This window comes from Scyliorhinus canicula, chromosome 4, assembly GCF_902713615.1.
Source record: "Scyliorhinus canicula chromosome 4, sScyCan1.1, whole genome shotgun sequence".
NCBI classification, from domain to species: domain Eukaryota; kingdom Metazoa; phylum Chordata; class Chondrichthyes; order Carcharhiniformes; family Scyliorhinidae; genus Scyliorhinus; species Scyliorhinus canicula.
In genome coordinates, this window is record NC_052149.1 from 64,154,901 (window position 1) to 65,111,902 (window position 957,002).

Here is a 957,002-nt window from a genome sequence, read left to right on the forward strand (position 1 = left end):
GTGGTGGAAGCAGGGACGATAGTGACATTTAAGGGGCATCTTGACAAATACATGAATAGGATGGGAATAGAGGGATACGGACCCAGGAAGTGTAGAAGACTTTAGTTTAGAAGGGCAGCATGGTCGGCATAGGCTTTGAGGACCGAAGGGCCTGTTCCTGTGCTGTACTTTTCTTTGTTCTTTGTTCTTTGTTCATCCAAACCTTCTATATTTTCCATACAGCCTAATTCCAATGGACCTGGCACTGCATAAACTCTTTAGATTCCAGGAAGGAGCCGCAATATTGTTACAATGAAACTTGAATCCTAATCAAGGATTGTTATGGAACAAGATTGATAGTTATTAGGACGCTGTTTGCTTTGCTGGGTGTTGAAATTATAATACACAGATTTTCAAGGAAATAAAAGTGTTAATTCCTCAAATAATATTGAGCTCATCAGATGTAAATCTGCCTTTACAGGAAAAAGCAATGCCTAATTCGACTTTCATATCCCAAGAGTATCACAAGTCCAGGCTCTTGACACAATTTGCCTTTTATTCCTTGATTTGCTATTACATCGGAACAATTTTGTAGCTTTCTTTCCCCAGAGTGCAAAGGTTTGATTCTGTCGCAATAAAGATATAAATTTGACTACAAATGTTTTCGGGTCTCTGCTATTTTCTTTTTAACAATAGAGCATCTATGTCCTAGCACCACTTTACCAGAACAGTGATAGAAACAAAACACATAATAATTTTTTTAAATAAGGATAGTGGGAAAATTTTTGGAAATTAAATGGGAAAGGGCAGGAGAATGGTATTAATTAATTACATCTTCCCAAAAATTATTGATCCAAAGACGGGAATCCTCTGAGCAGGATGACACCTAACCCGTCCTTTAGCACTCTCTGCCTATAATCCATCATCATTTTCTCACATCCACTTCTGTTTCTTGCCTGTAATAGATGAACAAACATAAACAGGAAATGCTAGAAATGAAGTCAATCACTCATTCTGACAAACGGCTGCACTCAAAATCTCAAATTCTTTCGGACGCTGACTGACTCATTGTGTATTTTCAACATTTCAATCTAATTTCCGATTGCAGTGCTCTCATCGTTTTTCTTCGTATCCCATAAAATATACAAATGCTTTTTCTCAAAAGTGATTGTGTCACATGAGACTTGTTTCCCATTCTCACAATTGCAGATGATGCTGTCTGAATTTCGAACACTGCCTCTGAAAAGAACTGCTGATGATTTGCTGCTCCAGTGTGTACTGAGTCAGTCAGAGAGAGGCAGGGCATATAGACAGCAAGATCAATTGGATTCTCAGTCTCGGGGAAACTCTTACTCCTCAGCTGTTACTGTAATTCTAAGCATAGAGGAGCACTGCAGTTTTATAAGAATACTGTTTGGGGATAAATTGTTTGACCCTGACTCACTTTTGACCTTGAGCTTTTGTCAGATTTAATGTTATTGGACCCAGTTTAAAAATATTAAAGGTATGTAAGGTAATTTTAATTAGTGTTACGCGTTGTTAATTCTCCGTGGACTGTTTTGTTTGGAGGGGTTGTTCATCCAAACACTTCTATTAATTTGCAGCACGGTAGCACAGTGGTTAGCACAGTTGCTTCAAAGCTCCAGGGTCCCAGGCTCGATTCCCGGCTTGGGTCACTGTCTGTGCGGAGTCTGCATGTTCTCCCCGTGTCTGCGTGGGTTTCCTCCGGGTGCTCTGGTTTCCTCCCACAGTCCAACGGTGTGCAGGTTAGGTGGATTGGCCATGATAAATTGCCCTTAGTGTGCAAAACGTTGGGGTGGGGTTACTGGGTAACGGGGAATGAGATGGGGTTGTGGGCTTGGGTGTGGTGCTCTTTCCAAGGGCTGGTGCAAACTCGATGGGCCGAGTGGCCTCCTTCTGCACTGTAAATTCTATGATTCTATGATCCCATGCTGAGGGAAAAACCCAATCAGGGAACCCACAATTATACAAGGAATTACAATGCAGAACAGTAATGCTCAGTTATGTTTTAGGTGGCAAATACGAGTTCTATTTAGACTGTTGAGTGACCATTTGATATCATCCTCTCTGTAACAGACACAATTCCAATTTCTAGGAAATTGAAAATAGAGGAACAAGTGTTTCAAGTTCCTCGCACTCTTCTACCATTCAATTAACAACAGATGGTTTGATTTGACTTGATTTATTTATTGTCACGTGTAACGAGGTACAGTGAAAAGTATTGTTCTGCTTCCAGTCCAGGCAGATTGCTCCATACATGAAAACATAGAACATACAATAAATAAGTTACAAAAGATGTCGGACGAGGGTCTGCAGGGGAGAGCTCATAGAGAGTCGCCATGCTCCGGCACCATCTTGGGAAAAAGAATAAAATATTTTTAAAAACCAGCTGTAGCCTGTTGTTTTTTTCCCTTTTATTCATCTTAGTCCTGCATCACCGTCTTTGGTTTCTCCTTTCTTTTGTTTCTCCTCTGCTCCTCCAGCTGCTGCTGTTGGAGATCTTCGGAGGTCCTCTCCCTGTTCCTGGCTCCTCCACTGCCTCTCCTCTGGCCCCCGGGCCTGGCCTGCTGCTGCTGGGGAGCTGGGCCGCTCCTGTGGTGAGTGAAGATATTACAGGCGGCCTCACTGCCCTTGGCTGTTGTGTCTCACTTCCTTCCATCCTGTCCGGGCCTCATTGTGCCAACGGTACCCCTGCCCGGCTGAACTGTTGCCATGTCAGCATCAGCAGACCCGCCGACATGAGCCTGCTGTTGCCCCGCCACCGGCTTCAACTCCTGTGCTCCTCAACTTCATCTATCCACTTTCCATCGCTGGCTGCAGTCCCTCGATTCGAGGATGATATCTACCCAGTGCTGCGTGTTACTGCCATGGGTCTTCATGTGACTGAACAAACTGATTCCTGGCCATTGTTCTTTGGTAGTGGAATTAAGAGTCCAGGAGTTGCTTCCTTTTCTTTCATTCTCTGCTGTTTCTCTTCTAATCATCATTAAGACATTGGGATTCGAAGTGTGATGCCGCTTGATGGACAAGTTGCCACTATTCTAAACAATTAGTAGCAAAATTCCTTCCAGGCATTGATATGAATGCAACTGTGCTTTGAGGAGAGCTTCAGTGTGCCTTTTTGCTCTCCCCTAGAATGTGGGCCAGTTTTGTTTGAGAGAAAAGGATCTGGCAGGGAAGATGGTTTTCGGCTGTCCATACGCATGGCCAGTCCATCAATCAGAAGCAAAATACTTCAGTTGCTGGAATCTGAAACATAAAACAGAAAATGCTGGAAACACTGAGAAAATCTGGCAGCATCTGTGGAGAGATAAAATCGAGTCAACGTTTTGAGTCTGTGTGATTCTTCTTCAGAGATAAAGAGAGGTATGAATGCGATCGTGTATACACTGTATAAGTTTATATACTGTACAAGTGTGAGTGCAGCAGCTGGACAGAGGAGGTCAGTGATTGCTGGGAGCAACGAGAAATTGTAACAAAGATATGTAGGTTGTGAGACAGAGGTAGTGTTAATTGCAGGAGAAGGTGCTAGCAGTTGCACAATGGTAAAATAACTGAATGTGTTAATGGGAGAATAAAAGGTCAGGCATTTTATTTGGTGCCGGGGGCAGTACCTGTGTCGTGCTGAGGGCAGGGGGGTTGTCGTTCCAGGGTGAACTGGTTTGCTGGCAATGCGCTGGGGGGGCTTTAATAATGACACCACAATCCTTGGCTATCTCAGTTATTGGCGGGACGGGCGAGGTCAGTGATGGGTCAGGGAAGCTGTGACTTCACCACTGCTGTCAGCAGCTTCAACGCTGCTTTTCCCACCCGAAATCAGAGAAAATCCTGGCCAATAAAGTCAAATAGAATTTAAAAATTGCAACGCTTCCATTACTTTTTAACTATAAGCATAGGGTATAAAATGCTTAACTTTGGGACTCTGAACAGCTGACATTGGCGAGTGTTAAATGATGATGGCCAATTAGCTGGATGAACAAGACTCTCAGGAATGTTGCAGGGCACAACTACTGACTGAGGATGAGAAAGGCGACACTAATAGGTACCGTTCATACTTACCCTGTGATCTAATTGCTGCCGTGCCTTAAGACTTGGGCAGCTACTGCATTATCTCTGAATAAATGTGCATCCGCCCCCCCTCCCTCCATTCCCCACACCTAATCATTACTGTCTAGCTTTCTCTCTGGGGTATCATCCAACCAGCATTTTAGGCAGACAGCCTTCATTCTCCTCACTTCCTTCCCCCACATAAAGAGCCCCACTCCCCAATTCGGCCCACACCCCCAGACAATTGGCAATTGCTATCTGGGAGTTCATTCTCACTTTTGTGGCACACAGGCTGTAGATTCATTAGTGGCAATGAAAAAGGTTTTCACATAAAAATAGCCTTCCTCTAGAATTTCTCAGGACAATCAGTAGTTGTGTAAACAAAATACCCATTCGTTCACCCTGCGCTGTGAAAGGGTTTTAAAACTGACAGGCTGAAGAATAGCTCTGGGCTGTGAAGGGTTTTAAAGCAGGCACTAGCAGGTTTCATGGCAACACACACCAGCCATGACCCCCAACCCAGGGCAGACCCCTGACCTGCCCCCCCCTCAACCCCAACCTGACTACCCTCAACCCCCAGGACCCTTGAAGGTGCAGCTGGGCAGTGGATAGTTTCCTCTTGGTCCCAATGTACAACGTGCAAAGGGATACTTGCCTCCTTCCTTCCTTTGGGATTCCATGGCACTTGGTGCCCATTTTTAAAAAGCAGCAAGAATTCACGCCCAGGTGACAACATGCTGGTTGGTGGGAAAATTCCAAGAGGCCACAAGATCTGACTTTAACCTCACTAATTATATTACAATTAATTCAAAGGCATTCAAATTAGGTTCTCACCCTTCCTGGGCCTGAATACGAATATGCCAGTAAAAAGGGCACAGGAAGGTCACGTTGGGCATTCTCGCTGACGAAAATCCCGCTTTTGGTCTTCTCTGAGAGTTAGCAGCCATAACGGGATTTGTGTCCATAACAAATGGGCCATGAAAATTTCGCCCAAAGAGAGAGAAAGAAAATTCGGATAAAGGGAGTGGAAAAAAAGAAGAATGGAAAAAATAAAATTTTTAATTTTTTAAATCTCCGTGAATTCACTGGCTGAAGGAATGAATCTCCACGGTTTAACATATTCACTCTCGGGGCCAGAAGACTTGATTGGCAGTCATTAACAACTTACATCTTGCTGAAAGGGTACATTTTCTATTAATTACTAGACTTAACTTGCCGCATGAGTTGAATAGATAATTAATGTGCAAATCAAACAAGATCTTCAAAATAACAGAGAGGCATAGGGTGAGATACTTACCTGCAGCCTGTTCTGCAAATTTGCAAGTCACAGCATACCTCCTAATCACCTAAATTCACTGACCATTTTCTACACTAATAACAGCGTGTGTCACTCACAAGGCATTGCTTTTTTTGTTTTTAGAATGTTCAGGCCATCATTTCTGTTCTCAACTTTAGATGGTGGATGTGCAAGATAAGTCTTTGCTTATGCCACAAGTGGAGAACATGATTATTCTTTGAGCTCCCTGTACCATTGTCAAATTGGTTCTCCAGGAAACTTTGGCAGAGGTATAGTGCAAGAATGTCAGACAGTGATTTACAACCTGGGCGCGATTTAATGGCCATGCTGCACCCAAAGCAGCTCGCCGCAGCGCAGCGTGCCGATAAAAGCCAGGAGACCCCGCTCCCGGGATCTATCCGCCTCGTAACACCTCGTGAGATCTAACGCGATCTTGCCAGACGTTACAATGTGAATCCCGCCATTGTGGGCGGGATACATTTTGAGCAAACCTGCATAATAAAACAAGAAAGCTGCAATATGCAGATTCTTTAGTTGCCTGAGGCATGGGATCAATCTGCCTCGCTTCTGTTGTGTACTGTGATCGTCTATGCAATGAACCTACAGAACTGTTGGTGACTTAACTGGAATAATGTTTTATTGATGTACATGTGGTAAAGTAACAATCAGAATTGCTACACAGACCAAGTTATCATAGAGCTACATTAAACTCTCCTGGAACTACCCTTATGTGCGACTGACCTGATGTACGCCTTACAACCTTCTGCCGATATCCAGATATCACATGACTGACATCTGACGCCATCTGTTGTTTGGAGGTCACACCGCTGAGTGCATGCAATATTGTCCACAGGCATATCACTCAGCTTCGGAGACCTCAGGCAAGTGTGGTTCAGTACTCATCTCCACAAACAGAAACCAGTCGGAACGGCACTCGTGGAGGTCTCCCAGGGTATCGGAGGCCCTTTGGGCAGGATGATATGTTGGCATGGCTGGTGCCTCTTGGGCGTTCTGGCACTGCCAGCCTGGCACCCTGACAGTGCCACCTGGATGCCAGCCAGGTGCCCAGGTGACACTACCGTTTTGCACGGGTGCGTTTGGGCCTGGGAAGCCCTGCGCGGGTGTTAGGGGAGGTGCAGGAGGGATTGGGGACCCTCCCATACTGTCAGGGGTCACTTTGGGGCCTCGGCAAAATAGCGCCGTGAGCTCTCACTAGTTCCAGGGAGCGGAGCTCCCCAGTGTACAAAATGGGGCTTTGTGCGGCCACGGCTCCGCAGTCCCCTTATCAAACACAAGTCGCATTTTATTACTTTGTGTTTCTCGGGTCTGCGAGCACCAGGAAACACGCGACTAAACCCGCTCGCTATGGGACTTTGCTCCCCTTTAGTTAAATCATCTGCTCTGTGTCCTGTATCCTTCCATTCCAGGAATTTCTAGTCTTCCAATCTTTAGTGTGTTTTCCCGCAGATCTGATCAGAAATGTCTTTAATTTTACAATGTATTCCTTTCATGTACTGATATCCAGGGTGAGCTACAGATATTTTTGGCAAATGTTAGTGGTATTATGAAAGTGAGGTGTACCCTATGAATGTTTTTCAAAAAAGTTGTTTCAGGAAAGATTACTTCAACAATATTTGCACATTGATGTAGCGTATACGTGCAGTAAATTTACAGGTTAAGATTTTATTCAATTACAAGGAGTCACAATTTCAAGGTGAGAGGGGGAAAGTTTAAGGGAGATGTGCGTGGAAAGTTTTTTACGCAGAGGGTGGTGGGTGCCTGGAACACTTTGCCAGCGGAGGTGGTAGAGGCAGGCACAATAGCATCATTTAAGATGCATCTAGACAGATATATGAACGGGCGGGGAACAGAGGGAAGTAGACCTTGGAAAATAGGAGACAGGTTTAGATAAAAGATCTGGATCGGCGCAGGCTGGGAGGGCCGAAGGGCCTGTTCCTGTGCTGTAATTTTCTTTGTTCTTTGTTCTTTGTTCTTAATGCTATTTAATAGTATTCCAATTTACACCTCTTAGAGAAGAAATACCTGGTTTAGCACGCTTAAAGCTGACTGAATGCTATGTGGGGCATGCTGGCAAAGTGGTTATGGATGAATAAAATAGGATGCAAGTTCAAAAGATGTCCTGATGTTTGGTGATGTGAAGACACTTTACAAAACTTTTCCCCCTGAAGAGAAATTGGTAGTTGGGCTGACCATATAACAAAGTAATTGTGCAAGTCTTTGGAAGCGTGTGCTTGATGGGTCAAGTAATAGTTCACACACAAAAGCAAAATGCGATGGATACTGGAAATCTGAAATAAGCCTTTTTTCACATTCAAACTGAAATATTTTCCTTCACACTCTTGGATGTTCCTTGATATTGGGTTCCATCTAACAACCAAACAACATTCAACTCAGTTATTTTCCACTTACCAAACACTGAGGCATTTAACCTTTATCTGTACAACAGAAATGCAATGTCCATGGTCAAGAGAGGGAATTAAGTTGTCTCATGTCTAATACAGGCTACAACATGATACATCAGCTTAGTTCTTCCAAAATGACTAGAGTACGAAACTGCCTTAAAACATACTGCTTTATTTTAAAAGACTTTTAGTTCAGGAAACACAAACGGGTGGTATTGAAAAGAAGATACACCAATGTTGTAGGGAGTGCTTTCCAGGCTTGAGGTTAAGATGCAAAACTCAGCATTTTCAAACAAGCCTTTGCCACATAGCTGACTAGTAAGTGCACCTTGCTTCCAGATATCATGTGGATAAGTGATATGAAAGCAAATTACTGCGGGTGCTGGAATCTGAAAGAAGAACAGAAGATACTGGACAATCTCATCAGGTCTGACAGCATCTGTGGAGACAAAAGGGAGCTAACGTTTCGAGTCTGGATGAGTTGTTCTCAATGCCCAGTCTCAAAACATCAGCTCTCTTTTGTCTCCAGAGATGCTGTCAGACCTGCTGAGATTGTCCAGTATTTTCTGTTTTTGTGTGGGTAAATTATATATTTGTGCAGCAATGATATCTCTCTGGGTGGAATTTTCTGATTTTATGGCTAAGTGTCAACTCAGGCAAGAAAAACAGGGTGTAGCCCACCAGCTGCTCTGTCGGCTTTTCCTGCCATATTTTTTGACACATAGGTCACAATCGAACCAAATGGGAACTATGTCCTATAGTGAGGCTGTTTAGCCGTGTATTTCCTGGCACTTGCAGCGCCGGAAAACTCAATGCTATCGAACGCGGTCCGGTTAGATACGGGGCTGCACTGAGGAACTCGGGTTTTGGAAAATCCTCAGTGCAGGGAAGATCGGGGTGCCATTGGCACTCCAATCTCGCAAGTCCCCGATGCGACCCCAAAAAATGCCCTAAGCCCTAACTCACTTTATCTCCTACACCCACACAGGACTCCCCCCCCCCCCCCCCCCCCCCCCCGGCCTGATCACCGCCATGCAAAAAATACCAGCTTGACACCTTGGCACTGCCAGCCTGGTACCCTGGCAATGCCCCATGCCAAGTGCACATCATGGAGAACCTGTCGTGATTTACATCAGCGTGCCCTCATCCTGACATGAATCGATAATCTAATAGGGGGGGGGAGGTGCAACCAGGCATAAAGGCCTGATAGTTATACTTAGATGTAGTCAAATTCTGTTACGTCAAGGGCGGGGACAATTGAGCAGGGAAATCCCACCAGCATGAAAGCCTATTTGGCTCTCCCATTTGATTCCCCACCCCTCCACCATTTCTGCCCCCCTTCCCCTCCCCAAAAAGGATGGAACATTCCCTGCCCTCTCCCCACAATGTGAGTCAGTGCATGCTTTTACAGTGTTTGTTGATCAAGTTGATCAGTACATGCATGTGGAATATTATTGGAATATTATTAGAGCTTGAACCTCAGGCTGCAATTTCCACTTGCTGAATTCAAGTGAGGAGCGAAGAGCATGCTCAACAATGAGCATCGAACTCGTGAATCTACAAGGAAGATGATATTTTCAGCAAGTGTTTAAGAGCTGGAGGAAGTTGATATAAGAGGGGAAAACTGGATGTAAACCATACTGTAGAAATGAAATAATTTGTTGAATATATGTAGAGATAAGAAAGGGGAGCAAAATTAATTAAACAACAATGGTAACGACCGAAAACAAGGAAAATGTCAGGCAGTCGATTTCTATGATTCTATTTGAAGAAAGAAAACAATCAAATGTTAAGAAAGGGTGAATGCATTCATCAGCGGAATTTGATGGAAAAGACACATTCATGGAGGAAAAGGAACCCAAAATGTCAGAAATAGACATTGATAAAAACAAGAACAGAAGAATCAAATGGTGACGTAGGCAGAAAAATAGGAACAACACCATCTGGTCTCTTGAGCCTGATTATCTGTACCTCAACTTCATTTACTTGCACTCAATCAATATCCCTAGGAGTGGAAAATATATTTTTTTCACAAAACAAGGGTGGACGGGTTTAAAATTAAGCAGTTGAAGTACAAGGACAGCCCAGGTATTAGCGGAATCGTGGGTAATGTTATCAGAGGGGTCCATTGAAATGAAACATAGAAATGGAACAAATCTATGTGAAGAGAGAAAGGATTGAGGGTTGTGTGAAATAGATAGCAGAAGATTGAAATCAGTTTAGAGAGAATTGATTTGTTGTGCAAAATGGTCGTTTCCTAAAATTTATTGCACTTTTTTTAAATGCGAGAGAGACAGATTCCAAGGCACAAAATGATTAAATTAGGAGGCTGAATTTCAACTGAAGAAGAAAGAATGGGAAAATGAAGTTATCAAAATGGACAATATCAGTCAGAACTAAGAACCTTGATGAAAATTTATATTTACATTGAGATTATAAAATGTTTTTAATCTAATTGTTTAATATAAAACAGTGTGATTTTAAGGTGTATTTTGAAATAATTATGGAAATATGGAAATTTATGTTTAAGTCAGACATGAACAATTTTAGTAGAAGTGAAAATGTTCTGAAAATAATGAAAATTTTCATATTTGAAGCTAATAGTTATGTTTCTCACAATATAGAGTGTGATACATTTTCATTATGTGGCAGTAATGGAAGTGGTGTTTGAAACAAAAATGAAACCTTTTTACATAAAAACAAAAAATCCTGGAAATACTCAGCAAGTCAGGTAGCACCTCTTTCAGCCCAAGAGGATTTTTCAAAGTGAAACATCATTAAAAGATCTAATTCAGCTTGATTGTGGCTTTGCTTTAAATTTCAATCCCACTTAACGAGTAAATAATGAACTGCATTCTGATTTGTATCCCAGTCCTGTTCTGTAAAGAAGGATTGTCAGTCAGTTTGGTTGCTGCACAGACACTTTGGGGGTGGAGCCAGACCTCCGTTCAAACCAATATATATTATGTGATTTGTTTAATTATGTAGATGACTGGCAGCTGCTCGAGCTTGGCTGATAGTTATTCAAATACGTAAACCCTAGCAACTGCTGAACATGTGTGACCTGAAGCATTTTAATACTTGAGTTAATCTGAAACTTAGAAGAAATTAGATCAAGCCTGTTGGCTCTTATAGTTGGGAAAGATTTCAGAAAATAACCGCATATACAAAAGTTAATTAAAAAATACATAGCTTCTTGTAGAGATTGAGAGCCATTTATTAATTTCAAGGAGTTGGCACATTGTAACAGCTACATAATGCTATTACTTTCATGTATTATTTATTTTTGTTCAAAACATTTGTTTTGCTGTTAATGTCTCAGAAGGTATTGTGATATTCTGTTGTTCATAGAGTTCTGTTGTGTCTAGGAAGATGTGGGGACAATCCTGTGGAGGCAGAAAATAGATGCTGTAGTTTTCTAATTCATCAGCCTTGGCACAGTTTTCAAACTCATCGAGCTCTCAGCCAGTGGAGATGGTTTTGAGGATGTGAAGAGCTGACTCACATATAAAAATAGCCAAACATCTATAAATATTGAGAGTCAGAGGACAGAAAAGCCCCCAAAGATATAACTGGAAAGCAAAGAACTCCAACATCAAACTTACTCATTGAATCACTCCCATAACACATCCCTCTCTTCCTATTACTCGCCTTCAGTAGCACAATCCTCCCTCTTCTTTGCTGTGATAGTATCTGGAAGTGAGGAAAGAGTGCTGGCCATTGAATGAGACAAGAATATCAATGAATCAGAATAAATCTGTCTTTTTAGAGAGGTTACTTTCATAGCTGATTGTATCGCGATTGCCACCATAAAAAGTAAAAATAAAACTGAACGCAAAATAAGCTACAGAGAAGAAATAAACTTCAGTGTAATACATTAACATTAAAACCAGTAGCAGTTGCATGGAAAGATGGATCCATGTCCTTAAAGCTGAAACTGCATTTGTATGCATGACCTCGCGAGAAATACTTCATTATGAATGTATATTACTGAGGCTGACAAGATATACATCACCTAATTAGCTGAGAATGAATGAGGAGGTTGCGGTGCAACTTCCAAGACCAGTATACGGTTCAGCACAAAGCAAACCTATGACCACCATTTACACTGACACGTGATTACATTATGAGTCTGTGTGTTTATTGTTAACTTAATTTTCAATTTTTAGTTTGCTTGCTGTAAGTGTGATCCTTCCACCTTTCTATTAACAGTGCTGATGAAGTGATAGGTGGGTGAATATAGTGATTAAATCTGTATTGTGCTGGAGGGCAAGGAGCAAAAACACATTTCTCAAAAAAATGGCTGCAATGTTAATAGACAAAGCGTGACTTGCAACAATACCTTGCATCAAGTGTGAAATCGCAAAATGTGACTCTTGAGGATTTGGGGGCAGAGATGTATTTAACCTTTTTCTTACTGTTAGGAAAACAAAGGATGCTTTAAGGGATTTATGTTTGTATTGGAAAGTATTATAAATAAGGTTTAGTTTTAAAAGGGTTTAAGGTAGTGTTTCTGTGCAAGAAGGGTAAACCGATAGTTACATTCATGTTGTACAAAGGTGTTTGTATGTGTGGGGCTTTAATTTCAATTCCAGCTGTGCTTCTGTTGTGCTTAGAGAGGGTTACATTGTGAATATTAAATACATTTGCAGAAGCTATTGTCATTGATTAACAACTGGGGGTCCTTTAAGGTAGAACATTTTTTGTATGTAGTTTTAACTGAATTTGTTTATAGTTGGAGATAAGACTCGGGAGTCAACATCTCTCAACAGTGCCAGAATAAAACCAGAACAGGACAAGGAGGCTGAAAAGGTACACATCCCAAAGAAGCAGATACAGTCCAGACAACCAGGGAAATGAGACAGAATAGATGGGGGCCAGGATTCTCCGACCCCGCACCGGGTCAGAGAATTGCCGGGAGTGCGCGAGAATCGCACCTCGCCAACCTGATGCTGTCCCGCCGATTCTCCGGCGCTGATTCTCAGCACCCGCGGGATCGCCGCCATGCCGGTCGGCGGCCGGTGAATGTGCTCCCCCCCTCTCCCGCAGTGATTCTCCGGACTTTGATGGGCCAAGTGCCCGCTGAGTTTGGTCGAGTCCCACTAGTGTGGTTACATATGATTCCACCCGGCGGGACCTCGGAGTTCTGGCTGTGGGGCTCGTCCTGGTGGGGGGGCCTTATTCCCAAGGGGGGGTGGCTTCCACGGTGGCCTGGCCCGCAATCGTAGCCTACCGATCGGCGGGTGGGCTAGTTGCGTAGGTTCCTCTGTGCTGGGCCCCTGTAGGGCTCCACCATATTGCCTGGGGCCGGCGTGGAGATGGTAACCCACGCGCATGAGCGGACTTGTGCCAGCCGTGGCACACATGCGCAGAACGTGCCGGCCTTGGCGTGCCGGCTTCCGGGTGCCGGAGTAGCGGTCACCACTCTGGCGCCACACTAGCCCTCTAGGAAGGGGTGAATACCCAGGCCTGGTGGCCTGTTGACGTCGGACGGGCTTGCGCCCCTTTTGACGCTGGCGTCAGAACTTGGCCGCAGGATCGGAGAATCCCAGCCCGGAAATGACCTTTACACTGTTCCTATTGCATCCGCGGCAATCTTGTGGTGGGCGTGTCTGGAAAATCCATCATCATATCTTGGGAACATTGAAGCTAAGAGATTGAAGCTAGGAGAACATAGACCAAGAAGCTGAACAAGGTATTCTTCAGGGAAAAGCAGATAAAGGTCGGAATTCTTCGGCTGTTGGGGTTATCTTTTCCTGCTGGCAGTGCACCCGCGAACATGGTTTCCTGCGTGGAGTGGCTTTGATGTGAAATCCAATTGACCAGCAGCAGAATGAGAGAATCCTGCCACCAGCGAACAGTGCGCTGCCAAGAAACACATGGCTGGGGGACTGGAGAATCCCACCCAAAGTGTTCGGAATTGAAGAGACAGCTACAGTAACCAGATTTAAAGTGGGAAGTCCGACTTCAGAGGTAAATCAAACGTTTGGTGTCATCTTAATACAATCGGGGAATCGATAGTTAAAGCAATTGTGAAGAATTGGTGCAACAGTTAAGACAAAGAAATCCTGAAGGGCAAGATGAAAAACCTGGAGGCTGGCTTACTTGTCAAAAGCGGAGTGGAAGCTTTGTTTGAAAGAATAGTTTGGAAAACCAGGGGTGGTGTTTTTTTAATACAAACAAGCATTGTTTAAAAACAAATTTGAAAGTGTCTTTTGAAAGTGGAACTTGCAATCACTCGTGTAGAAGCCAGCGTCCATTGAGACAAGGTGGTTCATGGTGAAAGAATGTTCTGGGGGGATTTTGAGGAGAAATCCACAGACATTCACTGGGTTCTGAATAGAGTGTGTGTCTTGCCATAGCCAACTTGTGTGTTTAAAAGGACTTTGTCTTACCATTATACTCTAAGACATGCTTTACAACCCATGTTTACCAGAAACTGTGCATATTTGTGAAGTTAAAAGGGGAGTAAATGAGTATTGTATCATAGTTAAATTTTTCATGTTTAATACATCTATTTTCCTTGTTGTTAAAATTAATTAGTGGTCCTGCGACTCTGTTTAACTATGTTTTCTAAAAAAAAAAGGTAAATGTTCCGCTTGAGCCAGGTTTCCATTCTGAGATCTTACGGTCGAGTTATAACAGTTGACTTACCTTCCGGGAGCAGAGAGGAGCGGACCTGCGCGGGACACTGCTGCAGGGGAGAGGATAAAGGCAGCGCCAGGCTCGGGACTGAGCAGAGAGGAGCGGACCAGACCTACGTGGGACACTGCTGCAGGTAGGACAGCTGCTTGTCCATTTGTTTATTTCAAATTGAAAAAAACCCAGTCAAGTGACATCACAGGAGACTGTGACCTGACTGGTTGAAAGGCAGACTGGGTTAAATTTGAATATTTGTGGAGTTACTAGTTTTAATTTGATTTAAATTACTATTTTTAAGTTGATTTGAATTACTATTTTTTAAAATTTTACTTAGATTACTATTTTTAAGTTGATTTGAATTACTATTTTTACATTTTTAAATCTCACTTAAATAACTATTGTGGGTTGATTTAAATTACTATTTTTAAGTTGATTTAAATAAGTTTTAAAATTTTAATTAAAATATAAATAACTATTGAATTTGTTGTCAGATCAAGCAAGATAAATACTCAGGGATAAAGCTAATTACATAGCATACAGGAGATTTGATATAATCTGACACAAAAACATCTTTCTAAGGTTTAATTTCAAAAATTTAATTTAACTGAATAAATCATGGCAGGACAGCTCCAAGGCGTGGTCTGCTGCTCTTGCTCCATGTGGCAGGCTGGGGACAGTTCCAGTCCCCAGGGTCAGCATGTGTGCAGGAAGTGTCCCCAGTTGCAGCTCCTGGAAGCTCGGGTTTCAGAGCTGGAGCGGCAGCTGGAGACACTGTGGAGCATTCGCGAGTCAGAGAGCATCGTGGATGGCATGCATAGAGAGGTGGTCACACCGCAGGCTCAGACTTGCAGGCAGGAAGGGAATGGGTGACCACCAGACAGAGCAAAAGAGTGAGGCAGGTAGTGCAGGAATCTCCTGTGTCCATTCCCCTGCAGAACAGATATACCGCTTTGGATTCTGTTGAGGGGAATGGCCTCTCAGGGGAAAACAGCAACAGCCAAACTTGTGGCACCACGGTTGGTTCTGCTGCAGAGGGGAGGCGTGATAAGTGTGACAGTGCAATATTTATAGGGGATTCAATTGTAAGGGGAATAGACAGGCCACAAACAGGACTCCAGGATGGTATGTTGCCTCCTTGGTGCTAGGGTCAAGGATGTCTCGGAGTGGGTACAAGACATTCTGGAGGGGGAGGTTGAACAGCCAGTGGTCGTGGTACACAGCGGTACAAATGTCATAGGTAAAAAAAGGGGATGAGGTCCAAAAAGCAGAATACAGGGAGCTAGGAAGGAAGTTAAGAAATCGGACATCGAAGGTAGTGATCTCAGGATTACTACCGATGCCAGGTGCTAGTCAGAGTAGAAATGACAGGATATATAGGATGAATACGTGGCTGAAGGGATGGTGTCAGGGGGAGGGTTTCAGATTACTGGGGGAGGTGGGACTTGTACAAACTGGACGGGTTACACCTGGGAAGGACTGGAACTGATGATACTATTTGCTAGAGCGGTTGGGGAGTGTTTAAACTAATATGGCATGGGGATGGGAAACAATGCAGGATGTCGGAAGGTAGTAAAACAGGGGCAGAAACAAAAGGCAGTAAGGGGGAAAGTATAAAGCAAAGAAGCCACAGTCAAAAATCAAAAAGTGCGACAGTACAAGGTACAGTGACTGAGGGGAGCTCAGTGAATAGGCCCAGTAATACTAAAAGGAATAAAACGGGAAGTAAAAATGTAAATGGAAAGCGATGCAGCAGGTTTGTACATGAAGATATGGGTTCAACAACAAGGAAAATTAGGAGAGACATTAAGAGGAAAAATTAATTTTGAGAGTTTACGGATCAAGGTGTTAAGATTCAAAACAGAGGTATAAAAGCCAACATAAGTGCACTTTACCTGAATGCTCAGAGTATTCGGAATAAGGTAAATGAGTTGATGGTGCAAATCATCGTGAATTACTATGATTTAGTGGCCATTACTGAAACATGGTTAAAGGATGGTCACGGCTGGGAGTTAAATATCCAAGGGTATTAAACAATTCGGAAGGACAGAGTGGACGGTAAAGGAGGTGGTGTAGCTCTGTTATTTAAGGATGACATCCGGGCAATGGTAAGGGATGACATCGGTGCTATGGAGGATAAGGTTGAATACATTTGGGTGGAAATCAGGAATAGTAAGGCGAAAAAGTCACTGATAGGAGTAGTCTATAGTAACATATGGTGGGACAGGAAATAAACAAAGAAATAACTGATGCATGTAGAAATGGTACAGCAGTTATCATGGGGGATTTTAATCTACATGTCGATTAGTTTAACCAGGTCGGTCAAGGCAGCCTTGAGTAGGAGTTTATAGAATGTATCCGGGATAGTTTCCTGGAACAGTATGTAATGGAACCCTAAAGGGAACAAGCGGTCCTAGATCTGGTCCTGTGTAATGAGACAGGATTGATTAATGATCTCATAGTTAGGGATCCTCTTGGAAGGAGCAATCACAATATGGTGGAATTTAAAGTACAGATGGAGGGTGAGAAGGTAAAATCAAACACTAGTGTTTTGTGCTTAAACAAAGGAGACAACAATGGGATGAGAGAAGAGCTAGCTAAGGTAGAATGGGAGCAAAGACTTTATGGTGAAACAGTTGAGGAACAGTGGAGAACCTTCCAAGCGATTTTTCACAGTGCTCAGCAAACGTTATACCAACAAAAAGGAATGACGGTAGAAAGAGGGAAAATTGACCGTGGATATCTAAGGAAATAAAGGAGAGTATCAAATTGAAGGAAAAAGCATACAAAGTGGCAAAGATTAGTGGGAGACTAGAGGACTGGGAAATCTTTAGGGGGCAACAGAAAGCTACTAAAAAAGCTATAAAGAAGAGTAAGATAGATTATGAGAGTAAACGTGCTCAGAATATAAAAACAGATAGTAAAAGTTTCTACAAATATATAAAACAAAAAAGAGTGGCTAAGGTAAATATTGGTCCTTTAGAGGATGAGATGGGAGATTTAATAATGGGAGATGCGGAAATGGCTGAGGAACTGAACAGGTTTTTTGGTTCGGTTTTCACAGTGGAAGACACAAATAACATGCCAGTGACTGATGGAAATGAGGCTATGACAGGTGAGGACCTTGAGATGATTGTTATCGCTAAGGAAGTAGTGATGGGCAAGCTAATGGGGCTAAAGGTAGACCAGTCTCCTGGCCCTGATGGAATGCATCGCAGAGTGCTAAAAGAGATGGCTAGGGAAATTGCAAATGCACTAATGATGATTTACCAAAATTCACTAGACTCTGGGGTGGTCCCGGTGGATTGGAAATTAGCAAACGTGACACCACTGTTTAAAAAAGGAGGTAGGCAGAAAGCGGGTAATTATAGGCCAGGTAGCTTAACTTTGGTAGTAGGGAAGATGCTGGAATCTATCATCAAGGAAGAAATAGCGAGGCACCTGGATGGAAATTGTCCCATTGGGCAGACGCAGCCTGTGTTCATAAAGGGCAGGTCATGCCTAACTAATTTACTGGAATTCTTTGAGGACATTACCAGTGCAGTAGATAACAGAGAGCCAATGGATGTGGTATATCTGGTTTTCCAGAAAGCTTTTGACACGGTGCCACGCAAAAGATTGCTGCATAAGATAAAGATGCATGGCATTAAGGGTAAAGTAGTAGCATGGATAGAAGATTGGTTAATTAATAGAAAGCAAAGAGTGGGGATTAATGGGTGTTTCTCTGGTTGACAATCAGTAGCTAGTGGTGTCCCTCAGGGATCAGTGTTGGGCCCACAATTGTTCACAATTTATATTGATGACTGGAGTTGGGAGCCAAGTGCAATGTGTCCAAGTTTGCAGACGACACTAAGGTGAGTGGTAAAGCAAAAAGTGCAGAGGATACCGGAAGTCTGCAGAGGGATTTGGATAGGTTAAGTGAATGGGCTAGGGTCTGGCAGATGGAATACAATGTTGACAAATGTGAGGTTATCCATTTTGGTAGGAATAAAAGCAAAAGAGATGATTATTTATATGATAAAATATTAAAACATACCGCTGTGCAGAGAGACCTGGGTGTGCTAGTGCATGAGTCGCAAAAAGCTGGTTTCCAGGTGCAACAGGTGATTAAGAAGGCAAATGGAGTTTTGTCCTTCATTGCTCGAGGGATGGAGTTTAAGACTAGGGAGGTTATGCTGCAATTGTATAAGGTGTTCGTAAGGCCACATATGGAGTATTGTGTTCAGTATTGGTTTCCTTACCTGAGAAAGGACGTACTGGCGCTGGAGGGTGTGCAGAGGAGATTCACCAGGTTAATCCCAGATCTGAAGGGGTTGGATTACGAGGAGAGGTTGAGTAGACTGGGTCTGTACACGTTGGAATTTAGAAGGATGCGGGGGGGATCTTATAGAAACATATAATTATGAAGGGAATAGATAGGATAGATGGAGGCAGGTTGTTTCCACTGGCGGGTGAAAGCAGAACTAGGGGGCATAGCCTCAAAATAAGGGGAAGTAGATTTAGGACTGAGTTTAGGAGGAACTTCTTAGGGTAGCAGGGTAGCATGGTGGTTAGCATAAATGCTTCACAGCTCCAGGGTCCCAGGTTCGATTCCCGGCTGGGTCACTGTCTGTGTGGAGTCTGCATGTCCTCCCCCTGTGTGCGTGGGTTTCCTCCGGGTGCTCCGGTTTCCTCCCACAGTCCAAAGATGTGCGGGTTAGGTGGATTGGCCATGCTATATTGCCCGTAGTGTCCTAATAAAAGTAAGGTTAAGGGGGGGGGTTGTTGGGTTACGGGTATAGGGTGGATACGTGGGTTTGAGTAGGGTGATCATGGCTCGGCACAACATTGAGGGCCGAAGGGCCTGTTCTGTGCTGTACTGTTCTATGTTCTTCACCCAAAGGGTTGTGAATCTATGGAATTCCTTGCCCAGAGAAGCAGTTGAGGCCTCCTTTATTAAATGTTTTTAAGATAAAGATAGATAGTTTTTTGAGGAATAAAGGGATGGTGTTATGGTGTTCGGGTCGGAAAATGGAGCTGAGTCCAAAAAAAATCAGTCATGATCTCATTGAATGGCGGAGCAGGCTCGTGGGGCCAGGTGGCCTACTCCTGCTCCTAGTTCTTATGTTCTTGTAACACCAACTGGAATTGTCATATTATTTATTCAATTACTGCCCCAAATGTTTGTCATACATGAAAAGGCTCATATTTGAACATATTATTCACATGAGGTGTTTTGACCACCATCCAGCAGGATTCTTTGATAAGTCCCATCCCCGCACTTGAGCACAAAAATCAAGGCTAACATTTCAGTGTGACTGTGTCGGATCTGCCATATTTTGGATGACGTAGGTCAGGTGTTTTTCATGTGTTGGTGCTGACTTGATGGGCCGAAGGGCCTCTTCTGCACTGTGAGACTCTGTATTAAAACGAGGACCCATTTGCCATCTCAAGTCTGTGTAAAAGATTTCATTATGTCAAAGAAAAGTGAGAGAACTGTCTATGTCGATATTATACCTCAATCAACACCACTAAAACAGATGATATGGTCATTGACACATTGCTGTTTGTGGAAACTTGCTGTGCACAAATTGGATGCTGTGTTCCCTGGATTACAACAGAGAACATACTTCAAGAGCACATCTTTGACTGTAATGTGCTTTGGGACATCATGTGCTTTATGAATGCAAGGTCTTTGATTCTTGCTGTGGTTTGTCTGGGACTGAATATTGATACTCTGCTGTGTGGGATGTTTGTAATATTGTAATTTGGGAAATGCCTTGCATTATATGGCATTGTTTTTCCTCCTCCATGCTTTCAAATCATATCTCGTCCTATTCCATATATAAATCTGAAGTTCTCTGCTCGTTACCTGACTCAGTCCCCTGAGTTAATTATTAGTTTCTGGCCTGCCAGTTATGTCATGTGAGCAGAGGTCACACGTGGGGTAGCTCCTATCCAAAGTTTTAGTTTCTTTGATATTTATAGCCCGTTCCCGGGGGTAAGGGTGTGTGCATTAATCGGTTTCAGAAGACTGTATATAAGGATGCGATGTCCAAGGCCCAAAAGAAGAATGGCAGTAAGGAGGAGGTGACTGATAATTCGTTGCCGAGTGAGTCGTATCTTCAGGCAGCAATAAAGATGGCGGGGGAAGGAGTACAACGTGGCTTCGCTCCCTTCACGGTTTGTGTTCCAGTCCCTCCTAGTCCATCGCCTCCTGAGGACATGCAGGATCAGCCAGTGTTGTGTTATGTAATTTGGAATAACACAAGCTGCCACTTGATGTAGTTTTGAGTAAAAGATGCTCAAGACTTTGAAGTGAGTTCAATGTGTTTTATTGAACTATTAGAACAATTTTCAATGAGTTTGACTCTCTGCTAATCTAAATGTAGTAACTCAGTCTAACTGAATCAGCCTTGCTCTAAGCAACGTGCTGGGGTGTGATGCTGAGGATACACCCTGCCTCACTCTAGATGTTGGTCTGTGGAAAGAGGCGGGGTGTGAGTGCCTCATCCCTTTTATAGTGAGATACCACCCCTGAGTATCCTGACTGCTCATTGGTCGTGTCCTTATTTATGTGTTCATTAGCTGCATGTTTGTATATCGTGACATCTCCCCTGTTTTTTATTTTATGTTGGCGTATGTGAATGTATTTACATGTGAATGAGTCTGTCTGACGTGACTGATGGAGGACAACAGAACAGAACAAACAAAACAAAGTTCACAAGTCCAGTCTCTGAGGCTTGCATCTGAACCTAGTCGACTACCGGAGAGGTGGCGGAGGGGACGACGACACCTTGACAGGCGGGATGGAAGCCTGACTGGTGGCCTCGGAGTGCGAGGTATCAGGAGTTGGCAATTTAACATATGGAAATGGAGGAGAAAGCTGTTGTGGGCAGGCAACTTTGCGCTGTGTCCGTCGATTCCTTCGCACAATGGAGCCATCAGCCACATGTACAACATAAGAGCGGGGCGCAGCCTGTCGAACAACAACAGCCGGGGCAGACCACCCACATCCGGTATCTTGATCCTGACAGTGTCTGCCGGAGATAGCATGGCTAGATCGGTGGCATGTGCATCATAGCCCTGCTTTTGATGGTTTCTGAGCTGCTGCATCTTCTGCAACACCGGGAGGTGATCCAGGTTGGGCAGGTGTATGGCTGGAAGCGTTGCCCGCAGGTCCCTGTTTATCAGGACTGAGCCGGCAACTTGCCAGTGGACAATGGAGTCGTCCTGTACATGAACAGTACAAGTTGTATGTTGGAAGCAGAGTCCGTGGCCTTGCAGATGAGCTGTTTCACAATGTGCACCCCTTTCTCGACTTTTCCATTGGACTGCGGATAGTGTGGATTGGAGGTGACATGCTGGAAATTGTATGACCTGGCAAACTGGACCATTCTCGACTGTTAAAGCACGGGCCATTGTCGCTCATGACGGGGATTGGGATGCCATGCCTTGAGAATGTCTCCTTACAGGCTTTGATGACGGTCCGAGAGGTGATGTCATTGCGCTTCAGCACCTCAGGGTAATTTGAGAAATAGTTGATGATCAATACGTAGTCGCGACCATTCGCATGAAAGAGGTCTATACCAACCTTGGACCACAGAAGGTCACTCTGTCATGCTGTTGGAGCATCTCCTTGCTCTGCGCTGGCTGGAACCACTGACAGGTAGCACAGTTGAGGACCATGTTCGTGATGAACTGGCTGATGCCGGGCCAGTAGACAGCTTGCCGGGCTCTGCGTCTGCACTTCTCAACGCCCAGGTGTCCCTCATGAATCTGGCGCAGCACCAAGCTCTGGAGACTGAGTGGAATAACATTCCTGTCCAGCTTGAGGAGGATACCATCAATCACTGCCAGGTCATCCTTCACATTGCAAAATTGTGGGCACTGCCCTTTCTGCCAGCCATTGGTGAGCTTGTGGATGATGCGCTGCAAGAGGGGTCTTTGGCTGTCTCATCACGGATGAGAACTACCTTTTCATCTGTTGCCGGGAGGGTGCTTGCACACAGCTGCACCTGCGATTCGATGTGCTGGATGATCTCCAGCGGCTCACTGGGCGAGGTGACGGAGTGGGACAATGCTTCAGCGATGATGAGCTCCTTGCCAGGTGTGTACACCAAGTTGAAGTCATACCTCCTAAGTTTATCCAGGATTCTCTGCAACCGAGGCGTCATGTCGTTCAGGTCCTTGTGGATGATGTGGACCAGAGGCCTATGATCCGTCTCGACTGTGAATGTTGGCAGGCCGTTGACATAAACCATGAAATTTGAGGATGCCGGTGAGAAGACCCAAGCATTCCTTCTCAATCTGAGCATATCTGGTTTCAGTGGGCGTCATCGCCCTTGATGTGTAGACTACTGGTGCCCAGGATGATGTGTCATCTCGTTGAAGCAACACGGTACCGATGCCACCCTGACTCGCATCTGTGGATATCTTTGTCTCCCGGTCCGGGTCGAAGAATGCCAGGACTGGTGCAGTGGTGAGCTTGGCTTTCAGCTTCAGCCACTCTGTCTGGTGTGCTGCCTTCCACTCAAAGGCAGTTGACTTTTTCACCAGGTTGCGTAGGACCGTGGTGTGTGTGGCCATGTTTGGAATGAACTTGTCCAGAAAACTGACCATAACCAAGAAGCGCAGCACCGCCTTTTTGTCCTCAGGGATCTTCATTGCCTCGATGGCCTTGATTGTCCGGGCGCACGCCATGCTGTGAGATCTGGTTGCTGAGGAACTTGAGCGTTGATGTGCCAAAACAACATTTGGACCTGTTTAACTTTAGGCTGTTGGCATGGACATGGCAGAATACCTTCTGGAGACGGGACACATAGAACATAGAACAGTACAGCACAGAACAGGCCCTTCGGCCCTCAATGTTGTGCCGAGCCATGATCACCCTACTCAAACCTACGTATCCACCCTATACCCGTAACCCAACAACCCCTCCTTAACCTTACTTTTATTAGGACACTACGGGCAATTTAGTATGGCCAATCCACCTAACCCGCACATCTTTGGACTGTGGGAGGAAACCGGAGCACCCGGAGGAAACCCACACACAGGGGGAGGACGTGCAGACTCCACACAGACAGTGACCCAGCCGGGAATCGAACCTGGGACCCTGGAGCTGTGAAGCATTTATGCTAACCACCATGCTACCCTGCTGCCCCTGTTCTTCTGGGATCATGGATCATATGATGATGTCGTCCATGTACACACGAACCCCTTCAATGCCTTCCATCATCTGCTCCATGATGCGATGGAATATCTCCGATGCCGAGATGATGCCAAATGGCATTCGGTTGTAGCAGAATCTGCCAAAAAGCATGTTGAAGGTGCAGAACCTTCTGCTGGACTCTTCCAGCTGGATTCGCCAAAATTCCTGTGATGCATTCAATTTGGTGAAGAAGCACGTGTGTCATCTCACTCGTGGGTTCCTCCCCATTCGGGATGGGGTAGCGTTCCGGTATTGAGATCCTTGGGATCAATGCAGATACGCAGGTCCTCCGAAGACTGCTTTACGCACACCATCGAGCTGACCCAGTCAGTCAGTTTGGTAGCCTTGGAAATGATGCCTTTTTGCTGAAGATCCTTGAGCTGTGCCTTCAGGTGCTCTCTCAGTGGAGCAGGGACACGTTGTGATGCGTGGACCATTAGCTTGGCATCAGGTTATAGCAGAATCTTGTATTGATACGGCAACATACCCATCCCATTGAACACATCTGGATACTGTGTAAGGATGTCGTCGATGCCGGCCTGAGGATCCACATGGAAGGATCTTGTGGTGTAAACCCTTTGAATGAGGTTCAGCTGTTTGCAGGCGTGCGAACCTAGTAGGGATGCCCTGTCCGGCTTAACAATTTCAAAGCGGAACCGTGCTTGTGTGTGTCAGTTGGATACGTGCAGATGGCAGGATCCCCAGTGCCGTGATGGTATTCCTATTGTAATCCAGTAGCTTGCAAGCAGCTGGAAGGACTGTTGGGGGCTTCTTAATGTGTCTGAAGTCTGCCTGCGAGAGGAGGTTGGCAGAGGCACCTGTGTCCAGCTTGAACTGGATGGGGCAGTGGTTGACCTTCATCACTGCTCGACATTCGTCCTCGGAATCCACAGCTAGGATTGCCTGGACTTGGATTGAGTCTGGTGTGGCATATTCCCACATTGTAATAATGCTCACACAGTAGGTGTTGTCCAGCCATTCATCATCTGGATCCATTGCACTGCCGGGATCAGAATCCTGTAGGCGTTGTTGCACACTCGGGATGCGCCGTCGCCGGAATTGGGAGCACTGGCTCCTGACTGGTGGTGCAGGTCTGCACAGGGCTTCACAGTGGCCTGGCAGTTTAAACAGTGTCTGCCTCTTGCAGGGCAGTGTTCCTTTAAATGGGCGGAGCCACAGTTCGAACACATCATGACATCGGCGTCCTGACGCTCCGTGCGTCATTGCACATGCGCAGTGTGGTTCTCAGACATCTGCACCTGCGCAGTCCGGGTTTCGGCCACTTCGGTATCTCGTTCACATCGCGCATTTGTTGGGCCCTGGGAAGAGCGTGTGAAATGGCCGCTTTCGTCAATGTTGAGGCGCTGCATCCGGGAGATGGCCTGCACACTCTCCGCCTCGTGGGAGGCTAGTTTATCATTTTCTGCCGTTTTGTACTGGGAATAGTGATTTTCAGGGTGCTCATGCATTGTGCATGTTTGAATCGTGACTGGCAGGGTCATAAGCTTGATTTTCAGTAACTGCTCTCTCAGAGGATCAGAGTGAAATCCAAAAACGATTTGCTCTCTGATGATGGAGTCAGTGATATCACCGAAGTTGCAGGATTGCGCTCGCAGTCTAAGGTTAGTTAAATATGAGTTGAAGGATTTGTCTTTACCTTGCAATCGCTGCTTGAATATGTAACACTCGAAGATGTCGTTGGTGTCCACCTCACAGTGGCTGTCAAACTTGTCCAGGATGGTCTGAAACTTTGTCTTGTCCTGGCCTTCAGTGAAGTGAAAGAAGTTGAATATTTCCAAGGCGTGGTCACCCGCTGTGGTGAGGAAAAGAGCTATCTTCCATGCACCAGACCCACCATTGAGGTCTGATGCTTTGACGTAAAGCTGAAATTTCTGCTTGAATGTCCGCAGTTGGCACTGAGATTACCGAAGGTCCTGAGCTGGTGAGGAGCCGGAATCTTTTCCATTGCGCCGGTATATATTTGCTGGTTGTCACGGATCTTGCTGAGATGAACCAACTAGATTGATCAGACTCCTGGTTTCATTTTGTGTTATGTAATTTGGAACAACACAAGCTGCCACTTGATGCAGTTTTGAGTAAAAGATGCTCCAGACTTTGAAGTGAGTTCAATGTGTTTTATTGAATTATTAGCACAGTTCTTAATGAGTTTGACTCTCTGCTAATCTAAATGTAGTAACTCAGTCTAACTGAACCAGCCTTGCTCTAAGCCATGTGCTGGGGTGTGATGCTGAGGATACACCCTGTCTCACTCTGTAGATGTTGGTCTGTGGAAAGAGGCGGGGTGTGAGTGCCTCATCCCTTTTATAATGAGATACCACCACTGAGTGTCCAGACTGCTCATTGGTCATGTCCTATTCTATGTGTTCATTAGCTGCACGTTTGCATATCATGACAGCCAGAGGATGGAGGACAGGCGGCAATGGTGAGATTCCAGCAAGCCTGGAGGGCCAGGAAGGCCCTCATCCTCATCCACTTCAATTAGGATGTGGCTTCAACCAGCATTTGCCCCCTCTCCCCAACCCCGCCCTTTCCTGTTCCCTTCTTCCCACCCTCCCAGGGTCTGTGTAACATCACTCCAGGATGATGGGACTGTGTGGACATTGTCAGCAGGCCACTATCGAGGGCATGGGAGTTGATGATACCTGCAGAAAGTTGAGCGCTTGAGGAATGAGGTGCTCATCATTCAATGCCATAGTCTTACCCCTGCCTGTCTGCTGAGTGCTCGCTAACACTCATCATCTGCACATGGTGCGCTGGGGTGGGGTGGGCAGAGAAAAGAGGCATCCAGAACCTCTGTGTCTGGGGAGAAGGTACATGGGATTGGTGCTCGGCCCGCATTGCAGAAGAATGTGACAGAGGCTTCATATTGGTCAAAATCAACTATTTTTATTAATTAAAACATATGTTCCCGACTGCCCCAATCCCCTGAGGTGCCCCTCCCTATGCCCCCACTTGGCTGGCGTCCTTTGGGGGCTCTGGGGCCGGAGCTGCCCTGGCGCACTTGCCTGAGGCTCATACCCTGTTGTGCAGCCCTGTTCCGGGTGTTGACTCTGGATGTGCCGTTGTCAGTGGGGCGGTGTCAGGGGAGTGGGTGGCCACTGTTCCAATCCATAGAGTTGCTCCAGGTTGGCACCCAGCACCCCCTCCTGGTTGGTGCCGAGAGGGCCCTGGGTTCACCTCGGGGCAGAGGGGTAGCTGGATTGAACCCGGCTGCCCCTGTGTCATCAGTCTTTGCCTGCCCTGGCGGCTCCCCAATGTCTACAGCACAATGTCAACGTCTTCGGTGATGCTCCTCAATGAGTGAGACATGCTCTGGAGCTCCCTGGCAATACTCACCCACGACTAGGAATCATCCCACAGCGATCGAGGTATGCTCTGCCGTGCCTCGGCTATGCCTACCTGAGAGTGGGACGTGCCCTGCAGCAACTCATCAATGTCCACCTAGTACTGGGCCATGTTCCCCAGTGACTGGGACATGCTGTCAAGGCCCTCAGCCATGGCCATCACTGACTGAGCCACACATTGGACACCTCCACTCAAGCTGCCAACGTTATACACCAGGTTCTCCACTGCGGTCCTTACATTGGAGTGTTGGCTTTGGTGCCACGCATTGCCAGCGCCGTCTCCTGCATCCTTAGCCTCTGGGACTCCTCTGGGACTCCTCCAATCAGCCATGATCCTGCTGGAGGATCATTGATATCCGCCTCTGTATCTCACGGCGGCACTTTAGTGACTGCATCAACTCCGGACCCGGGTCACTGTCCATGTGGAGTCTGCACATTCGCCACATGTCTACACCCACAACCCAAATAGATCTGCAGGGTGGGTGAATTGGCCATGCTAAATTGCTCCTTAATTGGGAAAAAAAATTTGGGTACTCTAAATTTTTTTTTAAAGCCTGTATGGTATTAACAACTCACATGTGTGAGGTCATCTGGGAGAGGGCCGGTGGATCCTCACCTCTGCGACATATGCCAACCTCTACGTTGGTTACAGATCTATCCTCGATCACCTCCACAACCTCCAGGGCCTGTTCCTCACAGGAGGTAATGACTCTGATGGCTGGCACCCCGCCGCTCCTGTGGGCCCTCTCCCATCTGTCGTGGGCCAACTTCTCCTGTGGGGACACAGAGTGGGCATTATTAGTCGTATGTGTTATCCATTGCAGAGGGAGCTCGGTGGGCGGTGCGAGCTTGCGGCTCGGGGAATGTATCAACAGGGGTGAGGGGGGGTTAGGTTGGGTATATGACCTGTGTGGCCTGGGTGCGGAGGAGGTGGGGGGGGGGGGGGGGTGGCAGCGCGGATGGTACTGCTGGACATGGGTGCGCTGGGGCATGAAACAGTGCTGGGTGTGGCAGTGCCAGGCGCATACTCTTGGGGGAATGTCCGGTGCCAACTCACCCAAAGAACAAAGAGCAAAGAAAAGTACAGCACAGGAACAGGCCCTTCGGCCCTCCAAGTCTGCGCTGACCAAGCTGCCTGTCTAAACTAAAATCTTCTACACTTCTGGGGTCCATATCCCTCTATTCCCATCCTATTCATGTATTGGGCTGGTTTAGCTCACCAGGCTAAATTGCTGGCTTTTAAAGCAGACCAAGCAGGCCAGCAGCACGGTTCGATTCCCGTACCAGCCTCCCCGGACAGGCGCCGGAATGTGGCGACTAGGGGCTTTTCACAGTAACTTCATTGAAGCCTACTCATGACAATAAGTGATTTTCATTTTCATTTCATTTTTTATTGTCAACGTCAACCTCCCTTCAACGTCACTATCGTCCATGCTTCCACCACCTCCTCCGGCAGCGAGTTCCAGGCACCCACTACCCTCTGTGTAAAAAACTTGCCTCAAATATCTCCTCTAAACCTTGCCCCTCGCACCTTAAACCTATGCCCCCTAGTAATTGACCCCTCTACCCTGGGAAAAGGCCTCTGACTATCCACTCTGTCTATGCCCCTCATCATTTTGTAGACTGCTATCAGGTCGCCCCTCAACCTCCGTTGTTCCAGTGAGAACAAACCAAGTTTATTCAACCTCTCCTCATAGCTAATGCCCTCCATACCAGGCAACATCCTGGTAAATCTCTTTTGCACCCTCTCCAAAGCCTCCACATCCTTCTGGTAGTGTAGCGACCAGAATTGAACACGATACTCTCTGGGCACGATTCTCCGCTCCCATGCCGGGTGAGAGAATCGCGGGAGGGCCGCTCTGGCACCCCCCGTGATTCTCCCATCTCCCCCAAAATGGAAAACGCGACACGCCGCTCGGAGAATCGCGGGCCGCCGTTTTTCACAGCGACCCGCGATTCTCCAACCCGGATGGGCCGAGCGGCCTGCCGTTCCCGACCGGTTCACGCCGGCGGCAACCACACCTGGTCGCTGCCGGCGTGAACAGCGCGCCAGAGGTGAGTTTGGGGCCTGTGGGGGGGCGGAGAGGGGACTGAGCACCATGACCATGCTCGGGAGGGGACCGGCCCACGATCGGTGCCCACCGATCGTCGGGCCGGCGTCTCAAAGGGACGCACTCTTTCCCCTCTGTCGCCCCGCAAAATCAAGCTGCCATGTCTTGCGGGGCAGCGGAGAGGAAGACGACAACCGCGCATGCGCGGATTTGAGCCGTCAGCCATCGTGACGTCATACGCGCATGCGCGGGTTTGAGCCGGCCAACCTGCGCATGCCCGGCTGACGTCATTAGGCGTGCCGGCCGCGTCATTCTCGGCGCGCCGGGCCTTGACGCCAGTGACAAGGCCCCGAAGCCGAGATTTACGGCATGGCCATCCTAGCCCCCCGGGGTGGGGAGAATAGGGGGCAAGGAGCGGCCTCCGACGCCGTTGTGAACCTCTCCGGGTTTCACGACGGCGTCGGGCCTTGCGGAGAATTCCGCCCTAAGTGTGGCCTAACTAAGGTTCTATACAGCTCTCTACGTGACTTGTCAATTTTTATACTCAATGCTCCGGCCAATGAAGGCAAGCATGCCGTATGCCTTCTTGACTACCTTCTCCACCTGTATTGCCACTTTCAGTGACCTGTGGACCTGTACACCAAGATCTCTCTGACTGTCAATACTCTTGAGGGTTCTACCAATCACCGTATATTCCCTACCTGCATTAGACCTTCCAAAATGCATTACCTCACATTTGTCCGGATTAAACTCCATCTGCCATCTCTCCGCCCAAGTCTCCAAACGATCTAAATCCTGCTGTATCCTCTGACAGTCCTCTCACTATCCGCAATTCCACCAACCTTTGGGCCGTCTGTAAACTTACTAATCAAACCAGTTACATTTTTCTCCAAATCATTTATATATATTACGAACAGCAACGGTCCCAGCATTGAACCCTGCGGAACACCACTAGTCACAGCCCTTCAATCAGAAAAGCATCCTTCCATTGCAACTCTCTGCCTTCTATGACCTAGCCAGTTCTGTATCCGTCTTGCCAGCTCACCTCCGATCCTGTGTGACCTCACCTTTTGTACCAGTCTGCCGTGAGGGACCTTGTCAAAGACCAATGTGACCCGGTGGCGGTTGTTGATCTTCTTACGGCACTGATTGGCGGTCCTCCTGGTCACACTTCCCGAGCTGACGGCCACTTCCTCCCAGGTAGCACTGGGTACCCAGTGGCCTATCCTCCAAGGCCCTTGGAAGAACAATACATCCCATCTGGCCTCAACCTCATCCAGTAGCCTGCCCGGGTCGACATCCGCAAATCATAGGGTTGGTCTTCTAGACGGCATGGCTGTGAGCTGTGTTGGGTTGCGCAAGATCGGTTTAAGTGTCGCTCTCCCTTGTGAGCTGACTTGTGGTGATTTAACCTGAGGATCACCATATCTCAGGAGATTCATATTAGAGAAAACAGGGTCCCTCTCATACAAGGTCATGGTCCAAGGGAAGACCTACATAAGGACATGGACCATCTAAGCAAGTGAGAGTCTACTCTACAGGACACCTGACCAAGGACGTTGGTACCCCCATCTTACCAGGAACCGGCCCTTTGCGAGGGAGCACACCTAACCTTGGCCCAATGACCGCACCACCAGGACGAAGATGGCACTGGCTTGGAAATGGACACAGAGGCGTCCGCGCAGATGGATGATGTCGTGTCTGGGGCCGAGATCCCGGTGATCGACCTCCGGAGGTGGTCCAGGAAAAGACAGTCGACCAACCGTGACACACCACCCGACCCAGACCCGCCGCAGGCAGAAGCTCAGCCTCAGGCGAAGTGACGCACAAGACCTCTTCAGATGGCTGCAGAGGAGGAACCTTTGGACAGCTGCAGAGGAGGAACTTTTGGATTTGCGGGGGAGAGGTGGTGTGTTGGGGGGAAGAGTGTCATAATCCCCACAGGGAAACCATTTTCGATCTTCCCATGGAGCTCCTGGAGTAAAAGCTTCCCCGGTAGTGGGAGGAGGCCCATTCAGCTGGGGCTCTAAACTGAGCATTAAAGCCGGCTAGTGCAGGGACCGGCATGCTACTTGTCCCAACGATGAATGTGATATGTATATAGTTATTGCCACGGGCAGATTTATTGTTCGTTAAAATAAATCTTTATTATGCCCACCGCTGACTTCTTTGGTCATTAAAGAGTTTCTGGGTTTATTGAAAATTCACATAAACCACATCATGCACAATATTTTCTACCATGGAAGGATAACCCCAATCCTTTGTCTGCATTTTGTTCACCGTATCCAGTGAAGGAAAGGAGTTAACTTATGTAGCCCTCTGGTCTCCACAGAGTTGGCTCATACTTTACAAGTTCATTCGGTTTCGTAGCTTGTATCACAGCTTTCTGAGAGACCAACGGAGTGTGACCTACGCTGCCACCTTTGTAGTACCTAATCTTAAACTGCTTCAGACCTCACTCTTGTGCAGGTTGAACCACAGAGTGACTGAGCATTTTGTTTGTGAGGAATCTCCACCAACTTCTTGCGTGCACTCAGGAGACCAGTAAATGATGTTTACCCAGCTGTTTGAGAGTTTTATAATTCTGATCCAGTAACCAAATTCTGCAATAATCTGAAAATATTTCCAAACATCTGCCTCTTAATCCATGGATGACAATGATCTTTGCAGTTTTCCAGCTGCAGCATCCATACATTTAATTCAATAACCATTTCTCATTATATTGAAACATTCTTGCTTCATTTCTTAAAGTTCTGCCTATACAATTCAGGTGTTGCCATAAGCACCAACAGTAGCACATTTAACAACATCAGCCTTCATTCTGTTTACAGGGTAGAGGTGAGAAAATATAATGATTGCTGACAGCCGGCCCTTGCACTTATACTAACAATTTCAAAGTCTAAATAAAATGAACATATTATATTCCTCTTGAAAATTTGGAATCAGATTCAATTAAATAACTTAACAGGTAACTTTTTTCATCGTCTTGCCACTTGAGGTGAATTAGTGTTTCAGTTCAAGAGCATGTTGATTTTTCTCTTCGTCCTCAGTCCTGCACTAACATTCTTCGTCCCTGTCCTTGAACTAACATTGTTCACCCCCTTATTCCTGCCTATGTTGTTTTTATTCATATCCACAACGCTCATATTCTCATTTTCCTTTCTATTCTTGCCACTAACCCTTGTCGAGCTTGAGGTAATTTGGTTGAGGCAATCTTTTATTTTTCCTTCCGACAGCTCAAATTCTTATATTGCTATTCTTTTCAACTCACTTTTAAATATGCTAGGCAAACTTTGTTCCTGTAGCACCACTTTGAAAACGGTCCTATGTAGACTTGATGACCCAGGAGCAGACAGCATGGCGAGCCACTACCAGCATGATGTTCTGCATTGATATCACGAACCAACACTGTATGAGCTGTGTGCTATCCCCAGGCTGTCAACATAGTCTGTGTAGTCACTTCAAGCGGTGCTGCATGAACAATTTTTTACCCCAGGATAACAAATATTGGGCATGATTCAACGGTCTTGTTGCATCTGACTTGGTGTCGTGACGAGGCCGTTGAATCTCGCGAGAGATCTCTCACAATGTTTGGGATACTTGAAACGTCTCACAACATTTCTAAGAGTTTCGCAAGATGTTGTGATCTGGATCACACTCTCGCTGGGATCCAACATTCGCTGGATTCTTCTGGGGCCCCGGATTCACTGGCCGCACCTGGGAGACCGCGCCACGGTGCCATTTAATACTGGTCCACACCAACATGGATCAGTTGCAATGGCACCTGGAAGGGCCTCCCGGGCCATTGGAGAAACCTGGGTGGTCAGGCATGCCACTCCTGACACCTTGGCACTGCCCGCCTGTTACCTGGGTGCTGCCACCTGGGCACTCTGGCAGTGCACGTAAGGTGCCCAGATGGCATTTCCAAGCTGGCAGGGGCACTGCCAGGTTGCTAGGCTGGCAGTGCACATAAGGTGCCCAGATGTCAGGTTGCCCATGCTAGGGGTCAGGTCAGGGGGCGCCTTGCCCATAAGAGTGGGTTGAAAGGAATTAAGTTTGGTGAAGTGGGAGGGGGTGGCAGTTGGAGGGATGGCGGCCTCAGTGAGGTTGATGGGGTGGGTTGGGGGGGGGGGGGCGGGGGAGAGAGGTGATTGGCCTTCTTCTGTGCCACAAATACATTTTCCTCGTAACATAGAAAATATCAACGCCATGCCCCATTATTCTTGTTAACAAACCAAATTCTTGGAATCACTCAACGTAAGAAGGGAGCTTTCATTTTCTGTGATAGACGTCTCAGCCGGCTTGCTGAAAATTGCCTGTGTACTTTGTTTCTTAATTTCAGGAAACCAAAGGGTTAAACTAGGACTTTCCCCAGGTTTGTGTGCGCAGAAATTAGCCAATCATACTTGTAATTTCATCAGATACCACATTCTTAACAGTGGGTGCCTTGTAGCCAACCTTTGTTTGTTAGAAGGATATTAATATCTCCCAGCATCACAGAGCAATTCAATCGGCCATTGAGACTGATTCTTCTGTTAAACCATGTGCAATTTCTACATTAAATCTTAAAATATTTTATTTCATGGAAGAGACTAAGAGACTGATGAACATCTCCAGAAAACTTTGATAAATTTCTGGTAGAAAGATAACTACCTAATATTATTTGATTAGTCTAATTAGTCAGCCAAGGCTCAGTTGGTTGCATTCTTGCCTCAGATTCCCGAGGTTGTAAGTTCAGGTTCCACACATAACACTTGAGCACAAAAATGTCTCGGTTGACACTCCAGTACAGTACTGGGGAAGTGTGGCACTGTGAGAGGTGCCATGTTTCAGATGAGATGTTAAACCGAGGCCCAATGTTCCCTCTTGGGCAAGCATAAAAGGCAATATTTGAGTAAGAACAGGGGACTTATCTCCAGTGTTCTGGCCAATATTTATTCCTTAGTCAACATCTCAAGTAACAGATTATCTGGTCATTATTACATTGCAGTTTAATGAAGTTTGGAGTGCAGAAATTGGCTGGCTGGCACATTCCTTATTTTGCAACAGTGGGTATACTTCAAAAGTACTTCATTGGCTGTGAAGTGCTTTGGTAATGAAAGGTGATATATAAATAGTTGTAATTTTTTTTAGTTTTAATCCCGCCATGATATTCTCATTATCTCGAGAGAACTGCAGCCATTGTAATGCACAGTGCTATTACCTATACACTTCTATTTCTAAAATCTTTCATTCCAATTAGGTCACTAACATTTTAAAGAATTAAGAAACATACATTGGATTTGTGGGAGTCAATTTCCCCATGTTAACTACTGAGGAGAAATAAATATGTAATTTTATTTATTTATTTAGTGACTGTAATGTCCCTTAGCCAAGTAATTTCTTCCAGTTCAGCTGTGTTGTGTGCGGATAGGCCTCCGCTGAGTCTGTGGATTGAACATTCTTCTATGATGTGGTGCATAGTTTGGTATCTCTCACAGGTACATATGGGGGTGGCACTAATGCCCCATCTGTGGAGGTTGGCCAAGCAGGGGTCTTGGCTGGTCTTGAGCCTGATGAGGGTTGACCACTCTTGCCTTGGAAGCTTGAAACTAGGCAGCTGTTGGGCTGGGTTTGAGGCCAGGTTCTTGTTTTTCGTGTCCAATGATTTCTATTTATTTGTCCAGGTGGAGAAATGCATTCACACACCCCTATCAGCGAAAGAGGTTGGGGAGGGTGTGCAAGAGATGTTCCATTTCTTACTAAATACCATATTAAGTGATATGAAAAACTAAAACACTGAATAAATCATTCATCTGATAAAATGTACAACCATACGTTTAATGGAAAATTATTATGTAGATTACATTACACTCGATCCATAAAATGTTTTATGAAAGGAAAAGCATGGATTTGCTTAGTGGATACAATGTCTGAACATTGGATTCAATGCACTAAGACCTAACTTTGAAGAACAACATTTATCCCCCATCTCCACTTGTGCTCCAGAATAAGGTGGTATTCCATTTTCTTGAACCATTGTAGTCCATATGGTGAAGGTACTACCACAGTGCAGTCAGGATTTTGTCCCAGTGATTATGGTGATATAGTTCCAAATTAGGATGCTTTGTAAGTTGAAGGGGAACTTGTAGGTGTGGTATGCCTGCTGTCCTTATCCTTTTTGTGGTAACGGTGATATCCATTCCAGGAAAATGGAGAATATTTCATCAAACCTTTGACTTGTGCCTTTTTGGAAAGGTTTTGGGGAATCCGGTGATGAACTGGCTGGGCAACAGGAGACAGAGAGTAGTGCTGGAAGGGAGTGTCTCAAAATGGAGAAAGGTGACTAGTGGTGTTCCTCAGGGATCTGTGCTCGGACCACTGTTGTTTGTGATATACATAAATGATCTGGACGAAAGTATAAGTGGTCTGATGAGCAAGTTTGCAGATGATACTAAGATTGGTGGAGTTGCAGGTAGCGAGGCGGACTGTCAGAGAATACAGCAAAATATAGATAGATTGGAGAGCTGGGCAGAGAAATGGCAGATGGAGTTCAATCCAGGCAAATGCGAGGTGATGCATTTTGGAAGATCTAACTCAAGAGCAGACTATATGGTCAATGGAAGAGTCCTGGGGAAAATTGATGTACAGAGAGATCTGGGAGTTCAGGTCCACTGAAGGTGGCAATGCAGGTCGATTGAGTGGTCAAGAAGGCATACAGCATGCTTGCCTTCATCGGACGGGGTATTGAGTACAAGAGTCGGCAGGTCATGTTACAGTTGTATAGGACTTTGGTTAGGCCACATTTGGAATACTGCGTGCAGTTCTGGTCGCCACATTACCAGAAGGATGTGGATGCTTTAGAGAGGGTGCAGAGGAGGTTCACCAGGATGTTGCCTGGTATGGAGGGTGCTAGCTATGAAGAAAGGTTGAGTAGATTAGGATTGTTTTCATTGGAAAGACGGAGGTTGAGGGGAGACCTGATTGAGGTCTACAAAATTATGAGAGGTACGGACAGGGTGGGTAGCAACAAGCTTTTTCCAAGAGTGAGGGTGTCAGTTACAAGGGGTCACAATTTCAAGGTGAGAGGGGAAAAGTTTAAGGGAGATGTGCGTGGAAAGTTTTTTACGCAGAGGGTGGTGGGTGCTTGGAATGCTTTGCCAGCGGAGGTGGTAGAGGCGGGCAGGATAGCATCATTTAAGATGCATCTGGACAGATATATGAACGGGTGGGGAACAGAGAGAAGTAGACCTTGGAAAATAGGCAACAGGTTTAGATAAAGGATCTGGATCGGCGCAGGCTGGGAGGGCCGAAGGGCCTGTTCCTGCGCTGTAATTTTCTTTGTTCTTTGTTCTTGTTTGTTATATGCTGCAGAATTCCAGCCTCTGACCTAGCCTTGTGACTATCTTGGTTGGTCCAGTGAAGATTTTGGTCAATGGTGACACCTACTCCCAGAACATTGATGAAGGCGGATCCAATGATGGTAATGCCTTTGACTGCAGAGGAATCTCTCTTGGTCATTGCCTGGCACTTGTTTGTGGTGTGACTGTTACTTGCCATTTATCAGCCTAAATTTGAATATTGTCCTAGTTTTGCTGATGCAGGCACAGACTGCTCAACTATCTTAGAAATTGCAAATGGAACTGAAAATTGTGCAATCCTCAGTGTGTATTGTCACTTCTGGCCTTGTGACAAGTGGAAGGTCATTAAGAAAGCAGTTGAAGATGGTCTGACCAGGGCACTAGCCTGAGGAATTCCTGCAGTGATGACTCTTGCAGCTCAAAAGACTAAATAAAAACAGAAAATGCTAGAAATATTCAGCACATCAGCTGGCATCTCTGGAGAGATTTACAGAATTAATGGCTGGGATTTTCCAGTCGTGCCCACAGCTGGGGTTTTCTGGTGCAGCTGATAGTCAATGGAATTGTGGCTTTCCACATTTTATGATACTGGAAAATTCCGGCCAATGTTTCGGGTTGATAATAACATCTCAGAGAGTTGTCCTTCAGCAACATCAACCAACCTTCTTTGTGTTAGGCACCAGAATAATCAGTGAATAGATTTTTCCTCCCTGATCCCCATTGACTTCATCTTTACTTGGGCTCCTTGGTGCCATACTTGGTTAAATGCTGTCTTGATGCCAAGGGTATTCATTCTCATGCCAGCTCTTTGGTCCATCTTTGGACCAAGGCTGTAGTGAGGTCTCAAGCTAAGTGGTCCTGACACAAACCAAACTGAGTGTTGATGAGTACCTGGTGTTTATGATGTGGAGATGCCGGCGTTGGACTGGTAACTGGTCACTGGAACTGGTACCTGGTGTTTGATAGCATCATGGATGATGCCTTTCATCACTTTAAATGATATTAGTCTGATGGGGTGATAATTGACCAGATTAGATTTGTCATGCTTTTAGTCTGCAGGAGCACAGGACACACTGGGCAATTTTCCACATTGTCGGATAGATTCCAGTGTTTTAGCTGAACTGGAAAAGCTTGGTTAAATGTGCAGCTAGATCTGGAGCCCATTTCTTCAACACCACAGTCGGAATGTTGCCGGGGCCCATGGCCTTTGCTGTATCCAGTGTATTCAACCATTACTAGATGTCACATATGGTGCATCAAATTAGTTGAAGACTGGCATCTGTGATCCTGGGAATGTCAGGAGGGGACTGAAGTGGACTACCCACTCGGCATTTCTGGCTGAGATAGATGTGAATGATTCAGTCCTGTCCTTTCTTCACATTCACGTTCCTTTCTGAGCAAGATTATAAATGGGAGACCGGATTAAATCTCTAGGAGGGCTTATTGTCTGTGCTGCTCCATCATGGCCCAAATAAATTAAGATAATCTCAAAAATTGACTATACGTCAGCCTGCGTAAACCTCCAAATGATGGATAATATTGACTTCAGTGGGGTAATTAGACAAAAGAGACCTGTGAGATGATTCGGAAGCCTCTGATGGGAATGGAACAGCAGGAAGAAATGACAAGGGTAACTCATTTAGAGGCAAGCTAGCACCATAGAAAGAACAATATGCCAAGTGACACAGAGCAGGAATAAGAGGTATGGAGTGTTCAATGTGTTAAAGTAAAGGAAGAAGAGGTTTTCCGGCTGTGCCTGCAAGTACATGCAGTTAAGGGAGATGGGTAGCCATAGTGCAAGGACAATGTTCATAATGCAAGATCCTAAAGGAATATCCCTCTGAACCAGCCTGTGTTGTGAAGTTTAGTTGTACAGGCAGTGGCGAATAGTGCATTGTTGCCCAGGATTCAAAACGAAGGATGAAGAGCTGGAGACACGGCCCTCTTGGTCAGCCCACATGAGAATATGGGCACTCAGCAGCGTCACCTCACTCCAGGTGGCATGAGAGGTGTTGCTGGTAATGTCTGCTGCCACAGAAATCCATCAAAATTTGTCTCCTTATCTCAATTTCCTTGGAGGGCTTGTGGGTCATAATTTGTGAAATTCTGGCATTGATTGCTCTGCTTGTGTGCCAAGACCTGCTGTCTTCTTTGACTGCATGTGTCAGCTGCCCCTAGGTTGACATTCTTCAAAAGTGGCAGAAAAAGATTCATGAGACTGCAAACAAGCTGACGGGTAAGCGCCGGAAAGCACAGCTCCAGGTTTACTAGTAGTACCTGCTGTCAACTTCATCTATAAACTGCCCTTTTAAAGGCTGCGTTCTAATTCTCACACATTGATTACACATGCTTGCCATGAGATTTGTGCTTACCACTATTCCAATGTGCAATGAAATAAGCTGACCAAAGAAACAAGGGCGCGATTCAGTGCCCTCGTTTTGCTTGAACGTAACGATGCCGGTGAATAGCGAGAAAGGCCAAAAACCAGAACCGCGCCAGGCGGCAAACTGTTTGTGATGCAACCGACCTGCTCCCATAGGTGAAATCGGGATTTCTTTGTAGCAATAACCACCACTTAAGCCCTATTTCCATACATTTAATGGGAGCAAACTCTTACACAACTGTCTTTCGTGATCCTGCCGTCTCCCCAGCGAGTGGTCACGCTGGCACCGATTAGCACTCCTTTCTAATAACGTGAAACTGGCAGAAGGGCTGCAGCGGGGACCCTAGAAGGTGAACTGCAATGAACCTGGGGCACTGGACATGCTGCCCCTGTGCTTGGAAAGGGGGAGGTGCAACTGGGGGGGGGGGGGGGGGGGGCTGCAGCCCCAGCTGGGGGTGGGCCACATGGAGGGCTAGGGGGGCTCTGCAGGGGGGGGGGGGTCAACTGCAGGCTCCCCATGCCAACCCTATATCTTGTGTTTCCAGTCTGGGGGCAACTAGTCCCTGCCTGTCTGCACTTAACAACCAACCATAACTTCCACTGAACACAGAGGTCTCTGGCTGTGCAGGTAAAGGCTATTGCTAATAAGGAATTGGCAATTGTGGTTAAGTAAGCACTTTACACATCCCAAGTGGATCCCAGTGGGTAGGCGGGCCATGTAGCATGTGGGGCTCATTGCCAAACATCCCAATTACACCTTGATGGGACACTGTGCTTGAACACTGTGGGAGGCAGCACCACAGACACAGCAGCCAACGTCCGAACACCCAGGGGGTTGACGACAATCTGCTCAGGTGTCTGGAGTGCACGTGTGCGGTCGGGTGAGCAGGGTCCCCATCCTGGAGTGGCTGGGTGTGCATGGGCATGACGTGTTGGGTGGGGTGGGCACGGGGGGGGGGGGGGGGGGGGGGGGGGCAGGCAGGCAGGACCCCATGTCTGGGGGAGATGGGACATGGGATTGGCGGTCAGACCGCATGGCATACTGATAATGGGGAGGGTACTTTAATGATTCTCGTACAAGTGTACAGCACTGCCCCACTGGTGCTGCCCTCTCTGCCTCCCACTACCCCCCCCCCCCCTTCCGCTCTGCCCAACGCTCACTACCCTTGATGTGTTGGGCCTTCCTTGCTCGACCGCTACGGCTAGGTGTATCCCCAGGATGCACATCAGAGGTGGAGGCAGCCAGCTGCTTGCCATGTCCCGTGGCCTTTGGTGCCTCTGGTGGGTGTCCTCTGGGGGCTCTGGGGTTGGAGGACCCACGTACATTTGATGGTGGCATATGCACAGCTATGCCGCCCTGTATTGGTTGCTGACTGTGTGGTGTGGCATTATCAGAGGGGTGGAACGTGTGGGAGCTGATGGCTAATGTCACCGGTCCATAGGATGGGTCTTGGTTGTCACCTTGTGCTATTTCCTCCAGGTTGATGTCCATAGAGCCTTGGGGTTCACCTCGGAATGGAGGGGCAATTGGACTAAGCTGGGCTCCCTGCATCATCTGGCTCTGCCAGCCCTGGCGGCGGTCTCCAGTGGCGATGGCCTCAGCGATGCTCCTCAGTGATTGGACCACACTCTGCAACTCCTCAGCAATGCCCACCTGCGACTGGAACAAGCTCCGCAACAACTTAGCCATTCCCATCTCAGACCAGGCGTGTCCCGCAGAATCTCATCAAGGTCAGTCTGGTACTTGGTCATGTCCCCCAACGAGTCGGATATTCTGCCGAGGCCCTCAGCCATCACCGTCACCAACTGCGCCATGCCTTGGATAGCTCCACTAATGCTGCTGATGCCGTGCACCAGGCTCTCCACTGAGGTCGCAACCCTAGCAGTGGGGCCTCGGTACCACGCATTGCCGGTGACATCTCCTGCACCCGTAGCCTCTGGGACTACTCCAACGGGCAATGGACCTGCTGGAGTGTCACTGACGTTTCCCTCTGAATGTCCCAGTCAATCCCTAACGTTTATATCAGCTCCGGGTAAACCTGTTCCAGAGGCTCAGCATTTGACTGGGACCCAGCTGGGTCCTGGGATCTAGTAGCCCTTCAGCTGCTGTCTCGTCTGGGTGTTACTGCGTCCACCTGATGTGCATCAGCAACTGTGTAGAGTTCATCAGAATGTCCCCCAGAAGCCTGACCACGAATGTTGCCATCGATGTGAGTGTTTTGTGCTTGTGGAGGGTGGAGATGACAGCTGTGACGCATCAATGGTGGCATCATCGGAACTCTCCTCTGAGGTGGTCTCATGGTAGGCATGTGGGGTGTGGGGGGCTACCACCCTGGATGGGCCGGCGCTGTCGGCTGGAGGTCTTGTGGGAGAATGAACATGTGGTCAGTGGGAGGGATGGGTCAGTCTGTATAGCATTAATAACTCACGTTTGACAGGTCCTCCGGGTGGGGCCTGTGGATCCCCACCCCTCGGCAGTGGTGACTGCTCTGTCCTCAGCCACCCCCATCACCTCCAGGGTCCGTTCCTCGAAGGTCGAGAGGATTCTTATGTCCGGCACAACTCTTGGCCTTCAGCTGGCAATTGTGGGACAACTTCTCCTGCGGAGACACAGAGGGTATCGTTAGCATCATATGTGGTTCACCATGGTGGGGCGTGGTGTGAAGGAAGAGTTGGGGGCTGAAGGGAGGGGGATTAATGGAGGGTTGAGATGGGGGCTAGTCACGTGGTGGTGGGAAGGTTTCGGTGGGGAGGGTCAACTTGCACGTGAGGCCCGGTGATCTTGCGGCAGTGGAGGCCAGTCCTCCTGGTAACACTGTCTGAGCTTTCGGCCCCTGCCAGTTAAACCCAGGCTTCACTGGCTGCCCTGTGGTCACCCTCTGGGACCCTCAGGACATCCATCCTGGCCTCGACCGCATCTAGGTCCGCGAGTCCAAACCTTGGGGCCAATCGTCTCGACGACATGGCTGTGAGCTAGGTGGGGTTAGCAGTGCAAGTGCTGTTTAAGTGCTGCTCGACCTCGTTAGCGTGGGCTGGCGGGCACGGTCCTGGTGAATCAGCCAGTGAACCTTCATTTGCGGCATGAAGCCTGTGGGGCCTCATTAAGTGAACTCATTTCCGTTACATTGTGTTGTCGGCCTCACCGGGCTGAACACCGGGAAGCTCGCGGTTGTTCCCGCTCGTTACCACACATCAAAACCTTTCTGGAGAATCACGCCCTTAGTGTAAAAATCTCTTCAGACTTTTGTTCGGCAACAACAACTTGCATTTAAATAGCACCTTTAGCATAATAAGAACATCCCAACATGCTTCATAGATGCATCATCAAACAAATATTGACACCAATGTTGTGCAGTGATGAGAAACTGATATCATTCACCACTTGTAAATTCCTCCAATTACTTTCCAACCAGAATGTGGTAAAATGTCCAGTGAAACCTCCCAGTAGCCCAGTGTTTGCTCCATTCTTCTGATTTCTTTTCATCTTTCATTGAAGTTTAAGTGAGTGATAGTATGAGCTCCAAATGAATGCATTGATGAATATCTCAATTTGGAGATTTCAGCGATAGAGCAATAAATAAAAATAAATAAAGATGATAAGTACACAATATAATAAAGTATTGAAAAAATAAAGCATATACTGTAATAAATGTTTATTTTCCCCCATGGATCCTGGTCCAATATCTGCAAGAGGTTAGTAAGCACAGAATGGAAGAGAAAATGATCCAATTGAAGGTTTGATGGGCTGAATGGCCTCCTCCTGTTCCTTTATTTCTGGCCAATCACTTTTACAAACCGTTGTAGCTCATGCCATTTTTAGTTATGCAGTTGTTGCTGTTAATTAAATATTTCATTTTGCCGTTTTCTGCAATGATGAACTCTGACAGAATGATTGTAGACTTCATCATGCGACTGCTATAACAGCTTAGCCTGGCCCGTGTTCAACTTGCAATACACTAGAAAGCTGACAGTTCTTTTCTTTAAACGTTCCGCAGATAAGGTTCAGTTTTCATTTTCATCAGTTCCACTGGCTGATTTTCTGAACATTAAAAATGTATTTTTTTTTCACTGCCGTGTTTATTACAAAATCGCTGCAGGAATGTACAATAAATAACTAATGGAGTCATTTTTGTGTCGGCTTTTAGCAGAATGGCCCCTGACTTCAAGAGGTCTATAAATGATAGGGTTAAGAGATAATGAATAAGACTGACTTGATGAAACTTTCAGCAGCTATCGGGAAGTCAATATGTAGATATATCCATTCTATTAACATCAGTAAGACATTTAACTGGCTCTGAAATTGGTCCAACCATTGAAATTTATTGCCAGTAGTGTTTAGAGAAAAGAGAGGACTGCAGCAAAATGTCTGGAAAGTGTAAGGGAAATACGTAACAAGGTCAGAGCTAATGCAGGTCGTATCTGGAACTGCGCACCCCCCCCCCCCCCCCCCCACACACACACACACACACATTGGACTGAATTAAACCACAAATTGGAGAAACTAAAGGAAATCTTATTGAAGAATGTTACTGACTGTTTATCTGGCTCTCCATCTGATTGCTTGCCAAATTGTGTCTTGTAGCTAATGTGAATTCTAATTTTCTCTCCTGCTAGTACAGTTGTTAGTTGTCCTGAAGAAAATGCTGAGCTTTCTTGACTTTGGCAGGGCAGCACGGTAGCACAAGTGGATAGCACTGTGGCTTCACAGCGCTAGGTTCCCAGGTTCGATTCCCCGCTGGGTCACTGTCTGTGCGAAGTTTGCACGTTCTCCCCGTGTCTGCATGAGTTTCCTCCGGGTCCTCCGGTTTCCTCCCACAGTCCAAAGATGTGCAGGTAAGGTCGATTGGCCATGCTAAATTGTCCTTAGTGTCCAAAAGGTTAGGAGGGGTTATTGGGTTACGGGGATAGGGTGGAAGTGAGGGCTTAAGTGCGTCGGTGCAGACTTGATGGGCTGAATGGCCTCCTTCTGCACTGTATGTCCTATGTTCTAATCTGATTTTCTTGGAAAACAAATTCATGTCTCTATTTAACGTAACCACTATGACGAAGATTGAGTTTAATCCTGCTGTAATTCAAGTGCTCAGTTTTCCTTCTTTATTCTTCTGAAGATCCAAATAAACAAACAGGGTGTTTTTCAAACTTTTATTTTCCTGAGACCCACTTTTGCCAACCGTCAGGCCTTCGCGGCCCATGCCGGCTGACCTTCGTGACCCATGCCACGTTTGCTTATCTTTAATGCGAAAGGGGAGCCTGCTTGGTCCTCAATCCAGTCAGCTTCACAGGAGGAGATGGCAATGCACATATCAGGTGCAGACTTCAGCCAGTTACTTTGTGTGAACGGAAAATCTAACCTGGCACCTGTAGGTTGTCATGGAGGGCAATAGCAATGGAATGATTGTTTTACTCAGCACTGCAGCACTGGATACTCCTGGGAGAGTCTGCTCCAGAATGCTGGCAGCCTCATGAGCTTTGATGTGTTTTTATTGTGCTGTCACAGGCAAGGTACAGCAGCATAGTCTTTTCATTTGGAGTCAGTTGTAAGTTAATAACTGACTCTGGGGTCTCAAACTCAAAGGGAATATTTCACCCACCACGTTTCTTTCAAAATCTGACACCTCTCATTTTCCAGTACTTCCCTGCATCTAGCACACATGGGCTTTGCATCCTTATTTGCATTGGTACAATTAACAAAGTCATAATTCAAGAAATCATCTTTATGCCACTTTATTCCTGAATTAAGTTTCTTCTTTGTAGGCTGTTAGCCAGAAGCCCTGGAGCTCTGTACAGAGCTAACACTAGCACTGCTCTGTCCTGCCCTGGACTCTCCTGACAGCTCTCTCCAGCAGATTCCATTGCGAGATCCTGTCCAGTAGGTATCCTGCCTATTTGTGTCTCTGGCCGTCTCTTTCTTGGAAGAAAATGATTCATCTTCACAATCCTCTTGCCTTGCTTGCCAGCAGCTGGAAAATGGAAGCAGCTCTCCTCCATGACCTGGCACATACATAGAGGGTGCTTGATGTCAAGTGTGCATGCAGGGCATGTGATGTCACTGCTGCTGTCTCTGGCCAGAAGACTGTATACAACCTCCTTTCAATCTCATCAGGCAGTAGCAGATGCCATTCTCAATAAAAATGGCAATAGTAGACAGTGAGCACTTCTCCTGCAATCGGGACCACCGTGGGAGCACCGCCATTGATTACTCCGTGACTCCTCCGACACCCAGCCGCAACGTACTATTTCCAGAAGTGTGGCATAAATAGGGTTTTCACAACATTTCAGCATCACAGTGGGGAGCAGGAGGGCTCCAAGGAAATTTGCCCCCGCAGATTATCCTTCTACCCAAATTTTAAGTACACTATCCAACAAGTTCTCCCTTTTCCTGCCAATCCATGGATCCAAATATGTTCACAGCACAGAAGGCGATCCTTTGATCCATTCTGGCCTGGCTGGCTCAATGTCAGAGCAATCCAAAACTACCAGTGCCCTTTCCTCATATATGGTTCAATCGTGTAACATTTATCTAATTTTCCCTTAAAAGACACAATGGTTGGTGCCTCAGTGTTAAAGCATTGCATGCTCTGAAACTCTTGCCTAAGAAATTTTCTCTTCACTGCCCTGGTAATTATTTTAAATTGATGACTCCTACTCATTGACCCAGCCAGAAGAAATAGAGGGATGGAAATTCAACTCATAAACACTTGTTTTGAAGTGTAACGTTGACATCAAATTCTGATTCATAAGACCATAAGACATAGTAACAGAATTAGGTAATTCGACCCTACGAATCTGCTCTGCCATTCAATCACGCCTGATATGTTTCTCATCCCCATTCTCCTGCCTTCTTCCCATAACCCCTGAACCCTTATTAATCAAGAATCTATCTATCTCTGTCTTAAAGACACTCAGCCTTCCGCGGCAAAGAGTTCCACAGATTCACCACCCTTTGGCTGAAGAAATTCCTCCTCACTTGTGTTTTAAAGGATCTTCCCTTCAGTCTGAGGCTGTGCCATTGGGTTCTAGTTCACTCTCTCTATGCCTCTCAGTATTCTGTAAGTTTCAGTGAGGTTCCCCTCATCCTTCTTAACTCCATCGACTACAGTCCCAGAGCCCTCAACTGCTCCTCATATATCAAGTCCTTCATTCTGGGGTTCATTCTTGTGAACCTCCTCTGGACTCTCTCCAAGGCCAGCACATCACATTCTTCCTTAGATACGGGGCCCAAAACTGCTTACAATATTCCAAATAGGGTCTGACCTGAGCCGTGTACAACCTCAGCAGTGCATTCCTGCTCTTGTATTCTAGCCCTCTCGAAATGAATACTAACATTGCATTTGCCTTCCTAACTGCCAACTGAACCTGCACGTTAACCTTAAGAGAATCTTGAACAAGGACTCCCTTTGTGCTTCTGATTTCTGAAGCCTTTTCCCATTTAGAAAATAGTCCATGTCACTCTTCTTCTGACCAAAGTGTATAACCTCACACTTTTCCACATTGTATTTCATCAGCCACTTCTTTTTCCAATTTCCAATTTCCTTATGCAGCCCCCCTACTTCCTCAACACAACCTGTCCTTCTCACCTGCAAACTTAGCAAAAATGCCCTCAGTTCCTTCTGCCAGATCAATAATGTATATCGTGAATAGCTGTGGTCCCTACACTGACCCCTGCGAACACCACTAGTCATTGGCTGCCATCCTGAAAAGGACCCCTTTATTCCCACTCTCTGCTTTTTGCCAGTCAGCCAATCTTCTATCCATGCCAGTACCTTGCCCCTAACACCATGGGCTCTTCCCTTATTTAGCAGCCTCTTGTATGGAGCCTTGTCAAAGGCCTTCTGGAAATCCAAATAGGTCACGTCCACTTGTCCTCTTTTGTCTAATTTCCTCATTTCCTCCTCAAAGAATTCTAACAGATTTGTCAGGCATGACCTCCCCTTGATGAATCCATGCTGACTCAATTCTATTTAACCATGCACTTCTAAGTACTCCGCAACCTCAACCTGAATAATAGATTCCCTCCCGTTGTCACTGGCGGGGAGGGTACAGCCTGTAAAAATAATAGTTCTCTCGAGATTTCTGTTTGTTTTCCAGTGTCTTCCTATTTTTATACCAAAGGCCTTTTTTAAGCGGATGAATGCGGTGATCTCTGGGTTTGTGTGGGCGGGTAGAAACCCGCGAGTAAAGAAAGTGCTGCTGGAGCGGAGCTGAGCGGGGGTTGGTTGGAACTGTCGACCTTTCGGAACTGCTACTGGGCGGCAAATATAGACATGATTAGGAAGTGGGTAGTGGCCAATGTTAGAAGGCTTTTGAATGTAATCATGCTGCCCTCCGAGGGGAGGGAGGCGGAGGTGGTGGTCGCTATGGATGTGAAGAAGGCCTTTGAATGGGTGGAATGGAATTATCTGTGGGAGGTCCTGGGATGTTTTGGGTTTGGGCAGGGCTTTATTGACTGGGTTCAGTTGCTGTACCAGGCACTGTGTGCGAACGAACACAGGGTCTTGTTATATGCAGATGACCTACTCCTGTATATTTCTGACTTGTTAGGGGGGATGGGGGAGATTATGCGGATCTTAGGGGAAATTGGCCGGTTCTCGGAGTACAAATTGAACATGGGTAAGAGCGAGATTTTTCTGATCTAGGCGAGGGGGCAGGAGAGGAGGTTGGGGGAGTTGCCGTTTAAAGTGGTGTAAGGGCGTTTTTGTTACTTGGGTATTCAGGTGGCACAGGGATGGGAGCAGCAACATAATTTAAATTTGGCCCGGTTATTTTTGGAGTGTCGGAAGACCCAGGTGTGCAAGGGACGAGAGAGGCCGACATTTTGGCTTCAGCCTCCTTGGTAGCCCAGAGACGGATCTTACTAGCGTGGAGGGACTCAAATCCCCCAAAATCAGCAGTGTGGGGTAGTGACATGGCTGAGTTTCTCAGGCTTGAGAAAATGAAGTTCGCCCTGAGAGGATCAACGTTAGAGTTCGATCGGAGGTGGCAGCCGTTTATCAACTTCTTTGGGGAAAATTAAACTGTTAGCAGATTCAATAAAGGGGGGTGGGGTGAGGGAGTAAGGGGGGCAGGGGGAGTTAGGTTATTTTTGTCTAGCTTAGGCGGGAACAGTGGGAGATGGAGGGGTGTGTTATGCCCTGAACTATGTTTACATTTGTATTTGTACCTTTTGTTGTTATAAAATCATAAATGCCTTAATAAAATGTTTGTTAAAAAAAAAAATAGACTCTACAATCTTACCAAAAACTGAAGTCAGAGTAACCGGTCTATAAATTCCTGTCTTCTGCTTCCCTCCCTTCTTAAACAGGGGTGTTACATTAGCCATTTTACAATCCTCTGGACCCTTACTGCCTCCAATGATTCCTGAAAGACCACCAACTATGCCTTCACAATCACCTCAGCTATCTCCTTCACAACCTTTGGGTGTAAATCACCCTTGGGTGATTTATCCACTCACAGACCTTTCAGTTTCCCCAGCACCTTCTCCTTAGTGATAGCCACTACACTCATCTCCGCCCTTGACTCTCTTGAAGTTCTGGGATCGCTGCTCAACTGCCTTCCCTGCTAGGCTCCCCTTCCAATCATGGCAGCACCGTGGTTAGCACAGTTGCTTCACAGCTCCAGGGTCCCAGGTTCGATTCCTGGCTTGGGTCACTGTCTGTGCGGAGTCTGCATGTTTTCCCCGTGTCTGCGTGGGTTTCCTCCAGGTGCTCCGGTTTCCTCCCACAATCCAAAGATGTGCGGGTTAGGTGGATTGGACATGATAAATTGTCCTTAGTGTCCAAAAAGGTTAGGTGGGGACCCACCTGAAGGTGGTGGACCAGGTCCATCTGAGGAAGGGGTGGGTTGGGCAGGTTTTTCACTCAGGGCTCGACTCGAAGAACCGGGGGGTGGCGATCCTGGTGGGGAAGAGGGTGGCGTTTGAGGCGTCTGAGGTTGTGGCTGATAGTGGCGGCAGATATGTGATGGTGAGCGGTAAGCTTCAGGGGGAGAGGGTTGTGTTGGTTAATGTGTACGCCCCAAATTGGGATGATGCTGGTTTCATGAGGCGTATGTTGGGCCGAATTCCTGGCCTGGAGTTGGGGGGCTTGATCATGGGGGGGGGGACTTCAATACGGTGCTGGATCCCCTACTGGATCATTCTAGTTCAAGGACAGGCAGGAAGCCAGCGGCGGCCAAGGTATTGAGGGGGTTTATGGACCAGATGGGAGGAGTGGATCCCTGGAGGTTCGGGAGGCCGAGGGCTCGGGAGTACTTTTTTTTCTCCCATGTGCACAGGGTGTATTCCCGCATTGATTTCTTTGTTTTGAGTAGGGGACTGGTCCCAAGGGTGGAGGAGGCCGAGTATTCGGCTATTGCGATTTCGGACCATGCTCCGCATTGGGTGGATCTGGAGATGGGGGAGATGCGGGACCAGCGCCTGCTTGGGCGTCTGGACGTGGGGTTGTTGGCTGATGAGGAGGTGTGTAGGAGGATTCGGGGATGTATCGAGAGGTACCTCGAGGTCAATGATACTGGGGAGGTCCAGGTGGGGATGGTGTGGGAGGCTCTGAAGGCAGTGATAGGGGGGAGCTGATCTCCATCCGAGCCCATAGGGAGAGGGGGGAGAGGAGGGAGAGGGAGAGACTGGTGGAGGAGCTGTTGAGTGTGGATAGAAGGTACGCGGAGGCCCCGGAGGAGGGATTGCTGGGGGAGTGGCGTAGCTTGCAGGCCAAGTTTGATTTATTGACCACCAGAAAGGTGGAGACACAGTGGAGGAAGGTGCAGGGAGCGGTCTATGAGTATGGAGAGAAGGCGAGCAGGATGCTGGCGTACCAGCTTCATAAGCAGGATGCGGCTAGGGAGATTGGTGGAGCGAAGGATAGAGATGGGAAGGTGGTGCGGCAGGGGGAAGAGGTCAATGAGGTCTTTAGGGACTTCTATAGGGAACTGTACCGGTCGGAGCCGCCGGCGTTGGCTGGGGGAATGGAGAGTTCTTTTGGACAGGCTCTGATTTCCAAGGGTGCAGGAGGAGCAGGTGGAGGGACTGGGGGTGCTGATCGAGTTGGAGGAGCTGGTCAGTGGGATTGGCCATATGCAGTCAGGGAAGGCGCCGGGACCAGATGGGTTCCCGGTTGAATTCTATAAGAAATATGCGGACCTGCTGGGCCCCCTGTTGGTTAGGACCTTCAACGAGGCATGGGAGGGGGGTGTTCTGCCCCCGATGATGTCTCGGGCACTAATCTCCCTGATCCTGAAGCATGATAAGGACCCCTTGCAGTGCGGATCATACAGGCCGATTTCACTGCTGAATGTAGATGCCAAGTTGCTGGCAAAGATCTTGGCCACTAGAATAGAGGACTGGGTGCCGGGGGTAGTACATGAAGATCAGACGGGTTTTGTGAAGGGGAGGCAGCTGAACACTAACGTGCGAAGGCTGCTAAATGTGATAATGATGCCGGCAGCAGAAGGAGAGGTGAAGATTGTGGTGGCATTGGATGCGGAGAAGGCCTTTGACAGGGTTGAGTGGGGGTACTTATGGGAGGTGTTGGAGAGGTTCGGGTTTGGGGTGGGGTTTATGAAATGGGTGAGGTTGCTGTACGAGGCCCCGATGGCGATTGTAGCAACAAATGGGAGGATGTCCGAGTACTTCAGGCTCCACCGTGGGACGAGGCAGGGGTGCCCCTTGTCCCCCTTGCTTTTTGCGCTGGCAATTGAGCCTCTTGCCATGGCTCTTAGGGAGTCGTGGAGGTGGACAAATTTGGTGCAAGGTGGGGAGGAGCACCAAGTGTCACTGTATGCGGACGACTTGCTGTTGTATGTAGCAGACCCAGTGGGGGGATTGCCGGAGGTGATGGAGATTCTTGCTGAGTTTGGGAGTTTTTCGGGCTATAAATTGAACCTGGGCAAGAGTGAGCTGTTTGTCGTACACCCAGGAGATCAGGAGGAGGGGATTGGTAGGCTCCCGCTAAAGAGGGCAGTGAGGAGTTTTAGGTACCTGGGGGTTCAGCTGGCTAGGAGCTGGGGGACTCTGCACAAGCTCAATTTTACTAGGTTGGTGGAGCAGATGGAGGAGGAGTTTAAAAGGTGGGACATGCTGCCGTTGTCGTTGGCAGGTAGAGTACAGTCCGTTAAAATGACGGTGCTCCCGAGGTTTTTGTTTTTGTTTCAGTGCCTCCCCATTTTTGTTCCGAGGGCCGAGGGTGAACAGCAGCATTCTGGGATTTATTTGAGCGCACGGGACTCAGAGGGTAAGGAGCGTCTTTTTGGAGCGGGGCAGGGATAGAGGGGGGCTGGCGCTGCCCACCCTCTCTGGGTACCATTGCGCAGCTAACGTCTCAATGGTACGTAAGTGGGTAATAGATGGGGAGGGGGCAGCATGGAAACAGATGGAGATGGCGTCCTGTGGAGGCATGAGCCTGAAGGCACTGGTAACGGCACCGCTGCCGCTCCCTCCAATGAGGTACACTACGAGCCCGGTGGTGGCGGCTACCCTCAAAATTTGGGGGCAGTGGAGGCGACATGGAGGGGAAGTGGGGGGTTCTGTGGAGGCCCCGCTGCAGGGGAACTACCGGTTTGTCCAAGGGAACATGGATGGCGGGTTCGTGGGGTGGCACAGGGCGGGCATTAGGAAGTTGGGAGACCTGTTTATCAACGGGAGGTTCGCGAGCCTTGGTGAACTGGAGGAGAAGTCTGAGCTCCCCCGGGGAATATGTTCAGGTACCTTCAGGTCAAGGCGTTTGCTAGGCGACAGGTGGAGGGGTTCCCTTTGTTGACCCCGTGGGGGGTAAGGGATAGGCTGCTTTCGGGGGTGTGGGTCTGCGATGGGAAGGTGTCAGACATCTACCAGGTAATGCAGGAGGTGGGGGAGGCGTCGGTAGAGGAGCTGAAGGCTAAGTAGGAGGTGGAACTGGGGGAGCAGATTGAGGAGGGGACATGGGCGGATGCCCTGGAGATGGTGAACTCCTCCTCTTCATGTGCGAGGCTTAGTCTCATCCAGTTCAAGGTGCTGCACCGGGCCCACATGTCCGTATCGAGGATGAGTAGGTTCTTTGGGGGTGAAGACAGGTGTGTCAGGTGTTCGGGGAGTCCAGCGAACCATGCCCATATGTTCTGGGCATGCCCGGCACTGGAGGACTCCTGGAAGGGTGTGGCGAGGACGGTGTCGAGGGTGGTGGGATCCAAGGTCAAACCAGGCTGGGGACTCGCGATATTTGGGGTTGGGGTGGAGTCGGGAGTGCAGGAGGCGAAAGAGGCCGATGTCTTGGCCTTTGCATCCCTAGTAGCCCGGCGGAGGATCTTGCTGCAGTGGAAAGATGCGAGACCTCCGAGCGTGGAGACCTGGATTAATGACATGGCGGGATTCATTCAGCTGGAGAGGGTCAAATTCGCCCTGAGGGGGTTGGTACAAGGGTTCTTTAGGAGGTGGCAGCCTTTCCTCGACTTTCTGGCTCAACGATAAGGTACTAGGTCAGCAGCAACCGGGGGGGGGGTTAGGGGGATAGTGTTTAAGTTAATTTGCTTATTGTCAATGTATTCTGTTGTTTATTGGGGTTGGGGGGGTGGGGGGGTTTGATATATGCGTTGTTACGGGTGCCGGGGGGTGTTTATTACTATTATTGTTATTGTTTTGTTGATATATATTTTTCAAAAAATTCCAATAAAAATTATTTATAATAAAAAAAGGTTAGGTGGGGTTACTGGGTTACGGGGATAGGGAGGAGGTGTGGGCTTAAGTGGGGTGCTCTTTCCAAGGGCCGGTGCAGACTCGATGAGCAGAATGACCTCCTTCTGCGTTGTAAATTCTATGATTCTATGACTCTGGGCAGCTCCTCCCTCATGTCTTTGTAGTTACCTTTATTCAATTATAAAACCGTTTCATTTCATTCCAGCTTCTCCCTCAAACTGCAGGATGAATTCTGTCATACTGTGGTCACTGCCCCATCAGGGTTCCTTCACTTTAAGTTCCCTGATCAAGTTTGCCTGATTACATATCACCAAATCCAGAATTGCTTGTTCCCTCGTGGGATCTGTCACAAGCTGTTCCAAAAAACCATCTCAGACATTCCACAGATTCCTTTTCTTGGCATCCGTGACCAATGTGATTTTCCCAGTCCACCTGCATGTTGAAGTCCGCCATGATTATTGTAATATTGCCTTTCTTATATGCCTTCTGTATCTCCTGATTTATTTTCTGCCCCATATCCTGACCACTGGGGCACCATGGTGCCTCACAGCACCAGGGACCGGGTTCGATTCCCACCTGCGTGACTGTTTGTGTGGAGTTTGCACATTCTCCCCGTGCTTGCATGAGTTTCCTTTGAATGCTCCATTTTCCTCCCACAGTCCAGCGATGTGCAGATTCGGTGAATTGGAGAAGTTAAATTGCCCCTTGGGGTGAGGTTATAGGGTGGGGAGTGGGGCATAGGTAGGGTGGTCTTTTTAATGGTCGGTGCTGACTCGATGGGCCAAGTGGCCTTTTTCTGTACTGTAGGGATTCTATGATTCACTGCTAGGGGACCTGTACGTAACTCTCATCAGGGTCTTTTTTCCTTTGCGATTCCTCAACTCTACATAACGGTAAATATACTTTGTTCAAAAACCCAATAAAAAACATTTATTAAAAAAACTCTACCCACACAGATTCTGTGCCTTGTGACCCTACATTACTTCCTGCTTTCAATTTAAGTTCAATTCATACTAACAATGCAACCTCTGCCCATCTGCCTGTCCTTTCGATAGCACATATATCCTTGTATATTTAGATCCCAGCCCTGATCCCCTTGCAGCCACATCTCTGCCCACAACACCATACCCGCTAATTTCAATGGGTGCAACAAGCTCATTTGGCTTGTTTCTTATACTGCGCACATTTGGGTACAACACCCTCAGTCCTGCATTGACCACCTCCCTTCTCATAGTTGTCCCCTATCTTGCTGTGCCTGAAGTTAGATTCTGCCGCTTTCGATACTCTCCATTCTATTACGTGTTCTGGAAACTTCACTAACCTCTTCTGATCCTCGCCCCTTTAACTAGTTTAAAGTCATATCATTATCCTGCACTCTCACCTTCTCCTTTAACTTTGATTTTCAAATTTTCTATACACCCCCCGGCCCCCACTATTTAGTTTAAAGGCGTATCGACAGCCCTACTTCTGCTTGGACTCATATTGATGTGTTAGACATATTGTGAGGCATATTGTGGGGCATCGAGTATAAAAACTGGCAAGTCATGCTACAGTTATATAGAACCTTGGTAAGACCGCACGTGGCATATTGCACACAATTCTGGTAGCCACACTATCAGAAGGATGTGGAGGCTTTGGGGAGGGTGCAGAGGAGGTTCACTAGGATGTTGCCTGGTTTGGAGGGTGTTAGCTATGTGGAGTGGCTGAATAGACTCAGACTGTCTGTTGAGGGGTGACCTGATAGAGGTCTACAAGATTATGAGGAGCATGGATAGAGTGGATGGGCAGACATTCTTTCCCAGGGTGAAAAATGAAATGAAAATCGTTTATTGTCACGAGTAGGCTTCAAATGAAGTTACTGTGAAAAGCCCCTAGTCGCCATATTCTGGCGCCTGTTCGAGGAGGCTGGTACGGGAATTGAACCGTGCTGCTGACCTGCCTTGGTCTGCTTTAAAAGCCAGCGATTTAGCCCAGTGTCAGTCACCAGGGAGCATAGATTTAAGGTCCGTGGGGCAAAGTTTAGAGGAGTCATGCAAGGCAGGTATTTTTACACAGAGGGTGGTGAGTGCTTGGAATGTGTTGCCAGGGGCGGTTGTCGAAGCAGATACATTAACAATGTTAAAAAGGCGTCTCATCAAATACATGGATAGAATGGGCATAGAGGGATATGGCACCAGGAAGTGCTGACGTTTTGGGTGATATCATGACCGGTACAGGCTTGGAGGGCCGAAGGGCCTATTCCTGTGCTCTTTTGTTCTTTGTCCTGCTTCACCTTAATTGCAATGAAAGTAGACTCAATGACTTGTTAACACGGGCAATTTTTATGTGCCAAGAACTGTCATCTTCAATCTAATTAATAGTCTTTAAATATTTTAAAAAAATAATCTTTATTGTCACAAGTAGGCTTACATTAACACTGCAATGAAGTTACTTTGAAAAGCCCCTCGTCGCCACATTCCTGCGCCTGTTCTGGTACACGGAGGGAAAATTCAGAATATCCAATTGACCTAACAAGCACATCTTTCAGGATTTGTGGGAGGAAACCGGAGCACCCGGAGGAAATCCATGCAGGCATGAGGAGAACGTGCAGACTCCGCACAGACAGTGACCCGAGCCGGGAATCGACCCGGGGCCCTGGCGCTGTGAAGCCACAGTGCTAACCATTGTGCTACTGTGCCACCCAGGGTCTTTAAAGGGACCAATGGAGGAAGCTAAAGAAAATAGTCTGGGAAATTTTCAAATTTTTGGATTTTATTTTTGTAAACTTAGGAAAAACAAGAGTGCAGACCTGCCAACTTCCTGCTCATAGATCACCTATTCCAAATTTTGGGCAGGCCTCAATTTAGGCAGCCAGGGTTCCTGCCAGAAACATGCAGAAACCTAATAATATTTGCAAATGGTAGTCAAAAAACGGCATAATGGCCCCTGACAACATTTGTGTCTTGCATTTATTCCTTCCCGAGTTCCTACTCCCATTCATAACCATGAATGGATGTAAACCATTTCCAATAATATTTAAAGATATTTGTAGTTGCAGAAAAGTGTTGGAAAGTTTGGGTGGGCAGTTTGTTTGCATTACATTTTGGCTTATGGTTACTCAATCCATTTCGAAGTGCTTATAGTGCGTTTGGAACTTTCAGTCTTTTATGAAGATTTTGGCCATGCACACATTTTCTTTATAGGTGTCGTTTTGACAATTACAGTCTGGCAAGTTTGGGAAGACCCTCCCCCCCCCCCCCCCCCCCCCCTTCATTCTATTGACTTGCAGCAATTTGGGCACTGATTGAAGGAATGCTTCTTACTGCTCCAAAATATAGGTGTCCACTATCCATGATCAGCAGCGTACCTCCCCTTTAAATTGATGCGCGTTGCTTTTAAGTAGCAGCCCCCGGTGAATTTCCCGCCTCCTAATTGGTGAGCTGCCAATAAGGATTGTGATTAGCGTTGGCAGCCCACCAATCGCATTTAAATTAGGCTTGGCCTCCAACGACACAGGGCCCTTGCCAACTGCATTCGGCAGGTGGAGCAGATGGCTCGCCCATCACATGCCTAATTTACACTACACACAAAGACTGCCCCCATACTGTCTTAAATTGCAAGATAACCCAACCGCCACAGGAAACCAACTGTTAATCAGAGGATAGTTAATTACAACTCTTTTGTAACCAGTTAATGACCTATTATTGTCTCAAACCAGCTTTCAGCTAAGACACCAAATAAGGAACTTCAAACAGTTCTTAATGTTCAACAGCTGAAAAGAAGTAGATTATAATGCACTTAAAATCAAAGTACAGTAAATATAAATAAAAATGTTATCTTCTAACCCGATCAGTCGTGCTGAGGGGCATTTCCCACACTCATCTAGTCTCTCATGGCCTACAGCTCAAAATTCTGTATTGAAAACAAAACCATTTGAATCTGGCTTATTCAAATCGTTCCTATTTCTTGCAGCACTGCCGTTTACGGGGCACCCTGGCTCCCTGCAGCTACAGAATGTCTCGCCTCTTCTCCAAGGTCTCCAACATCATCAGAAGTCTTGGGTGAGCTCTCTCTCCCGTGGTCAGTCATTCTTTCTCTTTCTTAGGTTGGATTCAGCTCACAGTCGTGACCAGCATCTTCTCTTGCCACAAAAGGGCAGCATGGTAGCATGGTGGTTAGCATAAATGCTTCACAGCTCCAGGGTCCCAGGTTCGATTCCCGGCTGGGTCACTGACTGTGTGGAGTCTGCACGTCCTCCCCGTGTATGCGTGGGTTTCCTCCGGGTGCTCCGGTTTCCTCCCACAGTCCAAAGATGTGCGGGTTAGGTGGATTGGCCATGCTAAATTGGCCGTAGTGTCCTAATAGTAAGGTTAAGGGGGGGGGGGGAGTTGTTGGGTTACGGGTATAGGGTGGATACGTGGGTTTGAGTAGGGTGATCATTGCTCGGCACAACATCGAGGGCCGAAGGGCCTGTTCTGTGCTGTACTGTTCTATGTTCTATGTTCTAAAACAACCTCAAATTTGTGGACACTTTGGGCCCCGGTTGATAGTCCCTAAAACTGGGTGCGATGCATAGTTGCACCATGCCCCATGTACATAATAAAGGCAGCATGGCATCTTCCTGCCAATTATCATGATTGCTATGATTGATTATATGCATCAACCAGGGACTCTTTGTAACCACCAGCACGACTTGAGGCTAACCTGCTGCTCTTAAAGGGGAGCTGCTTTGTTCCGACCCCCCAAGGGGTTTTGTAGCCACCTTCACGATTCCCGATTCCAAAATGGAGGCCTGCAAAGAATACAGGGAAAATTGGCCAGCCACAGGAAAACAAGCAGGTGCAAGGTTTCCTGTGTATTAAGACTTGGAGAACCCAGACAGAACCGAAACCAATAGCCATCTACATACTAATGAGCAATCCCCAGGAACAATTAGAAACATTGAAGCGATCGGGACCAAGACAGACACCCCGGCGCCAGCGGGAGCCAGGACAAAGGCAGGCCAATGGACACATAGGGCTCGCCCAACGATCAGTGAACAGCTCCAGTATTGGAGAAATCGATTGAAACGATTGGGACATGGTCCAATTAATTGGGACCAAGTCTGAGGTCCGCCCAAAAGGGCACAAAACCCCTGGGGACTATAAAGTAGAGTCCCCAAGTTCAGTTCGCTCTCTTGGCAGCTCTCAAAGAACTCTTGACCGTGACTCTCAGCGAGGAGAGACCTGCCTAGCAGCTGCATCAACCAAGTAAGTCTCAAGTCAACGCACGCTACGAGATAGACGCTCCTAGCAACTATTCCATACCAGTTTGAAGCCAGCAGATTCAGCACCGGACAAAGGCCATTGTTCCTCTGATCTGGTGGGCCATTCGAAAGCTAAGTATAGGCCTTTAGTAGCAGTGATAGTTTAGTAAGTAGAGTTTATGCATGAGTAGTGATTGACTGTGTGTATAATAAATGTGTATTGATTTGAAACTTACTAACTGGTGTATTGAGTTATTGATCAGCACTTGGCCTTGAACCTCGTGGTGGTATCAGAAAGATACCTGGCGACTCTAGAGCAAAGGTTATTAAAACAGAGCAATTAAAGAGAAAGCATAACGAGCAACAGTTTGAACCTATATTATATCAGATTCCCCACCTAAACCTTGGAAAGCAAATACCCCAGGTGATTATGGGGCGGAGCTTCTTTCCAATTGGAGGATCCCCCACAGGATCCAAAGTGTGGTGAGCCTGTGGAATTCATTATCACAGGAAGTAGCTGATGCTAAATATTGAGTGTATTTAAGAGGTGGCTAGATGTAGCACTTGGGGCGAATGGGATCAAAAGTCATAGGGATAAAACAGGATTAGGCTATTGAGTTGGATGATCAGCCATGATCGTGATAAATGGTGGAGCAGGCTCGAAGGGCCAAAAGGCCTCCTCCTGCTCCAAGCTTCTGTGTATATATATATGTAGGATATAAGCCCCAACCTGGGAGCAGTTTGGGGAAGAAGACCTTGAGGGGGAGTGGAGAGTGAGAGGGTATTATATTGAAGAGTAGTTGAGGAGTAGTAGAATAAATCTAACTGCATCCTGTCTGGCTGCGTGTGGAGTCCTTGGGCGGGATTCTCGGCGAACTAGCGGGGCAGGCCACTCCAGCGTCGGGCCGTCCTGAAGGTGCCGAATACGCTGCACCTTCAGGGGCTAGGCCGGCACCGGAGTGTTTGGCATCGCGCCAGCCGGCGCCGAAGGGCTTGGTGCCATGCCAACTGCCGCATGTGTTGGCGTCATCCCAGCGCATGCGCAGAAAGATCCTTCTCTGCACCGGCCAAGGCAGAGGTTGACAGCGGCCGGTGCAGAGGGAAAGAGTGTCCCCACGGCACAGGCCCGCCTGCGATCGGTGGGCCCCGATCGCGGGCCCGGCCACCATGGGGGCACACCCCGGGGCCAGATCTCCCAGCGCCCCCCCGAGGACTCTTCAGGCTGCCCATGCAGCCAGGTCCTGCCGGTAAGGACCTGTTGTGATTTACGCTGGCGGGACCGGCTGAAAATGGGCGGCCACTCGGCCCACCGCGATCCGGAGAATCGCCGGGGGGGGGGGGGGGGGGGGGGGGGGGGGGGGGGGCAACTGCCAGCGGCAAATGCCAGCGGCTTTTTTCCTTTCAGAAAAGTAAGAAGTGCAAAGCAAATGCTTCCTTGTGGGCTTGGAATGGGGCGGCGTTCCTGACTACTCACCCCCACACACCTTCCAAAATGGCTCCCCCAGGTTCTCTGGGTCCTGTCTGACTGGCCTTGGGAAGACGCACACAGACACACACACAGACACACACGCCTCCGTTCTAGCTCTTGCTACTTAGTTGCTGATACAGGCAGCTGGAATGAAACACTGCAAGCCCTCCAATTGGCTGGTAGCTCTTGAAGATGGGATCCTTGCTTTTAAAGCGACAGATGTTCTGATAGCAGGCAGTTAACTGCCTGATGAGCATACAATTGCATTAAGGCTTCAGGAAATGGCTAACACACACATTTTCCATCCGATGGACTGAGCCACAGCTGCAGCCAGAGGACGAGGTCATACCTAGGGTCTGCAGCAGAGGACAGAGATGAGCTCCGCAATAGATAGGAGAAGGCCGACAGACTTACCCAATAAAACATTTGGCGTATCGGCAGGCCTGTCAGAAAGCCTGCAGTCAATGTCAAGGAACATGGAGTGAGTCTGGCTCCAGCGTAGGATTTTTGACAGAGCTTGTCCCATTCCAGCATGTGGCCAAATGAATCAACATACATGGAATCAATCTGATGTTGTATCTGGTGGCGAACGTCTCAGCTTCCATTGCAGCTCAGCAGCAAGTGGCAGGCGATGCTCAGGCTGTTGTCCTGTAAGCTTAGCTTGCTGTCATCACGACTGTATGGCCTCACAGCAGTCTAACAATCTGTCTTCCAAAACACTGCCAGGATCGCTGAAGCACCATTCCGTGGCTTCATAGAACATGCCCCTGCTGCTCTTTCTCAGCATGACAACATTCCTATCCCTCACCCTCTACCAATGCCCTTGCTGTTTCATGTCAGCCATCCAGTCCAGACTGTTCCCTTCAATGCTGAGATGGTACAGTCTGAAGCCTTGCAGAACTGCTGGAGGCTATCCTCCAAGGCCATCATCAATCTTAATGCAGCATACAGCTTGACAATTGCTCAACCAAGTACAGCAGGGCTGCTGCAGATTGGTCCAGGAAGTGAATCCATTGCTTCAGCATGTCAATGGTCTGATCTATCACTCAGGGTTTTCAATATATGCCTGGTACACGCATGTGTGCGGTTTGCAAATTAGAGACTTACCCTTGTCCTCGGCTGATAGCTCTTGTTGTCCAGTAACTACCTACTGGTGGATGCTGAAATACAGCTGGCACACTGGACTGCTGCAGAATGGAGGCATCATGATTGTTACCAAGATATTGGCCATTTCCTGCATGATTCTCTGCCAATGATCACATACCAGCTGTAGGTTGATGGAGCAGGTCAGATGCTGGGGATTCTTAACTCACCTCTTGACTCCCCAGAGTCTGTCCACCATCTACAAGGTGCAAGTAATAAGAATCTTTATTAATGTCACTGTGGTGAATGAGATTCACACAGTATTATAATCTGTATATGTATGTATCAATATTGTAAGTGCTGTTGCACTACCTGACCACCAGGGGGAGAAGCTTTGGGAGTACTCGAGAGTTTGTACTGGGCTCCTCCCTTGGCTCCGCCCATGACTCCTCCCCCTGGAACTGCTGTATAAAGATCTGTGCCACAGGGTCAGCCAGCCAGTTCACCGAAAGTTCAACGGCTAACAGGCTGGCTCTGTTGTAAGTATATTAAAACCGCTATTGTAATCCGACAAGCACGTGTTCGTAGAATTGATGGTTCCATCAATTTAATATACTTACGAAGCAGTCGAAGTAAATCATGGAAGCAGCCCTCAAGCCCGGACGCCTAGAACGCGACCCGCAGGATGCAGAGGCTAAAGAAATTTTTTCCCACTGGCTGAGATGTTTTAAGGCCTACCTGGCAGAAGCCAGCACCGCTGGAACAACGGAGGAACAAAAACGCAGCCTACTGCATGCGAGGGTAAGCCACAGAATCTCCACACAGCTAAATCCGGCCGGTTCTTACACCGCAGCGCTGGCAATATTGGACAAAATGTACGTTAGGCCCATTAACGAGGTTTATGCACGCCACGTGTTTACGACTTGCCGTCAGCGGCCTACGGAAACGCTAGCCGAATTTGTTAGGGAACTGAACAATCTATCTAATGACTGTAATTATCAAGCCATTACCGCGGCTGAACATAGGGAGCTTGCTGTGCGGGACGTTTTCGTAGCGGGCGTTAGATCGAACTATGCGCCAAAGACTGCTAGAAAAGGGGGCCCAGGACTTAGACACTACTGTGGAGGCTGCTACCACTATGGAAGTCTCCTTCCGCAGCCTCACCTCGTTTCCCGCGGACCCCGCGACCTCATCGTGGACCCCCGACCAACAATCCCCCCAGGACTGTGCAGCACGGCCCCTCAGCTACCGCGCTGCCAAAGCTAGTTACTCTGCTGCCCCAGCCAGCTACTCAGCTGCCCCAGCCTGCCATTTCTGTGGCCAAAGCCAGCCCCCACGGCAGCACTGCCCAGCCCGATCCGCGACCTGCAGCAGCTGCGGGAAGAAAGGCTACTATGCCAGAGTGTGCCTCGCGAAAAGGGCCCCAGTTTCTAATTCCCCAGTAGAGAGAGCAAATCGCTCCCAACACCAGCGGGCCCGCGGGGCCCGAAACGTTGCGGCCTACGCCCCGACTCTGCCCCCTCCCACCACGTGCGATCCATGGGGGCCGCCATCTTGGCAAACCGCCAACACGCGGTCGGTCACGTGCGACTCATGGGGGCCGCCATCGTCCTCGCCACTCACCACGTGCGATCCACGGGCCCCATCTGCATCTCCATGCTCAGATAGCTCATCTGAAGACTACGACTTCCCCGGGCACTCATCACGCGGCCCGCAACTCAGCGCAGTGATCCTGCATCAAGCTCGCCAGAACGTACCGGCATCTACTCGACCGGATGCCCACTCGGAAGACTACGACTTTCCCGGGCACTCATCACGCGGCCCACAACTCAACACGGTCACCCTAGATCAATCCCGCCCCAAGCACCTACGAAGTTCGATGGCGGAGGTCCAGATCAATGGGTACAGCACGCCATGCCTCTTTGACTCCGGGAGCACCGAGAGCTTTATACACCCAGAGCTGGTAAGACGCTGTTTGCTTCCTATTTTTCCTGTGAGCCAAACTATCACCCTCGCTTCGGGCTCCCACTCAGTCAAATCCAAGGACACACCGTCGCTACGCTCACAATTCGAGGCGCTAGTTATTCAAAATTTAAACTTTATGTCCTGCCTGACCTCTGCGTGCCACTCTTATTAGGCCTGGATTTCCAGTGCAACCTCAAGAGCCTCACCCTCAGCTTTGGCGGGCCCCTGCACCCACTCACTATCTGCAGCCTAGCCACGCTGCGCATCACCCCCCCCATCTCTCTTCGCCAATCTCACTCCAGATTGCAAACCAGTAGCTACTCGCAGCAAGCGATACAGCCTACAGGATAGGGTCTTTATCCGATCGGAGGTCCGGCAGCAGCTCAGTGAGGGGATCATAGAGGCCAGTAATAGTCCCTGGAGAGCTCAGGTGGTGGTCGTCAAGACCGGGGAAAAATTTTGCATGGTCGTCGACTATAGTCAGACCATAAATCGCTTTACGCTCCGAGACGCGTATCCCCTCCTCAGAATTGCAGACATGGTTAATCAGATCGCCCAATATCGGCTATTTTCCACGGTGGATCTGAAGTCTGCATACCACCAGCTCCCAATCCGCCCGGAGGACCGCCACTACACGGCGTCCGAGGCCGATGGCCGCCTCTTCCATTTCCTCCGGGTTCCCTTCGGCGTCACTAACGGGGTTTCGGTGTTCCAACGAGCAATGGACCGAATGGTAGACCAGTACGGGCATTAATGGCAGACCGCGGGACATGCGCCAGCGCACAGATTAGCCGTCTGAAAGCCATCCACGTTGACCTCTGCCATCCAGGGGTCAACCGGCTCGCCCACTACATCAGAGCCCGAAACTTGCCTTTTTCCAACGAGAAGGTAAAAGCGGTCACCAGGGACTGCCCGATCTGTGCAGAGTGCAAACCACACTTCTATAGACCAGACAGGGCCCACCTGGTCAAGGCTCCTAGGCCCTTTGAAAGCCTTACGATCGATTTCAAAGGGCCACTCCCCTCCACTAACAAGAACATTTATTTCCTCAACATCATCGATGAGTTCTCCCGATTCCCTTTTGCCATTCCATGCCCCGATATGACCTCCCACACAGTCATTATGGCCCTGCATAGTGTCTTCACCCTGTTCAGTTTCCCAAGCTATGTGCACAGCGACGAGCTGCATCAGTACCTGCTCGACAAGGGCATCGCCTCGAGCAGGACTACCAGCTACAACCCCAGGGGGAACGGGCAGGTGGAGAGGGAGAACGCGATGGTCTGGAAGACCGTCCTACTGACCCTCCGGTCTAGAAAACTCCAAGCCTCCCAATGGCAAGAAGTCCTCCCAGACGCGCTCCACGCAATCAGATCCCTCCTCTGTACAGCTACAAATCAAACCCCTCACGAGCGGCTCTTCATTTTTTCTAGGGGCACTACCACGGGGGTCTCACTTCCGGCGCGGCTGAGGACACCAGGCCCGGTTCTCCTGAGGAGGCACGTCAGGGGGCACAAAACTGACCCCCTTGTTGAAAAGGTGCGCCTCCTCCATTCCAACCCCCAGTACGCATTCGTGGAGTTCCCGGACGGTCGCCAGGACACAGTATCCCTTTGGGACCTGGCACCCGCTGGATCCAGCCCCCCCTACCCCCGCTGAGGAACCCCTTACCCCGTTCCCTATGCTGCCGCCCCCTCGCGCCCCCGATTCCGCAAGCTCGCCCCACCGTTTCCACGCGCCAGCACCAGCCCGCCTCCAGCGCCCCCAGTCTCCAGTCGAGCCAGAGGTGTATGAAGTTTGGACGAGACCCGCCCCGGAGTCTGCCATCGTACCCCAGCCCTCAACACCCACCCAGCCACCGCAAGAGGCTGCAACCCCGGTGCTCCGCAGATCGAAACGAACAATTCGTCAGCTGGACAGACTAACTCTGTGAGCCACCACCCCCGCTGGACTCGATTTTTTAGGTTGAGAGGTGGTAGATTTGGAACTGAGATGAGGAGGAATTACTTCTTGCAGAGGGTGGTGAATTTGTGGAACTTGCAGCCCCATAGTGCGGTGGAGTCTGAATCGTTAAATGGTTTCAAGAAAGAGATAGATATATTTTTGATAAAAACAGGTTTGAGGGATATGGACAACAGGTGGGGTGTTGTATTTGAGACCAGGAAGGGATCAGCCATGATCTGATTGAAAGGCGGAGCAGGCTCGAAGGGCTGAATTGCCTACTTCTGCTCCTAATTCCTATGTTCTTATGTACTATCTAAAGGATGTACGGTAACAATTGACAAAGCTTACTTCAACCATTCCGCACATCAAAAAGGGCAAAGTCAACAATGATATGAGAATATCACCTGAGCTTTACTTCCAATTTACACATCATGCTAACATATCAGCATTATTGGGTCAGTCCAGGACTTCAGCAATTAGCATCATCATAGAACCACAATCAGCACACGTACTGCAGCCATTCAAAGATGGGGACCACTATTTTATCTGGGCAAATCAGGAAGGGCAGTAATTGCAGAATTCGCAATGTCATGTTCACACCAAGAACACATTTTAAAAGTGGCAGCATGACCTGGGAGGAGGGAGAGAGGGAAAGAGCGTGCAAATCCATTGTGATAAACATATAAACAACTTAAAAATCAAACTTAACAGTAAAAATGCCTCCGTAGTCATAACTTCTCTGCTACAAAAAATGGAAAATCCCCATAATTTTGATCAGAAATTTCTGACACAGAAGTAAGTGAATGCTGTGTATAAATGGAGCTTAAGTTGTGACAAGCCTGTGCTCTACAGTGTTCTCTGGTTGAGAGAGTGAATGTTTAAGGTGGTGAATGTGCTGTCGATAAAGCAGACTACTTTGTCCTGGATAGGCTGAGCTTCTTGTGTGGTGGCAACTACACACATCCAGGCAACTGGAAAGTATTTCATCATCATCCCTCCCTTGTAGTTAGTGGAAAGGCTTTGAGGAGTCAGGAGGCGACTGACTTGCTGCAGAATCCCCAGCTTCTAACCTACTCCAGTTGCCAATGGCTGGTCTGGTTGAATATGTTTTGGTTACCACAGGATATTGATAGTGATAGATTTTGTGATGGTAATGCCATTGAATGTCAAAACTTTTTATAGATGGTCATTGCTTGGGACATTGTGGCGTGACTGTTACATGCCATTAATCAGCCCAAATCTGAATGTTGTCCAAGTTTTGCTACAGTGAACAGCTGAGGAATTGTGATTGGAGCTAAACACTACAGTTATCAGTGAATATGCCATTTCTGACCTAATGGAGGTCATTGATCAAATAATTGAAGATGTTTGGGCCTCGGATGCAGCCCTGGGGAACTCTTGCAGAGAAGTCCTGGGGCCGAGGTAAAAGGTCTTCAAAAGCTTCCTATTGGTAGATATGACTCCAACCACTATAAAGGTTTCCATCTGACCTCCTAGTTGCTTCATATTAATTGTGTCACTCTCAGTTGAATACTGCCTTGATATCAAGGGCAATCTCTCTCACCTCCCCTCTGGAATTCAGCTCTTCCATCCATAATGAGGTCTGGAGTTAAGTGGTCCTTGCGGAATTCAAACTGAGCATTAATACAGTTAGCGAATCCTTCCATCATTTTGCTGATGATTGAGAGTTGGCTGATGGGGTGGTAATTGTCTAGATTGGATTTGTCCTGCTTGGGCATACTTGGGTAATTTTCCACTTTATTGAGTCATTGCCAGTGTTGTAGCTGATTTGGAGCAGCTTGGCACAGAGTATGGTTAGTTCTGGAGCTCAAGTCTTCAGTACTGCAGCCAGGATGTTGTCAGGGCACTTTAGGCTTTGCTGTATCCAGTACACTCAGGCATTTCCTGATATGATGTAGAGTGAAACAAATTGGCTGCAGACTGGCATCTGTGATACTGGGGACCTCAGGGGGAGGCCAAGATGGATGATCCACTCAGCAGTTCTGGCAGAAGATGATTACAAATAATTCAGCCTTGCCTTTTGCACTCACTAGTTGAATCTGGCATCATTAGGGATGGGGTTTTCATGGAACCTCCTCCTCCGGTTAGTCCTCCATCATTCATGACTATATGTAACAAAACCACAGAGATCTCACATGATCTCTGTCATAATATACACACAAGTATATGATGGTGCACAGACAGGCATTGATTGACACACAGGATGACCAATGAACACACAGAACACAGCAGCCAATCACCAGACAGGACACGACCACTATAAAGCCAGAGGTCACTAGTTTTCCCGCTCTCTTGGGATGCAGCCTCTGAGACAGTCAGAGCCCGTGAGCTACAACTAGAACATACACCATGTGGTAGTAAGATAGTCTGGTCAGGTTAGCCTCAGGTCTCCAGTCAACTCAGCATAGTGTCAAACCACAGTTAAAGTCTGTATGATAGTTAAGAGTTCAATAAAATAGAGTTTCATTTCGTCAAGTGTTGGAAGCCTGTCTCTCTCACTGCTATGGTAAACACAGTCCTCGCAGACCCAGCTTACCCAACACATCATGGTACCAGTGAGTCATGCTCGGGTTTGACCGACCTACCTTGAGATAGTCTGGCTTTGACCAGCGATCAGCCATCCGGTAACATGGGCAGCGATCGCCCTCCCCCGCCGCTCCGCATCGCCGGCAACCTCAGTGCAAACGGGAAGATTTTTTTTTTTTAAAATAATTTTTATTGAAATTTTTCGATACAAACATTTACCCCTATTACATTTTAAATTATAACACCACAAGTCCCCCCTGGAAAAACCTCCCCACACCCTCCCCCGCGCGCACCCCCCCACCCTCCCTCCCCCCCCCCCCCCCCCCCCCCCTCCCTCCCCCCCCCCCCCCCCCCTCCCTCCCCCCCCCCCCCCCCCCCCCCCCCCCCCCCCCGCGCTATCAGTCTAGCAACCAAACCGTTTTTCCCTTTCTGCCGATGGCCTCGGGCAGTCCTTGCCCGCGACCCCCCGCTGACGTGCTCCCTTCGTTGCTATCCCCCCCCCCCTCCCTCCCCCCCCCCCCTTTCTCCCCGGGTTGCTGCTGTTTCGGCCTCCGGTTCCTATCTCTGATCCAGAAAGTCAAGGAAGGGCTGCCACCGCCGGAAGAACCCCTGTACCGACCCTCTCAGGGCGAATTTGATTCTTTCCAATTGGATGAAGCTTGCCATGTCGTTTAACCAGGTGTTAACGCTTGGTGGCCTTGTGTCCCTCCACTGAATCAAGATCCTTCTCCGAGCTACCAAGGACGCAAAGGCCAATATTCCGGCCTCCCTTGCCTCCTGTACTCCTGGCTCCACCCCAACCCCAAAAATCGCTAGCCCCCACCCTGGTTTGACCCTGGTTCCCACCACTCTCGATACCGTCCCCGCCACCCCCTCCCAGAACTCTTCCAGTGCCGGACACATCCAGAACATATGTACATGGTTCGCAGGGCTTCCCGAACACCTAACACACCTGTCCTCCCCCCCGAAGAACCGACTCATCCTAGTCCCCGTCATATGGGCTCTGTGCAGCACCTTAAATTGGATGAGGCCCAACCTTCCGCACGACGACGACGAATTGACCCTCTCCAGGGCATCCGCCCATGTCCCATCTTCTATCTGCTCTCCCAGCTCCACTTCCCACTTGTCTTTCAGCTCCTCTATCGGTACCTCCTCCACCTCCTGCATTATTTTGTAGATGTCCGAGACCTTCCCTTCTCCGACCCAGGCCCCTGACAGCACCCTATCACTCGCCCCTCCATCGGGAAGCAAGGGGAATCCTTCCACCTGTCGTCTGGCAAATGCCTTCACCTGCAGGTATCTAAACGTGTTCCCCGGGGGGAGCTCAAATTTCTCCTCCAGCTCTCCCAGGCTCGCAAACCTCCCCTCTATGAACATGTCCCTCAGTTGCCTGATGCCCGCCCTGTGCCAGCTCTGGAATCCCCCGCCAGTGTTCCCCGGGACAAATCTGTGGTTCCCTCTCAGTGGCGCCGCCATCAGACCCCCCACTTCCCCCCTGTGTCGCCTCCACTGCCCCCAGATTTTAAGGGTGGCCGCCACTACCGGACTCGTGGTATACCTTGTGGGGGGGAGCGGCCATGGTGCCGTTACTAGCGCCCCCAGGCTTGTATTGCCGCAGGACGCCCTCTCCATACGTTTCCAAGCTGCCCCCTCCCCCTCCATCACCCACTTGCGCACCATCGATGCGTTCGCCGCCCAGTAGTATCCGGAAAGATTGGGTAGCGCTAATCCTCCACTGTCCCTACTCCGTTCCAAGAAAATCCTTCTCACTCTAGGGGTGCCATGTGCCCACACATAGCCCATAATGCTGCTAGTTACCTTCTTGAAGAAGGCCCTGGGGAGGAAGATGGGCAAGCACTGGAACAGAAACAAGAACCTCGGGAGGACCGTCATTTTGACTGACTGCACCCTCCCTGCTAGCGACAGCGGTACCATGTCCCACCTCTTGAACTCCTCCTCCATCTGCTCCACCAGCCTTGAAAAGTTCAGCTTGTGGAGGGTCCCCCAGTTCCTTGCCACCTGCACCCCCAAGTACCTGAAGCTCTTTACTGCTCTCCTAAAGGGGAGCCGCCCAATTCCCTCCCCCTGATCTCCCGGGTGTATCACAAAGACCTCACTTTTACCCACATTTAATTTATATCCCGAAAAGTCCCCATACTCCGCTAGTATTTCCATTACCTCCGGCATTCCCCCTTCCGGATCCGCCACATACAACAACAAATCATCCACATAGAGTGATACCCGATGCTCCTCCCCTCCCCTTGTCAGTCCTCTCCAACCCCCTGAACCCCTCAGTGCCATCGCCAACGGTTCGATCGCTAATGCAAATAGTAAGGGGGATAGGGGGCATCCCTGCCTGGTACCTCGATGGAGCCCAAAATACTCCGACCTCCTCCCGTTTGTAACCACACTCGCCATCGGGGCCGAATACAGCAGCTTCACCCACTTGATAAATCCCTCCCCAAACCCAAACCGTTCCAGTGTCTCCCACAGGTATTCCCACTCCACCCTATCGAATGCCTTCTCCGCATCCAGTGCTACCACTATCTCAGCCTCCCCCTCCACTGCTGGCATCATAATTACATTCAACAGCCTCCGGACATTTGTATTAAGTTGTCGTCCCTTTACGAAACCCGTCTGGTCCTCATGGATTACCCCTGGCACACAATCCTCTATTCTGGTTGCCAGGACCTTTGCCAACAGTTTGACATCTACATTCAAGAGGGAGATAGGCCTATAGGACCCGCACTGTACAGGGTCTTTGTCCCGCTTCAGGATCAAGGAGATCAGGGCCTGTGACATTGTCGGGGGCAGAGCCCCCCCCTCTCGCGCCTCATTGAAGGCTCGCACCAGCACTGGACCCACCAAGTCCACATACTTCTTATAAAATTCCACCGGGAACCCATCTGGCCCCGGCGCCTTCCCCGCCTGCATCTGGCCTATCCCTTTAACTAGTTCCTGCAGCTCTATCGGCGCCCCCAGCCCCTCCACCCGTTCCTCCTGGACCTTTGGGAACCTCAATCTATCGAGGAAGTTCTCCATTCCCCCCCTCCTCCTGGGCGGCTCAGACCGGTACAATTCCCTGTAGAAATCCCTGAAGACCCCGTTCACCTCTTGCCCCTTCTGCACTACGTTCCCTCCCTTCTCTCTCACTCCCCCAATCTCTCTGGCTGCATCTCGCTTGCGCAGCTGGTGTGCCAGCATCCTGCTCGCCTTTTCCCCGTACTCATAGACCGCACCCTGTGCCCTTCTCCATTGCGTCTCCGCCTTCCTAGTGGTCAGTAGGTCAAACTGGGCCTGTAAACTGCGCCGCTCCCTCAACAGCCCCTCCTCTGGTGTCTCCGCATATCTCCTGTCCACTTCTATAAGTTCCCCCACCAGTCTCTCCCTCTCCTGCCTCTCCTTCCTTTCTCTGTGTGCCCTTATGGAGATCAGCTCTCCTCTGATCACTGCTTTCAGGGCCTCCCATACTACCCCCACCTTCACCTCGCCCGTGTCGTTCGTGCCCAGATATCTCTCAATGCCCTTCCGGACCCTTCCGCACACCTCATCGTCCGCCAGCAGCCCCACATCCAGGCGCCACAGCGGGCGCTGGTCCCGTGCTTCCCCCAGTTCTACCTCTACCCAGTGTGGTGCATGGTCTGAAATCGCAATGGCCGAGTACTCCGTGTCCTGCACTCTCGAAATCAGCCCCCTGCTCAGTACAAAAAAGTCTATTCTGGAGTACACCCTGTGAACGTGGGAGAAAAAAGAATACTCCCTCGCCCTTGGCCTGCCAAATCTCCAAGGGTCTACCCCCCCCATCTGCTCCATGAACCCCCTTAGCACCTCCGCCGCTGCCGGCCTCCTATTCGTCCTGGAACTCGATCTGTCCAGCCCAGGGTCGAGCACTGTGTTGAAGTCCCCCCCCATGATCAGGCCTCCTGCCTCCAGACCCGGAATGAGGCCCAACAGGCGCCTCATAAAACCCGCGTCATCCCAATTCGGGGCATATACATTTACCAGCACCACATTCTCTCCCTGCAGCCTACCCTTCACCATCACGTACCTACCCTCCTTATCTGCTACCACCTGCGCCGCCACGAACGACACCCTCTTTCCCACCAAAATCGCCACCCCCCGGTTCTTTGCGTCCAAGCCTGAGTGGAACACCTGTCCCACCCACCCCCTTCTCAGGCGCACCTGGTCTACTACTCTCAAGTGAGTCTCCTGCAACATTGCCACATCCGCCTGCAGTCCCTTTAGGTGTGAAAAAACCCTTGATCTCTTGACCGGTCCGTTCCAAGTAATCAACCGGGTCGCGGAGCGACCCGTCCCTTTCCCCTGTCTATTAGCCATGTTCTGTCCCCTGTTCGCCCCGGGTCGACCCTCCCCTTCTGACCCGTTCCCCATGGCGATGGCCCCCCCCCCCTCTCTCCTCCCGTTCTTCCCTTCCCGTCCTCAGCCTTTCCAGCAGCAACCCGGTATCCCCCCCTAACCCCCCTTGGCTAGGACCCCTCCTAGCCGCAGTGTATCCACCATCGTACTCCCGAGAGTCAGCTGGTTTTCGCTGACCCGGCTGCCCCTGCCACACTCCGACTCCTCCCCCCTTGCCATCCCTCTCTGACTCCGCTTCAGCGCGGGAAAAGCCGCCATTGCTGGCCACACCCCACTCTTCTCTCCTCCCCCTTCCTCCGTCCCGCGCGCGGGAAACAGGGGAGAGCCCGCGCTTTCGCCCGGCCACACCCTACCCCGCCATCTTCAATTCCACCCCCGTCCCCATCCACACCGATAACAAAGCCCCCTTAAAACGAGAGGAAGAAAAAAGAGAAAAAGAAAACACGCATAACCCACTTGCTCCCCCCCCCGTCCCGCCTCCCCAACTTAACAATATAACAATATAAATAACAAATCGCAAATAAATACATAAATACATAACTATGCCTGCATAACTAAATAACTAAATAACTACCCAATAATAACGTACTTAACCAACAGTAACCATAACCCTTAAAGAACAGATCAAAAAACAGTAAAAAAGCCCCCCCTACAACAACAATAATTTAGGGAAGTTGGCAACGGGAAGAGACACACAAAAAGGAACAAAGAAACCCCCCATAACACAAGTTTCAAAGAAACCAAACGATCCATCAACTTTAACCAAGTTCCGACCTGGCCTAAGAAAGACATGGGCCACTTGATCAGTCAAGGGTACTCGGGCGGCCTCGACCGCCGGCGTTCCCAAGTTCTAGTTCAGGTCCAGCTTTTCCTCCCGAACAAAAGTCCATGCCTCCTCTGGGGTCTCAAAGTAATGGTGCTGGTCCTTGTAGGTGACCCACAAGCGCGCTGGCTGCAGCATTCCAAACTTGATCCTTTTTGCGTGCAGCACCGCCTTCGTTCGGTTAAACCGGGCCCGCCGCTTTGCCACCTCCGCACTCCAGTCCTGATATATCCGCACCGTCGAATTCTCCCATTTGCTGCTTTTCTCCCTCTTGGCCCACCTCAGCACTTTCTCCCGATCGCAGAAACGCTGGAACCGCACCAGCACCGCCCTCGGGGGCCCGTTTGCCCTAGGCCGCCTAGCCATGACCCGATATGCTTCTTCCAGCTCCAGGGGCGATGGACCGGCCCCCTCTCCCATCAGGGAGCTCAACATCTCCGCTACATATTTCGGGAGATCAGGCCCCTCCAGGCCTTCTGCTAGGCCCAGGATCCTCAAGTTCTTCCGCCTCATTCGCGTGTCCAGCTCCTCAAAGCGGCTCTGCCATTTCAGGTGGAGTGCCTCGTGCACCTCCACCTTTCCCACGAGGACCGTGGCTTCCTCCTCCCTCACCGCCATCTCCTGCTGCAGCTCTCTTATCGACGCCTCTTGGGTCGCCTGGGCCCCCATCAGCCTTGTGGTCGTCGCGTTCATGGACTCTAAGAGTTCCACTTTCAGCTCCGTAAAACACCGGAGGAGAGCGGCCTGCTGCTCCTCCGCCCATTTTCTCCAATCTTCTAGTGCGCCACCGGCCGCCATTTTGGTCCTCTTCCCCCGCTTTTTTCGGGGAGCTGCTGCCGCTTTTTTTTTTGCCCCACTCCGAGTACCGACCATAAAGTTGGTCTCACTCTCCTCAGGGAGCCTTCCCCCACCGGGATTCGTCTTTACAGTACCGTCGGGGCCCTCCAATCGGCCCTTAAACACCTTTGTCGCAGGAGCTGCCAAATGTGCGACTTAGCTGGTCATAGCCGCAACCGGAAGTCTCCAACGGGAAGATTTTTAAGCAGAAGTTTAATCTGTATCTTGAAGCCATCAACCTCGAAGCCGCATCGGATGCCAGAAAGATTGCTCTCTTCCTCTCCACAGCCGGGGACCACGCTATCCACATCTTTAACTCCCTCACCTTTGCTGAGGGTGAGGACAAGACAAAGTTCAAAACAGTCCAGCGGAAGTTCGACAGCCACTGTGACATCGAAGTCAACGAGAGCTTTGAACGCTATGTGTTCCAGCAGAGGCTTCAGGGTAAGGATGAACCTTTTCAATCCTTCTTAACCCATCTCCGTATCCTCGCGCAGTCCTGCAACTACGGCTCCACTTTCAACGCCATGATCCGCAAGCAGATCGTTTTCGGGGTCCACTCCGATCCCCTTCGCCAGCAGCTCCTTAAAGTTAAGCAGCTCACCCTTACCATCGCCATCGGGACCTGCGTCCTACATGAACACGCTAATAACCGGTACTCCCCTATCAAGGCGGCAGAGACGGCGCGGCAAGGCCCCCACAATGCGGAGCGGGTGTAGGCCGTAAAACAACTCCAGGACCTGAGTCTGGATAAGGGCAGCCATTTTGCACGCTTTTCCCGGGCTCCTGCGCATGTGCGCAACGACCAAGGGGACGGCGAGGCCGAGGACCGAACTGTGCAGGTGCGCACATCGTTCGACCGCACCGCGCATGCCCGGTGGCGCACGGAGCGTCCTGACGTTGGCGCCATGACGTCCAACAACTGTGGCTCCTCCCACTTAAAGCGGCAATGTCCCGCGAAATCTCGACGCTGTCTCCAGTGTGGCAAGCTTGGCCACTACGCGGCCCTGTGCAGATCTGCTCAACTGCCCAACACACAGCGATCCCAGCCGCTGCGCAGGAATGTCTGGTCAGTACAGCAACCCATTGCAGACTCTGACTCCGACATGGTTCCAGATCCCGACACCGAGGGCCTCATATCCCCATTCCGGGTGAGCATCATCACCAAGAATATGATGCTTTCCGCAAAAAAGGTGCAACAACTCCCAGTGATGAGCATTGATCCGGACGACGAGTGGTGTGCCACCCTTAAGGTCAACAAGGCTCGCATACGCTTCAGGCTGGACACCGGCGCTTCAGCGAACCTCATTTCACAGTCTGACCTGGATACCTACCACGTCAAGCCGAACATTCTTCCATCGGCCTGCCAGCTTCTCAACTACAATGGCAATGCCATTGCTGCCAGTGGCTTATGCCAGCTTGCGGTATCCCATCGTTCTTCAAAAGCAACCCTGCGTTTTGAAATTGTAGGATCCAACAAAGCTTCCTTGCTCGGTGCTCAGGTCTGCAAAATCTTGAATCTTGTGCAGTAGGTTCACACCATGTCGCCCGCTGAGGCAACGGCCTTGTCGGATGTCAACTTCCAAACCCAATTAGATGACATCATAGCACAATACCACAACGTCTTCGAAGGTATGGGCACACTCCCCTACCGACACAAGATATTTCTGAAACCGAATGCCACACCTGTGGTTCCTGCACCTTGTCGGGTGCCGGCACCCCTTAAGGACCGCCTCAAGCAGCAGCAAGACCTCCAGGACTAGGGTGTCATTTCTAAGGTCATGGAACCCACGGACTGGGTTAGCTCCATGGTTTGTGTCAAAAAACCATCAGGGGAACTTTGCATTTGTATCGACTCCAAAGATTTGAACCGTAACATCATGAGGGAACACTATCCTATCCCTAAGCGAGAAGAGCTCACCAGCGAAATGGCTCACGCCAAGATTTTCACGAAGCTGCATGCCTCCAAGGGGTTTTGGCAAATACAGCTGGACGCGTCCAGTCGAAAGCTGTGCAAATTTAACACCCCATTTGGTCGTTACTGTTACAACTGGATGCCCATTGGCATCATCTTCGCCTCGGAGGTGTTCCACCGAATAATGGAGCAAATGATGGAGGGCATCGAGGGGGTGCGAGTGTACGTCGATGATATCATTATCTGGTCGACAACTCCTCAGGAGTATATCGATCGCCTCAAACGAGTGTTCCATAGGATCCACGAGCATGGCCTCCGACTCAGAGCCAAATGCTCGTTCGGTCAAGAAATAAAGTTCCTTGGCAACCATATTTCGCAGTTCGGTAAGCAGCCAGATGCAGACAAGGTGTTGGTGATCAATGCTATAAAGACCCCAGAGGACAAGAAGGCGGTCCTCCGCTTCCTAGGGATGGTCAACTTCCTTGGGAAGTTCATCCCCAACCTTGCATCTCACACCACAGCTCTCCGCCACCTTGTTAAAAAGACTACCGACTTCCAGTGGCTCCCCGCTCATGAGCGAGTGTGGCATGAGCTCAGGGTGAAACTCACCAATGCCCCGGTACTGCCGTTTCTCGACCCTACCAAGGAGACGAAGATCTCCACCGATGCGAGCCAGGCTGGCATTGGGGCAGTACTCCTCCAGCGGGACGAATCCTCCTCCTGGGCCCCAGTCGCATATGCATCTAGAGCCATGACATCTACTGAGCAGCGCTATGCTCAAATCGAGGAAGAGTGCCTGGGCCTCCTCACGGGGATTGAAAAATTCCATGATTACGTGTATGGACTCCCCAAATTCACGGTCGAGACGGACCACAGGCCATTGGTTCACATCATCCAGAAAGACCTCAATGATATGACGCCACGCCTCCAACGTATCCTCCTCAAACTCTGCCGCTACGATTTCGACCTGGTCTACACCCTGGGCAAGGAGCTCATTGTGGCCGATGCACTCTCTAGATCCATCACCACGCTGTGTGAGCAGTCAGACTTCGTCTGCCAGATCGACGCTCATGTGAAGTTTTGTGCATCCAACTTTCCGGCCACTGATGAAAGGGTCGTGCAGGTTCGTCAGGAGACGGCCAGGGATCCTTTACTCCAGCGGGTCATGCGCCATCTCACGGATGGTTGGCAAAAGTGGCAGTGCCCTCAGTTCTGTAATATAAAAGATAATCTGGCGATAGTGGACGGCAGACTGATGAAACTGGACAGGATAGTAACCCCACAGAGCATGCGCGAGCCGGTCCTCGGCCAAATCCACGAAGGTCACCTGGGGGTCGAAAAGTGTCGCCGTCGAGCCCGAGAGGCAGTATATTGGCCTGGCATCAGTCAGGATATTGCCAACACTGTCTTCAATTGCTCAACATGCCAACGGTTCCAGCTGGCTCAGCCGAAAGAGACTTTGCAGCCGCATGAGCTGGTGTCGTCCCCATGGACCAAGGTTGGCATTGACCTCTTTCATGCAAAGGGCCAAGACTATGTCCTCCTCGTGGACTATTTTTCTAATTACCCCGAGGTGGTCAGACTGAATGACCTCACATCAGCAACAGTTATCAGGGCGTGCAAAGAGGCCTTTGCCCGTCATGGCATTCCACTTACGGTCATGACTGATAATGGTCCGTGCTTCTTCAGTCAGGAGTGGATGGATTTTGCCCGGCAGTACAATTTTACGCACGTCACTTCAAGCCCCCACTACCGCCAGTTGAATGGGAAAGCTGAAAAGGGGGTCCACATTGTTAAAAGGCTGCCGTGCAAAGCTGCTGACTCGGGTTCAGATTTGAACCTGGTGCTGCTAGCCTACAGGGCGACTCCTTTGTCCGCTGGCCTGTCCCCAGCACAGCTGCTAATCAACCGCACACTACGGACGATGGTGCCGGCTATCCACATCCGAAACCTTGACAATTTTCCGGACCTGAAAAGGATGCAACTGTCTCGGGCCCAATGCAAGTCGGCGTTTGACGCCCACGCCTCAGATCTCCCTGCTCGCGTCCCTGCTGACCGAGTTCGTGTTCAGCTACCTGACGGTGGCTGGTCTGCCACAGCTGTGGTGGTCAAGTAAGTGGCCCCGAGATCATTCCTCGTTCGCATGTATGATGGCTCCTTTCTTCGGTGTAATAGGCAGGCACTGCAGCTACTTCCACGCTCGCCACCTGGGCGTGATGCCCCTCCTCAGGACGTGCCCTTCCATGAGGCCACCGATCTGCCAGTTCTTTTACCGCCCTCTACATTGGAGGCAGCTCCGTCCATTCCAGTGCAGGCAGCCCCTGACCCGCCCTTGAGGCGGTCAACCAGAATTGGTCGGCCGCCACAGAGACTGAATGTTGCATTATCTTGTACGCCGTTTACACATCTATACATATCGTTTCTTCCTAATTTGTTGTATGCCCTCTACCTGCACTAGACACCTTCCCATGTAAATACGTTCACGTACTTTGTATATAGTCAGGCTCCTACACACGTAAATACGTTCACATACTTTGTACATAGTCAGGCTCCTACACACACTCACTATTTATTGACCTATACACATTTTTTTAAAAGTAAAAAAAAAGGGGGGGAGATGTCATAATATACACACAGGTATATGATGGTGCACAGATAGGCATTGATTGACACACAGGATGACCAATGAACACACAGAACACAGCAGCCAATCACCAGACAGGACACGACCACTATAAAGCCAGAGGGCACTAGTTTTCCCGCTCTCTTGGGATGCAGCCTCTGAGACAGTCAGAGCCTGTCAGCAGCAACTGGAACATCTACCATGTGGTCGTATGATAGTCTGGTCAGGTTAGCCTCAGGTCTCCAGTCAACTCAGTATAGTGTCAACCCACAGTTAAAGTCTGTATGATAGTTAAGAGTTCAATAAAATAGAGTTTCATTTCGTCAAGTGTTGGAAGCCTGTCTCTCTCACTGCTACAGTAAATGCAGTCCTCGCAGACCCAGCTTACCCAACACATCAATCTCCATGTGGTGGGTTTACTTTGCTTAGTCCATAACAAGCTTCTTATGCTGTTAAACAACAGTGAGGCCCTTTTGCATAGTTACATAGAACATACAGTGCAGAAGGAGGCCATTCGGCCCATCGAGTCTGCACCGACCCACTTAAGACCTCGCTTCCACCCCATCCCCGTTACCCAATAAACCCTCCAAACATTTTTTGGTCACTAAGAGCAATTTATCATGGCCAATCCACCTAACCTGCACGTCTTTGGACTCTGGGAGGAAACTGGAGCACCCGGAGGAAACCCATGCAGACATGGGGAAAAAGTGCAGACTCCGCACAGTCAGTGACCCAGCAGGGAATCGAACCTGGGACCCTGGTGCTGTGAAGCCACAGTGCTAATCACTTGTGCTATCGTGTTGCCCGGTCATTTTCACCAGGCTGGTATATGATTTTCAGGTACACCTGATTTGATTTATTGTCACATGTACCGAAGTACAGTGAAAAGTATTTTTCTACGGCCAAGGGAACGTTCACAGTACGTACATGGTAGACAAAAAAAAAGAATAATCGACAGAGTACATTGACAAATGATGTATCGACAAACAGTGATTTCTTACAGTGTGGAACAAGGGGCCAAACAAAGCAAATACATGAGCAAGAGCAGCAGAGGGCATCATGAATAGTGTTATTACAGGAAGCAGATCAGTCTGAAGGAGTGTCATTGAGGAGTCTAGTAGCTGTGGGGAAGAAGCTATTCCTATGTCTGGATGTGCAGGTCTTCAGACTGGGGCAGCACGGTAGCATGGCGGTTAGCATAAATGCTTCACGGGTCCCAGGTTCGGTTCCCGGCTGGGTCACTGTCTGTGTGGAGTCTGCACGTCCTCCCCGTGTGTGCGTGGGTTTCCTCCGGGTGCTCCGGTTTCCACCCACAGTCCAAAGATGTGCGGGTTAGATGGATTGGCCATGCTAAATTGCCCGTAGTGTCCTAAAAAGTAAGGTTTGGGGGGGTTGTTGGGTTACGGGTATAGGGTGGATACGTGGGTTTGAGTAGGGTGATCATTGCTCGGCACAACATTGAGGGCCGAAGGGCCTGTTCTGTGCTGTACTGTTCTATGTTCTGCATCTGCCTGATGGAAGGGTCTGGAAGAAGGCAAAGGTGGGAGGGGTCTCTGATAATGCTGTCTGCCTTCCTGAGGCAGCGGGAGGTGTAGACAGAATCAATGTGGGGATGGGAAGTTTGTGTGATGCATTGGTGTTGCTTCTGGCATATTATATATTCTTTTTTGAGCCAGAGCTGGTCATTTGTCAATACCAAAGTGTTACATTTCTCCCGAATGAATAGACATTACCCAAAATTTGACCATTATTAGTGATATAAAAGAAGATAGGAAGAGTTTCTTTCAATATCTAAAAGATAAGAGAGAGGCAAAAATAGACATTGGACTACTGGAAAATGTGGCTGGAGAAGTAATAATAGGAAACAAAGAAATGGCAGGCAAAATTAACAGTTACTTTGCATCGGTCTTCACGGTGGAAGACACCAGTGGGATGCCAGAGCTCCAGGATAATCAGGGGGCAGAGGTGAGTGCAGTGGCCATCACTAAGGAGAAGGTTCTGGGGAAACTGATCAGTCTGAAGGTGGATAAGTCACCTGGACCAGATGGACTACATCTCAGGGTCCTAAAAGAGATAGCTGAGGAGATTGTGGTGGCATTGGTGGTGATCTTTCAGGAATCACTGGATGCAGGAAGGGTCCCAGAGGACTGGAAAGTGGCTAATGTAACACCACTGTTTAAGAAGGGAGGGAGGCAGAAGGTGGGAAATTATAGGCCAGTTAGCCTGACTTCGGTTATTAGTAAGATTTTAGAGTCCGTTATTAAAGATGAGGTCGCTGAGTACTTGGAAGTGCATGGTAAAATAGGACTGAGACAGTACGGCTTTGTCAAAGGGAGGTCATGTCTGACAAATCTGTTAGAGTTCTTTGAGGCGGTAACAAGGAAGTTAGACAAAGGAGAGTCAGTGGACGTGATTTATTTAGATTTCCAGAAGGCCTTTAACAACGTGTCGCATAGGAGATTGCTAAATAGGTTAAGAGCCCATGGTGCTAAGGGTAATATCCTGGCATGGATAGAGGATTGGCTGACTGGCAGAAGGCGGAGAGTGGGGGATAAAGGGGTCTTTTTCAGGATGGCAGCTGGTGACTAGTGGTGTGCCTGAGGGGTCTGTGGCTGGGACCACAACTTTTCACAATATACATTAATGATCTGGAAGAAGGAACTGTAGGCACTGGTGCTATGTTTGCATGTGCTGGCCTTGTAAAGGATCCAGAGGAGGTACACAAGAATGATCTCTGGAATGAAGAGCTTGTCGTATGAGGAATGGTTGAGGACTCTATGTCTGTACTTGTTGGAGTTAAGAAGGAGGAGGGGGGATCTTATTGACACTTACAGGATACTGTGAGGCCTTGGTAGAATGGACGTGGAGAGGATGTTTCCACTTGTAGGAAAAACTAGAACCAGAGGATGCCATCTCAGACTAAAGGGACGATCCTTTAAAACAGAGATGAGGAGGATTTTCTTCAGCCAGAGGGTGGTGAATCTGTGGAACACTTTGCCGCAGAAGGCTGCGGAGGCCAAATCACTGAGTGCCTTTAAGACAGAGATAGATGAATAAGGGGATCAGGGGCGGGAGTTCAGAGACAGAGGGAGCCCAGAAAGCAGCGGGAGTTCAGAGACAGAGGGAGCCCAGAAAGCGGCGGGAGTTCAGAGAGACAGAGAGCCCAGAAAGCGGCGGGAGTTCAGAGACAGAGGGAGCCCATAAAGCAGCGGGAGTTCAGAGACAGAGAGCCCAGAAAGCGGCGGGAGTTCAGAGACAGAGGGAGCCCAGAAAGCAGTGGGAGTTCAGAGACAGAGAGCCCAGAAAGCGGCGGGAGTTCAGAGACAGAGGGAGCCCAGAAAGCAGCGGGAGTTCAGAGACAGAGGGAGCCCAGAAAGCGGCGGGAGTTCAGAGAGAGAGAGAGAGCCCAGAAAGCAGCGGGAGTTCAGAGACAGAGAGCCCATAAAGCAGCGGGAGTTCAGAGACAGAGGGAGCCCATAAAGCAGCGGGAGTTCAGAGACAGAGAGCCCAGAAAGCGGCGGGAGTTCAGAGACAGAGAGCCCAGAAAGCGGCGGGAGTTCAGAGACAGAGGGAGCCCAGGAAGCAGCGGGAGTTCAGAGACAGAGAGCCCAGAAAGCGGCGGGAGTTCAGAGACAGAGGGAGCCCAGAAAGCGGCGGGAGTTCAGAGACAGAGGGAGCCCAGAAAGCGGCGGGAGTTCAGAGACAGAGGGAGCCCAGAAAGCGGCGGGAGTTCAGAGACAGAGGGAGCCCAGAAAGCGGCGGGAGTTCAGAGACAGAGGGAGCCCAGAAAGCAGCGGGAGTTCAGAGACAGAGGGAGCCCAGAAAGCGGCGGGAGTTCAGAGACAGAGGGAGCCCAGAAAGCAGCGGGAGTTCAGAGACAGAGGGAGCCCAGAAAGCGGCGGGAGTTCAGAGACAGAGGGAGCCCAGAAAGCGGCGGGAGTTCAGAGACAGAGGGAGCCCAGAAAGCGGCGGGAGTTCAGAGACAGAGAGCCCAGAAAGCGGCGGGAGTTCAGAGACAGAGGGAGCCCATAAAGCAGCGGGAGTTCAGAGACAGAGAGCCCATAAAGCAGCGGGAGTTCAGAGACAGAGAGCCCAGAAAGCGGCGGGAGTTCAGAGACAGAGGGAGCCCAGAAAGCAGCGGGAGTTCAGAGACAGAGGGAGCCCAGAAAGCGGCGGGAGTTCAGAGACAGAGGGAGCCCAGAAAGCGGCGGGAGTTCAGAGACAGAGGGAGCCCAGAAAGCGGCGGGAGTTCAGAGACAGAGAGCCCAGAAAGCGGCGGGAGTTCAGAGACAGAGGGAGCCCATAAAGCAGCGGGAGTTCAGAGACAGAGAGCCCAGAAAGCGGCGGGAGTTCAGAGACAGAGGGAGCCCAGAAAGCGGCGGGAGTTCAGAGACAGAGAGCCCAGAAAGCAGCGGGAGTTCAGAGACAGAGGGAGCCCAGAAAGCGGCGGGAGTTCAGAGAGAGAGAGAGCCCAGAAAGCAGCGGGAGTTCAGAGACAGAGAGCCCAGAAAGCGGCGGGAGTTCAGAGACAGAGGGAGCCCATAAAGCAGCGGGAGTTCAGAGACAGAGAGCCCAGAAAGCGGCGGGAGTTCAGAGGCAGAGAGCCCATAAAGCAGCGGGAGTTCAGAGACAGAGAGCCCAGAAAGCGGCGGGAGTTCAGAGACAGAGGGAGCCCATAAAGCAGCGGGAGTTCAGAGACAGAGAGCCCAGAAAGCGGCGGGAGTTCAGAGACAGAGGGAGCCCAGAAAGCAGTGGGAGTTCAGAGACAGAGAGCCCAGAAAGCGGCGGGAGTTCAGAGACAGAGGGAGCCCAGAAAGCAGCGGGAGTTCAGAGACAGAGGGAGCCCAGAAAGCAGCGGGAGTTCAGAGACAGAGGGAGCCCAGAAAGCGGCGGGAGTTCAGAGAGAGAGAGAGAGCCCAGAAAGCAGCGGGAGTTCAGAGACAGAGAGCCCATAAAGCAGCGGGAGTTCAGAGACAGAGGGAGCCCATAAAGCAGCGGGAGTTCAGAGACAGAGAGCCCAGAAAGCGGCGGGAGTTCAGAGACAGAGAGCCCAGAAAGCGGCGGGAGTTCAGAGACAGAGGGAGCCCAGGAAGCAGCGGGAGTTCAGAGACAGAGAGCCCAGAAAGCGGCGGGAGTTCAGAGACAGAGGGAGCCCAGAAAGCGGCGGGAGTTCAGAGACAGAGGGAGCCCAGAAAGCGGCGGGAGTTCAGAGACAGAGGGAGCCCAGAAAGCAGCGGGAGTTCAGAGACAGAGGGAGCCCAGAAAGCGGCGGGAGTTCAGAGACAGAGGGAGCCCAGAAAGCAGCGGGAGTTCAGAGACAGAGGGAGCCCAGAAAGCGGCGGGAGTTCAGAGACAGAGGGAGCCCAGAAAGCGGCGGGAGTTCAGAGACAGAGAGCCCAGAAAGCGGCGGGAGTTCAGAGACAGAGGGAGCCCATAAAGCAGCGGGAGTTCAGAGACAGAGAGCCCATAAAGCAGCGGGAGTTCAGAGACAGAGAGCCCAGAAAGCGGCGGGAGTTCAGAGACAGAGGGAGCCCAGAAAGCAGCGGGAGTTCAGAGACAGAGGGAGCCCAGAAAGCGGCGGGAGTTCAGAGACAGAGGGAGCCCAGAAAGCGGCGGGAGTTCAGAGACAGAGGGAGCCCAGAAAGCGGCGGGAGTTCAGAGACAGAGAGCCCAGAAAGCGGCGGGAGTTCAGAGACAGAGGGAGCCCATAAAGCAGCGGGAGTTCAGAGACAGAGAGCCCAGAAAGCGGCGGGAGTTCAGAGACAGAGGGAGCCCAGAAAGCGGCGGGAGTTCAGAGACAGAGAGCCCAGAAAGCAGCGGGAGTTCAGAGACAGAGGGAGCCCAGAAAGCGGCGGGAGTTCAGAGAGAGAGAGAGAGCCCAGAAAGCAGCGGGAGTTCAGAGACAGAGAGCCCAGAAAGCGGCGGGAGTTCAGAGACAGAGGGAGCCCATAAAGCAGCGGGAGTTCAGAGACAGAGAGCCCAGAAAGCGGCGGGAGTTCAGAGGCAGAGAGCCCATAAAGCAGCGGGAGTTCAGAGACAGAGGGAGCCCAGAAAGCGGCGGGAGTTCAGAGGGACACAGGATAAAAGAGCGCGAGGAGAGCGGCAGTGAGTCAGTGAAAGAGCGGGAGGGGACACATTGAGAGCGGCGGGGTGCCAGTGGGAGCAAAGATAATATAAGGCGGGAACCGGAAGTACGACCCGCGGACTTCTGGGAAGGATTTTCTCCTAGCCAATAAATTCTGGTGGAGAAGATACCCGAGACACTACACGTGTAGTGTCTCCCACCCGCCCTCCTCCTCTAACCTAATAATAAGACCCATTGGTGTCAGCAGGTAAGTGCTATATTATATTATTATTTTTTATTTGTTTTATATTTGTTTACCAGAACTTGGTTGAAATTAAGTGGGATGGCAGGGAAGGTAGTGAAATGTTCCTCCTGCAGGATGTTTGAGGTGAGGGATGCCGTTAGTGTCCCTGCTGATTTTACCTGCAGGAAGTGCAGCCAGCTCCAGCTCCTACAAGACCGAGTTATGGTACTGGAGCTGGAGGTGGATGAACTTCGGATCATTCGGGAGGCAGAGGTGGTCATAGATAGGAGCTTCAGGGAAGTAGTTACACCAAAGACTGGAGATAGATGGGTAACTGTAAGAGGGACTGGGAAGAAGCAGTCAGTGCAGAGACCCCCTGCGGTCGTTCCCCTGAGTAACAAGTATACCGTTTTGGATACTTGTGGGGGGGACGACTTACCAGGGGTAAGCCATGGGGTGCGGGGCTCTAGCACGGAGTCTGTCCCTGTTGCTCAGAAGGGAAGGGGGGATAGGAGCAGAGCATTAGTAAGTGGGGACTCAATAGTCAGGGGCACAGATAGGAGATTTTGTGGGAGCGAGAGAGACTCACGTTTGGTATGTTGCCTCCCAGGTGCAAGGGTAAGTGATGTCTCGGATCGTGTTTTTCGGGTCCTTAAGGGGGAGGGGGAGCAGCCCCAAGTCGTAGTCCACATTGGCACTAACGACATAGGTAGGAAAGGGGACAAGGATGTCAAGCAGGCCTTTAGGGAGCTAGGATGGAAGCTCAGAGCGAGAACAAACAGAGTTGTTATCTCTGGGCTGGGTTGTTGCCCGTGCCACGTGATAGTGAGACGAGGAATAGGGAGAGAGAGCAATTAAACACGTGGCTACAGGGATGGTGCAGGCAGGAGGGATTCAGATTTCTGGATAACTGGGGCTCTTTCTGGGGAAGGTGGGACCTCTATAGACAGGATGGTCTACATCTGAACCTAAGGGGCACCAATATCCTGGGGGGGGAGATTTGTTAGTACTCTTTGGGGGGGTTTAAACTAATTCAGCAGGGGCATGGGAACCTGGATTGTAGTTTTGGGGTGCGAGAGATTGAGAGTAGAGAGGTCAGGAGCACAGATTTGACTTCGCAGGAGGGCGGCAGTGTTCAGGTCGGTGGTTTGAAGTGTGTCTATTTCAATGCCAGGAGTATACGAAATAAGGTAGGGGAACTGGCAGCATGGGTTGGTACCTGGGACTTCGATGTTGTGGCCATTTCAGAGACATGGATAGAGCAGGGACAGGAATGGTTGTTGCAGGTTCCGGGGTTTAGGTGCTTTAGTAAGCTCAGAGAAGGGGGCAAAAGAGGGGGAGGTGTGGCGCTGCTACTCAAGGACAGTATTACGGTGGCAGAAAGGATGCAAGATGGGGACTCTTCTTCCGAGGTAGTATGGGCTGAGGTTAGAAACAGGAAAGGAGAGGTCACCCTGTTGGGAGTTTTCTATAGGCCACCTAATAGTTCTAGGGATGTAGAGGAAAGGATGGCGAAGATGATTCTGGAAAAGAGCGAAACAGGGTAGTTGTTATGGGAGACTTTAACTTTCCTAATATTGACTGGAAAAGATATAGTTTGAGTACATTGGATGGGTCGTTCTTTGTACAATGTGTGCAGGAGGGTTTTCTGACACAATATGTTGACAGGCCAACAAGAGGTGAGGCCACTTTGGATTTGGTTTTGGGTAATGAACCAGGCCAGGTGTTAGATCTGGAGGTAGGTGAACACCTTGGAGACAGTGACCACAATTCGGTGACCTTTACATTAGTGATGGAAAGGGATAAGTATACCCCACAGGGCAAGAGTTATAGCTGGGGGAAGGGCAATTATGATGCCATTAGACATGACTTAGGATGTGTAGGTTGGAGAAGTAGGCTGCAAGGGTTGGGCACACTGGATATCTGGAGCTTGTTCAAGGAACAGCTATTGCGTGTTCTTGATCAGTACGTACCAGTCAGACAGGGAGGAAAGGGTAGAGCGAGGGAACTGTGGTTTACCAAAGAAGTGGAATCTCTTGTTAAGAGGAAAAAGGAGGCCTATGTGAAGATGAGGCGTGAAGTCTCAGTTGGGGCGCTTGATAGTTACAGGGAAGCGAGGAAGGATCTAAAGAGAGAGCTAAGACGAGCAAGGAGGGGACATGAGAAGTCTTTGGCAGGTAGGATCAAGGAAAACCCAAAAGCTTTCTATAGGTATGTCAGGAATAAAAGAATGACTAGGGTAAGAGTAGGGCCAGTAAAGGACAGTGGTGGGAAGTTGTGTGTGGAGGCTGAGGAGATAAGCGAGATACTAAATGAATACTTTTCGTCAGTATTCACTCAGGAAAAAGATAATATTGTGGAGGAAAATGCTGAGACCCAGGCTATTAGAATAGATGGCATTGAGGTGCGTAGGGAAGAAGTGTTGGCAATTCTGGACGAGGTGAAAATAGATAAGTCCCCGGGGCCTGATGGGATTTATCCTAGGATTCTCTGGGAAGCCAGGGAAGAGTTTGCTGAGCCTTTGGCTTTGATTTTTAGGTCATCATTGGCTACAGGAATAGTGCCAGAGGACTGGAGGATAGCAAATGTGGTCCCTTTGTTCAAGAAGGGGAGTAGAGATAACCCCGGTAACTATAGGCCGGTGAGCCTAACATCTGTGGTGGGTAAAGTCTTGGAGAGGATTATAAAAGATACGATTTATAATCATCTAGATAGGAATAATATGATTAGGGATAGTCAGCAGGGTTTTGTGAAGGGTAGGTCATGCCTCACAAACCTTATCGAGTTCTTTGAGAAGGTGACTGAACAGGTGGACGAGGGTAAAGCAGTTGATGTGGTGTATATGGATTTCAGTAAAGCGTTTGATAAGGTTCCCCACGGTCGGCTATTACAGAAAATACGGAGGCTGGGGATTGAGGGTGATTTAGAGATGTGGATCAGAAATTGGCTAGTTGAAAGAAGACAGAGAGTGGTGGTTGATGGGAAATGTTCAGAATGGAGTTCAGTTACGAGTGGCGTACCACAAGGATCTGTTCTGGGGCCGTTGCTGTTTGTCATTTTTATAAATGACCTAGAGGAGGGTGCAGAAGGATGGGTAAGTAAATTTGCAGACGACACTAAAGTCGGTGGAGTTGTAGACAGTGCAGAAGGATGTTGCAGGTTACAGAGGGACATAGATAAGCTGCAGAGCTGGGCTGAGAGGTGGCAAATGGAGTTTAATGTGGAGAAGTGTGAGGTGATTCACTTTGGAAAGAATAACAGGAATAAGGAATATTTGGCTAATGATAAAATTCTTGGTAGTGTGGATGAGCAAAGGGATCTCGGTGTCCATGTACATAGATCCCTGAAAGTTGCCACCCAGGTTGATAGGGTTGTGAAGAAGGCCTATGGTGTGATGGCCTTTATTGGTAGAGGGATTGAGTTCCGGAGCCATGAGGTCATGTTGCAGTTGTACAAAACTCTAGTACGGCCGCATTTGGAGTATTGCGTACAGTTCTGGTCGCCTCATTATAGGAAGGACGTGGAAGCTTTGGAACGGGTGCAGAGGAGATTTACCAGGATGTTGCCTGGTATGGAGGGAAAATCTTATGAGGAAAGGCTGATGGACTTGAGGTTGTTTTCGTTAGAGAGAAGAAGGTTAAGAGGTGACCTAATAGAGGCATACAAAATGATCAGAGGGTTAGATAGGGTGGACAGCGAGAGCCTTCTCCCACGGATGGAGGTGGCTAGCACGAGGGGACATAGCCTTAAATTGAGGGGTAATAGATATAGGACAGAGGTCAGAGGTGGGTTTTTTACGCAAAGAGTGGTGAGGCCGTGGAATGCCCTACCTGCAACAGTAGTGAACTCGCCAACATTGAGGGCATTTAAAAGTTTATTGGATAAGCATATGGATGATGAGGGCATAGTGTAGGTTAGATGGCCTTTAGTTTTTTCCATGTCGGTGCAACATTGAGGGCCGAAGGGCCTGTACTGCGCTGTATCATTCTATGTTCTAGGGGTTATGGGGAGAAGGTAGGAGAATGGGATGAGAAAAATATCAGCCATAATTGAATGGCAGAGCAGACTCGATGGACCGAGTGGCCTCATTCTGCTCCTATGTCTTATGGTCTTATCTATGCAAAACAATTGACTTTTCACCTTTCTTGTTGTGGATGACTCATCTAACATAGAGTTGTGTGGTTAAACTGCTCTGTTTGAGGCAAACCTCTGACCAAAGATCATATTAAAATATTCATTTACCAAGTATTTTTGAAATAAAACAATGACAACAGAATCTGAAAGGCTGGCATCTATATTCAAGGGTGATATTGTACAGTTTAGGCCCATACTCGCTGGAATTTAGTAGAATGCGATGAGACCTAATTAAGGTATATAAGATGCTAAAGGGGATTGACAGGGAGTGGAGTGGATGTTTTCCCTTCTTGGACATCCTAGAGTGAGAGGCCTTAATTTTAGGCGAAGGGGTAGCAGACGTAAAACAGAAATGAGGCGGTATTACATCACTCAAAGGGTCGTGAACTGTGAAAATGATCTACCACAGAGTGAGGTGGATGCCGGAACACTTAACAAATTTAAGGAGCAGGTAGGTAGGTTTTTAAATTAGCAGCGGGATGAAGGGTTTATGGGGAATGGGCAGGGAGGTGGAGAAGAGGCCAAGATGAGATCAGGCCTGAATGCTTTGAATCGCGGAGCAGTTCGAGGGGTTGAATTGTCTACTCCTGTTCCCACTCCTAGTTCTTATGTCCTGAATTGTCAGTTTTCTTCAAGCAGTAGGTGACTTCTTGTTAGTTTTCTGGATTGGCCTGAAAGCATTAAACTGGGATGGGGAAGGGTGATGGCAAAGGGAAACCAGAGTTGACTCTGATCAAGGCTGCTCTCCATATCCACGCATGCACTTTACAGATTGAACAGTGATCAGGGACAGGAATCCTGGCTGCAATTGTTCCTCCCTAGCCAAGAGGGGCTTAGCTAGTTTACTGCTCCAAATGCTGCGGAGACTGATAACAGATGAGAGAATCAGGATTCTGGTGCTTCTATATCACAGCAGGCAGGGTACTTACACACTAATGCCAGCTTGAGAGTGACTGATTGTATTGTTTTTTTTATATATAAACACCATATGGTCTTTTTGAAGAACCCAGAGATGATTGACAGGTTTGCTTTTTGTTAATTAAATTAAATAAAGTCTGCATAGGCTAATTAAGATAAATACTGCAAATATTTAAATTAACCTTCTGAGTACTGAAAGAATTTCTGAACACGTGCTTATCGATGTTTACAGATAATATATGTGCCAAAAAATTTCTCTAAACATCATAAAGTACAACTAGGGATAAAAGTGCAGAATCTAAAAATATTCCATAATTTGTAAAACAATGAAACAGTTTTGTTATAGTTGACAATATTTTTGTTTTTGGTGCAGAAGGTAACTTGCAAGAGTTAATACTTTTAGGGCAGCAAATACATTTTATTTTATAGATCATTGGATAATCAATTGAAAATTATGTTATAAATAGCCTAAGATGAATCTAAAGGAGAAATGTGGTGCACTGTCTCCTGGGTTCATAGTGTTTATAGAAACGCCTGAAGCTTCTGGGCATTTTATTAGGAGGAGTGTGGTAGTGATGTATAAGGTATGGAAGATGTGGCCTGCTGACTGCTCTGTTCCATAGGTATTCAGACTCAGCTGCTGAGATTTTATCCAGTGGGAAGAAAATAATTTTTGTCACTGCTGAAGGACCTACAGGCTTCCAAAATCCCCCAGAAAGTCACCAAGAGAAGACTGTTCAGTGGAAAGTGGAGAATGTGTGCAGGTTTGATGGGAGAGCAGCACACGCTCAAGGTAGGATGCTTTTTCATTGCTGTGAGGAAGGAGCTCTGATTGTTGGGGGAAGAGAGGGAGAGAGAGGGAATGCTTTCTGTGTCGTCTGTCATTCAGGTCATGCTAAAATGCCAGGTCATCTGGAATCCATTTAGGCAATGTGAATGTATTTTGCAAAGATTCTGGGTTTTCCTTTATTCCAGTGAATTGTGTTGTCATTGCGTGCATTATAGATTTCCTAGGGCAAGTTTAATGCTGGGCTGTGCTGGAGCAGGCTGTGTGTTAATCACTGGCTGTTTGCGAATATATTATTGCTGCTTATTTAAAAATCACAAAACAAAAGAATCAGTCGGGAAAGAAGATTATAAAAATTAGATGAATCGCAGATGATAGAAGGGGGGAGTAATATATGCTGTATATTCTTATCGTTACTGCAATATGATTACAAAATCTGATGAATCTGCTTTGTAATTGGTATTATAAGACATTGCACTCGCAATTCACAGCTGTCAGAATCTATGACACAGTTGCTAACGGGTTACTATTTTGTTTTCTATATGCTGTATTTAATGTAGATGCTGAGGGTCTGAGTAGTGTCGATTGTAATGAAAGCTCTTACAGATTGGCCAGTAGGTGTGTCTCAGCTGCTGTGCGATTAAGAAAATGACATGATGCAGCACATTGCATTACAAATCAATATAGCGTTGACAGCTTTTGCCAGCCCTTGCAGGGCAGCCAAAAGGGTCAGTTCTATAATAAAGAAAAGGTTTAATAAGGAAGAACCATGCAATGAATCGAAGAAATGTTACCTATTTATTCAGTTAGTATGTTAAGCAATGAGGTAATGATTTATATACTTCCATCACAAATAGTCTGAGCATGTACTGCCTTCAATAATTGAATTGAGCAGCCTTAATTTCAAAAATTGCAAATTGTTATATTATTTTTCTCTGCTTTTCCACTTTTCTTATTCAATTTGATCATCCTTAAGAATGAAACTCATTGATTGTATACCCAGCAATAGCATGAAACGCTTCATCTATTGGTGAAGAGTGGCCAGCAAATGTGTACAAAAAACAAAATCCTAATGGATTTTCCATTGAATCCCAATGGTACAATGTAAAATTATGCTAGGCATATAAGACACAAATAGTATCATGCATTTGAAAGGTAGAAATTCTCTTTGTCCTTTGTGCAAAATTTTCTAAAGTACAGTTGAGAAATTCCTACAGATTTACATTATTTTCTTTCTCAGTGAATTGCACTTGTGACTCAAGTGTCCTTCAGCCAAGGCAGTGAAATAGTTAGGGTTAGTAGTTAGGCTCTGCAGTTGTCATAATTGTTAGTCCATGATTGGCTGGCAGGATAAATATCCCATCCCTTACTTTTGTACAAATGATCCCATCAGAGGTTGATGATCTGCCTAACATGTCAGCCCAAAAATTATAAAACTCACTTCCAGCTGGCTAGATGATGATAGCCCTGGCATATCTTGATACTTAACCATTCAATTAGGAACCTGATGCATTGGGTTTCATGGATTCTTAATAGGATTTTGTGCAAAGTATTTTACTAGCGTGCAGGTTACACATTACCCAGTTCAACACTAACACCAGCACAATTGCAACCTAAACCACAGCCCAAATTTCTTAAAGTGGACATTCTATTCTATTGTACAGTGAATCTGTCATTGTTTAACATTAGCACAGGTATTTACATTTACAGGTATTTGACATTTAAGATCATTGTTTTACTTATTAACAATCAGAGAGGGGAAATAATAGAATGGACAAAAGTACCTAGGATAAAACAGCCTCAAGTTTAGTACCCGATCTAAGAACAAAGACAGTCAGAAAATTATCTGGGCAGGTATTATGACAAAGAGAGTTAGATTTGCAAAAGGTGCAGGCCTGGATGGAGGTGTGGTGTAAATCCAAATGTGAAGCCCGAATTGTGTGTGTGCTTTATTGGCTTGAGATTCTTTTCACTAACTTCCCGTAGAGCAGCTTAAGCTTCTTTTAATTAGCCACAAACACTTGCACTCAAAATCCTGAAGTTGCACTTACCTGAAGTGGGCAGTGGATGGCACCCAATACCTAACTGGATCGTCTGACAGAGCTAAGTGGATCTGGATGACCCAATTCTGATCGGTAGAAATCTCACATGATTTCTCTGATTCTTAGCTGCAAATTAAGTGATCTAGCAGAGTTTAATGTGAACCGAGAGAATGCAGCATGGATCTTCTCTCCTTTGTGAAAAGGCTAATATAGGATGATTTGCATGAAGCAATGTGATTTTTCATTCAGGGCCAGAGAGTAAACAAATCTAACACTAAAGCTGGATCATAAAGTTACATGGTCACCACTATTTATCAATAATTTCTTAATTCAAATCAAAATGAATGGTGGGAGCTGAAAGTTTACCACAATATTCTAAATAATCTTGCTTTTGGTTCAATTAAGCAGCTTTTAGGTGGATATTTCACTTGAGTGTTTTAGTAAGAAAGAACGTGGAGGCAATTTTAATCTATCCTGCCCAATGGGAAACCAATCGATTTGCCGTTCTGGTGTCCCACCCTATCCCGGGTATAAAGACCATAAGACATAGGAGCAGAATTAGGCCACTTGGCCCATCGAGTCTGCTCCGCCATTCAATCATGGCTGATATTTTTCTCATCCCCATTCTCCTGCCTCCTCCACATAACCCTTGATCTCCTTATTAGTCAAGATTGTTTTCCATTCAAAGAACAAAGAACAAATAAATGTACAGCACAGGAACAGGCCCTTAGGTCCTCCAAGCCTGCACCAACTATGCTGCCCGTCTAAACAAAAATCTTCTACACTTCCTGGGTCCGTTTCCCTCTATTCCCATCCTATTCATGTATTTTTCAAGATGCCCCTTAAATGTCACTATCGTCCCTGCTTCCAACACCTCCTCTGGCAGCGGGTTCCAGGCACCCACTACCCTCTGTGTAAAAAACCTGCCTCGTACATCTCCTCTAAATCTTGCCCCTTGCACCTTAAACCTATGCCCCCTAGTAATTGACCCCTCTACCCTGGGAAAAAGCCTCTGACTATCCACTCTGTCTATGCCCCTCATAATTTTGTAGACCTTGATCAGGTCACCCCTCAACCTCCGTTGTTCCAGTGAGAACAAACCAAGTTTATTCAACCGCTCCTCATAGCTAATGCCCTCCATACCAGGCAACATCCTGGTAAATCGCTTCTGCACCCTCTCTAAAGCTTCCACATCCTTCTGGTAGTGTGGCGACCAGAATTGAACACTATACTCCAAGTGTGGCCTAACTAAGGTCCTATACAGCTTCACCATGACTTGCCAATTCTTATACTCAATGCCCCGGCCAATGAAGACAAGCATGCCGCATGCCTTCTTGACTACCTTCTCCACCTGTGTTGCCCCTTTCAGTGACCTGTGGACCTGTACACCTAGATCTCTCTGACTTTCAATACTCTTGAGGATTCTACCATTCACTCTATATTCCCTACCTGCATTAGACCTTCCAAAATGCATTACCTCACATTCAGTGGTGGGTCAGGCTGCAATAAACCCCTGCTTGTATTATATAGCCCCATGTTTCAGCACTTCATTCTGTCCTCAGCCCTTCATATTTAAATAATTACTTTTGAAGTTAAGTGGCTGTTAGTGTTAAATTAGTGAGCACAGCATTCAATTTACACATTGCAATCCCCCAATGAGCAGATTATATCAGGACAAGAAAACCCCCTTATATTTACATTGGAATATTCACCAAGACAATTTCCTGCTTCTTCAACTAATGCCAAGGAATATTTTATGCCCATTTGAACAGGAGGCAGGGCTCAGCTTAGTCTCTCTGCAATGTAGGCTCCTCTGGAAAAATTAACTTTGAAACACAGCCTAAATTATGTTCTCAAATCTTTTGGTGAGAATTGAACTTATAACCTTCTGACTTAGGCGAGTGCTACCAATGAAGCCAAACTGTCAGTGAATGTATCTCTTGTCACCAGAGATGAATGTTGGAATTAAATTGTTTGTGATCCCATGGTTAACAGCCAAGAATAATCAATGTTCATTTGAAAAATTATGTCCAAATAGTAAAACCTCTACAATTTACCTCTCTCCGCAATTTTCATTTGTCAGGTCTTAAAAAGACTGGAGCAGCAAATACCCATCCACCTGCTGTCAAACCCCTTACATGTAGCACTTGACACAATGATCGATGCAACTGTGTTGTGATAAGTTTGCCACTGTCACTGGTTCTGGAGTGAGGGAGGACAGAGAGGGAGAGAGAAGGCTGAGTAAAACTCCTTAAAAGGAATTAACATAACCCTCCAATGTGAAAGTACATATATTTTTAAATATGAAACACCACCATGGGTGGCACGGTGGCACAGTGGTTAGCACTTCTGCCTCACTGGGCCAGGGTCCTGGGTTCAATTCCGACCATGGATGTTTGGAGTTGCACTTTCTCCCCGTGTCTGCGTGTGTTTCCTCCGGCTGCTCCAGTTTCCTTCCACCTTCCAGGTTAGGTGGATTGGCCATGCTAAATTGCCCCTTTGTGTCCAGGGATGTGTAGGTTAGGTGGAGTTATGGGGATAGGGAGGGGGGAGTGGGCTTAGGTTGGGTGCTCTTTCAGAGGGTCAGTGCAGACTCGATGGGCCAAATGGCCTCCTTCTGCACTCTAGGAATTCTATGACTCACCTTCCGTCGGTACTATTGGAAAGATTACAACAACACTGTTATCTGTGACAGCTCTGGCTCAGTGGGTAGCGCTCTCGCCTCTGATTAAAAATGTTGGGTGTTCAAGTTCCAGAGGCTTGAGCACAAGAAATCTGAGCTGACAATCCAGTGCAGTATTGATGGTATGTTGCAGTATTGGATGGCAAATTAAACTGTGGCCCATCTGTCCTCTCTGGTGGATGTAAAAGATCCCATGGCATTATATTTGAAAATTAAGTCAGATAATCTGATCATTATCACATTGCAATTTTGGGATCTTGTTATGCCCAAATTATTTTCTATGTTTCCTGCATTGCTACAGTGATTACACTTTAAAAAGTACTTCATTAGCTATAAAGTACTTTGGGAAGATCTGAGGCCAGGAAAGGTGCTGGATAAATGCAAATCTTTGTTTCTTCTTTGTATCAACTGCTTAGGCTATTTCTAACTGTACACCTTCCACTGTGCAATGTGTTTCCAGTCTTATGCTCACCATTTAAAGGGACACTGTCTAGGGTACTCTTTCAGATGGTTGGTGCAGACTTGATGTGCTGAATGGCCTCATTCTGCACTGTAGTGATTCTGTAATACATTAAGAAAAAGTCCTGGACATTTGTGAAACATATTGTTGCCATTCTCACAATGATGAAACAAGGAGGTTCAAGTGGCCGATGATATAGAATTATAGAATCATAGGATTTACAGGGCCATTCAGCCCATTGAGTCTGCACCGGCCCTTGGAAAGGGCACCCCAATTAAGCCCACACCTCCACCCTATCCTCATAACCCACTAACCCCAGCTAACCTTTTTGGACGTGAGGGAAATTTAACATGGCCAATCCACCTAACCTGCACATCTTTGGACTGTGGGAGGAAACCGGTGCAGCCGGAGGAAACCCACGTGGACACGGGGAGAACGTGCAGACTCCGCACAGACAGTGAACCAAGCCAGGAATCAAACCTGGAACACTGGAGCTGTGAAGCACTGTGCTAACCACTGTGCTACCGTGCCGCCCACGGTATATGCTTGTGAATAATAAAACAAATTGTTTTGTCAGATGTTTTCATGCGAATGGGACTTCTTTAAATATGCATCCATACGATAAATGTGAAATACAACAGCACTAGCACGTTATGAGTTGTAAGTAGTTATGTTACAATTGGGGGTCTGGTTCACAAAAGCTATTATGTACCAGTTAGTGTAATTGCTGTACCATTTGCACATAGTTAAACAATAACACCATTGAAAAAACATCCAGGCATAGTAACTGTATGTACTGATAATCAAATTTGTTTACCAGGAGGAAAATCAGTTCGGACCAGTATTCCTATTTCCCTGTTTCACTCTTTTTTTTTCTGGGTTCTTCATGCTGTTGACTTTAGTAATGTTCCCAAAGAATATCCTCTGATAAAACTCTGCTAAAGCAAAAATATTTTTTAAACCAATAAAAAGTAGAAGAAAACAATGGTAATCATCACTTTTGCTTTAATTTTTAAAATAATACTGAGACTTGCCTTTCAAAAGCGAATCATTTGGTGGGTTGAGGACAGAAAGAGTTGGAGACTGGCATGATTTTTGTCGTAATGATATTAAAGAGAAACAATGAGTAGAATTTAACTGAACCCGCTGGAGGGGGCATGATGGTGGGTATCATTCGCAGCATCGGGATAACTATCCCCAAATTAAGTTTGGGACATGAAAAGCCCAGTGTGGGAACCCTATTGGTGTGGCAGGATGTGCCCGTTAGGTTCATGTCTCAGTAACGTGCTGCTTGACATCTATTATCCCTGAGTCCACCAGAATTTACTGATATGGCTCAGGGATCAATTGGGACTCACATGGCTCTTCCCTGCCTCCTAGAGACTGCCCAGCAAAACGCTATTGGGTTTGCCTGTGACTTTGTGTGCGTGTGTGTGTGTAGGGGAGGGGAGAGTCAGTTCCAAAGCAAGGGACTTGGCACCATGAAGTTGTTGGGGTTTGGGGGGAGGGGGTTGTGGCATTTGAAACCTTTGCCCTGCCCTTGTATCCATCTCCCTGCACCCGTCTTGGTTGAACCCTGCTCCCCGCAATCTACCCCAGTCACCTGTAGGCAAGGATCGAGTGGCAATCCTTTGGCTGGGCCTCAGAGCATTACCGGCAGCAGCTGTAGTACTGCTGCTGGCAAAGGGCAGCTGTTAGCTCTGACAGACTGGCAGCTCTCAGGGGCAGGATTTGCACATCACTGGGGCTTGATTGTGTGAAAGGCCTGATGCTGGCCAGCTAAAGTGCTTGAGGGCAGTTAAATAGCATTGGGCCTCCCCCACAGAAGCAATGCTTCAGATGCTCCCCCATCAGATTATCCATAGCAAGAAGGCTGGAGGATGGGCCTTCATGCCCACATGTCGATTGCAGCCGTTAAGTGGGGAATAAATGCCTACTTAAGGGTATCATGCCAGTTTGTTTGCGGCCTTGTGCGTGTGTTTCTGTGCGCGCTCGTGTGTGTGTGTATGTTTGAGGTGGGGGCGTCCCTCGTTCAAAGGCAGTCGATGCCTGATCAAGGGACTTGACACTAGGAAGTGGGGGCAGGGGAAGACTAAGAGCCACCCTTGCCCTTTGATCCCTCTTCATCCAACCTGCTGGTGTTCCCATCCCATCTTACTAGGACCTCGATGTTATGAGACGCAAGATTTGGGAACAAACCTACTGCAGTACAGGCCTCACCAGAGACAGAAGAACACAACTGAGCATGGTTGATATCCAATTGCTTCATAATTAGTAAGATGTCCTCTTGGTCATTCACATGTGCAAACTTTGAACTCCACTTGCCCAAAAGACCCTCCACCTACTTTGAGGGATCTCACTGACTGACCAACAGCTTGGTCATTCTGAGATGAGGAAAAATAATGTGATCCACCTTTCAAATTCATTCCAGCATAGTCTATCCTTCCAGGTCACCCACTAATCTTCCCCCAATGACCTGAGTCCCACCCATTATCACCATTTATCTTCCCTCTCTCACCACTGAACCTCTCCCTGTTAACCTGGACCCCATCATTATCCACTTACATTTGCCGTTCCTCCCCTCAGGACCAACATCTGTTATCGTCCCCATGCCCGCCTTGACCCTACATTCTGTGATTACCTGAGCCACCTGTCTAATCCCCCTCCGTGATGACCCCCCCCCCCCCCCCCCACCAATCCCCCATATCCCGGTGACCTCTTCACTTACCAGGCCTTCACACTGGACCTGGGTTTCTGGTTTGCTAGTCCAGTGACAATACCACTACGCAGCCGCCTCCCCTACCAACTACCCCCAACCACCCATCCCAGGCCTTTGTATGCCTTCTGGTTTCAGCCTTGGCGCAGCATTTGTTACTGGCACTCAAATGAAATTATGTGAGGTCATCGGGAAACCGAAAACAACATTTAAAAACCTCAAAATAATAGAGTGGGTGAAGGTCACCAGGTGCATGCCACTTGACTATAGTCGTAAAACTGAACGATCTAAATTTTTGCTGGCTGGGTAATTAATTTGGAGGACGAACTAATTTCTGGCCAGCTGACCATTTAATTAGCATGCATGAGATGCCAAAGAATGCAAATTGGGGGCTGGATTCTTCGATTTTGAGGCTATGTCTGGACCATATGTCTAGTCTCACGACCAAAAAGTCGCTGCTGCCCCCGCACTGATGCTCCGCCCGGTGGGGGGCTAGCAGCCGCACCATGTAAAGCCCCCAGCTTTACCTGCAGATTCGGACAGAGAATTGCCAGGTCCGTGGCCGTGCATGCTCACGGCGATGACCTGCAGTGGTTGCACCGTACAACATGGTGCCAGACGCGCGCGGACCCGGTCTGTCAGATAGTGGCCCATTATAACCCCCCACCAGACCCCCCAGCCCCCGCCGAAGTACCCCGGCAATCAGAACCACCACCCCCCCCCCCCCCCCCCCCCCCCAACCGACTGTGGCGGCGCTGGACACAGTCCGTAGCTGCCAGGCAAGGTCCCCAAACTGTGAACAGGCAGTCGGCCCATTTGGGGCGGAGCATCGGTGGAGGGCCTCAGATGTCGTCCTGAGGCCGTCCAAACGGCATGCTGCGTACTCTGCAATGTTTGTGAGCTTCTGTTAAGGGTTTGTGAGCTTCTGGTAAGGGTTTGTGAGCTTCTGGTAAGGGTGAGTGAGCAAGTCAGTGCAATCTATTTTTGTATAAGTTAAAGACTGAGCAGAAGATATGGATCACCCAAATATTTGGGCAAGGTCAGAATCTTACCAAAGTTTGGGTGGGATTCTCCATCTGGGCAATGGAGATTCCCACTATGGCCATGCCACGGCGACGGTAACCCATGGGCTTGGGTGCGTTTCCGTGAAGCGAAGGATGCTGCTGATTGAGAATCCCGCAGAAGATTTTTCCCAAGGTACCTTCGAATTTTATTTTACTTTTGTTTGGTTCTTTGTCGCCAAAAGAATTCTCATTTAGACAGCTAAAGGAAGGGTTGCTATTTATTTATGTGTTTGTCAGCACTGAATAGAGGGATATGGAGTCAAAACTGAACAAAAGGTTAGATGAACTGAAGAGATTTATGGAATGGAAAAATAGGCAACTACTCTGATATCACCTGTTTCACATCATTTTGAAACGTTTTTTTTTGTTTAAGAGGCAATTTTAGTGTGGCCAATCCACCGACCTTGCACAACTTTGGACTGTGGGGATGAGACCCATGCAGACATGAGGAGAAAGTGATAACTCCACATGGACAGTGACCCGAGGCTCCGAACTTGGGTCCGCTGCCTCGTGAGGCAGCTGTGTTGATTACTACACCACCATGCCATCCTTCAAAAGGTTAAAACTGCCCCAATGGGTTTATGTGCGTCGGGAAGAGGAAGTACATTTGGACTGGTTTATTTGAAGCTTAGAGAAACAAATAATTATGATTGTAGTCTTGCTCGAATGGAGAGTCCCAGCTTGCCTGCTCATTGTGGCAGCGATAATGATTTATCCAACTATGATTATCTTACATCCTACTTAGCAGTTTTTAAAATCTGGAAAAATATTCCAAGATCCTGGAAAGATATTAAAACTCTGGACAGGTGTAGGATTTGGAGAGAATTGAAAGTTATTAGGAGGAAAATAAGTGTTTTCCATAAAAGGAGCAATTTCTTGGAAGCCAATTTAGCAATGGAGAGGATGTAGGAGTAACATTTTGAGGTTAGAGGAGTGAGTGATGCCAATAATATTGACATAGAAACAAAGAATAATTGCTTCAGGGCATTGACAAACATTCTGAACAATATATAATTTAACAACTTTGTCAGCTTTGACAAAGAGTCATTGGACTCGAAACGTTAGCTCTTTTCTCTCCCTACAGATGCTGCCAGACTTGCTGAGATTTTCCAGCATTTTCTCTTTTGTTACATATAATTTAACATATGCTGAAAAAGGTTAAAAAGAAAGGTTTCAGTTTCATTTGGGTTTTGCAAATGAACCTTGGTGCATTGGTGTCTGGATAGATTGTCACCGAAAGGATTAAGGTTTTTGGGTTTGGCTGTATTAATACATTATTAATGAGGTTTTACAACCCATGAAGTTAAAGAGATGGGTTAACAGATCAGTTATTTTGGAAACAAAATACAGTAGAAAAGCTTTGGCAACAGTGATCTAGTGACGTAGAGACAGGAAAAGACAGGAGTTTAGAGGGGGAAGAGTTCGGCGTGTGAGTCAAGGAGAGCATACAGGGATTTTTCAGGTCTCCGAGAAGAAAAACTACAAGGTTATTGGGACAGTAGTTAACTGAATAATCAGTTATATGATTCAGTAAAGTGATTAGTTTAGTAGAGGTGCTACTGGAAGACTGAGTTTAGGGAACTCATTTGTTTGCCCTGCAGTTGAAGAAATAGTTTGGAATGTGTTTTTTACATGTCTCAGGGAGAGATATGAGTTGGCTGAGAAGTATCAAGTAAATACTGAGGAATTCATCGGAGGAAAACCATTTGCAACTTTGCCAGTCCCAAATGAGACACCTTTGTGTCAAACTAGTGGCAATTGTTCACTGGTTTATGTGCCTCATAGGGTGTTGCTAGGATAAAGGAATAGAGGGAATTTAAATTGTTGTCTTTTTTGTAGTGCGATCATTCCAACCTTCTTGTCTGCTGTACAATAGCTCATGTTTTGTCTTTTCATAAATATTTTATATGCATTAAAGGTTCACCTTCAGATTCCTATGACTTTGTTTTGTAACTTTCCCCCACGATCCTTAAACAAATGTTGGATCTATCAACCAGGTTTCACCCTGGGATCTGACTTGTCCAGTGTTAACATCAGTAGGAATCATAATACAAGGAATAAAAGTAGTAACTAGCTTTTATACCGAAGTTGAAGTAATGTGTGATATATAACTGATGCTACGATCAGGATCAGAAACACCGGTGGAGCAACGAGTGAGAATTGTCTGAATGAAAAACTCAGAAACTAGTGAAGGTAGTTAAATTACCTATGTGATCTCAATTATTCCATTAGAATTTGAAGTGGCATTAATTGTTGGAACCTTAATTACCAAGCTAAAGCTTCTGAAACTTGTGTAGAAGGAGCAATTCTCATGTTTTACTGGAGATTGACAGTACTTGTGCTGATCATCAGATTATGATGAATGGCATCGTAAAATATAGACTAGGTAAAGGAGACTTTGGTTATTAAATAGGGTTTTTAAAAAGTTCATGTCACAAATTAATTATGAAACGTTATTTCTTAAAAGCATGAAATGTAGAGGACATTGGATTGATTTGTTATAGGTGTAAATTTAATTAAAACATTTTGAGAAATATAGAGCAAATGAAACTTCCACTTACAAAAAACAAATGTATGCCAATAAGACTATTTGAATCCTACATCAAGAAGGGATGATAAGTACTTAAGGGGCTTAATTATAGACTTTGATATATGGGATTATGTAAAGAGACTCAGGAAGAGATTAAAGTAATAATAATAATAATCGCTTATTGTCACAAGTAGACTTCATTAAAATTACTGTGAAAAGCCCCTAGTCACCACATTCCGGCACCTGTCCGGGCAGGCTGGTACAGGAATTGAACCTGCACTGCTGGCATTGTTCTGCATTACAAGCCAGCTATTTAGCCAACTGTGCTAAACCAGCCAGCTGAAGAGGCAACCTAGGTAAGAATATGGAAACAGGAGTAGACTAGCTCCTCGAGCCTGTCCCGCTATTTAGTGAGAACATGGCTGACCTGTGACCCACCTGCTTTTGGCCCAAATTCCTTCATATCTTGACTCAACAAAAATCTATCCATCTCAGATTTAAAATGAACAAGTGTTCGAGCTTCAACTGCTGTTTGTGGGAGAGAGTTCCACACCCTTTGAGTGAGGAAGTGCAATTGAAGAGACATTTCCATATGGCCAATTCAATCTACATTTAGAAAACAATTAGAGGAAGGTACTCTCTGTCTGCACCAGAAAATGGACTGTTCTGACAAGAAGATGGAAAGATCTGCACTGAAGGCCAGTGTAATTTGTAATATGGGCCACCAAGTGCCTTGTTAATAGAACCAAGATCTGTTTTGGTAGATTATGAAAGCATAATTGTGGAGCACAAGACATCTGACTTATTTCAAGATGTAGAAGTGGAAGCAGACAGGCTCGAGACACAGAAAATGCTTTCAAATATTAGTCCAACCAATGGCTGAAGGAATGAGATTGGGTATATGTCTCAAATTACTCAGAAAGAACTTTAGTCTAGTTTTCCTTCTGCAGCAGTTGGAAAGGTGAGAAGTTCCGAGGCAAGCAGTGGGTACAACATGCTGCAAAGTTGCAGTAAATATTTCTGGCCAAAGTAGTTGCAGATGGTAAAACAGCAGTGTAAACTGTCAACCATGTGAGGAAGTAAGCAAATTTCTAACAAGACGATGAGGGCTGAATTTTTGCTTCTGTATGGGGCCATTTTCCAGGAGGCAGGATCAAGAATGGAAGAGCTAGGTGCCCATCAGTGGCGGGTACCAATTAAAATGAGTTATTGGCCTCTAAAGATCAATTGTCAGAGGCCAACTGGAATTTTCCAGTTAGCCTCTGGATAACCCACAGTGTGGGGAACAATCCAGCTCGGCCTTCTGGGAGCAGACTAGAGGAGCAGTGCTCCAGACAGGTTTTGAGGCCCTCCCCACATACCTGGTCACAGACTACCTGGCTCCCCAGCTTTGAGAGCTTGCTTCTCCTTAATTGGTAGCACGTGCACCCACTGGCCACTATTCGGGGAAAATTATTGCAAGGTGACTGTTTCCCACAAGGTGTGAGGTCAGGATCCACATTCGGCCTTCAGGTCAAGACCCAGACACAAAGCCCTGCCTTAAGATTTCTTATGACTACTCGCAACTATACAAATATTTATCACTATTGATAGACATGCATAAGGCACATAGGATATAACTTTTTGAACAAAATCAAAAAGTGGAAAGACTAAATGGCTCTGTTTGTGACCTTGAATCGATTAGGCAAAATAGCACAGGATGAACTCCCTGTTTTGAAATCTGCTTTTAAACACATTCATCTGAGGGAAACTGGTGTGGTAAACACCACTAGTAATACATTGCATGTACAGTATTACGGTACTGCCACTGTATTACAGGTGCCACTGTAAATCCCAGCCTGCTGGCTCCTCCCAGCAGGTGGCGTATAAAAGTGCATGCTCTCCTGCGCTGCTACCATTCTGGTTCCAGCTGCAGGAGGCACAACATCTTGTGCAATAAAGCCTCGATTGTTTCACCATTCTCGTCTCGTGGTAATTGACGGTACAACAACTGGGAAGGTTAGCAATTAAAACTTACCCAGCCAGAAGCAGCCAGAAATCAACCAATTGAAATTTAAACCTGCTTGACTAAGCAGGCAGCGAACATGCCACCCAAAGCTGGTGGGTCTCTTTTTTAATGGTAAGTTCCAATGATATTGGTGGAACCAGATTGCACTTCTCAGTCTGAGCAGCAAGTGAGAGTGAGTTTCACACCAACTCAACCAAACAAATAGACGAATTATAGGGCGGGATTTTCCATTTATGAGACGACAGCACCCAGCCCAGTGGCCGGAATGGCAGGAACCTGCACCCAATTCCAGGCTTGGAAGCTCATTCATAACACACAAGCCTGTATCGGGCCAAATCACCTGGCCCATGTTATGACCAGCCCTGGTGAGGTTTCCCAAAAGTTATTGATCTGGGTGAGACCCTTTGATTTGTCACTGATTGGCTGGGATAACCCCAAATTGTTACAAAGTTGGGTGGGGGAGGGTGTGACTGGCTCTGTCTCTTTATACAACCCACCCTCTGCTGCCAGCAATAAGGTTCAAAGTTCCCTTTCCCTTGAATACCTTTTGCAGACCCGGTAGTTATGTTTACTAAGGAGCAAATTTAACCAGGTTTTCATGAGTTAAGGTAGAGAAAGTTTATTAAACACTAAAAGGTGAAGAGAAATGGTAAAACACAAGCATCAACGTTCAAATTGATTAGAAGTAAGAATTAAGTCCAACAGTAAGTAAATATAAATAAAAAGTTCTCCAGAACAGTCCCTGAGTTGCGAGCAGTAAGTAAGGAAGTGTGGTGGCCATTACAAATCGATCCCAGTATAGTTAATTTCTGCATCACCATGGCACGAATCAGACATCAGGAACTGATTCGTCCACTCGCTGTCAGTTGGCATCGCCAAAGGTCCGGGCACCATATTTTAATGTCAGTTCAATGAATACATCTCACTCTCTCCAGCCTGCCAGTCTCCAGGAGACCATCACGGATGTCTAGTAACCAGGAGAAAAAGGCTTGCTGCCTCGAGAAGATGGCAGAACCCCGATTCACCCAACAGGCCCTCGAGGCGTTGATCAGAAAACATAAGCATGTCCTGTATCCCAGGAATGGCTCCAAGAAGCACTCCAACCTCGCCTCTCTGGCCTGGGAGACGATTGCATAGCAGGTCAGCGCAGCTGGTAACCACGCCCAAAAATGTCATCCAGTGCAGGAATAGAATGAATGATCTCATTTGCTTAGTCAGGGTAAGTCATCCCTCAACTTACTCCAATATCCAACTCTCATCACAGCTTCATGTACTCAACCAGCTGCTCTGGTTAGGGATCTCACACATCCATTTTCGGTGACAAATTTCAACACTCATTCTTTCATGGAGACATTCACATCATTACCATCCCACCTATCATGTTTCTCACATTCTATCCTCTGGCTCCTCTGTGAAGCTTATCATGCACATGGGACATGCATCATACCCAACCTCTGCTTCATTTTGTCTCGTCACACGCCTTTTTTTCGGCTTCATGCGGGCCAAACTGACACACAGTAGATCGCAGACAGGGGGAGGGATGGCCGACTGATGAACCTCTGGAGGCAGACGTCAACTCAATGCTGGAAATGCAACGACAGCCTATGGAACATCAGGCAGAGATTTGACAGGAACTCAGCAAAGCAGAGCAAACGATGGAGGTGTCTGAATTGAATTTGTGCTCAGCCGTTCAGTCCATGGCCCCAAACTCTGGTGGGCACCATCAGGATGTAGACAACATGGGAGATGATGCACCTTGACCTCCCTCCAGGTGCACCATCTCATGCAGGAGTCAGACCAGGACCCTCGGGCATCCGCAGGGAGGGTAAGTGTCCACCAGACACACTGGGGATCTCCTCTCAGTAAACTCCAAAGGTGTGCAGCCACTGAGAATTCCCTCTGCCTGTGGCCCCATCAGCTGCTCAGGCTGCTGAGGGCGCTTCTGCCCCTGAGCAGGAGACCCAAAATAGGTCGGAACCCGCCAGGTCTTGGGCCATCAGGGGATGCCTGCCAAAGTCATCACAGACATCAGGGCATAGCAGTCTGTAGGCTGCCTCTATCTCCGGTGTGGATGTTAGGGTTGTACCAATGCGTAACTTAAGGTTAGGAAGGTTAAGAACATTTGATGCCACTTAGGTCATGGATGTGCTATCCCTATGAAGAACCTGCAATTTTGTGAATACATTTGATGTTTATGTGAATGTTTTGATCAACTGAGGGCATTGTGAATTTGTACATTGAAATCCTGTTCAGCCAGGATTTAGCCATCCACCCACTCACTGATACTGACCCACTGTGAGATTAACATCAATGTGATGTTAACCTCAGTTGAACTAGTCTCTGCACCCTTGGTAATGTCAGGGAGTTGTGTATAACTCTTTATTTGAAGTGTGTGATGTAAATGTGTTTCTAACCCTTCTTCTTCATGGAAGGCCATCGAGTGATATCCTAGTGGCATATGTGTTTCCTCCATGGTAACGGCAGAAGACAAGACATGCACAGGAAGAGGTGATCCCTCATCATTTCCTCATCTCAGTCACATCAGTGATTGCATTTGATGGCAGAAAGAGCTTCAAATTTTCTCTCACATCATTTTGTTCCTCAATGGACTCTCAGTTCTCAGATTGAGATCATTCACAGGGAGTCATGGACTGAAGCAGAGATCATGGAATGGTGATTCATGAGGTCAGAACATTCAAGTGTGAATACAGGACTCCCCTGAGATGAAAGGAAATGACTTTGAGGGCTAGGAGGGATGTGGCCATATGTTCTCACAAACTTTACTCATTCTGGAATCTGTCGGTATTTAAAGTATCATGGACACGTCATCGCGCTCATACTGACCTTCAGAAGCATCCCGAGGTTCCTGGGCCTTCAGATCTTCAAGCTCCAATGAGTTCTTAACTTCTTCCATTTCACCCTCTGGCAAGACTTCACGGATGGAATTCTCTGATCCTGGGGCTAAGTGTTGACGCCGTCGTAAATGACGGAGCGTTTTAAACCAGCGTCAACTGGCCCCTGGATCAGCGATCCTGCGCCACACAGGGGGCCATCATGGCACTGGAGAGCCTCATGATGCTCCGGCTGCCGATACCAGCATCAGCACGGGCGCTGTGAGTCCGCGCGTGCACACTACGGCCAGCGCGGGTTCGCGCATGCGCGCTATGGCTGGCGCGTGTTTGCGCATGTGCATGGGTTGCCTTCTCCGCGCTGGCCCCGGCGCAACATGGTGGAGAGCTACAGGGACCCGGTGCGGAGGAACATAGGCCTCCACCAAGATAAGCCCGCCCACCGATCGGTAGGCCCCGATCGCAGGCCAGACCACCGTGGAGGCTCCCCCCCCCCCCCCCACCGGGTCGGATCCCTCCTCCCCCCCAACAGGCCGCACCCCCCTCAACATGAACACTGAGGTCCCGCCGGGTAGGACCACATGCGAACAGTGTTGGCAGGACTCGGCCTAACTCGGCGTGCACTCGGCCCATGGCGCGCGGAGAATCACCGGGGCGGTCGCATAGAGCAGCCCCCCCCCGCGCCGCGCCGACCTCGCCGGTGCCAGTGGTGCCAATTCTCCAGTGACTGGAGAATCGGCAGACTGGCGTCGGAGCAGCGTTGCGTGTATCACCCCCCCCCCCCCCCCCCCCCCCCTGCTGATTCTCCGCCCCGGCACGGGGTCGGAGAATCCGCCCGTTCACCTCTGGCAGATTGTGAAGGGTGCAACACACTGCGATGATGTGAGAAACCATATTGGGAGTGTATTGCAGTGAGATGCAGGAGAAATCCAAGATATCAAATTAGGAGCAGGAGCAGGCCACTTGGCCCCTCGCACATCTTCGATTGTCTATATAAGGGAGTGTGTGAAGCTGTAAGAAGCAGTGTACCTCTTCCCGGAAAAACTTCTCGGGTGATGCACTGGAGTCATCAGTCAGCTTTTCAGTAGATACCTCTTATCCCCCAAGCAGCCATCCCTAAAGACCTACTGGCCCCTCAAAATCTTAGGCAGAAAATCTAAGGCACTTGGGAATGACTTAGGATGTAGGAGTCATGGCAACTGCCATGACAAACTTGCAGGATGTGTTTCAGAGGGTCACACATCAGTTGCATGTACAATCTTTATTAATGTCACAAGTAGGTTTACATTAACACTGTGATGAAGTTACTGTGAAAATCCCCCAGTCGCCACATTCTGGCGCCTGTTCGGCTACATGGAGGGAGAATTCAGAATGTCCAATTCACCTAACAAGCCCGTCTTTCAGGATTTGTGGGAGGAATCCGGAGCACCCGGAGGAAACCCACGCAGATACTGGGAGAACGTGCAGATTCCGCACAGACAATGTCGCAGGCTGGAAATCGAATCACGTGACCTGTGATTCTGATATAAAGGGAGATACATCTGCCATCTTAAGAAGAAGATTGAGAGGGTAATAAGACATACATGTGATAGGTCAGTGCTAGGTGCAAGTTCAATAGGAGTAGTTAGAAGACTCCATGATAACGTGTTCTGTATCAAATTGCTATCTTCCCACACGAGACTCAGTAAAAGATTCTGGTTTGGGCAAGTTGAAGTGTTTGGTGAGCTCCTTCGTGAAGTACAAAAGACCAAACACAACACTAACCACTATGCTACCGTGCCACCCCTATGCTACCGTGCCTCACCTATGCTACCGTGCCGCTGGAATGGTAGTCCTTGCGATTTATAAACATTAGGGGCTGCTGCCACGGAGCCTGTAAAGACACATGGGTGCAGTGTATTGTGTCCTGCATCCTTAGGAAGCCTGAGATGATGGCGAAGCTGGTGAATCTTGCAGAGTGGCTATCCTTTTCCACCTGACATAATGATGGACCTTCCTGTAAAGGGCATAGATGATCTCAGTTTTGCAACAATGAGAGACTGAGAGGTGCCTCACAGGTCAACTGTTGATCCCTGGAAAGACCCAGAGGCAAGGAAACTGAGTGCTACGGTCATCTTCAAAGCCACTGGCCATTGTCAGTAGATAGCCTCCAACCCCACATGGTGCAACGTCTTCGTAAAAAATGCGGCATCTGTGATGTATCAGATCTTGGGACAAGTGCAGTCTGGAAGTTAGCTGCTGGTGAACCGAATATGGTTTGTTGTGTTGGCTTTAGCACGTACCAGAGAGTCATGAGACTCCCATTTAATCCCTGAGCCACCACTAAATTCTGTGGGCTTGGATAATTAGTGTCGATTGATTTACTAATGAGGTTAATTGATATGCCGCTGAAGGCGAGCAAGTTGCTCGCATTGGCCTCTTCCTGCCTCCAACTGAATTACAGGATTTTACCCATTGCCTGCAGAATGATGCACAGCCTCTCTCGCAATTAAATTAACTTGGCTTCCATAACCGCTGCTGGATGGCCTGCATTCATTTCCACCCCAGATCTACAAATGTTTCACATGAATCAAATACCAGTAATATTCACAACAGAGCATGAAATAGCAATACTTTTCAATTCCATTTCTGCTTCCATCTAGCTTTGGGTACCTTACTTGTCAAAAAAAACAATGGGCACAATTCTCTGCACGCTGCACCATAAAAGCAGCTCGCCACGGCGCAGCCTGGCCGTTAAAAGCTGGGAGACCCCACTCCCGGGATTTACCCGGCTCACAACACCTTGCAAGATTCAACACGATCTCACGAGACGTTGCAAGGTGAATCCCACGCACAATGGGTGGGACTACATTTTAGAAAATCTGCATATTATAGCGAGGCAGTGTATAAAACAGGGGCTATGTGTGGCCTTGGCTGCGCATTTCTGCTCAGGCCCCTTATTCAAAGCGATTTGGGTTGAATAACCATGTGTTTCTCTGCACTTCGAGTGCTGGGAAACACGTGGCTAAATGCGCTCGCTCAATGACAAAGTTCCCTTTCAGGAAAATCGCACCCAATGCTCATAAAGGACCTGGGGTAGAGTTCAGCTTTTTTTAATAACAAGAATAGCCATTTTTAAAATTTAGTCAAAATGATATCTCAAGAGTTGCAATGCCAGTATTAATGTGAAGCAAGGCAGAGCCATATTTCAACAGCATTTTAAAACATTTACATAGATGTTGATTAAATTATACTTTCTCACAAGGCCAATGTTAATCGAGGTTAAATAAATGAAATATGCCATTTAATTATGTCATAATGGTTTCGCTTGATCAAGTTTGGGAGCTACATGTGTCTTGAATGAACTGCTTGCACCTCTGGAGTTGTAGATTGCACCTCCCTGATCTACACCATGGGAGCAGTGGACAGCATTAGAAAGTTCACATGTGATACAAAATTAGTTAATGGAATAGATAATGATGAGAATAGATATATAATTTAGGCTAATGCAATGGGAAGAAGCATAGCAGATGAAGTTTCACACAGAGTGGTGTACATTGCAATTAAAGGCTATGCTTTTTAAAAGTGCAGTTGGGCAGAGAGACCTTGGTATCCAAATATATCAATTCATACGGGCAAGTTAATAATGTGAAGAAAAATCACATGCATTAGTCAATTCAAGAGCTGGACTCGAGAAGTGAGGTGAGAGTAACTGCCCTTAACATCAAGGCAACATTTGACCAAATGTGGAATCAAGGATCCCTAGCAAAACTGGAAGTCAATGGAAATCAGGGAGAAAATTCTCTGCTCATTGGAGTCATACCTGGCACAAGGAAGATGGTTATGGTTGCTGGAGGTAAACATCTAAGCTCCAGGACACCACTGCAGGAGATCCTTACGGGAGTGTCCTCGGCCAGGGAACCTTCAGCTGGTTCATCAATCACCTTCCTTGTATCATAAGAGCAGAAGTGGGGGGGGGGGCGCGATTCTCCACCCCCCACGCTGGGTGGGAGAATAGCGGGAGGGCCTCCCAACATTTTTCACGCCCTCCCGCTATTCTCTCCCCCCCCCCACCGCCCGACCCACGCCACGAATCGCCGCTCGCTGTTTTTTATGGCGAGCGGCGATTCTCCGAGACCGATGGGCCGAGCGGCCGGGCCTTCACGCCCGTTTCAACATGGCAGCAAACACACCGGCTCGCTGCCGTTGTGAAACGGGCGCCAGATGCCTGTTTGGGGGCCCGATTGGCACGGCAGTACCACGGCTGTGCCAAGGGGGCCGTGCGTCAGTAAAGGACGCACTCTTTTCCCTCCGCCGCCCCGCTAGATCAAGCCGCCACGTCTTGCGGGGCGGCTGAGGGAAAAGACGGCAACTGCGCATGCACGGATTGGCGTTGTCCAACCTGCGCATGCACGGCCGGCGTCATCGGCCACATCAGCCGGCGTGACGCTTGGCGTGCGGCCTTGACGACAGTCGTCAAGGCCGTGATGCACGGGGCCACGCTCCTAGCCCCGCCCGGGGGGGAGAATCGGCCCTGGAAGTGGGCGTGAAGGCTGCCGTGGGACACGGCCTGTCCCACGGCAGCCTTTACGATCCTCCGCATTTGTGGAGAATCTCGCCCAGGATGTTTGCTGATGAATGTTCAGCACCATTCATGACTCCACAGATATTGAAGCAGTCCATGTCCAACTACAGCAGGCCTGGATAATATTTTGTCTTGGGATAACAAGTGGCAAGTAACATTCATGCCACACAAGTGCCAGGCAATAACCATGAGAGAATCTAACCACTTCTATTTAACATTCAGTGGCAATACCATCACTGAATCCCCACTATCAATATCTTGCAGGCTACCATTGACTTGAAATTTAACTGGACCAGCCATATAAATACTGTGGCTACAAAACGGGTCAGAGCCTGATAATTCTGTGGTGAGTAACTTGCCTCCTGACTCTCCAAAGCCTGTCCAACATCTAGAAGATTTCACTTGCCTGGATGAGTGGAGCTCCAACAACACTCATGAAGCTTGACACTATCTAGGACAAAACACCCTGCTTGATTAGCACCCCAGCCACAGCACCAAGACGTGCTATGGCAGCAGTGTGTACTATATACAAGACAATAATAATCATTTATTGTCACACATATGAAGTTACTGTGAAAAGCCCTTAGTCGCCACATTCCGGCGCCTGTTCGGATAAGCTGGTACGGGAATTGAACCAGCGCTGCTGGCCTCGTTCTCCATTACAAACAGCTGTCTATCCAACTGAGCTAAACCAGCCCTATGGAACTTGCCAATGTTCCTTAGATAGCACCATCCAAACCCAGGGGGCAAAATTCTCCATTGGCTGATGTTAAAATCGCGAAATGCGATTAAGTGGAGTATAGGTTCCGACGGCAAAATCACAACGGGCACCGATTTGATGTCAAATTGCAATTCTCCATCACCTTGACAGTGTCGTCAATGCAATCCGGAATGCACAGACAGTAAACACCGTTTGCATGTCATTAGCATGCTGACTCTGGATTCTCTGGGGCCTCCACAATTCTCCAACTCCGATGGGCCAAGTACCCGACGACGCGGTTCACTTGTGCTTTTAGACATCGTGAAACTGGCGTCATGGCTGATGAGGGAGAGAGAGGAGGTAGGACACAGAGAGGCGTGACTGTGAGCTGCCAGGCCCGACACTGGCCAGGCTGTCTGGGGGGTGGGGGATGCCCTCCCAGGGCCGGGAGAGGGGGGTGATGGGGGAATGGGCCATGTGGCCGCGGTGACCCCCCATTAGGATTGGGGTAGTGTCCAGGCACAGACCACCATTGACGCAGAATGCAAGGCAGCCATCTTGTTGCGCACCCCACTGACTACTCACATTGGCCCCAAGGTTCTACAGTATGACACCGGCCATATGGTTGTCTCCACCACCCCACTCCCGCACCCCACCCTCTGCCATAAATCCCACCACGCAACCGGCTGCTACCCGCAGCAGGTCATCAGGCGGCCCACCAAGGGCAATGCCCACAGTACACACTATGAGGGCACCAGACGGGGGCCATGGAACGTGCCACTGGCAAGGACAGTGCTAGCCAACAGTACCCCTGGCATCAGGGACAGGTGCCAGGGCCAGTGCGCCCCATGGCGCAGGGCATCGATGGGGCCAGGGGTGCGGGGATGGGGGGGACATGCGGGGGCAGAGCCCACAGTGCCAACCAGGGCCCTATGTAGCCCACTGGGCTAACATATCAGCCTTTCAGCCCCTGCAGACAATGGTGGCCTTCCTGCTGGTCGCTGCAACCCTGGGGGAATGCCCTGCTGCTGTACGAGCTGACGCTGCTCGAGGAGGACAAGCTGAAGTAGCAGAGCATGCAGCAGTGGATCGTGCCACGGAGGAACAGGAGGCAGCCTCCCAGGATTGAGAGTCAGCTGCCCAACAGGCCGAGGAAGAGGACGTGCCAAGGAGGCGCCGCATGAGGCTCGTGTGTACCACCTGTCATTCAAGGAGCTGCTGAACGGGGCATGCTGTCGAAGACTCCGGCTGAGCAAGGTGACGGTCGCCCAGAATCTTTAACACAACGGGTCCTTCCAGGCTCTGAGTGGGGACTTGTCTGGGATCTCACAGACCCCAGTGCACAGGTGCGTCCGTGCCATCACCCTGTATGCACAGGCAGCTCAAAACATCCACTTCAATTTGGAGCGAGTCCACCAGGTTGCCCGGGATCGCCGCCATTGATGGGATGCTCCGGGTCCAGGGAGTGATCGACGGGATGCATGTCACCCTACAAGCGCCTGTAGATGACAGGCTGTGCTACATAAACCGAAAGGGGTTCCACTCGATGAACGTCTAGCTGAAATGTGAGCATCCGTTGCCTTCTTCCAGACCCTTCCATCAGGCAGAAGGTACAGAAGTCTGAAGACCCGCACATCCAGACGTAGGAACAGCTTCCTCCCCACAGCTACAAGACTCCTCAATGACTCTCCCTCAGACTGATCTGTTCCCTGTAAGAACACTATTCACGACGCCCTATGCTGCTCTTGCTCACGTATTTGCTTTGTTTGGCCCCTTGTTCCGCATTGTAACCAATCACTGTTTGTCGATGTACCATTTCTCAATGTTCTTTGTTGATTATTCTCTTTGTCTACTATGTATGTACTGTGTACGTTTCCCCGGCCGCGGAAAAATACATTTCACTGTACTTCGGTACATGTGACAATAAATCAAATCAAATCAAATCAAATCAATCATACGTATCTGTGCCCAGGCAGTGTGCACAACGCCTTCATCCTGGCACACTTGATGATTTATGAAATCTTCGAGACGTCACCTCGGCTGGGGGGTTGGTTCCCGCACCGCTTGTCATTGTAATCGATTGTGTTCCACATGGCGGCGATGCTAGTAGCTGACTCGGCCCAGGTGCGGCGCCGGTTTTGCAGTCTTGGAAGTCCACGAATGTCTCCATTAGAGTCCACACTTAGGGCTGGTATCTCCAAATGCCGACGCTGAAATCACATTCGGCCGGAGAATCCATTTTCACACTGAAATTGGGGGTGGCGCTGTTTCTCGGAAGCTCTGTCCGCTCAAAACCGTAATCGCTGAGTACGCCGCATGCCGTTCAGACGACCTCAGGACATCACCTGAGGCCCTCCCCCAATGGGCCGCCCCCGATAGGCCGACTTCCCGAGGGCGTAGGTCACGTGTGTTCACATTTTCCGGGGACCTCACGTGGCAGCCCGGACTGTGTCCAGCACTGCCACAGTTGGGGAGGGGGGGGGGGGGGTGGCTGTTCTGCTGGCCAGAGGGAGCTTCAGCGGGGGCTGATGGGGGGTATTTTGGGGGGTGGTGAGGGGGTTGCAGGAGGATATTATCTGGTAGGCCGGGTCTGCACGCGGCCAGCACCATGTTGGATGGCGCGGCTGCCACAGGTCGCCGCCGTGCGAATGCGTGGCCACGGACCCGGAAATTCTCCATCCGTATCTGCAGGTAAAGCCGGCCTTTATGTGGTGCAGCTGCTAGCCCCCCACCGGGCAGAGATCGGTGCGGGGGCGGAGCCAACATTTTGGTCGTAAGGCTAGACACATGCTCCAGACATATCCTTAAAATCAGAAAATCCAACCCAAGGAATTTCAGCAAATAGGAGAGATTGGTACAGTTAGGACTGTTCTCTTTGAAACAGTGAAAGTTAAGAGGTGACGTAAAAGAGGTTTTAAAAGGGGTGGAAAGAGAAAGGCTGTTTCCTCTGTTGAGTTGGTCAATAACTCAGAGTGATAGATTTAAACTCATTGGCAAAGGAACCAGCGTAGAGATGATGAGAGTTTGTTTCAAACAGAGGGTTTCAGGATGTGGTATACTCGACCTGAAATGTTTTTTTGTTGTAAATTTAGAGTACTCAATTATTTATTTTTTTCCAATTAAGGGGCAATTTAGTGTGGCCAATCCACCTAATTTGCACATCTTTGGGTTGTGGGGGTGAAACCCACACAGACATGGGGAGAATGTGCAAACTCCAGACGGACAGTGACCCAGGGCCAGGATTTGAACCCGGGTCCTCAGCGCCGTAGTCCCAGTGCTAATCACTGTGCCACATGCTGCCCTCTCTACCTGAAAAGTTGGTGGAAACTTTTAAAAGAGAGTTCATCAGATGGGTTACGGATAAAGAGTAGGAGCTTGCGATTGAGCGCAACTGCTCTGTCAAAGACTCAATTCAGGCATGAAGCACCAAATGGCCTCCTTCTGTGGTATAAGCCACCAGGAATCTAGAGGGTGGAGCAGTTTTTTTAACAGATGTAGAATTATTTGGGTGACATCAAAATGTAACTGAACTAACATAAAGGTTACATTCTGTAGATTAATATAATAAATCTGGAATCTGAACTCTAATTTCCTTGAAGTGAGATTAAATGAAACACATTATTGTGATTGACATCTCTCGTTTGCATCAAATTTTAAATAATTAAGTTGAATCACTAGGTTGTTACTTTAACATGGTCACTTCTGACCTACATACTGTTATTCTAACAAGATTCAACATAGTTTGGTGGTTTTCTCAATATTTAGCATTACAGTTGCAGTAATATCAATTTAAAGGACTATTCTTTCTCGATGTTTGAGCTTTCCAGAAATACTTATTCTTCCTATCTAACTGTAAAGCAGTTTCATCACTGGGGAGCTCTTTGTCAAGTGCAAAGCCATTTATAATTGACATTATACACTCTGTGGTGTTAGAAACTTCTCTTTTCCTATCATTAATTCACTTAGCCTGTTGTATTTGCAGAATCAAGCTGGATTTGTTCCCTGGCGCGTTTATTCTACAATATCCAGCCCATAACTATATGCTGTCAAATCTTGAAGAAGAGTCTGTGATTGGAGTTTGGGGAATGTGAGTGAAGGGCTAAAAATGTAAACGTTTGTTTCTGAGATTTTATTTAATGCATGGTTCTTTAAATTTCCCCAGTGTCTTTGAGTGAGCTGCCAAATAAGCAGCAGTTACTGTACTTCAAATGTAATCCATTGGTTCGGAAGCGCTTTGGAACATCTTGAGGATGTGAAAAAAGCTAAATAAATGTAAATTCATTCCTTAACAGTACTCCAACCTCTACACTCTTTGGATTCAAGGGAAGCATGAATTAATGAAACATAAAAGAATTGCTGGGAATCGAGCGGCACTCTTGATTGTATTTGTAAGCTCAGTATAAAACGTAGTTTTGGCTGTTTTTTACCAACTTATTTTTGCTGCTTTATTTGGAACATTTAAACACATATTCTGAACTCTGATGGAAAGGTTAGGCAGGCAGCTGAATACATCATTTATCCTGACATCCTCATGGCCTCTGCTGAGCGTGGATCGTGACGTCTGACATGAACTGGAACCCATTGCTGACTTGCTCCTTCCTGTTACTGGGCATCTCTGAGCTACACCACACTGAAGCATATCAAAATAATCAACTTTATGTAAGCGAAACTCGTATTAAATATCATGGGAAATATCAATCTTTTCAAACGGTGTGATGAATAGTTGCCCACCATTTATAAAGAAAGGTGAAACAAATTGCTTGGAACCACGTGTGTAATGATGGGTTAAAATGCAAAGATAAATCATGAATGTTAAAAATCTGAAAGGAAATAAAGTGCAGGAAATACATGGCAGGTTGATTAACATCTAACACTGAAAGCTGTGGCATTTCGGCAGTTATGAAAGGCCTGTGTGTAGTACGAACAATGCAAACATTATGTTGGCTGATGCGGGTGGCCTGGGACCTCAGCTTTCTTTCTGGTGGAAAGACAAGCTAGTGACCCTCAGGGCGGTACCTCTGGTAAAGGGCCATCATGATTTCTGCCAGTGTGACTTTGCCTCAGTAGCAGGGATCAAATTCCTTGTTTGGTGCCTCTGGAAGTAAGCCTGCCAGCAGTGACAACACTTGAATGCAAATGGAATATTAGATGAGTAAATCAGCAGCCATTCACTGAATGGATCTTGTCGCCTTCTGAAACTTAAATTAAGCATGTAAAATTAGGGGTTTTGATTGGATACTGTAAAGCATAAAAAGTAGAGACTCTCTTAAACCATGTTAATTTTTTTTACTGTCGACTGAAGTAAATTTTGAAAAAATCCTTGCCACCATGTCAGCTCTGATCAGTGTTACTTTAAAGAAGAAATGTGCTTCTATGTTTAATGCATAACCTTGATCTTAATCTAATACACAACTATATTTTCTGACTGATACCAGAGCTAGGCTTTTGCTTTACTTCACAAACTTATAGTCCTTAGCTGCAGACTAAAGATTCAGGAGGAAATAATCACAGCCAGTTCTTTGAAGCTAACAAAGAAAATTATTTTAGTGACATAAATCCGTTTGAAACTGGCAAAGCCTGTAACTGTGTTGTGCTACTCAGCACGACATTGAGGAGCTTAGTGGTTGATTGATCTGCACCTTGTACCTTCCCTCCCCCTTTCTCCGCATCAATTTAAATTGTATGCATGTGCGTGGTTGGGACGTGGAGTGGGAGACGTGTTTTACATTCATTTACCTGAAGAAAAATTAAGAGTAAAATAATACAGAAAATGTGTGCTTTTGTTTGAATCGTTTTGTGAGTTTGAACTTGAAGAGGCATTCTTGTGACAGATTGCTTTGTATTGTAGATAGCAACTGTCACAATCAAATGGGGGGGGGGGGGGGGGGGGGGGGGGGGTGGTGGGCGAGAGAAGCCGCCAAACCGTGATTCCATTTATTATCTTGGTTTTATTGAACCTGTACTCTGCATGACTTTAAAAAAATCTGTTTTGCTAGGCAAGACGAATTGATAGCTGTTATAATCATTTCCGGCACAGTGTGCAATGCTGGCAGTTGATTAGTGTACGTGTGTTTGGTTTGAGCTTCAGTCTGAAATCAAAGATGGCTGCCTTACTGTTGTGTTCGCCAAACTGCAGAGAGCCCTGGTGATTAATAAGCCTGACCTTCAATTTTTATTCCTGAGTCATTTAGCACCATCTTCAATTTCACAAGACAGTATGCAATCACATCTCTTACAGCATTTAGTTCAATCACACCTTCCTGGATACTGGCAAAAAGTTGATTGACTTGGAGTATCTATTGAAATTTGGGGTGAAATGGGTGAGATTACATAATTGATTCTAATAATGCCATGATATCACAACATAGTCCAAACAGCATTTGATAGTATAAAAAATGTCAGTGTTAGGTGAATTCTATAAGGAAATCTATGTGAACTGCTTTCATGCTGAATTGAGAACAGCATTTGCAATTCATCTAGTTCGCAAGGATAATTTAAAGATGATTTATATTTGCAATGTTCGTTATCGCCAAACAGTGAATTTACAATAGATGCATTTATTGTCTTTTGGCAATGAGATCTTCGTCAACTTGACTTACAGGCTAGTTAGACTGTGTAGTTTGTTTTGATGCAGAGCTTTTCAACTTTGCAACAACACTAACCATTGTAACCAAACGTGAAATGCTGGCCAGTCGGAGACTGCTGAGTGTGGGCAAGTTGACATTTTGAATGCTTTTTAAAATGGGAACAAAACAAGGGAAAGAAGGATATGGGGCATGGACCAATCACAAGCACACACACCAAAATAGAATTATTTCTTAGGTGGCAAACAGGAGCGGTTATATGCCAGAAATAACATGCACATAAGACAAGAAATAATACATAAGATGCATAATACAAGAAATCAACGTTAAAGGCACAGAAGAGGTGATTTTAATTGACTGGGTACCATACTACCAACATTTTATGTTACCTTGCCACCAGAAACTGTTTCTTTGGTGCCATTGAGCAGCCTCTTGCCTCTTGTGGCCTGGTGATGCTTCCTGCCCATTTTGGATGGGCAGATGATCAAGTGGTAGCATGAAGACGAGGTTAAAATTGCCTGTGATGCATGCCTGCTGAGGTCTGGCTGGAGCTAGGGGTGGGCTGTTGGGGGCATTTGTCACTCGCCTAATTCTTGTGTGCCCAATTTACTGGTCTCAATTAAAATCAGGGCTAGAATGTGTGAGGGTTTATGAGAGACCATGGATTGTGGTTTGCTTCACAGCGCCAGGGTCCCAGGTTCGATTCCCGGCTGGGTCACTGTCTGTGAGGAGTCTGCATGTTCTCCCCGTGTGTGCGTGGGTTTCCTCCGGGTGCTCCGGTTTCCTCCCACAGTCCAAAAACGTGCAGGTTAGGTGGATTGGCCATGATAAATTGCCTTTAGTTCCAAAAAGGTTAAGTGGGGTTATTTCATTTTTCATTTCATTGGGTTATGGGGATATGGTGGAAGTGAAGGGCTTAATGTGGGTCGGTGCAGACTCAAAGGGTCGAATGGCTTCCTTCTGCACTGTATGTTCTATGTATATGAAGCCACTGGAATTACATTCAGGCAAGAGGTGGCGACCATTTCCAGGAGATAGCCCAATAACTTTTAGCCTCCGTACCTTGGCAATATAACCACAGTCAGTGTGAAATGAAGTTTAAGCATATCCTCACCAATCTAATGGGTTGAGCAGAAATTATTAGCATGTTATTGCAATCTGATGTGACTCAGAGTTATCATTTGTAATTTAAACCTTGGATATATTTTTAATATTAGGATACAATGCAAAGTCAGAGGCATAACCCACATCTGTTGGCAATACACTGCTCTCCCCAGGATTTGTCAACCTGATACCCATAGTATAGTGACGCCCTTGCAGATGAACTTTATGAAGCAAATTTAAGATGCCTTTTGTTATAGCCAAAACAATCATATCTAACTAGCAACACCATTTCAGGCCAAATATAAATAGCTGCCGTTGATTCCTAACCTAGTTCCTAGCTATCATCATTCATTCAAGTAGTGTGTTCAGGGGCTAATAGATAAAGATAGATTCAGAATGTAATTTTGCCTTTAAGGTATACATTCTTTTATATCGTTTTGTCCTCACAGTGTCTGAAAATCAGACTGTTTCGCTTTTGTAAAAAAGATCAAAAAGATAAAGGGCTAAGTTACCATATCAAAGGATTTCCACATTTGATGCACAAGCCAATTCCCAACAGTTTGCTCACGTTTGCCTGTCTTACACAGCAGGGGATTGAAAATGCTGACTGGTGGTCTACTGTTGCTGAAAACTTGTTTTTATTACTGTGCAGCCTGCAGTGGCTGGCTACTGTGACATCAATTAGGGGCAAACTAAAACCAGCAAAACTGCACATCCTTATTCCTTATGTAAATTACGTGGTATCCATCAGTTTGAAGGCTGAGAGCATTGCATGCAGAGCTGTTTATCTTCTCTCCATGTCTTCAGAGTAAAGTGCCACTGTAGACAAACATAAATGACTGATGCCCTGGACACTGGATCCTTGGCTGCCATCTGACCATTGATGGATTGAACTCTCACCCAACTCAATGGGTCAGTGACACCATTCTAACATTGCTGACTTTTCCCAGAAATTCTGAATGCTGTTTTTGAACAAGAGCAAAAATACTGTGGACGTTGTTTTGCCTACACCTTCAGATGTGCGCCTGGAATGAGCAGATCTAACACAGCGCACAGACAACGGCACAATATTTTGAAGTGGCTGCAATTAGGTAAAGAGTATGTTATGCCGCATGGTATGTTGTCAGAAGTGACTGCACGGTTTCTCACGCACTGATCGAGTTCTTGAGCTCTTCTGGGTCCTTCAGTAGTACAAAGACGTTACCCCACTCCATATAAATCTCTTCTGTTTAAATTTGTAAGATTGCCATTTCAATATCAACTAAATGTGAACTTCTCAAATATTTGCATGGCCAAATCATTGTAACTTTGATGCAATGAGAGCTGAATGATCCCTTCAAACACTCTGAGGGAAAGCTTTGCTGTTTTGTCATAGCCTTCAATGGTTATTGCGTTGAAAATGCGTGAGGAAATATTACTTTGTAGTACTCCCTTGCTGGAAATTATTTGAAATAAACTATCAGGTTAAATTTTCAGCATGTGCAACAAGGTAGCTGTGTTTACTGGTAGTAGCAATCAGGAAATGCTGCAGATAGAAGCTGGGTGGGCAGGCCTTTTGACTCTCCGGCACTAATTATTCTATTGAAAGATCCAAATACTCATCTATTGGGCCTTGGCGCCAAGGGATAACATTAATTCACACCAACTCCCACAAAAGTGGACATTTTCTTCCATTCCTGCATTTGGTAGCTATTTAGCTAAATAAACTTGTGTTTTGAAGCCTTGTTTCTTGAATCTAAACATAAAGGAATATATGTTGAATGGGTATCCAATTCCTCCTTGATCCAGTTGCTCTGCAGCACACACAAGGGAACTCCAGTCATGTGCCAGTCAGAGCATGTAGCTGTGGGAAAGATTTAGGGCGCAATCTAACTGAATTAGTTCTCGGTGTAGTTGAAAGCAGGATTTGGCAGGTGTTTCCCGACAGCCAACCTGGCGAGGCCGTCACCGGTATCTGACATTAATTCGGCCACTTAATGATGCCCCACCGGATTTACGTCGGAAATGACTGTCCTGTCAGTTGATTCGCCAGGACTGCACCCTGCAGCTCCCTGCTAATGAGGGGGAGCAGCACTGAAAATGATCCCACAGAGCAAACCCCAGACAACACACAGCCATGTTAGCATGAAGACCAGCTCCGCGATTCGGGGATGACGACCTGGCCAGGTTCATGGATGTGGTAGAATCCAGAGGGATACCCTGTACCCTTGAGGGGGTCAGAGGGTCAGCCACGGGTCAGCCAGGGCTACCTGTGAGGCAGTGGCAGCAGGCATCAGCCTGGGGAGTGTGACCAGGATCGCCACCTATTGCTAAAAGCAGATCAATGACCTCCACCGGGCCAAACAGGTGAGTTGGCACCGGTCCACTGGCACCGGTGCTGCCTGCCATCCCTGGGAGCCCCCTACCCCAGTGACTCTGCACCTGGCACCGCTCCCACAGCACAATACTGTGCCTGTGCCCCAGCGCACCCCACCCATGCCTGGCAGTAGTGCCCACGCCTGTTCCCGGCCATGTAACCCCCCCCACCCACGATGCATGAAGGGTCTGGCTCATGATGCCCCCCCCCCCCCCCGCTCCCCCGTGCCCCACAGGAGAAGTGGCGCACAATCAGCAGAAAAGGGCCCAGACCTCAGGGTCCTCACTCCCTACGAGGAACAAACCCTGGAGGTCACGGAGGTGGCTGAGGACAGATTGGTCACCGATGTCGAGCTTGGCCTTTGCCGCAGAGGTGAGGTTCCATTGTCCCCAACCCTGATGACATGTCACAGGTGAGTTGTTCAAGCCAGCGTGATGATCCTTCCCTCTCACTGACCACATGTCCTTTCTCCCACAGGATTTCCATCTGGTGGTGCCAGCCCATACGGGGTGCCCTTCTCCTCCCACTTCCCAACAGAACACCTTAAGGAGAGCGCCGAGGATGCCACAATTGAAGCCTCACAGCTATCATCCCCATCTGTCACCAGCACAGAGACACACAGCTCGGTGGGAAAAAGTAGTGGACAGGCTTCTGGGGAACAATCTGGTGGCACAACACAGTTGCGGATACACATCAGGTGGAGGCAGGAACATCCAGGGAGATATTATGTCAGAGATCTGCTGGATCCCAGGACCCTGCTGAGTCCCAGTGAGATGCTAAGCCTCTGGATCAGGCTATCCCAGAGCTGATGCAGTCAGTAGGATGTGGCCATGCGATTCAAGGAGGATGTCAGCGACACGCCAGCGAACGGAGTCTAGCCCAGAGCCCCCGTACAGGGAGACGGCAGCGGTTACCAGGTTTCCTGGGTCCAAACCCCCCCCCCCACCCCCAACTCCGACCACAGCATGTCTTGGGGTCAGCGTGCATAACAGGGTGACATGGCGAGGCATGTTTCACTGCCAGGTCGGCAGGGCATTTCCGACCCTAGGCCCTCCAGAGAACACCAGCCAGGGTGATCAAAGGCCACCAGATGCAGTAAGCAACATGCTGCTTCCACCTCTGGGGCGAAATTCTCTGCAGACCGTCGTAACGCCGATTTCCGGCGAGAAAAATCGGTGTACATGACTCCGGCGTCGGGGCCTTCTTTTAGGCCGCTATTCTCCGTTCCCGGAGGGGCCAGCAGCTGACTGACGCGATACGCGTCAGTTTCACCAGCTGCGGAAGTGGTGAGACCCGGCGTTTTTTGGAGGAGGAGGAGGAGAGAGACAGACCCGGCATTTGGGGGGGGGTTCCGGCATTTGGGTGGGGGGTGGGGTGGGGTGGGTGGGGGGGTGTGTGGTTCCTGCATTTGGGGGGGTTCCGGCATTTGGGGGGGGTTCCGGCATTTGGGGGGGGGGGGTTCCGGCATTTGGGGGGGGGTTGCGGCATCGGGGGGGGGGGTTGCGGCATCGGGGGGGGGGTTTGGGGGCAGCGGCGTGCAGAGAGGGGGGGGCGACGGATTCCCGGGGCCAACGCACCGTCGCCCCCCCCCTCTGTACGCCGCTGCCCCCTACCCCAACCACCCCCCCCTCACCACCCCTACCTCCCTCCCCACCACCCCTACCCCCATCCAACGCCGCAACCCCCCCCCTCAACGCCGGGTCCCCCCCCCTCAACGCCGGGTCCCCCCCCCCCCAACGCCGGGTCCCCCCCCCTCAACGCCGGGTCCCCCCCCCCCCCCTCAACGCCGGTACCCACACCCCATCCCCCTCCCTCTGAAGGCCGGTACCCACACCCCCCTCTCTCCTCCTCCCCCCCTTCCTTCCTCCTCCCCCCCTTCCTTCCTCCTCCCCCCCTTCCTTCCTCCTCCCCCCCTTCCTTCCTCCTCCCCCCCTTCCTTCCTCCTCCCCCCCTTCATTCCTCCTCCCCCCCTTCCTTCCTCCGTCCCCCCTTCTTCCTCCTCCCCCCCTTCCTTCCTCCGTCCCCCCCTTCCTTCCTCCCCCCCCCCTTCCTTCCTCCCCCCCCTTCCTTCCTCCGTTAGTGGGGGGTGGGGGGTGGGGGGGTGCGGTGTTGGAGGGGGGTAGGGGTGGTGAAGGAGGTAGGGGTGGTGAGGGGGGGGTTGGGGTAGGGGCAGCGGCGTGCAGAGGAGGGGGGCGACGGATGCCCGGGGCCAACGCACCGTCGCCCCCCCTCTGCACGCAGCTGCCCCTACCCCAACCCCCTCCCCTCACCACCCCTACCCCCTTCACCACCCCTACCCCCCTCCAACGCCGCACCCCCCCCACCCCCCACCCCCCACTAACGCCGCACCCCCCCCCCCCCCCCCCCGACTAATGGAGGAAGGAAGGGGGGGAGGAGGAAGGAGGGGGGACGGAGGAAGGAAGGGGGGGAGGAGGAAGAAGGGGGGGAGGAGGAAGGAAGGGGGGGAGGAGAAAGGAAGGGGGGGGGAGGAGAAAGGAAGGGGGGGGGGAGGAGAAAGGAAGGGGGGGGAGGAGGAAGGAGGGGGGAGGAGGAAGGAAGGGGGGGAGGAGAAAGGAACGGGGGAGGAGGAAGGAAGGGGGGAGGAGGAAGGAGGGGGGAGGAGGAAGGGGGGGAGGAGGAAGGGGGGGAGGAAGGAAGGGGGGAGGAGGAAGGAGGGGGGAGGAGGAAGGGGGGAGGAGGAAGGGGGGGAGGAGGAAGGGGGGGAGGAGGAAGGGGGGAGGAGGAAGGAGAGGGGGAGGAGGAGAGAGGGGTGTGTGTGTGGGTACCGGCCTTCAGAGGGAGGGGGGCGGGGTGTGGGTACCGGCGTTGAGGGGGGGGACCCGGCGTTGAGAGGGGGGGTTGCGGCGATGAGGGGGGGTTGCGGCGTTGAGGGTGGGGGGTTACGGCGATGAGGGGGGGGGTTGCGGCGTTGCGAGAGATGGGGTGGTGGGGAGGGGGGTAGGGGTGGTGGGGAGGGGGGTAGGGGCTTTGGAGGGAGGTAGGGGTGGTGAGGGGGGGGTGGTTGGGGTAGGGGGCAGCGGCGTACAGAGGGGGGGGCGACGGTGCGTTGGCCCAGGGCATCCGTAGCCCCCCTCTCTGCACGCCGCTGCCCCCAAACCCCCCCCCCGATGCCGCAACCCCCCCGATGCCCCCCGATGCCGCAACCCCCCCCCCGATTGCCCCCCCGACGCCTCCCCCGATGCCCCCCCCGATGCCGCAACCCCCCCGATGCCGCAACCCCCCCCGATGCCGCAACCCCCCCCGATGCCCCCCCCGATGCCGCAACCCACCCCCCCGATGCCGCAACCCACCCCCCGATGCCGCAACCCCCCCCCCCGATGCCGCAACCCACCCCCCCGATGCCGCAACCCACCCCCCCGATGCCGCAACCCACCCCCCCCATGCCGCAACCCACCCCCCCCCCGATGCCGCAACCCACCCCCCCCCCCCGATGCCGCAACCCACCCCCCCTCCGATGCCGCAACCCACCCCCCGACACTGAACGGCGTCAACCATCATCAATGGTTGACGCCGTTTTAAAGCATCTGTGATTTTCGCCGTCCGGGCCGGAGATTTGTGGAATCTAAAAAAAAAATGAAATCCCGCCGGCGCCAGCTGTTTTCAGAGGCTGCCGGCGGGATTTGCACAGCGCCGGTTTTTGGCCGGTCAGAGATTTAAAAACCCTGCGGGAGCGGGAATAACGCCGCTGCTGGCCGATTCTCCGACCCTGCGTGGGGTCGGAGAATCCCGCCCCTGATGTGTATCCTGGGAACAAACCTAAAAGTAGCAGTAGAGCACGCAGGGCTTAGCACATTGAGGATCAGTGAGAGGGCACTTCGGGGTGGGGATGGGGGTCCCATCGGAAGAGTATGTTGGGGTCACTATTTTACTTGTACTCCATTAAAACACGTTACACCCCTGGCAGCAGAAGGGGCCCCTGAGAAACGCAACCCCCTGACTTCCCGATCTCAAAGATGGCTACTCACCTCCCCCCAACAGCAGCCATTCCACTGGCTTAATGTTTTTAAATAGGGACTAAAGAGCAGCTGTGTGACCTCAGGCTGGTGAGGCGGTCAGATCACAGATGACCATTCAATAGGGGAACGTTTCCGTTAATGGAGATTGGACTTAATTGGTGATTATTGGTTTGTCGCCATGTAACGCCGGAATCTGAATCTCGCCAACTGGAGCAGGCCGGTTAGATCGGAAAACAATCGGCGTCCTGCGCAGTTCCTGAATTCGGCCTCACCCGCGATCTAACCAGCCAGCTTGTTTTTGCGCCTGGCGCTACGAGGCCAATAGTTCACGCTCTTAGAGTGAGATCAAGGTAATGGTGTTGTGCACCATGAGATCAATAAAGGTAACAATTATGGAAACTGATTATTATGAAGATGCAACGCACTCTATGGTTGTGTAATTGATACACATTTAAAACAGATGTGCAGGCCATGTTGGATGGCACCATAAGGGACGGCTGGGGAGAGAGTGTTGGGGAGGCCTGGGGACCCGAGGGCCCGGGGTGGAAGACTTAGCTGATTGTTGATCTCTTACCCTCTCCAATTCCATACAGACATTGCATTATTGATGATATTGTGGATCCAGTGGATGCTGCCCTTGGGGGTGCTGCCAGCAGGCCAGGGGGCCAGACACTGGATATGGGGGCAGCAGCAGCGTCGAAAGAGGCCCGAGGTGGCGGCCCATGTGCAGGGCCCCATCCCACACCCTGAGAACCCGACCACTCAAACGGCCAGGGAGGGACCCAGAGGGGAGGTCGGTGACAACCCAATTAGGCCTAAGCCTTCCCACTAGCTGAACTGTTAGGCTCCTGGCAGAAGTAATTAGGTTAAATGTTTCACCAAAGACTGCTTTTGTTGTACATTTGCATTTGAAAGGAGGAATTAATCTTTTTGGGCTACCAGAGTAAACAAAGCAAAGATTGTTCAGCTCTGGCAATCTTCATTATGCCAACTCGACATTCATGCATCAAAAGAAGATTTTAGGGAGAATGACCCATTTGCTTTTTTAATTCTTTCATGGGATTTGGGCGTTGTTGGCAAGGTCAGAATTTGCTGCGCATCCCTGATTGCCCGTGACCGAGTGGCTTGCTTGTTAGACCATTGAAATGAAAAAATGAAAATCGCTTATTGTCACGAGTAGGCTTCAATGAAGTTACTGTGAAAAGCCCCTTGAAGAGTCAAACACATTGCTGGGGTCACATGTGGGCTAGGTAAAGATGGCAAATTTCCTTCCCTAAAGGGGATTATTGAACCAGATGGGTTTTTATGACAGTCAACAATGGTTTCATTCAACTTTTAATTCCAGACTTGCATTGTATTCAAATTCTGTCGTAGTAGGATTTGAACCCTGGGTCTCTGTATTACTAGCCCAGTGACAATGCCACTATGCCACCATCTCTCTGCTAACACCTTTGCTGTAAAGTTTGAATAATTGCGCTGCCAATTATGTTGAGGAGTGAATGTTGGAAGCACCCTGACAGATCATTTAACCTTACGCACCAATCTTTTTTTTCTCTTTAGAAATGTCTCGTAGGGATTCATGGATATAATCTGTTTTGTAGAACCTTTCTAATAAGTTCGACCAAAAGTCTGTTATCGTTCGGCTAAAAATGATGTGGCAATCTTTTTCACTTCTCCCAACTTTCCAATTTTTCATGTTCAGCTTTTGCCATATTGAACAAAATGCTGAAAATGCAAATGGACAACAATGTGCATTGAAACACGAGTCACGTTATCTGTGCTATTTTTCAGGGGTTTCCATCAAAGTTAAAGGAGATTCTGGGACATCCCCAGCATTCCTACCAATAACCTTCAGGAAACCGATATCATTTGAAATGTGCTTAATAAACCAGATCATACTGAACCAGTTTACAAAACCTTGACATTTGGTGGAGTCCAGAGATCATGTTGCCTGTCCCTCCTCTGATCTCCAGCTGCTAATGCCCTTAAGATAACCCAACAACTGGAGTGAAAATCTTAGTACTTCACACTATCACAGAAATATCTATGATCTCATGTAATTTACACTGAAGTATGTAAATACACAATGCTATTCTAGTTTGCAGGCCGAGATTTCAACAGTCAGATTTGAAATTGTTTTGTGTCTGTTCGTTTGACACTTTCCCAGTTGCTGTTGAGTTGAATAGAATCTAATTAGGACAAGCTTTTATTTTTCTTTGCGTGCAAGGACATTTACCAGGGATGCCTTGCCTTTTAAATCCGTTCCTCCATGAAGCTAAATTACAAATCCCATGAAGTGTGCCAGTGCCCTTCCTTACTGTCTCCACAGGGCCTGTTTCAAATAGAAAGCTTTCAATATTTCATCCAGAATTTCCAGCGAAGGCAAAAGACCTTTTCTATAAGGCACAGACTGGCAATGCCTTAAGGCTGCCTTTGTGAAATTGCTGAGAATAATCATACTGCCTGACGCACAACCAGTGGTGGACTGGGTCTAAAAATTTTGGTTGCCAGGAGACAAAGGGGGCCCACCCACAACTACAATGCTATCATTTAATTTTCATAACGAATAAATAAAATTTTCAAAAAATACATATTGAAAAAAGGGTACAATTAAAATCTTTGTGGAAAAAATGTGTATTTCTTAGTAATTACAGTGTACATGTACTGTACATATTACTGGCAGTAGATACCAAATGTAAATACTGAATGTTATAATTGAATTTTTAATTTTTTTTTAATTTTAAGTAATTGGTTGATATTTTTTAATAGTTTACTGCACAATTTATACATTAACAGATAGTTCAAAAGCACAATAGAGCATTGCATGCAGTCCACTGTATTAAGAGCAATCATTTGTGTTCGCTGGATGATTGTGCGAATCTGCCAATAATTGCTTCTGCATCCAATTCATCTAACAATTCCTTTTCAATGGATAGCAACATGTATGATTCCAAATTCTCCTCAGACAGCGAATTTCTTAACCTTGTCTTTATGATCTTTAGCTTTGAAAATGTCCTCTCACATTGGACTTGAGTAACTGATAGTGTGCAGATGACTTTATAAAGTTCATAAAGGTTATCATATGCCTTGTCATGAAGTCTGTTGGATGGCAGAATTTTTAGTACACACGATGGGCAAGTGCTGCAAATTTTACAATTGTTGCAACTGGAATCCATATTCTCACCATCATTAAGCAATAGCTTTAATACATCAAAGTTTGAAGCAAAAGAAAACAATTCCAATATTACTTGATCTTTGCTGATTTGTGGAAACAGCTTATTAATACCTTCCAATGTTTCATCTTCAAGGCCCTTCTCTGCAATAGTTTTAAACATTGCTGGGTCCAAGCAGGATAAATCTTTATACAACTGTTTGTGTTGTACAAAGCATGATTCTAGTGACTGGGCAATGCGATCCATTATTAGGTTAAACACATTTACTCGAAAATCAGCGAGAGAATCTGAGGAATTTCTTTCATCATCAATAAGCTCATCTGCCATTCTTTTCTTCTTCCTCTGGCTCTTAACTGGCAATGCTGTTTCCAACGCATCAATTTCCAATGTTTGATTTTCATCCATATTCATCTGTGAAATCCTGGTCATTACATTTATTTACAAATTCCAAAGCCTTGCTGTGAACATTATCAAATGTTCTTGTCTGTTCCTTCAACTTTGTTGTAGCTGAATCTACCAAACTCCATGCAGTAAACATATCTAAACCACTTGCCAGTAGATAACTTGATAACGGGGTTGTAGATTCAAATATATACAAGTAAGTAAATGCTGTCAATATGGTTTCAAACTTTAGAAGACTTTGAAGTAAAACATTTGCTTCATGTTTTGTTTTTGCATCAAACTTTTCTGAATCTTGTATCATTGATAAGCATGTCAATAGATTTACGAAAGTACTGGCAGCGGCATCATCAAAACGTCCAAATATAGTTGTTGCTGCATTGGATTTTCCTGACTATCTGGTCTCACCAATTAGCTTTAATTGTTTCATTTTTTCTTGTCCTAGATGTTTCAACTTCTATCCATACAGCCATTCTCTTGTATGATGCTTTCACAAAAGTTGCTATATTCTGGAGCAAATTGAAAAAAGAAACTGCAGGCACACAACATTTTGTTGTTTCAGTTATCACCAAATTCAAGACATGGGCATAGCACCATATATGAACATGTTGATCAGCCACATCAGCAATTTTACTTTGTAAACTATTATACTGGCCATGGTAGCTTGCAGCGCCATCTGTGCTATCAGATAAACATTTTTGGGGGTCAATTTTAAGATGCTGTAATGTTTCAATCAATAGATCAAAAAGTCCCTGTCCTGAACCATCATTACTTGGCACAACTGAAAGTAGTCGCTCACAGATAATACCTTTAAGCACATACCGAATAATAATGCTAAACTGATCGATGGATGAATTATCTTGTGTTGAATCAACCTGAATAGAATAATATTTTTCTTGAGAAACTTCATGACTAATTCTTTCTTGTATCATATTCTTCATAATTTTGATTAACATGTTTATAGTTCTTTTACTCAGGTATGTAACAAGTCAACCACGGCCTTTACTTTGAGCCTTTCCTTGTTGCTCTAATCGTTTGATTCTTTGTTTAGACTTGTTTTGCACTGCAGAAATGTGAGCTGCCATAATGGGGTCATATTTTGCCATCAACTGCACTGTAGCGAAAAACTTGCCATGATTCAGAACCTCATTATCTAGAGTGTAGGCCGATTCATTTCTGTGACCTCGAAAAGGAAATACTTGCTTGCCTAACATCTTTATGATGTCTATAATCCTCATGACAATACTTCTCTACTTCAATACTTCTTTCCTTTTAATTAGTGATGCTGCAAAAAATTTATCTAAGGTGCCATCATTAACCACACTGATATATTGCTGAGCATTTCTGACATGTGTTGTTGTCGATTCATGTAAAGTCAAGCTCTGGCTAATATGCCTGTAGTCACTAAAGCCACGTACAAAGGGTGATGGATTACAAGTGTTGGGAAACTCAAAGGCTAAGCAGTATGAACAATATAAGCATCTATTTTCTTTGTTATATCTTAGCCATTTTCTTGGGACTGAGTCATTCATAATTTTCCTCTCATACAAACGAGCATCAAATGGCAGATCATCAAGTGGCTGAAGTGGATGTTCAGCAAAAAACTGTTTTAGCTTTGCTCGTGATGGATATTGGAAGATTCCAGTAATTGATCTTTCATTTTCTTGTGTAGGTTCATTTACAGGATGTGCTTCAGAAACCAAGTCATTTATGCTTGAACGAATATCTGATTCCCTGTCACTAGTTGAAGCTATGTGTTCAGATGTTGCAACTACAGGCAGTACAGATACCGGAACAAGGAAGCCAGAAGAAATATTGGGCCTGGGTTGATTAGTAATGGATGCACTTGTATTTGTCTCTACATTCAAAGTAGATCTTCTCTGTTCTTGTAACTCGCATGTCATTGCATCATCACCATGAGCATTTTTTCTTGCTTCTTGATTATTTGTTGCAGAACTGGATATTGATGTGGATTGTGCTTGTGGTATTATAAACTCTGTAATAGGCCTGCATCACTTGGCTGATTCCTTCCTTTCTTCTTCTTTTTGTTCTTTGCGTTTTAGTGACCAAGATTTATGATTTTTCTTTTCAATGCTGGTAGGGGTAATATTCCTGAAATAAAAACTTAATTAAAAATAGCCCACATTGGGAAAAATGAATATTGATGATTGCAAGAATAACTTGAAGGAACGCCAGATAAACCCCTACTGGATAAAAAATATAAATAACTTACTTACACTTCAATAGGCTATGTTCATTGGTCAATACTACTGTGGCCTATGCATCTTCAGAAGAGGAGACAATCCACTGTCCAGTGTTCACACCAGCAAGCAACTGAGACAACTGTTGAAACTTAGAAGTTTGGTCCGACTATAGTAAGACATTAAGAATGGTCCCACGACCAAAGTTAACATGTCCAGTTTGATACAAGTGTAGTGTTACAAGTCGCAATCCTTTGAGTTTACCGATCATGGCTTATCACTTCAATATCTTTGACCTCATGATTCACGGTCAAAGGTACCGCTTCTCCTTTTCGGTGACCTCACGACCCTATGTACTGCTTGATATCCTTTCCAGTTGCCGACCATCTCAAATCACGAACTGTAACTTTATCTTTAAATTCACACACTCTTGCTGAAAACGTGGATTTCCAACTATGTCCGACCCGGGTGAACCAGCCCCCCCCCCCCCCCCCCCCCCCCCCGCCCCCCCCCCCCCCCCCCCCACTCCTTTTCACATCCGTTTAACACTGCTTCGTTCCTTCATACACTGAGTGATTATTTGTTTGTTTCTTTATTGCATTTTTATTTGGTATTGCTCTTTTTAAAAACAATTATATTTTAGTAAGTTAGAATACAAATCTCAGGAAAGAAGTTGGAGATTTATTTATCTGATTAATTATAATTTTTAAGGGCCCCATCAGAGATTCACGGGCCCCTTCTTGGCTCTCCGGGCCCCGGACCGATGTACCGATGGAACCAAGACTACTGCTTGATATCCTTTGAAGTTGCCGACCATCTCAAATCACGAATTGTAACTTTATCTTTAAATTCACACGCTCTTGCTGAAAACATGGAATTTCCTTAATTATGCCTGACCCGGGCCCCCCCTATTCCACATCCTTCCACTACTTCTCCTGCTTTGTTCCTTTTCATGCATTGCTTATTTGTGTCCTGTTCTCTTTTTTTTCTTATTCCTTTTTATTAATAAAACAGTTGTCTGTGTTTGTTTCTTTATTGCATTTTTATTTGATACAGGGGGCCCACTTCATCAGGGGCCCACTTGTCATCGGGCAGGCTGACACTCTGGCCAGTCCGCCACTGCGCACAACAGTCTCTCACTAGGTTGTGTTTTAGAATCTAAATCCCAACTCATCCATAGTTAGTTTTACGCCTTGTCGTCAAGTTATAAAAAAAATGCCTCCAGTATTTCAATTTTTGCCTCAACAGATCTCCCTCAGCTAATTAAAATTTCCTTGGAGCATAGGAGGGCGAGTTGTAATCATCTCCATAGCTACTGTGAACACTGGCACATATTTTAGCCCAAAAGAAGATGAAGTTGCTGTACTGTGAAGAAGGGTTTTTCTTCTAACCGAGCAACCTAGGTGAAGGGTCCAAGATTTGTGTCGTCACATAACGACAAGGTGGATTAGATTGGGGAAAAAGACTGTGGTAAATCAAGAAGTAGCAATGATGTGATAAACTTGAGCTTCAAAAGCCTGGAGATTGTTGAAGGAAGGGAAGAGTGAAGGAAATCAGTTCCACAGTTTTCAGAATCAATTTAAGCATGAAAACAATTGGATTGTAAAATTTGCAAAGCTGTTTGACTTCATTGTGAAATCGGCTTTCAAACTTGAATGTAGCAATTATCTGCTTGTAAAACAGCAGCCCTGAAAATTCATGGGATCCTTTGCCTTAACGTATTGCCGCTGAACTGGGGCGTGTGCCCTCCGATGCTGAATATCATGCTTACCCCATCCCACCCTGTTCTTCTATAAATTGTGAGTGGGATCAATTCATTTAAATGCCCATTGGTGTTTCAATGTTCCTGCACTGGGAGGGAGTGGGCGGTGGGGGTTAAAATGACGATTGCAGATGCTAAAAATGAAGAAATGTTGAGAATTGTAGCAGTCGGCTTCAGGAGCAATGGGAAAATATGTGAGCTGACTGACAGCTAGCTGTAATGGAAAATCTTATGTGATTTTGTCTCACTTTTAAAGTATGTCTTCAAGTGAAGAATCTGACAGAGGAGACTCCCAAAGAAGCAAACAGGGCATTGGAAGGAGATAAAGATGAGCATACAGTATCACTGAAATCGATTTATGTGCTTTTAGATGAAATTGAGCAAAGGAGTAGAAACCTTCTGAAGGCACATGGGAGTAAATTACAGAAAAAAGTCTCACGTGCTATGATGAGGCTGGTGATTGTGGTACTGAGTACCATTTCACTGCCTATACTGCAAGAGTTGACTCCACTTCAGAAGTGTTCAAATACTGTAAAGTGCTTTCGGGCAGTCATTTTCAAACTCAGGGTCACAATCCTGTGCCAATGCAAATCAGGATACAAAGCCCATGGCCGAAATTCTCCCAAAACGGGAGAAATCGTCAAACTGCCGTAAAACCCGGGCGGGTTTTACGGCATCGCGCCCCTTCCCGACGGGGGACCGATTCTGGTCCCCCGTCGGGGCTAGCAGCCCGACGTCGGAGGCTCCGACAAGTCGGGCTTAACGAAAATCGTTAAGCCCGCTTGTCGGACTTAGCGCCGGCTGACGCGTCATATGACGTCAGCCGCGCATGCGCAGGTGAGAAGACTCCACCCGCGCATGCGCGGGTGACGTCATCGCGTTTTGCGTGAAACCCGCGCATGCGCGGTCCGGGTTGCCCCTCAGCCGCCCCGCGTATTGATACTGCGGGGCGGCGGAAGGACAAATAGTGCGCGGGCATCGGGCCCGCTGCCCGCGATCGGTGGGCACCGATCACGGGCCCATGGCACCCTTGGCACGGCCGTGGTACTGCCGTGCCAATCGGTGCCATGGTTATTTTTTTCCAGGTGGTCACGACGTTTTTACGAACGGCAGGACCAGGTGTGTTTGCCGTTCGTAAAAAGGTCGTAAAGGGCTGGGACTTCGGCCCTTCTAACAGCTGAGAATCGCTGCCGGCCGTAAAAAAACGGCGGCAGCGATTCGTGTCGGGATTTCGGCCGGGAGGGGGGGGAGAATAGCGGGAGGGCGTCAAAAAAGTCGGGAAGGCCCTCCCGCTATTCTCCCACCCGTCGTGGGGGGGGGAGAATTTCGCCCCATGTATGTTATATGCAGGGATGTACTGACAAATGAAAGTATAAAACCCTTAAAACTTCAAAGGCATGGTGAGTTTGAGGACAAACCTCGTGATTCTTTTTCAACGGATGCAGTGAGAACTTAAATCATCAGCTGAACTCCTTAGCACAAATACAACATTGAATGCCAAAGCAAGTGAGATTGTGAGGACCAATCAGGTTCATCTGTCACATTAAAGGTAAGCAAAAATGGTGGGTCGTGATGTTCAGGTGGCCTGGGTTGTGAAGGCCGGCCATTGTGGGCTGAGAGGTCGGCCGGCGTGAGTCGCAAAGGTCGGCTGGTCTGGGTCATGAAGGTCGGCTGGCGTGGGTTCCAAAGGAAGGCCGGTTGGTAAAAATTGGTCCCTGGGAAAAAAGTTTGAAAAACATTGCTTTATGTGTCATGAGTTTGTGAAATTAGTTAGATGCATATCATTTTGAAAAACATAGAAAATGCCTTTTTTTAACTGTTTGGCAGGCTGTGATGCCTGGGGTACATTATGGATCAAAACTTGGGCCCCAATTATTCACAATTTTAATCAAAGATTTTGATGTGGGGAACAAATATTTCCAAATTTGCTGAGAAATTGGTGGAAATGTGAGTTGTGAGGATGATGCAAAGAGGCTTCAAGGACATTTGGACAGACGTACATGAGTGGGCAGATGGAATATAGTGTGGAATAATGTGATGTTATCCACTTTGGTCAGAGAAATTAAGAGTATTTGTTAAATGGGAAGAGATTGGGAAGTGATTGATGTCCAAAGGGACCTGGGAATTTGGGTTCATAAGGCAATTAAAGCTAACATGTAGGTGCAACAAACAATTAGGAAGGCAAATGGTAATTATCCTTTATTGCAAAGGGCTTTGAGTACAGGAAGGAGATTTTATTATAGTTGTGCAGACCCTGGTGAGATCACACCTGGAGTATTGTGTGCAGTTTTGGTCTGGCCATACTGACCATACTGAGAATGCAACAAAGGTCCACTATAATCCCTGGGGTGGCAGGATTGCCATACGGGGAATGATTGAGAAACTGGGCCTAGAAACTCTAGTGTTTAGGAAAATGAGAGATGATCTCATTGAACTGCATAAAATTCTTGCAGGGCTCAACAGGGTAGGTGCAGGATTGATGTCGTCCCTGGCTGAGGGGGGTCTAGAACCAGGACAAACAGTCTCAGAATATGATGTGGAGATGCCGGCGTTGGACTGGGGTGAGCACAGTAAGAAGTCTTACAACACCAGGTTAAAGTCCAACAGGTTTGTTTCACAGCACAGTCTCAGAATAAGCAGCAGGCCATTTTAGGACCGAGATGAGGAGGATGTTCTTCACTCAGACGTTGGTGAACGTTTGGAATGCTCTACCTGATTGTGTTGTGGAGGCTCTGTCACTGAATATGTTCAAAGCAGAGGTCAATATATTTCTATGATGTGGAGATGCCGGCGTTGGACTGGGGTGAGCACAGTAAGAAGTCTTACAACACCAGGTTAAAGTCCAACAGGTTTGTTTCAAACACGAGCTTTCGGAGCACGGCTCCTTCTTCAGGTGAATCTGAAGAAGGAGCCGTGCTCCGAAAGCTCGTGTTTGAAACAAACCTGTTGGACTTTAACCTGGTGTTGTAAGACTTCTTACTGTAATATATTTCTAGGGTGCGATCTACAGGCGATTCACGCCCCATTCGGGTGAATGGGAGCGCGGGGCGGCCGGTAGATGCTGGGAGAGGCATCTTCATAGATCTATCCAGCTTGCCATGCCTTGCGAGATCTAACGGGGTCTAACCTTGATACTGCCAGCCTGGCACCCTACCACCCAGGTGGTCCTGCCAGGGATCCAGCCTTGCTTTTTTCCCATGCCAGGGATTGGGCCCGGCAGTGTCCTTCCCGTGTGAGGTGTGGTGGGGTTTGGGGGGGGGGGGGGGGGTAGAGGTACGTGAGGACCCACTGTAGGTGATTTGGGGCTTTGGGATGTCCAGGGGTGTCAAGAGATGGGGACGCCATTTTTAGGTGAAGGGGGTGATTGGCTGCACCCATGTCGCTCTACGCGCCCCAGGGCATCAGAGACTTCCCTTCATAAACAGGAAAAAGATCCACTCCCTCAACGTGCAGCCTGTTTTCCAGAAGCGTGCATGATAGTTACATCCTCGGGCAATCACAGATCCCTGGCATTTTCGACAGTTACCCCAGGCTTCAGGGATGGCTTGTAGAGGATATGGCATTTCCTCTGAGGTCCTGGTTGATGACACCAGTACGGAGGCCAGAGACTGCAGCAGAGGCCTGATACAATGGGGCTCGGCCACAGATCTGTGACAGAGCAGAGCATCAGACTCCTGAAGAGGCACTTCCACTGCCTTGGTCCGATGGGGCACTCCAGTACAGTCCACATGAAGGTCCCCTGCACCATGGTGATCTGCCTGTGCCCTACATAACCAGGCCCTGCAGGGAGGCCACTGAAGGTAGGGAGGATAGTGCCAGGCGGGGCGAGGGTGAGCATGGACAGGAGCGTCAGGGACTTCTCATCACCTCCTGCTTCATGGAATAGGGCCAACTTGTCAGTGGCTCATTTCAGGGCTGCAGGGATGACCTGTGAGGCATCTCCCAGTCTGCCGCACATAAATGCATACAGGAGGTGACAGATGCGCTATTTGTGATGGCTGACCAGTATATCAACTTTTACTCTGACTAGACGAGTCAGGGCATCAAAGCCACAGGCTGTACTTGCATGGCTGGCTTGTCCCAAGTGCAGGGTCTCATAGACTGTAAGTATGTGGCTCTGCGCTGTCATGGGGCAGAAGAGATCCCACTCCCTTAACGTGCAGATTGTCTGCGACCATGCCATGTGCGTACTGCAGGTGTGCCCATCCCCGGGGGAGCATCCATGACAACTACATTCTCAGATGCTCACAGGTCCCATCTATATTTGAGGAAGGCCAGCGGCTGAAGGGATGGCTCCTTGGGGACAAAGGGTATCCACTCAGGAGGAAGCTGACGATGCCAGTGCAGAAGACCCAAACACAAGCTGAGACCCAGGTGGTAGGTCTGCTGAAGATGCGGCTCCGTTGCCTGGACTGGTCCTCCAGTACAGGCCCCAGAGGATGTCCCGCATCATCACAGTGTGCTGCGCTCTGCACAATCTGACACTGCAATAGGCTGAGGTGCTGGATGAAGAGGATATGCAGGAATACCACATCCCTTCGAATGAGGAGGAGGTTGCGAAAGGCAGTGAGGGGCAGCCCCCTGGATGAGGCGGAAGAAGGACCTCGGGCGATGGCCATGGCCCAAATGAGACATAGGGCTAGGGATGACCTGATTGCCTCTCACTTTGGGGACGACCGGGACTTGATTGGCCAGATGTTCCCCCATTTATCTGTGAGACCATTTCACTTGTGTCCTGCCAACAGGAAATCATCGTGTTCATCGCTCCTTTCATGGGCAGGGTGCACAGTGGTTAGCACAGTTGCCTCACAGCACCAGGGTCCCAGGTTCAATTCCAGGCTTGGGTCACTGTCTGTGCGGAGTCTGCATGTTCTCTCCGTGTGTGCGTGGGTTTCCTCCGGGTGCTCCAGTTTCCTCCCACAGTCCAAAGATGTGCAGGTTAGGTGGATTGGTCATGCTAAATTGCCCTTAGTGTCCAAAAAGGTTGGGTGGGTTTACTGGGTTACGGGGATAGGGTGGAGGTGTGGGCTTGGATAGGGTGGTCTTTCCAAGAACCGGTGCAGACTCGATGCGCCGAACAGTACCCAATTTATTTTTTCCAATTAAGGGGCAATTTAGCGTGGCCAATCTACCTAACCTGCACATTTTTGGATTTGTGGGGGCGAAACCCATGCAAACATGGGGAGAATGTGCAAACTCCACACAGACAGTGACCCAGAGCCGGGATCGAACCTGGGACCTTGGCGCCGTGAGGCAGCAGGGCTAACCCACTGCGCCACCGTGCTGCCCTCACACTGTAAATTTTATGATAATTCTATGATGACTGGACTCTGCAGGAGAATGATAATGACTTGCAGTGATGACAGAGCAACTCTCCACTTACCTTCTGTGAATGTCTAACTCCTGTCTGACAGATACCTGAGGGCATCCTGCCTCTGAACAGGATGATCTGGGGTGAAGAGATGCTGAATGATGCATTTCAGTTGCTTCTGCCTCCTTTGAGGTCAGCGGTCTCCACCTATTGAGGTGGTGGACAGACTCTCTTCAGATTTCAGCCGATTAGTTCCTCACAATGAAAGAAAACTGCTACAAATGAGAGTCCTTGGCGTTGCTCTGGATAGGTGGTTGGGTGCATGGTGGGTGGGTGCTGACAGGGGCGGGGTTGGAGGGAGGGTTGGGTGTGCACGCAGTGCCAGGATCAGCTCAGCATGACTGCATTGTTACAGCGGGAGGAGGGAGAACCACTGAGCAGCCATCCTCTCGGAGTAAATGGTGGATGGATCGGGTTGAAAAGGGGTTGGTAGGTGATTAATCTCTACTTGTGCCTAAGTTCAGCCATGCCGACTCTGTGACTATCTTTTTTTGCCTTCCTCACCCTCCCGCTATATTAGGTGTATCCCCAGGATCCACAGCTGAGGTTGAGGTGGCCTGTTGACTTCCAGGCCCTGCTGCCTGAAATGACCTTGGCGGGTGTCCCCTGCGGGGTTGGGATCCGGAGAGTCTGGGCCTGCTTTGAGGCAGCAAGGGTGTTGCAATGCTGCCCTCCTTGGTATGCTGGGCTGGAGTTGCGTCACTCACTGGGAGAGGGGTGTCAGATAGGCTGGACACCCCCAGGGTCTGCTGGGTGGAAGCCCTCAGGCTGTGCAGCTGCTGATTCTCTTTCCTGTGGGTTGCCGGGAGCCGCTGGGCACCCCCATGGGATAAAAAGGCAGCTGGAGCGGGTTCCAGAAATTCCACTGTTCTCTGGCACTGATACTCATGGATTCCCACTGGTACTGCCCCATGCAGTTCATGGCCTGCACCTGGAGCTCATGCCCTCAGCCATGGAGGTCATGACCTGAACCATAGAGCGGATACCTCTCGCCATGGAGTGCGCATCCTGTGCCTAGATTTCCACTGTGGATGCCGCCCACGCAGTGTTGGCCTCACTGTCTAGGAGTAGCAGCACCATCTTCTCGAACGAAGGCGACGGGACTCCTCCAGTCAGCCTTGCAGTCTGAGGATGCTGCCATCCCATCCTGATACTTGTGACTCTGCCTTTGTAGCTCCAGCAGCGCTGGGATGACCAAACCTTGGGACACATCATCGGATCAGGCCTCAGCAGAGTCCTGGGCTGCGACATCCCTCCAAATGTCGGATGCCTGGGATGACCCTGCCTCCACCTGCTGTGGATTTTCAGCTGTGAAGTGTTCGCCGATGAATAACCCAGAAGATTGCCTGCTAGTTAATTCCTCCAATGTGTGAATATCTACACTGGGGGAGGGTGCGGATGACAGCTGTGATGTCTCTTAAATGCTGGTCTCCGAGATGTCTGATTCAAAGCTGCTCGAATCTGTGATCTCCAGAGGGCAAAAGGATGCTCAGGGCTGGTCAACTGATTGACCCGAAAGGGAATTGAGGTGGCATTAGTGCATCACGGGACAGACTGATCGAAGAAAGTTAACTCACGTCAGGCTTGAACTATGGTTGGATTTGCTGAGGGATCTCACTTCTGTCTCTTGCCCTACCTCACTTTCTGCACAGGGCGGTCTTGCTCCTCTCTGGCCAGCTTAAGGGCCCTTTCCTCAAATGGGGTTGGAGACTTGAACTTGGGCATGATTCTGGCAGGCTGTGTCCTATCATGCCGGGGTGTGCTCAAGTTTGTCCTGAATTGAGACAGATGGGGTGAATGTAGGCAGGACTCATTCCAGTACAGATGGTTGTGAAGTCTGGCATGCATGGGACAAGAGTGGGAGTAGGGATGGAAGGAGGAGAAGAGCTCCTGGTCGGATAATTGGGAGGGTGAGGGAGGGTGGCAGGACACGTGTTAAGTTCCAATGAGGTGGCTGACAATGGGATCATTGTGGAGATGTGAAGGGTATGTTAAGGGATGCGGTGAGAGACATGAGGAGGCTGATTGATGGATTGATATTTATTGTCACATGTACCAAAGCGCAGTGAAAAGTACTTTTCTGCGGCCAAGGGAACATATATAGTACGTACATAGTCGACAAAAGAATAATTGACAGAGTACATTGACAATGGTACATCAACAAATAGTGATTGGTTACAATGCAGAACGTGGCCAAACAAGAGCAGCATAGGACATCGTGAATAGTGTTCTTACAGAACAGATCAGTCCAAGGGAGAGTCGTTGACGAGTCTGGTAGCTGTGGGGAAGAAGCAGTTCCTGTGTCTGGATATGCGGGTCTTCAGTCTGATGGAATGGTCTGGAAGAGGGCGAAGCCTGGGTGTGAAGGGTATCTGACAATGCTGTCTGCCTTCCTGAGGCAGTGGGGGGGTGGGGGGGGGGGGGGGGTAGACAGAATCAATGGGAGGGTGGCAAGCTTGTGTGATGGGTTGGGCTGAGTTCACCACACTCTGCAGTTCCTTGCGATCTTGGGCCAAGCAGTTGCCATACCAAGCTGTGATGCAGCTGGATAGGATGCTCTCTATGGCACATCTGCAGAAGTTTGATGGAGTCAATGCTGACGTGCCACATTTCTTTAGCTTCCATTGGAAGTAGAGACGGTGTTGGGCTTTCTTGATTGTTACATCAACGTGAGTGGACCAGGACAGACTGCTGGTGATGGTGACCCTCAGGAACTTGAAGCTATCGACCATCTCTACTTCGGAGCCATTGACGTAGACGGGAAGTGTGTCGTGCTACACTTCCTGAAGTCAATGATCAGTTCCTTGGTCTTTCCCTGGCTGCATGAAGAAGGTCATTCATCTGCTTTCAGCACTGCAGCCTTGTCCTCTTATGTAACGAGCTGGCATTCACTATCGCAGCCATCACCTCCCAGGCGGGGTTAGTGACCTTACATGTTGGATATCTGCTCGATCGCAGTTAGAGAATGCCACGTCTCAGCTCCACCCCATCATGAGTTGAAGGGGCTCGGTGGTGCAGTGGTTAGCACTGCTGCCTCACGGCATTTAGGACTCAGGTTCGATCCCGGCCCTTGGTCACTGTCCATGTGGAGTTTGCACATTCTCCCCGTGTCTGCATGGGTCTCACCCCCACAACCCAAAGATGTACAGAGTAGGTGGATTGGCCATGCTATATTGCCCCTTAATTGGCAACATTTTAAAATAAAGTTTGGTGAGGGCTCCCTCAGTGAAATGTGAGGCTGTCTTTGTAGTAGCCAACCCCAGCAGACAGGACATAGAACAAGAGCTGGGGAATGATGGGGAGGCGTTTAAAAGGAGCCTCACTGATGCTTCGATTCTGTTATGCTGGGGCGAGCAAATCAGAGGCAGAGTGAGCGTGATGTGAAACCCCTGAAATGTTATTTTCCAAAAATGGTTGAAGTTACGAGTTTTATCGGCACCAGCTTGGTTCTCTCCGGATTCTCGCGAAAACCGACACTGAAAAAATATCGGACAATTCCACCCTATGTTTTGAGTAAAGCTGGAACAATGGCAGGCTGACTGGATGGGCTTTTACAGCAATCAATGACAGTTTCATGATCATCAGTACTGAGATATATATTCCAGATTTTATTAATTTAAATTCTACCAGCTGCCATGGTGGGATTTAAACCCAAAGCATTTGTCTGGGCCTCTGGGTTACTAGTCCGGTGACATTACCATATCACCACTGTTCCTCCTCTTAAAATCACCATAGCCTCAGATGACCATTGGCTGCTTTCCTCTTTTGAGGGGGAGAGCTGACTGGTGGTGATCTGTCCTGAGGATCACCACACCTCAGGCGATGGGCAAGGTTGCATGAGGTGGGCCATTTTTGTATAACTTTTTGTAGCTGGTTATGTCAAGATGCAACAATAGGTCACGTGTCTATGCTGTTGTTAAGCGCAGAAATGGAGACTTGCTGTTTCAATATGAAAAGCAAGGTTAAGTGGAGCATAGTCTTACTGTTATAATGTGCTTCGTGAGTAAGTTCAAACTCATAGACATTTCTGAGTCCATGGAGAAGTCCTGCATTTGTAGGGAAATATATTGTTCCTATAAGCCTGAGTCAATATTGTTATCCATTTATTTTTCTCATGTAGGTCGGGGTACAAAACATTGAATACAATTTGCTACTCTGTGGTCAGATTTTGTAGGAGATCTGGAACTGCTTTTTACCTTCGCTCTCTGGCCAAAGTAGTGCCTGATACAAATTACCATAAATCCAGATTTTCCAATCAGTGTTCTTCTAATGCCAAGTTTTGGATGATGTACTGCCAGTGTTTCAGGTTTAAGTATATTTTAAAATCAAGTATTGGAAGGGTGTGAAGGGGGAGTGTATCCCAGCAGTCGACAGTGAGACTACTGCATGACCAGAAAACTGATTCAATCACTTGTAACACTTAGGCTGCCACAAAGTCACTGCTGTGGAACGTTCGAATAACTCCATGGCAAATTATTATAATATATATGGCATGGTGGTTTGTGCATTGTGGCATCATTAAGCATTGACAGGAGATGGTTCAATGATCCTTCCATTGATTTTTACAAATCCCAGCCTTGCTCTGTGGGATGCGCGGAACCAAAAGCCACTCCCTGGGGAGGTTAGATTGTTCAATTGTTCACATTTTCACATCAATATGCTACAAGCTGTATTGATAGTTCCTGGGAGATGGCTACTTTCCTACTCTCTAGACTCGGAAAGGGGGGGGGAAGAAAGACTTGAATTTATATAGTGCATTTCATAACCTCAATGTCCCAAAGTGTTTTGCAGCCACTGGCCAAACCGCACGCAAACAGCATTGTGATCATGATTAGATAATATGCTTTTTGTGAAGTTGATTGATGGATAAATATTGGCTGGGCCATTGGGATATCTCCCTGCTCTGCATTGAAATAGTGCCATTGGATCCTTGATGTCCGCCCAAGAGAGAGCAAACAAGGCTTTGATTTAACATCTCTTTCGACAGACATCACCCCCAACAGTGCAACACTCATAGAATGGCAGTCTTCAGCAATGCAGCACTGATCATAAAATACTGATTTACCGCAGCGTAACAGAGAAAGATGATGCAGTGTTGCTTCTAGTGGCTCTACACAGATTTATCTTCATTCTTCGGAGGTAAGTAGCACCATAAGCTGCCATCTCCATGGTCCGCACGGCACCCACCCCTGCTGCTTGATCTGATGTTCCATGTGATATGGGCATATGGAACATCAGATCAAGCAACACTCCTCTTCATCAATAGTGTCCTGTTGCTCTCCTTCCTCCTTGAGATCCTGTTGCTGTTCATGCACAAGTTCTTGGGTACCTGAGAATAGATGCTTAGAGGGGGAAGGCTGAGGTGAAGGAACAGAGTTGGAGAAGAAGAGGCTCATGGTCACACAATCAGTAGCTTGCATTTCATGTGATATAATAGGGTGAGGGTGTGGTGGGAATTGAAAAGGGGCATAATTCTACCGACAGACATCTCCTCTATAGAATTCAGGCGATGCAGCCAGTGAACGTGTGCCAATTCTGCTCTGCTCCCTTCTATTGGGTGACACCTTGTCCTGCAAGATAAAGGGCAAAATGTCAATGACGGTGTCTTACTGTGTTTGGGGATGTGCCTGCCATAGCTGAATAACTGGGGGCAACTGGCGGCAATGAAAGGTAAGACTGGCAGCCATGCAGTTGTGTGAGGAGAGTGAGATGTCATATTCAAATGTTAGGCGTGCATCCTAAGTGCCAGGGATTCTGCTGGGTGAGTGATGGGGGTGCGGTGTGATGAGCAGCATGGGAGGCTGGCAGTGTGATGGGTAGGAAATGTCATATGGAGTTGATTTCACTGACATTGACCACTCACATAAAGTCATGAGACGTCTTGTGACATTGCTGTCAGGTTCTCTGGTCTAGACATCTGGGAGTTGACCTTCCCACTCCCACTGTGATCCCTGAGGGGTGCCTGGGCCTCTGCAAGACCATGGCATTTCTCTTCCTGCCCACCTGCAGCACTTCATCCTTCCATGAAGCCTTCTGCCTGCCTTGGTGTTCGCTTTGCCAAGATTTTGCATTTTGACAAACTTTATTTCCCACTTGTCATTAAGAGGCAGACTGTCTGGACCCTGTGGTCAAGAAACAAGGCTGCCGCTGCCACCTGCTGCACAAACACTATGCTGGCAACAATTTGCAGAGAAGAGTGGTGGCAAAGATTCTTGTGCAGAAATCATTCAGATGAGGTTTGCCGATCAATTTTGTTGATCTACATAGGCATAATCACATAATGAACTGCAGCTCCCCGCACCTAATTGTTACATCTGTAATCTTATAAAATAGATTTTAGAAATAGCCATTTTAAATATTTTGTTTCGAATGGCACCTCTGACAATGTCAACATACAACACTACACTGCAGTGGAAGCCTAGATTCGCTGCCAAGTTCTCAATTGGACGTTCTGATTCAATTAAAATCAAACCGTCACTCATGAGGAGGACAACTATTCTATTTGTTTCTGTTTGTTTTTATGTGACTACCATATTTTTGCTCCCCTCAGTTAAATTTCCTCTTTTTACAAGGATGGAATCTTCCATCCTCATTCACGACTGGGACTTTTCGGTGCCAGAGTTTTGGCTGGAACTTCAAATTTTCCATTCTTGCTTATAACGGGTCTTGCTGCAGACGAATCCCTCCCATCGGATGGAATTCTGCCCACCCACCTATAGTGTGTTTGGTGGCAGGAGTGCGGGAGTGGAGAATCTAGTGGGAGCCAAAAAGTCAGACACACCAGTGTAGAGTCAGGTTCAATTCTCCCAATGGTAGGTTGTTGGTGGGTCGTCTTCCCACTGATTCTTGGCATCAACACCATTTGCATCTCATGAATTCTCATTAAAACAGCTGCCCGCCGGTATCATGTCAGGCTATCCAAACTTGCATTGTATCTGCGGGAAATTACTTTAGTTTAAAACCTGATTGTTAAAGAAGGGCATACACAAGACATTCCTCAGTTTCTTAGAGACTTTGAAATGAGTGCAACAAAGCCTTTCTTCCATAGTACTGCGCTGCCCCTTATGCACTGTTCACCACTCTGCCAGGGCAGACTGGTTCCTGCCCTCCATCTTCATGCCAAGCTGGTCTTCATGGATAGCATCGTGCCATTCTTGTGTTACCGAGTCAGATCAGTACTGCACTTGGGTTGGGGAGTACAGTGGTCCCCTTACCTCTGGTGCTACACATCAGTGTCTATCTGGACAGCACTTTGCTGTGGGAGTCATGCAGTCACACACCAAAGGTCCAAAGTTCGACCAGGGGTGGAGCATGAGTTGAGACTGGGTGGGAAGGGGTAGGGAACCTGATGTGGGGGGGGGGGGGGGATGGAAGGAGAGTTATGCAAGGAGAGGGGGAAGGGGAAGAGTGAGGGCTCATGATCGCTGGCGGAGGGTCAAAGAAGTTGATAAAGAGGACGAACAATGGAAGGCAAACGTAAGACCGAGGGGAGGAAAGCAGGAACCCGACAAGGCTACCTAAAAAGCTCACAGACAATGGGGTCATTGGAAGGGGTTGGATGAAGATTCCAGATGTAGTGAGTAGAGGTCCAAGTGGGGCATTGGCAGGTGATAGACTTTGGGGGGAGGGGGACTGAATTGAGGAACAGACTTCTACTTGAGGCTACTCGCCTTTTCTCTCTGGGTTGCTGGCATCCTGCATGGTCTGGTGAAGACAGATGGGCTGGAGAGTGGGATATGAGTGTGCTGGACTGGCATTTAAATATGGTGCTGGGACTTTCGAACCTGTCAGCTGACGGTAGGTGGACAAATCAGTTGCAAGCCTGACAGGTGACCTGGACGGGAATTCACCTGTGCATAAGTAATGAGGCTCCAAGCACAGAATTTGGCACAGGATCCCACTATTCAAGTCAACGAGAAAGGTGCCGACGGAGCCACTCAACACCGCACCTGGTCACAAAATGGGAGAATTCTGTCCACTGACATTTGATTGTATCAAATATGTCTTTATAATACAATCTTTCTGAATACCTAGTCCAGCACAAGAATTTGAATAATTCTGTGAAATAGAGTTTTTGCAGAATTTTGCCAAATATTCTGTAATATTATTAAAAAAACGATGGGATTGCAGTTTGAATATAGGGCTCACATGCTTCTATTGAACTTGAAAGGCAGACACTGACAGAGGTTAACCTTCCCCGTGGTGACCCCACAGTGCCTTTCTTAACAAAACACTCCCTTCCCGAATCACTTCCACACAGATGTGCTGTGCAAATAAGCTGTCACCATTGTATTTATTGACGGTTCAGAAAATGTATATGAATTACATAAATAAACAATTCAGGCTTTCAAAAGCAATTTATAATAATCCTGAAGAATAATAACTGCTGTGCTTATTTTAAAGACTCTTTGCGTCACAAATAAATTACAAAAATAAAGCCAAGAAAACGATCCATTTTGACAAATATATTTAAAGTTCTCACCATGAGGGTGGCCGGAGTTCGGAAGGGCGAATTTTCTCATTTCAAGCACTCAGTCGCAAACATCCCTAGGTCAGATAGGGCAAAGTTGTAGATTTTCCATTCAGCTTTAGGACAGCGATATTTCATTTCCCAAACAAGCTGTCTTTATGTGCTGTCAAAACAATATTGTCAGTTGCTCGGGCAGTTGATTTGTTGTTGCTCAAATCTGCTGAGAAACCTGAATTTTCCCTACAACTAGGATTTTAATGCAAAGTGATGGCACTGAGTTAGAAACTGCATAGTTAGCTCATGCCTTGCCTCTGTTGAATTGGATGAAAATACAGAATTCAGGGGCTCAATATTTAAAAGGAAGATGATTTCTGTACATTCCCAATTGCTGACGGCACTGCCTGTCAGGCACCGTCTACAACAAGTCAGATAGTATGCAGAAGCCCACTACCATTTTGTGTAGTGTTCTCATGCCTGTCATTGCCACTGTTTTAGTTGAGCTTCACTCTGCAGGAGTATGCAACATGGAAATAGCACCTCTCTGAGATGCTTATTTCAGGGCCATGGAGACCCTGGGCTCAATAATTTATTGGAGAAATTAGCTGAGCAATTGATTAAGTAAATTGAGGGATTTCCTAGAAACTTCTCTTACATCAATAGGAGTGCTGAGCGGCTGGCACTTGGTTGTGCAATGGAAAAGGAACTCAATGCCATTGCTCATGATGGTGGCAGTTTTGACCTGAGGGCCAATGCCTATACAGGTAGCAGGAAGCAAGCTGGCCATGACTTCCCTGGCAGATGCAAAACTGTTACTCAAGCCCCTGAAGGTTGCTGACCACGAGCGGCTCATAATCCTTGACTGAGTCACAGCAGCTTCACATCTCTCATGTTGCAACCACTGGGGATCAGAAGCAGAAGAGGGCTAGGAGATGCACCAGGTACACACTGGTTGAGGAACAGTTTATACCAATAAGCTTTTCTGTAAGATAGTAAATCTAGTGTTGTTTGAAATTTTGTATGCAGAATAGCTGATGCATTTAGAGTTATTTTTTTTAATTTTATTTTTTTTATAAATTTAGATTACCCAATTATTTTTTCCAATTAAGGGGCAATTTAGCGTGGCCAATACATCTACTCTGCACATTTTTGGATTGTGGGGGCGAAACCCACGCAGACACGGGGAAAATGTGCAAACTCCACACGGACAGTGACCCAGAGCCGGGATTGAACCTGGGACCTCAGCGCCGTGAGGCAGTTGTGCTAACCACTAGGCATTTACAGTTATTTGACATCAATAGGATCTTGGTACATGGAAAAATGCTGCTGATTGTAGATTGGGATGATTGGGATATATTTTGGACATGACTGTTAATGCAGAGTTCCAGGGCTGTTCAGCTAATATCTCCTCAATGAAATACTCGTGAATGGCTCGGTTCACAGGCAACTGTTGCACCCCTTTTGCTTCATCAGTACCCTCATGTTGTCAATGCTCTGTCCCTCATCATGCTGAAGTTCCATCTCCAATGGTTACTCCATGTGTTGACTCTAATGCAAAGCAAAGTTGTGCAGCAAAGCACAATAATATAGGACACTCTTTATAAGCTCTTTGGAGGAGGTTCCGGTATCTGATCTGTTCTTTGAAGACTCCTGTGATCTGATTTAGTTGGGTTCTAGTTGAAACATGAATCTGATTGTACCACAACAAAGAGGAGGTATTCCTAAGGAAAGTCATGAGGCAAGTATGCAAAGGATGGTTTTGGTCTCCAAGCTGCTAACGTTTAATTTGTCGAGCAGGGGCAAGGAATGGGGTTTGAATGATTGACACAGCATAGAACATAGAACAGTACAGCACAGAACAGGCCCCTCGGCCCTCGCTGTTGTGCCGAGCAATGATCACCCCACTCAAACCCACGTATCCACCCTATACCCGTAACCCAACAACCCCCCCATTAACCTTATTTTTTAGGACACTAAGGGCAATTTAGCATGGCCAATCCACCTAACCCACACATCTTTGGACTGTGGGAGGAAACCGGAGCACCCGGAGGAAACCCACGCACACACGGGGAGGACGTGCAGACGCCGCACAGACAGTGACCCAGCCGGGAATCGAACCTGGGACCCTGGAGCTGTGAAGCATTTATGCTAACCACCATGCTACCGTGCTGCCCCTAAGAAGCATTGTTGAAGTTGCCAGGAAAGCAGATACAAACCTACGTCACACACCAAATGCACATTAACAGAGTAAATTCTTCTGATTTATGAAGCTTGTCAGATTGTGTGGAGAAGTGACATGAGTCAAGTCAACGACACCATCGATTTGGGGAAATCCTACAATCTGTGCAAACCCCAGAGTCCTACATTCCTGCTTCAGGATGTCAGGGAGAAATTGTTGAATATGTTTGTTCTCTCAAGCAAGACATCAGTCATTTGTTTACTACAAGCATGAACCACAGACATACTGATTTAGCTGATATTCCCTGTGGCAAACTTGAAGGTGCCAGAGGCAAAGAAGTTCAGGACTGCAGCGGCCTAAATTATAACAGGCATTGCTGTGTTTGTTGGTTGCAAATCTTCTTGTAGATATGACAACTCTGTCAACTGCTTCCATAAAGAATTGAAGTTCTTTGCTGCACTGCTCCTCAGGGAACTGCAGGAATCTTGCTCTGAGCCTATAAACTCGGCTGGAAGAATAATAACTCTCTCTGAGCAGTCATCATATTTGCTCTCCATCCAGCAGCAGCTGGTTGTCTCTGCCTCTTCCTGCCACTCCTTCTCCCAGAGTCAGCTTCCGAGATGAGCCTCCACCAAGAACAACCGCAATTCCTGTAACTGAGGAACGATACTGTCCATAGAATCCATAGAATTTGCAGACGGAGGCCATTCGGCCCATCATGTCTCCATTGACCTTCCGAAAGAGCACTCCACCCAGGCCCACTCCCCCCCCCCCCTTCCTTCCCCATAGCCTTGCACATAGATTATGGCCAATACACCTAACCTGCACATTTTTGGACTTCAAATGGTTGCATCAGAACTTGCGCTGCCCATGGCTGGTGGGCAGGAGAGGAAGTGTTGTTGGGTGGTATTGTCACAGAATCACATCAACATTGTAATGTCAATTGACCCTAGTTTGAATATATTCATGAGGCTTCCACTTGTTTCATAAGGGAGCTCTGGTCAGCAGGATTAACATTTGCTGGGAAATAGAACTATTTGTTAAAGCAGCAGGAAGAGGCTGGGAAGAATAGAAATTTTATTTTCCACCCTCTTGTTACTGCAACATGACTATTATTCATATCTCTTAAATTTAAATTGATAATATTACAAATTTAATTTGATAATATTACAAATATCAGCCCAAATATGTTTGAACACACTCAATGACCCAGTGAAACCAATTAGCTCAAAGATATCTGTGTTTCTGGATTTCTTCTCAAGTTAGTTTGTTTTAGTATTTGCTTCACCTTCTGCCAGTCTGACCTCCATGCATGCAGCTAGAGTATCCAAAAGGTGCCTACATTTAGGTCTGCGGGAATACTCTGTGAAGTGCTGGAAAAGCAGATGAGTGGCAGTGCGATTGCTCTTGAAATTTTCTTGGAGAATTTAGTGACACAGTGGATACTAACTGACGAACCTGGTTTTGTTCAGCTGGTAGTCCTCCCTTTTCACAAAACAGTTGAGGTGCATGAGCAATGGACAGTGTTGCATGGCTGCCGGTGAGGATTAAATGTTTTATTTTGGCAATATTGGGTGGTGCAACAACCCTGAAATGTGTTCAGCCTTTTAAAAAATATATGTGTTGAATTGAGTGATCAAAAGGAATAGGGTGCTCTTGGCATAAAAGGAGAGATACAGGAGGTTAGCCATGAGCCAAAAGTCTATCAAATGTCCGTCCGGATGCTATGCTGAGAAATGACAAGTGACAGAGTTAGAGCACAGAAGTCAATGTAAAGATATTTGTCGGTTAATTTTCCCCACCAAATCTCCGACTATGTTAATTCTGATAAAAGCCAACACCGTGTACTCTTGAAGAATTTTGTCTGGTTGTCCCACACTAATGTGGCTGACTCAAAGACCTCTGAGTTGGCCGATCAATTCACTCAGTTATATGGATTGATGATACGGCCCACCATTTTCTCTGGGGATTTTGGTATGGACAATAAGTAATAGTTGAGCTAGCAAAACCCACATCTCGAAAATGAATTAAAAAAAACAGAATTCATTCACTAACACACAGGCTGGAATGTTATAGTCCCTCACTCTGGTCGAATCTTCCATTCCCACCGATGTGAGATTTCAATGGGTGGAATTTTACCAAAACCTGTCAGAGTGTCAGGTTCAGACTGAAAACCGGTGAGTATCTCTCTCGATGCACAGCTGAGCTTTCACTAGACCTTCTGGCGCTCATTGCACAGAAAATCTGGGGGTGTAATTTGCACCGCCATTCTGGTGGGGTGGGGGCCTTGCTGGCTCCACAGAGATCTTTAAAGGGCTCCCCGACTTGCACTGCAAATAAACTATCCCCCCCTCCACAAAATAATTGGGATGAGCACCCTACACGCAAATTTTGACCTCAGTTGCTTTTTAATATTAACAGTCAAATTCACTTTTTGCTGGAGGTGAAGTTTATTTTTTTAACTTTAAAGTTCACTTCATATGAGTCACAGTTATGGTGCTTCTGGTGAAGCCAAGCACTGTTGGACTACCTCCGTAAGTTGGTCTCATCATGTGAATCAATGTTGAATTTGGCAGCTTTGCACTATGTGAAATGTACATTTGCATCAATTCTAACCTAAAGTTCCTTTGTATTGACATAAAATATGTTGTATAGTCAAAAAACTTCAGGGTAAGCAATGAAATTCTGTGCACAAAAAAACCTGATAAAGGTTTCAGAAAGTGTATTAACCCACATCTGCTTTTCCATTCTAGTACCTCTTCATTGAACATTGTAATTACCTGAATGTTGATTTACATTTCTGCATGTTTCCACTAATTAAATATTTTACTGATGCTGCTCATGACATTTTGTACTGTGTGGCTGACAGTGTGACAGCAGATGTTGACTGTGACTGGTGTAGAATTCCAATAGTGTGCTGGTTTCACACCTTAATGTGTTAGACAGCTGTCATATTCATAGACAGGTATGACAAATCAAATCTTCATGCTGGTAACAATACCAGAAGATTTGATTAGTAATGTTTCCGTTCCTTCTGGAGGGAGATCTAGTAGGTATAACTAGCAATGGAACCCCTTCTCAATAATTTTGTTTCTCAAAGTCTCAGCTAGAACAACTCAGCAAAAGGATGGAAGGTTCCACTGGCAGTCACTGATCAATGCAGCTGAAATTGAATGTGACCTCAAGTGATATTGTGATTCAGCTTGAAACAGAAACTGCCCCAACACCAGATACTGTCTGCTGGAAACAGTTTCCACAATACCTGGAAAGCAGCCAGTAGTGAGACGTAGCTTTGTTTTCCAGTGTAATGGGCACAAACTGGCAAATTCAGGATGAAACCCATTGAAAAATCAAGCCGACAACATAGAAATCTGCTCATAATAATAATCTTATAATAATCTTTATTGTCACAAGTAGGCTTACATTAACACTGCAATGAGGTTACTGTGAGAAGCCCCTAGTCATCACACCGAAGCAGCGCTCGTTTGGGTACACACAGCGCCGGCCCTAGGGTTGCTGGCGCCCCGGGCAAGCTGAACTTCGGCGCCCTTCGGGGGGGGGGGGGGGGGAGGGGGGGGGGGGGGGGCGGGGGGGGGGGGGGGGCCGGGGGCCGGGGGCCGGGGGGCGGGGCCGAGGCGGGGGGGGCCGGGGCCGAGCCCGAGGGGGGGCGGGGGCCTAGCCCGAGGGGGGGGCGGGGCCCGAGGCGCGGGGGCGAGGCGCGGGGGCGGGCCCGAGAGCGGCGGACGGAGGGGGGCGGGAGGGGGCCACCCGAGGGGAGGGCGGCCACCGCGCATGCGCTGGTTGGCACCGGCCCAACTGCGCATGCGCGGGACCCAAGTCTGGTGCCCCCAGCACATGGCGCCCCGGGCGACTGCCCGAGTTGCCGGTGCCTTGGGCCGGCCCTGGGTACACAGAGCGAGAATTCAGAATGTCCAAATTACCTAACAGCACACCTTTCAGCACTTGTGGGAGGAAACTGGAGCACCCAGTGGAAACCCACACAGACACGGGGAGAACATGCAGACTCCACACAGACCGTGACCCAAGCTAGGAATCGAGCCTGGGACCCTGGAGCTGTGAAGCAAAAATGCTACTCACTGTGCTACCGTGCTGCCACAATGGCTTTCCCAAATGTTTGCATCACAGTGAAACTAAGCAAGTTTAACAATTCATTTCTAGCCTTGTCTCACATTGTGTTTGCTCTTTCTGCTTTCAGAGTCATCAACAAAGCATATGTGCAAAATTCACGATGCTCCAGTTCAGATCACAAGGGGATATGATTGTAACGTTTCTGGGTCAAGTAAATATAGTGCAGTGAGTCAATTCCCACAAAAAAGATTGTCAGCCCCGTTATGTTTCCATTTGTGATAGAAAAAAGGAAATGAAAAGACAGGCTTGAGGGGTTGAATTGCCTAGTCTTGCTCCTATGTTATTGGGGTGACTGACCCACTGTACTTGAGAATATCTACAGCAGATTTGAGTTTGCAATATTGCTTTCAGATTTCTCTTTAAATCTGATAACTTTCTCCTTAAATGGATCCTCCTTTGCATTAACTCTTGATCTTCTCTTCTCAGACTAAGCCTACAGATTTCCTCTTGAACCCTAGGGTTTCAAACATGGAACTCTGTTTAGTAAGTATGATATGCAGCGGCAGCTTTACTGGTGCGTCACAAAATCTGACTGTTCTTCTGCATGGATGCTTCATTTGAATTGCATCAAACCACTTTGAATGACTTCAGTTTGCAAGTTCCTATTCCTGGGTCAGCTTCATCTCTCCAGGGTGCTCAGGATTTCAAACACCTGCAGCCGCACTCCCAAACTCTGTCGTGGAAATCAGAGCACATAATGAATGTTTAACTAGTACCAAGCTGGAAGATCAGATGGAAATGGACGTGAGTTCATGGCTTTTCTTTTCCCTTGTCATTGCTACTATCAGAATTTTTATTCTTGATCTGCCATTGCAGCTTCGATTACTCTGCCCTGCATGGCTGAGATCAGTGAACATACCATAGAACTGGGATTGAAACTGGGGCTTCCTCATATTTGTTCAGTTCCACCATTAACATTACCCAATAAAACTCTGAACCATCAAAGCCTCAATTAATTCCCCACCTTCTAAGTTCAGCTTTCACTTCAGCAGATGATCACCATTATGGAGTTGAAATAATGGCAACACCATTTATCTCAACAGACCGCACCATTAAATGGTTACTTAGTGATTTGTCAGGATACTTGTGTCAATTAAACTTTGTACATCACCTGTGAGTGCTCCAGAATGTGTAACATTTATATTGTTGTATGTGTTTTCAACTTTTATTTTGCAATACTCAGCAATTTTCAATAGCTTCATGAGATGATTAAAGCAGTTTGTTCCTGTGTGGCCATTTCGATATACTCCTATGTAAAAACATACACAAAGCAGGAAGGGAGAATTTTGCATTCATTGTCAGTTCATGAGGGAAGGCCGACAAACAAGATTTCTGATCCCCAGGGTAATCCTTTCATTACAGTTTACACAGTCCGATCCTAATCATGTACCTCATCTTTACAATTGATTACTGGTGTGAATGGACAATAGTGTTGTAGTGAATGTTATCAAATCCCCTGCCAACACTGTGTTCAGCTCTTGGCTTAATATGTGCCAGTTCACAAGCATTGTTGACATTATCTGCCAAAGCCATTATGATTAACAGATATACCTCTAACTTGGCAATACAATTGATGACTATCTCATTGAAGGAGCACTGTGTTTGTGTTTTTTTTTAAAAAGAGAGGCATGCCTATTTTATCTGTTCATTCACTTTAGCCAGATATCACTGCCTCCCACCAAAATTAATTTTGAAATCAAAATCAGAGGCAGAAACTATTAATAAATGAGAAAGGAAAAATGGGAGTGTTTGCTCACTAGACTATATTTTCAGGACTTTGTTTCAAATTCAGCCTCAACTGACTGGATGCATATTTAAAAAAGATTTGTATGTGGAAAAAGTCTCAACTTATAGTATTTTTAAAGGATAGGCTTGCAGACCACAAAGGTACACACAAGCAAGAGCTTTATTGGAAATGGGCCTTCTCTTCAGGCTGCAAGACGAGACTGCCTGTTGGTCCACCCAAACGGCTGATGATGTCATCAGTATGTCATGTGATCAAACAATATCTAGGAAAAAACATGAACACACAACACTTTCCTCCCCCTTTACATCAGAGGTTCCTGCAATGAAACACAGCATAACATTAAGAATTAAAAATTACATTATGAACAATTAACAAACACAACAGTCAATAAGTTTTAACGTTTTTGGAGGAAGTCAATTCCTGAAGGTTTTCGCCGAACCTCACGGTGTCTGCTTTTTTGGAGTGGACTGTGTAACCTCTGGTATTTTTGGTTGAGTTTGGATATCATCCACTGTTGCCTCAACTGGAGTCAACGTCGAATTTGAGGTTGACTCAATGTTGAAATGTTCCCAACTGAGGTACTGTCTTCCACAGTTGTTTCCAGTATTGTCAGGTTCAGGTACAGATTTTCATTTAGCAGTTTGTTGCAGACTCTCGGTTGACTGGCAACCTTGTTCTTGCTGTTGGTCAGTGTGTCTTCTCCACACTACTATGATCCCAGACCAGACTCCAACAGTGGCTAGGATACTGGACAGAAACCATAATATTTTATTTTGATTTTATAAGACTTTGAGGAAAGGAAACTTCGCTCCAGGAGTGATATCACAAAGAAATAGGGATGCAGTAAATTAAAACTTTATTACCAACACAGTATTAAATACCTTTAACATCACACCAGAAATAACTTACCTTAAACAATCCTACTCAATAGATTACCCTTAACTGCTATCTTTATTCCCACACAAACAAGAAAAAAAATCTCAGCTCTCAATCCACTATTAAAATACCATTAGCACATAGAAATATCTGCTTTGTCAGGATGTTCTTTGAGAAAGAATGATATTTTGATACTGTTTTAAAGAAAAGATCTGACTCTTGTCAGAACTATGCAGAAACTTTGGCTGTATTTCTTCAGAACTGTTTCAGCTGCTTTCCACGCCCCTTCTTCTGAGACAAGTCTGCACTGTTTTAAAGACTGCTAATCTCTTTCAACTGAATGGCAGTGAGAGAAAATGGCTTGACTTCCAGTCAGAGCCTCATTCAGCTCACAACTGAACTGACCAGTTTTCTGCAAAATGCCTGATGCCCTAGCTCCACCCAGCAATTACATCATCTTACCAAACTGAAATCCAATTGATTCCACAGGGAAGCCCCTTAATCCAAACACAATTGCATTAGCTCAAGCCTTTTGCAATGGTTTAATTGCACACATGTCTCCCAAAATATACTTGCCTTTCTAACTCGGATTTATTTTAAAACATGATTGTAGCAGCCACACACACTAACGCAGGCTTTTAACTCTTACTGCACCAAATGCCTATAATACCGATCTGCAAATCATACATTCATCACACCCCCCCTTAAAAAATGAACATAGAAAATAGAACATAGAACAGTACAGCACAGAACAGGCCCTTCGGCCCTCAATGTTGTGCCGAGCCATGATCACCCTACTCAAACCCACGTATCCACCCTATACCCGTAACCCAACAACCCCCCCTTAACCTTACTTTTATTAGGACACTACGGGCAATTTAGCATGGCCAATCCACCTAACCCACACATCTTTGGACTGTGGGAGGAAACCGGAGCACCCGGACAACCTGTAATATAAAAAGATGGCTTAATTTTTTCAAAGCCTTTTATCTCTAAAAATGTCTCATTACTAAACACAACTAATACTCTACAAGATAAATGTCACATTACATTTAAACATGCAAGCATAAACATGAGTATCATCAATTTCAGTTTTTCTTTTTCATGTTTGAATGTTTCAGTTTTCTCACACTTCTCACTTTAACCTGGTGTTGTAAGACTTCTTACTACTTCCTGAAACAGTACAGCACCAACATCCACATAACTCACATCAATTGCCATCTTAAATTGTCTGGCATAATTGGGTGTCATCGACATGGGTGCTGTAGTTCCCACAATTTTCAGATTACTGAATGCCACCTGACATCCAACGCCCATTGAAATTTCCTGTGCTTTTTCAGAAGTTCAGTCAGTAGAGCAACCACACTGCTGAAATATGGCATGAATTTCTGGTAGAAACCACTCATGCCCAGAAATCTCAGAACTTGTTTCCTCGTTGCTGGTATTGGAAGCTCCCCAATAGCTTTGGTTTTCACATTCCATGGGGCCACCCAAGCACATCCAATTGTATGGCCTAAGAATGTGACTAGAGCTTTCGCAAATTCACTATTAGCCAAGTTTACCACCAAACCAGCCTTGTCCATCAGTAGGCCATCAATTAATTATTTTAAATGTTCCTTCCACATTTGACTGAACACCACCAAATCATCAATGTACACTGTACAATTGTCTAGTCCAGAAATTACCTTGTTGGTTAATCTTTGGAATGTTGCAGATGGCATGGCTATAAACTGATACAGACCATTTGACGTCATAAAAGGGGGCTGGTTTAGCACACTGGGCTAAATCGCTGGCTTTTAAAGCAGACCAAGGCAAGCCAGCAGCACGGTTTATTCCCGTACCAGCCTCCCCGAACAGGTGCCGGAATGTGGTGACTAGGGGCTTTTCACAGTAACTTACTCGTGACGATAAGCGATTTTCATTTTCATTTCATTTCATAAAAGCCAAAACTTCCTTTGCCATGTCTGATAAAGGTACTTGCCCATAAGTCAAGTTTGGTAATAATATTCGCTTGTCTCACCTTTTTAACATTGTTTTCCAAATGTGAAATAGGATATGAATCGGACTTCATAACTGCATTGACTTTTCTATAGTCCACACACAATCGTTGTGTTCCATCCAGTTTTGGTACCATCACAATAGAAGAGCTCCAATCGCTGCAACTCATTTAAATGATATCATTCTGAAGCACGCTATCAATCTCCCTTTGGAACTGTGCTAACGTTTAGTGGATTGAAACTGTATGGATGATATTATTTGGAATAGAATTTCCTACATCTACATCATGCATAATTACTTTTGTACTTCCCAATTTATTCCCGCATACAGCTCTATGTGACTGTAATAACTCTTTTAAGTCATTTTGGTTTTGCTCCAGAAGGTAATTCAATAATTTATTCCAATTTCTTATTATTTACTCATTGTCCAATCCAATTTGAGGAATATCAAATTCAGAATCATCTGGATTTATCTCTTACCCTAAGTTATGACTAACACCTCTTCCTTCTGTCCTTCCCTTACCAATACCTTATGAGCATATTAACATGACACACTCTGAGTTTTGTTTATATCTGCCATTCTTAACAAATAAGTCACCTCACTCAATTTCCCTTCAATTTGATACGGCCCACTAAATCTTGCTTTTAATGGTTCACCTACCATTGGTAGCAGTACTAATACTTTCTCCCCACTAACAAAACTACAAATTTTTTATTTCTTATCTGCCTCTTTTTTCATCACATGTTGTGACAATTTTGAATACTTTCGAGCTAACTCACCAGTGCTAGTTAATCTCTCCCTAAGGTTTGACACTTAGTCCAATAACATAGTCTCCGAACGCTGACTCACCAATTTCTCTTATTTCAGTTGAAGTAGTCCTCTTACCTCATGACCAAAAAGCTATTTGAATGGACTGAATTTAGTTGATTCATTAGGTGCATCTCTAATTTCAAATAGTACAAATGGAATTCCTTTATCCCAAGCCCCTGGATAATTCTGACGATAGGCCCTCAACATGATCTTTAAAGTTTGATGTCATCTTTCTAATGCCCCTTGTGATTCTGGATGATATGCAATTTGAAATGAAAATGAAATGAAAATCGCTTATTGTCACAAGTAGGCTTCAATGAAGTTACTGTGAAAAGCCCCTCATCACCACATTCCGGTGCCTGTCCGGGGAGGCTGATACGGGAATTTAGTTAAATTGCTTTATTCTTAAACTATCCATAACTTCCTTGAATAATCTTGAAATAAAATTGGATCCTTGATCTGATTGAATTACTTTTGGTGGTCCATTTTGATTTAAAAATTTGGAAACTCCTCTACAACCCTCTTAGCTGTAATGTTTCTGAATGGAATGACCTCTGGAAATCTAGCGCACACATCCATATGGTCAATAAATACTGATTCCTACTTTTTGTTTCAGGCAGGGGTCCACACAATCAATTAGGATCCTAGTAAAAGGCTCCTGAATGCTGGAATGGTGGTGCTGGTTTGAATACCGCTTGATGTTTCCCTATTACCTGACATGAGTGCCATGTATGGCAAAATTCAACTACATCCTTAAGTAGTGCTGGTCAATAAATATCATTTTGTATTTTTGCTTTAGTTTTCCTTACTCCTAAATGACCTCCATTGGAACCCCATGCATTACCCGCAAAACCTCCGTTGTATAACCCACCAGTAATACCACTTGATGAGCTTCTGCCCATTTCTCATCTGCTTGAATATGAAAAGGCCTCCATTTTCTCATTAAGACATTAATTCTAATGTAATAGCACCCCAGTGTACACTTAAATTCTATTTCTGTATATGCTTTCTGATACAACTGCTTTATCTCTGAATCTTCCTGCTGTAATTCAACCAACTTTCTGGAACTAAAGATACCCGCTTCATCCACCACTTGCTCCTGTTCCTTACTGAACCTCAGCCTCCTTATTAGCACTCCTCAATGTCTCTTCTGCCTGTCTCAGTCTGGGGCTTTGTGATCTTGTGACCACACAATCGGGAAACACCCCAGGATATGCTTCTTGCAAAACCTCAGTTGTTTGTCTTTCCACTGGCTTTTCCACCACCTATTCTCTCCTGTGATCCAGCTATATCATTACCCGGGATGAATTGTACCCCTGAAAAAAGTAATTTTTCAATTACTCCTACCACCACTTCGCCACTTTTCATGGATTCTAACCTTACCTTACATAGAGGCACACTATTCCTCTCATCATTAATTCCACATATTACCACCTTTTCTAGCAATACTCCTTCGAAGCAGGGTAGCATGGTGGTTAGCATAAATGCTTCACAGCTCCAGGGTCCCAGGTTCGATTCCCGGCTGGGTCACTGTCTGTGTGGAGTCTGCACGTCCTCCCCCTGTGTGCGTGGGTTTCCTCCGGGTGCTCCGGTTTCCTCCCACAGTCCAAAGATGTGCGGGTTAGGTGGATTGGCCATGCTAAATTGCCCGTAGTGTCCTAATAAAAAGTAAGGTTAAGGGGGGGGTTGTTGGGTTACGGGTATAGGGTGGATACGTGGGTTTGAGTAGGGTGATCATGGCTCGGCACAACATTGAGGGCCGAAGGGCCTGTTCTGTGCTGTACTGTTCTATGTTCTATGAAACTACATATCTCCTTATCTGTCGCCATTAAAGGTTGACTTGCTCCTGTATCCCTTCAGATCTTAATCTCTTTACCTACTCCACCTTGTACACACAAGTAAACCTTACCCTCACAAATAAAATCCTTACAAAGTTCTAGCATCTGCTTATCCACCAACCTCTAAACAGGCTGTGCACTCTGTTACACCTTTTACACTGGAACAATGATTTTTCTTCCCACTTTAATAAACTCCACTGTCTTTTATTGTTTTACGGAGCCTGTCTTCCCAGTATGTTTCTTAAGCCACCAATACTGCGACTCCATGTGTCCAACTTTATTACAATGAAAACACTTGTTTTCTTATCTCTCATCCACTATCATAGGTTTTCTTTTTAACGCGAGCCAAACTCTCCTTAACATAACCAAATAAACCTCCTTTGCCTTGACCACCTGTGCCTTTTCCATTTCTCCAGTGTTTATGGTTCACAGATTGAAATTGATGTTGAAAATTAGACTTTGTTTTGTGAACTAATTCAAAATCATCTGCCATTTCTGCTGCCCATCTAGCAGTTTTAACTCTTTGCCCTGCCATGGGTTCTCACTAATGCGGGAAGTGAATCTTTAAATTCCTCCAAAATAATAGTTTCCCTCAGAGCGTTATATGGTTGGTCTATTCTTAATGTTCTTATCTAACTATCAAAATGATTTTGTTTAATTCTTTTGAATTCTATACATGCCTGACCTGGTTCTTCCTCGTAGTCTGTAATTTTCTAGTCTCCGGAGTGTAGGATCTAAATTTTGAAGATGGTCTTCTTCATTCTTTCCTGTAGCTAAGCTATTACCTAAGCACCACTGGACGCCTTCTAGTACAGTGTGAATTTTACCCATGGCATGCTGGGATATTTCAAGTGTGAACGTGGTGCAAAATGGAAGTCTTTTATAACTGAATCAGCCTTTTTGTATCATGTGGATACTTTTCCCTCTTCGCTATATTTGCTTTTTCATTTGATGCATTTGGTTCTTGTTTTTTATAATTCCTATTTGAAACTTGTTCGATGTGCACCTTTTTAACCACAATTCTTGCAATTTACATCTTTACACCAGCAATCAGTTGCTATATGCTTGGTTTTTGTACATCAGTGGCAATTTTGAAACTGTCATTGTTCAGGTTTCAACCGACACCTTATGTACTTTAGTGCTCAAGTTTAATTGTTATGCTTCCTTAGTTGATATGCTTCCTAAGCTGCTAGTTCCATTGAGATCATGACTTCTAAAGCCTTTGTTAGGTCTAATTTGCTTTCTCTAACAGCCTTTTCTGGGTGGCTTCCCTTCTAAACCTACACACAAGTCTGTCTCTGATGATGTCATTCAAACATCTTCAAATTCACAGAATTCAACTAATTTCTTCAAGGTAGCTAAGAATTTTGTCATTGATTCACCTTCTTGCTGGTTCCATTTGTGGAATCTGAAACTCTCGGCGATGACCAAGGGTTCAGGTGTGAAACGTTTCAGCGTTTTCATCATACGGTCTCATGGTGCCAAAACCCCCCACCATTTTACTAGAAGAAGGCTTGGCATAAACACAAAAGTGCATGAAGCTTTGAGCACTACCTCGCTTTTTTTTCCCTTTGAAACAAGATAATCCTGAGTTTAGCCTGTCACTCTCAGTTAATTGTTGCAGGGTATTTGTTACTTTACTGGCCACTCACAGCAGAGGGAACACTCTTCCAGAACTTTCTGGGCAGAGCAGATGTCAAACTTCTTTAGATGCTGTTTGCACTAAAATCTTTGTTTAAATTTCCATGTTTGCATTTTGATCGAAAATATAGTAGCTTAATGTTTATAATACCAGCACAGCAAGCCAGAACTGATCGGTTACCAGTTTAGAAATTATGTTCTATCAAACTGATCATTTGTGGGTTGATATCTGTAGTGATTGTCCTTTAAAGGGAAACACAGCAGAGTAAAGATTGGGATTCAGAGTAGGGAATCACCCGGGGGGGAACATTCTCCTCGGTAGAGGTATTTTAGAGCTAGCTGCAAACATGCCGCTGTTCTTGAAGATCATTAAACAAATCCCTTTTTGTCCACTAATAAAGTCTCTGAAAATGCATCATTACAACATTAGAATTAAATGTTGTTGAAAACTTCTTCTGGAAGCCCAACTGGTTCAGTAATATCACCCCAACCCATGTGGTTAACTCACTGGACAAAGCAGCTTTGCTGGTGTTACTTATATCCCGAGAACACAATTGGGTACATTTTCAATTTGCGGTCTGAGATGATGTTTTGGAAATAAAAAATCCAGACTGTTTCAAGAAGGGGCAGCTAACATGTAATAGCAATTTGAAACGACCAGACATGTGAAAATCTTACCCATTGTGTCGGAAGAATAAATAGTGTTTAACTTTACATATATCATATGGAAATGTTTCCAAGAGTAGTAGCAAACAGGAACTGCTGTGAGCTTCCCGACGCTCGACCTAGTGAAGCCATCACTTGTATCAAACGTTAATTGGAACACTTACTGATGCCCCACGGGCTTCATGCTTCAAATGATGGTCTCGCCGGCTGATTCACCAGGACCATGCCCGGCAGCTCCCCGCAATCAAGGGGAGCAGCATTTAAACCGATCCTGCAGAGAAAGCCCCACAAACTCGCAGCCATGCCACCGAGGAGACCAGCCCCACAATTCGGGGATGCCAATTTGGCCAGATTGTTTGGACATGGTTGACTGCAGACTGGATGCCCTGTTCCTGCAAGGGGTTCAGAGGGTCAGCCACAGGACAGCCAGTATCGCCTGGAAGGAGGTGGTAGCGGCCGTCAGCTCGGGGAGCATCACCAGGAGGATCAAGAAGATTAATGACATCCACCAGGCTGCTACAGGTGGGTTGGCAAGGCCCCCTTGGCACTTGCCCTGCCTGTGAGGGGGGAGGGGCTGGGATGACAGACAAAGCCACATCATATGTGGTGGGCAAGGTTGAGGGCCTCCCTGGCCCTCTGGGCTTGCCAGATACTTGCCGTTGCCGCCTATCCTCCAACTGGTCCTGCGGGTCCTCCCCGGCTCCTCCTCCAACCCATCCTGGTCCGGCGCCTTCTCGTTTTCTTCCTCCTTGGGGGTGGTGGTATGTTCCTCCTCTTCCAACTCCAGCATGTCGCCCCGCTGCCCTGCCAGTTTGTGGAGGGCTGAGCAGGCCACCAAGAAGCGGGGTCCCTCTGGGGATGTACTGCAGTGCATCACCAGAGAAATCGAGGCATTGGAACCACATTTTGAGCAGTCCAATGTACCGCTTAATGACAGCCCGGGTGGCTGCATGGGCCTCATTCTATTGGGTCTACGTATCGGTCACTGGCCTCTGTACTGGCACCATTAGTCAGGTCCGCAGTGTGTACCCATTCATCCCCAAGACCCGACCAGCCATCCTGGGGTGCTTCTTGAAGAGGCTGGGGATGTGTGACAGCCCCAGGATGTAGCTGTCGTGCACACTCCCTGAGAAGCATGCACACATGTGTGGTGTTCACTGTGAATTCAGAGAGTGGGACCCCGTCCTGTTGATGGAGGGCACTCCCTGGCAGCCCGGTGAGCACAAGGCGACATGCATGCTATATATTGCCCCTGGACCTGGGGCATCCTGGCGGTGGGGGAGAATCCTGCTGCTTGGGCATCTTGTTGGTCCTGGTCCAGGTTAATGTTTATATAGTTTGCTTCCCGGACAAACAGAGCATCCATGACCTGATAGATTCACTTGTAGGTTGCAACTTGCGAAATGCCACACAAGTCCCTGCTCGAGCACTGGAATAATTCTGAGGCATAGATGTTCAGGGCTGCAGTAACCTTGATGGCCAGTGGGTGCGGGTATTCTCCTGCTCCACATGGTGCCAATTCCATGAGGACATGGCACAGTTGTAAATCCATCCCCTTGTTGAGACAGAGCCTGAGACTGCACACACTGTCCGTCATCTGTTCGAAAGACCAGTGATGCCTGGTCACCTTGGGCCGTTGCCGGCTTATCCCTCTGGACCCCACCCACACGTGATGTCACCTGGACCGGGCGCTAGTGCCCTCCCTGATGCATACACCCACTCTCTGGTCACGGAAATGTCCCTGGTGCTGGGTGTTCAGATGTTTGCTTCTCCGGCCATGGTGTTGCTTCCTGAAATGTTCAGGCACAGTGTCCAGGTATCATGGTCTGATTGGGATGCTGGGCAATAACTCCCACATGCTACATGGCACATTTGCCCATGGGAATCCACTTGGGAGTTGTGAAGTGCTTATTTGTCTACGATTGCTTATTCATTGTTAGCCGATGCTTGATCAGAGGCCTAACAGCGGCTGGGGAGGCGGTTTGATAACGGGGGACCATTAGATAGGGTGTCATTCCCGTTAATTGTATGTAGATCAGCTTTAAGGGGGCAGCACGGTAGCATGGTGGTTAGCATAAATGCTTCACAGCTCCAGGGTCCCAGGTTCGATTCCCGGCTGGGTCACTGTCTGTGCGGAGTCTGCACGTCCTCCCCGTGTGTGCGTGGGTTTCCTCCGGGTGCTCCGGTTTCCTCCCACAGCCCAAAGATGTGCGGGTTAGGTGGATTGGCCATGCTAAATTGCCCGTAGTGTCCTAAAAAGTAAGGTTAAGGGGGGGTTGTTGGGTTACGGATATAGGGTGGATACGTGGGTTTGAGTAGGGTGATCATTGCTCGGCACAACATTGAGGGCCGAAGGGCCTGTTCTGTGCTGTACTGTTCTATGTTCTATGTAAGTGGTGATTATTGGTTTCTCGACACGCCACGGCAGGATCCTGATCCTACCAACAGGAGCGGGCCGGTTAGATCGCAAACCGATCGCCTTCTGGCGCGGCTCTCTATTTTGGTCTCTCCCGCAATCTAATGGCCACATCACGCTCTCGCTGAAGCGCAACACAGCCGTAAAGTTGCGACCTACATTTCACACAAATGGACCGACCAAAAGCAATAGTTATACAATATATTACACCATACTAAATATGCACATACCAAATGTTCAGCCTCTGGGGTCCCTAATCCCAAGGGAATCCTGACATTAGCTAATTAAGTGCCTGATAGTCACTTATTCTATCGGGTCTCCCCTCAGAAACAATGAGGCTCTCCCACCAGTTCTCTAACCAGTGATTTGGTGCTGCATTAATCACATTAAATTCCACCCATTAACTCGCTTTTTTTCACCACAGATGCAACCAGTGATGCTGAATATTTCCAACATTTTTTGTTCATTTTAGTAAGGTTTTCTTGGAGATTTTTCTTTCAATCACAAATGATGCAATATGTTTTGACACCATTTTTATAATGTACTTATACTTTTTTTTGTAGAAATAGAGCTCCTTTAATGGGAACATGTTATATGTTCCTTTTTTCCCCATTTGACTTTTGAAGTCCATATTGCAATGCACTGATGATGTTTATTAACCCACTTTAACTGGCTGTACCCAATAACAGCACCTCATTTGATTTAGTTATAATGTTGAAATCAATTAGCTTTTAGGAAGAACGTGAGTACAATGTGAGGAGTGATTAGTTATTAGGGTCTGTTTGAATCCTCTGTGCGTTGCCAGGCCACTTATTTTTTTTTAAATTTAGAGTACCCAATAATTTTTTCCAATTAAGGGGCAATTTAGCGTGGCCAATCCACCTACTCTGCACATTTTTGGGTTGTGGGGGCGAAACCCACGCAGACACGGGGAGAATGTGCAAACTCCACACGGACAGTGACCCAGAGCCGGGATCGAACCTGGGACCTCAGCGCCGTGAGGCAGCTGTGCTAACCACTAGGCCACCGTGCTGCCCTGCCAGGCCACTTATAAAGGCTTAAAATGGCTGTTCTTTGTGTAGATTATTGATGGCTCAGAGTAAAAGAATGGTCAGCAGAATTCTCCCAAGCCCCCATTGGCATGTTTGATGGCGGGCATGGTGAGAGAATATAGTAAGAGGCCAGAAATTGGTTTCACGCTGGCTTGAATTTACAATGGGATCTTCCACTGATTCCTGCCATGGTGGGTCAGAAAAGGCAACCGAGGGATGGTTGGAACCTAATTTTCATCCTTTTGAAAAATTAAAAATTAAAATCGCTTATTGTCACAAGTAGGCTTCAAATGAAGTACCTGTGAAAAGCCCCGAGTCTCCACATTCCGGCGCCTGTTCGGGGGAAATGAAGACCCACTCCCTGCCACACCAGATTCTCCACCATGCTGGCGGGAAACACGCTGGTGTGAAACATGTTCATGCAACGTGTCTTGCAGATATCGTGACTCATCTGAACAATGCCTGGAGCTGCCTCCAGAGCATTGGACACTGCTACACTTGCAACAGTGGGTGCAGGGGGGGTGGAGTGGGTGCATCCAGATTCAGTGTACTGGAGGAGGTCCATGTTCCAGCCTCAGAATGTTCCTGAAGATCCATCATCACTCTCACAAGTCACATCTTCAGGTCTCAGAGTGCTCCCAAGGATCAATCTATGTATCTCTCTTTCTTCAATAGTGCATCAGTGATGTTGGATGCCTACACTGTGGACTATACTCCATCCACTGCGTACAGCTTGAAACATCTGGATGCATAATTAATTAGCTTGGGGCTGGAGGTTTTGAGGTGTTTTTATATTGGCTACCACAGAGGGAAACATTCCACATTCCTGTCCCCACCGCAACACTTAGTCTCAAATTGGGAGAATTCCGCCTGGTGTGTTATCTCTACCTCATTCTGGAGAAAAGTAATCCTCTTCCCAATTTTTTTTTCAATTATAGTATATGGACATATTATATGAGATAGCTGATACAATCCAGCTTTAAGGGGAAAAATAAATTGGATTAGTTGCTAAATAGAGAAAGAGGTTACATCTGATTAAATTGGAGCAGGTCCTTAGGAATTAATGAAGCTCCCTAGCCCATTTTGATGGAGAAATTCTGGGAAACTGATAATTACTGAGCACAGTTCTGATCTGCAATGAATCAAAGAAATATTAAACCGGGCTGGCATAATTGCAATGTGAAATGCAAAAATGCTGATTTCTGTTAAGATATGATGAAAGAAAAATATCCCATGTGAGCATAGAATTTGAAAAGAGAAATTGATTTGCAGCTAGGGTTTGAACTCTGGAGGTTGCTCTGTCTGCACTTGAGGAGAAAACACAAGTTTTGCAAGTTATTCTCCAGAGCAAAGTAAGGTTTTCACTTTTGTGAATTTCTAAGGTTATTCTGGGTAAGGGGGTCAAGTACAGTTATCTAAACATGTAGATAATTCAATTATATCCTGAACAACTGCTTCAATTTAAATGATCATTTAGATAAAATATATAATGGGCGAGATCTTCAGCTTTCACGACAACAGGATCTTCTGATCCCAGCGATGGCGCACCCCTGACACGGGTGTGGAAAATTCAATGGGAAATCCCATTGACAGCGGCAGGTCAGAAGATCCTGCAGCCGGTCAATGGCAGACTGCCTCCCGCTGCCGGTAAACACACAGCGGGGAGGCCAGTGAATCTCGCCCAGTGTGTCAACTATCATGGATAGTTTCATGTCTATGTCAAATTCTAGATTTGTTTTGGTATGATTTTAATACCAGGATAATACTGTTTTGTCTATCATCTCCAGATTTGTAACTGTTGAGAATTAATTTATCAAACTTTCTTTGTGGAAAATTGGATTGGAACTATTTTCTTCCGAAAACCCAATTTTTTTGGATGCAACTGCAAATAAACTTAGAATGAATCTTTTGTACGAGACAGTAATTCATCACTTAACGTGATGTCAATCTGAAGAAGATCATCATCGAAGAGCTTAGGCACATTAACTCAAAATCCTGAAACTCCCTACCTCGCATCATTGTGGGAGTAACCTTAACGCATTGATTGCAGGAGTTCAAGAAATCCCAGCATTAATCTCTCAGAGCAACTGGCAATAAATACTGGCCTTTCTAGCAATGGGCTTTCCAAGAATGACCCTGCACCATACTCAACTTGTAAATCTGACATTCAAGGGTCTTAAACACGGCATTTCTCTAAATTTGATTGGTGCTACCCTCACTCGCCCATTCCCAGAATACCCATTGTGTCCCTCAGTCTTTCCCTCTTGTTTCAACACATGGACATTTAAAATCCATGACTAATCCAAAGATATTTGATTTCTATTGTATTTTATTCCTCTTGACATCGGCAGAGTTAAGGATGAACTGGCAGCCCATTTTGCACCCCACCAGGTTTTCCTTGAGGGAGAGAAACAGTTTGGGGATTTATTGGCACCCAGTTTTCTCCACCTCTGATGTCCAGTTTCACCTTCATTCAACCTGTCTGTTAACCTCGGTTTCTCATTGGACAAAAATAATGGGGACGCAATTTAAATGAGCCCAATCACACTTGCTGGATGGTGTGGAGCAGTATTCAGGGCTATGATTTGAACATGGAAATACTCACTTTCTTTACCTTGTACATTTCAGTACCACGACTTCACTAAGGGATTGCCAGACATACTAACCAGCCAAACCATTTTCTTGCTTTCACAAATTGCAACCTCTTAAGAGATCTAGATCATTCGGGAAGCACTGTACCATCAATGACAAGAGTCCTTATGTGTAATTTTTTCTTTCTTGGGTAGAGTAGGGACCGCTTGTAAATAATGGTCTAATGCCTTCATTCAGACAGTGTCATTAGTATGATTGAGTTGCAACTTAACCAACATTGATGAGAATCAAATCGAGCTGCATTGCTAGTACGTGATAGCCTGTGTAACAATAAGATCTCCTTGCCCCTTTATCTACTGACAGAGCATTAATATTGAAGTAATTGCAGATTGGGGAAGGAGATGGAATCCATCTTTTTTTTTACTTCGCACCACAGTCCTGTGCTACACGTTTTGGAGCATTCATAAAAAAGAATTAAATTGTGTTCTAACTTTTCCAAAACCGGCTTTATGGCAATTTAATTCAATTTGTTTCATAACAATGCCGACATTCAACCTGTAGAAAGAAGAGCAGTAATAATGCAGTCACCCAAATCTTGAAATATATTGCAGAGAATCCTCATAGTTTACAGCTGTTATCAATGGCGTTATCTTTTTGTGCAGTGTTTGTGTAAATGAAGTCTGATTGAGGATAAGACAATAGCTCTTAATTATTCTGTCTCCAATTCACTTTTTTCAAAGTTATTTTAAATAATAATTACAAGAAGCGTCGCCCTGCTAATGTTCATTTTTGACAACAGTAAATAACAGGCACACTTATGCACTGATAAACTCCACATCTTCCAAAATGCAAAGAGCTGATTATGTCAGTAAAAATAAATGAAGTGGAACCACATCCAGGAGCTTCAGCTGGTAATTAAATATTTCTGCTTTCTCTTGGAACCTGTCAGATGAACCTAGTGCTTCACCAACTGTTTGGCAACTGTTCCTATGGTGACTGCTGCATACTTGCATCTTGTCAGTTGGCCGATTTTAACAATCGTTTATAATGAACAACAGTTTAGAATGCATTAAACTCTACCGAAGCCTCTCTTAATCAGACTTGCATCAGTAATTATAGCTCCAGTTATTCAGTTTAATCAAAAAAGCTTTTTCTAAAATTAGTAGGAAAGAAAACAGTCTTTCCCATGATTCATCAGATGTTATGCCTTAATTTAATTGTCTCAAAATACACAGTGGAACGACTTAATTTACAAACATGATATAAAAGATGCTAGAATACATAGCACATCAAGCCGCTTCTGAAACTGAAGGGTTAATGGTGCAATCATTTGAAAGGTTATGTCCAAACCATGAACATGTATTTATCTTTCAGATGCCACCTGAGCTCTCAGATTTTCAGCATTTTCCATTTTAGCTCAAAGTCTTGCTGTTAGAAGTGCTGTAGCACAATGTTGATGAAGCCAGGATGGAAACTTTATTCAAAAAGAACCACAGTATTATAAATCCCTTTATCCCTGTGGAATGCATCAATTATGACTGTGAAGATAGGGAATCTAGCTTTAGCTGTCTATATCAAAGCTGCTTTTAAATCCTTGCCAACAGCAATTGAGACTGGCTTGGGGGCCATTTCCCCTTCCGTATTGTTCCTCCCTCTTTATCCCTGGGACTAAACACCTGGTTCGCAATCTGTATTTTTCACAGTAACATAGATACAGCATAGTTATAATTGTGGCAGAACATAATGCGAGAACTCCCACTTAGTAGAATTCTGTGTGATCCAAAGGAACTGAGAAATCTGTGATGGCAGGCAGAATGTGTGATTGATACCTCTTGTGTACAAATGGTTATTTATATTGATATGTAGCAGAGTATTAAGGATGCTTTGTTTCAGAATTTTACTGGACAATAATTTCTGAATGCATGGGCTGACCAGGGAAAATGGGACCTCAATCCAAACGAATAGGTAATGTTCAGACAGCAATAATACTAATGCTATGATTGAATTTATCTCCTCATCAGTAGAGTGCAAGAAACTATTCCTCACCATGGCAACACTGCTCAGTGTTCCACTGGCCTACTTATATCAAGGGTGGAGTTATTTAATTTGTTACTGAGCGTGGAATTAGTCTTACTATCACATAATTGTTTTTGCCGGAAGCCTGTTTACATGCAGCACTCTGTATATCAAGGGGACCATTCATGGTCAAATTGACTATCCCAATAATCCATGGAAATAAAATAGATTTAGATTCAGAACTCCTCTAGATTTCCAAAACTCGGTGTCCTCAGTTAACTTTGAGCAGAATTCTCCCATGCTCTCGATGGCGGGCTCAATGCCGGCTGTAGGGGTGGGGGGAGAGAATTCGGCAGGAGGCCCAAAAATTGGTTATACCCCGGTGAGAAGTTTGCATGGGATCTATTGCTGGTGTATGCCATGGCGGATTGCAAAACCCACTGGTGACCGGCGTGAAACTGATTTGCGTTTCACTAATGGGATATAAGTGATAGCCTGAACGGAATCTTCCCCCCACGCCTGATTCTCCGCAAGGCCAGCGGGAACATATGCCAGTCCAGAACACAGCAGTGGGTTAGGGGAGCATCTGTCAGGTGGATCATCTAGTATGTTCCTGGAGATCCATTTTTTTTCTTCAACATTGGGTCAGCGATCTCAGGCGCCTTTTCAGTAGAGCACTCAGATATGACAGCAAGATGCACACAATCAAGCCCTTCCTGGCATGGAATGCGGCCCCAAACCCCCAGATGCATAATTAATGAGGCTGGGGTAGTGGTTTCCTGTTAGCCTTCATAGTAGGAAAGGATCCCAATCCCTGGCCCGCCACATCAGGCAATTTAGAGAACTGACACACTCTTATGTTATTTGTAAAATGAACTTTTAACTTAAGACCTTCAGAAACACGGACTGGAACAAGCCATAGGATGGTTACTCCAGCATTGAACAAGATCCATCTCCATATCCCTTGATTCCTTTGGCACTCAAAAAATGCACAGAGAATTTAAAAGATTCAAAGTGCGCTGAATGATGACATTTCTCTTCTTCTCGGTCCTGAGTTGCTGACTTCCTATTTTAGGATGATGGGCAGAATTTAGTTCCAGTAATTGGGTTCCCATCACACTGGTTGGAGAACAGTGGGAGCCCAGCTGCGTCACTTCTGTCTGGGAGGCCTGACACTACTTAATTGCAATCAAGCAATTAACTGGTCAGTGTTGGGCCTTTCATATAATCAAGGCATCAATAGGGTGCCCATGAGCGCCTGCCCAATCAGAGGCTGGCAGGGTTCCATTACTGGCAATGCCACTGGGAGTGGTAGCTGCTGCCGATAATGATTGGAGACCTTCAGCAGGGAACATTGCAGGATTCAATCAGCCTTATGTCCCCTAATTTTAGACTTACCAGCCAGGGAAAACAGCTCCTTAGCACCAACACTATCAAGTCGACTCAGAACTTAACAGGTGGAATATTATGGCAACGTGTCAGGCTCAGACTGAAAACTGCCTGTAGTTCTCCAGTTGCACAGACCAATTTTCTTTCTGGATCTTGAGATTCATCAAAAAAGAAAAATAAGTGGGCTGTCACTCTGGTGGGGCGGGGTCTGATAGAGCCAACGCCCGACTCCACAGAGATCAGGGCGCCATGTTTAAAGGGTGTTCCGATCAGAACTGAGAGCTAATGGCACCCAGCCCCCATCATAGTGGTATTGGGGGGCATCCCCTCTAGCACTGTACCCTGGCACAGGTTGTCACTGCCAGGTTAGCACTTCCAGCCTCTGCCTAGAGGGCAGTGCCAGGGCACTGCCTGGGCATGCCGCTTTCTTCCCAGGGGCTATACGTATCTTTGCACTGCTGAAGGATCCCCTCAATTGTTTCTAGTTTTGCCAAACCTATTGTAAACCTCATCGACATGATATCACGCTGGCAAGGTATGATTATTTAGTGAGGGGGGATCATGTGACTGTTAGGCCCATTAATAATTAAATGTATTAAAATCCATGTAAATGGAGTCCCTGCCCTCTGTGGGTGTGGACCTCGTGACATCACTGGTGAGCGGGAGTGAAAATCAGGAAATATGCAGCAGGACTCTCCGACACCCCGCCGGATCGGGAGAATCCCCGGGAGGGGTGGCGCGAATCCCGCCCTGCCGCCCCGGCGCCGGCTGCCGTATTCTCCAGCGCTGGTTTTCGGGCAGGGCGGGGTTCACGCCACGCTGGTTGAGGGCCATTGGCAGCGCCCCCCCCCCCCGGGGCAATTCTCTGGGCCCCCGATGGGCCGAGCGGCCGCCCGTTTTTGGCCAGTCTCGCTGGCATGGATTAGACATGGTCCCACGTGGTGGGACCTGTCAGATAAGTCGGCTGGGGTGGTCCTTGGAGGGGGGGGCCACGGGGGATCCGACCCGGGGGGGAGGGCCTCTACGGTGGCCTGCCCCGTGATCGGGGCCCACCGATCTGCGGGCGGGCCGGGTCCGTGGGGGCACTACTTCCTTCCGTGCCGGCCCCTGTAGGGCTCCGCCATGGCCGGCATGGAGAAGACAACTCCCTGCGCATGCACCAGAATATGCCAGTGGTTCCGCGCATGCGCGGGATCACGGCGGCCCTTTGGCGCATGCGCGGACTCGCGCAGTCCCTTCGACGCCTATTGGAGCGGCGTCAACCACACCAGCGTCCACCTAGCACCCAGAAGTGTGGAGAATTCCACACTTTTGGGAGCTGTTGACGCCAGAGTGTTTCGCGCCAGTTTTCCCGCCGGCGTGGAGACTTATTCCCGCGAAAGGAGAATCCCACCCATGATCTCTCTGGAGAGATTAGCATTTCTCTATTCTCTATTCTCTCCAGATTTTCCACCCGTGTCGCGGTTCTGTGTGATGGGGAACTCGGGCTGAAAATCCCCTCTCCATGTTTTAATGACATCACCTCTCACTCCACGAAACAGCCGAGTGTGGTAAGTCTGTCTAATTGCAGCAAGACTTCCTTACATTTACACTCCAACCTGTTTGCAATAAAGGCTGACATACAATGTGCCTTCCTAATTCCTTGCTGTACCTGTGATTCATGTACAAGAACACTGAAGTTCCTCTCATCTTCTGCTTCTCTATTCTCAATGTGAATAACCTCAGGTTTCCTCACATTATAATTAATCTGTCACCTGCCTGTTCAGTCACTTAACCATCTGTGTCCCTGTGCAGTCTTTTTTGTGTCCTCAGTTCACTTTCACACCTAACCTTGTATGTCAGTAAACTGGGATACATCATAGACAGTTCTATCCTGAAAGTCTTGATCAGACGCACTGACCCTTGCACACTCTATTAGTTACAGCCTGCCATTCTGAAGATGACCTGTTTATTGCTACTCTATTTTCTGTCCGTGTGGCGCTACCAATTGCACACAAAGTCTCGAATCGGTACAAGAGAGACTTTATTACAGTGAGATGCTATTCCTTCAGCTGCAGTTGTAGAATGGCATCTCAGGAAAACTTATGAATATTTATACTGCTCCCTGTGGGCGGAGCTAGTCAGCAGCGGCTTACCGGAAAACCTGTAATACAGGTACTGTCGTACATCCCCTAATGCAATCACACACATATATACAGTGGGAGATCACCACAGTCCGTTGACCAATCCTCAGTCAATATTAATATATTGGCCCCATTGGAACTATTTTGCTGTTCCTTCGCTGTCACTGGGTCAAAATCCTGGAGCTCCTTTCCTAATAATTCCTATGCATATATTTAGACCACATTGGACTGCAGCAGTTCAAGTGAGTGGCACATGACCACCTTCTCAAAGGCAATTAGGAATAGGCAATAAATGCTGGCCTGGCCAACGATGAACTTTGTGATATTGTCCAACTGTTCGCCACCAGCCAGCTAAACAACAGCTGTTCGCACCTTTCAACCTTGTTTTTTTTTAATTTAGAGCACCCGATTCTTTTTTTTCCAATTAAGGTCCAATTTGGCGTGGCCAATCTACCTACCTGCACATCTTTGTGTTTGTGGGGCTGAGACCCATGGAAACACTGGGAGAATGTACAAACTCCACACGGACAGTGACCTGGGGCCGGGATCAAACCTGCGTCCTCAGCGCCGTGAGGCAGCAGTGCTAACCACTGTGCTGCTGTGCGACCTTAAAGTACCCTTTTAATGGAATTAACAGCCTCATGATAAACCAAAGTTTGAAAATGATATATATATCTTCCTTTCACTTTAGCTGCATTTAAACATATTCATAAATGCTAAGCACTAATAATATAAAACGTTAACCACCCAAACAAATGGCTCCCGATGTCTCTAGCCACTGATCAATGATCCTGGATTGAGAAATGAAAGTGCAAATAAAATATTGAAAAAACATACCTAACACTGGGGCATGTGGATCAAGTTAGCGCTATCCCAGGCAGCACGGTGGCGCAGTGGGTTAGCCCTGTTGCCTCATGGTGTGAGGTCCCAGGTTCGATCCCGGCTCTGGGTCACTGCACGTGTGGAGTTTGCACATTCCTCCCTGTGTTTGCGTGGGTTTTGCCCCCACAACCCAAAGATGTGCAGGCTAGGTGGATTGGCCACGCTAAAAATTGCCCCTTAATTGGAAAAAATGAATTGGGTACACTAAATTAAAAAAAGAAAGTGCTGTCCCTGGATTTTCCATTCAGCGGGTCCAGCGCAGTGCAAGAGTTCCAGCTTCAAAAAAACGGCAACTGGACTTTGAACGCTGCGTGCTTCCAGCATGCATGGCCATGTACCAGTTCTTCATTTAGTTTAATAATTTCATTTTAATTTAATTTAATAATCTTTAATTTAATAATAATCTTCATTGTCGCAAGTAGGCTTACATTAACACTGCAATGAAGTTACTGTGAAAAGTCCCTCGTCACCACATTCCGGCACCTGTTCGGGTACACTGAGGGAGAGTTCAGAATGCCCAGATTACCTCACAGCACGTCTTTCAGGATTGTGGGAGGAAACCAGAGCACCAGAGGGAGCCCACGCAGACCCAGGGGGAACGTGCAGATTCTGCACAGACAGTGGCCCAAGCAGGGAATCGAACCTGGGATCCTGGTGCTGTGAAGCAACAGTGCTAACCACTGTGCTACTGGGTCATCATGCCGTGCATGTGTGGCAGTCCAGCGATTTACGTCAGGGATTCTACAGGAAGCTACGAGCCGAGATTTCAACCAACTTAGACTAGTTGTTATGCACGGTAGCGCAGTGGTTAGCATTATTGCTTCACAGCGGCAGGTCCAAGGTTTGATTCCCAGCTTGGGTCACTGTCTGTATGTAGTCTGCACGTTCTCCCAGTGCCTGCGTGGGTTTCCTCCGGGTGCTCCGGTTTCCTCCCACAAGTGAAGAAAGACGTGATGTTAGGTAATTTGGGCATTCTGTGTACCCAAACAGGCACCAGAATGCGGCGACTAGGGGCTTTTCACAGTAACTTCATTGCAGTGTTAATGTAAGTTTACTTGTGACAATAAAGATTGTGATTATTATTATTGAATCGGTTATCCACTGCTTGTGCGCGAGTAGCTTGTTGCTCTCTTGCCCCACCCTGCCTCCCAGGAAAAATGCATGAGGTGGGATGGATGGTGCCAGGGTACTATCACAACCACCTCTGCACCCACCTCTATCAGGGGGTCTGAAAATCCTCCCCCACGTGTTCTGAGTTTAGAAAGTAAATGTGTCTTAAATTTAGGGGCAGATATTCCAAAATACACCAGAGCTGTACTTGTGTATTTAATAGTCTTATTATGCTGCTACTGAGGAAAAACACCAGTGTTTGTTAAATCACGACTGGAGTAAATGAATTAGAATGATTGAACAAAACATAATTATGAGATGTTTATCATCCTACTGTGCAGAACCAGTCATGCAAGAAAGTTGTGTTCAGTTGCAGTATTTAATGCAAAGAAACTGTGCTGCTAGAGTACTTTGAAAAGGACATAAAGCACTTTGATTAAGTAACAAAATTAGTTTATTTTAAAACTTTTTAATGTGACTTTCCCTAATGACCCTAATTTATCCTGCTGATATCTACAAACTAGGAAGGTGGCAGGATTGTGTTGATTTGCAAACTATTTGCACCATGCTATGAGTTGTCAGCCTTAGTGAGGCAAAGTCCACTTTTTGAATCCATTACTCAGCTTTTACAGGTTTTGTCAGTTGAGAGACAGGTTTAAGACTCTCACGTAGATTGGGAGCAATGTAGTGGGGGCATTTAGCGCTTATGGAACTGTGCCCTGGCCCAGAGGGGAGGAATGTAAGTTATGGGAGAGCAAGAAACTTCAAGATCTCTAATGCAGCAAGACTGAAATAGTAAAAAAGAAGAAAGTAAATTGGAAGTTATGATCTGAAACACCAAGTTTGGTTTGATTATAGGAGGAAACAAGAGCTGTGAGAACTAAAGAATTGTACAGTTTTGAAGATGTGAATCCAAAGTGTTAATGGTCAGGGTTTAGAGAACCCCAAAATGTATCATAGAGTTCACCTGACCCACAACTTTTACTAGATTGTGGTATGGGGAGCACACGGTCCACTCTACAGGTGCGGTACAGCAGAAATGGAAAAGTATTTTTTAAAGCAAAACAATGTTTATTCTATGAACTCAAGTTAACCTTTTTAAAACATACAGTGAACATCTTAACAACCATTAATTCAAATACAACCCCCGAAGAATACAACACTTAGTAATCCTTTAAGCTTTCCTTTTAACATCCATAAGACTTAAAATACCTTTTACCAGAAGCACATCAGGTTAAAGTCATTACTGGTATTAGTTTTGATCATCAGGATCAATTTACAGTCTTTAGATTACAGAGAGAGACTCTAATACACCTTCTGGCTGCGACTGCAACTATCCAACTCTGAAAACGAAACAAAAACACACCTTGCAGCAAACAGCCTAATACGAAAGTAAAAAGCTGACAGACAACCCAGCTCCACCCACTCTCTGACATCACTGCAGTAATAAACACCCATTTCTTAAAGGTACTATCACTACAGATACTTGTATACACACCCATTTATAAACACCCATTTCTTAAAGGTACTCTCACATGACAAAAGGAATGAAAGTAGCGAACCATATAAATGAGTCTTAACTTGACTACAATGAGGATGGAGGCTGGAGGAAAAACATGTAGTTACATCAAAACAAAAAAATGCTCGATATACTCAGCAGGTCAGGCAGCATAAGTGGAGAGAAAAAGAAAGTTAACTTTTCAGCTTGGTGATCTTTCATCGGAACACGGCATTTGGCTTTTTTAGGATTGCATTTGAAGTACCGACAGTTTAAGCAACAGAATGATCTATTTGAAAATGTAAAACAATTTTTTGTCAATTGCATTTTTATATCATGTTAGGATTGTTAATTTAAATAACATTGAACAAGGACACATGTAGTCCTTTGTTTGTGGGCCAAGAAGGAACTCTTGGACATTGAGTCAGCACCTGGCATTTATTAAAGAGCAAATATTACATACCCATGACCATCAGTGGCAACACGAAAATGCTTTGCTGCAAAAGGTACACACATTACGGCTCAAAATTCCAGACACCTCTCTTCCTCACCGTGTAAGTATTATGTTCCCAATGTTGCACAGATGTTTGGATTAGACAAGTCTAACATGATAACTGAGACTCCAGTCGGGGCCGACAACAAGTATTGTCCGTCCCCTGTGCATGGAGCGTAATGAGTCAACCATGGAGTGTAGGACTGGAGCTACGTATAAACAAGAACAGGGATCATTTATATTACAATCCACAGTTGTTCATTCTTGTAACCTCACACAAAATACTTGATTTATTGTAATAAATAGTTTAATGATGTCAAAAAGATTCTGCTGAATTATTAGCAATTTGGCCAAATCCAAAGCAGACTCGTCCTGCAATAAATGAGTGAATATAGAGTGCAAGAGTTTTTAAGAAAGTCTATCGAGATTCATTGATAATCTATGGCAAAAGCACCATTTGGGACTGGAACAAATCATAAAGTCTGTTGATGGTGTTTCTAGTCTGTGGTGTGATAACTGATCTCAGCCGAATCAATAGTTAAGAATAGCATTTAGCCTTGGGTCAGAACAAGATAGGGCTCAATTCTAATGCTCACTATGGTTCAATAGCTTGGTGACATGGGCGGGATTCTCTCATTGGGCGTCTAAGTGCCGACGCAAAAATGAGAGTGTTTTACTCTGGCGTCGGCGCCCGTTCTGGCACCCCATTCTGAGGTCCACAGTGGGGTAGCACGGCACTGGAGTGGCCCAAGGTCCACGCATGTGCATGTGCAGTTGGGCCGGTGCCAACTAGCGCATGCGCAGTGGCCTTCTTCCCCACACTGGCCCCGACGCAAATGGCGCAGGGCTACAGGAGCCAGCGCGGAGAAAAGGAGGCCGGGGGCAGAGAGGCCGGCCCGCTGATCGGTAGGCCCCGATCGCGGGCCAGGCCACTAAGATTCCCCCCCCGGGGTCGGACCCCCCTCCCCCGCAACTGGCCGCCCTCGGACACTTCAACGCCCATGTCCTGTTGGCTCAGAGGATGTTAGAATGGCGCCGGTGGGACTTGGCTTTTTAATGACGGCTGCGCGGCCCATTCGGGGCGGAGAATCGGTGCGCCGGCCTGTGCCTGCCTGGGCCAGAGAATCGGTGCATACCTTACCGGCGGTGTGCCGACCACACCGGCGCCAATGGCATCGATTCTCCGTACTGCGGAGAATTGCGCCCCGGCATCGAGGCGGCGTGGCGCGATTCGCACGGCACCGCGCCGATTCTCCGACCCAGCGGGGGGCTGGAGAATTCTGCCCAATTTCTGAGTTCACACTGAAGAATGACCACTTGGATGAGATATCGCTTGAACTGCATGAATTCAAACCTATATGTACAGAAAGAGGACTCATGGAATTTGCTGCATGCAAATCAGAATAACAAAATTGGGTTTGAATCGATGCATACATCTAGTCTGTAGAGAAAGAATGTTTCTTAAAGACAAGGGAAATCATGAAACCGCTTATCTAGAGATGGAAAAAACAAAACCATCACAATTGAGATTTTCTTTATTCATGTCAATCATTCCTAAGGGCAAAGTATACATTACTGTCAATATAAAATGCAACCAATATAGTTTTGAGCATGTTTACTTGATTGTATTATTATTGTATTATTACTTTATTATTGTATTAACAGAGCTGTGTTGTTGTCAAATATTCAAGTTCAATTTCATCTGCTGGACTAGTAGGCATAGGCCCCCTCTCAAACAGATATGCCGTGTTGGATACTGTTGGAGGGACGGCCTCTCAGGAGAAAGCAGCAACAGTCATGTTTGTGGCACTATGGTTGGATCTGCTGCACAGAGGGGAGGAAAAAGAATGGGAGGGCTTTATTGATAGAGGACTCAACTGTGAGGGAAACCAACAGGCATTTCTTTAGCGCGAACGAGACTCTCGAATGTACGCTGCCTCCCTGGTGCCAGGGGCAGGGATGTCTAAGAGTGGCTGCAGGGCATACTGAGTAGCTAGTGGTCATGGCAAACGTTGGTACTAACACATGGGTAGAAAAAGGGATGAGGTCCTGCCACAGAAATTTAGGGATTTAGGTAGTAGATTAACGAGCAAGACTTGTAAGGTTGTAACCTCTGAATTACTTCTAGTGTCACGTTCTACTGAGTATATGATTAGGAAGATCGGTCAGATGAAAGGGTTGGTGTAGGAGGGAGAACTTTAGATTTTTAGATCATTGGAACAGTTTCTGGGGTAGGTAGGATCTGCATAAGCTGGACAGGTTGCACCTGAACCAGAACGGATCCAATATCCTTGCTGGGAGATTTGCTCATGCTGTTGGGGAGGTTTTAAACTAATGTGGCAGGGGGATGGGACACAGTAGATGTACAGTTGGGAGGGAGGTTCAATCAAATTTAGAAGGGAAACTAGGTCAGTCTAGCAGGCAGAGAAGACATGGTCATGCTAAGGCACATGAGAGGTTTGGAAGGCTAAATTGCATCAATTTTAATACAAGGAGCTTGTCTGGTAAGGCAGATGAATTTAGATTGTTGATCAACATGTGGAAATATGATATATTTGCAATCACTGAGACATGGTTGAAAGAAGGGCAGAATAGGAAACTCTACATTCCAGTGTATAGAAGTTTCAGACGTGATAGGGGATGTAAGAGAAGAGGGGACATTGCATTATTGATAAAAGAGGCCATCATTGCACTAATGAGGGTGGATGTCTTAGAAGGTCTTCAAATGAGGCCTTATGGGTGGAGCTTAGAAATAAATAAAAAAGGGCCAATCACTTTGCTTGGATTTCAGTACAGGCCTTCCAGCAGTCAGGGGGAGATGGAGGAGCAGATATGCAGGAAAATCAAATAGAGGTGTGAGAGGAATAAGGTTATGGAAGGAGGGGATTTCAAGTTCTCCCAATATTAATTAAAATTGCCAGGGCAGCACGGTGGTACAGTGGTTAGCACTGCTGCCTCACGGTGCCGAGGTCCCAGAATCGATCCCAGCTCTGGGTCACTGTCCGTGTGGAGTTTGCACATTCTCCTGGTGTTTGTGTGGGTTTCGCCCCTGCAACCCAAAGGGTAGGTGGATTGGCCACGCTAAATTGCCCCTTAATTGGAAAAAATGAATTGGGCACTCCAAATTTATTTCTAGAAATGTTTTTAAATTGCCTTCGTTTGAAAGGATTGGGGTGAAATTTATGTATCCAGCAGAGCTTTTTGTGCCTTTACATGGATAGTCCTACAAGGTGCTTGACCTAATCCTAGGAAATTAAGCCAGGCAAGTGGTTGAAGTGTCAGTGGGTGAACATTTTGGAAATGTGACCATAATTCTATATGTTTCAAAGTTATTATGGTCAGGGTAAGGATAATCCCAAAATCAAGTGGCTGAATTGGGAGGGGGGAAAGCGATTTCAATATCTTTAGACAAGATCTGGCAAATGTAGATTGGGAGCAGCGACTTGCAGGTAAAGCAACATTTGGAAAGTGGGTCTTTTAAAAGTGAAATAATGAGAGTTCAGAGCCAACATGTTCCACTCAGATTGAAGGGCAAGGGTGGCAAGCCCAGAGATCCCAGGATGTCAAGGGATATTGAGGGTTTGATAAAGAAGAAACAAAAACGTGTCGTAGTTATAGTGCACTAAAAAATGGGGGAGGCCTTTCAGGAGTATAGCAAGTGTAGCAGGGTGCTAGAAAACGAAATCAGGAGGGTAAAGAGGGGCCACAAAATATCATTGGCAAAAAGATTGAGGAAAACCCAAAGACATTTTATAAGTATATTAAGAGCAATAGGATGACCAGGGAAGGAGTGGGGACATTTAGGGGCCAAAGACACAATCTGCATGGAGCCAGAGGACGTGGACAAGGTCTTAAATGAATACTTTTCATCTGTATTCACGAAGGATAAAGACATGTGGTAGCTGGAGATTTCAGTTGGGGCAGTGAAGTTCGAGGGCACATCAAGATTAATAAGGTTGAAGTTGTTTGAGCAGGCATAAAGGTGGATAGATTCCCAGGGCCTGATGAGATGGATCCCAGGCTGTTATGGGAGGCAAGGGGCCCCAACAGAGATATTTAAAATCTATGCTGGCCATAGGTGAAGTACTAGATGACTGGAAGAGAGCTAATGTGGTACCTGTATTCAAGAAGGGAAGCAGGGATAAGTCAGGTAATTGCAGTCCAGTTAATCTCACGTCAATGGTGGAAATTTATTGGAAAAATATTCTGAGGGACAGGATTAATCAGCACTTGGAAAGGCAGAGATTGATCAGGGATAGTTAGCATGAATTTGTTGGTGGGAGATCCTGTCTAACTAATTTAATTGAATTTTTTGGAATGGTCACTAAATATGTTGATGAGGGTAGCACAGTTGATGTGGTTTACATGGACTTTGGTAAGGCCTTTGACAAGGTCCCACATGGTAAGCTGGTCCAAAAGGTTAAAGCCCATAGGATCCAAGGCAAGTTGGTAAATTGGATCCAAAATTAGCTTTTTAATAGGAGGCAAAGATGGAGGGTTCCTTTTGTGATTGGAAGCCTGTGACCAGCGGTGTACAGCAGTGATCGGCGCTGAGACCCTTGCTGTTTGGTACACACAGAGGGTAGTGAGTGTCTGGAACGAGCTTCCAGACGCAGTAGTAGAGGCTGGTACAATTTTGTCTTTTAAAAAGTATTTAGACAACTATATGAGAAAGGTGGGTATAGAGGGATATGGTCCAAATGCGGGCAATTGGGACTAGCTTAATGGTAAAAACTGGGCGGCATGGACAAGTTGGGCCGAAGGGCCTGGTTACATGCTGTAAATCTCTATGGCTCTAAAAACAAACTACTGGTCTCTCTTTCTCTTTTTCAACTTTGTTTTTGCTTATATCAGACTATGGGCAGCAGACAAAGAAATCCCAGAGAAAACTTTAACTTCCACAGTAGTAGTTCCAGGAGAATCCCTAAGGACTACAGCTTTAAGAAGTGCCTCAGCCAACAGCGTAAAGGACTTACAATCACTTAACTCTTTATTTACTTGCCTTTTCTTGTTGAATGATTTCTTTGCACCCAACATGTAAACCGTTAAGTACGTACGCTGAATTGGCACATTCATCCCAATAAATTTCAAAAAACCTTGTTATGATCAACCAAGAGTCCTTGTATCTCTCCTCACCCGATCGACAACAATTGTGATGAACAGAATAGTTTCATGCATGTTTGTTTACTATTTTTGCTTTGTTCTAATCCATACTCTTTTGCCCTATAGATTTTATACTTGTTCCCACTTTGTCCATATTCCTCCAGCCCCAAGTCTGCCAAATCACTTACGATACAGAAATTGAGTTTGTACACTTCCTCGGTATCCTAAATTACAAATTTATAATTGGTACCACGAAACAAAGATCATTCTTAAGGTATAAATAGAAGGCCCCTTCATATCTGCCTGGGATACCAAAACTCAGTTTGTAGAGAGAATTAGGGTTTGCAGAACAGACATCAGGAAGCATGGGAGAGCCATGAATTCCAGTTTAATCCCTGAGCCACTGCCAAATTCCAGAGGGCTCACGGATAATGGGTGTCAAGTGCCTTATCAATGAGCCTCATTAATATCCTGCCACAAGTGGGTAATTTGCATTCTTGGGCTCTTTCCCACCTCTGACTTAATCACAGGAGGTTTTTCCACTGCTGGTAGATTGATGTACAATTTCCCACATGATTTAGTGGGCCCAGCTGCCATATTTGCAATGGGTTGGGTTAAATTTCATCCTGAGTCTTTGGTTCAAACCAGCCTAAACAATTAAATGAGAAGCTCTCCTCTTTGTCTTAAGGATACCTTGAAGTAAGGTGGCCACATTGTAAGTCCTGGGAGACATGGACCACAAGACAAAACTACCTTTAATTTTAATGATGTTGCTCACAGGTCACAAGATATCTAGGGCTGGATTCTCCGCCTCGCCGCGCCTCTTTTCTGCCTCGATGGCCGATGGGATTCTCCGTTACGCCAGCTGGTCAATGGGGTTTTCCATTGTGGGGCAGCCCAATGTCGTCGGGAAAACCCCCGGGCGGCAGCAAAACACAGAGTCCCGCCGGCAGAGAATCCCGCCCCTAGCGTGTGAAACAAAAATGGTATCAGGCCAGTGAGATGTGACCATCTGTGGTTGGAAGTATGGCAGATTATTAAAGCAGGGTAGGGAGTATGTGGGAATGGATGGCAGACTGGTGCAAAGAGGATGACTTTCTGAGATTGGGCTGAGGCACATTATTGCAGAATAGAGGGACCTTTGACGTGCATCAAGCTGCACTCTACCAAACCTAGGAATGCTTGATGCTGACACATGTGTCTGAAGTAGATGAATATAAAGATGCATTTTTCTTGTGTGGGAAATGCTGTAAAATATTTTCATTGGAGGAATTGAAGTATAATGGTGCCCTTGTTTGATCATGACAAGATAAAATTTCATTCATCTCCAAAGTTTGCATTTGTTGGACTGAAGTGTAGTAGCTGCACTCCAATGCACTCGCAACCCAGAAGTCGTGAGCTCAAATCCCACAATGGCAAGTTGTGGAATTGAATTTAATACACCTGATACTTAGTGAACCAGCATTAGAAAAGTGACCATGAAGTCAGCCAAGTCGTTGTAAATACCTAATACAAGAGTGAAGTATTGTGAATGCTGGAAATCTGAAATAGAAACAGAAAATGCTGGAACTAGTCAGCAGGTCTGGCAGCTTCTGTGGAAGGTAAAACAGAGCTAAAGGCCAGGACTTTGCAACCCCTCCCACCCAGCAGGATATCACAGTCTCGCTGAAGTAAGCCACAATTTAGCTGGCTCACCGCATCCGCCGGGGGAGACGTACTGTGGTGCGGCTGTAAAATCCTGGCTAATTTTTCAGGGTCGTCAGCCTGATGTATACACTCTGTTTCTCTCGACCAGACCTGCAGTCCATTTCGAGCATTTTCAGTTTTAATGTTAATAAAACCCAACTGGTTCACAAATCACTTTCAAAGAAGGGTAATTGCCATTCCCTACCTCAGCATCAAAGTCTGAGGTGTATCAGCCTCCACCTGACTGGCTTGTCCCCGCTTTAGCTTTTGGGCAATTGCCTTCTAATTAGCATAACACACGACATCTGTCTGTTTCCAAATGAAAGTCGCGCCTCAAAGAGCTGCTGGTCAACATCTGGGGCCTCACGGTAGCATGGTGGTTAGCATCAATGCTTCACAGCTCCAGGGTCCCAGGTTCGATTCCCGGCTAGGTCACTGTCTGTGTGGAGTCTGCACGTCCTCCCCGTGTGTGCGTGGGTTTCCTCCGGGTGCTCCGGTTTCCTCCCACAGTCTAAAGATGTGCAGGTTAGGTGGATTGGCCATGCTAAATTGCCCGTAGTGTAAGGTTAATGGGGGGATTGTTGGGTTATGGGTATACGGGTTACGTGGGTTTAAGTAGGGTGATCATTGCTCGGCACAACATCGAGGGCCGAAGGGCCTGTTCTGTGCTGTACTGTTCTATGTTCTATGTTCTATCTCTGCACCACACCAAGATCAGTGGTCACTGCCAATATTGCAGGAGGCCCAGGAGGAAAAGGAACCATGAACCCAGGTAAAACCTGGCTTTTGCTGAGGCTGGCTGGACAAAGCCTGACCAGGGGGCTAGGGCGGCATGTTGGACGTGGGAGATGGGAGATGTGGGAGAGGGTAGTCATGGGAGGACAAAACTCAGGAGGGAGGGAGTGGTTGGTGGTGGACCTCAGATTGGCATGGGGGTGCAGGAAGCAGACACCTCCCCTTGTCACTCACCAGCATCCTGCAGGATTAACCATGCCAGGCTACATATTGGGCACAAGCCTCCCCTTTTGCCCATTAAGTCAGAGTGGTGATGATATGACGCCCTTGATTGGGCATTAATTTTTCACTTAAGGGCACCAATTGGGCCATGGAAGTGCTGGATGTGAGGAGGGAGATGGATGCGTTACACACCTGCTGTCTCCCACTCGACCCATAAAATTATGGCAGAGACAGATGGGCATGTTGTTGATGGCATGGTTACCTAATCTATGGGACCACCACCTGTTTTCCCTGCCTGCAAGTAACCTGTAAAATTCAGCACAATGTTACAAGAGTGAAGAGCAAAGAAATAAACTTTCTCTCACTTTTTGTAAACTGAGCAGCCTTAACTCCGACCTCATTGGAGACAGGAAACAGGATAGGTTTTTGTCAGAAACCCTCCTCTGGTGGGAACCTGAGGATTTCCCCAGGGGTGTAACTAGTGGGGAGACGGGTTTCCTGTTCAATTAATTTTAGTTGGGGAAGAAATGGGGACAGGTTTCAGTCACCTATGACAGAGGCTGCTGCGTATCCTCAGGGAGGGGGTTTGTATCAAAGCTTACCACTGCACCACAGAAATTTGATATGGTACAAGAGAGCCAAAGGCCTGGCAACTATGAAGGAAGGGAGAGGGACCTCTTCCTGGAGGGTGGCAGGAGAAGGTCAACGTGCCGTACAGTAGGAACACCTCTCTCTTCATTGTCTTCTCCCTCTTATTGAGCGCTTTTCAGGGCAGCACCTGACTGCTCCAAGTACTGGACCCAATGCCATAGAGTCATACAGCACTGAAAAGGCCCTTTGGCCCATCACACCTGCGCTGGTCAAAAACAACCACATAACTATGATAGTCCCATTTTCCAGTACTTGTCCCATAGCCTTGAATGCCTTGGGATCGCGAGTGTACATCTAAATACTTCTTAAATATTATGAGGGTCTTTGCCTCCACCACCCTTTCAGGCAGTGAGTGCCCTTTGAGCTCACAAAACCCCATCAGTTGTGATTCTGATGCATTGTCCAGCAATGGAAAAGACGGCATCTGTGTGATGCGCCAGTGTGTGGCTGTCTGTGAGATGCTGCAGAGGTACAATATGTGAACATCTGCCGAAAGTCACAGTCTCCTTCAGCACAGTTGTCTACAAATGTTTTCACCTCTGCCCATTGAACCTGTTCTCAGGATGTCTCAATCATCTTTCTGACTATTGTCCTTCTCCTCTGGCATCCTGATGTTGGGTGTTCTATGCTTCCTGTGCAGGCTGGTGCTTGATTTCTGAGGGTTCAGCACCTAGTTCCAGCTGAAGCCTTCCTGGAGCTCAGGTGGAATCCAAGCAGCTATGGCCACTGCTCCGATGCCCATTGATGTTAGGAGGATTCTTAATTCTGACACCCTTGACCTGTAATGCAACTTTTACTGCAAAGGTTAAGCCCTTTAAACTTAAAAATCCAGCTTTGTTTGCCACTTAAAATTCTTCCTGCCTCAATTACATCCTCTTCTGGCTGGCCTGAAAGCAGGGAGCTGTCAAAACTCTGGCCGCCTGGGGGTGGCATGTGATGCTGTGGTTAGCACTGGGACTGTGGCGCTGAGGGTCCGGGTTCGAATCCTAACCCTGGATCACTCTCCGTGGTGGAGTTTGCACATTCCCCCCATGTCTGTGTGGGTTTCACCTCCACAACCCAAAGATGTGCTGGTTAGGTGGATTGGCCACGCTAAATTGCCCCTTAATTGGAAAAAAATAAATAATTGGGTACTCTAAATTTATTAAAAAAACTCTGGCCACATCACACAAAAGCCTACATGAGATGGTCTCATGCTATGAAGGCCATCTATGTGCTTGTTTGAAGGCCCATCCCTTCCCTACCCATGGGACTTGCCGCTGTGTGGCCGGCTGACAATTTGCTTCTTGGCCCCTTCTCCAGTCATGCAAGATTGGGACCGGAAATACCCAAACCCAAACCCAAATCTGTTTTTTATTTTGTAGCCTACTTGCGATCCATTCTGCTACCTGTCGCCAGATGCCACATGCTCTTACCTTAGTCCTGAGGCTAATGCACTGAATCTTATCAAAGCACTTCAGAAACCTCAACTACATTATCAAAATATACTGCATTACCCTTGCCTTTTCTTTCGATTACTCTTCAAAGAATCCAACAAGATTGGTCAAGCCTGACCTTCCTTGTACAATTCACACTGGCAGTATTATTTTTGTTTCTAATTGTTTCTGTATTGGATCTTTGAGTAAAAATTCTATTATCTTACAAACCGCTGAGGCTAAGCTTCATAGTTCCTGCAACCTGATCTATATCCCTTTGTAAATATAACAACAACATTGCCCGCCAGTCCTCTGACAATATTCCCTTTTCTAATGAATGAATATATATGGATATGTAATAGTGCTACCACTATGTCTTCACTATATTATTTTAATATGCATAGACTTGTTTTTAAAATGCCCTTAGGACAATTACTAGTAGGTAATAAATGTGCCTAGGTAGCATCACCCACACACTAAGAATCAATTAAAAAAAGCATTATTTGAAACACTGATATAATTGGCCCTTATTCCTGCACATCTACCTATTACTAGATCACATATGACTATGGGGCCATTGTATGTCTGTGGCATAAAGAAGAAAGCAAAGTCTTTAATTTTTCAGGAGGACATCACGTACGGTACTCATTGGAACATTGGATAGTAACACAAAATGATTCTTTATACTATCAGATGCCAACATGAATTGATAACTTAAGCTGGCTTTACATGAGGACCGAAGTAATTACAATATTTCATTATAGTGTAGTAATGCATTTCCTTAAATTATTTACAATTAAACTAAAATCCTGACTTTGACATCGGATTAGTATAATTAGTTGCTTTAAGCACTGAGTGTTCGGAGTTGGGAGTGCATTGCTATGGCAATCATCCTATAGTCGACCTTCTGCTTGACACTGTCACCAGAAGCAAAATGAAAAATGCTCCATTATCCCAAACTGTCAACCCTCACTCTGAAGAAGACTTCAAAATCATGGGTGTAATTTCTCAATTATAGGGTATGGGAAAGATTACACAACATCTGATTGAGTTTATTTTAAAATGGTGTTTTCTATGTCTGGAGGTCATCATTCAGTCAGCAGCGTTTGTCCTTGGCAAAGTGCAGAAGGTTTATGTGATCATGACTTACAAAGAAATTCCGCATCCATTTCACTGCAGATTCATTAATGCATGCAGAGTACACACTCTAGTTTTAATGAGCATCTGCCATGTTGTCACTACGATGCTGAGCATCCTGGAATCCTTTTTAAAAATTAAAGATATCTTCAGGGGATGATGCTTTCATCCAGACTTAGTTAATTGATGCAGTGAACTGACACCGGAAACAGAGAACCAATAAACAGAACACTACACAAATATTCAATAAACTGAGCTGGGATTAACAATGATTCTGAAACAGGGAAACTGACTATCGTCAAATTAAAAGGCTATTACTTAGTTTACCAAAAACAGCTTTGTGTGTTTTCCCTCTTATCAATTTGAAATGTATTTTCTCTCAGAATTCTCAAGGTGCTCGCTAATGCTGATGTAAGATTCCACAGGCACTGCCAGTCTCCAGCTTCTGACCATGCCTTACTATGGGAATAGACAACGGAATAGATGTTTATCCTCACCACATGAGTGTAAAGTATAACCTGGGTGGAAAGCACCAACATAATCTGCTGGTGAAGTCTGAACACCAGGAACAGGAAACTGTCTGATTTTTTTCCTTCCACTAAACATAATGCAATAATAAAATTGTTGGGTTCTGTAGGGGATGCTGTGATTCTCCCCATTGGATTTTCCTCTTTACACTTTGCTCAAGCTGTAAAGGTGAAAAGTGAATTATGTGGGGAATGTGGATGGATAAATTAGTTGCTCGTCCTGTGGATCCAGTATCCAAACCAGCTAATTTATTGTGCTGGATATGAGTTTTATCACAGACAAGTGATGACAATGAGTGGGTGTTGTCAGACAGTTGGGCAATTGGGGGAGTGGCAAGTGGGGTGGAGGTGGTTGGCTGAGGGAAGGCTCCTTCCTTGGCTTGAATATTTTATCATCTTATATATCAGGCAGGATCATAAAATAGTGATCAAGGGCAGGGAACTCGTTCCCCTCTGCTCAGCTGAGAGGTATTGACCTGTAACAGGAGAGTTTGAATTTAGAACCACTTCATCTGCATAGCTCAATGCTAAACTATAAATTTACCAAATGAACGGCAAATGGTTTGTACTAGTCACCCATTTGTTATAGTGTATTACTGTCTATTAGAAAAAGTGTTATTGTTGAAATATCTGACACACACACAAAGTCTAAAACATTTAAATCCAAATATGAATCTCAATGTCTTTTGAAAAGTCAATTATGTGGACAATGTGAATGGATAATGTAATGAACTCCAATTGGCTTTATTGGTTGGCCAATTGGAGTATGAGCTCCCTCAACGATAGCTCATTGAGGGGGCCCATATAAGCACCTGTGTAGGCTTTGTGAGCCAGTCTTAAGTTGACTGGACTGCTAGCAGCACTGTTTGTAGCTGCTCCTGTAATATCGTTATTGTAAATAAATATTGGTGTGGTGACGGAACTCCTGCCTCCCGTGGATTACTACAGATAAATTAGTTGCTTATCCTGTGGATCCAATATCCAAACTGTCTAATCACCAATAAGTCATGACAAAAACATATTAATCAGTTGTTTCATTCTTGCCTTTTCAATTAAAAGTGCAGTCCAGAAGCTTTCTTGAGATAAGGCGGCAAGTTGTTAAAGAAACAGTTTAATGGGTATGATTCTATATTGTGGCATTGCCATTGACGTACATCAGAATGGCACCAGATATCGCTATTAATGGAAATGGAACATTCTGTGGTGTTAAGGGTCATTCATTGCCACTCATGATTGCCACAACATGACTCATGTTTCTCTCTGGTCAATAAAAATAGTCTTGATGCTCTTACCAGCTCCATTGGCAACCTTGACTCACTCAAGTGACTAATTTCAAATAAGTGCAAAGCCACGGCAGAAGTTTACACATAACATTTGAGCATACGCACGACATGGAAGCGTGTAAAATCACGTGAGAACGGGCGGCACAGTGGTGCTGTGGTTAGCACTGCTGCCTCACAGTGTCGAGGAAGCGTGTTTGATCCTGGCCCCGGGTCATTGTCCATGTGGAGTTTGCATATTTACGTGGGTAAACATATTTACCCATATTTATGTGGGTCTGACCCCCTCAACCCAAAGATGCGCAGGGTAGGTGGATTGACCACGCTAAATTGCCCCTTAATTGGAAAAAAAATTGTTGGACACTTCTAATTTATTTTTAAAAATAAATATAAATAAATAAAATCACAGGAGAAGATTTCAGGCGTACATCAACACGTATTCACCCCCTGGCACAATATTTTGGTCGGACCACGTCGGTGGGTGTGCGCGTGAGTCAGATGCGAGCCTGCCAACAGTCAAGAAGCCAATTTAAATTAATTAAACAGAAATTGACTGGAATTTTACATTTCCTGCCTGCCTTTACGTTTGGTGGGTGGACTGATTAGCAAGGCGACCTTAATGTTTCAGCTGCAACGTCAATCCAAGGTAGAGTGAAAGGTCAGGGCTTAAATAAAATAAATGTGACTGGGGGGCCGAGGTCTGTGTGTGACTGTACTGCCCAGACACACGTGGCATTGCTTTTCCATTGAAATTTATTTATCACACGTCTGCAGCTCTTGAGACAGCTCCGCAGCGACTGTCCCCTGAGGGAGCACATTGGAAACACCATGTCACACTCTCCCTTTCTTGGCACCTGCCCTCTTCCCCATCTCCCAGTCAGTGCTCAGCCTTTCTCAGCACGCGTTACATGCTGGGTGGCCATTAATTGGCCAACCAGCATGAAATGACGCTCTGGGGTCAACCCTTGCCAGGAATGCTTTTTGTGTCCACCTCCGAGTTCGTTGAGTGCTGTGGTGAACCACTGTGCACCTGCATTAGGGGATGTACTGTAGGACCTGCACTACAGGTTTGCCGGTAGCCCCTGCCGGCTAGCTCTGCCCACAAGGAGCCGTATAAATATGCGTGTCCTCCTGATCAGCCATTTCGCCATTGCAGTAGGAGGCCACGCATCTGACTGTAATAAAGCCACAGTTGTACCAATCTGAGTCTTTCATGCAATTGATTGTGCATCAAGTGCCTGATGGACGAAATATTCAGGCCCTGGAGTTGAGAAATGAATGAAATGAAAATCGCTTATTGTCACGAGTAGGCTTCAATGAAGTTACTGTGAAAAGCCCCTAGTTGCCACATTCCGGTGCCTGTCCGGGAAGGCTGGTACGGGAATCGAACCGTGCTGCTGGCCTGCTTGGTCTGCTTTCAAAGCCAGCGATTTAGCCCAGTGAGCTAAGCCAGCCGCTAGGAAGGGAGGCTTCCCTCGAGCCGGAATTGAACCAGTGAACTAAGGGTGTCAGTTTTAATCATCTACAGTCCTCCGCTCTACCAGCTGAGCTATCGAAGGAGAGGCCAGCTATCGAAGGAGAGGTTAGTTGCATTCTTACAAACAGTGAGGGGAAAGAAAAATAAAATAAATTCAATTTTTTAATTCATTTATAGAATGTGGGCATTGCTGGTTCGGCCAGCATTTATTACCCATCCCTAGTTGCCCTTCAGAAGGTGGTGGTGACTTGCCTTCTTGAACCACTGCAGTCTTTGAGGCATAGGTAGATCCTCTATGCTGTTAGGGAGGGAGTTCCAGGATGTTGCCCCAGTGACAGTGAAGGAACGGCGCTATATTTCCAAGTCAGGGTGGTGAGTCACTTGGAAGGGAACCTCCAGTAGTGGGGTTCTCATGTATCTGCTGCTCTTGTCCTTCTAGATGGTAATGATTGTGGATTTGGAAGGTGTTGGCGAAGGAACCTTGGTGAGTTACTGCAGTGCATCTTGTAGATTCTCTCATAGGGTCCATGAACGTTGTGAACCAAAAGTATACATAGCAGCAAACATTCCAAACAAAACAAGCAATTTTGTTTTAAAAACCCATTTTGTTCTTGGAATATTTTGAGTGCTGTTTTGGAAATACTGAATGTGCATTGATTGGCCTCTTGCACCAACAGTGGAGAGACACCATCAATTGGTCTCAACTTTTTGCATATTTCTAAACAAAGGGGGATTTTTCACTTCTTTGTACCTGTGACAGGGGAAAAATTGGTAGACCTGGGGAAAGTGTTTGTTTTATATTGGGGAGACATTGGCCGGGATTCTCCGATCGGAGTTAACCCCGCCATCGCTGCCAGTGAGAACGGAGAATTTGGCGCTCAGCTGAAACTCCATTCGCTGCAGTGAGATCGGAGAATCCCGTCAGCGTGAATGGATGGAGAATTCCGACCGTTGTTTTTACTTGGAAAGTTCAATTTAGAGATCAGCTTCTGCCGGCAATTGGCAGAAATCTATAAACAATTCTGTTCTACTGTTGGGCAGATACTTAACATTGCCAGTGTCTTAAGCAGATAAGGAGAGAGGAGCATTTAGAAAGCTCAAGAAGATTGAGACAGTTTTGGAGAACAGACGGTTCCCAGTGGCAGCCTTGTTGATGTCCAGGAGGCAAAACAAATATGAAAGCTGACAAAATATGACAATTCCATGATCTATTTTTGAATGACACCACTGACAGTTTAACCTTATTTTTACGTGCGCCAAAATATTTCAGGAGTAATGATGCTGTTCATATCAAGCAACCATGGTTCAAACTGAAAATGTTTATTTGCCTTGGGCATGACACACAAAAGACAGAAACGCAATATTGTACTTAATTTGCTGCACACTGACCATCTCACTTATTATAATTGCAATAAGGTCGCCATAGCTTACGTTTATACAAATGGAAGGTGCAGGTTCATCTCTTAGGCTAATGTTTCTGAAATTATGAAAAGATTAACGCAGCCGGTCCTGGCAAATATCTTGAGAGGAAAGGGTTTTAAATTCCAGAGTGGACAAATTAAACTTCTTGAATATTAAAATTGACATGGAGAAAATTTTGTCTAGCTTACATAGAAATATAGGGCGGGATTTTCTGGCTCTTCAAGCGGGTGTAATATTCCGGTCCCACCGACAGCGCATGGGTTTCCTGGCGATTATGGGGTGCAGTCAACAGGAAATGCTGTTTACCGCAGCTGGACCAGAAAATTCTGCAGGCGGTCCACCTCCGCTGCGGATAAACACGCGATGGGTTGGTCAGTAAATCCCATCCTCACATAGAAAATAGAAGCAGGAGGAGACCACTCGACCCTTTGAACCTGCTCTGCCATTCATTATGATCATGGCTGATCATCAAGTTCAATACCCTGATCCTGCTTCCCCCCATATCCCACTCAGCTAAATCGCTGGCTTTTAAAGCAAACCAAGCAGGCCAGCAGCATGGTTCGATTCCTGTACCAGCCTCCCCGGACAGGCGCCGGAATGTGGCGACTAGGGGCTTTTCACAGTAACTTCATTGAAGCCTACTCGTGACAATAAGCGATTTTCATTTTCATTTTTCATATCCCTTGACCCCTTTAGCCCCACGAGATGCATCTAATTCCTTCTTGAAATGACACAATGTTTTCACCTCACTTTTTGTACTAGTGAACTCCACAGATTCACCACTCTCTGGGTGAAGAAAATTCTCCTCCCCTCAGTCCTAAAAGATTTACCCCTTATCCTCAAACTATGACCCCTCGTTCTGGACTCCCCCACCATTAGGAATATTCTTTCTGAATCTACCCTGTCTAATCCTGTTAGAATTTTATAAGTTTCAATGAGATTCCCTCTCACTCTTCTAAAGTCCAATGAATATAATCCTACCTGATTTAGTCTCTCCTGATATGACAGTCTGCCATCACAGAATCAGCCTGGTAAGCCTTCACTGCATTCCCTCCATCGCAAGAATATCCTACCACAGGTAAGGACACCAAAACGGCATACAATACTCCAGATATGGCCTCACCAATGCCCTATACAATTGTCGTAAAACATCCCTATTCCTATACTCAATTCCTCTCTTTATGAAGGCCAACATACCATTTGCCTTCTTTACTGCCTGCTGTACCTGTGTGTTCACTTTCAACATCTGATGCACGAGTACACCAAGGTCTCGCTGACTATCCACCTCTTTCAATTTACACCCATTGAAACAATAATCTGCCTTCCTATTTTTGCTACTAAAGTGGATAGCATCACATTTTTCCCCTTCTCGTGGGTACCACATTGGAATTTCCTTGAAAAGTGCTTCCAAGAAAAAAAAGGCATAATGCTGATGTTGCAGTGCAAACATTTGAGGAAATCTGAGCTTGTTTTCATAGCTATGACTGTATTTCCTTGACCTTCGCACCAATTTAGTGAATCCGCAGCTCATTAATATGTCTGCGCCCCCATGCAAAAGAAAAAGCCCTCCTGAATTTCCCGCATGTAAGACAGTTCTAACATGGTTTTGCATTTACACTTATTTGATCTCTAACCATCCAAAGTCACGTTTCTCGTGGATTATGGCATTCCTTTCTTTCCCTTTACTTGAGATTTATTTTCCCTAGAAAGCAATGGAGGCTGGGTCACTTCACGGCAGAGTTGTACAGATTTTTGGTAGACAAGGGAGTCAAGAGTTATGGGCTGGCGGTGAGAGCAGACAGGAAAGTGGAGTTGAGACCACAACTAGATCAGCCGTTTTAAAGATGCACCATAGAAAGCATCCCATCTGGTTGCATCACAGCCTGATATGGTAACTGCGTGGCCCAAGACCGTAAGAAAATACAGAGTCAGGAACACAGCCCATTCCATCACGCGAACCTTCCTCTCATCCATTGACTCTGTCTATACCTCCCACTGCCTTGGGAAAACGGTCAGCATAATCAAATACAAACTCCCACCATGGTTATTCTCTCTTCCAAACTCTTCCATCTGGCAGGAGATACAAAGTCTTCTTCCACGTTGTTACCAGACTCCTGAAAGACCCCCTAATGGACTGAACTGATCTATTCACGCTTCTTCCCTACTGAGTAGCATTACACTCCGTATGCTTCAATGTGCATGTTTATTTATTTACATTGTGTATTTATTGCATGTCCTATGTTTTTCATGTATGGAATGTAAGTCTGGATTGCACTGTACCTCGGTATACGTGACAATAAATCCAAATCATTTGTGCATTACCAAAACTATGAAAGCATAAGTAACGCAAACACTACAAAATCAACACTGTCTTACAGTGAATACTTACACTTTACATTGAAAAACAGAATAAAACACAATAATGTATATTTTAGAATAGAATTCATACCCGACTCTCCCCTTTCCTGAATTTCCCTCAGTAAATTTTTGCCCATTACTTGGGCACTTGAATGTTCCTTCACTTTCTTAGATTGAATCAATGTGCCACAGATCTCTGGAATTCACTTTAATTCTCCTCAGTGTTCCAGCTATTCTGCAAGGTATAATATTTAATTGGGACCTTCCATTGATTATTGGCTAAGTGACTCTTCAACATTTCTTACCCCATGATTTTGGATTTTCAACTCTTGTATTGGCTTTTGAGAATCTTTTCCTAGTGTCTGTACCTTAAAAATACACATGCTTTCTGAAAGACTTTTGCTTCTGATCTAGAAGTGCTTTACAGCTCTCAGCTGGCTCTTTCTTTTTCTGCCTGTTGAACCAAGGATTTACCCCGACCAACTTGGGTGCTTTTAGATCCAACTGCAAAGTCCTTCTGAAACAATTCTGTCGCCAACTTCCCAGAATTCCAATCAAGGGTCCAAATGACACATAGAATCATAGAATTTACAGTGCAGAAGGAGGCCATTCGGTCCATCGGGGCTACACCGGCCCTTGGAAAGAGCACCTACTTAAGCCCACGCATCCACCCCATCTTCGTAACCCAGTAACCCCACCTAACCTTCTGGACACTAAGGGGCAATTCTAACATGGCTGCGCTTCTTTGAACTGTGGTAGGAAACCGGAGCACCCAGAGGAAGGCCACGCAGACATGGGGAGAAAGTGCAAATTCCACATGGACAGTCACCTGAGGCCAGAATTGAAAACGGGTCCCTGGAGCTGTGAGGCAGCAGTGCTAACCACTATGCCACCGTGCCGCCCCACTCATCCCTATAGTAACCTGTTGATTCTGGGACCTACATTGATAATTTACATTTTAATGAAGTCAGGGAATTTTTTCACAGCTATGGCCATCTGCCATTTTGTGGCTTTTACACTCCTACTCCTGACTTCAAGTACACATGCATCTCTTTGAATAACCATTATTTGGGTATTCTGGAAATTTCTAAAGTCCAGCAATTGAATTACCTTATCCGTACAAATGTAGGGCGCAACTCAACGGACTTCACACTAAGTCCGCTGTCAGGCACATTTAGTGGGATGTTTCTCAGTGTCTGCAGTGCCTTTTTCTCTGCCTTGGGGAGTTTTTTCCTGCCGAGACCGCATTTACTATTGAAAGGCTGTCCGCAGAGCGGGACACCACTTTGACCCGCTACCCCACCCCCGCTTTATTAGACCATAAAACCATAAGACATAGGAGCAGAATTAGGCCACTTGGCCCATCGAGTCTGCTCCGCCATTCAATCGTGACTGATATTTTCTTATTCCCATTCTCCTGCCTTCTCCCCATAACCCCTGATCCCCTTATTAATCAAGAAACAGCCACTCACCCCTCCCAATCGTTTCCAGGCACCCCCCCCCCCAGGACCGACCCCCTGGCATTGCCAACCTGGCTCCAGGGTGCCCTGGCACTGCCACCTGGCACCTTGTCAGTTTCCCGGAATCCTGGAAGTGCCACCCTGGCACTGCTGGCGTGCCAGGTTGCATTTCCAAAGCGGCAATGTGCCCAGGTGCTAGGGGGAGTGCCAGGATACCACCCTGCTTTGTCCCCGACCACCCAGGGGTCCCCAATGGCCTCAGAGAACCCCCAGGTACCGTTATGACTGGTCCATTGAGTACCGGGCGCCAGGTGAATTGGCATACAGGCATATAAATGAGCCATTCAGCTCCTTTAAATATGCAGAATTGGATCTTGCCCAGCGGAGGGAGTCGGGTGACTAACAATCGGCCCAGCGCCCGGTGGGTAACCCAATTTGCGGCTCACCCGCTATTCACCCGTTGCGCCCAAATATACACTGTGCAAAACGGGGTCGCTGAATTGTGCCAGTAATCTTCCCAAAACTAAAAATTATCTCTTTAAATATTAATAGCAACCATGAACTAAATGAAATATGACAAATATTTAAACATTTCAGTAGATATTTTATAACTGAAGTGAGCCATAATCCTACACTAATCAGGAAAGTTTCATTGTCTCATCCATCATGGATTAAAATATAAACCCTCCATTTGGAACAAAGGATTTTATGAATGCATTAAAACATGAAATTAATTTACAAAATCTTTTGTAATTTGCTGTGATCACTTTTCTTTAAAACAATAGATATTTTGCATTAAAAAACAATTATTTCTCATCGTTCATTAATGTTCCAACCGTGTGATGGCATGTTTTCTCAAGGATCAATGGTCTCCCTACCCCTCAATAATCAGAGGAAAATGTTTGACTCAAAATAAGAAGTTACTGGACTGGATTATAAATTGGTGGCATGCCCACCCAAAATTATAGGCCTGCCTCGGAGCAATTTAACACTGGGAGTAGCATTAATTGCTTAAAGAATTAGAACAGTACAGCACAGAACAGGCCCTTCGGCCCTCGATGTTGTGCCGAGCAATGATCACCCTACTCAAGCCCACGTATCCACCCTATACCAGTAACCCAACAACCCCCATTAACCTTATATTATTTAGGACACTAAGGGCAATTTAGCCTGGCCAATCCACCTAACCCGCACATCTTTGGACTGTGGGAGGAAACCGGAGCACCCGGAGGAAACCCACGCACACACGGGGAGGACGTGCAAACTCCGCACAGACAGTGACCCAGCCGGGAATCGAACCTGGGACCCTGGAGCTGTGAAGCATTGATGCTAACCACCATGCTACCGTGCTGTCGTGGAAAGACTATTGCCCACACATTGGTAGAAAGTTCCACCTTAGAGAGTTGCCGGCCATTTGTGGTGTCAGCAGCACCAGGTGGGAGCGGTGGCAACTTCTGGGTCTACAGCCAGTACCAACAAGGAGGAGCCCTAACTCAAAGGTACGTCCGGAGTATCGCTGGAGTCAGACTGGCAGGCTTAGTTCTAGAATTAGGGGGGTGGGGGGGAGGGGGGCATGTAGAGTTGGAAGTACGACCTTGATGGGGGTGCCTCCGATGGACTGAGGAGACACAAGAAGGAGGTTCCCTCACCACTTGCCCAACACCAGCCATGCCATTGGCCTTCCTCTGCCGCAGTTAAAATACCGGGTAGCCAGCAGCTCTATGAGATGGGACGTCTCCTCCCTGAGGGACAGAATTCCCACCTCCGGCTTATTAACAGTCAGTTAACCATAAACTGACAGCGGGACATCTGTTGTTTCCCTATGTGGGGTCCTCACTGATGTTTTAGCCAGGGAGATGGGGACCACAATGTCCCATAAACTCCAGCCCTATGTCACAGGATCAAAGGATCTTTACAATGCAGAAGGAGGCCATTCAGCCCATCATATTAGCACTGGTTCACTGAAGAATATTCTACCTAATTCCACTCCTCTACCTTAACCCTGTACTCTTGCTCATGATTTCTTTTCTGATAGCAATCCAATTCGCTTTTGAATGTTTGGATCAAACCTGCCTCCACTGCCCTCTGAGCACATCCCTTCCAGACTTCAACCACTATCTCGGTGAAAAAATGTCTCCTCACATCACTTCTTCACTCACATCACTTTTGCCCATTATTTTGAATCTTTGTCCTCTAGTTCTTGGTGTTGTCTTGAGAGGGAACAGTACCCTTCAGGATCTTGGATACCACTATCAAGTCTCTCAGCCTTCTTTTCTCCCAGGAAAATGGTCCCAACCTCTCTAATTTATCCTCACAACTACAGTTGTTTATCCCTAGAATATTTCTGTGGATCTCCTCTGTACTCTCGCCAATGCTTTCATATCCTTCCTCAAGTATGATGCCCGAACTGGATGTAGTACTCCAGATGAGGCCTAACTAGTGTCTTATACAAATTCAACAAGACCTCATTACTCTTTGCATTCATTGCCTCAATTAATAAAACTTGGGTTACCATATGCTTTATTACCTGCTCTCTCAAAATGCCCTGTCACCTTCAATGGCTTATGTGCATATACACCAGTGTCCCTTTGTTCCTGCACCTACTTAAGAATTTCTCCCTTTATGAATTACCTCACACTTCTCTGCATTGAACTTCATCTACCACTTGTCTGCTTAGTCCACCAATCCACCAAGGTATCTTGATCCTTTTGAAGTTCAAGTCTATTCTCATCACAGTTGACAATGCTTCCAACCTTCGTATCATCTGCAAATTTGGAAATCCTGCCCCACACACCACTGTCTAGGTCATTAATATAGATCAGGAAGAGCAAGGGTCATGACACCGACTCCTGTTTAACTTCACTGTACACCTTCCTCTAATCTGAAAAACAACTATTTATCACTGCTTTCTGTCTTTAATTGAAGGTAAAATAAAGGGTGCCGGATAACCTGTCCTGAAGTCTGTCTGACAAATGACCTGGGTGATGTGCCTGTTAAAAATTAAAAGGAGGCCTGGTTGTGTTGCTGGAAAGAAGATGTAAGATGTTCACACTTGGAGACAATGGCAACAACATATGGTTTATTGTGGTTAGACCGCTAATATACAAATTCACAGCAAGTTGTTGAGAATGTCGATTGTAAACAGCTGTGCTTTAAACTGTCTATTTACAAGATAGAATAGAGTTGGACTCTAAAGAATAGCTTACCAGCTTTTTATCTGAATACAAATTCTATGTGATTCATGTCAATAATCCCTAAATGCTTTTGAAATGTCATGGGAGGGTAGCCTCGGTCGGGGTGGGCCGCCATCAGTGGGGCGCGGAGTGGTCGCCCCTTAGCTGGGAGGCTGGGGGGAGGGGTGGGTGTCTCAGCACCCGTGGGTCTGCCATGCCACACCCTGGGTCGTGCGTACCCATTAAGGAGGCAATTCTAGGCCCTGCCTGTCTGTTCCACCGACTCCCATTGACCGTGGAGACCTCTGGCCACGCGGCTGAAGACTATTGCGAATAGGGAATTGGCAATCGTAGTTGAGTGAGCACTTCGTAGCTCCCGAGTGGATTTCCATGGGTGGGCAGGCCATGAAGCATGTAGGGGTTATTGCCTGGCATTCCAATCAGATTCTGATGCTTGGACACTGTGCCTGAGCATTGCATGAAGCAAGACCATGGATGTAGCGGCACTATCCGAACACCCAGGGGCGGACCCCAGCACCAGGGGCATGTCCGCAATCAGAGGGTGAGTGCACCGGGGAGGGAAGCATTCCCGGTCCAGGTAACATTACGTGTGGTGCCTGGGGTCAAGTGTCAGGATTCAGGTGACCAGGGGCCCCCAATGCAGCTGGGGTTACATGGGCAGGGCATGTCAGATGGTAGGGAATGTGGGATTTGGAGAGGAGGAGCAATGGAGGAATGCAGGGTCCTGGGTTGGAAGACTTGTCACCAGTCTCTCACCCTCTCCAATTCCTTACAGATATTACACGGGATGGATGATATCTTGGAACTCATGGAGGCTGCCCTCGTGGTGCTGCTGGCAGGCCAGGTGGCCAGAGGCCGGAAAAAGCAGCGGCAACAGCATCGACAGAGGCTTGAAGCGGCACCATGTGGAGCTGGAGGTTACCTGCTCCTGGTGGCCGTCAAGGTCACCGTGGCCCGGAACCTCTACCCCTTAGGACCAATCCAGGGTACAAGCGGAGACTTGTGTGGCACTTCACAAGCTCCAACCCACAATTGCATCTGTGAGGTCAGAGATGCCCTGTTTGCCTGGGCAGAGAGCTATATCAACCTTGATATGGACCAGGCCCAACCAGATGCCTGGACAGCAGGATTCTCCGCCATTGCCTGGATGCCCAGGTCCAGGGGTAATTGATGGCACACCTGTCACCTTGCGCACAGTGGGTCATCAGGGAATACCCAACATCAACAGGGAGGGGTTCCATTCCCTGAATGTCCAGCTCGTGTGTGACCACCACATGAGGATCATGCACTTGTGCTAATGTTTCCCAGGCAGTGTGCACAACATCTACAACCTGGGGCGGTCGGACATTTCCGGCCTCTTCGAAGATCACCCCAGAATGTCTGGTTCTCTCTTGGGGGATAAGGGGTGCCCTCTGTGGACTTGGCTAATGACACCGGTGCAGAGGCCGGTGAATGATTTGAACAACTGGTACAATGAGGCCCATGCAGCCACTGGGACTGTCATTGAGCGGTGCATCGGACCCCTAAAAATGGAGTTCCAATGCCTCGACCGCTTTGGTGGTACACTGCAGTACACCTCCCAGAGGGTAGCCTGCTTTGTGGTGGCCTGCTGTGCCCTCCACAACCTGGCACAACAGCGGGGAAACGTGCTGGAGATGGAGGTGGAGGAACCTGTGGCCACTGAGGAGGAGGAGGACAAGGAGGTGCAGGCAGGGGAGGCTGCAGGACGATGACTCTGCCAGGCTTCCTCTAGGGGCCCGAGTCTATATGACATTAACAACTCACGTGTGACAGGTCATCTGAGTGGGGAACAAGGTAAAGGAGCTTATTGCGCACATTGAAATTGGCCGGTACAATGTTGTGGGCATCACAGAGACGTGGCTGCAAGGAGATCAGGGCTGGGATCTAAATATACAAGGATATGAGTCCTATTGAAAGGCAAGGCAGATGGGCAAAGATTGCATTGTTAGAAATAAATGAAGTTAAAGCGCTAGCAAGGAGTGATATAGGATCAGAAGGCATAGATTCTGTGTGGGTAGAGTTGAGGAATTGCAAAGGAAAAAATACCCTGATGGGAGTTATGTACAGGCCCCCTAGCAGTGATCACAATGTGGGGCACAAAATAAATTAGGGCATAGAAAAGGCATGTCAAAAAGGCTAATCATGGGGGACTTCAAAATGCAGATGGTCTGGAAAAATCTGATTGGTAGTGGATCCCAAGAAAATAAATTTGTGGAATGTCTAAGAGATGGTTTTGGAGCAGCTTGTGACAGAGCCCACTAGGGAACAGGCAATTTTGGATTTAGTGATGTGTAATGAGGCAGACTTGATTGGGGAACTTAAGGTGATGGTAGCCTTAGGGGGCAATGACCATAATATGATAGAATTTACCCTGCAGTTTGAGAGGGAGAAGCTGCAATCAGATGTAACGGTATTACAGTTGAATAAAGGTAACTGAAAAGACATGAGGGAGGAGCTGGCCAGAATTGATTGGAAGGGGAGCCGAGCAGGGAGGACAGTGAAACAGCAATGGCAGGAGTTTTTGGGGGTTATTCGGGAGGCAGAATAGAAATTCATCTCAAGGAGGAGGAAACCTGCTCAGCGGAGGATAGGGCTTCCATGGCTGACGAGGAAAGTCAAGGGCTGTATAAAAGGAAAAAGCACACAAAGTGGCAAAGATGAGTGAGAAGCCAGAGGATTGGGAAGCCTTTAAAAGTGAGCAAAGGACAATTAAAAAAAGCAAAGAGGGGGAAGAAGATGGAATATGAGTGCAAGCTAGCTAGTAATATAAAAGATAAGAAGAATTGTTTTCAATTTGTAAAAGGTAAGAGAGAGGCAAGAATAGACATGGGACTACTGGAAAATGAAGTAGTAATAGGAAACAAAGAAATGGCAGAGGAACTGAATAGTTACATGGCATCAGTTTTCACAGTGCTGACCTTGGAAAGGGTCCAGAGAGGTTCACAAGAATGATCCCTGGAATTAAGAGCTTGTCATATGAGGAGCGGTTGGAAGACCCTGGGTCTGTACTTCTGGAATTTAGAAGATGAGGGGGGAATCTTATTGAAACTTGCAGGATACTGAGGCCTAGATAGAGTGGACATGGAGAGGATGCTTCCACTAGTAGGAAAAACTAGAACCCGAGGGCACAGCCTCAGACTGAAGGGACGATCCTTTAAAACAGAGCTGAGAAGGAATTTCTTCAGCCAGGGGGTGGTGAATCTATGGAACTTTTTGCCGCAGAAGGCTGTGGAGGCCGAATCACTAAGTGTCTTTAAGACAGAGATAGATAGGTTCTTCATTAATAATGGGATCAGGGGTTATGGGGAGAAGGCAGGAGAATGGGGATACGAAATCTATCAATTTTGATTGAATGGCAGAGCAGACTCGATGTTCAAATGGCTTAATTCTGCTCCTATGTCTTGTGGTCTTATGGATCCCCAACTCAGTGCCATACGGCAACCTCTATGTTGGTGACCGATCTGCCCTCGGCCACTCTCGTGACATCCAGGGCCCATTCCAGGGCTCCCCAAGCTGACGGTCACTGCCACTTCCTCCGAGGGACACTGGCTGACCCTCTTGAGTCACTTGGGCGAACAGGACATCCCGCCTGTTTCGACCCCATCTAACAATCTAGCCAGGATGGCATCCCCGAGTCATGGGACTGGTCTCCACGGTGGCATGGCTGCGAGCTGTGTGGGGTTTGCTTTGCAGGATCGGTTTAAGTGTTGCTCCCCTTGTTAGTGGTAAGCGCCGTCCTGGCTAATCAGCCGACGGGGCCATCATTTGTGGCATCAAGCCCATGGGTCCTTGTTAAGTGGACCAATTAATGTTTGATACCGCTGACAGCCTTGCCGGGCCGAGCGCCGGGAAGCGTGCAACATTTCCTGCTCACTACCACACTTAGAAACATTTCCATTAAATTATATCCTTAATCTCATTCTCTCTCTCCCTCTCTCTCTGTCTAATTCTTCAGTTTGGTGGTGAATTTGGAAACTGAGCCAATTTCCACCCTGAACTGAATTTATGCACACTACAATATAATAAGCCTTGATGTATGCAAAACTTCAAACAATTCAGAAAAAAATCTCAAATTGCCAATATATGTATCATTTTAAAAAAAATTCAAATTCAGGGGCAATTTAGCCTGGCGAATCCATCTACCCTGTACATCTTTGGGTTGTGGGGGTGAGATCCACACAGATACAGAGAGAATGTGCAAACTCCACACGGGCAGTGACCCGGGGCCGAGATTGAACCCAGATCCTCGGCGCCGTGAGGCAGCGGTGCTAATCACAGCACCACCGTGCCACCTTGTGAGGCAGCACTGCTAACCACTGGCCAATATATGCATCTAATGAAGAAGAAACATGACCATTTATATTTCATTGGGACCTGTTTTCAGATATTTATATACAGCATTGGTGGGCAATCAGCAGCAAGGGGGCGTGCAACCCATCAGGGCCCTGAAGGCAACCTACGAGACATTTTGTTGATTGTTGCCCACGTGCAAAGTTGCCACATTCGATCCACGTTGCTTTATTCCTATTCGTGTAACTAAAGTGATACACACGTGAAGTGAGGATCGGACTCAATATTGACTGTCAGAGCCGTGCACTCCCTTTGCGTCCAATTAAGCGTAAATATTTATTATGTTTTTAATTACCTGAAGTTGATGACAGTTGCATTAATAAATGAATGATTAAGTATTTTCTATAGCTTGTTATTAAATATTTAGCAAGCATGAAATGTATTCAGTCTTATTCAAGGGTCACAGCCTAGGTTGCCCATCCCTGATGTGCAGGGATCCCGCAGCATCCAGATTATGTATTAAATATGGTGTATTCATTTCAATCTGGCTGTATGAATTCTTTCAGACTTTTTATTAAGAAGCTTGGAGAATGTGAGAATTTTTGAGGCAGGTGAATTATTGCAAAAATACTTAAGTGACATCCCTGCAGCTACAAAGCAGGTGAGAACTGCCGATTCAATAATAAAGGTTGTTTTATCACAAGGAAGTGATTACAGGAGGCAGACAATAGTACCGAAACAACCAAGGCTGCATGAGTCATCACAATATAGGTTTATCAGGATAATACCAGAGATAATAATTATTGTTATAAGGAAAAGTGTGTGATACTATTTCCACTGAAGCAGAAAATGGTCAAGAGGAGATTTAATAGAGCTCAATTTAAAAAAAATCTTTTTATTAGCATTTCCCGTATTTATAAACAGTTGTATATATACACATCACATTTTACTCGCCCGTGCTAATTTCCTTTCTTATACAGAGAGGTTTAGTTTGTCCTTCACATAACTGGCCCTACGTGCATTTTGTTGCCGTCTGGATTGCTCTATGGTTCCTCCCCCTTCCCCGCTGTTCACCCCCCCCCCCCCCCCCCCCCCCCTCCCCCCACCCCACCTGGCTTCGGCTGTGCTTTTCTTTTATTTTACGGACAGAATAGGAAAACAAAGGGGGTAGCCCCCCCCCCATATCTCTCGTGGTTTCCCTACCATCATTCCGCCCACTCCCCCCATCTCCCCCCCACCCCGGTTGCGCAGTCTTTTGGTACCTCATCTATCTTGTTGTTTTTTTAAAATTCTTATCAGGTTATTCCTCGTTGCTGGCCTCGAACTGATTTGGGAACAGGCCGACAAACTGCCCCCAAGTATCAAGGAAGCCTTCCTCTGACCCTCGGGTGGCGTACTTAATCTTCTCCAGGTGGAGAAATTCCGAGAGGTCAGCGAGCCAGTCTGCAGCTTTGGGCGTTGCTGTCGATCGCCAGCCGAGCAGGATTCTCCGGCGTGCGATTAGGGAATCGAAAGCAAGGGCGTTGGCCCCCTTCCCCATGTGTAACTCTGGCTGCTCCGATACCCCAAAGATTGCCACTATTGGGCATGGCTTCACCCTCACCCCGATAACCCTGGGCATTGCCTCGTAGAAGGCTGTCCAGAACCCAGCAAGCTTGGGGCAAGCCCAAAACATGTGGGTGCGGTTGGCACTGCTCACATTTGTCTTCCACCTCCGGGAAGAATCTGCTCATTCAGGTTCTGGTCAGGTGCGCTCTGTGCACCACTTTAAGCTGCATTAGGCTTAGCCTTGCGCAGGAGGAGGTGGAGTTGACCCTGCTCAGAGCTTCGCTCCAGAGTCCCCATCCTACCTCTGTCCCCAGTTCATCCCCTCACTCTTGTCTGGTCTCGCCCAGTGCAGTGGAGTCTGGGCTCTGTCCAGTAGCTGTTTGTATATTTTCCCACATAGCCACCCCTTCTCGTCGCATGTGTCTATCAGGTCCTCTAGTAGTGTGGTTTCTGGGCCCCGGGATACCCTGCTGTCTCTTTGCGGAGGAAGTGTTTTATTTAGAGGTGTCTCATTTCCTGTCTTTTTGCTAACCTCCACTTCCTCATCAGTTTGTCTAGTGTCACTAGTCTGTGCCCTACGTAGAAGTCCCTGACCGTCAATGTGTCCCCGTCCCGCCTCCATCTTTTGAAGGTTGTATCCAGCATGGCTGGGGGAATCTATGATTGCCGCATATGGGAGCCATGGGGGAAATTTTGGTTATCCTGAAGTGTTGTCTCAGCTGGATCCACGTTCTCAGCGTGGCCGCTACCACTGGACTCATTGTGTATCTTGTTGAGGAGGATGGGATTGCTGCTGTGGCCATGGCCTGGATGCCTCCTCCATTTGTACCCAATCTGTGTCGGGTTCTTGTACCCATCCCCTCACTTTTTCTGCCGTTGCTGCCCAGTGGTAGTATTGTAGGTTTAGTAAGGCCAAGCCCCTTTGATTTTTCTTCTTTGCAGTGTCTGTATGGGAATTCTCAGGCTCTTACAACCCCCCCCCCCCCAAACCCCCCCCCCCCCCCCCCCCCTGCAACACACACACACACACAAACGCCATGATTAGACTGTCTACGTTTTGGAAAAAGGCCTTGGGGATGAAGATTGGAATGGATCAAAACAGGAAGAGGAACCTTGGCAGTACGTTCATCTTAATGGTCTGCACTCTCCCCGGCAGGGGAGATAATAAAGGTTGTTTTATCACAAGGAAGTGATTACAGGAGGCAGACAATACTACCGAAACAACCAAGGCTGCATGAGTCATCACAATATAGGTTTATCAGGATAATACCAGAGATAATAATTATTGTTATAAGGAAAAGTGTGTGATACTAATTCCACTGAAGCAGAAAATGGTCAAGAGGAGATTTAATAGAGCTCAATTTAAAAAAAATCTTTTTATTAGCATTTCCCGTATTTATAAACAGTTGTATATATACACATCACATTTTACTCCCGTGTTTGGGTTCACTGGGAATGCCTCGCTTTTGCCCAGGTTAAGTTTGTAGCCCAAGAAGGTTTGACATTCTTTCAGTATTTGCAGTATTGCCTTCAGTCCCTCCTGTGGCTTTGAGACATAGAGGAGCAGGTCTTCTGCATAGAGTGAGACTGTGTGCTCTCTGTCTCCTCTCCGGATTGCCTTCCAGCTTTTCGCGTCCCACAGGTCTATCATCAGGGGTTCGATCGCTCGCGCGAACAAGAGTGGGGAAACGAGGTAGCCCTGCCTTGTTCCTCTCTGCAGCTGGAAGTATTCAGAGCTGTGGTGTTAGTTCGGACGCTCGCTTTGGGAGCGTTGTGCAGGAGCCTCACCCAGGCAGTGAATCCCGCTTCTAGCCCAAACCGTACCAGTACCTTGAGGAGGTATTTCCATTCTACTCTGTCGAAGGCCTTTTCTGTGTCCAAGGAGACGATCATCTCTGGTGTTCTCTCCCCGGAGGGGGTCATTATTATGTTCAGCACCGCCAGATGTTCGCTGTGAGCTGCCTCCCCTTGACAAAGCCCGTTTGGTCCTCTGTGACCACCTCTGGTACACAGCCCTCCAGCCTTTTGACCAGGGCCTTTGCCAGTATTTTCGCATCCACATTCAGCAGTGAAATGGGTCTGTTGATACATAGATACATAGATGATAGGAGCAGGAGGAGGCCTTTTGGCCAATCGAGCTTGCTCTGCCATTCATCACAATCATGGCTGATCATCCAACTCACTAGCCTCATCCTGCTTTCTCCCCATAGCCTTTGATCCCATTCTCCCCAAGTGCTATATCCAGCCGCCTCTTGAATATATTTAAAGTTTTAGCATCAACTACTTCCTGTGGTAATGGATTCCACAGACTCACTACTCTTTGTATGAAGAAGTGTCTCCTTATCTCTGTCCGAAATGGTTTACCGTGAATCCTTAGGCTGTGACCCCTGGTTCTGGACACAACTATCATTGGTAACATCTTCTCTGCATCTACCCTGTCTAGTCCTGCTAGAATTTTATAAGTCTCTATGAGATCCCCCCCTCATTCTTCTGAACTCCAGCGAGAACAATCCCAACCTAGTCAATCTCTCCTCATATTACAGTCCCGCCATCCCTGGAATCAGTCTGGTAAACCTTCGCTGCACTCCCTCGAGAGAAAAAACATCCTTCCTCAGAGAAGGAGACCAAAACTGCACATAATACTCTCTACCCCGCTCCAAGAAGACCCTCTTCACCCTCGGGGTCCCATGCGCCCAAACAAAGCTCATGATGCTGCTAGTCACCCTTCTAAAAAAGGCCCGAGGGATAAAGATGGGCAAACACTGAAAAAGGAGCAAGAACCTCGGAAGAACTGTCATTTTGACGGACTGCACTCTACCCGCCAACGATAGCGGCACCATGTCCCACCTTTTAAATTCCTCCTCCATCTGTTCCACCAGCCTGGTAAAATTAAGCTTATGGAGAGTCCCCCAACTCCTGGCCACCTGCACCCCCAGGTATCTGAAACTCTTCACTGCCCTCTTAAATGGGAGTCTCCCAATTCCCTCCTCCTGATCACCCGGGTGTACTACAAATACCTCACTCTTGCCTAAATTTAACTTATAGCCTGAGAAGCCCCCAAATTCCGCTAACAGCTCCATCACCCCCGGCATTCCCCCTTCTGGATCCGCTACATACAACAGCAGGTCGTCCGCATACAGCGATACACGATGTTCCTCCCCACCCCGCACCAGACCCCTCCATCTCCCTGACTCCCTCAACGCCATAGCCAAAGGTTCAATCGCCAGTGCAAAGAGCAAGGGGGACAGGGGGCACCCCTGCCTGGTCCCACGGTAGAGCCTAAAGTACTCCGATCTCCTTCCATTGGTAACTACACTTGCCATCGGAGCAAAACTGCACTCAATACTCCATTAGCACAGGACTAAATAGCTGGCTTTTAAAGCAGACCATGGCAGGCCCGCAGCGCAAATTCAATTCCCATACGAGCCTCCCCAAACAGGCGCCGGAGCGTGGCAACTAGAGGCTTTTCACAGTAACTTCATTTGAAGCCTACTTGTGACAATAAGCAATTTTCATTTCATTTTCATTTCATTTCAAGTGTGGCCTCACCAAGACACTGTACAATTGCAGCAACACATCCCTGCTTCTATACTCAAAACCTCTTGCAATGAAGGCCAACATACCATTAGCCTTCTTTACCGCCTGCAGTACCTGCATGCTTACCTTCAGCGACTGGTGCACAGACACCCAGGTCCTGCTGCACACTCCCCTCTCCCAATTTACCACCATTCAGGTAGTAATCTGCCTTCCTGTTTTTGCTTCCAAAATGAATAACCTCACACTTTTCCAAATTATACTGCATCTGCCATTGGTTTGCCCACTCGCCCAACCTTTCCAGATCACGCTGTAGGATCCCTGCATCCTTGTCACAATTCACTCTCCCACCTAATTTGGTATCATCTGCAAACTTTGAGATGTTACATTTTGTTCCCTGATCAAAATCATTAGTATATATTGTAAATAGCTGGGGTCCCAGCACCAATGTGGTACCCCACTGGTTACTGCCTGCCAATTTTAAAAGGATCCATTAGTCCCTACTCTTTGTTTCCTCTCTGCCAATCAGTTTTCTATTCACCTCAATATATTTCTTCCAATCCCATGCGCTTTAATTTTGCACAATAATCTCTTTTGCGGGACTTTGTCAAACGCCTTCTGAACGTCCAAATATACCGCATCGACTGTCTCCCCCTTGTCGACTGTACTGGTTACCTCTTCAAAGAATTCCAACAGATTTGTCAAGCATGATTTCCCCTTCATAAATTCATGCTGATTCTGATCCTGCCACTGCTTTCTAAATGTTCTGCTATAAAGTCCTTGATAATGGATTCAAGCATTTTCCCCACTACCGATTTAGAACAGTACAGCACAGAACAGGCCCTTCGGCCCTCAATGTTGTGCCGAGCAATGATCACCCTTACCAAACCCACGTATCCACCCTATACCCGTAACCCAACAACCCCCCCCAACCTTACTTTTAAGGACACTATGGGCAATTTAGCATGGCCAATCCACCTAACCCGCACATCTTTGGACTGTGGGAGGAAACCGGAGCACCCGGAGGAAACCCACGCACACACGGGGAGGACATGCAGACTCCGCACAGACAGTGACCCAGCTGGGAATCGAACCTGGGACCCTGGAGCTGTGAAGCATTTATGCTAACCACCATGCTACCGTGCTGCCCTTATTTTTCTTTACCAATCTCTTTCTCTTCACATATCTGTAGAAATTCTTAGTGTCAGTCTTTATGTTCCCTGCAAACTTCCTTTCGTACTGTACTGTTCCCTTCTTAATCAATCCCTTCGTCCTTCTTTGCTAAATTCTAATTTGCCCCCAATCCTCAGACCTATTATTTTTATTGGCCAATCTGTATGCTTCTTCTTTGGATCGGATACTATTTCTAATTTCCTTTGTAAGCCATGGATTGGCCCTCTTAGCCCCTTTACTTTTGTACCAGACAGGAATGAACAGTTGCTGTAGTTCCTCCATACGTTCCTTGAATGTTTGTCATTGTCTATCCACTGTCATCCATCTAAGTAACTCTTCCCAATCTATCAAGGCCAACTCAAGCCTCATATCCTCATAGTTCCCTTTATTAAGATTCAGCACCCTAGTCTCCGAATCAACTACTTCACTCTCCACTTTGATAAAAAATTCGATCGTGTTATGGTCGCTCATCCCCAAGGGGTCTCGTACAGCCAGATTGGCAATAATTCTCTTCTCATTACACAGTACCCAGTCTAAGATGGCCTGCTCTAGTTGGTTCTTCCACATATTGGTCAAGAAAACCATCCCGTATACACTCCAGGAATTCCTCCACTACGGCATTGTGGCTAATTTGATTTGCCCAATCTATGTGAAAATTAAAATCACCCATGATCACCGATATGCCCTTATTTCATGCATCACTAATTTCTTGTTTAATGCCATTCCCAACCTCACCAGTGCAGTTTGGGGGTCTATATATGACATCCACTAATATTTTTTGTCCCTTGGTATTTCGCAACTCTACCCATACAGATCCTACATTGTCAGAGCTAATATCCTTTCTCACTATTGTGTTAATTTCCTCTTTAACCAGCAGTGCCACACCACCACCTTTTCTTTTATGCCTGTCCTTCCTAAGCACTGAGAACCCTGGGACATTCAGTTCCCAACCCTGTTCACCCTGCAGCCATGTCTCCGTAATTCCAATTATATCATGCCCATTTATATCTATCGGCGCGATTAGTTCATCCACTTTATTGCAAATGCTCCATGCATTAAGGCATAGAGCCTTTAAGTTTGTCTTTTTCATAATGCTTGTCTTGCTCCCAATATTTTTCTCTATTGCCCTGTTTGAATTTTGTCCTTGGTTTCTCCACCTATCACTTTTCATATTCACTTTTCTACCTTTTGCTTTTGTCCTTGCTCCCTCAGGTTTTTATCTTTTTTGGGTATCAGTGAAATTATGGCCTGCGCTAGCATGAGGGGCAGGGTGCCCCTTGCCAGTGAGTCCGTGAACATGTCCATTAAGTGGGGCCAGGACTGGTGTACATTTTTTGTAGAGGTTCGCCGGGAACCTGTCGGGTCCCGGTGCTTTCCCCGCCTGCATGGAGCTTAAGCTCTCCATGATTTCTCCCAGGTCTATTGGCGCTTCCAGCTCCCCCCCTTCTGTCTTCCCCCACAACTGGTAGTTCCAGTCCATTTAGGAACTGTTTCATCCCCGCGCCCCCGTTGGGGGACTCGGAGGCGTATAGTCCCCGGTAGAGGGTCTCAAATGCCCGATTGACCTCCTTTGGTTCTATTATGAGTCTGCCTCTGCTATCCTTTACCTGCGCTATTTCCCTTGTGCGTGCCTGCTTTCTCAGCTGGTGAGCCAATAAGCTGCCAGCCTGTCTCCGTGTTCGTAGAAGGTTCCCTGTGTCTGGCGGACTTGGTACTCTGCTTTCTGCGTGAATAGCAGGTTAAAGTCCATTTGCAACTTTTTTCTCTCTGCCAGCAGCTCTACAGTTGGGGCCTCGGAGTATTTTCCTTCGACTTCCAGGATGGAGTCCACCAGTTGTTGCCTAGCCACCCTCTCCTCCCTATCTCTGCTTGCCTTGTAGGCTATGATCTCTCCTCTAATCACGGCCTTCAGTACCTCCCAGAATGTGGCGGGTGAGACCTCCACGTTTTGGTTGTTGCTAACTTAGTCGCCTATGGCCCGCGATGTTTTTTGACAGAAGGCCTTGTCGGCCAGGAGGTCCGTTTCCAGCCTCCACATTGGGCGCTGGGCCCGGCCTGTCTCCAACCTCACATCCATACAGTGTGGAGCGTGGTCAGAGATAACGATCGTGGAGTACTCTGTTGCCGTGATCCCTGGAAGCAACAATTTCCCCACTGCAAAGAAGTCGATACGGGTGTATACCTTGTGTACTTGTGAGAAGTATGAAAATTCATTCTCTCCCAGGTGCAGAAATTCCTTCTCTCCATGGGTCCACCGCCCCCATATGCTCCATAAATGCTCCGAGTTCCCTAGCCATGCCAGTTTTTTTCCCTGCTCTAGGGTTTAATCGGTCGGTCAGTTAGTCCTGTACACAGTTGACGTTGCCCCCCCCCCCCCCCCCCCCCCCCCATGATCAGTCGGTGTATCAATGTCGGGGATTTCTCCCATGGTCTTCTTTATAAATTATGCGTTGTCCCAGTTGGGATCGTACACATTTACCAGTACCACTGGTGCCCCTTCCAAGACACCGCTGACCATGACGCACCATCCCCCTGGGTCCGTAACTGTCTTGGTTCCCGTAAACCTCGTCCTTTTGCTAATTAATATTGCTACCCCCCTAGCCCTCGTCCCGTAGCATGAGTGGTATGTCTGTCCCACCCAGCCCATTCTTACCAGCAGTTGGTCCTTCTCCCTCAGGTGCGTCTCTTGTAGTAGATTATGTCTGCTTTTAGGCTTCTTAGGTGGGTGAAGACTCTGGATCTTTTCACCGGGCCGTTGAGTCCCCTAACGTTCCAGATAACAATCCTGGTGGGGGTTTTACGATCCCCCGGTCCTGCGGGATCACCCATACTTACCCAGTGGACTTGCCCCTGCACTCAAGGGTTTCCCTTCGTTAGAGAGCCGTCCAAAATTGCCACGGTCGCCGCTCTCACCATGAGGTCGGGCCCCAGGGCTCCAGGGTTTCCTTTTGTCCAGGGGACACCCAACATGGCCACCAGCTATGTGTGTGCCATGTGACCACGCCCCTGCACTCCAGGGTTTCCATACGCCCTGCAGCCCTCCCGAGTGGCTGTTTGTGGCGCCATCTTAGTTCCTCGCTCTGTTCCATGCCCGCCGAGGCCTGTGTTTCTGCTGCTTATCTACCTCACCCTTCTCTTTGCTTTTCTTTTGTTCTGTGCTCTCCCCCTGACTCCTCTCTCCCCCCATAGGCCCTGTCCCTCTTTCCACCCCCCGTGTTCTTCCCCCCCTTCTGTCCTGCCCCCCCCCCCCCTTTGTGCCAGGTGCTCCCTCTCCCGTGAGAGGTGTGCCGCGGCCCTCCTTTCTTCCTGCCCTCCCATGTTGGCTCTCCTCGCTAGCACGGTGGCCCCCCTCCCAGTACTTGCCCTGCTCTGGTCCTGTTTTACCTTCCTTTTGCTAGCCCTTGTCTTGCCCTCCTGTCCACCTTTCTCACCCTCATTCACCTTGGTTCGCTCCCCCACATTGCATTGAGAGATGGAACAAGCCCGGGAACGAGTCAGCACAGTCCCGCGCAGTACACCAAACACATGTGTACAGTTTGTGATCTTATTGTCTCTGTTTGCGGTCTGCCCTCCGCTCTTTGTCCTGATTTTGATGGCCGTTGCAGTTGTCCCTCCCCCAGTTTGTTCCCTCTAACAAACTCCTCCGCTGCCGCTGGGGTGTTAAAAAAACAGCTCCTTCCCCATAAATGTCACCCAGAGTTTGGCCGGGAATAACATCCCAAATTGCACATTACTTTTGTATAGTGCTGATTTGGCCCTGTGGAATTCAGCCCTTCTTTTGGCTAGGTCCGCCCCAATGTCCTGGTACACCCTTATGATCTTCCCTTCCCACGTGCTTGATTTCGGCTGCCGGGCCCACTTTAGGATTTTTTCCCTGTCCTGGTACCTGTGCAGCTTCACGATAATCGCTCTGGGCGTCTCCCCGGCTTTGGGCCTGGGTCGATGCGACCTGTGTGCCCTGTAGATTTCTGGGGGGTTTGGAGAAGCCCTCATCTCATGAGCGAATTGTTAAAAATTGAGCTCTATGTACTTCTAGTGGCGTTCGTGAACGTAGCGGCCGCAGCAAAGAGGCTCCCGCAGGTCCATGAATTCGTGAAATCGGCCCTGCCTCCCTCGCCCTGCCCAGGTGCCAAAGCTCCGTTCCACGGAGCTGAAGAGAAAATAAAAAGAGGAGAGACTGGTTCGCGAATGCCACCGGAAGTCCATAGAGCTCAATTTTTAACAATTCGCTCATGAGATGAGGGCTTCTCCGACTGGGCCAGCATTTATTGCCCATCCCTAATTGCCCCTGAACTGAATGGCTTGCTGGGCTATTTTTGAAGAATTTTGATGAGGTAAATAGGGACAGATTGTTCTCTTACTGGGGAGTCTGTGACTAAGAATCATCAATTTGTAATTTTCAGTCACATGGGGGAGGTTACTCAAAGAGTTGTTGTACTGTGAAATGTTTTGTCACAGGGAGTGAGTAGCTGAGACTATTGCATCTTTTAAAGTAAAATTGGATAACCTGTTGAAGCAAAACAGATATAGAGCTGTGATGAGAATGGAATGTGAGATTAGTTTTGGACCTTTCCAGCAAAGAGCCGTCACAAACGGAAAGAGCTCAATGGCGTTCGCCTGTACTGTCAAATCTTCATGGCTCCCTGTACTACAATCTGCTACTTCAATATTTTATTCAACATAAAAGGCATCATCACTTAGTTATAGGAACATCCAGAGTCTCACTATGTTGATGCAATCTACCGGCTGCATTGCACCCGGATGGGGGCGCGGCGCAGCCGGTGGATGGTGGGAAAGACTTCTTCCTGGCTTCCTGATGGCTGTTACACCTCGTATGATCTAACCAGATCTCGCGAGACATCGTGATCTGGATCCTGCCTACAATGGCGGGATCCAATCTCGCAGAGTGATCTCAGCTTAGAAGCTGAATTACCTCTGCCTTCGCCGGCTAGAACTGCCACCCAAGTCACCAAGGAGATCCCAGCCGGGCGTCGTTCAGTCCTGGTCCTCACAAATGGGGACCAGGTGGAACGGTACCTGGGGGTGTCTCCCGCACAATCAGAGGCTCTTGAGTGATTGACCTCGGGACAGGGTGGAAGCCTGGCACTGCTGGTGCCACCCGGGCACCACCTGGGTGCCAGCTTGGCACTGCCAGGATGTCCAGATGGTTCTGACAGGTTAGCAGAGACACTGACAGGGTGCCAGGCTGGAAGTGCCAAGGTGCCAAGTTGGCATTGTGCCTGCTCCAGGGATCGGGCCCAAGGGTACTCTACCCATATATACCCAAGGATCCCACCCCTCCAGAAGGTGCATTGGCGTATTAGAGGGATCTGGGGGTCTGCTGGTTGCATCGGTCAGGTCGTGAGTTTGAAGCGCCATTTAAAAATTGTGTCCTGATCCCTTCCTTCAATGAGGAGCCCCTCCCAGAATGGCACTCAGTTTTATCTTGGTTTGATCGTGCCCCATATCTTTAAATGGGTTATCTGTTACGTTGAGATATGCAGTTGTATAATGTCTGCCCAATATCAAGACATGCTAGAACTGCCTTTAGTTTAAGATTGGCAGGAACAAAACCATAAATGGGCTCAATTCTCCGCCCCCCACGACGGGTCGGAGAATAGCGGGAGGGCCTTCCCGACATTTTTCCCGACCTCCCGCTATTCTCCCCCCCCCCCCCCCCCCCAATGGCCACCCCACGACACGAATCGCTACTCGCCGTTTTTTACGGCGAGCAGCGATTCTCCCCTAGCCGATGGGCCGATTTCCCAGGCCTTTACGGCCGTTTTCACAAACTCCAACACACCTGCTCTCACAGTTCGTGAAAACGGCTGCAAAGTGCCGTTCTGGAGAACTATGCCACCGATTGGCACGGCCGCACCACGGCAGCGGGTCCGAACCCCGCGCACTCTTTGTTCCTCCGCCGCCCCGCTGGATCAGTCCGCGGGGCGGCTGAGGGGCATAACGGCCCGCGCATGCGTGGGTTTCACGCATATGCGTGATGACGTCATCCGCGCATGCGCGGATTGGAGCCGTCCAATCCGCGCATGCGCGGCTGACGTCATCGTTTGCGTCAGCCGCCTTTAACCTTGGCGCGCGGGCTTAGCGAAGTTCGCTAAGCCTGCGATGCCGAGGTTCACGGGGCCCCGCTGCTAGCCCCGACCGGGGAGCAGAATCGGGTCCCGGGAGGGGGCGCGGAGGCTGCCGTGAAACACGGCCAGTTTCATGGCAGCCTTCACGACTCTCCGCATTTGAGGAGAATCGCGCCCATTATGTTTCATATCTACTTAATAATTTGCACCACCTTTTCCCACTACTCACTCAATTTAAATTCAATGGTTTGTTATTTGATCTTTTGACTTTCTCTTGAAACTTCAAGCCCACTGAGTCTTCCCTTTCCAGTGATGACCTTTGTTCACACCTCACCAACCAACTGCAACCTTCATCACCTCCAGATCCAACTTTGTTCATGTGGAGATGCAAACATTGCAGAAAATCCAACTTATCCAAAAATCAGCCAGTCATATCCAGTCCCATCTGCACCAATTACCACTAATTTGTGCTAATTTCCACTGTTTCCTTAACCGCATCCTACTCCCCCTCCCCTGCCGTGTATTTAATTCTTGCGCTCATTCATAAATGCTTCTAAAGCCTTATTTTGCCCTATTCCTACAAATTTCTCCAGCTCTGTATCCTCTCATTTTTGTAACTGCATCCTACTGCATGTTTGTCCACTCTTCCCTGTACCACCATTGGTAACAGAGTCTGCAGCCTGCTTGGCATAATCTCTTGCAATTCTTTCTGTTTCCATCTGTAACCCACTACCCATTCAAACAACTCTTCATGTCTACCTTTCCATGAATACGATTCCTGATTTGCCACTACCAATTTCTGCTTCAGCGAATTACTTTGAGGCGTTTCTGTTTTAGTGATGCTAGATAAATATATGTTGATTTTGGTGTTCGATGATACAGTGCAATACAAATGATAAATCACTGTGACATTCTCAGAGCATATCATAAAAAAGACATAAAATATGTATAAATGTTGAAAAATCTCCCAAATGTCTGGTTGCCCCAGCAACAAGGAAGTTTAATGTGTACATGAACTATTCTTAGCTTATAAACCCACTTGGAGGAGGGGAACTTAAAAATCACCAGGTTACAGATTTATTAAATTTTATATCGATCTTTAACCTGTTGGCTCCTGTAAACCATGCCTCCCCTTGAGTACATTAAAGGTGTATCAGAAATATACAATATTTGTTGAAGGTGCTTAGTTGTGACACAAAGTAGTCTTTTGAATGCCTCATAATTGAATTTAAAGTGCATGGTCAGATATGAATACCTCATTTATTGTTTTTAGAAATAATTTTATAGGACTTTATATTTGTACACCCTACAGGAGATGATTGAAACAATTAATTTACATGTTTTTCCTTCTTGGGCTCTCCTCCCCCCCCCCTCCCGCTTGCTTCCCCCACAGTACAGCGCCCCCCCCCCCCCCCCCCCCCCCCCCCCCCCCCCCCCCCCCCCCCCCCCCCCTCCCTTTCTGCTATTCGGGTTCGGGCTCCGTTTCAGGCCATTGTTTCCGCCGTAGATGTTATAATCTATTATTCATCTTCGTATTGTTCTTATGGATTTGTGGGGGGGCCCTCTGGCCCCTTTTTCGATCTTTCCCTGGGTACCCTCCTGGTATTTCCTTGCGTCCTTCCCTTGCTCCCCCCCTCCCTTGTTCCTGTCTACTCTTTGTGATTCCTATTGGCCCCCCCATTCCCCCCTCCCTTCCTGTATATTATTGGCTTCAAAAATATCTTGGAACAGGTAAATTGCCTCCATGCTTTGTGGACGCCTTTGTCCGGCCCTTGGACGGTGTACTTAATCTTCTTCAGGTGAAGAAATTCTGCTAGGTCTGCAGGCCAGTCTGCAGCTGTGGATGGTGCTGCTGATTGCAAGCCGAGCAGAACTGTCCAGCGGGCAATTAGGGAAGCAAAAGCAAGTGCATCGGCCCTCTTCCCGTATGAAGTCCTGGTTGGTCCATTACCCCGAAAACTGCCATTTTCGGCACAGCGCCACCCTCACCCCCACAACTACACATTTATATTACAGAAGGTGAGAATAAAAATAATGTTGAAAATTAATATATTAAATGCTCCACTGCTTCTCACCTCCCTTTAACTGTCCTGACTTTCCTGTACCAGTAAACACTGGTGATCTGACCGCATGTTTATCTTCTACATAAGCAAGTATGGACAAAGTTTCCACTGTGAAGAACATCCCAGCTGAGTCTCAACTGTTCAATTTACAATACAAGCCATTGGTTAGAAATCATAAAGATGGACTTTGGTTGATTTCCCAGTCCACCTTGAACTCTCACCTCATGATATTGACATCTCAGCCTTGGCTGAGATCTGTGAATATGGCACATACCCAGAACGGGATTTGGGATTAATTCCATACGACATTAAGTGGGCGCTTTTCTTTTTTTTTAAAAAAATATTTAGATTACCCAATTATTTTTTCCAATTAAGGGGCAATTTAGCATGGCCAATCCACCTACTCTGCACATTTTTGGGTTGTGGGGGCGAAACCCACGCAGACACGGGGAGAATGTGCAAACTCCACACAGACAGTGACCCAGAGCCGGGATCGAACCTGGGACCTCAGCGCCGTGAGGCGGTTGTGCTAACCACTAGGCCACCGTGCTGCCCTAAGTGGGCGCTTTTCTAAATGTTTCCATTTTGATAATTTTGCACGGGTACCAGGAATTAACTAGAGTGTAAAACAGCCATTCACATACTCGCGCATTAGAACAATAGGGTTGTAAACTCCAGTGGGACTGTGTATACTGACAATTCGAGGATTGACTTCAGTTAACCTCTGGTCCTGAAAGTTACTGGGGATTGTCATATTAGCAATAGAAGGATGGAACAGTCAATTTCATAAAACAATCTAAAAAACTATTTAAGTAGAGAGTTCGTTTGCAGGTATCATTGTTGGTCAGTTGAATTCCGCTTTGATCATGGTGCATCTGGAGTGGCCCTGCAAGGCTGATCCAACATCAGTCCCAGCCTCAGCAATGATGCCCATTCCAGAAGACCAAGGCCCTTCATGGTCTCAGGTGAAAAGAGATCATTTTCACCTGCACCTATGGAGGAAGTGGCATCCATGGAGAAAAATAAAAATGCCGTCTCCAGCTCACAGTTTTCCTGGCTGCCTTGAAATAAACGCAGGTTACCCATACCAGTCAGTAGGTTCCTTGACAAGAAACTGTTGCAACCAAGCAGGGCCTAGAATAGTCAGGATTTACATGTCCACTTTTCCAGTGCTGATACATTTCCCCTACAATTTGAATTGATGGATTTCACAACATCAGAAGGCCAAGGGATTAAACAACCACTTTATTTTACAAGATTTCTGTAAGATGTAACAGGCACAGGATTATACAAACATTGCAATGCGATGACTGGAAATAGCCAAAGCAGGAATTTACACATTGAACACAATATCAACTGCACAGTAAGGCATGTGCTAGTTTAAGAAACATGCTGATATCTGTCTGAGCAGTTATAGCATGTGTAGGTATCATATTTATTCGATAGGATGACTTGGTTGATTTATAGTAAAGGTCCAAATGCACGTTGACTTCACTTTCAGCTGGTTATTGAATGATAAAGGGATTGCCATTCTGTTAACAGTTAGCACCTTTTGCTGCTATTGTCATGTTTGCAGCAATTGTATTGGCAATTCAAACTAAAATAAAATTGACGGCTGGGCACCAGAATAATGTGTGCTAGTCTTCCCCTAAAGCCTCTGTCTTAAAAAGGGCTGATCACCATAGGGACTAATTTCTAAACACAAATCTCTTACTAATGTTAATCTTCTTAGTCTGTCCATTTCTGCAAATTTTCTAAATATTTGAACAGTGAGTGGCAATTATCATTAGGAAGATCAGCTTGGAAGGCAGCTAAGCCTGACCGTGTAAAGGAGCTAAATTAACATATACAGTTAATGCTACATTATTGAGAAATTAATCCACAATTATGATTGTGTGCAGTAATCCTTCAAGTTAGAATTAATGTTGTCCTTATCACTCAATACTTGCAGAGAAAAATGTTTAAAAATGAACACGACAAAACAATTCAATGTTATTCATAATTCTTTGGAATGATTTAATATTTGTTAATGAAATGTTGATGGTTTAAACCAACTACCCTACAATCATCAAAAATTTCTTATACGTTGTCTCTCTCGCGTCTGCAAGGTTTGAAGATTGAGGCCAGAATTTTGCGCCTATTGGGCACGTGAGATTAGAGGTTGCGATTTCCTTGCTACAATCAGATCTGAACGCAATTTCACACTGGCTGGCCAATTAAGAGCTTGCCAGCCTGAAACGTGCTCAGTCATTGGCGATGCACTGGTAGCAGGAGGGAATTGTGGCAGCTGCCGAGTCCAATAGGATCTTGGCGAGGCATTTGAAATCAGCAGAGGCATCTCCCTGATGGTTGCCAGGAAGAGGTGATGAGCCTCAGGGAGTTTAGGAGTGACTTTAGAAATTCACAGCAGTTATGGCCTCAGCAGCTGCTGGGTACACCTGGCAGGAGGACAATGCTGGTGGGCACTCTGTCCCCCACTTCTTAGACAACCACCTGCACACTCTAATGGAAGCAGTGAATGCCAGGCAGGACATCGGTGCAGTCTATGGCATGTGGGAGAATTCAGCAATAGCTGTGAAGACTTGGGCTCACTGAGCCCGTTTGGTTCCATCCATTCAGTGATGAATGAATGTCATGACCTGTCTGAAGAGAGCGCCAGTGACCTGCTTGACTCAACTGGGGACAGCTGATTGGGAGACACCACACAGACATCTGGAAAGATCTGGTGGTGAGAATATTGAAAAATGAAAATGAAATGAAAATCGCTTATTGTCACGAGTAGGCTTCAATGAAGTTACAGTGAAAAGCCCCTAGTCGCCACATTCCGGCGCCTGTCCGGGGAGGCTGGTATGGGAATCGAACCGTGTTGCTGGCCTGCTTGGTCTGCTTCAAAAGCCAGCGATTTAGCCCAGTGAGCTAAACCAGCCCCTGGTTGAGGGCCACTCTGACCTTAAGAGATGATATCTGCCCATTCATCTGGCATATGGATGTCACCGTTTCTCTAGAAAGGTGGCACGGTCCTTCAGCACTGAACGTCGGACATGTTGAGGCAATTGGATCCCAGCTGGTGTACTCTGGCTGCAGATAGTGCGGTCTTCTCCAGTCTCATTTACCTTGCACTCCATGCTGGACATGTGCCCCTTGTGCCTGCGCCCCTTTCCTCCCACAGATTGCTGCCTTGGCCATCTGGCTACGAAATCTCAGCACTAAAGAAGCAGCAAACTTTCACCTGAAATGAAATGAAATGAAAATCGCTTATTGTCACAAGTAGGCTTCAAATGAAGTTACTGTGAAAAGCCCCTAGTCGCCACATTCCGGCACCTGTCCGGGGAGGCTGGTATGGGAATCGAACCATGCTGCTGGCCTGCTTGGTCTGCTTTAAAAGCCAGGGATTTAGCCCAGTGAGCTAAACCAGCCCCTGGTTGAGGGCCACTCTGACCTTAAGAGATGATATCTGCCCATTCATCTGGCATATGGATGTCACCGTTTCTCTAGAAAGGTGGCACGGTCCTTCAGCACTGAACGTCGGACATGTTGAGGCAATTGGATCCCAGCTGGTGTACTCTGGCTGCAGATAGTGCGGTCTTCTCCAGTCTCATTTACTTTGCACTCCATGCTGGACCTGTGCCCCTTGTGCCTGCGCCCCTTTCCTCCCACAGATTGCTGCCTTGGCCATCTGGCTACGAAATCTCAGCACTAAAGAAGCAGCAAACTTTCACCTGAAATGAAATGAAATGAAAAGCGCTTATTGGCACAAGTAGGCTTCAAATGAAGTTACTGTGAAAAGCCCCTAGTCGCCACATTCTGGCGCCTGTTCGGGGAGGCTGGTACAGGAACACGTAACAATTCAAATAGCCTATGCACCAGTCCCTTTTTATCCTACCCTTGGTGAGAAATGTGAAAAAACGGGTTGGCTGCCTACCCATGTTGCCCATGCAACCAGCGCTAAATTGCGCAGGCAACAAAAAATTTGAATCAATTGGATTGCTAATGGAATTAATTGCCCATCTAATTGTCGGCACGCCAGCCGGATGTAATGTTGTGCGTGAGCATCAGGACATCTTCTCGCATGATTTCATGCAATTGTGGATCAGGTGCAATCAACGTAAAATTTCATCCAGCGCTTTTGTGTTGGAGGTGCCAAAATGTGTTGCATGGTAACTGTTGTGCAGCACAGTGTAACTATTTCTCACATGCTAATGCAAGAATGTCCTATTTTATTACCAATAAATGTAAGAGTCAACATTAGACATACTTGTGATAAGGCTGGTAGGTTCCAGGAACTTTCATCTTGGCTTCTAATTAAATATAAGGTCCCCTAAATCTGGAGGGTTCAAAAATGATGTGGAGGACCAACCTTTTGTATCATCAGATATTGTCAATGTTGAGAAGAGGAGGAAAGAAGATGAAATAAATCAGAAAGTAAAAGATGGTACTAATTTTCAATTGTAACAGCTGAGATTAGATGATGAACTAACTGAGAAAAGAGGAAACCTGGCATTAATGAAATAGACAAGACTGAAGTTTAAAAGCCAATGTGCTAGATGGATAATCCTACTGACCGTCCACCTGAGGTCCATCAGTGGCATTAACCAACTGATTAGACAGAAACATCTTTGGTGGGGATGGTGCGGAACCTCTGGGCATCAGAATTAGTTGGCCATCAGCCAAAGTATCTCATTACAGCCATGCACTGGCATCTACCTGACAAACGTGGAAAATTGCCCAGGTTATGTTTTATTCAGAAAAGCAGGACCAATCTAATTAAATCAATTACCACTCTATCTACTTCTTCCAAATCATAAGCAAAGTGTACAAATTAGTGCCATCAAGTATCATGCACTCACCGGTAAGATGCTCAAATTTGGTTCCAATTGAACACCTTAGCTCCTGATCTTGTTATAACCGTGTTCTAAATGTGGGTGGAAAGGCTGAATGCAAGAGGGCGAATGAGAGTTTAATAGCAAGGCAGAATTTGACCAAGTATGACAGCAGGAGCTTTAGACAGACAGAGATCAATGAGCTCAAAGGGAAAAGTTTCAATTGAAATCAGTCACTGTTCGTTTTTCTGAGAATACAATTGAATGAAATATTGACAACTTAGTTTAACTCTGTAATTATTTTTAATAGGCTTAGTTTCACACATGCATTCTTACTAAGAAACACTTAAATTGCTCTTTATCATTAGGTTTAAGTTCTCCATTGGCGTAGATTTGAAACTTGCTACATGGATATAAAATTTACATTCCTGATTGATGGTAAAAATCTATCTGGTTCACTCATTTCCTTCAGGGATATAACCTGTCATCCTTACCTGGTCTGGCCTACAAGTGACTCTTGACCTACAACAATGCGGTTGTCTCTTTTTTAAAATGAATTTTATTAAAATTAGGGCATTCATAACAATGCACAAACAATCATTCAATAGCATAATAAAATAAAATTCAACCCCTCCAATTTGACACTTTTCCTCATTTTTCTCCCCTAACCTCCATCCCCCGCCCCACCCACTGGCAACAAACAGGTCTGTAAACAGAGACAAGAACAGCCTCCATCTCGTCCAGAATTCCCCATCCGAGCCCTGAAGCGAAAACTTAATCTTCTCTAATTTAAGGAATTCTGTAACATGACCCAAACACGCCGACACCTTCGGTTCCTCCGATTTCCATTCCAATAAAATTCACCTCCAGGCAAGGGCAATTTATCAAGCTAGTTGCGATCTGCCAGTCGAGGGAACGAGGACAACTCCTTCCACACAAAATCTCGCAACTGAAGATATCCAACTCCTTCCCCCTTGGCAACTCATGTTTCTCCAACTCTTCAAAGCTTGCAAACTTACCTCATAAGAACAAATCTCTCACCAGTTTCAAAGCCCCCACCCCCTGCCATGCCACCACTTAAATGTCATATCAAACCCCGCTGGGGTGAACTGGTAAATTCCGCAAATAGGGGCCAGCACCAACATGTCCCCCAAATCAAAATGCCATCTCACTGGCTCCAGATCTTTAAGGAAGGTGCCACCACTGGACTGCCTGTATACTTCCCCAGGGCAAATGGGAATGGGGCCACAGTTAAAGCCTTCAAGCTAGCCCCCTAACATGATGTTGTTGCTGAGCAAGCCACTCAGTTCAAGGTCAATTAGGGATGTGCAACAAATGCTGGCCTTGCCAGCAATGCCCACGTCATGTGAAATAATAAAGAGGGTGCCTGTCCATGACCAAATTTTTAGTAATACCACATCACGTATAATGTATTAATTTGAACACCATCTTGCAATTCTGCCTATTGTTTTCTTTAGAAATAAATATCTACAAGTAGCTTAACCTGTGCTCAAACACTCAATGGTGGTCCTTTTCTTCCTTCTGAGGTGACTGGAGAATATGGATGAATTTCACATATAAGCAATTGACTGTAGTTTGGGGTTAATTGCTGGATTTTTACTATGCCAACTTGAACACGACCTCAGCCTAACTAATGAAATTCTAGCTATTCTAGGTTACGACAAAAAATAGCCAGGAAAAGCTTGATCTTGAACAAAAGAATCAATATACAAATGTCGTGCAACTTTATCTCTTTTTGGATATTGGTGCTTTTTAGTGTTTGGTCAAAGTCGATTGTTCAAGCTGAATGTGGGGGTAGGGGGCCCAAATTGCATCTTGCACAGGAGTGCTTGAGTGCCTCTGCGAAAATATTCCATTTTCCAGTGCTAAGATGTTCATCCTAGTGGGTAAAAAATTCATTGGCACTACGAAGAATAAACCTGAAGATATAAATTGTGTCCTTTGTGTTTTTGGTGAGCGTGTGTTATTATTCTGACATGCAGTTAATAAATCACATTTAAGAAAGTACCATTTTGCTGCACTTTGGAGCTTCCAGATCACATTAACCAGCATCAAGGAAAAAAAACATGTTCACAGTATCAATTCCGAGAGTAACTAATTCAAAAATGTGATCAATCTTTTGGACAATTATGTAGAATATTTATTTCAATACTGATACGCAATGAATTTTTCCACGCTTATTATATGATTTTCATAGAAATTTCAGGCATAACCAAACAATTGTCCAAATTATTGACATTTTAGTGAGCTGGTGTATGTGTCTAAATTATTCTATGTTACAGTTAAGCAAGCAATTGTTTGCAGTTAGATATTAGATGTGAGAAATGGCATTGGCTGCCGAATTACAACCCTATAATATGAGATTTACTTGCCTTTTGTCCTATATTTAAGTTTGTTTCAAAGACATCAGTTTGAATTCTACTGAGCCAGAAGATGAGGTGATCCGTTAATCACTTAAGCTTTCCATCTGAAGTATATTTGAGAAAGGTTGAAGGTGGCTATTGCACTCAATTGGTATAGTTAAATCACGGATGTTTAAATAAAAGGACGAATGTCTAAGTTGGGGCACCTGAAAATATTATAGATAGGGAATTCTAGATTGCTCTGTGAGTTTCTAAAAAGGGTAACACGTACAATAACAGTCCCATGCTCCAATTGCATCCAATAGGAAATGATTACTATCACACAAAATCTGACAAAGTGTTTTAATTCAGTTTTTGTTACCCTGAATTTTAAAATCCCAAGTTTCTCCCCCGATCTTTGTAAAGGTAGATGAGCAACGGTCACAGTTGCACACAATTATATTGATTTCTAATATATTAATTAAAATCCAGACCAAATCAGTGTATTAAAATATTCCTCTCTCTAATGGTAATCAAAGCCATAAATGAATTGTCATTCGTCGTCCTAAGTCTGGGTGTTTCATTGTGTTGAGTCCAACTTACACACCTTTAATTTGACACTTTCTTTAGATGTTATCAGGAAAGCTTTTTGTGGGATTTGGAGATGTAGGTTGGTGTGGAAGAGAACGCTCCTCTGAGCTTTTGACTGACCAGGCTATTGGGAAGGTAAAGTGGTGTGCTTTAAAATGGATCTAAACTATGCTTTCTATTACCTTGGAGTGTTTGAAGGCATCAGAGGAGGAAAATTGTTTCATGGATTTATAAGGGATCAAACCAGGGTACTATTTATCATTGCTCCTTTACACAAAGGAATTTTGGTTCTCAAGTAATTTAGCTTGAAAATAATAATAAAAAAACAATAGATTTTCCTGCTAGGTAATACACATTTAAGTGGGTGGTGCAGATTCTAGTATCATTCACATCCCTTATCTAACTCTTTTGTTAAATTGCTTATTGACAGTTTTTGATCAAGTGAAGAGACTAAAAGGTTTTGAGTGCAATGAAAAGGGAATCCAGGGTTGAACTGACTGGTTTACCCAAGTGTATTCAGTTTTTAAGGGCCACACTGAAAAGTTAGTTCACACAAAGCTGGATGGCTACTGTTGCACTCATCAAGCTAGGCCTACATTTGTACACAGCATATTGGTTGCAATTTTATTGCGACCCAAGTCCAATATTGTGATTGCCTTGGGTCTACCAATGACATTTCAAGGATTTTTTCCAATTAAGGGGCAAGTTAGAATGGCCAATCCACCTACCCTGCACATCTTTGGGTTGTGGGGGCAAAACCTACGCAATCACGGGGAGAATGTGCAAACTCCACACGGACAGTGACCCAGAGCCAGGATCGAACCTGGGACCTCGGCGCCGTGAGGCAGCAGGGCTAACCCACTATGCCACCGTGCTGCCTCAGGCCCAAATTTTTTATGGAAAAGTGAACAAAGTTGTAGAATTTTTTTTTTAAATTTGGAGTATCCAATTCATTTTTTCCAATGAAGGGCAATTTAGCGTGGCCAATTGGCCTACCCTGCACATCTTTGGGTTGTGGGGGCGAAACCCATGCAAACTCGGGGAGAATGTACAAACTGCACACGGGCAGTGACCCAGAATCAAACGTGGGACCTCGGCGCCGTGAGGCAGCATTGCTAACCACTGTGCCACCGTGCTGCCCTGGACTGTAGAATTTGATGGCCCCCTAACAAAAACAATAAAAATGCCAGGTTATTACGTTATAAAATGAAATTTGACACATCTAGTTGATGTGAATTTGGAGCTCTGGTAATACACCAGGTTACACCACACAACAACTTACTGCAATAAAATAGTACATTCTCAGACTTGTTATGAGTAATGCCACTAGAGATTCACTGCAGCATAATGAAAATAGCCCATGTGTACAAATTCCTTTCCTTACATCAAGCTTTCCATGTCACACTTTTCTATCACAGTTATTTCCAACTTCAGGCAAATTTTGTTTTGCAGCTGAATGGCTTTGATGTAGATTATCCCCAACAATCTCTTCCTTTTAGAAAGTAAATAATTGCCAGTAACTTCCATTAACTTTGTCGCAGGATCTTCAGTGGCCAATTCTACAAGCGGTCAGTAATGAGGAATACACCAAAAAAGTTCTTATTGCTCATATCATTCACTTCATAGAAAAACTAACTTCCCGAACATGAGACTTAATGCTACACTAATGCAGTACACTAATGATTTTGGTTTACGAACATCAAGGACCAGGTTTTCACCATGGTGGAAAATCACAATTCCCAACCCCAAACATGCATTTCCCATTTTTACAGGGTAGGAATGGGGGTAGAATGTGTTTAATGGAGGCAACTGGCCATTCAAATCATCAGCTTCCTTCACAGAAGTGACATTTGGTAGCCTAGGATTGTGAACCCCAAAATGGTCAGATTAGACCTGGTAAAAACCATCAACTGGATGTGTCAAATTTAATTTTATAATGCAATGCTCTGGTATTTTATTTTTTTTTGTTTTAGGGCTGTCAAATTCTACAGCTGTCTTTATTTTTCCAAGAAAAAGATTAATTTGGATCTGGTCTCAGGACATCTTTGGGGGTCAGATGCCCTTTGGTGGAGATCAGGTGACCTTTGAAGTAGGCCAGGTAACCTTTGGGGGAGATAAGGTGCTCTTTGGAATTGTTAAAAGCTGACATAAATTGCATAAAATGTACATAGACTTGCTAACTGTCAAGCTCATTGGAACTGCCAACAGACTTGTCAGAATTAAAGTGTCTAAACTATCAGAAGCACCTGACAAGTGAACCTGTGAAAGGGAACTGTCAAGCTGTTAAGGCATTTAAAAGTCCTGCCCTTTAAATCTTTGAAAAAATGTCTGGAGTTTGAAAAATAATTGTTTAATATTTCACTGTTTGGTTACATAAGCCTGAGGGTTTCCATCACTAGATCAGTGCTACATGAGTTATTTCACATTCATCCATTAACACAGTAAGCACTGTAAGGTGCCTACCATTTTAGTTTGATTGACAACATAGATGGTTATATATTTTAATGTTGGTCTATGAATTCCAGTGCCTATAGTTATAAGGGGTTGTGCAATTAAATAAAATGCTTGTTGTTATAAGGCTTTGTTTAGTTGAAGGAATATAGATATAGTAAATGGGTTCTTATGAATAAGAGTTTTTTTCAATATGGTGAAGACTATAGTAGACACTTACAGTGGGATTATCTGCCCCACCAGCAGCACTACCACGGCCATGGGTTTCCCGATGGAGTGGGGTGGCCCACAATGGGAAACCCCATTGGCCGGCTGCGGGAACGGGGAATCCCGCTGCCAGCGGGATGCGCCTCAGCGGACATGAGGCTGGTGGGACGGAGAAGCCCGCCCATTGTACTTTACAGAACTTTATTTTATCTAATTTAAAAATGGGCCCATAGATACTGTGTAAGTTTTCATGATTGTTGCAAGGACAAAGGGTGATGACTGGAGGGCATGGGTTGACATAATTTGGCACTAAGTTGGCAAGAGCCAAAAAGGGCCAAAATGGAAGTGGGTGGAGAGGTACATGTTGTTATAGGGGCTATATAAAGCCAAGGGGGGTTGGTTGATGGACACAGCTTCACATGGAGGCATGGAGGCTGCATGGGTTGGTATGGATGAGGCATGGAGAATATGAGGGCTGGAGAGATATTTCATGTCTTATTCTTTATTTTTGAGTTTAACCTTGAAGCAGGCCTTTTGCCTAGCCTACCTCCGCACAGGCAGTCTCTTCAGTCCTTCTGGGATCAGCCATCCTGACTTCCACACCACGCTCCCCCATCCCTGAATGAAACTGTGATGTCCAGGCAGCCATTTTTAAAGGCCGGGCTTATGTGCGAAGATATTTCCTGTCTCTGTGCACCCAACCCCGGAGCGAAAAACTGGGCTTGGGTGATTTTTCTCTTCAGATGTTCTGTTTCTAGTTCAGACTTGTTTCTTCAAGGAAGCCATCAAAATTCCCAGCAAAGGTAGCAGATTTAAAACAGAAACAAGGAGGAATTACTTCACACAAAAGGTAGTGAATTATGAATGCAAAATGCAGTGGACATTGGAACACGAAACAATTTGAGGAGATAGATAGGTTTGTAAATAGTAGAAGGATGCAGGATTATCGAGAATGAGCAGGGAGGTGGAGATGAAGTTGAGCTGAGATCAGCTATGATTGTATTGAACAGTGGAGTAGGCTTCAGGGGCTGAATTGCCTACTCCTGCCCCTAGATCTTATGTTTTAAATGGCATTCAAATGATCTGGTGTAACTCTATTTAGATAATTATTCACAATTTTGGTTGTAGAAGCAGTGAGAATGTCACCATTGTGGGTGGGTGGGAATGGGGATGTTAAAGATGAAGAGGCAGGGATTGGAAAGGCAGTAGGTCCAGAGGAAAGGAATGGATCTCTCAGTGCAGCCAAATTAAGGCACCGTCAAGGCTTGTTGTTGAGTGGAGCTGCTGCTTCTTGAACCTGTTAAGGAGAGTTGCCTTCTGTCCCACTGCGATCCCATGAATCAACACTGCAGCAGGCCTGCAAGAAAGTGCAGCCAGGTTTCAGGCCACAGTTGTCCCCTGCAATGTGCAGGTTCTATGATACTTGATAGCTGCAAGTGCTGTTAAAGCACATGACACAGACCAACACTTGCCCTTCTGCTGACATAGACCCTGAGACAACAAATTACCACAGTTTTGATTATGTTGCCCTGCAGGTTTCTGCGGAAATGTCTGACCTCTTGGCAGTAATGAATGATGCAAACACATGAGCTCCTGATTATGCCGATCTGCTTTCCTTCATATAATACCAGGCATAGTACCCGTCTTCTGTGATTGGGTGCCTTTAAGGAGCCTTTCTGCATAATGGTTAGTCAGTCATTCATGTTACTGTGATGCTAAGGGTCTCCTAGGGAAAAGAAGATTTTTAACATTACAGCATTTATTAAAGACAGGTGTATTACCTCTCTCTAAAAAAGTGGAGGTGCTGCTGGGAGGGCATAAAGCACCTTTGGCAGCCTGACCAGCCTTGCAACCTCTGCAGCTCTCTATTCTGAACTTGTCAGTTTGAAGGGTCCTTCTTGACAAATTCTTGGAAGCTTGGAACAGAAAGATAAAGGATCCAAATTAGAACAAAGGCTTTTGAAAGCGTGAAACAAGAACTAAATGGAACAAGGTGTTAAAAAGGCCAGAAGCAGTCACTAAGATCTGTCTGCATTTAATGGCTCTTTTTCTTGCTTGGTTTCACAGAGTGAAATCTGGAACCACCATGGGCTAGAAAGTGGCACACTGTCTATCCTGTAATATGTTAATATTTAAGCTGCGTGCTGCAGACACCTACCGCATGTTAATAATATGTTCAGTATGTTGTTAGATTACACAGGTGAAGGAGACTGTTTAATTATGTACTTGGAGCACATACAAATAGGGGACATGGGCTCATTTTTATTTGCCCCTCAGTTTGTTAATTTAGTTTAATTGGTGTGCCAAAATTAGAATAAATAGGGAACAGCTGGGACATTGGGTATACATGAGGAGAGTTGTAAAACTGAGCAAAGCCTAGAAAGAAAAGTTCTGTGACTTGGGGCTTCAACTTCACCAACCAGCTTGGATCTTGTTAACACCACAATCCTGTCTGGAAAAATCAATGAGTTCAGGGGTAATGGGGAACCACTTGGAACTAATTCCTGCTTAACTTCCTAGCCTCTGCTACCTTGTCAGTGTCCAATTTGGAACGTCATAATTCCCTGAAATCAGCATATGCTCAGAATATGAGTCAGTGGATTATCCTCTAGTAAGAGAAGGGGTTATAATCATAGAATAGAATCATAGAATCTACAGTGCATAAGGAGGCCACTCGGCCTATCTAGGCCGTACCGGCCCCCGGATAGAGCACCCCACTCAAGCACACACCTCCTCCACCCCCTTAACCCAGTAACCCCAATTAACCTTTTTGGACACTAAGAGCAATTTATCATGGCCAATCCACCTAACCCACACATCTTTGGATTGTGGGAGGAACCAGAGCACCCGGAGGAAACCCACGTGCACACACGGGAAGAACGTATAGACTCCATGCAGACATGATCCAAGCCGGGAATCGAACCTGGGACCCTGGAGCTGTGAAACAAATGTGCTAACCACTATGCTACCGTGCTGCCCCAGGATGCTTGCTCTGTATTGCGATGCCGTTTTTCAACTAAGATATCTAAGAGAAGAGTTACTAAGTGCAGAGGGAGAGGAGATGAACGAGCCATTGAGTTACAAAGCCTGGGTGTTGGCTGTGGATGGAAATCAGGATGCAGCACAGAAAACCGAGAAATGGTTCTGAATATTTATTAAAGTTTCACATCACACATGTATCTCTATTGTGCCTTAAGGCTGTTAGACCATGTGTTGAAAAACTCTTTAATTAAAGAAAAAAAGATTGGGTTTGGCAGTTCTGAATAAACCTGAAGGAGGTTTTGGTGGGGTTTCAGAATACAGCTGTAATTGTAAATGTTTTATTCTGACCTTTCAGGTGAACATGAAAAAGTGAGTATGAGATGAGCAACAACTCAAGGGTTACTTAAACCAATAGCATTCCAATATATCAGAGTCCATTTTACACCATATCAGGTCATTTTCTCCTGCGCAAAACAAATGAGTTGAAAATCCCATTTAAAGCCTTTTTATCCATTGCTCTGGAGGAATAAAATACAAAGAAAACAGGCTGGTGCTGCATCAGATATTGACCAGCTCTCATCTCAAGCACTGTTTGTAGTTCCAATTACCTGACAACAGGAAGATACCATTGCCCTCGAAAAGGCATGGAGATGAACAGTGCAAGAAATGCAGGCATTCAGTTTCAAAACTATGTTAAATTAGCCTTTCATTGAGAAACCTTGAAGCCGTCTGAATTAAATCATCAAGATTATGAAGTGAGTTACTATAGTGTGAGGTTTGAAGTGAAAAATAAACTTTCAAATCAGAAGTCAGAAGGAAAGTCAGTGGGCTGATTCTCCATTAGGGATGCTCGGAATGTGCTCCCTGTTGGGACGAATAATTGGGCTTCGGGGCAAAAGTGGAATCGGCACCCTGAACATGATGCTCCCCCCTCCCCTGCTGGCGGTGTGAACGTGTTCCACATCGGACAACAGCGGAGCATGTAAATAAATGCAGATGGGTCGTAATGATCCATTTGCATCTATTTTGCAGGCCTGATGCCCTAGGCTCCGCTCTCCTGCACCCAGAGGAAATCCACGCAGTCATGGGGAGGAAGTGCAAACTCCACAGACAGTCACCCAAGGCTGGAATCGAACCCGGGTCCCTGGAGCTGTGAGACTGTCATGCTAACCACTGTGCCACAATGCTGCCCAATGGCTGGTTTGTTGATACTTCACGCTGGCCAATTATCCAAAAGTTGAAGTCTACTTTTTAGTTCTTTAAATTGGCCAGAAAATATTTGGTGGAATTTTCGTAAAGTTGCACAGACTGTTGGGTCAGGCAGGGAATTCTGTGCAAAACGGGTGGGTTTCACAGCTGCCTTTTCTAGTCAGATCATATGGCACTCTGTGCAGGGGGTGGGGAGCTAAACTCTCTGCCAAAGCAAGGATTCAGAGATCTGGGTACCATTTTTAAAGGGCGCCCAGATCTCAAAATTATGTTAAAGGCTCCCCCCATCCCACCGGACATCCGTATTACTGGCAGTTGAAGGGAATACCTCCAACAGAAGGCCAACCACCCCCCAATCTACCCCCCCCCCCAACTATTCAAGAGTCCCGCACGGCGCAGGCATCAGGGTGACCAGAAACCCCCCCCCGCTCCCCCAATTTTCACTGGCATCAAAACACCCATGATCCCATTCTAAGGTCCGGCATCCCCACTGCCATTCAAGCGCAACCACTCCCTTTTTCACCATCACTCACCACCCCACATAATGGGGACCCCACCCCAATGGGGTTCTCTCGAGGTCCTGCCTCCTGTCCCTGCCCCCTGCAGTGCCAACCTGGCATTTGCCCTGCCATGTCCTTGACCAGCCAGGGGGCTACACTGGCCTCTGCATTCCCGACGTGGTCAACTCAACTGCTGCAGAGCAGTAGTGATTCCCGGTTGTATGATGGCATGCTGGTGGTGAGGAGTGGGGGGGAAATAGCCTTCAATCCCGGAAGATAAGGCGTTATACCATTTGTCCATATTAAAATTTATTTAAATTTATTGTAATCGGGTTCACACCCAGCAAGGGTGTGAACTTGATTACATTCCTTCTTGCACAAAATCTGTTATGGCCCTCTCAGGAGAGTTAGCACATACGGCGAGCGAGCCCGGAATATTATCCCATTGTGTATAATGCCTCAGCCTGACCGTCTATTTTTTGTACATTTACAACCTAAGAGGTAAAGTTTTGGAGTAAGTGCATCACAGAAATTATTTTGAATCCCAATGGTTATAGAATTGGAAGAGTACAATGTTTCACCACAATCTAGTTAATATAGTGCCTTGTTTGATATCAACAAGTTAAAAATAGCACCGAGCAAAAGTGGCATGGCCTAAACAATATTTATACTCTGGCTCCCATTGCTGGTGTCTATGTTGCAGGCTAAATATCTTGCCTGAGCGATTCGCTTAGGTGCAGTAATACTAGTAACTCCCATAAGGGGACTGTCGTGTGCTTGCATGCCTGTACTTACCATTAATTATAGAATAACATGACCCAGAATGTGACATTGGTCTGATTTTCTGATCAGAACCTCAAACTTGTGTCTTTTGCATGTGTAACTCTTTAATCTCACCACAGTGGCCAATCTTCCACTGCAGTTTGCTGTGAAGCTGCCTGTTATTCTTCCCAGCTCACTATATATCACAGTAACTTTTCACAGTAACTTCATTGAAGCCTACTCGTGACAATAAGCGATTTTCATTTTTTCATATCAATCATGGGCAGCACGGTAGCATTGTGGATAGCACAATCGCTTCACAGCTCCAGGGTCCCAGGTTCAATTCCGGCTTGGGTCTGTCTGTGCGGAGTCTGCACATCCTCCCCAGGTGTGCGTGGGTTTCCTCCGGGTGCTCCGGTTTCCTCCCACAGTCCAAAGATGTGCGGGTTAGGTGGATTGGCCATGATAAAAATTGCCCTTAGTGTCCAAAATTGCTCTTAGTGTTGGGTGGGGTTACTGAGTTATGGGGATAGGGTGGAGGTGTTGACCTTGGGTAGGGGGTAGGGTGCTCTTTCCAAGAGCCGGTGCAGACTCGATGGGCCGAATGGCCTCCTTCTGCACTGTAAATTCTATGAAAAAATCTATGATAAAAAGGCCCAATATTGAAGGCTCCAGAATTTCTAGGCCATTGTTTGAAAGTACTTCTTTGTTTTCTTTTCTGTGGTAAAATGGTCGAAATGTTCAATAATGTGACAATCCTATGTCTAATTAGTGCACATGGGAATGCCGAATCATATTTGGGACATGATGGACTAACTCCCGTGAGTTTAGCGAAGAAGCATTTTGATTGAGATTAGATGCCTTGTCTGACCTTTGGAGACCACTGACAGGTCAGCCCTTTTGAATAATTCAAAGATACATTAAAGGTGCAGATGAAAGGACTTTGGTAAACTGAATTCACCATGTGCTGTGCAAATGTGTTCCAAATATTTCCTTTACCTTTGATGCTCAAAGGCATTCTAATTTCATGCAGTGGTTGCAATAATGTTATGGGAAAACACAGGAGGGGATTTACTGTATTTCTCAGCTGATTTGAATACTTCTATCTTTGTTGATAACATATACATATTACAAGGTCAGCCTCAGAGGGAGATATGTCAACCAGTCATCAACAATTTTCTACAGATTGGAAACCTTTCATTGTTTTTGTATATCAAGGGGGAATTAAACTTTCAACTTGTATGAATTCAGCTTAAATTTATGTACTGGGACCTGTTTAAAAAAAAGTACTACACAATTTGACATACCTTCAGTCTGATTTTTATGCTGCTGGACAAGATTTTCAGGCAACAGTTGAATAATATTCTTAGTCAAAAGTCCAATTTTTAGACTGTAAGTCATTTTTTTACTATTCTTATGTTACATATAATCAAGGGCCAGGGGGACAAAAAAAGTTATTAAAATTTAAAATCAAATATTCCAGATGGCAGTTTAAACACATATAAAAATGGTGTATTATTGGAGGTGACGTTATAAACCATTTGGTGCAGAAGAGATTAAGCAATAATTCTACTGAGATTTTTTTGATAATGGGATTATCTTGATTCACACATTCATTCTTGCCGTTACGTTACATTGCTATTCAGCTAATAATGTCAAAAGTGTGAAAATCTATGCTGTAAAATCGGGCTCTGGAGCAGCACTAGTGTCAATGCAATGGAAGTCCCAATTTCACAAAACGGGGTATGCACCACATCCGACCACTTCTGGTGCGTCCTGCACGCGGCCCCATGATCAGAAGTCAATAGCAAATACACATGCTGGTAGTGTCGGGAGTGCTTAGATTGTGATGTGAGTCAGCCATTCCTGCTGATTTGATTCACAGTTTTGAAACTTGGACCAGCGTGTTAATCGCTCTTAGCTGTACATGTGTTCGGCTGCACAAGTAACCCCTCATTAGTGTCATTTAAATGGACCAGCATCCAACTTGCACATGAAGTGCGTTTCAATTACTTCTGAGAGTGGAAAGTTTGTGGAAATACCGTGCAACAATTTTTGCAGGTGTACTGGTGAGTTGATGCATCCATCCAGGTAGGGTAGACAGTTTGGTCACCTGCACGTGTTATGACTGTAACAAGTATGGGGGCTTTGAGGATGCATTAAGTGACTTTGGCCAACCGCGTGAGATTATTGAATATCTTGTTGCACTGCTGTCTGGCCCTTGGGTCCAGACTCCAGGAATTGGCCTTCCTGATCACCAACTCCCATTCCCTCTTAAGATGTGTTTTGAGGGTCTCCTTTCCTCACATGGAAACATGCATGGGCTGGATTTTCCCCCCTGGGATTGGAAAATAGAAGTTTCCACTGTGTCCGGGCCCAAACCTGCTCCCTGAAGGAAACAGTCGCTCATTGGGATTTTTATGGAGGCACCCCCTTAATTGATATGGCGGCAGGTTTCCTGTCCAATCAAGGATGGCTGGCTGTTGGTCAAAGCTGGAGGACCAATCAAAGGGCTTCCAGCTTGAGAGGAACAGCAGGCTGTGATGGCAGATCAGTCTCGTAGCTGGCACTTCCACATGGAGGTGACCCAGCATTTTTAAAACTTTAAATCATAGATGGTTCTTGTGACCAGACCCGTAGTCTGTGGTAAATTGAGGGGAGCCCCTCTTCAAGGTAGGTTTGCTAACTCTGGCTGGATATAATCCAGGAGATGTAATCACGGAAAGCCAGCATGGTGCCAGTGGGTTCTGCGGATGATATCTCTGGGGAATATGTACGATAAATTGTTTAATGGTGAATTTAAGATCCAGTGCAAACATGAACCATTTTCTTCCTTGCTGAGTTTTTAATTAATAATTTTTTCAATGCATGTAAATATAAAAACATAAAAGTTAGAATGCTTCCTGGTGAATGTTTTGTCTTCCTGTTATATTCTTCCCAAATGTAAATGCATGCAATCCCTCCTGGGACAGGCTGAAGGTTTCTCCTGGGGGACAGACCTCTGCACCATTTGATCAGCAGCAACTTCTCAGCCCACACGTTTGAGCTTCCTCACGCAAGTCAAAGGTTATCATGGAGGATCTGTCCTCTGCCAGACTACCTGGAGCTTGTAGGATCATCTGGAGCAATCCATCCAGGAAGGGAAGACCCCAACCACTCGCACATATCTGGAATTTTGCCTGGATTCTGCATAATGATGGGAATTGTAGTTTCTTTCCCCATCTCGGTGGTGTTGACCTTGAATGATGGGACTGATTTTTAAAAAATGTTGCTTTAACATCTCCCAGAATGCATTATTTGGCCACCAGGGGATTACTGCCAATTCTGCTGGGCTCCTGGCTTCCGGGAGTGTTGGCATCTCTACTACAAGGTTTTTTTGCCACTCCGAAGCACACAGGGAAGGCCTTTAAGCCTGCCTGGAACACTATCCTCCACCCACCTACACCCACGGCCTGCCATTGGGTGCCTGACTCTCGCCACCTTAAGCTGTCTCCTGCTAGTGATGCAAGAAACTAAAGGTCAACAGGAAAATTCCAGTCAGTCCCTTAAAGCCTTGTTAGCTCCAAGTAACAAGCCTAATCGGTGACCTGCTGTATACTTGTGGTTAACCCTGCTGACCCAGAATGCATTTCCTTTAACATAGCTGGAGCTGGGAACATCGGGCAACTGGCACCAGCAACTCTCGGCCCTCTCTGCTCCCATTCATGTTCTAAGTGGGGCCTGAAAATGATAACTTTCTGAACATTTTTACTGCAGTGCCCTTAAGCATTATCTCCATCCATATATATAACTCAATAAGTCTCTCATCTATTCCTTTTGGGTTGTCCTCGACATTCTGGAAATTGGATACTTGAGACTTTGGAAATGTCCTCTGTTCCTTTGGTAGATGGTGCTTTCTGGGAAGTTACTCCTGTGTCCATCTCTATCGGTATTGGAAACTCCTCAGAAACAGGATCTGAACTTGGGTGTGATTCTCCGGAAAGATTTCTAAGTGTGGTAGCGAGCGGGAACTGCTGCGAGCTTCCCAATGTGACCGGCAGCACAATACAATGTTAATTGCTCGAGTGAGACAAGGCCATTGAAATGTTTCCCTTGTCTCTGTGTTTGGTTCAGGTATAGCCCTGTTTAGATTTTCTGAGGGAAATATTCCTTGAGACATTCCTGTAATTTCACTCCCGGAAGGTCCCACCGACATGAACAGCCGGACGATCTCGCCCATGGACTTCCTGTGTATTTACTATGAACATTTATCCACTTGAACCGGAATGGAAACTTGTCACCCTCCTTTGAACTGTAGCCACCTAAGATGGACACTGGGCTAACAAGATGGAGAACTGCTAAGACTGCAGGGAAAAAGCAGTTTAGCCAAGACAAGCAGTCTGCAAAGACTGATTAGCATTTTGCACGCAGCAAAACTAGTTTCTGGCCAGGTGGAAGATCTCAACCAAAGGTGTTAATAGCAAAACGCTTTGCATATTAATGAGGCAATCCAGATCTGGGCACACACAATGGCAACATTTGGGTTTGAATAGATACTTTAAGTGGATGTCCAGACAGAGCGGCACCAGAGGTATCCACCACAAAAGACCATAGAGACCGCCCCCTCCATCGAGGAGAGACCCTCACATTGGGGGATTCGAAAGATATCGATTGGGAGCTGATCCAATCGATACCTGAAGGTAAAAGCCCGCCCCGAAAAGGCACGGACATTGGGGGCCCTATAAAAGATAGACCCCCACACATGGTCCGGTCTGTTCGTGCTCCGGCTTTGACTTCGATCCAGAACTTCGACTTGTATCCTGACTCCAGCCGTTGAGCACCAGCCGCCGAACCGTAAGTGACAATATGACGCTCGCTACGCGAACCAGCCCCACTAGACCCCCAGCGACCAGCACACTCTCTGAAGGTTACAGACCAAGATCGAAACGAAGGCCTCGCTCCCTGACCTTGCCTGTTCCTGTTTAGTTAAGTATTCTGATCGCTTAGTTTAGTTGTAGCTTAGTCCCTTAGCGTGTGCATGCGTATTTATTATATTTGTAATAATAAATACTAATCGTTTGGAACTTACTAATCGGTGTATAGTTTTATTACTTTGAACCTGACCTTGGAATATTTGTGAGGTGTTTATACGACACCTGGCGACTCCCGAGCTGAAAATACACATATAGAGCCTAGCAGTGTTAAGCACACGGCCTTTAAACGGAGGCGTGTTAATACACTCCAATAAACGCGAATTACACACCAGTAAAATAATTCAACATTTACTCAAGTAAAACGTGCAACAGAACTTAATTATGACTTTCTACATGATTAATTCTCCTCTTCTGCTTTCTTTGTCTCATCCCCAAAGTGTTTTTTGACAAACCTCAAATAGTAATTGCATTATTTGAATAGGAATTGAATTTCTCACTTATATTGCAAAGGTACCTTTTCTTCCACTGCCTCAAACTCAGTTTGCCATGAACCATTACCCAATTTGTAGGGGTTGATTAGTAGTTAATTGGCTCCTAGGCTTTTGCAGCTTCTCTTTTGCCCAATCTAGGATATAGCCAAGGACAACCCTTGATAATTAACGCTCTGATTCTTTTCCCCCTTTTTTCCCAAGAAGAATCATACCCCTTCAATTTTGTGACAGAATTAAAAAATGAATTATACCTGGCTATCATAAACGGCCATTTTGTCTATACTTGTCGGTATGTTCTGTGCAGAGCCATAAACCTGAATTTTATCTTCGGACGAGCTCAAAGTCGGCGTGATCTGGAGCAGATGTGAAACACATTCTCGCTAGAGATGGCTTTATAAATGCGATATTTCAGCTGGCTGGCCAATTACCAGCCATCCAGCATGAAGCGCGCTCTATGAAAGGCTGACCACTTCTGGGAAGGGCAGGAGGAGGGTGGGCACTGAGAAAAGGGAGGGTGCTGGGGTGCAGGTTGGTGCTTCCAATGTGCTCCCATAGTGGGGTAGCCACTGCACAACTGTCTCAGGGAGCTGCTGTCTTGTAAAAAAAAAGAAAAATTATGCCTCAATTATACACAGGCCTCAGCCCCCAGACAATGTTCATTTTCTTTGAGCTCTGACCTTTCATCCTGCCCTGGGTCGAGTTTGTAGCTAAAACGTAAATGCCACGTGGCTAATTGGCCCATAAAGGCAGATGGGCAATGTAAAATCCAAGTCAATTACCTTTAAGTAAATTAAATTGCTTTCTTGTGTGTTAGCGGATGCACCTTTAACACTCATTCGTGCCTGCCGACCAAAATATCATTCGAGGCACGATGGTGATATAGGGACATGCACCCTGTTTCTTATCATGTGGTTCTACGTGTTTCTGGGTCAGGTGCGCAACCGCCAAGTAGCATAAAGTTTTGACCATAATGTGATGAGTCAAAATGCCTTGTATTAAAATAGAAAGCCACTAAAATGCACCCGTTCTTTAGTAAGTATATTGCATCTAATTTTGCTCATAAAGACAATGAAAGATGAATTCCTGCAATATTGCTGGAATTCCTTCATGCTGTGATTTGAATTATTCTAACATCATCCAAGATTATTTGGTCAAACAGGAAGAGAGCAGGACATGCTGACACAAAATAAGAAGAGATGATGATATGCAAATATAAAAAAATGCCATTATTTATTTATATCAAGGACCCTGATAAATATGCAAGCATAACTTTCCTTGGTTTCATTATATGCAGGATGTTAATTCGGGCACGGTATGTTGGGTAAATTGGAAGCACATAGCTTTGCATATTCTTTCCATTTCCTTGTTTGAGTTTATTGAAGTTTAATTTTCTAAAATCCATCATTATTTATCCCATCCGTTGTCATTGGACTGACTTATCAGGAAGGCCAAAGGAATTTTGCCTTTTTTTTTAACAGAAGTTTTTTTCGCTTCCAGATTATGAACAGACTATGGTCCATAGAATCATAGAATCCCTACACTGCTGAAGGAGGCCATTTGGCCCATCGAGTCTGCACTGACCCTCTGAAAGAGAACCCAACCCAAGCCCACTCCCCCGTAACCTCACCTAAACCTTGGACACTATGGGCAATTTAGCATGGCCAATCCGCCTAACAGCACATCTTTGGACTATGGGAGGGAACCAGAGCACCCAAAGGAAACCCATCCAGACATGGGGAGAATGTAGAAACTCCAATCAGACAGTCACCCAAGGCTGGAATTGAACCCGGGTCCCTGGTGCTGTGTGGCAGGAGTACTAACCACTGTGCCACCCCAATAAATATTCAAATTCCAAGAGGCAGGAATTGACTATTAAAAATGGAGTTAAGAAGAACAGTATGATGTAATTTAATCACTTAAACGCCCAATGGACTTTTGAGGTAAGAGTTTCATCACGAAGGCTTGGACCATGAACTGGGCATGATTTTGTATCAGAAATCTGCTTCCAGTGGCAAATTGACTGTGTTTTGGCTTTTCCCAGTGGTGAGCCCGTAATTGATATGAAGGTTTCCTGTCTGATTAAAGCTAGCAGGGACAGGAATGCAGGCAGAATCCAAGACAACTGTCGCTGAGGCTGCTAGTTGTCCTGAGAGTGCCCTTACACCACTGGGAAGTGAGATCTCAAAGAAGAGCTGGATGCCTGCCACCCATGAGGGATGTATAAGAAGGGCTCCTCCTTATGCAGCTGGTGGACTTCTGTGCCCAGTATCTTCCCCCGTCCATCTCCAAATACTCCTTATTGTTTATTTGTTTTTGGGAGGTGGGCTTCACTGGCTAGGCCAACATTTATTGTCCTTCCTTAATTGCCCTTGAGAGGGTGGCGCTGAATTGCCTTATTGAACCGTGCAGTCCATGTAGTGTAGCATTGTTAGACTGGGAGTTCCAGCATTTTGACCCAGCAAAAGTGATATATTTCCAAGTCAGGATGGTCTTGGAAGAGAACTTGCAGCTGCTGGTGTTCCCATGCATCTGCTGCCCTTCTCCTTCTTGGTGGTAGTGACAATGGATTTGGAAGGTGCTGTTTAAGAAGCCTTGGTGAGTTGCTGCAATACATCTTGCAGATGGTACACTGACACTGTGAAGGGAGTGAATGCGGATAGAGTGCCAATCAATCGGGGAGCACGGCAGCACAGTGGTTAGCACTGTTGCTTCACAGCTCCAGCGTCCCAGGTTTGATTCTGGCTTGGGTCACTGTCTGTGCGGAGTCTGTACATTCGCCCCGTGTCTGCGTGGGTTTCCTCCGGGAGCTCCGGTTTCCTCCCAAGTCAAAAGATGCACAGATTAGGTGGATTGGCCGTGCTAAATTGTCCTTAGTGTCTACAAACATTGGGTGGGGTTACTAGGTTACAGGATAAGGTGGAGGGCTTAAGTGGGGTGCTCTTTCCAAGGACCGATGCAGACTTGATGGGCCAAATGGCCTCCTTCTACTCTGTAAATTCTATGGGCGGAATTCTCTGCTCCCCACGTGGCGTGGGAGAATCGTGGGAGGGCCTCCCGACATTTTCTACGACCCCCCTGGCGCCCCCCCCGATTCTCCCCCCCCTCGGAAAAATCGCCGCTCGCCTGAGCCCTTCACATCTGTTTCACCATGGCAGCAACCACAGCTGGTTGCTGCATTCGTGAAACGGGCGCCGGATGCCCGATTGGGACGGGAGCACCGCGACTGTGCTCCGGAGGGGACAGGCCCACGATCGGTGCCCACTGATCGTCGGGCCTGCGTCCAAAATGGACGCACTCTTTCCCCTCCGCCGCCCGGCGAGATCAAGCCGCCACATCTTGCCAGGCGGCGGTGGAGAAAGACGGCACCGCGCATGCGCGGGTTCGCGTCATCTGTGCGCTGATGTCATCCGCACATGCGTGGGTTCCTGCGCATGCGCGGATGATATCCGTGAAGCACCGTTCGGGCGTCATTTCCGGCGGCCGAGGTCGCAGCCGGGAACAATGGGGGCCCCTTCCTAGCCTCCCGGGTGGGGTGAATTAGGTGCGGGGAGCGGGCCCCGAGGCTGTCATGAACCTCGGCCGAGTTCATGACGGCCTCCGCAATTTTTGGAGTCGGCGGAGAATACCGCCCTATGATTCTATGATTCTACGCTTTGCCCTGGATGGTCGGGCCTCAGTGAAGAGGGCATCTGTCACTTGTGTGCATCCACCTGTGAGATGCCACAGAGATCCACACCCTCCTTGGGTACCGGTTCTCAGTCATCTACAGATCTCTTTACCTTTGTCTGTGTTGTGGGCCAGGGTGTAGCTTGGAGTTCACCTGACCCACAATTTTTAATAGATTGTGGTATGGGGAGCACACGGCCCACTCTACAGGTGCGGTACAGCAGAAATGGAAAAGTATTTTTTAAAACAAAACAATGTTTATTCTATGAACTCAAGTTAACCTTTTTAAGACATACAGTGAACATCTTAGCAACCATCAATTCAAATACAACCTCCAAAGAATACAACACTAAGTAATCTTTAATAACTTCCCAAACAACATCCAGAAGACAAAAGAAACACCTTTTAACAGAACCACATTAGGTTTACATTCACTACTGAAAACATTTATAATTCCGAGTTCACCAAATGATCAAGAGATAGTTTTTTCATGGCAGTGAGATCAACAGTACAGCTGCGCTGTCTGGCTTCAGCTCCAACACTGAAAACAAAACTAAAACACACCCTGCAGCAAACTGTATAAAACGAAAGTAAAAAGCTGATAGACAGCCCCGCTCCACCCACACTCTGACATTACTAATAAACACCCATTTCTTAAAGGTACATTTCTTAAACACCCATTTTGTAAAGGTACTCACACATGACAGTCTGTATGTCTGATGTTCGGGATTGTGTCTCCTTCTCCATTGTGTCCCTTGTCCCTCCCCTCTAGACTCCTGATGCCCGGCGCTCTGTCTTTCTTGTACCAACTGATGCTCCTCATCGTCAACATCCTTGGTTTCTGAGGGGAGAGCAGCCATTTCCAACTGTACCCTTCATAGTGCTCAGGAGTCATCCAAAAGTCTTGCCCTCTGCGCCAGTGCCCACGTGGTAACAGAAGGATAGCAATCCTTGGAAATAGCAAAGTTCTGAATGCCGGCTCCTCCCTGGCCTGTCATGGCCTGCTACAACTTTAACTTCATGGGGATTAGCCCTTTAACCTATGAAAAGAAGAACACTTACTTTTCTGACCTCCATAAATTGCCCCTGCAATTGTCCTCACCTGCCTGCAGCTACCTGCCCCTGGAGCATTTCAAGAGGCTGCAGGTTTGGGTTTTTAACAGCCCCTCAACAACTTTCATTGGCTTGTTTTGGAGTGCAAGCAAGTTCGAAGGCCCAAGCTTTCCCCTGGCTTCGAGAAAATCAGAGACACTGGAAACAGAGGCGGGATGTTCAGCCGCTCAGCGTCGTTGCCATTTTTTCAGGACGCCTGCTTCTGTACTGGGACGTGAAAATCCAGTCCATGATTTAAGTTACCGCAGAAACACACCGTATTAGATACATGGATAGAGAAAGGACTGAGGAATGTGAGATGATAAGTATGTATTTAGTCACGACCTCTTTGCATCACAGTTTATGTTTAGGACCCAATCACCATTTTAAATGCTCATTAAAATTAATTTGAATAACTAGTCAGTGAAAATTTTAGTTTCTTGGGCACAATTAATATGCAGTGACATGTTAATAAGTGATTTAATAATTACGTGATGCATCTTCAAAATTCTCTTGCATTGCACTGCCTAATTAAAACATAGTTATACACCTCAGGATGACAGCCTAGGTGTCTGAGAATTCACTTGGAAAAATACGGTTTATTCACTGATGGGGGAAATAATGTTGGTGAATCTGGAATTAGCTCCGGTAATTCTGGATCTACTTAAAAGTAATCTTTTACTCAAAGTAGCAGTTTTTTGCTCAAATTATTATTCTTTTTCCCCGCAACTCTACATTTTGGAGCTGGATTATACTAAAGTTGCTTTGTGTAAAAGATGAGTTAGTCACAGTGTTTATTATTTTGCCCATATGGAGCTCCTGTTTATTCAGCGGAATGAGGATTGTAACAGATTTTAAACATTCGAGTTGTAGCATGGAGGTGATGGCAGGAACCACGCTGCACACAACATGCTGTTACTCAGGAGATGGTGCTTCCTAGTTGTGATGCCAGATCCATGTATTTAAATGTTGCAGCTGTTTTCTTTCCAAAGCGTAATGAAAATGTTCTCAGTCACGGGATTCCTGATAATGTTTGAACCTGAACTACACAGTCTGGTCATTCTAGAAGATTTAGTGGATGCAGGCACTGGTCAAACCAGCTGATAGTTTGTTGAAATTACAGTTGAGACCATTTAAAAATGCTCAGAGGGCACAGACATTCAAGCAGAGTGTTTGGCAGCAGCATAATGTGAAACTGTAGACATTGGATGAAGATTATGTGCATTCAGTGAAGCAAAATCATAAGCATATTATAGATCCATTCATGATGTTGTTGAACCTAGAGGACAGGAAATTTCCCTTTGTGCAGTGATCCGAGCCTTTGCACATTAGAGACTTGACAGCGGTAAGCCCTATTAAGAAACATCTCCCAGTCTTAGCTCCTGGTGTGGCTTTGAAACCTCTCTTGTTCCTCTGAGCTGCAAGGTCTGTTGCTTGCAAATTGATCTCTGTGGAGTTCTCTTACATATGCCTGATATGCGCTGCTGACCTGTAACTTTTATTGCCAAACTGCATGATACTAATGTATAACTTCTTGGATATAATCGTTCTCAGGAAGAATAGTAGGGGGCAGGAGTGCTTTTCCCAACACCACAAGTAAAACTTAGCTGCCCCCTACCCCCTGAACTGGTCTCTCTCCCGACCCCATGATTGTTGCAAGACAGCATGGCAGCCAAATCTCTTACTTACCTGCCCATGGTTGAAATGGGTGGGAAGGCAGAATTAAACATGCTGGACTTCATTTTTGGGGCACTGTGTGAATTATTTTCTCCCACCATTACTCACATGCCAAAATCTGTAATCCTACATTTAAAATTGGGGCATAATTGAGGTCAACACTGTGGATGCGACGAAGAGGGGCTTATTGAATTTAAAACTTGGCAAGTGTGGAAGATAGGTCAGACTGTAGCATCAACAAAACAGTGAAACACAAAAACAATAGTTTTGTAGAGTTGCAAAGTTGGCTATTTTTAAAAAATGTCTTTAAAGCAATTTAAACATATCAAGTGTTCTGTACGTTTAATCTGTTTGAATGGCATATATCCTAAAATTAGATGGCATTGGATGATTATAATCTTCCTGAAGCAAGAGTAAAGTTCAGTATTGTTAAGAAATGTCAGGAACTGAGCATATTCACTCATCAGACAAGTTACCATGGCAATGAATAAGGTTTTCCATTGGCTATGTTCTCTGATTCGGTGCTGTGCTGATACGAGTGAATAAGATCTGGATAATTTTTGCACTTTTTAAAGAAAATTATAAAATTAACAGCCATTGTAAAGTGCCCAGGAGAAAGACTGCAACGGTTCTGACCCTGACATTATTCAAATCAATGTAAACTGTATGATGTTGGTAGAATTTGTAATTTTAATTGAACAAGATCCCCAAATGAATTTCCCCCATCTCACACATTTGCTGTTTAGAATTCAATTTGAAACTGTTGTCACCAGGGGACTGATGTCTGGCTCAAAGCAACCATTCATCATAAAAAGGTGCTCTACATTTCAATACAGAATAAAAAATCTATTAGTTTGAATTTCCAGTGCTGTACTGTCTGCAGGTAGTTGATGATAGTGTTAATATGAAGTGGTATTTTTGGTTTTCCAGTAATTATTTGTCCGATCACTTCCAGTGATTTCCTCAGCACTCGATATGAAAAATTTGCGAAAACCTTTTCAATGGTGTCATATATATCTTGCCACTTCTTCCTTCTCCTGTAAGCCCCACAAACGAAAGACAAAACAACAGCTCCTTTCAGGTCTCATCTTCTCCTCAGCAGGTCACAGCTGCTTTTCAACTGGTGAAGGGGGGGACGTGGTAGTTTCCCCACTCCCGCCTCCATTAAAATTGAAGACCCAACATGTATCTGCAGTGAGGAACCCCGCCAGTCCTTGCTCCTACTCAATAGAACCTGTTAAAATTCCAAAATATTAGATCTTGGTGGTGTTCTAGCAGATAATTAAGCTGGTGGATTCTATTATCCCTCCACCCACCCGCCCGGTTTCTGTCAGGCAGATAGAGTTAAAATCACTGGGCGGGATTCTCCAATTGTCACCGCCAAAATTGCGTTCGGCGATCGGGCAGAGAATCCATTTTTACACTGAAATTGGGGCGGCGGCCTTTTTCCGATGCTCCATCCCTTCAAAAATGGCGTACACTACACGCCGTTGGGATGGTCTCAGGGCGTCACCTGAGGCCCTCACCGATGCTCTGCCCCGATGGGCCGACTTCCTGACAGCATCGGTCACATGTTTTCTCAATTTTCGTAAAGCTGACGTGGCGGCTGCGGACTGTGTCGAGTGCCGTCACCGTGGGGGGGGCGCGGTGGAGCTGTTCCACTGTCAGGGGGGCCTTTGGCGGGGGCTGGTGGGACTGGGGGGAGGGGGTTACAGGGTGGCAGTTTTTGGCAGGCCGGGTCCGCGAGCAGCCGGCACCACATTGTACGACGCGGCCGCTGCAGACCGGCATCATGCGCATGTGCGGCCACGGACCAGGCCATTCTGCATCCATATCGCGAGGTAAAGCGGGCTTTAGTGGTGCGGATGCTAGCCCCCTTCCGGACGGAGCATCGGTATGGGGGCACCGCCTACTTTTTGGTCGTAAGACCAGACGCATCATCCAGAAATAGCCGCTAAATCGGAGAATCGAGTCCACCGTCTAGATCTTAGAGAAGAGCACTTATTTTAGAAAAACATTTAGTTGGACAGAATGACTTACATTATGTTCTTATTCTTTTCTCCCCTATTCTTTCTTTCAACCCTGTATGCTGGGATAAATATCAGTGCTGCACTCATTACGCCACTGTGATGTGAGCCTCGATAACCAGTTTTAGCAGGATATTTGATTGTATGTGATATAGCCCTGGTTTTTCATTATGTCTACACACGCGCACTAATGGCAATGATGGGGAACTTCCTAAGAGAGAAACAATTACTTGGCCCATTGAGCCCACTCCATCCTCTGTGCATTTGTGACCAATCCACTGCAGTCCTCCCCCTCCATCATTTATTTATCTCTCTTCTTAAGAAATAACAAGTTCCTTCCCCTGCATCTCTGTGAAGAGCTCAAGCAATTCTATTCGGATTGCTATAGCCCTCATGTTGGTGTGGATATTTTGTAAATTTGATCTTCTTTCTGTGCCCATGATTGACCTGTTTTTGACCTGTTTGCATGCGAGCGCTCTCAGTATAAACCAGAAATAAAGGGTGGATATTCATAGAGTTAGGAAGACTCCATGGAGGTGAAAAAATGTTGGGCTGGATTCAATTTCAAGATTCCCATCACTCCCTGGCAGTGCCCTGGCAACGGTTGGCACGGCCAGATTGGCAATGATGGGGGGCAAATGCCGGTGATGATGTAGGCCTGGGGGGCGGTTTTCCGGTGATGATTTTTGCAGGGGACTGATGAGGAGAGCCTCCAGACCTCTGTGATATGGGCTGGGGGCTGTTTGATTGCAGTGCTGGTTGAGGTGCCCTAAAAGATGGCGCCTGATCTGTTTGGAGCTGGTTCCCGTCCAGGAGGCCTCATCTCACCAGAGTAACATCATAAAACACACCCACTCACTTTTCTTTGGCAAAGAGGCTGAAAATACCATGAGAAATCCCGCCGACAGTCGGCAGAATGAGCACCGTTTTTCTCACTGGAACTGGCACTTTGCCATTTTTGGTACGATTCCACCCAGAATCTGTACAGAACCAATGAATCCTACATTAAAATAGAATGTGTGAAAAATCTTTTAAAAATAACATTCATTCCTAACTTTCTGTTTTCTTAAAAAAAAACTTTTCACTTCAACTCGTTAAAAGTGTCAATCATCCAGTCCATTTAAATTATCTATGGCAGAAACTGCAAGCACTTGAAATCTCATTATCGTGTGTAAGTCAACATTGTGCAATTGACAGAATAGGTCTTAGAGCAAGAACTATCAATCAAGCATTCTTTGCTGAGAGTCCAGACATCCATTCAATTGTTGAAAAAGATACTCACCAGGAAAAACATTACTCGCTTGAAAGCTCTTGCTCTGTGGCTGCCTCTTTTAGGGGCAGCAGGCTGACTTCAGTTACTTCACCCTACCTCTGGAAAGAAAATCCCATCCTTGTTGGTGCTTATTGTCAAGATAGGCCAAGACCGAAAATTTACTGTCTCCCATTACCCATATCTAGGATGAAAATTCAGCCCACAGTCTGTGGATATTAATAGAGTATGGAAGAAATTTGAAAAGAAAAAAATGACAAATGGTTAGGTGGTATAAAGTCAGCATTGCTCCATTTTCTATTCCGTTATTAAAATTGTGAACAATGTCACAACACGCTAGGACAGTGCACGGTCAATTCCAGCCCTACTTAACCCTGAGTCGCAACACGGTTGAAATTAACTATTATTTTAAACTAGCCGAAGGCCTTCGACTGCCCAAAAACTACAGTCACCAAGTTGGTAAATTTAAACACAATTAACTTTATTATTACAATAACTATAGTTAAATAGGCAACAAATAGAACTAGTTAACTGATATTGAATCTTTAACACCCCTCCCTTTTACCTTGCCCCACCCTCTACACACATGGAAAAACAAACACAGAGGGGAAAGAAGTGTATAAAATAATGATGAAAGTAAAAGGGTCTTTGTTTCAGATGGATGTCTTCCAGTTAATTTGTTTCTTCAGACTCGGCGTTCAGATGGATGATATATTTTCTTTCAGTTTGTAATGGTTTTCATTTTAGACTCACAGAAATAGCAAGCAGCCAGCATTTGAGAGAGATACAGCTTCTTTCAGATCTAGAAGCTTCTGCCTTCAGACAGTAGGCAGCAGAGCAGAGAGAGAGAGAGAGCTGCTTCCACCTTCAGGGTTTAGTGGCTTCTCCTGGGTTCTCCCCAAAAGCCCGACCTGACAGGAACCGATTGCTGTCGGTTGCTGGGCAGAATATTGCCCCAGGCCAATCCGTTGGCCACCATCCAGCCAATAGAAACAAACCCCTCCAATCTCTTGGGTGCCACAAAGTCTGTGTTCTACCCAAAATACAAAACTTTATAACACAGTGTACAATTTTGACACTTTGAGTTCTTCATGTCTCCATTAACGATCCATGGACTAAAAATGATAAAGGCCAAATAAAAGGAATACAATCCAAGGGAATCAACAGGAAGGGCCCTTACAACAAGGAAATGTCTAATGAGACCAAGAAATCAAATCATGAAAAACCATTGCACAGGTACAAAAAGCAATTGAGAAGACTGATGGAATGTTGGCCCTTTTTCTCAAGGGAGCTGGAATATAAATAGGGGAAAGTTGTGTTTGTGTTGTATAAAGTCCCCATCTGAAGTACTGTGTCAGTTTTGGGCATGAATCTCATGAATGATATTCTGGGCTGAGTAACAACGTTGATTCACCAGAATTAAACCAGTACCTGAAATGATTAAATTAACAGGACAGGTTTCATAACTTGATTTGTATTCCCTTGAGTGTAGATGATTAGGGGATTATTGAATTAAGGTATTTGGAATAATAAAAGGATTCAAACGGATAGTTAGAGTGAAACAATTTTTTTTAGTGAGGGAGTCGAGAGCAGGAGGGCATGATCTTAAAATTCAAGTCAGGTGTTTAGGTGTAAAATCGGGCAGCAATTCTTTCCCACATAAAAGTTACTAAAGTCAGGATTTTTCCCTCTCAGAAGACTGGATCAATTTAAATTTTCCAAGAATGAGATTTTTGGTTATCAAAGGATTTTGGTGGAAGAAACTGGATTGGACTGAATAACTGTTGTTATGGAAATCTATACATGGTATTCAGGCCTCTTGATGTTGGTTGAGCTAAAAAGTAGTTAAGTAGTCTCAAAGAACATCAGAGGCATCTTCAACTCTATCCAGGTGCCAGGCAAGAGGATATGCTTTCAATCTGGTTTTGTGCTCCCGCAGTCTTTAAAAGTTTACAGCTGCATAGTAGCTAACGTAACTTCAGACAGTCTATTTTGATGCTGGTAACTGGAGCGCTTCATTGATGTCAAAGGGAGAAATATCCCGTAAAGTGAGAACATCCCTAAGCACTTTAGAGCCAGTGAAGTACAGGCGGACATTCTCCATTCTGGGACTAAGTTTTATGGTGGAGATGGGGACAGATTATCTCCCTCTGCAGATGTTGATGGGAAATCCTATGGTATGTTGCAGTCCCGGCATTATTAATATGCAGTGAAGGTTTTCCCGATGTCGCATGGTGGGATAGGTTGCCCGGCGTACCCTCTGACGTATCTGGATGCCACATTTAAAAGGTTCCCGGAGATCTTCACTGTCAATACAAACTGCTTAGATGTCAGGAAGAGAAGGTGAAGGCCCCAGTGCCGAAGTTTAGTGATGGCTCCCTGCGGGTCCTCCTGGACCATGTTGAGAACCGAAGGAATGTACTCTATCTGGCCCATGGGAGGATACGTGGGCCACATGGGCCAGATTGTAGTCATACTTCACAACCCATTGCAGTATAGTATGGTTTAGAGACTAGTGCATTCACTTTACAATAGAGTGACCACTGTGTACCCCTTCAGCAATAAAGAACACAGCATGGAATGGTGGGGGGAGGAAAGGGGATGGGGGGGGGGGGATGGGCTTGGGTACAGAGGGAACCAACATCCTCCGCAAATCACATGCTTGCCTCTGTCTGAGCCTTCTCCGTGCACATGGGCAGGTTCAGCACTCTGGAGGGAACTGACACACAACCCTTCAAGACAATGAGCAGCATAACAATGCCTTCCTGCTTTCCACTCAACCCTGCATTATCATAAGAGTGGAAGTATGAGAGCTGAACATCAAATTGCAGTATACAAATGGATGCAACATACAACTCCTCTGAATCCATCTTTTGTGTTGTCTTTGAGAAGGAGAAAATGAGGCACAACCATAAAGATGGGAGAAGATAGAAGGAGGGGCACCCACACCTGAGGCTTCTCACAGAGTTTAAAGAGAGGGCTGCTCAGCTGGTAGGCGTGAGCAGGACCGGATACTTTCTGATGGGGAGCTTGGATTTGGACGTAAGGATCTATCTGTGGTATTGAGACCAGTGAGTTAAATGTGCCTCCATGATGGAATAAGATCATGCTGTCACTTTATCACCTCTCACACTTTTTGGTGCCAACAGGAAGAGGCCAAGGCTCAAGGATCAGGACTCCCTGTCAGGCCTCAGCAGAAACCCGAGAACAATGAGGAGCTAGATGAGAGGAACAGAGGGGAAATGTTCACCTGCAGAGTGATCACGGCAGACACCTGCTCCCTCTACCAGCCCAGGGACATACATCGCAGTAGTTATTAGTTCTATCTTTGCAAGTATCTCACAATCTGATGATCACTACATGAACACATGTCTACAGCAGGTTCATCCAAGCTCCTGGAACTCGGAGGACTGGTGGAAAAAAGGCATCTGCAAGGTTTGAGCCCTTGTAAGCCTTTGGAATTGACCTTCCAACTAACGATGGAGGTTCAGCAAGAACATAGAACATTCAGTGCAGAAGGAGGCCATTCGGCCCATCAAGTCTTCACCGACCCACTTAAGCCCTCACTTCCACCCTATCCCCATAACCCAATAACCCCTCCTAACCTTATTGGTCACTCAGGGCAATTTATCATGGCCAATCCACCTAACCTGCATGTCTTTGGACTGTAGGAGGAAATCGGAGCACCCGGAGGAAACCCACGCAGACACGGTGAGAATGTGCAGATTCCGCACAGACAGTGACCCAGCAGGGAATCGAACCTGGGACCCTGGCGCTGTGAAGCCACAGTGCTATCCACTTGCTGTGCAAAATCTGGTAGAGGTGTTGGAAACCTTCAACAGAGTGGCACATGCATCGGAGGAGTCCGTCCACCTGCTCTCCAATGAAGTGATGCCCACATGTGCAGGCATCGAGGTTACCATGGGGAAGATGCCATGAAAAACCTGGTCTGACAGGATGCCCCATTTCTGCTGGAGATATACACGGACTTGCACTCCATTGCGGTGGCAACGTGAAAGTGGTATGAGACACTGCAATATCCTTAACCCTCATCCAGCTGCCCTTCCGACAAGGAGTCACGTTGGGTATCCTTTGGAAGGAGGAGTGGCAGCTGAAATCCTAGGTCACCGACTCTGGCATCACAGAGGTTGTCGCACCTTCCAAATCCCATTTGCCTGTGATCAACCCCGTCCTCTGTCAGGGCAGAGAGAGCAGTTGGCACCAGAGGAGGGCAGCCAAAGGAACCCTTAGCCCTCCAGAGATTGGCTGCTAAAGTCATAGAAGGCAACAGGACCAACTAATCAACATTCATGCTGAGGGCATTGGGGGAGTGCCAAGAAGAAGTAGTCGGCTGTGGAACATTAGGACTTTTTCATTACAACATGGCTGCTCAAATAAAAACACGATTGTCACAATTATACCTTCTGCAAGTATAATCACTATCATTGCTATAAAATCTTTATTCAGTGTGGTTCTTGAGGTTTAGCAAATGCCACCTGCCCCAACTTCATAACCTCTCCTGCGCACTCCCTACCACACCACCTCCTCCCCCCTCCACCCCAGCCTATCATTCGAGGGAGTCTGCAAAGAGAAGGTTATGCGGCAGGTCCTCTGTGCAATCACTCTCCCACACATACTGAACCTTCATCCATCAAAGTCTTCTATCCTAGCAGCTCTCTAGCATTGTCAATACTATCTGCTGGGGTTCCTTTTCAGTTGTCCAGCTGAGATGATTTGCATCTCCACCCATCCACTGAGCCAAATCACATGCAGCATCTGTGCTCATCCAACACAAGGCTCTGCTTATTTCCAACGAGACCAGCATGGTTGTTGTAACCTTGTTCTTGCACTCTTACATATTTCCCCTCTCCCATTTGCCCACACCCTTTCCCCCCATGATCACTGAACCCCCTGGCATTACCTTTGACCTCTCCCCTTTTACCTTCCAACTCAAACCCTTTCCCTTTGATAATGTCCAGGTCAATGTGCACATTCCCTTCCTGCCTGTGAACCCCATCCACGTATGCATTGACCTACCCAACCTCCTTCTGCCCAGTCCCCAACTCCGTGTCTACCTCCACGCCCCCACCAACAATCCTGGCCACCCCTTCATGCAACACTGTCACACCCTCCCACTATACCAGGTCCCTTTACCCCCAATAACTCTAACCATTCCCTCGTACCACACCCCCTGAATTTTCTCCCCAGGAGTCAGCATTACCTCCTACCTGTGAGCCCCTTCACCTACACGGAACACCCCCTTTTCACACATCTGTACACCACCCCCGCTCAACACATCTGGATGTAACTCACCCTGCTCCACATAGCTGGACAAAAGCTTACCTCTGCCACGTACCCTGACAAAAGCCTCCCGCGCCCAACATCATACACCTGGATTTACACCCCATTCCCAATAATCCCTCTCCATTCAAGAACTGCTGCCTTTCACCCTGCAATTTGTGGATCCAACCCCATGGCAAAGTCCCTGGAAGAAGGAACGTTCCCATGGGGAATTCACTGGAAGGCGGCCCCCTGCCTGGGCAAGGTTGCTGCTTGGAGAACTCCCACCATCTGGACATCGGAAGGGACCATATGGATGAAACTCTACCCACCCTCTGCTTCACATGTTGCTTTAGGATCCAGTAGCTGGAGGCCTACAACTTCTTTTTTCTTGAATGCCGGCAAGCTGACCAAGACGCTTCATGTAGGTCCGACTTTTGCACGCCAAATTGGTCCAGATCAGGCATGAAGGGAAAAGATTCCAGTTGGGCTTTTATCTGCATCCCATTAGCAGGATGTAAATTGGTTTACCGTCAGTCTCTCCTGGGAATCTTGATCCGTTGTGACGGGCAGTATTGGAAGATCTCACTGTCATTTTCATGCCGGTGTAAATCTGGTTTTTGGACCTCCTGTGAAATTCTACCCCTCCCCCCTCTGCCATTGATCCCGCCGACGAGGGCATGGAAGAATTCCGTCCTGTGTTTTTGAAGTGTCACTATTGTAATGCAAGAATACAACAACCAACTTGCTCTTCGCAGAGTCCCAAAAATAGCAATATTGATGTTGAAGGATAAATATTGATCAGAAGACCTTGGAGAACATCCTTCCTGGTCTTCAATTATGTACCATTGTATTTTTTACATGCATTTGAGTGGACAGGTGAGGCCTTGGTATAGCATTTCATTCAAAATGAAATACTTCTGACAATGTAGCACTCCTTCAGTATTTTACTGTTCAAACGTCTGACCTAGAAGTAAGAGTGCGACCATGGAACCAATCCTGACATTCTAATTCCAATCTCCCTTTGGCACATTGTGAATGTAACTTCAGGGACTTCAGCATCGTGATGCTAGGTCCTCTTTATTTACATATAATGGAAGTAATTGTCTATAGAATTGCAGGAAGGCCCAGTTCCAATTGTAAATTACAGCTATGATATTGGTGGAACTGGGAACCAGAGACATCAATGGGAAATTACTTTATATTCAATTTAAGCCCCAGAAATACCAGCACAAACTAGAAAAAGCAGCCTCTTATTGGTATTCTGATGGTTGTGTTTAAGTGCATTCCCACATACAACACTTGGCAACCCCAAACCCTATTTTATATGGGCAAGTTTATAACCTATGCAGTTCTGGTGTAAATTTAGGTAACTATCTAATGTGATTGAAACAGTTGTTATAAAACTGAATTGGGAATTGGATGACCTCTCCCAACATCTGGTGGAAATCCACCAGGAAAATTAAATATACTACTGGAGATCTGACTTAACCACCCAATTAGTTACACCTTTACTTGAGGAGCTACAATCAAGTCTACTTCAGTCTTTACTTGATGGCCATATCTATGCGCATAACAGCCACTGCCACTAAAGAAAGATTAGAGGCAGGAATAGATTCTAGCAACATCATCTTCTACTTAAACAATAAACAATCTTGACATAAAACCCTCCTCCAGACTAGTTTATATCATTCTTTTAAAAGTTACAAATATGTTCATTCTTGTTTTTCACTGCACAATTCAAAGAATTTAAGGTGTTTTACGTTGAACATTGTACGCACATTGACACAGTGAAGCTATAATTCAATTCATGAAAACCGAGGACTAAGTTACATTTTTCAATTCCCGTTACACCATCTGCTTTTCATTTGGAATGCTCTTGCTAAAATTCAATGCAAAATTAAATTTGTCCTACATTGTCTATTAACGATGCAGTGAAGTCTCGGGTTGTAAGGGAATATTACTAACAATTGGAAGACGTTTAGTAGAAGTCTTCATGAAACTGATTTGGACATGAGTATAAAATAATTTTACAAGTATTTATTCATTTTTTACATGAAGTCATAATATACAATGAATCGATGATTGTTAATCTAATGGCTCCCATTGTTTTCCTTACACACTCTTCTGATTTGTATTTTTAATTTGTTTTACTTTTGGTTCTATTAAGCAGTAGTTTTCGCACTAATTGCTTTCTTTCATTTTATAGCTTTTCGTTTATTATTTTGTGTTAATTATTTCTGCAGTTATTTTTATTTCACTTACTTTATAACGTGTCATCTCTTCACTCCATCTGCTACCCGCCTCTGCTACTATTTTCTTTCCTGTTAACTTTTTAACACGGTTACTGTGTTAGCTTTCAAGGGTGGAATTTAGAATCCACAGGGAATGCAGATTCAAAGAAATAAAAGAGCAACAGGTCAAAGGTGGGAAGATAAAATAATGAAGTGGAACAATGACTGAGGCAAAGAAAGAAAGGAAGAGCCTAACAGAGCAATGCCAGAAAAGGAAGAATGTGCAGACCTGTGCCAAGGCCAGAAGAAGGAAGAAAATGTCTGCAGTGAGGCTGGACTACAGCCAATGGAAAAAGGAAACAGAAGATGATGGAGTTGGGCCAAAAGATAAAGACAGAAAGGATGCTGGATTGTGTTACGATTTGGGAGAGGAAGAGAATCGGGGAACTAGGACAGAGCTCAAATTGGAAAGAAAAGAAAGAGCAGGTCAGGAACATATAATAAAAGGTCATGGCCAGCCCAAAGGTAAAGGTGAAGATTGGACAAACCTGAAAGAATATAATGCAGTTTTAAGAAGATGAGTATAAATAACAAAGGGAATCAAATTAAAACAGTGTCTGGTGTGTTTGTGCAAATATAAAGCGAAGGACTGCGATTATTTAGTAAATGAATATTTATTTTGGGGAGGAGGGATGAGAGATCTGATGAAAAAGAAGTGAAGTTGGAGTAAATTATGATGAATGCCACCATCAACATTGTTTTAGTGTAAATATCTTACAAAAACACTTGATCGAGGCATGATCAGAATAGACAATTCCAAAATACAAGATATGGGAAAGGGTAACAAAAGGTTTTATTAAAGAAGTGAGACTTAAAGAGGGCCCTGAACGGGGAGAGAGAAATGCGAATGCCAAAGGTTTTAGGGAATGGATTGCAGAGAATGAGGCCAAATGTATAGGGCGAAATTGCCCGCAAGGCCCGACGCCATCGTGAAACCTGGAGAGGTTCACGACGGCGTCGGAAGCCTCTCCCGGCCCCCTATTCTCCCCTACCCAGGGGGATAGGCGGGCCGTACCGGGAAACCCAGCGGCCGGGCCTTGACCCTGGCTTCAAGGCCCGGCGCGCCACGAATGACGCCGCGGCGGAGCCTAATGACGTCAGCCGCACATGCGCGGGTTCGACGGCTCAAACCCACACATGCGCGGTTGCTGTCTTTCCCCTCAGCCGCTCCGCAAGACGTGGCGGCTTGATCTTGCGGGGTGGCGGAGGGGAAAGAGTGCGTCCCTTTGAGACGCCGGCCCGACGATCGGTGGGCACCGATCGTGGGCCAGTCCCCTCCCGAGCACGGTCGTGGTGCTCGATCCACGATCCGCCCCCCCTAGGCCCACGGTGGCCCAGTGGTTTGCACTGCTGACTCACAGCGCCGAGGTCCCAGGTTTGATCCCGGCCCTGGGTCACTGTCTGTGTGGAGTTTGCACATTCTCCCTTCTTTCCGTGGGTTTCATCCCCACAACCCAAAGGATGTGCATGGTAGGTGGATTGGTCAATGCTAAAATTGCCCCTTAATTGGAAAAAATGAATTGGATACTCTTAAAACAAAATTTAATTAAAAAAACATAATTATAAAAAAATATAAATACAGAGCTTGCATTTTTCATGTTCCCATAATATCCCAAAGCATTTTGCGGCCAGGAAATAGTTTTGAGGTGTGGCCACTGTTGTAATGTAAAGAAACACGATAGCCAATTCACTTATAACGAGGTCCCAAATACAGGCATTAGGCAAATAATCAGATATTCTATTATTGTCATGTTGAATGCTGGTTGAGGGTTAAATCTTGGCCATAACACTGCGAGAAATATCTTGTGCTGGTCCACAAGTAGTGCCATAGGATCCATATTGTCTCCTTAAGAGGACAGTGTAATATCTCCCCCAAAATTAATGACTGCATCTTCCTCATATTGCACTGAAATATTAACCTAGGTTACGGTTGACAAATGTCAAACACAGATTATATCAGTGTAAATTGAACTCACAAAACTGGCATGCCTCAAGTCAAACCTGCATGTAGAGTTTCTGCTAACAATTTACTGCCACCTGGCCCCAATTTCTACCCACTCAGTCTTTATTGTTTCTGAATCTTTATAATCAGGTTCTGCCAGGTACCAACTGCAGTTTCCCAAGGCTTAATTCCAACTGTTCTATTTGAAGCTTCCTACACTTCTCCCATAACAACTCCCATTTCTTAGATAAACCCATCTTTCAGATGAGATGTTAACCATCTTGCTCTCTCAGATGGAGGTAAAGGTTCCCTCAGCACTACTTTGTCAAAAAACAGGGGTGTTATTCTGGTGTCCTAATCAATATTTATCCATCACCATCATTAAAAGATATAGGGGGAGATTCTCTAATATTGGGCTCAAGAGTTTGCGCCATCGTGAATGCCATTGCATTTCACAACGGCGCGAACCGGGCCCAGTTACGTACGATTCTGGCCCCGACAGGGGGACAGCATGGCGCTGGAGTCGTTCACGCCGCTCCAGCCTCCTTTCGCTGCGCCAAATGGGCACCGTGCCAACCCGCGCGTGCACAGTTGGGCCAGCTCCATCCTGCGCATACGCAGTTGGGCCGCGCCATCCTGCGCATGCGCGGGGGACTTCTTTAGCGCGCCAGCCCCGACTCAAGATGGAGTCGGTGTTCAGGGCCCAGCCGTGCCAGAAAGAAGGCCCGGGGGGGATAGGCCGGCCCACCTATTGGTGGGGCCCGATCGTGGGCCAGACCCTTTCGGAGGCCCCCCCCCCGGTGAAGGAGCCCCCCTTCTCCCCCACAGGCCGCCCCCCCGACCATTCCCGCAGAGTTCCCGCCGGCAGTGACCAGGGGTGAACGGCGCCGGCAGGACTCTGTCGTATCGGCGCGACCACTCGGCCCATCTGGGCCGGAGAATCAGCGACCGGCACCGCACCAAACGCGCTGACGTAAATGGCACCGATTCTCTGCACCTCGGAGAATCGCGCGCCGGCATCGTGGCATCGTGGCCCGGTTATTTGGTCATTATACCATTGCTTTTTGTGGGAGCTTGATCTGCACAAATTGGCTGCCATATTTTCTACTTGAAAATAATCACTTCAAAAGTATTTCTTTGGCTTTAAGGTGCTTTAGAATGTTTGGAGGTCATGAAAGATGTACACTCAGCATATATACCACATCCCTCTACCTCTCATTCTTTCTATCTCCATCTCCCTTCACCATCCCTGACCACCACGGCACGGTAGCACAGTGGTTAGCACGGTTGCTTCAGAGCGGCAGGGTCCCAGGTTTCAATTCCGGCTTGGGTCACTGACTGTTCCGAGTCTGCACGTTCTCCTCGTGTCTGCGTGGGTTTTCTTCCGGGTGCTCCGGTTTCCTCCCACGTGCTGTTACGTAATTTGGACATTCTGAATTCTCCCTCCGTGTATCCGAACAGGTGCTGGAATGTGGCGACCAGGGGCTTTTCACAGTAACTTCATTGCAGTGTTAATGTAAGCCTACTTGTAACAACAAAGATTATTATTATTATTACCATGACCGTTACTCCCCATCATCACTCCCCACTACCTCTTCCCCCTCCATCTCTCTTCCTCCCGCCATCTCTCTCCCCCACCATCTCTCACCCTCCATCAACTCCCCTCTGACCATCTCTGGTCCGCACCATCTCTCTCCCTCCCCATCCAAACTTCTTTGGATCACAAATATTGCGTTTATCTAGTCGAAAAGTATTTTTCTGGCACAAACCCACCTGTTTTATCGGATAGACACATTAAAGAGGAAAAGAGCTTGTACTGAAAATCTGAACAAAAGCAGAACATACTGGAAAATCAGCAAATCAATCAGCACTTGTGGGGAGAGCATTTTGGAGGAACTTAATTTCCAAACAACAATTCAGACAAAATATATTTTATGATGACTCAATATTCGATATCTGCATGTGTTTTATGAGGGACGTGTGAATTCATCTAGTGAACAGATAGCCATCTGCTGTGAGCATGATCCTTTGTGTTAGCCTAATTATCAAATCCATTATGGTTAAAGATGGCTCTGCAGTTTTGAACCAATACCTCTCTGAAGCAATTTATGCAGAAAAGCTTTTATGTGTGTCAAGTAGGTGCTGAGAGCCTGACAATTGGCCCTGGAGGGTAAAAGTCTAAAATCGAATTCTAAGCACCAATGTTTATCTGTGAAGAAATCCCACTTGGGAATTTTGTCAAATTATAATTACAAGGCCTGTTTCCAAATAGCTGCTGTCAAAGAACAGATTCCATAATCAAAACCAGTATCTGGGAACTACACCTGAAATGTTAACTCATTTGTTCTCTCCACAGATGGTATCTGACCTATTGAGTCCTTCCAGCATCATCTGCATGTGGCTAAGAGATGTTGACACAACTAAATGTACTCTGTAACATTTCCCTAGTATGCCAACAGCCCAATGATGAGGGAGTTGATACAAGCTATATTAATACGATTTTTTTAAAAAAGTACCGTACATATATATTTTTTGTAACTTAACCATTGCTTTTAAAATATATTCTGCATTTTTTTTATTTTGTTAATTTAGTGTAACTTATTATAAATCAGGAAGGTGATGATCTGTTTTTACCAGATTGCATTTTTACTGATTTATAATAACAATTCTGGACATAATAACCAAAATACAGAATGTATTTGAAAAGCATGGGAGGTCTCGTGGCGTAATGGGTAGTGCTCTTGCCTCTGAGCCAGAAGCTCATTGGCCGAGTCCCACCGCAGGACTTAATGGCCAAGGAAGGTGTGGTCATAACGCGGCCAATCAAGTTGAGTAAAACAACCTGCAAAATCTTTCCAACCAGCCAATGGCAGGCGGTAACACCGGGAGAGATTCCTGGTCAGCCAGGCTTGATCCGGAATGGCACCTCTCAAGCTATATGCCTCTGGCGACAGGGTTCCGGGAAAAGTCAGCTATGGAATCAGATGAAAGTCTGCCTTGTGAAGAGAAACAACAATTAGAAAAGCAAAGGTTGGATACAAACAATCTATCTGAGTGGTACGTTTTCTTAATTTACCTTGTATCAATCAGTTATAACTCGCACGGGTCTCACGGGGTAGGGATGATCCTCTACCCCGTGGACTTGCAGAGTACGAGCTCCCCTGATAAGGGGGCGGGGAAGTTCCTTTCGAACTGAGCTACCACATTGGCTCCCTTGCACCTCCTTCTGGAAAAGGATCACATAGGGACTTGGGGCTGGCCACAGGAAGCAGCTTTTCGGTGGGTAAAAGGGCAGTTGTCACCTTCTGGGTTACTCACACATTACAATCCCACCAAACCCTTACCCATCACATGCTATGCTTCCCCTTATGGTATTGGGGGTGTTGTAAATGGAAGACGGAAGAGAACGACTGACAGCTTTCGCCTCCCGCATATTGGCTGCAGTGGAAAAGTGTGTGCAGATAGACGAATCAGACTACAGAAGGGAGATCGATCTCTTGGTTGCATGGTGCACCAAAAACAACCTCTCACTAAATGTTGGAAAGACCATGGGCGGGATTCTCCGACCCACCTCCGCCGGGTCGGAGAATCGTCGGGGGGGCGGCTTGAATCCCGCCCCACCGCCCCGGTGCCGGCTGCTGAATTTTCCAGCGCCGGCATTTTGGCGGGGGCGGGAGCTGTGCCGCTCCAGTCGGCAAGCGCTGGCAGTGCCCCCCCCCCAGTGATTCTCTGCCCCGCGATGGGCCAAGCGGCTGCCCTTTATCGGCAGGTCCCACTGCTCTAAATCAAACCAGGTCTGTACCGGCGGCACCTGGCTCTACGGGCGGCCTGCAGAGTCTTTGGGGAGTTGTGAGGGGGGGGGGGGGGGGGGCACAGTAACCTGGCCAGCGATCGGGGCCCACCGATCCGCGGGCGGGCCTGTGCCGTGGGGGCACTCTTTCCCTCCACGCCGGCTACGGTCAACCTCCGCCATGGCTAGCGCGGAGAACTCCCCTACGCATGCGCTGGGATGACGGCAGCACATGCTGGCGCTCCCGCGCATGCGCCAATTCGTGGCTGGTGAGGCCCTTCTCCGCCAGCTGGCACGGTGCCAACCCCGCCGGCGCTGGCCTAGCCCCTGAAGGTGCGGAGGATTCCGCACCTTCCGGGCAGCCCGATGCCGGAGTGGTTCAGGCCACTCCTCGACGTCAGTACGGCCCGCCCCGCCGGGTAGGGGATAATCCCGCCCCAACGCACTGATTATAGACTTCAGTAAGCGTAGAACGACCCCCCCTATGTCAATGGCTCTGAAGTAGAGATGGTCGATAGATTTAAGTTCCTGGGGGTCACCATCACCAGCAGCCTGTCCTGGTCCACTCACGTTGATGCAACAGTCAAGAAAGCCCAACAACGTCTCTACTTTCGACGGAAGATAAAGAAATTCGGCATGTCTGTGTTGACTCTCGTAAACTTCTACAGGTGTACCACAGAGAGCATCCTATCCAGCTGCATCACAGCTTGGTATGGCAACTGCTTGGTCCAAGATCGCAACAAATTACAGAGTGTGGTGAACTCAGCCCAGCGCTTCACACAAGCTTGCCATCGTCCCAGTGCTTCTGTCCACACCTCCCGCTGCCTCAGAAAGGCAGACAGCATTGTCAGAGATCCCTCACACCCAGGCTTTGCCCTGTTCCAGCCCCTTCGGGCAGATACAGAAGTCTGAAGACCCGCACATCCAGACAGAGGAACAGCTTCTTCCCCACAGTGACTGGACTCCTCAAAGACGCTCCCTAAGACTGACCTGTTCCCTGGAAGAACACTGTTCACGATGCCCTGTACTGCTCTTGTTTGGCCCTTGTTCCGCACTGTAACCAATCACTATTTGTTGACGTACCATTTGTCAATGTTCTTTGTTGATTATTCTCTTTTTCTACTGTGTACGTACTGTGTACGTTCCCTCGGCCGCAGAAAATTTTTTTCACTGTAGTTTGGTACATGTGACGATAAATCTCAATCAATCAAAAAGGCCTAGCGGTGGTGGTCATCCTGAAACGCTTTCATCAGCATACCTGTGGCCGCCATTGTTTTGGATCATATATCTTTACTTGGACTTTTGAGAAACGGTGAAACAATTCCACCCATTGCTTCCGCGCATCCAATGCTGGGCCCTAATACTCGCCAATTGCAAGTATTCTTTTCAGTGGAGACCAGCGACTCAAATTGTAAATGCAGATGCTCTGAGCCAGTTGCCTTTACCGACTGGCCCCTTGTCAGCCTCCATGATGGTCGAGGTGGTCGCAGCCCTGAATTTCATGGAATCTTTGCCTGTCATGGCATCACGGAACCGTGAATGGACCCAGACGGACCTGATCCTTTCCAAAGTTTGACACTTGGTTTCATATGGGGGACAGCATTAACAGCTCTGAGGCGGGTTGAAGACATTTTTCTCTAAGCTGTCTGAATTTAGTGTAGAGTATGGTATCCTGCTGTGAGGTACATTGTGTGTCGTCTCAGACAAGGGGCAGAGTTAATTCTGAAAGACCTCTACCACAGTCAACCAGACATGTCCGAGATGAAAATGCTGGCACGCAGTTACGTATGGTGTCCGTATCTCGATGCAGATATCAAGGCGTTGGCCCAGCAATGCTCTGTTTGCCAAGAATATCAGAAGCCAGCCACACCCATGCATCATTGGGAATCGCCAGGCTGGCCGTAGGTGTAGCTTTGCCGACTTTGCTGGTCCTTCTCTGAGATCCATGCTTCTATTGGTAGTTGATGCACATTCAAAGTGATTTGAGGAACATAAGATGGTGGGAATAATGTCCCGGGCAACCATCGGGAAGTTGCGTTTATCATTTTGCACGTACGGCCTTCCTGAAATGCTTGTCACTGATAATAGTACAGCTTTCATTAGTGAGCAGTTCTCTGGTTTTCTGAAGGCAAATGGGGTGCGGAATATTTGTACCGTGCCGTACTACCTGGCTCAAAATGGTTTAGTGAAGTGAGTGATGCAAACGTTTGAGAAACAATCGACGGGATTGTTAAGTGTTCACGTACATCACAATCAGAAGCAGCAGGGGCATTGGCATTCTTGACATTGATCTTCCACGCATTTTGTACCAGGTGACACAGTGTTTGTATGAACCTTTGCTGATGGTGTACAGTGGGTCTCCGGCATTATCCCCCGCCAAATAGGGCCTGTATTCTACCAAGTGCAAACCAAAGGTCATACATTGAAAAGGCACCTCGACCATCTTGGATCCAGGAGACAGCTTCTTCGGAAAGTTGCTTGACCTCGGAACCTTTGTCCAAAACTGCCTCTGTCACCTGATCAAGCCACCTGATCAAGTCTTCAAAGACTTCTGCCAGGACTGAATCTGCAGGCCTCCACGGGACCCCAAGGGGGTCAGGGCACCCAGATGACTGAGGTTGCTGACTCGGACTCTGAAATGGAACCACAGTTCCAATGGGGAACTGTTGGATCAGCAGCCTCTGGAACTGGAGCCACCATGATGTTCATGCCAGAGGTGGCGTTCGCTCTCGAGACATACACCACTTGATGCCCAGCCGAATGTCAAGAGGAACTGGCGGCCTCCCTCACCATGATATTCGGAGGATTCTTCAGACTTAGGGTTCAAAGGATGTTATAACCTGGGTCTTACGGAGTAGGGATGATCCACTACTCTGTGAAGCTTGCAGGATACGAGCTCCCCCGATAAGGGGGCGGGTGACCTTTAACTAAGGCCACGTGCCTGTGTATAAATGGAGTCGGTCAGTCAGGCATCGACTGGAGAAGACCCAGGAGGGAACTACTAGAGCTGTGTATATAGTTAATGTGTTAAATAAAATATGTCTTTTTTCTCTACAGCTCAGTGTGGACTCCTTTTTTTGCCCCTTACAAAACAATCCCTTCTTATTAGTTTATTGCATACGAGGGAAATGTTATAGAGTATATTCCAGTTGTGTCAAAACATTTTAACCAAAGGCACAAAATGCTGGAAACACTCAGTAGGTCAGATACCGTCTGTGGAGAGAACAAATGCATTAACATTTCAGGTGTAATTCCCAGATACTGGTTTTGATTATGGAATCTGTTCTTTTGACAGCAGCCATTTGGAAGCAGGCCTCGTAATTATAATTTGACAAAATTCCCAATTGAGTTTTCTTCACAGATAAACATTGGTGTTTAGAATTCGATTTTGGACTTCTACCCTCCAGGGTCAATTGTCAGGTTCTCAGCACCTACTTGACACATAAAAGCTTCTCTGCATAAATTGCTTCAAAGAGGTATTGGCTTGAAGCTGCAGAGCTATCTTTTACCATAATGCAGTTGATAATTAGGTTAACACAAAGGATTGTGTTAATAGCAGGTGTCCATCCATTCACATGATAGATTTGTGCATCCTATCCTCATAAAGCAAATGGAGATGTCAAATATTGAGACACCATAAATATTTTTGGGAGCTAAGTACTTCAGGCTGCAGAATCTTTAGAAAAGACAGGGAAATTGATAAAGGAGCAGATGTAGCGATATTGATTAAAAAAAAACACTAACAGCAATAGAAAGAGGATTTCAATGATGGGATCAGGTTGTGGAAACAATGACTAGGGTTAAGGAACAATAAAAAGATGCAAGGCTCAGGTAGAAGTTGTTGGCAGATCACACGATAGTAATGTCATACAGAGATGTGTAAATATAGGAAACATAGCAACAAAAATGTGGTTATAATGGCAGATTTAATTTTCACATCAACTGGGGGATGCAGAACAGCTCAAGTAGTAAAAACTTGATTCCTAGAACATATTCTGGAGACTTGTGTAGAACAATATAATTAAAACTCAACAAGGAAACAGGACATACAAGATTTGATGATCAGTAATGAGTCAAAATTAGTTAACAATCTGATTGTGAAGGACCATGGACTGGATTCTCCGACCCCCCACCGATTATCCAGCCCGCGATGGGCCAAAGTCCCGCTGCTGTCATGCCCATCCCGCCAGCGGGAATCAAACCACCTCCCTTACCGGCGGGACTGGTGGCGCGGGCGGGCTCCACGGTCCTGGGGGGGGGGGCCGGAGCACGGGGCTATCTGGCCCTGCGGGCTGCACCCACGGTGGCAGGCCCGCGATTGGGGCCTACCGATCGGCCGGCGGGCCTGTGCCGCGGGGGGCACTCTTTTCCTTCCGCGTTGGTCATAGCACTCACGATGGCGGATGCGGAAGTGACCCCTCCCCTGTGCATGCGCGGGGATGACATCAGCAGCCGCGGACGCTCCGGCGCATGCGTGGACTTCCGACGACCGGCTAAGTCCCTTCAGCCCCGGCTGGCGTGGTGCCAAAGGCCTTTCCCACCGGCCGGCGGGGCGCCAACCACTCCGGCGCGGGCCTAGCCCCACAAGGTTAGGACTTGGCCCCTAAAGGTACGGAGAAATCCGCACCTTTGGGGCGGCCCGATGCCGGAGTGGTTCACGCCACTCCATCCCGCCGGGACCCCCCGCCCCGCCGGGTAGGGGAGAATCCCGGCCCACATTGCAAAAGTGACCATAATGTGATTGAATTTGGATTTGATTTGCGAAGCGCCACAAAGCTAGGTTTCAAATTTAAGCAATGCAAAATTCGAAACGCTGAGAAATAAAACGATTACAGTAATCGGGTCGGAACTGTTAATGATTAAACCCAAGGATAAATAGTGTGAAGTATTTTGCACAATACCAATCTAGTACATATCTCTAAAATACCCAATGCATGCTCTACTTTAAGGCTATAAATAAAATCAAAGACAGTATCAAACAAAAAGAAAAGGCTGATACAAAGACAACAGGCGGAAATTTATGCCCCCACCATTGGTGGAAACCCTGGTAGACTGGAGCACTAAATTTGGCATTGTGGAAAATGTCAGGTTTTCGCCAGTGGGAGTGTCACAGCTCATTCATTTTGCGTCCCTCCAACAGATATTTGAGGGAGCTCAACCCTTAGAGGGATGGTCCCTCAGTGATAAGGGGCATCCCCAGAAGAAATAGTTAATGATGCACGTTTGTCAGCAACAGAGTGTAACTGAGGAGGTACAATGCAGCACATTCACCCACAAGGCCCTTAAGAGAGCAGACTATTGGCCTCTTAAAGGTGCTTTACAGACATTTAGACTGGTCAGGCAGAGTTGTCCAATACGCACTGCAGAAAGTGTCCCACATCACCATTGTTTGCTATGGCCTGAACAATTTTATGCTGCAAAGAGGGGATGCATTTTATCAGGGGGAAATGGAGGAGCTAGATATCTTCTCACTCGAGGAGGACTTGGAAGGGGATAAACCTGCAGAGGGCTGAATGTGATCAGCACTCAACTAGCGTATATCCTTAAGCAGCTGCACATAGTGCAATCCTTTCAACCATGGTGGCAACAAGTCCGTGCCCATGGCATTCTTCAAGAGTTAAAACACCACTGCACATATGGGCTCGGATTTTAAGAATGGCCAGTGCCAAGAGTCAGCACCAAACACGCATCCGCCAACTCTCAAATTCCCACTGCTATTCAAGGCTCATATGAGTGTTGATTGGCAGTGGATGGGACTTACATTCCCCCCTTGGAAGGAAGTCCCACCCACCAAAACTGTTGACCAATCTGATTGCCCAACATGCCAGGCACAGCCACTGTAGTAATCAGAAATGGTTCTGCAGTGCTCTGGCTGGAACTAAGTTCCAGGACCATTGAAAAGGTAGGTCCAAAGGGCAGCACGGTGGCGCAGTGGATAGCACCACTGCCTTACGGCACCGAGGTCCCAGGTTCGATCCGTGTGGAGTTTGCACATTCTCCCCGTGTTTGCGAGGGTTTCACCCTCACAACCCAAAGATGTGCAGGGTAGGCGGATTGGCCACGTTAAATTGCCCCTTAATTGGAAAAAAATTAATTGGGTACTCTAAATTTATTTAAAAAAAGAAAAGGTAGGTCCTGTGGGCAGGAGGATAGGATATGCTCTGAGGGGTTGGAAGTGGGGTGATAGTGGCTTCGAAGTTGGTGGGAGGCTGCAGCTCCAACAGCCCAGGAGAGAGAGAGCACCCCAACCCTGCGGAAGCCTTCAAACCGAGGCCCCCCATTCCAACCAAGGTGGAGAATATGTTTTTGGCAGTTGCCCACCCAACCCACAAAGGGCCTTAATAGGGTGGGTTTCCTGCCTGAGATCTTGCCCGCCCAAGCATTAAATTGCACCTAGGTTTGGGCAGGCGGGTTACCTGGGGGAATCCCTTCCATTCAATTTATGTTTCCCCCCTCCTGCCTGTCTAGAACCACCTTGGGGAAGCGCAAAATTCGACCATGGTTGCACTCATGCCAATTAATAGAATGTTTTCATTTATTGCAAGGGGAATTAAATGCAAGATTAGGGAGGTTATGCTTCAGTTATCTGGAGTATTGTGCACAGTATTGGTCCCCTTATTTAAGGAAATATGTAAATGTGTTGGAAGCAGTTCAGAAAAGGTTCACTAGATTAATACCTGGAATGGGTGGGTTGTCTTGTGAGGAAAGGATGGACAGGCTAGGCTTGTATTGTGTGGAGTTTAGAAGTGAAAAGCCTCTAGTCGCCACATTCCGGCGCCTGTTCAGGTACACAGAGGGAGAATTCAGAATGTCCAAATTACCTAACATATAAGCCCTTAATTACCCCTTGCTATTAAGTCTATTCCTGTAACCAATTTTATAGCTATTTTCAAGTTTATAGAAGGCAGGGAAAGTGAGGAAGTTTCAGAAGATAAAGGAGTTAGATAAAAACTTGCATTTACATAGCAATTTTAACAGTCTCAGGATATACCTAAGCAATTCACAGCCAATGTATTATTTTTAAGTTCCTTTGTTTGCAAACAATTGCAGTAAACACCTTATTCACAACAAATGGGAACTATAGGGCAGCACGGTAGCATAGTGGTTAGCACAAATGCTTCACAGCTCCAGGGTCCCAGGTTCGAATCCCGGCTTGGGTCACTGTCTGTGTGGAGTCTGCACGTTCTCCCCGTGTGTGCGTGGGTTTCCTCCGGGTGCTCCGGTTTCCTCCCACAAAGATGTGCGGGTTAGGTGAATTGGCCAGGCTAAATTGCCCTCAGGGTCCAAATTACCCTTAGTGTTAGGTGGGGTTACTGGGTTATGGAGATAGGGTGGAGGTATGGGCTTGGGTAGGGTGCTCATTCCAAGAGCCGGTGCAGACTCGATGGGCCGAATGGCCTCCTTCTGCACTGTAAATTCTATGAAATCTATGAAATATGCCAGGACACCAAAGAACACTCTACTCTTCTTTGAATAGTGCTTTGGGATCTTTTCATGTCAATTTGAATCTGCAGAGGGGTCTCATCTATTACCCCACCTGAAAGACAGCATCTTTAATAACACAAACCATCTCAATACTTCACTGAGCTGTCAGCCTGAATATGGGTTCAAGAAATGGAATGAAGCTTGAGCCCAAACTCAGGAGGTGAGAATGTTGTGATGAATCAAATTAAAACTAAAATGCAATAGATATACTTCTGATTAGTAAATTATACAATGTAGTCATAAAAATAGGAATGGAATATTAGATGGGATTCAGGGAAATCAAAAAGATGGTGAGGAACAGATTTTGACACTTCAAATGGAAAATAAGCTGACCAAATGTCAGCACCTGGCTAGAAAACGCAAATAGTCCAAACGAAGGCATTACATCAACATTGTGATGTTGTCTCAAGCAAGCAGAAAATTAAGAGCAACGTTCCTGTTTTTGAATGGCCAGTGAGCTCAAAGTGTCACAAGGACTGCATATTGGAAAATGGTGCACAAGAAACCTATGATTCCCTGGGCGGGATTTTCCGTTACCCGACACCAAAATCGAGTTTGGCGATCAGGGGAAGAATGGGCTCCGACGCCCAAATCGGAGCCAGTTTGACGCCTGTCAGCCATGCTCCGCTCCCTCGTAAATGGCATAATTGTGATGCACGACATGCGCCGTTGCAGTGGCCTTGGTGCATCACCGGTCAGTCCACCGGTGATGCTCCACCCAATGGGCCAAATTCACGATGGCGCGAGACATGTGTGGTCTCAGACGTACGGAAACCTGGCGTGGCTTCTGTGGACTGTGTCCAGCGCTGCCACACTCAGCTGGGATCTGTGCTGCTGGCCGCGGGGCCTTCTGCGAGGGCTGGGGGGACTGATGGGAAGTGGCCAGAGGGGTGGGCTGTGGCGTCGTCGATGATGGGTTCGGTCCCCGCACGGCCGGCGCCATATTGTACGGCGCTGCAGGTCATCAGCCGTGGGCATGCACGGCCCGGAACCCGGCCATTCTCTGGCCGTTCTCGGCTCGGGAGGCGGTGGTTTCACCCGGCACCGGTGCTAGCCCCTCACTGGTCCCGGAATCTGTGAGGGTTTCACAGAAAGGTTTTGGTTGTAAAAGACCACACAAGCTCTGCTGGTGCCGGCACCTAGTCGTTGAAACGGAGAACCAGCTCTCTCTCTCTGTAAGTGGAAATGACAAATAGGAAATGGTGTTGAACACATGTTATTTTGAGGCCCATTCTTCTGGCGAGTGAGGCTTTCCAATGGAATCACGACGTTAGAAAATGTACCCTATTTTGTGAGGAGAAATTTAAGTACTGCAGGCATGTTCCTGACAAAGCAGTCTTTGAAACACACCGCATTAGAGGCCAACAGATATTGACAATATGATGCATTTTGCACATCTGCAGAATGATTCTTTCATCACTGGCAATGGTGAAGATCCTAAATAAACACTGGGCATGTCCAATTTTATTTTCATCTTTAAAAAAACAGGCATTCAGTCATAAAAACGTGCAACCATAGGAACAGGAGTAAGTAATTCAGGCCTCAAGCCTGCTTCATCATTACAATAGATTCCATTTATCCGCTTTTGACATTCCTTAATACCCTTCCTAAATAAAAATCAATGAATCTCAGGCTTGAGAAATTTAATTAACCCACTATCCACAGAATTTTGGAGGAGAGAATTCCTGATTTTGCCTTTCTATGAAAAAGTCTTTCTTGATTTCTAATTGCCGAACGCTATTGTTAAGGATTATATCCTCTTGTTCTGTATTCTTCCACATGATTGTCTTTTCTGTATTGATTAAATCATTTTCCCAGGTAAAATATCTCAACAAAACCACTCCTCAAACTTCTAAACTCAATGGGATACATGTCAGCTTTATGCAACCTGTCCTCATCATTTCACTCTTCAAGCTTTGGTTTTAATCTGGTGAATGTACACTGTCAAGGCAAATATATCCTTACTGAAGTGTGATGTCCAGAACTCAACGTAGTTTTACAGATATAGGGTGTGATTCAACGGGACAAAAACAGAGCCCTGTTACAGGTATGTTGAGCAGGGTGTTTCTTGGCAGCAAAGACCTCACAAAAGGCATTTAGCTGGGTTTTTTTGCCTCAGCGGGGAATACCCCGCCAAGATCGCTCTTGCATCATCCGACACTGGTGAGCTGAGTACTCACAGATCGGAGTGTTATTTGTAAAGGCTGCCACGATCATTTAGCTCACTGGGCTAAATCGCTGGCTTTTAAAGCAGACCAAGGCAGGCCAGCAGCACGGTTCGATTCCCGTACCAGCCTCTCCGGACAGGCGCCGGAATGTGGCGACTAGGGGCTTTTCACAGTAACTTCATTGAAGCCTACTCGTCACAATAAGCGATTTTCATCTTTTCATTTCATCTTATGATCTCCCCCTCAGCTACCCACCGTGGCCTCCGGAGCCCCCCACTGCACCCAAATTACCTCTTCCCATGGTCCAGGAGCCCCCCCTCTCCCATTTCTAATGGGTAAGGCACTCCGGACCGACCTCTGGCAGGGGCACCCGGGCACCTTGGCGCTGCCAGCCTGACACCCTGCTGACAGTGCTAGGTGGCACTGCCAGAGTGCACTTTGTGGCACTGCCAAGGTGCCAGGCCAGCAATTCCAAGGTCCCTGGGTGGCAGTATCAGGGTACCACCCTACCCAGATGCAGAACACCCGGTGGTCTCTCCCACAAGAGAATACTTGGCAGAACGGTGGCACAGTGGTTAGCACTGCTGCCTCATAGTGACAGGAACCCGGGTTCAATTCCAGCCTTGGTTGACTTTCTGTATGGAGTTTTCACATTCTAACCAGATCCAGAGGAGCCGTCTGGACTGGCTGCAATGTTTTAAACTAGGAACTGGTAGACTGTACAAGGTCATTGGCAAATACCTGAGGTATTTCCAGAGGGCCTTAGTAGAATAAAGGGAGCAAGGGCAAAGATTTATGCGGATCCTGATGCCCTACCCAAAAATTTCAGGGCACGGCCAGTCCAATACACTTTACTTACAGCTGACTTGGCTAGACATCTGGTTCATGATGCGGAGCAAGATCAGCAGCGCAGATTTAATTCCTGTACCAGGTAAGGTTATTCATGAAGGCCCGCGTTCTCAACCTTGCACCTCGCGTGAGACATGTTGATCCTCAGGTTAAATCACCACCAGTCAGCTCTCCCCCTCCTATGGTCATCTGGGATATGGCGACTTTACCTTTACCGTTACTTCCCAAAGTAGAGACCAAGCTCAAGTGGTTAAAGCACCTCAGGATAATATGACCAGTGCAGTTTGCAGAATGGGCTGCACCAGTAGTCCCCATCTTCAAGCCCAACAAGTCGGTTCACCTTTGCGGGGACTATGAACTAATGATTAACAAAACCTCAAATTTAGGTTGGTACCCTATGCCACGCTACCTAAGGCCCTTAGAAGTTGTGCTAATCATAAGAGCAGAGTATAGAAGATGGCATCATCCTGTGGGGAACTCGAGTAATCGTTCCCCCGCCCAGGCCGGAGCTCAATCCTGACAGAGTTACACAATGGATACCCCGAGATATCCAGGATGAAAAAGCTCACAAGGAGCTACATCTAGTTGCCCGAGCTCAATACAGACATTGAAAATCTAGTGAAGCACTGCTCCTTGTGCCAGTGGAATCAGAATCTCCCATTTGGCCTTTTTGCACCCTTGGGAATAGCAGGAAGACCATTTGGTCGGACGCATGTGAATTTTCCTGGTCTATCCGTGGAATCGATGTTACTTATTATGGTCGATGCCCACTGGAAATGGTTAGAAGTACATCATATGTCCTCCATGACTTCTCATGTAACAATAGAAAAACTCAGTCATCATTTCTGTATCCCCAGCATACCAGAACTCCTCCCATCAGAATTGGTACCTCCTTTACCAGTGGAGAATTTTAGGTACTTACGAAGTCGAACGGCATTAAACACATCCTAATGGTGCCGTACGACCCATCGTCTAATGGCTTGAATGGGCAGTTCAAACATTCAAAACCAGAATAGAGAAACAACCTGCTGGTTCCCTGGATATGAAATTGGCCCGATGCTTCTATGATTATAGAACCACACCATACATGATGCTGGGAGTCGCACCAGTGGAATTGTTAATGGAACAACGACTGAGCACCAGGTTCAGCCTGCTGTTTCCCAACTTGGGGGGAAGCTAGAGTCAAAGCAGGAGACCCAAAAAAGAAACCACGATACCAGAACACCTGAAAGAACCTTCAGAACAAGAGATGCCGTCTATGTGCGGAACTTTGGAGATGGCTCCCAATGGATCCCAGGAGATGTGTTGGAAAAGACTAGTCTGGTTTCTTACAAGGTCCAAGTCCAAGCGAAGGACATGAAAAAGCACTTGGGCAACCTGAGAAGCAGGGGATCCACTTGTAACCATTTGCAGTGGCGACAATTTCAGCAGAAACTACATGCTTGACGCAAGTTGCTAATACTTCTGGCAAGGAAACTCAGCCTATGGTGGACCGGAGAGTCGATCCACCAAACGCTGAAGATTCGGACTCCGAAATGGAGACTGAGGTCATTGATTTTCCGTTGGAGGTCAGCAACTCGAGGCCTTGAGTCAGGTGACAAAATGGGCTTCAACGCCGCAAGAGTGAGGGGAATAATTTGGACTTGAGTGGGGAGGGATGTGATAACTCTTACGAGGACCACGGGCATCACTGATTGATCTCCCCTGTGGGCTTTATAGAACATGAGTTCCACTGGTGAATGGGCGGAGGCCCACCCAGCTAAAGCTCGTTAGCAGGACCTTTAAATGTAGCTCCCAGACTGGATGTTCCTGATAGTCCTGGATTGGGACATTTATTTTGTGGCTGCAGTAGTGGCTTTAATTTAAGTTTAAAATAAACCAGTGTGGTCTTTCACTGTGCCCCCTGGAATTAGTACAAAATATATTCAGAGTAAGAAGGCAGCTCGGTGTAACATGGGCCCCTTACTGAGAGAAACAGGTGACACGGTAATTCAGGAAATTGCAGGATTATAAATTCGCTACTTTGTACTGGTCTTAACAATAGAGAATGAGGGTAAAATAAATCGGGGGTAAAACTAATTAGATGTAATGTAAATAAAAAGAAAAATAATGATGGATAAACTAATCAGATTAAAGGTAGACAAATCTCCAGGAGCCGATGGTCCCACCTGAAGGTATTTTTAAAAATAGGTACGCAAATCGTTGCATTAAGACCTGATTTTCCAAAGCTCTCTTGATTCAGGAATTGTCCCTTTGGATTGGAAAGTTACCAAGGTCACTCGACTAATTAAAAAGGATAATAAAGATAAACTAGGAAATTATAGTGCTATTAGTCTAATGTAGGTTGTGGAGAAGTTACTGGAACTTGTAATTAGGGACAGAGTGATTCAGTACTTGGGCAACTGGGAGCTGATCAGAGAGAACCATCATGGTTTTGTAATGTGTAACTCAAATCGGGCAAACCTTGTTGATTTTTTGGGGGAGACAAATTAATGTGGTAGATAAGAAAGTAGGTGAAGATACTGGGTGGGATTCTCCACTGCCCGCGCCGATATCGTAATTGGCGATCGGGAAGAGAGTTCACTCCGACGCCCAAATTGGGGCCGGTACCGGTTTGACGCTGTCAGCCATGCTCTGCTCCCTCTGAAATGGCGTCATCGCATCACGTGCAGCACGCCGTTGCAATGGCGCTGGCACGTCATCGGCAGGCCCTCCCTCGGTGCTCCGTCCCCAATGGGCCGAGTTTCCAACTGTGCGGGACACATGTGGTCTCGGCGGTCGGGAACCTGCCATGGCGGCTGCGGACTGCGTCCAGCGCCGCCACATTCGGCCGGGATCCATGCTGATGGCCGGGGGGGCGGGGGGTGCTTCCACGATTGCTGGGGAGACTGTTAGGAGGTGGCCAGGGGGTTGCCTGTGGGGTCACGGATGGCAGGTCGGGACACTGCACGGCCAGAGCTATGTTGTGCAGCCTGGCTGCTGCAGGTCGTCACCGTGCACATGTGCGGCCAGGGACCCGGCCATTCTCCGGCCGTTTTCAGTGCGAGAGCCGGGAGTTTCACCCGGTGCCGCTGCCAGCCCCTCACCCGTCCGAGAATTGGTGAAGGTTCATCGCTGATTTTTGGGTCGTAAAACACCCGTGAATTCTCCGTTTGAGCCGGCACCTAGCCACTGAAATGGTGAATCCAGCCCACTATTTATGTGGACTTCCAAAGGCATTCAACAAGTTCACATAAGTAACTAATAAGGACAATGTCAGCGTGATGTGAGTGTGGGAATGACTGCGATTATACGAGCTCTGGATCTGCTCATCTTTTAATACTTTAGTTTATCTTTGTGCACATTTGATCATTGGGGGGAATGCTCCACCTCTCCGGCTGAATGTTTCTTGGTGGTGCACCCTTACCAGCAGCAACATTCTCTTTATTCGTCGCCGGCAAATGGGACATCCCATTGTAGCCAAGCCCACACTGCGGGGAATCTGTAGGCCTGGCTGCGCTGCTGGCTGAGTGGAGAATCCCGCCAGCGGACAATTCACCCCATTGTCTTTATTCGGTACATATGTTTGGTAAAATGTTCCTGGATGGTCCTGATTTGAGTTTTGTGATGATGAGCCGAGTTAAATTGTAAAGAATCCTCGTGTGATTGAGGTGGTCGGAGTTGGCTGGTGTGGGGCCCAGCTTGCAGTAGCTCTGTTGCTGATGAGTGGCCTGTGCCTCGGTGGTGCATAGAATTATAGAATCATAGAATATACAGTGCTGAAGGAGGCCATTTGGCCCATCGAGTCTGCACCGGCTCTTGGAAAGAGCACCCTACTTAAGGGCAGCACGGTAGCATAGTAGTTAGCATTGTTGCTTCACAGCTCCAGGGTCCCAGGTTCGATTCCCGGTTTGGGTCACTGTCGGTGCGGAGTCTGCACATTCTCCCTGTGTATGCGTGGGTTTCCTCCGGGTGCTCCGGTTTCCTCCCACAGTCCAAAGGTGTGCAGGTTAGGTGGATTGGCGGTGCTAAATTGCCCTTAATGTCCAAATAGGTTAGGTGGGATTACTGGGGTTATGGGGATAGGTTGGAAGTGTGGGTTGAAGTGGCATGCTCTTTCCAAGGGCCGGTGCAGACTCGATGGGCCAAATGGCCTCCTTCTACACTGTAAATTCTAAGATTCTATGAAAGCCCATGCCTCCAGCCTATCCCCATAACCCAGTAACCCCACCTCACCTTTTTGGACCCTAAGGGCAATTTAGCATGGCCAATCCACCTAACCTGCGCATCTTTGGACTGTGGGAGGAAACTGGAGCACCCGGAGGAAACTCACGCAGACACGGAGAGAACGTGTAGATTCCGCACAGACAGTGACCCAAGCCGGGAATCAAACCTGGGACCTTGGAGTTGTGAAGCAACTTTGCTAACCACTGTGCTACCCTGCTGCATGTGTGCATCGGGATGATAACCGCCTCTCAGAGTTTTGTTCTCGATGATGATTTCAGCTCCATGTTGCAGGTCGTTGGTGATCAGCTTGTGGAACTGCAAAGTATCCTTGAGAGAATGGTGACAGAGAGAGACTCCATGCATCTGAAAGAGCACTTTCCCTCAGTTCGTTGAGATCCTGCTGCATGGCGTGTCGCATATCCTGATGGATTCATAAGTTAGGGGCAAGGCAAGGAGTCTCCATGTGTCCAGTTTCTGGCGAGAAGTGAGAGGCGAGTTCCAAACTGAGTTTGAAAATTGGCTACCATTCTTTAGTAATCCTGATTTGGAGGCTCGGTGTATCAGGTTCGATGGAGCACGATGTATCTGGTCTCTAAGGCCTGTGTCAGTTGGGCCCCCTGACCACTGGCCTTATATTATCCTGTTATGTGAAGGTGCTTCATTCATCGGAATCCTCCAGAAATCCTGAGAAGTGCTCGATGATCCTGTCACGGCTTTGCCCTTTTCTTTTTTTTAAATTTAGAGTACCAATTATTTTAGAGTACCAGTTATATTTTCCAATTAAAGGGACAATTTAGCGTGGCCAATTTAGTGTTGACAATCCACCTAGCTTGCACATTTTTTTTGGGTTGTGGGGGCGAAACCCATGCAAACACAGGGAGAATGTGCAAACTCCACACGGACAGTGACCCAGAGCCGGAATCGAACCTGGGACCTCAGCGTCGTGAGGCCACAGTGTTAACCCACTGCGCCACCATGCTGCCCTGCTTTGCCCCTTCTCAACCAACATTGATGGTGTTATTATCCTGCGGGTCTTCAATAATACTGGACATTACTCCCTTATGATTACAATGTTAACTATTTGTTGTTGTCTTTTCTTCTATAAGGGTGTGGGAGCTGTGGGCATTAGGGCGAAAATTCCCTGTTATCCTGTTCTAGCAAAAAACATTTTTTAAGTCAATTATATGATATGTGGTCTGTGCAGTTTCACGCTTTTATTCGTGATTGGAGGCACAGCAGATGATGGGTGGATGGCTGGTTTGAAGTTAGGTGGTAGAGTTAGTTAAGTCCTCACTGAGATTGAAAATAGCTCCCCAGTTAGAGCTAATCATATTGGGTTTTTATTTTGCTTTTGCTACTTTGAATTTGAGGTTTATTTGTATTTTTGATGCATTGGGGTTTGTAAGATGTTGACTAAATCCTGCAATGGTGCAGACAGGTCTCACATCTGAGAAAATAATGTTCTAAGGTTGTTATGATGGCTCTGGTGTGACTTGAGATAGGGGAGGCATGTTTTGATGCACACCCAACTGTGGTGCGAAAACCTTATTATATATTTATTCTTAACAAGATAACCATACATCTTGATTCTTCTATTTCCCCATGAAAAAAATCCTGAATTCTGTTGAGCCTAGGCAGTTAATCAGCAAGTTTTATGGCGCCTTGTGTTATAGATCATGTGGTAGTACCAAAGAGAAAGGGCGGAATTCTCCGCAAGGCCCGACACCGTCGTGAAACCTGGAGAGGTTCACGACGGCGTCGGAAGCCTCTCCCGGCCCCCTATTCTCCCCTACCCGGGGGGGATAGGCGGGTCGTACCGGGAAACTCGGCGGCTGTGCCTTGTCCCTGGCTTTAAGGCCCGGCGCACCAAGAATGACTCCGCGGCGGCGCCTAATGATGTCAGCCGCGCATGCGCGGGTTGGACAGCTCAAACCCGTGTATGCGCTGTTGCCGTCTTTCCCCTCAGCCGCCCCGCAAGACGTGGCGGCTTGATCTTGCGGGGCGGCGGAGGGGAAAGCGTGCGTCCCCTTGAGACACCGGCCCGACGATCGGTGGGCACCGATCGCCCGCCAGTCCCCTCCCAAGCACGGTCATGGTTCTCAATCCCCGATCCGCCCCCCCCTAGGCCCCACACTTACCTGGCGCGCCATGTTCACGACGGCAGAGACCAGGTGTGGTTGCCGCCGTCGTGAACAGGTCGGGAACAGCAGGCTGCTCGGCCCATCCGGGTCGGAGAATCGCCGGTCGCCGTGAAAAACGGCGGCCCACGTTTCTCTGAGCGGCGTGTCGGAAAACCGGACACTCCATTTGGGGGGGGGGGGGGGAGGTGGGAGAATAGCGGGAGGTGCGGGAGCGGACCTCCCGCTATTCTCCCACCCATCGTGGTTGTGGAGAATCGCGGCAAAAATGCTAGAAAATCTCAGCAGGTCTGGCAGCATCTGAAGGGAGAGAAAAAAGCTAACGTTTTGAGTCCAGATGACTCTTTGTCAAAGCGGTATCATGTGGTAGTACATTGGATATACTGTAGTCTTGGGAAAGAGGCAACTAATATTGATGAGGAGACAAGGGGTAGTATATGGGATTATGCCAATAAAATATTGGTACAAAATAGAAATAAGAGACTCAGTTCAAGATACTACACCTCTTGTATATTATACCTAGCCTGAGACACTGGTTTAACCCTGCTATATTCCCGATGTGCCTAAAGTGGCTGGTAGTTGAGAGTGATTATATGCACTGCGTATGGACTTGTGTCAAGATTCAATCCTCTTGGTCTGGTGTAGTTAGGAGCTTGAGAGGATATTTGGCAGAGCCGTGGAACTTGATCCTTTGTTCCTAATTCTGAGCCATCCAGGTAGGAGAATTATTGATGCTAATGAGAAAAGGCTGTGTAACATCTTAACTTTTGCAGATCAGAAAAATATCCTTTGCTCCTGGATCAGTGACAAATACCCTTCGATTCAAAATTGTCATAGTCGTGAAATGTATGCCTATGGAATTCCTGATGCCTGTGTTCCGTTTCAAGTCTGGTACATTGTGTAAAGTGTCGGACCCCGTACTTAAGCTTATAAACTCTGGTCTGTCAAACCATCTTCTGAAAGGTTTCCCATTAGCCATATTGATCTCACTATGTAGAAAGGTGTGCATCTTTATATGTTACGCTACCATGATTGTCTGGCCTTAAATTCTTCGCCCCCCACACCCTCACCATTTTCTGATTGATCCAGTGTATAAATTGAGGCACTAGTTCTTAAGGACCATTATTCTGAATTTATCCTCTCTTTCTCTTGCTCCTATGTTTGCAGAAATAATTGGTCTGTACTCTATCAGTGTTTTGAAAGTTTATTGCATTATCCGTAAAAATTATAAAACGCTATTGAAAATAAAAAAGAATAATGACAGCCGATGAAATTGGAGTCAACGAATTTGCTTGTTTAGGAATTTGGCTTGGAGGTAGGGGTGGAGAGTAGAGATAATAGGATCTTATTCAAATTGGGAGAATATGACGAGTGATGTTTCCCCAGCTTTTCAGCACATTTAAAATGACTTGAATGAAGGAATAGAGAGCCATATGTCTAACTTTGTGAACAACATTAAGTTAGGTGCCACAGTAAATACTGATATAGGAGCAGAAAGTTGCAAAAGGACATTGATGGATTAAGTGAAAGAGCGGAACTGTGGCGATAGTGGGAAAAATATGAGATCATTCAGTTAGGACCTAAGAGAGATAGATCAGAGTGTTCTCAAAATGGCTTCAAGCTGGGACTTTTGATGACCGGAGAGATTTAATGGTCCGAATGCAGAATCACAAACAGCAGTCAGATACAAAAAGAATTAAAAAGGTTAATGGAACGTTGGCTTTATCTTAAGCACTGCAAAAACAAAGGAGTGGAAGTTATGTTACAGCTGTGCCGAGCTCAGCTTGAGTCTCACCTTGCATACTGTATTCAATTCAGGGCACTAAATCTCTGGAAGCATAAGTTACCTTCAAAGGGTGTGCAGTGCAAATTTGGCAGAATTATACCAGGGTTAAGCAGTTTAAGTAATGAGGGTATATTACTTCAAATAGGTTTATATTTGCTTCAATATAAAGGATAGAAGAGCGTTTAATTGAGATGTTTATGATTAACGACTATGATAGGAAAGATAGAAAGTTACTATTACTTCTGGCGGGACAGTCCAGGACAAGAAGACATCACCTTTAAATTTAAGGGAGGGAGGGAGGGATAGGTTTAATTAGGTGAGAGGGTGGCGGTGGGCACCCCACTACCTTCCCTCTTCTTCCCTAAATAAGGCCTGGGTGGGCAGTCTCATGGATGGCATTCCTGCCCCACTACCAACTGAGGCCCTTAATGGGCAACTAATGCCCACTTCAGGACCTCATCCCATCCTTGGTATTTGCCCACTGATGGGCAAGAGACTTTCCATGGATGAAGTCCGAAAACAAATTTGGTCGGATTCCGGGGAGTGGGTGCAGGTCCCTTGTTGTCAGGCACAGTGCTTGAATTAGGAGTCTGGCATTGGAATGGAGGAGAGGGCACTGCGAGCCACATCTCTCCCCTGCTATTGATCCTTACCCTAGAGCCCCCCATTCACTCATCTATGGCTTGGATCCCTTGGTGATCCTCGGCATTGGTGGGTCCATCACCAATAACAGCCATTGTCTCCCCAGTGGTCATGCTGAGCAATTCACAGCTGCTGGCCTCTGATTGGATGGCAGCTCTCAGGGTGGGATTTCCACCACAAAGTCCTTGATTCCATGGAAGGCAGAATTGGCCAGAAAAGTATCTGATTGGCACTTATCCAGTGGGTCTTCCAGAAAGTAGGCAACATGGGGCTCTTGTCAGCTCTCCAGCTGGTGGGAGAGACCCTGGTCACCTACAGTAAATACTGTCCTATGTTTCTGTGCTCTGGTTGACATGAGTTGAGTATGCTTTCCTTCCCATTTCAATCTCACACTTCAGTGCTCATTTCCAATCCTTAAATCTGGCAGGCATACATTCAATTTGGATCTTGGCATTCATTTCAATTGGAACATCTTCGATGAGGACAGATATAATCACACCCGGTGTTCACCCATTCATCATATTGACTTAAGGGAAATATCACATTATGTTAGCTCCACAAACAAAGTTGCTTAATTATAAGAGGAATATAATAGAAATGGATTGTATTTACAATTTATAGACGTTGGGCTGGATTCTCCACACCCCGATGCCGAAATTGCGGCCGCTGTGGGGGGCGGAGAATCCATTTCCCCAAATGGAATCAGGTTTCCCGATTCTGCAGGCCCCGAAAGGCCGCTGCAAGGCCTCGCACCTGTCTGGGGACATTGCTGGAGGCCCACTCTACCATTCTCTGCCCCCAACCAGCCAAAGTGCCGACGGTGTGGATCTAATGTGGTCCAGCCGGTCAGGAAACTGGCATGGCGGCTGCGGACTCAGTTCGCGGCTGCCCCGGTTGGGAGCCGGCCGATCGAAAGGCGGGGGGGGGGGGGGCCTTATACGCGGCCGGGCAATGTTTATGCGGGCTGTCAGGGTCGGGCGCACGGCCGAGCGGGGGGTTTATTTTCAGGGTCCAGCTCCATGGTCCGAGTCTGCCATGGAGCATGACGCGGTCGCTGGAGGCCGCTGGCGTGTGTAAGCACAGCCTCCGACTCGGAAGTGCGGGGCCCATATCTGCAGCAAAAGCTGCTAGAGTTATGCCGGGTCCCTACTAGCCCCTTGGAGGGCTATGAATATGTGGCCCTTCTGACGTGAAAGTCCACAGTTCCGTTACCGGCATGCGGACATAAGACGTAGGAGCAGATTTAGGACACTCGGCCCATCGAGTCTGCTCCGCCATTCAATCATGGCTGATATTTACTCATCCCCATTCTCCTGCCTTCTCCCCATAACCCCTGATCATCTTGTTAATCATGAACCTATCTATCTCTGTGTAAAGACACTCAGTGAATTGGCCTCCACAGCCTTCTGCGGCAAAGAGTTCCACAGATTCACCACCCTCTGGACATAATCCCAATAATGGAGAATCCAGCCCTTTGAATCTTCCAAGAAATGGCAATCACCAGCAGATTGCTCCTCTGCTTCTACCATTGTGGGGCGCACCAGAAGCTCTGTATTTCTGGCTGGGACTTCCGATCCTGGCTTCTCTAGAAATGTGGAATGTATAGTTCATCTAATGGATAAAAAAGAAGAGTACATTTCACACTGTTCAAAGACTAACCTCAATAATAACAATAAGCAAACGTTTAATCTTTTCCCATTACTTTAATGCATTCAGTCTTGTCATCTGTTGAGATAGTAGTTCAGAAATCTGTTTACTTAGGACTCTTGGTTGCAACTAACTGCCTAATCACTTTGTAAGTGATTGATTTTAGTTTCGTGATTTGTTGAACTAGCTGATTTGAAGAGCCTGTTGTTTACAGAGTTTTACAACAGCTTTCAGGGAGTTGAGGGGGCAGGGGTTTAAAGTGGCCAGAAAGATCACCTGTCTTTCAATGGTCCACTGATTGCATTCCAAGAACCAAGCTAAGGGTTTTTAAGAATGACTGAGGCAGGCCTTTTAACTTGTACACTCTGGACTCACCTAACTTCCATTTCTACTTCAGGCAGGCCTGACCTCAGGCCACTTAGGGACTGGGCCCCCAGAAAATCCTATACCCAGGCAGTCTCAAACCAAAGACAGTTTGATTAATCCGCTCTCCCAATTGCCTACCTCAAACATGTCAATCCGGCCTAGAGAGTTGATCATAATATTGCTCTGCAGAGAGTGCAGAGGAGGTTTACAAGAATGTTGCCAGGGCTGGGAAAGTGTGGCTAGGAGAAGAGATTGGATAGGTTGGGGTTATTTTCCTTGGAACAAAGAAGGCTGAGAGGTGACTTAATTGAGGTGTATGAAATTATGAAGGGAAGAGACAGGTAGGACAGGATAAAATTGTTTCCTGTGGTGGAGAATTCTAGAACTAGGGGACATAGATTCAAGATAAGTGGCAGAAGGTGTGGAGGGGACATGAGGAAGAATTGTTTTACACAGAGAGTAGTGAGAGTCTGGAATTCGCTGCCCGAGTTGGTGGTGGAGGCAGAGACCCTGAACTCTTTTAAAAGGTACCTGGCTCTGGACCTTAAGCGCTCTAAGCTGCAGGGCTATGGACCGGGTGCAGGAAGGTTGGGTTACAAAAGGCACCTGGGTATCCTATGGCTGGCATAGACAAGGTGGACCAAATGGCCTCCTGCTGTGCTGAAACTTTTCTATGATTCTATTATATAACTTTTTGTCATTTACCATGATTACCTGATGTGGTATATTGCAGAAAGCAATTATTTAAACTAAATGCAATAATTTATTTGGTGTTGGAGCTCTGCTCAGAGCAACAATGCAATTTACAAATAAGAATGCCACCACCAGATAAGTGACACCATGCACTGTTATTTAAAATTGGACTGGCACCTTGACCAGATTTGCAAAGGCTCAGTTCCCTTACTCTCTCGGCATGCATCATTCCATTCCAGAGTGGCAGACAATACAATAATTCCAATAATTGCCTTATGCAAAGGTGTTGAAAGGAAGTCTCAACTTCTAAAGGTGTATGAGCAAAGCTATATCCCGTGCTTCCTAAATTAGCCGAGCTCATTCCCCAATAACCTCGCCTAACTAAGTGCAGAAACATAGAACATAATTTGCATGGTTACATCTGCTTGGCTTTGCCTATTGTGATAAATGGGCATCCGAATGTTTGAATGAAATTGGTGGAATTTGCCACTCGTCAAAGTAGTATGATCCACGTTCTGGGTTTCAATGATAAGCAAACACTGCAGCTCACTGAATCATCGTATCATTCAGCAGCACAATCTCCAAACAAGATTATGGTCCAATTCAGAGTGATCTTTGGTTAGCCTTTTCTTAAGCAAAATGATTAATCATCGCAGAGCCAGAATCAATATTTTGACTGAGAATATAAATTGGGATTAATCACCCACTAAAGTGGGTTGAACTGGGTATGTCTATAGTTGATACTGTACATGATCTTAGGGAACTGATCCTTAGATTATCATCAACAACCAGCCATTTCAGGAAAATCGAAAATATTCTTTGTATTAACCACACATCTGCCATATTGGTTCTTTAGCTCATATTGTTTGCCATCTGGAATTGCTTTGGTGTTAGTATAGCTTTTTATCTGAAGCAAACAACATTATCAGCGATATTGTTTTTTGATTGTTTTACAGACATTTCAGCTAATTTAAAAAAACATAGGAATGACGTGCTGGGTTCAGACATCAATCCTGAAAGGGCATGTAATTCATTCCATGAGCATTCGTTATTTTGTACAATGTGTGCAATTACTTCTGCTTACTGACTTTTTGGGAAAATGGGCAATTTTGTATAAGGGTGAATTGATTGCTCTGATCAGTTGGGCACTTTCAAAAGAGCAAGTTCAGCCTCCATCGTGACAAACACATCTTATTTACTAATTAATCACTAATGTTGGAATCAGTCCTTGCTAGCATAGGTTTTCCAAGTTGACATTCATCGGGCTATGCGTTGTTAGCACTTGTCTTGAGTTTTCTACATATGCATATAACGAGGTGGGCGAAAAGTGGTCCTTGCTTTCGTCTCAAACTCTCTGCCGCAGAAGGAGGTGGAAGCAGGATCACTGAATATTTTTAAGGCACCGGTGGATAAATTCTTGTCGGGCAAGAGGATCGGGGGTAGGTGGGGCTGTGGAGCTCAACGCAAACAAATCAGCCATGATCTTATTGAATGGCGGAGCAGGCTCAAGGGGCCGAATGACCTACTTTTGTTCCTATTTCACATTTGGTGACATAGTTATAAATGCCTCAGTTACAAAGCTGACTTTTGGCAGTTCCATAATTACTTATTAAAACCAGGACTCGAGATCAGTCCCTAAATGCCAGCTGGTCACTGATTTAACCAGGCACATAAATCTGTTTGTTCCATTAAGTTTACGCAAGTGATGACATAAATACAAGTATCGCTTTGAGGATGTCCTGTTTTTAAAAATCCATTGATTTTTAATAAATTGTTTAATACATAAAATGTACATTTTGAGGGGCATTAGTAGATAACAATGAAGTGCATTTGAGGTATCGCTATGGCTGAAGATGAGAATCTGCAGCATGTTTTTTGTGTGTTGGGGGAGGGATCTATACTAGTATAGTTGTGGGGGGGGGGTGGGGGGGGGGACTGCGAAGCGCTACTGGCAAGAATAATTAGGCATAACTCCCAATTAATAATTTATTTGAAGCAATTTATTTTACCAGTTTTACCTATATCAATCAAACTGCCTGTATAATGATGTCATGCAAATTAACCTCCAAATTGTACGGAAACACCAACTACACTTTTATCACCACGTTATATCCATTCTATCAAATAAGGATGATCCAGCGTTGCTGACAGCTTCCGAGTTCCATGGTTTGCAGAATTTTTTTTTAATGCTTGTAATTCACGCAGGAAATTTAAATGCAATTTTCGATATGTTTAAATTACTGCACTTATTGCAGGCAATAAAAGAAGCTTCAGCAAAGCAAAGGACACAATCTTTATCCATTACCCATATTATGGGCCAAGATTTATTTTCATGGTAATACCATCAATTAAAGATGCAAGTGCACAAAAATACAGCACAGCAAGAAATTACATTCATAATAGAAATAGGCCATTTAGGTAGCAGCGGCTGATGAAAGGATAGCTTTACTAGGGCAAGGAATAGCTTTAGCTGTCACAGTGAAAGGCTCAGGGTAATGTTTTGTTATCAGTGCCTGCGTAGTAATCTGTGGAGTGGATTGTGTATCCATTGTAAAGCCTACTTGATTTTTGTTCCTTTGATTTCAGTCAAATGGATGTCAAGCAGCTTTCTAAAACCAGCAGGCAATTGCCATCAACAGATTATCCTTCTGATGTTGGAGGCTAAATTTTGTGCTCCCTGTCATAAAAGGGGAAGGGGAGATATATTGTGAGGGTCTGCATCACTGACCAGTTGATTTATTAACATATTGGTTTGCAAAATCTAAAGTTTTGCATTCACCAAAGGCAAGAGTACTTTCTGCCAAACTTTCCTCAAAAGGTTGACAACCTCTCTATTTCCAAGTAATTGCGTTGCGAGCCACATGAATGTTGAATGCAAGGATATCCCAAATGGGAAACACCGGTTTGTAGTGATGTACCTGTTCTGTTTGTGATTCAATTGAGAAAAAATATTTATTAATTTACTAGAAAGGCAAAACAATGCACAATGAGAAAGACTATCATACAATATGACACTTAAGTTTACTGATGATTATGCACACATAATTTTACATGAAACTACTTGGTCCACAAACTTAAGTTACCTGAACTCTGAACCCTTTTCCCAAACAACATCCAATATTAAGTAATTCTATGAGCTAAATCCAGCAAATCATTACCACACTCGGGTTAAAGTGGCCACTGGGGAAATAGTTTGAGAAATAGTCTTCCGGTTCAGCGAAAGTAAAAATGGCTACTTCTTTCGGGATACTATGCCCCATAACCTCCGAGTATTGGGGGAAATCTGTGGTCCGCCGATACTGGAACAGAAATGTGCGCACTTACCTGTGCTCAGAAATCACAGGCCTCCAGCATGACAGTCTGCTCTGGCTCCAGTGCGGCGCAGGTTTGATGTCGCCAAGCCCCCTTGTGACACAACAGCTACAGGAACGTCCATTGAGGGCAGGCATTTAAACAGCAGATTTATACTGAAGACAACAAGTTTTATAAGTGTTTTAAAGGTATGTAGAAGTTTATTTTAACAGTTTATTTTTGCTCATTTGTTTATTTTTAAAATTATATTAATTAAGGGGCAATTTAGCATGGCCAATCCACCTATCCTGCACATCTTTGAGTTGTGGGGGAAAACCCATGCAAACATGGGAAGAATGTGCAAACTCCACACGGGCAGTGACCCAGATGTTGGCATGCAGGAACCAAATGTTGGCATACAGTCGTGTGTGTATAGGGAGTAGAGTAGGGGGCTAAGTACGCAGCCTTGCTGGGCTCAGGTATTGAGGACTATTGTGGAGGAGGTGTTGTTTATTCATACTGATTGTGGTCTGTGGGTCAGAAAGTCGAGGATCCAGTTGCAGAGTGAGAAGCCAAGTCCTAGGTTTTGGAGCTTTGATATGAGCTTGACTGGGATTATGGTGTTGAAGGCGGAGCTATTTAAATGGCGTCTTCTGTGAACTGGTTGCGGTGGTATACGAATTGCAGTGTATCAAGGCGTTCTGGGAGCATGGAGGTGAAGCGCTTCATGACCAACCTCTCGAAGCACTTCATTACAACTGAAGTCAGGGCCACCAGATGGTAGTCATTGAGGCACATTGCCTGGACCTTCTTTGGCACCGGTACGATGGTGGTCTTCTTGAAGCAGGTAGGGACCTTGGAGTGGAGTAGGGACAGGTTAAAGATGTCCACGAACACATCTGCCAGCTGGTCTGCGCAGGCTTTGGGTGCACGACCAGTGATCCTGTCCGGGCCTGTCGCCTTCCGAGGGTTCACTTTCAGGAAGGCCGATCTGACTTCAGAAGCTGCGATGGTGAGTATGGGTGAGTTATGGGCTGCTGAGGCGGATTGTTGGTTTCCTGCTTGAACCGAGCATAGAATGCGTTGAGTTCATCGGGGATGGGTGCACTGCTGCCGGAGATACTGTTCAGCTTCGCTTTGTAGCCCATTATGTTGTTTCGGCCTTGTCACAACCGCCGAGAGTCTGTCTGTAACTTAATTTGATTTTAACAGGATGATGCCGTAGTTCTGATTTTAGCTGCCTCTCCCCCTCTCCTTAGTTAGTGTTCTCCAGTTATACTATTTGTTTCCCTTTGATGTTATTCATCCTGTGGATTTAGCTTTTGGCAGGTACATGTCAATTTCCTTATCTCTTCATTTTGAAGTTAACATCTTTATAACCTCGTTTTGCTCTCTGGTCCCATGCCTAAAATACATGTTTTCCACTGATAGATGACTTTGCATCTCATCATTTATCCAGAAGCCTGCCTCTCATCAACTCCCTGTTTTACTTTGTTTTTTCATCCAATTTTAAACAATTGTATCACATTGTGAATGACTCAAGCATTTTTACAACTTGCTTGATGACTTCAAATTAAGTTACTTGCAATGGCAGACTGTAACCAGTTGACAACACAAGTATCTGTACTTCAGCCTCAGCTTTTTACAATCTATATCAATCATGATGGGATATTATGGACCCCCTGAACTGAATGAATATTTAAATGGCTTGCTCCATCCACCGGGGGGAGACACACCGTGGCAGACTATAAAATCCTTTTTTTATATAAATTTAGAGTACCCAATTATTTTTTCCAATTAAGGGGCAATTTAGCATGGCCAATCCACCTATCCTGCACATCTTTGGGTTGTGGGGGTGAAACCCAAGCAGACACGGGGAGAATGTGAAAACTCCTCATGGACAGTGACCCAGAGCCGGGATTCGAACCTGGGTCCTCAGCGGCGTAGGCAGCAATGCTAACCACTGTGCCACCGTGCTGCTCGCAGACAATAAAATCCTGACCAATTAATTAGGTGAGGGAACTGAGTGCAACATATCTATTTTGAAGATAATGCAGAACTAGTGGAGAAAAGACTTCTGCTGAGCTGAAGACATGAAGGCTTGGATGTTAGCTCCCAAGATGGGTGCGCAGAACTGGACAATGTTCTGGCTCGGCGCACCTGCCTTGGGAGAAACAGCCTCAAATGGCCAGAATTTCATTCTAGGGGGATGGCTGCATCTTGCAGTTATGACTGCCACCCCCAAAAATAGTTTAGAAATGGCCACATGGGCTGTTGGGTGCTGAGACAGACTATTTGAAAGGTGCTCTGGAATTTTATCCCAATTGTAATAAAAGCAGTGAGACCCTCCACCCTCAGCCCTCCAATTCCCTCGGCATCGATACCCACTTCCCATGACCCATCCATGTAAACTCACACCCCTCACCATCCCTCTTGGACCTTCATATCTCATGGCCCCTCAATCATCCTCCTGGCCTCTTATAGCCTGTATATAAACTTGCTGCTATCTCATGGCAACCCACAACCACCACCCTTTGTCCTTATACTACCATGCCAATTCATCCAGTAACCACCATGGGCAGACCTTGCAAGCCATGCTGAAATTAAATGAAATAAAGATCTCAGTATCTATGGCAGACTTCATTCTATAAAAGCATTATCATTGATAGAAGTCTAATCTATACATTTAAACCTTTTCCAAGTACTTATTCCCTTACAAAAACATAAATTTGTATTCATAGCTGCATATCAAAGGCAGCTAATCCCTGAACAACCTCCTTGAGCTGTCAATCAAACTGTCAGCTTAGTTGTGGAAACAGTCAAACAATAATAATTCTATATTGAAAGCCCTAAGGCTAACAGATATTGAAATTGCAAGCACCAATTAATTTCCAACTCAGAGATACAGCAGGGTGTTTTATTGTCAAAACTTAAAGAGCAGGGGATTTAAATAGCCTGACAGCTTGACAGTTCCGCAGGCCTTGTCCACCTTTTACGCATTTTCATACCTACTCATAAAAATTGTAAGTCGGGTTTCTGATGACGGGGATGTGCTGAGTAGATGCACCAAAGGTGGATCTCCTCCTAGAAACTCAAAATTAGGCACTTTTAACCGAAATACCTGTCTAGTGTAGCTGGTTTAGCTATAAGGGCTGGGGCTGGGGCAGCTAAGGGGCTGGTTTAGCATACTGGGCTAAATTGCTGGCTTTTAAAGAGGACCAAGGCAGGCCAGGAGCACGGTTCAATTCCCATACCAGCTTCCCCGAACAGACGCCAGAATGTGGCGACTAGGGGCTTTTCACAGTAACTTCATTTGAAGCCTACTTGTGACAATAAGTGATTTTCATTTTCATTTTTTCAATACCTGCTAAACCCAAGGGGAAAAACCCTCACCCTACTCCAACATCACCGCAAAGGGAGAAACATGCTAAGCAACAGCAACCTGAGGAGCTGAACAGGTGGCAGAGGCAGTAAAAGTTGGTGGTGACGCAAGCGATAATAAGAGGGAAGGTGAAGGACCCAGAAAATCGATTGCGCCGCCAAAATCTTTGCATTGTGAACCTACTGGAGGGCACTGAGGGCAAGAACCCTATGGAGTGCGTGGCCCTGATTCTGGGCAAACTGGTGATTGGGAAAAGCTTCCAAAACCTCCAATAGTGGACAGAGTCCACAGGTCACTCCAGCCAAAGCTCAAGGCCAGGGAGCAGCCGTGGGCTATCATTGCAAAACTGCACCGGTACCAAGACAGAGAAAAGATCCTGAACTAGGCATCACATACAATGTCCTGTAAATAGGAGGGACACTCGATCTGGGTGTACCAGGGCAATGGGGCAGACCTGGCCAAGCACCGGGCAGAATTTAATAAAAAAAATTAAATTACCGTGCTGGGGCAGCACGGTAGCATTGTGGTTAGCATAAATGCTTCACAGCTCCAGGGTCCCAGGTTCGATTCCCGGCTGGGTCACTGTCTGTGCGGAGTCTGCACATCCTCCCCGTGTGTGCGTGGGTTTCCTCCGGGTGCTCCGGTTTCCTCCCACAGTCCAAAGATGTGCGGGTTAGGTGGATTGGCCATGCTAAATTGCCCGTAGTGTCCTAAAAAGTAAGGTTAAGGGTGGGGTTGTTGGGTTGCTGGTATAGGGTGGATACGTGGGTTTGAGTAGGGTGATCATTGCTCGGCACAACATCGAGGGCCGAAGGGCCTGTTCTGTGCTGTACTGTTCTATGTTCTATGTTCTAAAAGGTTGCCCTTTTTAAGAACAATGTGTGGTTAGGAATGTTGTACCCCGACAAGCTCTGGGTGACTTTCCAGGGCAGGGACTACTATTCCACCACACCGGTGGAAGGAAATGAATCTGTGCACAAGCATGAGCTGGGAAGGCAAAGAAACCAGCAAAAAATATAGAAACCATTTGTGCGGGATTGAACTGCTCTGACTTTATACCTCAGAAAGGAGGGGTTGAGAGCAGTAGGGCGCAGGAGGGGGTGAGGAGGGGGAAGGGGGGAAGAGAGACACATTGGTCGGGGGGAGACATTGATCGAAGCCGGGGGGGGGGCTCCACTCTAGGGGGTGAGTTAGCACAAGGAAGTACAAGCGAGGGAAGGGCCATGACACATCTCCTGACTGGGGAGAGGGTGCCCTTAGCCTCCCTGATTGCCCGCCAGAGAATCCTGTTTGGCTACCGATCAGCAGCACCACCCAAGGCTGCAGACAGGCTGTCCAACCTGGCGGATTTTCTCAAACTGGAAAAAATATAATTTGCCATCCGAGGGCCAGAAGAGGGCTTCCACAGGATGTGGGATACTTTCACCAATTTGTTTCAAGATCTGTTCGTAGCCAGCAACCAATGGAGTGAGATGGGGAGTGGGAAGACACAAACGAGTCACGGAATAAAGATGAAAAGAAAGGAGGGGGGAACTGGGGGCGGTGGAGGACCACGACACGAGCAAAGTGAGAGGGACAAGGGACTAAAACTGTAAATAGACAGCTCTAAGTACTTACCCGGGCCAAACTAGGAACTACAAAAAATGTACGCCAACCACAGGGAGGGTACGGCCACAGCAGGAGGGAAAACAATTGTGTGTAAATATCTGTACTGACTGTACTGTCTTTTTTACCTCCTTTTATTTCTTGCTTAATTTTTTCCTCTTGTCGGCGCAGTTATGTAAAGTGTATCATTGGAGTTGCGAAATACAAAATGTTAAAACCCTATAAACACACTTTAAAAATTTGTATGTCACACATTGTGGGAAAGGGACTTCACTCCAGGAAAAGTGTTTGAACTTACTACTGAGTTCAAATTGCTATTCTGTGTCAGGTTTCCCCCATGTGTGGATCATCATCCTTCCCCGGTATCCTACTGGTAAAAATAAGTCCTGGCAATGGGGCCAGGACTTCTGGATCCAGGATTCCCATATCATTTTCAATAAAGCATGATGCTACCACGACACAAAGAAAATCTAGGCCAAAGTGACTATAAAGGGATAAAGACAGGTTAAGTGAGTGGGCAAGAACATGGCAGACAGAATACAATGTGGGGAAATGTGCAGTTATCCATTCTTCATGGGAAAATTAGAATGACAGAATGTTTTCTAAAGGGTGAGTGCCTGGTATTCAGAGGGACCTTGATGTCCTTGTATATGAATCACAGAAAGGTAACATGCAGGTACGAAAAGTAATTAGGAAAGCAAATGGTATACTAGCCTTTATTACAAAAGGACTGCCATAGAAGAGTGAAGAAATATTACTGCAATTATATAGAACCTTGATAAGACCATACCTACTGTGTTGTGTGCAGTTTTAGTTTCCATACCCAAGCCAGGCTATGTTGCCTTAGAGGGAGTAAATATTAAGATTCACTGACTGATTCCCAGAATGAAGGGATTTCTCTGTGAGTAGAGATTGCCCAAGTTTAGAAGAATAAGAAGTGATCTCATTGAAACATGTAAAATTTTGAAGTGGCTTGACAGGACAGATGCTGTGGAATCCAAAACTGAGCATCATGGTCTCAGAATAAGTGGTCTACCATTTAAGACTGAGATGTGGAGAAATTTCTTCTTCAAGGGTTGTGAACCTTTGGAATTCTCCACTCCAGAGGAGCGTGAATGCTCAGTGTTTTGGTACATTCAAGTTGGATATTGGATACTAAGCAAATCTAAGGTTATGGGGATAGTGTGGGAAAGTATAGCCAAGGTAAAGGTGAATCTTGACCTTATTGAATGTTGGGGAATGCTTGAAAGCCTCACTTCTGCAACTATTTCTCATGTTCTTCTTGGGCACAAACACATGATAAATTTGAAAGTGCTTATCAAAGTCACAAGGAGAGGCTTTCATCTCAACAAATCTGACATCCTTTAGATTTTTAAACATAAACCATTCTAATCATAGAAGGGATATTGTCAATGGTTAATATACATAAAACTATCTTATAACATAGTCACAAACTTCTAACCCCATTCTATTTATTAGGTTGAACCATTGCTATATGGTAAAGAATAACACTATTTAAACAAAGAAAACTAGTTAGCAATTATTATTTTTTTGTCTCTAGTTAACCTGTGTGGGCAGTTCATCTGTAAATAAGACCTCTTGCACCAGCAATAATTATGTGATATCGACTGGGGAAAAATATGGAAATTCTGATTATTTTGTCCTTCTTTAGAAACTCTGTTCATTTTTTTTGAATTGTTAAAAGAGAATTTCAAATTCATATCGTCTTGCAACCTGATAAGCAGACAAAAGCTTGCATGCCAGGCTTTGTATATTTTGTATAAATGGAATTAGTGAACAGTTAATTGCAGGCAGAATGGCAGGTTTTCTGATTTAACTGTTCGACTTTAGTGCTGGTCTTCGCTGGTTGCTGCTTTAAAGAAAGCCCCGAAGACATTGGCTTATAATTATCCCAGAATCTCATCCAACTTACATGAACTCTAATGATGGAAAAAATAATGGCTTCAACTAACAAATTGAGTGCCCATGTTATTAGTATTTGAACTGCTGCATATTTCAGCAAGTAATGTTTTCAAAATGAGTGCAGAAAAATGAGTCGATTGTGTTCTCACATAATAGTGAAATGCAGACAAGTGTACCCTGTGCCAAGCCAAAGGCTAGCAATTTCTAAAACTTAGCTTGAGTGACGTGTGAATTGAACAAAGAGCTGAAATCCCATTAAGCAAAGTAATGAGAAATTCAGTCTGAATATGTGACTGCAAGTGACAATGTGCAGCATTGCCCAGTCAGTTTACTTAATTGTGGCAGTTCATATTTATTTGGTGGAATTCACTTACCCCATTTAGAAAGTAAAATTGAGTGTTCAGATGGTGGCTTTTGAGCAAGCTGTTTGATTTTTGCGATAAGTTGAATAATCATCAAGTCAACATAAACATTTTCACTCAGATTTTAAACAATATTAATTGGCAAAGATATCTACAATCAAATCACCAGAATATCATTACATATATCGGATCAGATAAATCTGAAAGGGAAAGTGAATTTGACCCATCCTAAATCGAGAATGACCCTACTCTGTTGTAAACGTTTTTTGCCTTTACAGGCCAGCCAAATGTTTATTTCATATTTTGATGACTCTTATGAAGCAGAACTTTCTAATTAAATTCATATTTTACTAGGTTGAACCTGAGAATCTTTAAAATCATCCTGCCCCATCAGATACCATGCCCAAAAAGGGCATTGGTGACCATGGACTTCCGTTAGGTTTGTCCATGATAGTGGGTGACATGGTAGCACAGTGGTTAGCACTGCTGTCTCACGGCACTGAGGACCCAGGTTCGATCACGGCCCTGGGTCACTGTTCATGTGGAGTTTGCACATTCTCCCCGTGTCTGCGTGGGTTTCACCCCCACAACCCAAAGATGGACAGGGTAGGTGGATTGGCCACACTAAATTGCCCCGAAAATGAAAAAAACAAATTGGTCCATAATTAGGCCTGGCAAATTAACAGAGACATAGAACATACAGTGCAGAAGGAGGCCATTTGGCCCATCGAGTCTGCACTGACCCACTTAAGCCCTCACTTCCACCTTATCCCCATAACCCAATAACCCCTCCTAACCATTGTGGTCAATTTATCTTGGCCAATCAACCTAACCTGCATGCCGTTGGACTGTGGGAGGAAACCGGAGCACCCTGAGGAAACACACGCAGACACGGGGAGAACGTGCAGACTCCACACAGTGACCCAGCGAGGAATTGAACCTGGGACCCTGGAGCTGTGAAGCCTCAGTGCTAACCACTGTGCTACCATGCTGCCCTATGAGGTGCCCAGCTTACCGACTCTGGTGGCTGCCGCTCTCGAGCTATGCCCCAGTGCCTGGACCCCAGTACCCTGCCCCTGCCCTGATCCCGCTGCCCAGCCCGCTGTCCCCGGCAAATTAGTTCAGTGGTTTTTCCTTGCTCTGACCAGGCTGACCATGGCTGACCAGGAAACGCGCCCGCTCTTTGCCACCTGCCGTCAGGCATGTTTGAAGGATTTACAGATGGATAATCGACCTGTTTACCCATGGTATGCAGGCGCCTTCTGTGAGCCTTTAAATTAGAGGACAGAAAACTGTTCCAGTTTGTTCACAGGCATGTGCTGTGACTCATTCAGTTTTGTGATGATTGCAATCCAACGAGCACACTTGGGTTTAGACTGAGGAAAAAGTTCAGTTTTATCCTTTCCGTATTCAAATTGATAATGTTTCAGTTACTTAATTCTCACCCAAATCTGTGTACAATATTCCATCCTGTGACCTATCAAAAGCTAATAAAATGTGACTCTTGTTAAGTATTAGAATGAGGCACTACTAAAACAAAGGCCTACTCTAAGACTGTGCATAGACAGTTGTAATTCCACTGCTCAAATAAATATTATTTCTATTTTAATATAGCTTTTATTAATAGTCAACCAGGTGGAAAATAAAGTTAGTACGACTTGGAACGTTTTTCAACAGTGGCTACTCACTTTCAGCATTGATAATAATCTGTAAATTGTGAGAGCAACCTCCACTCTGCTTCAAGCATAAAATGAACAGAAACTACAGAAAAACATACTTTACTGTATCAATGTGCCACTGCATCATCTGTCCCTCTGGCCTTCCTGCATGTGAATGCCGATTAATAGTGATCTGTGGGAAGCAATGTGATATTGACCTATGCCCATTAGGAGTTTAGTTGGATTTATACTGCACAAACATATTTCATTTAGGTCTCTAATTGCTGAGAGTGAGCAAGGCAAGCCTTATCCAACCATACTGGGCAGGATTCCAAGCCAGGTTCCAGGGTTGAAGGGGCAGTGTTAATCTAACCCTCTGAGCCACTCAGCCACCCATTGTTACAATTACTAAAATTATTATGATTTTCACAGTTGTGGTTGTGTAGTTAATTAGCTCAAGTTAGGAACACTCAGAGGAGCTTTTGTTCCAACAGTAAATTGGGGAGGTTATGACATTGATTCAATACTGTACACTGTGGAATTCTATGCAAACCAGATGCATTGGTTTAATTTTTCTTTGTTCTTCTAATATAACCTGAATTATTTTTACAAGTGTGCCAGAGCACATCTGTCACAAAATATTGGCAGAGTTGTATGCAGTTATAAATTATATTGCTAAAACAATAGTTGCATTTTGGAAATGTGGTTTCTTATCTTACTTGGGTTGCTGCAAAGAAACATAGGGCGTGACTTACCGGCCGGAATCGGGACGAGATCCGACCGATAGATCTTGGGAGAGGCCTCTCCTGGGAATCCCGCTAGTCACTACATCTTGTGCAATTCGGATCTCGCCCATAATGGGTGGGACCCAGACTTGCAGGGACTTTCCTCCCTCAGCGCAAGGTTTGGACTCATGTCCAAAAACAGCAGGATAGGATGAACCAATTGATCTGAACAGAGGAGGGATGAGAATGACTGTATGTGGCATATGGTAACACTTGACCGAGTGTTGCTTCAAGGAACTTAGTGACATTGAATTTAGTGGGAATGGGGGGGAAACTCTCCACTGGCTGGAATCAGACCGAGCATTATATTTGATGGTTGTGGATGTGGGAGGTCAATCAGCTCAGACCCGGGGATACCATTGCAGGCTAGGACTGACAAGTAGCAAGTGACATTGACACCACAAAAATGAGCAAACAATGACCCTGTCCTAAAAGAGAGATTCCAACCACTTCCTCTTGACATCCAATGACTAATTCACCAGCACCAACATCTGGAGAGCTGGTCAGTGTTTTGTTACCTGTGTGGTAGGTAACATGTGCTACTCAATCCTTGGCTAATGAAGAGGTCTTCTGAATCTCGATGAAGAAGACTCGAACTCATCTAGTAGTAACAAAAGGTTTATTGAGTAACTATAATAATAATTGCATGAGTTCTTTACTTTAACTTTGATTCTAGTAATAAGGTTAACAAGATCTAACTACAGTAACTATACGTAACTCCACTAGCCATCTGAACTACTCTGCTATTGCCCTGGTCACAGTGCACCCCCGAGAGATCCAGAGACCCAATGTGGTTGCCTTTTATACCCCTGTTGGTCCGGCCCTCTACTGATCATGTGGCGCTACTAATTACACATTAACCCCTTGTGTACATACACATATAGAGATCACTACAGTCAGAAGTACCATTTACAAGGCACAAGTCAGGGGTGTGTTGGAATACTCTCCACTTGCCTGGATGAGTGCAATTTCAACGACATATAAGAAACCTGACACCATCCAGAAGAAAAAGCACATTTAATCACGCCCTTAATAATGAGGAGAAATCCAGGGAGTTGGAATTTTTTTTTAGAAAATTGGGAGCTGGATTCTTCTGCACTGCCTACTGCAAGATCGCCACAGGTGAGACGTAGACAATGGAAAAGTCCATTGACCTCAGACGGGATTCTCCAGTCGCGGGCATGCTCGGCTGGAGAAACCTGCCCTAGAAATTGTTTTAAGAAGAGCTTATTGAAGTTTTCAACATTTGTGAGAGGGTTTTGACAAAAGCTGATCAGGGGGCATTGTGCATAATAGCAAAATGCCTAAATACTAAAGGGCACAGCTACATTTGGAGCAAGAGATGATATACAGCAAAAATATGTTACCAAAAGATTTTATGGGATAACATACTGGAGGAACATTGTGTGAGGTTTAGGAGGCAATCCAAAGTTGATCTAAAACAGGGGCTGGTTTAGCTCACCAGGCTAAATCGCTGGCTTTGAAAGCAGACCAAGCAGGCCAGCAGCACGGTTCGTATTCCCGTACCAGCCTCCCCCAGGCGCCGGAATGTGGCGACAAGGGGCTTTTCACAGTAACTTCATTGAAGCCTACTCGTGACAATAAGCGATTTTCATTTCAAAGTGTTTCCAAAAGGAGGAGAGATTGAGTGAGTAGATGAGGTGGAGAATAATGAAAAAAAAAATGAGTTGTTGGACCTATAGTTTTTTGCTTATTTTAAAACATTCTTTTATTCTCATGGTCCCTTTAAGGGGTAAACCCTTGCGGACCACGTGACCTGCCCAGAATCTATGGGGATGAAACGTGTGAACCTGTGCCTTTCGGGTGCCTCGGTGTGGACTCGGGTAGTGTGGATCTTCAGAATAAGCCTTGGAGTCGAGGGAACTAGCCCTGTGTTGAAGTTGTGTTGATCTGTAAATAGGAAGCTCTTTCTTTGTTAATAGACCACCATTAAAGTGCACAGGAGATCTAGAGAGGATATAATACAGTTAGAATATAGAGATAGTGTTAGCTGAGTGTAGTTCAATATAATGTACTGTTTACGATAGAAATAAGTGTCAGACTTTATTCAAGTAGTGTAAATAAAATTAGCTTCGCTGATGAACTTAGATTCAAGTGTCTTTGTGAACACTATGCATTCGACCCTGACAACAGAATCACAAAGAACACCACAATTTACACAAAAAATACAAACACATGGGGCGGGATTCTGTGACCCCATGCCGGGTCGGAGAATCGATGGGGGGGGGCGCAATTCATGTGACGCCACCCGAACGCTGGTCCGCCGAGTCTCTGGTGACCGGAGAATCATTGGCGGCGGCACGGCGCTGGTCGGGGGTCGCTGTACACGGCACTCTTGCCGATTCTCCGCGCGCGATGGACCGAGTTCCTGCCGAGTTAGGCCGAGTCCCGCCAGCGCCGTTCCTGTATTGTCCTACCCAGCGGGACCTCATTGTTCATGGTGCGAGGGGGATGGCCTGCATGGGGGGGAGGGGGGATCCGACCCTGGGGGGGGTCTGGGCTTCCACGGTGGCCTGGCCCGCGATGGGGGCCTACCAATCGGCGGGCGGGCTTATCCTGGTGGGGGCCAATGTTCCTCCACGCCGGGCCCCTCTCGCTCCCCACAATGTTGTGTTGGAGCCAGCGCGGAAAGGGCAACCCACGCACATGCGCAAACTCACGCCAGCTGTAGCGCATGCGCGGATCCGCAGCGCCCGTTCTGAAGCCCGGATCGGCAGCTGGGGAAGCATGAGGCTCTCCAGTGCCGTGCTGGTCCCCTATGCGGAGCAGGATCACTGATCCTAGGGGCCAGGTGATGCCAGCGTAAAACGCTCCGCCGTTTACGACGGCATCACTTAGCTGGAACATCAGAGAATCCCGCCCCAGGTATCACCCCTCGCGGGTTCCTCAACAGAAATGGAGGATAAGCCTGAGAATGTGTTGACATGTCCAGAACTTTGTTGTAGAAATGAACAATTCATTAATGTATTATTTATTCCATGTATTAGTGCCACTCTCTGTCCAGAAGCCACATCTGTGCAGGCTCTTCCACATGGCCCAATCTCACAGGAACAAAATCCTGGCATTGACATATTCCACTGGATGCAGGATTGCTCAGGATGCAGTTCAATATCCTTGATTTCCAATGTGTTTAACTGGTGGCGACGCGCCAGTTAAATGCAGCACCAGGAACAAAAGCAATCTGCAAAAGCATTTCTTCAACGACATCATCAGGTGTCCCATTCAGATCAATGATGCACAACCAGATTCTGGAGCGTTTTCCTGCTTCAAACCGGATTGCCTCTTGGACTCATATGTCTCCCTCAGCCCAGTGTTTCAGGACGCAAGTATTCTGAGAACAATTGTCCGTCTTTCTGACGACAGAAAAGGAAGGAAACAGCAACACCAGCCTCTAGGCATCTGCAGCCACCAGCAGGAGCAAGCAGTAAACACAACCTGCAGTTGTGAAGTGCCCTCACAACTAACAATGTCAATTTCTTATTAGCAATAGCGTACAGCTGTGAAGCTAGCGGCGGTTCACAGTCAAAAGGAGTTAAAGTGACCATCAGTATATAACCAAGTACAGGTTCTGTCCAGGAAGTGTTTGATAGGACTGAGAGGCAGCAGCTATAGTTGACTGTTTTATGGGTCCCCATGATATTTAAAGATGGCTTGAAGGCCTCACAGACAAAAAGCCCCTCAACATCCTCACCCCACCCACCCAACCCTGGCCCAGGGGTGACCCCCCCCCCCCATCTGGAATGCATCAGCCCACTGACTAAGCCCAACCCCCCCTGAGGGGTCCCCACCTCTCCCCGCGCTGAGCAATGGGGCAGCAGCTCCAGTGTCTTTGAGCTGCATGCCGAAAAATGGAAATGGTTACTCACCTCCTCAGTTCCCCTCAGCAGCCATTGTGCCAGCTTCACATTTTAAAAAAAGAACTAAAAATGACCCCGTGTGATTTCTCGCTGGGAGTCGGTTCATTCCCTGGAGCCTGTTACAGTCGAATTCAACCTCCCTAATGAGATGGAAATTGATGCAAATATGCTTGCCATATTTGGGTGGGATCTGGAACTCGCCATCGGGAGATAGCAATCTGATTCACACCCGGCATAAATCTCGATTTTGGCCTTTTCCGCTATTTAACTGGCGCGTCCAGATCTGCGCCGAGAACAACACGGTGGTTAAATCATGCGCATGGTGTCAATTAACTGACACAGATGGCATTTCAGGTCGCACCTATTTACAAAATTGCACAAATTAAACTAAAGCATTCTTACACAGTTATGTACAATTCATAAACACGAGAACGCATTTTAATTATTTCATGCAATTTGTGTCATGAATGACTCCTCAGACATAACATAGAAACACATTATGTGCAGAGTGAATGTTTTTAATTTCTCCAGTGTGCACTGTTGGTGAACGAAAAGTGTATTTATGCCAAATTGATCCCTCCTTCGTTTTTATTCAATAAAAAAGGGATCCTGTACCTCTCAGACCAGTAATTGTCTTAGATTAGATTATACTGCCAACCCTGTAAGATGTTGTGGCTCTGATGGCCACTAAATTGAATGTATCCCTTCTGGGTTGTTTCAGTCTTCGAAATGTATTTCTGGAATCTTTCTCAGATATCTAAGTTTGCTCTTACAATCTCCTACTTGTGTTAGCCAAAAAAAACCCTAAATGTGGAAATCCCTATATGCCAAAACATTGCTTCTCTATTTAACTGAGTGGATTAATTGATTTAGTCATTAGGGCCTGTTCTGTGCTGTATTTTTCTATGTTCTATGTTCTATGAATCCATTGTTCAGATTGGTCCTGATTGCTGTTCTATGCTGAATTCACTGATCTTACCCTGGGCACTGTTAGGTGAGTCACAATTAAAAGTTCCTCAGTTAGTAATGGAGCCAGTGTGGTGATCCACTGTATTCACTGTATGCACCTGGATTAGGGGATGTATGGTAGTACCTGTACTACAGGTTCGCCGGTAGCCCCTGCCGGCTAGCTCCGCCCACAAGGAGCCGTATAAATATGCACGACTTCTCCTGATCAGCCATTCTGCCAAGTGCAGTAGGAGGCCACGCATCTGACTATAATAAAGCCTCTGTTGTATCAATCCAAGTCTTTAGTACAATTGATAGTGCATCAGCCAGGTATTCCTCTATCTTCCAATCTAAATCCAAATGAATGCCTGCTGAAACATTTCGGACAGAATATTCCATTTTTGAGGCTTAAGTGTGGTGGCTGGCAGTTTTTGCGGTGTCCACCTCGCAACCAGAATGGTGGGCACGTGCGTGAGGTTCTGTGTTTGAAAGCTCATTCATTTTGTAGAGGGAGAATCCCTCTGAATCACCTGGTGGATCGGTAGCTGGTTCATCCGCCCGCCATCAGCTGGCAGGATCAAAGGTCTCGGCACCATATTAAAGCACCAGTTAAACACATACATCTCACTCTCTCCAACCCACATTTCCAGGAGACCATTATAGATGTCTTATAGCCAAAAGAAGAAGGTTGTAAGCCTCAAGAAGAAGGCAGCGCCAACTTCACCAACCAGGTTTTTTAGGCTTTGATTAGAGGAGTGAGGGGTGCACAGGCATGTCCTGTATCCTAGGGATGGATCCAGGAAACACACCTGTCTCATCTCTCTGGCTGAGGAGACCATCACAGAGGAAGTCAACAGATTGTTCCCCCCAACCTAGTACCGATCACACCTCCAAAACTCATCACATCCTGGTAATCACAGCGAACCACGTGCAGTCTTATATTGTTCATAATCATCAACTAAATCTCTGATGTGGCATAGTAATTATCAACAGTTGCTCATGGTCAATGAGTGGATGTCCTTTGGCCAATTCTGGTGAACAGGTGGCTGGCCTTCATTGATGGAATGATGCAGCTGTGCCAACTTCACTATTGCCTGTCTACCTAAATTATTCAGTCCTATGTATTACTCTTGAGATCCGACTGTGTTGTTAAGCCACTGAGTTCTGAGTACGCTCGTTACAGTGCTGATGACGTCAGTGGCTTTCAGTGCCTTTCTTTCCGAAGAGGTCTTCTTCCTTTCTAACTAAGTTGACACCAGTTCACTTTTCGGCACCAAAATGTTAGAGTGACCCTCAGAAAGAGCCCTTTCTCCCAGCGGCGCTTTCCTTAGACCCCTCCCAATTTGATTCACTGATACTTTTGATTGATAACTGTGCCACATAAAGAATGCTGGTTCTTCATTGTTATTTTGAAATAAACTTTATTGTCCCTGTGCCAGATATGTATCACAATATGATGGAAGAGCTCCGTCCTCCTAAGCTCTCCCGTGAGCCCATCATTTGTGATAGGCCCATACCCTATGTAGTTCTCCGCCTTCCTCATCTAGTGTGCATAGTCACCTACCAACCCCAAGGAGTGGGCTTAACATTGTCCTCCCCCCCCTCCGTTCCCCCTCCCCCACTTTCCGATTTATAATGTGCGTCCAATCCACAGGCTGTAGATGCCTCCAGTTACCATCACCATTCCATCTGCAGCCCAGTACACAACCGACAAAGCCCAAGGACAGCGACTGCAAACCAAACAATACATTTTCCTGTGAGGCATTGCCCTTGTGTCTCCCTGCAGTTGGACTGCACCGTGCTCCAAATGATTCCTCCTGCAGCAGAACTCTTCATCCCTCAACTGTGTGCAACCTCTGACTTCTTACTGTGAGGTCCACATAGCCTGCGGGCTGCCTCTACTCTCTGTCCCGTTTCTGCAGAGAGACCGGACTGCCTCCATTCTCTGACCCCTTTCCACATTAACCCCGGACTGCCTCTCCTCTCTGACACCTTTCCACATTGACCCCGGACTGCCTCTACTCTCTGACCCCTTTCCGCAGAGACCCCGGACTGCCCCTACTCTCTGACCCCTTTCCACAGAGACCCCGGACTGCCTCTACTCTCTGACACCTTTCCACAGAGACCCTGTGGGTACCTTTGGGGTAGCAGGGTAGCATGGTGGTTAGCATAAATGCTTCACAGCTCCAGGGTCCCAGGTTCGATTCCCGGCTGGGTCACTGTCTGTGTGGAGTCTGCACGTCCTCCCTGTGTGTGCGTGGGTTTCCTCCGGGTGCTCCGGTTTCCTCCCACAGTCCAAAGATGTGCGGGTTAGGTGGATTGGCCATGCTAAATTGCCCGTAGTGTCCTAATAAAAGTAAGGTTAAGGGGGGGGGGGTTGTTGGGTTACGGTTATAGGGTGGATACGTGGGTTTGAGTAGGGTGATCATGGCTCGGCACAACATTGAGGGCCGAAGGGCCTGTTCTGTGCTGTACTGTTCTATCTATGTATCTACCCCGGACTGCCTCTACTCTCTGACCCCTTTCCACAGAGACCCCGGACTGCCTCTACTCTCTGACCCCTTTCCACTGAAACCCCGGACTGCCTCTACTCTCTGACACCTTTCCACATTGACCCCGGACTGCCTCTACTCTCTGACCCCTTTCCACTGAAACCCTGGACTGCCTCTACTCTCTGACACCTTTCCACATACACCTGGATTGCCCCTACTCTCTGACCCCTTTCCACTGAAACCCCGGACTGCCTCTACTCTCTGCCCCCTTTTCACAGAGACCCCGGACTGCCTCGACTCTCTGACCCCTTTCCACATAGACCCCGGTCTGCCTCTACTCTCTGACGCCTTTCCACATTGACCCCGGACTGCCTCTACTCTCTGACCCCTTTCCACTGAAACCCCGGACTGCCTCTACTCTCTGCCCCCTTTTCACAGAGACCCCGGACTGCCTCGACTCTCTGACCCCTTTCCACATAGACCCCGGTCTGCCTCTACTCTCTGACGCCTTTCCACATTGACCCCGGACTGCCTCTACTCTCTGACCCCTTTCCACTGAAACCCTGGACTGCCTCTACTCTCTGACCCCTTTCCACATTGACCCCGGACTGCCTCTACTCTCTGACCCCTTTCCACTGAAACCCTGGACTGCCTCTACTCTCTGCCCCCTTTTCACAGAGACCCCAGACTGCCTCGACTCTCTGACCCCTTTCCACATAGACCCCGGTCTGCCTCTACTCTCTGACACCTTTCCACAGAGACCCCGGACTGCCTCTACTCTCTAAACCCTTTCCACAGAGAGCCCGGACTGCCTCTACTCTCTGACACCTTTCCACATACATCCGGACTGCCTCTACTCTCTGCCTGCCCCCTTTCCACAGAGACCCCGGACTGCCTCTACTCTCTGACACCTTTCCACATACATCCGGACTGCCTCTACTCTCTGACCCCTTTCCACTGAAACCCCGGACTGCCTCTACTCTCTGACACCTTTCCACAGAGACCCCGGACTGCCTCTCCTCTCTGACACCTTTCCACATACATCCGGACTGCCTCTACTCTCTGCCCCCTTTCCACAGAGACCCCGGACTGCCTCTACTCTCTGACACCTTTCCACATACATCCGGACTGCCTCTACTCTCTGACCCCTTTCCACTGAAACCCCGGACTGCCTCTACTCTCTGACACCTTTCCACAGAGACCCCGGACTGCCTCTACTCTCTAAACCCTTTCCACAGAGAGCCCGGGCTGCCTCTACTCTCTGACACCTTTCCACATACATCCGGACTGCCTCTACTCTCTGCCTGCCCCCTTTCCACAGAGACCTCGGACTGCCTCTACTCTCTGACCCCTTTCCACTGAAACCCTGGACTGCCTCTACTCTCTGACACCTTTCCACATACACCCGGATTGCCCCTACTCTCTGACCCCTTTCCACTGAAACCCCGGACTGCCTCTACTCTCTGCCCCCTTTTCACAGAGACCCCGGACTGCCTCGACTCTCTGACCCCTTTCCACATAGACCCCGGTCTGCCTCTACTCTCTGACACCTTTCCACATTGACCCCGGACTGCCTCTACTCTCTGACCCCTTTCCACTGAAACCCTGGACTGCCTCTACTCTCTGACCCCTTTCCACATTGACCCCGGACTGCCTCTACTCTCTGACCCCTTTCCACTGAAACCCTGGACTGCCTCTACTCTCTGCCCCCTTTTCACAGAGACCCCGGACTGCCTCGACTCTCTGACCCCTTTCCACATAGACCCCGGTCTGCCTCTACTCTCTGACACCTTTCCACAGAGACCCCGGACTGCCTCTACTCTCTAAACCCTTTCCACAGAGAGCCCGGACTGCCTCTACTCTCTGACACCTTTCCACATACATCCGGACTGCCTCTACTCTCTGCCCCCTTTCCACAGAGACCCCGGACTGCCTCTACTCTCTGCCCCCTTTCCACAGAGACCCCGGACTGCCTCTACTCTCTGACACCTTTCCACATACATCCGGACTGCCTCTACTCTCTGCCCCCTTTCCACAGAGACCCCGGACTGCCTCTACTCTCTGACACCTTTCCACATACATCAGGACTGCCTCTACTCTCTGCCCCCTTTCCACAGAGACCCCGGACTGCCTCTACTCTCTGACACCTTTCCACATACATCCGGACTGCCTCTACTCTCTGACCCCTTTCCACTGAAACCCCGGACTGCCTCTACTCTCTGACACCTTTCCACAGAGACCCCGGACTGCCTCTACTCTCTAAACCCTTTCCACAGAGAGCCCGGACTGCCTCTACTCTCTGACACCTTTCCACATACATCCGGACTGCCTCTACTCTCTGCCTGCCCCCTTTCCACAGAGACCCCGGACTGCCTCTACTCTCTGACCCCTTTCCACTGAAACCCCGGACTGCCTCTACTCTCTGGCACCTTTCCACAGAGACCACGGACTGCCTCTCCTCTCTGACACCTTTCCACATACACCCGGACTGCCTCTACTCTCTGACCCTTTTCCACTGAAACCCCGGACTGCCTCTACTCTTTGACACCTTTCCACATACACCCGGACTGCCTCTACTCTCTGACCCCTTTCCACTGAAACCCCGGACTGTCTCTACTCTCTGACCCCTTTCCACTGAAACCCCAGACTGCCTCTACTCTCTAAACCCTTTCCACAGAGACACCAAACTGCCTCTACTCTCTGTCCCCTTTCCACAGAAACCCCCGACTGCCTCTACTCTCTGACCCCTTTCCATAGAAACCCGGACTACCTCTACTCTCTGACACCTTTACACAGAGGCTCTGGACTGCCTCTACTCTCTGACGCCTTTCCGCACATCTCCCAGATTGCCTCTACTGTCTGACCCCTTTCCACAGAAACCCCGAACTGCCTCTACTGTTTGACCCATTTGTATTATTCCTTGTGTCTGAATAAAGCTCATAGTTTTACAGTTGAAGTAGATGCTTTATTGTGGGTTTGTTCTCTCTCCAGCGTTTATACTATGTTGCATCTGAGCCGCCTGTCTGTGTCCTGCTCACCAGCTGCCTTTCCTGTGAAGAGTGTCCTGCTTCCTGTCTGTCTGTATTTATACATCTCCCGTGCTCCCTCTAGTGATTGCTTAGTTGTATTGCATTTACATTGACCCCTTGTATAGATACACTGAGATGCAGATCACTACATCCCCCTTTTTTCTTTTACATATTTTCTGTACAGTTTTAAAGAAAATTGTACAAACAGCTAGATTAATTATGATATGTATATCTGTACAAGTGGTGATGATATTGATTATTATACAAAGCCAATTAATATTTATGAGTCCAATTTTAATAAAATAATTTATGAGTCCAAACTTTATGAATTTGTTCGGTTGAATTTTTTTTTCTGTTGTTACATAGAACATAGAACATAGAACAGTACAGCACAGAACAGGCCCTTCGGCCCTCAATGTTGTGCTGAGCCATGATCACCCTACTCAAACCCACATATCCACCCTATACCCGTAACCCAACAAGCCCCCCCTTAACCTTACTTTTATTAGGACACTAAGGGCAATTTAGCATGGCCAATCCACCTAACCCGCACATCTTTGGACTGTGGGAGGAAACCGGAGCACCCGGAGGAAACCCACGCACACAGGGGGAGGACGTGCAGACTCCACACAGACAGTGACCCAGCCGGGAATTGAACCTGGGACCCTGGAGCTGTGAAGCATTTATGCTAACCACCATGCTACCCTGCTGCTCCTTGTTGACGTGATGATATTTATATTGTAACTTCTTTGTGAATGTCATCAGTGTTTTTGTGTTTTAAGTAATCAACAAGTCATCACATGGTTTTTGAATGGTTGAACCACGGATGTTGACTGACGTGGACTTTTCTCTGTGCTTGCGGTATCGATTTAGTGTGTGATCTGCCTTGAAAACCGGCATGCTTGTTTGTTCCAGAGCAAATGTGAATTTGTGAGATTCGTTGTCATGCCATGGTATGTTTGTACTCTTGTCATTGTTTTGGAGTGTGCTGTTGCATTGTTCTTCATGTGCAGAGTTGTACCATGTTGCACAGGACTTTGTTTCATTGTTGTTGTTTCTGTCTTTGTTGTTTTTGTTGTTGTTTTTGTCATGCTTGTTGTTGCTGTCTATGTTATGCTTCTTGTTGTTTTTGTTGTTCTTGTAGTTTTTGTTGTTGTTGTTGTTGTGCTTCTTGTTGTTTTTGTTATTGCTGTTATTTTTCTTGTTTCTGCTGTGCTTCTTGTGGTTTTTGTTGTTCTTGTTTCTGTTGTGCTTCTTGTGGTTTTTGTTGTGCTTGTTGCCCTCAATGACTGTTCCATGTGGATAATTTGAGTCATTCTCGAAGTTATTGATGTCAGTGTCCTCTGCGGTATCTGCTGTTTCATTGAGCATTTCTTCTTGAGAATTGTGAGAATGATCTGATGTTGCATTGGTCTTGGTGACATCAGTCATTTGTGGTGGATTTGATTCCTCTTCTTTGCTTCCTTGGTGCTCCTCTTCTGGAGTCATTTCTGATTCATTTGAATCATCTTTGGTTTCTTGGTGCTCCTCTTCTGGAGTCAAAATCTTCAAGATTTCATTTTCTTGTGGGTAGTTTAGAGTGGATGAGGTTTCAATTGATGTGGTCTTACTGGACTCATGAGTAGCTCTACTCTGATTGTTGAATGCTTCTGTACAGGTGAGCTGAGATCTGACATTCCCACTGTTATCCTGCACAGGAAGGCAGACAGCATTATCAGAGACCCCTCCCACCCAGGCATTGCCTTCTTCCAGACCCTTCCATCAGGCAGAAGGCACAAAAGTCTGAAGACCCGCACATCCAGACAGAGGAAGAGCTTCTTCCCCACAGCTACAAGATTCCTCAACAACTCCCCCTCGGACTGATCAGTTCCCTGTAAGAACACTATTCACGATGAGCCCTATGCTGCTCTTGCTCATGTATTTGCTTTGTTTGGCCCCTTGTTCCGCACTGTAACCAATCGCTGTTTGTCGATATACGATTTGTCAATGTTCTCTGTTGATTATTCTTTTTGTCCACTATGTACGTACTGTGTACGTTCCCTCAGCCGCAGACAAATACTTTTCACTGTACTTCAGTGGATGTGACAATAAATCAAATCAAATCAAAAGTTAGCAGTGCAGCCAACAGGCTACACACCTTCTTTCCCACCTGAGTTGACACATGGGGGAAAATAAGAGAAAATTCCACCTTTTTAATTTGTTTATGAACATCAGACATAACCAGGATTGTGTTTGGCTCTGAAGTACTTCTGGTCACTTCACCTGCTCTCTATGTCTCACTATACATGGAAAGAAAGCTACTTGGCTGCAACCCTTGAATGCATCTGATGCTTCTGGTACCATATCTGGGAACCTTCAGGACAAGAGAGTAGACTTTTACGAGGAAGATATGAGAAAGAATAGCAAATGTTTGTTTCTTCAAACATGAACATGAACATTTGTTATATTGTCAATCCCCCATAGCCCATCAAGAGCATCAAATATTTCTTTTGAATACCCTCTACTCCATATCAGAAAATAATATACCAGCACAGCAGAAATTGGCCTTTACACCGATTTTGAAATTTGAAAATTGCATGCTGCTCTTTTTGTCCAATGGTCACAAACTTGACATTTGATTTCCTCTGCTTGAAAGCTTTTCTGTTAGAAATGATGGGTTCCATTCTATCTATTAGCAAGTTTCAAATCTAAAATTCTAAACATTTTCCAGTCAATGGCACCACAAGCTAAAATGTTATTTCTCAAAACAGCACTGTTACATCTCAAACAAGCTTAGAAAAGTGTGTTTCCGGGTCCGCTGCAATGCTATCTTCAATATTGTACTAGTGCACTCCACCCTCAGTGGATTACCGCAGTTGAAAACAATGCATTTGTCAGGCTACAATCAAGTGTATGTTTAATCTTATGTCAAAAGGCTCTGGCTTCCTTCTATCACACTATGAAATTAAATGGAAAAGCTAGGAATCTGGCTTATATGTAATAGAAAAATAAAAGATGCAGCGAGGGTAGGGATTATCTGCAAGTACAAATGAATTAAAGAAAAAGAGATTGCGATGCTCTCCCAGGCGACGCTTCTTTTAAATGAACAATTTTGAACTGGGAGTAGAACTTTGCTCTTTATTGAGGGCCAAGTTGCAGCATTAACTAGAGAGTAGCTGGAGAGGAATTGTTTCCAATGGCAAGGCTAAAGAGCACACAAATGTAAGATAATTGTGGGAAAACCTGAGGTGGGGTGGCAGTGGAGCAAAGGGGAGAATTTATTGACTTGTTATAATCTGGAATGTACTGCCAGAAAATCTGATGGCATCAATTTCAGCAGTAAATTCCAAAATGAAGTTGGAGCGCTATTTAAGAAGGAAACTTTTGCAGTGCTACGGGAAAGAGCTGACGCAGACGATACAATCTTTGCCGAGACAGATTGAGTAAAATAAATAAATTCAAACTTCCAGTTAATAGCTGGTACCACCAGGATGCTTGGGTGGTCCTACCAGGGTTCCAGAGGCACTGCCAGCTTGGCACTGTCAGGGCACCTTGGTGACAGGGGTCGACCCAGGCCCAGGAAGGGGGGCGGGGGGGGGGGGGGGGAGGCTTGCCAATTGGAGGGGAGAGGTGAGGGGATTCCAGGAGCCTCAACAAGGCTGGGGGTGAGGGGGGCTGAAAGGAGGGGGAGATCAGGGCTGTTGCTCAAAATGGCATTTTGATGGGTGAACAGCTAAGTTAGGCCTCGATGGGGAGAAACTCCCTGCAGCCAGACAAAATGGCAAAGTGCCGTTGGATAGAGATGTGTTTCTCTGCACTGTAGCGGCCAAGAAACACCCCGCCAAACGCACCTGATAGCGGATTTAGTTTTAAGTCTGCTGAATCACGCCCATGATCTTTGTGGGCAACTTCTACTTTAAACCACAGAACGGAATACCCCACATCTTACTTTTAGTACAACTGATAAAACACACTTCACAGGTGCACATTGCGCAATCCTTTAAGTTAAATCTTCAGTTCTCCGAAAATCAGTCCAAAAATGACTCCTAGTTCTCAAAGGGTTACTTCTGTTCTTGTTTCAGCCATGTAACCTTTACACCCTCTTCATTATAAGATCATAACTGGAGATCCTCCTGCTAGTGCAAGCTAGGCAAATGCTAACTTCCTAGCAAGTGCTCTACTCCTGACAAGTGCCTTATTCCGAACTCTATCATGATTAATGCCCCCTCCAGCAATTCTCCGTAGCAATTGCTAACACTTGGCAACTGCGAAGATGCCTATTGTTATACCTTGGTTGCATGTAGGTTTGCAACCTTTAGCCCAAGAATGCGCACCTGAATCAATACAGCTTGTGACTTAGAAGCCATGTTTACAACTCTTGGCCAATGGGGAAAGTGGTCCTAACTTCCGCACAACAATCTAACCTTAACCTCACAGGAGAACCTCGGATTATTCCAAGCTCACAATCATTCTTCTTGCCAATCAACTTTGCAGACCTGGTCTCCCTTCTAACTGCGAAGCTATAACTTGTATCTTTGATCAGAGGCTCTGTAACACCTAGCCCTCAAGCCACCTTTCTGACCAATCAGCATTGCAGCTTTGCATTCCCTTTGCTGCTGAAGTAGGCTTGCTGAAGCCCAAATGTGCAAACATGCTGTAGTTATAAACTTCAGTTCACACCCAAAGAAGCCAGGTCTTTCTTAAAACTACAACACAGTATTTGGCACTGAAAGAGAACTTTAAGACTTACTTAGCAACATGCTCTAAGACAGCCTTGAGGGCCCAATATCTTTCATCTTGGAACTAAATGGGAAGTTTAAAATATACTGTTTAGAATCTGACATACTCAACACTTTGCATCGAATGCATAGAATCCCGACAGTATATTCGGTCCATCAAATTTACACAGATCCTCCGAAACAGCACTCCCAGGTATACTGCTGTGTCCTATCCCCCAACTCTGCACATTAATCATAGCCAATTTACCTAACATATACATCTTTGGAATGTGGTCGGAAATTGGAGCACCCCAAAGAAGTCCATGCAGATAAGGGAAGAATGTGCAAACTCCAGAAGTCACCACTTTTCTGAGATTTTGGAGACTCCATTCACCTTTAGCACACCTGCTTCAGCCATTATCTCACATCTTGCACCTTCTTCCCTGTCAAACAATCCATTCCACCCTCCCACCACCCTTTAATCTCCAACAATCAAATCATCGAGGCTTGCTGTCAGGCAGACTTCAAAACAGGCCACATGACCTTAAAGACATAGGGCGCGATTCTCCGCTCCCCATGCCGGGTGGGAGAATCGAGGGAGGGCCGCTCTGGCACCCCCGTGATTTTCCCACCCCCGCTCGGAGAATCGCCGGTCGCCGTTTTTCCCGGCGACCGGCGATTCTCCGGCCCGGATGGGCTGAGCGGCCTGACGACCCCGATGGGTTCACGCCGGCGGCAAGCACACCTGGTCGCTGCCGACGTGAACAGCGTGCGACAGGTAAGTGTGGGGCCTGTGGGGGGCGGAGAAGGGGTCGAGCACCATGGGAGGGGACTGCTCGGGAGGGGACTGGCCCACGATAGGTGCCCACCGATCGTCGGGCCAGTGTCTCAAAGAGACGCACTCTTTCCCCTCCGCCGCCCCGCACAATCAAGCCGCCACGTCTTGCGGGGCAAAGGAGGGGAAGACGGAAACCGCTCACGCGCGGGTTGGATCCGGCCAACTTGCGCATGCGCGGCTGACGTCACTTAGGCGCCGCCGCCGCGTCATTCTTGGCGCGCCGCCTTGACGCCAGCGTCAAGGCCCGGCGGCCGAGTTTCACGAAACGCCGCACCTAGCCCCTCCCGGGGGGGGGGAGAATAGGGGGCGAGGAGCGGCCTCCGAGGCCATCGTGAAACACTCCGGGCCCGATTCTCCGCCCCCCACGACGGGTCGGAGAATAGCGGGAGGGCCTTCCCGACATTTTTCCAGACCTCCCCACCGATCGCAGGCAGCGGGTCCGAACCCCACGCACTCTTTGTTCCTCCGCCGCCCCGCTGGATCAATCCGCGGGGCGGCTGAGGGGCATACCGGCCCGCGCATGCGCGGGTTTCACGCATATGCGTGATGACATCATTCGTGCATGCGCGGGTTGGAGCCGTCCAATCCGCGCATGCGCGGCTGACGTCATCGTGCGCGTCAGCCGCCGTTAACTTTGGCGCGCGGGCTTAGCGAATTTCGCTAAGCCTGCGATGCCGAGGTTCATGGGGCCCCGCTGCTAGCCCCGACCGGGGAGCAGAATCGGGTCCCGGGAGGGGGCGCGGAGGCTGCCGGGAAACACGGCCGGTTTCACGGCAGCATTCACGACTCTCCGCATTTGCGGAGAATCGCGCCCTCCGGGTTTCACAACGGCATCGGCCGTTGCGGAGAATTCCGCCCATAGTTCCAAAATATCTTAATCTTATAAACCTCATAATTGTAATGCAGGCATGATGTGCCAAATGACCATGAATATATGAATATAGCCTAAGAAGAACATCTTGTACCACATGGCATCTCTGCTATGGTTAATTTACTCCAAGCAGGACCATACACTATAGAGAATTGGCTGAAATCCCCAAATGCTAGCCAGCAGATAGACTTTCATCTATCTGAGTTGCATTTGAAGTCTGGCCAGAGAATTAAAAGGTGCTGCCTTATAGAATGAGCCAATTAGATCTCTATTTTCATCTGAGGACTAATAACTCTTTCCCTTTAAGGTTGTAATATCACCATATCTTTTCCAGTAAGTGAGCCTTCTGATCAGACTGCTTACCCTTCTCACCCTCGGTCTCAATGCCTGTGCTTAGGTTGTCAGTCTTCACCGCAACAGCTTGGCTTGTTGTTTCTTTTAGATCAGGAGCACGCATTGTACTACAATGAACTGGTTTCCACTATATTACTACACAAATAAGTTAATTTAAAAAATCAATTAACAAATTCCTGTAATGAAAAAGCATAGACACCAAATAAGTCGGGCAGTTTGATGCTGTGCCCATGTATCACACAAAATTGATTGATTGATTTATTGTCACATGTACCGAAGTACAGTAAAAAGTATTTTTCTGCGGCCAAGGCAACGTACACAGCACAATAGACAAAAAGAATAATCGACAAAGTACATCGACAAATAGTGATTGGTAATAGTTGGGAACAAAGCAAATACATGAGCAAGCACAGCATAGGGCATTGTGAACAGTGTTCTTCCAGGGAACAGATCAGTCCGAGGGGCAGTCCTTGAGGAGTCTTGTAGCTGTGGGGAAGAAGCTGTTCCTATATCTGGATGTGCGGATCTCCAGACCTATGTATCTTCTGTCTGATGGAAGGGTCTGGAAGAGGACAATGCCTGGGTGTGAGAGATCTGACAATGCTGTCTGCCTTCCTGAGGCAGCGGGAAGTGTAGACAGAATCAATTGGAGGGTGGAAAACTTGTGTGATGCTTTAGGCTGAATTCAGAGTTCACCACACTCTGCAGTCTCTTGCGGCCTTGGGCCGAGCAGTTGCCATACCATGCTGTGATGCAGCTGGATAGGATGCTCTCTATGACACATCTGTAGAAGTTTGTGAGAGTTGATGCAGACATGGCGAATTTCTTTAGCTTCTGTAGGAAGTGGAGACGTTGTTGGGCTTTCTTGACAGTTGTCCGAAGCAATCGACCATCTCCACTTCGGAGCCATTGATGCAGACGGGAGTGTGTGTCGTGCTATGCTTCCTGAAGTTGATGATCAGTTCCTTGGTCTTTCTGACATTTCGAGAGAGGTTGTTTTTGGTACACCGTGTAACCAAGTGATTTATCTCCCTTCTGTAGTCTGATTTGTCGTTGTTTGAGATACGGCCCACCACAGTTGTATCATCCACAAATTTATAGATTGAGTTGGAGTTAAATCTTACCACATGTCCTAAATCCTACATGTTGCAGAGCTACAAATTCACGTTTGCAAAATCAAAGAATTCGAGAACTACGTAAACTCATGTAAATTAAACTATCCTCACAACCAATAATGCAATGGAAAAAATATCCGTAAATGAGCAAGAATTTGGTTTTGAAATGACAAACCTGGTAGAGGTGATTAGGATACTTAGAGGGCGGCAGCTCTTAAAGATCTAAATAGACTATAAGGGAAAATCGTGAATATATTTATGTAAAAATGTTTGCCTGCTGTCTAGAATCTAGAATCTCTACAGTGCAGAAGGAGGCCATTCAGCCTATCGAGTCTGCACCGACCCCCAGAAAACTACCCACCCAAGCCTAAGCCCATGCCCTGACCCTATCCCCATAACTCTATCTAACTTTTTGGACACTAAGGGGGAATTTAGCACAACCAATCCATCTAACCTGCACATATTTCAACTGTAGGAGGAAACCGGAGCACCCGGAGGAAACCCACGCAGACACGGGGAGAACGCGCAAACTCCACACAGTCACCCGCGGCCGGAATCGAACCTGGGACCCTGGTGCTGTGAGGCAGCAGTGCTAACCACTGTGGCACTGTGCCACCCTCTAAGTATTCTAATCATGACCCAAAATCTCCAGTCTCTCGATTGTCAGTGACTAGACATCTGACGGAAGATGCACATTGGGACCCTGTGAAAGTCACTGGATTCTCCACACACCTCCACATCAGTTCCTTGGTTTTGCTGACATTTAGAGAGAGGTTGTTTTGAGTACACCATGCAACCAAGTGATCTATCTCCCTTCTGTAGTCTGGTTCGTTATTGTTTGAGATACGAACCACCACATTCGTATCATCCACACACTTCTAGATCGAATAATGTGTATGTACACAGTCTATACAGTATATACACAGTTATGTGTATACAGGGAGTACAGTAGAGAACTGAGCACACGTTCTTGAGGGGCCCCGGTGTTAAGGACTATTGTGGACAATCCTGACAGATTGCGGTCTGTTGGTGAGGAAGTCCAGGATCCAGCTGCACAGGAATTCAAAAACATTCACATCAACATACAGACTGCCATCTTTCCATAATAATTTCAGTATTTTTATTAATAGATTAATACTAATTTGTAATTCTTGCACATAAAGAATCTCTGAGCTGGATGAGCTGCTGGGGCAGTTTTTTCCCATGTGTTTTCTGAAAGAGCACCAGTGAAGTCTTACAAGAATTAGCCACATCTTCCTGTACAAGTTTTCTGATAACCTGGCCAACTTGCTAATGCCGTATTGTTGTTTTACTCATCTCTGCAAAAGGAAGGTTCATAACATTGGTCGCTGTGTTGAGATCAGACAACTGACTGCAGATCTCAGAATTTGCATGTTTGAAATTCTCTCACTGACTGCATCAAGTTAAACCCATAAATAATTTAATCTCATCTAAGTACTGTTTCCACTTGCCTAACGTTTCATTAGGAAAGATGATTTCATAAACTAACAGAGAGGCCGAATATTCTAGTAATATGAGCTCTGAGTTTTACTTTTGCTTTAGGCACCTGTATGTCTTTTCTCAGTGTATTTCTTAAAAAGGAAACAACTTCAATATGTATTTGTCTAATGTTTTATTGTTTGGAGATGGAGAAGAACTGCATGCAATTCTACACAAGTCCACTGAAGCAATTTAATTCAATTTACATCACGGGCAGGATTCTCCATTTCCCGACAGCATTTTCGTAATTGCCGATCAGTTGGAGAATCTACTTTTACGACTGAACCAAGGGCGGAGCCTGTTTTATGCAGGTTGCGTGTGCTCCCCTCCCTCCAAAACAGCACCGTCGCGGCGTGCGCTGCATGCCATTGAGACGGCCTCAGGACATCACCTGAAGGCCCTCCCCTGATGCTCCACTCCCGATGGGCCAAGTTCCTCACCGTGCAATTGACGTGTGGTCTCAGCAGTCGGGAACCTGGACTGGCGGACTGTATCCAGCGCCACTACAGTTGGGCGGGAGCTGTGCTGCTGGCCGGGGGGGGGGGGGGGGGGGGGGGGGCTTTGGCGAGGACTGTGGGGACTGGTGGGGATGGTCAGAGGATGGTGAGGAGGTGTCCAGGGGGTCACTATCTGGCAGGTCGTGTCCGTCCACAGCCGGAGCCATGTTGTACAGCGCGACCGCTACTGGCCGGCCCCATGCGCATGCACGGCTAAGGACCCGGCAGTTCTCTGCCCGCTTAATTTGTGGAGGCCGGACATTTTAAGTGGGGTGGCTGCTAGTCCCTCGCTGGTTGGAGGATCGGTTCTGGGGCGGCACCGATTTTTCCCATGTAAAATGCCACGGATCCTCCAGTCATAGCCTCAGAATTGGAGAGTAGAGCCCCATGTCTTTTCATTTAGATCTTTTTGGATAAAAGACACTGAAAAATACTTCAAATTATTTTTCAAATATTTAGTCAATCAACAATGGTTTAAATTTTGCATACAGTGGTGCTCACAACTGACCTCAAAGAAAGCTTCCCACAAAGATTTAGGGATACCTGTGGCATGGAGTAGAAGCTGAAATATCTTCAGCGGAATTCTCCATCGGTGGGATTCTCCGGTCCGCCGGAGCACACACGCTTCCGGGGGTTTCCCAACAGTGTGAGCTGGCCACAATGGGAAACCCAATTGACTGGCTGCGGGAACGGAGATTCCCCTGCCTGCGGGGGCACGCCACACCGGAAAACGTAGAAGGCGGACTGGAGAATCCTGCCCCTTAAATTTTAGAAAATATATTTTTTAAACTATAGAATTTTAATCCCATTGGAGAAATTTGACATTCCACGATTTTAGTTCTTCAGGGAGAGTGAGGTTGCGACCTTGTGGGGAAGCATATCATTATTGACAGCAGCCCCTGGATTTGCATATTTAACTAAGTTATGCAGATGTCACTCTCTATTTTCAAAGAGTATCATCTCCACATAGTTATTCCCACAATTTATGAAAAAGATCTGCACTTTCTTTACCTTGACACAAGATGGTGTCCAGGGGAGTCAGGCGACCTCCATTCCTTGTCTGTAAATATGAATAAGACTGCCCTAGGCTAGAAGTAACCTGCAGGATGTTAAATGTAAATGACATTTTGCAAACATTAAAATGCAACTGATCTTCCCTGTATACTTAATAGCTATTATTATGCAAATACCTAACAATACTGATGTACAATTTTCAAACATACTTTGTGGCTGCAGACTGAAATTGCACAAAATGGGTGTAAGGAAAATGATTTTATGACAAGAAATGGCCGAAATTCAAATCCCCATTGCTACACATAGTCAGCAAAAATTTATGCGGACAATGGGAACACCTTATTTATGGTCATGTGACAGAAACTGGCTCGTGGTAAGAATCACCTTATTTACTTACACCTTGAGCAACCTGGGAGACAGAGACCACAGAGAGGGGAGGTCCCTCCCTGCCAAAGAAAGGACCCTGCCTAGGATGCCCAAATAGCCAGAGAAAGTGGGGCTATCCTTTTACTTGCTGAAGTCCAGATCCAAAACAGAAACCTACTGTTAGTAGGAGTGACCCATTGTGAATTATTTGCCAGAAACATTCAAACTGTATTGTCCTCAATAAACCAAAAGACAATGATCAGCCTGCAATATTCCAGCTACCATCTCAGAAACTAAGAGCAAAAGTGACATTTTGGACACTTAAAAAATCCAAATGCTCGCTACACTGTTTGTAATCATTTTTTCGAATGTTTGTGTCATAAGAGCATAAGAACTAGGAGCAGGAGTAGGCCACATGGCCCTTCGAGCCTGCTCTGCCATTCAATGAGATTATGGCTGATCTTTTGTGGACTCAGCTCCACTTTCCCGCCTGAACACCATAACCCTTTATTCCTTTATTCTTCAAAAAAAATCTATCTTTATCGTGAAAACATTTAATGAAGGAGCCTCTCAACTGCTTCACTGGGCAGGGAATTCCATAGATTCACAACCTTTTGGGTGAGGAAGTTCCTCCTAAACTCAGTCCTAAATCTACTTCCCTTTATTGTGAGGGTATGCCCCTAGTTCTTCTTTCTCCCGCCAATGGAAACAACCTCCCCACATCTACCCTATTCCATTCATAATGTCTTGTGTGAATGAGTGAGTGGATGCTGTTGTGATTACATTGAGTTTTAACAAATAAACATATTGTTTTTAATTTATGCGAAAGTCTGTTCTTGAGAGTCACAGCACTTAAGGAGTTAAAACACATTTTGTTGCAGTTCATTGAGAGGTGACAATAAGGGAAAGCATCCTACCATCTCTCTCCTATCCATAACAAGTAATAATAGTGAACACAAAATTCGGGCCATTCACTGTATTGGCATTCATAACACTCAGCCAAGATTTACTTTTGTTTCATTGAAGTCATTTATGTTTAATTTTAGATCAAGGATATTTGAAGGAGATTACCTATGGATTATGTTTTGGGGCTGAATTTTCTCAGTTGAGGCAGGTAGCTCAAGTCAGTAAATTTCCCAACTTGGCAGGGCTGCCTCAATTTAAAGGGAGGCACGAGTAGGATTGAGTCAAGCCCAGCGACTCCAGAAGCAGATGCTGGTAGCCACGAGAGTGGGTAAGTGCCACGGTATGCTGGTTAGGAGGCCTGCCTCAGATCCCTGAGATTTTGTCCGAGCTCTTTTGGACATTGTTTGGCCCTCTATCTATTCACTTTTACATATTTTCCCCTTAAATATTGTTAAAATAAAGATCACAAATATGGGAAGACAGAGGGTGAAAATAAGAATAATCATCTTTACTAGTGTCACAAGTAGGCTTATATTAACGCTGCCATGAAGTTATTGTGAAAATCCCCTAGTCGCCACACTCAGACGCCTGTTCAGATGCACTGGGGGAGAATTTAGAATGTCCAATTCACCGAACAAGCGTGACTTTCAGGAATTGTGGGAGGAAACCAGAGCGTCCGGAGGAAACCCATGCAGATAAAGGGGGAACGTGCACACAAAAGCTGAGAATCAAACCCAGGTCCCTGGTGCTGTGAAGCTGCAGTGCTAACCACTGTGCTACACCCTTGCTTCCCTTGGTTCTCAACTGTTCTTTTATATGCAATGCTTTAAATAGCCTCATCACTTCTTTCTTCATCAAATTCTCATTCAACGTATAAATTATTTTTACAACGCACTTGCTTTTTCCAATATCGGAATTAAACATGTGTCTCTGTCTTTATGGTTCCAATGTTCTCTATCTATGTAATTGCCTCCAGCCTGGTAACATCCTCCAGCCTAGAACTTTCTCGCTGAACACACTCTTCCTCAGACTCTGGTATTTTATGCATCCTCCCACATTTGCCAGCTGTGCATTCAGCCATCGCGGCCCACGATCTAATCAAGACCCCATTATACAGGTGAAAGTTGTTATTGTTGTTTTATTTGTCAAACTGCCTTCTTGGCAGTTGGTCTCTTCAGTATTCATTAGTAAAAATGAAAATCCAATTCTCCTGGCCAAATATCTGACCTTTCTAACTTCCAGTGAGCATTGGTGCATTTCCATAAAATCCAATCCGAGTGTATTACTGGGGGAAAGACATATGCTCTTTTTACCTTCGACAGTGATGAGGAGATTGGGTCCCAGATTGCCAGGCATCAGACAATTCCAATCAAGCCTACAGCTATACATTATGTTGATCCTTTCTCCAAAGTGAAAAAGCAGCGCAGATGTGAAGACTGGCATTCAAAACTATGGCTAACAGGATTGACCAAACATAAATCCAAATTATGTGAAATTCAATTACACATAAATAATCCTGAACGGACTAAAATTTTCAGATACATAAACAAAAAAAACACCGTTCTTTCGAAGTGCTGCGATCTTCAGGGAATGACAGTGGTCAGGACAAGGGCGTGCCAGTCAATGTCTATGTTTATTCATGATTATCATAAAAATCAATTATCTCTGATAGCTTGGCTGCCCTACATTTTTGGCAGTGGAACCCAACTATAAGATCCTTGAAGTTGTCTGTGAGGCAACAGCCGGTGACTGGAATTTCGATTTTACTCCCTTCAAACAGAAATTACAAACCAGATCAGCTTTCAAATACATAACTCTGCCAGCAGCTAAACTGTAAACTTTAAATCAAAAATCTGTTCAAGCAGAAAGCCTGAAAATTTCATCAGCATCAACAGAAACCAATGCCATTTTGATCTATTTCTTTACCCCTGATGAAGATATGCATTTATTTGGTTATAATGCAAACCGCCATGATTAAGGAAACACTGCATTGATTAATAAAGAAAAGCAATGCATCCTCATTTCACAAAGTCAGGGATCAGATCCCCCTTTGAATGAGCTGTCAATTTGGCACTTTTATGTTGATTTGAATGATTGTGCTAATTTCTGATCAGTGCTAACTTTTTTTTACACTAAAATCGTTCCTCTTTATATATGCATAGCCTTTTATTTCTCTTTGGGTGGGTGGGGGAGGTGGGATCGCAGTGTTGTTATAACACTTCATTGGTATGCTTGTGGAGACCATCTGTTGCTTGGCAACATAGCAGATAGCACACGTTTTGCTTTTTCCAATTTTCTCCCATTCCCTTCTGATGACACGCATGCCCAAGTACAATTTTACATCTCTAAATATCTAAATACCAGACATTTCTGTCAATTATCTATCAAATTGTTTTTGACTCCTTTCTGGTTTACTTTCATGCATTTGCTCATATTCAGATTTTACTTTTGACTATCTTCATTATGTTTTTTTGAGACGTTCAGTTGCAATCTTCCTTCATTTGCATAATGTATGCCTTCGGAATGGTAGATTTGCTTGGCATGTTGTATTTGGCAATAAAATTGTACAATTGTTATTATACAACGGTTATTTTACTTTCTTGGACCATAATTTTTGTAGTCCCTGATTTCTGGCCAATTGTCCGATGTTGGACTTGAACCTTGGCATGAATTGCTGATAGATTAACCATGCAAATTGGCAACAGATTAACCATGCAAATTGGCAACATAGATTAACCATGCAAATTGGCAACATAGTCGCACCTAGCTGATTCTATCATCACCAAATATTTCTTCCAGAATTGCAGATCTGGAGAAAGACGCAGTAGTTTTTGCTGTTGTTCATCCCAAGCAGGGTTGGAAGACAGGGATCTGTGTTCAGCAGGGGAGGGCAAAGTGCAGGAGAGCGATAGTTGTAGAGGACTCTATAGTAAGGGGCACAGATAGGTGCTTCTGTGGAAGTGAAAGAGACTCCAGGGTGGTATGTTGCCTCCCGGTTGCCAGGCTCAAGGATGTCTCTGAACGAATACAGGACATCCTGAAGGGGGGGGGGGGGGGGGCGCTAATGACAGAGGCAGGAAGAGTGATGAGATCCTGCAGAAGGAGTTCTGGGAGTTAGGCAGTAAGCTAAGAAGCAGGACCTCGAGGGTTGTAATCTCAGAATTACTCCCTGTGCCATACGTGCCAGTGAGCTAGAAATAGGACGATAGTGATGCTAAACGCGTGGCTAAACCAGTGGTGCAGGAGGAAGGGTTTCAGATTTCTGGTCCATTGGGATCTCTTCTGGGCCAACTGTGACCTGTACAAGAAGGACGGTTTGCACCTAAACTCGAAGAGCACAAATATCCTGGCTGGGAGGTTTGCTAGTGTTACTCGGGAAGATTTAAACTAATATGGCAGGGGGGTGGGAACCAGAGTGTTAGGTTAGAAGGTGTCATAACTGAAGGGGAAATAGAGAACAAAAATAATAGAACATCACCCTCAGGCAGAGCAAAAAAGGTGACAAGTGTGAGAAGGGTGGTGAGAATGCAGGATTGAGGGTGTTGTACTTTAATGCGCGCAGGATACGGAACAAGGTAAATGAGCTTGTTGCGCACATTGATCATAGATCATAGAATTTACAGTGCAGAAGGAGGCCATTCGGCCCATTGAGTCTGCACCGGCTCTTGGAAAGAGCACCCTACCCAAGGTCAACACCTCTATCCTATCCCCATAACCCAGTAACCCCACCCAACACTAAGGGCAATTTTGGACACTAAGGGCAATTTATCATGGCCAATCCACCTAACCTGCACATCTTTGGACTGTGGGAGAAAACCGGAGCACCCGGAGGAAACCCACGCACGCACAGGGAGGATGTACAGACTCCGCACAGACAGTGGCCCAAGCCAAAATCGAACCCTGGAGCTGTGAAGCAATTGTGCTATCCACAATGCTACCATGCTGCCCTAAATTGGACATTGAAATTGGCCGGTACGATGTTGTGGGCATCACAGAGACGTGGCTGCAAGAGGATCAGGACTGGGATCTAAATGAACAAGGATATGTGTCCAATCGAAAGGACAGGCAGATGGGCAAAGGGGGCAGGGTTGCATTGTTAGTAAGGAATGAAGCTAAATCAACAGCAAGAAGTGATATAGAATCAGAAGGCATAGAATATCTGTGGGTAGAGTTGAGGAATTGCAAAGGTAAAAAGGCCCTGATGGGAGTTATGTACAGGCCCCCAGCACCCCAGCAGTAGTCAGGATGTAGGATAGAAAATAAATCAGGAGATAGAGAAAGCATGTAAAAATGACAATATCATAATAATCATGGATGACTTCAATATGCAGCTGGACTGGGAAAATCAGGTTGGTAGTGGATCCCAAGAAAAGGAATTTGTGGAATGTTGAAGAGATGTTTTTTTGGAAAAGCTTGTGGTAGAGCCCAATAGGGAACAGCCAATTCTAGATTTGGTGATGTGTAATGAGGCAGACTTAACTAGGGATCTTAAGGTGAAGGAACCCTTCGGGAACAGTGACCACAATATGATAGAATTTATCCTCCCGTTTGAGAGGGAGAAGCTGGAGTCAGATGTAACGGTATTACAATTAAATAAGGGTAACTACAAAGACATGAGGGAGGAGCTGGCCAGAGTTGATTGGAGAAGGAGCCTAGCAGGGAAGACAGTGGAAAAGCAATGGCAGGGGCTTTTGGTGGTTATTCGGGAGGCACCCCAGAAATTCATCCCAAGGAGGAGGAAACATGCCAGGGGCAGGACAAGGCATCCATGGTTGACGAGGGAAGTCAAGGACCACATAAAAGCAAAAGAAAAAGCATACAAAGAGGCGAGGATTAGTGGGAAGCCAGAGGATTGGGAATCATTTAAAAATGAGCAGAGGACAACTAAAAAGCAATAAGGGGACAGAAGATGAAATATGAGTGCAAGTTAGCCAGTAATATAAAAGAAGATAGGAAAAGTTTCTTTTAATATATAAAAGGTAAGAGAGAGGCAAAAATAGACATGGGACCACAAGAAAATGTGTCTGGAGAAGTAATAATAGGAAACAAAGAAATGGCGGACAAACTGAATAGTTACTTCGCATCAGTCTTCACCGTGGAAGACACCAGTGGGATGCCAGAGCTCCAGGAGAATCAGGGGACAGAGGTGAGTGCAGTGACCATCACTAAGGAGAAGGTTCTGGGGAAACTGAAAAGTCTGAAGGCGGATAAGTCACCTAGGCCAGATGGACCTCTCCCCAGGGTCCGAAAAGAGATAGATTGTGGAGGCATTGGTGTTGATAGAACATAGAACATAGAACAGTACAGCACAGAACAGGCTCTTCGGCCCTCAATGTTGTGCCGAGCAATGATCACCCCACTCAAACCCACGTATCCACCCTATACCCGTAACCCAACAACCCCCCCCTTAACCTTACTTTTATTAGGACACTACGGGCAATTTAGCATGGCCAATCCACCTAACCCGCACATCTTTGGACTGTGGGAGGAAACCGTAGCACCCGGAGGAAACCCACGCACACAGGGGGAGGACGTGCAGACTCCACACAGACAGTGACCCAGCCGGGAATTGAACCTGGGACCCTGGAGCTGTGAAGCATTTATGCTAACCACCATGCTACCCTGCTGCCCCTAATCTTTCAGGACTGATCTTTCAGGAAACACTGGAGGCAGGAAGGGCCCCAGAGGACTGGAAAGTCGATAATGTAATACTGCTGTTTAAGAAGGGAGGGAAGCAGAAGGTGGGGACTTATAGGCTGGTTAGCCTGATTTCGGTCATTGGTAAGATTTTAGAGTCTGTTATTAAAGATGAGATCACAAAGTACTTGGAGGTGCATGGTAAAATAGGACTGAGTCAGCATGGCTTTGTCAAAGGGAGGTCACGTCTGACAAATCTGTTACAGTTCTTTGAGGAGGTAACAAGGAAGTTAGACAAAGAAGAACCAGTGGACGTGATTTATTTAGATTACCAGAAGGCCTTTGACAAGGTGCAGCAGAGGAGATGTTTAAATGGTTTAACACAGTGGGCTAAACAGCTGGCTTGTAATGCAGAACAAGGCCAGTAGCGGGTTCAATTCCCGTACCGGCCTCCTCAAACAGGCGCCAGAATGTGGCGACTAGGGGCTTTTCACAGTAACTTAATTGAAGCCTACTTGTGACAATAAGCAATTATTATTATAAATAAGTTAAGAGCCCATGGTGTGAGGTATAAGATCCTGGCAGGGTTAGAGGATTGGCTGACTGGTAGAAGGCAGAGAGTGGGGATAAAGGGGTCCTTTTTAGTATGGCAGTCGGTGACTAGTGGTGTACCTCAGGGGTCGGTGCTGGGACCACAACGTTTTACAATATACATTAATGATCTGGAAGAAGGAACTGAAGGCACTGTTGCTAAGTTTGCAGATGATACAAAGACCTGTAGAGGGACAGGTAGTATTGAGGAAGCAAGGGGGCGGCAGAAGGATTTGGACAAGCTAGGAGAGTGAGCAATGAAATGGAAAATGAAATACAATGTGGAAAAGTGTGAGGTTATGCACTTTGGATGTAGGAATTTAGGCATAGACTTTTCTAAATGGGGAAATGCTTAGGAAATCAGAAGCACAAAGGGACTTGGCAGTCATTGTTCACGATTCTCTTAAGGTTAACGTGCAGGTTCAGTGAGCAGTTAAGAAGGCAAATGCAATGTTAGCATTCATGTCAAGAGGGCTAGAATACAAATCAAGTGATGCACTTCCGAGGCTGTATAAGGCTCTGGCCAGACCCCAATTGGAGTATTGTGAGCAGTTTTGGGCCCCCGTATCTAAGGAAAGATGTGCTGACCTTGGGAAGGGTCCAGAGGAGGTTCACAAGAATGATCCCTGGAATGAAGAACTTGTCGTATGGGGAAACGTTGAGGACTCTGGGTCTGTACTCATTGGAGTTTAGAAGAATGAGGGGGGATCTTATTGAAACTTACAGGATACTGCGAGGCCTGGATAGAGTGGACATGAGAGGATGTTTCCACTTGTAGGAAAAACTAGAACCAGAGGATACCATCTCAGACTAAAGGGACGATCCTTTAAAACAGAGATGAGGAGGAATTTATTCAGCCAGAGCATGGTGAATCTGTGGAACTCTGTTACAGAAGGTTGTGGAGGCCAAATCACTGAGTGTCTTTATTACAGAGATGGATAGGTTCTGGATTTATAAGGGGATCAGTGGTTATGGGGAGAAGGCAGGAGAATAGGGATGAGAAAATATCAGCCATGGTTGAATGGCGGAGCAGACTCGATGGGCCGAGTGGCCTAATTCTGCTCTTACGTCTTATGATCTTCAATGGGCTGCTCCCAAGGATACACTCCAAGCGCAATACAACTGCTGCTAAAGGACCAACAACTTGGTGAATGACATTCTTTCTGTCCAAAACTTGTGGGTCTTTTAGTACACTGGATCGGGACCAAGGTTTTTATTTTTATTTCCCACCAAAGCCAAATGTACCATCACAAAAATGACCCCACTCTCCATGAGGGAAAATGCCTCAGTTTTAGGCTTACAGCTGGACAGGGATTGGTTCCACTGTTAATTTGTGGCAAACATTTTCTGAGGTGTACTCCAGATCAGATTGCCATCTGAAGTCAGAGGAGGTGGCAGGTGGTTGGACAAATGGAGCAGGATGTCAGACAACGGGAGCTGAGGGTTGGGAGGTGCACCGGTCGAAACTGAAAGAATGGTCTACAAAAGTCTGGTAAGCTAAGGAAAGTTGGTTTGGGGAATGATGAGACCATCAATTCACGCGACACGTGGTTGGAAGCAAACAGTGGTTTTAATCGTCTTACAATAGAGCCTGCTGTGACAAGATGAACTCTTGATGAACTGGCAGGCAGGCTCACAACAGCAACCTTTATACTTCTGGTTAGGGGGAGGAGCCATGGGCGGAGCCAAGGGTGGAGCCCAGTACAAGCTCCTCATCTCCCCCTATGGGTAGAGCCACTCAACTACACATGCTCTGATACAAGGTACAGGCTCAACACATGTTGTACAATACAGTGTGGATTATTAGTGTTTATAATTCACCACATTCACCCCCTGTGAAAAAAACCAAGTCCGGCGGGGGTGATGGCTTACAAATTGAGTCTGTCCGGTGGTCAAGTTTTCCGTTGTGATCGGCGGAGCCCCGGGGTTGCAGCCTCTTCTGGTGGCTGGACGATCACGGTTGGTTGGGGTACGATGGCGGACTCCGGGGGTGGTTCTGTCCGAGCTTCGTACCCGTCTGGTTCACTGAGGAATGGGGACGCTGGAAGCTTGTGGGCGCGGGTGCGTGGAACATGTGTAGCGACCCGGTAGGTGCGGGGGCGTGGGGCGCAACGAGTTGGGTGGGGTGTAGTGTGAGGGGTACCTCGGCGGTGGTAGTGGTGGGATTTGATCCTGCCGGCGCTAGGTCCCGGAGGGATACAGTGTCCTGACGGCCATCAGGGTACTCTGTGAAGGCGTATTGGGGGTTTAAGTGGAGTAGGAGCACTCTTTCTACGAGTGGGTCAGTTTTGTGTGCCCTGACGTGCTTCCGGAGGAGTACCGGGCCCGGTGTCTTCAACCATACTGCGAGTGAGGCCCCCGTAGTAGTGCCCCTGGAAAAAACAAAGATCCGCTCGTGAGGGGTCTGGTTGGTGGCGGTACATAGGAGGGACCTAATAGTGTGGAGCGCGTCGGGGAGGACTTCCTGCCAATGGGAAACAGGGAGATTCCTGGACCGGAGGGTCAGTAGGACGGTCTTCCATTCGTCGCATTCTCCCTCTCCACCTGCCCGTTCCCCCTGGGGTTATAGCTGGTAGTCCTGCTCGAGGCGATGCCCTTGTCGAGCAGGTACTGACGCAGCTCGTCGCTCATGAAGGATGAACCCCGGTCGTTGTGTACGTAGCTGGGGAAACCGAACAGGGTGAAGATACTATGCAGGGCCCTAATGACTGTGTGGGAGATCATATCGGGGCACGGGATAGCAAAAGGGAAGCGGGAGAACTCATCGATGACATTCAGGAAGTACACATTCCGATTAGTCGAGGGGAGTGGCCCTTTGAAATCGATAGCGAGGCGTTCAAAGGGCCGAGAAGCCTTGACCAGGTGGGCCCTGTCTGGTCTATAGAAGTGCGGTTTGCACTCCGCACAGATCGGGCAGTCCCTGGTGATGGCTTTTACCTCCTCAGTGGAGAAAGGTAGATTTCGGGCTTTGACGTAGTGGGCGAGCCAGGTGACCCCCGGGTGGCAGAGGTCATTGTGGATAGCTTTCAGGCGGTCACTCTGCGTGCTGGCACACGTGCCGCGGGACAGGGCATCTGGGGGCTCGTTGAGCTTCCCCGGTCGATACATGATATCGTATTTGTAGGTGGAGAGTTCGATCCTCCACCTCAGGATTTTATCATTTTTTTAAATTTTGCCCCTTTGCGAGTTGTCAAACATGAAGGCAACCGATCTTTGGTCGGTGATGAGGGTGAACCTTCTACCTGCGAGGTAGTGCCTCCAGTGACGTACAGCCTCCACAATGGCTTGTGCTTCCTTTTCGACCGAGGAGTGTTGAAGTTCTGAAGCGGAGAGGGTTCGGGAGAAAAATGCGACTGGTCTCCCTGCCTGATTCAATGTGGCTGCAAGAGCTACCTCTGAGGCATCGCTCTCAACCTGAAAAGGGACGGATTCATCCACCGCCCGCATGGCCGCTTTGGCGATGTCCTCCTTGATGCATATTGAGGGACCCACTGGGCATAATATGAAAATAATCCCAGGCACCGTTTGAGGACCCTGGGACAATGAGGGAGAGGGAGTTCCAAGAGGGGGCGCATACGGTCCGGGTCGGGGCCCAGGACTCCGTTTTCCACGACATCGCCGAGGATGGCTAGCCTGGTCGTGCGGAAAACGCATTTCTCCATGTTGTAAGTGAAGTTGAGTTTCTGGGCCGTCTGGAGAAATCGATGGAGGTTGGCATCGTGGTCCTGCTGGTCATAGCCACAGATGGTGACGTTATCCAAGTATGGAAACGTGGCCCGCAGCCCGTACTGGTCCACCATTCGGCCCATTGCTCGTTGGAACACCGAGACCCCGTTCGTGACGCCAAAGGGAACCCGGAGGAAATGGAAGAGGCGGCCATCGGCCTCGAACGCCGTGTAGTGGCGGTCCTCCAGGCGGATTGGGAGCTGGTGGTATGCAGACTTCAGATCCACCATGGAGAAAATACGATACTGGACGATCTGATTCACCATGTCTGCAATCCTGGGGAGGGGGTACGCATCGAGGAGCGTAAACCGATTAATGGTCTGACTATAGTCCACGACCATGCGGAATTTTTCCCCGGTCTTGATGACCACCACCTGAGCTCTCCAGGGGCTGTTACTGGCCTCTATGATCCCCTCACGTAGGAGCCTCCGGACCTCGGTTCTGATAAACACCCTGTCCTGTAGGCTGTACCGCCTGCTGTGAGTGACTACGGGTTTGCAGTCCGGAGTGAGATTGGCAAAGAGTGGAGGGGGGGGGGAGATTCGCAGTGTGGCAAGGCTGCAGATAGTGAGTGGGGGTAGGGGTCCGCCGAAGCTGAGGGTGAGACTTTTGAGGTTACACTGGAAGTCGAGTCCCAGTAAGAGTGGGGGGCAGAGTTCGGGCAGGACGTATAGTTTAAAATTAGAGTAGCTAGCCCCTTGGATTGTTAGGGTCGCGACGTGCGCCCTTGGAGGTGAACAGAGTGGGAGCCCGAAGCGAGGGAGATAGTTTGCCATGCAGGAAAAACAGAGAGCGAACAGCATCTTACCAGATCTGGGTGTACGAAGCTCTCGGTGCTCCCGGAGTCGAAGAGGCACGGTGTACTGTACCCGTTGATTTCAACGGTCATCATGGAGTTGCGGAGGTGTTTTGGACGCGACTGGTCCAACGTGACCGCGCTGAGTTGTGGGTAGTCGGCGGCTCGATCAGCTGTGCTGGAGTGGCCCCGTGATGAATGCCCGCTGAGGTTGCAGTCTTCGATCTGAGTTGCCGAGTTTGGAGAGGATGGAGCCCAAGATGACCCGTGGATCGCACATGGTGGGCGGCGAGGAAGATGGCGTCCAGGATGGCGGCCCCCATGAGTCGCACATGGCCGGCCGCATGGTGGGGGTTTGCCATGATGGTGGCCCCCATGGGTCGCATGTGGTGGGTGGGGGTGGAGTCGGAGTACAGGCGTTACGGGGCCTGCAGGCCTGCAAATTCAGGGAGCGAGTGCTCTGGGCTGCGGGAGGGTTTGATGCTGGAGCATTCTTTGCCAGACATACTCTGGCATAGTGTCCTTTGCGACCGCAGCTGCTGCAGGTCGCGTTGCGGGCCGGGCAGTGCTGCCGCGGGTGCTGGGGCTGGCCACAAAAGTGTCAGGCTGGAGTAGCATAGCGGCTGGGTGGCCGCGCGGCGCAGGCCTGGAGTAGTTGCTGGTCGGGGGCCCATGACGGGGTCGCGGAGTCCGCGGGGAATGAGTTGAGGCTGTGGAATGAGACCTCCATAATAGTGGCGAGTTCTACTGTGTCTTCTAAGTTTTGGGCCAACTTCTCAAGCAACCGCTGGCGCACGTAATTGGATCTGAGGCCTGCAGCAAATATATCGCGGACAGCGAGTTCCCTATGTTCTGCAGCATTTACAGCTTGGTAATTACAGTCCCGGGATAAGGTTTTTAAGTCTCTTAGGAACTCTTCTAGCGATTCCATGGGGCGCTGGCGGTGAGTAGTAAAAACGTGGCGCGCGTAGATCTCATTGACGGGCCTCACGTACATTCTGTCGAGCAGGGCCAGGGCCTCTGTATATGAGCCGGTCCAATTAAGTTGAGTAGATATACGATGGCTCACCCTTGCGTGCAGTAGACTGAGTTTCTGCTCCTCCGTAGTTTCTGTAGTGCTTGCTTCAGCCAGGTAGGCCTTAAAACATCGGAGCCAGTGTGAAAAGATTTATTTCGCCTCTGCATCCTGTGGGTCGAGTTCCAGTCGATCAGGTTTGAGGGCTGATTCCATGGTCATTCCTTACTGTTTCTTAAGACGATTAAATTGATGAGACCATCAATTCACGCGACACGTGGTTAGAAGCGAACAGTGGTTTTAATCGTCTTACGGGGTAGCGGAGTCCGCGGGGAATGAGGTGAGGCTGTGGAATGAGACCTCCATAGTAGTGGCGAGTTCTACTGTGTCTTCTACCTGTGACAAGATGAACTATTGATGAACTGGCAAGCAGGCTCACAACAGCAACCTTTATACTTCTGGTTAGGGGGAGGAGCCATGGGCGGAGCCATGGGCGGAGCCAAGGGTGGAGCCCAGTACAAGCTCCTCATCTCCCCCTATGGGTAGAGCCGCGCAACTGCACATGCTCTGATACAATGTACAGGCTCAACACATGTTGTACAATACAGTGTGGATTATTAGTGTTTATAATTCACCACAGGGAACATGCCCAAAGGAGTACTTTTATGCTTCCTTGTCCCACAATGGAAGTAAATCTATGTTTGTAACAAAAAAAACATTAAACTGACCTTCTTCCCATTTCTCACTTCCACTTTTTCTTCCACTAATTTCATATGTCATGTAAAGTACAACGGAGGATTGGTCTGTGCGTCAATTACAATAAGACATTTAAATAAGCATTTGCGGGATGCTCCCGCTGCCTGGGACCTAACATCCATGCCTGGGAGACTTTGCCAGGACACCGTTTAGTAGTGGTTTTCACAAATGGCACTGCTTGGGGAGGTGCGGGGGTGTTCCTGGCAGCCTCCCCAAGGGTCAGAAATGTTGTGGGGTTGCTGAAAGAGGTGGAAAGATTGGGGCAGCCAGACAAATGTGTCCCAATTTGCGAGGCGCTTTTCCTGTTGGGATCAGCTACAGGAAATTACTCAAGTGCACCCCCAGCAGAGAGAAATTCCCTGAGGCCAAGAATACTGGCAAGGTGCCGTTGCATAATGAGGTGTTTCTTGGTGCCGCACCCACGAGGAACACCCTGCTAAACAAGCCCAAAACTGGACATAGATTCTTTTTCCGGTTGAAACCCACCCGACGACTCAAATCTTGGTATCCAGATCATTGCAGATTGGATGCAAGTTAGGAGATATGGGCCAGGACCCTATGGAAGTTCTGATATGCACGCATGCACTGAAATTGAATGGGAAGTTCAAACTTCGGATGGGTTGACTTCTGCTGCCCAATTCCTTCAACCTATTTCTCCGACACTGATCTCAGTTTCAGAGACTTGACTAAATGCTTAACTGGGACATAACTGTATACTTTCCTGAAAATGTTATGCCGGTTAATACCTCATCGAACTAATTGATTAGCTATCATGAATTGATTGTGACAACTGAACCCCCAATCATACCCATCACATCCGACCAGTCTCAACCTCATCCCCGACCTGACAATGCCCACCACGAACACCTGGCTACCCCCTGACCCAAACTGATGACCATCCCGCCCACACCAATACCCCACCAACCTGATCCAACTCTCACCCTCACTCGGCTATTCCCTGACCCAACACGACTCTCCACTCACCAAACCAGCAAAACACTTGAGGTCTTTAAAACCTTACCTGAAAATAGCAGCTACTGTTGTGAAAAAGTAGTGCCCTGTCTTTGTCTGTCCTTTCTGGTGCTCATCGGTTTTCCATGGAGTTGGCTGCACTGACTCATCTCTGCTTCAGCCAGGATCGGAAGACACGGATGAAAAATCGCCAAAGGAATATTGTTGCAGCAATCTTCAAAGGCAGCATCAATGTGCACAGCGTTGATGCTGACTGGAAGATGTGGGCCTAAGTTATGGATCAGACTCTAATTGCAGTGAGATCACGAGGGAAATTCTCCCATCGGGAGACTAAGTCCTGACCCCGGAGTGAAAACCGGAGTGTTTCACTCCGGCGTCGGAGGCTGCTCCTCGCCCCCTATTCTCCCACCCCCGGGGGGCTCGGAGCGGCGCTGCGTCATTTATGCGCGCCGGGCCTTGGTGCCACGTAAAAGTGGCGCCGCGTAAATTAAGCGGCCGGCGCCAATTAAATGATGTCACTCGCGCATGCGCAGGTTGCCGTCCTCCCCATGGCCGCCCCGCAAGAAATGTCGGATGGATCTTGCGGGGCGGCGGGGGAAAGGGGTTCCTGCTTCAGAGAGGCGGGCCCGCCGATCGGTGAGCACCGATCGCAGGCCAGACCCCTTTTGAGCCCCCCCCCCCAGTGCTGGATCCCCTCTTCTCCCCCTCAGGCTGCCCCCGCAGCGTTCCCGCGCTGTTCCCGCCGGCAGCGACCAGGTGTGGACGGCACGGGCAGGAACCCATCGTATTGGGCAGGCCGCTCGGCCCATCCGGGTCGGAGAATCGCCACTCGCCCATTACAAATGGCAAGCGGCGATTCTCCCAGCGGCCAGCCGTGAATCTTGCCGCGCCGGTTTGGGGGGGGTGGGAGAATCGCGTGCGGGTGCCAGGGCGGCGTGGCAGGACTCACGCGGCTCCCCGGTGATTCTCTCACCCGGCGTGGGGGGGGGTGTTGAATTCTGCCCCACATGTATCACGCTACAGTAGAAGACAAAAGGATAAAAAAAAGCACCTCACACTATATTCACAAAAACACAGGGAAGTACTTATAAGAATGGAATGGAATCAAAGCCAAGAGAAAGAATTGAAAGTAACCTAATTAAAATATATATTTACATTCTATACTTCGTACTTCACTACATTTTTGTAATTAATACTTAAAACAGAATGAAACACGAGAACGTGGGATATGATAATAAAACGTAGTAACTTGACTTCATTTAAATTAAATGGGAATTGAACATTGGATTTTATCCTTTTAGAATAAATCTAATTTTGTTTAGCATCCAGGAAATTGCCATTGAAACAAAGAAATCAAGATATCTGCAGTTGTTATAGGTTGAAGGATTGTGTTCACTTTGGCTCTCATTTGAATGTATTGCTGTATGGAGTGTATCTGCCAAAACCTAACACAAGCTCCCTCAATAAATTAGAATATATTTCATCCGGTACTGCCTTCTAATAATAATAATGAAGGATTGGCTGTAGACAAAGGCAAGCATTGGGAGCTGGAATGTCTAATCCTAGACTGGGAAGATGCATAAAGGATGTTTGATTTCCTGTCATTCCAAATGTATTAACCCTTTATCTTTATAATACGATTTCTTGTGCATGACAAAGTTCTACGATCTACTTCATGACTGCTGAACCATGATAACACTTATCCTCTCGAGTTAAGAATTGCCTATTTTTTTTCTTTTGATGTGGTTACTTTCTATTTCTGTTACACTTTTTTTTTAGACGATTATGTATTACAGCTCGGAGCGCCATCACTTGATTCTATATATATATAAACTTCAGAATATAACGAACGCATGAAAACTATCAATAATGCAGGAAACAAGAATTACACATTTACCCAGTTTATACATTTTCAACCCTGTTTAGTTGCTGAACCACCTGGGATTGGGGGCTTCATTGTCAGGCACACTGTGCCTGATCAAGGGACCTAGCATCCGCAAGATTTTGTGTGTGTGTGTGTGTGTGTGTGTGGGGGGGGGGGGGGGGGGGGGGGGGAGAAAGGAGGGGGGAGGGGTTGCACCTTAAAGCCACCCGCTGCATTTGACACTAACACCCCCTACTCTAATATCTGCGAGACCCTTCCGCACCTCCCATGAAGAAACAACATGGAGTTCTCCAACTAGTGGATGAGAGCCCCATCACCAACATTAATTCCTGCCCTATGACACAGTAAATCCTGAGTACCTTCATGGGTTAATTTACACCACAATATGTGCAGAACTGTTTTGATCTTAACAGTTTAAGTTGACAAATTCTTGTGAAGGTACCTTTGTTTTGCACAAGCATTCATCATTTTATTGAGTGCTAGCTTTTTTGTTTCCCTAGCATTCAGCGTGATGGCTGAACTTTCATTTTGGGAATGCAGTTGGGACAGTTTTTCCAGCATTTTTCCAGCTGGATCACAGAATCAGCTCGTAGATGTTGTTCTCTTGACAGTGGAATCAAACACCAATCCACATTGCACACCACAACTCACAGCCAGGTGTTTTCCCATTTACTAAGCTTTCAATTTAGTACATTTCTATATATCCCATGGGTTTGAACATTGAAACTGGGTCAAACACATTTAAAAAATCCAGGTAAATAACATTCAGTGAGCCACTCTAATCCACAAGGTCTGTAACTTCATCGAAAAAAATCTAATACATTTGGCAAAACATGACCCTCCGTTTTTCAAGCCATATTGCCTGTTTCCTGTTAATCTATGTCTCTCAAGATGATCCTTTATATTGCCCTGAGCAATCTTCCCATAATTGATGGGAGATTTACGGGTCTATAATTAGACAGCTCATCCCTAGCTACTTCTTGAATACAGCAGCTATATATTCCAATTTTCTTGAATGAATGCAAGTTTAGTTCTGCAAATCGTTTTTCAAGATTTATAATCACAAACAGCAGAATAATCCTTGATATTCTTCTTTGAATTTTCTGCAATGCATCAGTGCTCTTGTGCAAATCGCACCCTACTCAAAATGTATTCTGACTAATAAATTTAAAAAGGTTAAAAAAATAATCAAATTTGACACAATCAGACACCCTTGAGGTGCACCCTGTACTTATTTCCTCACATTGACACCCAGTTGAAAATTAATTAGATGCTGTCAATGTATGGTCAGTAATTACATCCAAGACTTTTTCTTCTTTCACCTTTCTTAATTTACAACCATTTATTCTGCGCATATTTCATGTTTCCTGTTGTAATGTACACTCATTAACGGTTATACAATTTAAAATTTATTTGGCATCCTCAACTCATCTTTGTTACCTTAAATTCTTTGATACACCAGGATGCACTTGAATAATTTTCTGCCAGTTTCAGTCAGAAATTAATTTTATTTTTCAACCAGTTCCTTTATTTTCTGCCTGGGGCTTCCACTGCCACTTCAAAGCTTTAATCACAACCTTGCATTGTCTCCATTTTCCAAAGCTGACTGTATCCATGACACCCACTGCTAAGACAAAACCACCTCCTGATCATAGAACATAGAACACACAGTGCAGAAGGAGGCCATTCGGCCCATCGAGTCTGCATTGACCCACTTAAGCCCTCACTTCCACCCTATCCCCGTAACCCAATTAACCCCTCCTAACCTTTTTGGACACTGAGGGCAATTTAGCTTGTCCAATCCACCTAAGCTACACATCTTTGGACTGTGGGAGGAAACCGGAGCACCCAGAGGAAACCCACACAGACAAGAGGAGAACGTGCAGACTCTGCACCGACAGTGACCCAGGGGGGAATCAAACCTGGGACCCTGTGCTGTGAAGCCACAGTGCTAACCACTGAGCTGCCCACAATTGCTTAGAGAACCACTCCACCCATGTTATATCCTCCAATTATTCTCAATATAACTCGCATTCTTATGCTCAAATTATCTGGCAGCAAAATGTATTTATGACTCCTGATACAGCCTTAAACTTGAGGGAATTTTGGTTGTTAAGGACAGGTATTTGAGTCACTAATTTAAGAGCTGAGCGATTGTTGGAATATTGATCCTGGCCAATGGTACTTTCCACTTTGTCTATCAAGGTTGGACTTTCTAAGCCAATGGATCACAGGCGCGAAGTCATGGTAAGTGCAAGTAATAAAGACAGTTAACTTGCTCTTTTTGGTCATCCTAGTGAGATACCAGCTGGGATTCACCGGGGCCACCTGGCTAGCCACGGGATTCACGATGGCCTGCCCACTTCGGGCAAAAATTGGGATTCGAGCTGGGCAGCGAACCGGGCCCGGCCTGCCAGCCATTATGGGTTTCCTAACATCTCCGACAAGCTTCCTGCCCCGACTTTGTGGGAACATGCAAATATCTAATTTGAGCTGTTTAGCAATATATTGACGGGCAGGATGACCAATTTACCTGCCAGCGGGGATTCCTTAGCCAACCCCCCTCCCAGCCGAGAGTCCCACTGGCGTGAATTGGTGGAGGTCCTGAAGAACGTAGATCTGGTGGCTTGCAGTCCAATTGTTGGCAAGGGGGTAAGTATCCTCTCGACAATTGCTTCCAGGGTGCCAAGGTGGGGTCAGGGTGGCATGTGACCGGGTGGAGGGGCTCACATCAGGGGTCCTTCCTGGGATGGGGGTTGTTTGGCTGTTCTTCCCATCTGCAGTCTTTCAACAGTCAATATTTAAAAATTAAAGTTTATCCCTAATAAAGTGAAGTTGTTCTCACCTGTACCTAAACCCATTAAATGGTCAGTTTACGTCAGAAATACACATCTTATAATAATGTAAAAGTGATCCCATCCGTACACATAAACCCTTTAAAAGTTTTGTCAGTATGCCAAGTTTAAAGGTTTGTGCGATGAAGGTAAACCCTTTAAAGTGGTAGAAACCTTTGTAATGGTTTTCTCTCAGTCAATTTTATTGCCTTCTGAACTATAGAAGCCTGCCTAGAAGCTTTAAACTGCATTGTTTACATTCAGACTGGTACAAACTGGTACAAAAGGTGAAGTCACACGGGATCAGAGGTGAGCTGGCAAGGTGGATACAGAACTGGCTAGGTCATAGAAGGCAGAGAGTAGCAATGGAAGGGTGCTTTTCTGATTGGAGGGCTGTGACTAATGGTGTTCCACTGGGATCAGTGCTGGGACCGTTGCTATTCGTAGTATATATAAATGATTTGGAGAAAAATGTAACTGGTCTGATTAGTAAGTTTGCGGACGACACAAAGGTTGGTGAAATTGCAGATAGCGAAGAGGAATGTCAGAGGATACAGCAGGATTTAGATCGTTTGGAGACTTGGGCGGCGAGATGGCAGATGGAGTTTAATTCGGACAAATGTGACGTGATGCGTTTTGGAAGGTCCAGTACAGGTAGGGAATATACAGTGAATGGTAGAACCCTCAAGAGTATTGACAGTCAGAGAGATCTTGGTGTACAGGTCCACAGGTCACTGACAGAGGCAACACAGGTGGAGAAGGTTGTCAAGAAGGCATACGGCATGCTTGCCTTCATTGGCTGGGGCATTGAGTATAAAAATTGGCAAGTCATGTTGCAGCTGTATTGAACCTTAGGTCACACTTGGAATATAGTGTTCAATTCTGGTCGCCACACTACCAGAAGGATGTGGAGGCTTTAGAGAGGGTGCAAAAGAGATTTACCAGGATGTTGCCTGGTATCAAACTTGGTTTGTTCTCACTGGAGCGAAGAAGATTTGGGGGGCGACCTGATAGAGGTCTACAAAGTTATGAGGGGCATAGACAGAGTGGATAGCCAGATACTTTTTCCCAGGGTAGAGGGGTCAATTACTAGGGGGCATAGGTTTAAGGTGCGAGGGGCAAGGTTTAGAGGAGATGTACGCGGTAAGTTTTTTACACAGAGGGTAGTGGGTGCCTGGAACTCGCTGCCGGAGGAGGTGGTGGAGGCAGGGACGAAAGTGACGTTTAAGGGGCATCTTGATAAATACATGAATATGATGGGAATAGAGGGATATGGGCTCCGGAAGTGTAGAAGATTTTAGTTTAGGCAGGCAGCATGGTCGGTCAGGCTTTGAGCGCCGAAGGGCCTGTTCCTGTGCTGTACTTTTCTTTGTTCTTGTTCAATTTCACACAGCATTGCCTGCTAAAAGCTTTTTGATTAACAGTTTGAGGCAGTTTCAAAGGAGGGTGAAGGATTGTTTATTTATATAGCTCTGCAGGGATCCATTAACTCAGTGGAGCAGGTGTTTTCCTAAATAGTCTACATTACAAGGCTGCCTCTTTGTTCTCAAGTGCTTCTTAGAAAGTGCAGCTAAGGGGGCAGCCCCTGCTCTTTCAATTTTGAGATACTGAGTGACTGTTTAATGGGTTTAAAGGCTGGAGACGGGAAGACTAGCCAAATGAGCCCCATCCCTGAAAAGACCCCCGGCTTGAGCACCTCCAGTCCAGCACAAGCCCCCCTGACCTCCACCTCCCATGAAGGACACCTTTCAGCACCCTGGAGGCAAATGTAGGGAGGGTACTCACCCCTTGCCACCCCTCAGTGCAAGCTGCCAGTTTCACGTTCCTAAATACTTGCACCAATTCATGCCAACAGGACTCTTGGGTAGGGATGCTGGAGTATCCCAGCTGGCGAGTGAATGGTGCGTCCTTCCTGTCAATGACATATAAAATAGCTCTACTGAGCTACTTGCATGATCCCATTGGATCGGGACGGGAAGCTCGGCTGAACTGTCAGACAGATTAGATTCCACCCATTCAGTTGTAACATGCATCCCAGTGGATCATGGAATGACACAGAAAAGCCGATTCTGCAAAGTAAAATTCCAAGTGCCAAAGCATGGCATATTGGGGTCGTTCCTAGTGCCAGTGGGAAACACTCTGGTTTTCCCGCTGATGCAAGTACTTAGTCGCTATTCGTGAGGATCATGCCCAATGTCTAAATTTTCACATACCTATTGTAAATAGGGCATTACTGTGAGCTGCACTCAGTTGAAATAACTTAAAATTACAATTAATGAGAATTCAGAGGTAAAATCACAGATTTGTTATAATCAGAGTGAGAGAAGAATCTATTTTGATAAGATAGCTCCCACCTAGGAATTTGTTCGGCAGCGATTAAAAATCTCAACATTCATAGATTTCAAATGTAGTGTTGTTTTTTATGAGGTAATAACTTCACAGCACTCTGGGGAAACAACAACATTTAAATTACTTGAGCTTCAGTTGATCACTTTGTTTGGGCTTTAATTAAAATTCTATGAGTTTAAAGTTTTATAGAGAGCAGAACACTGTAATTCAGTGGTTTATTGATCTTGGTTCAATGCGAACATTGTCCATGACTGGGAATCTTAAACTCACACTTAAGACACCACGTTTACGGCGGACCTTCCGGAGACGGCGGGCGGGAGGCAGCCGCACACTGGAGGGCTCCCGTTCGGGAATGGAATTTTCGGGGTCTTAACGCCCAGTCCCAGGGGCAACGGAGGCTGCAAAAGCAGTAAGAAGGCACAGTGAGGTGAAATGTCCAAGTTGGGGAAAAAAACGGCCGTGAAAAAAGTGGTTAATGAAAGTCTGCCGGGGAGTGGAAAGGTCAGCGCGGGGACTGCAAGGAAAGTGGAGGCTGGGGTACCAGGGGAGGCCGCATTACTCACGGCAGAAGAAATGACCAAGGTGATGGCCGTGGAACTTGAAAAACAGTTCACAAAGCACATGGAAGCAATGAAGAAGGAGATTGGGGCAGTATTGAAAGTGCTGGTGGAGGAGGCGATTGCCCCGGTGAGGGCGGCGGTATCGAGCGCAGTGGCGGAGGTGCGGGAGCAAGGTGAGACACTGAAGGAAGTGGAAGAGGCATTATCGCAGCACAGTGATCAACTCACCTCGATGGGGAAGGAGTTGCGGAGGGTGATAGAGACCAACAAGAGTCTGTGAGCCAAAATGGAAGACCTGGAAAACAGATCCAGGCGATAGAACCTGAGGATTGTGGGTCTGCCCGAAGGAGGAGAAGGCACGAGGCCGACGGAGTATTTTGCCACGATGTTGGCGAAGCTATTGGGGGAGGCGGACGATCCCTCCCGATATGAACTGGATTGGGCTCAGCGGTCGTGGAGGCCTATACCAAAGGCGAGTGAGCCGCCAAGAGTAGTGATTGTGTTTCCGTAGGTACAGCGTGAAAGAGAAGGTCCTGTGCTGGGCAAAGCAGAAGCAAGTGGTGCAGTGGGCTGGAGCTGGTATACGCACATACCAGGACTTTATGGTAGAGCTGACAAGGAGGCGAGCGGCCTTCTGCCGGGTGAAGAAGGCAATCAGTAATGTGCAGTGCGGCATAGTATATCCAGTTAAGTTGAGGGTGACCTACAAATCCAAGGACTTTTATTTTGGGACATCGGAAGCAGCAGAGGGGTTTGCGAAGGCAGAAGGACTGTGGCAGAATTGAGAAATGGTCATGTACCGATGTAGCCTCGTGTAACTTTAGTTTTTTACTGCGTGTTGGTGCATGTATTAAATGAGTCAACGCTGTGTATATTTGGACAAGGGAAGAGATAGGACTTTCATTTGCAATGATGGTTCTTTGGGGCTTGGGTGTGTATGCGGGGGTTGTGTGCTAAAGGGAATGTCTAAGTTTTCCTGGGACCGGACAAGGGGGAAGGAGATCCGGGCGGGGGTCTCCACACTGGCCAGTTTAAGCCGGTTTAAGCTGGCCAGTGAACAGGGGCAAGGTGGGGGGAGGGGCTGCGGCCATCGGACCCTGGTAGAACAGGTTCCGGTGAGTCTAGCTGGGATGAAAATTTGGGGGAAGGAACCAAGGTTGGGGGGAGGAGTTTACAAGAGGAAGTGGAGGAGGGGAGTCTGGGAGGGGGGGTTGTCTCCAATTCATGGGTGTCATTCACGGTACTCTTCCGGGTATTGGATGGCATTGAATATTAGGGGGAGGGGTTGGGGGGTGGACTCCATATGTCAATGGTGACCATAGGCGATTCTTGATTCCTTTTTCTTTTTTCCTTTTTTTTTCTTTTTTCCCACCTTGGGAGGGTTTGTTTTATTTGATTCTTATATTGTCAGGTGGGCTGCTGTTTGGGATGGTGGGAGAATGGGATCGTTGTTGATAAGGGGACTGACATTGTATTTGTTACCGTTTACTGTTTGTTGGTGGGGTGTAAACTCTGAAGAAAATGTGAAAATGGAGAATAAAAATATTTTTTAAAAAGACACCGCGTTTACAATCAATGTTTGCTAGTGATGGCAGTGATTTTGAAACTACTTTTACTTCTTTAACAATTTGGAATGGTACATAGTAATTCTGTCACTTCACTATTTGGTGGTCAAGTTTTTAACCACTCCCTTTTCTGTGTAAAAATCACCTCGTAACATTTCTGATGAATTCAGACAATTAAAATATTACCGACCTTATGACTAAGACAATGCAGACCGGGATCCGGATTTTCACCGTGACAGATAGCCTCTTCGAGGAGCATAGGTTGGCATGAGTTGGCACTAAGTTGGCACAGAGGCTATATGGAGGCATGGGGTAACATAGGCATTGCTTGGCATGCAGGGATGAGAGGTTATGGGGTGGGTAGAGGGACATAGGTTGGCATGGAGGATATGAGAGGTTACGGGGATGGGTACGAGATGAGGTTGCATGGTTGTGGCATGGGGGGTCTGTGGCGAGTCAGAGAGGTGAGGGCTGGTGAGTTGCTTTGTGTTTTATTCTTTTTAAAACAAATTTTGAACACAGTGCTGGTGCCCCGAGGCAGGCCTTCAGGCCTTCCATCCAGCCTGCCTCCTTCTCCCCACTTCCAAGATTACCCACACCAACTTCTAATATAGAGAGGAGCATTATTAAACAAGTATGACAGAGGATATATTGGGTTGGAATCTGCACCGCCTGCCGGCAGTAACAGAGTTCATGATCCAGTAGAGAATTGAGCACTGGGCTAAAAACATGATCAGCGCTGCTCCGATGCCCCATCCTGCCGGTGGGGGCATTGACCTACACGCCTTGTGCTGGTGGGAAGATATAAAATGGGTTATTTGCACTCATTTACATCAAATTAACGGGCTGGAAGCCCAATTCTCCATGCCTCCATGATGCTCCAGGCCTTTCAGCCGGGAATCACGCAGGCGCAGATTGGTGCAGGTGTAGGCACTTGTAAGGATGGCACTTGTGTGGTGGATCCTGCAGTGGGTCAAGAAGGTAAGTGTGTAATGTAGGTGTGTAAAGTCCACAGGAGGGCCCCTACCCCCACAATATAAATCCTGCCGCCACAGTCCCCCAACAGAAACTTCACATTAGACCATCAGACCCTTCCATTAGACACACAACAGGGACCCCCATCAGACCACCAATAGAGACCCCACATCAGAGACCTGATCATATTACAATAGAGACCACTAACAGAGAAACCCCCATTAGACCACTCCCCCCCCGATCGAGACCCCATCAGAGACCCTCATTCAACCACACTATCAGAGACCCTGCATTTTCAATTACTCTTTCCTAACATCTGCTGCATCAGACAGAAATGTTCAAAGCAGCAGCTGTTACATGTGTCAGATGCTTCCTGCAAAGCCTAACACACTTCAAAGGGATTGAAATTCCTTGCCAGCCTTTGAAATGCAAATCTTTCTTCAATTTCACACAGCAATACATTGCATTTGCCAGCAACTGACAGTTTTAGTATTCCAGAGACAGCTGCTTGGTGGATTGGTCATTGATTTTTCTCTTCATGCTTGAATGCATTACCCTGCTTTGATGCTAACCACAATGGTTATAAACACTCTTGCTATGATTGACAACCTGTTGGTGGTCTGATGGGGGGAGGGTCTCTGTTGGGGGCCTGATGGTGAGATCTGATGGTGAGTCTCTGTTGGGAGCCTTATGGGTGGGTTGTCTGTTGAGGGTCTGGTGGGAGTCTCTGGTGGGGGGTTTGGTTGGGGGCAATTGGGTCACCCTGATGTATGTGTGCTGTGGGGTGGGTGACCCACTATTCCAGTGGTGGTGAGGGGGATGATGCCTCTACTTGTCAGTGGAGGGGGGAGGAGCAGGATTTGCCTTGTTGGGGGGAGGGGGCTCACCACCGGACCTTGGTATTGGGTTGCCCATTGAAAATGGTGGCCCAATACCAGGATTTCAACAGGGGCGGGATTCTCCGACCCCACACAGGGTCGGAGAATCGGCGGGCAGCGGCGTTATTTCCGCTCCCACAGGGTTTTTAAATCTCCCACCGGCCAAAAACCGGCGTTGTGCAAATCCCGCCGGCAGCCTCTGAAAATAGCTGGCGCCGGCGGGATTTCATTATATTTTTAGAGTCCACAAATCTCCGGCCCGGATGGGCCGAAGTCCCGCCGACGTGGCCACGGGTCATGTCGGCGAAAATCACAGTTGCTTTAAAACGGCGTCAACCATTGATGATGGTTGACGCCGTTCAGTGTCGGGGGGGTGGGTTGCGGCATGGGGGGGGTGGGTTGCGGCATCGGGGGGGGTGGGTTGCGGCATCGGGGGGGGGTTGCGGCATCGGGGGGGTGGGTTGCGGCCATCGGGGGGTTGCGGCCATTGGGGGGGGTGGGTTGCGGCCATCGGGGGGGTGGGTTGCGGCATCGGGGGGGGGGTTTTGGGGCAGCGGCGTGCAGAGAGGGGGCTACGGATGCCCTGGGCCAACGCACCGTCGCCCCCCCCCTCTGTACGCCGCTGCCCCCTACCCCAACCACCCCCCCTCACCACCCCTACCCCCCTACCCCCCTCCCCACCCCCCTACCCCCCTCCCCACCACCCCTACCCCCCACCCCCCACCCCTACCCCCCTCCCACGCCGCCCCCCATCTCTCGCAACACCGCAACCCCCCCCCCTTAATGCCGGGTCCCCCCCCCTCAACGCCGGGTCTCCTCCCCCCTCAACGCCGGGTCGCCCCCCCTCAACGCCGGGTCCCCCCCCCTCAACGCCGGGTCCCCCCCCCCTCAACGCCGGGTCCCCCCCCCTCAACGCCGGGTCCCCCCCCCTCAACGCCGGGTTCCCCCCCCCCCCAACGCCGGGTCCCCCCCCCCTCAACGCTGGGTCCCCCCCCCCCAACGCCGGTACCCACACCCCGTCCCCCTCCCTCTGAAGGCCGGTACCCACACCCCCCCCTCTCTCCTCCTCCCCCCTTCCTTCCTCCTCCCCCCTTCCTTCCTCCTCCCCCCCCTCCTTCCTCCTCCCCCCCTTCCTTCCTCCGTTCCCCCCCCTTCCTTCCTCCCCCCTTCCTTCCTCCGTCCCCCCCCTTCCTTCCTCCCCCCCTTCCTTCCTCCGTACCCCCCCTTCCTTCCTCCGTCCCCCCCCCTTCCTTCCTCCACCCTTCCTTCCTCCATTAGTGGGGGGGGGTGCGGCATTAGTGGGGGGTGGGGGGTGGGGGGATGCGGCGTTGGAGGGGGGTAGGGGTGGTGAAGGGGGTAGGTGTGGTGAGGGGAGGGGGTTGGGGTAGGGGCAGCTGCATGCAGAGGGGGGGCGACGGTGCGTTGGCCCCGGGCATCCGTCGCCCCCCCTCTCTGCCCGCCGCTGCCCCCAAAACCCCCCCCCCCAAATGCCGGAACACCCCCCCCCCCCAAATGCCGGAACACCCCCCCCCCAAATGCCGGAACACCCCCCCCAAAATGCCGGAACACCCCCCCCCAAATGCCGGGTCTGTCTCTCTCCTCCTCCTCCTCCAAAATACGCCGGGTCTCACCACTTCCGCAGCTGGTGAAACTGACGCGTATCGCGTCAGTCAGCTGCTGGCCCCTCCGGGAACGGAGAATAGCGGCCTTAAAGAAGGCCCCGACGCCGGAGTGATTAACACCGATTTTTCTCGCCGGAAAGCCGCGTTACGACGGGCAACGGAGAATCCCGCCCCAGAATCCTGCGAGCTCCCCGCCACACATAAATTTGCGTGGCAAAGGAGAGGGAACCGTATACCGAGCCTCAGTCCCTGCACCAGTGGAGACCGGTAGCGATTCTACTCTGGCGGGAGAACATAATCTCACGAACAGAGAATTGTGCCCATTATGTCAGGTGTAAAAAGAATGTCTATTTTAAGAAGTGTCTGAAAAGAGGAGAGTGAGGTGGAGAGGCCAAAAGATTTAGGGAGGGTGTTCCAGGGCTTGGGGCCGAGGCAACTGAAGGTGCATTCCCCAATCATGAAGCAATTAAAATCATGGATGTGAGAGAAGACAGAACTGGAGGAATGCAGATAATTGGGACGGTTGTGGTACTGGGACAGAGGGGTAAAGCCAAAAGTGGATTTGAAATAAATTAGGACATTGCTTATCTGGGAGCCTCTCTAGGTCAACAAGCACGAGAGTGATTGGAAATGGGATTTGTTGCAGGAAGAACTTTGGATGACCTCAAGTTTATGGAGGGTGGAATGTGGGAGATATTGGGCTGCATTCTCCGATTTAAAGGCTAAGTGCTGATGCTGGTGTGGGAACAGTGGCGTTTTACACCAGAAAAAGCAGCGTAAAAGCTGCACCGATTCTGCATCTGGTGGGGGGCTAGCAGGCACGCAGCGTGGCTGCGGATACGGCCGGAGAATTGCTGGGTCCGTGGCTACGTATGTCCACGGCGATGGCCTGCAGCGTCCACGGCGTGCATCACGGTGACTGTCCAGCGCGGACCCGGCCTGCAATATACTGTCCCCCAGGAACCCCCTCGCCAGCCAATCGCCAAACGCGATTTTGGTGTCGGCGACCGGAGAATCATGCCCATTGTGTATGTGTTGGAATAGTCAATGCTAGAGGTTTCAAAAATATGAATAAGGGATTTTAGCAGCAAGTTGGGGTGAAGTTCGGCAATGATACGGAAGTGGAAAGAGGTCTCAGTAATGGCATGAGGTCAGAAGCTCAAATCAGAGTCGATTGTGACCTTAAGGTTGTCAATTCCTGAAAAGAGAAAGCAGTGATCAGTGTTTGAACACTTCATATCCTTGAGCTGCAAGCGACTCATTCATTTCCCTTGATGGGCTCTGATTGACAGCTACCATAAACACACAGCTGTCAACCTTGATTCATTTACTTTCCTTCATGGTCGAGTAACTCTAAAGTGCTCTAACCACAATGTTTTCAAACATCAACCACTTCAAAGAGAGTTAAGTGCATTCCAATCACTCCCAATCATGTTTGAGTGATTATTGAAGTGCTCACCTGGAAATTGACAGCACGTAACTGTGGAGGATTGATTTGCGGTGGTGCGGCTGATTTGCAATGCCGGGTGGGGGTGGATTTTTGCATGCGGTCGGAGGGAGGGATGGCCAGCCACAGGGCCTTACTATTAGGCTTCCCACTAAATGGCCCGATAGTGGGATTCCGTTCGGAACCCCTTGTAATCCTCGCCATGCATAAACTTGCATGGTGAAGGAGAGTGAATTGCTTCCTGATCTGCACTCTTTCACCTCCAGTGGGAGATCGTTGGGCTGAATTCTCCACCATCAGGATTCTCCATTTTGCCGACAGTCCAGAGGTTTGCCGACGGAGTGGGACTACCCAGCAATGGGAAACCCCATTGACTAGCCGGAGAATCCCGACGGCATGTCGCACCAGAAATCTGGCTCGGAGGGATGGAGAATCCCACCCATAATCTCCCAAATGGAGAATTTTACCCATTAGCTCAGTTGTAGGGATATGACTTTTGAAGATGATGTCACTGACCTTGACCACTCGTGTGAGATCCTTCTACTTTTTGGCAATACATGCAAAGCCTCAGTGTTACTGTTCTCACATTGATCTCCAAGACTATCTCTTCCCAGTCCTTTCTGATCAGTTGCCTGGAGGGCCTCCTGGTCTCCTGTAGGAAGAAGATCTCTCTCCTCCTGTCCACCTCCTGTACCAGGGCCTTCAGTGCTGCATCAGAATAGCTGGGAGCCCACTCTTTGCCATTCTGTGTGATCTTTACTCTTCTGTAGATCAAACACTCTTCTACAATGACTTCCAGTCTCTGCTGGAACCAAAATATCCTTTGCCTCGAAAAGGTTAGCTTGAAGTAGCACAGGCTACCTGCAAGTGGTCCTAATTTCAGATGAACTTGGGCCCTGTGCTGTAGCATGTAGGCAGTGAACAGTGTGGTCAGTGCACACGCTATTATTGAAATGAGCAGGCAATTTGCACGCTTTCCACATTACTTTGACCGGGTGCTGTTTATTCTCATATCCTGATCAAGGTGCTCTATTTCAGGACTATCAAACTTTTAGCCCAGTCAGTTTCCCAGAAAACATTCCTGTACCAATTAAAATTCCTAAAGGTTGACAAATAAAGTTTTCATGCATGAATAATGTTTTGTGATGGTTCATGACCTGCAAATAGAAGTAAGTACATTTTAAATGGTTGATTAATGCATGGATATATTGCTGAGTATTTAATGTAAATAATGCATGTTCAGCAATTTTTTTTTTTTCCTATCTGCTCTTAATGGATGCCCAAAGGGTGAAATAATTATTCATGGTATAATGTCATTTCAGTTCCAGCAGTGCATACAAAAGCTTTAGTTAAGCTTTATAAATGACGTGGACTTTTCTACATTTTTAATAAAACATTTTCAAGTTTAGATAAATATGCCAACAGTTTTGTTGTTCCTGTCTATATTTCAAGGATCATGTTCACTGTCTGTATCTGGAAACCGCTGATTAGCTACAATCCACAAGTGACGTCCATTGCCTGGCAATGGCATCAGAAATCTAATTGCTGAGTCTTTGAAAACGTGGTTCTCTTGTTGATGTAGATTTCAACTCAGAGAATGTAGGGCGGTAGACCAGAATGCAGAGGAGGTGCACTTGAAACTTGTGCAGCAACCTTCTATAATAGTTCAACAAAGTTGTCAAGGATTTGTATTTCCCCAATGAGCACTAATAGCAACATGACGTTACGTGCAGTTTTATGTTAACTTGTGACTAATTTAGAATAGTAAATGAGAGCTATCCCCAATTTATGTCAAAATCTCCATTGTAAGTATTTTGCTCACTAACTTAAGGAAGTTTCTCGCATTAACCAGATTTGCAGAACTAGGAACATTGACAGGTTAATGTCCAACATGTTTGTTTCAAACACTAGCTTTCGGAGCACTGCTCCTTCCTCAGGTGATTCACCTGAGGAAGGAGCAGTGCTCCGAAAGCTAGTGTTTGAAACAAACATGTTGAACTTTAAACTGGTGTTGTAAGACTTTTTACTGTGCTCACCCCAGTCCAACGCGCATCTCCACATCATAGGAACATTGACAGCAGTTCCAAAAACATTGGTATGTTTAAGCTGACGAGCTGGCAATGAAGCTATTCACATAATCTCCTTTCAGGGGTGGTTTCAAATCTTGTAACTCCCACCCAAAATGTATCCTTTTGTCTTTTGACAAATTCTAATACTCATCGAAGTGAGGGATGCCAGTTTTGTGGGTGAGAACAGTTTTACAAATTGCAGCCCCTTTTGGCATCAAGCAGTTCTAGGTCATTTTCATCTCAGGTTAGAAGCAAATAGCGTTCACTTTGCATTGTCCCAAGAAAATGTTTAATTCCTGTCCATTGTCATGCCCGATGATGCCAGTCTGTCATATTTCATTTGCCTGGTCCTTCCAGGTGAGATTATCAATTTGATGTTGTAATTTTATGCTGTAGGCTCTGCAGATGATTTCCAGTTTCGAACATAAATTTAGGTTTAAATATAGGTAAATATACGTTAAAAATCTTCCCTTCTATTTTGGTGGGAATGCTGGATGTCTAAATCAAGGCCATTTCCAGCTTTGCATTAGTACGTTGCAAAGTAGGCTTTTTGGTTCAAATTTTTGTCTCATTGAAAACTAAGCAACAGCGAGATGATCATCACTCCCACAGCAACTATAAGTCAAGCTTGCGTAAATTAATTCAATGTAGGACTCTTACAGTTGGCAGAGTGAGGATATTTTCATTCCATTAGTGCGCTAACCCACTGCACACTCCAAAAATCATCACTATATGCAGTAGGCCATATCTGGCTACTGTGCAAAATCACATTAGGGATGCTGATAACTGACTTATTAATCCCTTAACTGACATAAAGCTCTATTCAGAGTGGAACAATTTGTACTTAAATGACATTGATTTACTTTTCGATTCCCATTTTGTTTAAAATGAGAAAGTCTTGATTAATGGAATGGATATGGTACATTAAGACAGTTTAACCAGAACGGCCGGTCCTAAGGACAGCGGAAGCAGCAAAAGTCGGGAGACATCACAGGGAGGGGAAATGTCAAAGATCAGCAAAAAAACGGCCGTGAAAATAGCGGCTGAAAGTCCGTCGGGGATTGGAAAGATCATCGTGGGGTCAGTAAAGAAAATAGAGGCTGGAGCACCAGGGGAGGCCGCATTGCTTCCGGCTGAAGAAATAACTAAGGTGATGGCCGTGGAAGTCGAGAGGCAGTTTCCAAAACACTTGGAGGCAATGAGGAGGAAGATGGGGGCGGTTTTGAAAGCGTTGGTGGAGGAGGCGATTACCCCGGTGAGGACGGCGGTGGCGAGCTCAGTGGCGGAGGTGCGGGAGCAAGGTGAGGCGCTGAAGGAAGTGAAAGAGACATTATTGCAGCTTACCTCGATGGGGAAGGAGATGCGGAAGGTGATAGAGATGAACAAGGATCTGCGAGGCAAAATGGAAGACCTGGAAAACAGATCCAGGCGACAGAATTTGAGGATTGTGGGGCTGCCCGAAGGAGTGGAAGGACCGAGGCCGACTGAATATTTTACCACGATGTTGGCGAAACTATTGGGGGAGGGGGAGGATCCCTCCCGATATGAGCTGGATCGGGCTCATCGGTCATGGAGGCCATGTACCAATGTAGCCTCATGACTGTATTTTTTCTTTTTTTTTGTTTCACTGCGTGCTGGTGTATGGGCTATAGGAGCCAACGTTGTATATATTTGGACAAGGGAAGAAATGGGACTTTCAGTCGTAATGAGGGTTCTTTGGGGTGTGGGTGTGTATGCGGGGTTTGTGTGCTAAAGGGGCTTCTGGGTTTTTCCTGGGGCCGGGAAAGAGACCCGGGCGGGGGCCTCCATGCTGGCCGGTTTAAGCCGGCCAGTGAACGGGGTGAGGTGGGGGGGGGAGGGACTACGGCCATCGGAGCCTGGCAGAACAGCCTGGCAGAACAGGGTCCGAGGGGTCTAGCCGGGGTGGAAAGTTGGGGGGAAGGAACCAAGGTTGGCGGGGGTAGGATTGTACATGAGGAAGTGGAGGGGAGGAGTTGGGGAGGAGGGGGGTTACAGCTCTTGGGTGTCATTTACGGTACTCTTTTGGAGGTTAAATGGCATTGAGTGTCGTCGGGGGTGGGGGGGGGGTGCGGACGCTATAGGTTAATGGTGACCATGGGTGATTCCAGACTCCTTTCTCTTTTTCGCCTTTGTTTTTTTTCCACCGTGGGAGGGTTTGTTTTATTTGATGCATATATTGACAGGTGGGCCGTTGATTGGGGCGGTGGGAGGATGGGATCGTTGTTGATGTTAAGGGTATTGACTTTGTATCTGTTACCGTTTACAGCTTGTTGGTGGAGTGTAAATTTTGAAGGAAAATGTGAAAATGGAGAATAAAAACATTTTTAAAAATAGACATTTTAACCAAAAAAAGAAACTATTCCTGAGAAGGAGCAAGTGCAACTAGTTTTTAAAGAGACACAATTTTTGTGCAAAAGATTTTGATAAAGTCTTTGCTTTTTTGCTTCAAATGAGGGAAACCCTTCCCACACACACAGGCAACCCCCGCGTGGACAAGGGAAAGCCCCCCTACCCTCCCTATGCACACAGGGGAACCTCCTCGCAGAAAGGGGAACCTATCCAGTACAGCTCCCCAGATGGGTCCCCACTTGGGACTGCCCCCTGGGCACCTTGGAGATCTTAGTCGAGCAGATCCCATCAGATTTGCAGTCAGACCTGTACTCCATTTCTATAAGTATTGGTGGGGTCCATCAGAGGGTAGGCGAGAGGGGAGTGGGAAACCTTGACCTCCCTCCAAGGTGCCCCATCTCAGATAGTCAGGTATCATAGGGAGGAGGACCAATAGCTGGAGGTCCCAGGGCCATCCACCCAGATAACACGACAGTGTCTCCTCTGCCTGTGACCCCATCAGCTCCAACTGCACAGGCCAAGAATGGTGCACCTGCTCACCCAAAGCAGGCCGTGGCTTATGAGTTTCAGCCATCCAGAGGATTTCCACCAAAGTCATCAAAGACAAAAGGGCATGGCAGTCAACAGGCTGCTCCATCTCTGCTGTGGATGTTGGGGTGTACCTGAAGCTCGATCAATTACTCCAGAAGCAATATTGGATAACAATTGAAGGCTTTATTGGACTAGATGTTTCCCCCAGCAGAATGCAACAGCTGGGGAGACACAGACACTTATACTCCGCCTTACTGGGCAGAACCAGCAGGCAGGCTTCACCAATGATCTTGCTGTCTCAGGTACCTCCCACACCAATGGTCTTACAGCCTCAACCTGGGTACCGTAATACCCCTAATACCGACTACAACATTCACCCCCTTTTAAAAAAAGAGTCCGGCGGGGGTGGTGGTCTTGCGTTATACAGTGGTAGAGGTTGAGATTACGGAGGTACCCGCCGGTGGTACAGTGTTTGCCTTGTTACTTGTCACAACTATTTACAGTATTTATTTACATGTACATATCAAAATGAAGCAATTAGTCGATCGGGGGCCCTGGTCGTCCTCTGTGAATGTCACAGTTTCGGCGGTGATGCAGGCGCCGGCTCGGGCATCCGTGACTCCGGGAGCGTGACTTTGGTTTCTTCAGTAGCTTCATCACCCCTAGATGGGACCAGTGGGAGAACTGATCCACCTGGGAAGGGGACGGCCGTGAGGTGCGCCGGTGGGAGGCGTAGGTGGGGGGGGGGGGATCCAGCGGGCGCCAGGTCCCGTAGGGAGACCATATCCTTTCGGCCGTCGGGGTACGCCACGTAGGCGTGCTGAGGGTTAGCGTGAAGGAGGTGGACCCTCTCGATCAATGGGTCCGACTTGTGCGCCCACACGTGTTTGCAGTGCAGGATGAGTCCAGGAGCTGCCAGCCAGGTTGGGAGCGAGGTCCCGGAGGAGGACTACCTAGGGAAGACAAGGAGACGTTCATGAGGTGTTTCGTTTGTCGTGCTACACAGTAGTGATTGGATGGAGTGGAGTGCATCGGCGAGGACCTCCTGTCAGTGGGAGACTGGCAGATTTCTGGACTGCAGGACCAGTAGGACGGTCTTCCAGACCGTTCCGTTCTCCCTCTCTACCTGCCCGTTTCCCCGGGGGTTATAACTCATCGTCCTGCTCGAGGCAATGCCCTTGCTGAGCAGGAACTGACGCAGTTCATCGCTCATGAAGGAGGACCCCCTATCGTTGTGTATGTAGGCGGGGAAACCTAACAGTGTAATGATACTGTGGAGGGCTTTCATGACGGTGGCTGCGGACATGTCGAGGCACGGGATGGCGAATGGGAACCGGGAGTACTCGTCAATTATGTTCAGGAAGTACGTGTTGCGGTCGGTGGATGGGTGGGGCCCTTTGAAGTCCATACTGAGGCGTTCAAAGGGATGGGAAGCCTTTACCAGGTGCGCTTTCTCTGACCTGTAGAAGTGCGGCTTGCATTCCATTCAGATTTGGCAGTTCCTGGTGGCGGTCCTGACCTCCTTGATGGAGTAGGGCAGGTTGCGGGTCTTGATAAAATGGAAGAATCGAGTGATCCCTGGGTGGCAGAGGTCCTCATGGAGGGCCTGGAGTCGGTCCACTTGTGCGTTGGCACATGTGCCGCGGGATAGGGCATCAGGAGGCTCGTTTAGCTTCCCGGGACGATACAAGATCTCATAGTTGTAGGTGGATAGCTCGATCCTCCACCGTAAGATCTTATCGTTCTTTATCTTGTCCCGCTGTACATTATCGAACATGAAAGCAACCGACCACTGGTCAGTGAGGAGCGTGAATCTCCTGCCGGCCAGGTAATGCCTCCAGTGCTGCACAGCTTCTACTATGGCCTGGGCCTCCTTTTCAACGGAGGAATGACGGATTTCTGAAGCATGGAGTGTGCGTGAGAAGAAGGCCACGGGTCTGCCCGCTTGGTTGAGGGTGGCCACCAGAGCTACGTCGGACGCGTCGCTCTCGACTTCGAATAGAAGGGATTCGTCTGCATGCATCGTGGCCTTTGCGATGTCCGCTTTTATGCGGCTGAAGGCCTGGCAAGCCTCTGCCGACAGGGGAAAAACCGTGGATTGGATTAGTGGGCGGGCCTTGTCCACATAATCGGGGACCCACTGGGCGTAATATGAAAAAAATCCCAGGCAGCGTTTCAGGGCCTTGGAGCAGTGTGGGAGGGGAAACTCCATGAGGGGGCGCATGCGTTCAGGATCTGGGCCTATAACTCCATCATGCACTATGTAGCCAAGGATGGCTAGACGGTCGGTGCTGAACATGCATTTGTCCTTGTTGTCGGTGAGAGTAAGGATTTTTGCGGTATGGAGGAATTTTCGGAGGTTGGTGTCGTGGTCCTGCTGGTCGTGGCTGCAGATGGTGACATTGTCGAGGTACAGAAACGCGGCCTGCAAACCGTACTGGTCAACCATTCGGTCCATCTCCCGTTCAAAGACCGAGACTCCATTTGTGACATCGAAGGGAACCCTCAGGAAGTGGTAGAGCCACCCATCTGCTTCAAATGCGGTGTATTTGCGGTCGTTCCGGGCGGATGGGGAGCTGATGGTAGGCGGATTTGAGGTCCACCGTGGAAAAGACCTTGTACTGTGCAATCCAATTGACCAATTCAGATATGCTGGGGAGAGGGTATGCATCGAGCTGCATATACCTGTTGATGGTCTGACTATAATCCATGACCATCCTCTGCTTCTCCCCGGTCTTTACAACGACTACTTGAGCTCTCCAGGGGCTGTTTCTAGCCTCGATAATACCTTCTTTCAGTAGCGGCTGGACTTCCGACCTAATGAAGGTCCGGTCCTGGGAACTGTACCGTCTGCTCCTGGTGGCGACGGGTTTGCAATCCGGGGTGAGGTTCGCAAAAAGGGAAAGCAGGTTGACCTTGAGGGTCGTGAGGCTGCAGACAGTGAGGTGGGTATAGGGCCGCCGAATTTAAAGGTTAAGCTATGGAGGTTACATTGGAAGTCCAACACGAGGAGCATGGCAGCGCAGGGAGGACATAGAGTCGGAAATTTTTTAATTCCCTTCCCTGCACCGTGAGGTTAGCTGCGCAGAACCCTTTGATCTCTGCAGAGTGAGACCCGGAGGCCAGGGAGATTCTTTGGTTAACTGGGTGGATGGGAAGAGAACAGCACCTTACCGTGTTGGGGTGTATGAAGCGCTCTGTGCTCCCGGAGTCGATCAGGCAGGATATTTTGTGTCCGTTGATGAGCGTGGTTGCGGTCGAGAGCGTTCGGGGCCGAGACTGGTCCAGGGTCACCGAGGCGAGTCGTGGTAAATGTGGCTCGGGAAAACGAATATGGCGGCGCCCGCTGCCCGCACGTGGCCTGTGGAGAGAGTTGTGGTGGCGGCGACCGCCCGGGCCTGGCATACTGCCACGAAATGGCCCTTTTTGCCGAAGCCTTTGCAGGTGAAGGAGCGGGCCGGGCAGCGCTGCCGCGGGTGCTTGGCTTGTCAGCAAAAATAACAGCAGGGCCCCCCGGGGTTGCCTGGTAGCCACGCGGAACAAGTTTGTGGGGGGATGGGGGATGCATCGGGGTCGGCCGCGAACGGGTTCCATGCTGCCCAAGGGGCTGCCGCGCGGTCGGGGGGACGGCCACATCCAGGGAGCTAGCAAGAGCCCGTGCCTCCTGGAGGCCGAGTGTCTTTTTCCCTAGCAACCGCTGGCGGATTTGGGAGGACAGCATACCTGCAACGAATGCGACCCGGATCAAAAGTTCTGTGTGGTCGCTGGCTGAAACGTGCAGGCAGTCACAGTTTCTTCCTAGTACCAGAAGCACATGGTAGAATTCATCCAGTGATTCCCCTGCGATTTGTCGCCTCATCGCTAGCAGTTGTCGGGCGTAGACCTGGTTTACTGGGTGAATATAGTGTCTTTTCAACAGGGCCATCGTTGCCTCGAAATCATCCGCATCCTCGATGAGGGTGTAGATCTCTGGGCTCACCCTCGAGTGGAGAACTTGCATCTTCTGGTCCTCCATGGGTATAGTCGTGGCCGTCCTGAGGTACCCGTTGAAGCACGCCAGCCAGTGTTTGAAAGTTGCCGCTGAGTTTGCCGCGTGGGGGCTGAGTTGCAGACACTCCGGCTTGATTCGGAGCTCCATTCTTTAAAATCTAGTCCAATAAATTGAGGCTCGATCAATGACTCCAGAAGCAAGATTGGATAACAATTGACGGCTTTATTGGACTAGATGTTTCCCCCAGCAGCGCAGGTACAGAATTCAGCAGCTGGGGAGGCACAGACTCTTATACTCCGCCTTACTGGGCGGAACCAGGAGGCAGGCTTCACCAATGATCTTGCTGTCTCAGGTACCTCCCACACCAATGGTCTTTCAGTCTCAACCTGGGTACCGTAATACTCCTAATACCGACTACCACAGTACCAAAGCGTAATGGTGGAGTAGGAAAAATGAGGAAACGTTGACATCACTCTGGGTCAGGCGTTTTCAATCACTGTATAGCTCATGCTCATGTTCCTTTGTGAATACATTTGCTGTTCATGAGAATGGTCTCGTCATTTGCAAGTGTTGTGCATTTGCATCTATGTGCCCTCTTATTTTGAGGGTGAGCCATGTTCCCATTCAATGATCACCTCCCTTTGTGTGCCTCCCTTTGTGAGCCTCACATTCATGTGATATGGAACTGAAGCATGATAGTTACTGGACCCTTATGCTATGTCAGAGAGACGTGGGAGACCCTTCACTGGATGTATTTGCAAAATGCATGAGTAAATTCTGTTCCTTACAAGTCGACATGGTGTTACATGTGCGCAAGAGCCTTGGAGGGTTAGTTCAAAATGAGATAGCTGTATTCACTGGTAGTGCCAAAATACAAGACCTACAGTCATGATGGTCTCTTCAACCATGTGCGCATATCAGTGTCCACTAAAAGTTTCTCATTGAGGTGTCAACGAGATCAAGTCCTTTGCGCTTGCGCTGCTGTCAGTTTTCACTTCCAATTGTGCGACTGACCTTTTCAAAGATTATGGCCTTGTGAATCTTAAGGCTTGAAGATGAAAGTCCTAATGCTTTAGGACTAATGCTGAAGTTTCTCTCAATGTTAGTGGTTGTAAAGACTTTTCAGTGCACTGACATGGCACTAAGGGATAGGAGGAATGTATCCGTGACCCATTGCCTGGATCTTACTCCTTCTGGAACCTTTTGGATATTAGTGTGACACAGGCACATTTTCCATGTTGTACGTCTTCGATGGCATCCTTGGAAACTGACCCTCATTTCCCTCTTCAGATTCCTGATCTTCCTGCTCTTCTTCTTCCGAGGTGCTCTCTGCCTTCTCCATATCTCCCTCTGTTAATGGATCCCTCCTTTGAAGTGCCAGGTTATGAAGGATGCAACACACCACAAAGATGTGAGGCACCCTCTGTGAAGAGTACTGCAGAGCCCACCTAAATGGTCCAAACATCGGAAATACATTTTCAGGATGCAATGGTCTGCTCAACAATGGATCATGTCAAGCTATCCATTGCATTGCACCTCTCCTCGGAATCACAGTGCCACGAGCTATCATTTGATAGATATCCTTAATCCTCCAGAAAACGGCCTTGTAATCGCTAAGACCTTTCAAATATGAGTCTCGGGATCCCCTAGGGTACCAGGCACAAATGTGCAGGATGTGCTTCCGATAATTGCACACCAGTTGAACGTTCAGGGAGTGGAACCCTTTCCTGTTATTAACATCAGAATCTGCTGCCACGGAGCTCTCAAAGCCACATGTGTGCAATTGATTACACCTTGAACTTGAGTGAGGCTTGAGATAGCTGAAAATCCCAGAAATTTAGCAGCCTAGCAAGGTTCATCGAGTGTGTACTTCACATGAGGATGACCCCTATTGTCGCTGACATCTGTTGCCTCCTTGATACATTTAGTGATGAGGACTGTGGGATGCCACATATGTCGGTACAGTCTGCAGGCGAATAACCAATTGAGCATGGCTGTGATCATCAGAACCACCGGCAGGGCATGTCCTCCCCAGTCCATGAGGCATTAGATCCTCCTGCAGATTGTGGAGGATATAATCTACATTCTTGATAAGCCCAGCCATGTTCTGCATTGTATTTCACTCATCTCTGGGTAGGAAACTCTTCTATGGTAGACCCTTGGTCATGCTAGTCACCTGCATTGGATGTATCTAACTTCTTTACGTTCTTATTCTTGATGGAGCTCCTCTGGATCATGGACCTTAGGTTAGGCTGCCTCCCGAAGCTGCACTAGGCCACACTTGACCTTCTCCTCCCAGTTGGATCACTGCCATCAAGAAGACAGCATTGAACGCATGTCTTTTAGCTGAGGGGCAAACTAACAGATCTCGGTAATAAAATTGCCAACCTTGATACTTGACATCTCAATCCCACAGAGGTTGGAAGAGGCATTCATGAAATGTGGCACCTTACCAAAGTTACTCCTGCAATCTCTGATCTGGTTTGCTGATCAAGTTCAACTTGCACATCAGCAATGACTGGCTACCCTTTGGCCTGTTTTCCATGCCAATTGGAGAAAGCACATTCGAGGCTTTCATTGATGAACTGGGAGATACGCAGCAGCTGTTCTTCCTCACATTCCTCTCTGTTAAACCTCAGATGAATCAATTGTATTGTGAAGGCAATGACTCCTGCAGTCTCTGGTTAAAATGCACCAAAAGGCGAATGCACCAATTGCACCTTCTCATGGAAGTCTTCCTCTTTCCTCTCAGCTGTGATGCTATTTCAGAATTGTGACTTTAAGCAATTTAAGGGTGTCCTGTGGAAAGGTTGCTTAGTCCATCCATGGGCTCCTCCAACACTGCCTCAGACCCTTCCCATGCAGAAACTTTTCCAGTTTTGATTACAAACTTACAATAACTTTAGGGTTTCAAGATGGTGGTGCTGCACCACCAGGTTCAGAGAGCTTTCCTCTTCTTGTCGATGAGGTCTTTGATGGAGTCGTCGCTTTGTCGAACAAGTATTGGTGTGTCCTGGTCTTGTAGCCGATGGTTTCTTCACAGCTTGAGATGATGGCTGTCTTCAGCTCTTTCCAGTTTTCCTCCACTCCATTAGGATAAACACTTTGAAGATATTGCAGAAGACATTGTTGGAGGTTCACTAGCATGTTTGGCTCTTGAAGCCACTCAACGTTGATCTTTTCTCTGAGCTGTTTTTTCACCTTCCGCTGCTTTTGGTGGAGTTTTATGGACATGGAGGAGCAGATGACCCAGTGGTCTGTCCAGCAATCACCTGCACTGGTCATTTCTTTGGTGATAAAGGTATCCTTTTGGTCTCGGGATAGGACAATGAACAGTGTGTTAGTGATGAAAAGCTGGTGTTCTGTACATTTGGTGAGCATGAAAACCCCATCAGTGTTGCAATTCCCAACTCCTTCCTTTCCAATGGTTCTTTTCCAGATTTGGGAGCCCTTTCCAACCCTAGCGTTGAAGTCCCCAAGGAGTTTGATCTTATCTTCTTTTGGAATGTTGGAGAGTATGGTGTTCAGGGTGGAGTAGTAGCCTTCTTTGGACTCATCATTGGCATCAAGGGTTGGGGTGTTGGTTCTTGGCAAGTTATAGATAGGGGGTCATGAGATGCTCTTTGAAGCCAACAGGAAGATTCAAGAGTCAGTTGACGAGTTTGTTCTTGATGGTGAAACCAATTCCATGCATCCTGGACTGATCCTCAGGTTTTCCTCTCCAGAAGAAGGTGTAATCACCGCCATCGTCCCTCAGCTGCCCTTCGCCTGCTCTTCAGGTCTCTTGCAGGGCAGTGACATCAATGTTGAAGTGCCTGAGTTCACGGGCAACAAGGGCAGTTCTCCGTTCCGGTTGATTCTTTTGCTCATTATCGATGAGAGTTTATACATCCCAGGTTCTGAAATTGAGTATAACTTTGATTCTCTGACCGCAGTTAGATGAGCTTGCTGGAAGCGGTTTTCCAGTGTGGTTGTGGATGGAACAGACTTTTTTTTAGGACATCTTTTCAAGCCCTTTCCTCATGTGGGGTGAACAGAGTGGATCCTGAAGAGGGCTACCCAGTGGTGAAGAAAGCTGCCGAAAATCCCCCCCGTTCCTATTCCAAGAACAAGACGACTGAATCAAACTCTATCAGCTACCTGCCGGTCTTAATCTAGAAACTTCCAGATCTCATGGTCCTGTCCCTGTCACCTCTCACTAATCGCCACAGGGCTTGTCTGTGTGTGTCTGTGTGTGTGTGTGTGTGTGTGTCGGGGGATGCTGGTTTCCTCTAGGTAGTTGCCTGGTGCAAGACATCTTTTAATGTGGATATGCTGTTGCACATCAGCAGACACACGGTCGTTGACAGAGGATAGGTCCAGCTACTGCAGCAGCCTTCATCCTCCATCGCAGCTATTGATGCGATACGATTATCTCCACTGTTGAGGATTTGCTTTCGATTGTGCTTTGTCTGGTTTCTCCCCTTCGACCTTACCATCATGGATAACCCTGCCAGGAACATCAGACTCCCAACAACATTGCTCTCGGGATTAACGGAATGTTCAAGCCTCTCTATCTTGGCAAGGTGGCAATCAAAGGAAAGGATTGAATAGTAACCAGGAGCTACTCCTGGCTGTAGTTTCCCTCTTAATTATTGGCCAAATAGGAATGTGATCAGTTGTCACATGACAGCCAGCTCAGCTTAAAACAGCTAACGGTGCACAAATTGGGATAAAATCTGGCTCAATACTGCATTGACTAGAGAATGTGCTGCCTAAACTATTTGGGAAGGGCCAATTAAATACTGTTGGTTCAAAAGTTGTATTTCTCTTTATTTCTTTATTTTGAGCATGGTTTGAATGTGGAACTGACTGTCACAGGAAATGGCTGATGGAAATAATTTAGATGCTTGCAAAAGGAAACTTGACAATTACATGAGAGAAATGTGGATAGAATGGTAAGATAGGCAGAATGGGAGCAGAGCGTGTGGAATACAAACACCTGCACAGCCTACTTGGGCCAAAGAGCCTGCTTCTGTGCTACGTATTGGAAGTAATCCCAAATCAGGAATGTAATGGAAATAGTTACAATTCTTTATGTAGCCAGCTCTACCGCAGCATTTACCTATCAGAAAACAGAATGTGAACAGGTTTGACAATTATAACCCATTCTGAGGGAACACCACCACTACTGTTAAATGTGGTTATTAATTATTCACAAGTATTTTAATGAGCCTTTGATAGTCACCAGTGTGAATAATTAGCACAAGATGCACAACCCAAATGAACAGTTTCCTCACAAAATAATTAGTAAATAAATAACATGCCCCTGGATCTTTGATCGAGGGACTACCTATCTCCAACACCCTCCCCCTACCACCCCACCCCGCTGGAATATTGCAAGCAACCACTGACAGGGTTTGATCTGCAGGCTTCCCACATGTGAGTCCCCTGCCTGCTGTTGGCTGAATACCACATCCCAGTCGCGGTGGGATGAGGCCCTTAAATGGATAATTAGTTGGCAGTGAGACAGGAAGGCCTTCCTGCCCCGGGGGCTTAATTGGGGCAGAGGCAGGAAGGAGGCGGAGTTCTCACCTGCCACTCTTCCATCTGTTACCTGCCACCAAACTCACCATGGGGAAGGGCACTAAATTCCACCTTCTGTATTCATCTTGTTACATGCCTATTATATGTCCAGTTCTTTATGAAATACTGCAAAGTATATTTCAGGTCAATTAGCAGGTGGATAGAGAAAAGACAAGTTCAGACATTTTAGGTGTGTAACCTTCTTTTGGGGCACCTTATCTTAGCTTGGCATTTACATACCGATATCTACACTCATATGAAGTTTCTACTAATGTCAATTTACACTCTTACAGCTTCTCGGACTTGTTTAAGTCTTTCAAGACTCTTTTAGATTGGAGTAAGTATCATGCAGGAGCTTTGCGATATTTCATCTAACACCATCAGTTTTAAGGGAAAAATGTAATAAAGTTGATGGATTTAAGAAGAGTACTTCAAAGTGCAGGGCAACGATGGTTGAAGGCATTGCCACTGATATTGCTGGAAGCCAACATAGTAGTCCACAAGAGTAAAAGCTGATGGATGTAGAGCTAGAGAAGGTTGCATAGAAATGTTGGAGTGTGACCTTCGAACAGTTTATAAACTAAAACAATGATTTTGAAATCAATGTGCTTGACTGCGTGGAGGAGTAGAAATCAGCAACAACAGAGGTGATAAGTTAGCACTAATATATGCGGACAAAACCATTTTTTTTCCGGCCTTTTGTCTGGCACTCATCAAGACAATTCACATGAATACCAACGTAAAGTAAAACAACAAATTTATACTGTATGAGTTGGTAAACAGACTCTGATTGGTTGAGGTATTGCCAAGGAGAATGCACCAGTTGATGGTGACTGACAGTTAACTGCCATTCATTGTTTGAAATTTAAACCAGGTAGCTTGACATTAATTGATCAAGGGAATTAACCAATGAAGGTGCCAAGCTTACCGTAGAACAGTGTTTTTCAAACAATTTTTCCCGTGATTCACTTTTACCAACCAGTCAACCATGTTGACCTTTGCGATCCATGTCAGCCGACCCCATGACCCACGGCAGCCGACCTTCACGCCCCTTCCGGTTGACGTTTGCAACACACGATTATTGCTTACCTTTAATGCGACAGGTCAGCCTGCTTGGTCCTCAGGATCTTACTCCCTTTGTCATTCAATGTTGTATTTCTGTGAAGGACCTCAGCTGACGATGAAGTTTTTGCTGCAGCGTTTGAAACAAATCAAGAGGTTTGTCCTTAAACTTGCCAAATGCCTTTGAATTTTTGAGGGTTTTAAACTTTAATTTTCAGTACTTCGCTGCAATAACACACATGATTTACATTGGCAAAATTAAAAATGTCGTACCTCAAGGAATCATCTTTATACTCCTTTCGTCCCAATTTCAGTTTCTTTTTAATTGTTAATTCACCAGACGCTCTAGATACTGCTCACACTCGCACTGCTTTGTTCTGCCATGGACTCTACTGAGAAGCTTTCTCCAGCAGATTCAATTGTGAGATCCTGGTCTGTTTGTGAATCTGGCCCTCTCTTCTTTTATTACAAAATGATACATCTTTAGTTCTTCACACAACCTGTTGCTTGCTTGCTAGCAGCTTGTTGCTCATTATGCTTTCCTTAATTTGCTCTGTTTTAATTACCATTGCTCAAGAGTCGCCAGGTATCTTTCTGATACCACCACAAGGTTCAAAACCAAATACTGATCAATGACTCGATACACCATTTAGTAAGTTTGAAATCAGTGAACATTTATTTACACACACAGTCAATTATTACTCATGCACAAACTCTACTCACTAAACTACAACTACTACTAAAAGCCTATACTTAGCTTTGGGCGCCCACTCAGTCAGAGGAACAATGGCCATTGTCCGGTTCTGATACTGCTGGCTTCGAACTGGTATAGAATAGTAGCTAGGAGCGCCTATCTCGCAGCGTGCGTTGACCTTAGACTTACTTGGCTGGTGCTTGGCGGGCCTCTCGTCACTGAGAGCCAAAGCCAAGGTGAAGGTGAAGAAGAAGAGAGCGCTCTGACCTTGGGGACTCTTCTTTATACCCCAAAGGGTTTCGCGCCCTTCTGGGCGGTTCCTGAACTTGGCCCCAATTAATTGGACCATGTCCCAATCGTTTGTATTGATTCTCTCCAATAAAGGGGTCGTTCCTTGATCACTGGGCGGGCCCTTGGTGACCGTTGGCCTGCCTTTGTTTTAGTCTCCACTGGCGCTGGGGAGTCTGCCCTGGTACCAATTGCTTAAATGTTTCTCTTTTGTCCCCAGAGGTAGCTCATTACTATGCTAATGGCTTGTAGTATCAGTTCTGTCTGGGATCTGCAAGTTCCAATCCACAGGCAAACCTTGCACCTGCTTGTTTTCCTAGTACTGTCCAATTTCCCTGTACTCTTTGCGAGTGTCCATTTTGGAATCGGGACGTGGCCACCCCAGGTGGCTACAAGCTACAAAATGGAGGAACCTCTCCTCTGTGATTTCGCACCAGATCATGTAACGTCAGTGTATGGGGCGCGTGACCTGCTCTCTGCCGCCGCTTCTTGCAGGAATACTCCATCAAATCTTTAAAAAATGTCATCCTGGACAGCACGCTGTCGTCAGGAGGAGGTGATCTGCCCCACTGGGCTCCGGACCTGCCCACTGCTAGATCCATCTGAGGGGGCATCCATGCGCGGGATGGTCACCATTCTTGAAGGCTGTCGTGGCTGGCATTTTTAAAAGCTGGTCACAGCCATTGGGCATTTCATTTCGTGATCGGCGATGCTGCAACCAATTGCTCCGCAGCCCTCCCAACACCCGTCCGCATCCCACCCGCAGGTCACAATTCTGAGTTTGAAAATGACTGCTCTAGAACTTTGAAGTTGGCAAGGTAGGAGGAGAGGACATTACAGAAGATGTTCTGGTTGTGTTGGAACTGATGGGAATTGAGCTCACAGAGGAACGCATGATATTTGTTTATTTATTTCTGACATGGTGATGTGCAATAATCAAAGTAGCTCGGAAAAAATAGTCAAACTTGTTTTGTACACAAGGGGTTCAGAATCGATGCATTGTCTATTCCAGGTAAGTGTCAATTTACATCCAGGTATATTATACATTCAAATAGGTCCATGTCTAGTTGGGAGCTATTTTTGCTTTTGAGAGAAATATATTTGAAGTTTTCTGTCCTGGTCGTTCTTGAGCAGTATTTCTCAACCTATGTTGCTGAAATTAATTCCTGAAATTAAATAGTGTGCCAATAGTCATTAGAGAGTGATTGAGAAACCAGAGAAATGATGAGATCAATCAGCAAACTGCGACATATAAAGGAACGTTCAAGAGACTTTAAGTTCAGTCCAAGGATCATTTCAGTTTTACACATCATTGTTTTCTGTCTTTTGAGGAGTGATAATTAAAACTGTAAATACTGTATATCTACATTGTGTCATTGTTTTTGTTCATTTGTCCAAGGGCTGTTTCGTACATCTAGCTGTCAGTTTACATCCTACCTCAGAGTATAGTGGAATGGTTATTCAACTGCCTTCCAAAGTGGAAGAAGATCACTTATGGGAAAGTAATATAATCAATGATCCAAAATATAGTAATGAGGATTTTTCTGTTTGATCCATGAGCTTGCTACAAATCACCTACAAATTTACAGGGCAAAGCACATTCAAAGTGATCACACATGGGCAATAATCTGAAGTATTGAACCTGAGAAAATATCTGGAGCAAAACCTCAATAATGCAACAGCAGGAAACAGCCGAAAATTTTCCCTCCAGTAGTTCAACAATGCTGAAGTAAATTATTGTGCCGCTAATGTTATCCCAGCCATGATTGGCTAGCATAGCAAAAAACATGGGAAACAAATGTAGGACCTTCCAGGTCGTATGATATTAGGTGTGCAAAGTTACCAGTCAAGCAACTGGCGGAAGTCTGATGACCATTTTTACGAGGTTTTATTAACCTCATGTAACCTCGTATAATGTACTCATTCTATAATTCTCTTGTTTAACAGCATCCATAGAGTTTACATGCAGTTGTCTGGTGATTGATATATGGGCATTTAATAGCAGTCAGTTTTAATAAATAGGCTTCATGGTAACATAGCTTCTCAATGGTGAAATAACTAACACTTTAAAATCTTGTTGCAAATCATTAGCTGCTGAATGGTGGTGAGTAGTCCTGAGCAATATTACTTAGCCAGTTGGATAGTTAGCAAAGCCATGGGGAATTTGTTGTAAAATGAGAAACCCCATAATGTAGGTCATCGTCAAGCTGGAAAAGATAAGGTAGATCGATGGGTGAAATCAGAATATGTTTGATTAGGCAACATCAAATATGGGTTTTCTAAGCACTTAATTGTAAGATGAAGAGAAGGTTGAAGGAAATGAGAGAGGTCTTAGTTGTGATATTTGGAAAAGATGGTAATAAACTTTCAAACCAAGATAGAGAAAAAGGTTTGAGCAGCTAGGAAATCCAAGGGGGAAGGTGAGAGAAAGGGAACGATGAGGCAAAATTCAAAAGAATTAATACAAGAGTCATGTGGATATGTAAAAAGGATCAACAACATTACAAACATAGGAAGGTACGAAATAGGAGCAGAGGCAGGCTACTCAAGCCTATTCCACCATTCAACAAGATCATGGCAAATCTGGGGCAGGATTCTCCGCTACCCGGCGTGACGGGGGTCCCGGCGTAGGGGAGTGGCGCCAACCACTCCAGGGTTGGGCCTCCCCAAAGGTGGGGAATTCTCACCACCTTTGGGGGCTAGCCCCACTCCAGAGCGGTTGGCACCAGAAGACTGGCGCAAAAAACCGGTGCCCCCTGCAAAAACAGACGCCAAAATCACGTTCGACGATCAGCCGATGAAAACCCGTTTCCAACCAAATTGGGGGCGGTGCCGCTTTTACGATATTCCGTCCACTCTAAAGCGGCGTACTCGGAGTGCCGTACCAATGGCCTCCGGACATTGCCTGAGGCCCACCCCCCGATGTTCTGCGCCTGGCCAGCTGAGTTCCCCACAGCTTCAGTCGCGTGTGCTATCATCCATCGGGAACTCAGTGTGGTCGTTGCGGACTCAGTCCAGTGCCACCACCATCAGGGGACGGCTGATCCGACGGCTACCCGGCAATTCTCCGGGCCATATCGGCAGCTGGAGCTGAATGTTCGGTCATAAAACGCCATGGTTCCCACGCCGGCATGAGGACATGGCCTCAGAATCGAAGAATCGAGCCCAGGATTTTTAGCCTTGATCAAGGATGTAACAGAAGTGCCTGGGTGGGTGGGCGGTAGGGCATGTGCCAGTTTCCCCATGCCATCCCACAAGCAGCGGGAAGTCAATTGAAGTAATTAAAGGCCTGTTGACATCGATTAATGGAAGTGAACTAGGATTTATCAGTTCCCCTCAGGCAGGGCTGTTTAGCTGACTGGAAGTGGCTTATGGCAACAGGCCAGCACTCCAGGCAGACCCATGCCTGCCTGGGTTCAACAGCAGCCACAGGTCGCACTGTAGAGGGATAGTTATGGCCCGTCTGCAAAGGGCATTTCTTCTATTAAACTAAAAAACTTTGAAAAAGGGTGATCTATTTTTGTTTGGCCTCACCCTCACGTATTTGCCAGAGTATCTCACTGTTACTTTCAAGCTGGAAGAACTCTGATTGGTCCTATGGCTTTGAGAGCTCACCTACCATCCTTATTTGGCAGCAAGCTCACCCTGTGGCCACTAATTGGCTAAGTTGGTGAAATCCATGACTCTTTCTCACGCAGTGTGGGCTTCTGACTCCTATTTGAACCTTACATGGGTTACGCACACTGGAAATTCCTATCCCAGGATTCTCCATTAATAGGCTGCTGGGGCAGCGTCTTGCTAACAATTTTTGGCAAGGTCGTATTATTTATCATTAATCAACAGCATTAAATATCCATGCTATGCCTGGTTTGGTACTACTCTCACTGAAACAGAAACAACCTAGTCCAGATATGTGTGGTGAACCACTGTGCACCTGTATTAGGACCTGTATTACAGGTTCGCCGGTAGCCCCTGCCGGCTGGCTCCGCCCAGTAGGAGGAGTATAAATATGTGTCCTCCATTCATCTGCCATGTCTCCAGCTGCAGCAGGAGGCCATGCATCTGACTGCAATAAAGCCACAGTTGTACCCAACCAAAGTCTTTGTGCAATTGATCGTGCATTAATATGATTGCAGCATATTTTTCAAAGAGCTATTGAGTTTAAAGGTTGCTCGCAAATGTTTATTTTTCGTCTGTGGTCAATCTCGTGCCACTGATCTAAGTTTAGGTGAGACTCCCATGTCCATTTTGGTACAGTACACCTGCCATTCTTTTTCCAGTTTGCCGCCTTTGTTCTATTTTCCAGCTCCCTTTCAGCTGATGTATATTATCCATGCATGTACAGCATTCAATTAAAGTTGCACCACTGTTTCATTACATGATTAAGATAATTGTAGAATTTTGTATGAGTTAGTGATTCCAGTAATTTATTTTATATATTAACAATTGTCACAGCAGGTCGGAAACTTCAGAGAGCCAGATGGTAATCCTTCAATACATTTTAGTACATATATGTAACTTGCATCCAAGGTGAATTTCTCCAGCAGGTTGGCAGATCTTTCAAATTCTGCAATAATTCTGAAACCAAAGCAAAATATTTCAGATGTTGGCATAAAAACAGAAAATGCCAGAAACAGTAAGTCAGGCATAACCGGTGGAGAAAGGAACAAACAGTTCAGGTTCGCGACCTTTCAAGAGGACACTGAGGAAAACACTCTGAAATGTTCATTCTGTTTCTTTCGCCACAGATGCTGCTGCACCTGCTTAAAGTTTCCAGCATTTTTGTTTTTAATTTCTAAATTTATTTGTGTCTGTCTGCTACAAAGGGGTTGTAGAAATGCTCCTGAATTACAAACCAGCACAAAGCTCTATGGACCACTGGAGCCTTTTCATTCAGAAAATCAAAATGTTTAGATGAGCAACAGCTGCCAAGTATTTAGAGCAGGAGGCCTTTGCCACTAACAAAGAAATTCTGTGTAAATGTTCCACCTGGAATTTCTTTAATTTTCCTGCCAGTTACTTTTTCAAATTCAACAATTTACAGGACAAAAGATAGTGAATCCGAGGGAAATGCCGAAACAACAAGGAGGGGTTCTCCCAATCTCCGCAAAATCACAGAAATCCTGCTGAAACAGCATCAAGCTATTTCTGGGCGCTTTCTGCATATCTTCCACCAAAGTTAGTATGGGAGTGATTACCTGCAGAGAAAATAGTGGTGCTGAAATTGGACTAGATAAGATAATAAAACTAAACATTACAGTAAATATAGCTGAAAAGGTCAACACCCTGTTGAGATGAAGCTCAGACTTTAATGTATAAAAAGAAATGTCTGCAATTTGGAGAGAACTATATATCCAAAGATTTTGTTCAAAGATTCGTAGAATCATACAATAGCATCCTTTTGGAAAGTATTTCAAATGCAATGGACTGGATTTCACCTAGGCGGGATTAGTTGGGAGTGCTTTATAAATAGCAGATGATTCCAGAATTCTGAACACCATTCCCGGAGTTTCCAATTTTCGGGAGTGCCTTTTAACGGTGTGGGCTGGTTCAGGTTGCGAATGCACACACTGCAATCCCAACCTGGCTGAGTCCATTGTTTGCCATGTTCTCGTCCTCCACAATTCTCATGAGGTTGGGCCAGTTTTTCACAGAGTCATGTTTAAAACACCTTAGAGGTGTCTTCATGCATAGTCTACATGAGTAAATGTTTTTAAAGGTAAGTTCGAAAGCTCCTTCTCAAACCCCACCCCCCCCCCCCCCACCCCATGCCAAAGTATGCCCCCCTTCTTCCTCTATGGCCCTTCATGTCCCCATACAACCCAAGGTACTTTCATGCTCCTTCACCCATTTTGCATTGCGTAAAAGCATTGAACCCTATCGTGACAGTAGGGTGCATTTAAAAAGGATTTAAACACATAGCTGTAAACTATCTTAAAAAAAAATTATTTTCATACTAACTGCTGCAGGTGCCAATCATCCAGATCCTTTGAAGTATCAGCAGCAGAAACTGCATGCACTTGAAATCTCTTTATCTTTTGTAAATAAACATTGTGAAATTGACAGCATAGATCAGAGACCTGTCAATTAATGTTTTCCCTGGGGCTGAAGTGTTTCAACAAGTTAATGGATTTCTGAACTCTCAGCCAAGCTTAATTTTGTATTCTTGAGGTGAGGTAAAGTGGCTAGGTGGTGAGTAGGTGGGTGAGTGAGCCGTTAGGTTGGGTCTGGAAATAGTCTGGTCAGGTTAGGGATTACTCGGGTAGTAGTAGGGTTGGGGGGTGTGGGAGTCTAGTCTGGTCAGAGGGGGGTCATAGGGTTGAGGGGGGAATTTGTTCAGATCAGTTTGTGGAGTAGTTGGGTAGTTAGGAAAGTGTCAGGTTGGATTAGGGGATAGTCAGCGAGGAGTCTGGGAAAATATCTGAGGAGTTGTGGAGTTATACAGGTGTTAGACCAAGTTTTAATCTGTCTAATGTTTCCTGGGTACCAGTTCAGATAAGTGCTATGAATCTGTTCAATGTCTCTGATTCTAATTCAGATACGCAGACATTTGCAGGCGCACCTGGGAGCAGGGGATTTGCTCATCGGAAGTGTAAATTTCCTGGACAACTCCATACATCAGGACTTTCACAGGGTCCCAATGTGCATCTTCAGTCGGTTGTCTAGTCACTAACAATCCAGAGACTGGAGATTTTGGGTCATGATTGTGATACTAAGAGGGTGGAACAGTGGCACAGTGGTTAGCACTGCTGCTTCACAGCGCCAGGACCCGGGTTCAATTCCCCGCTGGGTCACTGTGCGGAGGGAGTCTGCACATTCTCCCCGTGTCTGCGTGGGTTTCCTCCGGGTGATCCAGTTTCCTCCCACAGTCCAAAGATGTGCATGTTAAGTGGATTGGTCATGCTAAATTCCCCCTTAGTGTCCAAAAGGTTGGGTGGAGTTACGGGGATAGGGTCGGGGCATGGGCTTGGGTGGGTGCTCAAAACAATGTGGATTTTTAGCACTGCAACATGTAGGATTTCTGAACAAGAGGCCCATTCTCATTCCTATATTTGTTTTTTTAGGATTCAATATCACATTAAAAGAGACAAAATGAGGAAAGAAGTCAGGGGGAACTTTAAGCATGGCACAGTGATCCTGACAATGGAACCAGAAGTTGATACCATTTCCTCTCTATCACTCTCTTGTGCTAGTTCCCACTTGATTACAATAAAAATTTAAGGTATGCAGGGTGTGCAGGAGACACAGGAAGTGGAGTATCTTCTCTGTGGTGAAGAGGCTCTCTGTCCAGGAGGCTCTCTAATGCAGCATGCTACATTGTCAGCTGACAATGGGTTTCAGCACTGAAAAACTTCCCTAGACACGTGTACCCTGTACATACTGCCGACACTTAAATTTAACCAGAATGGAAGTGGAAAGAAGCAAGAGAGCGAAAGAGGCCCCCACTTCCATGGGGAACAGTGAACAACAGATAGAAATACACCCTCAGAATCATATTAGCGGTCTGCCTATTCCCCTTTCTAATGAATTGGCATACATTAAAAAAAAATAAGTTAAGAGTACCCAATTAAGAGGCAATTTAGCGTGGCCAATACACCTAACCCTGCATATCTTTGGGTTGTGGGGGTGAGACCCAATCAGACACGAGGAGAATGTGCAAACTCCATATGGACAGTGACCCAAGGCCAGGATCGAACCCGGGTTCTCGTCATGTGTGTGTAATTGAACCACTGAAATCCTTCCCCTTCCTATGTGTGGAGGTTATCCCTCTGGACCAGGGATCTTATCCTCTCTAATTTTGCTTAGTTAATCAATTATCTCCCTTCTTTCTACCTTAAATACCTTTATGTGGGACGCAATTTAACGGGAAAAGTTCTAAGCCCCATAGGCACGACTTCCCGGGTGCTTCCTGACAGCTGAGACTGTGGCCCATATTTATCGGTAATTAGTGCCAGAATCGATCTCCCCACGAGCAGCACATTGGAAATGGCTGTGCCTCCAGCTGATTTGCCTGGGCAGCACCTGGCTGCTCCCCGCTAACAAGAGGAGCTGCTGATAAATGCTCCCTCCGAACACACTCCTGTCAGCACACAGCCAAGCCACCACGGATATCTGCTCCACGCTTCGGGGATGCCGAACTGGGCAGGCTGCATCAGCTCCGGGATAATCTTGCTGTGGAGGCGTGACAGGACATCCTGTCACCGAAGGGCATCGGTGGAATCAGCCACAGGGCCACCAATGGATGGGCAGCACGGTAGCATGGTGGTTAGCATAAATGCTTCACAGCTCCAGCGGGCCACCCATCCTACCACCACCCTGACCCCCGTCCCCCCCAAAACAAGTTGGTGGCTGGCACCTCGCAACCCCCCTATCTCCCAAGCCAGCATGTTACTGCATGGATGGAGTTACTGTGTGCCAACACACCCTGGCACCCACCAGCACAACTCCCCATGCCCAGGAGCAGTGACCACATATGCCACCTGCCATAGATTCCCTCCACCACCACCACCCCCCCCCCCCCCCAACCCCCATGCACCAAACATGCGGCTCAAAATGCCCCCTCTCTGTCCCTGCAGGAGAAACTAGCCCCAAATAGGTGGGAAAGGTCAGCGGGGTCTAGGCAGAATCTTCACTCCATATTAGACATGGGCCCTGGAGATCGCGGGGCTGGCTGAGGAGAGAGCGGTCACCAACAGCGAGGTTGGCCTGCGCCACAGAGGTGAGGATCCACTGCCCCTTCACTTTGATGACCTGTCTCAATTGAGTTGTTCATGTCAGACAAAATGATCCTTCCCTCTTGGAGAACACCTTGGAGGAGAGCTCTGTGGATGCCACCATTGAGGTGTCACAGCTATCACCCACCCTTTTCCAGCGCATAGATACAGACCGATGTGGATGACAGCAGTGGGCAGGCTTGTGGACCACAATCTGGTGAGCATCACACAGTTGCAGGAAAATCCAAAATCCAAGGGGGCCAGCAGTCGGAGGTCTACTGGATCCCAAGACTCAGCTGAGTCCCAGTCTAATGTGAAGCCTCTAAAAAGGTTATCCCAGAGCTGATGCAGATGCTGGGGTGCAGCTATGAGATTCAGGAGGGGATGTCAGCGACATTCTGGTGAGTGCATGGCCAATTGGAGGAGACCCAAAGGTTGCAGGCACAGGAGGGCAAAACTGCTAGTGTGGCGACCACAGTGGAAAGCCTGTGGCATGAGGTCAGCATCTTGTGTGGTGATGTACACGGCATGGCACAGTCAGTGGCAATCATGGCTGAGGGCCTCGACAGGATGTCCCAGTTGCTGGGGCTCATGCCCCAGGCACAAGTGGGCATTGCCATGGCACTCCAGAGCATGTCCCAGGTGTAGTGAACATTGTCGAGGCACATCAGAGCATGTCACACATGCAGGTGGACATTAACAAAGCATGGCCCAGTTACTGAGGGGCATCGCTGAGAGTATCAACATCATGGCACGTAAACAAGGAAGAGCCAGGACTGGTAGGGCCAGATGACGTAGAGGCCACTGGAGCTCACTGAAGCTGCTCCTCAGCCCCTTTGAGTCCCCCAAGGTCCAACAGGCACCGTCTGGAAGGAGGGAGCGCTGGAGCCCTATCCAGTGGTTTCGCCAGGGAGACTGTGGCCATCTCCACCTCATCTGATTCCCACCCCCACCCCCACCATCCCCGACATTGGCGTGTCTCAAGGTTAGTGGGCAGAACAGGGTGGCACGGAGATGCCAGTGACACCGATAGGTCGACCGAGGCCCTCCAGAGAACCCCAGGGAAGGGTACCAAAAGGGCGTGACCTGCACAGCAAAATGCAGACCATGTGAAGGTGATGGATATGAGCATGTTGCCAGCAGAAAGACATGAGTCATAGACTGAGGAGCAGCAGAGCTTACCTCACAGCGAGTTCTCATCATATTGACCTGCTGACAGTGCCAACACAGGCCCATCACCCTGAGGTAATGTTACACAGACCTTGGAGGGTGGAACAGAGTAGTTGGGGAGGGGGGGTTGTTGTGTGGAAGACTGGGGAATGCAGAGGGGGGGGGGGGGGAGAGTTGGGAAATGGCTGGGTGCTGTTCAATTGGGGGAGGTTTTTTTTATTCATTCATGAAATGTGAGTGCCGCTGGCATTTATTGCTGAAGGCCTTTAAGAATCAACTACATTGCTGTGGATATGGAGTCGCATATAGGCCAGACCAGGTAAGGATGACAGATTTCCTTCTCTAAAGGACATTAGAGAACCAGATGTTTTTTTTACGACAATCGGCAATAGTTTTATGGTCACCTTTAGACTTTTAATTCCGGATTTTGAAAATTGATTCAAATTTTACCATCTGTGAAGGCGGGATTCGAACCCGGGTCCCTGGACCATGACTCTGGGTCTATCCGGCTGCATTACAGCTTGGTATGGCAACTGCTCGGCCCAAGATCGCAAGAAACGACAGAGTGTGGTGAACTCAGTCCAACGCTTCACACAAGCTTGCTATCCTCACATTGATTCTGTATACACCTCCCGCTGCCTCAGCAAGGCAGACAGCATTGTCAGAGACTCCTCCCACCCAAGCTTTGCCATCTTCCAGAACCTTCCATCAGTGATGTGACCATCAATTCATGAGACACGTGCTTTAGGACGTGAACAGTGGTTTTAATCAACTTCCAACAGAGCCAGCCTGTAACACGATGAACTCCAGACGAACTGGTGGCTGGCTCTTCGGCATCATCCTTTATACGTCAGTCTAGAGGGAGGAGCCGTGGGTGGAGCCAAGGGTGGAGCCCAAGTACAAACTCCTGTACATTCCCAGTGCAACTCCCCCAGTGGTAGGGCAATGCAACTGCTCATATATCGAGCTTACAGTGACATGGTATAATATATATTACAGTGTGAATTGCATTCACCACAATCAGGCAGAAGTTATGAAGTCTGAAGTCCCGCACATCCAGCCATAGGAACAGCTTCTTCCCCACAGTTACTAGACTCTTGAACAACTCTCCCTTGGACTGATCTGTTCCCTGTAAGAACACTATTTTGGACGACCTATGCTGCTCTTGTTTGGCCTTGTTCCACACTGTAACCAATCACTGTATGTTGATGCACCACTGTCAATGTACTCCATCAATTATTCTTTTGTCTGCTATGTTCACTACTGTGTACGTTCCCTTGGCTGCAGAAAAATACTTTTCACTGTACTTCAGTACATGTGACAATAAATATCAATCTATCAATCAACCAATGATGTGAGGCAGCTATTTTGAAAGTCCAACAGAGTCTATTTTTTTTAAAGTTCAGTTTTTAACAATTTGTAACATTCTCACGTCTGCTTGACATGACAGTGTCCTACAAATAAGGTTGTGACCCTGCATGTGAGATAAGATTGACTGTGATATCTCTTGTAACCAGATAGTCTGTTGGCCAAATGACTATTTGGATGAAGCACTGAGAGGCACTCTAGAGAACCATTCCCAAATGAAGACTCTTCATAAGAGGTGGTTCTAGATTGAGACTCATTGACGGCGATGCAGCAGACTTGTCAAGCTGTTTAGAATTCTTTTGGAGGGCTGTGATACTGGGAGAGGGTATTATTCTTTGCTGTGCAAAGTTGAAAGGTGTTGTGCTCGATTTAACGAGAAAAAAAGAGTCCCACTTTGAATGCGTTTATCGGGGTCTTTCTCTGTGTTCTGCAGCACCCAAGACGACACCGGTACCAAATGGGACTCTGTTTTTTTCTGGTCTAGGCGAGGAATGCCCCTCTGAGGCCATATTTACCTTGAGTGGCAGGTGTGTCCGAGTGACAGTATCATGGTTCCCTGTGGCAGCAGGAGTGCCAGGGTTCCACCCTGCCCAGAGTCTGACCATCTGGGGGCCTCCGATAGCCTGGAAGATCCCCCAGGTGCTGTTACATCTGGTGCCCGTTTATTTGGGCGAGTGCTAAAAGGTGCTATGGCGAGGACTCCCAAGCGTACGTGGGATTTTGATCCTGGGCCTTGGGAGACTCTGGCGCAGACATATTCAAGTGAGGCTAACTGCTCAGTTAAATATGCGAATGTGACTCCTGCCCAGTGATGGCAAGATCCCGTCATCGCTCGAGAGCTTGCGAGGTGTCCCAAGCATTGCAACTCTCACGAGAGGCCTCTCGCGAGATTTAACAGGCACTTGGGTGTGACGAGGATGTACAATCGTGCCTGTATTTGAAAAAAGATAGCAAAGTGTCTGAGCAGAAAAGTATGGGCAGTTACCATATCCCGATGTCAGGCACCACCTTGAGTGGAAGACAGGAAAATGGATGGGAAGAAAACTTTAGTGAAGAACTTTCAGGAACTACAGTATATACAATCCCAGTGGTTGAGTTTCATTCTCAGATCATCTGAACTCACATGATTGGTTTGTGTCCTTGAGCTATTTACTCTTCTATTTGTTTTACTTGGTATTTATAAATGTTACCTCTAAATCAATCAAATAAACACACAATATATTTTAACTGCAACTTTCTCTGTATATTTCTCAAATTAAAAAATAATCTCGGAAGAAATGGCTGTTGTAAGCTTACTGATTCTGATTACAAATTCTGATTTAAGAATAAATATATAGGGCTGGATTCTCTGGCTTTGAGGCAATGTCCGGAGAATGTCTTTAGTCTTACAATGAAAAAGTCGGCGCCGCCCCCGGATTGATGCTCCGCCTGGTGGGGGGCTAGTAGCCACGTCACGTAAACCCCCGACGTTCCCGACAGAAACGACCAGAGAATTGCTGGGTCTGTGGCCGGACATGCACACAGCAATGACCTGCAGCGGTCGCGCCATACAACATGGCGCCGGACACGAGCGGACCTGGCATGCCAGATAGTGCCCCCCTGTAACCCCCCTCCTTCCCCCCGGACCACTCCCCACCCGTCCCCGCAGCCCCGCTGCAGCCCTCCCCCCCCCCCCCCCCCAGCCAGCAGAACAGCTCACTCCCGCCAATTGTGGCGGCGCTGGATACAGTCTGCAGCCGTCATGCGAGGAGCATTGGGAGAGGGCCTTCAGATGATTTCCTGAGGCCGTCCCAACGGCGTGCACATACTCACTGATGACGCCATTTTTGAGTGGGCACCACCCCTGATTTCGGCGTCAAAAGAGATTCTCCGCCCGATCGCCGGATGAGATTTTGGGTCGGCAAGCGGAGAATCCCACAAATATCTTTTAATTTAAGATTTGTAAGGACATTAATGAAAAATGGTTCTTCTCCTGAGCAATACCACATATAAACACTCCAGCAATACATTTAGTTTAGTTTTAGCTCGATTAAGCTGTCTTTTTCAAAGCATATGGCTTTTGATTGTAATTGGTCGACATTATGATTGGTCGTAGCAACGTTAGTATGAGGAAGGGAATTGTCGGCCAGATTTTCCACTTTTGATCAACATCGTAGCTGGAAAGTGCACCTGTTTGAGCATCAGGTGAGAACAGAATGGAACTTGGCTCTGATGTCCCAGTGATTGAATATCCTGCTGATTCTCACTCTCTAGGCTCAGACTTGCAAAAGACTAATGCAAAAGACTAATTGACTGGAGGCAAGTGAACCAGTGCCATAAGACAAAGGGCGAAGACCGAGCCAGTAGCAAATTAATATGGCTGTGAAAATATTGTGATGGCTGATCGCAGACAGGTATTTGAAACACTTATTTGGGTCAGTGTCACAAACATCAATGAATATCTGTCGTTCTTTGACAAAATGATATATAGGGCTTCCACAATTGATTTGATGTTTGAAATATTGGCTCTTGGCTTCCCTGTGAAATGTTATAAATTTCCTCTCTGTATTTTTCTTAAAGCAGTTAATTATCAGATTTGTGAAAGTACTGCAGGATTGTCATCAGCGTGTAATAGGACTTTGAAGTATGAATCCACCTGAGGAAAGTAATTAAAGATAACAAAGGAAAGTGGCGGGTGGGGGGAACTCAGTCTCTTGAAAGATGCCAATTTTGCCTGGATTTAAGTAGGAAAATGTGTTGTCAAATGAGGCTCTTTGATGTTTGTTATCTGGGTATGAGTGAAACCAGTGTATGGCCCTGTCAGATTAACCAATTCCTTTAGCTTATTGCATGGAGTATGGTGATTTACTGTATCAGAAACCTGCTTGAGATCTGAGATGATAGTACTATATTGGTCAGATTAGTCAAATTGACACTTTACCTGCAATACCATTAACTGGAGAGCTTCAAATTTCTTATATAATTCTACTTTCAACTAACTTTGAAAATATGGGTCAGTAAATTGGAGCAGTTTCTTACATAAGGTTCTTCCAGTTCTCTCAGTAGTTAGAATAAAACCAAGTTTTAAAAAATGTGCCGCTCGGGAGTGGAATGTCCAAATTGCGGCAGTCAGTCAGCTAGGAAACACGGCTAACTGCGCAGTCCTATTCAAAGTCCTATTACACGCTGATGACAATCCTGCAGTACTTTCACAAATCTGATAATTAACTGCTTTAAGAAAAATACAGAGAGGAAATTTATAACATTTCACAGGGAAGCCAAGAGCCAATAATAATAATCTTTATTAATGTCACAAGTAGGCTTACATTAACACTGCAATGATACTACTGTGAAAATCCCTAAGTTGCCACACTCCAGCACCTGTTTGGGTACACTGAGGGAGAATACAGAATGTCCAATTTACCTATCAAGCACGTCTTTGGACTATGGGAGAAAACCAGGGCACCCGGAGAAACCCCACGCAGACACGGGGCGAACGTGCAGACTCCGCACAGAGAGGAACCCAAGTCGGGAATTGAACCCGCGTCCCTGGCACTGTGAAGCAAAAGTGCATATCGTACCATGAGTTTAGCATGAACTTCTGGTCATCATTCATGAGGTGCTCTACTACCCATGATGCTCCACCAGCTTGGAAACCTTTTAAAGTGTAGACATTTTGAATAAAGTGGAATTTGGTTTGTGATAGGAGAAGAATAAATGTTGGAGTTTCTAATGATTTTTGCAATATATAGTTTAGATTGGGTTGCCTTCTTAAATTGAGAATTCCAGTTCATCATGTGTCAGTCAATCATGCTGCACAGCAAAGAGATCAAACTATGCATTAATTAGGAGTAATAATTACTTGCCTGTATTCGTGTACATCTCATTATGGTGGATTATATGTTACTAGCATCTCTACAGTCAGATCGGAGACCATCATGTCCGGCTCCAATCAATCTCCAAATTACACCCCTGAATTTCAACCATTCAGATTCCAGCACCATCTTTCAGATGAATGAAAGAAATCCTGTGGTACTATTTTGAATAAGAGCAGCAGAACCATCCTCTAGTCCTGGCCCATATTTCTATCTCAGATAACGTCACAGATTTCACAGATTAAGTGGTTATTATCACATTGCTGATTTTGGGAGCTGCCTGTGCATTAATTAGCTGTCAAGTTTCCCACATGACAACAGTGACAACACTTCAGAAATACTTCATTGACAATAAAGCCCTTTGGGACATCCTGTGGTGGTTAAAGGGACTCTAAGTTTAAGACTTTCCTTTTCTTTTCTTCTCAAGCTTTTGGTTACTTGCCCTAATGTCTCCTTATGTGAGTTGGTATCAAATTTTGTTTGATGAGGCTACGTGGGCCATTTTCTTTACAGTAAAAGAGCTATATAAACAAATGGTTGTTGTCGCTGTTTCTCTCTCTCTTCTGCTTTTACTCCTTATGCGACTTCATTCTCCCATGTTCTCCTTCCCCCCATCTCTTTTCCTTCCATGCCCCTAACTCTTGCTGCTTCAGACTCTGTCACCTTCAGCTTTTTTTTATTACTATTTTGGTTGGCAGTAGTAAGTGGCAACACCTGGTGTCCAAATTATGCAATTACAGGGTGACAATTTTACATAGATGATTTTAGTTAAAAGGGTGAATATAGGAATTTATAATGAGCTGGAGTTGACACTAAAGGACAATGAAAACCAATGACAGGAAATAAGGTTTTATAGATAAGATATGGGACAAAGGCATCTATATGGAATCAGGTCACAGGTCAGCCATGATCTCATTAAATGGCTGAGCAGGCTCGAGAAGTTAAATAGTCTCCTTCTGTTCTCATGTCCCTGGAAATTGCACGCATATATAAAATTTAATTGCATCTGTATATCTGTATGTACATCCTGTCTACAAATCTTACTTCCAGTTGTCACTGTAAGCTCTAAGAGGAACAATTTCCTGTGGCATTGATTCAATGCTTCAGTAATACCTTTACCATAATAAAACATTATAAAGCACCTCATAGAACAAAAATTGCAAGCCACTAAGTATTTCTGTGATCTGAAAATTAGCTAAATGTCACACAGATGTTTGGAGAATTTGTAATTAGTGTGCTGAACTTTATTTAAAAACTCCATATCTGTCACGCTTCAAGCATTTGAGGAATTCTTGACCATAATCTCAAGATTATTGCCAGATGAACAAGGGCAACATTTAGCAGAAGTGGTATCACATATAGGCTGTATGAGCGTGGAATGCTTAACCTCAGACATCATTAAAAAAATGTATTTGGGAAGTAGTTGTAAGTGAAGAACATAAAAATATATCACTAAAGGTTTTGAGGACAGTGATCAGAATGCATAATCGAGGATCTAGCACCAGCATAGGCACAATAAGCTAAATGACCTCAGCTGTGCTGTAATTTTTGTAGTTCTCTGAATATGTTTATTTAATGCTAATTAATTATGAAGAAGTAAAATAAAAGGTTTCTCAGCAGCAACACCAAAGATAAATGACAGGTTTGCCTGAAGCACATGAATGTTTGCTTAATGTGATACAAATGTATTAGTCAAGTGCATAAACAACTGCCAGTTGCCAGCAGATATGACCAGCCATATCTGAGGCAGAACGGTCAAAACAGGGGGCAGAGACTCTTCCATTAACTCAAAGTGAACGCTCTGAGGTTAGAATCTGGCAGCCTCTGATAAGAGTTGTTAGACTAGTCTTACTTTTAGATACCTTCTCCCTTTTGCTCAATTGTTCTCAAGAGGGGCAGCATGTGGCACAGTGGTTAGCACTGGGACTGCGGCGCTGAGGACCCGGGTTCGAATCCCGGCCCTGGGTCACTGTCCGTGTGGAGTTTGCACATTCTCCCCATGTCTGCGTGGGTTTCACCCCCACAACCCAAAGATGTGCAGGTTAGGTGGATTGGCCACGCTAAATTGCCACTTAATTGGAAAAAAATAATTGGCTACTCTAAATTTATTTAAAAAATTAAAAAAAAAAAAAAAAAAATTGTTCTCAAGAGAGATTCCTTCTGAGCTGATCAGTCTTATTGACCTGGAGATTCACCAAAATACAGATAACTTATGTATGCATTTTTGCATTGAAGAATAAAATATTTATCCAGTGTTATGTATCTTGTTTGAAATATTCACTTTTCCAAGCAGAATTGTTAACTGGTTGAATTAGAAAGCAATATAATGGATACTGTTATCTTAGACTGGATTCTACATTTCCCTGTGGCAGGCTTGTTACAGGAGAGTAAACGAGGGGATTAAAGTAGAGAACCGGAAAGAACGCCTGTTTTTCTCTAATAAACACATGACCTTGAATTATGCAATTTCTGAAAAGCAATCCTATTAGCAAGTGTTCATAACATGCAGCCCCTAAGTATTTCATTCAGGCACGACTGAGCTGGTAGTACTCTCAGATCCATTTGGAAAATTTCCTGATTTTGAAGATTGGTCTCCTTTAAAACAGCCTCTTCTTGCCATATTGTCATTCCAGGATGGTGGAATGGAATCAGGCCCTCCACCTCCAGATGCAGTTCAAAGGCAGCCACGGAGGCAGGTAAATGCTGAGGTGGGTTGGTTAGATGGCCTGCCTCAGTTTTCTGAGACCTCAGCCCAGTTGTATAAAAGTTTGTTTGCTCTGTAACCCTCACTCCCCCATGCATCCCATGACCCCATACTCCTCATACCCCCATGCTATTTCCATGACCTCATACCCATACGTCATTCCACCTTGGTGCCCCCTGTCCCCTAAATGCTCCCTATACCATGTCTCCTGCATTCCACCAATACCCCTGATGTTGCCTCCATTGTGTCTCACCCAGCATCCACTATGAGCAGACCTCAGGAGCCCCATGGAGATGAAAAGATATTAAACTCCTAATAATCCAAGAGAGCTCTCACTCATAAACACTTGACACTGGAAAGAAACTAATTCATGAAATCCATTCAAAAAATTCAAAAGATCTCAACTGGTCAATCTATTTTTAAAAATAAACCTCTATCCCCTAACCTCATCAGACAGCTAATCCTTTAAACCTTCTTACAACTGCCATTCAAAAGATGAATTCAGTCCCCTGTTAGGATTAATGACTTTGGAGCTTTTGAGGCTCAGCAAAACATTCATAAAGAAGCCAGCTGTAGTAACTCAGGAAACATCAACAAAATACTCAATTACAAATGCAGGAGCAGATGACAATTTCTTTCCTAAGCAACACCAGATGGCCTGTCAATCAATGCACTCCAGCAGTGGATGGCTGCTTTATAACTCTGCAAGGAGCCGTGGGTTTTAATCACTTCACATCAAGACACATTGTGGACTAAGACCCTTGGAACAGTGAAAATAGGGCCAGTTTCAACCCAGCACTAATTTTATATGGCCCTGCTGAGATTAGGTTCACAGCCCGATCTTTCCCCATGGATGCCAAAATGGGATTCGCGGGAAATGGGCTGGCTCTTTAGTAGCTGGATTTGCCGCCATTTTTGAAGACTTCTGGAGTCAAGGTGACTCAGCAAAAAATCATGCCCTCAGTTTTAAGTTAGAAGTTTGTGAGTTGAAGAATACATTTGAGTCTCTGATCTAGGCTGACAAAAGAGGGGTCGCACAGCTTTATTGGAAGTGCTATCATACTGATGAGATGTTAAACCAAGTCTGCCATTTCAAATGGACACAAAGTTGTACTATTCAAAAAAGAATGGCTATTTCTTCCAATGTTTTGTCCAAACAAACCTCCCTCTCATGCCACTTGCCAAAAGTCTGACCTAACAAAATATTGTTGCAGTTTGTGGATCTTTTGTGTGTCCAATTTGGCTATAATGTTTCATGTGATTGGACTTCAAATATAACAAATTGGTAACACACTTTGCAACATTTGGTATTCTCAGTTTCAGAGACCAAGGGCTGGATTCTCCGATTTCCAGGCTTTGTCCGGAGATCCATGACGTTTTATGTCAAAAAAGTCGTCAGCGCACCATCACCGATACTCCGACGGTGAGGAACTAGCTGCCACGTCACGTAAAACGCCCCCGCCTCCACGCCAAAAACAGCTGCAGAATTGCTGGGTCCACGTGCGCACGGCGATGATCTGCAGCGGTCGCACCATAGAACATAGCGCCGGCCATGCGCGGACCTGACCTGCCAGATAGTGCCCCCTTGGACACCCTCTCGTCACCCCTTGGCAGCCCACAACGGTCCTTCCAGCCCTCACCGAAGCCCCCCTGGCCAGCAGCATGGCTCCCATCTGACTGTGGCAGCCCTGGACACAGTTCGCAGCCGCCACACCGGGTTCCCGACCGCTGAGACCACATGTCCCCCGTACGGTCGGGAACTCGGCCCGAGGCAGAGCATTGGGGGAGGCCCTCAGGTGACGTCCTCAGGCTGTCCCAGCGGCGTGCGGCGCACTCCTCGATAACGTGTTTTGGAGGGGGCAGAGCATCCGAAAACAGGCACCACCCCTGTTTCCATCATAAAAAGGGATTCTCTGTCCGATTGCCAATTACATAATCGGCGTCAGGTAATGGAGAATCCCGCTCCACGTGTTAACACTGGGACTGATCGGTGGACTTCTACGACAACTAAATTGGAGCCGGTCCGGAGCAATTCATGATCACTTAATGGGCGGGCCCTGGCGCAACGTGGAGTTCGAGAGGTTCCAATAAAAAACGGTGTCTGATTTGACAGGATCGGGACTGCCTCTTGAGAGGCTGACAAGCTGCAGCCACATTAGCACTCCACTCCCCACACGCACTCATCCCAGCCAACAAGATGGCAGCACAGAGAGTGACACCCTGGTTTGCGGTCGCAGAGCTGGAGACCCTGCGGGACGCCCTGGAGGAGAGGTGGGCCACACTGTTTTCCAGGTTGGGAAGGAGTCTGCCATCCACCGTCGTACACCGACCCTAGCCGCAGGTGGCAGAGGTTGTCAGCGCAGTGGACCTCAGCACCAGGACCAGACAGCAGTGCCGGACGAAGTTGCATGACCTCCTCAGGGCGGCCAGGGTGAGTAGGCAGCACCGTGGCCCTGGCACCTACCCCCGTCCCATACAGCCATAACCTTCGTGGTTCTAGGTGCGCTATGATCCTGCAGATAGGCCATGTGGTCCCTCTGCTCAGCCGGAGTCTTTGGTGACTCGCTCAGTCCGACAGGTCTTCAAATGACAGGAGCTACCGGTACACATGAGGTCTGATGCGGTGTCTCCTTCCCACCTCCTCCTCAGCCTGTTGGGCAGCCGGCTCTCCATCCTCATCTGCTGGCTCCTGTCCCTCTGGGGCAAGCTCCTGGTCTGCAATATCCTCCCCAAGCTCGTATCACCTCAGTGGGTCTGTCAGGGCTGCGACAGCCAGGCAGAAGGCCACCATTGCTGGTTGAATTCCAAAGCCGGGGGGTGAAATGCAGACATGTTAGCATGGTGCATACCCTCATGCCAAACCAGGTCCAATGGGGGTCACTACTCCTCCACTACTCCCCGACCCTGGCAGACTCTGCCTGCAACTCACCAGTCCTGGATCAACAGCCCACGGTCAGACCTCTGGGAACATGACCTCCCTCCTCTCTCTCCCTCAGCAGCCACTGTGCCTGTTTATCAATTTTTAAAACCATATGTTAAACACGCCGTCCGTAATTCCACCTAGTGGAGGTTTGTGTAGGCCCCGGAGAATAACGGGTCAGGCCGGGTAATGATATGCCAACGGAGTTTACGGCACATGTGAGTAGAATGCTTTGGCGCCACTGTCGAGGCACAGGAACATGGCATTCTGTCGGGCACCCGGCGCCAGCCATGATTTTCGGCTCAGGCGATTGCATTTCATTATTCAGGCGTCGTTGGACGGAGAATCCCACCCATCATATAAATGCATTGGGCTGGATTCTCCAAAAATGGGCCTATGTCCCCATGCCAGCGTAAAAGCGCTGCCATTTCACTGCAGACTTTCCAAACACAAATAAAGACCAATGCACCTACCTGCAAGGGGCTGGCAGGGACCCGGGGAGCTACACGCAGCTTTGGCTGCAGATATGGGCTGCACTTCCGGTTCCGAGTCCGCGTATGCGCATGTCGGCAGCCTCCAGTGGCCGAAGCCAAACGTGATGGCGGACTCAGCCGGTGGACCTGGACCAACAAACAAGGTCTCACCGATCAACCCCGCGCCACTCCATTTGACTTGCCCGATCGCCACCCGGCTGCCCATAAGGTCCTCCCCCCCCCCCCCCCCCCCAAGGTGCTTGATCCCCCCCGCCCCCACCAGGGCGGCCACAGACTGAATCCGCAGTCGCCGCGCGTGAGTCCCGACCGGCCAGATGTGGTTAGAACCACGCCGTCGGGAATTCGGCCGGTCGGGACTGGAGTATCGCTGGGAGGGCCTCTGGCAATGGTCCCCCAGCCGCACCGTGTAATTCGCGCGCGCAGCAGCGTCAGGCCCGATTCTCACGTAAACGGCAATTCTTCACCCCTGCACCAAACGTGATTTTGGCACGGGGCTGCGGAGAATCCAGCCCATTTTCTTTCTTTTTCCCTTCGATCAGACCACTTGCTGATGCTGCCTAGTGCCCTCTGGTGGGTGTTCATCATTACACCTTTCCACAGATTTTAATACGCCTTCAATACAAGTATTTAGGGTCAATTTGTCAATGATTGATGCCATCTGAAATCACAGTGGCGATAGAATTTGTGGGATGTCTGTCCATATTGTGCAGCCTGACATTTTCTGGTTGGCTGAAACCTGATGAGAACTTTATTTAAATACTGCAATGGAACTGAAATTAATTGAAATAAATACATGTGCATGATTAATGTGCCACAATTAATGCCAGTTGAATGTGACATACGTACAAACTGCCCATCCAAACAGATTGATAGCTTGCCATTTTTATGGTTTGATTTTACTTACATCTGCCTGTTCTCCCCCGTAACTGCATGGGTTTCCTCCGGGTGTTCTGGTTTCCTCCCACAGTCCAAAGATGTGCAGGTTAGGTGAATTGACCATGCTAAATTGCCCTTAGTGTCCAAAAAGGTCAGGTGGGGTTTAGGGGATAGGGTGGAGGTGTGGGGCATAAGTGGGGTGCTAGTTCCAAGGGCCGGTGCAGACTCGATGAGCCGAATGGCCTCCTTCTGCACTGTAAATTCTACGTTTATGCACCAGAAGAATACATTTAAAGGTTGATTGTGTTATTCATATTTGGCCCACTTTATTTTAATGCCATATCTGCCAAAGGTATTTTCACTGCCATTTTAGGCTGCTTCCGTTTGCTTTAATCTGAGTATAAGAATACTTCTACATTTATTTTATTTGGAGGACGTAAAGTCGGGTCAAAAGAAGATACTACAGACAGATGAGGTCACATCAGAGGCTGATAGACCAGCCTATCTCTTATTCTAGATTTCAAAAGTCCAAATTTTAACTTAACCCAGCTGAAAAAAAATCAATGGAGCTGAAACTTGGGCAATGTGTGCTTGGACTTGACTTTAACCCATCCTGTTCTCACTAAGTGGGTCAGATTATAATTGGGGTTCATATTTTGAGGTTGTGCATAATTGCAAGGAATTTATTTTCAGCACACACTGCCATTGTGGGCTCTGATTCATGAGTGAGAAAGAGAGTGATAGAGCTGCTGTATTTTGAAATCACGCCTCCACCCAAACTTCAGCACAAACATGGCCCTGATAGGTTGCTGTCAAAGTTGCTTTTGACTTGGGTTTGTTCCTGGATACATTGGGAAAGGTGAGTAACATCAGACAGTTTGCAGTGTTCTAATATATCGAGCAAATTGCTGATGTTTTGCTTTGCTGGAGCAGTCATTTAATGGACAGTCATTAATCTGGACATTTGGAATTAACTGCAACCAAATTTTAACATTTTAACTGCATCTGTGTCTAACTTTAACAGCCTGGCATCCTTCTGGTGTATTGTATAATGTTTAGTCGCAGTTCCTCAATTGTATGCTCTCTTTAGCTAGGGGTCAAGGAGGTAGCTATGTGCCATGTGTCATTAGGAGTGTCTGGAGAGCAAGATGGTTGTCTATGTACACAAGCTGACCAGCTATCTCCCCCACAAGGTCTGCAGTGGTGGGCTCCCTGGAATAAAGTAGGCAGCTCCAATGTGTTCTTCTCCTGCGAGATAGCACCTTCATCGATGCCATTTTCAACCATATCTCTGCTGCTATATATCATGCCTACTGATCAGTGAGCAACTGTGACATTGATGAGCCTGTGACCACAGGTTTTCTCACTGAGTTTTACAAACTTATGAATGCTGAAGAAAGGACCCTAATACCTCTGTAGCAATGGTGACAAAGATATCCATAAATTACCATTTGGAAAGCCCCTCCCTTATCTGGGGCTACACTGTGTTTAGGTTCTAGTCTTACTCTGGCATACAATGATGCAGAACATCTATGGTGCTTAATCAAACTTCTTTATTAATTAACACGAGTCACCACAAGTATACTCAAAAAACAGCAATTGGCCTTCCTGAGTGCAAGAGTCCTGTCGCAGGATGCGTTATCTTCATGTCTTCAGTGGCTGACTCTTTTGAACTCCTGGTGTTGATAGTGTCACAGAATCACAGGATTGTTATGGTGCAGAGGGAGGCAATTTTGCCAACCCTGTCTGCACCAGCTCCCTAAATGAGCAATATGATTTTGTGTCATTCCCCTGCCTTTTCTCCGCACCCCTGCACACTGTATCTATTCAAATAATTATCTAATGCCCTCATGAATGCCTCAGTTGAACCTACCTCCACCACACTTCCAGGCAGTGCATTCCAGACACGAACCACTCGCTGTGTGAAAAAGCTATTTCTCACATCATGATTGCTTCTTTTGCAAATCACCTTAAATCTATGCCCTCTTTTTCTTTATCCTTTTTTGAAGGTGTGGTAGCATGGCCCTTTTAAGGGGGCGGGCTTAATGGACCATGTGACCGGCTATGAGGTCAGTCGGATGAGAGTGTGCGAACCCCGGCCATTAGGGATTTGCGCGGGGCCCTGCAGTGTGGACCCTGGAGCCAAAATGGTTCGACCTGTTGTATTGAGTTCTGAGCCTGTCACTTATCTGCCTTTGCCTTTCATCAATAAACCCCATATTAATTACTGGAAGCCTCCAGTGTATGTCTCGAGCCACCAGAGAGGGGAATAGTTTCTCCCCACCTACCCTGTCCAGCCCCTCATGATATTAGACATCTCTATCAAATCTGTCCACACACAGCTATGTGCATCTTGTGGGTTTTGATCAGTTTTAACTGGTTGAACTTTAAGTTTGTAAAAGTTCAACCTTGAGCCAGAAAACAGCTTTGTGGTTATTAACGCCCTTGTCTTCAAGGTAAACAGTCTCACTTCTTATCTTGTCAGGTACAGACACAGAGTTCCTCCGTTGAGAAAAAACAAGTTACATAATTATCAGGTGGTTTGCAGATGGGTGTTATCTCCTTTAAACAGAAAGCAGGAAAACACATTTTAAAAAGATCTTTGTCCAACTAAGCAGTAGTTACAACACTCTTTATTTTACATTTCTTCAGTCATGTCATCTTCCTTTGTTCAACTACCCTTTGTCTGTCTCTGCACACAGGATTGCCATGTGAGGTTTACAATTGTCAGTATTGAATCTAAAGCAGCTTCATCACAAGCAGTAGCAAAAAATTAGGTTACAAGAAAACATGAGTCAAAAATGTGATTACAATAAAACATTCTTAAAACTGGGTTGACCTGAAGTCTTACAGCATGCTCCATGTTTGTCTGCAGCTCTGGAATTCATCCACAAACATCATAAAGATACAGGCAATGGGCTCCTGTACACAACGACAGACATTTGGCTTCATTTTCAATCACTATTCAGGGTTTAGAAGTATCTGGGTTCAAAAGAAACTAGATCCCTGGACTCAACCGTTGGGGACAGATACGAGGTGGCCCTTTAGGAACCAGTAGATTCCTGCTTTTCCAGCACAGCTGGCAGCTCCTGGTCAGCTGTACCCTGTACATCACCCAGTGTACCTTTCTCCACCTTGTTATGTCAATCTTTAAGAGTCTTTTCCCCAAGATGATATCTGAAAGGGTAGAAACAAGTAGCAGCAAATGCCATGAGGTGGTGGCAGATGTTGTTCACTGGGTCCTGACACTGTTCTGAGGCATATCTAAAGAGAGAGAAGAGGAAGATAGGCTATGATGCTGTCACTGGGCCAACCTTGAACTATAACTAAAATGAATCATGTGGCATTGCACTTCATTGTATATGTATTTCGCAGGAGTGAGGGAGTGAATACTGGAGAGGGAAATTGTTTTTACTGTAATAATCCAGTCCTTAGGCTGGGATTTCTGATTTCACCATTTACTATTTCCTCCAAAATCTGACTGGCTATGATCTTGAGGGTGGCCCCCTCTCTCTTTCAAATCACAGCTCAGGAAAGCTGCATACGTTTACTCTTTCCTGTTGCCCGTAACCTCCCAGAACAAAAAACAGAGCAAACAATTTTAAATGATCAGGAAGATGTATTGGGAAACTGCAGGGGTCATCACACTAACCATGATTACATGCTCCATGCAGCTCCATTTAGATGGAAGGATTTGTTTAGGATGAATCTCTTGAGAGGTATAACTGAAAGCCTACTTACAGATGTAAGCTTCAAGTGCAAACCAGGATCTGGTGTGGAATGGAGCAGAGTGGATGAAGTGACAAGCCAGGAAGGAAATAACCAACATGGGAAACATTCTGTGAGGGAAGATCATGAAATTTAGAATTGATGGCAGAATCGGGTGCAACGAGTTGACATTAGTGCAGTCAGCTTCTCCGTTAATGCATATCACTCACAGGAACAGGTGCATGAGACAATTATACATCTGTACTAGCCAAGAATAGAAAGTTAACTGGCACTTTTGTGGAATTTTTAAAATAAATCTCAAAAAACATTTAAGAAAAACATGCTGGAACAGCGCCTGTGTTACTCTATCAGATGTTCAAGAACCCTCACCTATTAAAAGCTACACTTGAAAATGCAAAAGGTTAAATATTGGAGAGCAGAATCAAGCACTCTTTCCTCTCCCCTACCTCTTCACCGATAATCTGTTGGCCTTCATTGTTAATGCGACTAGGTAATAAAGTGGGTCTGGTGTTGGTGGAATATTTTTACAGCATGCCTTTGAAGGTCAGGAGAGGCAAATGAAAAGAACGACCAAACACTAAGGCTCAGACTTTTGCTCCTAGCTCAGGTGCACAGAGATGGGAGACTGCCCAGCTCCACAAAACGTACCTTTGAAAATGGCTGCCCGTCATCAGATTTTCAGTCTGGGGTGATTCGCTAGATTTGACGTAAGGGTAGGCAACCCAGGAAGAAATGAGAAGCAGGGCAGGGCAGAAGGCCTACCTTGGGACTCTAGCACAGTGTCCAAAGTTTAAAAGTAAAGATTAAAACATGAAGCATCACTCCAGCATCATTGCTCACACCCCTCCCTCCATGCACCACCCATGCCCCTTCAATGGAAACCCTTGCCTCCTTACGCACCACCTTTTGCCCTTACGCCTACTATGCAGACTCATCTAGTCACCTAGTATCCACCTTGCGCAGAGCTCACTACCCATGCAGAGATGAATAACGTAACGTTCTAAGTGTCCATTGCAGATGTCACAATATTGGGGAAAAAAAACACTCATTCATAAAAAAATAATTTACTACATTTACATTCTTTCAACCAAATAAAGCCTGAAAGCAACACACATTTGAATTCATAGTCCCAGTTCAAAGAAGCTTAATCACTTGTCGTCTATCAATCAAACTGTAAAATGGAAACCACCCCACTGTGATAATGGATGGTTGTGAAATCAGTCATGCAGCACTAATCCAGGAATGGAAGCCTTCAGGTTTAAGTCAAAAGTGAGAGCAAAATAGCAAGCAAGCATTTATAACATTTCAGACATTTTTACAAAGATTTAAAAGGCAGGAGTTTTAAAACTTTTGACAGCTTGACTGTTTCCAATGACAGGTCCCTTTAACAGTTGCTTTCAACAGTTTTGACAGTTAATTTTGACTTGTCTGTTGACAGTTCCAATGAGCTTGATAGCAATGAATTTTCGCACACATTTCACATTTATGCCTATCTTTAACAATTTCAAAGGGCATCTGACCTACCTCAAGGTATCCTGGGACAAGGTCCAAAGGGTACCTTATCTCTTCTAAGGGATTCCCAAACAAATCCACCCAATTCACACCAGCTCTTACCATGTTTAACCTGAACACTGAGTTTCACACTCCTGACCCACCAAATCCCACTTCAGTGGAGGCAGCCCATGATTTAAATGGCCAGCTGCCTTCATAAACCATGCAAATGTGCCCTGCCCCCAATCCCACGCTCCATTGTGGAAAAAAATCTGGGCCAAAGTTTGTAATGTAACTAAAAACTGTTGCAATACTTTTAATTATCCTGCAGTGTAAGAATCATTTAAATGAAACTCCTCATTTGTAAACAAACATTAAGATACTGTTCACATTGCTTGTTGATGACTTATAGAAAGGGACAACTAATTATGAGAAATAACACTTTAATGATCTCGAAAGGTTTTGTTTGCAGAATTTAGGAAATGTTTGTTCAGGGTATTTATGCAGCTGCCACCATTTCACCTCATTTCCTCTTGTATTCACATACCAGAGGCAGAACCTGCAACAATCTCACTTTTTGTGTCAACTATGAATATCTAAGCAAAGAAAACAAATATCATCTTTGTGCAAAAATTAGCAAATGCTGGAAATAGACAGCAGAATGGTTCTCAACCGAAGGATGTTTGTGTATTAACACCATACTTTGAATTATGATCCGATCATTATTCAGCTAAAACACTACCCGGCTTTCTCTATCAAAAACTAACTTGCTTCCTCTGTATTTTAAACATATTCGATTTGTTTTTAAATTATGCTTTCTGCTGTTTGTGAAATGTTTTTGTATCCCCTAGAGTTTTTCCAGTATCCCATGCACCCTAATATCGGAAAGGTCTTTCAAATGCAACCTTATATTCCAGCAAAGGGTCTAAGTTTAATTATATTTTTCTGATGATTGATGACTATGGGAAAGGTCGACAGCTATAAATATTGGCCTCTGTATCAAAGCCCAAATGAAATGGTGCAGAGACGTGGTGAGACATGAAGACTTTCTGACTGGTTGAAGAGTCAGTTGACCTATAAGGCTGTGACTAAGACTGTGGTACTGTGCACATGCAAATCAGGCAACATGGAGGCAAGCATTAGAAGGGTAATATTCCGAACTGGATATATTTGATTTGAGAATCCTTGTCCTCCTCAACCACTTTGGAATATTTGCCATATCTGACCACTTTGTCCTCTTCTATTATCTCTCGGTTCCAGCTTTCTGCAATTGCTTTCTCATGGGTCTTCTCCGGCCATTGCCATACCAGCATTAAAATCCCTTGGGAATCCCTTGTGTTCTATCCTGGACCTCTCTTTGCCATCCATAGGTGAGATCTTAAGGGAAACAGCTTTTATATTTCTGCCAAATCTTGACCTTCTCACAATCTCTCAATCCCATGATCAGCTGTGCACTGTCAGATTCCTGGGCAACGTTAAATTATAGATGTATCGTTGCCAGTATTAGATGAACGCGGGTAAAATCAGAGTCATTGTTTCCATAAACTCTACCCATTCTCCACCACAATGAACTGGTCAGGTGAATCAGATTTCTGTTCAACTCCTAGCTGAGCTTCAACATCCATATCTGACTTACCACAAATATTATTGATCTCCATATCCAAAACCTTGTTGAGCTCTGCCCCTACTTCAATCCTCCATTACTGAACATGCTGTTTTCAACTGTAGACACAATTTCTCCAATATCTTCCTTCCGACCTCCTAACTCCACCTTTCATAACTTCCAACTCACTCCATTGCAGCCAACTTTATTTTGCCCAACCGACAGTCCCAATCACCTATCATCTCAGCACTTAGCATTACATTGGCACCATCTCAACCTGCACTCTAACCTATCCAAGTTCAAAATTCACACTCTGATCTGCAAATGCCTCCATGGTTTCATCATAACCTTATTCTTTGCCTCCTCCAGTTTTTATCATCTCTGGTCTTCTGAATCAAACCTGTCTTGCATCTCACCTATCCCCTCCCCCATCATTAGTAGCAGAACCTTTAGCTGCCTTTAGCCTACTTTCTGGAACCCCTGCCAAAATCCTGCTGCTTTTTCACCTTTCAAAGCTTTTTAAACAATTCAGCCAGTCAACCTTCCTAATCTTTTCCTTCATTGCTTAAGTGCGAGATTCCTGCCAAGGAGATGGGTACTGGGTGTCAGGCATCTTCCTGATGCATAAACCCATCTCTATCCTGGATGATCCCACCAATCCCTTTTTTGTGTCGGGAAGGTGAACATGGACTGGACTTGGGCTCGCCATCTCCAGAGGTAAGCCCAGCTGACAATGGAGATAGGCATCTAGTGCAGCCAGCAGGCTAGAAGACCTGCTTTCATTGACTGGGATGTCGACCCATTTGCATTCATGGCTATTAGGTCCTATATACCCTCACCTATCAAACACCTTGATCCGCCACCCCCTCCATACCTCGGACGGCCCGAGATGTTTCCCATGCTTCCATACCTCCTCCCATGCCCAATCATAACTCAACAATGCCCTATCATATCCTCCATGTCACCTCCATGCACCCCATACATTTCTATCTCCAATCTTCCAGTATCCAGTATGTACAGAATTATTGAACCATTGCAAGTCTGAAAAGTCTTTGAAATGCTATTGAAATTGATAACATAAACGAAGAGGCTTTGAAAATCCCCTTTGAAAAAAACTTGTTTATCCACAAATGTCATAACATTGTCAATCAATCATAGTCATTATTAATATCAACACAGAAAGCCTTCATCCACTTCATACCTGATTGATAAATAAACATATAAGCATTCAAAAACTCTCTGAGAACAACTCTCTCAAAGAAAAATCAAGACTGGATTCTCCGCTGGCGGGATGCTCCATTTTACCGGCAGCCCAGTGGTTGCTCAACAGTGCGGGGCTGCCCCATAATGGGAAACCCCATTGACCAGCCTGCATAATGGAGCATCCCACCGGCGGGGTGAAATAGAAATGTGGCGCAGCCGGGTGGAGAATCCAGCCTCAGATTATTGCAAGGTAATAAAAAAGTAAATCAAACAAAGCCAGCAATCCCCTGAAAACTATGTCAACATTGCCTACAGGGCTAAGTCTATTAGCCATTCTTGGAGATCAGGCAGCGCTCATAATGAAGCTATCTGGCAATGGTATCAGCACAAGTAGGTTGGACAGATCGCCAAATAGCTATTTTTTTCAGATGGCCTCATTAACCTTTCAGTTATCAATTGGAAGTTCAAATTTTTTTGATATAGTTATCCCTCTCCACAGAGTTCATAGTAGAGTATTTGCCAGAGAAATTAGTAAAAACCTTGGGTGGAATTCTCCGTTTCTGAGATGAAGGGTGGGATTCTCCGATTGCTGATGCCAAAAACACGTTCGGCAATTGGCAGGAGAATCTGTTTTTACGCCGAAACCGGAGGCGGTGCAGTTTTTCGGTGGGTCTTCCCCCTCAAAAACAGCATAATTGCCGAGTATGCCGCACGCCGTTTGGACGGCACAGGATGTCATCTGAGGCCCTTCCCCGATGCTGCACCCCAAATGGGCCGACTTCACGACGGCGTCGGTTGCGTGTGCTTACAGTTTTCAGGGACATTGCGTGGCGGCTGCGGACTGTGTCCAGCGCCACCACAGTCCGGGGGGGGGGGGGGGGGGGGGGGGTGTTCCACTGGCTGGGGGGACTTTAGCCGGGGATGGGGGGGGGACTGGTGGGGGGTGGTCCCAGAGTGGCGAGGGGATTACAGGGAGGCACGGACCCGACCATTCTCCATCCGTATCAGTAGATAAAGCTGAGGGCTTCACATGGCAGTGCTGCTAGCCGCCCACCAGGCGGCGCAACAGTGCGGGAGCGGCACCGACTTTTTGGTCGTAAGAGCAGACACATGTTCCGGACATAGTCTCAAAATCGGAGAATCCAGCCCAATGTGTTGACGCCGATGCAGAATTCGTGGACTTTCATGTCAGCAAAACTGGCGCCGAATCTGGATTGATTCAGCAACTGTGGAGCAGCTAGCACTGTTGCCACGTGGAACACAATGGAAAATGGTGAGGGACTCGGCGGGTCCATGATTGACACTCAGGAGGGTGACAAGCTGCAGCTGTACATACACATTACAATCCCCACACACACTCATCCCAGCCAACAAAATGGCACTGGTTGTGCTGGAGCACGCCCATGCAGCTAATGGGTCCGCTGGGGCCAGAGGGCACCCTAGGGGTGGCCTGGGGAGATACCTATGCGACCCATGTTCACAGTGGGCTGTTAGCGGTGTGTGCAGCTGCATGGCTGCCTTGCCAGCTGAGGCAATGGTGTTCCATGCCCATCCACCCCAACCCACAGCCCACCTCCTGGCCACTCCCTGCACCTCCCCCAACCCTGGCAGAAGCTCCCCTGGCTAGCGACACAACTGTCAGCAAACTATGGTGATTGTGGACACTTTCTGTACTCCTTCTCTCTCCCTCAGCAGCTATAAGGCCGGTTTCACGATTTTTAAAAGCATGTGAACCGCGCCGTTGGGAACTCGGCCCATCAGAGGCACAGCATCGCGGAGGCCCCGGGGAATACCGGGTTGGACCCGCTAATAACATGCAAACAGTTTTACTCTACATGCGTTCCGGACAGCATTGACACTGCTGTCAATGTGACGGAGAATAGCGATTTTATGTCAAATCGGCACCCGCCGCGATTCTCTTCTCCACCCAATCATTTTTTGCGATTTCGCCGTCAACCAATGGAGAATCTCGCTCCTTGTAAATATGTGGTGCTCAGTCAAGTGCTCAATTATTTTATGAATGTCTGGCCTCAAGAATGTAATGAGAAGAAATTTCAATAGTATTTTACTCATAGAATTGAACTGACTGGAAATTCCGGCAGTCTCCTATGGGGTAAGTATTCAGAGTTGCAATTTTGCCAACATTTAGAGAGAGACAGTTGGAGGAACTTAATCAAGTGCATGCATGTATAGTCCATATGAAAGCAGTAAGAAGAAGCTATTTTTGCTGGAAACATTGGTGAAAGTTTGTGAAGTTCGTCTCAGAATGAGAAATGATCCAGCCAAGGTTCCTTCCATTCCATGGTCAAACACAAAAAAACAATGGAAACAAGTACATATTGATTTCTTTGAAGTGGAAGGTAAAAAGTACTTTTTTTAGGTCGAGACCTGCAAGTGGATAAATGTTGACACTATGCCCAATACCATTAGTGTAAAAACAATTGAGGTTCTGAATAGATGCTTTGCAATTTGTGGGTTTCCAGAGATGTTGGTGTCAAATAATGGTCTGAAGATTACATCAGAAGAGTTTGAAATAGTTTTGAGTAAGAATGGAGTCAAACACACCCTAGTATCCCATATCCATCGAAACCCTACAGGGCTGAAGGAGGCCATTCAGCCCATCGTGTCTGCACCAACCCTCTGAAAGAGCACCAGCTCTCCCATCCTATCCCCCTAACCCCACCTAACATGAACATCTTTGGACACTAAGGGGCAATTTTAGTATGGCCAATCCACCTAACCCACACAACTGTGGACTGTAAGAGGAAACCAGAGGACCTGGAGGAAACTCATGTAGACACTGTGTGCAAACTCCATACTCACAGATAGTCACCCAAGGCTGGAATTAAATCCGGGTCCCTGGTGCCATGAGGCAGCAATGCTAACCATCAGCCACCCTGCTGCCCTGGCATTGAATGGTGTTGCAGAAAGAAGTGTGCAAATTATGAAGATGTCTTTGCACAAGTATATAAAAGCAAATTACTGTGGATGCTGGAATCTGAAACAAAAACAGAAAATGCTGGACAATCCCAGCAGGTCTGACAGCATCTGTGGAGACAGAAGGGAGTTAACGTTTAGATACTGGATGACTGTTTGTCAAAGTGCACAAGGATTTGCTCGGTGCCAAGCTAGGCAGAAATGTCCATGTTTCTCTTCAACATGAACTACACATTTTTCTGTTCTCTCATCTTACAAATTAGTGTTTAACCGTGCTCCTCCATCAAGGGTTTGATTTGTTTAAGCCTGGCATAATAATAAAGAAAAACAAGGCAAAGTGAAAAATAAGTGATGATACACCAGGCATGAAACTTAGAGAATTCAATACAGGTCAGAAAAACCAATGAGGTGATGAGAAGAAGTTTATGATTGGAATTGCTATAAAGATATTAGGTACAGTCACATATCTAGTGTAGACTGGAAATAGTTTAATTCCAAGTAATTTCGCACTTGAAAAAGTGAATTAACCAGTAAAGAGAATTAGGCAATGAAAACAATGCAGGAAAATAAGAATTCAGGGTTAAATATACAAATGTATAAACTGCTCATTAGAACAGTAGCTGGACCATTGTGTGTAGTTCTGGTCGTCACATTATAGGAATGACGTGATTGCACTGGAGAGAGTGCAGAGAAGGTTTACCAAGATGTTGACTAGGCTGGAACATTTCAGCTATAGAGTTATAGACTAGAAACTGGGTGGCATTGACAAGTTGGGCCGAGGGACCTGTTTACAGCATGGAAACAGGTCCCTCGGCCCAACTTGTCAATGCCACCCAATTTTTAATCACTAAGCTAGACCCAATTGACCGCATTTGGCCCATATCCCTCTACACCCAGCTTTCCTACATAACTGTCTAAATGCTTTTTAAAAGACAAAATTGTACCCACCTCTACTCCTGCGTGTGGCAGCTCGTTCCAGACACTCACCGAACTCTATGTGAAAAAATTGCCTCTCTGGACCCTTTTGTATCTTTCCCCTCATCTTAAACCTATGCCCTCTAGTTTTAGACTCCCCTACCTTTGGAAAAAGCTGTTGACCTATCTGCCACGGTGGCACAGTGGTTAGCATTGCTGCCTACGGCGCTGAGGACCCGGGTTCGAATCCCGGCCCTGGGTCACTGTCCGTGTGGAGTTTGCACGTTCTCCCTGTGTCTGCGTGGGTTTCGCCCCCACAACCCAAAGATGTGCAGGTTAGGTGGATTGGCCACCATGCTGTAAACAGGTCCCTCGGCCCAACTTGTCAATGCCACCCAGTTTCCATGCTGTAAACTTCTATAACTCTATAGCTGAAATGTTCCAGCCTAGTTAACATCTTGGTAAACCTTCTCTGCACTCTCTCCAGTGCAATCACTTAAAAAATAAAAAATAAATAAAATAAAAAATAAATTAAAAAAAATATTTCTGCCCCTCATCATTGTCAAGAGAGACGGAATTGGCTGGGGTTGTTTTCCCTAAAGCAGAGCAGGCTGAGGGGCGCCTGATTGAGGTGCATAATATTATGAGGGGCTTAGATAGGGTGGATAGGAAAGATAGTTTCCCTTTAGCCGAGGGTCAATAACCAAGAGCATAGATTTAAGATGAGGTATAGGAGGTTCAGAGGGGATGTGAGGAAAAACCTTTTAACCTTGACGGGGTTGGAAACTGAAATTTACTGCTTGAAAGGGTGGTGGAGGCCGGAACCCTCAGAACATATAAGAAATATTTAAATGTATAATAAATGTATAAACTGCATTTGGACAGCACGGGAGCACAGTGGTTAACACCGTTGCTTCACAGCTCCAGGGTCCCAGACTCAATTCCCGGCTTGGGTCACTGCCTGTGCGGTGTCTGCATGTTCTCCCCGTGTCTGCGTGTGTTTCCTCCGGGTGCTCCGGTTTCCTCCCACAGTCCAAAGATGTACAGGTTAGGTGGATTGGCCATGCTAAATTGCCCTTAGTGTCCAAAAAGGTAGGTGGGTTTATGAAATGAAATGAAATGAAAGTCGCTTATTGTCACAAGTAGGCTTCAAATGAAGTTACTGTGAAAAGCCCCTAGTCGCTACTTTCCGGCACCTGTTTGGGGAGGCTGGTACTGGAATTGAACCCATGCTGCTGGCCTGCCATTGTCTGCCTTAAAAGCCAGCTATTTAGCCTTGTGTTAAAACGCGGATAGGTTGGAAGTGTGGGCTTAAGTGGGGGTGCTTTTTACAAGGACTGATGCAGACTCAATGGGCCAAATGGCCTCCTTCTGCACTGTAAATTCTATGAATCTATGAGCACTTGAAATGCCACAGCATACAAGGCTATCGGCCAAGCACTGGAAAATTGGATTAGAACAGATGGGTGCTTGGTGGCTGGCATGGACTCAGTGGGCCAAAGGGCCTCTTTCCATGCTGTAAAATTATGCCATGACATGTGAATTATAAGATGATTTTAATTAACTGACTTTGTGTTTACAGGAATAGCATGCTTTCTGTTGGCCAGGCAGCTGATTGTTTTTTGATACTGATATTTTTTTATGTAGGTAAGAAGGGATCAGCAACCATTAAAGGCAGACTCTAGTTGGATTGAAAAGAAACTACAGCTCCAGAACAGGTAAGGGCTTTATAAATTTAATTGAGGGTACTATAATATATTTTTCTTGGTGTCTGGTATAACAATTTCTGATGTTCTATGCAACCGCTGCTTCATGAAAAAATTCTGTTTTAGAGAGTCCACATTTGGCCTGTTGTACTACAAGTAATTCTGAATGAGTGAAAAGGCTAGGGAGTTCGAAGATCGTGTGAATGACTGAAACATATGGGAATATGGTAGGCTAATTAATGAAGTGTTTGAGCTTGTTCACGGTAGCTCACCTCAACATTAATGTACACCAAAGAAACATAGAGGGTGCGATTTAATTAAATGGGAACAAAATCCCATAGCAAGCGCGTTTTGCCACATATTTCCTGGCGCTCTCAGCACTAACTGAGAAACACAATGCAATTGAATGGCATTCAGGTTATGTAGGGGGCATCAGCGGGGAATGTGGGGCCAAGGCCACATATAGCCCTCAATGTAGCGAGAGATCAAGATGCCTACTGGAGCCCCTCATATGATTTATGACTCCCCCCCAAGTCCAACTCATTATGAGGGGGTCCCTGTTGCTAATTGTGTTTGTACTTAATTTGCTCTGTTTAATCACCTTGCTCTAGTGTCGCCAGGTATCTTTATGATACCACCACGAGGTTCAAGTTCAAGTGCTGATCAATAACTCAATACACCCGTTAGTAAGTTTCAAATCAAAACACATTTGTTAAATACACAGTCAATCGCTACTCGTGTATAAAACACTATTTACTAGACTATCTCTAACACTAAAAGGCCTATACTTAGCTTTGGAAAGGCCCACCAAGTCAGGGGAACAATGGCCTTTTGTTCGATTCTGAGGCTGCAGGCTTCAAGCTGGTATGGACTAGTAGCTAGGAGCGCCTATCTCGTAGCGTGCGTTGACTGGAGACTTACTTGGTTGGTGCAGCTGCTAGGCAGGTCTCTCGTTGTTGAGAGTCACGGTTAAGAGTTGTTTCGAGCTGCTGAGAGACCCTGCCAAGAAGACCTGCCAAGAAGGACGAACTGAACTTGGGGGCTCTACTTTATAGCCCCCAGGGGTTTCGCGCCCTTTTGTGCGGCCCCTGGACTTGGTTCTAATTGATTGGTCTAAGTTCCAATCAATTGAATCGATTTCTCCAATACTGGTCTCGATTACTCTTAATGTTTCCAATTGTTCCCGGGGATCGCTCATCAATATGCAGATAGTTGCTGGTTTCAGTTCTGTCTGGATTTCTGCAAGTCCTAATACACAGAAAACCTTGTACCTGCTTGTTTCCCTGTATCTGGCTGAATTTCCCTGCATTCTTAGCGGACCTCCATTTTGGAATCGGGAAGTGGCCAACCCAGGTGGCTACATCCCCTGGCCTACTCCACACCTCCTCCTGACACCCGTGCAGGGCACCTCCTGCTCAATCACCAATGTGCAAAAAATGCCAACTTGACATCTTGGCAGTGCCAAACTGGTACCCTGGCAGTACCACCTGGGCACATTGGAAGTGCAGATTGGCAGTGCCAGGGTGCCCAGGTTCCGTCAGCATTGCTAGGGTACCAGCAGGGACAAAGGGCATGTACTTGGGGGCCTCCGACCCCCTGGGAGACCCCACGAGTGCCGTTCTGTCTGGTCCTCATTTGTGAAGACCAGTAATGAACGGCACACGACCGAGGCCTCCGACGCAAAGAGGACAGATCCCAACACCTTGTGTGCATTGGGAAACTGCATATTAAATTGAGTCTAGCTGTCTTGCTCTAATATGTAGATCTGTCAAAAAGTCTTGCAAGACCGTGTTAAATCTTGTAAGGCATTGCAATCCAGGTATATCCTGGGAGCGGGATCCCCCAACTTCTCCCGGGCTCATTGTCCAGCGGCGAGCTGCTTTTCAGACGCAGCGTGGCCATTCAATCGTGGCTAAAATATTTTTAAAAACATTTTAGAGTACCCACTTCATTTTTTCCAATTAAGGGGTAATTTAGCGTGGCCAACCCACCTACCCTGCACATCTTTTGGGTTGTGAGGGTGAAACCCACACAAACACGGGAAGAATGTGCAAACTCCGCACGGACAGTGACCCGGAGCTGGGATCAAATCTGGGACCTCGGCGTCGTGAGGCAGCAGTGCTAACCACTGCACCACCGTGCTGCCCTCTGCCTAGAAAATTTTTTAACAAAATAATTGGAATGTAGGCTTTGCTGCCGAGGCAATCCCTAACTGGTGGTGGCGAGCTGCTGCCTTGAACCACTGCACTCCGTGTGAAGTAGGTACACCACTGTGCTATTAGGGAAGGAATTCCAGGATTTTGACCCAGAGACATTGAAGGAATAGCGATATATATCCAAGTTAGGATGGTGAGTGACTTGAAGGGGAACTTTCAGGTAAGGTGTTAACATATACCTGCTTCCCTTATCCCTCTAGATGGTAGCGGTCGTGGTTTTAAAAGGTGCTGCCTAAGGAACTATGGTGAAATCCCACAGTGCGTCTTGCAGATGGTTGCACATGGCTGCTACTGTGTGTCAATGGTGGTGGGACCATATGTTTGTGGAAGGGGTGGATCTGCATTCATCCTGGCAAGAAGGGGGTAATCCATAACACTCCTGACTCGTGCCTTGTAGGTGGTGGACAGACTTTGGGGAGTCAGGATTTGAGTTTCTCGCCGCTGGATTCTTAGCCTCTGACCTGCTCTTGTTGCCGCAGTATTTATATGGCTAGTCCAGTTCAGTTTCTGGTCAATGGTAACTTCCATGATGTTGATAATGTGGAATTCATTGATGGTAATGTAATTGAATGTCAAGGGGCGATGGTTTGATTCTCCCTTATTGGAGATAGTCATTGCTTCGGACTTGTGTGGTGTGAATGTAACTTGCCACTTGTCAGCCCAAGCCCAGATATTGCCCAGGTCTTGCTGCATTTGCACGTGGACTGATTCAGTGTCTGAGGAGTTGCAAATGGTGCTGAACATTGTGCAATCATCAGCGAACTCAAAATGAAACTGAGTCCTGGTAGATAGCGGGGTCTTTCTCGTCAAGCCAAGGGCTGGGAAACACCCGGCTAAGCGTGCTTGAAAGGGGACTCTGTTTAATTTCAGTTAAATCTCGCCTGTGGCTGAATACAATTCTGCTGCTGCCGAATGCCAACAGCACTTCACGGATGACCAGTTTGGAGTTGCTAGATAAAAGCAAATTACTATGAATGCTGGAATCTGAAATGAAAGAAAATGCTGGAAAATCTCAGCAGGTCTGGCAGCATCTGTAGGGAGAGAAAAGAGCTTATGTTTTGAGTCCAATGACTCTTTGTCAAAGCTAACAGACAGAGAAAGTGGGAAATATTTATATGGTGGAGTGAGAATGAAAGATGAGTCGTAGGCACAGAAACCCAGGGAAACCGGGTGCTAATGGCCACAGAAACCAAGGGGAAAGAATGTTAATGGTAGTCCCCGGAGAGAACAAAAGATGTGAAAGGCCAAACAGCAGAGAAACTAACATCAGAGGATGAACTGTAGATGTGGGGGGAGGAAAAGGGGGAAGCATGGTGGTGCAGTGGGTTAGTCCTGCTGCCTCACGCCGCTGAGGTCCCAGGTTCAATCCTGGCTCTGGGCCACTGTCCGTGTGGAGTTTGCACATTCTCCCCGTGTTTGCATGGGTTTTGCCCCCACAACCCAAAGATGTGCAGGCTCAGTTGGTTGGCCACGCTAAATTGACCCTTAATTGGAAAAAATTAATTGGGCACTCTAAATTAAAAAAAGTATGATTTTCCCTGTTGTTGGTTCCCTGACTGCCTTTTGCAGACCCTGCCTAGCAGCTGTATCCTTTTGGTCTCGGCTAGCTCGGTCAATAGTGGCGCTATTGAGCTACTCTTGGTAGTTCTCCCACCCAGAGTACATCCTATGCCCTTGCCACCCACAGTGCATCCTCCAAGTGGTGTTCAACATGGAGGAGTATTGATTTATCAGCTGACAGTGGACAGTACATGGAAATCAGCAGGAGGTTGCCTTGCTTATGTTTGAACTAAAGCCATGGGGTCCTGAGTCGATGTTGAGGACTCCCAGGGAAACTTCCTCTTCACTGTGTACCACTCTGCCGTTACATCTGTTGGGTCTGTCTTGCTGGTGGGACAGGATGTACCCAGGGATGATGATAGTGGTGTCTGGGACATTTTGTGTAAAGGATATTTAAGCCAACAGCCATATCAATTTCAGCAAAGGGAGATTTCATAGACTATTTTGTTTGACAAAAATCTAAAGTTGTCAATTTTTGTAGATCAATAGACAAAAACTGAATGCTTTTATAAAAAAATATTAGCAAATGCACTCCATATTTGAAAATGAGAAAATTTGAAAGGAGGAAAAGTCAAAGTGGGAATCCCCATTGACCAGCCAGTGTAACGGAGCATCCCACCAGTGGGTGGAACAGAAATGTGGCACAGCGGGTCAGAGAATCCAGCCCGTGGTGTCTGGACACATCACAGTATCCCATTTGACTGTACTGCATTCCAATGACTGGGGCATTATGAGTAGGGGTGTTGCAGAGAGGATGAAATACAGGGGCAAAATTGTGATGAAGGCGTGATGAGCCAAACAGGTGAGAAAAAATGCATAGTTTGAAAAAGTAATAATCTTAATAATGACTGAGGATGAGAGTGAACGATTGCAACCAATGGCTCAAGCAACCACCTCACTGCACTGAGATAGCCTTTTGGGAATTAACCGTATCTATGAGAAATCATGGTGATACTACTGCAGGCAATCCAAGTACAACTTACAGTTATTTAGGAGAATACACTGGCATTAAATGGAATATGATTTTCAATCTCTATTCATGAAACAGTTATTCATTCAGCGATTTTTCATTTAAGTGAAGTTAGCTTTTTTTCTGTTTGGTGCAGAATTTGTGTTAAAAAGGTGACAATAGCAGGCATCAAACTGACTGTGTACCTGTATTGTGAACACACTTGTTCCTTTCAGGACTGAAGACTGCATAATTTTTGTATATTGCAAATTGCTAATTCAATTTTGTTTTTTAAAGGTAACGAGCTGTTTTTTCCCCCAACAATCTTTTATTTTCCTTTGACAACACATGCATTCTGAATATGTTGGCTTTAGAAACTACTGTATTGTCTTCAATTTAAAAGGACAAGGCCATCTGATTGAAGGATTTATTTATACTGGCAGCAGTATCCTATCCATGATCAATGGAAAGACATTATTATTTTCTCTGAATTTCCCATTAATTTGGAGAGAAAATTCTGTTTTCCGATCTCTAGCTACATTTCTGTTGTGTGAAGTTCTGTACTTGCAGTAAAATGAAATATTCATCCCATGAATTAACCTAAAAAAAATGCTCTGTATTTTGTTAAGTAGAGAAAGAATATGAACTAATCTGGTCCTGAATAGTAATATGCTTTCACTCTAGAAACTGGTTATTTTAAAGAGCTGAATCCACACCATCTTCTCAGATCTCAAAATCTGTTTTACAAAATGCTAGCGTTCATATTAAGGAAAAGTAATACATGTACAACTGTGAGGAACTGAACTATTATACTTTTTATTAATCTGAAAAATAATTTCAAGAATTTTATAAGGCAGCTTAAGGACGGGCAACTTTGAAGTGACTTTCAGATAGTTCTGGAAAAGGATGTTTCATATATCCTGTTTATACTGGAGACTTTCATTTCTAACTGTTAAATATTTTATTGAGGTTAGGAGATCTGATAAAGCTTGGCTATGTGCATGCAAACTAAGCCCAATAAATATGTTAAAAGATTAAATTTACATATCAATAAACTTAACAAGAGAATAGCATCATAAATCGTAAATTAATTATCTCCCCGTTCTCAGCTATCATTATTATACAACATTGTCAGTTAGTGTAAAGTAATCCCACAGAATTGGTGATGGGGGGGAGATTTTTGGATTTAGATTTGGATTTGATTTATTGTCACATGTACAGAGTAACAGTGAAAAGTATTGTTCTGTGTACAGTCCAGGCAGATCATTGCACACGTGAAAATATAACACAGGACATACAATAAATACACAATGTAAATACATAGACATAGACATTGGATGAAGCATACAGAGTGTAATAATACTCAGTCGAGAAAATGTGTGAAGAGATCAGATCAGTCCATAAGAGAGTCATTCAGGAGACTGGTAATAGTGGGAAAAAAGCTGTTTTTGTACCTTTTGTGTACAGACTTTGGTATCTCCTGCCCGATGGAAGAAGTTGGAAGAGTGAATGAACTGGGTGAGAGGGGTCTTTGAGTATGGTGCCCGCTTGCTCAAGGCAGCGGGAGGTGTGGCTAGAGTCAATGGATGGGAGGCGGGATTTCGTGATGGGCTGGGCTGTGTTCACGACTCTCTGTAGTTTCTTACCACCTTGGGCTGAGCAGATGCCATGCAGCCAGATAGGATGCTTTCTATGGTGCAGCTGTAAAAATTGGTAAGAGTCAATGTGAACATGCCGAATTCCCTTAGTTTCCTGAGGAAGAAGAAGCACTGTTGTGCTTTCTTGGTTGTAGCATCGACGTGGGTGGACCAGGACAGATTGTTGTTGATGTACACCCACAAGAATTTGAAGCTGTCAACCATTTCCACCTCGGCACCATTGATGAGACAGGGGTGCATATGATACTTTGCTTCCTGACGTCAATGACCAGCTCTTTAGTTTTGCTGACTTTGAGGGAGAAATTGTTGTCATTACACCACTCCACTAAGTTCTCTGTCTCCCTCCTGTACTCTGACGCACTGTTGTTCAAGATCTGACCCACTCCAATTGTGTCACCTCCAAACCTGTAGATGGTTGGAGCCAAATTATGCCACGCAATCTCTAGCTATAAGAAATAAATTGTTTCCAGTAAACTACACTGAACTGTTAAAGGGTAAACTTAAAGACAAACAGTGAGAAATATTTGTTGGGAAAACAATGGTAGTTTAAGGGGTTTATATTTGCATTGGTAAACATTAGGGCCGGGATTCTCCGGTATCCAGCGGGCGGGCCGAACCGGCACCGAGGAGTGGCGTGAACCACTCCGGTGTCGAGCCACCTGGAAGGTGTGGAGGGCCTCCGCCAGCTGGTGCGAGTTGGCGCATGCACAGGAGTGCCAGGAGGATTCAGCATGGTGCCAGTGCATGCACAGGGAGGTTCTTCTCCGCGCCTGCCTTTGCAGAGCTTTACAGCGGCCGCTGCGGAGGGAAAGAGTGCCCCCACGGCACAGGCCCGCCCGCGGATCGGTGGGCCCCGATCGCGGGCCAGGCCACCGTGCCCCCCACCCCAGGGCCAGATCCTCCCGCATCCCCCCTCCCGAGGACTCCACAGGCTGCCCGCACAGCCAGGTTCCGCCGATAAGAACCTTGTATAATTTACGCTGGCGGGACTGGCTAAAAACGGGCGGCCGCTCGGCCCATCACAGAGCAGAGAATTGCTGGGAGGGTCGCTGCCAACGGCCCCTGACCGGCATGTGCGATTCCCGCCCCAGCCAAAAAACTGCCGCCAGAGAATCCGGCAGCCGCTGTCGGGGCGGCGGGGCAGGATTCACACCGTCCCCCGGCGATTCTCTGGCCCGGCGGGGGTCGGATGATCCCGCCCTAGAAATAAAGTATAGTTTTAAGTGGATTTCATCTGATGGTTTTGTGCCTGGAAGGGAAAACAACCAATCAATTGCATGTTCAAATAGTTAACTTTTGTGCTCCAATTTATTTTCCTTTACCTTTTATTTTTCCTTCAAACCGATTCAAATTCTGTTACTTAACCAAGTTTGAAAGAAATCTTATCAGTTCACTTTTAACTTTGTAAAAAATAATTCAAATTGGATCACCACTGAACTGCAAGGGGCTATCTGTGTTCGGGTGGAGGTTAGCTGCCTTTCCCTCTAAATCATCAGTGATTTTTTTTCCACGGCTGCCCCTGGAGCGGAGGTCATGGGGTTTAAATCTTGTACATCTTTGTCTGTCTTGTCACTAGTCTGAGCCTCCCTCCATCTCTTACAGCACCTCGCTTCAGAGTTGGTTTTTCATAATTGCAACAAGTATGACAGCTTCTATTTCTAGTTTATTTTTTAAAATCTGTCCTAACCACCAAGCCTTCTGTTTGCTGTCTGGTGACTCTGAATTATATCCTTTTTCTATCATTTTCCTTATTAGTTTTTTATGTGCAGTCACTATGGTCTGGATTAAACTGTCATCAGATCGCCATTGAGATCTTCCCCTTCTGCCTTTTCCCCTTTTCAGCCATTGTCAATTCAGTACGTGGCCCTCACCTCCCTTTTGTGCGGCGGCTCTTCGCTCCGTTGTTTCTCAGCATGCTAAAAGTCAATCTTTGTGCACCCGACTGTTAGCGCAAAATTTTATTGGGGATGCTACGGCTTTCCTCACGCGCGACTCTTCGCTCTGCTGTTTCTCGGCCTGACAGAAGTCCGTCTCTATCACCCGACTATTAGCGCGTTCCTTTTTTACTCGGGATTGCATATGTGTCTGCAGCTCCCCCTTCTGTTTATTCGGATCACTCAATGTATGGACCCGAGTGCCTGACATGTACTCCCTCTGTCTACTGGGTGGTAAATAAAAATGTACTCGCCCACAAAGTAGACGCATCCTGCCTTCGGAGTCCGATGAGTGATCACGTCGAGGTCACCAATTCTGAAGGGGATCTTTTTTAGAGACTTTGGGCGCAATTCTCCCAAAGGGAGACAAACAGCCGACGCCGGAGTGAAACCTGGAGTGTTTCACTCCAGCGTCGGAGGCCGCTCCTCGCCCCCTATTCTCTACCCCCCCCCCCCGGCTAGGAGCGGCGGCGCGTGAATTCCGCGTGCCAGGCCTTGACGTTTGCGTCAAGAAGCGGCGCGCCAGGAATGACGCGGCTGGCGGCACTGAAGTGACGTCAGCGGCGCATGCGCAGGCTGGCCGGCGCCAACCCGCGCATGCGCGGTTGCCGTCTTCCCCTCCGCTGCCCTGCAAGACATGGCTTGATCTTGCGGGGCGGCAGAGGGAAAAGAGTGTGTCTTTTAGAGACACCGGCCCGACGATCGGTGGGCACCGATCGCGGGCCAGACATCTGCTGAGCACGCCCGTGGTGCTCGATCCTCCCTCCGCCCCCCACAGGCCCCACACTCACCGGTCGCGCACTGTTCATGCTGGCAGCAACCAGGTGTGGTTGGCGCCAGCGTGAACCAGTCGGGTTCGGCAGGCTGCTCGGCCCATCCGGGCCGAAGAATCGCCGGTCGCCGTCAGAAACGGTGAACGGCGATTCTCAGAGCGGCCTGTCGCAAAACGCGACACGCCATTTTGGGGACGGGGGTGGGAGAGTTGCGGGGGTGCCAGGGCGGTGTGGCGTGATTCGCCCGGCCCTCCCGCGATTCTCCCACCGGCGTGGGGTGCGGAGAATCGTGCCCTATGTATTTGACTGGCTTTCATGTGGGGGACTTCCCTTTAATTACCACTCAGTCAACACGAAGACTCACAGACTGCAACTCTGGTAAGAAGATGTTCTTTATTTTCAAGTTTGATCAATGTACGAGGGAGAGAGGTTTGAGGCAGTCTCAAATCTCGCTGAATTTACAGAGTTTTGGTACAATAATTCTACATTTTCAAAAAGCTAGTAGCCCACCGCGGGTTGACTGGGATCCAATCATATCATTTAACTAATAAAATGTATTTTTCTGTCAGTGTGATCACCTCATGATTTTCTAATACCTTATTCATGGTTCACAGATGGTTTCTAAAGCTTTCTTATCTGTATGGCCTTGGTGTGCTGTATACATTCTCGTCTATCTGGCTCTCTAACTAGTTCCATTGTCTCCATTGAGGCTGCTTGATATGAATTCCTGCTGGCCTGGCTGTTTCTGTGTGTGAATTCTGTATTTTCCCATTCCTCTCAATAATGTGGTCAAATATCCCATTATGCCTTGCAAACCTTTCACAAGTGACTATCTGTATATTTCAGTTTTATTCTAACTTATAAAGCATTTCTATCTCATTATAGTGGATACAAGTGCTGCAACTTAGGCTATGATTGTATTTTCTATAATTGCTGTATATTCATTCAGTATTTAACCCTGTTCTCGCTAAGCTACTCTATATTGTGATGTTAGTCTATTCTTTATTGCTTTCCTGGCTTTCCCCCAATAAATAGGAGATTTTTCTATCGCCCTTACACCTTAGTTGGATTCATGCTGGACAAAGGTGTTTGTATGTGTAGGAGATGGTTTCAATTCTAATTGTGATTCTATTGTGTTTTGAGAGGCTATGACATAAAGAGTAAATAAACCACGAGTGGCCGCTTCGTAACTGGGGCCATGTGAGGTAGCAAAGCTTTTACGTTTTAGTTTAGCTAATTTGATTACAATTGGAGATGGGTAGTGAGAAAGAAGGCAGCTCTCACAGCTCTGCTAGAAGCATTTGCACTTAAAAGGCTGAAGAGGGATCATCTCTCTCAGTCTTGCTAGAAGAAAAGCCATACTCTGGACTAATGGTTAAGAAAACAGATACCGGAAATCTAAAGTCCAACTAGTTAAAGAAACTAGAAAAATGAAGAGAGGTTTCCAAAAAATATGGAGGTAACGGAACAGAGAAAACTGGGAACCAGAACAGATTACTGTTCAGTAAAGTCACTGAGAGTTGAAAAGGCATTGGATCGTGAGAGGCCAGAAAATATCTGCAGTAGTGCTAAGGTTTGTGAGAAATTACTAATATTTGAGAGACAGTATTTGAAATAATTGTGGGAAACAGTGATTGGACCTCAGAGTTTGTATAAAAGCCTTTAAGGCAAAGGAAACGTGAAGGGAGAGGTGTAAAACCTGGAAGTGAAACCTTGATGGATCCAGCAGAGGGAAGACATATTTTAAAAGAAGATTTGAAAGTGTGAATTTGAATTTGAAATTACTCATGTGGAAGCCAAAGTTCAGTGAGACAAGGTGGCTCACGGTACAAGAATCACCCTGGAGGATTTTGTGGAAAAAGCCACTGACATTCACTTGGGTTCCGAGCAGATTGTGCCTCACCACAATCATTTTATGTGCTTAAGAAGAACTTTATGTGTTAATGAGGCCATTGTAGTTCAGGATGAACTTTGTAATCCATGCTAATCTTAAAATCTGCATGTAATTATTAAGATAAGGGGGAAATAAAGGGGTAATGTATGATAATCCAACTTGTAACGTTTACTAAGAGTATTTTTGTTGGTGTTAATTCGCAGTCCTGTAACTCTGTTCTTCCACATTTAATTTTTGAAAAGTAAAAGTTAGGAGGTGGGATTTTCCCTTCTGTCGCATCAGAAAACTGGGATTCTCCGTCCCGTCAGCCGCCAATGGGGTCAGCGGGAAATCCCCGGCCGTGGGTGCATGGCCGGCCTAATGGGGAATCCTGACAGCAGAGAATCCAGCCCATAGCCTTTTAAGACAGGGTTCCAATCTGGGAGTTTCCGGTCCAGTTATAACATCAACCAGGATCATAACAAAAATGGTGCAGGATTTCATAAGAAATTGTTATTGGATGCTGATTAGTAATAATTTGTTGTGATATTTTGAAATGTGGAAAGCAAGTTACTCAATGCTGAATAGTAAAACTTGTTCTCAGATTTATTGTTAAATGATGGGATCTGTGAATGCTTTAAAAAGGGCAATTGGAGGTGCTGTGAGTTATATTGTACAGGTTAGAATCAAAAATGGCATTGGGAATTGCTAAGGATTTCCTAAAGATAGGAGATGTAACTCGACTAGTTGACAGAAAGTAACCAAGAGGCAGTTAACTGAATTGGCAGGTGTATTGGGGTTGAGATTGCCTGCAGGGATATGGACAGCTGACATTATTGAAAGCATAGTGAAACATTTAAAATTTCAAGACTCGTCAGATAGACCAAGCATTTGAAAAAATGAGGAAACTGAATGAGCATGTTCCCGCCAGTATGGGGGTATAGCGCACTACGGCCAGCGGCAGGGTATTGGAGAAAGGTAACGGGTGCAGCGCCTGGCATCGAACATGTTTTTCAGCCAGTGCTCCACTCGATTGGGACTCCCGATCATAGTGGTGGGGAATGGAGAAGCCTGGCCTATAATAGCCACTAAGGAAATGGCAGAATTATCAAATCAGTGTTTTTTGTAATGAGAAAATGCCAACAGTATAAAAGGATCCAAAAAGAAATCAAGGGTTTTAGTGTATAGTACAGGAGAAAAGATAAATCTTCAGAAAATAATGGTTTCCATTCCAGGGCATTAAAAAACACATAGATTCAGTAATTATGGGCAGGATTCTTCTGCCCTGCCCGCTGCAAGAATGCCACGGGCGAGAGGTGAACAATGGAGAACTCCAATGACTTCGGGCGGGTGTCTCCAGTCGCCGGGCGAACGCGACGTTTCTTGTTTTCCATTGCGTAAACTTCTGCCCCTCAATAGGGAAGTTCATACATCACGAAGCCCATGGGGAGATCTATTGGTGATCCCCCATGTCCTTCCATAGCCACCATAACACCCTTGATTCCCACTGGCTTCAGTTTTGCTAGGGTTCCTTGATGCCACTGTCAAATGCTGCCATGATGTTAACAACAGTCATTCTTATCTCACCTCTTGAGTTCATCTCTTCTGTCCATTGTTGGTCAAAGCTCTAATGAGGACAGGAGCTGTGTATTCCTGGCAGTATCCAAACTGAACGTCATTGAGAAGGTTATTGCTGACGAAGTGCTGCTTGACAGCACTGTCGACAATACCTTTCATTACTTAGCAGATGATTAAGAGCAGTCAATAAGGCAGCAATTGACTAGGTTGATATTATCCTGATTTTGTGGACAGGACATGCTGGGAAATTTCCCACATTGGAATTAGCTGAAGATTGACATCTGTGATGCTGGGGACTTAAGGGAGGAGACCGAGTTGGATCATTCGCTCAGCATTCCTGGCTGCAGATGGTTGCAAGTGCCCTCTCTTTAGCATTGATTTGCTGGACTTCCCCATCATTGAGGGTATTTGTGGAGCCATCTTCTACAGTTGTTTAATTGCCCTCTACCATTCACAACTGTATGTGCAGTGCAGCAGAGCTTAGATCTGATCAGTTGGTTATGGGTTCATGTAGCTCTGCCTATCGCATAATGTTTATGCTGTCTGGCATGCAAGTAGTCCTATGTTCTATCTTCACCAGGTTGACACCACATTTTTAGGTATGCCTGGTGCTGTCCCTGGTATGCACTCCTGTGCTCTTCATTGAACCAGAATCTATCTCCTGGCTTGATGGTAATGGTAGAGTGGGGAAATCTGCCAGACCATGAGGTTACAGATTATGGGTGATAGAATTCTGCTGTTGCTGATGGGCCACAATGTCTCATGGATGCCTAGTTTTCAATTGCTAGATCTGTTTGAACCCTATCCCATTTAGCACAGTGGTATTTCCGCAAAACACAATGAGTATCTTCCATGTGAAGGTGGCCTTTGTCTCCAACATTACTTTGTGGTGGTCACTCCACCTATTTGGTCATGGGCACATGAATCTGCAACAGGTAGATTGGAGAGGATGAGGACAAGTAGGTTTTTCCCTCTTGTTGGTTCCCTCAGCACCTGCTGCTAGCCTTTAGGACTCAACCAACTCAGCCATCAGTGCTGCTACTGAGCGACTCTTGGTGATGGACATTGAGTTTCCCCAACCATGAGTACATTCTGTGTCTTGCCACCTTCAGTGATTCTTCCAATTGCTGTTCAACATGGAGGAGTTTGGCGGGTGGGGTAGAAGGGCGTGCTAATCCAGGTCAAGTGATTGGGTGCAGAGCGCCAGAGCCAGCAAATGGGTCATGTAAGGAAAAAGGGAGAGGAGACAAGGAGAGGTCCCAAGACGTTTCCCAATAAGGGGCGAGAGTAAATGGACAGGTAGAGGGCCCAAGAAATGTCCCAGATAAAGGGACAAGGGAAAAAGGACAAGGAGAGGTGACAAGAAGTGTCCCAAAGGTAGGGACAAAAGACAGGGGACAGAAACAGATTCCAACTAAGTTAGGGAAAGGAAAAACAAGCTACGCTCCCAGTAGAGAATGTGCTATGAGGAGCAGACTTTAAGGTATGTTGGCTTTGGAAAGTCCCTGGTTGTCAAACAGGGTTCAGGAGAACCCCTGAAGATCTGAGAAGGCAACCAAAGGTTGACAACTCCGTACTGTGGGACGTTGGGTAAAGGTACCCCTTTAGAATAGTGATGTACTGCTGGGAGCCAAGAGCTGAAATTGTGCTTGTAAGTTGATGTTTGAGTGTACTCAGGAAATCAGTGGAACAATCTTAGAAGGCGAAATTGAATCCCTGTGCGGTGAGCAATCATTGAAGCCATCTGGCTGGGGGGTCTTTTGGAAAGAATTCGAAGGAGAGATCTTCAAAGGTGAAGATTGGAAACCCTTGTGAGAGGACAGAGTTTCAGTGAGATTGGTTGACTCATAGTTTAACTAACATCTGGGTCAGTTGGGAAATCTATTAAATCACGGCAGCACGGTAGCATTGTGGATAGCACAATCGCTTCACAGCTCCAGGGTCCCAGGTTCAATTCCGGCTTGGGTCACTGTCTGTGTGGAGTCTGCACATCCTCCCCGTGTGTGCGTGGGTTTCCTCCGGGTGCTCCGGTTTCCTCCCACAGTCCAAAGATGTGCAGGTTAGGTGGATTGGCCATGATAAATTGCCCTTAGTGTCCAAAATTGCCCTTAGTGTAGGGTGGGGCTACTGGGTTATGGGGATAGGGTGGAGGTGTTGACCTTGGGTAGGGTGCTCTTTCCAAGAGCCGGTGCAGACTCGATGGGCTGAATGGCCTCCTTCTGCACTGTAAATCTATGTAATTTGGTTGCATCGACCAACTATTTTGCCATGTGGTTTGTCTGACCATAGTTTGCCTGTTAATTCACATGTACCTCACACTTACCCTGAATGTTAACATATAGGATGAATATTGTGAATTGTTTTATCTTTCTGTCCTGCGTACTAAAGTTTATTTTTAATATGTTAAAAGCCTGTGGAATCTTGTGACTTTCTTCACCAAGCAAGTGTCTTCAATTGTGAACTTTGTCTACTTTAAGCAAAACATTACTGGCCCCCTAACCGGATCTCACCAACAACTTTTGGTCTGGCCAAGGACCATGACATCATGACATCCCACCTTTCCATTTGATGTTGGGGTTTCGAGAGATATTTGATAAGTTTCTGAATAAGAGATAATTAGTAACAATGAAAGGTTATAAAACTGGGTGTAACATTGTGGCATAGGTTGATAATGGTTGGGATGAAGGTTAAAAATAATACAATAAAGTAAAGTCTCTGTTTTGCAGCATACACAAATTACTAGCCTTTAGTACACAGATACAAAATGTAATAAACAGCCTCATGGAATTTTGGCCTTATTTCAAGGGGACGGGCATACAGAAATGAGGCTTTGATGCTTCAATTGTACCAAGTCTGGTCTGACCATGTCTGGAATGCTGCATTCAGTATTCTGGAGTCCGCTTTGTTGTGTTGCAGCTCTGTCGCAGGTGCTCCCACATTGACCCTAGAGTCTAAAGCTGTCACCTTGCACCCTCCCTCAGTTACCTTCGACCTTCCCTCCAACAACCTTGATCCTCACTCCATCAGCCTTGACCTTCCCTCTGTCACCCTTAACTCTCAAGACCTCATCATTGACCTTGGTCTGTAACCCTGGATCATCCCATAGTCATGCTTCATCTCCCATCCGTAGACATTGATCTTCCTTGTGTAGTCCAGCTTCCCTACTCTCCCCCTACAATATGTGTTCCATGAGCCAGCTTCCCTCTCCCTTGGTCAGCTATCCCCCAATCCGCTTGCCCTGCCATCATACAATCTCACTGCATCAATGCCTTCCTCCCATGATCCAACAAAACCCCCCATGGAAGAATAGCAGCTCCTGCTCAATTCAAATCCATCTGAGAGATGCTTGTCTAGCTTTAAGCCACCTCTAACCAGTCATGACTCTGAACGCAACTGTGCCTCATTCACTGCAGAACCTATCACAACGGTACTATTTAATCTGGTGAAATGGTGCTTTAATGAGATGCAGGATATGTTAATGCATTGAAAATAGGTTCCTGTTGCTTGCCATTGGGAAGCTCAGTCCACCCTCAATCCACCGCCACCTTGAATGCCTATTTTCATTCCGTTGACATTTCAACTCCTGTACAATTCAATGCGCTGACCCACCTCATTCCCATCCATTGGCAGCACAAGATTCCGGCGGTTATGTGATTTATATGTTAATTAGTATGTAGACTGGGTTGATGTGAACAGGCTCGGTGGTAGGTGTGTGATCGAGGAAGATGGCAATGAGAATAAGAAAAAGAATAGCAAGAAGCTGATTCGCTATCCCGAGCACGGGGATGGACCAGGCAACATTTAGGAAAAAAGGTGTTGACAATCTTGCAGAGCCTAGGTCACGAGACTTCTTTGCACCCCTTTAGTGGACCCACATACATAATTATGGAGGCCAGCTCTTTAAACCGTTGGTGGACTGATTACCACATATAGCCTGAATCCCCTTACAGCTTCAGGAGCAAGAAATCTTCAGGCATTCCACTGGCTGTGATTAGCCTTCCATAGAAGAAAAGGAGGTCCTACCTTCACATGGAAACCTGGGAACCTCGGGAAACAATCAATTTCTCATTTAGCCACATCCCTGACCTTTTCCAGAGGAGGAATTTGGGGGCTGGTTATGTTTTTATTTAGATACCACAGTCGAAGTTACTGGAGATATGATCTTACTGTGACCACTTGTGACATCTAATGGCTTACATGAGTGAGATGAGGTAATGCAAGGTTTGATCAAAGAGAGAGAATTTGAAGAGATGATTGAGGCTGGGAATGGATAGAGAGAGCATTCTAGAATTCAGGGCTTTAATGGCTGAAGGCACCATTGTCAATGGTACAGTGAAAATAACAAGGGGGAAGTTTTAACTTCTGTCACCCAAAAGATTGGGTTGAGGGAGGTCCAATCCCAAGTAAAATTAATCCATGACCACAGGCCCCAGAGGCCTTTAGAGCCATCTCTTAGGCAGGTGGGTGTGTGGTGCGAGGTGGGTTGGTGGTTGGTGAAAGGCAATTGGATGGGGTGGTCTGATCCCCGACCTCTGGTATGGATCCAGTCCCAAGGGTGAAGGGGAAGCCTATCTCTGACACTTGAACGGGGTGCCTGATCCCAGTTGTTGGATTGCTGATACCAGTGAGAAGGTGTGGGGTTTTAACTGCAAAGTGAAGTCCAATCCAAGAGGGTTCTGATTCTTCGAAGTTGGGATCCTGAATTAATAAAAAAGAACTCTCATCGAGCGCGTGTCTTCTGCATTTTGTAGGATTTTTTTAAACAGCATTGATTTCCTCTCTTTCAAAATACTTCTGCATAGCTGCACTGTAGCACAGTGGTTAGCACTGTTGCTTCACACTGCCAATGACGTGCATTTGATTCCCAGCTTGGGCCACTGTGTGTGGGGAGTCTGCACATTTTCCCTGTGTCTACGTGGGTTTCCTCCGGGTACTCCGGTTTCCTCCCACAAGTCCCGAAAGACATGCTTGTTAGGTGAATTGGACATTCTGAATTCTCCCTCAGTGTACCCAAACAGGCGCCCGAGAGTGGCGACTGGGAGATTTTCACAATAAATATTATTATTAGTTCAAGCTGCCATGTTGGCATACCTGAGTTGTTAGATGGCGTCCTGCGTATCCCCTTATCTTCCAAATGTTTAGAAAAGACCAAGATATAACACTGAGCAATGCAAACACAGGATGCAAACAGAAAAAAGGACCTTGACAGGATAACAGGGGGAGGGATCGCAACCACCCTGTCAGTCTGAGTATCTGCCCGTAACCATTGGTCTGAAGGCTTGAGAAGGGGGATAGACAGTGGATAAGCTTCCATTCCTTAGAAATATGGTATGTGAATGGGTGCACAGGAGGAAAAGGGGATGAACTATTACCCGAGAGAAGACCAAAAGCTTCCTGACCTCCGAGCCAAACACAGGGAAAGGCAAATAAGGAAAGAAAGGAACAACTTTCTTGCTGTCTGCAATCAGTGAAGGACAGTCACCCACTCCACCTGGGGCTGCAGCGATTTCTCCATTTCCAGGACTGGTAAATTGTCATGGGTAATGTATTTTTTCTGTCAAATTCATTAATCTATCATATCTAAACTGTTGCTTCTTAATTAGCTTAATTCGCCATCTTAAAATTACTTCAGACTACTCGACTGCATATTTAGGTATCTGTAGTTCCCAAACTCCTGTAGACCTTACCTGATGGTTTGAGGAGCTCGGAGTGCTGGGTGAATCATAGAATAATAGAATTTACAGAGCAGAAGGAGGCCATTCGGCCCATAGATTCTGTGCTGGCCCTTGGAAAAAGCACTCCACTTAAGCCCACGCCTCCACCCTATCCCCACAACCCAGTAACCCCACCGGCCCTTGGAAAGAGCACTGCACTTAAGTCTATGCCTCCACCCCATCCCCGCAACTCAGTAACACCACCTAAACTTTGGCCACTAAGGGGTTATTTAGCATGGCCAATCCACCTAACCTGCACATCTTTGGACTGTGGGAGGCAACCGGAGCAGCTGGAGAAAACCCATGCAGACACGGGGAGAAAGTGCAAGCTCCACACAGACGGACACCTGAGGCCGATATTGAACCTGGGACCCCGGAACTGTGAGGCAGCAGTACTAACCATTCGGATTGCTCATGATTCACGAAGAGTGCTTCCCAAAAGTTCCTTACCACACCATCACAGCAGCTGATGGATTTCCTAGAGCCAGGTAAACCCTGGTCAGCCACAGCAAAACCTGCAACGATTGAATCCAAAGATTGCACTTTTATTAACATGTTTAAAATGTCGCCTACCTCCTGGGAGCAGGTTGGTTGCTGCCCAATGCCTCATCCGGTCAGTTGGAAGTGGCTTCCTGAAATCTTTGCATTGTTTTATTCATTTAACCAACCCCTAGTCCACACCCAGTCCAATCTGCTCAATCATGTTAAAATCCACCCCAACCCCTCAACGATCAACCGGATTTGTAAAAGCAGAGTTTGTAAACTGGGGTGCAAAACTGGAGAAAGCTGTCTAATTAGGGTGGGGTGAGGGTTAAAGTGAACCATTACCGTGTCATCTAGCACTCTGGCCAACAGTTACTCTCTGACATTTTCTCCCCATACCACATCTCCAGTCTAGTATGTATTGCATTTATATTTTTCTTCATAGCTTGAACCAGAGAAATGATAAGAGATGAATAGCAGAATTTCGAATATACCTGTAATAAAATAGTGGCTGAGAAATTGGAGAAGAGCAAAAGGGAAATGACAGGAGGAAAATAAATATATATATATATTTTGGGTTTAAAATGTTTTAAGTTAATTCTCCAATGTCCAACATCACCTTTCTCTCACCTTGACAGATGAAGGCTATCGAGAGTTACTGAGACAGAGGGAATTGTTATTTTAATGATCTATTTCCCAAAAGCTAATGACTCGACCATTGATGCTGTACTACTTAATGAGCTGGGATTACAGTTGGATCCTTATCATGTTTCAAACACTCCTAGTTAGTGTTCATGCAGGAGGGACGGCATTCCTGTATCTTCAATTGGTGCAAAACTGGTGAAATTAGGGTCACTTTAGTGGACCGTTCTTTTGCAACCATTAGATGCTGAAAAGATAGTCAGCCCCAAATTAGAAACCATGATATTTCAGGCACCAATGTTAGATGCCTACAATGGGAGTTGTGCAAATGAAGGGTCAAATGTCTGCTTACGAACCTATCTGGGCAACGCTGTCTGGAGCAGAATTTGGAGAATAAAAGTGAAGTGGTGATCAGAATGAACACAGCATCTAGTTGCAGGAGAAATCAACGGTAGTGAAGTTGAAACAAAATGTAGGGCAGACCCAATATATGTGAAAAAATAAAGACTGATACGGGAAGCGAAAGGGAGGTCTTGTCCATTTTTGAGCAATTCCACAGGAAGTAACTATTTTATTATCTATTTGGTGTGCCATTGTATAATACTCATGCCATCGCAAGATTAATTCTGATGCATTGTGAGGAACACCATGGAGATTTCCTCGTGTGATAAAATGTCAGATGATAAATTAGCTTCCTGTAAGAATTCCCAGCATAATGGCAGTTCATCTATTTTTTAATGTGGTGATGTTACATCAAATATCTGACATGAGCAGACCCAACATCCTCCTGTCTAGTATCAGTAGGTCTTTCCTTATTCTGCATTTAATCAGAATCTCCTGAAAATGCAGTAGCGATCATTGGAACAATGGATCGATTTGTTTCATGGTGACGTTATTGTTTAATTGTTCATCATGAGTGGTTTATTGAGGATGCAATGCAGCATTAGCTTCAAACTGATTATTGCCACTTTTCGAGCTGATAAATTGAAAACGAGAGCAAAAGTCCTTTCCTTTGTTTAGGAATTCGCTCATATTAGTTGATTTTGATAGTATGAAATCAACATGAAAATGATTTATGTCTTGTGCCTAAAAATGATAATTTATGGCATAAAAATGAGGATTATGAGAATTTTAAACTGTTGGATGACAGTGACATGAAATGTTCTGAAGCAGAAACCTCACAAAGCCAGAGTTTCTACAATGCTACAATGTGATTTCTACATAACAGGTTATATTCCGAAAATTGAAAGGTTATTGCACTCTGCATAAATATCTTTCATCTAACTGTGGTGATGGATCTCAATACAGTCGGTACACACTTCTGTAAGTGACGTTAATGAATAACACATGCATGTGTGTGTGTGTGTGTGTATAAAATTGTTCAGTGAGTATGAATGCTTGTGTGTCATCTCTGAGTTATTTTCTATTCTTTCATGGGATTTGGACATCACTGGCATGGCCAGCATTTGTTGCCAGTTGGCCCTGAGAAGGTGGTAGTGAGCCACCTTCTTGAACTGCTGCAGTCCATGGGGTGTGGGTACTTTTACAATACTGTCAGCAAGGTTGTTTCAGAATTTTGATCTGGTCACAGTGAAGGAACAGCAACGTAAGGCAGAATCTTGTTGAGGCATCGGAGGTCTCACTTGTTGGTTGGATAGATGGCAAGATGGCCTACATCTGGGAACGCCTGGAGAACCATAACTCAATCAGATAGTGGCAAGGTCAATGGTGAGCCTTCCCCTGTAATCAAAAGACTGCAGAGGCTGTGGCTGCTGCTCAAAATGCAGCAGTAAAGTCCCATGATGACAGAGCAATCCAGGCCACAGGTAAGTAGTGTGCAGGTTGTGTTCGAGGGAAGGGGGTTCCAGGGAGAGGAATGCAAGGGTTCAGCAGCAGGGGCAGGAGGCTGGCTCTTAACCAAACCCCCATTCCAATGTCCAGCCCCTCAATTAGGCATTGAGTATCTTTGATTGAGGGGCGTCACTAGTCCCAGATGACAAAAAGCTGACCAGAGGGTTTTGTCTGCCATGCACGCCAAATGGCAATAAGCCCACCTGCAGCTGGGTTAATACCAGCAGCGGCAGGATAAGGCCTTTAAGTGATCAGCAATGGGCCACTTAAGGGCTGAATTGGTGGTGGAGTGGGAAGGTCGATGTGGGCAGAGTTGGGAAGGCACCAGGGACCTGGTATGCCATCCTCCCATTTAATTAAATGCCCTTTCTGCCTCCAAGCTCACCACGGCACAGTTGCACAGTGTTTAGCACTGTTACTTCACAGCGCCAGGGTCACAGGTTCAATTCGCAGCTTGGGTCACAGTCTGTACGGAGTCTCCACGTTCTCCCCGTATCTGCATGGGTTTCCTCCGGGTGCTCCGGTTTCCTCCCAAAAGTCCTGAAAGATGTGAGGCGGGATTCTCCAACCTCCCGCCGGGTCGGAGAATCGCAGGGGGGTGGCGTGAATCCCGCCCCCGCCGGCTAACAAATTCTCCGGCACCGGGGGTTTTCGCGGGGGCGGGAATCGCGGTGCGCAGGTCGGTAGCTGCTGGCAGCGGCCCTGCACGCGATTCTCCGGCCCACAGTTTGCCGCCCGTTTTCAGCGGGTCCCGCCGGCGTAAACCGCAACAGGTCATTACCGGCGGGACCTGGCTCCACGGGCAGCCTGCAGAGTCCTCGGGGGGGGAGGAGGGGGGGGGGGGGCGGGGGGATCTGGCTCAGTTGGGTGCCCCCATGGTGGCCAGGCCCGCGATCGGGGCCCACCGATCCGCGGGCGGGCCTGTGCCGTGGGGGCACTCTTTCCCTCCGCTGTCAACCTCCGCCATGGCTGGTGCGGAGATGAACCCCCCTGCGTATGCGCTGGGATGATGCCAACACACGCTGGCGCTCCCGCGCATGCGCCAACTCGCAGCGGCCAGCTGAGACCCTTCGACGGCGGTTGGCGTGGCGCCAAGCCCTTCCACATCGGCTGGCGCGGCGCCAAACACTCCGGCACCAGCCTAGCCCCTGAAGGTGCGAGGATTCCGCACCTTCGGGGCGGCCTGAAGCCGGAGTGGTTCATCCCACTCCTTGGCGACGGAGTGGCCTGCCCCGCCGGTTCATGGAGAGTCCTGCCCGTGATGTTAGGTGCTTTGGACATTCTGAATTCTCCCTCAATGTACCCGAACAGGTGCCAGAGAGTGGCGACTAGGAGATTTTTACAGTAACTTCATTGCAGTGTGAATGTAAGACTACTCATGACAATAATAAAGATTATTACAAACGAGAGCAGAATAATCCGCACATCATTCTGAATCAGGATGGTGTGTGATTTGGAGGGGAACTTGCAGGTGTGCTGTTCCCATGCATCACGACTTGTCCTTCTTGTCCTTGTCATGGGTTTGGAAGGTGCTGTCGAAGGAGCCTTGATAAGTTGCTGCAGTACATTTTGCATTGCTGCTACTGTGTGTCAGTGATGGTGTGAATGTTTAAGGTAGTGGATGGAGTGCTGTTCAAGTGGACTGCTTTGTCCTGGATGGTGTGGAGTTTCTTACATGCTTTTGGAGCTGCACTCATCCAGGCAAGTGGAGAGTATTCCATCACATTCCTGACTTGTGCCTTGTGGACAGACTTTGGGGAATCAGGAGGTGAGTTACTTTCCACAGAATTCCTAGTCTCTGACATGCTTGTGTAGCTATGGTATGTATATGGCTAGTCCAGTTCAGTTTCTTTTTTTAAATAAATTTAATGTACCCAATTATTTTTTTCCAATTAAGGGACAATTTAGAGTGACCAATACACCTACCCTGCACATCTTTGGGTTGTGGTGGTGAGAGTCACATAGACATGGGGAGAATGTGCAAACTCCACACAGTCAACTGCGGCTGGGATCGAACCTGGGACCCCAGTGCTGTGAGGCAGCAGTGCTAACCACTGCGCCACTGTGCCACCTGGTTTCTGGTCAATTATTGATAGTGGAGGATTCAGTGATGGCAATACCATTGAATGTCAAGGGCAATTGGGCATTGTCCATGTTATGTATCAGAGACAACATCCTGTTGGTGAAACGCTCACTATAAGTGATCTAACTTGAAAAGCTGCTGTGGAAATTGCCACATCAATGGAGCTTGCAACAAAAGAAGCTTCATAGATAGGAACTAGAGCAAAGATCCTCAAAATGGCACTTCAAAGAACAAGGCTGCAATGGTGCAACCATATCCTTCATGTACCCAGGTTGGACATTCAGCCAGGGAATGCTGGAGTAAAACAAATGCAGGAAGGATCACATTGCCAAGGCATGTTGGGCTCAGAAAACTTCTCCTACACCAAGATTGTGCAAGAGAAGAAAAACATCTAAACAGACTAGTTATATCTATCAACGAGTAGACAAAGCTCAAGATCACTCAAAAGACCAAAGTAACCAAGCTACTGCAGGAACTGAAGCTAGGGGTCTTGTCAATTTGGGGCAATTAACAATGTTTTTGGACATATCCAAAACTCGAAGATCATGAAATTAAAATGGGTATGGCTGCAGCAATATCGTTAATACCTGAGACAATTTATCATCAAAAGCTGAAGCATTTGCCTTTGCAACTGTCAGATGTGATCCTATGACGTACACAGAAGAGGTTGCATCATTAAAAGGTTGCATCATGGTGAAAGTAGAAGCAAAAGGGCAGATAGCGAAGTTGCCTCTTCACATTGTCCGTGGATGTTTTCCGCAGATGGATATGGCTGCCAAATCACAGCCACTACTCACCATCGTGTGGTGAATCATAGTAGCATAATTCACACTGTTATCACACATGTTGTACCATGCCTCTGTAAGCTCAGCACACGAGCAGTTGCGTGGCTCTGTACTGGGAATGTACGGAAGTTTGTACTGGGCTCCACCCTTGGCTCCGCCCATGACTCCTCCCCCCCCACTGGTTGTATAAAGCTGGGCAGTCGGGGCCTGCCTGCCAGTTCATCTAGAGTTCATCTCGTCACAGGCAGGCTCTGTGTAAGACGATTAAAATCACTGTTCACTTCTAACCACGTGTCGCGTGAATTGATGGTCTCATCACATCGTAATGCGCAAAGGTCTGTTTTATTAAGGGCACCACGGTAGCACAGTGGTTAGTGCAGTTGCTTCACAGCTCCAGGGTCCCAGGTTCGATTCCCGCTTGGGTCACTGTGTGGTGTTTGCACGTTCTCCCATTTGCATGATGGACTGAATGGCCTCCTTCTGCACTGTAAATTCTATGATTCTATGATTACAGAAGCTTTCCTTTTGAAATAACATTTGCTCCTGCTCTTTTGCAAAGGTCCATGGATCAATTTCTAAGTGGGCTGAATGGAGTGCAATGTTTTTTAGATGACATACTCATCACCGGTTTGAGTGAACAGGAATACTTGGAGAATTTGGAAGCTACCCTGAAGCATTTACAGAGCTACAAGCTGAGAGTTAAGAAGGAAAAGTGTGACTTTTTCAAGTTGTCCATAAATTATCTAGATTGGATTATGGATAAAGATGGTTTACTCAAGGATCCGAAGGAAATTTCTTCAATCTTAGACTAACCATGTCCTCAAAATGTGACACAATTAAGGTCACTTTTCGGATTGATCAATTACTACGGCAAATTTAGAAACACGATTGAAGCCCACACTTTTGCTATGGAACTGGCATACACTGGCATTGGTCAGAATGATGTGAGGATGCATACAATGAGGTGAAGAAGCTTTGCAGAAGTCAGAGCTGTTGGCTCATTATAATCCCAAGATGAAGTTGCAACTTGCTTGCGATGCCTCACCCTATGGGATTTGTGCAGTTATCTCGCACATAATGCCTTCAGGAGATGAACGACTGATAGTGTTTGCTTCACAAACTTTTACTAGTACAGAATCAAATTATGCTCGGCTAGAAAAAGAGGCTTTGAGCATCAATTTTGGAGTAATGAGGCTCCACCATTACCTTTATGGGTGTCATTTCACTCTTTTGACAGATCATCAATCGTTGACCATAATCTTTGGGCTGTACAAAGTATACCTTCTTTGGCAGTTATGTTACAAAGATGGTCATTGCTGTTGTTAGCACACATACCATAATATCAAATATTTCAGTCAGAGTAGCATGCAAATGCTAATGCTTTGTCACAATTGCCGTTACAAGTCAAGCATGAACCTCAAGAACATTTTGTCAACATCCTGTATTTCTCTCTCATGGATAGTGTACCTGTGACTTCTTCTCAAGTTCAGAGATAAACAAGGACTGATCCAGTGATGGGGAATGTGATGGACTTGGTCCAAAATGGAACGCTGCCAGATATTCATTGGAAAAATCCAGCTCTCAAGCCTCACATCACACAAAGACTTGAGTTGACAGTGCCAAATGGCGTTCTAATATGGGGAATCCGTGTGATTATTGCTCCATGTTTGCAAAGTAGAGTCCTTGACAAACTGCATGAGGAACATCCTGGTGAGGTAAGGATTATGGAATTAGTACGCAGTTATTATTGGTGGCCAGGACTTAAGCACTCAAATTGAAAAGAAAATAGGGCAATGTCAATCCTGAGCAAAACAAAGAAACACGCCACCATTACAAACCATCACATTATGGGTACCTGCTGTGATCCGAGCAAAGACAGGTCTAATATCATACATCGTACAGACAGACAATGAAAGAGTTAGGCGATGTCATGCTGATGCAGCCATGGCAGAGAATACACATCGATTATGCTGGTCCACAGGAGGGTCACATGTTCTTAGCGATTGTGATAGCACACTCTAAATGGGCAGAAGTCGTGATAATGAAGTCAATGACGACAGAGCAGACTATTGAGAAACTAGACGAAATATTAGCAACATTTACAACACATTAACATTTATTGTTAATGACAATGGTATTCCGTTTACTGCAAAGGAGTTTGATAATTACTTGAAGGGAAATGGCATACACTATATCAAGTCAGTTCCATATTATCATTCAATGAATAGATTGGCCAAAGGTTTTGTGCAATTATTAAAGCATTCTATCAAAGCTTTGAAGGACTAGAAGACATTGGCAAGAAGAGTAAACAAATTTCTAATGTCTTACAGGAAATTACGCACGCTACAATGCAGAGTTCCCAGAAATGCTGGAGGTTCCCCCACAGGTACCCCTATAGTTGGGAGACCCCCACAGGGACTCCTGTAATAGGGGCCCCCCTAGGGACTCCTGGATTAGGGGGATCCCTTGGATTCTCTGTAATAGGGGGACCTCCCCCTCCCCTCAGGGACACCCTGACAAAGGGACCCCCCACGGACCCACACATCCCCACAAAAAGTCCCTCATTCCAGAAAAGCAACCCCTGTCTGGAAGCTAGAGAACAGTCCAGACAGGAGCAGTGACAGGAATTACATAGATTACCTAGAACATACAGTGCAGTAGGAGCCCATTTGGCCCATCGAGTCTGCACCGACCCACTTAAGCCCTCACTACCACCCTATCCCCATAACCCAATAACCCTCCTAAAAGTTTTTGGATACTAAGGGCAATTTAGCATGGCCAAACCACCTAACCTGCACATCTTTGGACTGTGGGAGGAAACCGGAGCTCCCGGAGGAAACCCACGCAGACACAGGGAGAACGTGCAGACTCCGCACAGACAGTGACCCAGCGGGGAATCGAACCTGGGACCCTGGCGGTGTGAAGCCACAATGCTATCCACTGTGCTACCGTGCTGCCCTTAATTACAACTGTAACACTTACCTTGCAGCTCTACCTGTCCATTCCTGGAAGGAGAACAGTTGTCACCTGTCTCTTGTTCCCACAGATTCATTAGCTGCATGCCATTCATAGCTTTCTAGTCGTGGTCTGTGATTGACAGCTTCTACAAACCATCTGCAGCTTTGATTCATCCATCTCCTTCATGGTACAGTGGCCTAAGTGGTGAACCTCAATGTTTGTAAATATTGACCACATCAAAGAGAGATAAGTGCAGAGAAGTCAGAGGGTTGAGTGATTGTGTTGCACTGTGGGGTGACTCTGTATCACCGGGGATGGGGGCTGGTCGGGTAGCATAACTCCTGTACTTAGGGATGGAGGGACACTGAGGCAATCCGGGGGTTGGAGGCTGTTGTGCATTGCGGGGGGTGGGGGAGGGGTTTTGAAGCTGATTTGCGGTGTGGGGATAGGCTAGGTGGATGGCTACTGGACCTTACTATTGAGACGCTCGCTCTAGATGGCGGCCCGATAGCGGGATTCCTTGAATCCCACGTATTCCATGCCATGCAAAGAGAACAAAGAACAAAGAAAATTACAGCACAGGAACAGGCCCTTCGGCTCTGCCAGCCTGCACCAATCCAGATCCTTTATCTAAACCTGTCCCCTATTTTCCAAGGTCTACTTCCCTCTGTTCCCCGCCCGTTCATATATCTGTCCAGATGTAGCTTAAGTGATGCTATCATGCCCGCCTCCACTGGCAAAGAGTTCCAGGCACCCACCACCCTCTGTGTAAAAAACTTTCCATGCACATCTCCCCTAAACTTTCCCCCTCTCACCTTGAAATCGTGACCCCTTGTAATTGACACCCCCACTCTTGGAAAAAGCTTGTTGCTATCCACCCTGTCTATATCTCTTATAATTTTGTAGACCTCAATCAGGTCCCCCCTCAACCTCCATCTTTCCAACAAAAACAATCCTAATCTACTCAACCTTTCTTCATAGCTAGCACCCTCCATACCAGGCAACATCCTGGTGAACCTCCTCTGCACCCTCTCTAAAGCATCCACATCCTTCTGGTAAAGTGGCGACCAGAACTGCACCCAGTATTCCAAATGTGGCCTAACCAAAGTCCTATACAACTGTAAGATGACCTGCCAACTCTTGTACTCAATACCCCGTCCAATGAAGGCAAGCATGCTGTATGCCTTCTTGACCACTCTATCAACCTGCGTTGCCCCCTTCAGGGTACAATGGACCTGAACTCCCAGATCTCTCTGTACATCAATTTTCCCCAGGACTCTTCTATTGACCATATAGTCCGCTCTTGAATTAGATCTTCCAAAATGCATCACCTCGCATTTGCCTGGATTGAACTCCATCTGCCATTTCTCTGCCCAACTCTCCAATCTATCTATATTTTGCTGTATTCTTTGACAGTCCGCCTCACTATCTGCAACTCCACCAATCTTAGTATCATCTGAAAACTTGCTAATCGGACCTATACCTTCCTCCAGATCATTTATGTATATCACAAACAACAGTGGTCTGAGCACGGATTCCTGTGGAACACCCCTAGTCACCTTTCTCCATTTTGAGACACTCCCTTCCACCACTACTCTCTGTCTCTTGTTGCCCAGCCAGTTCTTTATCCATCTAGCTAGTACACCCTGAACCCCATACAACTTCACTTTTCCCATCAACCTGCCATGGGAAACCTTATCAAACGCCTTACTGAAGTCCATGGATATGATATCTACAGCCCTTCCCTCATCAATTAACTTTGTCACTTCCTCAAAGAATTCTATTAGGTTTGTAAGACATGACCTTCCCTGCACAAAACCATGCTGCCTATCACTGATAAGTCTATTTTCTTCCAAATGTGAATAGATCCTATCCCTCAGTATCTTCTCCAACAGTTTGTCTACCACTGACGTCAAGCTCACAGGTCTATAATTCCCTGGATTATCCCTGCTACCCTTCTTAAACAAAGGGACAGCATTAGCAATTCTCCAGTCCTCCGGGACCTCACCCGTGCTCAAGGATGCTGCAAAGATATCTGTTAAGGCCTCAGCTATTTCGATCCTCGCTTCCCTTAGTAACCTGGGATAGATCCCATCTGGTCCTGGGGACTTGTCCACCTTAATGTCTTTTAGAATACCCAAAACTTCCCCCTTCCTTATGACGACTTGACCTAGAGTATTTAAACATCCATCCCTAGCCTCAACATCCATCATGTCCCTCTCCTTGGTGAATACCGATGCAAAGTACTAATTAAGAATCTCACCCATTTCCTCTGACTCCACGCATAAATTCCCTCTTTTGCCTTTGAGTGGGCCAATCCTTTCTCTAGTTACCCTCTTGCTCCTTATATACGAATAAAAGGCTTTGGGATTTTCCTTAACCCTGTTAGCCAAAGATATTTCATGACCCCTTTTAGCCCTCTTTATTGCGCGTTTGAGATTCGTCCTACTTTCCCGATATTCCTCCAAAGCTTCATCAGTTTTGAGTTGCCTCAATCTTATGTATGCTTCCTTGCATAAATTTATACAGCGTGGAACACTGAATTGCTTACCAGTTTGTGCTCCCAGGGGGTATTGTAAACTGGCTGCAATTCAGCTCCGGCAAGAGAACATAGGGTTGGATTCTCCATTTCTGCGGCCAAGTGCCAATGCGGGTGAAGGAACTGTGGTGTTTTACGGTGGCTAAAATCGGCGCCGAACCCTCACTAATTCCGCATCGGATGAGGGGCTAGCAGCAGCGCCGGGTAAAACTCCCAGTTCCCACGCCAAAAGTGGCTGGAGAATGGCTGGGTCCCTGGCCGTGCATGCGCACGGCGATGACTTGCAGTGGTCGCACTGTACAACATGGTGCCGGCCATGCGCGGACCCAACCTGCCAAATACGGCCTTGCAGGACAATCCCTGGCCATCCTCTGGCCACCTGCCACCAGTCCCTCCAGCCCTCCCGAACACCCCCCCCGTCCCCCTGTCCCTCAGCCAGCAGCATGGCTCCCGGCCGACACAGTCCACGGCCACCACGCCGGACACCCGACTGTTCAGGCCACACGTCAACTGCACGACCGGGTACTCAGCCCATTGGGGTGAAGAATTGGGGGGGCCTTCCGATGATGCGCCAATACTGTTCGAACGGCGTGCAGCACAGGACACGATGATGCCATTTGGAGGGGCTGGAAACTCTAAAACCGGCGTCAAACCAGCTTCACCCCTGATTAAGGCATCAGAAGAGATTATCCGCCCAATCACCTATTACAATATCCGCATCGAGCAACGGGGAATCCTATCCATAGTCTCCCAAACAGAATCCCGCCCGAGATGTTTGTGCGCATGACCTGTGTATATTGTGATGATGGATTTGACCAGTAGATGGAGCTAAAAGTATCAGTTTATAGGTTTTTAGAGAAGGAATACAAAACTCTAACATTGAACCAGTTGGCAAAAATTTTCTAAATTTGAAAGTCTTCATTTCTATCATTCTAATGAGGAAAAGAGTAAAGTTCCAAATTTGTTGTTAGTTCGAACCAAATCTGGTAGATGCACTCATGTTTGTTTGGTGCTTTGTTACATTTTAAAGCAGTAGTCCCATAGGTTTTGTTTTAAATGTTAAAGCAAAGTTCGACAATAAATAAATGAAAGCACTGCACGACAATGAGCTCTGTGTAACAGCATCTGCATATTAAAATATCCATAACTAAATATTCATCAAGTTATACTAGAGAACTGTACTCTTGTTGCTTTCTGTATTTTCTGGAAGTAAAAATATTTAATAGAATATTCGTAATATTATGAATCTAGTTCCTTTAGTTTAAACTGTGATAAACAAAACTGTATTGAATAGAGAATGGTCAATACCTCAGTGTTTAACTGTGTTATTAATGCGCATGCTCAGAGGGTTGATAGAATTTACTGGGTCATTGTCGCAGAACACAGCCAAAACGTTTATGAGGCTCTATAGGGAAGGCTATGGGCATAACTGGCACATAATGAGTTGGCTCATAATGAATACCGGCCTTTGATTTTATTCTCTCCATTTGAAAACTGAACTTTGAACTCTTGCTCGATTGGTCACTTTGGCCTAGTCTTTCCTTCCCCTCCTGGGAGAGGTAACCTGGCAACATCACATGGAGCAGAAAGCGTGCTTAGACTCTGGCAGCATTCAGTGAAGGAATGAGATGGTCTGTGCAACACACTGGCCAGGAACAGAGAGGTAGCAGAATTGGGTGACAAGCATATCTCACAAAAATGAGTTTGCTCGGTGGTGCAGTCGTCCTGTGTGTAACATCAGCTGCGAGGAAATTCAGGCGACAGGTCAGTGTTTACATTCAGTTGTATGTTTTATTGAATTGAATTCCTCGTGCACAATCATTAGTGTGGATCAACCCATTTTATTTATAAAGTTTCCTGATCTTTTTTCTGGAAAAGAACACAAAGTTTTGTAATAAATTAGAAACTATTAGATCGGCACATGTCTGAAAATTTCAATTATGTGAAAAGGTCACAATATTCTTTGGGAGTATTTTCTTATGTGCCTGTATTTTGAAAATGTTTCATAAATGTTTATAAGGATTATCACAGTTTCTTAATGGGCTATTGCCATCTATGTAAAGGTTGTTGGAAAAGCTGTTTTGGTCAGATTCTCAGCAGGTGATAGGGTGATATTTGAAATCACATTTTATTGATGTAATTGCATCACCTATGATGTCACTACAACAAGTAGATCATAGAACCCCTACAGTTTAGAAGGAAGCCATTCGACCCAGCAAGTCTGCTCTGACCCTGCGAAAGAGCACCCTAAGTAGGCCCGCTCCCCCGTGAACCCATCGAATATTTCAGCACATGAAGGGCAACTTAGCATGTCCAATCCACCTAACCTGCACATTTTTGGACCGTGGGAGGAAACCGGAGCACCCGGAGGAAACCCACAGAGTCATGGGGAGAACGTGCAAACTCCACGCAAACTCCAAGGTCAGATTCGAAACTGGGTCCCTGGTGCTATGAGGTAGCAGTGCTAACCACTGTGATCTTTGGAATTTTCCACTCCAAAAATCAGCCAATCTCTGTTCTGTTCAAGTTTTATTTTTTTAACAAGACTGTTTGAAAATTAAAACAATTGTAAGAGCCCTTTAAGGAAACCTCAAACTCGTTATAAGTCTGAAATGCAAACAGTGCATAATAATTTCTGCGTGCAAAAGGAAACTACATTTTAATCCTTACAATCCTGACATTATTTCAGTGTTTAACTTTTATTGAAGAACTGGTGAAGGGAAAATAGTGCAATTGTAAGAAGTGATGTGTATACATAAGTACAAGAAGGCATTGTGGAAAATTTGTGAATAAGTATAACAGCGTATTATTTTCCTTCAATAGGGCAGAGTAATCACGGGAGAAAGTTCCCTCTGTGCACTATCTATAATAGAATGGTAAACCTATTTCCTGTGAAGGCCTCTTTGATTTTGGTGCACAGGAAATTTGCCCCCCTTTCTTGAAAGTATAATATAAACCTGCACACTGAATTGACTTCCCAACCCATATTTAAGGGGATCTTGTTGAATTTTATTAACATTTCCATTACAATATTTGCCCCTATGTCTGTTTCATTTAATTCATCTATTGGCTGGCACTAGCATATCAGCATCGCTAGTTGGCTGACATAATTATTTGGATTCACATGAAACTAATGTTTATTGCTTTAATTAACAATTACAAACACCTTGCAGTTCTACCATGAGCAGAAAGGGAAATAAGAAAATGTACCAGTTCAGTACAAGTTAATATTGTGACTTGGATTCTTGCTTGTTATGCCATGAAATAGATCATTCATCAATCTTGTTTAATGTGGTGAATAAAACATGCAAAATAATCTCTATGTGGTACAAGTTCTGTCCCAAAATGAGTGACTGTCAACATCATACATGATTGTACATAAGATATAGATCATACCTCACAGCTCTTTGCCATTTGTTACACCACCTTTTAGCTACATATTTAAAACATTCAGGAGAAAAATTAGCACTTTCGGTACAGTTTATTTGCTTGCCTGAAGGTGTTGGGGTGGTGGGGGCAACGAGTGATTTTTGACTTGTGCCCAAATTGAATATGAAGTCTGGAGAGTGTCTGTGCCACGTTTCTGAAACTGGTGCTTGGGGGCCTGAACCATTATTAGGCTCACGGTTTATTTGAATGCAGCCAGCAAGCTATGGGTACTCTGCAATAGCCCGCTGGCTGTGGGATGCTGTGAAATTGGCCCCTGCTCTACACTGAGTTAGCCAGCAGACAAAGTTTTGGTGGGAGGGGAGAAGTCAATCCCAGAACAGAGAGTGGCGGGGGGATGGGATGAGGTGTGCAACAAGCATGCACCAGGAACAGGCTGCAGTATTTCTGTGGAGCAGCCTCTACCAGAAACTGTAAGAGCCGCCTGTTGCAAATAGCCAAAGTATGTTATTTGGCCTTCAAAGTTGCAGCTGAGCTCCAACAACAGTGTAGGTCTCCAATTTGCATATTTTAATAGCCTCTCACTTGAAACAGCTAATCCATTTATATGCCTGACTGTAATTGGCGTCAGGAGGGCATTAGCTGTGGTTATCCGCAATTCCCCTTTACTAGCTACCTTTTGTTTAAGTGATCAATGTGTAGTTGACAATTGGAATTGTCCCCGCTGATTTGTACTCAATGACATTTCCACCAGTTCCAATGTCCCTCACTCAATTGGCCATTCAAGCATGAATCCAAGTGGAAAGTTGGCAAGCTATTTAGCAGGTGAGGCATTGCAGCAAAGTACTTTCAAAATGGAAAGAGGTTAGGTACAGTGGATGTCCAAAGAGATTTGAGGGTTCAGGTGTATAGATCCTTCTTTAAATGCCGCGAACAAGTGTAGAAAATAATCAGAAAGGCTAATGGAATGCTAGCCTTTATATCTAGAGGATTAGAGTGTAAAGACACAGAGGTTATGCTACAGGTATACAGAACCGTGGTTACACCCCACTTGGGAGCACTGTGAGCAGTTCTGTGCACCACACCTGAGGAAGGATATTTTGTCCTTGGAGGGAGTGCAACATTGGTTTACTAGGGGACATAGTCTAAAAATTAGGACTAGACCTTTAAGGAGAGATGTTAGGAAGTACTTCTTCAATCAAAGGGTGGTAGAAGTTTGGAACTACTTCCCACAAACAGCAGTTGAAGCTAGATCAGTTGTTAATTTAAAATCAGACATAGATAGATTTTTGTTGAGCAAAGATATTAAAGGATATGGGCCAAAGGCAGGTATATAGAGTTCGGTCACAGATCTCATTAAATGGTGGGAAAGGCTTAAGGGGCTGAATGGACTACTCCTGCTTCTTTGTTCCTATGTTTTCTAAAGCTCAGTTCTGTTCTCGGCTGACACATGCATTTCAACGTGAATTATTAAATAATCGTTTGACATAATTTTTACCTTTCCACATCTGTACTACATGTTTCACCATCCGAGTGAGATAGGGCATCTCAGTACAAGATATGAGCTGGATTTCACCAGCCCCATGGTGTTGGGCTGGGGGGGTAGGAGGCGGGTAAAATGGCCTTGGAAGCCATTAGAAAGGCGGCTTGTTTCCAGTGGTGGAAACCTTAGCTTTGCAGCTGCCCATTGGTCAGCCAATTTTGATAATTAACTGACCAATTAAATATCATCATCTTTTGCCCACTACTCCCTTCACAACAGACATTTATTGCTGTCAGGAGGGGCTTCCTGTACATGGGGAGACCACAAGGTAAATCCTGGAAGCCTCCTTGTGGGGACTCTCCTCTATGGCCATTCTACACCCCATCGAGAGGCTTCCCAGTGGCACTGGCTGGCCCTGTGGCTACAATGCCACTGCTGGACAGTGCATGCCTCCAATAGCCAGGGCCTACCTGCCTGGTTCCAAAACTGTACTTAAATTTACCTTCTGTTGAAAGCTTCCTCAACAGGGAGGTGCCCAATCCTTCATCCTGCATCCTCAGCAATGACCACTCTCTGGGTGGTACGACTGATCTGCCGGCCCTCTGCTTCAGCCAGCAATGGGATGCTGTCGCTGTTCTCAATCGGTCTGTGATCTTGGTGTGGTCACTGCTGTAAAAATGGCACGCAGGCCTATGCGGCCTGGGTCCCACTTTCAGTGCCGGCAGTGGGACTTGTGGGGCGGGATTCTCCCCTACAATAGCGGGGCAGGGGGTCCAAGCGGGACGGAGTGATGTGAACCACTCCGGCGTCGGGCTGCCCCAAAGGTGTGAAATCCTCCGCACCTTCAGGGGCTAGGCCCGCCCTGGAGTGGTTGGCGCCCCGCCGGCCGGCGGGAAAGGGGCTTGGCGCCATGCCAACTGGCGCCGAAGGGCCTCCACGGCCGGCGCGAGTCGGCGCATGCGCAGGAGCGCCAGCGCGTGCTGGCATCATCCCCGCGCATGCGCAGAGGGATTCGCTTCTGCATCAGGAATGGCGTAAGAACACGGCCTCCGGTGCGGAACAATAGAGTGCCCCCATGGCACAGGCCCGCCCGCGGATCGGTGGGCACCGACCATGTGCCAGGCAACCGTGGGGCATCTCCCGGGGCCAGATTCCCCCCGCGACCCCCCCAAGAACTCCGGAGCCCGCCCGCGCCACCAGGTCCCGCCGGTAAGGGACCTACTCTAATTTACGCAGGTGGGTCTGGCATAGAATGGGCGGGACTTCGGCCCATCGCAGGCCGGAGAATTCGGTCAGCCCCAGGGCCCATTGAGTCGCGCGGACCCCGCTATTTTCCGAGGCGGGCGGCATGACTCCTGCCGTGGCAATTTTTGCAGGGGCGGGAGAATTAGGAGGACGGCGGGAGCGAGATTCACTCTGACCCCGGCGATTCTCCCACCCGGCTTGAGGGCGGGGGTTCGGAGAATCCCGCCCGTGACCTATCTGGAAAACCCAGCCCTTTTTTTATATCAAATTCAAGGCCATCCTGGTCTATACAGTTCAGATTTACATTAAGCCATCAGAAAACTATGAAACTACTTTGAAATGTAGATTGGTTCCAGTGACATAGTTTTGAATCTTATTTTTGTAACTATTTTATCTTTTCCCACAGAAAGCAAATTGTGCGCACAATTGCGTGATCTGTTTCCTCACCATATCACTTTGGTAGGATGTGGAGAGAGTTAAAGTACAGGTTCATATCTCCTTGAAAGTGGAGTCACAGGTGGACAGGGTGGTGAAGAAGGCATTTGGCATTCTTGGTTTCATTGGTCAGAACATTGAATTTAGGAGTTGGATGTCTTGTTGAAGTTGCACAAGACATTACTGTGTCCAGTTCTGGTCACCAAATTATAGAAAGGATATTATTAAGCTAGAAAGAGTGCAGAAGGATTTACTAAGATGCTACTGGGACTTAATGGTTTGAGCTTTGAGGAGAGGCTTGATAGACTAGGACTTTATTTCCCTAGAGCGTAGGAGGCTTAGGGTGATCTTATAGAGGTCAATAAAAGAATGTTCCGCACGCATGAGTACGGCCTCAACCAGATCTTGGATTCATGTCTCACTACATTTAACCCTCCACCATCTGTCCTAGGCTTGCGAAATCCTACTAACGTCTTGGCTTGAGACAATTCACACCTCATTAACCTGTGATTATCCCTCTCTCCAGTCACACTGTCTGGACCTGTAAAGACGTAATTACCCGCAAAGACTCGCATTCAAAATATCATTTTGTATCATTGGCTTTGTTTATATATCCTGTGTTTGTGTAACTGACCTCTTCACTCACCTGATGAAAAAGCTGTGCTCCAAAAGCTTGTGATTCCAAATAAACCTGTTGGACTTTAATTTGGTGTTGTAAGACTTCTTACTGTGCCAACCCCAGTCCACCACTGGCATCTCCACATTATAAAATAATGAGGGGAATAGAGAAGGTAGATAGTGAACATCTTTTCGGAAAGGTAGAGGAGTCTAAAATTAGAGGGCATACGTTTAAGGTGAGAGGGGAGAGTTACAAAAGGGTCCAAAGGAACAATTCTTTCACACAGAGGATGGTGAGTACCCGGAACGAGTTGCCAGACGCAGTAGTAGAGGCAGTTACAATTTTGTCTTTTAAAAAGCATTAAGACAGTAATATGGGTATAGAGAGATATGGGCCAAATGCGGGCAATTGAGACTAGCTTAATGATAAAAACTGGGCAGCATGGACGAGTTGGGTCAAAGGGCCTGTTTCCATGCTGTTAACCTCTATGACCTCTAATTAAGTCCTAAACTGTCAGCACTTCCAGGAAAACTCTGTCTCTTCGGAGTGACTAGTTTTGCAAGTGTTCGCCGCATATTTATTGGGAATAGGGTCAAGAGAGAATGATGTGGATCCCATGAATTATATTCATGAGGGAATAAGAGGAAAGATAAGGGTAGGGGAAGGGTTCATTTTGTTGGGAGCAGGCAGACAAGCAGGAGGGTTCACGGGTTGCGCAAAGAAAAGAGTAGAAGGTCGATTGAATGGATGGACTCAATTTTAGTGACTCTTAGCAATAGCATAATTCTGAATGTGTTTGAAATCAGAATGGTCCAAACAATACTATTTTTTCATCTAAAGCTAAGAAACAATGAATTTCACCAATGTAAATAAATTGATCTTCATTAGCAGTTTATAAACGGACAGATGGGATAGCACAGCATATTAATAAAATCACTTCCTATGTAGCATCAAGTATATTTGGACTTTGCTTTTTATTTCAGTACTCCGGTAAACATTAAACTGATTACCCTCAAAGTGTTGTGCTCTATGGATTAGGATCTCTTTGCCATGGGAGTCAATGGAAATTACATTGTATATTGTAATTTCATGCTTGGCCTACAGTTCTTTACCCATACCCACAGTAATAATGAATTAAGAAAATTGTAAATTTACAGTTTTCCAGCGCATATGATGCTTGTTTGGAATGGCTGTATTATAGCTTTTAATGAATATTTATTGCAAAATTGTATCAGAGGCAATGGTCCTTTTACAGGTAGTGGTTTAAAAGTGTACATAATGTGGAATATCATTGCATTTTGCCACAGTAACTGGAGATAGCAGATTCCAGTAAAGCACATTATTGTCAGATTATTGGATGATTGTCAGATTGGTATGAGCATAATTATTGAAGAACACAATGTTACTGCGGTGAGTTATTCAGGTAATACATGTCATGTTCATAGAAACATAGAAAATTTATGGCACAGGAGGTGGTCATTGTGCCTGTGCCAGCTGAAGAAGAGTTATTCAGCCTAATCCCACTTCTCCACTCTTGCTCTGTAACCCAGTAGGTTCTTGTGCTTCAAGTACATATCCAAGTATTTTTAGATATGATGAGGGTTTCTACCTCTACCACCCTGTCAGATCGAGTTCCAGACACCTGCTGTCTAGTGGGTGAAAAGAGGTTTCTTCAACTTACTGTTTCGGCCTATCCTTTAGATTTAAGCTATGAGATCCCTTTAAATGTGCATGATTTTTTCTTGCCTGTGTGCAGGGCCTAATTCAATGAGTTAATAATGGCCAATTGCTCTACCGATAGAGCCTGCAAATCAGTAGGTGTCTCAATTGTTCTTTGTACCTGTGTCCTTGCTATTTGAACCCCCACTCCACTCAACAAATTTCCACACCTCCACTCCCCAATCCTATGTCCACCACCGATTTGCACTCTGGGGTCACACAAAGTGAAGCATTAAAATGGGGTCACAGCAGAAAAATGCTTGGAAAGAACTGCCCCAGAGGAACCCTCACCTTCACCAGTATTCAGAACACAGGAGACCCCGACACTACCTGCCCGCTCCTCTTTATCTGTCTGGCAGTCACCCATCCCCTCTCTGCCTGCACATTTTTACTGCAAGGTGACCGTTTCCAGGAATGTGCTTTCTTTCCACATAGCTTTCAGCCTGTGGCTGCTGTTAAAGCTCTGAAAATCAGTACTTAAGTTTATCTAGCTGATGACACTTACTGCACATGTGGCTGGCCAGGACATGTGAAACTTTCTGGAGTTCCTACATGGCATATGACTTGCATTCTTCAGGACTGAAGTACTCTACCATGGTCAGCTGTTGAATTACTGCCTATATTTCTGAGTTCAACCCTTTCCCCTAAATTAGAGAGCATAGAAGTCAATGATAACGTTCACCACACAATAATCTACTGACTCTCCTGTGAAGTAATTTTGTGAGCTGGATTTAGTGTCGAGATCATGGCGAGAACCATGGCGGCCAGGCCCACTTGGACGCTGGGCCTCTCGTGCGATGGTTTCTGATGGTGGCAAAAACCTCACCCCGGTTAAGTGGGAGGGCAGAAGGGCATGGGGTGGGAGTGCTGGTTACCAGTGGCAGAACGCCAATTAGGCTAATTAATGACCCAATTGGCACCAATTATTCCTGAGCCCACTGCAACTTAGTAGTGGCCCAGGGATTAAATGAGGGCTGCATGGCTTTCCTCTGTAGTCGGAAGGCCATCCACAACTCCCTGCCCTTGCCCCTGACAGACAGGACCTCTGCCATTGGAACCTCATTCATGATAAAGGTCTGATGGTTGCTACCTAAGGGTACTGGATATTGTTGGGTCTTCACATGGAACTGATTGGGGTTCACTGCTAGTCCTCTAACCTGTCATGGGAATGTCACTTTAAGAAATGTTTGTCTTCTCAAGTGGCTGCAGTGATGTCAGCGCGTGGGTGGAGCTGGGATCTGGCTCTGCTTTTTACTTTCGTTTTGAGCAGGAAGCTGTTTTGGCTCTGAGTTTTAGTTTCGTTTTCAGTTGGGGAATTGCATTCAAACCAAGGAGGTGTATTTTGGCCTCTCTCTCTGCTGCTAAAGAATGTCTCCAGATCACTTGATAATTTCAAAATAATACCTGTTTCTGTAAGGAATGCAAACCTACTGCCTTTGTTAAAAAGGGTCTTTGGCTTGTGGATGTTGTTAGGAAAGTTACTAAGTGTTATCTATAGTGTACTGTATCTTTGGGGGGTATCAGTGTTGGTAGTTAATAAAATATTTACTGTGTGTTTATAAAATGTGAACTGGATTCATAGAATAAACATTGTTTTGTTTAAAAATACTTTAGATCTCTGTTGCATCACACCTGGAAAGTGGGCCCTTGTTCTCCCCATAACCAAAATCTATTAAAAGTTGTGGATCAGGTGAACTCCATGATATACTTTGGTGTTCTCTAAACCCTGGCCCATAATAAACCAATGAGCAAGATCCTTATCCGCATGATAAAATCCCAGTCCTTGATTTTATTTTCTGTCTGGTTTTGGAATTGCTGAATGTACATTGCCACTTTTGTACAGGTCTCCACTCCATCCTGGGGCTTCTCTATTCCACCATTTTCCTTTAGTTCATAGATCTCAATCCTTTAACTAATTAGTTTATCTAATTTAAATCATAGGTGGATTAAATTAGGTGCACTAAATTAAAATTTTCCCACTAACGCAAACTATTACAACTATTAGAAACAAAAAAATAGGAGCTGCTTGTCCCTCCATACAATTCCCACTTATACCAAGTTCTCAAATTTTGCACTCTGTTGGTGATATACTCATTTTATGACCACTCTGGACAGCAGTAGATACTAGTTGCATCATTTTATGCACCATTTTGAGCCACAGGTGTTACAAATGTGAAATTTTGTAAGTTGGTTATGTCTTGGGTAAGAGTAAGGTTAAAATGGAGGAATGAAGAAAGGCATGTTTTTAGAAAAATTCATTTATGAGATGTGAGCGTCGCTGGTTAGACCAGCATTTATTGCCCATCCCAGTTGCCTGTTAGAAGGTGATGGAGAGTTGCCTTCTTGAACCACTGCAGCCCTTCAGGTGTAGATACACCCACTTTGCTGTCAGGGAGGAAGTTCCAGGAATTTATCCCAGCGACAGCGAAGGAACGGTGATACATTTCCAAGTCAGGATGGTGAGTGACTTAGAGGGGAGCCTCCAGGTGGTGAGGTTCCCAGGTGCCTGCTGCTCTTGACCTTCTAGATGGTAGCGGTCATGGGTTTGGAAGATGCTGTCAAAGAATCTTGGTGAGTTACTGCAGTGCATCTTGTAGATGGTGCACAAGGCCACCACTATTCATCAGTGATGGAGGGTTTGGATGTTTGTGGAAGGAAGAGCAAACAAGCAGGCTGCTTTATCCTGGATGGTGTTGAGCTTCTTGGGTGTTGTTGGAGCTGCCCTCAGCCAGGGAAGAGGAGAGTATTCCATTGCACTCCTGACTTGTGCATTGGAGATGGTTGACAGGCTTTGGGGGGGGGGGGGGGGGGGGGGGGGGGGGGGGGGGGGGGGGTCAGGAGGTGAATTTTCTCGCCATAGAGCGTTTGGCCTGCCCTGGTAGCCACAATATTAATGTGGCTAGTCCAGCAGTTTCTGATCAATGGTAACCCCCAAAATGTTGATTGTGGGGGATTCAGCAATGGTAATACCATTGAATGTCAAGGGGTGATGGTTAGATCCTCTCTTGTAGAAGATTGTCATTGCCTGGCACTTGTGTGGCGTGAATATAACTTGCCACTTGTCAGCCCAAGCCTGGATATTGTCTTGCTGCATTTGGACACAAACTGCTTCATTATCTGAGGAGTTGCGAATGGTACCGAACATTGTGCAGTCATCCGCAAACATCCCCACATCTGACGATGATGATGGAAGGGAAGTCATTGATGAAGCAGCTGAAGATGGTTGAGACACTACCCTGAGGAACCCCTGCAGTGATGTCCTGGAGCTGAGATGATTGCCCTCCAACCACCACAATCATATTCCTTTCTGCCATGTATGACTCCAGCCAGTGGAGAGTTTTCCCCCTGAATGCCATTGACTCCAGTTTAGCTAGGGCTCGTTGATGCCATACTCGGTCAAATGCTGCCATGATGTCAAGGGATGTCACTCTCACTTCACCTCTGGCATTCAGCGTTTTTGTCCATGTTTGAACCAAGGCTGTAATGAGGTCAGCAGCTGAGTAATCCTGGCAGAACCCAAACTGAGCGTCCATGAGCAGGTTATTGCTGAGTAAGTGATGCTTGATAGCACTGTTGATGACTCCTTCCATCACTGTTCTGAATTCTGCTGACAATAAGCCTGGGTTGTGTGGCTGTTAAAGATTAAAGGTGTACACAGGTTGTTTTACTGGGGAAAATGTGCAATATGTTCATGCCTGTAAACAATGGCAATAGCATCTATGCTGACAGTGACTAGACTAGTGGAGCGGAATTTTCTGACCCTGCTTATCGGCTGGATCTTTCGGCTCCATCGGCTGGATCATCTGGTCCCACCTTAGTCGAAACCCACCACAGTTCCCCGTGGCAGGACGGGAGAGCCATTGTCTTTGGTGGCACTGGAAAATCCTGCTGACAGCCAATGGTGAACTGCCTCTGACATGGAAAAACATGCCATGGCGGGGGATGGAAAATATGGCTATAGTCTCTTAAACCCAAGGAAGGTGTTAGAAATGTCAGATTTCGTATATAGTTATCCTTTAAACTGTCTATTTTATTTCAAGATAAAATGAAATTGGGAGGTTAATCCAATTGATAATTCTAAACGCCTATGTGATTCACATTACAATGGAGATGGCCTTTGAGAGGGAAAGAGTGCACAGGAAGCTGTTGCAGGATCAACCTATGGGGTGTCTTCTTAAAATATCATGGAATCTCACACACGGTGTCAGTCTATCTGGGAGAGAGAGCGAGAGAGAGATGATTTAAACATGACTGTTAGGGGAGGATGAAAGCCAGTTTGAGGATTAGAATTTAATTATTCAGCTGGAAGAGAAGCGGAGTAAGCCTTTTGGGAGCTGAGAATTACTTTGATCTGGTCCTGGGAGAATAGAATATGTGCACTATGGACAAAGTAAAGTTTAATGATGATAGGAGATTTCTGTTGTGTTAAACATTAAATGCTGTAGTGTTTCTGTTGTTTGGAGCATAGGTTGCCTATTTAAATAATATTTAGTCAATGTTGCTTTTCGTTTGTGTGTCACAGTAAAAGACTTAAAACTTGAAATCTTTTGTGATCCTTCTTCAGCCATCTGCTGGATGTCTGAATTTATTTTAAAAAGTTATCTGTCTGTATGGGGATTGTAACGGCCAAGTTACAAGTTCTCCCCCGGATTCCTGTTCACTGTAATCAGCACTCATTTAGATAATAGCTTAATCACTGACGGTCAACAACAGAAACTGCCTACCTTGCAGTTCCTTTTACAGTTTAAACTTCTAAGTTAAATTCAAAAAGTTAAATAGCGGAATTCTCCATAGTCGGGATCCTCCTGTCTGCCGGCAGCGCACCCACACCCTTGGGTTTCCCAACGGGGCGGAACACCATTGGCCGGCTGTGGGAATGGAGAATCCTGGTGCCGGCGGTCGTGCCGTGCTGGAAACCGTGGTGGCAGACCGGAGAATCCTGCCCAAAGGACTTACAGAATAATCTTTTTGACATGATCATTGGGTTACATTCTGGTGCATCACTGTGCATTTTTATAGCTGGTGAACTAATATATCCATTAATTAAAAGTTAATAGAAAATATTGATTCAAAAATATATGTTCATTTTTGTCTGTACATCAAGTTTGTAAAATCTCAGGCAACTATTGAAAAATTAAGGAGGCAAGTGACATAGATTGCTAAATGGTATTTTTGACATTATTTGGTGTACTGTGATGCTCAATGAATTGGCTTATCTGAAATGGCTATCCCACTGGGAGGACTGTTCACTTTTGTTGTGCATATTCCAAAAAAGACAGCGATTGAAGTTTTGGAATTCCCTGGGAAGATGAATTGTTGATGTGGTAAATTTGCCCCCTGCAGTTCACAGTGGTTCCCTTTGAGAATGAACTGTTGATTAATTAAATGATAATGATATCAACAAACAGGCTTGCTGCAGATGTGACTGATAAAGCTACATCATGATCTCAGTCAGACGTGCATATCTTTGAAAGATTTTTGGGTCAAAATGGATAGAACACAAAGTGAAATATCATGGTTCATTCATACACTTCATTGTTAACACTGCAAGAATTAAGCTGGAGCTTGTAGTTTCTGATGTAACTCAAACTGATTCCCCAAGTGTAATGGTTGGGTACATTGAGCTACCAGCAGGCTACAAGGCTTCAATTGCAAATTGATTTCAGATTTCAGAATGGATCATGTTAGTCACCAGAGATTTTGCTTAGATTTTGCCACATGGAATCTCAAAGGTCTATTTGACAAACATCAGCAAAACATGCAGATAGTCCATTCCCTTTTATACTAACAGTGAATACATGCACGTTTTTGCCTGCTGGGCCTGTGATTAAATCATCTTCGCACCACCAGCAGACACTCTGAACAGCAGGAATCATTTTGTATATGAGCTCATTCACTTGCGCGTCTGGCTGTTGTTTCAAAGCTACATTCATTCACATGGCAGATTTTTTTAGAAGATCAGAAAATATGAGTAACATTCAATCAATTACCTGACTACCAACATTTTTCAATTTCAATTGAAAGGAATTACTAAAATGAATTCAACCATGGCAAAAGATTCAGAAATCAGAGGAGAGAAAATAAGATTACAAAGTCGGCAGAGTGAAATACACTTGTGAATAAATTACCCAGAAAGATCGTAGACATGGACTGTCCCAATGGATTCAAATGGATTCAAATAGTAAAAACTCCTATGATTAACCTCGAGGGCAGCACGATAGCACAGTGGTTAGCATGGTTGCTTCACAGTGCCAGGGTCCCATGTTCAATTCCCGGCTTGGGTCACTGTCTGTGCAGAGACTGCACGTTCTCCCCATGTCTGCGTGGGCTTCCTCTGGGTGCTCCGGTTTCCTCCCACAGTCCAAAGATGTGCAGGTTAAGTGGATTGGCCATGCTAAATTGCCCGTAGTGTCCAAAAAAGGTTTGACTGGGTTACAGTGATAGGGTGGAGGTATGGGGCTGAAGTGGGGTGCTTTTTCCAAGGGCCGGTGCAGATTCGATGGGCCGAATGGCCCCCTTCTGCACTGTAAATTACATGATATGATGATATGATAACCAATGTCCTTTAAAGATGGAAATCTGTCATCCTGACTCCAGAGCCACAACAATGTGGGTGACTCTTAAATATCACTGAGTTCAAGGGCAACTAGTGATGGGCAATAATGCTGGCCTTGCCCGTGACATGCACATCTTGCCGGTATTCTCCGGCCGTCGGGATTCACTGGCGCACCTCCGCCAGTGGGTTGCCCGGCGGAGTGGGCTAGTTTTAATGGGAAATCCCATTGACAAGCAGTGGAAGGATAGAATCTTGCCACCAGTGAAAGGCACGCAGCCGGGAAACACACGACTAGGAGACCAGAGAATCCCGCCTCTATAAAATAATCAAAGGAAAAAAATATATATATAGACAGGATATTCATTTAATTAATAGATATTGTTATGACCCTCTGGGCTAGCGTGCAGTCAATTCCAGCCCCACTTGACTCGGAGTTGCAACACAATTGAATTAACCAACAATTCTTAGAAAAATACGCAAAGTCTGAGGCCCTTGGCTGCCCAATAATTACAGTCACCAGGTTTGTAAATTAAACTCAATTACTTCTTATTTATAACAAGAACTATAATGAAATATTCACCTGGTTAACTATTATCTTTTTCCTAATTACCCACTTTGACTTTCTCCCAGAGAGAGAGAGGCACACACAGAGACAGAGACAGACAGAGACCGTGGGCGGGATTCTCCGACCCCCTGCTGGGCTGGAGAATCGCCGGGGCACGGCATGAATCCCACCCAGCCGCCCCGCAAACCGGCTGCCGGATTCTCCAGCGTCGGGTTTTCGGCTGGGCGGGAATCGTGTCGCACCGGTCGGAGGCCGTTGGTAGTGGCACCCCTGCCGATTCTCCGCCCCGCGATGCGCCGAGTGGCTGCCAGTTTTCAGCCGGTCCTGCTGGCGTAAATCAAACCAGGTCCAAACCAGCGGGACCTGGCTCTGCGGGCAGCCTGCGGAGTCCTCGGGGAGGGGAGGGAGGGGGGATCTGGCCCTGGGGGGTGCCCCCATGGTGGCTTGGCCCGCAATCAGGGCCCTCCGATCCGCGGGTGGGCCTGTGCCGTGGGGGCACTCTTTCCCTCCGCGCCGGCTGCTGTCAACCTCCGGCATGGTCAGCGCAGAGAAGAACCCCCCTGCACATGGGTTGAGATGACCCCAGCACACGCTGGCACTCCCATGCATGCGCCAACTCGCGCCGGCTGGGGGAGGCCCTTCGGCGCCAGTTGCCTTGGTGCCAAGCCCTTCTGCACCGGCTGGCACGGTGCCAACCCCGCCTGCTCCGGCCTAGCCCCTGAAGGTGCGGACCATTCCACACCTTCCGGGCAGCCTGATGACGGAGTGGTTCACGCCGCTCTTTGGTGCTGGTATGGTCCGTCCCCCAGGGATAGTGCAGAATCCCGCTCCATGTGCCCAGGAGCCACACCATGTCCACTATAATCAAACTGAGTCCCACCTCATTTCTTGGTTACCGAGAAGTCTGAGTTCTGTTGTCCAAAGCTAGCACCATATACTATATTGCAACTTCTTGAATTCCTGATTCTGTCTGCTGCTTGACTTAAAGATACATGTCCATTAAGCATCCATGGATCAGAAATGATAACAGCAAAAATAAAGAAAGGGGAAATAAGGAAAGGGAATCAACACGAAGGATCCTTACAATATCAATTTATACCCACAGTGCTGCACATATAATTTGCTCCCTGCAGATACATTTTCAAAAAAGTAGCTCTTGTATATTCATATTTGTCACATAACTAAATTGCCATGACACAAGTATAACTTTAAAGAGTTTGGCAATCTAGCTGTGATGTTTCAGAATGGCTGTCCGTAATGGCGCCATCATTATGAGAACAAAAATTCCAATTTAACCACAAGACCATTTAATTACATATTAAGCTTCTAGTTTGTTGGGAAGTTCCATTTGACATGATGCCACTCAAAGGTTAATGCATTTTACAGACCATGAACTTAATTTCTTCTCACAGTAGCCAATCTACCCACGGTATTATTTTACAAACTAGACATATTAGCTAGACAATATTAGTCAAATTAAGTTTTGTCCATAGACAATAACAAACAGAGGTGAGCCCCTACCTCATTACCATTCCTAGGATGTGACAGCTCCCCCTTCAAATATGATGCTTTACCCTCGGGCACTGAGTCAAAGGAGATACTTTTTGAGTGCATCAAAGAGTTGCATAAACCGACACCAGGCCTGGTGTGCTTAGCTAAATGTGCTTTTCTTGGTTCTACTGTAATATCTGACTCCCATTGTAGCTGATTTAAATTCAAAATCAATTGCCTGGGGCATAGTGTTCTGCAGCTCATCTATCTCATGTGATTGAGGCCTGAGACCCAATATCATGTAGACCTCAGGACTATCCATACTCATGCATAGATTGCAGCACAGTATTTGACAGACTGGAATGAACCAATTGTAAGGCCAATATGCGTATGGTGTTGGAAACCTCCCAAAATCCCAGACAGGTACTCAGGCCCTCTCAGAGGTCTAGAGACACCAAGGCCACTTCCATCTTTTGAGGCTCCCAGACATAGCAAAATAACAAAGACACCTGAAAGAAATAGGGCACCAAAGAAAAGTGAAACATAATTTGAATTTTATTTATTTAACAAATGCTTTTCTATCCTTTTTCTGGACAAATGTATCAATTTTGAGGAAAAATCTAGCTTTCGTGCAATATGAGAGTTGAAATTAAACAGGGAGAGACCATTCAAATGCTCTTGTCCCATAGTTGAATGGTGATAGTTCTTAACCTGCTTCAACACGTTGGAAGTGCGTTAATCTGAAGGCACTAATGCAGGCACACTGACAAAAATATACAATGCAATTGAGATACCAAGTTTGAATATTTCTTGAAACAATTCCTTTGGCTTGCAATCCAGAGAAGAGTGTTCTCATTCTTAGGACTTTATGTTGAAAAACTATCCATTATAATACGAACAAATAGTTCGACAACTTCAACTGTGTGCTAGTTCTGCTGCCTTAACATGTGCATGTACTCACACCTTCCATCACCCGCCAGTAGAATAGGCTGCGCAGACGGTGCCTGATGTACAATATTGAACAACAAAGCTTACTGCCTTTCCCCTTATGCACATCAAAACAAATTATAAAACTTATCAATGCTAAAAATTAACAAGGGTCTAAATTTGAGGCCGCCTTTGAACTTTAGGCCCAGACCAAATGGCTCTCCTGCCCCTACCGCACCTGTGAATGGCCCTGCAGGTACCCAACCTGAAGTCAAACTTTATTTGGATTATGTTCCGTCTTTTTGCATCATGTTGCACCATGATTTAACAAATACTGACTGATGGAGGACTTTGAAACTAAGACAACTGTTATCCTGTTGCAGCCAAAACAAGTGTATACTGAAAAGCAGTTTCTATGAGCTACAAAAGTGGGTTTCATAGTAACACCCATCTGTCCATTGTGACTGGCTAGACATCACCTTTATTAATATTATATGTACACATGACATTTGAATAAAAACTATAGTTACTAAAATATGCCTAACACTAGTATATTATTAAAGACATCTATAAATTTTCCTTTGCGCAGAATAATTATTTTATTCAGATATTTAATTGTTTACATTTTAGTCTGAGAAAAATTTATTGGGTGAAAGAATGTTTAATTCTGTGTATTTATTGCTATATGACTTGCACTGCAATTGTACTATACTGTGTCAACAATACAAAACATTTTTTAAATTAATTTATGGGATGTGGGCGGCACTGGCTGGGCCAGCATCTATTGTCCATCCCTAGTTGCCCTTGAGAAGGGAATGGTGAGCTGCCTTCTTGAACTGTTGTGGTTCCTAAGGTGTAGGTGCACCCACATGGCTGCTGGTGAGGAAATTCTAGCATTTTGATCCAGCGACAGTGAATAAACAGTGATATATTTCTAAGTCAGGATGGTGAATGACTTGGAGGGAACCTCTAAGTGGTGGTGTTCCGAGGTATCTGCTGCCCTTGTCCTTCTAGATGGGAGTGGCCATAGGTCGAAGGTGCTGTCTCAGGAACCGTGGTGAGTTCCTATAATGCATCGTGTAGATGGTACACATAACTGCTACTGTTCATCAGTAGTGGAGGGATTGAATGTTTGTGGAAGGTGTAGAAAACAAGCGGGCAGCTCTATCCTGGCTGGTGTCGAGATTCTTAAATGTTGCTGGAGCTGCACTCATCCAGGCAAATGCGGGGTATTCCATCACACTCCTAACTTGTGTCTTTTAGATGATGGACAGGCTTTGAGGAGTCAGGAGGTGAGTAACTCGTTACAGGATCCCTAGCTTCTGACCTGCTCTTGTAGCCACAGTATTTATATGGCTAGTCCAGTTCAGTTTCAGAATGTGCAATTATTATTCAATAATTAAAAATCATCAATTGATATGCTTAAATTTACTTCACAAATTATGTGTTACATTGTTTTAAGCTAGTATAAATCCACAAAAAGCAAAATGCCGCAGATGCTGAAAATGAAAACAGAATGGTAGAAACACTCAACTGGTTATTCAGCATCTGTGGAAAAAGGAAAAAAGGTGAATGTTTCATTTAGAACGGTCTGTAAGGGTGGCATGGTGGCACGCAAGTTAGCACTGCTGGCTCACGGTGCCGAGGATCCGGGTTTGATCCCGGCCCCGGATCACTATCCATATGGAATTTGCACATTCTCCCCTCTGTACGTCTTACCCCCACAATCCAAAATGATGTGCAGGGTAGGTGGATTGGCCACATTAAATTGCCCCTTAATTGGAAAATTAAAAAAAAAATAGAATGGGCTAGAAGACCTCCAAAGATTTTGTCTGATCTACTGCGTATTTTCAGTATTTTATTGTCAGGCGGGATTCTCCCGAATCGGCATGATGGCCCGATGTCGGTCTAAAAAACGGCATGAACCACTCCGGCATCAGGCCGACCGGAAGTTGCGGAATTCTTTGCACTTCCAGGGGCTCGGCCGGTGCTGGAGGGGTTGGCGCCATGCCAGCCGGCACCGAAGGGACTGCACAAGTTTGTGCATGCGTAGAACCGCCAGCGTGGTTCAGCGCATGCGCCAACTGGCCGGCGTATTCTGGCGCATGCGCAGGGGGTGTCTTCTCTACGCTGGCTATGGCGGAGCCCTACAGGGGCCAGCGCAGGAGGAAGAAGTGCCCCCACATCACAGGTCCGCCGCAGATCGGTGGGCCCCGATCGTGGGGCAGACCACCGTGGAGGCCTCCCCCAGGGTTTGGATCCCCCGCTTCCCCGGAGGACCGCACCAACCAACTTACCTACCAGGTCCCGCCGTGTGGGACCATGTCCAATCCACGCCGGCGGGACTGGCCAGAAACTGACTGCCGCTCAGCCCATCTGGGCCCAGAGAATTGCCGGGGAAACCGCTGGCAACAGCCCCCGACCGGCGTGGCGTGATCCCCGCCCCTGCCCGAAAACCAGCGCCGGAGAATATGGCGGCCGGCGTCGGAGCAGGATTTCACGCCGCCCCCCCGGGAATTATCCGACTTGGCGGTGGGTCGGAGAATCCCGCCCATCATTCCAGTTCAAAACTACAAAATTCTAATTAATTTTTAGCATAATACATCTGTAATATTTGCATTCGATATAAAGCAGTTAAGTTCAAAGGAGATAGCATTTGGACTGAAATACAACCCCACCCTCCTTCCAGTAAAACAAATGAAGTGATCAGTTTCAGACTAATTAAATGCCTCAACATTTGCGAGGTATTTTTGATCAATTAATTCAGATTTTTTAATTCTGCACGATGTTAGACTGAAAACTCGGTCATTCACATAAATTATACAAAATTGCTCATTCTAAATAAAATGCTTAACACCATTTAGCCATTAAAAACAAGAAAATGTCTCAGAATTGAATGAGAGAGAGAGAGAAATACAGCACAGAACAGGCCCTTCGGCCCACAATGTTGTGCCAAACTTTTATCCTAGGTTAATCATAGAATTTTGGACATTAAGGGCAATTTATCATGGCCAATCCACCCAACCTACACATCTTTGGACTGTGGGAGGAAACCGGAGCACCCGGAGGAAACCCACTCACACACGGGGAGGATGTGCAGACTCCACACAGACAGTGACCCAAGTCGAAATCGAACTTGGGACCCTGGAGCTGTGAAGAAATTGTGCTATCCACAATGCTACCGTGCTGCCCTTAAATGAGTTTGATGAAGAAATCAAAATTGAAATAGAAAATCTCCATTGCTTGAAATAGATTTTATTAACTCTAAGTAAATCAATGGGAGTGCTAGAGAATGATCATTTGTGTTTTATCCAGTTTGTATCTGTCTTATTTTGCGCAATGCAATATGCCACATAGCTTCTTCTTTGTCCTTGTGAATGGCAACAAATTAAACAGATAAAATGTTCAAATTTCCTGTTACATTTAATAGTATACAGGCAGTCCTTGACATTACAACGTTCAAGTTATGACGAGCGGCACTTCCGACTTTAAAAATTGACACTGACAAATTTACCATATCATCTTTGACTTTAAGACACCATGCCTGTCAATTCTTTATCTTTACAGAAATATGATTTATAAATTTGATATGTTTCGAACAAACCTGGGAATGTTCAGGAAAAGCCCGCCGAAAATCTGGGCTCCCTGCATCCTTCAGCCATTGGGGCATAGGTCATTACAGGGAACAGTCGCTGGGGCCTGGCAGAGGTCAGAGTGCATTGGGACGGTCATTGTGGCCCGGTGGCAGAGGTCAGAGTGCATCAGGATGATCATTGTGGCCCATTGGCAGAGGCCAGAGTCCATCGGGATGGTCATTGTGGCACGGTGGCAGAGATCAGAGTGCATCGGGATGGTCATTGTGGCCCGGTGGCAGAGGTCAGAGTGCATCGGGATGATCATTGTGCCCCATTGGCAGAGGCCAGAATGTATCGTGATGGTCATTGTGGCCCACTGGCAGAGGTCTGAGTGCATCAGGATGGTCATTGTGGCCCACTGGCACAGGTTAGAGTGCATTGGGATGATCATTGTGGGCCACTGGCACAGGTCAGAGTGCATCAAGATGGTCATTGTTGTCCACTGGCAGAGATCTGAGTGCCTCGGGATGAATGGCTAAAACTGACGGAAAATGTGGTTACTCATTTCCAGTGAAAATTCTGCCATGACCGCTGATGAAATCAATTCCCCATTCCCCCAATTCTGTAGAAGGGTCATATGGAATTGAAACATTAACAAAGTTTCTCTCTCCACAGATGCCCGAGACCTGCTTAGTTTATCCAGAATTTTCTGTTTTTATTTCAGATTTCCAGCATCCGCAGAATTTTGCTTTTATTTATCTCATTTTTAACTTTCACCCTGAGGATAAATTGGTTCTGGCTTTTTGACTCAAACATTTTGACTCACAGTGCAGTTTCCAGGAACCAATTGTGTCGTAAGTCTGAGGACTGTCTGCAGTAAAAAAAATCAACAGAAAATCATACTAATTTACAACGAATTGAGAACATCCCTGAGTGAATACATTATTGTATTGAAAATTTTAAGTGTATAAGAAACTGCCGTTTAGAAACGTTTAGATATATGGTGCAGTTGAATTTGGCAGGAGGATACTTTAAAATCTTGCTCTTCTCTCCTATCACTGAGGTTAGTTCTGAATGTGGGTTCAGGACTTTGTTTTTATTATACCTCCCCCTGTGGTTCAGAATGACCCTTCAACAAAGTCATAACTTTCAAAACAATTGCTTGCTGCTAATTTCCTTTCATCTCTTGATGCTGACTAAGCAGTTGAGTGGTATTAATGAATGAAACACTCATTACAACCTTCCACTTGGTGTCACTTATGTTTGTACATGTGTCAATTAACAGTAAAAGAAAACTGCATTCCATTTAGCAACAAAATGTTGAAATTGTCTGCATTGCAACAGCATAGAATCCTAAAATATACTGTGCAGACTGATTTCGAATTTCTGTTTCCCATTCCAGGATCCCGGGTTCAATTCCGGTCTCGGGTGACTGTGTGGAGTTTGCATTTTCTCCCCGTGTCTGCGTGGGTTTCCTCCGGGTGATCGGGTTTCCTCCCACAGTCCAAATGTGTGCAGGGTAGTGGATTAGCCATGCCAAATTGCCTCTTCGTGTCCAAAAGGTTAGGTGGGGTTACTGGGTTACGGGGATAGGGTGGAAACGTTGGCTGAAGTAGGGTGCTCTTTCCAAGGGCCAGTGCAGACTTGATGGACCGAATGGCCTCCTTCGACCTCACATTTGCAAATAAAAATCATGCCCGGAAGGAAAACAAATCTTATAGAACTGTGGATAGGAAACTATTGCCATAAAACTGGAACATATACAAACCCGACTGACCACGATGGTTTCCCCTCAAGACTTCCCCCAGGCTACAGGTCATCCACCAGATTGCGTGTACCCATAACAGGAGCAACTACAGCTGCTGCCTGTGTCCCACCAAACAGTTCCAGGACAGAGCCCCGTCCGTGGTAATATGGTGCAGGTCACTTTAACTCCTTTTGACTCCTTTTGATTGTGAGCAGCTGAAAGCTATTGCTAATAAGAAATTTGCATTGTTAGTTATGTGAGCACTTCAGAGCTCAAAGTTATGGACCTGATAAAACAGTCTCAAATTTGTTCTCAGTTTCTGTTGAGGAACCTGCGAAGGGTGATAACATGTATTTTCTGTGAGAAAATTAGCTGATATGGCTTTGTATTGGTACCAGTATGGAATGGTGCTGTTTTCTTGTTGTTAGTAGATATGTGGAATGTTACACCATTGAGCTTTTGAACCTTATCAATGTTGACCGATTTTGGCGATAAAAAATATTCTCAAGTGGATTCTCGTGGGTACACGTGCCATGTCTCAGCCGAGTGTCATTGCCCAGCATTCTAACCAAACTGAGGGGCCTTAACAGCTTGCCGGAACCCTGGAGGTGTCAACACCACACAGGCAGCAGCCAACAATCAAACATCCTAGAGCTGGGCCTCAGCACTGGGGACATCCGCACGACCAAACGGTGAGTATGTGGACCAGGGGGAGGGTACCTGAGCTTGGTCCTCCTATTGTCCCGGCAGGAGTCTGGCGCCTGGGGGCCCCTGGTGTGGTCGGGGATGTGTGTGCAGGGCGGGGTCCACAGCATAAGAGGCTTGTCAGGTGGCGCTATGAGTGATGGTGGGACACGTATGGGTGGGGGAGGCTCAGGGGATTTCTGGGTCCCGGCTGGAAGCCCAAACTGATCGTGGGTCTCTCCCCCTTGCCAAAACCTTACAGATATAACAATATGAATGTTGTAGCTGACCGCAAAGTGGCAGCCCTCGTGGTGCTGGTGAGAGCCCAGGAATCCAGACATGGCGGCAACAGCGTCGATGCGAGAGAAACGTCATGTGGTTAGTGATAGGAAAGGATCACCTTGTGTGACGTGAGTAACTCATTTGGAACAGGTCATCTGGGTGAAGGAGCAGTGGATGCTACCTCTGAGGTGAAGGCCAACCTCTCTCTCGGTGACTGCTCTTTCCAATCACCATCGGCACTACATGGACAGGTCCGGGTTGGTACCCGGCGCCCCCTCCTCCCGGTCGGTGCCCATAGGGCCCTGTTTTTCATCTTGGGACGGAGGGGCATCTGGTTCAAGCCCCGGCTACACCTGCATCATCTGGCTCTGCCAGACCTGGCGGTCCCCAGGTTTGCACAATTGTGTCGACGCCCTCGGCACTGCTCCTCAGTGACTGGGCCATGCCTTGCAGCGCCTCAGCAATGCCCACCTGTGGCTGGGACAAGCTCCCCAGCGCCCCGGCCATTCCCATCTCAGAGCAGGACATGTCCTTTAGAACCTCATCAAGGTCAGTCTGGTACGGGGTTACATCCCCCAGCGAGTCATATATTCTGCGAGACCCTCAGTGCAATGCCTTGGGCACCTTCATTAATGGTGCCAATGTCATACCATAAGACCATAAGACATAGGAGCAGAATTACGCCACTTGGCCCATTGAGTCTGCTCTGCCACTCAATCATGGCTGATATTTTCTCATCCCCATTCTCCTGCCTTCTTCCCATAACCCCTGATCACCTTATTAATAAAGAACCTATATATCTCTGTCTTAAAGTCACTCAGTGAATTGGCCTCCACATCCTTCTGCGGCAAAGAATTCTACAAATTCACCACCCTCTGGCTGGAACAATTCCTCCTCATCTCTGTTTTAAAGGATCGTCCCTTTAATCTGAGATGGTGTCCTCTGTTTCAAGTTTTTCCTACAAGTGGAAACATCCTCTCCACGTCGACTCTATCCAGGCCTCGCAGTAGCTTGTACGTTTCAATAAGATCCCCTCTCATCCTTCTAAACTCCAACGAGTACAGACCCAGAGTCCTCAAACTTTCCTCATATGACAAGTTCTTCATTCCAGGGATCATTCTTATGAACCTCCTCTGGACCCTTTTGAAGGCCAGCACATCCTTCCTTAGATATGGGGTCCGAAACTGATCACAATACTCCAAACGGGGTCAGAGACTTATACAGCCTCAGAAGTACATCCTGGTCCTGTACTCTAGCCCTCTTGACATGAATGCGAACATTGCATTTGCTTTCTTAACTGCCGACTGAACCTGCACATTAACTTTAAGAGAATCGTGAACAAGGACTCCCAAGTCCCTTTGTGCTTCTGTTTTCCGAAGCATTTTCCCATTTAGAAAAGAGTCTATGTCTAGATTCCTCCTTCCAAAGTTCATAACCTCACACTTTTCCACAATGTATTTCATTTGCCACTTCATTGTCCACTCTCCCAGCTTGTCCAAGTCCTTCTGCAGCCCCCTTGCTTCCTCAATTCTACCTGTCCCTCTACAGAGGCAGGAGTCTCCTACTACCCCGCTGGGTCAGAGAATTCTCTGGCGCCGGGGATTTGGCGGGGGTGGGAATCGCGCCTCGCTGGTCGGTGGCAGCTGGCAGTGGCCCCCCGGCAATTCTCCGGCTCGCGATGGGCTGAGTGGCCGCCCGTTTTCGGCCGGTCCAACCGGCGTAAATTAGAGTAGGTACTTACCGGCGGGATCTGGCTGCGCGGGCGGCCTCCGGGGTCCTCGGGGGTGGGGTTCTGGCCCATGATCGTGGCTCACCGCGGGCGGGCCTGTGCTGGCGGGCACGCTATTCCTCCACGTTATTCCTCCACGTTGGCTGGTGTAAAAGTCCGGGATTGCTGACGCGGAGATGAACCCCCCCTACGCATGTGCTGGGATGATGCCACCATCCAACTCGTGCCGGTTGGCGAAGGCCCTTTGGCGCTGATTGACGTGGCGCCAGGCCCCTTCCATGCCGGCCGGCGGGGCGCAAAGCACTCCGGCGCCGGGACCGCCCGCCCCGCTGGGCAGGGGAGAATCCCGCACCTGGGACGGGATTCTCCGCCCCGCCGCACCACATTTCTGCCCCGACTGGCCGGCGGGCTTCTCCATCACACCGGCCGGTCAATGGGGTTTCCCATTGTGGGGCAGCCCCACGCCGTCGGGAAACCCCCGGGCGCCGGCATAACGAAAAATCCCGACGGAGAATCCTGCCCTAGATCTTTGTATAATCTGCAAATTTAGCAACAGTGCCTTCAGTACCTTCTTCCAGATCATTAATGTATATTGAAAAAAGTTGTGGTCCCAGCACAGACCCCTGAGGCACCACTAGTAACTGGCTGCCATCCTGAAAAAGACCCCTTTATCCCCATTCTTTGCCTTCTGCCAGTCAGCCAATCCTCTATCCATGCCAGGATCTTACCCTGAACAATGTGCTTTTAACTTATTTAACAGTCTCCTATGCGGCACCTTGTCAAAGGCCTTCTGGAAATCTAAGTAAATCACGTCCACTGATTCTCCGTTGTCTATCTTGCTTGTTACCTCCTCAAAGAGCTCTAACGGATTTGTCAGACACGACGTCCCTTTGACAAAGCCGTGCTGACTCAGTCTTATTTTATCATGCACTTCCAAGTACTCCGCAATCTCATCTTTAATAACAGACTCTAAATTTTTACCAATGACCAAAGTCAGGCTAACCAGCCTATAATTTCCCGTCTTCTGCCTCCCTCCCTTCTTAAACAGTGGTGTGACATTAGCCACCTTCCAGTCCCCTGGGACCCTCCCTGCCTCCAGTGATTCCTGAAAGATCATCACTAATGCCTCCACAATTTCTTCAGCTATCTCTTTTAGGACCCTGGGGTGTAGTCCACCCGGTCCAGGTAACTTATCCACTTTCAGGCCTTTCAGTTTCCACAGAACCTTCTCCTTAGTAATGGTCACTGCACTCACCTCTGCCCCTGGTTCTCCTGCAGCTCTGGCATCCGACTGGTGTCTTCCACCTTGAAGACTGATGCAAAGTAACTGTTCAGTTCGTCTATCATTTCTTTGTTTACACCAGATTCTCATCTACGGTTGCCACCCTAGCAGTGTAGGCCTCGGTGCCACGCATTGCCGGTGACAACTCCAGTGCCTGTAGCCCCTGGGACTCCTCCAAGCAGCTATGGATCTGCTGGAGTGACTCTGATCTCCCTCTAAATGTCATGGCTGCACCCTAATGCCTCCATCAGCTCCGCGATGACCTGTTCCACAGGCTCAGCATCAGGCTGGGACCCAGCTGGGTCCTGGCATCCAGCAGACCTCTGACTGCTGTCTCGCCTGGGGTTCCTGCCTCGACCTGTTGTACATCAGCAGCAGTGTGGTACTCATCAGATTGTGCCCCGGAAACCTGACCGCCAGCATTTCCCACTGAGGTGCGTGTATGTGAGCTGGTGGAGGGTGGAATGACAGTTATGATGGTGGCATCCTTGGAGCTCTCCTCCGAGGTGATCTCCTGGGAGACTGGGAGGAGGCCACCCGGGATAGGCTGGTGACATCTGCTGGAGGACCTGCAAGAGAATGGACATGTGGTCAGTGGGAAGCACGGTAGCATAGTGATTAGCACAATTGCTTCATAGCTCCAGGGTCCCAGGTTCGATTCCCGGCTTGGGTCACTGTCTGTGTAGAGTCTGCACGTTCTCCCCGTGTGTGCGTGGGTTTCCTCCGGGTCTCCAGTTTCCTCCCACAGTCCAAAGATGTGCAGGTTAGGCGGATTGGTCATGATAAATTGCCCTTAGTGTCCAAAACTGCCCTTAGTGTTGGGTGGGGTTACTGGGTTATGAGGATAGGATGGAGCTGTGGGCTTGGGTAGGGTACTCTTTCCAAGAGCCGGTGCAGACTCGATGGGCCAAATGGCCTCCTTCTGCACTGTACACTCTATAATTCTATGATGTGTCAGTAAGGCAATAACAACTCATGTTTACTAGGTCCTCCGGGTGGAGCCCGGTGGTTCCTCACCTCTGCGGGGTCCGCCAGACTCCACATTGGTGACCGTCCTTTCCTCGGCCACCCTGGTCTCCTTGAAGATGGTGAGGATTCTGATGTCTGGCACACTACAGCCTCTCTGGGCCCTCTGCTGGCTTTTCCTGAGGAGACACAGAGGGCATCGTTAGCCACATGCGTGGTTCACAGTGGTGGGAGGGGTGTGTGAAAGAAGGGTTGGGGGGTTGAAGGCGGAGAGGGGTGGAGGAAGGATTGTGGGTTACATGAAGAGTTAGAGGGTAGATGCTCCCGTATACAGAAAGGTCTCAGGGGCAGGGTGGAGGGAGGATTGGGGGCGTGGATGTCTACTCACTCATGCTACCCGGTGTAGGTCATTGACCTTTTTCCTGCACTGGAGGCCAGTCCCCCTGGTCACACTCCTGGTGCTCACAGCTGCTGCCACTTCATCCTGGCTGCCCTATGGCTGACCCTCCTGGACCCTCGTGAACAGGACATCCTTCCTGGCCTCCACAGAATCTGTGATGTGGAGATGCCGGCGTTGGACTGGGGTGAGCACAGTAAGAAGTCTTACAACACCTGGTTAAAGTCCAACAGGTTTGTTTCAAACACGAGCTTTCGGAGCACGGCTCCTTCTTCAGGTGAGTCACCTGAAGAAGGAGCCGTGCTCCGAAAGCTCGTGTTTGAAACAAACCTGTTGGACTTTAACCAGGTGTTGTAAGACTTCTTACTGTCCACAGAATCTAGCAGCCTCCCCAGGTCTCAGGTCTGCATTCCCAAAACTTGGGGCCGGTCTCCTGGGTGCCATTGTTGTGAGTTGGCTGAGGTTGGCTGAACAAGTGCTGCTTAAGTGCTGCTCGACCTTGTTAGTGGGGGGCTGGCGAGAATGGTGCCGGCAAATCAGTTGACGAACCGTCATTTGTGGCGAGCCCCCCGTGAGGCCTCGTTAAGTAGACCAATTAAAGTTGTTTGCTGTGGCTGGCCTCACTAGGCCAAGCGTCGGGAAGCTTGCAGCAGTTCCTGTTCACTACAACACTTAGAAATAGTCTGGAGAATCGCACTCTTTAATTTTATAAAGTAGCATGGAATAAGAACAATTTTACTTGACCAGATGGTTCCTGGGGTGGGGGGGGCTGCCCTTCTTTTGTGGTTTTTGTATTGGCTCATGTCCTGGCATGCTTCAAGGAAGTCAATAGATGCAGACAACTTTTACAAGTTGCTGAAAACTGCCCTTCTCCATTTCAATTAAAGTGACTCAGAGCAACAATACCTGACAGACATGTCAGCCTCATGGACATGGAAATGCAAAAAACGATATCTGGAACTGAGTCATCACTGAAATGTTGATAGGGATAGCAAATATTCGCCGTTGTGTGACAATTGCCGAGTCCATCAGACTATGAGAACATCAATTCTGTGGTAACATGACAGAAACTGACTCTGGTAAGACATACTCTGTTAATTGTGCAGAGTCTGCACATTCTCCCTGTGTCTGCGTGGGTTTCCTCCGGGTGCTCCGGTTTCCTCCCACAAGTCCCAAAAGATGTGCTTGTTAGGTGAATTAGATATTCTGAATTCTCCCTCTGTGTACCCGAACAGGTGCTGGAGTGTGGCGACTAGGGCATTTTCACATTAACTTCATTGCAGTGTTAATAGTAGTCTACTTGTGACACTAATACAAATTATAACATACTACAATTCACAAGGAGAGCCCAAGATAGTCAGTCTGAAATACAAAAATTACTGAGGGAATCCATCTAGTTCAAAAAAAAGAACACTGCCTAGAATATCCACCACGGCAGAGAAGTGAGGCTAATTTATTTCACCTGCAGAATATATTCTCACGACAGGAAGCTTAACTACAAATTTGATCGGAAAAAGAAGAAAGCTGTTGTTGCATGGAGTAAACCATTGTGTGTCCATCACCAAAAATCTCAAACCTTCATTTTACCATCAGTGAATCAAAAGCAAATTTTCAGGCCGACAACATTTCGAACTGCAATTTTTAAAACCTAAAGTAATGGCGATTTCTCGGTGTGTTGTTCCTCGTGTCTTAATAAAGCTCGTAGTCTCAAGTGTGGAGAAGATGCTTTATTGTGAGTTCGTTCAGTTTCCAGAGCTCAACCTAGAACTACCTTCCAGTGCTAACTACCAGCTTTGCTTGCTGTGTCCTGCTTACCAGCCCGCCTGCTGTGAAGAGTGTCCTCACTTCCTGTCCTGATGTATTTATATGGCTCTCCCGTGCTCCCTCTAGTGGTCGCTCAGTTGTGTTGCATCTGGTTAACTTGTGATCACCACATCCCCCTTTTTCTCTTAACATATTTTCTGAACATCGTTAAAGAAAATTGTATATCCTGTCCCAGTGTATTTATAGCTCTCCCGCTCGTGTTTGCTCTGTTGTTTTTGTATCTGGTCAATCTACGATCACCACATCCCCCTCTTTCTCATTACATAGTTTCTGTACATCATTAAGGAAAATTATACAAAACAGTAACTTATGATATGCGTATCTATACAAGTGATGATGCTATTGCCTTAGTTAACAAAGCCAATGTATTTATATGTCCAAACTTAATAAACACATTTATGAGTCCAAACTTGATGAATTTGTTCAGAGCTTTTTTTTTTCTTTTTGTTGTTGATGACGTGGTGATATTGATATTGCAAGTCCGCTGTGAATGTTGTTGGTGTTCCTTGTTATCTTAAGTACCCAATGCGTCATCCCGAGGTGTTTGCATGGTCACATCACTGATGTTAACTGGCATGGACTTTTTTTTGTGCTTGTGGTGTTGATTTATTGTCTCATCCGCCTTGGATGCTGGTGTGCTTGCTTGTTCTGGAGCAGACGTGAGTTTGTGCGATTCGTTGTCATCCCATGACATGTTTGTAGTCTTGTTATCGTTTTGCAGTGTGCTGTGGCATCGTCCATCATGTGCCAAGTAGTGCCATTGTGTACAAGTCGTTGTTTCATTGCTGTTGTTTCTGTCGTTCCTGTTTTTGTTGTTTCCGTTGCCGTACTTGTCGCTGTTTTGGTCGTTTCCGTCTTTGTTGTTGTCGCTATCCTTGCTCCTGACTTTGTTGTGTTTGTTGCCATTCTTGTTGTTTCTGCCTCTGTCGTTGTCGCTATCTTTGTGCCTGACGTTGTTGTTTGTCTTGTTGCGCTTCATGTTGCTTTTATTCTTGCTGTTGTCATTCTCGTTTCTGCTGTGCTTCTTGCTATTGTTGTTGGTCTTGTCGCGCTTCATGTTGTTTTTGTTCTTGCTGTGTTTCTTTTGACTTTTGTTTTTCTTGTCATACTCTATGAGTGTCCCGAGTGGATAATTTGAGTCATTGAGCATTCCGTCTCGCGAGTGGTGCGAATGATCTGATGTTGCATCGGTGCAGGTGACATCAATCAGTTGTGGAGAATTGGATTCTGCATCTTTGCTTTCTTGGTGCTCGTCTTCTCGCGAGTGGTGCGAATGATCTGATGTTGCATCGGTGCAGGTGACATCAATCAGTTGTGGAGAATTGGATTCCGCATCTTTGCTTTCTTGGTGCTCGTCTTCCGGAGTCAAAGTCTTCTTGATTACATTTGACGCGGTGTCTGTGGACTCTCGGCGCTCCTCTTCTGGAGTCCAAATCTGCATGATTTCTGTTGATGTTATCTCACTGGACTCCAGGTGCTCCTCTTCTGGAGTCAAAATCTGCATGGTTTCTTTTTGTTTGATGTCTCTGGACTCCAGGTGCTCCTCTTCTGGAGTCAGAATCTGCATGGTTTCTTTCGGCATTGTCTCTGTGGACTCCAGGTGCTCCTCTTCTGGAGTCAAAATCTGCATGTTTTCTTTTGGCGTTGTCTCTCTGGGCTCCAGGTGCTCCTCTTCTGGAGTCAAAATCTGCATGTTTTCTTTCGGCATCGTCTCTCTGGACTGTTGGGTGGCCCGACTCTGTGCTTCTGTACAGACAAGCTGAGAACTGTCAGTCTCACTGTGATCCTGTACGTCGAGTGCGAGCACCTTGTCACTGTTTTCGCTCTGTGCTTCGGTACAGACAAGCTGAGAACTGTCAGTCTCACTGTGATCCTGTACGTCGAGTGCGAGCACCTTGTCACTGTTTTCGCTCTGTGCTTCGGTACAGACAAGCTGAGAACTGTCAGTCTCACTGTGATCCTGTACGTTGAGTGTGATCACCTTGTCACTGTCTTCGCATGCAGTGGGCAGAGGTGCATTGTCTTCTTCTTGTTCCTGTGAGCGTGTTGGACTTTCATAGTCCGCTCTTTCTTCTTGTTCCTGTGAGCGTGTTGGACTTTCATAGTCTGCTCTTTCTTCTTGTTCCTGTGAGCGTGTTGGACTTTCATGGTCTGCTTTTTCTTCTTGTTCCTGTGAGCGTGTTGGACTTTCATAGTCCGCTCTTTCTTCTTGTTCCTGTGAGCTTGGTAGACTTTCATAGTCTGCTTGCGGTTGCTCAGGTACAGCGGGTTTACCTTCATGGTCTTGTTCATGCTTGGTGTCCGCCCGGGAGTGTTTGCTTGCATCCCTGTTGGCGTCTTTCATCACTCGCACTGTGGAGCCTGTCATCGCTCGCTCCGTGGAGTCTTCCTGTGCTCTCTGTGTGGCATCGTCTTCATCTTGGGTATTGCTGTCATCCAATGTATCGACGAGCTGCCATGGCACCATGGTGTTGGATTCATCCACCATGAGTAGAGTCGTGTTGAGCTTTGCAACGGTGTCGCTGATGCTGTGATCAGCATGTCCAAATAACTCCTCCATGTCTGAGTAGTATTCTTTGAAACCCATTTCATCTTCGTTGGCTTCTTCTACCACGAGTTGATTCATGTTGAACTTTGCGACCGTGTCGCTGATGCTGTGATAAGCATATCCGACTGACTCAGCTGTGTCTGAGTAGTATTCTCCGAAAACCACATCATCCTGGTTGGATTCTTCTACCACGAGTTGATTTGTGTTGAACTTTGCGACCGTGTCGCTGATGCTGTGATAAGCATATCCGACTGACTCAGCCATGTCTGAGTAGTATTCTTTGAAAACCAAATCATCTTGGTTGGATTCATCTACCACGAGTTGGTTCGTGTTGTGCTTTGCGACCGTGTCGCTGATGCTGTGATAAGCATATCCGACTGACTCAGCTATGTCTGAGTAGTATTCTTCGAAAACCAAAGCATTTTGGTTGGATTCATCTACCACGAGTTGGTTCGTGTTGTACTTTGCGACCGTGTCGCTGATGCTGTGATAAGCATATCCGACTGACCCAGTCAGGTCTGAGAGGTAATCGTCGAAAAACAAATCATCTTTTGTTGTTTCGGAGTTCTTTTTGTTCGCTTCACTGTGTGTGGTGAAGGCAGCTTTTTCCAAGGTTTTGTGCAAGTTGTTTTTCACTGTTGGTTTAAGTTCAGGCGTTTTTCTGTGTTCTGAGGCAAGAAAATTTGGTTTTACCACTTTAAGTGTCTTGTTTTCAATTTTCGGGCATTTCCCTTTTAAGTGGGCGTGGTCAGGATTCTCAGACGTCATGACGTCACGCGTAGGAACGACTTGCACATGCGCAAATCGGCTTTCTTTCCTTGTGCGGTTCGGTGTCCATTGCGCATGCGCGGCTTGCGCATGCGCATGACGGTCCGCGACGAAGACTTTTTTTGACTGCGCATGCGCGGCTTGCGCATGCGCATAACGATCGGCGCCGCGATCTTTTGTAAACTGTGCATGCGCGACTTCCGGTTCCGGCGCATGCGCGACTTCCGGTTCCGGCGCATGCGCAGACGCGATTTGTAGTTCTTTGCTTACCAGAGACTGCAAAATGTGCTCCGACGCCATTTTATCGCGGATTTCAGCGTTTTTTCTTTCTAAAAGTTGTAAGTTACCTTTTCTTTCCGATCTGGACTGGATTTCAGCGTTTTGGCTTTGTGAAAAATTCATGTTATTTCTTCTTTTTGATCTGTACTGTGCATTCGCGATTTCCTGATCTTTTTGTGATTTTTTAAGTCTTGCATCACTCAGTCTCTGTGCAGGTTGGACTGTGAGCATGCCTTGCTGTTCAAATTTCTCACAGTACTCTTCAAATTTGTTTAGTAACGTTTGTAAGCTGTTCCTGTCTTCACCTTTTGAGTGTTTAAATCCATTATACACTTTCCTATTGACAGGCCCTTCGATGAGAATTGCTATTTTAATTTTGTCTGAGGCGTCTGCTACATCATTAGCTATGAGATAAAAATCGAACATTTGTTTAAACCTTTTCCAGACATTTCTTACATTACCAGTCGTGTCCAGCTGAGGTGGGTATCCATGCCACATCCTCGAATTAGCGATGTCTTCCCCAGTCAAATGTCCAGTAGGAGATTTCCATGCCATTTTGTGCTTTCTGTATCTGCAGCTGAGTTGTCCTGTCGTAAGCGTCCTGAAATCACTGCTGGTACCATGTGTTGTTCCTCGTGTCTTAATAAAGCTCGTAGTCTCAAGTGTGGAGAAGATGCTTTATTGTGAGTTCGTTCAGTTTCCAGAGCTCGACCTAGAACTACCTTCCAGTGCTAACTACCAGCTTTGCTTGCTGTGTCCTGCTTACCAGCCCGCCTGCTGTGAAGAGTGTGTCCTCACTTCCTGTCCTGATCTATTTATATGGCTCTCCCGTGCTCCCTCTAGTGGTCGCTCAGTTGTGTTGCATCTGGTTAACTTGTGATCACCACACTCGGAATCTTTTAAAGATATTGGTGCATGCTACCTCTTTTGTTGTCATCACTTTTTCTTTTGCATGTCTGTGTGACCTTGTGTGGATGAAGAATGGACATTGCGATATGTACATCTCGAGTGGTGTGAAAGTAAAGGCTTTATTTTAATTCAAACCTATGAGAAAGTTTAACTTGTTCCTTTTCTTGATAGCTACAGCACTCAATGGGTTTGTAAAGTCTCAGGCAATCGAGCAGTCAGAAGCGATGACTGTAGAAAAGTTTCATTTTATTCTCCTTACTTGTACACTCCTCTTACCCCCCTCCCCCCCCCCCCCCCCCCCCCCAAGGGTCTCCCACACCCGGCCCACACCTGGGTATTCCCGCCCCCTCACCTGGGTAATCGTATTCCGATGAGTCCACGGGGACTGATGTTGCAGATCCCTGGGACTCCTGTCAGGTTATAACAGGGTTAAACTACATCTTTTCTTGAATGCATCTTTTTGAAGTCAGTTAAGAGGGTGGGGATGGAGTGAGGAATGGGGAAATTGTCATACATCTCTCCCCTTTCTCTAACATGATAAATAACAATGGTAAAGCTATGGCAGGGTGTATCTTGATGTAATTTCTGAATATTCTAACTTGGTGCTAATTGCAGAGGAAGACACATTTACAATAGTGTATGTAACCTTTGACACCCAACTTGGAAAGCACATTAAATGAGCCCATCCCTAGTTATCTTTCACAAGGGAACCCAGGAATGGGCAATAAATGCTAGTCTAGCCAGTGTCATCCACAACCCGTAAGTGAATAAAAAAAGACAACAACAAAAGATTTTTTTTTTGGGTGAAACAGAGAGTTAAAATGGTGTTAGTGAAGAAGGCAACAGGCCTAGAATTAATACTAGTGGTATAGTAGTAGAAAAGCATCCGGGGTTGTTCTTAATTATTTTTGGGGATAAGCATGGATTGCCCTCAGGAGCAGACTGGATGGCCTATCCTTGAAATTAAAATAGGAGGCTTACAAAGTAATTTGAAGGATCAAAGAAATGTGATGCAATATTGATAAGATGGGAAAAATGGGAAAAAGGAGAAGCAGGCGGAAGTTAGACCAGTATATGTGAAGGGCAGTACATTTTGCTTAAATAAAGATAATTGTAATAATTATACTCTGAATGAAAAAAACTGGGTGGATTGGATAATGATGGGATTAGAGGGCTCAAGTTCATAAGACTGCAAGATCAACACTTCAAGTAAGTAAAAGCAAAACAAAATCCAAATCCTGCTTTTTGTGAGAAGAGGTGTCAAATGCTACCCTCAAAATGTAAAAGTTTACGAAAAGTGCAGTTTGAGTAATTTGGGATTCTGGGTGATCGGAAATGTGCTGAGACAGTAGAGAGGGTACGGTGCAGATTCACTGGGAATGCTGCCTGGTATAAGGAAATGATCATGAGGGAAAAAAAAGAGGAAAAATCATTGGGACTGAGAAATGGGGTTAGAAGATTTGAGATTATGAGACAGATGTTTAAAGCAATGAACCAAGGAGACTGAAAAGATAGAAACAGATTATTTCTGGTGAATGAGTGACCCATAATGAAGAGGCATAGATAAAAACGTAAGAAAGTTTGAACAGAAAGAATGAGAAATGTTTTCACCGAGAGGGTAATGCCACTGTCAACGTGGAAGTACAGGCTGGAGAGATGGTCGAGGGAATAAAGATAAAAAGGGACCTGGAAACTTGGCAAAGTACCTGGGATGAAAACTTTTCCTCATGTGAAGGATTAACAGCAACACTAACTGATTGGGCTAAACAGTCTTTTTACTCTCATTGTAAGATTTTTTGACATTCTTCTTCATAGTTTTTTTGAATGTTTGATGTTGTATAGCAAACATTTTTTTGTAATTGAAATTCATTCTATGATGTTTTATTTATAATGATTGATTATTCAAAACCAAAACTCAGACAGCAAAGGTTTTGTAGAATTTGAATGAGTTGTACATTCACCCACAAGGTATGGTATTTAAAAATTAAATAGGCAGTTTCACTTCCTCCAGATGACCGAGTAAGGAAACAAAAGTATACGAGCAGTTTAATTAGTGGACTTAAAAATTGAAACTCATCAGCATTATTTTTAACAATAAAATCAGAAAATGCTGGAAAATTTTAACCGGTCAGGCAGCATCTGTAGGGATTAAAAATGAAGTTACTATGTCAGGTCAATATATTTTCAGCAGAACTGGTAAAGTCTCAAGGTTTAACAGGTTTTAAGCAAGTGCAGAGGCTGGAAAAGGGAAGGAAAGAACAAAATGGAAAGTGTGTGACAGAGCAAAAAGAGAGATTGAGTGACAAAAGGAATAATGGTGCAAGGCAAAAAGGAGATGGCAATAGAACAAATAGTGAAATAAAGGTCGAAAATGGGAATGGCAGAATCACCAGCAACATCTGCTGTTCAAAAAATATTGGGAGCAGAGATTCCGATCTGAAATTGTTGGAAGCAATGTTGACTTCAGAAAGCTGCAGAAGGATGAGGTAATGTTCCTGAAGCTTACATTGGACCTCATTGGAAGAGTGTCAGAGGTCAAGGACAAAGAGATCAGAGCGAGAATGGGTGAAGAATTAAAATGACAGTCGACCGGAAACTTGCAGCCGTTCTTGTTTATTATTAGTAAGCTGGAACGAATAATTAATAGCCTCATTATTCTGTCTGAGAAATAATTTGCTGCTCTACATTAGCTATGCAGAGCTTAACCAGGTCATGCAGGTTAAAGGGGGATTTCTAAGCTAATCTATCTGACAGGAAGTTGCTGGCATTGGGTCAGTGCTGGTTCTACAGCCCACTCGATATTGAAGTCAACGGTCAGTGAAACTGGGCGGGGGAAAAAAAAATCAACATTTGATCCAATTCTGTCGATTTTCTGTCAGGTGTGATAAATTAAAATGACCCCCTATGTTTTCTGTGCACTTGCTTTACACACTCTACTCACATTCCCAGTAAACCCCACTTCTTCTTGTGATACCATCTGCAAACTCATCTGAGTACACCCAGGACACCTTGGGACAAAAATGGAAATAATAACAGCACTTAAACAGGAAATGCCAGAGGACTTTTAAACTGTTGAATGATTGGAATTGGTAAAGAATGAAATGAAAATATCTGTGGTGGTGTAGAAAATGAACATTTTGCAACAGAATGGCTAGTACATGGGATACACATTCTAAAAACATGCCTTGATAAGGTCATCAACTCTTGTCGAATAATTTGACAGTTTTAAAATTACTCAGATATAAAGGGAAATATTTTGACAAATATTTTACAATTGTCAAATTGTGCATAACGCACAATGATCTTTAATAAACGTAGTAAATTAGATAATCTGTTTCATTTATTTTATTGGGAAATACATTCCTCTGTGTGAACCTAAACTATGCGTAAATTTTGTGAGGCTCAATTCCCAGCACAAAGCCTTGCTTGATAGAGTTGGAAAGAGGGAAATAATAAGATCATAAGATCAAAAGAAATAGGAGCAGGAGAATGTTATTTGACCCATTGAACCTACTCCACCATTCAATAAGAACATGGTTGATCTTATTTTGGCTTTAACTCCACATTTCTGTCAGTCCGCCATAGCTCTTGATTCCCTTGTCGATGAAAAATCTAACTCAGCCTTGAATATATTCAATGACCCAGCCTCCACTGCTCTCTGTGGAAGAGAATTTCAAACACAAACAACTCTCTGAGAGAAAAAAATTACCCCCCACTGTCATAAATGGGAGATCCCTTGGGCAGGATTCTCTGTACCGAGATGCTGGGAACGCGTCCCCTGGTGGAATCGGGCGTCGGGGAAAAAAATCTGCAAGCCCGATCCAACCGCGGTGCTTTGTACCCCGCTGGCGGCGTGAACGAGGTCCACGATGTATGTCGATGAATAATGTAAATAAATGCAAATGGATCTTAATGACTCATTTAGCGGGCCTAGTGGCCTATTCTCTGGCCTTTCGTGATTCTCAGTCCGCGCGGTCAGGAATCACATGGGCACGTACCACTTGTGTTCTCTACCAACGTGGCCCAGGCGTGATGGACCTCACGATGGGCTAACGGGACAATGGTTGCCCCCTTGGCCCACCACGCCAGGGCCACGGATTAGAGACCATCCGGGCTAATCCAAGGCCCCCCCTCAATTATGCTCTGCCTGTCCAAGGCCCCTCTGCCAGAGCCCCCCCATAACACCCTATCCACCCCAGGGACTGCTGTAAAAGGGGGACACCCACCAGGGATTGCTGTAATAGGGGAACCCCCACCATGGCGTGCTGTAATAGGGGGACCTCTTGCCTTAAAGAACCCCCTCAACAGAGACCCCCACATACAAAACCCCCTTGCCCCCAGAAAAGACACCTCTGTCTGGAAGCTAGAGAATAGTCCAGACAAGGGCAGTGAGAGGAATTGCAGCTGTTATCTTGAAGCGCCACATGTCCACTCCTGAAAGGTGAACAGCTGTGAACTGCCTCTGGTTTCTACAGATCCATTATCTGCAAGCGTTCATAGCTTTCTAGTAGTGGTCTTAGTTTGGCAGCTGCTACAAACCACTGGCAGCTTTGATTCATTAATTTCCCTTCATGGTTCAGTGGCCGAAGTGGTGAAACCCCAATGTGTGTGAACATTGCCCACATCAAAGAGAGGTAGGTGCATTTCAAGCACTGAGTGCATTCCAATCACTCAAGCTAGTGATTTACTGCACCTGGCTTACTTTGATGTGGTCATTGTTTACAATCATTGAGGTTTCACCACTTAGGCCACTGAACCGTGAAGGGACATGAATGGATCAAAACTGCAGATTATTTGTGGAAGCTAATGGATCTGCGGGAACCAGAGGCAGGCAGGCACAACTGCTCTCCTTCCAGGAATGGGCATGTGGAGCTGCAATATAAGAATTACAGCTATAATGCTTCCCTCTGCCCCGTCTCGCCTGCTTTCTAGCTTCCAAACAGTGGTCCCTTTTCTGCGGGAGTGGGTAGGTGGTCCATTTGTGTGTGTGTGGGGGGGGGGGGGTCTATGGAAGAGGTTCCTTTAGCAGGGATCCCTGTGGGTGGTCCCTCAATTACAGGGATCCCCGGGGTTCATGACCAATTTGCAGTGCCAAAGTGGGGGTGTCCGACCACGGTACCTCGTTATTGGGCCACCTGCTCAAGATGGCGGTCCAATAGCGGGATTCCCTGGGAATCCCTCACATTCCATGTCATGCATAAATTTGCATGGCATGGAACACTGAATTGCTTACCAGTTTGTGCTCCCAGGGGGGGATTGTAAACTGGTTGCAACTTAGCTCCAGCGGGACAACATAGGGCTGGATTCATTATTTTTGAGACTAAGTGCGGAGGAACTGTGGAGTTGCACATCAAAAAAAATCGGCGCCAACCCCTCACTGATCTTGCAACCGGTGAGGGGCTAGCAGCTGCCCCGAGTAAAATTCCCGGCTCCAACGATATAAACGGGTGGAGAATGGCTGGGTCCGTGGCTGCGCTTGTGCATGTCAATGACCAGTAGTGGTCATGTCGTAAAACATGTAGCACTGGCCGTGCGCAGACCGGACCTGTCAGATAGTGACCCTCTGGCCACCCCCTGCCCATCCCCACCAGTCACCCCAGCCCTTGTGGAAGCCCCCCCCCAGACAGCTGCACGGCACCCGCCTGACTGTGGACTCAATCAGCAGTCCCCATGGCGAGTTCACGACAGCTGAGACCACACATCAACCGCGCAGTCGCAAACTCGGCCATCGGGGGGCGAATCAGCGGGAGAGGGCCTTCAGGTGACGTGCTAACGCCGTTCCAACGACCTGCGGCGCCCGGCACAATGACGCCATTTCGGAGGGGTGGAGGATACAAAATCTGTGTCAAACAGACGGCGCCCCGATTTCGGCATCAGAAGGGATTCTCCGCCTGATCGCCGATTACAAAATTGGCACCAGGGAACATTGATTTCCGCCCTTTGTCTCCCAAACGGAGAATCCCGACTGTTGTTTTAAAACTGTGCTCCAATTCTATATTCCTCACAAAAGGAAATATCCTCTCAGCATCCACCCTGTCAAGTCTCCTCAAAATCTTATGTATATCATATGTTAATAAGATCACCTCTCATTCTTCTAAACTCCAATGATTAAAATCTCCCACCGTTATTGAAGTACCTTTGTAAAAGCCTGTATTATTTCTTGATTTACATTTTGTCCTACAATGTAGATACTGTCAGGAGTGTATAAATCACTCCCACCAGTGACTTCTTTCCTTGGCTAATTTTTATCTCCGCCTCAACTGATTCTACATTTTGATCCTCTGAATAAAGTTCACCTCTCACTTCTGTACTGATCTCACCTTTTATTAAGAGAGCTACCCCACCTCCTTTTCCTATCTTCCTGTCCATTTGAAATGTCAAATACCCCAAAAATTCAAGTCCCAGCCAGGTCACTTTGCAACAATGCCTATGTCATGATTATCATGTGATATTCATTTATTTCTATTTGTGGTATCAATTCATCCATCTTGTTCCAAATGCTGCATGCATTCAGATAAAGAACATTTAATTCTGTCATTTTACCATTATTTTCTTCTGACCTTATTTACTAGTGCACTCTTATATTTGTATGCTTTGCCCCTTCAAACTCTGGTTATCATTATCTGTATCATTACTCTGTATTTATTGCCTTGTCCTTTTCTCTTTAACTTTGCAGATTTCACCCCTCCCATGCCCCAACCAGTCATGAAGCTAATTCTGCAATCCATATTTCCATCTAGCCTCAAATAGGTTGAAGGCAGCTCAATTTTGCAAACACGTGTAAATATTTGCTGGCATCTGAAATGGGTTAAAAATCTAATTTCACCAATAATTCTTTGGCTTAAGACTTCTCCATGCAAACAAGCTGTTATTGATTAAAAAAGAAGCCTTCCAAAAGGCAAATATATCCCCCCCTAATTGTTTGTATCATCATTTTATATTGTAGGTGGCTCATTAGACATTGCAAGTTCTGCCTGATGACAAGATAGCTTAACAGCTGAGGCATCATTCTGGCAGAACACCTCAACAAGGATTCCTGGGAGACTCCTTCACAGAAGTATTATGATGGCAGCAGATATGTAGCATCTTCCTCCTCCCACGGGCACAATAGGAGACTGAACTATTGCTCATTACCACAAAATAGACTTAATGGAATATGACAATAATTTAATATGAGTATAATTTAGTTAATAGGAAGATTATACCTGGGATTCTCCGGGGCCGAGGTTTTTTGGTGCAATCCTCCGGCCACGCTGCACTGGAAAAGTAGTTTGCCGCGGCACAGTGTGGCCGGTGAAAGCCGGGAAATCCTGATCCCGGGATCTACCCCGCTCGCAATGCCTTGCAAGATTGAACACTATCTTGTGAAACATTGCAAGGGGAAACCCGCCCACAATGGCCAGGATCACTTTTTAAGCAAATCTGCATAATACTGCGAGACAGTAAGCCTTACTGTAATGTGCAGATTCCCGAGGTGCCTGAGGCTTTGGGATTCAGTCCGTTCACCTCGGGGACCTTGGGCGAGTGCCATTTGGTATTGGAAAGACCACTGTGTAAGGTCTTCCAACAAATGTACACCGAGGGGTGGGTAACAGTGTAAAACCCCTCGGTATAGGTCATCAACACTCCAATGTATAAAAGAAACATGACAATGTAAATATTTAAGAAAGAATTGTAACGTGAAGAAGGATATGTGTGTAATGTCATCCCAATTGAATGGAAGAAAGTCAAGGGAAGGTGTAACTTTGATGGAAATGTACAGTCAAGACAATTCGAAATGTTCTGTAATGTTTATTAGAGATTTTATGAATAAAGTATATTTTTTGAAAAAAAACATTGGTCCCCATTAATGGCACTCGTGGGGGTCTCCAACAGGATCAGAGGCCCCCAGTTGCATGCCCTTTTGGAAGGGTTGTGCCCCGGCACTGCTGGTGCCACTTGGGTACCCTGGCAGTGCCATTCTGCCACCCTGGCAGTGCCACCTGAGTGCCAAGCTGGCAGTGCCAGGGTGCCCATGTGACACTGCCAGGGTGCCAGTTTGGCACTGCCAAGCTGGCATTTATTGCACTTGGGCCGGTGTTGCCCAGCGTGTATGTTGGGGGATGTGAGAAGACCCTCCCATGTTGCAGTTGGGCTGGGGAGAGGTCGGGGGTTTTTTCCCGGGCCTCAGGATGTCATTTTTAAATGGCATCCCAATCTCTCGCTATAACGTGGAGTTCCGGCAAGCAGAGCTCCCCATTGTAAAAAAATGGCGCTATGTGCGGCATTGTCCACCGCTCCCCATTTAGGCCCCTTATTCAGAGCGAGTCGTGTAAATAACCATTTGTTTCTCAGCAAGTGCCAGGAAACATGCGGCTAAACACACTCACTTGGGGACTTTGTTCCCTTTTGGGAAGATCGCACCCATCGCAATGACCCACTGAATCCCGTGTCAGGCCAAAATTAGGATTTTCGCTGGTCGTCAAAGAGCAGGTGTGGAGGCAGCCCCTGTTCTTTCTAGGAAGCACTTGAGAACGAAGAGGCAAGCTTTGTAAAAATAACTGCTCCCTGCCCCCACCAATCCCGCCTCGAGTTAATGGATCCCTGCAGAGTTATGCAACTAAAGAGGCAATATAATTGACTGTGAGAAAACCACTTCAAATGTTTGCATCACTTAAAAGGGATTATTTACATTCATCTCACAGACCTTTAAACTTGGCATACTGACAGACGTTTTAAAGGTATAGACTTTTTAGGTACGACAACTTTCACTTTATTATAAGAGATGCATATTTCTGAGATACTGACCGACTACTTAATGGGTTTAGGAGTACAGATGGGATTACTTTCACTTTATTATGGGAAAATTAAATTTTTAGACACTGAGTGACTGTTTAATCGGTTTAAAGAGTGCAGATGTGAAGACCAGCCAAATGACCCCATCCCAAGAAAGACCCTTGATCTGAGCCCCTCCCGCCCAGCACAAGCCCTCCTGATCCTCACGTCCCAGGAAGGACCCACCTCAGCACATCCCGGAGGCAATTGTAGGAAGAGTGCTCATCCCCTTGCCACCTCTCAAAGTACAAGGAGCCAGGCTGACATTGCCAAAGGACGGGCCTGATGGGAGATTGATGGGGAGCACTTTGGGGGGGCCGGAAGGTGGGAATGGGGTGGCTGAATGGGGAGACTAGGAAGGTGCTGAGGGCAGAGGCCTTACCAGAGATTAGGGTGGTGAGCCTGCCAGCGATCCAGGGGTGGTGGGGGGCTGCAACAGCTTTTTGAGATAGGAGCATTTTTTCGAAGTGCCATTGAATGGCACACAGGGGTCACTCTTAATGTCAGGGGGACTCGCTCTGGTTTTTGCACTGGTGAGAGCACTTAATCATGGATCAAGAATCACGGCCTAGAATTTCATCCACTTAATTAACAACTGCACCTTTTTGTGTGGAAATGATAGATAAACCCATTTTACAATCACAGTGGTTGAAAACTACAAAGGCTTTAAACAGAAATTACAATTAAACTAAGACAATGTTAGTGCTGGTGTAACATGTTTTAACACTGAGATTTAAAAGACATCAATTATAGTAGAGAGGCCTTTATATGTGTTATCCACAGATGCAAAACAGCATTTTAACTGTTCATCACAGCTGTAATTTTTTTAAGATTTGTCTTGATTATGCTCTTTAAGTGTCACAGGAGTAGCTGGATCCATCCTACCTCTTCAATAAAACAGCAGTGAATGTTTGATAATGCACAAAATTGAAGACGCATAAATTTAAATCTTTATTGACTTTCCAGCCAAGGTGTTTGAAGCTGTCTGCAACAGTCTACCTCGACCATCCCAGCAGCAATCAACCAATTTAACCAAAGGAAAAACTTTGGATTTTCTTGGTCTATTGTTGCTAATTGTGTTTTACGCTTAATTTGCTCTGTTTAATCACCTTGCTCTAGAGTCGCCAGGTATCTTTATGATACCCCCACGAAGTTCAAGTTCAAATGCTGATCAATAACTCAATACACCAGTTAGTAAGTTTCAAATCAAAACACATTTATTAAATACACAGTCAATCGCTACTCATGCATAAAACATTACTTACTAGACTATCTCTAACACTAAAAGGCCTATACTTAGCTTTGGAAATGCCCACCAGGTCAGGGGAACAATGGCCTTTCATTTGAGTCTGAGGCTGCAGGCTTCAAGCTGGTATGGACTAGTAGCTAGGAGCGCCTATCTCGTAGCGTGCGTTGACTGGAGACTTACTTGGTTGGTGCAGCTGCTAGGCAGGTCTCTCCTTGTTGAGAGTCACGGTCAAGAGTTCTTTGAGAGCTGCCAAGAAGGACGAACTGAACTTGGGGACTCTATTTTATAGTCCCCAGGGGCTTCGCGCCCTTTCGGGTGGACCCCGGGCTTGGTTCTAAGTGATTGGACTAAGCTCCAATCACTTGGATCAATTTCTCCAATACTGGAGCTGTTCCCTGATCACTGGGCGGTTCCTAGGCGTCCGTTGGCCTTCCTTTGTCCTGGTTCCCGCTGGCGCCAGGGAGTCTGGTTTAGTCTTGATTACTCTTGATGTTTCCAATTGTTCCCGGGGATCACTCATTAATATGCAGATAGTTGCTGGTTTCATTTCTGTCTGGGTTTCTGCAAGTCCTAATATACAGGAAACCTTGTACCTGCTTGTTTCCCTGTGCCTGACTGAATTTCCCTGCATTCTTAGCGGACCTCCATTTTGGAATCGGGAAATGGCCAACCCAGGTGGCTACACTATTTGCTCATATGTGTTGAGATGACACAGAACAATTGTGGGAACTTGCGTAGGACTAAATAAATCTGTGTTGTCTGCTTAATATCCATGCTGAAAAACTGAGCATTTTGAGGACCAAACGCCCCATAGTTTCGCAATCAGTATGCTCGGTGTATTGTTCTCGTGTTCACAGGCAGTTTGCCAGGCAGGAATGGGAGAGTGAAGCTGGATTTCTGGTATACCCTTCCATGGTGCCAAGATAGAATTAGTACGTTAAAAGGGGAAGAGGTAATAAATAGTGGTGTGGAAGGGAGGGGAAATAGTATAATGGATGGCCCAATCGTCTCAGTTACTGGGGGCTGGATTCTCTGATTTGAAGACTAAGTGCTGACGCCCGAGTGGGAACAGTCGTGTTTTATGCCCAAAAAAACGTTGCAAAACCTCCAGCGATCCTCTGTCTGGTAGGGGGCGAGCAGGCACGCAGTGTTAAGCCCCAGGCTCTAGCTGAAGACATGGCCGGAGAATTGCTGGGTCCGTGGCCACGCATGTGCACGGCGGCAGTATGCAACAACATGGCCATACAACATGGTGCCGGCTGGGCACGGACCTGGCCTGGACAACCCCCAACCAGTGCCCCCAGCCCCCGCCAAAAACACCCCCCCCCTGCCCGCGGATCGGCCCCCTCCCCTCGACTGTGGCGGCGCTGGACTCAGTCCGCAGCTGCGATGCCGGGGGAGGGCACGGGGGAAAGCCTCAAGTGATGTCCTGAGGCCATCCCGACGGCGTGTGCATGTCGGTTTGGAGGGGGCGGAGCATCGCAAAAGTGGCAACGCCCCCGAATTCAGCACCAACGGAAATTCTCCGGCCGAACTAATTTAGCCGTTGGAGACCGGAGAATACCGCCCAGGATATCACAGCAGGGGAGTGCCATAGGCCCAACCATCTTTTTAAAAAAAATTTAGGGTACCCAATTACTTTTTCCAATTAAGTGGCAATTTAGCATGGCCAATTCACTTACCCTGCACATCTTTGGGTGGCGTGAGTGAAACCCACACAAACACAGGGAGAATGTGCGACCTCCACACAGACCTCGGGTCCTCAGTGCCATGAGGCAGAAGTGCTAGCCACTGCGCCACCGTACCCTCCCAGCCCATCAATCTTCAGCTGCTTCAGCAATGACCTCCTTTCCATCCTAAGGTCAGAAGTGGAGATGTTCACTCTTGACTGCACAATGTTCAGCAACACTCGCGAGTCCTCAGATGATAAAGCAATCCATTCCCAAATGCAGCAAGACCTGGACAATATCCAGGCTTGGGCTGACAAGTGGCAAGTAACAGTCATGCCATACAAGTGCAGGCAATGACCATCACTCTTTGACATTTAATGGCATTATCATCACTGAATGCCCATTATAAACATCCTGGGGGTTACCATTGACAAGCCATATATAAATACTATAGCTATAAGAGCAGGTCAGAGGCTGGCAATCCTCTGGCAAGAAACACCTCCTGACTCCCTAAAGCCTGTTCTTCACCTACAAAGCACAGGTCAGGTGTGTGGTGGAATACACTCCACTTTCCTAGAATAATGCCCCATTCCAACAACACTGAAGAAGCTTGACATGATCCAGGAAAAAGCAGTCCGCTTGATTGGCACGCCATCAGTAACCATTCACTCCCTCCACCACTCTTGCACAGTAACAGCCGTGTGTGCCATCTATAAGATGCACTGCAGGAACTGACCAATGTCCATTAGGCAGCACCTTCCAAACCCACGACCACTACCATCTAGAAATACAAGAACAGCAGATACCTGGGAACACCATTGCCTAGAAGTTCCCCTTCAAGCCACTCACCATCTTGACTTGGAAATATATCGCCGATCATTCATTCCTTCACTGTCGCTGGATCAAAATCCTGAAATTCCCTTCCTAACAGCACTGTGGATGTACCTACCACCGTCACCCACATCCCATGACTGAATAAAATAAAAAGACTAATGGAGAAACAAAGGATTTGAATGATCAGGAGAAATAATTAAGCTCTGCTGGCCCCATAAGAATACCTAATAAAGCACTTTTTTTGGAGGAGTCTGCAGTCTCTTTCTATGGTGATGAACTATATGACAACAAACTGCGGAGTGTGAGTGGTGGATATTATGCCCATTGCTATGTCAGAATTGCATCCTCAGTAGACTGCAGGGCTCCCATTAACAGAGCACAAGTCGGCTCCAGCTGAAACAAGCAGGTCACCACGTTCTCGGAAGAAAAGCTGGTAGATAGATCAGGAACGGGTGCTAAATTTCACACTGCAATTTAAAAATCACTACCACCTATTCTTGCTGGCAGAATCGAGGCCTATGACTCATCACTTGTTTAAGTCACTTTGTGAACCATGACTTTGTAGTTCTTCATGTATTCCTCTAAAATACCAGTCCTAATGTTATCCAGCCAATTGTGCATGAAGGAAAGCTGAATAAAACTAATTTCATTAGTAAGCATATGAGGTGAAATGTCGAGGTGGGATGGATGCTGCTCACTCCTTCACTCTTGAACTGATGGTACAATTCTGGTGTTAAACGATGGTGTGTGCTGATTGAAGTGCTTTACTGCCAGATTCATCGATCTCACAAGAGCCTGCTGCTGTGATCCTCCACTGCTGGGCAATAATTACATTTTAACTGACATATGGCATGCCGAGTGATTAGCTATAAGCTAAACAATTCTTTTACTTGAACGCAGATTATTTTATGATCACTGCTGTACTGGAATAAATTGAGGCTAGAAAAACAAGGCTGTTGGAGCCAACCCTGATAGCCAGCCCAGCCGAGATACCATACGTACAGAGACTCTCATAAAATGACGTATTGTGAGAACCTTGATTCAGAATTCCAAACACAGACTCGCAGTCCTTCAGATCAGACTATTGACAGTGTTGCTTCACTCAGTTTCATGCTTCCTGCTTTTCATTGTTTTTGGTAGCTCTTGTATGTGAGTGTACTGTTAGCAGACAATGTGCAATGGATGGGCAGGGGTGCCTCATTCTTTAAGAAGCCCGGAAATGATTTTTGCAAGTGCTCCATGATGTGATGTTGTTGTGAATGGATGAAGAATATAATACAGAATATGCCTGTTTGCTTCCATTGTTGCATGATGGGTGATGTAAGTATGTGCCCTTTTCAACCGGGGTGATTTGCTGAAGAAAAGCTTTTAAGCACAAAAAATAAATGTAACTCTGTTAACTGTTCAAATTGCCAATCTGTGCACTTTGCAAAGAAATATATATTTAGTTTATGATTCAAAGCTGGTATAGATTAATTGCATTCTCTACTGCTCTATAGTATTTTGCCTGTAACAAATTCAACCAGGATTTATAAGATTTATGGCATATATAATTATATCCTGTTTTAGATGTTCTTTCCAAACAAACCACTTCTGGAGCCCTATTGCTATGTATATCGATGCTACATGTATATTCTATTGATGTCAGTTGGGTATACTGTGCTAAAAAAGCAGGGAGTAGTAAGTGATTCTATATTTGGTTTTGAATAAAATGACAATTTTTTGACAGTACTCTTTGTGTTATTGGAAAAACTCCAAGCACAAATTTCTCAGTTGATTAGTTTTTTGTATTCATCTAGGATATTTGCACCTGCAAAATGGAACACTTTGCATTTTGGGCAAACACTATCATCATCAGATACTCCTGAGTCTGGTGGAGCATGGTTTGATAAAGAAAAATTGTTAGTCTGCTCCAGCAATGCATTCTCATGATTAATCTCAAAAAGCAAATTACTACACAATGGTGAGCCTTTTCTATTTGTCTTTCCAGCCATTCCGTAGCTTCCCAGAGGCGATTACTGTTGTATAAGGGTCCAGCATATATAGGGCTCATGTGGGACTGAGTGCAGTACCATCAACACAGTTATGTAAGAGAGCACATAAGAACATAAGAACAAAGAGCAGGAGTAGGCCATCTGGCCCTTCGAGCCTGCTCCACTATTCAATGAGATCATGGCTGATCTTTTGTGGACTCAGCTCCACTTTCCCTCCTGAACACCATAACCCTTTATTCCTTTATTCTTCAAAAATCTATCTATCTTTATCGTGAAAACATTAAATGAAGGAGCCTCAACTGCTTAACTGGGCAGGGAATTCCATAGATTCACATCCCTTTGGGTGAAGAAGTTCCTCCTAAGCTCAACGTACGTCCTAAATCTACTTCCCCTGCTTTTGAGGCTATGCCCTTTAGTTCTGCTTTCATCTGCCAGTGGAAATAATCTCTCCACATCTATCCTATCTAGTCCCTTCATAATTTTATATGTTTTTATAAGATTCCCCAGTATCCTTCTAAATTCCAATGAGTACAGTCCCAGTCTACTCGACCTTTCCTCCATGCTACTACTTTACCCTTAACGCCATGCATCATTATCTCATGCAGCAACCTTTTGTGTGGCACTTTGTCAAAAGCTTTCTGGAAATCCAGATGTACCACATCCATTGACTGACTCCCTGTTATCTACCGCACTGGTAATGTCCTCAAAAAATTCCACTAAATTAGTTGGGCACGACCTGCCCTTTATGAATCCATGCCTGCGTCTGCCCAATGGGACAATTTCCATCCAGATGCCTCGCTCTTTATTCCTTGATGATAGATTCTAGTATCTTCCCTACTACCGAAGTTAAGCTAACTGGCCTATAATTACCCGCTTTCTACCTACCTCCTTTTTTAAACAGTAGTGTCACGTTTGCTAATTTCCAATCCGTTGGGACCACCCCAGAGTCTAGTGAATTTTGGTAAATCATCGCTAGTGCATCTGCAATTTCTCTAGCCATCTCTTTCAGCACTCTAGGATGCATTCCATCAGACCAAGAGACTTGTCTACCTTTAGCCCCATTAGCTTGCCCATCACTACCTCCTTAGTCTCAAAGTCCTCACCTGTCATAGCTTCGTTTCCACCAGTCACTGGCATGTTATTCGTGTCTTCCACTGTGAAGACTGACCCAAAGAAACCTGTACTCTACTTCTGTAAATAGTTCAAGTAGTTAATAATAACTTACAGTTAACTTACTTTTGATTATACAGACTTCTTCCGATCGACTGAACTGTGACCAACATCGCATAGCTGTTACCAATTAAACATATTGAGTGGCAAATTAGAGATCATTTCATGCTGTCGTAGTGGCCCAAAGTCACAAGAAACTAGGCTGAGATGAGTCAATTTATTTCACTTCGGGTCTTATAAATCATCCTATGGCAGCACAGTAGCATTGTGGATAGCACAATCGCTTCACAGCTCCAGGGTCCCAGGTTCGATTACGGCTTGGGTCACTGTCTGTGCGGAGTCTGCACATCCTCCCCGTGTGTGCGTGGGTTTCCTCCGGGTGCTCCGGTTTCCTCCCACAGTCCAAAGATGTGCAGGTTAGGTGGATTGGCCATGCTAAATTGCCCTTAATGTCCAAAATTGCCCCTAGTGTTGGGTGGGGTTACTGGGTTATGGGGATAAGGTGGCGTTGTTGACCTTGGGTAGGGTGCTCTTTCCAAGAGCCGGTGCAGACTCGATGGGCTGAATGGCCTCCTTCTGCACTGTAAATTCTATGGTTTCTATGATTTATATCAATAATATGGACTACTTCATGTTTTATTATACAATGTTGTGTTATGTAACTACCGTGTATGTAAAAAGACCGTCAGGCACATATGTTTTTCCCAAATGCCAACCTTCCTTTTGCATTCCACAACCTGCCAGGAGAGGCAGAGAAAGGCCCATAACCAATTCATGAAACACTGTTAGAAATTCCTCAAAAGCATCTGGCAAAATCCAAGAGGTCCAAACTTAGTGCTTATTATAATTTAACAATCTTTTGCAATGAAATCAATGAAGGATGGCCAGTGATAATTGGCAGGATTTTCCGATCCTTCCTGCCGGCAGGATCTGCTTGTCCTAACGAAAGCAACCCCCTGCGACGGGTTCCACAGATCCTGCTGCCGTCTCCAAGCAGCCTCCGCCGCCAGAAACCATGCCGTGGCAGTGTCCCGAAAATGCTGCCCACTTCATGTAGATGTTACACACTGCAGCAATGGTGTTTTGATAGTGGGAGTGTGGTCATGAATGTTCAAAATAATGATTAGGTGCCAATTAAGCAGGCTAACTTTCTGGTTGGTGCAAGTTTCCTGAGTGGGGCTGGAGGTGTACTCATCCAGGCAAGTGGACAGCACTCCATCAAACTCCTGACATGTGCCTTGCCAATATTGGAAAGTCTTCGAGGAGTCAGGAGGTGAGTTATTTGTTGCAGAATTCATAACTATTGACCTGCTCTGGTGGCCATGGTATTTATAGATATCTTCCAGGTACATTTCTGGTGAATGGTGATCCTCTCAATGTTTATACTTGGGGATTCAGCAATAGTATTGCTATTTAATGTCTAGCAAAGATGCTTAGATTGTCTCTAGTTGGAGATGGTGATTGTATGATATTTGTGTGGTGCGATGTTACTTTCTACTTGTCAGCCTAAGCCTGAATGTTGTCCAGTAACATTGCCCCAAGGAACTCATTTAGTGATGTCCTATTACTGAGATGATTGGCCTCCAACAACCAAAAACGTCATCCTTTTTGCTAGGTATGACTCTCATTGGAGCCGGTACCCCCTGACTCCCATTGACTTCAATTTTGCTTGGGCTCCTTGATGCCATATTTTGTCAAATGCTAGCTTGATATCAAAGGAAAGCACTCTCAGCTCACCTGTTGAGTTCAGTTCTTTTGACCATGTTTGGACCAAAGCTGCAATGGGGTCTGGAGCTGTGTGGCCATGTGTGGTACCCAAACTGACCTGGCTGATTGATATTTATTGTCACACGTACCAAAGTACAGTGAAAAGTATTTTTCTGTGGCCAAGGGAACGTACACAGCACAAAAGAATAATCAACAGACTACATTGACAAATCGTTCATCAACAAATAATGATTGGTTACAGTGCGGAACAAGGGCCAAACAAGCAATACATGAGCAAGAGAAGCATAGGGCATCTTATTTGTGAATCCTGCTTTATAGCATTGTCGATGATACAATCCATCATTTTATTGATGATTGAGAGTAGACTAATTGGCAATATGTTCATGGTGCCTTCTAGTCCCATTTTGTAATAGCCATGAATTATCAATAATTGTCATCACAATTCAGAATTGAACGCATTTGATTTGATAAGGTGCCACATCAAATGTTATTGCGTAAAATAAAAGCTCATGGTGTGGGGTAAAATTTTAGCATGATTGGCTGGCTGGCAGAAAACAGACAGTATGCATAAATTGGTCTTCTTTTGGTAGGACGTGATGAGTGGAGTCTCACAGGAGTTTTTGCTGGGGTCTGAACTTTTTAAAATTCATACCAATCACTTAGATGAGGGGAGTGAAGGCATGGTTGCCAAATTTGCAGACAACACAATGATAGGTAGGAAGTATGTCATGAAGAGGACATAAGGAGGTTGCAGATGGATTTAGGGAGGTTAACTTAGTGAGCAAAGGTTTTGCAGATGGAGTATAATGTGGGAAAATATGAAGTTGTTCAGTTTGTCAGGAAGAATAAAAAGTCGAGTTTTACTTAAATGGAGAATGACTGCAGAATTCCAAGGTACAGAGAAATCTAGGTGTTCTTGTGAATGAGACACAAAAAGTTATGATGCAAGTACAGTAAGTAAGAAGGCTAATGGACGTCTATCCTTTATTATGAAAGACACTGTACATAAAAGTAAGGATGTTATGCTTCAGTTGTACAGAGCATTGGTGAGACCATTCTCAAAAACTGTGCGGAGTTTTGGTCTCCTTATTTAATTAAGGATGTAAATAAATTGGGCGGTGGTTCAGAGGAGATTTACTAGATTGATACCTGGAATTAATGGGTTGTCTTATGAAGAAATGTTAGGCAGATTAGACTTGTTTCCACGAGAGTTCAGAAGAGTAGGGGTGCCTCAATTGAAGTAAATAAGATCCTGAACGGTCTCAACAAGGTGGAAGCGGAAAGGATATTTCCTCTTGTGGGTGAGTCCAGAACTAGGGGGCACTGTTTTAAAATTAGGCTTTGCCCTTTCAGGACAGAGATTGGGAGATTTTTTTTCTCTAGAAGGTTGTCCAACTTTTGAAACTCTGCCTCGGGAGGCAGCGTCATTGAATATTTTAAGACAGAGGTAGATAGATTTTTGTTAGGCAAGTGAATTAAGTTTATTGGGGGCAGATAGGAATATGGAACTCAAAACACAAACAGCTTATCAAATGGAAGAGCAGGCTCACAGGGCCAAATGGCCTACTTCAGTTCCTATTTCGTATACTTGTGTGTTGATTGTGGTATTGCTTAGCTTTGACTATAATGTACTGCTTCTGCTATTTACATTGCATGTATTCCTGTGTTGTATCATCACCAGGTTGTTGATTTCCTTAGCAGCTACTATAGGCCCGGTATAGCAGAATTTAACCCTGAAAAGTGTGAGGTAATGCAGTAACGAGACAAGGGAATATACAATAAATAGTCGGACCCGAGGAAGTACAGAGGATCAGAAGGACCTTGGTGTGCATGTCCATACATCCCTGGAGACAGTAGGACAGGTAGATTAGGGGCGGAATACTCCGCTTCCGGGAAAACTCGGGAGGGCCGTCGTGAACTCGGCCGACGTGAACAACCAACCTAACAGTGGGCTTTGTTTCAAGTCTGCTGAATAGTGCCCCGTATGTCCCCCAGGTCATGAGTAGCTTGATCAGTAGTGGTGCTACCAAGCAGCACTTGGTGATGGACAGTGAATTCCCACTCAGAGTATATTGTATGGCCTAGCTACCCTCAGTTCTTCTTGCACGTGGTGCAGAAGATGGAGTACTGAATCATCAGCTGAGAGGATTGGAGTTCTGTCTTGGCACACCATAAGATTCAAGGCTATGGGCCAAGTGCTGGCAAATGGGATTAGGTGGGCAGATCAGGGCCTTTCATGCATTGGTGCAGACTTGATGGGCCGAAGGGCCTCTTCTGCACTGTGGTGTTCTGTGATTTTGTGGAGTGTGGCGGGCGAGCAGTGCAAATAGGTGGCAATCAGCTGGAGGTTTCCTTGCCCATGTTTGGTCCAATGCTGTGAGACGTCTTGGGGCCCAGAGCCAGTGTTGAGAACTCCCAAGGTCACTCCTTCCTGACTGCAATCCTCCTGCTGCAACATTTAAGGGGTCAGTCCTGCCCGTAGGACAAGACATATCCATGGATGGCTATGGAGGTGTCTAAGACATTGGCTGTAAGTTATGGTTCGTTTTGAGAGATACAAACTATGTTTATTTCAGCATGCCCCACTGATGTTCGTTTGAAGGACTTTGGAATGTTGATTGAGCTGGGTAGGTTTTGCCGTGTTTAATGCCGAGGTTGGTGTCAGATGGTCAGTCCAGTTCTGTTCTTATTTGAAGTTCATTACGGTCTTGAATAACTTGCTTGGCCACTTCAGAGGGCTGTTAGGATTCAGTCACATTGGCTGGAGTTCTGGAGTCACCTTAAGGCTATAGTTGGCACATTTTCTTCCCTAAAGACCACTCGTGAACCAGATGGGCTTTTAACGACAATAAGGTAGTTTTATGGTATTCCATATTTATTTAATTAATTGAATTTAAATTCCCAGCTGGCTTTGATGAGATTTGAACTCAGGACTGCAGATCTTTAGTCCAGGCATTTACATTACTAATCTAGCAACATAACCACTATGTACCCATTCCCACTAATATGATATAATTATGTATTACATGCTTTGCTATATGCACATTATAAAACTGCAACACTTCTATTATTGGTGTGTTTAGTTGCTGGTTTGTGTAGGAGGAATTATCGAGAAAACATGCTGAGAATTTTCATTGCTGCTGCCCATGCCAAACATGAGAACAGGTCTTAATTGCAATTTACAAATGGCATTGCACATAATTAGGATGGATGGAAGTGGTTAAGGTAACTTGTTGAATATGCATGCTTAAATGTAATTTTAAAAAACAGGTGCATACTATGGACTGATTTAGAACAACATATCTTAATTTCGACCAAATTAGAATGATTCAGATTCACCAGATGTTTGGCATTGGTTTCCAGCAGTTATGTCCAGCTTTAAAAGATTTTTAACGAGAGTTTCATTGACAGCTCAGTGGGGCAGATAGGAGTAAGTGGAGGCAACATATTGGAGGAGGCTGGTTTACTTTTATTTGTAGCTCAGTGACTTTGCATTATTTTTTGATACTGCTTATCACTATTCCATGCCATACCTTTTGTGATGTAATGAGTGAAACTTCCTATGCAGACAAAACCCCAACAAATTGGCACAGCTGAGAGCCTGTATGATATACCATGTAATAACATTGGCTTTTCACCTCTTGTTGTGGCATCAAATCCAACCTAGAGAGGTAGAACTGGCATTTTGATCTTTTAATTTCTATTAGTATTGTTTCTCTTGCGCTGCCATTGAAACATTTCCCATTCTGGATATTATTGTTAACATCGTGCATTATTAGATTGTTTGTATGGCTGGATACAGAATATAATTCTCTGTACTTCCAACAATGCATTTTCTCTCTCATCGTCAGAAGAGCGGTCCCTGTTCCATGAGTATGCACCTCTTCAATTCTGACACCGGGGGCGGGATTGCCTGATCCTGCGGGGGGCCAGCACGGAACCGGAGCGACCGATGCCGGCGTCAATGTTGGTACAGCAACGCGCAATTCGCGCCTGGCCCAGCGATTCTTCGGCCCGGCGGGGACTGAGAGAATCCCGCCCAGAAATCTTATGAGCTTGGTGCCTATTTTATTCTCCCAATTTAACATAATTCATTGATCTTTGGGTTTATATGGCTACTGTGCAGAATAATAATCATTTAAAGTAGAGAATTCAAACATCTTGGGCGTGATCGAATGGCCTTATCGCGCCTGACTCAGTGACGCGATGAGGCCATTAAGTCTCTCCTTCACGAGATTTGCGATGCTCAGAAAACCTCACGAGATCGAATGAGATTTTACGATCTGGATCCCACCCAGATTAACATAAATAAGTGAGCCGTTTCGCTCATTTAAACATGTCTGCGTCGGATTCTCCCAAGGCACAGAAACTAACGGCCTCGCATGGGAGATGTCGCCATGGTGCTGTTTAGCACTGGTTCACACAAAAGTGCACCAGGTGTAACAGCACCTGGGAGGGAGGGGTCTCCCAGGCCATTGGAGGCCCCCGGGTGGTCGTGCTCTGTGTTGCGTGGTAATCTGGTACTTGACCTGGGAACTTTGACACTGCCAGCCAGCACCATGGCACTGCCAGGCTGGTAGTGGCACTGGCAGGGTGCCAGGCTGACAGTGCCAATCTGCCCATGTGTCAGGTTGCACATAATGATAATCTTTATTGCATTCATCGAGTTTATTGGTGCATATCGACACATCTAAGGAATTGGCATTAATCTGTGATGCGTCTCCATATGGCGTCAGTGCAGTAATTAATAATCTTTATTGTCACAAGTAGGCTTACATTAACACTGCAATGAAGTTACTGTGAAAAGCCCCGAGTCGCCACATTCCGGCATTCGGGTACACGGAGGAAGAATTCAGAATGTCCAATTCACCTAACAGCTCATCTTTCGGGACGTGTGGGAAGAAACCGGAGCACCCGGAGGAAACCCATGCAGACACAGGGAAAACATGCAGACTCTGCACAGTGACCCAAACCGGGAATCAAATCTGGGACCTTGGCGCTGTGAAGCAACAGGGCTAACCACTGTGCTACATGCCAGGGATAAGGCCCGGATGTGCTCCGCCCTTAAGAGCTTTCCTATTGACATTTTCTAACTGAGACCTGTGTCATCTATAGTGCTGTGAGATACCCTGCATTCAAGATTTGTAGAAATCACCTTCAGAAGCATTGTGCAGCTCAAATGTTCTTCCCAATTTGAATCCCTCTCAGCTGGTTTATAGTGGAGTAGAGAGACACGAGGCAATGAGAGTGAAGGATCATGGAAGAAGACAGCAGCACACTTGCTATTACACTCCCCTGTGAAGAGAGTGTATAAAGATATTTGCGAAGTGCTCTGCATTTGTAGACAGTGAAGGTAGCCATCTGAGAGACATTCAGCAAGAAGAGCTCAGATCTCAATTATCTTCATGCAGGGTGCTGTCAACAGAAATGAATATGTTCACAGTCATGTATATCCATGGCTCCATATCCTTCCAGTCAGCTACAGTAGATAAATGCAGCCAAGTAGCTACAATGCTTTATATGTCAAAGGACAGATGCCCTGTTCTGAAGGCCACCTGATGTTACCAGCTATAGAATGTGCCATGTGGAGCAGAGATATTTGCCCGTACAGCTGGGCTTCCTTGGGTGCAGTGGTACATCAACACCACTCATGAAGCACTTAAGACACCAACGTGAAACTCATTGGCATACATCAAGAGAAAGGGCTCCACAATCAAGTATCATCATTAACGATATACAACTGTACACAAGAATAGATAAGCACGAGGTTCCTTCCAGAACCATCTGTCTCTGGGTTTCAGTGGCAAGTGATCTGACAGCACTGATAATGAATGTTAGCTATTAGCATAATAGTTATTAGCTCATTATACCAAACCTCACCCGAGTATTTCACCATTACTCCTTAAATATTTATACATCCTACTCCCCCCCCCCCCCCCCCCCCCCCCCCCCCCCCCCCCCCCCCCCCTTTTCCAGGTCACTGCCACTGTCCCCGTGTCCTAGAGCAAGAGGGGATTTGACTAGTCTGCCAAATTGTATTCTTGGTTTTTCAGAGGAGGTGGGCTAGGATCGCAGGATTCCTGTGGAGGGTCTTGTGAACCAGCGGGCTGTCTTCTCTGGGTAGCCAATCCAATCCTGTAATTGCTGTCTGCTGGTGCAGATCTGTTCCACCTGAGGATGCTGTAGTCACTGTGTACAAGATAGGAGCATGGATGAATGGAATGACTCAAAACCAGGCTGGGTCAGTTCTGGTCTCGGACCGAGAGATTCTACTGGTGAGAACACTGGTGGATCAGTTGTGCAAGAAATGAGTAATGTTCCTCGCCGAGGCCCAAAACAACGGCCGTAGAACACCAGACTATTTCTCGGCACTGCAACTGCTGAGAAACATCCTGCTAAATGCGCCCGAAACCGGACATAGACATTTTTTTGGGTTGAATTGTGCCTAATGATGCCCTGCAGAAAAGAGCATCTCCTTATAACCAACTAATCAACCATACAATGCACTTGTGTAATTTACAATTTTTTTTTATTTCTGAAATATTTTTATTGGTTTTCGTATGTATTTGCAACAACCAGGAAAGGGACACAAAGAAAAAAAAAGGAAAATAAACCGGTATGAACACATAGGAAATATATACACAGATGAGGCATATTAACATTAATGGGTTGTTACAACCGTACTATTAACTAAATATATGTTGCCCCATGGTATTGAAACATACAAGGGTGTGTTTGAGGCTACCAAGGTATGACCTGTTGTTATTTGCAGTGGCCACCTCCATAGGTTTTCTTTCCCTCCGTACCCTTTGGTTTCTCTGCACCTAATTCCCTTGTTCACTGCCGGGTCTTTGCCTTGTTTACGGATCAGGAATATCGAAGCCTGTGCCAGCATGGGCGGCACGGTCCCTCTCAACTGTGAGTCATTGAACATCTTCCGCAGGGGCAGGGGCTGCCGCAAACAGTTTATAGAAGTCCACCAACTGCATGGAGTTAATGCTCTCATCGAATCAACAGTGCAGAAGGAGGCCATTCAGCCCATCGAGTCTGCACTAGCCCTTGGAAAGAACCCCTACTCAAACCCATGCCTCCACCCTATCCCTGTAACCCAGCAACCCCAATTAATCTTTTGGACACTAAGGGGCAATTTAGTGAAGCCAATCCACTAACCTCCAAATCTTTGGACTGTGGCGGAGGGGGAAACCCATGTAGACACGGGGTAAAGTGCAAACTCCACATATACAGGCACCCGAGGCAGGAATTGAACCCGGATCCTTGGAGCTGTGTGCCATGTGCTGCCCATTCTCCATGGCTTCCCCCAGTTCTAGTGGTGCTTCCAGTCCTGTTTCTTTTCCTGCCCTATGGCAGTTATGTTCATCCCATCAAGAAACAGTTCCACCCTCAAGTCCCCCCTCTGGGAGTTCGAGGGGTGCAGTTCCCGGTTGAAGGTCGCAAATACCTCGTTGATCTTATCTTGCGCTGTGACTATTTTGCCATTCTTGTCCTTCGCCTGTGCTATCTCCCCCTTGGCGCCTGCTTTCTCAGCTGGTGAGCCAGTAGGGGGCTGGCCTAGTCTCCATGCTCAGAAAAAGGTCTCCCATGTCTGGTGGAGTTGATGAAACTGCCTTCCTGGTGGAGAGCAGGTCTGTTTAGCACAGGGCTAAATCGCTGGCTTTGAAAGCAGACCAAGCAGGCCAGCAGCACGGTTCGATTCCCATAACAGCCTCCCTGAACAGGTGCCGGAATGTGGCGACTAGGGGTTTTTCCCAGTAACTTCATTTGAAGCTTACTCGTGACAATAAGCGATTTTCATTTCATTTCATTTCAAATTCCATTTGTAATTTTCTCCTCTCCACCAGCAGCACCATGGTCTGGGTTTTGGAGTACCACCGATCCACTTCCAATATGGAGTCGATCAGCTGTTGCCTGTCCACCCTCTCTTTCCTGTCCCTAAGTGCTCTATATGCTGTTATTTCCCCCATCATCGCTTTCAGTGCCTCCCAGAGTGTGGTGGGTGGGTGTGAGACCCCTCCATTTTGGTTGGAGGTTACATACCCATCGATGGCTTGTGACATTCTTTCACAGGACGCCTTGTTGGTGAAGAGGGCTGCAGCCGGCCTCCATGGTGGGTGCTGGGCCCAGTCCGGCCCATCTCCAACTTTACATCCACGTAGTGTGGTGCGTGGTCCAAGATTACCATCGCAGATTATTCCACACCAACTATCCCTGGAAGCACCGATTTACCAACTACAAAGTCTGGGTTCTTACAAACCTTGCCACCTTGGCCTCGAGCAAGGCGATCCAGGTCTGCACCCTTCCTGGGTCTCCAGTCTTGTCTCCGTTCTGTCCAATGCCTCTTTAATGGAGGCCAGAGCAGTTTCTATGGCCGACCTCCTGGCCGACAATGGCCTTTATAGAGTCCCTGAGGGCGATTCTCTTGCAAATGCGGCGAGTCGTAAAGGCTGCCGTGAAACTGGCCGTGGTTCACGGCAGCCTCCGCCCACCCTCCCGGGACCCGATTCTCCCCCCTGGGCGGGGCTAGCAGCGGGGCCCCGTGAACCACGGTATCGCGGCCTTAGCGACCGTCCCCAAGTTCGCGCGGCAAGCGTCACGCCGGCTGACGCGCACGATGACGTCAGCCGCGCATGCGCGGGCCGTCATCTCCCTCGGCCGCCCCGCGGACTGATCCTGCGGGGCGGCGGAGGGAGAAAGAGTGCGTCCGTTACGGACACACTGCCCGCGATCGGTGGGCACCGATCGCGGGCCCATGCCCCCATTGGCATGGCCGTGGTACTGCCGTGCCAATCGGGGCCCTGGATGCCCAGAACGGGCATGTTGCGGCAGTTTTTACGATGGCAGCAAGCAGGTGTGTTTGCTGCCGTAAAAACGGCCGTAAAGGCCTGGGAACTCAGCCCATCGGCCTGGGGAGAATCGCTGTTCGCCGTAAAAAACGGTGAGCAGCAATTCATGTCGTGGGGCGGCCGTGGGGGGGTGGGGGGGAGAATAGCGGTAGGGCGGGAAAAATGTCGGGGACGCCCTCCCGCTATTCTCCGACCCGTCGTGGGCAGCGGAGAATCGCGCCCAGGGGCCTGTGTTTCTGGAGCTCTATTGAAAGAAGCTCCATCAAGTGCTCCATCGATGGGTGAGCCAGTGTTTGCGTTGGTTACCCTGCTCAGTCCGCCATGCTTTGCTCTGCATGGCCCCTCGCTCTGAGGTCGGAGGGCGCCTCTCCTAGTCTTTCGGCTTCCTGGCTCGTTTGACGGCAGTTCTTTGATTGGTTGTTAGTTTTGGGGTAAGGATGGGGGGGGATTTTATTGCATTTTAGATAGAACATAGAACATAGAACAGTACAGCACAGAACAGGCCCTTCGGCCCTCGATGTTGTGCCGAGCAATGATCACCCTACTCAAACCCATGTATCCACCCTATACCCGTAACCCAACAACTCCCCCCCTTAACCTTACTATTAGGACACTACGGGCAATTTAGCATGGCCAATCCACCTAACCCGCACATCTTTGGACTGTGGGAGGAAACCGGAGCACCCGGAGGAAACCCACGCACACACGGGGAGGACGTGCAGACTCCACACAGACAGTGACCCAGCCGGGAATCGAACCTGGGACCCTGGAGCTGTGAAGCATTTATGCTAACCACCATGCTACCGTGCTGCCTTGTGTCCGCCTGATGGGTTAAGGGCCTAAATTAAAGTTCCCAAGAAAGAGCGGCATGGTGGCACAGTGGTCGGCACTGCGTCCTCACAGCTCCTGGGACCCGGGTTCAATTAAGGCCTCGGGTAACTGTTGGTATGGAGTTTGCACTTTCTCCCCTTGTCTGCGTGGCTTTCCTCTGGGTGCTCAGGTTTCCTCCCACAGCTTAAAAATGTGCAGGTTAGGTGGATTGACCATACTAAATTGCCCGTCAGTGTCCAATAGGTTAGGTGTTGTTACGAGGATCGGGTGGCGGCATGGGCTTAAGTAGGGTGCTCTTTCCAAGGGCCAGTGCAGACTTGGATGGTCCGAATAACCTCCTTCTGCACTGTAATTTCTATGATTCTATGATTTATAGCCACCGCTCAGCTCATGGCTGCCACCGGAAGTCGGCGTAATTTACATTTATGTTCTTGGTCCTCCCTCACCTGTCTAGCTCATAAATTTGGAGATCAAGACCATATTTCACTGAAAAACTATTTTGCATCAATGAAAACTCATTCAGTCTATGAGTCTTCCCTCACAATTTACAGTCCAAAATTACAGCATTACCCTTGTTGCTTTTTAATATATCAATGATTTTTTAAGGTAGGACTTCTAACAATTTCTTACAATATGCCTAGTACGACCTCAGGACTACAAGGTTAGACCTACTTGTTGCAACTTAAGTCAAACATTCTTGAGAGGCTTTGTGGTATTTGATAAACTTTGTAAATAACAGCTTCACCTTCAGATGCTTTTATTTAGAATTTTAACTAAAGTCTCTGGTCATAAAAATCTATTTACGTTGCCCAGGAAGATTCAGTGAATGAGAAATGGCAGATTTTATTGTTTCATGTGTGCTTTGTGGATGTGAGAGGAAGTGGGTTCCCTCAGAACGCTTAAAAGCATAAAAATCAATGCTTTTAGACAAATAATTCTGACCGTCAGTGAAGCAGATGCAGCAAATGTCATTCCCATTGCATTCTCTCACACATACTTGTGATTGTCACATCAGTGGGAGATCATTGCACATAGTCAGGAAATGTTTTAAAAACAATGAAGAGTAGGGGGAAAGGGTGGAGAGTGCAATGGGGGTGGGATGGGAAATAAATACATCAACTCTATTTACACCAACTCTTAGGTGATCCATGTCTTTAAGAATATGATTTTGCTTGAAATGCCTGTTCTTGTGAAAAGTAGACTTCATTCAAACAACTTGATAACTGCTAACAAATGTATGTTTGCAGATAGAAAGTAGTGTGGATTTAAAAATAAGTTAAAATAATTAAGGAGTCATTTTGAGTGACTTGAAGCTGACAATATTAATGTAAATCAATGCATTAATCACTGTGTACTTCTTGTTTTATTGAGAAGATTATATGAAGAGATAGTCATATTTTTGGACTCCACAATAGATATGATTATGAATGAAGAGATAAAGTAAGAAATAATTATAGAGTGAGAGAGCGAGAGAAAGAAGGAAGAGCAAAGCTGCAGGAGAATCAGAAATATGCTGGAACATATTAAGGAAATGTTGATTATGAAAATATATATTGGGATAATGTTAGTGTGAGGGGGAAGAAATGTGTTCAGGAGAATGTCCAGTATGGTCTTGATCCAACTTAGGAAGCAGGCATTGCTGAATCTAATGCCGAAGTGGGCCAAGTGGACCAAGTGTCTGCTTGGGAACATTTGGATAAAAGTGATCATTGTACCATAAGGTTAAGATTATTGCTGAAAAAAAGAGACACGCTATTGGAGCTTTGAATCTCGAACTTATCAGGACAGATGCAAGAACGTCAAATTTCAATAGGAGCAACAATTTATACTGCACAAGAATAGTGTGCTGAGTGGTAGCAAGTAAACTCTGATTGGTTAAGGCATTGCCATGGAGAATGCACCAGAGAAATAGAATCTCAGACGCTTTGGTTTAATTCAAAAATGCACAATACCTGGACATTTTCCTTTTGTCTGTCGAGGACAGGTTCCTATTTTTGAATGAGATTATCAATGGAGAAGAGCCAGAAACAATCGAAAGTGGAACTTCTAAATTGAAAGAGGTCAAACTTTCATGGGATGAGAAGCAATCTAACCAGGATAGTGACATAGAACCTAAGATTGACAGGAAATGTATATTGGGACAATGTGTAAATTTTAAGGAGGAGATTTTTCCTATATAGCGAGATGCATTCCAACAAGGGAAAAAAGTATGGGAACCAAATCCAGGGCTCTTTGATGTTGAGCGAGATAGATAATGGGCGGGATTCTCTACCTGTTCACACCAGCGGGATTCTCCATTGTAGTGAATCGGGTTTTTGCTGAGCGCCAAATGCTCTGTTCTTGTTAGCAGCGGGGTGGACTCATAATGGAGAATCCAGACCAATGTGGTGAAACAAAAAAAGGGTGCATGATGCATGTCATGTGAATTCTTCAATCAAGAACCAGGCCAAATATGATAAGTTGAGAGAGAAGTGAAGAGGAAGACATGACTGGCAGAGAGAAAATTATAACAAAATGGCAATTAACATCATAAAGAAACCTAAAATTCTTCTTGTAAGACTGGCAAGTAAATAGTAAATTAATGTGGTATATTATGAGCAATAAGGATGAAATAAAGAGGCACAGGAAAAGGTTAGTATACTTAACGTGTATAGTACTTTGTATCTGTTTACTAAGGAAGAGGATTCTGACAAAATATCAGGAGAAGCAGAGGTAGTAGAGGTAATGGATGGGTGAAAATTTATAGGAAGGATATACTATATTAGCTACTGGCTGTATTTAAAGTGAACAGGTTGCCTGGTCCAGATGGCTTGCATCACAGATTCTAAAGAAAGTGGGAGTGGAAAGTGGGTTTAGTGGAAGGGCTTGTCCAAATCATCCTGGATCTGGCGGAGATGCCAGAGGATTGGAAGGTATTCCGAGTAACTACAGTCTGTTTGGTTTAACATCACTGTTGAATAAGGATTAACAAACAGTAATTGGGGGAAAAGTCAACAGGCACTTGGACAGGTCTGAGTTAATTAAATCTTGAATTTGGAAAAGCTAGGTTATGCCTTGGATTTTAATTGGATTTTTTGATGAAGTGGCAGAGAAAGTTGATGAAGGCAAAGCAACAGAGGTTGTCTACATGGATTATAAGAAAGTGTTGGACAAAGTACCACAAAAGGCTGGTTAATAAAATTAAGGCTCATGGAATAGAGATTCAGTGTCAACTTGATTTTAAACAACAGGCTTACAAACAGCAAACAATGAGTCATGTTAAACCTTTGACAAAGGGTCATTTGGACTCAAAGTGTTAGCTCTTTTCTCTCCCTACAGATGCTGCCAGACCTGCTGAGATTTTTTCGCGTTGTTTTTCAGTCTGGAGGAAGTAGGTAGTCACTTTCCCCAAGGTTCAATGCTAAGACTACTGGTTTTTTTGATACATATGACTTGTATATAGGGTTACAGAGTATAATTCCAAAATTTGCCAATGATACCACACTTTGAAGTATGGTGACAGTGAGAATGTAGCTAAACCAGCAGAATGGGCAGACAAATGACCAATTGAGAAGTGTGAGGTAATGGATTTTGACAGAAGGGGGATAGAGGAGCAATATTGACCAAAAGACACAATTTTAAAGATTGTTTGTGGACAATGTGATCTTGGGGTTCATCTACATAGATCTTTGAAGGTGGCAAGGCATACTCCGGGAGTAATTAAATCATACTAGTGCTTCGGCTTCATAAATTGAGATATTGATGACAGAAAGAGGCAAGTTTATGCTGAACCTATCAGCTCCAAGGTCACAATTAAAGTATTGAGTTCAGTTCCGGTCACCATACTTTATGAAGAACGTGAAAGTCCTTGAGAGGGTGCGGAGGAGAAACACCACAATCGTTCAAGCGATGAGGGATTTTTGCTACAAGGTTAGGTTAAAGAAGCTGGGTTTGCTTTTCGTGGATGAAGGTGATTGAAGGAAGATCTGATAAAGGTGTACAAGGCTATGACAGGATTAGATAAGGTAGAGAAAGAAAAGTTGCTCCCATCTGATACAGTGTCACACAACAGCCTTGAAAAAAGTTATTCCTCACCGAATAAAAGGAAAAGTAGCAACATGTGCATGAAATTGGCTGAGTGACAGGAAACAGAGAGTAATCACGAATAAATGTTTTTGGGCTGGAGAAAGTTTGTAGCGGAGTCCCCAGGAGTTAGTGTTGGGACTCTTGCTGTTCCTGATATATATATTAATGACATAGACCTTGTGTATAGAACACAATTTCAAAACTTGCAGATGATACAAAACTTAGAAGCATTGTTAACTGTGAGTAGGATACTGTCGAGCTTCAAAAGGACATAGACATGTTGGTGGAATGGGCATGGGCAGACAATTGGAAGATGAAGTTCATTGCAGAGATTTGTGAAGTGATTCATTTTGGTAAAGGATTCAACCCTGGAGCGGGTGCAGGAGCAGAGGGATAAGGGTGTGTGTAAAAATCATTGAAAGTGGAGGACAGGTTCAGAGCATCATTAATAAAGTATACTTCATTAACAGGGGCATTGAGCACAAGGAAAAGGAGGTCAAGTTGAACTTGAGTAAGACACTAGTTGTGCATATGCAGGAGTATTGTGCCCAGTTCTCGGCATCATATTTGACAAAAGATATGAAGGCAAGGGAGAGAGTGCTGAAAAGATTAATGAGAATGGTTCCAGGCATGAGGAACTTCAGTTATGAAGATAGATTAAAGAAGTGTGACTGTTTTCCTTGGAGGAGAAAGCTGACAAGAGCTTTGACAGAGTATTCAAAATCATGAGGGATCTGGACAGAGTAGATAGGGAGAAACTGTTCCCACTTGTGAAAGGATCGTGAATGAGAAGGCACAGATTTTTAATATAAATTTAGAGTACCCAATTAATTTTTTCCAATTAAGGGGGAAATTTAGCATGGCCAATCCACCTAGCCTGCACATCTTTGGGTTGTGGGGGCGAAACCCAGGCAAACACGGGGAGAATGTGCAAACTCCACATGGACAGTGACCCAGAGCCAGGATCAAACCTGGGACCTCAGGGCCGTGAGGCAGCAGAGCTAACCCACTGCGCCACCGTGCTGCCGAGAAGGCACAGATTTAAATCAATTGGCAAAGGAAGCAAAAGCAGGATGAGGAAAAATATTTTCACAGCAAATGGTTAAGATCTGGAATGTACTGCCCAGGATTTTGATAGAGGCAGGTTCAATCGAGGTATTCAAAAGGGAATTTGATATATATATATATATGAAAACCTGTGCTGGGAGAAGGCAGGGGAATGACACTCAGTGAATTACTTATTCGGAGAGCCAGTGCAGATACCATGGGTTGAATGGCTTCATTCTACAATATAACACTTCTGTGATTTGTTGATAGCACAAGAACTAGTGGACACAAATTTAAGGTTTTGAGCAAGAGATATAGGGCTGATGTGAGGAAGAACTTTTCAATGCAATGCGTGATAATAACTTGAAATTCACTGTCCACAAGAATATTGGAAATCGAGGTGATGAATGATTTCATAAGTAAATTGAATGGCCACAAGAGGGAAATAAACTCTCATGGCTGACGAGATAGAGCAGGAGGATGGGACTGATTGATTTTCCTCCATGGACTCAATGGGCTGAATGGCTTCATTCTGCTCCATGATGACTCAATGATCAGATGGTTCTTATCTTGGTTTTATAACTTTTTAAGCTATGCAACAAAGGTTAACATGGTAAAAGTTCAGAAGAATAGGTTAGTTGTGCTAGATGGAAAGGAGAGAATTTTGTGACACAGAAACAGGTTACCAAAGTATAATAGGGTCGATGTCAGGAGGTTTTTCCGCATTGAGAGTTTGAAATTTCTGGGGAACAAATTGTCACCATGCATGGCAGTGGTTCACAATAGAGCTGGTTGTGTTCCTGCATGTTTAAAATAGTCTATAGTAATAGAAGTTGGATGAGTTAACTAAGATTGTGCTACCGGTCACCTAGTCTCCTACAGCTTGTTTGATTGCTTATGGGGGTCAGAAAGGAACTCCTCAAAGTTTTTCCTCAGTTAGTCCTTTTTAAAATTTCTTTGCCTCTCCTAAGAGATTGTATCATTATGGAGAAGCAGAGATGGGAGGGGTGTGTTGGATTGTGCTTTATTTTGTCAGCAGATCATATCACACGCAACAGGACAGGCTATATGACCTTTTCCTTAAATTGTTTATATATTCGCACCAAATTCTGGGAAACAATGGGGGTTATTCTCCGAGCCCCATGCCGGGCTGGAGAATCACCGCAACCGTGTCACGACGCCCCGACGCTGGCGCGCGATTCTCCGAGGTGCGGAGAATCGGCGCCATTTGCACGGCACGGTTGGTGCGGCACTGGCTGCGGGCCGCCAGTTCTCCGGCCTGGATGGGCCAAGCGGCCGTGCGGATACGACAGAGTCCCGCCGCGCTGTTCATCCCTGGTCGCTTCTGGCGGGAACTCTGCGCGAAGGGCCGGGAGACGGCCTGTGGGGGTGGGGGGCTCCATCCCCGGGGGGGGGGGGGGGGGGGGGGGGGGCTTCTGATGTGGTCTGGCCCGGGCCTACTTTCCTGCGCGGCCGGCCCCTGAACACCGATGCCATGTTGAGTCGGGCCGGCGCGCTGAAGAAGTGCCCCGCGCATGCGCAGTTGACACAGCCAACTTTAGGGTTCCATTTGATCCTGAGTTTACTGACCTTATAGCCTTTACATCAGGACTGCATATTCCACTGTAATATTGCCTGTATCTGCCTCTGTAACTCATTTGCAGCTGAAACCCTTGCCCGTGGTTTGGCTACAATCAGGCTCGACTATTCAAATATTCTTATGGCCTGCCTCTCAACATTCACCCTGCATAAAAGTAAGTTAATCCAAAATTCCACTGTTCATCCCTTAACCTGCATTAAGTCCTATTAACCCATCACCTCTGTGCTTGATGATCTACATTGGATCCTGAAATACCTTGGGTTGGATTCTCTCATTTTCAGGCTATGACCTGACACCGGCATGGGAGCTGTGGCCTTTTATGACCGAAATTCCGGCGCAAAATGGCCACCAATCCTCCGTTTGGCTGGGGGCTAACATGCAGGTAGCATAGAGCACCCGGCCCTAGCTGCCGATATAGGCGGAGAATTGCCGAGTCCATGGCCACGCATGCACACGGCGGCGGCCTGCAGCGACCACGCTATGCAACATGGCGGCAGCCGTGCGCAGACCCAGCCTGCCAAATAGTGTCCCCACTTTGGCCGGCTCGTGACTGCCGGACCACCCCCCAACAGTGCCCCCAGCTCCTGCCAAAGTCACCCCTGCCCGCGAATCGGCCCTCCCCCGACTGGAGGCGCTGGACGGAGTCCGTAGCCGTCACGCCGAGTTACCGACAAGTAATACCGGTCGGGGGCGGAGCATCGAGGGCAGGGCCTCAGGCAACGTCCTCAGGCTGTTGATGCAGCATGCGGAGTATTCCTAGAGCACTCCGCTTTGGAGGCAGCGGAGCATCACGATTCGGTGCCGCCCCCGATTTCGGCAAGGCCTTTGATTCTCCGGCCAGTCGCCAAACATCTCTATGATCTTTGCATTTATTCAACAGTGGCCTCTTTTCCATCCCACTTACCTTGTTCCACCATGGGTAGCTGTTCCTTGTGATACCTCGTCCTTAAGATTTGGATTTCCCTCTCTAAATGGCCCCATCTGTCTACCTCTTACACTTTTAATGTGCTCCTTAAAACCTACCTTTTTGGCCAAACATTTCGCTGCCCATCCTAATGTCTCTTTCTTAATGGTGCCCCTTTTTTGCCTGATTATCCCAATGTAAGGTCTTGGGACATTGTTATCATGTTAAAAGCACTATATAAATGCAAGATATTGAATTGTAATCAAAACTGGCTGACGTTTGAACTTATTTTATGTATATTTTGATTAATCAGCTAGTTCACATCAGCTACCATCTTGTCAGGTCATCATGAGCCTTGTACATTCACTGATGCGAATATGATCCAAATTCCTGTGGAAAATCAACAATCTCATTTATTGAGGGCTCACAGGCATTGAGTGTGATGCCACTATAAACAAAATGTAACTGATCTTGTCTGAATAGTGCAAATATATTACCATGGGCTTTTATCAGTAAACCCAGTTAGAACTGGTTGTCAATTAACCTCATGTTAGCAGATGTGAATCAGACTAAATTTGTCATTATATTTAGATACGTTTCAGCCTACAGCTATCTTAGTGACTCCTTCAGTTTATGTTTATTTATTCAGACTAAGTGAACACATCAACTGTCTGCCTTAGGCTAACAGTCAACCATCACAATAAATAATTTTCCATCATTTATTTCCTCAGTTGTTACCTTCAAGACTCCCCTCTAATTCTTTCATAACCCAAGGCTCGCTCATTCTGTCTCCCACACAAACATTTTAAAAAATCTATTTCTTTAGTTTCTGTTGTTTCTGCCATTAATGCAGCTATTTCGCCACTTTTTGTCTTGTAATTTTCTGGCGGTGAGTTATTTTGTGTCTCTCGTGGCAACATAAGAGAGTGTAGAGTGAAAACTGTCTATTCAATTCTTCAGGTCATCACTTCTGTGCAGAATCTGGGCATATATTCTATCGTGTATTTTCCCATCAATACCACGTACTGATTCCAAATATAAGGAGGACTAATTTTTTCTTCCAATACATTCTCCAAAGAAGTTCAAATAGCACTGTTGACAGGGACAAGAAATGTTTCTGCTTTCGACTAGGAATCTGATCACATGTGAATGGGTACTTTGTGCTGTGTCTCTGCATCCAGATTATTACTGTTCTTTTAAATGCACCATCAACTTCTTTCTCTTGGACATGTGAATCAAGTATTTCTAATCTTCACAGAACTGTTGAGCTACACTTCAACTACTGAATAAACAGACAGTTACCTACGTACAGGGATAGGTCATTCATCTCCTTTTGAGCCTGTTACGTTATTCATTTTGATCATGGCTGATCTGTATCTTAACTCCGTTTATCCGCCTTGATTCCATATCCCTTACTACCCTTTCTACATTTGCCTGACAAAAATCTATCAATCACAGTTGAAATGTTCAGGTGGCTTAGCCTCATCAGGTTTTTGAGGGACAGAGTTCGGGATTTCCATACCCTTCGTGGCAAGAAGTGTTTTACTGACAACCCTGAGCAGCCTAGCTTTACATTTAAGATTATGCCTCTTTGTTCTGAACTCCTTCACCAGAGAAAATGATTTCTCTCTATCTGCTGCTTCAAATCCTTTAATCATCGTAAACACTTCAATCATCCTTTAATTTTCTATACTTGAGGGAATAGAGGCCTAGTTCCCTACATTATAACAGTGTCAACACTTCAAAAATACTTTGTTGGCTGGAAAGCGCTTTGAGGCGTCCGGTGGTTCTCGAAAGTGATATATAATGCAAGTCTTTCTTTATTCTTTTCTTCCCTCATAATTTAACCGTTTTAGCTCCTGTATCATTATGGTGTTTCTGCACTGCATTCTTCCAAGGCCTGAGTTGTGATGCCTAGAATTGAACATAGTACTACTCCATATTGTCTAATCATAAATTTATACACCTCTCGCATAACCTCCACCTATTAATATTCAGTCCCCTTGAGATAAAGGCCAACATTCTGAGCCTCCTCAAATTATATTTTCTATTTGTCCACTAGTTTTTAATGATTTCTTTACTTGGATCCATAAATCCTTCTGCTCCTCTACAGTTCACAGTTGATCATCTTTCAGAAATGGTTTGAAAATAATCATTTTGCCAGCATATCAAAAGTAAGTATTAACTAATGGGAGTAGTTTTCAATATTGGCAGGGCAAAATATTGATGGTAATAGGTTTGCTTCTTGTCAACATCATACCAAATATTCCATTCCTATAGAAATGCGGAGCTAGATTTTATGGTGTGTAATATTCCCCAGCCCCCTCCGATTTAAAAAGTTAATCATCAGCAGGCCTTTCAGTGATTTTATGCTGGGAGAAGCCTTACTTGTTTCAGAGTGGGACCTATGCCCCCATTTGGCAGGAAGTCCTGCCTAGAGAGCTGCTGGAAAGAGGGACATGTTGGTGAAGCATTTTTGTCTTGCACTCATCAAGACAAATGCAAGATGCCCAAGTTGAAACAATCACTTTATACTATAGCAAAAAGGGCGCTTGATTGGTTTGTGTGTTAATATGTACAATTTAAGATAATCACGTGAGCTTGTAACAGAGCTTATTTATGCTAGCTAGAAGTGATGTACATTCATATATAGGAACCCGTTCTCTGCAAACAAAATGAATATATTCCAGCCTTGCTTCTCTTTTGAATTACCAGGGGGCATGGGGAGCATATAGTTCCCTATTGCTTTCTCGATGTCAGAGTCCACTTGCCAACCAACCAGCACCCTATTATCAGCATCCTGTAGCATAAATTGTCGTGATCATTTGAAATTTGGCATTCTTGCATTTGTCCTGTGAGTGCAAAACAAAAAAGCTTTGGCAACATGTCTCTCATTTCAGCAAAACAAACTACAGTTATTTGAGTTTCTCTTTCCAAATGATATTATCCTTCTGGGAGTGCTGTTGCATCCAGTAGCTTCATTGAATAAAAGTTCCATCAGATAGGTGGATTTCTATAGTGAGGATGAAAAACTAAAAACAAATAAACAAAATATTAAGTGAACTTGCATCTTTACATTTTGCCAAACTTATCTGCTGTACACTTATTTACTTATTGATAATCTAAAGCGGGATTTACTGAGCAACCCGCCATGTGTTTTTCGGGGGTGGGAGGCAGCCTACCAGCGGGACTTTCTGGTCCCGCCATTATCAACGGGTTTTCCGTTGACTCCAACCTTCATTGCCGGGAAATCCGTGCGCCGGGAAACCCGTGCGCGGTAGGTGGGACTGGAATATCCCGCCGGCCATGAACAGCCAGTTAACTCTGCCTAAGGTTTCTAATTTGTATATAAATCTAAATTCAAGATATTTAAAATCTAGCCTCCCCTTCAGCTCTCAAGGTTTTCCTCTTTTAAACTCACCCTTTCTTTGCTGTCCTTGTTTTATGTTCTCTCCAGGATGCGTACAAATAAAATAGAATCAACTGTTCCCAAAAGCATAAAATAAAACATACAGTCATACAAAATACACAATATGCAAACTCTCCAATGGAACGTTTAACCTATCACCTAAATAGTGTCTTCATGAACTTCAATTTTCTGTTTCAATGAATTTCAATGAAGTGCTCTTTTTTTTAAAGTGTCAATTGACAGATACCTGTGCCCGGCATGGTTACCAAACCATTGAGTCAAATCTCTAAGCTTGTTCAAATGTTGTAAATGTTGTCTTTGTGTTGTCTCAATCTATTCTTACTGTTTAAAATAAATGATCTTCACACTTTAAACTTGTCATTAAACTTTATTATTTTAAAGACTCATATCACATTTTCCCATTGTCTTCAGTGAAAATCTGTCTCCATAATTTGATTTCTTACGGTCTGAAATCATTGTAATTACACTTCACTGAACTCGCTCTAAGGCATCAACATTGTTTTTGAGGTAGACTGACAAATTGCATGCCATACTTCAGAACTTTCCTCACCATTGATCTGTATAATTTTACAGTAACTTGCTCTGACTTGTCAGTCAATATCCTCCAGATGCATTCAGTATTTGATTTGTTTTGTTGGTAACTATTTCTCACTGACCAAATGCTTTCGGACTGAAGAAAGATCATTCCCAAATCCTTTTTATCAGTAAAGACATAAAAAATTGGATGCGTAGCACATTTATTCGGTGCTATGTTTGCCAATTTAGGACCAAAATATCATCTATGCTTCATGCACATCTGGTACAGGCCACACTGGACACCAATTTTGTAACATCATCAGCACAGGCTGTACAATTGAGCACCAGAAATATGCAGAATGTAATGACACTGTGTAATGCTGATTTGGCGTAATTGGCCTCGGCACTCCAGTTGTAATACCTTCCTTATACTTTGCAGAGCTGAACATGCATTCAGCAACAGCAAGAACCTCTACTCCAGGAACACTGTTTGAATGAATCATGCATCACTTTCATGTTAGTTGCTGATTGATTTCTGTCAGCTGTTGCTGACTTTGTAGAAGCATTTGGTGGTTTGTACTGGCAGTTAAAGTTGAAGTTGTCTGTAGGGCATGTGGAAAATACATTGGTTTTCACTTCAAGGGTCTTGCTCAGACCACTTTTTCCCTGTCAGAGGTGTTAATTTACCACTTTTCTTGGCCTGCAAAATGGAGTGGACGCAGCACAGAAGAGGACATGCTTCTCACAAAGGAAGGAGGAGGAGAGGGAGGAAGGTTCTCAGCAGAAAGCCATATGCACCCAGAGCCTGGATGCAGCAAATTTGCTACTTCAACCTAAGCCAGCTTCGGAAGGTGCTCACTGAAATCTGCCATCACTCGCAGGCAGACAACCAGCCTTAGAGCTGGGCAAGGACAGCATTGCAGTAACTGTGGATCGGTTTTCCTACTTTCAACAAAGGAGAGTGCAGATGCCATTCCAGGATGATTTTGCACAACTCTGGCATAGAAAACCTGGTTTTGGGCTGCATTATCTTGGCACAGACACTGTAGTTTGGACTGGCTAGCTGACAGCAAAGGCACTGGTAGAATAGCAGTATTGGGAGGATGTGTACTGTCATCTGAGACAGGATAGCAGTTGGTGCTCAATGGAACCAACGGGCATTCCTTTTGGAGGGCAGATTGATGGACAGCTGTGTGACCAAAAGCTCTTTTGATTACTGATAGCAGCAGCCATGATGGCAGCAGTGTGAGCATACAAAGAACAAAGAAAAGTACAGCACAGGAACAGGCCCTTCGGCCCTCCAAACCCGTGCCAACCAGGCTGCCCGACTAAACTACAATCTTCTACACTTTCTGGGTCCGTATCCCTCTATTCCCATCCTATTCATGTATTTGTCAAGATGCCCCTTAAATGTCACTATTGTCCCTGCTTCCACCACCTCCTCAGGCAGCGAGTTCCAGGCGCCCACTACCCTCTGTGTAAAAAACATGCCTCGTACATGTACTCTAAACATTGCCCCTCACACCTTAAACCTATGCCCCCTAGTAATTGACCCATCTACCCTGGGGAAAAGCCTCTGACTATCCACTTTGTCTATGCCCCTCATAATTTTGTAGACCTCTATCAGGTCACCCCTCAACCTCCTTCGTTCCAGTGAGAATGAACCGAGTTTATTCAACCACTCTTCATGGCTAATGCCCTCCATACCAGGCAACATTCTGGTAAATCTCTTCTGCACCCTCTCTAAAGCCTCCACATCCTTCTGGTAGTGTGGCGACCAGAATTGAACACTATACTCCAAGTGTGACCTAACTAAGATTCTATACAGATGCAACATGACTTGCCAATTCTTATACTCAATTCCCCAGCCAATGAAGGCAAGCATGCCGTATGCCTTCTTGACTACTTTCTCCACCTGTGTTGCCCCTTTCAGTGACCTGTGGACCTGTACACCGAGATCTCTCTGACTTTCAATACTCTTGAGGGTTCTACTATTCACCGTATATTCCTTACCTGCAGACCTTCCAAAATGCATCACCTCACATTTGTCCGTATTAAACTCCATCTTCCATCTCTCTGCCCAAGTCTCCAAACGATCTAAATCCTGCTGTATCCTGTTTACTGTATACATGGCAGCAAACTTAGATGTTGTGACATTAGTCTGTGTTTCCACTTCAGAAAATATCATATCTTAAAATTCTATTCCAATGTCAGGATGTGAGCATGTGACAAATTGCATACAGTTACTTGGATCAAGGGGATTAATGCACAGGTTCAGATGTTAGGCCACTAAAAAGGAAGAAACATTGAAACGGCTGTACCAGCTACAAAATACTGCATAAGCACAAGATGATAAAAAATCTCTTGAGTAAAATATCTCTCAAGTAAAACATGTCATTCCAAGTTGAAAATGTTGGTTACTTTGAATAGTATAATCATTCTGTTGTCCATAAATTGGGCTTTAATAACTACTGCAACCATATTTTATTGCTGGGTCGAAGGAGGCAAGCAAGCGTGCACATTTACATAGTGGGCACATGCACTTTTTGTTCTCTTTGTTTAATTTTCAGCTCCAGCAATATTGTTTCCATACGGGTGTCAATGACAGACTGCAGGTTGAATGTTAAAACAAAAATCCTCGACAGATCCAGAAAATGAAAGAGCACCAGGATTCAGTTGCAAAACAAAGAGAGCTGCTTTTACAGCTGTTTGTAAAGTCAACAAGAAAGCAGCTTTTGAAGGATCAGTTTACGGAATGTCCTCTGCATTGTCCAAAATAATAGTTAGCTTACAAGGTGCAATAATTTAGCAATTCTCATTTTCCCAACAGCGAATGTTTTAAGAATGCTGTTGTGAAACAGAAGTTCACTTGAGGTTCCTTTTTAAAGACTGCAGGATCCTGGGTTAGGACCTTCCGGCATTAGGACACTGCAAAACTGAAGACACTAAAATTTCAAAGAAAGGGTGCCTGAAGATCAGGGTCCCATTCAGGCGTGCCTCTGAATTTGGTAGCACTAACATAAGACATTTTAAATGTTGTGCCATTTTAAATATATTTTTCTGTGTATTTCCTTTATTGCCACATAAATTAATAAATTAATATTAAGTTTGTTTTGCTACATTATGTCACTCGGGAGTTCATCAAAGTAAAAATTGGAAAGCGAGTAAAAATTACCACCAGGGAAACCAGCAGCAGAACAGAAGTTCAAAGGGGGCGTAATGTAGTGATTGAACTCCACAAGATGCAAGCAATAACGAAAAAAAGTTGTATTTGTGAAATTAGTAATTCAGCAGCATACGCCCTCACAACATTATAAATTTTCATTATAACAAGCTATAATATAATTAAGAACAGCCCATACTTGATTCATAACAAGGTGCATGTATTTGTTCTTTCAATAGTTGTGATTATCACTGGCACATCCAGGATCTGCCCTTCCCTAATTGTCCTTGAGAAGGTCAGAATGGATAGAAATTAAATCTCAGCAACTGGACCAAGCTTTAAGTCAAATTATAGATCCTATGTAGAAAAAGGGATGGGGACAGAATGTTGTAAACATGGTAACCTCTTTTGTTAATATTTTGAGTCCAACATGATAAGTCATATTGATTTAAAATGAGTTTTATCCTGTTCTGTAGTGCATTGACACTGGTAGATTTTACTCTTAGTATAGTTACATTTTCACCATTGACAACAAGAGTTTTTACGAATTATTTCAAAGTAATCACACTTTTTATTTTAATTCTCACTTAATCAAATATTCATCATGACACTGAACTCAGCAGTTCTGGTAATCTACATAATGAAATTCAGTTTTAGAACGCGCTGTGAGATTCAGTGCCGCAGCATTAATTTTGGAATTGTTCCTCTGGGCCACAATATCTGTGTCATTGTCAAATACATTGCCCTAATTTTATGAATGATGGAGCATAGTCTGTGGGAACTTTGTTTCATGTAAAACAAGGGCAGCACGGTAGCATGGTGGTTAGCATAAATGCTTCACAGCTCCAGGGTCCCAGGTTCGGTTCCCGGCTGGGTCACTGTCTGTGCGGAGTCTGCACGTCCTCCCCGTGTGTGCGTGGGTTTCCTCCGGGTGCTCCGGTTTCCTCCCACAGTCCAAAGATGTGCGGGTTAGGTGGACTGGCCATGCTAAATTGCCCGTAGTGTCCTAAAAAGTAAGGTTAAGGGGGGGGTGGGGTTGTTGGGTTACGGGTATAGGGTGGATACGTGGGTTTGAGTAGGGTGATCATTGCTCGGCACAACATCGAGGGCCGAAGGGCCTGTTCTGTGCTGTACTGTTCTATGTTCTAAAAGTGAAATGTTGTATTCCTCAAGGTGTGAAGTGCAGGAAAATGGAATATTTTCCCAATTTTCAATTTTGTGTCAGCTTCAACCAATCCAACGTCCATGTGATCAATTCAGGGTAAAGCTCCTTCAGAATTGCATCAACCATTTACCACAGCTCCAACCAAGCAGCATTTTCACTTCCCACGCCTGGCATCCCTATTGTGTATTTAATATAATTAATTAATTAAAATCATTAATTAGGCGGATTAACAGTATTTTGTGTTGTGCGTTTGGAGGGTGATAGTATAAAATTAATGATAGGGAATCCATGAATTTATATTTGTTTTTCTTGCCTCTTTTTGTGGGGAAGAACTTTCTGACATCAGTGCTAAATTTGCCTTTCACATTTAAAAACAGACAGAGGGTGTTTCTGTCAGTGAGGTAGCAACGAGGATCCAGACGATAGCACTGGAGGAGAATCAACTCTCGCAATTGTCCAATAGGTTCTGTTGCTCGTTATGCTTTCCCTTAATTTGCTCTGTTTTAATTACCTTTGCTCAAGAGTCGCCAGGTATCTTTCTGATACCACCACAAGGTTCAAAACCGAATACTGATCAATGACTCGATACGCCAGTTAGTAAGTTTGAAATCAATGCACATTTATTTACACACACAGTCAATTATTACTCATCCACAAACTCTACTCACTAAACTACAACTACTACTAAAAGCCTATACTTAGCTTCGAGTGCCCACTCAGTCAGAGGAACAATGGCCGTTGTCCAGTTCTGATACTGTTGGCTTCGAACTGGTATAGAATAGTAGCTAGGAGCGTCTATCTCGTAGCGTGCGTTGATCTTAGACTTACTTGGCTGGTGCTTGGCGGGCCTCTCGTCACTGAGAGCCAAAGGCCAAGGTGAAGATGGAGAAAATAAGAGAGCGCACTGACCTAATAGAAACTTACAAGATAATGAATGGCTTGGATAGGATGGACGTAGGGAAGTTGTTTCCATTAGCAGGGGAGACTAGGACGCGGGGGCCTTAGAATAAAAGGGAGTCACTTTAGAACAGAGATGAGGAGAAATTTCTTCAGCCAGAGAGTGGTAGGTCTGTGGAATTCATTGCCACAGAGGGCGGTGGAAGCCGGGACATTGAGTGTCTTTAAGACAGAAATTGATAAATTCTTGATTTCTCGAGGAATTAAGGGCTATGGGGAGAGAGCGGGTAAATGGAGTTGAAATCAACCATGATTGAATGGTGGAGTGGACTCGATGGGCCGAATGGCCTTACTTCCGCTCCTATGTCTTATGGTCTTATGGACCTTGGGGACTCTGTTTAATAGCCCTCAGGTTGTTGTGCCTTTCTGGGCGGACCCTGGACTTGGCCCCAATTAATTGGACCATGTCCCAATCGTTTGTATCGATTCTCTCCAATAACGGGGTTGTTCCCCAATCGCTGGGCGGGCTCTAGGTAACCGTTGGCCTGCCTTTGTTTTAGTCTCCACTGGCGCTGGGGAGTCTGTCCTGGTACCGATTGTTTCAATGTTTCTTTTTGTCCCCGGAGATAGCTCATTACTATGCTCATGGCTTGTAGTTTCAGTTCTGTCTGGGCTCTGCAAGTTCCAATCCACAGGAAACCTTGCACCTACTTGTTTTTCTAGTGCTGCCCATTTTCCCCTGCACTCTTTGCGAGTATCCATTTTGGAATCGGGACGTGGCCACCCCAGGTGGCTACACTTTGAAGGTCTTGCAGCTTGTGTGAATGAGCACAGTGATTGCATGCAACAGGGGCAAGCTGTGCCATTGGGACAGCCTTCACCTGAGCCACTCTGGGTTGTACAGACAGCTTCAAACTAAAAACTGGAGGAAGGGTTCACCTGAGGGAAGATTTGGAAATTTAGAGAGTTATGAAGTTGTGGAACTCTCTACCACAGAAAGCTGTTGGGGCCAGTTTGTTGGAAAATGCAAAGCGTCTGCTAAAGGATATAGATATGTCAAATAAGTTGGGGGGAAATATTGGCAGCTGGCATATCGTGTAGGAAAATGGAATGCTGTTCATTTCGGTGGAAGGAATATTTAATATTTCCTGTTCACCAGTTAGGTAAATTATTTACCTACACATAACTACAATGCAGAGGCTTACAGCCTTGTGGCCATGACTCAGCTTCCAGGATCGAAATGCTACCGAAACCTGTGCTAGCTCAGGTGACCCCACCCTAGTCCCCTGGATTGGTTACCAGGGTCATGTGACCCTCTCGGCAGATCACCCCAATAATGGGACAAACATACATCCCTTCCTCTCTAAGTTCTTTTATATATTGAGAATAATTAAGTTACATATTCCCCAATAATTTGAACATTAATCACATGCAATCAGTCCATCATAAATGATGGTTCCTGATTTCTAATGGAGCAGCATAACTCCACTTTGAATGGGCATCACCAAGGAGGAAAAACATTGTGCCCAAGAATAGCCCCACATAGTCAACATTATCTCGTACCCATGGCCAGCCCGGCCATTCCCAAAGTTGCAGTAGGACCATAGTAGGCAGTCTTTGTTGTATTTGGCACTATTCACAGTGCTTCACCAGACTCTCAATGTCGGCATCGATGCCAGGTCATCATGCATAACTGTTCCCAAGCATCTTCATCTTAGATATACCTGGATGGGCACCATGCAATTTGGCTCAGAGTAACTGCCTTCCTGATACAGGGATGACTACTCTGGTTCCCCGAAGTATGATGCCATATTCGCAACTTACTTTATCCTTTTTGTATATGTTATGGTTTCATATCTTCAGAATCTGGCTCACTGGTCCAATCTCTTAATATCCTGTGCCTCACTTTGTACAACAGTGGATTCCTGCTGATCCAATACTTGATTTACTTCACCGAAACTGGCAATGTGTCCATGAAATTCAGAACCACAACAATTACCTCTGGTGCTGAGGAGGTGCTACACTCTCTGGTAAAGTCAGGTGACTAAGCGAATTCACGATTTGTGTTCCAGGCCGATGCTTGAATGTATATTCATGGGCAAACAGAATTAATGCCCAACATGGAATTCTTGCTGATGCGATTGGCGGACTAGCCTTATCTTCTTTAAAAAGACCCAAGAGTTGTCTGTGATCCACAGCAATCGTAAAGTGCCTTCTATATACATACCGGTGGAACTTCTTTACCCCATATACCATTGGCAAGTCTTCTTTTTCAATCTGAAAGTAGCCTTTTTCGGCCTCTGATAGGGTTCTCAAGACATACCCTACAGGTCTTTCAGATCCGTCGTCCACCTTATGGGACGATACTGGGTGGCATGATGGCACAGTGGTTAGCACTGCTGCCTCACAGCTCCAGCAAGCCGAGTTCAATTCCGGCCTTGGTGACTGTGGAATTTGCACGGGCACTTTCTCCCCGTGCCTGCCTGCGTTTCCTCCATGGGCAGCACAGTAGCATAGTGGTTAGCACTATGGCTTCACAGCACCAGGGTCCCAGGTTCGATTCCCGGCTTGGGTCATTACCTGTGCGGAGTCTGCACGTTCTCCCTGTGTCTCCGTGAGTTTCCTCCGGTCCTCTGGTTTCCTCCCACAAGTCCGAAAAGACATGCTTGTTAGGTGAATTGGTAATTCTGAATTCTCCCTCCGTGTACCCGAATAGGTTCCGGAATGTGGCAACTAGGGGCTTTTCACAGTAACTTCATTGCATTGTTAATGTAAGCCTACTTGTGACAATAAAGATTATTAATTACTGCACTGCCACCATCTGGAGACGCATCACAGATTAATGCCAATTCCTTAGATGTGTCGATATGCACCAATAAACTCGATGAATGTAATAATTGCTTTACTCTGTTAAAATCTTCTCTCTGGGATGTCTTTAAAGTGCTGGTGCTTCTTTAGTAGCAGATGCAAAGGAGCTAATTTGATAAATTTGATAGAAAACGGCCATTGTAATTTTCCACTCCTAAGAATGACTTGAGCTCAGATATGTTTCTGGGGTCAGTGTCTCCTTTATTGTTCTTATATGGGGGTGTTATCCTTGTGCATCCACGCGATACCCCAGATAGGTTACCTCGGTGGCTTGAAAAGTACATTTTCCTTCTTGAGGCATATTCCAGCCTCTTGAAATTTCTTTAGCACTTCCTCTAAATTAGCTAGGTGCTCAACGTCTGACAATCCAGTTAACAAAACACCATCCAGTTATACTACGACTCGCAGCAGACCTTGCAATAGACTTTCCATTTTCTCTGGAAAATAGCACATGCTGACAACACGTATACTGAAGCAAAAATGGTTGCTGCCGACTCCACAAATTGAATTGATCAGTCAATACCCAGTTCTTTCAAAGACATTTTTCAAAATTAGCTGGATTGGATACATGGGGTCAAGTCCAAAATCTATGTGAACCCTGTTCCACACCAAAATTCTTCAAAGCTGGGCCCATCTCATACACTGTACGTCGGAAAGTTGAGGCTGAGTTGATAAATTTGGAGGAATTAGGAACCTTAAGAACAGTACACTTCTCTTAATGGGTGGCCCCTATTGTTCCTGCCCTAAAACCTGACTGCACCATTTGGATCTGTGGCGATTACAAGGTCACCATAAACCCAACGGCCCAAATTGACAAATATCTGATCCCTTTACGCAAAGATGGCGGGGGGGGGGGGGGGGGGGGGGGGGAGGGGGGGGGGTGCTCACATATACAAAGCTCAACTTAAATCATGCTTACCTACAACTTGAACTAGACAAAGACTCCAGGAAATATGCAATGATCAACACACATAAGGAAATTTTCCAGTATATAACGTTCCCTTTTACCAAATCACTTGAATGCACAATTTTCAATCAACAATGGGAAACGTGTTACGAACAACTTCACAAGTCATGGAGTAATTAGACGACATCTTGGTGATGGGGACTTCATAGGAAGAACATCTGGCCAGCCTGAAGGAAGTTATTAAGAAGTTTAGAGATGCAAACTTAAGACTTAAAATGGAAAAGAGCATTTCTCAGGCCAATAAACCTGCATATTTAGGGTTTAAAGTTGACACTAAAGACCTACACCCTTTAGAAGATGAAATGAAAGCAATCAGAGAGGTTCCTGCACTGAAACAAGTTGCGGAATTAAAATTGTTCTTGTGTATGGTCAATTACTACAACCGTTTCATGCCAAACTTGGCAACAACATTAGCACGATTGCACCATTTATTTAAAAAAAATCAATGTTGGCACGGAAAGACCTGCAGCAACAGGCCTTCAAACATATCAAGTTTGTTTTATAATTGTTCAACTTATTCATTCACTTTGACCCAGACAAACTGATCACCTAAACATGCAATGCTTCACCCTATGGGATAGGAACCGTTCTTTCACACATAATGGAAGACGGCACTGACCGACCTATCGCTTTTGCTTCCCGGATGTTAACTGATGCAGAAAGAAGGCATTCACAAATTGAAAAAGAGTGCCTGGCAGTGATATACGATGTAATAAAGTTTAATCAGTATGTTTATGGTGACCGATCACAAACCATAAACAAGGAATTTCTGAAGTGTATATGGGATGGTTTTCTGGACCAGTATGATGAGGAACCAATATTGAAACAGTCCTTTTTGGAATGGCTTTGTGCAATGAGAAATGATTAGTTGGAAATCTAGTTGTGAGAGAACCCTTAGGGATGAGTGACCATAATATGGTATAATTATTTATCAAGGTGAATATTGAAGTAGTTGATTCTGAAACCATGGTTCTGAAGCTCAATAAAGGTAACTATGATGGTATGAAGCATGAACTGGCCATGACGGACTGGGAAACATTACTGAAAGGAAGGACAGTGGACAGGCAATGGCAGGCATTCAAGGAATTAATAGGTGAACTTCAAAAGTTGTTTATTCATATTTCCACAAGAGTAGAAAGGGAACTGTGGCCAAACCATGGCGTGTAAGGGAAATTGGAGATAGTATTAGATTCAAAGAAGAGGCATATGAATTAGTAAGCAAAAGCAATAGACCAGAGGATTGGAAACAGTTTAAAATCCAGCAAAGGCATACCAAGGGATTGATGAAGAAGGGAAAAATATAATTTGAAAGTAAAGAAGCGGGGAACATAAAAACTGATGGTAAAAGTTTCTATCAGTATGTAAAGAGAAAAAGATTGATAAAAATGAACAGTCAGAAACGGGAGAATTCATTACAAGGAACAAAGAAATGGCTGAGGAACTACATTTGTACTTCTGTCTTCACAACAGAAATACATGAATAATGTACCGGAAGTTCTGAGAAACACAAGTTTTATTGAGGAGCTGAAGGAAATTAGTATTAGTAAATAAATGGTTTTGGGGAAATTAATGAAATTGATGGTGGACAAATCTCCAAGGTCTGATAATCTTCACCCCAGAGTACTTAAGGAAGTGGCCCCAGATATAGTAGATCCATTGGTGGTCATTTTCCAAAATTCTTTGGACTTTGGAACGGTTCCTACAGATTAGACGGTAGTCAATATCGCCCTACTATTCAAAAAGGGAGATGGAGAGAAAACAGGGAATTATAGACCTGTGAGCCTGACACCCGTAGTAGGGAAGTTGCTGGAGTCTGTTTTCAAGGATTTCATAGCACGGCATTTGGAAAGCAGTGGTGTAATCAGACAAAGTCATCATGGATTTACAAATGGAAAATCATGCTTGACAAATCTACTAGAATTCCTTGAAGATGCAACAGTAGAGTTGACCAGGGAGAACCGGTGAATATGGTTTATTTAGACTTTCAGAAGGCTTTTGGCAAGGTCTCACATAGCAGATTAATTAGTAAAGTGCATGGGATTACGGGTAGTGTCTTGAGATGGATGGAAAGTTGGTTAGCAGACAGGAAGCAAAAAGCTGGAATAAATGAGTCTTTTTCTGATTTGCAGGCAGTGACTAATGGGATATCGCAGGGATCTGTGCTAGGACCCAAACTGTTCATATTACATATTGATGACTTGAACAAGGAAACTAAATGTATTATCTCCAAATTTGCAGGTGATACAAACTTGGTGAGAGGCTGAGCTGTGAGGAAGATGCAGAGATGCTTCAGCAGGGTTTGGACAGGCTGAGTGAATGTGCATATGCATGGCAGATTCAGTATAATGTGGATAAATGTGAGGTTATCTTTTGTAGCAAAAATAGGAAGGTAGATCATTATTTGAATGGGTGTGCATTGAAAGAGGTGAATACTCAGTGAAATCTTGGTGTCCTCATGCATCAGTCATTGAAAGTACGTGCGCAGATACAGCAGACAGTAAAGAAGGCAAATGGTATATTGGCCTTCATAGCGAGAGGATTTGAAAATAGGAATAGAGATGTTTTACTGCAATTGTATAGGTCATTGGTGAGACCACACCGGGAGTATTGTGTCCAGTTCTGGTGCCCTTACCTGAGGAAGAATGTTCTTGCTATGGAGGGAGTGCAGCAAAGGTTTACCAGGCTGATTCCTGGGATGGCGGGACTGTCATATGAGGAAAGACCAAGTCAGTTAGGATATGTTCATTTAAGTTTGAAGAGTGAGAGGGAATTTCATAGTAACTTACAAAATTCTAACATGATATAGACAGGGGAGATTCAGAAAGATTGTTCCCAATGGTGGAGTCAGAGTTTGAGGATAATGGATAAACTTTTTTGGACTGAGGTGAGGAGAAATTTCTTCACCCAGAGAGTGGTGAATCTGTGGAATTCACCACCAGAAAAAGTGAGGTGAAAACATTGTATAATTTCAAGAAGGAATTAGATATAGCTCTTGGGGCTCAAGTGGTATGGGAGGAAGGCGGGATCAGGGTATTGAACTTGATAATCATGATTATAATGAATGGTGGAGCAGACATGAAGGGCCGAATGGCCTCCTCCTGCTTCTATTTTCTATGTTTCCACTATTGGATTAATTCCGCATGGATAAGCTGATTCCACCCATTGCTTCATACATAGAAAAATACCCCGAAAATGGAACAGATAGTTTTAGGTGGTGGGCACTGATAATATGGAGCAGCTCAGCCCCTACGAACTGAGGAAAGAGGAGCTCAGTTGCGAAGACGGGATATTGCTCTGGCGTTCCCAGGTGGTGGTATCACCCTCAGTAAGAGAGCTGCCACTACAAGAACTGCATTGCACATCCTGGTTAACCAAAATGAAAATGCTGGTCAGAAGCTACAAATGGTGGCCAGGCATTGACAAAGACATCAAGAATCTGGTCCACCAAGGGTGCCTATTGCCAAACACAGCAGACCCTTCTGACTGCCGCTCAACTTGCCAGGTGGGATGTTCAATACCTTTCAATTAGAAAATTGTGGATGGTAACCCCCTATTTAAGAAAGGTGAGAAATGGAAACCAGGGAATTATAGACCTGTTAGCCGAACATCTGTTGAAGGGAAATGACATGAATCTATAATTAAGGATAGAGTGAACACCTTGAAAACTTTTAGATGAGAGAGAGCCAGCATAAAGGGTAAATCTTGATGGCATTTTTTGAAGAAGTGACTAAATTGGACAGGAGAATGACTATGGATGTTATTTATATGGACTTCCTGAAGGCATTCAGTAAGCTTCCTCACAAGAAACCATTAGCTTGAAATGAAATGAAATGAAAATCGCTTAATGTCACGAATAGGCTTCAATGAAGTTATTGTGAAAAGCCCCTAGTCGCCACATTCCGGCGCCTGTCCGGGGAGGCTGGTACGGGAATTGAACCGTGCTGCTGACCTGCTTTGCTGGGTCTGCTTTAAAAGCCAGCGATTTAGCCGAGTGAGCTAAACCAGCCCCTGCTGTTAAATTAAGTTGAATCTCATGGAATTGATGGTAAACCCTTGATCTGGTTCGAAAATTGATCGAGTGTCAGGAGACAAAAAGCAGGAATAATGTACAGTTACTCTTATTGGCAGGATAGGACTAGTGATGCTCTGCAATAATCTGTGTTATGGTCTGCAAGTAGTCATTGTATTTATTAACAACTTGGATGATGGGATAAAAAGATGCATATCTTTGTATCAGTGGAAAATCTAGACAACTGACAATGTAAACACAAATTTATAAAGAGATATTAATAGATTGAGTGAATGGGCAAAACTGGGTCAAATGGATTTCGGTGTCGGAAGCTGTGATATCATAAACTTTGGATTTAACGAGGATACTTTCTAAATGGTGAAAAGCTGAAAACAGTGGGTCCAAGAGGATTTGGTGAAAAGCTGAAAACAGTGGGTTCAAGAGGATTTGAGGGTATCATTAGTGATCATGAAATTATCATGAACAAGTACAGAAAGTAGTAAAAAGTGAATGGATTGCTTGGCTTTATGTCCAGTGCAAGAGTACTGAGGTGGAGGAGGTCATTTTTCATCTACACAAAGCCCTGGTTAAGCCATTTCCATTTCTCTAGTAGCTCCCTGTTTCTTTACTCTAGTCTTTGGTTACTCCCCAACCATTACATTAAATTTGCCCTAAAAGTTCAATTTCTCATTTTTATTGATTTCATCTGATTAATTTTGTTTTCTATCCACTTACAAACAATTTAGTGACTGGACTACAAATACAGAGGTCTGGACTAATGCTCTGGAGTACAGGCTTATGGTAGAGAGAAGGTCTAAAATGAAGCTGCTGAAGATGGTTGGACCTAGGAACTCCTGTAGTGATGTCCTGGAGCTGAGATGACCGACCTCGAACAACCACAAACATCTTCCTTTGAATTAGATATGGCTCCAACCAGTGGAGAGTTTTGCCCCTTATTTCCATTGACTTCAAGTTTGCTAAGGCAGCAGGAAGCCATACTCCGTCAAAAACTGTCCTGATGTTGAGGGTAATAACTCTCACCTCATCTCAGGAGTTGAGTTCTTATGACCATGTTTGAACCAAGACTGTAATCAGATCAGAAACTGAATGGTCCTGGTGGAATCCAAACTGAACATCAGTGAGCAGGTTATTGCTGAGCAAGTGCTGCTTGATAGCACTGATGACCTCTTCCATAATTTGGCTTATGATCAAGAGTAGATTAATGTGACTGTAACTGGTTGGGTTAGATTTCTCCTGTATTTTGTGGACAGGCCACACCTGGGCAATTTTTTACAAAGGGAGGGTAGATGCCAGTGTTGTAGCTGTTCTGGAACTTCTGGTTACAAAGAACAATGAACAAAGAAAAGTACAGCACAGGAACAGGCTCTTCAGCCCTCCAACCTGCGCCAACCATGCTGCCCGTCTAAACTAAAATCTTCTACACTTCCGGGTTTCGTATCCCTCTATTCCCATCCTATTCGTGTATTTGTCAAGATGACCCTTAAACGTCACTATCGTCCCTGCTTCCACCACCTCCTCCGGCAATGAGTTCCAGGCACCCAGTACCCTCTGGGTAAAAATCTTACCTGGTACATCTCCTCTAAACCTTGCCCCTCGTACCTTAAACCTATGCCCCCTAGTAATTGACCCCTCTACCCTGGGAAAAAGTATCTAACCATCCAATCTGTCCATGCCCCTCATAATTTTGTAGACCTCTATCAGGTCGCCCCTCGACCTCCTTCGCTCCAGTGAGAACAAACCAAGTTTATTCAACCTCGCCTCATAGCTAATGCCCTCCATACCAGGCAACATCCTGGTAAATCTCTTCTGCATCCTCTCTAAAACCTCCACATCCTTCTGGTAGTGTGGCGACCAGAATTGAACACTATACTCCAAGTGTGTCCTAACTAAGATTCTATACAGCTGCAACATGATTTGCCAATTTTATACTCAAGGCCCTGGCCAATGAAAGCAAGCATGTTGGATGCCTTCTTGACTACCTTCTCCACCTGTGTTGCCCCTTTCAGTGACCTATGGACCTGTACACCAAGATCTCTGACTGTCAATACTCTTGAGGGTTCCACCATTCACTGTATAATCCCTATCTATATTAGACCTTCCAAAATGCATTACTTCACATTTGTCCGGATTAAACTCCATCTGCCATCTCACCGCCCAAGTCTCCAGACGATCTAAATCCTGCTGTATCCTCAGACAGTCCTCATCGCTATCCGCAATTCAACGAACCTTTGTGTCATCTGAAAACTTACTAATCAGACCAGTTACATTTTCCTCAAAATCATTTATATATACTATGAATAGCTAAGGTCCCACCACTGATCCCTGCGGAACACCACTAGTCACAGCCCTCCAATCAGAAAAACACCCTTCCATTGCTACTCTCTGCCTTCTATGACCTAGCCAGTTCTGTATCCATCTTGCCAGCTCACTTCTGATCCCGTGTGACTTCACCTTTTATACCAGACTGCCATGAGGGACCTTGTCAAAGGCCTTACTGAAGTCCATAAAGACAACATCCACTGCCCTATCTGCATCAATCACCTTTGTGACCTTCTCGAAAAACTCTATCAAGTTAGTGAGACACGACCTCCCCTTCACAAAACTGTGTTGCCTCTCGCTAATATGACCACTTGCTTCCAAATGGGATTAGATCCTGTCTCGAAAAATTCTCTCCAGTAATTTCCCAACCACTGACGTAAGGCTCACCGACCTGAAGTTCCCTGGATTATCCTTGCTACCCTTCTTAAACAAAGGAATAACATTGGCTATTCTCCAGTCCTCCAGGACATCACCTGAAGACAGTGAGGATCAAAATATTTCTGTCAAGACCTCAGCAATTTCCTCTCTTGCCTCCTTCAGTATTCTGGGATAGATCCCATTAGGCCCTGGGAACATATCCACCTTAATATTTTTCAAGATGCCCAACAACTCTTCTTTTTGGATCTCAATGTGACCCAGGCTATCTACACACCCTTCTCCAGACTCAACATACACCAATTCCTTCTCTTTGGTGAATACTGATGCAAAGTATTCATTTAGTACTGCCCCCATTTCCTCTGGCGTCCACACATAGATTCCCCTCTTGTCCTCCAGTGGGCCAACTCTTTCCCTGGCTACCCTCTTGCTTTTTATGCACATGCAAAAAGCCTTGGAAGTTTCCTTAACTCTGTTTGCCAATGACTTTTCCTGACCCCTTTTAGCCTTCCTGACTCCTTGCTTAAGTTCCTTCCTACTTTCCTTATATTCCACACAGGCTTTGTCTGTACCCAGCCTTCTCGCCCTGACAAATGCCTCCTTTTTCTTTTTGATGAGGCCTACAATATCTCTTCTTATCCAAGGATCTCAAAATTTGCCATATTTATCCTTTCTCCTCACAGGAACATACCGGTCCTGAATTCCTTTCAACTGACATTTGAAAGCCTCCCACATGTCAGATGTTGATTTACCCTCAAACATCTGCCCCAATCAGTTCCTGCCTTAAGGACCACTCTTATCCTTGTCCACCAACACTTAACCCAGTAACCCCACCCAACACTAAAGGCAATTTTGAACACTAAGGCCAGGCAATGTCCATCTCCAATAAAAAAGAATCTAACCATCTCTCCATGACATTACCATCACTGAATCCCCCCACAATTAATGTTCCAGGGATTACCATTGATCAGAAATGGAACTGACCCAGCCACCTGAATACTGTGGGTCCAAGAGCAGGTCAGACACTGGGAATTCTGTGGTAAGTAATTCAGTTCCTGTCCCCTCAAAGCCTGTTCATTATCTGCAAGATACAAGTCAGGAGTGTGATAGAATACTCTTCACTTGCTTGGATGTGTGCAGCAACAATCAAGAATCTCAAAAACATCCAGGACAAAGCAACTCACTTGATTGGCACACCATTCACCACATTAAATATTCACTGCCCCACTACTGATTCACAGTGTCAGCAGTTTGTATCATCTACAAGATGCATTGTAACAACTCACCAAGACTCCTTCAACAGTGCCTTCCAAATCCATGACCTGTGCCATCTAGAAGGGCAAGGGGCAGCAGATATCTAGGAGCATTACCGCCTGCAAGTTCCCCTCCAAACACGCACCATCCTAACTTAGGTCTAAAATGCCATTCCTTCGCTGTCGCCGGGTCAAAATCCTGGAATTCCCTTTCTAACAGCACATGGTCTACAACGGCTAAACAAGGCTACTCACAATCACCTTCTCAGGGGCAAAGAGGGAAGGGTAGTAAATGCTGGCTTAGCCAGGACACCCAAATCTTGTGAAAGATTTGTTAAAAAGCTTCCACCCTGTGTATGCAATAGGCCTTTTTCAATATCAGAGCCTGTATGATTATTTTATTTTGCTTAGACTCAACTTGATTGAAAGAAAAATAAGATTGCATGGTTAAATTATCCTGTGCCAATTATTGGTTAAATTGTCTGTGCGCTTTTCTTAGAAGCATTCATATTTTGAACTATACTTTTACAGATTTATATTTTCCATCATGTATCTATGCAGTTACCAACATCTGCTGTTCACAAACTTACCTCCTGCCCCTATTCTTCTCTGGCAGCATTTTTCAAACTTTTTTCCACAGGACCCACATTTGCCAACCGGCCAACCTTCATGACACACGCCAAGTTTGCTTACCTTTTAGGTGAAAGGGGAGCCTGCTTGGTCCTCACGATCACACTTGTATCTGGTTGAAAGGAGGAGAGGATAATGCACATACTAGGTGCAGACTACAGCCGGTTCCTTTGTGCCGTCTTCATTGCTATGAAAACAGAAAACCCAACCTTGCACAGCAACAAAATATGTGTTTTATTCAGCACTGGATACTCCTGGGAGATGCTACTCCAGAATGCTGACAGCCTCATGGGCGTTTGGTGTGTTTTAATGTGGTATTTACAGGTCAGCTACAGCACACCAAAAAAATAGGTGTCAACCTGGTGAAGCTACAACACAGGACTACTTGTGCCAAACAGCATAAACAGCAAATAATAGTTAGAGCTAAGCGATTCCACAATGAACCCATCAGATCCAAGCTCTGCAGTCCTGCCACATCCAACCGGGAATGGTGATGGACAATTAAACAACTTACTGGAGGAGGAGGCTCCACAAATATCCCCAGCCTCCATGATGGAGGAGCCCAGCACATATGTACAAAATTCAAAGTTGACGCATTCTCAACAGCTTTGGCCATATGTGATGATGAGTGGATGATCCATCTCGGTCTCCTCTGGAGGTCCCCAGCATCACAGCCTTCAACCAATATGATTCACTCCACATGATATCAAGAAACGGCTGAAGGCAAAGGCTGTGGGCCCTGACAATATTCCGTCAATAATACTGAAAACTTGTGCTCCAGAACTTTCCGTACCCCTAGCCAAGCTATTCCAGTACAGCTACAGCACTGGCATTAACCCGGCAATGTGGAAAATTGCCCAGGTGCGTCCTGTACACAAGAAACAGGAGAGATGCAACCCAACCAATTACTGCCCTATCAGTCTACTCTCCATTATCAGCAAAGTGGTGGAAGAGGTCATCAACAGTGCTATCAAGCGGCACTTACTCAGCAATAACATGCTCATGGATGCTCATTTTGGGTTTCGCCAGGGTCACTCATTACAGCCTTGGTTCAAACATGGACAAAAGTGTTGAATTCCAGAGAGACTGCCCTTGACATCAAGGCAGCATTTGACCGAGTATGGCATCAAGGAGGCCTAACTAAACGAGTGTCAATCCCAGGGGGAAAACACTTTGCTGGTTGGAGTCATACTGGCACTAAGTAAGATGGTTGTGGTGGTTGGAGGTCAATCATCTCATCTCCAGGACATCTCTGCAGGACAAGTTGCTTAGGGTAGTGTCCGAGGCCCAACCATCTTCATCTGCTTCATCAATGATCTCCTTTCCATCATAAGGTCAGAAGTAGGGATGTTTGTGGATGACTGCACAATGTTCAACACCATTTGTGACTGCTCAGTTATTGAAGCAGTCAATGTCCAAATGCAAATAAACCTGGACAATATCTAGGCTTGGGCTGACAAGTGGCAAGTTACATTTGCACCATACAAGTGCCAGGCAATGACCATCTCCTACAAGAGAGGATCTAACCATCGGCCCTTGGCATTACCATCGCTGAATCCCCCACAATCAACATACTGGGAGTTACCATTGATCAGAAACTGAACTGGACTAACCACATTAATACTGTGGCTACCAGGGCAGGTCAAAGTTTAGGAATCCTACAGGGTGTAACTCACATCCAAACCCCGCAAAGACTGTCCACCATCTAAAAGGCACAAGTCAGGAGTGTAATGGAATACTCTCCATTGCTTGGATGAGTGCAGCTCCAACAACACTCAAGAATCTCAACACCATCCAGGACAAAGCAGCCCACTTGATTGCTCCTTCTTCCACAAATATTCACTCCCTCCACCACTGACAAACAGTGGCAACCATGAGTCCCATCTACAAGATGCACTGCCATAATTCACCAAGGTTCCTTAGACAGCACCTTCCAAACCCATGACCACTATCATCTTGAAGGACAAGAGCAGCAGATACCTGGGGACCCCACCACCTGGAGGTTAGCCTCCAAGTCACCACCGTTCTTTCACTGTCGCTGGAACTCCCTCCCTGACAGCACAGTGGGTGTATCTAGTCCTCAAGGACCACAGTGGTTTAAGAAGGCAGCTTTCTACCACTTTCTGTAGGGCAACTGGGGATGGCCAATAAATGCTGGCTTAACTAACGAAGCCTATATCCCTTAAATTAATTTCAAAAAAATAGTAGCATCTATGTAGGGATGTTTTTTCCACTTGTGGGGAGACCACAACCAGATGCCATATAAATAAGGTCATTAATAATAAATCCAAAAAGGAATTGAGGAAGAAATGTCTTACCAGAGAGTGGTGAGAATGTGGAACTTTCCCTACAAGGAATAACTGAGGTGATAGCATTTAAGGGAAAGCTGGATAAGATGTGAGAATGAAAAGAGTAGAAGAATATGTTGATGGGATCTGATGAAGAGGAATGACAGGAGGCTTGTGTGGAGCATAATCTCAGCATAGATCACTTGTTTTAAATTGCTTGTTTCTGTGCTGTAAATACTTTGTCATTTTATTTGTGCGTCAACATTTTCCATTATAAAACCCTACATCCCCATTTTTGAGAAAGACTCCTCTATACACTTGTACAGATTGTGTAATTGAAGGTGACTGCTGAACATCCTTTTTAATCTCTCTGTGCCAACTCAGATACCATCTTGAAGCTGAGGGAAACTTGCTTCAAACTGTGCACTGAAATCAAACAGCAGTAGCAATCTTCATTCTTTCCTTCAGTTCTTTTTCACTGACAAATATTATTTAATACCTTCATCCATTAGTTCCAGGTTCTATTTTTAAAAATCCAGTGGTTTACGTAAGGGGAAGGGACAGGAGTGGGAATAGAAGAAAAGGAAAGGAGCAGTCAAGGGAAAGGGGTATGAAGAAGTGGTCGGGATTCAGAGGGGGAGTGAAGTGGAGGGGGGAGATGGGGACAGGAGAAGAGAAGGAAGGAAAGGATTAGGAGTACAGGAGTAAAATGAGAGGAGAGGTTTTAGTGGGAGCAAGAAGAAAAGTAATATTCAAATGTCCCCAGCCCTTTCTTATATACCCCATCAAGCTCTGTACCTATTTTTTTGTTGTTGTATTTTGTTATTTACAGTACAAAAGGATGCCATTTGGCCCATCGTGTCTGCACTGGCTCCCAAAAGAGTTACCCAGCTAATCCCATTCCCCAGCCCTATCTCCGTAGCCTTCTTAATAGATCACTTTCAAACGTGGGCGGATGCCCTGGAAAGGGTGAATTCCTCCTCTTCCTGTGCGAGGCTTAGCCTCATACAGTTCAAGGTATTGCATACGGCCCATATGACTGGGACGAGGATGGGTAGGTTTTTCGGGGGCGAAGACAGGTGTGCTAGGTGCTCGGGGAGCCCAGCGAATCACGCCCATATGTTTTGGGAATGCCCAGCGTTGGGGGAGTTTTGGAAGGGGGTAGCAAGGACGGTGTCGAGGGTGGTGGGATCCAGGGTCAAGCCAGGCTGGGGACTCGCAACTTTTGGGGTTGCAGTGGAGCCGGGAGTGCAGGAGGCAAAAGAGGAGGCCGGTGTTCTGGCCTTTGCGTCCCTAGTAGCCCGGCGGAGGACCTTGCTTCAATGGAAGGATGCGAGGCCCCCAAACGTGGAGGTCTGGATCAATGATATGGCGGGCTTCATCAAATTGGAGAAGGTGAAATTTGCCCTGAGGGGATCAGTACAGGGGTTCTTTAGGCGGTGGCACCTTTCCTGGACTTCCTGGTGGAACGGTAGGGAAATAGGCTGACAGCAGCAGCAACCCCGGGGGGGGGGGGGGGAGGGGGTGGGGGGGGGTGGGGGGTGGGGGGGGCTGGGTTCAGTGGGAGGGAGAATTGTGTACGTATGGGTTTGTAGGATGTGGCGGGTGTTATCTCTTTCCTTTTTGTTGTTTGCTTTTTTTTTGTTTTAGTAGTTGCTTTTGTAGTTGGGTGGTTGTGGTTCTTGGGTTTTTACCATGGTTGCTTTGTTAATATTATTTTGTTGTTTATATTTTGTGAAAATCTTAATAAAAATTATTTTTTTTTAAAATAGATCACTTTCAAATATTTATCCAGTTCTCTTTTGAAACCTATGGAATCTGCCTCCACCATCCAAATCCCAGCAGCTTAATACCAACTAGTGGAAACAGAATATCCTTCTTTACCCTGTCAAAATTGTTCATAATTTTGCGTACCTCAACATCGTACCCATCCATCCTCTGTCCTTCTCTCCTGCTCTGTCTCTCCCTGCAAGCATCATCTGTCCTGTCCCCTGATGGCTCTGACTTGATGGGACTAAAACTAAGAGCAGCGCGGTAGCATGGTGGTTAGCATCAATGCTTCACAGCTCCAGGGTCCCAGGTTCGATTCCCGGCTGGGGCACTGTCTGTGCGGAGTCTGCACGTCCTCCCCGTGTGTGCGTGGGTTTCCTCCGGGTGCTCCGGTTTCCTCCCACAGTCCAAAGATGTGCGGGTTAGGTGGATTGGCTAGGCTAAATTGCCCTTAGTGTCCTAAAAAATAATGTTAATGGGGGTTGTTGGGTTACTGGTATAGGGTGGATACGTGGGCTTGAGTAGGGTGATCATTGCTCGGCATAACATTGAGGGACGAAGGGCCTGTTCTGTGCTGTACTATTCTAATTCTAAGACTATTTTGCGTAATCAGTTTCTATTCTAAATCTATAAATTAGAATTCATCTTGCAAATACAAAAAATAGGATTAAATATCTAACTTTTAAACAGAGCAGAATTATATCTGTGAGCTATGCTCTAAATATCACCACCCCACAACCCAATTCACCTGATGGCTACAATGTACTTGCTGCAACATTAGTTTCAAACACACCACTTGTTGAAAATGTGTGTATTGCAAAGAGAAACAGGAAAACCACAAAAGTTGCTCTAAAAGCTTTTCAAGGTAGAGGTAAATGGAGAGACAGTAGACAGGAATTTATGTTACCTCACCAATTGTTGCAAATCCTAAAATAGATATATCCAAAGATTTTGTGGCATTTGTAGAGCCTACCAACATTATTATCCTGAGATGGATTCACTTGCCTTAAGTAACCCATTACTTCCTCGTACATGTGAGTTCATCCACTCCCACGGAGGCCTCAACGTCAAGTCTGGGGTGTCGTTTAAATCATCCAGGTTAATCAAGGACCATCAGGTGGTTCTGGACTCCCAAGGGTGCTGGAGATTTGACATTCTTGGTTGAATAATAATAATCTTTTATTATCAAAAGTAGTTTACATTAACACTGCAATGAAGTTTCTGTGAAAATTCCCGAGTCGCCACACTCCAACGCCTGTTCTGGTACAGTGAGGGAGAATTCAGAACGTCCAAATTACCTAAAAATACCAGTGCACTTACTTGTTGTAGCATGAACCCAGTGTTAGTCTCGATTATAATCACCAGGTTTGCCATGTTGCACATTGAGTAACATTTAATGATTATTTTATTCTGATTGAATAGAGCTTTTTAACAAGGACCCTCAGGCAGTGGCGGTCTTGGTGTAGTTTGGATGCAACAGAAGAGAAACACCTGCGTTTTGCTTCTGTCGTTAATCATAGCTACCCTATGCAGATATTCTATCACACTGTGTGTTTAATTAAAAAAGGAAGCATGAATATTTTATTAAATCACTTATTTCTGAAGTAATCCCCACAGACCACCAGAGCTATAAGATGCCTTTCTTCACACAAATATGCAAATCTTTACTTAATTCAGAACTCTCCTTAGAAGAAAACAGTGTAAATGGAATAATTTAATTAATATCAGGCACCTGTAATCGATTATAGTCTGCATATGTTTAAGTGGAAAATTGTAAAGTGGTCTATAAATCCAGATATATTTGCTTTATCTCGCTGTTTAGATATTCAGCAGCTGTAACTATTGTCAATTGTAAATGTTGTGAAACATTAGGCCTTTATTTTGCTGGGTATTTTGCAAAATTAGTGAGGCATCTTTAATTTGAAATGGTGTATTATATGGAGATTTTATTAATTGCCAATTGCCAATTAATTGCCAATATGTACATCTTTGAACGAAGACTCATACCCGGCAAGACATATCTTCTTCCTTAACCTGACCCCTTAATTAAGGAGGCCAAACATAACCTGAAGCTTCTGCTGGCGGGAATGGCTGAACTAAATAGTTCCCATGAGTTTGCTGTGTCCCAGATTACTAAACACTTAGTAACACATCAGTAATCTCCAGCACCAAACTCTGGCTGTTAGAATTACCATTGATGCAAGCATATTGCAGTTAATTGGACATTATCTTTTGCCTTTGTTTATGCATATTCTATTATCTAAACACTTAAAAATTAGATGCATTAAAATATTCTGCACTTATAAACTGTACCAGTGACCAAGTCAAAACAGCAATTGTAATATAAATATCTTCGGAATTACTGTTTTCTTCAGAATCCTTTTTCTGAGGCTTATGCAAGATTTTTGTATTTCAAAATCAGATGAAGTGTTATTATATTTTTATTCATCTGTGGCATGTGAATATAGTGGTAGGACAGCATTTAATGTTCTTTACAAGGTGGTGGCAAGCGGTCGTCTTTAACCTTTGCAGTACATGTGGTGTAGGTGCACCCGAAAACATGTTAAATAGGGAAATCCAGGATTTTGAGTCAGCGATAATGAAGAGCGGCAATATAATTCTAAGCCAAGATGACGGGCAACTTGGAGGAAACTTACAGGTGATGGTATTCCCATGTGTCTGCTGCCCTTGTCCCTTTTAGGTGGTACAGGTCATAGATTTGAAAGGTGCTGTCAATGTGTCTTGTAGATGCTTCACACTGCTGTCGCTGTGCACAAATAGTGGAGGAAGTGAATGTATAAGATGGTGGATGCTGTGTGGATCAAAAACAGGCTGCTTTGTCCTGGAAGGTGATGACTATTTTTGGAGCTTTGCTCAGCCAGGCAAGTGTAGAGTATTCCAGCCCTTGTGCCTTGTAGACGATGGACAGGCTTTAGGAATTCAGGAGGCTTGTCTCAGAATTCCCGGTCTCTGATCTGCTCTTGTAGTGCAGTATTTATATGACTGGTGCAGTTAAGAACAATTAACAAAGAAAATTACAGCACAGGAACAGGCCCTTCGGGCCTCCCAGCCTGCGCCAATCCAGATCCTTTATCTAAACCTGTCTCCTATTTTTGAAGGTCTACTTCCCTCTGTTTCCCGACCGTTCATATATCTGTCTAGATGCATCTTAAATGATGCTATCATGCCCGCCTCTACCACCTCCGCTGGCAAAGCGTTCCAGGCACCCACCACCCTCTGCATAAAAAACTTTCCACGCACATCTCTCTTAAACTTTCCCCCTCTCACCTTGAAATCGTGACCCCTTGTAATTGACACCCCCAATCTTGGAAAAAGCTTGTTGCTATCCACCCTGTCCATACCTCTCATAATTTTGTAGACCTCAATCAGGTCCCCCCTCAACCTCCGTTTTTCCAATGAAAACAATCCTAATCTACTCAACCTTTCTTCATAGCTACCACCCTCCATACCAGGCAAAATCCTGGTGAACCTCCTCTGCACCCTCTCTAAAGCATCCACATCCTTCTGGTAATGTGGCGACCAGATCTGCACGCAGTATTCCAAATGTAGCCTAATCAAAGTCCTATACAACTGTAACATGACCTGCCGACTTTTGTACTCAATACCCCGTCCGATGAAGGCAAGCATGCTGTATGCCTTCTTGACCACTCTATCAACCTGCGTTGCCACCTTCAGGGTACAATGGACCTGAACTCCCAGATCTCTCTGTACATCAATTTTCCCCAGGACTCTTCCATTGACCATATAGTCCGCTCTTGAATTAGGTCTTCCAAAATGCATCACCTCGCATTTGCCTGGATTGAACTCCATCTGCCATTTCTCTGCCCAACTCTCCAATCTATATTTTGCTGTATTCTCTGACAGTCCTCCTCGCTATCTGCAACTCCACCAATCTTAGTATCATCTGCAAACTTGCTAATCAGACCACCTATACCTTCCTCCAGATCATTTATGTATATCACAAACAACAGTGGTCCGAGCACGGATCCCTGTGGAACACCACTAGTCACCCTTCTCCATTTTGAGACACTCCCTTCCACCACTACTCTCTGTCTCCTGTTGCCCAGCCAGTTCTTTATCCATCTAGCTAGTACATCCTGAACCCCATACGACTTCACTTTTTCCATCAACCTGCCATGGGAAACTTTATCAAACGCCTTACTGAAGTCCATGAAGTTCATCGTCCTTGTCCTTGACCATGAAGTTTCTGGTCAGTGGTAATCACCAGGATGTTGAGGAAGTTACATGTTGGGAGATTCAGCGATGGTAATGCCACTGAATGTCAAGTGGAAATTGTTACATTCTCTCTTGTTAGAGATGCGCATTGCCTGACACTTGTGTGACATGATTGTTATTCCTTTTCATCCCAAACCTGAATGTTGCATGGAGGCAGAGAGTTCGACAGTATCTGAGGAGATGTGAATGTTACCTAACACCATACAATGATGAATGAACATTCTCACTTCAAACCTTATGTTGAGGAGAGGTCACTGATGTAGCAATTGAAGGTATGCTGGGCCTACTCTGAGGAAATCCTACAGTGATGACTTGGAGGGGCGGCACGGTGGCACAGTGGTTAGCACTGCTGCCTGACGGTGCTGAGGATCCGGTTTCGATCCCGGCCCCGGGTCACTATCCGTGTGGATTTTGCACATTCTGCTCATATCTGCGTGGTCTCATCCCCACAGCCAAAAAAGATGTGCATGGTAGGTGATTGGTCACGCTAAATTGCCCCCTTAACTGAAAATAAAAAGAATTGAGTGTTCTAAATTATTTTTTTGAAGTGATGTCTTGGGGCTGAGATGAATGGTTTCCAACAATCACAACCATCTTCCTTTGTGTTAGGTATGATTCCAACTGGTGGAGACGTTTCCCTCATTTCCTATTGACTTCAGTTTTGCTAAGCCATGTTGGCAAGTCATGTTGCAGCTGTATAGAACCTTAGTTAGGCCACACTTGGAGTATAGTGTTCAATTCTGGTCGCCACACTACCAGAAGGATGTGGAGGCTTTAGAAAGGGTGCAGAAGAGATTTACCAGGATGTTGCCTGGTATGGAGGGCATTAGCTATGAGGAGCGGTTGAATAAACTTGGTTTGTTCTCACTGGAACGACGGAGGTCTACAAAATTATGAGGGGCATAGACAGAGTGGATAGTCAGAGGTTTTTTCCCAAGGTAGAGGGGTCAATTACGAGGGGTATAGGTTTAGGGTGCGAGGGGCAAGGTTTAGAGGAGATGTACGATGCATGTTTTCTTACACAGAGGGTAGTGGGTGCCTGGAACTCACTGCCAGAGGAGGTGGAGGAAGCAGGGATGATAATGACGTTTAAGGGCATCTTGACAAATACATGAATAGGATGGGAATAGAGGGATACGGACCCCGGAAGTGTCGAAGATTTTAGTTCCTACGAGCAGCATGGTCGGCACAGCCTTGGAGGACCGAAGGGCCTGTTCCTGTGCTGTACTTTACTTTGTTCTAAGTCAGCTTGATAGCACATTCTGTCAAATGCTGCCTTGATGTCATCACCTCACCTCTAAAGTCAGCTCTTCTGTGCATGTTTGAGCCAAGGTCATAAAGGGGAATGTGGGATCCTGGGCTTTTCAAAGAGATGCTTGGAGTAAAAAAAAACAAGGATATTATGCAGACGTTTGTAAAATACTGGATTAGCCTCAACTGGAGTATTGTGTCCAATTGCAGGCACCACAATTTACGAAGCACATTTAAGCATTGGAGAATGCCCAGAATAGTTTTGCCAGAATGGTTCCAAGGATGAGGGACTTCAGTTATTTGGATAGATTGGAGAAGCTGGGGTTTAACCTTAGAGAAAAGAAGGTTGTGTGGATATTTAGAGCATAGAACAATGAAAAATGCTTATTGTCACAAATAGGCTTCAAATGAAGTTGTTGTGAAAAGCACCTAGTCACTACATTCCGACGCCTGTTCGGGGAGGCTGGTACAGGAATTGAACTATGCTGGCTTGCCTTGGTCTGCTTTCAAAGCCAGCGATTTAGCCTTGTGCTAAACCAGCCCAAACAAAGAACATAGAACAGTACAGCACAGTACAGGCCCTTCGACCCACGATGTTGTGCCTTTGATTGACGTATTCGCAATTATGAGGGATATGGACAGAGATTTTGAGAGAAACTGTTCCCATTAACAGAAGGGGCAAGAAGAAGAAGATATTCATTTATGGTAAATGGCAATATAACAAACACATGTTCTAACATGCCTTGAAGGAATAGCAGCATGATATCACTAGAAGCAAAATGTGTCATATGGTCTTAGATTCACTTTTGCTTTGAGCAGAGCGCACACAATTCTATTGTCTTCACGTTTTATATCTATGTGCCCAGCCTTAATAAATGAACCCACAATATGTTTACCCAGTCCTTTAGGAACAATTAGGTTGTATATCATTATGATAACATGTCAAAGGCAATGACTGAGAAAATGTTTTTGCACAGCAAATGTTTTGGACTTGGAATCCACTGCCTCAGAATGTAGTGAAGGCAGATAAAACCATGGCTTTCAAAATGAAATTGGATAATTATCTGAAGAGAAAGAAAAATGCTTTGAGGAGCGGGCGGGACTAGCCAAGTTGCTCTTGCAGCAAGTGGGTACAAATATGATGGGCCTCCTTCTGTATTGTAACTATCCTATGATTTCCTTCCCCTTACATGGAAATCTTTGCTGAACCATTTCAATTAATTATTTTTCCAATACTATAATTCCTTGGTTTGTTCATCAGCGGATATTCTACGTAGCAAGTCACAGTTGCATTCTTGAGAAATTTCACCCGGTTAATTCTACCAAGTCACTTTTGTTTTACCTGGTCGGATTAATTTTGTTTTGCAATGGAACCATGTCTATTGGGGAATCACAGAATTTCTGACTACCTTCTTTCATAGAGGGTGATTTTGAACCCATGTTCCCTCAGTATTCAGCTCATCTGTGACCATGTGGTGTGCATCATGCAGGTGTGTGCCCATTTCCCAGGAAGCGTCCATGATAGTGTCATCCTGCACACTCGTAGATCCCAGCCATCCTTGAGGGAGAGCAGCGGCTGGAGGGATGGCTCCTCGAGGGCAAAGGGTACCCACTCAGGAGGTGGCTGATGATGCCAGTGCGGAGGCCACAAACGCCTGCCGAGAATCGCTACAACAAGGCTCATACGTCAATGTGCGCACTGGTCGAGCAGGCGAGTGGACGGCTCAATATATGGTTTTGGTACCTGGACTGGTCAGGGAAGTCTTCCAATACAGCCCACAGAGGGTGTCCCGCATCAATGTGGTCTGCTGAGCTCTGCAACCGAGCATTGCAGCAGGACGAGCAGCAGAACTAGGAGGAGATGGAGGAATGTCGCGTCTCCTTGGAGGACAAGGAGGGCGGCAAGGTTCAACACACGGAGGAGGAACAGGAAGCACCTTGGGCAATGGCACGGGCATGCTTGGTATAAAGGGCTAGGGATGCCCTCATTGTATTTCGGTTTGAACCAGGACTGGGGAGGGAGCAGCTCTCCCACCATGGTGTCTAACAATAACTCACTAATGTGGTGCTGAGGGAGGTCCTCTTGATGGTTCCTACATTTACCTGCAGGATGCTAAAGCCATTGGTCGCATGCTGCAGGAGAATGATGGTGAGTTGTGATGAGCAATGTTCCTCTCATCCTCAGCGATATGGCTGACTCCTGCTGTCAGAGAGCGAAACACATCCTGCCAATGAATGGGCTTACCATGGGGTTCAGAGATTCTGGATGACAAATCTCAGCTAAGACTGTCCGCTCCGAAGTCAGGGCTCCTGATTTTTTTTCTCCACCTTATGTACAAAGTAGACAGTCTCTCAAGATTCTGTCAGCCCATGGTGTCCTCATCACGAGAGAAGAGTGGCAGACATGAGAGGCATGAGCATTGATGTTGTGAAGTCCGGGGGTATGGCGTAATATCAAATATGCATTGTCATTGTGGGAGGTGGGAGAGACGTAAAGCTGCTATTCTAATACTCCACAGGAATGAAGCGCCGAGTGTGGGCAGGGGTTTGAGGAGCCATGGCACTCCTGCTGATCCTCTTCCCTTCGGATGCCCAGGGGGCCCTGGGCTCCTCCATGGGGTAGAAGGGCAGCTGGTTAAGCTCCACCATCCTCTGGTGCTGACACTCGTGGATTCCCATTAGTGCCTGCATCATGCAGTTGAACCGCTGCACCATGCCATGGAGCTGACATCCCCTGCCATGGAGTGCCCGTCCTGATCCAAGGTCTCCACTAAGGACGCCACCCTCACAGTTTTGGCCTCATTGCGTTGGAGTGGCGGCACTATCTCCCCAGACAGAAGGGGCAGCAGGGTAGCATGGTGGTTAGTATAAATGCTTCACAGCTCCAGGGTCCCAGGTTCGATTCCCGGCTGGGTCACTGTCTGTGTGGAGTCTGCACGTCCTCCCCCTGTGTGCGTGGGTTTCCTCCGGGTGCTCCGGTTTCCTCCCACAGTCCAAAGATGTGCGGGTTAGGTGGATTGGCCATGCTAAATTGCCCGTAGTGTCCTAATAAAAGTAGGGTTAAGGGGGAGGTTGTTGGGTTACGGGTATAGGGTGGATACGTGGGTTTGAGTAGGGTGATCATAGCTCGGCACAACATTGAGGGCCGAAGGGCCTGTTCTGTGCTGTACTGTTCTATGTTCTATGTTCTAAGGCGATGGGACTCCTCCAGTTGGCCTTGCAGTCTGAGGAGGGATGCTGTCATCCCTTCCTGATGCTCACAACTCTGCCTTTGCAGCTCTAGCAGCTCTGGGGCATCTGGATCCAGGGGGACATCATCGGCCAGGGGCTCAGCAGAGTCCTGGGCTCTGGCATCCCTCTGAGTAACAGTTCCCTGGGATGTTTCTTCTCCCGATTACTGTGGGTCTTCAGCTGTGAGGTGTTCACGAGTCAGTGACCCAGAAGCCTGCCTACTAGTTAATCCCACCGAGGTGTGAGTGTCTCCACTAGTGGAGGGTGCGGATAACAACTGTGATGCCTCCTTGATGCTTGTCTCCAAGATGTCTCCCTCAGAACTACTCAGGTTTGTGGTGTCCAGAGGGCCCGAACATGATCCGGGTTGGCCCACTGATTGACCTGCAACGGAAGCGAGGTGGAATTTGTGCATCATGGGGAATAAATGATGGGCGAAAGTTAACTCATGTACTGCGTGCCTTGACAGTTCTCACTTTTGCCTGCTTTCCCCTCTTTGCCCTCTGCAGAGGTGCAATCCTGTGCATTGCCTGGAGAACTCAGGGGATCTTTCCTCAAAGGGTGTTAGTTATCTCTGCTTGGGAGTGACTCCAGCAGCCGATGCCCAATCACGTCGGTTGTGCTCGAATTTGTCCTTCAATGAGACTGGTGGTACACGGGGGTCCTGGCAGGTGTGATGGTGATGAAGTCCGGCATCTGTGGGATGTGAGTGGGGACGGAGATGTGAGGAGCAGATTATCTACTGGGGGAAACATGGGGGGTGGGGGATGGGGGGTGACTGTGAGGGAGAGTGCCATGAGAATGGTTGAGAATCCATGAGGTGGCTGGGAGAGAGATCACCGTGGAGGGTGTGTTAAGGGGGTGCAGTGGTATACATCAGGAGGCAGACGTACCCTGGCTGCGCGAAGAAAATCATTCATCTTCTGGCATTGTTGCCACAAACTCTTATGCAGCGAGCTGGCATTCAGCTTTGCAGCCAATGCCTCCCAGGTGGGGGTGGTGACTTTGGTGGACTGACGTCTGTGGGAAGGCGGGTAGAGGATGTCACACTGCTTACCATGAGTTTGGTAAGGGCTCCCTCTGAAAATCTTAATGCTGTCTTCCTGGCAGCCATCCCATAATTGGACTTGGAAGAAGTGCTGGGGAGGTGTTTAAAAGGAGTGCTCTACTGATTGGGTGGAGATTAGGTTTTCCCAGAGTGAGCGAATCAGAGGCAAGCTGTCAAGAGTATGGCGTGAATCACGTGGGGAGACAAAGTTTGCTAAAGAGGATCAATATCCGATGAGTTTTCCCCCTTCTGCGGCGGCGGGATTCTCAGCGGTTTTCTCGCCGGAACCAGCACTGGGAAAAAAATGATAAGATTTGGGCCCGTAGGATATTTAAAGTCAATGGAAATGCATTTTTTCCTTCATTGTTCCACTGTGGTTTCTACACTTTTATTGCCTTCTCTGTCGTCAGTAGGTTCTAAGCAATCCCAGATATTGGTGAATATGCGTAATGTTATAAATCGGCAAGATGTGATCGACTCATTTGAATCCCAGCAATGCTGAGCTGTTAAAAACTTTGAAATTCATGAACTATATTTCTGACAACATTTTAATGTCTTAAGAGTTGAGATGGGATTGGAAGGCCTGAGTTAAGGGTTACAAAATAAGCTTTGTGAAAGTTATTTTGAGAGGCAATCGGCAGGTTTGCTGTAAGTGCTGGCATTTTATTTTAAGGTTTTCCGGATTGACCAAAATTCCAATGATCCTAATGTGGTGATATGCATCACTGTAAATACATAAGGGATTAATGTAAATACACGTAGTCTAGATAGACACTAGAGGGAGCACCAGAGACATGACACACAGACATTCAACCAATAGGCCAGTAAGATAGGACACGACCAATAGGCATTCACAACACACACAGAGGTGACACTACCACAGGGGGGCATTACACCAACCCATATATAAGGACACAGCACACATGATCTTTCTCTTTCCAGTGGAGACACTCAGTGAGTACACAGGGTTGATTTGAAAAACATCACACCCACCTTGTGGATTGTAGCAGACTGGTTAGTCAGTCTGAGTAGCTATAGCAGGATTAACAGGAGAGTCGAATCCAAGTAGGAGAATTGTTAACAGTTCAATAAATGTGTTAAAGCTATCTCCAAGTCTGAACCTTCCTTTGTCAGAGTGCACATCAAAGAAGCCGCTTATGCTACGTCAAGAGCATAACAAATCACCTAAATGGCTGTGAGTCACACATTTACAAGAAATTTGACCTTGTTCCATATTTAAAATCATGGTAATGTGAACTATTTTCCTCACTGCAACAGGACAAACTTGCATGTCTGTTTCTGTGACGTGAAATGAAGCTGAAGGCGCATCTCAAGCTTATCATCACCCTCTCCTTCTCAATATTGCCATAGGATTCTGATAGGTTTTGAAGGAACACTATTACCTTGTTTCCCTCATTCTCTTCAACAGTGCATATGAAAACTGAAAAGGATTCATTATATCCACAATCTATTGAATTTTTGGACTGGATTTGTTTATTGTCACGTGTATCGAGGTACAGTGAAAAGAATCTTTCTGCGTGCTGCTCAAACAGATCATTTAGTACACTTAAACAAAATACGTAATAGGCAACACAAGGTATGCTGTGTTGAAAGAGTGAGTTATATTATTAATAATAATAATCTTTATTGTCACAAGTAGGCTTACATTAACACTGCAATGAAGTTACTGTGAAAAGCCCCCAGTCGCCACATTCCGGCGCCTGTTCGGGTACATAGAAGGAGAATTCAGAATGTCCAAATTACCTAACAGCACGTTTTTCGGGACTTGTGGGAGGAAGCTCACGCACACACTGGGAGAACGTGCAGACTCCACACAGACAGTAACCCAAGCCAGGAATCGAACCTGGGACCCTGAAGTTGTGAAGCAACAGTGCTAGCCACTGTGCTACTATTAGTCGCATTTTATTATACTCAGGCCATTATACTAAACTATAGTTAAGATGTTTTTATTTTAATTGAAAGTTTATGTCAAGCAGAAAAATTAGCCAAGTTTGGCAGAGTCCCAAACTGACAACTCCCAAACTATGACAAATAAAAATAAGTTATACTGAACATGAAATTGGATACAGGCTCATACCTTAAGCTGCAGGTACGGCCATCACTTTTTCACACCTATTAAAAATTGATGCAGACATAGAATTTGAGCCAGAAATTCATTGGCATGTGGCTTTGGCTGCAAAAAACAGTCATGATCATGATGAGACCAATAGGCCTGAGGCAAGTTTGAAATTAGGCCTTGGGCTTATCTAAAATATTGGGGTGAGGTACCAGCCCCTCCTGCATTTCCACAGGTAGCTCACCTGACTAGTGATTCAAATTATTTTGGGTCACCTCCTGCTCCAGCACAAGCCTATAGATAAATGCCAATGTGGGGTTATGGAGAACAGTAGGGAGCAGTGGGGGAAAATGCAGGTTCTCTGCAGTTAAGGACTTTCTGGACCGCACTTTGTCTGGTACTTCCCTCTGACCTTGCGACCATGAGTGACCCTAACCTGGAGCACGGAATTCCCAATACCATCGCTCAAGAGAGTATTGGAGCACACATGCTTCTCCACCATGTCAAGGTGGCGATCCTAGTGGATCAGGTGAAGGGAGACTGTGGACAACTTTCTCCATTCGGGAGACTATGTTCTCCCGTCGGATTGAGGGAGCGCAAATCAGGAAGCGATTTGAAAATTTATGCATGATGAGGATTGCTAGCCCTTCCCTAGCGAATCCCACTACTGAATCGCAATTTTGAGCGGGCGCCCACCCCCACCCCGCATCGCAAAGCAGCCCCACCACTGCTCTCCCCCTGCATCACGATTCAGCACCCCACCCCCAGATTTTCTGGATCCCCTTCCTTCCCCCAAGTATGGGGGTGACCTGACCCGTTAGCCTCCCACTGACCCCCTGAATGGGGGACCCCCTGAATAGGAGGACCCCTACAGGGAACTCTTGAATAGACAGCTCCCCACCGAGATCCTCTGAAGAGGGGAGCCCCTCACAGGAGCCCCCCGCCCCAGAGAGTCCCCCAAATAAAGGGACCCCAGAGACCCCCTAAATAAAGGGACCCTCTAGAGACCCCTAAAAAATTAACTCCACCAAGAAACCCGCTAACTAAAATAACCCCCAACAGACCCCACAGAAAAGAGACCCCTTTCTGGAAGCTTGAGAGCAGCCCAGGCAGGGACAGTGAAAAAAATGAATGTAACACTTATCTGGGCGTGCATTTGCTGGTTCATATAGAGGAAGCACCATGTGTCCATACCTGGGAAGAGAAAAGCATTGGCCTGTGTTTAAACCCATCAGATCTTTGAGCTGCAAGCCATTCATTCATTGATCTCAATGAGCTGTGATTGACAGCATCAACAAACAAGTGTGAGCCTCGCTTCATTCATTTCCCTTCACGGATGAGTAACTCTGAAGTATTTGAACAACAATATTTACAAACATCAATAATTTCAAAGAGAATTAAGTGCTGTCAATTACCAGCTAAACACTTCAAAATTACTCAAGCGTGAAGATTGGACTGCACTTAACTCTCTTTGAAAACGTTGATGTTTGTAAATATTGTGGTTACAGCACTTCAGAGTTACTCATTCATGAAGGGAAATGAATGAAGCAAGGCTCACACCTATGTTTTTGGAAGCTATCAATCACGGAGAAATGAATGAATGTCTTGAAGCTGAAGGGTCCGAGAGGTGTAAACACAGGTCACTGCTTTTCCCTTTCCAGGAATGCACACGTGATTATTCCTCTGTCTGAGCCAGCAGGTGTATGCCCAGGTGAGTGTTGCATCATAATTGTTTCACTGTCCCTATCTGACTGCTCTCTAGCTTAAAGACAGGGGTCTCTTATCTGGGATGGGGAGTCTGTGGGGGGAGAGGGTTTCCTTTATTTTAGGTATCTCTGGTAGTGGTCCCCATATTCAGGAGGTCTTAGGGGTCCTATTCAGGGGGTCTGGGGGGGGGGGGGTGTGGTCTCTTTATTTAAGATCATAAGATATAGGAACGGAATTAGGCCATTTGACCCATTGTATCTGCTCTGCCATTCAATCATGGCTGATAGGCTTCCCAGCCCCATTCTCTTGCCTTCCCCCCATAACCCCTGATCCCCTGAATAATCAAGAGAGGGCCTCTGGGAGGTCGCTTTATTGGTGGGGGCCTGGTGGGGGTGGGGATGTCTGGCATTGTGGGGTGGCCCTCGGGTAGACTTTGGGGGGGCGTCCGTTAAGGGATTCCCCCCTAGGCCCACGGCGAGGTCCACCACGTCAGGGCCACGTTCGTCCACGCCTGTTGTAATCTGCACCCACATGATTCCTGGCCGAGGGGATCAGAGAATCACACTGGTCCAGAGAACCTGGTGCCCAGCCCGCTAAGTGGCATGCAGGCAAGAACCCTGATTCCCCTACCAGTGGGGGGGCCAGAGCATTGCAAACAGGTCAGCGGCCGGCACCGATCCCGTTTTTACCCCGGTGCCCAATTCTCCAATGCATCAGGAATCTTGCTATCGGTGGCGGGTGTTGGAGAATTTAGCCCTGTGTGTCTCACCAACTGCAAAGGTGGAAAAAAGCTGCAGTGACAAAAGGGTCCCAGTCATTGTCATTTGACACATCACTGAAATCTTTTTTAAAAATAAATTTAGAGTACCCAATTAATTTTTTCCTATTAAGGGGCAATTTAGCGTGGCCAATCCACCTAGTCTGCACATCTTTGGGTTGTGGGGGCGAAACCCACGCAAACACGGGGAGAATGTGCAAACTCCACAAGGACAGTGACCCAGAGCCGGGATCGAACCTGGGATCTCGGCGCTATGAGGCAGCAGGGCTAACCACTGCTCCACCGTGCTGCCCTATATCACTGAAATCTGACCAGTGGACAACGATGGTGCTGCAAGGTCCCCACATTAAACAAGGTGCTATGTAGGTTTCTAACAATGTCCATTTGCCAATAAGTCTTGTGGTGCTAAAAAAAAAGGTGACAGTTATAAGTTGTCTATAGAATCTGCATATAGGCGAAAGACATTCGGGCAATGTGCAAGATTCTCCGATTGCCGATGACGAAATCGCATTCGGTGACCAGCCAGAGAATCCAAGAGAAATCAAGAGCAGCACGGTAGCACATCGCACAGTTGCTTCACAGTTCCAGGATCCCAGGTGCCCAGCTTGGGTCACTGTCTGTGCGGAGTCTGCACATACTCCCCGTGTCTGCATGGGTTTAAATCCGGTGCTCAGGTTTCCTCCCACAGTCCAAAGATTTGCTGGTTAGGTGAATTAGCCATGTTAAGTTGTCCTTAGTGTCCAAAAAGGTGAGGTGGGGTTACTGGGTTACGGGGATAGGTGTGGGCTTCGGTAGGGTGCTCATTCGAAGGGCTGGTGCAGACTCGATGGGCCGAATGGCCTCCCTCTGCACTGTAAATTCTATGATACTATGATTCTAAGATTCTGACCAAATCACGGGGGGGGGGGGGGGGGGCGCCGCTTTTGTGATGCTCCAGCCCCTTCAAAGCAGCGTACTCGGTGCCACATATCGACGTCCTCAGAACATTGCCTGAGGCCCGCCCCCCCCCCCCCCCCCCGATGCTCCGCCCCCGACCGGCCGAGTTCCCAACGGCGTGGGACATGTGTGGTCCCACGCGTTGGGAACTCAACATGGCGGCTGAGGACTCAGTCCAGCGCTGCCGCAGTCAGGGGAGGGCACATCTGCAGGCACGGGGGGAACATTATCCGGGGCTGGCTCCACTGTTGGGGCTCGGGGTCCGGGGCACACGAGCGGCCAAAGGGGGGGACTATTTTGCTGGCCGCGTCCACGAGCAGCCGCCGCCATGTAGCACAGTGGGCCCACTGCAGGCCACCGCCGTGCACATGCGCGGCCACGGACCCGGCAATTCGCAGGGGTGTATTGACAGCTAAAGCTGGGTGCTCTAATCTACCCCCGCCCCCAGCAAAACAGGGAATCGGTGGCCATTGCGCACCAGTTTTTCTGGTATTAAACGCTACCATTCCCACGCCGGTGTGGGGACATAGCCCCAGAATTGTAGGATCTAGCCCAATATCTTTGAAATGCGGAAGCCCATATTAAACTATCTTTTTATAAATTTAGAGTACCCAATTTATTTTTTCCAATTAAGGGACAATTTAGCGCTTTCAATCCGCCTACCCTGCACATCTTTGGATTGTGGGGGCAAAACCCACGCAAACACGGGGAGAATGTGCAAACTCCACACGGACACTGACCCAGAGCCGGGATCGAACCTTTGCCCTGAGACTGCAATGCTACCACTGTGCCACCATGCTGCCCTGTCCATATTAAACTTGAACAGTTAGTTATGCTATTGAAATCATTAATGGAGACTGGCTATTGAAGGAACTGATATATTTGTGTCTGATTCTGAGGGAGCTAAATTACATACTCTGCTGATTAATTATTGATTTTTGTTTTATTAATATTGAAAGGCTTTGAGTCATACCATAGAATTTCTGAGCCACATCCCCACAATAGTTCCAAGAGTCATGTCAAAAGAATAATTCTAGTGGAATTCACTTGTGGTGATCATGGTTCATAATGGGAGGATGAAATCTAAACCTATAGTGGTCCAAGATCCTACTGGAAATGTTGCTGAATCACATTGTTTAGATCTTGCCGGCAATACTTTGTCCTATTTTTTCAGCTCCACTGACAATGCTGAGGTAGGATTCACGCAGCTCTCTGGTACCTGACCCAAATACCTGGGACAGATCTTGACTTTGTGAGTTAAGGTTAAATGGGTGAAAGTGAACAGTCAACCTGTATCCACCTCTCATGGACTTTAATGGAATTAAAATCAGGAGAGATGATAAACCTACATTAATATAAAAACAAAATACTGCTTTTAGCTCTGAAGAAGTCACACAGACTCAATGTCAACTCTATTTTCTGTCAGACCTGCTGAGTTTTTCCAGCATTTCCTGTTTATGTTACAATTGTACATTATTGCACAAGTCAACATCTCCCCTCACTCCTAATCTTTGTGTGTGAGCTTAGACAGAGGGTTATCACTAGACTAATTGCCAAGGGAATTACAGCTCACTCTGATCACAATGATATAATTTCAAAACATCTACACACAAATTGTGAGCACTAGTCAATGGAAATTAGTTAGGAAAGGGGACCTAGACTGTTTTTTTTTTCCCTTTCCTGATCTGCAGCCTGGTCCTTTGAGACTAGTTTTAGTCTCACAAATGCTTTTGCAGCTGGGACCAATGAACACAGTGCAATATGTTTTCTTCATTCAACAAATGTGACAATGCTATTTTTCTCTACCCAGTAATAAGCTTTATCGAAGAAATGATTTTGTGATTAGTGGCGATCAATTGATGGTACTGAATGCATTTAACAACAGCCTGCTTTGACTTGAACACTGTGAACTGGTTCAATACTGTGTGAAGCTGGGGAGACATTTAGCATTCTAATCACAGGACCACATCCTTCATCATAATTACAATTATGGGCAGAATGGTTATGATCTGAGAGTTGGTTTAAGAATACAAGAAATAGGAGCAAGAATAGGTCATATGGTCACTTGTGCTCATGATCATCAAACTTACCTCCACTTTCCTGCACTATCCTTGTGCGCCCTTGATCCCCTTATCCCTTGATAGTAAAACAATCTATCAGTCTCTGTTCTGAACATACACAACGACTGGTTTTCATTGATTTCTGGGGAGAGAATTCCACAGATTCAGAATTACCTGAGTGAAAAATGCCTCACCTCAGTACAAAATGGCTGACCCTTTATTCAGAGCGAGGTTAACAAGTTTCAGTGTGATTTCAAACTAACCTTTTGTAACTTGACTGTCCATATTTATTCAAAAGGGGGTAATAAGCATCCTTTTTTGGAGTATGTATCTATAAATCCAATAAGTTAGTTAATTGAGAAATGCACTAGGTCCTGATATCCATTGCATCCTATCTGTACATCGAAAAGTGCATTAGAATAATTCAAGAATGCAATATAAGACTGAAGTTTGGGAGAAATTCCTAAATAACTCGCACATTTGCCCAGCTCAGTGGTCAATAACCGATGACACGTGTGCCAAAGATGGCATGTGAGGTGATTTTGAGTGGCACTAATGGCACAAGAAGGTCACAAAAAATCATATTTCTGTCATTTACTTATCCTGAGAAAACACATCATATTGATATAAAATGTATATAGTAAAGACTTGTGTTTTATTTATTACTGGGATAGTTTAAGTCCCAATTTACTGCTTACATCAATGTCATGTCATGCAGAACAGTACACTGCATTTGATGTGTGAAGTTTTTCAATATAAAGAAAGGATCATGGCAAACGATCAGACTAAACTGATAAGATCTGCATTTTAATTTAATTTTAAATGAAATTCCTTAAGCATTTTTAAAACCTTTTACATACAAGTTTCTGTGGTGAATTATCTAACTCGTTAATTCACACTGTATTGCCTTACGTGTATTGTGTCCTTGTGGGCTCTGTATACGAGCCGTTGCGCGGCTCTGCCCATAGGGGGAGATGAGTAGTTTGTACTGGGCTTGACCCTTGGCTCCGCCCATGGCTCCGCCCATGGCTCCTCCCACTAACCGGAATCAGGCAGGGAGACCAGTCGCCTTTTTCTCCCGAAACCTCTCCGCTTCGGAACTTCGACACTCCTCAGTCGAAAAGGAAGCACAAGCCATCGTGGAAGCTATACGACACTGGAGGCAGTACCTCGCAGGTAGGAGGTTCACCCTCATCACCGACCAAAGATCGGTTGCCTTCATGTTTGACAACTCACAAAGGGGCAAAATTAAAACTGATAAAATGGAGGATCATGAAGTTCCCCAGCTACGTACACAGCGACAGGGGTTTGTCCTTTATGAGCGTCGAGCTGCGTCAGTACCTGCTCGACAAGGGCATGGTGGAGGATCGAACTCTCCACCTACCAGTATGATAATATGTATCGACTCCGGAAGCTCAACGAGCCCCCAGATGCCCTGTCCCGCAGCACGTGCGCCAGCGCGCAAGACGACCGCCTGAAAGCTATCCACAATGACCTCTGCCACCCGGGGGTCACCCGGCTCGCCCACTACATCAAAGCCCGAAATCTGCCTTTCTCCACCGAGGAGGGAAAAGCCATCACCTGGGATTGCCCGATCTGCGCGGAGTGCAAACCGCACTTCTATGGACAAGACAAGGCCCACCTGGTAAAGGCATCCTGGCTCTTTGAACGCCTGAGCATCGATTTCAAAGGACCACTCCCTCGACCAATCGAAATGTGTACTTTCTGAACATCATCGACGAGTTCCCCCACTTCCCGTTTGCAATCCCGTGCCCCGATATGACCTCCCACACAGTCATCAGAGCCCTGCACAATATCTTCACCCTGTTCGGGTTCCCCAGCTACGTACACAGCGACAGGGGTTCGTCCTTTATGAGCGACGAGCTGCGTCAGTACCTGCTCGACAAGGGCATCGCCTCGAGCAGGACTACCAGCTACAACCCCGGGGGAACGGGCAGGTGGAGAGGGAGAACGCGACGGTCTGGAAGACCGTCCTACTGACCCTCCGGTCCAGGAATCTCCCGACCTCCCATTGGCAGGAGGTCCTCCCCGACGCACTCCATGCTATTAGGTCCCTCCTATGCACAGCCACCAATCAGACCCCTCACGAGTGGGTATTTGTTTTTTCCAGGGGCACTACCACGGGGGTTTCGCTCCCAGCATGGTTGAAGACACCGGGCCCGGTTCTCCTCCGGAAGCACGTCCGGGCACACAAAACTGATCCACTCGGAGAAAGTGTGCTCCTACTCCACTCGAACCCCCAATACGCTTTCATCGAATACCCTGACGGCCGTCAGGACACTGTATCCCTCCGGGACCTGGTGCCTGCAGGATCCAACTCCACCACCACTACCGCCGAGGTACCCCTCACACTACACCCCACCCAACCCTCCGCGCCCTGCGCACCAGCGCCTATAGGTTTCCTGCGCTCCCCGTCGCCCTTCGCACCAGTCGGGTACGAAGCTCAGACCAAATCCACTATCGTACCCTCGCCGACCGCCCCCACCCAGCCACTCGAAGAGGCTGCAACCCCGGTGCTCCGCCGATCCCAAAAGACGACTCGGCCGCCGGACCGGCTCAATTTGTAGACCCATCACCCCCGCCGGACTTGATTTTTTACAGGGGGTGAATGTGGTTTATTATATAACTCATTAATTCACACTGTATTGCCTTACGTGTCCTTGTGGGCTCGGAATACGAGCCATTGCGCGGCTCTGCCCTTAGGGGGAGATGAGGAGTTTGTACTGGGCTCCACCCTTGGCTCTGCCCATGGCTCCTCCCATTGCTCCTCCCACTAACCGGAAGTATAAAGCTCTGCAATCGTAAGCCTGCTCTCAGTTCATCTCGTCGCAGGCAGGCTCAGTTGTAAGACTATTAAAACCACTGTTCACTTCCAATCACGTGTCTTGTGAATTGATGGTCTCATCAGTTTCATTTTAGGCAGTGATCTTATAAGCATTAAAATTTATTACTGGCATGCAAAACCTTATTAAATTACATGAATACAGCAAGACTTAGCACACCACTTGCTGACCCCTGTCCTACAGAAGGTATCCCATACTCTGAAATGTTGTTTTATTAATTGTTCTTGGAATGTGAGTGTCACTGACAATGGGCGGGATTCTCCCGGAATCGGTGGGGCGGGCAGAAACGGCGCAGTGGAGTGGTGGGAGCCACTCCGGCGTCGGGCCGCCCCAAAAGTGCGGAATCCTCCACACCTTAAGGGGCTAGGCCGGCGCCGGAGTGGTTTGCGCCCCGCCGCCCAGCGTGGAAGGCCTTTGGCGCTGAGCCAGCCGGGGCCGAAGCGACTCCATCGCATGCGCGGCAGTGTCAGCGGCTGCTGACGTCATCCCCACGCATGCGCAGGGGGGGTTCACCTTCATGTGGGCCATCACGGAGGCTTACACGGCCGGCGTGGAGGAATAGAGTGCCCCCACGGCATAGGCCTGCCCGTGGATTGGTGGGCCCCTGAATTGCACTTGAGAACATGTGTGAGCCACCTTCTTGAACTACTGCAGTTCATCTGTTATAGGTATAGCCATTGTGCCATTTGGAAGGGTGTCCGTTTGTTTAATCCAGATACAGTGAAGAAACAGCAAAGGATACAGTGAAGGAACAGCATGGCCTGCTTTCATCTGCAAAAACGGCTCATTATTCCAAGATTATCCTAGAATGCAAAGATAACCCCGGTTTCTAAACTCTACTACAAATCACATTCTTAGAACCCTCTTCTTTGTTCCCTCAACTCCCACCTACAAGTGCAAGGAGCTCATGGGCTTCTTTGTTACTAAAATTGAGACAATCCAATCAGTTGCCTCTGCCACGTCACTTCCTTCTACTAACCCACCTAGTAAAACTTCTGTTGTGTAATGATGCTTCGGATAACACAGGCTGCTACTTGATGCAGTCTTAACTAAAGGATGCTCCAGACTCTGAAATGAGTTCAACGTGTTTATTGAGCTATTAACACAGTTCTCAAATACGTTTGACTCTCTTCTAATCTAACTCTAATAACTCAGCCTAACTGTACCAGCTTTCTCTAAGCCACGTGCTGGGGTGTGATGCTGCTGATCAACCCTGTCTAACTCTCTGGATGTCTGTCTGTGGAAAGAGGCAGGGTGTGAGTGCCTCATCCCTTTTATTGTGTTCATGTCATGCCCTCTTGTGGTGATGCCACCTCTCAGTGTCCTGACTGCCCATTGGTTGTGTCCTATTCTGAGTGTCCATTGGTTGCATGTTTGTATATCATGACAACTTCCTTTAATGCAAACCCTGCCCTAGCCTTGAAATCACATTTTTCTCCAGTTTCTCTCTTATCTCCTCTCATGACATCTTGGAGCCTATCTTGTACATGACACCCACCTCCTATTCCTCGATACTATACCCTCGAAACTACTGATCATCCAACTTGCCTCTTGGTCTCTGTGCCAGTCAATATTGCAAATAGTTCCCTCTCTTCAGTCATTGTGTGTCTCTCTCTCCTTTAAATCTGCCATCATCAACCTCTACTCAAAAACAATCTTTGACTCCATTCCATCTTACTTTTCCTTCCAAAGCCCCTCAATGAGTTGTCACCCCTCACATCTGTTTTCATCTTCCCTACAAATCTATTTTTCAATTCCTCTAATCAGGGGCGCGATTTAATGGAAATTAAACTTGTCGGGCATATTTAGTGGGGTGTTTCCCGGACTTTGCAGCACCAATAATGACCCTGCTATTAAGCCTATGACCTAGGCTTATTTCCAACATTAACAAGCTCAATTTGTCTATGCAGGAAGAGATATCTCTGGACCCACCACCCTGACCACCCCGCCGCTCCCCCCCCCCCCCCCCTCACAGAAACACCAGCTTGCCAATTAGGGGGCCCTTCAGCCCTCCCTGCCCCACCTCATAAGGACAGGGTCCGATCCCTGGCACGGATGAGAGTCCACCTGGATAGCTTGGCACTGCCTGGGTGGCACTGCCAGGGTGGCACCTGGGTGGCACTGCCAGGGTGGCACTTGGGTGGCACTGCCAGGGTGTCAGGCTAGCAATGACAAGGTGTCCAACTGGCATCAGGAATGCCAGGGTATCACCCTGCCCAGAGCTCGACCATCCAAGGACCCCCACTCTTCTGGGAGACACCACACACCCCCCTCCAAGAGCTGATATGCCTGGTCCACATTTGTGGAGACCAGTGCTAAACGGCGCCCGCTTGGGGTCTCTGAGGCTGGGCTGTTAGTTGCCGTGCCTTGGGTAACTCTGGCGCGAGCAATTTTAATTGAGCTTAACTGCACACTTAAATACACCATTGTGGGCCGGATCCAGATTGCGACATCACGCGAGATCTCGTTAGATCTCACGAGGTGTACCGAACATTGCAAATCTCATAAGAGGCCTCTTGTGAGATTTGCCAGCCTCGTTCTGCCGCCCATGTCAGGCTTGATGAGGCCATTAGATCACGCCTCAGGCTTCTGTCCCTGCAACACCACCAAAACAATTCTTATCAAAATTACAAATGACACACCACGTGATTGTGACAAAGGTCAAATATTCTTCCTCATTCTTCTCAACTTTTCTGCAGCCTTTGACATGGTTGACCACAACACCCTTCTGCAATGCTCTCCACTGTTGAAAAATAGGGTTGGACTGCTATCACCTGCAATTGCTTTTCTTCCTGCTCCCTTGTTGTTGCCTCTGGTGTCACCCAAGGATTTAGATTTGGCCCCTTCCTATTTCTCACCTGCATGCTGCCCTCCAGTGACAATCCCTGAAGGCACAGTTAGTTTTTATATGCATACTGATGGCACTCACCTCTAACTCACCACCATCTCTGTCTCTACTCCCCCACTGTTGCCAAATTATCAGGCTGTAATGGATGAGCAGAAATTTGCACCAATTAAATATTGGGAAGGCTGATGACATGATTTTTAGTTTCCACTCCAAACTCCATTCCCTCACTATCAACTCTCTTCCTCTTCCAGGCAACAGTCTGAGATTAAACCAGTTTGTTTGCAGCATTGATATCACATTTGACCCCAAGATTAATTTCCACCCTGTCATTCACACCATCACTAAGACCTCCTATTTCCACCTCCATGCCATTAGCTGACTTTGCCCTGTCTCAGTTCATTGGATACTGAAACTTTCATTCATATCTTCATTACATAGAAACATAGGAGTAGGCCATTCGGCCCTTCAAGCCTGCACCACCATTCAATATTATCATGGCTGATCATGAAACTTCAGTATCCCACTCCCCCTTTCTCTCCATATCCCTTTATCTCTTTAGCCACAAGGGCCATGTCCAGCTCCCTCTTGAATATATTCAATGAACTGGCCCCAACAGCTTTTTGTGGTCGAAAATTTCACAAGTTCACAATTCTCTGAGAAGAGAACATAGAACATACAGTACAGAAGGAGGACATTCGGCCCAACGAGTCTGCACCGACCCACTTAAGCCCTCACTTCCACCCTATCCCCATAACTCAATAACTCAATAACCGCTCCTAACCTTGTTGGTCACTAAGGGCAATTTATCGTGGCAAATCCACCTAACCTGCACATCTTTGGACCCCATCCCCCCCCCCCCCCCCCCGCCCCCTCCCCAACCTTGTCAAGACCCTTGGAAAACCCACCCCTCCCCTGACTCCCCTCAATTAGCAAAGGCCCCCGGGCCATTTGCCATTGGGCTCATTTAAATATGCAGATCTGGATCTAGCCCTCACTGGGAGGAGCCTGATGCCCGGTATGGTGCCTGATTTGGGACACTTGTGGGACTCGCCCGTTGCGCCTGGACCTGCAGCTGATGCAACAAGGTTGCTGAATTGTGCCCAATAAAAATCAGTGGATTCCAGTCTTGAAAATTTGTTTGAAGGAGAAAAATTGACATTTTGACTACCTTTGTTCAAACAAAAAAGATATCTGATTTCCCTCCGATAAATATTCTTTATTATGTATTGGCTATTTCTCACTAGTGAGTATGATTGTCTTCCATGAGTGCACAGCTGATCAACTCAGAATCTGCTAAATATAGGAATGATGGCATAGTGGTAATGTTATTGCACAAGTAATCCAGAGGTCTAGATAAATTCTCTGGAGACTTGAGTTCAAATCCTAGCATAGCTGGGAATTGAAATTCAAAGAAATAAGTTTGTAGTGTATTTTGTGGAAGGAAATGTGTCCTCTTTAACCTGCTTTAAATATGACTTGACCCACAGTAATGGGGTTGACTTTTAACTGCCTTCTATATTGGTCTAGTAAGCCACTCTGTTCTATGAAACAACTGTGAAAGAAGAATAAAACAGCACAACCTTGGCGTCAGAAACAACAATGCACGCCCAGCCCAGTTTACTCGGCAAAGTCCTTAGAATCATAGAATCACTACAGAACAGAAGGAGGCCATTCGGCCCATTGAGTCTGTACCAGCCCTTTGAAAGAGCACCCTACCTAGGCACCCAAACCTAACCCCATAGTGAAGTAACCCCACCTAACCTCTTGGACACTGGAGGAATAGACTCCAGATGAAATGACTTGCTCCTGTTCCAACATTTCTAATTTATCATAGAATCCTACATTGCAGAAGGAGGCCATTTGGCCCATCAGTCTGCACTGACCCTTGGAAAGAGCAGCCTACCTAGGCCCACACCCCCACTCGAGCCCCATAACCCAGTAACCCCTCCTCATCTTTTGGACACAAAGGGGCAATTTAGCATTCCGCATAACCTGCGCATATTTGGACTGCGGGAAGAAACCGGAGCACCCGGAGGAAATCCACGCAGGCACGGGGAGAATGTACTAACTCCACATTGATAGTAACCCAAAGTTTGAATCAAACTTGGGTCTCTGATGCTGTGAGGCAGCAGTGCTAACAACCACCGTGCTACCCCTTCTCACTATCATTTGGCGATCTGCACCACACCTGCACAGCTAAGCAACAGCCTGACATAGTTAAACCCAACAAATCATATCTTACAGCATTTGATGTCCCAGACACCTCCATCACTGGAGGCTGTTGATTTGAATATATTCAAGAGGCAGCTGGATATAGCACTTGGGGAATATGGGATCAAAGGCTATGGGGAGAAAGCAGGATTAGGCTATTGAGTTGGATGATCAGCCATGATCGTGATGAATCACGGAGCAGACTCGAAGGGCCAAAAGGCCTCCACCTGCTCCTATCTTCTATGTATCTATGTATCACATGCACCAGGGATAGAGGCACATTGGTGTACAGACAGAAGAGAGAGGCCCTTGTTATCCTCAGTATTGACTCTGGATCCCATGAATTATGATAAATTCAAACACAAACAAGGTATACTCCTTCTGATTATCACCCACTTCCCTTCCCATCTGACGAATCAGTGCCCCTTCTTGATGAACACATCTTAGAAGTGGCACCGAGGGCAGCAAGGGCACAAAATGTACTTTGGGTGGGGACTTAAATGTCGATCACTAAGAGTGGCACAGTAACACCACTATTGACCGAACTGTTTGAATCCTGAAAAACATACTCCTGCTCCTAGTTCTTCTGTTCTTGTATCTGCCAGACTGGGTCTGCAACAGATGGTGAGAGATCCAATAGCAGAGAAATAATTGACTTGACCACATTCTCACCAATCTATCTTTACCAAATGCATTTATCAATGACCGTAATCAGAGACATCCCCGCTACACAAGTCTGTTCTGTGCGTATACATACTCTCAGTTTCAAATGTGTAATATCAGCAAATACTGACAGTTTGGATTTTTCAGTAAGTCTCTCCTGCAGCAATAGTTGACAAGTGGCAAGCGTGGGAAATTGCATGAATATCTGACATTACATACTGTGATGAATATATAATCCATGGTTCATGTTAATATTTTAGAGGTAATGTTTAGCTCTGGAAATTGTTGTTATGAAGGTAAAATGCTGGGCTTTAGAGACTGCCAGCATTCCTGAAAGAAAATGGCAGTTCAGAAGGGTACCCACGTTTGTTTAATAGAGTCAGATTAGCAGAGATGGAATCATAATGCAGCAGCTGGGATAACTTCGCTGGATAAAATGTAAACGAGGGATAATTGGCTAGGAGGTCAGTTGGAGAATAGACCAGAGAAGGCTACATCATCACGGAATTCAGAGGCCAGATCTTCATACCTGAAGATTTGAAAGGGGTGGAGTTTTAACAAGATATTGGGCGAGATTCTCCCAAAACGGGAGAAATCGTAAGGCTGGCGTCAAACCCGGGCGGGTTTGACGCCAGCGCGCCCCTTCCCGACCGGGAACCGATTCTGGTCCCCGGTCGGGGCTAGCATCCCGACGCCGTAGGCTCCGGCATGACGGGCTTAACGAATATCGTTAAGCCCGCTTGCCGGAGTTAGCGCCGGCTGATGCGTCATATGACGTCAGCCGCGCATGCGCGGATTGGAAGACTCCAACCCGCGCATGCGCGGATGACGTCATCGCGTATTTGCGCGAAACCCGCGCATGCGCGGGCCGGGTTGCCCCTCAGCCGCCCCGCGAATGATACTGCGGGGCGGTGGAAGGAGAAAGAGTGCGCGGGCATCGGGCCCGCTGCCCGCGATCGGTGCCCACCGATCGCGGGCCCATGGCACCCTTGGCACGGCCGTGGTACTGCCGTGCCAATTGGTGCCATGGTTATAAAAAGCGAGTTTGTGACGCCGTTTTTACGAACGGCCAGACCAGGTGTGTTTGCCGTTCGTAAAAACGGCGTAAAGGGCTGGGACTTCGGCCCATCGAACAGCTGTGAATCGCTGCCGGCCGTAAAAAAACGGCGGCAGCGATTCGTGTCGGGAGTTGGGCGGGGGGTGGGGGAGAATAGCGGGAGGGCGGGAAAAATGTCGGGAAGGCCCTCCCGCTATTCTCCGACCCGTCGTGGGGGTCGGAGAATTTCGCCCATTGTGCCTCACAGTGGTCAGCAACATCTGGGTGGGTCGCTGAGAAATCCATTGGATTTGTCTTGGTCGCAACAGCCATTTAATGTGTGTTTATCCACAGTTTGGCTGTTAATTCTGAATATTAAGAACTATAAGATAGCTATAGTATATTGTTTCTTTTTGACATGGTATAGTGAAGTTTATGTTTTGGTCATAAAACCCTGGAATTCATGGAATCCCTACAGTGCACATGGAGGCAATTTGGCTCATCAAGTCTGCATTGACTCTTCGAAAGAGCACCCCATCTAGGCCCACTTCCAAACTCTATCCCCACAACCCCACCTAACCTGTACAACTTTGGACACTAAGGGGCATTTAGTATTGCCAATTCATCTAACATGCACTGTGGAAGGAAACCAGCCAGAGGGGGAGAATGTGCAAATCCCACACAGTCACCCAAGGCCAGGATCGAACCCAGGTGCCTGGCTCTGTGAGGCAGTAGTTCTAACTACTGTTCCAGCAGCCACACGTTTTTTGAAAGATCATCTTTTCCTATGCCCAATTCCCCGCCCTATCCTGGAACCCCTGAACCCCTAACCTGTTGGACATTCTGGGGCAATGTAGCATGGCCAATCCACCTAACCTGCACATCTTTGGACTGTGGGAGGAAACCAGAGCATCTGGAGGAAACCCAACAGACACAGGGAGAAAATGCATACTCCACAGTCACCCGAGGTTGGAATCAAACCCGGGTCCTTGGAGCTGTGAGAAAGCAGTGTGCCATTGTGCCGCCCAATCTTTTGCATTTATTATCTTACTAAGTACCTATTTTTGTCTACTTTAAACAAAAAATTACTATTTCCTAACTGGATCACAACAATTAATACGCAAAGTTCAATATCCCCCTCAGAAAAGGGTATAGGAATCACAATGTGTGATGTTGCAGCATGCAAGTTTGTACTACCTGATCATTGAAGTGATTGTAGTATGCAGCCAGTGCTAAACACATTGTTCTGTGGCTGCACAACTGAGCAGGGGTGTCAAAATCATCAGAGGCAAAAAAGAGTTCAAAGTAGCATGGCTATTTAAACCCAGCCCGTACCTTTTCAAGGGAAGGTGTACTCTGGTTAGGGCAGATGTAAAAAGTCATTCTAAAAGTGTTTTTAACATGATGATCAGTCATTAATGGCACAACATGTCAGAGAGCGGACTCAGATTTTCTGATGCTGTACTGGGAGATTTGATTCTTAAGGTTGAGAAAAGGAGAGATAATATCAATCTACATGGGGCCAGGAGACACTTGGCAATCAATACCAAGCATCAAGTCCCAGTACCTTAATGTTGGGCTGCCAGACGTTCAGTAACCGCATGAGAATGAATGAACTTTCAAATGTCATATTCCAACCACTATATCATGAGCCTCACACACTGCTCAGTGGTCCACACCCTCATCACTTACCTGCTAGCCATCTGTTTAAACCAGGACATGTACACTCACAGCTTCAACTCAACCTAACATATTTAATACTGCTACAAGCCGCATATCCACATCGTGTAACTTGACCTCACGTTGCACCACATTCACTGGTGAGCTTTCCTTTCTTGCAGGACAAGTTGGCAGGACAAGTTCGTGAAGCAAAAATATCTGATACACTCGGCAAATTCTCTGAAGCCCCCGTCAGCGGGTTCAATGGTGGACAGGGAGGGAATGCAGGTGGCGGATCAGGAAACCCGTTGGAGGTTGGCATGAAACTTATTTGCATCCCCACTAGGGCAGCACGGTAGCATTGTGGATAGCACAATCGCTTCACAGCTCCAGGGTCCCAGGTTCGATTCCGGCTTGGGTCACTGTCTGTGCGGAGTCTGCACATCCTCCCCGTGTGTGCGTAGGTTTCCTCCGGGTGCTCCGGTTTCCTCCGGGTGCTCCGGTTTCCTCCGGGTGCTCCGGTTTCCTCCCACAGTCCAAAGATGTGCAGGTTAGGTGGTTTGGCCATGATAAATTGCCCTTCGTGTCCAAATAAAATTGCCCTTACTGTTGGGTGGGGTTACTGGGTTATGGGGATAGGGTGGAGTTGTTGACCTTGGGTAGGGTGCTCTTTCCAAGAGCCGGTGCAGACTCGATTGGCTGAATGGCCTCCTTCTGCACTGTAAATTCTATAATGGGATGCAGATGAAAGTTCAATCACTCATGCCCGATTTTCCATAGTGTGAAAAACATAGAATTATAGAATCATAGAATTTACAGTGCAGAAGGAAGCCATTCAGCCCATCAAGTCTGCACTGGCTCTTGGAAAGAGCACCCTACCCAAGCCCATACCTCCACCCTGTCCCCTTAACTCAGTAACCCCACCCAACACTAAGGGCAATTTTGGACACTAAGGGCAATTTAGCATGGCTAATCCACCTAACCAGCACATCTTTGGACTGTGGGAGGAAACTGGAACACCCGGAGGAAACCCACATGCACACGGGGAGAATGTGCACACTCCGCACATACAGTGACCCAAGCCGGAAATTGAACATGGGACCCTGGACTGTGAAGTAATTGTGCTAACCACTATGCTACCGTGCTGCCCACCTGCCCACATATGGAACAATTTGGTGTGCAGATGTCGGGACTCACTTGAACAATGCCTGGGGCTGCCTTCGGAGTTCAGGATGGAGGCTGATGGCAACCCTGGACCCCAGAACACCAGAACAATAGGTGGGAGGAGCACCTACAGGTGGACCTTCAGATTTGTTGTCCTGGAGGGGTCAATCTACCAGCCTCAGAATGTTTCTAGAGATCCATCTTCTTTCTCAGGAGGTACATCTTCTGGCCTCGGAGTGTTCCTGAAGATCTATCTTCAGTGTCAGTCCATTTTGTTTCTTCAGTATTGGATCAGCAATGTTGGGCGCCTTTTCAATATAGTGCTCGGATAGGACAGCAGACTATTGCCAATAAGCCTGGCCACCATGGAATATGGTGCAAAACACCCAATTGCATACTTAATGAGGTTGGGGCCAGTCAATTTGGTGTGTTTTCCTACCAGACTCTGCAGCAGGAAATCCTCCACGTTCCTGCCCCTGCCACAGGAGAATTCCACCCACTGTTCCTCACTGAAATTCCGATATTTCTCCCTGCGCATCCTGCGGGGATGTGGCTTCCTAATGTATCTCTTCTAGCAGCATGTTTGTCTCTGCCTCTGTTAATTTTCCGCACCATCTGCAGATCAATGGAGATATAAACTACAGTACCCATGATTGGAAGCAAGTAGCTTGCGCAGACCCCTTGAAATGAGGAACAGGGCCTTCATTTCAGTACCACACCACTCCATGTAGGCATCACAAACTTTAAGTAGGAATACACACCACTAAATGCTTCGACTAACTCAGCAGCAGCAGCCACTATAAATCAATCAATAACTAAGCTGAAAGTAGGTGATGATCCCTTTAAATTGTCTTGATGGGATACCCTTCGAGCTGCTGATTATATGTTCAGCTGCACGAGGTTAAGGGAGGAAATGAAATGAAAATGAAAATTGCTTATTGTCACGAGTAGGCTTCAATGAAGTTACTGTGAAAAGCCCCTAGTCGCCACATTCCGGCGCCTGTCCGGTGAGGCTGGTACGGGAATCGAACCGTGCTGCTGGCCTGCTTTATAAGCCTGCGATTTAGCCTTGTGAGCTAAACCAGCCCCATGTTATAGATGAAATGTTGAGGTTGAAAATGGCATCACTACTGTCAAAACACATAGTCTGATGTCACAATCTCCCTACCCTGTACAGCTCCAGATGCTGTCTGTGAACATGCTGATGCCCTCACCAAAATGCCAGGTGGCTGGCACCAGAAGCATCTGCACGTGTCATTGATACCACTTAGGAGGCAAAATGGCATTCGTAGCTCTAAAAAAGCTAGTGCTAAAATGCCTATTCCCCTGAAATTCCATGCAAATCATGGGCATTTCTTCTGAGACAAATGGAAGTTTTAAGAAATGTTATTATTTTCAGAACGTGATGCCACAAAAGTTATGTAAAATTCGGTACAATTTGTTGTGTTTGCTCTTCTGCTCCATTTTATTTTTCAAAATGTGATTCACAGTTGTATCACGAGCTACATGGCCTATTGTGCTGTTATTCAATTGTCAGCTGGAGAGGTGATGGTTTCCTGCATATGTATTGATGCTAAATAGGCATGCGATTTCTTAAATTAATTCATGCGTAAGATTGCATTTCAGTTCCCGGCAAGCGTGGTATTGCAAATGGAAGAGGTAATATGCACTGAGCAGGAAGAAAATGTATCTGGAGAGTATTCTAATCTTAACATCGGGTTTGTTGGTAAACTGTCTGAAAGGGTGATCCTTTGCCTGTTGATTAAATTACTCATTTGCATTAATCTAAAGGTTGAAGTTCATCAATTTTGCAAATTTTAATGAAATGCAGGCAGGGGTCAGAAGTGGTTGAATGAGCGAAATAAGCTAAAGGACTATTAATCCATGTTTTACGCTGCTCTAATCATACCTGCCCTTTTAAAACAATGGATAAACAAGCAACACAGCAAACAAAAAGAATAAAGACCTTTTACCGCTTGTTAAATTTAGCAATAAAGATCTTGTGCAGCAACTGCACAGTCCAATGTAAGATGTATTTCACTTCAGGTCAGACTTGGCATTGGTGCGTTTAACAAAGAAAGAAGATTTGAAAGTGAGGATAACAGTAATGAAGTGATCCTGAAGTGTTTATTGTGTGCTTTCTTTGTTCGCGGATGGTAGAGCTGTAAAAGGAAACAAAACATTGTCTACTTCATGCAGCATAAAAATAGTACATGCTTGCAAAAGATGCTGACCAGAAGGGATTCTCCATCCTCAACTTGATTTTGATAAAATAACAAATGACACTGATACCCTGGAACACCTGTAGGCAAATGGGAGTTTGCATGGTTTGCAGCATCGACAGAGTCCTGCCCCATTGATTGACGATGATTCTGGCCTAGTTACATTTATAGAACATAGAACATAGAACAGTACAGCACAGAACAGGCCCTTCGGCCCTCGATGTTGTGCCGAGCAATGATCACCCTACTCAAACCCACGTATCCACCCTATACCCGTAACCCAACAACATCCCACTTAACCTTACTTATTAGGACACTACGGGCAATTTAGCGTGGCCAATCCACCTAACCCGCACATCTTTGGACTGTGGGAGGAAACCGGAGCACCCGGAGGAAACCCACGCACACACGGGGAGGACGTGCAGACTCCGCACAGACAGTGACCCAGCCGGGAATCGAACCTGGGACCCTGGAGCTGTGAAGCATTTATGCTAACCACCATGCTACCGTGCTGCCCTTAATGTTCATAGTTACTTTGCAATGTGCCTAATGTATATTTTAGTTCTATTTATTGTTTGTCTGCTTTGCAACATGTATGAAGAAGATACACAGAAAGAAGATATTTAACTCATTACACTGCTGTTAGGGCTAAATCTTTAAGTGGAATTCTCTAATCCTATTTCCCTACATTTTTCTCCATATTCTTATACGTCCGTTTAAAAAGTTATTAAATAGCCACAAGTGAACCTCTAAAGTGATGCATGTGAAACTGGACCCGGGCCCTCGGGAGGCCGTATTTGGGGTGTCGGACCTGCCGGGATTGGAAACGAGTGCGGAGGCAGATGTTGTAGCCTTTGCCTCGTTGATCGGCTGAAGGCAGATCCTGTTGGGATGGAGAGCAACCTCTCCACCCTGAGCCCTGGCGTGACGGGGCGACCTGTTGGAATTCTTGACTCTTGAGAAGGTTCAGTTTGAACTGAGGGGAAGGATGGAGGGGTTCTACAATTAATGGGCATTATTCATTATGCACTTTCAAGAATTGGATGACATTGAACATTAGTGGGTGGAGGGGAAAGTTGGGAGGGTGGGGGGTGGGGGAACTGTATGTGTTAATGGTGACTTCGGGCTATTCCTAATTACTTTTTGTTATTTGTTTATGTTAACACATGGGCAGTTGTTTGGGGGTTGGTGGGAGGATGGGATTGTTGTTGATATGGGGATTGACATTATATTCTTCACTGCTTATTGTTTATTGTTGGTGGGTGCAAATTTGGGAGAAAATGTGAAAAAGGAGGAGAATAAAAATACTTTTTTAAAAAATAGTCACAAGTGATAATGCATCTCACAACCTAATGCTCTTTTGTGTAAATAAAATTCTTCTAATTCCCCCCCTCATATTTATCCAGTCTTAATGCCTAGTCCCTTTGTTACTGATTTGTCTATTTTTAATAAGGACATGGGAAGTCCACTCCAATTAAGAATAACAAACTTTTGTTTATTTATAATTATGTTATATACAACTCCCGGTAGGTTCCTACCCGGTCTCTTCTCAGCCTGTTCCTTACTGGCCGACCTTTTATACATAATTGAATGGAGTTCCCCTGCTCCTCAGCGGAGGAGCTCGTACTCCGTGAGAACCACGGGGAAGATAATCATTTCCACCCTATAAGACCCATGAACTATCACACTATTGTCTCCAAACCTTCCTTACATAATTAGGAAAACATTTATTAGAATCCCCTTTTAATCTTCTCCAATGTGAACTATCACAATTTCTAGCACTTTCCTTGCAAATATAATCAGTTATTGTTGGTATCATTGTAGCTTACCCTTGCTATGCAATTAATGAGCTGAATTTCCATTCTCAAGATGGGTAGTGGGAGTCAATTAAAATTCTTGATTAGGTCCACCTGCCTGTGTTCGCAAGGGCTAAATTTAGATCTTGGGATGTGGTCTGCAATAGGGCCAGCTGACCCAGGAAAAAGTTCAGAGGCAGCGAAAGGGACAGTCAGGTGTGGAAGATTCAAGTGTTTGAACAGGTTAATGGATTTCTAGGCTTATTAGTAAGCCTCATTGTGTATTCTTGGCATCCATTAGCCTACTAAAACACCTGATCCCCAGAGAAAACATTGTGTGATTGATAGCTCTGGTTTCAAATGCTTGCATTTTCAGCTATTGGCACTTTAAAAGGGTCTGGATGATTGACAATTATATCGGGCTGTCGTAAAAAGAAGTGTTTTTTAAGAAAGTGGAAAGTTACCAATGGAATGTGTTTTTTTTACACGTGCTACTGTCACTATGGAGTCCATTGGTTCTATAGAGTATATAGTGGGTGACTGGGCATGGATGTGCCATCCTTGGTCCAGGGTACATTACGGGCCATAGTGGAGGTCAAACTTTTGCACGAAGGTATGATGGGTCATGTGGGGTGGGGACATATCTTGGCATGATGGCATTTATTTTAACATACCTTTCAAAAGGTCCCATCATGCAGACTATGGTTCACACCATCTCAGAGGTGCTGTGAACCACAACTCTTTGAAATGCTGTCCCAACTCCATGAAAATTGTGAAGGACTAGAACGTGCTATCCTCGCAATGGAGCTGACCAGGTCAGAAATGCAGAGTGCGGATTTGTGACCCAAATAAGCCCACACTCTTAATAGGCACTCCTGAAAATCAGAAACTCTGGGAATGGGGTTGGGAATCCCAGAATTGGGTCCCAGCCACCATATTTAAAGGGTTGCTGAGTCACCCCAATAATATGAAATTCCACCCCAATAATCTCCTATAATTTGATACCCGGAAGTACTCCCAATTTTCCAACTGTGGCCTAATTGGTATCTTGTATGAGTTTGATTTCCCCATTGATTTGGGGGCTGGTATGTCTGACATATTTGTATTCAAACTGTGAAATATGTTTGTTGACCAGCTAAAAACGTGCTTACTCAGATCACATTTTCACTATCTCTCAAAAGAATTGTTTAAAAAGAAAACAATCACAGCCCTCTTTAAAAAAATGTGAGAAAGCCACATTTAATTCTGGTCCATTTGTTGCCATTTTAGTTGTCTTCAGCATGGAAACATTGATTCCTTGAACTGCATCACCCCCTCCTCGTTCCACTTGCTGTATTTTTCTTCTTTGTCCTCACTGATAGATCCCACTCTGTCAAAGGGCCTCACTTTTCTTGCAATGTTTAGCTTGACATTTTACTCCCACTCCGGAACTCCCATTGTTGACTCATGCATTCTTTTGCGGCATTGCCAGGGCCGCTGCACAATGCATGAACTTTCTGTGCTGCATGCATTTGAGATTTTGCTAGACTATAATGAGCTACTATGTTTGTTGGCTATATCTCTGATGGTTTCCATACTTCTGGTAGTTTCTGACCAAATGGCATGTGATCGGAAAACAATCAAGTTACAGAAAAATAAACTTACACAGCAGCAGACCTGCAAAGGGAAAAAAGAACAGAAAGTGAGTGTCAATTAATATAAGTGTCTGAGAAAGTTCACTGGTTAAAATCAATGATTTTAAAAGAAAGGGAAAGGTGACAGAAAAATTTAAAAACATGGAACAACATGATTGAGAATAGAGACCCTAAATCATAAAAAAAGGGAAAAATAACATTAACAATCAGTAAGATAAGTGACCTGATTAGAAAGATAAATATTTAAACCAGGAAATTTATGGCAATGCAAAGAATGCATATTAACATTAAAATTCCAAAGTCAGGGACAATCTATTTATTTGTACTTATATCTGTATATAATTGAGATATAATGAAGCTGAGAACATTTAACGCTTGTTAAAATACAATCATCAACTGATTTACACAATGCCACAGACAATAGCTAATATTTTAATAATATAATATAGCTAATAGCTACAGCATCATCACTGTATTCTACTTGCATTGTTACTGTTCATGTTCAAATTGAGATAAAAGTTCATTGATTATATTTGTATATATAAATTTAAGAGTGTAAAAAGCAATTAATGACAGAAATGTAGATTATGACATGTCTTAGAATCATTTGCTATAAGGCATTGGTTGCAATGAAACTTTGACATTATTTTGTTTGAATAACAGTATGGAACATTTAACTTAGGTAATCTATAACTTTGAATAAAGAACTTGCATGTATATAGTCCTTTGTCATTGTATCAGAATCGATTCATGCAATTATTGCAGGTAAGGGCAGCACGGTTTTACAGTGCTGCCTCACGGCGCCGAGATCCCAGGTTTGATCCCGGCTCTGGCTCACTGTCCGTGTGGAGTTTGCACATTCTCCCTGTGTTTGCGTGGGTTTCTCCCCCACAACCCAAAGATGTGCAGGGTAGGTGGATTTGCCATGCTAAATTGCCCCTTAATTGAGAAAAATGAATTGGGTACTCTAGATTTATTAAAAAAACATTAGTGTAGGCAAAAACAGCAACCATTTTTTGTACAGCATTGTGGTGAATAATCAATTAATCAGTTTTTGATGGTGTTAGTTGAGGGAGTCATGTTTGACCAAGATATCAGGAGAATTGCTCATTTCTGAATTAGACCAAAGGGTCTTTAACTTTCACCTCAACCACCAGAATAAACAACAAGACTTTGGTTTAATATATTATCTAAAAACTGGCACTTCCAGCCATGCAGTATCACATCAATACTGTACTGAAGTGTCAGCCTAGATTACATGCTTAAATCTTGGAGTGATGCTTGAGCCTACAATATTCTGATCAAAGCCTCGGGTGCTACTGAGTGAGCCAAGCCATTTTTTGTCAGGTATGTTTTGACAAATTACAGTTGCTGTAACTTAATTACAGTTAAGTCCAACAATCTATTTCTCCAATATTTTATAATTATTGTTGAAATAACAAAGTTCATGAAATAATATTTGAATATTTATTATCCTTTTGAGGGAAGAATTGAGTGGTTCAAAATGTGTGGTGTAAAATTATAACACAAAAATTATAACACAAAAACTTGGTGCACTACTTAGGAGTGACTTGTTTAGAATTCATTTTATTAAGTTGTCCTAAGCACTTATTTCCTTACAGGTTCACTCTCCAGATCATGAGGATAATCATAACAAACAGCATATTAAAACAAACCCATACACGGAGATTGAATCTGCTGATTCATACTCAGAAGATAATCCGCCAGCAGATTGTTTCATAAACATGTAATTGCCACAACCCTGCATGATCTTTTTTTAAATTCTACTGTACCTCATTACCCTGGATAGTCCAGAAAGCTATGCATAGTGAGTGTTGAAGTGGAGCCTTCTAACATCTGGAATGGAGGGGAGAGCTATAGTAATGTGTTGAAAAATATCATCAAAGGGAATGAAAACAGATTAAATCTGCAGAAAATGCCAAAAGAAAAGTTAAGAAGGTTAGTATGCTGGAACGTATCTACCAAGGCCCTATTCAGTCCTTGTAGGCTATCATTGGTAATTGGGACTTTCTCACTTGTCACTAAACCATTTATGAGAAACATTTTGCATTCCACAACTGGATTTAAGTGGTTTGCATTAAATGTTCCAGCCATTTATTTATTCGTTCATGGGCTGCAGACATTGCTGGCTCACCAGCATCTATGGCCCATTTCTAATTGCCCTGAAGAAGGTGATGAGCCGCCTTTTTTTAACCACTGCAGTCCATATGGTGTAGGGTTTACAGAAGTTCCAGGATTTTGATCCAGCTACAATGAAGGAATGGCAATATGGTTCCAAGTCAGGATGCTGTGTGGCTTGCAGGGGAACTTGAAGGTGGTGGTGCTCCCGTGTATCTACTACCTTGTCCTTTAGGTATTGGCAGTCATGGGTTTGGAAGGTACTGTTGAAGAAGCCTCGGTGAGTTGCTGCAGTGCATCTTGCAGATTGGACACATGGCTGCTACTGTGTGTTAGTGGTGGAGGGAGTAAATGTTTGTGGATGGTGTGACAATCAAGCATGCTGCTTTGCTCTGGGTGGTGTTGAGTTTTTTGAGTGTTGGAGAGAATTCCATCACGTTCCTGATTTGTGCCTTGTAGATGGTGAACATGTTTGGGGAATCAGGGGATAAGTTACTCGCTGCAGAATTCCCAGCCGTGACCTGCTCTTGTAGCCACAGAATTTATATGGCTGGTCCAGTTTAGTTTCAGGTCACTGGTAACCCCCATGATGTTGATAGTGGGGGATTCAGTGATAGTAATGATATTTAATGTCAAAGGAGAGATGGTTAGATTCTCTCTTGTTGGAGATGGTCATTGCCTGGCAATTGTGTGGCATAAATGTTACTTGCCACATATCAGCCCAAGCTTGAATATTGTCCAGGTCTTTCTGCATGTGGACACAGACTGTTTTAATATCTGAGGAGTCCTGCATCAGTGCTGAGCATTGTGCAACCAGTGGAGACTTTCCCCTCTGATTTCCATTCACTTCAGTTTTGCCACATTTTATCAAGTGCAGCCTTGTTCTCAAGAGGAGCAAATATGTGTGCAATTTGAAGATGTGTTTAAAAATAATGAGGGTAATTATAGGGTGATTTCAACTTTCCCAACATTAACTGGGCAAGTCATTGCGTGAAGGGCTTGGATGGAGCAGAGTTCATAAAATGTTTACAATAGAACTTTTTTACTCAACATGTGGAGGTTCCAACAAGGGATGGTACCGTTCTAGACCTAATTCTGGGGAATTAAGCCAGACAGGTGGTTGATGTGATGGTGGGGGAAGCATTTTAGTGATAGCAAACACAACATGGCACAATTTATTAATAATAATAATAATAATAATAATAATCGCTTATTGTCACACGTAGGCTTCAATTAAGTTACTGTGAAAAGCCCCTAGTCGCCACATTTCGGCGCCTGTTCAGGGAGGCCGGTACGGGAATTGAACCCGCATTGCTGGCCTTGTTCTGCATTACAAGCCAGATGTTTAGCCCAAAAGTTTGTTTCAGACAAGGAACTAGACAAATTGTAGAAAAAGGTCTTGGATTGGGGGAGAGAAGACTTTAGTGAAATAAGGCAGGATCTGGCCAAGGTAGATTGGAACAAGTTACTAGTGTTGAGATCTACCATAGAGCAGTGGGGGTGTTCAAAGAGAAAATATTCAACGAATGACACCATACTGGGAAGTCCTGAGGAACAAAAGGACCTTGGCATGTTTGTAAATAGATCTCTAAGGACAGAAGGGCAGGTTACTTGGTGGTGAAAAAGGTATCTGGTAACTTGCCTTTATCAATCGCGGCATAGATTACAAAATAATAGAAGTCATGTTGGAGATATAAAGAACATTCGTGAGGCCACAACTGGAGTATTGTGTGCAGTTCTGGTCACATTATAGGAAGGATGTGATTGCACTGGAGGGGGTGCAGTGGCGTTTCATCAGAATGTTGCCTGGGATGGAACATTTAAATTATGAAGAGAGATTGGATAGGTTTGGGTTGTTTCCGCTGGAGCAGAGAAGACTGAGGGGCAACCTGATCGAGGCGCACAAGATTATGAGGGGCGTGGACAGAGTGGATAGGGAACAGCTCTTCCCCTTATTTGAAGGGTCGGTTACGAGGGGACTCAAGTTCAAGGTGAGGGGCGGGAGGTTCAGTGAGGATTTGAGGAAAACATTTTACCCAGAGGATGGTAACGGTCTGGAACGCATTGACCGGGAGGATGGTAGAGGCGGGTTGCCTCACATCTTCTAAAAAGTATCTGGATGAGCACTAGGCTCTTAACATTTGAGGCTATGGGCCAAGTGCTGGCCAATGGGATTAGGATTGGCAGATGAGGTGCCTTTCATGCGGTGGTGCAGACACAATGGGCTGAAGGGCCTATTCAGCACTGTATTTTTCTATGATTCTGTGGGGGCACTCTCACCTTACCTTTTGAGTTTAGCTCTTTTGCCCACGTTTAGACCAAGGCTGAATTGAGGTCAGGAGCTGAGTGACCCAGTTGGAACCCAAACTGAGTATCAGTGGGCAGGTTATTGTTGTTTAAGTGCCACTTGTTAGCACTGTCAAAACACCTTCCACCGCTTTGCTGAGGATCAAGAGTAAACTGATGAGGTGATAATTGGTCAAGTTGGATTTGTCCTGCTTTTTGTGGACGGGACATAGAACATAGAACAGTACAGCACAGAACAGGCCCTTCGGCCCTCGATGTTGTGCCGAGCAATGATACTTGGGCAACTTCTCACTTGCTGCGCAGATGCCCGTGTTGTAGCAGTTTTATTGCTGGAATGTTGACAGGGTCCATAGCTTTTGCAGTATCCACTGCCTTCATCTCGTGGAGTGAATCGAGATGACTGACTTCTGTACTTGGCCAATGCATCAATTTAGCCTGTAAGCTACTGGAGAAATGTTAAAGTATTTAGCATTTTATTGATTCTTATTAATTTGTTCCCTCCACTACAATTGCTTTCTCAGACATGTCATACTTCATTTGTTGTATCGTATGGTACAATTGTAGAATGATTAGAGCACAGAAGGCGGCTAATCAGCCTGCCAAGTCCATGCAGGCTCTCTGCATGAGCAATCCGGCTCATCCCTCTCCCCTGTCCTTTTCCCATACCTTCAGAGGCTTACCCAATTTCCTTCTGAAAGCCACAATTGAACTGTTGCCACCACCATCTCAGCCACTGCATTCCAGACACTAACCACTTGCTGCATAAAATAATATTTTCTCATGTCACTTTTATTTCTTTTGCCAATCAGCATAAATCTATGGGGCGTGATTCTCCGCTGCCCACGAGGGGTCGGAGAATAGCGGGAGGGCCTTCCCGACATTTTTCCCGCCCACCCGCTATTCTCCCCCCCTTCACGGCCGCCCCACGACACGAATCGCTGCTCGCCGTTTTTTACGGCGAACAGCGATTCTCCCCAGGCCGATGGGCCGAGTTCCCAGGCCTTTACGGCCGTTTTCACGAACGCAATCACACCTGCTCTCACCGTTCGTGAAAACGGCCGCAAAGTGCTGTCCCGGACAACCATGGCACCGATGGGTGGCATGGGCCTGCGATCGGTGGGCACTGATCGCGGGCAGCAGGTCCGATACCCGCGCACTATTTGTTCCTCCGCCGCCCCGCAGGATCAGTCCACGGGGGCGGCTGAGGGGCATGACGGCCCGCGCATGCGCGGGTTTGACGCGTCTGCGTGATGACGTCATCTGCGCATGTGCGGGTTGGAGCCGTCCAACCCGCGCATGCACGGCTGACGTCATCGTGCGCGTCAGCCGCCGTGACGCTTGGCGCGCGGACTTAGCGACGGTCGCTAAGCCCGCGATGCTGTGCTTCACGGGGCCGCGCTGCTAGCCCCGCCCGGGGGGGGAGAATCGGGTCCTGGGAGGGGGCGCGGAGGCTGCCGTGAAACACGGCCAGTTTCACGGCAGCCTTTACGACTCGATGCATTTGCGGAGAATCGCGCCCAATGTCTTTTAAAGGTTCATCATAACTTCTTGCTTTCATATTTATGCCCAGACTTATGATGCAGAGGATTCTGAGTACCTTTTTAAGCTTCCTCAATCTGTCTTGCTCCCTTCAGTGATTTGTATACATATACCCCGAGGTCATTCTATTCCTCCACCCTCCTTAAAATTGTATGCTTGAGTGTAGATTGCTTTCCTTGGTCTTTCTACCAAATTGTATCACTTCACATTTCTGCACATTACATTTCATCTGACACATGCCAGTCCATTCACTATATATCCTCACAGTTCACAATACTTCCAAGTTTTGTGTTATCTGCAAATTGTGGAAATTTTCTGTAGTTTTATTTATGTTGACCAACATTTTGACTAAAAGCTGCAATTTACCCAATTCTGTTTAGATATATCAGTTCCCTAAACGGTACTATCGGGATAAACAGTGGGGCCAGGGAGGGTTGCATCTTTTTGCATAGTCTTCTTTCAGCATGCTATTCAAAATGCTGTAGCCTTATTCATGAAATATAATTTGACCGCAGGTTGTGATTCTGTGTCCGTGACCTTTGCCTGATATTGTCTCATCCTTGAGCATTGTCTACTTTGAAAATTGAAAGCTTGAACTGCACAAGCATATTTCTGCATCAAACTAGAATACAGCATAGCAACTGAATAGTGCAAACTTTCTATAAATACTGGCCAGTTAGGAAAGTCAAGGATGAAGCCTGACGATGTCTTTCTCATTTCAAATTGAGGCAAATATAAATTATCACAGATAAATACCCTTAAAATATTGTAGTGCAGAGGCAAACAGGCTGCTTCTGGTAATGTTTTTCCAACACAAATGGTATAGTTTTTTTGTACAGAGGAATACTGGATATAAATACTAAGCTTCAAGACAATTCACATGAACATCTCTAGTGCACCTTCCTTGACCTTTCAGAGCCTTTAATTAAAATCTATAAGAAAATACAACTTTATCCCTCAACCAAATTTCTCTGTTCGATCAATACATCTCCAAAAAGCTATTTCTCATTAATCACAGTTATCCATTAACTGTTCAACCTCATCAACCAGGTTCATGTACATGATTCTTGATAAGCAAAGGGGTTAAAGGCTTGGGGGTAAAGTAGAAGTGTGAAGTTGATTGATTTTCAATGTATGCAAAACTTTTTTGGCAGACCTTACTGTTCTGAACCTAACTAAATTTAAAAGTTATGCCAAGGTACTCAGTAGATTACTGCTTAAAGTAAAGACTTACAAAGCCTTTCCTTCACTTTACGCATACCAGTGCTGTCTTACCCTCTTAACTCAAACCTGTTCATGTCAATGAGGAAGCCATGTTTGTAGCAAACTGTACCATTTACATCAACAATAAAGCTCTGACCCGAAGAAGTTGCTAAGTTTTTTTGGAGTCCTAAACAGCTTTAAAGGCTTTTCATGTTTACCACTGCAACAGGTGTCCTCTGCTGCTCCTTTCTGTCAAGGTCTCTGTAATTGTACACATTGCACACTCATTAACTTGCTGTAAGACTCTGACACAACAGTCGGTGGTACACAGGTGGGTATGCGCCACCAGGATAGTTTTGGAGTTTATGGTCAGAGAAGGTGAAGGACACATGATGGAAACCCAGCAGCTTGTGCCTGGCTGGCTGCCAGCGGTGATAGATCTACCAGAAATAGGTCAGGCAGTCAGCAGAGAAAAGTCTTTGGTTGGGGGAGGGGTGGTGGTAGAATGGGGCAACTAATTATAATGGTGGTCCACAAGGACACAGCTTAACATACAGGACAGAAGCCCAGGACATCTCTGGTTACAGGGAGCAGGTGTTGATATCTAATCAGAGTAAGTTATGAGGGCAGCACGGTAGCATTGTGGATAACACAATTGCTTCACAGCTCCAGGGTCCCAGGTTCGATTCCGGCTTGGGTCACTGCCTGTGCGGAGTCTGCACATCCTCCCCATGTGTGCATGGGTTTCCTCCGGGTGCTCCGGTTTCCTCCCACAGTCCAAAGATGTGCAGGTTAGGTGGATTGGCCATGCTAAATTGCCCATAGTGTCCAAAATTGCCCTTAGTGTCGGGTGGGGTTACTGGGTTATTGGGATGGGGTGGGGTGCTCGTTCCAAGAGCCGGTGCAGACTCGATGGGCCAAATGGCCTCCTTCTGCACTGTAAATTCTATGTCTAACTGGTCAGAACCGAATATTGGTAACTTATGTGATTAAACAAAGACAAACTGATCAGGCAAAGTTTTAATACATAAACATAGCAAGGTATCAGGAACAGTTCAGAGTAACTGAATGCAAGATTGCACTTTCGAGAAGTTGGCAGCACTGATTGTCTATTTGGGTGATATTTGCACAATTCCACTACAGTTAACACTTTTGAAATAATGGCCGCAAACTACCGGCCGCATTGCGTCCGAATGACAGCAAGGCCAGTAGATAATAGTACAATAATAGTAATCACTTATTGTCACAAGTAGGCTTCAATTAAGTTACTGTGAAAAGCCCCTAGTTGCCACATTCCAGCGCCTGTTCGGGGAGGCCGGATGTCGGAAGATCTCTCTTCCGGGATCTACCCAGCTCACCATGCCTCGTGAAATCTAACTTGATCTTGCGAGACATCACGATCTGATTCCTGCCCATTGTGGGTGGGATCAGTACTTGGCAAATCTGCATATTAGAGTGAGACAGCTAGGGTGCGATCTAACGGCCGTACTGGGCGAGAATCTGCACGAGCCAGTTAGACCGTGGGAGATGCCGAAACTGAGAACCACGCTGGTGGCTGATCAGTTTCTGATCTAACCGGCCTGCCCCCATTGGCGAGATCTGGATCCCACCGTGGTATGGAGAGAAACCAACAATCGGCAATTAAAGCCAATCTCCATTCCAGTAACGGAAGGACCCCCTTTCTAAAAGCTTCCTGTGAACTTACCGGCTTCCCAGCGAGCGATCACACGGATGCCGTTTAGTATGCCTATTTAAAACCGTGAAGCTAGCGAACTGGCTGCTTTGGGGATCGGAGGAGGCGAGTAGCCCAAGGACACTGGGGCTACTCACCTCCTCTGGAGGGATTGGGGGAATCTCTGGGCTGGGGGAGACAGGCCCACTCGGGGTAGTGAGCCGCCATCGTTAGATGTTCGCCCCTGGGTTAGGGGGTGAGTGGTCCAGTGCCCACGGGTCTGGCGTGCCACCCCCCCCCCAGATCATGTATGCCCATAACGGATACAGCTCTGGCTGCTGCCTGCCTGTCCCACCGAACACCCCCAGGTCAGAGTCCTGTCCATGGTAATATGGTGAAGTTTACTTTAACTCCCTCTGACCATGGCGGCCTTGGCCACACAGCTGAAGGCTATGGCTAATAGGGAATTGACAATTCTGGTAATGTGAGAATGTCACAGCTCCCAAGTGGCTGAAAATTGTGTGTGCCCTGTTCTCCTTGCTTTTCGCTGCGAATGCTTGAAGGCTGCTGTCGCTGAGAGTTCATTTGCTTCTTTCTGCTGTTTTTTTCTGCTTGCCTGCTGCCTCTTTCCCTTGGGCTTATTTGCTGCTTTCTGAATGAAGAGAAGGAAGAAAGAAGGTAGTTACCTTTCGATCCCACTTACCTGGATGCGGCGAGGAGAGGATTTTGGCGGGCCTACTACCAGGCTGACGATGCAGGAAGCTTACTCACATGGTTTTTAAAGGCCTGTTTTGTGTGTTGACTGTGTTCTGTTTTGGACTTGTGGGTCACCTGTTAATGCCCCCTGTGTTCCTGTGGCCCGATCCTCGGACAGGGCGGTGATGGAAGATCGAACGCTGATACTGCAAGTGAGGAGAGCAGCAGCCCGGCTTGACTGCGCGGCCTGGAGGATTACTGGTGACTTTTTATATTCAGTGGCCATTTGCTGCTCCTGTTAATAATTATAATCTTTATTACTGTCACTAGTAACAGTAACGCTATAATGAAGTTACTGTGGAAATTCCCCTAGTCGCCACACTCCAGTGCCTGTTCGGATACACGAGGGAGAATTCAGAATGCTCAATTCACCTAACAAACACGTCTTTCGGGACTTGTGGGAGGAAACCAGAGCACCTGGAGGAAACCCACGCAGACACGGGGAGAACGTGCAGACTCCATACAGAGACCGAAGCCGGAAATCGAACCCAGGTCCCTGGTGTCGTTAAGTAGCAGTGCTAACCATTGTGCTACTGTGCCGCCTCTTATGGGAGTCGTGCGAGTTGCTGGTGCTCCGTGGTGTCTTTTCAACTATGATTGTCGGGAGGGTGGGGGGTGGGGGGAGGAATGGCTCAATGGATACCATGTACCTGCGAATTATATTTTTTCCAGTTGCAGCCCCTTCTGCCTCTGTGGCTTGGGAGTCTCTGGTAGACGCTGCCAGTGCTGGAGATGGGGAGGTGGTTTTTACTCTCTCTCCCTCCTCGCTGTGCCATGGACCTTCCGGTGGTTGGATTCCCATGTGGCCTTCCTCTAATGCGGGTCCACAGTACGGGTTGCAAGGGTTGGGGTGGGGTGTGGTTTCTCTTTTCCCTGGCGGTTATGTATTTGTCTCGATTTTGTCTTTGGTGTGTAGCTGGTGCCCTCGTTATATTCCAGTCTGGCATGCGTTTCCTTTTGGTGTCCCTGCCAGTGCTGGTGAGGGGTGGGCTGTTCTCTCTCCTTCTGCTGGAGCCATGTCAGTGTCCTTTGTGGTTGGATTGCGTTGCTTCTTAGCACCCTTCCGCTGATGCAGGTCTGATGCTGGGGTCTGGGGTGAGGGGATGGTGGGGGGTGTCACAGCAGCTTGTGGCATTGTTCATTTATTCTTTGTTTTGGTTTTTGCCCTTGGTGTACAGCTGGTGTCTTCTTGTCTGTTTTGTGTTTTCCTTTGGTGGTTGGTTTGTAATTGGGTTTGTTTACAATGTGCCGGACCTGTTCTGCACTGAACCTAGCCCTACTTGGGAGAGGTGGAATGGTTTTCTCTTTTTCCTCCACGTGTTCCGTGTTGGAGCGGCCTTTCTGGTGGACTGGGCTGACAAGCCTATCCACTGATGTGGCCAGGGGAGGGGAGGGGGAGGTTGGTGTGTTCTGGGTGCCAAGTGATTGGTGTCCTCATTGTATGGTTGTGGTGAATGTAACTCGGTAATTCACACTGTATCTTTGTAAGCGCAGTAGCGTTATCCGACCACTAGGGGGAGTAGCTCTGGAAATGCTCAGGAGTTTGTACAGGGCTCCACCCTTGGCTCCGCCCATGACTCCTCCCCCTTGTGCTGCTGTATAAATACCCTTGTCCAGAGTCAGCCTGCAGTTCACCGAGAGTTCATCAACGGGTAACAGGCTGGCTCTGTAGTAAGTAGATTAAAACCACTGTTTGTATCGGAAAGCACGTGTCTGGTGAATTGATGGTTCCATCAATGGTCATTTGTATTTTGATACTATTACTAAATTAAAATAGTCCCAAGTGGCTATAGGTTGTGTGTGCTCTTTGCACCTGGCTGCAAAACTGCTTGGAGACCTAATGTTTTGTTGCTGCTGCCTTTTCTGCTTCTGAAGCCTGGAATGAGGTGAAGGAAAGCTGTGAACAAGTCTACTACCAGACTAAAGAATGGGAAGAGGTGCTTTCTCGCTCCTCTGCTATGCTTTGTGTTACTGTGAGCCTGGAGGAGAGCATGCCCTGCTTCGGGTCCTGGTGGTTTTGTTTTCTTCTTGTTTACTGGCTTTGTTTATCATGGAAAGTTGGTATTTTCATTGTAAGTTGCCTGTTTTGTGATTTCTGTCCTAGCTCTGTATTTTGCCTTGATTGTGCAATGACATTGTTATTGGACTGAACTGTGCCCCCTCTTGGAAACGGAGGTATGCTTTCTCTCTCTCTTGCGCCGTACCCCATGTCGTGTGTCCTTTTCTGCTGGTCTGTGCTGTTCGTTCTCACACAAGCACACTCTTACAGGCACCCACATGCAGACATTCACTCATATACTCTTTCACACAAACATAGTCTCGCAACATGCACGCACTGCTTTCTACGTGAATGTTTTCATTTATATACTTTGTGGGTGCCTTTCCACTGATGTGGGGCTGCTGCCTTGCGGCGGGTTGGGGGTGTTGGAAGGGGGGGGTTGTTGTCTTAGATGCTGGTGGTATTGTTTCTTGTTTCTTGTTGATGGTTTATTGTTTTTTTTGTCCACGAGAGAGGGTAATTTCAGTGTATTGCTTTTTGCTCTGTAATTTGCTTTATTTTTTATATCATGGCACTGTTATTAAATTAAAATATACCCAAGTGGATTTCCATGGGTAGGCGTGCCATGTCGCAGATGAGTGTTACTGCTTAGCATCCCAATCAGACTATGAGGCCTGGACACTGTGCCTGAACTCCGGAGGTATCGACACCACAGAGGCAGCAGCCAACATTCAAACACCCAAGAGTTGGGCCTCAGCACTGGGGACATCCCCGTGACCAGAGGATGTGTGTGTAGACTGGGGAGGGAACCAGTGCCCGGTACAGGTAATATTACCAGCGGGTGTCTGGAGGACAGGGTCTGGGGTTCAGTGCCAAGGGGCCCCTACTTCGGCTGGGTGTGCATGTGCAGGGCATGTTGGATGGCACCCTGAGAGATGATAGGGGATGTGAGGGTGGGGACGTATGTGGGACCTGCGGGTTCTGGCGTGGAAGCTATAACCAATTGTCGGTCTTTCTCGCCCTCTCCAATTCCTTACAGATATCACATTATAGATGATATTCTGGACCTTGCAGACTTGTCCTTGTGGTGGCCGGGCACTGCAAGTGGCCAGAGGACGGAGAAGACAACGGCAGCAGTATCGATAGATGCTCGATGCGGTGACCCATGTGCAGGGCCCTCCCCACATCCTGAGGACCTGCTGCCCATCTGGCCAGGGAGGGTCCCAGAAGGGGAGGCAGGCAACTTTTCAAGGTGTCCAGACATCGCAGCTCTTTCGAACAGGTCTCAGACAGCATGCTGCTGCAGAAGGCTTCACCTCAACAAGGAGATGGTGCAGCACCTGTGCCACGTAGTGCAAACGTGGCACTACATGGAGGAGGATACCCACTCCCGATGACCGTAAAGGTCACCGCAGCCATCAACATTTATGCCTCACGATCATTCCAAGGCTCGAGAGGGGACATATGTGGCATATCCCAGACAAAAGCCCACAAGTGCATCCGTGAAGTCACCCGTGCAGTGTTGACCTCAGTGCCACGCATTGCCAGTGCAACCTCCTGCGCCCTTAACTGCTGGGACTCTTCTAATCGGATATGGGCTACTGGGGTGTCGCACACATTCCTCTCTTTCATGGATGCACCCCAGTGACTGCATGTGTCTGGGATATCTTGGTCCAGCGGCTCGGCATCTAGCTGGGCCCTAGGATGCAGCAGATCCGACACTGCTGACTCCCCTGGATGTTCCTGCTGTAACCTGATGTATATCAACAACTGTGTGGGACTCACCAGATTGTGTCAAGAAGCTTGTCCTCTACTTTCGGCCACCAAAGTTTGTGTCTCTGCGCTGGTGGAGGATGGGGATGACAGCTGTTAGGCTTCAATAGTTGCATCCTCAGAGTTCTCCTCTGAGGTGTTCTGGATGGTAGGGAGGCTGGAGGCACCCCAGATGGGTTGGCACCGCAAGTTGGAGACCTTGCGGGAGAATGGGCATGTGATCAGTGGGAGGGTCAGATGTAATGATATGCAGACATGTAACCAATGTGTCATCAGAACAAGACACAACCAATGGGTAATCAGAACACCCAGCGATGGCATCACCACAAGAGGGCACCACACGACCACTATAAAAAGGACAAAGCACACAGGCCCTGCCCCTTCCACCGACAGAAACCTAGAGAGCAAGACGTGTGTGGTTAGCAGTACCGTCACACCATAGCCTGTGGTCTAGAGCAAGTTCATATAGTTAGTAGAGTATACTGTGTTAATCGAGTCAGATTAGTTGAGTGTAGAACTCATTGAGGAACTTTGTTAATCGCTCAATAAATACGTTCAACTTACCTCCAGGTCTGGAGTATCCTTCAGCAATGTCTACACCAAGTAGCGGCTTATACCACACAGGTAACCCCCCCCCCCCTCCCATAGCATGCTTGAATGAGGGTGACCCGACCCCCTATCAGCGATTCCCCCACCAGAGATCCGCATCGGACTCCCAGCAGACACATGCACAAGAGACCCCCATTAGAACTTCCTATTATATGCCACCCATCCGACTACCCCTACCAGAGACCCCCAACAGATACCCCTTCCCCCATCAAACCCCACATCAGGCCCACCGCCAGAGACTCCCTCATATCAGATCCCAATATCAGAACCCCCATATCAGACCCCCCATATTAGACCTCCATATCAGAGATCCCCCCATATCAGAGATCCCCCCATATCAGAGATCCCCCCTATCAGAGATCCCCCTTATCAGAGATCCCCCCATATCAGAGATCCCCCCTATCAGAGATCCCCCATATTAGAGAACCCCCCTATCAGAGAACCCCCCATATCAGAGATCCCCCTATATGAGAGATCCCCCCATATCAGAGAACCCCCCATATCAGAGAACCCCCCATCAGAGAACCCCCCATATCAGAGATCCCCCCATATCAGAGATCCCCCCCATATCAGAGAACCCCCCCATATCAGAGATCCCCCCATATCAGAGAACCCCCCATATCAGAGATCCCCCCCATATCAGAGAACCCCCCTATCAGAGGACCCCCCATATCAGAGATCCCCCCTATCAGAGATCCCCCCATATCAGAGATCCCCCATATCAGAGATTCCCCCCTATCAGAGATCCCCCATATTAGAGAACCCCCCTATCAGAGAACCCCCCATATCAGAGATCCCCCTATATCAGAGATCCCCCCATATCAGAGAACCCCCCTATCAGAGAACCCCCCATATCAGAGATCCCCCCATATCAGAGATCCCCCCCATATCAGAGAACCCCCCCCATATCAGAGATCCCCCCATATCAGAGAACCCCCCATATCAGAGATCCCCCCCATATCAGAGAACCCCCCTATCAGAGAACCTCCCATATCAGAGATCCCCCCATATCAGAGATCCCCCCATATCAGAGATCCCCCCATATCAGAGATTCCCCCATATCAGAGAACACCTCATATCAGTGATCCCCCCATATCAGAGACCCCCATATCAGAGAGCCCTCTCCATCCATCAAAGACCCCTTTTTAAGAGAACCCCCCCCCCCCCCCATCAGTCAATGCTGCCTAGAAGCGAAAGAGCAGTCCAGGCAGAAACAGTGAAAAATCATTGCTTTTTCACTCATCTGTCCCTTACACCCAGTGCCTCAGACAGAGGTGTAGAAAGCAGCAGCTGTGACTTCATAGAAAGCCAGAACCATATCACAAAGTTTAATCCCCCCCCCCCCCCCCCCCCCCCCCACAGGTCCTTTGATTTGCAAGGTTTCTATTCACTTTCAAAGAGCAAAGGTTTTTAGTTGGCTGGATTGACAGTAGTAGCTTTAAACAGTCAAATGTCTGGATTGTTTATTTCATTTCTCTTCACACTTGAATGCATCTCAAGTACCTTGCTTTGAACCTAACCTCAATGTTTATGATTGACAGTTCCTGACCACATCAAAAGCAATTAAGTGCTTTCTGTTGAGAAGAAGAATAAGTGAAAGCACTCAATCCTAGATGTTTATAGATGTTTGTGCCTGACACGGGATACTCCGCAGCATCGGGAACCCCACTACCAGTAGCAGGCGGTGAGACCCCCCCCCCCAAAGTGTGTAATTAAAAACTCGCTTATACCTAATTTAACAAGACATTATTTTTCAAATGGATTTTTTAATGAGACCAATAGCAGAAGAGTGGACGGCTACGTCAAATTTAATGAGATCAAACCTTTCCAGCTAATGGAATTTCAACAGCTCATCCTGTTGAGGAACTGGGGATCATTGGCAGCAACTTCTAGACTTCAGTATTTAACAGTGCACATGTGGTTTGCAGAAGATGCTGCCTATTTCACAGTTGTAATGATAGCAAATATTGACAGTTTTTTTGTCATTACAACCACAAATTCCAGGCCATTACTGATGATCTTTCATCGAATGAGCTGCCTTAATTTTCCTGTCTCCTTCCTGAATCCTAACCAAACTTTTTTTACTCCCTTTCACTGATGATTAAAAGATTGCTGTTCACTAATCAAGGGACTGGTTCAATTGTTGTGTTCTTTGACCCCCTCCACCTCCAGAGAGCCTCCACCCAATCTGCATTTTGTTCTATTTCTGTCTCATAGCTTTGCCAGTTGTCCACAGAAACAGAAAGATTTCAACTAGAAGGTGGCTTTAAGAAATCAAGGAGAGAACCATATGGTAATGTACAGTAGCTGCACACTTTCTCGCTGTGTTGGGAGCGTTATTCATTTTTTAAGTTAATTTAATTTTCCATTTTGTTGCGATCCTATGAAATAAAATGCAGCCTGTCTGTTCTCAAGGACAGGATAACTTGCTCTGTGCTCGTGTAGCTCAGATTTAATTCAGTCGAGTTTTTGACAGAGGGGCAAATTATATTGTGAGCTTGGTAAATAGTCAGAGAGAGAGAGAGCTAGAGCAGACAGAGGTTGCTGCTGATGAATCAGATGCTGCATTATATTCTGCAGTCGGATGACTACTTGGTTATGCAGATTATGTTTTCAGGCCGTGAACGGTGGCATGGATTCAGTGCCACCCTGACCTAAATAATTATGGCTTCAAATATGTGTAGTATGAACAATTGCCTTTGTTTGACAGGCTGAGACAGGGAATGTGCCACACTGAGCAGATTACAGTGACAGTTTCTCTTTTGGGCTCCCAGGCTGGATTTGTTTCAGATTACAGCCTGTACAGTGCTGTTTCATGGTAAACCTGTATTGTTACATTGAACTATTTCAGGCATATACAAAGGAGATGAAAGTTTAAAGAAAAACCTGCTTAAAATCTATAAATGTGCACACAAAACAATGCAGGAAATGTAAAACACTTTAGATGTGACCTTTAGTCAGAATTGGCATGGCAAGGATAGATAACACATTTTGTAGCACTGTCAAAGTAAAATCATAACAGTGTCATGTATGTTTATTTATTGACAGCATTTCTCAATGTCCCTTTACTTCAGTGTGAGTCAGAGCTAGAAATTAGATTTATCTGTAAATTCAAGGCATTCCCCGATAAAGTGATTTCTGATGATGTTTGCAGCAAGACTATTTCAGACATGACTGCAGACTGAGTTCTGCAAGCAAAGTCAAGTTTTTGAATATTCCTGATAATTTATTTTCCTTTCTGCCATGGTGTTCCCAACTCACTCCCATACTAACTTTTCTGATGTTGTTGTTCAAGTCTTGAGTCTTTCCACACATGTCCATGGCTTCCCCCTCCCTCCTCTCTAGTCATCACCTTTGTGCCTATTTCAGGGCCATCACTGGCTTTCCTAGAAGAGTAATTTAATTTGCCTATTTTTTCTTTTCTGCAGAGTAATCCTACCTGGCATATTCTCTGGCATTAATCTCTCTAATTTCCTAATTTTCCTATTTTCCCTATTGCTTTCTCTTTGGTTCTCCAAAGCAGTACTCAATTATCTGCCCACATCTTATTGTTCTCCAGAAAATTTGAGGCTGATCAATGACGAATGTTGAGGTCAGGGACTATAGAATCATAGAATTTACAGTGCAGAAGGAGGCCATTTGGCCCATCAAGTCTGCACTGGCTCTTGGAAAGAGCACCCCACCCAAGCCAACACCTCCACTCTATCCCCATAACCCAGTAACCCACCCAACAATCCCCATAACCCAGTAACCCCACCCAACACTAAGGGCAATTTCTGGACACTCAGGGCAATTTAGCATGGCCAATCCACCTAATCTGCACATCTTTGGATGGTGGGATGAAACCGGAGCACCCGGAGGAAACCCACGCACACATGTGGAGAACGTGCAGACTCCGCAGTTACCCAAGCCGGGAATCGAACCTGGGACCCTGGAGCTGTGAAGCAATTGTGCTAACCACTATGCTGCCATGCTGCCCAAATGGATGTGTGAATACTGTAGGACATGTCGATATAATGGAGGAGGAAGTGCTAGCTATCTTAAAATGCATTAAGGTAGATAACTCCCCTGGGTCGGATGGGATATACCCCAGGTTTGTCCCCTGGGCCAGATGGGATATACCCCAGGTTAGTGTGGGAGGCAAGAGAGAAAATAGCTGGGGCCTTAACAGATATCTTTGCATCATCTTTGACTACAGGCAAGGTTGCAGAGGACTGGAGAATAGCCAATGTTGCCCTTTGTTTAAGAAGGGAAGCAGGGATAAACCAGATAATTATAGTCGGTGAGCATGATGTCAGTGATGGGGAAGCTGTTGGAGAAGATACTGAGGGACAGGATTTATTCACATTTGGAAGCGAATAGACTTGTCAGTGATAGGCAACATGGTTTTGTGCAGGGAAGGTCATGTCTTACCAACTTGATAGAGTTTTTTGAGAAAGTGACAAAAATAATTGATGAGGGAAAGGCTGTGGATGCTGTCTACATGGATTTTAGTAAGTCGTTTGACAAGGTGTATCACTGCAGACTGGTACAAAAGTTGCATTTGCTTCGGGGTGTGCCACTGAGATGGATAAAGAACTGGCTTGGCAACAGGAGCCATAGAGTAACAGTGGAACGGAGTTTTTCAGAATGGAGATCTGTAACTAGTGGTGTTCCACAGGGATCAGTGCTGGGACCACTGTTGTTTGTAATATATATATCATTGATCTGGAGGAAAATGTAGATGGACTGATCTGTCAGTTTTCAGGTGACACTAAGATAGATGAAGTTACAGATAGTAAAGGGGACTGTCAGGGAATACAGCAGAATATAGATACTTTGGAGAGTTGGGCAGAGAAATGGCAGATGGCGTTTAATCCAGAAAAATGCGACATTATGCATTTTGGAAGATAAAATTCAGGTGTTAATTATACAGTAAATGGCAGAACCCTCATGTGGAGCACTGGTATAACATGATGGGCTGAGTGGCCTCTTGCTGCGCTGTAACAATTCTGTGATTCTGTGACTCATGTACACTTGCTGCACAATTGGCTGGGTCATCCACTGCGAGTTCTGGCTTGCCAATGTCCAGAAATAATGAAGTAATGTTGACTTTTGATGGTAATGTAAAATGGTTGATATACATTCAGCTGCCTGATATTCATCCTTCTGTTTTGCGATTATACTTTAATGAGAAATGAAGAGTGTTCATATGGCAGACAAGATGATGCTTTTGAAACTTGTGTTGAATTTGTTCAGAAGACTGCAGAAACCCAAAAAAAGGAAAGGTCAATGCAAGATTAAGGGAAGCTTTGAAGAGATGACCACATGAAGGTTTGGATAATATTTACAGATAGAACACAGAAGTTTATTACAGCAGCTAGTCAATATTTGGCTTTTCCATAATAACGAAACTTGGCAAGTGGGCAGTGAATATATTGTATAAGATTTAAAATGTAGCAGGAGAATTTGCCAGTGCAGTTGCAAGTTCTGGGAGCTGTTTAAAGGAGAAAGGAACTGGAGAGAAAGGAACACACCCAGTCAATCTCGTAAACTGCTCTTAATGGCAGAAAATACAAGACAATAAGAATATCCTTTTTCCTAAATACAAAGGAACATGACGCAAGCATAGTGAATATATTATACTAAATTGGAGGGAGTGAATACAATTTGTTGCCATACCAGGAAAGAATGTTTGAAATCCCACATCTTGCAAAAAAATAAACAACAGGCTGGATTCTCTGTTCCTGTGTCCAAGAGCTGACACAAAAGGAGGATCCGTGGTGTTTCACGATGGAAGATTCGGCACCACACCCGCACCGATTCTGCCACCAGTGAGAGGCTAGCACCGGTGCCATGTGAAACACCCACGGAATGCACGAAGAACAGTGGGAGAGTCGCCAGGCCCGTGCTGGACATGCGCAGGGCTGACAAGCTGCAGCCGCTCGTACCCCTACACCCCCACACATAGAACATAGAACATAGAACAGTACAGCACAGAACAGGCCCTTCGGCCCTCGATGTTGTGCCGAGCAATGATCACCCTACTCAAACCCACGTATCCACCCTATACCCGTAACCCAACAACCCCCCTTAACCTTACTTTTTATTAGGACACTACGGGCAATTTAGCATGGCCAATCCACCTAACCCGCACATCTTTGGACTGTGGGAGGAAACCGGAGCACCCGGAGGAAACCCATGCACACACGGGGAGGATGTGCAGACTCCACACAGACAGTGACCCAGCCGGGAATCGAACCTGGGACCCTGCTAATAGTTGTTAAGATGTTTACTGTAGGTTTATAAAGTGTTAACTGGTTTCATAAATAAACATTGTTTTAATTTAAAAGTACTATAAAGCTCTGCTGCACCATACCTGAAGAGTGGACCGTGTGCTCCCCATACCACAATCTATTAAAAGTTGTGGGTCAGGTGAACTCCATGATACACTTTGGGGTTCTCTAAACCCTGGCCCATAACAGGAGGAAACTGGGATCAATGGTACAACAAATACATTAAAATCAATCATTATTTCAAACTTACAACGAATACAAGAATGGGATGCTACGTGCACCGATCACACCAGAAAATATGGCACCGGTTATGCTGGGCCACATACCCATCCATCCCGAACCCACAGCCCACCTTCCTGGCCACCCTCCACTACTACCCCCCCCCCCCCCCCCCCCCCAGTCTAGGCAGAAGCCCATGCCGGCCCACGGCAGGCTCTTGGCGGAGGATGACGGTGCTGGACATTGTCCGTAAGCTCTCTCTCTCTCTCTGTAGCTGCCACGCCAGGATCACACCCGCTGAGACTACACATGGCCCGCGCCATCGGGAACTCAGCCCATCAGAGGCGAAGCATCGAGGGTGGGCCCGATTATGATATTCAAACGGGGTTGCGACCACGCGCAGTGCACGTCTCAATGTCGCCGATTTGGAGGGGACGGAGCATCATGACCCAGCATCAAACTGGCGCCTGCCGCGATTTCGGCAATGGGCAATAGAAAACCCCGCCCAACATCTTTGCTGCTTTAAAGGGAATGTAAATTGATAGCTGACATTGATGGTGGTGGGAGAGTGAATAATTATATTATGTAGACAGTGTCATAATCAAAACTATTAAATGTCAGAATTCTAGACCTCCTGTTTTCCATAATGGCAGCAAATGTTCAGCCACCCCATATTTGCACATCTAACCTACTTGTCGGGATCTAAGGTATTTCCATGTTGGGGTTCAATGAAGGACTAACTGCAGGTCATCCAGGGAATTTGTCTTGGTGTCTGGGTGGAGAGTGACATTTCTGTGGTGCCTTGCTGTAATATAGATTGGCCAACAGTACATGTTGAAGAACTTAAAATTGTTTTTAAACCCAAAATCTATCTCATGCTTTTTTGTGAATTCTAATTACTTACTGTTACTGGGACACAGGTGGCAAGACTTTTTTTTAAATTTGCATCCAATTATAATATGCCCATTCATAATAGGGCAGAGATATTATGAGACCAAGATCACTGTGCTAGATTTGGAATCAGGTAAGAGGGAACTCCACAGCATCACTTTGGCTGAATTTCCTTTGTTAGTTTACTGCAATAGAGGAAATTCAGGTTTGTAAAATATTCAAACCCTGCTTGAAACTTCTTGGGCTGAAAATGTTTTATTATGTAGAGTGCTTATTTTATTTAAGTTGATTTACTGACATGACCTCTCATTGGTATTGTCAAGACAGCCAATTTGAAATTAGATTTCCAAAAGCCTATCATGTGCTATGAGCATCAACCGATTTTCCCCTTCCTCTTTTGTAGGTTCTAACCGTCACTTGTGTTCAATTTGATAGCCACAGGTACAAGTGGCCATTTTTTTCAAGTATGAATTTAGCGACTGAACCTCAGCAGGTTATATTGCCATGTGGAGCATCACACTAAATTGTGACCTGACCCAGCATTCAGACACAAACTTTCCAACCATGGTCACTGGAAAAAGAGTAGAATCGACTGATTTTTCTGTAGCTGGACCCATTTGCAGTGTGGCGGTTTGGCAGACCAGCTGACTTAGTTTGATGAAACATCAAAGCATATTACTGGTAAGATTAAAAAGGACAAAATTCCTGGAGCTTTTCTTCTGCCACTGCGTTCATTTAATGGGATACAATAAAAGTGTTGCTGACTGGTCATGAAATTATCATCATGGGATGTCCCTGGCCTGGATAACCAACAACATTGGCACTGAGAAAAATCCAACAATGTCCACTAAAAGGCTTTACTTTCACAAAAATAAAAGGACGCAGCTCTTATGGTAAATGCTGTTAGGCATCGCATTTAGTTTTGACTTCACATTGGTTGAGGTACATTTACTGCAAATTAAGGTCATTGCAGTGTGAATAAAATGAGTCAGCTCACTTAGCAGGGTGGGAGCTGTAGTATGATGTAATCTTAGTAATCTATTTTATAATTGTACAGATGGAGTATTTTATCATAACCAGTAACAGAGGGACCACTTTGCACTACAGACTCTGAGCACACTATACCACCACAGGCATTATAGCCTTCAGACATAAAGGAAAGTTTTGAATACTTAAATATCAAGTCAATTATACCGTTATACATTTTAAGTATTAAGTTACAGTAATAGGGGCAGCACGGTGGCGCAGGTGATAGCGCTGCTGCCTCACAGCGCCAAGGTCCCAGGTTCGATCCCGGCTTTGGGTCACTTTCCATGTGGTGTTTGCACATTCTCCCTGTGTTTGCATGGTTTCGCCCCCACAACCCATAGATATGCTAGGCGGATTGGCCGTGCTAAATTGCCCATTAATTGGAAAAAATGAATTGGGTACTCTAAATTTATTTTTTTTAAAGTCACAGTAATGCTTTTGCTTACATGCAGTTAAATGAGTCATTTAATAACTCTGCTGATCCCTGCATGTGTCTCATTATTGAACTAATAACAGGGCATTTGTAAAATAATGTGGAGGGGAGAAGCTAATAAGAAATGAAATGATTGACGATTGCTGCAAATAGCAAGAGATAATGTTATTTATTTGGGTCTGTTATATATAACATCTCAGAATCAATGGCATCAGTCACTTCTGCAAATTGTCTAAGCATTTCAGCTTTCTAAGAGTTGATGCATACTGTCCTATATCTACCAATAGGTCAGCATATCCCAAAACGTTGCAGGATTTTCCCCTGTGATCTGAACTAGATGTAAAAAAAGAAGTATACCCAACTTTTAAAAACAGCAGCCCAGATATTGCATTTTTGGCCTGGGTGTGCCGAAGGGTAGAGCGGGTTATGCCAAGTTTCAGGGGAGGGGGGGAGGGGGGGGGGGGAGTGGCTTGAATGGGAAATCCAGGAAAAAATGAGGGGGCAGCCAGATGCAGACACAGGCTGGGCAGAAGACCTGCTTGTGGGTTCTAGCATTGTGTCTGGAAATAAAATATAAACATTAAAACATTTCTCCAGCTGTCACCCTCTCATCTCCCCACAATCCCCATGCTAAACCCATGTCATCTCATGTCCTGTACCCAAACCCCTCCCCCCCCCAGACCCTCATATCCTCCATGCCAACAGTGTCTCTGTAACCACCACCCCCCATGAACCTTAGAAGCTTCTGCACCAACCAAATGCCAGGCCAAGGCCCCCAACCACCATTCTTTTCCTTTACACCTACCATGCCAACTCACCTCGTATCCACCACAAGGAGGACCCAAACAGAAATGAGATAAAATAGAGTTCTGTAAATTAAAGTTTAAAGTGACTTTACTGTAAAATCCATTTACTACATTTGTTTTCCTTCAACTGAATAAAGCGTGATAACTGCAAACATTTTATTCAAGTGCCCAAGCTTTGGAATTCATGGTCCCATATCACAGACTAACGCAGCACTAATACAGTAATGGGAGCCTCAGGCATATATCAAAAGACAGAGTAAGATAGTAAACAATCATTTTTTTTCCAACACTCCCAATGCTATTTTCTAAAGATTTAAAGGGTAGGACTTTTAAACACCTTGATAGCTTGACAGCTCTCTTTGCCATTTCCCTTCTGGCTGTGCTTCTGACAGTTTTGACAGATCCCTTTGACAGGTCTGCTAACAGTTCCAATGAGTTTGATATTAATGAGTTAATGCACTTATCACATATATTTATGACTACTTTTAACACTTCCATAAGGCTCCCAACCTCCATCAATCAGCACCTGATCTCCACCAGATTCCTGGGACCAGATTCAAAAGGGTACCTTAACCCTAAGGGGTATTGTGGCTAAAGAAATGATTTCACCAGGTACACACCTGCTCTCATCAGGTCTAATTTGTAAACTTCAAGTTTCACACTCCTGGCTTACCAAAATTCCACTACATTGGAGGTGGCTGATGATTTAAGTGGCTAGCTGCTTTCATAAACCACGCATGCTCAAAATGTGCGCCACTTCCATTCCAGCCCCCACAAAAATGGGAGTGCCATGTTCGGGGATGAGATCTCCAATTTTCAGACATTTCCACTATTTACGTCATGACACAGAGCCTCAGGGCAGTATGGCGGCACAGTGGTTAGCACTGACGCCTCTTTGCACCGAGGACCCGGATTCGATCCCAGCCCCGGGTCACTGAACGTGTGGAATTTGTACATCCTCCCCTTGTTTGCATGGGTCTCACCCCCACAAACCCAAAGATGAGCAGGGTAGGTGGATTGGCCATGCAAAATTGCTCCTTAATTGGGAATTTTAAAAAAAAAATGAATTTAAAAGGAATGACAGAGAGCTTCTGTCAAAGACCTTTTCAACAGATTCAGGTAATACCAGAATGAGGTATTTATACGTTTTCCTTCAATTTTCTAAAGGCGAGGCAAGAAAACATTTGGTGAGATGATACAATTCCTTCAAAGTAAGAGCAGCAGTATATGGAACAGCAGTTTTGGTCACAGTCACTTAATTGGTAATTCTCCGTCCGTTAAGGTTCTCTGTTCTTGCTGGCAGCGGGTTGGCTTCAATGGGAAATGCCATTGACAAGCAACGGGAAGATAGAATCCCGCCATCAGCGAACTGTGCGGCGGAGAGTAACATGTGACTGGGGGACCGGAGAGTCTCGCTCTCTATCAATGTAACAAAACAAAGTAAAGAACCCATTTTCCGATATGAATAAACTCAAACAAGATGATGTCTAACTATCTCCCAACATTTCTGCCATCTGAAGAAATTATTGACCTTTACTGACCTGACTGCCTCAACACCCTGACTGACTTTCTTTGTGTCTGTATCTTATTTTGCTCAGTTGACAACCACAAATATGGAGTGCTGAATATACTTCAATTGCCAAGATAGTCTAACAAATTGCTTATTAGTTACTGTTGAACAAACGAGATCAAGGTTAGCTCATCAGTATGTTAACTATCTAGTATCTGGGAACTTTTTCTTTTATCTTGCAAGGAATCCCCTCGTCTTCTCCGGGTCCCACTGAAAAATGGAAGGCACTCAGTTGCATCGAATCTCTACCATTTCAGATATTTTGCAGCTTGTCTTGCGAGGAGTGAAACTTGTGCCTACACCCTTTGAAGGAAAATATTGTGTGCGTTGTTGGGGGTGGGGGGAGTGGGGGTTATGGTTGCGGGATGGAGGAAGGAAATGGAGGCAAAGATTCCAAATGCTGAGAGTTTCCGTTTTTCCTGCTTGTTTGGGCACCGATAGGATACTGGAGGCTGGGGGCAGCACGGTGGCACAGTGCTAGCACTGCAGTCCCACAGTGCCGAGGTCCCAGGTTCGATCCCAGCTCTGGGTCACTGTCCGTGTGGAGTTTTCACATTCTCCCCGTGTTTGCGAGGGTTTCACCCCCACAACCCAAAGATGTGCAAGGTTGGTGGATTGAACACGCTAAATTGCCCCTTAATTGGAAAAAATGAATTGGGTGCTTTAAAACAATTTTGAAAAAAAGGATACTGGAAGCTGGATCTCCAGATGCGGCATTGATATTCAGTCCTACATTTTTGAAATATGGCCATTATGTGCCTGTCCAAATACAGAGAGAGACATTGCCTCTGAATTTAATGCCGTCAGACTTCTGACATCTGCTTGCCAACACTGCTCTGTCCTTTCCCTGGACAGGCTGACAGCTGGCTTGCTCACACGCTCATCTTTAGGATGATATGAATGCTTGTGAAATTTTAAAGCAACTATCAAAGCAACAAGGCTCTTGTTATGTGGAACTATTTCCAAAAAATTGTTCCTTAACGTTGCACAAGATCAGGGGCGGCATGGTGACGCAGTGGTTAGGACTGCTGCCTCACGGCGCCGAGGTCCCAGGTTCGATCCTGGCTCTGGGTCACTGTCCGTGTGGAGTTTGCACATTCTCCCAGTGTCTGCATGGGTCTCACCCCCACAACCCAAAGATGTGCAGGGTAGGTGGATTGGCCACGCTAAATTGCCCCGTAATTGGAAAAATTAAAAAAATACATTGCACAAGATTACAAGACTGTGTGCCAGGGGTGATACATGAGGGTGATACATGCTGATACACCATTTAAGCACAGCAATAATTACACCTGGAACTTTCTAACACTGCCTCCATTCTTGCATCTAGCTGTTCTCTAAATTAAATCAATTTATCATCTCCTCTGGTAAGTCCACTCCAGTTTTAAATCAATCCCAGTGTAAAGAACTACTCTCCCACCTCCACAATATTAACAATACTCCTCAATTTACCTTTATCTGGATTGCAACTAATGTGTCCCCTTGTCCTGCCTTTACTGTTTCACTTAAAATACTGGTCAGAATTTTATACTTGCCCATCAACGGGTTTTTGGATGGGAGAGTGGGGGGGTGGGGTGGCCGGTGAGTGTGAAATTGAAGGGATGGGATTCCTTCCAGGTTACCCCTGGCCCAACCACACAGTGATTTTATGGTGGGGTGTACAAGGCCTCAGGCGGGAAGCTTGTCCTTGCTCCAGTTGGGGCCTTTAAATGGCAATTTTGTGCCCGGCCTCATTGTTTAGGGAGAACTGAACTACCCCCCCCCCCCCCCCCCCCAAATGAGGTCCAACGGCCTCCGGGCCTCACTCTCCTGAAAAGCCAATCTTCCCTTTTTGCCCCCTTTAAGCCTTCGTTCCCTGGGACCCCATGAACATACCTGGGCCTCCGATGCCTGGACGAGTCTCAGGCATCCGTCTGCATTCCTTCTGCCCACTGCAGGGCTGTCCCTAGAGGGATTGGAGAGCTGTCAGCCAATCTGACCAAACAGCAGCTCTCTAAGTCGGTGCTTCTTCCCGAGCAAGGGTCAAAAGACCAGCCTGCTCGTACTTAACTCAGTCGAGCATGAAATGGCTGTGAGGCACTCGGAATCAGCGGGAATGTGTTCCCCTTCAACTCTTCAGATGGCAGGAAGGGAGACCTCACCATCTGAAAAATTCAGGCCAGTATTTTGGATTGGCCTTTTCCTACCACCTTATCCACCTTTTTTTTAAAAATAATTTTTATTGAAAATTTTTTACAAAATATATAACATCAAACAGTAATAAACAACAATAAAACAACATAATAAGCATAACACCCCCAAGACTGTAACAGCGCATATATCGAGCCCCCCCCCCCCCCCCCCCCCACTCCCCCAAACCCGGTAAACAACAAAAGAACTTGAAAATAAATAAATAAAATAAAATAAACATAGTCAACACCCCCCCTTTCCCCCCCCCCCCCCCCCGCCCCCCCCCCCCCCCCCCCCCGGGTTGCTGCTGCTGCTGATCTAGTTCCCTATCGTTGAGCCAGAAAATCGAGGAAAGGCTGCCACCGCCTAAAGAACCCTGGTACCGATCCTCTCAGGGCGAATTTGACCTTCTCCAGCTTAATAAAACCCGCCATGTCATTGATCCAGGTCTCCACGCTTGGGGGTCTCGCATCCTTCCACTGTAGCAAGATCCTCCGCTGGGCTACTAGGGAGCAAAGGCCAAAACACCGGCCTCTCCCGCCTCCTGCACTCCCGGCTCCACCGCAACCCCAAAAATCGCGAGTCCCCAGCCTGGCTTGACCCTGGATCCTACCACCCTCGACACCGTCCTCGCCATCCCCTTCCAGAACTCCTCCAATGCCGAGCATGCCCAAAACATATGGGCATGGTTCACTGGACTCCCCGAACACCTGACACACCTGTCTTCGCCCCCAAAGAACCTACTCATCCTAGTCCCAGACATATGAATTGGATGAGGCTAAGCCGCGCACATGAGGAGGAAGAGTTAACCCTCTCCAGGGCATCCGCCCATGTCCCATCCTCGATCTGCTCCCCCAGCTCCCCCTCCCACTTAGCCTTTAGCTCATCTACTGACGCCTCCTCCACCTCCTGCATTACCTTGTAGATATCAGATACCTTCCCATCCCCGACCCAGACCCCCGAAAGCACCCTGTCCCTCACCCCCCTCGCAGGCAGCAAAGGGAATCCCTCCACCTGCCGCCTAGCAAACGCCTTTACCTGCAGGTACCTGAACATGTTCCCCGAGGGGAGCTCAAATTTCTCCTCCAACTCTCCCAGGCTCACAAAACTCCCGTCAACGAACAGGTTCCTTAGCTTTCTGATGCCCGCTCTGTGCCACCCCAGGAACCCCCATCAATGTTCCCCGGGACGAACCGATGGTTCCCCCTTAGCGGAGCCTCCATCGAGCCCCCCACTTCCCCCCTATGTCGCCTCCACTTCCCCTAAATCTTGAGGGTAGCCGCCACCACTGGACTCGTGGTATACCTTGTAGGAGGGAGCGGCAACGGTGCCGTTACCAGGTCCCCAGGCTTGTGCCTCCACAGGACGCCACCTCCAACCTTTTCCATGCTGCCCCCTCCCCCTCCATCACCCATTTGCGCACCATCGACACATTGGCCGCCCAATAATACCCCGAGAGGTTGGGTAACGCCAGCCCACCACAATCTCTGCCCTGCTCCAAGAAGACCCTCTTCACCCTCGGGGTCCCATGCGCCCAAACAAAGCTTATGATGCTGCGAGTCACCCTCCTAAAAAAGGCCCTAGGGATAAGGATGGGTAGGCACTGAAAAAGGAACAAGAACCTTGGGAGCACCGTCATTTTGACGGACTGCACTCTACCCGCCAGCGATAGCGGCACCATGTCCCACCTTTTAAATTCCTCCTCCATCTGCTCCACAAGCCTGGTGAAATTAAGCTTGTGGAGAGTCCCCCAACTCCTGGCCAGCTGCACCTCCAGGTACCTAAAACTCTTCACTGCCCTCTTAAACGGGAGCCTACCAATTCCCTCCTCCTGATCACCCGGGTGCACTACAAACACCTCGCTCTTACCCAGATTCAGCTTATAGCCCGAGAAGCCCCCAAACTCAGCCAACAGCTCCATCACCCCCGGCATTCCCCCCACTGGGTCCGCCACATACAGCAGCAGGTCGTCCGCATACAGCGATACCCGATGTTCCTCCCCACCCCGCACCAGACCCCTCCACCTCCCCGACTCCCTCAACGCCATAGCCAGAGGTTCAATTGCCAGTGCAAAAAGCAAGGGGGACAGGGGGCACTCCTGCCTGGTCCCACGGTAGAGCCTGAAGTACTCTGACCTCCTTCCATTAGTAGCTACACTCGCCATCGGGGCCTCATAAAGCAACCTCACCCATTTGATGAACCCCTTCCCAAATCCAAACCTCTCCAGCACCTCCCACAGGTATCCCCACTCAACTCTATCAAAGGCCTTCTCTGCATCTAGCGCCACCACTATCTCCGCCTCCCCTTCAACCGCCGGCATCATAATAACATTTAACAACCTCCGCACATTTGTGTTAAGATGTCTTCCCTTGACAAATCCTGTCTAATCCTCATGTATCACCCCTGGCACACAGTCCTCTATCTTGGTGGCCAGGATCTTCGCCAGCGTCCACATTGAGGAGCGAGATTGGCCTGTATGATCTACACTGCAGGGGGTCCTAATCCCACTTCAGGATCAAAGAAATCAGCGCTCGTGACATCGTCGGGGGCAAAGCCCCCCCCCTCCCATGCCTCATTGAAGGCCCGCACCAACAGGGGGCCCACCAGGTCCGCATACTCTTTATAAAATTCCACTGGGAACCCATTCGGCGCCGGCGCCTTCCCTGACTGCTGCATTTGACCAATCCCCCTGACTAGCTCCTCCAACTCAATCGGCACCCCCAGCCCCTCCACCAGCTCCTCCTGCACCTTTGGGAAATGTAGCCTGTTCAGAAAACTCTCCATCATCCCCCAACCCCCCCCCCCCCCCCCCCACACCGGTGGCTCCAACCGGTACAGTTCCTCGTAAAAGTCCCTAAAGACCCCGTTCACCTCTGCCCCCTTCCGCACCACATTCCCACCCTTATCCATCACTCCACCAATTTCCCTAGCCGCATCCCGCCTGTGGAGCTGATGCGCCAGCATCCTGCTCGCCTTCTCCCCATACTCATAAACCTCGCCTTACGCCTTCCTCCACTGTGTCTCCGCCTTTCTGGTGGTCAGCAAGTCGAACTTGGCCTGCAAGCTACGCCGTTCCTCCAACAATCCCTCCTCCGGGGCCTCCGCGTACCTCCTATCCACATCTAGGAGCTCCCCCACCAATCTCTCCCTCTCCCTCCTCTCCCTCCTTTCCCTATGGGTCCGGATGGAAATCAGCTCCCCCCGGATCACTGCCTTCAGAGCCTCCCAAACCATCCCCACCCGGACCTCCCCCGTATCGTTGGTCTGAAGGTACCCCTCAATATTTCTCTGGACCCTCCTACACACCTTCTCATCAGCCAGCAACCCCACGTCCAGACGCCACAGCGGGCGCTGGTCCCGCACCTCCCCCATCTCCAGATCGACCCAGTGCGGAGCATGGTCTGAAATTGCTATGGCCGAATACTCGGCATCCTCCACCCTCGGGATCAATCCCCTGCTCAGAACGAAAAAATCTATTCGGGAGTAAACCCTATGCACATGGGAGAAAAAGGAATACTCCCGCGCCCTCGGCCTCCCAAACCTCCAGGGATCCACCCCCCCCATCTGGTCCATAAACCCCCTCAGCACCTTGGCCGCCGCCGGCCTCCTACCCGTCCTTGAACTGGACCGGTCTAGTGGGGGATCCAGCACCATGTTAAAGTCTCCCCCCATGATCAGGCCCCCCACCTCCAGGTCCGGAATGCGGCCCAACATACGCCTCATAAAGCCAGCGTCATCCCAATTCGGGGCATACACGTTTACCAGCACCACCTTCTCTCCCTACAGCCTACCCTTCACCATAACAAACCTGCCCTCCTTGTCCGACACCACCTCAGACGCCTCGAACGCCACCCTCTTCCCCACCAGAATTGCCACCCCCCAGTTCTTCGCATCTAATCCTGAATGGACAACATGCCCCACCCACCCCTTCCTCAGGCGAACCTGGTCCGCCACCTTCAGGTGGGTCTCCTGGAGCATAGCCACGTCCGCTTTCAGCCCCTTCAAATGAGAAAATACCCTAGCCCGTTTAACCGGCCCATTCAGCCCCCTCATGTTCCAGGTGATCAGCCGGATCAGAGGGAACCCCGCCCCCCTCCCCCGCTGACTAGCCATAACTCATCGACTGCTCGCCCCAGGCCAGCACACCCCGCCCGACCCGTTCCCCATGACGATTGCGCCTCTCCACTACCCCCCCGGCCCACACCAGCTCCTTCCTGGCCATTCCAGCAGCAACCCGGTATCCCCCCCCCCCCCAGGCTAGGACCCCTCCTAGCCGCGACGCACCCTCCATGGTACTTCCGTGAGCCAGCTGACTTCTGTTGACCCCGGCAATTCCCGCCAAAACCCGACCCCTCCCGGCATGGGGTCATCCCCCCTCCTGCCACTCCTCCTTGGCACTGCTCCAGCGCGGGAAAAAACCAGTAGAGGCCACGCCCCCACCGCCAGCTCCACCCCTCCTGCCCCGCAGTGCGGGAAACTAGAGGAAAGCCCGCGCTTTCACACTGCCCCACCCCACCCTTCTGACGCAGCTCCCAAATTCCAGCTCCACCCCATCCCCCAGCCCCGTACAGAAAAAAAAAACCCCCCAACATCCCCCGCATAACACAAAACCATACCCAACAGAACCACCCGGAAACAGAGCAAGAACCAGCATAGAAAAAACGTATCAAAATTACAAAAACAGCAACAGCAAAAACAGCAACAACCGTAGTACACAAGACCCCGCAGCCCCCAAACCCTAGTTCGAGTCCAGCTTCTCCGCCTGCACAAAGGCCCACGCCTCCTCCGGGGACTCAAAGTAGTAGTGCCGGTCCTTATATGTTACCCACAGGCGCGCAGGCTGCAGCATTCCAAATTTAACCTGCTTGTTATGCAGCACCGCCTTCGTCCGGTTAAACCCGGCCCGCCGCTTAGCCACCTCCGCACTCCAGTCCTGGTAGATTTGCACTACCCAATTCTCCCACTTGCTGCTCCTCTCCTTCTTGGCCCAGCGCAGCACACACTCCCGGTCACTGAACCAATGGAACCGCACCAGCACCGCCCGCGGGGGTTCATTCGTCTTGGGCCTCCTGGCCAGCACTCTGTGGGCTCCCTCAAGCTCCAGGGCAGATGGAAGGACCCCGCCCCCACCAACTAATTCAGCATAGTGGCCACATAGGACGGTAGATTCAACCCCTCCAGCCCCTCCGCAAGGCCCAGGATCCTCAAATTCTTCCGCCTCGTGCGAAAGTCCAGCTCCTCCAAGCGGTCTTGCCACTTTTTGTGAAGTGCCTCATGCATATCCACCTTCCCCACGAGGACCACGGCCTCCTCCTCCCGATCAGCGGCCTGCTGCTGCAACTCCTGAATGACTGCTCCCTGGGCTGTCTGGGTCTCAAACAGCTTGCTGGTAGTCGCCTGCAGGGAGTCCAGCAACTCAGCCTTCAGCTCCGCAAAACAGCGCAGAAGAGCAGCTTGCTGCTCCTGCACCCACTTCCACCAATCCTCGGGTGCTCCGCCGGCCGCCATTTTGTCCTCCTTCCCCCGCTTTTTCTGGGGAGCTGCTGCCACCTTTTTCTTTGCCCCACTCCGGGTGCGCACCATAAATTCCGGGGAATGTTCCTCCAAGCACCTTCCCCCACTGGGAATCGTCGAAATAGCGCCGTTTGGGGCCCTAAAACGGGCCCGAAAGTCCTTTGATCGCGGGAGCTGCCGAACGTGCGGCTTAGCCCCGCATCACCGCAACCGGATGTCCCTTATCCACCTTCTTAAGGATATTTCCCAGATACATCCTTTCCAGGTTGCAAAGCAAAGGACTCTCCAGGCATTCCTCATAACTGTGACTCGCGGAATCAGTTCTTCTCTGACGTACTTCCAACATTTGACTGTCTCCTTTGGTCCTCAGCAATCAGCATTTGACACTGCATGCAAGGGTATATTGTGATCTAAGCACTGTACTGTTTGAGCTCTGGTTCATCTGACTCGTATTCCACTGATTTGACTTTGCAGTTTAACATTCCATTGATTTTGTCGATCACTACTGTGAATTGATGGGATTTTAATTAGACGGCAAAGATCTTCAGAACTTGATAGTCTGCCACATCTTTGTTTTCCAGCAACAACTGCCACCTCCTTTCAGATTGATAACAGCTTCCTGATAGTTGCTTAAAATGCTGCCTATACACTTCAGATATTAAATTATAAGCACCAAGAGTGGCACACTTTAAACTATAATTCTCCTCCAGTCGCACAACTCTCTGAAATATCTGCACTGTTCTAATTATCACTTTAGACAATCCCCAATTTTAATTGCTCCAGCATTGGTGGTCATCTCTTCCATTGCTTCGGTGCTAAGCTCTGGAATTCTGTCCACACAACTTTTCATCTCTTTACCTTGCTTTCATCTTTAAGAATGTTCTTGAATCTTACTTCTTTGACTAAGCTTTTGGCTATCTCCTTATTTTACATATTGTGTTAAGAATCCCGTCAAAGCACCTTGGGACATTTTATTAGGTCAAGGTCTTATATACATGACAGGATTGATGGGAATAAACACCACGAGCACTTCTTTTCTTGGTGAGATGGTGAGTTGGCTGTGGTGAATTGTTACCAATTCAAATATCCGGGAAAAAGTTACTGATATCGTTGCCCAGCTCCCATCGAAATTTAAATAAGGCTTACCATATCTTCCATCCAATTGGCAGTTAAGTGGACAGCGATAGGACTTCCTCTTGAGTGAGGACCCCAGATGCTGACTTCCTGTCAGTTGAGCACTGCTAGCCAATCAAAAGCCAGAAGCTTCTGCACTTGGCAAAGCTATGGAGGAGGCTATGGCTGCTGCCAGAATAACATCCCTAGAGTCCAAGGATCTCAGAACTACTCTAGAAAAAGATAAGTGCTCTCGGGGTCTCGAGTGGTGGGGTGGTGGCTGTCGGTGGACTCCATGCCCCCTTGCCCTATGTCCATGTCCTCAATCGTGTACAGATTAGAGCATAGCAAGGGACACCCCCACCATCTCCAGCCGAAATGCAGCCCACAGTTTTACTATGCATGCAGTTCACATGTCGGCAGGCCTGCGTGAAGCTCAGAGGATTGCAGCAGAGTCAGGAAGAGGCCCTTAAGTGGTTGTTAATTGATCACGTAAGGGCCCTCAATTGTTGGTGGGACATTATGTCTGACCATGGATCTTCCTGCCAATAATCTACTTCCAATGGAGGCAAGAATGTGTCAGGTAGAGGTCCTAATGCCAACCCACCAAATTGTGAGATGGCATTGCCAGAGTGCCAGGCTGGCAGTGCCAGTGTCCAGGTGGTATCAGCAGTTCCAGGGTGCCACTCTGCCCAGATTTCAACCACTTGGGAGCCTCCGATCACCTAGGAGAACCTCCCAAGTGCTGTTCCGCCTGGTCCCGGTTTGTGGGGACCAATGATAAATGGCGCCTTTCTGGGGTATCCCTGGCGAGGCCGATAAATCCTGAGGCCAGTTAGATCTGGGATAGGCACAGTTGTGTGAGCAGTTAAGCTCACTTAATGATGCAAATCTGGAACCCACTCATTGTGGACAGGATCCAGATCGTGACATCTTGCAAGATTTTGAGGGGCGTAACGGCTGTTGGGAATCCCGGAGGAGGCCGCCCGAGGGATCTACTGGCCATGTCCCAGCATGATTCCGGTGGGACGTGGCCGGTAAATCACGCCCACAGTCTTTAATGTTAATGTCTTACCAATTATATTGTTAAAGATGTTAATGTAAATTACATTGTGGTGGTATGATTTGCATAGCTGTCTGCCATCGGTGCAGAACACTGGCTTACCATTGGCCCTGGTCGGTCATGTGCCTCTCGACCGATTGGTTGAGACCAGTCATGTGACGGCTCCCCGATTGGTCGAGAGGTTGAGTTAACCCCGCCTCAGAGCGAGGTATAAATACCCAGAATGCCCGGCGGTCGTCCATTTACTGTAGTCGACCGCAGGGCTAACTTCTCGCTTATTAAAGCCTAACTTTTGTACAGCAACTCGTCTCGCGTTCGATTGTTGGCTCATCATACATATAAGGATAAGAAAATAGCTGACGGGTATTAATTATCTTCAAGCACATATAATGTTTTAGTTACAGTGCACCATCAGGGGCTGTCACCATAATTTATTTTATTGATATATTGTATTATTTTAAAAGAGCATATCAATAGGGGATGGGGAGTAGAAATGTGAGACTGAACAAGTCAATAAACACTTACAATAAAGAAAAGCTTTGTATCTTGGCTTCGACTTCACTAACTGGCTTATGTCCTGTTAATATTTAACTCCTTAAAACTGGGTGGGTTGAAGTTTGGTCAAAGGTTAAAATGCAAAACATCTAAACCAGGAACTCAATCTGCCTCAAAACTGCCCACTTCTGTTTTTAACAGAGTGGGATGGGGATGGTGGATAACCAATCAATAACAAAGATCTTTAAATTGTTGAGGTTGTGAGTCTTTATTTTAACTGTGATTCTATTTTAACTCATGTTGGTCGGGTATCCCAGGACTTGAAATGCAACAGCTGGAAGGAAGCAGGGAGGGCTATCTGTGTGGAGTTTGCATTTTCTCTGCCTGCATGGGTTTCCTCCGGGTGTACAGGTTTCCTCTCACAGTCCAAAGATATGCAGGTTAGGTGGACTGGCCACGTTAAAATTGCCCCTTAGTGACCAAAGATGTTCAGGTTAGGTGGGGTTACAGGGATGAGGCAAGGGGTGGGTCTAGGTAGGGTGCTCCTTCAGAGGGTCGATGCAGACTCAATGGGCTAAATGGCCTCTTTCTGCACTGTAGGAATTCTATGGTTCTAAACAGCCCTGCTTCTGGGCCCAGAGGATCCCCTATAAAGCTTGCACAAAGACAATGAAACTGCCACCGTCAACAGTCTACCCCTCCACCCCCTCCCCCACCCTCATAACCAAACAAACAACCAAAAGAACAGACGTCCCCTCCCGCTTTCCTATCCCCAATCCCAAACAAAACAGAAAAAGAAAACCATTACCTTCAAAAAAAAACACCCCAGCGGTAACAGCTGCACATATCTCCCCTTCACCGCTCCCGTTAACTATCTTTACAGCGAGCAGGGTGACCCCCGCAGCGGGTAAAAATGAAAGACAACGAAGCAGTATACCAGCAATCAGCCCCCCACCCATTCCAAACTTTAATACAATAGAGGAAAATAAATACCCAACCCCCACCCCACAAACAACTCCAACAGTACAATATACAAACCTCAGCTTTGCCCAGAAAAAACAGCCCCAACAACGCCCCATAGCAACCCCATTCCTTCTCCCACAGTACAAAAATCCCACAATAAATACAAATATAAATGAACCTAACCGTGAACAACATCTAACTTCTTTGTCCTTGAGTACTTCAGTTTACCCCCAGTCCATGCTTCTTGACAAACTCATTTGCAGCATCCTCTGGCACATCGAAGTAATAATCTCGCTCCTTGAAAGTCATCCAAAGACAAGCCGGGTACAGCACACCAAGTCTCATATTACTCTTCTACAGTGCGGCCTTGGCCTTAGTGAACGCCGCATGCCTTCTCGCCAGCTCTGCCCAATGCCCTGATAGATTCTGATGGTGTAACCCTCCCAACTTTAGGGGCAGCACGGTAGCATTGTGGATAGCACAATCGCTTCACAGCTCCAGCCTCCCAGGTTCGATTCCGACTTGGGTCACTGTCTGTGCAGAGTCTGCACATCCTCCCCATGTGTGCGTGGGTTTTCTCCGGGTGCTCCGGTTTCCTCCCACAGTCCAAAGATGTGCAGGTTAGGTGGATTGGCCATGAGAAATTGCCCTTAGTGTCCAAAATTGCCCTTAGTGTTGGGTGGGGTTACTGGGTTATGGGCTTATGGGGATAGGGTGGAGGTGTTGACCTTCGGTAGGGTGCTCTTTCCAAGAGCTGGTGCAGACTCGATGGGCCAAATGGCCTCCTTCTGCACTGTAAATTCTATAATTCTATAACTACAGCCTGGATGATCTTTCACCCACCTCAGGACCCGTTGCTTGTCCTGGTATCTATGAAACCTGACGATGGTCGCCTGTGGTGGCTCCTCAAATCTGGGTTTTTGCAGCCAATGGACCCAGTCTAACTTTCCAAACATCTTAGACATATAGTCCGTAGACCCTCTGGTTGCCCAACAATTCTTAATTTTTGCCATCTGGAGTGGTTCTTCAGATCATCCATCTTGACCTTCAACACTTTACACTCTTCAGCCAGCAACACCACCTCTGCCTCCAGGAAGATAATCCGATCACTAAGGTCTGACATTGCCATCTCCACCTTCTGTAGCACATTGCACCTCTATCCGCCAGTTCATCTTCTCCAAGGCCGACCGAATAGGGACCAATGCCCCATCCATTACTTTCTCCAGGTTCTCAGCGATCATCTGCTGCTGCTTTTTAAATTTATCCTTCAAGAAGCTTGCCAATGTCTTGGTTGGCCACGGAGAGGCCAATGATGCAGCAGAAGCCTCTGCCATGTTTCCCCCACTAAGGCTCGAGGAACCTCTGAGTCTGGCAACGTTCCCTTGCCCCATTGCTGACTTGTATTGTATTTGCTGGACATTACTTTTATGAGGGGACCCTGTCCATCAAATTAAACAAATTTATCCCAAGAAATCACCCATAAATTGGACAAAAAGGGCCAAAATCAAAGTATCCAGGCGGGAGCCACCACGTGTACGACTGCTCTCCCTATCGCTGCCACCAGAAGTCGCATCCGCAGAATTTTGCTTCGGTATTAATTTTATGGCCAGTGGCTCAAATTGGTGCTTTTTAAAAAAGAATTTCTTTGGATCTGACATCACTGGCAAGGCCACACATGATGCTCATCTGAAGTTACTCTAAGAAGTTTATGACGGGCCTTTCTCTTGGACTGTTGGAGATTTTGTAGCAATAATGCTGCCAGAATATAGTTAGGTTGGAAATTGCAGGATTTTATCCCAGAAACAGTGAAGGAAAGGTAACGCATGTCCAAGTCAGGATGGTGTATGATTTGAAGGTGAATATGTAAATAATGGCGATCCACTACATTGCTGCTCTTGTCCTTCTCAGTGGTATAAGTCACAGGATAGGTGATGCTATCAAAGTAACTTTTGTTGTGTGAGTTGCTGCAATGTATCCTGTAGATCACACGCTGCAGCCAGAGTGATTCGGTGGTGCAAGAGGTGAAAATTTAACCCCATGGCACTGACATTGGTCAACCAAACTACTTGGGAGCGACACAGCCCAGGGGCGCAACAATATTTATTCTCTTGTGATCTGAACTTGATATTCATGTCTTCCAAAGTTCCGCTGCTTCATAATCTTCATAGATGCACTGAGGAACAGTCGCCACTGTCTACTTTTGCTTAATAAGCTATCTCTTCAAACACAGCTTTTGTTCCCTCCCTCATTATCCATTATTCTTTCCATTTACTGCTTGGCATCTTCCACACTCCCTCGTGCAATCATGATTGGATATTGAAACAAGGTGAGAGTAGAAGCTGACTGTTGTGATGACCACGAAGGACGCGTGGGATCATCGATTGGATGATCCCACTTGATTACCATGGGATTACCATACAAAGCATCCTATCCGGCTGCATCACAGCTTGGTATGGCAACTGCTCGGCCCAAGACCGCAAGAAACCTCAGAGAACCGTGAACACCGCCCAGTCCATCACATGAACCTGCCTCCCATCCGTTGATTCTATCTACACCTCCCGCTGCATTGGGAAAGCGGGCAGCATAATCCTAGACCCCTCCCACCCGGCTTACTCATTCTTCCAACTTCTTCCATCGGGCAGGAGATAGAAAAGTCTGAGAACACCCATCGGGCAGGAGAGACAAAAGTCTGAGAACACGCACAAACAGTTTCTTCCCTGCTGTTACCAGACTCCTAAACAGCCCTCTTATCGACAGATCTGATTAGTACTGCACTCCTGTATGCTTCACCCAATGCTGGTGTCTATGTATTTACAATGGGGACCTAGAGTTGCACTATTATGTATTTTCTTTTTCTTTTCTTTTCAAGTACTTAATGATCTGTTTGAGCTGCTCGCAGAAAAATACTTTTCACTGTACCCCGGTACACATGACAATAAACAAATCTAATCCAATCCAATTGATCATCCCATGGGGTTCGTGGAATAAGAGTTCTTCTATTGAGTGGGCGAAGGCTCTCCCAATAGGAACTATTCGGTGGGAGTTTAAAATATGCAACCCAGACCCAGACGGAGTTCCCGATGGTTGCCGGTCTGGAACACAATCATTGTACACCACGGCAGAGTCTCTTTTCATTGTTCGAATAAACAATGAAACAATACTGAATGAAGCCTGGTGTTGGGGGTTATTACACTGACTTTGTTGGCTGTTTTGTGCTACTGTGCAACATCATAGCACTAGACTGCTACTTTATTTCAATGTCTCAATGACGAAACTTGAGGGAAGTTTATGGAAGAGGTGAAATCTTTGTTTGTCAACATGTAATGAAGAAATATCGAAGCGCAATTATAGTTATCAAAGTAAAAATTGAGTAGAGGGAAACAGCTGCAAAGTCACATTTTTACTTTTACACCTCGGGGGGCCTACAATCTCGGCCCGCGGTCCCAGTCCGCCATCGCGCAAGGCACGATCGCTGCAGACCGCCGCCGTGCGCATGCGCAGACTCTCGACCAGAAGTGCGGGTCCCATATCCGCAGCCAGAGCTGCGAGAAACACTCCGGGGCCCTGCCAGTCCCCTGCAGGTAAGGAAATCGCTCTTGACTTTTTCAAGGCTGGCGTGGGGACATAGCCCCATTTTTGGAGAATCCAGCTCCTTATATTTGATCCATTAAATTTTGGTTAAAATATCCCTGAAAATACATGATTGAGTGATGCAGTTCACTCACTTGACAATGTGCAACAGCAAAACTCTAGAGAAATATAAATGTGAAGAAATGTCTGCTTGATGTTTTTGCTTTTCTCTGCAAGAAGGTGGCATGCGCCTGAAGATCCGAGTCGCCCGATCGCTGCCCTGCCCCCCCCCCCCCCCCTGGTGCTCGATCCCCCTCGCCCCCCACCAGGGCGGCCGCAGATTGAGTCTGCAGCCACCACCCGAGGTTCCCGACGGCCAATGCGTGGTTAGAACCACGCTGTAGGGAACGCGGGCAATTTTGCCTGGAGAATCGCGGGGGAGGGTCTTTGTCAATGGCCCACCAGCCGCGCCACGTAATCTGCGCGTGAACAATTCTCCAGGCACCGGATAATCGCAGGAGCAGTGCCGGCTACGATTTCCGCGTAAAGATCCATTATCCGCCCCACGCCAAATACAATTTTGGTGCGGGGCTGCGAAGAATCCAACCCCAGGATGGCGCAGATATTTTAACTGGATCCAGGAAACAAAGAGACAGTTAAGCAGGAGCCTAACACAAATCCTTTGCACCACACAAATTTGCATTTATGGGTTTGGTTTGGTAAGGTTGCGTCTGAAATATTAGGGTGAATAAGCCTCATTTTGCATTTTTTTTAACCATAAACATACTTTGCATCCAAACACCAAATATACATTTCTGAATTGAAGTGTTATTCGTGAATGCTTAATTCTTTAATCTGGGCAGCACGGTGGCGCAGTGGGTTAGCACTGCAGCCTCATGGCGCTGAGGTCCCAGGTTCGATCCTGGCTCTGGGTCACTGTCCGTGTGGAGTTTGCACATTCTCCCCGTGTTTGCGTGGGTGTTGCCCCCACATCCCAAAAGATGTGCAAGCTAGGTGGATTGGCGACACTAAAATTGCCCTTAATTGGAAAAAATGAATTGGGTACACAAAATTTTTTTTTTTTTAAATTAAAAAAATGTTCTTTCATCTAAGTTTAGTATATTGCCAGCTGTAGATCTCAATATCTTGTCATTTGCTCGAATTAGAATGGTATTAAGTGTGCTCATTATGCAGGATTAGGATGTGAAATATGAATTCTTTGAATACTTGTATATAAGTCCAAACAGCTTTGTCCATAGACCATAACTGTTTATTCAAATAACTAGCACAATATTCCAAAGGTTAACAACTTGTCTTTGGGAACAGCCTTATTTAACATAGGTTTGTCTTGATTATGGATATGTGTTTTTACAAAAGTCAAATTTTTTTAATTTCACTTATGCACTGTGTATATGTCTGATCAGAGGATAATGTACTGTAATCAGACAATAAGATTAATAAAGCTCAATATGGTTTGTTGAATGTAGAGTAATAAGTTATCTATCAGTGTTCTAGTCCAAGGTCAAGTTTATCTAAAGCTCTGGTATCTGCGAGCTGAAATATCCAGCACTCAGATGGACTTTGTCATAGAACAGCAAATACTTTGAGCACGATCTAGCGGCCCTACTTGCCGGGGATGCAAATCTCACAGTGGCTGCGGAATTCCCCGAGCGGCCAAAAATGGAATTTGCACTGGCGAGATCTCGGTCTGAGATCTTCCCCACACGCACCGCCCACTGGCGTGAACCTGATTTCCATATATTATCATATTTTAACATATTATTAAAGGGCTTGATGTCATAGTCGTCTCAAAGGCAGAACCTTCACATAAATTTCAGCCCCCGATCTCAGATTCTTCAACAGGATCCAAGCAAGAATAATCAAAAGCGAAAAGATGGCCTCGCTGTGGTGCGCGGAGGTGCCTACAGGCGGCGGTTGAGGGACAGGGTTGGGCATTGACCCTTGGCACCCTGGCAGTGCCAATGGGGCACTTCCAAGGGTACTTTCAGGGGGTACATGCAGGGGGACACATGCAGGAGGCTCTGGAAGGAAGGTTTTCCCTCTTCCATTGGGGTAGGGTCCCGTTCTGCATGTGGTGGTTGGGCATGTTCTCCTTGTCCATTGGGTGGTCCTGATCTCTGTGGGGGCGGGGGAGGGGAGGGGAGAGTTGTGATCTCTGTGAGAGGATCCCGGTCTCTGTGGGAGGGTCCTGATCTCTGTGAGTTGGGGGCATCATCTCCGTGAAGCGGGGGGGGGGGGGAGGGGGGGGGGGCGAGGAGGCCTTAAATGTAATGTTGAAATCCTTTAAACCTTTAAATAGGACACCCGATCTCAGAATCCTGGCTTTGCCATCATGTTTAGCAACCCCCCCCCCCCGCCCACTTTGAAATTACACAGAATGCTGTTAAATCTGGTGGAAAAAGGCGTCTGTGAAGCTGGCGTGTTTGACACCGGTTTTCTTGCCTGGTCCAACACTGGGCAATTTTAGGAAAATTGCAACCTAAGTCTACTTTTTGTCTGCTCCATACATGTTTTTCAAATTGAGGCATAATTAGAGGAATGTTACCGACAAAATGGCAAACGTTTTCTCCAACTGTGGTATTATATTAACTCTTTATTAGCCCAGTCAGTTCAAAACCTGAATATTGATGCCATGGGCTGAATAATCGTTTCAGCCCGTGGGAGATGAACAGGAAGGCTGGTAAAATGGGGGAGGGAAGGACAACATCTTCCAACTGCCACAGCATGTTGCCAGTGGCAGAAACCTCAGTAGAATGGCCTTCCACTAGGTGGTCAATTAGGTGCCAATTAAGTGACACTTCCTGCTTCTGCTGGCATTTCACCAATGTGTAAAGGGGAGATGAGCAGGTAAACCCTAGTGTCATCCCAGCATAGCCTTCCTTTAAAGCCTATGCCCCATGGAGAGGTTCCTGGTGGCAATGGATAATGATACTTTTGATTGAATGTGTTTCTCCCCCATTGCCAGGGCTGGTCTACTTGACCCATCAATGTCAAACTTAAATGTCTTTCATTCTGCAGATTCTGCAATGGCCACCTCTAACAGTGATGCTACTGAAATGCCAGCTCTCTGATTGGGTCAGCGGCTCTTGGAGGCAGTCTATCATCCTCAATTGGATGGTGGTTCCATTGACGGCTTGTTAATTAGCAACTGCTGGTAAAATGCTACTCGGGGTTCTACTGGCATGGAATTGGGTCCCACTATCAGTCCCAAAGGCATAATCTTCACACAAATTTCATCCCCCTGTCTCGGATTCTTCGACAGGATCCAAGCAAGAATAATTCTCACATCTGCACTTTCCAAGTTCTGTCTCCAATGACACCTTTGCCTTTGTTTTGTTACTGCTATTCTAGTCAGTACAAACTTTTAATTCTTGTTTCTTCTCAAATTCACATTTTGAAAGACTCAGTTTGTTCCTGATTCTTATGAACAGAAGGCCATTACTTAAATCGCACCAAAAAAAACATTGCAAGGGTGGCATGTGGCACAGTGGTTAGCACTGCTGTCTACGACACTGAGGACCTGGGTTTGAATCCCGGCCCTGGGTCACTATCCGTCTGGAGTTTGCACATTCTCCTCATGTCTGCTTGAGTTTAACACCCACAACCCAAAGATGTGCAGGTTTGGTGGATTGGCCATATCTTTTTATTAAAACAGTAAAAGAGATATACAAGGCCAAACAGTACAAACACTAATTTTGTATTGGAGAAACAGGGTACCCTCCCCTCAGTACCAATGTACAGGGAGGAGGGGTGTGGATACTCTGATTATTGAAACAGTTCATAACACATTTCTCCAAAAAACAAATGCTCCAAGCACTAAACTTTGCGCTGGAGAGACCAGACACCCTCACCTCTGTACCAACAGAAGGGAAAGGAAGGGGGTGGTAGGGAGAGAGGGGAAAGGAGGGTGGTGGGAAGGTAGGGAGTCAGGGTGTTGGTGCAGGGGAAGGCCAATAGGACACTGCCTGAACTATATTAAATTGCCCCTTAATTGGAATAAAAATAATTGGTTATTTTAACTTTATATAAAAAAAACATCGCTAGCACAGAAAGTTTCCAAAAGATTGTCATCTTTTTGTTGGCTCGTCTCAATCGCTTGTATTTTTTTTGCAGTTCAACATTTATTTCATCAATTAGTAACTTACATTTCAGAAAAGTGATACACATAATATTGGAACACCAAAATAAAAGTAACCTACATATCTTACATTTGTCCTTCAGCAATGATAATACTGGCTGCGTTTTGTCCTATATTGACCGTTAATAGTTCTATTGGCAACAACACAACAAATACAGTCACAGCAATTGTCACAGTTTATACAACCTTTCAGGCCAATCACACAGAGTAATAAATAGTTTTGGATTGACAGCAAGGATCACTCATTGTTTCACAGTTCTCAAATAAATTCAGATGAAGTCGACTTTTTTGCTTTACAACCTGAGACGATAAGTGATTTTTTTTTTTGCACTTACATTTTAAACCAACACGTATGCTGCTGATTGCAATTTGCAGTCCTAATCTTGGTTTGAATGGTCAGTCAGCAATTAATGATGCAAATGAAAGGCTGGAATGTAAAACAATGTCACCAGAAAATGAATTTTGGGATGAGCTGGTTGTTTGTATTTTCATAAATAGAGAAAAATTATAGTGGTGAACAGAACTGGGTTTTTATAAATATAAAACTAGATTTAATATCATTTAAAGACATTCAAAATATTGTCATAATTGCTGAAAATACTGCACCAGTTAAAGAGGGGTTTTCATTCTGGTGGGTGGTAAGCAACTCAAGTTGGGCTCCCTGTGCCCCGGAAAGAGTTCGAAGGTTGTTGGGTTCTGAGGCAGTCTGTTTAAAAGGCTCACCCTGGTGCTCTGGCGCTTCATCCCAGTTACAATAAAAACAATAAAACAGAAATTATCCCTCTCGGCCTTACCCCTGGCCCAGCCCCCCGCATTCTCCTCATGCCTCATCCATGCTAACCCATGCCACCTCATGCCCAAACTCACCTCCTATGGCCCCTCATACCATTCAAGTCCACCTATGCCCCCATTTAACACCATGGCCCCTCATACCATCCATACCAATCGATTCCCCTCATGTCGCCTCAATCGATAACCCCAATGACTCTAATACCCTCCCTTGTAACCAATAACATTTGCACGCCCATTCACTCAGTATACACAAAACCACTGAAACCTCATGTAAGAATAGCATTTGTGAAAAGCATTTAAAAAGTAATTCATTCATAAAAAGTGCATTTACTACAGATCCATAGAAGTGCCAATCATCCATACCCGTTAAAGTATCAGTAGCAGAAAGTGCTAGTATTTGACAACTCGTTATCTTGCATAGATAAACATTGTGCCTTTGACAGTGCATGTCAGGGTAAAATAACTTTCAATTAAGCAATGTTTTCCCTGGGATTCAGCTATTTCAACAGAATAAGGAATGTTTGCATTGTTACACACGCTTCATGATGCATTATACATGGGTGAGTTTGTTGGCGGAAAGCATTTGATAAGGCAGGAGAGTGGTGGGGACCCTGATACCTTCCTGCCTCCACTCAATTAAGTCTAACAGCAGGAAGGTGTAGTTAAGGGCCTCACCCTGGCATGACTGGCATTAACACAATGGTAGGCATCATTAACTCAACATAAGCGGTGCATGACCGGAAAACACATGCAGGGACACTTATGGGTTCCTAGAGGGTTGGCCCTCATTCAAAGGCACTAGTACCTGATTGAGGGACCTGACATCGGGAGGGTTGGTGGGGGAGGAACCAGCATCATGAAGTGGAAGTCGCACAAGGTTGCATAGAGCCTTTACACTGCCTTTACTGCTGATTCTCCCATCCCCATGACTTACTCTGTCCCCCTGCAACCCTGCCGTGATCACTATCCCTGCATCACTCACCTGTTACCTGAGATCCTGCATTGAAACCAGACATTGGGTGGATGTTGTGCTGGCGGTAGTGACCACACCCCGAGTGGTGCTGAGTGCCATTCACTAAAGCTGTCAACCTATGATGAGTTGACAGCTCTTGCTAGGAGGACTTACGTCCCGAGTACTTGGTCCTCGGGAAGTCCCACCACTGCCCCTTAATAAGCCAGACCAGCTCTAAAGTAGGCAGCTTGGGGTTCTTGCTGGCTCTCCCGACATTGTTAAATGTTACCCATGGTGACAAAAGTGAAGCTATAAGACATGATTCTTTCAGTTCAGAAAAACGGGGAGAAAAGTGTAAGAAATTGGGGGATCTAAATTGAATATTGCAATATGAAATGCCGAGTATTAAAAATACTTTATTAATAATAATAATAATAATAATCTTTATTACTGTCACAAGTAGGCTTACATTAACACTGCAATGAAGTTACTGTGAAAATTCCTTGGTCGCCACACTCCGGCGCCTATTCGGGAACATAGAACATAGACTGAGGGAGAATTCAGAATGTCCAATTCACCTAACAGCACATCCTTCGGGACTTCTGGGAGGAAACCGGAGCACCCGGAGGAAACTCACACAGACACGGGGAGAACATGCAGACTCCACACAGACAGTGACCCAAGCCGGCAAATCGAACCGGGGTCCCTGGCGCTGTGAAGCAACAGTGATAACCACAGTGCTACCCTGCCAATCTAATTATTTAGTGTTTAGTGATATATTATTGCTTATGTGGGATTTTGTTTTAGCAAATGTTCTCACCTTGAACCAATAAGCATCTAATTTTTCAAATCTAAAATCATTATGTTTCTTTTCTCTTGCAGCCCTCAGCAGAAGTGAGTGAAATGTGCTGTCTGGGATAAAAGTGTCTGGTCGACTGGTACCTATTTTCACAGATTAGTTATAAATGAACCTGGTTGCGATATTGTCTCTGCGTGTGCACAGCGTGTGAAGAGGACATAGTATTAACTAGGATGTCAACGGAGTCAGAAATTCAGCAGGTTGTCAGAGCCAACACGAGAAAGGAATCCAAAAAGAAAGGTAGGCAGTCATTGTTGTTGCCTCTTCATGTGGCCTCTGTATTAATAAATGTTTGTCAGTATAGTAATTGGCATTGATAAATCTACCATGTTTCACAGTAAAATTCCTCAGTCACTCTTGCAACAGTTGTATTTCAGAAATGGGTCTTCTGGATTTAATATAGCATGTGTTCTGCCTGGTGTTTACTGATCTCAATTGGGATGGTAAGAGGAATAACTCTCTTCAGTACCTCTACTCTTGAAACAAGAAAAGTTAGCCGGATATTTGCCCCTGATTGATATCCAGCACTGTGAATTACATGGACAGTTGTTGGGTGAGGCCAAGATGTCACTCAGCTAGGATGAGTCCTCCTCAGTTGATAAACTAAACTGTGGTCTCAAACGAGAAGTAGGGAATTGAATAATGAACTGAAAGTATGCTGGAATCTTTGCTGCCAAAGCCTAGTTTGAGTACATCTTCAAGGGAAGAAAGGGACAATATTTGAAAATCGAAAAAAATTACACCCTTTATCTTGATTCAATTTGTTCTTATATCACAGTTTTTCTGAAAATATATTTATAGATGTAATATAATTGTTTTTTAGTATGTGTTATAACCCTCATGAGGCCTACGGGGTCGGAGCAATCAGTATTGCCGTGAGTCTTGCCGAATACAAGCTCCCCTGCTAAGGGGGCGAGGACCCGAGATCACTTATGGTTAAGATTTGTATAAAGTCGGCCACGTATGGAACCGACAGGACAGATCCAGCTGGGATCTGATGTATATTATAAATATAATCGTTTTGCAATAAACCAAATTTCTTTTGACTAAATCAGTTCGGACTTATTTAAAAGACTTCCTCCAGCTTGTTAGCACATTATGACCTTGCCAAACAACTAATTTTCACATGTGATGTGTCACCGTACAGCATTGGTGCCATTTTATCACATTGCATTGAAGGTGGCAGAGAGCGGTCGATCGCTTGTGCCTCCCGAACACTGGCTGTGGCCGAGCACAATTAAGCACAAGTTGAGAAATAAGATTTGGCAATTGTCATGACCATAAAGAAATTCCATTGATATGTGTACGGTCAACATTTCACGCTTATCATGGACCACAAGCCACAGCTCTGTCTTTTTAAAGAAGACAAGGCACATCGCCTCCGCCAGGATCCAGCATTGGGCCCTGCTGCTGGCCGCCCACAAGTACTTGCACCGTTCCGGCACCCAGATCACATTTAAGCCGACTGCCTTTGCCGACGCACCCTCCTTCTCCTCCCAGGATGGACGAGGTACTGGCCACCCTCAATTTTATGGATTTGTTGCCGGTTCTAGCATCCGAAATCCATGAGTGGACACAGACCAACCTAGTCCTTTCGAAGGTTCAGCACATAGTCCTCTATGGGGGCCAGAATAGGCGGCTACCAGGTGAGTTGCAGGCATTCTTGATGAAGATTTCCAAATTTATCATGGAAGGTGGCATCCTGTTGTGACATACGTGCATTGTTATCCCAGGCAAAGGCCAGGACCTGATCCTGCACAATGAGCACCCAGGGGTGTCAAAAATGAAAATGCTAGCATGTAGCTATGTTTGGTGGTGGGCCTGGACGCTGAGATTATAGAGCATAGCCCAGCAGTGCAGCATATTTCAGGAGTACCAGAAGCTTCTGCCTGCCGCGCTCCTTCACCCATGGAAATGGCCAGGGTGACTGTGGGTGTGGTTACATGTCGATTTTACCAGCCCACTCTAAGTGGTTGAATCTCCATAGGATGTCGGCGATCGGCTCTCGAGCGACCGTTGAAAAATTGCACTTGTCCTTCAGTACACATGTGAAGAGATCTACCATGCGGATCTAGTGAATTCTTGCAACACTAAACCTCAGTAGAAATTTGAGTTACACTTCTCGGATGCAGACAAGAATCTTTTATTGCCTCTATTTGATTACATTTAAGAGAAACTTATATCTATTCTCAATAAAGTCCTGCTAGCAAAGGACTTAAGAGAAGTAACTTATAAACAATTTAACTTTCAAAATAATACAGAAATGCTTTCTTGCTTACGGCATAACAGCTTGCGTTTACTTCAAGAGTTAGAGTGGAAAAGTGAAAATATGAAAATAAAGATAACGAGTAGTTAGATCAAAGTATAGAATGATCCTGGATAAAGATGGCCGTACGGACCATAATGTTTAAAGAGACTTTTATCAGTCTCAAGCCATCTGTCTGCAGCTCTATGCCGTCCTAATTGGTTTCTGTGAGAATCAAATACATTTGACTCCATGGTTAATTGTCAATCCTTAATGTGCAACATAAGTTCTGAATGTTTCATATTTTAATATTTGTGTAAGCTATGGAATGCGATTCTGTGCTTTTATCAAGACTGGTTTCTACTGGTTTTCTGCTGACTTTGCTTTATCCACATTCTGGACAATGGTGCCTTCATATTGCTATGGTGCTAACTTGGCCTTGATCTCAATTACTGGTACAGCTTATTTCTTAATGCCAAACTGACTTTTGAAAATATGTTCATCAGAACAATAGCTTTTTCATTTTCTCAGCAAAAATGTTGTTTTAATCTACAATTAGCTTATGCATGTGTCAGACTGTTGTGCTTCTGTTGAAGTTGAGTGTTCTGTCATGACCTGAGGTTATGAGTGCAGAAATCCTTATTTTAAAATGGGTATTAAAACTGGCTCTTAATATTTACATTAAAATAGCCTTTTACCAATCAGATCTGTCAGGAAATAGTTGATTATGATCAGTCTGCCCTGTGATAAATCAAAATATCAAGTGAGATAAATCACAATAAGATAAAACAAAATAGTAAATGCGATAGGATAGGTAAAAGCGCGAAGAAGAACTCATCTGGCTTCAGTCATACTGCTTGCTGAGAGTTTGACTTTGCTGTCTGCTCAGGTCAAAAACAACTGGAATCTATCATCAAGCAAGAAATAGCTAGGCATCTGGATAGAAATTGTCCCATTGGGCAGATGCAGCATGGGTTCATAAAGGGCAGGTCGTGCCTAACTAATTTAGTGGAATTTTATGAGGACATTACAGTGCAGTAGATAATGGGGAGCCAATGGATGTAGTAAATCTGGATTTCCAGAAAGCCTTTGACAAGGTGCCACACAAAAGGTTGCTGCATAAGATAAAGATGCATGGCATTAAGGGTAAAGTATAGCATGGATAGAGGATTGGTTAATTAATAGAAAGCAAAGAGTGGGGATTAATGGGTGTTCCTCTGGTTGGCTATCAGTAGCTAGTGGTGTCCCTCAGGGATCCGTGTTGGGCCCACAATTGTTCACAATTTACATAGATGATTTGGAGTTGGAGACCAAGGGCAATGTGTCCAAGTTTGCAGATGACATTAAGATGAGTGATAAAGTGAAAAGTGCAGAGGATACTGGAAGTCTGCAGAGGGATTTGGATAGGTTAAGTGAATGGGCTAGGGTCTGGCAGATGGAGTACAATGTTGACAAATGTGAGGTTATCCATTTTGGTAGGAATAACAGCAAACGGGAACATTATTTAAATGATAAAATATTAAAGCATTCTGCTGTGCAGAGAGAGCTGGGTGTGCTAGTGCATGAGTCACAGAAAGTTGGTTTACAGGTGCAACAGGTGATTAAGAAGGCAAATGGAATTTTGTCCTTCATTGCTAGAGGGATGGAGTTTAAGACTAGGGAGGTTATGCTGCAATTGTATAAGGTGTTAGTGAGGCCACACCTGGAGTATTGTGTTCAGTTTTGGTCTCCTTACTTGAGAAAAGGATGTACTGGCACTGGAGGGTGTGCAGAGGAGATTCACTAGGTTAATCCCAGAGCTGAAGGGGTTGGATTACGAGGAGAGGTTGAGTAGACTGCGACTGTACTCAATGGAATTTAGAAGGATGAGGGGGGATCTTATAGAAACATATAAAATTATGAAGGGAATAGATAGGATAGATACGAGCAGGTTGTTTCCACTGGCAGGTGAAAGCAGAATTAGGGGGCATAGCCTCAAAATAAGGGGAAGTAGATATAGGACTGAGTTTAGGAGGAACTTCTTCACCGAAAGGGTTGTGAATCTATGGAATTCCTTGCCCAGTGAAGCAGTTGAGGCTCCTTCATTAAATGTTTTTAAGGTAAAGATAGATAGTTTTTTGAAGAATAAAGGGATTAAGGGTTATGGTGTTTGGGCCGAAAAATGGAGCTGAGTCCACAAAAGATCAGTCATGATCTCACTGAATGCTGGAGCAGGCTCGAGGGGCCAGATGGCCTACTCCTGCTCCTAGTTCTTATGTTCTTAACTACCTTCATAGGTTTCAGTATATCCTTAAATACATTCTTTCCCTCAATCTCTCCATTGTCTCACCCAATTTCTTTTAGAAATGCTCTCTCACAGAATTGATTAATTTTGTTCAATTAATGTAGCTTTTAGAATTTAAAAGGAAAGTAAACTCACTCTGTCCATACATAACCTGTGACATCCTGGGGCGGGATTCTCCGGTGAATCCTGCCGGCTGCTGAATTCTCCGCCGCCGAAGATTTGGCGGGGGCGGGAATCGCACCGCGCTGGTCGGCGGCCGCTGGCAGCAGCCCCCCCAGCGATTCTTTGGCCCACGATGGGTCGAGTGGCCGCCTTTTTTTGGCGGGTCCTGTCGGCGTATGTTACGACAGGTATTTGCCGGCGGCACCGGGCTCCACGGGCAGCTTCCGGGGTTCTCAGGGGGCGCAGGGGGATCTGGCCCCGGCAGGTGCTCCCATGGTGGCCTGGCCCGCGATTGGAGCCCACCGATCCGTAAGCGGGCACTCTATTCCTCCACGCTGGCTGGTGTAACAGTCCGCGATGGCTGGCGCGGAGATGACCCCCCCGTGCATGCGCTGGGATGACAACAGTATATGTTGGCGCTCCCGCGCATGTGCCAACTCACGCCGGCTGGCAGAGGTACTTCGCCGCTGGTTGGCGTGACGCCAAGCCCCTTCCGCCCTGGCTGGCATGGCACAAACCACTCCGCTGCCGGCCTAGCCCCTGAAGGTGTGACAGATTCCGCACCTTCGGGGCGGCTTGACGCCAGAGTAGTTCACGCCACTCCTTCACGCCGGAGTTGCCGCCCCGCCGGTTTCCGAAGAATCCCGCCCCCTTTCTTTCACCTTGCACACCTTCTCCTTTGAATCATAAGGCACTCAAATCTACTCCTGTTCAGTGAACATCCTTGCTAAATTACATCTGTTTGAAGTCGTTGTTACCATATCAAACGCACGGTATAGATTAACACAGTCACTCTGCCTCATGCTTTAATACCACTCTCATAACCCAACAGTTTAAAAATATGACAGAAATATTACCAGAAAAATATTGCAATTTCATGTGTTTTCCTCACAGGTTTTATAACACTATACAATGATCAATAGACAAATAGGTTTTGGATGATGCAATGAGTTTGTGCTTTTCACTCAACATCAAAATGCAGAACTTAAATCCAGTCAAATTGGTGGATAAATGTCCTGTGATTGCTTCTGATGCTTTCGAGATCCATTAAATGATTTTGAGGCGGAGAGCCTCAGCCCAGCTCATTCCATTTTTGGAAATACGGGACAGAACGAGTTGTAAAACTCAGAACATCCATCTCCATTTCTTTATCAATGTTCATAATGATTTTTTTTTTAAAAACAGGTTATTTCCTTTGGATACAGTGACCACAAAATATGCTTTAATTTCAGAATGTATTTGCAGTAGCTAGCCCCTTTAAGAGGGCGTGCATCGGAAGAGTCGTGAATCGATTGATCAAGCCGCTACACGTGCAGGGATCTCAGTGCAGAGCACAGGCTTTTGCAGTCAGTTGTCATCCTATTGCTGAGAATGAAGACATTGTTTATAGTACTCTATATATAGTTTGGAATTCTTAATGAACCCGTTGTTATTTAGTTGGTGGTTGCCAATTATTGCATTTACTACAGTATGGTTAACAGCAGGAGCATGCAATGTCATATTATTTATATTGTTGGAAATGTCAGCATTTGGTATTTCTGCCCTTGCCCTAGATCTGCAGCTCACTAATGTGTAGTGGTGTCTTGGCCATGGGTGGTATTTTTAAACAAATGGAATGATGATTGACAGCGCTGGCCAATGCATTGGAGGAGGTCAGCACTTGTGATTTTAAAAGATGTTCACTGGGGATTGTCCAACCATCTCCAAACTTGGGGGGCAGGATTATCCACCTAGGCTCAGGGCTAAATGCAGGTCTCAATTCTGGACCATGTCAGGAATGGTCATCTGATAGAATTTTTAGGATTAGTCAATTAATGGTCGGAGGTCACACTTCCCAGCCAATTAAGACAACAGGTGGGCTCGCGATGCCTGATCAATGAAAGCCCTACAACAATGAAAGAGCTGCAACCTGCCATTGTGGTAAGAGAATGTGAGGACATCGCAGATGAAGATGCTATCTCAGCATTAATAAATCTCAAATTAAAAAACGACCACAGCTGCCCTTGTGGAGGGAAGGGGTAGTTTAAAAGCAGTTTGGAATTATGGGCCCCATGGACTGCTGCCAGGAGGCCAATGCCATTCTCTAAGAGTCTTTCAGGCACCTTCAGTTGATGACGGAATGGGTCTTAATGCAATGGGTTCCAGGCCTGACCTGGCCTCCTGCAAAATGGCTGAAGGCCTGGACTCTGCTTGGGAACCAGCTCACCAACCGGCAAAGGGAAATTCCACACCAGCCCACCCCTTTTCTTGCCCCGGTATCACTCTATGTAATCTTTCTTTCATTGAGATACATGGTCAAGGCACCATCAAGATTTTCATCAATTGCAGTATATAGATCTTGAAGATTATTTTTAAAAATACTGATTTTTAATACTGAGAGAAGTACAGAATTCCAATGCTGAAGTACAAAGAAAGATGTGGAGGTCAGCAACGGTCTGAAATGGATTGTATTCATTGAAAAGGGTGTGGAATAATAGTACATCTTTTAGCCGACAATTCACAGAAACCTACTTTTGGAAGTTTTCTTTAACAACTAAAGGGATTAAGCCATCGTGCAGTGATTGTGTGAATGATCTAAAGAAAATGTCAGTTTAACAGTCTAGGTAGGGGATATGAATCACATCCACTGCAGCTTATATACCAATCAAATGGAAGGCATGGATATACAGACAGCTGCATTAATCTTGAGCTGATGAATTCTCACAAGAAGAAGATGGCATACTCGGCTCAGTGAGCTCCTGCAATGCAGCTGATTGGCTCAGGGTGTGGCGTAACTGATTTGCTGAGTGAGACGGAAAGAAAAAATAGTAAACTTTATTCTAGCAATTAGACTAACTGCTGACAGGTCTCATCTAATTAGCCTCTTGGACCTAAGAATGACATGCCAGGTTGTTGAATATTGCACTGGACCAAGATTTTCAGAAGCTTTTTGATCAAGTCTATGCAACCTTCCTTGTACTGCCTAAGAAAGTCCTTCACAACTTCAAGTTAATGGCTATCAATAAGTTAGGGAATGGTTTCAATAAGTGAACCAATTAAGGGAGGACGTAATGAGTGGTCACAACAAGATTGAGACCATAAATGAGGGAAGCACTGTATGCTTTTCCCTGATATTACATGTCTAAGTCATATTTTTATCTCAATGCCAAGCGGTTTTATTTGTAGACAACATCCTGCTCAGTACCTGCTTGGACCCAGGCTAATCAGTAGCAAATAAAGTTAAATATGTCCAAGGGGACTGCATAGAAATCAGTAGCAGACACCCGTGTCCATTGTTAAGAAGATCTTGCCATAGAGAGGTTGAAAGCATTTTATCTGCTCTTAATGGCTTTAAAATGCAACTGGGAAGCTTACCACTCCATTAATGATAGGGTTGCGATGTTTTAGTGGGACCTACCACCAGATATCCAAAATGTCCATCTAGTTCAGGGGTGGAATTCTCTGATAATGGGGCTATGTGCCAATGCCCGCGAGAAAATGTGCGCGAATCACTCTGGACTTTCCTAGAGAAAGCCCAAAGTGATTCTCCATTTTGCAGGGAGCTAGCAGGGCCACGGAGTGCTCCTCGCAACTCCGGCTGCTGATAGGGGACCCTGCACTTCCGACCGAGGGTCTGCCCATGCGCGCGGAAGCACCCTTTGGCGGCGGACCCATGCAACATGGTGGACTCACACTGCGGACCGCCCCGACAATATAGGCCCCCCCCCCCCGAGATTGCGCGCACCCGCCGATCGGTAGCCCTCGATCGCAAGCCTGGCCATCCTGGAGGACCCCCCTCCCCCAGTGACGGATCCCCCACCCCCCACCAGGGCGGCCAGGAACTGAGTCCGCAGTCGCCACTCCGAGCTCCCACCGGGTGGAACTATGAGTGATCTACAGCGGCGGGAACCCGGCCAGTTGTCGGCGGAGAGATGCCGCGGGGGCCTCTTTCAAAGCACCGACCGGCGCCACGTCGACTGCGCGAGCACAATTGGCGGAGAATCGCGGGAGCGGCGTTGGATCAAATCGCGGGTCTGGCTCCCATTCTCCGCCCCCGCGCTGAGCACGATTGCGGCGCGGTGGCTCGGAGAATCCCAACCTAGGTATCTATGCTATAACTAGGACTTTGAGATCACAGAACAAGATCTATTTACATCATAGAATCGCAAACCATTAAAAAAAAATTTGACTTCCAAGTTTACCTCATTGTTTGTTGGAGATATCCAAACCTGTTGTAAATTCTGAGCTTGGTACATTAGTTTACAAATATTAAGTATATGTACAAACAGCCTTTTTAATATAATTCTTTCACCTCTTTCAAATGAAAATCCACTTGTTTCAGCCTCACATGAAATAAACAAAAGTTTAACCACAATTTTAAAAGCGAGTTTAATTAATTAGTCCCTTATCAATAATATTAATTTTCCTCGCTTAACAAGCTGTTTTATCCATTGGATGAACAAGATTGGTAACACACCCTTACCTTGTTATCTTAGCGATAACTTTACTCCTTCTACTTATGATTGCTGTGCTACCAAGTGTAATTTAATTATAAGCCTGTTTTTGTTTCTGTACCGTTGGTACCAATGAAAATAGATAATGTATATCCAGATGTTTTCCTTTGCACGACTAACCATTTTCCATGATGCAGTCAATAATGAAAGCTTTCCATAATGTTAAACATTGCTACACAATGTCATGTCTCTCATTAAAGTATCTTTTACTTCATCCTGAAACCAGCCATTTCTTCAAGGCCAGCCCTAGTCCAGTGTACTTTAAACTTACTTGCAGTTCCCTGCTTGACAAACACAGCCTGAAGAACCGCAGTACTATGATATAAAGAAAAAATGACTGCTGGACAGTTTGATTAACCCTTTGCTAACAGAATAGCTTGATTAATGTAGGCATAATTAGCTTCAAAAAGAGATGTTCCGAAGGAAGGTTTATACAGTAAATAGGGTAGAGAAAACAAACTTAAAACTATACTTTGAAATACAGTAAGACAAGAGAGCACAAAGTCAATATTAATGGCAAACATGGAACAGACATCAGTAAACTTTTTACACAGCTGGAGAAAGTTGTCAAGAAAAGAAGGTGAGGCAGAAACATGAGCTCACTTAATGGCTGCATACATATTTTGTTTTTTGATTGGCTCAGTTATATTGTAAACCATGAGGAGCAAATCAGATCACCACATTAGCAGGTATCATGTTGTAGGTAAGGAAGGTTTTACATTGAGGTGCAGAGGAAATGCAATAAAGTTGTGCATGTAAAGTTGGGTATTCCTAAAAGTTCAGTTGCATATTTATAATTTCTGTAAAGGATTCTTTTGCACTGTACATAAAGTGAAAAAGCATCCAAATATTATTACGTATCATGCAATAGAAATTGAATTTTATTTTTTTTAATTTGAGCAAATACTCCGAACCACAGAAGATGTACAGGAATACATTAAAATACATTTTGATGAACTGAATAATTTTCTATTGTCCTGTAATTTTTTAATGGATTAATTGTTTAACCCTGACATAGTAAATATATTTTTGCATTGTCTTTTATCGATTTGTATATCAGAGTCACTGCATTGATGGTGCTTGAAATACATCACAAAATCAAGGATATTCTAACTAATGACTTGAAACTCAGAAGATCTTTACAAACATTTTTATGAAACACAATTGCACCACTGAAGGTGAAAGTAGATTGATCAGTGCAAGAAAACACTGCCAGTCTAGTACAACACTGTTGTACTTTAATGATCACTCATTTATGGCAATCAAAATCTGTTTCCAAATCCACGTCTGATATTATGTTATTTCACTTGTTTATAGTAATCAGTACAGTCTTATGTAGTGTTGACTTTAATGGTGCTTTACCTTTGTTGAAAGACAATTTATTTAGTTGTAACATCATTAATCTGCATTGTCTAATATATGAATGAATGATGACAATAATAAGATGCTAATTGCCTTTAGCTTGTGATAACTAAGGCATCCTGAGGATGATTTACTATTTGTACCACTGAGCAATGTGCTTCCCATTCATCAACACTTTGAACAGCTGGGCAGTGTTCCACTCAATTGTCGTTTTTGGGCCAAGAGCAATGAATGGAACGACATAAAAGCACTGACATTCATTTTATAGCACTAACTCTCAGCAGCACACCAAGGAGGAGAGACTGAGCAGCTACTTAATCAGGTATTTAATGTGCCGGTGAGTGTTCTGTAGTTTGGTCCATGTTTGGTTCATGGCATCAGCTGTACACATCCAGGATCGTCACCTTTTGATATACTGATCTGTCAGTTAGTGATTAATTGAGTTACCCAAAAAAACTTACCTCCCTCCACTGTACATGGTAAATTAGCATGGTCAATAAATTAGGTTTCAGCTGGAAAGGTAGTTGCGGGTGTTTAAGCAACTGAGAGTAACTGTACTCGCAACGAACAACTCCCATGTTCATTTCTGAAAGAAGCTCATTGATGCATCAAAATTGTAAAATGCATTGAGATATATGGGGAGTGCTGAACTTCATTACCTTTATTTTTTGAGAAAGGATGTACAATCGCACCAAAATAATAATCAGGTTTAGCACGTTTCAATCTTGTTAATGTCATTATGTTCCTGTGTACATAGAATTTGTAATAAATGTCCCTGGTAAAGATGGGCTGTTTGAAAATAACCGTACTGATGGACCTGGCATTAATAGTAATCATGCCCTCAGTACCCAATTATATTTCAATCACTTTCACATTAGGCTAGTTAGGTTTTTTTCTGCCCCCTTCCATGCCCTTGTTTTCACTATTCCAAAGGCCTGGTTATCCATTTCAGTTCAGTTTCCACACGCTCCTGTAAATTATTATTATTATTTTTTATTTTTTTATTATAAATTTGGAGTACCCAATTATTTTTTCCAATTAAGGGGCAATTTAGCGTGGCCAATTCACCTAACCTGCACATCTTTGGGTTGTGGGGGCGAAACCCACCCAGACATGGGGAGAATGTGCAAACTCCACACGGACAGTGACCCAGGGCCGGGATTCGAACCCGGGTCCTCAGCGCCGTAGGCAACAATGCTAACCACTGTGCCACCGTGCTGCCCCTGCTCCTGTAAATTATGAACAGCACTCTGAATAATGCAATTTGCCTGACAAGTCCAGGAATGTGGGATTATACTCAAAATGTTGCGAATTGCTCTTGAGCTACATTACTCCTTTACTTTTGTTGCACTGGGGTAGACATTGTAGCGGTTCTCCAAGAAATCGTATTAATGATCAAAGGCATTGTCAGTGCAAAGTCTGTATATTCTGTCACATAAACATCCCCAATTTCCCAGCAGGACGTTGTGGATCACTGAATAACTCCTAACGTTTGTCTGTGTTAAACATAACATTGAACAAATTATAATAACAGATCATCAATGTCAAGCGTGCAATTCTCTGGCCTCGTTGTGCTCTCGCTCGAGCGAAACGAGGCCTGTGAATAGCGTGAGAGGCCAAAAATGAGAACCGCACCAGGCTCCAAACAGTTTACGATGCAACCGGCCCTCTCCCATAGGCGATATCAGGATCTCACCTTAGCGTGGCGAGAAACCAATTACCGCCACTTAAGCTCTATTTTCATACAATTACCGAGAGCCACCCTATATCCAAGGGCCTCCTGTCATTCATTGGCCACCCCAATATGTGGTCATGCTAGAGCTGATCAGTGCTCCTTTTGAAAACGTAAAACTGGCAGAAGGGTTTCTGAGGGGAGCTGAGGAGATGAGTAGCCACCTTTGCACACAGGTAAAGACCTGGGGTCAGTGGTCTTGCCATCCTAGTGCTCAGCAGGGGGTGAGGGACCCTCAGCTGGGGGTGTGGGAACCTGCGCAGGGATGAGCCGCCATGGGAAAGTGGGGTGGGAGATGCTGGGGTGCAACCAGGAGGCAAACGCGCATGACAAAACCATGCCAACTCCTGGATTGTGTGTACCCATTTCGCGGGCAACCCTTGTCCCTGCCCCACTGACCACCATAACCCCCACCTACTGCCGAGGCTATTGCTAATAGGTAATTGGCAATCGTGGTTAAGTGAGCACTTCACACAACCCAAATGGATTCCAATGGGGGGTGCGGGCCATGTACATGTTGGAGTCATTGCCTAGCATCATAATCAGACCGCAATGCCTGGACAATGTGGGAGGCAACATCACGCGCGCAGCAGCCAACATCCGAATACCCAGAGAATGGAACACAGCACCGGGGACATGCCCCAGCCAGGTGAGTACTCCGGGGAGGGGACCAACACCTGGTCTATGTCACGTTATTAGCAGGTGTCTGGGGTGCAAGGTCTGGGGTCCAGTGAGGGGGTCCGCTGTGGCCAGGTGTGTGTGGGCACGCGTTCCAGATGTGGGGGAGGGGGGCATCAGTGGGGGAATGGAGGGACCAGTGTGGGAGACATTGCTGTCTGTCAGTATAACACCATCTCCCAATGCCTTATAGATATTGAACACCATAGCAGGGTGTTTGGGCTCAGAACGTGCCCTAGTGGTGCTGCTGCTAGGCTGGACAGCCAGACATCGGAGACGGCGGCAGCAGCAGCATCTTTTGATGCACAAGGTGGCGGACTATGTGCTGGACCCCACCCCACTCTGAGGATCCAGCCACCCATCAAGCCAGGGAGGGACCCAGAGCGGGAGTACCATGATGAACCAGGCATTGCTGGTCATTTGAACAGATGACGGACAGCATGTACCACAAGAGACTCCACCTCATGAAGGAGACGGTGCGGCACCTGTGCCATGTCCACATGGATTTGGCCCAACATGGAGGAGGAGGACACCTGCTCCAGATGGCCATCAAGGTCACTCTTACTCTGAAATCTTATGCCTCGTGGTCATTCCAGGGCTCGAGTGGGGATCTGTGTTGCATCTCACGGCCACAACCCACAGGTCTATCTGACAGGTCACGTATGCCCAGGTGGAAAACTACATCCACTTTGACATGGACAGAGCCCAGCAAGAAGTCTTGGCAGCAGGTTTCTCCGCCATCGCTGGGATGCTCAGGTCCAGGAGGTAATAGATGCCACGCACGTTGCCTGTGCTCACCGGGCCATTTGGGGGTTCCCTATGTTAACATAAAGGGATTCCACTCCTTCATCATGCAGCTTGTGTGTGACCAGCAGATGAAGATCATATACGTGTGTGCACGCATCCCGATAAGTGAGTGTGCACGACAGCTACATCCTAGGGCAATCAGTTATCCCCGGCCACTTCGATAACCACTCAAGGTTGGGCGGCTGGCTCTTGGGGTAAGGGGTACCATTTGAGGACCTGGCTAATGATGCCAGTATGGAGGCCGGAGACTGAAGCGGAGACCAGGTACAACAAGACACATGTGGCCTCGCAGGCTATGATTGAGCAGTGCATCGGACTCCTCAAGATGTGGTTCCAATGTCTCGACTGCTCGAGTGGTGCACTCCAGTACATCCACCAGAGGTGGGCTCTTTTGTTGTGGTCTGCTGTGTCCTCCGCACAGCAGCGGGGCGACGAGCTGGAGGTTTGTGATGAGGTACTTGTGGGCACCTCAGAGGAGGTTGAGGATGACGAGGCAGCTCTGGACCACCAAGGGCTGGAGGATGAGCTCGGGGAGGAACCGGAGGACCATCCGAAGGCTGCAGGACAGGTGGCAGCGGCGAGGATCCAGCAAGGCCAGGGAGGCCCTCATACTCGTCTGATTCACTCAGGCAGTGCCCTGGTCCATCAGCCCCGACTTATGTTTCCCACCGTCCCAGGATATGAACCCTTCCCCAACTGGAAGGGGACATTCCTGCCTGGCGATTGTCGAGCGATGTCCGTTCAGACCATGCAGACGCTGCAACAACGGAGAACAGACATCGAGCGATAATCGCCAGGCAGGAATGTTCCCTTCCAGTCGGGAAACACTTCAGCAGTCAAGGGCATTCAGCCTCTGATCTTCGGGTAAGCATTCTCCAAGGCGGCCTTCAGGATGCGCGACAACGCAGAATCGCTGAACAGAAATCTATAGCCAAGTTCTGGCACACATGAGTACTGCCTCAACCGGGACCTTGGATTTATGTCTCATTACAATCACCCCCCACCATCTGGCCTGGGCTTGCAAAATCCTACCAACTGTCCTGACACTCCAGTCCAATGCCGGCATCTCCACATCATATGTAATTCATTGTATAAGAAACATAAAGTATCATGTAAGTCTTTCCTCGTAAGCATTTTATGTAATAATCTTCATAATCTTTATTGTCATAAGTACAATTAACACTCTAATGAAGTTACTGTGAAAAGCCCCTATTCGCCACATTCCTTTACCTGTTCAGGTACACCGAGGGAGAATTCAGAATATCCAATCCACCTAACTAGCACGCCTTTCGGGACTTGTAGGAGGAAACCGGAGCACCCAGAGGAAACCCACGCAGACATGGGGAGAACATGCAGACTCCGCACAGACAGTGACGAAGCCGGAAATTCAACCTGGGACCGTGGCGCTGTGAAGCAACAGTGCTAACCATGTGCTACCATAATAGTATTACTGCAATGAATGAATGAATTCATAAAGTGTTCTTCAGAGTATCACAGCGCATGAGCTGAAAACAAACAATGAGTAAATTCAGGAAGATAAGAATTTTCTTGGACTTTATATGTACTAATGTATAAGGTTCATGTTTTCCATATATAAGTCTTATGAACAAAGTTAAGCCTTTTATGACCTTCCTTCCATCATAAGGTCAGAAGTAGGGATATTTGCAGATGGCTGCACTGCACAATGTTCAACACCATTTGCAACTCCTCAGATAATGAAGCAGTTCGTGTCCAAATGCAGAAAGACCTGGACAATGTCCAGGCTTGGGCTAACAAGTGGCAAGTTACATTTGCATCACACAAGTGCCAGGCAATGACAATCTCCTACAAGAGAGGATCCAACCACTACCCCTTGACTTTCAATGGCATTACCACAATCCCCCACAATCAATGTCCTGGGGGTTACCATTGATCAGAAACTGAACTGGACTAGCCATATTAATACTGTGGCTACCAGAGCAAATACATTTTTGAATAATAGAATTTAATATGCATTTTGATGTAGCTTTTTCCCAATTACTGTCGGTAAGCTTTTTTGTTTCAACATGATAAAGATTGCTGATTTTGAAAACTTTTGACAAATTTAAAATCTGTGGTGGAAAAGGTTTCACCAGTTCATCACGGTATTTTACAGTAAGATATGTAAATGCAATCTTTGTTTCTCAAACTAATCTAATGCAGAATTAGACATATGCCATACAAAATAATTATCTACATGCCATACATCCATTGTGTGCATTTAGTGCACTTGGTAAAATTGAGAGAGATGATCTTGTGTGGCATATTATTTTATTGCTCAGATGTGGCGGTCATTGTGATTCAGCAATAGCAGGACAAAGGCTGCTATCACAAATGAAGCCAATTTTCCAAAAGTTTGTATCTAGGTCGAAAGTTTGGTTTTGAGATTTAAGTTAGATTAAATAGGTACGCTAACCCCGAGCTGAAGTAACAGAAACTCTTTGTTTCCTCTTTGGAGATTGTGTTGCATTAATTCCAGCTGATTGCCTTTTTAGAGAAGTGAAATGTTTTAAGAAGCTTGAGTTCTAAGCCTAGTTTTATTAACTTCTTTTGAAGCCATTGGCCCTCGCCCAATAGAAACAACTTAACAATGGAAGCAAATCCATTTTAATGGAATAAGAGGTGTTGGCCTTCAGCCATCAAACAAGGTCGAAGTAATGCGAGCGAAATCACAAACAATAAAAGCAGCATGATTACAAGATTTCTGTTATGAGCTAGCCTCGCAAAGTCTTTGTAAGCTTCACTGAAGGTTTTGTGTAGTGAGTCCACTTTCTCCACCTCTGCTGTTTTCCTTTAACCAAGGTGGCAAGCAAAGTTAATAATGTTTTGGATGTAAAAGACTCACAAAAGTGAGCATGTTTCCCATTCCAACTACACTTAAGGTCTTTTTAAATGGGAATGCCAAATTATTGTGGGTCTGTGCCCAAAAGGAATTAGTTTGAGATTATCCAAATTCATTTCACATAGGATCCTCAGAGTTAATAAGAAGATCTTCACCTCATCAATCTCAGCAGTATTTGAACCCAAGCCCAGGCACAAAGCAGTTGTGTGCTAAATTACTGCGCCACCTGGTTCTCACTTTGATTTTTTTAACAGGGAAGGAAATATTTGGAATTAGGTTATTTTAGGATACCGAGATGCCACGACACACTTTTATGTGATGTAAAGCTGTAAACATGTGGCAGGAAATTTGACGTTTCATGTAATTTATGTTACGTTTTATGCTATGCTTTATGCTTCTGTGAACCTCATCCAGCCTGAAGCTGAATTCTTTACAGAATACATTGCAGACCAGTTTTTTTGCAAATCCATGTTTAAACTGTAGGAGCTAATAGGGCACTAATCTTTTGAAGTGATGTGATTATTATGCGTTGTCATTCCAGTGCAGCTGAGATCATAAGACAATGAACTACAGTGGGAATCATCGTAATAAGACAATGAACTACAGTGGGAATCATAAAGAAGTAAAGGGACATTTTGAATAGTTTAACTGTGTCACTTGAATCTGGAGATTTATTGCTTCCTATAGTCCTAAATTATTGGCCTGGATTTTAACTGCCAATGGATTTCTGGCAGGAAACCATCCTGGTGACTTAATTTCCCGTCACCCATGGCAGAATGAGAACTGACTGATTTCAACAGATAAGCATTATTTAAAAATCCACTGGATAACTTCCAGCCCAAAGCCACCTGCCAATAAGTCCTGATATCAGCTTTGGGTGCTGTCTTATGTTCAAGAAGGGGGCCTGAGGGTGGAGGCGAAGGGAGGGGGGTGGTGGGGTGGGGGGTCGGTGTGGGGATGTGTGGGTGCTGCTCTTTGTCAACCCACAAGGAAAGTAAAAAGAAAACTGCTTTGGTCTGTTCTAGGACTGGTTCTTCATCCCACCATATTCTGTACTGCAAAGGTGTCTTATGACCAAATGCATGCATGTTGTGATTATTATGCGTTGTTATTCCAGTGTAGCTGAGATCGTAATGAGACAATGAACTACAGTAGGAATCATCGTCATAAGACAATGAACTACAGTGGGCAGCACGGTAGCACATGTGGCTAGCACTGTGACTTCACAGCGCCAGAGTCCCAGGTTCGATTCTCTGCTGGGTCACTGTCTGTGCGGAGTCTGCACGATCTCCCCATGTCTGCGTGTGTTTCCTCCAGGTGCTCCGGTTTCCTCCCACAGTCCAAAGACGTGCAGGTTAGGTTGATTGGATTGGCCATGCTAAATTGACCCTTCGTGTCCAAAAAGGTTAGGAGGGATTATTGGGTTATGGGGATAGGATGGAAGTGAGGGCTTAAGTGGGTTGGTGCAGACTCACTGGGCCAAATGGCCTCCCTGCACTGTATGTTTCATGTACCTATGTATCTATATAATCATGAGCTAAGTTGATCTGTTTAGGCCATAACATTTTTATTATTCCACTTTTTAACCTCTGAATTTAATCCCAAGATAGAAACTGGGCACACTATTATGCCTCCATGCCCAGAGGAAACCAAGGGTTAGATTTTACTGGCAGGGGTAAATTCTGACATTGGACATTGAGGTCCAGAACCTAGACAATGGAACCGCGCCAGCAACCATCCCAGTGGCTGTTTCTTAACTGGCCTCCAGCTGGGTATGCCTTCCAATGAAGGACATTGGGTAGGCTGTCCATGCTGCCAGCCCAATTAGAGCCTTGACAGTGTTACTGAGAGAGGAGGCGCTGCTAAGTCTGCAAGGACAATGAGGGGTGCCTCCATTTTGGTGCAGCCCTCACAGGGGAGGGAGAGAAATCACTTTTCTGACAGGGCCAGGCAGGCAGGCAAGCCCCAGCAATCGGAAGCGAAAACCCTTCAATAATGGGGGAACTACAGGGGTAGCCACTGTGGATGCCGCTCACCTCTTTAGGTCACGGAACCACCGGATACAATGGCCATCCCAAGGGAAGCTGCTAGGAGGCTGTCCTATCAGTTGGCAGCTGCTGCACATGTTCCGAGTTGACAACTGGGAAAATGACACTCAGTTGGGTCCTTAATTATTCAAATTGGATGGCTGCCTCTGGTTGGGTTTGGCCAAGCCACAAGCCCCTGCCACTAGATAAATAACCGAAGAGTGCGATGCATTAATGAGCCCTCCTGCAATGGTTGTTGACATTTACTGACCTCCACCTCTTTGCCCACCACCCAGGGGCCGATAAGATCTTGCCTCAAGTGATCTCTCAGGTTACTTAGCTACCAGAAACCCACCAGTCCAAAAGTTAACTTGCTCCAATGGATGACTGTGGTCAACTGGTAAAGAAGCAGAGCAATTAAACACACTGTTAAGACGATAGACAAATGAACAGGTGGTACTAAATGCATTAGGCACTGGGAGAAAAACAGCAGGCTTGCGACAGCAGAGCACTCTTCTTGTAGAACACCATTACAGCATGGAGACAGAGGAAGTGAACTTGCTGCAGCTGACCATTATTGCGACGAGCAGTGCCAGCCAGCCCTATAATGTATTTTTTACAGCAGATGGTACAGCTCTGTTGCTGGCTGTCTGCTGACCTGAAGCTTTTTTGCATCTACTTCCATCTGGTGTTTTCCAGATAGGTGCCTGTGAATGTGGGTGTGTATATATGAACAGGTGGGAGCAATCTGCCAGTCTGCCACTGGTAGAGACCAACTTGCTGGCACCCATCCATTTCTCTACCTTTACTTTACCAAAATGCAAAAGCAGATTCCTCTGAGACAGCCATTGTCCCAATATTGTGGGTGTACCAAAAATGTGGCAATGCCAGAGCACTTGACTCCAGGTGTCCTGACCAGCTCAGTGATAATAGAAAAGTACTGTAGTAAGGAGAAAGGCTAAGTGCAAAAGGTTTCTTAAATAGCATCTTACTACTGTTTTTATTATTACATCTTATTATTAGGCTCTTTAAGAAAATATAAATTCACAGCCTAGGATCTTTTGATGTCTATTTAATAAGGAAATGTCAATGACTGAGTACTGCGTGGGAATAGGACAGTTTTTGTGAACATCAAAATGATATAATATTCAGATAATTAACTGCAAACTGGTGATTGCTTCTGTCACTAGCACAAGACACAAACAAAAGCTTACACGAGGTGCTAAATGGGTGCAGCATATCTCCATTTTTAAAATCAGTTACTTCCACTTTATGCCCATTAATCAAGTGTGGGATTTAGAAACAAAACTTAATATCGCCTTCTGTGGCTCAAAGTCACAATTTATGCCTTGATTTGACTTTCTGCTAAAATTATAATTAAATTAGTCTCCTAAGCCTTGGTAACAATTAAACATAGATAGCTATTGGACATTCAGAAGCATTAACCTTGGGGGCATTGAAATATTGAGAAAACCGAATAAATCCATTATTTCAAAAAATAATTTTTATCATCCATCGATCCATAGTCTTAGACACTGCTTTACGGAATAAACACATAATTGTCAGATGCATGGCAGTGTTCAATGTAGATTAACTCGAAAATAAAACAGAAAATGCGGGAAATAATCAACAGGTTTTGCAGTAACAGTGGAAAGAGTTAACGGCTAAACCTTGTGGAGATGGGGGTCATAGCAGCCTGCTGGACAGCACCTCCCCCCCCCCCCCCACACTTTGTGATAAATTGTCCTAATGTGGTGCAATTTCCGGTCCGGGTGTACAAGTGCGGGATGGAGGGTTAGGCTGTCACCACTGTATCTAGATCGGAGGGGGCCACGGGAGCTGCTGAGTGCCAGGGCAGGGTGTTTAAAAGGCTACCTTAATTCTGTGGGACTTTGTGTTAATTGTTTTGTTAAACATAAGGCACTTTAGTCCCAGCCCTTATTCCCCATCAGCCCCCCCCCCCCCATCCAATCCTATACCTGTGCATACCAAGTCATGTCAAACCATACTCCCCACAATCCACCTTTAATGGACTTTCATGCCCTCCTTGCCAACCCATGTCCCCCAACCTCAATAGCCCCTCATTCCCTCCAAGTCAATCCATGCCCTCCGTGTTCCCATGACTCCTTAACACTTATGACAACTTAATATCAAATCATGCCCTGCCCTTGACCCCTGATGTCAAGTTATTGTCAATCTATACCCAACCCACCATCCTTTGCCTTAACCCTCCATGCCAACTCACCCAGTATCCATTATAGACAATCTCAGAAGCCATCCTGAGATTAAATAAAATCAAGTTCTAAACATATGTTACAAGCTTAATGATATAAAAACACTGTCCCATTCAAAAAAGCCATTCAATACATTTAAATCCCCTATAAAAGGAAATATTTGTTTAACTTCATATCAAATACAACTAATCCTTGAATCTTCTTTGAGCTGTCAAACTGTGAACTGGAGTCTTTTTGAATCAGCACCAAGGTCAAATGTGGAGGTCATGGGGCTGGATTCTACAATTCTGGGGCAATGTCTCCATGCCGGCGTGGAAACAGTGGCATTTTACCTCCGAAAAACTGGCGCAAAACAGCCACCAATTCCCCATTTTGCTAGGGGTTAGCAGGACGGCAGCAGAGAGCACTCAGCTGTAGCTGACGATACACCCCGGAGAATTGCCAGGCCTGTGGCTGCGCATGCGCACTGCGTCGTCCTGCAGCACCTTGCTACATAGCAGATGCAGCCCGCGGTACCAGCCGCAAAATAGTGCCCCCTCCTTGGCCGGCTCGCGTGCCCCGAACCACCCCCCCACTGTGCCACCAGCTCCCAATAATGTCCCCCCTACCCATGGATTGGCCCTCCCCCAACTGTGGCAATGCTGGACTGAGTCCAGAGCTACCACGCTGGAGTTCCCAACGGATGAGACCACATGCGACCGACGCTGTCGGGAACTCGGCCGGTCGGGAGCGGAGCATCGGGCTCTGTCTGAGGCAATGTCCTGAGGCCGTCGATACATGGAGCAGCGTACTCGGTGGGTACACAGCTTTGGAGGGGGGCAGAGCATTGTGAAAGCGTCACCGCCCCCGATTTGGACGGAAACTTGTATTCACCGGCCGTTCGCCGGACACGATTTTGCCATCGGTGACCAGAGAATCCAGCCTCCGACCTGCACTTGTTCCAGCCCCTCCCCCACTATTGGTGAAAATAGGGTCTATCGGGAAATGGAGGCGCTACTTCCAGATCAAGCTTCCGCCTGGAGTCTATATTACTCTGCAAAAGTCCAGCCCATTGACTCTATTTTTCTCTCCACATATGCTGCCAAACTTGCTGAATATTTCCCGCATTTTTCCGTTTTTGTTTCAGATTTCCAACATCTGAAGTATTCAGCTTCAAACTAACTCCAGAACCTGGAGTGGGTTAGATGGAGTTGGTCTCCACAGTGGTTTATTGTCATACAATTATTACATCACCGAAGGAGACCATTCAGCCCATCAAGTCCACTTTTACTCTCTGTAGAGTAATCAATAAATTCCATTTCCTGCTCGAACACATAGCCCAACATGGTAGCACAGTGGTCAGCACAATTGCTTCACAGCTCCTGGGTCCCAGGTTCGATTCCCCACTTGGGTCACTGTCTGTGCAGAGTCTGCACATTCTCCCCGTATCTGATTGGGTTTCCTCCGGGTGCTCTGGTTCCCTCCCACAGTCCAAAGATGTGCGTGTTAGGTGGATTGTCCATGCTAAATTGCCCTTAGTGTACAAAAAGGTTAATTGGGATTACGGGGATGGGGTGGAGGCATGGGCTTGAGTGAGGTGCTCTTTCCAAGGGCCGGTGCAGACTTGATGGGCTGAATGGCCTCCTTCTGCACTGTAAATTCTATGATTCTTCCTCTATTCTCCTCAAATGCCCAATCAATTTAGTTTTGAAATCATTAATCATCCCCACTTCCATCAGACTCAAGTTCCAAGTCATTGCCATTGATTGTGTAAAAAAAATTTCTTCCTCACACCCTTCCTGCATCTCTTTCCCCAAAACTTAAATTTGTGCACCATCAGCGAAGCATCCCACTTGATTGGCACTCATCCACCACCTTCAATAGCCACTCCCTCCACCACCAATGCACAGTGGCAGCATCTATAACATAACAATTCACCAAGACCCCTTTGACTACATCTTAAAAACCCACAGCTTTTTCCCACTAGAAGGAAAAAGACAGCAGACACATGGGAACACCACCATCTGCGAGTTCCCTTCCAAGTCACACACTATCCTGACTTGGAATTACATTGCCGTTCCTTCATTGTCACTGGGTAAAATGTCGGAACTCCCTCCCTAACAGCACATTGACTGCTGCAGTTCAAGAAGACAGCTCACCACCATCTTCTTGAGGGCAATTAGGCATGGGCAATAAACGTACTGGCCTAGATAGCAACTCCCATGAAAGATTTTTTCAATCATGGTACACCCAAATCTCCCCTTTTTCATGTGATAATATTGTCACAACAGCTGACACAATGCTGGAGTGAGGACAACCCACAACTTACAACCATCTACGGCATATTTGACTTTAAGGAAGACCTGTGATTTTAAAGAATGATAAGACACTGACCAAAAGATGGCTGATACTGCAAAGTGACCATTTTCTGGATGTGTGGATTATACTGGCAGACCTTCCTGGGAGAAAATGGAGTTTCACACCTGAAGAGGTGTCGGGGCCCACTTCAAACATAGACACTTGAAAAAAAGGCATGACACTGAAAAATGCTGGACTCATCTCCTAGATTTGTGAGGATAATGGAGACTGTTTCATACATCTTTTCAGACATCCAAAAGCATCTCCTGCTGAGCGATCTCTCAGAATGTGTAAAATGTTCTGAGGTGAATGCCAGACATGACCATTTCCATTCCCGGGAATACACAGGGAAATGGGTTGAAAAGTGACTGATGACGAGTGGGAAGAAGAAGAAAGAAGGGCCTCTCTCTCCCTCTCTCTCTTGCTGGAGGCAAATTGTCTAGAAGGCACAAACAAAGAAACTGCACAAACAAAGAAATGGGACAGCCTCTTCAGTTAACCCCGCAGGAAAAAAATCATCTCTCCCTCTGCGACTCACCAACACGTGTCTCCAATAGACTGCTAGTATGTCAACATCAGCGGTACTGAATCACCCAACTTAATTGCAATGCATGGTAGCGTGGCCGCTTCAAAGAGGTGGCCTCCACAGACCACATGACCAGCTTGGGGCCAGTCGCACAGGAGCACGTGAACCCCAGCCAACACGGAGTGTTTGCGGTGTTCTGGGAGCGGGACCCTGGGCAGTGTGGATCCCGAAGCTGAAGTGATTAGACCTGTAATATTGAGTTCCTATGCCTGTTACTTATAATTGCCTTTGCCTTTCATCAGCAAACCTCTTTCTCCAGTGTATGTCTTGAGCCACCACACAATGTACCACCATCTATGTGTTATGGTCAGGATGAGTGCTATATGAGTTTTCCTCGGGTTTCAGTAACTAATAAATTTACTCTTCCTTTGACTCAAGAAGACCTGGTTAAATTGGCTCCTTTACAAAAAATAAATACATTTGGATTGAGAAAAGGTATCCATGGGGAATGGATTTCAAACAAACCGTTGTTGTGAACAACCAAGGAGGTTGTAAAAAGCAAAGCCAGCTAATTTCTTCTCACCTGGTCATAACAAAATCATAAGCCAAAAGATAAAAGCCCCGAAAATCCATCGGGATTGTTTTTGGAGAGAGCTAAACACAACCAACCATAAATGGCAGAGACCCAGCTATTTAGTGTAGGTGTGTATTGGAAATACATCCACGGTAGTTAATTCCCCACGTATTCACATTATGGGGTCAGCAGTGGAGTACACAGGTGGGTATGATCCCCACAACACGACTGAGATTCCACCAATGGTGGCACCTGAGCCTTAGCATCATTTGTCAGAAAATGGGTGTGATTCTCTGGAAAACTGTGGTAGCGAGCGAGAATTGTCGTGGGTTTCCTGGCGCTCGGCCCAATGAGGCCGGCAAATCTCTTCAACATTAATTGGTCCACTTAACAAGGCCTCATGGGCTTCTCGTCCCAAATGCCGGCTCGTCAGCTGATTCGCCGGGACTGCGCTGCCCTGCCCCCCGCTAACCAGGTCGAGCAGCATTTAAGCTGCACTCGCTCAGCCAACCCCATCCAGCTCGCAAAAATGGCACCGAATCGTGGATGCTGACCTGGGGAGTGGACGCGGTGGAGGCCAGGAGGGATGTCCTGTTTCCCCATGGGTGAACCACAAGGCAGCCAGTGCTGCCCGGGACGAGGTGGCAGCAGCAGTCAGCTTGGGGAGTGTGACCAGGAGGACTGGCATCCAGTGGCGGAAGAAGATCAATGACCTACACTGGGCAACACGAGTGAGTAGACACCAAAGTCCCACCCCCCCACAAGGGAGCATCCTGGGGAGACACCTAGATGTAGTGGTAGAGCAAGGAGGGAAAAGCACATTTGATGATCGTGGGGGAGGTGGGGTGAGAGGGGCTTGCACCATTGGGAGAGTGGGGAGCATCCTGGGGAGACACCTAGATGTAGTGGTAGAGCAAGGAGGGAAAAGCACATTTGATGATCGTGGGGGAGGGGGGGTGAGGTGGGGTGAGAGGGGCTTGCACCATTGGGAGAGTGGGGACCTGTATTGAACAATAAACACCATTGTGCACAATCAATAGGAAGCCTCTGTCACTTTCTTCCGCAATGCATCACCGCATGCAGGTGATGGGTGTGAGCGAGCACTCAGCAGACAGGCAGGGGTCAGACTTTGGCATATATTGAGCAGCACCAGCGCTCTGTGGGTTATTATCACCCCCCTGCCCTCGACAGTGACCTGCTGACAGTGCCGACACAGTCTCAGCACCCTGGTGATGTGACACATACCTGGGAGGGTGGGAAATGAGAGTGGTGGGTGCAGGGCCGGCCCAAGGTACCGGCAACTCGGGCAGTCGCCTGGGGCGCCATGTGCTCGGGGGCGCCAGAGACTCGGGTCCCGCGCATGCGCAGTTGGGCCAGTGCCAACCTGCGCATGCGCGGTGGCCGCCCTCCCCCAGGGCGGCCGCCCCCGCCCCCTCCGTCCGCCGCCGCCCCCGCCCCCTCCCCCTCCGTCCGCCCCCGCCCGCTCCGTCCGCCCCCGCCGTCCGCCCCCGCTCCGTCCGACCCCGCCCCCCCCCCCTCCCCGACCCCCCTCCCCCAGGGCGCTGAAGTTCAGCTTGCCCGGGGCGCCAGCAACCCTAGGGCCGGCGCTGGGTGGGTGGGTAAGGTTGTGACAATGGACCAGGCTGTGCGAATTGGGTGAGTATGAGGGCTTCCCTGGCCCTCCAGGCATGCCGAACCCTCACATGCTGCCGGCTGGGCCTCGGGTTCCTCCCTGGCCTCATTCTCTACCCCCTGTTGATCCGGCGCCTCCTCATGTCCTTATACCCATTCCCCTCCTCCTCCGTCTCCTCCTCAGAGGTGGCCACATGTTCCTCGTCACCAACCTCCAGCTCATTGCCCGCTGCTGTGCAAGATTGTGAAGGACATAGCAGACCGGCAGATGGGCAGGGACAAAGGATGCCCCTGGAATGGGTACACACGATCCAGGGGTCCGCATGGTGGTGCAATAAGCGGTTGCCCCCCAACTCTCCTCCACTTTCCCATGGCGTCCCACCCCTGCATAGGGTCCCTCCACTCCCCGCCAAGGGTCCCCCATCCCCCACTGAGCAGAGGCAGCAAGCACAGCCTCTTTGCCTGTGAGCAAAGTTGGCTACTTACCTCCTCGGATCCTCACAGAAGCCCTTCCACCAGGTTCATGTTTTTAAAAATGAATCCTATCGGCGGCAGCGTGAGGACTTGCTGGGGAGGCCGCTGAATGATGGGAGGCCATTGGATAAGGGATGGCTCGCATTGATTGTATGGAAATGGGGCAAAAGTGGTGATAATTGGTGTCTCACCTCGCCAGGGTGAGATCCTGATTTCACCAACTGGTGCGGGGCGATTGCATCGCAAACTGTTTGCCACCTGGCGCAGTTCTCATTTTTGGCCCCTCCCGCTATTCAGCAGCCTGCTTTCCCTTGAAATGAAATGAAAAATGAAAATCGCTTATTGTCACGAGTAGGCTTCAATGAAGTTACTGTGAAAAGCCCCTAGTCGCCACATTCCGGCGCCTGTCCGGGGAGGCTGGTACGGGAATCGAACCGTGCTGCTGGCCTGCTTGGTCTGCTTTAAAAGCCAGCGATTTAGCTCAGTGAGCTAAACCAGCCCCTGAGTGTAATGAGGCTGGAAGATCACGCCCAATATTTCACTTGACCATGTTATTGTGTAGAATATATAAAAAATACACAATTTATGTTTAGAAGGTTGTTTGTATGTGCACAAAGATTTCAAATATATGACATGTGCTTTCAAGTACTTGCATAGCGTGTAACTACAGGATTTGATTTTCTTTTGTCTAACACACAGGGAGTAAGGAGGCTTTTGTTTGTTCTCGTTTTGACTTTTTAATGCTAGTTAAAGAAATTTACTCTGCAAGCGTTGAGTGATTTTATAGGTCATCTTAAGTAGGCCAACAGAAATGAATAATTTGTTATTTTAGTGATTAATTGGAATATTGAAACCATTTCTGTTTATGAATTGGATTTAATCTTTTTCTTAATCTGTTGAACTATTGTGAAGATGAAATCTCAATCAAAAATAATTTGAATTTACAATCTAGTATAGTTAAAACTAAAGCACTGAGGCATGGAACATGAAGAATTGGCAACAGTCTGTACAACTGCTTGCTGTCAAGGAGTCATTGTTATGTGGAGTATTTGAGCAGTAGGGAGCAAATCAAGCGGTGATTAAAGATGTAGTCAAGCTGAATGACCATTTTGAAGGTTCCTGGTGAGCTATTCCCATTGCCTGATGAATAGACGCAGGAACAGTTGGCTGATTGCTTTTAAAATTTCCTTTTCACCAAATCTATTGAGGATGTTTTTGAATCTCTCTTTGTGCCCATTCACACAAGAGTTGAGATAAAGCAAATTCTGCAACTAGTCAAATGCTTGCCAGCATTCCAAGGTACATTTAAGTAATATACCAAGTCAGGCAAGTCAGAAAAACAAAGTTAATGTTTCAAGTCAATGACCTTTTTCATCAGAATTGCAAAAGAAAAAAAGTTATAAATGTAATCAGTTTTATCGATGCTGGGAAAAGAACAAATTGCTGGTGCTGCACAGCCAAAGGGAGTGCAAATGGGACCAGTAAAGAAAACAAAAGATGTATCCAGAGGAGTCGTGAATGAACAGCTGCCATCGGAAAGCAAATTCAGGAGAAAAATAGACTGAAGCTAAAACCTGCATAGAAAAAGGAAACAAAATTGAGGCATAGGCCCATAATTTTGCCATGATAGAGAGGCTCGACGCCCTGGAAAATCCTGCAAATGGCTGAAATTAAGTCCATCCCTGAAGCCAGCATTTTCTATATCCATGGGGTGGGATTGGAGTTGGGCAGGTTCACACATGCTCAATTCACTGAGGCAACTGGTGTTTTAAATCACCCTGGTGGGATTTTGTATGGCCAGGAATATGAAATCTGGAGTATGCCGTTTTGAACAGGTAAAAGGTCTGAACTAGGTGGATTCATTTGGATAGTCAGGGTAAGGTCCTGGGACACCTTTGGGAGATGTAGGGCACCAATTGGGAGAGCTGAGGCACCCTTTTGAACAAAGAACAAAGAAAACAAAGAACAAAGAAAAGTACAGCACAGGAACGGGCCCTTTGGCCCTCCAAGCCTGTTCCGACCATGTTACCCGTCTAAACTAAAATCCTCTGTATTTCCGGGGTCCGTATCCCACTATTCCCATCTTATTCATGTATTTGTCAAGATGCCCCTTAAACGTCACTATCGTCCCTGCTTCCACCACCTCCTCCGGCAGCGAATTCCAGGCACCCACTACCCTCTGTATAAAAAAACTTGCCTCGTACATCTCCTCTAAACCTTGCCCCTTGCACCTTAAACCTATGGCCCCTAGTAATTGACCCCTCTTCGCTGGGAAAAAGCCTCTTGGCTATCCACTCTGTCTATGCCCCTCATAATTTTGTGGACCTCTATCAGGTCGCCCCTCAACCTCTGTCATTCCAATGAGGAAAAAAACAAGTTTATTCAACCTCTCCTCATAGCTAATGTCCTCCATTCCAGGCAACATCCTGGTAAATCTCGTCTGCACCCTCTCTAAAGCCTGCACATCCTTCTGGTAGTGTGGCGACCAGAATTGAACACTATACTCCAAGTGTGGCCTAACTAAGGTTCTATACAGCCGCAACACAACTTGCCAATTTTTATACTCAATACTCCGGCCAATGAAGGCAAGCATGCCGTCTGCCTTCTTGACTACCTTCCCCACCTGTGTTGCCCCTTTCGGTGACCTGGGGACCTGTCCACCTAGATCTCTCTGACTGTCAATACTCTTGAGGGTTCCACCATTCACTGTATAATCCCTATCTGTATTAGACCTTCCAAAATGCATCACCTCACATTTGTCCAGATTAAACTCCATCTGCCATCTCTCCGCCCAATTCTCCAAACAATCTAAATCCTGCTGTATCCTCTGACAGTCCTCATCGCTATCCATAATTCCACCAACCTTTGTGTTGTCTGCAAACTTACTAATCAGCCCAGTTACATTCTCCTCCAAATTATTTATATATACTACAAACAGCAAAGGTCCCAGCACTGATCCCTGCGGAACACCACTAGTCACAGACCTCCAATCAGAAAAGCACCCTTCCATTGCTACTCTCTGCCTTCTATGACCTAGCCAGTTCTGTATCCATCTTGCCAGCTCACCCCTGATCCCGTGTGACTTCACCTTTTGTACCAATCTGCCATGAAGGACCTTGTCAAGGGCCTTACTGAAGTCCATATAGACAACATCTACTGCCCTACCTGCATCAATCATCTTGTGTCCTCCTTGAAAAACACTATCAAGTTAGTGAGACATGACCTCCCATCTCAAAACCGTGCTGCCTCTTGCTAATACGTCCATTTGCTTCCAAATGGGAGTAGATCCTGTCTCGAAGAATTCTCTCCAGTAATTTCCCTACCACTGACGTCAGGCTCACCGGCCTATAGTTCCCTGGATTGTCCTTTCCACCCTTCTTAAACAAAGGAACAACATTGTCTATTCTCCAGTCCTCTGGGACATCACCTGAAGACAGTGAGGATCCAAAAATTTCTGTCAAGGCCTCAGCAATTTCTCCCTAGCCTCCTTCAGTATTCTGGAGTAGATCCCATCAGGCCCTGGGGACTTATCTACCTTATTTTTGAAGACGCCCAACACCTCATCTTTTTGGATCTCAATGTGACCCAGGCTATCTACACACCCATCTCCAGAATCAACATCCATCAATTCCTTCTCTTTGGTGAATACTGATGCAAAGCATTCATTTAGTACCTCACTCATTTCCTCTGGCTCCACACATAGATTCCCTCACCTGTCCTTCAGTGGGCCCACCCTTTCCCTGGATACCCTCTTGCTTTTTATGAGCATGTAAAAAGCCTTGGGATTTTCCTTAACCCTATTTTCCAATACCTTTTCGTGACCCCTTTTAGCCCTCCAGACTCCTTGCTTCAGTTCCTTCCTACTTTCCTTATATTCCACACAGGCTTCGTCTGTTCGCAACCTTCTAGCCCTGACAAATGCCTCCTTTTTCTTTTTGACGAGGCCTACAATATCTCTCATTATCTAAGGTTCCTGAAATTTGTCGTATTTATCCTTCTTCCGCACAGGAACATGCCGGTCCTGAATTCATGGTGGAACTCCCATTGTTGAATGTGGAGGGGTACAATAGCTACGGAGGAATCATGAGATTTTGGTATCCAAGGTTCCTCCTGACAATTTCTGTGCGGGGCAGGATCGCTGCTCTCAGCAGCCAGATGACGTCGTCGTAAAACGATCTGGCATTTACGACGCGTCAACACTTAGCCCCATTATCAGAGAATCCCGCCCCCAATATTTCAATGATACTGTGAGGAAAAAATGCATTCTGGCATGAAAATAAAATCCTTGTAACACTTGTAATCCTATTAACTTGTGTCAACAAACCTGAAACCGCATCAAAGGCACAATCTGTCATTACAATTTCTTGAAACTGTTCATTTTCAGGTGAATGGAATACCTACCGTGATGAAACCCATGAACACTTAGAACTCAATGAAGCATTGATAATAGGCACAGCTATCCCAAAATAGGCTGCTCTCTGGGAAAGAAAGAACAGGTGCTCATTTCAATTTCGAAGCAGAGTGCATGTCAATCAATGTAGGAAAAACTGATCTTTTTCTCGGTGTGGATTTTTTAAACTGTCAAAACTAGGCTTTTTAAAAAACTCAGCGAGAGCCATTTAAATTTCAGTGGAAAAAAATCACAGCACAGGTTGATAGGACATGTTGAACTACATTTTATTGCATTATGGTGCTTTTTCAATTGGAAATCATTGCCTGATGGAAGCAGGATGCTAATAGTGCAAATGGCTCCAAATGTATGGTCACTTAATCCTTTTCTATTCTTTTAGAACAGTACAGCACAGAACAGGCCCTTCGGCCCTCGATGTTGTGCCGAGCAATGATCACCCTACTTAAACCCACGTAACCCGTATACCCGTAACCCAACAATTAACCTTACACTACGGGCAATTTAGCATGGCCAATCCACCTAACCCGCACATCTTTGGACTGTGGGAGGAAACCGGAGCACCCGGAGGAAACCCACGCACACACGGGGAGGACGTGCAGACTCCACACAGACAGTGACCTTTTACCTGTTACCTTTACCGAGTTAACCTTTAACATGTAACCTTATCTTGGTCATTTACTGAAAGTCAGTAACTGTTTTCCTTATTTCTTCCAACATGCTGGGTAGGGGGTGGCAATGATGAAAGAAGTGGTCAATTTACCGTGGCAATATGATTTGTAAGTCAAACTGATGCCTGCATGGCCATGTGCTGGTGATTCTCACCAGCTTGCCTGTTCAGCATCAGATTGATCTAATTCTGGCAGACTGCGTCAGTAAAATGGTCTTCCCTTTTGCATTGGCGTGACATAATTCTCCAGAATCCCACTTTCCATTATTCTGCAGCTACTACTTAAATGTGTTAAACAGCTGTTGAACTGTGTCGTAACAATAATAGCAAGCATTTGGGATTGTCAGATTTTCAGTGTCATCTTTTATTTGCATGTATATAGGGAAACAGAGATTTCACATGGTAGGATTTCAACATCACATTAAAAAAAATGACGATTGATCTGGAAATGTAGAATGGAAAACAAATCTAGTTAAATTCATGATTAAAATCACTCTGAAATTTAGAATTGTTGTACCCCTTTGACACCTGACTGCATCCTCAGATACAGTACTGTGTAATTAATGGAAGACCATTTGGTCCCAAATTGTTTCTCTTTTACACTCAGAATTGAGTCATTCAATGATATCAACATAGAGTTTTAGTTTATGTTAGCTGTCAAAGCAATTAATCAGTGGTAAGGCGACTCAGTCAGTGAGTGCTATCACTTACAACCATCAACTTCATTGCTAAAATCAGAACAGTACCCTGAGACAGTTATTCTTAAGGGCTCGGGCTCGGTCAACTGTAGAGCTGGTTGTACATTACTGCTTGGCTTCTCTCTTGACTTCTCAGCATTTGTAACTCAATTTCCTAACCATCAGAATTTTATTAATACTTATGAAGCATCACAGAGTTTTTTCACGGATTTGTTAAGCTAGTTTCATTGGTAAGGATGTCAATTTAAGGTTGCACTCTCTTCAGCAAAATTAAGCTGCTTTCCCAATTTTTAATAAATTTATTTAAGCTTTCCCTATAAATAAGTTCATCTGTTTCTGTCTCTACCCCATCCCTCCAACCCTGCTCCAAAAATACCTAGCAAAGCAGCAAGGAATCTTCCAAAGTTGTCTTCACCTCGGAAAACCTTTACAGCCAATGCTGCTTCGACGTGGACTGATTTTTAAAAATCCTTGTTGATGGCATGTGGGCTTCGTTGGCTCGAACAGCATTCAGTGTCCATCCCCAATTGCCCTTGAGAGAGTGGTGGCGAGCTGCCTTCTTGAACCTCTGCAGTCCATGTGGTGTAGGTACACCCCCAGTTCTTCCAAGACTTTGACCCAGTGGTAGTGAAGGAACAATGATATATTTCCAAGTCAGGATGTTGTGTGACTTGGAGGGAAACGGCCAGGCGGCAGTGTTCCCATGGACCTGCTACTCTTGTACTTTTATCTAGATGGTAGCAGACGTGGATTTGGAAGTGCTGTCTGAGGAGTCTTTGTGAGTCCCTGCAGTGCATCTTGTAGATGGTACATACTGTTGCTACTGTGCGTCAGTGGTGGAGTGAGTAATGTTTGTGGGTGGGTGTCTATCAAGCGAGTTGCTTTGTCCTGGATGGTGCCAAACTTCCACGTGTCGTTGGAGCTCCACCTTGTAGCCACAGTATGTTTATGGTTGGACCAGTTCAGTTTCTGGTCAATGGTAATTGGGAAGGTGGAGCCTGTGACCCTGAGAACTTTACCTGCTGTCCATTCCATTTTACTGGTTCACCTTTGGGCTCCATGTGGGAGGCAGCAGTGGGTCCTGGGAAAAGTTAGTAATGGCGTTAAGGTCCCCCACTAGAGGAAAAAGGCCTTGTAGCATCCTGCTCCTCTTCCATCTACATTTTCCTTCCTTTCTAGGCTTCTGTCTTTGCCAGAACCTTCTGTGCTTCCAAAATGACTCTCCATTCAGAGAAATAGGATAAGATTGATGAGATTTGATGTGGGAACAGAGTCCGGTAGCGCGAGATTAGCTGGCACTGGGAGCACCGAAAAATAACCTACTTTCAAATGCCCATCCAGCTAGATCATGGGCCTCCGTGGAGAACTCCCTGATGTGGTCACACTTAGCCCCATTTCCTACACTGAGGAGTTCCGCTCGCTGGAACTCCTCATTGCAGCAAGAGATCAGGACGCCATTTGTAAATGGAGTATCGCTCTCTTGAGTCCCCAACGCGACCCCAAGCCCCAACTCACTGTAAGGGGTCCCCAGGCCCCCACGCTCCCTATACCCACACAGGGCACACCACAGCCCAAACACTGCTGCACAAAAAATGCCAACTTGGCACCTTAGCAGTGCAAGCATGGCACACCGGCAATGGCCCTGCCAGCTGGCAGTGCCACCCAGGCACCTTTCCAGTGTCAGGCAGGCACACTGGTGACACTGCCAGGGTGCCCAGGTGGCACCAGCACCAGGGTGCCCGTTCCCAGAGGGCATGCACCTCCAATTCCCTGAGACATCCCCGCAAGTGGCGTTCCATCTTGTCCCCATTTGTGGAGACGAGCACTGAACGGCACTCGCCCGAGGTCTCCAAGGCAAGGGGGTTAGATCCCATGTCATGGTTAGATCTTGGAAATGCATATTAGAGTGAGACTAGCTGTCTCACTCTAATATGCAGATTTGGCAGAAAGTGATGATTCATATCACGAGCTCTCGCGAGATCGCGTTAGATCTCATGAGGCATGGCAAGCTGGGTAGATCCCGGAAGTGGTCTCCTGGCATCCAACAGTTGTGATGCAGTGCGAAGTGCTGCTTTTCTGACACACACAACGCGACCAGTAGATCCCGCCCATCAGGTGGAACTCCTACCCTGCTTCAACCCCCCCCCCCCCCCCCCCCCCCCCCCCAACTGGGTCGGAGAATCGCCGGGGGTCGGCGTGAATCCCGTCCCCGCCATTCTCCGAATTCTCCGACCCCCCTACAAAAATGGCCCCGGGTTGAATTGCGCCGTTCACCTCGGAGAATGGCGGGGACCATCGCGACGCTATGGGACCCGGGGCTGCCAGAATTCTCCCGGCCGGATGAGCCGAAGTCCCGCCGACATGACCACGGGTCACGTTAGCGTAAATTAAAACACCTATTTAACGGCGTCAACCACTCCGATGTTGGCCGCCGTGGGGGGAGCCGCTCTTCTACATGTTGCCCTGGGGAAGCAGTAGGAGGCACGTGCCAGGGAGGCGGTGGAGGCTGCTGCAGAGGAGCGTGCCGCAGAGGGGCAGGTGGCAGCGCCCAGGCTAGAGGGCCGCCCGCCCGACAGGATGAGGAGGAGGAGAAGGACGGGGAGGAGGAGGAGGAGGAGGTGGTGGCGGTGCCACGGTGACGGAGATGCCCGATGAGGCCCCGTGTGTAGTGGCCCCGCTCGTCGTACCAGGACCTCACAGACCAGGCATGCAGGAGGAGACTCCGGATGAGCCAGGAAACCGTCACCCATATCTGCCACCTGATGGCACACCTGGCACCGCGTGGCACTGGGGGAGGCCACCCTCCCCCCGTGTCCATCAAGGTTACGGTGACCCTGAATTTTTATGCCACGGGGTTATTCCAGGCACAGAGTGGGGACCTGTTCGGCATCACGCAGGCATCGGTGCACCGGTGAATCCGTGCAGTGACAGACACCCTATATGCCATTGCAGACCGCTACATCCAGTTCCCTGTGGTCCGGGCCAGCCAGGATGCCCGGGCAGCGGGCTTCGCGGGGATGGCCGGGATTCCCATGGCCCAGGGCACGATCGATGGGATGGACGTCGCCGTGCGGCCACCTGCGGATAACAGGGCGTGTTCACAAATAGGAAAGGGACCTATTCCATGAAAAATACAGGTGGCCTGCGACCACCGCATGATGATCCGGCACGTCTGCGGCCAGTACTCTGGCAGTGTACAGGACTCATTGGCGCAGTTGTTCATCCCCGCAATGTTCGAGGGACGCCCCCCCCCCCCCCCCCCCCCCCCGGCTGAGGAGCAGCAGGGAGGGGAAGTGGAGGAGCAGCAGGACGAGGCGCAGTCCTCCCCAGAATAGGAGGATGGGGGAAATGGTCAGGACAGGCGGGCTGGACATGGACGGGAGGCTGCCCACCGACACCGGCTGGGCCAGCGGGCATGAGACTGGCTTATAGTCGCCTGGTTCACTAACTAGGGGGACGTGGAATATCCGAGCATGACACAGACTGTACACCACGGCACTAGCCGACCACCCACCACCAACACTCTCACCCCACCCCACCCACCACCCACCCGCATGTACACCACCCCTCCATTGCACATCCACCTGCGGCACAATGGGCCGGGCTCACATGGTCGCCGGTGGTAGCGTGTCTATTGCAGGCCGTGGAGGACGATGACAACCCACTCTGCGATGAGCTCCGGGCTCTACGTCGTTGGACAATGTCTGACCCATGGCCACAGTACCACCCTCCACCTGGACCATCCCTGCATGCGGTCGGGAATGCGACCATCTGATGCCCCCCCAACACCAGGTGCTGCTAGTCCTGGAGGCCAGCCTTGGTCAACAAGGGTCTGCAAGTTTGCAGTCATGGAGCTCAGGGAGTTGGCCATCCTCGTCTGTGTCTGGGCGACGCCGGACAGCACCTGGGCAATGGCGCCAATGCCCTCGGCGATGGCCCGCTGGGACTGGGCTACTGCCTGCAGAGACTGGGCCACAGCATTGAGTGCCTCTGCCATCTGCCGCTGGCTCTGCCTCATGGCTCCCTGCGGGAGGGTAGCCATGTCCTGGGCCACAGACGCCGGCTGCAGGGAAAGCCCCAGGCCTTGCATACTGCTCCCCATGTCTGACACCGTCACCCCCATTGCCTCCACCGTGGACGGCAGCCATGTGGTTTCAGCCTGGGTGGCATGCATGACCGGCATAACTCCCAGCTCCTGGACGTGGGTGGACTCCTCCACCTGCGCCAGCAGCCGCCTGTGGTGATCCACTGTGTAATTGTGTGTGTGCCTATATTAGGGGATGTACAGTAGTACCTATACTACAGGTTCGCCGGTAGCCCCTGCTGGCTAGCTCGGCCCACAAGGAGCCGTATAAATATGCATGAGTTCTCCTGAGCAGCCATTCTACCAGCTGCAGTCAGAGGATAAACATCTAACTGTAATAGAGCCTCTATTGTATCCATTCAAGTCTTTAGTACGATTGATAGTGCATCAATTTATTACAGTTAGATTTTCCGCATCATGGACATCAGGATCAAACCAGATCGCTTGCAGCTGGATCCGCACTTGCCAAACGCCAGAAAGGACTTTAATCACTGGCTGGCTTGCTTTGAGGCCTATATCAACTCAGCGACCCCCGAGCCGACGGAAGCTCAGAAAATCCAGGTTCTCTACTCAAGGTTGAGCTCTAGCGTGTTCCCGCTGATACAGGATGCGCCGAATTATGCAGGCGCCATGGAACTCCTTAAAAAAAACTACGTCCAGAAGACGAACGCTCTATTTGCAAGGCATATACTCGCCACTTGCGTACAACTACCTGGTGAGTCGATTGAAGATTTCTGGCTGGTCCTTATCCCTCTCGTACGGGGCTGCGGCTGCCAGGCCATCACGGCCACGGAACATTCCAATCTCCTCATGCGTGATGCATTCGTGACGGGGATTGCATCGGACCCCATCCGGCAACGACTGCTGGAAGGGGCCGCACTCGACCTAACAGAGACGAAAGCTTTAGCACGCTCCATGACGGTCGCTTCTCGTAATGTCCAGTCCTACCCCGCTCGCCGCGCGGCCCACCCATCCTATCCCTTGTGGACCCCGCAACTGACCCCCCCCACCCCCCGGTCTGGGGCCACTCCTGCGCAATATGCCTGCGCTGCCCGCCACACCGCGCACTCGGGGGGTCCCTGCTGCTACTTCTGCGGCCAACAGAAGCAGCCCCGCCAGTGCTGACCAGCCCGCGTTGCCACCTGCAAATCCTGCGGCAAGAAGGGCCACTTTGCGGCGGTGTGCCAAGCCCACGCAGTTGCCGCTATCGCGCCCGATTTCACTCCCTCCCCCCAGCTGATCGCACAATGGGCGTCGCCATCCTCTGCTCCCGGGGCCACGTGCGACCAGTGGGCGCCGCCATATTCTCCCCCCCAGGTCCACGTGCGGCCAGTGGGTGCCGCCATCTTGCCCCGCTCCCACAACATTCGCACCATGGGCGCCGCCATCTTGCCCCGCGCCCGCAACGTGCGCACCATGGGCACCGCCATCTTCTCCCCCCCCCCCCCAGGTCCACGTGCGGCCAGTGGGCGCCGCCATCTTGCCCCACGCCCGCAATGTGCACTGCATGGGCGCCGCCATCTTCTCCCCCACAGGTCCTTCGGATGTCACCATCGCCGCCATATTGACTTTCCCTCGGGACTGGACTGCTGGACCCGGGTCGCTGCCGCTCCTCATCGTACTCCTCGGACTATCGCCCGCTGCTTGCCTCCATGACGCTGGACCAGTCCCGTCCTCACAACCTGGCCACCGCTTCGACGACAGTGCTAATCAACGGCCATGCGACCTCCTGCCTACTGGACTCCGGGAGCACCGACAGCTTCATCCACCCAGACACGGTAAGGTGCTGCTCCCTCACGGTCCATCCCGCCAACCAACGGATCTCCCTGGCCTCCGGATCCCACTCTGCCCGATCCGAGGTTTGTGTGTGGTCAACCTCACCGTGCAAGGCGTTGAATTCAGCAGTTTCTGCCTGTACGTTTTACCCAATCTCTGTGCTACACTATTGCTGGGTCTGGATTTTCAATGTAACCTCCAGAATCTCACCCTCAAATTTGGCGGGCCCCTACCCCCACTCACCGTACGCGGCCTCACGACCCTCAAGGTTGACCCTCCCTCCCTCCCTCTTTGCCAATCTGACTGTGGATTGCAAGCCCGTCGCCACCAGGAGCAGATGGTACAGCACCCAGGACAAGGCCTTCATCAGATCCGAAGTCCAGCGGCTGCTTCAGGAAGGTATTATCAAGGCCAGCAATAGCCCCTGGAGAGCCCAAGTGGTAGTGGTTAAAACTGGGGAGAAACACAGGATGGCCGTGGACTACAGCCAGACCATCAATTGGTACAAGCAGCTCGACGCGTACCCCCTCCCTTGCATATCTGATATGGTCAATCAGATTGCACAGTACCGGGTCTTCTCAACGATTGACCTTAAATCCGCATACCACCAGCTCCCCATCCACAAATCAGACCATCCATACACTGCCTTCAAGGTGGACGGTCACCTCTATCAATTTCTTAGGGTTCCCTTTGGCGTCACTAACGGGGTCTCAGTATTCCAAAGAGAAATGGACCGTATGGTTGACCGGTACGGACTGCGGGCCACGTTTCCGTACTAAGATAATGTCACCATCTGCGGCCATGACCAGCAGGACCTCGACGCCAACCGTGCCAAATTTCTCCACACCGCATCTCTCCTAAACCTCACTTACAACATGGAATAGTACATGTTCAGCACTAACCGCTTGGCCATCCTCGGCTACGTATTCCAAAACGGACTCCTGTGGCCCGATCCCGACCGCATGTGCCCCCTCATGGAGCTCCCACTGCCCCAAGGCCCTCAAATGCTGCCTGGGGTTCTTCTCCTGCTACGCCCAGTGGGTCCCACAAAATGCGGACAAGGCCCGCCCACTGATACAGTCCACTCAATTTCCCCTCACGGCCGAGGCACAACATGCCTTCGCCCGTATTAGAGCAGACATAGCCAAGGCCGGGATGCATGAAGTAGATGAGACACTGCCCTTTCAAGTAGAGAGCGACGCTTCAGATGTCGCTCTTGCCACCACTCTAAACCAGGCAGGCAGACCCGTGGCATTCTTTTCCCGCACCCTCCATGCCTCCGAAATTCGACATTCGTCTGTTGAAAAGGAGGCCCAGGCAATCGTTGAAGCGGTGCGGCACTGGATGCATTACCTGGCTGGCAGGAGATTCACTCTCCTCACTGACCAGCGGGCACCGGGTTACAAGATGAACACATTTTCTTTCCCTCCCCTCTGTAAATGATTCACAATTCTGTATGTAGTTCCACGCCACCCCCGCCGGACTCACCCAGGGGGTGAATGTGGTGATCCACTGCGTAATTGTGTGTGTGTACCTATATTAGGGGATGTACAGTAGTAACTATACTACAGGTTCGCCGGTAGCCCCTGCCGGCTAGCTCCGCCCACAAGGAGCCGTATAAATATGCATGAGTTCTCCGAAGCAGCCATTCTACCAGCTGCACATCTAACTGTAATAAAGCCTCTATTGTACCCATTCGAGTCTTTAGTACAATTGATAGCGCATCACCGCCACAAGCCGGCCGTCACCCCATTTGATCGTCCACAATTCCGTGACTGCATCGGGTCTGTGGGTGGGTATGGTAACTCCAGGAACCCGGGGCCTGTCTGGCCGGCAGATGGTTGCTGGGGCCGGGATGCCCTCCGACCTCCCGGCCCCTCGGCTGCTCCTACTTCCACCTGCTGTACCGGTAAGGCTGTGTTGTGCGCACCAGTGAGTGTACCAGAAGCCTCATCGCTAAAGTGCCCAACCGAGGTGAGTGCTCTGCGATGGTGGAGGGTGTTGGAGGTAGCAGTAGCATTGTGTCGTGCTCCTCATCCGACCCAAAGTCCATGGTACCCTGGGGTGATCCTCTGGGGTCCCCTGGGGTGATCCTGTCCACCCATCCTCTGTGTGTCAGTGTCCTGGGTAGTGGTGTCCTGGGTAGAGGTGGCCTGGGTAGGGGTGTCCTGGGTAGGGGTGTCCTGGCTCTGCTGCGATGGGGGCCTGTAGCTGCCCACTCATCGCTGGGTGTTGGCCATCTGCGTCGCCGCACTCGCACGAGATGAGGGCGTCGTCTCCCTGGTGCTCCGGGTCTGTCCCTGTCTCATGGCCGCCCTGGGATGTCCTGGGAGCATTGTATGCCGGAGGTGCCGGGTCTCTCCTATCTCGTGGACACCCCGGTTCGTCCAGGGGGCGTGGTATGCCTGATGGGTCGGGTCGCTCCCTATCCCGTGGCCACCCTGGATCGACCTGGGGGCGGTCGGCATCTGCGGGGACGGGTGCCTCGACGTTTGGTCCTGCAATACACAATACAGCATGCATGGTTAGACACACAGGCGGTGATCGGGGGATATGAGGGACATGGGGGAGGGGGGATGTAGGGAGAGGGGGATATGGGGGGAGGGTGATATGGGGGAAGGGGATATGGGGAGAGGGGGATATGGGGGGAGGGGGGGGGAAGGGGTGGGGTTCTCACTTGGTGGTGCACCCCGACCTCTGCATCGCAACCTCCCAGTCCTCGGGTCCGCCTGTGAGCTCCAGGGCCCTCTCCTCATGAATGGTTCGTGATCTCTCATCAGCTGGACTCTCTTCGGTCCTCTCATGCTCCCTGTTGTTGTGTGCGCGCTTCTCCTGTGGGGGGGGCGGGGGGGGGGGCGTTTGTGGCAGGGATAAAGGGCAACAGTGTTAGGCAGAGACATACATGCAGGCCAGCAGTTGTGTGTATATTGGCAGAAGTGCGCAACACATCCTGCCACTGCAGGCTGCATGGGTGGGTGCAGCCATGTCAGTTGCACCTGGGGCTATGCCGCACATCGGAGGTGGGGGAGGGGGTATTTACCCTGCTGCTCTGACAAGGTCATTGACCTTCTTGTGGCACTGAGCCACAGCGCTGACGGCCTCTGCCACCTCCATCCACAGGTGCCGGCTGAGACGTGGGGTGACCCTGCGGCCGTGTCCAGGGGACAGGGCCTCCCTCTCTGCTCCATTGCGTCCAGGAGCGCCTCAATGTCGCGCTCCTGGAACCTCGGAGCTGCACGGTGGGCGGCCATCTTGACGGCTCTCCTGGCCGGGTGGGCGGGGACGGCGTCTTTTGTGCTGTGATGACGCGGCGCGTCCGTGACGGGTGGCGCCGTCGTGGATGGTGTCACGCCGCTGCTAGCCCATTCTGGGCCGGAGAATTTGCGCCATTTCGGGGGGCCCGACGCCGGAGTGAAACGCGCCGTGTTCCGGAAATCGCGCCGATTATCGGGTATCCCGCTCCTTGTCTCAGATCATCTATAACAGGTGCTGTGACTCAATATTTACTTGCTTAAAATTTTACCATTTTGATTCCAGATTTTATTGGCTATTTAGGCAGAATTTATTTACAATCTTAAATGCATGAATTCCAAAGTAATTGTTTTCTACATGGGTCTTGGGTTCACAATCAACTGTTTTTTTTTATTGCCTCAGTGCTTGTTCTGTTTGTAGTAGCTGATAAATAATACATCTGGGGGGAGGGGGTGGAGTAGCTTCCTCTGCAGGATCAAACAAAATCGAAAGCATTTTTTTTGTTTTGTTTCCTTGTTTTATTTTATATTTTCCTCGTTGCTCCCTCAGTGCATTTTGGTCCTTGTGGCTTTTCATTCTAGACTTTGCCCCACATCTCTTCATACCATAATACCTTGATAACAAAAAATTGTCAATTTCAGATTTAAAATTTACACTTGCATCAACTGTCATTTGCAGAAAAGAGTTTCGAACTTCTACCACCCTTTTGTGTGAGGAAATGTTTCTTCATTTTACTGCTGAGGGGTCTGGCTCTAATTTCTTGACCGCATCCCCAGTCCTAGACTCTTAGAAATGGGATAGATTAGGAGAAAGTTTCTGTTCCCTTTAATATCTTGAGAACTTTGATCAAGTCACCCCTAAACTTTCTAAATTCCAGGGAACACAAACTAGTTTGTTCAATCGGAACTTTGGATTCATGTCACATTACATTCACCACCCAAGCATAGGCTTACAAAATCCTACCAACTGTCCTGGCTTGAGACAATTCACACGACTTTAATCAGTGATTATCCCTCTCTCTAGTCGCTCTATCTGGACCTGTAAAGACTTAATTAGCTGCAAAGACTCGCATTCAAAGCACCGTGTTGCATCATTGACTTTATCTATATATGTGTTTCTGGAACCCACCTCTTCATTCACCTGAGGAAGGAACTGTGCCCTGAAAGCTAGTGAATCGAAACAAACCTTTTGGAATTTAACGTGGTGTTGGCAGACTTCTTACTGTGCCCACCCACTCCAACGCTGGCATCTCCACATCATGTTTAATCTTTGCTCGTAGCTTGACACTTGGGAGTGCAGGAGTCAATGTGGTCCATCGACACTACACCCCCTTCAATATATTATATTCTTCAGGTTTGGTGCCCAGAACTGTTCAAAATACTCCAGTTGTGATGTGGGCACGGATTTATATGCTTGTAACATAACCTCTACCTTACAGGGGATGGTTTAGCACGGGGCTAAATTGGTGGCTTTTAAAGCAGACCAAGGTAAGCCAGCAGCACGGTTCAATTCCAGTACCAGCCTCCCCGAACAGACACCGGAATGTGGCGACTAGGGGCTTTTCGCAGTAACTTCATTTGAAGCCTACTTGTGACAATAAGCGACTTTCGTTTCATTTTTCATTTCACATAACAGTTGTACCCAATCACATAAAATTGTGAAGAGATATTGGTAGATCATGCTTCGATTGTACTTGCTTAGGTCCCATTATTGTGTCATCAGCAAATTGGGATATGTGGATTTCCAATCCATCGGCTAAATTGTTAATGAATACAGCATATAATCTTATAGTGTATAATCAAGTTATGAATTATAAGACATCAATCTCCGGCCTATTTTTGTATCCCTGGTGTTGATATGGCCACCCCATTTGGTTAATGGTGACCTCAAATGTCTCAATGCTTTGGGAAACATTAGTGGTATCATTGAAGGTTAGGGGGAGATAATAAGAGTCTTTTTGTTGACGATCTAAGTATTCAACTCCATTCTTGTATTCTGGATAACATCCAGATCTGGGCTGACAAATGGCTAACAAACTCCATACCAGATAAATACCAAGCAATGATTATATGACTAAATTAAACTCCACCACCTGATCCAGCTGCCACCCTCCCCACCAACCATCATGCCCATCTACCACACTTACCCACTTCCCTCATTTACCTACCCACTTGCACATACGCTCATTCACTAAAATACTTAGAGGTTTGGGGACCTATAAACAGTCCCCAGAATACAGCAATCAGTGCCCTAAAAACAGATGCAGCTTCTACACTGGTTCCTTTTGTTGCTCTCTGTGAATGTGCGCTGAGGGCCTACCTCTGCATCACGGATTGGAAGTCAGAGTCCTTTCAACATATGCAAGTATGTGGATAGTTTTCTACCTGATCAGAGTCTGCACTGGGATTCCAACTCTGATTGGAAGTTTTGGACCAACAATACAGAAGATAATTTGTAATGTTCTTGTCGGGATGGCCTGATTTATATTACAAGAACACTTGTAGCTAAAGCTATAAATGATTTATTAACATTAACTCTGGGTCAAATATATACAAAACAACAGAAGAATAACAGTATTAACATGCTCAAGCAACCTCTGTCCCAGCCCCCTTGTAAGTCTGAGGTCACTTGACTCTAACATTCACTTATATACTAATGAGACCCCTAGTGGTCAGATGGTGAATTACAACACAACTATGATATCACTACATAATTTCTTGCCATGTTAGATAGCAATTGATTCATGATGGATGTACAAAAACACCAAGTGATTTCACTGCAAGAACATGTGCTCTCCCAAGCAAGAAAGATGGGTTGCAATTATCATCTTAATAGTATTATATTTTCCTCATAGCTTCACTAATCTCAGCCACGTTTTATGAAACAGGTGAATCACATAAGCAACATTGACTCATTACATATGCAGATAATGTATTGAAAACCTGTAGCATAAATATTAGGAATGCACCAGAAAGAGCATTTGGAAAAACCCTGCTTCAATTTTATATTAGGCCTTTGCTTCTGTTACGTTTTAGATGTCAGAGAGTGACTGTGATGGGAGTTATCGGTCAGTCCCAGATGCTGTGTGGCTGGGAAGGACTAGAGGAAGGAGAAAAGGGACAGGAATCAGGGTGACACTGAGAAACTAGACATCAGGAGGTAACAGTTTTTAGGATGCAGTTTGAAGTTGTGAAACTTCCTGATTATTTGCTGAGGTGAATGAAGGATTGCAAGTGATGTGCAAACGCCCTCAGCTTTAGATACTCCTCCCATTGATCTTTCTTCTCTTCCTGGCATTATTGGGCTGCAATAAGAGAAATTGGGAGTCTCAGTGCTCATTGAAAAAGTTCAGTGGCGGTGGTAGGGCTTGTGGACATAGTCCATCTGCTTATGGTGCAGAAGAAGCAAAATTAAATGTGGGTGGGATATAAGGAATATAAAACTAAATTATGTGGAAGCAGTTCTGGAAACATAATGAGTTAGTCATTATGTACAGACTGGGATGTGAGAAGAAAGTGAAGAGATCAAAGGAAGAGATGAGCATGTCTGGAATGAGAAGGAGGGATGTTGCAGTCTGACCTTATGATTCTATGTTTCAACAGGTCAAAAAAGGGATGGACTTGTTGAGAGTAGCGGGAGAAGGATTGAAAGGTGTGTTAACTGGTACTGTTTGTGTAAAATGTGGAGAAACTCTTCCCCTTGCTGAAGGAATTGAAGCCAGGTCCCAGGATGATGCAACTGACCTTGACCTGTTTCACCACCTATGCCCAGGCCTGGCAGCATGATAGCACAGTGGTTAGCAATATTGCTCCACAGTGGCAGGGTTTCAGGTCCGATTCCCGGCTTGGGTCACTGTCTGACGGAGTCAGCACGTTCTCCCCGTGTCTGCATGGGTTTCCTCCGGGTGCTGCGGCTTCCTCCCACAAGTCCAGAAAGACGTGCTGTTAGGTGAATTGGACATTCTGAATCCTCCCTCTGTGTATCCGAACAGGCGCCATACTGTGGTGGTTAGGGGATTTACAGTGTAACTTCATTGAGATGTTATTTTAAACCTACTTGTGATAATAAAGATTATTATTATGCCCAGGTCTGTGTAATTGAACATCTATGAGCTTGCCCTGACCACTGGATCAGAAGTGAGGGATCAGACAATCTAGGGACGATCGTCCTGCTAATTTCTGGTCCCACATTTGTTCCCACCATTGTTTCATAAATTCAAAGCAGGAAATCAAACTTGGCTATAAGAAGTGCATTACCACTTTAATTAGGCCTCAGAATTCCCAGTGAAAATTGTGTATACTAAGTGGGCAGGCTGACCAATGTCTGACATGATTGTGTAGGCAGTTTGTCAATCATGTTGTTTGCTGGATTTGACTCTCATGTGCAAATTAGCTGGTGCTATCATAGAGGCTTCCCATTCATGGTAGCACAGTAGTTAGGACCTGGACTTGATTCCCGGCTTGGGTCAATGTCTGTGCGTAGTCTGCACGCTCTCCCCATGTCTGCGTGGGTTTCCTCCGAGGCCCCGGTTTGCTCCCACAAGTCCCAAAAGACGTGCCTGTTAGGTGAATTGGACATTCTGAATTCTCCCTCGGTGTACCCGAGCAGGTGGAGTGTGGCGACTAGGGGTTTTCACAGTAACTTCATTGAAGTGTTAATGCAAGCCTACTTGTGACACTAATAAAGATTATTATTTATTAATACTTGCCCAATTGTCTGGTCTGCACAATCTGGTTGCTCACTCCTTAATTATTGTTCAACATATGTTCGCCATCTCCCCTCACTCACACTTGTTTTGTTTTTAATTGCAGGATGACCTATATCATTATTGTAAACTAGTTTAATTAAGAACAGAATATGAGCTCAATTGCAAGGCCTCTGCAGCCTGGTTTCCACCCTTATATTTACCATTTGACTTTGGACCCCAGGTAGCTGTACAGAAGTGAACTATACTACATCTGATACTGGAGCCCACTACCACACTCCCCCTCATGTCTTGACAATGCCTATTTCCCTTTCTCTTGCTGGACAAGGTGGTGCACAATTGTAGGCAGGAGGAGCTAACTGGAGGAGGACAGGCAAATCTGTATATCCTATCTCCCGTGGACAAGTTAGAACATAGAACATAGAACAGTACAGCACAGAACAGGCCCTTCGGCCCTCAATGTTGTGCCGAGCCATGATCACCCTACTCAAACCCACGTATCCACCCTATACCTGTAACCCAACAACCCCCCCCCCTTAACCTTACTTTTATTAGGACACTACGGGCAATTTAGCATGGCCAATCCACCTAACATCTTTGGACTGTGGGAGGAAACCGGAGCACCCGGAGGAAACCCACGCACACAGGGGGAGGACGTGCAGACTCCACACAGACAGTGACCCAGCCGGGAATCGAACCTGGGACCCTGGAGCTGTGAAGCATTTATGCTAACCACCATGCTACCGTGCTGCCCCAAGTTGGCCCTGAGCATTATTTGAATGCTTGTTGCTGAGGCCGTGACCAGTAACAAGCTTGAAATATCACAGGTGAAAGTACCTGCACACCTAATTATCTTCTTCATATCACACTCCCCATTCTGCCTCTGATTTACAATTTGCAGTTTAACTCGGAGCAGTAGAATAGAAAAAGGCACATGGAAGTCACGTACTAAGAGAATGTGCAAGGATAATTAGTTTATGTTTGTATGTAGTATAGAATGATGTCATCGATAAATCTGGATTAGAATGGTTATTAAAATGGTAGGTTTTATGTGCATTGTGTCCAAGTGGATGACACAGAGGAAGGTGTTTATATGAGATTATCGGAGAATTGGGGTTGCGTTTACTGGTATTGCATTTGAATTAGCTCTTCACAGACAGCCCAGGCAGAAAATGGTGTCTGAAGTTCTCTCCTTTCTGTCCTCCCTCTCCTTCCTCCTCAATTTCCTCATCATGCTCATGCTCCTTAGCTGCTCGCCCTGCGGGCTGTCCCCTTCTGAAGGCAAGACAATACAGCATGCAGCAGATCACCACAAATCCTCGAACATTTGTTGTGTCCAGACAGTGGAGCATTGTTTTAGTGCATCAATGGTCTGTTCTATCACCTTTTGTATGTCAGTAAGGTTTTCGTTGTGCTTGTGTGCATGGGGTACACATCAGTGTCTTTTGCCAAGTCGTCGGTAGATAGCTGGTATTGTCCTTCAGTTTGCCATGGCAACTCAACTATAGCTGGCAGAGCAGTCTTTCAGTTCCATTATGTGGCGGAGCTGTCATGCGCTGCCTGGAATGTGATATGCTTGCAATTAGTGGCACTCTGCTTCAATGGGAGGTTTGCAACCCTAGCAAATTCACATGCTCATTCAGCCTGCTGATGATTGGCGGGAGAGAATGAAATGTAATTGGTCCTCTTTGATTCGAGGTCCTCAGTGACCTTGCACAACAGTGAATGGCAAACTCTGGAGAGGTTGCAAGTTGCTCCAACCTGGGAGAAGCTGAACATGTAAAAGTTCATCACCGCAGTCATCTCGCAGCCAATGTCCTTGCCCTGCTCTAAATGTTGCACATGTGACTGCGACAGGGGGCAGATTTTAGTGAGGACATCTAACGGCTCGCTGTAAGCCCTGGATGGGTAAGGTTCTCTACAGAGAAGCCTTCCTCTTTCCTCCTCCACTGCCTCCTGTCAGCTTGTCCTGCTCTGTGTGACCTATATTCATTCTCTGTCATACTGTCTTCCAAGGGAAACGCCTACACGTCTTCCATGTCTTGGGACAACCCGTCAGTGCTGAAGCCTTGAACTCAGGAAAAAGTGCTTAACACCTACCATGCTATGCTCTGTTGACATTTGCAACTTAAGTTGACAAAGAGAATCACCAAACACAACCATAATAACAGCACGAAGAAATCAACCAGCAACTAATTTGTAGGCTGAATGAGCATGTGAACTTGCTGGGATTGCAAGCCTCCCTTTGATACCTTTAATTTGCATGGATGGTGTAGCCACCGAAGCTGGCCACTTCCCGACATAAAATGGAACATTGAGTTGTATGCAGGGAAAATTGGACAATGTCAGAGAGGCAAGCAGGTTGCAGAACCTCTCTGTGGATTCTGTCTGTGAAGAAACCAGACAGCATAGGAATTAACAGTTTGCATACTAATTGAGCGATTCCCGGTGATTCCCGGGCACAATAGACACAACAATTAGCTGCAATAGAAACATTCTATAGCAGGTCAGACTTCTCGGCGCCAACGGAGCCTGAAACAAAAGGACACAAACAAGTTAGAGAGAACCGCCCAGCGATCGAGGAACAGCCCCGATCGATGGCAAGTTTATAGAGGGTCTGCCCAGATGGGCGCGAAACCCAAAACAGTATAAGACAGAGACCCCGACCCCAGCTCGCTCTCTTAGCCAGCCCTCCCAGCAGAACACCTTTGCAGCAGCTCTCCAGGAACTTGAACGTGAGAAGGAGAGGCCTGGCCAATTGCTACACCGACAAGTAAGTGACATACAACGCACGCTACGAGAGTAGACACTCCAGATCCCTTTAGTCCACACCAACTGGAAGCCTGCAGATCCAGGACAAAGCAAGAGGCCATTGTTCCCTGATCCGGCAGTTCCCTTATTTCAGATAAATATTGGCCTAGTAGTGGTAAGAACAGTTTAGTCTTAATATTATTTGCATGAGTAGCAAATAACTGTTATAATAAACGTGTCTTGTTTGAACTTACTAACTGGTGTATTGAGTCATTGATCTGAACTTGAACTTGAACCTCGTGGCGGTATCATAAGGATACCTGGCAACTCTAGAGCTAAGGAATTAAACAGAGCCAATTGAGTGTAAAGCACACTCACCCAGAGCGAGCAACAATGGGACGAGGACGAGGACCAAAATGGCATCCAGCGCATTGTGCGACAGAAGCACACATGTATCGGATGTTATTTTGGTCCCAGAATGGCACCCAAACAACAGATATTATCAGCCCAATTTTGCATCTGTAGTTTTTCAAAGTAAACAGTTTGTGACTTGTAGAATGTTTTCTGTGATACAGCATGCCCACTTGCCTACGCTACAGTAATGGACATATAATAGGTGTTGTGTGGTTATGTCATATTGAACTAAATGAAAGTATTTTTGCCATTGATTGCATTCAGCCAATTACACAACCATCATCAACTGCCCTGAATTAACATGAGGGCTGCAATTATCGAAGAAGCCTTTCCCTGTTGTTGGCTTTGTCTTTGATACTAGTTTGATTGTTCACTGAGCAGTGTAAGTTAAATTGTTCTCAGGAGAGAAGGAAATCCTGAATGAAATAAATTACTTGAGATGCATTCTGTTCATAAGGCCAGATTGATTTGAGCATAACCAACAATAATAATAATAATCTTTATTATTGTCACAAGTAGGCTTACATTATACTGAATGAAGTTACTGTGAAAATCTCCTAGTCGCCACACTCTGGCGCATGTTCGGGTACACTGAGCGAGAATTCAGAATGTCTAATTCACCTAACAGCAAGTCTTTCAGGACTAGTGGGAGGAAACTGGAGCACCCGGAGGAAACCCACGCAGACACGTGAAGAATGTGCAGATTCCGTGCAGACAGTGACCCAAGTCAGGAATTGAACCCGGGTCCCTAGCGCTAACCACTATGCTACCCATGTGAAATATTGGGCCAGATTTTCACGGAATTGTCAAAACGCTGCAAACATTTACAAATAGTGGATGGGTCCTAATTCCAGGATTCCCAACCTATTCCTAGCACCCCCAATTTTCACTGGCATGGCAGAAGGGTATGGGTAGAAAGCCAGATCATCTTCTTAAAGAACTTGTGGTTCTTGGCCTGCAGATGAGCAGTGAACAATAATTTGGAAGCAGCAACCTTTTCAAAAGGCACTTCCATTCTTACGCATTCCCCCCATGCCAACCCATGCCCCCCATCCATCCCCAATGGACCCTCAGATCCTCCATGCTAACACATGGTGCATCCATGCCATACATCTAATGTACCCTCTTTACTGATCCAATTACCCCATCTTAACAATGGCATGTTTCTTTTTAAAACACCGCTACAACAACCCTATAAAAGTTTCAATTAAACATACCTTAAAGTATCAATTACAGAAACTACAAGCACTTGACACCCCCTTTATTATGTGTAAATAAATATTGAGCCAGTGACAAAATAGATCACAGGAAGAAAGCTTGTCAATCTATCAATCAAGCAATATTTTTCCTTCTGTGCACCTGTTTCAACAAATTGAAGCCCTTCTGGAAATTTGGGTTCACAGGCAAGCCTCATTATGCTTGCTTTATTAAGCACTAGCTTTATTAAGTAGGAGTGGTTAAAGTGCCACCAAAGTATTAATTGGAGATGAAGAAAGTTCAATGAAAGTAAAAAGAACTTGCATTTATATACTGCATTTTCTGTACTCAGAGTCACCAAAAGTGATTCATTAATATATAAATTGACATTTGATATATAGGTAAATACAGCAACCAAATTGTACAGAGAAAAGTCCCCAAAGTAGTACATGGGAAGAATGTTTTGGAGCTGTTGGCTGAAGGATAAATTCTGGCCAGGACACCAGTGTAACTCACACTTTTCTTCCGACTATTGCCATGAAATATTTTATATCCCCCTGAAATTTTTAGGCAGCTGAACTGACGAGATACGTTCTGCTGAAGACTGACACAAAATGTGAAATTAGCTATAGTTCCTTGTCAGATCCTTACTGATTTTCTAGGTATATCCCACATTGTCTGCTTTGTTGTAAACTCCTAGAATTCACAGTTTGCACAGAATCACAGAAATTTACAACATGGAAGGAAGCCATTCAGCCCAAAGGGCATGTGCCAGATGACAAGGATATGTCCAGCTTAATCCCACTTTCCAACTCTTTGTATGTAGCCTTGTAGATTATGGAACTTCAAAGTACGTATCCAAGTACTTTTTTAATGTAGCGAGCATTTCTATTTCTATCACCATTCTAGGAAGAAGAATCCAGATCCCAGCACTCTTTTTAGGTGAAAATAGTTCACCACAAATCCCCTCTTAACTTCCTGCCTCTTGCCCTAAATATATTGCCCCTGTTTATGGACCCCCTCGAACAAACGGGAAACAGGCCTGCCTAATCACTCTATTTAGACCCTCATAATTTAATTACATCTCCCTTCAACCTCTTCAGTTCCAAAGAAAGCAACATTAGTCTATCTAATATTTCCTGATAACTAAAATTCTCCTGATGTGGAGATGCCGGCCTTGGACTGGGGTGAGCACAGTAAGAAGTCTTACAACACCAGGTTAAAGTCCAACAGGTTTGTTTCAAACACAAGCTTTCGGAGCACTGCTCCTTCCTCAGGTGAATGGAGAGGTATGTTCCAGAAACATTTATATTGACAAATTCAAAGATGCCAGACAATGCTTGGAATGCGAGCATTTGCGGGTAATCAAATCATTACAGATCCAGATATAGGGGTAACCCCAGGTTAAAGAGGTGTGAATTGTCTCAGGCCAGGACAGTTGGTAGGATTTTGCAAGTCCAGGCCAGATGGTGGGGGATGAATGTAATGCGACATGAATCCAAGATCCCGGTTGAGGCCGCATTCATGCGTGCGGAACTTAGCTATAAGTTTTTGCCCTGCAATTCTGCGTTGTCGCGTGTCCTGAAGACCGCCTTGGAGAACGCTTACCCGGAGATCAGAGGCTGAATGCCCTTGACTGCTGAAGTGTTCCCCGACTGGAAGGGAACATTCCTGCCTGGTGATTGTCGCACGATGCCCGTTCATTCGTTGTCGCAGTGTCTGCATGGTCTCCCCAATGTACCACGCTTCGGGACATCCTTTCCTGCAGCGTATGAGGTAGACAACATTGGCCGAGTCGCACGAGTATGTGCCGCGTACCTGATGGGTGGTGTTTCCACGTGTAATGGTGGTATCCATGTCGATGATCTGGCATGTCTTGCAGAGATTTCCCTGGCAGGGTTGTGTGGTGTCGTGGTCGCTGTTCTGAAGGCTGGGTAGTTTGCTGCAAACAATGGTTTGTTTGTGGTTGCGCGGTTGTTTGAAGGCAAGTAGTGGGGGTGTGGGGATGACCTTGGCAAGATGTTCATCTTCATTGATGATGTGTTGAAGGCTGCGAAGAAGATGTTGTAGTTTCTCCACCCCAGAAAAGTACTGGACGACGAAGGGTACTCTGTCAATTGTGTCCAGTGTTTGTCTTCTGAGGAGGTCGGTGCTGTTTTTTGCTGTGGCGCGTTGGAACTGTCGATCGATGAGTCCAGGCAATATCCTCATAAAATCTCCTGTACCATCTCTACAGTAATGACATCTTTCCAATTGCATAGCAACCAGAACTACATGCAGTAATCCAGCTGTGGCCTAACTGTGTTTTATACAGTTCTAGCATATCCTTTCTGTTCTTATGAGGCCACCTTCATTGAACTGTGGACATTCACATCAAGGTTCCTTTATACTTCTCAGTATTCTACCATTTATTGTGTTTTTCTTGCCTTGTTAACCATTCCCCAAACACACTACTTCACATTTCTCCAGGCTGTACTCTATTTCCTCCTGTTCCGCCCACTTGCCCAGTCTGATATAACTTTTTGCAGTCTACATCTTTCTTCTGCATTATTAATCACATGGTGACCCCACTGGAAACAGTCATCTGGTTACAAAAATACCCATTGACCGTTAACTTTTGCTTCCTGCACTGAGCGAATTGTGGACCCAACTTGCCGCTCGGCACTGGATCCCATGGGCTTTCGGTTTTGTGACCGGTGTGTCACATGTAACCTTATTAAAAGTCTTGCTAAAATTCATATAGACTGCATCAATTGCACTTCCCTCAAGAGGCGGTTCTTGGGGCCCTGCACTCATTTTCATTTGTGGGTCCCACCTCCAAACTTATTTCTTTCTCTTTCCCCACTCAGCGCCCGTTCCTTTTCCCCCACTTGCAGCTAGGGTTCAACTCCAACTTGGTACCTTCTTGGTACCTTCCTTTCTGATCTTAGCTTCTCCTCTAATCACAATCTGGTGTTGCTCTGTATTTGCTGCTGATATCAGTCAGGCCAGCTCAGTTTTCGAGGTTGGACCCCACTGCGATTCGGGGCCCTGTGCCTACGCATAGTGTGTTTCATTGTACATCTGCCCTGGCCCTCCTCAAGCAATGTTGAACATGCTATTGTCTATCTTGAAGCCAGCTGCATAAACATTCAGGCAAAACTCCTGTAATATCAATTTCAGTGGACTGTACACTGTCCGGATGGCCCACATCTCCCCTCCTCGGTCCTGTTTCCTCAACTCTTAATGGCCAACATTTCAAGGGAAGACAAGAACTTTTCAAAGACACTATGATATTATCGTTAAATCACAGCGACATTGATCTTAATGATTGCTTGCTACCCACCTTCAGAATGGAGACAACTTGTCCATCAAGCTGAATCATGCTTTGACACACACTGTCTTAATAATGAGACAGAACTATGACACAGAAGAAAAAAAAGGGAGGTAAATCCTGCACTCTGGATCCTAATACTTCATTTGACATCCTGCCCCATTTCCCCAAAGATCTACGGGTAAAGAGTCAACCTATTAAATCACATGACGGATGGCACAGTGGTGCAGTGGTTAGCACTGCTACTTCATGGCGTCAAAGACCCAGGTTCAATCCCAGCCCCGGGCCACTGTCTTTGTGGAGTTTGCATATTCTCCCCGTGTCTGTGAGGGTCTCACTCGCACAAACCAAAGATATGCAGGAGAGGTGGATTGGCCACACTAAATTTCCCCTTAATTTGAAAAGAAAAAAGAATTGGGTACTTTAAATTTATATTCTTTAAATCAAATGACAACCCACGGCCAATACTCATGACCCTGAGTAGACGCATACTTGAATCGAGGGACAGCTGCCAACTTCATCGACACTCCTTGTTACCGTCTCAAAAAATCTGTTCATCAGAAATGACCTTCACTTAACAAATCTATGCTGACCATCTTCGATTGATCCGTTTCTTTCTGAATCAAGATTTATCTGATCACTTAAATTTTTTTCCAATAATTTTCCCACAGCCGAGGTTAGACTGATTGGCCAGTAATTACTGGTCCTATTGCTTTCTCCTATTTTTGAACAATGGTAAAACATCAGTAATCCTCCAGCATCATGCCTTTAGCCAGAGACAGGATGGGAAAACTGAGACCTGAATCTCCACTATTTCTACTCTTGCTTCACTTAACAGCCCAGAATGTATTAATCAGTACTGGGGACTTATCCACTCAAAAGGCTTTACACCCCTTAAATAGTACCTCTTTCCCTATGTTAATTTAATTGAATATCTCACACTCCCCCCCCCCCCCCCCCCCCCCCCCTGGGGCATTTGCAACGTCTTTATCATTTTATAAAACAGGCACCTTTGGTAAAACCATACCAATGTCCCTCTGTCTCCACATACAGGTTATCCTATTGTCCCTAATTTGGCTATCCTCTTGCTGTGAGTTTTTCTTGCTTTTACTTTTACCTTTCATCACTTTGATGCAGATTCATGCACCAATGTCTGCTAAATCATCACAGAAGTTAAACAAACAAGGAAAGAGACTTGCCAAGCTTCTTTTCAACAAGGTGATGCCTTCTTAAATTAGCTGTTAATCTCTCAGTCCAGTGTTGTAACCAACAATACCATTTGAGAAACTGCTCACTTGGTCCCTGAACTGTCTCCATATAAATTCAGAAATATAATTTAGGTAGTTCACAGAACAGGTAAATATTGCTTCAGTTAATTATGATATAGCTCAGTTAATAATGACATAGTTCATACATTTTGAATCAATGTCTTTTGAAACTGATGAATATTTGGCTCTGTATCAAACTTACTTGAGCACAGTAATGATCATTAAGACGTAATTGTTCTGCTTCACATAAATGCATTCCATTTCATTTGCTCTACAATTTGCCAACTCTTTACTATAGCTTACGTTCATCTGCTAACGAACTTTATGTGCACTATTTTGTCCTCCAACGTACAACCAAAACAGTTATAAGGCTGAAAATAATTACATAAAGCAGTCTCTGTCCTAACCCTCACTCACTGAAATAAATCTGACTTGCGTGTATGCTTTTTATTCCCAAATTCCATCAATTGAAGGACACATTATTCCTTCTGTCTGTGCTTGAACCTATTACAGTGATAAAAAGAGCATGTAATTATCTTTAAAAAACGCATTTATCCAATCCTTTGTTCAGTTGTACAAAGAAAATGCCTTATTTTTCTTGTTTTAAATATTCCAGATGAACTGTTCTTCAGATGGGCAGTTCAATTATTAACAGGTACAGCAGCTCTTTACCTAACCCGAGATAAGAATATTCACATCAGAACATTGGCACCCAGATTGTTGGAATGCGGACAGTTTAAAAATTAGAAGTGTCATGATACAGTGACTTGGAGCATTAGCTGTGTATTGTTCTTTCACACTGACATCTGGAATTTGGCTTGCAGTCTTACACCAGGTGAATGAGGCAAAAGTCTCCTCTCTGATTATCTAAATATATGAAATCATATCCTTGTGGGATTTGCATCCAAAGTACAAAATTGCTTCCCAACTGCTGTTAAATTTGCAATCTTATTTAAAAAGGTTAACACTTGAGAATAAATAGTTTGCAAGTATAATAAAATGAAAATTGTGTTCTTTGAATGTTTCTGGGAGTAAGGATTTATCTGCATTGGTTGGATGATGGAGGAAGAACTTGATATTATATTTGACCCTCCATTCCACTTGAATTGATTGGTGCTGTCACTTGATATGAATGCCCAAAACGTTTACACTGCTGGGTACTGCTTGAAATTGTTACTTTACAAAATATCTCATCATCATAGAATCATGGCTGTAAATAAAAAGGAATTCTGATGCAGAGTGAGCGAGTTTCTTATTGTTGAATTCAGGAGACATAAATTATATTTTCTGAGTTGGTCTGGTAGTTCAAGTGGGTTCCCAAATTATCATAGAATTTACAGTGCAGAAGGAGGCCATTCGGCCCATCGAGTCTGCACAGGCTCTTGGAAAGAGCACCCTACCCAAGGTCAACGCCTCCACCCTATCCCCAGAACCCAGTAACCCCACCCAACACTAAGGGCAATTTTCGACACTAAGGGCAATTTATCACGGCCAATCCACCTAACCTGCACATCTTTGGACTGTGGGAGGAAACCGGAGCACCCGGAGGAAACCCACGCACACACGGGGAGGATGTACAGACTCCGCACAGACAGTGATCCAAGCCGGAATCGAACCTGGGACCCTGGAGCTGTGAAGCAATTGTGCTGTCCACAATGCTACCGTGCTGCCCTATACTGACTCCCAGGCAAGTGGCATTTAGATCGTAAGTCTGATGGAGTGAGCAATCTGTTCTTAGCTTAAAATCTTGATCACTCATGAGTGATATCGCATCCTTCCTGAGAAAGATACTGACATTGTGAAGTTTCCCCCCTTAGATTTCTCTATCCTCAGGTATGTAAGATAATAATAGGCGAGATCTGCTGGTTGCATTACACCCAATAGGCAACACGTCGCAAAGCAGTCTGGAGATGCTGGGAGATCCCTTTTCCGGGATCTACCCGGCTCACCATGCCTCGCGAGATATCGCAATGTGAATCCTGCCCACTGTGGGCAAGGTCATTTTGGGCAAATCTGCATATTAAGTGAGACAGCTAGTCTTATTCTAATACGCATTGCCACGATTTACACAAGGCATGTGATTTAACCACCTCGCCTTGGAGAATGCGGGCGAATGCCATTCACTGCTGGTCTGCACAAAACGGGGTCAGATGGAATGGCACCCATGGAGGTCCTACATGGGACTAGAGGCCCCGAGGTGCTTGCCAGCTGGGCAGGGTGGTGCCTGGGCACTTCTGGTGTCACCCAGGTACCTTGGCAGCGCCAGCCTGGCACCCTGGCAGTGCCATCTGGGTGCTAGCCTGGCACTGCCAATGTGCCCAGGTGGCTCTTCCAGCAGGCAGGGACACTCCCTGGCTGACGGTGCCAAGGTGCCAGGCTGGCATTTTTCCTGCGCTGCTGATCAGGTCCGGTGTGTGCCCCATGCGGGTCCGGGGGTCCCGAGGACCCCTTTATCGGTGATTTGGGACTTGGGGGTGGTTCGGAAGACATGTCAGGAGATAATAATAATAATCTTTATTAGTGTCACAAGGTGGCTGTCTTTAACAATGCAGTGAAGTTACTGTGAAAATTCCTTGGTCGCCACATTCCGGTGCCTGTTCGGGTACACTGAGGGAGAATTCGGAATGTCCAAATTACCTAACAAGCACATCTTTCGGGACTTGTGGGAGGAAACTGGAGTGCCCGAAGGAAACCCACGCAGACACGGGGACAACTGTTTGTCCGCACCCGCACAGACTGTGGCCCAAGCCAGGAATTGAACCTTGATCTGTGGTGCTGTGAGGCAGCAGTGCTAACCACTGTGCCATCGTACAGCCCGTTGGGGCTTGGGGGAGGGGGGGGGGGGGGTTGGCAGGGGTCATGTTGGGAGGTCGAGAGAGCTGGGCGCCATTTAAAAATGGCATCCTGATCTCACCCTGCACTAGGAGTTCCGGCAAGCAGAGCAGCACAGGAAATGGGACTAAGTGCTGCCTCGGCTGCACATTCTCCACTAAGGCCCCCAATCTACCCAAATGGCCATTCGATAGTGTGGTGTTTCTCGGCGCTTCGAGCGACGGAAACACCCGACTAATCGTGCGGTATGGGACTCTTTTCCCATTCAGGTAGATCGCACCCAATGGCCATTTGACTCATATCATCCATCCAATAAAAAACTTCACCTCCACTGCAGAATCTGGTTGATTATAAGGCTTGCACCACTACTGATCTAGTTAGGATTGCATTGCAATTGTTTATCATTCCATGTGCAAAGGAGAACTTTTGACTTCAGTCCTAAATTCATCTCCAACTACTTTGAATCCATGTTCATTTGTCCTACTTTGGCAATTTAATTGAAAGCAATTTTCTGGATTTACCTTTCCTGTGCTTTTATGATCTTGTATAACTATTAAATCAATGGCAGAATTTAGCTTTCATCCTTTTTTCATTCAGTACAATGGGTAGGGAGCTGCAATTGGTTGGTGGGTAGAGGGCCAATTGGCAGGAAGTTATCAGCAATCAGCAAAGGAATAGTCAGCAGCACTCAGTTATGTCATGGGGTGGGGCGAGGGATGGAGGGGGGGAGTTGGGGTTATGCAATGGATGTTGTGGATATGAAGTGAGCGGATCCCAGGACAGGGAAAGCCTCACCTTTTATTCTGGAACACAGGGGATAGTTCTAACTCCACAAGACAATTAAAAAAAAAAAAAAACAATTCAAAAACATTTGGGCCTCTTATCACCCTGGATCATCTTCCCATTGTCTTCACCTGGCAGGACAGCCACAAAACTGCCCTATGTAGGTTAGCTGTCAGAATTGAGGAAGAGAGCAATGATGTAGCCAGTCTCTGATCTGCACATTTAAATAGGGTCTGCTTGGCTTCTGTTATGGGAGAGGCGTTTTCAGAACCCCAAAATGTACCATGAAGTTCAACCAACCTCTCCCTTTAATGGATTGTTGCTTTTGAAGCACACGGCTTGTTCCCCAGGTGTGGAATGACAATTATGGACACATGAGTTTTTAAACACAAAACAATGTTTATTCCATGAATTCAACTTAAACTTTTTAAATAAACATTGGATCCCTTAACACCCCTTACTTCAAAGATAACCCTAAAAATAATACAACATTAAATAATCCCTCAAAATGTTCCTTCAAACCTCCAAAAGACTTAACACCTTTAAACAGAAACACATCAGGGGCTGGTTTATCTCACTCAGCTAAATCGCTGGCTTTTAAAGCAGACCAAGCAGGCCTGATTCCCGTACCAGCCTCCCCGGACAGACGCCGGAATGTGGCGACTAGGGGCTTTTCACAGTAACTTCATTGAAGCCTACTCATGACAATAAGCGATTTTCATTCATTTCATTTTCATCAGGTTAAAGACATTACTATTATGAGTTTAAATCACCCAAATGATTCAGAGATAGTATTTCATGTCAGAGATCACAGCAAATCCAGCTCCCTGCAAAACACAAACACACCCAAGCTCTTTTCTCAAAACTGGCTTTCTCCTTTCAAAACAGCTCACAGCAAACCAGCCAGGCACTTTTCAGCTGCTTTCTCAAACTGGATTTCGCCTTTCAAAACAGCTCACAGCAAACCAGCCAGGCACTTTTCAGTTGCTTTCTCAAAACTGAAAACAAAACACAGCAAAATGGCTGAGTGAAAAACCCAGCTCCACCTACACTCTGACATCACTTCAGTAATATGAGCTGCTTCATTTCCTAAAGGTACATTTCTTAAACATCTCCATTTCTTAAAGGTACTCTCACATGACACTTCAGATGGATGTCATTGGTGGTTGCTCTGAAGGGCCAGTTAACATTGATAGCTCAGATTTCTGGAAGGTACGTCACCCTACAAATTCTAACTTTCTTCTCACCTGGTTTCCGGAAAGCAGGCGACATTAAAACTTCTGCAGCCTCCACAATTTCCTCTCTTACCTCTCTTGGGATTCTTGAATGCCTCCCGTCTGGCCCAAGAGCCTTACTTTCCTTTTACCCAAATTACTTATCTTACTCTCAACCATCTCACACTCCACCATGACTCCCATAGTCACAACATGAAATCTGTATTGAACACAGGAAGATTTTTTGATCATTTTCGACAATCCTCTCCCTTCAATTTCCATGCTCACTTTTAACAATTTTCTGATATAAATGCTCCATGATGATTTTGGAATATTTCCTTCTCTCATGCTCCCTCTTAGTTATCACTCCATATTTCACAACCCCTTTATTTGGTGGTGCTGCAAGATGACCATACCATTTATGGTGAATGCTGTACATTTTCCCTGTTGTGTGAAGTATTTTACATTTGACTGTATTAAATTTCTGCTACTGTTCTACTGACTTTCATGTCTTGTCAATTCATTCTGTAATTTCTGATATGTTCCACTACCCTTCTTAGCTTTGTTTCATTCCATAGATCAGGGGCGCGATTCTCCGCTCCCCACGCCGGGTGGGAGAATCGCGGAGGGCCAGGCGACTCACGGCATACCCCCCTGGCACCCCCACCCCCCCGCTCGGATGAATCGCCGATCGCCATTTTTCACGGCAACCGGCGAATCCCCGGCCCGGATGGGCCGAGCGGCCTGACGTTCCCGACCGGTTCACGACGGCGACAACCACACCTGGTCGCTGCCGTTGTGAACATGGGTGCCAAATGCTTGTTTGTGGCTTGTGGGGGGCGGAGAGGGGAGTGAGCACCACGGCCGTGCTCGGGAGGGGACTGGCGACGCACTCTTTCCCTTTCACCACCCGCAAGATCAAGCTGCTACGTCTTGTGGGGCAGCGGAGCGGAAGACGGCAACCGCGCATGCGCGGGTTGGAGCCATCAGCCCTCGTGACGTCAGCCGCGCATGCACGGGTTGGAGCCGGCCAACCTGCGCATGCATGGCTGACGTCACTTAGGCGCCGCCGTCGCGTCATTCTCGGTGAGAGTTACGGAGCGCCACTCCTAGCCCCCCCCGGGTGGGGGTGAATAAGGTGCGAGGAGTGGCGTCCGAGGCCGACGTGAAACTCGGCCGAGTTCACGACGGCCTTCCCGATTCCGCGCGGGAGCGGAGAATTCCGCCCCAGTTGTGAAGTAGAGCTAATAACACTGGTAAAGACATCCATCCCCCAAAGAACTATGGGATATATGATGAAATACAATTATCAATCGCTTCAGTCATAACAAAATTGCCAAAATAGAATGAGAAATGTTTAAGCAGGTGATATGTTTATCTAGATTTTCTGTTATTGTGTAAGAAAATAAATACATTTAGTTTGTAAAGATAGCCATGGTACTGTATCACAAAAGGACAAAGTACCAAAGAAATGCACAAAATGAGATGGTTCTGTTCAAGTCGTTTTCTGCTTTACGATTTGTGTGTCCCTGGTATTGTATGTTCCTAGTACAAAAAAACAGGCACTTGCCAGATATTATGTGGTCTTGTCTCACTAAAGTGGTCATATCAGGTAGAAAATCTGTTTGTATTAGATTATTACCACTGAAAGCTGCCAAGGTTGATTTTAATGTTGCAATAGAACTGAGATGATGTTAGTGTCTAACAGCAAAGGGTATCACCTTAAGAGGTGTCCTTCTTGGCCAGCAGCTACAGAGATAAATCATCCAGACAGTGATACTGGCCATCATGGGGTACATTTCAACTTTCACCGCTAGGCGATAAATTGATACTGGCGAATTGAAGTCAGTGAACAGGAAAATCAGTTTGGTTGTATAACAGATGACCAATTCTCTGTCGTGCATTTTCCAACACTCGGGGATTTTGGATTGTTAGGGGTTTTTCATTGCCTGACTGAAAATCCACACCCATTAACGTTTCAGTGTGGCTTTTTAACCAATGTATTTGAGCAATTTTGCATAAACGTAGTTGTTTTCCTTCACCTGGAGCTAATTTGTTTCAACCAATTCAGCGATACTACCAACTTAGTGCCAAGTTAGGGAAACCTTTGTGCTGGAGCCTGGGTTTAGACCAAATTCATTGTATATAGGACCTGGTACAGATACAAATAGCCTCTGTTTGTGCCATAAATTGTCTTTTCAAAACTAAGAAATAGCAGATAATAGCACACCACAGGGTGGCTGGATTTGAATCTAAAAGTAGAAAGTTCAGGGTTGCTGCATTTAACCTACTCATAATTCATTTTTAATCTCGAAAATTCACTAAAATACAAAATGATCCCTTTTTTTTAAACAGCAATTTTTAAAAATCAGCATAAGCATCTAGACTCTCTCGTAATGATAGGAATGCACAGTAAATAACATTGTAACTGTGTGAGGAATGAGGAATTGATTTATTTTTCATTCCTATTAGTTATTAAAAAGGCCAACAGATGTACACAGGGCTCCAGACAAATACTGGTAACAGCCCTTCAATTCAGTTTATGATGCATTGGACCAGTTTCCTTTCTCTTTCATTTGATTTTGTTTCATTACCTCTCTTCATAGTATTAATTTTAATCTCAAAGATAACACAGTGGAACAGCTGAAGGGGTGGAAATTTCCACCTGTTCATATCCATTCCAGGTTTTTCCATGAACCAGTAAATGTGAGATTTGGTCCGGATATGCAGAGAGCTGTGTATCGGACGGTCATTATCCTAAGGGTTTGAAATTTCCATCTGCGCACCATCTGCTATCAGCTTTCTTTGTCAAGATTTTGGACAGATGCTGATTATAAAGTAAAAACTTTTTCTCCTTTATCTACTTTTTAGGAGTATGCAATCACCAAGGCTGATTTTGTCCTTGATTGATATGCATACATTTACCAATTTGGCGGAAAAGGTGATTTGATGCGAATCAGGATATTCAGCTTTCCTTACTTGAGGTCAATGGCAACACTCTTTCTGCTGTCCTCCCTGAGATAAGCTACCTTGGCATAAACCACAAATGGGACTAATGGTCTTCCTGGCCTGTGTTGCCCAGTTTCTCATTGGCCAGTGCATTACCTACTATGTAATTCAAGTGTTTTATAAGGAATGAAGTGAATTACTACAGCTGTTTTTCTCCCCAGTGGTCAATCTCCTATGGTGTAGATTTGGCATGAGACATGATTGCATGCAGGTTGGCACTATTCTGTTCCAGAATTAAACTAACCACTTAGTCGACACACTGCCCAGTGTCGGGAGCGGAGGGTACACATGAGGCTCTCTGCAGTGGGGTGTGGGGCTCACTCGCGCCTGACACTGTGTCGCTACTCACCCCCTCTGGGGGACTCCTGTAATCTGGTGCATCATAATTGAAGGCTCTTTTGTTTTTCTGCCTCCGTAGATAGTTCAGGCAGTGTCCTATTGGGCCTTCCCCACCACCCTCCTTTTCACTCTCCCCACCTTTCCCTTCTGTTGGTACAGAGGCGAGGGTATCTGGTCTCTCCAGTGCAAAGTTTAGTGCTTGTACCATTTGTTTTTTGTAGAAATATGTTGTGAACTGTTTTAATAATGCAGAGTATCCATCCCCTCTTCCTGTACAATGGTACTGAGGGGAGGATACCCTGTTTCTCCAACATACAAAATTAGTGTTTGTACCGTTTGGTCTTGTATATATTTTTTACTGTTTTAATAAAAAGAGATATGAATCATCCAAGTGCTTGAGTCTGGTATGTTTTGTTAAGATGACATTCAGAACTTTAGAGCTTAGAATTAAACACTCTAAGCCTTAAGGAACAACATTACATTGGTTCAGCAGAGCTCATAACATAAGTATGCAAATTTTTCAATATAAATGGTAGGGCGTGATTTTCTCACAGTGTTGCGCCCGGCGCTGATCTGGACGTGCCTGAAGCATCACGGGAGAGGCCCAAATCGGGCTTCGCGCCGGGTGCAAAACCGTGCGCGAATCACCTGGCACAACTGGATCAGGCCTTCGCTGGGCGTGATCCATATAATCATATTTAAAGTTTCATTTAAATATGCATGGCCTAGTTCTTCCGGCACCTGGGGTCACCGGCCACACCGGCGAGGCCTCAAACAGGCGCCGAATAGCACTGGTTTCCACAAGTGGAGAGCAGATGTGATGGCCACTCAGAGTGTTTTGGGGGCCATTGGAACCCCGTGGGTGGTCGGGGACAGGGCAGGCCAATACTACCCTGGTTGGCACTGCCAGGGTACCAGGGACACTGTTGGCACTGCCAAGGGCAGGGCCTGAGGGGGGTCATTCCCATAAAATGAGGGGTGAAGAGGGTATGAAGAGGCTTCATAAAGACATGGGGTGGAATTCCCATGTCTGCGAAGGGTGGCAGTGTCTGTGGGTGGAAGGTGTGGGGGACCTTCAAGCTCACCTAGAGATCATGGCATTCCTTCAAAATGGCGAAGTGATCTCTGAGGAGCCAGTTGCGGCGGTGGGTTCAGCTCCTCAATGCTGAAAAAAGTCTAACTGTGCTGGACCAGGGAGAAACTCAACAAAGCCCAACAATATTACTAAGGGCGTGATCTACTGGCTATCCTGCACCTGAAAAGCTGCATGTCATGGCACAGCAAGGCCAGTAAATGATGGGGTGCCCCGCGCCCGAGATCTACCTGGCTCACCACGCCTCACGAGATCATGTTAGATCCTGTGGGTTGTCGCAATGTGAAGCCTGCCCATATTGGGCAGGATCACCTTTTGACAAATCTGTACATTAGAGCCAGACAGCTGATCTCACTTTAATATGCAGTTTCTTGAGGTAACGAGGACATTGGGATCTATCCCCTTCACCTTGGAGGCCTCAGGTGAACGCCATTCAGTCCTGGTCTCCACAAACAGGGACCAGATGGAACAGCACTCAAAGGGGTTTTCCAGGGGATTGGAGGCCCCATGTGCATGCCCGCAGGACAGGGTGGTACCCTGGCACTGACAAGGTGGCCCATTTGGTACTGCCAATTGGTGTGGGCACTGCTGGGGTGTTAGGCTGACACTGCCAAGGTGCCAAGATGGCATTTTGTGTCTAGGGCTGCAGCATCCCGGCAGATGCCAACCATTGCTGGTTGACTTCTGAATTGCATTTTCTGCAGGCGGTAAAGGGCAGGCATGTTCGCATGATAAGTACTCCCGTGCCTATCCAGGTCCATCGGGCTGGATGGAGGTTGCCCTGTGCGGGTGAGGGCAGCGAGGGCACTGTGCTACTGCTCCCATCCACCCTGCCCCAGACTGGTAGGCATGACCCATGCGTTGCACAGAGGACCCACAGCACACTACAGCTACGGTCCCAACGGGTGCCCAACCCTCGCCCAGCACCATCCGTGGGCCTTGCCCACATGCATGCCACCAAGCATGGCTCAGGTCAATGGTACACGGTGTCCCCCCCCACAACCAAGTGCCACCCTGCAGGCAGGGTATTATGCGGCCCACCCAAGGAGGGCACCCACGGGAGGTAGACCCCACAGGAAGGCACAGGACAGGGGCTGCAGAGCGTATCGGCGGCAGGGACGGGTGGAAGGGCTGGAGGGCTGCCGGTGACAGGAAAAGGCGGGGCCAGGCGAAAGGCAAAGGTGGGGCCAGGAGAATGGTGCAGAAGGCAGAGTGTCGATGGAATGGCCAGGATTGGGGCTAGGATCGGGGAGGGGACATGCGGGGGCAGGGGCTGCAGTGCAGGCCAGGGCCACCCCGTCCAGCCTGATGGACCTGGATAGGCACGGGAGTACTCGCCATGCTAACATACCTGCCCTTTACCCCCTGCAGAAAATGGATTTTGGAATTCAGACAGCAATGGTTGGCATCTGCCTGGATGCTGCAGCCCTGGCGGAGGCACTGAGGCTGCAGGAGCAGGAACATCTCATGCAGGACCCTGCAGAACAGAAGGCCACCCCAGAGGAGCAGGGACAGCCGGTAACAATGAAGAACCGGCCACCCAACAGGCTGAAGAGAAGGTTGGAAGGATGTGCCGCATCCGGCCCATGTATGCCAACAGCGCCTGTCGTTCGAGGACCTGCCAGATCGAGCATATCACCAAAGACTACAGCTGAGCAAGGCGTCCAAGCTACACCTCTGCCAGATGTTCACACATCTGGAACCGTGGGGGTATGGGGGAGGACACCTGCGCCTGTGGCCGTCTAGGTGGCGGTCAACCTGATCGTTTTGGCCACAGGGTCCTTGCAGGTGCTGAGTCGGAACTTGTCTGGGATCTAGCAGATCTCTATGCACAGGTGCATCTGCTTCGTGACAGATCCCTATATGGCCGGGCGGCACAGTATATTATATTCGACTTGAACCGAGCTCACCAGGTTGTCCGGACAGTGGGAATCGCCACAGTTGTTGGAATACCCCAGGTTTAGGGGCATACATGTTCCTCCTACGAGCATCGGCACATGAGGGGGTGCTAATCCCTGAATGTGCAGCTGTTGAGTGACCACCGGATGCACACCATGCTTGTCTGCGGCCACAACTAGGCAGCGCGCACATCAACTTTGTCCTGGCACACTCAACGGTTCCCAGCACCTTCGAGGCACTCCCTGGGGTGAGGGGTTGGCTCTTGGATGCCAGCGGTTATCCGCTGCGGTGATGGCTGATGACGCCAATCTGGATGCCCCAGACTGACACAGAGAACTGCTACAACGATGCCCATACAGCGACCAGGGGCATTATCGAGCGGTGCATTGGTTTGCTGAAGGTGCAATTCACTGGGCTGCGGTGTCCACAATATCATCCAGACTGTGATACCTTTAAGGAATCAGAGAGGGTGTGAGTCCGACAATCAGTTCTGGCTCCCACCCTGTCACCCTCTATTCCCACAAGGCACCCCACCCTTACTTTTCCTGCCATCTCACAGGGTGCCATCCAAAGACCCGCTTGTGCTCGGGGACCCTGCCCTGCAAATGCACCCCTGGCCACAGCAGGGGCCCCTGGGACCGGGTCTGGATCCAGATCCAGGTGCCCCTCACAAACCCTCTGGTTGTGTGGCTGTTCCCAAGTGTTGTGGCACAGCTCTAGGGCGTATGGTTGTTGTCTGTTGCCTCTGTGGTTGTGCCACCTCCAGTGTTCAGGCAAAGTGCAATGTCTAATTAGGGTGCCAGGCAGTAAGACCCGCTTGCAACGTGGCATGCCTAAGCATGGATATCCACTGTAAGGTGTTAACATTACCACCATTGCCAATTTCCGACTAGCGATAGACTAGCTGCAGCCACAGGCTGTCACGGTCAGTCGGCGTAAAAATGACCTGCACCATATTACCACGGACGGGGTTCTGTCCTGGGGATGTTTGGTGGGTCGGACAGGCAGAAGCTGAAATCGCCCCTGGTATGGGTATGCACGATCCGGGGGGGGAAGCATCTTGAACCCGAGGGCACTGAGCCCCGTGACCACCTCAGTCCAGGGGCAAGCCCCCACGGGTGACAGTCAACACCCCTGACTGGGCTCGATGCCCCCCGGGGGCTCCCACATCCTCCCCGTTCCCCTCCCCCTGAGCACTGAGACTGCTGCCCCCATGCCCTGGGCGTGACTGGCTATGTTCTCTATGATGGGAGCAGTTGCTGAATGATGGCTGCTCACCTCCTCCGATCCCCACAGCAGCCATTTTGCTCGTTTCACCTTTATAAATAGGTGTGCAAAATGGCATCGGCCTGACCGCTCACTGGGAGTTAGATCAGGGTTCTTCCCATTAATGGGATGGAGATTGGTGATTATTGGTTTCTTTCTAGGTATCAGCGGGATCCTGACCTCATCAACGGGAGTGGGTCAGTTAAAACGGAAACCGATTGGCGTCTGGTGCACTTCCCAAATTCGGACTCTCCCGTGCAGCATGGCCGTTAGATCGCGCCCAGGGTTTTTATTTTCAAAACAAGAGCACTCGCACATTCCAGATTTTGATTCAATGACTCCACCTCAAGGGGACGGCAGAAGATTTAAATGATAGCTCTACTGGTTGTCGAAATGGAAAAGGGTCAGGGGCCAAGCCCTCAACTTCCTGTCAATCGAGGCAATGAAAGGAAGAAACACTTCTACTACAGCACAAAGCAGAGCAGAGCTCATTTGAATGAATGAACCTGTTGTAATTGGTACAATTAGTAGTCTTTCAGGACTAAGCATAGCATAGAACATAGAAGAGTACAGCACAGTACAGGCCCTTGGGCCCATGATATTGTGCTGACCATTTATCCTAATCTAAGATCAACCTAACCTACACCCCTTCAATTTACTGCTGTCCATGTGCCTGTCCAAGAGTCGCTCAAATGTCCCCAATGACTTTGACTCCACCACCTCTGCTGGCAGTGCATTCCACATACCGATCCACCACTCTCTGTGTAAAGAACCTACTCCTGACATCTCCTATATACCTTCCACCAATGACCTTAAAATTATGTCCCCTTGTGTCAGCCATTTCCGTCCTGGGGAAAAGTCTCTGGCTATCCACTCTATCCATGACTCTCATCACCTTGTACACCTCTATCAAGTCACCTCTCTTCCTTCCTCGCTCCAGTGAGATGATGTTTGAACTCAATGAAAAATTAAATGATATGATCCAGAGTTGATCCAATCAACACTGTTGATCCAGGTAGGTGGAAGCCTAAGAGGAATGCAAACCTTATCTGATTCTGTGATGGGATTGATCAAAAGAGAATGTAAATAGTCCCACTAACTAGCACAATGTGACATGGTCTAATACATATATGAAGAGTGAATTAAGTTAAGCAGATGTAAAGTCAGATTTGCTGTAATGATTACTGTATGGAGATTACTGATTAGGGGTTGTTTAGCACTGGGCTAAATCGCTGGCTTTGAAAGCAGACCAAGGCAGGCCAGCAGCATGGTTTGATTCCCGTAACAGCCTCCCTGAACAGGCGCCGGAATGTGGCGACTAGGGGCTTTTCACAGTAACTTCATTGAAGCCTACTCGTGACAATAAGCGATTTTCATTTTCATTTTTCATGTGTTCACTTTCTGGCTGAAAGTCAACTTACATGGCCTTGTCATGTACAAAATTATGATTTTGTAATGCCTTTGCAGCATGAATTATGGCACAGAATAAATGTCTTTGGAATACTGCTGATATATTTTTACTGCATAGCTGGTGCCCAAGTGCTGAGAAGATAACCCTAACAATTTTGTCACATGCTGTGAAAGTTCTTAAATGGAATAGACTTTCTAACCTTTTATTCCTTTCTGTGTATTTACCAGAATTAAAGAAAGTAGCTATGAATGTTTATAGTAGTTGTTATATGATAACATTTTGCTAGGAACTCAATGAGTGGAGTTTTTTTTTAAAATTTAGATTACCCAATTATTTTTTCCAATTAAGGGGCAATTTAGCGTAGCCAATCCACCTACTCTGCACATTTTTGGGTTGTGGGGGCGAAACCCACGCAGACACGGGGAGAATGTGCAAACTCCACATGGACAGTGACCCAGAGCCGGGATCGAACCTGGGACCTCAGCGCCGTGAGGCGGTTGTGCTAACCACTAGGCCACCGTGCTGCCCTCAATGAGTGGAGTTAATAGAAGCCTGGAGTAGGCAACTGATTTGCTCTCTCTCGTTCAACGTATGGTACGTGACACAACGGAAAGTTATTGGGCTAAACTGCATAATTAGCTTATTATTGAGGATGTTACCAAAGACTTCAGGGCCCGATGGAGGAGAGGGCAAAATCAGCCATTCCTCATTCTTGGTTGCTAAAAGGAAGGGCCTTTTCCAAACACTAAAATAGTCTCCCACTTTCAGTATAATATGTGATTCTTCATTTGTCTAATCTGCCCCATGCTTAAAATATGTACAAGTGCATTTAAAATGAGAAGTATCTATTTATTTTCAGTTGAATTCTTTTTATAGAATGTTTTTGAAATGAGTTGTGATGACTGAGGAAGAAACAGACAGAAGGAAATTACTCAGGCTTGAGATTGCTATTGTTAAATAATGGTGACTGGTTTCAAGTAGCCCTCGTTCTTGCAGATTCTAAGGCTGTTTTCGTGGTGTAAATGTACTCATCTTTATACCTCAGCTTTAAGCAAATGGCACGTGTATGACAGTATCACATTGTGAAGTATAAATATTCATCAAGAAGCCTGACTCTATAGCTCACAGGAACAGATTATCTTCTGTATTACTTTACCTCTTTGTGACCTGAATATTTGTACCATTCAATGCCATGGTATTAAACGCCTGCAAATTGATGAACTGGGCACTGTGTTAAAAACTGTGTTCCCTGCCAATTCCTGTTTTCTCAACTCTCAAAAATCCAGTGTTCCGGGGGAGGACAAAGAAAATGCTTCAAAGGCATACTGAATTTCTCCTTAGAAAGTGGGGCAGCATGACATTAATGGCTGGGACAAACTTGCATTCAGAATGGTGACAACTTATCAATCAAGCTGCATCATGCTTTGAGTCCCAATATCGTTAATGATGAGTCAGGCCAGTGGGAGAGAAGGAAAGAAAGGGAAGTAAATCTTTCACTTTGGGTCCAACTACTTCATGGGACATCCTGCCCCATGTGCCCAGAAATCCATGGGTTGAGAATTAGGTTGTTCAGTCACATGAAGACCAATGGTAGAAACACATAATCCTGAGTAGACGTCATTCCTTGTGTGCACTTTTTATGTCTCAATGTGATAGAACGGCTTCTGACACTTTCCCCTTTTCCATGCTTTGCTCTGATGAGCCTGTCTAGAAATTAGTTTGTTTCCAAAATTTGCATGCAAATCCAATGGTAACCATAAATCACTGATGTACAACAGGCCATGCAACATTGGTCCTTTGCAACGTCAGGATTTAACATCAGGGCAGCACGGTAGCTTTGTGGATAGCACAATTGCTTCACAGCTCCAGGGTCCCAGGTTCGATTCCGGCTTGGCTCACTGTCTGTCTGGAGTCTGCACATCCTCCCCGTGTGTGCGTGGGTTTCCTCTGGATCCTCCGGTTTCCTCCCACAGTCCAAAGATGTGCAGGTTAGGTGGATTGGCCATGATAAATTGCCCTTAGTGTCCAAAATTACCCTTAGTGTTGGGTGGGGTTACTGGGTTATGGGGATGAGGTGGAGGTGTTGACCTTGGGTAGGGTGCTCTTTCCAAGAGCCGGTGCAGACTCAATAGGCCGAATGGCCTCCTTCTGCACTGTAAAGTCTATGATATAATTGGCATACTGAACATAAACTAACCGAAGAGGCAATGCATCAGTCCTACAGAGAATCAAACTTATTCAGTGGAAATAATGAAACCAGCCCATGGTTTATCTATATCAGTGTGGGAATCAAGGTAGTAGATTAGAAAGTGGGTGTCAGTTTAACATCGCATCCAAAAGATTGCACTTTAAGCAGCATATCACTCACTAAAGTGTCAATGTAGATTATATATTCAAATTTCATCAGTGGGGCTTGAACCCATGACCTCTGACTCAGAGGTGAGAATGCTACCACAGAGAAAGGTTGACATTTAATCAATAGAAAAGAGAGATGTTAAAGGTTAATATATACAGCATTTTAAGGCTTCCTTGATAACTGTGTCAATCTGCTTTCCTTGTGGAACTGGACATGGTATATATATTTTTGCTGTTGGGATTAGGCTTTTAAACAAGTCTGGATAAATGACTAATGCATCTCTATTAGTCTAGCCACAAGAGTTGCCAACACATTAGGCCAATAAATTTAATATTCATAGAGCCTTGTTCTTTCCAAACTATCTTGGAATTATCAATCATACACGAAGATGAAAAATGAACTGACTTTTGCGGTGATAATTGTATTAAATGGTCCAAAAGGATTTGTGGAATTACTATATTATAGGTTTTACATCTAATCATTAGGATTCAAAGGGTTAATGATAGCAATTTATTAAAGCCTAGTTTCATTACCCTTGTCTTATTGTAAAATTAATACACATTTATAATGATAACAAGATGTTACAAACAGAGTCAGGGATTCATCAATTCCTATTATCAGTGTTCCTATTTTTCTTTTTACTGGTTGTGCATTTAAGACTTACACAAAATTAGGATGGGCAGAATGAATTCCATAAAAGGGCCCATTAAACCAAAGGTTTAGATGAGCTTTATTTGTTTTGGTTTCCTAGATTTTCCCTGTCTTTGTGATTCTGTCTGTACATGACTATTTGATTAATAGAGGCAGAGACCGTACATTTGTTTATTATTCTGTTGTGAGTATATTTTGTAATAAAATGTGTATATGTTGTTTTATACTCCAAGCCTGAAATTTAAAAGACAGTCAGAAATTTCTGCCAGTGCAAGATTTCTCCACCCTTTTCCAACAAAAGGGTTGATGTTACACAGTTAGAAATAATGTATGATAAATCTCTCTTCCCAACATTTCCTGGCAGGTCACCATTCAGGCAAGTCATTAATCACCTCCGCAGCTTTCTATCCTCAGCCCATCTGATAAGCTTTGCAACATCCATCCCAGTCCATTCTTTGGCTGACCTGGCTCCTTGGTGTTCTCAACTGTTTCCTCCCATAATTTACTTGCCAATAGATTGTTGCCCAAACAGGCTCTTTAAGAGATCACAAGTACATTGGGCGCGATTCTCCGCGCCCCACGCCGGGTGGGAGAATCGCGGGAAGGCCGCTCTGGCACCCCTCGCAATTCTCCCACCCCCCCCCCCCCCAAAATGGCGTGTCGCATTTTGCGACACGCCGCTCGGAGAATCGTCGGTCGCCGTTTTTCACGGCGACCGCCGATTCTCCGGCCCAGATGGGCCGAGCGGCCTGATGATCCCGACCTGTTCACGCTGGCGGCAACCACACCTGGTCGCTGCCGGCGTGAACAGCGCGTGACAGATAAGTGAGGGGCCTGTGGGGGGCAGAGAGAAGAACAAGCACCACGGGCGTGCTCGTGAGGGGACTGGCCCGCGATCGGTGCCCACTGATCGTCGGGCCGGCGTTTCTAAGAGACACACTCTTTCCCCTCCGCCGCCCCGCAAGATCAAGCCACCACATCTTGCGGGGCAGCGGAGGGGAAAACGGCAAGCGCGCATGCGTGGGTTGGTGCCGGCCAACCTGCGCATGCGCGGCTGACGTCACTAGGCGCCGCCGGCCGCGTCATTCTCGGCGCGCCACCTTGACACAAACGTCAAGGCCCAGCGGCCAAGTTTCTCCCAACGCTGCTCCTAGCCCCCCGGGTGGGGGGGGGGGGGGGGGGGGGGAAAGAGAGGGAATAGGGGGCGAGGAGCGGCCTCCGAAGCCAGCGTGAAACACTCCGGGTTTCGCGCCGGTGTCGGCCGTTGCGGAGAATTTCCCCCATTGTGTGTAATTATTGTACTTTGATGATGTGATTAACAGTAATGTTGGATTTTGAGTTCTTGCTGTTATGTGACTATAAAATGTTCTGTCTCGGAATCCTATATTTGTTTGATATAAACTCAAAGCTTTTTGCCACTGATTCTGATTCCTCTCATATGTGTCAATCTAATTCAACATGTTGAGATTTGGTACTGCTTAGAAGTGATTGAAAGTTATTCAATGCAGGACTACACCAATTTACCGTTAAAAACATTTGAATCAATGAGTACAATTATTTTGCCAGAAGTTTGCATTTTCCCATTAAGTAGTCCAGCGTTAGCCATGTAAACAGAGGGAGTCACTGTGACTGGGTTACATTTAACTGTGCCAAGTTTAATGAAAGAAATGTATGTAATATGAAAATCTTAATATCATATCTTAACATTCAGCTTATTGTGTTTATACAGTATGCATTCTGTCAGGCGGTGTTATGCCACCTGCCCAGCCTATATAACCCAATTTTGCCATGTTCTTTTTTGATAAGTTACCCATAGCATTTGTCACAGTCTGCTGTATTGTGACAGTGTGAATGTGAAGTCCTGGGCATGCTGTGATTATGGGTAAGCTTTAATGTTCTACCTTCTGTGTAGTGGGAGATGTTGCTAAATGGGCTAACATGTATCATAAATATTCTCAAGAACATTTTCCAGAGAGTGGCAGAACACTTGTTTGGAACTGTAATCTTCCCTCTCATGGTTTCAGGCAATCTCCCAGCAGACATTCCTTTTGGCACTGTGGGGACTTGATAACAGGTCATCGGCGTTGTCGAGTAGGATGATCTGAAGTTGTTTTGGGTTGTGTATACTCCAATAACAATGTAGTTTAAAAGCTGTAGGGAACTGATGAAACAAGTGGTAGTTCTGCAATATCATGAAAGGTGACCTGTATTTTTGTCAGTCATTTGAAAAAAATTTTAGTGCAAGCATATTTTATTTTGTGTGTGTTCTGCTCTGAAGCAGTTTTGTATTGTCCTTTCAGAAGTAAAGAGGCATTGAATATTAATAAAATAAGCCATTTGTAGGGAATGTCAGATCGCTGAAAAACCTTGGGAGAGGGGTCAAAAATGTTTTAATGCACGATTGCAAAAAGTACACTTCTATGTGTTTCATGTTCTTTCCTTTTCATATACCTGATACTATATTGGCCATTGCTGTTGCTTAAGTCATGACAAACCTATGTCACATTGCACTCCCATTAGTAACTAATGCATGAGGTCATAGGGTATTAACTTTCGTAAGAGCATAGAAACAATTGAAGTCCAGTTGCTCAATCCTGCTCCACCATTCAATTAAATCATTACAGATTTGTGCCTCAGCTCCACTTACTGACCATAGCTTTGTGCTCCTTGATTCCTTGGGTCTACCAAGTAACTCACAGCCTAAATGAATCCATGGGCTGGATTCTCTGTTTGGGAGACTAAGTCCCCATGCCTGCGTGAATACGGTGGTGTTTTATGCCAGGAAAACTGGCGCAAAACAGCCACCGATTTCCTGCTCCCGGGGTGGGGTGTGCTGGCAGCATAGAGCTCCCAGCTGTAACTGCTGATCCGGGCCAGAGCATTGCCGGGTCTGTGGCCTTGCATGCGCCAGACAGTGGCCTGCAGCGGCCGTGCCGTGTTTCATGACGGCTGCAGCACGCTGACCCGGACCGCAAAAATAATCTCCCCCTTCGGCCGGCTCGCGCGCCTCAGACTGCCTCCCCCCAAAGTGCCCCCAGCCCCGACTAGTGCCCCCCCTCCCACGGATCGTCCCTCCCCCGACTGTGGCGCTGCTGGACTGAGCCTGCAGCCGCCACGTTGAGTTCCCGATGGGTGAGACCACACGTGTCCCACGCCGTTGGGAACTCGACCGATCGGGGACGGAGCATCACGGGCCAGGTCTCAGGCAATGGCCTGAGGTCATGGATAAGGTGTGCAGAGTACGCCACTTTTCAGAAGTGGAGCATCATGAAAGTGGCGCTGTCCCCGATTCTTTCGTCATTCTGCCCCGTCGCCGAATGCAATTTTGGCATTGGGGATCGGTTAATCCAGCCCCATATGTTTGTTATCTTTTGTGCAGAATATGTGCTTCCCTCCTAAATGGCCTGGATCTAATGTTAAGGTAATAGCTTCTCTTTACCCAACCCATCAAAATGTTTTAACGTTTTAAACACCTCCCAAAGATCGTTCCTCCATTTCCTTTGCTCAATACAAGCCACGTTTATGCAAGTTTTCTTCTATTCTTTCATGGGATATGGGTATCGCTGGCTGGGCCATCCCTAATTGCCCTTGAGAAGTCATTTAAGAAGTAATTACATTGCTGCGGATTTGGAGTCACATGTAGGTCAGTCCAGATAAGGACAGCAGAATTCCTAAAGGACTTTAGATTTTACAACAATCAACAATAGTTTCATGGGGCAAAATATTAGGATCTCCCTACGGCATGTTTCTTGGCGGCAGGAGGGATCTTCGGGTCCCACAGCTGATGGGATTTTCTATTGACTCTGCCCCACTGGGAAACCCGTGGTGCGGGAACGTTATTGGCAGAACCAGAAGATCCTGACAGCATGAACAGCTGGAAGAACCTGCCCATGGTTTTTATGACCATCATTAGACTTTCTGCTGCGGTAGGATTTGAACCGGGCCCCAGAACATTATCCTGTGTTTCTGGACTACTAGCCCAGTGACAATATCATAATACCACTGCCACCTCTCTGTGTAGTGAGATGTCGAAGACACCAGTAAATGTCCTGGAATTTAATGAAGATAAATAAATTTGACTTAACCAATAATCATGAAGCATTGTGCGCGATCCAACAGCCGCACTGCGCCCGAAAAGCAGCTTGCCGCGGCGCAGCGTGGTCATTGAAAGCATGGCAGGCTCGCAACACATAGCGAGATTCAACACAATCTCGCAAGATGTTGCAATGTAAATCCCGCCCACAAAGGACAGGATCACTTTTTGACAAAATAGAGCGAGGCAGTTAGCTTCGCTCTAATGTGCAAATTCCCAACGTGCCTCAGGCTTTGGGATTGAACCCCCTCGCCTCGGAGACCTCAGACGATCGCCATTCAGCACTGGTCCCCACAAACAGAGATTGGTGGCCCCCAGCTGCATGTCCTTTGGGTAGGGCGGTGCCCTGGCACTAGTGCCACCTGGGTGACAGCCTGGCACTGCCAAGGTGCCTGGCTGGCACGGGCAGCTGATTGGGCCAGGGTGTACCCAGCCTGGGTGTTTAGGGGGTTACATGGGTGGGCATATTGCGTTTGGGATGTGGGGGAGGTCGGGGATCATTTTGGGTGCCTCTGAGATTGGGACGCCATTTAGAAATGCCATCCCGATCTCTCGGTACAGTGTGGAGTTCCGGCGAGCAGAGCTCCACACTGTACAAAATGGGGCTGTGTTCAGCCTCAGCCATGCGTTCCCTGTTCAGGCCCCTTATTCAACATGAGTCACTGTGAGTGCCTGGAAACACGCGGCTAAGCGCACTTGCTATGGGACTTTGTTCCATTTTGGGAGAACGGTGCCCATTATCTTTTGTTTTGGGCTTTTATTTAAGATGTTTTGTGAAATTGTTTATTTAAGGGCTTGAGCCTTTTTTTGTCAGTTCTAGAGTTATTTGGAAGTTGTTCATCAGCTTTTGCAGAGTTTTGTGAGTTAAAACATTTCTGCCAAAGAAGCACAAAATCAAACTACCACTTCCAGAGTCATCACTGTTGCTGTCTTCTACATTATACTGTATTGGCTTTGAGGAGCACAATACTCTTCAAATATGTTTGGGAACTTTTTTTGCTAAGCATTTAATGTGGTAATTCAGTTCACATTGAACGCATGACTGCACCATTTCATTGTACCTCAAATGGCAAATGGTTCATATTTCTCTCTCCTGATAAGAATGGTGCTGCTTTTATTTAAAAAATATATGTCCCTTTTTTTAGTTATAGGCATAGCTGATGCTGTTCGTGCCCAATCTGCCGCTGTTATTTTAAAGATTTGGGGCAGGCAGAAAGGAAACGTTCTAAATTTATCTGGGTTGGATGAATTCAACTTGATTAGAATTCTTTTTTTAACAACCCTGAGCTCAGTGCGACTATGCATTACTTCAAATGACTTTCAAGACCCTAATCGCCACAGATGACTACCCGGCTCCTCACCTTATCTCCACTTTACGATTATTTGTCAGCTTGAAATAATTAAAAGTTATTTTTAAAAATTAAATCTTTTATGTGGAATCAGATTCTGGAATCTTTTTGTGTGTGTATGTGCCCCTACGGCACATGAATCTCAACCTGGATTTATTATCTTCTAATAAAAATATTCATTACCCTCATCCTCCTTGCTGAATCCACAAAAGCTTTATCCCTAAACACAACCAGTCCCTTATTTCTTTACCTAATATATAAACAAGTTCAGTATCACAATTGAACACATGGTTCTTGCACTGGTGGTACTAATTGTGACCATTCACCACATCACGCTTGAATCATATAGCCATCTTTGTGAGTGTTTCATGCTCACTGAAGTGAGGAAGACACAGATAAATTTTGCTGCAATGCAATCAGAGAGCGTAGGTAGGATAAATAGATTCTGAAAGCAGATCCTCACAGAAATTCTAACGAGGATTATTTTTTTCAGGATATTTGAAAGGAGCCAGACTTGGTTAATAAAATGAATATTTATGAGCATTAACTATGATCAAGTAATGGATGAAGCAATAATTTGGGTCTGAAATTCAAGAATTACTTTTGGAGTGAGTTAGGATCAAAATGATTATTCTTAAGGAATATAATGCTTAATTATGAAGAAATCACACATTAAATCCCAAAAGTCAGCCCATGGGCAATTCTGTGTTGTGAAATTGATGGTAATTAATTTGGTCCTGTTAAAAGTTGTCTTTGAAGATTTCATGCAACTTTTCATTGCTTTTTTTAAAAAAAAATGATGAATTTGCAAATATTGTGTGACTTACCAGTTTTCTATCATTTTAGGTTGTACTAGCCATCAAAATGTAAGCAGCTGTTATCATGTAATGGAAAATGTGAGAGTTTTAAGCCCAAGTGTCTCTAATATTAAGGAGATTAAGACCAACCCTTTATTTTATCTTCTGCCTTTGGGCTGGGATTAAAACTGAACATGTAGTACTGAAGGACATTGACTCTGACTATTGCCTAAGGCAAGAGTTTCCCCTTATCTTTTAGAATGTAATATCTTCTATTTCATTGCAAAAAGCTTAATTATTCAGAGACTGAGTCACAATGTGATCGCTGTTAAGACCCCAACTGTTTCTAATTTACATTAACGACCTGAATATAGAAACGCAATAAAAACTGGTCAAATTTGTGGATAATACCAAACTAGAAAGGATAATTGAATCTGAAGAAATGGCAAAATGAATTAGACTAAATATGCAAATGAGTTGGACAAGAGTAGATGAAATTTAATATGGATCAGTGTAAAGTACTGAATATCGGAAGAAAAAATGGACAATAAAAGTCGGCCATGAATGCTGTCTGAGGAGCTGATGATGAAGTTCAATCCTCCTTTGTACAAGCCCCCATTTGCCCTCCATTCCTCTCTTGTAGAGTTGCTAATTCTACGGGATTGTTCTTCATTGTCCACAAATCAAATTTAATCTCCTGAGTACTGCTGCAAATGACCCAGAAGAACAATCATAGAAAATGTCATCTTTTGCAAATTTGCAACTTTCAGATTTGATGTAATAATAGAAAGTAGGACGTGATGGATGAATTGAACAGGTATTTTGCATTGATCTTCACCATAGAGGCTACCGAAAGAGTAGCATCCCAGAATAGAGTAGAATCATTACAGTTCAGAAGGAGACCATTCAGCCCATTGAGTCTGCACTGACCCTCTGAAAGGGTACCCTGCCTTGGGTCATGCCCCACCCTATCCCCTAAACCCAGTAACCCCACCTAACCTAAACTTTTTGACACTAAGGAGCAATTGATCATAGCCAATTCAACTAACCCGCACATCTTTGGAAAGAAAACAAATCACTCAGACACAGGGAGAAAGTGCAAAGCCCACACAGTCACCCAATGTCAGAATTAAACCTGGGTCCCTGGAGCTGTGAGGCAGCAGTGCTAACCACTGTGCCACCGTGCTGTCAGAAATAGCTGTAAATCAGGAAATGGAAGGAAGGGAGGAACTCCGGAAAATTACAATCGCCAGGGAAGTGGTATTGAGCAAATTGTGTGACTGCAAATTGACAAATCCCCCGGGTCCGGATTCACCCTGTGGACTTCAAAAAAAGAGTATAGTGAGATAGTTAATGTGTTGGTTTTAATTTTCCAAAATTCACTAGATTTGGGGAAGGTAGAAAATGTAACTCTTTTATTCAAAAAGGAATGGAGACTGAATGTAGCACACTACAGGCAAGTCAGCCTAACATCTGACATAGGGAATATTAGAAGCCATTATTAAAGATGATAGGGCAGCACAGTAGCACAAGTGGATAGCACTGTGGCTTCACAGTGCCAAGGTCCCAGGTTTGATTTCCCACTGGGTCACTGTCTGTGCGGAGTCTGCACGTTCTCCCCGCGTCTGTGTGGGTTTCCTCTGGGTGCTCCGGTTTCCTCCCACAGTCCAAAGACGTGCAGGTTAGGTTGATTGCCCATGATAAATTGCCCTTAGTTACCAAAAAGGTTAGGAGAGGTTATTGGGTTACGGGGATAGGATGGAAGTGAGGACTTAAGTGGGTCGGTGCAGACTTGGTGGGTCGGATGGCCTCCTTCTGCACTATGTGTTCTATGTTATAGCAGGGCACTTAGACAGACTCAACAAGGTTTTCTGACAGGAAAATAATGTTTTCCCAATTTATTGAAGTTCTCTGAAGGAGTCACATGTGCTGTGGATAAAGGGGAACCAGTGGATGTACTGTACTTAGATTTCCAAAAAATATTTGATAAGCTGCCACTTCAAAGGTAATTGCAGAAAGTAAAGGTTCATGGTTTAAGGGGTAACATGGATTGAAGATTGGTTGGCTAACAGGAAACGGAGTGTTGCCATGAAATAGTTTTTCTGGTTGGCAGAATATGACAAGTGGCGTGCCACGGAACAGTGCTGGGGTCTCAACTTTTTACCATTTTATATAAATGACTTGGATGAAGGGACTGAGATATTATTGCTAAACCTACTGACAACACAAAGATCGATAATGAAGTAAATTATGAAAATGACGTAAGGAGGCTACACCGGGTCGTAGGTATGTTAAGTGAGTGAGCAAAAATTTGGCAAATGGAGTACAATGTGGCCAAATCTGAAATTGCCCATTTTGGAAAGAAGAATGAAAAAGAAGCTTGTTATCTAAATGGTGTTAGATTGTAGAACTCGGGTGCAGAGGGATCTGGGTAACCTCGTGCATGAATCACAAAAGGCTAGTATGTAGGTACAGCAAGTAATTAGGAAAGTTAAGAGAATGTTATGAGGGGAATTGATTACAAACGTAGGGAGGTTGTGCGTCAGTTGCACAGGGCATTGGTGAGACCATATCCGGAGAACTGTATACAGTATTGGTCTCCTTATTTGAGGAAAAATGTAAATGATTTAGTATTACCATCCCAGGTGATATTATAACTGGATGGGAAGATCCCAGAATGGAACCCTAGCTCAAATGAATGTAACCTTTAACTTTTCTTTCAGAAGACGTAGAGGATTCGAGTCACATGTCCACTTATTAGTTTTACCAACAAGATGGGCGGCACGGTAGCACAGGGGTTGGCATTGTTGCTCCACAGCATCAGGGGCCCGGGTTCAATTCCCTACTTGGGTCACTGTCTGTGCGTAGTCTACATGTTCTTCCCGTGTCTGCTTGGGTTTCCTCTGGTTGCTCCGATTTCCTCCCACAAATCCTGAAAGACGTGCTTGTTAGGTGAGTTGGACATTCTCTGAATTCTCCCTCTGTTAACCCGAATGGGCGCCATATTGTGATTTTCACAGTAACTTCATTGTACATCATTGTAGTGTTAATGTAAACCTACTTATGACACCCAATAAAGATTATGATTGTAAAAATATTCATTAAACATGAAAATATTTGATAATACAAGATGCCTTTCCTCCCCCTTAACTTCACAATTACACACCAGTTTTAAGTTTAACACAGATTTAAAAATACATCCTAAACTACAATGGTCCCATCAACACGTAGTACCTTGCAAATACAGACTGTGGTCAAATACACACACCCCATTTTGTACCCAAGTTAGGCACTGTGGTTTTCTTCTCAGAATCCCCCCAGATGAATGTCACATGAGAGTTTCCAAACTCCACTCCCAAAAACACGCTTTAAAATCTTCTCATAATAATGCTTTCCCTTGGTGGTTTGCAGTCCAGAATCCAGACCTGGTTTTCCAAATGACACTTTTGAACAAAGCTTCCGCTCTAATTTTAACAGCAAATCCATTCCAGAATTTTACACCATTCCCATTAGGATTTCTTTTTTTAAAAATTATTTTTATTCAAATCCAGGCATACACAAAGAGAACAATCATTCAATAACAAAATGCAATCCCCCTAATTTGACACCCTCCCTTTTCATCCTTATACCGCTCCCCCCCCCCTCCCCCCTGACAACAAACAGATCCGTAAACAGCACCCAGAACAGCCTCCATCTCATCCAGAATCCCCTATCCCAGCCCCGAAGGGCAAACTTAATCTTCTTCACTTTCAGGAATTCTACAACATCCCCCAACTATGCCGACACCTTTGGTGGTTCCTTAACCTCCATTCCAATAAAATATGCCTGCGGGTGAAGGCCACCACATCAGCCCCCTTCCCCTCCATCAGATTGGGCACTTCCGACACCCCTAAAAGTGCCTCAAAAGGATCCGGTAACATTGACATCCCCACATTTTTTGCTAGTGTCTCAAATACCGAGCCCAGAATCCCGCTAACCGTGGACATGACGAGAACATGTGAACATGGTTAGCTTGTCTTCCTCTATATCTCTCACACTTATCCTCTCCCGCCCCCCCAAGAGAGGAAAACAATCTGGTCCATAAACATCACACCTCACCTGCATCACCAGCATCTTACCCCCACCACCGCCCCCACATTGCTTCTGTTCACCAGCATATTTGCCAGCATGGTAACTCCCACACACAGGCCGCTGCCCATATCAGCCCTCTTCGTACCTATCCTTTGGTCATTAAATCTCCATAAGTCCCATCTCCTCGAACAGGGAACAACTTCTCACCATCATCCTCTTGGTGGCTCAACAAATTACCGTCTTTTTCAAAAATTTTCAGAGCAACAATACTTTCTGCCTCCCTTTCCATTGTTGTATCTGCTAAATCTCAGATACTTCGGCCATTATATCAATCAAAGTTTTGCCCAGGTGCCCTTAATTGCAAGATGGACAAAGACAAACACAAGTTAAGGTTCAATAAGTTTATTAATAATAATACTATTAATCCTTAAATTGTCCACATAAAACAAGAAGATACCCCAGAGAGGTCCCGAAAGACATGCTGCTAGGCAATTTGGACATTCTGAATTCTCTCTCCGTATACCTGAACAGGTGCCGGAATGTGGTGACTTGGGGCTTTTCATAGTAACTTCACTGCAGTGTTAATGTAAGCCTACTTGTGACAATAAAGATTATTATAAATTAATATTACTACTCGCAAAGATGGCTTGATAGGCTATGGATCTGATTGCTGGAATTCCTCTGGCCCATCTTCACAAAGTTGGTTCTCGTTGGAGTTCTCTTCCTTGCTTCTTTCCTTCCTTCTGGCGTAGTCAAGGTCATCTCACACACCGAGTCTTTGCTGCCGGTGTGTCTGAGATGTGTACCTTTATCCCCCTCCTTCCCCGCCTTTCTGGAAACTTCTCTGGCTTCCAGCCAATGAGATCTCAGGAGGGGGTCCCAATACCCAGTGGGTTTCTTTTTTTAAAATTTAGCGTACCCAATTCATTTTTTCCAATTAAGTGACAATTTAGTGTGGCCAATCCATCTACCTTGCACATCTTTTGGGTTGTGGGGATGAAACCCACGCAAACATGGGAAGAATGTGCAAACTCCACAGGGACAGTGACGCAGAGCCGAATCGAACCTTGGACCTTGGTGCCGTGAGGCAGCAGTGCTAACCACTGCACCACCATGCTGCTCCCCAGTGGGTTTCTTAATGTCTGCCTGACAGGACACCGGAGCTCGTCCCCAGGTGTCTATCTCCATGGTGTTGCTTACATGGGACCTGCTGCCATATAAGGTAATGGCTGGAACTCTAGGTGACAGAAAGTCTGGCCCGATTTGGGCTTCTAACAATAGGCTGGTGCATTTCAGTGGGTGCGATGATGTCCTGCTAGGTCTCAGTATGCAGTATGATTTCCAAATGTCCAATTCCTTAATTTAGGATATCCAATTTGACTGGGCGAATTCTTTAATTTAAAATACCCAATTTTCATCGGGCCTAAATCTAGGCTTTGCTAGGTTACTGCACCATGTCTTAGTGCTGTGTGCCTCTGTGCCTGGAAAGCCAGCTTCCCCTATTTTTTGTGTCAATGTGTGAAACCTGTCACTTGATTTTCTATAGGTTTTGGGCCTGAGTTTAGTATGATCACCATTCTTCTATTCACGACACTTTGCCTTAAATCAAAAAGGACATTTTGAAACAGCATTTGTAATAGTATCCACCATTCACAACCCCTGCAGTCTTCTACCTTACCTCCTATTCCATCCATTCCTGGAGGGTGGAGGAGGGAAGCACTTCATGTCATTACAACTGCAGTTCAACACCCCCCCCCCAAGTGGTTAGCTCCATTCAACATAATATATCTTCACTTATTTATTTTTTTCCAATCACTCCCATCATCCACACCTTTTGAAACTCTTGACCCCAGCAAAATCTGCAACACCGCCCATTGCACTATTTCCCAGTACCTCTCTCATCCTTACTCGTTCAACTGAAGACTTCAGTGTTGGTGATACAGTACTGACTGAACCGTTGGTTGTACAGGATTGACTGAACCATTTATCCCCAGAGCTGGCTGGGCCGCATCAAGCTCTACCAGGGCTGTCTGCTACTTTACCAAATAAAAAACAACCAGGGTTATTCTGAGGAGAAAAGATAACCCCAGGCTTCTATTTTTTTCACTGTTAGCATCTGCATAAATCCCACCTCCTGGCTTTCACCACCTCTTACACCAGTTCAACTGCTTCTGATAATACACCCCCTCTAATGAATCTTGTAGTGCAGGATTGAAAATCTACAGGTTGCTCACTGGAGTAGACCTGTCTTTTTCATATTTCACACATTTGTCAAATCAAAACCTGCCAAAACATCAGCGGTAAGCAGTGATAAAATATGCTCACATATGTCAAAGCTTTTTGTCTTGCACTCATCAGGGCAGGTGCAAAAATTCCAAATTGTAAAGGAAACAACAATTTATTTTGCATGTACGATGGTGCAGATTGGCTGCCCAGTCAGCTCTAATTGAGTCGCGATATTACCATGGTGAATGCATCAGGGAGCTATTGTCTCTCCTTGCATTTGTTTATTCAAAAAGACTGGCCATACTCCTTTTGCCTGCAGATGACAGGACACTGCATATCAATATATGCAGCTTCTAGCCTGCACAAGTGAGCTACATTGTAGCCTGACTGAGGTTGCTTGTTAATGTAATTCTTAGAACACTCTGGATTGTTCAGAAAGTGCTGCCCAATCTCAGAATCACATCAAATGTTAGACATGTTCTAAATTTTGCAAGCACAGGTTGGTTGAGTACAGTCTATTGTGAACAACTGAATGGGTATGTTGTTTTGAAATGATTTACCAATCATTGGGATGGATGGTATAGATACTAATTCAGCAGGGGGATGGGAACCTAAATTGTAGTCCCAGTGTACAGGATGTTGAGAGTAGTGAGGTCAGGGATAGGGTTAAAAGTTCGAAAGAGGGCACCGGCAAGCAGGATGCTGGTTTGAAGTGTGTCTACTTCAACGCCAGGAGCATCCGGAATAAGGTGGGTGAGCTTGCAGCATGGGTTGGTACCTGGGATCTCGATGCTGTGGCGATTTCGGAGACCTGGGTAGAGCAGGGACAGGAATGGTTGTTGCAGGTTCCAGGATTTAGATGTTTCTGTAAGAACAGAGAAGATGGTAAAAGAGGGGGCGGTGTGGCATTGTTAATCAAGGAAAGTATTACGGCGGTAGAAAGGACGCTTGAGGACTCGTCTACTGAGGTAGTATGGGCCGAGGTTAGGAACAGTAGAGGAGAGGTCACCCTGTTGGGAGTTGTCTATAGACCTCCGAATAGTTCCAGAGATGTAGAGGAAAGGATTGCAAAGATGATTCTCGACAGGAGCGAGAGTAACAGGGTAGTTGTTATGGGGGACTTTAACTTTCCAAATATTGACTGGAAATACTATAGTTTGAGTACTATAGATGGGTCAGTTTTTGTGCAGTGTGTGCAGGAGGGTTTTCTGACACAGTATGTAGACAGGCCAACAAGGGCGAGGCCACATTGGATTTGGTACTGGGTAATGAACCCGGCCAGGTGTTAGATTTAGATGTAGGTGAGCACTTTGGTGATAGTGATCACAACTCGGTTATGTTTACTTTAGCAATGGGCAGGGATAGGTATATACCGCAAGGCAAGAATTATAGCTGGGGGAAAGGCAATTATGATGCTATTCGGCAAGATTTAGGATGTATAGGATGGGAAGGAAACTGCAGGGGATGGGTACAATCGAAATGTGGAGCTTTTTCAAGGAACAGCTACTGCGTCTCCTTGATAAGTATGTACCTGTCAGGCAGGGAGGAAGTTGTCGAGCAAGGGAACCGTGGTTTACTAAGGAAGTTGAAGCACTTGTCAAGAGGAAGAAGAAGGCTTATGTTAGGATGAGACATGAAGGCTCAGTTAGGGCACTTGAGAGTTACAAGTTAGCCAGGAAGGACCTAAAGGGAGAGTTAAGAAGAGCGAGGAGAGGACACGAAAAGTCGTTGGCGGATAGGATCAAGGAAAACCCTAAGGCTTTCTATAGGTATATCAGGAACAAAAGAATGACTAGAGTAAGATTAGGGCCAATCAAGGATAGTAGTGGAAAGTTGTGTGTGGAATCAGAGGAGATAGGGGAAGCGTTAAATGGATATTTTTCGTCAGTGTTTACCCTGGAGAAAGACAATGTTGTCGAGGAGAACACTCAGGTTCAGTCGACCAGGCTAGATGGAATTGAGGTTCAAAAGGAGGAGGTGTTAGCAATTTTGGAAAATGTCAAAATAGATAAGTCCCCTGGGCCAGATGGGATTTATCCTAGGATTCTCTGGTAAGCCAGGGAGGAGATTGCAGAGCCTTTGTCCTAGATCTTTATGTCATCTTTGTCGACAGGAATAGTGCTGGAAGATTGGAGGATAGCAAATGTTGTCCCCTTGTTCAAGAAGGGGAGTAGAGACAACCCTGGTAATTATAGACCTGTGAGCCTTACTTCGGTTGTGGGTAAAATGTTGGAAAAGGTTATAAGAGATAGGGTTTATAATCATCTTGAAAAGAACAAGTTGATTAGCGATAGTCAACACGGTTTTGTGAAGGGTAGGTCATGCCTCACAAACCTTATTGAGTTTTTTGAGAAGGTGACCAAACAGGTGGATCAGGGTAAAGCTGTTGATGTGGTGTATATGGATTTCAGTAAGGCATTTGATAAGGTTCCCCACGGTATGCTATTGCAGAAAATAAGGAAGTATGGAATTGAAGGTGATTTAGCGGTTTGGATCAGTAATTGGCTAGCTGAAAGAAGACAGAGGGTGGTGGTTGATGGCAAATGTTCATCCTGGAGTTCAGTTACTAGTGGTGTACCGCAAGGATCTGTTTTGGGGCCACTGCTGTTTGTCATTTTTATAAATGACCTGGAAGAGGGTATAGAAGGATGGGTTAGTAAATTTGCAGATGACACGAAGGTCGGTGGAGTTGTGGATAGTGCTGAAGGATGTTATAGGATACAGAGGGACATAGATAAGCTGCAGAGCTGGGCTGAGAGGTGGCAGATGGAGTTTAATGCGGAAAAGTGTGAGGTGGTTCACTTTGGAAGGAGTAACAGGAATACAGAGTACTGGGCTAATGGCAAGATTCTTGGTAGTGTAGATGAACAGAGAGATCTCGGCATCCAGGTACATAAATCCCTGAAAGTTGCCACCCAGGTTAATAGGGCTGTTAAGAAGGCATATGGTGTGCTAGCCTTTATAAGCAGGGGGATTGAGTTTCGGAACCACAAGGTCATGCTGCAGCTGTACATAACTCTGGTGCGGCCGCACCTGGAGTACTACGTGCAGTTCTGGTCACCACATTATAGGAAGGATGTGGAAGCTTTGGAAAGGGTTCAGAGGAGATTTACTAGGATGTTGCCTGGTATGGAGGGAAGGTCTTACGAGGAAAGGCTCAGGGACTTGAGGTTGTTTTCGTTAGAGAGGAGAAGGCTGAGAGGTGACTTAATAGAGACATATAAGATAGTCAGAGGGTTAGATAGGGTGGACAGTGAGAGTCTTTTTCCTCGGATGGTGATGACCAACACGAGGGGACATAGCTTTAAATTGAGGGGTGATAGATATAGGACAGATATCAGAGGCAGTTTCTTTATTCAGAGAGTAGTAGGGGTGTGGAACGCCCTGCCTGCAACAGTAGTAGACTCGCCAACTTTAAGGGCATTTAAGTGGTCACTGGATAGACATATGGATGAAAAGGAATAGTGTAGGTCAGATAGGCTTCAGATGGTTTCACAGGTCGGCGCAACATCGAGGGCCGAAGGGCCCGTACTGCGCTGTAGTGTTCTATGTTCTATGTTCTATACCTAGCACTGAAATTCATAAACCATCCTGTTAGTAGAAAACACCATTCATGTTGCCTTTGCATAGTCATAGTGTGAAAGGGTTAGCTTCACCTGCTGCTTAAATTCATTAGATACTTTACCCTTCCAGTGTAATTTGAAGTAGGCCAGACATTTTTCAGGTGCGAGAGGCCTTGGGCTTATGTGTGATAAGATCTGATCAGGTTAGCCAGATTAAACTTGATGCTCCCTATTTCAGCCTCAAGCTTGTCTGGGAAGCAAATGGCTTGGACCCTATTTACGAGATTACTGATGAGGCGAGTATTGCAGTGCATGAAGCTGTAGGAATCCCAACGCATATATTCACCCGACAAGGTAGTCTCAAGCTAGATGATAGAGAATCCATTCATGAATTTCTCAACTAGCACATCGAGAAAAGGAAGCTTGTTAGATTGCTTCACTTAATGGGTGAATTTGAGCATGGGATGGAATGCATTAAGGTGTGTGAGGATATTGTTACATGCAGCTGCAGATTCAAATATAGCTAATGTATCAGCCATGTATTGGAAATATGCAAAGGGTTGGAGGTTGGGGTCATTCCATCAGCTGTATTCAGCTCACCTGTGCTCGCAAAACTCAGAACATAATGTCTAACATTGGATGTAAATTGCCAACTAAACAATACTGTATAGTCATACAGTATAACTTGTTTCTTTTGAAATTTGGCATTCTTTCATCTGTCCTGAGGAGTGCAAGACGAAAAGCTTTGACAGCATGTCTCTTTTTTCAGCAATATTCAAGTTCTGTACTACCAAGCAACTATTTTTATACCTGAGACAGAAGTACAACAAAGACCAAATTCAGGATTTCTGCTACATAGTTCAACTCAAAGTTAAATAAAGAACAGGTAAGTTATCTGTTGAATTTCTCAGTATATTAGACCCAGGGTTGTGCCTGTTTAGTGATAATACTAAAGTGAGACACAGTCCCACGATCAAGCGAGCGTTCATGCAGGATAATATTAAATAATTTGGTTATAGGATTACTAATCTACTCCATCTCCTATGCTAAGTTTGGCTTGAGATGTACAAATTTATTTTTTAGATTTGTTCCATTTGTGCTGCTATATTGCCTCAATAGGTGGTTGCACCATGAGCATACCCACTTTGAACACATCTGCACCATAAACTCACTCATGCAAGGCGAAGTATTTTGTCAGCGCAAATAATGATGACGGTAAACATGTAGTGAATCTGTCTGATCATGTACTCTCTGAGAGTAAGAAGTTTATGAACATGGCTCCAATTTGGAGTTACATTCCCAAATCAAATGGGAAGAGGTATTTGAAGAGTTTGATCTCCTCTATTCCCAGCTATTTCACCACAAACCAGTGTCCAATGAAAATGCTGAGTCCCTGAAAGCACGCCTAGCTGACCTAGCACCTGCATACTATGCGGTACTCAATGACTTGTCTGATTTTTCACGTGCAGCATGAATGACAGATGGCATTGCAAAGGCCTCAATGCTGACCCAGACATATGTATTTTCAAGCTGGTAAAGGACTGGAATAGCTTTCTTAATGAGCATTACTATATTAACAAAATGCACACTGTTCTTAGTGACGGTTGAAATTTATATCCAGTGAACTCACCACCAAGTATGACCACAGCCGGCTTGAAAGCAAGTTACAATAACACCAGTTAGACTTGCAGAAGAGTAACAAGCTGCCTTGCTTATTTGTTCATAGGATATAGGCATCGCTGTCTAGACCAGCATTTATTGCCCATTCCTAATTACCCTTGAGAAGGTGAGCCACCTTCTTTAACCACTGCAGTCCATGTGGTGTAGTTACACCCAGAGTGCTGTTAGGAAGAGAATTTAGTTTGATACAACTGCATGGCTTGCTAAGCCATTTCTAATAATAATTTTTATTGTCACAAGTAGGCTTACAATGTAATGAAGTTATTATGAAAAACCCCTAGAAGCCACATTCCGCCGCCTGTTCGAGTACAGAGAGGGAGAATTCAGAATGTCCAAATTACGTAATGGCACGTCTTTCGGGACTTGTGGGAGGAAACCGGAGCAAACACAGGGAGAACCATGCAGACTCCACACAGAATGTGACCCAAGCCAGGGTCACCACTGCTAACCACTGTGCTACCCTGCTGTCCATAATTTTCAATGTCATTCATGAGATGACCACATTGTTGTGGATTTGGAGTCACATTTAGGTGTGTATGATAAAATTCATCCTTATGGGTCGTTATGTCCACATATGTAAGGGTTGCCAAGACACACATAAGTGATATCCCATTATGCCCTATCGTATCTATGACATGTTCTACACAATGTGGATTCAACAAACAGTTGAGCAAGTTGCTGCAACCAGTTATGAATGAATATTCCACACATTGGGCGAATGATTCCTTCACTTTCGCGAATAATATATGCCATCTGCATATCAACAGCAATGCTGTGCCTTTGTGTTTGTTCAACATTGTGAGCCCATTCACGAATGTGCCACTCAAGGGAACTGTGACATTTACAATGCTTCACTATATCATGGCAAACTAGACGCGTCGCCATGTTCTGAATCTGTATTCATTGAATTTACGAACTCCGCAACTTACGGCAGTTAAATTCATCTTTATGAAGCTATGTAAGCCTGAATAGATGTCATGGGTTCATGGGTTCCCCTCAAAACCCAGCTCATGCTAATATTTCAGCGGTTTCCATGAGAAACGCGTATTGATGGAATTACCCCAAACCTCCTACCGCCTGACACATTCCTGATATGTAGATGATACATTTGCTAATTCGAATCTGCAGCTACATGTAAGAATTTCCATACACACCTTAATGTGCTCCATCCCTTGCTCAAATTCTCCTTTGAAATGAAGCAGTCTAATGATTCTTAATGAAGCAGGAGAATCGCCGGGGGGGAGTGGCGTGAATCCCGCCCCGCCGGCTACCAGATTCTCTGGCACAGGGGTTTTGGCAGGGGCGGGAATCGCGCCGTGGCGGCCGCTATTAGCGGCCCCCCCGGCAATTCTCCAGCCCACGATGGGCCAAGTGGCCGCCCGTTTTCGGCGGGTTCCGCCATCGTAAATCACAATAGGTCCTTACCAGTGGGACCTGGCTCCACGGGCGGCCTGCAGAGTCCTCATGGGTGCGCGGGGGGATCGGGTCCCGGGGGCTGCCCCCATGGTGGCCTGGCCCGCGGTCGGGGCCCACCGATCTGCGGGTGGGCCTGTGCCGTGGGGGCACTCTTTCCCTTTGCACCGGCCACTGTCAACCTCCGCCATGGCCAGTGCGGAGAAGAACCCCCCTGCGCATGCGCTGGGATGATGCCAGCACACGCTGGTGTTCCTGCGCCAACTTGCGCAGCCCAGCGGAGGCCCTTCGCCGCCAGTTTGCATGGCGCCAAGCTCTTCCGCGCCAGCTGGTTCAGCGCCAAACACTCCGCCGCTTGCCTAGCCCCTAGGAGGATTTCGCACCTTCGGGGCGGCCCGACGCCGGACTGGTTCACGCCACTCCTCAGACTGCAGTGGTGCGCCCCGCCGGTTCGCGGAGAATCCCACCCATGGTCTTTTGAGCCAGGATTCCATTCTGGTATCTTCCCATCCAGTTATAACACCAACTCAGATCGAAACAGTGACTAAATAAGTAGGGATCTGCCTTCTGTTAGGATTTGGGACTCCAACCTGTGTGCAATCACGTTTTGCAATTTAACCAACTTTCTCTATGACTTTGAAAACACATGAGGAAAAAGCGTCTCCATCTAATACTTACCAGTGTAGAAAGGGGTACTTGCACCCCCTGATGCTTAGTAAGTAAAAGTAGTGACATTGAACTGTGTGGGCCATGAAGATCACCTGCAGGATTCTCCGTTCCGCCAACCCAGTCTAGTGCGCGCCCGCTGGCAGCGGGATTCTGCATTCCCATAGCCAGCCAACGGGTTTTCCCATTATAGCCATCCCGCATCGTCAGGAAATCTGCAGGCATGGGTGCGCTGCAGGCAAAACGGAGAATCCCACATCACAGATTTGATCCCCGTACTATGTACTAAGTTATCTGAGTTCAGCTGGTTGAATTACTGCGGACCACCCTGGCAAGGTCTCCCAGGCACAGCCGGTGAGTCCCGGGTGAATCTGGCTTTGGTGTATTTAAATGAGCCATATGGCTAATTTAAATATGCAGATCTGGATCTCGCCCAATGGGGATGAGATCCAGATCATGTCAGGTGAAGCGAGTCTCGTGATCAGCCAGGCGGGGAGCCACCCGTTGCGTCTGGATTCCTACCGTGCAACGAGATCACTGAATCGCGCCCAGTGTGTGAAGAATGACTGCATAGGTATGTCACTGAAATGCTGCTGACTCCATAGAGTTTTATCATTGTAGTATTCAATGCTTCAAGAGAGAATAAAAAGGGCATGATTTAAAGGAGTGTTTCTTGGCGGCTGCTGTGCTGAGAATGACTCCGCCATAAAGTGGGACTCTTTTTTTGGCCTCGGCAAGGAATGCCCCACCAAGGCTACACTTACCTTAATTTTTTAATGCCACCTTGCTCCCTTGATCTTTCGACTCCTCTCGGCATCCCCACAGCGGCTTCTGGACTCCCTCCCCCTTCCCCATACCCCCGGCCCAAACTTACCTGGTAAGGTATCTTAGAACCCCCCTTACCCCACCTCAGGGCCTGATGCCTGACGTGTGCACCCAGACATCATGGCACTGTCATCGTGGCAGTGCCCCTGCTAACCTGGGAGTGCTACCTGGTCACCCTCACAGTGCAAAGCTGGCACTGCCAAGATGCAGGCTGGCAGTGTCAAGGTACCCAGGTGGAAGAGGGAGTGCCAGGGTACCACCCTGTCCAGAGCCCAACCACACGGGGGCCTCGGATAGCCTGGAATGGAACCCCCCCCACCCCCAGGTGCCAGTCACCTGATCCATGTTTGTGTGGACCAGTGCTAAATGGAGCCATGGCGAGGTCTCCGAGGTGCAGGAAATTTGTTCCCGGGACTCAGGAATACTGGACGCAGACATATTTTTGTGAACCTAACTCTAACTCTGGATCTGGTCCAGCGAGGTTCAATCTCGCGAGACGTTCCGAGCGTTCCAAATCCCGCAAGATTTAACGGCCTTGTTGTGTGCCGAGTCGGGTGCAACAAGGCCATTTGATCCTGTCTAAAGTATTGGCCTCTACTGGAAAAATCTGATTTTGAAGTACCTAGGACAATTTAAATATCATGCTGCTAACTGTCATTGCAATCAACCAAGTTTACAGATGACCAATTATGGTAACTAGCAGCCTCAGATGACATGTAGGGCAGGATTTTGTATTTTTGGTTGGGACCCTGACGTTAGGATCAAATGTGAGTCAGCTTGCAGTGTGTTGTGAGCTGTCAGCGGACATTGATTTTGCCATGAATGGCCAATTGGTAGCCAGATGGCAAGTTCATTTTCCAATTAAGGATGGCAGGCTAACCTTTGAAGCTTGACGGCCAATATCAGGTCCTTCAGCACAGAAAGAACTGCAGCCTGCCTTTGCAGGTAAAGGAGAGAAAGGAAGCCTATATTTTGAGGTGCTCTCTCAGCAAATTTTGTATTAAAATCTCATGGGCTGCAGAAGGGGTAAGCCCGGCACATGTTGACCTTTGGTGGCAGCTGTGGACCAACAAGCAGTATCGAGGGGCCTCTTATGCATTCTGGAGCACTGGTACCCACCTGTTCCAAACCCACTGCTCCCACTGAGAGGCTGCCTACGGGCTGCTCCGGGCCCCCCTCTTATCCATGGCCTTTCTTGGCTTCTTTTTGACCTTCGGCCACTTGGGTGCCACCACTCTCTGTCTCATTTAACCTGGTTGAAAATATTTTCTGTGCTATCTATGACACATAGAATATTGGATATTTGTGATTAAAGGCTGAGATCAAATTTGTCAGCTTGATCTCCAAAAACTGCAAGACTGGATTAGATTCCTGAAAACAATCCTTGGTCTTTACCAGCTTTTGAATAATATGTACCGGGGATTATTTACAATTCTTATCTTTTAATGGCGGAGATTTTGCAGGCATGGGGGTAGTCCGGAGAGCTGAACAGTGTCGTTGGATATTCATAGAACATTTTTAATCTGGTTTGTGTGTCACTGATCCAGGTTTATTGATGACTAATTTGCGGTCAGCTACTTAGGGAATCGGTGTGCATGCACATCAACAAATCAAAATATTCAGTAGCTTCCAAAAATGATACACCACCTGGTCAAAATTTCTGATATCCTAATTTTTAACTGACAAAACGTAATTTCACACAGTGATTTTTATCTGCAATGAAGTATAAACATTCCCATTTTTTTTTCCAATTAAGGGTCAATTTAATGTGACCAGTCCACCTACCCTGCACATCTTTGGCTTGTGGGACTGAGACCCACGCAGACACAGCGAGAATGTGCAAACTCCACATCGGCAGTGACCCGGGGCCAGGATTGAACCCAGATCCTCGCTGCCGTGAGGCAGCAGTACTAATCAGTGGGACACCATGCCACCCCTACAATTCCATTTATAAATGCAAACCACAAATACAAGCAAATCAGAGTATTTCCTATTCTCAGTCTGCCTGGACACACACAGTGGATGTTCGATTACAATCTTGACCAGTTTTTGACAGGCATCTAATTATTGGGTGAAACTAGGAGGTGGTTCTGTCAATTGGTATGTTTATCACAGCGGGCCAATTAACTCAGTTGCCTAGATGACTAGAGTGCGATGCAAATAATTCCAATAGCACAGGTTCAATCCCTGTACAAGCTGTGGTGGTTCATGGAAACCTGCGTCCTTGCCTTGACTGGTCCGTCTAAAGCTAGATAACCTCTTTGTCTTTCTCTCTAATGGACTATGGTGAATTACCTACCGATATGTATTGCAATGCTTTGTCTTCTATAACATAAATAATTCCTACAAAATACATAGAGAAGATTGGGAAATTACAATTGGAGGCAGTCAATGGGATCCGCTGATAGTTCAGTTGCAACTGTAGCACTCCCACTAAGACCTTCCCCGAGATCAGTTATCTCAATAAAGGCAAAGGATTGGACCCAAAATCTTCCTTTATGCTTTAAGAATGGACTACATGGTGCACCTAATCACTGAAGTATTGCTGAAGCTTACAAGAGTATTTTTTATCTGAATTCCCCTTCTCAGATGGTTTGGAAGTATCTTACTGTCAGGGGGGTAAGACCTCACACTCTGGGGGGATTCTCCAATCCCCCAGCTGCGTGTTTCTTGGCAGCACACCGTTCACTTGCGGTGGGAATCTCTCTTCCTATTTTTCAATGAGATTTTCCGTTGAAGCCACCCCACACCACTGGAAACCTGTAGGCAGGAGTCCACTGCCAGTGGGCAGAGAATCTCAATGGCTGGAGAATTCTGGCCTCCAAGTTTTTAATAAAATATATACACAGACATCCTCTTGGTTAATTTCCAAAATGTTTTAAATTGGATAAAGACGCTTTTAAAATGGCTGAAGCAAAGTCTGTCTGTGACCCTGGAGCAATACCAGTTTAGTGTCAGTTCAGAAACTGACTCGTTTTTATCTCTAAAGAGACCCTATCCAACCCCATGGGATAAAGAATCCAAATTCAAAGGTAACTATACAAATATCAGCAATATTTCATAAGCCTGGCCTCGCCAAATGAACTTGAAAGACCCCACCACCTCCCCCCCAACTAAGACTTAATAATTGGAAAATTAACAATCCCAGGGACCCAGACAAAGGGAGACACACAATTTGTAAAAGCTAGAGTACAGAGATAGGAGTCATGTGACATGAACTCTATCTGGTGGAACCAATAATATTTGCCTTATGGTGCTGAAGGAACTCAGTTTGCCATGTTTCCATATACCTAACAGCAGCAGCACAGAATAGGGCCTCCACCTCCTTGCCCCATCTACACTGTTTCAACTGAAACTTACGCACAATTATCTCTGCATTCCTATCTCATTGTGGAAAAGTGAACTACCCAGCATTAGTTCAGCAGGCTGACCTCTGTGAAGGAACTCTGTGGATTTTGATTATGAACACGACTCACATGAAACAATAATTATTTTCTCTGCGGTCTTTGCCTGTAACTCTTTCTTTCTCTATCCCATTTTTACTGTATGAGTGTGCAGAAGGCTCTATAATGATGATCCCCCCATCTGTGTTTTGAGTGTGTGCAAATAAACAACCCCTCTGAGTTCATGCTATCTCAAGTTTGCTGTGGGGGAGGCAGCACAGTGGCGCAGTGGGTTAGCCCTGCAGCCTCACGGCGCCGAGGTCCCAGGTTCGATCCTGGCACCGGGTCACTCTCCATGAGAAGTTTGCACATTCTCCCCGTGTTTGCAAAGGTTTCGCCCCCACAACCCAAAGATGTACAGGCTAGGTGGATTGGCTGTGCTTAATTGCCCCTTAATTGGAAAAAAATTAATTGGGTACCATAAATTTATTAAGAAAAAAAAAGTTTGCTGTGGGGTTATTAACAAATTGGAGAATTGCATTACACCAGAACTGAGAGGTTGGAAATATGGGGCGAAATTCTCCGACCCCCAGCAGGGTCGGAGAATCGCCTGGGGGCGCCTAAAATCCCGTCCCCGCCGTAGCAGAGATTCTCCGCCACCCGGGAAGTGGCGGGGGCAGGAATCTCGCCCCGCCGATCGGAGAGGCCCCTGCGGCGATTCTCCTGCCCGGATGGGCCGAGGTCCCGCCGCTGGGAGGCCTCTCCTGCCGCCGAGGTTTAAACCACATCTGGAACGGCGGGCACAGCGGCGCGAGCAGGCCCCCGGGGTCCTGGGGGCGCGGGGGCGATCGGACCCCGGGGGGTGCCCCCACGGTGGCCTGGCCCGCGATCGGGGCCCCACCGATCAGGGGCCGGGCCAGTGCCCTGGGTGCACTATGTTCCTCCGCGACCGCCACGGCCTCCACCATGGCGGAAGCGGAAGGGAACACCACAGCGCGCATGCGCCGGCAGTGATGTCAGCGGCCAGCTGCCGCTGACGTCACTGCCGGCGCATGCGCCGACCGGCGAAAGCCTTTCGGCCAGCCCCGCTGCCGGCGGCGCTGGGTGTTTGCGCCAGTCTTCTGGTGCAAACCGCTCCGGCGCGGGGCTGGCCCCCAAAGGTGGGGAGAATTCCCTACCTTTGGGGAGGCGCGACCCCTGAGTGGTTGGCGCCATTCCCCTACTCCGGCACCCTCCGTCACGCCGGGTAGGGGAGAATGCCGCCCATGTAAAGGGAGAAGAAAATTAAATCACTTTCTGTTTATGGATAGTTGCTGAGAGGCGAAAACAAGTCTGTTTCAATTAATCCACCTCCTGTCCATAACATTCAAAATATCTATCTTTGAAATATTAATTTTCTGTTTTTAAAAATCATATTACATTAATTATATCAGTCCTTTGTTCTGTAAAATTTAAATTGACCATTATAACCCAGTGTTGCATATTATTAATTATGCTGCAGATAATTTGGGATAGAAATTGGCCCTCATTGGCAAAACAGACAATTTTGCAGGGCTCGAGAGTGAGGGGAATGAGAGTTAGTAATTCTTTTTTGCAACATCATTATCATATTGTCATTTACTGTGAAACAAACTTGTGTGGGTAAGCATGGGTGTGTCTGGTTTAATTAAACTGGAGACAATTAGATTGCATAAGTCAAAACATCAAAAAGGGAAGTGGGAAAGCAAGTGGTTGAAATGGTAATGAAAAGACAGCCAGGGAAGCAGCTTGACCAGGAATTTACATTGGGCAGATAAGAGAAGTGATTTTAAAGTTGACTTTCAAAATATATCAAGAATCAGGGAAGAGGAATTCAAATGAATTGTAGGAATAATAGACTGGATGATCAAAAGGAAGAACCATAGTTAAAATGAGACTGAACGCTGTTGTGTGTGGCTGTGAAATCTTGTACAAGAAAATGTTTTGAAGCAAGACCTGTGAACCTCAGTTTGTTGTCACCCTTAGAGAGGTAAGTCTGTGTATGGTAATGTTACTGGCAATATTTATGGATTAGAAAATCTATCAGGACTGTTACCACCCAAAGCAGATTTTAGCTCTGAATTTATTTAATCCAATCTCTTTTAGGAAATATTTGTAAAGTACTGTTAAGTGTGTAAAGGAATTCTTGTGTCTTTAAATATTATTTTCTTTTTTCCTTTAGTTTAATAAATGTTTAAATTTACTATTCAAAATCATCATAGGTGGTCGGGTGTTTCCTTATCTTGACTTCAGATAAACTCCTCATAATGCACAGATTGCAAATCATTGTGGCAGCTTGTTCAAAGTTTCATTTTGGGGTTTGGGCAGCCTGGCACTTACCATCTGCTTTGAAATAGCAAAAGATACTTGAAATATTTATTAACCATATTGGTATTTCACAATATTCAGGCACCCCATGCTCCACCATAAACAGGCATTATACCCCTGAATAAGATTCTGCTTAAATACGTCTTGAAGGAATTTGTGAGTGCTGACCCTATTCCACTCTTTGCAGAATTATCCCAGGAAGGTGGAGGTGGGTTCTGTTGGAACATGCAATGTGGAAAAGTCACAGAAAATGATGTTGGGTCATCATAACCCAATTTCATCCCATCCCATTCTCTTTTTGCTTTCCCACGGCTGGATTCAGAGTCCTGCAGGAAAGCCTGGTAGATCCGGGACAAAAGCTCCTGAGGTGATTAAAACCGGAATTAAGAGCCTTTCAAACAATGAATTCCTTCTTTCCCAACAGCATACAGCTTACACATTGGGCGGAACTTTCTGGTCAGCCCTGGCCGAGACCAAAAATTCCACCCAAGGTCAAAGGATTTTTGAATGATCCATCAAATCTCCCGTGAAAACTCCCATGGTGGACGAGACAGGAAAATTTACCCCAGTGTGTCTGTATCTGGGCGGAGTCAGTGAGCTAAGTACATAGTGAGACAAGCTTCTTCAGTGAAACTGAAAAATTGCAACGGCCTAATCAGTTACCCTGAAGTGTTCCAGCCATGGCCATTGAGACGCTGCTGTTCAATCGCTTCTTCTCTCAAAGAGTGCTTTCCCTACTTCACGGAAAGCACTTTACATGTCTTGCACCTCACTCGCCCTGGCAAGGGAGTAACTTATCCAGCTTTGACAAAGAGTCATTGGACTCAAAACGTTAGCCCTTTTCTCTCCCTACAGATGCTGCCAGACCAGCTGAGATTTTCCAGCATTTTCTTTTTGGTTTCAGATTCCAGCATCCACATTATTTTGCTTTTAACTTATGCAGTTCCACCTTCCACCTCTGCTGAGAGGTAATAGTAGCAGCCACCAGCAGCAACAGGATTGTTGCAACAACTAATACCAGCAATATTAGTTCCACCGGCCAATGGGGTGGACATTGGGATCCCCAAAACAGGGTCGACTAGACAGACCTAAGATCAACTCCCCTGACAGGCCTGAGCCTCAGAAGGCTCAGCAGCTTATTCCTGACATGTGAAGCCTCCTTCCCATTGAAGCAGGTGGGAACAATTATCAATGCCGTGCCAAACATGGAGTGTCATCCAATATCCTTGTCCACCCAACCCCCACCTGAGACTAAGATAAGCACTTCAGCCATCACTCGTTTTCTTTTCATTTTCTGCACGCAAACTCCTTCACATTCACACCACCCTGTCACTCATCAAAACACCAATGTGACTACACCCTCACTGTATTATCCTCTTGTATGCTATTCAACGTACCTGTAGCATTTGCCCCATTATGCTCCCTTGTTTCTCTTTCATGCTGCACCTCCATGGAGCTATTCATGTTTGGTTCCACTTATTCCTGTTCAAATGCATCCATTGCATCTCCAGGATTGCCATCCCTTCTGCTCCCACTTATTCACCTATGGTGTAAAATAAAGTTTCTCCTAGTCCCTTCACATTTGCTCACTTTCATATTGTTTCTGATTGACATCATCCATAGGTGTGGGGTCAATTTACATTACCTTAGCTGATGGCACCCAGCCCTAACTCATTCTTGGACACCACGGGCGGGATTCTCTGACCCCCCGCCGGGTCGGAGAATCGCCCGGGGCCGGCGTCAATCCCGCCCCCGCCGTGTCCCGAATTCTCCGCCACCAGAGATTCGGCAGGAGCGGGAAACGTGCCGCGCCGGTTGGCGGGCCCCCCGTGGCGATTCTCCGACCCGCGATGGGCCGAAGTCCTGCCGCTGTCAACCCTCTCCCGCAGGCGTGGATCAAACCACCTACCTTACCGGCGGGAGCTGGTGGCGCGGGTTGCGCCGGGGTCCTAGGGGGGTGCGGGCCGATCTGACCCCGGGGGGTGCCCCCACGGTGGCCTAGGCCATGATTGGGGCCCACCAATCGGCAGGCAGGCCTGTGCCATGGAGGCACTCTTTTTCTTCCGCGTTCGCCATGGCCTTCACCATGGCGGAGACGGAAGAGACCTACTCCCCTGCGCATTCGCCACGATAACGTCAGCAGTCGCTGACGCTCCGGCGCATGCGCGGACTTACGCCAGCCAGCGAAGTCCTTTCGGCCCCGGCTGGCGTGGCGCCAAAGGCCGTTCACGCCAGCCGGCGGAGTGGGAACCACTCCGGCGCGGGCCTAGCCCCTCAATGTGAGGGCTTGGCCCCTAAAGGTGCGGAGAATTCCACCACTTTGGGGCGGCCCGACGCCGGAGTGGTTCATGCCACTCCAACACGCCGGGACCCCCCACTCCGCCGTGTAGGAAAGCATCTCGGTCCAGATCTTACTGCGTGATGCCAGACTGCCATGCAACATCAAGTTGTGTCTGAGCGAGCATTTCCTTCAGTGGAACATTTGGAATCAGAACTCTACTCTTGTTGCTGACTCCAGAGTCAACCAACTCCCAACTATTCACTTAGGCTCTGGACAGTCTGAAACTCTCTAACGCAAGTCAGTTTAATTCGAGCTCCACAGGATCATCCACTCCCAGCTCTTACTTCACTTTTAGCACTGTCAAAACCTTAATCTATTGGTCTTCATACTTGATTTTGTTAACTCTATGGCCTCTTGTCATAAAGTACAACTTGTTCAAAGCACACATCCTGCCTCATACCAAGTACTACTACATTGAGTCCTGTTTACCCACCACAGAGGTGGTGTTAACAAAACCCCACTTTATCCAATGGCAATTTTTGTTTTCCAATTGGGGCAAATATGTGTGGCCAATCCACCTACCCTGCACACCTTTGGGTTGTGGGGGTCAGACCCATGCAGCCAGGGGTGATGCACAATCAATGGACACGAAACGTAGGTGAAGTCCGAATGATAGGCTTTAATGCACAAGAAGTGTACCCGACAGCAGACGTACAGAAGAAAGGCCGACTGCCGGGAAGCAAGGGTTCTTAAATCCCGCCTCATAGGCGGAGCTACCTGCCTCTCAGCCAATCGGCTGGGAGGCACATGACTTACCCGGGCCAATGGGCAGCGAGTCCTCTGCACCAATAGCAGTTCACTTCCAGGTACCGTAATACCCCTAGTCATACTACCACATTCACCCCTTGTTGAAAAAGAATCTGGGTGGGCGGGGGGGGGGGGGGATGGTACGGGAAACGCGGACATGGGGTGGGGGGGGGCGTGTCCCATGACTATGTGAGAGACTGATAGTATGACTAGAGATGTTTAGGTCATACCATTGCATGGATGGCTGCCCACTGGCCCGCAATTATGTGCAAAATACAGCAACTATGTACAGTGTGTAACAATTGGGGGGGAAGAACAAAATGGAGAACAGACAAGGAAAACAATAGTCCATCCGCAGGCAAGAGTCCACCAGTAGGTCACATCGATTCAATCAGTCGGTCAGGCGCCTTTGAGGTCCTGCTTGACCTGCGTAGCTGTGCCGGCGACGTTGGAGCGGTGGTCGTCCATGAGTCCGGGAGCGATGATCCTGTTCTAGTGTCCGTACCCCTGGTCGGAGCTAGCGGGGACCAGGCTGGGGGAGGGGCGTCCTGTCCGCTGGGCCGTGGGGTTGTCGGTCAGAGGGGGAGGGGGGGGCTTGCCGGGGGCAGTTGGGGTTGGGGGGGCCTGCCTGGCACTGGGGGGTGTGACCAAGATCTGGCAGGTGCCAGGTCCCAAAGGGAGACCATGTCCTGTTGGCCGTCGGGATACTCCACATACGCGTATTGCGGGTTTGCGTGGAGTAGCTGGACTCTTTCGACCAACGGGTCCGACTTGTGCGCCCGCACGTGCTTCCGGAGCAGGATGGGCCCGGGGGTAGCCAGCCAGGTTGGGAGCGGGGCCCCTGAGGACGACTTCCTGGGAAAAACAAGAAGACATTTGTGAGGCGTTTGGTTGGTGGATGTACAGAGAAGTGACCGGATAGAATGGAGGGCGTCTGGGAGGACTTCCTGCCAGTGGAAGACTGGGAGATTTCTGGACCGTATGGCCAGCAGGACGGTCTTCCAGACCGTACCGTTCTCCCTCTTGACCTGTCCGTTACCCCGGGGGTTGTAACTGGTCGTCCTGCTGGAGGCGATGCCCCTGCTGAGCAGGAATTGACGCAGCTCATCACTCATAAAGGTGGACCCCCGATCGCTATGGATGTAAGCGGGGTAACCGAACAGGGAGAAGATGGTGTGTAGGGCTTTAATAATGGTGGTCGTGGTCATGTCCGGGCAGGGGATGGCGAAGGGGAAACGGGAGTACTCGTCAATCATGTTGAGGAAGTATGTGTTGCGGTTGTTGGAGGGGAGGGGACCTTTGAAGTCCATGCTGAGATGTTCAAAGGGGCGGGGAGCCTTTATCAGATGCGCTTGTTCGGTGCGGTAGAAGTGCGGTTTGCACTCCGCGCAGATGTGGCATTCCCTGGTCACGGTCCTGACCTCCTCGATGGAGTAGGGCAGGTTGCGGGTCTTTATAAAATGGAAAAAGCGGGTGACAGAGGTCCGCGTGGAGGGTTCGGAGGCGGCCCACTTGTGCGTTGGCACAGGTGCCGCGGGACAGGGCATCGGGAGGCTCGTTTAGCTTCCCAGGACGATACAAGATGTCGTAATTGTAGGTAGAGAACTCGATCCTCCACCGCAGGATCTTATCGTTCTTTATCTTGCCCTTCTGTGCGTTATCGAACATGAAAGCCACTGACAGTTGGTCTGTGAGGAGGGTAAACCTCCTGCCGGCCAGATAGTGCCTCCAGTGTCGCACAGTTTCGACTATGGCCTGTGCTTCCTTCTCGACCGAGGAGTGGCAGATTTCGGAAGCGTGGAGGGTACGGGAGAAGAAGGCCACGGGTCTGCCCGCTTGATTGAGGGTGGCCGCCAGAGATACATCAGACGCGTCGCTCTCGATTTGGAAGGGGAGGGACTCGTCAATAGCGCACATCATGACCTTTGCAATGTTTGCTTTAATGCGGCTAAAGGCCTGACGGGCCTCCATCGACAGGGGAAAAGTGGTGGGCTGGATGAGTGGGCGGGCTTTGTCGGCGTAATTGGGGACCCACTGGGCGTAATATGAAAATAAACCCAAACAGCGCTTGAGAGCTTTGAGGGAGTGGGGGAGGGGAAGCTCCATCAGGAGGCGCATGCGTTTGGGGTCGGGGCCTATCACTCCATTACGCACTACATAGCCGAGGATGGCTAGACAGTCGGTGCTAAACATGCATTTATCCTTGTTATAGGTCAGATGAAGGGGTTTTGCGGTACGGAGGAATTTGCGGAGGTTGGTGTCGTGGTCCTGCGGTCGTGGCCGCAGATGGTGACATTATCGAGATACGGGAAGGTTGCCCGTAAACTGTATTGGCCGACCTTTGGAAGACCGAGACCCCGTTTGTGACACCGAAAGGAACCCTTAAAAAGTGGTAGAGTCACCCATCCGCTTCAAACGCAGTGTACTTTCAGTCACTCGAGCGGATGGGGAGCTGATGGTAGGTGGACTTGAGGTCCACCGTGGAAAAGACCTTGTACTGCGCGATCCTGTTGACCAGGTCGGAGATACGTGAGAGAGGATACGCGTCCAGCTGCGTAAACCTATTGATGGTCTGACTGTAGTCTATGACCATCCTATTTTTCTCCCCGGTCTTGACAACCAGCACTTGTGCTCGCCAGGGGCTGTTGATAGCCTCGATAACCCCTCCTTCAGAAGCCGCTGGACTTCGGACCTGATGAAGGTCCGGTCCTGGGCACTGTACCGTCTGCTCCTGGTGGCGATGGGTTTGCAATCCGGGGTGAGGTTTGCAAACAAGGATGGGGGATCGACCGTGAGGGACATGAGGCTGCAGACAGTAAGGGGGGGGCATAGAGCCGCCGAATTTGAACGGTAAGCTCTGGAGGTTGCACTGGAAATCTAACGCCCGGAGTGCTGCCGCGCAGAGGTGGGGAAGGACGAAGAGCTTGTAGTTTTTAAACTCCCTCCCCTGGACCGTGAGGTCCGTTATGCAGCACCCTGTGATCTGGACCGAGTGCGAACCGGAGGCCAGAGCAATTTTTTGTTTTACCGGGTAAACGGGAAGTGCGCAGCATCTTACCGTGGCGGGGTGGACAAAACTCTCTGTTCTCCCAGAGTCCAGCAGGCAGCTTGTCTCGTGGCCGTTGAGGAGGATCTTCGTGGTTGCCGTGGACAGCTTGTGGGGCCGCAACTGGTCCAATGTGACTGAGGCGAGTCGTGGCAGAAACTCCGAGTCGTCATCTGGCAGAGAGCAGTCGCTTGCGGGGTCCTCGGTGCCGATCCAAGATGGCGCCCGTCGGCCGCACATGGTGGGGGGTGAATAAAATGGCGGCGCCCGGGGTTCACACGTGGAGTCGGGGGCCCAAAATGGCAGCACCCGGGTGTCGCACGTGGTGTCGGGGGCCCAAAATGGCGGCGCCCAGGGATCACTCATGGTGGTGGGGGGTGGGGGCAGCGAGGTCCGCGGCCGCATGGGGTCCCTGAGGAGAGCGGGGGGGAGGACCCGCGGTCGTTGCTCGGAACCACAACGACCGCTTTAGACTGACAGTTGCCCTTCTTGCCGCAGCCTTTACAGGTTGTGGTGCGGGTCGGGCAGTGCTGGCGGGGGTGCTTTGCCTGGCCGCAAAAGTAACAGCGGGGCCCCGTGGGTTTATCAGGGCGCCCTGCGGCACAGGCCGAGGGGGGGGGTCCGAGTCTGCGGAGGTGAGGGGGGTCGCATTCCATGCTGCCCAGGGGCCGCCGTGCGGGCGGGAGCATACGCGCGGGCGTTACGATTGGCGATGTCTATGGAGGAGGCGAGGGCCCGTGCCTTGGTGAGGCTTAAAGTCTCTTTCTCTAAAAGTCTTTGGCGGATCTGCGAAGATTGTATACCCGCAACAAAAGAGTCTCTGATTAAAAGTTCGGTGTGCTCGGCCGCAGAAACTTGTGGGCAGCCGCAGTTCCTCCCCAGAACAAGGAGGGCCCGGTAAAATCCGTCTAAAGACTCACCATGGAATTGCTGCCTCGTGGCCAGTAAGTGCCGAGCGTAGACCTGGTTCACCGGCTGGATTAAATATCCTTTAAGCAAGTCCATGGCCGCGGCGTAGTCTGTCGTGTCCTCTATGAGCGTGTACACAGCGGTGCCGACGCACAAGTGGAGGATGTGCAATTTCTGTTCCCTCATCGAGACGTTTTCGGCTGTGCTCAAGTCGCTATTGAAGCAAGCCAGTCAGTGTTTAAATGCTGCTGTTGCATTTGCTGCGTGCGGGCTGAGTCGAAGACACTCCGGCTTGATCCGAAGCTCCATCCTTTAAAATCTTGTGCGTTAAATTGATGCACAATCAATGGACACGAAACGTAGGTGAAGTCCGAACGATAGGCTTTAATGCACAAGAAGGGTACCAGGCAGCAGACGTACAGAAGAAAGGCCGACTGCCGTGAAGCACGGGTTCTTATATCCCGCCTTGTAGGCGGAGCTACCTGCCTCTCAGCCAATCGGCTGGGAAGCACATGACTTACCCGGGCCAATGGGCAGCGGGTCCTCTGCACCAATAGCAGCTCACTTCCAGGTACCGTAATACCTCTAGTCATACTACCACAAGGGGGAAATGTGCAAACTCCACACGGACAGTGACCCGGTGCCGGGATCGAACCCGGGCCCTCAGAGCCCATGAAGCTGCAGGACTAACCACTGCACCACCGTGACGCATCTCCAATGCCAATTGAATCTCCAATTTCAGATCATCTTCCTCATCTATAAACTTTACATGACCTCATCACACTTTCTCTTTGTTACTTCCTCCACTCTCAAACACCGTTCTTTTGTTTAACATAGGCTTTATTATCCCCATTCTGTCAATCATCAATTGCAAAGTTTTCAGCTACCCTGACCTTACTTTGGGTCCTACTCACTGCACTTCCTCTTTCCCTGTCCTTAAATAGTTTCTCAAACCTTTCTTTTATTATGCCACTAATCATTTCTCTTAATTTCCTTAATGTATTGTATGCATGTTATACTCATGTGACATGTATGGGGATGTCTTTTCTACATTAAGGATGCTACATAATTGCAAGTTGCTATTGTCGCATAGTTCAAAGTGGATTCAGTTGCATTTACAAGACTCGTTTGCTTCTTCACTTGATACCATAATAACACCCCCCCCCCCCCCCCCCTTCCAAAAATAATTCACTTATAATCCTTAGTGCTTTATTTCTTTTAACTTCCAGGTCAGGATCGGAGTGAGGCTGGTCTGATAAAACGGTTTAAAGGAGATGGATTCCGGTACAGGGCAAAACTAATTGGTGTGGATGAGGTTTCAGCTGCGAGGGGAGACAAACTCTGCCAAGACTCAATGATGAAGCTAAAGGTAACTTTACAGAATTCTAAGAGTGTTGAAGTATAATAAAACAATGAATATTTATATTGAGCAGGTTTCACCTGTCCTCAGCCAGATTGCCGAATTAATTACCTCATGGTAATGGAGTGTACCACTCTAATGGAGAAAAGCTAAGGACAAAGGGAAGAAGAAAGCTGTTCGATTGTAATTAGAACTAACTACATGTCACCGAAAGGGACAATGTATTCACCAGTAAAGAAGTGTAATTTAGGGTAACAAAAACCTTGCATCAATGATGAGCAACACCTGACCTAAATAAATGACCCCAATACATTCTACTAAAAAAATTTCAACCAAATTATTTCACCTTCCTTAGAATATTTCACCTTCCTTAGAACAGAACAACTTAACTTCACATAAAATATTCCATACAAAAAATTATGGAAATGATCTTAGTATTACAAGTAAATTTTCTTCTTTGAACTGATGGTTGGCGATGCAGCAATGATCATTGACAAACCAACAGAAGATGGTTGGATGGAAGATAACTTTGGGAGTTCCTCATGGAGGTATGTGTTGTGGCTATATTCATAGCCTCAAAAAATCCTGTCAATCTTCCCTACATCAAGTATGATTCCAGCTGCTCTTTGTTTTTCCTTTGTTGTTTCTTGACCATAGTATTGCTAAATGATCTTACCCAGCCAAATGTTGTTTTTGATCTTGAGGGCAATTATATTAATCCTCTCCCTTACAGCTCTTGTGTCCATGTATAAATCAAAGATAGCAACTCAAGTCAACTAATTCTGGCCCATCGGCTCGAAAACAGGCGATCACAAATGTTGCCCCTTTCTTGAGAAGGTCCACTGCATTAAGTGCCAATCAAGTACTTACATGGCAGTGGTGGACATTCCCTGGGATCAAGGACCCAGGGTAGAAGGCTCGCCCTCCTAGTGCTGCAAGCCAATCAGTTGCTGTTGGTAATGCATCCTCCAGAGGCCCAGTAGGGATCCAGGCACAGGTAAGTGATGGCCGGTGGGATATGGTAGGTTGGGGAGTCAGCAGCAAGTGCAGGGAATGGCTCTCAGCTGATTCCCTAAATTCCTAATGCCAGTCCTTCTATCAGACACTGAATACCTGACATTGAGGAGTCCCTCCTGGAAGCCCACCAGCAACCTGACAGGAGTTTCTATTCAGCCTTCCCGCTTGGTGAGTCCATGTCCACCACTGACTGAATACCAGTAGTGACGGATGAGGCACATAATTTCCCACTGAAGGACCTGAATTGCTGATGGGACAGCAAGACCGTGCATGAGCCTTTCCGCTATGGACTTAATCAGGGAAGGGGCCACCTTGTTGCCCAATTAAGTGCCCCCCACCACAAAACCCACCATGGAGCAAGACAAGTGTCAGTGAACATGTTATTTGGTGAGTAGCTGTCATTTGATGACACTATTGATGATTCCTTTCCTGATGAGAGTGAGGATGCAGATAGAATGGTAATTGCCGGATTAGATCTATTATGTTATACATTTCAGCAATTTTCCACTGTATTAAATAGCTCCAGTATCCTAGCCGCACTGGAAACTTGGCTACAGGAGCAGCTGGTTCTTGTTTGCATTCCTTCAGCATTTTGTGCTGAGTATGAAAAGTTATTGGTTAGGCCCAAATTCAAGTATTATTGAAGATTTTCTGGTTACAAAGACTGATGGTGGAGAAATGGAGCAACTTCTGAGTTGGAGGTAAATCTGGGTCAGATGCATACAATATTTTCGTGCCAAGAACAATTACTGAACAGACATTTAGATTAGCCAAAATCGTTCTACATATCTGGAGTGAGCATGAGTAATAATGCTGTGCTATTATTTTCCAGTTCCACGACATGTTTTTTAAAAATCACGAGATTCTGTTACTAGTTTTTTGATGGGATTTCTAAGAAATTCTTCTTTGCAGAGAATTATTTTGTTCTTTTCCATAATGCGTTATGTGGAGTCTAAAATAATCAAATACTGCTTGCAAACTCATTGGAAAGGTGACTGTAAATCAGGCACTTTCAAGACAGAAGCAGATAGGAAAGGCAAGAGGGGATTACCTCACAATACTGGCTTTCCAAAATCAGGGAATGTCAAAACATCTCAATAAAATGCCAATGATGTTGGAAAGTCAAGTTAAAATCAATGATGGGGTTTGGCTTTGAAGCAGCTTAAACACAATGGGTGAGATTCTCTGGCATCCTTGCAACATGTTTCTGGGCAGCAGGAGGCAGCCTGCCGTTGGCCAGCAGTGAGGTCTTCTGGTCCCGCTGTTGTTGATGGGATTTCCCATTCCCAATCTATCCCATACTGCTGAGAAACCCAAGACGGGGTGCACCATATGTGGGACTGGGAGATTCCGCTGGAAGACCTCACCCAATATTTTAATGAGACCTGATACAAGAAGTTATGTCAGAGAGATGAGCAGCAGCAGCAACACATTATCTTGCCTGCCTTCATGCTATCAGCCAGGTTAGGTGGATTGGCCATGCTAAATTGTCCATTAGTGTCCAAAAGTTGGGTGGGGATATAGGGCTAGAGGGGGGATTTGACATGGTAGGGCGCTCTTTCGAAGGGCCGGCACAGACTCGATGGGCTGAATGGCCAAATGACTTCCTTCTGCAGTGTAGGGATTCTATGATTCTAACCAGATCCTGCCACCTCTATCTGACGGTGAATGTAGGGAATTGGCTCCCCTGTTCTACATGGAGTCAGTTATCAGTCCATGTCATCTGCTGAAAGGTCACCTGAAGACAACTCAGACCATAGGGACAGTTTTTTTTGTCTCCAATGTCTTCAATACTAGCATCGGAATCATCTGCAGTATCATCCAATGTGATGCTCACACATCTCAAATGGGACATTGGTCATTATTCTCATTCACTTTCACGCTGAATTTCAATGATATTGTCACATAGCTCGCCAATGTTACTGAACGGTTGCATCTGTGAAAATAGATGACTATAAGCATTGGCACATGTCCATCCTGTGTGCCACTGAATGATCATGCAGGTAAGCTGTGTTGCAGCTTGCTTGAATGTGTTAAAGCAATGAAGAAACTGTCAGGCACTGTGAGGACTTATCCTCTATATTCAGTAAATGTGGGTCAGAATGTTGAGTGGCATATATGCTTGTGCCATATAGGGGCAGTATGGCAGCACAAGTGATTAACACTGTGGCTTCAAGGCGGCAGGGTCCCAGGTTCGATTCCCTGGTGGGTCACTGTCTGTGCAGAGTCTGCACGTTCTCCCCATGTCTGCGTGGGTTTCCTCCCGGTGCTCCGGTTTCCTCCCACAGTCCAAAGACTTGCAGGTTAGGTGGATTGGCCATGATTAATTGCCCTTAGTGACCAAAAAAGGTTAGGACGGGTTACGGGGATAGGGCTTAAGTGGGTCGGTGCAGACTCGATGGGCTGAATGGCCTCCTTCTACACTATGTTCTACACTTGCTCAATGGTACTGTTGGGTATATACCTTTACAGTTTCTGATCTCGATTCCTTACACAGTATTAAATCTACTTGTTATCTCCTGTCAGGTATGCTCCACTCCAGTGAGAGCGCCCTGGAGCGCCAGGTGAGGCAACAATCCTTGCGTCCAGCATATGCAGTAATTATTCAGTTTCTCCCCAACCACCAGACAGGGGGTCCACAAGCTGCACCTTTCCATCACTTGCCCATAGACTAAATTTCATGGCTCCATGATTATTTTGCCAGCCATGGCGTTTTCCTGCCATATATTTTGCTACTTCGGGCTTTTCGATAGGCTAAAAAGAATTTTAGATTATTTACAACCTTTACAAATGATACAAGAACTTATATTTCCCTTCTGTGCATCATTTTAAATTTTATATATTCTAATTTGACAATGTGTAAAAGGAGTAGACACTGCACGTCAGCATATCAGACACAATTGTATTATTGACATTTGTCCGTCAACATTACTGAACGTAAATTCCAGATTAATAAATTAAAGCATCCATTGTCCTAACTTTACATCCTCTGAGGAGCTATTTATGTTTTGAAAAATCTTAATTTTTATCTGTGATGCATTCAGGTTTGTGTGTTAATTTTCTGGTTTATTGGAAATGATATACTTTCCATGTTGGTTGTCAAAGCAATATTAACATTAGCAACAGTAAGATTTATATTTCTACTTTGCCCCAGTGTGGCGCTAACAATTATACTCAAAGACGAGAGACAAGTACAATAGAGGCTTTATTGCTGTGCGATGCTATTCCTGCATCTGCAACTGTAGACTAGGGTCTGAGTGACTCACATGCATATTTATGCACAAGCTCCCTGTGGGCGGAGCTAGCCGGCAGGGGCTTACCGGAGGAACCTGTATTACAGGTACAGGCATACATCCCCCTACTGCAAGTACACATCACTACAGTGGTTATATCGAGTAGCTCTCCAGCTGCACAGACCAGGTCGGGGATTCTCCGCGCCATAATCGCACTCGGCACGGGGTGGAGAATGGGGCGTCAGACCCGCAATTGCACGCACGGTTGACGTGGCTCCGGTTGGGGGCCATTGAATGAGGCCCCCGCGGCATTTCTCCACCGACAACTGGCCGAGTTCCCGCCGGCGTGGTTCACTCATGGTTCCATCCAGCGGGAGCACGGAGTGGCGGCTGCTGACAGAGTTCGCTGCCGCCCTGGTTGGGGGGGGGGGAACCGTCACCGGAGGTTGGCCTCGAGGACGGACAGGCTCATGATCGGGAGCTACCGATCGACGGGCCCACGGGATTTTGGGGGGGCCTCTATTGTCGGGGCCGGCCCCCGGTGTGGGTCCGCCATGTTGCGCGCGGAAGTACAGGGCCCCGCCAGAGTTGTGAGGAGTACACCGGGGCCCTGCTAGCCCCCTTCAAAATGGAGAATCACTCTGGACTTTCTCCTGGTAAGTCCAGAGTGATTTGCGCCCGTTATCTCGCAGGCATGGGGACATAGCCCCATTAGCAGAGAGTTCCACACCGGTTTTCTCTCCATATCTTGAGCCTCTCTGAGTTAAACAAAAATGAGTCAGCGGGGTTTACACCGCCACTTGGATGGGGTGGGGCGGTGCTTCAGAGAGCCAGCAAGGCCGGATCCATATACACAGTCCACTTACTTCAAAATACTCCATAGAGAACAGGTGTCTCTTTAAAGGGTGCTCCAACCAGCACTGAAGTAGGTACCTCACCACCCGCAACCCCCCCCCCCCCCCCCCCCCCAACAATTAACTCTCTTCCCATCCCCGGACAATCAATCATCGGGGTTTCCCTCCAGCACTGTGGAAGTATTGTTTACTGCCTTCTTCCCTCCTCTCTTGACTGCAAGTTTCCCCCCCCCCCCACTGCCCACCCCCCCTTGCCTGAAAGATACCCCCTTACTGCCTGCTATTTCCCTCTCCCCAATCACCCACAAACACACATAACTCAAAACCTCCCCCCCCCCCCCCCCCCCCCCCCCCCCCCCCCCCCCCACTGGGCTCCCACAAGGGCCAACCCCTAGCTTTGCCTGGGCATTCCCCCCTGCCCCCAGGCACTATACTTACATTTTTGCCTCCACAAGGATCACCTCAACTGAATCTTGTCTTTCCAAACCGGTGGTAAACCTCACCGGCCTGATGTAACGTCGGCAAAGTTGGATTATTCATTGATTGGGGCAATCATGTGGCGGGGGCATGGCTAATGTTCTTAAAATTCATTAAAATGAGGTTCTCGCCCTTTGTGGGCATGATTTTCTGGTAGGACATTTCAGAGGGCAATTTAGGAATCAGCCACATTGCTGTGGATCTGTAGTCACATGTAGGCCTGACCAGATAAGGACATTAGTGAAGCAAGTGGGTTTTTACGATAATTGACAGCAGTTTCATGGTCACCATTACTGTGACTAGCTTTCTAATTCCAGACTTTAAAAAAAACAATTCAACATTTAATCTTGTATTTAAATTCCACCAGCTGTCATAGTGGGATTTGAACCCATGTCCCCAGTGCAATAACGTTGGCTTCTGGACTATTTAAAAAAATGTCACTCATCCCAGAGGACCATAGGCTGCTCTCCCCTTTGAGAGATGACCGATTACGATTTAAACTGAGGGTCACCAAACCTCCAGGCGAGGGGCAAGATTGAGAAGGCGGGGCCTTCATAAATAAGCGTGCTGGTCAACACCATATGCAAATTCTGCTTGCAGACTGGAGAGTAGACACTGTACCATCTCGGTTCACAAAGATAGAAAAGGATAAACTAGGTACGTAATAGTCCAGTTTGTGTAAGGTATGGCAAAATTGACAGTTTAATGTGTAAGCTATGGACCTGCCACTCTAGGCTAAGTTTGTGGGCCCTGTTGACATCAGGACAGAAAACGCACAGAGCCTGAAAATTATGAGACAGGCTGGTGTGTCAACATCTGGCCGACTTGGATTCAGGGCCTGGAATGACCAACCGCCCCCACGAGGCAGGCAGGCAATTAGGCATGTTAAGAGCCTTATTAAATGTAGCAAATGGAGGCTGGCCAGGATTTTCCAGTCCACTTCTAGTGGGAGTACAGCCAAAGGCCACTCTCCAGCCCCCTCCATAAATCACTGGAAGTGGATTTGGAATTTGTAAACAATCCTGACCCATTTCCCACTTCCACAGGGAAGTCGCATCTCTCTTTCTATCTCTCTCTACCCCCACCTCTCTCTCATCGTCTGTCTCTCGGTCTCACTCTCTCATTGACTGTCTGTCTGCCTCTCTCTCCCATTGTCTGTCCCTCTCTCTCATTGTCTGCAGCTCTCTTTCTTTGCCAGTCTTTCTTTCTTTCTCTCTTATTGTCTGTCTCTCTCTCTTTGTCCGTCTGTCTCTTTTCCTCTCTCTCTCATTGTCTGTCTGTCTGTCTTTCCCTCTTATTGTCTGTCCTCTCTCTCTCTCTCTCTCTCTCTCTCTCATTGTCTCTCTGTCTGTCTCTCTCTCTCATTGTCTGTCTGTCTGTCTCTCTCTCTCATTGTCTCTCTTACACACACTCATTGCCTCTCTCTCGCTCATTGCCTCTCTAAATTCCTGGATTATCTCTCTAGATTCCTGGATTGTAAAATAGCATGTGTCTATTTCTGTTGAGTTGGAAGGGAACATACAAGAAAATACAAGAAAATAGAATCTGCTCCACTAGGATTCACCCTTATTTACAAAAGACCTTCCTTCTGAGATGTTTCATGGGAGCTGCCAGACTTCACTGGGAAAGTTTTAGCATTATGACCGTGAAAGAACCTTCATGTAAATCATGCTAGTTAAGGCTTAATCCCTTTGAAGCATTCTGATCATCCCAACCTTCGCTAAAAGTTTATGGTGACCAATCAGGAAGGAACCAATTATTACATTCGGTAGCTCTCGGGTTTCCTCTTTTTGTGGACTTCAGGCAGAGGAGCTTGGTGCCACTCCAACTCCATCAGGCAAGCTATTGAAGATACTGATATGTTCTTGCAGGCTCTAGTAGCTTGCCTCTGCTCTCAATATTACTCAATATCTAATCATTTGGATGGAATCATAGAATCATAGAATTTAAAGTGCAGAAGGAGATCAGTCGGCCCATCAAGTCTGCACCAACCCTTGGAAAGAGCACCCTACCTGAGACCACACGTCCACCCTATCCCCGTAACCCAGTAATCCCACATAACCTTTTTGGACACTAAGGGCAATTTAGCATGGCCAGTCCACCTCACCTGCACATCTTTGGAGTCTTCAGTCTCGAGCAAGGAAGGGTTGTTCTGCTGACAGTTCTGGGCCTCAGAAGTTAAATTTCCCAGTCAGGGAATACAAAACATAGGAGGTGATTTCAACTAGGATTTAGATTAGATTTAGATTTATTGTCACATGTACTGAGGTACAGTGAAAAGTATTGTTCTGCGTACAGTCCTGGCAGATAGTTCCATACATGAAAAACATAGGACATATGATAAATACTCAATGCAGTCAGGCTGGCAGGCTGCCTTTGGTGGCTAGAAAACAAATTCAAGCTGTAGTCAGCATAGAGAAATGATTCATCAAGATGGTATCAGAGCTGTGAAACTATAGCTATGAAGAGAGTCTGAGATACTAGGCACAATTTAACTCCACCAAAAAAGGTTACATTTTGGGCACATATAGCCGGGTGTTTTTCAGCGCCTGCAATACTGAGAATGACCCCATTATTAAATGGGACTTTTTTTTTACCTCCGTCGGGAACGTCCCACTGAAGCCACACTTACCTCACAGCTGAGCTCGTCAGCGCAGGAGGGGATTGGGACGCCATATTTAAATGCTGCTCCGATCACATGGGCCCCCTTGGCCTCCCCACCATGGCCTCCTGACCCTTCCCCAAAGCCCCAACGTACCTCTTAGGAGGTACTTGAAACCTCCTCTTAAGTGCAGGGCACTGTCGGGTCCGATCCCTGGCAGGGGCAACCTGGAATCTTGGTAATCCCAGCCTGGCACCCTGGTAGTGCCCTGTCAGGTGCCCAAGTGGCAGTCCCATGTGCCCAGGTGGCAGTGCCAGGCTGGCAGCAGGAGTCCCAGGTAATCACCCAGCCCAGAGCCTGACCACCCGGGCCTCCGATGGCCTGGGAGACACCTCCCCCTGCCAGGTGCTGTGGTGCCTGGTCCACGTTTATGTGGACTAATGCTAAACAGCAGCATGGCGAGATCTCCCGTTTGTTCCCAGGGCTCAGAGAATCTGGCTTCGACATAATTAAATGAATCTAATGACTCATTTAAATATGTAAATCTGGATCTCGCCCAGCAAGAGCAAGATTAAGATCGTGAGATCTCGTTGGGTCTCTCGCAGCATTCTGAGCGTCGCACATCTCACAAGATGACGGCCTCGTCATGTCACTGAGTTGGGCACGACAAGGCCGTCCGATTGCGCCCACTGGAATTACTTCCATTGGAACAAAGAAGGTTGAGAAGAGATATTTTAGAGGGTTTTAAAAATCTGAAGTTTTGTGATAGAATGGACAGAGAAAGATTATATTCTCTGGTTGGGCAGACAATGACAAGACAACATCAATATTAAATTGTCACTCAGACAGTGTCAAGAAGACTGGAGAAGTTTCAACAAGCAAGTCGTGGTTGGAGTATGGAAATCTTTGCCATAGGAAGAAACTGAGATAGGGAAATTTCAGAAAGATTCGATATGCATTTGAAGCAAAGGAATGTACAGCATCACAGGGAGAAAGCATCCATGTCTTAGCAAAGGTCTTGCATGAAAGGCTGAATGACAACTCCCTGTGTTATAAATATATATAGTCATATTATTATCTGTTTATTTATTATCTAATTTGTTGATCATCTCGGTTTCAGTGGAGATATTACCAAATTAATGGTAGCATTAACTATTATTAGCTCAATCTGCTGGATACTTCTGTAATTAGATCATAACCCTAAACTCTACAAATGCTAAGCTTTTGCTCCGCCAAGGACAGTGTACAGGAAATATCTGGCAGAGGCCTATCGGGTCAGGCTCCTATGCCTGGAATACCTGGGGCATTCTCATAGTTGGTTGACCGAGATCTGGGAGGGAGGTCAGAGACAGTCAGGTAAGACTCTTCATCTATCTTAAATAGCCCCAGGCAGCCACAGCCTTCTGACTGCTGGTCTCCAACAGACCATCTGGAGTTCCTCTGGGCCATGCAAATTAACTGGGTGAGGAACAATGCGTGCAGCTGCCTCTCTACAAGCATGTGGCAGCATTGACGGTGTTCTACATATCAGACACCTGCCTGGAATACATTTTTTATACACATTTTCAGACAGCCCGAAATTGAAGAAAAGTGTAGCTTTGTTGCTTTTTACTTTTCAATTCATTCTAATCGCCGAGGGTGGGACGCCAGAGTACTGTGTCCAGCTCCTTAATCTGACCCTGGGGGAAATAATCACCCACTTGGATTAAGTGGGTCAGGCAGGTGGTCAAGGTGGCAGTGCCAGGCTGGCAGCAGGAGTCCCAGGGTGGGGAGGCCAGGGGTGCTTCGGTTTAAGAAGAGCAGTAGGTTGTAATGGTAGATAAGTAAGAGAGAAGGCACTTCAACATGAACGTACCCTCCTCCTACCCTTTTTGAATAATTAATTGAAAAATAGATTCAGCAACCAGGCCACCACTTGCTGATGGTGACGGTTCCTTTGTTTTTGAACAGGCTTGGTGGGGATGAGGATGGTCGTTTTATGTGGGCCTGGAGCTGGCGCTTGTTGTGGCCCTGCCAGATTGCCTCGCAGGAGGATATGGCTGATCCTAGGAGGGGGAGGATGGGGGAGTCAGAGGCCCCCTGTCCAGTTGATTACATGGTATATGAGGGGGTTAAATGACCCAGTTAAATGATCTCTGGTATTTTCCAACCTGAAGTCTTCTTGGTTGGGGTGTGGGGAGGTGACCTTGAGGGGGTTGTTATGTTTCTTAAATGAATGCTAGAAGTCGTTCAGCAGTTGAAGGATGGTTTATTGTGCTCCACAATAAATGACTTCATTAGCTTTTTACTTACAGAATAGCACTTGTAAAGATACTGGGCGAGATTCTCTGCAAATGCAGAGAATCGTAAAGGCTGCCGTGGGACAGGCCGTGACCCACGGCAGCCTTCACGCCCACTTCCGGGGCCGATTCTCCTCCCCAGGCGGGGCTAGGAGCGCGGCCCCGTGCGTCACGGCGGCGCGGCCTTGACGACGGTCGTCATAGCCGCACGCTAAGCGTCATGCCGGCTGACGCGGCCGATGACGTCAGCCGCGCATGCGCAGGTTGGACAACGCCAATCTGCGCATGCGCAGTTGGCGTCTTGTCCCTCAGCCACCCGCAAGATATGGCGGCTTGATCTTGCGGGGAGGCGGAGGGAAAAGAGTGCGTCCGTTACGGACGCACGGCCCGCGATTGGTGGGCACCGATCACGGGCCTATGCCCCCCTTGGCATGGCCGTGGTACTGCTGTGCCAATCGGGCCCCCAGATGCCCCAAACGGGCATCTGGCACCTGTTTCACGACGGCAGCGAGCAGGTGTGTTTGCTGCCGTGTTGAAACAGGCGTGAAGTCCCGGCCGCTCGGCCCATCGGCCTCGGAGAATCGCCGCTCCCCGTAAAAACGGCGAACGGCGATTCGTGGCGTGGGTCGGGCGTGGGGGGGGAATAGCGGGAGGGCGTGAAAAATGTCGGGAGGCCCTCCCGCTATTCTCCCACCCGGCGTGGGGGGCGGAGAATCGCGCCCGCTGCTTTTCTATGCTCTGCAACTAGGCCTGACCACATTTGCAGCCCTGAGCTCAACTTCTATCCCTGTCCTGCTCCACCGTCTCTCCAGCCAAAGTGAGTGAGGGCGGGCCTTCGGCGGCACTCTTATATGTCCCCGTGCTGCCCCCTGGTGGTACTTCCATTTCCCATCAGCCCCTTCTGTACACACTAAGGCGAGGATCACTACATCCCCCTTTTTCACTTTTTTTTTTCCTTAGTTGCAGAGCTGTAACTAAACACAAATTCAAACACAGTTAGGTTTATATACAAAGACAAGGCAGAGCAATGATATTGTCAGTCCATGTTCATAAGTTCAGACGGTTGGGTGCATGTCTGATCCGGGTAGTGGGCATGGAGATCCAGAGTCTTTTACGTCCATTTGGACACCTGCTGCTGGAGTTCCAGGATGTTGCATGACAGAGTCCCGCAGATCTAGTGTTGGAAAAACCTGTCGACGAGGTGTAACTTTTAGAAGGTCTCGGCGATTTCGTCAAAACAATGTTCCATCGTCAGACTGCACAACGTAGGATCGTGGCGATATTTGGCAGAGAACCGTCGCCATGTTAGACCAGCCCCCAGCCGGGTGTCGCAACCTCACCATATCGTTGATTGCCAACGGATGCAGTACTTTTGCCTGCTGGTCATAGTGCGGCTTTTGCACCTGACGTTGGTGACGCATCTTATCCAGGACAGGCGAGTGATCTGGATTGGTGAATTGTAGTGCCGGTAATGTTGTCCGCACATCTCTGTTAAAGAGCATTTGAGCCGGTGATAGTCCAGAGCTCAAAGGTGACGAACGGTAGGACAAGTGGGCCAAGTGTATGTCGGACTTTGAGTCCGCAGCCTTGCTGATTAGTTGTTTAATAATGTGGACACCTTTCTCCACCCTGCCATTCGATTGCGGAAAGTGTGGACTCGACGTCATATGCTTGAAGTTGTAGTGCTTGGCGAAGTCCATCCATTCCCAGCTGGCAAAGCAAGGACCATTGTCGGACATGACCGTCTGTTGGATGCCATGCCTGGAGAAGGTTTCTTTACAGGCCTTGATGACTGATGCCGCTGTGAGATCCGGGAGTTTCAGTACTTCCGGAAAGTTGGAATAGTAGTCGATGAGCAGAACATAGTTGCGGCCCATCTCATGCTGCTGCAGTGGCTCCTTGCATTGTGCCGGTCGATGTCTTTGACACGTGTCACAGGTGAGCACCATGTTCGTTATGTCCTCATTTATCCCTGGCCAGTAAACGGATTGTCGTGCTCTCCTTTTGCACTTTTCGGCACCAAGGTGCCCCTCGTGAATCCTGCGGAGCATGTCTGCTCGGAGCGCCAGTGGGATGACGATTCTGTCATTCCGCAGTATTATGCCATCCACCAGGGACAGTTCAGTCCTGACGTTTTGGAACTGTGGGCACCGCCCTTTTGGCCAGCCATGCTGAAGGTTGTGCATGACTTGAAGGAGGGTGGCGTCCTCCTGTGTCGCCTGACGAATTTGCTGCAGCCTCTCGTCCGTTGCTGGGAGTGTCTCCTTGCACCACTGTGCATGAGCTTCCACATCATTGATGGAAGCCAGTGGCGGGTTGCCAGCGTCCGTGGCTTGTGATAATGTGTCAGCTAGTACAAGGTCCTTGCCAGGGGTGTAGACCAGCGTGAAGTCGTACCTCTGCAACTTCACCATCATGCGTTGTAGGCGCGGTGTCATATCATTTAGATCTTTGTCGATGATGTTTACCAGCGGCCTATGATCAGTTTCCACGAGAAACGTGGGGAGACCGTACACATAGTGGTGGAATTTGGTCACGCCTGTGATCAGCCCAGGCACTCCTCCTCTATCTGTGCGTACCTGCACTCTGTGGCGGTCATCGCTCATGAAGCGTAAGCCACTGGGACCCAGTCCGACTGGTCATTCTGTTGCAGTAGCACCGCACCAATTCCATGTTGACTGGCATCGGTTGAGATCTTTGTAGGTTTTGCCGGGTCAAAAAATGCCAGCGTTGGAGCGGCCATCAATTGGTGTCTCAGATCATCCCATTCATCTTGGTGCTGTTGTGTCCAGGCAAGCTCCGTGTCCTTCCTTATCACTTTCCTTAACGCTGTCGACTGTGCTGCTAGGTTCGGTATGAATTTGCCGAGGAGGTTGATGAATCCCAGGAACCTGAGCACTGCTTTCTTGTCATGTGGGCTCTGCATGCTCTGAATTGCAGCAATCTTCTCAGCGTCCAGCTTCACCCCGTGCTCTGATATTGTGTCGCCCAGGAAGGTCAGAGAGGACCGTGCAAAGGTGCACTTGGCCCGGTTGAGCTTCAGTCCAAAGTGGTGGATTCTTTGGAAGACTTGCTTTAACCTCGCAATGTGGTCTTCCTCTGTCGTTGACCATATTATGATATCATCCACATAGACACGGACGCCTTCAATGCCTTCTATCATCTGCTCCATTATTCTGTGAAATATTTCAGATGCAGATATAATGCCGAAGGGCGTCCGATTATAACAGTACCTTCCAAACGGCGTGTTGAAGGTGCACAGCAGGCGGCTAGACTCATCGAGCTGCATTTGCCAGAAGCCCTGTGAGGCATCAAATTTGGTAAATAAGCGAGCTTGTGCCATTTTGCTCGTTATCTCCTCTACAGGGTAGTGTTCCCTGCAAATGTTCTTGTTCAAATCCTTGGGATCTAAACAGATCCTGAGTTCACCAGACGGCTTCTTAACACACACCAGCAAGCTGACCCAGTCAGTCGGCTGTGTGACTCGTGAGATAATGCCTTGAGATTGGAGACATTGGAGTTCAGCTTTTAGCTTGTCCCGCAATGGAGCCGGCACCCTCCGTGGGGCATGAACGGCCGGTATGGCATTCTCTTTGAGCAGGATTTTGTATTTGTAGGGTAGCGTACCCATGCCAGAGAAGACGTCGGGATACTCGCTGAGTAGCAGCTGTATGTCATCGGCCATGCGTGATGAGTCAGCCGCGTGCATGAAGATCCTTTGAATTAGCCGCAAATCTTTGCAGGCTTGAGCACCTAGCAGTGAGGTTCTTTTGTCGTCTACAATTTCAAATCGTCGTCATGTTGTGACTGTCTTGTTGGCAACTTGTAGGTGGCAGGATCCCTTTGAGGTGATCTGGTTTCCATTGTAATCAATTAACTTGCATGCGGCAGGTAACACCTCGTGCATCCCTGAGACGGATGCGAGATCTTTGCTCGTCATCAAGTTTGCGGACGCTCCCGTGTCCAGCTTGAACGTGATGGGGAAGTCATTGACTTGCACCGTAACACTCCATTCGCTTGCGGAGTCGATGGCATGCACGTGTCGAGGCCTTGTTGTCAGCTCCTGTGGTTCCGCTGTGGCGTTTATGATTCCAATGCCGTACGTGTTCTCCCAGGAGTGGAATTCTTTGTGGTCGGAGAAATTTTCTTCGGGTGCCGGAGTGTCCATTACATCAACTGTGCATACTTTAAAGTCTCCATGCCTTTGCATTGTGGAGTAATATTTGGCTGTGGACTGACATTGGGAGGCATAATGGTTCAATTTGGAGCATTTTATGCACCTTTTTCCTTGTGCAGGACATTGCCCTTTTAAATGGGCCGAGCCACAGCGATGAGACGTCCGTGACGTCATGCGTGTGTTGCGTTCGTGCATGCGCAGCGCGACTTTAAGTCTGGGGCCGGTATTGCGAGAAGTGAGCATGCGCGTACCGAGTACTTCCGGGGTCGAGTCTTTCGGGATGGCGCGTATGCCCAGACGGGCCGGCGACCGGAAGAGAGAGCCTGTGAGGAGAGGTCACCATTCTCACATCTGCCTCGTGGTGAGTTTTCGCCATGTTTTGTTTGTCAAACAGCTCCAGTAACTGTTGCTTTTTCTGCTCCTGTAGTAAGCATTTATCTATGGTGGTTTTCAGTGTTAAGTCATTTTGTAGCATTAATGATTCTTTTAGATTTCCGTCGGCAAGACCATAGATTAATTGATCTCTGATGATTGAGTCTGTTAAATCAGTATAGTTGCAGCCTTGAGCTAGCAAGCGCAGATCTGTTACAAAGTGGGAGATAGTCTCCCCGTTTTTTTAGAATCTGTTACCCAGGGTGAAACGTTCCATGATTTCATTGGATTGTGATTTATAGTGGTCATCAAATTTTGCCACTATCACTTGATACTTAGTTTTATCTTCAGTATCAGCATACATAAAAGAGTTATAAATGTCTATCGCCTGCTGGCCTGCCGTTGAGAGTAAAAGTCCAATTTTCCTATCATCGGTGGCTGCATTGAAGTCCAGAGCTGACATGTATAGCTGAAACTGCTGTTTAAACATTTTCCAGTTGCTATTTAAATTACCTGTAGTTATCAGCATCCCTGGCAGTAGCGTCTGATCCATTGCTTCAGAAGGTCGTCTGGAGTCGAGAGGCTGCAAAGTCTTCCACAGTCGGGCGGCCGGCTTGTTGCTTTTGCTGGTTGCGTTGGTTCTTTCTGTTCAAAGAAGCCACTCCTGTACCATGTTTCTTAAATGAATGCTAGAAGTCGTTCAGCAGTTGAAGGATGGTTTATTGTGCTCCACAATAAATGACTTTGTTAGCTTTTTGCTTACAGAATAGCACTTGTAAAGATACTGCTTTTCTATGCTCTGCAACTAGGCCTGACCACACTCGCAGCCCTGAGCTCAACTTCCGTCCCTGTCCTGCTCCACCATCTCTCCAGCCAAAGTGAGCGAGGGCGGGCCTTCGGCGTCACTCTTATATGTCCCTGTGCTGCCCCCTGGTGGTACTTCCATTTCCCATCAGCCCCTTCTGTATATACTCAGGCGAGGATCACTACAGGGGTTATTTTTGTAGAATTGAACAGTTTTGGTTGAATAAAAATATATATTTTTAAAAGTATCCAATTCTATTTTGAAGACTACAATTAAACGTGGACCCAATACTCTTATCAGATGGTGCATTCCAAATCCACACAACTCAGGCAGCATAGTTGCAAAAGTGGATAGCACTGTGGCTTCACAGTGCCAGGGTCCCAGGTTCAATTCCCTGCTGGGTCACTGTGTGTGCGGAGTCTGCACGTTCTCCCCGTGTCTGCATGGGTTTCCTCTGGGCATCCGGTTTCCTCCCACAGTCCAAAGACATGCAGGTTAGGTGGATTGGCCATGCTAAATTGTCCTTAGTGACCAAAAAGATTAGGAGGGGTTATTGGGTTACGGGGATAGGGTGGAAGTGAGGGCTTAAGTGGGTCAGTGCAGACTCAATGGGCTGAATGGCCTGCGTCTGCACTGTATGTTCTATGCACTATGTGCACTCATTGCATAAAAAAGTTTTTCTTTGTGTTACCACTAGTTCTTTCATCTGTCACCTGAAACCTGAGCCATTCGTTTATTAATCCTTGAGCTCTTAAAAATCTAACTCATGAAAGACAATAAGAGGGATTCCTATTCTCAGCGTCAAGACGTTTGCAGCAATAATGAACAAGTATGAAGAATGGTAAATAAAGAATGTTAAGGTGCAAAACTCCCACAGCAAAATAACTAATTCAGGGACCTAAAAACAGATAAATCTCAATGTTCATCCAAAAACACATCTTGATTAAACTTTGGTAACCTTGCTTTAAGAAAGAAATGTTAACAGAACACAAGATGCATTTATCATGTATCTATCTTGTATGAGCAGCATGACCAATGATGGAGTTCTCGTGTGCTTGTTCCCTTTACAGCAGATTTGTATTTTTCTGTGTGAGCCTTTTTGAGCAGTGACTCACTTACAACGTTTATCTGATTTCCCTTGTCTTTTACAACAGCTTTTGAACCTGTCTTCTCTGCTCTTATTCCAGGGTTCAAACTCTATTTTCTAATCCACCTATACACACCATGAGCGCAATTTAACGGAAAAAGTTCTAAGTGTCATATCGGGCGCGATTTCACCTATCCTTCCAGGCGGCCGACCTGGTTGGACCGCGGCACGTATCTAACGGCACGGCACTTTGTGCCGCAAATGATTCTCTACGTGCTTCACAGGCAGAGCTGGCTGTTCTACCAGCTGATTCACTGGAACCGTAACTGGCAGCTTCCCACAAACAAGGCAGAGCTGCACTAAAATACTCCATCCAAAGACACTCCATTCAGCACTCAGCCAGGCCACTGCGTAGACCTGCTCCACGCTTCGGAGATGCCGATCTGGCCAGGCTGCCGGATGCCGTGGACGCAAGGCAGCCTTGTTTCCCCCCTAAGGGGGCTAGAGGACCATCCGCAGAGCCGCCAATGCCGTCTGAGAGGCAATAGCCCTAGCATGGAGAGCTTGACCAGGAGGACTGCCATACAATGTTGGAAGAAGACCAATGACCTCCATCAGGCCGCACAGGTAAGTTGACACTGGCCCCCTGGCACCAGTCCCGCCTGCCACCATCGTGAACTTGCCCCCCAGCCCCCACCCCCCATTATACCTCACCTCTGCCCCAGCACACCCTGGCACCCAACAGCACAACCCACCCATACCTAGGAGCAATGCCCACACATGTCACCCAACCTGCCATAGACCTCCCCAATCACTCCACCCCCCCCCCCCCCTCAATGCATCAAGCGTGCGTCTCACAATGCCCTCTCTTGTCCCGGCAGTTGACGTTGGCTCATAATAAGTGGGAAAGGGCCCAGACTAGTGGTGGGGTGCCGGAGATCAGAGACCTCACCCGCTATGAAAAAGGGGCCTTGGAGATTATGCGGTTGACTAAGAAGAAACAGTCATCAGTAGCGAGCTTGTCCTGTGCCACAGAGGTGATGCCCCTTCACCCAGATGACCTGCCTCAAGTGATTTGTTCATGTCAAACTAAATGATCCTTCCCTCTCACTGACCACGTGTCCTTTCTCTCGCAGGGTCACCATCCGATGGGACCGGGCCATCGTGGTTCTCCCCCCCCCCGACCCTTTCACCCCATCCCAAACAGGACAGAAGCCGGCAGCACACCCGCCCCAGCATAATATGGCACCTGTGCCTCAGTACCCTGGCACAGCCCACCCATGCCCAGGAGCGATGCCCACAGGCTCACAATGCCCTCTCTCGTCCCGGCAGGTGATGTTGGTCCATAATAGGCGGGAAAGGGCCCAGACTGGTGGTGGGGTGCCCACATCAGAGTCCTCACCCCCGATGAAAAAGGGGTCCTGAAGATTGCGTGGTTGACTTGAGAAGAGAGCGGTCACCAACAGCGAGGTTGCCCTGTGCCACAGAGGTGAAGATCCACTGCCCCTTCACCCAGATGACCTGCCTCAAGTGATTTGTTCATGTCAAATTAAACAATCCTTCCCTCTCATTGACCATGTGTCTTTAATCTCGTAGGATTGCCATCTGATGGTGCCAGGCCATCGTGATTCACCCCCCCCCCCCCCCCCCACTTCCTTCTCAACAAACACCTCGAAGGAGAGCTCCGAGGATGCCACCATCGATGCATCACAGCTGTCACTCCTACCTTCTATCAGTGCAGGAACACACCTTGGTGGGCAGCACTAGTCGACAGGCTTCTGGGGCACAATCTGGAGGCAAGGACCTCCAAACAAATCAGCAGTCGGAGATCTGCAAGATCCCAAGAGTGAGCTGGGTTCCGTCAGATGCAGAGCCCCTGGACAACCCCAGAGCTGATGCAGACACTGGGACACGGCCGTAAGATTCAGGGTGGGATGTCAGCGATGCTCCAGCAAGTGCATAGCCAATTGGAAGAGTTCAAAGGCTATAAGCACAGGAGCTATTACCACAATACATGGCACCGAGGCCAGCACCACAATGCCTGGCAGTGAGGCTAACACTACAGCAGTGGAAAGCCTGTAGCATGGCATCAGTGCTATGAGTGGTGATGTCCAAAGTGTGGCTCAGTCAGTGATGACCTTGATTGAGGGATTCATCATCCTAGCCCAGTTGCTGGGGGACATTGCCGAGGTGCTCAGAGCATGTCCCAGTTGCTGAGCGACATGTCCTAGGTCAAGCTGGACATTGCGAGGCACTGCAGAGGATGGTACAGTCATTGAGGAGCATTGCTGATGGCGTCAACACCATGGTGCAAACAATTGGGACGTGCCAGGGCTGGCAAGGCCGAATGATGCAGAGGCCTCTAGAGCTCACTCCAGCTGCCTCTCCATTCCATGATGACCTTCAGGTCTCCACAGGCACCATCAGGGAGGAAGAAGCACTGGAGGCCAAGCTGGTGCCTTCCACCAGGGAGATGAGGTGGTGTTTAGTTATTCTTAATCCCCCCCGCTCATGACACCGGCGCGTCTTAAAGTCAGCGGGCAGGATAGGGTGGCACGGTGATGCCAGTGTCACAGATAAGATGACTGGGGCCCTCCAGCTCCAGGCCCTCCAGTGACCTCTCACCAAGGGCATCAAAGGCCACAGTAAGCGAGAGGCAGCAGGCTGACTCCATCTCCGATGTGCATCATGGGGACACAGCTAGCCTTGCGGCAGAGCACGGAAGCTTAAGAAGACTGAGAATCACTGGGGGGAGGGCACTATCGGTAGCTCAGGACAATGAGCGTTTCAAATGTCCCGCCATGCCCCCCTCCCCCAACCCTGCCCCCCAGACGTAGTGGTCCTAGATCAGGATCCACCGATGCATACCATGTGCAGTTGATGGGTTTGAGTGGGCTGTCATCAGAAGGACAGGAGTCAGACTGGCATAGACTTGAGGAACACCAGAGATTATCTCACAGTGCATTACCATCACCCTCCTACATTGTATATTGACCAACTGAATGTGCCCGACACAGGCCCATCGCTCTGAGTGATGTTACACAGACCCTGGGAGGGTGGAACAGGGTGGTCGTGGAGGTGCAGTTGTGAGGGAGGGTCAGGGAATGGGGGAGGCGTAAATGGGTGAGAAGGATGTGGGGGGGCGGGGGCGTGGTCAGTGGGGGGGGGGGTGAGATGATAGACCAAGTCCTGTCCTATGAGAAGTGGATGAGTATGAGGGCATTCCAGACCCTCAGGGCATGCCAGACCATTACCGCCGCCGTTGCCACTTGTCCTCCTTTCTCCAGCTGCTCCTGCAGATTCTCCCCAGGCTTGTCCCCCAGCCCCTGCTGGTCCAACCCATCCTCATCCTCCTCAGAGGAGGCTGTATATCCCTTCATCTAGTACGTTGGCCCACTGCTGTGGTAGGCTGTGGAGGGCACAGGAGACCACCACAAAGCGGGTAACCCTCAGGGGGGTGTATCGCAGTGCACTACCAGAGCAGTCCAGGCATCGGAACTGCATTTTCAGCAGTCTGATGCACCGCTCAATGACACCACAAGTGACAGCTTGGGCGTAATTATACCAGGTCTCCGCATCGATCTCCGGTCTCCGCACTGGCGTCATCAGCCAGGACCACAGCGGGTACATCTTATCCCCCACAGCCAGCCTGTCATCGTGGTGAACCTCAAAGACGCTGGGGATCTCCCAAGTGACACAGTATGTAGCTGTCATGCATGCTCCCTGGGAAGCGTGCACACGCGTACGTGATCCGGATGTGATGGTCACATACAATTTGTACATTCAGGGAATGGAACCCCTTCCTGTTGATGAGGGGCACTCCCTGTTGCCATGATGCATGCAAGGTGACACACATGGTATCAATTACCCCCTGGAACTGGGGCATCCCGGCGATGGTGGAGAATCATGCTGCTGAGGCACCTTAATGGGTTTGGTCGAAGTTTATATAGTGAACTGCCCGGCCATACAGGGCACCCGTGACCTCACGGATGCACTTGTGGACTGCAGGTTGTGAAATGCTGCACAAGTCCCCTCGTCCACGAGGACGTTGCACAGGTGCCATACCATCTCCTTACTGAGACGAAGCCTCCTGCGGCACACACCATCAATCATCTTCTTGATTGACCAGCGATGCCTGTATACCTTGGGCTGCCACTGGTCTCCCCCTCTGGATCTCTCGCCTGATTGATGGGCAGCTGCTTCTGCACGTTGTCCACATAGGAGCCACCTCAAACCTGCGTCGACGTGTCTGGCTGCTGGGGCTGCCACAAGCAGCGTGAGGGCTACCGCTGTGGGTCAATAGCACCATCCATATTGTTATATCTGTAAGGAATTGGAGAAGAAGAGGGACCAACGATCAGTTATGGTTTGCCACGGGGACCCTCAAATTCCCAAGCCTCCCCCACCCTTGCATTTCCCGCCTTCTCTCAGAGTACCATCCACTGAACCAGTTGTGCTGGGGATCCCGCTATGCACTCTCACCCCCAGCCACGTCAGGAGGCCCTAGACCCCAGACCCTATCAGGAAGATTAGGGGCACCGTGCTCAGATGTACTCCTGTGATCCACACACTCACTCTCTGTTTACGGGGATATCCCCAATGCTGAAGCCAAGCCCCAAAGTGTTTGATTTTGACTGCTACCTCTGTGGTGCTGAGGCCTCCAGGGTTCAGGCAAACTATCCAGGCCCCTCAGTTTGATTGGAATGCTAAGCACTAACATTCATCTGAGATATGGTACGTGTACCTACGAGAAGTCACTTGAGAGCTGTGCAGTGCTCACAAAGCTAACAATGCCAATTCCTTATTAGCAATAGCCTCAGTTGCGTAGCCAGAAGCTGTTGACAGTCAAAGGGAGTTTTAGTGACCTTCAGCATATTACCACGAAAAGGCCTCTGTCCTGGAAGTGTTTGGGACAGACAGGCAGCAGCTGTAGTTGCTGCTGAAATGCAAAAACACGATTCGGGGATGGTTGTAAGAGCTGCAGGCACTGACCCCCCCCCCCCCCCCACCTCCAGCCCAGGGGTTACCTCCAACCAATGGCACCCTGCACCCCACCAGGCCCATCCCTCCTGGCTTTACCCCCACCCCAAGCACTGTGACAGCAACTCCAGTGCCCCTGAGCTGCATGCTCAAAACTAAAATTGCTGCTCACTTCCTCCAATCCGCTCAGCAGCCATTGTGCTAGATTCCTGTTTTTAAAAAGGGGTGCTAATCAGCACCTGCGTGATCTTTAGCTGGGAACCGGTTAGATCCCTGGGGGGATTGTTAGATAGGACATCCATCTCGTTAATGAGACGGAGGTGGCCCTAAATTGGTGATAATTGATTTCTCTCTGTGGTGTATGTGTAACCACTATAAATTCACACTGTGCATTAATGTGCCCCTGTGGGCTCCACCTGTGAGCCGTTGCGCGGCTCTGCCCACAGGTGGAGATGAGGAGCATGTACAGGGCTCCGCGCTTGGCTCAACCCTCAGCAGGAAGTATAAGTGCTGCGGTCCTGTGAGTCCGCCCTCAGTTCAGCATAGTCGCAGGCAGGCTCAGTTGTAAGCCGATTAAAGCCACAGTTTACTTCAACTCGTGTCTCTGAATGAATTGATGGTTGCATCACTCTCCACGGTCCAGGTGAGATCCGGAACCTGCCAACGGGAGTGGGCCGGTTAGATCGCAAACCGATCGCCGTCCTGCACGGATCCCGATTTCAGCATCTCCCTCAATCTAACCGGTGCGCACAGATCTGCGGCAGTTGCAATGTGGCCATTAAATTGTGCCCAATGTTTCCGACGTTGACTACAAGCTGTCTGTGTTTCATGTAATGAGGACAGCAGTCTTCATCAGTGAGTGGTCTTTATTGAACTTACGACATAGCCGCCTATGGGAGGAGAGCCTCATGGCAGTCACACGACTATCGAAAGGCAGGTAGTCATTTAGTACACACAGCAAGATTGCATTTCCAAAACCCAAACCTCCTGTAACTGTCATTACAATTGAAGAGTACTCAGTAGCAGGCCACTTCCTCAATCAAGTAGTGTGAATTTCTGAGGACAGTAGTGCCCCTATCTGTTCCTCAAAGGGCCCATCAGATTATTGATTGGTGCTGCAGGTATTTGTGACCAGGTGACCAAGTCTAAACCTGTCGTGAACCTAGCATCTTCATGCTGTGCTCCTGTCATGTTCAGATAGATGACTCTGTTCTGCTACACTGGCTGTCTGCAATGGAACTTACTGCCTCATGTATAGCCCCTATGTCCCGCATGGTCCCTGGAGTCACATTCTTCCTTATCCTCCTGCTCCTTCTTTGCTTCATGTTAACTAATAGCAGCTACATCATTGTTTACCAGCAGGAAATTCATCTACCCTAATTAATCCTTTCATTGCTGAGATGACTTTTCAAATTAGCTCTGGTGATAAATTCCTAAGCTTCACGTGGTGTAATTTGTGTGCAGTGGAAGTGGAAAGGCAGGAATTTGGGGCACAACCTGTTCTCCACCAGTGTCTCTGGCAGCAGTGAGAAACTCCGTTTGACACTTTTATATTGTAATTTTTGGAACTGTGATTGGTGGGATGCTGGGCTTCCTGAGAAGTTTCACCAGTTCTGCCTATTGGACTCACAGCAGCATGAAGCAACTTCACTTGTTGTACCAACAGCGAATTGGTCCCACACAATGCCATGGCTGTCAGATATCATTGGCACAACAAGAGAGCAACACCCACTTAATATTGGTATCTGTGGATACCTGGATTCACCCAGTCAGCAACCATCACACTTAGTGTTAAGTAGGAGTTAATGACATGGGTATCTGCAACCTGCATTCAAACGGCTTCATTCCTTGGATTGCAAATTAGTTCAAAGCAAGGGAAAATGAGTGGGAGCAAACTGTGTTCTAACTTACTTCCAGTTGTAGATTGAGGCTTCTGGAATTTTGGCTGTACAAACTTGGAAGTTGGATTTGGAGTTAAATATTTATCCATCATTCTTGGCACACAGCGACAGAATACTGTATAATTTCACCATTAATTACTTTTAATTGAGCTTGATGAGAAAGTTTCTCATCTGCTGCAACGTTTTACTTCTTTACTGAAGCAGTAAGAATCCTCAGATCTGCACTCGACACGGATGCACAATCCATTGGTGTTGTCCCCAGATAGTAGACACCTTTGTAGCTCTCAATTTCCATAGAGCTTCTCCTGCACTACAACTGTAAATTTGATGGAACCCATTCAAAGGGACTACAGAAGTGAACTCTGAAAACACGGAGGGGAGGATTTGGTTTTTGCAACTTTTGTTGAGCCAAGTGAAACATTAAGGCATGACCTTCTGCACCCACTGGGACTACCTCGTCCCTTCTCAACATGCTCGACCAGCTCCATGTGATTGAGAAATCTCTGATCTCCCTGCCAACAACCAGCAATCTGTTCCAAATATATGGACAGCTTCCTGTGATCAAAAAGTCTTGCATTTATGTAGCACCAATCAAGATCACTGGACATCTCAAAGCACTTTACAACCAATGAAGTATTTTTGAAGTGTAGTCACTGTCATAATGTAGGAAACACAGCAGCAATTTGTACACAGCAAACTTCAACAAACAACAAAGTGATAAGAATCAGATAATCTGTCTTTGAGATGTTGATTCAAGGATACATATCATCCATGGTACCAGTGATAATTTCCCTATTCCTTTTCTAAATCTGGCAGTGAAATTATTTTATGTCCACCTGAGAAGGCAGTGGAGACCTTGATTTAATGTCTCATTTGAAAGATGGCAGACTGTAATTAATGATGCCCAACCATCACTGGGCCTCCACCTGTGGCAGGCTCATTCTATTCACCTCACACCTGACCCAATTATTGTTTTCAGCTTGTGACTCCAGTAACTGTACATCACAAGATGTCACAGCACCCACACATTTTTTCAAGCGTTGGCTCAGTAATAGCACCATCGTCTTTGAGTCAACAGACCAAGGACTCAAACACCAATCAGAGATTGATCACATAATCGGGACTGATACTGCAATGTTGTTTGTACTGCCAGAGGCATCATTTTCTTCAAATAAGAATGTAGCTGACTGGTGCATGCATGATGGACCAGCCAAATGAACACCTTTGGTGCATTACAATTCTGTGACCCACTCCTCCTGCTAAATATTCCTATGGAACTATTTCTATGAAACCCCAAAGAGTTTGTCTTGTAGCCACCTGGGATGGCCATGTCCCGATTTCAAAATGGACACTTGCAAAGAGTACAGGGAAAATTGGACAGTGCTAGGAAAACAAGCAGGTGCAAGGTTTGCCTGTGGATTGGAACTTGCAGCTCCCAGACAGAACTGATACTACAACCCATTAGCATAGTAATGAGCTATCACCGGGGACAAAAGAGAAACATTTAAGCAATCAGTACCAGGGCAGACTCCTCGGCGCCAGTGGAGACTAAAACAAAGGCAGGCCAACAGTCACCTAGGGCCTGCCCAGTGATCAAGCAACGGCCCCTTTATTGGAGAGAAGCAATACAAATGATTGGGACATGGTCCAATTAATTGAGGCCAAGTTCAGGAACCGCCCAGAAGGGCGCAAAAGAGGAGTCCCCAAAGACAGATCGCTCTCTTCCTCTTCACCTTCATCTTGGCCTTGGCTCTCAGCGATGAGAGACCCGCCAAGCACCAGCTAAGTAAGTCTAAGGTCAATGCACACTATGAGATAGGCGCTCCTAGCTACTATTCTATACCAGTTCGAAGCCAGCAGCCTCAGAATCAGGCAATGGTCATTGTTCCTCTGACTGAGTGGGCGCCCGAAGCTAAATATAGGCTTTTAGTAGGAGTTGTAGTTTAGTGAGTAGAGTTTGTGCATGAGTATAATTGACTGTGTGTGTAAATAAATGTGCATTGATTTCAAACTTACTAACTGGTGTATTGAGTCTTTGATCAGTATTCGGGTTTGAACCTTGTGGTGGTATCAAAAAGATACCTGGCGACTCTTGAGCAAAGGTAATTAAAACAGAGCAAATTAAGGAAAGCATAACGAGCAACAGTCTTCATGTCCTAGTCAATAAGAGGCCAGTGCAACCAAATTTCTCTTGCAACCCGAGACAATTAAACAAAAATTAATGGTGTGCCAGCATGGCTAAAATCAGTGAATAAACATGTGGAGATCCTGGGTAGAAACTTGTGTCCAACTGACTTAAGTGGCAATGAGTTCGTCTCAACAGACTACCATCTCTACAAAGATTGAATGGACCCACCACTACATGTGATTATTAAATTAATTTGCAAATTTAGCAAATATTATACCTTCACTTTTCAAAAAATCTGAAACATTTCAGTCATTCATAAGAACATAAGAACATAAGAACTAGGAGCAGGAGTAGGCCATCTGGCCCCTCGAGCCTGCTCCGCCATTCAATTAGATCATGGCTGATCTTTTGTGGACTCAGCTCCACTTTCCGGCCCGAACACCATAACCCTTAATCCCTTTATTCTTCAAAAAACTATCTATCTTTACCTTAAAAACATGTAATGAAGGAGCCTCAACTGCTTCACTGGGCAAGGAATTCCATAGATTCACAACCCTTTGGGTGAAGAAGTTCCTCCTAAACTCAGTTCTAAATCTACTTCCCCTTATTTTGAGGCTATGTCCCCTAGTTCTGCTTTCACCCGCCAGTGGACACAACCTGCCCGCATCTATCCTATCTATTCCCTTCATAATTTTAAATGTTTCTATAAGATCCCCCCTCATCCTTCTAAATTCCAACGAGTACAGTCCCAGTCTACTCAACCTCTCCTCATAATCCAACCCCTTCAGCTCTGGGATTAACCTAGTGAATCTCCTCTGCACACCCTCCAGCGCCAGTACGTCCTTTCTCAAGTAAGGAGACCAAAACTGAACACAATACTCCAGGTGTGGCCGCACTAACACCTTATACAATTGCAACATAACCTCCCTAGTCTTAAACTCCATCCCTCTAGCAATGAAGGACAAAATTCCATTTGCCTTCTTAATCACCTGTTGCACTTGTAAACCAACCTTCTGCGACTCATGCACTAGCACACCCAAGTCTCTCTGAACAGCGGCATGCTTTAATATTTTATCGTTTAAATAATAATCCCGTTTGCTGTTATTCCTACCAAAATGGATAACCTCACATTTGTCAACATTGTATTCCATCTGCCAGACCCGAGCCCATTCACCTAACCTATCCAAATCCCTCTGCAGACTTCCAGTATCCTCTGCACTTTTCGCTTTACCACTCATCTTAGTGTCATCTGCAAACTTGGACACATTGCCCTTGGTCCCCAACTCCAAATCATCAATGTAAATTGTGAACAATTGTGGGTCCAACACGGATCCCTGAGGGACACCACTAGCTACTGATTGCCAACCAGAGAAACACCCATTTATCCCAACTCTTTGCTTTCTATTAATTAACCAATCCTCTATCCATGCTACTACTTTACCCGAAATGCCATGCATCTTTATCTTATGCAGCAACCTTTTGTGTGGCACCTTGTCAAAGGCTTTCTGGAAATCCAGATATACCACATCCATCGGCTCCCCGTTATCTACTGCACTGGTAATGTCCTCAAAAAATTCCACTAAATTAGTTAGGCATGACCTGCTTTTAACGAACCCATGCTGCGTCTGCCCAATGGGACAATTTCTATCCAGATGCCTCGCAATTTCTTCCTTGATGATAGATTCCAGCATCTTCCCTATTACCGAAGTTAAACTCACTGGCCTATAATTTCCTGCTTTCTGCCTACCTCCTTTTTTAAACAGTGGCGTCACGTTTGCTAATTTCCAATCCACCGGGACCACCCCAGAGTCTAGTGAATTTCGGTAAATTATCACTAGTGCATCTGCAATTTCCCTAGCCATCTCTTTTAGCACTCTGGGATGCATTCCATCAGGGCCAGGAGACTTGTCTACCTTTAGCCCCATTAGCTTGCCCATCACTCCCTCCTTAGTGATAACAATCCTCTCAAGGTCCTCACCTGTCATAGCCTCATTTCTATCAGTCGCTGGCATGTTATTTGTGTCTTCCACTGTGAAGACCGACCCAAAAAACCTGTTCAGTTCCTCAGCCATTTCCTCATTTCCCATTATTAAAACTCCCTTCTCATCCTCTAAAGGACCAATATTTACCTTAGCCACTCTTTTTTGTCTTATATATTTGTAAAAACTTTTACTGTCTGTTTTTATATTCTGAGCAAGTTTACTCTCATACTCTATCTTACTCTTCTTTATAGCTTTTTTAGTAGCTTTCTGTTGCCCCCTAAAGATTTCCCAGTCCTCTAATCTCCCAGCAATCTTTGCCACTTTATATGCTTTTTCCTTCAATTTGATACTCTCCCTTATTTCCTTAGATATCCACGGTCGATTTTCCCTCTTTCTTCCGTCCTTCCTTTTTGTTGGTATAAACCTTTGCTGAGCACTGTGAAAAATCGCTTGGAAGGTTCTCCACTGTTCCTCAACTGTTCCACCATAAAGTCTTAGCTCCCAGTCTACCTTAGCTAGTTCTTCTCTCATCCCCTTGTAATCTCCTTTGTTTAAACACAAAACACTAGTATTTGATTTTACTTTCTCACCCTCCATCTGTATTTTAAATTCCACCATATTGTGATCGCTCCTTCCGAGAGGATCCCTAACTATGAGATCATGAATCAATCCTGTCTCATTACACAGGACAAGATCTAGGACCGCTTGTTCCCTCGTAGGTTCCATTACATACTGTTCTAGGAAACTATCGCGGATACATTCTATAAACTCCTCATCACGGTTGCCTTGACCGACCTGGTTAAACCAATCGACATGTAGATTAAAATCCCCCATGATAACTGCTGTACCATTTCTACATGCATCAGTTATTTCTTTGTTTATTGCCTGCCCCACCATCTCGTTACTATTTGGTGGCCGATAGACTACTCCTATCTGTGACTTTTTCGCCTTACTATTCCTGATTTCCACCCATATGGATTCAACCTTATCCTCCATAGCACCGATGTCATCCCTTACTATTGCCCGGATGTCATCCTTAAATAACAGAGCAACACCATCTCCCTTACCATCCACTCTGTCCTTCCGAATAGTTTGATACCCTCGGATATTTAACTCCCAGTCGTGAACATCCTTTAACCATGTTTCAGTAATGGCCACTAAATCATAGTCATTTACGATGATTTGTGCCACCAACTCATTTACTTTATTCCGAATACTACGAGCATTCAGGTAAAGTACACTTATGTTGGTTTTTTTACCTCTGTTTTGAATCTTAACATCTCCAGTTTTATTCCTTTTGTTATTACTGGGCCTATTCACTGTGCTCCCCTCAGTCACTGTACCTTGTACTGTCGCCCTTATGGATTTCTGACTATGTCTTCTCTGCCTTGCACTTTTCCCCTTACTTCCTTTTGTTTCTGTCCCTGTTTTACTACCTTCCAACTTCCAGCATTGGTTCCCATCCCCCTGCCACATTAGTTTAAACCCTCCCCAACAGCTCTAGAAAACACCCCCCCTAGGACATCGGTTCCAGTCCTGCCCAAGTGCAGACCGTCCGGTTTGTACTGGTCCCACCTCCCCCAGAACCGATCCCAATGCCCCAGGAATTTGAATCCCTCCCTCTTGCACCATCTCTCAAGCCACGCATTCATCCTATCTATCCTGACATTCCTACTCTGACTAGCACGTGGCACTGGTAGCAATCCTGAGATTACTACCTTTGAGGTCCTACTTTTTAGTTTAACTCCTAACTCCCTGAATTCCGCTTGTAGGACCTCATCCCGTTTTTTACCTATATCGTTGGTGCCTATGTGCACCACGACAGCTGGCTGTTCACCCTCCCCCCCCAGAATGTCCTGCAGCCGCTCCGAGACATCCTTGACCCTTGCACCAGGGAGGCAACATACCATCCTGGAGTCTCGATTGCGTCCGCAGAACCGCCTGTCTATTCCCCTTATGATCGAGTCCCCTATCACTATAGCCCTGCCATTTTTCTTCCTGCCCTGCTGTGCAGCAGAGCCAGCCACGGTGCCATGAACCTGGCTGCTGCTGCCTTCCCCTGGTGAGCCATCTCCCTCAACAGTATCCAAAGCGGTATATCTGTTTTGCAGGGAGATGACCGCAGGGGACACCTGCACTGCCTTCCTACTCTTGCTCTTTCTTTTGGTCACCCATTTTCTATCTCCCTCAGTAACCTTCACCTGCGGTGTGACCAACTCGCTAAACGTGCTATCCACGACCTCCTCAGCATCGCGGATGCTCCAAAGTGAGTCCATCCGCAGCTCCAGAGCCGTCAAGCGGTCTAACAAGAGCAGCAACTGAACACACTTCTTGCACGTGAAGGAGCCAGGGACAGCGGACGTGTCCCTGAGCTCCCACATCGCACACGAGGAGCATGACACGGGTCTGGGATCTCCTGCCATGTCTTAAACTCTTGGTAAACTTAAACAACTACAATTTCAAAATAAAAATAAATAAATTAGACAATGAAAAGAAAAAAAGAGAGACTACTTACCAGTCACTTACCAGGGTTAAAAAGCACCTCCTCACACTCTGCACCGAATTACCTCACTGCACCAAATTACCAAGTTTAAATCTCCCACTCTGTCTGAGTCTCACTCCGGATGTGTCTCCTGGAAAAGTGCTCGCTTACTGTGTGCGCTCTCTGTCTGTCTTTTGTACAGACCTCAGCTAACCATTCACTCGTAGAAAGAATGACCCCTTATGTTGCTGTATTCATTTTCATACAATTTTTATATTATTAATACACTATTATTGCACACTGGAAGAATAAAATGCATTTTTTTAAATCTGAAAAATTGACACCATCCCACACAGTTCCTAGATTGCATAGCTCAAAGTCAAAACTAAAGCCGTAACGCTCAAAGCACATTGCTGTTTTGAATTGTCAAGGCGCCAATATAATTTTTTGGAACAAACACCATTAAAATGTCAAACGCTGAAGATCTGTATCATGTTCAATTTCAATAAGCAGCATTTTGACTGTTTAAATGTGATCAATATAGACTCATAACAAAATCAGGAATTTAACAACTTCCCTCTGAAGATTTGATCTCCAATGCGAATTCTAAATTCTTATTTCCTATCATCAAACTTTCTTTCAGGAATCAAGGTAAAACAATTGTTACTTTAATAGCTGTCAGCCCCTGTAATTAAGTATTTTACATGGATAAGGAGTTAGTAACTAAGGTACCCTGGCTTTGCATTTCTGCAGGGTTACCCGAAAGTCAGCCGAACCAGTCAGTAAGGTACAAGTTACATCCAACACAAATCTCGTTTTCTTTTTTTTTAAATGTACTTTATTACAAACATGTATCAAAACAGGTTACAGCAAATAAACCGGGAAACATACTTCCCAACAATCAACTATACAGTCTGTCCAGATTTTCCCCCTTTTTCACACCCCTCCCCCTCACCCACCCCATACCCCCCCGCGACGAATAGCTCCACAAACACGGTCACAAACATCCCCCACCTTTTCTCAAGCTCCCCTGCTGAGCCCCTTAACTCATATTTTATCTTCTCTAATCGCAGGAAGTCGTACAGGTCACCCAACCATGCCGCTATCCCCGGTGGCAAGGCCGACCGCCGCTCCAGCAAAATTTGTCGCCATGCAATCAGAGAGGCGAAGGCCACGACATCGGCCTTCCTCCTCTCCATGAGCTCCGGCTTCTCTGTAACCTCAAATATCGCCATCAAAGGGTCCGGGTCCACTTCCTCCTCCACTATCCTGGCTAAGACCGCGAACACACCTGCCCAGAATCTTCCCAATTTTTCACAATCCCAAATCATGTGTGCATGATTCGCTGGTTCCCACCCACACCTCTCAGACTCATCTACTACTCCCTGAAAGAACCCATTCATTCTCGCCCGACAAATCCCGTTTTCATTGCTTTCAGTACTACTTTAAAAAAACATTGCTCTGAAGCCAGTCATGCCAATCAAAACCCCAGAATTTAAAAAATTCACCATGGCAGATCTGTACTAATTGTGCCCATTTTGGGGCCATTGAGGAATTGTCCACTAATAAACTAAACCTACACCAATAAAACTGAAATTGTACTGTACAGATTGTGTTCAATGTCAGCTTTCAGATTTTTCAAGGATACCTTAGTTACAAGTGGTGGATTGAACCACACTGATTAAAATTTCTTTAGTAACAAACCAATATTTAAATTTATCAATAAAACTAACTGGACTCTAACCTTAACTACACAAAGGATTACGTGGGTGATTCTCCAATATAGAGCCCAAGTGTTCGCGCTGTCGTGAAAGCCGCTCCAGCCTCCTTTCCCGGTGCCAAATGGGCGCGTGCCAACCCTCGCATGCGCAGTTGGGCCGCGCCAACCTGCGCATGCGCGGGGGACTTCTTTAGCGCGCCGGCCCCGACTCAACATGGCGTCGGTGTTCAGGGGCCGGCCGCGCCAGACAGTAGGCCCAGGGGGGGAGAGGCCGGCCCGCCGATCGGTGGGCCCCAATCGCGGACCAGACCCCATCAGAGGCCCCCCCCCCCCCCCCCGGTGAAGGAGCCCCCCCCCACACAGGCCACCCCCACCCCCCGACCGTTCGCGCAGAGCTACCACCGGCAGCGACCAGGGGTGAACGGCGCCTGCGGGACTCTGTCGGGGCCGCTCGGCCCATCCGGGCTGGAGAATCAGCAGCCCCGCCGATTCCCGCAGCCAGCGCCGCGCCAATGCAAATGGCGCTGATTCTCCGCACCGCAGAGAATCGCCCGCCAGCATTGGGGCGTTGTGGCGTGGTTGCGGCGATTCTCCGGCCCGGCTTCTTACTTCCAATATCTTTCCAAGTTATGTTCTACGTCACTGCCCAATTGCACTCATTCATGGAAGATTTTGGGAACGATTCAGTGAAATAAAGTTAAAATTCTCTTTTGCCGCATTTGGTGGCATTTCTCAGCGGCTGCAACACCGAGATTCACTCTGCTATTCAGCTGTACGTTGCTGGTTTTTATGGACCTCGCCAGCAGGAACGGCTCCTCGCAGATCAGGGAGCCATTTTGAATGGCAGCCCCAAACCCTACACGCTTCCCCCTTGCGTTCTGGATCCCCCCTTAACCCCCCCCCCCCCCCCTGCACCCCCTCACTCCAACCTTCCTGAGGCACCTGGAATCCTCTCAAATAGGCATACACGGACCTGACCCCTGGCAGTGCCAACTTAGCACTTGGGGCCCTGGCAGTGCTACATGGGCACCATGGCATTCCCAGGGTGGCACTGTCAAGGTGCCTAGGTGGCATTGCCAATGTTCCCAGGTGCAATGGGGTGTGCCAGGGTACCACTCTGCCCTGTCCCTGACCACCCAGGGGTCGTAAATGGCCTGCGAAACCCCCCTCTAGGTGCCGTCACGCTTGGTCCACGTTTTAGAAACCATTGCTAAACGGCACCCTGGTGAGGACGTCCGGTGCATACAGCGTCTACGTAATTAAACAGGCAGATCTGTATCTCTCCCACAGAGGAGCCCGATTTGGGGTTCTCGCAGGATTCACCCGTTGTGCCCGTATTCGTGTTGGCCGCAACGAGGTTGGTGAATTGCGCCCTTTATACTCAGCCCTATGTAAATGACTTTGAGCAGAAATTTGAGCAATAAATTGAATCATGAACTGGAGAGCACATTTGATCACAATTTACGGCCAGATTGCCAATTACAAGCAAAGTAGAAACTCTACTCTCTATTATTTCAGCAAGTGATGTTCCCAATGGCCCAGATATCGAAGTAATGAACCATGTTAATGAACAGAAAACCACTTCTATTACATTCCTCTGTCTGTTGTGTGTCTACCCTGCTTCCATTAGATCTTTATCTCTGAGAGATAGCAAAAGAATATCTCAGGCAACTGGGTGCCCAGTGAGCCTATAAAATACAAATGAGGTTGACAGATCAATTTGCGTTGGTCCTGCTGCTAGCTTCTTTAAATGTTTGCATTTCACCTGGGTTACGTGCACTGCACCTGGATTATACACATTGTATTGTGATCACACATTCAGGGTGCACTCCAATATTTTTGGCCAAAGTATTTTCAACGATTTCTCATTCTTGCTACATAAGATTTTAAAGGAAGGTTATGTTGAGAGTAATTTTGTTTTAAATTCAGTCATATTGTTTCATTTTTTCTGCTTGTATGCTTCCTAGTCCAGTAGTTCTGTCCATTCGTGGTAATGGGTTGTGAAATATTGAGCTGGAAAATGCTGATGTGGAATACCTGAGTTATTTTGCCCTTTCATATTGCCCTGGGCATCATTTCCAAACTTTCTTCAGTGGTTCCATTCATAACCTGAGGAGAGCTGGCATAGCTTATATCAGACCATATGACAAATTTCTATATCGGGGAAAAACTCAATCAAAAAGAGAATCAGCCTCTTATAGTTGCTGTTCAGAAAATGATTCCTATCCAGTTTAATGTAATTTGGCTTCAACGTTTGTTTTAATTAGCATTCATTTCGTACACTACTTCCATAAATAAAAATCCATCAGCAAAATGAAACAATGCTGGATAAATCAGTGGTTAGGGACTTGAGTGATCTTAGCATTAACATACTGAAGGAGTAAAATAGATGGCTTGCTTGACCACGGGATAAATTCAATTGCATCAAGTTTATTTTTCTCCCAAGTATAAGATGCCACTATTTTTTCCTGGCAAATCAAAACTGGATGGTTTCTGTTTTGAATCTTTGGAGGTTCTTAGAAGCAGCTACAGTTGTACAAGATGTAATTCAAAAGGTTGCTAAAGGAATTAACAATTTAATGCTGTTACACTTATCTGGAATTTGAGATTGTTATTAATTGCATCCTCAAACAAAAAGGCATCATGCAACACACATATTACAGGAAGATTGTTGCCTTTTGACTAGTTGCCACAAATTAATCCATGACTTTAGGGCTGACTTGTAACGTGATGTTTTCCAACTTACCTTGGAGGTACGCAAAATCTCAGTCTCAGGGAGACAATGTAAGAGAAGTGTCAGGAAAATGGTGCAGGTGACAAAAACTGTTAAAATATGTTTTGCACAACAATAATATGTATAATACGTGGTTATCACATAAAGAACCATCAAAACGTTAAGGTGCAGTAAGGGTCCATTCAACCAATGGTGCCTGCACCAACCAAAAGGAAACTGGCCACTCATTTTAATCCCACTTTCTAGCACCTGGTGTGTAGCCTTGCACCTCACAGCATTTCAGATACCGATCCAGGTACTTTTAAATAAGGAGCGTTTCAACCTCAACCACCAATTTGGGCAGAGAATTCCAGGTGCCAACCACCCTCTGGCTGAGAAAGGTTTTCCTCATGTTCCCCCTAATACTTCTAGTAATGACCTTAAATCTATGCCCCTTGGTAACTGACCCTTCAGATAGGAAAAACATGTTTTTCCTGTCTGTCACATTGAGGCGCCTCGATTTTGTATAATTGAAATAGGTCACCCCTCGGCCTATTCTGTTCAAAGGAAAATAACCTTAGCTTCATAGCTGCAATTTCCAACTCCTGGCAACATTCTTGTAAGTCTTTCCTGCACTCTCTCAGAACAATTCTGCCCTCCCTGTAATGTGACGACCGGAACTATACACAGCATTCCTGCAGTGCCCCAGCCAGCTTTTTATACACATCCATCAGTATATCCCTGGTTTTGTATTCAATATCGTCCCATAAAGGAAAGCATTCCATATACTTCCTTTACCGCCTTGTCCACCATTCCTGCCACCTTCAGGGACCAATGGTCGTGCACTCCAATGTTTCTCACTTGCTCAACCCCTCTCAATATCCTCTCTGTATGCATATTCCCTTGCTTTGTTTGCTCTCCCCAAAATGCTTCATGTCATATCTTATTGGATTGAATTCTATTTGCTGCTTTTTCACCCACTCAACCAAACCATGATATAATTCTGGAGACAACAGCTATACTCTTCACCATCACATACTCTGCCAATTTATGTGTCATCTGTAAATGTCTCAATCATGCCTCCCGCATTTAAGTCCAAATCATTAATGTAAAGAGTAAGGGCCCCCAACATTGAGAACTGTGGAGCATCCCTGCAAATTGCTCTGCATTCACAAAAATATCCATCAACCATTTCCCTTTGCTTGCTGTTGCTGAGATAATTTTGGATCAAATTCATTATATTCCCCTGTATCCCATGAAACCTCACTTTTCTGACCAACTTTCCACTTGGGAATTTGCTAAATGCCTCGTTAAAATCCATGTAGATGACATCCTCTTCACTGCCCTCATCAATCCTCCGTTACTTTCTCAAAAAATTTGACGAGGATAGGAAGATGTGGGTGAGTAACTACCGGCTAGTAGCGGGACGTCAAGGGCCGCTGATCCTAAAAGGAAACATTGCGCACTTACCTGCGCTCGTAAGTCACTTTCAACCGTCTTCTTGGTGTGGCAGCCTTGGCCCTCCAATACCTCAGTCTGCACAGGCTTCAGTGCAGCGCAAGAGGAGTACAGCCCCGTCCTGTTATGACAGGGCCAGATTGGGAACCCCCATTGAGGGAAGGCATTTAAACAGCAGATTTATATTGAAGACAACAGGCAACATGTTTAACAAGTATTTTAAAAGTATATAAAAGTTTTTTAAAAAAGTTTTTTTTGCTCTTTCTTTATAAAGGCATTGTTATTGTTGCTTCTTTTAAAGTAATTTTTAACATTTTTTATGATTAAAGGTGATTATTTATAAGTGAACATAAATTTGGTTATTTGTTATAAATCCGTGAAACTACTTAAATCTGTAATATTATTACACAACTTTCTGTGTCTAATGCTTAAAAGTGTTTGTTTGTTTTAATTTAGATTATGGTCATAAGATTTTAAAAGCGCCCCAAGGCTTTTTGCTGTCTCAGTCCTTGTAACATCTGATATTTGTTTGATTTGCGTTTATAGAATCATAGAATCACTGCAGAAAACCAGTCGGCCCATCGAGTCTGCACCAACACCTCAAAAGAGCACCCTACCCAGACCCATATCCCTGCCCTATTCCCGTAACCCCACCTAACCTTTTGAACAGTATGGGGCAATTTAGCATGGACATTCCACCGAACCTGCACATCTTTGGACAGTGGGAGAAAACCAAAGCAGCCAGAGGAAATGGTGACAGCACAGTGCCAGGGACCCGGGTTCAAATCTGGTCGTGGGTGACTTTGTGTGGAGTTTGTACGTTCTCCCTGCATGGGTTTCCTCTGGATGCTCTGGCACTTTATACAGTAAAATACCCTTTTAATGGAATTAACAGCCTCATCACAAACCAAAGTTTAAAAAATAATGGGCTGGATTCTCCGCAGGCGGAATGCTCCGTTTTGCCGGCAGCTTGGGTGTTTCCCGCCGGTGTAGGGCTGCCCCACAATGGGAAGCCCCATTGACCAGCCGGCGCAATGTATCTTCCTTCCATTTTATTTGCGTTTTAAACATATTTATAAACGGTAAACACTAATAATATAAAATATTAACACACAAAAAAATGTCTCCCAATGTCTCCTGCCTCTGGTAGACCGAAAACTTAAACTGCAATTTAAAAAAGTGCAAGAACTCCCCTAACATCGGGGCAAGTGGTACAAGTTAGCGCTATACCTGCATTTTTCATTGAGTACTTCCAGTACAGCGCATGGTTTCAAGAAGGGAAAAAAAAATGTCCGAAAGTTTAAACGCTGCGTGCTTCCAGCGCGCATGCCCGTACGCCCACACTTCAGGTCATCATGCCGCACATGTGCAATGGATCAGCAACTTAAGTAGCTGACCGGAGATGAAGTTATAGGCCATGATCTTCTCCTTACAAAACCATGCTGACCATTCCTAATCGATCCATGCCTTTCTCGGTGGCTGTTTATCCTGTCTCTCAAAATAGATCCCAAAATTTGCCCACCACCAAAGTCAGACTGACTGGCCTCTAATTTTCTGTGCTATCCCTCGCACCCTTTTTAAATAATGGTACAGCATTCACAGCCCTCCAATCTTCTGAGACCTCGCCTGTATCTAGTGAGGATTGGAAAATTATCCTCGGAGCATTCACTATTTCCTCCACGACTTCCTTTATGGATGCATGTCAGTTCCTCCCGTGCTTGCTCTCTCATAATGTATATCGTATCTAATATTTCACACTCGTCTTTAATTAGAAGGTCTACAACATCCCTCTCCTTAAAGAAGGTAAAGACAAAATACTCATTGTGAATCCTTTCCACACCTTCAGAATTAACACACAAATTACCACGTATATCTCTGATAGGTCCTACCCTTTCCCTAGTTACTCTCTTGCTCTTAATATACTGATAAAACAGCTTTTATTTGATTTACCTGCCAATATTTTTTCTTATCCTCTCTTTGCTTTCCTAATTTCCTTTTTCATCCCTGTACTACTCCTCTTGGTTTTCTACGATAGTAAGCCTTTTATGACTGTCATAACCCAACATTTTTCTGCTTTATCTTACCCTGTATGTTTCTAGGTAACCAGGGGCTCTAGATTTGACAATGACACCCTTTTTCATATGGAGACATGTCGACACTATGCCCATAGAATCTTGCTTTTGAATGCATCCCAATGATATGACACAGTTTTCCCTTCTAGTGGTTGTATCCAGTCCACTTTCGCCAGTTCACCCCAGCATTGTAAAATTAGTCTTCCTCCAATTTAGAACTTTTACTCTTGTTCTATCTTTGTCCTTTTTCACAATGATGCTCAATCGAATTGTATTATCGACACTATCCAAAATGGTCCAAACTGCTACTTCATCCACTCACCTATCTTAATTTTCCAAAGCTTGTACCCCCTCTCACTTGGCTTGTTATGTGCTGGCTGAAAAGGTTCACTTGAATGCAATTCAAGAATTTTGTTCCCTCTGTGCCCTTTGCACCATAAGTATACCAATTGATGTGAGGTAGTTGAAGTCCACAACTATTATTGCCCTATTGTTTTTCATTCATAAATCTGCCAACCTATTTCCTCTTCTAACTAACTTCCACTATTTGGCAGTCTCTAATACACTCCTAACAGTATGACTGCTCCTTTTTTATATCTGAGCTCAACCCATATGGCCTCATTTAATGCTTCATTTAATATAGGAGTGCTATCAAATGGCCACGCTACGCCTGAAAAGCAATTTGATGCGGCGCAGCGTGGCCGATAAAAGACGGCAGACTTCAGGGATCTACCCAGCTCGCACCGCCTTGCAGGATCCAACGTGATCTCGTGAGACGTTGCAATGTAATTCTTGCCCGTTGTGGGTGGGATCACTTTTTGGCAAATCTGCAATTTAAAGCAAGACAGTCAGCCTCACTTTAATGTGCAGATTTCTGAGGTACCTGAGGTTTTGGGATTCATCCCCCTTGCCTCGGAGATATTGGACGAGCGCCGTTCAGCACTGGTCCCAAATGGGGACCAGATGAAATAGCACTATTGGGAGCCTCCCAAGAGGATTATAGGCCCCTAAATGCATGCACTTCAGGCAGAGTTGTGCCCTGGTACTGCTTATGCCACCAGGGCAGCCTGCCACTGCCAGCTGGAATGGGCACTGACAGGGTGCCAGGTTGGCATTGCCAAGCTGCCACCCTCTCCTGCCTCTGTTTTAGAAGATTGTCCTTGCAAGGACTTGAGCACACAATGTACGCTGATACTCAGTGCACTACTAAAGTACTAAAGTCTTATTAGAAATGTTAAACTGATTTCCCAACCGCCCATTTCTTTTTTTTTAATAAATGTTTTTATTGGGTTTTTTTGAGCAAGGTATAATTACCGTTATGTACACAGAATAAGAAACATATATATATATATCACACATTTAGAGGAGAAGGGCACACCCCAACATAAAAAAAATACAATAACATATGCAATGGAATAACTGGTGGGGTATTGTGCACCAGCTCGACAGCGGCATCTCTGTACATCTGGCAAAATTACCCACCCCACAGAAGTAGGCGAGACTGGGGGGGGGGGGGGGGGGGGGGTGGGGGGGCAAGCACACCTTTGGGTGCCAGGGAGAAAATCACAGCGTGCGATATTTGGCTGTGCTATGTGCTGCTGTCGCCCGCCCTTCCCGGACGGGTCTCGCTGCCGTCCCACGTTCGCCCCTGCTTTTGCTGCTCCTCCCGTCCTCCATCTCCAGTTTCCTCGTTCCCCGCTCCTGGAGATGTCATGCACGTTTTGGCATCCCGTGTCCTCCCTTCGGCTCCCGCTTCCCTGCCCCCCCCCCCCTCCACGGTTCGCCTCCCTCTCCCCAGATTTAGCTGTCTTCCCTCCCCCCCCCCCCTCGTGGTTCACCCCTCCCTCCTCATGTTTAGCCCCCCCCTCTCCCTCCCAGTCCATCTCTCCCCTCCATGCCCCGGCTACCTTCTCCCGACTCCCGCCCATTTTCCCCTGATTCTTGGCCACCCGGCTATTCTTCCTCTTGTTCGTTGGCCATAAACAGGTCCCGGAACAGTTGAGTGAATGGCTCCCACGTTCTGTGGAAGCCGTCGTCTGACCCTCAGATGGCAAATTTGATTTTCTCCATTTGGAGAGATTCCGAGAGGTCGGACAGCCAGTCTGCAGCTCTGGGTGGTGCTGCTGACCGCCAACCAAACAGGATTCTACGGCGAGCGATCAGGGAGGCAAAGGCAAGGGCGCCCGCCCTCCTCCCCAGGAATAGATCTGGCTGGTCTGAAACCCCGAAGACTGCCACTATCGGGCATGGCTCCACCCTCACCCCCACCACTTTGGACATAGCCTCGAAGAAGGCTGTCCAGTACTCCACAAGTCTGGGGCAAGACCAGAACATGTGGGCGTGGTTGGCCGGGCCTCTTTGGCACCGTTCACATCTGTCCTCCACCTCCAGGAAGAACTACTCATACGGGTTCTTGTTAAATTGGCTCTATGTACCACTTTTAGTTGCGTCAGGCTGAGCCTGCGCACGTGGCAGTGGAGTTGACCCTATGCAGTGCTTCGCTCCAGAGTCCCCACCCTATCTCAATCCCCAGGTCCTCCTCCCATTTCTTTCTTGTTGCATCCAGTACGGTGTCGGCCCTTTCTACCAGTCGGTCATACATGTCGCTACAGTTCCCTTTATCTAGGATGCTTGCGTCCAGTAGGTCTTCCAGTAGTGTCTGTCGTGGCAGTTGTGGGTACGTCCTTGTCTCCTTTTGTAAGAAGTTTTTGAGCTGCAGATACCGTAGCTCGTTCCCCCTGGCTAGCCGAAATTCCTTTGTCAGTTCGTCCAGTGTTGCGATCCTGCCGTCCGTGTATAGGTCCCTGACTGTCAGTGTCCCTCCGTCCTGCCTCCACCTTTTGAAGGTGGCGTCAGTCAGTGCTGGTGTGAACCTATGGTTGTTGCAGATGGGAGCCTTGTCCGACATTTTGGTCAGGCCAAGTTGCTGCCGCAGTTGGTTCCAGGATTGGAGGGTGGCTGTCACCACTGGGCTGCTGGCGTGTTTTTTGGGTGGGGATGGGAGTGCTGCCGTGGCAAGGGCCCGGAGGGAGGTCCCCACGCAGGAGGCCTCCTCCGCGCGCACCCACTCAGCCTCTGGCTCCTGGATCCATCCCCTTACTCGCTCGGCTGTTGCTGCCCAGTGGTAGAATTGTAGGTTTGGGAGGGCTAGCCCCCTCCCTGGATTTATTTTTTTGTAGGACCTTCTTTGGGATCCTAGCATTTTTACCCCCCCCCCATACGAACGCCATGATTAGTTTGTCCAGTGCTTTGAAAAAGGCCATGGGGATGTAGATCGGAATGGATCTAAACAGGAAGAGGAACCTGGGCAGTACGTTCATTTTGATCGTCTGGACTCTCCCCGCGAGGGAGAGTGGGAGTGTGTTCCATCTTTGCAGGTCCTTTTTTACTTCCTCCGTCAGACTGATGAGGTTCCATTTGTGGATCCCTTTCCAGTCATGGGCTATTTGGATCCCCAGGTAGCGGAATTTGTGTCGGGCTTGTTTGACCGGCAGCCCCTTTAGTGCTCTCCTCCCCCCCCCCCCCCCCCCCCCCCCCTTGCGGGTGTACTGGGAAGATCTCGCTTTTGCTCATGTTGAGTTTGTAGCCCGAGAAGGCTCCAAACTCTTTCAGGAGCGCAATGATTCCGTCCATGCTGCTCTGTGGGTCCGAGATGTAGAGGAGCAGGTCATCTGCATAGAGTGAGACTTTGTGCTCTCTGCCTCCCCTTCGGATCCCCCTCCAATTGTTTGCTGCCCTGAGCGCGATTGCTAGCAGTTCGATTGCTCGTGCGAACAGCAGCGGGGACAGTGTGCATTCTTGTCTGGTGCCCCTGTGCAGCTAGAAGTATTGGGTGTTGGTATTGTTGGTCCATACGCTCGCATGGGAGCGTTGTATAGGAGCTTTACCCAAGCGGTGAACCCTGTTCCAAGCCCGAACCGCTCCAGTACCCCTCTGAGGTATTAACCGCCCATTTCTGAGGAGTGAAGTGCACATAAACGGTCCCATTGCAAATTTCTTGGGTAGCCAGAACCGTGTGAGGCTGCATTGCAACAGCCTCCCCACATTAAAAGACTCCATACCGGATTCTCCGTTAGCCGATGCCAAAATCGGGGTGTGCAATCGCCGGAGAATAGTGGCCGACGCCAAAATTACAGTAGGCGCCGGTTTGATGCCACATCTCGATGCTCTGTCACCTCGAAAACGGCGTCGATGCGCTGCACACCGTGCGTACTTAAACACTGTTTGCATATCATTAATGGGCTCACCTGCGATTCTCTGCCTCCGATGGGCCGAGTTCACGACGGCGCAGTTCAGATGTCCTCTCAAAAATCGCGAACCTGCCATGGTTGCTGCTGAGGGAGAGAGATAGTGTATGGACAGTGTCCAACACTTCGCCGATAGTCATGTCGCTGACCAGGAGGCTTCTGCCAGGGCTGGGGGGAGTAGTGGAGGGTGGCCAGGAGGTGGACTGTGGGGTCGAGGTTGACGGGTGTGCAACACCACTACCGCAGCCGGCAATGCAGCCATACGGCTGTGCATGCCGCTGACAGCCCGCTTTAAACCCAGTGTCCTGAGTCATATAGGTGACCCCACCCAGGGCACCCCCTTGCCCCAGCTGACCCATCAGCTGTATGGACACTCCAGCACAACCAATCCCATCTTTTTGGCTTCGATAAGTGTGTCTGGGGGGAGTGTATGTTTTTCGTGGCTGCAGCTTCTCAGCCTTGCAAATGTTGATCACGGACCTGGCGAATCCCGCACCATTTTTCATGGGAACCGATGGTGTTCCACATGGCACCGGTGCTAGCCCCTCACCGGCAGTGGAATTGGTGCAGGTGCAATGCCGGTTTTCCTGTGTATAAGTCCATGGATTCTCCGTTGGTGTCAACACTTAGTCAAATGCAAGCTTTTGTCACAGGCTTCTTGCTTTGAGGGATTGCTCGGGAGAGAGTTCCATTGCTTAATTAAACGAGGACAGAATATAATTGCTTTCTGACTGCCTCTCAACCAGTACAGCAAAAGTGATTCACTGGATATTCATCTTATCTGTGGGATCTTGTTAGCCTCATTGTTCTGCATTTGCTTAACAGTTCTTGCCCTTAAAAAGTAGGTCAGTGTATATGAAGCACTTTGGGATGTTTCTGAAAGATGTGGTAAGGTGCTAAATATGATTTGTATTCTTTTTTTTCTGATGTAACATGACCATATATTCATGAGGTTAAAAGTAATTCTGCTTTATATATTGTGAGCTATTTCTTTTCTGAGCTAGTGTAAAGATCAAATCATATGAAATTGCCTCTTTGAGACAATCTTATGTTGCTTCCCAAATCGTTCAGTGATTTCCTTCTCCATATTGATGTGAAATGAAAACGGTGCCATTTCAAAACAAGCGGCAGCATAATTGGACCAAAGAAACACATGAGTCAATTGAACTAGTGGGAAATAGTGACAGGATTCAACAATTCTTTTGAATTTTTTGTGTTTATCAGGCTGGGAACCCAAGGACAGCTTGATCAAACTTTGTGTTTTCTTATTGACACTTGCATTGTTTTACCTCCAACAGGGAATTGCAGCTGCAGCACGCTCAAAAGGGGAACACAAGCAGAGGATCTTTCTGACCATTTCATTCGGAGGCATAAAGATCTTTGATGAAAAGACAGGAGTAAGTCACCATTCAGCCAAGTCCAATTGTAAAAATATTCCTAGCTTGCAGGCCTCAGATACTTTAGCAAGTGAGGGTTGGTTGAGTCCAAAGTCTAAGTGGTGTTGACTATAGATTTAATTTATTATTACAGTAATTGTCATTGTTGCGAGATGTAAATTATGGGCCAAGATATACAGTACAGGATACCAACAAGACTAAAAAGGTAACATGTTGCTTTCAGCAATGTGGAGCCTGCACTGGGTTACACTGCTGATTCCATGATTTTGTCAGACAGGGGAAGCGTTCTGAATGAGTGCTGTGTTAGGGTGGGAAACTCTTTGTTACTACCAAAAGATTCAGTTTAAAAATTAACTATCTGGTACCGTGCTGCAGCAAGATTCTACTGCCACTTCCCAAAATGCAATGTGTTACCTGTTCAGTAACTCAATTCCCCAAAATTTGTGAAATGAAATGAGTGCTGCATCAACACAGATGCTGAAGTATAATCGGGTCAAAGGAACACATGGATCAATTAAACCGCATGCATGAATGGCAGAATTGAAAGAAGAATATCATATCTAAAAAAAAAATCATAAATATCACTGACTAACTGAATTGCGTATCTGGTGCACAAATTAAATGTCCCAAAGATGCATTGTGACAAGTGTCGTATTGTCCTTTCCCAACTTCAGAAAGTAAATCATAATAGTAAAATTGCATATAGGAAATTCCAAATTCTTACCAATGGCTCAGTGTATGACCCTTGATTGCAGGAACATACAACCATCGGAGTTAGGAGCAGGAGTAAGCCATTTGATCCCTCGAGCCTGCTCCACAGTCAATAGGATTATGGCTGATCTGGTTGTAGTCTCAATTCCACTTTCTTGCCAGAGCCTGTAACCCTCAGCTGCCTTACCTTTCAACCTTCTGTCTATACACTAATTCTGCCTTGAATAAATTCAATGACCCAGCCTCCCACTCTCTGGGGAGCACTGAGCCACATCAACCAGTGTTGCGTTAGCCGACCTCAGTTAGGGTGACATGTGTAGACTTCTTAGCGATTGAAATTTTGTTCAGAGAAAAACTGTTGAACTGCAACTCATGATAATGTACTGGCATTTACATATCATCGGGTCAGTTCATGTTGTGCCAGCTATTTTTGTGTATTAATTTTAATTGCAATGCCAGAGAAAGTAATTGGCTTTGGAGAGTAGAGTTTCCTAAATATAATCCAATTTACAAGATTAGGAAGCACGTAAGCCATTTGATATTTCTGCTGATGAGCCATATTCTAAATTTAATTTTGTGTTATTCAAAGTTTGTAATCCTTATAATAGCTGACCTGGGCCGGTTTGTACAGTTTATGGAATTTATTTGTTGTCTCATGTTAAAGTTGATATATTTCAAATGGATATGGATTATTAAAGTCTTTTTTTTATTAGCGTGTATTATAAATTTGTGTATTGTTATGAGCTGGTGGATCAGTAATAGAATGGCTTTTTACTATATTTTACTGTAACAGAAACAAATACTCTCTGGTCTTTGTGCAGAAATCTAGATTGCTAGATGCGCGCACACGTCTGACAATGTAAGGTGACTGATGTGATGGGTATTTCATGTGATTTCAGCAGTTCTGCTTTACATGCAATCACCAAGTACACAAACTAAACCTAACTTTTTATTAAGCCGCCATAGTGCCAGATGACTGTAGGTTGCTTTGCCCTTTGAGGGGGAGAGTTGACTGGTGGTGATTTAACCTGAAGATCACCACGCAACATGGAGAACCTCAGCCGTTACAGGAATTGAACCCGCGCTGTTAGCCTTGCTCTGCATCACAAACCAGCTATCCAGCCAACTGAGCTGAGCTGGCCCACTAAACCGAATTGTATAAATGGGCTGAGATTTTGATTCCTATCAAACTTATCAAATCTCAGATAAGTGTGCACTGAAAGTGCATAATAATGAAAAATATCCGCTTCCCTGTGAAGTCCTCCTGGTGTTGTGTCTGGATTTAAAGTTTTATTTAAATTATAGAATTGGGAATATTGAAATTTGCCACTTTTTTATCCCTGCATATGTTGTGCTACTTTATCCCATTAGTTCCTTATCTTAGATTTAATGCTTGTGTCATTGTACATGATGGGTGATTTATCTGGGCCACTGCTAGACTCTGGGCTGTTATTTCATTGAACATACTTTTTTAACTCCTTGGTTCTTTCTCGTGCTAAAAACTGATTTTTCACAGATTTACTTCAAATGTAGCTCGTTTGGGGGGGGGGGGGGGGGAGGGGGGGGGGGAGGGGGGGGGGGGGGGGGGGGAGCAGTTCAGTTCCATGCTCCCTACTGACAATTTTCTTTTTTTCTAACAGAAAAATAACATTTGAAAACACAGAAAAATATATTTTAAGTCAGGAATAAAAACTGATCTTAATGATCCTTAGATATGCATTAACCTGGGGTGGCACGGTGGCGCAGTGGTTAGCACTGCTGCCTCACAGCATTGAGGACCTATGTTCGATCCCAGCCCCAGGTCACTGTCCGTGTGAAGTTTGCACATTCTCTCCGTGTCTGCCCCCACAACCCAAAGATGTGCAGGGTAGGTTGATTGTCCACGCTAAATTGTCCCTGAATTGGAAAGAAAAAGCATATGCATTAACCTTATTTAAATCCACATTTGGCGGATCTTGAATATTATCCCACCTGTTACTCTAATCATTCTTTAAATGTAATAATAGAATTTTAATGAATTCACATTCGATGCACATGGACAATATTTTAAGGAGTTACATCACATTTTAACAAGCAGTATTTACCACAAGAATGCTTCACACTTTGCAGGGATAATTTTAAACCTTTGCCTCAATTCTAAATTTATCGGTGTCATGCCGAAAGGAATAAGCTCACTGCCAGCGGGACACAGCTAAACACTCAAAACTAGGACAGGCCTCATACTGTTATCTGTGATTGCTTGCAACGGGTCAAATTTCCGGAGCAATTTATGAAGAAGCAAGGAACTAGAGAAAGCACTGAAACTTTTATAAAGGCCTCCTCTTTGACCAGTAATAAATGATATGTTATAGCTGTAACTTGGACTCCGATCATTTGAGGAATAGTCTGCTTCCCAGAGAAATTTCACCTTACTAAAGTGGTGTCAGAAGCCAAAACAGATGTCTTCATCAATTCTTATAGTGCATGTATGCAGGAAACATCAGCATTTAAAGTCATTGAGGGCTATTGTGCTGCTAACCTAACAAATTAAAGTAATCAAAAGTCCTTAAGCCAAGGGCTATGAGAGTATTTATGTGCATCTTAAATTCAAAACAGTAGTTTGGTCATTTTAGTCCCAGGACTGAAGTCTGTAATTTCTATTCTACATCTTTCAGCTGTTATTTGTTTGCAAACTGGAAAGCATTTCAACTGATTTTGAAACCTATTTTTGTGATATCTCTACTTTTGTTGGGCTTATCAATGGGCAATCAGCTGGTTTTTATTGTTCCCTGATAGCAGAGACTATTCTCCAATAATGTCAGTTATATGGCAATAGAGAAAACTACTTTCACACAGATGATGATTCTCACGCTGGTCCATCTAACATTAAATCAAAACAAACATACTAAACTTTTATTTTACATTTAATGTCTGTTTTATTCTTAAGTATTAATCAAAAATCACAAGAATGTTCTTGTTCTCTAAATATTGCTCGATCATGTCAAGAAACAGTCGGCAGCGTGGTGGCACAGGGGTCACCACTGCTGCCTCACTGCACCAGAGACCCATGACTGTGTGGAATTACACGTTCTCCCCCTGTCAGCGTGGGTTTCCTCCAGGTGTTCCGGTTTCCTCCCACAGTCCAAAGATGTGCAGGTGTGGTGGATTGGCCATGCTAAATTGGCCTTAGCATCCAAAAAGGATGGGTGGGGTTACTGGGTTACGGGGATAGGCAGGGTGCTCTTTCAGAGGGCCGATGCCGATTCAATGGGCAAAGTGACCTCCTGCACTGTAAATTCAATGATTCAATGATTTTGCACTGTAGGAATCCTATGGTTCTGAAGTGAAAAAAATAAGCTTTAATCTACATGCTAATATTAGTGACTGAAGAATATCATCAGGGAATTTTGCTGCAACCACTGTCCTTTCACCCGCAAGACCTAGGTTTGAATCCACACAAAACCAGCAGATGAAATGTTCCTCTCTGGTCCTATATGAAATGAGTTGAAGCAGTCTCAACCCAATTGTAAATGCTCACCAGTTCACAACACAAAACTGCCAGTAATTTATGATAACATGGTACAAGGTCATTAGCTGAATCTAGTTGGTTTTTCAACCAATATTTGATGATGTTCCACATTAAACTTAATGCTTATGGAATCGATAGAAAATTCGCCAGCTCAAATTAAACTAGTTAATGCTGCAAAGCAGAAAAGAATGAAAACATTCAGGGAAGGAGATGAGAAAACAAGTGTCTGAGGGTCCTGGTCTTGGATATCCTGCTGTGCATACACAATATGAAGGAAAGTATTTTCTGTAAGTTTCTTGATGACTGAAACTATGAAAGGTCAGCAATTGTGATCTCTGGGGGGGGGGGGGGGGGGGGGGGGGGAATACTAGCTACATTTTTCAAACATAGTTGATGCATCAGAAACGAACATGTAAGATTTTGTACTATAACAAATACAGGTTGACCTTTTTTACAAAGCCCATATTGAAGCAAGATGCCTGTTTGTGACTCTTGAGGCTTGATATTTTCGAATTGGCATTAACACAGCAATTAGCTTATTTCTTGTACAAGAGTTCATGTCAATCTGAAACTTTCGACTTTGGTGTCTTCTTCCAGGTTTTGCTACAACCTGTTCTTGGCTCCTTGTGTCTGTCTTCAGCTGCTGGTACAGTCTTTGCCTGACTATTCTTACTTCTCTTCTTATCCCATTCTGGGCATCATAGGCAGCACGGTGGCACAAATGGTTAGCACTGTGACTTCACAGCGCCAGGGTCGCAGGTTCGATTGCCCGCTGGATCACTGTCTGTGCGAAGTCTGCACATTCTCCCCCTGTCAGCGTGGGTTTGCTCCAGGTGTTCCGGTTTCCTCCCACAGTACAAAGACGTGCAGGTTAGGTGGATTGGCCATGCTAAATTGCCCTTAGTGTCCAAAAAGGTTGGGAGGGGTCATTGGGTTACGGGGATAGGGTGGAAGTGAGGGCTTAGGTGGGTCGGTGCAGACACGATGGGCTGAATGGCCTCCTTCTGCACTGTCTGTTCTGTGTTCGACTCTCACACCATTCATCTGGTATCCTCAAAAGATCTATTTTGTTTTGTATTATAGGCTTTCCCTCAGCAATATAATCTAAAGCTGGTCAGCTTCTACATGTACTCTGATGACACCTAGCTCTAACTCAGCATCACCTCTTGACCATTCTACTATTTCTAAATTGGTGGACTGTTTATTCAAAATCCAGTCCCGGATGAGAAAATGGTTCTGCCAAGTGAATAGTGGAAAAACAAAATTATTGACTTTAGCTCCTGCCACAAACTCTGGTCATGAGTCACGGACTTCATGGGCTACATTTAACAGGGCACCATGGTCCCCTAGAAGAACAAAATCTCTAAAACTCCAAAATAAGAATGCTGGTCTGTATTGGGCCAGTTTAGCTCAGTGGGCTAGCCAGCTCGTTTGTAATGCAGAACAAGGCCAGCAGCATAAGTTCAATTCCCGTACCGACTTATCCGAACAGGCGCTGGAATCTGGCGACTAGGGACTTTTCACAGTAACTTCATACTTGTGACAATAAAATATTATTATTATTATTATTGGTCTTGGTGGTGAACGTATTGCAGTAACCATTCACCATATATGTCACTGTATCACGCTGTTGCCCACGAGGACTCCACCTATGGGCCATTGTAAGGTATTACCTGTGATGTGTCATGTTGGTGCCTTTGTGGGCTGCGCCCCGACTCCTCCCTTTGAGTGGAGGTATAAAGAGCAGTAGCTCTGTAGGCGGCTCTCAGTAGCAGAGCAGTCGCAGGCAGGCACTGTTCTAGTCGATTAAAGCCAGTTTACATCGACTCTCTGTTTTGTGTGAATTGAAGGTCGCAACAATTTAATCGACGACAACACCACAATGGAATCGGCCCTCAAACCTGACCGACTGGAACTCGACCCACAGGCCGCGGAGGCCAAAGGGATTTTTTCACACTGGCTCCGCTGTTTCGAGGCCTACCTCGCCGCCTCCTCCTCGCCTTCCGTCTCCGACGATCAGAAGTTGAGCCTCCTCCACGCCCGGGTGAGCCATCGAATCTCTGTACAACTCGAAGAAACCTCCGCTTACGCAGATGCCCTCGCGATGCTGAAGCGTCTATATGTAAGACCCGTGAATGAGGTGTACGCGTGGCATCTCCTCACTACTTTCTGCCAACGCCCCAGGGAATCATTGGAAGAGTACCTACGCGACCTCAAAGTCCTTGCGCGAAGTTGCAACGACCACGCAGTTATGGCCACTCAACATATGGACCTCACAGTCCAGGACGCCTACGTGGCTGGAGTCAGGTTCCACTATGTGAGACAGCTCCTACTCGAGAAGGGTGCCCTGGATCTGGAAGAGACAGTAAAGCTCACCTCCTCCCTAGAAGTAGAGTTCCAAAGCCTCAACGCGTTCCCGTCTGATCACGCGACCCCCTCGTGGACCCCGACCAAAGAGTACCCCAGGCCTGTGCCGCCCAACACAGGGGGCTACCCTGCTATTTCTGCGGCCAGCATCAGCACCCCAGGCAGCGCTGCCCGGCCCGGAACGCGAACTGCAGCAACTGTGGAAAAAAAGGACATTTTGCTAAAGTTTGCCTGGCCAGGTACAAACCCTCAAAATCGCAGGCCCGACCCTCAGACTCACAGGCCCGCAGATCCCGCAGTGTAGCAGCTTGCCTGCCGGCTCCGTCCCCGGACGCGTCATCGGCATCGTGCTGTCCATGGGGGCAGCCATCTCCAAGCCCGCACAACATATGCGACTCACGGGGGCCGCCATCATGGCCAAAGCTGCAATGCGCGCGGTGGACGAGTCCATCCCCTTCCAGGTGGAGAGCGACGCGTCAGAGGTCACCCTCACCGCTACCCTCAATCAGGCAGGCAGGCCAGTAGCATTTTTTTCATGCACCCTCACCGCCTCTGGAATTCGACACTTCTCAGTCGAAAAAGAAGCCTAAGCCATCGCGGAAGCCGTGCGGCACTGGACGCACTACCTCGCTGGTAGGAGGTTTACCCTCGTCACTGAACAACGATCGGTAGCCTTCATGTTTGACAATACGCAGCGGGGCAAAGTCAAGAATGGTAAGATCTTGAGGTGGAGGATCGAACTCTCCACTTATAATTACGATATCGTATATCGTCCTGGGAAACTCAACGAGCCCCCAGATGCCCTGTCCCGCGGCACGTGTGCCAGCGCGCAAGATGACCGACTCCGGGCTATCCACAATGACCTCTGCCACCCGGGAGTCACCCGGCTTCTCCACTACAACAAGGCCCGCAACCTGCCCTACTCCACTGAGGAGGTCAGAGCCATGACCAGGGACTGCCCGATCTGTGCGGAGTGCAAGCAGTACTTTTATCGACTGAATAAGGCCCCTTGGTGAAGGCATCCCGGCCCTTTGAGCGCCCTCAGTATCAATTTCAAAGCGCCCCTCCCCTCCACCAACCACAACACATATTTCCTCAACGTTATTGACGAATTCTCCCGCTTCCCCTTTGCAATCCCCTACCCGACATGACCGCTGTGACCGTTATTAAAGCCTACATAGTGTCTTCACACTATTTGGTTTCCCCACGTACGTTCACCGTGATTGGGGCTTGTCGTTCATTAGTGAAGAACTGCGTCAGTACCTGCTCGGTAAGGGCCTCGCCTCGAGCAGCACTACCAGTTATAACCCCCGGGGAAACGGTCAGGTGGAGAGGGAGAACGCGACAGTCTGGAAGGCCGTCCTCCTGGTCCTATGGTCTAGGAATCTCCCAGTCTCCCACTGGCAGAAGGTCCTCCCCGTGCACTCCACTCTATTAGGTCTCTCCTTTACACGGCTACAAACGAGACCCCTTTTGACAGCCTGTTTGTTTTCCCCAGGAAATCCACCTCCGGGGCCTCGCTTCCGTCCTGGATGAAGAACCCGGGGCCTGTCCTACTCCGCAAACACGTCAGGAGCCGTAAGTCCAACCCCCTGGGCAAGAGGGTCCAGCTCCTACACACCAACCCCCAGTACTCATACATTGAACACCCCGATGGCCGACAGGATACGGTTTCCCTCCGGGACCTAGCGCCCGCAGGTTCCACCACCATCGCCACCCCAACTTACCCCGCCCAACCTACGTTGACCAGCACCCCTGCCCCTACATGGCTCCCCCCCCCCCCCCCCCCATTCCCACTTCACCGACCCACAGGAACGAAGCTCCAGAAGACACGCTCCCAGAGTCCGCGTCTGTACCCGCACCGGCAACTTCACTACCCACGCCCACACGGATAAGTTTGACACCCAGGCCAGGTGCGATACCAGAGCTTTGAGAATCACAGCGCACGATCCAGGCGCCGGACAGGCTGAACTTGTGAGCCCGTCACCCCCGCTGGACTTCATTTTTTTAACAGGGGGTGAATGTGGTGAACGTATTGCAGTAACCATTCACCATATATGTAACTGTACCATAGGCTCCACCTATGGACCATTGTAAGGTATTACCTGTGATGTGTCATGTTGATGCCTTTGTGGGCTCCGCCCCGGCTCCTCCCTTTGAGTGGAGGTATAAAGAGCAGTAGCTCTGTAGGCGGCTCTCAGTAGCAGAGCAGTCGCAGGCAGACACTGTTCTGGTCGATTAAAGCCAGTTTACATCGACTCTCTGTTTCACGTGAATTGTTGGTCGCATCAGTCTTGTATAGTTTACAATAGAACACCAGTAAAATAGAGTAATAAGAATACTAGTCTGCACTGTTTATTCCTTCTGCCTCCACACTTGCGCAGCTAAAATGTCAAGGTGGCAGGGAGGGAGCCGGTAGGGAGGGAGCAATGCCCTGGACAGTTGCCCTGTAACCATTTAACGCTGTGAGGAACATTAATTGGCCTGGGACAATCCTTCCAGCTCTACAGTCCCAGCAGCGCCACCCAAGGGGGGTTGAAGGAAGTGTAGGACCAGGTTTGACTGTAATGACATTGACAGGATCTTTCATGCCCATCCACTTCAAGTCTTCTGGAGGGTTGTGTAAGGTCCAGCTCCATCCCTCTGATAACTGTCTGAGGCTGAAAATGATGGTTCACAACATTGGTGCCATATTTGACCCCAGAATGAGTTTTTGAAATGTATCTGTGCCATGACTAAGATTTTCCGTTTCCACTTCCATAACATCACCTGACCCCCACCATTGCCTCAGTTTATCTGCTCTTGAAACTCCTATCCATGCCTTCATTACCTCTAGACCAGTGTTTCTCAAACATTTTTTCCCGGGACCCACTTTTACCAACTGGCTAACCTTTGGGACCCACGCCGGCTGACCTTCACGACCAATACCGGTTGACCTTCGCAACCCAGGCCAGCCGATCTTTGCGACACACTAAACACACACAACCTTCGTGGCCCACCATTATTTCTTACCTTTAATGCAACAGGTGAGCCTGCTAGATCCTCACAATCTCACTTGCTTTGTCATTCAATGTTACATTTCTGCTGAGGACTTCAGCTGACTATTTAAATTCTTGCTGCATTCTTTGAAAAAAAAAGTCCTCAAATTCGTCATGCCTTTGACATTTTGAGGGTTTTAAACTTCCCTTTGCCAGTACCTCCCTGCATATAACACACATGGGCTTTGCATCCTGATTTTCACTAGCACAATTAAGAAAGCCACACCTCAATAAATTATTTTCAGACTGCTTCGTAGTTTTTTCTTTGGGTGTTCACCAGCTCTGCATACAGCTCACACCAGTGCTGCTTTGTCCTTTCCTGGACTCTCCTAAGAAGCGGTCTACAGCAGATTCAGTCATGAGATCCTGGCCTGTTTGAGACTCTGGCCCTCTCTTCCTTATTACAAAATGGCCCATCTGCAGTTCTTCACACAGCCCTGTTGCTTGCTTGCTGGAAACTACAAATGGAGAAATATCTCCTTCATGATTTTTTGCCCAAATCATGGATGCAAAGGGTGCATGGCATCAGTGTGCCACGCTTGTGACGTGCTCTTTTCCACTGCTTCTAACGGAAAGCCTCCATCATTTGTATTTAAGGGGCAGTATCAGCCAGCATTCTTAAAAGCTGATCGCAGCCATTGGGTGCTTCTCCCATGATCGGAAATGCCGCGACTGATTGCTCCTCGATCCTCCCGATACCCACCCACGATGTACCTGTGGGTCGCAACCCTGAGATTGAAAAACCCCCTCTAGACTTCACTATTCCATTTTACTTCAGGCCAGACTCCCACTTTCTGCCATCTGCGAATGCAGAGTTTTCCAAATCTCTGCAGCCTATGTCCTAACTCTCACTACCGTTTCATTCACACATCACCACTGTGTTTGGTGACCTAGACTGACTTCTGGTTAAGCAAATTCTCGTGTTTCAAAATTCTCATCCTTATCTTCACAGCTCTTCATGACATTTTTTTTCCTCTCTCTCTATAAGCGCCTCCAGCCACACAACCTCCAAGATACCTCTCACTTTTGGCCTCTTGAGCATCCACTAGTTTAATTGGTCCACTGCTCCTTGCAGCTGCCTGGGCCCTCAGCTCTGGAATTCTTTCCCTAAACCTTTCAGTCCCTAAACATATCTTCCCTCTTTTAAGACACACCTTAAAAACTATGGACACAATCGAATGGCCTCATCATGCCCAACTCAGTTATGCGATGAGGTTGTTATGATGCTTGAAACACTTTGTGCGACCTGGTGAGATTTACATATTTAAGTGAGCTATTAGGCTCATTAGGCACCAGGAAGATCTCACCAAGGCACCATTTAACACTGGTCCATATTTGCACAACATCACCTGGGTGGGGTCTCCAAGGTGGCACTACCAGGCTGGCAAGGGCACTGCCAGGGTGCCAGGTTGGCAGTACCAAGGTGCCAGGTTGCCCATGCCAGGGATCAGGCCCAGGGGTACCCTGTCCTTAAGCAGTATGGTAAGGGTGGAGGGGGGGGGGGGGGGGGGTAGAGGACATACTAAGAGATAAGTTGGAGCCTTGGAGGGGGTGGGGGTGGAGGACACAGTGGGGGGTCCAAAGGAGGGTCAAGAAATTGGGGTGGCATTTAAAAATGGCGCCCTGATCTCTTCCTCGTCAGTGCAGGAAGTGAGGCAAATGCGACCTCAGTGGGCCATTCCCAACGGGATCAATGGGACAAAGATTCAATGGGATCATGGCTGATCTACAACCTAACTCCATTTACTCACCTTTGTCTCACACCTCTTGATGGGCGGAATTCTCCGCTCCCGCGGAAAATCACGAATGCCGTTGTGAAATCGGCCGACTTTCACAACGGCCCGATACGCCCCGCTCACGAGCTATTCACGCCCCAGAAATGGGCTAGGACCGGGGCCGCGGACCTCACGTGAAAAATGACGCCATAACCCTGCAACGCCCGAATGACGACCCGATGACGCCCACGTGACGCCGCTCTGCATCGTCAAAAGGCACGAGCGAGCACAGCAACGGGAGGAGAAAGATGTCGGAGCCACGGAGGGCCACCCCGAGGTTTGGAGAGCGCTCCTGGATGAGGTGGAGCGGAGGAGGAGCATCATCTGCCCTAGAAGAGGGCACCGCCACCCTGCCAGCGTAGTGCGACGGGCCTGGCATGAGGTGGGCACTGCCGTGAGTGCAGTGGGGCAGACCCCTCGGTCTGGGGAGCAATGCAAGAAGAAGTTCCACGACCTCACCAGGGCTGCCAGGGTAAGTGCCAAGAGGGTGCCCCTGGGTCACAACAATCCTCCCCCCCCCCCCCCATGTACTTAATCACCCACCTCCCCCCGGCACGAGGGGGAGGGGGAGGGGGGCAGAGTGACCAAGTAGTCACAGACCCACATGATCGCTGCAACCCGCTGGAGAGATGCAATGGTTTAGTTACAACTTGACCCCCCCCCCAACCTTCTCCAATATGTGAACGCCCTGATGATACCTGCCGAATTGATGATCTATCTATGCCCCCCCGAACAGGGCAAGACTGCTCACAATACCCGGGAGCGCAACAGGATCGGAGGAGGTTCGCCCATTTTCCACCCCCGACCACATTTGAGCAGAGGGCACTGGATCTTGCTGGGGGATATGCCACCCGGGAGGTCGCGCAATGCGAGGTTGGAGGGGCTGAACCAAGTGAGACAACCCTGCATGACAACGCCCCCCCCCCCCCCCCCCAACATCCTCTGTCCTTTCACACCTTGCCACTGGACACCCCCCCCCCAATCCTCTTTCCCTTCACACTCTGCCCACTGGACACCCCCCCCCCCCCATCCTCTGTCCCTTCACACTCTGCCCACTGGACCACCCCCCCCCCCCCCCCCCCCCCCCCCCATCCTCTGTCCCTTCACACTCTGCCCACTGGACCGTCCAACACCCGGCCGAGCGTTTCTAAATAACCCCGTTTCATTCCCTTCCCAAGGACGTGCTGCCGAACAACCAGGGCCGTCTGCATCCAGGCGAAGACGAGCACCTGCCACCACCACCACCACCGCACCCAGGGCCGCACGGCAGAGGGTGCCAGGAGCACAGTCAGGGGTGCCATCCTGCCAAACAGATTCTGTGGAGCAGGAGGCGCGGAGGACGGTGACAGAGGGAGAGGGAGAAATGGGCCGTGAACGCCCTGCGGCCACTCATCAGTGGGCCGATGACCCCGACGATATTTGTACGGACGAGGACCTCGAGCTTGCGGCACAGCTATCTCCCACACCATCCACCATCCCTGAGATATTCACCTCGGTTGGGCAATTCAGTGATGAGGCTCCAGGGTCCCAGTCTGGTTCGCACAACACAGCTGAGCAGGTACAGCAGGTGGAAGTCGGAGCAGCTGAGGGGCTGGACTGTCGGAGGGCAGGCCAGGCTCAGCATACAGCTGGCTCCCAGATGTTTCCTGGGTTCCTGGATTTACTTGACCCACCCGCACAGCCGATGCATCTCGAAACCCAGGGACACAATGACGGGATGAGGGCCGTCTTCCAGCAGCTGCAGATGCAGTTAGAGGAGTCGAACCGCGTCCAGGAGCAGGGAGTGGTGCCGCTCATGGCAGCCACTCAGGCCGACACCGCACGGGTGGCATCCGCGGTCGAGGCAATGGGTGAAATGGTTTCAGCCATGAGTCAGGTTCTGCAAGGCGTTGGGCTTCATTTGCATGCGTCATCCTCGGCCCTGATCAGGGCTGCCCTCTCACAGGCAGCAATGCGCTAGAGCCAACATGACATTGCCGGCGCGCTGCGGGCCTTGGCCGATTCTCACCAGGCCATGGCCCAGTCGCAGCACGCCATGGCACAGTCCCAGAAGGAAATGGCACAGTCCCACCAGTCAGTTGCGGAGAGCATCAACCGCCTAACACACGTGCTGGATGGAGTCGCGCACTCACAGGTTGAGGTCACACAGTCCCTGGCGGGAATGTCTCACTCCCTGGACTCCGTCTCTGCTAACCTTCGGACCCTGGTCGAAACCGTTGCAGGCCTCCAGGACTGGCAGTGCCAGATGTCGGTGGGGCGGCGGGGCACCCCCCCCGCTCGCACCTCCGTCCAAAAGTGAGCCCCGGGGACCACCGGGCTCCCCGATGGAGGAGGTGGTTTTGGGGCCCATCCCATTAACTCCATCACGGGACTTCCTGGGATGCTCGGCCTCCCACCGTCCCCCCCCCGGTGCATCGGGTGGGCAGCGGGCAGAGCAGGGTGGCCCATCAAGGCCGGGTCGCCCCAGGAAAGGAGCGCCGACGGGGAGACATGTCGAAGGGGGCGATTCGCAGCAATCCTCCTCCACTCCTGCTGTATCATCTGGGGATTCACTTAGACGTAGTGGTAGGGCCCATAAGGCAACAAAGATAGACACTGAGTAAGTTGGCACGGGTGAAGGGCACAGATTAGTTGTAGGGGCTAGGGCATCTGTAAACTATGTTAACCATTAAACTCACTGTTGCACCTAACTTGTAAGACTGTGTGATGTTTTCGTTGCCACAGGGATCGTGATGGTGACCGAGTGTCGCTGGGGTTGACGAGCGGTGAAACTTTGGTGCCGGGTGTGCAGTCCCTTCACCCCCTCCCCACCCCCTCCCACAGCTACCCCACGCGGGCACGTGATGGAGTGTCCCTGACGAACTCAGCGGCCACCGAGGTGGATGGTTCAGCTATTGCCATGAGTCAGACTTTGTCTAACGATTTTGAGTTCTCAGCTCATCGCAGAACGGGCTATCATCATTCAACATGGCACTGATCACACCCGCTGACACAGCCATCAATGTCGTGCCATACCATTGTGCAGCAGTGGTAAGGGTGATGTAGAACTGGAGCAGAATACGCAGAGCGGGGGTGCGGGGGGGGGGGGGGGGGGTTGTGTGTTGACCATCTGCGCGACTGGCGATGCAGGTCGTAGTGTTGGTGTTCAGCGGGGCCATCTTGCGCGCCACCAAGGCGTCGCATGCCCGCCGTCCTCGCCGGGTCCGTCGTGCAGCCTCCTGGGCATCACCAGCAGCCGGGTCCTGTCTGCGTGCTGCGCCCGCCACTCCACCAACCTCCTCCTCCTTCTCCTCTGTGCTGGCACTACTGCCACTGGCTTCTCCCTCCGCCTCCTCCAGCAGGCCATCTCCCCGCTGCATCGCTATGTTGTGCAGCGCACAGCGGACCGCAACAATACAAACGACCCTGTCGGCCTGGTACTGCAGGGCCCCTCCGGAGCGGTCCAGGCACCTGAATCTCATCTTCAGGAGACCAAAGCAGCGCTCCACCAAACTCCTGGTTGATGCATGGGCCTCGTTGTATCGGGTTTCCGCATTGGTCTGAGGCCTCCGTATAGGCGTCATCAGCCAAGACCTCAGTGGATAACCCCTGTCACCCAGCAACCAGCCCCTCAGCTGGGGGGGGCCGTCCCTCAAACATCGCAGGGATGTATGACTGCGCCAGAATGTAGGCGTCATGCACACTACCTGGGAACCTTACGCATACGTTCATGATCCTCATGTGGGGGTCGCATACCACCTGAATATTCATGGAGTATGTCCCCCTCCTGTTTGTGAAGACCTCCCGATCCTCTGTAGGCGGGCACATGGGGACGTGAACACAATCGATGACCCCCTGCACCATCGGTATCCCGGCCACGCTGGCAAATCCACGAGCTTGTGAATGTTGACTTGCTCAGTCCTCGGGAAAGGTGATGTAGCGGTCCGCGATGGCATAGAGGGCGTCGGTCACATCCCGGATGCACCTGTGCACCGATGACTGGGAGATCCCGGAGAGGTCCCCGCTCGGAGACTGGAAGGAGCCGGTCGCATAGAAGTTAAGAGCAACCGTCACCTTGACGGCAACCAGGATCGCGTGTCCTCCCCCCGTTCCACGTGGGGCGAGGTGCGCCACGAGGTGACAGATATGTGTCATCGTGTCTCTACTCAACCGGAGTCTCCTCCTGCAGGTGATGTCCGGCATTATCTGGAAAGAGATCCGGCCACGGTACACCCCCGGCCTCAGTCGTCGCCTCTAGTGCCCTGGCTGCACCCTCACTCTCTCCTCCTCCTCCTCCTTCCCCCCCCCCCCCCCACCCCCCCCTATCCCCACCCCATGCTGCTCAAATACTGGCAACTCCTCGTCCATTCCCTCTGCTGCTGAAGCTGGCCCTGCATCCACTGCGGGTTGTGGCTGTGGATGCTGCTCCATCTCCAACTGCAGTGCAGCAGCCCCAACCACTGCGCTGAACATAGCCGTTCTGTTCGCATACATTCTGCTAACCTACAGAAGGGTGGTGGGGGGCAGAGAAACGACATGTTAGACGGAGGTTATTGGACACCTTGGCAGCCGCGTGCCACGGGATACCTGTGTGTCCCGGTGGCCTGGTCGCTCTGCTGATACGCGGCCAACCTAACCCCTGGTCACTTTCTGCATCCAACGGGAAGTTAACTACGTCCTCCTCACCGGTGCGTCAGTGTCCTACGGCCGTAAGGCACAGGGCAACCAGCGGCCGTGTCCTCGTGACCGTCCTGCCATGGCAGGGCGGCTGACATTTTGTAACTGGGGGTGTACAAAAAGGTTTAGTCGGTGGCCAGAATTAAAAAGGTGCTACTACAGAGAGGAAGGCAGGCAGGGGGTTTGGGTCTTCCGAATCTGATGTGTTATTAATGGGTGGCGAATGTGGAGAAGGTACGGAGCTGGGTCAGAGGGGTTGACTCCCAATGGGTCAGAATAGAGGAAAGTTTGGGTAAGGGGTCGGGATTGAAGGCGTTAGCGACAGTGCCGCTCCCAATGGCCCCGGGTAGATACTCAGAGAGTCCGGTAGTAATAGCTTTGTTGACAATTTGGAGGCAGTTTCGCCAGGACTTCAGGTTGGGGGCAGGGTCAAGGGAAATACCGATTCGGGGAAACCATAGATTTGAGCCAGAGAAGTGGGATGGAAGTTTTCGGAGATGGGAGGAGAAAGGAATGAGGACGCTAAAAGATTTATTTCTTGGGGGTCGTTTTGCGGGATTGAAGGAGCTGGGAACGAAGTATGGGCTGGAGCAGGGGAAATATTTAGATACATGCAGATTTGAGACTTTGCCAGAAAGGAGATACAGAGCTTCCCAGTAGAGCCGGCTTCCACATTGCTGGAGGAGGTGCTGACGACAGGGGGACTGGAGAAGGGGGCAGTATCGGCGGTTTACGGGGCTATTTTGGAGGAGGAGAAGGCGCCGCTGGAAGGGATCAAAGCAAAGTGGGAGGAAGAGTTGGGAGAGGTTATGGAGGAGGGGTTCTGGTGTGAGGTGCTCGGAGGGTGAACGCCTCCACCTCGTGTGCGAGTATAGAGCGTGTATAGAGCACACCTTACAAGGGCGAGGATAAGACGGCACTTTGAGGGTGTAGAAGATGTGTGTGAACGTTGCGGGGGAAGGGGGACAAACCAGATTCATATGTTTGATCCTGTCCAAAACTGGAGGATTACTGGAAGGAGGTGTTTCGGGTAATCTCTAACGTGGTGCACGTGAAACTGGACCCGGGCTCTCGGGGGGCCATATTTGGGGTGTTGGACCAGCCGGGGTTGGAAACGGGCGCGGAGGCAGTGTAGCAGCCTTCGCCTCATTAATCAGGGGGGAGAGGGGCTGTATATGTTGATGGGTGATTCCTGATTCCTTTTTGTCATTTGTTTATGTTAACATGCGGGCTAATGTCTGGGTTTGGTGGGAGGATGGGATCGTTGTTATTGATATGGGGATTGACATTACATTCGTTATTGATTATTGTTTATTGTTGGGTGGAAATTTGGGAGAAAATGTGAAAAAGGAGGAGAATAAAAAATATTATTTTTTAAAAAAAAGGTTAAATGGGGTTACTGTGTTACGGGAATAGGGTGGAGGTGTGGGTGTTCTTTCCAAGGGTCAGTGCAGTCTCAACGGGCCGAATGGCCTCCTTCTGCACTGTAAAAATAAATTCTATGTCTAAAAACAAATTTAATACAAGAACTGCATAATGATACTATTTGAACAGTACCACGATTAGCAGCACTTGGAAAAAACTATGAGATCAGAATAGCAAAGAGGCTCTGAGAGAGATTAATTCCCTTCTCTTTGGAAACAATATGAAATTATTTGCTCATCTATGCTTACAACAAGGGTGGGCAAGTTGAATTGGCGTACAGAGATATGAAAGAATAAAATATATAAATCAATAAGCTTCAACTTCCTATCTGGAAGTTCTACAAGAAATCGGCCTGGATTTGTGCATGAAACATAGCATGAGTAAGGAGGGAGAGTTAGTGGAACTGTGAAAACGAAATCTCTATAAATTTGATTTTAAAATTTCCTCCCTCGTAATTCAGTCTGCTCCTTCTTGCAACAGAAACTGTGGTTGTTTTTGCTCCCTTTTCTTCTCCAGGGCGTTTGAGTAAGATTATTTCCCCCCTACCCTCATGATCAGCTCATTCAATGCAGACCAAAGATGGGAGTTATTTTGCAGAAATGGGGTTAATAAGCATTAAATGGGGGTTGCACCAATAAACTGTTTAAAAGTGAGGAATAAGCCAGGTCCTCTGGAGGCCATATTCGGGGTATCGAATCAGCTGGGGTTGGAAGCGGTTGCGGAGGCAGGCGTTTTAGTCTTCGCCTCGCTGATCGCCTGAAGGCGGACCCTATAGGGTCTCTCCACCCTGTGCCCTGGCGTGGCGGGGGGATCTGTTGGAGTTTTTAAACACTCGAGAAGGTGCTGTTTGAGTTGAGGGGAAGGATGGAAGGGTTCTACAATTCATGGGCTTTGTTCATTCTGCACTTTCAAGAATTGGATGACATCGAACATTGTGGAGGGGGGGGGGACGGGGGGGGTGATGGACTGCTTATGTTGTTGGTTTGTTGGTGACTACGTATGTGTGGATGGTGGATTCCTGAATCCTTTTCTTTGGTGTTTGTATTTAAAATGTTGAGGATTGTGTGGGGGTTGGTGGGAGGGAGGAATTGTTGACCAGGGGATTGACATTGTATTTGTTACCGTTGATTGTTTGTTGGTGAATGTAAATTTGGATGAAAACGTGAAAAAGGAGGAGAATAAAAACATTTTTTAAAAACGTGAGGAATAATCCTGAAAAAATTGCCTGATGATCCTAAAACTGAGAGCTGCAAAAGTAAGAACTTTTCGGGAGGGCTATTTATTGCCTCCATGCACCTATTACCCCTGAGGGTGTGGATTACACTATCTGACAATGTAATTGAATTAGCAGGAGAATGGCAATGGTTAGGATGGCAAGGGAGCAAGAGAAAGAGCTCCCAGGTTCTCATAGGTAGCAGTGGAAGTCCTGACAGAAGAGATGCAGAGGAGCAGATTTGTCCTCCACATGCAGGTGGTGAAGGAGATCACAGCAACTAATGTGATGGATGTGGGAGTAGATAGTTGAGGGGTTCACAGTCAGGAGCGCTGGCCCCAGGACATGAGTGATGCAAAAAACTAAATGGTTGAACACGAGTTGTCAAAGTCAGATCCCTTCTCACACTTATTAAGACACTTCTTAATAATAACTACCAGCATTACAATCTCAGCACATTGCATCTTTCATCTAACTGTACACCAACATTCAGACAGCCCACACTATAGCCTCCTTCGTAGGCACAGTTCACATGTTAATCAGATCTCAAGTTCTTCAACCAGGCACCATGCAAACACACATACATATACGTGTCAATACTAATTCACAATCGCAACTCTTTCTCACATTACATTTGCATTGTTGAAGATGTATATACTGAGACTAGAGGTTGTGAGACTGGATCAGTGTTATGGATAGAAAGGGGATTAAGTTAACAACAGTGGCCTGGCCCGCGATCGGGGCACACCGATATGCGCGCGGGCCTGTGCCACGGGGGCACTGTTTCCCTCTGCGCTGGTCTCTGTAAAGCTCTGCCATGGCCGGTGCAGAGAAGAAACCAGCGGTTCTGCGCATGTGCCAGAACATGCTGGCGCTCCCTCGCATGCGCCAACTCGGAGGATTCCGTAACTTCCGGGTTGCCCAAGCTGGAGTGGTTCATGCCACTCTTTGGCGCTGGTACGGCCCACCCGCTGGTCAGGGGAGAATCCCGGCGAAGGTGTTTGATTGCTTCCCCCTTTATAAGTGATGACATTTCACCCGACCTTTCAGTTTTGATATGATCCAATTTTTTATTAATAGCTCACAACAAACACAAGATAGAATAAACTCAAAGCGTTGATTTATTTACACACACTCAAAAGCAGGGGAATATCAATGGTGCCTCCTTTGCACTCTTTCAGTAAAAGAGGGATAGACAAAAGAAAGATTTATAGGACAAAGACCACAGAGAAAAAAATTGTCATGTGTGCCGAGAATCAAAGTCCAATTAGGGATTCCTTTACCGATGTTGACAGGTTAAAAACCAATGCTATGTAATTCACTTTTTAGTAGAGTTGCCGTCCCATTTGGAGATGGGCATGCAGAGATGAATCTGTCTTGTAGGTGATGGTACAGAAGTTTCAGTAGAAATAGTGTAGAAGGGGCCAGATATTCAATATGGGCAGAAACCCTTTTCTGTGCTGCTGCTTGTGAATGGTAAGATGGCAGACTGGGCTTTGCAGTACAGCAAGGCAATATAACTGGTTCCACCAGCTAGAAGTTCATGTCACATGAGTACCAAATGTTCACAGCATCTCTGAACAAGGATGTGCATCCACCACCTGAGTTCCTGCAATAGTTAAACATTCCAACTATTAACACTTGAAAAGAAGGTTGTGGGGCCCTCTGCGCTCGCAGACAAATAGGATCCAGTTGGCCAAGCCAATGAAATGCAGATGGCATTTGTCGAATTCTCTTTGAATTTAGCTTCTCCATTCCATAGGAGATCATTTGTGGTCTCTTGAGAGATAGCAAGATTTAAGTTTCTGTAAAACTGCCAGATAGCTCCTTTTGTTCAAGGGTCAGAGACAAACATTGCATCAGCCAATGTAAACGTCTTTGTTCAGCTTTTAAAATTTTAGAAATTAGACATAAGGATGTCTATATATTATTATAGAAGTGTCTAGTGTGAGGTCTTAGTCCCCTGACAATCAGGAATAGTTGTAGATTTATAAGGAAGCATAACTTTTGGTGAAATGTCTCCTGCTCTGTCTGTGGCCACAACACATCTATTTTCAAAGCAATTATCTACAAGGTTTCCTCAATCACCCTGTTTCTAAAAGTGGCACTGGGCCACCCAGACCAGAATCATTTCCTGTAAGTTCTGAGTTAGCAAGTTAGTCTTTGGAGCAATTAGCAACTTCTCAGTATCCCTGGATTGGAGAGGAAAGAAAATCACCCAGATTTTCATTCCTGATCATTAACCAATAATCCCTGCTGGAAATATATGTATACATGCTGAATGAGGACTGAATTTAGATGCTCCAGCAGTTGAATAGCAGACAAACTTTGCTACCATCTCTTTACTGCAGCATGAATCGCGACCTCTAAAAGGGATATGAAAAGAATCTTAAAGGAGGAAGAATAAATGGAAACTTCTCACTGTTGATTATCTTGGCCAGGAAATCCTTAGGATCCACTCCTGTTGGGAGTGTGACAAAACCCCAACTGCTTACAAATGGCAGAGTAATGCCAATGGAGTGGGAGAAGTTCAAAGTGATTTTTCAGACATAGAAAACACAAATTTATATGTCCTTCCCTCCTAGGTGCATACAGTTCCAGCTGGTAGTAAGGTATGTTGTACAGCATTTGAATTGTTGTTCAGTGATGATATGGCAATTTCACAAAACGCATGAAAAAAATGCGCCGGGTCGGAGAATCCCTGGGGGTGGGGGGGGTAATAATCGCACCACACCGTCCCAACGGCGGCTCGACGATTTTCAGGCGCCCGCGGGATCGCCGCCGCGCCGCAGCCGTTCTCCGGGCCTCGACGGGCCGAGTGCCCGCCAAGTTCGGCCGAGTCCTGCCGGATTGGGTTACTCAGGTCCCACACGGTAAGACCTGGAAGGTGTGTCTGAGGGGTCATCCTGGAGGGGGAAGTGGGTGGATCTGACCCCGGGGGGCCTCCACGGTGGCCTGGCCAACGATCAGGGCCTACCAATTGGCGGGCGGGCTTGTTCCGTGGGAGCCTTTGCTTCTCCGTGCCGGACCCCTATAGGTCTCCGCCATATTGCCAAGGGGCCGGAGCGGAGACGGGAACCCACGGGCATGCGCGGAATCACACTGTCCGTGGCGGCATGCGCGAACTTGCGCTGGCCATAGAGCGCATGCGCAAACTCACGCCGGCCGTGTCACGCCGGCTGGAGCTGCGGGGACCACTCCGGCGCCGACCTAGCTCCCGTGGAAGGTGAGCATACCGGTCAATTGAGGACCATTGGCGGCGGAGTGGTTCATGCTGCTTTTCACGCCGGTGTCAGAACTTGGCCTCGGGATTGGAGAATCCCAGCCCCGATGCTTGATTCTTTTTTGCATTTGCTTTGTTATCCATTTCAGCTTTCTCCAGCACTAATGTGTCTCTTGTTAGACAATTTCCATCTATCTAATGAGGCTGTATCCAGTGGCACACAGCCTTGATACTTTTCTGACACTGTTTAAAACTGAGGTTGATACATTTTTGATAGGCAAAGATATTAAGGGATATGGAACCAAGTGTGAGGTAAATGTAGATCAACCATCATCTAATTAAATGGAAGGACAGGCCTAAGAGGCTCAATGGGCCACTCCTGTTCCCCATTTCCTCTACTTTTTAAATTGTTATACTTCAAATCTCTGCACTTCTCTCCCAAAACCATTTTGTCTCACTACATCTCTCCCTGTCTTTGAGATCCATCTTTTCTATTGTGTATTTGGTCTACCCACACCCTTCACTGAACTTCTCACATTCATCTACATCGAGAACGCTGTAATATTGGTAAAATAGTCCGACGGTTTCAATTTACTGAGGGATGTCACCTTTCATGTGTTAAATAATGGAAACTCCCTCATCCCATGGCAAGACAATACAACTCTATCAGCAAAGAGGTTTAAGGTCAGCACAAAACATATTAGGGCTGTAGAAAGGATTGATTTAAGGTTCAAAAGACAGGTAGGACTGTGTCTGTGGAATACCATTCAAGCACAGTACAGTCATTATGCAGTGTAGTTTTCAGACTTGTTCCATTATTGCAGGCTTTAGGGATTTCTGCAAGTTTAGATGTCACCAATGAAATATCCCCTGCCTTTTTAAGATCTGGAGATTAATTTGTAGCTAATTAAGGTAGAAATAAATGAGAGTAAAGACAAAGAGGCAGCTACAGGCAGTGGGATCGACAATACCAGTATCATTCCTACCTTTGTCTACCTTCCAGTTAAGGAAGAAACATGCCATCATTTGCATCGAGATCTAACTTCTCCTTTGAGAAAACGTTCTGTATTTTGCAGTAAGGTTATTGCACAGTTAGTCAATCACTTTTCTGCCAGTCATTTGGCAGAGAATTTGATTACACTGTCAATTCGAAGAAGCACTTTATGAGTAATTACCCCTGCCTTGTGAGACACGGAGCAGATAACATGCATTATATTGTAAATCATTCAGGTAAAATTTTAAAAAGGAACAAAATTATCAGGTGAACAGAATGGATAATTGCTGAAAAAAAACATATTTGAACATCACCAAAAATGAGGAAAAATAAAAGAGACAAGAGAAAGAAATATCCATTGCTTGCAGCATTGAGGAATTTAGTCGGTTTGAATACCAAAAATAAAATGTAGAGCAAGGTCATTGCGTAGTCTATGTCAGTTAATGGGCATGCTGTTAATTGGAACATTGATTTAAAGGAAACATTTGCTGATTTATTCCCCATGCTGGTTCATTAGGCTACGGTTTCTTCCAGAGTGGAATGATTGTTAAAGGAAAAAGATAGCACAGAGGTAGTACTGTCAGTATAAAGTATTCCTCCCATCCCCCCCCCCCCCCCCCCCCCCCCCCCCACCCGCCCTTCCCATCCACAGTCACATCTTGTCATCCTCCAGTGCTTTGTCCAAATAGACATTATTCATGTGAGAGTCTAGTGGTCACTTTAACTCATTGCTGTAAATTCACTTGTAAACCCTGCTTAAATCCATGCCGCAGTTAAGGGATTCAGAAGAAATGAAACCGCGAGCATGGTTGCCTTCATTTATCCCAAAAGCTTTAAATGTAAAATGGAAAGCGTGAGATGAATCACAATGATAATGTAGGTAAAGGACTGCTGGGATAAAACCAGGACAGAGCTGATGAAATTAGCACATTTCCAAATATAGATCCACATCATTCCTCTTATACAAGTTCCGCTCTGCCACATTGAGTCTGCTCACTTGCCAGAAATAGACTGGATATTATGGCTGAGATATTCCCTTGTGAAATGCTGAACACACCAGAGATAATGTGACCCAATTTCTTGATTAAAACTGCAGTAGAAAAAAGATATAATACACTGGAAAGCAAATATTGCAGAAATGTTAAGTAATGAAGTAAAATTGCACTTGGAAACTAAGAAGCTAGTATTTACCAGTGGAAAATTGACATAAGTTAATCAGTAATGTTAAATGCCATTCAGTAGATTTTTTTGATGGTTAGAAACAACATTTGAAGTGAAGATATATATTTTTACCCCGAGTTTTCTAATCATTGAGGATGCAAACTTGTGTTGGGGTACAGTTTTTTTTAGGTACTGCAATCTCCTCGTACATCAGCCAAATGACCATTCTTCAAAAAGTAATAATCAGTTACATAGGTGATTGAAAAACAACATCTTTATAGGTTTAATGGCACAAGGTATCAGGACGACTGCTCAACTGCAGGATGAAGCAAAACAGCCTGTTTCTGCATTGTATATTAACCATAGAGCCATCATAATTGAGCATAGTCCATGTGGAGAGAAAAATCCCACATTGAGGATATTCTCCATTGGGTAGTATAGCACTACCACTGTGCTAAATGGGATCAATTCTAGCTGGCTATCAGCAGCATCAGATGCTTATTGACCACAATCTCAGGGGACCAGCATATTGCTCATTCTACAATTAACATCAAGCCAGAGAATCAACTTTGGTACAATGAGGAGCCTAGATGATCTGGACTAGAAAGCTGGGAATGGTGATAGTAAACTGCAGGATAGTTGTAAACCTCATCTGGTTCACTAATGTCTTTTCAAGAAGGAATCTGCTGTCCTTACCCAGTTTGACTCCAGACCCACAGCAATAGAGTTGACCCTGAAATGTCTTAGCAAGCCACATAGTTGTATCAAATTGCTCTGGAAACGTCTGATAAAATTAAAACAGGACAGACTACCTTGTATCAACCTGGGTACTGTAGAAAGCCCTCCTCACTAACATTTGGGGACTTGTGCACAAGTTGGGAGATCTGTCCTACAGACTAGTCAAGCAACGATCTAACATGCTCATATTCACGGAATCATTCTTGCAGACAAAGGGCGGAATTCTCCGCTCCCCACGCCGGGTGGGAGAATCGCGGGAGGGCCGGGCGACTCCCGACACGCCGCCCTGGCACCTCCCGCGATTCTATAACCCCCCGCTCGGAAGAATCGCTGCTCGCCGTTTTTCACGGCGACCAGCGATTCCCCGACCCGAATGGGCCGAGCGGCCTGCCGTTTGCGACCGGTTCACGACGGTGGCAACCACACCTGGTCGCTGCCATCGTGAACATGGCGCCAAAAGCTGGATTGAAGCTTGTGGGGGGCGGATGAGGGGAGTGAGCACCACGGCCGTGCTCGGGAGGGGACTGGCCCGTGATCGGTGCCCACCGATCGTCAGGCCGGCGTCTCAAAGCGACGCACTCTTTCCCCTCCGCCGCCCCGCAAGATCAAACCGCCACGTCTTGCGAGGCAGCGGAGGGGAAGACGGCAACCGCGCATGCGTGGGTTTGAGCCATCAGCCGTCGTGACGTCAGCCGCGCATGCGCGGGTTGGAGCCGGCCAACCTGCGCATGCGCAGCTGACGTCACTTAGGCACCGCCGTCGCGTCACTCTCGGAGTGCCACCTTAACGCAAGCGTCAAGGTCTAGCGGCCGAGAGTTATGGAGCGCCGCTCCTAGCCCCCTGGGTGGGGGTGAATAAGGTGAGAGGGGCGGCCTGCGAGGCCGTCATGAGACTCGGCCGAGTTCACGACAGCCTTCCCGATTTTTCGCGGGAGCAGAGGATTCCGCCCAAAGTCTCAGACACCTCACACACTATCCCTGTGGATGTTCTATCCCATCAACAGCACAAAAGCCACTAGAGTTGGGGGAACAATGCATAGAGTTGGGTCAGAGTGACCTTAGAGGTCCACAATAGTGACCCCGAACCTCATGAATTTTTATCAGGTCATAGGCAAGAAAATCTCTTGTCAGCCGTCCTCCTCCCTAACCTGATGAATCGGTGCTTTTCTATTGTTGATCACTGCTTGGAAGAAGTGGTGAGGTTAACAAGGGCACAGAGTGTACTCTGGGTGAGGGATATCAACATCGATCACCAGGAATTTCTCAGTAGCGCCATTACTGACCAAACTGGCTAAGTCTTGAATGACATATTTGCCAGACTGAACCTATGGCAGGTGGTGAGAGAGCAATTGCAAAGAAAAACCTACTTGATCTCATCTTCATGAATCCACAGGTGCATCTATCCATGACAGTATTTGTAGGAGTGACGACATCACAGTCTTTGTGGAGACCAAGTCCCATTTTCATACTGAGGAAACCCTCCATCACGCTGTATGGCACTACCATTGTACTAAATGTAATTGATGCACAACAGATTTAGCAGCTCAGTGCTGAGTATCTATGAGGCGATATGAGTGATAAGCAGCTGCAGAAATATATTCATTCACAATCTGTAATCACATGACCCAGTATACCCCTCACTCTACAATTACCATTAAACCAGGGGAACAACCTCACTTCAATGAGCAGTGTTGGAGAGCAAGGCAGGAGCAGCATCAGGCATATTTAAAACTGAGATACCAACCGATGAAGATACAACACAGCAAAGGCATTTTTAACATTGGAAGCAGTATGTTATAACAGAGCTCACACTAGACCCAAGATCGAAGCTCTGCATTCTTACCAAATTCAGTCATGAATAGTGCTGGACAAATCAACAACTAATGGGAGGATGTTCCATGAACGTCCCCATCACGTAGATAAGGCTTTGACATGCATTTACAACCATCTTTAGCTACAAATGCCAAACTGATAATCTGTATTGGCCTCCTCCCGAGGTACCCACCATCACAGAAGCCAATCCTCAGCCAATTTGATTTGCTCTACATGATATCTAACAATAGCTAAACAAATTGGATAAACCAAAGGTTATGGGCCTCTAAAATATCCTGGCTGTGGTACTGAAGACCCATGCTCTATAACTAGCTATACCCATGGCCAAGTTGTACCAGTATGGGTAAAACACTGGCATCTACCTTGCAATGTGAAATATTGCCCAGTTTTGTCCTGTCCATAAAAGCACAAATTTAATATGGCCAATTACCGTCCCATCAGTCTAGTGTCAATCATCAGCAGAGTAACAGTTGGTGCCATTAACTACGCCTTCAAGTGACAAACACGCACAAATTGAGGGGGGGTTGGCTCAGTTGGCTGGTGACTAGTTTGTGATGCGGATTAACACCAACAGTGTGGGTTCAATTCCCATAATTTGTGAGGTTATCCATGAAGACCCCGCCTTCTCAACCTTGCCCATTGCCTGAGGTGTGGTGACCCTTGGGTTAGATCACCACCAGTCAGCTCTCTCACAAAAGAGGAGAGCAGTCTATGGTCCACCGTGACTACGGCAACTTCCGCTTTTTCATTTGCACACAAATAACATGCTCACAAATCCTCTGTTTGAGATCTGCCAGGATGACGTGGCACCTATAGCCTTGGATCAAACACAGACAAAAGATTCCTGAGGTAAGAGTGGCTGCACTTGACATCATGGCAGCATTTGACTGAGAGGCATCAATGAGTCCCGGTAATATTGAAGTCAATGGAAATTGGGAGCAAATCTTTCCACTGGTTGAATTTATACCCAGCATCAAGGGCATTATCCCTGATCCAACCTTCGCCTGCTTCACAATGGACTTTCCATCATAGGGTGAGAATTGGGAACTGTTTCTGATGGTGTCACAGTTTGCAATCCCATTTTTAACTCCTGATAAAATGAAACATTCCATGCCTGAAAGCAACAAGGCACATACAACATTCAAGTGTCGGCTGACATGTGGCAAGTAACATTCATGCCAGACAAATACCGACGACAGTATTTGTAGGAGTGACTACATCACAGTCCTTGTGGAAACCAAGTCCCATTTTCATACTGAGGAAACCCTCCATCAAGCTGTATGGCCATCTCCAAAAAGAAAACAATCTACCTGTCTCCTCTTAATATTCAATGATATTACTATTGCTGGATCCAACACCATCATCTCCTGGGAGTTACCATTGACCAGAAAGTTAACTGGAGCATCTAGAAGACACAAGTCAGGAGTGTGATGGAATACTTTCGACATGCCTCAATGAGTGCAGCTCCAATATTCAAGAAGCTCAACACATAGAACAAAACAGTCCACTTAATTGGAACTCCATCCACCATCTTATACACACATTGCATTTGTGGTGGAGGGAGTGTATCTGCAGGCTGAAGATGCACTTCAGCAACTCGCCAAGGCTTCTTTGTCAGCACCTTCCAAACATACGAACATACAAATTAGGAGACAGAGAGTAGGCCACTTGGCCCCTTGAGCTTGCTCCACCTTTCAGTCAGGTCATGGCTTATCAGATTGCAACCTCCTGCCTACCACTGTTCACCTTTCACGCCTAGTTATTGAGAATGTATCTACCTCTGCCTTAAAAACATTCAAAGACCTGCTTTCACTGCCTTTTGAGGAAGAGAGTTCATGACTCTCTGAGAAAAAAAATCTCCTCATCTCTGTCTTAAATGATCCCTAATTCTAGATTCCCATTCCCACAAGAGGAAACGTTCTCTCCACATCTACCCTGTCAAAATCTCTCATGATCTTGTATGTCTCAATCAAGTCGTCTCTTACTCTTCTAAACTCCAGTGGATATAAGCCTAGCCTGTCAATGCTTTCCTCAACCCCACGAGCTCCAGTACCTACACCACAGGGACTGCAGTGGTTCGATGATACAGCACCTTCTTCACCACCACCTTCTCCAGGGTAATTAGGAGCAGGCACAAATTCTGGCCTTGCCAGAAATGCCTGTATCCAGTGGATCACATTTTTAAAAAATAAATAGGAGCAGACCATTGTTCCCCTTCAGCATGCTCCGCCATTCAATAAGGTCATGGATGTGGGATTTCAACTTCTCCACTTTTCTGCCTGCCCTAATAGTCTTTAATTCCCTTGTAGATCAAAAATCTGTCTAACTCAGCCTTGAATATATTCAATGACCTGGCCTCCACTGTTTGCTGGGGCAATAAATTCCAAGGATTAACAACCTGCTGGAAGAAGAAATTCCACCTAATCTCCATCTTAAATGAGAGTCCCCTCATTTTGAAACGTTGCCGTCTAGTTCTAGATCTGGATTCTCCCACAAGAAGAAACATCCTCTCAGCATCACCCTCACAATTCTCCACAAAATCGTATATGCTTTGGTAAGATCACCTCTCATTCTTTTAAACTCCAATGAGTACAAGCCCAACCTACTCAACTTTTCTTCAAAAGCCAAGTAACACTCAATCCAGGAATCAACCACTTGAATTTTCTCTCAACTGCCTCCAAAGTAAATATATCCATTCTTAAATGAGGAGAACAAAACTATACATACTCCATGTGAAGTCTTACTAATTCTCTGTACAGCTGTAACAACTTCTCTACTTTTATACTCGTCCCCTTTACAGATCAACTGCATACTTACTTATGAGGCTCAGCCAATAGCTATCACGAGTGGGATTTTTCCCCTCTGCACAGCAGGAATGCAAAGACCAATTAGTGGCCTTCTACTGACCAAGCTGAAATCAGCTAACTCCACACAACATTGATCCAACATGTGACCTTGCTGTTGTGCATAGCTCAGGATGATTATGTGGTACAAATCTGACCGAACTTTTCAGAATGCTTTACCCTCGCATAATGAATTGCTTCCTATAAAAGTTACTCTGCTCATTCTCACAGGCTATGCAGCATCATCACGCAGTTCACGAAGTATCATACATTGCCAAGGATATCACCGACCACAGAGCCTTCGGTTATATTTGTGGTAAAGAAGGAAATCATCGATTTGTGGCAATAAAGACTTCCCAAGCAGTGAGTATAAATGGTTAAAACACGTTTTTAGCGATTGTTCGAATGTGACTGCAGATTGAAAACCGTCTACAAATAATGGGAACATCTTAAAAATAATGGGAACATTTCATTAAATAGTTAATGATATATGTAGTTCACTTTATTCAATCAGTTATATATTTATATAATTTGTTAATTGATGCAGGTCTGGTTGTGTTAATTTACCAACCTCTTGTGCTCAGTAAGCCTGTACTTGTATATTGTGTAACCGTTACTCTCATTTTGACTGTTAGGCTGAACCTGTAATTCTTGACCTGCGAGATCTCTTTCAACTTATCTATGAACTGAAACTTCGAGAGGAGAAGGAGAAAATGGCCCAAAAGGACAAACAATGTGAACAAGCAGTCTATCAGGTAAAAATACCCCTAGCTTTCAGCAGCATGGTGATGAAGAGCTGAACTGGCAACATTCTGTTTTCCAGAGGTGAAGGTTATGCATAACAGAAAATAAACTATAGCAAGCATTGTATTTAAAATAGCCACTTTTAGTAAAGGTATTTTGAAGGATAAAGGTTACTCTATCAACATGATAGGTATTTATAGATATTATTCCTTTTATTTATGTTTGTCCTAAGCATTCAGACGTTTGTGCTCTCTAGCTGTCAGAGGTGTTTTTCTGCCCTTTCAAGGAGGTCTTGCTAGTTTCATTCCTCAGTATGTTTTGGACCTGCATGCTGGCTCCCGGGGATTGTTGCATCACACAGCCTGTGATCTTTGCTCCATGAATTTTTGTGATGTAATTTTTGAGGCAGTGCTAAATTTCTGAATAGACTTGAATGATTTTTGTGAGATATGAAGATTATGTTTAGAGGTGTTCCTACACCACAGATGACAATAATCACTTTGCTGATGTACAATCAGCACTGAGTAGGTTTAAGTAGTAACACCCTTCGGATCGTTGTCATCTTTTCACTGGTTAAAACAGATTTTTTTCAAAAATAATTCCTCAGCCCAACAAAGCAGAAAGGTTTCAAAAGCATTTGACAAATTTGCTTTAGTCAATTTTTGTGCTCAACAAATGTTTCGAGTCAAATGTGACGCTTCTTCTGAAGAGGAGTCATATTGGACTCAAAATGTTAACTTTGGGTGTAATTTAACGGAAAAATTTCCAAGTGTCATTTTGGGTGGGTTTGGCGGGGTGTTCCACACTGGCTTTATCCGTGAGATCCACACTGGTATTCACCCACACTTAGTATGCGATCCAACAGCTGTGCCTGACTCTGGTCGCAACACAGCCGGTAAATCTCGCGAGAGGCCTCTCGTGAAATTTGACCGGTTCGTCAGGCCGCCATTTGGATCCCGCCCACAATGGGTGAGGCCTAAATTTGAAAATTCAAGTGTGCAGTCATGCTCAATTGAATATGCTCTCGGCAGAGTTACCAAGGCACGAGGTCTAACTCCAAAGCGAACAACGTTTAATACTGGTCTCCACCAATTAGAACCAGGCAGAACGGCAATTGGGAGGGGGGGCGGGACTCGAAGGCACGCAAGGCCCCAGGACAGTCGGCCACTGTGCAGGGTAGTATCCAGGTACTGCTGATGCCACCTGGGCACCTTGGCACTGGCAGGCTGGCACCCTGGCAATGCCTTCTGAATGGTGCTTGTCAGTGCAGCTAGTCAGTGCAGCACGGTAGCATAGTGGTTAGCACAGTTGCTTCACGGCTCCAGCATCCCAGGTACGATTCCCACCTTGGGTCACTCTCAGTGTTGAGTCTGCACATTCTCCCATGTTTGCGTGGGTTTCCTCCGGGTGCTCCGGTTTCCTCCCACTGTCCAAAGATGTGTAGGTTATGCGGATTGGCTACGCTAAATTGCCCTTATTGTCCAATAAAGGTTAGGTGGGGTTACGGGGATAGGATGGAGGTGTAGGTATAGGGTAGAGGTATGGGCTTAGGTAGGGTGCTCATTTCAAGGGCCGGTACAGACTGGATGGGCCAAATGGCCCCCTTCTGCACTGTAAATTCTATGAAATGGGAACAAGTGCAGGAAGTGGGACTAAGTGCAGGAAATGGGACTAGGTGCAGTGGGACGTTCCTTGCAGTGGCCCCAAAATGAAACAGTCAGAGAAGGGTCGTTCTCAGAGCTGCGAGCGGCAGGAAGCACCCGGGCTAAATGCACTTGACACAGACTCTGTTTCATTTCTGTTCAATCGTGCCCTCAGTCATTTTTTTGGGACCTTGGGGATACTTCTTCCCAGTCTAGTCTACACTTAGAAATATTTTCAGCAGTGGGAAGCTGAACTCGCTGGTAAGACCAGCTCCTCTGAGATTGAACCGCCATTTTGAAATGTTGCACTGATCTCTAAGTAAAGCTGAGCACCCCCCTCCCCCCACACACACACCCAGGCAATGGCATCCTCCACAAACATTGGCAATACCCCATATCCTCCCTCCCAAGTGAGGATACTGTGGTAGTATGATTTGCATATCTGTCTGCCATTGGTGCAGAACACCGGCTTACCATTGGCCCTGGTCGGTCATGTGCCTCTTGACCGATTGGTTGAGACCAGTCATGTGATGGCTCTCCGATTGTTCGAGAGGCTGGGTTAACCACGCCTCCACATCGAGGTATAAATAACCAGAACGCCCGGCGGTCGTCCATTTACTGTAGTCGACCGCAGGGCTATCTTCTAGCTTATTAAAGCCTAACCTTTGTACAGCAACTCGTCTCGCTTTCGTTTGATGGTTCATCAGATACTTTGCTATGGGGTCGTTGAGGTACCCCCCTTTTCAGGCCTCCCCATCCCCCTTTCAGGACCCTCCCATTCACCCCCCCAACCTTTAGGAGGCCCCTTCATACCCGCCCTTCACCCTCCCACTCTTCATATCCCCTCATCACCACTTTCATGGGCATGGCCCCCCTCAGGCCCCAGCCCTTGGCAGTGCCACCTTGGCACACTGGCACTGCTAAGGTATCCGGGTGCCAGAGGGAGAGCCAGGGTGTACCCCTACCATATACTTGACCACCCAAGCATCTACAATGGCCTGAGAGACCCTTTTGGATGCTGTTATGTATGGTCCACACTTGTGAAGACCAGTACTAAATGGCACCCGCGTGATCTCTCGCTGGGGAGCCAGTTAATTCCTGGGAGGCTATTAGATTGGACTTGCATCTCATTAATGAGATGGGCATTGGTCTTAATTGGTGTAAATTGATGTCTGGTCACACTTAGACGGGATCCAGACCCCGCCCCCGGGAGCAGGCCGGTTAGATTGGGAACAGATTTGTGGCGGACCTGGATCTGTAACGGGTGCAATGCGGCCATTAAATCGGGCCCCTCTGTTTCCCTCTGCTGCCAGATCTGCTGGGTTTCCCAGCACTTTTTGTTTTTATTTCAGATTTCTGGCATCCGCAATGTTTTGCTTTTCTTTTAGGATTGTGTCATGTAACCTAGACCCCAACAATCCAGAGTAGCTGCTGACTTCACTGAGAAGCCCCTCAACAGCAGAAAGAATCTGGTTCCTCAGTGACCACCTCCACGAACAATTCAAAACTCTATGAAATTCAGTAGTAGAATGCTTGCGAAGAATCATTGGGTGTGTGCAATATGCCTTAAGTGGTGCTTCCAGAGGATACAGGAGTTCCCAATTAACTTTTTCACCATACCTGATGGGCAAGCAAAAAATGTGTGCTAAGGAATGAAAACATGCCTTTGCCTCCTGCCCATTATCAGTAAACTACATTTTCATTGGCAGTCAGGTGCAAGAGACTTAAGTGATCTCATTAACATGGTCAATAATCTCAGTTTTCTGCAGGTTGGCCTTCATCCCAAAATAGGGCTGCCTTCCATTGATGCAACTCCTAGAGCAGTATCTCAATTTTGTCAGTATTTGGAAAAGTAGTTTTGCCCACATTTGGTTTTGTTCTTTTTCTAGCTAATTCCTCAACTGTGCTGCTGCCATGTCAATCTCCACTTTCAGCTTCAGGAGCTGGGACCTAACCAAGTATAATGAGCGTGCTCTACCTGCCACATCCCAACCTAACGGAGGTCACATCGTGGCCAGTAGATGCCGAGAGATTCCTCTCCCGGGCTTCCCAACACACAGTACGCCTCATAAGATCTAATCAGATCTGGCGAGGTGTCACAACCGAGTCTTGCACGGCTAAGTTAGTTTAAGAACCCAATTAGCCATGCTGATGCCTGATCTAATCAGCTCCTGGCATCTACCAGCCTCCCCAATGAAATCCCAGCCGAGCACCGTTTAGTATTATGTATAAATGCGGAGCAGGTGGAACAGCACCTGGGGGTCTCCCACGCCTTTGGAGATCCCTGGGTGTTCAGGGTAAGGTGGCACTCTGGCTCTCCCGCTGGCACCCAGGCACCTTGGCACTGCCAGGTTCAGGCTGTCAGGTGCACTGCCAGGGTGGCAGTGCCAGAGTGCCATGGTGCCAGGGTAGCACTGCTAAGGGTCAGGGCCTGAGGGGAACCATGCCCATGAAAGGAGGGATGAGGGGAGTATGAATGGTGGGGGTGAGGGTGTTGAAGGGTGGATATGAAGGGCCTCTGGAAGATTGGAGGGGGGTGAAGGGGGGAGCAAAAGGGGGCATGGGAAGGCCTGAAAAGGGGGCGCCCCCAATGACCCCATAGCAGTGTGTCCTCACTTTGGGGTTTGCAGGCTATTGCACATGTGTGTGGGGGGGTGATATTGCCCGTGGGTCGGGGTTATGTGGGGGACCCTCAAGCTCACTTAAATATCAGGGCACCCTTTCAAAATGGTTGCCCGATTTCTCAGGAACCGGTCTGGCCAGCGAGTTCAGCTCCCCAGTGATAATGGGCGAACCCAGAGAGCAACTCCCAGGGCCCGAATAACTGACTAAGTGCGGTTAGATAAAGGTGGGGAACTTGCCGATAGAGCCGGGTAAAAACTCCCAGCCAAACCCGCCTGAAAATACACTTAGAAACCTTTCCGTTAGATCGCGGCCCATATTTCCAGCCACCTGTGCATAGATAAAGTTCCCCAGCAACTGTAAACGGTGGGAAACAATGGCCATCATGTTTGATTCCAGCTACAATGCGAAAAGTGGCTTCAGGCTAACTATTCAATAGAAATGGGTCCTTTAATTGCATTTGTACACTTCTTCCACTCTTCTTCCACTAGGAGCCTATAGTTGGATTTAGTTTGACAAGATGGAATCAAGCCCTTCCATCTCTGAGCCCCATTATGTATTCTGATAGTTTCAATCCAGTTCCCAATAGGCACATGTCCGACAGTGCATAACCATCCTTCGACCACTATCTATTACATTGATCTTAAGTTGGTTGTTTTGTTTGCAGAGGCCACAAGATAGATGATCAATTGGTCCACTGGTACAATTGGAAGTTTTCTTCTTGTTTTATTATTGAAACTGTGCTTTACATTGACCATATTGCCTAGCCTGGAGGTGTGGAATTAGCTGGCATACAAGTACTCATTTGTAATGACCATACAGAAAGAAACCAGATTAAAATGAATCAAGCAAGAAAATCAAAGATAGCTTTAATTGTTCCAACTGATAATACAAAAAGAAGAATGGTTTGAATTGAACATAATACTTAACTAAATGCTACTCTTCTACTTTGTAAATCCTGTAATTTGCTTCTTTCCCAAATTATGTTAATCTGATTCTTCTGCTGATTTTCTCTCTCTTTGCATTTCTGACTCATTCTAATTCAGACAATTTTGGAGGAAGATGTGGAAGATCCTGTATATCAGGTAATTTTGGGAATCTTAACAAAACAATATTGAAAAATAAAGGCAGCACAGTTGACCAGTTTACTTATCACTTTAAAAAATCTTATTTGACTTGCTTGTTTTTTAAAGTTATGGGGCGGGATTCTCTGTCCCGCTGGACCCGTTTTCCGGTGCGTGCGCCCCCACCGGCAGCCATATCCTCCATCCCGGCATCTAGCCAGGGGGGGTTTCCCATTGTGGCTACCCCCATGCCGTCCGGAAATCCACGGGCGGGAGTGTGCTGCCAGCGAAGCGGAGCATCCGTTGATTTAAATCAATGCCCGCTGATGGAGAATTCCACCCAAAATGTATTTGTACTTGGATTAATGCATTGAATGTCTTGAAAAAGTGAGAGCATTGCAATTTTATTTTCAACAAGTAGATACAGCAATAGCCTAGGTTTTATTCACCTTTCTGATATTTCCATTTATTTGAAGGGGGGCATGGTGGCAGTGGCATAATGCTATTGTCACTGGACTAGTAATCCAGAGATCCAGGGGATTCTGGATCAAATCTCATCATGGCAGATGGTGAAATTTGAATTCAATAAAAATCTGGAATTAAAAATCTAATGAAGATCATGAAACCATTGTCGATTGTTGTAAAACCTCATCTGGTATACTAGTGTCCTTTCGTGTCCTTACCTGCAACTAAATTTTAATTGTGTAAATAAAACAAGCAAAACACTTTTCCATCATTTTGGCAAAATCAAATTGACAACACCGCTTTACCCCTGTTCAGTTTCATTAGGTTCATATGTAAATATATATCTCCATTTTTCTCATTTGCTCTTATTTTTGTATTCCCTCCTTTTCTGCATTCCCTTTTCTTCAAAGGACCAAATCCTCCTGTATGTTTTCTAACAACTCTCCAGTATTACGTATCAAGTGGTCATTAGCTATAAGTAAATGTTAGTACAGTAGTATAATCCAATGTAAGGACCATCACAGCTAAACTGGCCTTAACCTACCTGCTGTACATATGGGCATACTTTCCAATGAAAGCAACCATATAATGATCAAGAATATCAAGAAACGCTCTGATTTTCTCCTCTTTAGTCAGGGGGCACCAAGGCCTATTAGTCTGCCTAAGGATAACCAATTCAACAGAGACCAGAGTGTTTTATTGAGGAGAAATTCAAGTGAATGGCTCCATAGCGCTAAAGCACTTACACTAAACTGTCTGGCTGAATCCTCCCAAACTGAATGACAATTTCTCACTATTACTGAACATACCTGCCCATGTGCAGGCTGACAAAACTACATCTTTAATTTAGAAGTTGGCTTATTTGTATCCAAAATAACAGCTATATCAATGGGCACACATTGGATAGTTTTCAATTTTTTTAGCCTGGTGTTTGTTTTAGCTCAGTGCTGGGGCCCTACCTTACTGCTATAATGGGTGCTGCACAGTGGAGGTTCTGTTATTTGGATACAATGTTAAATTGAGGCTTTGTCTACCCTCTCAGGTGAATGTAAAAATCATATGGCGGCACTTGAAGATTTATCTTGCCCAACAAATACCACCAAAGCCAAATTTTCTGGTTATTAATCTAATTGTTGTTTCAAGGATCCTGCTGTGTGCTAATTGCCTGCCACATTTGCCTATCCAATAATAGCAATGTTGTGACAATAAATGGCTGGAAAAAAGTTTTGGTCCTCATGGGAACATCGGAGGTGCTATTAATGAAGATGATGGGCAGGAAAAGGCTGGTTGGTCCATTAAACTTGCCCCACATTCATGATGGTTACATGCAAATGCAATTTCTTTCTTTAACTAAGTTAAATTTAGTTAAGTTCTATCTGAGTTAGCTATATCATCCTTTTACAGAATCTAAACCTAGATCAATATAAAAGGAATTATTTTTAATACACTGACAATAGGGATTCTCGCCCACTGACTGCACATACTGAGAAGTCAAAGGTACACAGCCTGTGATTATCCATCCATTGATTTAAATCAATGGAAAATTACAGGCAGTGCAGTCGTTAGTGAGGTTCATTGCCAGCAAAATCAGTCTGGAATATGAGTCCTAAAATATTCCCTAGGATTCGCAGTCGAGTTTTCATTCGCATCATCTAACTGCTTTGAAATTGTTCTCTTTATGAGCCTCCTCATGATGGATTCCAAATGCATTAGAAGACCTATCTCTCATCAGTCAGTCAAACACTGGCTCTATTTCAGCAATCCTTCAAAAGCCCAAGTGAAGTAACAACAAAAGAAATGTAATCCTCCAGAAGACAAATATGTGTCAGTCCTTGAAATTTGGTATTAGTGATTTTCTTTTGTAAAATACACTGGGCAAGTCCAGCAATTCGTTTCAGACAGTTGAATTCCATCTGGAGGATTATGGTTAACTCTCATTCAAACCCACTCTGTTTCGCCAGTTAGTTTCAGCTTTCAGTCTGTGACCATGAGATCTTCTATCTTAAAAGAGAAGGACATTCTGATGTAACTCACCATTGCCCATCTGTGCAGCATCTCAGATGAGAGAATATGTTGATGACCATAAGAGAGTAGTTACCCAATGGTCACATGAGAATCAAATAACAGTAATGGTGCTTCATATTATAACAATATTCTCTGAAACGTTTTTGACCACCATTTTATATTTTTTTGGATGCTGCATTCCTACAAACCTTAATTGATGGGTGGCATGGCCGCACAGTTGTTAGCGCTGTTGCTTCACAGTGGCAGGGATCTGGGTTCGATTTCTGGCTTGGGTCACTGTCTGTGCGGAGTCTGCACGTTCTCCCCGTGCCTGCGTGGGTTTCCTCCAGGTAGTCCGGTTTCCTCCCACAAGTCCAGAAAGACGAGCTGTTAGGTAATTAGACATTCTAAATTCTCCCTCCGTGTACCCGAACAGGTGCCGGAGTGTGGCGACTAGGCGATTTTCACAGCAACTTCATTGCAGTGTTACTGTAAGCCTTCTTGTGACAATAATAAAGGTTATTATTATTAGAATTTAAATAGGAAATGGTAACATATAATAGGGAATTATAATAGGGAATGGTAACATAGAATAGGGAATTATAATAGGGAATGGTAACATATAATAGGGAATTATAATAGGGAATGGTAACATAGTGTTAATGCTACTGACCAGTGGTCAAACTTTTGTTGCCAGGGTGCAATTCCTATTGATAGACCCAAAAGCTGAGGGAAACTCCTATCTGCATTTTATAGGGGTCAGGCAACTAATTGGTTATTGTCATAGATGCCAAACACATTAAGGACAGTCGCTCGCCCCCCAGGAGCTGTCAGCCAATTGGAGAGGAGGCTGTTCAGCAGTCTCTACAAAACCACTGGTAGTGGTGGCCACTGCTGGACAGCACCTGATAGAAGAGGGAGTAATGGCAGGACGTCACCTTCCCAAATAGGTAAGTGATGGGTGGCAAAGGGGAGGCAGGTAGATGAGGCACTTGACTGCAGTGGTGGCCATTGTCATCAGGGGATCACTCTGTGGGACAAAGAGTGCCTGAATAGGAGCCCACCTCCCTCTCCAAGCCGACTCCAAGAAACCAGAGCTTACCTCAAGGTCTCCCTACGTGGGGAGATAGCCCATCTCCCGACATGGGGAAATAGTGGTTTTAAATCCGGCGTGGGAGAAAGCCCTTAATTGGTCATTTAAATGCCTCAACTGGCATCTGGATCACTGGGCTCTTGGCCACCCATGTCACTGCTGGCAAAATGGCTTGGTGGTAGGAAGGCAACAGACATTCCAGACCCACGTTCCCTTGCCATTGTATGTCCCCTCACCCCCTTACCTTTCAGCCTGTGCCCTAAACTCAAATCTCACCAGAACAGCCAGGGGAATTCAAATTCAATCACTTAATACATTTGGAAGTGAAAAACTAGAGTCAGTAATGATCATGAAACTACTGGATCGTGGTAAAAATCCTACTGATTTACTAATGTCCTTACCCAGTCTGGACTATATATTTGCCAGACGGCAATGTGATTGACTGTTCATTGCCTTCTGAAAACAGGGCCTCTGAAATGATCTAGCAAGCCATTTAGTTAGGTTAAACTTCTACAGAAAAGTTGAAAAGAATAAATCCAAACAGATCAGCCAGCACTGACCTAAGCACTTGAAATGACAAAAGTAGTACATCATTCAGCCCATCGCTACTGCATAGACCCTTCAAAATAACACCCTACCTAGGCTCACTCCCCACCCTATCCCCAGAACCCCATCTAATCTTTGGACACTAAGGGACAATTTAGCATGGCTAATCTACCTAACCTATACATCTTTGAACTGTGAGACAAAACCGGAGCACCCTGAGGAATCCCATGCAGACACGGGACAATGTGCAAACTCAACACAGATAGTCACCCAAGGCTAGAATTGAACCAAAGTCCTTGGTGCTGTGAGGTAACAGTGCTAACCACTGTGCCACCATGCCGCATTTCTGTAATTTCCATGTAAATGCAGGTTAGATTAAAGCCATCCCTCACCAATGCTCAGTTTGGGTTCTGCCAGTCATTTGGCCTCAGATTTCAATACCTTTCATCAACGCATGGAGAAAATAACTGAATTCCAGAGGTGAGGTATGAGTGACAGCTGTTCACACCAAAGCATACATAGCCATCTACCCCAATCCACCTGACTGCAGTTTTAAATCATAGACATAATGAACATTTTCCCTAAGACATCAGGGCCCAGCTTCTTTAAATATGTTTATCATTTACTGGAACCCAACGACAATAGTAAACTGAGGCATGAACAAGGGGGAAGTGATGGTTTCCTTGCTAGGCAAAAGATTTCAAGATGTGGATATGAGGCCATAGGAGATCAAAAAAAGGTAACTTATTAAAAAATAATTGTTCCTTGTGGGCTAGGAGTTCAACAAAGCAATAAAGATTTCCTGCTTTTCAGAACCACTGGAGGTCTCAAAGCACTTACAACCAATGAAGTTCTTTTGAAGTGTAGTCACTGCTGTAATGTAGGAAATGTGGCAGCCATGTTGCACACAGCAAGATCCCACATGTGATAATGACCAGACTGATGATTATTATTATTAATCTGTTTTTGTGATGTTGGTTGAGGAAGAAATATTGGGAAGGACATCAAGGACAATTTCCTTGCTCCTCTTCAGAAGTCTGCTATGGCTTACAAAAACTTAGCAGGTAGATGGGGCCTCAGTTCACTGTCTCATCTGAAAGATGGCACCTCTGACATTGCAGTACTTTCTCAGTATGGCACTGGAGTGTCAGACTAAATGTTTGAGCTCAAGCCCTGGAAAAGGAACTGGAACCCAGGCCTTAATAACTTAGAGCCTTACGATTTGCCACTGTCTCAGACTTCCCTTTCCCTTTCTCTACCCCTCCCATGACTGCTATCCCTGTTCGACCGAATGGACCTCCTGTTTACTATACTAGATACTATGAGCTCCGGTCCCAAGTGGCAGTCGTCTGATTTTAAAGGCTGCCAATAATGTAATAAAATGCCCAATGGCGCAACTCCCAACTAGTTCAAGGCCATTTTGGTCAGAAAGTTATTCACTGGAATGCAAATGAGGCTCAGCCATTATATCCAGCTGGGACTCTTCTACCACTCCTAGTTCTAAGCTATTCGATTGAGCCTTCCAGCTAGGAGAGCCTTCCCGCTGTCCTTAATTTGGACAGCTAGTATGCCTTCTGGCTATTAAATAGCCAATCGAGGGAATGTAAGGTGAGTTGATCCCAGCACTGGGATCCCAACCCAAAACAGAAACTCCTGTTCAGGGTTAATTAAGTGCTATTAACCGAACAAAGCTGATGCTTCTGTGCCAGAATCAAGTTCCCTTGGTAACAGTTACTTGTTAATTTATTGTTCTCTATAAATTCTCTCCAATTCCATGTATCTTGAAGTCATAAATCATGTACCCACTATAAATTTTCCCCTGAAAGAAATGGAGTGAGTTGAGGAATTTCTAGCGATTTATATTTAATAATTTCATATATTTTTTAAAATATGTCTTGTATCTTCTAGCTTAATTGCCTTCTATGTACTATATAGCTTATTTATTTTTAATCTGCATCTTTCATTTTATATCCAACTTAGCTGCACTCTTCCATTTTAGCTCCCATCACTTCCTTCTATTCAGTTATCTCATCTGTTATTTTTTCATCTCTTGACTTTGTTTTTCAGTAGAGGTTTACAATATTCATAGAACAACTTAACAGAACAATATACATAAGAGCTATTATAATCAATTGGGACTTTGGTAATAAGGCACATAACACACTGAGCAGAATGCGGCACCTTTCTCATATTCATTTATTATCAAAAATAATCTTTTCCTGTTTTAAGATATAGATACCCCAATGACGATCACACGTAGCTTTCAGACACTTTTTGAATTAAATCTCTGTCACAGATATCTTAATAGCTCTTCTTTGAATGCTAATTTTCATCACTAGGGCATATCTAAACATAGAAGGTAATAAATCTAAAATTAAATTAATCAGATAAGTGCACTGATTGTATTAAATTCACATGCCCAGATTACAGAGGAATCATCTAACATTATAGTCAGACTAATCCATGATGCTTTTTCAGTGTACTCAATGATGTTGCTCATGAATGCGAATGCTTGTTTGACAATCAAGGAAAACTGGCCAGCACAAAAAAAACATATATTATTTATAAAAGACGTGTTTATTCAGTGTTTAGCTGAGCCATATGGACTGGGATTGGCCCAAGCAATCTCCCCAGTCTCTCTTGCATTACTTGATTTCTGTCAAGGTGGCTGTAGAACTACTAAAATTCGCTTTGGAATCCCAGGATTAGGCACATTTGCTGAGTGCTTTTCCACAACCCTGCTGGAAGTGAACATTTGTAGCGGACAGTAAGGACAGAATTGATAATGCTGTTATGGTAAAGTATCTGCCCAACAATCATTGTCCAAGTTCACACACACATAGGGGCCAATTTATTAGTACCTGTGGGCAATGAAGTTGCACTCCAGCAAGGAATTGAAAGAATAAAATTGTCATTAGAAAGAAAATCTGAAATAATATCAAAGGCCAAATTGAAGAGTTATAATGAACTGTGATAATAGCTAGATCCCTACGTATAAATTTTGCAAAGCAATTCCACAACCAACATGTTGGATAAAGCTCAGCAGTCCTGTCAAATTCAGTCATGAAAGATGGTGGATAGTTAAAGAACTAATGGAAAGAATAGGGGATCCATAAATGTCCCCATCTTCACTGATGGCAGAGCCCAGCACATCAATGCAAAAGCTAAGGCTGAAACTCAACTGGACTAGCCATATAAATACTGTGGCTACCAGAACAGGCCCAGAGGCTAGTAACTCCCTTCCTGACTCCCCAAAGCTGTCCACAATCTATATGGTACAAGTCAGGAATGTGATGGAACACTTTCCGCTTACCTGAATGAGTACAGCTCCAACAACAGTCAAGACGCTCAACACCATCCAGGACAAAGCAACCCACTTGATTGGCATCCCATCCACAAGCATTCACTCCCTCCACCAACGCACAGTAGCAACCATGTGTACCATTCTCAAGATGCACTGCAGGGACTCACCAAGGCTCCTTAGACAGCACCTTGCAAACCCATGACCACTACCATCTAGGAGAAAGGCAACAGATACAGTGGGACGCCACCACCACGAGGTTCCTCTCCAGGTCACTCACCATCCTCGCTTGGAAATATATCGCTGCTCCTTCACTATTGCTGGGTTAAAATCCTGGAACTGCCTACCTGACCGAATTGTGGTGAATCTTCACCACACAGAGTGCAGCAGTTTAAGCAGGCAGCTCTCAGCCACCTTCTCATGGGCAATTGGGGGTGGACAATAGATTCTGGTCTTGTCAGCAACAGCCATGTGCCACGAATGTACAATGAAAATCCCTAAATGTAGCATTTATTTTCACATTAAATAGTTAAAACGTATAATTCATACACAAGGTTTAAATATTTGTGTTTGCAGATTGCCTAAAGGGATTGCGTCTGAACTGTTTGACTTTGCTATTGAAAGTCAATGAGAGATTGCAGTGTTGGATTAACCTCTTAAGATTTATAAATAATGATGATGTTGTACTGCTGTAGAAATTACAAGTACCCCATATGCCATTCTCTCTTGATTGAAATATAGATGATTAATAACTTCGAATCTCTGAGCCCTGCTTTTGACATTTAATGTCCTATTTAAAGTGTACTTAATAACAGCAATCTAACACTAATGGATGATTAGCAAGGTCTGATTCTGTGCTTCTAACACATGGAGCTCTATGTGGTATCTCCCAATACTATAAAATATTATGAAATTGTTTCTCTTACTCTTGCTTTTGATTTTTCTTTGTTTCCTCTTCTTAATTCATCATGTACTTTCCTACTGTTTTGCCTTTTGTGCTTTCCATTTGTGCTGTCAATGTAACAGTACATTGTATTTGAGGCGGGACATGAACCAATCCGTGAAACAGAGGAGAGCATTTACCAGGTACAAAATTTTAATCTAATCTGTTTGAGTGATTTTCCTGATTAATATGGTGGACACTTTCACTCATAAAGATTCATGCTCAGTAATTCAAATATCATGCACATATGGCTGCAGAATGAAAACAATTTGTCGTTTCTTAGCCTCACCCAATTTTACACTTCAAAATGTAGAAATGTTGCTACCCTATTTAGTGTTTAAGATATTAGTCACCATGGATATCGCTATTTATTTGGTTTTAAAATTATTTTTCACCCAATGGCTAATGGTTTAAAATTGACTGACAGTTTACTAATGGTCATGGCTTAATTGTAATGAAAACTAATCAATGTTTCAGAGTAATAATAAATGGTGTTTTATTGCAGTATGTCAAAAGGTTTCATGTAAGATTGTCAGTGTTACAGTTAGGCATCACTGGTACAGAGTCAATGATGCTCCAGAAAAGATCCACAGTGGAGAACACCTACAGAAAGAATTAAGGAAGTTATCATCTATAACCTTAAAATAACTGCTGACATCAATTTCATGTTGCAGTTGTCCAGGAAACAAGAAAATAATTCAATCTGGTTTGATGCTGTGACTTTGTAAATGCATTAGCAACAGTTGCTAAGTGAGACACTCTCTTATAGTGTCACCAATTTAATTTCCATGTTAAATTCTTGATGGTCTGAATAACCCTGAGGTTTAAACTGGATGAATTTGATCTAAATGTCACGCCTATTGAAATGTTAAAATTGTTTTCTGTGTGCTGTAATTGGTGATATCACTTTCAAATGCATCATTCATTCTGCAGGATTACTAAACAGGTATTATGTAGTCTGTTGGTAAACCCAGTACAACCTCTCCGAGGTATTGTATTCTCACACACCCATCATGGTTAAGATCAGAGAAATGTCTCCCTGTTATAGTTGGAATTTCACGATGCTAATCTAATAGCTTTCACTGATCATTGTTCGCTTTCCTTTGAGCTGTTTATCACAAAACTATTAGGGTGCAGAATGGGCACAATGCAATCCGTTCGTCCCATCGTTTCTGCACCAACTCTCTGAATGAACAATTAATCTGTTGCTATTCCCCTGCCTTCTCACTGTAATCCTGCATATTCCTTCTTTTCAGATAAGTCTAAGTCCCTTTTAAATTCCTCAACTGAATCTGCCTCCACCATGTCATGTTCGGTAGACTGGCTGAAGTAAACGATAAACTACAGAATATCTAATTTAAATAATTTATTATTTAACAACCATGTGATTAAGACAACCAAGAAAAATGAAATACTGAACTACCAACACAAATTAACTTATCTGGAGCTACTGAAAAATATGTCTGTCTCCTAGCACAATCTGCTCCCAACTCCCAGAACTAGTCACCTGGTGGATTAACATTGCCACCTAGTGGTTAGATCGCATACTGACTGCCACCTGACGCGGATCTCGATTTCAGCCTCTCCCACGATCTAACTAACGGGCGCGGAACCACACCAGGCACAACGGGTAGATAAATTGCATCCTATGTGTCCGTCAGTTCTACGCCACCAATCCCCAATCACATTGCCCCTTCCGAGATCTCCTTGTTCCCTCTTTCCATATCCACTTGACCCCCTCCAAGCATCTATGATACATGACAACAGGATGATGGACTTGTATTAACACTGTTAGCAGGTCACTATTCAAGACAAAATGTGATAACCACTTGCTGTGAGGAAAGCTTTGTTCTTCATTGGGATCTGATTAAGTCTGACTTCTGATTTTCTGCTGAGAGCACACTCACATCCACCTTCACCGGAGGAAATTTATTTTGGACCACTGTGGAGCAGATGGGGGTGGGCGAGTATGTTTCTAGTGAGTGATGGGGCATGCAGTCCAGGATGTCTGTCACTGTGGGTTTCCTATGCTCTCACTGGTGCCGTTTCTTGGGGGCCATGTAGCAGGAAGCGACTCCAGATGGAGGGAGAGACCTACCTTGTTGTGAAGATTACATATTTCAGGTGTGAAAAGCTTCATTGGTAATCATTTTAATGTGACAATTCTCCATTCCCCCTAGCTACGAATACTATCCCCAGGATGCACGTCAGAGGTGGAGGTAGCCTGCTCCCTTCCCCACCCTGTGGTGGTCATCCTCTGGAAGGCCTGGTGCCGGAGGGGCCAGGTTAACTTACCGGTGTCACAGGTCGCCATTTTGCCGTTCAATCCTGTTCTGCCCACTGCTCTTGAGATGTGCCAGTGTCAGGAATGGGGAGAGGGGGCATTGGAAGGACATGAGGCCACCTGAGTCTCCATGGTAGAAGGCCCTTGGATGAATCCCGACGCTTCCTCCTCCCTGAGGGTGCCCGTAGGGCTCTGGGTAACTCCATGGGATGGTGGGGCAGCTGGATTGAACTCCAAAAGCCTGAGTCTTCTGGCTCGGGCAGTCCTGGAGGCCCCCCATTGCCTGCACCATGGTGTCAAAGCCCTCAGTATTGGTCCTCATTGACTATGCCAAGCTCTGGAGTGCCTCAGCAATGTCCACATGTGTCTGGGACATGTCCTTCAGCGAATGGGGCTGATGTCGATGCCCACAGCAATGATCATCAGAGACTGAGCCATACATTGGACACCAGCACTCATGGCTCTGATGTTGTGCTCCAGATGTTCCACTGCAGTCATCACCCAGGAGTGTTAGCTTGCGTTTCAAGCAATGCCGGCACTATCTCTTGCACCTAAAGCCTTTGATGCACCTCCAATCGGTCTCACAGTCACAGGAATGCTGCTGACACCCCTCCTAAATCTCATAGCTCCAGCTTATTATCTATAGCAGCTCTGGGAGAACCTTGTCCACAGTCTCAGCATCTGGCTGTGGCCCAGGTAAGTTCTGGGATCTAGCAGACCTCTGACTGTTGTGTCCCTTGGATGTTTCCTCCACCTGATGTGCATTAGCAGCAGTGTGGTGCTCACCAGATAGTGTCCCAGAAGCCTGTCTGCTAATGTTGCCCACCAAGGTGTGTCTCTGCGATGAGGATAGGTGTGGATGAAAGCTGTGGCGCATTGTCAGTGTTATCCTCTAAGATTTCCTTCGACGTCGTCTCTTGGGTCGTAGGGGTTGGGGGGGGGGGGGGGGGCAGCAGGGCAGCAACTCTGGATGGCCCAGCCTCATTAGTTGGTGATCCTGTAAGACTATGGACGTGGGCTTAGTGAAAGAGAAGGATAATTGTCTGGGACATCAACAACTCACTTGAGACAGGTCATCTGGATGAAAGGGCAATGGATCTTCACTTCTCTACCGCAGGCCGACCTTGCTGTCGGTTACTGCTCTCTCCGGCAAAGCAGGATCTCCATGGCTCTTTCCTCATTTGGAATAAGGATTCGCAACTCTGGAATTCCACCCACAGTCTTCTTCCTCTCATTCTAATTATGGGCAATTTTCTCCTGTGGGGACAAAGAGAGGATATTGTGAGCCGCTCGCTTGATGGGTCAGGGGGCCTGTAGCAGGTGGCACATTTGGGCACCGCGCCTTGACATTGACATTGTGATGGTGAGTGCTAGGGGGTTCTGAGGAATAAGCTTGGAGGTCAGACATTGGGAGAGTGCGAGGTATTAGCCAATAGATTTGGGGGGGGCTTTTGGAGGGGTGAGGGGTTTTGGAATTGAGGGGTGGCAGGAGGTCATGCATCTTCTTCCCTACATTGGACGATGGTCCTCCCGGTCATGCTGCCTGCACTAACTGCAGCTGCCATTTGTCACCATGCTCGTGGTTCTCCTGCCACCACTGGGGAACAGGGTGCCCCACCTCCATGGCATCCAGCCTGGCCAGGTCGGCATCCAGAAATCAGGAACAGGTCTCGGCGTTGCCATCCTCCTGGCTTGACTGGGAGTGAGGGCTGAGGGACCGTTTAAATGATGCTCCCCTTGTTAGCTGCGAGCAGGTGAATCAGACATCTGGGGACTTGGGCACGACGAGTTTCACGTGGGGCTAGTTTTGTGCACGTAATGTGTGTGAATATTGATCTTGATCGCACCATTACAGCCAGCGCAAATCATCCCGCGAATCTAGCCCAAAATGGCACTTAGTCATTTTTTGAGTGAATCGCACCCTTCATGTCAGTGGGATAAAAGATCACTGTTTTATAACCTTTGTGAAGTCTATGTGCTCAAATCTCATGGTACACAAGGAATATAGTCTTAAAGTCTCCAAGCTATCTTCATAACTGAAGTTCTTCATCCCTGGAACCATTCTTATGAATCTTTTCTGCACTCTCTCCAATACCTTCCCATATCCTGCAGCACCCAGAACTGGATGCAATATTCCAGCTGAGGCCATACTGCATATTTCAACTAGACCTACAGAAAGAATTTAAGCCTTCCAAACCACACATTAATGTTTAAAGAGACAGTCTGTGAAATATTCATCATTTAACATTGGATGTCACCAGTAATGTTAAATTAACAGAAGTTACTTAAAGAAACTATGAGCAGGATATTATTCATGTTTCAAACTCCTCCACTGTGGTAAATATTTGCCCTAGTTTTCTGCTTAGCTCATGAAAATTATTATCCAAAGTATTAGGACACCCTGTGCTATAGTGCGCAATCAATCCAACCTCATTTGGCCCCGAGTCACAGCACAAGTAAATTAACCAATATTTCTTTGAAAAATACCTAAAGACTTTAGCCTTTGGCTGCCCAATAATTACAACCACCAAGTTTAAACACAATTATTGCTTATTTATAACAAAAACAATAATGAAATATGTAGCAAATACAGCTGGTTAACTATTATTTAATTCCTAATTCCCCACTATAACTTGCCCCCACCCTTTCTCTATACACACACAGAAAAACACAGAGGTGAAGAAAAGGAGTTAAAAAAAAACCGTAAGTCAAAGAGAAAAAGGGTCTTTGTTTCAAATGAGTGTTACAGCACGCATTCCTCTTTAGACTTTGCTTTCTGTTCGAGAATTTAGGGAGAGAGACAAAGAAAGAAAGAACATCCTCGTATTTTGTTTGCAACCTGCAATGGTTTTCCTGTAGATTCATTCAGGTTATCTTCAGGAATACATCACTCACAGCCTTTCAGGAGAAAACACGGAGGAGAGAGAGAGAGTTATTCAGCGGAATGCTCCGTCCCGCCGTGTCACATTTCTGCCTCACCCCGCCGGCGGCATGCACCATTAAGCTGGCTGGTCAATGGGGCAGCCCCACGTCGTCAGGAAACCCCCAGGCTGCTGGCAAAATGGAGCATCTCACCAGAGGAGAATGCCGCCCCTTATCTCTGAGTGTCCAGGAGTCAAATTGAGCTCCTTTGGCCTCGACTGGGATAGGATCCAATCAACACCTATTACCTGGCCTTTTGGCCAATTCATTGGCCATCAACCAATGAATCAAACCGAGCCCCATCCCGTCTCTCTCTTGTGCCAATAACTGAAGTTCCTGCTCAAACTAGCAGAGGCTAGCAAATAGATCAAAAATGATAACGGCAAAATAAAAGAAAGGGAAAATAAGGGAAACAAGAATACAAAAGTAAAGTCACCACTGTGCAGCAAATCCTTTGCGGAAGATTTTCGTATAGTGCACTTTTGCTGCTGTCTGAAGATACCATTCCATGAGAAGCAGGTTCTGCCATAAATGCTGTCTATGAGATGGATATCAGATGTTGTTTTTAGTGTTGATGCCTGATGTCAAGTGATGTTGCCACGGATCATCATTGTGGTGCACGCTGGCCCAAACCTCATGTCAGCATTTCCCTCAGTCATTGGCCCAAGCCTCTCGGGTATGATGTTTCGGACTTGCAAACAACCTTGAAGCAGAGCTTTGAGTGACCTACTGGTCTTATAGCTCCAACTATTTCATCATACAGTAAGTTGTGGGGAATACTTCCAGCTTCCATGCTGCGAATGTGCCTGAGACACCAAAGTCATCTCTACTTGATGAGTGTTAGCATAGTTGAGAGATTTGCCTTTGAGAGGATTGTCACATTTGTTATTTTTAGAGCTATACAATTTTAGTGTATTTAGAGGACAGCAATTATGAATAATCAGGCAATCACCTGTTGGCAGGGCCTCTATTGCTTTTCGCAATCAATACAAAATATGTGATTTTGTTAAGATCATAAGAATTTAGCAGGTCCGTTTGTTATATAAATTGATTTATTTATTAAAATAGAACCTCTGAGAACCGTCTTTTACTTATATCGTTGGGATTGTTTTTAATTATATGAGGTTTAAAAATGAATCTAGTAAGTGGTGTGGCATAATGTGTTAGAACATAAGGCGCTGTATAAAGTGGTGGGCCTGAGGTCTGATGTTCCAAACTCTGCTGAGGTTCTGATTTCAGCCATCTCTCTTTGATGGGCATTGAGTAGAGAATTGATCTATTCAGGCTTTCTTCATACAAACGTTTCAGAGGAGCAACGCTGCCGATGACCTGATTTGAGAGTTTCAAATAAAAGGCTGTTTATATCTTATTCTGTTAACACATGCTGATTTTAAAATGCTTATTAGAATCAGAGTATTACATGGTCAAGAGCGAGGTCTTTCCGATTCAAGCAAGGGAACAAAAGAGGAGATTGTGAGAGATACCATTCAAGGTGATGGGAGGGAATTTTTGATAATTAGGCATCCAGGTGGCGCAGGAGTGGGAGCAGCTGCATAAGCTCTATCAGGCTTAGTTGGTGGACAGATGAAGGGAGACTTTAGAAGGTGGGATGTGCTCCCGTGGTCACTTGCAGTGAGGGTGCAGATGGTAAAGATGACTGTTCTCCTGAGGTTTTTGTTTGTATTTCAGTGCCTGCCTATTTTTATCCGCAAGGTTTTCTTTAAGAGGGTGAATTCAGTGATCTCTGGGTTTGTGTGAGCAAGTAAAACCCCACGGGTAAAGAAGGTGCTGCTGGAGCGGGGTAGAGGAGGGCCCTACCAAATTTCAGAAACTATTACTGGGCAATGGTCAGGAAGTGGGTAGTGGTGGAGGGGTCGATGTGGGAGCGGGTGGAGGTTGCCTCATGTAGGGCACAAATTTAGGAGCATTCTTAACGTCACGTCTGCCATTCTCGCCGGCTTGGTACACCACAAGCCCAGTAGCAGTGGTAGGCCTGAGGGTGTGGGGACAGTGGCGGAAGCATATGGGAGTGGAGGGGGTGTTGGTATGGGCACCAATTTGTGGCAACCACCGGTTTGCACTGGGGGGGTGCTGAATAGGCAGTTTTGGAGGTGGCAGCGAGCCGGGATCGATCGGTTTGGGGACCTGTTTATCGATGGCAGCTTTCCGTGTTTGGAAGATTTGGAGGAGGAGTTTGATCTGCCCGATGGGAATTAATTCTGCTACCTGCAGGCGAGGGACTTTGTGCGGAGGCAAGTCTCGACCTTTCCGCATCTTCCGCTCCAGGGGGTACAGGACAGGGTAGTGTCGAAAATGGGAGTGGGGGAGGGGGAGGTAGCGGAGATTAATAAGGAGCTGATGGAATAGGGGAAGTGAAGCAAAAGGAAGAAGAACTGGGCAGGGAATTAGAGGCGGGGTTGTGGGAGGATGACCTGAGTAGAGTCAATTCGTCCTCGCCATGTGCCAGGCTTAGCCTGATACAATTCAAGGTGGTCCTCAGGGTGCATATGACTGTGGCCCGAATGAGCAGGTTCTTAGAAGGGGTGGAGGATAGGTGTAGGCAGTGTGCGGGAGGGACCGCAAATCATATCCCCATGTTTTGGGCCTGTCCGAGGCTTAGGGGATTTTGGCAGGGATTTGCCGATGTCATGTCAAAGGTATTGAAGTATGGGTGAACTCCAGAGGTGCCAATGTTTGGAGTTTCGGAAGACCCAGGAGTCCAGGGGGCGAGAGAGGCTGATGTTTTAGCCTTTGCCTCCCTGGTAGCGCGGAGACAGATCTTATTGGCGTGGAGGGACTCAGATTCCCCGAAATAGGGGGTATGGGTCAGTGACATAGACTGGTTTCTCAGGCTTGAGAAGATCAAGTTTGCCCTGACGGGATCGATGCTTGGCTTTGCCCGGAGGTGGCAGCCATTTATTGACTTCTATGGGGAAAATTAAGCTGTCGGCAATGGGAGGGGGGGTGGGGGGGGGGGGGGGGGGGGGGGGGGGGGGGGGGAGGGGGTGGTAAAGGGGAAGAAGGAGGCATGGGGGGGTTGGTTGAGGTGGGAAATAGTTAGTGAGAAAGGAAGAATGGGGAATTGTGTATGTAAGCCATGTTGGCTGGTTTTGGTTGTTGGTTGGGTGGGTGCTATTTGTTTTGTTGTTTTTCCTCTTGTAAATTGTTAATTATATATGCCTGAATAGAATTTTTAAAAAAAGAATCAGAGCAATATGCCCAGCAAAATGGGATAACTGTGTACTTATCTCCCTGTATTGTTCCAATATTTCTCACCTGAAGACCAGATGCGGTCATACAATTCCTTCCGGGTATGAAGATAGAAGATGGACCATAAAATCCAGTCCTATGAAATGTTCCTCGTTTTTGATCATTTGTAAAATTTGAACCTTTTGGCATGAACCAATGAATGTGTCTACTGAATATTCTGCAGATTAGATTATTAGAGCCCTTGTGAATTCCTTAGCAGTGATATGATTACCCATGAGGCTACTTGGTGGATGTATCAGTTTATTCCCGATGCGTCTGTCTACACCAGTCCCTTTTCATATTGTTGAAGTCTTTATGGAATCAACCGTTTTTCTTTAAAACCCTCTAAAGTTACTTGATTGCAGAAGAGTGTTGTCACAGTTTGTGATTATTCATTGGAATATTTGTTTTCTATCAGGTTCCCACAAGTCAGCAGAAGGAAGGTGTTTATGATGTGCCAAAAAGCCAACCAGTGAGTCAAATCTGGATCTTTCTATCTTGTGCTTTGCATCACTGATTTTTTTAATGTCACCCGTTCAGTTTATGTAAAATATGCCGCATCTTCAATTCTGTTTTTCAATCTGGATGTGTCACCTCATTGAGCTACTTTAATATATGTCTTTATCTAACCACCAGGTGTAATACTTAATGGTTTGCCCTTGGAATCAATTTTCCCAATGTGCGACGATACTATAGTGTATCTCTGTGCATTCTAGTAAATTAATCAATAACTTACAGCATTTTGCCCTGGGATCAAGAATCTAATCAGCGGTAGCACAGGGGGAGTGCTGTTGCTTCACAGCGGCTGGGACCCGGGTTCGATTCCTGGCTTGGGTCACTGGCTGTGTGGAGTCAGTACGTTCTCCTCGTGTCGGCATGGGTTTCTTCCGGGTGCTCCAGTTCCAACCACAAGCCCCAAAAGACGTGCTTGTTAGATGAATTGGATATTCTGAATTCTCCCTCAGTATACCTGAACAGGCGCCGGAGTGTGGCGACTAAGGGATTTTTACAGTAACTTCATTGCAGTGTTAATGTAAGCCTACTTGTGACACTAAAAAAGATTATTATTATAATCAGTTGTTTGGATAGTTTTAATTTGAATAGCTAGACTAGCAGTTAAAGTGACCAGAAGTATTTACCCAATGTAATTGAAAAACTGTGAGTTTTCCCTACTATGAGGGAACATACCAGAAAGAGATGAAGAGATGCTGGTGTAGGAGCAATGTCGCTCGACTTGAAATCCAGGGTTCCAAGCTAATGGTTTGGGGACCATAGCAACCGACAGAACTTGAATTCAGTTAATAAAAGCTGAGATATAAAGCTAGTCTCACAGTGAGATGAAATTATCATTGATTATGTAAAAACCCATCTGGTTCACTTTAGCGAAGGAAATCTGCTGCCCTTACCCAGTGACTCCAGTCCCAGAGCAATGTCGGCTCTTAAATGCCCTATGAAATGGCCAATTCAAGGGAATTTGGGATGGGGAACAAATGCTGGCCTTGCTGGTGACACCCACAGGTCATGAAAGAATTTTTAAGCAGGGTACAGGAATGCAATTGTTAGTCAAGCACCCGTAATTCACTGCAGGTAAATCGGTTCACTATTACTTTTGAATAATTATTGCACTCTTGTTAATCTGCTTATTTTCTATGCTTACATTGATGTGAATGGCACCTCTAGAAAAGGTGGTGTGTCACTCATCACAACTACAATCTTTGAAAGTATGATATTGGTAGTAAGTGCTGAGCAGTCAATTAATGAATGTGGCATTGTGGATTACAAGGAAATGGAGAAAGAGAAAAAATTGAGAAGGTACAATGATTATTTCCTATCACTGCTAAATTAAATAGTCTTTGCTTCATCTTTGCTAATATTATTTGTTTCCTCATGGATAAAGTATAACTTCTCCCCATACAATTATGTTTAACTTCATTCCTAGGACATGGTGCAAGAAAATATTTGTCTATTAGACTGTATTTCTGTTAACTCTAACCTCCAACTACCCTGCCCCATCCTGTCTCTATCTCATACATACACTTTGTTATTTTAATCTATGGTTATTGCCCTTTTAATTTTCCTCCCATGTTGCTCGTCAGCTCGAAACATTCCATTCTATATGCTCTTCATTGTCTGTGTATTTGATGGAAATATCACATGGGCCACAGTTGTAATTTCTTGAGATCTGTTCGCTGTGATCCTGTAATATCCATCTATCTATCTATGTAATTTAAAACTTTCATTTAGCTCATGCCTATAGCCCATGGGAAAGATGTCCATCACATGTCAATGTTAGAGCTTAAAAACAAGAAAAGAATTATTAACTCAATGAGCTGAATGGTAGTGAAATGTAGGCTGGAATTTTATGGGCCACTTTGAACACAATCAGAGGTTGTTGGGGCAGTAGAGCGTGGGCGGCAGGGAGGCCGTTGTGGGGATGCAGGTGTAGGTGTGTGATGAAGCGGAGGCTGTAAAATCAGCACAGAAGATGTTAGACTGGAAACACCTTCATGTCATTTTGGCATTTTCCCGATCGTTGCTGACATAAGAGTTTGGACTTTACCCATTGATGGGGAGGAATGTATTTAATGCCAATTGTCTGCAATTTTACAGCGTATTTTGAATTTTACAAATGGTACACAAGAACCACAGGGCTTCATATACTTGCCTGCTTGAAATAGGCAGCAACCCATCAGAAGCTCAGTGCTGGCTTTCTCCATGCAGCTGCCATTGAGAGAACCGTCATGGCATGCCAGGGAGATGGAGTAGCACTTGGACTAGAAACCGAAGGCTGCAGTGGAGGGAAATCAGCTTGCACTGCAATGACTTACAGCCAGGGTGTCAATATACCTTTGGGACTTGTTCAAAAGAAATGGAATTGACTGTGGGGCCTTTTGGATGGAAGGCCTTGCACAATGAGAGAGGCCACCTGAGATGGGGCTCATTACCCAGGCTTTGGGGCCCCGTTAAGGAGGAGGAACAGCAGAGAGGGCAGGATGTCCAAGTACTGACAGGAGAAAATCAGCAGTCTCAGAACCACCAAGAAGTGGTCGGACAGGATGCCAGATAGATGTGAAGAGGGTCTTGGTAATTGCTTCCTGTGTGCAGAAGTCGCCTTCCAGGGAGAGTCTCCCCTGTTGGAGGCTTAATTATCTGCAAATGTCTGAAAGGCAGTCTCTGAAGGTGGCAGATCTCCAGGGAGGCCATCACTAATTAGTGTGCCATGCTGCAGGGCAATCTGAGCACCATGGGAGATGATGACCACCCACTGGCCCTGAAGGTCATCATCGCACTTAACTGAATCTTTCCACCGGAGATATGCATAGGATCTCGCTGTCCGTGGCACAAGTAAGTGTCTAATGCGCTGTTTAGGAGAAGTGATTACAATGCATGGTACTGCACCAATCCAGTCAGGTGGAGAGTTCTATTGAGTTCAGGGCCATCGCTGAATTGCACTATGTGCAGGGTGTAATTGACTGCATGCATGTGGCTATTAAGGCTCCCACAGACCAGTCGGTGCTCTTCATTAACAGGAATGGCTTCCACTCACTCAATGTACAGCTTGTTTGTGAGTATCACAAATAGATCCTTCAGGTATGTGCACAGTTCCTGGAAAGCAGCCACAATGTCTCCATATGGTGGTCCCAGATGCCAGAACATTTCTGCACCATTCCGCATGCCTTCAGGGATGGATACAAAGAGACGATGGTTGCCCACTTAGGACATAGCTTCTAACGCCTCTGGGGAACTCGTGCACAGATGCACAGGAGAGGTACAACACCTGTTACTGCGCAACCCAAGCAACCAACAAGCAGCTCATTGCTCTCCTGAACATGTGATTCAGATCATAGAATCATAGAATTTACAGGGCAGATAGAGGCTATTCAACCCATCAGGTCTGCACCGGCCCTTGGAAAGAGCACCCTATTTAAGCCCATACTTCACCCTATCCTTGTAACCCAGTAATCTTTATGGACACTAAGGGCAATTTAGCATGGCCAATCCACCTAACCTGCACATCTCTGGACTGTGGGAGGAAACCAGAGCACCTGGAGGAAACGTACACAGACACGGGGAGAACATGCAAACTCCGCACAGACCGTGACCCAAGCCGTGAATCAAACCTAGGACTCTGAAGCTGTGAAACAACAGTGCTAACCACTGTTCTACCATGCCGCCCTTGGACCGAGATCAATCTTGCCAAGTTCTTTAGAAAGCCCCAGTTATGGTCTCGTATATGGTGGTGGGCTGTGCATTGCACAACTTTGCATTGCAGAAGCAGGGGAGCCTTTAAGCAATGAGGAAATTATAGATTGCAATGCCTCTGTTGTTGAGGATGTGGAGGTGGCTACTGACCAAGTAATGAATGATGAAGGTCCCAGGGACCAAACAAGGCACAATATGATGCATGCAAGAGAGTCTTGGGAAGTGCTTATGTATAGAGGTTTCGGATCACCCTTATTACCTGTTGGTCCCATACCAATGAAGTTTCATCTTTATGTTGTTACCTCCTTCATTTTGCACTCCACCACCCAGTGCCTAGATGAACATCGCACAATGGCAAGGACGAAGCATTGACCACAATGGCTTGGTTCGCCCCTTCCAAACTATTGAGGGATTCAGGCTATAAATTAAGTCCCAAAGGGAAGCAAGAATTGGAATGGAAGATAATCCCTCCAGTGCAGAAGGAGGCCATCTGGCCCATTGAGTCTACACTGACCCTCTAAAAGAGCACCCTACCCAGGCCCACTTCCCAGCCTTATCCCCATAACCCCGCCTAACCTGGGATGCCTTATAATGGCCATTTCATCTAACATGCACATCTTTGGACTGTGGAGGGAAACCGAAGCACCCGGTGGAAACCCATGCACACAATTGTGGGGGGGGGTGCCTATTGCAGAAGGCGCCTCAGAGTTGGGGTGCCCTGCCTCTTGAGCTGCTGGAGCTCTTGCTTGGTCTACTCATCGATGCTGCAATCTCTCTCTCCCCCCCCCCCCCCCCCCCCCCCCCAGGCTTCCCCTACTCTCCCACTCCCAGGACTTATCTTTTCATGGTCCAGGGACTTTGTCCCAGACAGAGCATTACATTCCTGCTTTTGGCCATTGAAGCACTGTACCTGACCAGGTTGGAGAGCTGTCGGCCAATCTGATTGGCTGACAGCTCTCACAGGCAAGGTTTCAATGTAATGGTCAGCAGATGTCCCGCCAATCAATGCTCAATCGAGCGTTAAAGAGCAGTGTGAGTTCGAGAGTCGGTGGCTGCAAGTTCGGCACGGAATCACAGGGTGGAGAGTGCCCATCACTTACCCATGGAGATGATCACAACACCCATGCTAACAGGAGCCCAGCCGTCCATGATGTGGGTACACGTATGCCTCCTGCATTTATTTGTTTTAAAATTTAGATTATCCAATTATTTTTTCCAATTAAGGAGCAATTTAGCATGACCAATCCACCTACTCTGCACATTTTTGGGTTGTGGGGGCGAAACCCACGCAGACACAGGGAGAATGTGCAAATTCCACACGGACAAAGACCCAGAGCTGGGATTGAACCTGGGACCTCAGTGCCGTGAGGCAGCTGTGCTAACCACTAGGCTACCGTGCTGTCCCTCCTGCATGTATTAAGGGGCATTGTAGGAGTCAGCAATGCCAGATGGGCACCAATGGCAGCATATTTAGTATCTGGGCGGCACGGTAGCACAGTGGCTAGAACTGCTGCTTCACAGCTCCAGGGTCCCAGGTTCACTTCCCGACGTGGGTCATTGTGCGGAGTCTGCACATTCTCCCCATGTCTGCAAGGGTTTTCTCCGGGTGGGGGCTTAGATAGGGCGTTCTTTCCAAGGGCCGATGCAGATTTGATGGGCCAAATGGCCTACTTCTGCACTGTAAATTCTATGATTCTCTGATCTAAGTCCATTGCCATCAACTGGGTGGCCCATCGTCTTGACCAAACTCACCCTCTGGCCGAATAAAGTCACTGTCACATTGTCACACTTGCCGCACTGGATCCAGGTTCTTGTGGTGACCTTATGACTGCCATCCTCTTCTGCAATCATTCTACAATCGGTGTGCAAATTTGCTTAGTCAAGTGAGGCCTCTCTCGGGAAGAGGGTCTCCCACCTTTTCCTTGCAGCTTTGAGGAGCACCTACTGCGGGTCTTTGCATATCCATGGGACCAGCTGTGGTCCTCTCATCTGCCATCATATCTGCAGGCTTCTGCACAATTATCAAATTTCCTGGCAGTCAGCAGTGGTTGGCAGTCAATCTGCAGCACCTGAAGGAATCTATAGCACCTGGAGGTCAGCCTGTATTATCTGGTACTCAGTCCATATTACCTGAAGGGCAGTCTGTAGCACCTGGAGGGCAGTCTGTATTATCTGGAGGACAGTCTGTAGTACTTGGAGGGCAGTCTGTAGTACTTGGAGAGCAGTCTGTAGCACCTGGAGGGCAGTCTGTAGTACTTGGAGGGCAGTCTGTAGCACCTGGAGGACAGACTGTAGCATCTGGAGAACAGTCTGTAGTATCCAGGGGACAGTCTGTAGCACCTGGAGGACAGTCTGTAGCACCTGGAGGACAGTCTGTAGCACCTGGAGGACAGACTGTAGCACCTGGAGGACAGACTGTAGCACCTGGAGGACAGACTGTAGCATCTGGAGAACAATCTGTAGCACCCAGGGGACAGTCTGTAGCACCCAGGGGACAGTCTGTAGCACCTGGAGGACAGTCTGTAGCACCTGGGGGACAGACTGTAGCATCTGGAGAACAGTCTGTAGCACCCAGGGGACAGTCTGTAGCACCTGGAGGACAGTCTGTAGCACCCGGGGGGTAGTCTAGCACCTGGAGGACCGTCTGTAGCACCTGAAGAACAGTCTGTAGCACCCGGGAGACAGTCTGTAGCATCTGGAGAACAATCTGTAGCACTCGGGGGGCAGTCTAGCACCTGGAGGACAGTCTGTAGCACCTGGAGGACAGTCTGTAGCACCTGGAGGACAGTCTGTAGCACCCGGGGGACAGACTGTAGCACCCGGAGAACAGTCTGTATAACCTGGAGGACAGACTGTAGCATCTGGTGGTCAGTTCGTGTTAACTGGTGGTGTGTCCAAAGCACCTGCTGGTCAGCCCATAGCACAGGAGGACATTCACTAACACCTGGTGGTCAGTCTGTGTTACCTGGTGATCAGTCTGTGTTACCTGGCTTAGGCCAGAGAAACAGTGGCCACTGTTCGATTCTGGATCTATCGAGTCCGAAGGAGTAACTGCTGCTCAGCTAGGCTCATCTGTCTGGTAGCGAGCATTGAACTTGGACTTTCTTCTGGCCTTGCTGCACTTGGAGATGGCCGTGACCAGTGTACCAGGTCCAAGAGAGGACGAACATGTGGCAAACTCTTCTTCTTATACTTGGGGTTTTTTGCGCTCTTTTGGGCGATCCTTCAGTTCAGGCCCTACTAATTGGGTGATCCCTGATCACTCCGTTCGATTCCTAACCAATAAGTGGGTGGGGATCTGGATGACTGGGCGTGTCCCAAGCGGTCACTGACCCCATTGTTTGCGTTTCCCTTGAGCAGGGAGTGGCGCCAAAATGTCTGGACTGTACAGGTTGCTCGAGTACCAGTCCTTTGCTTTGGTGAAGATGGGCCATCAAATGCTAATCGGCCCCATTAAAATGCTAATTGGTCGGAGTTTCGATATCATCTGGACTGCTTGCTTGCAAATATGCATTTCAGGCTCTGAGCCTGCCGGAGTCTTGGCTTGTCCATTTTACCGGCTAGGTTTTGCGAGTGTCTCTGTACCTCGTTGTAAGTGGCCATCCCAGATGGCTACACTCCCCAGTGTTAACTGGCTAGCCGTCATAGCACCATATATGGCTGGCCATTGAACATCCGACCTCAGGAGTTGCAGGTTTGCCACACAACCTTGACCACAACTAAACAGATAAAAATAATCTACTTGTGAGGAAAGCAGAAGAAAGGAGCACAACAAAACATTTAAACATTTTCAAAATCTTTTTTGTTTCCCAGTTGCCTGAGTAAATAATGCTAATAATAAAAATTAAACATAAAAAAATGTAATAATTTCCCAAGAAAATCATGACTTTGCTTTTCTGTGCTTGAAGCCTGTTCAATAATATTTTGCCCTCTTGGAGCTTGTTGCATGTCTTTTGTACCACCACCATTTTCCTGGGCTTTCTTATAAGATTGTACCACTTCCAGTCTCGTGGATGGCACATGTGAAAAGGGGCCGTTTTTTCCATCCAATCTTTATTTTTAAATGTTGTGCTTCTCAACTATTTTTTTTCCATGTTTATTTCGTATTGATTTTTCTTTTCCTTTAGTAGTTTCTGGATCATTACGCCCTATTTTCTAACTGACCTTTGTCATTGCTTCCTGCTATTATTCCACATTGATTTTGTACATCCTTGTTTATTCTTAACTCTGCTGAAATGTTTTGGCACTTTTCTATTCTCTGCAGAAACATGACTGACATAGATGTTAACCTCGAAAACTCTCAAAAGCTGATGTAGCCCCAAGGAAGCTAACCACTAAAAAGACTGCCTCAAATGAGATTACCTGTATATATTACGCTAAAATTAAAACTTCCAAGCAATTGTTGATGTTTGTCCCAAATATCAGATAATAACCCACAAATATGTTATAACAATGGCAATTTGTGGCCTCATTCATTATCATAAAATTACTGAAGGATAAATGAATTCAAGTTGAATCCTGATTGCCATTGCACAGAGGGCATAATTACTCAATAAATTACAACTGGAAGATCATTTAACATTCCTGACGGCAAGTTTCTTAACAACAGATTTGGAAACGTCTTTTACAGACTAATTCCGTAATATCTCACAAACTAATGACCCTGTTGAATCAATTTATTTTCGGTGCAGTTTATATTTTGCCTCATTTCACAAATATGGTGTAAAATTATATCTACGCTGTCAGTCTACCCCACACTCAAGATAGAATCTTCTGTGTTTAGTCCCTGTCGGAACAGTGGACCATTTGCAGGGTGGGAAACCACGTCACCTAATTGTCAGGCTTTGTCAAGGCAGTTTCCCAGAGTCACAGCATAATTGTCCCACCTCTGGGTTCCCCATCCAATCTGGGATGGGGAGTAGAATGAAATGCCTCAACAAACAATGACGGATCTCTATTTAAGGTGACTCGGGAAGGGCTCACAATGACAGCACTGTGTGATAACAGTAGGAAGCACAGAACTGCTGCAGAATGAAGGCCAGAAGGGGGGAAAGCTTCTCCTTGTTCTCAGACCCATGGAGGTCTAGTTGAATGCAATGAGGGAAAGAAGGGAAAGAGTTAATAAAATAGTGTTGAACCATCTTCAGTGTTGGTGGCATATGTCTACTTCACTAGTCCACAGTGCCCAACACTTCACCTGTCACTAGAAGTTGCTGAAAGTTTAGAAAGGGGTAGAAAGGGGTAGAAAGGGGTATCACAGCTGTGATTAAGGAGGGCACTATGGAGGATTCAAGCACTGAGGCAATATGGGTGGACCTGAGAAATAGGAAGGGTGCAGTAACATTATTGGGACTTTACTACAGGCCTCCCAAAAGCGAGCATGAAGTAGAGGTACAAATATGCAGACAGATTATAGAAAAATGTAGGAGCAATAGGGTGGTTGTGATGGGAGATTTTAACTTCCCCAACATTGAATGGGATTTGTGTAGTGTTGGAGGCGTAGATGGAGCAGAGTTTGTAAGGAGCATCCAGGAGAGTATTTTTAGAGCAGTATGTAAATAGTCCAACTCGGGAAGGGGCCATACTGGACCTGGTATTGGGGAATGATCCCGGCCAGGTGGTTGATGTTTCAGTCGGTGATTACTTTTGGAATAGCGATCACAATTCCGTAAGTTTTAGAATACTCATGGACAAGGACAGGAGTGGTCCGAAAGGAAGAGTGCTAAATTGGGGAAAGGCAGAGTATAACAAAATTTGGCAGGAACTAGGGAATGTGGATTGGGAGCAGCTGTTTGAGGGTAAATCCACATTTGAAATGTGGAAGTCTTTTAAGGAAAGGTTGATTAGAGTGCAGGACAGACATGTTCCTGTGAAAATGAAAGATAGAAATGGCAAGATTAGGGAACCATGGATGACGGGTGAAATTGTGAGACTAGCTAAGATGAAAAAGGAAGCATACATAGAATCGAGGCAACTCAAAACTGATGAAGCTTTGGAGGAATATCGGGAAAGTAGGACGAATCTCAAACGCGCAATAAAGAGGGCTAAAAGGGGTCATGAAATATCTTTGGCTAACAGGGTTAATGAAAATCCCAAAGCATTTTATTCGTATGTAAGGAGCAAGAGGGTAACTAGAGAAAGGATTGGCCCACTTAAAGAGAAAAGAGGAAATTTATGCGTGGACTCAGAGGAAATGGGTGAGATTCTTAATGAGTACTTTGCATCGGTATTCACAAAGGAGAGGGACAAGACGGATGTTGAGGCTAGGGATGGATGTTTAAATACTCTCGGTCAAGTTGTCATGCGGAAGGGGGAAGTTTTGGGTATTCTAAAAGACATTAAGGTGGACAAGTCCCCAGGACCGGATGGGATCTATCCCAGGTTACTGAGGGAAGCGAGGGTCGAAATAGCTGGGGCCTTAACAGATATCTTTGCAGCATCCTTGAGCACGGGTGAGGTCCCGGAGGACTAGAGAATTGCTAATGTTGTCCCTTTGTTTAAGAAGGGTAGCAGGGATAATCCAGGGAATTATAGACCTGTGAGCTTGACGTCAATGGTAGGCAAACTGTTGGAGAAGATACTGAGGGATAGGATCTATTCACATCTGGAAGAAAATAGACTTATCAGTGATAGGAAGCATGGTTTTGTGCAGGGAAGGTCATGTCTTACAAACCTAATAGAATTCTTTGAGGAAGTGACAATGTTAATTGATGAGGGAAGAGCTGTAGATGTCATATACATGGACTTTAGTAAGGCGATTGATAAGGTTTCCCATGGCAGGCTGATGGAAAAAGTGAAGTCGTATGGGGTTCAGGGTGTACTAGCTAGATGGATAAAGAACTGGCTGGGCAACAGGAGACAGAGAGTAGTGGTGGAAGGGAGTGTCTCAAAATGGAGAAGGGTGACTAGTGGTGTTCCACAGGGATCCATGCTCGGACCACTGTTTGTGATATACATAAATGATCTGGACGAAGGTATAGGTGGTCTGATTAGCAAGTTTGCAGATGATACTAAGATTGGTGGAGTTGCAGATAGTGAGGAGGACTGTTAGAGAATACAACAAAATATAGATAGATTGGAGAGTTGGGCAGAGAAATGGCAGATGGAGTTCAATCCAGGCAAATGCGAGGTGATGCATTTTGGAACATCAAATTCAAGAGCGGACTATATGGTCAATGGAAGGGTCTTGGGGAAAATTGATGTGCAGAGAGATCTGGGAGTTCAGGTCCATTGTACCCTGAAGGTGGCAACGCAGGTTGATAGAGTGGTCAAGAAGGCATACAGCATGCTTGCCTTCATCGGACGGGGTATTGAGTACAAGAGTTGGCAGGTCATGTTACAGTTGTATAGGACTTTGGTTCGGCCATATTTGGAATACTGCGTGCAGTTCTGGTCGCCACATTACCAGAAGGATGTGGATGCCTTGGAGAGGGTGCAGAGGAGGTTCACCAGGATGTTGCCTTGTATGGAGAGTGCTAGCTATGAAGAAAGGTTGAGTAGATTAGGATTGTTTTCGTCGGAAAGACGGAGGTTGAGGGGGGACCTGATTGAGGTCTACAAAATTATGAGAGGTATGGACAGGGTGGATAGCAACAAGCTTTTCCCAAGAGTGGGGGTGTCAGTTACAAGGGGTCACGATTTCAAAGTGAGAGGTGGAAAGTTTAAGGGAGATGTGCATGGAAAGTTTTTTGCGCAGAGGGTGGTGGGTGCCTGGAACGCTTTACCAGCGGAGGTGGTAGAGGCGGGCACGATAGCATCATTTAAGAAGCATCTAGACAGGTATATGAATGGGCGGGAACAGAGGGAAGTAGACCTTGGAAAATAGGAGACCGGTTTAGATAAAGGATCTGGATCGGCGCAGGCTGGGAGGGCCGAAGGGCCTGTTCCTGTGCTGTAATTTTCTTTGTTCTTTGTTCTTTGAACCTTAATGGTCTTTTCTCTGGAACGAGGTGACCTGTAGTATACTGGCTGCTGCCACAACTCGGAAAAGATATTGCACAAATTGAGTCTTGAATTTCCCATTTCTGTAGCTCAAATCATGCAGCACATTTAATCTATGATCTTGCTGTGTCTGTGGCTCAGTACCACACAATGCAGCACATTTAATCTGGGATCTTGCTGTGTCTATGACTCAGTACTATACTATGCCACCCATTTAATCTGGGACCCTCCTGTGTCTATGGCTCAGTACCACACAATGCAGCACATTTAGTCAGTGATCTTGCTATCTGTATGATGTAGGCTGCAAGTGATGTGCTTACCTATTGTGATCGCTGGAAGCTCCACTGATGCTTTGAATTTCAAAAATATTACAACACTTGAGTAATTTTACTGTAGTGATATAACACTGCAGAGTAGGGGGATGTATGGCTGTACCTGTAATACAGGTTCCTCCGGTAAGCCCCTGCCGGCTAGCTCCGCCCACAGGGAGCTTGTGTATAAATATGCGTGTGAATCACTGAGATCCTATTCTACAGCTGCCGCCGGAGGAATAGCATCAGACAGCAATAAAGCCTCGATTGTACATGTCTCGAGTCTTTGTGTGCAATTGTTAGCGCCGCATTTACTAACTGCAGTGGATGGGACAGTAACTGGGGCAGATGCATCTTAAATTGGACTTCTCAGAAGAGAGAGAGAGATTCCTTTAACTTTGCCAAACCTCTTAAGAACGGTAACTACATTCTCCAGCTTCAAAGCAGAGTTGTTGCTATCTAAAGGCAGCAATGATCGATAAAAGGAGTGGTAGAACAATTAAGAGCAGTGTCTCCTTTCGATCAACGAATTGATACTTCAATAAGGGCATTTCTGTTTATTGGATATAAAAATCAATTTTGAATGAGCTGCATCATATGTGCTGTTGAAGTAAATATATTTCAAACTAAGATTAGTTTCATTACTGAGTAATTAAGGTAATCGCATCCAGCCAGCTTCAACTTGAGTTTCAATTATCAGTAGGCAGCTTTCATTTTAAAATAGAGCCCATTTCTCAAACATGAAAACTACCTTACTCTTATAGAATGGTGGACCGTTGGTGGAGATTAATGAACAACTAATCAAGATTGATAAGGTATGTACTTCTCCACAGACAGATTAGCTATTTAGCTATATAGTGGGGCAAGGTGATTTGGAGGAATGGTGAGAAAGACTGATACTAGTTAGGGAGGATCTGAGAGTATGCAGAATACAAGATAAAAAAAATCATGAGATAGAGGCCCAAATTTGATTTTAGGGATGGGCTGGAAAGCAGGAAAGCTGGCAAAATGGAGCAGGAAGATATTGGGGGAGGGGGAGGTCGTGGTGGGGGAAGGGGGGAGTGACGGGGAGTGCTGTCCATTGTCTTTCCATCATCATGCCATTTTGCTAACAACGGGTAAATTAGCAGATTAGCCGCCTGCAAGAGACCAGCTGAACAATTTAGGACCAGTAACCTTTAAAATAAATTCCTCAGTTACCAACAGGATTCCAGGTTTTAAACAAAAGCCTATATTGTACAATAGTTAAACAAAGCAACTATTACTAACTTAACACAATATTTGATAAACACTTATTATTTAAGCCTTAAAAGTCGCAGCAGGACACTCCACGTTCTACTTTTATTTCCACTCAAAATTTCCTCTCTCCTAAAGAGAATCTTGAGGGTTGCTTCACTTCTCCTGGGAGCAGACTAAGGCATGCCACAGCTTTTAAAACAATATATTTGGTTTGGTTTGGGGCTGGTTTAGCACAGGGCTAAATCGCTGGCTTTGAAAGCAGACCAAGGCAGGCCAGCAGCATGGTTCAATTTACGTACCAGCCTCTCCGAACAGGCACTGGAATGTGGCGACTAGGGGCTTTTCACAGTAACTTCATTTGAAGCCTACTTGTGACAATAAGCGATTTTCATTTAATTTAATTTCATTTTTATTTTAAAACATTTCGTTGACAACAAACACATCAAACAGCCCAGAAAGCAGCTCCAAAATAGTAGTGTCACAATAACAATATATATTAATAATAATAATCTTTATTAGTATCACAAGTAGGCTTACATTAACACTGCAATGAAGTTCCTGTGAAAATCCCTAGTCGCCATATTCTGGCACCTGTTCGGGTACACACGGGGAGAATTCAATTTACCTTTCAGGACTTGTAGGAGGAAACCGGGAGCACCTAGAGAAAACCCACGCAGACACTGGGAGAACAAGCAAAGTCCACACAGACAGTGACCTGAGCAGGAATCGAACCTGGGACCCTAGTGCTGTGAAGCAACATTGCTACCACTGTGCTACTGTGCAATCTCAGGTAGCACCCCGCCACCGATCTCCTAACAGTGTGCTTCTCCAGATATAAAAAGTCCATGAGGTTATACAACCAGGCAAAGGCACTGGACAGAACGGAAGATCTCCATCCCAGAAGAACTTGCCTCCGGGACACCAGCGAGGCAATGGCAAGAGCATCCGCCTTCACCCCGGTCTGCAGTCCTGGCGAGTCCTATACCTCAAAAATGGCCACCAATGGACAAGGCCACAGATCAATAATAAGAATCGCCGACATGGTGCTAAAGAAAGAGACCCAAAAGTTTCCCATCCTTGGACACGAGCAGAACGCGTGGGTCTGATTAGCGGGCCCTCGACAGCAGCATTCTCACCTGTCTTCCACTTCATCAAAGAACCCACTCATCCTAGCCTTAGTTAGGTGAGCCCTATGTACCACCTTAAACTGAATCAAGCTGAGCCGTGCGCAGGAAAAAGTGGAGTTCACCCCACCCCACAATGGAAGCAGCTTCCAATGACATGAGCTGCCCATAAATATTTGAAGTGCTCCCCCCCCCCCCAAACACCGATCATGCCAACAATGATTCTCCCTAACAGGGAGGGTTGCGCTAGGCCTGCCGGTCCCTCTGAAGGTATATCCAATGAATTCTTGGTGACTTACCCACCCAAATAAAATAAGTCACCGACTTGTTCACCTTGGCAAAATAAAAGGAAAACGGTAAGGCATTGGAACAGAAATAGGAACCTTGGTAGAATGTTCATCTTAATTGTCTGGTTCATAATTTATCCAAAGAGGAGACTGTGTCCGTAACATACAGACACTATGCTCCCTTCCTCCCCTCCCCCCGCCTTATCCCCCTCCATTTGCCCGAAGACCTCAGCACTATAGCTAAATGTTCTAAAGGACTGGCGACAATGGGAACTCCTGCCTTGCACCCCTATTCAATACCGCAATTGCAATGCATTAGTGTGTACACTGAAGCATGCCACAGCTATCAGGAATTCACTTTGATTAGCCTCAGTGGTCCCACTATTCCAAAGGTATGAGGTATACAGTCGTATCTGGCTAGGTGACCCTCCAACTCTCCTTAAGCATCTTGCAATTGTGGACATCCTAGCTCATGTACGGGCCTCGCTGGATGCTTACAAAGCAACTCCACATCAGAAAATAACCTTGGGTCTCTTGCCTCTGGCAGATTCTCTTTCTCTGCTGGTCTCAAAATTGTTTCCAGGCTGACTTCAACTACCTTTTTGAGAAATTACACAGATTAATCCAAAATGAAAGGATACCTGCCTGCATAACCTATTTCCAAAGCAATGTGGCACAGAAGGGATGTTTCAGACAGAATTTCATATATTTTTTAATGGGAAACGTATGTTGCTAACTTAACTAGCATTGATTGCCCATCCCTAATTTCCCTTGAGAAGCTGTTGGTGAGTCTCTGCCTTGAGCCACTGCAGTCCACAATAATGTAGATGCACTCACAGTGCTTTTAGGAAAGGCGTTCCAGGATTTTCCTTCACTTTGATTTCAAAAGTGTATGGATACTTTAAAACCTGTTGTTGTTTACCAATAGCTTTCAAACTTTTCAGGGGAAATTACTGAATATTGCAAACTTCTAATAGGGAAAAATATAATCACTCGAAACTCACTGGCTCCATTTTAAAACTCAGACAGGACCACCTATTATTTAGGGGGCGATTCTCCGCTCCGCGGACCAAGGGCCCGCGCCATTGTGAACGCCGTCACGTTTCACGATGGCGCGAACAGGATCCGGGCACGACCTAAAGGCCAGAACGGCGCTGGAGTGGTTCAAGGATTGAGCTGCCCCAACTGCACATGCGCGGGTTGGCGCGGTGCCCATTTGGCGCTGCGTAGGGACGCTGGAGTGGTTCACGCTGCTCCAGCGTCCTTACGCAGCGCCAAATGGGCACCGCGCCAACCCACGCATGCACAGTTGGGGCAGCTCAATCCTGCGCATGCGCTGTTGGGCCGTGCCATCCTGCGCGCGTGTAGGGAACAGCTTACGTGCTCCGGCCCCGACGCAATATGGCATAGGTGTTCAGAGGCCGGCCGCGGCGGAATGTAGGCCCTGGGGGGGGGGAGAGGCCGGCCCTCCGATCAGTGGGCCCCGATCGCGGGCCAGACCCCTTCGGAGCCCCCCCCCCCCGGTGAAGGAGCCCCACTCCCCCCCACCCCCACAGGCCACCTCCGAGCATTCCCACAGTGTTTCGGCCAGCAGCGACCAGGGGTGGATGGTGCCGACGGGATCTTGTCGTGTCGGAGCAGCCGCTCGGCCCATTCGGGCCGGAGAATCGCCGCTTGCCATTTGCAGCGATTCTCCGAGAGGCCCGGCGTGATTTCCACGCTGGTTTCGGGGGGGGGGGGGGGGGTAGAATCACATGCAGGGGTCGGGGCGGTGTGGCGCGATTCACGCAGTGCCCCGGCCATTCTCCCACCCGGCGTGGGGGGTAGGGGGGAGTGGAGGGGGGGGGGGGGGGCGGGGGGGGGGGGGGAGAATACCACCCTTAATATTTTCACTCGTTTAACTCTCACCCCTTTAAGTAAAGATGGTCTATTCTTTGATTTGTAATTGTCATAGATGTCATAGAATTTACAGTGCAGAAGGAGGCCATTCGGCCCATCGAGTCTGCACCGGCTCTTGGAAAGAGCACACTACCCAAGGTCAACATCTCCCCCATCCCAATAACCCAGTAACCCCACCCAACACTGAGGGCAATTTTGGACACTAAGGGCAATTTAGCATGGCCAATCCACCTAACCTGCACATCTTTGGACTGTGGGAGGAAACCGGAGCACGCGGAGGAAACCCACGCACACACGGAGAGGATGTGCAGACTCCACACAGACAGTGACCCAAGCCGGGAATCGAACCTGGGACCCTGGAGCTGTGAAGCCATTGTGCTATCCACACATTGTGTTATCCACAATGCTACCGCGCTGTCTTATAGCTGTTTACAAGTTTCTCAAACCAGGTGCTTTTATATATCTTGCATTCAAAAAATTAAATCCCGCAACTAAAAGTTATATTTCTAAAAGATATGAATCGTGAAAATACATATTCATGACACACATAAGCAGGGCTGGCTCAAGGTACCGGCAACTCGGGCAGTCGCCCGGGGCGCCATGTGCTAGGGGGCGCCATCAACGAGTGCGTGACCGGCGTCAGAGACCTGCCGACAGAGAGACCGGCCCGCCGATCGGTGAGTCCCGATCATATACCAGGTCACTCCGCCCCCCCCCGCACCCGCCCCGACCCCCCCCCGCCCCCGACCCGACGCCCCCCCGCCCCGACCCCCCCCCGCCCCCGACCCCCCCCCGCCCCCGACCCCCCCCGCCCCCGACCCCCCCCCCCCCCCCCCCGACCCCCCCCCCGACCCGATCCGACCCCCCCCGACCCGATCCGACCCCCCCCGACCCGATCCGACCCCCCCGACCCGATCCGACCCCCCCGACCCGATCCGACCCCCCCGACCCCCCCCCCGACCCGATCCGACCCCCCCCGACCCGATCCGACCCCCCCGACCCGATCCGACCCCCCCCGATCCGACCCCCCCCGATCCAACCCCCCCCGATCCAACCCCCCCCCGATCCAACCCCCTCCCGATCCAACCCCCCCCGATCCGACCCCCCCCCCGATCCGACCCCCCCCCCGATCCGACCCCCCCCCGATCCGACCCCCCCCCCGAAGGGTGCCGAAGTTCAGCTTGCCCGGGGCGCCAGCAACCCTAGGGCCAGCGCTGCACATAAGTAACCAATTAAGAGCCACTTCTCACCTCTGCAGGCATTTTTCCCAAGTTTGGGAGGAACACGACCACATGGGGAGACCACCCAGTGAAATCTGGCATCCTCTCGGTGGGTTCCAAGGGGCCTCTCTTTTTGGGCACACCATAGCTTATGGGGGGGTCCCTGGTGGCAATGGCTTGTCGGATTTTGAAGACTCCATTCCTGATCACCGAGGCCTGCATGTCTGGTCCCAACATTCCCCAACCTCACTTGCCCCTTTTGCCAGTTGCAACACCCTCTCCATGCAGCTTATGGGTTGGCAACTCTTGGGGGTAGCTGCCATGTTTAATTACCTCCATGGGTCCTGCCACCACCAAAGCTCTTTTTGGTCGAGCGGGTGGGACTTCTGCTGTACAAATAACATTCAGCCCAGAGAATGGGAGAAGGACACGGAGGGATTAGAAACTTTTTGTCAAAATTGACGGTTTGATTCCTGGGATAGCAGAAGCTGGTGGATATTGAGAAGTACAGAAGTGATGGAGATGCAGGTTGTACTGTGATTGAGTAGGTTATGGCATTTTGGATGACAGAAATGAACATGTGGAAGGTGACTGAGAGGGTAATGAAGAAATCCAGCTGCAAAGTTCTAAAGGGGTAGATTAGTATTTTGAAATCAGGGAATACCTACAGCCATATACTGCGGATGAATGTGGCTTTGGAAAGGTTCAAGGAACAGTGGGTAAATCCTATGATTTTTTTGCTTTTCACACTACTGGGCAATATGCCTACATTTTCACCATGAAGCAAATTAATACAGCATTTCCTCTGATTGTCTTTCATGCAAATAGAGTCCGCTTTCACTTGAATGAAATGACAAATTAAATGAAAATCGCTTATTGGCACAAGTAGGCTTCAAATCAAGTTACTGTGAAAAGCCCCTAGTCGCCACATTCCGGCGCCTGTTTGGGGAGGCTGGTACAGGAATTGAACCGTGCTGCTGGCTTGCCTTGGTCTGCTTTAAAAGCCAGCGATTTAGCCCTGTGCTAAACCAGCCCCTTGCACGTTTAATTAAATGAACAAATTATTTGGACTGATATTATTGAAGATAGAACTTGCACAACAAAAGAAACATGTTTCCAAGAAATACAGATTGCATTTGCAAGAATGATATCACAAAAACATGAAGGTGCAGAATGATATATCAATAATGTGGAAAAATCCATCCTAAAGTATTCTGGAAAAAAACAGAATCATATTATCCTTGATTTTAAAACTATAACACAGATCCAAGATATATTTATGGGGGTTGTTCATTTCAGATGAAATTCAATAAAGCATTCTAGTGGCCATTGGCATGTCCAAGTTCACAATTTAAACATCGTGAAAAGCATTTTGAATGGGCAATTTGATAGCAAAGTGTACAGAGCACTGAAGCCTCACACCATCCCAGAGCATGGCCTTTATGTGCTGAGTTTCATTCCTAATGATAAGCACCAGCTAAAAACCAGGTGCTTCCACAGGGCATCCTCACTAAAAGGTAAACAAATTATGGGTGCGATCTAACGGCCACGTCACAGCAGGCGCGAACCGTGCAAGTTGGTTAGATCGGGGCAGAGGCCGAAATCAAGACCCACGGCAGGCGCTGATTGGTTTTTGACCTAACCGGCTCACTCCCATTGGTGAGATCAGGATCCCTTCGTGATGTGGCGAGAAACCAATAATCACCAATTAAGGCAAATCTCCATCTCATTAATGGGAAGGACCTCCTATCGAACGGCCTCCCATGATCTAACCAGCTCCCCAGGGAGCCGTCACTTTAGTACACCTATTTGAAAACGTGAAGCAAGTGGGGAAGTCTGAGATCCCTGGCATCTTCGAGGGACACCCTTGGATGACCGGTTGGCTCTTGTGGGATGAGGGGTATCCGCTGAGCTAATAACGCCAGTATGGAGGCCGGAGGCCGATGCGGAGATTCAATATGATGAGGCCCATGTGGCCACTGCATTGGACTGCTGAATATGCTGTTCTGACGCCTTAGATGCTCTTTTCGTGCACTGCAGTACACCCCGCGGAGCATCACATGCTTTGTGTGGTCCACTGTGGCCTCCGCAACGTGGCACAGCTGCAGGATGATGTGCCGGAGATGAAGGAGGAGGAAGAAGATGAGGCCGAGGAGGGGCCGGACCTGGAGGGATGTGGGATGAGCCGGGAAGGACCCACAGGAGCAGCCAGAGGAAGGACGGCAGGCGGCAATGGTGGTGAGGGTCCGGCATGTCAGGAGGACAAAGGAGGCCTCACCAATGCCTGCTTCTCATAGGACGTGGCTTCGTCTGTCATCCCACCCCCTTCCTCTTTCCACCCATCGTCCCCCTCACCTGTCACCCCCAACAACTGTTCCCCTACCCACCCATCCATTACCATTCACACTCCCCCCCCCCCAACCCCCAATGCTAATGTGTGACATCAGTGCAGACTGATGGGCCTGTGTCAGTACTGTCAGCGGGTCAATATACAAGGCAGGTGGCTGATGGTAACCCGCTGCGTGGTGAACTCCGGTGCTCCTTGATCTATGCCATCGTGCTGTCTGGACAGTGCCCGTAGGACCGTGGGACGGAGGAGCGGCTGGAATGAGCTCCAGTGGAGCCTGCATCATCAGGCGGTGTCAGCCCAGGTGGCACCCCATTGTCTGCACCATGGTGTCGACAGCCTCAGCGATGCCTCTCTGTGACCGGGCCTTGCTCTGCAGTGCTTTGCCAATGCCCATCTGCATCTGGGACAAGTTCCTCAGTGACTGGGACATGCTGTGGAGCCCTCAGCAATGCCCAACTGAGACTGGGACATGTTCCATAGTGCCCCGGCAATGCCCACGTGAGACTGGGACATGCTGTGGGGCCCACAGTGATACCCACCTGAGACTGGGACATGCTGTGGAGCCCTCAGCAATGCCCACCTGAGGCTGGGACATGTTCTGTAATGCCTTGGAAAGGTCCACTTGCGACAAGGATACATCCCCCAGCAACTCGGACATTCCAGGGCCATCACTGACTGAGCAACACCTTGGGCAACACTGTTCTTGGTGCTCACGTCATGCTTTCCACTGCTGTCGCCACACTAGCAGTGTTAGCTCGGTGTCACGCATTGCCAATGCAATCGCCTGCACCCATAGCCTTTGGGACAACTCTAATTGGCACTTGACTCATTGGAGTGTCGCTGACACCTCCCTCTGAATCTCATAGCTGCACCATGTTGACTGCATCAGCTCCGGGTTAGCCTGGTCCAGATGCTCAGCTTCTGACTGGGTCTCAGCTGGGTCCTGGGATCCAGTGGACCTAGACTACTGTCCCCCTTGGATGTTCCTGTCTTCCCTATGTGCATCTGCAACGATGTAGTGCTCACCAGATCGCGCCCCAAATGCCTGTCCACTGCTTTTGCCTCTGCTCTGGTGGAGGGTGGGGGTGACAGCCATGAAGCATCGATGGTGGCATCCTCAGAGCTCTCCTCCGAGGTGTTCTCTTGAATGGTAAGGGTGTTGGGAGGCCATCCCGGATGGGCTGGCATCATCAGATGGAGATCCTGTGGGAGAACAGACATGTGGTCAGTGGGAGGGAAGGAACATCATGCTGTCACGAACAACTCGTGTGAAAGGTCATCTGGATGGGCGCCAATGAACACTCACCTCTGCAGCATAGGCCAATCTCAACATCGGTGACTGATCTATCCTCGGCTACCCCCGTGACATCCAGGGTCTGTCCTCCTCTGGGAAGAGGGCCCTAAGATCCAGCACCCCGCTGCCTGTCTAGGCCCTTTCCCGTCTGTTGTGGGCCAACTTCTCCTGAAGGGACATAACGAGGGCATTGTGAGCCACATGTTTCATGCATCACCGGGGGTGGGGGGGAGGAGCATGACGAGGACATGGCGGGTGCACCACTGCTGGACATGGGTGGGGTATGCTGGTGAATGCAAGGGATATCACAATCTTGTGTTGAGAGGCACTGTCAGGCGCAGGGCCATCGAGGCGGGGTGGGGTAGCAGGTGGGACTGGTGCCAGGGGGCTGACGCCAATTCACCGATGCGGCCCGGTTGAGGTCATTGAGCTTCCTGCGGCACTGGGTGGCAGTCCTCCTGGTGCCACTCCCCGAGCTGATGGCTGCTGCCACTGCCTCCCAGACTGCACTGGCTGATCTGTGGCCGAACCTCCAACTCCCCCCCCCCCCCCCGGGAAACAGGGTGTCCCGTCTAGACTGCACCGCGTCCATCAGTCTGGCCAGGTCAGCATCTCCAAATCATGGTGCTGGTCTGCACGGTGACATGGCTGCGTGCTATCTGGGATTTGCTCTGCGGGATTGGTTTAAGTGCTGCTCATCCACATTAGCAGGGAGGTGCTGGTGCGACCAGGCGAATCAGCTGGCGGGACAGTCATTTGTGGCATGTAGCCCATGGAGCACCATTAAGTGGCCTAATTAACTGTCATTTTGTTGCATGGATTCATTACTATACAATGGGAAGGGTTAATTCCACAGTAATTTAAATGGAAGCACAGGTGCTGTAAACTCTAGATGGTGCATAGACACTGTCACACTCTGAGAAGTAGGTATTTATTTTAGAATACCCCAATATAACTGATGTTTGGTGTGCCTCGTACTCTAAAGCAAGTTAATTCTACCAGACGGTAGTTTGGAGAAGGATTTCATGTTTGGCCAACCTCCACAGTAAGATGTGTATTTCTGAGTGCTTCCACCTTTACCTTTAAAGAGCATGACTGTTGCAATTTTTTTTTATTGTTGTAGACAAGTTTTAACCATCATATTCTCTGTTTTAATAGCCTGGCAAGAATTTTATGAATTTCACTGAAAATAAATGGCAGCTTTAGTAATCATATTTACTCTGTTATCTGAGCAACTATTACATTTAATGGAGACAATATAGAATGGTATATTAATAAGGCACGGCACTTTGCAGCACTGCAAAGTGGTTCTAGCTGTGTAATTTCCTTGAGGTGTCAATTTGATGCACTCAGCTCTTTGTTAACATTAGCATTTAATGAGCAGCCATACAATGGTGAGTGGAGCTCAGTGCTGTATTTAACCACCCATGGTCAGAACTTCATTCCCCTGACCAAAACGTAAAATAGACGCAGTAGTATATTCAGACCTGTTGGCCCCATTTCTCTCCAACCGGTAACAAAATTGAAACAATGTCCTAAGCCTGAACAACCCACTTAAATTGTACGCAATACCCATTTCAACAGTAATTAGCTGCTGATAAACTGATGTCAAACATCACTGGTAGTTTCTGTTGAGTTTTCTGCTGTTAACTCTATCTCTCTTAGTTTTGTTCCTATTTCTCGTTTGTGGACCAACAACAGTGCAGGCATGTACGTGAGGTGCTTTGGGCTAGCTAGTCAGTTCAATTATGCTTATATTTTTGATTGGAGTATTGGAATTACTCCAGAGAGAAAAACAAGGAGCAGTTTGATTCAAAGTCAAGTTTGAAGGTTGTCTTTTGAGGAAGCAGACAAGTTTTCAAGTATTCATGTCAGAATTTTATCTTCAGATGATGGTAATAGAGCCAGCCGAATATTCCTGGGATACTATCGATCATGAGTTTTTAAATTATTGTGAATTTATTTCACATTACATTTAAACATATACATTCGAAAAATCAATCAATTTCATAAATCTCTTACTTTTGAACTCACCTTACAACTTGCAATCTTCAAAGATACAGACAATGAATAATGGTTATGTTATGGGAGGAGTAATGCAGAGACCTAGGCCAATAATCCAAAATATGAATACAAATCCTACCCTGACATGTTGAATTTGGGTTTGAAAATCTGGAAATAAAAAGCTGCTATCAGTAAGAGTGACAATTAAATTATCAGACTGAACCAGCCAAGTAGTTTACTCAGGTTGTTTTAGGAAACAAAACAAGCCATTCTTATCCATTTGTAGCCACAGGCCCATACTGAAGTGGTTGTTTTAGGAGTAGCCAAACAAACTACTCAGTTGTCCACGCAAACTGCAGTCGTTCAAGATGTAGTTCTCAAGGCAACTAAGTACGGACAATAAAAACCAGCCTTGCCACCAACACACAGTACTTGGACTCTCATTGTTTCCCATTCATGTTAACGTCTGACTTAAAATATTTTTGATGTGTTCAACTGGCATTTGTGGGAGTTTTTTTATTTATTGCCTGATCAAAGATTATTGTTACTTATTCATGCCAAACACTTCCTGTGCTCATCATCAAATTCCTTTGCTGACGATTTTTCATTCACTTGACCTAGATCACAGATTTCACAGATTTTCATTGTTCACAATCTCCGTTCTCTCTCAGTCAAATGGCTAAATCAGTACATTCCCTCCTTTAAAGAGCCAATGAAAATCATTCTTGCTTTGATCTTTCAAAGATACCGTTATTTCATGCTTTTTTGCAAATTTGGTAAGCAGCTGAACTGAGCTGAAACAATCATCTCTACCAGTGGTGAAGCTACTTTCAAGATTGATTTCTTCATCTGTATTTTTCTGAATTTTCCTTATCTCAACAATAACGGTTTGCAATTATATAACCTTGTTCAGCAGAAAAATGTTTCATGACATTTCAGAAAGCCACAATAATAAAATTAGGACTGGTGCAAAGCAGAAACATATATTGGGCAGGATTTACCGGCAATTTACGGGTTTCCGGCGACCAGGGGGCAGTCAATGGGACAATGGCGAGACCAGTAAATGCCACTGGTGGGCTGCCACCACCGCCGATAAACATCCGGCGGGTTGGTCAAAAAATCCAGAGGTGCATTTCAAGGAGGGGTTTAAAGTAGGAGGGGGAAGTGGAGAGTAGCTGAAAGTACTGTTGCCACTGATGTTGTGAGGAAGTGAAGTTGCACATGTGGCCAGAGTTAAGGAAACAGAACTGTTGGTGGGATGGTATTGGAAGGTTGAAGGAGGTTTGAAGACTCAGGAATTTTGAACTTGTGAAGGAGCTTAAGGAGGATGCAAATGTTTTATTTGAGGTTTTGAGGCAGCTATAATCAATGCAGGTCAGCAGGGACATGGGGTAATGAGAAAGACACTGATAGGATATGGGCAACAGATTTTTTTTGATGAGCTGAAGGTGAAGATGGGAGTACATATAGTTGATATGTACCACTGGTGCCACCTCCCACAAAATGGTATTTGACTTCTTGAATGTCAAAGACCTGTTGTCTTCTTGCCTATATCTTGGTTGGGATTATCTCTAGTGCAGCCTCCTTAGCTACTGTGGACAATCCAAATAATGCTTTTGCCCTTATGTTTTGACAGTCAAGAGCCACCACATAACTCTAGTGCGGCCGCACCTGGAGTACTGCGTGCAGTTCTGGTCACCACATTATAGGAAGGATGTGGAAGCTTTAGAAAGGGTTCAGAGGAGATTTACTAGGATGTTGCCTGGTATGGAGGGAAGGTCTTACGAGGAAAGGCTCAGGGACTTGAGGTTGTTTTCGTTAGAGAGGAGAAGGCTGAGAGGTGACTTAATAGAGACATATAAGATAGTCAGAGGGTTAGATAGGGTGGACAGTGAGAGTCTTTTTCCTCAGATGGTGATGACCAACACAAGGGGACATAGCTTTAAATTGAGGGGTGATAGATATAGGACAGATGTCAGAGGCAGTTTCTTTACTCAGAGAGTAGTAGGGGTGTGGAACGCCCTGCCTGCAACAATAGTAGACTCGCCAACTTTAAGGGCATTTAAGTGGTCACTGGATAGACATATGAAAATGGAATAGTGTAGGTCAGATAGGCTTCAGATGGTTTCACAGGTCGGCGCAACATCGAGGGCCGAAGGGCCCGTACTGCGCTGTAGTGTTCTATGTTCTATGTACACTGAGCATATGTATTATCTCTATCTACATCTCTCTATCTCTACCATCACACTTGCCCCCTCATCTCCCGTCCCGTAGCCTGCTCTCTCTGAGTCACCTGCTTCCGGCTATTTCAGCTGCAGAAATTTTTTAACTGTTGTTCAAAACCTTCCTGGAATGAACGCCCAGTCAGGAGTGAGATTCTCACTAAGATCTCATTCTTCATGTTAACTATGGGTGGGAATCCCTGGCCTCCCCCGCGGCGTGTTCCTTGGTGGCAGGAGGAGGCCCGCCTCTGGCCAGCAGTGGGCTATTTTGGCCCAGCCACTGTCAATTGGATTTCCCATTGAATCCACGCCACACCGCCTGGAAACCCATGGAGGGGATGCACCATCAGAAGAATCTTCCGTTTCCACCGGTGTGAACAGCCGGAAAATCTTGCTCCAAGATTCCAAAGGAAAATGTAACAGGATGCCAGTGGATGGAGGTCATCCTCTGCAATCTTTATGATGACATCCAAAACTCCAGTCTTTATTTTTAAATAAGGATTTTTATTCACTTGCTTTTTGAAGAAAGCAACTGCACTGTATAAATTTATGCTCTGAAAAGGGTGCGGAAACAAACAGTAAAGATCATTCTGGATATCAGGAATTTATTTAATGAAGAAAAGTTAAAGAAGTTAGGCTTGCTCTTTCAAATAGAGATTTTAAGGTGACCTTTTTGAAGTGTTGAATGTTACAAAGGAGACTGATTGATTGAGTCAAATTGTTCAGTGTTGAAAAGTCCAATTTGAAAAATAATTTAGGAGTGAAAAGGGAAGCATACATTTTCAACCGTGACCTTTTCAGTGGCATTTGGCATTTAGAGACCACTGTTCACTTGTTCACGTTCGATGTAAGAAATCACATCTGGTAAACATTCAATGCAAACAGGCTGAGCTCTGCTCAATTCTCTCAATTTTAAATGCTTGCTTCCCATTTCTTTCTACAAATCATGGGCTTCTTGTCATAAAGTCTGAGCAACTGAAGTCACACTCATGAACCATTCTCATTGGGTGAAAAGCACTGTAAATGTGTGTGTGTGTGGGGGGGGGGGGGGGGGGGGGGGGGACTCTTTGGTGGAAGCACATTCCACCAGCTCCAGAGGTTCTATTGGAAATTATCCACAAATGCCACAAGGAACATTGCTTTAATTCCTCCCAAACTCCCAATGTATGGAATAACTAATGAGAATGTTTAAAGAATAATCCATTCTGTTCTCTCAGCCAATCCTAGGACCAAACTCACATGCAAGAACAAAATTATGTTGTGAACACATATTTAGAGGTGAAGATTGAAAAGCAGGGGTGACAAAGGGAGAGACTAACACAGATAAGTCACAGAAAGAAGAAGAGTTGCTCATGAAGTAAAACAGTGAAAAGCAAAAATGGCATAAAATCATGAAGTGTAGAATTGAATCTCAGCGATGGAGGAAGGGCATGAGGAAGAAAAGCAGAGAATAATGGAAGGAAAGTTTTGTGAGCAATCTGCTCTTTACATACCAGACAGTACTGAGCTGTAATCTACACACTATGCTTGGGATAGAATAAAGGATTGACCAGGCTCTGGAGATTTAGAGATACTGATCTGTATTTCAGGAACTATTAATTCAAGAAAGTCTTCCATCTGTTCTAATCCCTGGATTACAACACCAGTATCTTTCCTTTCCAGTAGCCTGATTAGTGCCTCAGTATCAGACTAATCAAACGACAAAAAGGAGGGATACAAATGTTGTAATCCAGGGATTTGGAGAGAAGGAAGACTTTCTAAACATTGGAAAGAGTAGCACAGCTTGAAAGTATGAAGGTTCTGTTTAACTTAATTATTGGTGTAATGTTTGAGAAATTCAGTCAACATGATTGTAGAAAAAAATATTAATTAGTATATCGGGTTAATAATGTTTAAATTGCATAAACTAGCTATTATAATAATTGTTTATCTGCTCTTGTATTTAGAGAGAGCTCTTTATCAAAAGTTTCCTTGTATAATAATATATTCTAATGCTCATTGGTATGTTGTTTATATTAACCTTATGATTGAAGTAAGCTACACCCATTTGTTAGTTACATTATTATTAAGCCATTTAACTGCAGTAAATTTACTTTATACAAAAATTAAGAGTCATCTGTAACTACTCTTCGAACGTCTCAGGTATAATTTTGGGCTGTTTTGAGTAGTCACTATTTTCGGGCTGAGGTAAGTTTTTTTTGAGGCTATTGGTCAACTTTTGTTAGTTTTCTAGGCTGGCAAGATGTGAGGATTCAAAGAAACATACAAAATGTAACAAAAATAATTAAATAGGCTCTTATAAAAGACCTCATCTGCCTTGAAGTGAATCATCTGCAGCTAGAAGGTTTGCTTCTATTTGCATATTGATGATGTTGATGATAGTTTGGTAGGTCTTGTTAAAGTATTCCTAATCTTAGATAGTTCAACCATAAGTATTGATTATCCACTAGAAGCAAAATACACAGGTAAACGTCCTAGCTAGGAGCTGTCTCCATGCTTGCTTCTGCACACTGCTCTGCCCAACACTAAACTGACTCCTCAGTGTGGTTCATGTGTTCTCTTAGATCACTGTGAGATCATGTTAACCCTTTCTGTGCCAGACCCTTACAGGACAGATGACACCCAGCTACTTCTAATTCCTTTGATTTTATGACCATGGGCTAAATTCTTGCATTAAGGCGGGAAACTGTTTCTTAGTCCAGAACATGCCGCTGGTCAGGGCAGGGGAAACAGTCACTCTGGGATTTTAACTGGAGTATCTTCTTAATTGACATGGAGACAGGTTCTCTGTCCAATTAAGGATGATGGGTAGACGGTCAAAGGCGGAAGGCCAATCAGACGCCTTCCAGATTCAGAGGGCTGGAAGGTAGGAAATTGGAAAAGACACTTCAACGTGGTGCCCACTGGCCAACCTTTTCAATCTTTAATTACAAAATAGATTCAGTGGCTTTGAAGAGGGGATAAATCCCTCTTTGACCTTTGGCTGCGGGAAGGTCTCTAATGTTGTCCCTGCTCTCCCCACCCCCCTTCATCTCCCGCCTTGCTCTTGCCAAGCCTGCCTTTGGGTGCCCAACACCAAGCAGTTAAAGTGCCCCTCATTGTATGGGTCTAATTTTAGTTGGCTGTGCCCTTAAAAATACTCTTAAAGAGCATAATTGGATCAGAAAGCCATGCCAGCCCTAAACCTACCTCGCTTGTTGGAGGTGTGGGGATTTTTTGATCTTTGCCACCGGCGGGACCTTCCAGTCCCACCAAAGCCAAGCCCACACCGTGCGGGATGAGCGAGTCATGCAAATTGCCTTTGACTTCAGTGGGACCAGAAGATCCAGATGGCAGCCAATGCAAGCCATCTCTGCCACGCAACACCTGCTGCCCGGGGCTGGAAATTCCAGCCGGTGCTGGGAAATTGGCACTGCAGCTGGTGCCGGTATTTTCCAGCCATGTCTGCCTCTGTTTCCAACCTCAGTGGAGGACCCTAAAATTCAGCCCCGAGTCTGTACTGTAAAAATACTGTACTCATTGATGGAAAGTCAGAGGTGAGTCAAAGTTAACCATTTTAGATCAGCATTGCCGCGTTGGGGGTTAGCGTACAGACAGCAGAGGCTTTAGCTGAATGGAAATCTATGGAAGTTGATGGACAGCTATCCAGGAGAGCACTGAAATAGTCAAACCAGAGGTACCATTCGTAATAGCTAACAAACGGACATTAGACCCTTTGTATGTGTAAATAATTCTAGGCCGAGTTACTTTTTGAGGAATCCACTGCAGGTCCATTTTTCTCTGAACTGCCCATGGCAGGCGACCTCCTGTGATATCACAACCAACAATGTAAGTTTAAAACATTCTTACCCAAACCTGGAGCTCGGAGGTGACAGAGTGCTCCATACAATTCCATAACTGCTCATTACCACTCCTTCCAGGGTCACCTTTCCTCATTTACCTAAGAACCACTGAAAAATTAAGAGTGGCCTGGTCTTTACGTTTTGATAGTTAGCTGCCTCTTATTCCTCGCAACTCAATGCGCTTCAGGCCTCATTTTCATTGAACAAATTTCGTGAGACCTTTGGTCCTGCCGATTCAGCATAGGGATTGCCCTGTGTCTCCAACTGCCCCAAAGTAGGCATGCCTGCTTTGGCCAAAATTAGCAACATTGCCCCTCTGGCCCTTGCTTTCACTCCTTTCAGCCATCCAAGTTGCTCTGACATTCCAGAGGGATAGCACCTCTGAGGCAACCTTCCTCCGCCATCTATACCGAGTATTTAAATAATAATAATCTTTATTGTCACAAGTGGGCTTACATTAACATTGCAATGAAGCAACTGTGAAAAGCCCCTCGTTGCCACATTCCGGCGCCTGTTCGGGTACACTGAGGTAGAATTTAGAATGTCCAATTCACCTACCAGCACGTCTTTCAGGACTTGTGGGAGGAAACTGAAGCCCACGCAGACACAGGGAGAACGTGCAAAGACAAGTGACCCAAGACGCGAATCGAACCTGGGACCCTGGCGCTGTGAAGCAACAGTGCTACCTACTATACTACCATGACATATCTACATCAAAGAACATGGATGGTCAGAGGTTCCACTTTGCCACATTCATGCTAATGAGCGGTATTTTCTTGAATTTCAGGAATATAACATGTCTTTTGAATGTTTCTTTCAAACGAGGAATCAAAATGAATAATCAGACCGATAGCTCCCCCTACTGACACAGTTAATAACTGCATTGAATAATAAAAGTATCTTAGATTTCATTGACTGTGTTGATTGACCTGATCACCGTTGAAACAATACCTTATGGGCTTCAATTATTCTCAGTATTGCTGAACTGGTAAGGAGGAAAATCAGGCAGGGCTCCCACTCCACATACTAATGTTCTACGATGCATGCTGAAAAGTTGGTTGACACCTAGCGAGAATTAGATACGCTTTATCACAACTTCATCTACATCCCTTGCCCATGTTTCCCATTTGTCCTCCTGGTCAAATGCCCTATTTGGATTAAAGGCCCTGTAATGAATGCCAGTCACTATTGTTAATGACAGCTGGTGTGCAATGTCTGTGATTACAGGTACAATACACCATGGGAGTAGATGAAAGAATATCTTAAAGGAAATGAACTGAAGAGATTTCATATATCACATTGATTCTGAGGGTGTGAGCATCACTGGCTAGATTGACATTTATTGCCCCATTCCAAGTTGCTGGGTCCTCTTGTTGAACCACTGCAATAGGGGTTTCTGTAATTGAGTGACCGGCAGACCATTTCAGAGGACAGTTAAAAGTTAACCATCTTGGTGTGGAACTGGAATCACATATCAGACCTTGCTATGCCTTATTAAAGAAGCTCAGTGAGTGCATTTATGGGACACTGGACTATTAATAGTCTAAATATTTATTTCAAGAACATTCCATTTAATGCTATGATACATAGATACACAGAACATACGGTGCAGAAGGAGACCATTTGGCCCATTGAGTCTGCACCGACCCACTTAATCCCTCACTTCCACCCTATCCCCATAACCCAATAACCCCATCGAACCTTTTTAAATGCGAAGGGCAATTTATCATGGCCAATCCATCTAACCTGCACGTCTTTGGACTGTGGGAGGAAACCGGAGCACCTGGAGGAAACCCACACAGACACGGGGATAACATGCAGACTCCACACAGACAGTGACCCAGGGGGGAATCGAACCTGGGACCCTGGCGCTGTGAAGCCACAGTGCTAACCACATGTGCTACCGTGCTGCCCTGTTTTACATGATGATGGAAGTTGTATATATTAGAATGTGTCAATGTTCTAACTGGTATTTTTTTTACAGACAGTTAATCAGTTAGACCTCTTTGGTGATATGTCTACTCCCCCTGACATTACATCCCTTGGGGTAAGTGCCATTTTAAAATATTCATCAATGTTGCTTAGGTTCACATAGCATCTCATGCATCTCTAAGTCAATTACTGCATGGAAAACATATAAATGCAAAGAAAGGGAATTGATTGGACTAATGTCCAAGATCATGTTCATACACCTTTACACAACATCTTACATATTATGGGTCCAAACCAGAGCCCCAATTTTGGTTAAGATCCCGTATTAGAACCCAACTATTTGGATTTGGTAAAACTGTGAGGAAATGTTACTGCACCACAGGAGTGATAACACTGACAAGTAGATTGCTTTTATATTAAAACAACCTTCAATTTGAACACAGAATTAAGCACATTAGCAACAAAGAAATAGCTTTATAGTTAACAGGTACAACATCTTAACTTGCTTCCTGAAACCTGCCTCTACATTCCAATTAAGCATCCCATATATTTCAAATACACTTCTGTATAAAGTTTACAAGCAGGTTTTACTTGCTTACCTTGGTGCAGAGTCCTTGAAGAAAGAATTTGTTTTAGGGCCAAGCTGAAAACCATCTCCTCAGCTCAGAGCCTTGGAAGCAACTCCTTTGTCCAGACAGACCTGGTCCCTCCCATTAGCTGCACCAGATGCACTCAAAGCACACTGCATTTTTTGTCTCTTTTTCGAAGATGCGCCTTGATTTGTTTAGCCAGGCTCAAACTGTTATGACATTCTATCGACTCTCTATTTGCAAACAAGTTTTTAAAAAAGGTTCTTAATATCCATTAGCAAAACACTTCCCCTGTAAAATCACTGATTACCTCACTTTTAATCACAGCTCTGTCTTGTTATGCTCTTGGCGTAGCATAAGCTGCTTCCTTGATGTTGACTCTGACAAAGGAAGGTTCAGACGTGGAGATAACGTCAACACGTTTATTAAACTATTTGCAATTCTCCTACTCTGATTTGCCTCTACTGTTAATCCTTCTATAGCTACTCAGACTGACAAACCAGTCTGCTACAATCCACGTGGTGGGTGTCATGTTGAATCAACCCTGTGTCTATACTCATTGAGTGTCTCCACTGGAAAGAGGAAGATCACGTGTGCTGTGTCCTTTATATATGGGTTGGTGTAATGCCTTCCTGTGGTGGAGTCATCTCCTGTGTGTATCGTGAATGGCCATTGGTCGTGTCCTATCTTACTGACTTATTGGTTGAATGTCTGTATGTCATGTCTCTGGTGCTCCCTCTAGTGTCTATCTAGTCTACGTGTACTTACATTAACCCCTGTGTATCTCCAGTGATGCACATCACCACATCCCCCCTTTTCTCGTGTTACATATTTTCTGTACACTGTTAAAGAAAATTGAACAAAAAAAACAGGTAGATAAGCGATGCTCTGTACAAGTTATGATAATGGTGATCATTAAACAATAAGTCCAACTCATATGTATGAGTCCAAAACTCATCAATTATCATGGTTGAATGTCTTTCTTGTTGGGTTGGTGAGTTGGTGATTTTGATGGTGGCATGTCCTTGTGAACGCCATCAGTGTCCCTGTGCATAAGGAACCAAGAAGTGGTCAAATTACTTTGTTGTCTGATTTGGAGTCTTTCTTTCGATGCTTGTGGTAGCGATGTATGCAATCTGTGTCGTCCTGTCATAGTATGTCATTGTACTGAGCTGAGCAGTAACAGTGTCCCTCATGGGCAAAGTTGTACCATGTCGTACCAGTCGTTGTTCCATAGGTGTTGTTTTTGTCATGTATGTTGTCGACGTTGTTGCCTTTGGTATGCTTCTTGTTATTGTCGTTGATGTCGTTGTCGTGTTGGTTGGTTTTGTTGTCATGTTTGCTGCGCTCAAGAACCACACTCTGTGGGTATTACGAGTCCTTCACACAGTTACTCGTGTCAGTGTGCTTTGTGGCATCTGCTGTTTCCTTGAGCGTGCTGTCACTGAGTTTGCGGCGCTCCCTGTCTGGAGTCATGTCCGGCTTACATTAATCAGCTTTGGCTTGTCGATGCTCCCCGTCTGGAGTCTGGTCTGTTTCACCTGAGTCAGTTTTGGCTTCTTGACGCTCCACGTCTGGAGCCAAAACATTCAGGAATGCATTTGCTTGTGGAGAGGCTCGAGCAAATGAGGTTTGAAATAACGTGGTGTCACCAGAGTCACCAGTAGTCTCACTGTGATCGTCAAGTGCCTCTGTACACACTAGCTGAGGTCTGTCACATTGCACATCTTGTATGGGAAGTGGGATGCCGTCGTCACTTGTCTCACATACAGTGGGTAGAGCCTCAGTAGCTTCTTGTTGTTCACTTAAGCTGGGTAGACTGTCAGAGTCTTCTTCTGGTGGCTCAAACAATGTGGGTGGACTGTCATAGTCGCTTTGTTGTTCACTGGAGCGTGATAAACTGTCATAGTCTTCTTGCTGTGCACTTGAGCATGGCAGACTGTCATAGTCTTTCTGTTGTTCACTTGAGCATGGCAGACATGCATCATCTTCTGCTGGTTGTTCAGAGGAGGTTGCTAGACCCTCATGGTCTTGTTCACGCAAGGACTGCGCTTTGGAGTCTTGCGTTGCTTCTATCGTGGAGGCTGTCCACAAGCTCGCTGTGGAGGCTTGTGTCACTCGAGTCACTTCTTGTTCATGCAAGGACTGCGGTGTGGAGTCTTGCATTGCTTTCTGTGTTGAGGCTGGGGCCCTTTGTGGTGCGTGGAGCACTCTCTGTGTGGAGTCAGGAACCCTTTGTGGTGCATGGACCACTCTCTGTGTGGAGTCGGGAATCCTTTGTGGTGCGTGGCCCACTCTGTGTGGCAGTAGGCTCTCTGTGGGCTTGTATCGCTGTCTGTCTCTTGGTGTCAGGCCGCAGCATAATCCTGCATTCACGAGTCGGGATGTCATATATGCTGGGCTGAAGATCCTCAAATCCGAAGAACACACACGTCCACGTCTGTGTCGGATTCTTCACTGTAGAACACATCTCGTTGCGGTTCGGATTTGGTACTGAGGTCGCCATCTCTAATGATGAAACTTCATCTGAGTCGTAGTCGTCTAGGACCATATCATCACTTTTTATGTCGGAGCTGGCATTGGGCTCGTGATGTCCAAAGAAGAATTCAAGGTCGGAGTCGTAGTATTCAAGGATTGTATCATCTCTTTGGGTGGTGCTAACTGCTTGTTGCAGGGTTCTGCGGAGGTTACTTTCAGCTACTGGTTGAATTTCAGGCATTGTGCTGTCGTTCCAGGTGAAAGAATCAGGTTTTACAGCTTTTTAAAAAATTTGTCGTGTTTTGAGACATTTCCCCTTTTAAGTGGGCATGGTCTGGGGCCTCTGACGTCACGAAGCGTGTGACGTCGGTCGTAGGAAGTGATCGCGCATGCGTATATCGCTGTTCCTTTACTGGGGGCCTTTTTCGCAATTGCGCATACGTGGCTTCTCGCGCATGCGTGAACGGACCTTCCCGTTCTGTGCGCTTCTCACGCAACTGCGCATGTGCAGTACCTTTTTCAAGATGGCCACCGATCAAAATTGTCGAGACATACTGTTTGTAAGCATTCTAACCTAGGTTTTAATAATATTTCTGCAAAAATACGAACTATGAAGTCTGACAATTTTTTATATTCATCACACATACAATGATTTAGTGTGGCATCAGCAGCTTCTCAGAGACTTAGATGACAGTAAATGAAATGAAAATCGCTTATTGTCACAAGTAGGCTTCAAATGAAGTTACTGTCAAAAAACCCTCGTCGCCACATTCTGGCACCTGTTCGGGGAGGTTGGTACGGGAATTGAACCGTGCTGCTGGCCTGCCTTGGTCTGCTTTAAAAGCCAGCTATTTAGGCCAGTGTGCTAAACCAGCCCCTAAATCGTTGAAATTTGACTATTGCTCAGGATTATATTTGTGAAGGACAGATAAAAATTCCATTGTGAGGCACTGTTAAGGACTGTATTCATTCTTTTGTTGCTGAGATTTCATGTTGCTGATGGTTTATTTGTAACAACCAACACTCCACATGCAAATTTCCAGTTTCTGAAATTTGGATTGCCATTTTCATGTTACTCTCCGAAGTGCAAAACAAAATCCAGCTTTTCCATTTAGTTAAGATGGTGTCGCAGTAAAGGTGACATTAGCAGGTCATTGCTGTGAATTTTCAAATCAAATCTTCAGAAAAAAATATCATATAAATATCCCTAAATTTTATTTCAAATTGCTAGATTTATTAATTCAAGACAAATGTAGAAAATCTTTACAAAAGGGCATTACTTTTGTAACTTTCCTGAAACTAAACCCTTCATTCTTAAAACACTATCAGTTGATTTAAAAATTGTGCCTGATTGTTGCTAAATCTGATTCTTTTGTATCTCATCAAGATGATAGCATCACTAAATCTGCAGTATTTGTATCTCATCCAGACCCCAGCATCACCAGCAAACGCCCTTGGGCCAGACACATTTGCCACTGGAGTTCTAAGTTCTCAGCCACCAGGGAGACCTGATTTGTTTGGATCTGTTCCTTTCAATGCTGCTGCTGTGCCCACAGGTAAGGATGACTGTGGTCAACTTTATGACAGTGCAAAGTTATGTTAATTAGCAATAAATTCCTTGATCAAGAAGATGCCGATTCAATGCTTCAAGTCAGTCCCTTGCAGAAACCATATTTAATTAGCAATCTTATGGATTCTTTTCACTATTTCATCTTCTGAGAAATGCTATTTCAAAGTTTCTGCCTTATTCCCAAGGTATCATGAGCAGAACTCTGGGATATTACATAAAACATACATTCTGACTGGTTGCCTTATTTAGTGTGGTATTGATATAGCAAGTGTCACAGCAGGTAATTTCAATGTTATTTTGGACAGGATATGTCACGATGGGGGCAGTGCCACCTGCAGTATGGGCACAACAATCGGGTGCCCAAAATATCATCAATCCTTTGTTAGCTGGAGTCCAATCAACAGCGTGGGGCCAACCTACCTTATTTGCTGTTCAGCAGCAGTGGGCTCCCGTTGGAAGCCCATTCCAGCCGACTGTCTTCATGTCAACGCAAGCTCCAACGCCACTACAAACTGCAATGTTCAAAGCAGCCTTATCTGCTGGTCAACCAACGATTGCCAGTCATCAAGAAGAAAAGCCAAAACATAAAATGGGGAAGGAAATGTTTAAAGAATTCCAAATGATCAAACCCCCAGCAGTGCCATCTAGAAGGAGTGAGCAACCATCTCTCTCATGCACCTCAGATGCCTTCACAAGCTATTTTAACAAAGTGGGAGTGGCACAGGAGATGGATGATGCAGATGACTTTGATATCTGTCAGTTAAATCTTACTCCGGCAACCTCCAATTCTACGCCATCGTCAACCAATTCACGTGAGTTTCTCTGTAGTTAATACCTTTGTCCTCTAACTGCATGTGCACTTGTGAAAATTCAGTTCTATTTTTCCTCTGATGTTCTCCCTTCTTTGTAAAATTGTGGCCCAGGAGATAGAATGCTGGCTGCTTATTTTATCCTGCTCGGATGGGGGACCAATAAGCAGCAATCTCATCACAGCTCATAATCCTGGAACATTGTCTCTCTGCGGCATTATGTAATGTTTGGAAGTGCCTTTATCTAGTGTGGTGTCTGGACACCCAAGACTTCACTTTTTAGATTAAAGGATAATCATCAGGAATATAGGGCGAGATTCTCCAACCACCTGCCGGGTCGGAGATACCCGGGGGGGGGGGGAGGCGCGAATCCCGTCCCGGTGCTGGCTGCCGTATTCTCCGATGCCGTTTTTCGGGCAGGGGTAGCATTCCTGCCACACCGGTCGGGAGCCGTTAGCAGCGGCCCCCCTCGGCAATTCTCCGGGCCCCGATGGGCCGATCAGCCGTCCATTTTTGGCCAGTCCCGCCAGTGTGGGTTACGTATGGTCCCACACGGCAGGACCTGGCAGCCCCTGTAGGGCTCCACCATGCCCGGCACAGAGATGAGAACCCCCTGCGCATGTGCCAAAATACGCTGGCCGGTCTGCGCATGCGCGAGATCATGCCGGCAGTTCCGCGTATGCGTGAACTTGCACCGAACCTTTGGCACCGGCTGGCTGGAGCGGCACCAACCCTCCGGTGTCCTCCTAGTCCCCTAGACGGGTGAGAATTCCTCACCTTGGAAGGCCATTGATGCCGGAGTCCTTGGCACCGGTTTTCCAGCCGGTGTGGGGTCTCAGTCCCCAGAAAGGAAAATCCTGGCCATAATTTCTGTACAAAAGCGCAAATCAATTCTAGTATTTGTGTTCGGGATGTATATACTAATTAAATACAATTCAGAAAGTATCCACTGATGATGATTATCCAACCAGCAACTGTTGGTGTTCAGAATACTATTTGATGTTAATCTTCTTTAAAAAAAAGGCTGCCTTTAATGTTAGATATGCCAAAGAGGCATGGGTCATGATGTAAAGAACCAGCAGTATGTGGATCCAAAATCACATGTCTGATCGAGCAGTTATTCTCCTTTTCAGGTTTTTGTTCCCAAAAGCTAAGAGAAAGGAAATTAATGAGTAGGGTTTTTGTACATTTGGAGCAGAATCTTTAGCAATTTTATTTTCTCCCTGAAGCAGTATAAGCAAAATCGTATTTTTTACTGGATTTTAATGATGAATTCTTTGATGGGATATTCCTTAGTGATTTAAAGAGACATGGTCCTCCTAAAAATATATTTCCCGTTCACTCATATCACAATTAAATTACATGTGATTTTTTTTTCATCAAAAGGCTATATAAAGAACCAATGCCCATGATGTAAAACACCATCAAGGTCAACAAGGGGTCAACCAGATCTGAATGAGGTAGTAATGGTTACGAGACTTGAGCTTTCAAAGTCTATAGGTTGTTGCTGAAGGGAAGATGAATAGCTAAGAAATGTTGAGGCATGGTAAAGCATGCGTTAGAGTAGGAGACCACATGATATGTCTTCCCAGAGAACAGTGAACATTTGGAATAGATTGCTGTCTCATGCATTGGATGACAATTTGCTGAATTATTTCAAGCAAGAGCTGAACCTGTGTCTGGCTGGGACAGACCTCACTTCTTATACAAGGTAGGTACTACAGAAAATTCAGTGTTTGAGAGATTTCCTGGACTAACTTTGATTGCTGAGATGTGGTAGAAAGGAATTTCCCACATTTTTTCCCCAAATTGGCCAGGGTTTTTAATCTAGAGCAATACCTCTCGTAGGAGATTGCACTGTTTTGGGTGAGGAATGTATATATTATGATGCAAAAGCACCTGCATTGTCACTCCTGAGTTGGGGCCACCATCAAGAGAAATCCTTGTTCCACAAACCCAATTCAGGAGAAAGTGCCCCAGACAGTCTGATTTTAATTCCGGAGGTCGGTTACCAGCAGGAGTTAGACCTGCCGTCTCCAGAAAGTGTTGAGTGCAGTCGCAGGGGCTGTGTGTGTGGAGATGGGCTTGGAAAAGGCCCACATGGGTACTCCAGCACTTTTAGTTGCCTGCAAAACAAATCATCTAATGCTCACCCCCTCACATCTCTTCACCCCGCACACTCTCCCCATGCTGACCAATGCCATCTCATGACCCCCATACCCACAACTCATTGTCCTCCATACTCTTCAGGCCAAACTATGCTCCTCCATCCACCCCCAAGGCCACTTGTATGCCTCATGCGAAACAATGCCCTTAAAACACCCCATGGGCCCCTCCTAGCTTCCATGCCAAACTATAGCCCTTATGCTAACTTAGTGCCAACTCATGTCACTCCTGCACAACTTCACCTTTGCCCTTACATGCTCCTTGTCCTCTCACTCTGAGGCGCACTCTCCATCCTCGCTTACTCAGAGGCCCAAACTCCCACTCTTCCCCTCCCCCACCCTCCGGGACCTGCTCTCTCCCTCGCTCCTGGGCCTACTCTCCTCTTCGATCTTGCTCTGAAACCCTGGAACCTCCCTTGTAAACTTACCTTCCAACTATTTTCTGCTTATCCAATCACAGGCTGGTTTCTCTCTGCATTTGCTATTGTTAGTATTGAATGGACAAGCAGCTTTACAACATTTTTAAAAATGTAAATCAATTAAACGTCCACCAATTTTGGTGAGCCAAGTCCAGAAAGCTTACAGCCCCCGGGCCAGCAGTTGGACAAGCCTGACATAAAACAATATATTTGGAACTTATAGCTCATAGCATTAACGCAAATTGCTCTGTTAATTAAAGTATGTAGTATTGATACAAACATTGTTCAACATTTAAACATTTTTTTAAAAATGAATTTAGAGTACCCAATTCATTTTTTTCCAATTAAGGGGCAATTTAGCATGGCCAATCCACCTACCCTGCACATCTCTGAGTTGTGGGGCGATACCCACGCAAACACAGGGAGAATGTGCGAACTCCACACGGACAATGACCCAGAGCCGGGATTGAACCTGGGACCTCGGCGCCGTGAGGTTGCAGTGCTAACCAATGCACCACTGTGCTGCCCCAACACTGTTTTAAAATTGACTATTGTTCTCAAATTGGAATCTTTAAGTATCTCAAAGTCCAGGAAGAAAAAATATAAACTTAACATTTTGCAATTTCTACAGCACACGTTCAGCAATGTTGGAATTCACTTTACCATGTCCAAGAAGGAATATGAATAGCAGCACTTCATGACAATTAATTTGCTTTAAAACTGTTAAATATCTTTTGATGGAAGCCATTTGTATCCATTATTACTTACAGTATTTCTGTTTCCCAAACAACAAAAATGTTTTCCTGGGTATCCTGTATCATTGAAGTGTCCAGTTTAAGAACATCTTCGTGGTTCTTTATTTCATATTTTGCTTAAATATATATCAATTTTGTCTCCCAGCTCCTACTTCATCTCCACATCAGCATACACCTGAGGCATCTCATCAGCACACACCTGCTTCATCTCCTCATCAGCACACACCTGAGTCATCTCCTCATCAGCACACACCTGTGACATCTCCTTGTCAACACACACCTGCAACATCTCCTCGTCAACACACACCTGCGACGTCTCCTCTTCGGACATCTACCACGACGTCCTGTCACCAGAATATGCCATCAAAGTCACCAACCTTGTGTCCTAATGAAACTACACCTGATGACCAAGCGCAAGAGGAGCCGGACAACACCAGCAACAGCAGAGTGCAAGTGGCTGTGAGTATTTGAACAGCAAGTGGTGGGTGCTGCCATCTCTTGATACATATTTGTTCTCTTGGTTGGCTTTAGAGCATCAGAAGGTTAAAACAGTTCATAACACAAAATGGAAAGCTCTCTTGTTTAAGGAGCCAATGTCAGCAATCAAAGCTTCCAGATATTGCACAGTCAGCTGCAGTATAAAACTCCGTTACAATTGAATTCCATATCACGTTTCTGAGTGGCGTCCTTCAATCCCAAGCAAGAGTATTAAACAAAGCCAATTAATTACATAGGTATGCAGGGAGAACCAGTTAAGATTAATTGGGTAATTGATTAATTGACCTAAAAGGAATAGCAGTAAATAAATAGTGGGAAAATATTTCTAGCAATGTATAGCAAAGCGGTGGATTTTATGGCCACCTGCCCGGCATTGCAGCCAGGTTGGGGGGGGGGGGGGGGGGGTGATGGTGGGGGGGTAGGGCACAATGACATGTAATAAGTGATGGGTGGATAGCCCATCACTTCCCGCCCAACCTTGGTTACGTGCAGTTCCGTTTAATAAGGTAGGTGGGAAGGTATCAAAATCCATAGCACAACTCATCATTTTAAAAAAAATTCATGGCCAATTGAGCTTGTTGACAAGCTTAATAACCTGAATGTTATACTGTCCCTGCCATAACATGGTAAGGTGAGTGAGAGTGGGCAGGCCATTTTTTAAAACCCAGCTGGGGAAAAAGTGGGAAGGAAGGTTGGGTTGCATCTTTTAGAGAGTGACCTATGCACATTGGGGGCAGCCCCCCAAGCTGACACTCCACACCTTTGTTACTCTCCGTCTGGCCTGCAAAACCCATTTCCACCCTTATCACACCCCTTTTCCCTAGGATGTCTGATCCCTTCTTGCCCGAGAAGCTCACTGCTTTCCTTATTCTGGGATCCATTCTACTTCTTCCCAGATGCTACATGCAGTCCCACCACCATCCATGAATGTGTCCTGGCACTGCTGGACTGACAGAGCCACCAATCATTCAGATTTGCTAACAGCTCTTGAGGGTGGGACTTCCAACCAGTGAGGGGCACAAATCCTACCCCCTGCTCGTTTAAACCAGCGGCATTGTGTTATTACCATGGGATGGCATTTTTAAAGTTGGTTAGTTTAAAACCACCTTTTGTGATGTGGATCAATTGGTACGCTGCCCACCTGACTGTATGGTTCAGCTCTAAATGTTTAACAAAAATCTATTCCATTATAAACAAAAATTCTAGAGCAGCACGGTGGCCTAGTGGTTAGCCCTGCTGCCTCACGGCGCCAAGGTCCCAGGTTCGATCCCGGCTCTGGGTCACTGTCCGTATGGAGTTTGCACATTCTCCCCGTGTTTGCGTGGGTTTAGCCCCCACAACCCAAAAATGTGCAGGCTAGGTGGATTGGCCAGGCTAAATTGCCTCTTAATTGGAAAAACTTAATTGGGTACTCTAAATGTAAAAAAAAAAATTCTGGCGGCACGGTGGTGCAGCGGTTAGCACTGCTGCCTCATGGTGCTGAGGACCTGGGTTCGATCCCGGCCCCGGGTCACTGTACGTGTGGAGATTGCACATTCTCCCCATGTCTGCGTGAGTCTCACCTCCACAACCCAAAAAGATGTGCTGCAGGAGGTGGATTGGCCGTGTTAAATTGCCCCTTAATTGGAAAAAAATACTTGGGCATTCTAAATTTTAATAAAAATTCAGCTAGAAAGATCTATCTCTGTTAATGGAGAAAAGAAAAGGCTAATAAAATTACAAAGAATAATAGTGAGGCAAGGAGTTTCAGAAACCAGCAAAGGGTGACCAAAGAGTTGATAAAAAAAGGAAAAGATAAAATATGTGAGTGAACCGTCCAGGAATTTAAAAAACGATTTAAAAAAGATGGAGGTCTAAAATAACTGCTGGTTCTTGGAGGCAGAGACAGGGGAAATTATCATGTGGAATGAGAAAATGGCAGAAGCTTTCAACAAATATGTCTGTCGACATAGTCAATGATACAAATTTTTACCAGAAATTGAGGGTAATCTAGGAGCTAATAAAAGTGAGGAACTTAAGGCAATTAATATCAATGTTGTGCTATGCTTCTTCATGTAGCATAAGCTGCTTCCTTGATGTATGCTCTGACAAAGGAAGGTTCAGACATGGAGATAGGTTTAACACATTTATTGAACAGTTAACAATTCTCCTACTTGAGTTCAACTCTCCTGCTAATCTTGCTATAGTAACTCAGTCTAACTAACCAGTCTGCTCTAGGCAGTGGGTATGATGCTTCCAATTTGCCCCTGTGTCGCCTATGGAAAGAGAAAGAGCATGTGTGCCCTGTCCTTTTATATGGGTTGCCCCCTTGTGGTAGTGTCACCTCTGGGTATCCTGACTGCCCATTGGTCATGTCCTAGCTTACTGATCTATTGGTTGAATGTCTGTATGTCATGATGTCTCTAGTGCTCCCTCTAGTGTTTACTTAGTCTTAGTGTACTTACATTAACCCCTTGTGTATTTACAGTGATGCATATCACCACAATCAGCAGAGAACAATATTGGGACACCATTTTGAAATGGCGTCCTGGGACGGGATTCTCCAACCCCCCCCGCCGGGTCAGAGAATCACCGGGGGGCGGCGTGCATCCCGCCTCCGCCGGCTGCCGAATTCTCCAACGCCGGATATTTGGCGGGGGCGGGAATCGCACCGCGCCGGTCGGCGGCCGCTGATAGCGGCCCCTCAGCAATTCTCCGGCCCGCGATGGGCCGAGTGGCCTCCCGTTTTTTTAGCCAGTCCCGCCGGCATAAATTAGAGTAGGTCCTTACCGGCGGGACCTGGCAGCGCGGGTGGCCTCCGTGGTTCTCGGGTGGGGCGCAGGGGGATCTGGCCATGGGAGGTGCCCCCACGGTGGCCTAGCCCGCAATCGGGGCCCACCGATTCGCGGGCGGGCCTGTGCCGTGGGGGCAATCTATTCCTCTACATCGGCTGCTGTGGTCCGCCGCCATGGCCGATGCAGAGACGAATCCTCCCGCGCATGCGCCGGGATGACGCCAGCACACGCTGGTGCTCCCGCGCATGCGCCAACTCACGCCGGCTATCGGAGGCCCTTCGGCGCCGGTTGGCGTGGTGCCAAGCCCCATCCCTGCCGGCTGGCGGGGCGCAAACCACTCCGGGGCGGACCTAGCCCCTGAAGGTGTGGAGTATTCCACACCTTTGGGGCGGCCCGACGCCGAGTAGTTAACGCCACTCCTCGGCGCCGGGACCCCCCGCCCCGCCGGGCAGGGGAGAATCCCGCCCCTGATCTCTCAACCCCGCACCCATGATTAGCAAATTTAGGAAAATCATAATCAAAGCCCCAATAGTTATTTTTTACAATCGGTTTTTAACTTAATGGACAGTGGAGGCATTGATTATAATTTTCCAAACTTTGCTAGTTCCTAGAACGGTCCCAGCAGATTGGAAGATTAGGGGCATGATCTACCAGCCACATTGCGCCCACAAGGTAGCACAGTGCGGATGGTAGATGCCAGGAGATCCCTCTTTTGGGATCTACACGTCACGCCATACTAATGTGATCTCGTGAGATGCCGCTCTTTAGCAAACCTGCATATTAGAGTGAGACAGCTAATCTCAGTCAAATATGCACTCCCAAGATCTACCCAAGGCATGGAATCTAACTGCTCACCTTGGAGATCTCGGGTGATTGCCGTTCAGTGCTAGTCTCCATAAACATGGACCAAATGGAGCGGCACTCGTGGGGATCTCCCTGTGAATCAGAGGCTCCCTTGCGCTTGCCCTATGGGCAGGGTGGCTCCCTGGCACTGCTGGTGCCACCTGGGCATCTTGGCAGTGCCATCCTGGCACTGCCAAGATGCCTGGGTGACACTGCCAGTTGGCAGTGACACTGCCAGCATGCCAAGCTGGCATTTTCCCCAGGCTGCGGATCATGCCTGGAGGTGCACTACGCCGGTGCAGGGAGTTCAGGGGAGCCTGAGGGACCCTTTATAAGTGGGATGAGCCTTTCAGAGGTTCGGGGATTCGGGAGTCATGCTGGGCGGTGATGTGTTGAGCAGGCTGGGTCTATGTGGACTGCGTTTGATGCAGTGTAGCGAGAGACTGACTTCCAACACTTGATGAGATGCAACACAATTTTATTGAACATCTAACTATTTTACATGTCCAACTGTGGGTTGACATTATGCTGACTTGTCTGGAGACCTGATGCTAGCCTGACCAGACTTACTGGCTACCACATGGTGTTTGCACTGGCTATGCTCATGAGCTCTGACTGTCTCAGTGGCTGGATCCCGTGAGAGGGAAGACTGGTGCCCTCTGGCTTTATAGTGGCCGTGTCCTGTCTGGTGATTGACTGGTCTGTTCTGTGTGCTCACTGGTCTTCCTGTGTATCAATCACTGCCTGCCTGCACTCCATTATATACATGGATGTATATTATGACATCTCCCCCAACTTTGTTTTGAAGTTTGTGTTCAGATAATAAATATTAAGGTGCATGTGCGTGAAGATGTGTATATGTACGTGACTATATACAGAATATGCCGCTAGTGCAGCCTCGTGGCAGGGCGCTTCCGGAGGAAGCAGTGTGTGAGGTGGGACATCACGGTTGGGTGGCGGGCGTGGAAGTCAGCGCAGCGCCCGCCTGTTGCGTCGGAGGAAAGAGCCATCAGCCATGTGAATGAGGAACGATCTCGGGGCCACTTGCTTGACCACCACAGCTGTGGCTGACCAGCCGCCGTCAGGCAGCTGTACACGAACTCGATCAGTTGGGACCAGCTCTGGGAGATCCGTGGCATGAGGGTCGTATGCTGATTTCTGTTGGGCCTGAGACTGCTGCATCTTCTGTAAGGCCGGGAAGTTGTCAAGATCTGGAATGTGGATGGATGGAACCGTTGTTTGCAGAGTGCGGTTCATAAGCATCTGCGCTGGAGACAATCCAGTGGACTGCGGGGTCACTCTGTATGCCAACTGCGCCAGGTTGAAGTCGGAGCCTGAGTCTGCAGCCTTACATAGTAATCTTTTGACGATGTGGACCCCTTTTTCGGCCTTCCGTTTGACTGCGGGTAGTGGGGGCTGGATGTGACGTGACGAAAGTTGTATAGCTGGGCAAAATCAGACCACTCCTGGCTGTAAAAACAGGGGCCATTGTCACTCATCACCATGAGTGGTATCCCATGTCTGGCAAATGTTTCTTTGCATGCCTTAATCACTGCTGCCGACGTGAGGTTGGACAGTCTCACCACTTCAGGGTAATTGGAAAAGTAGTCGACCAGGAGGACATAGTCACGCCCTTTGGCGTGGAAAAGGTCGACATCGACTTTGGACCATGTGGAGGTCCCCATCTCATGTTGCTGCAGAGTTTCTTCAGGTTGAGCTGGCTGAAATTTTTGACATGTAGGGCAGTTGAGGGCCATGTTGGCAACTTCCTGGCTGATGCCCGGCCAGTAGACTGCCTCCCGAGCTCTGCGTCAACATTTCTCGACCCCCAGGCGACCCTCGTGGAGTTGGCCGAGCACCATATCTCACATGCTCTGCGGGATCACAATTCTGTCAAGCTTCATGAGGATGCTGTCCACCACCGTCAGATCGTCCTTGACGGTGTAAAACTGGGGACAATGTCCCTTCTGCCAGCCATTCGTGAGATGCTGCATCATCCGCTGGAGCAGAGGATCCCTGGCCGTTTCCTCACGAATTTGAACGACCCTCTCATCAGAGGCTGGAAAGTTGGAGGCACAGAATTGCACCTGCGCGTCGATTTGACATATGATGTCAGTTTGCTCACACGGTGTGGTGAAAACCTGGAAAGGGCATCTGCAACAATGAGCTCTTTGCCTGGGGTGTAGACCAGTTCAAAATCGTAGCGGCGTAGCTTGAGAAGCATTCGTTGTAACTATGGCGTCATGTCATTAAGGTCTTTTTGGATGATGTGGACTAATGGCCTGTGGTCCATCTCAACCGTGAATTTAGGAGTCCATATACATAGTCATGGAACTTATTGATTCCCATTAGGAGGCCCAGACATTCCTTCTCAATCTGAGCGTACCGTTGCTCAGTGGGCGTCATGGCTTTGGAGGCATACGTAACTGGGGCCCAGGAGGAGGAGTTGTCCCGTTGGAGGAGCACTGCCCCAATACCGTCCTGGCTCGCGTCAGTGGATATTTTTGTTTCCTTGGAGGGGTCGGAAAATGCCAGCACCGGGACATTGGTGAGTTTTGCCCTCAGCTCACGCCATTCTTTCTCATCAGCGGGCAGCCACTGGAATTCCATCGACTTTCTGACAAGATGGCGGAGGGCTGTGGTGTGGGACGCCATGTTGGGAATGAACTTCCCAAGGAAGTTGACCATCCCTAGAAAGCGGAGGACCGCCTTCTTGTCCTCTGGGGTATTCACGGCGTTGATCGCCGAAACCTTGTCAGCATTTGGCTGCACGCCTTGCTGCGAGATGTGGTCGCCAAGGAATTTGATTTCTGATTGACCGAATGAGTATTTGGCCCTGTTGAGTCGGAGGGCATGCTCGTAGTTCCTGTGGAATACCTGGTTGAGGCGATTGATGTGTTCTTGAGGAGTTGTAGACCTGACTATGACATCGTCAACGTATACTCGCACCCCCTCGATGCCCTTCATCATCTGTTCCATTATGCGGTGAAATATCTGAGGCAGAGATGATGCCAAAAGGCATCCAGTTGTAGCAGTAGCGACCGAACGGGGTATTGAATGTGCGCAGCTTGCGACTGGATGCATCCAGCTGTATTTGCCAGAACCCCTTGGAGGCGTCCAGCTTCGTAAAGAATTTGGCATGAGCCATCTCGCTGGTCAACCCTTCTTGTTTTGGTATCGGATAATGTTCCCTCATGATGTTGCGGTTTAAATCTTTGGGGTCGATACAGATTCGAAGCTCCCCTGACGGCTTCTTGATGCAGACCATGGAGCTTACCATGGGTCCGTGGGTTCTGTGACCTTTGATATGATGCCCTGGTCCTGGAGGTCTTGCAACTGCTGCTTGAGGCAGTCCTTGAGGGGTGCCGGCACCCGACGTGGTGCGTGAACCACAGGGGTGGTGTTTGGTTTCAGCAGGATTTTGTATCGGTATGGGAGTGTGCCCATACCTTCGAACACACAATGGTACTGCGTTATGATGTCATCAATTTGAGCCTGGAAGTTTTCATCAGGTGAGGCCGTCACCTGTGAGGATGACATGGTGTGGACTCGCTGAACCAGGTTCAGGAGTTTGCAGGCCCGAGCACCGAGCAGGGATGCTCTGTCAGGTCCTACGATCTCAAATCGCAGCGTCACTTTAAATTACTTATTGGAAACTCCGAGTTGGCATGAGCCACTGGCAGCAATGGCATTGCCATTGTAGTCAAGGAGCTGGCAGGCCGGTGGAAGAATGCTTGGTCTGACGCAGTAGGTGTCGAGATCGGATTTTGAAATGTGGTTCGCCAGTGTCCAGCTTGAAATGGATGCAAGCCTTGTTAACTGTGAGGACAGCACACCACTTGTCGCCAGGATCCACGCTTTGGATTGGGAGGTGTTTCACCATCTTTGAGAAAGACAGCACATGCTTAGTAATGATGCCCACCCGGAATGGGTATTTGAGGCACTCGGCATCAGGATCTGTTGTGCTGTCGGGGTCGGAGTCTGGCACGGCCTTCTGTATTGAACAGACTCTTCTGCGTCGTGGCTGGAATCGCTGGATGCTGGACAGTGGAGCAGATCTGCAAAGGGCTGCGTAGTGGCCAAACTTGCCGCACTGTAGACACCGTCGTGATTTTGCCAGACATTGCCGCTTTAAATGAACGGAGCCACAATTCGGACACGTCATGACATCAACATGAGCGTGTTCCGTGCGCCAACGCGCAAGCGCAGTGCAGTCAAATGACGTACCCACCTGTGCAGGCTGGTCGACGGTCTCGCCGTCCCCTCGGTCGTGGCGCGCATGCGCTGGAGCCCGAGAACAGCGCGCAAAATGGCCACTCTCATCAAGACTCACGCCGTGCATTTTTGCGATAGCCTGCACCCGTTCCGCCTCGTGGGGGATTAGCTTTACCGTTTCTGCCGCCCTGATGTGGGAGTACCGGTTGTTAGCATGTTCGTGGAGAACGCATGCTTCGATGGCGATGGTGAGGGTGAGCTGCTTGACTTTCAGGAGCTGCTGGCGAAGGGAATCGGAGTGGACCCTGAAAACGATCTGATCCCGGTTCATGGAATCAGTTGTCGAGTCATGGTGACATGACTGCGCGAGGATGCGGAGATGGGTCAAAAATGATTGGAAAGGTTCATCCTTACCCTGAAGTTCTGCTGGAAAACGTACCGTTCAAAGCTCTCGTTTACCTCGATGTCGCAGTGGCTGTCGAATTTCAGCACGACTCTTTTAAATTTCGTCTTGTCTTCGCCTTCAGCGAATGTCAGGGAGTTCTAGATGTGGATGGTGTGGTCCCCAGCTGTGGAGAGGAAGAGTGCAATCTTCCTGGCATTCGATGTGGCCTCGAGGTCGGTGGCTTCGAGATAGAGCTGGAACTTTTGATAGAAGATCTTCCAATTTGCACCGAGGTTGCCGGCGATGCGGAGCTGCGGAGGAGGGCGGACGTTTTCCATGTCACTGGATGGCTGTTTGCTGGTCAACGCTGATTCACTCGAGGTAGGTATGTCAATTTTCAGCATCCATACCTGCTACCATGATGTGTTGGGCAGGCTGGGTCTATGTTGATGCAGTGTAGCGAGAGACAGACCTCCAACACTTGATGAGATGCAACAGGATTTTATTTCACATCTAACTATTTTACATGTCCAACTGTGGGTTGACACTATGCTGACTTGACTGGAGACCTTATGCTAGCCTGACCAGACTTACTGGCTACCACATGGTGTTTGCACTGGCTATGCTCATGAGCTCTGACTGTCTCAGAGGCTGGATCCCGAGAGAGCGGGAAAACTGGTGCCCTCTGGCTTTATCGTGGCTGTGTCCTGTCTGGTGATTGGCTGCTGTGTTCTGTGTGCTTACTGATCATCCTGTGTGTCAATCACTGCCTCTCTGCAGTCCATTATATACATGGATGTATATTATGACAGGGGGTTGAGAGATCAGGACGCCATTTCAAAATGGTGTCCCAATCTCTTTCTGCACTGAGGCGTCCTGGCGAGCAGAGCTCCTCAGTGCACAAAATGGGACTGGGACAAAGTGCGGTCTCATCAGGGCATCCCCATAGAGGCCTCATATCTACCCAAATGGGCACTCAATAGCGTGGAGATTCTTCGCTCTCCAAGCACGGGGAAAGACCCAGCTAACCGCGCTCAAGACGAGATTCTGTTCCCATTCGGGTAGACCGCGGCCAACAAATGTAACACCTCTATTCACAAAAGGAGAGAGAGAGAAAACAGAGGAAGGCCTGACGTCAGTCATCAGAAAATATTAAGGAAGCTTTAACAATGCTCTTAGACAATCCAAATATAATCAGACAGACTCAATATAATATACCGAAAGGAAATTTGTGTTTGAAATTTTTTTTTTTTTTTTTTGAGGATGTAATTAGTAGGGTCGATGTAATATACTTGAATTTCCAAAAGGCATTTAATATGATGTCGCACAGAAGGTGAATAAACGAGATAAGGGCTCAAAGAGTTGGGGAGTAATATATTATCTTGGATGGAGAATTGTTTACCAACCAGGAAGCAGAGAGTACGGTTAAGTGGTGTATTTTCAAGTTAGCAAATTGTAACTGGTGAAGATCCGCAGGGATCAGTGCTGGGATCTCAGGTGTTTACAATCTGTCCAAATATACTGACAATGCAAAGCTATGTTTGGAACGTAAACAGAGAGGAGGACACAAAGAGGTGGCAAAGAGATATAGACAGACTAAGTGAGTGGGCAACACGGTGACAGAGGAAGTATAATGTGGGGAAGTATGAGGCTCTTCACTTTGGTACTAAGAATAGAGAAGCAGGATATTTTTTAAAGGGCATAAAAATTCAATGTTCTGAGAGACTTGTGTATACTCATGCAAGGAACTCAGAAAGCTAGCGTGCAGGTACGGTAACGCAACTATCATGTTGTCCCTTATTGCAAAGCGATTGAAGTCCATAAGAATAAGAAAGTCTTGTCTTGTTACAGTTATATAGCGTTATGGTGAGTTAGACCACCCCTGGAATCCTGTGGGAATTTTGGTTTCCATGTTGAAGGAAGGATATGTTTGCTTTAGAGACGGTGATGCACTATCAATTACGACGAGACAAGAGTAGAGAGTAATCGTGGATTATTACGCAGAGATGTGTTGCCTCCTACAGCTGCTGCCGAAATGTCTGCAGCTCGGTGAGCACACACATTTATACTCCGCCTACTGGGCGGAGCCAGCAGGCAGGGATCTACACCCGTACCTGTAGTACAGGAGCCTTACCATATTACATCTCATATGTATAGTATATACAACAGTGGTGACGACCACATTCACCCCCTGTTAAAAAAGATTCCAGCGGGGGTGGTGGAAAACTATTTACATGTTAGTGAGCATTTTTAAGGTGTACAGTTTGGGAAAAGTTCACAAATTTAGCCGGTCAGGTGCCTTGATCCTCTGTTGTGAGCGCCGCAATCCCGGTGGCGATGCAGGCACTGGTGACTCCGGGAGCGTGTTGTCGATACAAAAATCTCGTAATTTTAGGTGGAGAGCTCCATCCTCCACCTCAAGATTTTATCATTCTTGATCTTGACCCGCTGTGTGTTATTGAACATGAAGGCAACCGACCGCTGGTCAGTGAGGAGAGTGAATCTCCTGCCGGCCAGGTAATGCCTCCAATGCCGCACAGCTTCCACAATGCGTGGGCCTCCTTTTCGACGGAGGAGTGCCGAATTTCGGAAGCGTGGAGGGTGCAGGAAAGGAATGCCCCGGGTCTGCCTGGCTGGTTCAGGGTGGCGCCAGAGCGACGTCTGATGCATCGTTCTCGACTTGAAAAGGGAGGGCTTCGTCGACTCCGTGCATCGCAGTCTTGGCGATGTCGGCTTTGATACGGTTGAAGGCCTGGTGAGCCTTGGCTGTCAGGGGGAAAAATGTGGAATGAATGAGTGGGCAGGCTTTGTCCGCATAGTTAGGGACCGACTGGTCATAGTATGAGAAGAACCTCAGGCATCGTTTGAGGGCCTTGGGACAGTGGGGGAGGGGGAGTTCCATGAGGGGGCACATGTGGTTGGGGTCTGGCCCCAGAACTCCATTTTGCTCCACATAGCCAAGGACGGCTATGCGGTTGGTGCTGAACACGCACTTCTCCTTGTTATACGCTAGGTTCAGGAGTTTGGCGGTGTGGAGAAATTTGGAGAGGTTAGTGTCCTGGTCCTGCTGGTCATGGCCGCAAATAGTGATGTTATCCAGGTACGGGAAGGTGGCCCGCAATCCGTACCGGTCAAGCATTTGGTCCATCTCCCGTTGGAAGACCGAAACCACATTAGTGAAGCCAAAAGGAACCTAAGGAAATGGTAAAGGTGGCCGTCTGCTTCAAACGCGGTGTATTGGTGGTCCGCCTTGCGGATGGAGAGCTGGTGGTAGGCAGATTTCAGGTCCACTGTAGAGAAGACCCGGTACTGTGCAACCAGATTGACCATATCAGATATGCGTGGGAGGGGTACACGTCGAGCTGCGTGTACCGATTGATGGTCTGACTGTAGTCAATGACCATCCTCTGTTCCTCCCCAGTCTTTACAACTACCACTTGGACTCTCCAGGAGATGCCGCTGGACCTCCGACCTGATGAAGGTCCTGTCCTGGGCACTGTACTGTCTGCTCCTGGTGGCGACGGGTTTGCAATCCGGGGTGAGGTTCGCAAACAGGAAACATGGGTCGACCTTAAGGGTCATGAGGCCGCATACAGTAAGGGGTGGTAGGAATTTCAGAATTTCAGAGAACTTTGGAGGTTGCACTGGAAGTCCAGGCCGAATAGCAAGGCAGCGTAATCTCTGCGTAATAAATTGATGCACTATCAATTACGACGAGACGAGAGTAGAGAGTAATCGAGGCTTTATTATGCAGAGATGTGTTGCCTCCTACAGCTGCTGCCGAAATGGCTGCAGCTCGGTGCGCACACACATTTATACTCCGCCTACTGGGCAGAGCCAGCAGGCAGGGATCTACCCCCGTACCTGTAGTACAGGAACCTTACCGTATTACATCTCATATGTGTAATATATACAACAGTGGTGACGACCACAGACGGTGTAACAAAGATTCAATAGATTGGTATCCTCTGATGAGATATCCTTTGATGAGAGGCTGAGTAAATTGGGCCTATACAGTCTGGAGTTTAGAGGAATGAGAAATGATCTCAATTAAAAATACAAAATTCTGAGAGGTTTGACAGGGTAGATGCTGGGAGGCTGTTTCTCCTGTCTGAGTAACTTAGAACATGGAGGAACAAATCCCAGAATAAGTGGTTGATCATTTAGAACCGAGATGAGAAGAAATTTATTCACTTAGAAGGAATTGAACACTTAGAATTCTCTACCCTAGACGGTTCTGGATTCTCCATCATTGAGTTTATTTAAGGCTGAGATAGACAGATCTTTTGGTCCCTCAGAGAATCAAGGGATATGAGGCAGAGGTGGGAAAGTGAAGTTGAAGCAGAAGATCAGGCTGGATCATATTGAATAGCGAAGCAGGTTCGAGGGGCCACATGCCGACTCCTCCTTCTATTTCCTATCTTTTTATATTAACCTGAAGCGAGTATTCACTTCTTCACAAGTATAACATTTCCATTTCGAACACCTAAAATCCGTGAGCTGTTTTTGTGTAAGATTCGTAAGCAGTTCCAAATTATGAGCAGTTTTACACGTATGCTTGTGATACAATGCACGACCTGTTCAATATAATTGCATATAGCTCCTCTTAGATGGCAGATATTGAAACTTTTCACCCTTTGAATCTGGGCTGGTTTGGAAAGTGAATCTGGCAGATGTATGAAGGGTATTCTCACCCATTGGAGCACTTAATATCCTCAGATGAAGATTAGGTCACCACAATGTGTTGCCAGACAGTAATGGGATATGGAGTGGTTCTCTCCCTCTCCTGAATTTCCAAACCAGACAAAAGAAGAGTTTAGAAAAATTAAGAGGGAAAAGGGAGAAAAAAATAGCTGAAAACATAAAGGGCACTTAAAATGTTTTTTATAGACATTTTAGTAGGAAGAGGATGTGGTAGGACCACGAACAGTTGAAGGTCATAACCTGTCGAGGCGAGTGAAGGAATGGCTTGCTCTCAGTTTTTATAGAGGAATTGAATATTCGGGTTGTGAAACCACTGACTAGGCTGTAGCATTGTTAATGGGATTATTCTTCAAAGAGAAAGAAAATATACAGAAGTTCCTCAAATTTAGAGTAGAAAGATCACTCGAGCATTGTTTACACTAAAGGGGGGTGAAATTGGAGAGCCTCTGGTTAACTTTCCAACAACTGTAGAGCATCAAATGTTATCATGAATTGAACGGTGGTTAATATGACTATTCTTCCAAAAGCATATTGTGATAACTCAGAAAGGTATTGGACCATTAATCTTACTTCAGTGGTCAATAAACTACTAAAGTTTATAATACAAGATCTATTTACACAGCATTTGCAGAGGCATGAGAAATCATGACCTCACAGCCCAGATTTGTTAAAGGTAAGTTGTACTCGACCAGTGTTATAAATTTATTTGAGGAACTAACCAAGAGTCTAGATAATGATAAAAGAAAGTCATAGCATTTATACAGCACTTCTCTCAACCTCAGGACATCCCAAAGTGATTTACAGCCAATGAAGTACTTCAAAATTGTAGTTAAGTTTGGAATATAAGCAACCTTGGCAACCAATTTGTGCGCATGCCATCTGTTTTAGGCATTCGGAGGAGACACCAATTAGATGGAGAGTAACTGAAAAGCGAGAGTCAATCTGGACTGTTTTGGTGGTTTGTGGAGAGAATATCCTCCTAACTTTGAAATGATAGGCAGAAGGGTAAATAAAATTGGGAGAAGAACAAGTAAAAAATATTTTAACATCTGAAATCATGCATCAACTGCCATTTGTAACACCAGTTTTATTGCAACATTTCTACCATTGAAAAATACAAATATCTTAAGATCTGCGTTATACATTTCTTTATGTGTGAATTGATATTTGTTTTCTTTTTTTCACAGCTTGTTAGTTCTGAGGCGTCCTCAAGTAATGATGCAGTCGGTGACTGTCTTGGTGATTCTTTCATCCCACAGGTCGGTAGCTAGATAGCAGAATTTGGGGTAGGTATCACTTCTCTTTTTCCTAGGTGTGCACGCATCCCACTGCTGCTGATCACTGCGACCCATGGATTGTGGTTTGTTTTAGTTACATAATCATCATTTCTATGTGTTTTTATGTTTAAACATGGCTTTTCTCATCAATCTTCATTACTGCATGAGCCCGTGAGATGGAATGCATAAAACATTTTTATGTTGTAACGGGTTTCCTACTTTACTCTGAAATGTTACATCCTGCAAATCTGAGGTTGTACTAAATTGCTCAATAACCTTTAGGCAAGCATCAGTATTCCAAATAAGGGTGGCACGGTAGCAAAATGGTTAGCACTGCTGCCTCACGTCGCTGAGGACCCCGGATCGATCTCGGCCCCAGGTCACTGTCCGTATGGAGTTTGCCCATTCTCCCCGTGTTTGCAAGGGTTTCATTCCCACAGTCCAAAGATGTGCAGGGTAGGCGGATTGGCCACTCTAAAATTGCCCCTTAATTGGAAAAAAAAAGAATTGAGTACTCTAAACTTATAGAAAAAAAATTCAAAATAAAATCCTCCCAGCTCATGAGTTAATGAAGATCAATTTGAAACAATGAGACAAAATGAAGATATTTTCAAACTGCAAATGTTATCAAATTCAAAAGTAGAATCTATTGGCACAGAAAATTTAGTAAGTTAAATTCAGCAAGAGCAGGGGCAGCAAGTTAGAAAATTATAGATCTGAAATAGAGATACCGCATATTAAGACAAATTGAGACTGAACCTGGGGGCAATGTGGACAGTGACCTAGCTGGTGAAGGAAACTTGGGATGGTGATTTAAATCAAAACTGTAAAGATTGCAGACATTAATACAATACATCATTGTAAGTGCATTCATATAACTAACTAAGATTTAAAGATATATATATATATATACACAAGGTAGACCTTTGACTTCACCACCTGAGTAATAATCTAGTGGCACACATTTCATAGAAATTACATAACTGCCAATGAAATTACTTCAATAGACTGAAAATCATAGAGTGTATGAGCTTCCTCACCAGATTACCATCCACGCCATGAAGATGAATATTTACCCTCATATTTTCAAGCATTTATGAGCGCTTAGTGCCATTTCAACAATATAAGTGGGAATAAGAGATTAAGATGTGATGTACAATGCAAGGTTCTTCAGTTTATGCCTGTATCTGTCTGCCCACAGGCAATAGAGCCTCTCTATGCCCAGATAAACAAGAACAAGAAATAACCAGCTGGAGCCCTGAGTGTGTTGCAGGAAAATCTTGAACCATTCTCCATTGGATCAGCGTGCAAAGCAAAATCAATCAGCCCGCACCCTCCTCAAAGCCATTCTGTTTTATCAGAGAAGCAAAATGATGAAGGATTAATCGTTTGCCTTCCTGTTTGTGCAAACAATTGTGAAAGATGCTGTTTTAAAGAATTAACTACTGATTGTGCCAAGGTGAAGAGAAATGTACTCTGTATCCGAAGGATAGATTGATCAGTTTGCTGTGGATGTGGAACTTTCCAACAAGACAGTCACATTCTGCTAGAAATAATTTCTTGGGAAAGAAACAGAGTACGTGAATCTTCTAGAAATTACTATTTGTCATCTAAGGTCCAAGAGCTCGCTGCTGAATCACTATGCAGATGTCAACCTCTCTTCTATGTTCTATAATGAAAAGTACATGAATCATTTCCCCTCAGATCAGAAAAAAAATCCCTTTTTCAGGAAGCAACGAAAACATAATTTATAGCAGGACATTAATAGCATGAATTTGCTACTGTGTACGAATTCTTGACATTTTCAAAACAGACAAAACTCTTATCACTTTTGTACAATATGAAAAGAAAAAAATCAAAACACAAATTTTATTTTATAAAAAAACGAAAGTTCTCGCTGTTCAACTGAACACTTTGAATGTGTTTTGGGTAAAGTGGCTTGAAGAAGTTTGATTGATGATTTGTCATCCTTTCTTTGTAAATATTGGTGTTCAAAACGATCTTTTAATTTAGTTTGTTTTCTCCGCATTTACAGAATTTAAATTTTTGAACATGAGATTGAAATTAAAGGGATATGACTGAGTATGTTTCTGCATATTTTAACTTACCCCAGCTCACACGCTTGATAAATTTACACTTTATTTTTAACTTCATCAAACAATACACTCCACAACAGATTTTTAAAAACAATTCACATGAATTTCTGTAAGTCAGCATGTAATACTGTTACAGATATATATATGGAAAACAACATTCATTATCTTGGAAATCATTTCATTCAATTTGCGTCATTTGCAGCAGTTCAAATCTTTCACATTCAATCTGTTTTATACAATGTATTCTCCCTCTTCTTTTCTGAAGTAGGTACTCATTCTGAGGTACACTTCCATCGATGCTGACCACCCTCTGTTGTGTTACCTAAGTAGTTTGTCATTTGTAAGTCTATCCATGGGTGGTGATTATCACAAAGGAAAACCACCCTTATATATTTTATTCGATTTTTCTTTCTGCTGATTTCTGGTTTCCTGCCAAGGCCCAAAGTTAAAAACCACCTCAAAAGTGTCAGAAGGCTTTTTTCTGCTGAAGGTGCAGCAGTCAAGGTTAATCAACATCACCATTCTCGCACATTTAGCACATGCACTGGCAGTCACTGGATGTCAATAAGGAATATTTTATTTTTCGTCCTCAATAGCCCAGAGGCTTGCTCAGAACATTAGCAAACTTGTTCCTGTTTACTGTGTACTCTGCCAATATTGAGAATATCTGGAGTACAATGCTCAAGCATGTCAGCAAGGTAATTGTGTCATCTTACAATGTATGAAGCACTTCCTTACTGTCTGTTCATGCAGCCTCAAGAGCATTCACGTGATATAGAATACGAAATTCCATCTGTTTGTGATGGTTCACAACTCCATTTATCTGCTTGCTCATCACATACTGGTTTCCTCCTGAAATGTAACTAATTGCCTCTTGGCCCTACTGCATTATACTCTTCAATGGCCTTCCCTGGTAATTTATTTCATAGGTTTATTGCCAGTTGTGTCAATTGCTTTAAGCTGATAGCCTAAGTATTATTCTCTGACATTTGGGGCGCGATTCTCTGCTGCCCACGACGGGTCGGAGAATAGCAGGAGGGCCTTCCGGACATTTTTCCCGACCTCCCGCTATTCTCCCCCCCCCCCCCCCACAGCCGCCCCACGACATGAATCGCTGCTCGCTGCTTTTTACGGCGAACAGCGATTCTCCCATGGGCCGAGTTCCCAGACCTTTACGGCCGTTTTCACGAACGCAAACACACCTGCCCTCACCGTTCGTGAAAACGGCCGCAAAGTGCCGTTCCAGACAACCATGACACCGATTGGCACGGCCGTGCCAAGGGTGGCATGGGCCTGTGATCGGTGGGCACCGATCGCGGGCAGTGGGTCCGATACTCGCGCACTCTTTGTTCCTCCGCCGCCCCGCAGGATCAGTCCGTGGGGCGGCTGAGGGGCATGACGGCCCGCGCATGCGCGGGTTTGATGCATCTGCATGATGACGTCATCAGCGCATGCGCGGGTTGGAGCCCGCTTCACGGGGCCGCGCTGCTAGCCCCGCCTGGGGGGGAGAATCGGGTCCCGGGAGGGGGTGCGGAGGCTGCCGTGAAACACGGCCAGTTTCACGGCAGCCTTTACAACTCTCCGCATTTGCAGAGAATCGCGCCCTTGATATTTGAACCTTTCACCAGAATGAACAATTAGCTTTGGAGATTGAAGTTGTTGATTGAGCTGCTTGTCGGATGAGGTGAATTTGAGGGACTACTCTCAAAACACCAAAAAATAATAAAATCTGAATAAATTGGAATTTATTTGGAGGGTAAATGGAACTACAATGGAACAAAGATTCTTAAGGCTTCAAAATACTTAGGATTTTTCATGAGTTAAGAAGAAAATTGTAAAGTAACTTTGACGACCATGCTAATCAGACTCAGTATTTTAATTATGAACTTTGCCAGCCAATTAATGTAAGTGCCTTTGATTTCAAGGTCATCACTGTTGAAAGAATATTGGCACAATTAGTAGGCAGACAGACCTCAGAGATTATTATGTGCTGTGAAGCTGCAAAAGTTGAAATAGATAACAGTATAACAGTACCAGTTCTCAGAGGCACCCAGGTAAAGTGTTAAGCAGTTCTTATTGTCTGATGCAATCCAAAGAAATAATAACTGGTGAAGGGCCTCTCGAATGTGCTTAACGGTAGGTAAACAGCAAGCATGAAAGCATTCTAAGTGTGCGTATTCCAATAGTTGAAGGTAATGTTGTTGTGCTAAATTACCATTATGATTAATGTGGAGTTTGAGCTGAATGTTCACAGTTCCTGGAACTTAGTGTGCCTGAAGTTCCAAATTATGATGACCATTTTTCAAAAATAATTAAATACCAGCAAGTTATCTGGCAAATGAGACTCCCAGTCAGGAACATGAAGTAAGAACCAGAATGGGTAAATTGTGCCAACTGTGTGTTTTATTATTTCATCATTAATTGTACTGCAGTCTAAGCTTTTGACTTTTAGGTCAATGCTTTGTTCTCATGTGAAGTGTACACAGTATTAACCTCTGAACTAAGTCAGGAACGCTTCTTCCCAACACTTGACAAACAACATGAACAGATTCTGATATTTAACAACACTTCACAGTCAAAACTCAATTTTCAAAAAATATTCAATAATTTTCAGAAATGTAGCTGCTACGGGTGTCATTTTGGGTCCAAAATGGGATCTGTGTCTCATGCGCACACAGTGGTGTGGGCCAGTAGAGATGCTATTTCGCGGAACCATGAGTACAGGTGCTGTGAGCATGTATTAAAAGTATGCAGAGGAGGCAGATCATGACACCAGTCAGTGTGAATCGTTGGCTTGACTTTAGCCATGTCCTTTTCAATCTTGGCACTAAAGCTAATAACCTTTCTTAACTGTGTACAATTAAATACACATTCAGCAACAGGAGGAACCCCAAAACGTGTTATTTAAAGGAATCGTCCTTTCTAGTTATTTGAGATTTCTACTGTCTTTTGCTGAGTGTGCAGCAGTGCTTGGAGGTTTGTATTGCAACTTAAGTTAATAAAGTTGACAGACAATGGTGTAAGACTTGAAGGCCTTAGTTCTCACTAAGTTGGGATCTCATCAGACCAGTTGCGCTCAGTCGTGTTGGAGTTAGGCCTACAACATGGCAGGGAGAATAAGCAAAGGCAATAAAGAGGAGAACAAGATTCGAGGCGAGGGAGGAAAGGGTGAAAACCTTTCAGCAGAAGCCCTTCTCCCTTCAGGATCCTCGGGGAACAATTGTGGCACCTCATCCTTAGCCAGGAACATTCCCAGAACAGGACAAGGGCAGTATTGCCAGCTCATGCTCAAGATCTCCATGGAGTCAGGTTTTTATAGGCTGGAGCAGAGAGCATCTCCAACATCTGGAAGTTGTATTGTTGTATAAGATATGTGACTGACCATCTGTAGGCAAAGAGAGAAACAGGACAAGCATGCTAGCAGTTGTGTGAGGATAACCTATGGTGCATGACTGTATAAACAGTGCTTTGGCGATGCCACATGTAGCATAACCACAATGTGTCTCATTCCCTCAATGTCCAACTGGTATGCAACACTGAATTTCTCAATACCTGGTATCCTGGCAACAGTCATGGCTGCCTTTATTCTGCACCAGTTTGCTGTACTATTAGCACTTGAACTACATTGATGGACAAGGGTAAGTAGGGCTATCCGCTGACCACCTGGCTCAAGACCCCAGTGCGTAACCCACGTGTGCACATAGGCCGCACGCCTATAATAACACCCCTACTTCCACACAAAACATTACCAAGCAGGCAAGATGATTAAGCCATGCATCCACAGCCTGTAGCATTGTGGGTGAGTCTCAATTTGTCATCCAGTCCAACCTTGCCACCATAAGTGTAGCACTTGGCACAATGTATATGATGAAGAGCTGAGGAGTTGGAGAAGGAAGAGAGAAGGAACCAATACAATCATTTCCAGTCGGCTGTCCACGATTATCTCATCTGATTGTTGTACCAGCAAATGGAACTCCAATTTCCCATTCAACAACAGTCCCACACTTTACCACACCTCTATTAAGACCTTCATCAGCATCTGTTTGGCCACGTGTCGCTAGTTCCCACTGTTGTTGCCCCATGTGTGAAAATCTATGCATGACAGCCTTCATGTCACACCTCTCACAGTTGTGTGCCCCTTTTCAAGAGTGAAACCACTGTACAGTGTACTTGTTGTTTGCTGAAGGTGTTAACTTCTGCAGAAACATTGTTACATGTGCACCAATAACCTGTTGCCACATCAGGCAAGTTATCATCCTTTATTTGAGCCTGAATTTTATTTGACTTGGGTTGGAGAAATCATTGTAATTGTGCAACATCATGGCCTGACCTAATGGCCATAAGTTTATTTTCCAAAAGTAATCATCAGACAATGGTTAGATTTTCCAACTGATTTTTTTCATTTTGTTCCGCAACTGAGGGCATTGATACCATTTGTAGAAGCCAATCACCTCCCCAGCTGAGGTCAGCTAACTCAGTACAAACTGTTGACTCAACATTGGACACATGTCTGTACACTTGAGTTTCACAATGATCAAAGTGTTTACCAACTGTGCTAATGCAGTCATTTGATGGCATTATTATTACTTCAAACTAAGTGTGCTGTTTGATATTTCAGCGAAATTATCTTCGCACAAATTTGGTTATGCTTGGAAGGTAGTGGCATAGTGGTTTTGTCACTGGACTTGCAATCCAGTGCCCCATCTAATGCTCGAACGTGGGTTTGAATCCCACTATGGTAGATGGTGAAATTTTAGCTCAATAAAATTCTGTAATTACAAGTCTAATGATGACCATGAAACCCATTGCCGATTGTTGTGAAAAACCCATCTGGTTCACTAATGTCCTTTAGGGAAGTAAATCTGGTCTACATGTAACTCCAGAGCCACATCAATATGATTGAGTCGTAAATGACGTCAGGGATGAGCAATAAATGCTGGCCCAGCCAGCGACGCCCTCGTCCCATGAATTAATTTTTTAAAAGAATCTTAAGTCAGAAAGAACATTAAAAGAGGATAGTGAAAAATTGCTTACTGAGAGTTGTGTACTCTTGACAGTGGGTGGAATTTTCATTCAAATACCACTGGTAGAAGCAAATAATTCTGAATGATGCCCACTTCCTGCATGATTAAAAAAGTATCAAGTGCATTACAATTTTTCACACACAAGTAGACTACAATTCATGGTGCACATGAATCTCTTGGCAGGGGAATATTTCAAACTTAATTTAAAGCTTAGTTACATTAGGAAAAATTGCTTGTTTCAAGACAATTAGTACCATCTCACATTATCTACAAAATTCTTTCTTCATCTTCAATTTTTTCTTCAAAATTTCATGACATGGACAAACTTGCATTGGGAGCAGCTGCTTGTCAATTGACTCAGAGTTTGGTGAGGCGGATTCCATCAGCATATCCACATCACTAGTCAAGTGCAGAGCGAAAATTTGCTTAAGCGCTCTCTTCAAAATGCCATTCCACACATCGGCCGTGGTTTACCAGCCTTGTCGTGCCTGATTAGGAATGCATCAAGGTCATTAAATCTCATGATGCATGTTACACCTCGCAAGATCTAAGGAAATCTCGTGAGGCGTTGCAGTCTGAATCTTGCCATAAATGGGCTTGATCCAGATTTGCATATTCCAGTGAGACTAACTGCTTAACTTGAATATGTTAAGAGTTACCCAAGAGTGCCAGAGTTACCCAAGGCACGGGATTGAACTGCCTCACCTTGGAGGCCCCGTCGTGGGGATGTTTATCACTGGTTTCCATAAATGGTACTTCGGGGGTCTCCCAGGTGATTGAAGGCCCCGGGTGGTTGGGCTCTGGGCAGGATGATACCCTGGCACTCCTGATGCCACCAAGGCACCTCTGCACTGCCTGCCTGGCACTCTGGCAGGGCCACCATGGCAGTACTGCCCTAACATTACCAGAGTGCCCAGGTAGTACTGCCAGGCTGGCAGTGCCAAGATGCCCATGTGCCAGGTTGCCCATGTCAGGAATCGGGCCCAAGGGTTCACTGCACACAGGAGGTGGAGGGCGGGGGGGCTCGAGGACCCCAAATTGAACACTTTTTTTCCATTAAATCGCGCCCCATCATCTTCATGGCTGCCTTCACCACCAAAGAGGTGGATACAGCACTGACAGCCTCTGGGTCTGCAAAGGCTAATGGAATCAATGATATTTACCCTAATGCCTAGAAGTAGTTCACCAAATGCATCTCCAGGTGAGCGAGCGATTGCAGGCATTGGAATATATTGGAATACATCTACGAGTCTGGTGTCATTCCAAAGATATTGCCATCCTCAAACCAGGAAAAACAGCCCACAATCCCAAAATCTACCGTCCTATTGCCCTTCTTTCTACAAGATGGTCAAATAGAAAATTGATTTTAGAAGCCTTCTTCCCAAATGAACAGGCAGATTTCAGTAAAGGAATAAGCTGCTCTTACTCGATCGTTGCAGTCAATATTGAGGCTGTATTCCAGAAGCAACTGAAGACTGGCGCTGCCTTCATGTAGATTTGTCCGCAGCATACGCTACTGTCTAGCGTGAACGTCTGCTTCTGAAGCTACTTCTAGACCTCACAGCTCTGTCTCGTTCAACCATTAGCCAGGCACTTTGCACCACAACTGAAGTCTTAGGGCTGAGTTCTCCGCCGTCGGGATGCTCCGTTTTGCCGGCAGCCCGGGGTTTCCTGACAGTGTGGGGCTGCCCCACAATGGGAAAGCCCATTGACCAGCCGGTGAATATGGAGCATCCCGCCGGCGTGCTGAATCAGAAATCTGGCGCGGCGGGGCGGAGAAACCTGCCCCTAGTCTACTCTGCTGTAGAGTACTGCTCAGTTCTGACCCTGCAGCGATAATGTAAAGATTATGGGCATGCAGTTAAATGTCGCAGGAGGATGGTGCCAGGACTGCTTAACTCCATGGCAGCTGAGTGGCTCCTGCCACAGACCTAAAAGTGGGGTTATCAGTAATGTTAACAACGGTAAACTTTTCTGCAGATTAGAGAATAAGTTGCCTACAAAATCGTGTTTAATCAAAGTTGTTTAGGGTCGTTATAGTAAAAATCTTAAAACTGGAAATTTTGTGCAATTTCCTTGGCCATTGGGAATTCAAGTGTTTTGCTTTTTAAGTTATCTTGTAAGATAATTACATAAAATAATAGTAGATCCAGTTATAACGAAAGGTCACTCTGTTTCACTCTCCACAGATGCTGCCTGACCTGCTGAATATCTCCAGCATTTCAGTTTTCATTTCAGATTTCCAGCATCTTCAACATTGTTTTTTTGTATCCTGAAACTATCTTGTCAGGTTGAAGCAATTCTCATAAGAAAAATCAGATAGAGGAGAGTGAATTTGGAAAGAATTGGATTCCAAGTTAGAAAAGTCATCCAAAATTTCTTGAGACCAACGTGAAGAGAGTGAGGAGAGGAGGGTACTGTCCATGACAGTATTGGTCGGCCACTGCACAGTCCTTGCAGAGACAGAATAATTCCTACAGTACAGAAGTAGGCTATTCAGCCCATCAAATCTGCACTGACCCTCTGGAAAAGCACCCTCCCTAGGCTCACCCCTCCCCCTAATCTCTGTAACCCCATAACCCCACCTAACCTGCGCATCTTTGGACTGTGGCAGGAAACTGGAGCACCCGAGGAAACCCACGCAGAGAAGGGGAGAAGGTTCAAACTCCACACAGGGAGTCACCCAAGGCCGGAATTGAACCTGGGTTCCTGGCTGTGAGGCAGCAATTCTAACCACTGTGCCCTTTGGCGATGCCCTCCATTGAGTTGCAGGGCACTACCACTATGCTAAAGGTGATCGATTTCAAACAGATCTAGCAACTCAAAACTAGGCATCCATGAGATGGTGTAGACCGTTAGCAGCAACTGAATTGTATCCAACCACAATCTGCAACCTTGTGGTCCCACTCTACCATTACCATCAAGCTGGGTGTTCAACCCTAGTTCAATGAAGAATGCAGGATATCATGTCAGGAGCAGCACCAGAAGTCTCCATTTTCAAAAATATTTTTGTTAACAAATTTTTCAAAAGAACCTCTTTCCATCCCTATATGTTCAAATGTTAACAATATTTCAACTCTTCTACCCCCCCCCCCCACAAACCCAAAAGAAATAATGACCAATTCCCAATGCCACCTGCCCCCACCGCCCCCCCCCCCCCCCCCCCCCCCCAGCATTTGACGGCGACCAACTCCCTGAAATAGGAAATAAGCGCAGGCACCTCAAGTCGAACCTTACAGCCGACCCTCTCGTTACATACCTGATTTTTTTTCCAAGTGCAAAAATTCCATCAAGTCGCTTTACCACACCGTGACATTAGGTGGGGCAGAAGACTTCCAGCCAAACAGAACTCGCCTTCAGGCTATCAAGGAAGTATAGACAAGAGCATTTGCCTTTGCTCCTGTCTGCAACTCCAGTAAATCTGAAATCCTCAAAGCAGCCACCAAAGAACATAGTTCCAAATCAACCCCAAGAATTCTCGATATGGTGCTGGAGAAGGAGACCCAGAAGCTCACAAGCTTAGTGCAGGACCAGAGCCTGTGTATGATGCGCCAGGCCCCTAGACCACCACTCGCACCTATTCCCTACACCTACGAAAAACCCACTCATTCGTGCCCAAATCAAATGTACCCTGTGCACCCCCATAAATTGAATCAGGCTGAGCCTACTGCATGAGGAGGTAGAGTTGACTCTGTATAGTGTCGCTCTAGCGAAGGAAGCGATCTCTTTGCGCACAAAGCTTCGCACATGGTAGTACCGAAACTAGTTAATTCTAGGAAGTTTAGACTTCTCCAGTCACTCCTCAGAACTAAATCCACACCCACAAACAAGTCACCAAACTTCTCCAACCCCTCCTCCCTCTAAGCCCCAAAGGATAAATCTAAAACCGGCAGCACACAGCGATGGTTTCCACAAATTGGGGCCAGCACCAACATGACTGCCAGTTTAAAGTGCTTTTTAAACTGTCCCCATATCTTCAAGGTGGCCACCATCACTGGATTGGCAGTCCATTTCATCAGGGAAAAATGGGGGCCCTTGACTTATGTTCTCAAACTGGTACTTTTACAGTCATTCCTCTCCAGCCGCCCCCACATGGACTCCATCCCTCTATACCACCCCCGCAACTTTTCAATGTTCGGTGCCAAATAGTATAACAGGTTGGGCAACAATAGGCCCCTGACTGCCTATCCCTTTGTAAAAAAAAACGCTGGACTGAGGTGATCCTACCCACACAAACAAAAGACAAGATTATTGTAGTAGTATGACTAGGGGTATTACGGTACCTGGGAGTGTGAGCTGCCATTGGTGCAGAGGACACGCTGCCCATTGGCCCAGGTATCGTGTGCCTCTTATCCCTATTGGCTAAGAGGAAGGTAGCTCCGCCGACGAGGCGGGGTATAAGAACCCGTGTTCCCCTGCAGCCAGGCCATTTCCTATACGTCTGCTGCCGGGCTCATTTCTTGCTAATTAAAGCCTTTCGTTTCGGACTTCACCTACGTTTCATGACCATTGATTGTGCATCAATTATCATATTGACTCCCACAAAGAAAGATTTCACAAGAAAACTGGAAGGCACTGAAACCAAAAATGAAATCCTTGCGAGGATATTCATATTGACAACTGAAACCTCCCTGCCAAAGACCGTGGAAATATCCCAACACTTGAGGTCATCATTCACCGCTTTAACCAGATCCCAAAAATAAACTTCCATAGTAAGGCCCAGTCATGGACCACTCAGCCACCCAGATAATTAAAACTGGACCTGGCCAAGCAAAAGGCCAACATCCCCAGGTCAGCTCCTCTCCCTGGAAGATTCACCGGAAAGCATTCACTTTTACCCAGGTTCAATTTATACCCCGAGAAGGAGCAAACCCTCTCAAGCAACTTCATCATCTCCTCTGCACTGGAGAGAGGGTCCATCAGCAACAAATAATTTGCATACAATGACACCCTATGCTCTCTCCTCCTCTCGCTATTCCACTCCACAAGAAGCCAGCTCGCCACCACCTTCTCAAGTGGATTGACAATAATAGCTGGGCTACCTAACGATACCCACATCCCATGAACAAATTATCAGTGATTAGACCATTTCTGTCAGTTGTTAAGATAGAAGTGTTGCTCTTTTATCTTTATTAATAATAACCACAAGACGCAAGTACGTTCCTTGTATTGGACAAATGACCACACAACCAGTACATTAGTTAAATGATTGTTTATTTACACGTGGCTAGACATTAAACTATACCTAACAGTTTAAATGACTTTTACTTAACTTTCAAGTGACTGGCTCTGTGCAGGTTAGACAAGGCCTTTGTCTGAATCCCCACGTGTGGCGGCTGGAAGTCGTCAGGTACGTCTAGGCTGCGGCTCGCCCTTCAGGTAGCGATTGCAGGTCCTTGAACTTGGCTGGTCGATGTGCTGCAGTTGGTGGGGCAGAGGCCGGTCCAAAAAGAGACAGAATATTGGTTGCGCAGTTCTTCTTGTCTTCCGATCTTTCGCACTCTTTTGGGCGGGCCCAACTCGGGATCCAATGGATCGATAGGGTTTTGATTACCTTAATCGATTCTGGCCAATTAGGGGCAGGTACCTCGATGGCTGGGCGGGTTCTAGCTGCTATTGTCCAAGGCACGTATGCACTCCCAAATAAGATAAATAGGTGCCCCCGAGTCTGTTACTGCTGCTATGTTTCAATCTGTGTTCCATTGTCCTGGGGAAATCGGTCATTGTCCTGGGGAAATCGGTGATTGACCTTTAGCAGGTGTGAGTTTCTGTACAGGTCTGGTTTTCCTCTGCACAATACACAGGGGCTGTGTATCGTCTGTGTCCCAACCTGGCCATAATTCCCATTATCCTTTGCGGGTGGCCATTTTAGATAGCCACAGGAGCAACGGTTGCAGTATTTAGCAAGGATCAACAAGCATTGTGGCAGCCACAAATAAAATGGGTGAAAAGGAAGAAGAAGAATATTATAATGATTATTATTGTGATAGGGGTTAGCCAATTGAGAAGGCCCAGGTCAAATTTGCTGCCACCACTTCTTTCCATCTGGTTTTAGGTCTTCATCTTCTCCTTCTCCCTGAAAGTCTCATCTTCATCACTCTTTTCAGCACATTTCCTCGCTCTCCGTAACAGATGTCCGTACAATTTCTATTTCTTCTCGGCTATTTCTTCAATACTTCCCACAGGCTCCTATTTTATTGGATCTGGAGGAAACACTCTTGCTCTTCCTTGCCCATGTGCAGTGAAATAAAAGTATTTGTGTCATTGATCTGACCTTTCTCCCACCTTTTTGACTGCCTCCACAAGTTTAAAATAAAAATTCAGCTTCCTTAAAACATTTTATTGACCGACCTGACTCCTGAGAATGATATTTCCCACTTCCTTTACCATTTTCATTGAAACTAGGGACTGGGTTTTCCCGGTTGGGTCACAAACTCCCTGTTGGGTTCAATTCCTTGTAGGCAATCAGAAGAGGCCACGATAAGAAATCAGTCGCAATCTTTCCAAAGACTGCTTCTCCGAAACCCCATCCAATTAAGGGAAGTGGACAGACCGTGAAAGTGGGAGGCCCAATAGCAGGGCCTGTAGGATTGTCCAGCCAGTAGCATCACTAGGAGAGGTGGGCACAGCCATGGCATGAACAAGAACACAAGGGCATTTCAAAATGCTGGTGCTGTCTGCAGCATTGTGAAAAGTTATAAATTGCCCATGACTACAGTTGTGAATGAAGAGCCATTCCACAGGATGCTGCTGTGGCCATGGCTGTTGCATTCCAGTGTGTTCTTGAAACCATCAAGAGGACATGGAAGATCACAATTGAGCCATCAGCAATGCCCCAATGGCCCTTTAATGGGCCTAATTGACTACCCACTGCTATTTTAGATAACAGTAGCTCGCCCAGAGTTAAATATTTGTTATTTGCAGATTTTCCAAGTGCGTTGTCTTCTGGAAACAAATATCTACGGAATTTAGAGATACATTCAGCAAATTAATAGGGAGCTACCTTCCATGGGAGCATGGCTTCAAGATTGGCACTCCATGGCTGATTCTTCAACTTACACTCAATCCGAATGAAGCTGCCCACCAGGAAAGCCGACTTGCCCCCTAATGATCTCTGTCAAACCGCAACACAATTACTTTGTCGCAGAATGATTCCTGATCAATTGATAAGCAATATTTATGAAGTTTATGAAGGTTTATGAAGTGGACTGGTTACAATGTGCCAAAATAATTGCGAAATTCATACTTTTTGAAAGATAATGATATTAAGGTGGTTTGAGATGACCTTCAGGAGCTGTATGTTTTAATCCCTGCACAAATAAGAAAATCAATTGATCAAAGAGCAGCACCACAAACATTACAACACTGATAACATATTATTTTGAAAGCTTAACTGTTGGTTGCTGCGCATGCTGTTTGGAATATGCTGAAAACATACAAGATGATGCTTCAATCAGTGAATTGTATTCTGCTTTATGTTGCATTAGGCATTGTACAGCCAAATGTTAACTGGTAAGTTTCTCTAACAAAAAGTTTAGTTGTTCAAAGTTTTAGATGACTGGTAGGGGGCAATGCATTTGGTTTTAAGATCCGTAGGCTAGATAGGTTTAGTGTGGTGTGTGGGCGGACAGTAACGGTGGCTAAAAAGAAACAACCAGGGAAATGTATGTGAGGTGCAGGCTGTAAAGGGAATGTGGTCCAGCTAAAATTGCTCTGTCTCTGGATAACTTCCCGGCCACCATTGCCATAATTAGATGTGAAGAGTGGGTACTTGGCCACGGCACTGGAGGACAGACAGCATCTGTGGGTCTACACTCTAGCATGTGTCAGTACCTTTACCAGAACAGAGGAGGAAATGTGACGGGCGAAACTTTGTATGGTTGCCATAAGGAATTTAGGTGTTTTGCTCTGAAATTGGTTGCATTTCTAACGATGGCCGGAATTCTCTCTCTCTCTCTCTCTCTCTCTCTCTCCCCCCCCCCCCCCCCCCCCCCCACCCCCCCCCCCACCCCCGCGCCCGGGTTTCCTGGTGGCATGAGGTGGCTTTAATAGGGAAGAGAAAATCCTGACGCCAGCGAATGGCATGGAACACGGGGCTGGGGTACCGGAGAATTCTGCCCAGTATCTTTTATCTTATCGCAGAATGTCCAGCAACCTGCCCTGAAAAATGCTTTTTTTTTTCAGTTTATTTTACATGCTTTAGAATATAATCCTTTTGTTTTCAGGCTGCTTTCCTGGAACTGTGTGGAATTACTGGCGTTAGTACATTTGCTTGTACTTCCTCTACCAATACCAATAATAGTGTTAAACTGTTAGAAATAACTTTCTGGAATTAGAAGATTAAGAATTTGTTCTGAATTTTGAATTGCGGAATCTCAACTCTTCTGTAAGTAAATTGAATACAAGGCAATTTAGATACACATCTTTGATAAAAAAGGTGTTTCTTCAAGGTTTGTTGGCAATTTCTCATTTCCACGAGAGCTGACAATAAAAACTCTGAATGTTATCAGTGTGAGAGAAAAGTAGACAGTGTTAGAAATGGGCCACAGTTCGATTGGTATCAACTCAGATGGCACGTCCTGTTCAAAATATTAACCTTGCTTTTTAAGAATATTCTTTATAGTGTAAAGAGGAACCACTTCAAAGCTTAGCACATTTCAAGCATTTTCTCCATGCTCTTCTTTTTAAAACTTACTTGGCTGTAAGGACACAATGTTGTATGTAACATGGTCAGGAAATTCAAAGCATCAAACAGCATGGACAAAATAAGCACCCAATCCTTTGACAGCTGCACAACTGCACTATTCCAGCCAGACCCAGAGGGAGGTGGCACAGTCACTGGCTGAAGTGGTACAGATCCATAAGGTGCTGGCACAGTCGCAGCGTGATGCGGTGCAGTCTCCGAGGGGGGTTGTCCACTCCCTGTGCTCCATAGCCACGAGGATTGAGACCCTGGTCGGGACGGGTGGGGGTCTCCAGGACTGGCAGCGTCAGGTAGTGGGGGAGCCTCAGGGGTTATCCCTGTTTGCAACCCCGTCCAATGGAGTAGCCCTGTGGCCATCAGGCACACCGAGGGAGGAGGAGGTGATGGGGCCTGTGCAGGCAACTCCCGCAGGGGAGGAGCCGGAACAGCACAGCGTCTTGGACTCCCCCCCCCCCCCCCCCCATTTCCTGTCCCTGGCACGTCTGATGGGCAGCAGGCAGAACAGGGCAGCACCATGCCACCTGGGACACATGAGCAGCAGTCGGGCCCATCCAGGCCTGGTTGCCCCAGAAGATGACCACCAAAGGGGACCCAAGTCACTGGGTGGGAATCACAGCGGGCCACCTTCATTCCTGATGTACCACCTGGGGATCCACGTAGGTGTAGCGTGAGGGCACATAAAGCCAGGAAGGTAGACACCAATTAAGCTGGCACAGGTGCAGCACATAGGATAGCGATAGGGGCTAGGGCACAAAACTATAAATATTTGTTTACTTGTTCACATTAAACACATGTACAACATTTCAACCAGCCTTGGTGCTCTGCCAGAAGATTTTGAAGGCTGGTCTGCGCTGGCGCAGAGATGACGCTTGGGGTGGGGTGGATGTTGGGGATGAGCTTGGCCCAGGATCCCCAGTTCAGCTAGCGCTCACCGCTCTGGTGTTCCACCCTGACCCCCCGACCCCCACGGTCCCATCTCAGCCACCCCAAGGGTTTGGTGGGTAATAGCCAGCTTGCATGCAGGGATCACCCAGGTGGAGAGTGTGAAGTGCTACCGTGGGCAGGAGTCAGACATTGTTAAATGGTGCAGTGTGCCAGAGCTCACCCCAGGGTGGGTTGTCATCATCCTCTATCCCAAGGACCAGCCCGCTGTTACTGCCAACCCAAGGCCCGCACTCCATAGTAAGGCAGGTAGGAACCATGGAGGGGGTTGCAAGGGCGGGGGCACAGGAAAGGTGTTCATGGGAAGGGGTGGCCAGCTGGAACAGGAGGCGGGACGGATAACCCCTGTCGCCCAGGAGCCAGCCCCTCGAGGGTGCACCTTGAAGAGGTCAGGAACCGTTGAGTGTGCCAGTATGAAGTCGTGTGCATATTGCCTGGGTATCAAACGCAAAGCGCATGATGCGCACCTGATGGTCACATACCAGCTGCGCGTTCATCGAGCGGAACCGCTTTTGGTTCCACTCGATGATTGGTCTGTCATGGCCGGTATTCGTAGGGAGACATACATCCTGTTGATCACCCCCTGGACCCGGGGAATCTCGAAGATAATGGCGAACACCGCTGCCCGAGCATCCTGGTGGGCTCGGTCCACATTGAATTTGATTAATTGCTCCTATTGGACATATGGGGCGTCTGGCGAATCCTGCCCTTAATCTTTGAAATGGAGAATTCCGCTGATAGTTTTTTTCGGTTAAATTGCACCCATTGACTCCATCCCATTCCCTGGCAGCAATGTGAGATTAAAGCAACCTGTTTTCAACCTTGGGGCAAAACCGCCCACAAAATGTGCCATTTCGCTTGGAAATCACAGGGTGATTTCGTTAGGTATTTGGGCATCATCCAGATTGCAATTCACTCACACTTAGTTATTGTTTTGGAACTTGGGCAGATTCTCACTGAAAAATCTAAATTATTTTTGGAGCAAGGAACCAAAAATGCCAGCAAGACTGGCACCTCACAGATCTCAAAGTTAAGTTGAAGGTCCCCCACACCCTCCACCCATGGATATAATGGCCCCCTGCAGACAAGGGCAACAACCTCACCCCATCACTAAATATGCACATCACTCCACACCACCCAGGCATGAGGGTGACCCCTATCCATCCTCGCCGGCAATGAGGCATCAAACCCACCCACCCCCACACAAGTGAGCATATCCCACTATGGGGTAGCTTATGTCCCCCCACATTTAAACCTGCCCACCGCCATTCATACCCCTCCTTCACCCTCTTCATACCCACCCTTCATACCCACACCCTTCATCGCCACCTTCATACCTACTCTTCACAACCTCACCTTTCATACCACCCCTTTACGCCCCCACCCTTCATACACTTCTTCAGACTGCCCCCTTCAGGCCCCCTTCTATGCATCCCTTAATGCCCCCTTCATTCTCCTTTCATGGGCATGAGTCTCGGGAGTCGGGAAATTCCCGACTCGAGTGGGCTGCGGATATTTAAATACATTTTAAGACTCATTTAAATATGCAGATCTGGATCACGCCTAGAGAGGGCATGATCCAGATCCCGTCGGGAGCATCGCGATTGGTTCGCCGCCGGTGCAATTCCTTGGACTCACCCACTATTCAACCGGCAATAGTGGGATCAGTGGCAGGCGTAACATGGGCGGGAAATCGCGCACTTGGTGTTGTCTTTAACTCCGGAGCTTCTGCTCTCATTTTTGCGTTATCGTCAAGACCATCTTTTTCCAACTCTTTAACATCACCTGACTCCCCCCCCCCCCCCCCCCCCCCCCACTCGCTTCCTATCTCAGCTCATCTGCTGCTTAAATCCTTATTCAGATCTTCTTTACCACTAGACTTGACTATTCAAATGAATGCCAGGCTGGTCTCGGGCATTTGACCATCCGTGAACTTGAGGTCATCTGTGCTGCCCATGTCATAATTCACACCAATCCCTGTTCACCTATCATACCTGTGTTCACTGTAATACATTGGCTCCCAGTCAAGCAATGTCTTGATTTTAATTCTCATCTTTGTTTTCAGATCCCTCCATGGCTTCACCCCACCCTGACATCTCCTCCAGCCCAACAACCCTTTGGAGAGTCTGCACTCCTCCAATTCTGAACTCTTAACTAACCCTTATTTTAATCACTTTGCCTTTGACTGTTGTGCTCAGCCCCAAACTCTGTAATTACGCCCCTACATCTCTCAGCCTCGCTTCCTCTCTTTCCTCCTTCAAGACACTTCTTAAAACCTACCTCTTTAACCAACTTTTTAATAATCTGACCCAGCTCCTATCTCCTTATGTACCTCAATGTCATATTTTGTTTTGTATTACTCCTGTGAAGAGTCTTGGGGCTTTTCGTTATGATAACAACACTTTATGCATTGAAGTTGTTGTTATTGATGGAATCTTGTTAAAAGTGCACAGCACAACTATGTTTAGACCAGACTTCCCAGGAAAAGAACATTTTGCCAATATTATCTTGCAGCTTTATTATAATTCCCATCTGATTTCAGCAGAGAGACACTTGCAGAATCAAATTATCAATCAAATGTAGTAAATATTAACGAAGTGGGCGGACGTTGGAAAAGATCATTGAGGAATCCATCGCAGCCAATTGATTGCATCCTTTCATCTTGGTCCTCTTGGAGCATTTGCGAACCTTGCCAGAATAAACGTGTAAGTGTGGCAATGAAAATCAATACAAATAAAGAGATCTGTAGAATCTGACCCTCATGATCATTTTGGAAGGAATATTACTAGGTAATGGTTTTATTCTGCCAAAAAATAATTCTTGAAAAATGAAAAAATTTCTGTACAGGATATTGGATCGCTCACCATAGTTGTGAAATCTCCTCCTCAGATGTCCATAGGTCATGCTTGAAACAAACATTCGGCTCTTTGCACAAGCACACAAGAGAGCCTAAATTGGATTTGAGGTTCCCTTTACAAAATTGGACTACTCATGATATACTGTGGTCAGGTTCTTCTGTCTTTGAAGAGATGGCTTCAGCTCGGCATTGGTAAAACACCATTATGTTTTTTCTTCTCACCTCATGAGTAGCAAAAGCACATCTTCCAACTCAACATTAAATCCACAGAGGCTGCATTGTGCATTTCCTCATTACCTCAGGCTTCCCAGATTCTCCTAGCAATTTCAGCTTCCATCCAAACCTGAGAATCTTAGTTTCCCCTGAGACCAGCAGATTGTCTCTCGGACTGAGAGTGAACCTGCAGCTCATCAGTAATAATAATTAAGGCTGACCTCCATTGTCCTGCCACTCTTGTCAATGGAACATGCAGCAAGAGTGAGCCCCAATTTCCAAACCTCGGTGTCAATTCAATGGAAAATGTATTTGTGGGATGTAAAGGCGCAGGTCATGAACGGTTATGTTGAACTAGGTGAACACAATAATAGTGGAGGGAGCACTAAAGTTGACCCCTGTATCCTCAAGCTGGGAAGAAATAAAATCAGGAAAATTGTGATAAAGAATCAAAATTGGGGGAAGTGTCCACTGTGTGTAGCAATACACAGTTTGAAATTTTACCTGCAATTTTAATAGCCTTTCAAATTGAAAACTAGACTGTTCCTCAATCCTGTCTCCATTGGCATAAAATAGAGCAAAACAAATGAAACTTGTGATGCAGATTCAAAGGAGCACCAGCATGTTGCCCCATTACACTTTAACTAACCATGAATTATCATACTTACTCCTTTATGTTCAGTGTTTGCCACCTCAATTTATATAGTACAGGTATGCAAGACTTGAAGTACCATCTCAGTTTGGTGGCGCAACATGCAACTCTTTTGACAGAGAAGAGAAGTCCTGCACAGCAGGTCCCTGCAGAACCAGGAGTTTGTGCGAGGGTTTTGTGTGTGCTATTACAGGTAATGAATGTCTTCAGTAAAATGTAAACCAACCATTGTGGAAGAACTGAATCTTCACTTAACATAATAATGTTTATCGGCAATCGGTAGCTGCAGAGTGCTGAACAAAATTAACCTTAAAATTTGTATGTGCTGATTGGGTCATCTGTAATGTTTGGTAGTAGCCTTGTTTGATGGATATACCCAATGTTTCTGTCTACAATCTGTGGCTAAAATATGGAGGTCCTTGTCTCTGCAGTGGCTAACCAATGAAAATGAAATAGTAATAAATCCGCTAAAGTAGACTGTAACCTGCGATTAGGAATCAGATAGGTGCAAAATAGCAATGGAGGGGATAAAAATATTTTTTCATTCATTAAATTACTCGAGATTTCAACATTGGTGAGCGAGAAATGCAAATTTGACAGACTAGGACCTGCACACCCTCTGCAAGAAAATAGAAAAGATTCAATATCCATTCTCTAAAACTTTCTTGAATATTACAATTCTTTTTTAGTTTACTTTTGGGAGGTGAATGACATTGCCAGGGAAATATTAATTGGCCATTGCTAGTTACTCTGTGAGCATTAAGAGGCAATCATGGAATGTGGGATTGGAGTCACGTGTAAGCCTGACCGGATAGAGGGCAGAGATTTCCCTTCCCTGGCGAACGTTAATGATCCAATTGGGTTTTTACATCAATTACATACAAGTTTCCAAATTTGGTTTTAACCAATAGTCTATTCAAGGTTAGAATAACTAATCTTGTCTTACAAACAAATCCTCTTAGTTCCTGCCGTGTATTTGATTAGCCTTGCTGAAAGCAATTTTATACTGGCTAGATAAATTTAATAACTGCACCAAAATCCATTTTTTGTGAATGGACTAAACCATGGGTGGAATTCTCCCATCCCCCTGTTTGATGGCAGACCTGGGGGAAGAATATAGCAGGAGGCCCAGAAATCGGTTTCACAGCGGGATCTTCCACTGATTCCCACCATGGCAGGTCAGAAAACACATTAGAGGTCAGTGTGAACCTCAATTACATCCCGTTAATGGGATGCAGATGAAGGCACGACACTCACCTTTCCTTTACCAGATTGTCTGCAATGCTGGTGCAAAAACACGCCAGAATGAAATACATTCGAAACAAAATGGTATGTAGATGTCTGAACAATGCCCGGGACTACATCCAGCATTTAGGATGGAGACTGCCTGTAACCCTGGTCTCCAGACCAACACAGCAGTGGGTTGGGGAGAAACTGTCGGTCAAAGTTCCAGATTTGGTGTCCTGGAGGAGGCCCATCATCCCACCTCAGAATTTTCCAGGAAATCCATCTTCAATCTTCAGTGCTCTCAGAGATCTATCTTCATTTTCAGGATGTCCACCTTCTTTCTTCAATGAGGTTCAATGAGGTTCGATGCCTTTTCAATATGGTGCCGGACAAGATGGCGGCCCGCACGCCATCCTGGCCCACCCTGCCACTGAATGTGGTATGAAACACCTGGTTGCATAATTAACGAGGCCGGGGCCAGAAGATTTAGCGTGCTTTCCCGCCAGCCTACACAGGGGGAAGCAGTCTACATTCCCATCCCCACCACAGCACCTAGTTCAAAATAGGAGAATGACATCCCATGTGAAGCTTTTGTTATTTCTCCTGCAATTATTTTTTTTAAAATGTTGTTCTTCGTTAAAGAAAATCTCAATCTGAACGGGTCAGACCCATTCAGAAGGAGTTGTGAAGATGGAGATGGTTGATTGAATCCCTGTGTGGCCAAGTTTGCTAAGATTCAAATTTCTATTGACTGACTAAAAGTACGTTATGCACTAATATTATGCATGCTGACTTAATAGAATTGTGCCATTTGTAAGTTGAGTTTTAAGTATCGGAGGATCTTTAAAATATTCTGACGTTTCGGTACTCAATTTATACTGCTTCCACATACAGTAAACCATAAATTTTAATCAATCAAACAGGAAATAATAAGTTACAAACAAAATAATCTTCCAGCTTTACACTGAAATATATATTTTGTGTGGGGGGGTGGTGGTTTAAGGTCGATGCGTTCCTCGCAGACTCCGTTGTAATGAAGATGATGATTGTGGAGATCAATCTGATGAGGAAGGATGCAGGAGAGTGAGTAATGCATGTTCCAGGCAGACTGAACCGTATTGGGCCATACAACATATTGGAAGTGGGTATGTATCCTCTGTTCAATCCATATCTGACTGGTATTTCAATACAGTACTGTAAATGTGGACACTATTGGCTCTCAATCAGCAGTACCCATAATCCAAATCACAAGAAACCCAAAAGGGCAAGTGCAGCCTTGGTTTAATAACTCATCCAAGACAACAATTCCAACAGTGCAGCCCTTCTTCAATATTACACTGAGTGAGATAATTGAGGAGGTAAGAGAAAAGCCAAACTTGGGTTTTAAATGGTTACAGACTTTTCAAGGAAGAAATGGTTGATACCTGTTTTGAAGTTCTCGAAAAGAATGGGTAAGGCCAGAGAATATGATGAATTATGAGGCAACGGAGTGGTAGATAAAGCAGAAGAAAGGAGGTGAATCTAGGGCAATATATTTTGTGCACAGGATGAATGAGAGAGGAAATAAAGAACAGAATATCAATGCAATAAGGAACTTTTTACCAGCAGTGTGGGTTGGTGAATTTAATTTGTGTTTTAATTAATTGACTTTATATATTTACAGATACAACATTTTAACTGAGACTCTGGAGGGAACTGTTCTAGACAACAGATATTATGGAGGAAGCTGTGCACCATATTATATTAATAATGTAAGATTCAGAAAACCATACAATTTAGAATTCTACAGCCCTGAGGTAAATACACACTGAGGATAATCAATTATTTTCTTTTTAAATGTAAATAATGTTTTTACTGTGTATGTCGTTATTTTTATAAAAATACTTTATTCAACATGGTAAGTAAAAAAAAATTACATTCATATATAATATTTTAACGTAAACAAAATGTCCCAAGGTGTTTCACACACCACCAAGCCACATAAGGAAATCTTAAAACTGGGTAGAATTAAGTTTTGAGAAGTTCTTAAAGGAGAAGAGAAAGGTAGAGGGGCAGAGAGACTTACAGAGGAAATTCCAAAACCTAGGCTCCCAGGCAGCTGACACGGACATCAATGAAGTGATTAAAATCAGGGATGAGCAAGAGACCAGAATTGAGGGGAGCATTGAGATTTTGTAGCATTGTAGGACTAGCGGAGGTTAAGAGATATGGAGAAGAGAGGTCAAGGAAGGATTTGAAAACACGGTTAAGAATTTTTAATTAGAGGTATTTCTGGACGTACAGCTAATGTCGGTCACTAAACAGATGGGTAATGGGTGAACAAGACTACGTACAAATTAACAGACAACAGGTATCCTTGGCCACATGCGACAACATCATCCAAAAGCACAATGTTAGGTTTCACCCAGCTTTACCTCACCACTAACTCTTTTGATTCCTCCACTTTTGCCAAACTATCAAATAGCTTATTCAACAGAAATGAGCAGAAATGTCCTCCAATTAAATATTGGGGAGATTAAAGTATATTGGGAAGACTGAAATAACCATGGATCGCACAGAAAAGGGCCGGAGAATCGCCGGCTCCCGGGCCACGCATGCGCAGGGCTGACGAGCTGCAGCCGCGCACACCTATACCCCACCGGACATGCCAGACCATGTACCCGCCCACCCCGACCCCACAGCCCACCTCATGGCCACCCCCCCACCACTCCCCCCAGCCCGAGCAGAAGTGCCCCGAACAGCGACACGGATCATGGCCGAGTGTGGCGGCACTGAACACGCCAGGCCATGCCAGGCTATTGACTACTGGGTCGATAACCCAGCCCATTGGAGGCAAAACATCATGGGTGGGACGGCTGATGACGCGCCAACGGGGTTGAGACTACGTGCGTTCCGTTGACCCCAATTTGGAGGGGGCAGAGCAACGCAAACTGGTGTCAGACCAGCGCCTGCCCTGATTCCGGCGTTGGGAGCCATTCTCCGATTGCAGTTCATGATTTTGGTGTCGGACTGTGGAGAATTCCGCCCATTATTTTTGTTTCTTTGGACCATTGCCTTTTAAAAGTCTCTGTTCCCTGGCAATTGACTCCATTCCTTGTCCTGGTAAAAGTCTAACATTAAGCTAGTTTGTTCATAAACTTGGTGGCAAATTTTGACCCCAAGATGAACTTCTGACCTCATACTTACACAATCTTTGGTGTCATAATATCCACTCATGTATATAATGAGATGCAGACAGGCAGTGATTGACACTCAGGATGACCAATGAACACACAACACAGAACAGCTAATCACCAGACAGGACACCACCAATATAAAGCCCACGGGGCATTAAGACTCTCTCTCTCTCAGGACCGAGCTACTGAGACAAGCTAGTGAGCACTATTACCATGCGGTAGCTAGTAAGTCTGGTCAAGCCAGTTCGAGGTCGTCAATTAGATTAGTAGAGTGTCAACCCACAGCTGAACATGTACAGCAGTCCACTTGTTAAATAAAACAGTGTTGGATCATCTCCTGTGTCAGACGTCTGTTTCTAGCTTCACTGCATCCAGTTGCAGTCAATGCCGAACCAACCTGCCTAACACATCAATTAGGACTGTGTATTGCCTATTCTACATCTGTAACATTGCCTGACTTTATACTAGACTCAATTCATCTGCTGCTGAAACTCTCATTCATACCATTGTTACCTCCAGACTTGACAATTTTGTAGCCATGGCTGGTCTTGCACATCCTACTCCCCGTTAATTGAGGTCATGCAAAATTCTGCTGCCGGTGTCTTATCCTGCCACAAGTTCACTTCACCTATCGCCCTGCTGCTTGCTGGCCTACATTAGCTCCTGCTCAAGTAATGTCATGATTTTAAAATTCTCAACCTTGTTTTCAAATCTCTACATGGCCTTATCTCTACCTACCTCTTCGAGTCCAACAATGCTTTGACATATCTGCATTCCTCTAACTCTAGATTCTTGATCTTCACCAAACCTACCTCTCTGACCAAGCCTTCTCCCTTTGACCTGGGGGGCATTATTGCCTGCAACGGAAAACCCAATGGCCCAGTGAAAAAAAAACTGCGGTTAGAGAAACCGTTCTCTTCAGAGTTAATGGCCCCTTGTAGGGCTACATAAATAAAAAACAGTAAACCTTCCGTTGACACTGCCTGGACCTGTCAATCAAGAGACTTTTAAAAGGCAATGGTCCATGAAATTGAATGTAAAACACTCAGGCCAAATCTTTTAGGCTACTAAGGTTACAGAGAGACTTCAATGCATTAAAGGCCGATGAAATTGACTGTGAAATTACCATTTCAAAGACTTTCACCACATTAAAGGGAATACTTTTCCCTTTATCTCACAGTTTTTTGAACTTGGCATACTGATGGGCAGTTTAAAGGATTTAAGGCTGAGGATGGGAAGACTTCCACATTGTTATCAGAGAACTTTAATATTGACATGCTGACAGACAGTTTAAAGAGTTTAAAGGCTACAGATGGGAAGATTAGCCAAATGACTACCATCCCGGGAAAGACTCCTGACCTGAGCCCCTCCAGCCCAGCCAATGCCCCCTCCAATCCCCACCCACCATGAAGGACCGCCCTGGGAGTACAAAGTGCCCAGGTCTGAAGGAGGAAATTGGTGGTTGCTGAAGAGGGGGACTGAGGGAGAATGGAAGAGGAAATGAGGGGGTGCTGAAAGGGGGACTGAGGGGGAATTGAGGGGGGTTGAAGAGGGGAAATGAGGGAGGGCTGCAGGGAGGAACGAGGGGAGTGGGCCTTGGCAGTGATTAGGGTTATCAGGTCCTTGCCTGCGATCCTAGGAAGGCACTGCAACCACATTTGTGATCATCTCTGAGGAGTGGAACCTGTCAGAAAGATTAGTACCCGCCCCTCTCGGGTCCAGCTGTGCCACTGAATGGCACGAAATACCTGATCCTGGTTAAAAAAAATGTAAGTGCCATCGATTTGCATGTCAGGTTTGCTCCGAGCACTAGTGGAAACACTCTGATGGGGGATTCAACCTCCTAGTTTTTCTTTGTGTGGATTACTGTCATATTTTTCTCCTGTGATTCACCTTGGGATATTTTATTATGCTTCCCTTTTATTGTTTTTTTAAATTTAGAGGACCCAATTATTATAATTCTTTTCCATTTAAGGGGCAATTTAGCATGGCCAATCTGCCTAATCTGCACATTTTTGGGTTGTGGGGTAAAACCCACGCAGAGACGGGGAGAATGTGCAAACTCCACACGGACAGTGACCCTGAGCTGGGATTTGAACCCGGGCCCTCAGCGCCGTAATCCTAGTGCTAACCACTGCCAAACATGCTGCCCGGATATTTTATTATGTTAAGGACGTTATACAAATATAAGATGTAGATTTTGTTGTATTTATTCCTTCAGGGATTGTGGTTGTTTCTGTCAAGGCCAGCATTTATTGCCCATCCATAATTGCTTTTTGCAAGGCGACAGTAAGTTGCTGCAGTCCATATCCAATGCAGCTCCATGCTCAAATTGACTGTCTCTATTGACATAGCCAACTAAAAATCTATTACAACAACTACCCCATGATTTTCTATCTTGTGGGCCAGCCTGTAAACCTGCGATACTGTAACAAAAGGCTTTCTGAAGTCCGGGCAAACTTAGTCTCTGGAGTCACATTTATTCAGAAATTCAAACAGCTCCATAAAGAATTCAATCTGGCTAATCGGCATCATCCTCTCCCCCAACAACCCTGCCCAACCCTGCTGCCTTCATCAGGTTGGAAACAGGAAGGTAGTGTGGCCTTCACCCATCATCATCCTGCCTGACTAAATGTTCCCCAAGCCACCAAACATGCCACCGGAGAGGGCATAAGATTCCAGTTTCCTTCATTTTTGGAGGAATTATTAAACCTTAAAATTTGAATTTTAACTCTTTACTGCTTTGTGTGCTCTTTACATTGACATGGAACTAAGGGCGGGTTCCCCGTTTGGGAGCTATGGGGCTTGATTCTCTGATTGCCGATGCTGGAATTACAAAGAACAAAGAAAATTACAGCACAGGAACAGGCCCTTCGGCCCACCCAGCCTGCGCCGATCCAGATCCTTTATCTAAACCTGTTGCCTATTTTCCAAGGATCTACTTCCCTCTGTTCCCCGCCCGTTCATATATCTGTCCACATGCATCTTAAATGATGCTATCGTGCCCGCCTCTACCACCTCCGCTGGCAAAGCGTTCCAGGCACCCACCACCCTCTGCGTCAAAAACTTTCCATGCACATTTCCCTTAAACTTTCCCCCTCTCACCTTGAAATCGTGACCCCTTGTAATTGACACCCCCACTCTTGGAAAAAGCTTGTTGCTATCCACCCTGTCCATACCTCTCATAATTTTGTAGACCTCAATCAGGTCCCCCCCTCAACCTCCGTCTTTCCAATGAAAACAATCCTAATCTACTCAACCTTTCTTCATAGCTAGCACCCTCCATACCAGGCAACATCCTGGTAACCAGCATACACATCCTTCTGGTAATGTGGCGACCAGAACTGCACACAGTATTCCAAATGTGGCCTGACCAAAGTCCGATACAACTGTAACATGACCTGCTGACTCTTGTACTCAATACCCCGTCCGATGAAGGCAACCACCTTCAGGGTACAATGGACCTGAACTCCCAGATCTCTCTGCACATCAATTTTCCTCAGGTCTCTTCCATTGACCAGATAGTCCGCTCTTGAATTAGATCTTCCAAAATGCATCATCTCGCATTTGCCTGGATTGAACTCCATCTGCCATTTCTCTGCCCAATTCTCCTATCTATCTATATTTTGCTGTATTCTCTGACAGTCCTCGCTATCTGCAACTCCACCAATCTTAGTATCATCTGCAAACTTGCTAATCAGACCACCTATACCTTCCTCCAGATCATTTATGTATATCACAAACAACAGTGGTCCGAACATGGATCCCTGTGCAACACCACTAGTCACCTTTCTCCATTTTGACACACTCCCTTCCACCGCTACTCTCTGTCTCCTGTTGCCCAGCCAGTTCTTTATCCATCTAGCTAGTACACCCTGAACCCCATACGACTTCACTTTTTCCATCAACCTGCCATGGGAAACTTTATCAAACGCCTTACTGAAGTCCATGGATATGACATCTACAGCCCTTCCCTCATCAATTAATTTTGGCACTTCCTCAAAGAATTCTATTAGGTTTGTAAGACATGACCTTCCCTGCACAAAACCATGCTGCCTATCGCTGATAAGTCTATTTTCTTCCAAAATAGACGTTCGGCAATTGGCCTGAGAATCCGTTTTTACGCCGAAATCTGGGAAGGTATTTTTTTAGGATGCTCCGGGGGTGGCAGTCCGGGTCCGCGCTCGGCCGGTGCCATGTTGTACGACGCGACAGCTGCAGGTCGCCACCGTGCGCATGCAGGGCCACGGACCTGGCAATCCTCTGTCCGTATCTGGAGGTAAAGCTGGGGTCTTTACATGGCACAGCTGTTAGCCCTCCACCTGGCGGAGCATCAGTGTGGGGCGGCGCCGACTTTTTGGTCGTAAGACTAGACACATGCTCCAAACACAACTTCAAAATCAGAGAATCCAGCCCGTGTTCTCCCGCCGGAGGGGAATTGCACCTATTTTATGCCCCCCTGTAAATGCAAAGTGGGATGCAATTCCCCATCCCTTGACGTGCAAATTTATACATGGTGTGAAATACGAGCGATTCCCAATGGAATCCTACTATTGGGATGCCAATTTGAGTGGGCGGCCCAATAGCGAGCTCTCATGGCCAGTACCCCTCTCTGCACTGTAAAGTAGTCCCCCACCCCACTCCCACATTGCAAAACAATCCCCCACAACCAGATTTCCAAGGAGTCTCTCTTCCCTAAGTGCGACAGTAATCCACCCTGCTCCCGGGACCACTGTAACAGGGAGATCCCCCCAGGGGCCCCTGTGATATGGAGACCCCCAGGGACCCCTGCAATAGGGAGAACCTCCAGGATCCACCTGTCTAAATAGAACACCCACAGTGTCCTCCAGACTAAAGAGATCCCTGGCAGGGACCCCCTGATTAAAAGGCCCCCCCAAGCATCCCTGTAATAGGGAAACCACATCCGCAGGGACCAATGTAATAGGGAAACCCTTACAGGGACCTTCTGACTAAAGGGAAACCCAATTGGGCCCCTCTGACTAAAAGGACCCACAGGGACTCCGTGACTGAAAGGACCCCCCACAGGGATGTCCTGGCTGAAGTGGCACCCCCTCAGACCAGACCACCACACACCCCCAACCCTCCAGAAAACAGACTCCTGGCTGGAAGCTAGAGAGCAGCCCAGACAGGGTCAGTGCAAAAAATTACAGCTTTAACACTTACCTTGATGTTCCACTTGTCCATTCCTGGAAGGAGAACATCTGTGAACTACGTCTAGGCACCTCAGATCCTATAGCTGCAAGCCAGTCATATTCTTAGTAGTAGTTTTTATTTGAAAGGTTCCATACCATCTGCAGCTTTGACTCATTCATCTATTCCCATGGATCAATGATTCTAAATGGTGAAGCCCCAATGTTTACAAATATTGACCACACCAAAGAGAGGTAAGTGCATTCTAAGAAATAAGTGCATTCCAATAACTCAAGCATGTGATTGCACTGCACTTACCTGTTTTTGATGTGGTCAATGTTTGTCAACATTGGGGTTTCACCACTTAAAATCACTGACCCATAAATGGAGATGAATGGATCAAGGCTGCATCTGGTTTGTGGAAGCTGTCACTCACAGCCCACTACTAAAAAGTTATTAATGACTTGCAGCTAATGGATCTGCGGGATTAAAACACCAGGTCACAGCTATTTTCCTTTGAGGAAGTGCACATATGGAGCTTCCAGGTAAGTATTACAATTGTAAATCCTTTCACTGCATCCGTCTGGACTGCACTCTAGCTTCTAGACAGGAGTCTTGTTTCTGGGGTGGAGAGTCTGTAGAGGGGGGTCGTTTTAGTCAAGAGGTCCCCCAGGGACCCCTGTAACAGCCTTGGCGTCCCTGGGGGTCTCCCTATTGGAGGTGTCCCTGCGGCGGAGGGGGGGGGTGTCTCCCTATTACAGAGGACCCTGGGGGGTTTCCCTATTACAGGGGTCCCTGGGAGAGGGAAATGGGGGTATCTGGTAGAAGAGGGTGGACAGGTGATGCATTGTGGGGGGGGGAGAGGACCCTCAGATGGACTTTGGGGGCAACTCCCTTCCCGGGTATCTCCCTTAGCCTACTGCAAGGTCTACCATGCCAGAGCCACGCTGGTAGAGACCACAGGTGACCCCCGGGGACTGGAGAATCACGTAGGGCTGAAGCATTGAGTGCCTGGCCCGCTAAATGGATGCAAATGGGTCATTAAGACCAATTTGCATTCATTTGCATGTTCCCGCTGGCGCAGGGTCGTGGACCTCGATCCGGCCACCAATGGGCAGTTGGAGCATCGGATTCGGACCAAAGCCCGGCGACGGTGTGCGCTGATTCCAATTTCCCGATTCTCTGTCACATCATGAACCTCGATACTGCGTAGGCCGATGGAGAATCCAGCCTTACATTCTGCTGCTTCACTGACAGCCCCTACCACATCACCTGCTTGCTTTTTAGTCATTAAAGTGTTGGCACAGGCCTGAACTGAAAAGGACATTGATTAGCTTTTAAGATTCCCAATATGTTGATACTTTAATTTAAGCACACTTCATTGTGGTTATCAATTACCTACTAAATCCAGGATTGAATACAATCAGTAGAGTGGTATGTTGGGTGGCAATCGCCATCCCGCTGGACCTGTTTCCTGGTGTGACGCATCGCAGCTGTCGGCCAATGGGTTTTCCCACTGTAGGCACCCCCACACCATGGGAAATCTGCGGGCGTGTGTGCGCTGTCGGCAAAGTGGTGGATTCCGCAAAAGGGGAATCCACACCATTGAATTTAAGATGGTTATAACACATTAGTTATAGAACAAACACATACATCTGTGAGAAGTAGTGAATAGTGAGTAATGAGTGTCATGATATGCAGACACACACATAATGATATACAGACAAGCAGCCAATGGACACAAGGCACTCACACTCCGCCTCTTTCCACTGATGAACATCCAGAGTCAGTCAAGGGTGTTATTACAATCTCACATCTCCATCACGTGGCTAAGAGCTAGTCTGGTTCAGTCAGACAGGGCAACCACACTTAAGTTAGCAGAGTCGAGTGTGTGGTGTTAAGTTAGCAGAGTCGAACTCACAGAGAACTGTGCTAACTGTGCCATTAGTTCAATAAACCTGATTGAACTAACTTCAAGGTCTGGAGTATCTTTTTGATCTATGCCGCATCCAGTTGCAGCCAGTGTTATACCAGTGTACCTAACACGACAGTGAGTACTGGTCCAAGTCAAGCAGGATGGCTGACATGGATAAATAGCTTTTTTCTTATTTTCTTTCTCCTCTTTTCAGTGTTTTGTGCCCCATATTCCAATGCACACTATAGTTTTGCAAGTACCTTCTGTCCTGGATCAAACAAACTCTCCCTTGATTGATTTCATACGTCCCTTGCATACCATCCTCAACCTTTAAGCTTACTTTAAGGGACCTCATTGTTTGTATTAGTCTGTTATTGGTTGTTCATGCTCAGAGCTGTTAAATCTATTGATAAGCTATACACCGGTCTAAATGTTCTACTTCCTTATCAGAATATTAAACCGTGGAATGGTTTATGAAATAAACTTCCTGGGCGAGATTCTCTGTTTCTGAGACTAAAGGCTGGATTCTCCGTTTCAGCAACTAAGTGTTGATACAGCGGAGCATGTGTGGTCTTTTCCGACCAAAGATTCTGCGTGAAACCCTCACTGATTCCGGGACCGGTGAGGGGCTAGCAGTAGCTCCGGGTGAAACTCCCGGCTCCCGCGCCGAAAACGGCCGGGTCCCTGGCCGCGCATGCTGGCCGGATCCCTGACCACAGTGGGCAAGATTCTCTGATCGCCGACGTCAAAATCACGTTCGGCAATCGGCCGAAGAATTCCCACTTACACCGGAATCGGGTGCGGTGTCTGATGTGTTGGGTATGCTGGGTCTGCGAGAACTGCGTTTACTGTAGCAGTGAGAGAGACAGGCTTCCAACACTTGGAGAAACTCAACTCTATTTTATTGAACTACCAACTGTTAAACATACTTGAACTGTGAATTGACACTATACTGAGTTGACTGGAGACCTGAGGCGAACCTGACCAGACTATCTTACTACCACATGGTGGATGTTCGTGTTGTTGCTACATCTCCCCCCTTTTAAAAAATGTGTACATGGCAATAAATAGTAGGTGTGTGAATGTGCCTGACTATGTACAAAGTATGTGAGCGTATTTACATGACTAGGAACCTGACTATATACAAAAAATATGAACGTATTTACATGGGAAGATGTCCAGTGCAGATAGAGTGCATATAACAACTTATAGAAAACAATATGTACAGGCGAGTAAACGAAGAACAAGGCAACAAAACATTCAGTCTATAAATTCAGTCTCTGTGGCTCGCGATGAATTCTGGTTGACCGCCTCAAGGGTGGGTCAGGGGGCCCTGCTCTGGAATGGGTGGAGCTGCATCCAATGTAGCGGATGGCAAAAGAAGAGGCAGACCAGTGATCTCTTGGAAGGGCGTGTCCTGAGGATGCATCAGGCGAGGCAGGGTATCACGTTCAGATGGCGAGCGTGGAAGCAGCCGCAGTGCCCGCCTATTACGCCAAAGAAAAGAGCCATCATGCATGCGAACCAGAAATGATCTGGGGGCCACTTGCTTGACTACCACAACTGTGGCAGACCAGCTTGGTCAGTAGGGACGAGAGCATGGGCGTCATACACCGACTTGCATTGGGCCCGAGACTGTTGCATTCTTTGTAGGACCGGAAAATTGTCAAGGTCCGGGACATGGATTGCAGGCACCATCATCCGCAGTGTGCAGTTCATTAGCAGTTGTGCTGGAGATAGGGCAGCAGGAAAGGGAGTCACCCTGGCAGGGTCGAAGAATGCCAGTACCGGGGTCTTGATGAGTTTCACCCTGAGCTCATGCCACTCTCGCTCATGAGCGGGGAGCCACTGGAAGTCGGTGGTTTTTCTTTACAAGATTGCGGAGAGCTGTGGTGTGTGATGCAAGGTTGGGGATAAACTTCCCAAGGAAGTTGAACATCCCCAGGAAGCGGAGGACCGCCTTTTTGTCCTCTGGTGTCTTCATAGCATTGATCGCCGACACCTTGGCCGCCATTCTCCCAAAGGGAGACAAAGAGCCGTCGCCGGAGTGAAACCCGGAGTATTTCACTCCGGCGTCGGAGGCCGCTCCTCGCCCCCTATTCTCCCACCCCCAGGGGGCTAGGAGCGGCAGCGTGTCAATCTCGTGCGCTGGGCCTTGATGCTTGCATCAAATGATGCCTGAATGACGTGGCCGGCGGCGCCTAAATGACATCACGCGTGCATGCGCAGGTTGGCCGGCGCCAACCTGCGCATGTGCGGTTGCCGTCTTCCCCTCCGCTGCCGCGCAAGACATGGAGGACTGATCTTGCGGGACAGCGGAGGGAAAAGAATGCATCTTTCAGAGACGCCGGCCCAATGATCGGTGGGCACCGATTGCGGGCCAGACCCCTCCTGAGCACCCCCCTGGTGCTCAATCCTCCCTCCACCCCCCACAGACGCCACACGCAGCGGTCGCGTGATGTTCACGCCGGCAGCGACAAAATGTGGTTGGCGCCGGCGTGAACCGGTCGTATTAGGCAGGCCGCTCGGCCCATCCGGGCCGGAGAATCGACGCTCGACCGGCACTCCCGCGATTCTCCCACACGGCGTGGGGGTCAGAGAATCGTGCCCCTTATCTGCATCCGGCTGCACACCGACCTGCGAAATATGGTCGCCGAGGAACTTCTGCTTGACCGAACAAGCATTTGGCTCTGTTGAGTCAGAGGCCATGCTCATGGATCCTCTGGAACACTCACTTGAGTTGATTGATGTGTTCCTAAGGAGTTGTGGACCAGACAATGATGTCATCGACGTACACTCACACCCCCTCGATGCCCTCCATCATTTGCTCCATTATTCGGTGGAACACCTCTGAGGCGGAAATGATACCAAAAGGCATCCGGTTGTAACAATACCGGTCAAACGGGGTGTTAAAAGTGCAGACCTTCCGACTGGATGCGTCAAGTTGTATGTGCCAAAACCCCTTGGAGGCATCCAACTTTGTGAAAAATTTGCCGCCAGCTATTTGGCAGGTGAGGTCTTCACGCTTTGGGATAGGGTAGTGTTCCCTCATGATGTTATGGTTCAAATCTTTGGGGTCGATACAAATGCGAAGTTCCCCTGATGTTTTTTTAACACAAACCATGGAACTAATCCAGTCGGTGGGTTCCGTAACCTTAGAAATGACGCCCTGGTCCTGGAGGTCCTGCAGCTGCTGCTTGAGGTGGTCCTTAAGGGGCTCCGGCACCCGACAGGGTGCATGAACCATAGGCGTGGCATTCGGTTTCAAAATAATTTTGTACGTGTATGGGAGTGTGCCCATACCTTTGAAGATGCCGTGGTATCGTGCAATGATGTCCTTTAATTGTGTCTGGAAGTCGGCATTTGCCGAGGCTGATGCCTCAGTGGGCGACATGGTGTGAACCCGCTGCACGAGATTCAGGATCTTGCAGGCCTGAGCAACGAGCAAGGAAGCTTTGTTGGACCCTACAATTTCGAAGCGCAGGGTGGCTCTTAAGGAATGGTGCGATACCACGAGCTGGCATGAGCCACTGGCAGCAATGGCATTGTCATTGTAGTCGAGAAGCTGGCAGGCCGATGGAAGGATAGTCGGCTTGACGTGGATGTTATCTAGGTCAGACTGCGAAATGAGGTTCGCTGAAGCGACGGTGTCTAGCCTGAACCGTATGCGAGATTTGTTGACCGTAAGGATGGCACACCACTCGTCGTCCAGACCAATGCTCATCACAGGGAGGGGCTTGGCCTTTTTTGAGGAAAGCATTGCGTGCTTGGTGATGATGCCCACCCGGAATGGGGATGTGAGATGCCGGTGCCGGGATCAGGAACCATGTCGGAGTCGGAATCTGCAACGGGTTGCTGCATTGACCGGACATCCTGCGCTGCTGCTGGGATCGATGTGTGGTGGGCAGTTGAGTAGATCTGCACAGGGCTGCATAGTGGCCAGGCTTGCCACATTGGAGACAGCGTTGAGATTTCGCGGGACATTGCCGCTTTAAGTGGGAGGAGCCACAGTTGCACATCGTGGCGCCGATGTCAGGATGCTCCGTGCGCCACCGCGCATGCGCGGTGCAGTCGAACCATGTGCGCACCTGCGCAGTTCGGTCCTCAGCCTCGCCGTCCCCTCGTTCGTTGCCCGCATACGCAGGAGCCTGGGAAAAGCACGCGAAATGGCTGCTCTAATCCAGACTCAGGCCCTGGAGCCGTTTTACGGGCTGCACCGCTCCGCATCGTGGGGGCCTTTCCGCGCCGTCTCTGCCACCTTAATGTGGGAATACCGGTTAGTAGTGTACTCATGTAGGACGCAGGTCTCGATAGCTATCGCGAGGGTGAGCTGCTTCACTTTAAGGAGCTGCTGGAGAAGGGGATCGGAGTGGACACTGAAAACAATCTGGTCGCGGATCGTGGAGTCGCAAGTGGAGCCGTAGTTACAGGATTGCGCGAGGATATGGAAATGGGTTAAGGATTGAAAAGGTTCATCCTTACCCTGCAACCTCTGTTGAAACACGTAGCGTTCAAAACTCTCGTTGACTTTAATGTCACAGTGGCTGTCGAACTTGAGAAGGACTGTTTTGAACTTGGACTTGTCCTCACCTTCAGCAAATGTGAGGGAGTTAAAAATGTGGATAGTGTGGTCCCCGGCCGTACAGAGGAAAAGAGCAATCTTTCTGGCATCCGATGCGGCCTCGGGGTTGGTGGCTTCGTGATACAGCTGAAACTTCTGCTTAAAAATCTTCCAGTTGTCACCGAGGTTGCCGGCGATGCGGAGCGGCGGGGGAGGGCGGACACTGTCCATATTACCGGATGGCTGATCGCTGGTCAAAGTCTGTCAAACTCTAACATCACGCTCTGGTACCATGATGTGTTGGGTATGCTGGGTCTGCGAGGACTGCGTTTACCATAGCAGTGAGAGAGACTGGCTTCCAACACTTGGAGAAATGCAACTTTATTTTATTGAACTACCAACTGTTAAACATACTTGAACTGTGGGTTGACATTATGCTGAGTTGACTGGAGACCTGAGGTTAACCTGACCAGACTATCTTGCTACCACATGGTGGATGTTCGTGTTGTTGCTCACGGGCTCTGACTGTCTCAGAGGCTGCGTTCCAAGAGAGCAGGGAAAACTAGTGACCTCTGGCTTTATAGTGGCCGTGTCATGTCTGGTGATTGGCTGTTGTGCTCTGTGTGTTAATTGGTCATCCTGTGTGTCAATCAATGTATGTCTGTGCACCATCATATATTTGTGTGTATATTATGACAGTGCCATTTTTGCGATGCTCCGCCCCTCAAAAACAGCATACTCTGGGAGACCTGAGGCTCTCGCCTGATGGTCCTCCCCGATGAGCCAAGTCCCCGATGGCGTCGCTCATGTATACTCACACTGTTCGGGGACGTCAGGTGGCAGCTACGGACTGAGTCCAGCATACTCAGGGGGTGGGGAGCCGTTCCGCTGGCAAAGGGGGGGGGGCTTCAGCGGGGGCTGGGGAGACTGGTGGGGGGTGGTCCGGTGGTAGTGAGGCTGGTTACAGGGGGGTAGTTTTTAGCAGGCTGTCTCCGTGCACGGCCGGCACCATGTTGCACGGCGCGGCCGTCATAGGCAGCCGCCATGCTGCATGCGCGGCTATAGACCCAGCCATTCTCCGGCCGTATCTGCAGGTAATGCTGGGGGCTTTATAGTGCGCAGGTGCTAGCCCCCCCACCGGACAGAGGATGGGTGCAGGGGTGGCGCCAACTTTCTGGTCATAAGACCAGATGGATCCTGCAGATAGAGCCGCAGGATCGGAAAATCCAGCCCATTAACTTTCACATTCCGCAAGCATGTTAATTAAACAAAGTTAACTAAAAACTGTAACACAACTCTGAATAATGGTTCTTTGTTTTAAGCGTTTATCCAGTTGCTCTCTACTGTTGTAGACACCTTAAGCTCATGAGTAAATCTCTGTTTGTTCTAAATATGGTTTCAATTTTGAACGCTTTCAATCGTTATGGTTGTTGGAGGTCAGTTATGTCAGTCCCAGGATATCACTGCAGGAATTCCTCAGGGTAGTGTCCTCGGCCCGAACATCTTCAATTGCTTTATCAAAAATCTTCTGTCCAACATAAAGTCAGATGATGGGTGTGTGGTGATCTACCACTGTATATATATGTGTGTGCTCACATTAGGGGATGTACGACAGTACCTGTATTACAGGTTTTCTGGTAAGCCCCTGCCGGCTAGCTCTGCCCACAGGGAGCAGTATAAATATTCATTAGTTTCCCTGAGATGCCATTCTACAGCTGCAGCCGAAGGAATAGCATCTCACTGTACATCTCACTGTAATAAAGCCTCTCTTGTACCGATTCGAGTCTTTGTGTGCAATTGTTAGCGCCACAATTTATTACAGTGAGATTTTCCAACACCATGGACATCAGAATTAAGCCCGATCGCCTGCAGCTGGATCCGCAGTCACCGCACGCCAGGAAAACTTTAACCACTGGCTGGCTGTTTTCGAGGTCTACATCACCTCAGCGGACCCTACACCATCGGAAGCTCAGAAGGTACAACTCCTATAGTCAAGGTTGAGCTCCAGCATTTTCCCGCTGATTCAGGATGCGCCTAACTACGCCCGGGCCATGGAACTTCTCAAAGAGAATTACGCTCAGTCGATGAACACTCTGTTTGCGAGACATGTACTCACCACTCACGTTCAGCAACCGGGTGAGTCGATTGAGGACTTCTGGCGGGCCCTTATCCCTCTAGTACGGGACTGTGACTGCCAGGCCGTCTCGGCCACGGAACATTTGAATCTCCTTATGCGGGATGCCTTTGTGACGGGTATTGCATCGGACCCCATCCGGCAACGACTGCTGGAAGGGGCCACTCTCGACCTTGCGGCAACAAAGACTTTAGCGCTCTCAATGACAGCCGCTTCCCGTAATGTGCAATCCTACCCCACCTGCCGCGCACCCCACCCATCCTACCCCGCAACCGACCCCCCCCCCCCCGACTGGGGCCGCTCCCGTGCAGTATGCCTGTGCTACCCGCCGCACCACGCACCCTGGGGGTCCCCGCTGCTACTTCTGCGGTCAGCAGAAGCACCCCGCCAGCGCTGCCTGGCCCGCACCGCGACCTGCAAATCCTGTGGCAAGAAAGGCCACTTTGCAGCGGTGTGTCAGTACCGCGCAGTTGCCGCTATCGCGCCAGAACTCCCCCCTCGCCTCAGTCTATCGCGCAATGGGCCCTGCCGTCCGCTGCCCCCGGGGCCACGTGCGATCAGTGGCCGCCGCCATCTTCCGTCCCCGACTCCACGTGCGATCAGTGGGCGCCACCATCTTTCGCCGGCCCCACCATGTGTGCACCATGGGTGCCACCATCTACATCCTCTGACTCCATGTGCGTTCTATGGTTGCCGCCATCTTGCCCCACCCACACAACGTGCGCTCCATGGTCGCCGCCATCTTTCCCAGCCCCCGCAACGTCGGTGGAGGAGAGGGGGCATTTGAAGTCCACGCTGAGGCGTTCAAAGGGGTAGGAGGCCTTCACCAGGCTCGCACGGTCTGGCCGGTAGAAGTGCGGTTTACACGTCTAGCAGACCTGGTAGTCTCTGGTGATCGCCCTGACTTCCTCGATGGAGTTGGTCAGATTGTGGGCCTTAATGAAGTGGTAAAAATGGGTGACTCCTGGGTGATAGAGATTGTCGTGCAGGGTCCGGAGTCGGTCCACTTGTGCGCTGGCACGTGTACCTCGGGATAGGGCATTGGGGGGCTCGTTGAGCTTACCAAGTTGATACAAAATCTTGTAGTTGTAGGTGTAGAGTTCAATCCTCCACCTCAAGATTTTATTGTTTTTGATCTTGCCCCGCTGTGTGTTATTAAACATGAAAGCAACCGACCATTGGTCAGTGAGGAGAGTGAATCTCCTGCCGGCCAGGTAATGCCTCCAATGCCGCACAGCATCGACGATGGCTTGGATCTCCTTTTCGACGGAGGAGTGCCGAATTCCGGCGGCATGGAGGGTGCGGGAAAAGAATGCCACGGGCCTGCCTGCCTGGTTGAAGGTGGTGGCCAGAGGGACATCTGATGCATCGCTCTCGACTTGGAAGGGGAGCATCTCGTCAACAGTGTGCATCGCGGCCTTGGCGATGTTGACCTTGATACGGTTGAAGGCCTGGTGAGCCTCGGCCGTCAGGGGGAAAACGATGGATTGAATGAGTCGGCGGGCCTTGTCCGCATAGTTTGGGACCCACTGGGCGTAATACAAAAGAACCCAGGCATCCTTTGAGGGCCTTGGGGCAGTGGGGGAGGGGGAGTTCCATGAGGGGGCGCATGCGATCGGGTCGGGCCCCAGAACTCCGTTCTGGACCACATAGCCGAGGATGGCTAATCGGTTCCTGCTGAACATGCACTTGTTATACGTGAGGTTGAGGAGAGTGGCAGTGTGGAGAAATTTGGAAAGGTTGGCGTCATAGTCCTGCTGGTCATGGCCGCAGATGGTGACATTGTCCAGTTATGGGAAAGTGGCCCACAGTCCGTACCGGTCAATCATTCGGTCCATCTCCCGTTGGAAGACCGAGACCCCGTTGGTGATGCCGAAGGGAACCCTAAGAAAGTGGTAAAGGCGGCCGTCTGCTTCGAACGCAGTGTATGGGCGGTCCGCCTTACGGATGGAGAGCTGGTGGTAGGCAGATTTCAGGTCCACTGTAGAGAAAACCCGGTATTGTGCAATCTGATTGTCCAAATCAGATATGCGTGGGAGGGGGTACGCGTCAAGCTGCATGTACCTATTGATGGTCTGACTGTAGTCAACGCTGTTGCTGGCTTCAATGATATCTTGCCATAGCAGCCACTGGACCTCAGACCTGATGAAGATCATGTCCTGGGCGCTGTACCGTCTGCTCCTGGTGGCGACGGGTTTGCAATCCGGGGTTAGGTTTGCAAAAAGGGAAGGCGGGTTGACTGGCGGGTCCCGCCAGTAAGGGACCTAGTCCAATCTACGCCGGCGGGACCTGCATAGAACGAGCGGGACTTTGGCCCATCGCGGGCTGGAGAATTGCCGGGAAGGCCGTTGCGAGCTGCCGCCGACCGACAAAGCGCAATTCCCGCCCCCGCCAATTCTCCGGCGCCGCAGAATTCAGCAGCCGGTGGGGGCGGGATTCACGCCACCCCCCTGGCGATTATCCGACCCAGCCGGGGGGGGGGGGGGGGGGGGGGGGGGGTCGGAGAATCCTGCCTCTGATCCTGTAAAAATGAATTTAAAATAAAAGAATCTGCCATTTTTAATTGTATCCGGAGACTTGTCCAAACTTTCCGCCTCTTTCACTGTTTTAAAACAGAACCTCGCAACCACAGCGTCACATAGGGTCATTTGGATGATCGTGTTTGTGATGAGTCTTTACTGGTTCCGGCAATGAGATTTTACAGTTGCATGATAGACTGGGAAAACTGTGTTGTTCTCCCGTGAGGCATGGTGGCATGAGGAAAATCCTTACTCAACTAATAGTTTGGACTTGAAATGAACTGCCTGTTATAGGGTAGGGAACACAAATTCAATAGTAGCCTCCAAAAGGTAATTGGATTAAAAACTTAAAGGCAAAAACATGCAGCGATATGGGAAAAAGTAAGGGAGTGCAGCTAAGTGGACATGCAACAAAGTGGATTGTTGTTTGAAAGAACCAACACAGGCTTGATGGGCCAAATGGTTACTTTCAATGACGTGTGATTCTATGGTGTCCAATATATCTTCATTTGCTTCAAATGCTTATTCAGTTTTCATAAAAGATGCATTCTCCCTCAACCAGCCCCTATGGCAAAGCATTTCCAGCTCCCTCAAGGACAAGGAGCTGAAACAGGATTGCATCAGCAATGTATTTCATGAATGATTTGTCAAGAATGCTAAAATACTAAAGCACCCTGGTTAATGAAGAAATCACCACAAATGTCAAGGAAACTGCTAATGCTGCAGAGATCGATTTACATCATGGACGGAAACTTGATCGGGGATTTTTATTTTCCATGAAGCAATCATTACATATTTTTAAACAAACTGATATTAAAAGAGTGAAAATACACAGATTTCTATGCAACATCATATAAATTGTGGCTGTAACAAGTCATAAAGAATTTCTAAAGTTATCTTTACGCACTCAGGAATCATAAAAATGTTTCATTGCTTGGGAGCTGAATGGGAAGCTTTATGTCTATTATTCAAATACTTTGACTGGTTCAGTATTATCCAAATCATTAGTTTGTAAGTGATATATGTATCTGTTTCTATATCTTTTATGTACATTAATCATTTCGAAATAGTTCATTTCCTAATAATGTATTCTTTTAATTTCAGGCTAAAGGAAAATTTGAACTCTCCTTGTCTAAGCATGAATCATATTCAAATTTTACACACAGCCGATTTGAATTTAAGGATAAAAGGATTGACTTTAAATTAGCAACTAGCTTCCCAAATGTTTTTGAACTTGGAGTCGGTTACAATAGTAATAATTTCAAGAAAATGATGCAAAAGCTCCTGAAAAACACAGCCTCAGTAAGTATGTGACAATATAGGTGGACAATATAGGGTTAGGTGGATTGGCCATGCTAAATTGCCCATAGTGTCCTAATAAAAGTAAAGTTAAGGGGGGGTTGTTGGGTTACGGGTATAGGGTGGATATGTGGGTTTGAGTAGGGTGATCATGGCTCGGCACAACATTGAGGGCCGAAGGGCCTGTTCTGTGCTGTACTGTTCTATGTTCTATGTTCTAATATCAAATTTATAAACTATTATGGATCTTGGCTTTCACAATTTTTCCTTGCACCAAATTGACTAAGAAATGAACATTCACAATAAGAATTCTGCTAGTAGCTGGGTAAGCTTATACATGGCTCAAGATGGATGATCTTAGTAGCAACGGGAGCACAATGATTGGCTTCACCTCACCTGAACTAAAGATGAGAAACATCCATGTTTCTTCTGTTTGATTGTTTCCAATGACTACTTCCCCCTTCTCCTGGAAGGTGCATATGTATGGATGTGGATGAGAGCGGGATGAGGATCGCCGGGCCATGGTAGAATTGCTCAGACACTAACAGGTATCGGATAGTGACCTAGAAAGCTGTGCCCCAGTTTGAGTAATTGCATCAGGAGAAAGAAGAAGGCGAGGGAAACAAGAAATTGTCATATTTATTCAGCGATTGCTTAATTATATTTTAGTTAAAAGTGTTTCCTTCAAACAAGAGTTGATATGGTCTCCGAATTGTAGTGAACAATAACATTGAAAAATCATGGGCCAAGCATTGCATGGACTAGAAGGTCATCCTTCGTGTGATCCTTAAACTCCACCTCAACCTGGGCGGCCCCAGCAGGGAAGAGTTCGGTCCGCCGATCCGTGGGCCCCGATCGTGGGCCAGACCCCATCGGAGCCCCCCCCCCCCCCACCCCCGGGAACGGAGCCCCCCCTCCCCTCCCCTCCCCCCCCCCCCCCCCCCACAGGCCGCACCCCCCGACCGTTCCCGCAGAGTTTCCGCCGGCCCAACCAGGGGTGAACAGCGCCGGCGGGACTCTGTTGTATCGGCGTGGCCGTTCGGCCCATCCGGGCCGGAGAATCGGCGGCCCCGCCGATTCTAGTGGCCCGCGGCCGGCGCCACACCAAACACGCCGGCGCAAATGGCGCCGATTCTCCACACCTCGGAGAATTGCACGCCGGCGTCAGGGTGTCGTGGCCTGGTTACGGCGATTCTCTGGCCTGGCGCGGGGCTCGGAGAATCGCCCCCTATATTATTTTTTAAAATCCCTTCAATCTGAAGTGTGGATGAGCATGCCAGATTTACCCATAATCATCTACAAATTGAAGGCACTGTGCTATAGGAGGTATTGCCACCCTGATGTATCGCATACGAGTTAAGGCACATCTCACAAAATCTGTCAGTCTGATATTTGAATTTATTTTGTCGCGCTCCAATTTCTTGGGCACCTCATGCCACCTATTCTCTGGCTGAGCAGACTCTCTTTCTCAGTTCCTGTGATTAAGCTGGGGTTTAGTGTGTGCACTCTTAAGAAATGTGTTTTTTATTTCTATTAATTATCTCTTTGTGAAAATCTGTTGGTCCACTTGCCAGAACCATGGGCTGGATTCTCCAATTTTGAGACTAAGTGCTGACGCCAGCGTGGGAACAGTGGTGTTTTTGGACAGGAAAAAAGGCGCAACAGCTGCACCGATTCAGCAATTCTGAATGGGTTCGCACCATCGCCACGTGGAACACAACCTGTTCCATGCAAAACAGTGCCGGATTCACCGGGTCTGTGATTGGCGCACATGAGTCTCACGTGCCGTAGCTGCACTTAAAAGGTGTCTTTCCCCACGCACGCATCGTCCCAGCCAACAAGATGGCCGGAAGGAGATCAGTGACACGGTTCAGGGACACTGAGCTGGAGACCCTCCTGGACACCGTGGAGGAAAGGTGGATGACCCTGTACCCCGGCCCAGGAGGAAGGCCGCCAGGCTGCTCGCCGTGCCTGGGTGCAGGTGGCAGAGGCAGTTAGCACCGTGGGCAACGTCGTCCGGACTGGCATGCAGTGCCGGAAGAAACTGCAAGACCTTCTCAGAGTGGCCGGGGTGAGTCGGAAGCGCTGTGCCCCTGACACTAACCCCGCCACCCTCCACACCCGTAAACCGGCCCCTCCCCTCTTGGGGGCGGCCAAACCCCCACATGCCAGCTCCCATGCCAGCTGCAATGGATTGGATTGGATTGGATTTGTTTATTGTCACGTGTACCAAGGTACAGTGAAAAGTATTTTACTGCAAGCAGCTCAACAGATCATTCAGTACTGGCCAGCTACCCTGGCCGGTGAGGCTACCATCTAACCAACCCCTGTGCTGCGTCGCAACGGATACAGTTTCATTGTTTGTGTTCCGCCCCCACCCCCCCTCCCCAACCAGGAGAAGATGTGCACATCCGCCAGGAGCGCGAGAAGACCGCAGGGGACCACCAGACCTGCGGCCGATCACCATGTCCGAGCAGAGGGCACTGGATGTGGTCTGTGGCCCAGAGAAAAGGAGGTCACAGAGGTGGAGGACAGCGGCGGGCAAGCAAGTGAGACTCCACTTAGTTGCGGATCCCCATGACACATGTGTGGACACCACCACCCCACCCCACAACCCCCTCAACCCCCCTCACCCACTCACCACCCTCATCCCCTCAACCCCTCATCCCTCACTCCCCTCACCCCCTAACCCACACCACCCTCAATCGGCACATCTCTCAGCCCACATCCCCTCGCTGCCTTCACCCCCTTCACCCTCAGTAAAGAGGCTCCTGGGACACTATCTGGTGTGCACCACACACAGCATCCGGTACTGCAGGTGGAGGTAGGAGCAGCTGAGGGGCCAGACGATCGCAGGACAGGCCAGCCCCAGGAAACCAGCTGCCATCCAGATGGGTCCCGGGATCCTGGAATATCCAGTCTCAGCCACATTGCAGATGCAGTCAGAGACCCAGGGACGTCAGGAGGAGATGACGGCTGGGATCCAGCACCTGAAGGTGCAGGTGGGGGAGTCCATCTGGGTGCAGGAGCAGGAGGTGGTGCCGGTCATGCATGCCACCCAGGCCGACACCGCATGGGTGGCGTCCGCGGTGGAGACAATGGGGGCGACGGTGCTATGGGTCAGAGTGTCCACGGCCTGGGGCATTCTGTGCAGGTGGTGCCCTAGGACAAGGACAACCATGTGCCAGAGCCACCTGGAAATTGCAGCGCGCTCCTTAGCATGGCCCAGTCACAACATGCCATGGATGTGAATATCGGTGGCATTGCCCAGGCGCTGGCCAGCGTTGCGCAGACACAGAGGGAGTTGGCCCAGTCCCAGAGGGAGGTGGCCCAGTCCCAGAGGGAGGTGGCCCAGTCCCAGAGGGAGTTGGCCCAGTCCCAGAGAGAGTTGGCCCAGTCCCAGAGGGAGTTGGCCCAGTCCCAGAGGGAGATGTCCCAGTCCCAGAGGGAGGTGGCCCAGTCCCAGAGGGAGGTGGTCCAGTCTCAGAGGGAGTTGGCCCAGTCCCAGAGGGAGGTGGCCCAGTCCCAGAGGGAGTTGGCCCAGTCCCAGAGGGAGGTGGCCCAGTCCCAGAGGGAATTGGCCCAGTCCCAGAGGGAGGTGGCCCAGTCCCAGAGGGAGTTGGCCCAGTCCCAGAGGGAGGTGGCCCAGTCCCAGAGGGAGTTGTCCCAGTCCCAGAGGGAGATGTCCCAGTCCCAGAGGGAGTTGGCCCAGTCCCAGAGGGAGTTGGCCCAGTCCCAGAGGGAGTTGGCCCAGTCCCAGAGGGAGTTGTCCCAGTCCCAGAGGGAGGTGGTCCAGTCCCAGAGGGAGTTGGCCCAGTCCCAGAGGGAGTTCTCCCAGTCCCAGAGGGAGATGGCCCAGTCCCAGAAGGAGTTGGCCCAGTCCCAGAGGTTGTCCCAGTCCCAGAGGGAGGTGGTCCAGTCCCAGAGGGAGGTGGTCCAGTCCCAGAGGGAGATGTCCCAGTCCCAGAGGGAGTTGGCCCAGTCCCAGAGGGAGTTGTCCCAATCCCAGAGGGAGGTGGTCCAGTCCCAGAGGGAGGTGGTCCAGTCCCAGAGGGAGGTGGTCCAGTCCCAGAGGGAGATGTCCCAGTCCCAGAGGGAGTTGGCCCAGTCCCAGAGGGAGATGTCCCAGTCCCAGAGGGAGATGTCCCAGTCCCAGAGGGAGGTGGCCCAGTCCCAGAGGGAGGTGGCCCAGTCCCAGAGGGAGGTGGTCCAGTCCCAGAGGGAATTGGCCCAGTCCCAGTGGGAGGTGGCCCAGTCACTGGCTGATGTGGCACAGACCCTCAGGCTGGAGGCACAGTCGCAGCATGATGTGGCGCAGTCCCAGACGGAGATGGTCCACTCTCTGTGCTCCATTGCCGCGAATGTGCAGACCCTGGTTGAGACCAGGGCGGCCCTCCATGACTGGCAGAGCCAGGTTGGGGGGGGGGGGGGGGGGGGGGGTTTCAGGGGATGGCTTCCTTTACCTATGGAGTAGCCGGGGGCCATCGGGCACCCCGATGGAGGAGGAGCTGGTGGGACCCGTGCTGGTGACCCCCGCAGGGGACTTGCCGGAACACCGCAGCACGGACTCCCCCCTCTCCCCTCCTGTCCCTGGTGCATCTGGTGGGCAGCAGGCAGAACAGGGCAGCACCATGCCACCTGCGATGCCCGAGCTGCGGCCAGGCTTATCCAGGCCGGGTCGCCCCAGGAGACGTGTGCCAACTTGTCGCAGAGCAGGAGTCACAGCATGCCGCCTCCAGCCCTGCCGTACCATCTAGGGAACCACTTAGGTGTAGTGTTAGTGATGCATGATCAATTGCACAAAGACTAAGGTTGGATACAACTGCGGCTTTACTGCAGTAAGATGTGTGGCCTCCTACAGCAGCTGCCGAAATGGCTGCTGAATAGAGGACACGCATATTTATACTCCTCCTACTGGGCGTAGCCAGCAGGCAGGGGCTACCAGCGAACCTGTAGTACAGGTCCTACCTTACATAACCTAATACAGGTGTAACAGTCGTTTACCACAGTTAGGGTCCGTAAGACCAGAAAGTTAGACACCAGTTAAGTTGGCACTGGTGCAGGGTACATAGAACATAGAACAGTACAGCACAGTACAGGCCCTTCGATCTATGATGTTGTGCCGCCCATTTACCCTAACCTAAGATCAACCTAACCTACACCCCTTCAATTTACTGCTGTCCATGTGCCTGTCCAAGAGTCGCTTAAATGTCCCGAATGACTCTGACTCCACCACCTCTGCTGACAGTGCATTCCGCACACCCACCACTCTCTGTATAAAAAAACGACCTCTGACATCTCCCCTATACCTTCCTCCAATCGCCTTAAAATGATGTCGTCTCGTGACAGCCATTTCCACCCTGGGGAAACGTCTCTGGCTATCCACTCTAACCATGCCTCTCATCACCTTGTACACCTCTGTCAAGTCACCTCTCTTCCTTCTTTGCTCCAGTGAAAAAAGCCCTAGCTCCCTCAACCTTTCTTCACAGTTAGTTATAGGGGCTGGGGCACAGGCTGTATATATTTCTGCACAATAAACACCTGTTAACACCATTGAAATCGGTCTCGATAGTCTGTCTGTGGTATGTGGGGGTGGGTTGGTCAGTGCTGCCGGGGGAGTGGGGGGTGGGGGGGACCAGTGCAGGCCACGTGGGTGGACTGTCCTTCCTCCTCATCCTCCCCCTCCAGCACATCACCCCTCTGCTGTGCTATATTTTGGAGGAGACAGCAGGCCACCACAATGTGGGCGACCCTCTCAGCCTCATACTGGAGTGCCCCTCCAGAGCGGTCCAGGCACCTGAAGCGCATATTGAGGGTGCCGAAGCTCCGCTCGACCACACTCTTAGTCGCTGTATGGTCTCCACGTCGGTCTGTGGCCTCTGGATAGGTGTCATCATCCACGACCATAGCTGGTAACCCCTGTCGCCCTGCATCCAACCCCGCAGCCGGGGGAGGTGCTCCTCGAACATGTCGGGGATCACCGAGTGTGCCAGGCTGAATGAGTCATGTACACTGCCCGGGTATCGGGTGCAGATGTGCATGATGTGTAGCTGTTGATCGCAGACCAGCTGTATGTTTATGGAATGAAACCCCTTTCGGTTAGTGTAGAGCGCAGTTAGAGAGAGTTCCTGCTGAGGAGCTGAAACTCGCCAGCAAGAAAGGCTCCTCACAGACCGGGACGGCATTTTGTCCAGCAGCTTCAATCGTCCCCCTCCACCTTTGCAGGTCCTGGGCGGGATTCTCTGAGTTCCGCGCCGGGCTGGAGAATCGCCGCAACTGCGCCACGCCACCCCAACGCTGGCACGCGATTCTCCACGGAGCAGACAATCGCCGCCATTTGTGGCGGCGGGTTTGGCGCGGCGCCGGTCACGGGCCACTGTCCGCGGCTGGGCCGTCGATTCTCCGATCTGGATGGGCCGAGCAGCCACGCAGAAACGGCAGAGTCCCGCCGGCACTGTGCACACCTGGTCGCAGCTTCCGGGAACTCTGTGCACAGGGTCAGTGGGGCGGCCTGTTTGGGGGGGAGTGGGGCTCCGTCCCCGAGGGGGTCTCCGATGGGGTCTGGCCCACGATCGGGAGCCACTCCCTCCCCAACTTTGTTGCGCGCGCTGGCCCCGGAACCCCCGCGCGTTGCGTCAGGGCCGGTGCGCTGAGGATGTCCCGCAGCGCCACCACGCATGCACTGGTTGGTGCAGCCAAACTACGCATGCGCAGGTTGGCGCTTTCACGACGGCGTGAACACTCTGTCTCCATTTCGATGAATCGCGCCCCTTATCTCCCCCCACTTTATAGATCCCCCCCAAACCTCCAACCATCCCCAGGCCCCTAGGAACCCCCCTCACCTACTCCTCTATGTGGCAAGGCCTCCCTGTCCCGACCCCTGGCATTGTCAACCTAGTACTTGGGCACCATGGCACTGCCAGCCTGGCACTCTGGCAGTACCCTGGTACCCTGGCTAAACAGTGCACTGGCGAGGTCTCCCAGGCATGGTCAATGGATCCTGGACGCCGGATGAATCCGGCTATTAGGCTCATTTAAAGTCAAGGGCGAGATCCAGATCACACTGGGTTGAGTGAGTCAGGTGACTCACGATCCGCCCGGCACCCAGCATGGAGCTTAATTTGGGGATCGTGCACAACTTATCCATTGTTCAAGGATCTGCGCCGGGGTCGCTAAATCCCGCTTGTAGTCAAAGACAAGTTGCTGCAAGGCATATTTTAGATAGTGCACAGTGCAAACACATTCATCTGACAGTGGAGGGGGTGAACATTTAAGATGGTGAATGTGGTGCCAATAAAGTGGGTTGCTTTGTCCTAGTTGGTGTCTCGCGTCTTGAGTGTTGTTGGAGCTGCACTCAATCAGGCGGCACGGTAGCACAGTGGTTCGCACTGTGGCTTCACAGCTCCAGGGTCCCATGTTCGATTCTGGCTTGGGTCACCGTCCGTGTGGAGTCTGCATATTCTCCCTGTGTCTGCGTGGGTTTCCTCCGGGTGCTCCGGTTTCCTCCCACAAGTCATGGAGACATGCTGTTAGGTAATTTGGACATTCTGAATTCTCCCTCAATGTATCTGAACAGGCGCCGGAATGTTGCAACTAGGGGCTTTTCACAGTAACTTCATTGCAGTGTTAATGTAAGCCTACTTGTGACAATAAAGATTATTATTATAAGTGGAGAGTATTCCATCACACTACTGACTTGTGCCTTGTCAAAAGTTGATAGGCTGCGGGGAGTCAGGGCGTGAGTCATTTGTCCCAGAATGCCCAGCCTCTGACCAGCTCTTATATCCAAATTATTTATGCGGCTGGTCCAGTTAAGTTTCAAGTCAATGATAATCACTGGGAGGGATGGTGGTTAAAATTGATGACGATATTGTCATTGAATGTCAAGGTGATTATATTTAAACTCTCTCTTGTTGGAGATAGTCGTTGTCTGACATCGTGTGGTGCACAGTTAATTGTCGCTTATCAGCTTTAATGTTGTCTAGGCCGTGCTCATGTGGCCACAGACTGATTCACTATTTGAATAGTTGTAAATGGAACTTACACGGTGTAATCATCAGTGAACCCCCATTTCTAACCACATGACATCGGCCATGCTGAAACAGCTGAAGATAGTTGAACCTAGGACATTACCCTAAGGGACTCCTGCAGTGATGTCCTGTGGCTGCAATGATTAGCCTCCAACAACCACAACCATATGCCTTTTTGCTAGGTGTGACTCTCTGTAGTTTTCCCTCGATTCTCATTGACTTCAATTTTATGAGAAATTCCTGATGTCACATTTGGTCAAATGCTACCTTGATGTGTACTGGCAAACAGGATAGCGTAGAGTCACAGGAAGAAATCAGGGAATAAAAGTACCTGAGAATTGATTTAAAGAGTATCATGAAAGAAATGCACAAGTTAAAATTCCTTTATCATTCTTCCCTTTGACCATATATTACAAATGCACACTGTGGACACAGTTTGAATAACTCACCGGTCATGTTCTTCAATCATTGAATTATTTTGGTTCCTTTTCAGAAACAAAATTTGTTTCATGTACAGTTCTCACTGCAAGTGGCTCGGTTTAAGATAAAGCCAAGAGACCTCATGCTCCATTATGACTTCTTTCAAAGAGTTAAGCAGCTGCCAACTGTGTATAATTATGGAGAATACAGAGAAGTCTTTAAGGACTATGGAACTCATTATATGAGTGAGGGTGTACTTGGTGGAACCTATGAATACATTTGGGCTGTTGATGTCAAAAAACTGGAGAAAGATGGTATGTCTTTTATTTAATTCATTAAATTATTGAACTGTTTTCTTTTTCAATTCAAGGCTTCAGAAGTAGTGAAACTGATAGGCATTTGTCTTAATGATAAAGGTAGGATTGCTCTAAGGAGTTGTGTACTGCTGTTCAATAATTCCTAGGGAAGAGCTGGAAAAATGTATAAAATCAAAATCTGATTTCAGGAAAGCGTACTGTAATTTTTCTTCTGGCAAACCTGCTCTTTGATGAAGCTCCCTTTTCTTCAAGTCATCTTTTCCAATTGAACATTTTTGATTATCCTCATGTGATGAACCATCCCTGAAAAGATCGGGATGGCAATGGGTTGGGGTAGCAAGTAAACTGTACCTTAAGCGTTGCCATTGCTCCACTGAAAAAAATTACTAAGACCTGCATTAGGTTTTCTTATGATTCTCCTTCCTATTGTTACAATCCCAGCTGATGCTAATATTGGACAAACATGAAATTTGGCTTGATTGATCCTAAAGTTTAATTTCTTTGAAACTAGAGAGGAAAGTTAATGAACAAATTCACAGGAGTCTGTTGATAACTTTTAAAGCAATACATAAAATACTTATTGAAGCAAGAAAAACATAACTATTAGATCTCAATACAAACACAAGAAAATATTTCAAATATTCACTATTCCTTCACCCCAGCTATATCATTACAAACACAAACAATTTTGGAAAGCTAAACAATTTATCATGGGTGGGGGGATTTTCTGGCCATTCTCACCAGCGGAATCTTCTGGTCCCACTGACAGCAAACCCCCACTGTTGGTTTCCTGCCGACGGGGAGTGGATTCAATGGGAAATCAGATTGACAGCAATGGGATCAGAAGATTCCACCGCTGGCCAACGGCAGGTTGCCTCAGCTGCCTACAAGCACACCATGGTGGGAGGGGTGGGGAGGGGGGGAAATTGCCCCTCCGTATCTCTTTTGTACTTCAATATTTAAGGTACGTTGGAGATACATATGAATTAACAGGTGAACTGTGATCAGGCACACCACACTCCAGAAATAAATGACAGAAACCATCAAAGCAGATTCTATGCATTTCTCAACAACCCTTCCAGATGCTGGTCACACCATGGATGAACCATCTCACTGAAACTCCCATTTGAAGAACCCACCTTGGAATTCTCTGCAGATGTCACTCCCATTCAGATGGCTTCAACATCCAGAGGTTCAATCTCACCTACCAAGAATCTTTCTCCCTTTCTAGCTTCACATTCCAAGCGCAATTTCAGATCCTCGCCCATGCCAGACAGAACACCACTTCTTCAAACGGTCCACAGTGAAGAATCACCAACCTTTGGCTGCCATCTCAGATCATCAGGATTTCTCTCAAGGCCGCTTTGCTTCAAGTCTTCTCCTTGACACTCTCTCTTTTACTTGGAGGAATTTTCTCTGCTCCTTTCTCTCAATTTCACTCAACAGGATTTGTTTATAATCTCTGTCCTTGTTCAAAACCTGGGACTGACTATCTTCTAGAACCTCTTTTAGATCCCTGTCTTTGTCCTTGCCTGAGATCTTCTGGGACCTCTTTCTATACCAATCCCTGGTTTGGGACCTCCTTCTTGGTTTGGGAGCTCCTTACTTTCCCTCTCCCCATATTCTGCTCCCCGGGGCACTTCAATATAATGGTGCTCCATTTCAGGTCAGCTGATCTGCCCTTTCACATTGGTTCAATTCTTTGCTTCCTTTTCTCGGTCCGTGGGCGCTGGGCTTGTTCCCAGCCTGAAGAGCATGAAAGTGGATGAGTTGCACATGTGTGGCTATTCCCAGCCAGCACATGTACAGAGGTTCCGAGGCCTGTCAGGAACTGTAGTTGGTCAACCGCGACTGCTGATTTAGGTAAGTATTTTGGGTTTCAAAATAGGTAAGTTGTCATTCTTCCACCAGCTGAATGGAAAAAATCCTTTTTCAGTTTCTATCGACACTTCTACACCTCAGGCGATAATATTAAAAGAATTCTTCTTTTAATATAGCACCGTAACAGGCCCTTCGGCCCTCCAAGCCTGTACCGGTCATGATACCAACCTTTGCCAAAACCCTCAGCACTGCCTTGATTGATCCTAAAGTTTAATTTCTTTGAAACTAGAGAGGAAAGTTAATGAACAAATTCACAGGAGTTAAGCACTTTCTCTATACCCATCCTATCCTTGTATTTGTCAGGATGTCTTTTGAACGCCATTAATGTATCTGCTTCCACAACCTCCCCTGGCAATGCGTTCCAGGCACTCACCACCCTCTGTGTCAAAAACCTGCCTCACATATCTCCTCTAAACTTTGCCCTATGAACCTTAAACCTATGCCCCCTGGTGACTGACCTCTCCACCCAGGGAAAGAGTGCCTACCCATCCACTCTTTCCATGTCCCTCATAATCTTGTCGACATCATCACAAGTTTCACCACACTTGATAACCAGTAATGAGCAGAATAACCACGATGATGGAAATATTTTGGAATTGTTCTGAGGGAGGGGATCATAATTTACAAGAGCACAGATCAATCAATCAATTCCATGTACAAAACTATTGTTTTCCCAAATTAAAACCATGATTCCTAATGTTATAGAATCAATAAAGAGTAAGGTTTAATGCACAATGTTGAAATACAAGCAAACGCAGTTGCTTGGATTCAATTGTTCATAATTACTATGTAACTTTACCTTTTATAAACTTTTGTTGTGACAAGTTACATATACATATATTTATAAATCCAGAATCCATAAGCAAGCAATGTCACGATGGCAATCAATTGAAAGTGGGGTTATTTTGCCATTCAGTAGGCATTTAATTTTTTAATGTTGCTTTTGATCTCATTGAACGGTGCCCAACTATATTAATAATGAAAATCAAACCACATTTGACTAACCTGCTGGATGAGCTTGCTTCACTATTGTTGGTGAATTCCTGCTGGGAGATGATAAAATACATTCCCTTTGCAGTTTGTGAGTGCTGAAAGATAGTCAATGTAAAGAGGAGTTTTAATAATGACGTATGCCATTGTATGGTGTCTTGCAGTGAATGAACATGACCTTGTTCAAGCTTAAAAAGTAATTACTCAACTGCTTTGGAATTAATCAAGCAGGCTCTTTTTCTCCAAACTATTTTTGTGTAGCCAGTCAGCAAAGATGGTAGATAAGAATATCTATGTTGTATATTACATGCAGAAATGATCATTTACACAGTTGGCTGGAACATAGAATGCTTCTATCATTGCTTGATTGACTTTCAAGAATATTGACAAAGACATTACACAATCTAATTCCAATGATTGGTAGTGAGCAGCAAGAGCCTAGAGTCTGTGCCTATGGGCGGGATTCTTCTGGCGATCGGTGAATCCCACCTGAGGTGAATGGACTTTTCCATTGTCCACTTCCCGCCTGTGGCGATATTGTGGGATGGAATAATCCAGCCTATATTTACTGATGGATGATGGTAGTGGAGTGTGCGCGTGGGGGCAGGGGTGGTCAATTTCAATAGACCCTTGGCCAGCTTTGACAATAGATCATCTGAACTCAAAACATTAGCTCTTTTCTCTCCCTACAGATGCTGCCAGACCTGCTGAGATTTTCTAGCATTTTCTCTTTTGGTTTCAGATTCCAGCATCCATAGTAATTTGCCTTTATTCAGTAGGCCCTTAGTTGGTTCCATTTTCTTTCCTCTGAAATGTCGAATTGAAAATTTAAACCTACTGTTCAGGAAATCACCAACGTTGAAATTGATTAAATACTATGAAATGAGTGGGGAATCCATTACAAGGGGGACTCGTTCTCGATATTTTAGCTCAGACGTTTAGGAGAGAAATCAGGAGTCACATTTTCAACACAAAGGCAAGTGAAAATCTGAAACTGTCTCCCATAAAACGCTGTAGACACTAGGTTAATTAAATTTTCAAAACAGTGATTTCTACCTTTTGAATAAATGGTAAAAAGGAACATGCAAGAAAGATGAGTAAGTGCAGATGAGGTGAGCCGTCATCACGTTGAATAGCGAAATGGATGCAAGGAATTAATTGGCGTATAATTGTTCTTATGTTCTGAAAAGTTTGAAGCGATAGTCAAATGCACATATATGAAAGCCAAAGAATTATTTTAATATTATCGACTGAGGTGTAAAAGTGTTGATGGAAACTGGAAAAAGATTTTTCCATTCAGCCAGTGGAAGAGCTGACAACTTACCTATCGAGCTATTGAGTCCTGAAAAAATTATCATTTTAATAGAACCAACACTTTTTCAGGAGCTGTGGGGATCACAGTTAGCTTCTAACCAAAGAAATGGTGGATATTAACAGAGACACAATTAATATATTGATAATTGTGACACAATCTCATAATTTACTTTATTATGACCTTTATAATGTTCCTGACTTCTTGCAAGTCATAGACCTGAATCTTGTTGTAATGGCGGTGAAAGGGCAGCACGGTGGCCTCGTGGTTAGCACAACCGCCTCACGGCGCTGAGGTCCCAGGTTCGATCCCGGCGCTGGGTCACTGTCCGTATGGAGTTTGCACATTCTCCCCGTGTCTGCGTGGGTTTCACCCCCACAACCCAAAAATGTGCAGAGTAGGTGGATTGGCCACGCTAAATTGCCCCTTAATTGGAAAAAATAATTGGGTAATCTAAATTTATTAAAAAAAAAAATGTTTTTAAAGTAATGGCGGCGAAACTGTCAAAATTCACTGTTGATGCTCTTGTGAAACTAATAGCAAGTTCTGGCATTTGCACATGTGCTGTTAAACACACAAATCCAGAACCACTGTCCCGCATTCCTCCACATGGTGCTCTATTTGAAGTCATCACAAATGGAGGAATTAAGCTATTAGCTTCATTGTAAAAACCCTTGGAAAAAATTACACCTTCTAGGTATGTAACAATGTACTAAGTAACGATTATTGCTGAACAACCCCTCTGGCCCTGAAAATAAATGTGGTATTGTGAAATGGAAATGCTTCCATACTGTAGTAAAAATATCACAGATTTTTTAGGAAGTAAAATATAATTTTGTGTGTGTTTATATTTCAGCTTTTATTCTTTATACCATGTGAATGTCCCAATCTTTATTTCAATTTCAGAAATATTATAGAACCTGAATGATGAAATCTACTTGCTATTTCCTGGTTTGCTGTCTGTCTGAGTTATTCAATGTGATTGGCTATATAATGACATCACTGTTTCCACCAGAGATCCTCTATATCTTGTACCAGAATGAATTCAATGTCAGGAAAAGTGAAATCCACATGACAGAGATTGCTGCATTTTAGTAGACAGCTTCAGGTCAGCAATGAGTGCTGTCACTTCACCACTGAATACAAAATTCAGGTCATGAAGTTAATTTCAAATAATTAAAATGTTGACTGGCAGCATGTAATTTCTTTTAACCTTTAGATTACACATTGAATGACGCTGAAGACTGTTCAAAGGCAGGCTTTAATGTAGGGGCCTTCATAGAAGTAGCCTATGCTGCTATTGACTTCAGCGCTGGAGGTTGCAACGGTATTCTGAATCTAAATCAAGGTACCTCTAACTTTCATAGGTTTTCATACAAAATTAAAACTGTATTTGTGCATTCAATATTTAAAATTTTGAATAGGTGTTAACCTGAATAAATATTAATAGTCCAATGGTAAAATGTGCTGAGACACACAGATCAGGAAGGTCCCAAGTTCTGTTCCTGATGTTGCTGGTCACAACCAGGGGAGCGGTCGATCAATACAATTTGTTTTTTTTTATATTTCTGTTGCCATTTTTCAGTTTTTACAGAGTAACAACTGAATCTATGGTGTGTCTGGTGTTTGCATATGGAGTCCCTTCTTATTTACAGAGATGTTTTCATGCGTTCCCTCCATTTGCCCTCACCACCACCCCCCCCCCCCCTTCCCCCCTTCCCCCCTTCCCCCCTTTGGTAGTTTGTTTTTTGTTTCCTAAAACCGACTTCTGCCCTGGTTGTCACACACTGTGCTCTGCTCCATTCTGTTGTGGTTTTAGTTGTTGTCTTTGCAGGTTTGAGAGCTTTCTAGCCCTTCCCTTCCTCCTTTTTCCCCTTGTTATGTTCTGTGACTCCCTTGGGTTCCCTCCTCTCCCCTTCTACGTCTGCCCCTCTCCATTGTGTGTACTTATTATTTGTTTTACTCCTTCTTCCCCCCCCCCCCTTTCTTCCTGTTCGCTATTGGCCTCAATCAGGTCTTGGAACAGACTGATGAATTTGATTAATAGTTGTATGCTTATTTGTTTTCTTCACATACTGCTTTTCCCTTTGGAGGCTATTAGAAACTTGTTGGAAGGATTATCCTGTTTGAATTGTAACATAACACGGTAGCATGGTGGTTAGCATAAATGCTTCACAGCTCCAGGGTCCCAGGTTTGATTCCCGGCTGGGTCACTGTCTGTGCGGAGTATGCACGTCCTCCCCGTGTATGTGTGGGTTTCCTCCGGGTGCTCCGGTTTCCTCCCACAGTCCAAAGATGTGCGGGTTAGGCGGATTGGCCATGCTAAATTGCCCGTAGTGTCCTAAAAAGTAAGGTTAAGGGGGTGGGGGGGGTTGTTGGGTTACGGGTATAGGGTGGATACGTGGGTTTGAGTAGGGTGATCATGGCTCGGCACAACATCGAGGGCCGAAGGGCCTGTACTGTTCTATGTTCTATAACCATTCTTTTCCTGACCAAGAATTCCTGGGGCTGGATTTGACATATCCTGCCGGGTGTGTTTTCAGAAGGGATAGATGTAAACCCCACCATCTTCCCACCCACCTCTGAGCTCAGCCCCATAATACAGGCTATGACTGGTGTCAAAACTTGACATATTTAAATGAATAATCAAGGGTCAATTGAGCTTGTTAACAAGCCAATTAACCCTGATAACCCATGCCTGAATACGGTTGGTGTGGTTCTTCAGGCAAGAGTGTGCAGGTCATTTTTCTGGAGAACATGTTACAAGGGTAGGAAGGAAGGGGGCTATGATCTTTGGGGGTGTGGTGCCCTTTGCACTTTAGGAAATATTCCCCCTAAGATTTCCGACCCGCCTGTTTTATACAACACACCAAACCCCACCTCCACATACCCCCTAAACTGCCCAAATCCGTCCTGCACATGAGCCATTTTCTCGGGTCTGTATGCAGTCGCAGCAGTGCCCACAAATGCTACCTTGGCAGTGTCAGGACTGCTGGACTGTCGACCAGTTGGATTGGCCAGCAGCTCCCGACAGCCGAACATCCTCCCCAGTGAGGGACGGAAGTCTGACTGGCAGACCATTTAACACAGTACCTACTTTCCTTCTGGGTTGGGGGGAGATGCAGTGAGCCATCATCCCCTGCCCCCCACCTCCACATGCACAAAATATACTGGCTCTGGAGTGTGTTTGAACCAGGTGTTTCTGGCTCAGTAGCAGGCCACAAGACCCCCACAAATGAAGACTAGTTTTGGGGAAAATCCATTATGGACCCACAACTGATTGCTCTCCGGTGATTACCTCTGTAAAGTATGCATGGGTGGAGGTCTTGTGAAAACAGGATAGAAACCAGTTTGGATCACCTTTCTCTCAAGTTAGCACAGGTTATATTGTTCCTTATTTTATTCTCCCTATGCTCTCCCGCCCTGTTTTGCTTACATGTAGACTGCTTTGGGGCTGGTTTAACTCAGTTGGTTAGCCTGATAGTTTGTGATGCACAGCGAGGTTAGCAGTGCGGCTGCAACTACTGTACCTGCTGAGGTTATTCATGAAGGCCCCACCTTCTGAACCTTGCCCCTTGCCTGAGGTATGGTGTTCCTCAGGTTAAATCAGCACCAGTCTGTTCTCCATCTCAGAGGTGAAAGCAGCCTATGGTCATCTGGGACAATGGCCATTTTACTAGTTTAAAGCCTTTGCCACTTCCCTATTTACCCTTTCCATTTGGACACAGGTACCATCCTGGTTCAGATGGAGTCCATCCCATCGGTACAATTCCTTCCTGCCCCAGTGCAAGTGTCAGTATCTTATGGAAAACCCATCTCTCCACACCAACTTTTTAGCCACACGTTATGGGTATGTACACTCTGGAAAATCGGCCATTTGTGTGAGGAACCAGAGGCGAAGTGTTACGGAACCCAGACCAGACCCCAATTTTTATCAAGAAAGTGGACGAGAAACCCCAACAATTTTCTATTTGTAAACTGTGAGAAAAAAATTCTTTGCCCCAGGAGTGATTCCACTGACTAATAAGGATCTTTTATATGAACACAAACTTTATTATGAACAAAGTATTAACCACATTAACATCACTGAAAAATAGCTCTACAATTAACAGTTAAACAGTTAAACAGTCAAACAGGGCAGCACGGTAGCATGGTGGTTAGCATAAATGCTTCACAGCTCCAGGGTCCCAGGTTCAATTCCCGGTTGGGTCACTGTCTGTGCGGAGTCTGCACATCCTCCCCGTGTGTGCGTGGGTTTCCTCCGGGTGCTCCGGTTTCCTCCCACAGTCCAAAGATGTGCGGGTTAGGTGGATTGGCCATGCTAAATTGCCCTTAGTGTCCTAAAAAATAAGGTTAATTGGGGGGTTACTGGTATAGGGTGGATACGTTTGGTTGAGTAGGGTGATCATTGCTCGGCACAACATCGAGGGCCGAAGGGCCTGTTCTGTGCTGTACTGTTCTAAATCTAATTCTTAAGAAAAAGGGAAACACATTAACTACTACGTTATGCCATCACTGTTTCCAATTAAGTGAAGCCCATTACAGATCAAAAACCATTTAGAAATAAAGTTAGCAAACACAGGGTTACTTGCATAGAGATTTCTTGGAAAGGCTGGTTGGAGAGATACCCTTTCAAAGACAGCCTAAAGGTCCTTCAGTCTTTGGCGGACTCTTGCTCAACCTGACAGCATTTGGCAAAACTGCTGCTCAACTTAAAAACTTCCTTGCAGGCTGCTAAACCTATATCAAACTGCAAAGCAGGACAGACCTCGCTCCTCACAAAATTACATCATCTTTATCCCACTCAAATCTCATGACCTGTTTACCTAAGTTTAAACACAATTTGCCAAATTATCTGCTCTCCAAGGAAACACCAGCACTCATAACAAAGTTTGTTTGCAAACAATTACATGGTTGGGATAAATGATTATCCCACTTTTACAACATTTTTAGACACACTGCCTGCTTAAATGTTGAACCAGATCAATATTTTAAAAAATACATCTGGAGATGAGAAAACTGGTGGAACGGAGCAGAGGATGAGTATATTTTTATTCACTTTTCCTTCACAATGAATTTTAATTGTATATCTATTTTTCCAGGTGGTATTTCTCAATCAAACTATACTGAAGACTTTATAGTATTTGTGCGAGGGGGAGCAAGTGAGCATGTGACAACACTTGCTCACAAACAGCTTCCAACTGTGGAACTGATGCAGGAATGGGGAGAAGCGGTCGAGTACAGCCCAGAAGTTATTAAATTTAAGGTAATATTTTCATCTGTTGAGTTAAATTCAGCACTTGAATTAATAAAGGGAATTTTCATACACTGTGTATTACAATTGCATATTGCTGACTCTCCCAAGATTTTATTTAATAAGCATCTTTGTTACTTTTCTTATCATGATGTGTGATAAAAGATCACCGGCCAGATTTTCCATTCCTGAGACTAAGTGTTGACCCCAGGACAGGATTCATGGAGTTCTATGACAGCAGAATTGGTGCCACACCTTGATCAATTCAGTTGAGGGGCTAGCACCAGTGCACTGTGGAACATGATCGATTCCACAGTGCCTGATTCACCATAGTTGGGATTGACACTCGAGAGGCTGACAAGCTGCAGCATGTATTAGCACTCCATTGCCCTCACACACTCATTCCAGCCAACAAGATGGCACTGGTTGCGCTGGAGAGCACCCATCCTATTGATGGGTCGGCTGGGGCCAGAGCATATCTAGGAGGGATGGCCTGGGAGGCACCATACGACCCGTGACGCGAGGTACACAGTGCGCAACTACATGGCTGCCTGGCAGGCTGCGGTAATGATATTCCATGCCCGTCAACCCCAATCTCCTGGTCGCCCCTGCTACTCCCCCTGACCCTGGCAGATGCCTCCTCCCCCACCCCCTGACCAGCAGCACAACAGTCAGCACAGTTTAGTGATGTTGGACACTTTCCATACCCCTCTCTCCCCCTCATCAGCCGTGGTGTCTGTTTCACGATATTTGAAAGCACAAAGTGAACCTCGCCATTGGGAATTCCCCCCAGTGCAGTCGGAGGAGAATTGCAGAGGCCCCGGAGAATACTGGATCAGACCCTCTAATGATATACCAATGGCGTTTACTGTACGTGTGGAGTGGAACACATTGATGCCACTATCAAGGTATTAGAGAACTGTGATTTGACATGAACCCGGCGCCAGCCACAATTTCGGCATCAAAACCGATTTTCCACCCGATCCCAGCATCAGCCGATGGAGAATCCGCCCCAAGTTTTGGACACCAATACAGAGTTTTACAGTGTAATAGGAGGCTGGCTGACAGCTGCTTTGTTGAAATCCAATGCAGAACATGATGGCCTGAAGAATTGGTTTTATATTTTGCTTACCACCCAGCAGGCAAGTTTCATAGTGGTTCAGGCAAAGGTCTGAAAGCCAGTCACCCACATTTGCTCAATCACAGCATGTTCCAGAGAAATCAATGAATGAAAAGGTCTGGTTGTGGTTTTTATTGCTAGTTGTGTATTTGAATATTTTAGGGGGCATGGCAACAGAGTGTTTAGCTCTACTGCCTCACACGACTAGGACTCAGGTTTGATACCGGCCTTGGGTGACTAGGTGGGGTTTGCACATTCGCCCCATGTCACAGAATTTTAGAATTTGCAGTGCAGAAGGAGGCTTTTCGGCCCATCGAGTCTACACCAGCCCTTGAAAGAGTACCTTACCTAAGCCCACACCTCCACCTTATCTCCGTAACTCAGTAACTCCACCAAACCTTTGGACACGAAGGGGCAATTTAGCATGGCCAATCTACTTAGCCCACGCAGACACGGGGAGAAAGTGCAAACTTCACACAGGCAGTCATCCGAGGCTGGAATTGAAACCAGGTCCCTGGAGCTGTTTGCGTGGGTTTCCTCTGGGTGCTTTGGTTTCCTCCCACAGTCCAAAGATGTGCATGTTAAGTGGATTGGCCATGCTAAATTGCCCTTTGGAGTCCAAAGATGTGCAGTTTGGGTGGATTGGCCATGATTAATGCACAGGGTTTTAGGGGATAGGGCAGGGCGGTAGACCTGGGTGGAGTGGATTCTCTTAAGGTTAATGTTCAGGTTCAGTTGGCAGTTAAGAAGGAAAATGCAATGTTAGCATTCATGCCAAGAGGGCTAGAATACTAGACCGGGGATGTACTTCTGAGGCTGTCTAAGGCTCTGGCAGACCCCATTTGGAGTATTATGAACAGTTTTGGGCTCCGGATTTAAGGAAGGATGTGCTGGCCTTCGAAAGGGTCCAGAGGAGGTTCACCAGAATAATCCCTGGTATGAAGTACTTGTCGTATGAGGAACAGTTGAGGACTCTGGGTCTATACTCGTTGGAGTTTAAAAGGATGAGGGGGGATCTTATTGAAACTTACAGGATACTTTGAGGCCTAGATAGAGATAAACTAGAACCAGAGGAGACCATCTCAGACTAAAGGGATGATCCTTTAAAACAGAGATGAAGAGGAATTTCTTCAGCCAGAGGGTGGTGAATCTGTGGAACTCTTTGCCGCAGAAGGCTGTGGAGGCCAAATCACTGATAGATAGGCTCTTGATTAATAAGGGGATCAGGGGTTATGGGAGAATGCAGGAGAATGGGGATGAGAAATATCAGCCATGATTGAATGGCGGAGCAAACTCGATGGGCCGAGTGGCCTAATTCAGCTCCTATGTCTTATGGTCTTATGAGTGCTTTTCAGAGGGTCAATCAGACTCAATGGGCCATATGGCCTCCTTCTGCACATAAGGAATCTTTGGAATACCAAAATGCCTGATGTAAAACACAGATAGAAAAGCTAATGGTTCTGGATCAAAACCCACAAAGCCAGTATTAAAACAGCACAAAAAATAACAAATTAAAAGTTCTCTGGAGTAATTTCATTAATTCAGAAAAACCTCCATTTTCCAATTCTAGCTACGCAACTGAATTTTCATGAGATTGCACAGAATAATCCCACCCTGCCTAATATAAATCAAATTCTCAGCCCAGAAAAGGTTCAATTTATGTTATTCATATTGTGCTTGTCATCATTCCCATACTGGGGTATTGCTGCACACAGAACATGAAACAAAAATTTGTAGTCTGTCAATTATTTGTCAATTATTCTTTCTACGAGAGTTTTAAGCTAAAAAAAAACATATAAGGAGGCAAAATTCAGTGATGGCCCCGAAGGTTGGGAAAAATTCAGAATCCAAAAAGGAGGACTAAAAACATAATAAAAAGGGAGAAAATAAACAATGAGGGCAAACTGGCAAGGAATATAAAAACTGATAATAAGAGCTTTTTGAAATATGTAAAAAGGAAGAGAGAGGACTAAGTCAGTGGCCTCTCAGGCTGGATAGATAGTTATGGGGAACAAGGAACTGGCAGGGAAGTTAAACAGATATTCTGCATCAGTCTTTATGGTGGAAGATACTTTGAACATCCCATTAATACTAAGGAATATGGGGGAGGAATTAAAAACCATCACCATCACTAGAGAAGTAGTATTAGACAAACGAATGAGACTAAAGTAAGGTAAGTCCCTGATGACTTGCAACCTAGGATCCTAAAATAAGTAGCTACAGAGATAATGGATGCATTGGTTATAATTTTCCAAAAATCCTTGACTTCTGGAAAAGTACCGGATGATTGGAAAACTGTTAATGTGGCATTCCTGTTCAACAAGGGAGGGAGGCAAAAAGTGAGTAATTATAGGCCGATTGGCCGAACATCCATTGTTGGAAAAATATTGAAATCAATTATTCTTTTTTTTTATAAATTTAGAGTACCCAATTAATTTTTCCAATTAAGGGACAATTTAGCGTGGCCAATCCACCTCGCCTGCACATCTTTTTGGGTTGTGGGGGCGAAACCCACGCAAACACGGGGAGAATGTGCAAACTCCACACGGACAGTGACCCAGAGCCGGGATCGAACCTGGGACCTCGGCTCCGTGAGGCAACAGGGCTAACCCACTGCGCCACCGTGCTGCCCGAAATCAATTATTAAGGAAGTAATAGCAGCACATTTGGAAATGATAATCTAAAATAGCACAGTCAGCATTTCTTAATTAAAGGGAAATCCCCTCTGACTAATTTAGAAGAGTTTTTGAGGAAGTCTCAAAAAGAGTGGATAGAGGGGAACCAGTAGATGTCCTGCATTTGGATTTCCAGAAGGCATTCAACAAGATACCTCACAAAAGATTAAGTCATAATATAAGAGCCCATGATGTTGGAGGTAATATATTGGCATGGATAGAGATTTGGCTAATGGGCAGGAAAAAGCGAGTGAGAATAAGGGGTTCTTTTTTAGGTTGGCATTCAAGTGGGGTTCCACAGGGATCAGTGCTGGGGCCACAGCTGTTTACAATATATATTAATGTCTTGGAGGAAAAAAATCAAATGTACTATTGCCAAATTTGCAGATGACACAAAAATAGGTGGAAAGACAAGTTGCGAGAGGAATAAAGAGATGCGGGAGGCATATTGGCACAGTGGTTAGCACTGCTGCCTCACAGCTCCAGGGACCCTGGTTTAATTCCGGCCTTGGGTAACAAGCACTTCCTCCCCATGATTTCCTCCGGGTGCTCCGGAGTGTGCTCCCACTGTCCAAAGGTGTGCAGCTTCGGTGGATTGGCCATACAAATTGCCCCTCTGAGTCCAGGAATGTGCAGGTTAGGTTAGATTATGGGGATAGGTAGGAGTGGACACTTGTAAATGCTCATTCGAGGGGTTGGTGCAGACTCGATGGGCCAAATGGCCTCCTTCTGCACTGTAGGGATTCTATGATTCTATAAGTCGGCAAAAACATTGACAAATGGAGTATCATGTGGAAAATTGTGAAGTTGTTCTTTTTGTAAATGAGACCACAAGAACAGCATGCTATTTAAATGGAGAAAAACAGCAGAAAGCTGTGACACATAGGGAATTGAAAGAAACACAGAAAGCTAGCACGTAAGTACAGCAGGTAATCTGGAAGGCTAATGGAATGTTGGCCCTTACTTCAAGGAGGTTGGAGTATAAGAGAAGGGAAGGCTTGCTGCAACCATACAAGGTATTGGTGAGGCCACATCTGGAGCACTGGGAGCAGTTTTGGTCCCCTTAGTTAAGGAAATATATTATTTCACTGCAGATGGTTCAGAGGAGGTTCATTGGAATGATCCCTGGTATTAAGGGATTGTTTTATGAGCGAAGGTTAAATAGGTTGGGATTCTACTCATTGGAATTCAGAAGAATGCAAGGTGATCTCATTCAAACATATAGGATTCTTAAAGGGCTTGACAGGGTAAATGCTGAAAGGATATTTCCCCTCATGGAGAGCCAAGGATCAGAGGGCATGGACTCAGAATAGAGGGGTTCTCATTTAAGGCCGAGATGACGAGGAATTTCTTACCTCAGAGGGTAGTGAGTCTTTGGAAGTCCATGGGAGCAGACGGTGTATATTTAAGGCTGAGATAGATTCATGATCAGTAAGGGAATCAAGGGTTATGGAGAAATGGCAGGAAAGTGAACATGAGGAATGTCAGATCAGCCTTGATCCTATTGAAGAATGGAACAGGCTCCAGGAGCGTGATGGGACTCCTCCTCTTCCTATTTCTTATAGTCTTATCCATGACAACCCTGACCTGTGCTTCACAGGTAATTGAGAGACTTTGCAGAGTGAGGAGGCGAGCCACTCATGACAGAATACTCAGCCTCTGACTTGCTGTAATAGAAATAGCATTTATGTGGATGGTCGAGTTCTATTATTCCCTTCGCATCTTTTATTTCCCTTTCTTTTCATCTCTCTGCAAACATGTGGGGTGTGATTCACCGTCGGCCAGCATTGGAATTGGGATAAACGATTGGGCAGAGAATTGCACGTCAGCCAAAAATCGTGGCCGGTGCCGGGCACCAAACGGAATGCGCTCTGGCCCCTTGACAGCGATGTGAATGCATTCTATACTGCATGTCAGCATGGCCATGCGAATTGTACAGGAAATGCCATTGACATATCATTATCAGGCTCAAACCAGTGACCTCTGGGCCTTCAGTGATGCTCCATCTCCGCCAGGAGGAATTACCAATGCTGAGATTCGAGGACCTGCCAGACTGAGCATGTCGCCGAAGACTCTGTGTGACATCTCTGTCAGATCATGGTGCATTTGGCACCGTGGAGCCAAATTATTCCCTTCGTATCTTTGAAAGCAGACCAAGGCAGGCCAGCAGCATGGTTCGATTCCCGTACCAGCCTCCCCGGACAGGCGCCAGAATGTGGCGACTAGGGGCTTTTCACAGTAACTTAATTGAAGCCTACTCGTGACAATAAGCAATTTTTTCATTTCAGTCCTGGTGGCCATCAAGGTGATGGTCATCATAGATATCATAGAATTCCTACAGTGCAAAGGTGGCCATTCGGCCCATTGAGTCTGCACTGACCCTCTGAAAGAGTGATCCACCTAAATGTACACCCCCACCCTATCCTAATAACCCCTTAACCTAACCTACATATCTTTTTATGCTAAAGGACAATTTAGCATGGGGCCCAGGCGGCCATAGGAGGCCGTACAATATGTACACCTGAGCCACCGCGCATTGGAAAATCTAATACCCTCCAAGTTCACCGACTAGGAACATTAGTGTACAGAGGTTTCGTATTGTGATATATACGTGTACCCTAGCCCCTAACACTATCCTATCTGCTGCACTCGTGTCAACTTATATGGTGTCCAGCTTTCTGGCCTTAAGGGCCCTGACACTCTGTCTAGGTGGTTCCTCAGGCAATTCATCACAAGTGGAGATGGCCTGCTGCGAATCCTGCCATGTGACCTGGGTCCACTTTGGTGGCCGTCCTCTGAAGCAACCAGGCCTGCACAGGCCCAGCAGTCTTTTGGGTTTCCCAGTGGTGTGGTGCCACTCTGTTCTGCCTGCTGCCCATTGGACACACCAAAGACAGGAGGGGGGATTGAGAGCTGCTGCGGTGTTCCAGCACCTCCTCTGCGGGAGTCACGGGCACAGGCCCTGGGACCTATATTCCCTTGGGGTTGGGAGTGCAGCTGCAGCAAGCTCCAAGTGCTCCCCGCCACCTGGCACTGCCAATCCTGGAGACCTGCACTCGTCTCGACCAGTATCTCGATGCTAACTGCCATGGAGCTCAGGATCTGTGCCATGTCCCTCTGGGACTGGACCACATCCCTCTGGGACTGTGCCACGTCACTCGGTGATCATGCCAGATTCCTCTGTGACTGGCTCAGGTCACGTGTTGGCAGGCCAATGCTGTTGATGCCAAAGCCATGGCCCGTTATGACAGGGCCAAACTCTGGAGCGCTGCTGCAATGTCCAGGTGGCCCTGGTACATGGCTGCCTGTGACAGGCTGCATTGTCCTGTGCCATGGCCACCGCCCGCACAGAATGCCCCAGGTCTTGAACATCTTGACCCATGGCTGATACCTTTGCAGCCAAGGCCTCTGCTGCGGACGTCAACCTTGCGATGTTGGCCTGAGTGCCACACATTGTCGACATCGCCACCTGCCCCTGCAGGCGGTTGCCCCCCCCCCCCCCCGCCCAGATTATCTTTTTATGTCTCTACATTTACGTTGCCATCAACCACTTTGTTTGCTCAACGTAACCTTTAGGAAGGTGCCTTAACTCCCGAACCTCAAGCTGCCTTTGGAAGTTCTACCAATATTGTTTGTCGTCATATGTAGCCATTCACTGGTCATATGCAGCCACTCATTGTTAAGATGCTCTTTGAAAGAGCAATCCAAATAGTCTCTCCTTTGCTATTTCCCCTTGGCCTTCACCTATTGCCTCAATGACCTTTGCACAAAACACATTGTAATGCAAAATAAAAGCAAATTACTGTGGCTGTTGGAATCTGAAACTAAAGAGAAAATGCTGGAAAATCTCAGCAGGTCTGGCAGCATCTGTAGGAAGAGAAAAGAGCTAATGTTTCTAGTCCAGATGACCCTTTGCCAAAGCTATAAATCAGAGAAAGTGAGAAATATTTATACTGTGGCGTGAGAATGAAAAATGAGTCAAAGCCACAGAAACCCAGGGAAACCAGGTGTCAATAGCCACAAGAAACCGGAAAGAGAGCTAATGGCAGTCCCCAGAGTGAACAAAAGGTGCAATAGGCCAAACAACAGATAAACTAACATCAGAGGGTAAACTGTGACAGCTGTAGATGTGGGGGGAGGTGAAGGGGGAAGCAAAGGGGAGAAAGGGTAAGGAAAGGTGGATAATATGGGGGGGGGGGGTTAAACATATATAAAGAAAGGCAAGAGAGAAAGAAATGGTAAAAGACAGTTAAAATGAAATGGGATGAAAACAAATGGGTCAAGGTGGGGTATCATCTGAAGTTGTTGAATTCAATGTTGAGACCGGAAGTCTAATTGGAAGATGAGATGTTGTTCCTCCAGTTTGCGTTGAGCTTCACTGGAACATTGCAGCAGGCCACGGACAGACATGTGGGCATGGGAGCAGGGTCTTGTATTAAAATGGCAAGCAACAGAAAGGTCTGGGTCCTGAATGTGCACAGACCGAAGGTGCTTAGCAAAGCGATCACCCAGTCTGCATTTGGTCTCTCCAAAATAGAGGAAACCAGACTGGGAGCAGCGAATGCAATAGACCGGATTGAATGAGGTGCAAGTGAAACACTGCTTAACCTGGAATGAGTGTTTTGGGTCTGGGATGTTAAGCATGGAAGATGTAAAGGGGCAGGTGTTACACCTTCTGTGATGGCATGGGCAGGTGCCATGGGTGATGGGAGAGGTACTGGGTATGGTGGAGGAGTGGACTAGATTATCTCGGAGGGAACGGTCTCTGCAGAATGCTGACAGAGGGAGTGAAGGGAAGTTGTATTTCGTGGTGGCATCATCCTGGAGTTGGAGAAAATGGCGGAGATTATGCTTTGCATGTGGAGGTTGGTGGGGTGAAATGTGAGAACGAAGAGGACACTATCCTTGTTCTGGGAGTGAGGGGAGGGGGCGAGGGTAGTGGCGCGGCAGATGCGCCGCACACTGTTGAGGGCCCTGCCCACAACTGTAGGTGGGAAATCACGGTCGAGGAAGAAGGAACACATTTCCAAAGCACCATTTTGGAAAGTGGCATCAACGGAACAAATGCAACGTAGGCAAAGGAGGTGAGAGAAAGGGATGGCGTCCTTACAGGGTGTAGTGTGCGAAGAGCTGTAGTCCAGATAGCAGTGGGAGTTAGTGGGCTTGTAATGGATATTAGCAGATAGTATGATGCTGGAAATGGAGACAGAAAGATCAAGGAAGGGAAGGGAAGTGTCTGAGATGGACCAGGTGAAAGTGATGGAGGGATGGAAACTGGAAGCGAAGTTGATGAATTTTTCCAAGTCCGGACGAGAGCATGAAGCGGCACCAAAATAGTCATCAATGTACCAGTAAAGGAGTTGTGGGATGGGTCCTGTGTGGGCCTGGAACAAGGAATGTTCCACATACCCCATAAAAAGGCAAGCATAGCTAGGACCAGGCAGGTACCCATTGGTACACCCTTGATTTGGAGAAAATGGGATGAGTTAAAGGACAAGTTGTTGAGAGGTAGAACGAGTTTAACCAGGCGGAGCAGTGGTGGTGGAGAAAGAAGCGAAGAACTCTCAGACCATCCTGGTGTGGGATGAAGGTGTAAAGAGATTGCACATCCATGGTAAATAGGATGTGGTTCGGGCCCGTGAACTGGAAGCTGTCAATATGACACAGGCCTTCAGAGGAATCCCGGATGTAGGTGGGGAGGGAATGGACTAGAGGAGTGAGGATGGAGTCAAGATAAGAGGAAATATGTTTGGTGGGGCAGGAGCATGCTGACATAAGGTGCCTGCCAGGACAGTCCTTTTTGTGGATCTTGGGAAGTAGGTAAAAGCGGGCTGACCAGGGTTGGGAGACTATGAGGTTGGAAGCCGTAGGGAGAAGGCATCCAGAGGAAATAAGGTCGCTAATGCTGTTGGAGGGAATGACTTGATATTCAGCGGTCTGGTTATGGTCCATGGGGAGGTTGGAGGGAGTATCTGAGAGTTGGCGCTCAGCCTCTGCGAGATAGAGGTCAGTGCGCCAGACAACAACAGCACCCGCTTTGTTGGCAGGTTTGATGACAAAGTTGGGATTAGGCCTGACGGAGTGATGAGCAGAAAGTTCGGAAGAAGAGATGTTGTAATGCAAAATCAGGTAAAGGAACATCAAAATTGGAAAGATCAACTAAATATTTTCCTATTCATTTATTACTTATTTATGTTTTGCAAACTCCTTTTGATGTTCCAAATGAGCTGCATCAGGCACTGACCAAGTCTATTTCGATATAACTGCTTGTGGCACTCATTAGCCACCAGGAAAATTGAAGCACCCGTGTGAGTGGATTAGTCGTCTCACTGTAACTTGTAAGGCAAATCCCATTCACTTACTAGGGCCACGATTTTATGAAATTGAAATAATCGTTGTAAGCCAGGTTCCCACCGCTCTGTGACTTACCCTAATAATAATAATCTTTATTAGTGTCACAAGTAGGCTTACATTAACATTGCAATGAAGTTACTGTGAAAAGTCCCTAGTCGCCACACTCCAGCGCGTGTTCAGCTACACAGAGGAAGAATTCAGAATGTCCAATTCACCTAACAAGCACGTCTTTCCGGACTTGTGGGAGGAGATTGGAGCACCCGGAGGAAACCCACGCAGACATCGGAAGAACGTGCAGACTCCGCACAGACAGTGACCCAGGAATCGAACCTGGGACCCTGGCGCTGTGAAACAACAGTGCTAACCACTGTGCTACCTTGCTGCCCTAGCTCTATCATGTGCAAGATCTTTTTTATATAACTGTATGTAACATGTTTTTACTAACTCTACGCATTTTTGTTCTTCTTTGCAGCCAGTACCGCTTTATGAACTAGTCACTTCAAATACATTTCAGAATGCCTATAGGATCAAAGCCAACATGCGACAAGCCCTGGAGGAGTATCTGATTGAAGCCAGTTCCTGTCGATGTGCCCCATGTCGAAACAATGGTGTTGTTGTTCTTAAAGGTACATAGCAATTAGTGACTGGTGGATAATGGAGGGCATTATTCTTGTATAACAACTATTTTTATTCTTTCCTTCCAAACATTCCGAAATAATGACAAAATCCTTGCTTACAATCACAGTAATATGTAGTGCATGTTTTCAGCTTGTCACCAGGAGGTAGAAATGCCTCTTCTTGGTGGAAACAGAATGAAGTACTTTTATTCCATAATAAATGAGCAAGGTCACATTCTCATAAATCACTTCCCTTCTCTTGATTGTTAGTCATCATTAATTATGATTAAATACTCACAATTTTTGATTTTGAAAAGGAATTTCACCATCATTCATTGAAAGTAGAAATTTTAATACAAGCCATTGCTTTACTTTTTAAAAATATTTTTTATTCTCCTTTTCACATTTTCTTCAAAATTCATACCCACCAACAATCAGCAGTAATAAATACAATGCCAATCCCCTTATCCATAGGCCAGGGTCTCAGTTTAGATTCCTGAGGGTGCAGGTTGCTTGGAATGGGGGGGGGGGGGGGGGGGGGGGGGGGGGGGGGGGGGGGGGGGACTCCTTAAATACAACATTTCTAGTTTGGTGGGGAGGGTAAAAACTGATCTGGCAAGGTGGGATCCCATCCTCCCACCAAACCTCAAACAACAACCCACATGTCAACACAAACATCAAATACAAAAGGAATCAGGAATCACCCATAGTCACCATCAATATACCCCCCCCCCCCCAATCACCCTCCCCCCCCCAATGTTCGATGTCATCCAATTCTTGAAAGTGTATAATGAAGAACGCCCATGAGTTGTAGAACCCCTCCATCCTTCCCCTCAGTTCAAATTTCACTTTCTCAAGAGTTAAGAATTCCAGCAGGCCCCCCAGCCACGCCAGGGCACAGGGTGGAGAGGTTGACCTCCACCCAATAGGATCCGCCTTCAGGTGATCAATGAGGCGAAGGCTATGACATTTGCCTCCGCACCCGTTTCCAACCCCGGCTGGTCCGACACCCTGAATATGGCCTCCAGAGGGCCCGGGTCCAGTTTCACGTGCACCACCTGAGAGATTACCCTGAAAATCTCCCTCCAATAATCTTCCAGCTTTGGACAGGACCAAAACATATGGATGTGGTTGCCAGCCAGCCCCCCGTGCACCCCCCCCCCCCCCCCCCCCCCCGCCCCCCCCCCCCTGTCCCCCTCGCAACGTTCACACACATTTCTACCTCCTCAAAGAGCCGGCTCATCCTCACCTTTGTGAGGTGTGCTCTGTATACCTCCTTCAGCTGCATCAGCCCCAACCTCGCACATGAGGTGGAGACATTCACTCTCCGGAGCACCTCACACCAGAACCCTCCTCCATACCCTCTCCCAACTCTTCCTCCCACTTTGCTTTGATCCCTTCCAGTGGTGCCTTCTCCTGTTCCAAAATAGCCCCGTAAACCGCCGACGCTGCCCCCTTCTCCAGTCTCGCTGTCGTCAGCACCTCCTCCAACAATGTGGAGGCCGGTTCCACCGGGAAGCCCTGTATCTCCTTTCTGGCAAAGTCTCGAACCTGCATATATCCAAACATTACCCCCTGCTCCAGCCCATACTTCGCTCCCAGCTCCTTCAATCCTGCTAACCGACCTTCTAGAAACAAATCCTTTCGTGCCCTAACTTCCTTCTCCACCCATCTCTGAAAATTCCCACCCTACTTCCCTGGCTCAAATCTATGATTCCCCCGAATTGGCATTACCCTAGACACTGATCCCAACCTGAAGTGCTGGTGAAACTGCCTCCAAATTCTCAACGATGCTTTTACTACCGGACTGCCTGAGTATTTCCCCGGGGCCATCGGGAGCGGCGCTGTTGCTAACGCCTTCAATCCTTTTTTATAAATGTTTTTTTATTGAGTTTTCATATTTATATATGACAAATTACAAGTTATTAGAGAGAGAGAAAAAAAAAAGGAAAACACAAAAATTTAACATGAATATTTACAGGTAAGCATCTTCATAACAATAATTGTGGCCGCCCCCTTTAGCCAGCATACATATTTTACATTCCCCAATATGGCCGAGGCACATGTTTATAGGCATTTATTTATAGTTTGGTTTTGGGCCTTGGCTTGCCATCAAACCCCCATACCGAGCCCGTAGCACCCCCCCCCCCCCCCTCCCCCCGGCTACCTTCCCCTGATTCCCGTCCATTTTCCCCTGGTTCTTGGCCACCCGACTATTCTTCCTCATGTACGTTGGCCACAAACAGGTCCCGGAACAGTTGCATGAATGGCTCCCACGTTCTGTGGAAGCCGTCGTCCGACCCTCGGATGGCGAATTTGATTTTCTCCATTTGGAGAGATTCCGAGAGGTCGGACAGCCAGTCTGCAGCTCTGGGTGGTGCTGCTGACCGCCAGCCAAACAGGATTCTACGGCGGGCAATCAGGGAGGCAAAGGCAAGGGCGTCCGCCCTCCTCCCCAGGAATAGATCTGGCTGGTCTGAAACCCCGAAGACCGCCACTATCGGGCATGGCTCCACCCTCACCCCCACCACTTTGGACATAGCCTCGAAGAAGGCTGTCCAGTACTCCACAAGTCTGGGGCAAGACCAGAACATGTGGGCGTGGTTGGCCGGGCCTCTCTGGCACCGCTCACATTTGTCCTCCACCTCCGGGAAGAACCTACTCATACGGTTTCTCGTTAAGTGGGCTCTATGTACCACTTTTAGTTGCGTCAGGCTGAGCCTTGCGCACGTGGAGGTGGAGTTGACCCTATGCAGTGCTTCGCTCCAGAGTCCCCACCCTATCTCCATCCCCAGGTCGTCCTCCCATTTCCTTCTTGTTGCGTCCAGTACGGTGTCGTCCCTATCTACCAGTCGGTCATACATGTCACTACAGTTCCCTTTCTCTAGGATACTTGCGTCCAGTAGGTCTTCCAATAGTGTCTGTCGTGGCGGTTGTGGGTACGTCCTTGTCTCCTTTCGTAGGAAGTTTTTGAGCTGCAGGTACCGTAGCTCGTTCCCCCCAGTTAGCTGAAATTTCTCTGTCAGTTCGTCCAGTGTTGCGATCCTGTCGTCCGTGTATAGGTCCCTGTCAGTGTCCCCCCGTCCTGCCTCCACCTTTTGAAGGTGGCGTCGGTCAGTGCTGGTGTGAACCTATGGTTGTTGCAGATGGGAGCCTTGTCCGACATTTTGTACAGGCCAAATTGCTGCCGCAGTTGGTTCCAGGATTGGAGGGTGGCTGTCACCACTGGGCTGGTGGAGTGTTTTTTGGGTGGGGATGGGAGTGCTGCCGTGGCGAGGGCCCGGAGGGAGGTTCCCATGCAGGAGGCCTCCTCCGCACGCACCCACTCGGCTTCTGGCTCCTGGATCCATCCCCTTACTCGCTCGGCTGTTGCCGCCCAGTGGTAGAATTGTAGATTCGGGAGGGCTAGCCCCCCCCTGGATTTTGTTTTTTGTATGACCTTCTTTGGGATCCTAGCATTTTTACCGCCCCATTTAGGGGCAGCAGGGTAGCATGGTGGTTAGCATAAATGCTTCACAGCTCCAGGGTCCCAGGTTCGATTCCCGGCTGGGTCACTGTCTGTGTGGAGTCTGCACATCCTCCCCCTGTGTGCGTGGGTTTCCTCCGGGTGCTCCGGTTTCCTCCCACAGTCCAAAGATGTGCGGGTTAGGTGGATTGGCCATGCTAAATTGCCCGTAGTGTCGTAATAAAAGTAAGGTTAAGGGGGGTATAGGGTGGATACGTGGGTTTGAGTAGGGTGATCATGGTTCGGCACAACATTGAGGGCCGAAGGGCCTGTTCTGTGCTGTACTGTTCTATGTTCTATGTTCTATGTTCTATACGAACGCCATGATATGTTTGTCCAGCGCTTTGAAAAAGGCCTTGGGGATGTAGATCGGAATGGATCTAAACAGGAAAAGGAACCTGGGCAGTACGTTCATTTTGATCGTCTGGACTCTCCCCGCGAGGGAGAGCGGGAGTGTGTTCCATCTTTGCAGGTCCTTTTTAACTTCCTCCGTCAGGCTGGTGAGGTTCCATTTGTGGATCCCTTTCCAGTCATGGGCTATTTGGATCCCCAGGTAGCGGAATTTATTTCGGGCTTGTTTGAACGGCAGGCCCTTTAGTGCTGCCCCCCCCCCCCCCCCCCCCCCCCCCTTGCGGGTGTACTGGGAAGATCTCACTTTTGCTCATGTTGAGTTTGTAGCCCGAGAAGGCTCCAAACTCTTTCAGGAGCGCTATGATTCCGTCCATGCTGCTTTGTGGGTCCGAGATATAGAGGATCAGATCATCCGCATAGAGTGAGACTCTGTGCTCTCTACCTCCCCTTCGGATCCCCCTCCAATTTTTTGCTGCCCTGAGCGCGATTGCTAGCGGTTCGATTGCTAGTGCGAACAGCAGCGGGGACAGTGGGCATCCTTGTCTGGTGCCCCTGTGCAGCTGGAAGTATTGGGAGTTGGTATTGTTGGTCCGTACACTCGCCATGGGAGCGTTGTATAGGAGCTTTACCCAAGCGGTGAACCCTGTTCCAAGCCCGAACCACTCCAGTACCTCTATGAGGTATTTCCATTCGACTCTGTCGAAGGCCTTTTCTGCGTCCAGGGAGACGATCACCTCTTGTGTTCTCTCCCCGGAGGGGGTCATTATCACGTTCAGCAGGCGCCTGATGTTCGCGGTAAGCTGTCTACCTTTGACGAAGCCCGTCTGGTCCTCTGTGACCACCTCAGGTACACAGTCTTCTAGCCTTTTGGCTAGGATTTTGGCCAGTATTTTGGCGTCTGCGTTCAGCAGAGATATGGGTCTGTATGACCCACATTCCGTTGGGTCTTTGTCTTTCTTAGGTATCAGCGAGATTGAGGCCTGTGCTAACGTGGGTGGCAGTGTGCCCCTAGCTAGTGAGTCTGTGAACATCTCCCGCAGGTGCGGGGCCAGCGCTGTCGCGAATTTTTTGTAGAAGTCCGCCGGGAATCCGTCCGGTCCCGGCGCCTTCCCCGTCTGCATGGAGCTAATGCTCTCCATGATCTCTCCCAGTGCTAGTGGTGCTTCCAGATCCCGTTTTCTGCCCTCTCCCACGACTGGTATGTCCAGTCCATCAAGAAACCGGTTCATCCCAGCCTTCCCCGTTGGGGGCTCCGAGGTGTATAGCTCTTGGTAGAAGGCCTTGAAGGTTTCGTTAATACGCCTTCAATCCTGACCTCCTACACAAACTCTCCTCCTTTCTGACCCACTGGCAACCAACCCCTCTGACCCAGCTCCACACCTTCTCCATGTTCGCCGCCTAGTAATAATACATAAGGTTTGGAAGACCCAACCACACTGACTGCCTTCCCTCTGTCGCAGCACCTTTCTAACTCTAGCCACCTTCCCTCCTCATATGAACGAGATAACCATTCCTTCAATCTCTCTAAAAAAATGCCTTTGGTAGGAAAATCGTCAGGCATTGAAAAATAAACAAAAATTGCGGCAGCCCATTCGTTTTAATCGTCTGTACCCGAGCCGCCAGTGACAGAGGGAAACCATCCCACCTTGCCAGATCAGTTTTCACCCTCCCCACCAAACTAGAAATGTTGTATCTACCACTGCCTTTTGAGCCTCCCAGACAACCGCTTTCGACACCTCCTCCGTGCAGATAAAACCTTTATATTGCTCACTTTTATCACGGAACCCTCGGTCCCCCAACAGTCCCCCATCTAATTTCCGCCCCGTCTCTGTACTGCCCCCTTCTCCAGTACCATATCCACCCAATGCGGAGCATGATCTGATATTGCAATTGCCGAGTACTCCGACCCCATAACCCCAACCAGCAGCGCCTTCCCCACCACAAAATAGTTGATCCGTGCGTATACCTTATGGACCGCAGAGAAAAACAAGTACTCCTATTCCCTCGGGTGGAGAAAATTCTGTAGTGATCTCTGTATATCAATGCACATGATCAATATATGTAATGCTAGTACAGGCAATTGAACACTTGTGATCTCACTATCAGAACCTATATTAATGGTTTTGCCGCTCTTTATGATGGCTGTGTGAATCAGGAGTGCAGAGAGAACAGACATAGTAATGCTAGAGAGAGAAGAAGTTATTTGTTATCAAAGCATTGTATTATATAATTTCATTAGTTATCTCTACAATTGTTTCTTATTTACTTGTTGAGTATTAAGTAAAATAACTCACAATAATTATTTATATTACTCAATAAATTAGTTTATATTTAAAAGAAGACTCCCCCCCCCCCCACTTATCAGTTTGTGTGAATCCAAATCAGGGATGGCCCCACACACCTTCTTCACGAATCCCACATCATCCCAATTGGGATCATACAGACTTACCAGCACCACTAACCTCCCCTCCAGCGCCCTGTCATAATCACTTACCTACCCCCCTGATCTGCAACTACCTTCTCCATCTGGAACCGTACCCTTTTGCTGACCATTACCACTACCACTCGAGCCCTTCCGTCAAATCCAGAATGAAACACCTGGCTAACCCAGCCCTTTGTAAGTCTCACTTGATTCTTCACCCTCAGGTGAGTTTCTTGCAGCATTACTACATCGGCCTTCAAACTTTTAAGATGCCCAAGCACCCTTAACCTCTTGACTGGGCCTCCTAACCCCTTCACCTTCCACGTGACTATCCTAACCGGGGCTCTCTCACCTCCCCATCCCTTCTTATCCACCATCATCAGACCACCAGGCCCTGCCCCAAGAGCCTGACCGGCCCCTATCCATTGTTAACATCAAACCTCCTCCCAGTACGGGGGATACCTCCTCTCGAGGAAAAACTTCACCCAGTATTGATCGCTTCCCCCCACATTCACACCTCTGAGACCCATCGAAACCTGCTCGTCAGGCACCAATGTCCGCAGCCCCTCCCCCCACCTCACCTCTGTTCACGAACCGACTTTAGTTAGCTCATGCGACCCCTCCACAAGGCATTCCACCACCTCCCCTCCCACCCAGTCCCAGAAAAAAACAATCCAACCCATACAATTCACTAAAATAACATATAACCATCGCAACAAAGAATGCCACTCAGACCAAACAAAAACTTAACCTCGATGACAATGTGAAGTCAAGTAAGTTACAATACAGGTCAATGAATAGAAAGTTCTAACATTTATACATTCGCCATCTCCCCAATCACCGTCCACGACCCCTCTCCAATTCCACTCCTCACTTCTGTCCCAAGCCTTCTGCTTTCACGAACGCCTCAGCCACCTCCACCGTCTCAAAATAAAAATCTTTGGTGTTGTACATCACCCTCAGATTCGCCGGATACACCACACCAAATCGCACCCCACTGTTGTAGAGGGCTGTCTTTCCTTGGCCGAACGCTGCTTGTCTCTTTGCCAACTCCACCGTCAAGTACTGGTATATTCGAACTCCAGCACTGTCCACTGCACCTCCTGCTTCTGCTTCTCCCAGCTTAACACCCTCTCCTTCGTATGGTATCTATGGAAGCAGATGATTACTGCTCATGATGGCTCATTTAATTTTGGCTTCGGTCTTAATGACCGATGAGCTCGCTCTAGTTCATACCAGGATGGCTCCTTACCCTCCCCCATCAACTCTGCCAACATCTTGGCGAAGTACTCCGTTGGTCTCGGGCCCTCTACCCCTTTGGGCAAGCCCACAATCCTCAAATTATGTCGCCTCGAGGGTTCTCCAAATTTTTCAGCTTTGCACGAAGCCCTATGTTAGCCTCCAGCACCGTATGCAACTCATCCCCCATCGAGGGGAACTGGTCGCTGTGCTGAGACATGGCCTCCTCCACTTCCTTCATCGTCTCGCCCTTCTCTCTCTCCTCGGCCGATGTTTTGCCACAGGTACCCTCACCGGGTTTGTCTACTCCACCAATGATTTCAGTGCAACTGCCATCTCATTCCTCAACGCCTCTATGTGCCTCGCAAACTGCTTCTCCAGTTCCATAGCTATGACTTCAGTCAATGTCTCCACCGTAAGCAGTGCAGTCCCACCTTGCAGTACAGCCTCCACCATCTTGCCAGCATCTTTGCTGGCCTTCTCACTCGACAGCGAACCCTCGTTCCCTCCCTTCTTCACAACTGGTTTTTGCAGTCCTTTTGGCATTTTTTAGTGACTTTTTATCTCCCTTCCCTCAATCCCGGGGGCCGGACTTTAAACCTCCTAAAAATATACCTCAAACAGGACCCACGCAACGTGTGACTTCCCCTCTACGTGCTGCCACCGGAAGTCCCAAGCTTTACGGTCTCTGAGTAAGTCAAAATGTGTAGACTTTTACATGGGATAATAGGATTCTCCTGCATTTCCCTTGGAGTTTTGAGGATTATATTCAATGATTCCTTCCATTTTTTCAAAGGAATGGTAAATTATTTGCCTTAATTATATAATAAACACAATACGATCCACATCATGCTGCCTCACTCCATGCAACCAGGTAAACAAAAAGGTTGTCACCAGTTAATTGCAATTGAAGACTTCAGAATAAAAAGTTGAGGTTGAACATCAATAATGAAATTATTTTATAATTGCAGGAACCCGATGCGTCTGCATATGCCCTGCTGGTTTTCGTGGAACTGCCTGTGAGATAACAAGCAGAGAGGGTAAGCATTACTAATTGTGTTGAGGAGAGAAATAATAATAATATTTTTAGCCCCAGAAAATAACATCTTGCAAAACTTGACCAGTAATCAGTGCAGCATGGTGTTGGAGCAGTAGCATTTTGAACTTCAATCACATTGCAATGGGAAAATTAGAACCACCAGCTTCCCATAAGTAAAGGAAATAGGATGTATGGTGATCCCTCTACTTTTGTCATGTTCTCAACATGTCTGGTTTGCAACAACTTGCTATTATGGTATAGAGAGAGCAAAATGGGACCGTAAAATAACTTAGAATTAAAATCAAACTTTTGTAAAAAAAAATAGATTGCTTTATTAATGTTTAATTTTTTGATATCAAAAAGTGATGTAAGAAAGGTGATCAAGCTAATGCCACAGCATGTTTCTTCTTGATTTAGATCAAGCTGTTGATGGGAAATGGAGCTGTTGGTCATCTTGGTCTGGATGCACAAAGAGGCAAAGGACAAGGACACGGCAGTGCAATAACCCCCCACCAGAAAAAGGCGGCCAAACATGCAAAGGCAATAGTCAGCACATACTGTCATGCTAATGAGGAAACAATGCTCTTTGACTTTCTTCACAGCTTCAGATTCTGGTTCCAAAAATATTTTCATTAAATGTGAAACCTTGTTTCAGTGGAAGAGAACATTTTACTGCAGTAAAAGGAGCATGTAATTAAAATAACGCCATGAAACAATGGTTAATGAAAGTAAAGTAGAACAGGAAATAAAAGTCAATTAATCCTTAAGATTAAACTGTCTTTTTCCTGCTTTTCTTTATGAATGGATATATTGATATGCATTAAGCTTAATGAGCTGTGGATTTAACACAAAGGAACCAAGTCAGGAACTCTGGGTCAGCAAGCCGATTCAACTGAATATCCAACATTTTACAGCTGGTATACACAGGAGCGTCAGGTAGTAGTAATAGTAGTAATTAGGGTGGCATGGTGGTGCAGTAGTTAGCACTGCTGCCTCACAGCACTGAGAACCCAGGTTTGATCACAGCTCCAGGTCACTGTCCGTGTAGAGTTTGCACATTCTCCCCATGTCTGTTTGGGTCTCACCCCCACAACTTATTGATGTGCTGGTTATGTGGATTGACCATGCTAACTTGCCCCTTAATTGGAAAAGATAATTTGGTAGTCAAAATTTATAAAAAAACAAAAAAAAGTATTAGTAGTCATTAATCAAAAAGGTAATTAAACTCCTTTGTAACTTTGTTGGTGGGGATGATTAAACAATTAATTGTTTGAAGGAAATAAAGAATTAGGCATCGTATCGAGAAACAAATGTGTGAACATCATATTTAATTATTGTTTTTTGGATTAAAGAATTGCAAAGCATGGTGAAAGCTGGATTCTCTGCCGGTGAGAATCCATGGCGGAATTCTCTCATAATGGGGCTACGCCCCCACGCCCGCGAGAAAACGGGCGTAAATCACTCCGGACTTTCCTGCAGAAAGCCCAGAGTGATTCATCGTTTTGAAGGGGGCCAACAGGGCTCCAGAGTGCTCCACGCAGCTCCGACTGCTGATATGGGGCCCTGCACTTCCAGCCGTGGGTCAGCACATGTGCGCGGCGGCTGCCTGTGGCAGCAGTCCTGCGCAATTTGGCGGACCCACACAGCGAGCCGGCCCCAACAATATAGACTCCCCCCCCCCCCCCCCAGATTGCGCGCGCCGCTCATCAGTGGCGGCCGATCGGAACCCTGGCTGGCCTGGAGGCCCCTCACCGGTGACGGATCCCCCCGTCCCCTACCAGGGTGACCGCGGACTGTGTCCGCAGCCGCCACTCTGAGTGCCCACGGGGTGGAACCATGAGTGAACCACGCCGGCGGGAACTCGGCCAGTTGCCAGCGGAGAATCGCCGTGGGGGCCTCTTTCAATTGCCCCCAACCAGCACCGTTTCGACCACGTGCGATTGGCGGCAATTTGGTCCCCGGAGAATCGCGGGAAGGCGTAGGACCCAATTGCAGGTCTGATGCCCCATTCTCCGCCCTGCTCAGAGAATCCCGGCCCACGTCCGTGGGTTTCCCGATGGCGTGGGGTGGCCATAATGGGAAATCTGTTTGGCAGGTGGTGGGAATAGAGAATTCCTTTGCTGGGTGCGCTCCCCCAGGAAAAAACAGCGGGGAGACCAGAGTATCCCGCCCCTTTTGTCTTCCCAAGGATCAGTTGCTTAATCCAAGCCAAGAATGTCACAGATTCATTCTTGCTTATATCGGGCTGAATTCTACGCATTCGGGATTCCCTGTTGCGCCGGCAGCCTAGGTTTTGCCGACGGCGTGGGGCTGTCCCACAATGGGAAACCCCATTCGCTAGCAGGCGAAATGGAGAATCCCAATGGTGTGCCACACCAGAAATGGAGCATCCGGTCCATGGTTAATTTCCTGATCTTGAGCTGGATTCTCCACTTCGCGATGCCGGAAGCGAGAATTGCAAACGGGAGGAGAATCGTGGAAATTGGAAAAAATCTGTTTTGCACCTGGACTCAATTCCAACGCCGATGATATGGATATGAATAGATATATTTATATGCACTACCCAGTCGCTCGCTGGCAGCGATATCTAGGTTTGCACCCTGCACCGGAAGATCCATGCAAAACTACCATTTGCATGGGTTTTAATATCATTAGTAGGTTAGATACTCTGGTGATATGCATCACTGTAAATACGCAAGGGGTTCATGTAAATGCACTACGACTAAGTAAACACTAGAGGGAGCACCAGAGGCATCATGACATGCAGACATACAGCTAATGAACACATAGAATAGGACACGACCAATGGGCAGTCAGGACACCCAGAGGTGACACGGCACACATGCTCTGTCTCTTTCCACAGGCAACACTTAGAGAGTAAGACAGGGACAGATCAAAAGCATCACACCCACCACGTGGCTCAGATCAGACTGGTTAGTTAGTCTGAGTTACTGTAGCAAGATTAGCAGGAGAGTCGAACTCATAGAGAACTGTGCTAATGGTTCAATAAATCACATTGAACTTACTTCAAAGTCTGGAGTATCTTTTGGTCAAAGCTGCATCGAGTTGCAGCCTGGGTTATCCCAGAGTACATAACACAACATGGTACCAGCAGTGCCTGTTTAATCTATATAGTTCAACTCAGCAAGATCCGTGACTACCAGCAACAGCACCCAGGCAAGCTGATCGTTCAAGGCGATTGTTCTGAGAGCGGCAAGAAGCTGGAAGGTAATGCAAAGAGGAGGCAGAGAGCACAGAGTCTCTCTCCATGCAGATGGCCTGCTCCTCTACATCTTGGACCCACTAAACAGCATGAAAGGAATCATGAAGCACCTGAGAGAGTTCCAGAACTTCTCGAACTACAACTCAACCTGAACAAAAGCAAAGTATTCCCTGTGAACCTGAGAGGATGAGGGGAGAGCTGGAGGGACTCTCATTCAAGCTATTCCAAAACAAATTCCGCTACCTGAGGATTCAGATTGCCCATGATTGGACATGGATTCACAAGTGGAACCTGACCATTCTGGCGGCGGAAGTAAAAGAAAAGGACCTACAGAGATGGGACACTCCCCGCCAACAAAACACTCAACAAGTCCAGTGGTAGGAGCTACCTTGAGAACCTGGAACCAGATGAGGCTACACTTTGGTCTGACCTAAATGTCCAACTTGGCCCCCATCTGTGGCAACCATAGGTTCTCAACAGCCATGCTTGATACCATCTTTAAGAGATGGAGACAGGATGGGGGGGACAATGACGGTTAAGGACTTTACCTGAGGACAGACTAGTGACCCTAGAAGAACTGATGGAGAGGCTGGAACCTCTCAACAAAAATGAACTCTGACATCGACAGGTCAAAAACTTTCTCTGCAAGGAGACAACAGCTTACCATGGACCCCACGTAGTACAATGCTAGAGGAGTTACTGGTTGTGGACAGTCTGGGGAGAAAAACTGTGGGGTTCTGTATGAACAGTATTGGAAAGGACATGCTCTCCACTTGATGAAACACAGGAAAAATGGGGGGAAGAGCTAGGGTGGGGACTCTAGAGTGAAGCACTGAGCTAGACCAACTCCACCTCCTCATACTTGCAGCTGAGGGTGGTGCACAGAGCACACCTAACTGGAACCCAAATGAGCAGGTTCTTCCCAGAGGTGGAGGACAAATGTGAACCGTGCCAGGGACTCCCGGCCAATCATGCCTTCATGTTCTGGGCATGCCCCAGACGTGTCAGGTTTTGGGCATCCCTGTCTTGTCCCTCTGTACAGCTGGAATTCAGTTCTGGTTGCGTTGGTCCAAATGCTCGTCTTCGAGGCAATGTCCAAGGTGATGGGTGTGAGGGTGGAGCCGTGCCCATGAGTGGCATTCTTTGGGGTATTGGCAAGTCAAATCTATTCATGGGAAGAGGGCTGACACCCTTGCCTTTGCTTCCTTAATTGCCCGCCGGAGAAACCTGCAGTCTGGCTGGCAGACCTGTCAGAGTTTCTCCACCTGGAGAAGATCAGTTCGAGACCTGTCAGAGTTTCTCCACCTGGAGAAGATCAAGTTCACTATTTCCGGGTCAGATGATGGCTTCCATAAAACGTGGAAGCCATTCACCAACTTGTTCCAGGACGTGTTCGAGGCCAACAGCCAATAGAGCGAGGGAGTGGTGGGGAGACATATGGGAGCCAACAGGACCGCGGCAAACAGACAGGGAAGGGAGGGGAGGGTGGAGGACAAAGAGAAAGGAGGGGGAGATTGAAAAACGGCCGATACAGCGATCGGGGGCCTTGAACAAGAAACAGAACCCCCCAAAAAAATGCCGAAACAGGATAGGGGAGGGGGAAAGGAAGGGGAAGACACTGCAAACATGTAAATGTGTGGCAGCATGGTAGCATAGTGGTTAGCACTGTTGCTTCACAGCGCCAAGGTCCCAGGTTCGATTCCCGGCTTGGGTCACTGTCTGTGCGGAGTCTGCACGTTCTCCCCGTGTCGGTGTGGGTTTCCTCCGGGTGCTCCGGTTTCCTCCCACAAGTCCCAAAAGACGTGCTGTTTGGTGATTTGGGCATTCTGAATTCTCCCTCTGTGTAACCGAACAGGCGCCGGAATGTGGTGACTCGGGGATTTTCACAGTAACTTCATTGCAGTGTTAATGTAAGCCTACTTGTGACAATAAAGATTATTTTAAAAAAATTAATAGCAGATAACTGCCCATTGTACGATAAGCATCCCAGGAAAGGATCCTGAATCAATAAATGGAGTGGTGGAGGAGGGTGAGAACCAAGGGAGGAGGAAGGGAGGATCAGTACAGAGGAAAATGACTTGTATATTGTAACCGACGCATATAGCCTGACCGAATGTACAGCATATAAAATGTAAAACATCAGTAAAAACATTTCAAAAAAAGTACCCCAGGTCTGGTCTCACCAATGCCTTGTACAGTTGCAGCAATACGTCCCTACTTTCATACTCTACCCCTTTAGCTATAAAGGTCACAATTCAATTTGCCTTCCTTATTACCTGCTGTACCTTCATATTAGTTTTCTGAGATTCATGCACAAGGACACCCAGATTCCTCTGCACCAAAGCACTCTGACGTTTCTCTCCATTTTGATAACAAGTTGCCTTTCCATTTTTCCGACCAGAATGGATAACCTTACACTTATCCGTGTTAAACTCCATCTGCCAAATTTTGGCCACTCCCCTCACCTATCCATATCCATTTGTAAATTTCTTATTTCCTTGTTGGAACTTACTGTCCTGCCTATTTTAGTGTCATCTGTAAATATGGCTATACCTTCTATCGCTCCATCCAAATCAGTAATATATATTGCAAATCGTTGGGGCCGAGGACTGAACCCCACTTGTTACACCTCAACACTCTGCCTTTTGCTGGTTAGCCAGTCTTCTATTCAAGATAATAAATTGCCATAAATCCCATGTGATCTTACCTTGTGTATTAGCCTTTTGTGGGAATTCCTTATCGAATGCCTTCTGGAAGTCCAGATATGCCACATCTACAGGATGTCCATTATCCACTTGGCTTGTTACATCTTTGAAGAATTCTAGCAAATTAATCAAAAATAATTTACCCACATAAAACCATGAAGGGGTTGTGCTGGTGAGTGCGGGGGGTTCGGAGGAACAATCGTGAAGATTGGATGTGGGGAGGGTGTGAGGAGTCAGCCAGTGTATTAGTGGGGGGGGGGGGGGGGACAGGGGGGGGAATTGAGGGCCGGCAGGCAGAACTGATGCCAGGAGAAAGGTGGTAACTTACTCTTTAGCTCGTTGGAAGTCATGTGACTTCTTCCTACATTGGACGGTGGCCCTCCTGGTCATCCTGTCCACGCTGACAGCAGCTGCCACTACCTCTCAGGTCAACATTGCCCAAGCAAGGAGCAGCTTCCAAACTTGTGTATTGAATGGGAGTGAGTGGTGAGGGAGTGTTTAAAAGTAGCTCCCCTTGATAGCGGTGAGCAGCTGAGGCACAGGATGGATGAACCAGATGGCGAGGGAGCCAGGAATGTCAAGATTTATGTGGGGGCTCATTTTTGGCACAAAGTGCCATTGAATACAGGCTGCGATTTCTCCAATGCAGCTGAAACAAAACACTCCGCAGAACTCACCCTAAAGTGGACTTTAACTTTTGGTCACAAAATCGTGCCCCAAGTCTCCCAATGGAGAATTCCAATCTATCACTTTGTCCTCACATATTCTAATCCTCCTAAACATATTAGAAGCCAGGTGTGATTTACTTACAATTGCTGTCCAGTGTGCAGCCAAGTTGCAAATGGTCTGTTAAAGCTAAAGTGGAACTTTACTTTAACTTTGATACTAGTGAGAAGGTTAACAAGATCTAACTACGGTAACTATACATAACTCCGCTAGCCATCTGAACTAGTCTGCTATTGCCCTGGTCACAGTGCACCCAAGGGAGAGAGAGACCCAATGTGGTTGCCTTTTATACCCCTGTTGGTCCGACCCTCTAGTGATTATGTGGTGCTACTGATTACACATTAACCCCTTGTGTACATGCACATATAGCGATCACTACAGGGAAAATGAAGAGAGACCATCGGAGAATGACATGCTGCTCGAAGGGAGAGGAGGAAAATAGGGCAAAGGGCTCTCAGCAGGAGGACCAGACTGCCAAAGGTGCTTTGGGAGCATTTCTCTTACCTTAACTTCAGCAAGGATCAACATGTGAGAGGTCTTCACTTCACAAACAAGGTGCCAACTGAAAGTTATCAACTGCAGTAGGCCACATCTGCAAACTCAAAATAGGAAAAGCACAGAATTGTCTCTGGCTGTCAAGGTGACTTTAGCTCTCAATATCAATGCATTTGGCTTCTCCTAAGCTGCTGCTGGTAATATAAGGTACATTCCACAGTTTGCAGTGCACTGATGCACAACATACAGCACTGAACATTTCTGTATGCAGAGAAACAGTTCAATCTTATTTTCTCTTGTCAGAAACATGCAGCCAGGAAAAGCCAGACGGTTTGCACAGATTGAAAGTTTCCACATGGTTCAGTTTGCCAATGACTGCACTCATATTTCCTTGCATGCACCTCATGTGAATGTGATCATTTTCAAGGACTCTCTCAATGTCAGCTATTATGTGACCAAAGTCCATGCAGATGAAAAAAAAAATGCTTATTGTCACGAATAGGCTTCAATGAAGTTACTGTGAAAAGCCCCTAGTCGCCACATTTCAGCACCTGTCCGGGAATCAAACCGTGCTGCTGGCCTGCTTTAAAAGCCAGTGATTTAGCCCAGTGAGCTAAACCAGCCCATGAATGTCCATTATCCTGGCAATAGCCTTGATTCCTTCATTCTATTGAAGTCCTCTACACCACCTGTATTTGGGCAACCATGCAACAAAGGCTGGCTTCCAGGGAAGAAATTTAGTAAAATATTGGAAACCATATATATGTTTTGCAAGTTCTTTATTTTTCACTCAAAATACATGTTTCGATAGCCTGAAGAGAAGTTAATATTGCTAAAATTATTCATTTGATGTTTCGTATTTTCCTAAACCCACTCTTTTCCTGCTGTAATGTTGCTGAAAACAATTTGTCAGACATCAAGAACATCAATGTGTAATAGTCACAATAATGTCAAACACATTGCTGACTCTCATAATTCACTGCAACATATAATGGCATCTGGTAATGATAGTCCTGGAGATGGGAAGGAAATGGTTACTTTCACTTTTGTTTAAATAAATTATGGTCCCAGTGGTGTCCACTTAAATGAGTCACATCAGTGGATGTACATCAATATTCACTGCATTTAAAGTACCAACTAAAAAAGAGGAGTAAAATTTCACTTTTATACCCAATGAAGATCGTATCACAGACTTTACAGTGCAGAAGGAGGCCATTCGGCCCATCGAGTCTGCACCGGCCCTTAGAAAGTGTCCGGAGTGTCGGAACATCCGGGAATCCAGGAGGAGAAAGAGGCAGACGTTCTGGCCTTTGCCTCCCTAGTACCCCGGAGACAGATACTATTAGCTTGGAGGGACTCAAAGCCCCCAAAGTCAGACACCTGGCTCACGGACATGGCTAGCTTTCTCATTCTGGAGAAAATCACGTTCACTCTGAGAGGGTCAATGTCCAGAGGTGGCAGCCGTTTGTCAACTTCTTTAGAGAAAATTAACTGTCAGCAGAGAGGTGGGGGGGGGGGGGGGGGTGGAGTGTTTAGTTTTGATTAGTTTGTAAGAAAGGTGGGACCTGTGAGGGAGGAAGATGGCCTTTGCACTATGTTTATATTTGTAAGTACTGTCATGTGAGAGTACCTTTAAGAAATGGATGTTTAAGCAATGTACCTTTAAGAAATGGAGCAGCTCATATTACTGAAGTGATGTCAGAGTGTGGGTGGAGCTGGGTTTTCTAGCTCAGCCATTTTGCAGTGTTTTGGTTTCAGTTTTGAGGAAAAGAGCTTGGGTGTGTCTGTGTTTTTGCAGTAAGCTGGGTCTGCTGTGATCTCTGCCAGGAAAGACTATCTTTGAATCATTTAGGTGATTTAAACTCATAATAGTAATGTCTTTAACCTGATGTGTTTCCGTTTAAAGGTGTTAAGTCTTTTGGAGGTTTGAAGGAACATTTTGAGGAATTATTTAGTGTAATATTTTTGGGGTTATCTTTGAAGTAAGGGATGGTAAATGATTCAATGTTTATTTAAAAAGGTTAAGTTAAATTCATGGAATAAACATTGTTTTGTGTTTAAAAACCCATGAGTCCATAATTGTAATACCACATCTGGAGACCAAGCCATGTGCTTCAAAGGCAACAATCCATTGAAGGGAGAGGTTGGTTGAACTCCATGATACATTTTGGGGTTCTGAAAACACCTCTCCCATAACAGTACACTGCTTCCTCTGTTATTGTTGCAAAATCACAAATACCTCAATAAAATATTTACAAAAAAAAAGAATTGAGAAACACCAAGTGGCACAAAACGTGAGTGGGGGTTGTACATGAACCCCTAAACAGTAGAGGCAATGTTGGGGATCGCATTAAACAGGAAATTAGAGACACGTTTGACAAATGAACATCTGTAATTATGGATGACTTTAATCTGCATATAAATTGGGTAAATCAAATTAGTAACAATACCAAAGGAGGACAAATTCCTGGAGTTTGTACAGGATGGTTTTCTGGACCAATACGTTGAGGAAGAAACTAGAGAACAGACCATCCTATACTGGGTACTGTAAATCAGAAAGCAACAATTGGCAATCTAGCTGTGAGAGGCTCCTTGGGAATGAGCAACAATAATATGATGGAATTCTTCATCAAGAGAGTGGCATAGACGGTTCTGAATCTAAAAGGAAGATGGTGATGGTTTGAAAGTAAATAATATATTGTCATGCCCAATAAAGGCATGACATATTATGAACGTTATGTCAATGCTTTTAAACATTGGATACAATCAAGCTGTTAAGATACCTGCCATAAATCTTGTGAATTTTGGCATTTGGACTAGAGACAGTCTCCAGCAAATACCTAATTAAATATGATAATAGGTGAGAGTACCT

General features: G+C 46.6%; 1 protein-coding gene across 1 annotated transcript; it reads left to right on the top strand.

The window, feature by feature from the left end:
- The first annotated feature begins 89,156 nt into the window (after positions 1-89,156).
- Positions 89,157-947,755, top strand: dab1a (DAB adaptor protein 1a). The gene is made up of 30 exons (XM_038793498.1): positions 89,157-89,351; positions 400,837-400,907; positions 608,681-608,897; positions 715,158-715,297; positions 759,173-759,271; positions 788,987-789,118; positions 789,391-789,510; positions 794,811-794,849; positions 803,264-803,323; positions 812,054-812,107; positions 843,556-843,618; positions 848,001-848,127; positions 848,447-848,953; positions 852,435-852,748; positions 866,896-866,967; positions 869,678-869,779; positions 871,007-871,135; positions 871,222-871,273; positions 881,500-881,617; positions 886,294-886,456; positions 887,528-887,666; positions 889,704-889,845; positions 890,364-890,496; positions 909,261-909,458; positions 917,979-918,219; positions 923,625-923,753; positions 927,508-927,671; positions 938,281-938,434; positions 946,914-946,982; positions 947,399-947,755. Exons 3-30 carry the CDS (start codon positions 608,831-608,833, stop codon positions 947,548-947,550), a joined length of 3,879 nt encoding a protein of 1,292 aa, XP_038649426.1. The 5' UTR covers positions 89,157-89,351; positions 400,837-400,907; positions 608,681-608,830; the 3' UTR covers positions 947,551-947,755.
- Positions 947,756-957,002: the final 9,247 nt, after the last annotated feature.

What these genes read in the sequence shown, in the direction of transcription:
- dab1a (XM_038793498.1), top strand. Translation starts at nt 608,831, where the DNA reads ATGTCAACGGAGTCAGAAATTCAGCAGGTTGTCAGAGCCAACACGAGA. An exon ending in TCCTGAAAAACACAGCCTCA is followed by an intron (nt 909,459 to 917,978) that starts GTAAGTATGTGA and finishes GTTCCTTTTCAG; the next exon opens with AAACAAAATTTGTTTCATGT. An exon ending in CAAAAAACTGGAGAAAGATG is followed by an intron (nt 918,220 to 923,624) that starts GTATGTCTTTTA and finishes TTTAACCTTTAG; the next exon opens with ATTACACATTGAATGACGCT.